General features: G+C 44.4%; 11 protein-coding genes across 18 annotated transcripts in view; 7 read left to right on the plus strand and 4 right to left on the minus strand.

The window, feature by feature from the left end:
* The first annotated feature begins 367 nt into the window (after positions 1 to 367).
* ddit4 (DNA-damage-inducible transcript 4) lies at positions 368 to 2,299 on the plus strand. The gene is made up of 2 exons (XM_060854295.1): positions 368 to 732; positions 1,385 to 2,299. Exons 1-2 carry the CDS (start codon positions 552 to 554, stop codon positions 1,864 to 1,866), a joined length of 663 nt encoding a protein of 220 aa, XP_060710278.1. The 5' UTR covers positions 368 to 551; the 3' UTR covers positions 1,867 to 2,299.
* Positions 2,300 to 11,817: 9,518 nt separating this feature from the next.
* Positions 11,818 to 30,693, minus strand: tysnd1 (trypsin like peroxisomal matrix peptidase 1). Its single transcript, XM_060854105.1, has 4 exons — positions 29,539 to 30,693; positions 23,877 to 24,007; positions 15,207 to 15,392; positions 11,818 to 13,364 (listed from the first exon to the last, which is right to left on the minus strand). Exons 1-4 carry the CDS (start codon positions 30,657 to 30,659, stop codon positions 13,147 to 13,149), a joined length of 1,656 nt encoding a protein of 551 aa, XP_060710088.1. The 5' UTR covers positions 30,660 to 30,693; the 3' UTR covers positions 11,818 to 13,146.
* A 12,837-nt stretch (positions 30,694 to 43,530) lies between these two features.
* Positions 43,531 to 62,016, minus strand: LOC132835007 (GTP-binding protein SAR1a). 2 transcript variants are annotated; one of them, XM_060854235.1, is made up of 7 exons: positions 61,975 to 62,016; positions 59,828 to 59,896; positions 58,326 to 58,445; positions 53,858 to 53,923; positions 52,579 to 52,682; positions 50,319 to 50,450; positions 43,531 to 45,824 (listed from the first exon to the last, which is right to left on the minus strand). In XM_060854235.1, exons 2-7 carry the CDS (start codon positions 59,883 to 59,885, stop codon positions 45,708 to 45,710), a joined length of 597 nt encoding a protein of 198 aa, XP_060710218.1. In that variant the 5' UTR covers positions 59,886 to 59,896; positions 61,975 to 62,016; the 3' UTR covers positions 43,531 to 45,707. The 2 variants fall into 2 exon arrangements, with proteins under 2 accessions (XP_060710218.1, XP_060710219.1); XM_060854236.1 differs by lacking the exon at positions 61,975 to 62,016 and adding an exon at positions 60,732 to 60,751.
* Positions 62,017 to 69,397: 7,381 nt separating this feature from the next.
* Positions 69,398 to 153,840, plus strand: LOC132834891 (protein transport protein Sec24A-like). The gene is made up of 21 exons (XM_060853973.1): positions 69,398 to 69,415; positions 82,691 to 82,812; positions 104,197 to 104,291; positions 106,123 to 106,295; positions 108,203 to 108,305; positions 109,853 to 109,979; positions 113,186 to 113,295; positions 114,666 to 114,778; positions 116,760 to 116,878; positions 118,318 to 118,373; positions 118,817 to 119,017; positions 124,294 to 124,417; positions 129,600 to 129,758; positions 131,737 to 131,910; positions 135,126 to 135,236; positions 138,729 to 138,904; positions 141,256 to 141,408; positions 141,546 to 141,650; positions 143,350 to 143,442; positions 146,132 to 146,235; positions 153,471 to 153,840. Exons 2-21 carry the CDS (start codon positions 82,752 to 82,754, stop codon positions 153,583 to 153,585), a joined length of 2,472 nt encoding a protein of 823 aa, XP_060709956.1. The 5' UTR covers positions 69,398 to 69,415; positions 82,691 to 82,751; the 3' UTR covers positions 153,586 to 153,840.
* Positions 153,841 to 164,885: 11,045 nt separating this feature from the next.
* LOC132835114 (heterogeneous nuclear ribonucleoprotein D-like) lies at positions 164,886 to 198,706 on the plus strand. 5 transcript variants are annotated; one of them, XR_009647283.1, is made up of 9 exons: positions 164,886 to 165,236; positions 177,420 to 177,588; positions 190,516 to 190,674; positions 191,295 to 191,426; positions 191,626 to 191,719; positions 193,519 to 193,686; positions 195,981 to 196,092; positions 197,619 to 197,704; positions 198,331 to 198,706. XR_009647283.1 is itself a non-coding variant. In XM_060854439.1 (8 exons), the coding sequence occupies exons 1-7, from the start codon at positions 164,920 to 164,922 to the stop codon at positions 196,055 to 196,057; spliced, it is 1,116 nt and encodes a 371-aa protein (XP_060710422.1). In that variant the 5' UTR covers positions 164,886 to 164,919; the 3' UTR covers positions 196,058 to 196,092; positions 198,331 to 198,706. The 5 variants fall into 5 exon arrangements, 4 of the variants coding, with proteins under 4 accessions (XP_060710422.1, XP_060710423.1, XP_060710424.1 ...); XM_060854439.1 differs by lacking the exon at positions 197,619 to 197,704; XM_060854440.1 differs by lacking the exon at positions 197,619 to 197,704 and having other exon boundaries at positions 191,626 to 191,710.
* Positions 198,707 to 201,559: 2,853 nt separating this feature from the next.
* Positions 201,560 to 217,571, plus strand: bloc1s2 (biogenesis of lysosomal organelles complex-1, subunit 2). Its single transcript, XM_060854085.1, has 5 exons — positions 201,560 to 201,737; positions 208,900 to 209,016; positions 209,508 to 209,627; positions 212,354 to 212,458; positions 215,391 to 217,571. The coding sequence occupies exons 1-5, from the start codon at positions 201,578 to 201,580 to the stop codon at positions 215,420 to 215,422; spliced, it is 534 nt and encodes a 177-aa protein (XP_060710068.1). The 5' UTR covers positions 201,560 to 201,577; the 3' UTR covers positions 215,423 to 217,571.
* On the plus strand, positions 215,516 to 247,790 carry LOC132834969 (mitochondrial adenyl nucleotide antiporter SLC25A24-A-like). Its single transcript, XM_060854137.1, has 11 exons — positions 215,516 to 215,528; positions 224,368 to 224,537; positions 225,802 to 225,904; positions 230,648 to 230,735; positions 232,425 to 232,536; positions 233,786 to 233,941; positions 235,429 to 235,581; positions 238,966 to 239,073; positions 242,399 to 242,566; positions 244,356 to 244,506; positions 247,483 to 247,790. Exons 1-11 carry the CDS (start codon positions 215,516 to 215,518, stop codon positions 247,665 to 247,667), a joined length of 1,407 nt encoding a protein of 468 aa, XP_060710120.1. The 3' UTR covers positions 247,668 to 247,790.
* Positions 247,791 to 254,158: 6,368 nt separating this feature from the next.
* On the minus strand, positions 254,159 to 928,254 carry cdh23 (cadherin-related 23). The gene is made up of 67 exons (XM_060854138.1): positions 928,245 to 928,254; positions 927,326 to 927,468; positions 921,340 to 921,387; positions 911,407 to 911,499; positions 879,326 to 879,520; positions 874,933 to 875,061; positions 861,340 to 861,418; positions 803,868 to 803,980; positions 784,267 to 784,455; positions 775,116 to 775,265; positions 765,126 to 765,284; positions 681,591 to 681,655; positions 666,764 to 667,001; positions 653,285 to 653,390; positions 650,394 to 650,521; positions 627,958 to 628,030; positions 627,173 to 627,289; positions 624,632 to 624,744; positions 614,372 to 614,479; positions 607,488 to 607,677; positions 604,342 to 604,487; positions 601,224 to 601,443; positions 599,186 to 599,338; positions 589,130 to 589,243; positions 578,324 to 578,472; positions 502,987 to 503,047; positions 497,485 to 497,633; positions 494,934 to 495,069; positions 494,269 to 494,657; positions 491,994 to 492,095; positions 490,953 to 490,955; positions 474,274 to 474,423; positions 472,732 to 472,860; positions 468,511 to 468,639; positions 463,148 to 463,375; positions 349,078 to 349,299; positions 341,473 to 341,592; positions 339,029 to 339,209; positions 334,172 to 334,305; positions 331,770 to 331,979; positions 330,809 to 330,916; positions 326,004 to 326,106; positions 324,446 to 324,571; positions 322,025 to 322,228; positions 317,726 to 318,187; positions 316,793 to 316,909; positions 314,182 to 314,406; positions 313,538 to 313,707; positions 312,356 to 312,493; positions 309,217 to 309,336; positions 295,952 to 296,129; positions 292,271 to 292,482; positions 288,517 to 288,708; positions 286,166 to 286,279; positions 283,748 to 283,874; positions 281,415 to 281,666; positions 277,788 to 277,949; positions 275,489 to 275,745; positions 272,827 to 272,924; positions 270,785 to 270,905; positions 267,624 to 267,703; positions 264,001 to 264,041; positions 262,208 to 262,268; positions 261,411 to 261,540; positions 259,266 to 259,388; positions 258,105 to 258,215; positions 254,159 to 254,902 (listed from the first exon to the last, which is right to left on the minus strand). The coding sequence occupies exons 1-67, from the start codon at positions 928,252 to 928,254 to the stop codon at positions 254,579 to 254,581; spliced, it is 9,927 nt and encodes a 3,308-aa protein (XP_060710121.1). The 3' UTR covers positions 254,159 to 254,578.
* Positions 366,383 to 426,096, plus strand: vsir (V-set immunoregulatory receptor). The gene is made up of 7 exons (XM_060854312.1): positions 366,383 to 366,615; positions 405,283 to 405,690; positions 408,068 to 408,136; positions 414,511 to 414,621; positions 417,292 to 417,319; positions 419,285 to 419,460; positions 423,089 to 426,096. Exons 1-7 carry the CDS (start codon positions 366,513 to 366,515, stop codon positions 423,112 to 423,114), a joined length of 921 nt encoding a protein of 306 aa, XP_060710295.1. The 5' UTR covers positions 366,383 to 366,512; the 3' UTR covers positions 423,115 to 426,096.
* On the plus strand, positions 530,494 to 561,446 carry LOC132834935 (uncharacterized protein C10orf105-like). 2 transcript variants are annotated; one of them, XR_009647261.1, is made up of 3 exons: positions 530,494 to 530,588; positions 556,125 to 557,238; positions 559,499 to 561,446. XR_009647261.1 is itself a non-coding variant. In XM_060854098.1 (2 exons), exon 2 carries the CDS (start codon positions 556,130 to 556,132, stop codon positions 556,544 to 556,546), a length of 417 nt encoding a protein of 138 aa, XP_060710081.1. In that variant the 5' UTR covers positions 530,494 to 530,588; positions 556,125 to 556,129; the 3' UTR covers positions 556,547 to 558,326. The 2 variants fall into 2 exon arrangements, 1 of the variants encoding a protein (XP_060710081.1); XM_060854098.1 differs by lacking the exon at positions 559,499 to 561,446 and having other exon boundaries at positions 556,125 to 558,326.
* Positions 928,255 to 1,147,403: 219,149 nt separating the features above from the next.
* The window catches only part of slc29a3 (solute carrier family 29 member 3), a 19,708-nt gene continuing 13,678 nt past the window's right edge, over positions 1,147,404 to 1,153,433 (minus strand). The window contains exons 6-7 of one of the 2 annotated variants that reach the window (XR_009647267.1): positions 1,149,230 to 1,150,265; positions 1,147,404 to 1,147,979 (exon numbers count right to left, since the gene is read on the minus strand). Coding sequence is in view for 1 of the 2 variants with exons in the window: in XM_060854297.1 (XP_060710280.1) it covers positions 1,149,602 to 1,150,265 (664 nt within the window). In the remaining variant the exon portion in view is untranslated. Of the gene's footprint in view, positions 1,150,266 to 1,153,433 lie in introns of both variants that reach the window. The other variant, XM_060854297.1, reaches the window with a different exon arrangement.

Consider the following 1,153,433-nt stretch of genomic DNA (forward strand, 5'->3'; position numbering starts at 1 on the left):
TCGGTGAGCATCTGTAGCAGCAGGGCAAAGCAATAATTGAAAAGTTAACCCAAAAAAAACACTTTGTGCTGCTGTGCTATAGTTGTTGTTGTTTTGCAGATGCTTTCTGAGAGCTCCCCCTCAGCCCCATGTGCTGTACTGTTGTGTTCCAGAACAAACTGTCCCAGGGACAGAGGGAGGCTGCAATGCGCAGGCGCGGATTGGGGGGAGAAATAGTTACATGGTAATGGAACGTGAGGAACGTGCGGCGTGCTCTGATTGGCGGAATCACCGACTCCTTGTATCAATTCCACACCCTATATGGGGAGGGGGCGGGGCCACGGCTTAGGGGGCGGGGCTAGGCTCCGTCCCTATATAAGGCCGAGCCTGCGGTTTTTAGATGCACTCCGCAGCTCGGAGCCGGCTGTAGGTGTTTGAGTATTAAAGGTCACCTGCAGTCTGGGTCTTTGAGAGGTTTCTTCCCCTCCACGGTACCGGGCAGCGTACGCCTCCTTCTTTTACCTTTCCCCCCTCCGTCTCGGCTTCTCCTCCTACCGTGTGTGAGAGAGACAATGTGTCACGGCCGTGCAATAGCCCCTCCGGCCCCACTGCCGTTTCCCACTCCGTCCTCCTCGTCTTGGAGCAAGCTTCTGCAGAGGATCGCCGACCTGACCTCCGGCTCCCCACCTCCGACAGCGGCCCCACTCCCTCCTAAAGCGGCTGAGGGCCAGCCCGCACTGGACACGGACAGTGGTGAGTGCACATCACTTTTTATTTTCTCCCTTTTTTTTAAATGTCTTCGGGTTTTCCTAAATCTTCACACCCACCCTCTCTCTTGAACAGTCGTGTTATTCTGACATTGTCTTTTTTTCTTAATATTGGCTTTTCTTTTAAGTCTTAATTTCATTCTCCTAATCTCCTATCTTAAAACAAAAAGTTAAATGTCCTTCCCTACTGCTTGAGTTTGACTTATTTAGCATTAACTTTATATTTATCCCCCCATTGTTGTAATCTTTGGCTTGATTGTATTAAATGCATGAATTCTTACTCTTTAATGCCCCCTTATTCCATGCTAGGAGAGCTGTCTGCTGCTAACTTCAGATCTGTAAATGTACAGGGCTACATGTCCTAACATGCCTTTAAATTAGTGTCCTATACAGAGGGAATAAAAATCAAATTAACACCAGACTAAAGATATTCGGGGAATAAGGGTGCATTATGAAACTTCTATAGCAAATGTGCACGGTGATTGCTCACTTTACCTGAAGTTTAATCGCTTTCACTACTCTTAAACTACAAACAAAATCAAGTTGAAAGTTAATATCCCACTTGTTCCCTATTATTTGAATGTAAGCTTTGCCCTGGTTGTGATAGTTTTTCACCCCCTCCCCATCTCTCCCTGCAGATTACGGTAGTTTGGATTCAGACAGTGACTCCCTCACTGATGATCCCTATGAGGAGTTGCTGTGCGCCGATGTGATGCAGCTGATCGAGCAGAGCCTGAGCGATGCCAAGCGCGGCGCCCTCCGCTGCTTCAAGCTGCTCATCCCCGACCGGCTGACGGCGCAAGTCGCCGAGGAGCTGCTGCGGCTGGCGGCGGGCGAGCCGTGCGGACTGCGGGGCGCGGTGCTGCACCTCCGCGTCGAGGAGCCGGGCGGCTGCAAGGACGTGGACCGCATCGTGGTGGACGCCAGCCTGCCGCCGACCTTCGAGCTGACCCTGGTGCTGAGGCTGGAGGCCGGCCTGTGGTCTCGGATCCAGGACCTGCTGAGTGCGGGCCCCTCGTTCACCCCGGGCTACAGCCAGGCTCTCCGGCTCAGCCCCCACTTCACCATCATCAAGAGGAAGCTGTACAGTTCCACTGGCCTCTTCATCGAGGAATGCTGAGACAGATGGGGAACAGCAGGAGGACACCCAACTCAAAACAGACCAGCCGGCCCAGAGTCTCTCCTGGACCGCGAATATCTGATTCCAGTCACTCATTCATTCACCAGGCCTCACCTGCACAGTCAAACTGGGACAAAAGTTACTGGATACGAACTTTGTACACAAGTTGCTTCTCCCTGAGGGAGAGTGCAGTGTTAACCTGGAATGGGACTCGTTCTGTACTGTCCAGAGATTATCTTTATCAGTCAGATGGCTTCAGATACAAACATGGTGCTAGTGTGTGTGGTCACAAGTTAATGCCCCTTCCTGGGCTACAGCAGGTCTGCCGGGCAGCCTATCATAAGGACTTCAATTGCATTCAATAACTTTTTTTGATACTGGTGTAATTCATTTATGGTTTGTACACATTTTTAAAATAAAGAACCTCTCTTGACTTGCTGTCTGTAAAATTTGTTTAAGATGAGTCTTTCTCAGAAATGGTCTGTTGACAGTTAGTGCACCTTCAACCATCACTTTTTCAACTTTTAGCAGTAAATATTTCATAATCTGGCAGTGGACATTTGGTTCAAATTAAGAATTGCATCAGCTAGGACTGGCAGCTGGTGTTACATGTTGGTGTTCTGCTGGGTCCTAGTGCTCAAGGATCTGAGGGTTTTATTTTGCTGGTGATCCTTAACTTGCTCTACTGTCCCCTGCACTAGCCAGGTGTCCTGCAATAATCAAATTTAACTTCTCTGCTGAGCCTGTTACTACAGTATACTGACTGGCTTCTTGCCTTGTCTAGACTTTTTCTTTTCTCCCCATACCAAAAGCTCTTCCCCCATACCATTGCAGCTTGTGAAATAAAGCTGTCAATTAGACTGATGAGAAAGTAGATTCTCTTGATAGTTACGAACAGTTGGTTATGTATTTTGAGTGGAGACAGCAAATCAAAGAAGATATGCTAAACAAATAAGACCTAGAAACTAATTTCTGACTATCAACACTGCCTCCACACTGTAGCTGATGGGATGTGAAGGCAATCTGTCACAGCCCCCTTTTTCCCTCACCAGTGATTGGTCTCAGCAGCGTATACATAGTGTGTACTGGATGTATCCCTACCGTTGACCCAAGTTCACGTCTCACCTGTTTCACAAGTAGGTATGTTCGGAAATATGATTTTAAAATTTCTACAGCAGCCAGCTCCACTACATGGTCACCAGGAAGCAAATGCAGTCACTGAGCAGCTCTCCACCTGCTAGCTGAACTTCACTCACCCCTAATGAGGGGGGGGGGGGGGGGGGTGGAGAGCAATAAAGTCAGGGCAAAAGGAGTGTGTTGTCACACTGATACCCCACCTACCTCTAGTATAACAGCCTGTGGAAGCTGTATCAGTCTGTACAGCCACCTACGGTCTCCCCCTGAGAGTGGAACAGAGTCATCCTTGTCTTGTGAGGGGCTGTCAATGACTCATGCAGTTCCATAAGTTCTGCATTATCAGCACTTTCTTGACATTGTTCTTACAGTGTTCTTCAGGCTTAATGGCCATGTGAGTGAGATTAAAAGCAAGAGAAACTATTGTAGGGAGAAAGTAAATAGTTGGGTCTGACTGGAAGCAATAAGTATAACAAAAGTAGTTAAAAATTACCTATGGGCCTTATTCTTTTGATAAATATTTCCCACAATTGTGCAATTTTATAAGCAGCTAGAACTACGCTAGTTCCTTTCTGATCAGCAGCTTAATGATGCTGTGTCTATGTAAGTAGATCATGTGAGCCTTTACCAAAGAAGGAAAGTGAATAATTTGTCCAAATGTTGCAATCTTCCAACTAGTTGCATTCTGTCTCCTGACCATGCTTTGAAGAGAAAATTGGATGTGTGCCAGACTTCGTTTGAAAAGGAACCTGCTGTTCTGAAAGGGCTCTGCTTTAACCAAATAAGAAACAAATCCAAGCCTCCCTGAGTGGTGGCTGAGGGCTATGTCTGGAAACTAACCAAGTGATAGTACAGAAGACACAGCAGTGCATTTGTAACTTAAGGTGTTGAGGCCATATTGTTGGCAGTCTACTGATTCACCCATTGACCAGGTATTGGTTCCAGTGTCTTGTAGGTAGGTATTCATGAAGTCAAGAGTCACCATGGCATGAAAAGAGGCCATTCTGCCCATCAAATCCATACCAACTCCTGATTCTCCCGACTCTATCCCCATAATTCTTGGTTTATTTCCATTGAGGGCCCATCCAATTTAGATGTTTTTGATGAGCTGTTTTGATGTTTAACACAATCTCTACTTCCACAAGATGGAATGTTCAAGATTATATGCACGGTGGCACAGTGGTTAGCACTGCTGCCTCACAGCATCAGAGACCCGGGTTCAATTCCTGCCTCAGACAACTGTCTGTGTGGAGGTTGCACATCCTCCCCGTGTCTGCGTGGGTTTCCTCCCACAGTCCAAAGATGTGCAGGTTAGGTGAATTGGCCACGCTTAATTGCCCGTAGTATTAGGTGAAGAGGTAAATGTAGGGGAATGGGTCTGGGTGGGTTGCTCTTCGGAGGGTCAGTGTGGACTTGTTGGCCCGAAGGGCCTGTAAGTAATCTAATGTAAATCGAGAAAGCTCTTGCTCAAATGCCAGCAGCTGCCCATATGTCTTGTCCAAAATCTCTGCCTCTTTATCTTTGTATCATCACCAAATGGGAACAGCTCTTTGTTTTTATCTACCTTAGCCAAACCCATAAGTTTGTATGCTGATCAAATCTCTCCTTGATTTCTTTTGCTTCAAAAAGAACTATCCCAGCTTTTCCATTCTAACTTTGTAGCTAAACACTCCGCTCCCCTCCCCCCACAAATAAATCCTGGAACTATTTGAGTGAATCCCCTCTCAAGGAACTCCACGTTTTGAAATGTGGTGACTGGATTCAATACTTGCAAGAGTAGCTTAGCCAATGCTATATAAATCCTAAACACAAAAATACCAAAGAACTGTAGATGCTGGCATAAAGCAACAACAGAAATTGATGGAGAAACTCAGCAGGCCTGTTTATCATCTGTGGAGAGAAAGCAAGAGTTAACGTTTCTGTTCCTATGACCTTCTTCAGAAATGAAGAGCTTAGTTCTGAAGAAGGGTCCCTAAACATGTTTTTCCCATCGGGAGATGCTGCCAGGCCTGAGTTTTTCCAGCAATTTCTTGTTGCTTTATAACTCCCTTTTTCCTGAATACACCGAAACACAAAGGGTGGCATATTCACCCCTCACCTTCATGGGAATTCTGGGACACCATGTTTGAAATATATTGAAGTGTACCTCAAGCCTCTCGCAGAGCCAGGTACATGGGATGAATAACGTCTGTTCCTGATTGCTCCAGCATGTTTTCCTCATGCTATGTAATTTTATATCAGCAAAATTAATAACACAAAGTGGGAATTTGTTGGTAGAATTGTTTTGGCAGGTTGACTCGCTTTTCTTTATTCTTTCATTGAGATGTAGATGTCTCTGACAAGGCCTGCACCTGTTGTTGATCCCTAATTGCCCTTGAACTGCATGGCCTGCTCAACCATTATGGAAGGCAATCAAACACATGACTGTGGGTGTGGAGTCACATGTAGGCCAGACAAGGGTAAGGATGGCAGATTTCCCTCCCTAAAAGGCATCAGTGAACAAGTTTTTTTACAATTAATAATGAGTTCTATGGCAGCATTTACTGAGATAAACTTTACAATCCAAATTTATTAATTTTTAAGTTTCATTAGCTGCTGTGGTGGGATTTGAATCCATGTTATAGACTCATAGAGATGTACAGCATGGAAACAGACCCTTTGGTCCAACCTGTCCATGCCGACCAGCTATCCCAACCCAATCTAGTCCCACCTGCCGAAACCCGGCCCATATCCCTCCAAACCCTTCCTATTCATATACCCATCCAAATGCCTCTTAAATGTTGCAATTGTACCAGCCCCCACCACTTCCTCTGGCAGCTCATTCCATACACGTACCACCCTCTGCGTGAAAGAGTCGCCCCTTAGGTCTTTTCTATATCTTTCCCCTCTCACCCTAAACCTATGCGCTCTAGTTTTGGACTCCCCGACTCCAGGGAAAAGACTTTGGGAAAACGGAGGACTGGGAAGCTTTTAATGAACAAGTTGAATCTTTTGGAAACAGTAGAGACAGATGACGCTGCCAGTCCGCGAGGCGGCCAGGTCTGTCAATCAAAAGTTGGCGTGGAGGCAGAGCGGAAGAGTCGGACATCGCACAGAGCCACGGTAATAGGGGACTCCATAGTGAGAGAAACTGACTGGGGTTTTGTGGCAGCAGGCGGGACTTAAGGATGGTGTGTTGCCTTCCTGGTTCCAGGGTTAAAGACATCACAGAGTGCGGGAAATCCTCAACGACGAAGGTGAAGAGCCAGAGGTGGGGGTACATGTCGGCACAAATGATGTTGGGAAGAAGAGGAGGAACAGTGGGACTTCGGAGAACTAGGAAGAAGGCTGAAAAGCAGGACGTCCAGGGTGGTTATCTCCGGTTTGCTTCTAGTTCCTTGGGCTGGTGAGGCCAGGAACAGGGAGATAATGGACTTGAACGTGTGGCTGGGGAACTGGTGCAGGAAGCAAGGATTTAAATTCTTGGATCACTGGGGTATGTTTTGTGGTAAGCATAAATTCTACGAGAGAGACGGTTTGCACCTTAATAGGTTAGGGACCAGCATTCTGGCAGGCAGGTTTGCTACTGCAACACAGCTATGTTTAAACTAAGTAGCGGGGGAGAGTGGACAAACTGGATGTTTAAGAAGGAAATTGAAGGGAAAGTTAGAACAAGGGAAGTCAAGAAAGACAACTGTATCAATGAGGCAGAAAACTCAAAAAGGGATCATGCTGTAAGGTTGAGTGAAATAGGGGTTGATGGGAAGGGTGAGGGCAGTAACAAATTAAAAATACTATACATGAATGCATGAAGCATTAGTAATAAGATGGATGAGCTAGAGGCTCTTTTGGAAATTGGCAATTATGATATTGTGGGGATAACTGAGACGTGGCTTCAAGTGGACAGGACCTGGGAAATAAATATTCAAGGCTACACGTGCTATCATAAGGACAGACTGACGGGCAGAGGGGGTGGGGTGGCCATGTTGGTAAGGGATGATATTCAGTCCCTTGCGCGGGGGGACCTAGAATCAGGGGATGTAGAGTCAGTGTGGATAGAGCTGAGAAATACTAAGGGTAAAAAGACCCTCTTGGGAGTTATCTACAGGCCCCCAAACAGTAGTCTGGATGTCGGATGTAAGTTGAATCAGGAGCTGAAATTGGCCTATCGCAAAGATGTTACTACAGTTGTTATGGGAGATTTCAACATGCAGGTAGACTGGGAGAATCAGGATGGTATTGGACCTCAAGAAAGACAATAGACAATAGGTGCAGGAGTAGGCCATTCAGCCCTTCGAGCCTGCACCGCCATTCAATATGATCATGGCTGATCATTCCTAATCAGTATCCGCTCCCTGCCTTATCTCCATAACCCTGTATTCCACTATCTTTGAGAGCTCTATCCAATTCTCAAAGAAAGAGACTTTGTGGAGTGCCTCTGAGATGGATTCTTAGAACAGCTGGTGCTGGAGCCTACCAGGGGGAAGGCAATTCTGGATCTGGTATTGTGCAACGAACCAAAATTGATCAGGGACCTCGAAGTGAAGGAGCCATTGGGAAGTAGTGACCATAATACAATAAGCTTCAATCTACAATTTGAGAGGGAGAGGGTACAATCGGAAGTGGCAATATTTCTGTTGAATAAAGGGAACTATGGAGCTATGAGGGAGGAGCTGGCCAAAGTTCAATGGTGCAATACCTTAGCAGGGATGACAGCGGAGGAACAATGGCAGATATTTCTGTGTATAATGCAAAAGTTGCAGGATCAGTTCATTCCAAAAAGGAACAAAGATCCCAGGAGGAGACATGGGTGGCCGTGGCTGACGAGGGAAGTTAAGAAACATATAAAGTTAAAAGAGAAAAAGTATAACATAGCAAAGGTAAGTGGGAAAACAGAGGACTGGAAAGCTTTTAAAGAACAACAGAGGATTGCTAAGAAGAAAATACGCAGAGAAAAAATGAGGTACGAAGGTAAACTGGCCAAAAATATAAAGGAGGATAGTAAAAGCTTTTTTAGGTATGTGAAAGGCAAAAAAACGGTTAAGACTAAAATTGGGCCCTTGAAGACAGAAACAGGGGAATATATTACGGGGAACAAAGAAATGAATTGGTACTTCAGATTTGTGTTCACTGGGGGAGACACAAGCAGTCTCCCTGAGGTAACAGTGGCTGAAGGACCTGAACTTAAGGGAATTTATATTTGCCAGGAATTGGTGTCGGAGAGGCTGTTAGGTCTGAAGGTTGATAAATCCCTGGGGCCTGATGGTCTACATCCCAGGGTACTGAGGGAAGTGGCTCGAGAAATCGTGGATGCGTTGGTGATTATTTTCCAGAGTTCGATAGATTCGGGATCAGTTCCTGCAGATTGGAGGGTGGCTAATGTTGTACTACTTTTTAAGAAAGGTGCGAGAGAGAAAGCAGGAAATTATAGACCAGTTAGTCTGACCTCAGTGGTGGGAAAGATGCTGGAGTCTATTATAAAGGATGAAATTACGACACATCTGGATAGTAGTAACAGGATAGGTCAGAGTCAGCATGGAGTTATGAAGGGGAAATCATGCTTGACTAATCTTCTGGAAATTTTTGAGGATGTAACTCTGAAGATGGATGAGGGAGATCCAGTAGATGTAGTGTACCTGGACTTTCAGAAAGCTTTTGATAAAGTCCCACATATGAGGTTAGTCAGCAAAATTAAGGCACATGGTATTGGAGGAAAAGTACTGACTTGGACTGAAAGTTGGTTGGCTGATAGGAAACAAAGAGTAGGGATAAACGGCTCCATTTCGGAATGGCAGGCAGTGACCAGTGGGGTACCGCAGGATCAGTACTGGGACCGCAGCTTTTTATAATATATGTTAATGATATAGAAGATGGTATCAGCAATAACATTAGCAAATTTGCTGATGATACTAAGCTGGATGGCAGGGTGAAATATGATAGGGATGTTAGGAGATTACAGGGTGACCTGTACAGGTTAGGTAAGTGGTCAGATGCATGGCAGATGCAGTTTAATGTGGATAAATGTATGGTTATCCACTTTAGTGGCAAGAACAGGAAGGCAGATTACTACCTAAATGGAATCAATTTAGGTAAAGGGGCAGTACAGAGAGATCTGGGTGTTCTTGTACACCAGTCAATGAAGGTAAGCATGCAGGTACAGCAGGTAGTGAAGAAGGCTAATAGCATGCTGGCCTTCATAACAAGAGGGATTGAGTATAGAAGCAAAGAGGTTCTTCTGCAGCTGTACAGGGCCCTAGTGAGACCACACCTGGAATATTGTGTGCAGTTCTGGTCTCCAAATTTGAGGAAAGACATTCTGGCTATTGAGGGAGTGCAGCGTAGGTTCATGAGGTCAATTCCTGGAATGGCAGGACTACCTTACACTGAAAGACTGGAGCGACTGGGCTTGTATACCCTTGCGTTTAGAAGACTGAGAGGGGATCTGATTGAGACATATAGGATTATTAAAGGATTGGACACTCTGGAGGCAGGAAACATGTTTCTGCTGATGGGTGAGTCCCGATCCAGAGGACGCAGCTTAAAAATATGGGGTAGACCATTTAGGACAGAGATGAAGAGAAACTTCTTCACTCAGAGAGTGGTGGCTGTGTGGAATGCTCTGCCCCAGAGGGCAGTGGAGGCCCAGTCTCTGGATTCATTTAAGAAAGAGTTGGATAGAGCTCTCGAGGATAGTGAAATCAAGAGTTATGGAGATAAGGCAGGAACAGGATACTGATTAAGGATGATCAGCCATGATCATATTGAATGGTGGTGCAGGTTCGAAAGGCAGAATGGCCTACTCCTGCACCTATTGTCTATTATCCTATTCATGCCCTTCATAATTTTATAAACCTCTATAAGGTCACCCCTCAGCCTCCGACGCACCAGTGAAAATAGCCCCAGCCTGTTCAGTCTCTCCCTATAGCTCAAATCCTTCAACCTGACAATATCCTTGTATATCTTTTCTGAACCCTTTCAAGGTTCACAACATCTTTCCGATAGGAAGGAGACAAGAATTGCACGCAATATTCCAAAAGTGGCCTGACCACTGTCCCATACAGTCTCAACATGACCTCCCAACTCCTGTACTCAATACTCTGACCAATAAATGAAAGCATACCAAACGCCTTCTTCTCTATCCTATCTACCTGCGACTCCACTTTCAAGGAGCTATGAACCTGCACTCCAAGGTCTCAGGTCTCTTTGTTCAGCAACACTCCCTAGGACCTTGCCATTAAGTGTTTAAGTCCTGCTAGGATTTGCTTTCCCAAAATGCAGCACCTCCCATTTATCTAAATTAAACTCCATCTGCCACTTCTCAGCCCATTGGCCCATCTAGTCCAGATCCTGTTGTAATCTGAGGTAACCCTCTTCGCTGTCCACTACACCTCCAATTTTAGTGTCATCTGCAAACTTACTAACTGTACCTCTTGTGCTCGCATCCAAATCATTTCTGTAAATGACAAAAAGTAGAGAACCCAGCACCGATCCTTGTGGCACTCCACTGGTCAGTCACAAGCCTCCACTCTGAAAAACAGCCTTTCACCACCACCCTCTGTCTTCCACCTTTGAGCCAGTTCTGTATCCAAATGGCTAGTTCTCCTTGTATTCCATGAGATCTAACCTTGCTAATCAGGCTCCCATGGGGAACCTTGTCGAACGCCTTACTGAAGTCCATATAGATCACATCTACTGCTCTGCCCTCATCAATCTTCTTTGTTACTTCAAAAAACTCAAATCAAGTTTGTGAGACATGATTTCTCACGCACAAAGCCATGTTGACTATCCCTAATCAGTCCTTGCCTTTCCAAATACATGTACATCCTGTCCCTCAGGATTCCCTCCAACAACTTGCCCACCATTGAGGTCAGGCTCACTGGTCTATAGTTCCCTGGCTTGTCTTTACCGCCCTTCTTAAACAGTGGCACCACGTTTGCCAACCTCCAGTCTTTTGGCACCTCACCTGTGACTATCGATGATACAAATTGCCAGAGCATTAGTCTGGGCCTCGAGATTACTGGGCCAAAGACATTACCACTCTGCTTCCATTTGCTAATGAAGTAACTTTGAACAGGGTGTAAACTATTCTTCCTTTCCTAATCCCACGCTGACAGGTAACTTACACTGAGTACTCATGCTTCAAAATACTTAAACAGGAGCTACCATCCAGTCATTTGAGCTGCTGTCATTCGATAAGGTCATGGTCGATCTTTCAACTCTTTCCATATTCCCACATTGTCACCAGATCCCTAAATTCCTATCATATTCCATTCCATTCTATTGATCTTTGACTTGAACATCCTGAACAGCTGAGCTTCCAATGAATTGCAAAAGAAGCAAAATCTGTCGAGTGAAGAACGTTCTGCTTGGATCAATCCTTCTGGACTGACCCTTCATTTTGAGACTTAGTTACAGAATCCTTGATCGGGGAAACAGCCTTTAAACTTTATTCATGGGATATGGGTATCACTTAAGTCATTACTTATTACACGTCAATAGTTGCCCTGGAGAATGGGGTGGTGGTGAGCTTCCTTTTTGAACAGCTGCAGTACACTTGATGTAGGTAGACCCACAATGTTGATAATGAAGGAATTCCAGGATTCTGACCCAGCACCACTGAAGGAACAGTGATATATTTCTCAGATGAGATGTTGAGTGGCCTCAAGCGGAACTTGCAGGGGTGGTGGTGTTCCCATATATCCACTGTCCTTGTCCTTTTAGATTTAGGTTTTATTGTCACGTGTACTCAAATACGGGGGTACGGTGAAAAGTGTACATTGTTGCCACACACAGGGCCATCTTAGGTACAAGCAGCTAGGTACAAAATGCTAGATACAGCAAAAGAAAAATAAAGAAAGAGGTTATAAAGTTCAGCACTACGGTCTTTTTAGCGTAACAGTAGAAACATAAAGCTAAAATGTCAGACACGGGCCTGCAGATGCTCCAGGCTGGGGTTGCCCCAAGAGGGCTTCGCTGTGCCCCGCGCTGGGCTCAGAGCTGCCCTGGAATGCCAGGCTTGTGAAACTTCAGCCCTGGCCTTCGGCTGCATCACCACTGAGCTGGTGCTAGACCCAGCCGCTGCCACACTCCGTCACTGCCTCTACACCCTCCAAACGGTGAGGAAGAAACAATAAAGGCTTTAAAAAAAGACAAAAAGGAAAGAAAAGAGGAAAGCAGGTGGAATGGATGAGATTCGGGCTCAAGAGCTGCCTACCCCACCCGCCACCACCTACAATCAGCTGCTTCTCTGATGGAAGTGGTTATGAGTTTGGAAGGTGTTGCCTACAGAGCTTTGGACTCTCATAACCTTTAAGTCTTTAAAAATTTTATACATTTCAATAAGATTACTTCTCATTCTCTGAAATTCCAGTGAATACAGAGGTCGTTTACTTTGTCACTTCTAGTACAACAAACCTTTTCTATGTGGAAGCAATTGGCATTTTACTCCTTTATAGATTTTCCTATCCGTACCTCTGAATTGTCTTTGTGATACAGAGTCAAAGGCTTCTCTGACGTTCCATGTAACACAGCTGTATCTCACACCCCCTCAGAAAAAGCACTAGAAAGCCAGAACGCCCAGACCCAAACGTTTTTGGAAAGATTTATTCAGTTCCACTTGCCTTAATTAGATTGTTGGAGGTTCACACTCTTCAGTATTCCCTGTTAAAATCAGGTCCGTGCTCATCAATTCCTTTCTTTCCTCAATCTCACAAGGTCAGAATGCTTATGACAGCAAAGCATTGGGACAATGGAGCTGCCTCACGAAAAAGCAGCCTTTAACCTTGCTGTGCTTTACACAACATATTCAGAACTCAAGTGACAGCCCCCCAGGGCTGAATGGCCTACTCCCATTCCTGTGACAATCTCTTGCAAAATTCAAGTCACTTTAAACATTGAGAAAACAAGGTTCAAACAGTCCTCCTCATCATCTGAATGTCAGAGATGAGCTCACAGTTTTAACATTTTACTCCATCTTTCTCAGATTTAATCTGGATTAAGTCATCTATGATTGATGGATTATAGTGCATGCCGCACCATTGTCTCCACAGCCAGGGAAGACAAACTCCTCGTTATTTTCAACTTTGTGGGACTAATCCCCCCAGTGGCATCTTGGACCTTCAACTACGAGGGGTCAACATTATCAAACTCCTGGGTGACCCGTCACAATTAGAGTTTGCTCCTCTGAGTATTTGAGAAGCCATCCTGGAGTCTCCAAAGAGCACGAAGCCGATCGTTCACTTGGTTCAGTTGCTCAAAGACCGCAGCGTTTCTTGTTTGGTTGTAACGAGCAAGTAGAGGCTGTAGGACGGTGATGGGAAGGCTGAAGTTCAGGTGGGGATAGGAGGCCCCTGCTCTGTTATTCTGTGCGTTGCTAGATACAATGCCTGTATGGAAAGATCACATCAATTTCATACAAACGCAAAATAGTGTGACAGCGTCGTAGGCTGTCGGGTGACCTTATAGAGGTTTATAAAATCACAAGATGCTGCTGGGTTTGGAAGGTTTGAGTTATAATGAAAGACTGCATAGGCTGCGACCTTTTCCACTGGAGAATAGGAGGTTGAGAGGTGACCTTACAGAAGTTTAGAAAATCATGAGGTGCATAGATACAGCTAATGGTAGTTGTCTTTTCCCAAGGATGGAGGATTTCAAGCACCAGGGGGCACATTTTTAAGGTGGGAGGAGAGAGATGGTTAAAAAAAGACATGAGGGACAAATGTTTTACACAGAGGGTGGTTCGTGTGTGGAATGAACTTCCTGAGGTAGAGGTGGATGTGGGTACAATTACAAAGTTAAAAGACATTTTGCTAAGTACACGTCTAGGAAAGGTTTGGAGGGATATGGACCAGGAACAGACAGGGTAGATTAGTTTAGTTTGGGATTATGTTTGGACAGGAGAAAGTGAGGACTGCAGATGCTGGAGATCAGAACTGGAAATGTGTTGCTGGAAAAGCGCAGCAGGTCAGGCAGCATCCAAGGAGCAGGAGAATCGACGTTTCGGGCATGAGCCTGAAGAAGGGCTCATGCCCGAAACGTTGACTCTCCTGCTCCTTGGATGCTGCCTGACCTGCTGCGCTTTTCCAGCAACACATTGTGATTATGTTTGGACAGGACTAGTTGGACTAACGGGTCTGTTTCTGTACTGTATGACTCTATGAGGGGCATGGATAAGGTGACTAGACAACGTCTTTCCCACAGGATAGTGGAGTCCACAACTAGAGAGTTTAAGGTGAGAGGGGAAAGATTTAAAATGGACCTAAGGGGCAACGTTTTCACAAAGAGGGATTGAGCTGCCAGGGGAGGTGGTGGAGGCTGGTGCAATTACAACATTTAATGGGCATCTGGAAGGGCATATGAATAAGAGGGGTTTAGAGGGACATGGGCCAAGTGCTAGCAAGTGAGATTGATTAAAGTAGGAAATCTGGTTGGCATGGACGAGTTGGATCGAAGGGTCTGTATCCGTGCTGTGGATCACTATGACAATGTAAAATGCTGAAGAAACTCAGCAGATCTGGTAGTTCTGTGGAGGATAAATCGAGTTAATATATTGAGTCTTATATATCTCTTCTTCAGAACTGACATATTTTCACCCTGGAGGACGTTTCAACGTGACGAAACTTCAAAGGTGCCTGCATGAACAACCTCGGGTACCCATAGTTAGATGGTCTTGCCAATGGCTAGAGGTATAGAGTCATAGAGATGTACAGCTCAGAAACAGACCCTTTGGTCCAACTCATCCATGCCGACCAGATATCCTAATCTAATCTAGTCCCATTTGCCAGCATCTGGCCCATATCCCACCAAACCCTTCCTATTGATATACTTTTTATACTTTCCGCTCTCACCTTAAACCTATGCCCTTCAGTTCTGGACTCCTGCTCCCCAGGGAAAATACCTTGTTATATTGCACTTTCTCAACAAGTGTCTTGACCCAGCTCCCTTCTCTCCTCATCACAGCCCAGTCACTGAGGTTTGTCGTCAGGCAGAGTCAGAGGAGGTCACATGACTGCTACAGTCCTCTGATCTACCATCAGTTAAAACAGACAGCCCCGAAATAATAACTACCTCACAGACTTCATCTTTCTAACCACAGATGTTTTTTTCAGTGATGTTCACTGTGAAATAAACACTGGGGAGGATAGCAGGGAAAACACCCTGCTTTGAATAGTTGACAAAACATTGTCCTCTACAGTCCCTCATTCATGAGGCGATGACACATTACGTACCCAGTAACTCTCCGCTGCTTGTTCTGAAGACAGGTCCCCCACTGGCCCCAGCATGGACTGCACAGGTTGTCTGAAGCATCGCTGGCTGCTGGTCCACTGTGACCACAGCAGAAAGCACACCAGCTGTCACTGAAGGCCCGCAGCTCTGGCCAAACACCCCATAGGCAATGACACAGACATCTTCTCCTGTTGGCGAAGAGACAGTTTCACTGAAAGCATTGCGTCAAATAAACAGATTAAGGTGATTCAGACTTTACTGATGTCTTTGCATCCCCAGAATCTCCTCCCAGCCCTCCTAGCGGGTGGCACGGTCGCTCAGTGGTTAGCATTGCTACCTCACAGTGCCAGGGACCCAGGTTCAATTCTACCCTCGGGCGACTGTGTGGAGTTTGCACATTCTCCCTGTGTCTGCTTGGGCTTCCTCCGGGTGCTCCAGTTTCCTCCCATAGTCCAAAGGTGTGCAGTTTAGGTAGATTGGCCATGCTAAACTGCCCATTGTTTCCAGGGATGTGCAGGTTCAGTGAGTTAGCCTTGGGAAATGCAGGGTTGCACAGGGTGGGTCTGGGTGGGATACTCTTCGGAGTGGACTTGCTAGGCTGAATGGCCTGTTTCCAAACTGGAGGGATTCCATAATACATCAAATTCAATCATCCTATTGCTTCAGCTGTTTATCTAGTTTCCCCTTTTGAAGTATTCACCTCCTGCACTCACTGTGGTAGCCAGTTCCACATTCTCACATTCTCTAGGTAAAGGATTTTCCCCTAAAATCCTTAGAGAACCTATTAGTGTCTGCCTATCAACTCATTCAATTACTGTGAACACACGATAAGTCGGTACTGCAGTTTCCTCACAAGTGGAAACATCTTCTCTACATCTTTCCTATCAACTCTCATTTATAGTTTTAAAGACCTTTGTTAGTTCACCCATTAGTCTTTATGTTGTTAGAAGTTAGAAATTTGACTTGGGGAACAGAAACGGACACTATCATTTTGGCTGCTTGTTCAGTCAGTGACAATCCAATATTGTCCGAGACAAATTTCTAGCCCTCTTGTCTGTTTAACCTTCCTGATATTGTTAAACTCTCAGTTCTGGGGGTGTCCTCACATCCTTTTACTTTCTCCAGTCTTTTCCTGTTGATCTGGATCCGTTATGTCTTATGGAGATCAGAACTGATTGTTCATAGAATCCCTACAGTGTGAAAGCAGGCCATTGTCCCCATCAAGTCCACACCAACCCTTGTAAAGCATCCCACCCAGATCCACCCACCTGTACCCTATCCCCATAACTTTGTATTTCTCATGGCCAATCCACCCTAACCTGTATACCTTTGGACTGTGAGAGGAAACCTGAGGAAATCCACACAGACACGGGGAGAACATGCAAACTCGAACCCGGGTCTGTGGGGTTATGAAGCAGCAGTGCTAACCATTGAGCCACCGTGCCGCCCATAATTGTTTAACCCAGTTTTGATACACATACAACACAATTTCTCCAGTCTTCAATGATGTTCCGCTGGAGAGGAAACCCAGAGCACAGTTTCTTGTTTATAGGTTTGTTCCCCTGCATTGTTACAAGTTTCTGAATCTGCTCCCTGGGGATCCTTTTGCTACTCTACCCCATTCAGATTTTTGTCTCTGCAAGGAGTAAGTCATCCCTTATTCCTATCAAAACACACAATGCCACATTGATCAACACTGAATTTAATTCCCATTCACATATCCATTTGTGGAGATAAAGGATACATAAACAAGAAAACTCAAGCTTCTAACATGGAAATCAAAACTAGGATGCTTCTACATCAATTTTCTGTTTGTCTCAGAAATGGGCATAATCATAACTCAGATTTCTCCAGTTTCCTCATTTCCCCTCCCCCCACCTTGTCTCAGTCGATTCCCTCAACTCAGCACCGCCCTCCTAACCTGCAATCTTCTTCCTAACCTCTCCGCCCCCACCCCACTCCGGCCTATCACCCTCACCTTGACCTCCTTCCACCTATCACATCTCCATCGCCCCTCCCCCAAGTCCCTCCTCCCTACCTTTTATCTTAGCCTGCCTGGCACACTCTCCTCATTCCTGATGAAGGGCTTATGCCCGAAACGTCGAATTTCCTGTTCCTTGGATGCTGCCTGACCTGCTGTGCTTTAACCAGCAACACATTTTCAACTGTGATCTCCAGCATCTGCAGACCTCATTTTTTAACCCCATAATCATAGATTTAACGGTACAGAAGGAGGCCATTTGACTCATCGTGTCTATAGCAGCAGATGTAATAAATAAAGGTTTGTCAAAGAAATTCAACGCTTTTAAGATATGGTTAAGGCATCATCATCAATGACCATTAAACGTATGAAGATGTGCTTAAAATCACAAGAACAAGAAATAACATCCAGCAAAGAAAATGTTAGTAGTTTGGCTGTTTGATCAAGGCTGAAAAGCTACAGAGATCTCTCCAAGAGAGCAAAGTGCAGGGGAGAGAAAAGAAAGAGTTTGTTCTAGGCATCACTGAATGACAGGCAGTGGGAATGGAAAACTGCAGCACTCTCAAAGCCAATTCACTTAGATCTTTGTATTTTGCCACAGCCTTCTGTGATTTGAGTCAGACCGTTCCCCTCCCGGTTTAGTTCAGCAAGTTTGGCAAATGGTTCAGGTGAACTGTGGCCAGGATATGGATCCCTGTGAGACGCCAATTCCCACTTGCCATCTGTCTCACCAACCACCCTCAAACTGAGTATGGTCAAATTGTCTCCAGCCTATCCTTAGAATAATGAGGTGGCATGTACCTGTAGAAGTGACGTCTGAGATTAACCAGTGTTTTAGCATATAAAATGTAACATTTAAATTCAATTTTAGTTTGAAGTTTGAATGTGCGTCACTGTATACAGCAAGATCCCACACATGAACACAATAGATAAGCAATTTACTCCATGTTTTTGTGGAGCAGGAAAATCGATGTTTCAGGCAAAAGCCCTTCATCAGGAATACAGGCAGAATGCCTGAAGAGTGGAGAGATAAATGAGAGGAGGGTGGGGGCACTCTTCAGGCACTCTGCCAGTATTCCTGATGAAGGGCTTTTGCCTGAAATGTCGATTTTCCTGCTCCTTGGATGCTGCCTGAACTGCTGTGCTTTTCCAGCACCACTCTAATCTAGACTCTGGTTTCCAGCATCTGCAGTCCTTGTTTTTACCTCAATGTTTTTGTGTCAATTATGGAGGGATGGTTGCTCCCGATGTGGTCTCCTCTACACTGGAGAGACAGGGCGCCTACTTGCGGAATGCTTCAGAGAACCCCACTGCCCTGTGGCTGAACACTTCAACTCCCCCTCCCACTCTGTCAAGGACATGCAGGTCCTGGGCCTTCTTTATCGCCAAACCCTGACCGCCCGAAGGAAGAACCCCTCATCTTCCACCATGGGACCCTCCAACCACACGGGATCAATGCGGTTTCCTCATTTCCCCTCCCCCCCATCTTATCCTACATCCACCTTCCAACTTGGCACCGCCCTCTTGACCAGTCCTACCTGTCCATCTTCCTTCCCACCTATCCGCCCCACTCTTCTCTCCAACCTATCACCTTCACCCCCATCTTCATCTACCTATCGCATATCCAGCTACCTTCTCCTCCAGCCCCACCCCTCCTCCCATTTATCTCTCAGCCCCCTTGGCCCACAAGCCTCATTCCTGATGAATAACTTATGCTCAAAACGTCAATTCTCAGATGCTGCCTGACCTGCTGTGCTTTTCCTGCACCACATTCTCAACTCTGACCTCCAGCATCTGCAGTCCTCACTTTCTTTCCTATGGAGGAATAGTTGTCAGGGAAATTAGTTTCATTCCTTGTTCAAAAACTAGTGCCTGTGACAGTGCAGAACTCCCCCACCCCCACCACCTCAGCAATGCCCTGGATTTAATTTGTAATTGAGTCCTGGGTTTGCACCCAGATGCTGGTGATGACAGTCGTACAACCAGCTACAGGAAGTGAACAATGATCTGGAGTTATCAGGAGGAAACAGCTGTAAGGGAACTGGAGCAGCCTGATCTCAACCCGTTTAGCTTTGAGTTAAGGATGGGTGTTTAAGTTCATGCTTCACAGACAGTAACTCAATTGCTGCCCTCTCACTGAGACTGGTCTCACAGTTACCTATTGGCCTCCCCGCATTGTCACAGAAGAGACTCTGTGAGAAATCAGCTGAGCTAGCATTGCCATGTTTTCTCTGAGCAACAGCCTTAACCTTGCAGTGAAGCCAATATTAGGTGTTAGCCGCTGCCTAATGGGTAGGATTCTCATTTGTGACGTAGAAAATTGGGGACGCAGCATAAAAGTCAAGGCCAACACGTCTTCAACAACATCGGTGGTCAGTCGCAGATGAGGGATGACTCTCTCCCACTCTCAGGGTGAGTCTGTACAGACTGTTGGGGCTACTGCAGGTTCAGTTACACTGGGGGCAGGTGGTGTTCGCGGGAAGGGGGTGGGTGGGGCATTGGTGTGGCAGCGCGATCCTTTCCCTGTCTCCACCCAGCTTCTGCTTTTTCCCAACGGCAAGTCTCCAGGGGCTCTCTGCCTTCCTGGATGGTCCACCTCCACTTTGGCCGGTCCCTGGTCAGTGATTCCCAAGTTTCTGTGGGAATGCTGCACTTCCCCAGTGAGGCCTTGGGGGTATCCCTGAAGCGTTTCCTCTGTCCACCTTGGGCTCGCCTGGGGAGTAGAGCTGGGGACGACGTGTCCAGCACATCACAGCTGATTGGGAGGGGGGGGTGGGGTCAGTGCCTCAATGCTGGGGATGTTGGCCTGGACTAAGACCCTAGTGCTGGTGCGTCTGTCTTCCCTGAGGATTCGCAGGATCTTGCGCAGGCAGCATTGGTGGGACTGCTCTAATGCCTTGCAGTACTCCAATGCAGTACTGAGAGAAGAAATTGAGGTCTGCAGATGCTGGAGATCAGAGCTGAAAATGTGTTGCTGGAAAAGCGCAGCCCATTACAGCCTGAAGAAGGGCTTATGCCCGAAATGTCAAATCTCCTGTTCCTTAGATGCTGCCTGACCTGTTGCGCTTTTCCAGCAACACATTTTCAGCGCAGTACTGAGAAACCCCTACATTGCTTTAGATATTACCTTAAACTGAAGCCTGTCAGGTGAGAGAACCCATGGGACCATTATAGTATGGTTAGGGGAGTTCTCCTGATTGTCCTGCTCAATATGTGTCACTCAACCAGATGTTCTGGTCATGGTCACATGACTGTTTGCTGTATGAACACTGGCTGCTGCATTTCCTACATCACAACAGTGGCTATGCTTCAAACAAAATTTCTCAAGTGCTTTAGGACATTGTGAAGTTGTAAGAAGTATTACGTATAAATTCAAATCTTTCCTCTTTATACTTTTATACGGCTATGCCAGTAGCTCCCACTCAACTGCAGTGTATTCAGAGGGAGACAAGCTCAGCTGCCAGGCTGGTTTTCAGGAAGACTACGTAAATGTGACACCAGTATTGTTCTCAGCCTCATTACAGCTATTGCCAGATAATATTCAAGGCCATTTTACACAGCTGTATTTGGATTCTGGGAGAGCTGTGCTGTGACCTAACTCCTGACATTTAAATCCAGCTCTTATCCTGAAGCTTACACACAGACAAAGTTTATGCTCAGTCAGCAGTTTGCACTTGCTAGTCTAAACCGCACTTTCAAACTAAACAGAACCATATCTGATGCCTGGCCAGTGTTGCGCCTGGTGATGATTGTAAAATATTAAAAGAATTTAATTCGCCAACACCACCCTCTCTTACCCTGAAAAAATACACGTTGTAAGCTCAAATACTGCTTTAACCTCCCTGAGGCCTCCTCTCAAATGTAACTCAAGCCTGCTTACAAAAGACGTACAATCTGCCCTGTTAATGAATTAACAGACAGCAAACACTCCCCTGTTTAAATGGGTTCTCACACAGTGACAGGGAGATAAGGTTTTACCGAACCCTACAGTGTGCCTCTGTCCCTCATTCATTACAATGCAACGTCGTGCACTGTCTCTCTGCCTCATTTGTGCCCTTACTCAGGGAGCTCTCTGCCTCACAAGCAGGAGGTGAGCGTGTCATAAGTGTGGAACATGATATTGTACATATCTGGGAGAAAGTACTTCAGTCAACAGGTAGCAATCTCCACATATCAGTCTGATTTGTAACTGAAAACGTGTGAGTAACTCACCCGGGCTCCTCCAAAACTATGGTCACTATCACCTAAAAGGACAAGGGTAAAGGCAGGAGGGAACACCACCACCAGCGAGTTCCCCTCCAAGCCACTCACCATCTTGATTTGGAAATATATCGTCGTTCCTTCACTGTCACTGGGTCAATCTACTGGGCCTCCCTCCCTGACGGACTGCAGCAGTTCAAGAAGGCAGCTCACCACCAGATTCTCCAGAGAAATTAGGGATGGGCAATAAAATGGCCTACTCCTGGTTATGGTCTTAAAATGATGGCCCAGTCAGCCCTTCAACAAATAAAAACAAAACTGGTTCCTGAATTCAACAGGTATGTGAGAGAGAGTGTGTGTGTGTGTGTGTGTGTGTGTGTGTGTGTGTGTGTGTGTGTGTGTGTGTGTGTGTGTGTGTGTGTGTCACATGCCCGTAAATGTGCGATACTTGAGTAAGAATGTGTAAAAGTAAAGACTGACGCCATAACTGTAAACAAAAAGAAAAAAAATCAACCATAAAATCACAGCACGTTTGTGGCATAGAAAGAGGCCATTTGGCCCACTGAGTCATTGCCTCCTAACCCAATATCATTTTAAAGCATTTAGTCCATTGCCCTGCAGCCTGTGGTGCTTGAGGCTGGTGAATATCCGGGCAGCATTTTCATGAACTGCAGGTTTCTGGGTGAAACCATTTTCCTCATCTCACTTCTGACATTAACTTTAAAGAAATATTTCTCAGAAAAAGAATCACTGATTTCAATTCCTCGATTAAGCAAGGCTGCACCACTTCAATTAACACAAATTGTTGATTATTTAAAAGTGACTTTACTGTATGTTCCATAGAATCATGAAGGTAAGCTAAAGTCGCCATAGTGCCAGAGAACCGTGGGGCTGCTCTCATTCGAGAGAGATGACTGGTGGTGTCTTAAGCTGAGGGTCACCCTGCCTCAGATGAGGGAAGAGGTTGAGAAGGAGAGTTCTTCAGTGGTAACCTCAGTCATTGTGGTAATTAAACCCCCGCTGTGGGTGTCATTCTGAATCACAAACCAGCCATCCATAGAATCATACTGCACAGTACAGGCCATTCGTCCCATCAAATTGGTACTATCAAAGCTACACTAAATGTACACTAGTCCCACTTTTCCACTTAGCCTAGGCCTAGTGGTATTATCACTAGAATATTAACCCAGAAACTCAGCTAATGTTTGGGGTACCTGAGTTTGAACTCTACCCTGGCAGATAGTGGAATTTGAATTCAATGTGTAAAAAAACTTGGGGAGTTAATGAAATGATTGCTGGGAAAATCCCATCATGTTCACTAAAGTCCCTCAGGGGAAAGGAACCTAGTCTGGCCTGTGTGTGACTCCGGCCCCACAGCAACATGGCCGACTCTCAAATGCCCTCTGAAATGGCCTAGCAAGACACTCTGTTGTGTCAATTGCCATGAAGTCTCAATGAGGAAATGAAGCCAATGAAATGTCAAATCCTGGGGGGCACATGTTTAAGGTGAGAGGGGGAAAGGTTTAAGAGAGAAGTGTGAGGAAGGTTTTCTTTCACACGGAAGGTGGTGTGTGTCTGGAACGTGCTGCTGGGAAGGGTGATAGAAGCAGGTACATTAGCAATGTTTAAGAGGAATTTAAACAGACTCATGAACATGCACGGAATAGAGGGAGACTGACCATGGCAGGCAGATGACATTAATCTAGAATGTCATCACAGTTGGCACAGACATGTTTCTGTGTTATACTATTCTATGTTCTATGTTTTAAGCTCAGCAGGTCTGGCAGAATCTGTGGAGAGAGAAAGAGTTAACATTTCAAGTGCAGTGCAGCTGTTCTTAAGAACTCAAGTCATATTGGATGCTGCTGTGACTGAAGGGTTTGCGTTATAGGGAGGGGCTGAATAGGCTGGAGCTTTTTCCCTGGTGCATTGGAGGCTGAGGGGGTGACCTTTATAGAGGTTTATAAAATTATGAGGGGCATAGGTAGGGTGAATAGACAAGGTCTTTTTCCTAAGGTAACTTTTTCACGCAGAGGGTGGTGCGTGTATGGAACGAACTGCCAGAGGAAGTGGTGGAGGCTGGCACAATTACAACATTTTAAAAGGCATCTGGATGGATATATAAATAGGAAGGGTTTAGAGAGAGATAGACCAAATGCTTTACAATGTTTACAAATTTGGATAAGAACATGAATAGGAAAAGTTTGGAGGGATATTGGAGAGGAGCAGGCAGGTGGGACCAGTTTAGTTTGGGATTATGGTCGGCAGGGACTGGTTGGACTGAAGGGGCTGTTTCCGTGCCGCATGAGTCTATCTCAGACTCAAACGTTAACTCTGTTTCTGTCTCCATAGATCCTGCCAAACTTGTGGAATTTGTCTGTTAGTTTCAGCTTTCCAGCATCCGCAGTATTTTGCTTTTGTTTGTCTGCTATTATTAATTCTGGTTAAAAAAATATTTTTTTCTTGTATGATATTTCGTGCCTTTCCTTACCTTTGTTAAACCCAGAAGCAGCAACAGGTATCTCAACATACAGCAGGTCTTCTTCCAGTTCCACCACTGCCACATCATAGGCTGAGTTCTCTTTCGTAGCAAATAACACTCTTCCCTTCAACGTGAGGCGACTGTAGGTAAACAGAGGGAAGAGTTGAAAGAAATTTAGTGGGGTCTAATCACAAGTGAGGGCCTAAAGGAGAGCAATTATTCTGAGATCAGATGGTATCGGATTTGTTCTAGCACACCAATAATGTTGGAGCACACACATTAATGACTTGGTCACATGCCAAACAAAAATACTAAATGCCTCAAGGAGGGGCACAGTTAGATCCTTTTTTTTAAAATATTTTCTTGGGTGTTTTCTTTTTTAAACTTTTAACCTTTCTGAGACGGGAATGGAGAAGGAAAGGTCCCAACTGGGGGCCATCATGGGGCGGAGAGATGTGGATCAGAAGCTGGCATGAGGAGGCAATTCCTAGAGATGAGTCCCAGAGTGGAGGCTGGGGTGGGGAGGGGAATCCCAGACTGGAGGCTGGGGTGGGGAGGGGAATCCCATACTGGAGCCAGCGCGGGGAGGCAAGGCCCTTGTGGACTGGAAGTGAGGTCTTGAGCTTTGAAGCCCAGTGCAGTCTGGAGGCTCGGCCTGGTACAGTCTGGAGGTGAGGGCCTGGTGCGGCCTAGAGGAGAGGGCCCAGTGTGGCCTGGAGGAGAGGGCCCAGTGCGGCCTGGAGGAGAGGGCCCGGTGTGGCCTAGAGAAGAGGGCCCGGTGCAGCCTGGACGAGAGGGCCCGGTGCGGTCTGGAGGAGAGGGCCCGGTGTGGCCTAGAGAAGAGGGCCCGGTGCAGCCTGGACGAGAGGCCCCGGTGTGGCCTGGAGGAGAGGGCCCGGTGCGGTCTGGAGGAGATGGCCCGGTGCAGCCTAGACGAGAGGGCCCGGTGCGGTCTGGAGGAGAGGGCCCGGTGCAGCCTGAAGGAGAGGGCCCGGTGTGGCCTGGAGGAGAGGGCCCGGTGCGGCCTGGACGAGAGGGCCCGGTGCGGCCTAGAGGAGAGGGCCCAGTGTGGCCTGGAGGAGAGGGCCCAGTGCGGCCTGGAGGAGAGGGCCCGGTGTGGCCTAGAGGAGAGGGCCCAGTGTGGCTTGGAGGAGAGGGCCCAGTGCGGCCTGGAGGAGATGGCCCGGTGCAGCCTGGACGAGAGGGCCCGGTGTGGTCTGGAGGAGAGGGCCCGGTGTGGCCTGGACGAGAGGGCCCGGTGTGGTCTGGAGGAGAGGGCCCGGTGTGGCCTAGAGGAGAGGGCCCAGTGTGGCTTGGAGGAGAGGGCCCAGTGCGGCCTGGAGGAGATGGCCCGGTGCAGCCTGGACGAGAGGGCCCGGTGTGGTCTGGAGGAGAGGGCCCGGTGCGGCCTGGACGAGAGGGCCCGGTGCAGCCTGGACGAGAGGGCCCGGTGCGGCCTGGACGAGAGGGCCCGGTGCGGTCTGGACGAGAGGGCCCGGTGCGGCCTGGACGAGAGGGCCCGGTGCGGCCTGGAGGCTCAGTGCGAGTACAGACTTGGTTGAAAGGACTGTAATTGAGCACTTTTATTTCATTTTTGTTCTTTCGCTGGACTTTTATTTACTATTCTTTCAAATTTATACCAAATATTTAAGCAGATGTACCTAGATACCTTGTACCATGAACGAACACCATTGCAAACTTTCACTGTATACATTCAAATACACATAACAATAAAGTTAATTCAATTTGATTCAAAGATCTTATAGACTTTGATTGAAACTTTATAAATTTTTTAATAACTTTTGACAGAAATATTTTGAACAAGTCCCTGACGCGATTGAGCCATCTCCATTCTAATTAGCTGCTTTATTTATAGCCACATAGTCCAGGTAACAGAGAGAGCCTAAATGTGCGTCAAACTGTATCTCGTGTGGGCTAACACTGATATCAGCTGGTTTCTGTTTTACAAACTCTGCGAAAGATTTGTTTTACACAGGGTAACCACAATACAGAAAAAGTGACATGTTGGCTGAAGCTGGTTGAGAAATAGCCTTTGGTCTTCACTAAATTGAGATCAACCAAACATTTACACTCTTTGTTCCTGACTTGCACTAAGCCCCTTTCACCCATCACCTCTGAGCTCACTGACCCATACTGGTTCCTGGTTGAGCAAGATCTTAAACAACATCATGTCAAAATTTTCATCATTGTTTTCAAATCCCTCCATGGTCTCATACCTCCCTATCTCTAGAGCTGCCTGGGATTTCTGCACACTCAACTTCTGGTCTCTTATGCATTCCCAATTATAATTACATTCCCACTTGCATCTGGAATTTCAGTTCCCTTGATCCTAGGTTCTGGAATTCCCTCTCTAACCATCTGTCCTCCATCTTTGAAACTCACAGGGAGCTCCTGAAGCAATTTTTGGCTACCTTACTATCTTCTCATTTGGCTCAGCGCTAATATATTTTGCTACATTTTACTACATTAAAGGCGTTAAATAAATGCAAGTCACTGTGAATATAGTAAATATTCATTCAGCAAAGGAGGAAGCAGACCTCATTCTGTCATTTGCTTTAGTCACATTTCTTGAGGGGCAGGTGGTGGTGTAGTAATAATGCTGGGTTTGTAATTGAGAACTCCAGGCTGATATCCTGGGGACATGAGTTCAAACCTCTCCATGGCAGACAGTGAAAGGTAAATTCAATAAAATCTGGAATTAAAACTGGCTTAATGCTGACCACTGGTATGTGTTAGGACGGGCTACTGTCCCCGTGTTCGTTTGAAGGAGAGAAACACTGGATCTGATTCAAAATATAAGCTGTTTTAATGAGAGAGAGCCGTACACAAATACAGTGAGGTTTTCAGCTCACTGGAGAAAGCGCCTTCTGCCTATTGTTCTCTTTGTCTAGCTTTTTAGCCCCTCGCATCCCAGTGCTACATCCTTATTTGGTAAGATACGGTATACTCGTATGGCATTGGTCCCGAGCTGATAACATTCTGTTACCTCAGTTTGAGCTACGTGCAATTTAACACGGTTCCAATGTCCTGTTATCTTTTCACCCTCCCTGGGGCCTCTTTATGCCATCAGCTTTTCAGTCTGCTCCTAGTGTAACATAATGGTCTACTGCTGCCTAGTTTAGCTAACAATTTCCAGACTTGCTAATACTACCTTACGTGAGCACTACCTAACAATAAAGTTTCTTAACACAACCTAACCTTAATAATGCTTCCTAACATATGCAAACCCATATGGTTCACTAATGTCCAACAGGGAAGTGTTCAGCTTGGGTGGTTGGTTTGCAAAGTTGAAAAATGTGGTGCTGGAAAAACGCAGCATCCGAGGAGCAGGAGAATCGACGTTTTGGGCAGAAGCCCTTCTTATGTCCGAAATGTCGATTCTCCTGCTCCTCGGATGCTGCCTGGCCTGCTGTGTTTTTCCAGCACCACATTTTTCAACTCTGGTACTCCAGCATCTGCAGCCCTCACTTTCTCCTGGTTGGTTTGCAAAGCAGTGTAACACCAACAGCATGGGTTCGATTCCCAGTAACTGGCTGAGGTTACCATGAAGGATTCTCCTTTCCCCTTGCCTGAGGTATGGTGGCCCACTGGTTAAATTGCCATCAGTTGCTTCTCTCTCTAATGTGAGAACAGCCCGATGGTCTGGTAAGACTGTGGTGATACAACTACAATAGGGAAGTAAATCTGGAAATTTGCCTCTATGTGACTCACGTTTGGTTCAAACCCATGTTTCCTGGTATCACATCTCTATCGCCCCTCCCCCAAGTCCCTCCTCCCTACCTTTTATCTTAGCCTGCTTGGCACACTCTCCTCATTCCTGATGAAGGGCTTATGCCTGAAACGTTGAATTTCCTGTTCCTTGGATGCTGCCTGACCTGCTGTGCTTTAACCAGCAACACATTTTCAGCTGTGATCTCCAGCATCTGCAGACCTCATTTTTTACTCAGAGATGGGAAATGCCACCAAGAACTCTTGAAATCAGTTTTTTTTAAACGATTAGCTTTTTTTAAATTAACCTAGATTTCTAATCAATCTGTCCAGAAATGTTATGACATACCTCTGGAACAGGTGGGACTTGAACTCGGATCGAGGTATGGACACTACCACTGCAGTGCAAGAACCCTTGAAACCAGTTCTTAAAAATAGGCCCCAATGAACATCAGTTACTCTTAATCATACCTAGTTAAAAGTCACACAACACCAGGTTAAAGTCCAACAGACGTATTTGAAAGCACTAGCTTTCGGAGCGCTGCTCCTTCATCAGATGCAGTGGTCTGAAAGCTAGTGCTTTCAAATAAGTCTGTTGGACTTTAACCTGGTGTTGTGTGACTTTTAACTTTGAGATAGTGAGGACTGCAGATGCTGGAGATCAGAGCTGAAAAATGTGTTGCTGGAAAAGTGCAGCAGGTCAGGCAGCATCCAAGGAGCAGGAGAATCGACGTTTCGGGCATAAGCCCTTCTTCAGGATTTTTAACTTTGTCCACCCCAGTCCAACACTGGCATCTCCACATCCTGGTTAATCATGCCTGGCACACATATGTCTGCACTCAATTAGCTCAGAATGAGTAGCTGTGAAAAAGACCCATTACGTACCAGAGAACTATCCCAAAGTGTTTTGTGTTCAGTGAATAAAAGTGTAATGACTGTTATGTAAGAAAATCTGTCCTCTTGTGGCACAGTGGTAGTGTGCTTATCCCTAGACCAGGAGGCTCATGTTCAAGTCCCATCTGCTCCAGTGGTGGGTAATAATAGCCCTGAACAGGTTGACTGGAAAAATAAGTTAAATTTAAAACAAAAACTGTCCATAATCAGAATTTTAGGCACACGCTGTCATTGATTTTCTGACCACTGATGGAAATTTAAGGAGGTAGAGTTAATGGTAGCTGTCTTTTCCCTAGGTTGGGGGATTTCAAGACCAGGGGCACATTTTTAAGGTGAGAGGAGAGAGATTTAAAAAAGACATGAGGGGTAAAGTTTTTTACAGAGGGTGCTTTGCGTGTGGAATGAACTTCCAGAGGAAGTGGTGACTGTGGGTACAATTGCAATGTATGAACCAGGTTTAGATAAGGACATGAATAGGAAAGGTTGGCAGGAATCTGGGTTAGGAGTGGGCAGGTGGGACTAGTTTAGTTTGAGATTATGTTTGGCATGGACTGGCTGGACAGAAGGGTCTGTTTCCGTGATGTCTGACGAGATTTGGCTTTTGAAGCACGTTTGTTCCTCGGGGTCCTTTCAAAAAATGCAGACTCTTAGAGTTAACCCTTACACACTCAACTCCTGGAGAGAGATTTAAACCTGCAATCTGCAGCTCAAAGAATGGATGTCATGTACAATTGCAACATTTAAGAGGCATCTGGGTGGGTATATGAATAGGAAGGGTTTGGAGGGATATGGGCCGGGTGCTGGCAGGTGGGACTAGATTGGGTTGGGATATCTGGTTGGCATGGACGGGTTGGACTGAAGGGTCTGTTTCCGTGCTGTACATCTCTATGACTCTGTGCTGAGGTAACATGCTGTGCACATTGCTTGGTCAAGGAAGACTTCAAGGCTACTTTTTTTTTACAAGTTCAGATGTTACGCAGCTCCAACCACACTTATAGCAATACAACTGCTTGATTTAACCCTCCAGCCAGGTGTACAGAATTCCTACCTGCCTAAGCCAGGCCGTATGGTCACTTGGACAGCTGATGCCCAGCCCAGCACATGGCGACACGTGAGTATCAGTCGGGGACTGACCACCACGCCCGAGCCCCACACGCCATCGCACTCCAGAAGGGCAACTGACCCAAGCAGCCGGGTTAGGTCACCCTGCCACCTTGGGCTGGGCACGGGCAGGTGACCAGACAGTGGGCAAAACGACACGATCTTGCCATTCTTGCCAAGTGCACCCCAAATCCTTCTGGCGGCTTTGAGAATGCAGGTGATAGAACACACCAGGGTCAGTCCAACCCACTCCTGGGCCTTCCAACAGAGTGGGGCCACGATTACGCCCGCTAAATAGTACAGACCGTGCAGCTCAAGATAAACGCCACCTCCTTCGGTCCCGGGCAGACAACGGGCATCAGTCAGGATCACCGCGTTGCGCTCTCCGGCCAGATTACTCACGATCCCTTTACTGAACGTGTTCATGAAGACCTCTGACCAGAGGCTGGCGAACGGGGAAGCGCAGCTGAGCAGGGTCTGCCCTTTCCTCAGGTGTTCGCTCCTCACACACGGGAGGGTCTCCCCAGCCTGGGCACCCCCTGCCCAGCTCGGGCAATGCAGCAAACCGAACCAGAACAGGCCGTCGAGGTCGGCCTCCTGGTCATCCAGGTGGAAGTGCCAGCGGTCAGCCTCCTGGTACACACTCTGGAAGGCTTCCCAGAACGCCGGGCAAGGGAACGCCACCAGCAAAGTGGCCGGGCTAGTGCCCTGGGATCTCGCCGCGCCTGAGGGTGGCACCTCTGGGTGCAGGTCAGGGCTGGGGGCATCCGGGACAGGCTCAGAGGGGGTTGGGGAGCCTGGGCTGGGGTTGCTTGCAGGAAACTGCACCCGGATCTGCAGCTCCCTGTGGTAAGCCCCGGGCAGCAGGAAGGGCTGGCGGCTGAGCAGCTGGCCCTGCCCGAGGAAAGGGGAGAGGATCTGGGCATGGCAGAGCAACAGCCCCCGCTGGGGGTCCAGCAGGAGCCCGCTACAGCTCCGCGCTCCATCCCAGTCCCAGGCTCCGGGAGTACCGGCTCCGCTCCGCAAACCCGCAGAGACAACGCAACTGCAGCTCTCCGGGGAAAACATCTCAGGATAAGCCACGATCCCAATGCAAACTTTAATCTCCGAACCCGGAAGCCGATGCATTTACCATCCCCTCCCTCCCTCCCTGGTGTCTGCAGCTTTCTCAGTCAATCAGCATTCAGCTTCCTCCCTTCTATCGTCCCTCCGGCTGGCCCAACCATCGCTTGGTTTATTTCACAGAGTGGTTACAGACCAGGGAATCACAGAATCCCCTCCATTGTGGAAACTGGTCTACTGCTGGCTGCAGGGGATAAATACACATTGCAAGGATGTTGGAGTCGAAACTTGTGGTGCTGGAAAAGCACAACAGATCAGACACTACACTCCAGACTCTGAGCTCCAGCACAGATTAGAGTGGTGCTGGAAAAGCACAGCAGATCAAACACTACACTCCAGACTCTGAGCTCCAGCACAGATTAGAGTGGTGCTGGAAAAGCACAGCAGATCAAACACTACACTCCAGACTCTGAGCTCCAGCACAGATTAGAGTGGTGCTGGAAAAGCACAGCAGATCAAACACTACACTCTAGACTCTGAGCTCCAGCACAGATTAGAGTGGTGCTGGAAAAGCACAGCAGATCAAACACTACACTCTAGACTCTGAGCTCCAGCACAGATTAGAGTGGTGCTGGAAAAGCACAGCAGATCAAACACTACACTCCAGACTCTGAGCTCCAGCACAGATTAGAGTGGTGCTGGAAAAGCACAGCAGATCAAACACTACACTCTAGACTCTGAGCTCCAGCACAGATTAGAGTGGTGCTGGAAAAGCACAGCAGATCAAACACTACACTCTAGACTCTGAGCTCCAGCACAGATTAGAGTGGAGCTGGAAAAGCACAGCAGATCAAACACTACACTCTAGACTCTGAGCTCCAGCACAGATTAGAGTGGTGCTGGAAAAACACAGCAGATCATGTAGCATCTGAGGAGCAGGAGAATTGACGTTTCGGGCAAAAGCCCTTCATTAGGAATTCCTGATGAAGGACTTTTGTCTGAAACGTTGATTTTCCTGCACCTCGGATGCTGCCTGACCTGCTGTGCTTTTCCAGCACCACACTCTTGACTCTGATCTCCAGCATCTGCAGTCCTCACTTTCTCCCACTTACAAGGATGTCACCAGGGTTGGAGGATTTGAGCTATAGGGAGAGGCTGAACAGGCTGGAGCTGTTTTCCCTGGAGTGTCGGAGGCTGAAAGATTACCTTATAGTGGTTTATAAAATCATGAGGAGCATGGATAGGATAAATAGACAAAGTCTTTTCCCATGGGTGGGGGAGTCCAGAACTAGAGGGCATAGATTTAGGGTGAGAGGGGAAAGATATAAAAGAGACCTAAGGGGCAACCTTTTCACGCAGAGCGTGGTAAATGTATGGAATGAGCTGCCAGAGGAAGTGGAGGAGGCTGGTACAATTACAACATTTAAAAGGCATCTGGATGGATACAAGAATAGGAAGGGTTTAGAGGGATATAGGCCAAGTGCTGGCAAATGGGACTAGATTAATTTACGATATCTGGTCAGCATGGATGAGTTGGACCAAAGGGACAGAGACACAGGGAGAAATATGCAAACTCTGTACAGATAGTTGTCCGAGGTTGGAATTGAACTCATGTCCCTGCTGTTGTGAGGTAGCAGTGCTAACCACTGAGCCACCCCAAGGGAAAGATGGCAGACTTCATTCATGGGATGTGAGCATCGCTGGCTGGACCAGCATTTATTGCTGATCCCTAAATGCCTTGAGTGTGGATGAGAGTCAACCGCTGCTTGCAGTGCCCTCCCACCCAGATCGAACTCCTGTTCTTTTTTTCTTATAACACATGGACTGCATTTTTTAAAAAATTACTTAGTGTGGAAACAGGCCTTTCGGCCCGACAATTCCACACCGACCCTCTGAAGAGCAACCCACCCATTCCCCTACATTTACCCCTTCACCTCACACGACGGGCAATTTAGCATGGTCAATTCACCTGACCTGCACATTTTTTGGACTGTGGGAGGAAACCGGAGCACCCGGAGGAAACCCGCGCAGACACGGGGAGAATGTGCAAACTCCACACAGGCACCTGAGGCAGGAATTGAACCCCAGTCTCCGTGCCACCCACAATCTCCTGTTTATTTTTTTTCCCTGTTCATTTTTTTTTTGTTTTCTTTTTCTTTTAACCCCCACACTAATGCCTAACCGCGGCCGTGCTTATGTTTTTCCACCACACCCATGTTGTGTGTGTGCAGGTGTGAGACAGTGAGAGACACAAGGTGTATGAATCTTTATTCAATTTCCACCACCAGGAAGAAAACAAACACGCGAGTGGTCAGGGACAAGCAGTGCCCTTCACATCAAAATCTCCTGTTTATTTTATTAAACAAATCACAAAACAGTTTACAAAAAACATTTACAGCTGTACAATAGACAGTAATTTACAAGGGAGAGGAGCAGCAAAGCTAGTCCCCAAACCCTATCGTTCAACCATTTTACAGGGAGACAAACCTCAAATCCCAGTTCCACATATGACAAGACAGTGACAATGACATTTGTACATTCGACAATACAGTTACATACAGAAGTGCAGACAATACAGACCCAGCAAGCCCCCACCCCTCCCACTTTCCGACCACTATAAGGCAGCCCACCCCTACCCACCTTCTGGCTCTCGGTCCACCCCATGCCCCTTCCAGTTCTTGGTCCGTCCTGACACACCTTTCGACCACCTCTGGGGCAGCCCGCCCCGGTGCCTGCCCGGGGTGACAGCGGTTTGGACGGCCTACCCACCTTCCGGCTTCACTAACCACCCTCAGCACCTTTCGACCACCTCTGGGGCAGTCCGCCCCGGTACCTGCCCGGGGTGACAGCGCTGAGGACGGCTACCCGCCTCCTGGCTCTCAGTATGCCCCTGCGTAACATTGGGCTGTCACCCATCCAGATGCACCTCCAGCCAGTGGGCTATCCTGGCACACCTTCCGGCCACCTCTAGGACAGCTCATCCTCTTCCCTGGGACGACAGCGTGTAGGGTAGCCCACAAGCCTTCCGGATCTCAGCCGCCCCTACGCGCCTTCTGGCTCTCGGCAGTCCTGACACCTTTCAACCACCTCCATGGCAGCCCGTCCCGATTACCCCTTCTCGGGATGACAGTGCTCAGAACGGCCTACCCACCATCTGGCTCTCGGAGCGACTGGCATCAGGCTGGCCTACCCACCCTCTGGCTTTCAGGATGGCCTACCAACCTTCAGGTTCACAGGATGGCCTACCCACCTTCCAGGTCTCGGGGTGACAGCTTTCAGGGCGACGCATGAGCCTCCCAACTCACGACAAGGCCTGCTAGACCCAGGGACACAAGACAGGTGCAGGTGATAGATCCAGGAAACACCACAATACAGTTAGTTACCAAAAAACAGAGTCCTTTCTGGTACACAGTCCAAATCTATACAGTCTTCAACATACAGAATCCATTTCCAGGAAGAGTCCATTCCAGTATACAATGTGCATTGTCAGAAATAGAGTCCGCTCCAAACTGCAGAGTCCATTGTTAAAAACAGAGTCCGCAACCAAGGGCGAAGTCCACTCCTGAAGGCAGCAAATGCACACCCCACAGATGTTCAGTCTCCATAGTGTCCTGGCCCAGTCTTGGAAAACCAGGCCCACTCACAGGAACAATACATTGTATAGGTGCAGTTAACCCACAGGGGTTTTGGTCCACTCCTGAAGGGAAGGTCTTCACCCAGACTCCAGGATACACCAAGTGCTCACCTCCCAGTGCACACACACAGGTGTTCAATCTTCAGAGGCCCAGTACCCACAGGAACAGCTCCTCTGGTAAAATGTATATCTTCCACAAGGGCTCAGTCCAAACACCAAAAATAGTGAGGGTACATACAAAAAAAAACAAAGAAAACTAGAGTCCAAGGGCTAAGCCCTACCATAAAATCCATATTGTCCTTTTCTCAAAAGTAAAAAGGAGAGAAAAGACTAACACACAGGCTGTAACCAGCCAGTGAAACAACAATCCCTGAATGAGAACTGAGTTTCACCTGAAACACATTATGTGCATCAGGAGTTTAACAATCAGTCCTCACAAAGAGGAATGCCAGTTAACAAACTGGCTAAGTAATTCAGCCAGTTCAGTCATCAGGTTTTTCCCTCCAAAAAAAGAGAAGCAGTAACATTCTGACCGTAGTACCAGCCAGCACAGAATCAGTCCCCTAAATTGAGGGGATTCTGAATCTCCTGTTATTTTTTTGCACACACACTGATCCAGCTCCCTCAGAGCCCGCTCTCAGAGGGAACACAACCTCTGACACTCCTGGTTATTTATTTAGTTTTTCTTTTTTTTTACTGCTAACCCCTACACTACCTCCTAACTGCAGTAGTGCTTAATTTTTCACCAGCACCCATGTTGTATGTGCAGGTGTGAGACACAGTGAGAGACACAAAGTGCACAAATCTTTATTTAATTTCCACCACCAGGAAAAAAGGAAACACCCGAGTGGCCAGTGACACATCAAAGGGCAATGCTGTGTGATCAAACAGGGAAGGGGAGGGCAGGGATTAAATCAAAATAGAGTTGACGGGGGGAAATAAATCTCGTGTTTAATTTTTTTCTTTTTTTTCCCCCACACTACTGCCTAACTGCGAGAGACACAAAGTGCACGAATCTTTATTCAGTTTCCACCACCAGGAAGATAGGAAAACACCCGAGTGGCCAGTGACACATCAAAGGGCAATGCTGTGTGATCAAACAGGGAAGGGGAGGGCAGGAAGTCTTTCATTTTTTTTTCTTTTATTCTTTTCCTTTTTTTTGTATTATTTTCTCTTTTCTTACACTACTGCCTAACTGCGGTAGTGCTTATTTATTCCCCAGCACCCATGGTGGGTGTGTGTGCAGATGTGAGACACAGTGAGAGACACAAAGTGCATGAATCTTTATTCAATTTCCACCACCAGGAAGATAGGAAAACACCCGAGTGGCCTGTGACAAGCAGTGCCCCTCACATCAAAGGGCAATGCTGTGTGATCAAACAGTGAAGGGGAGGGCAGGGACTAAATCAAAATAGAGTTGGAGGGGGAAATAAATCTCCTGTTTTTTTTTCTTTTTTTTTCTTCTGTCTTTTTCTTTTACCTCCCTCCTCCTCCTTCTTTCTTCTTTCTTCCCCTTCCTTCCTCTCTCTCGAAATGTGGGGCAGCTGGTTCAAGGATAGTCCCCTTCCCCTCTGACACCTTCAAGGAGGAGAGTCCGTGCACACACTCACACTCATCCAGCTCAAGTCAGGAAAAACACCCAAGTGGTCCAGTGACAAGCAGTGCCCTTACACTCCTTTTTTAAAATTTTTTTTAACCCCCCCACACTACCGCCTAACTGCGGTAGTGCCTATTGTTTTCCCCAGCACCCATGGTGTGTGTGTGTGCAGGTGTGAGACACAGTGAGAGACACAAAGTGCACAAATCTTTATTCAATTCCCACCACCAGGAAGATAGGAAAACACCCGGGTGGCCAGTGACAAGCAGTGCCCTTCACATCAAAGGGCAATACTGTGTGACCAAACAGGGAAGGGGAGGGCAGGGATTAAATCAAAATAGAGTTGGAGGGGGAAATAAATCTGTTTTTTTTTAATGCTCATCTCCTGTTAATTTTTTTCTTTTTTTTCCTTTTTTTGGAGTTCCCTTTTTTTATTTTTTTTGTGTGTGCAGGAATTTCCTGTTAATTCTTTTTCTTTTACCCCCGCACTACTGCCTAACTGCGGTAGTGCCTATTTTCCCCAGCACCCATAGTGTGTGTGCGTGTGTGTGTGTGCAGGTGTGAGACACAGTGAGAGACACACAGTGCACGGATCTTTACTCAATTCCCACCATCAGGAAGAAAAGAAACACCCTAGTGGCCAGTGACAAGCAGTGCCCTTCACATCAAAGGGCAATGCTGTGTGATCAAACAGTGAAGGGGAGGGCAGGGGTTAAATCAAAATAGAGTTGGAGGGGGAAATAAATCTCCTGTTTATTTTCTTTTTTTATTTATTTTTTTCATTTTTTTTTTCTTTAGGAAAAGTAGGAAAACACCCAAGTGGCCTGTGACAAGCAGTGCCCTTCACGTCAAAGGGCAATGCTGTGTGATCAAACAGTGAAGGGGAGGGCAGGGATTAAATCGAAATAGAGTTGGAGGGGGAAATAAATCTCCTGTTTTTATCTGTTAGCCAGCGCTCCCTGGTTGGTCCAAGTTAACAACCCCAAGCAAGGATCTCATAGTCATGGTTCCAATCACTACACTCTTCAAACCTGTCATCTCTGGAATCAATCTTGTGAACTTCCTCTGAACTGTCTCCAATACAACTTCATCTGTCCTCAAGTAAGGGGAACTAAAATTGTACACAGTATTCCAGGGGTGGTCTCACAAATGCCTTGTAAGGTCGTAGTAACACTCCCCTACTTTTATATTTTGTTCCTTTAGCAATAAATGCCAAAATTCCATTTACCTTCCTTCTTACCCACTGTACCTGTGTAATAAATTTGTGATTAATGAACGAGAAATTTAGATCATGCTTTTCACAGCCTGTGTGTGCCTGATTAAAGCATGATTTGGAGGTGCCAGTGTTGGATCTGGTGCACAAAGTTAAAAATCACACAACGCCAGGTTATAGTCCAACAGACGTATTTGGAAGCATTAGCTTTCTAATGACCACCTGATAAAGAAGCAGCGCTCCGAAGGGTAGTGCTTACAAATAAACCTGTTGGACTATAACTTTTTAAAGCATACTTGTTATATTGGGTGTGGGCATTTGCACCCCCTTTTTGATTTTCTTAAAAACCTCTTTCTCTGTTTTTGGTGGCATTTCAGTCCCACGCTCCTGATCTTCGGGCACCCGCTAAGGAAGGGGGAGGGAAGGTCTGAAGACCTCCTTGTGGGTCTGCTCCTGCGCCTGGCCAAACTGGCCATAAACAGGTCCAGGCAGCGGCCGTGGAGGGGGTCATTAGGGCCGACTGCCTGCCCCTCTTCCGCGGTTATGTCAGAGCCCGGGTGTCTCTGGAAAAGGAGCACGCGGTGTCCACCAACACCCTGGAGTTGTTCAGGGAGAGGTGGGTGCCGCAGGGAGTGGAGTGCATTATTTCCCCCTCCAACTCTATTTTGATTTAACCCCTGCCCTCCCCTTCACTGTTTGATCACACAGCATTGCCCTTTGATGAGAAGGGCACTGCTTGTCACTGGCCCCACTCGGGTGTTTCCTTTCTTCCTGATGGTGGAAACTGAATAAAGATTCGTACACCTTGTGTCTTTCACGATGTCTCACACCTGCGCACACACACACCATGGGTGCTGGGGAACAAAGTAAGCACCACCGCAGTTAGGCGGTAGTGTGGGGGCAAGAAAAAAAAATAAACAGGAGTAAAAAAAAATAAAGAAGACAGGAGTCTCAGAAATCCTGTTCACTCTAAAGCATAGTTGTTGTTGTAATGTAAGTAGCACAATCACTAATTTGTACACAACAAACCCCTACTAACAGCAATAAAATCAATCACCGGATAATCTTATTTTGGTGGCTTTAAGTGACAGATAAATGTTGATCAGGATAAAATCCTTTGTTCTTCAACTACATCTTTTACATCTTCAGCCATATGATCATCCATAGTACACCCTCTAAAAATCGAGCAGTCCTTCTGAAATGCATGCAGCTATCTATCAGACTACGTTATGTGCTCAAGACCTGTAATTGCAGCATGAAACCACTGCTCGATGCCTCACTGTGATGTTGATAGCAGTGAGTAAGAAGGATGTTATAAATATAACTACTCACTTGTGGTTGCAAGTACAGTGGGAAATCTTCAACCCACTCGTTTTCAGTGTGTGTGGGTCCAGCTGCCTGTTATGTTCTGATGTGCGAATTTGCAACTATATGTAGGAAGATCAGGAAGTGGCCACAAAACCCCTTTAGCCTCCTCCACCATTTAATAAGGTCACAGCTAATCTCCCACCAAAACACCATTCGCCTGCCCTATTACCAATCCTGTGATTTCCCCAAATATTCAGTGAGTTTGGAACATCGGAGCTGGAGTAGGCTATTCAGCACATTAAGCAATCCCCGCCATTCAATCAGATCACGGCTGACTGAACACTTGCCAACATTACTCCAATAGACCTTCTCACTACTTGCTATCTCGAAATCTGTCCACCTCTGCATTAAACATAATGAATACGGAGCTTGCACAGCCCTCCTATCTATCTATCTCAGATTTAAACTTTAACAACTCATCCAGCATCGGCTGCTATTAGTGGAAGAGAGTTCCAAACCCCTCTCACCCTTTGTGTGTTGAACATCTCTCCTGAACGGTCTGGCCCTAATTCTCAGAGTATGCCCCTAGTTCAAGAATCTCTAATTAACGGAAATAGTTTATCTACCCTGTCTTTTCCTGTTAAAATCGTGAAGACTTTGATTGGATCACCCTTAACCTATATTTGAGAGAAAATAGGCCTAATTTGTACAATCTCTCCTCATAACTTAATTCCCAAAGTCCAGTTATCATTGTGTAAACCCATTCATACATTTTGGCTAGCTTGCCTCTGTCAGACCCTGCATCCAAAAGTTTCTCAAAACCTATTACACTATCTTTCCCAGCTTTCTTGGAAGGTCACAGTGGCTAGCACTGCTGCCTCACAGCAACAGAGACCTGGGTTCAATTCCCAACTCAGGCGACTGACTGTGTGGAGTTTGCATGTTCTCCCCGTGTCTGTGTGGGTTTCCTCCCACAGTCCAAAGATGTGTGGGCCAGGTGAATTGGCCATGCTAAATTGCCTGTAGTGTTAGGTAAGGGGTAAATGTATGGGTGGGTTGCGGGTCGGTGTGGACTTGTTGGGCCGAAGGGCCTGTTTCCACACTGTAAGTAATCTAATCTTGTCACAGACCTGTAATATTAACACAATTTCTAAAGAATTAAAAGATTCGCCAGCCTTTAATTAAAGAGATCTCTTCATCTCGGTCCTCAATGGTTTTCCCCTTATTTTGAAACAGTGTCCAATAATTCTAGATTCCCCAAGTCAGAGAAACATCTTACCAGCACTCACCCTGTCTACTACTTTAAGTATTTTGTGGATTTTAATCAGATCAGGCATGGTTTGCTCAAACTCTCTTTGTAGGACAGTTTCGCCATCCAAGGAACAAGTTTGGTATAGCTTCATTGTATTCTCTCAATGGCAATAATATCCTTCTTAAAGTTCGGGAAGCAAAACTACACACATTGCTCCAGGAGCAGTCTAACCAAGCGTCCATACAATTGAAGCAAGACTTTGCTACCTCTGAGGTTATGATCAAAGTTTATCTTCAATATGATCGGTGTTGGGAGTGCTTCAGCTATAAAAAAAAATGATTAGATTGGCCGAGGCCATATTCCTTAGGGCAGAAGATACTGATGGAGGTATAAAACGTTATGAGGGGCAGAGACAGAGTACATAGGGAGAAACCTCTCACCTAAGCAGAAGGGTCATTAACCAGCGTCCACAACTTTAAAATGAGGTTTAGAGAGAAAATGAGGAATTTCTTTACCCATAGGGTGGTAATTCACTGCCTTAAAATGGAGGTAGACATTTGAGTACTATTTAAATGAACACTTGAAAAGCCAAGTGCTGATAACTGGGGTGAGGAAATCTGTGGAGAGAGAAATTGTGTTAATGTTACAGGTCTGTGACCTTCCAAGAGAGCTGGGAAAGATAGTATAATAGGCTTTGAGCAACAGATGGGCGGCACGGTGGCACAGTGGTTAGCACTGCTGCCTCACAGCGCCTGAGACCCGGGTTCATTTCCTGCCTCAGGCGACTGACTGTGCGGAGTTTGCACGTTCTCCCCGTGTCTGCGTGGGTTTCCTTTGGGTGCTCCGGTTTCCTCCCACAGTCCAAAGATGTGCGGGTCAGGTGAATTTTTTTAGATTAGATTACTTACAGTGTGGAAACAGGCCCTTCGGCCCAACAAGTCCACACTGACCCGCCGAAGCGCAACCCACCCATACCCCTACATTTACCCCTTACCTAACACTACGGGCAATTTAGCGTGGCCAATTCACCTGACCCGCACATCTTTGGACTGTGGGAGGAAACCGGAGCACCCGGAGGAAACCCACGCAGACACGGGGAGAACGTGCAAACTCCACACAGTCAGTCGCCTGAGTCAGGAATTGAACCCGGGTCTCAGGCGCTGTGAGGCAGCAGTACTAACCACTGTGCCACCGTGCTGCCCACTAAATTGGCCATGCTAAATTGCCTGTAGTGTTAGGTAAGTGGTAAATGTAGGGGTATGGGTGGGTTGCGCTTCGGCGGGTCGGTGAGGACTTGTTGGGCCAAAGGGCCTGATTCCACACTGTAAGTAATCTAATCTAATCTAAACCCTGTGAAGGGGGCTGACAGAGGAAAGCAGGAGTTAGCTAGCCAAAACATATAAATGGGTTTACACAATGATAACTGGACTTCGGGGATTAAGATATGAGGAGAGATTGTACAAATTAGGCCTATTTTCCCTCGAATTTAGATTAAGGGGTGATCCAATCAAAGTCCTCAAGAGATTAACAAAAAAAGATGGGGTAGATAAAAAACTATTTCCATTGGTTAGGAATTCTTGAACTCGGGGCATAGTCTGAGGATTAGGGTCAGACCATTCAGGAGAGATGTTAGGAAGCACTTCTACACACAAAGGGTGGGAGATATGGAATTCTCTTCTACAAACTGCAGCTGATGCTGGATGGGTTGTTAAAGTTTAAATCGGAGATAGACACATTTTTATTAAGCAAAGGTATTAAGGGATGTGGGCCAAAGGCAGGTCTACAGAATTGAGCCATAGATCAACCATGATCTCATTAAGTCATAGTGATTTGGTGCTGGAAAAACCATTCAGTTTTGTGTGATGGCACTTGAAAATCATGAGCTCATTGATTGGCAAACCAGGCTGAAGGGACCGGATTCCTGATGAAGGGCTCATGCCCGAAACGTCAATTCTCCTGCTCCTCGGATGCTGCCTGACCTGCTGCAGTTTTGCAGCACCACACTCTCAACTCAAGGGATTGAATGGATTAGTGGTGCTGGAAGAGCACAGCAGTTTAGGCATCATCCAAGGGACTGAATGGGCCTACTCCTGTTCCTGAGATGAGACAAGAAACAAAAGATGCGCTGAGAGCAGACATGTTGCTGACCAGAAGCAAGCATGAGAGAAACAAATAAAAGCTGCAAAGAGGAACCTAAATGTGTCAGAGATCATGGACAGAAATTGTTGAACTTAATGTCGAGAATAGAGTCTGTAAATCATGTAACACAAGGGTGGGGTGCTGTTCCTTAAGCATATGTTAAGTTTTGTCAGAGCAGTGCGAGTTGGCAGAGTACAGAGGTGTTGGTGTGAGGACAAAGCAGAGAATTAGTAAAGATTAGAGTAAAAAGATTCCCTACAGTGTGGAAACAGGCCCTTCGGTCCAACCAGTCCAAAGAGTAACCCACCCAAACCCATTTCCTTCTGAATAATGCACCTAACACTATGGGACAATTTAGCATGGCCAATTCACCTGACCTGCACATCTTTGGACAGTGGGAGGAAACCAGAGCACCCGGAGGAAACCCACGCAGACACGGGTAGAATGTGCAAACTCCACACAAGACAGTTACCGGAGGCTAGAATCGAACCTGGGACCCTGGTGCTGTGAGGCAACAGTGCTAACCACTGAGCCACCCAGGTGACAGATCATCAGAAACGCAGGGCTATGCTTGCAAGCAGGGCAAAGGTGCTCCGCAAAGTAGCCATCCAGTCTGAGCTTAACTCCGACGTCACCAACTGAGTCGAATTGACATCGTCACTGAGCAGCATTTATAAAACACAATGACCATTAACGAAAACAACAACGGTTGGTAAGATGGTTGAGAAAGTAGTTCTCCAGTCAGCAGTCTGGGAGTTACTGCAAAATCCTGTATTTGCAGAGCTGACAGTTATGGAAGAGGAAATTAATTCTATTGCAATACCATTTGTAACATTCACGTGGAACTACGGAGTTCACTTCAGGCAGTAGCACAGAACCGCATCAGAAGACTGGAAAATGTTGAGCAAGTGCCATGTGGCATGGTAAAAGCTGCTCCTCTTTGCAGATGGCTTAACTTCAGGTTCCATCAGGTTTTGGTGGACATTAAAGGTCCCATTTCACAAAGAAAAAGTTGCCTCAGTGATCTGACTAACCTCTACCAACATACACCCTCCCCCTCATCAAAATAAGTCTTAGCAGAGAATCCATCTCACTGTTACCTGAGAGAATGCTGCGCAAAAAAATCATCATTGTGCATAGAGGTGTATAGCATGGAAAGCCGCTTCAGTCCAACTCGTCCATGCTGACCAGATATTTTAAATTAATCTAGTCATATTTGCCAGCATTTGGCCCATATCCCTCTAAACATTTCATAATCATGTACCCATCCAGGCACTTTTTAAATGCTGCCATTGTACCAGCCTCCACAACTTCCTCTGACAGCTCGTTCCTCACTCACATCACCCACTGCTTGAAAGGATTGCCTATTAGGTCCCTTTTAAATCTTTCCCCTCTCACCTTAAACCTATGCCCTCTAGTTTTGGACTCCCCTACACTGGGGAAAGTGCCTTGACTATTCACCCTATCCACCCCCCTCATGATTTTATAAACCTCTCTATGGTTACCGCTCAGCCTCCAATGCTTCAGGGAAAACAGCGCCAGCCTTTCCCTATAGCTCAAGCTCTCCAACCCTGGCAACACGCTAGTAAATCTTTTCTGAACCCTTTCAGATTAATTATCTCGAGGTGAACTGAAAGATTCAGAAATGGCATGAGATGTTGGACATCTTTTAGAAAAGTTACAAGATATTCTACTTATATAGAAAGTCACTCATGATAATGGAAAGTCAATGCATGAAGATATATAATTGTTTAATTCAAATAAAGCAATGATTTATAATACATTTATACATTGCAGGTCATCTTTCTACCAAATAGCAAATGAATTGAGTGAGGGAAAGAATTTTATTTCTAAGACTGAGTTGAAGACATCAGATTGGTAAGGGGCTAAAGTGGTCACTTATACCCTCTCAAACAGTGAGCAGCACTGATGATAACTGCAAGAACTGAGTAATATTGCGGGTACAGTGCTTACATGTTGTGTTAGGGAGAAGGTGAAAGAAAATGTTAGGTTTTGCCAGTAATGCTTAGACAGCCAAGTCCCCATGACTGCGCCAATGACAATCATCCCAACGATGGGTTACTGCAGACGCCTCTTCAGAAAAAAAAACACAAAACCTTCCTCTCGGGCAAAGACATTTTCTTTTCAATCACTAATCTGAGCACATAATTGGTTAAAAAAAAACTAAATGTGAGTAAACAAACATAACATTCCTGTTAAATAGTTCCTACTACATTCTAATTTCAGGAAGCATTGAGCCTTCATTTGGTTTTTGCCACATGGGGACCTAAGAGAGATGAGCTCTTTTGTCTAAGAAAGTCATTTACTCCTGCGCGGGGAGACAGTGCAATTTCTGATTCCAGCATCAAATAAAACTGGTTCACAGAATGCCTCCATTCTTCCAAAACTCTTGGAAAGAACATCACCATTCTGACAGACAAAAGCCTATAAAAGCAGAAAAAAAACCAATATAGTGTTGATTTACCACTACTCATTCCTTTTAAGGCTGTTCATTTGCTGTCCACATAAAATTATAATGTTGCCTCAATTTCACATCATAAGCATATCCCATGACAATGGAACAATGTAAGGTTCCATCCAGTCAGATCCTAACACGTGCAAACTGTTGAAGTGTAAGTGCGAGACATTTCCACAATATGCAGCTTACATGTCACGTCTCTATAATCACTCTAAAAGCATCAACTGTACAAATTAGATCGTATTTTAGAAAATCTTTACAATTTAAAAAGTGTGCATGAAATTGTGCAATTTTCCCAAATGTCAGTGAGTTCCCCCAAGTTCCATCGTGATGTTAACAGCTCGTGTTAATTTCAATTCGCTCACTAATCAAGTTTAAAAGCGACTTGGCATTATACTTAATCCACTTGAGTTGTTTATGCATTTTCCAATTCCCAAAGTTTTTCCATACCAAATGGAAAAATTAAACTTTGTTGACCGAGCCATCATTCTGTTATAAGTTTCATAAATCTCTGAAGTCCCAAAACAATTATACTTTATGATTATGAATGTGCAGATTACAGGAGGAGATAAGATATCTCTTATTAAAAGCTCAGCTCCTTCTCAATCACAAAATCCAACTTGCACGATATACTGATACAACAATCACTGGAGTAATGATTCTCAAAATAATTAGCCAAATTATTTGTAAATTTAGAAATTGACAGGAAATATGCCACTTAAATATCTCAAAATGTCATCACAATGTACGTAAATTGCATATCCCACCAGGAGTAAACTGAAAGCTGAAAGAACTTTCACAGGACTGTTCTCTCAGCCTCATCTTGTGGGAATAACATGAAAGAAGACATTTTGCTGGGTATATTTGAAAACCTACAAGACTGTATGCTCTAAGTCAGCCTTGAACTGTTTGTAATTTATAAACAATTCCAAATATAAACCACGTCAATGCAGATAAAGACAGACAAGAAACGTGTTCTCACTTGTGATTAGACAACCACCTGACTTGGCTACAACATGGAGGGTTGATCAGACAGCTGCTATTCCATTTACAATGTCTTGTGAGACAGGACCAAGGACATACCTGCACAGCTTCAGGGACTACTGAGCATTTCAAAAAGGGGGACCCAAAAATAAAGGCATATATTTCTGGGAATATACACCTCATTCTAATGTGAATTCTCAGCCAACACACATACAGGAACCGTAAAAAGATTACACTCTGAAAAGTACTTCCGATTTTAATCTAGATACAAACACCCAACTCGAAATTATTTTTTAAAAATGCAGCTATTCTGAATTTCCTCCTGGTTGGCATTGTGATCTCATCAACTGATGCACATCGTTTTTTTAATATAAGGAAAAGAAAACCAACAAAAACGTAGACAGCTGCAAACTAGTTCAGTCCCGAGTGGCAGAGATTTGTTTCGAGTTCAGTCAATATATTGCGAAAGCCAGCGAAATCCTTCTCCATAGCCCTGCCGCTTCAGCACACTGCACATGAACACCTCCAATGGCCGAGTGTTTAAATCTTTCAGTGGCACAATCCCCTGGAAGAGAACAAGGAAATGTAATATCCCCCAGAGTATACAAGTATTTCAGTTCCATTTACACACATTTTTCATAAATGAGGTGATCACCAACGCTTCTGTGCCCCAACTGCTTTCAGCCACAAATCCGTCGGCCACAGTCTCTAAGAAGTGGTTGGTTTGATTTTAATGCGTACAGTTTTGTATACAGTAAAATTGCGACAAGTCAAATAATGGAAGCCAGCTGTCAAATTCAAATGGAACACTAAGGTTTCACAAAAAGGAATTTAGTGAAGGCCAGACACTGAAAGTTTGATGTGAGGGATAAACATTACCACCAGATCACCATGAGATTTCCCACACTCTTTGTCATATAGTGCAATGGGATCTTTTAGATCCCACTGAGGGAGCTGATAGGACCTCAGTTTAACAGCTTTATCTGAAATTTAAACAGAACTGCAGAATTCTGAGACGCACAGGAATTGAGGTGTCCTAATTCATTTGTTTCAAAATGTTAGCACACAGATACCGCACAGGTGATTAAGGCAGCAAATGGAACGCTACCCTTTGTTACAAGAAGAACTGATCATAAATGTAAGGTGGCAATGCTTTATTAATACAGGGCACTGGTGAGACCACATCTTGAATACTGTGTCGTCTTGGTCTCCTTATTTAAGGAAGGATGTAAAAACATTGGAGGTGGGTCAGAAGGTGGTTTACTAGATTGAAACCTGGAATGAGTGGGTTGTCTTATGAGGAAAAGTTGTCTCCACTGCAGTTTAGAAGAGTGGGGAGTGATGTGACTGAAGTGTGTGAAATCCTGAACGGTTATGATAAGATGGAGAAGATGCACTTTCCTCTTGTGGGAGGGCCCAGAACTGGGGGCTATTGTTTTAAAATTAGGTGTCGTCCTTTTAGAACAGAGAGGAGGTGAAATTATATTCTTCAGAGGAACTGCCTCAGAAAGCGGAGAAGATTGGATCATTGAATATTTTTAAGGCAGAGGTGGACCCTTGCGGGGCAAGAAACATTATCAGCAATAGAAGGGAGTGTGGAATTTGAAACATAAACACACCAGCCAAAACTTTAGTGAATAACAAAGCAGTCTGGAAGGGCCAAATGCCCTACTGTGCTCTGAATTCCTGTTTGTAAAGCACCATCTCCCTCCACAGTGCACAGCTTGATTAGATTTTGCTGAGAGGTTTAATTCCCAAGTATCGAGAGTGGATCTTGAACCCCAGCTTTCTGACTCGGAGGTAAGTAAGTGCGACCCATAGTGTTAGGTAAAGGGGTAAATGTAGGGGAATGGGTGGGTTGCGCTTCGGCGGGTCGGTGCGGACTTGGTGGGCCGAAGGGCCTGTTTCCACACTGTCAGTAATCTAATCTAATCTACCCCATGGAACAGATATCTAAAAATATACCCTGCAAACAAAATGCACTCAGTTAGCATTATGATAGAGCCTCCTGCTTTGCAAGGCTTTAGAAGCCAATCATGATTCTCGAAAGGTCAAACAGACACAAAGCTAGAACAGCCTTTGATCTGCCTACAGCCTTATCGGCAGAAGGACCAAACCTTCAACTTGTTAAAACAGCTTGAGCTGATTGCATCTTCCGATTTAAAAAGCATTCTTTAGCAACCAATAAACTGTTCCCTTTTCTCAGTGGTGAGTTTGACCTAGTTTTGTTTTTACTACATGTCTGTCTCCATTTATTTTCCTGACTGATCTGCAGAGTCAACAGTAATAAGATCCTGTGTACTTTCTGCTGGCAATGACGCACTCAGTACAGTAAATTTAGCCTCCTCAGTTGGGTCACTGATGTATACAGAAAGTTACAATTACCAGGTTCAATTGCCGGTCTGTACTGAGTTGGATGGTCTCCGTCATAACTGCTTTCAGTGCCCATGGGCCACGGAAGCAAACAAGAAAATACGAGTGTTTTCTCAATCAGAGTTCAGTTCCCCAGGAAAGTGAAGATGTGTGGGTGTGAAGCAAAGGCAGGGTCAGGATTGGCTGTGATCAACGACTCCCCCTCTAGTGCTGGAACATCCTGTGAACACAGAGTCCTGTCTCTCTCTCTCACGGAGACTGGTCACTTGATCAGGATATCAAGCACCTGGGACCATCCCTCACAAGAATCAGCACTTTTACTTATTTCCTTTTAACCGAAGGGCCTGTTTCCACACTAAGTAATCTAATCTAAATTTAAAAAGGGCCATTACACTAATGAAGGGCCTAACACTTCCATAATACAGTTCATTAAAAAACAACAAAAAACATTTCTGTCAGAATAGTCAGCAACACTATTGTAGCACTGAGGGAGTCCTGTGTTTCTGAAAGGTGAGATGTTAAATCTGGGCTGAATAGGTCACAGAAGTCATGCTCATCCATGCTGATCAGACACCCTAACCTAATTGCCAGCACCTGGCCCATATCCCCCTCAAACCCTTCCTATTCATATACCCATCCAGATGCCTTTTCAATGTTGTAGTTGTATCAGCCTCCACCATTTCCTCTGGCAGCTCATTCCATACACACACCGCTGTGCACCCAGACAATCTCGGTCAGTCTCGAGATGCCCTGCATGGATGTGAAAGGGGACAGGTGCGCCTAGAGTTAATGATCTCCTCCATTCTGCCGATACCTTACCCTCACGCTCTCTGCCACTGCACCTTCTTCCCACTCAGGCTCATGCTCTCACTAACGCCTGCAACATCAGCCACCCCCACCCCTCGATCTCGCCTACCCACCACTAATTCTGAGTGAGTGAGTGAGCCGCACACTCAGGACACCCCTCCACATACCCCAAACAGCAACAGGCAGTAATTCCCCTTGACAGGCAACACGCCTTATGAGAATTGTGCCTCAATGTTGGGAAAAATTAAAAGATGCAGTGGGATGCTCTGACATCGAGAAAGCCTACTCAGGACTGCAATTCTGATACATTTCTCAACTCAGCCCATTTCAGTCAGGCCACTATAAGGTTCTGGCCAGGGTTTCTATTATAAGAGCACTCTCTGTAGAAACTGATTTTATCACCACATTATAGCTTGCAAAACAAAACTGATAAGATCATTAATTTGATGACCAACATAGACTGCAAAATTGCACACTTCAAATCATACTTATCTGACATTCTAGTTTACACCCTCAATTAAGAAATTTTCACAAAAAGGCTTTTTTATTCATTCGTGGGATGTGGGTGTCGCTGGCTGGGCCAGCATTTGTCACCCATCTTTAACTGTCCTGGAGGTGGTGGTGGCGAGATGCCTTCTTGTACATCTTGGCGCAGTCTATTTGGTGTACCCACAATGCTGGACAAGGGGGAATTCCACGGTTTTGACACGGATGGAGCGGCAATATTTGTGGGTGGCACAGTGGTTAGCACTGCTGCCTCACAGCGCCAGACACCTGGGTTCAATTCCCGCCTCAGGTGACTGACTGTGTGGAGTTTGCACGTTCTCCCAGTGTCTGCGTGGGTTTCATCCGGGTGCTCCGGTTTCCTCCCACAATCCAAAGATGTGCGGGTCAGGTGAATTGGCCACGCTAAATTGCCCGTAGTGTTAGGGAAGGGGTATATGCAGGGGAATTCAGCGCTTTGGCGGGTCGGTGTGGACTTGTTGGGCCGAAGGGCCTGTTTCCACACTGTAAGTAATCTAATCTAATCTAATATTTCCTACATCAGGATGGTGAGTGGTTTGAAGGGAGTTTGCCACATATCTGCTGCCCTGGTCCTTCTAAATGCAAGTGGTTGTGAGTTTAGAAAGTGTTGTCCAAGGAGCCTTGATGAAGTTCTGCAGTGTAGATGATACACAGAGCTGGTACTGAGCATCAGTGGTGGAGGGAATGGACGTTTGTGGATGTGGTGCCAATCAAGCAGGCTTTGTCCTGGATGGTGTCAAGCTTTTTGAGTGTTGTTGGAGCTGCCCCCATCCAGGCCGGTGGGGAGTATTCCATCACACTCCTGCCTTGTGCCTTGCAGACGGTGGACAGGTTTTGGGGAGTCAGGAGGCGAGTTACTACTCCTAGCCTCTGACTGGTTCTTGTAGCCACTGTGTTAATATGGCTAGTCCAGTCCAGTTTCTGTGAGGAATCGCACAACATAAATTCTATAGATAGCCCAGATACATGGAAGATACTGTTCAAGAATGTTGGAGGAGTGGCAATCTTCATTCCATCCTCAACCAACACCAACCAGCAGATTAACAGGTGATTCTTTATAAGAGGAGAAAGTGAGGACTGCAGATACTGGAGATCAGAGCTGAAAATGTGTTGCTGGAAAAGCGCAGCAGGTCAGGCAGCATCCAAGGAGCAGGAGAATCGACGTTTCAGGCATGAGCCCTTCTTCATTCATCGACACTCCTTTTCCTTGGATGCTGCCTGGCCTGCTGCGCTTTTCCAGGAACACATTTTCATTCTTCACAAGAACCCACTTGCTTCCAAAAGTAATTTGCCTTGTACGAAGCCCGGCAATTGGACACTTTACAAATCATGCTGTTCCTGCTCACAGCTTTACCTTCCCTGTCGTTTGTCCAAACAGGCCAAAGATCTCCCGAAGCTTTTCCTCACTGATGGCCTCTGATCGATCGATTTTATTGCCCAGGATGAGAACGGGAACATTGGATATTGTTTCATCTGTCATTAATGCCTGGAAGGAAGGGAAGGAAGGGGAGGGTGGACAGAGAAAGAGAAAGAGAAACGATGGGAGTTTTTACTTCAAAAACACAATCTACATTTGATCAATGGAAACAAAATTATTATTCAACACTGGAACATAATGACAGCAACAGTCGACTGCAAAATGGACCATCCAACAATACCAGGCATCAATAACTTATAAAAGACTACCTCATGGGAACACTTCACTTTCAAAAAACTACCTCTCATAGGTCGACACACTATTTTGTGTTCCAGTATAAAATGCATTTCGTAGCTCAGGGACGGTAATTACTACTTTATTTCTTCCAATTTCCCTCCTCCTCTGTGATGTTGTCACTGAAGCAAAGAACAATATCTTAGCAGATGTTAAAGCTATGGGATAGCTACAGTTGAGCAGTGTCTCTTTGCATTTATAGCAAATATGAATGGCCATTCAGCCCCCTCAAGTCTGTTCTGCCACATCCAATAGTTGAGCTGTATCTTGTCAGGGGAGGCGATGATCTAGTGTTATTATAGGTGGACTGTTAACTCAGCCATCCAGATAATGTTCTGGGGACACAGGTTCCAATCCCACCAATCCTGGTGGAGGAATTTGAATTAAGTAAAAAAAAATTGGAATTAAGTCTAATGACGACCATGAATCCACTGTCAATTGTCAGAAAAAGTCACCCAAATTCACTGATGTCCTGAGAGAAGGAAACTGCCATCCTTACCTGGCCTGGCCTATATGTGGCTTCAGACCCACAGGAACGCAGCTCACCAGGAGAGTGCCACAAGGATCGGTGCTGGGTCCACTGCTTTTTGTAATTTATATAAATGATTTGGACGTGAACATACGAGGTTAAGCTAGTAAGTTTGCAGATGTCACGAAAATTGGAGGTGCAGTGGACAATAAAGAAGCTTACCTCAGAGTACAACGGGATCTTGATCAGATGGACCAATGGGCTGAGGAGTGGCAGATGGAGTTTAATTCCGATGAATGTATGGTGTTGCATTTTGGAAAAACAAATCAGAACAAGACCTATACACTTAATGGTGAGGTCCTGGGTAGTGTTGTTGAACAAACAGACCTTGGAGTTCATAACTCCTTGAAAGTGGAGTTGCAAGTAGAGAGGATAGTGAAGGTGGCATTTGGTATGCTTTCCTTTATTAGTCAGAGTATTGAGTATAGGGGTTGGGAGGTCATGTTGCGGCTGTACAGGACATTGGTTAGGCCACTATTGAAATATTGCATTCAATTCTCATCACCTTCCTAATGGAAAGACGTTGAGAAACTTTAAAAGGTTCAGAAAAGATTTACAAGGATGTTGCCAGGGTTGGAGGATTTGAGCTATAGGGAGAGGTTGAACAGGCTGGGGCTGTTTTCCCTGGAGCATCTTGAGGCTTGACCTTATAGAGTTTTATAAAATCATGAGGGGCTTGGATAGAATAAATTGACCATGTCTTTTCCCTGGGTTGGGGGAGTCCAGAACTAGAGGGCATAGGTTTAGGGTGAAAGGGGACAAATTTAAGAGAGACTTAAGGGGCAACATTTTCACACAGAGGGTGGTGCGTGTATGGAATGAGCTGCCAGAGGAAGTGGTGGAGAATAGTACAATTTACAACATTTAAAAGTCATCTGGATGGGTTTATGAATAGGAAGAGTTCAGAGGGATATGGGCCGGGTGCTGGCCAGTGGGACTAGATTAGGTTGGGATATCTGGTTGGCATGGACAGGTTGGATCGAAGGGTCTGTTTCCGTGCTGTACATTTCTATGACTTTTAACTACCCCCGGACAATTAGGGATGGGCAATAAATTGTGACCTATCCAACAATGCCCTCATCCCCATGAATGAATTAAAAAACACATCCATTGTCATTGAGTTGTTGGTAATGATAAGTTGCCCTAATTCCTGTGCATCGCTAATTCAAGGAACTGAGGCCACGCCCTATCACTGCATCGAGCTAATTGAGGAGAAACTAAAAGACCCTTATTTTCCTGCGTTCAAACAGTCGCCAAAACATTGACTGGAGGGGCTCCACATCCATGATGTAGCTAGCATCCAAAGCCAGCAAGTAATCACCTTTCAATTTTATGTACACGGCCCCATAAATCCCTCAACATTGTTCCACTTACATCAAGCTCGACTTTAGATTCAGCAAGCCGCGAGTAGTCTGCACAGTCGACCAGAAAGACAATTCCATTTATGGCGGGGAGGTAGTTCTTCCAGACTCGCCTGGCTGTAAATAAGCAGACATTCATGAAAGCGATATTAAAAAGCTAGCCAGTAAAATTAAAAATCCTAGGAGGAATTCCGGCGAGTGTTCCCCAGCTACGAAGGTGGAACTTGCTAACCACATGGAGTCATTGCAAAGACATGGACTTTCCACACCGTAGGGACTCTACGATTCTAAGGGGAAGCTCGAAGAACCTGAGGGAGGAAAAGAATCCGTGGATAAGGCAAGATAAAACGTGGGCGATGGAGGCGGCCTGGGTGCGCCATAACCACCAGAATGGGCTGAGTGGCCTGTCACTGTGATTCCTACATTCAGCCAAACGGAGATTAATTGATCACTTTCATTCGCAAGGAGGTGTGGAAGCTAGCTCACATTGTACAGGAACACCCCAATAGATTGCTCATATTTGTGGCTTCATTTCATCTTCCAAAATGTGATGCTTGAATTTACATAAATAGGAGGAAATGCCACAAGCAGCTCTTTCAGGTTTGCTCTGGAACATGAAGGAGAAGTAAATGCCAGTTATAGCAGCATCTAGCAGACAGCACCGAGCCAAATTTTACAGGCCAGCCAATCTTACCACGGAAAGTTTAGTTGATAATGGAGCACTGAGACAGTAACTGGCCGAATGCAAAGTGTTATAAAATGCTTCAGAGAGACGTGGTAAGTGCTTTTTAAAAAAATTATTGAACATGAATAAATAAAAATCTGAATGAAATATGATTTTTCCCCTTTTCCTCCCAATCACCCCTTAAACAACGTCTGTAGGGATACAGTCCTACTGACATTTTCCAAAAATCCACTTAAGTAAGGCAAACCAAGACGTGACTTTCAGTCAATACCACACCTTTTAAGATAGTGAAATTTTTCAAAGTGCTTATCATAAACAGCATCAAGCAAAGATTTGACATTAAGCTAATGAAGGCAATGCATGAGACAGGTATGGATGTGAGGACTTCCAGAAAACGATGCTGGATTGTGATCAGGAGCAGCAATTTTGGCCCATCATCCTAAATCTAGGCCTAGACATAGGAATTATAGGTTGGTTGACACAGAGATAATTTCCAATTCAGCATGCTGGCACACTGCATTGTATATGCTAATCCTGATCAAGAGACAGAAAAGTAAAACATTTTGATGCACATGCAGCAGCTTTGTGTTTCCACACAGTATCCTACCTTGTGTATGACCTCCAAGGTCAAACGTAGTGAATGTCATTCCGGCAATCGTCAGCTCCTCTGATGCTACAATGAAGACAGTTGCAATCAGAATACACTCTGGTGACCGACATTTAATTGTGATGAGCAATCAAATCCAGAACTGTTGCTAGGCGATGTAGAATTTGAATATTGCTCAAAAGAGAAAACATGGCCAAAGGTTTTCACTTTGCAAGCACCAGAACAGACACAATAGTGACAAATTTCAAATGACTACAACAATTTTTACTACTGGTGGAAAGGAGACCTTGGGCTGGCAAATTGAATCTGACCTGCAGAGGCATTGTCATGAAGAAAGGAACTGTGGAGCTATAGAATTCCTAACTCCCAGGTAATTAAAAAAGGTCAAGGCTTCAACATATTCTTCTTGTTTGCAGTAAGCAGGCCATAAGACATAGGAGCAGAAGTAGAGCATTCAGCATCAAGGCTGTCTGCCATTCATTGAAGTCATGGCTGACAGGATAATCCTCAACTCCACTTCCCTGTCTACTCCTTATAACCTGTCATTCCTTTACTGATAAAATATTATGGCTGAAAATGTGTTGCTGGTTTAAAGCGCAGGTCAGGCAGCATCCAGGGAACAGGAAATTCGACGTTTCGGGCACAAGCCCTTCATCAGGAATGAGGAAAGTGTGTCCAGCAGGCTAAGATAAAAGGTAGGGAGGAGGGACTTTAGGGAGGGGCGATGGAGATGTGATAGGTGGAAGGAGGTCAAGGTGAGGGTGATAGGCCGGAGTGGGGTGGGGGTGGAGAGGTCAGGAAGAAAATTGCAGGTTAGGAGGGCGGTGCTGAGTTCGAGGGAATCGACTGAGACACGGTGGGAGGAGGGGAAATGAGTAGTTTGGCGCACCGACCTTTATACCGCTGAGGCCAAACGCCAGCTCGCGGACACCTCCTCCTATTGCCCCCTTGACCATGACCCCACCTCCCACCACCAAACCATCATATCTCAGACCATCCATCACATCATCACCTCAGGGGATCTCCCATCCACCGCCTCCAACCTCATAGTCCCACAACCCCGCACCGCCCGTTTCTACCTCCTGCCCAAAATCCACAAACCTGACTGCCCCAGCCGACCCATTGTCTCAGCCTGCTCCTGCCCCACCGAACTCATCTCCGCGTACCTCGACACGGTTCTGTCCCCCTTAGTCCAAGAACTCCCCACCTACATTTGGGACACCACCCACGCCCTGCACCTCCTCCATGATTTCCGCTTCCCCGGTCCCCAACGTCTTATCTTCACGATGGACATCCAGTCCCTGTACACCTCCTTCCCCATCACGAAGGACTCAAAGCCCTCCGCTTCTTCCTTTCCCGCCGCACCAACCAGTACCCTTCCACCGACACCCTCCTTCGACTGACTGAACTGGTCCTCACCCTGAATAACTTCTCTTTTCAATCCTCCCACTTCCTCAAACTAAAGGAGTTGCCATGGGCACCCGCATGGGCCCCAGCAATGCCTGTCTCTTCGTAGGATATGTGGAACAGTCCATCTTCTGCAACTACACTGGCACCACCCCCCACCTTTTCCTTCGCTACATCGATGACTGTATCGGCACTGCCTCGTGCTCCCACGAAGAGGTTGAACAGTTCATCAACTTTACTAACACCTTCCATCCCGACCTGAAATTCACCTGGACTGTCTCAGACTCCTCCCTCCCCTTCCGAGGCCTTTCCATTTCTATCTCGGGCGACCGAATCAACACAGACATCTACTATAAACCAACTGACTCCCACAGTTACCTGGACTACACCTCCTCCCACCCTGCCCCCTGTAAAAACGCCATCCCATATTCCAAATTCCTTCGTCTCCGCCGCATCTGCTCCCAGGAGGACCAGTTCCAATACCGTACAGTCCAGATGGCCTCCTTCTTCAAGGACCGCAGATTCCCCCCAGACATGATCGACGATGCCCTCCAACGCATCTCCTCCACTTCCCGCTCCTCCGCCCTTGAGCCCCGCTCCTCCGCCCGCCACCAAGACAGAACCCCACTGGTTCTCACCTACCACCCCACCAACCTCCATATACAACGGAGGTTTCCTGATGAAGGGCTCTGGCCCGAAACGTCGAATTTCCTGTTCCTTGGATGCTGCCTGACCTGCTGTGCTTTAACCAGCAACACATTTTCAGCTCTGATCTCCAGCATCTGCAGACCTCACTTTTTATCCGTATACAGCGTATCATCCGCCGTCATTTCCGCCACTTCCAAACGGACCCCACCACCAGGGATATATTTCCTTTCCCTCCCCTCCCCTGTCAGCATTCCATAAAGACCACTCCCTTCGTGACTCCCTCGTCAGGTCCACACCCCCCACCAACCCAACCTCCACTCCCGGCACCTTCCCCTGCAACTGCAGGAAATGCAAAACTTGCGCCCACACCTCCTCCCTTACCTCTCTCCAAGGCCCCAAGGGATCCTTCCATAGCCGCCACAAATTCACCTGTACCTCCACACACATCATCTATTGCATCCGCTGCACCCGATGTGGCCTCCTCTATATTGGGGAGACGGGCTGCCTACTTGCGAAACGCTTCAGAGAACACCTCTGGGACGCCCGGACCAACCAACCCAACCACCACGTGGCTCAACACCCTCCCACTGCACCAAGGACATGCAGGTCCTTGGACTACTCCATCGTCAGAACATAACAACACGACAGTTGGAAGAAGAGCGCCTCAACTTCTGCCTAGGAACCCTCCAGCCACAAGGGATGAACTCAGATTTCTCCAGTTTCCTCATTTCCCCTCCCCCCACCTTGTCTCAGTCAATTCCCTCGAACTCAGCACCGCCCTCCTAACCTGCAATCTTCTTCCTGACCTCTCCGCCCCCACCCCACTCCGGCCTATCACCCTCACCTTGACCTCCTTCCACCTATCACATCTCCGTCGCCCATCCCCAAGTCCCTCCTCCCTACCTTTTATCTTAGCCTGCTGGACACACTTTCCTCATTCCTGACGAAGGGCTTGTGTCCGAAACGTCGAATTTCCTGTTCCTTGGATGCTGCCTGACCTGCTGTGCTTTAACCAGCAACACATTTTCAGCTCTGATCTCCAGCATCTGCAGACCTCACTTTTTACTCGAAAATATTATGGCTGCCTCAGCCTTGAATATCATTAGTGACTCAGTCTTGACAGTCCTCTGTAGTAAAGATTTCCAGATAAACTATTTCTGAGAGACTAAATTCCTCTTCTGTGTCAACAACCTTCCTGCATCCTGAACAGGTCCAGTGTGTGAACTTATGCTTCTAGTAAGCACAGATGAGCCACAATACAGGCTCCGCTGATACATTAAATTGGTGTCACAGTTAGCCAAGTTGGGATTGCTCAATAAATACTGTCCAGAATCACATCCAATATTAGATCCTTTGTGTTTTGTAAGGGCAGGCTGTGTCCTCTCTACATCGTGTATTGTGAACAACGGAAGAAACATGCTGTTTAATCAATTAGCCAATTCCTGGGTCAAATGGCTTTTGTACACTGACTAAAAGGTGGTCTGCCGACATCACTATTGAGTATGTGATGTATGAGTTTCAATGCTACGTATGATACCAGTACATTCCAATGATTGGAGAGTATTTGCAAAACTAATGCTGAGCATGATCAAAAGCTTTGACAATGTCTTGCTTTTCAGGATGAAAGCCAGAGCTGTACACTCATAGATACTCAGACTGTACCCCTCCCCCCAACATTCTCTCTCACAGACACACAGCGCTCTGTATAACTGAGGATCTGGGACTGTTTGTTCATGGCTGCAGAATTACAACAGATCAGCTAGTGCTCATTCACTTAGTGACGAGGCAGGGATTTATAAGGCATAGGATCAAGTCATGATGGGTGTCATAATTCGTATGAACAGGTTGGTTAAAAAGTATCTATTCAATAACTAAACATAAACATTCACAGGATTCCTGTTGGGAAAAATAGGTTCAGGGACTTTGAAAGAGAGCAGATGCAAATCTTCAACCTGCCATTTGTAAACTTGCCTCCAAGTATAGTTCACAGCTGCTACATTATGTAACTACAAAAGGGCACAAACACAATGTTCCTACTCAGCTGCACCAACTTTCAAGTTGCTCAAACTAACCAGTTGTACTGCTCTGATTTGGGATTTACCCAGCAAAGGATTGGCAGCATAAAGGGGAGACCTTTTTAAATTGCCCAGCATAAAAATTCACCAGGGCTGGACACCAAATCTGAAGTACAAATTAAGACTTGGCTCCGTGAGCAGGATTCAAGGGGCGAGAGTCGAATACCGCCCCAGTCCCTTCTTGTATTGGCTTTATTCAATAATGCAGATTGGGAGAAGGAGAGAAATGTACATTAATCAATTCACGTTGTGCACCTAAGTGAATACTCAGCATTTGTAAGTAAAGAACTTCGACACAGACCAAAGCAAGCTTCCGTGATTCCACTGTCAGTACTCACTGGGATGTAATGTGGGAACATGCTGCCCCAGTCTGTTATCTTTCAGCATGTGCAGTAAAGTGGTTTTGCCAGCATTATCCAAGCCAAGGAAGACCAGTTTTCCCGATTTCTTGTATAGCCCTGACAAAGAGAAACAAAAAAATAAACTAGGTAATATAGTTTGCATTTGCTCAATGTGTTTTGCAGTTTAACTAGCTGTTGATCCAACAGCATTATTTCAAAAAAAAAGGGCCGAACGTTCTTCAAAGTGTCCTGGCTAATACCCACCTCTGGATCAATGTCACCAAAAACAGATTACCCGCTCATTACAACCTTGATTCTCCTGGGATCTTGCTGTGTGTAAACTGGTTGCACGTTTGTTGCATTACAGCAGTGCAAAAGTGCTTCACTGGCTGGAGAACACGGAGGCAAAAACAGGAAGTGTTGCAGAAATTCACCAGTTCTTGCAGCAACCATGTTGGGAAAAACAGACTGAAACCTCAAGCCCAGTGATGTACGTTCAATTCTGAACTCAAGTGTCAACTCTGTCGATGCTGCAAGAACTGAGTTCCAGCCCTCGGTTTCTATTTCCTATCTCGTAACAGCTGCAGTTGTACATTTTTTTTGAGTGCAAAGACACAACCTAGAAGTACTTTTAAACATGCCCTTATTTGTCACATTACAAATATCTCACTTAACAGAAATGTTTCAATTCTCAGAGTGCTGTTACGTGGCTCGTGGTCAAGTAGAGGAAGACCTGTTGCTTCCACTGGTGGAAACTCTCACAACGTATAATGTGTAATTCAGCTATATCCCTTTACTTCTGTAGACATGACAATAAAGAATATCCTGTTCCAAAAGCACAGCTTATATTTGGTGAATCTTCTTGCTGGGAACTACAAGTTAACTGTTCTTGCACAAATCCTCAGATCAGTTAACGATGTATATTTCTTAATATAAAGTGTGACAACAAAAATTTGCCTATGTGATGCCTGATGTCAAACAATTTTCATCTTGAACATGACTGGAAAAGAGTTATGTCACATGTACAGCCGCTAGCTTAGAGTTTGATCACTTGCTGTCAGACCGAAGATTGAAAGCAGCTCATGTTAACCTTACACTAAAGCCTGATGGCTGCAAGAGAGAGATTCAAATGCTTGCAGCTCTCAAGTTACACCTTTTAGTGTGAATCACGCCAAAGTGGGAGAGAGCTCATAACATACAGAGCTCAACCGCTCCATTCAATATGTACAGAGATGCTTTCACAAGCAACTTAATTTATCAAACGTGAAGTCTAACACAAGCATGTTTTACAGTCCTATTTCATGTGACACTGGTGTTACGCTGCCTCTAAATGTCACCCCTTTGTGACAGACTCTCACACTCCTGTATCCTGGAGTCAGATTGGGTTTGGATGGTGGAATTGGGTGTTTGCTTTGCCCTTGCTCCAAGTACAGCCTGCAGCCAGGATGAGGGGGTAATAAGGAAAAAGCCGATCCAGGACATGGCTCCGAGTCACTTACCCAGGAACTGTAGCATGCTGGTGAAGCCATTGTACAGCCAGTCGAGAAGACCCGACATTGCTGACACACCTACAGCAGGAAAAAGAACAAACTCAAATCACAGCAGATCCCCTGAAAATGAAATGCTCACCTCAGCTCATGGCCACACAGCTCATTAATTCACTGATTCATTCTAACTTTATCCACTCCCTTTGCCCTTTTATTCTTTGGTACCATTAGCTAAGAAAAATCCAACTAAAACTGAACTAGTTCTCTACTGCATCAGATACAAAGACTGCTTTATCACTGCCCAAGATACGGCAAATCAAATGCTGCTGACGAAAGATGGCAAGGTATTTCAGATTGTGGGTCTGGGACGCCCCCATACAAATTCTGGGGCCTGTGTCTCACAGGCAGCGATGACCTGCTCTGAAGCTCTGACTTGAGATCATAGCAATGGCCATCTTACAGCTCTCTCCACTCCTTGAAGTTGAGGGAATAGGTTTGGAGCACACGAGAGTAAGGTTACACCTCACCAGATCTCCTGGCATTACTCGCTGAAGGACGTTCCCTTGATGTCTAGCTCAGAGAAGGTGAGTTGGGAGTTGAGTCTTTGATGTTCTGTATTGAAATGCAGCACAGAACAAGCAGGAAGCTGATCAGAACATTCTGCTGGTGCCGGCTCATGAAGGGACCTCTCTCATTAATGCCCCCCAACTCCTGTATCAGCATTCCTGTCAAATTCAAAATATTAAACTCAGCTGCCCCGTGGGAAGTGAATCACTGACTGAGCCACAGGTTTACAGGCCCAGCCCAGTCTCTTATCCTTCAGGGTTAGACTGCCTTTACTGTTTATCCCAACCTGGATATACCGTTCCTTCCACCCGTAAATCACCAACACCCCCAAACCACCGCCCTCACTCACTGTCCAGTTCCGAGCACAGCTCCTTCTCCACAGCCTCTCCATGACCCTTCTTCACACATCTTCCCAGATCCCATCCCTGTTGCCCCTCACCCTCCCAATCACCCCATCCCCCAAAACCCCTGCATATCACCACAACACCCAAACACCCTCTCACCGACAACCACTCACATCCCCACAGCCCCCACTCAGGAACAATCCTTCACACCAAACAAGCCTCAGCCCCTCTCACCGACAACCCCTCACCCCAAACACACCCCCACCGCCCGCACCCACAACCCCTCACCCCAAACACCCCCCCACCGCCCTCACCCACAACCCCTCACCCCAAACACCCCCCCACCGCCCGCACCCACAACCCCTCACCCCAAACACCCCCCCAGCCCCCACTCACCGACAACCCCTCACCCCAAACACCCCCCCACCGCCCGCACCCACAACCCCTCACCCCAAACACCCCCCCAGCCCCCACTCACCGACAACCCCTCACCCCAAACACACCCCCACCGCCCGCACCCACAACCCCTCACCCCAAACACCCCCCCACCGCCCGCACCCACAACCCCTCACCCCAAACACACCACCAGCCCCCTCTCACCGACAACCCCTCACCCCAAACACCCCCCCACCGCCCTCACCCACAACCCCTCACCCCAAACACACCCCCACCGCCCGCACCCACAACCCCTCACCCCAAACACCCCCCCACCGCCCTCACCCACAACCCCTCACCCCAAACACCCCCCCACCGCCCTCACCCACAACCCCTCACCCCAAACACCCCCCCACCGCCCGCACCCACAACCCCTCACCCCAAACACCCCCCCAGCCCCCACTCACCGACAACCCCTCACCCCAAACACACCCCCCACCGCCCTCACCCACAACCCCTCACCCCAAACACCCCCCCACCGCCCTCACCCACAACCCCTCACCCCAAACACCCCCCCACCGCCCTCACCCACAACCCTCACCCCAAACACACCCCCACCGCCCGCACCCACAACCCCTCACCCCAAACACCCCCCCACCGCCCTCACCCACAACCCCTCACCCCAAACACACCCCCACCGCCCGCACCCACAACCCCTCACCCCAAACACCCCCCCACCGCCCTCACCGACAACCCCTCACCCCAAACACCCCCCCACCGCCCTCACCGACAACCCCTCACCCCAAACACCCCCCCAGCCCCATCTCACAGACAACCCCTCCCCCTCTACCCCCCCGTCCCCATGTCACCCACCGGCAGCGCCTGCCCGCCGCCACAACACCGGAAACTCACAGAGAGAAAGAGAAACTACTTCCGGGGTCACGGCCGGTCAGCTGACCCAGAGAGTGGGAGGGGCGGGGACAGAGAGAGAGGGGGGAATGGGGATAAAGGAGAGAGAGAGAGGGGGAATGGGGATAAAGGAGAGAGAGAGAGAGGGGGAATGTGGGAGAGAGAGAGAGAGAGAGAGGGGGGAATGGGGATAAAGGAGAGAGAGAGAGAGAGAGAGAGGGGGGAATGGGGATAAAGGAGAGAGAGAGAGGGGGAATGGGGATAAAGGAGAGAGAGAGAGGGGGAATGGGGATAAAGGAGAGAGAGAGAGAGAGAGGGGGGAATGGGGATAAAGGAGAGAGAGAGAGAGAGGGGGGAATGGGGATAAAGGAGAGAGAGAGAGAGAGGGGGGAATGGGGATAAAGGAGAGAGAGAGAGGGGGAATGGGGATAAAGGAGAGAGAGAGAGAGAGAATGGGGATAAAGGAGAGAGAGAGAGAGAGGGGGGAATGGGGATAAAGGAGAGAGAGAGAGAGAGGGGGGAATGGGGATAAAGGAGAGAGAGAGAGAGGGGGAATGGGGATAAAGGAGAGAGAGAGAGGGGGAATGGGGATAAAGGAGAGAGAGAGAGAGAGAGGGGGGAATGGGGATAAAGGAGAGAGAGAGAGAGAGAGGGGGGAATGGGGATAAAGGAGAGAGAGAGAGAGAGAGGGGGGAATGGGGATAAAGGAGAGAGAGAGGGGGAATGGGGATAAAGGAGAGAGAGAGAGGGGGAATGGGGATAAAGGAGAGAGAGAGAGAGAGAATGGGGATAAAGGAGAGAGAGAGAGAGAGGGGGGAATGGGGATAAAGGAGAGAGAGAGAGGGGGGAATGGGGATAAAGGAGAGAGAGAGAGGGGGAATGGGGATAAAGGAGAGAGAGAGAGGGGGAATGGGGATAAAGGAGAGAGAGAGAGAGAGAGGGGGGAATGGGGATAAAGGAGAGAGAGAGAGAGAGAGGGGGGAATGGGGATAAAGGAGAGAGAGAGAGAGGGGGGAATGGGGATAAAGGAGAGAGAGAGAGAGAGAGGGGGGAATGGGGATAAAGGAGAGAGAGAGAGAGAGAGAGGGGGGAATGGGGATAAAGGAGAGAGAGAGAGAGAGAGAGAGGGGGGAATGGGGATAAAGGAGAGAGAGAGAGAGAGAGAGGGAATGGGGAATGGGGAAAAAGGAGAGAGAGAGAGAGGGGGAATGGGGATAAAGGAGAGAGAGAGAGAGAGAGAGGGGAATGGGGATAAAGGAGAGAGAGAGAGAGAGGGGGAATGGGGATAAAGGAGAGAGAGAGAGAGAGGGGGGAATGGGGATAAAGGAGAGAGAGAGAGAGAGAGGGGGGAATGGGGATAAAGGAGAGAGAGAGAGAGAGGGGGGGAATGGGGATAAAGGAGAGAGAGAGAGAGAGGGGGAATGGGGATAAAGGAGAGAGAGAGAGAGAGAGGGGGGGGAATGGGGATAAAGGAGAGAGAGAGAGAGAGAGGGGGAATGGGGATAAAGGAGAGAGAGAGAGGGGGAATGGGGATAAAGGAGAGAGAGAGAGAGAGAGGGGGGAATGGGGAATGGGGAATGGGGAAAAAGGAGAGAGAGAGAGAGGGGGAATGGGGATAAAGGAGAGAGAGAGAGAGAGAGAGGGGGAATGGGGATAAAGGAGAGAGAGAGAGAGAGGGGGAATGGGGATAAAGGAGAGAGAGAGAGAGAGAGGGGGAATGGGGATAAAGGAGAGAGAGAGAGAGAGAGAGGGGGGAATGGGGAATGGGGAATGGGGAAAAAGGAGAGAGAGAGAGAGGGGGAATGGGGATAAAGGAGAGAGAGAGAGAGAGAGAGGGGAATGTGGGAGAGAGAGAGAGAGAGGGGGAATGGGGATAAAGGAGAGAGAGAGAGAGAGGGGGGGAATGGGGATAAAGGAGAGAGAGAGAGAGAGAGGGGGGAATGGGGATAAAGGAGAGAGAGAGAGGGGGGGGGGGAATGGGGATAAAGGAGAGAGAGAGAGAGAGGGGGAATGGGGATAAAGGAGAGAGAGAGAGAGAGAGGGGGGGGAATGGGGATAAAGGAGAGAGAGAGAGAGAGGGGGAATGGGGATAAAGGAGAGAGAGAGAGGGGGAATGGGGATAAAGGAGAGAGAGAGAGAGAGAGGGGGGAATGGGGATAAAGGAGAGAGAGAGAGAGAGAGGGGGGGGGAATGGGGATAAAGGAGAGAGAGAGAGAGAGAGGGGGGAATGGGGATAAAGGAGAGAGAGAGAGAGAGGGGGAATGGGGATAAAGGAGAGAGAGAGAGGGGGGGGGGGGATAAAGGAGAGAGAGAGAGGGGGAATGGGGATAAAGGAGAGAGAGAGAGGGGGAATGGGGATAAAGGAGAGAGAGAGAGGGGGAATGGGGATAAAGGAGAGAGAGAGAGAGAGAGGGGGGAATGGGGATAAAGGAGAGAGAGAGAGAGAGAGAGGGGGGAATGGGGATAAAGGAGAGAGAGAGAGAGAGAGGGGGGAATGGGGATAAAGGAGAGAGAGAGAGGGGGAATGGGGATAAAGGAGAGAGAGAGAGGGGGAATGGGGATAAAGGAGAGAGAGAGAGAGAGAATGGGGATAAGGAGAGAGAGAGAGAGAGAGAGGGGGAATGGGGATAAAGGAGAGAGAGAGAGAGAGAGAGGGGAATGGGGATAAAGGAGAGAGAGAGAGAGAGGGGGGAATGGGGATAAAGGAGAGAGAGAGAGAGGGGAATGGGGATAAAGGAGAGAGAGAGAGAGAGAGAGGGGGGAATGGGGATAAAGGAGAGAGAGAGAGGGGGAATGGGGATAAAGGAGAGAGAGAGAGAGAGGGGGGGAATGGGGATAAAGGAGAGAGAGAGAGAGAGAGGGGGGGAATGGGGATAAAGGAGAGAGAGAGGGGGGAATGGGGATAAAGGAGAGAGAGAGAGGGGAATGGGGATAAAGGAGAGAGAGAGAGAGAGAGAGGGGGGAATGGGGATAAAGGAGAGAGAGAGAGAGGGGGAATGGGGATAAAGGAGAGAGAGAGAGAGAGAGAGAGGGGGGAATGGGGATAAAGGAGAGAGAGAGAGAGAGAGAGGGGGAATGGGGATAAAGGAGAGAGAGAGAGGGGAATGGGGATAAAGGAGAGAGAGAGAGAGAGGGGGGAATGGGGATAAAGGAGAGAGAGAGAGGGGGAATGGGGATAAAGGAGAGAGAGAGAGAGAGAGGGGGGAATGGGGATAAAGGAGAGAGAGAGAGAGAGGAATGGGGATAAAGGAGAGAGAGAGAGAGAGAATGGGGATAAAGGAGAGAGAGAGAGGGGAATGGGGATAAAGGAGAGAGAGAGAGGGGAATGGGGATAAAGGAGAGAGAGAGAGAGTGGGGGAATGGGGATAATGGAGAGAGAGAGAGAGAGAATGGGGATAAAGGAGAGAGAGAGGGAATGGGGATAAAGGGGAGAGAGAGAGGGGGAGGAATGGGGATAAAGGAGAGAGAGAGAGGGGGAATGGGGATAAAGGAGAGAGAGAGGGGGAACGGGGATAAAGGAGAGAGAGAGAGGGGGGAATGGGGATAAAGGAGAGAGAGAGAGAGAGAATGTGGATAAAGGAGAGAATAGAGAGAGAGGGGGAGGAATGGGGATAATGGCGAGATAGTGGACTGGGGATAAAGGAGAGAGGGGATGGATATTAAAACGAGAGAGAGCAACATTGGCATTGGACCGAAAGGGGAAGAAAGAAAATAAAGTGAAAAACTACACAAGTAAAGAAGGTGAAAGAGGAATTTTGAAAAATGCAAGTCAGGGGAAAGAATCGGGAATCATAGACAGTTATGGTGCAGGACCAAGCAATTTTGCCCATTGTGACCTCTCCAGCTCTTGAGCTGATTTAGTGCCAATCTTCTGCTTTTTCCCTGTATTCTTGTCCATTAATTCTAAACCCATCCAACGCCCCTTGAATGTGTCGATTGAGACAGCCTCCACCACATTTCTGGGTAGCGCTTTCCACACCTTAACCATTGTCTGTGTGAAATGTTTTTTCTTACATTTTATTTGTTTGTTTTGCAAATGAGTTTAAATCTGTGCCCATTCATTCTTGTTTTTTTAACAAGTGTGAACAGTTTCTCTTATCAACTCCATCCATTCATCCCCTCATGATTTTGACAACCTGAATCAGATCTCCTCTCAGCCATCTCTCAAAGGAGAACAATTCCAACTGCTGAGGAACAGTGATATATTTCCAAGTCTCAGTGATGTGTGACTTGGAGAGGGGCTGCAGGAGTTTGTGTCCCTGTATATCTGCTGCCCTTGTTTCTCTAGGTGGTTGAAGTCACAGGGTTAGATAAATGTCCGTGGTGAATTGCTGTTGTGCATCTTGTAAATGGACACACTGCTGCTACTGTGTCTGTGGTAAGGGGAGCAATAAGTCTGGAAGACACAGGAACAGAAGTAGACCATTTGGCCCATCATGTCTGCTAATGAATGCCTTTACATTTTCCATTAGATAAGCTGACAAAACTGTTCAAAGTATTTTAGGTGTGGTTTAACTTGTGCCTTATAGAGTTTTAGTAACGCTTCTCAATTTTTAATACTTAATTCTCTTTAAAATGAAGGCTACCATTTAGTTTGCAGCTTGGTGCTGTCTTTCTCCATGTAAATAATCTTCGGCTCCTCGATTCCTTCCACCTCACATAACCTCACATTTTGCCGCATTACCTTCCATCGTCCAAGTATTCACCGAACCTATGTCCCTGTTGTAGACTTTTTATGTCATCTGTACTTACTTTCCTACTGATTTCATGTCATATGAAAACTTAGGTTTAGGTCAGTCATTTCCATCATTCAAATGATTAATATATTATGTCATTAATTGTGTTCCTAGCACTGATCTGCGGTATCTTATTGAATACGTTTTGAAAATATAAATATGTAGCATTGTTTGGTTTCTCTTTACCTATCCTATGTGTAACTCCTCAATAATTCTCACAAAGTTGTTAACCATGATTTCTCCTTCACAAAGCCACGCTGATTCTGTTTGTTTGTATTATGCGTTTTCAAATGCTCGGCTATTACAACCCCGATAATAGACTTAACATCTTTCATTTGAGGAAATGTTAAGCTTAAGCAGCTTATAGTTGTCCAATTCTTTCTGTTCTCCCTTTTTGAATAAGGCAAGTTTATAATCTTCTGTGACTTTTCCACAATGTAAAAATACTTGCAAGAGTATTATAGTGGATCCACTACTGCAGTAACTACTTCCTTTTATATCCTAGGATGCAACCCACCAGGATCGGGGGACTTATTGGCATTTAAATCCATTAGTTTCCTTCATACATTTTTCTCTAATGGTAGATATTGTATTTATTTCCTACCCCCCTTCCTTACCTTTGCTCTTTGATCATTTAGTACTTTTAACACCTTTGAATCCTCCCCGTTCCTCCAGACCAAAGGGATACCAAAGGCCTTGGCCCCAGCTATGCCTGCCCCTTTGTCAGATACATGCTACACTGGCACCATTCCCCACCTTTTCCTCCACTACATCAATGACTGTATGGGTGCCACCTTGTGCTCCCTTGAAGAGGTTGAACAGTTCATCGACTATCCGAACATCTTCCATCCTGACCTCAAGTTCACCTGGACCATCTCGGACACCTCCGTCCCCTACTTGGACCTTTCCATCTCCATGTCCACCAACCCACTCAACACAGACATCTACTTCATACCCACGGACTCCAACAGCTATAGGACTACACCTCCTCCCAACCTGCCTCCTGTAAAAACACTATCCCTTCCTCCCAATATCTCCGCCTCTGCCGTATCTGCTCCCAGGAGGACTAATTCCACTCTAGAATATCCCAGATGGCCTCTTTATTCAAGGACCACAATTTACCCTCTCACATGGTAACAATGCCCTCCAGCGCGTCTCCTCCACTTCCCACAACTCTGTCATTGAACCCCATCCCTCCAATTGCAACAAGGACAGAATCCCCTAGTCCTCACCTTCCACCCTACGAACCACCAGATTCAACGCATTCATCCTCCACCATTTCTGCCACCTACAAACAGACCCCACCACCACAGATATAATTCCACCCCCCCCACCTCTATCAGCATTCTGCACAGACCATTCCGTCCCTGACTCCCTTGTTAGGTCCTCGCCCCTCACCAACCCACCCTCCACTCCTGGCACCTTCTTGCCACCGCAAGAGGTGTAAAACCTGTGCCCACGCCTCTCCCCTCACCTCCATCCAAGGTCCCAAATGACCCTTCCACATCCAGCAGCGATTCTCCTGCACATCCAAACACCTCACCTACTGTGTCCGTTGCATTCAATGCGGTCTCCTCTACATCGGGGAGGCAGGATGTCCATTTGCGGAATGTTTCCGACATCTCTTGGACACACACTAAACAACCCACCACCTCCCTGTGGCTGAACATGCTAACTCCCCCTCCCATTCGGCAAGGGCATGGAAGTCTTCCACTACCAAATCCTAGTTACCTGACACCTGGAGGAAGAATGCCTCATCTTCCACCTTGGGACCCTCCAGCCACATGGGATCAATGTCGACTTCACCAGTTTCCTCATCTTCCTTCCCCACCATCTTATTCCCAGATCCAACCCTCCAATTCGGCGCTGCCCTCATGAACTGTGCTCCCTGTCCATCTTCCTTCCCACCTATCTGCTCCAACCTATCACCATCACCCCCTCCCCTACCTTTACCTACCTATCGCATTCTCAGCTACCTCCCCCCCGCCCCCTCTCCCACACACCCCTCCCTCCCTTACTCCCACTTATCTCTCAGTCCCCTTGGGCCACAAGCCTCATTGCTGATGAGGCGCTTATGCCTGAAACATAGACTCTCCTGCTCCTCAGATGCTGCCTGACTGGCTTTGCTTTTCTAGCACCACACTTTTTGACTAGTATATTTGGAATGCAAGTCTCCTCTACCATGAAGATTGGTGCAAAGTTTTTTGATTAACTCATCTGTGGTCCAATGGCTCAATGGTTAGCACTGCTACCTCACAGCACCAGGGACCCGGGTTCAATTCCCGCCTCTGGCGACTGTCTGTGTGGAATTTGCACATTCTCCCTGTGTCTGCGTGGGTTTCCTCCTACAATCCAAAGATGTGCAGGCTAGGTGAATTGGCCATGCTAAATTGCCCATAGTGTAGGTTATTAGTCAGGGGTAAATATAGGGGAATGGGTCTGGGTGGGTTACTCTTCAGAGGGTCGGTGTGGACTTGTTGGGCCAAACTATAGGGATTCTAATTCCAATTTCCTGTGGATATTGAAGGTTTAATTCTCTCATGGGATGTGGGTATCGTTTGGCAAGACCAGCAACCCCTTGAGCTGAATGGTTCGCAAGGCTATGTCAGAGGACAGTTAAGAGACAATGATGTTACTGAGAGTCTGGAGTCACACGTTGGCCAGATCGGGTAAGGCTAGAGGATTTCCTTCTCCAATAGGCTTTAGTGAGTTTTTCCCAACAATCAATGATAGTTCCATGGCTCCATTAACTTTATATTCCAGTTGTATGAATTGATTTGAAATTCCACCAGCTGCCACCATGGGATTTGAACCCATTTCTCCGGGGCGTTGGTCTGGATTCCCAGTCCAGTGACAATACCGTTTCACTAGCATTTGGCCCCGTGAATGTTGAGCCGCTGCTGCTTCACTCTGGATGGTGCTAGACTTCCTGAGCGTTGTTGGAGCTGCACGCGTCTGTCATACTCTTAATTCTGAGCCAGAAAAGTTTAGATTCAAGTTTCACTCTGGGGAGACCTGAGCATGTGAATCTGCGTGATACGCAGGGCAGCTCTGAGGGAGTACTGTACTGCTGTCACCTTTCAGGTACGATATTAAGCTGAGGCACTGCCTGCTCTCAAGTGATATTTTACATCCAAAAATGTAGCTTAGTATAAGATCTTGAGAAGTACTTTGTAAAACATATTGACATGAAAATTATGGCAAGTGCAATGAAAATTCAACTTGTCTTCATATAACATGCTCCACTCTAAGGTACCTCAGTTCAGTTATAATACCTTTTCATGCTTACAAGGTATATTGTCAGGCGTACTGCCAAGGGCAAAATGTTACAAATTGAAAATTGCAGCTAATGCGATAGAAATAAGATTTTCTCCATACTCTTAGGTGTCTTGACACAAAGTTGTAATTTTTCTAATGTGTGATTTGTGTAAGACATGCAGCTTGTAGGGTTCCCTGTTTCCTGGTGAGCAATGGTGAAAGGCCATAGAGAGCAACTTTAAAAATTGCACAACGCTGTTTGAAGGAGAGCTCTGACCTTTTATTTCTCTTTATCTAGCACAACAGAATCAATAGACGCAGTCTGCATTTCACTGTTAATTCAGTCACATCTACAGAAGCAATATTTCATTGGATGGATGTTCCATCGATGGAATGTACTGACTTGAGAGATGATGGAAGCTGAATTAAACTGAATGAAAGTTAGATTAGATTATCTACAGTGTAGAATCAGGCCCTTCAGCCCAACAAGTCCACACCGACCCTCCGAAGAGTAACCCACCCAGACCCATTTCCCTCTGACTAATGCAGCTCATACTATGGGCAGTTTAGCATGGCTAATTCACCTAACATGCACATCTTTGGACTGTGGGAGGAAACCAGAGCACCTATGCAGACAGGGAGGATGTGCAAACTCCACACAGACACTCACCGAAGTCTGAAATCGAACCTGGGTCTCTGGTGCTGTGAGGCAGCAGTGCTAACCACTGAGCCACAGTGCCAATTAAATTCAGGAAATAACATCGCAGGATACAATTCAAACGTAACTCGAGGCATAAAATGTGATAAGTGTAGGGAGATTGAAGGTAAAATCCAATCGGATTCACCCGCTTAGATTCAGATTTTATTGCCACATATACTGAAGTACAGGAGTACAGCACGCAGTGTCCACCAACACCCTTGAGCTGTTCAGGGACAGGTAGGTGCCACAGGGAGCGAAGTGTATTTTTTTCCCCCTCCAACTCCATTTTGATTTAATCCCTGCCCTCCCCTTTACTGTTTGATCACACAGTATTGCCCTTTGATGTGAAAGGCACTGCTTGTCACTGGCCACTCGGGTGTTTCTTTTCTTCCTGATGGTGGGAAAGAAAGGGAAAAAAAGGAAGAAAAGGAGTGTCAAAACAAAAGAAAAAAATGAAAATTTTTAAAAAGTGTATAATGTTGCCACACGCAGTGCCATCTAAGGTATAAAGGTACTGAGGTACAAAAAACTTAGGTACAAAGTAGAAAGAGAAACATTTAAAAAATTAAGTATTACCTTCATTGAATAAGTAGAAAAAAAATAAGGTGAGAGCTAACATTAAAGTTCTTCTTAATTTAAACTCGAAAAGCAGAGTACAGACTGGCACAGAGACCCGGTTTCGATTCCAACCTCGGGCGACTGTGTGGAGTTTGCACATTCTCCCTGTGTCTACATGCATTTCCTCAAGTTTTCTCCCACAGTCACAAAGATGTGCAGGTTAGGTGGATTGGCCATATACTTAGAGTCATAGAGATGTACAACAAGGAAACAGACCCTTCTGTCCAACTCGTCCATGCTGACCTGATATCGTAACCTAATCTAGTCCCATTTGCCATCATTTGGCCCATATCTCTCTAAACCCTTTCTATTCATATACCTATCCAGATCCTTTTAAATGTTGTAAATTGTATCAGCCTCCACCACTTCCTCTGGCAGATATTTCCATACACGCACCACCCTCTGCGTGAAAAGTTGCCCCTTAGGTCACTATTAAATTTTTCCCCTCTCATTGTAGACCTATGCCCTCTAGTTATAGACTCTCCACCGCAGGGAATAGACCTTGTCTATTTACCCTATCAATGCCCCTCATGATTATGTACACCTCTGTAAGGTCACCCTCAGCCTCCGACGCTCCAGAGAAACTAACCCCAGCCTGTTCAGCCTCTTCCTATAGCTCAAATCCTCCAACCCTGGCAACATCCTTCTAAATCTTTTCTGAACCCTTTCAAGTTTCACAACATCCTTCCGATCAAAGGGAGACCAGAATTGCACACAATATTCCAACAGTGGCCTAACCAATATCCTGTACAGCTGTAACATGACCTCCCAACTCCTCGACTCAATGGTCTGCTAAATAAAGGAAAACACACCAAACACCTTCTTCGCTATCCCAACCTACCTGCGACTCCATTTCCAAGGAACTGTGAACCTACACTTAAGGTCTGTTCAGCATCACTCCCTGGATCTTACCATGTAGTATATAAGTCCTTCTCTGATTTGCCTTTCCAAAGTGCAGCACCTCACATTTATCTAAACTCTATTTGCCATTCCTCAGCCCATTGGCCCATCTGATCAAGATTCTGTTGTACTCTGAGTTAACCTTCTTTGCTGTCTGCTACACCTCCAATGTTGATGTCATCTGCAAACTTACTAACTACACCCCCTATGTTCACATCCAAATCATTTATATAAATAATGAAAAGCAGTGGACCCAGCACTGATCCTTGTGGCACACCACTAGTCACAGGCCTCCAGTCTAAAAAACAACCCTCCACCACCACCCTCTGTCTTCTACCTTAGAGCCAGTTCTGTACCCAAATGGCCAGTTCTCCCATTATTCCATGAGTTCCAGCCTCCCATGGGGAACCTTGCTGAATGCCTTACTGAAGTCCATATAGATCATGTCCACTGCTCTGCCCTCACAAATCCTCTTTGTTACTTCTTCAAACAACGCAATCATTTTTGTGAGACATGATTTCCCACGCACAAAGCCATGTTGACCGTCCCCAATCAGTCCTTGTCTTTGAAGAGTTGACAAGTAGGTTAGACTAGGGAAACCCAGTGGATGTGGTCTATCTAGACTTCCAAAAGGCCTTTGATAAGATGTCACACGGGAAGCTGCTGAGCAAGGTGAGGGCCCATGATGTTCAAAGTGAGCTACTGGCATGGATTGAGGATTGGCTGTCTGACAGAAGGCAGAGAGTTGGGATAAGAAGTTCTTTTTCGGAATGGCAGCCGGTGATAAGTGGTGTCCCACAGGGTTCAGTGTTGGGGCCGCAGCTGTTCACGATATATATTAATGATCTGGATGAAGGGACTGGGGGCATTCTAGCAAAGTTTGCCAATGATACGAAGATAGGTGGACAGGCAGGTAGTACTGAGGAAGTGGGGAGGCTGCAGAAGGATCTAGACAGTTTGGGAGCGTGGTCCAGGAAATGGCTGATGAAGTTCAATGTGAGCAAATGAGAGGTCTTGCATTTTGGAAAAAAGAATACAAGCATGGACTACTTTCTAAACAGTGAGAAAATTCATAAAGCCAAAGTACAAAAGGATCTGGGAGTGCTAGTCGAGGATTCTCTAAAGGTAAACATGCAGGTTGAATCCGTGATTAAGAAAGCGAACGCAATGTTGTCATTTATCTCAAGAGGGTTGGAATATAAAAGCACCGTTGTGCTACTGAGACTTTATAAAGCTCTGGTTAGGCCACATTTGGAGTACTGTGTCCAGGTTTGGTCCCCACACCTCAGGAAGGACATGCTGGCAGTGGAGTGTGTCCAGTGGAGATTCACACGGATGATCCCTGGAATGGTAGGTCTAAGATACAAGAAACGGCTGAGGATCCTGGGATTGTACTCATTGGAGTTTAGAAGGTTAAGGGGAGAACTAATAGAAACTTACAAGATAATACATGGCTTGGAAAGGGTGGACGCTGAGAAATTGTTTCCATTAGGAGAGGAGACTAGGACCTGTGGGCACAGCCTTAAAATTAGAAGGGGTCAATTCAGAACAGAAATGCGGAGACATTTCTTCAGCCAGAGAGTGGTGGGCCTGTGGAATTCATTGCCACGGAGTGCAGTGGAGGCCAGGACGCTAAATGTCTTCAAGGCAGAGATTGATAAATTCTTGATGTCACAAGGAATTAAAGGCTAAGGGGAGAATGTGGGTAAGTGGAGTTGAAATGCCTGGCAGAGTGGATTCAATGGGCCGAATGGCCTTACTTCCACTCCTATGTCTTATGGTCTTTCCCTCAGGATTCCCTCCAACAACTTGCCCACCACCGACGTCATGCTCACTGGCCTATAGTTCACTGGCTTGTCCTTACCACTTTTATTAAATAGTGGCATCACGTTAGCCAACCTCCAATCTCTGGCACCTCACCTGTGACTATCAATGATACAAATATCTCAGCAAGAGGCCCAGCAATCACTTCCCTCGCTTCCCACAGAGTTCTCAAGTACACCTGATCAGGTCCTGGGGATTTATCCACTTTTATGCATTTTAAGACATCCAGCACCTCCTTCTCTGTAATATGGATGTTTTTAAATGTGTCTATTTTCCCACATTTTGTGTCTTTCATGTCCTTCACTGTAAACACTGATGCAAAATGGTTATTTAGTATCTCCCCCATTTCCTGTGGTTCCACACAAAGGCTGCCTTGCTGATCTTTGAGGGGCTCTATTCTCTCTCTCTAGTTATCCTTTTGTCTTTAATATATTTATAAAATCCCTTTGGATTCTCCTCAAACCCATTTGCCAAAGCAATCTCATGTCCCCTTTTTGCCCTCCTGATTTCCCTCTTGAGTATACTCCTACTGCTTTTATACTCTTATAAGGATTCACTTGAGTTCGGCTGCCTATACATGACGTATGCTTCCTTCTTTTTCTCAACCAAAACCTCAATTACTTTAGACAAGCAGCATTGCTTACACCTACCAGCCTTGCCTTTCACCTTAACAGGAAAATACTATCTCTTGTTATCTCATTTCTGAAGGCTTCCCACTTTCCAGCCGTCCCTTTAACCGCAAATGTTTGCCCCCAATCAGCTTTTGAAAGTTCTTGCCTAATACTGTCAAAACTGGCTTTTCTCCAAATTAGAACTTCAACTTTTAGATCTATCCTTTTCCATTATTGTTTTAAAATGAATAGAATTATGGTCGCTGGCCTCAAAGTGCTCCCCCACTGACACCTCAGTCACCTGCCCTGCCTTATTTCCCAAGAGTAGGTCAGGTTTTTGCACCTTCTCTAGTAGGTACATCCACATACTGAATCAGAAAATTGTCTTGTGCACACTTAACCCTCTCCATCTAAACCCTTAACACTATGGCAGTCCCAGTCTATGTTTGGGAGGTTAAATTCCTCCCCCATAACCACCCTATTGTTCTTGCAGATAATCGACTTACAAGTTTGTTTCTCAATTCCCTTTTAACTATTAAGGGGTCTATAATACAATACCAATAAAATCTGATTGAAGATTTGTAGCTCGGGTATCCGTTGTTGTGGTTCTGCTCGCCGAGCTGGAAGTTTTTGCTGCAAACGTTTCGTTCCCTGGCTAGGGAACATCATCAGTGCGGTGGGAGCCTCGTGTGAAGCGCTGCTTTGATGTTTCTTCCGGTATTTATAGTGGTTTGTTCTTGCCGCTTCCGGGTGTCAGTTTCAGCTGCAGTGATTTGTATCTGGGGTCCAGGTCGATGTGTCTGTTGATGGATGTTCTTGCCGTTTCCGGGTGTCAGTTTCAGTTGTAGTGGTTTGTATATGGTGTCCAGGTCAATGTGTCTATTGATGGAGTTTGGGGATGAATGCCATGCTTCTAGGAATTCTCTGGCTGTTCTCTGTCTGGCTTGTCCTATGATAGTGGTGTTTTCCCAGTCAAATTCATGTTGCTGGTTGTCTGAGTGTATGGCTACTAGAGATAGCTGGTCGTGTCGTTTTGTGGCTAGCTGATGTTCGTGGATGCGGATTGTTAGCTGTCTTCCTGTTTGTCCTATATAGTGTTTTGTGCAGTCCTTGCATGGTATTTTGTAAACTACGTTAGTTTGGCTCATGCTGGGTATTGGGTCCTTTGTTCTAGTGAGTTGTTGTCTGAGCGTGGATGTTAGCTTGTGTGCTGTTATGATTCCTAAGGGTCGCAGTAGTCTGGCTGTCAGTTCTGAGACACTCCTGACGTATGGTAGAGTGGCTAGTCCTTTTGGTTGTGGCATGTCCTCGTTCCGTGGTCTATCTCTTAGGCATCTGGTGATAAAGTTGCGTGGGTATCCGTTTTTGGCGAATACCTTGTATAGATGTTCCTCTTCCTCTTTTCGCAGTTCTGGTGTACTGCAGTGTGTTGTGGCCCTTTTGAATAGTGTCCTGATGCAGCTTCGTTTGTGCCACACTCACAGGAATCCGATTCACACGAGAAGAGGAAAAGGATAGCCAACTCCCATTCCTAGACGTGTTAGTAGAGAGAACACCCAACTGAGAATTCACCACAAGGATACACAGGAAACCAACACACAGACCAAGTCTTAAACTATGAAAGTAACCACCCCAACACACACAAACGAAGCTGCATCAGGACACTATTCAAAAGGGCCACAACACACTGCAGTACACCAGAACTGCGAAAAGAGGAAGAGGAACATCTATACAAGGTATTCGCCAAAAACGGATACCCACGCAACTTTATCACCAGATGCCTAAGAGATAGACCACGGAACGAGGACATGCCACAACCAAAAGGACTAGCCACTCTACCATACGTCAGGAGTGTCTCAGAACTGACAGCCAGACTACTGCGACCCTTAGGAATCATAACAGCACACAAGCCAACATCCACGCTCAGACAACAACTCACTAGAACAAAGGACCCAATACCCAGCATGAGCCAAACTAACGTAGTTTACAAAATACCATGCAAGGACTGCACAAAACACTATATAGGACAAACAGGAAGACAGCTAACAATCCGCATCCACGAACATCAGCTAGCCACAAAACGACAAGACCAGCTATCTCTAGTAGCCATACACTCAGACAACCAGCAACATGAATTTGACTGGGAAAACACCACTATCATAGGACAAGCCAGACAGAGAACAGCCAGAGAATTCCTAGAAGCATGGCATTCATCCCCAAACTCCATCAATAGACACATTGACCTGGACACCATATACAAACCACTACAACTGAAACTGACACCCGGAAACGGCAAGAACATCCATCAACAGACACATCGACCTGGACCCCAGATACAAATCACTGCAGCTGAAACTGACACCCGGAAGCGGCAAGAACAAACCACTATAAATACCGGAAGAAACATCAAAGCAGCGCTTCACACGAGGCTCCCACCGCACTGATGATGTTCCCTAGCCAGGGAACGAAACGTTTGCAGCAAAAACTTCCAGCTCGGCGAGCAGAACCACAACAACAATCCCAATAAGATGATCATCCCTTTCCTATTCTCAGTTCCACCCAAATAACTTCCCTGGATGTATTCCAAGGAATATTCTCCCTCATTACAGCTATAATACTATTCCTTATCAAAAATGCCACCCCCCCCTCTTCTCTTGCTTTCTATTCCTTCCTTTGTGTACTGGAACATTAAGCTGCCAGTCCTGTCCATCCCTGAGCTGCGTTTCTGTAATTGCTATGATATTCCAGTCCCACGTTCCTAACCATGCCCTGAGTTCATCTGCTTTCCCTGTTAGGCCTCTTGCATTGAAGTGCAGTTTAATTTATCAGTCCTGTCTTGTTCCTGCCTGCCCTGACTGTTTGTCTTGCTCATTTTCCCAATTGTACTAGTCTCAGATTAATCTCTTTCCTCACTATCTCCCTGGGTCCACCAACACCAACACCCCCCAGCCTTACCAGTTTAAATCCTCCTGGGCAGCTCTAAGAAACCTCCCTGCCAGTATATTAGTCCCCTTCTCATTCCTTCTTGTACAGGTCACTTCTACCCCAAAAGAGATTCCAATGACCCAAAAATGTGAATCCTTCTCCCCATTCCTCAGCCATGTATTTATCTGTTCTATCCTCCTATTCCTACTCTCACTAGCATGTAGCATCAGGAGTAATCCAGGTATTACTACCCTCAAGGACCTCCTTTTTAAATTCCTGCCTAACTTTCTGTATTCTCCCTTCAGAATCTCATCCTTTTTCCTTCCGATGTCATTAGTTCCAATGTGTACAAAGATCTCCTGCTGGTCCCTCTCCCCTTTGATAACATTCTGCACCCTAGCTGGGATATACTTGATCCTGGTACCAGGGACGCAACACACCATTCTGATTTTTCGCTGCTGGCTGCAGAAATATTTGTCTGTGCCTCGGACTAGAGAGTTTCCTAACACGCTTGGAACCTGATGTGCCCCTCATTACATTAGACCCATTTTTGGTACCAGACATTTGTCCATCAAGTGCATACCAGGAGAAAGTGAGGCCTGCAGATGCTGGAGATCAGAGTCGAGAGTGTGGTGCTTGGAGAGCACAGCAGGTCTGGCAGCATCCGAGGAGCAGGAGAGTCGACGTTTCAGGCATAAGCCCTTCATCAGGAAGTGCATACACCCCTCTTTGATTACCATAGGTCAGCAGAACAGAGTGGTCCATCTGTAACTGGCTCTCTGGTACAGTTATACCATTTAAGCTTCAGCAAAATGACAAACAGAGGGACAGGTTTGTGGTCCACCCCAGTCCTTCATGATGTTTTCCAGACTCTTCTTCCTTCTTGAGACTTTTCACAATGGATACTGTGTTCAAGTAACATGTCCAAGCGACCGATTGTGTTAGGAAACTCTCTAGTCCAAGGCGCAGACAGATATTTATGCAGCCAGCAGCGAAAAATCAGAATGGTGTGTTGCGTCCCTGGTACCAGGATCAAGTATATCCCAGGGAGGGTGCAGAATGTTATCAATTAATTGGATACATGCCTATCACTTCAGTATTTCCTTTCTCATTAAAGGAAATACAAAAAAATTGATTTTTGATCAGTTCCAATGAAGTCATGTGGTTACACCTCATATTACAATTCTTTAGCTAACGAGTTGTGTCTTAATGAGTTCTGTCTGAAAGTGGTTTGAATCTTTTCCTTTAATGCTTTTCTGTAACTAATTTGGATCTATAATTATTGATTAAACAACTAATTAGTGTGAGATGTACCTTTCTATGTCTTATGTGTCAGCTGCACCCTTGAGATGCTATTGTTATCAAATGTGAATTATTATCTATGTCTTTACAGAGCTGCTATTGTTCTACTATATTAATCAAATGTTAGATGTTATTATCTATGTCTTACACACATTCAGCAATCTTGAAATGTTACTGTCAGCTTTGTTCTGCTGCATTAGCCATGGGCAGCTGTCGGCCATTTTGTCTGCTCAGTTATGGGCAGCTCTAACAGTCAAGCTGTGACCAGAGTAAATGCAAAAACATTTGTGACATGTGAGCAATCAATTTAGCTGAAAAAGGTTGGTGTGCCATGGAATTATTTGTCACACTGTCTTGAGGGTGGTGAGGGATGAATAATAAATGCTGAGCTTGCTGGCAATGCTACATCCTCTGAATGTTTACTAAAAGTTTATGAAGAGGTGACTTTGGATCCATGACTCTCAAAAGCCTTCATCACATAGCTTTCCTTCACTTGTGCATGCTGTAGATTAATGAGATGGAAGTTGATACCTCTGACTAGTCAACAGCTTCATTACAGTTGTATCGTGTGATTAAGGAATTGACGTATGTCATGAGTCAGTACTTTCTATGTCACAGGGTTTAGAGGGATATGGACCAAACACAGGCACATGGGACCAGTTTAGTTTGGGAAACTCGGTCAGCATGGATGAGTTAGACTGAAGGGTCCTTTTCTGTGGTGTATTACTCTATTTAAAATTCTATGCAACAACTTAGTTCTGCTAACACACCACTGACCTGAAAGTCAGTTGAAATTGCAAAGTCGAGTAACTTTGGCATTATGATGCATTGCCATTCTGTTGTCACATGGTCACAAGTGACCAATGAGCATTGGTCCAACGACTGATGAGAACTTTCACTCACATTGTTCCATGGAGCAAAGGTACAGCCAATGAGCAGCAGCTCACAACCAGTTGCCAGGCGCCAATGAGCCAATACAATATCAAATAAAGTCTGCTGAATGCCCGTTTCTCACCTATCCAAACTCTGTAAGCACTGGTACTGAACCCTAGCAAACAAGGAATATTCAGGTGCGTCCTGTACATAGCAGCAACCAATAAGATAGCTGAAAAGCAAAACAATTTGGAGAGTCATCACCAAGTCGCAAGATCTCTATCAGCCAACAAGATTGTTGGAATGCAAAACCAACATTTGAAAATTTGGCATTATTATTATTGGCCATTGAGAATAATGTCTAAGAGGTTTACATGACAATTTTTATATTTTTGTTTTAGATGTTTTATATAAAAGGTAAAGTCACCATAGTCCCACTCTCATGAGAGAGAGAGAATGAGTCATGGTTTAACCTGAGGGTCACGATGCCTTGGGTCAGCGGTGAGGATGAGAAAGAGAGTAACCCTCAGCTGGTGTGGGAATTGAACCCACGCTGTTGGTATCTAGCATTACTTGATAGTTTGTTGGTGGAACTCCCAGAAAGGGATCCTCTTTCAACATTTGGTCCTCAGAGGCTTGTAGGAATGCGGCAAGAGATTTTTACAGTCAGTTTGAAAATTCTTTTCATACATAGTTGGAGATTTCAGAGGTAGAAAGCATTATACCAGAGGCTTTTCACATTTCTACAACAAGCCAAACAATTCATGATGCACATTTTAAACTATATCCTTCAAATCCCAGGAGATAATATAAGTTATGTTCATCTGTAATCAGAGAGAACATGTTCTGCTTTGGATTAAAAAAAAACATATAAAAAACAGAAGTTCATTCATACTCAACTGAGAGAAACAAAAAGCTATTTTCTAATTACCACGGTTATTTTTGTCAGTTATAGAACCATAGGGTCAGAAGATTATAGAGTTTCACAGCATGGAAACAGGCCCTTCAATCCAACTTGTCCATACTGATCAGATATTCCAATCTGACCTAAACCCCTTTGTCAGCACTTGGCCCATATCCCTCTAAACCCTTCCTATTCATTTACCCATCTGGATGCCTTTTTAAAGTTATAATTGTACCAGCCTCCACCATTTCATCTGGCAGCTCATTCCATAAACGCACCACCCTCTGCATGAAATAACTATCCCTCAGGTCCTCTTTAAACCTTTTCCCTCTCATCTTAATACAATGCCCTCTAGTTTTGAACACTCCCATCCCTGGGGAAAAGACCTTGGCTATTCATCCTATCCGTGCCCCTCATGATTTTATAAACCTCTGTAAGGTCACCCCTCAGCCTCTGTCACTCCAGGGAAAATAACCCCAGTCTATTCAGCCTCTCCTTATAGCTCAAACCCTGCAATCCTAGCAATATCCTTGTAAATCTTTCCTGCACCCTCACAATTTTAGTAATGTCCTTCTTATAGCAGGAAGACCAGAACTGAATACAGAATTTCAAAAGTGGACTCACTAATGACCTGTAAAGCAGCAATATACAATCCCATCTCCTATACTTGTGTGTTTTGTTTCATTTGGTAATTTTTTTGGGTTATATTCACACCTTGTTATTTTTAAATGCACTAGTCTTTTGTTCCCAAATGTTAGTCATCTTTTAGTTTCAGTCTGGAGAAAATGCTGTCAAATAAGTCCCAGCAGGTGTTCCCCTCTCCTGTCACGGAGTACATATTGGGGCAGGATGTACAACTGACTGCTCATTTACTATCGCTAACTTGTGCTGCCTACCAGGATGAATATCTCCATTTTCAAGGTGGTAAGAACAATGACTGCAGATGCTGTGGGCAGCACGGTGGCACAGTGGTTAGCACTGCTGCCTCACAGCGCTAGAGACCCAGGTTCAATTCCCGACTCAGGTGACTGTCTGTGTGGAGTTTGCACATTCTCCCTGTGTCTGTGTGGGTTTCCTCCGGGTGCTCCGGTTTCCTCCACAGTCCAAAGATGTGCAGGTCAGGTGAATTGGCCATGCTAAACTGCCCGTAGTGTTAGGTGTAGAGATATGGGCGGGTTGGTGTGGACTTGTTGGGCCAAAGGGCCTGTTTCCACACTGTAAATAATCTAATCAAAAAACCAGATTCGCTGTTCGTTGGATGCTGCCTGAACTGCTGTACCTCCATTTTCAGTCACTCCTTTCAACTGCTGACCCTTTCCACAATTTGGAAGTTATCCAGTGTGTATTTTAATGTTGGCCTCTCCTCCTCATCTTAATTATTAGCTTTGTTATTTTTAAACTCTAACTTAAATTGCTTAAGCAAAATACAATAATCTATTTAATGCACTTTCCTCATTTTGGATGGTAACATTCTCAGAATAAGACTGAGAGTACACGATTTGTCAGATAAAAACGAATGTAGGTGTAAGGCCAGAACAAGCAAATAAATGAAAATATGAATTACGTTTTTTTAATATGCATGAGAAGTGGAGAATCAAAGACACTCAAATCACAATACACACTGTCTCTGAACAAAAGAGCAATCCTGTCATTTCAAGCTTCATCTGAATTTGTTTCAAATCAAAACCCAATGGAAGAGAGTGCATTGTTGGATTGTTACGCAGAGTCAATACATAATACACAGAATGCCCTTAGCTCTACTCCAGGTTAAAACTGACAATGAGATAATCAACATATCCTTTCCCTGAAACATTAAACCTCTGCAGCAACAATGGAGTTGGGAGGGTGTGGGGGGTGAGGGGGGGGGGAGGTGGTTAGCTGGCATAGCACAGTACGCAGCCACTGTAGGCACTAACTGAAGCTGTTCATCGCCAAGGGGCGTAGCTTGCATGATTTGAAAAGGGGACAGTGGGTGGAGTTAATCGCCCTGTATATCAAAACACTCAGGAGCATTTGACAACTTTTGCAGATCCGAGACCCTGGAACAAAGAGGATGGTTGGTGCAGAATGTTGAGATTCACCCAGTTACGATGCCAGGTTTTTTCAAACCCAATAAACAGTTAAAGAGGAAAGTCCACCCTGTGCCCTCAGGTAAGTGGCTATTGAGATGTTCTTAGCTCATTATAGTCTATAACAAAGTGTTGCTATAATTTATTGTACAGAACATAATGCCACTTTGGTGATATCAGTTGTAACTAATGTAGAAAGAGGGGCCAAGGCTCATATAAAGAGTCAACCATTTAGGACTCACATGTGGAGGAAGTTCCACACTCTAAGGGGTTGTGAGTTGTTGGAATTTAGAGCTGTACGCGGTCACTCACTGCCAATTTCAAGACAGCTTCTGTTGGATTTTGGGCATGAAAGAGATTAAGGGATGTTGGAATAGGACTGGAGGATATAGTTGTGGGAGATCAGTCATCATTATTGAAGGCTTGAGGGACTGAATTGCCAATTCCTGGTCTTATTTCCTGTCTAACACTCCAGCCTGTCATCTTTTTCCACTCGGGAAATTGTATCAGCAGATCTGAATTGGGAATCAGAAATAGAAATTACAGCAATTACATGTTTGCTATTACCAGTTCCTTTCTTAATCTAGAGAATTAATAAACATGGGGTGCTTTCTCTACTACCTTCATTTTATTGTTTACGATGTGTAAGATTTTCAAGTGCAAAAAATTTATTTTCTTTATTCATTCATGGGATGTGGCCATCACTGGCTGGGCTGGGCAGCATGGTGGCTCAGTGGTTAGCACTGCTGTCTCACAGCGCCAGGGAGCTGGGTTCAAATTCCATCTTGGGCGACTGTCTGTGTGGAGTTTGCACGTTCTGCCCGTGTCTGCGTGGGTTTCCTCCCACAATCCAAAAGATGTGCAGGCCAGGTGAATCGGCCATGCTAAATTGCCCAAAGTGTTAGGTGCATTAGTCAGGGTTAAATATAGGAGATGGGAATGGGTCTGAGTGGGTTACTCTTTGGGGGGCATCAGTATGGACTTGTTGGGCTGAAGGGCCTGTTTCCATACTGTAAGGAATCTAATCTAGTTTATTGCCTATCCCTGGTTGCCTTGAGAAAGTAGGGGTGAGCTGCCTTCTCGAACCACTGCAGTCCATGTGCTGTAGATAGACCCCAATGGTATTAGGGAGGGATTGCCAGAATTCTGATCCAGCGTTACTGAAGAAATGGCAATATCTTTCTGTTGCAGTCTAGCCATGTGAGAAACAAAACTCATACTGGACATGTTAGCAGATTTTCCCACAGGTATTACTTGTGGGATTTGCTGGTCTATGTGATTTACTTCATGAAGTACTCCCCACTCCACCGTTACTGAGAGTTAAATCTGTCATCATGGTTAATCTCCAGGATTCTTGTTCACGGTTTGTTGGAGAGAGAGTGGTGTCTTTTCCAGGTGTGTTTGTTGTAAAAAGCCCATTGGAAGTTGCTTGCCAAAGAAAGTAAACAGAACAAGTCTTCTTGCTCGAGAAATTGCTCGAGAAGCTCAGCAGGTCTGGCAGCATCCATGCAGAGAAATCAGAGTGAACGTTTCAGGTTAAGTGACCCTTCTTGACCTGCTCTGTTTACCTTCTTTGGCAGCAAAGTTCTGAGCTTTTCCAGCAATTTCAGTTTTTGTTTCTGATTTACAGCATCTGCAGTTCTTTCAGCGTTTATTTAGTTAAAAATCACCCAACATCAGGTTATAGTCCAATAATTTATTCGTTTATTTGGAAGCACACTTTTTTTAAATTTCAAAATATACTTTATTCATAGAAATAAATCTTTGGTACCTGTACAATTTGTCATGTCATTCATAGATATATACATTGCATGTCTTAACATTACAAGGAACAGATTAGCACTGTTGCCTCACAGCGCCAGAGACCCGGGTTCAATTCCCATCTCAGACGACTGACTGTGTGGAGTTTGCATGTTCTCCCCGTGTCTGCGTGGGTTTCCTCCGGGTGCTCCGGTTTCCTCCCACAGTCCAAAGATGTGCGGGTCAGGTGAATTGGCCATGCTAAATTGCCCGTAGTGTTAGGTAAGGGGTAAATGTAGGGGTATGGGTGGGTTGCGCTTCGGTGGGTCGGTGTGGACCTGTTGGGCCGAAGGGCCTGTTTCTACACTGTAAGTAATCTAATCTAATCTTATCAAATTTACAGTTATTGTATTTACAGTTCCCTTTATTAACCATCCAGTCTCTTATTATTTAGCTGGGGCTTCAGCGGAACCCACCTAGTGAGTGGGTGGCCTGTTATACGATAGCAAAGGAACCTTCTTTAACCCCCAGTTTATGGGGTTACCATTGTCCATTTGACTGTCCTGTCTCTGGGGTAGCTGGCTGCATCCACATGGTGAGCACGAACTGCTGGACCTTCGCTGGGCTGAGGTAGCTATCCAGCTCCTCACTGGGGTCATTTATCCACTCTGGTGTCATTGAGCCAAGGCAAGGGTCCGCACCGTCCAGTTCTGTGTCTGACAATGGGACTGTCAGAGGATCACAGCTTTCAGTTCCCTGTAGTTGTGGGGCAGTGAGTACCCCCTGGTTCTCACTGGGTGGAGGGTGGACTTCGGGGGGTCCATTGTTTCCTGATTGGGAGGAAATGCCCTCCTCTTTATCTACGGCGCTTTGTCTCTTCTTCTGGTGGTGATGACCTTCTATGCGCCCGTCTTCCCCTTCCGAAGCGCTGGCCATCTCTCCCTCGTGCAGCTGTCTTTTCCCCCTTTGCTGGGAGGCTTTGGGGGCCTGGCAGGATTTTCTCTTCCTGTTTTTAACAGGTATCCACTCCTCTGCCTTCTCGATTACCTCCTCCTCCATTGCTTCCATCTGCCCAGCTAGAGCTAGGATCAGCTGCTGTGTCTCTCCGCTGGCTGCTGCCTCCTCCACTCCAGCCTGTTCTTCTTTCTGGGTGCCACCAGACTCCGTTTCCCTGCTGTCTGGGTGGACCTTGCTGGTCTTTGGGAATCCACGACTCACATTGCCACCTCCAGCCATCTGTGCGTAAGTGGGGTCCCCCGTCTTGGGCAGGTCTTTGGAAGCACACTAGCTTTCGGAGTGACGCTCCTTCATCAGGTGATAGTGGAGGGCTCGATCGTAACACAGAATTTATAGCAAAAATTTACAATGTGATGTAACTGAAATTATACATTGAAAAACTGATTGTCTGTTAAGCCTTTCATCTGTTAGAATACAGTGATAGTCTCACTTCTTTCATGTGTAAATCACAAAACCCTTTGTTTTAAAGTTGCATTCTCGGGTTAGCTGTTAACAATGGGTGATAGCTAGACAATATGTTGAAGGTGTTAGCCCCCTGTGTTCTCTGTCTATGCCATGATGTTTAGATTGATTCTAATATAAAAAGTGAGATAACAGAGTTTTACATAAATTCATGCAGTTTTTGAGCTCAGAGTTCTACATGAATGTATGCAGTTTTTCAGCAAAGTACAATGTAACTCTGCAAGTACAAATTCACCCCACAAAATATGTGTGTGTGTGTGTGTGTGTGTGTGTGTGTGTGTGTAGTGCAGTGGGGTCACCTGTTAAGTGACATGAATCCAAGGTCCCGATTGTGGCCATCCCATGGGGACCGAACTTGGCTATCAGCCTCTGCTCAGCCAGTTTGTGCTGTTGCCTGTCCCGAAGTCCCGGGACATTCGACCTCGGACCTTCAGGTGACCATCCTCCAAGGTGGACATCAGGACAGGCAGCAACACAAAGTGTCCGAGCAGAAGCTGATAGCCAAAGTCGGTACCCATGGGGATGGTCACAACCGGGACCTTGGATTCATGTCACACTACAGGTGACCCCACTGCACTACACACAGACATACACAGACACACACACATACTCACAGATAGACACACACACATACACACACTCACACACACACACACACACACACGCACACAGATAGACACACACACACATACTCACAGATAGACACACAGACAGACAGACATACACACTCATGCAGACTCTCTCTCATACACTCACATATACTCTCCCACACTCGCACACACACATGCACTCCCTCACAGGTTTATACCCCTTTACACTCACACACATACACATACACACAATCTCTCACACTCATACCCCTCTACACACATACACGCACACACACACACACAAGTTTGTGGGGTGAATTTTACTTGTAGAATTACATTTTATGTTGCTCAAGAACTGCATGAATCCATGTAAGATTCTGTAAATCCCTTTTTTAGATTAGAATCAGTCTGAACATTGGGGCACAGACAGCCTCACACAGGGCACCTCACACCTTCAATGCATTATCTGGGCCGACATAGCACCCATTGTTATAGTTCACTTGAGAATGTAACTTTAAGCAAGTTCTGGGATTTACATAGCTGAAAATGTGTTGCTGGAAAAGCGCAGCAGGTCAGGCAGCATCTAAGGAACAGGAAATTCAACGTTTCGGGCATAAGCCCTTCATCAATCTCCTGTTCCTTGGATGCTGCCTGACCTGCTGCGCTTTTCCAGCAACACATTTTCAGCTCTGATCTCCAACATCTGCAGACCTCACTTTCTCCTCTGGGATTTACATATAAAAGAACTGAAACCAACATGGTCATTCTAAAAGATGAGAGACTTAACAAACAATCCAGGTCTTTTTCAATATATAATTTCAGTTACATCACACTGTAAACCTTTGCTATAAATTCTGTGTCGTATAAGCTAGTGCTTCCAAATAAACCTGTTGGACTATAACCTGGTGTTGTGTGATTTTTAACTTTGTCCACCCCAGACCAATACCAGCACCTCCACATCATGGCTTTTATTTTGGTCTTCAGGCTATATTGGTATCTACAGCACCACCCTATGGAGGATGCAAGAATAGCGGGTGTGACAAAATCACCAAAACATAAAGGTTCATTAGATTAGATTACCTACAGTGTGGAAACAGGCCCTTCGGCCCAAAAAGTCCACACCGACCCGCCGAAGAGAAACCCACCCCCCTATATTTAACCCTGACTAATACACCTAAAGCTATGGGCAATTTAGCGTGGCCAATTCACCTGACCTGCACATTAGTGGGCGGCACAGTGGCACAGTGGTTAGCACTGCTGCCTCACAGCGCCTGAGACCCGGGTTCAACTCCCGACTCAGGCGACAGACTGTGTGGAGTTTGCACGTTCTCCCCGTGTCTGTGTGGGTTTCCTCTGGGTGCTCCGGTTTCCTCCCACAGTCTAAAGATGTGCGGGTCAGGTGAATTGGCCATGCTAAATTGCCCGTAGTGTTAGGTAAGGGGTAAATGTAGGGGTATGGGCGGGTTGCGCTTCGGCGGGTCGGTGTGGACTTGTTGGGCCAAAGGGCCTGTTTCCACACTGTAAGTAATCTAATCTAATTTAATCTTTGGACTGTGGGAGGAAACCGGAGCACCCAGAGGAAATCCACGCAGACACGGGGAGAATGTGCAAACTCCACACAGACAGTTGCCCAATGTGGGAATTGAACCTGGGTCCCTTCTGCTGTGAGGGAGTGGATCTGCGTGGGTTGCTCTTTGGAGGGTCGGTGTGGACTTGTTGGGCCGAAGGGCCTGTTTCCACACTGTATGGAATCTAATTAAAAAGCCATTTTACCCACACTGATGTACTTCACTGTCTCTATCTCTGTTTATTTCAAATGCCTACCACATTCCCTGACACTCAGCATGCTCTGTTGTGGAACTGTGTCCACCAGCATTCTTTAAAGCTGCTGTGATCAGGAGCAATGCCATAGGAGGTCGACTAATACTCACCGTGAGCACAGCGCTGCAGCCAGTCAGCTGGAATGCTATCTGATGTCACTGAATAATGCCACTGGAAGTCTGACAATAGTTAGAGTGAATTACTCCCACCCTTGAGCAATGCCAAGAGAGGTCGGGTAGTATTCAGAGTTTAACTCACAGTGAGCAATGCCATGGGACTTTTGCTAATACTACAATAAAATGTTTCTTGGAAACTGTTGCTTGGTAGTGGCTTCTACAAGAGCAAGCTAGAGAAGTGATTGCTGGGCCTCTTGCTGAGATATTTGTATCATCGATAGTCACAAGTGAGGTGCCGGAAGACTGGAGGTTGGCAAACGTGGTACCACTGTTTAAGAAGGTTGGTAAAGACAAGCCAGGGAACTATAGACCGGTGAGCCTGACCTCGGTGGTGGGCAAGTTGTTGGAGGGAATCCTGATGGACAGGATGTACATGTATTTGGAAAGGCAAGGACTGATTAGGGATAGTCAACATGGCTTTGTGCGTGGGAAATCGTGTCTCACAAACTTGATTGAGTTTTTTGAAGAAATAACAAAGAAGATTGATGAGGGCAGAGTAGTAGATGTGATCTACATGGACTTCAGTAAGGCATTTTACAAGGTTCCCCATGGGAGACAGATTAGCAAGGTTAGATCTCATGGAATAATAGGAGAACTAGCCATTTGGATACCGAACTGGCTCAAACGTGAAAGACAGAGGGTGTTAGTGGAGGGTTGTTTTTCAGACTGGAGGCCTGTGACCAGTGGGGTGCCACAAGGATTGGTGCTGGGTCCTCTACTTTTTGTCATTTACATAAATGATTTGGATGTGAGCATAAGAGGTACAGTTAGTAAGTTTGCAGATGACACCAAAATTGGAGGTGTAGTGGACAGCGAAGAGGGTTACCTCAGATTACAACAGGATCTGGACCACATATGCTAACGGGCTGAAAAGTGGCAGATGGAGTTTAATTCAGATAAATGCGAGGTGCTGCATTTTGGGAAAGCAAATCATAGCAGGACTTATACACTTAATGGTAAGGTCGAAGGAGTGTTGCTGAACGAAGTGACCTTGGAGTGCAGGTTCATAGCTCCTTGAAAGTGGAGTTGCAGGTAGATAGGATAGTGAAGAAGGCGTTTGGTATGCTTTCCTTTATTGATCAGAGTATTGACTGCAGGAATTGGGAGATCATATTGTGGCTGTACAGGACATTGGTTAGGCCACTGTTGGAATATTGTGTACAATTCTGGTCTCCTTTCTATTGGAAAGATATTGTGAAACTTGAAAGGCTTCAGAAAAGATTTACAAGGATGTTGCCAGGGTTGGAGGATTTGAGCTATAGAGAGAGGCTGAAAAGGCTGGGGCTGTTTTCCCTGGAGCGTCAGAGGCTGAGGGGTGACTTTATAGAGGTTTACAAAATTATGAGGGGTATGGATAGGATGAATAGACAAAGTCTTTTCCCTGGGATCGGGGAGTCCAGAACTAGAGGGCATAGGTTTAGGGTGAGAGGGAAAAGATATAAAAGAGACCTAAGGGGCAACTTTTTCACGCAGAGGGTGGTATGTACATGGAATGAGCTGCCAGAGAAAGTGGTGGAAGCTGGTACAATTGCAACATTTAAGAGTCATTTGGATGGGTAGATGAATAGGAAGGGTTTGGAGAGATATGGGCCGGGTGCTGGCAGGTGGGACTAGATTGGGTTGGGATATCTGGTTGGCTTGGATGGGTTGGACTGAAGAGTCTGTTTCCGTGCTGTACATCTCTATGAGTCTATGACTCTAAGAGCAATCCCTTCCCAAAGTAGAATGGAAACTGTATGAGAGACAAAGTTCTGAATAATGCTGAATAATGAATAATACCCAGTGGCATTATCACTCGGTTGTTAATCCAGAAACACATTTAATGTTCTGGAGACCTGGGTTTGAATCCTGCCACAGCAGATGGTGGAATTTGAATTAACTAAAAATCTGAGATTAAAAGTCTAATGCTTACCATGAATCCGTTGTTGATTGTTGGGAAAAACTGGAGATAGCGAGGACTGCAGATGCTGTAAAGTTGGAGTCAAGAAAATGTGGGACTGGAAAAAGCACAGAAGGCCAAGGAGCAGGAGAGTTGATGTTTCAGACATGACCTCTGATACTGTCTGACCATCGGTGCTTTTTCCAGCTCCACCTTTTATCGACTCTGTTGGAAACCCCCATCTGGTTCACTGATATCCTTTAGGGAAGAAAACCACCATCCTTACCTGGTCTGACCTACATGTGACTCCAGACCCACAGCAATGTGGTTGACTCTGAAATGTCCTCTCAGTAATTATGGATGGGTAATAAATGCTGGTCTAACCAGCGCCACCCACATCCCATGAGTGACTAAAAAAACCTACATTATACTGGTGCCAACAGAGACTATTACAAGATTAATGAACAGGATGATTGGGCTGGAAATTTAATCAATGAAGAGATGTATTTGCTCGCATGTTAATATCCTGGTTTAAGACTTAACAAAGATCGATGTGGGTTTAATGCACTTTTGTGAAACTGCTCAGGGAATGTGATTATAAATGGAGGAAGTTACAAGTCAAATTCAGTTAGGGGAGTGATTTCACATTTAATGTTGTGCCGCTGTGAGCCAATGGAAATCCGGAGATTTGAGCATTTAATCCAGGCTCATACTGCAGTGTAGTGTTGAGGGAATATCTGTCGTGTATGGTGTAGTCTTGCTGACTGAGACCGTAAGTGCAAAAAAAACCCCACGGCTGCAATTCAAAGTGGGAGTCTTGCCTCGAGTCTGGCCAACAGTTAATCCTCAATCAAAGTCAGGTACAGATTATCACTTTGTGACTTGTGGGAGCTTGCTGTCTACAAATGCGCTGCTGTAATTCTGCAAGGCAAGTAGCTCATTGGCTGTGCCATGCTTTAAGATGCTTTAAAGCTGTGAAAGGCAAGATAGAAATGCCTTCTCCCTGAACCTTCTTTTTCCCCTGAACAGTTTCCCAATCTAGTCCCACAGTGAGTAGCATCTGTAGTCTCTGAAGCCCAGAAATTTATTTAATTCATGTGTGCATCACTGGCTGGGTCAGCATTTATTGCCCACTCCCAGTTGAAAAGGTGGGGGTGAGCTGCCTGCTGCAGTCCATGTGCTGTAGATAGACCCACAATGGTGACACTGAGGAACAGAGATAGAATTCCAAATCAGGATGGTGAGTGGCCTGTAACTGTGCGTTCAAGTTGTGCTATTGGAACAAGGGTGCGTGGTCTAGACTCCGAAATGTTGGATTCTGAATGAAACTCAGGCTGCCATGGCAGTATTTAAAGAGATGACGGGAGAGATCTCACTTGAGTCCATATAGTGTTTCTCTCCATTGTTTTACCTTGTACAGAAATTGTTGCCTCCCTTTGCTGTTGAATTTTCATGATAAAAAGTGACATATTGCTATCAAATTCCTCAGGCCTTTGTGAAAGCTTGTTCCAACTGTGAAGTGTCTTGGAATGATAAAACGATGCAGCACAGAAAGAGGCCATTTGGGCAATTGTGTCGTGCTGGCAACTGGCAATAATTTCTGCACTCTGCTCTTCTCCTGTGGAATGCTGGACAGTCAGAGGTGCTATTTTTCACACGAGCCACTGAACTCCATCTGCCCTCTCAGATGGATATAAACATGGCACTATTTCACAGAAGAACAAGCGAGGTCTTCCCACTGCCCTGGCCCACATTTATCCCTTAACCAACGTTGCATAAAAAAAACAGGCTATCTAGTTTGCACATTGCTGTTTGCGGGAGTGTGCTGCATGCAGATTGATGGCTGTGTTCTGTACATTACAGCCTCAGAAGGACATCACCAGCTGCACTGATGAAAACAGAATGTCTGGGGAGAGAGACACTGGCAGACCTGCTGAGTTCCTCCAGCACTTTCCATTTTTATTTCAGATCTCCAGCATCCAAAATACTTTGCTTTTATTTTCAGCACTTTGAGATTTCTGATGGCTGTGAAAGAATGGATCCCTCCACATTTCCTTTTTTGTTTCCTTACTTACATTCATTTATATTGGTTTCCTTCCATTCAAATATTTATCAATTTCCCCTTTGAAAGCTCCCATTAGACCACTCTTTCATACAGCTCATTCCAGATCTCAACAATTCCTAAAAAAAAGGATTTCCTCAGGATACCTTCTGTTCTTTTAATAATCACTTTAAATCTGTGTTTTCTACTTATTAGTCCCTCTGCCTTGGAGATAATTTGGTTCTGTTTACTCAATCAAAATCCTCCAAAGTTTTCAACACTCTGGATTATTCTCTTTCTTTTTTACCTTCTCTGCTGTGAAGGAGAACAATCCCAGTTTCTCTAATAATAAAAACAGAAAAAGCTGGAAATCCTCAGCTGATCTTGCAACATTTCAAATAGAGTCACATTTGATGCAAAATGTGAAATCTTTTTTTCTGTCTCCACAGAGACTGCCGAACCTGCTGAGTTTCTGCAGCACTTCCTACTTGTACGTCAGAGTTCCAGCATCTGTATTATTTTTGTTTTAACCCCTGTGGTCCCTCCGCATAACTCAAACCATTTGGAAACATTCTATTAGGGAGTTTTGAGAAGATTTATAGCTCAGGTTGAGGTAGCCACCAGGATACATGAACACCAACTAGCCACAAAAAGACATGACCCACTAGTATCTTTACATACAGGTAAGAAAGGACTGGGATAACACATCCATCCTAGGACAAGCCAATCAGAGACATGCATGAGAATTCAAAGAAGCATGGCATTGGCTTGGAAAGGGTGGATGCTAGGAAGTTGTTTCCGTTAGGCGAGGAGACTAGGATCCGGGGACACAGCCTTAAAATTAGAGGGGGTAAATTCAGAAGAGAAATGCGGAGACATTTCTTCAGCCAGAGAGTGGTGGGCCAGTGGAATTCATTGCCGCAGAGTGCAGTGGAGGCTGGGACACTAAATGTCTTCAAGGCAGAGATTGATAGATTCTTGTTGTCTCGAGGAATTAAGGGCTACGGGGAGAATGCGGGTAAGTGGAGTTGAAATGCCCATCAGCCATGATTGAATGGCGGAGTGGACTCAATGGGCCGAATGGCCTTACTTCCACTCCTATGTCTCATGGTCTTATGGTCTTATTCCAACCGGAACTCTATCAACAAACACATCGAGTTAGACCCCATCTACCACCCCCTGAGAAAAGGAACAGGAAGCGACTTCACCACAGGAAATAACATCACCACAGAAAATGACATCACCAACCCAAAGAAACCCAAACATATAAATAGCAAGCAGGAATTTTCAGCATTGCTTCGCCAGAGGTCCACTGAATATGTTACCTATAAGAGTAACGAAATGTCTGGAAATTAACCTTCCAGCTCAGCGAGCAAACCTACATCCAAAACATTCGATTAAATTTCCTCTGCCCTTTCACCAAGGTCTTGACATCCTCCCCAGATTATGGTGGCTTGGAAGGGAGGTGGAGGTGATGATTTGGTGGCATTATTGCCAGACTAATAGTTCAGAGACCCAGGTAATGTTCTGGGGACTTGGATTTAATTACAGCTATAGTAGATGGAAGAGTTTGAATTCAATAAGGAAAAAAGTCCAGAATTGCAGGTCTAACGCTGATTGTTAGGAAAGACCTGCATTTCCTTCACTAATGTTCTTTAGGGAAAGAAATTGTCAATCTGACCTATATATAAACTCCAGACCCACAGCAATGTGGTTGACCGTTACAAGCCCTCTGGGCAATTGGGTACGGGCAGTAAATACCGACAGAACCAGTGTGAATGAATAAAGAAGAAAATGAAAATAATTGCAGCTTAACCAGTGTTTTTTTTCTGTGTGTAGAGGATTTCCTACTTTAAAAGATACTGTTAATACATACACCAAAGAAGTAACAACTGACGTTAAAGAATTAAAAATATAAAAGTAAAGTTGCTCTAGTAGGGCTCCAGTCGCATGGTGGTAGTGTTGCTACCTTTGGACTAGGAGGCTTGTGGGTCAAGTCCCACCTGCTCCAGCAATGCTCCATAACATCTCTGAATAGGTTGATTATGGGAAAATAAGTTTAATAAAGTTGCCATAGTCCCATAGGGCAGTTACATATCCTTTAAAGTATCAGCTGGTGTCTATCTGGAGAGTGATGGGGAGTGATAGCGCAAAATGAGTCACCATTCAGTTCACACCTTCATTTAATTTTCTAGAAAATTGCTTAATTCCACATAAATTAATTCCAAAGTATCCCCTTCAGGGGTGTCTCTGATTCAGGTTAGGATATGATCACATGGCCTGCCTTTAGGTCCTCCCCTTCTCCTGCTGAGTACTGCATCCAGGTGGTATAGCGTGCACCAATCCAAGATTATATTACATCATCAGTGAGGCTGGGAAGGTGGAAGTGATGGTGAGCAGGCAGCTAAGTGGTTGGCTGTAAGGAATGTTGCCATGGTGACAGAGCTCAGTTGGCCTGTGCAGATGCTCAATCCATTGATAAGATTTATGGAGAAGCGTGATTAGAGTGATGAGCATAGCTAAATCAGATTAACATGCAGAGCTAAATATAAGACCAGGGCTAGTCAGACAGAAAATAGTTCTTCACGGGGGAAGGAGAGAAGCTCAGACACGGTGCTGGAGCACGGAGGCTGAAATTATGAAGTGGGTATCATTCATCACAAATACACCCGACTAAGTTTTGTGATGCCAGATGACTAATGACTATCGTCCTCTTAGACTAGATATTGAATCGTGTGCCTGATAACTGTCACCTCCAACTACCAAAGTCTTTTCTTTCCTCCAATTCTGCCCTCCTGCGCATCCTCAACATTAATCACTCCACCGTTAGTGGCAATGCCTTCAGCTGCCTGGGTACTGCACTCTTGAATTCCCTCTTTGAATCTCTTCTTCTTCTTCTGCCTCAAAGCCTTCTTCTGTGACCAAGCTATTGGTCACCTTTCTTAGTAACCTTTCCATGGCTTGGTGTCAAATTACATTTGTACAGCACTTTGGGGTGTTTTGTACATTAAATGTGCTCTGTGAATTCACGTCACTTTTGATGTAGTCAGCAAATCCCAGCCGTGCCAATCGCCAATTCTTGTGCTTGTGTTGCCTCTTACATTTTGTCTCTTCACTGCAGCCAAGTCTTCCCTTTTACAGGTTAAATATTAACAATTTTTGGTGTATGAAACTAAACATTATCAAAAAGAGTCATGAAATCAAACCATTTTACGTAGACTAATACAGCGCAGTACAGGCCCTTTGGCCCTTGATGTTGTGCCAACCTATGGAACCAATCTGAGGCCCATCTAACCTACACTATTCTATTCTCGTCCATATGTCTATCCAATGACCATTTAAATGCCCTTAAAGTTGGCGAGTTTACTACTGTTGCAGGCAGCGTGTTCCGCATCCCTACTACTCTCTGAGTAAAGAAACTACCTCTGTCTTAAATCTATCATCCCTCAATTTAAAGCTGTGTCCCCTCATGCTAGCCATCACCATCTGAGGAAAAAGGCTCTCACTGTCCAACCTATCTAACCCTCTGATTACCTTTTATGTCTCAATCACGCCTTCTTCTGTCCAACAAAAACAGCCTCAAGTCCCTCAGCCTGCACTCATCAGGAAGGAAATGCCAGAAAATTAACTTTTGAAAGGAAACACCATTTTGTACAGCATGAAATGCAATTGCCTATTGGCTGACATTCCGTTGTAGCAGAAACCATTAACTATCAATCCCAATTAACTGATTAAGTTCAAAACAGGTAAGCTGATTGTGATCAGTCAAGATGCTGTCACGAGGATATATCAGAAGTTGGCTGTTCTTCATTGAAAAAGACATAGATTCTTATTGCCTGATGGGAACAAAGGCCCTGTGTGTGAACACATGTAGTTCAGGCATGTGGAAGTGAATCACATCAAACTGAACACCAAATATCCTGTAACAGACAAAAACAGAAATTGCTGGAGAAACTCAGCAAGTCTGGCAGCATATATGGAGAAAGAGAGAGAGCAGAATACAGAAGTTCAGAAATTGTTTGGTTTGGATCTCCAGTACCTACAGTTCTTTGTTTATCTAAATAGTCTGTAAATTAGTTCCCCTTTCCACCCAATTAATGAATCTCTGGAATTGACAGTGATGGAATGGCAAATAGTTTGATGTGTTTTTCTCACCTGCACTCACTGAATGATTATGTGCTGGAACTACTTTGTGGCTGCTGATACTTGACAAAGTAGTCCCAGTTTAACACCCTTTACTACTTGATTGCATTTTGTGTCATTGCATCATCAGTGAATCAAGGTGCTGTCTATGTTGTTCTCAGTAGGTTTATGCTTTGCAGTCAAAGGTATTTTTTTTTCTAAACTGTTCAGATATTCAACCTAGTTTATAATTTTAATGTTTTTAAATTTCTCTGCTGGAGAAGAACTACGGTGGATTTAATTCTTTAAAGTAAGTTTTTGCTGCATTGCAGTTCCTGGTATGCAGCAACTGTGGTATGCAGGAATAGTCAAGGAACTTTCTGACAATTGTCACACAGTTAGATTACTCACAGTGTGGAAACAGGCCCTTCGGCCCAACAAGTCCACACCGACCTGCCCATACCCCTACATTTACCCCTTACCTAACTCTACAGGCAATTTAGCATGGCCAATTCACCTGACCCGCACATCTTTGGACTGTGGGAGGAAACCGGAGCACCCGGAGGAAACCCACGCAGACACGGGGAGAACGTGCAAACTCCACACAGACAGTCACCTGAGGCAGGAATTGAACTCAGGTCTCTGGCGCTGTAAGGCAGTAGTGCTAACCACTGTGCCACCGTGCCGCCCACAAATCAGGCAAACATTTGCCTGTTCTGAAGAGGCAAACATTTAATTCTCCTTTCTCTCCACAAATATTGCCAGGCTTGCTGAGTTTTTCCAGCATCAACAGTTCTGTGGTTTTTTTCAGTAGATTCTGAATTCCAGATTTTTTAAAAATTGATTTCAAATTCCATCATCTGTGATGGTGGGATTCAAATTCAGGTCTTCAGAACATTAGCTGATTTTCTGAATTAATAGCCTAACGGTAATACCTCTAGGCTATCACCTCATGCTACACTGAAACTTTCCTTGTTTTGGTTTGCAAGTTATGTCAGTGAGGCTTGTACAGTGCCACCCCTGAATGGCACAGCCTTTCCAGTTTTGCATTGGCTGTCTGGGCAAAAGTTGTCCACAGGAACTTAAGAGCTGAAAATGTGTTGCTGGAAAAGCGCAGCAGGTCAGGCAGCATCCAAGGGACAGGAGATTCGACGTTTCGGGCATAAATCCTTCTTCCCGAAACGTCGAATCTCCTGTTCCTTGGATGCTGCCTGACCTGCTGCGCTTTTCCAGCAACACATTTTCAGCTCTGATCTCCAGCATCTGCAGACCTCACTTTCTCCACAGGAACTTAACTCTGGCTTAACCATTAAGTCCTATGGGAAACCACACTTCACATAAAGATGTTTCATTGAAAGCTATAGTTTTCAGGAATGTGATCCTGACAAATGAGGGTACCCTGCAGAATTGTTTTTTTGAGAACTTGAATGTGATTGAAGTTAGTGGACACTTGCGAGTGAATTGGATTGTCATGTAATCCAATGAATTCTGAATTATCTGAACATATCTTGACAGTATGATCTGTTAATTGTATTGATGTGGTGGGCTGAATGTACTGTAACAGTTAGAATCATACAACCTCTACAGCGCTTAAAGAGGCCATTTGGTCCATCAACTCTGTGTGGGGTTTTTATGATGGCTAACTCACCTAAACTGCGTACTCTTGGACACTGTGGGCAAATTAGCATGGCCAATGCAGCTAACCTGCACATTGTTAGACTGTGGGAGGAAACCAGAGCATCTGGAGAAAACCCATGGTGACTCAGGGAGAATGTGCAAACTCCACACATTCACCCGAGGGTGGAATCGAACCCAGGTCTGTGGCGATGTGAAGCATCTGTGTTAACCACTGAGCCACTATGTGTGCCCTATGTTCTATGAATAGGGAAAGTTAATTTTGCTTGGTGTGCAATTGAGAGGATAGGAACTAGAGTGTAAAGACTTGCCGTGTGAGGAGGGATGTTGCCTCATTTACATATCGCAAAAGTTAAAACTATTCCCTCTGTGTGAAAAACACTTCAGGACAGTCCCAGTGAGAAACAATGTTATCTGGTCATTATCACATTGCTGTTTGTTGCTGCAAGGGTCCTGGAGAAGGGTTACACCTGAAATGTTGACTTCTGCACCTCCTGATGCTGCCTGGCTTGCTGTGTCCTTCCAGCCTCCTGTTTGTCTGGTTTGGAGGCTGAAGCATCACCCCTATGCTTTGCAAAGCTGTCTTAATTGGGTCTGGAATGCTCTCTCTTTCTATAGTCTTGCAATATTTCTGCCTGGTTCCCTTATCGAAACTGTACTGAATTGTGCTGCTCCTGATCACAGTCTGAGTGACAGACCAGAAACGTCATACTGACTGATTTTAGTCAGTCTGTGCAGACTCCCCCCAGGGGCTCATCTGTGTGTTTGTTGCTGTGTTTGTAACTATTTCTGTAGCTATGCCAACGGGAGGCAAATGAGGTGAGGGAACTGACACAATCTGCTGCTAGTATAAATGATTAATGCTGTATTGTTCTAATTAAAATTTGGCCATCTGTGTGGTCTGTTTTGTGGATGGTGTATCTGTTTCATGTACCATTAATCTCTGAAATCAGTACCACTCTCAAATAGCTTTAATCTAATGGGAGAGTGGACTGGTTTATTGGAACATTGTGATCTAACAGTGTAAATCATACCGTTAGCTGATTGTAATGTACACTGCTCAGCGTCTCTCTCTCTCTCTCTCATGTTTAGTCTCCTCTTAGTAATCTTTTAAAGAGAGTTAAATAATTTCTCGTGATTCAGGTCCAAACACATTGTCGAAATTCAAGTTTATCGCTCTGAAATCACTAACAGTTGTACACTAGATCCACACAACCTTATTTTCCTGCAGACCCAAATTTAGCCTCTATGGAGTATAACAAAGAACGACGGAGTCTGGAGATTTGAATTGCAAACATAAATTGCTGGAGAAACTCAGCAGATCTGGCAGCATCTGTGGAGAGAGAAACAGGGTTAATGTTTCGAGTCCAGTGAGTTCTTCAGCGGTAGCTAAGGAAAAGTGGTACTCCTAGCAGCTTTCAGTTCTGCAGAAGCTTGGAGTAAATTACTACAGATGCCGGACTCAGTGCTGAAAACAAGAAAATCTGGAGTGGGTCATCTAGACTCTAAACGTTAGCTTGCTGTCCCTCCCTGGATGTTGCTTGACCCATTGATCTCCAGCATTTATTGTTTCACATCTGAAAAAGGGTCATTGGACTCAATGCTAACTGTTTTGCTCTCTCCACAGGTGCTGCCAGATCTGCTGAGTTTCTCCAGCACTTTGTTTTTGTTGGCATCTGTGGATACTGGGCTCTGTCCTGAGTTCTGAGCACAGAGGGGCTGTTCCCTGATATCTATCTTTGAGTATATCACAATATCCAGAAAGTTTATTGAAGTGAGTGTGTTCTCAGCAATGTCCTGACCTAACATATTGGTGTCTGGATGGTTTTAACTGTTAAAGAGGCATGACCTAGATATTCTCAATTGGTTAAGAGATACTTCGGGGTATTTGCACTGATCATGTGACTGGGAGTTGGTATTGCCTCAAGACCGGGAGATCATGCTGAGGCCATGTTGGGCTGAGAGACCATCATACTGGGCTGAGAGGCCGCCACACCAAGCTAAGAGGAAACCATGCCGGGGGAGTTGGCACAACCTGCCAAGAGACCAGGCTAGGAGGAGCCTTGTTGTGTCTGCATTAGGGTTGGGAGTCATTGGAGGCTGGGAATGAACCAGAGATGATAAATCCATGACAAAGTGCACTCTCTCCTAGCCTAACTAAGGTAACTAAGACATTGTACTAGGTACCTTAGTGTGGCAGCATTGTACACTTTTCACCATGTCTTGTACCCCGTGCTTGTGAACACATGACAATAAAACCTAAATCTAAATCTATCCAACTGTCTGTCTCGCTATATATCTCCCTTTCTCCTTTCCATCTTTACCAGCCTGACTCTCTTCAGTAATAACGCTTATGCCCGAAACGTCGAATTTCCTGTTCCTTGGATGCTGCCTGACCTGCTGCGCTTTTCCAGCAACATATTTTCAGCTCTGATCTCCAGCATCTGCAGACCTCACTTTCTCCTCCCTTCAGTAATACACAACTTTCTGAGATAACACGTGATTAATTCTAAGCTCCACAGCAGGGTCTTGAGCCAATATACTCCACTATTTCAGTGCCTTGCTGAGGTAAGGCTGCAGATTTTGCATTTGTTCTGCAGAGAGGCAGCCTCTTTGTTCAGATTGACAGAATAAACTCCAATGGTATTGTGCAGAACTGAGCAGGAGAGAACTTCCACTGCATTGTCCAAGTGCGTCAATCCAAGCAGCACGATAAAGTAGCTGTTTGGTTTGCTGTTTGTGGGATCTTGCTGTGCAAACAATAATCGATGTCCTTATCTACAAAGTGACAGTGATTCTTGCGAAATTCAATCCGTCTTTCTGGCTCTGCCATGTCCCCTGGGCAAGGGGACTATGAGCCTCACTCTTGGTATTTGATCTGTTGAAACTGTGGTCGCTGGAAAAGCACAGCAGATCAGGTAGCATCCGAGGAGAAGGAGAATCGATGTTTCGGATAAAAGTCTTTCATCAGGACAAAGGGCTTTTGCCCGAAACGTCATTTCTCCTGCTCCTCGGATGCTGATTGACCTGCTGTGCTTTTCCAGCACCACTCTACACTTGACTCTACTCTCCAGCATCTGCAGTCCTCACTTTTGCTATATTTGATCTGTTGTCTACTCTATTTGCTCCTATCTGTATATTCTCTGCTGTCTACCAGTTTGTCTGCTTGTCACACATTTCCAATTTGTTATTGCTCTTTCCTATGTCCCTGCTCTCTCCTGGTCTGTGTGCTGTCTGCTCTGTCCCCCTGTTCTCTCTCAGTCTGTGTGCTGTCTGCTCTGTCCTGGTCTGTGTGCTGTCTGCTCTGTCCCCCTGTTCTCTCCCAGTCTGTGTTTTGTCTGTTCTATCCCTGCTCTCTCACAGTCTGTGTGCTGTCTGTTCCGTCCCCCTGTTCTCTCCTGGTCTGTGTGCTGTCTGCTCTGTCCATGCTCTCTTGCAGTCTGTGTGCTGTTTGCTCTGTCCCCCTGTTCTCTCCTAGTCTGTGTTTTGTCTGTTCTATCCCTGCTCTCTCGCAGTCTGTGTGCTGTCTGCTCTCTCTCCCTGTTCTCTCCCGGTCTGTGTGCTGTCTGCTCTGTCCCTCTGTTCTCTCCTGGTCTGTGTGCTGTCTGCTCTGTCCCCCTGTTCTCTCCCAGTCTGTGTGCTGTCTGCTCTGTCCCTGCTCTCTCCCAGTCTGTGTGCTGTCTGCTCTGTCCCCCTGTTCTCTCCTGGTCTGTGTGCTGTCTGCTCTGTCCCTGCTCTTTTGCAGTCTGTGTGCTCTGTCCCTGCTCTCTCCCGGTCTGTGTGCTGTCTGCTCTGTCCCCCTGTTCTCTCCCAGTCTGTGTGCTGTCTGCTCTGTCCCTGCTCTCTCCCAGTCTGTGTGCTGTCTGCTCTGTCCCTGCTCTCTCCCAGTCTGTGTGCTGTCTGCTCTGTCCCTGTTCTCTCCCGGTCTGTGTGCTGTCTGCTCTGTCCCTCTGTTCTCTCCTGGTCTGTGTGCTGTCTGCTCAGTCCCCCTGTTCTCTCCCAGTCTGTGTGCTGTCTGCTCTGTCCCCTGTTCTCCCCTGGTCTGTGTACTGTCTGCTCTGTCCTGCTCTCTCCTGGTCTGTGTGCTGTCTGCTCTCTCTCTCTGTTCTCTCCCGGTCTGTGTACTGTCTGCTCTGTCCCCTGTTCTCTCCCAGTCTGTGTGCTGTCTGCTCTGTCCCTGCTCTCTGCCAGTCTGTGTGCTGTCTGCTCTGTCTCCCTGTTCTCTCCCAGTCTGTGTGCTGTCTGCTCTGTCCCCTGTTCTCCCCTGGTCTGTGTACTGTCTGCTCTGTCCTGCTCTCTCCTGGTCTGTGTGCTGTCTGCTCTGTCCCTGCTCTTTTGCAGTCTGTGTGCTCTGTCCCTGCTCTCTCCCGGTCTGTGTGCTGTCTGCTCTCTCTCTCTGTTCTCTCCCGGTCTGTGTACTGTCTGCTCTGTCCCCCTGTTCTCTCCCAGTCTGTGTGCTGTCTGCTCTGTCCCTGCTCTCTGCCAGTCTGTGTGCTGTCTGCTCTGTCTCCCTGTTCTCTCCCAGTCTGTGTGCTGTCTGCTCTGTCCCCTGTTCTCCCCTGGTCTGTGTACTGTCTGCTCTGTCCTGCTCTCTCCTGGTCTGTGTGCTGTCTGCTCTGTCCCTGCTCTTTTGCAGTCTGTGTGCTCTGTCCCTGCTCTCTCCCGGTCTGTGTGCTGTCTGCTCTGTCCCCCTGTTCTCTCCCAGTCTGTGTGCTGTCTGCTCTGTCCCTGCTCTCTCCCAGTCTGTGTGCTGTCTGCTCTGTCCCTGCTCTCTCCCAGTCTGTGTGCTGTCTGCTCTGTCCCCCTGTTCTCTCCTGGTCTGTGTGCTGTCTGCTCTGTCCCTGCTCTTTTGCAGTCTGTGTGCTCTGTCCCTGCTCTCTCCCGGTCTGTGTGCTGTCTGCTCTGTCCCCCTGTTCTCTCCCAGTCTGTGTGCTGTCTGCTCTGTCCCTGCTCTCTCCCAGTCTGTGTGCTGTCTGCTCTGTCCCTGCTCTCTCCCAGTCTGTGTGCTGTCTGCTCTGTCCCTGCTCTCTCCCAGTCTGTGTGCTGTCTGCTCTGTCCCCCTGTTCTCTCCTGGTCTGTGTGCTGTCTGCTCTGTCCCTGCTCTTTTGCAGTCTGTGTGCTCTGTCCCTGCTCTCTCCCGGTCTGTGTGCTGTCTGCTCTGTCCCCCTGTTCTCTCCCAGTCTGTGTGCTGTCTGCTCTGTCCCTGCTCTCTGCCAGTCTGTGTGCTGTCTGCTCTGTCCCTGCTCTCTCCCAGTCTGTGTGCTGCCTGCTCTGTCCCTGCTCTCTCCTGGTCTGTGTGCTGCCTGCTCTGTCCCTGCTCTCTGCCAGTCTGTGTGCTCTGTCCCTGCTCTCTCCCAGTCTGTGTGCTGCCTGCTCTGTCCCTGCTCTCTCCTGGTCTGTGTGCTGCCTGCTCTGTCCCTGCTCTCTGCCAGTCTGTGTGCTCTGTCCCTGCTCTCTCCCAGTCTGTGTGCTGTCTGCTCTGTCCCTGCTCTCTGCCAGTCTGTGTGCTGCCTGCTCTGTCCCTGCTCTCTCCCAGTCTGTGTGCTGCCTGCTCTGTCCCTGCTCTCTCCTGGTCTGTGTGCTGCCTGCTCTGTCCCTGCTCTCTGCCAGTCTGTGTGCTCTGTCCCTGCTCTCTCCCAGTCTGTGTGGTGCCTGCTCTGTCCCTGCTCTCTCCTAGTCTGTGTGCTGTCTGCTCTGTCCCTGCTCTCTGCCAGTCTGTGTGCTGCCTGCTCTGTCCCTGCTCTCTTTCAGTCAGTTTGCTCTCCACTCTGTCCTTACTTTGTCTCAATCTCTGTGGTGTCCTCTCTCTTTTCTCCCAGTCTTTCTGCTCTTTCCTTTGACGTTTTGGAATTTGCTCAACTTTTTTACCTTGTGTTTGAAGTTTAGAAAATGTGTGCTTGAATCTGATCTGATGATTTGCAGGTGTTACAATTCTACGGTTGCATAGGACAACAGCTGAATATGTCCATCTTGTCCCTTTCAGTTAATCAATCAGACTCTAATGGGGCCAGTTGCAAAGGACAAAATCTGCAAAACAGGTCATCCTGGATGGATTTTCAGAGCAGCCCCACAGTGCAGGTTGGTAAATGAAATCATGGACTGATCACAGAAGGAGACCATTTGGAATCTTGAAACATACAAGATTCTGAGGGGGCTTTACCAGGTTGATATTGAGAGACATGGATACGATAAATAGACAAGGTCTTTTCCCTGGGATGGGGGAGTCCAGAACTAGAGGGCATAGGTTTAGGGTGAGAGGAGAAAGATTTAAAAGGGACCAAGGGGCAACCTTTCCACGCAGAAGATGGTGTGTGTATGGAATGAGCTGCCAGAGGAAATGGTGCTACAATTACAACATTTAAAAGGCATCTGGATGGGTATACGAATAGGAAGGGTTTAGGGGGATATGGGCCAAGTGCTGGCAAATGGGACTAGATGAGTTTAGGATATTTGGTCGGCATGGACAAGTTGAACCGAAGGATCTGTTTGTGTATTGTACATCTCTATGACTCTAAGCTGTTTCCATTCGTGGGAGTATCTCAGACATAGGAACAGAATAAGGGGACAATCCTTTAAGATGGAGGTGTGAAAGATTATCTTCTGCCAGAGGTTGGGGAATACCTGGAATTCTCGACCTCAGAGGGATGTGGAGGCTAGATCACTGAAAATATTTAAAGAGGATTTTTGGAACATTGGGAAATTGAGAGATTTGAGCTGATGCAAAAGAGGGAGTTGAGGCCTGGGGCAGACCAACCATGATCTTATAGAATGGCAGGGCAAGCTTGGTGGACAGAATGGCCCATTCCTGCTCCTATTTACATGATCTTCACATGTAGCTTCTGACAAGCACAAGTATTCCACATTGTGAGCCTGAACGTCTCTCACTGCTTCAATCTCTGGCTGAGCAGGAAACATAGAAAATAGAAGCAGGATTTGGCCATTCGGCCCTTTCAGTCATTCAATATATCCGTGGCTGATCACCCAAACTCGTGCCCTCAGTTCTTACTTTCTCCCCATGCCCTTGGGTTCACTTCTTCTTGAAATTTTGCCCTCACCCACTTCCTGAGGCAGAGAGTTCCACAGGCCTTATCACTCTCTCAATGAAGATACATCTCAGTCCTAAATGGCGTACTTTGCATCTTAGACTGTGACCCCCTGGTTCTGGACTTTCCGCATGTTCTTACTGCGTTTACCCTGGTGTAAGGAAGGGGCTTCGCTTGGGGAGTCAATGGCCTAGTGGTATTATTGCTGGATTGTTAATCTAGAGCCCCACTTAATGTTCTGAGGGCCTGGGTTCAAATCCTGCCTTGGTGGAATTTGAATTCAATAAATGTAGAAGATTACAGAGCTGTACAGGCCCTTTGGTCCTCGGTGTCGCGCTGACCTGTGAACCCAATCTGAAGCCCATCTAACCTACACCATTCCATATGTCTATCCAATGACCATTTAATGTCCTTAAAGTTGGCAAGTCTGCTAATGTTGCAGGCAGGCCATTCTACACCCATACTACTCTCTGAGTAAAGCAACTACCTCTGACCTGGGTAATATCTAGAATTAAGAATCAAATGACTACTATAAATCCATTGCCAATTGTTGGAAATAAATGTCTGGTTCACTAATGCCCTTTAGAGAAGGAAATCTGTGATCCCTACCTGGTCTGGCCTACATGTGATTGAGAGTCAATGTGGTTGACTCTCACCTGCCCGATGGGTACGAAATGCTGACTGACCTGCAACATCCTCATCCTGTGTGTAAAAAAAAGGAAAAAATAACTAGGAAGTTCCTGTGGGGTATACATGAATATGTATTTTTTTCACTGAACAAACAAAAAAGAAACCTTAGGCCGTTTCTTCCTTTTTTCTAAGTGTCATGTCGAGTTGGTGATTTTGCTCTGTTGTTGTCCTGGCAGGATACGTTCTGCATGGAGCAGTTATGCGAGTCAGCGTCTGATCTGAACTGTCAGCCGGGCCACATGTGGCCAATCAACCTCCTCCAGCAGAGGGATGTCCCACGGGCCGAACCATCCACGGCACCTGAGCCAAGCCTCAGCACCCACCTCCGGAAACTGAACTGCTGCTCAGAGTAAGGATGGTGGATACCTGTACACCTAACACCGACAGAGAGGACGGTGGGATACCTGTACACCTAACACCGACAGAGAGGACGGTGGGATACCTGTACACCTAACACTGACAGAGAGGACGGTGGGATACCTGTACACCTAACACTGACAGAAAGGACGGTGGGATACCTGTACACCTAACACCGACAGAAAGGACGGTGGGATACCTGTGCACCTAACACCGACAGAGAGGATGGTGGGATACCTGTACACCTAACACCGACAAAGGACGGTGGGATACCTGTACAGCGAACACCGACAGAGAGGACGGTGGGATACCTGTACAGCTAACACCGACAGAGAGGACGGTGGATACCTGTACAGCTAACACTGACAGAGAGGACGGTGGGATACCTGTACACCTAACACCGACAGAGAGGACGGTGGGATACCTGTACAGCTAACACCGACAGAGAGGACGGTGGGATACCTGTACAGCGAACACCGACAAAGGACGGTGGATACCTGTACAGCGAACACCGACAGAAAGGACGGTGGGATACCTGTATTGTGAACACCGACAGAGAGGACGGTGGGAGACCTGTACAGCTAACACCGACAGAAAGGACGGTGGATGCCTGTACACCTAACACCGACTGAAAGGACGGTGGATGCCTGTACACCTAACACCGACTGAAAGGATGGTGGATGCCTGTACACCTAACACCGACTGAAAGGACGGTGGATGCCTGTACACCTAACACCGACAGAAAACTTGCTGTTCACAAGCTCAGAACAATATTGGCTAGGGGCAAGAAAGCAACTTATTACCACCTTCTCCAGGGCAATCAGAGATGGACATCACGCTGGCTCAGTGGTTAGCACTGCTGCCTCACGGCGCCAGGGACCTGGGTTTGATTCCAGCTTCAGGCGACTGTGGGGAGTTTGTGCATTCTCCCTGTGTCTGTGTGGGTTTCCTTTGGGTGTTCTGGTTTCAGGGTGAATTGGCCATGCTAAATTCCCATAGTGTTCAGGGATGTGTAGGTTAGGTGAATTAGTCAGCGTTAAATAAAGGGTAAGGGTCTGGTTGGGTTACTCTTCAGAGGGTTGTTGTGGACCTGTTGGGCTGAAGGGCCTGTTTCCACACTGTAGGGAAGCTATGATTCAATGGGCATTCAATGTTAGCCAAGACAATTACTCCCACCCATTCCATGAACAAATGAAAACAATTCAGCCGATTTTGGGAATGCCGGGGTTTTCTTAAGAGGAAAGTTTGAACAGGTTGGATCTGTACTTATCCATTGTAATAAAAGTTGTAAAGAACTTTTGTTCTCTTTCAACAGCATTGACCACACTATGTTTCTCCCTCAGTTCTGACAAAGAGTGACTCCACTCAAAGCGTTAGCTCTGTTTCAAAATCAGAAATTGCTGGAGATACTTGCGTCCTCTGTGGTTGTGACCAACAGTGCTGGTGAAACTCAGCAGGTCTGGCAGCATCTGTGTAGAGAGAAACAGAGTTATGCTTTGAGTCTAGCATGACATGATTGGAACTGAAGAGAGGTGAAAATATAAAAATAAAGTACTGCAGATCCTGGAAATCTGATACGAAAACAGAAAGTGCTAGAGAAAAACTCACTGGGGCTGGCAGCATCTGTGGAGAGAGAAAAACAGTGTTCATGTTTCAAGTCTGGGATAACTCTTCTGTATAGATGGTGCTACACTTGCTGACTTTATGTGTTTGTTTCAGATTTCCAGCATCCGCGGTATTTTGCTTTTAGTTTCTGTTTCTGATTCGCAGTCAGTCGTGAGATTCAAACAAGTCTGGGCACATCCCACGGGTGTGGGAAGGAGGGGTCGATAGCAATTTGCTTTCTGCCTGTAGATTCACAGTGCAACAATGCTGCAGTCTAACTGTCTGCTGCTCTAGTGTGTTTCAGTGTACACTGGTGAATATTCCACAGAATCTGGCACTGCTGAAACAGGTGAAACTTCCTCTCGGTCTGATCTTCCAACCGTTCAAGGATTCCAGGGTGAGTCGAATGGAATGAACATTCCCTCGGGATGTGAAAATCCTCAAATGTGCCTTAGTTTCAGAACCAGTTTTTCAATATTGAGAACCTTTGATTTTCTTTTCTCTCTCGTTTGGTAACTGGATCAAAGGATATAGAAAAGAAATAGACCAGATTGAAGTGTACATTAGCCAAGTGACAGAGGAGGCTTGAGTGGCTGCTTAGTCCATTCCTGTTGCTGTATTGCTTGATCCTTGATAAATGGGATCATCAGTGTTGCCCCTTATCAAAAGCAAAATGGTCCTCCTTATGCTCGGTGCCCAGAATTGGCCACTCTGCTGGACGAATCTGCTGACCATAGCCTTGGACAGCAATTTTGTGACTTTCTGAGATTTCCACACAATCTCGGTCTACTTCTACTCTACTTTTAAGGCCAGAGTCCTCTGTTTCTCTCTGCTTAGAGCGAACTGATGGCAATAGATTGAGGGACATCTACTCTGTGCTCAGCACGGCTTTACAGAAATCTGTGAATCTGTAAACAAAGATATGTAATCTTTGTGCCTGCCATGGACATATTGGAAGGAGCAGCAGGGTGGTTCTCACCTGTTTGGTGTGGGATGATCACCTCTTCTGTGGTGAACAGGCCCTGGACGGGGACTTCAACACGAACTGTTGATCTCAGAGGTAGAGATATGACTGACTGAAGCATCAGACCAATGTACTGCTCCATGGTAAATCTTACATAATAGCATTAGTACATCATTCCTAATGGAATGTGGTGCATCTTAATAAATTCACCTTCCAAACAACTCTGCTGCTGCATTGGAGCTGCCAAGCCTGGGTTTGGACCAGGTAGAACTATCACATGACTTTCTACTCCACACATTGGCCACTTAACTCCTGTATCATCATGGCATGGTGGCTCAGCGGTTAGCACTGCTGCCTCACAGCACTAGGGATTTGGGTTTAATTCCAGCCTCGGATGACTGTCTGTGTGGAGTTTGCACATTCTCCCCATGTCTGCATGGGTTTCCTCCGGGTGGTCCAGTTACCTCCCACAGTCCAAAGATGTGCAGGTCAGGTGGATTGGCCATGTGAAGTTGCCCATAAATGTCTAAGGATATGCAGACGAGGTGGGTTAGCTATCAGGATTACAAGGGTGGGATACTCTTCAGGGGGTCAGCGTGGACTCAATGGGCTGAATGGCCTGCTTCCACACCGTAGGGATTCGATGGTGTGTCCCTCAGCCAATCAGAAAGCAGGCAGACTCTTCACTGCCTGATTGGATAATCTCCACCCCTCAGCAAAGTTGTCTTTTTATATTGCTCCCTGTTTGTCCAATCCTTTTGTAACTGCCAAATTTATTCAAAGAATTATTTTCTCCAAAGATTTTTAAAAAAATGTCCCCGTGGATTTTTGCTTCAGGCCATATTGTTGGAGGTTAGTCTTTCAATCCTGGAGTGTTAATGATGCTCAGCTAAGTTGGGAGCAGTGATAAAGCCATGTTGTTCCTTGTGAATGCAGTATGGTACAAGAGGGTAACTTGACTGTTTTCCCCTGGTTGTCAGGAGCCTCCACTGCTGATCACTGATGTCCCCCCTCGCTGCTCGTCATGTCAGACCTACATCAACCCCTTCATCGCCTTCATTGATCAGCAACACTGGAAATGCAACGTTTGTTTCTCACTCAATGATGGTAGGAGCACATGCTGGCAATTGACTTGCATAGAAACATAGAAAATAAGAGCACGGGTAGGCCATTCAACCCTTCAACCTTGCTCCATCATCCAACATGGCTGACCATCCTACTCCGCAGCTGAGATTATGGTGCTGGAAAAGCACAGCAGGTCAGGAGGGCTTCCTCATTCCTGATGAAGGGCTTATGCCTGAAACATTGACTGTCCTGTTCTTTGGATGCTTCCTGACCGGCTGTGCTTTTCCAGCACCACACTCGACTCTGATCTCCCAGCATCTGCAGTCCTCACTTTCTCCTAATTGATTTCATCCTACTCCATACCCTGTTCCTGCTTTGTCCTCATATCCTTTGATCCCTATATTCCTAATTGGATCCATATTGTTCTTGAAAGTCTTCAATGTTTTGGCCGCAACCAGTTTCCATGGCAGAGAATTCCACTCTCTGGGTGTAAATACTCCTTCTTATATTTGTTTTAATTGACAGGAACCCCGGTTCTAATCTCCCTGGTCATCGGGAACATCCGTCTTGCATCTGTCCTGTCTAATCCTGTTAGAAGTTTATTGGTTTCTATCAGAACACCCATTACTTTTCTAAACGCCAGTGAATATAGTCCTAACTGATCCTGTCACTCCCCACATAGAGTCAGAGAATTGCATAGCATGAAAACAGACCCTTCGGTTCAACCAGTCCATGCTGACCATGTTCCCAAACTGAACGAGTCCTACCTGCCTCCAATTGGCCTGTAACTCTCCAAAACTTTTCTACCCATGTACTTATCCAAATATCTTTTAAATGTTATGATTGTACCCACATCCACCATTTCCTCTGGTTCATTCCACACATGAACCACTCTCTGTGTAATAAAAGAGTTAACCCTCAAGTCATTTGCGAATCTTTCTCCTCTCTCCCGCTAATTTTGAGCTTCCCTACCCTAAAGAAAAGACCCTCATCTTTCGCCTTATCTATGCCCTTTATGACTTCTTAAATCTCAATAAGGTCACCCCCAATCTCCTACGCTCCAGTGAAAGATGTCCCAGCCTATCCAGGCTATCTTTGTATCTCAAAGCCTTCATTCCCAGCAACATTGGAAGCAGGCAAACCTGCTATATATCCGACCTGGTTTGCTTTCAGAACAGTCAGTGGCCAAACTGAAGTTTAAGTTCATGTTTAAAATCCAGTGGAGAATATTGGATAACTTGGGAGTGTGTAGTTGGAGCAAAGTTTTCGGATGTCATCACAAGGCACCAGAGAAAACCGAAATAGTTTGAACATGCACAGTGCTCAGTGGCTCAGTGGTTAGCACTGCTGCCTCACAGTGCCAGGGACCTGCCTCAGGCGACTGTCTGTGTGGTGTTTGCACATTCTCTCCCCGTGTCTGCGTGGGTTTCTTTCCACAATCTACAGTTAGGTGAACTGGCCATGCTAAATTGCCCATAGTGTTTAAGAATGTGTAGGTTATGTACACTAGTCAGGGGTAAATATAAAATAGTAGGGGAATGGGTCAGGGTGGGTTACTCTTCGGAGGGTTGGTGTGGGCTTGGTTCCACACTGTAGGGATGCTATTCTATTCTATGCACAATTCAGTTGCGACATCTAATGGTTAGGTCGCTACTTAAGGGGGAGGTGAAGGCCGAGTGGTATTATCACTGGCCTGTTTAGCCATTCTGGGGACCCCAGTTCGAATTCTGCCACGGTGGCATTTGAATTCAATAACAAAGAAGTCTGGAATCAAGAAACTAATGATGACCATTGTTGGGAAGCCCATCTGGTTCAATACTATCCTTTTTAAGGAATGCAACTGCCATCCTTACCTAGTCTGGACTACATGAGAGTCCAGACTGTCAGCAATGGGCAATAAATGCTGGCCTGGCAATGTCATCATCCTGTAGTTGAATTTTACAAGAATGCAGAGTCCAGCAGAATGAATGACCTCATTACCATGTCAGGGAAGGTTGCACATCTGCTAATTGAAAAGGCACCCATGAACAACGTGCAAGTAGTAACTGATATAATCAGAAATGTTTATCAACCAATGGGAATTGTAACTTGTTCTGGCTTAAACTTGTTTAAATGGCAGGCTTGGCTTAGTGAGTAACACTTTGCAGATTTTTCCACAGTCTCAGGGGAAGGTAACAAGTGTTGTGGCCCGAGGCAGGTAGGTGTCTGCCCCTTCCTCCTGTGTGTGCTGAGGAAAGTTGGCCAACTTTCTCTCTGCCCTTGACATAAGACTAACTGCAATGACCATTAAGAGGCGAGGGACAGAGGTAACCCAGGTTTGATGTGATGAATGTCCTCCACTTACCTGGAAGTGCTACAGCTCCAACAACAATCATGAAGCTCAAAACCAACAAAGACAGAGTTGTCTTTTTCATTCGCAACTTGGCGATGTCCAAAGGTGGTTCAAGGTTGTTCAGCCAAGCCAAGCAGCAGAACACCAGCGAAGGGTTTGGGCCTATACTCATTAGAATTCATCAGAATGGGAAATTATTTCATTAAAATGTGTAAGATTCTGAGGGGACTTTCCAAGATGAATGCTGAAAGGATGTTTCCTGTCATGAGGAATCTAGACCAGGGGCAGGGTTCCAAAATGTGGGGCTCCCCCCATTTAAGATGGAGAAGTGGAGGAATTTCGACTCTTGGTGAGTCATTAGTATTCGGAGTTCTCTCTCCCAGAGTGTAGCCACTGAATGTATTCAAAGCTGGATCAGACATTACTGAATGACAAGGGAATCAAGAATCACGGCAGAAACATGAAGTTAAGGCTACAATTGGATCTTATTGCATGGTAGAATGGGCTCAGGGGGCCAAGTGGCCTATTCCTGTGCCTAATGTTATTATGAAACTAAAACAGGGGGAAGGGGGCCATCTGAAGGATGGGGAATGGCCTTTGAATGACAGGCAAGGACTGGGGACTGTGATAGAGAATTCCAGGGACCTGGCGGGAGGTGGGGGGTGGGATGGGTGCAGAGATTCCAATGGCAGGAACTCAGGTTGACCATAACAGGAGAGGTGGACAAGGAAATGGACGAGAAGGTAAACGTAGCAAAGAACGCCAGAGCCTAAAACGCAGCTGTTGAAATCAGTTCACTGGGTGGGAAGTCAATAAGGATTCGAGTGGTAAGTGAACAGGATTTGTTGAAGGAGAGAGTGTGGCAGAGGAATCTGGATCAGTTGGTGCTCACTATTCAATTTGTTTCCTCCTCCAGTTCCTGGGAATTTCCTCTTTGATCCCATGACTGGCAGCTACTGTAATCCACGCAGTCGTCCTGAACTGCAGCACGCAGCTGTGGAATTCATGGTACCTCTAGAATATCAGGTACAAGGTATTTTACCGCACAATGCCTGTGCCGGCAATACCGGGTGCGTGGAATCGTGGAGCGAGCACAGCACAGGAGGAGGCCGCTCAGTCTGTTGTACCTGTCCTAGCTCTCTGTAACTGCTACATCAGCTAGTCCCACTCCCTGGCCTTTTACAAGTCACCTTTCCTCTTCAGTTGCTTATCTAATTCTCTTTTGAAAGCTACAATGGAATCTACCTTCACCAGAGTGTCAGGCAGTGAATCCAGATCCTAGTCACCCTCTGCATCAACCTTTTCCTCATGTTGTCTTTGGTTTGTATCCATTACCTGTGCTCGCTTGGTGGAGGCTGTGGTAATATTACTAACCTAGTAATCTAGAACCCTAGGCTAATGCTTCGGTGAGTTGGTTTTAAATCCCAGCGTGGCAGAGGTTAAAAACCTGGTCCCTAATGATGACTACTATCAGTCATTGTAAAAATCCAGCTGGTTCATTAATGCCTTTAAGTGGGGGGTGGAAAAAATCTGCCATCTGTACCTGTTCGAGCCTACACTTGATTTCCACAGAGATACACCTGATAATTAACTCTCCTCTGGATGGGCAATAAGTGCTGCCCTGAGTAGGGCCAGTCACATCCCTTACAAAATATTGACTTCATTCCATACCAGCCACACCCTGTCCCACTGCACATGGCACCTGTCCCAGCAACACCCTATCACATTGTGCAAAGTGTATGTACCCTTGCCCACTGCACACCATGAAGTACACCTTCCCTCAGGGTACAGAGCCCCTTGGGAGATCAGGTATCCTGTGTCATTGTGCTGAACACCTGTGAGAGGTAAGTGATGTGTTCCCAGCCTTTGACCAGTCCCTCTCTCTAACTAGACCTGACTTAAAAATATGGGGTAGACCATTTAGGACAGAGATGAGGAGAAACTTCTTCACCCAGAGTGGTGGCTGTGTGGAATGCTCTGCCCCAGAGGGCAGTGGAGGCCCAGTCTCTGGATTCATTTAAGAAAGAGTTGGATAGAGCTCTCAAAGATAGTGGAATCAAGGGTTATGGAGATAAGGCAGGGAGCGGATACTGATTAGGAATGATCAGCCATGATCATATTGAATGGCGGTGCAGGCTTGAAGGGCTGAATGGCCTCCTCCTGCACCTATTGTCTATGAGAGTAGGGGAGGGATATTGGCTGCTATCTGCTTAGCTTGAATTCATAGGGAGCAGTGAATTACCCTCTGGGTGGTCAGTTGAGGTGAAGACCTTTCACCCCTAATTAGTGGCCAACGCCTCCGCACTGACTATCGACTGACCACCAATTACTCAAACTATTGCTGTGATTGTTAGGAGATCGACTTCACTGATCGGACTCTCTCCATCCTTGCTCAGGCTAAACGCCCTCGACCTGTAACATACCTGTTTCTGTTTGATGTCAGCTACAATGCAGTGGAAACTGGTTACCTGGCAATTGTCTGCAAAACGCTGCTGGAGAACCTGGACAGGTGAGGCATTCTGTTTCTGAAGATATTTTCCAAATGAAGGAAACAAGTTGGTGTAAATCTGGGTCATAGAACATAGAAAAATACAGCGCAGTACAGGCCCTTCGGCCCTCGATGTTGCACCGATCCAAGCCCACCTAACCTACACTAGCCCAATAACCTCCATATGCCTATCCAATGCCCGCTTAAATGACCATAAAGAGGGAGAGTCCACCACTGCTACTGGCAGGGCATTCCATGAACTCACAACCTGCTGAGTAAAGAATCTACCCCTAACATCTGTCCTATACCAACCCCCCTTATTTTAAAGCTGTGTCCCCTAGTAACAGCTGACTCCATTAGCGGAAAAAGGTTCTCACTGTCAACCCTATCTAAACCCCTAATCATCTTGTACACCTCTATCAAATCTCCCCTAAACCTTCTTTTCTCCAATGAGAACAGCCCCAAGTGCCTCAACCTTTCCTCATACGATTTTCCTACCATACCAGGCAACATCCTGGTAAACCTCCTCTGCACTTGTTCCAATGCCTCCACATCCTTCCTATAGTATGGCGACCAAAACTGCACACAATACTCCAGATGAGGATGCACCAGAGTCTTATTCAACTGCAACATGGTCCATGGTCAAAATATTTTCTTCCTGTAAAATGTAAAATTAATCATAATGTTTGTTTGGAGGGTGGGAAGGAGAGTGATGTTCTTGGGCAACAAATCCCACAGAGCCAGCAAAGAACTCAAAACCTCAGGTTTTGCCTTCGATTTGGGATCTTACTGTGTAAAGAATACCTGTCATACTTATCAGCATAGCAGCAGGCACTGCACTTGCAGAGGAAGCGCGTTGATGCGAACACTGGTGGAGTCCCTTGGATATGCCCCCGGGATCTCTATTCTCACACAATCCACTCAGTCAGGTCAGCAGGACCTCCACTGTCTGCCTGAACTGATCGACAGTGCCTTAGACAAGGCAGCAGCCACGGGACTGGATCCTGAGGCTGTGACACACACTCAGCAACGAACAATGATAGGCACAATTTGACCGTCGTCGTCCATTCGGCCTGATCCATACAACTGTAAACTGTCATGTCCATCATAGAGCTACCACTCTACATTCCGATGCTCAGTGGCGTTATCGCTAGACTCTTAATCCAGAGACCAGGAATCCAGGGTTCAAGCTTATTGTTGGGATAATGAGATTTGAATTGAATGGGGACAAATGTTTAGAATGAGTTATGTTTAATATTGACTGTTATCAAATGTCATAAAACCCCATCTGGTTCACTAATACCCTTTAGGTAAAGAAACTGCTGGCCTGACCTGCTCTGGCCTACATGTGACGCCAGACCCATGGCAATGTGATTGACTCTTAACCTTCTGGGCAATTAGGAATGGATAATAAGTGCCTCTCATAGTTTTATAAACTTCTATAAAGTCACTCCTCAGCCTCTGACACTCCAGAGAGACAGCCCCAGCCTATTCAGCGTCTATATAGCTCAAACCCTCCAACCCTAGAAACATCCTTCCAAATCTTTCCTGAACCCTTTCAACTTTCACAATATCTCTTCTGTAGCAGGGTGACCATAATTGAATGTAGTGTTCCAAAAGTGGCCTAACCAATCTGAACCCATGGCATCTCTCTGGGAAAGCCAGAACAAAAAAGAGTAAAAATCCCATCGTGGAGAAAGTATCTGCAAAATTAGTCATTTGCAATCAGTCCATGAAACGAAAACTAATCCTCACCCTGTGGCTCTGATTAATGGATCTCCATTTGTATCCTGGGATGGAGAAAGGTTGTGGAAGATGATTAAGTGGATGGTCAGTTAAAGGAGAGGTTTGATGGATTAACTGGGGCTTTCCTTGTTCTGTGCACGTCCTCGCACATCATGAGACTGGATCTCCCTGCAGCCCACTGGCAGTCATATTACACTTAAAACAGGTTATCACAGGGACCAACTGTCCAAACCTTTATCCTGTCTCTGTTACCTAGGTTACCAGGTGATTCACGCACCCGGATTGGGTTCATTACGTTTGACAACAAAGTGAACTTCTACCAGTTGCACAGCAACCTGTCTCGACCCCGCATGATGGTTTTGACTGAGATTAATGGTAAGTTGTTAGTGCAATTGGAGAATTGGGGGGATGGGGGAATGGGTTGGTGTATATGGTGCCATAGTGGTAAAGTCTTGAGACTATTGATTCAGTGACCAATGTAGGTGGAGAGACATTGGCCAAGTGGTACTATTGCCTAGACTATTAACCCATTGTCCCTAGTAGTGTTCTGGGGACCTGGGTTTGAATCCTACCATGGCAGATTGTGAAGATTGAATTCAGTTTTTAAAAAGATGGAATTAAAAGCTGAACAATGACCACTGCTGATTGTCAGGAAAACCCCATCTGGTTCACTGATGTCCTTAGGGAGGGGAATCTGCCATCCTTACCTGGTCTGGCCTACACGTGACTCCAGACCCACAGCAATGTGGTTGATTCATAACCGCCCTCAAGGCAATGGTGGTGGGCAATAAATGCTGGCTAGCCAGTGATGCCCTCAGCTACGAAAATATATTTTAAATAAAAGACATTCCAGAGTCATATGTTTAAATCCCGCCACAGTAGATGGTGAAATTTAAATTCGCTAAATAAAATCTTGAGCTGGTGCCATTTGAGGAAAATCATTTTCACTCAGAGGCTGATGGGTGTCTGGAACTCACTGTCTGTATGGGTGGGAGAGGCAGAAACCCTCAACATTGAAGAAGCATTTAGATATGTACTTGCGATACCAAGGCTCGCAAGACTTAATGGCCAAGTGTTGGAAAATGGGATTAGAATAGTTAGAGGTTTTGATTGGTGTGGACCCAATGGGCTGAAGGGTCTTTGTCTGTTTTAGATTTCTGAATCAATGACAACGATCATCAATTGTTGTAAAAGTCCGTCTGGTTTGCCAATGGCCTTTAGGGAAAAATATCTGTCCTCCTTACTTGGTCTGGCCTACGTGTGACTCTAGACTCTCAGCAATGGGATTGAATCTTATCCACCCACACTGTTCTTACGAAGAGCTCTTGTGGTATAATGGTAGTGTCCTTACCTAGAAGGCCTGGGTTCAAATCCCACCTGCTCCAGAGGCGTGTCAAGTTAATTGAAAATACCTTCACGGGCAACTAGGGTTGGACTGCAAGCACTGGCCTTGTCCACATCCTGTGAAAGAATACAAAAGAAGATTGACAAGCCGTTTGCTTTATTGCATTTAGCCTTATTTCTTAATAATGGACCAGCCTGGCTAAATAGAACCTATTCCCTTGTTGGTGTTTGAATATTGCTCTCTATAGACTGGATAACACTGAAAACCAATGCTCTAATAGGCAGGGGTCTGCTGTCTTTGTCCTCCTCCAGATTGGAAGGTGCTGTTGAAAGAGCCTGTTCTGTGTGTATGAGTAGCACAAACTGCTGCTGCACTTGGATTAAGAGGAAGCCATTGTTTTTCTGATGCTGGATAGAGTTTGCAATGACTGAGCCTTTATAATGATTGCATGATGTTGGGCTCCTTTCAGATATCTTCACTCCAAATGAAGAAACATTGTTGGTGAATCTTCAACAAAGCCGACAGGTAATGTGAATCCCCTTCCAATAAAACTGCTGCAGTTCAGTAAAGTCAGAACCATGCCCCTTCCTCCCCCTCAGTCAAGCCAAGGGCAACCTCGTCTGGTTACAAACCCCAGATGTGTTTCCCTGTTTGTGAACAACACTGGGACTGGTCACACACTGGCTACAGGTAATGTACTTTTCAATAAAGATTAATGATGAGCTGTTTCTTTGCATCTTTATTGTGAATGCCCTAAACAATAAGGAAGAGATAGCGAAAAACCTGAGACCCGTCAATACATTCTCAATGGTCTTACTCTTATACGTCCTTTGATAATTCATGGAAAGCCTGAATCACATTGTAGAGATGCTCAAAGATTGATATGACTCTGTTCCTTCACGGCTGTATACGTGAGTGTGACTCTCCCTGTTATATTTGCTCACTAATTCTCCACATTTCTACCACAGCTTGTTGTCGCTCTACTTGAGGAATTCCCGGTTGCGTTCAGAGACACTCAGAAGACATTGTGTGCATTTGGACCTGCACTACAGGCTGCTCAGAAACTCCTGAAGTTCAGTGGTGGGCGCATGACTGTATTTCTCACCCAGTTACCCAATGAAGGCTGTGGGTCCTTGCAACCCCGGGAGGATCCTGGTGATAGTACACTGGTAGGTCAAGGTTCATCTCTGTGATCTGTTACACTAGGGGAGGAACCTTGCTGTTCAGAAAGTGATGGGCTCAAAAACTATACAGAATTAGTGGGCAATAGAATGCTCCCCACTTGCCTGGACAAGTGCAGCTCTGACAACACTCAAGAAGCTTGACACCATCCAAGACAAAGCAACCCATGGAAAATATTGAATCCTGATGAAGGGTTTATGCCCAAAACATCAATTCTCCTGCTCCTCAGATGCTGCCTGACCTGCTGTGCTTTTCCAGCACCATGCTCTCGACTCTGATCTGCATGGAGAATAGCCAGTGTTGTCCCATTGTTTAAGAAAGATAGCAGGGATAATCCAGGAAACTACAGGCCTGCGAGCCTCGCATCAGTGGTCAGGAAGTTGTTCAACAAGATTCTTCAGGACAAGATCTATACGCATTTAGAAGCAAATGGACTTATTAGCGATAGACAGCATGGTTTTGTGCAGGGGAGATAAGGCCTTGCGAACTTAATGGAGTTTTTTGAGGAGATGACAAAGATAATTGAGGGACAAGTGGTTGATGTTGTCTACATGGACTTCAGTAAAGCCTTTGACAAGGTCTCTCATGGTACAAAAGATGAAGTCACGTGGTATCAGGGTGAGCTGGCAAGATGGATACAGAACTGGCTTGGTCATAGGAGACAGAGGGTAGTGATGGAAGGATGCTTTTCAGAATGGAGGGTTATGACCACAGGGATCAGTGCTGGGATCTCTGCTGTTTGTGATCTACATAAATGATTTGGAGGAAAATGTAGCTAGTCTAATTAGTAAGTTTGCAGATGATACAAAGATTGGTAGTGTTGCGGGTAGTGAGGAGGATTGTCACAGGATTCAGCAGGATATCAATCAGTTGGAGACATTGGCAGAAAGATGACAGATGGAGTTTAATCCACACAATTATGTGGTGATGTATTTTGGAAGGTCAAGTACAGGTGGGAATTAAATGGTGAATGGCAGAACCCTTCAGAGTATCTTATAGAGAGATCTTGGTGTGCAAGTCCACAGATCACTGAAGGTGGCAGTGCAGGTAGATAAGGGAGTAAACAGACCTATGGTGTGCATGGAGAAAGTGAGGACTGCAGATGCTGGAGGTCAGAGTCAAGAGTGTGGTGCTGGAAAAGCACAGCAGGTCAGGCAGCATCCGAGGAGCAGGAGAATTGACGTTTCGGGCATAAGCCCTTCCTCATCCTGATGTCCAAAACATTGATTCTCCTGCTCCATGGATGCTGCCTGACCTGCTGTGCTTTTCCAGCAACACACTCTCGACTATGGCATGCTTGCCTTTAGTGGAAGGGGCATTGAGTAACAGGACAGAAATGTTACACTGCAGCTTTGCAGAACTTCAGTTAGGCCACACTTAGAATATTGTTTTGGTCACCACACTACCAGAGAGATGTGGATGCTTTGAAGACAGTAAAAGAAAGGTTTGCCAGGAATTTGCCTGGTATGGGGGATTTTAGCTACGAGGGAAAGTTGGATAGATTGGGTCTGTTTTCACTGGAACGCTGGAGGTTGAGGGGTGACCTGATAGACGTTTATAAGATTGTAAATGGCATGGGTAGAATGGAAAATATGTGGCTTTTTCCCAGGGTGGAGGGGTCAATTACTAGGGGTCACAGGTTCAAGGTGTAGGGAGATGAAGTTTAAGAGATGTGCAAGGCAAGTTTTTCACACAGAGGGTGGTGAGGGCCTGGAACACACTGCCAGAGGAGCTGGTGGAAGCAGACACAATAGCAGCAGTCAGGAAGCACCTGGACAAATACACAAATAGGAATGGAATAGAGGGATATAGATCCTGCAGGTGAAGACTGTTTTAGTATGGAAGGGGAAAATATGTCTGCACGGGCTTGGAGGGCTGAGGTGCCTTTTCTTGTGCTGTACTGTTCTTTGTTCAGCCCACTTGATTGGCACCACATCCACAAATATCTATCCTCTCCCCCACTGACGCTCAGTAGCAGCAGTGTGTACTGTGTCCAAGATGTGCTGCAGAAAATCACCAAAGTTACTTAGCACCTTCCAAATCCATGACCGCTTCCACCTAGAAGGACAAGAGCAGCAGGTACATGGAACACCACCTTCAAGTTCCCCTCCAAGCCACTCACCATCCTGACTTGGAAATATTTCAATGTTCCTTCAGTGTCAGTGGGTTAAAATGCTGGAACTCCCTCCCTGAGGGCATTGTGAGTCACACTACAGCACGTGGGCTGCAGCGGTTCAAGAAGGCAGCTCATCACCACCTCCTCATGGGCAACTAGGAACAGGTAATAAATACTGGTCAGCCAGTGATGTCCATATCCCTCGGGTGAACAACATATGCCCCTGGACCAGGTCAGTTGGTCTCATGGCTTATGAACCATTTCCCAACCTCCTCCTTTAACCCTATCAGTGTACTGGGGGATGGATTGTGGGTTCAAGTGACACTATGATAACTGGTGGGATTTAACTTGCATTGATAAAATCTGAAATTGAAAGTATGATAACGAAACTATCCTTGATGCTGTAAAAACACATCTAGTCATTAATATCCTACAGGGAAAGAAATCTCCCTTGTGACTGTCAGCCCACAGCGACTTGGTTGACTCTTAGCTGGCTGAGGAAGCCATTTAGTTGAAGGGCAATAGGGAGGGACAATAAATGCCCATCAGTGCTCACACGCCATGAATGAATAAAATAAATCCTTTTATTCCTTTGTTGTAACATCCCCTTACACAAATCAATACTTTACCTCAACAACTATTTATGACAGTTAATGCCACATTATACTGTAGGTAGAGAGGCTCTTCCTGAATTCCTTCTGTACGTTATCGTTATGTTAAATTTATGATTCTTCGTTTTGCTCTCTGCCACAAATGAAAGCATGTTCTCCACACGAATACTGTCAAGCTCCCTAATAATCTTAAACATCTTGATTAAGTCAACCCTCAGCCTTTTCTTCCTGAGAGAGCAGAGCTTCAGCTAATCCAATCTTTGTTGGTATCTATTCTGTATCAGCTGTGGCTCAATCCTTTCAAAGCCTTTTGCCTCCTCTCTGGGTGCCTCTGTGATGAAATCTTCATCTTAAAATTCCTTTATAAGAATTTCAGATTTGAAGGCTTGTGGAAGGATTTATTTCTAGTTCTTTGGAGATACCTGGATTACTTTTTTGAAAGTTAATGAATAGAACCATTGGAACTTCTTTTAACCAAGGATTTCTTGGAAAACACATGGTGCCTGATGATTACTGTTTGTGTTGGTTTGAACATTTTTTCAGGGAAAAGAGCTGACTGTTTTTACAAGTGGGACAGTGTTGAAGGTGCAGTCTGATACCTGGAGCCCTGCTCATGATTATTTTCTATGAAAAGCCTTTGATTATTTCCTGACTCATGGCAAAGGCAGGAATGTGTTCATCCAGCAGCAATGTGTTCAGTGACATCTGTCTAGATTACATTACTTACAATATGGAAACAGGCCCTTCGGCCCAACAAGTCCACACCGACCTTCCAAAGCGCATACCCCTACATTTACCCCTTACCTAACACTACGGGCAATTTAGCGTGGCCAATTCACCTAACCTGAACATCTTTGTGACTGTGGGAGGAAACCAGAGCACCTGGAGGAAACCCACGCAAACACGGGGAGAATGTGCAAACTCCACACAGTCAGTCACCTGAGGCAGGAATTGAACCCGGGTCTCTGGCGCTGTGAGGCAGCAGTGCTAACCACTGTGCCACTGTGCTGCCCGTCTGAGTGGCAGATTATCAGACACACAACTACTGAACACCTTATTGCTTTCAAGAGCTAGGACTTATTGGCTAAAAGTGTTTTTCTTTTACAAGTATGTCAGTGCAGAGAAAAATTCCTTTTTCTTTTGCTTTCCTTCTCCTGGCAGATGTGTGTATGCTTGTGAGTAAGTTGGGATACCAGGAGGGATAAATATTCATGTCCTCAAGTTACAAACTGTTGTTAATCATCTTTAAATAAATTTTGTTTTATACTGAGCCAATCACTTTGTGTTTATTAAGAAGTCTGGTTAATTTTTAAAAGTTAAATTGTGGGATGTGGGTGTCACTGGCTGAGCCCAGCATTTATTGCCTGTCCCTAGTTGCCCTTGAGAAGGTGGGGGTGAGCTGCCTTCTTGAACCGCTGCAGATTATCTGCTGTGGGTTGACACACAATGCCATTAAGGGGGGAATTCCAGAATTTTGACCCAGTGATAGTGAAGGAATGCTGATATATTTCTAAGTCAGGATGCTTGGAGTGGCTTGGAGGGGATCTTGTAGGTAGTGGTGTTCCTGTATATCTGCCGGCTTGTCCTTCTAGATGGAAGTGCTGGTGGGTTTGGAAAGTGCTGTTTGAGGGTCTTTTTGAGGATAAATTTCTGCAGTACATCTTGTAGCCAATACACACTGCTGCTATTGAGTGTCAGTGGTGGAGGGAGTGGGATGTTTGTGGATGCGGTGCCAATCAAGCGGGCTGCTTTGTCCCGAATGGTATCAAGCTTCTTGAGTGTGGTGACTTGTATTCTAAGTCTGATGGAAATAAAACATATGATAAGGGTGGCAGAGTGGCTCAGTGGTTAACACTGCTGCCTCGCAGCGCCAGGGACCCGGGTTCGATTCAAGCCTAGGGTGAATATCTGTGTAGAGTTTGCACATTCTCCCCGTGTCTGCGTGGGTTTTCTCTGGGTGCTCCGGTTTCCTCCCACAGTCCAAAGATATGCATTTCAGGTGAATTGGCCATGCTAAATTGCCCATAGTGATAGGTGCATTAGTAGGGGAATGGGTCTGGGTGGGCTATTCTTTGGAGGGTCGGTATGGACTTGTTGGACTGAAGGGCCTGTTTCCGCACTGTAGGGAATCTAATATCGTGAACCAGATAAAACAATTAAATTAATGTAGTGACCTTGGTGTAGAGAGACTGGAGAAGGACAGTGCACTCATTCTATCTTCATCAGAACATTTACAGGGTATATATCCATCCCATGATACAAAGATCATTGTCAATGCAACAGCCCTCCAGTGCTTGTTTTGCCCTATAAACCTGTTTGATGGTTTTAGTTGTGAGATGTTAATGTTGTTCCCTTTCTCACAGTGAACCTTCCAACTCTTGTTATTCCTAACCTGGAAATGCCTCCTCTCACAACCTTTCAAAGTCTGAATGTTCAGTATTAATTGAAAAACACAGAAAAAAAAAATCATTGGGGTCTGATTACAAAAGCGCTCAAACTTAGTTGGCTTAATTCTCTTCATTTCTTTCTCCACAAGGGAGCTAAGCATCTTGGTCCAGCTACTGATTTCTATAAGGTGCTGTCAATGGAGTTCTGTGGCCAGCAGATAGGAGTGGACTTATTCTTGTTGAATCAGCAACACATTGACCTTGCTTCCTTAGGTGAGTGTTTGAGGTAATCGCAGCTTGAAGAACAAGCACAACAGCAACTTTTTGTGTCCATTTCACATCAACCATAATGGAATAGTCCAAGGCGCTTTACAAGTCACTCATTGGGTTACTTTTTTAAAGCACTTTACAGCAAAAAAAAGGCCATTTGGCTCTTTGTTGTCCAATCAGTTTTGTATTTAAAAATCATTCATTGGATGTGAGCATCACTGGCTGGTCCAGCATTTATTCTTAATTGCTCTTGAGAAGACAGAGGTCATCTACCTTCTTGAACCACTGCAGTCCATTTTACGTAGGTAGACCCATAGTGCTGGTTTGGAGGGATTTCCAGGATTTTGACCCAGCAACAGTGAAGGAACTATCCCTGTTCTGACTTAAAGCCCTGCACATTCTTCCACTTCAAGTACCAACCATTTGTTATTGAATCTGCTTTCACCAGCCTCTTAGACATAGTCAGAAGATATTGTGGTAATTTATTCAGCATTTGGCTCAATTGACAAAAATCCATTTATTCTGAATAGCTTGAGCATATTAAAAGCAATGCAAGTGGTTGTTTAGAATATGGCAGTGATTTAGTTACATTGCAAAACACCGATGTGCAAAGTTTCAGAGACTTGTCTCCCTATCTGCTAAGAAAGAAGGAATAATTTGTGTTTACACATAGATTTTCGTGTCTTCAGGACGTTTCCAAGTGCTAATTAGGTATTCTTGAAGTACATGTCACTGTTGTAATGTTGGAAACATGGCAGTTAATAAGAACATCACAATCTCCTAGCAACAGCAATGGGAAAATGTCAAGTATTATCACTGAGTCTGGAAGTGTGCACTCCCTCCCTCCTTTGAGTCCCACAACTATACTAGAGTCATAAAGGACTGTAGCACAGAGTCTGTGCTGGCCAAACCCAACCCTCTTATTATTCTCATCCCATTTTCTAGTACTTAGCATTGCATGTGCACATCGAAATAGTTATAGGGTCATACAGCATGGAAACAGACCCATCAGCCCAACTCACCTGCATGAGAATTTCTGCTTAAACTTGTCGCAACATAAATTTAAATGCTTTAACTAGTTACTATTATGACCAATTTTCTACTTGATTCATGTTGGATTTTGAATAAATAGATCCCCCAGCCAGATTTCTTTCATAAATAACAAATTATGGAAACAGAAGTTATTTGGCTCAGATGTAATGCTGATTAACACAGTTTGAAATATGATCATATAAATATTTACCCTTCTGAAGAATCCAAGGCAAACACACACGTCAATTAAAGAAAAGAACTTTCTCAGAGATTAATACTGATTTAACAAAAAAATTTGGTCAATGATTGTTAGTTCTTGACAGAAAATGCCATAATGGTGTGAAAAGGTTAAGATGACTTTCCTGGCACATATAACCTTGTGTCATTAAACATAGGCAGTTGTCATAGGGACCTTTCAATATAGTTTATTCAGGAACTAGAGTCATGAAGATGTGCAGCGTGGAAACAGACCCTTTGGTCCAACCTGTCCACGCTGACCAGATATCCCAACCCAATCTAGTCCCACCTGCCAGCACCCGGCCCATATCCCTCCAAACCCTTCCTATTCATCCAAATGCCTCTTAAATGTTGCAATTGTACCAGCCTCCACCACTTCCTCTGGCAGCTCATTCCATTCCTCTGCATGAAAAAGTTGCCCCTTAGATCTGTTTTATGTCTTTCCACTCTCACTCTAAGCCTATGCCCTCTAGTTCTGGACTCCCCGACCCCAGGGAAAAGATTTTGTCTATTTATCCTATCCATATCCCTCATGATTTTGTAAACCTCTATAAGGTCATCCCTCAGCCTCCAGGGAAAACAGACCCAGCCTGTTCAGCCCCTCCCTATAGCTCAAATCCTCCAAACCTGGCAACATCCTTGTAAATCTTTTCTGAACCCTTTCAGGTTTCACAACATCTTTCCGATAGGAAGGAGACCACCATTGCACGCAATATTCCAACAGTGGCCTCACCAATGTCCTGTACAGCCGCAACATGACCTCCCAACTCCTGTATTCAATACTCTGACCAATAAAGGAAAGCATACCAAATGCCTTCTTCACTATCCTATCTACCTGCGACTCCACTTTCAAGGAGCTGTGAATTATCAGGAACAAGACTTTTCTAGAGAACAACTGCATCATTTTTTCAAATCTCACACAATATGGTTTTATTGTAAAAGACAGGGGATTTGCTGTGTGTCATAGCAGATTCTGCACCAAATGTACTCCCAACAATATCCAAAACAATACCATAAACCCAGACATGGGATTTCCAGCAAATAAGTCCAAGCAATTGCAGGGAAGTGATGGGATAGTGGTAATGTTACTGGAGTAGTAACCCAGAGCCCCAGGCTATTGTTAGGAGAAAGTGAGGACTGCAGATGCTGGAGGTCAGAGTTGAGAGTCTGGTGCTGGAAAAGCACAGCAGGTCAGGCTGCATCTGAGGAGCAGGAGAGTTGATACCCACAAATGAAACTGCACTTGAACATTATTTCAATGAGCCACCACACAGCACAGCACAGAGGAACTCAGCAGAGCAGAGGATGCAGTACTCAAAAAGAACGGCTACCCAATGAATACAGTCCATCGATTTCTCAGCAACAAACCCCAACAAGCAGACAAAACACGCCCAGGAACCCTGCCCACTCTCCCCTACATCAAAGACATCTCAGAAATGACTGCCAGACTACTCAGACCTCTTGGCATCATGGTAGCCCATAAACCCACCAACACACTAAAACATCAGCTAATGGACTTGAAAGACCCTATACAGACAATAAGCAAAATTAATGTCATTTACAAAATACCGTGCAAGAACTGTAACAAACACTACATTGGACAAAACAGGCAGAAAACTGGGATACATGAATATCAACTAGCCACAGAATGACATGAGGTGAAAACAATGACTGCAGATGCTGGAGACCAGATTCTGGATTAGTGGTGCTGGAAAAGCACAGCAGTTCAGGCAGCATCCAAAGTGCAGTGAAATCGACATTTCGGGCAAAAGCCCTTTATCAGGAATAAAGGCAGAGAGCCTGAAGGGTGGAGAGATAAGCTAGAGGAGGGTGGGGGTGGGGAGAAAGTAGCATAGAGTACAGTGGGTGAGTGGGGGAGGGGATGAAGGTGATAGGTCAGGAAGGAGAGGGTGGAGTGGATAGGTGGAAAAGGAGCTAGGCAGGTAGGACAAGTCCGGACAAGTCATGGGGACAGTGCTGAGCTGGAAGTTTGGAACTAGGGTGAGGTGGGGGAAGGGGAAATGAGGAAACTGTTGAAGTCCACATTTGATGCCCTGGGGTTGAAGTGTTCCGAGGCGGAAGATGAGGCGTTCTTCCTCCAGGCGTCTGGTGGAGGGAGCGGCGGTGAAGGAGGCCCAGGACCTCCATGTCCTCGGCAGAGTGGGAGGGGGAGACTGGGCGCTTCCTAGCAGAGCACTTTAGGGAACATCTCTGGGACACCGCACCAATCAACCACACCATCCCGTGGCCCAACATTTCAACTACCCCTCCCTCATCTCACTCACAGTGAAATCTCTCAAATATGTTGAAGTAAAGAGTGATGGATACCTAACAACAAATACTTAAAAATAAAACCGAGTCTATATCAATTAAGAGAAAAAATGTTAAACAACTTCAAGAAAATTTAAAATTGGGCTTTATATTGCAGAGTCTGAAAAAAGTCAGTGGTGAGCTGAAGGAGTCAATGATAATTGGTGTTAGAAACATATCTTTTTTTTAAATCAAAAACAGTCCAGGTATCTCTTCATGATTCAAATGAACCATTGTCCACAATCCTTTAAGCATGAAGCCTAAGAAGTATCCATCTATTTTGGTGATTGGCCGAAAGATAAATATTGCTTTGGACACTGGGTCTAAGACCTCCTGGTCTTCACAAATGACGCCACAGGCTCTTTGCTGTTCAGCTGAGACTGTGGGAGTGTCATGGAGTCATAGAGTTATATAGCACAGAAACAGACCCCTCGGTCCAACCCATTTGTGCTGACCAGACATCCCAAACTGACCTCATCCCATTTATAGAGTCATAGAGATGTACAGCATGGAAACAGACCCTTCGGTCCAACCTGTCCATGCCGACCAGATATCCCAACCCAGTCTGCCAGCACCTGGCCCATATCACACTAAATCGTGTTCACTTCTGAGGAAGCATCACTGGATCCGAAAGGTTAACTCTGATTTCTCTTGATAGATGCTGCCAGACTTGCTGAGCTTTTCCAGTAATTTCTGTTTTTGTTTGTTCTAAACACTTTACGTACCTATCCAGATGCCCCTTAAATGTCGTAATTGTAGCCACCTCCACCACTTGCTGTAGCAACTCATTCCGTACACGCACCACCCTCTGCAGGAAAAGGTTACCTCTCAGGTCCCTTTTAAATCTATTACCCTCTGCCCTCTAATTGTGGACTCCCCCACCCTAGGATAAAGTCCTTGGCTATTTACCCTATTCATGCCTCTCATGATTTTATAAATCGCTTTCAGTTTTTTGGGATTATTTGGGAAAACTTGGTGGATCTGCTGGTCTTTTGTTGCTTGTTAGTTCTGTACATTCCACTGAGATGAGTGAGGTGGTGAAAAACCCATTCAGAATTTGGAGACAGGGCAAGAGAGTTGATTAAATAAACAAAGTTAGTCAAGAGGTTGCTAACTTTCTGGCTTTTTTATTTTATTCATTCATGAGATGCAGTATTGTTGGCATTTATTGCCCAATACTAATTGCACAGAGGGCAGTTAAAAGCCAGCTACATTGTTGTCGTCTGGAGTCACATGTAGGCCAGACCAAGATGGCAGGTTTCTCTCCCTGAAAGACATTAGTGAACCAGATGGATTTTTTCAACAGTCAACAGTGGTTTTATGCTTACCATTAGACTTTTTTTTTCCAGACTTTTTATTGAATTCCTATTTTGCTATCTGCCCTGGTGAAATTTGAACCATTTCAGGTCCCCAGACATTAGCTTGGTGTATGAATTAACGGTGACAGAAACAGTGGGTGTAAGATAGAGAGAATGAGTGACAGAAAGAGTGGGTGTAAGATAGAGAGAATATTATATATATATATATATATATATACACATGTATATATATGTTTAGAAAAGTATTTATTCATCCATTTAAATTTCAAACTGTGTACTTTCTGCAGTTTGCCTTCCCAGGTACACTTGTGGATATGTGTATTGTTACCCAGCATTCCACCATATCCATAGCTCGGCTCTGGTTGAGAAGCTCCAGGAAGAATTCCGAAACCACCTGACCCGCTCCATCGGATACGAGGGGCTGCTGAGGATTCGATACACACAGGGTAAGAGTGAGGGACAGACACGCATGGGGAGAGAGTGAGGATCCGATACACACAGGGTGAGAGTGAGGGACAGACATATGGGGAGAGAGTGAGGGACAGGCACATGGGGAGAGAGTGAGGGTCCGATACACACAGGGAGCAGAGAGTGAGGGACAGACATTCACGGGGAGAGAGTGAGGGTCCGATACACACAGGAGCAGAGAGTGAGGGTCCGATACACACAGGGAGCAGAGAGTGAGGGTCCGATACACACAGGGAGCAGAGAGTGAGGGACAGACATTCACGGGGAGAGAGTGAGGGTCCGATACACACAGGGAGCAGAGAGTGAGGGTCCGATACACACAGGGAGCAGAGAGTGAGTGTCCGATACACACAGGGAGCAGAGAGTGAGGGTCTGATACACACAGGGAGCAGAGAGTGAGGGTCCTATACACACAGGGAGCAGAGAGTGAGGGTCCTATACACACAGGGAGCAGAGAGTGAGGGTCCTATACAAACAGGGGGTGGAGAGTGAGGGTCCGATACACACAGGGGGCAGAGAGTGAGGGTCCTATACACACAGGGGGCAGAGAGTGAGGGTCCTATACACACAGGGAGCAGAGAGTGAGGGTCCTATACACACAGGGGGCAGAGAGTGAGGGTCCTATACACACAGGGGGCAGAGAGTGAGGATCCGATACACACAGGGAGCAGAGAGTGAGGGTCCGATACACACAGGGAGCAGAGAGTGAGGGTCCGATACACACAGGGAGCAGAGAGTGGGGGTCCGATACACACAGGGAGCAGAGAGTGAGGGTTCAATACATACAGACAGACAGGCAGACAGTGGTGGTCAGATACACACAGGGAACAGAAGAGTGATCCTGATCTGACTTAGACCCGAAGGGAATAGACATTGAGTCACTGCATTACAGACATTCAGCCCATTACATTCATACTGTCTCTCTCTGTTGAGCAATCCAGTCAATTTCCATCACTAAATGTTCATTCTCAAAGGCCCAGGCACATACACTTGACGGAACTGTCCATCCTGGTTGCCTGCCCTCTCTTCCTTGTCTAAAGGACCATAAGATATAGGGAGCAGAATTAGGCCATTCAGCCCATCAGGTCTGTTCCACCAATCAATTGTGGCTGTTTCTCAGCCGCATCCTCCTGCCTTCTCCCTGTAACCTTTGACCCCCTTACTAATCAAGAGCCTATCTACCTCTGTTTTAAATGCACTCAATGACTTGACCTACACAGCCCTCTGTGGTAATGAGTTCCACTGATCACCCTCTGGCTGAAGACATTCCTCCTCATCTCAGTTCTAAAAGATTATCCCTTTACTGTGAGATTGAGCCGTTGGGTCCGAGTCTCTCCTACGAGAAACATTTTTTCCACGTCCATGCTATCCAGGCCTCTGAGTGTTCTAAATTTCAGTCAGATCCTCTCCATCCTTCTAAACTCCATTGAGTACAGACCCAATGTCCTCAACTGCTCTCCATATAGCAAAAACATATGTATAGAGAAAGCAGAGTTTACATTTCAAGTCCAATGACCCTTCTTCAGAAATGTCATATGACAAGCCCTTCATCCCTTGGATTGTTCTTGTAAACCTCCTCTGGGCCCACTCCAATGCCAGAATGTCCTTCATTCAGGACAGGGCCCAAACTGTTCACAGTATTTTAAATACAAATTCCAAATCTGTGTCTGAGTCTGGGTGTCCCTAGAGAGGAGGCCATACCGTAACACAAGAGGCTGCACAATACTAATGAGTGTTGGTCATTGATCCCGTCAACATGTTTGACGTGGTTTTGTTTCCTGTGATACATTTAAAAATCCAAATTGACCTTCCTCACATGGTTCTCCCCTAAAAAAGATGGGCAGGTTCTGTTCTCCTGATTGCGATTGGTGCCACAGTCACTTATATAGAGCAATCAAAGAATATCATTGATCACGGCAACCATCATTTCAAATTTCTGACTTTGTTTTTGATTAGGCCTCATGCTGGACACTTTCTATGGCAACTCATTCCTACAGACAACACAGATGTTATCCTTGCCCTATGTTCGTCCCCAGGCGGAGTTTGCCTTTCAGATGATGATCGATGGAGCTGTGACTGAGAGCTCACTAGTGGTCTTCCAGTCCTCTCTACTCTACACTTCATGCCAAGGTAGGATGGACCTCTCTCAGCTCTTCCACAAGTTCAACGCCAACGTTTGCAGGGCAGACTTCGATGGGTCAAGGCAGGTGACCAAGGGAGGGAGTGACCCAATGTGAGCCACCCGCTCAACCTCTTTCCCCATAGAGGACCCAAGCAATCGCAGGGAGGTGATGGTGACTTGGCCGAAGTTGGGGCCCTCCCTAAGCTGCCCTAGTAGGAGGCAATGGCCTAGTGACTTGACTACCCAGTCATGTGATTATTAATCTATAGACACTGGTAATGTTCTGGAGATCCAGTTTCGAACTCTGCCATGGCAGATGGTGAAATTTGAATCTAATTTTTAAAATCTGAAATTGGGTGACCATGGTGTTGATTGGCAGGAAAAACCTATCTGGTTCCCTAATGTTTTTAGGGAAGGAAACTACTATCCTTACCTGCTCTGGCCTCCGTGTGACCCCAGACCCACAGTGATATGGTTGACTCTTAATCGCCCTCTGGGTAATTAGGGATGGATAATAAATGCCAACCTGGCCAGCGATACCTTCATCCTGTGAATGAATAACAAAGCAGCCGGTGCCTGTACTCCCATGTCTTGCTGGGCTGTCAGGCCTGGCCTTGTTTTAAATCGGAGAAGATGATTTTTTTTGGTTGCTCAAGTGAAACTGTGGAAGGCCAGCAGAATGCAATATTCTTCTCCTTTTCGTTACCTTAAGTATCTTTTTCTTTAACGGGGCAAGGCCTACAATTGTGGTAGATCCCTAATTGTCCCTGATCTGAGAAGTTTGCTGAAATCACTCCACAGAGGCCAGTATCCTGTCATCATGGAGAGTCCTTGATACTGGTCCGACTCCCTCACTGTGACAGGATGTCAGACACTCCTGTTCTCATCTGTCAACCAGGACTCACTGACTGTACCAGATTAACAGCCCGGCAAAAGTGAGGACTGCAGATACTGGAGATGAGAGTCTGGATTAGAGTGGTGCTGGAAAAGGCAGCATCCGAGAAGCAGGAAAATCGACGATTTGGACAAAAGTCCTTCATCAGGAATGAAGCCCCCCAAATAGGGAACCCACATTCTTTGAGGTCCTCACTACACTTGCTTGTCCATTTCAGAAGGTAGAAAAGAGTCAACTCTGTTGTTGTACGTCTGGAGTCACATGCAGGCCAGACTGGGTAAGGGGAGCAGATTATCTTGAAGACAACCAAGATAATGTTCCATGGTCATCATCACTGAGATTTTCATTTTCAATTCTGGATTTGTGGTGGGATTTGAACCTATCATTTGTGTTGGGCCTCCAGGCAAAAAGTGTGGTACTGGGCAAGCCCTGAAGGAACGTTGACTCTCCTGCTCCTCAGATGCTACCTGACTGGCTGTGCTTTTTGACGCTGATCTCCAGCATCTGCAGTCTTCTCTTTCTCCTCTGGGTTAATAGTGCTGTGACATTACCATTAGACACCCTCTTCCCATGCTCCCAGATCTCTCAGAGCAGTCAGATGAACAGGCCAGAAAAACTGCAGATCTCCAACCCAAGATCGAAGGGACGTGCAGCTGGATACTATGGTGTGGACTTTGCGTCTATTATAGAATCATAGAATGATAACTCACAAAGGGAGGCCATTCAGCCCCTCCTGACTGTGCTGACTTTTGGTATCCAATTAGTCCCAGTTTCCTGGCCTTTCCTCAGAGACTTGCAAGTATATCACTACAGGTATACATCCAGTTAACACCTGAAAGTTACTACTGAATCCAGCAGCCTTTCAAGCAGCACATTCCAAATTGTGAAAGTGCTTCCTCCAACCCCCCTCTTTTAAAAACCGTAAAGATTAGGAACGAGGGGAGGCCATTCAACCCCTTTGAACCTGCTCTCCCATTCAGTACGATCATGGCTGATCTGGCCTTCCTCATACACACTTTCCTGCCCTTTCCCCATAACAATTGATTCCCCGACTCATCAAAACCTATCTAGCTCAACCTTAAATATCCACAAGGACTCTGTGGCAAGGAGTTCCAAAGCCTCTCAACTCTCTGTGAGAAGAAATGTCTCCTCATCTGAGTCTTAAATTGGTGCCCCTTTAGATTAGATTACTTACAGTGTGGAAACAGGCCCTTCGGCCCAACAAGTCCATACCGACCCGCTGAAGTGCAACCCACCCATACCCCTACGTTTACCCCTTACCTAACACTACAGGCAATTTAGCATGGCCAATTCACCTGACCCGCACATCTTTGGACTGTGGGAGGAAACCGGAGCACCCGGAGGAAACCCACGCAGACACGGGGAGAACGTGCAAACTCCACACAATCAGTCGCCTGAGGCGGGAATTGAACCCGGGTCTCTGGCGCTGTGAGGCAGCAGTGCTAACCACCGTGCCGTTTTATTGTAGTCTTAGACGCTCCAATGATGTTTTAGGAAATCCATGTCCTCCAGTGGCTGAAGGGTCAGTGGCTATTTTGAGCACCTCAAGCAAATCTCCCTTTAACCCTCTTGGTTTTAAGGAGAACAACTCCAGTTGAAATGCGTCTTCTGATATTTCTCTATCATGGGCCTACCTCCTCACCCCAACGCCTTTTCCTTCCCTTACCTCCCCGATAAGGTATTGGGGAATGAACCATTGAAAGACTCCATCCTAAATCTCCATCTTGCAATAATAATTTGTCTGTTAAGTTTAAAATGAATGTCACAGTGACCATGAGAGAGAAATCAGTAATGTGAGACTCTTGGCACAACTTTGTGTAGTTCTGCTTTCCCAGGCACAGCAAATGAATAGAATACTGAGAAATGTTTAGCTTTATCTGCTTTGATACAAGACGAGGAAGAAAATCAACAGCTTTGTTTTAGATGTGTGAGAACCAGATTAAAATGTACTAATCATCTAATATTAATTAGGGTAACATTAATTAGAGCTGGAAACATTATGTTATGGGAAACGAAAAAGTATGAAATTGTTGCGCATGTAAGGACTATAAAATATGCTACCTTTTTGCTAAAAATCAGAGATCTCTCAGTAGGCCACCCAGGGATATCTTGATTGATATTCTGGACTAAGGACTATTGATCTCTTGCTGGCTGAATTGAAATAAAGTAAGTTTTAATATTGAAACTTTTGTTTGGTCCAAGGCTTACCTTTTCAGTTAACACCCCAACCCAACTCCGTTGTTTTGATGAGGTCTTTGAGAAGCTTGGTCGATTGTGGATGACGTTGCGAGTGTGGTTGTCTTTCAGGTGAACGACGGGTTCGAATCTACACTTACTGCCTTCCGGTTGTCAGCTCCCTCAGTGAGGTTTATGCGGGGGCCAATATGGCTGCCATCACAGGAATTCTTTCAAAAATGGGTAAGATATCATGTCAACTGTGACAATGTAAGAAGTAACCCAAAGAGGATAAGAAAATATAATTGAATGGACACATCACACACATGGCTTTTCAGCTTGTGGCCCCCTCTTGGTATTTGGAATGATTTCTCCCAGGGTCATGGTCAAGGATATTGGGTAGACCATTTAGGGCTGAGGTGAGGAGAAATGTCTCCACCCAGAGAGTGGTGAGCCTAAGAAATTCTCTGACAAAGAAAGCTGTTCAAGCCAAAGCATTGAATGTTTTTGAGGAGTTAGGGAAAGTTCTCAGACCAAAGGAATCAAAGGTTATGGGGAGAAAGTGGGACCAGTAGATGATCTGATGAGATTGTACTGAAATGGAGGAGCAGATTTGAAGGGCTGAATAGTCTACCCCTACTCCCAATTTCTGTTTCCTTGCTTCCCATCTTCATTTCCAATGGTTGAGCCATTGGTATGGTCCATGTGAAGCACTGCAGTGGTTTACCATTGCTGCCTGTAGAATGGCTGACCAGGAGATTCTCTTGCTCTCAGATGTATGGGAAGGACAACAATTGATCTGTCTGGGCACATTCCACTTTCCTTGACTAGCAAGCCCTGGAGAGGGATTGAAACCAGAATGATTTTTGTTAGTCATGGGACATAGGCATTGCTGGGTGGGTCAGCATTTATAGCGCAACCCAAATTGCCCAGAGGGCAGTTAGGAGGCAATCACATTGTGGTGGATTTGGAGTCACATGTAGGCCAGAACAGGTAAGGATGGCAGATTTCCTTCCCCAAAGGACATTAGTGAAGCAGATGGGTTTTTTCCTTATAACTGACAACTGTTTAATGGTCATCATTTAGACTCTTAATTCCAATTTTTAAAAAAAAAATAATAAATTCAAATTCCACCATCTTCAATTGTAGAACTCAGATCTCAGAACATTCTCTGGGTCTCTGTACTAGTCTAGCAACAATACCATTGGACCATCACCTCCCCCAATGAGCTGTCCCTGTCCTCCTAGATGGTAATGATCATGCATTTGAGAGGTAATACTTGAGTTAAAAGGGTTAAATTTATGAGGTCAAGTCACAGATTATATTCTCTTGAGTAACTGAGGTGTTTTTGGTTATTGTTATGAGGTGTTTAGTAAATACAAACTATTTCCTCTGATGTCAGAAAACACTTCTTCACATGAAGGATGGTGGAAATCTGGAACCCTCTTCCCTAAATACATGTTGAAGTTGAGAAGTTGGGGAAGGGGAGGTCAATTGAACATGATTTACTAGGTGAGGGTGTCAATGGTGATGCAACTGAAGTAAAGATACAGATCAGCTATCACCTCACTGAATTGTAAATAGGTTCAAGGAGCTGAATAGGCTCCTCCTTTTCTCTTGTAATTGAACCTCCGGCAGCAGGTGGCGATAGTGAGAGGGCACCAAGCAGAGGAGCTCGAGTGGGTGTGCAGGTATGTCCACCAGCAGGGGTAGGAGGCCAGCTGGAATGGTCCAACTGGAAAAATTAGTGTCTTTGAGGGAAGACAGTTCATGGGAAGAAGGAGGAGAGAGACAAACAAAACCTCGGACTAATATAAATCGCAGTTCATGTAAATACTTATTTAACCTTAATTCCCCCTTATCCTTATAATACATTGATGCCGTGAAATGAAGAATTGTTGCTTCATGAACTTTGGGCCATTAGTGTGCTCAGCGCTCATGTTAAAGTCTGATCCTAAGTGAAATGGAGTTGGCGGACAGAATAACCCTAAACCCAACTCAAACCCTAACCCTAATACAGTTCTATTCATGCTTATGATTTGCTGTTTGAATGTTTCAGTTCTGTTGGCTTGGAAAGGACTGTTTTCACAACCATTGTCTCATTGGCGAATATATGCAAATTGGGAACCTCAACATCAATTGGCAGTAGACAGCTTGAGATATTTGGGAATGCAGAGTAAAATGCATTTACTCTGTGGTGAATGAAGCTTGTTCCTGTTAATGGCTCATGACAGTGCAATCTTGGGCACCCCTGGAATAGTTGATGAGTGGTGATGGCAGGGATTGGTGTTGATAGGATATCCTGGGATTGAGGTGGGTTGTTAATAACAGAGCAAGGAAAAGGTGGGACCTACAACAGTGTTCAACAACAACCTGTCTTTACACATACGAGGGACCCTGAGTTACAAATACCTGACTTAGCTGAAAATGTGTTGCTGGAAAAGCGCAGCAGGTCAGGCAGCATCCAAGGAACAGATGAAGGGCTTATGCCCAAAACGTCGAATTTCCTGTTCCTTGGATGCTGCCTGACCTGCTGCGCTTTTCCAGAAACATATTTTCAGCTCTGATCTCCAGCATCTGCAGACCTCACTTTCTCCTCAAATACCTGACTTACAAAGGCTCATATCCATGAACACCATCCCAATGTGGGGGTGTAATTTTAACAATCCAATGAATGGATGTTGTCTGTACTTACGAACAGTAATCTTGTATTGTCATGCCAATAGATGTGGAGCTGGAAAAACACAGCAGGCCAGATGGAGGATTTTGGCTGGAAACATCGGAAGTCCTGCTCCTCTGATGCTGTGCTTTTCCAGCCCCATATCTATTGATTCTGGCTTCCAGCATCTGCAGTCCTTACTGTCTCCATTGTTTTGTTGTGCGTTGTTGTGTTTTGACTGGTGTACAAATTGAATTGAATGAGAACGAAACCCATTTGTGACCCGAGGACTACGTGTGTGCCCTTAATGTAGTAACATGCTGGAAATGCTTACAGGAGTGTTATCAAACAAAACATAGACCGACCCACGTAAAGAGATATTAAAACTGACAACCTTGAGGCTTGGCAAAAGTTGATGGATTTTAAGGAGTTGAGAGGGATTAGGGCAGGTATTCCAAGGCTCAGGCATAGCTGCCATCAATAGAACAATTCAATGGGCCGGAATTATAGAGCAGTAAATATTTCCAGTTTGAGGAAATGATAGAGAAAGGGAGTAGTGAGTCAAGCTTAGAGTGTTGCTGGAAAAGCACAGCAGGTCAGGCAGCATCCGAGGAGCAGGAAAAATCAACATTTCGGGCAAAAGCCCTTAGTGAGGCTACAGAAAAATTTGGGAAAGAAAGGATGAAAAGTTTAAATTTTAGCTATTGCTGGACCATGGAGGCTGGTGAACACAGAAATGCTACTGAATAGCAGGAAATAAAAGGAACAATAGATTAGAACGGTATTGTTGGGAAGAGCAAGGATGGAGTCCTTGTTTTTCAAGGAAATTAGATGGATTTGTATTGCTGGGTGGTAAAGTTGAAAGGTTTATGCCGTGGCTGCTATTACTCAAAGCTATTTCTGAAAGGTAATGAGATTCACTCCTTCAGGCTCATTATAGGGTGAGCTGAAAATGTCTTCAAAAGCGGCCAACTCCACATGCCTGGGGTGTCCTCCAGCTGCCTGCAGACAAATGATTATAGAAAGCGTTTGTATGTCCTTGTCTGCACATGATCTCTTTCCGTGTTTCCCTGCAGCCGTGGATCGTTCAGTGAGTCTCTGCCTTGCTTCCACCCGCGATGAGCTGATTAAAGTCCTCATTGATGCTCTTGTAGCTTACCGCTCCTCGGCCTGCAGCCCAAAGCAGTCTGCGTTCACCATCCCCCGTAGCCTACAACAACTGCCACTGTACATCCTCGCACTTTTAAAGCAGGTGAGAGGTCACAGTAACTGTGGGAGGCCTTTCGGCCCTTTCTTATTGTGGTGGTACAGGCTTTTCACGAAGACTTAATGACATGACCTCTTCTGTTTAGAAGGACAAGGGCAGCAGATACACGGGAACGCCACCAACTTCAAGTTCCCTTCCAAGTCACTCGCCATCCTGAATCAGAAATTTATCGTCATTCGTTCAATGTCATTGGGTCAAAATCTTGGAAGTCCCTCCCTAAGGGTGTTGTGAGTCAATCCACAGCACATGGACTGCAGCAGTTCAAGAAGGCAGCTCACTCCCACCTTCTCAAAGGCAATTAGGGATGGACAATAAATGCTGACCAGCCAGCAATGCCCACGTATAACAAAATGAATTTTAAAAAAATATAGGGTGCAGCAACAGGACTCTCTCAAGCCTCTTCCACCATTGAATCACATCTAAGCTTGCTGCTGGGATTTATTGATACTTTCTAATCAACCTATTCAGAGATATTATTACATACCTCAGAGCAGGTGGGACTTGAACCAAGGCCTCCTGGGTCAGAGATAGAGACAGCACAATAAATGCCTTGGGGTTATACAAGCACATGAGTTTGAACTTTAGTGGTAAATGATCAAAACAAACACTTCCACACTCCATGAAAGCGAGGGATTCACTCTGAACGGTGAATGTGAGGTTACTGGTTTATGATGAGGAAAAAAAAATAAAAATCAATTTCTGGTCTACGATTTCAAGCTGGAATACTTATCCATAATCCATAATTTATAACTGTCTGAGGTTTGACCTCAGAAACGGGGAAAGAAGAGTAGGAAGGGCTAGATTTCTCTAATTTAATGAGTTTATTAAACACATGTGCAGGAATATGACCAAGACAGGTAATGCTAAATCAGAAATAAAAGTCAAACATCCTGGAGAAACTCAGCAGGTCTGGCAGCACCTGTGGAGACAGAAATAGAGATGACACTTCTGAAGAAGAGTCATTTTGAATTTGAAACATTATCTCTCCACAGATGCTGTCAGACCTGCTGAGTTTTTCCACTTTCTATTTTGAATTCAGATTTCCAGCATCTGCAATATTTTGGGATTATTTGAGCGACAACTAGGAGCAGATAAGTTTTTTTTGGAGTGAGCCAAGCAAATGAAGATAATGTAATGGATAAAGCACAGTGAGGAACGTGAATGAAGGTTGATACAGGCTAACTGGCTGCAAGGGTCTTGTGTACGTTCCCATCATGATTTTTCCATTATTCAACTTGCCACCATCTACTTTCTCTCTATCGAGTGAATATTAGAACCATCTCTTCAGAACTGCCTATAAATCGCTGAGCTTGTGTCCATCCTGCCAGATTTCAGTCTACACAATCCCTTTTCCAAGGAATTTATTGGCCTAGGATACGAGGTCACTGAGAAATTATACCCAGGAATTATAGCATTTCATTTAGCTGTGGAAATCAGTTTTGTTTTACTTTATAGAATCTCTAGAGTGCAAGAGGCCATCAGGTCCATATCAACCCTCCAAAGAGCATCCCACCCAGACCTACCCTGTACCTTTAACCCTGCACTTTCCATGGCTAGCCCACTTAGCCTGCATATCCCTGGACACTATGTGGCAATTTAGCCTGGTTTAGATCAGAGTGGTGCTGGAAAAGCACAGCAGATCAGGCACTACACTCTAGACTCTGATCTCCAGCACAGATTAGAGTGGTGCTGGAAAAGCACAGCAGATCAGACAGCATCCGAGGAGCAAGAAAATCGAGGTTTCGGGCAAAAGCCCTTCATCAGCTAATTTTTGCCTAGTCAATTTAGCATGGCCAATCCACCTAACCTGCGCATCGTTGGACTGTAGGAGGAGACGCAGACACAAGAGTGCACACTCCACACAGACAGTTGCCTAAGGGTGGGATCGAACCTGGATCCCTGGCAATGTGAGACAGCAGTGCTGACTTTGAGAATCTTTTTTAGACCAGGAAGTCTTGATGTTATTTTTTGATGAAGACATTTAATCCTATTTATGCTTTCCTTTGTTCTTTTACATCATGACACCCAATATCAGGTTGGGGGGGGCATTTGGGAGATTGGGGATGGGGCATAATGGTGAAGGGGAAGTGATGTCTCTCATAACAAAACCAGTAAAAATAATAAAAATTGGAAATAAAGCAGAGTGATCATACTTGTGTTCCAACGTGAGACAGACAAGACAAGTTGGACCATTTGTCAGTTTTGTTGGTGTCTTCTCCTTCTGGGTTGGGAGTTGGGAATTTTTTTTCAGACATCTGGGGCTCAGTGTCAGGGAAATGTAGTGTGGCCTGTGTCCTCTGATAAGGATCCCTGACCTGTTACATTCTGTCCTGCAGCCTGCCTTTCAGACCGATGCTGCCCTGAGCTTGGATGAGCGGGTTTTCACCATGTTCCAGCTGATGATACAGCCACTGACCGTTGTGTTGAGGATGGTCTACCCTGATCTGTACAGGATTGATGATTACCTTAACTCCGAGCCTGCAGATAATGTGAGAGCCTCGGTCGCTGTGCAGGGCGATCGGTTCCTTTTCCTCTGTTTCAAACAATCAATGCTAAGAGAGAGATGGAGGCAGTGAGATTAGGTGGATTCTACTTTCTTTTTGATCCCTTTTTGTGTCGCTGACAGGCCTCCATGGAGATGGGTAAGGGGACGATGAAGAAACCAGCCTTGATTCAGCTCATGGCTGAGAATCTCACGCTGCAAGGAGCCTTCTTAATCGATTGCGGTAATGTAAGTCTTAAAACAAAGTGAAAACCCATTAGAAGCCAGAGTAGGCGGATGTGCATTGATCTAGCCTCCAGTCACATCCCAGAAACCACTCAGAACACCCCGATGATAATGTGCAGTGTCGGTTGCTGCGTAAGAAAGTGTGGTAACAACACTAAACCACGAATCAAAAAGCTGGACAGGGGAATTGTTCCCTCAGGAGTTTGAGTTGCCAGTTCCATTATCTCACATCTGGGGGAGAAGCTGCCATTCTGACAGGACTCCCTGGTGGGGGTTGGCATTGGAAGCTACAGGGTGTTCTCTTGCTCTACCGTGAGCCAATGACACACACATCCATGTGTGAGAGTATAAGGGTGCTGTTAGAGCTTCATTTGGCAAGGGTAGGCACCCACACTTACCTGTCGAGACTCACTTCTACCGGAAACCCATGTATCTGAGGGGGTTGCTGAAGGGTGACCTGGAGATTCTGGTGATGGCCGAGAATACCTCAGACAGTGCATGGGGAGCCGAATGCAAATATTGATGCATTGCTGGTAACTCCATCCTTTTATCCTACATACCCAGAGGAATACAGGGACTCAAAATATCAATGGACAGCAACAGCAGGAAAATAAGGAAAGGCTTCCATTTAATTAGCACCTTTCACCATCTCAGGACATTCGGAACACTTTACAGCCAATGCAATACTTTGCGAAACATAGAATCCCTACATTGCAGCTAGAGGCCATTTAGCCCAATGTGTCTGCACTGACCCTCCAAACAGCATCCCACCCATACTCATCCCCACCCCTGCATGTACCATTGCTAATACACCAAGCCTGCACACCCCTGGACACTTTGGAACAATTGAACATGGTCAGTCCACCCTAACCTGCACATCTTTGGTCTGTGGGAGGAAACTGGGGCACCTGGAGGAAACCCACATAGACACGGGGACAATGTGCAAACTCCACACAGGGGTGGAATCGAACCTTGGTCCCTGGCACTGTGAGGCAGTCGTGCTAACCACTGAGCCACCCTGAAGAGTGATCTCTAGTACAAACAGCCATAAGGTAATGACCAGATGGTTTGATTTCTCAGTGTTGGTTTTGGAATTATTTTTGGTAAGTGCACTGGGGGATCACTCTTCTGCCCCTATTTTACTTTTACTTATTCGTGGGATGTAGGTCTGGAATAAAATGATGCGCACGTGAAGCAACAGTGATGTGAGGAATAGTTAGAGTCCTTCTGCATTGTAATAATTCAATGATTATATTGAATAGCAGAGCTTGATGGACCACATGGTCTAGTCCTGCTCCCATCTCTTCTGCTCTTTTTTTTAGATTAGATTAGTGTAGAAACAGGCCCTTCGGCCCAACAAATCCACAACCACCCGCCGAAGCGAAACCCACCCATACCCCTACATTAGCCCCTTACCTAACACTGCGGGCAATTTAGCATGGCCAATTCACCTGACCCGCACATCTTTGGACTGTGGGAGAAAACCGGAGCATCCGGAGGAAATCCACGCAGACACGGGGAGAATGTGCAAACTCCACACAGTCAGTCACCTGAGTCGGGAATTGAACCCGGGTCTCTGGCGCTGTGAGGCAGCAGTGCTAACCACTGTGCCACCGTGCCGTCCTTATTTACAAGTGTTGCTGATTTAGCCGGATGCTGTAGTATTGGCTCACCACAACGTTCTGTGTCCTTCTCTCTCCAGGTTCTATACATCTGGGTTGGCAGACACTGCAACACCAGCTTCTTAGATGGGGTGTTGGGTGTCCACAACTACACCTCACTCCCAGGGACACTGGTAAGTCCGTCGCTCCTCAGTGTGTCCAAGCTGCAGTCTCAGCAAGGCTTTACTGCATTTTAACCTTTATGCACAGTGCTTGTCCCATACAGCAGGATGGGAGAAAGTACGATGGAGGTTTCCCAGAATAACGAGGGAACTGAGAAATTACTCAGGAGAACAGAACAGAGTTTTCTCCAGGAAATGGAAGACTGAGGGGGTGACCCAACTGATGTTACACAGAAGCATACATAAGAACGTTTGAATTAAGAGCAGGAGGAGGCTGTTTGGACCCCTGAGTCTACTATGTCATTCAATAAGTTCATGGCTGAGCTGATTACTCCACGCTCCTGTTTCTACCCCTCCTCCCCCCGCCCATGAAAACCTGTCAACCCTTTTACTTATCAAAAATCAATCTACTTCCACCTGAAAAATGTGCAAAGACTTTGCTTTCACCGCCTTTTGAGGAAGACAGTTCCAAAGACACTCAACTCTCAGAGATAAAACTTTTCTCATTATCTCTGTCTAAAGCGGGCAACCCCTTAAATTGTTTAGCAGTGACCCCTAGTTCCAGATTCTCCCACGAGTGGAAACATCCTCTCCACAGTAACCATGTCAAGACTCTTCAGGATCTTTGCGTGTTTCAAATCAAGACACCTTTTATTTTTCTAAACTCAAGGCCTAGTCTGTCCAATCTGTCCTCCATAAGACAACCTGCCATTCCTGGTATTAGTCTGGTAAACCTTTGCTGATCTACTTCTGATGCACTTACATCTGTCCTTTGAAGATAGAAGCCAACAGTGTGTTGTACTCCAGACACAGTCTCACACCAGTGTTCTGTATAACTGAAGCAAAAACCTCCATACATTTGCATTCAGTTCTCCTGCTATGAGCAGTAACATCCTGTTAACTTCCCTAATTACTTTCTGTGCCTGTACACTAACCTTTTGCGGCTCATGTATTTAATATTGTGATGGGGGTTCAATAGAATCCCTACAGTATGGAAGCAGACCATTCAGCCCATCAAGTCCACACCAACCCTTTAGAGAACATCCCACCCAGACCCACTCCACTATCCTAACTCTGCATTTCCCAGACTAACCTATCTAGCCTGAACACCCCTGGACACTATGACTAATTTAGTGTGGCCAATCCACCTAACCCACACACCTTTGGGCTTTGGGAGGAAACTGAAGCACCCAGAGGGAACCCCCCGCAGACGCGGGGAGAATGTGTAAACTCCAGATAGACAGTTGCCTGAGGCTGGAATTGAACCTGGGTCCTTGGTGCTGTGAGCCACTGTAATCACTGAGCCACTGATAGAGTATATATGGAAAATACATTTTCACTTGCAGAAGAATCCAAAAGTGGGTACTGTTAAATATAAAATAGTCACTCATAGATCCAACAGGATTTCAGCCGAGACTTTCCTATGTGGAGTGTGGTTACAGTATAGAACTCATTCGGAGTAGTTGAGGTGAATATGACAAAGGCATTTAATAGTAAGCTAGTTAAGTGCTCTTTCTATCCTTTAATATTTTCCATTAAGAGATCTAATTGCCTCTTACATATTGTGACTTTCTTGGCTGAGCAGCTGCGTGTGGTAATTTATTCCACATCTTAATATGAAATGAAGATACAAGTCTCCTCCTATCATGCTTCACTTGGTATCCTAGACGTCTCCAGCTCCAAAAAGAGGCCCTTCAGCCCATTGCATCTACACTGTCAAAAAAAACCTAACTATTCTAATCCCCTTCCAGATTTACATCCCCAAATTCAAATCTGTTCAAATAACAGTGTGAACTACTTGAGGTGCAGTGACAGCATTGGAAATAATCATGCAAGCAATTAGATTTGATTTTGCCATCTGCCATAGGCAAGTACAAGGTGATGGATTTCTATGTATGAAAGTGTGTATCATTTATTTTAAAAAGCTTGCTGCAATCTTATGCTATTATTGTTCTCCTTGAGTGCATGGTTTTAGGTTTAACGGGGGGTTGGGTTTAGAGGGATATTCACTTTTCGACATGATTTAGAGGGATATGGGTAAATGTGGACAAACGGGAAGAGTTAAGTTTTGGAAACTTGGTTGGCATGGACGATTTGTACCGAAGGGTCTGTTTCTGTACATTATGACTCTACAAATAATCATTCTCTATTTACTGTTTCCAAACATTTCAAAACTTGAGCAGTTTTGCGAGATTGCCTTTGCTGCAGTGAGTACAGTTTCTATTTCTTATACCTCATGCTCGATCCCTCCCCTCAGCCCAGGGGTTTCCTCCACTTTCCAACAGACTGCATGGCCTCTGCGGCTTTACTATAACCAGCAGCCATTATTCCAGCTGGAGCCCAAATCTATTTATATATTCAGTCAGAGGAAATGGACATCACAAGCTAAACTAGCATTTATTTCCCATCCCTAATTACCCTGAGCGCAGTTGAGTCGACAATATTGCTGTAGGTCTTCTCTCTCTCGCTCTTACTTTCTTCCTCCCCAGTCTCTATTATATTTCACTCTGTACTGTGTAACATTACGGTGCGTTTGTTTTTGGGGTACCGATGGTCTTTGCTCCATTGCCATGTCTTTGCCAGATGGGAGTCTGGAACACTTTAGAGAAGCATATCAAAGGGAATCTTAGCGTGTTCGTGTGTATGATGAATGCTGCAGAATCCTAAGCAAGTGTTAGTATTAATATTTGTTGTGTTACAGACCTCACTTCCCATTCTGCAGAATCCTGCTTCAAAACTCATCCAGGCATTCCTGGGATCCTTAAGGAAGGAGAGACTTGATCATGCACCTTGCTTCATCATCAAGTGAGTGCAAGATTTCACAGGACCTCATTTAATTGCATTTGAAAAAGGGTTGGCTACACTTCTTTCACATTTATTTGATCTTCTGTTTGTATGAGACTGGCTCAGGGAAACCTCTGTTCAAGTGTCAATTGCCTTCCAGTTCCTCTTACTGCTGCTCCCCACACCCCCTCCACATTCGGTTTGATTTGATCGTGTTTTTCAGCATTGGCTTAGGAATAACCCCCTGCCCTTATTTTCCCTTTACTCATTTATGGGATTTGGGTGTTGCTGGTGAGGCCAGCATTCATTATCCCTCCCTAATTACCCTCAAACTGGTGGTTTAGCCTTAGATAATTCAGGTTTACGGGGATAGACTAGGTGGATGGGTTCTGTAGTTACCCACAAGATACAATTGTTCTCACAGCTCAATTTGACCTGTATTTGAACATAGAATATTTCAGTGCAGTACAGGCCCTTTGGCGTTGTGCTGACCTGTGAAACCAAGCTGAAGCCCATCTAACCTATACTATCCCATTTTCATCCATATGTTTATCCAATGACCATTTAAATGCCCATAATATTGGCAAGTCTACTACTGTTAGAGGCAGGGTGTTCCATGTCCTTCTTACTCTCTGAGTAAAGGACTTAAGTCTGACATCTGTCCTATATCTACCACCCCTCAATTTGAAGCTATGCCCCCTCATGCTAGCCATCACCATCCGAGGAAAATGGCTCTCACTGTCCACCCTATCTAACCCTCTGATCATCTTGTATGCCTCTATTAAGTCACCTCTTAACCTTTCTCTCTCTAAGGAAAATTGCCTCAAGCCCCTCAGCCTTTCCTCATAAGACCTTCCCTCCATACCAGGTAAGACCCTGGTAAATCTCCTCCGAACCCTTTCCAAAGCTTCCACATCCTTTCTATAATGTGGCAACCAGAACTGTATGCAATACTCTAGGTGCCGCCACACCAGAGTTTTGTACAGCTGCAGCGTGACCTCATGGCTCTGCAACTCAATTCCTCTACTATGAAAAGCTAACACACTGTATGCCTTCTTAACAACTCTAACAACTTGGTGGCAACTTCCAGGGATCTATGTACATGGACATCGAGATCTCTCTGCTCATCTAAACTGCCAATAATCTTACCATTAGCCCAGTACTCTGCATACTTGTTACCCCTTCCAGAGTGAATCACTTTACACTTCCCTGCATTAAGCTTCATTTGCCACCTCTCAGCCCAGCACTGCAGCTTATCTATGTCCCTCTGTAATCTGCAACATCCTTCTGCACTGTGCACAACTCACTGACTTTAGCAACATCCGCAAATTTACTAACCCATCCTTCTACGCCTTCATCCAGGGCATTTAAAAAAAATGACAAACAGCAGTGGATCCAAAACAGATCCTTACGGTACACCACTAGTAACTAAACTCCAGGATGAACATTTCCCATCAACCACCACCCTCTGCCTTCTTACAGATAGCCAATTTCTGATCCAAACTGCAAAATCGCCCTCAATCCAATGCCTCCATACTTTCTGCAACGTTGTGGGTCTGGAGTCACATATAGTCAAGATTAGAGTGGTGCTCGAAAAGCACAGCAGGACAGGCAGCATCCCAGGAGCAGAAAAATCTAATCCTGACTCTGATCTCCACAATCTGCAGTCCTCACTTTCGCCTGGAGTCACATATAGGCCAGACCAGGTAAACAGGGCAGATTTCCTTCCCCAAAGGCTGGTTAGTAAACCTGTTGGGTGCTTACATCATTATTGGTTACATCATTGCCATGAGGCTAATTAGTTTTAATTCCATACTTTACTATCTGCCATGGTGGGATTTGTATCCACATAACCAGAACATTCACCTGTGTCTATGGGTTAACTAGTCCATGACATTACCAAGATACCACCACCTCCTTGCACCTTGTGGGCTTCTGTGCTGTGAATTCTATTTATGTATGTGCAAATGCTGGGATTATACTCCCTAGGAGAGGCCATATCAAGATATCATTGAGCGTGGTGGCTCAGTGGTTAGCACTGCTGCCTCACAGTGCCAGGGACCCGGGTTTGATTCCACCCTCAGGTGACCGTCTGTGTGGAGTTTGCACATTTTCTCCATGTCTGCGTGGGTTTCCTCCGGGTGCTCTGGTTTTCTCCCACAGTACAGATGTGCAGGATTGGTGGATTGGCCATGCTAAATTACCCGTTGTGTCTAGGGATATGTAGGCTAGGTGGTTAGCCATAGGAAATTCAGGTTTACAGGGATAGGGTAGGTGGATGGGTGTAGGTAGGATGTTCTTCAGAGGGTCGATGTGGATTGGTCCGAATGGCCTGTTTCCACACTGTAGGGATTCTATGGAGGTTTTCAAAATATTGTCTGCCATTCATAGTGTAATGAACTGAATGGTTGAGTAACCAGGGGATGCAGGTTTAAGATAATTAGCAGAAGACATTTTTTTAATACAAGACTCTTGATTAAACTTAAAATATAAGCCATAGCTCTTAATTTAACCTGGGGCAGTGTGTTGTAGAGGAATAAGATGGTGTTATTTTCTGGGTCTGTAGATTGTGAAGAAGCAAAAATGGCCTTTGCAGTGATATGTCAGATGTGGGAGTATAAAGAGAGTTCAAGGGTTACTGCGGATTAGAAGTGATGAGGAATTTGAAACAGCAACAGTATGTGATAGAGGGCAGTTATAGGAAGGGGGAAAAGTCTCAGATAAAGTCACATAGATGGGTTAACTCCAGGAAGGGTAAGAGAGGTCGGCACCTAGGGCAGGAGGCTTTTGTGGATATGCCCATTTCAAACAAGAAATGTATGGGGTGATGGATTCTCAGGGGAACATAGCATGAACAGTCAAGTTTCTGGTATTGAGACTGGCTCTAATGCAACAAGGGGTACATCAGCTTCCAAGAGATCAATTGTGTTAGGGGATTCTGTAATCAGAGGTACAGACAGACGTTTCTGTGGCCAGCAGAGAAAAAGCAGAATGGTGTGTTGTTTCCCTGGTGCCAGGATCAATGATGTCTCAGAGAGGGTGCAGAATGTTCTCACAGTGGAGAGGGGCCAGCAAGAGGTCATTGTACAGATTGGAACCAACGATATAGGAAGGGAAAAGATTGAGATTCTGAAGGGAGATTACAGAGAGTTAGGCAGAAATTTAAAAAGGAGGTCCTCAAGGGTAGTAATATCTGGATTACTCCCAGTGCTACGGGCTAGTGAGGGCAGGAATAGGAGGATAGAGGAGATGATTGCATGGCTGAGGAGCTGGTGTATGGGAGAAGGATTCATAATTGTGGATCATTGGAATCTCTTTTGGGGTAGAAGTGACCTGTACAAGGACGGATTGCACCTAAATTGGGAGGGGACTAATATACTGGCATGGAAATTTGCTAGGACTGCTTGGGAGGCTTGTAAGGCTAGGACTCCTTAAACTAGTAAGGTGGGGGTGGGGGAGGGTGGTGGGTTGGGACCCAGGGAGATAGTGAGGAAAGGGATCAATCTGAGACTGGTACAGTTGAGAATGGAAGCAAGTCAAACAGGGCAGGCAGGGACAAGTTAGGACTAATAAATTAAATTGCATTTATTTCAATGCAAGGGGCCTAACAGGGAAGGCAGATGAACTCAGGGCATGGTTAGGAACATGGGACTGGGATATCATAGCAATTACAGAAACATGGCTCAGGGATGGGCAGGACTGGCAGCTTAATGGTCCAGGATACAAATGCTACAGGAGGGATAGAAAGGGAGGCAAGAGAGGGGGGTGGGGGGAATGGCATTTTTGATAAGGGATAGCATTACAGCTGTGCTGAGGGAAGATATTCCCTGAATTACATCCAGTGAAGTTATTTGGGTGGAACTGAGAAATAAGAAAGGGATGATCACCTTATTGGGATTGTATTACAGACCCCCTAATAGTCAGAGAGAAACTGAGAAACAAACTTGTAAGGAGATCTCAGCTATCTGTAAGAATAATAGGTAATTATGGCAGGGGATTTTAACTTTCCAAACATCGACTGGGACTGCCATAGTGTTAAAGATTTAGATGGAGAGGGATTTGTTAAGTGTGTACAAGACAATTTTCTGATTCAGCATGTGGACGTACCTACTAGAGAAGGTGCAAAACTTGATCTACTCTTGGGAAATAAGGCAGGGTAGGTGACTGAGGTGTCAGTGGGGAAGCACTTTGGGGCCAGCGACCATAATTCTATTAGTTTTAAAATAGTGATGGAAAAGGATAGACCAGATCTAAAAGTTGGAGTTCTAAATTGGAGAAAGGCCAATTTTGACGGTATTAGGCAAGAACTTTCGAAAGCTGATTGGAGGCAGATGTTTGCAGGTAAAGGGATGGCTGGAAAATGGGAAGCCTTCAGAAATGAGATAACAAGAATCCAGAGAATGTATATTCCTGTTAGGGTGAAAGGGAAGGCCGGTAGGTATAGGGAATGCTGAATGACTAAAGAAATTGAGGGTTTGGTTAAGAAAAGGAAGGAAGCATATATCAGGTATAGACAGGATAGATCGAGTGAATCCTGCGCAGAGTATAAAGAAAGTAGGAGTATACTTAAGAGGGAAATCAGGAGGGCAAAATGGGGACATGAGATAGCGTTGGCAAATAGATTAAGGAGAATCCAAAGGGTTTTTACAAATATATTAAGGACAAAAGGGTAACTAGGGAGAGAATAGGGCCCCTCAAAGATCAGCAAGGTGGCTTTTATGTGGAGCCACAGAAAATGTGGCAGATACTAAATGAATATTTTGCATCAGCATTTACTGTGGAAAAGGATATGGAAGATATAGACTGTCGGGAAAGAGATGGTGACATCTTGCAAAATGTCCAGATTACAGAGGAGGAAGTGCTGGAGTTCTTGAAACGGTTAAAGGTGGATAAATCCCCAGGACCTGATCAGGTGTACCCGAGAACTGTGTGGGAAGCTAGAGAAGTGATTGCTGAACCTCTTGCTGAGATATATGTATCATCGATAGTCACAAGTGAGGTGCCGGAAGACTGGAGATGGGCAAATGTGGTATCACTGTTTAAGAAGGGTGGTAAAAACAAGCCAGGGAACTATAGACTGGTGAGCCTGACCCCGGTGGTGGGCAAGTTGTTGGAGGGAATCCTGAGGGACAGGATGTACATGTATTTGGAAAGGCAAGGACTGATTAGGGATAGTCAACATGGCTTTGTGCGTGGGAAATCATGTCTCACAAAATTGATTGAGTTTTTTGAAGTAACAAAGAGGATTGATGAGGGCAGAGCAGTAGATGTGATCTATATGGACTTCAGTAAGGCATTTGACAAGGTTCCCCATGAGAGACTGATTAGCAAGGTTAGATCTCATGGAATACAGGGAGAACTAGCCATTTGGATACAGAACTGGCTCAAAAGTAGAAGACAGAGGGTGTTAGTGGAGGGTTGATTTTCAGACTGGAGGCCTGTGGCCAGTGAAATGCTACAAGGATCGGTGCTGGGTCCTCTACTTTTTGTCATTTACATAAATGATTTGGATGCGAGCATAAGAGGTACAGTTAGGAAGTTTGCAGATGACACTAAAATTGGAGGTGTAGTGGACAGCAAAGAGGTCCAGATTACAACAGGGTCTTGACAGATGGGCCAATGGGCTGAGAAGTGGCAGATGGAGTTTAATTTAGATAAATGCGAAGTGCTGCATTTTGGGAAAGCAAATCTTAGCAGGACTTATACACTTAATGGTAAGGTCCTAGGGAGTGTTGCTGGACAAAGAGACCTTGGAGTGCAGGTTCATAGCTCCATGAAAGTGGAGTCGCAGGTAGATAGGATAGTGATGAAGGCATTTGGTATGCTTTCCTTTATTGGTCAGAGTATTGAGTACAGGTGTTGGGAGGTCATGTTGCGGCTGTACAGGACATTGGTGAGGCTACTGTTAGAATATTGTGTGCAATTCTGGTCTCCTTCTTATCGGAAAGATGTTGTGAAACTTGAAAGGGTTCAGAAAAAATTTACAATGATGTTGCTAGGTTTGGAGGATTTGAGCTACAGAGAGAGGCTGAACAGGCTGGGGCTGTTTTCCCTGGAGCGTCAGAGGCTGAGGGGTGACCTTATAGAGGTTTACAAAATTATGAGGGGCATGGATAGGATGAATAGACAAAGTCTTTTCCCTGGGATTGGGGAGTCCATAACTAGAAGGCATAGGTTTAGGGTGAGAGGGGAAAGATATAAAAGAGACCTAAGGGGCAACTTTTTCAAGCAGAGGGTGGTACGTGTATGGAATGAGCTGCCAGAGGATATGGTGGAGGCTGGTACAATTGCAACATTTAAGAGGCATCTGGATGGGTATATGAATGGAAGGGTTTGGAGGGACATGGGCCAGGTGCTGGCAGGTGGGACTAGATTGGGTTGGGATATCTGGTCAGCATGGATGGGTTGGACCAAAGGGTCTGTTTCCATGTTGTACATCTCTATGACTCTATGACTTATGTGATACACAAAGGGCAATGATAGTGGATCCAGCAGTAACTTTCAAAAGGGACTTGATGAACATTTGAAAAGAAAAGAAATCTGGGGCAATGGGAAAAAGTGGAGCAATGGAGCTAAATGGATAATTGTGCTACAGAGCAGGTGCAGGCATAATAGAGGAGAGTGTGCCAAGAGGACATGCAGGTCCTTGGACTCCTCCATTGCCAGAACATAACAGCACGACGGCTGGAGGAGGAGCGCCTCATCTTCCGCCTGGGAACCCTCCAAACACAAGGAATGAACTCAGATTTCTCCAGTTTCCTCATTTCCCCTCCCCCCACCTTGTCTCAGTCGGTTCCCTCAACTCAGCACCGCCCTCCTAACCTGCAATCTTCTTCCTGACCTCTCCGCCCCCACCGCACTCCGGCCCATCACCCTCACCTTGACCTCCTTCCACCTATCACATCTCCATCGCCCCTCCCCCAAGTCCCTCCTCCCTACCTTTTATCTTAGCCTGCCTGGCACACTCTCCTCATTCCTGATGAAGGGCTTATGCCCGAAACGTCGAATTTCCTGTTCCTTGGATGCTGCCTGACCTGCTGTGCTTTAACCAGCAACACATTTTCAGCAGGCATAATAGACTCAAGGTAATTTATGCAGTGCCTTTAATGTAGGAAACTGTCACAAGATGGTTTCAGGAGTATTCCTAAATGATGATTGTCAAATTCTGGGGCTGTGAGAAATTCCCAAGTATCTTCTGGGGAACAACAATATATAATTTCTGCCTTGGTTGATTCTGTTGATCTCTCCTTTTCTAGGGATGACAGTACCTCACGGTCTGTGTTCATTAAGCGCCTGGTTGATGATCGCACTGAGACAGCAATGTCATACTATGAGTTTCTGCTCCATCTGAAGGAACGGGTGTGTAAGTGATGTGCTTTTCCCTAACCCCCACCACAGGAAACAAGTCAAAGAGGACTGTTGGAAAGTGCTCCCTGAAGTAGTATTGGTCCTTTAAAAAAAACTTGTACTTCTTCATTTATTCTGTTGGAATTGCAATATTACTCTATCCAGGGAAGTTCAGAAATAAAATGCTGGGAATGTACGCACAAGAAGTCCCTTAGTTTCTGTTAATTGGAAAGACAAGTTAGCACCTCGTCCAAACTGCAACCCTCGTGCGGAGAACAATACCAGGTCAAGTATGAAATCTTCAAACCCATCACCTCCTCAGCAACAGAATGTGTCTTATGTTCATCATGTCCAAAGCAATTGCTGGAAAGTTGGAATGAATTGAACTATGTGTTTATGGCTGCTTTGATGATTAGGTCATCGTCTCTGGAGACTGCACTGATGTGCTTATTTGGGATTGAATGTATACATTTTCTATGTTTATATTGCTCTCGCCCACTCACTGCACTTTCCTCAAGAAATCCTCATTCTTTAAGCAGCATGCTCTGCTGTAGTTTCAGTCATGGTTTCTGATGAAGTAGATTGTTTGGCTAAAATATGTGGAAAATCAGTTTGATTCGATGTTCTTTAGTCTTTCCTGTCAAATTGACTCTGCTGTTTGATGTAGAGCAGATTCAGCCTCTATCTCATAGTAGTCGGCACACACTCTGTCTAGTTCAGTGCTTTCCAAACTTTTCCCATGATGACCCTTTTTTTTGGTTAAGAGCTCTTGGTGAAATCTATGAGTTGGGAGAATACAGGGGTGTTGGTGTAATGGTGGATGTTGGTGATGAGGTGAGAGGTGCTATGAAAGTTTTGGTTGGGGGTAGGGGAGGAGGTGTCCACAAGCATGTGTGAGCAGGGGCCTGTTGTTAGAATAGAACCTCAGCTGGTCAGAACTCAGTGGGGGCTCCTCAGGACTCGCCATCCCAAACTCTCAGCTGGATGCCTCCATCCTTACTTTGGGTAACCCTGGACCAATGCTCCAGGGAAAACAGCCCCAGCCTGTTCAGCCTCTCCCTGTAGCTCAAATCCTCCAACCCTAGCAACATCCTTCTAAATCTTTTCTGAAGCCTTTCAAGTTTCACAACATCCTTCTGATAGGGAGGAGACCAGAATTGCACACAATATTACAAAAGTGGCCTAACCAATGTCCTGTACAGCTGCAACATGACCTCCCAACTCCTATACTTAGTGCTCTGACCAATAAGGGAAAGCATAGCAAATGCCTTCTTCACTATCCCATCTACCTGCGACTCACTTTCAAGGAGCTATGAACGTGCACTCCAAGGTCTGTTTGTTTAGCATTGATGAAGCAGCTCAAGACACTTCCCTGAGTAAGTCCTTCAGAGATGCCCTGGAGCCGAGATGACCGACCTCCAACAACCTCAACCACCTTCCTATGTGTCAGGTATGACTCCAACCAGGGGAGAGTTTGCCCCCCGATACGCATTAATTCCAGTTTTGCCAGGGTGCCTTGGTGTCACACTCAGTCGAATTCAGCCTTGATGTCAAGAGCTGTTGCTGTCATCTCAATCCTGGAATTCAGCTCTTTTGTCCAAGTTTCAACCAAGTAACGAGGTCAGGAGCTGCCCCTGGCATAACCCAAACTGAGTAGATGCTGCTTGATAATTTTTTCCATCACTTTAGTGATGGCGCGGTAATTGACTGGGTTGGGTTTATCCTGCTTTTTGTTTAGACGACAAGGCTGGCAATTTCCCTCATTGTCGGGTAGATGCTAGTGTTGTAATTGTACTTGCTAAGGGAGTGGCAAGTTGTGGAGCACAAGTCTTCAGTGTTAATGGCAGAGTGTTGTCAGGGCCCATCCACTGCCTCCAACTGTTTCTTGATATCACGTGGACTGAATCAAATTGGCTGCAGGCTAGAATCTGTGATGCTGAAAGAGACTGTGATGGATCATCTACTCAGCACTTCTGGCTGAAGATTGCCATGAATGCTGCAGCCCTATCTTTTGCACTAATGTGTTGGGCTCTTCCATTATTGAGGGTGGGGTTATCTGAAACTGGGCATATTTACCATGGCTAGTCCACCAAACCTGCACGTCTTTTTGGACTGTAGGAGGAAACAGAGCATCCATCAGAAAGTGGGGAGAGTGTACAAACTCCACTCTGATAGTCGCCCGAGGCCGGACTGGAACCCGGGTCCTTGACATTGTGTGCAGTGAGCAATGCTACCCACACTGACTGGGATTTAATTGTTGGCTAACAAAAACATGGGAAACACTTGCAGTATTTCTGTTTATGGGACCTGGTTGGCTGCGACATCTGATAAACGATTGACTGCATAGCCCATGTGGGACAGACCCTTAAATCAAGGAAAGTATGGTATAACCTGGATATCCGAAAATTAACTCGATAGAACTGCTGAGATTTTGTGTTTGTGTTTTTGTTAGTTTTAGCTGAAGAAAACCGGATATATTGAAATATCAATTTCTTTTTATGATCATCTCCATAACAATCGTTTGGGTCAGGAGCAGTAGCATACCACTCAGTCTCCCCACTTTCTTATGTCTCACAGTTAGTATGCAGTATATCTTTAATAAGGAAGGTGATGACATGATAATGTCATTGGACTTGTGATTCAGAATCTTGACGAATGTTCTGGGAATGTGGCTTCAAATTCCAATGCAGATGGTGAAACTTGAAATAAAACCTAGTCAAATTGCAGCCATATAGCTTTTTCTTGTGTTTTACAACTTATTTGGTTCACCAATGCTCCTCAGAAAAGGGAATCTGCCATGCGTATTGAAAATGACCTGCATGTGACTCCAGACCACAACAATGTGGTTGATTCTTCAGGACAGGCAATACATGCTGGCCCAGTCAGTGACACTGAAATCCCATCGATGAATCAACAGAAATAAATGCTCTTGACATTGTCACTGTAACTCAGTGTGTGAGGTCTTGGTCCCCATCTTAACTGAGGCCTCTAGAAGCAAGACACGCTGATGGAAGCATGCTGCTCTTGGTAACTGAATAGGTTAGATCAAGTGCTGCATGTGATAGTAGCATATGTACAGACAGAGTTGTGATAAATGTCTATTGAAACAGGAACTAAAATAATTATTGCTTCGTCAAATCTGGATACCCTGCTCACATCATGGTGGCAGATCACGCTCAGAACTGCTCCACTATCAGTAAGCTCTTGCCTGATCTGATTGCAACCTGAAGTTCATGTCCCTGATAACCTTGACTCCCATGCCTTTTATTACCAACAATCTATCCACCCCACCTGAAAATGTTCATAGACTCTGTTCCATTGCCATTTTAGGAAGTGAGCTCTCAAGAAGGTATTTTTTTCAATGACCAAGAGCAGCTGATTTCAGGAATTGTGGGTAGTCCTGTAGCACATCGAGGAACCTTTGGATTAACCAATAGTGGCAACATTGAAGAGAGGTCAGGTGTGCTCATTAAGTATTGGATGATGAAGCATTAAATTGATCAGAATGTTCAGTCATTTCTGATGTTTGTCAATGCTACACAGTTCCTAAGTGAGAGAGCTGGCCCACTCCATTCACCTCATTTTAAGAATCATCAATCTGTGCAATTTATAATTTATATAGAATTTATAATTTAATCTTTTGAGTACCTTCCAAGATCAGTATATCTTTGCTGAATCCAGAACAGAATGCAGTTCTCTAAATGAGTTCTGACCAAATCAAACCTCTCTGATGGGTTCAATCTGCAATTAGAAACCAGACAGAGTAACTTGTTACTCCTAGGAGAAAGTGAGGATTGCAGATGCTGGAGATCAGAGTCAAAACGTGTGGTGCTGGAAAAGCACAGCGGGTCAGACATCATCCGAGGAGTAACAGAGTCGAAGTTTTGAGCATTAAGCTCTTCATCAGGAAGATGCTGTCGGACTGGCTGTGCTTTTCCAGCACCACACATTTTAACTTGTTACTCCTGTTGTATAACACATTGATGCTACTGGTGACTTGAGGTTGGGGAGTTTGGGTAGAATGCTGCAGGTATTAGGCAGTAGGGTCTCGCAAGGATGCCTGAGGCTAAATGGAACTAGGAAACAGATGATGGCCTGTATGTTAATGAGGGAATAATTTGGTGAGAACTTGAATTGGCATATACATTTTGCAATAATATATAATGAATGTGCGTCTCTGTATTGGGAACATGCAGTCAGTGGGGTTGGAATTGATACGTCAGTTGGAATAAAACTGGAAAAGTATATGCATGGGTTCTGTCTAATATTTAGCCTTTAGGGAGCTCAGTGATAGAAAGGTAGTGACACTGACTAGTAATTGAGGCCAGGCAGCATCCTAGGAGCAGGAGAATCGATGATTCTGGCATGATCCCTTCATCAGGAATCCAGAGTGATGGGTTCAATTGCCACAGCAGCAGATGGTGAAATTTGAATTCAGTACAAAAAAAATTTGGAATTAATAGTCTGGCGTAAATACTTTCAATTATCATAAAGGTCCTAACCCATCAACACTGTTCTTTAGGAAAGGAAATCTGTCATCCTCACCTGGTCTGGAACATGGTTGACCCTTATCGAGAGCCACTCTGTTCAAAGGCCACAAATGTAGCGATGATCACATTGCAAGCAAGAACAAAGAAAAACAAAGCGGCCACAAATTCTCCTTCCTGTGGTCGTCTAAAGAGCTGTTCAGTAATTTGTCAGCTGAAGAGTCTCAGCCGAAGAGGCACATGTCTTTCATAACAAAATTTGGTTAATCTTAATCATATATACACTTATAGCAACGGATTGGCTCATTAACTATTACTAACAAGAGGTATAGTCATAGTCATAGAGATGTACAGTATGGAAACAGATCCTTCGATCCAACCTGTCCATGCTGACCAGATATCCCAACCCAATCTAGTCCCACCTGCCAGCACCCTGCTCATATCCCTCCAAACCCTTCCTATTCATAACCCAACTAAATGCCTCTTAAATGTTGCAATTGTACCTGCCGCCACCACTTCCTCTGGCAGCTCATTCCATACACGCATCATCCTCTAGTAAATGCAGACAGTTGTGTTTCCATGAAGGGACTGTGCCATAGTACCCAGAGGCTTTGTGTTGTTATTAAACTGGGCAGAGCTTAGTATTGTTCAAATATTAACTCATTCAGAACCATTACCTTATAGAATTCCAAGCTTTACAAAAACACATGGTGATATAATTTATTTCACATTCACACACATAACAGAATAAATGTGACGGGTGGGACATCCAGGACAAAATCACAAGATTGTTTCAGTGCAAAAGGTTGCTGTTCAGTCCATTGTGCCTGCACTGGCTCTGCAAACAAGCATCATTGCCTTGTGTCCTGCCTTTTCCTCATATCTCTGCAGACTACTTCTATCCAAGTAATCATCTAATTCCTTCTTGAATGCATCGATTGAATCTACATCCACAACTTTCAGGCAAACCTTTGACATTTCTATGTGTGATTGGAATATTGGACTGTTAAGGGATAGTCAGTAAATGTTCAGTTTTTACAAAACTCTCATTCACTGTAATCAAAGCTCAATAACATTGTTTGTTAACTGTAATTTTTATTTCCCTGATCGTTATAACTGTCTAGAATAGAATTTCCCAGAGTAGGAGTCGGGATCCCACACAGACGGAAATTCTAAGTTCTGAGGCAGCAGTGGAACTCTGACCAAGTTGTAACAGGTCCCTGGCGAACAGATAACCTTTCCTCCCACAGGCCCCCTCATCTCTCAATTCTCACTGAGGAATTTTCAAGCTTCAAGTTGGGTCATAATGGGAAAATGTGAAGTTCTGGCTTGGGGATAAGTTGCAGTTACACCATCTGCTCTGTTGCAACACAGTGCCATTGAGTGGCTGGAATCGAATATCTCATTATCTGATGAATTGGATTGGTGAAGTATCTCATTTTTTAAAAGGATTTTCTGCCGTCAATCGAACATCCACAGAGAGCAATGCAACATTTATAAAGTGAAATAAAAGTAGATCAGGAAGTAGAAATATGACGTTGTCAGCTTTTATTCTGAATGTGCAACAGAAATCTGTACTTCTCCAATTTGCGTCTTCTAGTTCCATAAACTTGAAGCATCCTTTCCTAAATCTCTATATCTCAAAGGTTTGGAGGGATATGGGCCGGGTGCTGGCAGGTGGGACTAGATTGGGTTGGGATATCTGGTCGGCATGGACAGGTTGAACTGAAGGGTCTGTTTCTATACTGTACATCTCTATGACTGTATGACTCTTCTCCTTTAGGATGCTGCTTAAAAAAAAACCTCCTTTGACCATAATGTACCTGTGAAAAGTCTTGAGATGTTTATTATGTAAGGTTATGTTGTTGAATGTTATACATTGCACCATCCAATTCAACTTTCCAAGTCAAAATTGTCAGCATTTAATGTGTAGCTGAAAATGTGTTGCTGGAAAAGCGCAACAGGTCAAGCAGCATCCAAGGAACAGGAAATTCGACATTTTGGGCATAAGCCCTTCATCAGGAATGAGGAAAGTGTGTCTAGCAGGCTAAGATAAAAGGTAGGCATTTAATGTGTACTCAGGAGTGCAATGGGGGTAGTGCCTCTCCCTCTAAGTGAGAAGGCTCATGTTCAAATTTACACAATGCTAATAACGCAGCCTCTGGATGAAGAAACAGTTGTTCCATGGCACAGTCCCTTCATGGAAACACAATTGTCTTCTCTACCTCTTGATAGTAGTAGTTTATGAGCCAATGAGTTACTGGAGTTATATGTTATCTGATATGCCTAGATGAGTTATAACAGATAGAAAATTACGGTGCAGAAGTAAGTCATTCAACCACTGTGCCTCTGACAATTCTTTGGACTCATTGAGAATCTCTTTCAATGTGAAATCTGTGTCCTTTGGTTACTGAACTTTCAGGTGGAATCTGAAAACAGCAAACATTAGACATCTGAAGCAAAATGTGGAGAACATTTGTACTGACATTGCACAGTAGGAAATACACCATTGAAACAAAATCAAATGATTTTAAAATGGAATTGAGTATTTATACAAGGAACGGGAGGCGTGAAATAAGGAAGGTATCTCCTTGTGAAGCAATCTGCAATCGACTTTATAGAAAGAGAACAAATAAATAGGATTGTGCTGATGGCTGAGGTGACCTTTGAAAACAAGTGGAAGCTCTAGGTGGAGATGGCAATGGCATGAAGACATTTAACAGATCTGATTTCAGATTTATCCAGCAACAATCCCACAGGAACTTATACTCCACCCACAGTTTTATAGAAAGCCTAATAAGGTTGCCTTGCTAATGGTTGTGGTGGTTTCTTTCCTGTTCTGAATCATTCATTGATCCTAATGGGGACGTGGCAACATCAATGGAATGTAGCAAACAATACTGCTGTCGATGCCCCACCCCTTCCCGGGGATTGGACCGACGTCTCCAGATACGCGAACTGATTGGCTTCTACGCTCCCATTGTTTCATCTATGCGACATTGATTGGCTCAGAGTGATGTCAATCATAGGCTGCCCCCGCCCTTCTCCCATCGACGATTGGTCTTCCCTCTCGGTCCGCCCCCCCCTCCAATGTGGACGGGATTGGTGGAGAAGGTGCAGGCTGATTGGCTGGCACTGGCTGTCAATCGGACGGGTCAAGCCGGCAGTACCAGGACCCCGCCCACTTCCCCTATGCCACGCCCCTTGCAAGGTGGCCCCACCCCTTTTGCCGTTGGAGACAAAGAGAGTGCAGATGCTGGAGTCCAAAGTCGGCAGGCAGGAGGCTGGGAGAGCATAGCAAGCCAGGCAGCATCAAAAGTGTAACCCTTCTTCCAGCTTCCTGCCTGTCTACTCCCTTTCCCGTAGTACCTCATGGGTCCATCCCTCTTTGACACTTCCACCATGGCACCACCCCTCCCTAGACCCCACCCATTTCACCTCTGGCTGCCCTCTTGCCATCTGACCCCACTCTTCCATAGATCCCACCCCCCCCCCCGGCCCCACTCTTCCATAGACCCCACTGGCCTCACCCCTCCATAGACCCCATCCATACCCCTGGCCCCACCCATCCAAATACTCCACCCACCTCCCTGGCCCCACCCTTCCATAGACCCCACCCACACCCCTGGCCCCACCCTTCGATAGACCCCACCCCCTGGCCCCAACCTTCCATAGACCCCACCCACCCCTGGCCCCACTCTTCCATAGACCCCACCCACCCCTGGCCCCACTCTTCCATAGACCCCACCCACCCCTGGCCCCACTCTTCCATAGACCCCGGCCCCACCCTTCCATAGACCCCACCCACCCCACTGGCCTCACCCCTCCATAGACCCCATCCATACCCTGGCCCCACCCATCCAAATATCCCACCCACCTCCCTGGCCCCACCCTTCCATAGACCCCACCCACACCCCTGGCCCCACCCTTCCATAGACCCCACACTTCCCCAGCTCCTCCCTTCCACAGACTCCACTCACACCCCTGGCCCCACCCTTCCATAGACCCCATCCACACCCCTGGACCCACTCCTCTCAAGACCCTTCCAGTTTACCTGTGGACTCTTCTCTCCCTAGACCCCAACTCCTTACCCCTGGCTCCTGCCCTCCACTTGTTCTTACCCCTCCCTCAACCCCATTTTCTTAATCCCGGCCCCCTCCCCATTCTGTGCTCACACCCACTTATACTCTTGCACCATCCTTCCCCTGTGCCATCCCACTTACCTGCTCCCCCCACCCCGACCCAACCCACTTACTCCTTGGCCCTATCCCTAAAGCTCCCTTTCCCCGCCGCATTCTTATTGCCCAGTGCCCTTCATAAATACCCTGCCTCTCAGCCCTTCTTGCCCGCCCTCTCACTGTGTCCCTGCCCCTCCCCTGCCATGACCTTTCCTTGGCCACACACATTATTCCATGGCACTGCCATCACCCCTGATCCCAGCCTATACTTCATCATCACCATTACCCCACCCCCGACACCAGCCTTTCCACTACATTACCTTCCCTGGCTCCACCGAAATAAACCAAAAAAACTACAGATGCTGGAAATCAGTAATAAATAAAGAAGTTGCTGGAGGAACTCAGCAAGTCATGTGGCGCAGAAACAGAGCCATCATCCAAACTTGCTCATACTTGAACTGGTCCTATTTGTCTGCCATCTTTTACCTCGTTTAATGTCTACAGTTTGAGTTTGAGACAGCAGCCTTCCATCCATTGGCTCCATCTGGACGTCTCATTGCTGCGGTAAGGCTGCCAACGTCATCAAAGACCCCCCTCCCACCACGTAATGCTCTCTTATAACCTCTCCCGTTAGGCAGAAGATGCAGAAACTTGAACACAAGTACCAACAGTTTCAAGAACAGCTTTTTCTCTGGTGTTATTAGACTGCTGAATTAACTGAGTCGAGAATGGACTCTAATTTCAAATAATATTAATCTTGTTTTGCACACCTCCTGTACAGTTGTAACCTATATGGTTTGCTTTATCTAAGTACCTGTATGTCCTGGCTTGCTATGATCTACCTATACTGCTCGCAAAACAAAGCTTTTCACTGGACTTAGATACACCTGACTACAATAAATCAAATCAAAAGCAAGAACTCCAAAATCTGATTTGAGTAGAGGTAGCTGATCATTTATGTGGCCAAACCAGAAGTTTATGGAAAGCCTCTACAGTTGTAGTAGCTTCTGTGAAAAAAAAAATCAGTTAGTGTTTTAGGTCCAGTGATACTTTCTCAGAACTGATGGTAGCTAGGAAAATGTTGCTTTAAAAACTGAAAGAATCATGGATGCTGTAAATTAAAAACAAAAACAGAAGTTGCTGGTTTATATGCAGAAGATAGGATGGGGTGAGGGGGTAAGGAGTAAATGATAGGTTACATTAGATTCCCTACAGCGTGGAAACAGGCCGAGCTGCTCAACGAGTCCACAATAGGTGGGGATACATCCCAAAGAGAGAGAAAGGATAGATAAAGGAGTAGATAACAATCTGGCTAGGAGGATGAATAACTGTTAATGGAGACTGTTAGTGGCTAAAAATAGTGTGTAATGGCAAACTATGTGATAGCGGTAGATAATGAGGATTGCAGATGCTGAAATGCACAGGAGGCGGGAAGAACACAGCAAGCCAGGCAGCATCAGGAAGTGAAAGTGATGCTGGAGATTAAATGCTGATGATTCCTGCTGAAGAGCTCCTGCCCTAAATGTCGATTTTCCTACTCCTCAGATGCTGCCTGACATGCTGTGCATTTCCAGTACCACTCTAAGCTTGACTCAGAATCGGGAGGTGGACAGATCAATGTTTTGGGAAGATGCTGCCTGGCTAGCTGTGTTCTCCCAGCCTCCTGTGGATTCCAGCATCTGCAGGTTTTTTTTGTCTCTGATGATGTGGATGTGGCGGTGTTGGACTGGGGTGGACAAAGTTAAAAATCACACAACACCAGGTTATAATCCGACAGGTTTATGTGGAAGTACAAACTTTCCTAGCGCTGCTCCTTCGACAGGTAGCAGGTCACAAGCTAGGAGAAAGTGAGGAATGCAGATGCTGGAGATCAGAATGGAGAGTGCGGTGCTGGGAAAGCACAACAGATCAGGTAGCATCTGAGGAGCAGGAGAATCAACTTTTCGGACTAGCTACCTGACGAAGGAGCAACGCTCCGAAAGCTTGTGCTTCCAAATAAACCTGGTGTTAAGTGACTTTTAACTTCATTTTAAGTGTGAACCATAGTTGCGTGAAAGAAGGGCTTTTGCCCGAAACGTCGGATGGTGCCTGAACTGCTGTGCTCTTCCAGCACCACTGATCCAGAATCTGGTTTCCAGCATCTGCAGTCATTGTTTTTACCTGAAACACAACCTGGTTCAATCCTAAAGTTAAAAATCACACAACACCAGATTATAGTCCAACAGGTTTAACCTCAGTCCAACACCGGTATCTCCAGATCCTGTGGGTAAAAAATGAGGTCTGCAGATGCTGGAGATCACAGCTGCAAATGTGTTGCTGGTCAAAGCACAGCAGGCCAGGCAGCATCTCAGGAATAGAGAATTCGACGTTTCGAGCATAAGCCCCAGATCCTGGTTCAATCCTGGCCTCCCCAGATGCTGCTGGACCTGCAGAGCATCTGCAGCAACTTCTGATTTTGCTTCCTATTTCCCAGCATTGCTCCGCCCCCTCTCATCACCACGCCCACTCCGCGGGCCCGCCCACAGACACGCCCACTAGCTCACCACCCACCCAGAGCCAGGCCCCCCAGCGACCGTCAACCCCACGCCCCATGGCCTTGGCCCCGCCCCCCGCGGCCTTGGCCCCGCCCCCTCCCGCCCCCGCGGCCTTGGCCCCGCCCCCTCCCCGCGGTTTGTTCTCCGAGGTTTCTCAAGATGGCGGACGCGGGTCAATTCGCGGAAAACGGCGGCTCCGGGGCGGCCGCCGATGGTTTCGACGGCGCCTTCTACAGCTTCAGCGGCCAGGGGGCGGGCGAGGCCTCGTTCGGTGGCGGAGGCGCCGAGGTGAAAAGTGCGGCGGCCGGAGGAGGAGGCGGCGGCGGCGAGGCCGGCGGCCAGGCCTCGGGTCGCCTGGGGGACGGGAGCCGGGATCAGCAGCAGGCGGCGAGCACGGCTCCTCCACCACCGCCTCCCCCGGTGAAGGAAGTGGAAGGCTCAAAGATTAACGCCAGCAAGAATGAGGAGGACGAAGGGTGAGTGGCCCGGGGTGGGGGATGGAGCAGAGAGAGGGGGGAGGGCGGTGGGGTCTTTTTTTAACTGAGCGCCGAGGCCTGAGGCCTGCACTGCTGCTGACCCCGTGTTGACCCTCGCTGGAGACCCCCAGGTTCTGACCTCTGCAGCTTACCCCAGTGCTGGGCTCAGCATAAAGAGTCTTTAATTCAATCCCCGCCACCCTCTATTAATCATCTCCCCTCTCCAGGTATTTGGTCTCTTTTTGTTTTGTTAGGCAAAGCTGCAGCCCAGTACATGCTGCACAGTGACAGGAGCCTGCATTGACAAAGCGCCACCCCAAAGCTCTGTGATGCCTACAAAGTTCTTTCTCTTTCCTGAGGTGTTGCAATTTTCGACACGCTGCAGCCGGTTTTGCACCCAGACCCCCCAAAAAATACCTGCTAACAAATGTGGGCAATGAGTGACCAAATCAAAGCAGAAAGTGCTGGGGAAACTCAGCAGGTCTGGCAGAGACGTTAGCCCAGTTTCTTTCTCTAGATGCTCTCAGGTGTTCTGAGTTTCCATCAAATCGTTTTTTTCTCCCAGCATCTGCAGTATTTTGCTTTCAATGGACAATTCTTGATTTTGGACTAGAGCGGTACTGGCAAAACACAGCAGGTCAGGCAGCATCTGGATCAGTGGTGCTGGAAGAGCACAGCAGTTCAGGCAGCATCCAACGAGCAGCGAAATCGACGTTTCGAGCAAAAGCCCTTCACATCAGGCTTTTGCCCGAAACATCGATTTCGCTGCTCGTTGGATGCTGCCTGAACTGCTGTGCTCTTCCAGCACCACTGATCCAGAATCTGGTTTCCAGCATCTGCAGTCATTGTTTTTACCTAGGTCAGGCAGCATCCGAGGAGCAGGAAAATCGACATTTCAGGCAAAAGTCCTTCATCAGGAGTTCCTGATTTTGTTTATAGGATAACGGAGCCCTGAAATGCCCCATGACTACCTGACAGATGGCTTCTCTTCTCAGTTGAAAAGAAGACCCTCTGACAGTACTGAAGTTGGTACAATACTGAAGTTTCAGTCTCGAGTTTGGACTCTAGGTCTTGAATTCAGAATCTTTTGGCTCAGGGGTGAAGCTGATGAGCTGAGACAAACAAAGATCCAAAAAAAGTGTTATGGTTTTCTGCCCTTTCTTCAGCGCCATAGATGACAGGTTGTTACCTAGTCATGTAATCTTGTGACAATATGAGACACGTTGGTGGAAATGTGTGGTAAAAACAAAAGGCTAATGTTAGATCTGAAATTATTCATTTCTTAAATACTAGTGGCTACACTGTACATCTGCAACAACTTTCTATTTTTGATTAATGTGGGGTTATTTTGTAAGACCTTGCAGCACAAAACTGGCTGCTGTGCCTGTGCTGGTTCTTGAAAGAGTTATCCAATTTTCCTGTTCCCCAACTTGCCCCTGTAGTTCTGCAAATTTTCTATTTCAAATGTTTATCCAGTTGCATTGTGAAAAATTGTTCTGAATCTGTTTCAGACCTTGTGGCAGTGTGTTCCAGCGTGGTCAGCAAAAATTCTCATTTCCCCTCTGGTTCTTTTGCTGATTATCTTAAATCCGTGTGCTCTGATTACTTGCTTTTCTATCTGTGAAAACTGTTCTTCCTCCCACTCATCAAAACACCCTTGTAGAGTTTCTTTATACTCCCCATTTGAAGGAATGCCATCCCAACTTCTCTAGTTGAAGTCTTTCCATTATTTTACCATATTGCTCAATCATCTCTTCTATGTGGAGATGGTGTTTTCTTGAACCAGTTTTTTTTAGTTTACACTATAAATTTGGACTGATCTGTGCTGAAGTGCAGACTGAGCTGGTCCATGAGGCAAGCAATGTGATTAATCTACAGCTGGGCCCTGAGTAAAACAGTATAAAGCTTCTTAAGAGCTCTGTTAAATAATCATGCATTGAAATAGTTTCCACTTCAAAATAAATAGGATTTTGTGGGTTTTAGCTACCGAAATGCTGGACGATATAAACATAATCGCTGTAAGTTTGAGTGGTTACAGTTTGTCGCACTTCATCCCATTTTGTGAAGACCTAAACTTCTGTATGTGTTCCTCGTCCTGTAGTGCTTGTTGCAGTACACAGTTTGTCTACTTTTATTGATTTACTATGAACAGCTTAGTTTTGACAGGCTTCATGTTCACTTCACTGTAATATCTGCTGAAGTTCATAATTCCAGTTATTTCAGTTTGCTGAGGTGTTGTTGTGCTCACTTGCGTTGCAGAGCTGGTGTAGCAAAATGCTGACTAATCTATTCTTCAGATGTTAGGTCTAGGTGTGGTGTCTAGGGCACAGTAACTTGCAGAGCAAATTGCAAATACTGTGCAGGGTCATTACTTGGTACGTTTACAAAAACCTCCAGTTGGGTAATGTTAAACTGCTCAGGTGGTTTAACTGATTTATTCATATCTTTACCTCATCGATTAGATTAGATCCTTATTCCCAAATAGTTGTTAATGTGTATATATGTTGTATATAATGCCATTTCAAAAAGAAGTATATGTTGTTGAAAGTTTACAAGTAGTGCTAATATTGCAAGGCCAGTTTGGATGCCAGAATGTGAAAATAATTTTCATGTTTTGAACTTTAGAGTTATTCAAACTCATTGTGTATAGTTGGTAAATTCAAGGAATGTTTTCATAATTTTGATTTATTCAGATCATGATCCATAAAAGTACTAATTACAGTGATGCCATTTGGACATCAGAATTAGACTTTGTTATTGCAACAACCCTGAACTAGGAAATATCTCAGAACAATTTTGCACAAATATGAAAAAAGTTTAAATCATCGTCCTGTGTTAATTTCTGTTTTACAGCTTTATTTCTACCAGTCGTATTTACAAACTGACCTTTTCTGACTATTTTTTACAGATTTCACTAATCTGAGTTTTTATCCTATACCATATTAGAAGAATCTGTAAAAGCATAGCTATTCATCTTGCTGAATCTTCTGATCACCACCTGAAATTTTTAACATACTAAATGACCAAAATAGAATCAGGGAAGTGTATTGTACAAATCTCCTTGATTCTTTGGAAATTGGCCAAATTCCAGACAGTTAATTCCAGTACAATCATTATTCAGCCTTGCGTAGAAATGCTTCCTGACCCTCCCAGCCTGCAGGAAAACATTGTATTCTGTTGAGTATTTGATTCTTCCACTCTATCTGCATGTCTGTATCAACTTCCATCCACTTTTTATCTGAAAGTAAAGATGCAGTGTCAGCTATTTTAATGTATTGCAGTGGTGGATTTACATTTTATTTGGCATAGTTTAGTTTAATTCTCTTAAGATTTTAAAAACCCTGTCCATCTATAGTTTGATGAAATTGATTTGGTTATTCTAATCTCTCCATTTAGGGAGAATTGAACAAATTGATGTCTTGCAGACCCACATAAATAGGGCACAGTCCCTTGCTTAACTCTTCAGTACACAGTACCTTTTTTGTATGGGAGGTTGTATCGACTGAATCCTCGACGCAACACACCTACCCAGCAGCTTTCTGACGCTTGTTTTATGGGTGACCAGTTAGCATATGCTTATATGCAGCTCACAATGAACAGCTTGGAAACCTTTAACTGAGAAGCTGGACTTCTGATGTAATCTTTGCTGTTTCTGCCTCATCTATTGCTCTAGTGGATGCCATTTTAGATGTCTCATCTTCAACACTGCAGTTATTCTAATAATGTCAATATCGTGCACAAGACTTGTTTCACATTGTACTTCAATCCGCTAAAGTATGCCTTGTTATTTCATAAGCTTTACTGATTTCCTCCTGAATTTCCATTCAACATGCACCAATCACACTGAATTGTTATTCCTTTTTTGCCTTCACCATGAATCATCATTGTATCAGATACATATGTTTAATGCTTCCTAGTCCATTGTGGATTATTTAACTTCTGATGTAAAACTCTTAAGAATTAACACATCTGTTTAATTACCAATTACTTAATTACTCTAAATGATATTGGTATTATTTTCTTCTTTATTCACCTTTGTGAATACAATTTCAACAGGAAGTGAACACCTTTTCTGACTTACTCTTGATAATGGTGGCGTTGACATATCCAGTGCATTAATTCAGGATTCATGGCTGCCGTTTTCGAATTATTGCTTGGCATTGGGAACTAGATTGCATCAGTTGATTTTGTTTTCCTTCTCCTCTGTAGATTTTGTAGGGAAGAGCTGCTGCTACTTGCTATTTCAAGAAATGTCTTGATTTTGAAGACATTGACAACATGGAAGCCCATTTATTTTATGCTAAAGGTAGTAGTTTAAGATAAGATGGAAAAGTTCAAGTCCAGATTAGAGAACAATGATGTGTGTTTCAATCAGAGACTGATTGAAGCTGCTTTTCACCTTCTGGTTTATGTTTTTTTAATGTGATCAGAAGCCCAATAATCTTTCATTTTAAAAAACAAAGTCACTTTACTTTTAATAAGCAGGGAGATGATGGAGTGTTATTTTTGTCAGAGGCCCAGGTAAAATTCTGGGAACCTGAGTTCAAGTCCACTGTAGAAGATGGGGGCATTTGAATTTTAAAAGTCGAATGGTAACCTTGAAACCATTGATTATTGTAAAACAAAAACCTTATTTGGCTCACTTATCTTTTAAGAAAGGGAAGCTACTGACCTTGCCTGCTGTCGCCCTACATATGGGACCCAATGGTTGAACCTTAACTGCCCTCGAAAATGATCTGACAAATTGGCCAGCTGTATCAGAGCACTAAACAGTGTCAAGTAAGGGACTGAAATGGGACAGACCAGTTGGTGCAAACTGGTGCAACACCAGGCTTGTTTAAGCATGAGATGTCAGTCAGATGAAGCTATGGCATAATGGTTCTGTTCGCCGAGCTGGAAGTTTTTGTTGCAAACATCTCGCCCCCTGGCTAGGAGACATCATCAGTGCTGTGGAGCCTCCTGCGAAGCGCTTCTTTGATGTTTCTTCCGGCATTTATAGTGGTATAATTTACCACTATAAATGCCGGAAGAAACATCAAAGAAGCGCTTCGCAGGAGGCTCCAGAGCACTGATGATGTCTCCTAGCCAGGGGACGAAACGTTTGCAACAAAAACTTCCAGCTCGGCGAACAGAACCACTACAACAAGCACCCGAGCTACAAATCTTCGCACAAACTTTGAGCTATGGCATAAGGCTACTTACCTGCCAAACAGCTGAAGCAGAATGTGATAGATGGACTTAATAATTCCCTAACCAATAGATCTGCCATATCCTGTCATAAATGGTGGTGGACCTTCAACCATTGCAGGAATAGGAAGCTCTAGAATATCCCCAAAGTGATGGGGAACCCAGCCTATCAGCACAAAAGATAAGGCGGCAACATTTCAACAATTTTCTGCTAGAATTGCCGAGTGGGTGATCAGTCCCCAGTATCACAGATGCTCGTCTTCAGACAATTCAGTTCATTTAACATGAAATTAAATGGCTGAAGATACTGGATAGGGCTATGGACTCTTAACAATGTTCTGACAATAGCACTGAAAACTTGTGCTCCAGAATTTCCACAGTACAGCTGAATTATTCCACGGCAGATACAACACTGATGTAAAAAGTTACCCAGGGCTGTCCCATACACAAAAAGCAGGACAGATCCAGCAGTGCCAATTACTGCCCACTAATCTACTCTAAATTATCATTAAAGTGATGGAAGGTGTCCTCAAACAGCACTTGCTTCATGATAAATTGCTCACTGATGCTCAGTTTGTGTTCTGCCAGGGATGCTCAGCTCCTGACTTCGTTACAGTCTTGTGAACATTCAGTGAACAAAAGAACTGAATTCCAGAGGAAAAGGAAGGATGACTGCACTTGGTGTCAAGGCTGCACTTGACAGAATGTGGCATACAGGATGCTTAGCAAAACTGGAGTCAGTGGGAATCAGGAGAAAGACACTCGGTTGGTTGGAGTCATACCATGATGTCTTTGGGAGTTATTGTCATTTTAAAACCTAATATCTCTGCAGGAGTTGCCCGGCAACTTTGTCTGCTTCACCCATGGCATTCCCTACACCGCAAGGGCAGGTGATATTGTCACTGCACGATGTTCAGTTTCATTCATGACTCCTCTGATTAAAGCAGTCCATGTCCAAGTGCAGCAAGATCTGGCTTGCTTATGCTGTAGGCCAAGACCCGAGAGATCCAGCACTTTATTCCCTCCATGGAAAATAACAAAATTAAATTCAATCAGCACTGGTGGTTATACATACACCATTTTCTCCAGGACATTTAGAGATAGGCAATAAATGCTGGCTTAGCCAGTCACACCCAGATTCCTGGAATGAATGAAAAATTAGGAATTTGTTAGTTGGGAAATAATTTAATGTTGCTTACAAATAACTATGGGAAGAAAATCTGCCACTCTTTCTGGGCTGGTTGGCAATACACTTTTGTGTGTGTTCCTTATATTCTGAAATAGCCCAGTAAACCATTGAGTTATACGTGAGGATTGATGGTAATTGTTGTCTTGCCAGCATCCCCTTCAGTCTACACTGCATTCTATAAGGCCACTTTGCAACCATTGTAAAATATAAAATGTGTGTGCTGCATTTGGTTTGGTTATGCTCTTATGAATGTTTACTCCCTATAGATTATTTGTAATCAATACACTCTCTATAGAGTGTTTGCTGTGTAAAGATACTTTTGTTTTCTGAGTTTAATGCTTACTGCTGAATCTTATGCTGATTTTGACTCTTAGTTGAAGGTGTGGATGCACTGCTAACAGGATGTTTAATGTCTTGCATCTGGTGCCTGGTAAATTTCACATGTTTTTTATTTGAGATCGTCATTAGACCTTGTTGCCCTGATTTTAACTTGAGCACATGGAAGGTGCCCCCATCAGGCACTGAAGTGACTTTCTGCCAGAAAAGTAGCAAATGCAGGAAGTAATGGAGGACTCTGGTGAACACCAACCAGTCATTACAGCCCTTCAAGGTGGGAAATCTACCTTGGTGTGAATAGATCTGAGAAAGAAACTCATTTGAGGACTGAGTTTATACTTACATCTGTGTCTGATGTGAGACAACAGAGCTTACAACAATTCAACTTGATTTCTACGATAGGGAGTGATACAGTAGTCATTGCAGGCTATTCTGCAAAGGCTGTTATGGTGTTCAAAACTGACATTAGTGTTATGTCAGAGCTTGGTATGGCATTGCTGCAAGAGATCATTGTTTATGTTAATCATATAACCATAACGTATAGAAGAGGCCCTTGGGCCCATTGAATCTGTACCGCCACAAAAATATACTGTAAACATACTAGTCTTACAACTAGTTTCCTGCAGTAAGCCCGTTTCCTTGGATGAATATATGAAGTACAGTATCATACATTGAAGTACTTTTTGAAGATTGTACAGTTTACCTGCCTTCGGGTACCCACCAAACAGGGCAGTCCAAACTCCCATCGCTTGCTGGGTGAAAAAGGTTTCCTCAAAGACCTTCTACATCTCCTACTTTTCAATTTGTAAGTGTACTACTTGTTTTTGATCCTTCGACTAAGGGGAATAGCTGCTTTCTATTCTTCATGTCCAAGCCCTTCACAGTGTTTCGCTCTTCAATCTGGTTTGCCCTCAGCCTTTACTGTTCCACATGAAACAACCTGAGCTCATCCAGTCTCCCTCCAGAGCTGAAATGCTCCATCCTAGGCAACATCTTGATAAATCACCTTTGCATCCAGATTAGCTCGAGTGGCCAGAAGTTTATGTTGCTGCGATACTGAATTTTTAACTTTTCCACATCCATCAGGTGAATTAGCTGGACCACATCATGTGCTATCTGGTTGTACAACCTTCCTGCATTAAGTATCTCGATTGACTCCTAACAAAACCCATCATACCCTCACTTTTATCAAATTCAATGACCCTTCATTTGTTTAGCTTCGTCTGCTGGTGGTTTTGCTCTCTGACCACCAGTGCTAGGTGCCGTGTAGCCTACCTCATCTCTGATCATTACCATTTCTCTTCTGATGCACTTCGTTGAGATCACCTTGTTCACTAGAACCATTTACCCCTAAAAATACAGATCATCCACTTTCTCCTATGCTGTCTTAACCATTCCACTATTTTCTTTCGGACTATTCTCTTCAGTATTTGCCACTGCACCAGTTTCCATATCATTTGCAAACCTTGTGATTGTACTCCTATGTTTAAGTAAAATCATTAATGTACCCAACAAACAGTAAACGCCCAGCTTGGGGCCCTGTCAAACCCAATGGAATCAAACTTACAAGTCACCCACTGCTCCCTATTGTAACTGTGGGTTGAATCATGCCCTTTAGTATGACTTCTCTATTTTTAGACTTTATTTTGTCTGAAATAAAGGGCAATGCTCCATTTACCTTCCCAGTAACCTGTTAAACTTGAACATTAGCTTTTAGTGATTCTTTAATGAGGACCCCCAAATCCCCCTCTGCTGCAGCCTTCTATATTCTGCTTATAGTCTCATGTTTTCTTGCATTATATTCCATCTGACAAGTTTTTTGCCCATTCACTTATCCATTCTGCTGGTTGGGTTCAGTGAGTGAATAGAATTTGGTGATGATTAGAAACCTTTCCTGTCAGGTTGAAAATTCTTTATGAAATCTGTTTGGGCAGCTTTGCTCCAGTTCTTGGTAGGCAAGAACAGTACGCAACTGCGGCTAATCGATAATCTAATCCAGAGAAACTCTGGGTTGATTTGCTTTGGGAAATTGGAAATGAACCAAATTGAAGGTGTAAAAGTACCGATTCAAGACGGCTTAGGGAATCCCTGATGGACTCGACCTGTAAGTCTCTCTTGGTTCGTCCGGAGTTGGTACTCTGTGGTAGTCTACAATATAAAACTCTTACAGTATAGTTTAAGTTATTATCTTTATTTACCAATGGCATTAATGTTACATTATAACACTGATACTTAGAAGTCAGACTTGAGCTAAGGTTCGAAAGCCATTAGCAAAGTAGTGGCGCCAGCCACTTAAGAGCCCTCTTAGGCTACTCTGCATATTGCTGCATACAAGCTGTCTTCATACAGAATTTCTTTTTAAAATTACAAAAACACCACGTGTCCTTAATTAGATAAGAAATAATAAAATGGCAAAAGTTTGCAGAGGAAAAACTCATTGACAGTTCTGAGTACGCTTGACTAATTAAGCTACATGCACATCAAAGTGGGAAATCTTGATCCAGCCAGGTCCCAAATGGCCAATTGCTTTGACTAGATAACCTTCCCTTTTAACAGTACATCATAAGAGGGACTAGTCTAACCTATGTGAGGTGACCTTGCTCAACTAATATGTCCAATGTTGTCCTACAAAATGGCCTTTTCTTTTAAAAATCATCATAGATTTCCAGAAGGCAAATTAAATTCATAACATTCTGGATCTTGAGCTCCAGGGGACAATCCACAAACATTCAACCCCTGACAAGCCAGTGTGCACTCAAATCAGACCACAAAGAGTTCATCTTTCCACCAGCTTCCATCCTCTGTCTCTGTCTGTCTATATCTTGCTCTCTCGCTCGCTTGTTCTGTGTCCCTTGAACCCTTCTGACAGTGAATGTAATTTACAGAAGAATGTTTTTTTCTCTCTCTCACTCACATAAACATCTCCCAACTTACTTACTATGTCAGATTCAGCCTTCATGTTTTCCTAGTGAGAGTAATGAGACATTCATATTCCAGAACAGTCAAGATGAGGGAGCTGAGCTTCACCAATTCAAATCTGCTCAGTGGGGTATACTTGTAATAGGACAATCCTGATATTTTCATGTGTATTTCACTCAGCTTATGGAATTACAAGTTCTTTTCCTATTGAGTATGAGGTTTGTTAAGAGTCTTCAGTATAACCATAATTTTAGTTATCTGACATTCTACTGTGAAATATGTGCAATCTTCCAGCTCCCGGCGTGAGAAGGAAGTACTGCCACACCTCCTACAAGTGAACAAATGTTATCATCTTATTTATACCAATCCATTGGCACTAGAGACAGATGTCCCCAATTCTTCTGAACAAATGGTCCCCCCTTTCCTGGCCATGGTCAAGCGTTTTCTGTATCTCCTATTGCAAATGTGTCATATGTAAGACTCCAGTTTCTCAAAAGGCAATACTGTTAAAACTGATTTTTGGGAGAATAGGGAGGAGTGCATAGTGTTTTTTATGCAAATTTTACTCTGGGGTTTATGGTGTAAATACTGTAGGAATTGTATGTTTTCTGAATGTTTTAACTTCTGTGAAGTATCCAAATAATTTGAAAAGATATAAAACCAGCCTAGTTACTAGTTTAAATGTTACTAAATACAGATAATACGATCATATTATTATCCTTACGACTGAAGGGATTGAAATGCTGAAAAAAATGTAGAAAAAAGACCCAGTTTTACTCAGACGTGAAATTGGAGAGGGGTATAACGAGTAGCGATGGATAGAATGGAGTTTGTATGTTGGAGAAAAAATTACTGCAATTCTGTCACCAGTGGTGGACAGGGTGGGAGGAGAGAGCAGACGGTTGATTGGGATGAGAAGAGAGGATGCATCCTTGAAAGGGGTGTAGGCCAAAGAGGGAGATGAATGTGGATTTTGAGCTTGCTATGCACAGAGCTATGGAGCCACTAGCCAGTATGATGGGATAGAGTTCTCTTGACAAAGTAAGTTTTATATTAGATGGAATTTAGCACCATTGCAGCGAGTATTCTACTCTGTACCCTTTTTAAAAATAACGTCTACTTTTATATTTTCTGAGTCAGAAAATTATATTTTTAATTTCATTCACTCTTGTTCCAGTACTCATATGTGCTTTATGTTATAATTTCCAAATCCGTGCCATGATGCTCATAGCTTGAATTTTGAGTATTGGCGCAGTTTTATAATGTGGTATATGCAAACTATTTTAAAAGCCATTCAAATGTTGCAGAGCTATGTATATACATGAATCATGCAGACAAAATAGAAGCAGAAGTAGACCATTTGACCCTTTAAGCATACGCTGCCATTCAATGAGATCATAGCTGATCTGTTTGTGTTAAAAATTCCACATTGCCATCTATCCTCAATAACCTTTAATTGCTTTGGCAAACAAGAATCTATCCACAATGCACACATCCCACAGGCAAATTAAACAATTCAGATTAATTTTAGTTTTGGAATGAAATTAAAATCAATGTTACCATTAATTAAAATTACTTTAATTCTTTCACTTTTTTCTGCTTCAGTTTTATTACATAAATATGTTTAGTGCAAATTTCTGATGGAGCCGAGTCTGTTTGGAATGTACTCACTGGTGTTTAGTAGTTTAAAAAAAACAATGTGAGGTTAAAGTCCAATAGGTTTATTTGGAATCACTAGATTTCAAAGTGCTGCTCCTTCATCAGCTGGTTGCAGAGTTGTGACAACATAGGCCTTTTAGTCTTTGGCTGAGCAGCAAGCACAATGTGAAAGGCCAGTTGGACATTAGAAATAACCTCAAGGATAATTTTGGGGAAGATATTGCAAAATGCTGTTCACTGCATTAAACTGGAATGTGTGTACAGTATTGTGCCACACATGATTGAGGATTGGCAGAAAAGTTTAAGGTTCCATGCCCAGTTCCCCGTTAGTTTGTGAATCCATGTTCTGAGTATATCATTGCCAGACTTGTACATCATTTTGGACTATTGTAATGTATCATTAAGTCAATAAGAGATAATATTAATTGCTTTCTGCAAGTAATGTCTGCATTCTGTGAATATAACTGAACAAACTTCCGTCAATTCTCTCTCTTTTTTCAGGCTTACTTGGAGTGGTTTTCACTTGTGTGCAGGATATGATCAGTAATGTATCTGAAGATACAACTCCCAAGTTCTTAAACTATGGGGAAAGTGGCTGATGCAAGGCTCTTGAAGGGTCAGTGACCCATTTTTACTCCTTGCTGAATGATTAGTCCTGCAGAGATCATGCTTGTGTATAATATAACATTGGTAATATTAGCTTGAGATCCAGAACAGATGGAAGTACAAAGTGGGCATCCACCTTATGTAGCCAAGAGTTGAGGTTATGCTGAAATGGCAGTGGAGGAGACTATCAATATTGGCCAAGTTGTCCCAGACCTAAGTTACTATGTTTGTACTAGCACTGTTTTTAAAACTGATTTGCCCTTCCTTTTTATATTGTCACTGTGCAGGAAGATGTTTGTTGGTGGACTCAGCTGGGAAACAAGCAAGAAAGATTTAAGGGACTACTTTTCTAAATATGGAGAGATTGTAGACTGCGTAATCAAAATGGATCCTGTGACTGGGCGCTCGCGAGGATTTGGGTTTATCCTCTTCAAGGATCCTGAAAGTGTAGACAAGGTAGGATTCTGTGTTCACTGCCAGTTTTTAACCTGATTGTGTCCAGGTTAAATGAGGAATCCGAACTACCACTTGAAATTACTCAATTGTGATGCTGCATAAGGTTAAAAGTAGGGTTTTTGGTTTCCATTCTATTTTCTCTCCCCTCTTTTCAGGTCTACTGATGCCAATGCCATTCTTTACCTAGTGGGCAGACAAACTGCTCTGGGCTGCTTCCAAAGCTACCTGGGCCATGTGATTGGAACATACTTATTTATCGGATTGGCCATCTTCATGTGATGTGGTGTGGTGGTTCAATGAAAAGCATTCAAGGAATAAAATTGCTTTGATATAATGCATTATATGCCAGAGCATCCAGAATGCTTCAAGTTCACTATGAACTGTAGTGATTGTTTTTTGTAGGCAAATGTGGTTGCCATTTTGTTTCAGAATCCACTCAGAAGAGAAGTAATGAGATAGGTGACTGGTATTCTGGTTTTTGTGCTGGTTGCAAGAGAAATTATAAATACAATACCGTAGAGCTTATTTTTCTTAGGCTAATACTCGATCTTCAGTCCTTCTTTTAACAGGTAGTTTGAGACTGTCTCATTTGACGAATTAACACCTCTCTTAAAATACAACCCTCAGTGCTTCATTGTATTATTGTTCCAGGTTACATGTTCAAGTTAGTGTGCAGTGTGAATTCACAACCATTTGACTCCAAAGATGAAACTTTTACAATAGTTGGAATACCAATCAGCAGAGAGGGATCTGAAGAAAACTTCCATTTATTGGATTTGTCAATCATCTTGGGATTCCTCAGATCAAAACTACCAAGCTGCCCCTCATTGGGAGGGCTGACATGTGCTAATCCTCATGGTCAACATTGAGTTTCCTAGGCTGAAGATTGAATGGTTGTGGCTATGAGCAAACTTTTGTTAAAAAAAAGTTGGTATTCTTTCAGCTGAAATTCAGAGTTAATTCAGTTTTCCATTTAAAAACATTGTACTCATTATTGAGATTTGCACTGTATATGTAGATGTTGAGAATGCCCTGAATCCCCTGTCCCTTTTGAATTAGTGGTAATCTTGAAGAATGAATGTATCCCAAGGCAGTAAAACATATGTGCATTGTTGAGCTTGTAAATGCATTTTATAAAAAGATTGCTGATTGGGAGTGTCAGCCCTGGGGGCATGTGATGGTCAAAACAAAGTAAACTTGTTTTACTCTTCACTGAACACTTTATTTTGGGGATCAAACCTCAAACAGGTTAGTTGCTTTTAAAAAAAAATCAAGTTCCTTTCATGAAGCATGAGACTTGGGTTCAAGTTTTGTGCAGTTATGTGTAGAAATTTCTCTTGCTTCAGTGTGCAGTAGAATATACTGATGTTCTAATTGGCATCATCAAAATTTTAATTTTACAGTAAGTGATAAATTAGAATTCAGCATGAATTCATAACATCTCTTGTATTCCCGGGATGTGTGGAAGCAGGGTATTCAGGTTCAAACTTGTTCTACTAGATCAAGGTTAATTAGTGTCTCATCTTCAGTGACTAATTGTTTTCGTTGCATATTGCTGGATCCTTCTGTCTAACAAAAACCTTTTTAGCTTGTTAGTGAAGATGGTTTGAATTTCTGCTTTGCTTTGTGTGGGGGGGGGGGGGGGGGGGCGGAGGCGGGGGGGGGGAAGTCCTCCTTAATTTCATTGTTAACTAGCTCAGTTGTGGTTTTCAGTTTACTTGCCTACTTGTTCTGGAATCCTCTACAAAGTTTTTCTGTATGTGTCACATTGAATCCCTTTATCATTTTGAATACCTTCACTAAATTACACCTTAACTAATTCAAAATTACGAATTAAAATGCATAATCTGTTTTCAAACTGTAACCCTTTGAGGTCTGGTATCATTCCAGATACTCTAATCTGCATTGCATCCTCTTCAAGGCTGGTGTTTTTTTCCTGCAGTGTTTATCAGTCAGGCGTTATTTTTGAAATGCAGTTGCTGTCAATGTTGCCAAGCCCTGTAGCTAGAATAGCGAGGGGGACGACAGCCAGTTGATCTGTTGTCATTGTGAGAAATGTTAAATTAGTGCAGCAGATTTTCACTTCCAGCTGGATGGTGTGGATGGGGCATTGGTTTAAAATAAGGCACCTTCAACAGTACTACACTGATGTATTGACCTAGGTTGTTTTTGGGTCCAAATTGGAACTTGCTTATCACCTTTTGACTTGCATATTGAATGTGATCAGTATACAGAGTTGACACTAAGATAAAGTGTTGGCAATCTTCATATTTTGGATTGTGTGTGGATTCATGCTCTTAGCTCATGGTCTCAATGTTTTTCTCATGTTTTCTCATATGATGTGAGCATTGTGGCTGGTCAGCATTTATTACCTCTCCAAATTGTCCTTGAGCAGGTAATGGTGAGCTGCCTTCTTGAACTGTTGTAGACCTGTTGTGAGTCATATCACAGTGCTGAAAGGGAGGGAATTCCAGGATTTTAACCCAGTGACACTGAAAGAACTGCGATATATTTCCAAGTCAGAATGGTGAGTGAATTGGAGGGCAACTTGCAGGTGGTGGTGTTCCCATGTATCTGCCTTTGACCTTCTAGATGAAACTGGACATTGATTTGAGAGCTGTTGCCTAAGAATCTTTGGTGAATTTCTGCAGTGCACCTTGTAATACACATTATTGAGCATTGGTAGTGAAGGGATTGGATGCTTATGATGTGATGCCAATCAAGTGGACTACTTTGTCCTGGATGGTGTTAAGCTTCTTAAGTGTTGTTGGAGTGCCCCCATCCAAACAAGTAGGGTGTGTTCCATCCCACATCTGAATTGTACCTTTTGCCTTGTAGACAGTGAACAGGTTTTATTGGAGTCAGGAGATGAGTTACTCTCCCTAGTATTCCCACCCTCTGACCCATTCTTGTGGTGTTGTTTATGTGGCAAGACCAGTTGGATTTCTGGTCAATGTTGAGAATGGGGGAATTCAGTAATGTAACACCATTGAATGTCAGACCAAGCCTGAATGTTATCCACATCTTGTCACATTTGAACATGAACTGGTTCTGTATCTGAGGATTTGCAAATAGTGCTAAACATTGTGCCACCATCGGCAGATATCCCCACTTCTGATCTTAAGATGGAGGAAAGGTCATTGATGAAGTAGGTGAAGATGGTTGGGCCTGGGAAAATACCCTGACAAACCTCAGCTGAGATGCCCTGGATCTGAGATGACTGACTTCCAAGAAATACAACCATCTTATTTGTCAGGTATGAATGCAACCAGTGGAGCGTTTGTCTCCTGATTCCTATTGAGTCTGGTTTTGCTCGTGCTCCTTGATGCTATTCGAATGCAGCCTTGATGTCAAGGTTGTCACTTTTGCCTCCCCTCTGGCATTCAGCCCTTTTGTCCATATTTGAACCACAACTCTACTGAGGGCAGCAGGTGAGTGGCCCTGCAGAGATGGAAGGTTGTGTGTGTGGGAGGGAGGGTGCTGGGGGTGGGGTTGCTGGGTGGTGGGTCTGTTTGGGATGCTCTTCGAAAGGTTGGTGTAGATTCAATGGGCCAAATGTCCTGCTTCCACATTGTAGGGATTCTATAAGGAGGTGCTGCTTGATAGCACTGTTGATGACACTTTGCATCACTTCACTGATGATCAAGAGGAGACTGATGGGGCAGTAATTGGCCAGGTGCAATTTTTCCTTTTTTGTACAAGTCAGAGCTAGAGACAAAAAAAACTGCAGATGTTGGAATCCAAAGTAGACAGGCAGGAGGCTGGAAGAACACAGCAAGCCAGACAGCAGCAGGAGGTGGAGAAGTCAATGTTTTGGATGTAACCCTTCTCCAGGACAGTCTTCCTTGTTTACGGGACATAGCTGGGCAATTTTCCACCTTGTCAGGGTTGTTACTCTACTTGAGAGATTCTCTAGGCAAGATCTGGAACACAGGTCTTCAGTACTATTGTTGGACTGCTGTCAGGGCCTATAGCCTTTGCAGTATCCAGTTCCCCTAATTATTTCTTGATATCACATGGATGAATCGAATTGACTGAAGACTGAGGACCAATAGAGGAGGCTGTGATAGGTTCCACCCTGCACAGCTGGCGGAATCTTAATCCCAGAATGTTGAGAATAGGGGATTCAGCAATTTAGTGTTGTGTGGTGCTGGAAAAACACCAAGCATCCAAGGAGCAGGCGAATTGATGTTTCGGGCATAAACCCTTCATCAGCAATTTAGTGTTGTTGAATGTGAAGGCAGTGGTTGAATCTATTTTTTGTTTTGGGAGATGATGTCTGTCTGGCACTTGTGTAGTATGTAAATTCCTTGGCACTTATCAGCTCAAGCCTGAGAGTTGTTCAGACTGCCTTGGTATCTGAAATCATAAATGGTACTGAATATTATGCAATCCTTGAACTTCCCTAGCTCTGACCTCATGATAGATACCAAATTGGCTGAGTGGTTGGATAAAGGGTAAATGGTGGATGGATATATGTTGGGGAGTTCGCCAGGTGTCTGTATTGGGAGCCTTTTCCTGATTTACATTAATGGTAGAGACCATGGTGTACAAGGAGCAGTTTCAAAGTTTATGGATAATACAGAACTTGGAAGCATCGTAAACTGAGAGGAACTGTGTTCCTTCACTGCTGGGTCAAGATTCTGAAATGCCCTTCCTAAGGGTATTGTGGATGTACCTAGAGCAAAAGTCTGCAAAAATTCAAAAAGGCAGTGCACCACCATCTTCTCAAGGGCAGCCGGGGACGTGTAATAAATGCCAGCCCAGACAGTGACGCGCATTTTCTCACAAGTGACTTTTTTTAAAAATGGCACTGTAGAACTCCAAAAGAACATCATCAAATTGGTTGATGGATAGGTGACAGATGTAGGGAAGTGTGAGGTGATAAATTTTGTTAGGAAGAACATTGTCAGATAATACAACAAAAGGGGATACAATTCTGAAGGGCGTGTTGGAGCAGAGGGATCTGGATGTATAGTGCACAAATCATTTGAATGTGGCAGGTCAGAAGGTGACAACAGTTAATGAAGAGTACTGTATACTGGGCTTTATTAATAGTAGCAAAAAGTACATGAGCAAACAGAATTTGTATATAAGATACTTGTTATACCTTAGCTAGACTGTTGTACACAGTCTTGGGTGCCACACTGCAGGGTGGATGCAAATTCATGTGTGAAAGTATAGAACGGTTTACAAGTATGGTTCCAGGGATGAGAAACTTTGGGTTATGAAGGTAGATTTAAGATGTTGGAAATGCCCTTGGAGAGAAAGTGGCCAAGTAGAGATATGATGGAGGTTTCAAAATGATCAGAGTTTGAACAGCATGGATAGACAGAAACTACTCCCATTCATAAGTTCAAGAGCACATCGATCTAAAGTGGTGTGCAAGAGAAGCGAATGTTGAGTGAGAAAAACTTGTGCACAGTGAGTAGTTTGGGTCTGGAATCTATCTATGACCTGGAAAAGTAGTGGCAACATTCAGGAGGGCATTACATTGTTTCTGTTTAAAATCATGTGTAAAGATATGGGGGTTAGGCAGGAGCTTGGCACTAAGTGACGATGCTGTTTAGGATAACTGCAGATATGAGGCCAAATCACCACCTGTGGCACTTCCATCATTGGAAGGAAGGTAATTATTCAAACAGTCAAAGATGATTAGGACAGGGGGCCATGTTCCTACCTGTTGGCCAGGAGGCCTGAATTTAAAAAAGTATCTACTCCAGATATGTGTCATAATGTGTCTAACCAGGTTAATGGAAATATCAACGCTGAGGAACTAAGGGGTTCTAAGTCCACTTGCTCCAGATGCTTGTGGCTTAACAGGTTGTATTAGAACCATCCACCCTGAGAAACTAAAGGGTTCTTGTGGTGAACTGGTAATGTGCCTCCCTCTGAACAAAAGGCCCAGGTACAAGTTCAACCTGGGTCATAATATGTCTGAACAAATAGATTGAAATATCTACGTCGTGGAACTAAGGGGTTCTTGTGGCACAGTGGGGTTGTCCCTACCTTTCAACCAGAAGCTAGAAGTTCAACTTCCACTTCCATGGAAATGTGTCATAGTGTGGCAGATTAGGTTGATTTTAAATACAAAAGAGCTGGGTTTTCCCCAAGTGGGTGGATGGCTCCTGGACTTGAAAAGGATCTCTGGGAAATGGTAGAAATGGGTGCCCTATGGGTTTGTCACGAAAATACTTGAACTAAAAAGGTTCTTGTGGCTCAGTGGTTGTATCTCTACCTCTGAGCCAGAAGTCCAGGCTTCAGGTCCCACAGCTCCAGAGCTGAGTCATCACATGCCTTAACTGATTCAACAAAATATCTACACGGAAAAACTACTTAATCAAAGTGTTTTGGTGAAAAGATGGACCTCCAGTAGCCACAATCATCTGTGATTTCTACCTGCAAAGAATTTCTCTCTGAATTTGTTCGGTTCCTTGTTGCTACCTGTCAAGTGCGGCCTTGCTGTGCACCCCAGTTGCCTTCCCTTGTCCCTTTGAATTCAGCTCTATTGTCTATGTTTGAATCAAATCTAATGAGCTTTCTAAATGACTCTGACCCTGCAGTTGTCACTTTTGGTGCTGTCATGGACAGATTCACCTGTGGCAGGTCGAGTGCAGGGGAGACAGGACTGCGTGCCGTTGCTCTTTCTGGTTCCTTGGTCAAAGCTGAGTGCTATATCTTGTTTCATCCCTGTTAATCAAACTTTGTAGCTGTTACTTGTGTTTGAGTGGTTTGCTCGGCCATTGAAGAGCCTACCTTACTGTTTCAGATCAGAAGGTAGCAGATGTCTTTCCTTCAATGACATTGGTAAGCAAGATGGGTTTTTACAACAATGGGCAATGATTTTATGGTCACCACTAGACTAGCTTTTATTTCAAGATTTATTAATTAAATTCAAATTTAAACATCTGCTGTGGTGAGATTCAAATGAATGTCTCAAGGGCATTAGTTTGTGTCTATGGATAAGTTGTCCAATGACAACCCTACAATGGCACTCCTCCCCAGGTGTGAGCTAATGTAAGTAAATTCTTACATATGAGAACAAAGAACACCACAGGTCAGGAGCAGGCCCTTCGGCCCACCAACACTCTGCCGACACGATGCCTTGCTAAACTGAAAACCTTTTGCCTGTACGCGGGCAACATGCCTCTACCTCCTGCCTATTTGTACATCTGTCAAGATGCCTCTTAAATGTTACTATTGTGTCTGACAGTGTCTTCCAAGCACTTACCACCCTCTGTATTTTAAAAAAAAAACTTGCCTCTGACATCTCAAATCTTCCCCCTTTTATCTTAAATGTACCTCCCCAAGTAACTGACGTATCTATCCTGGGAACAAAAAAAGTCTGCCTCTCCATGCCCCTCAATTTTGTAAACTTCCATCAGGTCATTCTCAACCTTCATTGAAAGCAAAGTTAAGTTTTTCCAATCTCTCCTCATAGCTTATACCCTCCAAATCGGGCAACATCATGATAAACTGTTTCCAAAGCCTGAACATCCTCCTTGTAGTTTGATAACAGGAACTGTGCATAATATTCCAAATATGGCCTAACTAAGGTTCGTCAGAGCTGCAGCATAACTTGCCAATTTTTATACAATGTGCCCTGATTAATGGAGGCAAGCTTGCTCTTTGCCTTTTTGGCCACTTAATCCACTTATGTTGCCACTTTCTGGGAACTGTGGACCTGCACGCCCACAAGTATGTTGATGCTAATAAATGTTCTGCCATTTACTCTATACTTCACTCTTGCATTAGATCTTTCAAATACATCGCCTTGCATTTGGCTAGATTAAACTCCACCTGCCATTTCTCCACCAGGGTCTCCAATTTATCTGTATCTCGCTGTATCCTCTTGTAATTCTCTTTGCTTTCCATGGTTCACCAGTCTGAGTTATTCGCAAATGTACCAATCAGGCCACCTGCAATCTTTTCCAAATCATGTATATATGTTACAAACAACAGGGTTACCAGCATTGATCCCTGTGGAATACCACTGGTCACAGATCTCCAATCAGATAAGTTCCCTTTCACTGTTCCCGAGAACATTACAGAGCAGTAGAGGCCCTTTGGCCCGCGATGTTGCGCCGACCTGTAGAACCAATCTGAAGCCCATCTAACCTACACTGTTCCATTCTCGTTCTATGACTAAACCAGTTCTGTATCCATCTTACCAACTCACCCCGAATCGCAGGTGACTTCACCAAATGGCCGCCTCATGGCCTTGCTATAGTCCATATGGACCATATCTACTGCCATAACCTCCAATCATATTTGTCATTTCCTTAAAAAGCCAATAAAATTTGGGAGACACTGCCTTCCCTGCACAAAGACCTGCTACAATCGCTAATACTGTGAGTGATGCTGTAGCATGGTAGTTCCATTCTCGTGCAATTCTTTGTTTATAAGGAAATCGTGTAATAGCACCATTTAAACTAATGGGGATGGAATTGTGTTATAATCAATGCACTGCGCTTTAGAAACAGTGTCCCCAGTTGTTTAATCGCATTATAGCAAATTCGTGTTAATGAAATTCACCCTTATAGCAGAACAAACTTTAAGTCAATTTTTTTCCAAAAATGCATAAATCTGATAGGATGCCTTAAAATTTGTCTTCAGTAATTCCCTATCACTGACATTTGGGTCCCTGTTTGTAATTTCCTGGATTATCCCAGTTGCAAAGGAACCATGTTGACTATTCTCCATTTCTCTGGGACCTCACCTGTGACAAAAAAGGAAACAAAGACTTCGTACAAGGCCCCAGCAATTTCCTCCTTCAGCATTCTGGGATAGATTCCATCAGGTATTGGGGATTTGTCTACCGTCATGCTTTTCAGAACATGCAGCACCACCACCTTTTTTTTTTGTATCTTGACCTGCCCCAGAATGTCAACGTCCCCCAATCTGAGACTCACCATCCACCATATTCCCCTCCTTCATGAATATCAATGCAAAGAAGTTTGTTGAAGACCACACCTATGGAGTCCGGCTCCATACACAAGTTCCCTACTTCGTCCTTCAGTGGACCTAATCTTTGCCTAGCTACCCTCTTGCTCCTTGTACATGCTTAAATGACCTTGCGAATTTACTTAATCCTGTTTGCCAAAGATGTTTCATGGCACCTTTTAGCCTTTCTATTTGCTCTTTGAGGGCTCTTTCTGTCTTTAGTTTCCTTACACCCCTTTTTCTTTTTGACGGAGATCTCGATTTCCAAGTTCCTGAATCTTGCCAACCGTATCCTTCGTTTTCACAGGAAGACGCTCATCCTGAACTCTATGCCAGATATGCATTTACCCTCTCCCAGCTGCCCCAGTCTACATTCCTCAATTCCTGTCTAATATTGTGGTTGATGCCTTCCCTGAGTTTAGTACTTTGACCTGAGGACTGCTCTTATCCCTATCCATACATAGCGTAAAAATTACAAAATTATGGTTACTGTTCCCGAAGTGCTCCCCCATAAAACTTCCTTCACTTGGATGTGGCTCATTCCTCAATATCAGGCCTGTTATGGTGCCTTCCCTAGTTGGAATTCTTGCATACTATTTCAAAAAACCATCCTGACTGTCTGTTCTTCTAGTCTTACTGGCCTTTGTCTCAGACTGCTCTTCAGTTATTTTACTTTCTGACCTACTGCTCTGGTTCCCATGCCCTTGCCTCACTTCCATATTGTTGTCTTTTACGTCATTGTTTAGTCAGGAAGGAATGGACTTTTTAGACTTGGCATATTAAGATTCTTCCTTATCTCCATTTTCATTCTTCTGACTCTGAATATGTGCAATAGTCTTGGGCTTGGTCTTTTTTTGCTTGAGGGTTCTGATGGTCACAAATTCTTTCAAAGCATCTTCTGATGGTGGCAATTTCATGCTGGTTAAATAGTTTCCAGGGCACAGCAAAAGTGATCCTGCTCTTGCGTTTACATGAGTCAGTTACATGACTGTTGGTTTGGAGTAACATGTAGGCTAGACCAGGTAAAGGCAGTAGTCCCCTTCCCTAAAGGTCATTAATGATAATGCTGTCCTCGGTTGAGACTAAAAAATACAATTTCAGTAGTGTTGGAGAGTAATTTTATGCAACTGATTTTGCTGTGATGCTGCCTTTGTCCAATACAAAAATGAGTGACATTTTTTCACTTGATAGTTCATTGTTCATGGATTGTGGGGGGGAATGGGGGAATGGCAAAAACAGATACAACTTATCCTGATCTTCGAATATTCAGCTGTGAGTGCATGAGATGAATTTGGATGCCTGGAAATTCTTAACTGAGTGAAATATTCCTTGTGATGAATGAATTTATTCAGAAAGTAGCTCTGAAAGCAGTGTTTTGGCAATGATAATGATTGGACTTGAACCCTTTGCAAGAGCTTGTTTAATTGGCAGCAAAATTGGAGTTGGGAGGTGGGTTGGCATATATGCCTTGTCAGGTTCCTTAGGGAAGTGACACAAAACTTGAACTTAATTGAATTTTGACTGAAGCCAGGGAAATCCTTGTATTCCGTGAAATATTGCACTTGAGATTAGTATGAAATGGGTGCTGCCATATTAGATGTGTTGGTAATCTGAATATGTGCAACTGTTTGTTACAGTTCACTTCAGTTGTAATATGCAAGCTTTTAAATTTATGTATACATGCCCTTATACATAAAATGTCTGAGATGACACATGAATACCCTCTCTTTCTTAGGTTTATAAAGTACCTTTCACAATCATTGACCATCCTAAAGTGCTTTTGAATCAGTTACCCCTGTAATCGTGGAGCGAAGGCGATCAATATGTGAACAGCAAGGAACTGTAAAACATTGCCAGGTACCCAGTTTTAGTGATGCTAGTTGAATATTGGAGGGGAGCTTTTATGTTCACCTGAGAAGCAAATGGGGCCTAGTTTTAAGCTTACGTTGGACAGATAGCATCCCTGGCATTTCCCTTAGTCATGAATTTTAGTGTGAAATTAGACTGTTTAAATTTGCTACTAGCTATTGAGATGCCTACTCCTATTAATTTTAAATAGAATTACACAAAGTTTAATCTACACTAACGCTGTGTAATTGACATCACGCTGAAAAATCCCAGTTTTACAGGCCGAACAAGATTTTGTACATTTGGCTTGTCCTGCTGCAGTTTCTGTAATGCTGCTGTTCCTACAATTTCATCAGGGTAAATTCCAATGACTTTACCATCCTATCAATCATATTTCAATCTTTTCCTGTCAAGTTATGTTGTGAATTGGTGGTAACAATGCTCTCCTTGGTTGTGAGGCTGAGAGATGCAATATAAGTAGTGTTGGAGAGTGTTTTCATGCATTCTGCAGCTGATATACACTGCAGATGCCGTGCACTGGTAAGGGAATTCAATAGTAGGGAAGGCAAATAACTGAAAATGTGTTGCTGGTTAAAGCGCAGCAGGTCAGGCAGCATCCAAGGAGCAAGAGATTCGACGTTTCGGGCTAAAGCCCTTCATCACGATGAAGGGCTTTAGCCTGAAACGTCGAATCTCTTGCTCCTTGGATGCTGCCTGACCTGCGCTTTAACCAGCAACACATTTTCAGCTCTGACCTTCAGCATCTGCAGACCTCACTTTTTACTCGAAGGCAAATAAGAAATATAGTTTCCTAGATTATGTCAATCTTCTGAGTGCAGTTGCTGTTGTTTCCATCCAGGTGACGGGTGAATAATCCAAAAACCTCTCTCCAGCCTTATTATTGATGGAAGGAGGTTAAGTGATGACTCACTGGTTGTCGCGATGTCAACCTCTGCTTAGCCCTTTTAGCCAAGGTTTTGATGTGTCAACTTACTCATTTTATTTGTGACTACAAGGTGTTGATAGTCCACTAGATCAGACTAAAAATGGTCAATGCATGGTGTGAATGTTTTCTGTGTTTGAAACCTAATACTGTACTGCAGCAGCTGGGAGAGACTGTTTCATTGGAGGATCTACAACTGGATTGAAGAATTGGAATCCTTGACAAATAGTCCCATTCTTACTACCTGAAGATGATTGAAGAACAAATAAATAATATGGAACAACTGCAAGACTGAACAGTTTATTTAGTTAACTGTCAGTCATCATTAACTGCTCCAGTCTTATATGGTCTAAACATTTTTCTCCTTTATTGGCAATCTTGTGAAATGTCCTGTCAAATGCAAGCTGAAACACTTTGCCAAGTTTTTTTAAATAACAATTTCTGATAGACTGAGCCAACCATTAATTTCTGGGCATCAGTATTAGTAATTATATTATGTAAAATGTAAATTTATTCTTGTAGATTAGGTGTTTTTTATTGAATGTGGAGATGGATCTGGTCAGCTGTGTTTTACCATCCTTGCACTGACACAATATGCTTGCCTTTAGAGGAAGTAAGCATTACTCTGTTTACCTAATCAATTTTTAAAAGAAGATGATAATCTACATTACTTTGTAACAGCATGTCCTCTACTTTTAAAGGTGTGGATTGTCTAAATATTTGGGCCATGAGAGGACAAAACTGGCTATGAAAACCAAGTTTGGTTAATCTTAAATTGAAGCTGAATCACAATTTTACTTTATTGCAGCTTTACTTTTAACATTAATTTCAGTGAGTGTGTATCTCTTTCACACATACATTGATAAATGGTAACCTGTTATAACTTTATTTGAGATGGTTCAATACCAAGGATGATAGGTTTTGAATGCTGTTTAAATGGTACAAGTAGATATTGAACCATGTTTAGCTAATGGCCTTCAAGCTTGAATTAATATGACAGGTTTACAATTTGAAGGTAAAGTTTTAAAGAGAACTAAGATTACAAATGGTCAAAAAAACCAGTTGAAATGATCAAACATATTTCACTTGTAAATTTGAATATGACCTTTCACTATTTCAATTATCAGTAATCTGCAGGTTGAAGTATGATACATTCGATCAATACAGTATAAATTCTTTGTTTTAACACTCAGGTGCTGAATAAGGAACACAAACTTGATGGGAGAGTTATTGATCCCAAGAAAGCCCAGGCTATGAAGGGTAAGGAACAAATTAAGAAGATCTTTGTTGGTGGTTTGGACCCTGATTGCCCGGAAGAAAAAGTGAGAGAATATTTTGGAACCTTTGGAGAGGTAAGACCTTGATTAAATTGAAGACTTGTATACTCTTTATGTACGCCAATTTATTTATGTTGTAAATAGGCTTATTTTTGAATGCTAATTAGTCTGAGTCACATTAGCATGATATTGCTTCCTTCTGTTGCATCAAGATTTAAAATGCTTTTCTTATTGCACAGTTTTAGTCTAGTTCCATATTCATAATTGCCATAAATGATTTGTTTTGAAGTGCTGTTACTATTTACCTGGGAACTGAGTGGGTAAATCTACTTTTAAAATGTCCATATTTCTCCATTTTGAATCTCCTGTTTGCATGTTAAGTTTGGTTGAAGTTTCTTCTCCCAGTGCTTTCAATGCTGTATCAAGCACAATCATTTTTTTCTGTGGAAAATTAATTTGGAAGGTGTTATATTTGGAATTATATTCTTCTGATTTCACTGAGGATCTTGATCCTTTTCTGAAAGGAGGGAAAAAGATATATTCAAGAGGTTTTGGAGCTTTTTAGATATGCTGATTAATTTCTGCTATTGACAATTTGTTTATGTGCAAAGGCAAGAAAGTTGTCTGTCTTGGAATTTAGGAACATTAGTACACATCCATACCTGAGCAAGGTAATAAGGTTTGTTTATTTGCAGATTGAATCTATTGAACTCCCTATGGACACAAAGACCAACAAGAGAAGAGGATTCTGTTTTATCACATTCAAAGAGGATAATCCAGTGAAGACAATAATGGAAAAGAAATTCCATGATGTTGGAACAAGCAAGGTGGGATATGTTTTACTATTGTTGTGATTGTGTAGCAGATACTTGTACCATCCTGTTAGTCATTTCATGTAAAGAGCAAGCGAAGATTGTATGATTATCTGCACAACTCCATTCACATTCTAACACGTTTTCGTACAAAACCTGCAGTATCTATAAAGCATTGCCAAACTTAAATGTTGTTCTTTGTTTCTTCCTGAAGGTTGAAATCAAATTGGCCCAACCTAAAGAAGTGTACCAACAGCAGCAATGGGGAGGCCGAGGTGGTTTCACTGGAAGAGGAAGAGGTAGAGGAGGTATAATGTATTGTGATCTTCACCATGGGAAGCTACCCCAGTACAACTCTGAGGTCATAACTCAGCGTTTCTCTTATAGAGGCCCGATCCTTGAATTGTAGTGGATGTGACACTGGGCTTGTAGAAATAACCACTCCCATGCATGTGTTCATTAAGTGGGTATGAAGACAATGATAAATTTCTGGAGGTGACTTGAAGTGAAAAATCCAAAGAGTTAACAGAAGTCATTAGATAAAGTTAAGTTTTACGCTTGAGTTCGCAAGTCTAGAATTCTGAAATTATTCCTACAAGTTCATTTTATAACACCATATATGTGTTGAAATTGAACATTGTGCTCACCAAGGAGATATTATTAACCAGTCTGAAATGGACCATAGTCCATTTAAGGTATCCACCATATTCATTATTGAGCATTCCTAACTGGTGTGCCACAAGTTCCTGAGAGTAAGATGTTTATTCTTGGTTCCAAACTTGTTGCTTGAATCCAATCTTCTGACCTTACTTGCATGAGTTTAATATTTTCCATTTCATTGTGGAATCTGAGATTATTAATCTCTAGCTTGACAGATGAATGCACCAGATGGTAAAATAGAACTGAACCATGTTTCCTCAAGTTGTGTGCATGTGCCGATGTTCTACGCACGGTGATTGGCATTGGCAAGCCCATCACGGCATTAACAGCTCTTTCCAGAAATTGTTACTATGCACAGTCCTTGGAGACTCATGCAGCTAGAAAGAAAATTGGAGGAAATGTTGCCGTGGAGTGCATGTTCTCAATTTGTTCTTGTATTCTGTCTGGGGCAGTGGACATGGTTGCTATCCCCTGCTAAGTCAGACTACTGGTCCGTGTTCACCCTTGTTAACTGTAGTCTGTTGGGAAGAAAGACGCTGATGATGTGGGAGAAAAGCTTGTGTTTAAAAGCACTTCGCTGTGTCTTTAGACAGCCCCATATTATGAGTTTCAATTAGTCATAATCTGGATGAATGGAATTTTGTTAGTGATTCAGAGGAATGTGAGGAAAAGTGTTGGCTAATCAATTATGTCTCAGGGTCTCTTATGTGACCCTGACATGTGGATAGATCCTCTGGCTGTCTATTAAGGCGATGAGATTTCTGACAGACAACATGGACCTACCTCAGTTTCTATTTATACTATTTGCCAAAGTTCTGAGAAGGGCCTAAATCTGCAGTCGCCTTCATGAGGTAGAATATGACTGTTTCAACCAAACTAATGCTTTCTTTTCTTCCCTTCCCTGGGATTATTCATTTATCTAACTCAGTTATGGCTGAGATTGAGATAAGTGGATCCCTCAAAAATTTGTCTTGCTCACCCTGCAATTCTGAAGAGAACTACTTCATCTGATTTCTTCCAGTTTATTTTTGCATATTAAAGAATATGTGCTAGGTTAAGCCATTTGGCTCCACCATTCAATAAGTTATGGCTGAACTACCACAATTCTACCTTCTTGTGTTATCACATATTCCTTCCTTCAGTTTGTTTTCAAAAATCTATTGATTGTTATCTTGAAAATATTCAACAGAGTATTCCCCTCGGATAGGGAATTCCAAAAAGACACCACCCTTTCTGAGTGAAAAAAATTCTTTTTGTCCTTGTCCTAAATGGTCCTTTATCCTAAGACTGTGACACCACATTCTGAACTCCCCAGCAAGGGGAAAGCATCCTATCAACATTGATCCTATCTGGGCCTTCAGGAAGTTTAAATGAAGCAAAGTTAATGTCAGAGGTTATAACTATGAACAGTTTTGAATTGCTGACTGTTTGTGTTTGCCATTTCTAGGACAAAGCCAGACGTGGAGTCAAAGCTACAACAGTAACTATTGGAACCCAAGTTATGGAAATTATAACTATGGCTATAACCAGAATTATGGTGGATATAGTGGCTATGACTACCCAGCATACAACTATGGCTATTATGGTTATGGACAGGGATATGGTGATTATAACAGTAAGTTTCATAGATCAGGAGTTGCTTGACAAAAATCCAGTAAGTAGTCCCTTGGTCTGTCAATTTGTTGAGTTGTTGATGTCAGCTAATCCATAGTGGCAATTTATTTGCCAAGAAAGGAGAGACAAAGTGGAGAGCGGCTGGTGTGTGATATCAGCAGATTTCATTCTGGTAGTGGGTCACAGATCAAACTATAGTATGTATGTGGTTCCAAGGATCTTTGAAAAGGAAATGTTTGCCTTTTTTTTGAAAAATGAAAGTAAGTCTGTAGTTTTGCCCAAATCTGTGCTTGAATCTTCGTGACCTGATTGTCAGTTGCTGAACCAAATAAACCAAGGATGGCTATTATATACCATTTAATTCATTTCCACTTGGACAGTGTTTTTTTTTAAAAGAAGACTTCCATTTCAGTATCACCGTTCACATTCTTGGCACATCTCGAAGAGCTTTACAGTTATTTTTGCAGTGCACCCACTAACATCAACAAACTTGCTCATAATTAAGTCCCTCTGACAGCAGTAGTGATCAGAGTATTGATTTTCAGTGTTGGTTGAGGCACACATATTGGTCAAGATACCAGGGAATACCCGCTCTTTCAGTAGTATCTTAGGATCTTGATCACCCACAGCAAATGGAACCTGTGTCAAAGGTGCCCTCTTTCAGATGAGACTGAGGTATTCCCTGAGTACTGCCTTAAATTTCTTGCTTAAGTCCCTTGGAGTGGAACTTGGACTTACAACCTGATTCAAAGATGAGGGATACCAGTGATATAGTTTATGTTGGATTTGGCCTAAAACACTGCAGGAGAATCCAATAAAACATATTGCAAGGGCTTCCACTCCTAGTATACTTCAAGAGATATTGGATGAGAACACAATCAGGATTGACTGCAAAGCTGCAGGCCATCAATTGTTTGCCAAGGTTTCGCTCACGTGGCTGAGGTGGGGTGTCTGTAGAATCAAAACAACAAGGTGTTACTGTCTCTGGGAGGAGGGGTAATAAATTGTCCTTGCTTTTGGACATTGTCCTGGAAAGTTTATACTATTCCAGGAATCTCCTCCCTAGTTAGCTTGTTAATACATGTAACATGATGCAATCCCTCATTTCTGAGTGATCTCCATTGAGAAACTTTGGAATCTTCTTTAAAGCTTCCTCAAATCCCCAAACAACTGATTCAATGATTTTTAAAGTTTGTGTGTCAGAAAAGAATTGCACCAAATGTGGACATCAGTGGATGCCAGTAATAATGATCACCCTTTCACTGTCGCTCAAAATTGTCAGTTACATCTTGGGCACAAGTTTAATGAGTATCTAGTTAAATTGGATCTTTAGCCTGAGAAGATATCTTGTATATAGCCGTGGCAGTTGTGCACTACAACACAAACTCTCGACTACAGTTCTGCTCAAACTGCTAATCTGCCATACACAATAACAGACCAGAGTGAATGTTGTTTGGAAAAATATCTAAAAACTGAGTTGAAAGAAATGGGAATGTCTGCTGCCAGCTTTGCATTGCTGTTCAAATAGGAATAGGTTATTTCAGTTTGAATTGAACTGGTAAGCATTCTGAACTTTAGAACACAGGAACATCTCTGCCTTCTTTGCATAAACTCATCACATTTAAAAGAGAGGCTTACTGGTTTGATATAAATAAGTTAGCAAGCTGCAATACAGCCACGTCACTGTGATCACAAGAATTTCTCTTGAGATTATTGACATTGTGAATTGGATGTGGGCCTAATTTATAAATGTCGAGATAAAGCTGTGACTTATTGCATGTATCTTAACATTAAGGATTAGTGAATGGACTTGCATGCCATTCCCACCATACCCAATGCCAACTAAGTACCTCTACGGTCTGGTTTCTGTTATTTAAGCAGACATAGCAATGTCCTATAAACTGATGGGGTAGATGGCTGTATATGCTCATTGGTGTTGGCTGAGTGGTTAAGGAAAAAATGTTGCCCAGAGCGCTTAGCTCTTCAGAATAACACCATGCAAATTTCTAGATACATCACAGTAGGCAGATAAGACCTCTGCATTGCACCTCATTTGGAAGATGGCACCTGGACACTGCAGACTACTTCTGCATTGTAAGCATCAAACTAGATTTGTGTTCACGTCCGAGAAGGTGCTTGGGACCCACGGCCCCCCCCGACAGAAGAGGTACGAGTGAACACGGTTGAGCCAAACTGATACCTGATAAGGTGTTGGATGAACAGAAGTTTACTTCAAAAGGTAGTCAACAATTTGAGAGTTGACAAATCCTTTTCTTCAACTAATTTTGCTTTCAGGTCAACCAGGCACCTATGGTAAAGCTCCTAGGAGAGGAGGAGGAGGAAGTGGCCAAACTCAGTATAGGCCTTACTAGATGACTTGGCCTTTCCGAAGCTCTCCATGAACAAGGTAAAGCCTATGTTTCGCAGATACTTGAGGAAAACGTACATTTGTAATTGAAAAGCTAGTTCAACGCTGCTTGGTTTTAAAATTGTTCGTAAAATTGCCCTTGCTCTTTTGAAGGCAGCAACATTTTTCGTATGTACAGTATAGGCAAAAAGAAACACCCTGACCACAAATTTACCTGAAACCTTTTGTCAAGTTCTGATCTGTTGTGAAAACTTTTTTTTAGCGATCAATTGGAGGTCAGCTGCTTTAGTAAAATTGTTACACTCCCATTCACTTTTCATGAGAATTTATAGTCCTTGAAAGTATGTGTTGCTGTTCTACCGTGAAAATGCCACTCATTATCCTGACCTGGAAATTATATCACTATTCCCCTTCAGTGGGACTGGGTGAAAATCCTGAAACTTCTTCCCTCATGGCATTTTGGGTGGCCCTACAGCAAATGGACTGCAATGGTTCAAGAAGGCAGCTCACCACCTCCACTCAAGGGGCAATTACAGATGGGTCACAAATGCTGGGCAGCCAGCAAATCCCACTTCCCTTGTGTGTAAAAAAAGACTTTTTAAAAATGGCCTTCATTGCTTGGCTGGAGTGATGAGGATGATCTTTATGGTAGGCTTTAGAGTTGTTTTTGTTAAGGTGCAGTAAAGTTGACCCCTAGGTTGCGAAAAGGTTGAATCCCCCACCTTTTACGTTTTTGAATTGACAAATCATGGGATTCTGGCTGCTTTGTACTTGAGAGTTTTTTTTAAAAAGAAAGAAACACTTTAACCTTCTTAATTTTTCTAATTTGACTTAATCTTTGTGATGATTATCAGATAAATTTCTAAATGCACTTGGGGCGGTGGAGAGTTTTGCAGGGATTACAGCCAATATATGAGTTGGGAGGGCATGACAAAAAGTGAGAGGCATGAGGGACTGGAAACTTAGTCTCTTTCATTGAACAGCAGACTTATTGGCACCCCAGATGACATTTAAAAATTGATAGCATGCTTCATTTTGAATTGTTCATTGTCTGTGGAACATAAGTTTTCCTTGATAGCAATCATATTATGGGTATGTAAAGAAGTCCTGCATGAAAATCAAAGCTGTATTGTGAACTTCTGAAATAGGTAATGATTATCAGATTCTAATAGTAATAATAAAGCCATTCAGAACTTTGGCAGAATTTAACTGGTATGTGTCACCTTAACTGTTTGCTTCCAGATTGAACTAGCTCTTTAAACTGTGTTTTGTAATCTAGATTTTTAAATCAGTTATAATTTTATGGTGCAATTATATTGCATTATTCTAAGTATTAAATATGGGTTTAACGTTTTTATTCTCCCATTTAACTCTTTCTTTTGAGCTTTACATAAATATGTACAGCAGTAAATAGTGTAAGGATAACCTAGACCTATTTGAACACTTAATGAGTAAAAGATCTCAGGTAATGTACCATAATGGGTTTTAAGAATATCAGAGCAACAGCCTGATATGAATTCTACCAGTCTAATTCTGACTTGTACCGTTATGTTTGTACCTGCCAGTGGGAGCTTCATTGCAGGCCATGTCACCATGACCACACGATTCGCACAAGCCTGCACATTGTGGACAGAATTCGAGATGCCCTGTGGTATGGTCTCTTCCAACCTTCTGTCTCACCATAAAGATTAAAGACAGTTTAAAAAAAAACTCTAATTATACACTTTCATTCACGCAGACATTGTTTTTCCTTTTTTAAAAATAAAATTATGTAGCAATATTTTCTTTACAGGCTCAAGTTAAGTGGTAATATAGCCATGACCTCCTGTTTCTTCAATGGATAAAGCCGTTCTTACACATTGTGCTTTCTATTAATAGTGTGTAATTTGATAATGTACTACCAATTGCTAAATAATGCTTGCTTTTTTCTTTCTATAGCACAGTAGTGATGAGTGACTCATGTCTGTAATGTTAATGGACTTGTATATTACAGCATCTGCCGTGTGTGATATATAGTTTATGTATTGTAAATGCAGTTGGCTTAACAACTGAAGGCTGGGCCCAAGAGCATGGAGGACTTGGATAATTCCTTGAAGATACTACTAATCAAAAAAAAAACATAGTTTTGCTCATCAAATCTGCTAAATACATATTGATAAATAGAGAAAACATGTCTCGGCCAGCCCAGTACTTCACACAGTTAGTGTGTGCTCTTTTATTTAAATAGAAACTGAGATAGAAGTTTAACCTTGCTATGTTGTTCCTTCTGTTTTCCAGGTGGCAGCAACTATTATAACAAGAGGGAATGGACATCTTTTGAAATCCTTTAAGAAGTGAAGAAACCTGTCACAAATTTTGTTTTGCATTATGGGCAGTGTTGGATCTGGTGGACTTTTTTGCGTTTCCTCTGTAATTTTTAAATGCAAGTAATATTTGATGACTGTGACATTTTTTTGTAAAGGAGAAAAAGTTGTTGTGTGAAGTTTTTAAACTAATATAATGTACCACCATTTAGTTTTACTGCTGGTGAGCACATCGTGGATCAGTGTGGCAGATGTAAGGGGAAAATGTTTTTTTTTGGTGTATGAGCTCTGTGAAATATTTCCATTTGTAACTCCTCCTGCGTGATTAAATAAAAACCTTTGTACGTGTTCATGGCATCTCTATTATTTTAATATTCCTCCCCTCTCCATCATTAAAATTTATATTACAACAGTACCTGTGAATGAGCTACAGTTTAAATGTATGGAATGTGTGATCAATGAATGAGATAGGATACTCTTTAAATGTGGTCACCGTGATCCATTTGTAGTTGCATCCAACAAATCACTCTATAAGCGTAAAGTACTTGTTTTGTATGCGAAAGAAGTAATGTGTAGTAATGGCAGGGTCTTTGGAATCCAATATGCAGTGATTTTCTAGTATCCAATGTAACTAAATGCTTTATGTGTTCACTGAAATTAAGATAAATTGTGACCGAGTTTGCATTATAATATTCCAAATTTGAAAAATGTTCTGTACAGTTGGGCTGTATTACCTGATGGGAGAATTTTGACGTAAATTTCTTTGGCAGCAGAATGGGTCAAAGCTCGTTACATTGGATTTTATCCCAAGGACAATTTGTCCCAAATGCACCAATGAACGTTATTGACATTCATTTGCAGTACAAGGTGCTTTGCGGATGTGAGTTCAAGAATAATGATCTGTGTGCATGAGTGTGGTGGTTCACCTCTGTGGCATTGGTTACAGATAAAACCTTAATTATGTTTAGTAGCATTGAGGATATTTTCACAGCCAGCTGGCACATTTGGAGTTCAACAAGTTCTCTCCTGTCTTGAGCTGAATTCTCTCACTTACGTTAAAAGTTTCACTGTGGTGGTTTTACTATGTGATTACTATGGTGGCATCAATTTGCACTTCATACGGTAGTGAGGTTTAATTCTAGAATTTTACAGTGGCTATGAGGCTCATCACGAGGGGAGAAAAGATGAACTGCTTTTGAAAGTTTGCACCTGCATAGATTTAAAGTATGTTACTTTAGAATCAGGCTTACTTGTGAAGCATAAACATTTATTTGTCTGTGGTGACTGCTCATCAAGAAAAATTCCAGTCTTGTTGTAGTTTGCTGTTCTTAACCACTGCTGCAGGTTGCAGCAATTCAAGTCAAGATTAGAGTGGTGCTGGAAAAGCACAGCAGGTCAGGCAGCATCCCAGGAGCAGGAAAATTGACATTTTGGGCAAAAGCTCTTCAGCAGGAATTGCAATGACCCTGCCATTACTACACATTACTACTTTTGATTTCATATACAAAGTGAGTGTGATTTGTTGGATGCAACTGCAAATGGATCATGGTGACCATATTTAAAGAGTTAACCTATCTCATTCACTCATCACACATGTTAGACCATAAGACATAGGAGTGGAAGTAAGGGCCATTCGGCCCATCGAGTCCACTCCGCCATTCAATCATGGCTGATGGGCATTTCAACTCCACTTACCCGCATTCTCCCCGTAGCCCTTAATTCCTTGTGACATCAAGAATTTATCAATCTCTGCCTTGAAGACATTCAGCGCCCCGGCCTCCACTGCGGCAATGAATTCCACAGGCCCGCCACTCTCTGGCTGAAGAAATGTCTCCGCATTTCTGTTCTGAATTTACCCCCTCTAATTCTAAGGCTGTGTCCATGGGTCCTAGTCTCCTCGCCTAATGTCTACCCTTTCCAAGCCATGTATTATCTTGTAAGTTTCTATTAGATCTCCCCTTCATCTTCTAAACTCCAATGAATACAATCCCAGGATCCTACCATTCCAGGATCATCCGTGTGAATCTCCGCTGGACAAGCTCCAGTGCCAGTATGTCCTTCCTAAGGTGTGGGGACCAAAACTGGACACAGTACTCCAAATGGGGCCTAACCAGAGCTTTATAAAGTCTCAGTAGCACAACGGTGCTTTTATATTCCAACCCTCTTGAGATAAATGACAACATTGCATTCGCTTTCTTAATCACGGACTCGACCTGCATGTTTACCTTTAGAGAATCCTCGACTAGCACTCCCAGATCCCTTTGTACTTTGGCTTTACGAAATTTCTCACCGTTTAGAAAGTAGTCTATGCTTGTATTCTTTTTTCCAAAGTGCAAAACCTCGCATTTGCTCACTTTGAATTCCATCAACCATTTCCTGGACCACTCTCCCAAACTGTCTAGATCCTTCTGCAGCCTCCCCACTTCCTCAGTACTACCTGCCTGTCCACCTATCTTCGTATCATCGGCAAACTTCACAGGAATGTCCCCAGTCCCTTCATCCAGATCATTAATATATAACGTGAACAGCTGCGGCCCCAACACTGAACCCTGCGGGACAACGCTTGTCACCGACTGCCATTCCGAAAAAGAACCTTTTATCCCAAATCTCTGCCTTCTCTCAGACAGCCAATCCTCAATCCATACCAGTAACTCACCTTGAACGCCATGACATTCACCTTGCTCAGCAGCCTCCCGTGTGGCACCTTATCAAAGGCCTTTTGGAAATCTAGATGTTGAAGGGCTTTTGCTCGATACGCTGATTCTCCTGCTCCTCGGATGCTGCTTGACCTGTGATTTTTTTTTTTCCCCAGCGCTACTTTAACCTCCAGCATCAGTTGTACCCACTTTTGCCTACAGCAATCTAAGTGTTATTCTGAGCTTTTGTTTTAATGCATTGATGGTTTCTGCATCTGAAAATATTTCAGCCAGTGAGCATCAGAAACCCTGCTGTACAAACATTTCACAACCACCCTCTGTTTGATCATTTCGACCCCAATGTGTGGGACAAGGTGCACAGCACTGTTTGTCTGATGGGCTGAATGGACTCAGGACCCTCACCATCTACAACAGTCCACTGGGGGGCGGGGCAATGGGGTATCACGTGTTTGACATGGCATGTTGGCGCATGCGCGAAGCCGGTTTGTTCCGATTGGTGGAGGGGCAAAGACGAGGCTCACGTGACAGTCTGGGGGGGGGAGGGGGTGTGGTGGACGGAGGAAGATGGCGGCGGCGATGGTGGTGGAGGATGAGAGGAGACATCAGGAGAGCACCGAGGACGGGGAGCCGCCGGCACCAGCGCCGTGTGCCCCGGTAACGCCTTTGGCGGCGGGTGCCGGCGACCAGGAGCCGGTGGAGGCCGTTGGAGGAGGGAGGCGGACAGGTAGGTGGGGAGCTAGCTTCGTCACCGACACCGACCCCCCTCCCCCCCGCGACACTGACCCCCCTCCCCCCCGCGACACTGACCCCCCTCCCCCCCCGCGACACTGACCCCCCTCCCCCCCGCGACACTGACCCCCCTCCCCCCCGCGACACTGACCCCCCTCCCCCCCCCCCCCCCAGGACACTAACCCCCCGCGACACTGACCCTCTCCCCCCCCCCCCCCCCGCGACACTGACCCCCCTCCCCCCCCGCGACACTGACCCCTCTCTCCCCCCCCCCCCCGGGACACTGACCCCCCGGGACACTGACCCCCCCTCCCCCCCCCCCCCGGGACACTGACCCCCCCCCCCCGGGACACTGACCCCCCCTCCCCCCCCCCGGGACACTGACCCCCCCCCCCCCGCGACACAGACCCCCCCTCCCCCCCCCCGGGACACTGACCCCCCCTCCCCCTCTCGACACTGACCCCCCCCCCCCCCCGGGACACTGACCCCCCCCCGGGACACTGATTTCCCCCCGCGACACTGACCCCACTCCCCCCCCCGGCGGGACACTGACCCCCCCCTCCCCCCGCGACACTGACCCCCCCCCGTGACACTGACCCCACTCCCCCGCGACACTGATTCCCCCCGTGACACTGACCCCCTCCCCCCCACGACACTGACCCCCCCGTGACACTGACCCCCTCCCCCACCGCGACACTGACCCCCCCGTGACACTGACCCCTCCCGTGACACTGACCCCCCCCCTCCTCGACACTGACCCCCCCTCCCCCCCCCCCCCGGGACACTGACCCCCCCCCCCGGGACACTGACCCCCCCTCCCCCCCCCGGGACACTGACCCCCCCCCCCCCCCCCCGCGACACAGACCCCCCCTCCCCCCCCCCCGGGACACTGACCCCCCCGGGACACTGACCCCCCCTCCCCCCCCCCCCCGGGACACTGACCCCCCCCTCCCCCTCCTCGACACTGACCCCCCCCCCCCCCCGGGACACTGACCCCCCCCCCGGGACACTGATTTCCCCCCGCGACACTGACCCCACTCCCCCCCCCCGGCGGGACACTGACCCCCCCTCCCCCCCGCGACACTGACCCCCCCGTGACACTGACCCCACTCCCCCGCGACACTGATTCCCCCCGTGACACTGACCCCCTCCCCCCCACGACACTGACCCCCCCGTGACACTGACCCCCTCCCCCACCGCGACACTGACCCCCCCGTGACACTGACCCCTCCCGTGACACTGACCCCCCCCCTCCTCGACACTGACCCCCCCTCCCCCCCGGGACACTGACCCCCCCTCCCCCCCGGGACACTGACCCCCCCTCCCCCCCGGGACACTGACCCCCCCTCCCCCCCGGGACACTGACCCCACTCCCCCGCGACACTGACCCCACTCCCCCGCGACACTGACCCCACTCCCCCGCGACACTGACCCCACTCCCCCGCGACACTGACCCCACTCCCCCGCGACACTGACCCCACTCCCCCGCGACACTGATTCCCCCCGTGACACTGACCCCCTCCCCCCGCGACACTGACCCCCTCCCCCCCGCGACACTGACCCCCTCCCCCCCGCGACACTGACCCCCTCCCCCCCGCGACACTGACCCCCTCCCCCGCGACACTGACCCCCTCCCCCCCGCGACACTGACCCCCTCCCCCCCGCGACACTGACCCCCTCTCCCCCCGCGACACTGACCCCCTCCCCCCCGCGACACTGACCCCCTCCCCCCCGCGACACTGACCCCCTCCCCCCCGCGACACTGACCCCCTCCCCCCCGCGACACTGACCCCCTCCCCCCCGCGACACTGACCCCCTCCCCCCCGCGACACTGACCCCCCTCCCCCCCGCGACACTGACCCCCCTCCCCCCCCGCGACACTGACCCCCCCCCCATCCACCCCCCCGCGACACTGACCCCTCTCTCCCCCCCCCCCCCCCCCGGCGCCACTGACCCCCCCCCGGCGCCACTGACCCCCCCCCGTGACACTGACCCCCCCCCCCCCCCTCGACACTGAATCCCCCTCCCCCCCCCGGGACACTGACCCCCCCCTCCCCCCCGGGACACTGACCCCCCCTCCCCCCCGGGACACTGACCCCCCCTCCCCCGCGACACTGACCCCACTCCCCCGCGACACTGACCCCACTCCCCCGCGACACTGACCCCACTCCCCCGCGACACTGACCCCACTCCCCCGCGACACTGACCCCACTCCCCCGCGACACTGACCCCACTCCCCCGCGACACTGACCCCACTCCCCCGCGACACTGACCCCACTCCCCCGCGACACTGACCCCACTCCCCCGCGACACTGACCCCACTCCCCCGCGACACTGACCCCACTCCCCCGCGACACTGACCCCACTCCCCCGCGACACTGACCCCACTCCCCCGCGACACTGACCCCACTCCCCCGCGACACTGACCCCACTCCCCCGCGACACTGATTCCCCCCGCGACACTGACCCCCTCCCCCCCGCGACACTGACCCCCTCCCCCCCGCGACACTGACCCCACTCCCCCGCGACACTGACCCCACTCCCCCGCGACACTGATTCCCCCCGCGACACTGACCCCCTCCCCCCCCGCGACACTGACCCCCTCCCCCCCCCCCCCCGCGACACTGACCCCCCTCCCCCCCCGGTTACACTGACCCCCTCCCCCCCGCGACACTGACCCCCCCCCCCCGGGACACTGACCCCCTCCCCCCTGCGACACTGACCCCCCTCCCCCCCGGGACACTGACCCCGCCTCCCCCCCCCCCCCCCCCACCCGGACACTGACCCCTCCCCCCCCCCCGGGACACTGACCCCTCCCCCCCCCCCCCGGGACACTGACCCCCTCCCCCCTGCGACACTGACCCCCCTCCCCCCCGGGACACTGACCCCGCCTCCCCCCCCCCCCCCCGGGACACTGACCCCCCCCCCGGACACTGACCCCCTCCCCCCTGCGACACTGACCCCCCTCCCCCCCGCGACACTGACCCCCCTCCCCCCCGCGACACTGACCCCCCTCCCCCCCCCGCGACACTGACCCCCCTCCCCCCCCCGCGACACTGACCCCCCCCCCCCCGGGACACTGACCCCCCCCCCCCCCCCCCCCGGGACACTGACCCCCCCTCCCCCTCTCCCCCTCCCCCCCCGGGACACTGACCCCGCCTCCCCCCCCCCCCGGGACACTGACCCCTCCCCCCCCGGGACACTGACCCCTCCCCCCCCCCCGGGACACTGACCCCCTCCCCCCTGCGACACTGACCCCCCTCCCCCCCGGGACACTGACCCCGCCTCCCCCCCCCCCCCCCCCCCCGGGACACTGACCCCGCCTCCCCCCCCCCCCCCCCCCCCGGACACTGACCCCCTCCCCCCGCGACACTGACCCCCCTCCCCCCCCCGCGACACTGACCCCCCTCACCCCCCCCCCCCCCCCCCCCCCGGGACACTGACCCCCCCTCCCCCCCCCCGGGACACTGACCCCCCCCCCCCCCCCCCCCGGGACACTGACCCCCCTCCCCCCCCGGGACACTGACCCCCCCCCCCTCCCCCCCCGGGACACTGACCCCCCTCCCCCCCCCCCCGCGACACTGACCCCCCTCACCCCCCCCCCCCCCCCCCCCCCGGGACACTGACCCCCCCTCCCCCCCCCCGGGACACTGACCCCCCCTCCCCCCCCCCCGGGACACTGACCCCCCCCCCTCCCCCCCCGGGACACTGACCCCCCTCCCCCCCCCCCGGGACACTGACCCCCCTCCCCCCCCCCCCGGGACACTGACCCCCCCCCCCCCCCCCCCCCCCCCCGGGACACTGACCCCCCTCCCCCCCCGGGACACTGACCCCCCTCCCCCCCGCGGCACTGACCCCCTCCCCCCCCGCGGCACTGACCCCCTCCCCCCCGCGGCACTGACCCCCTCCCCCCCGCGGCACTGACCCCCTCCCCCCCGCGGCACTGACCCCCTCCCCCCCGCGGCACTGACCCCCTCCCCCCCGCGGCACTGACCCCCTCCCCCCCGCGGCACTGACCCCCTCCCCCCCGTGACACTGACCCCCCCCCCCCGTGACACTGACCCCCCTCCCCCCCCCCGTGACACTGACCCCCCTCCCCCCCCCCGTGACACTGACCCCCCCTCCCCCCCCCCGTGACACTGACCCCCCTCCCCCCCGCGACGCTGACCCCCCTCCCCCCCGCGACGCTGACCCCCCTCCCCCGCGACGCTGACCCCCCTCCCCCGCGACGCTGACCCCCCTCCCCCGCGACGCTGACCCCCCTCCCCCGCGACGCTGACCCCCCTCCCCCGCGACACTGACCCCCCTCCCCCGCGACACTGACCCCCCTCCCCCGCGACACTGACCCCCCTCCCCCGCGACACTGACCCCCCTCCCCCGCCCCGTGACACTGACCCCCCCTCCCCCCCCGTGACGCTGACCCCCCCTCCCCCCGCGACGCTGACCCCCCCCCGCGACCTGACCCCCCCCCCCCCCCCGCGACGCTGACCCCCCTCCCCCCCCGACGCTGACCCCCCCTCCCCCCCGCGACCCACCCCCCCCTCCCCACCCCCCCGACACTGACCCCACCCCCCCGACACTGACCCCACCCCCCCGACACTGCCCCCCCCGACACTGACCCCACCCCCCCGACACTGACCCCACCCCCCCGACACTGTAGAATTGCTAGCCTATCATGTAACCTTAGGTTGTACCACAGTATTTAAATGATGAGACCAGTTCACTTTGTAGTCAGTGTTAACTCCAGAATGTTCACTCTACTTTCAGCGATGGTAATGCCATTGAAAGTCAAGTAGTGATGGTTAGATTCTGCCTTGATTGAGATGGTCATTGCTTGTCAGAAATGTTACTAGCAGCTTTTTAGCCGAAGCTTAGATATTTTCCATGTCTTAATACTCGGTATCTGAGGATCTGTGTGTGGTCCTGAACGTTGTGTAGTTATCTGTGAATATTTAACATAGGAGCAGGGAAGATAAGAGCATGAATAGGCATTTGACACCTCTCACCTGCTCTGCCAGTCAATAAGATCATGACTGGTTATTGAGCTCAATACCCTGCACCTTGTACTCCCAGTGCCCCCAAAATTCCCCCGACTCCTTTAGTCACAGGAGCTATATCTACCTCCTCCTTGAAAGCACAATGTTTTGGGTTCAACTACCGGCTTGCCACTCTCTGGATCATCGCCTTGGATCGCGGATCTCTCATCCTTAAACTATGACCCCTGATCTGGTCTCCCTTACCACAGGGGACATTCTTCCTGCATCTAACCTGCCTAGATCTGTTATGATTTTATAGATTTCTATGAGATGCCACCTCACTCTTTTAGCTCCAGTGAATATAATCCTAACTGACTGCGTCTCTCTTCATATCTCAGTCTTGCCATCCCAGGAATAAATTTGCTGCATTCCCTCGATAGCAAGAATATCCTTCTCCAGTAAAGGAGACCAAAACTGTGCACGATATTCCAGATGTGGCCTCACCAATGTCCTGTATAATTGAAGTAAAATATTCTCATTCCTGTTTTCAAATCCTCTTTGCTATGAATGGCAACATACAGTTTATTTCTTTTACTGCCAGCTGCATCTGCATGCTTTCTTTCGGTGAGTAGTGCACAAGGGTAACCAGGTCTCACTCACCGTTCCTCTGTCTCACTTTACAGCCATTCAAATAATAACATCGACCCAAAATCTTAACTCTGTTTCTCTCTCCCTGCAAATGCTGCTAGACTTGCTGAGCTTTTCCAGCACTTTCGGTTTTTGTTTCTATTTGATAGCATCCACACTTCTTTCAATTTTTGAGATAGAAGGGATATTTCTCTGCGATTTCGCCTGTGATAAACATAGTATTGAAAACATTCTTTCTTTATTATGTAATAAAGCTCTGTATTAAACTTGCATTCTATTGTTTAAAATGATCTACAGTCTCCTGAATGTTTTTGCTACTAGCTACCATGTTAACCAACTACAAAAGTTATGTATACGATCTATCACGCCAGGTTTATTTTGACATCAGATTTGTCCTGGTCATACAGCATGGAAGTAGACTGTGTGGTTCAACTTGTAAACGCCGACCTTGTTCCCAAACTAAACTGGTTCCACTTGCCTGTGATTGGGAAATGTTTGGAGGGATATGGGCCATTCAGGTATCTATCTAAATTGAAGACCATAAGACATAGGAGTGGAAGTAAGGCCATTTGTCCCTTTGAGTCCACTCCGCCATTTAATCATGGCTGATGGGCATTTCAACTCCACTTACCTGCACACTCCCATCTTTTAAATGTTTTTAGATGTTGTAACTGTACCTACACCCACCATTCCTCTGGCAGTTCATTCCAAACATTAACCACTCTGTGTTTAAAATAAAAGTTGTCTATTGTGTCCTCTTTAAAACTTTCTCCTCTTGCCTTAAAAATATGCCCCCTGCTTTTGAACTTTCCCACCGGACAGAAAAAAATTCTTGATTTGCACCTTATCTATACCTCCTCATGATTTTATAAACTTCAATAAGGTCACCCCTCAACCCCTCTACTCCAGTGAAAAAAGTCCCAGTCTAATTTTATAACTCATACCCTCCATTCCCAGTAACAACCAGGCAAATCTTTTCTGAACCCTCTCCAGTTTAATGACATCCTTCGTATAGCAGGTAACCAGAACTGCACACAGTATTCCAGAAGAGGCCTCACCCAACATCCTATCCAACCTCAATATGACATCACAGCTATTATGCTCAAAGGTCTGAGCAATGAAAGCAAGCAAGCTAACCACCTTCGAAACCAGCCTGACTACTTGTGATGCAAATTTCAAAAAATTATGTACCTGAACCCCTAGGTCTCTGTTCATCCACACTATCCAGGGCCCTACTTATAATTGTATAAGTCCTGCCCTTTGTTTTATCAAAATGCAATACCCTGCATTTAACCATCATAATGTGATGTGTTGGGCATTTTTACTTAAATAAACATAGCCATTGCTCCACTTTGAATTTGTTAAATATATGGAAACAAAAGTTATGTAGCAATATGCTGAAAAGGCTTTAATTGGACTTGATTAGATTACTGGCTATGAATCTTTAGCCCTTCTTTGTGGCTGATTTCCCCACTTAATTGAAGAACTCCTCGATTAACCGTCAATGTTGTCACAATTCTGTTCTGTTAATAGATGATTTTGGAATAGAGACAGCAGAGGAAGCCACAGAACCTTCAGAACCAGACATCAATGAACTCTGCAAGGACATGTTTACCAAGATGTCTCTCTACTTACAAGGAGAACTCACAGGTGAGTTTGATATTGTTGCTTGTGGAGCAATTAAACTGTCGAGCCAATCAATTCAGTAATGGGAGCAATAATGCATCTTTTCTAATCCTCTCTCAGGCTATTAGAAGATATTAGGCAAAGATTCTGTCTTGGTTCATTGTGACTCCAGACTTTTAATTGCCCTCTGAAATGGCCAATCAAGCCACTCAGTTGAAATGCAGTTGGGAATGGTCTTGACAGAGCACCCACATTTCCTGAAAGAACGTAGTAAAGCAGTGCTATAGTTGGTAATATGGACAGTGAGCTCAAATAGGACCAAATAGGAACACATTTTATGCCTTCCTGATTTATGTGGTACAGTTTGAAGTCAGCCAGTGCTCATATCCCTTTTTATTTAAGCAGCTGTAACCTTGCAACTCTTGCTGTTTTAAATAGACTGACAGCTGAGGTATACATTACAAACAGAATTCATCACTGATTTATAGATGCCTCCTAACCTCTTTCTGTCATAGCTACCTGTGAAGATTACAAACTCTTGGAGAACATGAACAAACTGACTGGCCTTAAATACCTAGAGATGAAGGAAATTGCTCTTAATATTAACCGCAACCTCAAAGATCTCAATCAGAAATGTGAGTATTTTGGCATTTCACTTTTCAACAGAGTAGTTGCTCATGGGTAAATTGGTATTTGATGATACTGTTTAATTGCTAACCCCATTTGTTTCCAAGCTCTGGTTTCTTTTTTCTCAGTCAGCCTGGAACATCTCCCCTAACAGCATTATGGGTATCCCTGTGTCCCAAAGTGGAGTGGTTCAAAAAGACAACTCACCATCGAACCTTCAAGGGCAGTTAGAAAAGGGCTTATGCCCGAAACGTCAAATTTCCTGTTCCTTGGATGCTGCCTGACCTGCTGCGCTTTTCCAGCAACACATTTACAGTACAGGAGTTGGGAGGTCATGTTGCAGCTGTACAGGACATTGGCTAGGCCACTGTTGGAATATTGGGTAAAAACAATAACTGCAGATGCTGGAAACCAGATTCTGGATCAGTGGTGCTGGAAGAGCACAGCAGTTCAGGCAGCATCCGAGGAGCAATAAATTCGACATTTCGGGCAAAAGCCCTTCATCAGGATTAAAGGCAGAGAGCGTGAAGCATGGAGCGATAACCTAGAGGAGGCTGGGGGTGGGGAGAAAGTAGCATAGAGTACAATGGGTGGATGGGGGTGGGATGAAGGTGGGGGCGATAGGAGGGAGGAGGGTGGAGGCGATAGGTGGAAAAGAAGATAGGCAGGTAGGACAGGTCATGGGGACAGTGCTGAGCTGGAAATTTGGAACTAGGGTGAGGTGGGGGAAGGTGAAATGAGGAAACTGTTGAAGTCCACATTGATGCCCTTGGGTTGAAGTGTTCCGAGGCGGCCCAGGACCTCCATGTCCTCGGCAGAGTGGGAGGGGGAGTTGAAATGTTGGGCCACAGGGCGGCGTGGTTGATTGGTGCGGGTGTCCCGGAGATGTTCCCTAAAGCGCTCTGCTAGGAGGCGTCCAGTCTCCCCAGTGTAGAGGAGACCGCATCGGGAGCAACGGATACAAAAATGATATTAGTGGATGTGCAGGTAAAATTTTGGAAGTGGAAGGCTCCTTTAGGGCCTTGGATGGAGGTGAAGGAGGAGGTATGGCCACAAGTTTTGCAGTTCCTGCGGCGGCAGAGGAAGGTGCCAGGATGGGAGGGTGGGTTGTAGGGGGGCGTGGACCTGACCAGGTAGTCACGGAGTGAATGGTCTTTGTGGAAGGCGGAAGGGGGTGGGAAGGGAAATATTTTCCTGCTGGTGCGGTCTTTTTGGAGGTGGTGGAAATGTCGGCAGATGATTTGGTTTATGCGAAGGTTGGTAGGGTGGAAGGTGAGCACCAGGGGTGTTCTGTCCTTGTTACGGTTGGAGGGGTAGGGTCTGAGGGCCGAGGTGCGGGATGTGGACGAAATGCGTTGGAGGGCATCTTTAACCACGTGGGAAGGGAAATTGCGGTCTCTAAAGAAGGAGGCCATCTGGTGTGTTCTGTGGTGGAACTGGTCCTCCTGGGAGCAGATATGGCAGAGTTGGAGGAATTGGGAATATGGTATGGCATTTTTGCAAGAGGTAGGGTGGGAAGAGGTGTAATCCAGGTAGCTGTGGGAGTCGGTGGGTTTGTAAAAAATGTCAGTGTCAAGTTGGTCGTTATTAATGGAGATGGAGAGGTCCAGAAAGGGAGGGAGGTGTTAGAGATGGTCCAGGTAAATTTAAGGTCAGGATGGAATGTGTTGAAGTTGATGAATTGCTCAACCTCCTCGCGGGAGCACGAGGTGGCGCCAATGCAGTCATCAATGTAGCAGAGGAATATTGCATGCAATTCTGGTCTCATTCTAGGTTGCCCTGCATGAGAAAACATTATTTCTATATCTGCTTTCAGTCCCTTTAGCATCTTGTATGCCTCAATTGTACCTCCTCTCGTTTTTGCAAATTCCAGAGAGTATAGGTTTAAATTCCACAATCTCATTCTGTAAAGTAAGCATTCTTAGTAAAAATGGCTGACAGATTAATACTTCCTCGGTGGTTTCTGTCTTGCAATATATTAGATTAGATTAGAACAGCGTGAAAACAGGCCCTTCAGCCCAACAAGTCCACACGACCCTCTGAAGGGACCCTTCACCCAGACCCATTTCCCTTTGACTAATGCAGCTAACACTATGGACAATTTAGCATGGCCGATTCACCTGACCTGCACATGTTTGGATTGTGGGAGGAAATCGGAGCACATGGAGGAAACCCACGCAGACACGGGGAGGATGTGCCAACTCCACACAGTCACCCAAGGCTGGAATCGAACCTGGGACCCTGATGTTGTGTGGCAGCAGTGCTAACCACTGTGCCGCCCAACGATGGTGTCAAAGGAGTGTTGAGAGTCTCTCTGCTGGTGTTGCCAGTTTTCAGTAAGGATGCTGAACACTAATGGGCGATTCTAATACTGGGGTAGAGGGGTCGTTGGGGAAGGTTCAGAGTTCACAAGTCTGCCTCATGCAGTGGATTTTTTTTCCATCACAGGATTCTGTGCGACTATGCAAAAGCAGCAGGACAAAAAAATACATTTGAGTGGCTCTTAAATTAAAGCTATTCATACTGCAATGATTGGGCACATTCTCTTGCTTGAAGCAGTTGTATTTTGAACTTTTGCTGGTACCTTATCTGTCTCGTAACAAATTTGATTTATGTTCTACACCCATCCTATACAGATGTAGAACAGTTTTGTGCAGATTTAGATTTTAACTTTTTTAAAAAAGTTGTTGTGTAGTCCTGACTGATTCAAACCTATACAGTGTTTATCTTTCAGATGCCAGTCTGCAGCCATATCTTGATCAGATTAATCAGATAGAGGAACAAGTCGCAGCACTCGAGCAAGCAGCCTACAGATTGGACGCATACTCCAAAAAGCTAGGTGTGGATTTGTACTCTTGTTTTCCAATGTTTACTACTGCATGTTCCCTTGCATTGCTCTAGAGAAAGAGTATTAAAATTAAAATGGTATATTTACTGGCATCATTGTTCTGAAAATCTATTTTGAGAGACCCATGCATCGCTTCATATAAAAATTAAAAATTCTTGCAGCTCGGATAGTCCCTAAATTTGAAGCAATGTCTTGGAGCTCAATGCTGTTCAGTTTATGAGCTGAGTTCACACTGAAGAACGATAGATGAATGTGAAAGAAATAGCCAGGCTGCTTTTTTAGGGGGATATTGAAGCAGTGGTATAGAGTTCTGCTATGTCCCACTTACTGTTTATCTTTGTCAACACTCGTCCACAACGCTTAACTGATGTTAACGACCCATGGAATCATAGACCGATACAACAGGGAAACAGACTCTTTGGTCCAACTCACCCATGCTGACCAGATATCCTAAATAAATCTAGTCCCATTTATCTCTGAACCTTTTCTAATCATGTACCCATCCAGATGTTTTTTGAATGTTGTAATTGTACCAGTCTCCATCACTTCCTCTGGCAGCTCATTCCGTAAACACACCACCCTCTGTGAGAGAAAATTGCCCTTGGGTCCCTTTTTAAATCTTTCCCCTCTTGCCTTAAACCCTCTACTTTTGGACTCCCCCACTTTGAGGGAAAGATTTTGTCTATTTGCTCTATTCATAGTCAACAGAGATGTACAGCACAGAAACAGAATTTTCGATCCAAATCGTCCATGCCGACCTGATGTTCTAACCTAATCTCGTCCCATTTGCCAGCACTTGGTACGTATCCCTCTATACCCTTCCTATTCATATACCCACTCTGATGCCTTTTAAATGCTGTAATTATACCTCTACCACTTCTTCTAGTGGCTCGTACCATACACGCACCACCCTGAGTGAAAAAGTTACCCCTTAGACCCCTTATATTTTTACCCTAAACCTATGCCCTCTAGTTCTGGACTGTTCCCACCCCAGGGAAAAGACTTTGTCTATTTGTCCTAGCCATGCTCCTCATGACTTTATAAACCTAAGTAAGATCACCCCTCAACCTTCCCTCCAGGGACAACAGCCCCAGCTTCTCCTATAGCTCAAATCCTCCAACCCTGGCAACATCCTTGCAAATCTTTCAAGTTTCACAACATTTCTCCTATGGCAGGGAGACCAGAATTGCTCGCAGTATTCCAAATGTGGCCTAACCAATGTCCTGTACAGCCACAACATGACCTCCCAACTCCTATCCTCAGTGCACTAACCAATAAAAGCAAGCATACCAAACACTACCTTCACTACCCTATCTACCTGCAACTTCACTTTCAAGGAGCTATGAACCTGCACTCCAAGGTCTCTTTGTTCAGAAACACTCCTCAGGACCTTACTATCATGTGTATAAGTCCTGCCCTGATTAGCCTTTCCAAAATGAAACACTTCACATTTATTTAAATTAAACTCCATCTGCCATTCCTCGCCCCATTGGCCCATCTGATCAAGATCCTGTTATATTCTGAAGTGACATCCTTTGCTGTCCACTACACTCCAGTTTTGGTGTCATCTGTAAACTTGCTCTCCATACCTCCGATATTCACATCCAAATCATTTATATAGATGACAAAAAGTAGTGGACCCAGCATCAATCCTTGTGGCCTCCATTCTAAAATGCAACCTTTCAACACCACCCTCTATCTTTTGCCTTTGAACCAGTTCTGTTTCCAAATAGCTAGTTCTCCCTCTATTCACTAATCGAACCTTGCTAACCAGTCTGCCATGAGGAACTTTGTTAAATGCCTTACTGAAGTCCATATAGATCATGTCTCCTGCTGCTCCCTCATTAATCCTCTTTGTTACTTAAGAAAACTCAGCTTCGTGAGACATGATTTCCCACGCACAAAGCACGGTTGACTATCCCTAACCAGTCTTTGCCTTTTCAAACACACATAAATCCTGTATCTCAGGATTGCCTGTAACAACTTGCCCACCACTGATGTCAGTGCTCACTGGTCTGTAGTTCCCTGGCTTTTCCTTACCACCTTTCTTAACAGTGCCACATTAGCCAACCTCCAGTCACCTGTGACTATCGATGATGCAAATATCTCAGCAAGGGGCCCAACAATCACTTCCCTAACTTCCCACAGAGTTCTAGGGTACACCTGATCAGGTCCTGGAGATTTATTCACCTTTATGCATTTTAAGCTGCACACAACCACCACCACCTGTAATTTGGACATTTTTTAACATGCCACTATTTATTCCCCCACTTTCTCTATCTTATATATCCTTGTCCACAGTAAACACTGAGGCAAAATACTCATTTTGTATCTCCCCCATCTCCTGCAGCTCCACACATAGGCAGCCTTGCTGGTCGTAGAGGGGCCCTATTCTCTTCTTAGTTACCCTTTTGACCTTAATATATTCATAAAATCTTGTTGGATTCTCCTTAATTCTATTTGCCAAAGCTGTCTCATGTCTCCTCTTTGCCCTTCTGATTTCTCTCTCAAGTATACTCCTTACTGCCTTTATACTTTTCTAAGGATTCGTTTGATCTCTGCTGACTATACCTGACATCAAACATTAATTGTAGAATATGCCATGAGATGATCCAGCAGCAACATGCAAGTTCCTTTGTTTGATAAAGTGAAATACAGGACATGTCCAGAGTCTTGTATTGAAAATTTTTATGTATGTTACCTTGGATATTAATGCTTCTTTTAGTAACTGAGTGTGGCTTTTGTATTCTCTGAACCTGACATGCCATGTTATGTGAGACTTAGTCAAGCTCCGGTCTGAAAACTAGCAATGATATTTGTGTAAATGCACATGAGTGAAAAGCCATATCATTATTGGAGGTATGTTCTGTGTAGTGATCCTCCTCTTGACGATTCTAATTGCATTGTTCCATTCTTATTACAGAAGCCAAGTTTAAGAAATTGGAGAAACGATGACTTTGGCAGGTGTCACAAATCTATGTTTATCCTTGAATGGATATAGCACAAGACATTGGAAAAATTACTGGAGAACTGATAAAACTTGTGGTCATGGAGATTATTGGTGAGTTCTTTAGTGACCAATCTGCGAAGATTGAACAGATGCTGTTTTGTGACAGCCCTCCCCCTGACTTGACTGTATAGGGAAATGGATGAACAAAGTAGAGATTTTGGATCCTAGGCCACTGTTACTGCCTCTTCAGGAGAATAGAAAACCTCTACTGTGAAAACTATTTAAGAATTCAGCTTGCTGAACTGACTTTTCACGATTTAAATAAATAGTTCCTCCACTGTGACTACTAGGGGCGAAGCCACCGGGTCTGTTCCCAACATGAGCATAAGAATGAATAATAGCCTACAAGTTATTATTCCACCCTTTCTGTGGGCAGAACTTCCAAACCTTATTCGGCAAAGGTAGTAGTTAACAATGACCTTATTGGTAAATTAAGGTAAATACTTATTTAATAACATATTCATTAAGTGTATTTACTTGTGATGGTTCATTAACTCTGACTTGAAAGACATTGGTGAGTGATGCAGTTTTAAAAAGAGAAAGTGAACTTGGTGCGTATAAAAATAGAAACTATGCAGTCTAATGAGTGAAAACATTCAAAGATCATCTGCAAAAGTCCAAAATGCATTTGTGTGTGTAGAGTAAAATTGGTCTTGATCTTGTAAATATTTGCACATCCTGTTCACAACTGCCATTGGGTTAAATCTTCAGTAAGTAAAGTTGGGGTCTGTACTACTGGGATTCTGACAGATGCCTTATTATCTGCATTAATAGAACCTACCATGATATTGTGAAAATAATCAGTTTCAAATGTGAGATACAAATCAGTGATGTTAAGAGTTCATGACACATATAAAACAAACTCTTTTCTCTTTGTAAACCTGCTTTTATAAATATTCAGTTGCCCTGAGAAATGTTAGCACTTCCTTCTATTGATTATCACTTCCTCTTCCTCCCTGTTTGCTTTTCTAATTTCTGGTGTCAGTGTTCTCTTTCCCTGTCCTGGTACATCAGCTTCTGGTATTGTTTATTAACTTGTTCACTGATTGACACTTGTAAGTCATTGTCATTGCTGAACCCTGAACCTTTTCAGATTCATGATGGCCATACCTATCTGCTGTCTGATTAGTGTCTGTGGTTTTATCAGTGGGCCTTTGCAGCCTTCTGGTCCTGCCTGAAATGTTAACTGCTGTATGCTTTTGTCCTTCCAGACAATAAGCTGGTTGGCTGTTTCCATTTGTCTCAGTTCACTTCTGTACAGAAGTTTCACATGTTTGGAGAATTTATTTAATCTGTCTTCTGCATTGGTGGGCAGTCAGTGACAATGCTGCACCAAAAGTGAAGAGTGATGTTGGGCTAAGAGTCTAGTTTGTAATCAGTTGTATAGTAAAACAGGCCATTTTATCTAAAATGAAATTTGTACTCCATACTAACCTTTTGTCCCCGTCTTTAATTCTCCAACATATCCTTCTGTTATTTTCTCCTTACATTTAATTAGAGATTTTTAAAAAAGAAATCCCCATTTAATTTATTATTCGGTCTTTCTGGCTCCCGCTTAAGTTCATTGGTGCACTAAAGTATCTTCTGTCAGCCTCCCCTGCCTTGATAATGTTAAAAGCATCTCCTTGCATGATTCTTCTTCAGTAGCAGCCCCAGCCTGTGCAATCTTTCCTACCAGATATAAACTTGCTCAAGTAATATCCTCGTCAATCTTACTGCCCTTTCTCCACTGGTCTAACCCTTATCTCTGGCCATGCTCTCGGTAAGGCTCCACAGCCTCACTCTTTGTTGCACAGTGCTGTGCTATCATAAGATAGTATAGTAGGCTGGGTGTGTGCAACAGGACTTCTGTTTAACTTTGGGTGGTTACTGTATGTGCGGTATGTGCGGTGTGTGCGGTGTGTGCTGTATGTACTGTACATCTTTGGCAATGGTGGTTCAGAAGAATGGTCATGAATTTTACTGCCTTTTGATCAGTCTCATACAGTAGAATCTTGTGTGCTAATCTGAGAACAAAGTCCTGTGTGTAACTGAAACTGAGAATAATAGTTGCAATTGTACAAAAATAAACAATAAAGTTCTGAATTTGAAAAATCAGACTTTGGCCTTTAAATGCAGTGTGATTTAATGGAGATCTGTGATGTATAGAAGTTGTAATGATGCTTGGGACATCATTCATTGAAACACGGAATCTGAATTTGACTTCGTCTGCTCACTACTGTCTGTCCTGTGAAACGATGCTCCATGTTTCTTTTTGTGAAATTCCTTCATTATCAATCTTGCCATGCTCTGCCTTAGCTGTAGATAAGAGAGCTGTTCTTGGCTGACTCAGTGCAGGTCTGTGCTTGCTGCCTAGTCTCCACCTTCCTGTGTAATGGCGGAGGTCAACAGTAACACAGTGATGTCTGATTAAATGTGTCTAGTTTTTCTACATTTCACCTGAATCTGTTACTGAGTGACCAGTTAAAAATCCCACATGGGTATATAAGGAACTGGGCAGGTTAATGGAGATATGTTCTTAGGTAGCAAAAGAAATAATGATATGTAATTTGAATGTGGATTTGCACATACACTGCTGATTGTTGATCAGTCTGTGGTTTGGTTTGGCTCATACTATGTCTTATGAAATGTTGGCCCATATAACGCCAACTGGGCATTTTTACAGTGCCACCCATATGTTGCAATTGATGGAACCGCATGGAACTTGCATTGGACTGTCATCTTATGGATTTACGAAGGTGGACGTGTTCACAGTGACCACGTCAGCAAGAGTTCCTGATCAGACAGTACAACTCAACTATGTATGTTGCTTACATGTCTACAGCATGGCTGTACTCACATTGACACTAACTTAGGATGATCCGCAAGAATAACCAGTATTTCCGGGAAAGTAGTGAAGGCTTTTGTGTAGATTTCAAATCCTTTATCTGAGGAATCTATTTTCTTTTTCAAACCACATGGCTGATGATCGTATTGAAATTCATGTCTCAGATCTGGTCAGTGAAGAGAGAGGCATGTCGAAAACTAATTATTTGTACTAAAAGGGTAACACTGATTGGAGGCTATAGTTGATTTTCTTCCTGTTGATACTCTGACAGAATTGTTTATTTGCAGAAACCGGATGTGTGCAGTGTGGTTATGTTTGCTTTCTGTCTCAGTGGGCTCACACCCCGAAACATCGATAGTGGCTGATTACTAGCCTGAGGGAATTCACAAGATAAATCCAGATGGAACTTGTAGAAAGAAACTACGGACCAACTTGCTTGTTTATTGTTGCCTGACTTCAGGATAATTGCCTCAGATATAGCAGAAATCCTTTTACAAGTTGATCTGTGAAGGGAAAACAATGTGATCATTACGCATTTGCCACTTATTTTTGTTCAATATCGTTGAGTTAGTAACCATCTTCAATTTGATGTGCTGTAAAGTTTGCTTCTCTATCTAGTTTATCACCTTGAATGTCTCTGCAATCATTTCCAATGAAACTTAAGCAACCCAGACTACTCCAGCTGTTCAGTGATCATTTGATGGTAGGTCTCAATGTTGTGCTGCTGGTAAGTAGATTGGTTTCGCTATGTTTAGTTGTGTATTGCTGATCGAGTTTCTGAGAGACTGGGCCAGGTTTGGTTTTGACTAATACAGTATTGCAAGGTCGACTTGTGATGGTCTTGTCCATAATCTTTCCTTGACGTTTGCATTAGCTGATGTGCAATAAATAGACAAATCCTACTATTAAGATGGGGTTGATCCAACTAATCCAATCAACTCATAGTGGAAGTATTACTGTAGGTAGTGTTTCACTAATTGGACTAACAGCCTGTTTTGTTGAGGAGGAATTAAAAGTTATGCCACACCAACATGACTAAAGCTCTGGCTGTTTCGCAAAACAATGAAATGTGAGAATACTTAGCTACTTACTTTGTGCTTTGCAAACTCTTGGAGATCCACTAGATGGTGTTCCTGTCAAACACTTCAATACATTGAGTGGTTTTCGAATTGGATCAATGCATTAAATTGCCGGTGGAGTATGCTATAAGAGAGCTTGAATTAGAAGATACTACAAAGGATAATTCATTGCTATGTCTTGGATAAGGATGAGAGACAGTGGTACGTTGTGTCCTTGCCATCCCCTGTTGCTTTCAGCATGCCTGTAACTAACAATATTTTCATCTGTTCCATGTTATAGTATTGGGAAGTTCTTTGTTTATCATTTGTACTACACTCATTTCCAGTGTACCTTAGAATCATAGGAATCCCTACAGTGTGGAAACAGGCCCTTTGGCCCAACAAGTCCACACCGACCCTCTGAAAAGTAATCCACCCAGATCCATTCCCCTAACCTTTTATCCTATATTTACCCCTGACTCATGTACCTAACCTACATGTCCCTGAACACCATGGGCAATTTAGCATGGCCAATTCACCCTCACCTGCACATCTTTGTGACCGGAAGGAAACTGGAACATCCAGCGGAAACCGTGCGGACACGGGGAGAATGTGCAAACTCCACACAGACAGTCACCTGGGTCCCTGGTGCTGAGGTAGCAGTGCTAACCACTGTGCCACCACCTTCTGAAGGATCTATTTAAAATATAATCTTCTATCGTATTCCTGCTCCTCCTCCTCCTCCTCCTCTATCTTCTGCTGCACCCTCCCCTACCCCAACTTAACTATCTCATTTCATTTCTTGTAATTTAGCTCAGGATCCTTTCCTGACAAGTTTGCCTTGCTTCGGGAATGTCAAGGTAATGATAAAGATGTGGGAAGAGCAAGGGGTGAGAAATGTTACTGTCGGATAATGGAAAGCCTTTCGCTCCAGCCCACCCAGTTATCTGTATCACACACTCCCAACTCACGTGCATCTTGGTTAGATGGAGAGCAAATCTCTCTCCTATTTTGTCTGGAAAATTTCCGTGTTGATGTGGGCATTTCCAACTTTTTTTTGTAGTGGCATCCTTTTTTCAGGAAGGATGTAAATATGTTGTGTGCAGGAAAGGTTTATGAAACTAATACCTGGGATCGTATGAAGTCTTCTGAGGAAAGGTTGCACAGGCTAGGCTTGTATCTGCTGGAGTTCAAAAAATTGAGAGATTATAGTAATATATAAGATCCTGAATCCTCTGGGAAAGGTGAATATATCCATTTCTGGAACAATCTGGGTCATTGTTTAAAAATAAGAGCTTACACATTTAAGACAATTGGGACTCTTTTTCTCAGAGAGGTATCTTTTTACTTCTGCCTTAATATGAATGGAAGTAGTGACTTGTCTTTGAATATTTCTCAGGCTGAGAGAGATTCTTGATGAACAATACGAATGTAAGGTTGCAGGTGGATTGGCAGCAATGTGCATCAGCCATGATCATCTTGAATGGCAGAGCAGACTTTAGACACTCAAGTGTACTACTGTAGCCCCTAACCCAATGTTCCCTATCATGAATGTTGTAAAATACATTTAAGACTTGGTTCAATCATTCCAAATGACATCTGTGCCTCAACCCTCCACAAAATTCAATTTGAAGACACTACAACTCGTGTCTCTTGTCAAATTTTGAACGGAGAGTTGAGTTTTAAAGAGGGAAAAGGATATTGGAACAGAATTCCAGAGCTTCCAGCCATTCAGCTGAATATGCAATATGTTGCACTGTCTCCAGCCTGACTTTTGTGCATTTTGCTTCTTTGAAAACTCCTGCCTTTGTTCTCCAACCTGCCTTATGCGAAGGTATTGGTGTGGTGGTATTGTCATTGGATTAGTAATCCAGAACCCCAGGCTAACATTCTGGAGATGGAAGTTCAAATCCCAACTTGATAGATGGTGAAATTAGAGTTCAACAAAAATTGGGCGATAAACTGCCAACTATGTAACCACTGGCAATTATCATTAAAATTCATCTGGTTTACTACTGTCCTTTAGGGAAGGAAATCTGCCATCCTTACCTGGTCTGACCTACATGTGATCCCAGACCCACAGCAATGTGCCTGATTCTAAACTGTCCTTGGGGCAATTAGGGATGGACAATAATGGGATAGTATTCCGCGAGAGAATGGATTTTTAAAAACTTCCATATGGTTTCCAGCCACTGTATTGATTCTCTGAGCCATAACACCCATCCTCTGGAATTGTCTATTTGACTTACCTCTGTCTTGCCACCCCAGTTACTATTTCAAAATCCTCCTGATTGCAGTCTGTGCTTATTGATGAGCTGTATATCATCTCTGGGAGAGTATCCATCACAAACATTCAGAGGTGCCCCTGAAATTGAGTGCTGTGTGTGAATTAACACTGATATTTGCATATAGGAGCAAGTAGTGCACATTGTCAAAAATATAGAACTATCCACAGGTACTAATTTATCGGTTTGAGCTTTATCTAGGAACTGAGCAAAGGCTCAAGAAAATTTCTTCCCGATTTTCTAGCTTCTTTGGATTGCACCGCCATTTTGGGGGGTGAGGATGTACTAAAGTAATGGAATTGATAGGGCATTAATGTAAGTATTATTACACAATAATTGCGGATCAACTACTGTGGCTCGAATAAAGAAAAATCTTGCCTAATTAGATTACTTACAGTGTGGAAACAGGCCCTTCGGCCCAACAATTCCACACCGACCCGCCGAAGCGCACCCACCCAGAACCATTCCCCTACATTTACCCCTGCACCTAACACTACGGGCATTTTAGCGTGGTCAATGCACCTAACCTGCACATTTTTGGACTGTGGGAGGAAACCGGAGCACCCGGAGGAAACCCACGCAGACACGGGGAGAACGTGCACACTCCACACAGACAGTTGCCTGAGGCGGGAATTGAACGCGGGTCTCTGGTGCTGTGAGGCAACAGTGCTAACCACTGTGCCACCGTGCCGCCCACTAAATAGAGTCTCAAAGTGAATCAAGACTCATATGAGATGAAGTTCTTTGATTTTCTAACAACCCTTCTGTAGAATTTATCAAGAAATATTTTGTTTCTTGGTGAGCAGAAAGGTCAGTCTGGATGAGGTGAGTATTTTGAGTCCATATGATCAAAGATGAGAACCGATGACTGTAAGAGACACCAGGAAGGACAGAATGTTGGCTAGTATACAGGTTTCAGTCTCCACCTTAGGAATCTGGAGATCGAGAAACTTTAACCCCTGCCTAGTGTTTTAGGTGGGCCCATAACTTAATAGAACAAACCTTACAACAGTGTAGCACCTCCTTGCTACTACAGTGCCAGAAGAGATCTGCTGAAGCTTTGGAAAGGGACAGAAATCTGCAACCTTCTGTCATGGAATGGGGACTTCTACCAAGTACTACCCCTGGAATTAAGTTACCTATCATTTGCAGGTGACAAAATGATTTTAACTATGCACCATACACATTATTACTGAGGTCAGTACAGTTGTTTCTCCCCCTTCAGGCACTCTATGTGGTTGATTCCACTGCGATGTCACTGCACTATTGTGACATCTATATAAGAAACCAAAATTCTTTTCCAGTCAATGAAATGGAAGCTGCCTTCTCAGCAGTGAGATTTTCATATTTATAGTGATGTGAAGGAATGTAATGGCATCACGACCGTAGCATGTTATTGAGCGCTTATTTTGCCAAGAAAGGATCCCAGATTCTGTGGTATGGCAATTTGGCATGGAATATTCTATGGCTTTTTGTTGAGATTATATTGAGGTTATCACTGCTTGAAGGTGTTAATGTTGCCCCTAAATCTAGAACTGCATTCATTTAATAAAAGACTCATGTTTAATGTAAATTTGCTGGCTATTTTTCCCAGTTGGTCACATCTCATTGTGTCCCCACATGCCCTACCTCTTGGTATACCAACATAGAGGGGCACTTCACCAATAAGCTGAATTTTGACTCTCAGCTTATTTTTTAAACTTACTGTCATTATTATTATACTCAAAATGTGTTTAAAAAAACATTTAATCTGCCTATTTTGTTCAATCTCTTGCCACTTCAGGCAGTGCAAAACTTGGACATTCAGCTCCTGATGAATGAATTCGTTCCCAGAAGGTTAACCTTGAATTGATACCATTTCTCCAAGTCTTAATACTATCATAAGGTGACAGAGCTTTTTGTTACCATGGATTGCTGATGTATTTTCTGCAATTTGTGGGATGTGGGTGTCACTGCCCCGAGAAGATCCTGGTCAGCTCCCACCTTGAACCACTGCAGTCCATATATATTTGGGTAGCCAGACGCCAGCAGAGCAAGTGCAAATCAATTTGCAAACACTTTTCACGATATGTTTGCTGGGTATTGGAGTTTGTGTGATGGAATTCATGGATTTCTGATCTGCTGGTCGGTTGCATAGTGTAGCTACTTCAGCATTTTCAGTTAATGAATTTGTTTTACTTTGGGCTGTGTAATTTTGGTGCAATAGGATTAAAACAATTTGCACCAGGTCTCTCTATCCCACTTGATAGCAACCTATGCCCACTTGTATTGGCTGAGGTGGTCACAGTTTAAACAGCCCTTGTGAAGGTCCTGGTCCAGAGCATCAGTTCACATGGTGTTCGTGTGGCACTTCAACCTGCCTCCTGAACTGAAGATGAAGATTGTTGCTGTCAGAGGGGCTGACTTGTACACAAAGGAGGTCAAACGATCTTACCATTTGTCAGAAGCAGATCTGTAAAACCCTTGCCCCTCTCTTGAAAGACAAATCGCTGTTATTTGCTGCCCCATTCAGGTGTCCGGGAAGCTGCCCAAGAGTTCACTGAGAATTTGATACAAACTGCTTCTGTGCATTCAGTATGCTGTTCGTTTAATGTTTAATATCAAATTTAACTCCAGACGATTTGTTAGTCAATGGGAGTGGAGATAAAATGAAGTAGACCGATCCTTATTGCTTTATTTACAATCTGTGCAATTTTGGAAGTTTGTCTCCTGTGTTTTAGGAGCCCTTGCAATGTTCCTGTTTATGAAAGAGGTTTTCCAAAGAGGCGCTCCTGATGAGGCATTAGCAACAGATGCATTTTGGTATAATCTTTATTGGCGACTAAATACCCACGGGGATGGCCGCGTAGATACCCAGGAACTAGTACATGCTTTGGAAGCTATTCCACAGGTAAAGTGCTATTTAGCGTGAAGGCGACATCTCATTTACAATGTCCGTATATTATATAACAAATCATGAGTTACTCAAGTAAAGATACAGTCCCATATTTTGCAGTTAGAATTTTAATTGCACGCTGTCACACCTGGAAGTTATAGACAGGTGGTGGTCATTCCAATCCTTGAGCCTGACCTCCTGTTTAATGTACACTGATCTTTATGTTGTGACGAGCAAAACATATGCAGAATTTATAGAACTTGTATCAAACACTTTTGAGAGCATTCCTCATTGCTACCACCTTTTGTGTGCAGTGTTCCCTGTCTTCCTGAATGGCTTAAAGGCAGGAAAGTGGGTGTGAATAGCAGAGCAGGATTGAGAGGCCAGACAGCCTAGTCCTATTCCTATTTATTATGGTCTTAAGCTCTGGAGGTTTACAAAATTACGAAGGGCATGGATAGGGTAGATAGGCAAAGTCTTTTTCCTGGGGTCAGGGAGTCCAGAACTAGAGGGCATAGGGTTAGAGTGAGAGGGGAAAGATGTAAAAGAGACCGAAGGGGCAACTTTTTCACACAGAGGGGCGGTACGTATATGGAATGAGCTGCCAGAGGAAGTGGTGGAGGCTGAGTATATGAATAGGAAGGGTTTGGAGGGATATGGGCGAGGTGCTGGCAGGTGGGACTAAATTGGGTTGGGATATCTGGTTGGCATGGGCGGGTTGGACCGAAGGGTCTGTTTCCGTGCTGTACATCTCTGACTCTAAGTACTAGTACATAAGCAACATAATTTGGAGATGCCGATGTTGGACTGGGGTGTACAAAGTTAAAAATCACACAACACCAGATTATAGTCCAACAGGTTTAATTGGAAGCACACTAGCTTTCGGAGCGATGCTCCTTCATCAGAACATCACGTTGCTCTGAAAGCTAGTGTGGTTTCAATTAAACCTGTTGGACTATAAGCAACATAAGGCTTCCTGAGCATAAAGTAGAACAGTTGTGAATACTTCAAATGATAAATTCTCTTCCTTAACTGAGGAAAGGAATATTTAATTTCCAAAACAAATTACTATAAGAAAAGTTTGCAATTTTACAAATACAGAGTCTCTATCATAGGTTATATCAAGACTAAAATGGAGGTCTCTGTTGCTAGCACATTTTGTCCCACTTCCTGTGTACAAGTCTATCATTGACTAGAATAAATATTCTGTCTCTTCTCATATTCTTCTAGAAGTTAATGAATTATTTTTCCCTTCATTCAAATAAAATAACTGTTAAAGGAAGAATCAAAAACTAAAAACTTTGAAGCGTTCCGGAAATACCTTGAGAGGAACAACAAGAAACTATTGCTGGGTTTTGGAAAAGTCACAAAGACCAGAGGTGGTAAGTCTAAGCTGATCTCAAGTATATATTTCTTTTGAGCTATGAGACTGATTGCTGACAGTTCTACTGATTCCCAGCAAGCATGTGCTCACCTTCAGAAATGTTTACCAGTGAATGGATATTAAGAATGTGTGTATGTATCAGAGTTGAACTAAAGACCCACTGTTATTTGTGGGGCTAGGTTAGAGTGCAAGATCTTAGACTTGTTGCTACTTACTGAAGCTCTCCTGAGAGATGTTTTGGAGGACGTTGCATTCTGTTTTAACAGCTCAATCCATCCACCAAACGGTGATGACAGAACAAACCATAGGAGCTGCCAGATTGATGCACAATCCCAACTGGTTCAGCAGTGTCCTGCCTTATATTGGGCTGTAGTTCCACATTCTGTTGTTGATTCTCAATGCTCCATCAGAATCAGGGATGCATGTATTTATTAAATCTAATATTATTACTGGGCAAGTTGGATCCGCACTGAAATATAGCTTGATGGATCATAATTTATTTTTGGTTTTAATTAGGTGGTCTTTCACTGAAACACAAGCAGACAATATGGCAGATTTGGCCTCCACAACAAAACCAAAATTTAGTATGTAAAAAAAATGAAATGGAATAGTCCAAACTATTTATATTCAATACAAATTTAAAGGTTTCAAAAAACATAGTAAAAATATAATCCGATTAATCCAAGAGCACACCTTCATTGTACTAGGAGAGAAATCCCTTCTGTATCTCACATCAGATTTGACTTAGCTGTGAATTCAATTCCCAGTGAGAATCTGATAGCCTATTCCTTGATTTGTCATACAACTGAACATAAACTTTCTCAGCTTCAAATGTCCTCTTCAGGGTTTTAACCAAAGAACTCTGGTCTGAACTCATTATGCTAAGGGAGCTTATTTTCAATTCTAAACTATCTCCCCCCTCTCTTTCTCAGGAACAGTTGCATACAGTTCTGGTCACCACACTACCAGAAGGATGTAGATGCTTTCGAGGGGTTACAGAAAAGGTTTATCAAGGTGTTGCTGGTTAAAGCACAGCAGGTTAGGCAGCATCCAAGGAACAGGAAATTCGACGTTTCGGGCCAGAGCCCTTCATCAGGAAGGGCTCTGGCCCGAAACGTCGAATTTCCTGTTCCTTGGATGCTGCCTAACCTGCTGTGCTTTAACCAGCAACACATTTTCAGCTCTGATCTCCAGCATCTGCAGACCTCACTTTTTACCAAGGTGTTGCCTGGAATGGGGGATGATTTTAGCTATGAAGAAAGTTGGATTTCACTGGGTCACAGGAGGTTGAGAGGCTGCCAGAGGAGGTGGTGGAAGCAGACACAATAGCAGCAATCAAAAAGCACCTGGACAAATACCATGAATAAGAAAGGGAGTAGCGGAGTATGGATCCTGTAAGCAGCGACAGTTTTAGTATGGAAGGGCAAAATGTTTTGGTGCAAGCTTTTTGTGATTTGTATCAATGTGAGATATGAGATATGATTCGTAAGTTTGCAGATGACACCAAAATTGAAGGTGTAGTGGATAGTGAAGAAGGCTATCTCTGAGTACAATGAGACCTTGATCAGATGAACCAAGCAATGGCAGATGGAGTTTAATTTAGATAAATCTGAGGTGCTGCATTTTGGCAAGGCCAATCAAGGCAGTGCATTTGCACTTAATGGTAAGGTCCTGTTGAGTGTTGCTAAGTAAAGAGACCTTGGAGTGTAGGTTCATAGTTCCTTGAAAGTGGAGCCACACATCGACAGGATAATAAAGTTTGGTATGCTAGCCTATATTGGTCAGTGCATTGAGAATAGGAGTTGGGAGGTCCATGGTGTGGTTGTAAAAGTTGGTTGGGTCACATTTGGAATACTGCGTGCAAATCTGGTCTCCCTGCTGTAGGAAAAATGTTGTGAAACTTGAAAGGGTTCTGAAAAGATTCACAGGATGTTGCCAGGGTTGAAGGATTTGAGCTATAGGGAGATGCCGAATACGTTGGGGCAATTTTTCCTGCAGCGTTGGAGACTGAAGGGTGACCTTGTAGAGGTTTATAAAATCATGAGGGGCATTGATAGCCAAGATCTTCTCCCCAGGGCAGGGGAGTCCAGAACTAGAGAACATAGGTTTAAGGTGAGAGGAGTAAGATTTAAGAGGGACCTAAGGGCAATTTTTTCACGCAGAGGGTGGTGTGTGTATTGAAGAAGTGGTGGAGGCAAGTACAGTTATAACATTTAAAAGGCATCTGGAATGGTATATGAATAGGAAGAGTTTAAGAGGGCTATAGGCCAAATGCTGGCAAATGGGACTAGATTAATTTATGACTGTGGTTGGCATGGATGAGTTGGACTAAAGGGTCTTGTTTCCATGCTGTATGACTCTGATTCTATGACTCTGTGACAATGAAATGCAAAGGGACTTAGGTTTCCTGGTGTCACAAAAAGTTAGTAAGCAGGTAAGTAGGAAGACAACTAGAATGTTATTGTTTATTGTGAAGGGAACAGACTATAAAAATAATGTTTTGCTACAGTTGTATCGGGCACATGGAGTTTTGGGCTCCTCATTTTAAAAAAAGATGGAAATGTGTGAGACGCAATTCAGCCAAGGTTCACTTGGATGACACCTGGAATGAAGAAGTTATCTTATGAAGTCTCTTTATTCTATAACTGTGCTGCCTAGTTCAAGGTGTCCCTGACTAATAGACAATGTTCTTCTTAACATCTACCCTGCCAGTAGCCCTCAGAATCTTGTGTGTTTCATTAAGATTTCCCTTATTCTTCTATACCCTTAATGAATAAGGGCCTAGAGCTGAAATTGTGTTCCTGGAAAAGTGCAGCAGGTCAGGCAGCATCCAAGGAGCAGGACAGTCGACGTTTCGGGCATGAGCCCTTCTTCATGAAAGCTTATGCCCGAAACGTTGACTCTCCTGCTCCTTGGATGCTGCCTGACCTGCTGCGATTTTCCAGCAACACATTTTCAGCTCTGATCTCCAGCATCTGCAGTCCTCATTTTCTCCCTGAATAAGGGCCTAACCTGTTTATTGCTCTTGATAAGTCAGCAATGTATCATCCTAGGAGTCAGTGTAGTGAATCTGCTTTGGACTGCCTCCAATGCCAGTCCATCCTTTGTTAAATACAGAGATCGAAACTTAACGCTGTGCTGTTGGTGCGGCCTCAACAGCACCCTGTACAGTCTGAACCAAACTTAACTGTTTTTAAAGCTTCAGTCCTTTAGTAGTAAAAAGCTAGAATTCCATTTGCCACCTGAGTGAGTCGTTGCATCTGTATGCTAACTTGTGTCTCTCTCACAAGAGTGCCCAGGTCTCTCTATTTATATTTTTGGAGACTATCTCCATTTAATTAATTGCTTTTTGATTATTTGTACCAAAGTGTGTGCCCTGACCCTTGCTCATTTACGCTCCATCTGCCAAGTTTTTGCCCACTCACTGAACTGACCTGTAACCCCTTGCAAAATTCCTTATGTCCTCACCACAACATGCCCAAGTGCACTGTTGTATTATCTGCAAATTCAGGCACATTCCACTCTACCCCTCATTCTAGTCATTCATAGAGAGAGTAAATAATTGATACCTGAGGGGTAATCATTGTGGCACTCCACTAGTTGTATCTTTCTAACCAAAATTGTACCTGTTGATCCCACCTCTGCCGATCATGTGTTAACCAATCCTCAAATCAAGCTTACCCCCAACAAGGTGAGCTCTTGTACGATTATCCATTGGAGTTTAGAAGAATGAGGTGATCCTATTGAAAGGTTGGATTGTGAAAATCTGCTTCTCCTTGTGGGAGTGACTGAAACGAGGTGACCCATTTAAGAGTAAGGACTCTCCTATTTCAGACAGGGGAGTATGAACTTTTTCTCCTCTGTGACTTTGGAGCTACCCTAGTTTGTTCAATATAGGGTCATTAAGTAATTTAATGGCAGAGTATATTCTTGACTAACAAGGGAACATGGATTTGATTGTGGCCTCAAATCTGAGAGGTGCTGGAGTAGGCTAGATGGGCCAAATGGTCTGCTTCTAATTCATTTGTTCATATTACTTGCATGTAATTTGGCTTGTAGCATCTTCCCTCTTTCCACAGCCCCTCAAACAAGCTTTAAGATCTGCTGTGAGATTATGAACCTGAAATGGTAAATGTTCTCTTATTGTAGGTGCTGCCTGATCTGAATATTTTTACAATTTTCTGGGTTTTGTTTTGGTTTCCAGCCTTTTGCTTTGATTCTTCTTTCAATACGGTAGAATTGAGGTAGGCGATTGCAGCCTCAGGCGACTGTCTGTGTGGTGTTTGCGCATTCTCCCCCTGTCTGTGTGGGTTTCTTCCCAAAATCCAAAGGTGGATTGCCCATGCTAAATTGCCCCATAGTGTCCTGGTGTTAACCAATCCTCGATTCAAGCTTACTCCCCAACAAGTTGAACTCCTGGAAGGAGTTTTTAAGAATGAGGTGATCTTATTACCCATGGGAAATGAGAGGTTACAGGGATAGCGTAGGGGGTGGTCTGTTCTGTGGAGGGTCGGTGCGGATTCGATCGGCCGGACAGCCTGCTTCCACACCGTAGGGATTCTATGATTCTATTCTGTGAATAATTACTGTGAATTAGGAGCCTAAAATGCTGTAAATTCACAGCAGGTCAGGCAGTAGTTGGTGAGAGACACGAGTATTTACAGCATTTTCTGTTATTAGTTCTGATGTCTGACATCTGATGTCTGGTATTTTAATTTTCCATTCATATTTGTATGTTTAGGCAACATAAGCAAATGGAGGATCATGCATCTCATGGGAAGACTTCATGTTAGTCTTAATCTTTTCCACGCAAACAGAATTCTTAATCAGTAAGTCAACTCAAGCAACATTTGTCAAAATAAATCATATTTGCACAAAGATGTGGTGTAAGCTTAAAACTAATTTTTGTTTAAATTCACTTATGGGGCATAGGTGTTGCTACCTGACCATCATTTATTACCCGTCCCTAGTTGTCCTTGAGAAGGTGGGGTGAGCCATCATCTTGATCCACTGCAGTCCATGTGCTGCAGGGTGACCCACATGCCCTTAGGTGAGTGGCTTGGAGGGGAACTTGCAGGTGGTGGTGTTCCATGTATCTTCTGCCCTTGTCCTTCTAGGTGGAAGTGGTCATGGTTGTGGAAGGTGCTGTCTGAGGATCTTTGGTGAATTTCTGCAGTCCGTCTTATAGTACACACTGCTGTTAGTGAGTGTCGGTGGTGGAGGTAGTGGATGTTTGTGGGTGTGGTGTTGGTTTACTGGACTGTTTTGTCCTGGCTGGTGTCAAGCTTCTTGAGTGGTGTTGGAGCTGCATCCATAGATGTAAGTGGGGGAGTATTCCATCACACTACAGCCTTGTGTCTATAAATGGTGGGCAGGCTTCGGGGAGTCAAGAGGAGAGTTACTTGCCACAATATTCCTAATCTCGGACCTGCTTTTTGTAGCCACTGTGTTTACGTGGTGAGTCCAGTTGACTTGCTAGTAAAGCTGAAAATGTGTTGCTGGTTAAAGCACAGCAGGTTAGGCAGCATCCAAGGAACAGGAAATTCGACGTTTCGGGCCAGAGCCCTTCATCAGTAGCCAATAATAACTCCAACGATGTTGAGGGGGTGGGATTCGGTGATGGTAACATTGATTGTCTAGGGTGCTGGTTAGATAATTTCTTATTGGTGATGGCAGAGCCTGGCATTTGTATGGTGCATATGTCATTTGCCACTTGTCAGCCCAAGCTTGGATATTGCCCAGGATCTTGTTCCACTTGAACATGGGTTGCTTCAGTGTGAGGAGTTGAGTGGTGCTGAACATCATACAATCTTTGGAGAACACCTCTTGCATCTGACCTTGTGATGGAGGGAAGGTCATTTCTGGAATTCTATCCCTAAGGCCTTTGACCTGTCTCTCCTTTCAAAGCATTTTATTCATTTTTTTTTTCATCAGGTTTTTGGTTCGGTGCCTTGATATCTCCTTTTATGGTTTGATATCAGATTTTTGAGTAATGCTGTTAAGTGCCCTGTAATGTTCTGTTACTTAAGGCATGCGTAAATGATAGTTGCTGGTCAATAGCCATTTGAGCACAATTTTTGAGATTGTTATAGATGATTAGTGTCTTTCAAATCTCCAGGTTGTTCCGAGCTGCTTCACAGCCAGTAAATTGTAGCAGTGATTGCATTTATAAAGATTTTCTACTCAACCTAGTCAGTGATGTTATTACCACTGAAGCAGGTAGGACCACTGCACTTCCAAATTAATGCACATGCTATTTATGTGCAGCACCAAGATAATGACCAATTCAGTCTGTTTTTCTTATACCTGTTGGGTGGTGCATGTTGGCCAGGATGTTTGGAAAATTGCCCAGTATAATTTGGATAGTGACCTCGGATCTTTACATTGCAAAAGCACAAATTGTGAATTCTTAACTGTTGCATTATGTTCAGTAAATATTTATTGCTAATTAATGTATTTACCAAAGGAACTCAGATGTCAAGAGATCAAATACTGCTTTTTCTGTTACAATTTATCAGCTTGGACCAAGATGATTATATGGATATGGATTGGAATGAATGGCGAAAGATCTACATAACGACTGTGGAGGACAACATGCGAACTATGATTGACATCTGGCGATACAATAGCGTAAGTAGGGTATCCAGAATTGATTTTCTGGCTGTGCACTGATTACAGATCTGGATGAGTGCACACTCTGCATTGGAAAGCAATTTGTCTCTTAGTTTCATCTCAAAGTTACTTTTTAGGGCACAAACTCTGTTGATGCCCAGGGATGCTTTATGTAAGGTTAGTCAGCAATGGCATATTAAATTCAAGTGTGCAAGAAAAACGTAACTAAAACCACCAAAATACTTGCACTCTGAAAATGGAACCCAATGGGCACAAGTGGGTCAGGGTTGATTTTTCTTGTAGCTTTGTGCTTAGTTAGAAAAAGGATTCAAAAACTGCTTATCGTCCTACGAAATATATTGCAAGGAAGAGAGTGATTAATCTGTGGAACTCTTTGCCAGAGAATTTTGTGGAGGCTCAGTGAGTGCATGTAAGACAGACAGAGAGAGAGGTTCTTGATTAGTAAGGGGACTGAGGATTATGGGGAGAAGGCAGGAGAATGGGGTTGAGAAACATACCAACCATAATTGGATGGCAGACTCAATGGGCCAAATAATCTAATTCTGCTCCTATTTCTTATGGTCTAGGTACTTCGGGAGGGTGTAACAGTTGGATAAGGTTTGTGTATGAATGTTGCTGTCACTTATGTCCTTGTTGATGCAGATGTTGCTTTTGGCTTTCTCTCTATCTTAAAATATTCCGTGAATTCGATGCCACAGTCACGAGAGCACAAATTGTGTCACTCTGGAAGCTCTGTACTGCGCCCTGGTGAACATTTTGCACTTAACACTTGGCAATCTTTACTTTTTTTTAATTTGGAAGGGTCGTGGAAGTACATCTGCATCAACAAGGACATAAGTGACAGCAACATTCATACACAAACTTTATCCACTGTTACACCCTCCCGAAGTACCTAGACCATAAGAAATAGGAGCAGAATTAGATTATTTGGCCCATTGAGTCTGCCATCCGATTATGGCTGGTATATTTCTCAACCCCATTCTCCTGCCTTCTCCCCATAATCCTCAGTCCCCTTACTAATCAAGAACCTCTCTCTCTGTCTGTCTTACATGCACTCACTGAGCCTCCACAAAATTCTCTGGCAAAGAGTTCCACAGATTAATCACTCTCTTCCTTGCAATATATTTTGTACTTTTTTTTAATTTGGAAGGGTTGTGGAAGTACCAATAAGGTATACCCAGGGAATTTGCATTACCGCCTTAATGCCTTGATTCCCCCTCTTGTGTTCCTCCCACAATCTCTGCAGATCTTTTCCATTAATGATGACATAACGAATTGCGAGGAATTCTTGGAGAATGTGGAACCAGAGAAGTGGTGGGGCCACCTTATTGCAGGAGGCACGGCTGGTGGAGTTTCACGGACAGTGACTGCCCCCTTTGACCGGCTCAGGGTGCTGATGCAGGTAGGATTGCTCATCACCAGCAGGGCTGCGATTTTAAAATCTGCTGGTTCAGCTCTCCCAAGTGTTTAATCAGCTTTATTAGCCTCCAATTCTGCATTATTTTCTTTCAGAGTATCCAAACCTCACTGTTAATTGTGATGTGCAGTTAATAACAGGAATTCAGATACAGGTAGAGGCTCTCTCTAAATGCTTGCTGCCTCAATATGAGGAAGGGGTATTGAAGGTCCATTTAAAAAGTAGCAATATTGAGCTTAAGGAGTTTAATATCATTCTCACAATTAAGGCTTTGTGCGTCGGCTAGCTTTGCCAAAGACTAGCATAGACATGATGGGTCAAATGGCCTCATTCTGTGGTTCTACCATTCCACAAAGAAGGAAAAGGCTACTCTGTAACTTGACCCCAGCGTCCCATTTAAGTTTGGGAGTAATGATTGACTAGGTAACAACTCTCAGCAAAATCCACTAACTCTAAGATGCTGAAGCATTTGGTTAAAGGTTCCTCGGCACTCTGTCCAGTATGTGTATATTGAATAATAGCAATATTTGACATCTGGCGATACAATAGCGTAAGTAGGGTATCCAGAATTGATTTTCTGGCTGTGCACTGATTACAGATCTGGATGAGTGCACACTCTGCATTGGAAAGCAATTTGTCTCTTAGTTTCATCTCAAAGTAACTTATTAGGGCACAAACTCTGTTGATGCCCAGGGATGCTTTATGTAAGGTTAGTCAGCAATGGCATATTAAATTCAAGTGTGCTAGAAAAACATAACTAAAACGTAACTTTACTGTTTTTAACAGTAAAGGTATGGAACAAACACTCTGGTAAGTTTGTTTGGATCACCTATTTTAATTCCATTTTTCTTTACTATTCCTTCAATAATTAAAGAAAATAAGGCAAGCATTTTATTCTAGCTTCCTATGATCTGGAGCCTGAAACTAACAAGTAATTTATTGATTATTGGTTTACGCAGTTACAGTTCACATCAACACAAGCATGCTGACAATTTGGATAGATTTAAAAAAGGGCAGAATGGCCCTTTCTATAGAGTATATAAGTGCTGCCTCCGTGACCAACTGTAACAAGCCTCCAGCATTTTCAAGCATCCCTCAGCCTTCCCTTTTCTGATGAAAGCAGCCCTGACCTGTTCATAACCTCTCAAGATATCGTCCCCTTGCTGGTGTTTATTTGAAATGAATAGGTAGGTGTTTGATATTCTGCAATGAGCTGGTATTAGACGCACAGATATCAAGTTGTACTGTATCAAATGGCCCAAGATTGAGAGACCTGAAACCTTTTGCCAGACAAATACAAAAATGAAATATCAAAAGTTTGTGTATTTCAGTTTGTGCCTCCAATGTTGCCTCGATACATTTTCCTACATTGATGCTTCTGTAGCCAGTAGTTGCCAGCGGAAATTGTTTTCAGTTGCTGGTCAGCACCAGCTGCGGTTAGAATGGAGTTGTTTATCTGTTTTTTTTTTCAGGTTTATTCTACACGCCAAAATAAGATGAAGATTTCTAGTGGCCTAAGAGCAATGGTCAGGGAAGGAGGTGTAAGTTCAATGTGGAGAGGGAATCTAACTAACATTATCAAAATTGGTCCTGAGCTAGCCTTCAAATTCATGGCCTATGAAGAGGTATGTATCGTGAAAGTGAATTCCTGCTTTTTGTTGTTTCTAGGGGTTGCAGTTTGTTGTGGATTTTAAATAATCAGGTATTCGATGCAAATGCTTCAGTGTGAAACTGTCATAAACTGCTGCACTGTCCCTGCAAGGCTCAGCGTAAGGGTAATCTTACACTTGGGAGCCCTGCAGCCTCTCAGTCTCAGCATCGAGTTCAATAACTTTAGATCTGATCACTGGAAATCGGAATTGAAAACAGAAACTGCAGGAGAAATGTGAGACCTCCGAAGAAGGGTCACCGAACCTGAAGCCATAACTGATGGCTGCAGACCTGCTGAGTTTTATCCAGCAGTTTCTGTTTTAATAACCTTAATGCCTGATTATGTTCTTTCTTGTTTTTTACCCACTCCACACTCTGGTCTTGTCAAGACATAGTCCGCTTCCAGCTGTTAGACCTCATTATCACTTATTCAGTTTCTCCTCTGTCCTGGCTATCTGTCAACAATCCTCCTGTTGGCCAACTGCTTTCAAATGTCTCTGGACTCCTCCTCCACTTATCCACTCACTTTTTTTTCCCCCTCCTCTGCTTATGTCCTCACACCCTCCAACCCCATCTCAAATACCGAGATGCTAACATTTCTGACAGAGTCACCAGACTTGACATGTTAACTCGGTTTCTCTCTCCATGGACACTGCCAGACCTCTGAGCTTCTTCAGTATTTTCTTCTGTTCTTTGTTTCATTTTAGTGTCTGGAACTGTTAAGCTCATTTTTAGCCTTCAGGTTCCCTGACCACATTGCAATTATACCCTGACCTGAGGGAGCGGTCTTGTGGAACAGTTACAGTCCCACCTACCTGAAGGCTGGAGGTCCAGGTTGAAGTCTCACAGAGACATCTTATATAGGTTTTGTTCAGCCCAGACCTGGCACCCTCCAAGTCAGAATTCAGAAGTCATCCCTATTTTAAATGGTTGTCCAACTTCTTGATATTAGAGGCATCTCAACTTTATGAATGCTTGTACTTATGAACATGGTGCTGAGAGTGAACCATCGGTACAGTATGTTTTTACACCAGGGGCTGCAGCTCTTAGACCTTGGGGTCATTTTAAAAATGTCTTGTCCAAAACCTGTTGCACATTCATCTGATTGGCTCAAACATCAATTGTAAAAGTGGTAATATTTTCGGCATACACAAAAGATGAGAGCTGGTTATTTCCTGGGATCTTTCCTTGATGGCTTCTTCTCTACCCAAAGGCCAGAAACCTTTAAAAAGAGCTAAAAAGTGTGGCGCTGGCACAGGAAAGGAGGTCAGGCAGCATCCAAGGAGCAGGAGAGTCGATATTTTGGGCATAAGCCCTTCAGGAATGTCGACTCTCCCGCTCCTCGGATGTCGCCTGACCTGCTGCGCTTTTCCAGTGCCGCACTTTTTGACTCTGATCTCAAGCATCTGCAGTCCTCACTTTCTCTAAAAAGAGTTGTCAATTCTCTTAATTGGTGCACTCGGAGTAGGCTGAAACCTTTTTTTTGCGGGTGGGTGAAATGGGTGCAGAATACAGATTTGTCAAACTTTGCAAGACCGCATCCAGGAAGTCTACTCTTGAAATAACAATATTGCTACTTGGATTTGTTTTGTTACATTATTGGAAAGTAAACAAGTCGTATTGAATAAAGATTCCAAGGCACCAAGTCCACCAGCCAGTTTTGTCTCCGATAAGTAAAAGGAGGTAATGAACTGGAAAGAAAATCCTTGTTGTGGTTCTGTTCGCTGAGCTGGGAGTTTTTCTTGCAAACGTTTCGTCCCCTTTCTAGGTGACATCTTCAGTGCTTGGGAGCCTCCTGTGAAGCGCTTCTGTGCTGATTCCTCCGGCATTTATACTGGTTTGAATCTACCGCTTCCGGTTGTCAGTAGCTGTCCGCTGCAGTAGCCGGTATATGGAGTCTAGGTCGACGTATCTGTTAATCGAATTCGTGGATGAGTGCCATGCTTCTAGGAATTCCCTGGCTGTTCTCTGTTTGGCCTGTCGTATAATAGTGGTGTTGTCCCGATCGAATTCATGTTGTTTGTCATCTGAGTGTACGGCTACTAGGGAAAGCTGGTCATGTCGTTTCCTGGCCAGTTGGTGTTCATGGATGCGGGTTGTTAGCTGTCTTCCTGTTTGTCCTATGTAGTGTTTTGTGCGGTCCTTGCATGGGATTTTGTAAACTACGTTGGTTTTGCTCATGCTAGGTATTGGGTCCTTTGTCCTGATGAGGTGCTGTCTGAGGGTGGCTGTTGATTTGTGTGCTGTTATGAGTCCTAGTGGTCGCAGTAGTCTGGCTGTCAGTTCAGAAATGCTCCTGATGTATGGGAGTGTGGCCAGTCCTTTGGGTTGTGGCATGTCCTCATTTCGTTGTCCTTCCCTGAGGCATCTGTTGATGAAATTGCGCAGGTATCCATTTTTGTTGAATACCTTGTATACACCTGAACTACAAAAAGAGGAAGAAGAACACCTATACAAGGTATTCAACAAAAACGGATACCCGCGCAATTTCATCAACAGATGCCTCAGGGAAGAACAACGAAATGAGGACATGCCACAACCCAATGGACTAGCCACACTACCATACATCAGGAGCATTTCTAAACTGACAGCCAGACTCCTGCGACCACTAAGACTCAACAGCACACAAACCAACAGCCACCCTCAGACAGCACCTCACCAGGACAAAGGACCCGATACCCAGCATGAGCAAAACCAACGTAGTTTACAAAATCCCATGCAAGGACTGCACAAAACACTACATAGGACAAACAGGAAGACAGCTAACAACCCGCATCCATGAACACCAACTGGCCACGAAACGACACGACCAGCTATCCCTAGTAGCCGTACACTCAGATGACAAACAACATGAATTCGATTGGGACAACACCACTATTATAGGACAGGCCAAACAGAGAACAGCCAGGGAATTCCTAGAAGCATGGCATTCATCCACGAATTCGATTATCAGACACGTCGACCTAGACCCTATATACCGGCTACTGCAACGGATAGCTACTGACAACCGGAAGCGGCAGATTCAAACCAGTATAAATGCCGGAGGAATCAGCACAGAAGCGCTTCACAGGAGGCTCCCAAGCACTGAAGATGTCACCTAGAAAGGGGACGAAACGTTTGCAAGAAAATCTCCCAGCTCAGCGAACAGAACCACAACAACGAGCACCCGAGCTACAAATCTTCTCACAAACAAAGAAAATCCTGTATGTAGTAAGTCAATTGGCAGAGGCCTGATAGGTGGCATGATTTTCATTTGACTTTGCACCTGATATTTTGAGAAGTAGCAAATGGTAAATTTAAGGTTCTGAGCAAACAGTTCCTTGAGATTTCTAACTTTTATTTCTGAAATGTATTCGCAGCTCAAGACTCTAATAACCAATGAACCAGAAAATTTGGGAATGAAGGAAAGGTTTCTTGCAGGTTCAATGGCTGGTGCGTTCTCTCAAACAGCCACTTATCCAGTTGAGGTATGAATAAGTGCTCTCTCATTGCCAGCCTTTGTGGTTGGGGGACAATTCTTTGCATTAATTATAAAAAGGTAGATGGAATATCATACATTTTTAACAAACCTGACCAGAACTCCTCCCTGTTACCTTGATAAGTTTTCACCCTGTTTAATAGCTGCCATCAAATAAAAGTATTCAACCGGACTCACTTTGCTATTGCAGGAATACTTTGGACAATTATTGTTAAGTAACTCTGTGTGTGTGTGTCCCCACAAAAATGTAATTTTTTTCTTGAAAGGATTCATGGTTTGACCATGCTCCACTGCTATATTTAAATGCAAATTCATTTTAAATCCCTAATGTGAGAAATTTTTTTTAATACGTAAACTCTGGGCTTGAGCTCGATTTCCCAATTATTTCAAGGAAACGAAAGACCATTTCAATTCAACTTGAATGCAAATGTACAGAACAACTCACTGGTGTTGGCTACTTAATGTAATCATTATTGTTTGGGTTAAGATAAGAATCTGGAGAGGAAAGGGAACAATTACTGTGTTTGTGAGTTCTTGCTTTGAGATGACTAGGAGGAATCTGCTAAGATGCATCATATCTTGTCTGTGATGTTAATGGATGAATTCTGAACAGACCACTCTAAGCCACACACCGTGCTGACTTGGAACAAGATAATTGTTCCCTCCCTGAGTTAAAACCCCAGCCCTCCCTGCACCAGGTGGACCACAGCAGCTCAGGAAAGTGGCTCATTATCACCTTTAGTGACATTTTGGGATGGGCAACAATTGCTGGCCTTGTCATTGACACTTTTCCTCTTAAAGTATTGGCAAAAATCTCAAGGTCCTTTCTTGCCTTGGGTAAAAATGTTAAGAATTGTCCTTTGTTTTAAATGTGTTAATGCCTCTGAGAGGAGCCTCATGAACAAATACTCGTGCGTAAGAATGGAATTAAATAGTGATGGAAAAGGGTAGACCAGATCTAAAAGTTGAAGATCTAAATTGGAGAAAGGCCAATTTTGACAGTATTAGATAAGAACTTTCAAAAGCTGATTGGGGGCAGATGTTCGCAGGTAAAGGAACAGCTAGAAACTGGGAAGCCTTCAGAAATGAGATAACGAGAATCCAGAGAAAGTATATTCTTGTTAGGGTGAAAGGAAAGGCTGGTAGGTATAGGGAATGCTGGATGACTAGAGAAATTGAGGGTTTGGTTAAGAAAAAGAAGGAAGCATATGTCAGGTAGAGACAGGATAGATCGAGTGAATCTTTAGAAGAGTATAAAGGCAGTAGGAGTATACTTCAGAGGGAAATCAGGAGGGCAAAAAGGGGACATGAGATAGCGTTGGCAAATATAGTTAAGGAGAATCCAAAGGGATTTTACAAACATATTAAGGACAAAAGGGTAACTAGGGAGAGAATAGGGCTCCTCAAAGATCAGCAAGGCGGCCTTTGTGTGGAGCTGAAGGAGATGGGGCAGATCCTAAATGAGTATTTTGCATCATTATTTATTGTGGAAAAGGATATGGAAGATATAAAAAGTAGCGAAATAGATGGTGACACCTTGCAAAATGTCCAGATTACAGAGGAGGAAGTGCTGGATGTCTTGAAACTGGTAAAAGTGGATAAATCCCCAGGATCTGATCAGGTGTACCCTGTGGGAAGCCAGAGAAGTGATTGCTGTGCCTCTTTGCTGAGATATTGTATCATCGATAGTCACAGGTGAGGTGCCACAAGACTGGAGGTTGGCTAACGTGGTGCCACTGTTTAAGAAGGGTGGTAAGGACAAACCAGGGAATTATAGACCAGTGAGCCTGACGTTGGTGGTGGGCAAGTTGTTGGAGAGAATCCTGAGGGACAGGATGTACATGTATTTAGAAAGACAAGGACTGATTCGGGATAGTCAACATGGCTTTATGCGTGGGAAATCATATCTCTTAAACTTGATTGAGTTTTTTGAAGAAGTAACAAAGAGGATTGATGAGGGCAGAGTGGTAGATATGATCTATATGGACTTCCGTAAGGCATTTGACGAGGTTCCCCATGGGAGACTGGTTAGCAAGGTTAGATCTCATGGAATAATGGGAGAACTAGCCATTTGGATACAGAACTGGCTCAAAGGTAGAAGACCTTTGGTGATGGAGGGTTGTTTTCAGACTGGAGGCTTGTGATCAGTGGAGTGCCACAAGGATTGGTGCTGGGTCCTTTACTCTTTGTCATTTACATAAATGATTTGGATGTGAGCATGAGAGGTACAGTTGGTAAATTTGCAGATGACACCAAAATTGGAGGTGTAGTGGACAGTGAAGAGGGTTACCTCAGATTACAACAGGATCTGGACCAGATGGGCCAATGGGCTGAGAAGTGGCAGGTGGAGTTTAATTCAGATAAATGCGAGGTGCTGCATTTTGGGAAAGCAAATCTTAGGACTTATACACTTAATGGTAAGGCCCTGGAGAGTGTTGCTGAATAAAGAGTCCTTGGAGTTCAGGTTCATAGCTCCTTGAAAGTGGAGTCACAGGTAGATAGGATAGTGACGACGGCATTTGGTATGCTTTCTTTTACTGGTCAGAGTATTGAGTACAGGAGTTGGGAGGTCATGTTGCGGCTGGTTAGGCCACTGTTGGAATATTATGTGCAGTTCTGGTCTCCTTCCTGTTGGAAAGATGTTGTGAAACTTGAAAAGGTTCAGAAAAGATTTACAAGGATGTTGCCAGGGTTGGAGGATTTGAGCTATGGGGAGAGGCTGAACCGGCTGTGGGGCTGTTTTCCCTGGAGTGTCGGAGGCTGAAGGGTGACCTTAGAGGTTTAAAAAATTATGAGGGGCATGGATAGGATAAATAGACAAAGTCTTTTCCCTGCGGTGGGGGAGTCCAGAACTAGAAGGCATAGGTTTAGGTGAGAGGGGAAAGATATAAAAGAGACCTAAGGGGCAACCTTTCCACACAGAGGGTGGTACGTGTATGGAATGAGCTGCCAGAGGAAGTGGTGGACGCTGGTACAATTGCAACGTTTGAGAGGCATTTGGATGGGTATATGAATAGGAAGGGTTTGGAGGGATATGAACCGGGTGCTGACAGGTGGGACTAGATTGGGTTGGGATATCTGGTCGGCATGGGCGGGTTGGACCAAAGGGTCTATTTCCATGCTGTACATCTCTATGACTCTAAGTAGGCCATTGAGCCCCTTGAACCAGTTCTGCCGTTAGATCATCATCATAGATGCACATCCTTATTCAACTCTCCCTTACTTGTTCTATGATCCTAAATGCTGTTACTTAAAATTAAGTTCCACTGATTCACATCACTTAATGATTCTGCAATTGGTTTTGCTTCTAATAGATGCTGAAAACGCGAATGATGTTACGGAAAACAGGGGAACCACGGGAACTCTACGCCCAAATCAGTAACATATTCAAATATGAAGGAATTTCCACCTTCTACAGGGGCTATGTGCCAAATATCCTAGGGATCATCCCTTATGCTGGTATCGACTTGGCAGTGTATGAGGTTGGTTTTTATTTGGGAAGAAAAAATAATAATGAGTACTTGTATTTTTATTTAGACTGTCTTTTAATGGCAAATGGGCTGCACGAGTGGCAAGGATGGGTGTTGGGGTTATGGAGAAATAATTTGGATTTAAGTGGTGGCGTGACGGCTCAGTGGTTAGCACTGCTGCCTCTCAGCGCTAGGGACCCGGGTTCAATTCTAGCCTCAGGCGACTGTCTGTGTTGAGTTTGCACATTCTCCCTGTGTCTGCGTGGATTTCCTCCCACAGTCCAAACATGTGCAGGTTAGGTGAATTGGCCATGCTAAAATTGCCCATGGTGTTCAGGAATGTGTAGGTTAGCTGCATTAGTCAGGGGTAAATGTAGAGTAATAGAGTAGGGGAATGGGTCTGGGTGGGTTACTCTTCGGAGCATCGGTGTGGATTTGTTGAGCTGAATGGCCTGTTTCCACACTGTAGGGATTCTGTGATTCCAAAACACCTCCAAGCTCTCCACAGATAATTGCAAACTTGTTTTAGTATGGTGACTGCAGTAAGGTAGGGGAAAGCAGCAATGTCTTAATTCAAATTACACAAAACAACAGAGTAGTGACCAATTAATCTGTTTGTACTGTTAGTTGGTGAAGCAACAAGACTTGGTCTGCTGTTCCATGCTACTAGTACAAGTTATATTGTTGACCAAGTTTTGGCACTAGTTGTCTTTTATCATCTTGCGAAGTTACAATTTGGCAGCATGGTGGCCCAGTGGTTAGCACTGCTGCCTCAGAGTGTTCCCGCCTCGGCTGACTGTTGGTGTGGAGTTTGTACATTCTCCCCGTGTCTGCGTGGGTTTCCTCCGGGTGCTCTGGTTTCCTCCCACAATCCTAAAGATATGCAGGTCAGGTGAATTGGCCATGCTAAATTGCCCGTAGTGATAGATGCATTAGTCAGGGGTAAATGTAGGGTAGGGGAATGGGTCGAGATGGGTTACTCTTCAGAGGGTCGGTGTGGGCTTGTTTCCATACTGTAGGGAAATCTAATTTTTGGTCTTGTGAAATGCTTTAGGAATATTTCCTTGTTTGAAAGCTGCTGTAAAAACACTGCTGTACGATTAGCAGATGATTTGCAATTAGACTAAATCCCTTTTAAGCCTTCTCGTTTCCATGTTTATTTGCACACAACTTCCATAGTGTGCGTTTTTACCCTTGTACAGTGTAACTTCTGGTACAGTACTGGTGTTTGTTCATAATTCAGAGTTGCACAGCACAGAAACAGACCCTTCAATCCAACTTGTCCATGCTGACCAGATATCCTAAATTAATCTAGTCCCATTTGCCAGTATTTAGCCCCTATCCCTCTAAACCTTTCCCATTCATATACCCATTCCGATGCCTTTAAAATGGTGACATTGTACTAGCTTCCACCACTTCCTCTGGCAGCTTATTCCATACACCTTACACCCTCTGCATGAAAACATTGCGCTAAGGTCCCTTTCAATTCTTTCCTCTCTCACCTTAAACCTATGTCCTCTAGTTTTGACTTCCCCCTACTTGAAATAATACCTTATTCACCCTATCCATGTCCCTTTTGGTTTTATAAACCTCTAGAAGATTACCGCTTAGTCTTCGGTGTTTCAGGGAAAACAGCCCCAGACTATTCAGCCTCTCCTTGTAACTCAGACCTTCCAATCCTGGCAGCATCCTTATGAGTCTTTTCTGTTACCATTCAAGTTTCACAATGTCTTTCCTATAGCAGGGAGAGCAGAGTTGAATGTAGTATTCCAAAAGTGGCGTCTTTATTTTATTTTGGCAGACGCTAAAGAACTTGTGGATACGGAGATACACGAAAGGGAATGAGCGACCCAATATGTTGCTGGTTGTGGGTAGTGCCACGACTTCGAATATAGTTGGCCAGCTGGCCAGTTACCCACTGATGGTGCTACACACTCACATGCAGGCAGACGGTGAGTGTGGCCCAGTTCTCTGATAATGAAGCTTGGCCATTGAAAGACTTAGCTTTCAATAGCACGTTAGATAATTTCAGGATGTTGCAGAATGTTGCTAATGCAGTGAGACAGAGTGGTGAAGTAGAAAACTTGGCATACAGTAAGCTTTCTGTCGTACAGCATAATCTGATAATGATAGTGGATGTATTTTAAAGGTTTATTAGAGGGTCAAATATTGGCTGGACTCCAGGGAGAATGCCCCTGCTGATGTTTGAAATAGTGCCTTACATCTTTCTTGCCTGTCTGGCTGGCTAGTTGAAGTCTCTGTTTAACACCTCCTGGCAGTGCAGCATTCACTCAGTACTGCAATGGACTGCCAGCCTGGACTTTGGAATCTTCTGACTAGGATCTTTGCAAAGGAAGAGATTAGTGCGAGCAGGTGCAGGAAAGACTTCAGTGGTCAATAAGGAATGACAAGGACATCAAACAAATTGTTTGGAGATTTTAATTCACTCCAAATCCAACCACCTACTGAAATCGGGTTGTTTGAATCTGTCTTGATTCAGGATCCTCTCAGTAGAATATCAAGAGAATGAGGAGCTTGCAATAATTAGTGTTAAGTGATAGAGCTGGAGATACTAAAATTTGACAAATCCTCCTGGACTTGACTGTCCTATAGTTGCGTCCCTACCACTGGCCTAGAAGGTTCAGATTCAGGTCTCACCTCAGGATGGGATGGTCACCAGAATTGTGTCATTACATGCCCAAATAGGTAAATTGAAAAATAAGTTATTTGTGGACTAGTTGGCTTGTATTAGAGGGTTTGACGAACTCACCTTAAAGAGGTGCTAGAAAAGCACAGCAGGTCAGGCAGCATCCGAGGAGCAGGAGAATTGACGTTTCAGGCAAAAGCCTGGTGAAGGGCTTTTGCCCGAAATGTCGATGTTTTATTTTGCCTGACCTGCTGTGCTATTCCAGCGCCACTCTCAACTTGACTCTCATCTCCAGCATCTGCAGTACCACTTCTGCTGAGCTCACCTTAGAGGCAATGGATATAATGCTTATGATCCTCTGCACTTGACCAGATTATGAAATGGTTTTATTAGGTTGTAATGCAGCGAGCATAACTACACTGTAAAGAAATCAGGGCGGGAGAATGGGAATGGGAATGATCAGCTAAACTTGTCATCAATGACCATAGGAATTTTGGGAATCTATTGTTGGGGATGTGATAATGACATTCAGTTCATTAGTTGGAGACAACAAAGATTTAACAAAAGGCAAATTATGTTTGATATTTTTGAGGTTGTAACTAGCAGCATAGTTAAGGGGACATAAATCGTTTATATTTTCCGAAAGTCCTTAATATGATGCATTGAGTTGTTACACGAAATTAGAGCTTTTAATATTTGAGTAAGATTAATGTTGATTGATTTGTTGATCGACAGAAAACAGAAGGAATAATTGGGTCATATTCAGATCAGCAATTTGCAATCTACATTGGCTCCTGAGGGGGATGTGTAAAACTGACCGACTGCAGTGAGCTAGGTGTAAAGTAAGTGGTGAAAAGACAACACAGACTGCCAAATGGTATGAGCAGACTAAAGGATGGGCATGAGGGTAGCAAATGGTATACAACGTGAGCAAAATGTGCAGTCACTATTTTGGCAGGACATGGAGACCATCAGAGTGTTTTTAAATAGTGAGATTGGGAAATTAAACATGGCCAACAGAAAGCAAGCCAAAGCTTTGCATCTTTCATTCATCAGAACTAGCACTAGGACCTAGAAACAGATGGGGGCTGGTGGGGGGGGGGGGGGGGGGGGGGGGGGGGGGGGGGGGGGAGAGAGAGGAGGGGGAGGGTGGGGGGGTGAAAGAAGATGAGTTAAAAGTCTGCTGCTTGCAGAGTATTTCTGATGAGTGCTAAACTTCATGGCTTATCTCTCTAAGCAATGTTAAAGTTCTTTACTCCCAAACATTTATTTATACTGGGAGATGTTGACATTTGGAGAGATTGAGATTCCTTGTATGTGATTTGAAAAGCAAACGTGCTATTTCAGTGAAGAATTAACCTCTAGTCTGGCAGCCTCTTCAGAGAGAGAAACAGATAACATTTTGCATCCAGTTAACTCTGTTTCCCTCTTCATTGATGCTTCCAGACCTGCTGGAACGGCCTGTTGGACTTTATCACCAAAGAGTTTGAAGTATCAGAGTAAAGACAGCTTGACTGCAGTTGTGTAGGGTTTTAGTGAAATCACACCTAGAGTACTGTGAATGGTTTAGGTCTCCTTATTTCAGACAGTATATGCTTTTCAGAGAGGACTGACTCCTGCAATAAGGCAATTGTCATATGTATAGGATAAGACCATAATTGAAATACAGGGTAAGTGCCAAGGAGTTTAGAAACAGGAGAGTGGTGATTAATCTTTCCAATGAAAGGTTGATCATTTCAGGACTGGAGAAATTTCTCCATGTCACCACCACCCCCACCCTCCGCCATTCGGTCAGAGTGCAGAGATGGATAGAACTCAGATACTGAGGAATGCATGGGAATATGGAGTTGATGGAAGATCATCCTTGACTTTTTATTGAATACGTTAGTAGGGCTGAATGGCCTAACTCTCCTCCTCCCATATCATTTGGTGCTGCTTCCAATGAGCCATAGCTGAAAGCCTGACCCCATTTTTATGAGCATTTTATGCACAAATATCAATGAGTAACTGAAGTATACACACCTGAACGCAGGCTGTTGTGGCTCAGCAGTAGTGTCCTTATCTTTGGGCCAGTTGGACTTCCTTCAAGTTCCACCTTTTGTGGTGGTATGTCATCAACTTAAAAAGCAACTACATTCCTGAACAGGGAATGTGACTGAATGAGACAAAATAAATTCCAGGTGACAATCAAATGAAAAGGATGTTCAGCTTGTGTTCTTTTATTTGGAAATGATCCCCAGGTTATGTGTATTGACCTATTGCTGTTTGTATTTTCATCCAGTCATTGAAAAGGGAATGAGAAAGCCAAGGATGAGAGAATATTTCCGGAAAATTTTGGCCACGGATGGCTTGCCTGGGTTCTACCGTGGATTTACTGCGAACTTAATCAAGGCCATTCCATCAGTCTGCATCAGTTACATACTGTATGAATACCTGAAGACTCACATGGGTCTGACCTCCCACTAAGGACTGACACCTCGAAATGAACATGGTGGAATCTCTCAGTTGCCTAATCCAGCACCTGTTGCTCAGTGCACTTTGTTTATTTATTTTAAATATTTTTAATAAACTGATACTTGGTGTTCAAAATGCAGATTAGTTGACAATGAAATCTGTGGTTTATAATTGGGCACGTGTGTGCTTAACTCATTGTTCTGAGGGCGCAGCCTAAAACATACTGCAGAGATGTTTGCAGATACAGTAAAAGCACAGATTATTCCTTTATATAGGCAAAAGTGAGGACTGCAGATGCTGGAAACCAGAGTGGTGCTGGAAAAGCTCAGTAGTTCAGGCAGCATCTGAGGAGCAGGAAAATCAACGTTTTGGGCAAAATGCATCAGGAATTCCTTTAGAATCTGTTTTCCAATTCTCTCGCTCCAAATCTGGCCTCTTGATTGTCCTAAATCATAAACTCTGCCACGGGTGACTGTGTCTTCAGCTGCCCCTCTCCTTTATAAGAAGTTCCTTGAAACCCCTGAATAAGGTTTTGGCTGACGAGGCTCAGTTTCTCGGCTGTTCAGTGTTTTGTCTTGTTTGAGCTTTGCATTACAGAAGCAATGATGCCACATAAATTCAGGTTAATGTCTGTAACCTTTTTTGATCAGTTCCTTTTTCAGAAATACTCAGCTAATGCAATCCAAGCTGCACTGGTGTGATTTTTTTTGCCATTTAAGAGTATCGTTTATGGAAGGAAAAGCTCTTTTTTGAAGCAAAGATGAGTAAGTCTTGTATTTATTTTGATGCGGATGTGTGAAGTAATGTTCTGAGTCAGCAAGAACTGACCAATGTGTGGTGGGCAGCGACGTTAGAAACTCTGCACTTCCTAAGGAGGAGTGAAGTTAAAAGACTTTCATTTCTCTTTTAAGTTTGGATTGGAGAGTGAGTAGCAACTACTTGTTTACTGTAGATAATAAGACCTTGTCACACCGAGGAATCAAGGATAAACTTTATAACATACCAAGAGTGTTTGGTGCCATGAAATAGCACAACAGCAGCAGTGTGTATTATCTGTAAGATGCACCACAGCAATTCATCCTTTGGCAGCTTTTTCCAAACCCGCATCTAAATAGAAGGACAAGGGCAGCATGTTTGTAGGGCATCCAGCATCTGACTGCAAGCTCTCCTCCAAACCAGTCAGCATTCTGACTTGGAAATATGCTTGCAGTGTCAAAATCCTGGCAATACCTTTCTGATTGGTTTTACAGTAGAATATAGCTTGCTCAGTACTCTTACCTTGTGTGATTGTAGCCATATCTAGCAATACACAGTGGCTTACGCATAGTTGGTTCTAGAGTTCATTTAGAGTCTGTTCTTAGTGCCATGCTGTTATCTGACTGCACTTCTGACCTCCATTCCGAAAGTTGCTGTAGTTTCCTCCAGCTGAACGTCATCTTCAATTCTTGCTGCAAATCTGATACTTAGCACCGATTCTATCCTTCCCATAGAATCATATAATTCCTTCAGTGTGGAAGCAGGCTGTTTGACATTCAAGTTCACACCAACTCCCCAAAGAGCATTCAACTCAGACCTATATCCCCATAACCCTGCATTCCCCATGCTTAACCCACCTAGGTTGCACATTCCTGGGCACTGTGGGCAATTTAGCAGAGCCAATCCACCTAACCTGCACATCATTGGACTGAGGTAAGAACCTGGAGGAAACCCGCGCAGGGAGAATGTGCAAACTCCACACAGACAGTTGTCTGAGGATGGAATCGAACCCAGCCACTGTGCCACCCCAAATAGCTAACGCATCAGATCAAATTAGACTCTGTGTGTAACGGATCCTGTACACCTACCTCAAAGGTTCCGTTCTAATTTAAAAAGGTAATTTTGGAAAGTGGGATGATGCAGGAGTTTATACCACTTAATGCTAATCCTTTGGTCCAAGTATTTGTGCTAGTTGTAAAGAATTAAAGAGCTATTAGAAGTTGCCCCAAGGGAGTGAACTGTAGCCATTTCCACTCAGGATGTTGGACAGAAAGGATCTGCTGAATCCTTTCAGCTGTGCATCTGTCTAATTTGTCTATTTGTTGAATTGTGAAGGTTATGGTTTTAGATGCAAAGTTTTGCATGACTCACTTACAGCAGGGCAGTGGTTTGGGTGGACAGATGCAGCAGGTCAGGTAGCATCCAAGGAGCAGGAGAATCGACGTTTTGGGCATAAGCACTCTATTCTCCCGCTCCTCGGATGTTGCCTGACCTGCTGCACTTTTCCAGCACCATGCTCTTGACTCTGATCTCCAGCATCTGCAATCCTCACTTTCTCCTGGACAGATGCAGCAGTCATTTACGTGCTGCAATGAATGACTGAGTGGCAGGTTTGGTCATGTTGACTGATGTCCAAAAGCTGCCTGGGGACAACAATCTTGCTCCATGCAATCTGCTATGCAAAGACAGTTTTCACTTGAACTGAGAGTTGGTATGTCTTAGCGTCTCTCGCCCATAGGTGTTCAAAGTTTGGGAGAAGATTTGTAGCTCGGGTGCTCGTTGTTGTGGTTCTGTTCGCTGAGCTGGGAGTTTTTGTTGCAAACGTTTCGTCCCCTTTCTAGGTGACATCCTCAGTGCTTGGGAGCCTCCTGTGAAGCGCTTCTGTGATGTTTCCTCCGGCATTTATAGTGGCTTGTCTCTGCCGCTTCTGGTTGTCAGTTGCTGTCCGCTGCAGTGGCCGGTATATTGGGTCCAGGTCAATGTGTTTGTTGATGGAATCAGTGGATGAGTGCCATGCCTCTAGGAATTCCCTGGCTGTTCTCTGTTTGGCTTGCACTATAATAGTAGTGTTGTCCCAGTCGAATTCATGTCGTTTGTCGTCTGTGTGTGTGGCTACTAAGGATAGCTGGTCATGTCGTTTCGTGGCCAGTTGGTGTTCATGGATGCGGGTTGTTAGCTGTCTTCTTGTTTGTCCTATGTAGTGTTTTGTGCAGTCCATGCAAGCCACTATAAATGCCGAAGGAAACATGACAGAAGCGCTTCACAGGAGGCTCCCAAGCACTGAGGATGTCACCTAGAAAGGGGACGAAACGTTTGCAACAAAAACTCCCAGCTCGGCGAACAGAACCACAACAGTTGGTATGGGCTCTGAAAGCAGACTGACTTCAGTGATGTGTATCATCTCATTCCCAGGTTATCAATCTCCTGTGGTACAGCAGCTTCTAAGGAAGCACATGGTAGACACTTGCTCTGAATTCATCTTTACATTCTCTGTCACCCAGGAATGGTTATATAAAGACAGATTGAGATGAAATTAATCGGAATCACAAGGCACAATTCAAACCAGTATTTTTGGGTTAGACAAACAAAAACAAAATTAATATTCAAGGTTCCAATGAATCTCTCACCTCAGCACCTAATCATATGATGCACATGAACAGTTAATAGCAAATATATTTACAAGTCTGTAAAAATTTACACATTTATTTTTTAAAAAAACACAGCAATTAGATACCCAACCATAGCCTTGAAATTATGCAGGGAATTAATGTTCACTGCTTCCGTATTAAGAGGAATTTCCACCTTCAACGTTTTTAAATAATGTTGACATAAAGTTGTTTTTTTTTAGCATTGTGGAGACTGGTAACCCATAATAGCTTGTGAAGCCTAAAATATGTAAAATTTGACTTGGTTTCTTAGGTGTAAGTGTTGGAGTTGCCTTCCCAAAAAACCCCACTTATGATGCTACTTGAATCCTATCTGTAAGCTATTAGTGATCTGCCCTGATGTATCCTCCTTTGGTTTGGTGTCAACATTGGTGTGTTCTCTGAGTGCCTTACAGACAAGTTGTTTGTGATGTTTAAGTCACTCTGCCCTCCAATGGTCACAACTGCAGCAATTTGTAAGTTGTTATAATTTCATAGCTCTGCCATTTACATAGCAGTATGATACTCTGTCACCAGAGGCAGTGCCATAGAGATGTCAGGATTTTGAAGAAGTGACCAGGACGAGGTGAGTCCTGTTGAATTGTACCTGGATCTCTGGAAAGCTGGTAAGGGATTTTGCACTTTATTTAGTGGATTCGGTTTTTGGTCAGCAGGATTTAACCAAGCTGGATTAGCAACTAGCTCCAGTTCTACCGGGAGCTAGAGTCGACGGTTCTCGATAGGCAAATTGCCGAAGGTGACCCCACCAATTGTCAACGTGTGCTGTTAGCAGGGTAAGCTAAGAGGGCAAATCTAGAGGGCAAAAGTCAGTAGATTTATCAATATTTAACACTGGGGTCTTGAGAGCGGGGGCACACGATCTTCAAAGGTCTTGATTTGGAGATGCCGGTGTTAGACTGGGGTGTACAAAGTTAAAAATCACAACACCAGGTTATAGTCCAGCAGGTTTAATTGGAAGCACACTAGCTTTCGGAGCGTTGCTCCTTCATCAGGTGGTAGTGGAGGGCTCAATCCTAACACACGGAATTTATAGCAAAAATTTACAGTGTGGTGTAACTGAAATTATGCATTGAAAAATTGATAGTATTCAAACAGATGAAAGACAATGATAGTTTCATTTCTTTCATGTGTAAATCTCAAAACCTTTTTTTAAAAGTTGCATTCTCAGGTTAGCTGTTAACAATGGATGATAGCTAGACAGTATGTTGAAGGTGTTGGCCTCCTGTGTTCTCTGTCTATGCCATGATGTTTAGATTGATTCTAATCTAAAAAGTGAGATAACAGAGTTTTACATGAATTCATGCAGTTTTTGAGCAACGTACAATGTAACTCTGCAAGCACAAATTCGCCCCACAAAATATGTGTGCCTGTAGGTCTTTGTCTGTGTGTGTGTGTGTGTGTGTGTGTGTGTGTCTGTCTGTCTGTCTGTCTGTCTGGGTTGTGTGTGAGAGAAAGTGTATGTGTGTAGTGAATGTAGAGTGTCTTAAGTCTGTGAGGGTGTCTGTGTGCGCGAGTGTGTATATATGTATAGGAGTGCCTCTGTGTGTGTGTGTGTAAGTGTCTGTGTGTGTGTATAGTGCAATGGTGGTCACCTGTAATGTGACATGAACCCAATGTCCCAGTTGAGGCCCTCCCATATACACACACACAGGCACTCCTATATACACACACACACACACACATACACAGATGCACACACAGATACCCCCACACACTCGCACATGCACCCCCTCACAGACTTAAGACACTCTACACTCACCCCCCACACACACTTTCTCACACACTCAACCCCCAACCCAGAGACACGCGCACACACACACAGACAAAAACCCACATGCACACATGTATTTTGTGGGGTGAATTTGTACTTGCAGGGTTACATTGTATTTTGCTCAAAAACTGCATGAATTTATGTAAAACTGTTATCTCACTTTTTAGATTAGAATCAATCTAAACATCATGGCATAGACAGAGAACACAGGGGGCTAACACCTTCAACATATTGTCAAGCTATCACACATTGTTAACAGCTAACTCGAGAATGCAACTTTTTAATTAAAAAGATTTTGTGATTTACACATGAAAGAAATGAAGCTATCATAGTATCCAAACAGATGAAAGACTCAACTTTTCAATGTATCATTTCAGTTACATCACACTGTAAATTTTTGCTATAAATTCTGTTAGGATTGAGCACTCTACTATCACCTGATGAAGGAGCAAGTGTGCTTCCAATTAAACCTGTTGGACTATAACCTGGTGTTGTGCGATTTTTAACTTCAAAGATCTTGATGTGCCACAGAATGAGCCAAAAATTAGGAAGCATGTAGGTAGAGCTATTAAGGAGTGCATTGATTATTTGCAGGGAATGATAACACTTAGAGATTATAGCATCTAGGTGTTCAAATTTTCTTTAGCCAAAACAGTGTGTTGTCTTGTTTAAAGAAACAGATGCTGTCTTGATATATTCCATTTGGTTGTAGCACTATACAGATTGCTAGTTTAATCACTTCACTTGGAGTACTATGCCTCGTTTTGTTGTCAGGTTTATTAGAGTTGATAGATTGGCCTAGGGGAAAGTTTTGGAAGAGTGAGGAGGGAATTTCAAGCTTAAAGAACCAATATGTTGATCTCAAAGCAATGCAGAGGCAAAGGAAACTTGATCAGGATGACTGTGGAGGTGGGCGGGCATATACGTAAGGGAATGTTTGTATGCTTTCAGTGAGCATTCTAGCTTGTCTGCCTGGGAAGCACCCAGGTTTTAAATCAAGGTAGGTTGTCTGTAGTAGTGAGTGTCTGAAATATCTTGTTTGCTGCTGACACTGCTTGCTTTCAATGTTGGTCTGTAATAAAGACAGATAATTTTCCAGTTGGTTTATTGCACTTACAGCTTTTAAGGCAAGACTGTACGGCTATGAAGGAAACATATGAGTGCGTATGTGCAGCAAATTTGATCCCTAGCTGGTACAGTTTCCCAGTTTGATATTTTTATATTATCCAGATCAGTGTTAGTTATTTTAGATACTTAGTGTTGCTCAGGTTTCATATTATTCAAATGGAAAGAGAAAAGAAATCCTTGATTTTTGTGGTTAATGATTTGAGTATTTTCAGTATGACTTTAATTCATGTAAATTGGTTATACACTGCAATATAATTTAACATGATTTGGAACCCCAGTACATTCCAGGATCCTGTATCGAATAGTGGCTGGACTTGTATTGTTGCAAAGTTCAGATGTTTCAGTTAATAGTGGGGGCGAATGAGTTTGGGATGTGGTGTTGACAGTGGTGGTGGATCTGGTCAGAGGAGTTTGTTGGTATCTTGGTTCTTAGGGGCGGTGCGTGTGGAGGGATTACGGTCAACAGAGTTGTGTGGAGTTAGGGGGGGCAGAATGGTCCCTCTTCCCCGAAAAAAAAGTGACTATAGGCAGCTTTTATGTTTATTTTCTGCAGCTACCTCCCCCAACAATCCATTTGTGTTCCTGGCTCCTGGATATCGCTGTCAAAGCTCTGTGATCTCCAGTGGAATCTCCATCACCCGTTCTCTCGCCTTGTGCAGCGGCGTAGACTTGGCAGACTCCGTCCTGGCATTCCTGTCCACGTAGCTCCCGCTTTCTGTGTTCAGCGTTTCCAGGGATCTGACCAAGACCCTCTGGTCATCCTCAGGCAGACTGTTCAGATCAGAGGCCAGCAAGGTGCCAGTGCTGCCGTGAACCACGTGAATACCATCGGGACCTTTCAGCTCCACTGGGTGCCGGTGCTTGAACTTCAGAGTTCCACGGCTAGGGGGTTTCTCCTCCTCATCTTCCATGTCACTGGGAACCAGCTGCTGACAGAGATGGGGAAGAGTTGGAGAAAAAAAAACCCAGACCATTAGGCTATATCATATCCTTGCACTCACTCAGTACTCCTCATCACTGGCAATTCATGTTGCATTTTGTTCAGAAGGAGGCGACCACATGTGGTCTGGATTGGAACAAGCCAAATATGATAGAGCTGCATCAGACAGAGCAAACAAGGTGAATTCCTAAAGAATTCAGAAGCTGGGAAATTGTTTCTATTGCATCTGCTCAGTTCGGTTGTGTTACAAAAATATTATCGAGGTATCGAACATCGAAACACCATTGTTGATTACACATGCCAGATGGGTTACATGGAACTAAAGCGAAATTTTCTTCCAGAGGAAAAGTGCTCAGGGAATTACTGAACTGAAGCTCCTACAGGTGTGAAGATTGATGAAGAGTTGGGTGGCCACTGTCTAACAATCAGGTGTGGAACAGAGTAAGAGTGACTGCTCTTCAGAACTGTAGAACTTGAGGTCTGAAGAAGTCATGTCAAACTGGAAACAGTCTCTTTGTCTGTCTCCACATATGCTGCCAGATCTGAATTGGGGCTTAAAAATATGTTGCTGGAAAAACGCAGCAGGTCAGGCAGCATTCTTCAGGATTCCTGAAGAAGGGCTTATGCCTGAAACGTCGATTCTCCTGCTCCTTTGCTGCCTGACCTGCTGCGCTTTTCCAGCAACATATTTTTAAGCTCTGATCTTCAGCATCTGTAGTCCTCACTTTCTCCTAGATCTGAATTGGTTCCCAGTTATTTTTTTCTATTTCAGATTCTCTAGCATCTGTTGGATTTAGTTTTTATGTCATAAAGTAATGACAGTTTTTAAAAAAAAAACTTGCTTTGCCTCTGAAGCAATTTGGGTGTTTTATATCACATTAATTAAAATGAAAGGTTGGCCATTTTTCCTTTAGGAGTGTCAGCCCAGATGGCGTCCCATGCTTTTCCCTTCACAATGGACTTGTTGTTTTAACCATTTTCGCAGCATACTGACGATCTACTGAAGTTGTATGTTATAGTGTTAACATTTGGGAGAGGATGGGACGTGTGGGGTCTATTCTGTTTATGTTTATACAAGAATGGCCACACTTATTCCAAGTGATAAGAAATTTTCTAATGCTGTTGAATAAATGGAATGTAATTTCTATTCCCAACTCACCTCTTCATCTGTTCAAGAAGTGACAATTTGTTTTGTTTCCATGTGGTAACGGATTAATAAGTTCTTTTTATTCACTTGTGGGCCGTGGGTGTCGTTAGCTGGTCAGCATTTATTGTCTGCTCTTAAACTGAGTGGTTAGCTAGGCCATTTCAGAGGGCAATTCAAAGTTGGTGATTGGGTCTAGAGACACATGTAGGTCAGACTCGCTGAGGATGGCAGATTTCCTTGCCTGAAGGGCTGGATGGGTTTTCCTGACAATCGGCAATGGCTTCATGATCATCATTAGATACCTATTGAATTCTAGTCCTTCAGCAACTAAGGCCAGAGCAGCATAACCAATCTTCAGTAGGTGACTTGTGAAGAGGATGTCTTTTTTTTAGCAATCTGAGTCAATTGTCACCTGCCCAGTAACCAAGAATTTCAGACTAATGTTCTGGGACCTGGGTTGGAATTCCAATTACTGTACAGTGAAATTTTGAATTCAATAAAATTTGGAATAGAGAGTGAGCCTTGTGGCAGCCAGGGCAGGGATAGAAACTATGGGCCCTACTGATGTTCCTTGTTTGGGACCTTAGCCCTGGCCCTGATGGTCGGTTATTTAAAATAAAATCAATTTGTTCACTAATGTCCCTTTAGGGAAGAAAGTCTACCATCCTTACGGGGTCTGACCTACGAGTGACTCTAGTTGCCAAACAATGTGGTTGATTCATAACTGCCTTCTAAACAAAAGACTCTGGTTTAGCCAACAACATCACATGAACAAATAAAAATGGCTGACGTTAAAACTAATCAGCTAAGTAATATTTCGAAAGATTCACGTATTGAGATTCAGGTGGGCTGCTCATTAGAGTAGAGAGTGTGGTGCTAGAAAAGCACAGCAGGTAAGGTAGCATCCGAGGAGCAGGACAGTCGATGTTTTGGACATAAGCCCTTCATTAGGATACTGCTGCTCTTCAGATTCTCCTGCTCCTCGGATGCTGCCTGACCTGCTATGCTTTTCCACCACCACACACTCGACTCAGATGTCCAGCATCTGCAGTCCTCACTTTCTCCTTTCTCATTAAAGAGTGCAGTATTGAATGTTGATGCATGATGCAGAGGCACCAATTTCAACCCAACCTCTAAATTATCCAGTTGTTCAGTTTGCAACCCTTCCAATGGTCTCTTTGGATCGCCATTGTGTTATTGACAGATGGGGCTGAAACCTGGACTGGGAACCTCACTGCTTGTTGCAGGTTGGATTCATTTTACATCTGGCAGCCCCAGATGACCTGGACTTTGAAGTGGTCTGTGACTGACTGGAAAAGGAATAGTTCTTCCACTTCAAATTTCCCTTTGAATAGTTCTCCAAGTTCACAGCACAAGCATGCAACAAGTCAATGGTTTGGTTAGCAGAGATGCTCTGGCAGTTCACCTTACATAACCCTCCGCACTGAATCCAAGAATAAACTAGAGAAAGCCACAGTGAGCTACGAGATAGTGATGTGATGTTGAGCAAGAGAATAGATTCACACCCAGGTTCCAAGCTTGGGGAACCTGTTGAGTGGTGGTAGATATAAAGGAGCAGGAGAATCTGAAGAGCAGCAGTATCCTAATGAAGGGCTTATGTCTGAAACATCGACTCTCCTGCTCCTCGGATGCTGCCTTACCTGCTGTGCTTTTCTAGCACCACACACTCTACTCTAATGAGCAGCCCACCTGAATCTCAATACGTGAATCTTTCGAAATATTACTTAGCTGATTAGTTTTAACGTCAGCCATTTTTATTTGTTCATGTGATGTTGTTGGCTAAACCAGAGTCTTTTGTTTAGAAGGCAGTTATGAATCAACCACATTGCTTGGCAACTTTTGAGCTTTTCAATGAGAGTGATGCCTTGCATTTCCTTCCAGCTCCCCCTTCACACATCTAGACCCATGAACTCTCAGCACCCCAGGCAGCACAGCAGAACACCCGGTTTCCATGCTCCGCCAATTAAAGTGACAAGCCGCACTTCACACTGCAAACCCACTGGTTTCACACCAGCTATACCTCCAGCACAGATGAGCGATCCCCACTGCCAGTGGATTTGTGAGCTAGGCGAGCTGCAAACAGTTTCTTCAGCCGCAGATAGTCATCCAGAACCACTTTCAAGAGGGAGCCCTTGAGATAATGCACAGCAAGTAAAACATACACCTCTTCATGACTGCTTGGGAGGCCAGCTGAACTTTTCATTGCTATGTGTTCTCTATCTCGCTGTTGTGTGTTTGCAGAGGACATAGTCACTCCCTAATAGTAATACAGAGACAAAGGGACTTTCTTTCCTTTGGTTAAGATTTTGGAATTTGGGGCAGCATGGTGGCACAATGGTTACCAGTGCTGCCTCTCAGCGCCAGGGACCCAGGTTTAATTCCAGCCTCAGGTGACTGTGTGGAGTTTACACTTTCTCCCCAGGTCTGCGTGGATTTTCACTGGATGCTCTGATTTCCTCCCACAGTGCAGGTTGGGTGGATTGACCATGGGAAATGCAGGGTTACAAGGATAGGGTGATGGGGTCAGATCTGGTTGGGATACTTTTCAGAGGGTTGGAACAGACCCAGTGGGCTGAATGGCCTCTTCCCACACTGTGTGGATTCTATCTGCGAGTTCTCTGCCTTGGGGGTTGAAGTGGGATCCTTGAATATGTTGATAAAACAGAGGTGGGCACATTCTTCGTGAACAGGAGGACAACGTTTTCGGGAGTAGAATGTAGAATTCAGAATGCAAACAGATCGGACATGATCTCATTAACTGGCAGAGCAGTTTTGAAGGGCTGAATGGCTTTCTCCAAATCTCGTCTTTGCGGAATATTAGTCGAATAAGGAGGGTTGTTGAAATGACAAATCTCTCAACCTTTATAAAGAGCTTGGATGAGTACTTGAAAGATCAGTAATATCCAAGGCTAACTGCTGGAAAGTGGGATCAGTTCTTTGGTGCAGACTTGGTAGGTCAAAGCTGTATGGTTCTACGATAACAATGATCAAGCCCAGGAGGACACCCTTTGGCCCCTCATGCCTGTGTTAACCACCAGATGAGTCCCACTTTTAAGACATAAAATCCCCCTGCCAATAGGATGTTTGTTGCGCCCCAACCCGTTGGATCCATCATCTAATTGTATTATCCTCCTTGACACATTGTAAAATGGATGGACTTGGTAATCTCATTCTAACGTACCTTGATTGGACCTTCTCGCATGATCTGTCCAAGTTTTGCAATGCTGTCGTACTCCTGTATGGCTGCACGCAAATATCGATCATCCTCCAGCTTCGATGTGGGTGGGGCACGGCCAAATGTACCCTTTAAAGGAAAGGCAATAGTCGTTGAGGTTGTAGGTGTGTGATGAAGGTTATATAATTTCTATGTACTCTAGTTTGAATTTCAAAGTCAAGGCAGATGGCTGCTGATTGCTTCTCAGAAAGGTTTTCTTTTAAAACAATTTTGAAGGTCAGATAGACCTTCTGGAACAGTGACTAAACCCGATATTTGTCATAACGCAGGTAACTGAAGCAAGCTTTGTATTCAGTTCAGAAGATACTAGGCTTGAATTTGGAAGATTCTCTCCTAGAAGGTGTTTAGAGTAGTTCAGGGGCCAGCTATCTCAACATTTAGTTTATGAAACTTTCCTACGAGGAGAATTTTGTTGAGAAAGCTGCAGGTTATGACATCTGAGAGAATTTAAGACTCTCAGATTTGTGAAGCAGTTCATTTTGGTAGATTTGGCAAGGCTTCACTGAATTCTCTCTACAGTCCATACCACAAACCGTTAGCAGTTAATTAAGTATAACCCTAAAGAACTGAGCTAGGGCTGTAATTTCTCTGCATTTGGGTCTATCTTAAAATTAATTCCTGAGATGTGGGCTTTATTGCTTGGATCAATACTTATTGACCAGCCCTTGTTGCCCCTTGAGAAGGTGGGGATGAGCTGTTGTCTTCAACCACTACATTCCATGTGATGTAGGTATACCCCCAATGCTGTTGAGGGGTTATAGAATATTGTCCTAGCACCACTCAAGAAATGGCAACGTTTTGATGGCGATAAAGGAAATCTCATGGACAGTGTTGAAACTTTGTGTGTTTTTGATTTTGCTAACTTTTGAAATAATATTTCGACAGCTAATATTTCAAAAGCATTTGTATTTTTTAAACAATGGAACAGAAGTTTATTCCACAAGAAAAAATGTGCAGTCTCATCTGGATATGTCTCTGCGACCATGTTAATTATCTAAACAAGAAAGAAAATGATCTATAAAGCCAGGTTTTGTTCTGGGATCTGACAGGCCAGTCCTACTATCTGCTGGCATTATTACAATTGTCACACCAGTCTGAAGAAGTCTGTTGTTATAAACTCTACATTGACTTGGGATGACCGGACATGCAGTACCTTCTGCTATTAACTTCTCCAAAGATGGTCACTGTGGTTCACAAGATTCCCCTAATTATAACATAGACCCACAGAATGATTTCACTGTTCATTGCAATCTGAAACTTCACAATGGCACATACGTGGGGCTTGTTAGTACAACTAAAGAGATGCTAAAAGTTAGAATAGTGGTCTCTGGGGATGAGGCAACGATGCTGGTTTTAAACATCAACTCCAGGATCTTAGATTGTAAGCAACTAGCTAGAATAGAGCTGACACTAATTATTTTGTCAAAAATTCTTATTAAGGAAGTACATCTTCAATAGTGTTGAGATAAAACTCTCATTATTTGCTCTCCTTGGTTCCTGTTAAAATGACACTTCAGGGCTTGTTTACACTTGTGTTTAGAGATGAGGGGGAACTGATTGAGATCTATAAGATTATTAAAGGATTGGACACTCTGGAGGCAGGAAGCATGTTTCCGCTGATGGATGAGTCCAGAACCAGCGGTGAAAATGTGTTGCTGGAAAAGCGCAGCAGGTCAGGCAGCATCCAAGGAGCAGGAAAGTCAACGTTTCGGGCATAAGCCCTTCTTCAGGACCAGAACCAGCGGACACAGTTTAAAAAAAAGGGGTAGGGCCAGTTAGAACAGAGTAGAGGAGAAACTTCTTCACCCAGAGAGTGGTGGGTGTGTGGAATGATCTGCCCCAGGAGCCAGTGGAGGCCCAGTCTCTGGATACTTCCAAGAAAGAGATGGATAGAGCTCTTAAAGATAGCGGTATCCAGGATTATGGGGACAAGGCAGGAACAGGATACTGATTGTGGCTGATCAGCCATGATCATAATGAATGGTGGTGCTGGTTCAAAGGGCCAAATGGCCTACTCCTATGGTCTGTTGAGAAGGTTCCTGTTTTGCAGTCAGCACCAAGGGTCAACAAAACGGTGGCAGGTAAACTTACGTGGGTCCTGGCTGGACTGTTCCAGAGGTCAGTGATGTCACTGAGGTTCTCTGGTAGGTCATCTTCCTGCTCAGCCTGAGCAGCAAGTTCCAAGTTCCTGCAGAAGGGATCAAGCCAGACTGGATTTGCCCTGAAAACAAGACATTAGCACCATGAAGGGAATACTCCTTCAGACAGTATAAAGCATCTGCACACTTCTCAGTGTTGAGTAATTGATCATACTTTGGGATACTTGTTCAGAAATTGCATGTTTTAATCACAGTCATATGAAGTGCACTGTCTTTTACTATAGATCAATGTTTTTTCTGACACTTTCCAGCTCATATCCAAATTTGCAAAAACTCAAATGAATGTCTGTAACAAGTCACCTCTATTAATGTGAGGGCTAAGTTGTTGACGTATTACTCCCCAGTCCCAGGATTGTGGTGATCAAGCTTTTCACCTAACCACCTCTGAATGGGTTTTGAGAGGGAAGACGCAGATAATTCAGACACAAAATGATTATCTGGCATATCTCACTTTTCTCCTGGTGTTCTGGCGCCGATGCATTACGATTACCACACTCCCTAGGCTCTGTGAGCTTTTGGGAGTGGTGAGATATTGGATCAAAAATGGCAAGGAATATTCTACTGCCAATGGCACCCAAAACCTGTTGCCGATTAGCAGATTGTGACTGGAGCCTTCCAGCTATCGTCATAAAATCTGCCCCAGTTCAGTAGTTGCCTCTGCACCCGTAAAGTACAATGGGTTAAATCAATCAATCCTCTGAATCTCAGCCAAATCTTCAGGTCACTTACCCTTCAAACGAATACTTGTTAGTGTTCGGCATGTCCAAGATGTCCATAAACCCTTGGTTACCTAAACAGAATGACACAGATCTTCAACACTTGCTCTGTTTCGAAGATGTTCAACATGTTTTCGAGGTTATCAGCTTGTCATGCTTTTTGTTCCTATACCTTCTCAGGTTACTGAGTACAGAAACCAGCAGGCTGGCATGCACATTGATACAAAGGAGGAGAAAACAGCGTGACTACAAATAGGTTCAATAGACGATGGCAAGGGATTTGACAAAAAAAAACTGATTGCATAGTGCTTTTAACAATGTCACAATTCATTTCTGAGATCAGAGCATCACTGGCCATTTATTGCCCTGTCCTTAATTGCTTGGACCAGGTAAGAACGGCACATTCCCTCCCCAAGGGGATTATTGAACCAGATGCGGTCTTTAAACAATGCACTATAGTATTATGTTAATGCCAGATTTGCAGTAAATTCATATTCTACCATCTGCCATGGTGGGATTTGAATGCAGGTCTCCAGAAAATGCAAAACTTGCGCCCACACCACCTCCCTTACCTCTCTCCAAGCCCCCAAGGGATCCTTCCATATCCGCCACAAATTCACCTGCACCTCCACACACATCATCTATTGCATCCGTTGCACCCGATGTGGCCGCCTCTATATTGGGGAGACGCGCCGCCTACTTGCGGAACATTTCAGAGAACACCTTTGGGACGCCCGGGCCAACCAACCCAACCACCCCGTGGCTCAACACTTTAACTCTCCCTCCCACTCCACCAAGGACATGCAGATCCTTGGACTCCTCCATCGCCAGAACGTAACAACACGACGGTTGGAGGAAGAGTGCCTCATCTTCCACCTGGGAACCCTCCAACCACAAGGGATGAACTCAGATTTCTCCAGTTTCCTCATTTCCCCTCCCCCCACCTTGTCTCAGTCGATTCCCTCGAACTCAGCACCGCCCTCCTAACCTGCAATTTTCTTCCTGACCTCTCTGCCCCCACCCCACTTCGGCCTATCACCCTCACCTTGACCTCCTTCCACCTATCACATCTCCATCGCCCCTCCCCCAAGTCCCTCCTCCTTACCTTTTATCTTAGCTTGCTGGACACACTTTCCTCATTCCTGATGAAGGGCTTGTGCCCGAAACGTCGAATTTCCTGTTCCTTGGATGCTGCCTGACCTGCTGCGCTTTAACCAGTAACACATTTTCAGCTCCAGAAAATGACCTGGGTCTCTGGGTCTATCAAGAATACCACTAGGCGATCACCTCTTCCCCCCCCCCCCCCCCCACCCCATTAGCTCCAATGATTATTACACCAACCAGGTCTATAAACCCAGGACCAGAAACAATCTGTCATCCTATGGTCACGCTCACAACAATTTAAAGAATTCTCTGTTTAATTAAGGACGTCATTTGCCAACTGTGCAACACATGCATGTGTTTTGGTCAGATCAAGCAATATCTCTCTCAGGCCTCAAAGTCTAAATGTTGCGATGTAAGCACAGGATAAGGTCTAATCTAAATCATTTATCTAAATCACTACTGCAACTATTGGGATGCTTTGCAAACGTCTTCAGACAGTTGTTGTGGCACAATGGTAGTTTCCCTGTCTCTAGCCAGGAAATTTAGGTGTAAGTCCCAGTTACTCCAGAGGTATGTAATTGTGTCTTCGAACAGGGGTTGTCAGCCCTTAAGCATCTACCCTCAGGTATTGGGGTGAATTAATTTACATATAAAATATTTTTCATTATTGTAAATATTGCCAACTCTGATTGCAGTTCTTACCAGTGGAACCTGCTACAATAGCCTTCAACTTTCTTTTGTGCCTGTTGGCAATAAACAAAGAGACAGTCAACATTTAGAAAAGTGAGAGAGGTTCTGGTCTTCACGCTTCAAGAGATAGTTATCTAGAGCCGGAGGTTGCTGCAGATATGATCAGTAAGTATAGTGAGCCCATTGTAAAGCAGAGTGTGACATATTATAGCCTTATTTCAAAGGGGATCACATGACAGGCAATGCAAGTACGAAGAAGTGAGAAGAAGCTATATGGTCAATTTTTGTGGCAAGGAGCATCTTGTATAGCGGGGGCGGTTGTAAAATCATTTTGAAACAGATTCAGTAGCTCCCCTCCACTATGGTAGGATTGGAAAAGCTCAGACTGAGGCTAGAGAAGAGAAGGTAGAGAGGAGATTTAACAGAGGTGTTTAAAATCACAAGGGCTTGACACACAGCAGATCGGTGGAGGGGCTGAGATCCAGACGAAACTGCTTTAAGCTGATCAGTGAAAGGAGCAGTGGCAATGTGTGACTAAACATTTTAATGCAGTAAGTGGTTACGATCTAGAATGCACTGCTTGAGGGAGTAGTGGAGAATTTGAGGTCAGATTTTGGAGAATGTCAGAGTCATTTAAATATTCCACAGGTCAGTTACACTTATTTCTTAGATTCCCTACAGTGGGTTCCCTTCAGCCCAACAAGTCCACACCGACCCGTCGAAGAGCAACCCACCCAGACCCACTCCCTTACATTTACCCCTGCACCTAACACAACGGGCAATTTAGCATGGCCAATTCACCTAACCTGCACATCTTTGGATTGTGGGAGGAAACCGGAGCACCCGGAGGAAACTCACGCAGACACGGGGTGAATGCGCAGACACTGGGAGAATGTGCAAACTCTACACAGACAGCTGCCGGAGCTGGGAATTCAACCCGGGTCCCTGGTGCTGTGAGGCAGCAGTGCTAGCCACTGACCAACCACGCCGCCCACTTGATAGGAATAATCTGATAGAACTGAGAGCACAGGAAATGTCTTTGTGTGTGGGAGAAAGAGAGAGAGAGAACCAGTGTGAGAGTGGGGTGGGTTTGTGAAGTTAAGGCTCATTGTCAGAGAGTCTTCTATACTCAGGTGGAATTTGGGGGAACAGCAGAAATTTCAACTGAAGTGAGGCTTAAAATGAGCGAGGACAGATTGGCTGTCTGGTTGTTGGCTACACCCAGTCTTACTTGCTCTGGAAGTTTGTGGGCAGGATTATAATGGGCAAATGATTGTCTGTTCTGTTCCCTATGACCAAGTATAAGTACTGCCCAGGACTTTTTATGTTTGGACCACACATACATGAGTGTATATGGCACATGCAGAGCTGGACTGAGGTTCCGCCTCGGTCACGTGACTAGAGCCCAGCATTTTCACATGGACTTGAACAGAAAGTTAATGCCTCTTGAATGCAGCAGTAATGGTGAAGGTAGGGAATTAATGAGCCAATACGCCTCCTGTTGTGCTGTAACCTTGCAAGAAGCGCAGTCCAGTTAAATGAGACAAATGTTTATGACAATTTGCAAACAAAGAATAGGAGTGGTTGACTTCAAATTGTAGATGCAGTGGATGCTGAGCTTATACAAACTCAATGGCCTTTTTGTGTCTTTGAAATAGTCCCAACTTAAATGCTGAACAGCACCATGCCCCAGATGAAGCTTATTACTCTACAGCGTGCGGTTACAGATGTTTGCTGTCATTTAATGCTTTCAATGGACCAGTTAGCTGTAACTTGTCAGACATACTGAAGCTGCCCTCTGTCCTGGGGCTGGTTCTGCCCAGGGGACATGGGGAATGTGACAAGTTGACTTTGCTTCTGGGAGACTGGATTACCAAGCAGTTATCGACCCGAAGCAATGGCTGTTGACGAAACGAGGCCGATCCACTGGAACGTCCTTATCAGAAGCATGATCCAAAGATCAGCCAAGTTGCAGGTTATGAGGGAAAATGTGTGCTTTAAACTGAAATATTCTGCTATGACATGGGGATGAATTTTAAGTGACGTGGATAAAACAGTTTAACCTTCATCTGCATGACCTTGACTGAAAAATATTGAGAGTAATTATATCAGTGATACTGATCCTGTTGGAAAGAACTGGGTCTGCCCATGTGGCAGAGGCTGAATCTCAGTCCATCTCTGCACAGGCCATATACACTCATGTATGTGTGACCCAGAAATAAGAAGCCTCAGGCAGTACTTTTAACTATTTTGGCAAGGAAATAGATCAGACCCTCAGGGAACCATTTACCCACAGCAATGTGGTTGACTCTTAACTGCCCTCTGGGCAATTAGGGATGGGCAATAAATGCTGGTCCAGCCAGTGACGCCCTCATCCCGCGAATGAATAATAAAAAAAATTATAATCCTCCTTGGGCAAATAAGACTGGGTGGAGCCAATCTGCTACCCTTACTTCAGTTGAAATTTCAGTTCCCAAAATACTGCCCCAAAGTATAGAAGACTGTTTGACAATAACATCACATCCCTGCCCAAGTCTCTCACTTTCTGTGTCTCTCTCTCTCATCCACACACTTTCGCTGTTCTCGCCATTTTGTGTCTGACTGTTCCTATCAGCTGCAATTCCCTGAGCTGTGGGATATTTAAATAGTGACTCAGATGTGCTCTCACTGTCAGCTCAGGTTTCTGATGCTGATTTGCAATCTCCTCATTCCCTGAACCCAGTCTGTTTCTGAGTGAAGGAGGAAGATTCAACATTTATATAACGTGGAGCTGCTGAGCACAATCTGGGTGTGACACAGCACAGTCTTCTCAACAGCTCCTTCTGTTCAACGAATGAAGCTAAGTCTCTATAGTCACATAAGGCTGCCCTCTCATTAGAGCGACACACTGGTGGTGATTTAACCTGGGGGTCATTATCCCTCCGGTGAGGGGAGAGGGTGAGAAGGTGGGAACAGTCGTGGTAACCACAGCCAGTGCAGGAATTGAACCTGTGCTGTTGGTGTCATGTTGTAATGCAAACCAGCCATCCAGCTGACAGGTCTGCTCTGGTTTTAACTCTGACCTGTTGTAAAGTCACAGGGTCGCCCTGGAGAATCAGAAACAGCTCAAAAACAATAACATCATCAAACAGAGAAAGAACGACGCCTGCTGGTGATCTGAAATAAACATGAGCAAAATTCCTAGGACAAACTCAGCAGGTCCTGGCAGCACCAAAGAGAGAGTTAATGTATCTAGTCCACTTCTGAAGAAAGGTCGCAAAAACAAATTGCTGGAAAAGCTCCGTGACGGTCAGAACTGGGCCCAAAATGTTAACTCTGATTTTTCTTCACAACTCCTGCCAGACCTGCTGAACCTTTCCAGCAATTTCTGTTTTTGCAACCATTGTTTCTGATTTACAGCTTCTTTTGTTTTTCTTCTGAAGAAAAGTCACTGGACTCAAAACGTTACCTCTGTGTCTTCACAGCTGCTACCAGACCTGCTGAGTTTCTCCAGCACTTTCTATTTTTGTTTATTACAGCTCAGAGGACAAACCCCTGACACTCTCTCTCTCTCACACACACACACAAGGTACCCAGAAGTTAATTTCATTGTGAATTACATGTTGTGCAACATAAGGGTGAACCAAGACACTTACACTGTCCTGTAATACCAATTCATAAAGATAAACAGCATAGTAGCCAGGAACAGCAAAACTGCCAGAATAATTATTGCCATCTATAAAAAAAGAAGAAAGACTGACTTTGGGATTTATACAGCGCCTTTCATCATTCCAAAACATCTCCAATATCACTGACAATAACATTCCTTACTGAAATGTAATCAGTCTGCAGTGCTGTAAGCAAAGTGAAGGTCAGTGTAGTGGATAACTATTGTAAATGTTTACAGGTTAATTGATTGCTTGTATCCACTCCTAATTCCAGTACTATTGCATCGTGTCACGCCAGGACAGAAACTGGCAAACGTATTTAACCCTCCGCTGTGTAAGATTTACAGAAAAGAGCACTTTATGTCGAAAGTCCAAATGACAATTTGCCAAACCTTTCTAGTTTTTCGGGCTGGATCGAACATTTCTGGGGCTCTGGCCACCAGCAATATTCATAGCATCTTCTCAGGCAACCACCCCCACCCCTCCCCCCCCTCCACCTGCCCTGATACAGTAAACTGAAACAAGGAGTAGGATGTGTGCAGAGTCATGTCTGTGTATTGATTGCACGCTGCCCTAACACAGTTTTATACAGCACCTTAAACCTGATGAAAGGGTCTCGGGAGCATTTTAAGACAAGGTACAACATTGAGTCACACAAGGAGATGACCAAAAACTGGGATAGATTTTTAAACAAACTAGTCATATCACGTAACAGTGTACAACTCAAAGGTCACCAGGGGCAGATGGGAATGTGGGACCGAAGTAGATGAATCATCATCTCACTGAATGATGCAGCAACCTTGAGGGGCCAAAGTGCCTACATCTGCTCAGGAATGTTAACACGTAAACGGGCCATAAATACAACTTGTCCATGGCTGTGTTTACCCTGGACATGCCTAACCCTAACCCTAACCCTGGATGTGACTGTGATTATGCTGGACGTGGCTGTGTTTACCCTGGATGCGCCTGCATTTACCCTGGACGTGGCTGCGTTTACGCTGGATGTGGCTGTGTTTATGCTGGACGTGGCTGCGTTTACCCTGGATGTGCCTGCATTTACCCTGGACGTGGCTGTGTTTATGCTGGACGTGGCTATGTTTATGCTGGACATGGCTGTGTTTACCCTGGATGCGCCTGCATTTACCCTGGTTGTGGCTGCGTTTACCCTGGACTTGGCTGTGTTGGTTCCATATCTGCATTAACTCTTGCCTTCCAAGGTCTTTCGATCTCGGTTCAGGAAATTCAGTTGACTTTTAGCTTCAACCTACTTCAGGAAGATAGTTCCAATTTTTGTCTGCTCCCATCAGACTGGCGAACTTCTCTCTGAAATCACCAGTCAGCAGCATGGCTGGAAGTTTAAGGTTTTGCAGCAGCAACCACCCTTCATCCCATCAACCATTACCACCCGTCCCTCCATCCTCCCCAGTGTCAATGTCTTTCACCTGTGGCCATCATTTCTCTCTGTCTACCCTCTCAAATCCTTGTTACCACCTTAAATGTGGCTTTTGTCAGTGCCTTTACTGACAGTCACTATTATCAAGAAGTGATGGTATGGATAAGGAGGGATTTGGTTATTACAATAAACTAAACAACAGTGCAATAACTAGGGTCTGGGTTCCCATCTCCTATGTGGGGTTTAGAGGCTGTGAGAATCGACTTGATAAGGAAAGCAAAAACAAAACAAGAACTAGGTTATGCACAATGTCAAAAGAAACAATTTTTGTATTGGCTCGTGTTTAAGGTGTACATCATTTTGAGAGTGCAGAGAGTAAGCGATGGTTTAGAAGTTTTGGGTGATCTTGTGTTTGGTGCCACACAGGGTCTGTTGCTTAGAACGTGATGATGTGCAGCTGATGCTGGGCCCTGAGAATTCAGCACACGGACAATCTATTTGAGTTTATACACGTCAGGGTAAGGTCCTGGGGAGTGTTGCTGAACAAAGAGACCTTGGAGTGCACATTCATAGCTCCTTGAAATTGGAGGCCGAGGTAGTCGGGACAGTGAAGAAGGTGTTTTTATACTTGCCTTTATTGGTCAGTGCAGGAGTTGTGAGGTCACGTTGTGGCTGTACAGGACTTTGGTTAGGCAACGTTTGGAATATTGTGTGCAATTCTGATCTCCCTCCCAATAGGAAGGATGTTGTGAAACTTGAAAGGGTTCAGCAAAGATTTACAAGGATATTGCCAGGATTAGAGGGTTTGAGCTACAGTGAGAGGCTGAATAGGCTGGGGCTGTTTTCCCTGGAGCATCGGGGGCTGAAGGGCATAGATAGGGTGAATAGCCAAGATCTTTTTCCTGGGGTGCGGGAGTCTAAAACTGGATGGCAGAGATTTAAGTGAGAGGAGAAAGATTTAAAAAGGACCGAAGGGGCAACTTTTTCATGCAAAGGGTGGTGCGTGTATGGAATGAGCTGCCAGAAGAAATGGTAGAGACTGATACAATTACAGCATCTGTATGGTACATGAATAGGAAGTGTTTAGAAGGATATGGGATAAATGCTTGCAAATGGGACTAGATTAATCTAGGATGTCTGGTCAGCGTGGACGAGATGGACTGAAGGGTCTGTTTCCGTGCTGTACATCTGTATGACTATAATTGACACGTCCAGTGTAGAGCTGAGTCCCTTAGGTAACTACAAACCTGGGGCTGGAGCTGGGGCAAGGTTAGAGAGATTGAGATCAGTTTGGGACACAGTTTTATGCCATTCACTGATGTGGCACTGGACTTGTTTTGTTGAGTGTGTGTCTTGCCCTCTGTGTGGGAGGCTCACTGGAAAACATTTGCCAGGCTGGAGGGTGAATTGCAGCTGGAATGAATGCTGCACAGTTGGAGGCCACTCAGCCTATCTATTCTAGCTCTCCCAGTAAGAGCTATTGAGCTAGCCTCACTCCTTTCTTGCCCTGTTAGCCCTGAAAAATGTTTTCTCTTCAGATGAATCATCCAATTCTCTTTTGGAAGGCCAGACATGCTCATTACAAGGAATGTTTTCCGCAGTCAGAGACGATGTTTGCATTGCAGCCTACAAGTGGGTGGCCTATGATTGTGCCAGCAGAGAATTTGTTTATTTTGGAAGCCTAAACCTCGGCAACACTCGAATGACAGAGACCCAGTGACTTGTGTTAACGGAGAGTTCCAGAATTTAATGTTACCTGTAAAGACGTCATGTCATTAGCTACCCTGACAGTGACAGCTGGCTGGACATCAAGGATGTTGTAATTCCGGAAGAGATTTCTAAGCTGTTCCTTATTTTCATCAATCATTTGGATTACCCTGGAACAGAATCACACAGTGATATGTCGGGTCAATCATGGGCACGCTTTCATCCCAAACTCAACCATCACAGGCCGGCTTGCTCTTTGTGTTATTGGTAGTGATGCTTCTAGTGAAAATGTTTTGAAGTCATTCTGCTTCACATAGCAACGCTTCTCTGTTAAGATTTGTGGACCGTAATCTGCACTAATCAAATACTGTGGCTCCAAGAGCAGGTCAAAGGCTGAAAATGTTGCAGCAAGTAACTCACCATCTACAAGGCACAACGCAGCAGCATGAGGGAATATCCCCATTTCTCTGGGAAGTTTTGTGCAATCAGGGACAAGATAACCCACATGAATGGCACTCCATCCACGTTAAACAGTCATTGCCTCCTCCTGATGCACACTGGCAACATTTGTATTGACATTTGTTGGGTTAAACGAGATTTGGACATGACCAATATATCACCGAACCTTTGAGTAACAGTTGAGTGTGAACCTGTGCTTGGTGCACACCTAAGCACAGATACATGTGAGTGAGAACAACGGATAGCGATTGGGAGCAGGGACCGTAGCTGATCCTGGATATCTGATAAGGTCTGTGCCTCCCCATGTGCTATCTAATATAACATGTCATAAAGACATGGGTGTTGTTGAGACAGATATCTTGAAGCTTATTAACCACTACAATTGTCATTAAGTCTCAGACTTCTACAGGGTCTGGGTTGTGTCTTATTGGCAATTACTGTTACATGACACACTTAACAACTGATTGTTTAATGGAGTCAGCATATTGTGTACAATCAGCGAGTAAATGACTGAAACCAAGATCAATTATACCACTGCTTCACACGTCACGTAGTGAGGATGCAGTCCCTGTCTGGTCAGGCCATAATACCACATGTCCAATGCACACAATGCACTGCAGCAATTCTGACAGCACTTTTCAAACCCGTAGGTCTGGATGGGCTGCTCTTCAGAGGGCTGGTGTGGACTCAATGGACCGAATGGCCTGCTTCCACACTGTAGGGATTCGATGAAAACAGCTCTCTGATATTTTATTATTGTGTTTACATTTTTAAAAGGTGAGTCACTGACAGCTCCTCAGACATTGGTGACCTTTCTATTGAAACCAGGAGAACAGACAATGGTCTCTTTATCCTGAGGAGCTAAAACCACAACCATCCTCTTCCCTCTCCAGTTGAGTAACTTCTAAAACCTCTTCAGGTTGTTGCTGTTGATGGTGATTGCAATCAGATAGGATGTTCTCTCTATCAGAGACGATACCCTCTCTGTCCTGGTCACACTTCTGTTGACACTGAATCCCCAGTGTTTCTGACTCTATCACTCACTGTAGCTGAGTAACAGGGCTGGCAGAATTTTTTCACTGACCCACTGCTACTGATTATTTTCAAGGCGGGGGGGGGGGTAGATTCAGCAACAGAATCAAATGCTACAGGTGGGGATAGGAAATCTGAAATTCAAACAGAGCCAACCATCATCTTATTGAATAGAACAGCAGGCTTGAGGGGCCGAATGGCCTACTCCTGGTCAGACCACATATGTATGTAAAGGGCTTCATTGGGTTTAAAACACTGTGAGATGTTCTGAGGTGGCAAAAGGTCCTCAGGTGGAGGCAGCTCCACTACAGCAGCCATCACACAATTCCAGGGTGACAGATGTCCCTTGGATTTCCCCACACTGTTTCTCCTTCGCCTTTCTCAAACATTACAGGTGCTGGTATAAATGCAACTTGTTGGTTTCAGTCCACCTTTTACTTTCCCTTCTTTCCCTTTACTCTCCAGATTCCCTCAAAATCCACCTCCATGCAATTCTCCATACAAGCCATTGGGTGACCTCATGAAATCCTGGTGCTCTGATGGGATCAGTGAACAGTCCTAACCACAGCCATTAGAACAGCCCCACCCTGGCCAACTCACCTCTCCACATCCAAGATTCGGTTCGTTTCCCTGTTGACCACGTGAATCAGAACGTCAGTCTGAGCAAAATTCACCCGGCCCTTCTGATCAACGTGGAACTGTGAGCAAAGACATAAAACTCTGGTCAGGACAGAAAGCGTTCTGCTGTGCTGGGATTCATCCATCAGTGAGTCGGCCCCCTTGCCAATTGTGCCAAGGGCCCTCATGTAACGCCAGCTGCTGCCATTCCCTGCACTCATTCTCGTCATGTGCTGATTTAACTCTGCTCCGGTACCCACTCTGCCAACTGCTCTAGATGACAGTTGCCAACTCTCTGGTCGGATGTGTTCCTGGAGACGAACAATTTGATTTCTTACCTCTGACTGTCCCAATTACACAGAATCACATGATTGTTACAGTGCTGAAAGAAGCTATTCAACCCTTGTGGCTGCATCCAGAAACAACCTTCTGCTTTATTCCTGTATCTTGTGTATTGTTTCTACTTAAATAATCATCCAATGCCCTCTCAAATCCTAAACTGAACATGCTCCCAACACACTTCCAGGCCATGCATTCCAGACCCTAACTACTCAGAGAATCACTGAGTTTATACAGAAAGGGAACAGACCCTTCAGTCGAACTGATCTGCGCCAAACAGACAACCCAATCTGAATTACTCCCATTTGCCAGCATTTAGCCCATATCCTTGTAAACCGTTCCTATTCGTGTACCCTGCAGATGCCTTTTAAATGATGTCACAGTACCAGCCTCCTCCTGTAGCTCATTTCATACATGCACCACCCTCTACATGTAAAAGTTACCCCCTCAGACCTTCTTCAAATCTTTCCCGTCTCACCTTAAACCCATTCCCTTTAGTCTTGGTCTCCTCCACCCTGGGGAACGGACCTCAATCTCTGAATGAAAACATTTCTTCTCACCTTGCATTTGCTTTTTTTTTGCAAAACACTTCTAAACCGTGTCCCCCACTTCTCAAGCCATTTAGGCGGGTGTTCAGTTTCTCACTATCCACTTTGTCCAGATCCTCAATCTCTGTCAAATCTCCTCTTAGCCTCCTCTTCTCTGAGGCGAACAGTCCCAACATCTTCAATCCTTCCTCATAACAGGACTATCTCACCCCGAAACTATTCTCGCGAACTTCTAATGCACTCTCTCCAACACAGTCACATCCTCCCCTGGTGTGGTGCCCACAGTACTTCAGCTGAAGTCAAGCCAGTGTCTTTCATACAGTTGTCCTAATCTCCCTGCTCTTGTACTCTATACCCTCGGGTTTGGTTTAGCTCAGTTGGATGGACGGTTGGTTTAATACTCACAACATGGATTCAATTCTCATAACTGGCTACGGTCAGCTTGATGGACCCTCCTTCTCGTCTTGCTTGAGGTATGGTGGCCTCAAGTTAAATCACCAGCAGTTGTATCTCTCTCTCTCTCTCTCTAATGAGAGAGCATCCCCATGGCCTGGTGACTTACACACTCACTCAATGCCCCTGAATACTATATGTTTGTTAACAGCTCTCTGTACCAGAGAGAGTATTCTGTTGTTGTCTGGTGAACTGCTCTCTACATTGCAGAGACATTGCATCTGTCCCGTGATCCAGCAAGTGGTTGCCTGATGCCCTTCCTTTTCATTCAGCTGAGTGAAAAACCAAAGATCTTTGCTTTGTCCAATTGGACAACTGGTGATCTTGACAGTTTATTAGGGTTCTTGTGGCGCAGCGGCAGTATCACTCCCTCTGAGGCAGAAGGTGTGAGTTCAAGACCCACCTGCTCCAGAGGGCGGGTAGTAAAATCTCCAGTTTCATTCAAAAATGTCATGCCATCCAGGATGTAATATTTTTCTGGTAAAAAGTAAGGTCTGCAGATGCTGGAGATCAGAGCTGAAAATGTGTTGCTGGTTAAAGCACAGCAGGTTAGGCAGCATCCAAGGAACAGGAGATTCGACGTTTCGGGCCAGAGCCCTTCATCAGGAATATTTTTCTAGCTGGTGAGCAAGAGTTACTTTTCTAAATGCATCATTTTCTTTTTATAGGCCTTTGACTTGTCTTCTCAGGTGCTGGCAGTGATATTGCTGGAGATTCTAGTTTTAACTGGTGGCTAAATGGTTATCACTGCTGCCTCACAGCGTCAGGGACGCGGGTTCTATTCCAACCTCGGGTGAACTGTCTGTGTGGAAACCCCAGTCTCTGCGTGGGTTTCCTCCCACAGTCCAAAGACGTGCAGGCCAGGTGAATTGGCCATGCTAAATTGCCAGTAATGTTAGGTGCAATGTCTGGATGGGTCACTGTTCAGAGGGTCGGTGTGGATTTGTTGGGCCAAAGGGTCTGTTTCCATACTGTAGAAAATCTAATCTCATCTTGGACAATTCTGGGACACTCCAGAAGGTTGATCTTGAGGCCTGTGTATGATGAATTGCTCTCCAATTTCAGCTCTGGTTTCCCTTCTGTCTCCTCATATGCAGTCGCTGAACCCTCAATCTCTCACTGCTTGTTCTGGTCCTCTGGGATTACTTGCCCAATGAAATCATAGCTACACTACCCTCTATAAAACTGGTGCTATATTAAAAAAAACTATCACTTTGCAAGGTGTGAAACTGAGCGGATGGTCCACCCTTCATTCTTGGTCCAGTGAGCTCCCGAGACCTGAATGAGCTGGTGAGGGACATTACCTGCACATCATCTGTGTTGACAATGGCACCAGTGATGTTGGAGAGCAGCTTAATGAACTCCTCTTCAAACTCCCGCACCCTCTCAGGGATCTCATTGATGACGATCTTAACACGCTGGTCATCTCTCAGAATGTAGATTCCTATCACTGATGTGTCATTATGTCCGGCTAGGTCTGAAACCATGATGTCCACCAGGAAATAGCCGGGGTTGTAGGCGGTGAAGAGGTCAAAGGTCCTCACAATGCCATCCTGCTCCCCTGCGAAAGAGGAAATCAAAGATTTTTAACAGTGCAAACCTCCTTGCGGCTGGCTGGGAAGGTCTCTCGCTCCCCGAGTAGGAGGGGGTGCTGGTGGCAGCAAACTCTCCCGCTACCTCCCTGTCACCTCACCATTTTAGGAGTTTGACTGAACAGTGAGGTCCCTACATTGGAGAAACAAAATGCAGACTGGGAGACTGCCTTGCAGAACACCTCCGGTCCCTGTAGCTTCCTGTAGCCGCTCATTTTAACACAGCGTCCTGCTCGCATGCCCATTTGTCGCCTTTGGCACGCTGCAGTGCTCCAGCAAATCACAGTATAAACTGGAGGAACTTCATACTAGATACCTTACAGCCTTCTGGACTTAATGTTGCATTCAAAACCTTCAGATTGTAAGCTCACTCCCATTTGCACGATGGCTCAGTGGTTAGCACTGCTGCCTCACAGCACTAGGGACCCTGGTTCAATCCCTGCCTCAGGCGACCGTCTGTGTGGAGTTTACACATTCTCCCCCTGTCTGTGTGGGTTTCCTCCGGGTGCTCTGGTTTCCTCCCACAGTCCAAAGATGTGCAGGGCGGGTGAATTGGCCATGCTAAATTGTCCATAGTGTTAGGTACATTAGTCAGCGGTAAATATAGAGGGTAGGGGAATGGGTCTGGGTGGGTTATTCTTTGGAGGGTTGGTGTGGACTTGTTGGGTCGAAGGGCCTGTTTCCACACTGTAGGGAATCCAATCTAATCTTTATTTGTTACATTCTCTGTCACCATGTTCTCCCCCCTCTCCCCTCCTTCCAGTGGGGCTGTCTTTTCCCAGTCTGGGAGTTAGACACATGATTGTTCTGCAGTTCCCACATTCCGGTCACTTAATCTACAACCTTTCTCCCCCAGTACACACCCCCGACTATTGCAGGAACGCTGCCCCCTCCACACTTCACATCAGCTCTGATAACAGTCATCCAGACTCAAAATGGGCGGCACGGTGGCACAGTGGTTAGCACTGCTGCCTCACAGCGCCAGAGACCCGTGTTCAATTCCCGCCTCAGGTGACTGTCTGTGTGGAGTGTGCACGTTCTCCCCGTGTCTGTGTGGGTTTCCTCCGGGTGCTCCGGTTTCCTCCCACAGTCCAAAAATGTGCGGGTCAGGTGAATTGGGCATGCTAAAATGCCCGTAGTGTTAGGTGAAGGGGTAAATGTAGGGGAATGGGTCTGGGTGGGTTGTGCTTCGGCGGGTCAGTGTGGACTTGTTGGGCCAAAGGGCCTGTTTCCACACTGTAAGTAATCTAATCTAATCTAAAGAAATGTTAGCTTGCTCTCTCTCCATGGATGCTGCTTGACCCGCTGTGATCGCCAGCACTTTTTGCTTCCAGGAGTGAAATGGGGACTGGGGAAAGGCCTGGTTTGTCAGTCTCCTCACCCAGATTGTTGGTAAGAATTTCTGCAGATTTCTCTTTATAGCCTCAAGTAGCATCACTAAACCAAGCACTGAGGCTTTGTGAAGCATGCCTGGCCTGAGCAACCCAGACATATCCGTTTCTGTGAATACGTGACAACTTATAGTTACATTGCAGCTTTGACAGAAGATATAACTGATTCACAAGGATCAGATTCAGACAACATTTGACACTAAGCTAGTAAATAGACATTATTACAGACTAAATACCTGTGCAGATGTAGGATTTAAGCAGCATCTTAAAGGGTAAAAGTGAGAGTTGGAGACGGAGATTTAAGGAGGGAATTCCAGAACTGGGACCCAGGTGGCCAATGATATTTATTCCTTTAAACCCAGTTTTGACCCAATCATTTTGATCACCCCTTTCAATATTTCCTTCCCAGCACTTGTTCTCACATAATTGTACCTCTCTAAGCAGCCTAGAATGTTGTTTGCACAAGGCTTGATTTTTTTTTGTGTGAAGATCTGGGAACAAAGTTATGCATGTCAACTTGTCAGGTCCTAATATTAACTCCGAGTATTACAAACGATCTTGGTCAAGGTTCCATAGTTGGCATGAGACAGCATAGTGTACAGAAATGCTTGAGATCCTACCAATTATGAAGACATTCCCCACATCTTCAGATTCATTGAACTGGAGCTGGTAGTAGCGGATGTTAACAATTTGATAGAAGACGAGGCTGTTGTTTCCAATATCGGCATCGTAAGCCTCCACTCTGATCAGCTCAGAGCCTACTTTGGCATCAGTAGCAACACCTACAGGTGGCAAAGTGGTCCATCAGTATTAGAGGAATCCACACTGATAAGCACGCACCCATGTATATACACACGTACACACACAGACACATACACACACATGCACACTCTTTCACACACACACTCTCTCTCTCTCTTTCACACACACAGACACAGACACATACACACACATGCTCACTCTCTCAGGCACACACACATTCTCTCTCTCTCTCTCTCGTTCACACACACACACACACACAAACACACACACACATACACACACTCACTCTCTCATAATGCAGAGAATGCAGCATCATCTGGATATTGACAGCCAACACGATAAGGCCGTTTGACCCAAATAAGCTCATCTTTCCTGCCCGCAACAAAAATGTAGGTTAGCTATTCTTTTTTAAAAGGGGTGGAAAGGTGACTCAGTGGTTAGCATTGCCATCTCACAACACCAGGCGACCCGGGTTTGTTCCACCCTCAGGTCTGTGTGGAGTTTGCACTTTCTCCCTATGTCTGCATAGGTTTCCTCTGGGTGCTCTGGTTTCCTCCAAAGATGTGCAGGTTAGGGTGGGTTGGCCATGGGAAATTGCCCGGGGTGTTCAGGGGTGTGATTGCTAGGTGGGTTAGCCATGGGCAATGCAGGGTTACAGGGATAGGGTGGGATGGTCTTCAGAGATTTGGTGCAGATTGATGGGCTGAATGTCCTGCTTCCACACTGTGAGGATTCTTTGAAAATAACAACATGAGTTGCAAATAAAGGAATCAACATAAGGGTTGCCTCATTTAGCTTAGCTTTATCTTATACGTCTGGCACTCACCTACTGTAACAACTTTGGAATGCAAAAACAGTTAATTGCAATATTGATTTGTAAATGAGTACTAGACACTGATCGTGTGGCTTTAATACTTGTATTCTCATGTGAACTGAAACCTTTTTGTGCAGTTGTGGGTAAAAATGATGACTCGTGGAGCACAGTGGGGGAGTGTTTCACTTCCAGATCAGAGGCAGCTGTTTGTTAACCAGATACATGCAAAGTGCATTTACCTGTGCTGCGGGTACAGTGTACAGAAAGTGGTTTTATTATAAACTGAAATTAATGCAGGTAAATGATTTAAAGCCACACACACACCCACACACACAAACACACACACACAGCAAGTCAGCAGTTTCTATCAGCCAACAATGCTTTTGATTTAAAACAGAAATTGCGAGAGGAACTCAGCACATCTGTCAGCATCTGTGGAGAGAAAGCGGAGTTAATATTTTGAGCACAGTGACCCTTCCTCAGAACTGTTCAGAAGAATCATTGGACTAAAAACATGAACTCTGCCTTCTCTCCACAGTTGCTGCCGGACCTGCTGAGTTCCTTTAGCAATTTCCATTCTTGTTTCAGATCTTTGTTTTATTTTAATGCCTTAGATTTAGTTTGGGCCAAAATATTAAGTCACAAATTCGATTTTTTGGGCAGTCAGGAGACTATCAAAGGTAATTGATTGCAGTGTTTTATCAAGCAGTGTATCTCTTGTCATGGAGACAACTCAATGGCTGTGACATTAGGGGTCATCCATTTAATAGGAGACTTTGCAAGCTGCAGTGAATGCTGGGAAAGTATATACACCATTGCCATTGTTCACTTTCTCTGAATACATACTGCTTTCCTATCAAAGTCTGTCAAGAGGCTGGATTTATTCTGTCAGCCGGGGGATAGTCATTTGTGTGAAGTATTGCCAAATCTGTGAGGACAGATACGTTTCTTTCAACAGATGACCTCAAAACCACCAGCACGTTTTGAATTTCAGCTCCTTTATCATGCACAGAAGCTACTGACTTTCTCTCATGAATCTGTGTTTGGTTTGACTGTTGCAACGCCTTCAGTGTAAATATCTAATAAAGGGATTCATTAAAACAGACTCTTGGGAAACAGAGTGACTCGTGCGGGATGTCATGTTGCGACTTTAGTTCGGCCACTTTTGCATTCAATGCTGGTCTCCCTCCTAATAGGAAGGATGTTGTGAAACTTGAAAGGGTTCAGAAAAGATTTACAAGGATGTTGCCAGGGTTGGAGGGTTTGAGCTATAGGGAGAGGCTGGATAGGCTGGGGCTGTTTTCCCTGGAGCGTTGGAGGCTGAGGGGTGATCTTATAGAGGTTTATAAAATCATGAGGGGCTTGGATGGTGTGAATAGCCAAGGAGTCTAAAACTAGATGGCATAGGTTTAAGGTGAGAGGAGAAAGATTTAAAAGGGGCAACATTTTCACACAGAGGATGGTGCGTTTATGGTCCAAGCTACCAGAGGAAGTGGTGGAGGCTGGTCCAAATATAACATTAAAAAGGCATCTGGAAAGAGTACATGAATAGGACGAGTTTAGAGGGATATAGGCCAACAAGTCATACTAGATTAATTTAGGATATCTGATTGGCATGGATGAGTTGGACTGGAGGTCTGTTTTTGTGCTGTATGACTGTCTGACTCTAAAAGATGACATTTACAGAAACAGTAATGGGGATAACCTGCTCAGTGATGGTGGTGATGTCAGCCTCTCCCTGTCAGCAGATTTTTCCATTCTTTTATGTACATGTGTTTATCTAGCTTCCTCATGAATGCTGTTCATCTCTTAATAAATTTTACATTTTCAACCTTCCTCTGGGTAAGGAATCTTCTCTGAGTATTCCCAACAGGAATTATTAGTGATGACTTTATATCAATTGCCTCCAGGTTGAGGACTATCAGCAAACGCAATCACCTTCTCCACACACACACACGTTAAGATGATGGAAGTGTTTGCTGTTGGGTCTCACCCTACTTTCGCTTTACGCAGGAAAAGAACAAGTCCCGACTTGTTCAGCCTCTCCTCCTAGTCTGCTCCCATCCTTTTCATTTAGTGTTGCACCTTCAGTGCTGTTTCTGTACAGCTTTTACAATACGGAGATCACAACTGCTCAAGCAAGGTCTAACCAAGATCTTATATAAGTTTAGTGTGACTTTTCTACTTTAGACATAATAAATCCAGCCTCTTGACAGACTTTGATAAGTAATCAGTATTTATTCACAGAAAATGAACAATGGCAATGGTGGATATACTTTCCCAGTATTCATTGCAGTATGGAAAGTCTTCTATTTAATGGATAACCCCTAATGCCACAGCCACTGAATTCTGTCCATGCAAGAGATATATGCTGCTTTATAAAACACTGCAATTAAACAATGACCAGTTTGGTAAATCCTTTAATCGTCTTTGGCCTATCAAAAATAATTCTCTACTTTTCAATTACATCTCTGTCTCATTGGTTGCCTGCTTGCTTATTTTCCTAAATGATCTTATTAATTTGAGTTGCTGCTTTCTGTGGGTTCTGTCTTTCTATTTGTAGATTCCTCTGCTTCTCTCCCCCATTCAAACATTTGTCGTGCAAACAGTTCACAAATCCTTGTCCTTTCTGCCACCAGAGCCACATCTAGATGGAAATTTGGGAACTCACCCGCTGTGTACTCGGACTTCATGAACCTTGGCGGCTGGTCATCAATATCCTCCAGGAAGATGCGGACTTCCTGGAGGGTGAGGTCAGCGCTGGGGTCAAACAGCTGGGTTTGCCCCCTGGGAGGTGCCCAGTTTGGGTTACTGGAGGCCTTGACAATGATAGCGTAGAACGGGTTGGTTTCTCGGTCCAGATCTTTCAACACCTTCAGCAGCCCATCCCGATTCAGTTGGAAGTTGTGATCGGGATCTCCAGCTGTGTTGACAAACAAAATTAACGAGTTATTTCTGCAGTCGTTGCGTTATTATGGATTGGAAAGGGCCACTGCCATAGGCTCTCAGTACTTCTGCCTTTAGGGTGTGTGCTTGTGATTTTCGGGTTTCCAGTTCTTCCTGTAGGTTTTATCCCTGGTGTCCTACCTCCAAACCTCCTGCCTCTAGCCATTGGCTGCCCACATCCTTGTGATGCCCAGTGACCCAACTGGCTGACCGACTGAGCTGCCCTAACGACCTTTTGTTCACACGTCATTTCTGTTTTATATACAATTAATAAACTGAAGGGTTCAATTTTGTTTTATTTCAGTTGCCATCTGTGATGTTACTCCTGTAGAGGTTATCAGTCTTTAGAATTCCTGTCAACGTCAAGTCTAGCTCTGAAGGTTGGCTCTTCTATTCTGTGACCAAGTCTTAAATCTAACTGGGAAATGTGTTGTGCATGGGATGTGAGTATCACTGGCTGGGCCAGCATTTATTGGCCGTTCCTAGATGTCTTGCAGAAGGTGGGGGTGAGTTGCCTTCATGAACCGTTGGCCCACAATGCCATTCAGGAGGGAATTCCAGGATCTTGACCCAGTGAAAGTGAAGGAACGGGGATATGGGCGGCACGGTGGCACAGTGGTTAGCACTGCTGCCTCACAGCGCCTGTAGACCCGGGTTCAATTCCCGACTCAGGCGACTGACTGTGTGGAGTTTGCACGTTCTGCCCTGTGTCTGCGTGGGTTTCCTCCGGGTGCTCCGGTTTCCTCCCACAGTCACAAAGACGTGCGGGTCAGGTGAATTGGCCATGCTAAATTGCCCGTAGTGTTAGGTAAGGGGTAAATGTAGGGGTATGGGTGGGTTGCGCTTCGGCGGGTCGGTGTGGACTTGTTGGGCCGAAGGGCCTGTTTCCACACTGTAAGTCTAATCTAAAAAAAATATATTTTCAAATCAGGATGGTAAGTAGCTTGGACCTGGGAACTTGCAGGTGGTGGTGTTTTCATGTATCTGCTGCCTTTGTCAGTCTAGGTGACAGAAGTCACTTTGGAAGGTCCTGTTAATGGAAGTGAGTGGTAAAGTGCATCTTACAGATGGTACATACTGCTGCCAGTCTGCACTGGAGGTCAAGACTGTGAATGGTTGCAATGACATTAAACAGATTGAATTTATGCTCATTGATTGTAAGAATCATTGATTAAATTAATCTCAGTGTGGTTCCTAGATACCTTGAATCTACTGTAGGGCCCCGTCGCTAAGCAAGTACCAATGCTGGCAAGGAATTGCAATGTTGCAGTAAGTGGAGAGTAAAAAATGAGGTCTGCAGATGCTGGAGATCACAGCTGCAAATGTGTTGCTGGTCAAAGCACAGCAGGCCAGGCAGCATCTCAGGAATAGGGAATTCGATGTTTCGAGCATAAACCCTTCATCAGGGCTGATGAAGGGCTTATGCTCGAAACGTCGAATTCTCTATTCCTGAGATGCTGCCTGGCCTGCTGTGCTTTGACCAGCAACACATTTGCAGCAGTAAGTGGAGAGTGTAGAGTTACGAATGTAATTGAGAGTTAATAGTAAAAGTGGGGGCAGACCATTGTATCTTTCAGCAACTTTAATTTGTATAGCGCCTTTAAGGTGAGAAACCTGTTGGCGCTTCAAGGATGAACAATACAAACAGTGCGTGTCATAAAGTAGAAAAGAGGAGGGGCATTGAGGAGTTGGATGAAGAGATAGGCTTTTGAGGCTCCAGATGGTTTGTGGTGGGTGAAGCATTTACAAGGGCAGAAGGAACTTTAGAAATTGGCAAACAGAGTTGTGAAATGTGATGGTTGAAATGAGGAGGGTATAGAATTTAAATGCAATCTCTTCAGGAAGAACAGGTGATGGTGATGGAAGAACAGGACAGAGTGCAGGACAGTGGCAGAGTTTTGCAAAGGTTGTATTTTATGGCAATGGGAGATGAGAGGTTGGCAAGGTGACGTTTAGATGGAATCGGTCTGAAATGGTCAGAATGGGCAGCTGAGGGACTGGGAAGGAGTGAGGGTTTTAACAAGCAGTGACGGCTCAGCCAACTGTCCTGGAACCTACCTGCTATGAAATAATAGACAACAGCATTGGATCCTTCATCAGCATCGGTCGCTCCGGTTACATTTCCCACAACGGTGGCAGGGTCTGAATGTTCAGACACAAACAGCAGCTGGTACTGCAAACTTCTCTAATAAAACACATTGGCAGCACGGGGTTAGCAACACACAGTACGGGCTGAGAAACTGAACAAGAACACTTAAAGCTGAACAAACACTTCCAGCCAATGCTCCAACCAGCCTTGGAGCCTTTCTCTACACTTTCCAATTCAGTATATATTTGATATACACATTTCCCTATGAATACAGTAGGAGTAGGCCATTCAGCCCCTCTAGCCTGCACTGCAATTCAATAACATTGTGTCCTCAGCTCAGTTTTTCGGTTTACCCCATATCCTTGTCAATTCTGAATCTATCTAACTCAGCCCCCTGTAACCAATGTGCATGCAGTAAGCTCCCACAGACCGCAATGTGATCATTACCAGGTAATTTGTTCTGATGTTTTATTTATTATTTATTCATGGGATGTGCGCCTCGCCAGCCAAGCATCTCAAAATGCTTCTGATTAGAGATGGGGTTTTACTGCATTAAAGAATGGTTACATGGTCACCATCAGTTAGCTTTTAAATCCTGGATTTTGTTTTACTGAATTTAAATTTCAGGTGGGATTCAAACCCATGTCCTTGGAACACGCGTCTGAGATTCCAGATAACTTGGTCAATGCCATGGCCACGATGCTACAAGGACGCCATGGCTAATGTCTCCTTTGAGATAATGCTATGGCTTTATTTACATCCAGCTGAGCAGGTAGAGAGGACTTTGGGTTAGCATCTCATCTGAAAGGCTGCTCTTCTGACAGTGCAGTACTGCACTGGAATGTCAAGATCACCAAGAGAAACACCAGTTTCTCTTCAGTTAGTGATGTGGAAAAATTAACCTCCTGGTTGGGGTTGGTGGAGTTGGGGGTGGGGGGTGGGGGGATGTTTCTCTGTTTAATATTTCATCTGAAAGACAGTGCCTAAGACAATACAGGACTCTACCATGAATTACAAGTCTAGAATGTACGCTGGGCCTGATGCCCCTTCATTTGGCGTTAAATGACAGTCTGACTGTACAGCAGCTGACAATAGTCATAAACATGTTGTTTCCATCACCAAGGTTTGTGCTGACGACGAGTGGCAAAAACCATTGTGTGTGGTTTTCAAACAGAAATAAAAGTCACTGACTCAGCAGAGCAACGACGTGACTCGTGGATCATAGAGGTGCAGCTTTGTCTGTTATTGACCACAGTTCGTGAATGAAGAATTTCCCTTAAAGGGAGACGGGATAAAATCTGTCCACAGCAATAGTGACATACTAAATAAAAGCGAAATACTGTGGATGCGGAGGATCTGTGTCAGTGGTGGACGGAGTTACGTTTGTGGATGTGATGCCAATCAAGTGGGCTGCTTTGCTTTGGGTAGTGTCAGGAAAAGAGCACAGAAGGTGGTGGTTCAGGCCAGTCGTACCTGCAGTGGTTTTCTAAATGTGTTTCTTCTTAATCCTTGTGTCCACCCCTATAACTTGACATGTATTTCCATTTTATATAGTGGTATTAGCATCACTGAATGCCCCACCTTCAACATCCTTAAGGTCACCATTGACCAGAAATTGAATTGGACTCACTACATAAACATAAGGACTGCAACACCACATTAGGTTTGAGGTCACTCATGTCCTTTACCTGGTCTGGCCTACATGTGACTCCAGACCCACAGCAATGTGGTTGATTAGATTAGATTACTTACAGTATGGAAACAGGCCCTTCCGTCCAACAAGTCCACAACGACCCACCGAAGCGCAACCCACCCATACCCCCACATTTACCCCCTACCTAACACAGACAATTTAGCATGGCCAATTCACCTGACTCCGCACATCTTTGGAATGTGGGAGGAAACCGGAGCACCCGGAGGAAACCAACACGGGGAGAACGTGCAAACTCCACACAGTCAGTCGCCTGAGGCAGGAATTGAACCCGGGTCTCTGTCGCTGTGAGGCAGCAGTGCTAACCACTGTGCCACTGTGCCGCCCACAAACTCTTTGACTCTTAACTGCCCTCTGGGATGGGCAATAAATACTGGCCTGGCCATCAATGCTGAATGAATTAAAGAATAAAAGCTTCTTGAGTGTTGTTGGAGCTGCCACCATCCAGGTGACTTGGGAGTATTCCAACACACTCCTGACTTGTGCCTTGTAGATGGTGGACAGGTTTTGGGGAGTCAGGGGGTGAGTTACTTGCTACAGTATTCCTAGCCCCTAACCTTCCATGGTGAGCACCTTCTGTGCTCTATAGTTCTTTTATACAATTCCCCATCCTTCCTGGAGTCCAACTGGTACTCAGCATATGACCATATGACCACATTCATTGAAATGTTCTTACCGGTGGTTTGAGGAAAAGGGGCTCATTGTCATCAATATCATCCAGAGCAACTTGCAGAAGCTGGGTGGTCTCATAGGGTACGGGCTGCCCAAGGTCATAGGCCAAGAGAATCAGCTGGAAACAAAACCGAATCCATGAGTAGGATACTCACTGATCTCATCCTGTTCCTTCACTACAACACCGCTATAGAACAACTACAACATTCAGGCCAGAAAATGGGGACAGTTGGTTCACTTCTCTCCTCAACCTTGCCCAGAGGGAGGGAGATTGTGCAATGAAACTATTCCCCACTCACAGCATTTTGCTGGGGGAATAACTTTGCTTTAGTTGTGAGGTTTTACTATCGCCTCAGTTGAGAGTTCTGTTTGCCGTCAATTGTAAAGATTTTATTTTAAAATAGACTGTTTACTGTGAGTCCTGCCACATTCCCCACTTGCCCTCCAACTCTCTTGTCAATACGCACTAGGAGAACCAAAGTGGGGATACCTGCATTTCCTCCTCTTCAGAATGACTGATTTTACTGCTGGAGAAGTTCATAACCAGCCATGATTTATGATCCAAATGATCCCACACGCATAGTAAAAGGCTGCGCTATAAGTTCGTCAATGGTAGCAATGAAGCCAAGTACAAAACAAGACCCCAAAAGAGAAAATGCTGGAAAATCTCAGCAGGTCTGGCAGGATTAGATTAGATTAGACTTACAGTGTGGAAACAGGCCCTTCGGCCCAACAAGTCCACACCGACCCGCCGAAGCGCAACCCACCCATACCCCTTACCTAACACTATGGGCAATTTAGCTTGGCCAATTCACCTGACCCGCACATCTTTAGGATCTGTAAGGAGAGAAAAGAGCTGATGTTTCGAGTCTAACTGACCCTTTATCAAAACAAGATCCACTCGCTCTTAGTATCTGCAGGTGAACAGTGGTCAAAGGCCCAGCCAGTCAGTTCATTCAGTGTACTCTCTGACTTCTAAGAATGCAGTTAAATTGATTTTCAGCAGGAGGCACTGGGTACAAGACTGAGGGAATGGAGCTGGTTGATCTTGGTATTGTCACACAGGAGAGAGCTCTGCACAGGTGTTCCACTCTCCTGCTGAGTTCCTGTAGCATCTGGGGGGTGGGGAGGTTGTTTAGCTTTGCCATTAAGTGAAGTGGCTCAGTGGTCAGCACTCAGGGGACCCAGGTTCGATTCCAGCCTCGGGCGACTGTCTGTGTGGAGTTTGCACATGCTCCCTGCGTCTACGTGGATTTCCTCTGGGTGCTCCGGTTTCCTCCCACAGTCCAAAGGTTAGGATGGATTGGCTGTGGGGAATGCAGGGTTAAAGGGATAGGGCAGGGGGGTAGATCTGAATGGGATGCTCTTTGGAGGGTCAGTGCAGACTCAATGGGCCAAATGCCCCCCCTGTTCCACACAAAATGGATTCTAAGTTCGTGCGGGTGTCCCAGGTAGATGGAATGGCCCTGTACACCAGGTGTCACACTGACTCCCAGTAATAGTGTATGCAGCGATAGGTTGAAGCACTGTGAGATGGAGCTCCAAGAAGGAGGTTTATCAAGCCTGTGTTAACTCTGATGGAAGCTTATGAACCTGAAAGGATCTCTCACAGAATCATCACAGATTCCCTACAGTGTGGAAGCAGGCCCTTTGGCCCATCAAGTCCACACTGACCCTCCAAAGAGAATCCTGCACTGACCCATCCCCTCACCCTGCATTCTTCATGGCTAACCCACCTAGCCTACACATCCTTGAACACCACGGGGCAACTTACCAGGGCCAATCTACCCTAACCTGCACATCTTTGGATTGTGGGAGGAAACCCACGCAGACACAGGGAGAATGTGCAAACTCCACACAGACAGTTGCCTGGGGGTGGAATCGAACCCGGGTTCCTGGCGCGGTGAGGCAGCAGTGTGAACCACTGTGCCCCCCCAGTTGCTCTCTCTCCATATCTGACCTGCTGAGTATTTCCAGCATTTTCTGGTTTTGCGCCTGTCATATTATTATGTTTTAATTTTATGTCAACACAGATCTGACTGCTGGATGTCACAACCAATTTAGCTCCAGCTAATCACCTGAAAGCAAGGAACTGGATGCTGCAAAGTATTTTAAACGTTGAGATACCGTTAGCTATTTTTCTTATGTCTTATGGAGAACATACAGGCTGTTAGTCTAAAATGGTTGAAGATACCTTGCTGGTGTGGACAGACCTCAGATATCCTCAGGTGAATCTGGAGTGTAACCTCATCAGTGCACCTCTATCATTCATGCAAAATCCACATGTGCCTTTCTACAGAGTGGTTTGTGTTCAAGGATGGGGATCACACAGGACCTTCCTAATCGATCACTCACATTATAGACAGCCTGTCTCTCCCTGTCCAGCCTCACTGTTGTATTGATGATTCCACTCAGAGGGTCGATGCTGAAATACTCCCAGTCTCTGTTGACCCCTGTCTTCAGAAAGCCATACCTGACCGCTCCATTCAAACCTTCGTCATTGTCAGTGGCCAGCACCTCATACACGTTGAAGCCTGCGTCTCTCTCCTGGGGGGGAAAAAAAAACAACAAAGATTAACGGCACCAATCACTGAAGGTTTCACGGTCTCGGTTCAGTCTGCAGCAACGTCCGCTGGGTTGCCAGAATCTGAACCAGAAAAACCAGATGAATACAGTAAGAGCAGGCCAGAGGCTGGGAATCCTGCAGCAAGTAACTCACCTCCTGACTCCCCAAATCCATTTCACCAACTGCAAGTCATACATCAGGGGTATGACGGAATACTCCCCACGTGCCCCAGATGGGTGTAGCAACATCAACCCTAAAGAAGCTTGGCACCATCCAGGACAAAGCAGCCCACTTGCATGGCAACAAACGGGGCGGCACGGTGGCTCAGTGGTTAGCACTGCTGCCTCACAGCGCCAGGATCCCAGGTTCGATTCCAGCCTCAGGCGACTGTGTGGAGTTTGCACATTGTCTGCGTGGGTTTCCTCTGGGTGCTCCGGTTTCCTCCCACAGTCCAAACCTGTACAGGTCAGGTGAACTGGCCATGCTAAATTGCCCGTAGTGTCAGGTACCTTAGTAGGGGAATGGGTTTGGCTGGGTTACTCTTTGGAGGGTCGGTGTGGACTTGTTGGGCCAAAGGGCCTGTTTCCGCACTGTAGGGAATTTAATCTAAAATCCACTGCCTTCGACACTGATGTATAATGGCAGCATTGTGCACCGTCTACAGGATCACTGCAGAACTCACTGAAGTTCATCCAACAGCACCTTCCAAACCCAGGACTACTTCCACCTAGAAGGACAAGGACAGCAGATACATGGGAACACCACCCACTGCAAATTTCCCTCTAAGCCACTCACCATCTTGACTTGGATATTGCCATTCCTTCAGTGTCACTGGGTCAAAGCTCGGGAACTCCCTCTTGCCCACAGCCGTTACACCTGAAGGACTGTAGCAGTGCAAGAAATCACTCACTTAGGAATGGGAAATAAATGCTGGGTTAGCCAATGGCGCCCACAAATTAACAACAAAAAAATGCAGGCCTTTACGGAGGTGTCGTCAGTGTTAGAAAAAATAAAAGGAAACAAAACACAGTCAGTTCTGCTGTAACGTGGTAGTTCCATTCTCATGCAATCCTGTGTTATAAGAAAATTGTTTAATAGCAGTACCATTTAAACTAATGGGGCCGGAAATGTGTTATAAACAATACATGCCTTAAAACTTTTCACTTTAGAAACAACGTCCAGCTATCCCTAGTAGCCACACACTCAGACAACAAGCAACATGAATTCGACTGGGAAAACACTACTATCATAGGGCAAGCCAGACAGAGAACAGCCAAGGAATTCCTAGAGGCATGGCATTCATTCACAAACTCCATCAACAAACACATCGACCTGGACCCAATATACCAACCACTACAGCGGACAGCTGAAACTGACACCCGGAAGCGGCAAGGACAGACCACTATAAATACCGGAAGAAACATTAAAGAAGCGCTTCGCAGGAGGCTCCAGAGCACTGATGATGTCTCCTAGCCAGGGGACGAAACGTTTGCAACAAAACTTCCAGCTTGGCGAACAGAACCACTACAGAATTTCAAGTGTTACATTTTACATTTTATGGTGAGTCTAGTGAGCAGCAAGCACTTCTTCCAGATTTGTTTATGTCTCTATAGGTACAGACTGGGTGTATGCAACTGTATTGGTCACAGGTTTAAAGATCAGGGGTCACCTGTTTAAAATAGAGATGGGACAAAGTCATTTTCTCAGATGGGCGAGAGACTTTAGAACTCTCCTCTGGAAAAGGTGGTGGGAGCACAGTCCTTGAATGTTTTTAGGACAGAGGTAGGTAGATTCTTGTCAATGGTGGGCGGCACGGTGGCACAGTGGTTAGCACTGCTGCCTCACAGCGCCTGAAGACCCGGGTTCAATTCCCGACTCAGGCGACTGACTGTGTGGAGTTTGCACATTCTCCCCGTGTCTGCGTGGGTTTCCTCCGGGTGCTCCGGTTTCCTCCCACAGTCCAAAGATGTGCGGGTCAGGTGAATTGGCCATGCTAAATTGCCCGTAGTGTTAGGTAAGGGGTAATGTAGGGGTATGGGTGGGTTTCGCTTCGGCGGGTCGGTGTGGACTTGTTGGGCCGAAGGGCCTGTTTCCACACTGTAAGTCTAATCTAATCATGGAGGTGAAAGGCTATCGGGGGAGGGAGACATTCTTTTAAATTAGATTCCCTACGGTGTAGAAACAGGCCCTTCAGCCCAACCAGTCCACACCGACCCTCCGAAGAGCAACCCACCCAGACCCACCTCCCTTTGACTAATTGACCTAACACTATGGGGCAATTTAGCCTGGCCAATTCACCTGACCTGCATGTCTTTGGACTGTGGGAGGAAACCAGAGCAAACCCAAGCAGACATGGGAAGAATGTGCAAACTCCACACAGACAGTCAGCCGAGGCTGGAATTGAACCTGGGACCCTGGTGCTGCGAGGCAGCAGTGCTAACCACTGAGCCACCCCAGATTTTTAAGACAACAAAAAGATCAGCCACAACCCTATTGAATGGTGGAGCGGGTGTGAAGGGCTGAATGGCCTTCTGCTTCTTGTTTGTGAGTGGGTACAGGGTACATGCAACAATACAGGAATTCCACGATCAATGAAACATATTTCTGGCTAGAATGAAATGGGTGGAATGAATGGCCTTTATTGACTCCAGATTGCTATCTTTTTCTAATTATTTCTGTCAAGAAAAAACTGACCTCAGCTTAAAACATAGACAGATTCGAAGTGACCCCCAAAGTGCCTTGTCTAATCTGAGATGTATACATTGATAAAATCTGTAATTATCTCGAGATGAAGACTTGAAAGGAATCTTGATTTTGCATTTTAATCAGCGTCTACCTCCTAACTGATTAAAGCATTTGAATAAGGGCAGCGTTTGAAATTGTTAACTTTTTGCTTGTAGATACTGTGTCTGACACTTCCCTATCATACCATGCCTGATAAAGGAGCAGCGCTCTGAAAGCTTGCAATTTCAAATAAACCTGATGGACTGTAACCTGGTGTTGTTAGATTTTTGACCTTGTCTACCCCAGTCCAACTCTGGTGACCCCACATCATAATTATTTCTAAACTTCCTGCAGCCATACATGCGCAAGACTGAAAACAAAAACTATTGTCCTCTTCCTAAAATAAGAACAGGAAGTGTTGTAGGGACTCAGAAACTCAGTGGAGAGAAACAGAGTTCACTTTTCAAGTCTGATATAACATGTTGGATAACATGGCAGATAAGACAGCTCCAACATTTAGTGTGAATGCTACATGTCTCTATTCTCTTTCCTTTCAGAAACTTTCAACATCGATGAGCGTGCAACTGTCATATTCAACTTGAAATGTCAACTCTATTTCTCTCTCTAAAGATGCTGCTAGACCTGCAGAGATTCTCCAGCTTTTCATTTCACATCTCCAGCATCTGTAATATTTTGCTTTTAATTTTATGGCCAATTCCCAATGCTGACTTTACTTCATAAAAAGGTGTTTTTGAGTTCTTTCTTTATTCAGAAGCTGTTTAAAATGTTCCCCAGTGACTGGGCAAGTGGGTTCTCTACCTCCATGATGTGTAGTATTGTCCCATTGGGAGGCCGAATGAAAATGGGTCGATTGTCGTTCACATCAATCACTTCGATCTTCAATAATGTTGTCCCCCAAAGCGGTGGGCGACCACGGTCCGTGGCAACCACCGTCAAGTTAAACCTCTCGTAGGATTCCAGGAGCCTCATGGTGGTGATTACTGCAGTGTCCTCGTCAATCCGAAAAGCCTCTGAAAGATAAAGAAGGTAAGTAGAATAGAGGGTAACGTTCCTAGTAATTGCTGCAGCTTCCTAACTGATATCATTCAGGGAAGGAAATAGCATAGAATCCCTATAGTGTGGAAGCAGGCTATTCAGCCTATCATATCCACACCGATCTGCCATCCTTATGGCCTACAGCAATGAGGTTGACACTATGGGTGACATGGTGGCTCAGTGGTTAGCACTGCTGCCTCACAGCGCCAGGGTTCAAATCCAGCCTCGGGCGACTGTCTGTGTGGAGTTTGCACATTCTCCCTGTGTCTGCTTGGGTTCCCTGCAATGCTCCAGTTTCCTCCCACAGTCCAAAGATGTACAGATCAGGAGAATTGGCCATGTTAAATTGCTCATTGTGATAAGTGCATTAATTAGTCAGGGGTAAATATAGGGTAGGGGAATGGGTCTGGGTGGGTTACTCTTCAGAGGGTTGGTGTGGCTGAAAGGCCTGTTTCTACACTGTAGGTGATCTAATCATTAACTGCAACAATGGCTATCAGGCTAAACAGTCTATAATTCTATGTTTTCTCTCTATCGCCTTATAAGACCATAAGACATAGGAGCAGAATTAGGCCATTCAGCCCATTGAGTCTGCTCCACCATTCAATCATGGATGATACGTTTCTCAACCCCATTCTCCCATTTTCTCCCCATGACCTTGATACTCAAAAACCTATTTATCTCTGTCTTAAATATACTCAATGATCTATCTCAGTCTGAAATATACTCACTTCATTTAAATTCTGAGTTTATATTAACTAACCCTTAACCACAGGAACTGTTCCAGAGTCTATATGATCTTAAAAGATGACCACCAATGCATTCACTTTTCCTAGGTCCACTTATAGAATCATAGAGATGTACAGCATGGAAATGGACCCATCATTCCAACCCGTCCACGCCGACCAGATATCCCAACCCAATCTAGTCCCATTGACCAGCACTTGGCCCATATCCCTCCAAACCCTTCCTATTCATACACCCATCCAAATGCCTCTTAAATGTTGCAATTATACCAGCCTCCACCACTTCTTCTGATAGCTCAATCCAAACCTGTACCACCCTCTGCTTGAAAAAGTTGCCCCTTAAGTCTCTTTTATATCTTTCCCCTCTCACCCTAAACCTATGCCCTCTAACTCTGGACTCCCCGACCCCAGGGAAAAGACTTTGTCTATTTATCCTATCCATGGCTCTCATAATTTTGTAAACCTCTATAAGATCAACCCTTAGCCTCCGACGCTCCAGAGAAAACAGCCCCAGCCTGTTCAGCCTCTCCCTGTAGTTCAAATACTCCAACCCTGGCAACATTCTCCTTAAATATTCTGGGATGTAATAATAGATGCTGACTTAGTCAACGATGCCCATATCCCATGAGTAAATTAAAAAGAACTGCTGTGAAATCAGGTCCCAGTTAATCTCTAGGATTCCAGGTTTGAGTTAAGAGGTGGAGAGGGTGAGAGGGTGTGCCTGAGATTGGGATAGTGGTCATTGTTCCTGGAACAGTCAACCAGATCCCCTGTCTCACAATCCAGAAATAAGAGTTCAAATCCTGTCTGGGCCGTTTGTGACCCAAGATTGGTGACTGATTTTAATCTGAAATAAAATCCAACCATGAGGCTAACAGATGGTTGCCAAAATCGAAGGGGGAGGAAACTTCCTGTCCTTGCTCAGTCTGGCCTATGACCCACTCCAGGCCCAGTGCAATGTGGTTGGAACCTAACTGTCCTGTGCCAGCCACGCAGTTATATTCCAGAAGGGAGCATCTCCACATCTCCATTGCCTCAAGGGGGTGTGTGTCGTGTGTGTGTGTGTGTGTGTGTGTGTGTGTGTTGTGGGGGGTTTACCTTCCCAATGACATCCACATCCCATAAATGAATAAATAATGAAAACAGGATAGAGAGATGGATTGAGATAAAGAGGCAACAATGGGGTGGGGAAAAGGGACCTACATCCAAATAGCGTAAGGTAATGTGAGTTACAGTGAGAAACAAAAACACAGGGAGAGGCTGAACAGGCTGGGGCTGTTTTCCCTGGAGCACCGGAGGCTGAGGGGTGACCTTATAGAGGTTTACAAAATTATGAGGGGCATGGATAGGATAAATAGACAAAGTCTTTTCTCTGGGGTCGGGGAGTCCAGAACTAGAGGGGATAGGTTTAGGGTGAGAGGGGAAAGATATAAAAGAGACCTAAGGGGCAACCTTTTCACACAGAGGGTGGTACGTGTATGGAATGAGATGCCAGAGGAAGTGGTGGAGGCTGGTACAATTACAGCATTTAAGAGGCATTTGGATGGGTATATGAATAGGAAGGGTTTGGAGGGATATGGGCTGGTTGCTGGCAGATAGGACTAGATTGGGTTGGGATATCTGGTCGTCATAGATGGGTTGGACCAAAGGGTCTGTCTTCATGCTTTACATTCTATGAGTAAAAAGTGAGGTCTGCAGATGCTGGAGATCAGAGCTGAAAATGTGTTGCTGGTTAAAGCGCAGCAGGTCAGGCAGCATCCAAGGAACAGGAAATTCGACGTTTTGGGCAAAAGCCCTTACATCTGTATGACTCTATCAAGTTCCGCTATCTACTAAAACCACACCAACTGACAATGATATCTTCTGGCCTTTAGGATCAATCAATGGCAAATTATTATGACGGTTCCACCTTATATTTACCATTCATTGCGAAGAGTTTTAAAATACAGATTTTGTATTTTGCTTTACTCTAACCCAGCTACTGGTACAGGAAGCTAATTTACTGACCCTTCAGGGCTACCTGAAATCCTGGTGTGATTCATTTATTGCAGAATTAAGATTCTTGCGCCAGGTCTAATGGAGAGGTGCAGCTTTTGTTGGTCAGGAGATGGGTGAGAGGAGTGGTGTACCCATTCCATTCCCTTCCTCACCCCAACCACCAACACAACCGCCATCGCTATCACCATCACTATCACAATCACCATCACTGTCACCATCACTATCACCATCACTACCGTCATTACTATAACATCATTATCACCATTACCATCAGTACCACCAGCTGAGTCCAAATGATGAGTCTCCTGTTCCTAGTCACAGATGTCTTCCCAGCCCGTACTAAGGGTTCCCTAACCAGATACAGTACAGAGGCTAATCCCGCAGTGGAGGTACTAGGTGAAAATGAGCCAATCTCCCTGAAGGAAAGGTAGCAAAAGTGAACAGGAGGATTAACTCTGAGCTGCCGTGGGGAAGGTTTGGGAAGAGATTTGCACTTTGGCTGTGCTTTAGAAAGGCATATGCCATCATCCTATTGAACAGCAGAGTAGGGTCAAGGGGCTGAATGGCCTGTTCCTTTTTTATGGTCTTATGTCACAGGACATCTAGACTCAAGAACTTCAAAGCCAGAAGAGGAAGTGCAACTTTCAAATGCAAAAGGAACATTGCTCCTTAAAGCAGATTAGATAATTGTTTATCTTACCTACACCAGGCCCCTGAATACTATACTGCAAGACCGCATTCTCCCCTTCATCCAGATCTGTTGCTGTCATGGTAGCTACGGAGGCTCCTCCTGGTTCATTCTCATAAACGCTGGTGCTGAAGACATTCTTGGAGAACTGGGGACGATAGTCATTCACATCCAGAACAGTGACCAGGACCTGGAGCAATGAATTGTAAACGCATGAGCAAATGAGACTCAAGCTACAGTTATAGCATCAGCTTGAGAAGGGGATCAGGCTGCAACGTGATGTACGTTCTGAGCTGTGTCTCAGTCTGACCTCTCGCTGAACTCGCTGAACAGACATTCAAAAAAGGAGCAGTATCAGATCATTCACCCCCCTCGAACCTATTCTAACATTAAATAAGTCGCATGACACCAGATTATAGTCCAACAGGTTTATTTGAAATCACGAGCTTTCGAAGTGCTGCCCCTTTGACAGGTGAAGAGACAGGAAGCTCACAGAATCAGAATTTATAATGAGAGAGATTAAAAAAGTCATAAAAAACTGTGAGTGTCAACAGGTTGAACAATAGGTCTCTGCAGGTGATCAAGAATGTCAGATGGTGTCAGTAAAGCATCAACAGCTGAATAGCAAGTGAAGGGATGACCTAGAATCAGATTAATCACAAAATAAGTAAAGATAAGGTGGCGCTGGAGTCAAACCAATTGCCTGGAATAACATTTTGATTACTTGTTACTTTAGTTAGCCTCTCTGCATGTGATCGTTACACCTGTCATATAATTCTAGTCATTCCGTTTGTCTCCTGCACCACCTAATTTTTAATTTTTTGTAATTATCTCTCTGCCTCGATTAATCAGATCAGTTGTTTCCTCCGGGTGCTCCAGTTTCCTCCCACAATCCAAAGATGTGCAGGTTAGGTAAATTGGCTATGCTAAGTTGCCCATAATGTTCAGGGATGTGTAGGTTAGGTCCATTAGTCAGGAGCAAATGTAGAGTAAGAGGGTAGAAAAATGGGTCTGGGTGGGTTACTCTTTGGAGGGTCAGTGTGGACCTGTTGGGCTGAAGGGCCTTGTTTTCGCACTGCAGGGATTCTATGTAATAGGTCACCCATTCACTTATTATTCAGCTGTTGACGATTTATTCACATTGTCTGACACTCTCGATCACCTGCAGAGACTTATTATTCATCCTATTTGTATGAATCATTCACTCTTTGTATGATCTTTTGATCTCTCTCATTATAAATTCTGTGGCTGTGTGCTCCCTTTCTCTCCAACCGACGAAGGAGCAGAGCTCCGAAAGCTCACGATTGCAAATGAACCTGTTGGTGTGTCATGTGACTTCTGACCTTGACCACCCCAGTCCAACACTGGCACCTCCATAACATGAACATTCAATAAGACCATGGCTGGTAAGTTTGTGTATCCCAATCCCCATTTCCTTCTATCTTCGAGAACCCAGGATTTTCCTGCCCACCAAGATTCTGGCTTCTCAATATACAAAGACCCAACCTCTATCTCTGTCTGATCCAAAGAGTTACAAAATCACACAAAATTAAAACTTCCCTCACCTGTGTCCTGAAAGGGAAATGCCTAATGTTAAAACAATGTCCCCTTGTCCAGAACAAAGAGTCATCCTTTCCATATCCACCTAATCAAAACCATTCAGGATCTTAAACATTTCAATCCAGTTACCCTTCATAGCGTCATAGATATACAGCATGGAACAGACCCTTCGGTCCAACCTGTCCATGCCGACCAGATATCCCAACCCAATCTAGTCCCACCTGCCAGCACCCAGACCGTAACCCTCCAAATGAGTCTAATGGAATCACATCCAATATGTCCAACCTTTCCTCATAAGACAACCCACTCATTCCAGCTCTCAATTGAGCAAAATACTGCAGATGCTGGAAATCTGCAACAAACAGGAAATGCTGGTGAAACTCAGCAGCATCTGTGGAGAGAGAAACAGAGATAATGAGTTGAGTCTGGCTCTTCTTCATTTTCCTTAGGTAAGCAGGCCAAACTGTGCTGGTGAATCCCCTGCAACCTCCAGCAGTTTCAGGAGTTTGCACTTTAAATGTCCTAATGTTCAAAGCTATGGGTCAAGTGCTGGGACATGAAACTATTTTAGACCTTAGAATTGCTTTGACAGTAGAGACCTGATGGGTTAAAGATTCTGTATGATTCTATGAGGGGGAGCTGGGAGATGGACTTAGATGGGAGTCCAAGGATCAAAAAGTAAAGGTCAAGTCTACATAGCCCCACTGTCTCATCAGAGAGAGAGAGAGAGAGAGAGGGAGAGGGAGAGACAACTGCTGGTGGTTTAACCTGAGGGTCACCGTGCCTCAGGTGAGAGGAGACGTTGTAAAGGAGAGTCCTTCCTGGTAACCTCAGATCAAAAACAAAGTATTGTGAAATTCAGTTAAAACCTGCAGATGCTGGAATCCAGGGTAGACAAGCAGGTGGCTGGAAGAACACGGCAAGCCAGGCAGCGTCAGGAAGTGGAGAAGTCAACGTTTCAGGTGTGACCCTTCTTCATGTTGTAGAAACTCAACAGTCAATGGCAGCATCAATGAACAGTAACACAGAGTATCTCTCTGCACAAATGCTGCCAGACCTGCTGAGTTTCTTCAGCACTCTGTGTTTCAATTTCCAGCACCCACAGTTCGTTGTTTTATATTAACCCAGCTGATTGGAATTGAACCCACACTGTGAGTATCACTCTATGTTGCAAACCAGTGTCCAGCCAACCAACCAGGAAGGCTCATCAAATGACAAGTCTTTTTTAAGGAAGCTGTAACCATAGCTAGTGCAGAAATTGAGCCCACACTGATGGCGTGACTCTGTATAGCAAACCAGGCATGCAGCCACGTGAGCTAACCCCAGGACCGTGCAAAAGATGGGGCTCAAACACATGGGGTTACTAGTCACCAGCGACATCTCAGGTCAAACGCGCACACTGGGTAACTGGAGCAAGAAGCCAGCTTTAGCTGCACGGCTGAGTTTCAAAACATGTTTATTTCCATTTTGCTGTAAATGTCAGTCAGTCTATGGTGGAACAAAATGACTTTTGCCAACAAGTGCAGATCCTGCTGGTCCTCACAGGCTGGGAGGGAGTGAGCCATCTTTGGCTTTGTAATGGTTAATCCAACACCATTTATGCTGGCAATGCTTGGGGGAGGGGGGAATGGAGCCTTCCAATCAATGTGTTATAAATCGAAAGATGCAAGTTAGTTATTACTCCAGGGGCAAAGTCTCCAGATCGGCTTTGATAAGCTGGGTTAACAAAATACAAAGAACTGTGGGTACTGGAAATTGAAAAACCAAGTGTTGTGAAACTCAGCAGGTCTGGCAGCATCTGTGGAGAGAGATATTCTGCTGTGCTTTTCCAGCTCCACATCTATTGACTCTGACTTCCAGCACCTGCAACCCTTACTGCCCTCGGGTTTGGTGTTTGACATCTAACCATTGAAATGTGTAAAGAACCCAGCATCCATCTGTACGCATTAAGGTTAAAGTTAGTCAATAAAAGCAAGACTACATCCTGCGCTCTCAGGGTGAAAGATCCTGTGACGCTATTCTGAAAGATAGGGACATTCTTTCTGCTGGTCTGGCCTATATTGATCCCTCAACCAACATCCCAAGAAACAGAACACCCGCCCGTTCATTGCTGTGCTGCATGTCAACTGAATGTCACTAATGGTACCTTACAACAGTGACTGTACTTCGAAAGTGACTGGAGCATCCTGAGGAAGTGATAGGTGCTATAGAGATGCACGTCCCTCTTTTGCCTCTCCAGAGAGATTATTGGGTCAGACATGGACTGGGAAAGGTAGATCAACAACTCCCCAGAGGAACTTGACAGAAATTAAAATGCAGAGTTGCGAGTGACGGCCAAAGGTGACTCGACCTCTCCAGTTTTGGTTCTGCCAATCATTTGGAAGAGCACAAAGAAGGCCTTTGTTATTCATCTGCAAAAGATTGACACATTACAGAAATAACCACTTCCTCTTTCACTTCTCAGAAGTGGGTGATGCAATCCTAGAAAAGTTGGTCAATCATTTTATGAGAAAATAGGGGAGGCAAGTCAACTTTTGGCTCCTTCTTTTCCCTTTCATAGCTTGGCTGGTAGTCCATTGAAACACCAAGGATAAAGAGAATGGATTAGAGATTCCTCCCCATTCACTATGCTTCACACAAACAGGTTCTCCATGAGACATTCACAGGCCGCTATCTGCAAAAGACTCAAAGGCCACAATTTCAACAAGAACAGGGAAGCTTTCTCCAATTTCTTGCAGCCACTATTTAACCCATTGTTACTACAGCAAATGAGCTGATCATTAGCTCATCGCTGACTGTGGGAGCTTACTCCATGCAAACTGATGACAAGACTTTACAAAGTGCATCATTGGTTTTAGAGGACTTGAGCATATCCCGAGATTGTGAAGAGTGCTATATCAATGCAAGATTTTCTTTAGTTGTGTGGAGCAGTTAACCGTAGGGACCTGATTGTAGGGTGCAAAGGGTCAATGTTGGGGAGGCAGACTCCATTGGTCGGAGATTGTAGATGAGCATCTGAGCCTCAGAGTAAGGGGTCAGCCACCGAGGACAGTGTGGATCAGAAATGTCTTTACTGGAAGGATTCCATTCATCAGCAGACTGGCTCCAAGTGGTCAGTTGCTGAGTAATTGCAAGGCTGGGATGAATAGAATCCTGGAGTCTAAACTTATCAAGGGATTTGAGGACAGAATGATGGCATGAGTTTGATAGGCCGAAGGGCCTGTCCATTTCTCATGTGCATTTGGTACCATACGCTTGGCTGTTCATGATAGGTGAAAGCGAGGACTGCAGATGCTGGAGATCAGAGTTGAGAGTGTTGCTGGCAAAGCCCAGCAGATCAGGTAACATCTGAGGAGCAGGAGAATCAACATTTTGAGCATAAGCCCTTCATCAGAAATGAGGCGTGTGGGCCAGGGCTGTTTATGGTAGGTACCAATGGCAAACTGGAAGACTTTAGCTGCTGGTCTTTTTCATTGTATGTGCACAAATTAGTAATTTTAGAAACAGGAAGAAGCTATTTAGACTCTCAAGCCTGTTCCACCATCCAATTAATTCAGGTCCATATGAGTATGACAACTCCAAACACCCTGCCTTTTTCTACTGATCTATCTACTTTACAGCTCTATCTCAGTTTCAGAGGCCCCACATTCCACGGTGACCACTGTCATTTGAATCTTCTGTTTGGCCATGAAAGAGACCGCAGGGAAAGATTTTTCAGGATTATGGAGAATTGGGTGTACAGTCCCAATTTCCCCATTTGAAAATGAAAATGAATCTTAGGAGAAGTCAGCAGTGCTGACCCAGAACTGGAGATTCTGACCAACATTAACCATTGAGAGTCCTCAACCATCTTGGATCACCCAATGGAGACCTCTTTCGATACTTCCAAATTCGAGATTATATACAGAAGAAGACTATGCATTTTCAACTGTGATCTCCAGCATCTGCAGACCTCATTTTTTACCCTACGTTAATAGATAGTCTTTATAAATCAGATAGAGAATGTAATGTCCTACGACCAGTGGGGGTATCCTCTGTCAGTACTATTTATCATTTACTACATGATGAAGTATCGGGAGATATGGACAATCTACTTAAAACATGGGATCAAGATTTGGGACTAGAAATCTCTATAGAAATGTGGAATGATATTTGGGAAAATGCTAGAAGAATTACTATTTGTAACAGAACCCAGGCTATCTAGCTGAAGATACTTCATAGGGCCCATATAGCACCGGCTCGACTGGCAAAATTTAAGGCAGGAGCATCTCCAAAGTGTCCCAAATGCAAAATAGAGGTGGGCACTCTTGTACATTGCCTATGGACTTGTCATAAGATCCGTAGATATTGGATTAAAGTAGCAAGTACCCTGACAGAAATTTTAGGAACGGAAATTAGAGTGGACCCTGTATCTCTCCTTTTGGGCTTTTCAAACTTATCCTCCCTGGATATGCATGGGAAGAGACTATTTTCTATTCTCTCTTTCTGTGCAAGGAAAAATATTTTGGTGAACTGGGTGGCTGAGGGCCCCTCCTGGACTTTCAAATTGGCACAGATTAATTATGGAATGTATTCCCCTTGACTTCCTGACAAATATGGTGCACCGAAAGACTGAGTTATTTTATAAAATATGGCAGCCCTTTTTGAATTACATAAATGCAGATATTTCGGCTATCCTAACAAGGGCTTTGATTTAATGAAGATCACAAACCTGGCTGCTCTGGGGCCCCTTGGGAGAGGAATCCCGCACGAATACGGGTTTTATTACATTTGATGTTATTACATTCCAAGCATGTAAGAGACTTATGTATACACTCTGGTTAGTTATAGGTTAGATTAGTAGAAAGTTGAGTTTTTTTTTTATTTTGGTAATTTTTTTTTCCTTTGTTAAATTTTGACTATTGCATATTTGATTTAATTGTACATCAATGTTTGTATTTGAGAGTTTTGTTTATTTTTGTAAACTTGTAAAAATGTTAAATTTCTAATAAAAATATCTTAAAAAAAACCCATCTTGGATCATTCTCAACCTGTTGGTGGAGGCAGGTGGGGGGGAAGGGGAGGCGGGGGAGAGGCAGTCAATGAAGTGAATTGCATGATCAGCAAGATTTCAAAACAAAATTCAATGCATCCTTTCCGGATATTTATGTCTTCCATTGACATCATTGGGACATTATGTTCTTTGCTGTCTGAGGTTTCAGTCCAAAGACAGCTGGCTGGCATGGGAGAATGTTCTAGAACAGGAAAAGAAGTTTTAGAAAAAAAAAGGATAATGATGAAAGAGCTTTCTGTTGCTTCCTGTTCCTCTTACATTTATTTTGAAAGGTTTTAAAATATTAATTGAATTGATGGACCGTGCGTCCTTGCCCGAGTGTCAATGGCAGGGAGTGGGATTGAGGCCAGATTTTCGCTGAAGGCAAAGATGTAGATCATGTTTCGAAGAGGAAAAGCCAAAAGCTAGACTTGTCCTTGCTCCTCGTGTAACCTTTTGCTATGTGTCCTGATTTATCTCTGACACTGTCATTTTGTGCTCGACACTGACGTCAGTCTCAGGATGCTGACAGACTAATTTTAAAATCCTTACTCTTGTCTTTAAATCTCTCATTCTCTCCCTACCACTATGTCATTTTTAGATGTTTGTTGATGGGTTGTGGGCATCGTTCATTGCCCATCCCTAATTACCCTGTGGGCATTCAAGAGTCAGTTGTGTTGCTGTGGGTATGAAGTAACATGAAGGGTGCAGACTTCCTTTCCCAAAGGACATTAGTGAATCAGATAAGTTTTTAATGACAGTAGTGACATAGTCACCATTAAGCTAGTTTTTGTTAATTTTATTGAATTCAAATTTCACCACCTGTCGTGGTGGGATTTGAACTAAAAGACGCTGGGGTTTCAGATTACTGGCCCAGTAACATTACCAGTTCAGTATCATTACCTGTTCACCACTTTCTCCTCAGATGTAAACACACTGCCTAAGAGTATGATGGAGGCAGAGTCAATTGTGGATTTCATTCAGGAATAATAATCTGTTACCATCAGCTGCTGGGTGAGAATCCCCAATTTGTTTTGATTCTGGATGAGATTACCCTCTGTCCCCAAATGACTATGTTTTCAAAGAGGAATGACGAACTACTCCCTTTTGAAAGGAACATGGGCTAATTGTAAGATTCTTGGCAGTATGGATGAGCAGCGAGATCTTGGTGTCCATGTACATAGATCCCTGAAAGTTGCCACCCAGGTTTATAGCGTTGTTAAGAAGGCATACAGTGTGTCAGCTTTTATTGGTAGAGGGATTGAGTTTCGGAGCCATGAGGTCATGTTGCAGCTGTATAAAACTCTGGTGCGGCCGCACTTGGAGTATTGCATGCAGTTCTGGTCATTGCATTATGGAAAGGATATGGAAGCTTTGGAAAGCGTTCAGAGGCGATTTACTCAGATGTTGCCTAGTATGGAAGGAAGGTCTTATGAGGAAAGGCTAAGGGACTTGAGGCCATTTCTGTTGGAGAGAAGAAGGTTGAGAGGTGACTTAATTGAGACATATAAGATAATCAGAGGGTTAGATAGGGTGGACAGGGAGAGCCTTTTTCCTCGGGGATGGTGAAGGCTAACACGGGGGGACATAGCTTTAAATTGAAGGGTGATAGATTTAGAACAGATATCAGGGGTAGTTTCTTCATTCAGCGTGCAGTAGGGGCATGGAATGCCCTGCTTGCAACAGTAGGAGACTCGCTAACTTTAAGGGCATTTAAATGGTCATTGAATAAACATATGGTTGAAAATGGAATAGTGTAGGATAGATAGGCTTCAGATTTGTTCTACAGGGTCGGTGCAACATCGAGGGCTGAAGGGCATCTTATGTGTTGTAATGTTCGATGTTCCATGTTCATCCTTCCCTCCGTTGGTCCCTCAGGTTAACTTGTAAAGAGCCCATTCCCTTTTCCCAATCCAACCGTGTACAGATTTTAAACTGAGCTTTGCCTTCTTGAGTTAATGAAAGGGTGGGTTTACAGGGAAAGGTAACAAAATATGACACACATATACCCAGATTAGAAATGAGAATTTTATGTAAAAAAGAAAGGCAGTTCAAGAGACGTTAGTCTCTGGGTTCCATGACCAGTAGGTGCTGGAGTGTTGTGGCTGTTACATTAGGTTATACCGGACAATACTGACACTGGTAGTGAAGCAATTGGTTTTGAGATTCTTGGATCTGCAACTTTGCCAATAACATTTTATCCTTTTTCCTTTCCAACAGTGATTTCAATGGCTTGCCTGACCTCTGTACTCAAAGTGAACGAAATGCTGTCTTTATCTGCAGAGCAAGAGTGTCTATTGCCTCTCCTTAAGGGGTGGCCTTCACTCTGTCCACACTAGCACATCAGTTCACTAACACAGATAGACCAGGAAGTAGCTGGTTTTTAACCCCTTTTTTTGTATATTCCTCTAAGAGTAAAACACATACATGTCTGCATAATCTGCAGGAGATGCCTTTCTACTGAGAAAGGAGTAGTCGTGCCCTTGTTATCTCTGCAGTGACAGGAGATCACAGTTCAGTTTATTTCGAATTGCTACCCTCCCTTTGAGATGTTGCTTTTGAAGTTTCCTTGGCATATTTTTCAGGTGTGCCATTGAATGCCTCTTCTCAAAGCTTTGCCAGACCATCAGTAAATTTGTATCCACAGGCATCTATTGACTATATGTCTTTTTTTTAAAAAGTTGCAATTAGAAGTTCAGTTAAGTTGTTAGTAAACCGAGGTTATCCTCCATTGTCATAACATATCTGAGGAGCCAACATTTGCAGAGTAGGTGGGCAAAGATAGAGAGGTCAGAAGGGACCAATTCTTTCACAAAGAGCTGGACACAATGTCCTGAATAGCCTCCTTCTTCACGGTAACAATTCAATGATCCAATGTTCCCAGGTCTGTGTTATCCCTCCACTCTTTCAAATCTGGCCTTTTGGGTAACTCAACTTGAACTGTTCCACCATTGGCAGCCGTGTCTTCAGCTTCCCAGGTCCTGATGATCCCTTTGTAAAACTTGCTTCCTCTCTCTCCTTCTGTAAGGCTTGCCTTAAAACCTGTCTTTTCAACTCAAGTTTTGGTCATCTGACCAAATGTCCTCCCTAAGTGGCACAGCACCAAATTTTGTGAGATAATTTTCTTGCAAAACATCTTGAAACATTTTCGTGTCTCAAGAGTGCCATATAAAATTTAAGTAGTTGTTACAATTTAGAAGCGGATATCTAGCATGTTCCCAAAATCATTTACCATCCTGCTGCCTCTTTCATCTTGCTCATGGCCAGTACTATTGACATTTTCATCCAATCAGTGTCAGCTAGATCTGATCAGACATTCAAGGTCAAATTTCAGAAGCAGTGGGTTGGTCGCAAAGTGCCTCATGGTGTTAACACATCCCCTTTTGTCTTGCTCTGTCCCTTCTCTGTTGAGAGAATTAGTGATGAGGTGAAGTCATCACAACTCGCCTAGCTGTGGTTTGGAGTACAATGTTGTATACAAATGTGCTGCATCTGATTAACTCAGATGTGGTGTTGCTCCAGATGAGTCATTACAATGTAGACTTCAACCCCATCTCAAGTTGGGAGATCACTATCTCAGCAATAGTAGTGTAGCACTGCAAGTAAACTACTGATGGAGAAACCATCTCATAAGTTCTTGAGTCATAGAGTCCGATAACACGAAGACAGTCCCTTTGACCCTGGTCCATGCCAACCAAAATATCCATCCACGCTAACCTCATCTCCCTGCACTTGGCCCATACCCTTCTAACCCTTTCCTATCCATGTATTTGTCCAAAAGCCTTTTAAATGTTGTGAATGTACCCACCTCAACCACTTCCACTGGCAGCTCATTCCATATGTGTACCACCCTCTGTGTAAAAATGTTGCCCCTCAGGTTCCCTTTTATTCTTTCCCCTCTAACCTTAAACTGGGAAGAACTCTGGGAAAAAGACTGAGTGCATTTAATCAATCCATGCCTCTCATGATCTTGTACACTTCTTTAATATTGCCCCCTCAGTCTCCTCCACTCTAAAGAAAAAAGTCCTAGCTGTCCAACCTTTCCTTATAATTCAGACTCTTGTAAATGTCTTCTGCACCTTTCCAGTTTAATAACATTCCTCCTATAGCAAGGTGACCAAAACTGAACACAATACTCCAAGTGCAGTCTCACCAATGTCCTGTACTAATGAAGCACAACTTCCCAACTTCTATTCTCAATGCCCTGACTGATGAAGGCCAGTGTGCCAAAAGCCTCCTTCACTGCCCTGTCTACCTGGGACTCCACTTTCAGAGAACCGTGCACCTGAACCCCAAGGTCCTTCTGTTCCACTACACTCCCTAAGGCCCTATCATTCAACATGAAACTCTAACCTTGTATGGACTTTCCAAAATGCAAAACCTTACACTTATCTGTATTAAATTCCATTTTCCATTTCTCGGCCCACTTCCCCAGCTGATCAAGGTCCTGCTACGATTTCTGATAACCTTCCTCATTGTCCACAATACGTCCTATTTTAGTGTCATCTGCAAACTTACTAATTACGCCTTATTCATCCAAATCATTGACATAGATAACAAACAGTAATGGGCCCAGCACTGATCCCTGAGGCACTCCACTAGTCACAGGCCTATACCCTCTGCTCCTTCCATCAAGCTAATTGCGTTTCCAAGTTGTCATCTCTCCCTGGATTCCATGCAATCTAACGTTCCAGAGTACACTACCAGTATGGAACCTTATCAAAGGCCTTACTGAAATCCATATCGACCACACCTTGTCAACCTTCCTGGTTCCTCATCAAAGGACTCTGACAAATTTGCGAGGTATGGTCTCCCACTCACAAAGCCATGCTGACTATTCCTAATCAAACCCTGTCTTTCCAAATGCACGCATATCTTCTCTGACAGAATCTTATCAAGTAACTGACCCACCACAGATGTTAAGCTGACTGGTCAATAGTTCCCAGATTTTTCTTTGCAGCCATTCTTGAATAAGGGCACAACATTCGCTACCCTCCAGTCTTTCAGGATCTCACCTGTGGCTAACAGTGATGCAAAACTATCAGCCAGGGCTCCCACAATTTCTTCTCTCGTCTCTCTCAGTGCTCTTGGATATATCTGGTCAGGATCATCAAATTTATTCACCTTCATACATTCTGATACATCCAACACCTCCTTTATTGTGATATGGATTGTCCCCATGACATGACCACTAACATCCCCAAGTTCCCAAGTTGTTGAACTGAGCTCTTAATATCCCTGTCCCAACGGTTCAAATAGACTGTGATTATTCTGACATCAAGGACACAATTTGCATTTTTATATAAACTCGAAGAACTGCAACTTTAAATTCACCCAGAAGTATTGAGTATTATACTGAAAGCCAACTCAACGACAGGTAAATTTAATACGTCTCACTGTGAAGTGACCTTTTCTGGTATTTAAATTCCACAGTGACATTTGAACATTTTGTCCCTCCTCATTGTAAATGCCAATCGCCTTTGTCCACAGAAAAAAAGATAGAAAGTTCTGGAACCTTAGCGAGGGACTGGAAAGATAACGAAAGTTCACCAAAAATGTGTGGAGTTTCTTCCAAGGTACGGACTGTACTTTGAAATACTTGGCAAGCTTTTTCACTTGGATGTCTCTGACAACATGTTCAATGAATCAAGTGTTTAAATGGTTTGAGAAATAGTCATATTTTTAAATACACATCATGTTAAAGTATTTTAAAACTACCTGATACTTTTCAAGTAGTGTGCCTGTGAGTTATTGCTGCAGATCATGGAGCTGCTGTGCATTGTTGAGAGTGCATGAATTTTCACCTTCTATAAAGCCTGTAACAACAGGAACATAGAAGTGACCTATCAAGGGAGGAATTGGATTGGGTCAGCAGGGTGAATCTTGAGATGGATGCGCAGAGGTAAGTGGCGATAGGAGGGAGTGCCAGATACTGCACTGAAGTGTCAGGATGGAGGGAGCAGAAGCAAGCAGGATGCAAGGGGAGATTGGACGATAGGGGTGACCGTGACGAGAGGGCAGGATGAACATTTGGACTGAGGCCTGAGGATGTTGAGGATGAAAACAGCCATAGCAGGAGGCCGTTCAGCTCCTGCAGCCTGTTCCACCACACACACACACCGTGGCTGTCCTGTCTCTTAGTTCTAATATCCTCGCTCTGTAACCTGCGGCAGACTCAACAAATGAAGCTTTTCGAGGTCTACGATTTTGAATTGAACCTGACCTTAGCAGGTATGGGGAGTGGGGATGCAGGGTGGGGGTGGGGGGGGCGGGGTTGTGCGAAGTACGTTCCATGTTTCCGTTGGTGCACAGACGCGTTTCCTGACACTACCCTGGAGCACGCTGGCTCTCATGTTAAGGTTCTGGTCTCCAGCAGAAATAATTTCTCACTGTCTGCCCTGCCAAATCCTTTAATTGTTTTAAACACCTTAATTAGACCATACCCTAATCCCCTATGCTAGTGGGAATACAAGCTTAATCGTTGTAATTAATCCTCTAGTCTTGGCATCACTTTGTGATTCTGTGCTACACTCCTTCAAAGATGTTATATCCCTCCTGGGTATAGTGTCCAAGGTCCAGTGTACAGAGGATTCAAAGCTAGAGGATTAACATTTTGCTGATGGTGTAACATGCTCTCTCTTGCTGATAACAAATGGAACCACCTGGCAGGAGGTCTGGGAGTTACCTGGACTGCATTCTCTCTGCGATTGCTTGGATTAGCACCTGGGTTGTCCTTGGCAACGGCCGTTAGAGTGTAGTGATCTTTCTTTTCCCGATCAAGTGCAGCCAAAATGTAAATATCCCCCTTTAGGTGAAAAAGGAGCACAAATAATTATTGCAACTGCTACACACGCTCAATAATCTTCACATTCAATCGTCTGCAGGTACAGTGGGTAAGAACGAAGGCAAATGGAACTATGACATTTATTGCCAAAGGAATACAGCGTAAAAGTAGAGAGGTGTTGCTGCAATTGTACAAGGCATGAGTGAAACTGCGTCGGAAGTATTACACACAATTTAGGTTCCCCTTGAGGGGGGATGTATTTGCATTGGAGGCAACTCAGAGGAGGTTCTCTAGACTGATTCCTGAAATACGTGTCTGGCTTAGGAAGAGAGGTTGAGTAGTTTAAGCTGATACTCTCTGGAGATTAGAGGCATGAAAGGAGATCTGACTGAGGTTTATAAGATACTAAAGGAGATTGACAAAGCACAGAGGATCTTTCTGTATGTGGGGTAATCCAGAATGGGAGGTCATAGCTTCAGAAGAAGGGGAGGCAGATTTAAAACTGAGAATGAGGAGAAATTCTGGGTATAGGTTTGCTCGCTGAGCTGGAAGGTTTGTTTTCAGATGTTTCGTCGCCATACTAGGTGACATCATCAGTGAGCCTCCAGATGAAGCCAAGAGGAGAAATTATTTCTCGGAAGGGGTCCTGAATCTGTGGAATTCAGTCCCCCAGAGTGTGATGGATGCTGGGACATTGAGCAAATTTAAGGAGCAGCAAGACAGATTTTTAATGAGAAATGAGTGGAAGGTTTATGGGGAGCGGGCAGGAAAGTGGAGTTGAGGCCAAGATGAGATCAGGCATGAATGGAGGAGCAGAATCAATGGGCCAAATGATCTGCCACTGCTCCGAGCTCTTATGTTCTAATCCATAAATCACTCAGTGCCATCAACACAATGAAATGTAACTCCTTCATACAATATCATCACGAAACGCTCAGGAATATGTAGCTATAGGATTGAAAAGTTCAATATTAAATTAATAACATCTTCCAAATTATTCAAGTCATAAAGTAATTGGTAAAAGTTGCAAAAGGGGTTAGTGAGTAGAACACATTGTCTGAGTGTGTGTGGTGGAGGCATGTTCAATTAAATCTAATTCTCAAAGGAATTAGACTGTTATCTGAAAAGGAAGAATGTTGTTGTGTTCTGTTTGCCGAGTTGGAAGTTTTTGCTGCAAACGTTTCGTTCCCTGGCTAGGGAACATCATCAGTGCTATTGGAGCCTCCTGTGAAGTGCTGCTTTGATGTTTCTTCCGGTATTTATAGTGGTTTGTTCTTGCCGCTTCCGGGTGTCAGTTTCAGCTGTAGTAGTTTGTATGTGGGGTCCAGGTCGATGTGTCTGTTGATGGATGTTCTTGCCGCTTCCGGGTGTCAGTTTCAGCTGTAGTAGTTTGTATGTGGGGTCCAGGTCGATGTGTCTGTTGATGGATGTTCTTGCCGCTTCCGGGTGTCAGTTTCAGCTGTAGTGGTTTGTATATGGGGTCCAGGTCCATGTGTCTGTTAATGGAGTTTGTGGATGAAACTACTACAGCTGAAAATGACACCTGGAAGCGGCAAGAACAAACCACTATAAATACTGGAAGAAACATCAAAGCAGCGCTTCACAGGAGGCTCCAATAGCACTGATGATGTTCCCTAGCCAGGGAACGAAACGTTTGCAGCAAAAACTTCCAGCTCGGCGAACAGAACCACAACAACGGACACCCGAGCTACAAATCTTCAACCAGACTTTAAGGAAGAATGTGCAGGGTTAAAGGGAGAATGACACTAGGTGAACTGCTCCCTCAGATTGCTGGTACAGGCACAGTGGGCCAAATGGCCTCCATTGCCACTGCAACAATTCTGTCATTCTTCTGTAATTTAAATACAAGTGTGGCTCTGTCCACCTCTGAAGAGGTGGGCTCAAAACTGCTTCAGATTTATCGAGAGCGTGGGTTTGTTCTCAATACAAAGGAGGAGGGGAGTGGTCAAAATCATGCAATGTTTTTATTGAGGGAACAATGAGAAACTGTTTCTGACAGGAAGTCAGAACCCAGAGAGAGAGAGAGAGAGAGACAGCACCAGGGAGAGTGGTAAAAGGCCCAGAGGTGAGATGGTATAAAAGATTTTTAAGGTGCAGCTTGATATGATCTGTTGCCTGAAAAATTTGTGGAACTGAAGTAATAGTAATTCTCCAAAGCTTGAAGCAAAGAAACTTTACAGAGTCATGGCACAAGACCTGGGAAATGGGACAAACTGGATGGGTTTGCAGGGTTAGCATAGATACGCCGCGCTGTAATCCTGTACAGATTTAGTGGGAATGAATTGTTGAGACAGAAATGTGAAAAAATGCTTACACAGCAATTCTTGGAAATATGTTTTTTTGGCTATGTATGACACGGCAAATCCATATTCATCATTTAATCTTACCTGCTATGAGAAGATGGCCTTGGTTTTCTGCTTTACAACTGCTTGACAATCCAAAGGTGTGCAGGTTATGGTGGATTGGCCATGTTAAAAATTTTCCGGGAGTGTCCACAGATGTGCAGGTTAGGTGGCTTAGCCAAGGCAAAAACCCCACGTGGGGTTATGGGGATGGGGGTGGGAGGATGCTCTTGATGGGCCGAATGGCCTCTTTCTGCACTGAAGGGATTGTATGATTCAATAATAACAGAATGGACGGCCTGAGAGGGAACAGAGTCAACTCTAGAGAGGAATGTGAATGGCGGGTGGCACCCATAGTTGGCAAGTTCTGTTTCCTGGAGGGCATTAACTAAACAGCTGGGGTATTATGACAATCTGGCAGTTTTCACCAATCATATATTCGGCTTTAGCCCCAAGTGGAATGGAGCATAAATGGAATGGACAGTTTCTGGGGTCTATTATACATTGATTTCTAGAACAGTACTGTGGTCATGTTTGTTCACCACCATCTTCTCAAGGACAATGAAAGGATGTTGGGCAACAAAGACTGAACTCAGCAGTGATGCCCAGGTCCACTGGGTGAATACTTCTCCTTTCAAAGAGATCTTTCAGAGTGCAGCAGAAAGATGCTTGCTTACCGTGGTTGGATTGATTCCAAACCTGCCCTCTCCATCCACAAGGCTGTACTCAATCTGTGAGAAGCTGTCATCATCTGCATCCTCTGCACTAACTTGGAGAATCACTGTGCCCAGGGAGACATCTTCAAACACTGGCTTCTGTATCATCACACAAAGTGGAGAAATCATGATTAGTGGCAATGTCAGCAGCTCCCATTTGCATTAGTTCACCAAGCCTCCTCAGACAGCGCCTTCCAAACCCATAACCGCTTCCATCTAGAAGGACATGGACAATAGATACATGGGAACACCAACCTGCGCAGTTTCCCCTCCAAGCCACTCACAAACCTGACTTGGAAATGTATCACCGTTCCTTCAGTGTCGCTGGGTCAAAATTCTTGACATATCTAAGGGCATTGTGGGTCTATGACAGCTTAAGAAGGCAGCTCACCACCATCACCTGCTCAAGGGCAACTAGGGATGGGTAATAGCTCAGCCAGTGGTACTCACATTCCATGAATGAATAAGAGAAAAACTACATGGAGCATCAAATGCCCACATCGATGTGCCATCACAATTACCGGCTCAGCTTGTGGTAATGTCTAATCCTGAAACTTCATGTGAGGATTCTCAGAATGGCCGACTCACCATGACTACCACAGAATTAAAGATGGCTGCCACTCCACCATTACTGTGCAAAGGCGAACTCTACCCCAGGTGGGTACACTGCGGATGGGAGCCAAGGTGGCCCTGATTGAGATTGGCATCTCATGATGTTGATACTTCACTTACCCTTCCTACATCCTACATCCTACCACTCTGTGCATTTCCACAGTATCCCAGTACAACGTCAACCTTTGCAGGGTCGATGCCGATAGGGCTCTCCTCCAGAACGTCAGGGGTCGCAACCTCAGGAGAATGGGCCGTCTATTTAGGGCAGAGCTGAGCATTTTATTTTCCCTACCCCAGAGAGAGTGTAGATATGAGTTTACTGAAGGTCGACATGGAAAGATCACTGCATGCTGTGGAATAGAGGGTAAAGGGCAGATTGACTGCTCTGAAATGAGGAGAATATTTGAAAGGCCATGAAGCCCATTCCTGCCCCTGTTTCTCATGCTCTGACATATGATGGTTCGTCACGAGTTACAAGCTTAATGCTCACACTAGTGGCATGTACAGTGCATGAGGAGATGTCTCAGTTACCTGGTAGGATGACTGCACAAAGACAGGGTTGTTGTCATTGACGTCCTTAATCTGTAAATACACCGGAACTGCCACAGATCGAGGTGGTGTTCCGTGATCCACTGCCCGCACTGTGAAATTCAGCCACTGAACCTCTTCGTAATCCACTGTCCTGCTTGCAACTATTTTCCCTGGGTTTGGGGGTGGGGGGAATGGGGAGGGGTGGAGGATTAGAGGGTTAGGGTTAGAGTCTGTATTAAAGCTCTGATAACATCACCCCCATAAAGGATCAATCTATCAATCCCCATCAGGGGCTTAAATCAGGATTTTTCAAACACATTGTATGTTATAGATACTGACATTGCCACCCCAACTATTGATGTCCTTCATATCTCTAATTTACAGGGGAGACCAAGCATAATATTGCTGAAACAATCAGACATACTGTTCTTGCACACATCAGGACAGAATGCAAGAATGTCAAATTCCAAAGACCACAGATTAGTCGGCACTGAATAGTGCTGAGAGACCAATAAGTGTAACGGACCATCGATAGATTGCAGTGAGTCAGGTGAACAGTGATAGATAGTGTCCAATGAAGTGAAGGTGATTGTGATATACTCTAGACTAAAGATTGGTGGATGAGAGCCTTTTCAAAACTTCACCTGCTGCAGGATCCTCCAGTCTGATGTAATCTCCAGGAGGGAGATTCAGGAGCTCGTAGTTAATCAGTCCATTGGGTCCTTTATCGGGATCCACGGCCGAGACAGAGAGCAGTGTTGTACCAGCTGTTGCTCCTTCCAGAATCCTCTCAGTGAAAATACTAACCCCAAATGGTCGGAATCGAGGAGGATTGTCATTCACATCTAGGACATTCACTGTCAGCTTTGCTGAAATAAAACAGATGGATAAATAAATGGATTTAAATGAAATTAATAGTTCTCTATTAAGGAGAATCAAGGGATTCAGGGATAGGATGAGAGTGCTGCTGAGAAAGACTAGGGTTTTACTGAAGGATTGGAGCAGTTTCTGAGGAGCAAATCACTTGGCCCTGCTTCTGGTTCTGATGTTCTCCTGTTCCTTTGACTTGATGCTACCACCCTCACCCCCTCCAGTCAAGCTTTATGTGACAAACTTTGCAGACCCTACCTTTTACTTCACACAGTGAATGCACTGGTGTGAATTAAACATGGGGTTTTTCTCTCTGCAATCCTCCTTAAAAGTTCATTTTGGAAGCAAGAATTTTATAGTACAGAAGGAGGCCGTTCGACCCATCCTGTCTATACTGGTTCCTGAAAGGACTCCCCAGTTTATCCCATTCTCCAGCTCTGTAAGTTCATCATTCCCAAATATATATCCAGCTCTCTTTTAAAACCTCTGATGGAATTCACCTCCTAGGCATCACGTTCCAAATCCCAACACCAGTCTGAGGGAAGAAGGTTCTCATCTCACTCCTAGCTCTCTTGCTGACAATCTTGAAATTGTGATACAGATTTCTCTACAGGGGATTAACCCCCTCCCCCCACCCACTTCAGTCAAAAAAGTGTCCTGGAGTTCATTCCCCAAGATGTTAATTCTCCAATTTATCTTATCGAAAGCCTCCACTACGTGAAATACCTCAATAGGGACATTGCCTCTCAAAAGCAAATGTTCCAGTATCTAAGTATTCCTCATAATTCAGAAACTCAACTGCTTGCGATCAACTCTGAGGATGGTCCAGGATCTGAATCCTTTCCGTACGATCTTAAACTTATTAGATAGGGTTTTATGATATTCGAGAGACAGCGTTGTTCCATCATATCTCTGTTAGCTGTGAGCATCATGAAACCATGAGCTAGCACAAAGATGTGGAATTGGAATGGTTATATGGGAATACGACTGGTGGCATACAACCTTACAAACACCCCAGGGTGATCAATCTAGCAGGATGTTATCACCAGCTTTGCTCAAAAATACTCATTGTATCTTGGCGAGCAGGTGCCTGTTCTATTCTGATCTGCAGGATAACACAACACGACCAAGCCTCAATACAATCATCTGCTAAAATAAAACGTAGCAAGATTCCTCCTCAGTTCCTTAAAAATATAGTTGTCAGGCAAGATCCTCTACATAAAATATACATAAAAGAACATCAGAACAGGAGCTGGAGTAGACAATTCAACCCCTTGAGCCTGTTCCACCATTTGATATGATGGTGGCTGATCTTATCTCAACCTCAACTCCACTTTCCTGCCTGCCCCCTAAAACCCTTCAACTCATTACTTGGTAAAAACGTCTCCTACTTAAATTTACTCAATGTCCCAGCATCCAACACATCCTGGGGGAGTGAATTCCATAGATTCACAACCCTTTGAGAGATTATTCCTGTTCTAAATCTGCTACCTCTTATCCTATATCTATAACCTCTCATTCTAGACTTTCCCCAAGTGGAAACACCCTCTATTTTGTCAATCATTTTGTTATGTATGTACAGTATATAGAACATGAAGGGGATAAGTAGGAGTTGTGAGTCCCTTGACCCTCCAAGCTGTGTCTGTCATTCAGTACTATCACAGCTGAATCACCTCCACCTTCACTGCCCCTTCACCAATGCCTCAACTTGCTGAGGGATTAAAAGTCTGTCTGTCTATCTCATCCTTAATTCAATAACTATGCAGCCAAAACCCTCCAGGGTCAGGAATTCTAAACATTCACACCCCTCTGAATGAAGATGTTTCTCAGTCCTCAATGACCTGGAGACCATGTCTCTGTATTTGGGATTTCTCAGCCAGAAGGGAAAGGAACACCTCAGTATCCATCTTGTGAAGTTCCCTCAGAATCTGAAATACTTGTTTGAATGAGATCACCTCTCATTCTTCTGAACACTAGCGATTAGCGACCCAATTTATTTAGTCTCTCATCACAGGTCAACCCTTTCTTTCCCAGGCCCAACCTGTGCTCCAATATTCTCCTTGTTACAAACAGGGAAGCTTCATTTTTAAATTCAAAGCTTTATTCTAAAATAGTAGCTTTTTTCACACACAGAAGTAGCAAGACTGGACACGGTATTGAGCAGAAATCGAGAGGAATCTCATCTGACATTAATTGTGCTGTTCTACAGTGAGTACGCATGGGGTTATCATGATGGACACTCCTTCTCAACCTCTCCTCTCATGTGAGGTGTGGTGACCCTCAGCTTAAACCACCACCAGTCATTTCTCTCAAATGAGAGAGCAGCCTTATGATCCTCTGGGACTGTGGCAACTTTACCTTTACTTGTGTGTGAGAAAATCTTACCATTGGGAACACTGACGGAATGACTGATCACGTCACTGGCATTGTCGTGTACTGAGATGGTAAGTGTGTAGGTAGCTACCAACTCTCTATTCAAAGGCGTTCTTACAAACACAGCACCTGGTCAGAAAGGAGAACAAGCACGTTAGTGGGGTGAATGTTCCCTGAGTTTTGTGTGCAGTTTATAATCCCTGAAAGAAAGTCACTTTCCTTTCTTGTGAGACAGGGTCCTCATTATAACAGGGGATGCTAAATGTCAGAGTAAAATCCTCTTTGTGAATAACTTCAGACTTGGGTTCAAGGAGGGACTAGTGGGACCTGAAGTCATTCTCCCTCTGTCTGGGCAGTTTTGAACTGGCTTCTCTTTCAAGGGATGATATGGAGGTGCCGGTGTTAGACTGGGGTGTACAAAGTTACAAATCACACAACACCAGGCTATCATCCAACAGGGGGTTTAATTGGAAGTACTAGCTTTTGGAGTGTTACTCCTTCCACAACCATCTGATGAAGGAGCAGTGCACTGAAAGCTAGTGCTTCCAAATAAACCTGTTGGACTATAGCCTGGTGTTGTGTGATTTTTAACTTTCAAGGGATGATATATTTAAAATTATAAGGTCCTTGTAAAGGACAGTACAACAAATGGTGAAAATCTAAAATAAAACCAGGGAATACTCAGTTTCTGAGAGAGAAAACAATTACAATGTTTAAACGACATTTGGATGAATAGGAAATGTTTGGAGGAATATGGGCCAGGAGCAGGCAGATGGGATTAATTTAATTTGGGATTATGTTCGGCATGGACTGGTTGGACCGAAGGGTCTGTTTCCACGCTGTATGACTCTATGACAACGAGAAACAGGTCACATTTCTCTTTAGGTTTGCCAGATCTGCCAACTGTTTCCAACCTTCGATGTTTATACTCCTTGCAGTATTTACCTGTTTTAAAATTGATGTCAAAGGCTCTCTGATGCTCCCGTACCTCTTCATCAGTGTCGTCCTTAGCCACAAGCTCGATAATATAATACTCCAGCTGAGGATGGAGGTCCCGATCTGTGGCTGTTATGTTTGCGATAACTGAACCGACATTCACTGACTCGCTGATACTTACAGTCTGGATAGGGTTAATGAATTCAGGGCGGCAATCATTAACATCATCAATCACAATGTTCACCGTGGCACTCGCTGACAACGATGGGGTACCTCGGTCCCTCACAACCACCGTGAGTGTGTAGGATGCCTTTTCCTCTCGGTCCACAGTCACTCCGTTGGCTACTTTGATCACTCCCGAGTCAGGGTCGATGATAAACTTGTCCAGGGCCCCTCCCTCGATCCGGTATCTCAGCTGCTGGTTCACTCCAGTATCCGCATCTGTGGCTGTCACCTGGCTGATACTGAAACCTACAGCACACAGAAACATGGCAATGCATCAGGGGGTCTCCATGCGTCGAGAAAATATCAAAATTTTCTCATCATGAGGTGATTGCCCGTGCTCGGATTTTCACTGGAAAATGCAATTCCTTGATTTCCTCCATCAATTACAGAAGTGCCTTCACCACTTCACATCAGAATGGTGGGGGAGGGGGTGGAATCAGGTGCAGAGACCTCATGGACATGGTGAGAGTGGGTTATTAATCCCATGGTAGTCGATTATTTGCCAGAGTTGTGCTGTGGTGAGGATGGCCTGAGTGACAATTCCCTGGGAAAATGTTGTGGAGAGACTCTGACAATGAGTGGCTGAGTAAATGGGTTGGAGTGGCAGATGGAGTTTAATTTAGATAAATGCGAGGTGTTGCATTTTGGGAAGGCAAATCTTAGCAGGACTTATATACTTAATGGTAAGGTCCTAGGGAGTGTTGCTGAACAAAGAGACCTTGGAGTGCAGGTTCATAAGTGGAGTCGCAGGTGGATAGGATAGTGAAGAAGGCATTTGGTATGCTTTCCTTTATTGGTCAGAGTATTGAGTACAGGAGTTGGGAGGTCATGTTGCAGCTGCACAGGATGTTGTTTAGGCCACTTTTGGAATATTGCGTGCAATTCTGGTCTCCTTCCTATCGGAAGGATGTTGTGAATCTTTAAGGGGTTCAGAAAAAAATTTACATGGACATTGCCAGGGTTGGAGGAGTTGAGCTATAGGGAGAGTTTGAATACGCTGGGACTGTTTTCCCTGGAGCGTCGGAGACTGAGGGGTGACCTCATAGAGGTTTATAAAATCATGAGGGGCATGGATACAATAAACAGAAAAGGTCTTTCCCTGGGGTGGAGAAGTCCAGAACGAGAGGGCATAGGTTTAGGGTGAGAGGGCAAAGTTATAAAAGAGACCTAAGGGGCAACGTTTTCACGCAGAGGGTGGTACGTGAATGGAATGAGCTTACAGGGGACATGATGGAGGCTAGTATAATTGCAACATTTAAAAGGCATTTGGATGGGTATATGAATAGGAAGGGTTTAGAGGGATATGGGCCGGGTGTTGGCAGGTGGGACTAGATTGGGTTGGGATATCTGGTCGGCATGGATGGGTTGGACCAAAGAGTCTGTTTCTGTGCTGTACATCTCTATGTCTCTGTGATATTATCCATAGATGCGTGGAATCCCGACAATGTGGAAACAGGCCCTTCAGCCCAACAAGTCCACACTGACCCTCCGAAGAATGACCTATCCAGACCTATTCCCCTACCCTACATTTACCCCTGACTAATGCACCTAACCTACATATCCGTGAACACAATAGGCAATTTAGCTCAGCCAATCCACTTGACCTGTACATCTTTGAATCATGGGAGGAAACCAGAGCAAACCCATGCAGACATGGGGAGAATGTGTAAACTCTACACAGAGGCTGGAATCGAACCCAGGTCCCTGAAGCGGTGAGGCAGCAGTGCTAACCACTGAGGTACCTTGCCACCCCTCCTGCGCATGTTGTGTCCTTTCCTAATTTTGCTTTCCCCAACAAATGCCCCTGCGACTCCCTGTCTAATTGTCACCTAGCTTTATTCTCTGAGTTTACAATACTGGGGGGTGAGCTCATGGGAATGTGCAGGACTCTGAAAGGGCTTAACAGGGTAGATACTGAGAGGTCATGTCCTTTGACAGAACATGGAGGCATCGTCTTGGGTCAGTCACAGAGCACAGGCTGATCCCTTAGCACTGAGGCAGGGGTGGGCTTCTTTCAACTCAAAGGGCTGTAAATCACTGTAATTCTCTTTTCTTGAGGCCGGTGGATCGAACACATTTTGTTGTCGGCTGTCCCTCGTCATGAGGATGGGGTCTCATCAGGTCGAAGGTCGCTGCAACAGGTGACTGAGCAGACCGATTCAGGATCTACCCCGATGAACATTCCTCAAGGTCGGGATGGACTATTCCTGAGGGAGAGCATACAAGCAGGATGGGAAATGAATGTTGATGTAGTTGTCAATCAGGATTGGGAATTGTGGCCCCCTCTTCCCATCAGTACAGGAATGCTGAAACTCAGCAGGACCTTCCCAATCTGTCTCACTGACAACTCAAACATCAGAAGTGCTGAAAATAATACTCAAGGCTATTTTTTTTTTGTCCGTGTGCGGTTTGTCTGAGTAAGATTATCTTGCAACACCAGGGTAAGAAACTGGATTGCACTTCCACTTTGAAATGTTGAACAACTGCAGATGCAAAGTTTTTTTTAGGATTCAGAGGAAACAACGCTGAACTTAAACCAAGACAAAAAAGAAAATGAGGATTTTACCACGTCAACCCTTTATCTGATGACTCTGAATGAGGATTCTGTTGTAATAAAATTGGAAAATACTGGAGAAACTCAGTAGTCTATGGAGAGAGAAACAGAGTTAACGTTTTGAGTCTGGTATGACTCTTCTCTGGAATTGAATGGGGCTGGAAGAGAAGTGGGTTTTAACACTGTTGGAAAGGGCAAGGGCAGAAGGAGCAAATGGAACAGACAGAAAGTGTGCTCACAGCAGAAGGTGAACGAGTGTTAATAGCAGTAGAGAAGGGATACAGAATCATAGAATCCCAACGGTGTGGAAGGTGGCCACTCAGCCCATCGAAAAGCATCCCACTCAGACCCACCCTATCCCCGCAACCCTGCTCATCCCATGGCCAAAACACCTGACCTGCATGTCTTTGGACTGCGGGAGGAAACCGGAGCACCCGGAGGAAACCCACGCAGACACGAGGAGAACGTGCAAACTCCACACAGACAGTCACCGGAGGGTGGAATTGAACCTGGTCCCTGGTGCTGTGAGGCAGCAGTGCTAACCACTGAGCCACCGTGCCGCCACTCAATGGAGTGCAGGTGTTAATGAAACATGTTGTTAGCAGAAAATGGATCAACTCTGCTGGGAGCAAACCCTTGAAAGCAGGATGCCTGGCAATCGGAGTGGGAGCCATTGTTCTTGGTTGAGTCCCAAGGTCTGTAAAGTACTCAATGAGGTGCTGTTCCTCCAGGCTCTATTGGGCTTTGCTATAACAATGCAGCAGGCCAAGAACTGAAATGGACTCTGTTGCTTTGCTATCCTTCATCCGCTTCCTGGTCACGTTTAGCATCATCAGACATGAACCAATCAGCTCTCAGCTCTGAGTGACACATATCTGACTGTGATTCAGGTGTGGCCCTCAAATTAAAGGCTGCAACACAAAGATTGTCACAGGAAACTGGATTGAGAATTGACAGATTCATTTCCCACTTGGGATCCTTACAGCCAGTAGAGATCCCCTCAGTCTGGCCAGAGATGGATCCAACTCGTAGGCAGCATGAGCCCATTACAACCCAGCAAGGAGACTTTAAGAGAATAATGCTGTCTTATGTTCCAAGGATGGACCATTTCGAAACTGATGGAAAGGGCTAGGACAGAAGGAGCAAATGGAACAGACATGGAATTGCAATTGGTCAGATACAAGTTGTTTTGTAGCTTAAATCCAAGAATACAGGTGGAACTGTGCAAACCAGGGAGCACTGTTAAACACATCAAACTGGAGAACCAAAACAGAGAGCAGCATAGATAAATAGATGCACAGGAGGACAAGGATGTTGGGGAGATTCTCTGACAATCTTCCAATTTTCTCCAAGCACTAATGGAAGAGAGTCCAAATATAATGATGCGGCTTTCTCATTTGTCCAACTGATTATCTGACTTGGTGCACACAACTTCCCTAGTATTACTTCCCAGTGATCTGATGTTTACCAACTAGTCAGCTGGGAATAGTAGTTAACCGGTCATAAACATTCGTGATCCTATTCATCACCTGAGGGGCTGTTTTCCAGAATGTGGACAGTCATTGAAGATGGGGTAAAGACTGGTGTGTTGTCATTTTGATCCAAGACTGTTACTGTGAGTCCAGCCACACTCTTCAGCTGACCAATATCTTCCGCTATTACAGTCAATTCCAGTCTTGCATTAGGCAAGGACTCCCTGTCGATGCTTTTTCCTGGGGCAACAGAGACAATACCTGGAAAATGAATAAGGCATCGAATGCATTAGTTAAAATGATTACACCTGTTGGCATAGTCAGAGGATAACATCTGAACAAATATGAACCAGTCTGACCTCCACATGCAATGACTGTCCTGCTCTAAATTAACTCTAAACTGTTTTATCATATCATACTCTCACTAACACATATGCACAAACAGAATCGATTAAGAGCAGGAATAGGCCACTTGACCCCTCAAGCCTTCTCTGCCCTTTGATAAGATCAAAGCTGATCTGATTGTGGCTTCAATCTACTCTCTTGTGCCCTGATACCCCTTGACTTCATCATTAGTCAAGAATCTCTCTCTCTGCCTTTGAAGTATTCAATAGCCCTGCCTGCACCAATCTCTGGGGAAGAGAGTTCCACAGATTCAGAACCCTCCAGGAGAAAAAATATTTCTGATTCCTTAAAATTACAGATCTCCCACTTAACCCAAGTCTCCTATTTCTACTCTCTCCCTATGGTGTGAAAAAACCCTTTCAGGATCCATTTTGCCAAGTCCCCTCAGGATTTTATGTTTCAATGAGATTACCTCACATTCTTCTAAACTTCAGTGATCACAGGGCCAGCCTGTGTTACCTTTTCTCTTGGGTTAAGCACTCTCATCACCTCTTGAAGAGAGATTTGGCTTCCTTCCCATTCGAGGTATTTCTCAGTATGTGTGAAGATATGATTCCTGGCACCAACCTTCAACTTGTTCTTTAGCAGGTTGTAGCTATCCCTCTTTAACCAGCTGTTAGCAGCTCTTGATTTGCTTGGTATCTTTCAATCAATACTTGTTAGCCTCTGTTCAAGGCTGAGTTTTTTTTTAAACCCTCCCTGACTCTCATCCCTGGCAATTTCCTTCCACTGGAAAAGTCTTGGGATCTTTCCTACTGGAAAGCTAGTCGAATGTACCCATTTCCCTTTCAGATTAGATTAGACTTACAGTGTGGAAACAGGCCCTTCGGCCCAACAAGTCCACACCGACCCGCCGAAGCGCAACCCACCCATACCCCTACATTTACCCCTTACCTAACACTACGGGCAATTTAGCATGGCCAATTCACCTGACCCACACATCTTTGGACTGTGGGAGGAAACCGGAGCACCCGGAGGAAACCCACGCAGACACGGGGAGAACGTGCAAACTCCACACAGTCAGTCGCCTGAGTCGGGAATTGAACCCGGGTCTCAGGCGCTGTGAGGCAGCAGTGCTAACCACTGTGCCACCGTGCCGCCCAATGCAATATGTTTGCTGAATTTCACACATGGGATAGCAGAGTTGGAAGGACCAAACAGTATGTGTCCTGAACTTAATGTCAAGATGGACGTGTACTGAGGTTCAAACCTCTGAAGGTATGAGCTGTGCATTTGAATGATGATTATGTTAGAATCTGCAATACAATTGTGTCCAAGTCTGTGGCACAGAAAACATTTATGAGGTTTCACAACATAGAATTTCTGAATTTAGGTTAATATTGTCCAGCTAAATAACCTCTTGCACGTCTGTGTATCCATTTGATTACAACTCAGATTGAATGTCTCAGTTGAATCAGTTTTCATTCTAAAATGAGAGTGAAACATCTCACAGAATCAGGCCATTCAGCCCTTCCCAGCCCTCCAAAAAGCAACCCACCCAAGCCCTGTAACTCTGCATTCCCCATGGCTAATCTATCTAGCCTGCACAGCCCTGGACAATTTAGCATGGCCAATCCACCTAGCCCACACATCTCTGCACTGTGGGAGGAAACCCACGCAGACATGGGGAGAATGTGCAAACTCCATGCAGGCAGGCGCCCGAGGGATGGAGTAAAACCTGAGTCTGTGATGCTGTGAGACAGTAGTGCTAACCACTGAGCCACCGGGCTGCCTCATCTTGGCTTAAGTGAAAGTAAAGGCATCGATAGTGTGTTCCAACTCTCACTGCTTACTCTCATTTCCATTGGATGCATCACCCTAAACATGAGAAATTACTCCATGGAGCAAATCATCTGGCTGCTCCTATAGCTACCAGAAGAGATGACCTGGCCATTTCTCTCACTGCTGTTTGCAAGCAGATTGACAGCAATGTTAATCTACTTAACAGTCAGTGGGGCTTTCAAATATTTCACTGCCTGTGAAATACCAGAGCATAGCTCTGCAGGATGTGTTAAGCATTATTTTAAAAAGCCTTCCTTTTGTGCTGTATTTAACAGAGGGGCAACAGCTTACCAGTGTTCCGGTCTACTGTGAAGAATTCGGTTATGTTAGTCTGTAACTGGTAACTGATCACAGCATTGGGTCCTTCATCACTGTCAAATGCTAAAATGGGTCCATTTAGCATGGTGATTTGTGTACCTAGAAGTTAAACAATGAAGGAAAGTGTGTGAACTGTGGTCAATGACACATTAACTTTTGACGGTTACTGTAACACCTTTAAAACCAGTTTTTAAGATCATAGTACAGTAGAAATTTGTGACTTAGGCTTGCCTCTGATTATATCCAATCCTATTGAGTTCCTTTCACAAAATAGCTAACTACGCTGATTCCATGTTTAGCTGTGCCTCAGTGGCTGGAACTCCTGCCTGAGTCAGAAGGATATGGGGTCAAGTCCCATGGATACTGTATCTATGCTCATAGCCAGTGCAGTGCTAAAGGACAGCCTATCCCTTTAAATGATGGTTCAGGAGTTGCTATTGGTCAGTACTCTCCTGGGTCTTCCGAAGAACTTTGAGATTGCTGGAATCCTCCCATCTGTCATCGAGTCACACAGCATACCTGTCGACATTCCTGTTGGGAGTTCTGACTTTCAGGTGTGATATTAATTTAAGGTCCTGTGTAGCCAGTCTCAAGATCCCATGGTACAATATGCTTCACAGTGTGCTAGCTAATACCTCCTCATCAACATTACCAAAATCACCTGACCATTACTGTGGGGGCTTGCTGTGTACAAATGTAACTACACTTGAACAAGAACTTTCTTGCCTGGGAGCTTCCTGAGAATGTGAAAAGTGAAATGTGAAAATAATTCAAGTTCTTCAAATAATTCATTGGTAAATATGGCACTGTGGCTGGCAGTTGGGATTATTGCAACAGAAGGAGGCCATTCAACCCCGTAAGTAATTCCTGCCATTCAGAGAGTTTATGGCTGATCTGTATCTGTCTTCACTAATTCCAGCCTTTCCTCCCATTGTCTCCATATTCCTAGCCAGGCCATAACCTACTGGTCTCAGATTTCTGGAATTGATGAAGAACCGTGTGGGAGACTGTTCCAAAATCTTGGCACTTTTTTTTCATGAATAAGCCTTTCAGGTTTCTCCCCTGAATAACCCAGCTCTGACATTAACTCAGTGTCTCCCAGAAAGTGGAGCAAGGTTCTTGCGTATCCAGCCATTCAACTCCTTTTTCAATCCAAAAAGCCTTAATCTCACATTATAACAGTAACAACATTTCAAGAAATGCATCGTTGGCTGCAAAAACACTTTGGAAGACCTACAGAAATGCAAGCTTTCGTGCATGAATTGCAAAAGGTTAGGGTGTAGGTACAGCAAGTAATTAGGAAAGCTAATAGAATGCTACCATGTAATATGAGGGGAATTGAATATAACAGCCAGGAGGTTATCCTTTAATTTTACAGGTCATCACTGTGAAGCCATTGCTGGAGCACTGTGCACTGCGTTAGTCATCTTATTTAAGGGAGGGTGTAAATTCTTTGGAAGCAGTTCAGGGAAGGGTTTTTGCTTTGAGGATTCTGTCCCACAAAATACATGGCCTGTAATAACACACCTACCTGCTTCCAGATTCTCGAGAATTTCAGCTCGATACGACTTCTGAGTAAAGGTGGGTCTGTTATCGTTCTCATCTGAGATGGAGATGGTCAGTAAGTCAGAATCCTGGTAAGACAGAGACAATATTGTGAATTGATCAACATGAAAATGAAAGGAACGATGTCTTCAGATTTTATTGAAAGGAAATACTATTCTATTTGCTCAATCATTGTGGAGATTCTGGTGCACACTAGGTCCCCGCTTCAAGACCAGAAGCTCTGGGTTCGATCCTCACTTGAGCTGATGAGTACAGAAAGAGCACTCGTGATGAGCTCTTTGTATTCGGTTACAGCACCACCCCAATATCTCCAAAGAGCAGGAAGTGTGTAGGATGATACAAAACAAACTTGTTTGTGAGTTGTCAATATGCATCAATGTTTCCTTTGGGTCAGGCGGTCTTGAGCTCATTGATGACTCCTATCTCCATCACCCCCTTTCCCCCACATTCTAACAGTTACACAAAAGGGACAGCTGAGTATAGGAACTGGCTGGAAATAGATTTGAAGCTTGGAGGATACAGGGGAGCAGTTGAAATTGTCAACAATTCACTGAAAAAATACTCATTAATGATCTGCTCATACCCTTTCAGCATGTGTTTCACTGACTCGCTGATGGTCCATTCTGCAGTGGGTTCTAATTCAAACTTAGAAGTGAATTCAAAGCAGCCACTTAAAATAATCCCCAAAACACCAACTGCTCTGGAATGAGGTCAAGACAGTGATGCAACCTTTGGATTCAGGCACCTGATTAAAACAAATTACATTTTGAATGTTGCAGAAACGTTTCATCTTGCATTCATCAGGACAAATGCAAGAATGGCAAATCACAACAATTTATACTCCCAGAGAAAAGGATGTTGATTGGTTGGTAAGTCAATTCTGATTAGACCAAGCTGTTACCACAGACAAAGCAACAGTGCCTGATAGGTTACCCAAGCTCCCGGATAATTCAAAAAAAGTTGCAAGAATGTTTGATGGAAAAGAGTGGGTCTGTCCGTATGACATAGGTCACTTCTCTGTGTACATAAGCAATATCGTTCAAAGACATAATATTCACAGAGCTCTTGCATAGAGAAATTCAACTTTTATCTTGTGATTTGTATTTTTATCAGAATGCCTTGACTGCTGAAACATGGAAGTTTCAGTCCAGGATGAGCGTCTTCATTACACCAGCTTTCAGAGCGCCGCTCCTTCATCAGGTGAAGGAGAACTGCAGTGCCTGTGTATAATATGGACAACAGCTGCCCCTGCATATCGTATAGAGAACAGCTGTCCCTGTGCGTAATACAGAGAACAGCAGTCGCTCTGTATAATATGTATCACAGCAGTCACTGTGTCTATTCTCAGGAACAGCAGTGTATAGTATATAGAACAGCAGTCTCTGTGTACAATACACAGAACAGTTGTCCCTGTGTTTAATACAGAGAACACTATCACCTGATGAAGGAGCGTTGCTCCGAAAGCTAATGCGCTTCCAATTAAACCTGTTGGACTATAACCTGGTGTTGTGTGATTTTTAACTTTGTACACCCCAGTCCAACACCGGCACCTCCAGATCATGTCTTCATCACACCTGGGCTGGTTCCACATCGGATTTATCTGCCTCAGGATCATTTACTTATGTTTGTTCTTCCAGTGAAGTTTTTTCAACATAAGAGTTTATAAGAGTGAGACGGGGAATCCCATTGAATGCGGACTGGTTCTGGACAGACTGGATGCAGGGATGATCTTTCCCCTGGGTGAGGGAGTCATCAGCTCAGAATACATGCTAGCCCATTTCAGACTGAGCTGAGGAGAAGTTTCTTCACTTGGGCCCAGGTGAACCTGCAGGGAATGCTCCGCCAGCAGAAATCATTGCATACATTTATTATAGATCATAGAAATTCAAAAATCATTTAAGAAAGAAAAAGATAGATATCTATCAGCTGAAGGTGTCAAAGGCATGGGGAGAATGCAGGAATATAGCACTAAGATACGGGATCAGCTGAGGGGCATTTCAAGACAGGGGGGCACATTTGGAGAGGAGAGAGATTTTAAAAAAGACATGGGGGCAATTCTTTTACATAGAGGATGGTTCATATGTGGAATGAACTTCCTGAGGAGGTGGTGGATGTGGGCACAGTTGCAATGTTAAAAAGACACTCAGCTATGTACATGAAGAGGAAAGGTTTGGAGGGACATGGGCCAGGAGCAGGCAGATGTGACTAGTTTGTTTTGGGATTATGTTGGGCATCGAATAGTTAGACCAAAGGGTCTGTTTCCATGCTGTATGATTATGACTTTATGATCATATTGAATGGAGGAGGTGGTTTGACGGGCTGAAGGGTCAAGTCCTATTCCTATTTCCTATATTTCTGTGTGATTAGCTTGCCTTTATATTGCAGCAGCATGTGTAGAGGTACAGCCCATTCAGCCCCTAAGGCATGTTAGGAGGAAGTGAGGACTGCAGATGCTGGGGATCAGAGTTGATGAGTGTGGTGCTGGAAAAGCACAGCAGGTCAGACAGCATCTGAGCAGCAGGAGAACTGACGTTCCCCAGCTAACTTTCCCACCCCTCCTCCCACTTATCTCTCAGCTCCCTTGGGCCACAAGTCTCATTCCCGATGAAGGCTTATGCCTGAAACATCGATTCACCTGCTCCTTGGATGCTACCTGACCTGCTGTGCTTTTCCAGCACCACACTCATCAACCCTAAGGCATCTTCTATCACCCAATTAGATTAACACAGTACACTGCTTCACTGAATCATCTTTGGGTTCTGTATCCTTAATAGCCTTACCAAGTTAAAACAATCAATTCTCATAAGGTTCTGAGTCAAACGTTTTATTCTATCTCACCCTGTCTTTTGGTGTACACGAGTTCAAACTGAGGCATTCAAGAGGGGATTGGATGATTATTTGGATAGAACCAGTGGGGAGAAAGCAGGGCATTGGTACTGGGCAATAATACTCATGCAACATACGTGATGGACCCAATGGTGGCATGTTTCTGCACTGTAACAGTTTTGTGATTCTGTAAAAGACTGGTTTATGCACCTTTGTTAACTGATTCACTGCAAAGTGAAATAACCTTTCCCTCTTTAACCTTTAAAGCTTCTGAAATTGGATCAATTAGATTCTACCTTCATATTCTCTGTTCCAGCAAATACAGCCCACACTTGTGCAGCGCTCTCCTTGTAATTGCATTTTCTAATCCCTGGTGCTAATCCTGTGAGCCCACGCTGTCTGAAATGTTAAGGTAATAGCCAAACAGGCACTTTTTTATTGAAAGGAATGAGCTGGAATCTACTGCCTCAAAGGATAATTGAACAGATGAAGAAATAGCTTCCAAACCAGAAGCTGGTAGATGTTTAGCCTTTGCAGAGTTTTGAGAAGATTTGTAGCTCAGGTTGAGGTTCTGGATGTAGGTTTGCTCACTGAACTGGAAGGTTCATTTTTTTTCAGATGTTTCATCACCATACTCGGTAACATCTTCAGTGAGCCTCCGGACGAAGCACTGCTGGTGTTTCCTGCTTTCTATTTATATGTTTGGGTTTCCTTGGGTTGGTGATGTCATTTCCTGTGGTGATGTCATTTTCTGTTCTTTTTCACAGGGGTTGGTAAATGGGGTCCAAGTCAACGTGTTTGTTGATGGAGTTCCGGTTGGAATGCCATGCTTCTAGGAATTCTCGTGCATGTCTCTGTTTGGCTTGTCCTAGGATGGATGTGTTATCCCAGTCAAAGGATACTAGTGAGAGAAGGTCATGTTGTTTTGTGGCTAGTTGACGTTCATGTATCCTGGTGGCTAGTTTTCTGCCTGTGTGTCTAATGTAAAGTCATTGGAATGAGCAGAGATGTGAGATAATTTTCAAATGATTTTTCTAAAATGTGGCAGACGTAGTAACATTTATTAATTAGAATGTACAGGGGAAACTAGGTTAGGGAGACAGCCATCCAAGACCTATAGGACTTAGAGAAATTTCTTCACTCAGAACATTGCAATCCTTTGATTTCTGTCCCCCAGAGAGATGCTAAGTTGCAGAATAACTGACATATATTTTGGAGTCTTCAGTGATTCGAGGAATGGGAGGTATGATGGGACAAGGAAGTAGAGTTGAGGTTTAGGGTCAGACCTGAATTTATTAAATGGTGGAGTTTGCTTGAGAGCTCATGTGGTTGACACCTATTTATCAGTTACATCTAAACTCATGCACCTATCATTTTTTTTATATAACTTAATCAACTGTTTGGACATATAATTTTAAAAGATATTTACTTTTGGGATGAGCGTATCGCTGGCTAGATCAGAATTTATTGCCCACCCCTAATCACCCAGAGGACAGTTATGAGTCATCCACATTGCTGTGGGTCTGGAGTCACATGTAGGCCAGATCAGGAAAGGATGGCAGTTTCCTTCCCTCAAGATGGCCTTTTCTGACAACTGAGTGCATGATCATTATTAGACTCTTAATCCCAGATGTTTATTGAATTCAAATTCCACTATCTGCCACAGTAGGATTCAAGCTCCATCCATCTTTATGACCTCCCTCCATGGTGATCACTACTTTGAGGTGGGACTTGAGCTCAGATTTGCTGAACTAGAGGTAGGGACACTACCACTGTAGCAAAAGACCCTCAACACACAATCTTATGATTTCATTTGCATATGATTAATAAATATGCGCATCACAATGAAACTTTAATCACACATGCAATGTATCTCTAAATGCTAAAGCCGATGATGTAGTTAGGTTTGGCAACACTGTATTTGATAGGGCTGAAAATAATTACTCTTCGAGCGTGTCTCGGGTTTTCTGGGTTGTCCTTGACCGTGATGGTAAGTTGGTATTCGGCAGTCTGCTCTCTATCCAATGGTCTGTTGACATAGATGACTCCAATCTGTAAAGAAAAAGGTGACATTAACATGAGAAAGGGGTCACAATCACTTTGGATCCCCATGCAGGAAGATGTGAAGAAGGAGCAGGGGTAGGTCACTCAGATTCTCAAACCTGTTCGGTCTTTCAATCATGACTGATACAGTTGTGACTCTGGATCATGTGGTGCTGGAAGAGCACAGCAGTTCAGGCAGCATCCAACGAGCAGATATATCGACATTTCAGGCAAAAGCCCTTCATCAGGAACCTCAACTCCACAGACCTGCCAACTTTCAGTGCCCTTAATTAACACGAATCTCCTAAACACCATCAAAAATATTCCAACTGTTTGCTTTCACAGACTCATCCTGAGAGTGGCAGAGTGTCATTCTCATCTGGGAGGGTCTGCCATGATAATGGGGAGGATGTTGATGACAACCACTCTCTGTTTCTTGTTCATCAAAACATTATTTCCCTTTCCCAAAACCATTTACACTCATCCTGATTGTATCATATTATACTACTTTTAAAATATCTATTGAAGATTGGATTTTTAATTCATTTCTTCTAGGACAGAGGCAGAGAAAGAGTGGAGAGATGATTTTAGGGAATGAATTTTCATAGATTTGTAACTTAGGTAATTGCATTCTAAAATAACAATTAGGTTTTGGAGCTTGTAGGGGTGATGCTGGTTACAGATATAGGGAGGAGTTTTGAATTTGAACATGAAGCTAAGATTTAATCTGGTATACCAGGAAACAATGTAGGTTAGTGAACACAAGAGCTACTGTGTAAACGAGACTTGGTTGCTCATGTTTGTTTCAAGCCTTATATTAACCATGTCACATCCATGTACTTAAGCTAATCAATTACTTAACTGTTTCATTGATGAAGAAGGCATTTTCAAAGTTTCCTGCAGTGATACTAAAGGTCAGGAGTGCATTGTGCCCACTGTCAATGTCCGTGGCCAAAATCCTAGTAATGCTTGTGGACACGGCCGTGTTTTCACTGATGGTGCAGTTCCGCGGAATGTTCTGGAGCACAGGATCATTGTCGTTTACATCCAGGACACGAACGCCCACCAGTACCTGCACACAATAGAATCAGAGGATTTTACAGCACGGAGCAGTCCATTCAGCCTGTCACATCCCTGTCAGTTCTGCGATCAGGCTCACTCACCCTGCTCTTTCCCCAATAGCCCAGCAAATGTCTCCACTTCTAGTGACTACCTTTGGAAAGTTTCGCTTCCAGCACATTTTCAGACAGTGTGATCCAGATTGTAACAACTCAATGTGGAAAAACTGTTAAGGTAGTGACCTGAAAAACTGGTGTCCTCTGTTCAATATGTATGAGGAAATCTTCTTTACTTGAACATTCTTGCTTATGAACACCTGCATTATATCGACTCTGAAGATTCCCTGCTCAAAGGAGAACATTCCCAGATCCCTCACATAAACTGACTGGTCTCTGGTACCATTCTAATAAATTCCCAGTTCTGGAATAGGATGTTGTAATCCAAATGAGTCACACCAGAGAGATGGGGCAGGAGCGGTCCTTACGACCAGATTTGATCAATCTTTTCCCAAGAAGTAAACCTCTGCAAAGTCAGATATCTGCTGACCCTTCATCTCAAGCTTTTCCACAACAAAACAGGGCTCAAGGTAGAACACGACGTGTAGGTTCAGGAATTTGTGAATGAAAATCAAGCCTGACCATAAAGCCTGATGTCTAATTGGGTGCACATTGGGTGGACTGGGGAGTTATAGGAGTCGATGATGATGAATTGGAATTCAATTTGCTGCAATTGGTGACTGAGAGTCTTCAGCTGAACTTCTCAAGAAAATCAGCAGATAGGGAAACTTAATGTTCTAAATCTGAATGTGTTTTCTCAAACTCTTGGCCGGTGACTTTACTGGTGGCGGTCAAAGGCAAGGCCTGCGGTAGCAATTGCATAATGCTTCAGCCAAGCTTTTGTCTTTATTAGATTACCTGCAGTGTGGAAACAGGCTCTTCGGCCCAACAAGTCCACACTGACCCGCCGAAGCGCAACCCACCCATACCCCTACATTTACCTCTTACCTAACACTACAGGCAATTTAGCATGGCCAATTCAACTGACCCGCACATCTTTGGACTGTGGGAGGAAACCGGAGCACCCGGAGGAAACCCACGCAGACACGGGGAGAACGTGCAAACTCCACACAGTCAGTCGCCTGAGGCGAGAATTGAACCCGGGTCTCTGGCGCTGTGAGGCAGCAGTGCTAACCACTGTGCCACCGTGCCACCCACATAAGAGTCACATGTTGGCCAGACCTGGTAAGGAAGGCAGTTTCCTTCCCTAAAGGACGTTAGTGAACCAGATACATGGTCATCATTAGACACACAATTCCAGATTTTTTTAAAGTTGAATTTAAATTCCACCATCTGTCCTGGCAGGATTTGAACCAGGGTCCCCAGAACACTACCTGGGTGTCTTGACTAATGGTCCGGTGATAATGCCACTAGGCCATCACCAACCTCTCTCTCTGAAAAGATGTTGAACTGAGCTTCTGCTCCTCTCATATAAAGTCAGGGGCACCACGGCACCAGGTTATAGCCCAAAAGGTTTATTTAAAACCACAAGCTTTCAGAAGTGAGCTGATGAAGGAGCAGCTTGTGATTTTAAATCAACCTGTTCAGACTACAGTCTAGTGCTGTGTGACTTCTGACTTTGTCCACTTCACACATCATGAATGGATGTCAGACTCTTCATTTTACAGAAGGACAGAAGAGATCTCCTCAGTGCCTGGGAAACATGTATCCCTCAACCAACACTGCTCTTTGCAGGAACTTACTCAGCACAACTGGACTTGCAAGGTCCCAATTGAGAATATTGACTGCACTGCAAAAGTACCACCACTGTCAGCAGTGGGTCCCATCTGACACAAATCATAATCCTCAAGACTGAAACTATAGTCTGCGCCAACCTTGTGTGAGAATAACTGAAGGAAAGGAAGGAGAGAGGGAGGGAAGGAAAGAGTAAAGAAATAAGAAGAGAAAAGAAGGAACAAAGGAATGAGAGAGAGTTACAAGTTGAGAAAGAAATACAGGTGGTTGTTTCATGGATGGAGATAATGGGAGAAATGAAGCAAGTGCATCAATGTGCCTATCCTTGCAGACAGGGTAAATTGCCTGCTAAAGATTACTGTCCAAAAGTAACTGGGCAATATGTGAAGCTTGATGCTAGGAATACATGCTGTGCTAATATAAAACAGGGGGTATGAATAAGTTAAGGACTGACCATACTGCTCAGTGCTGGTGTGCCTCTGTCTTTTCCCATAATGGTTAGGTTATAAAATGCAATGCTTTCTCGATCCAACTCGGCGCCTCTTCGTACACGGAGCTCACCTTCCACTGGAGAAATAATGAACTCATCTGAGAATCAAAAGAAAGGGAATGTTGATTGGAAGTTCAGCCCCATTCTGAAGGCACTATAGATTAGATTAGATTAGATTACTTACAGTGTGGAAACAGGCCCTTTGGCCCAACAAGTACACACTGACCCGCCGAAGCGCAACCCACCCATACCCCTACATTTACCCCTTTACCTAACACTACGGGCAATTTAGCACGGCCAATTCACCTGACCCGCACATCTTTGGACTCTGGGAGGAAACCGGAGCACCCGGAGGAAACTCACACAGACACGGGGAGAACGTGCAAACTCCACACAGTCAGTTGCCTGAGGCGGGAATTAAACCTGGGTCTCTGGCGCTGTGAGGCAGCAGTGCTATCTGCAGAATCTGTAAAACCCCTTGGCTAGAACATGCCACTGGGAATGATTACCCAATAGTTACACACACCAGAACATATTCTTCTCCTTTGCTAATGTTTTCATACCTTTATCCTCTGTTTTCTACCATGTTGTAAATGATATAATCTTTGCATACCATGTTTACCAACCCTCCCTTCCTTGAGTTTGTTTTATTCATTCACAGAATGTGGGTGTCACTGACTGGGCCAGCATTTTATTGCCCATTCCCAGTTGCCCTTAAGAAGGTGGTGGTGAGCTGCCTTCTTGAATGTACAGAGTCCATATGCACAATGCTGCAAATGTGTTGCTGGTCAAAGCACAGCAGGTTAGGCAGCATCTCAGGAATAGAGAATTCGACGTTTCGGTGATGAAGGGCTTATGCTCGAAACGTCGAATTCTCTATTCCTGAGATGCTGCCTAACCTGCTGTGCTTTGACCAGCAACACATTTGCAGCTGTGATCTCCAGCATCTGCAGACCTCATTTTTTACCCATATGCACAATGCCATTAAAGGAGGGATCTTCAGAAGTTTGACCCTATTGCAGTTGTGCTGTGTACGAAATCTAAATGATAGAAATTAGGATATGAATATCCTTTGTAGGACTGTGAATATTTTTCCTATTAGCAACACATGCTGAGATATTTATAGTCCAAGAGTGTCGTGCTGGAAAAGCACAGTCAGTCAGGCAGCATCCGAGGAGCTGGAGAATCGGTGTTTCATACATAAGCCCATGTCAGGAGCGAGCTCCCCAGATGCTGCCTGACCGGCTGTGCATTTCAAGAAGCACACTCCTCAACTTTGATCTTCAGCATCTGCAGTCCTCATTTTCTCCCTGAGATATTTGTATCATTGATAGTCACAGGTGAGGTGCCAGGAGACTGGAGGTTGGCTAACATAGTGCCACTGTTTAAGAAGGGTGGTAAGAAAAAGCCAAAGAATTATAGGCCAGTGAGCCTTATGTTGGTGGTGGGCAAGTTGTTGGAGGGAATCCTGAGGGACAGGATGTACATGTATTTGGAAAGGCAAGGACTGATCGGGGTAGTCAACATGGCTTTGTGTGTGGGAAATCATATCTCACAAACTTGATTGAGTTTTTTGAACAAGTAACAAAGAGGATTGATGAGGGCAGAGCGGTAGATGTGATCTATATGAACTTCAGTAAGGCATTCAACAAGGTTCCCCTCTGGAGACTAGTTATCAATGTCAGATCTCATGGAATACAGGGAGAACTAGCCATTTGGATTCAGAACTGGCTTGTAGGTAGAAGACAGAGAGTGGTGGTGAAGGGTTGTTTTTCAGACTGGAGGCCTGTGACCAGTGACCTGTGCCACAAGGATCAGTGCTGGGACCACTAACTTTTGTCATTTACATAAATGATTTAGATGTGAGCATAAGAGGTATAGTTAGTAAGTTTGAAGATGACACCAAAACTGGAGGTTTAATGGACAGTGAAGAAGTGAATGGACCTCAGATTACAACAGGATCTTGATCAGATAGGCCAATGGGCTAAGGAGTGGTAGATGGAGTTTAGTTTAGATAAATGCGAGGTGCTGAATTTTGGGAAAGTAAATCTTAGCAGGACTTATACACTTGGTGGTAAGGTCCTGGGGAGTGTTGCTGAACAAAGAGACCTTGGAGTGCAGGTTCATAGCTCCTTGAAAGTGGAGTCGCAGGTAGATAGGATAGTGAAGAAGGCATTTGCTATGCTTTCCCTTATTGGTCAGAGTACTAAGTAGAGGAGTTGGGAGGTCATGTTGCAGCTACAGGACATTGGTTCGGCCACTTTTGTAATATTGCGTGCAATTCTGGTCTCCTTCCTATCAGAAGGATGTTGTGAAACTTGAAAGGGTTCAGAAAACATTTAGAAGGATGTTGCTACGGTTGAAGGATTTGAGCTACAAGGAGAGGCTGAACAGGCTGGGGCTGTTTTCCCTGGAGCGTCGGAGGCTGAGGGGTGACCTTATAGAGGTTTATAAAATCATGAGAGGCATGGAGAGGATAAATAGACAAAGTATTTTCCCTGGGGTGGGCGAGTCTAGAACTAGAGGGCATAGATTTATGGTGAGAGGGGAAAGATATAAAAGGGACCTAAGGGGCTACTTTTTCACACGGAGGGTGGTACATGTATGGAATGAGCTGCCAGAGGAGGTGGTGGAGGCTGGTACAACTATAGCATTTAAAAGGCATCTGGATGAGTATATGAATAGGAAGGGTTTGGAGGGATATGGGCCGGGTGCTGGCAGGTGGGACTAGATTGGGTTGGGATATCTGGTCAGCGTGGATGGGTTGGACTGAAGGGTCTGTTTCCATGCTGTATATCTCTATGACTCTATGATTTTAGTCTGATTTTTTTTTAAAGCATATACTTTTCTAAATTGCCATGTGTGGATTTTTTGACTATTGCTTTAAGGATCACTTTGTTCATTAGGAACAGCATTTCCTATCTTTAATAGGCCTGAGTTTTTCTGTTATGACCAACTGTGCTCGGTTAACTTGAGTAGCTGCAGAGGACTAAGACATTTGCAAACCTTATGATGCACTCTGTCAGCCAAAGGTTCAGGGAGCAGCACCCACACCTCAGAGTCAGAAAGTTACTGGTTCAAGTCTCCACCAGAGCACTGAATCTCGTCTGGTCCTTCCAGCTCAGTGCTGTGCAGTTGGAGGTTCTGTCTCTCTCTGACAAGATGTTGAACTGAGTTCCCAACTGCCTTCTCACGTGGATGGATGTAAGATGTTCCATTTTAAAGAAGGATATCACCTTTTATGCTCTGGCTAATATTTATCCTTCAATCAACATCTCTCTTTGCAGGAACTTGCTGAGCACAAGTTGACTTCTTCTAATTGAGAATACTGACCACAATTCAAAAGTACATCATTGGCTGCTAATTATTCTGAGATTTCCTTTGGCTGTGAAAGATGCTTTACAAATAATACTATCATCGAATGATTATAGCATGGAACAAGGCCATTCACTCCATTGAGTCTATGCTGGTCCACTGAAGGAGCAAGTCTTTTTCTTATACATTGCTCCAAACTAGCAGCAGTCACTGACTCATAATCTATTTAAACTGAACACAATGAAGTGTTTGCACAATTTCAAAATCCTGGAATCATAGCTGCTTATGCGATCTTATGGAATTCTAATCCCCCTCCCTGTTTTAATGGTCAGTTACTTCATCTGATTCTCTCAGTATTTTTTCATCCATGTGCTAGCTTCCCCTTATCGAAGCTCCAGCTGTTAATGTCAGCTCTTTAGCAAACCAACTCACAAACTAATTGTTTTAAACTGCACCCACATAATTGGGCATCATGTCAAGTGCATCGATCACTGACCGCCTGATGCTTTTGTTGTGCTGCAGGGTGTGTTGGGTCCACTGCTTTACATCAATGACTTGGATGTGAATATCGGAAGAATGGTTAGTAAGTTTGCAGATGACACCAAAATTGGTAGGATAGTGGACAATGAAGAAGATTACCTCAGAGTACAAAGGGACCTTGATCGGATGGGCCAATGGGCCGAGGAGTGGCAGGTGAACTTTAATCTAGATAAATGTGAAGTGTTGCATTTTGATCAGACAAATTAGGGCAGGACATGCACACTTGATGGTAGGGTCCTGGAGAGTGTTGCCAAATAAAAAAGACCATGGGGTGCAGGTTCATAGTTCCTTGAAAGTGGAATCTCAGGTAGATAGGAAAGTCAAGGAGGCGTTTGGTATACTTGCCCTTATTGCTCAGTGCATTGCGTACAGGGATTGGGATGTCATGTTGTGGTTGTATAGGACATTTGTTAGGCCACCTTAGGAAAGATATCATTATACCTGAAGGGTTTCAGAAAAGATTTACAAGGATGTTGCCAGGGTTGGAGGATTTGAGCTCTGGGAGAGGCTGAATAGGCTGGGGCTGTTTTCCCTGGAGCGTCAGAGGCTGAGGGGTGACCTTATCGAGGTTTATAAAATCATGAGGGACATGGATAGGATAAATAGACAAGGTCTTTATCCCAGAGCAGGGGAGCCCAAAACTAGAGGGCATATGTTTAAAGTGAGAGGGGAAAGATCTAAAAGGGAGCTAAAGGGCAACTTTTTCACACAGAGAGTTGGGTGTGTATGGAATGAACTGCCAGACGAAGTGGTGGAGGCTGGTACAATTACAACATTTAAAAGGCATCTGGATGGGTATATGAATAGGAAGGGTTTGGAGGGATATGGGCCAAGTGCTGGTAAATGGGACTAGATTAAATTAGGATATCTGCTCAAAATGGACAAATTAGACTGAAGGCTCTGTTTCCATGCTGTACAGCTCTAAGACTCTTTACAGATTATCTTACTGACATTGCACAGACTTACTAAGGGGATCTCCTGCTATGATGCTATACTCTACTTGCCCATTTGGGCCTGAATCTTCATCATCCGCAAGGAACGTCCATACTCTGGGGCCTGGTTGACCCTCAGTGATGTCAAATGGACCTTCGTAAGGGTGAGGAAACCTTGGCACCACATCATTGATATCGTTCACGTTGACTAGCACCTACAACAGGAGAATGAATAAGCCAGATTTATCATTTAAATTCTAGCCATTTAAACAATTATGCTGTAAACACAAACCCAGTTTCAAGTTTGTCTTGGACACTTAGCGCTGATTAGGTGGAGAGGTGGAAGCAAACATTTTGTTTCCTCTGATTGTGGTTCACGATCAAGTGTGCCTCTGTCTCTCTCGGGTTTTAGTAACCAATTCCAAATACAGACTTGAAAGATTGAATGAACTCTGAATCACTGAATAATCCCGATGTTCAACAAAAAGCCGAAAAACATTGCCCCGTGACCCTGCAGTTTGGCCCATCAAATCTGCACAAACCCTCTGAAGAGCATCCCACCCAGACCCACCCCCTGTCACTACATTTCCCATGGCTAACCCACCTAGTCTGCAGATCCCTGGGCACTGTGGGGCAATTTATCCTGGCCAATCCACCCTAACCGGCACATATTTGGACCGTGGGAGGAAACCCATGCAGACATGGGGAGAGCATGCAAGCTCCAAACAGACAGTCACTCAAGGCTGCAATTGAACCCAGCACCTGCGAGGCAGCAGTGTGAACCACATGGACATTACTATTCCACTGTGCACTTAATAAGCAAGGCTGAACATCAGTTCAAGAAGCTAATTCCTGAAACACAACATTCAGTCATGGGACAGAGATATTCCCCAGAGACCTTGTCTCCCTAACAGTGATGGTTGTGCCTGACTGTCAGCCTTCATTCATTTATCTTCTCCTTTCTGGTTATGCAGCTCCAACTCCCTTCCAGCTTTTCAGTAAATCCATTGACAGATGTTAGCAGAGAAGGAGGGGTGTAACCAATAATCCTGGGGGTTGTCACAGATAGTTTCTGGGATGGATAACAAGTTTCAAAACCTGGGTGCAGGGAGAGTGACTTTTAGATTTTAAGGTTGGAGCATATCTGGGGGAGACCACAGCAAGTTGATACCTCACCGCGATGGGGCAGGATATCCTGAGGGTCTTCGATTCCAGCTCACCTTGGGGATTATTAGCTTCTGGAAATGATGGTCAAAAATGTACAGGCTTGTGAAAGTGAGGACTGCCGATTCTGGAGATCAAAGTCGAGACTGTGGTGCTGGAAAAACATAACAGGTAAGGCTTGTTCATTAACTGGTCAGCAGAGTAATAGTGTCCCTTTCAGTTGCTGGAAAAGCACAGCAGGTTAGGCAGCATCCGAGGAGTGGGAGAATCGATGTTTCAGGCATAAGCTTCGTCAGGAATTCCTGATGAGGGGCTTATGCCCGAAATGTTGGTTTTCTTGCATTATTACTCTGCTGACCAGTTAATGAACAAGCCTTACCTGTTGTGTTTTCCCAGCACCACAGTCTCGACTTTGATTTCCAGAATCCGCAGTCCTCACTTTCTCCACATACAGTGCCTCTCTCATATGTCAGCTCCACATAAACTCAAGTCTGCCGATTTAAATTCATCCTTCATTTATCATGTCTCAATCTGGGGGTCTGATTGTTTAGTGTCACAACACTACCCACACCTGATAAACAGCCAATAGGCTGCCTGCATTCCCCTCCAGCCAATGTCATGTCAGATGATTGGCACAGTGATCTGGATGCTCTGGTTTCTTCCTACAGTCCATAGATGTGTGGGTTAGGTGGGTTAGCCATGCTAAATTGCCCCGTAGCATACAGGGATGTGCAGGTTAGGTGGTTAGCCATGCTAAATTGCCCTGTAGCATACAGGGATGTGCAGGTTCGGTGGGTTAGCCATGCTAAATTGCCCCGTAGCATACAGGGATGTGCAGGTTAGGTGGGTTAGCCATGCTAAATTGCCCTGTAGCATACAGGGATGTGCAGGTTAGGTGGGTTAGCCATGCTAAATTGCCCCGTATCATACAGGGATGTGCGTGTTAGGTGGGTTAGCCATGCTAAATTACCCCGTAGCATACAGGGATGTGCAGGTTAGGTGGGTTAGCCATGCTAAATTACCCCGTAGCATACAGGGATGTGCAGGTTAGGTGGAAATGGGGGGTTACAGGGATAGGATGGGGGAGGTGGGATACTCTTCAGAGGGTTGGTGAGGACTCAATGGGCCGAATGACCTGCTTTTACATTGCAGGGATTCTGTGATATGCAGTACCCCTCTAATATGTCAGCTCTATATAAATTCAAGTCTTTCAATTTCTCTTCAAACTAACATGCGTGGATGGTTTGAACAGCCTTGCTTTGTTGATGTTTGACACTCAGCCTCAATGGATAGTTGGCTCTTTGATGTACTTACTGTGGCTGTGGCTGTCAGGCGGCAGAGTGGCTTCGGACACTGGTCAGTGGCTGTAATGGTGAGAGGGTAGCGGCCATGGCTTCGTTCATAGTCCAGTTCCTTCACTGCTTCGATCTGACCCTAGAACAAGGAACTAATATTTACTCAATGTCTATACTGGCCCTTGGACATCTACAGAATTAAAAACAAAAATGAGTCTTCTCAATGTGAAAGGAGAATTGGCACTGACAGGCGCTCATTAACCACTCACAGGACAGAGATCGGTAAGTGCTCCACATAACCCCCGCACCCAGAGACGTCATGTTTATATGATTCACAACCTGAAATGTTATATGCATCACAATATCAAAGGGGTTCATTTGAAAGGAAAAGATAAATAGGGTAAATTTCAGTTTGGAAAATCTTTGGCAATGCCACATTACAATGTGGGTATGGAACGGCGATGTCCTGAGGGGACTGACCACAACAGCCTCACCACCTTCGCCCGTGCCAGGTCTGTCTCCAGAAAGGGGAGAGCTTTCACCCAAATTCCCATTGATTCCAGCATCACCACGACTCCTTGAAACCACAGTTTGCCTAAATGCAGCCTTGATACCGGGGCAAATGGTTCATATGTGACATGAGCTGCCAGAGGAAGTGGTAAATGAAGGTACAGTTACAACATTTAAAAGGCACCTGGATGGTTTTTGAATAGGAAGGGTTTAGAGGGATATGGGCTGGGTGCTGGCAAATAGGACTCCATTCGGTTAGAGTATCTGGTCAGCATGGACTAGTTGGACCGCAGAGTCCGTTTCTTCGCTGTACATCTCAATGACTCCATGAGGCCTCTGCACTGGACTAGACCTTCACGGTGGGATGAGACTCTCACACCAGAAGACCGTCACCCCGGGAGACTGTCACACCGGGAGACTGTCACACCGGGAGATAGTCACACCGGGAGACTGTCACCCTGGGAGACTGTCACCCCAGGAGACCGTCACACTGGAAGATAGTCACACCGGGAGACTGTCACCCCAGGAGACAGTCACACCGGGAGACCGTCACCCCGGGAGACCGTAACCCCAGGAGACTGTCACACCGGGAGACTGTCACACCGGGAGACTGTCACACCGGGAGAGTGTCACACCGGGAGACAGTCACACCGGGAGACTGTCACACCAGAAGACCGTCACCCCGGGAGACAGTCACACCGGGAGACCGTAACCCCGGGAGACCGTCACACCGGGAGACTGTCACCCCGGGAGACTGTCACACCGGGAGACCGTCACACCGGGAGACCGTCACCCCAGGAGACTGTCACACCGGGAGATTGTCACACCAGGAGACAGTCACCCCAGGAGACAGTCACCCCAGGAGACTGTCACACCGGGAGACCATCACACCGGGAGACCGTCACCCCAGGAGACTGTCACACCGGGAGATTGTCACACCAGGAGACAGTCACCCCAGGAGACAGTCACCCCAGGAGACAGTCACACCGGGAGACAGTCACACCGGGAGATTGTCACACCGGGAGACTGTCACACCGGGAGACTGTCACACCGGGAGACTGGCACACTGGGAGACAGTCACACCGGGAGACTGGCACACCGGGAGACTGGCACACTGGGAGACCGTCAAACCGTCACCCCAGGAGACCGTCACACCGGGAGACCGTCACACCGGAGACCGTCACACCGGGAGACCGTCACACCGGGAGACCGTCACACCGGGAGACTGTCACAGTGGGAGACCGTCACACCGGGAGACCATCACACTGGAAGACCATGACACCGGCAGACCGTCACACCGGGAGACCGTCACACCGGAGACCGTCACACCGGGAGACTGTCACAGTGGGAGACAGTCACACCAGGAGACTGTCACACCGGGAGACTTGGCATGGGAGACCGACACACCGGGAGACTGTCACACCAGGTCTTTGTCCCCACTCCTTGCTGCTGGAACCCAACTCATCGATGGGGCCTGTGCCGAATTCATTAAATGAAGGTAAAGTAGAATAATAAATGGAGCATTAAAAAATAGCATAGAGGCAGAGAAAAGAAAATTAAAGTGAACAGAGTAGACCAGCTCTGGGTTCCTGGACTGAGGAACCCTTACGTGAAGAACTGGAATCTAATGACCAGCTCTCAGCTACAAAAGACGTCAATGTTGGACACTGGACACCACCAGCTCAGGACACAATTCATGAGCAGCGGTCCCATGCTCCCCGTGTTCATGGACATTGGCACCTGATCTGTGCCAGCCTCTATAAAACCTGGATCCATTTATAGGACACACTGTCCATCAGACCGACCTGGCAACAAGGATACTGTGTGGTCGGGGACTGCACCAGGCTGCATCTGCAGGTTCTCAGGGACTACACCAGGCTGTATCTGCGGGGGTCTCAGGGACTACACCAGTCTGTATCTGCGGGCTCTCAGGGACTACACCAGGCTGTATCTGCGGGCTCTCAGGGACTGCACCAGGCTGTATCTGCAGGTTCTCAGGGACTACACCAGGCTGTATCTGCGAGCTCTCAGGGACTTCACCAGGCTGTATCTGTGGGCTCTCAGGGACTACACCAGGCTGTATCTGCGGCTGTGAGGGACTACAGCAGGCTGAATCTCGGGCCCTCAGGGACTACACCAGGCTGTATCTGCGGGCTCTCAGGGACTACACCAGTCTGTATCTGCGGGCTCTCAGGGACTACAACAGGCTGTATCTGCGCTTCCTTGGGGGCTACACCAGGCTGTATCTGCGGGCTCTCAGGGAATACACCAGGCTGTATCTGCGGGCTCTCAGGGACTACACCAAGCTGAATCTGCGGGCTCTCAGGGACTACACCAGTCTGAATCTGCGGGCTCTCAGGGTCTACTCCAGGCTGTATCTGCGGGCTCTCAGGGACTACAACAGGCTGTATCTGCGGACTCTCAGGGACTACTCCAGGCTGTATCTGCGGGCTCTCAGGGACTATACCAGGCTGTATCTGCGGTCTCTCAGGGACTGCACCAGGCTGTATCTGCAGGATCTCAGGGTCTACACCGGGCTGTATCTGCGGGCTCTCAGGGACTACACCAGGCTGTATCTGTGGGCTCTCAGGGACTACACCAGGCCGTATCTGTGGGTACTCAGGGACTACACCAGTCTGTATCTGCGGGCTCTCAGGAACTATAACAGGCTGTATCTGCGGGCTCTGAGGGACTTCACCAGGCTGCATCTGCGGGCTCTGAGGGACTACACCAGGTTGAATCTGCGGGCTCTCAGGGACTACACCAGTCTGAATCTGCGGGCTCTCAGGGTCTACTCCAGGCTGTATCTGCGGGCTCTCAGGGACTACACCAGGCTGTATCTGCGGGCTCTCAGGGTCTACTCCAGGCTGTATTTGCGGGCTCTCAGGGACTACACCAGGCCGTATCTGCGGGCTCTCATGGACTATACCAGGCTGTATCTGCGGTCTCTCAGGGACTACACCAGGCTGTATCTGCGGGCTCTCATGGACTATACCAGGCTGTATCTGCGGTCTCTCAGGGACTGCACCAGATTGTATCTGCAGGATCTCAGGGTCTACACCGGGCTGTATCTGCGGGCTCTCAGGGACTACACCAGGCTGTATCTGCGGGCTCTCAGGGTCTACACCCAGGCTGTATCTGCATGTTCTCGGGGACTACACCAGGCTGTATCTGCAGGCTCTCAGGCACTACACCAAGCTGTATCTGCGGGCTCTCAGGGACTATATCTGGCTGTATCTGCAGGTTCTCGGGGACTACACCAGGCTGTTTCTGCGTGCTCTCAGGTTCTACACCAGTCTGTATCTGCGGGCTCTCAAGGACTACACCAGTCTGTATCTGCGGGTTCTCAGGGACTACACCAGGCTGTATCTGCGGGCTCTCAGTGACTACACCAGGCTGTATCTGCGGGCTCTCAAGGACTACACCAGTCTGTATCTGCGGGCTCTCAGGGACTGCTCCAGTCTGTATCTGCGGGCTCTCAGGGACTACACCAGGCTGTATCTGCGGGCTCTCAGGGACTACTCCAGGCTGTATCTGCGGTCTCTCAGGGACTATACCATGCTGTATCTGCGGTCTCTCAGGGACTGCACCAGGCTGTATCTGCAGGATCTCAGGGTCTACACCGGGCAGTATCTTTGGGCTCTCAGGGACTACACCAGGCTGTATCTGCTGGCTCTCAGGGACTACACCAGGCTGTATCTGCGGGCTCTCAGGGACTACTCCAGGCTGTATCTGCGGTCTCTCAGGGACTGCACCAGGCTGAAATGCAGGATCTCAGGGACTACACCAGGCTGTATCTGCAGGTTCTCAGGGACTACACCAGGCTGTATCTGCGGTCTCTCAGGGACTACATCAGGCTACATTTCCTGAAGAAGGGCTCATGCCCGAAACGTCATTTCTCCTGTTCTTTGGATGCTGCCTGACCTGCTGCGCTTTTCCAGCAACACATTTTCAGCTCTGTATCTGCGGTCTCTCAGGGACTACACCAGGCTGTATCTGCGGGCTCTCAGGGACTACACCAGGCTGTATCTGCGGCTCTCAAGGACTACACCAAGCTGTATCTACGGGCTCTATGGGACAACACCAGCCTATATCTGAGGGCTGTCAGTTACTACACCAGGCTGTATCTGCCCGCCCTCAGGGTGTGCACACCAAGCCTATAGGGATAATCACAGCACACCCCTACTTTGCAAGGCCTTGTTTTGTCCCCCTCAGCCAGAAATTCCAGGTCTTTATTTCTTCTGTATCGCCTTGTCATTGTGCACAGCCCTAACATGGGGGATAGCCGTCACTCAGGGAGTCCTGGTACTGTAAGTCAAGGGCAGATTCTCATTTCAATCCAGGGCTTGGGCGCAGTCAGCCAGCCATTTCGGGGCAGTCCGAACCAGGGTCTTCTCCAGGTGGAGGGTAAGGAGCTGAATCTAATGCAGCCAACCATCCCGCTTGGCTCTGTCTGCTTTAGTGTGGGCTGTTTACCTCCTGGAATGAGACAAAGGCTGGTATCGCAGGAGTTGGAAGTACATGGCACAGCTGCTAGTGTTGGTGTGTGTGGAGAGGTGTCTGGGTGAGTGAGTGGGCAGCACAGAGGGCATGCAGAGTGAGTGGTGTTATAACTGGATTGGGTGAGAGTGGGTGGGGAAGATCTTACAGGCGATAGTCAGAGTGGTAGATCACAGCCCTGGTGGGAGTTGTGTACAGAGGTGGACTGAATGTGAGGTATCGGAAAGAATTAGAAATAAATTAGCTTTATCATCACATGAAATCAAATGAATACAGTGAAACGTTTATATGTTGCCACTTACAGCACCATTTCAGGTACAAACATACCTCGGTAGAGCTTTTTCAGATACAAAATCTTACAGAACAGAGAAACAAAAAGTTCAGTGTTGCAGAAACAAAAGTTCATAACAATGGTCTTCCAACCCAGATTACACCGGCACCTAGCCTCCGTCTGTACCAGGCCTTGTCTCCAGTCTGCATTGGGCCTTGGCTCCAGTCCACACTGGGCATTGGCTCCAATCCACACTGGTCCTTGGCTCCAGTCTGCACAGGTCCTTGGCTTCAGCCCGCACTGGCTCCAGTCTGCACTGGTCCTTGGCTTCAGTCCGCACTGGTCCTTGGCTTTTGTCCGCATTGGGCCTTGGCTCCAGTCCACACTGGGCCTTGGCTCCAATCCGCGCTGGGCCTTGACTCCAGTCCGCACTGGGCATTGGCTCCAGTCTGCACTGGGCCTTGGCTTCAGTCCGTACTGGGCCTTGGCTCCAATCTGCACTGGGCCTTGGCTCCAATCCGCACTGGGCCTTGACTCCAGTCCGCACTGGGCATTGGCTCCAATCCACACTGGTCCTTGGCTTCAGTCCGCACTGGGCCTTGGCTCCAGTCCGCACAGGTCCTTGGCTTCAGCCCGCACTGGGCCTTGGCCAGTGTGTCTCCTATACCCTATGAGAATGCTCCCGGTGATGCTGCCAAGGATGGCCCTACGTAAATTATATGGCTGGTTGGGTTCCTTTATCTGGAATCATAGACGGCCCCTCATTAAGCTGAAGAAGCTACACAGGCAAGGGGAGGATTGGAACTTAACTGATATTCCCTAAAATGCCCACTTATTAACCTTTTATTTTCAGACAAGAGAAAAATCATTACGGATCACTGTAAAAACCCTATAATACTAAACACAATTAAAGCTTGGAATATAATGCAGCAAAATGAGGGCAACTCACATAAAACATCCCCCTATGCGCCGATAGTGGGAGCATGGGGATTTCAACCGGGGTTTACAGATGCCACTTTTAAACTCTGGAGATCCAGGGGTATCTCATTTCTAGGGGACCTATTTGAAGATGGGGTCCTGATGTCTTTTGAACAGCTGCGTCAGAAATTCGGATTACCTAATGGAGACCTCTTCCGATACTGCCAAATTTGAGATTATATACAGAAGAAGACTACGTTATTAGATAGTCTTTATAAATCAGATAGAGAATGTAGAGTACTACGACCAATGGGGGTATCTTCCGTCAGTACTATTTAGCATTTACTACATGATGAAGTATCGGGAGATATAGACAATCTACTTAAAACATGGGATCAGGAATTGGGACTAGAAATCTCTACAGAAATGTGGAATGACATTTGGGAAAACGCCAGAAGAATCACCATCTGTAACAGAACCCAGGCTATCCAGCTGAAGATACTTCATAGGGCCCATATAGCACCGGATCGATTGACAAAATTTAAGGCAGGAGCATCTCCAATGTGTCCCAAATGTAAAACAGAGGTGGGCACTCTTGTACATTACCTATGGACCTGTCATAAGATCCGTAGATACTGGACTAAAGTAGCAAGTACCCTGACAGAAATTTTAGGATCGGAAATTAAAGTGGACCCTGTATCTCTCCTTTTGGGCTTTTCGAACTTATCCTCCCTGGATATGCACGGGAAGAGACTATTTTCTACTCTCTCTTTCTGTGCAAGGAAAAATATTTTGGTGAACTGGGTGGCTGAGGGCCCCCCTGGACTTTCAAATTGGCACAGATTAATTATGGAATGTATTCCCCCTGACTTCCTGACAAATATGGTGCACCGAAAGACCAAATTATTCCATAAAATATGGCAGCCCTTCTTGAATTACACAAATACAGATATTTCAGCTATCCTAACAAGGGCTCTTATTTAATTGAGATTACAAACCTGGCTGGTCCGGGGCCCCTTGGGAGAGGAATCCCGCACGAATACGGGTTTTGTTACATTTGATGTTAACACATTCCGAGCATGTATCTCACTACCCAATTTCTGTGTTATCCGTTCTCTTTCTCTTATTTGAATAATGTAAGAGACTTAAATATACACTTTGGTTAGTTGTAGGTTAGATTGGTAGTTAGTTAAGTTTTGTTTTTTTTCTTTCTTGGTATTTTTCTTTTGTTAAATTTTGGTTATTATATATTTAAGATTTAATTGCATATCAATGTTTGTACTTGAGAGTTTTGTTTATTTTTGTAAACTTGTAAAAATGCTAAATTTCTAATAAAAATATCTATAAAAAAAGGTGACCAATGACTCCCCCACCCCAATACAATAACTACTCCTGATGGCCAACAGAGTAACATTGAACACTCACTGTGATACTGTGGATGGTGAATGTGTCATGGAGATTCCCATCGACAATGGCATAGGTGACCGTTCCGTTGGGACCTTCATCTCGGTCTGTTGCACTCACTGTCAGGTTGAAAGAATGCACGGTGTCTGGCCCTTCATCTAAGGTGATTTCATATTGCTGTTGTTGAAACGCAGGGTGATTGTCGTTCTCGTCCAAAATATTTACAAGCACCGTTGTCATCTCCTGCAAGAAATAAATCTTGAGATTAGTCATAAAACTGTACAACACAGCACGCCAACCAGCACAGAGTGCCCAAGTTAGTTGCGTATACAGCTGCTGTGTGTTGGGGCAGCATGGTGGATAACGGTTAGCACTGCTGTCCCACACCTGGGTTCAATACCATCCTTGGGTGACTGGCTGCATAGAGTTTGCATGTTCTCTCTGTGTCTGCAAGGGCTTCCTCCCACAGTCCTTTGCCATGTGAGCGCCTCACTCCTATGGTCCCTCTCAGGACAAAAAGCTATGCCATGCAGATTTGCAACATTACAAGGTGGCTGAATGTTAAATGAAAAGCCACACTCAGGAAATTTCTTTCAAGGAACTGAAATTAGAGGTCACCTTTTGTTCTCAAACAACTTGATGTTCATCCCATTGGCAAATAATACAACTGTCACTCACGCACTTCCCCTCTCTGGTGTCCAGTCTGGATGAGGAGCACTTATAGATAATAACAGTCTCCCCTCGGCCCCCTTCCAAACACGGATACACTTCAAAGTGGAAGAAGAGTTGCAAAACTCTAAGCCATTCGCCTGAATAATTCCAAGAGGACCTCTAGCAAATCCCAGCCAGAAGTTCCCAGGAAACACTCCAGGATACCATGAAACCACCAGGATAAATCATCGGTGACTGACACCTCCCCTCCTCAAAACCCCAGCATCTGCTCTTCACCCAGTCTGACCCACCCCCCTAGACTCAGGACATTCCTTCTTTGAGCTCTCACCAGACTCTTCCCATCACACTTGATGAAAAACAAAATACTGCAGATACCGGAAATCTGAAACAAATACAGTGAGTGCTGGAGAAACGCAGCAGCTCTGTCAGCATCTGTGGAGAGAGAGAGAGAGAGAAAATTAACATTTCAAGTATGGTTTGACTTTTCCTCAGTTCTGGAAAGAGCAGTCGACCAGATTTGAAACACGAACTCTGTTTCTCTCTCCACAGATGCTGCCAGACCTGCTGAGTTTCTCTGTGTTTGTTTCAGATATCCATTGTCACAGTAGTGAGGGAGGGGGGGGGGTGCTACTGAGGGTACAGTCTTTCTAAGCTGAAAATGTGTTGCTGGAAAAGCGCAGCAGGTCAGGCAGCATCCCAGGAGCAGGAGAATCGACGTTTCGGGCATCAACCCTTCTTCAGGAATGTTCCTTGGATGCTGCCTGACCTGCTGCGCTTTTCCAGCAACACATTTTCAGCTCTGATCTCCAGCATCTGCAGTCCTCACTTTCTCCTAGAGTCTTTCTAAACCAAAGTGTTCTCAGTAAAAGATCCCCCCTACACTATTTTGCGGAAAAACCAGGGAGCTATCCCCAGTGTCCAGGATATTATTTATCCTTGAAGCAATATCTTTTTTTAACATTCATTAACAGGATGAGGGCGTCGCTAGTGAGGCCTATCCCTAAGTGCCTACAGGGCAGTTAAGCATCAACAGTATCATTGTGAGTCTGGAGTTACGTGTAGGCCAGCTCAGGTCATAGAGATGTACAGCATGGAAACAGACCCTTCGGTCCAACCCGTCCATGCTGACCAGATATCCCAGCCCAGTCTAGTCCCATTTACCAGTACTTGGCCCATATCCCTCCAAACCCTTCCTATTCATATATCCATCCAGATGCCTTTTAAATGTTGCAATTGTACCAGCCTCCACTACTTCATCTTGCAGCTCATTCCATACACGTATCACCCTGTGTGAAAATATTGCCCCTTAGGTGTCTTTTATATCAGTTTTCTTCTAGTTCACGTTGTATAGTCATAGAGTCATACTGCATGGAAACAGACCCTTCAGTTCAACCAGTCCACATTAAACTAGTCCCACTTGCCTGTGCTTGACCCATATCCCTCCAAACCTTTTGTATTCATGAACTTATCCAAATGTTTTTAAACTGTTGTAACTTCACCTGCATCCACACTTCCTCTGGCAGTTCATTCCACACATGGACTACCCCCTGTGTCATGCCTTTTCTAAATCTTTCTCCTCTCACCTGTGAAATCTGTCCCCTAATGTTGAACTGCCAATCGCAAGGGGAAAGACCCTTGTCATTCACCTTATCTATGGCACTCATGGTTTTATAAACCTTATAAGGGCACCCCTCAACCTCCTATGCTCCAGCAGGAAATAGCCCAGTGTATCCACACTCTTTCGATATCTCAAATGCCCCAATCCCAGCAACATCCTAGTAAAGCTTTGTTGAACCCTCTCCAATTTAATAACATCCTGCACAGGGTGACCAGAACTGCACGCAGTTCACCAGAAGAGGCCTCACCAATGTCCTGAACAATCTCAACACGATGGCCCATCTCCTACAATGAACCAGATGGGGTTTCCCCAACAACCAATTTGTGGTCATCATCATTATGGGCGGCACGGTGGCACAGTGGTTAGCACTGCTGCCTCACAGCGCCTGTAGACCCGGGTTCAATTCCCGACTCAGGCGACTGACTGTGTGGAGTTTGCACGTTCTCCCCGTGTCTGCGTGGGTTTCCTCCGGGTGCTCTGGTTTCCTCCCACAGTCACAAAGATGTGCGGGTCAGGTGAATTGGCCAAGCTAAATTGCCCGTAGTGTTAGGTAAGGGGTAAATGTAGGGGTATGGGTGGGTTGCGCTTCGGCGGGTCGGTGTGGACTTGTTGGGCCGAAGGGCCTGTTTCCACACTGTAAATCTAATCTAATCTAATCAGACTCTTAGTTCCAGATTTTTTTTTCCCCAGTGAATTCAAATTCCATCATCTTTGTGTGGCAGGATTTGATCCTATAATGCTCCCTAGGTCAACAGCCTAGTGATAATATGACTAGGCCATTGTTCCTCCAGTTTCACACAAACAGATGGTCTGGTCATTATCACACTGCTCTTGGTAGAAACTTGCATTGTGTAAATTGGCTCTCACGTGTCCTTCATTACCAGCTCTGCATTGCCTGTAAAGCATTTCATGATGCACTGATTGTGAAAGGCGCTGTATAAATACAGATCGCTATTTTTCCACAGCAGTGGAATTTCACATCACAAACAGAATGTCACCATGGGTGGAATCTTATCAGGGTCTGAGTGATGTGGTTATGGTGGGATTGGTGGTAGAATCAGATGAAAGGTCCAGGGAGGTCTGTCTCAGCTTTGGGAGCAGTTCACAGTATATTTTATATTTTTGTCGTGTGCTAAGACAAGTCTCTTGCCAGACTGCAGCGAGTTGCCAATCGGTCTGGCCTATGTTGTGACTTGATACCTACAGCAATGTACTGAAAAATGTGTTGCTAGAAAAGCGCAGCAGGTCAGGCCGCATCCAAGGAGCAGGAGAATCGACGTTATGGGCATAAGCCCTTCTTTAGGAATCTACAGCAATGTGTTGGCTTTTAACTGCCCTCTGAAATGGCCTAGGAAACCACTCATTTCCAGGATAAATAGAGATGGGGAACAAGTGATGATTTTGCCAGTGATGTGAAATGATCAAAATGTTCACAACAGATCCCACGTCAATAATCTCCCAAACACACAGCATTCCCTCTTTGTCTGTCATCATAACGGATGAGGTCAGAAGTCACATGACACCAGGTTATAGACCAACAGCTTTATTTGAAATCACAAGCTTCATCAGGTGACACTTCACGCTCCGAAAGCCTGTGATTTCAAATAAACCTGTTGCACTATATCTTAGTGTTGCGTGATTTCTGACCTTGTTCACCCCAGTGCCATTACCATGAAAGTTGTAGTGGTTCTGTTCGCCGAGCTGGAAGTTTTAGTTGCAAACGTTTCGTCCCCTGGCTAGGAGACATCATCAGTGCTGTGGAGCCTCCTTTGATGTTTCTTCCGGTATTTATAAATTTCGCAGGAGGCTCCACAGCACTGATGATGTCTCCTAGCCAGGGGACGAAACGTTTGCAACTAAAACTTCCAGCTCGGCGAACAGAACCACTACAACGAGCACCCGAGCTACAAATCTTCGCACAAACTTTGATTACCATAAAAGGTTGGGCAAGAAATGCTGACCCCCCCCACACCACTTGAATCAATGTTAAAAATATGTTAAATCATGAATGAGCTTTATCGTAACTATATCTATTTCCCTTGGGCTCTGCATTTCTCAATGCTAAACGAAAATTAACGCCAGCATGAGATTTCCTTGTTTGTGTACTTTGTGTTTCTGAAGAAAAAGCTGCAAATGTGTTGCTGGTCAAAGCACAGCAGGTTAGGCAGCATCTCAGGAATAGAGAATTCAACGTTTCGAGCATAAGCCCTTCATCAGGAATAAGAGAGAGAGAGCCAAGCAGGCTGAGATAAAAGGTAGGGAGGAGGGACTAGGGGGAGGGGCGATGGAGGTGGGATAGGTGGAAGGAGGTCAAGGTGAGGGTGATAGGCCGGAGTGGGGTGGGGGCGGAGAGGTCAGGAAGAGGATTGCAGGTTAGGAGGGCGGTACACCGCCCTCCTAACCTGCAATCCTCTTCCTGACCTCTCCGCCCCCACCCCACTCCGGCCTATCACCCTCACCTTGACCTCCTTCCACCTATCCCACCTCCATCGCCCCTCCCCCTAGTCCCTCCTCCCTACCTTTTATCTCAGCCTGCTTGGCTCTCTCTCTCTTATTCCTGATGAAGGGCTTATGCTCGAAACGTTGAATTCTCTATTCCTGAGATGCTGCCTAACCTGCTGTGCTTTGACCAGCAACACATTTGCAGCTGTGATCTCCAGCATCTGCAGACCTCATTTTTTACTTTCTGAAGAAAAAGCCAAGGATTCATCTGCTTTCTTTTGTAAAGAAATAACCTTTGCAACTTGCGCTGCATGGTCCTGAAGATTTTTGTGGGTGAATCTCTGAGTCTCCCTTTTCTTGCTTTCCGGTTTGAAATTGTATGTTTTAAAGTTTATGTTTTCTTTCCTTTTTGACGTGTAACTGGAGATAATATTATATTACAGTCACCGCCAGAGGTGCTGCAGGGGAACTGTGCAATTACTGTATGCCTGGCAATGATAACGTGCAATACTCTCATCTAGACTGCAAAGGAGTGGCCATTAACGGTCAAGATATTGGCAAGGTTCCAGTCTTTTGCCAAGTCTGTGGATTAAGGGTGAGGAAAAGGGCAGTGGGGGGTCTGTGATGCACACCTGAACCCCTGAAGATCACAAAGCAACTCACTGGTTAACACTGTTGCCTCACAGCCCCAGGGGGCTGGGTTCGATTCCACCCTTAGGTGACTGTCTGTGTGGAGTTGGTACGTTCTGTTTGTGCGGGTCCCCTCAGGGTACTGCCACAGTCCGGACATATGTAGGCTAGCTGCAGTAGGCCACATTTAGACTACTCTGGTCACCACAGTACAGGAAGGATGTGGAAGCTTTGGAGACGGTGCAGAAGAGGTTTACCAGGATGCTGCCTTGATTAGAGGGCATGAGCTATAAGGAGAGGCTGGAAAAACTTGGATTGTTTATTTTCTGGAGCGGCGGAGGCTGAGGGGAGACTTGATAGAAGTTTATAAAATTATCAGATACATAGATAGGATTGATGGTCAGAATCTTTTTCCCCAGAGTGAAATGTTTATTACTAGGGGGCGTGCATTTACGGTGAGAGGGGGGAAAGTTCAAGGGAGGTGTGAGGGGCCAAGTATTTTACGCAGAGAGTGGTAGGAGTCTGAAATGCATTACCATGGGTGGTGTAGAGGCAGATACAATAGGCGCATTTAAGGGACCTTTGGATAAGCACATGAATATACAAGGAGTGAAGGCATATGGACAAGGGCAAGCAGAAGGGTTTAGTTTAATTTCACGTCATGTTCGGCACAGCATTGTGGGCTGAAGGGCCCATTCCTGTGGTGTACAGTCCTATGTTCGATTAGCCGTGGGGAATGTGGAGTGACAGGGATTAGGATGGGGGGGGTGCGTCTGGGTGGGATACTCTTCGGAGGGTTGGTGTGGACTCGATGGGCTGAATGGCCTGTTTCCACGCTGAAGGGATTGTACGATTGCCTTACAGGGATAGGCTAGGCCTCAGAAGTGTTGTAGATGACTTAAATGTACCATCTAAGATCCAGTGGGGACTTGACTGGGTGGATTGTTGAAAATGGGTCTCCTCTTGTTCGAGAGTCGAGGACTAGGGATTATATTTCAAAAATAAGGGGGCACCCATTCAAAACAGTGATGAAGAAATATGTTTTTCCCTACAGGTTGTGAGTTTTGCGAATTTCCTTCCACAAAAGGCAGTGGATGTAAAATCTTTAGATATTTTTAAGGCAGAGGGAGCTAGGTTCTTGACAACCGAGGGGACGAAAGATTATCAGGAAGATGCAGGAATGTAGCGTCGAGGTTAAACTCAGATCAATCATGATCATATTGAATGATGGAGCCAGCTGAAAGGGCTGAATGGCCTTGATCCCCATTCACATGTAACCCAAATAGCTCTCCATAGTCCAGAGCTAATTACTGATTGTGTGTGTGCTCCCTGGACGTCTTGCTGCTGGGGATCGTGAAGTGTGGGGATCAGAACACTTGGCTCACTACTTTTCTCTTTATTTTTGTAAAGGATGTGGACGTTGCTACCAAGGCCAGTATTTATTTCCTCTCCCTAACTGCCCTGGAACTGGGTGGCTCTCTGGACCATTTCACAGGGCAGTCAGGAGTCAAGGGCTTGGAGTTTCATGCAGGCCAGTCCAGCTAAGGATGGCAAATTTCCCTCTCTGAAGGATGTCAGTGAACCAGATGGGGTTTTATGACAATTTGGCAACAGTTATGTTGGGTGAGCTTAGTAATTCAAGATTTCACTGAACTTTCGCCGTCTGCCTGAGCGAATTTTGAAACCATGTGACCAAAAAATTCACCTGGTCCTCTGGGTTAGCCAGTTCAGGAGTAAAATCTGAAGTAATGTTGGTGCTTGAAGATAAGGAGTACATATATGGACGCCGATAAAGTAAGTAACCGTGACAGTCAATAAATACCAGTGGCTGACAGATAAACATGCTGACAGGAAGCAGAGTGTGTGTGGTGTGTGCCACAAGAGTGTTAAATAACTAGGGTATAAAGTCAGTTACTGCAGAGGGCATGGAGGTCTGCATTCATGAACTTCACGGTACTCCAACAATCAATACCTGCATTTAAATAGTGCCCTGTGGATTTGGTGTCATCACATTTGAGACTGAGCTACATTGGGACAGCAACAAGATGACTATTCAAGAGCCTCCCCGAATTAATGTGGGTCAAGATTTCAGAGGCTTGTGGGCTAACTCCATAAATGATAGACTAATAAGCACACTGTACTGCTATCCTCTGGGATGTTATTCTCGAGAACTTCCCAGGCCTCCAACTCCAGAGGCCCTTGTCTATCCACCTCACTCTCCTTTGAAGCCAGTACATGGTTCATCAAACCTTTGGTGACCTCTTCAGTACTGTTCGGTGTTAAACTTTATGAATCATGTGAAGCAACCAGGGGGCATTTTATCCGATTACAAATAAACACAAGTCAGTGTTGTTGAGGAGACTTTTAAAATGATAAAGGGTTTTATCGATAAAACCAGGCAGTTTCCAGGGGTTGAACTAAGGATGGGTGGGGCACGTTGTGCATGGTATCAGTATCAAGGCAGCTTGACAGAGCTGGAGGATTATCTTACACACAGTGTGTAACGGGTTGTGAGATACACAACAAGAATTCATGATTGAAGCAGAGATAATGGATACACGTTAAAAGAATGCAAATGAAATCCTGAACACCAACGGTGAAAAAGGGTTGATGGTGTTAGTAAGGAAATGGGAAGAAAAGCCTGGGATGAAGGGGGGTAGGATGTATAGAATTAGGGGAGAAAGTGAGGATTGCAGCTGCTGGAGATCAGAGCTGATAATGTGTTGCTGGAAAAGCGCAGCAGGTCAGGCAGCATCGAAGGAACATTCCTGAAGAAGGGCTGATGCCCGAAACGTCGATTCTCCTGTTCCTTGGATGCTGCCTGACCTGCTGCGCTTTTCCAGCAACACATTTTCAGCTCTTTATAGAATTAGGACTGTGTTTCCTGTTGTTGAAGTGATAACCCATCTGTTTTGTGAATCTACTGCCCAGATTTTGTCGGTTTTTATAACGTTTATTCAGACGCTTGACAGGTCTGAACTATTTCACATGTTGTGTAATCACTAAGGAGATGGTGGTGTAAAGTTTATGTCGCTGGACTAGGAAACCCTGAGGCCACGGTTTCAAATCCCATCAGGGCAGTTGGTGTGATTGAGTTGAATTCAATTAATTAATTTTAAAAGATCTGGAATTGGAAACTAGTCTTGAAAACCCATGAAACTGACATTGATTGCTGCAATTTGCTACTTGTAAGAAGAGAAAGTAGGGAAAGACAGCCGATATCCTTCCTTAAGGAAGGAACCAGATGGGTATTTATGACAGTAACAAACACAAAATACTGCAGATGTTGGAAATCTGAAACAAAAACACAAATTGCTGGAGAAACTCAGCAGGTCTGGCAGCATTTGTAAACAGAGAAACAGAGTCGATGTTTTATCTAAAGAAGAGTCTCTTGAAATTTAGTTGATTTTCTCCTCAAAAGATGTTGCCAGACCAGCTGAATTTCTCCAGCACTTCGTTTTTTGTTGGGTATTTATGACAGTGGTTACTATTAAGCTTTTAATGATGGACTTTTTCATCCAATCAAACCTTAACCATCTGTCACAGTAGGATTTGAACACGGAGTACTGGATACTGTGGATTACTAGCGCAGTGATATTACCACTGGGCCTCCCCTCACCTGACCTTTCTCATCTGGTACCTGTAATAGCTTTACACTCGAAAGAACTGAAATTGAACACAATGCATCTCTGTGAAATACAGGACCAATGACTAATGCTGAAAACCATCAGACTTGTAGAGTCACTGAATCAGACAGCACGTAAACAGAACTCTCAGCCCAACTGGTCCAGGCTGACCATGTTCCCAAACTAAACTAGTCCCACCTGCCTGCGTTTGGTCCATATCTATCCAAACATTTCCTATTTTATGTACTTATGCAAATGACTTGTAAACATTGTACCCACCACTTCCTCTGGCAGTTCATTCGACAAAAGTCCAACTCTCTGCATGAAGAAGTTGCCCTTCATGTCCTTTTTAAAACTGTCTCCTTTCATGTTAGAAATTCACCCCCTAGATTTCAACTCCCCCACCCTAGAGAAAAGACCCTTGCTATTCACCTTATCTATACCCCTTGTGATTTTATAAACCCCAATAAGGTCATCCTTTAACACTCCAGTGAAAAGATTCCCAGCCTAGCCAGCCTTTTTTTCATAACTCAACATCTGAATTCCCAGCAACATCCTAGTAAATTTTTTTCTGAACTCTCTTCATCTTAATAATAGCCTTCCGATAGCAATGCAACTTTGTCTACTCCCAAATAAGTTGTAAGTCTGAATCTGTTTGTCAGTGAATTCATGTAATTTTCTTTGTAAGCTGCTGTTCTCAACTTGTTGGGTTGGATATGAAAGCTGCAATTTGGACAGATCATCACCACAATCATCACTTTCAAATGTGCAAAGTACAGCACAATAATGTCGGGTTAATAATCTAACATCGTCACACCTGTCTACAACGCATTGGAAGCCAGATCACCATCTTCCAGCAACCCAATTAACAAGCAAATGAAACCCAAAACAGAAATTGCTGGAGAAACTCAGCAGGTCTGGCAGCATCTGTGGAAAGAAAGCAGAGTTAACATCTGAGTCCAGTCACCCTTCTGGACTTAAAACATTAACCGTGTTTCGTTCTCCAGACCTACTGAGTTTCTCCAGAACTTTCCATTTTTGCTTACAGCCACAGTTCTTGGTTTTATAACAAGCTACTGAGCTTGTTAAGGAGCCAATTCTATGAAAATTTCCATCAACCATTGCATTTTCTGGGTGATGGATGGGATATGCTTGGGGGGGTATTTGACGCCGGGTGCAAGGGGGTGGCAAAATGTAAGGGGACAAAGGCTGCATCAATTGCAGTCTCACAGCACTAGAGACCCGGGTTTGATTCCAGCCTAGGGCGACTGTCTGTGTGGAGTCCAGTCACTAAGGTAGTTGGCAGTGTCTATGTTTCGTGACCTCCTTTATTCACTTACTTTTGAGAAATAGTCAAAGATTGAAGACAGGCAGCTACTTTGAGTTGGTAGCCATGTCTGACTTTCTAGATATTGTCCTAACCAACCTGATGGGAGATGTTATTACCCATCCTCTAGAGCTGGTGGGACTTAAACAAGGACCTCCTGGCTGCACCACAAAAGCCCCCAAAAGCCAGCCTTTAGCTTCCTTTGACTGTAGTTATAGGAAACTTAGTTACACGCTTCGATGATTGTCCAGATATGTAAGTCAGAAATTCATAGATATCTTCTTATATCAGCAGATGTGCGGCACGGTGGCACAGTGGTTAGCATTGCTGCCTCACAGCGCCTGTAGACCCGGGTTCAATTCCCGACTCAGGCTACTGACTGTGTGGAGTTTGCACGTTCTCCCCGTGTCTGCGTGGGTTTCCTCCGGGTGCTCCGGTTTCCTCCCACAGTCCAAAGATGTGCGGGTCAGGTGAATTGGCCAAGCTAAAAAATTGCCCGTAGTGTTAGGTAAGGGGTAAATGTAGGGGTATGGGTGGGTTGCGCTTCGGCGGGTCGGTGTGGACTTGTTGGGCCGAAGGGCCTGTTTCCACACTGTAAGTCTAATCTAAAACAAATGTCATTACACACCCCCTGGAGCGGATGGGGCTTGACTCCAGGCTAGCTGGCTCAGAAATAGGGGCACTACCACTGCCTGACTTAATATTCACTGTGTAACAACATGTTCCACTTAACACCCCAGACTAGACCCTGAATGGATGTGAAGCCTTCACTTCCACCCCCAACCCATCTCCACCATTCATATTGTTGATTGGCTGAGACCCACTGAGAAGCAGCACATTCACCGTCTGCCTTGAGTTGGTTTCTTCAAACTGAGCAAGGGGGTGGTGGGCCGAGAGCAAACAGACCACTCACTCTCCGTTGCGCCTGCCTCACTGCATGGAAAACTTTCTCCAGGTAAGGGGAACAGATCAACTCCAACAAACAGATGAGACCCAGCCATCGTCCTGTCTAGGTCGATGTTTCTAATCCTGTTGTGTTCTGAGCTCTGCGATAACGTCAATGGCACGCAAATACCTTGCCACAAACTGCAAAAGGAACAGATTTGAAGAATCTCATTGTGAAACTATTTCACTTCCGCTTCCTGCTGCTGCTGCAATGTGTTGCCGTTAGAGTGGGGCTCAGAGTCGGTTGCAGCCCAGTGTCACCTTCAACACGTTCAGTACCGCCGAGTACTGTACAAAGTTCAGCAAAGTCTCAGAACGCCCTGACATTTTCAGCACCACCCATTGATTCATCCCTACAACGGTGGGAGTTTTCACGGTTACCTTTCCATATTATAACTGAAGACCAGTGTTAGGTTGCTGGGACTGTTGCAATCTGTTTTTACAGGGTTTCAATCCCCTCGTGTGCATTACAGAACAAAACATCCTGTGTGTATAAAATATTCTGTCCAGAAAAATTTGCCATGATACACTTTAGGTTTTCTGCTTCTATTATTCATTCAGTAACGTGTGTGTTGCTGGCTGGGCCTGCATTTATTACCCATCCCCAGTTGCCCTTGAGAAGGTGTACTCAGCTGCCTTCTTGAATTGCTGCAGTGCAAGGACACCCACAATGTTGTTGGGGAGGGAAGGTAACACTCCTGGATTTTACATCTGCCACGTCTTCCACATTAAACCTGCTTGCTGGATTACATTTATATCAACCAATGCCAAGTCACTAACTACAAATAAGAAACAACTGTGGCATGGTGACTCAGTGGTTAGCACCGGTGCCTCATGGTGCCATGGATCCGGGTTTGAATCCACCCTCAGGAGACTGTCTGTGTGGAGTCTGCATGTTCTCTCTGTGTCTGTGTGGGTTTCCTCAGGGTGCTCCGGTTTCCTCCCACAATCCAAATATATGCAGATTGGGTGGATTGGCTATGCTAAATTGTCTCGGAATGTACAGGTTAGATGGATTGACCATGCTAAATTGTCTAGGGATGTGCAGGTTAGGTGGATTGACCATGCTAAATTGTCTATGGACGTGCAGGTTAGGTGGATTGACCATACTAAATTGTCTAGGGATGTGCAGGTTAGGTGGATGAGCCATGCTAAATTGTCCAGGTTAGATGGATTAGCCATGCGAAATTGTCTCGGGATGTGCAGGTTAGGTGGATTACTTGTGCTAAATTATCTAGGAATGTACAGGTTAGATGGATTAGCTATGCAAACTGTCCAGTGATGTACAGGTTAGATAGGTTGACCATTCTAAATTGTCTAGGGGTGTGCAGGTTAGGTGGATTAGCCATGCTAATTTTTCAACATTTAATTCCAGTTACATCACACTGTAAATTTTTGCTATAAATTCTGTGTTACGATCGAGCCCTCCATTATCACCTGATGAAGGAGCGTTGCTCCAAAAGCTAGTGTGCTTCCAATTAAACCTGTTGGACTATAACCTGGTGTTGTGTGATTTTTAACTTTGTACACTCCAGTCCAACACTGGCATCTCCAAATCTTGCCTAGGGATGTGCAGGTTAGGTGGATTAGCCATGCTAAATTGCCTAGGGATGTGCAGGTTAGGTGGATTAGCCATGCTAAATTGTGCAGGTTAGGTGGATTAGCCGTACTAAATTGTCTCGGGATGTGCAGGTTAGGTGGATTAGCCATGGGAAATGCAGGTGTATAGGGATAGGGTCGCTGTGGGTTCAGTGGGCCAAACTGTAGGGATTCTATGAACCACAGAGAAAGCTGGAGAAACTCAGCAGATCTGAAGAAGACCACAAGGCATAGGAGCAGAAATTAGGCCATTCAGCCCATTGATTCTGCTCTGCCATTCAATCATGGCTGATAGGTTTTTCAACCCCATTTTCCTGCTTTCTCCCTGTAACCTTTGCTCCCCTTGGCAATCAAGAACTTATCTATCTCTGTCTTAAACATACTCAATGACCTGACCTCCACAGCCTTCTGTGGCAATGAATTCCATGGATTCACTGCTCTCTGGTTGAAGAAGTTTCTCCTTATCTCTGTTCTAAAAGGTCTTCCCTTTACTCTAAGGCTGTGCCCTGGGATCCTTGTCTCTCCTACCAATGTAAACATCTTCCTAACGTCCACTCTGTCCAGGCCATTCAGTATTCTGAAAATTTCAATTAGTTCCCCCTCATCCTTCTAAACTCCATCGTGTATACTGCCAGAGTCCTCAAATGTTCCTCATGTGTTAAGCCTTTCATTTGGAACTGCACCTTCTTTATTTCTACATTCAGGCAAGAGAATATACAGAAGGGCTCATGCCCGAAACGTTGACTCTCCTGCTCCTTGGATGCTGCCTGACCTGCTGCGCTTTTCCAGCAACACAGTTTTCAGCTCTGATCTCCAGCATCTGCAGTCCTCACTTTCTCCTAGAGTATACAGAGTGCCAATTTTCTTTTACCCACTCACGGGAAGTGGGTATTGCTGGCTAGGTCAGCATTTATTGCCCATTCCTAACAGCTGAGAGGGAAGAGCCAACCACATTGGTGTTGCACTGGAGTCAGATGTGGGCCAGGCCGGGTAAACATGGCAGATTTCCTTCTCTAAAGGACATGAGTGATACTGGACTCAAAAAGTTTACTCTGTTTCTCTCTCCAGTCCTGCTAGGTTTCTTCAGCATTCTATGTGTTTGTTCCAAATCTCCAGCAGTTGTAGTATTTTGTTTTTATTTAGGGGACTTCTGACCACATGTTGCTAAAAAAAATGCAGATAACTTCAGAAGCTATGAAAACCGCATTGAGGGGGTGATCAACTTATCTAAAGTGACCGAGCAAATTAATCTTAAAAACAAAAACAGGGCTACTATCAGTTCTGAGGAAGGGTCACTTGACCCAAAACATTAACCCTGATTTCTCTTCACAGATGCTGCCAGAACTGCTGATATTTTCCAACAATTTCTGTTTTTGTTTCTGATTTCCAACATCTGCAGTTTTTTTCAATTAATCTAAGAACTCAGGTAATGTTCTGGGGAATCATTTGGACTCGAAACATTAGTTTGCTCTTTCTCTCTCCATGGATGTTGCCTGAGCCGCTGTAATCCCCAGCATTTCGTTGTTTTCAGTCATGTTCTGGGGACATTCGTTCAAATCCTACCACAGCCAATAGTGGAATTTGCATTTGATAATAATCTGGGTATTAAGAATCTACTGATGACCATAAAAATGTCGTCAATTGTCAGGAAGATTCTCTGGTTCACTCATGCTCTTAAGGAGAGGGAACTGCCATCCTTACCTGATCTTGCCGATCTGTTAGCCACAGCAATGTGGTTAACTCTTAACTTCCCACTGGGCTGTTGGAGACAGGCAATAAATGTTGACCTGGCAATGCCCACATTCTGTGAGTGAATAAAAGAACATTGGCACTCCGTCTACACTCTTGGGTGAATGTAGAAGAAAAAAAAGTGCAGTTCCGAAGAGGAGCTGGTGAGTTCGCTCCAGGGGCCCCACCATCACTTATCCCTTGATTACCATCACAAGAAAAGAGAAATCAATTTGACAATCTGGACATTGCCACTTTGCGGTATGTAGGATTTGCATTGTACAAAGTGTATTTCAACAGTCACCAAACTTCGATCAAAAAGGCCCTCTGGCAATGAGATGTTCCAAGCCACATTGCATTTTCAAAAGGTCACAAGACCATCGTTGTGTCAGAAACACTCAGGGCTGGTTTTTGGCCCCTGCACACTGAGCTGGGCAGAAGCATGGACTTAATCACCTGTCACTCAGGCTCCTGGAGGATGTGAGACCCTAGTGCTTGAGTACATGACATTTTTAAACTTGAAAGAGTTCAGAAAAGATTTACAAGGATGTTGCCAGGGTTGGAGGATTTGAGCTACAGAAAGAGGCTGAACAAGCTGGGGCTGTTTTTCCTGGATTGTCGGAGGCTGACGGGTGTCCTTATAGAGGTTTACAAAGTCATGAGGGGCATGGATAGGGTAAATAGGCAAAGTCTTTTCCCTGGGGTTGGGAGTCCAGGGGATAGGTTTAGGGTGAGAGGGGAAGATTAAAACAGACCTAAGGGGCAACTGTTTCACACAGAGGGTGGTACGTGTATAGAATGAGCTGCCAGAGGAAGTGGTGGAAGCTGGTACAATTGCAACATTTAAAAGGCATTTGGATGGGTATATGAATAGGAAGGGTTTGGTGGTATATGGGCCAGGTGCTGGCAGGTAGCACTAGATTGGGTTGGGATACCTGCTTGGCATGGATGGGTTGGACCGAAGGGTCTGTTTCTCTATGACTCTATGACTCTATCTGGGTCACTGAAAGGGTAGCATGGTGGCTCAGTGGTTAGCACTGCTGCCCCATGGCACCACGGACCTGGGTGTGATTCCAGCCTCAGGTGACAGTCTGTGTGGAGTTTGTACATTCTCCCCAAGTCTGCGTGGGTTTCCTCTGGCTGCTCTGGTTTCCTCTCACAGTCCAATGGTGTGCAGGTCAGGTGGACTGGCCATGGGAAAGTATCCTTAGTGACCATGGCTATATAGATTAGGTGGATTAGCAATGGGAAATGTGGGGTTACAGGGATAGGTTAGTGGGTGGGTCTTGGTGGGATGCTCTTTGGAAAGTTGGAGTGGACTTGATGGGTCAAAGTTGGGAGAGTGAGTCTGTCTGTATCTGATGGACCTGTGAGGTGGTACCTGTGTGATAGGTAATTGCTAACGTTTGAGTTATCCATCATTTGATGCCGTGATGCTTCGGGTTAGATTCCCTAACAAAAGGTGCTCAACACCCAGGACTGAATTCACACTCCAGCGCTGGTCTTCGCAATGATTCCTCCAGACAGAAAAGATTCCAGAGGCAGAAACGCTTTGAAATGTCACTTGAAGAAAACAAGAAAGTCCAGGCAGAGGTGACTGGGGGAGCAGAATCTGACACTCAAGAGATTCACAGCAAAGGAGTTTTTGCAAATTAATCATGTGTCTCAAACATACACTTCCCCTCTTTGGTAAAAGGTACAATCTTTGACTTTCTCTCCACGGTGATAGTAATGCCACGCTCAGCGATCTGAAGCTACCACTGCACTCTGGCTTGGCCAGGTGCTGCCAAATATTTCAGGTTTGACCCAGGAGTCCTCAGTAAGGCCACTTCATCTCTGACCAGCCTCACAGGCAGCACACGTGAGGAGAACCTTCATTGGACCGTGAGTAATGAATTATTCTTCTTTCTCTTTCGATAAAATAAATCCGTGACATTTTGCATTTCCTTGACATTGGGAGTTTGGGGTGGGGGGGCAACAACGTTGTTTGACTGGGAGAGGCACTTGAAACCAGGAGGCCCCCCTTGTGTAAAACTCCAGAGCTATGTTTAATGGAAACAGACAACTGAGGGCTCACTGTAGCAGAGAATACTGGAGAAATTCAGTAGCTTTGGCAGCATCAGTGGAGAGAGAGAAATTGAGAATGTTTCGAGTCCCATATGACTCTTTTTCAGTTCTGAAGTTGCTGTTAGCTCTGTTTCTCTCTCCATTGATGTTGTTGGGACCATCTGAGTTTCTCCAACATTCTCAGAGTTTATTTCAACTTTCCAGTATTCTCAGTATTTTGCCTTTATTTGAGTCTTCTCCTCACTGTCAGTGCCACCCGCTCTCCTTTTGTGAGATAAAGCAGCCTTCAGGCAAAGATTATATGGTGTATAAAATGGTCACAATTCGTTTTTTAAAAAAGTTGATCAATAAAAACAGTGTTTGAGAATGCAAAAAGAACCTGCCTTTTTGGGGAGGGGGGTTGGAGGGTGGGGGAGGTGTTTCTGTCCTGTTTAGGCCTGTCTTTCTTTCCCAGACGGGCATATACAAATACAACAGGGACCCTCTAGTAGGGGCAGAGAATCACTCAGCTGAGAGAGGGGATCAAACCGAACCTCACTCGACTCTGTGACTGTCTCTGAGCAGCCACTGCCACTCACTGAAGTGAGGGCCAATTACAACGGGGATTTTAATTCCGCCTTCCTGGACAAGAATTGCACTCCAGCCCTGAGCACAGTTTCTGCTCAGAGTCACTGGTTAGCAGAGGCAGGCAGGGCTAAACCCGTGCCAAAGAAATAAGCTTCCACACAAACATCACTAAGGATTTTTCTCTGTGATTCTTAACACACACACACACAGGAGGAAGCGAGCAGATGAAAAAACAATGATGCAGTGGCAGCAGAAGCTAAGAATGGACCTTCAGGGCGAGATAAGCTCCCGGCTGCTGGTCTGGACTGTCATCCTCTTTGTCAACACTGTCACACAAGGTAAGACAAAACTAACAACAATTTACTGTAACAATCCCGAGAGACTGTCACAGACGTGCTGTGCCGGAACGGTGCACATTCAGAGAAAGTGACAATTCACATTGGAGGCTTGAAATAGCCGTTTCTGCTGCAGTTTGTGTGTGTGTGTGTGTGCTTCAGAAGTTGTGCTGTTTTTGTTTTGTTTGTCCCACACTGGCGCCCCTGTTAAAACAACGGGTTTATCGCCGTGATTGGCCGGAGAAATGTCCATATCACCGGTTCTCAGAGAGAGAGAGGCACACCCAACTATACAGTCGGAGCTGAAGTTAGGGGAGCACTTTGATAAGATGAAGGGACCGTGAAGTTTCTTTGAAGCGATTGGATCTCAGTGAAATTCACCAGTTCCCGAAATATTTGTTCCTCCGTTTGCCCGACAACTGTAAACGTTTCACAATACATTATCCAACAGTACCGCTAACCTGATTTCTCCTTGTTTAAACAAATATCGGCAAATGTGCAGGCATGTACACAACACTCACACATTTGGATCTCCATTACGAACTCACCTGCTGGATGTATTTGAAAACAACATTTCAGTGGCTTTGTTAATTTGGTTAGTTGTACTCACATGTACCTAAGTACAATGAAAAGTTTGGTTTTGAGAGCAGTACATAGCAAACAGGGACATTGGCTGCTTAGACAGAGTGAGGCATACAGGGTTACACTGCACACAGGAGGTGCACAAAAGCTTCCTCATCACCTTATTGTTTTGAATATGAAACTGACCACAGCAACTAAAAAAAAGTACCACCTTTCCACCTCACAAACAAACAATGTACACACCCATGTTGCCTGTTCTGAAACTAGTGACTAACGGCCACAACTACACTAACTAAAAACTTGACTCAGTTGAACAGGATCAACACCTAACCGGGGATAATGCTAGTAAGTGGAGTTGAAATGCCCATCAGCCATGATTGAATGGCGGAGTGGACTCTATGGGCCAAATGGCCTTACTTCCACTCCTATGTCTTATGGTCTTAGGATAACGTGAATCCTTTCAAACAGACAGAAGAGCAGAGGGCATGGCAGTGAGTCCATGTTTACTTCATTGATGGGTGAATCACTTCTGCCAACTGTGGCTCAGTGAGCAACACTCTTGCCTCTGAAATATGAGGGTGTGGGTTCGGGGACGTGAGGACCAAGATCCAGTGCAGTGTGGAGGGGGTGACCCACTGTCAGAGGGGCTAACTGTTAGATGGCATGTTAACCTGTGGTCCCCTTTAGGTGGGCATGAAGAATCCCACACACTATACTGAGGGGCAACATAAAAAACAGGAGCTGGAGCTGACGGACTGGCCCCTCAAGTTGTTCTGTAAGATCATGGTTGATCGGGCCCAGGTCTCAACTCCTCTTTCACGTCAGCTCCTAATTGAGATCCCAGGGCTGACCCTTGTAGCATTCCTCTAGTTTTGTCTTTCCAACCTGAGAAAGATTTATTAATCCTGTCTTCTGTGTGGTAGCCAATTCTCAATTCATGCTAATACAATACTGTCCGACATCATAAGTACCTATCTAGCGCAAAAACTTTTTTAGGTAGTATCTTATCAAATACCTCCTGGAAATCTAAATTTACTGGGTTCCCTTTAGCAACTCTGCATGTTTTTTTCCTCAAAGAATTCTAGCAACTTTATCAAATTTGATCTCCCTTTCCTGAAACCATGTTGACTCTCTTTAATTGCCTTAAGGTTTTCTAAATGTCCTGCTATTTCTTCCTCCCTAATAGACCTTGGCGCATTCCCCAGTGGGTAAGAGGAGGGGTGTTGTCCCTAATGTTTTGGCCATATCTTATCCTTCAACCAGCTTTGTCTAGAGCAGATTGGCTGGTAATTATCATACTGCTGTTTGTGGAATCTTGCTGTGCACCCTACATTTTAATGACAGCTGGCTGCAATATTGGGATGTGCTGAGGCAATGAAGGTGGGCTTTACTTGGAATTACTGGTCCATTTCAGGGCTCAAACAGAACAGCTCCAGATTTAATTGAGAGCTAACAATGCTGACTGGATTTTGTCATTAAGAAGTAGGTTTTGGGCATTGCCAGTACTATATTGACGTGGAGGTGCTGGTGTTGGACTGGGGTGGACAAGGTCAAAAGTCACATGACACCAGGTTATCGTCCAACAGGTTTATTTGAGATCACAAGCTTTCAGAGTAGCGGATTTCAAATAAACCTGTTGGTATATAACCTGGTGTCATGTGACTTCTAACCAACACAATTTTGATTTAACCCTTCCTTCTCTTCCTAGCCTTGCTGTAATTTTGTTGCGCTGTCCCTGGCAGGCAGACCTTAATTGTGACCGTTTTGATTTGATGTTGGGTTTGCTAAAAAGAAAAGCTGAGATTTTCCCTCAAAGTTTTTACAGACCAGTGGGCACTGGAGTGCATTATTCCCCCCCTCACTCCAACACCATTTGGTTTTAGTTCCCTCCCTCTTGTCTTTTCACCGTTGCTATTGCAATACTGTCTCCTGTGGGCAGGGCTTGTCAATTGCTGATCAGGTTGGGGTTGGGTTTTAAATACAAAAATGGATTGTTTGAATTGGGGATGAGTCTTTTTCACAAAGGAACTGGGTTTCCAGACAAGGAACATAGGGCAAAGGGAAAGGTGGAAACTATTGTTTGCGCTAAACTATAGATTTACAAGAAAATAATCTTAAATCTCTGACAGTTTTTTGCTGACTAGCATGTGGATATTGTTGTATGAAAAAGTAAAAGATACAGGCATCTAAATTACGTCTACTCTCTTGTGTTGCTTGGTACATGTGGAACATTTGTGATATTATTATTGCTATTCAATTTTCCTATTCCCCTTTAAGGCCATTGTTCAACAAGAAAAGCTGCAGTGAGTAATTGCAGAACAGCTTCATTTGCTTGTAAAGTTTGAACTCTGGATCATTAATTGTTTCTCTTTACATTTGCATCCATAATAATGTGACAGAGTGACTTTTGGCTAAATACACCACCCACATGTACCCACCCACACAGGACAGCAAGCATCCTGCTCACAATACACTGAACTGTGTATTCAGTAAAGTTGTTTTCTCTTCTAGTTAACTACAAATCTTATTATCTGGGGGGAAAGAAACACCCCTCTATTTGTACAGCAGAGTTAAAATGGCAGCTGGCCACAGTGACTCTTTAACAGTGATATGCAACAGAAAGGCACAACACAAAAGATTAATTCACCCTCCCAAGAATAATGCTCTTTCAGAAGCTGTCTGTTGAAACCTGCAGAAACACTCCTCCAACGTGTGCCTCTCTTTCTCTAGTTAGATCATGTTTCCGATTTCTTAGCAGGCATTTTTAAGTGTAAGTTTTTGAAATGATTGCAGAGTGATAAATTCAGGGTTTTACATTTATGCACATCTTTTTCTGTGTTGTCTGTGTTCCTGACAAAGTGGGGGGGCGTCAATGCTGCTGTTTGTGAGGTGTACCCTATAAAAGGGACAACATAAGCTCTGCAGCCTTTGAAGATACATTATGCAATCCTGCAGTAACAGTGTGTAATGCTGGTCTTTGTGTGTGACTTCAGACCATCAGCAGGGGCCATACCTGCAACAGCACAGCTCTAGTCTCTGCAATTTCCTCCCTTAAACCTCTCCCACTCTTTAAAAACGACTTTATTGGGCAGGTGTCGTGTCACCTGTCTCAGCATTGGACTGGTGTTAAATTTTCTCTCACAATGCTGTGAAGAGTTTTTTGAGATGTTTTACAGTGGGAAAGGTGCTATATCAATGCACATTGTTTTTGTAGGAGATTCCCTAATTGTGTTTATTTTCGTTAGAAGCATCCTTTTGACAAATGCAGCAGGTTTTGGATGTGGCTTGGTTTAAGCGCACGGAAATATGATGTTTTCTTCCTAGCTTTTGGCATGCCATAGCAACAGTTTAAATAATGACGTGGACACAGTGGTTTTGAAGACTGCTAAACCCATTTCAGTGAAGAGAGAGTCCAAATGTTTGAGTACAGACAAGAGGGGCTAGAACGAAACAGAAAGGCCACCCCTTTCTTCAATCCTATTTCAAAGTGACATTTTCTTTTCAGTGATAAATGAAACATGAGCCACATGACAGTAATATCTTTCCATTTGAGCTCTATACACACGCGGGTGAAAGAGCTGCCCCCATGCACAGCCCCCACCTACAAAGGCTACGACATCGGAACTTTTTAAGTAAAAAACTTAAACCTGAAACTTACAATGCAATATCATCCTTGCCCCCAACTCCTCATGCAAATACTGATTTATCTTTTTCTCCCCTCAAACTTTCCCCGCCCTCCTTTTCTTGTGCACTAGGAAACACTGCGTGGAAAATTACGCTTCGAGGTTAACATGTTAGACTTCTGGCAATCAATCTCATCGGGTACATCTCTTTGCTCATACATTACGTCCAGGTTTTGGAAACACACCAGTGTAACATTTTCCGTTGCTGTCAGGTCTGTTGTCGAGTGTTTCTCAAAACGTTACTGGCAGAAAGACAAATGATGTGTCGAGTGTTACTTCCCTCACCGGGCCGAGTGCTGTTCCTGTCATCTGTCCTTAGCTGACTGGGTGTCACCGTTTGTGGATTGGAACTGGGAAAAGGTCTTGGCTCATTCCATCACAGATCTTGTAGATCATAGAATGCCTGTGGTGTGGAAGCAGACGATTTGGCCCATCGAGTCCACACCAATTATACAAAGAGCATGCCAACCAGACCTTCCCTTCCACCTACCTATAACCCTGTCTTTTCCATGGTTAATCCACTTACCTGCACATCTTTGGACACAATGGGCAAAAGAGCATGATCAATCCACCCAACCTCTGTGGGAGGAGACTGGAGCACCTGGAGGAAACCCACACAGACAAAGGGAGAATGTATAAATTCCACAAAGTCACCTGAGGCTGGAATCAAACCCAGGTCTCTGGCACTGTGAGGCAGCAGTGCTAACCACTGTGCCACCCACGTAGATCATGTAGACAGCTACAAGGGATCTGAGAGTGAGTTGATCCAAGGAGAAAGTGAGGACTGCAGATGCTGGAGATCAGAGCTGAAAAATGTGTTGCTGAAAAGCACAGCAGGTCAGGCAGCATCCAAGGAGCAAGAGAATCAACGTTTCAGACATAGGCCCTTCTTCAGGAATGAGGAAGGTGTGCCAAGCAGGCTAAGATAAAAGTTAGGGAGGAGGGACTTGGGGGAGGGGCGTTGGGAATGCAATAGGTGGAAGGAGGTTAAGGTGAGGGTGATAGGCCAGAGAGGGGTTCGGGCGGAGAGGTCGGGAAGAAGATTGCAGGTCAAGAAGGCGGTGCTGAGTCCGAGGATTGGGACAGAGATAAGGTGAGGGGAGGGGAAATGAGGAAGCTGGAGAAATCTGCATTCACCCCTTGTGGTTGGAGGGTTCCTAGGCGGAAGATGAGGCGCTCTTCCTCCAGGCGTCGTGTTGCCATGGTCTGGCGATGGAGGAGGCCAAGGACCTGCATGTCCTTGGCGGATTGGGAGGGGGATTAAAATGTTCAGCACAGGGTGGTTAGGTTGATTGGTCCGGGTATCCCAGAGGTGTTCTCTGAAACATTCCGCGAGTAGGTGGCCTGTCTCCCCAATATAGAGGAGGCCACATCAGGTGCAGCAGATGCAGTAAATGATGTGTATGGAGGTGCAGGTGAATTTGTGATGGATATGGAAAGATCCCTTGGGGCCTTGGAGGGAAGAGAGGGGGGAGGTGTGGGCGCAAGTTTTGCATTTCTTGCGGTTGCAGGGGAAGGTGCCGGGAGTGGAGGTTGGGTTGGTGGGGGGTGTGGACCTGAAGAGGGAGTCGCGGTGGGAGTGGTCTTTCGGAATGCTGATAGGGGAGGGGAGAGAAATATATCCCTGGTGGTGGGGTCTGTTTGGAGGTGGCAGAAATGACGAAGGATGATACGATGTATCTGAAGGTTGATGGGGTGGTAGGTGAGGACCAGTGGGGTTCTGTCCTGGTGGCGATTGGAGGGGAGGGGCTCAAGGGCGGAGGAGCGAGAAGTGGAGGAGATGCGGTGGAGGGCATCGTCGACCACGTCTGGGGGGGATATTGCAGTCTTTGAAGGAGGAGGCCATCTGTGTTGTTTGATATTGGAATTGATCCTCCTGGGAGCAGATGCGGCGGAGGCGAAGGAATTGGGAATATGGGCTGGCATTTTTACAGGGGGCAGGGTGGGAGGAGGTGTAATCTAGGTGGCTGTGGGAGTTGGTTGGTTTAAAGTAAATGTCTGTATTGAGTCAGTCGTCTGAGATAGAAATGGAGAGGTCTAAGAAGGGGAGGGAGGAGTCTGAGACAGTCCGGGTGAATTTGAGGTCAGGATGGAAGGTTGTTAGTAAAGTGGATGAACTGTTCCACCTCCTCGTGGGAGCACGAGGCAGCGCCGATACAGTCATCGATGTAGCGGAGGAAAAGGTGGGGGGTGGTGCCAGTGTAGCTGCAGAAGATGGACTGTTCCACATATCTGACGAAGAGACAGGCATAGCTGGGGCCCATGCGGGTGCCCATGGCAACTCGTTTGGTTTGGAAGAAGTGGGAGGATTGGAAAGAGAAGTTGTTCAGAAAAAGGACCAGTTCAGTCAGTCGAAGGAGGGTGTCAGTGGAAGGGCACTGGTTGGTGCGGCGGGAAAGGAAGAAGTGGAGGGCTTTGAGTCCTTCGTGATGGGGGATGGAGGTGTACAGGGACTGGATGTCCATCGTGAAGATAAGGCGTTGGGGACCGGGGAAGCGAAAATCATGGAGGAGGTGGAGGGCGTGGGTGGTGTCCCGAATGTAGGTGGGGAGTTCTTGAAATAAGGGGGACAGGACCGTGTCGAGGTACGCGGAGATGAGTTGGGTGGGGCAGGAGCAGGCTGAGACAATGGGTCGGCCGGGGCAGTCAGGTTTGTGGATTTTGGGCAGGAGGTAGTAACGGGCGGTGCGGGGTTGTGGGACTATGGGGTTGCAGCAATGAAGCAATCTACAGATTCTCAAAGCTACTACATATCTCAGGGATTTAAATCTCTCTCCACCCATTCAGAAGTTTTGATAGTTCACACACACTTTGTGAAGGCCTCATCAGGGTAGAGTAGTCTTACTAGAATGGTGGGCATGGATGAGTTGGACCACAGGGCTTGTTTCCATGCTCTATGTCTCGAGAAAGGAAGGCAGTTATTGGGCAGATTGGAGAAGCTGGAGGTTGGTTTATTTGGAGGAAATCTGAAGCAGGTGCTTATTTACTCTCTCTAAACCATTCATGCTTTTAAGGAGAAATTATTTTCAATGTTTGAACAGTCAACAAACAGAGGACACAAAATTACAATGATTGACGAATCAACCATGATCTTATAGAATGGTGGAGCAGGGTTGAGAGACCCAATGGCTGATACACACTTCTACTCCCTAAGGCAAACGAAAAAGCTTGAAGATGAAGCTTTTTGTGCGATAAGCATCGACAATCTGGAACGTTTGGTTGCATGGTTCAATTGTCACCTTCGAAAGTGAATTAGATCACTGCTTCAGGAGCACCAGCCTTTGGGCCACGTTTGGATGCCATGTCAGGATTTGACGGCTGAGGGAGGTGTGCTGATAATGTGGGCAAACCTGGTTAATTTATCCAACACATGACAATGGCAGGTGGTGAGAGCAGGAGACATTCATGGTCAGCAAGAACTGGGTGGCAGCTGCAGTGCACCAACCTCCTGATGATAAAAGACTCGCCCACACACACTCACACACACACTCTCTCATAAACACACACACACACACACACACACACACAGTCTCTCACAAACACACACATACACATTCTCTCTCTCTCTCAAAAACATACTCACTCACAAACACACACATTCACACACTGTCTCTTACACATGCACTCACACACTCTCATAAACACACACCGTCTCTCACAATCACACATATACACTCTCTCCCTCTCAAACACACACTCACTCACAAACACACACACTCCCTCACAAACACACATGCACACACTCTCACACTTACTCACTCACTCTCTGTCTCTCACAAACACACACACAAACACTCAAAAACTCACCCTTTCTCACAAACACACACACACACACATTCTCATTCACACAAACAGACACACTTTCATTCTTGTGACGGACTGCACATCAATGCAAGCATCGCCTCGAGAGACAGACAGAGAGAGAGAGAGAGAGAGAGAGAGGGCCAATAGTTGAAGGAGAAAAAGGGAAGAATTTGAGGAAAGAATGGATCTAACTCAGTTGCTGGTTATAGGCAAAGGGAGATAGGTTCTTGTTTGCAAGGGAATCAGGGGTTTTTGGGGTGTGTAGGTGGGAATGTGGAATTCAAAACATGAACAAATCAGCCATGAACTTATTGAATGATGGAGCAGGCTCAAGGGGTTGAATAATCTACTTAGAGTCACAGAGATTTACAGCACGGAAACAGACCCTTTAGTCCAACTTGTCCATGCTGACCAAGTATCCCAACCCAATCTAGTCCCACTTGCCAGCACTTGGCCCATATCTCTCTAAACACTTCCTATTATATACCCATCCAGGTGCCTTTTAAATGCTTGTAATTGTACCAGCCTCCACCATTTCCTTTGGCAGCTCATTCCATACACGTACCACGCTGTGTGTGAAAACATTGTCCCTTAGGTCTCTTTTATATCTTTCCCCTCTCACCTAAACCTATGCCCTCTAGTTCTGGTCTCCCCCACCCCAGGGAAAAGACTTTGCCTATTTATCCTATCCATGCCCCTCATGATTTTTTAAAACTTCTATAAGGTCACCCCTCAGCCTCCAACACTCCAGGGAAAACAGCTCCAGCCTGTTCAGCCTCTCCCTGTAGCTCAAATCCTCCAACCCTGGCAACACCCTTGTAAATCTTTTCTGAGCCCTTTAAAGTTTCACAACATCCTTCCAATAGGAACGAGACCAGAATTGCATGCAATGTTCTAAAAGTGGCCTGACCAATATCCTGTACAGCCGCAACATGACCTCCCAACTCCTGTACTCAATACTCTGACCAATAAAGGAAAGCATACCAAACCCCTTCTTCACTATCCTATCTACCTGTGACTCCACTTTCAAGGAGCTATGAACCTGCACTCCAAGGTCTCTTTGTTCAGCAACACTCTCTAGGACCTTACCATTAAGTGTATAAGTCCTGCTAAGATTTGCTTTCCCAAAATGCTGCACCTCAAATTTATCTAAATTAAACTCCAACTGTGACTCCTCAGCCTATTGGCCCATCTGGTCAAGATCCTGTTGTAATCTGAGGTAACCTCCACTACACCTCCAATTTTGGTGTCATCTGCAAACTTACTAACTATACCTTATGTTCTCATCCAAATCATTTATATAAATGACAAAAAGCAGTGGACCCAGCACCGATCATTGTGGCACTCCACTGGTCACAGGCCTCCAGTCTGAAAAACAACCCTCCACTACCACCCTTTGAGCCAGTTCTTTATCCAAATGGCTAGTTCACCCTGTATTCCATGATATCTAACCTTGCTAATCAGGCTCTCATGGGGAAACTTGTCAAACCCCTTACTGAAGTCCATATAGATCATAGCTCTGCCTTCATCAATCCTCTTTGTTACTTCTTCAAAAAATTCAATAGAGTTTGTGATTTCCCATGCATAAAGCCATCCTGACTATCCCTAATCGATCCTTGCCTTTCCAAATTATTGTAAATCCTGTCCCTCAGGATTCCCTCCAACAACTTGCCCATCACCAATGTCAGGCTCACCGGTCTATAGTTCCCTGGCCTTTCCTTCCCACCTTTCTTAAACAGTGGCACCACTTCTGTTCCTATTTCTTTAATTTTTACAGTGTGCACATACTTAATGGGTTGAATGGCCCCTTCAGCTATTCTATGATTTCTATGACATGGTAATAACTTGGGCTTCAGGACACATCTCAATTCACAGAGTACTCCAATGTATAGGTTGATACTCATTGTGCAATACTCTGTTCTCAATGTCTCCAATAATCACCTGGTCCCATCTCCATTCTAGAGGAGAGCAAAGGGACCAAAACCTCGTTGTGCCCAATGACAACAATTCTGCATGTCACAGAAACAACGGAAACATTGAGTGAATGTACCAGGACCATGTTGCTGAGGATGTTATACTGAGGCAATCATCTCAGAATAAGACCTTCACATGTACGAGCAGAAGTATGCCATTTGGCCCATCAAATCTGCTCCATCATTGAGTGAGATCATGGCTGCTCTGATAATCCTCAGCTCCAATTTCGTGCTTTCTCTCTGTAATTCTTGACTCCCTTTTTCAGTCTTGAATTTACTTAATGCTCCAGCCTCAACAGCCCTCTGCGTTAAAGAATTCCACAGATTCATTACCCTCTGAGAGAAGGAATTTCTCATCTGTCTAAATTGGGTGACCCCTTCATTCTGAAATTATGCCCCCTGGTTCTAGACTCCCCCTAGGCCCTAGTTTGTTTCAGTAGGGAGACCTCTAAAACTTCTAAATTGATGTAGGCCCGAACTACACAACCTCTCCCCTCAGGAAATGCCCAGGATCAATGTAATGACCATTCTCTGGATAATCTCCAATGCCAATATTTCCTTCCTTAAGTGCCTCTGTGTCAATGGAGAAGGGTTAAATATTACAACAGACCAAACATGGCGGCCAAGGCAAACTCAACGTAACTAATTTCCCACAAAGACATTAGATTTCAATTGGAAACTTTGAGAATATTCTAACTATGGCAGTTATGAGTCAATAATTATTGTGTTCAATTCAATAAAAATTATACATCAATCTTAATCAATAATTCCTCAAAATGCCAGATATTCTTGTCTTATAGTGTTGGTGGAAACCATAGAAGTGTCCCGGCACAATGGGTTAAATATCAAATGGAAATGTAAACACTTCTTAAAATCAACCATTCACACACCCCATTCTGCGGCATGTGGGTCTCGAATGCAAACATTTCACTCTAGAGGTAGGGACATTACCTCAGCACCACCTTTCCCTGGTGATTCACCGCACTCTCTGTCCTAATTAGATGGAAATTTATCAGTTTGCTTTATTTTTGTGCCATGTGAATGCCGCCTGTGAGTTAAAATTATTATTCAGCAATAACTTGATAAGAGAATAGATGTGAGTGAGAAAGGTCATTCCAATCCAGGTATCAATCCACATGGGTCCCCAAAACATTTGAGAACAGCCATTGAAATGTAAGCTTGGAAACACAGTAGTCAATTTGTACACAGCAAGTTCCCACAATTCAGATAAACGTGTTTTTCTGTGTTGTGCAACCGAGGATAAATATTTCACAAGACAATGGGGGAAATCTCCCTTGTTCTTCTTTGGGCTGTGCAGTGTTTAGATCCACTGGAGAGGGCAGACAGAGTTTACACCAAGGTCATGTTCCTTTGACGTTGCCCTGGAAGTTTTAGAAACCACAACATTGTGATTGAAGAGGTGAGAGCACTCCTGCTGAGTCATGGTCAGTAAATAAGTTCATTAATCACACACATCATAGCTCATCAATTTCACTCTCTTCATTGGGTTGATGGGCCTGTTTCGCTTGAGGTTGAAATCAAACCCAGGTGCTGGTGCTGTGAGGCAGCAGTGCTAACCACTGAGCCACCGTGCCATGTTTTGGCGATGGACCTTGTGGAAGTATAGAGAAGGGTGGGAATTGGAAGGTAAAGCGATGAGAGTTTTGAGTTCTGGGCTACAGCAGGTAGCAGAGCAGACATGATCATCAATGTTCTGGAGAAAGAGTTGGAGGAGGGACCCTTCACCCCCTGAGTTGGACTGGAACGAAGAATGTTCTAAACACCACACAGAGAGACTGGTGTGATGGGGACCTAGAGCCACACCTTTTATTTGGTGGAAGTGAAACAAGTTTAAGGAGAAATTATTCAATGAGAATGCAAAATGCGTGCAAACTTCCTTTGTAACTCTACCCTTGGAATGGGTGTGTCATTCTAGTAAATCCTCACTAGTTTCCCTCCAACATTAATACGTCCATCCCAAACTCTGAGGCTCAGAACCATTCGCAGTATTCCAAGTGTGGTCTAAAAAAAGGAAATGATAATTATGAAAAGAACAATGTTTTAAGTCTGACGGGTTTGGATAAAACAAGGAACCGGGGATGTATACCCTCTAGCAAATGGGCTAGAGATCCAAAATTTGAAACTAAAAATTGGCAAAGGAAGCAGTGAGGAAATTAGGTGTTTTTTTTATGTACAGAGGGATAGTAAAGCCTGGAGCACCTGAAACAGTCATGAAACCCAATTCCAAAAGCCCTTTTAAATTGGTGGCTGGCCATGAACCTGAAGAGATATAATTTGGAGATTTGTGGGGAAACCACAAGGAGTGTTGAGAATGGGACTGTTCAACCTCTTTGACAGAACTCGACATAACTGCAGCAGGCTGAACGGCCTCCCTGCTGTACTATTAGATTCTACCCTCAATGTGCCTTCAGTCCATGGGTAAGATTCCTCAGCAAACGCAGAGGGACCAAACAATTTGTTCCGCCATACCCAAGTGTTCCTAATATAAATCTTAAAGCTAACTGGTTAAGAAAGATTAAGGTACACAGAATCACTGCACAAGCAATAGCTAGGCAGGAACGTTAAGCCACTTGAAGCACCAAAAATGATTTCACAGTGCACCACAGCAGGAAATGAGTTAAAAAAAACAATAGAGCTCTAAAGTTTCTGTGTAACCCTGCCCCCTAAACTATTCATCAAAACAGCTACACCCAATGGTCAAATTCTTCAACTAATGCACGTCTGAAATGCTCCAGAAAGCTTTGCATTTCTTTAGCACCTTGTGCAGTTTCTCAGGATGTTCCAAAGCTCAAGGAACGTACTGCTCTTCAACTGAAGCCAGGCGAGTGCGGCAGCCATGCTGCACAGCAAGATCCCATAAGCAGCCATGAGGTTCAATGGGATGCTGGGAGTGTGTTTTGCTCGAATCTGGGCCACATCTTATGAAACACCAACCCAAGGTTTTGCTCTATGAAGCTTTCTCTTTGGAATGTGATTTGGAGACGCCCAGCGTGGGACTGGGGTGTACAAAGTTAAAAATCACACAACGGTAGTTTATAGTCCCACAGGTTTATTCAGAAGCACTAGCTTTCAGAGCGCTGCCCTTCATCAGGTGGTTGGCAATCACCTGATGAAGGAGCAGCACTCTCCGAAAGCTAGTGCTTCCAAATAAACCTGTTGGACCATAACCTGGTGTTGTGTGATTTTTATCTTTGGAGATGAACCACCTACTACTGATGATGACTTTTGATCATTTGCTGTCACAGAGGGGATTCTTGTACAGGAAAAACATTTCTCAGCCATTAGGAAATTGTGTTTTAATGATGCTGTCACTGCTAATTTGTCTGTTGTCCATTTTCCTAGCACTACCCTCTCTGTCTCAGGGCAGAGATTTTACTGCAGATTGTGAACCACACTCCACTGTCCATGGGAATTAACAGGAAACAGGCATTTATTTCCAGATAGGAGGCTCCACCATTCTGAAATCCCGTTGCTCATTACAGTTGCCAACTGAGGCAGGGTCAACACAATCTCAAATTGGACCAATCACTGCGGGACTTTGACGGTTCTGGAAGGGATTAATGAGAGAGATGAAACTGAGGCTGAATTAGCTGAGAATGTGGGAAGGCAGGATGTTGCAAGATGGATATTGTAGGAGGCGCAAAGGGTTCATCGACTGTACCTGCTGGGTAATGTGGGATCTTGCTGTACACAAATTCCCTGCTGTGACTGCATTCCAGAAAATACTCCATTGGCCGCAGAGGTGTTTGGAGGTTGTGGAAATCTCTGTATATTTTTGCAGTTGATGTTTTCTTTGCTGTTGGTCATTATACACAGGAATGTCGGTCTATGAGAATATGAGTTCCCTGATTGGATCAGATTAACAGCCGCAATCAGGGAGCCCTGGCTGACATAGAAAGGTTGAGGCTCACATATACTGACACTCTGGTGCCTGACTCCATTTAAGGCAGTATTATAGTCAAGATGGTTCACATGGAAATAAAGGGTGACTTGGTGACGGGATACCAGCCTCTGTCGACTTATTTCAATAGGGTTTCCATGCATTGGGCAGTTTTGATGTTGGTCTCATCTGCAAGTCCAGGTGGCTCGTAACACAGAAAGGAAAGACCGCACTCAAAACCATTTTTACTGAATCACTTTGAAACTACACGCAATGACATAGCTACTTTCCCAGGTTACCCTGAGGAAAGATGCGACAATTTGTCAACACAGAAACCTCCACTGATGCTGCTCTCGGAGTGATTTCCATTGAGTGTGCAACTGACTCTGGACTGACTCACCCTCATTCTCATTTTCCTGGGGGAGACACTGAAACTGAAACACCAGGGGGTATCACCACTAGGGAAAGCACCTGCCCTCCGATTTGGCATCACTCCATATTGGCGTGGATCACGAGGCCAGTGGCATAGATGAATTGCAGTCATAAGCCCATATCTCACTGCGCTGTCACTGCCCATTGCTATGCTGTACCACACTGATGATAAGTCATGCCAGTTTTCAGCAGACCCCAATTTCTGTTTATTCTGGGTAGCCACACCGCTTGGCATTTTAGGGACTTGATACCTCAGGGACAAAGGACCACCTCCACTGCATTCTTGACATGACCATGCAAGCAAGAAAAAGCAAACACAACCCTTGCACCCTTCTTAATGCAGACAGAATTTAAGGTCCAACAGTGTGGCGCTGGAAAAGCACAGCAGTCAGGCAGCATCCGAGGAGCAGGAGAGTCAATGTTTCGAGCATAAGCTCTTCATTAGGGCTGTACATTCCTGATGAGGAGCTTATGCTCAAAATGTTGATTCTCCTGCCCTCTGTACGCTGCCTGAGCAGCTGTGCTTTTCCAGCGCCACACTTTTTGACTCTGATCCCCAGCATCTGCAGTCCTCACTTTCTTCCAGGAAATAAGGTCCACCAAACAACCATCTTCAACAATGCTTCCCCACCTTCTTCCCACTGTGATCCCATTTTTGTGGCTTGAAAATGTGCAGGATCCCTCCCAGGACAAATGATGAGTGAGGGTCTGTCAGGGTGAGACCTCATCACAGTTCCATGACTATTACAGCCCAGGATCTCGTGACCCCCAGAGTTTTAGCTTGAGATTTCACTTGGGGTCGTGACCTCCACTTTGGGAAGCTCTTTCTGAAAGTTATTGACTCCAATAACAAGTCCAACCAGAGAATTACTTTCAAAGTCCAGCTTCTGTTGTAACATAACAATGGGCGGCACGGTGGCACAGTGGTTAGCACTGCTGCCTAACAGCGCCTGTAGACCCGGGTTCAATTCCCGACTCAGGTGACTGACTGTGTGGAGTTTGCACGTTCTCCCCGTGTCTGCGTGGGTTTCCTCCGGGTGCTCCGGTTTCCTCCCACAGTCACAAAGATGTGCGGGTCAGGTGAATTGGCCTTGCTAAATTGCCCGTAGTGTTAGGTAAGGGACAAATGTAGGGGTATGGGTGGGTGGCGGGTCGGTGTGGACTTGTTGGGCCGAAGGGCCTGTTTCCACACTGTAAGTCTAATCTAATCATAGGCAATCTGAGGAACAATTTGCGCTCTGCATTCTCCAGCCAATGGTAAAGTGCCAGGTCATCTGCGTTTGGGATTTTGGGGGTTGAGATAGCACCCCCCGCTTGATCACTGGAACCACCGTCAGGTTTTTTTTTTAAGATTAGATTCCCTACAGTGTGGAAACAGGCCCTTCGGCCCAACAAGTCCACACCGACCCTCCGAGGAGTAACTCACCCAGACCCATTTCCCTCTGAATGATGCACTACAGGCAACTTAGCATGGCCAATTCACCTGGTCTGCACATCTTTTGGACTGTGGGAGGAAACCTGAGCACCCAGAGGAAACCCGTGCAGACATGGGGAGAATGTGCAAACTCCACACAGATAGCCACCCGAGGCTGGAATCGAAGCTGACACCCTGATGCTGTGAGGCAGCAGTGCTAACCACTGAGCCACCGTGCTGGCTATACTTTTTCCCTGCCAGAAGCAATCTTTTGAAGACGGCTCAGAGATTAGCTGGTCTTTATGATGTCTGGCATTGTACCCGGCTATTCATTTTGGCTCTGCTGACAAGACAGACATTGAAAGAACTGGCTGGTCACACATCAGAAAAATTTCCATCTAACCTCCGATCGGGAACAGACAGGTATTTACGAAGCACCTGATCACGTGGTCCTGGACTGTCTCAAAGTGTTTCATATACAATGGATCTAGTCACTGGTGTGCTGTTTGTAGGTACCTCCAACACACAGTCTGGTCTCAATGAAGATCTCGCAAACAGCAGTGAGATGAAAAGCCCTATTGTTAGTACAGTGCCATCACCTCCCCCCCCCCCCCCCCCCCCCCCAACCCCACCATCCCAAACAGGATAACAGTTTTAACAGGTGAAAGGTGACAAACAGACATTGTTGCTTCAGACCAGAAAGGGTCATGCTTTTTGACAAGTGTCTTATCGATTGACTCCCCCCAGGAAAACAGCTTTCACAAGGCCACTGACGGGTATTTAAAAAATTTTGGAACAGCTTCCCCTCTCTGTCCCTCCGACGTCGCCTTGCATTTTCACAATAATCTCTTCTGAAATGATCTCTCCGATTCTCTTCGACAGCCTTGAACAGCTGCTTCGTGGTGTCTATGTGCAGCCAGCGTTCTGTTTGGAAAACAGTCTCTGAATCTGTTGTAAGAGGGGCCAAGAAGGGGGATTCCCTATTAAAATTCCCAGACTGTTGCCCTTCTTTCTCGCTGGCTGTACCTCTGACCCAGATGAAAGCTCTCAGATTTTTCTTTTCCCCACACTATTTGTCAATTGTGTCATTTATGCCATTCTGGAATGTGAGACAACTTGTGGATTTTAAGTTTGCCAGTACCTTGCCCAGAGCATTCTTTGACAGCAACAACATTCTCAATAATTTATCTGTAAGCAGTATTTATGTTTCATATATTCAAGCTATAATTATGTCTGCGGATGAAATTATCTGTCACATTTTGCAATTGATACAAACCCCTTGGCACCCAGTACAGGACAACCTCACATTGAGCAGTTTGCTGCTTTTCACCACTCACTTTCATTCCTGAAAGGCAACAACAACTTGCATTTATATTGCACCTCCAAGCTCGGATAGCTTCGCAAAATGCTTCACATGAGCATTATCAGACCAAATTTAGCACCAATCCATACTATGGCAAGAGACCACGAACTTGAACAAAAAAGGTTCAGGTTTTAAGGAGCATCCTGAAGAAAGAGTGAGAGGGGAGATGAAGAGGATTCCAGGGTATGGGCATTCCAGGCAGCTGAAGACCAAGCCACCAAGGAAGGAAAGGCTTATGAGGGTGTCCAGGAGGCTGGCATTGAAGGGGTGCAGACAACTTTGAAGGCTGTAGGACTGGAAGAAATATCAGGGGAGTACTGAGGAGATGTAGGGCGGCATGGTGGCTCAGTGGTTAGCACTGCTCTCCTACAGCGCCAGTGCCCTGGGTTCAATTCCCACCTCGGGCAACTGACTGTGTGGAGTTTGCACGTTCTCCCTGTGTCTGTGTGGGTTTCCTCCGAGTGCTCCGGTTTTCTCCCACAGTCCAAAGATGTGGAGATCAGGTGAATTGGCCATAGCGTTAGGTACATCAGTCAGGGGCGAATGTAGGGGAATGGGTCTGGGTGGGTCATCCTTCAGACGGTCGGTGTGGACTTGATGGGTCGAAGGGCCTGTTTCCACACTGTAGGGAATCTAATCTAATGAGGAGGGAAGTGCAAAGAAGGATGGGAATTTTAAAATCAAGGGACCGATGCCAATCAGTGAGAACAAGTGAAGATGGGGGCCTATGGGGGTCTGTGACTTGAGAAGAGTGAGGTTGTGGGCAGAAGAGCTTTGGATGATCTCACTCTCTGCAGAGCATCCGTCTGGGGGTTGGCTGGGGGGGAGTGGGTGTGATTAAAGAGACAGGTCCAGCAGTATTCGAGGCATGAATGAAGATTTCTACAGCCAATGAGTTGAGTACAGACTGAAATTCTGTGTTGAAATTTACACTCATCTCATAATTGAACAGAGCAGAAACAGAACATCGTGGTGTTCCAGCCCTCATTGAGGCCTCAGCCTTGAGTTGATTAAGAATGGCCAAAATAACAAGTAGGAAATATTCAAAGGAAGCAGATTAAGGTTACCCTTTGTCCATGTGCTGGGCTTAGTCTCTGACACAAAGACATATTGAGCTGAGACAAATCCCTGCTTTTAGATGGACGTTTCTGAAATGTTCCTTTGTACAACTGACTCACATGAATTCTTTCAACACTTGCACAAAGACCATACATAACTGACAGCATTGTGAGCACGAAGAGAGACTTTTAAAAATCTGTTTGGGCTTGTTGAGTGAAATGCTTGTACCAATTTAACAACCCAAAGCCTTTTCCTTTAGAATCAGAAATATGAATTCCCCATGAGTGAGTCCTGTGAGAAAACACTACTGCCAATTGGAAGGAGTCTCTGAAATTGTTCGGAGCAGTTTCAACAACTTGCATCCATATAGCGCCTCTAATGTAAAACATCCCAAAAGCACTTTGTTAAACTAGTGTTATAAAACAATATGGTGGGAGAATAACCATCTAAGCACTTTAGGAAAATGAACTATGAGCCAAACCTTGTACTGCATTCAGGCTCATGTCAAGCTTTCTGCTGGGGAACAGATGATACTCGCGATGCAGAGTGATGCGGGTTCAATTCCCGCACCAGCTGAGGTTACCATGACGGACTCTCCTTCTCAACCTCTTCCTCACATGAGGCATGGTGACCCTCAGGTTAAACCACCACCAGTCATCTCTCTCCAATGACAGAGTAGCTCTATGGTCCTCTGGGAGTATAGTGACTTGACCTTTACTTGACCTTGTGCATAGTATGACTGGTCTTGTTGACTGCGTTTCCCACTCTATAGTCTCACCAGAATAAACTTATCAGTATTTTTGTCTGGTCAATGTTTTTGCATCTACCCAGACTCCATATCTTTCTTTTTCTCTGGGTCTTTCTGGGGGTTGGAGCTTCTCAGGAATTGTATAGTCCTGAACTATTTTCGACAAAATGCTGCCCATGAGGTTAATGTTAATACTGAATGGGACTATGAGCTGGTGCTGTGATCTTTCTTATGTGTGTGGATGGGGCTGGAGATCTTATCTCGTAACCAGCGATGATTCAGGCCTGTTGACACCAATACACATAGTCCCCTGCATCTACCTGGGGGATTCATTAGTCACTGAGAAGACTGTGGGTATATGTCTGCTGGAGTACAGCGCTATACTCATGATTTTAGATCAGAGTGGTGCTGGAAAAGCACAGCAGGTCAGGCAGCATCTGAGGAGCAGGAAAATTGACGTTTCAGGCAAAAACACTTCATCAGGAATAGAGGCAGGAAAGATAAAATACTCATGATGCAGAGCGAAGTCGACAGTGTGGGTTCAATTCCCGCACCGGGAGAGGTTACCATGAAGGAGTCTCCTTCTCAGCCTCTCCCCTCACCTGAAGCACAATGATACTCAGTAGTGAGGGACAGCAAGTTAAATCCTTCCATGCCTGTCTGTTCTGGTGGATTTAGATGTTGCGCACTCCTCGGATCAAGCAAAATCAGAAAAGTGCAGGAGAAACTCGGCAAGTCTGGCAGCATCTGTGCAGCGAAAGCAGAGTTAATGTTTCGGGTCCAGTGAACTCCTTCGTCAGAACTTCAGAAACTTTAACTCTGCTTTCCCTCCACAGTGACTGTTAGACCTGCTGAGTCTCTCCAGCACTTTCTGTATTTGTTTCAGATTTCCAGCATCCACAGCGTTTTGCTTGATCCGAGATGAAGAAGAGAACAATATGTGCGTGCCCACATCCTTCCTGAAAATAGGTGAACTGGTCATCCACCACACTGTTGCAAGTCAAGGGCAATTAGGGGTGGGCTGACTGAGCCGGTGATGCCTACGCCCCATCAATTATTGAAAGAAACAAATCACCGCTGGTTAAATAGCCAACAGTTTGTGTTTTTGTTCTTTGCTGTTTCTCTGGCTGCTATCTATCTCCTCAAAGGCTGGTCGTGCCTTGGTGTTTAGCTCAGTCAGCCCATCCTCACTTGCCCCTGAGAAGTTCTGATGAAGGGTTCACTGGACCCGAAACATTAACTCTGCTTTTGCTTCTCAGACACCGCCAGACCTGCCGAGTTTCTCCCTGCTGTGATATATATACCAAACTGTCTGAGCATCAGGGTCTCCCTGCTCACACTTCCCCTGTTGGTTCCAAAGCAATGCAGAGCCCCACGACGGGTATCGGTTTAGGCGCAACTGGTGAGGAACGGGCATTGGTGTAGCTTTGGACTCTACTCCAGTTTGTTGTCACTGTTGACCCCTCTCAGGTGTCCATAGGACATTTTTATTAGCAATAGTGCTAATTTTACTAAAATGTACAGCTTAATCAACACTGAAGACATGTAAATAATCAGGTTAAATTATCTGCCAGGCTATTTAAAATGTTCGGAGGATGTGATGGCATACTGGTGTTCCTCTGGCAGGGTAAACTAAGAACAAGAAGATTTGATCTTTAAATCCCAAGCTGGGTTTCTCCCGAGTGAAGTTCTAGGATTGGGGAAATCTGGAACCCTCTCCTTTAAGAAGTTTTAAGTTAAATGGAGCTCAGCGATTGGTGGAGTTTTACGGGATAAGGGAATCAAGGGGTCATGAACAATGGAGTTGGGGGCCAGTGCAGACATGATTTGAGAGGATGGCAGTACAGGTTTTGAGAGATCACTCAACTCTTGGAGATTTCAAAACAAATTAAGCTGCCAACACTCCTCTTTCCACCAAAGCTGCCAACAAAAACAAGGGAGGAGCTGGGCCTTGCATTACATTCCTGCTTAATAGAGCTCTCCCTGAGCAAAAGAGCTGCATTGTCTGACTGCGCAACCACCACTGCTACTTGTTGCAGTCCAGACACAATGCTTTCTCATCAACCTGTTCACAGCTGTTACGACATACATCTGGAGCAGGTGGGACTTGACCCCGGAACTCCTGGCTCAGAAATAGAGAACACTCCCACTGCTCCACAAGCGCCTGTAGGCTGATGATGACTTTTGGCAGTTTAATTGGATGCAGGTTGTTCTAAGAGGCTCAATCATTTGCCAATTACTTACATGCAGGCATTCTTCATTTCACATTACAAAGGAATGATCTACGTTGAGTATTTTAGCCAATAGAACCAAAGGAAGTTTTGAGAATGTTATGTACAGTTATTTGGAAATCTGAAAAGGTGATGGATCGATCTTAAGTCTCTATGATATCACGTTGGCCCCTTGATGTCTCAGATTTACTGTAAGGGATATACTCAGCCCATTAGTCACCTCTCTAACCATACTGACACAATCCTGTATTCCTTGCTAATGTGACAGTCACAGGCATGTCAGGTAAACCACAAGCAATTATGAGAAAAGTAGACAGCAATAAGACATGGTGTCCATTGCTCCTGGGTTAGAAATATACTTGAAACCTTACGACAAAAGGAGAAGAATTAGAGGAAGTGACCAGAATTTTGGAGAGCTCGTTTGTAGTTTAGAAAGGGATTGGTTACCATCCAAAGCTAATTTGGATACGTAGGCTAGGGCAGAGAGAGAATTCAACTGAGTGATGAATTTGTTGTATATTGTAATTCAATGAATAGTTGCAAACAGGTGTGATATGATCATTATGGAAACATTGCTATGGGATGACTAAGGCTGGAAACTGATAATCAAAGTGCGTTCAATCCGTACGAAGGACATGCAAATGAGAAAAGAGGTGGGTAGTGCTGTTTGTGAAAGATGATACCAGGGCAATAGCAAGAAATGACATTGGCGCAGGAAGTCCAGATGTGGAATCAGCTGGTGGAGCTAAGAAGCAACAAGAGGTAGTGGACATTCGTGGGAGTTGTCCACTGAACTTCAAACAGTAGTGTTGAGGTAGGGGGTGGCATTTAACAGGACATTGGAGATTCATGCTACAAGGGTGCCACAGTAACCATGGGTAACCTTATTGCAAGGTTTGTGAAGGTTTGTAGCTCAGGTTGAGGTTTAGGGTGTAGGTTTGCTCGCTGAGCTGTAGGTTTGATATCCAGATGCTTCATTACCTGGCTAGGTAACATCATCAGTGGCAACCTCCAAGTGAAGCGAAGCTGTTGACTGCCGCTTTCTATTTATATCTTTCTCCTGGATGGGGTTCCTGGGGTTTGTGGTGATGTCATTTCCTGTTCGTTTTCTGAGGGGTTGATAGATGGCATCTAGATCTATGTGCTTGTTTATGGCGTTGTGGTTGGAGTGCCAGGCCTTTAGGAATTCTCTGGCATGTCTTTGCTTAGCCTGTGCTGAAAATGTGTTGCTGGAAAAGCGCAGCAGGTCAGGTAGCATCCAAGGAGCAGGAGAGTCGATGTTTCGGGCATGAGCCCTTCTTTCATACCCAAAATGTCGACTTTCCTGCTCCTTGAATGCTGCTTGACCTGCTGCGCTTTTCCAGCAACACATTTTCAGCTCTGATCTCCACCATCTGCACTCCTCACTTTCTCCTTTGCTTAGCCTGTCCCAGGATAGATGTGTTGTCCCAGTCGAAATGGTGTTTTTTTTCATCTATGTGTAGGGCTATGAGATCCCTCACTCTCCCTCATAGCCCTACACACGGATGAAAAAAAAACACCATTTGGACTGGGACAACACATCTATCCTGGGACAGGCTAAGCAAAGACATGCCAGAGAATTCCTAGAGGCCTGGCAATGCTATAAACAAACACATAGATCTAGATGCCATCTATCAACCCCTCAGAAAACGAACAGGAAATGACATCACCACAAACCCCAGGAACCCCATCCAGGAGAAAGATATAAATAGAAAGCAGGAGACAACAGCTTCCCTTCACTTGGAGGTCGTCACTGATGATGTTACCTAGCCAGGGAATGAAACGTCTGGATATCAAACCTACAGCTCAGCAAGCAAGCCTACACCCTAAAAGGGCAATCTTATTTGACATATAGACTGGGCCAAGCACATTAGCAGTAATAATTTATAGAACAGAATCCCAACAGTGTGGGAACAGGCCCTCTGACCTGTCCACACCGACCCTCCAAAGTGTAACCCACTCAGACCCATTCCCCGAACCTATTGCTCTACATATACCCCTAACAATGCACCTAACCAATACATTCCTGAACACCATGGGCAATTTGCCCTAACCTGCACAGCTCTGGATTGTAGGAGGAAACTGGGACACCCGGAGGAAACCCACGCAGACCTAGGCAGAATGTGCAAACTCCACACAGACAGTCACCCAAGGCGTGGAATCAAACCCAGGTCCCTGGTTCTGTGAGGCAACAGTGCTAACCGCTGAGTCACCGTGCCACTCCACAGTGGGTGAATTCCTGGAGTGTGCATACCATGTTCTTTTTGACCAGTACATTGGGGAACCAGCTTGGACCAGGCTCTCCTCACTTTGGTTTTGTGCAATGGGAAGGGTCAATCCATAATTTAGTTGTGAAAGGACCTTCGGGCAAAAGTCATCACAACATGATCAAATTTTCATGGGGGACTTTGAAGAAATCCAATCAGAAATTAGGATCCCAACTCCAAATAAATGAAACTACATTGCTATGAATTGGTTGCAATAGACTGTGTAATTTCATTAAAAGGTGGATAAGCAATGGGGAATAATTAAAGAACAAATGGAACATAGAAACTAGCTACATGAGTAGGCAATTCAACTCCTTGAACCTGATCCACCATTTGGTACAATCATGGATGGTCGCAGCAATCATTTGGGTATAAAAACAGCACAAGAGAAGTGGCCCACCCATGGCTTGCAAAAGAAATTAAGGATGGTATTAAATCCAAAGGGGAGTCATGAAAAGTAGAAAAAGCAGCAAGTCTGAAGATTGGGAGAAGGTTAGGGTTCAGCGAAGGAGGACCATGAGGTTGATTATGAGGGGGAAAATAGAGTATGAGTGTGAGTACGTTGAACATAACAAATGGACTGTAAAAGCCTTTATTAGTATGTAAAGCAAAAGAAAATTAGAACAGACTGAACTGGGAGAATTGACAATAGAGAACAAACAAATAGTTCAACAACTACTTTAGTCCTGTCTGCATAGAAGAAGGCATGAAAAATCTCCCCCGAAATGCTGGGGAAGCAAAGGTCTATTGTGAACCGGGAATTAAGGGAGATTAACATTAGTAACAAGAAAAAGTGCTCCAGAAATTAATAGGACTGACCTGAGGCCTAGCAATCTACATGGAGGAAGTGAGGACTGGAGGTCCGAGTCGAGAAAGTGGTGCTCGCAAAGCACAGCAGGTCAGGCAGCATCTTAGGAGTTGGAGAATCAGGAATGAAGAGTTTATGCCTGAAACATCGATTTTCCTGCTCCCGGATGCTGCCTGACCTGCTGTGCTTTTCCAGCACCACTCTCTTGACTCTGATAATCTACATCCCAGGGTTTTAAAGGTGGTGATGATAGAAATGGTGGATATATTAGTTATCATCTTCCAAAATTCTGGATCAGTCCTTGTTATTTAGAGTGTGGTGAATGTTGAAGAGAGAAAACCAGAAATTACCGACCAGGTAGCTGAACATCAGTAGCAGAAAAAATGCTGGAGTAAATTTATAGGTAAGGTAAAGTCACATAGTCCCAGAGGACCATAGGGCTGCTCTCTCATTGGTGGTGAGGGGAGAGATTAAGAAGGAGAATTCTTTATGGTGACCTTAATTATAAAGGATGTGATAACAGGACATGTGTAAAATATCAAAAGGATTACACAAAGTGTAGATTTATTGAAGGAAAATCATGTTTGAAAAACCTACTGGAGTATTTTGAGGATGTAACTAGTAGAATAGATAAGGGAGAACCAGTGGATGTGGTGTATTTGGATTTTCAGAAACATTTGCATCAAGTTTCACGTAAGAGATTGGTATGCAAAATCGAAGCATGACACGGAGAATTCTTTTAGATAGGAAACCGAAAGTAGAAAGAAATGGGTCATTTTCCGAATGCGTGAGGGTGTTTCAGCAATGGCTAATATTCCCGGAACAAATGCAACAAATAGAACATAAGAACTAGGAGCGGGGGTAGGCAATTTGGCCTCTCAATCCTTCGGTCCCAACTATGCACAACTTTCATCAACTATTTCGTTGAAAAAATCAAATGCAATATTTACAAGTTTGTTCATGACAAAACACGATGATAGGATTGTGAGGGATGACGTGGATGTGAATAGGCTTCAGAAAAATTTAATTAGGTTGAGTGAGTGGTCAAGTCCTTGGCAGATGCAGTGTAATGTGGATAGGTGTGAAGTTGTCCATTTTGGTAGGATAAATAGAATGGCTGAGTATTGTTTAAATGGTGATAGACTGGGAAACATTGATGTACAAAGAGGTATGGGTATCTTTGTACTGAAAGCAAGCATGCAGGTGAAGTAAACTGTTGGGAAGACAAAAGGCATTTTAGGCTCCGTTGCAAGAGGGACTGAGTACAGGAGCAAGATACTTTATTATAATTGTATAGGGACTTGCTGAAACCACTCTGGAGTACTGTGTGTGATTTTGGTCTCTGTACCTAAGACAGGATATACTCATTGTTGAGGATGTGTAAGTGATCCCTGGCATGGTACATTTGGCTTATGGGGAGAGATCAGGTCATCTGAGTGTGTATTCACTTCAGTTTAGAAGAACAAGAGGGGAATCTCATTGAAACGGTCTGACAGGGCTGGACACACTGGAGGGAGGGATGATCTTTTCCCAGGCCGGGGGTGGGGAGCAACAGAACAAATGATCACAGTCTCCAGGTACAAGGCCGGCCTTTTCAGACTGGGATGAGGAGAAAATCCTTCACTCAGAGTGAACCTGTGACATTCTCTACCACAGAAGTTTACGGAGGAGAAGTGACTGAACATATTTGAGAAAGAAGTAGATCGAGTTCTAGAAGCTGAAGGTGTCAAGAGGCAGGGGATGGGGTGGGGGAGCAGATTGGCACTGACAGAGAGCATCATCCACTGACAGAGAGCATCATCCACTGACAGAGAGGATCATCCATGATCATGTTGAATGGTGGAATGGGCTCAATGGACCAAATGGCTGAAACCTGCTCTTATTTCCCATGATTTAGGGAAATGGGATGAGGCACACAGATCAATTGATGTGGATCAATGGTCTCTTCACTCCTCTCTCTGCTGTTTTCAGGGATTTGTTCATACTATGTTAGAGGGTGGGGAAAAAAAAATCAAAGGGACCAATTCATAAGAGATGCCAGCAATGCCACTCGGGAGGACTGAATTGGAGGCGCAGCTTTGTGAAGGTGATGTGGAACTTTACTCAAGTTTAAGTATGGTGAATTGAGATGACTGTTTCTCAGGGATCACAGAGCGAATGAAAAGATCTTCAGGTTAGATTACATTTCTCTGTGTCCTCAGGAATTTTCCACACACTTCACATTCCAGGAAAGCCCCCAAGTCCAGTGGCTGCAATTTTGTTTGGACAAACGAGGCACGATCACACCGATGGACACCTTTTCAGTGGCGATGGTTAAAGAAGGAATGCCACACTTGGGAGAATACCGCCGTGGGGACTTCACTGTGACCACTCTCATGGGGAGAATAATTTTTCAAACATTCATCTGTGGGAGGTGGGCATTGCTGGAAAGGCCAGCATTTGATGCCTGCCCCTAATCGCCCTTGAACTGAGTGGCTCGAGAGACCATTTGGCAGGGCAGTTAAGATTCACATGTCGGCCAGGTAGGGCAGATTTCCTTCAAGGAGATTAGCAAACCAGCTGGGCTTTCTACCGTCAGTGACAGTCTCCATGACTGAAACCAGCTTTAAATTCCAGATTTCTGTTCATCGATGGAAGCTCACAAGCTGCTACAGTGGGATCTGAACCCATGACTGAGAGCACAGGCCTCTGGATTATTCCCCCAGTGGCATTGTCAGCTGTGCAGAATCACGGAACTGTTATGGAGCAAAAAGTGGCCATTCAGCCCATCATTCCTGCAACACTCCCATTACCTAATGCCAGTCTCCTGTCTTTTCCCCATATTCCTGCTCCCCATTTCTATCCAAATAACCATCCAATTCCCCTCTTGAATTCCTCAATTAACCGAGGCTTTGCATTCCAGACTTGAATGGTGTAGATGCCAGCATCTGCTCCAAAATGCCCTAATAATTGTGCCGGCATGGTGACTCAGTGGTTAGCGCTGCTGTCTCACAGCGCCAGGGGCCCGGGTTCGATTCCTGCCTCAGGTCACTGTCTGTGTAGAGTTTGCATATTGTCCCCATGTCTGCGTGGGTTTGTTCGGGTGCTCCAGTTTCCTCCCATAGCCAAATGATGTGCAGGTTTGGGTGGGTTGGCTGGACTGAATTGCCCATAGTGTAGGTTATTAGTTAGGGGTAAATGTAGGAGAATGGGTCTGGGTGGGTTACTCTTCAGAGGGTCGGTGTGGACTTGTTGGGCCGAATGGCCTGTTTCCACACTGTAGGGAATCTAATCTAATCAATTGCACTGTTGTGCAATACTGCATTACACTCTCTCTCTCTCCCCCAACCCTGGTGTCTTGCAGCAAGGTCTGAAAATGTGAATTTAATAAAATATTGGCAGCAGAAATGTATTGGATGTAGCAATTCAGACCGGCCCTTTACTTCACAAGCTGAGATAAACAGCTTGCAGAAACTGTGACTCTGGGATTAAGTTACATACGACACCATTCTTTGTTTATTTTACTTCTCCCGTTAGCTCCCAAGTGTGAGACGGGCAGGACACATTGAGCATTTACTGAGTGGGAGGACAAACAGGTTCCTTTCACTGTTCTGTTTAGTTGTGGATCTAATGCAGTGTCCATGGGAATCTTAAAAATTAATTGTCATTTGTGAACTAGCTGCTGAAGATTAATGAGCGAGCTCACGAATACAGACAGCCTGGCGATAAAGGAAGGGAAACCTCATAATTGGTCCATTCAGGTTACCATATACCTCTGGCATAGGTGCATATTTAACTCAAACCCCATGGCCCAAAGGCAGGGACAATACAACAAGAACCCTGCCTGGGCCTGAGGTGTTGGTAACCCAGTTGGGAAACAGATGCTTAAGTGGCTGCAAATTGATATTTTTTGGGTCTTAACTGACACTAGGGTAGAATCACAGAATCCTGACAGTGTGAAAGCAGGCCATTCAGTCCATCCAGTCCACAGCAACCCTACAAACAGCATCCCAACCAGACTCACTCTTTCCCTGGAGCCCTTCATTTCCCATGGCCAAGCCATGCCTTGACCTGTCTGACCTGCTGCGCTTTTCCAGCAACACATTTTCAGCCATGGCCAATCCACCTGACCTGCACATCTTCGGACTGTGGGAGGAAACCGGAGCACCCGGAGGAAACCCACGCAGACACCGGGAGAACGTGCAAACTCCACACTGACAGTCGCCCAAAGGTGGAATTGAACATGGGTCCCTGGGGCCACCGTCCTGTCCAGAACACAATTCAGACGGAGTTGGAAGTCAGAGGGCTTCTGGTCCACCACCATTCCAGCTCCAAAGCTCCTTCCTGCCTCAGAGTTGAGCTCACCTCTAAACTGGTCTCGTGTGCCGATGCACTGAGTTTCATAGGTGGAACTTACTGCTGCACACAAAGCTGGGAGTTCCACACAGCTGGAAAGAAAATCAGGAAGCACGTTGCTCAGGGTCCATCCTCTCAGGTGCAAAGATTCCATCCTGGACCAAGGAAGGTGCATTGGGTGTGGCCGATCTACAAATCCTACAGCAGGTGGTAAGAGCAGGACAGCTCAGCCAGCACTGTGCGCTAGGGGCAAGGCAGCAGACCCCTCGCTATTAAAAGACTCCACACACAAGAGAAGAGCTGGAAGCGTCACTATTGGTGTAAGAAAACATCTCGTTCCCTAATGTCCTTTAGAGAAAGAAGTCTACCACCCGTATGCAGTCTCCACATGTGACCCCAGACCCACAGCAATGTGGTTGACTCTTAACTGACCTCTTAGATGGTCCTGAGGAAGGGCTCATGCCCGAAACGTCGATTCTCCTGCTCTTTGGATGCTGCCTGACCTGCTGCGCTTTTCCAGCAACACATTTTCAGCTCTCAGATGGTCCCAGCAAGCTACTCAGGTCTAGGGCCAATTAGGGATGTGAAAGAAATGCTGGTGCAGCCAGCAACACCCACAACCCAGGAATGAGTAAGTTCCCACTTCTAGGGCCTATGAAAGGAAGGTGGGGATATATTTTGAAACCGGTTATGGGAGCAAGCTGTTAGCCAATGATGAATCAGATAGATGGGGGAGTGGTACAGACAGCACACCCCTCCATCAACACTATGTAGTTGATGAGGGAATGAAATGTGGAAATACTGTACCATCATCAGGACAACTGTATTTACTTGACACGAGCCAACTCCAAACAGTGGTAATTATTGCTGGGGTTAGCAAGGTCATTCACCAGAGCTCACAAAGGAATGAGGGCCGATCTCCCAGTGGGCTGGGAGAAGGGTTTCACAGCAGAAATGGTTGAGGAACAACATGGGGGCAGCACAGTGGCCCAGCGGTTAGCATTGCTGCCTCACAGTTCCAGAGACCCGGGTTCGATTCCCAACTTGGGCAACTGTCCGGGTGGAGTTTGCACGTTCTCCCCGCGTCTGCGTGGGTTTCTTCTGGGTGCTCCGGTTTCCTCCCACAGTCCAAAGATGTGCAGATTAGGTGAATTGGCCATGCTAAATTCCCCGTAGTGTTAGGTGAGGGGGTAAATATAGGGGAATGGGTCTGGGAGGGTTGCTCTTCGGAGGGTCGGTGTGGACTTGTTGGGCCAAAGGGCCTGTTTCTACACAGTAAGTAAGTCATCTAATCTAATCTAATGTGCAGGTCAGGTGAATTGTCCATAGTGTTAGGTGAATCAGGCATGGGTAAATGTAAGGGAATGGGTGGGTTGCTGTTCAGAGGGTTGGTGTGGACTTGTTGGGCTGAAGGGCCTGTTTCCACACCGTATGGAATCTAATCTAATCAGATAGAGTCACACAGCACAGGAACAGAGCCTTTGGTCCAATCAGTCCATGCTGACCATAATCCCAAACTAAACCAGCCCCACTTGCCTGCGCTTGCCCCATATCCATCCAAACCTTTCTGTAATAAAGTTACCCTGACGTCTTTTTAAAATCTGTCTCTACTCATGTTAAAAGTATGTCCCCAGTCTTGAAGTCCCCCACCCCAGGAAAAAGACAGCTGTCATTCACCCTATCCATGCCCCTCACGATCTTATAAACATCAACCTACTGTGCTTCAAGGAAAAGAGTCCCAGTCTATCCAGCCTCTCCTTATAACTCAAACCCCCCCCCCCCCAATCCCTGCTACATCCTGATAAATCTTTTCAGAACCCTCACCAGCTTAATAATATCCTCCCTGCCACAGGGTGACCATGTTTAAGAAATTGGTTAAAGTCTCATATCTAAGATATATCGCAGAGAGGAAGAAGGATGCTAGGAAGTGCATAAGCCAATCATGGTTAACCAGGGAAGTTAAAGATAGTATCAAATTGAAAGAAAACAAAAATGTGGCAAAGGTTAGTGGTAAACCGGAGGATTGGGTAAATTTTAAAATGCAACAAAAGAGGGAAAAAAAATAAATGTTGAGGGTAAATTTGCAAGTAATATCGAGACTGAGCTTCTTTAATGGGCGGTACGGTGGCACAGTGGTTAGCACTGCTGCCTCACAGCGCCAGAGACCCGGGTTCAATTCCCGACTCAGGCGACTGACTGTGTGGAGTTTGCACGTTCTCCCCGTGTCTGCGTGGGTTTCCTCCGGGTGCTCCGGTTTCCTCCCACATTCCAAAGATGTGCGGGTCAGGTGAATTGGCCATGCTAAATTGTCCGTAATGTTAGGTAGGGGGTAAATGTAGGGGTATGGGTGGGTTACGCTTCGGCGGGTCGGTGTGGACTTGCGGACTCGCTGTATGTAATCTAGTCTAATCTTAAATACATAATAGGGCACTAATCAGAATAGTAATTGGAACAATGTGAACCCACCGAGAATAATGTCAATCAAATATTCGAAACAGTACAGGTGCGGTCCTTTCGGCCCATCAAGTCTGTGATACCAAAAACACACTGCTACCTAAAACAATCCCACTTTCCCACTGCCACACCCATAACCTGGAATGACATTTTGAGTGTTCATCCAAGTACTTGTTAAATGTGAACAGTCTTGAGCCCCTTATCTAAAGGGAAGATATATACATGTACCGGCACAGGAGATAGCCCAGAGGAGGTACAGTAGGTTGATTTTGGACATGGAGGGATTTTCTGATAAGAGAGGTTGTGTATTGGAAGAATATGAGGTGACCTTATTGAAACATATAGGATTCTTAGGGACAAAAACGGAAATTGCTGGAAAAACTGAGCAGGTTTGGCAGCATCTGTGGAGGGAAATCAGAGTTAACGTTTCGGGTGAAGTGACCCTTCGTCAGAATGATTCAACAACCTAATAATGCTGAGCAATTTCTGTTTTTGTTTCTGATTTATAGCATCCACAGTTCTTTTGATTTTTATTTAATATTCTTGGGGGACTTGACAAGGTAGATAGGGAAAGGTGATTTTCTCCTTGTGGAAGAGTCTAGGAGAAGGAGAGGGGTTAATCTCTGAGTAAGGAGTAACCCATTTCCAGCAGAGATGAAGAGCAATTTTTTTCTCTCAGGGTAATGACGTGGAAATGTTTCTACCATAGAAGGCTATGGAGGTTGTGTTTTTAATTATGTTCAAGGCTGAGGTACATGTTTAATCAGTAGCGGGATCAGGGTTGTGGTGAAAAGACAGGGAAGTGGAGTTGAGGCTTAACAGATCGGCCATGATCTCAATGAATGGCAAAGCAGATGGGCTGAATGGCCTGATTCTGCTCCCGCATTTTTAGATCTTATCACAGATCCAAGATAACTGACTGACAAAAGAGCCAGAGACAGCACTGACCAATTGGGCCGAATGGCCTTTTCCTATGCTATGCATTTTATCATGTCTGTTTTTTTTTAATCTTACACACTGAGCTGTGATCTACAATGTGCTGACTGAAAAGGTGGAGGTACCAGGCTCAATACTAAATTGCAAAAGAGAAGTGGACAGCATGGTGGCTCAGTGGTTAGCATTGCTGCCTCACGGTGTCAGGGACCCAGATTCAATCCCACCCTCGGGCAACTGTCAATGAGGAGTTTGCACATTCTCTCTGTGTATGTTTCCTCCAGGTGCCCCGGCTTCCTCCCACAGTCCAAAATGTGTAGGTTAGGTGGATTGGTCATGCTAAACTGCCCAGAGTATGTGCAGGCTAGGCCGGTTGGCCATGGGAAATGCAGGGTTCCAGGGATAGGGTGGGATACCCATTGGAGGGTCGGTGTGGACTTGATGGGCTGAATAGCCTGCTTCCACCTTATAGGGATACTATGAAAACATTTGAAGAAAATAATGCTTGCACAGGGCTACAAAGAAAGTGCAGGATAGTGGGGTTAACTGGACCATGGAAGGGAATGGCCTATTCCAGTGCTCTATCGTTACTACATGCACTCCAACTTTATATTCGCTTGCTGATCTGTGGTCCCAATAATTAACTGCACCAGAAAGCTTCTTTCCAACCCTGATTTTATCCTGAGATAACAAAGGGCCACATGAAATGATTACCACCATGAGCCAGTCCTCAGGAACTCCCTGTGCAAATAACAATAAAGCTTGGAGTCCATCAGATTTGCGAGGGATGGGGATACAATGTTCAGCGGACCAGTGCCAAGCCAATGTGTGAAATGTATTAACAAGCAAAAGAAGAAAGCAGCCATTTCCTTCTCCTGATCACAAGCCAAGAATTTACGAGCATCTGCCAACCTACAGATGACTCTCCCACCCCCCCACCCCCTCCAACAGCTAATAAATGCAGGTCATGGTCTTTTGAAATCAATTGAAATTTATACCAAACAGTTTCTTGGCTGAACATCACATACACTTCATGCAGCACAATGCCCTGGTTATAAATAGACCATCATCTGTTTGATCATTTAACTTAGCCTCTCGCGGCTCATACTTCCTAAGCAGAACCTCTTTCTTCATCCTCCCTATATCTTTGCATCCCATCCAGACCCACCCCCTATCCTATCCCTGTAACTCTGCATTTCCCACAGCTAATTCACCTAAACTGCATGTTCCTGGACACTATGGGCAGTTTAGCATGACCAATCTACCTAACCCGCGCATCTTTGGACTGTGGGAGGAAACCAACGCAGACACAGGGAGAATGTGCAAACTCCACACAGACAGTTGCCTGAAGGTGGGATTGAATCCGGGTTCCTGATGCTGAGGCGCAGAGCTAACCACTGTGTCGTTTTTAATACTTTAAAAAAATTCCCACTGGTCTTTAGTATTTTTAATCACCTATTTATCTTTAATCTGAAACAATTTAAAATAGGGTTTCAAATCATCAGTTTCTTAGCAGACAGTTGAACTTATGGGTTTTCCTGTGATGTCACACTGTTTCTTCATTCTATTTACGACACGCTCTTTCCCCTCAGCTCCTTCCCCCTGGCTCCCACTGCTAACTGCACTCGATGCTGAAAGTATCGGACCCTTATTAAATACTCTCTGCTTCTGCCTCAGCTGTTTCAGACCTGTTTTGCATGGCAAGTCAGACGCTTAAGATGACGGTCTGACAGCCTGTCTGCTGCGATATAGCCTGAATTGCAATAATAGTGTATTTCACATGAACTTGAACAGGTTGCATAGAGTTCTAGAATATGAAAACAAATCATTCAGTTCAACCAATCCATATTGAACATAATCCCAAACTAAACTAGTCCCACCTGCCTGCTCCTGGCCCATATCCCTCCAAACCCTTGCTATTCATGAACTTATCTAAATGTCTTTTAAATGTCGCAATTGCGCCCACGTCCACCACATCCTCAGGAAATTTATTCCACATGCAAACCATCCTCTGTGTAAATAAAAATTGCCCCTCGGGTCCTTTTTCAATCTCTCTTCTCTCATCTTCAAAATGTGCACCCCAGTCCTGAAATCCTAGGGGAAATACAACTACGATTAACCCTATCAATACCTCCCATGATTTTATAAATGTCTATAAGGTCGCCTCTCAACCTCCTATGCTCCAGTGAAAGAAGTCCCAGCCTAACCAGCCTTTCTTTATAACTCAAACCTTTCACACCCGGCAACATCCTGATAAATCTCTTCTGAACCCTCTCCAATTTAATAACATCCGTCCTATAACAGGGCAACTAGAACTGGACACAGTACTCTAGAAGAGGCCTCACCAATGTCCTGTACAACCTCAGCATGACTTCACAACTCCTATAAGGATTCAGCAATGAAGGCAAGCTTGCTAAACTTGTTAACCACCCTGTCTATAAATGACATGAACTTCAAAGAATTATATACCCGAACCTTTAAATCCCTCTGTCCTACAGCACTACCCAATATTGGGATGTCATGTTGTAGCAGTACAGGGCTGTGGTTAAGATCACTATTAAACACTGTGTACAATTCCAATTGCCCTTCTATAGGAAAGATGTGGTCAAACTTGAAAGAGTGCAGAAAAGATTTACAAGCATACTGGTGGGACTGAAGGGTTTGAGCTATAGGGAGAGGCTGGGGCTGTTTTCCCTGGAGCATCGGAAGCTGAGGGGTGACCTTATAGAGGTTTATAAAATTATGAAGGGCATGGATAGGATAAATAGACAAGATCTTTTCCCTAGTGTGGGAGAATTTCACTGGAACATAGGAGGTCGAGAGGCGACCTTATAGATGTTTATAAAATCACGGGAGGTATCGATAGAGTTAATCGTAGTTGTCTTTTCCCTAGTGTGGGAAAACTAGCGGGCATAGATTCAAAGTGCGAGGGGAAAGATATAAAAGGCACCTAAGGGACAACTCTTTTTCACGCAGAGGGTGGTGCATGTATGGGACAATCTGCCAGAGGAAGTTGTGGAAGATAGTACAATTACAACATTACATCTGGATGGGCACATGAATAACAAGAGTTTAGAGGGATATGGACCAATTCCTAGCAAATGGGATTAGGTCAGATTGGGATGTCGGGTTTGCACGGACAAGCTGGACTGAAGGGTCTGTTTCCATGCTGTATGACTCTATGAGGTAATCGGTAGTTCACAGAGAAACTGGAATGTTTGAATTTCTCCTCTTCTATTGTGTCCCAATGAAATAACAAGGTGAATTCAGCAAAACCAAATGACTCGTTAAATGGGCAAAAGAACTAAGCACTTTGACTGGAATAATATAGAATTTACTATATGGGGAAAATCTTTGGAAATATGAAGCACAAAGGGTCTTGGGACTTCTAGTTCTGGATTTGGGTCTGGAGACAGGTTCAGTTGGCAGTTAGGAAGGCAAATACAATGTTAGCATTCATTTTGAGAAGGCTAGACTACAAGAGCAGAGATGTACTGCTGAGATTGTATCAGGCTCTGGTCAGACTGCATTTGGCATATTGAGCAGTTTTGGGCTCTGCGTCTATGGCATGATGTGCTGGCTTCGAAGGAGGTCCAGAGGAGGTTTATAAGAATGATCCTGGGATTGAAGTGCTTGTCATATGAGGAACAGTTGAGGATTCTGGGTCTGTAATCGATGAAGTTGAGAAGGGTGCCGAGGGGATTTCATTGAAACAGAGAGACCTGAATTGAGTGAATGTGGAGAAGATGTTTCCAACAGTAGGAGAGAGTAGGACTGAAGCACAGCCTCAGAGCGAAGGGACGACCATTTAGAACTGAGATGAGGAGGGTTTTTTTTCGCCAGAGGGTGGTGACTCTGTGGAAGTCATTATCACAGAGGGCTGTGGAAGCCAAATCACTGAATGTATTTAAGACAGAGGTAGATATATTCTTGATTAGCAAGGGGCAGGTGAATGGGCTTGAGAAACATATCAGCTGTGATCGAGTGATGGGCTGAATGGCCTGATCTGCTTCTATATCTTATGGTTTAAGCAAAGACAAGTGAATGCCAACTTGGAGGATTTTCTACAGAAGGACTTCATTTTTCTATTCTCATCAGGACTCAAGAAACTCAATGTGTCACTCTTCCCAGGAAGAGGCTGATTAAAGCAGGTCAGGTGTTTTGAAGATGAAAACATGGACAAGTGAGCTCAGTTTCATTGCTAGGCCTCTCCTGTCAGATGTACTCTGAGAAAGAGCAGGTGAGTTATCTCCAAGATCACGTGCAGTACCTGCCTCTCAGCCTATGTCATGGGATCTTGCTGTGCAGCTGTCAGGTTACCCTCCTCCCAGCAATGGCGAAGAATGGAATTTGCTGTAACGCTTTTGGCACATGCTGAAATTTGGAAAGGGTGGTGTACTGATCACCATTCTATATTTCAAACAAAACCAGGCAAAGCCCCATTTGTGAGGTATTGCAGATGGGAGGACATTTGGAGATGGGGCTAGAGGTTAAAGTCTGATTCTCTCTTCACATGGGAGCCTCACTTCACTGAGAATTCTGTAAGACCTACCTGCCTATAGCATCATAACTCTACAGATAGAAGCTGTTCAATCCATTGAATCTGCATCAACCCTCCAAAGACCATTCCACCCTATCCTATATCTGTAACCCTGCATTTCCCATGGCTAACCCACCCAGCCTACACATCACTGGCAAGTTAGCATGGCCAATCCACCCAACCTGCCTTTCTTTGGCCTGTGAGAAACCCACGCAGACACAGAGAGAATGTGCAAATTCCACACAGACAGTCACCTGAGGCTGGAATCGAACCTAGATCCCTGCTGCCATGAGGCAGCAGTGCTAACCACTGAGCCACCGTGCCACCCAACCTTGGAGGGTGCCGTGAGGACGTGGTGATCAAAGATTGGTTGGAGGCTGCGGTCATAGGCATCACTCTAAGATGGCAAATGAACAGTTGGAGTGACGCAGCGTGCACTGGTCTCTCATCACCTTTGCCTCTGACCTCTGACTCAGTGTGTCTTGGGTTCAATAGCCAGTCCCTGGAGACCTGGGGACAATAACCTCAGTTGACACTTCCCACTCAGCACTGAGGGCTGTACCACCCTGTCAGAGGTGCTATCTTTTAGTTAAGTCAAATCAAACCAGGGCCTGGTCTTCTGCTTTTAAAGGATATACAGCTCCCCCAGCCTGCTTCAAGCACAGGAGTGGAGCTATCGACAATCTCCTGACCAATAATTATCTCTCAATAAATGTCATTACAGCCGTGCAGTTTATGGGAGCTTGCTATGTACAAATTGATACCTGAGTTCCCTTCACTAGATTGGTGACCATGTTTATAAAGTACTTAATTGGCTAACAAGTGCTTTGGGCTGTCCAGAGGTTGTGAAAGGTGCTGTATCAATGCAAGACTTTCCATACCTACTCCTGGTAAGCACATCTGGTATTAACATTTTGACACAAATTGAATCAAGATGGAAATTGCCGGAAAAAAAATATGCCGGAGCCCAAACACACCACAACAACTCCCAATGAAACAGGCTGCACCTCTAATTCTTTCAGGGAATTTGGGCATTGCTGGCTGGGTCAGCATTTATTGCTGGTCTCTACACGCCCTCCAGAAGGTGATAGTAAACTATCTCCTTGTACTGCTGCATTCCGTGTGCTGTAGGTTGACTCACAATGCTTTTAGGGAGGGAATTCCAGATTCTGACCCAGCGACAGTGAGGGAATGGTAATATATTTGAATGGAATTGAATTTATGGTAAGTGGCTTGGAGGGGAACTTGCAGGTGGTGGGTGGGTCTGCTGCACTTGTCCTTCTAGATGGAAGCGGTTATGGGTTTGAAAAGTGCTGTGTACGGAGGTTTGGTGAATAAAGTCTGGTTGAAGATTTGTAGCTCGGGTGTCCGTTGTTGTGGTTCTGTTCGCCGAGCTGGAAGTTTTTGCTGCAAACGTTTCGTTCCCTGGCTAGGGAACATCATCAGTGCTATTGGAGCCTCCTGTGAAGCGCTGCTTTGATGTTTCTTCCGGTATTTATAGTGGTTTGTTCTTGCCGCTTCCGGGTGTCAGTTTCAGCTGTAGTAGTTTGTATGTGGGGTCCAGGTCGATGTGTCTGTTGATGGATGTTCTTGCCGCTTCCGGGTGTCAGTTTCAGCTGTAGTGGTTTGTATATGGGGTCCAGGTCCATGTGTGGTCCTAGCCAGGGAACGAAACGTTTGCAGCAAAAACTTCCAGCTCGGCGAACAGAACCACAACAGGTTTGGTGAACTTCTGCAGTGTGTCTTGTAGATTGTACGCACTGCTGCTACTGAGTGTCCGTGGTGGAGGGAGTGGATGTGGTGCCAATTGAGTGGGGGCTGCTTTATCCTGGATAGTGTCAAGCTTGTTGGGTGTTGTTGGAGCTGCCCCCACCCAGGCAAGTGGGGAGTGTTCCAACACACCCCTGACTTGTGCCTTGCAGATGGTGGACAGGCTTTGGAGAGTCAGGAGGTGAGTTACTCGCTACAAGATTGCTAACCTCTGACCTGCTGTTGTAGCCCCAGTATATAAATGGTGAGTCCAGTTCATCTGGTTGTAACCCCCAGGATGTTGACTTGGGGGTGGGATTCAGGATTACCATTAAATTGGCAGAATTTGATGCATGCCTTTTTCTCTCTGCAGCTCAGGCCACAGTGCTGAAGGTTTCAAGCAATCACATGGTTTACACATGCCCCGAGGGGATGAATGTCACCTTTAAGTGCAGCCTTTCTGGCCATCTAAAGGACCGGCATGATTTCTTGGCCAAACTTTGGTACTACAGCCGCAGCAAGAACGCCCTGTGCAAGGAGAAGATGCACATCCGTAACACCACGGTCACGTGGGAGAACCACAATCCGAGCAAGGGTCACGGGGTCTACATGAGCTCCAATCACCAGGGCGTGTTCTGGGTCAACCTCAGTAACCTGGTTCCAGATGACGAGGGCGTTTACTGCTGTGTGGTGCATGAACTGCACAGATCACAGCCAAACACACACCACCCGAAAATCGAGCTGACTGTGTATGGCACCATGGAGCTCCAGGTCACCCCAGGTAGGTTTCGGAAGAAAACGATTCTGTCCGGGAATGTGCACAGCCGGCTCGATCCCTGTAACCTGACCTTTGACCCAAGTGCGGGAATTTTCTCTAGGCCAATACTTTTACCTCCAGGGTCTCACACCTTTCTTTGAAAGAAGATGGCCTAGTTATTTGTCCCAAGGCTGACAAGTGGGATCATCCTGTGCACAGGTTGCCTGCTTCGCCTTCTGTTTCATAAGTGTGCAAACTGTCTGCGAAATGTATCATTGCATCTTTCAGTGATTTGAACTGAAAGAGAGTCGGGCAACAACAACAAGTTGCATTTACATAGCCTCTTCTTCACTGAATGAAATGTCCTAAATGATTTCGCAGGATGACTGACAATCAAGATGTAACACTGAGCCACTGGATGGGGTTTTAGTGCAAGTACCAACATTGAGGTCAAGGATTTGGGTGTGTGCCATGCTGACAAGTGCAGAGAGTTGAGACAGAGGCTGACTGACATTTCTCTTAATTTCACAAAATGGCACCTTTCTCAAGGTGAGGTGGTCCCCTGAATTGATCAAAATTCTATCCGTGATTAAGGTTTTACTAATTAAACACCACGATAGTACCCATGAACCAGCTAGTTGGAAATGTTTCACTTGGATTGGTGGCACCATGACTCGGTGGTTAGCACTGCTGCCAGGGACCCGGGTTTGATTATACTCTCAGATGTCTGTCTATGTGGAGTTTGCACGTTCTCCCTGTGACTGTGTGCATTCCCTCTAGATGCTCCACTTTCTTCCCACACTCCAAATGTGTGCAGGTTAGGGCGGATTGGCCAAGCTAAATTGCCCGTTGTGTCCAGGGATGTGTGGGTTAGCCATGGGAGATGCAGCGTTTTAGGGATGGGAAGCTCTTAAAAGGGTTGGCGTGGATGTGCCGAATGGCCAGCCTCCACCCTGGACATAAGTGAGGGCAGATGTGACTGCATGGTTAACTGGAGGGAACCGTAGCCTTAATTTTTGTTAATGATCTCAGCACCAGAAAGGATTTCTGTGTCAGCATGATTCAGGGTCTTGCAGTGATTCAGGGTCTTGCAGTGATTCAGGGTCTGGCAGTGATTCAGGGTCTTGCAGTGATTCAGGAAGGCAGCTAACCACCACCTTTTCCATGCCAACTTGAGATGGCACAATGGTACCCACTTGGTGCCTTCCTGTGACTGAACACAAAAGAACGAGATGTAACGGTATCCTCCACAGCAGCCATCAAAGCTGCGCTCCCTCCACTCAAAGCTGCGCTCCCTCCACTCCCACTGTGCCATCGCAGCTCCTGTAGTGTCTTCCCTGATGTAATGCAGGTCGACTCGCAGACAATGCGATGCTGGAATGGCTACAAGGCTGATCCTTGCTTCAACACAAAGTTTCAGCAAAACTTGAGACCCTTTAGCTCTAGTAGATGATGGAGAGAGGACACGGGGAACATAGGGCACAGCAAAATGTCATTTTTAACCACATGATTGCAGGACAGAGCACACAGACCTAACAGTTGCACCCCCACCCCTAATCTCAGCCAATGTCTGTCTCTCAACAAGCTTCACTAGATCTGATTACAGAGTCATACAGCATGGAAACAGACCTGTCCATGCTGAACCTAATCCCAGCTGCCTGCTCCTGGCCCATATCCATTCAAACTGTTCCTATTCATGTATCCATCCAAATGTATTTTAAATGTTGTAATTGTACTCACATCCACCACATCCTCAGGAAGTTCATTCCACACACAAACCACCTGTAAAATGCTTGCCTCTTACTTTTTAAAAAAAATCTCTCCTATCACCTTAAAAATGTGACCCCTCGTCTTTAATCCCCCATCCTAGGGAAAAGACAATGACCGTTAACTCACGAGGAGTATAGATAGAGTTTATAAACCTCGATAATGTCATCTGTCAACCCCAGCGAGAAAAGTCCCAGCCTTTCTTTGTAACTCAAACCTTCCAGACCTGGTCATTTCTCAGATTATTGTTTGTGGGGTTTCACTGTGCAATAATTGGCTGTATTGCATCACTGGGATTACTGCAGAAAATGCTGAAGGTTAGCTGCAAATTGCTTTGGGGCATTGGGACTATCTGAGACACTTTATAAATGCATGTGCTTATTTCCTTTAAACCGGAAAATGGATAAAACCCACGCCTGATATCAAGGGGTGCACCTCATCCACAGTGTCACCAGGAGCTGGATATTCTGCCAGGTAAGGGAAAGGAGACAAAATATTTGAGAAGGAACACTGAGCTCCATCAGTCAGATGGTCTTCCTCCGTGTATGTGTCTGCTGGTACCAACACCAACTTCACACACTGAATTGTGAAGAAATTGCTGAACTGCTCTTTTTTATATCTTACCCATCCACAGGAAATGGAACTCACGTTGCTAATCAGAAATGTACTTTTCGTGACCGTACCGAAGTATCAGATACAGAAGGTAAGATATTTACTCTCTCATCTTATTTCGGGATTAACTATCCCTTCCCCTACGCTTAGGAATGGGGGCAACCATTTTACTCTTTTTGGCAACAACTCATTTCCACTGTCCAGTTTGGTGGGATTGTCTTTGTGTAGCTCTTTCCTACTTCAGCGAAGCCTTACAATGTGCAAGCAGGCCATTCAGCCCATCGAGTTCACCCATATCTCTGTAACCCTGCATTTCCCATGGCCAATCCACCCTAACCTGCACATCTTTGGACTGTGGGAGGAAACCGGAGCACCCAGAAGAAACCCACGCAGACACTGGGAAGAATGTGCCAACTCCACACAGATAGAAGGTGCCCCGAGGCTGGAATTGAACCTGGGTCCCTGGCGCTGTGAAGCAGCAGTGCTAACCACTGAGCCACCGTGCTGCCCGATTCAGTTGGCTTGCGCAACGTTTTCTCCTCCTGCACGTTCAGTGTGGTCCTCCAAAACCCTTCAGTGATTGTCTTCTCTTTGTCACCTCTGTGCTGGGACTATCTGCAGACATAGGAAAGATAGTGGGCCCCACCAAGACTTACCCTTCCATCAGCTCCCGTAAGCCCTCTCCTAAAACTGTGTTGCCAGGTTACAATCACTGAATCAGAACAGAGGACAGCAGAGAAGGAGTCCTTCCAGCCCCTTGCCAAACTGTTAGATTAGATTACTTACAAGATTAGATTATTTACAGTGTGGAAACAGGCCCTTCGGCCCAACTAGTCCACACCGGCCCACCAAAGCGCAACCCACCCAGACCCATTCCCCTACATTTACCCCTTCACCTAACACTGCGGGCAATTTAACATGGCCAATTCACCTAACCTGCACATTTTGGACTGTGGGAGGAAACCGGAGCACCCAGAGGAAACCCACGCAGACACGAGGCGAATGTGCAAACTCCACACAGTCGCCTGTGTTGAAGAGCAATTCATTGAGTTGCACCCTCCTCCTCTTTCTATCCCATGAATTTTAAATTTCTGTTTCATGTACAGAAGAACCTCGATATCCAGCAGTGAAATAATTGAACTTTGGATCTTCTGGACAAGATCACAAGGTCCCGATGCGTGGCTAACTCTGTTATATGGCATTCGGTTAACTGAACAAAATATTCCCCGCCCGTGTCCTTTAGATAATTGAGTTTCCTCTATATTTATCCCTTCTTTTATTTTAATTTAACCTACTTTTCCTAACCAGCTGCTGCAGAGATGTCATTCCACAGAAGTCAGTCCTCCTGGCCATTGTGCCACATCTGTATCCACCACCTGATCGGCTAATTCATTCCCATTCCTAAACATTTGCTGCAAGAGGAAGTGTTCCTTCCTGTCACCTTTGGTTCTTCAACCTGTTTCCTTCACCCATTGAAAACTGTTTCTCGCTATTTACTGAATCAAAAAATGATTTTAAACAGCTCTGTCAAATCTCCCTATAGCCTTCACTGTTAAAAACAACAGTGTAGTCACAATTGCCTCCAGCTGTTGGTATATTTTAAAATTCATTCTCTTATGTGCGACAGTATGAATGTTAATTTTGTATCTATTATTTACTGTGTGTGTGTGCGTGTTCTGAGCTGACAGCTGTAAGAAGTTAACTGGAGAACTGTAACACTCAGAGAACACATGGACAGTCAATCCTGTCTCGGCACAAGGGTGGGAGTTGTTGGCAAGTTTTTACAGCATAACAATATATAAAAATAGGAGCAAGAATAGGACATGCAGCCTTTTGTGACAGCTCCAGCATTCAAACATAGAACAGTACCACACAGGAACTGGCCCTTCGGCCCACCGTGTCTGTGCTGACCATGATGCTATTCTAGGAGAAAGTGAGGTCTGCAGAAGCTGGAGATCAGAGCTGAAAATGTGTTGCTGGAAAAGCGCAGCAGGTCAGGCAGCATCCAAGGAACAGGAAATTCGACGTTTCGGGCATAAGCCTGAATTCCTGAAGAAGGGCCGATGCCTGAAACGTCGAATTTCCTGTTCCTTGGATGCTGCCTGACATGATGCTATTCTAAGCCAGTATGATCATGGCTGACCATCCAGCTCCGTACCCTGCTCCCATTTACTCCCTTTAGCCTCAAGAACGATATCCAACTCCTTGAATGCATCCAACATTTTGTCCTCAACTGCCTTCTGTGGCATAGAATTCCACAGTCCCTTTGAGTGAAGAAATTCCTCCTCATCTCAGTTGTAAATGGCTTATCCTGTATCCTTCACTGTGACCCCCAATTCTGGAATCCCCAGTAGTCAGGAACATTCTCCCTATGTCACTTGGAATAGTTGAAGTGTTACTGAACAGTCAGTTTTAGGAAGTGAGTCAGAGGAAGGCGGGGGAGGATGGGTGGGGGTGGGGGTGGGGGGAAGGTGTGATTGCTATATTTGGGCTGCTAGTCAGTCAATATTTAGGATGGAGACTTTCTCTGGAAAAGGATGTTGCCGTGGCTAAAGGGTTAGGATGCTGAGTAGTGCAGGAAACCAGTAGGTTCTGCTGAGTGTTGGGGTTAAAGATCAGGAAAGGTCCTGCAATTTTGGAATCTCAGAAGAAGGCTCCAAACCATGACTGGTTCAGTGCAATTGAGAGTGGGGCTGAAGGAAGTCCACAAGTAGTATATGCTTGATGCACGGAGCAAGATTGGAGCTTGGTGAAACCCAGAGGCCATGTTAGTTTGGTGAAATTATCTGTTTGCAATGAAGCTGAAATGGAGTACTGTTCCCAGAATTTAGGGGGAAGCACAGTGAGTAACCAGAACATTGAAGCAGTCTGTGGCTGTGTGGCTTTTGAGGGAGTTCATGAGCTAGCTCTTTGAAAGTGAAGAATCTGGAATCCTTAGAGAGGAGACAGGGTTCTTTGTTATGAGAGTCGGGGATCCACGGTGAGGGAAAAATGCAAGTGATAAGCATACAGTAAATGGCATAATTCTTCAGAGCATTGAGGTACACCAGGATCTTGGGGTACAAGTGAATAGCTTCCAGAAAATGGCAGTACAAGTGGATAGGTTGATGAAGAAGGTGTATGGCATGCTTGACTTCATCAGTCGGGGCAAGGACAGAAGTTGGTAAGTCATGTTGCAGCTGTATAACACATTAGTTAGACCACATTTGGAGTATTTCTGTTGCGTAGTTCTGGCTGACACATGATAGGAAGGATGTGGAGGCTTTGGAGATGGTGCAAAGGAGATTTACTAGGATGGTGCCTGGATTGGAGCATATTAGCTCTAAGGAGAGGTTGGACAAAGTTGGATTGTTTTCATCAGAGCCTGAGTGGTGACCTGATAGAAATATGTGAAATTATGAGAGGCTTGGATAGGGTGGATGATTGGAGTCTTTTTCCGAAGTTGGAAGTGTCAAATACTGGGGGCATAGGTTTAAGGTGAGAGGGGGCAAGATGAAAAGATATTTTTGCACAGAGGGTGGTAGGTGCCTGGAATGTACCGCTGGAGTAGGTGCTAGAAACAGATACAATAGCAATGTTTAAGAGGCACTCTGAGAGACACACGGACAGGCAGGGAATAGAGGGGTATGGGCCATGTGCAGGCAGATGGGATTAGAATGGCATCACGCTCAACACTGACACAGTGGGTTGAGGATCCTGTTTTCTGTTTGATGTTAGTGGTTAATACACTGAAATTGAAAAGGTAGTCTCAGTAATAAGAGGGTGGCATGATGACTCAGGTTAGCACTGCTGCCTCACAGCGCCAGGGACCTGGGTTCGGGTAACTGTCTGTGTGGAGTTTGCACATTCTCCCCATGTCTGTGTGGGTTTCCTCCAGGTACTCCCATTTCCTCCCACAGTCCAAAGATGTGTGGGTTAGGTGAATTGGCCAGGCTAAATTGCCTGTAGTGTTAGGTGCATTCATCAAAGGTAAATGGGTCTGGGTGGATTACTCTTTGGAGGGTCGGCGTGGACTTGTTGAGCTGAAGGGCCTGTTTCCACACTGTAGGGAATCTAATCTAATGAAGATCATGACAAAATCCCTGATTATTGTAAAAAAAATCCATCTGGTTTACTAATGTCCGAGAGGGAAGGAAATCTGCTATCCTTCTCTAGTCTGGCCTACATGTGACTCCAGACCCACAGCAATGTGGCTGATAATTTCACTTCCCAGTTAAATGGTTGGGGATGGGTAAAAAATGCTGGTCTTACCAGTGACACCAATATCCCTTGAACGAATATGTTTAAAAAAACTAGCTGATTTCCTTTCTCAACAAGGCCTCATCTTTTAAAGGAAGATTTCATTCATATTAATTTTCAGACTTTGTGACAGAAACATATTTCCTCTTCTGAAGTGCACAGCCAGTTGGCAGGCTGGCTTTGCTTATGGGCAGTCAGGACTACACCCCACCCCCACCCCCCAGCCATGCAATGATCAGAAAATAAACTTCAGAATAACTCAATGAAACTGAAAACCAATCGTTGGAAACAGAAGCAGATGACAGGTTGTCCTTGACTGTTAACATTTACTCAATGGACAGCACATGTACACGTTAGCTCAGCTGGATGGACAGCTGCGCTGTAATACAGAGTGTCGCCAACAGCGTGGGGTCAATTCCTGCACTGGCTGAGGTTACCCTGAAGCACTCTCCTACATAACCTCTCCCCTTGCCTGAGGTGTGGTGACCCTGAGGTTACACCACCACTCATCTTTCTCTAATGGGAGAGCGGCCGTACGGTTGGGTAAGACTCTGGTGACTTTACCTTACACCAACAAAATCTCTTCTCTTTCAAAGTTAAAAATCACACAACAACAGGTTTAATTGAAAGCACACTAGCTTTCGGAGCGATGCTCCATCAGGTGACAGTGGAGGGCTCAATCCTAACACACAGAATTTATAGCAAAAATTTACAGTGTGATGTAACCGAAATTATACATTGAAAAATTGATTGTCTGTTAAGCCTTTCATCTGCTTGAATACCATGATGGTTTCACTTCTTTCATATGTAAATCACAAAACCTTTTTTTAAGAAGTTGCATTCTCGGGTTAGCTGTTAACAATGGTGATAGTTAGACAATATGTTGAAGGTGTTTGCCCCCTGTGTTCTCTCTCTATGCCATGAGGTTTAGATTGATTCTAAACTAAAAAGTGAGATAATGGAGTTTTACAATAATTCATGCAGTTTTTGAGCTCAGAGTTCTACATGAATGCATGCAGTTTTTGAGCAAATTACAATGTAACCCTGCAAGTACAAATTCACACCACAAAATGTATGTGTGCACGTGGATCTTTGTCTGTATGTGTGTGTCTGTCTGGGGTGGGGGTTGTGAGTGTGAGAAAGTGTATGTGTGCGTGTTTCTAGAGTGCAGAGTGTCTTAAGTCTATGAGGGGGTGCGTGTGGGAGTGTATGAGTCTGTAAGGGTGTGTGTGGGTGTCTGTGTGCGCATCTGTATATGTGTGTGTCCGTGTGTATGTGTGTATAGAAGTGCCTGTGTGTGTGTGTGTGAGAGTGTGTGTGTGTGTAGTGCAATGGTGGTCACCTGGAGTGTGACGTGAACCCAAGGTCCCGGTTGAGGCCCTCCCTATGGGTACCGAATTTAGCTATCAGCCTCTGCTCGGCCACTTTTCGGGACAGGCAGCAGCTATCACCATTGTTAACAGCTAACCTGAGAATGCAACTTTTTAAAAAAAGGTTTTGTGATTTACACATGAAAGAAGTGAAATTATCACTGTATTCTAACAGATGAAAGGCTTAACAGACAATTAATTTTTCAATGTATAATTTCAGTTACGTCACACTGCAAATTTTTGCTATAAATTCTGTGTTACGATTGAGCCCTCCACAATCACCTGATGAAGGAGCGTCACTCCGAAAGTTAGTGTGCTTCCAATTAAACATGCTGGACTATAACTTGGTGTTGTGTGATTTTTAACTTTGTACACCCCAGTCCAACACCGGCATCTCCAAATCTTCTCTTTCAGAAATACTGCATTAAGTCCAAAATCTGCTGAATGTGGATTTGATTATCCTTAAATGACCTGTCCTCTGTGGGAGGGAATAATGACACGGTCTCAGAGAAAAAACAAATTCTTCACTGCATCTTAAATGGAATCCTCCTTATTTCTAAATATCCAATTCAGTCTTCCCAAAAATGGAACAAATCCTCATGGGATCCACCCTGCCAAGCTTCCAGATGAGGTCACCATTTGAATGGAAACATTTATACAGGATAGGGTACTGTGGAAGGAGGGGAGTTGGATCAGGTAGCATTGGATAGCTCTACCACAGTCAAGATGGGCCAAATGGTCTCCTTCTGTGCTTTGCCATCCTTCAATGACGGGGTGTGGGTGTGTCTTCCTTTCTGAATGGCTGCACATGCCATGCATATCGATTAATGCTTTGTTTTATATTTGAATCCCCCAGCCACCACAGCTGCTGCTCTTGCCACCATGGGATGTGTCATTGGCATCTTGTCTTTGCCCCTGATTCTGCTCCTTATCTACAAACAGAGGCAGGGTGCAGCCACCAGGAGACGTAAGTGAGAAACCAGCTCGGGGGGGGGGGGGGTGGGGGAGGGGGGGGTTGCTTACAGCAGCTCTGCATGACACTAATGCAAGATGTCTGGATGGATGTTGGCAGTCACACCAAATATTTCACAGCTGCTGGTTACCTGTATTCAGGAACTTCTGCAAACATTTATACACTCACAGCAGATCCCCATAGGTATTACTATACTCTTGGCAAAACCTTGCAATTATTGACACGGTCTCGGTGATCCCCTATAAATACTGACACACCTCCTCTCCAGGGACCCCCAGTAAATACTGACACACTCCCCCCCAGGGACCCCCCTGGAAATACTGACACAATTCCCCGCACCCCTCTGGGGCCCCCCTGTAAACACTGACACACTCGCCCCCCCCCCCCCCAGGGACCCCCCTGGAAATACTGACTCACTCCCCCCTGGGGACCCCCTGTAAATACTGACACACTCCCCCCCCCAGGGACCCCACCTGTAAATACTGACACACTCCCCCCCACCCGGGACCCCCCCTGTAAATGCTGACACATACCCCCAAGGACCCCCCTGTAAATACTGACACACTCCCCTCAGGGATCCCCTGTAAATACTGACACATTCCCCCCAGGGACCTCCCTGTAAATACTGACACGCTCCCCTCCAGGGACTCCCCTGTAAATACTGACACACTCCCCTCCAGGGACCCCCCTGTAAATACTGATACACTCCCCCTGGGACCCCCTGCAATTTCTGTCAAAATTCCCCCTGGACCCCATACTTTTTCAAGACCCATTCCCCCAGGGACCCCCTGTAAATAGTAACACACTTCCTGAGGACCCCCACCTTATACTGACATTCCTGCTGTTGCAATCACTCTCTCAAGCTCCCCCACACCCCTGTATCACTGTCACTCTTTCAGACACACACTGCTATCAATGCCACTCTCTCAGATCTACAGTCAATGTCACATTATCTCTGTTTTTTCCCCTAAAGTTGAGCAGATATTACAGTTCCTGATTATCTGCAGACCAGTCAGTTTTGTCTTGCTCTGCTTTTCCCTGACCAGTTTGTTTTGGTATTTGAACGCCAAAGAAGTGTTCACTTCATAAACAGATACTTCTGAAAATGAGATAGAATGGCATTCTGTATCCAAACAGGCACTCCTATTCACAGCAATGAAGGCCTCCAATTTTCATCAGTGTGAGAGATCTGTTTATAAAATATCCTTATCGTGTGTCTCAGACCTTCTCCTGGAAATGCGTTTCTGTTATGTCGGGAGACAGAGCACCCATTTTAACCGCAATACCATTTCACAGCAGGCAAGCAGTCAGAGCTAATCTGCTGATGCTGGCAGAAGGAAAATAAAACTTTTTTTTCCACTCAATGAGTGTTTTGGGTCTGGAATGTACTGCCTGGAAATGTGGTGGAGGCAGGTTCAACTGAGGCATTCAAGAGGGGCACTGGATGGCTTATTAAAACAGGAACAATGTTGGGGAACAGGAGAAAAGACGGGGGGATTGGTATTGAGTGAAAGTGCACCGACAGCCGGTGCAGAAATCGGTGGCTCAGTGGTTAGCACTGCTGCCTCACAGCACCAGGATCCCAGGTTCAATTCCAGCCTCGGGTGACTGTCTGTGTGGAGTTTGCACATTCTCCTCGTGTCTGCGCGGGTTTCTTCCGGGTGCTCCGGTTTCCTCCCACAGTCCAAAGATGTGCAAGTCAGGTGGATTGTCCAAAGTGTTTGGTGCATTAGTCAGAGGGATATGAGTCTGGATGGGTTACTCTTCGGTGGGTCGGTGTGGACTGGTTGGGCCGAAGGGCCTGTTTCCACACTGTAGGGAATCTAATCTAAAATGACAGGCTAAATAGAGTCATACAGCATGGCAATACACTCTTTGGTCCAACTCATCTGCACCGACCAGGCATCTCAATCTCACCTAGTCCCATTTGCCAGCATTTAGCCCACATCCCTCAACTCTTCCAGTTCATATGACCTCCTTCCGCACCATTAAAAATTCTATGATACTATGAATGGCTTTGTTCACAGGGTTTGATGCCCACCTGGATAACTATAAGAACAAGGCAATGGCCATGGGTTTGAAAATGTATTTGTGGCACAGCAGTCCTTCAGAGCTGCGCTGGAGACTGTGTCAGCCTGATTGAAGCATGGTTGCATTTGTGGTTTGAGTGTCAGAGAATGTCTAACCCAGTCAGCGAAATTTAGCAGGTAATGTCCCCATCAGCGTTTGATAATAGCACTGTAGAAATAGCAGAAGTATTAGCAGCTGATGATTGTAATCAGGCATCCCACAGAACTTTCCTGTTCCACCTCCACACTGTCTCATGACACAACTAAGGTAACGCAAAGCCAACCTGCTGTCAGCAATATTGTGAGGAGTCAGTGTGAAAAGAAACCTTTAACCTGTCATGCAACAGTGCAGATACATTCAAGGAGAAGTCAGGTAAGTATAATCGAGAAATGAACGGACCGTTTTACTGATGGGGTAAGATGACAATTCAAGCAGAATGTCACGGTCTGTATAGGTCGTTTGAGCCAAGGTACACACAATGTAATTGATGCATTAAGTTTTAAACTTTTGAATCATTTGTGGTTTTTCTTCTGCAACTTGTACATGCAATATTTCAATTTTTCACAGTCTCACCTCACTTCTTTCTGATTGCAGGAGCCCATGAGCTTGTCCGAATGGATAGGTACGGTTATTTTTATTGGTCCTCCAATCTTTCTGTTAAACTGAAGGGGATGTCCTCCTTGACTTTGCCCTTTCATACAGGCAATACAGTCAAGGTTTCAGAACGTGAGTCAGCGCCAACCTGCTGGGGCATCGTCATGGGGGAGCAGTGTGAAGGGCAAAGAAATGACTCACTAACAAATCCTTGCTTAAAGTTTATTTCCCTTCAGTTACCATGGGGTGTTCAGCAGAGTGGGCCTGTACCTCACCTTGATGTTATAATGTTGTCTGACAACTGAAATTAACTCTATCCATCCATTCTACGCAGAGTTAATCAAAGTGGGCTCATGCTCCCTCCAAGATGAAGTGGTAGGGGAGGGGAGGTCACCTTGGATTGCTCATGTGACTTTTAAGATCAGAAGAGATGTAGGCCTTTCTGTAGAACAGCTCTTCACTCTCTCACCAATGCATTGTGGATCAAGGTGCAGACCACAGCCTGTGGCTGGGATTAATGTCACAAAGTTTGGCTTGTTCACATAATCTTCATCTATCAGTTGTTTTACTGGGTGTACCTGGTAACACAGAGGTTAGACCATCACCTTGCCTGACTGGTGAGAGTTTCAAAGGGTAAATAACTGTACGTTAGCATGCTCATGGGGTTTGACAGATTGTCTATGGTCCAGAGTGCCCTAGATGTCCAGCAGTCAGGCACAAATCCCCTTAACATAAACGATCATGGTGTCGAAAACTGGAAAATAATCCCGAAACGATCGGAAAATGAAAACAGAAAATGCTGGAGAACCTTAGCAGACCTGGTAGCATCTATGGAGAGAGAAACAGAGTTAGTGTTTAAAGTCTGGCATGATTCTTCTGCTTCATCAGAGGAAGAAGTCATCGGTGAAGAAGGCTACCTCAGAATATAACTGGGCCGGTAGGCTGAGGGATCACAGATGGAGTTTAATTTAGATAAGTGTAAGGTGTTCTGTTTTAGTAAGACAAACTAGAGCAGCACTCACACAATTAATGGTAGGGCCCTGTGAGGGTGTTGTTGAACAGAGAGACCTAGGCACATAGTTCCTTGAATGTGGCATCACAGGGAGATAGGCTGTTGAAGAAGGCATTTGACATGCTTGCCTGACATTCTGACATTGGTCAGAACATGGAGTAGAGGAGTTGGCACACCATTTTACAAGACATTGACAAGGCCACATTTGGGATTCTGCATACAATTCTGGTTGCCCTGCTTTAGGAAGGATGTTATTAAGCTGGAAAGGGTGCAGAAAAGGTTTACAAGAATGTTACTCAGACTGGAAGGTTTGATTTATAAGGAGAGGATTGGCACTTCTTTCCCTGGAGCGTCGGAGGCTGAGGGGTGACCTTATGGTGGTTTACAAAATCATGAGGGGCATGGAGAGAGTGAATTGACAAGGTCTTTTCTTCAGGGTAGTGTAGTCCAAACCTGGAGGGCGTAGGTTTGAGGTGAGAGGGGAAAGGTTTAAAAAGGACCTGAGGGGCAACTTTTTCACACACAGTTTAGTGCATGTATGAAACGAGCTGCCAGAGGAAGTGGTAGAGACTAGCACTATTACTATATTTAAAAGATATTTGGACAGACACGTGAATAGGAAAGGCTTAGAGGAATATAGGACAAATGCAGGTAAATAGAACTAGTTCAGTCTAGGAAACCTGGTCAGCATGGATGAGTTGGGCTGAAGGGCCTGTTTCTGTGCTGTCAGTCTCTATGACTCTGAGTCACTTCTAAAGAAGTATCATACAGGTCTTGAAATGTTAACTCTGTTTCTCTCTCCGCAGATACTGCCAGAACTGCCGAGTTTCTTCAGCACTTTCTACTTTTATTTCAGATTTTCAGCATCTGCAGTATTTTAGTTATAGCTGAAATGATAAAATTTGTTTCTGACTAACCGGTAGAAATGAACAACCTCGGGCCAAAAGTAATGAGTGTGGAATTTGTTTTCCTGATCTACAGTGAGGCGATAGGCGTGGAGAATCCAGTATTTGAGGAGATTCCAGCCCAAAGTTCTGAAGTGAAACCAAGGACACTGGATATTCGTCGCCTCCCATCAGACTCGGACCGCCATCTCCTCTCCGAACCCAACACTCCGCTTTCTCCTGAGGCACTGCCACGGTTCTTCCCAACACTCGGTAAGTTTGCTTTCTTCCATTCATCATTCAGGTCAGCACAAGGAGGGGAGAAACCAATGCAATTCCCCGGAAAAGGCTCACTTGGATAAGCTCTGGATTCTCAGATGTCTGCCGAGGTACACTGGGTAATGCTCTGACCCCCAAGTCTGAAGCCTTTGGGGTTGAGTTGGTTCAAGTCCCGCTCGGGAAGCCTCAGCACAAACATCTACACTGACCTTCCCAGTGCCACTATGGAGCCAGTGCTGTACTGAGTCACACAACATGGAAACAGACCCCCTCAGTCCAATTCGGCCATGTCGATCAAACTAAACTAGTCCCGTTTGCCTGCATTTGGCCAATATCTTTCTAAACCTTTCCTATTCATGTTTCTGTCCGGATGCCTTCTAAGTGTTGTCACTGTACCAGCCTCCACTACTTCCTCTGGCAGCTCATCCCATACACATAGCATTCTCTGTGTGAAAAAGCTACCCCTTTTAAATCTCACTTTAAACCTATGCCCTCTAGTTTTGAACTCCCCTATCCTAGGGAAAATATTCACTTATTGACCTTATCGATGCCCCTCAATGTTTTGTAGACCTCTATAAGGTCACCCATCAGCCTTCTATACTCCAAGGAAAAAAGTTCCAGCCTCTCCTTATAACTCTCACCCTCCAATTCCAACAACATCCTTGTAAATCTTTCCATTCTAATTGAATAATACCCTTCCTATAAACGGGAGACCAGAACTGTACAAAGTAATCCTAAAGTGGTCTCACCAATGTCCTGTACACCTGCGAAATGATGTCCCAATTCCCACAGTCAATGCTCTGACCAATGAAGACAAGTGTGCCACACACCTTCTTTACTATCTGGTCTGCCTGTGATGCTACTTTCAAGGAACAGTGTACTTGAACCCTTAGGTCTATTTCAAGAATGTGGTGCTGGAAAAATCACAGCAGGTCAGGCAGCATCTGAGGATCAGGTTCCTGGTGAAGGGCTTATGCCTGAAATGTTGATTCTCCTGCACCTCAGATGCTGCCTGATCTGCTGTGCTTTACCAGCATTATACTCTCAACTCTGATCTCCAGCATCTGCAGCCCTCACTTTCCCCAAGGCCTCACCATTATCTGTCTAAGTCCTGCCCTGATTTGACTTACTAAAATGCAGCACCTCACATTTATCTATATTAAGTTCCATCTGCCACTGCTGAAAGATTTGTCTTTCAGATAAGACGGTAAACCAAGTCTAATCGCATCCCTTCAGATGGACATCGGCAGGGGAGACTGAGGAAGGGATGAGGGAACAAGACTCGGAGAGAGTGAGGCAGGGAGAAGGAGGAGGAAAGAGGGGTTGGGTTTGAAGAAAGAGGGAGCTGAAGGTGTCTGAGCGTAGCAAGTGGTTGCAAGGAGTGGGAGGGGTGGAAGAGGTTCCAGTAATAGACCAGATCTTCAACAGACGTCTAAGAACAGGAGAAGCCCATTTTGTTTTTAAAAAAAGGTATAATTTGACCCTGAGAAGACTGAGACATGCCAACAGATGAAAGTGGAATTCAGCGGAGAGGGCAAAACAGTGCCCCCAATGAGCGGTACACATTGTGCATACCTGTAATGGTGGAGGTGTTGTGGTTAACACTTAGCTTCTCTTGCAGAGACGGCAAGGCTGTGCACCAGAACTGGTGCATCACCACAAGACAAGATCTACCAAGAATGACTTTTCTTTTACATTCATTTCTAGATTTACTGAGGTGAAGGGACAACAGCGACTTGTACAAAGTGGTAAAAAAGTACCGTAGTGCTTTCACAGGAGTGTCACCAAAAAAAAACTCTCATGTTGAGCCTCACAAGGAGATATCAGGCCAGGTGACCATAAGGGACATGGGTTTTAAACAGTGATTGAAAAGGAGGACAGGGAGGTGAAGGGGTTTAGGGAGATAATTCCAGAGCTACAGGACTGTCAGCGTGACCCCACAGACAAAAGGGGTGTGAAGTCCATAACAGTACAGAATGTGCAGAAGACAAGATTGTAGGTGCATGGGGATTTTGAAGGGCTGTGGAACCGGAAGCATTTAGAGGGAATGCAAGCAGGAGTATTCCAATCCTTCACAGTTTGGAGACCTCACTGGGTACTTTTGACCATATGTGACAGTGTAGAACAGACAGTGGTGAATTGGTCAATGTTTTCACATCCTACTCAGTTCTTTTACTACTTTGAGCAGTGTTCCTCGGTGACTCCAGGAATGCAAAGATCAAAGCCAACCACATTCCTCACTTTGATGGGCTCATGATAACTCAAAACATTCCTTGACATAGAAAATAATCAACACACTTGCAATGTCAATTGTGAACAGAGGCTGTTGCAATAAAGAGGCTGAAAATTCTGCACTGATACAAAGAAAAATATTCACAAACAAATCAGCAGAAAACACAGATATTCCATGCTATGACTAAAACTGCTCCATGTGTAGAAGCTATCTCTCAGATTCATGATGCCACAGTAAACCACTTCCTGTTCTGAAAGTTTCAAGTACAAATTGTCTTCAGCACTGAAATTCTTTACACTGTTTAACGTTTCTGCTCCAACTCCCACAGTAAAAATAAACCTTTTACTGCACTAACCATATTATTACATAATCATAAGCCCTGACCTTTGACAAAGTTCAGTGAAGCGCTTGACTATTTTTCATAAATTGAAAGGATAAATAAATGTGCGGCCACTATGATTCTGCTGCTTTCAGTTTTGAATCTTGCTGAAAAGAGAGATGTATTGTTGAAGATTCCCAAGTTGCAATCGTCAGGACAAATGCAAGAACGCCACATTTCAGACGATTACAATTTACACTGCAGGAGAGAAGGAACAGGATGGGTTAGCAAATCAAACTTTGATTGGGTGGCACATTTCCGTGGCAAAAGCAATGAGAAACAATAGTCTCCCAAAGCTCTGGGCTATTTCATAAAATATGCAAATCCTGCACAGATTCCCTTTATTTACAGAGAATGGATCTCTGTTTAAGAATGTATGAAGTTTCTAGGAAACGTAAATGATCTATGCTATGGACTCAACTGATGGTCTTCATTGGTTGTTAGTGTGGCTATTAAGCAAAAGCGAGGACTGCAAATGCTGGAAATCAGAGTTTGGATTACAGTGGTGCTGGGAAAGCACAAGCGGTCAGGCAACATCCGAGGAGCAGGAAAATTGACACTTCGGGCAAAAGCCTTTCATCAGGACTGACCTCCTGATTGACATTCAGCCCTCAATGAAGAATCTTCCTCTTTCCCCGAAGAGTTAACCAAAATATCTGTGAGGGGTGTGATGAACCCAAATCCAACTGTGCTTTGAACACTTCATAACAACTTCAGGAAATTCTTTTTTCCTTTCTACTGTTGCGGGTACTAAACAAAATGAAAGGTTCATCGAGGGTTCTGAAGAAAGCTTAACTGGACCTGAAAAGTTAGCTGTTTCTCTTTCCACAGGTGCTGCCAGACCTGCTGAGTTTCTCTAGTGCTTTCTGTTATTGTTTGAAATCTTTACATGATCTGAAGAGAGAGAGAGCACTTCTGAAAGGCTTTTGTTTAATGCTGCTCTATATACATTTAATTAGATGTTGAATGGGAGATATTGACTTAAAGCATATTCTGTTGCATTTTGCCAGAACTTGTGCCTGACTCCCCAAAGTGATGCAGCCGTGGAGTGGAACATGCCTTGGTTTAGATAATAACCATAACACCAGATGAACAGAAGATGGTATGGATCATGGAGAACAATGACAAATGGACATACAATGAAATACATTCTAGCAGCTTTATGTGGTCATTATGCCATGCATATTGAGACAAATGTAGGGACAAGTTCAGCACAATCTCTGCTTTAATGGACATTTGGTATCTTTTAAGTATGGCGGATGAGTGAACACAATTGTCAACTGGTCATGCAATAACACGCTTGAGTTTATTGGCGTAAATTAGTTAAACTGTTCACAAAGCTAAGTGATTAGCTAGTATGCTGTCTGTCTACTGATACCCGTACAGGTCTGTCCTCTCTTCTATCCTCCTGACCCACAATAACCAAACATGCGTACAGTCACTCGATCAATCAGACCCTCAAAACCCAGATTCCAAGTTAGACCTGGCCTTTGGCTTTGAGGCATTACTTACAGAAGAACATAAGCAGGATATGACCACACCAAGTCTTTGGCTCGGCCTTGTCATGCTGGACAATGATGACTGATCACTGACCTCAAGCCCAAGGTAAAGAGTTCAGATGGAGATGCCCCAATGGGAGCTGACAAATGTGTGTTCATGTGCAAAGGGCACAGCCCATGCTTTCAAGGAGATGATTTGATTATGTCAAAAATTATTCTTCACAGTCAGTACAAACCTATGCCCTGACAGTATTTTCTTCAATCTACCTCTCCAGGAAATTTTAACCCTTCACTTGGTCTTTGTGTTGTCATGTCAACATGCACGTGGTTTGCACTCAGATGGGGTGGGATGAGAGAAGAGGGAAACGGAAAGAGGTGAATCACTTGATCCAAAACCCAGTGTCCCGTGAATTTCTCTACTTAACACGTCGAATGTTTCAATCCCAAATCTGGCACGAGTGCACAGCATTGCTGAAAATACCAGCTTTAAAATAACTATTTGCCTGACTAATCAAATGAAGTTTAGCAGCACCATGCAGCATCTCTGTTGTGACAAAGTGCGGTTCGGGCAGTCAATATTCTCTGATTAGCAACTGATCACTTTCTAGAACACTGGGTTCTGTGTCATCTAATTATAAACGATTGTCAGTATTATGGTTGACATTAATTGTAACATTAATTTTTATTTTGTATTTAATCAACCAGCAAATTGCAGTCTAAAATTGTGCTCAGAGTGAAACAGTATTACTAAATGATTGAGACAATCAATGCTCAGTTTTAAAACTCAGCACAGTCACTAAAATGGATCACCCTGGGGTTTGAGGCAACATGTCACCAGGCATGTTAATGATTCTGATCCAGTGCTAATACTATCAATACAAACCTCAAACTATAAAGTCTATTCTTTTCAAATGCGCTCTACTTCAAACATGAAAAAAAAGTTTGTATGTGCCTTCAGCTTTGTAAAATTTCCCAAGGTGCTCTGCAACACTGTTTAAAATATGTCATACCACTGCACTGGAGGAGCATCTTAAAGAGAGTGAAGAGGTTAGCAGAGGGATTTCCAGAGGGTAGCACCTGGGCAACTGGAGGTGTGGCTGCCAGAGATGCACACGAAGCAGAGTTAGGGTGCCAGGCCAGAGGTGATCACAGAGATATTGATGGGGTGGGAGAGGGGGTTGACACAAAATATCAGAGGGAGAAGAAAATTGAAAACCTAGTGAAATTTAGGTGTCTGACAGTATGCATTGTAATACACCTTGGTGTATAGAACAATTGTGGATTGTTATTGGAGTGATGTGGCTACACCTTTACCACATAAGGTGTACAAACAAAGACTGTCTCTTCTTGGAGCCACATCTTGTTCAGTTTTAAGGCAGAAGACAGCAATGTGAAATGGGCAAAGTAACAGGTCATTTGGATCTCCGGTGCAGGGATGGGAAGAGGGTTTTCATTGTGTTATTGCACTGGGAGCAACATCTCGATGATGCGCTCCTGGTCAGGAGTCATACCCACTGAAACATGCAGGGAACCATCTGGGGACCAAATGTAATGCATTTAGCTGAAGCTCTTAGTCCAGATTAGTGCAGCTATTTTTCCCTGGACTGCACTGTTCAGCGGAGGCAGTTACCATAGCAACTTTGAAAAGAAAACTTAATAAATGCTTGGAGTGGAAAATCTGCAGGGCCATGGGTTTACGATGTTGAATAGTGTGACTAGCTGTGTAGCACTTTCAAATAGCTCAGACATGACCAATCAGAGAGGCTACTTTGGCATTAATTTTTGATTTCATAATAAAAAGCAAAAGACTGTAGATGCCGGAAATCTGAAACAAACACAAGAGTGCTGGAGAAACTCAGCAGGTCTGGCAGCATCTGTAGAGAGATGAACAGAGTTAACATTTTTGACTCCGGTATGACCCTCCTTTGGAATGCATTTCTGAAAAAACAGTCATACCATTTGAAAGAGTTGCTGCCCGACCTGCTGAATTTCTCCAGCGTTCTCTTTGATGCTGTACATGTTGTAAAGTGTTATATTCATCCTGTTACTATCCCAGCCAATTCTCCTTAAATTACATTCGTTTTCCAATGAATTAATTCAAGGTTTGTCACCATTTTGTTTAGAGGTGGTAGTGATGGTGGCATGGGGCTTGCAGCTGTGGCTCCTCAGTTAGATCCACATAGATCCACAAATAAACAGTTTTATTTGTGGATCTATTTTAGCCTTAAGTCAAGGTAATCAGACTGGATGCAGAAGGTAAATTGGCAAGGTTGGAGCTGAAATGTGATCTTGACACTACTTTCAGTGCTGGGCTCTATTTTAGAAGGATTGCATTTGATAAGGACGTTACATTCTCTAAAGGACCTGGTGGCATAATGGTAATGTCACTGAACTAGTAATCCAGAGACTCCAGGCTAGTGGATTGGGAAAAAGTGAGGACTGCAGATGCTGGAGATCAGAGCTAAAAATGTGTTGCTGGAAAAGTGCAGCAGGTCAGGCAGTATCGGAAGAGCAGGAGAATCGACGTTTCAGGCATGAGCCCTTCTTCATTTCTGAAGAAGGGCTCATGCCCGAAACGTCGATTCTCCTGCTCTTTGGATGCTGCCTGACCTGCTGCGCTTTTCCAGCAACACATTTTCAGTCGTGGATTGGGATGTTGGTTTGATTCCCAGACTGGCTGATGGTTAAGTTTTAATTAACTTGAATTTAGTTTACAGGGAAAATAACCTGAATTAAAAGAGAGTGTAGTGATGGCTATTAAATCATTGTTGATTGTTTGGGGGGGAAGAAAATCTATCCGGTTTATTTATACCCTGTCGAGTAGGCATTCTGCCATCCTTTACCAGTCTGCCTACATGTGATTCTGAAATGACCTGACAATGCCACTAAGCGACAAAAAAAGGACTGGCCAACTCAGCAAATGCCAGCCACATTCCACATCAGAAGTTTAAAAAAAAGTTGTTCCAGCTTTATTTGATGGAAGTTAAACCTAGTTGTTCATACTGGTGGGGGACTTTAAGGGTGTTCAAGTGGGATTCGGAAATAAACGTGTTCTGGTCTTTGTTACGTCTTTAGAAAATTAAGGATCATTGAAACACTCTGAACCTAAAGTCTATATGTGGAAACAGATTGGGGACACCACACAATCAGTTGGTGCTTTTCTTTGGGCATGAGATCGGCTGATGAAATATTGATTAGATATAAGGCAGAAACTTTATCAACTGCAAAGGCTGTCCTTTACCTGTTGTTCTTGCTGTTGAGGTTAAAATTGATTTTGAAACACAATTAAGCTCTCTGCAAGATTACCATCAGGTGACCCATCAATGCTCAACAGTAAACAACCAGAACAGAGAAGCAAATTACTGCAGATGCTCAATCTGTACTGAAAACAACCGATGCTGGAGATCACAGCGGGTCAGGTAGCTCTGATGAAGAGTTATCTAGACTCTAAACGTTAGCTTGCTTTCTCTCCATGGATGTAGCCTGACCTGCTGTGACAAAGAACAAAAGAGAAGCACAGCACACGACCAGACCCTTCGGCCCCTCCAAACCTTTGCTGATCATTATGCCCTAAGTAAACACAAACAGCTTCTGCCCCTATTCGGTCTATATTCCCTCCCTCTTCATGTGACCATCCAAATGCCTCTTAAACATTGCCAATGTGCCTGCTTCCACCACCTCTTCTGACAGTATGTTCCAGACTCCTACCACTCTCTGCGTGAAAAACTTCCCTCACACATCTCCCTTAAACTTTTTCCCCTCACTCCCTCACACCTTAAACCTCTGTCTTCTTGTAATTGAAACTTCAAACCTGGGAAAAACTTTCTGACTATTCACCCGATCCAGAATGGTGTAGGCCTCTATCAGCTTTCCAGTGAAAACAATCCCAGTCTTCTTAACCTTTCCTCACAGCCAATGATCTTCAGCATTTTTTGTTTTCAGTAAATGTTGTTTCACAGGGAGGAACTGTGAGGCCGATGAGGGCTGGTAATTCCACATTGGAGCTGTCATTGAGATCAGTCACCTGTAGTGTGTACCATTTCAGTCGCTTGCCCTCAGACCTTGCCTAACCCTTCACGCCGACCTTGAACAGCAGAGATCAAACAATGCACTTTCAACATGAAGGGAGTGTCTCTAGGCTTCAAAGGGCCGTGTTATCAGACAATATCAGAGGTGTTTGTGTTATCAGTGTGGACTATCTGACAGCAGACTTGGGTGCTATTGGTTGAGTTTTCAGCCCTGCCAGAAACCAGTAACGTGTTGCAGAGAGGGGGGGTGAAGGGCGAGAAGCAAAGGTGTGAGTGAAGAGGTGCACAGGAAGTTGCACAAAGCAAACAGATTGTGCACCGCACTCCCCAAAACCTTCACTCTGCATCTGTCCTCAATGGGTTACAGTCAGAAGAGGAGCTGGAGTGAACACAGCTGTTAGGGTTAAAAAGGCAAAACCTGCAAATGCTGAACCCCCCAAATTAAAAATCACCAACAGACAGTGCACCCACTGGTATGGGCAATGGAACCACTCACTAGGCCTTATTCTTCAGTTTCTGCTGCACCCTGTGTACATCTCCTTTGGCTTTTCAGAACAGACACATCTTGGCGATCCAGGTTGTGCCTCAGACAACTGACTGTGTGGAGTTTGCACGTTCTCCCCGTGCCTGTGTGGGTTTCCTCCGGGTGCTCCGGTTTCCTCCCACAGTCCAAAGATGTGCAGGTTAGGTGAATTGGTCGTGCTAAATTGCCCATAGTGTTAGGTGAGGGGGTAAATGTAGGGGAATGGGTCTGAGTGGGTGCTCTTTGGAGGGTCGGTGTGGACTTGTTGGGCCGAAGGGCCTGTTTCCACACTGTAAGTAATCTAATCTAATCTAAAAGAATTTTCAAGATGGTTAAATTGATATCGTCTTTAGCTCAAAGCTGATCACTTCACTCTTGGTCTCTGCTTAAAATACCATGTTGGCACTGCATTACAAGATTATCCTTGTCACCTGCATTTTACTTCTTTAGAATATGTCTTTGTGATAAAAGGCTCCTCCGAACATCTGCTTCAGAGTGACTGAGCAAGTTGGATCCCACAAAATCCAATGATCTTGACCTTGCTGTGATTGCCCATTTCTCAAATGGTCTTCATATGCATTCAGGCGATGCCCCCTTGATCTTCCCCCTCCCCGTGTTATGTCGAACTACAAATACAATCGGCAACAGGTTTACAGTTTTGCAGGAAAAATCTGTCCTCTCACCATGATTTGCATTAAATCAATGGAGCAAAAGTGTATAAAGCACTTACAATCTTCACTGCTCCGTGTTCAATCTCTTGCCAAAGTTTAAAGATCTTGGCTTTTTGTCACCCCCTTTCAGTTTCCTCTAGTCTTGCCTATCTAAGGAAGCAAACTAATCCATGTTACACAAGATCAATCTGCAATATCATGCTGCTATCCTTTCAAAGAGGTAGCACATGTTGCCTGTGATTTAGTCAGTTGGTGTCTGTGTTGAGGCTTAGCATTGGAAGGCTGTTAGTTTGCATAAGTAAAGTTACCATAGTCTTACCAAACCATAGGGCCACTCTCTCATTAGAGAGAGATAGAGACAACTAGTGGCGGTGTAACCTGAGGGTCACCATGCATCAGGCAAGGGGAGAGTCCTCCATGGTAACCTCAGTCAGTTTAGGAATGGAACCTACGTTGTTGGCATTACTCTGTATCACAAACTAGCCATCCAGCCAACTGAGCTAATACAGCACTCATCTTCAGTCGTGAACCAGATAGATTTTTCCAACAATCAGCAAAAGTTTCATTACCACCATTAGACACTTTATTCCAGATTTGTTATTGAATTCAAATTGCACCATCTGCCAAGGTGGGATTCAAACCCTAGTCCTGGCTTCCTGATAAATAGGCTAGCAAGAACACCATTCTGCCATCAATTGAGTAGATATTTGAATTCAATTGCATTATTAGATGTTCCAGATGATCCTCTTTCTGCAATGGAGGGGGTTAGTGAGGTCACAGGCACTGTAACTGCATGCTGTTGAGTTTACCTTTTGTAGTGGTAATAAATGCTAACAATGGATCAAAAACAAGCCCAATATTCCGCGCTCTCCTGGTACCAAATATTGTTCTGCCTGGTCAAATCAACAAAGAAAACTATTTTGTTTTAAAAAGTCCATCATTCAGATCAATTGTAAATCCGCATTTCTCCATGCAGAGTGCATCACTGACTGTTTTGGATTATAGTGAATGACATATGTTCGTGGTTTTAAGAACAAAACACAACTCCGTATGGCTGAGAATTGTGGGCTTATAATTGGATTTAAATTGTCGGATTTTTATTTTAAGTGAATTTTCTTAATATCACTGGTCTCCCTCTTAAAATGTTTTATTGTAACCCTTCACCCCATGTTGCTATTGTATAATATTCCCATTTTTAAAGTGCTGTTAGAAACATTTCAGACTCTTGGGTATCATGTACGTGTTAGAGGTTACACGGAACAAAAAAAATGTACAATTTGTATTTGTTAAACTTGTCTGTTAATTATTCAAAATATATGTAAATTACTTTGACGTAAAGTCATTTTATACTAAGTTTTTAATTAAATTTAAAGCTGTAAAATTTTTATATCAAAATTAATTTCATAGAGGCTAAAAGAATTTCAGAAATAAAACTTGTTCTACTTTTACAAACACCTACACCTATGTAGACTCTTTTTTTATACTCTACACTAATGAATGAAGATGGGTTCTAAAGTTGGGTTCTATTAATGCTGTTATAAGGGATTGTTAAAGCCTCATATCAAATTAACTCTTGCACAAAATATTAGAATGGTTTTTGCAAACTAGTGATCTCAAACCGTTAGAATGAATGGATCAAACCTATTTTTACCTTGTTTTTAGTTTCAGTCTGAACATTTTTTCTATTTAATTTAAAAATAAATATTCCAATATCCTTCCAAGCATTGACATTAACCCATCTGGCCTTAAGTACATGACAATCGCTGATGAATCTAATATAGAAACCTCTTCACTCAAAGTGGTGAGAAGGTCAAACTCGCTGCTAATATTGTGGTGCATTTAAGAGAAAGCGTATGAGGTGAGTACATGAGAGAGGTAGATATGGAAGGTCATGTCCCACAGGCTTTATGTAAATCAAGATGGGTGGAAGCTTGTGTGGAGTATAAATAGTTGCAGGGATCAAAGTGGGCCAGGTGCCCTACCTCTGTATGCTATGTACAGGTTGAGTTGTGCTCTATGCCTTAATTCTGTTTTTGAGCATTATTTTAGGAGTGTTAACATGTGATGCAAATTTATCTATCATCCACAAAAAATATCCAGAGGAAATCTTGGAAAGAACATTCTAACATTTTCAGAGATTTGACCCTCCCTGCTCACTTTATGTTTAAGGCAACAGTCATCTTTGTCCTAGCTTCGATCTCCTTAACCTCCCACAGCCCCGACAACCTCTCCCGATTTCTGTAACTTCCTACAGCCCCTACTCCCTTTCCTATCTCTGTAGCGTCCTCCAGCCCCTATACCGCCTCCCAATATCTGGAACTCTCTACAGCCCCTCCCTATCTCCGTAACCTCCCACAGCCCCTATATCCCTCCCTAATTCTGTAACCTCCTTCAGCCCCTACATCCCCTTCCTGTCTCTGTAACCTCCTCCAGACGCTACACCCTCTCGCTATCCCTGTAACCCCCTACATCCCCTCTCTATCCCTGTTACCTCCTACATCCCCTCCCTATCCCTGTAACCCCCTACACTGCCTCCCTATCCCTGTAACCCACGACACCCCCTCCTTATCTCTGTAACCTCTTCCAGCCCCTAAACCCATCCCTATCTGTGTAAACTACTCCAGCACCTACACCCCTCCCTATCTCTGTAATTCCTCCAGTCCCTACACCCCCTCCTTATCTCTGTAACCTCCTCCAGCCCCTACACCCCCTCCTTATCTCTGTAACCCCCACAGCCCCAACACCCCCTCCCTATCTCTGTAACCTCCTCCAGGCCCTACACCCTTCCCTATCTCTGTAACCCCCTCCAGACCCTACATCCCTCCCTATCTCTGTAACCCCCTCCAACCCCAAACCCCTCCCTATCTCTGTAACCCCCTCCAGCCCCTACATCCCTCCCTATCTCTGTAACCCCCTCCAGCCCCTACACCCCCTCCCATCTCTGTAACCCCCCACAGCCCCTACACCCCTCCCTATCTGTGTAACCTACTCCAGTCCCTACACCCCTCCCTATCTCTGTAACCCCCCTCCAACCCCAAACCCCTCGCTATCTCTGTAACCCCCTCCAGCCCCTACATCCCTCCCTATCTCTGTAACCCCCTCCAGCCCCTACACCCCCTCCCACCTCTGTAACCCCCCACAGCCCCTACACCCCTCCCTATCTGTGTAACCTACTCCAGTCCCTACACCCCTCCCTATCTCTGTAGCCCCCACAGCCCTTACACCCCCTCCCTATCTCAGTAACCCCTCCAGCCCCGACACCCCCTCCCTATCTCTGTTACTCCTCCAACGCCTACACCCCCTCGCCATCTGTGTAACCTCCTCCAACTCCTACACCCCCTCCCTATCTCTGTAACCCCCTCCAAACCCTACACCTCCGCCCTATCTCTGTAACCCCCACAGCCTCTACCCCCCCTCCCTATCTCTGTAACCCCCTCCAGCCCCTACACAACCTCCCTATCTCTGTAACCCCTCCGGCCCCTACACACCCTCCCTATCTCAGTAACCCCCACAGTCCCTACACCCCCTCCCTATCTCTATTACTTCTCCAACCCTTACACCCCTTCCCCATCTGTGTAACCTCCTCCAGCCCCTACACCCCCTCCCTATATCTGTAACCCCCACAGCCCCTACACCCCCTCCCTATCTCTGTAACCCCCACAGCCCCTACACCCCCTCCCTATCTCTGTAACCCCCTCCAGCCCCTACACCCCCTCCCTATATCTGTAACCCCCACAGCCCCTACACCCCCTCCCTATCTCTGTAACCCCCACAGCCCCTACACCCCCTCCCTATCTCTGTTACTCCTCCAACCCCTACCCGCCTCCCCATCTGTGTAACCTCCTACAACCCCTACACCCCTCCCTATCTCTGTAATCCCCTCCAGCTCATACACCCCCTCCCTCTGTTACTCCTCCAACCCCTACACCCCCTCCCTATCTCTGTAACCCCTCCAGCCCCTACACCCCCTCCCTATCTCTGTAACCCCCACAGCCCCTACACCCCCTCCCTATATCTGTAACTCCTCCAGCCCCTATAACACCTCCCTATATGTGTAACCCCTCCGGCACCTACACTCTTCCCTATCTCTGTAACCCCCACAGCCCCTGCCCCCCCATCTCTGTAATCCCCTCCAGCCCCTACACCCCCTCCCTATCTCTGTAACCCCTCCAGCCCCTACACCCCCTCCCTATCTCTGTAACCCCCACAGCCCCTACACCCCCTCCCTATATCTGTAACTCCTCCAGCCCCTATAACACCTCCCTATATGTGTAACCCCTCCGGCACCTACACTCTTCCCTATCTCTGTAACCCCCACAGCCCCTGCCCCCCCATCTCTGTAATCCCCTCCAGCCCCTACAACCCCTCCCTATCTCTGTAACCCCTCCAGTCCCTACACCCCCTCCCTATCTCTGTAACCCCCTCCAGCCCCTACACCCCCTTTCTATCTCTGTAACCCCTCCAGCCCCTACACCCCCTCCCTATCTCTGTAACCCCCTCCAGCCCCTACACCCCTTCCCTATCTCTGTAACCCCCTCCAGCCCCTACACCCCCTAACTATCTCTGTAACACCCTCCAGCCCCTACACCCCCTCCCTATATCTGTAATCCCCATAGCCCCTATACCCCTCCCTATCTCTGTTACTCCTCCAACCCCTACACCCCCTCCCATCTGTGTAACCTCCTCCAACCCCTACACCCCTCCCTATCTCTGTAACCCCCACAGCCCGTACACCCCTCCCTATCTCTGTAACCCCCACAGCCCTTACACCCCCTCCCTATCTCTGTAACCCCCACAGTCCCTACACCCACTCCCTATCTCTGTAACCCCCACAGCCCTTACACCCCCTCCCTATCTCTGTAACCCCACAGCTCTTACACCCCCTCCCTCTCTCTTAGCTCCTCTGCCTTGGAACACTCCAAGCTGCTTGCAGCCCTCCCACCCTGACATCTGGAGCACGCCCGCTGCTCCATCACCAGCTGCCCATGCTTTGGTTGCTGAGTTCCTCAGCTCTGAATTCCTGCCTCAAACCTTGTCTTTCTGTTTGACTCTCCTTCCTTCACATGCTCCCAAAAACCGAGCTTATTAACCAAGCTTTTGGTCAGTTGCCCTTTTGTGGCTTAGTATCAAATTTTGACTGAGAACAATTGCATTAAATGCCATGAGAACTGACCATGTTAAAGCAGCTATTTAATAACCAGGGATGTGATAGCACTGGTGAGGGTGCAGAGGAGACTGATCAGGACGTTGCCTGGACTGGTGAGTTTCCATTGCAAAGAGGGGATTAGGCAGGCTTGGGTTGTTTTCCTTAGAGATTGAGCGGGTCATGATCGGGATGTATGAAATTACGATGGGCATTGATAGGCTAGACAGGAAGAAACTTTGACCCTTTCTGGAGGGATCATTGACTCGGGGGAGGACATAGACTTCAGATAATGGGCTCGAGGTTTAGAGAAGATGTGAGGAAAAACATTTTCACCCAGAGGGTTTTGGGAAAGAGGAACTCACTGTCTGTAAATGTAATAAAGGCAGAAACACTCATAACATTTAAAGAACTATTTCGATATACACTTTCGATGGCAAAGTATACAAGGTAATGGGCCAGTGCTGGGAAATGGGATTAGAAGAGTTGGTTGTTTTGACTGATGCTGACTTGACAGGTGGACAGGCCCTTTTCTGTGTTGTAGGTCTGTATGTCATGGTGACTATGATCATGACAAGGTGTAGTTGTTGTGGATTGAACGTGTATGCTTGGTTTATGCCAAGTGTGGTGTCCCTTTAAGTGCTGCCACTGAGATTGGCCAGGCTACAATGCCTCTGTGTGTTCCTTTTCGAAACTGCTGAGCAGTCGCAAGTTGATCCGCTGTGTTGACCCCGGTGGAGCAGGGGTGAGGACAGGGAGGGAACTGTCAAAAGCAAGAGTTAGAAATTCACTGGCATTTTCGTAATTGTCAGAAAGCAGAAATGCACCATGAAGTTGTGAACTGGAACACAATGAAAGGAGAAACATTCAGTTTCATATTCATCCCAGTTTCAGCTTAGAGTCATAGAGTTATAGAGATGTACAGCTTCGGTCCAACCCGTCCATGCCGAACAGATATCCCAACCCAATCTAGTCCCACCTGTCAGCACCCGGCCCATATCCCTCCAAACCCTTCCTATTCATATACCCATCCAAATGTCCCTTAAATGTTGCAATTGTACCAGCCTCAACCACTTCCTCTGGCAGCTCATTCTATTCACGTACCACCCTCTGCGTGAAAATGTTACCCCTTATGTCCCTTTTATATCTTACCCATCTCACCCTAAACCTATGCCCTCTAGTTCTGGATTCCCCCACTGCAGGGAAAAGACTTTGTCTATTTATCCTATCTATGCTCCTCATAATTTTGTAAACCTCTATAAGGTCACCCCTCAGCCTCCGACGCTCCAGGGAAAACAGCCCCAGCCTGTTCAGCCTCTCCCTATAGCTCAAATCCTCCAACCCTGGCAACATCTTGTTAAGGGTAAAAAATGAGGTCTGCAGATGCTGGCGATCACAGCTGAAAATGTGTTGCTGGTTAAAGCACAGCAGGTTAGGCAGCATCCAAGGAACAGGAAATTCGACGCTTCTGGCATAAGCCCTTCACCAGGAATGGTGAAGGGCTTATGCCAGAAGCGTCGAATTTCCTATTCCTTGGATGCTGCCTAACCTGTTGTGCTTTAACCAGCAACACATTTTCAACATCTTGTTAAGAACTGTTTTGGAATTCATGCCTCAAAAGGCAAAGGAAGCATAGTTGAATAAAACCATCCAGGTGGATGGTCAGGTAAGAGTGTGTGGGTTCCCATAATTACCTAGTTAGACTCTAACCCTGTGTACCATTGTGACCTGCAGACAAGTATATCAATGTAGATCACCCTCAAACCTGTGACCTCCACCACAAAGAAGGACAAAGGGCAGCAAATGCATGAGAGTGCTGCTACTTCTCAGTTCTCTCCAGTTATACTTCAGCTGTGGCACGGTGTACAGTTCTGAGCACCACATTATAGAAAGAATAAGAACGCAGTGAGAGTACAGACAATGAATTTCTCTATCTCTGGATTTTAAAAGAATTATTCATGGGATGAGGACGTTGCTGACTGGGCCAGCATGTATTGCCCATCCCTAATTGCCCAGAGGGCAGGTAAGAGTCAATCACACTGCTGTGGGTCTGGTGTCACATGTAGGCCAGATCAGTTAAGGATGTGGATTTCCTTCCCGAAAGGACATTAGTGAACCGGGAGGCTTTTTCTGACAATGGATTTATGGTCATCAATAGCCTCTTAATTCCAGTTCTTTTTTCAATTTATTGAATTCAAATTCCACCATTTGCCCTGGGGGTGGCATTCAAACCCGGGTCCCTGGAACAATATCTGGGACTCTGGATTAATAATCCTGCAATAATATCACTGGGCCATTGCCTCCCCTCAAAATTAAAACCTTTGGAGGATATTTGGCAAAACAACATTTCTTCACAAAACACAGAGCTCTTTTCCTCAATAATGTAATTCTTTTTCTTTCAATTCTGGTAAATCCAAATACCAGTGCTCATCACTAATTATTTCCTCCTTCCCATTGTTCGTATGTTTCTGTTTCCAAACCCCGCTGCAGGAATGGGTGACTGGAGATAAGAAACCTCCGTTATGAGATAGATTGAAGAAGTTGGGACTGTTCTCCAGGGAGAGAAGGAAGCTGAGAGGAGATCAGATTAAAATTTCAAGATTATGAGGGGGCTGGATAGAGGCGCAGAGGAGAAACTGTTCCTGCTCACATAACAGTCCAGAACAAAAGAGCACAGATTTGTAGTTTTTTTGTCGAAAAAGTACATGTGATATGAGTAAAAATATTTTCACACTATGAGAGGTTTGGGTCTGGAATGCACTGGCTGGAAGAATTGCGGCATTCAAGATGGTATTGCATTGTTATTTACAGAGAAATGATGTGCAAGGATATGGAGGAGCAGGCAGGAAAAGGTCCACTCAGTCACAATGCTCATTGAAATAACAGTAGTCATGATGGGCTGAATGATCTCTGTCTGCACTGTAATACCCCACGACATGTGAAGCCACACATCATCCTGACTTCCACTGGGGCAGAGAGAAGTTACGGATTTAACCATTTCAAAGCTGTACAGGACATTGGTTAGGCCATTGTTGGAACATTGCGTGCAATTCTGGTCTCCTTCCTCTCGGAAAGATGTTGTGAAACTTGAAAGGGTTCAGAAAAGATTTACAAGGATGTTGCCAGGTTTGGAGGATTTGAGCTACAGGGAAAGGCTGAACAGGCTGGGGCTGTTTTCCCTGGAGCGTCGGAGGCTGAGGGGTGACCTTATAGAGGTTTACAAAATTATGAGGGCAGCATGCATAGGGTAAATAGGCAAAGTCTTTTCCCTGGGGTCGGGGAGTCCAGAACTAGAGGGCATAGGTTTAGGGTGAGAGGGCAAAGATATAAAAGAGGCCTAAGGGGCAACATTTTCACACAGAGGGTGATGTGTGTATGGAATGAACTGCCAGAGGAAGAGGTGGAGGCTGGTACAATTGCAACATTTAAGAGGCATTTGGATGGGTATATGAATAGGAAGGGTTTGGAGGGATATGGACCGGGTGCTGGCAGGTGGGACTAGATTGGGTTGGGATATCTGGTCTGCATGGTTGGGTTGGACCGAAGGGTCTGTTTCCATGTTGTACATCTCTATGACTCTATGACGCAAGGACAGAACCAGAGCGAAGGACAAAAGAAACTTTGATTGTGGTGGACAGGAGGACATTAAACAAGCTTTAGGGATGTTCCTAACACATTCCTGAAGAGGTCAGATGACTCAAGGAAGGCACTGGCTAGTGACTGGCCAAAATGTGGAAGACTGATTTGGGAAAGTACGGAACACATGCAGGAATATGTGGTGGTGAAATTGAAGCCTTGGAGGGAGCATTCAAACCTTCAGCTATCCCACTAACCGACCCTTCACAAGACTCCATAACAATAAGAGAGTAATCAATAAATCCAGTGTGTAAAGTAAGGAGGAACGTCTTCACGTGTGGCAGTGTCTACACACCGTGGTCATGGAGTTTAAAACCAGGGGTTACTGTCTCTGGATATGGAGTAGACCATTTAGGACCAACATGGGGAAAAATTTCTTCACTCAAAGGATAATGAACTTGTGGAATTCTTTGTCATAATACTGTGGAGGCCAAATAACTGAAAATATTCAAGAATGAAATGGATATATTTTTAGATCTTAAAGACATCAAGGGGTAAGGGAGAATTCAGGAATATGGTTTTGAGATTGAGGATCAGCCATGATCATAGTGAATGGCAAAGCAGGCATGAAGGGCCGAATGGCTGACTTCTCTCTTCATTTTTGCGTTTTCATGCCTGCCAGGAAAGTGGGTAATGGGGCCAGTAGTGAGTTCAGGCCCTTCAGTGTTGTTAATTAACCTCTCAATGACTTTAATTGCTGATGAGTTGATAGATCTCTCAATGGACCTTCTCACCAGGTTAATAAGCTGGGGTTTCCAAGATGGCAAGAAGGGGGCAAACACCTCTCCAGGGCCAATCTGCCCCATTATTTGCCCTTCTCACTACCTTCTTTGCATCCTCCAGGGAGGAGAACATTAAATTCATTGGTGAAGTCAGCAAAATCCCACCAGACCTTAAGGGCTGTTCTCTCTTGTTAAAGAGAGATGACTGGTAGTGGTTTAACCTGAGGGTCACCATGCCTCAATGTGAGGGGAGAGTTTGAGAAGGAGAGTCCTTCATGGTAAGCTTGGGCAGTGTGGGAATTGAACCCACGTTGCGTCATCACACTGCATCACAAACCAGCAGTCCAGCAGTCTACCGTCCATAAACAGGCCATTCCAGCCAACCAGGCTTTGTATTGGTTAGACTGTATATGACATGAATCTCCTTCCAGCCCTCTTCATTCAGCCTTATCTGCATATCCTTCTTCCTGTTTCTATCTCATGTGTTTATCCAGCTTCTCCTTAAATGTATCAATAGCATTTGCCCCAACCAGTATATGTGGTAGTGAGTTCCACATTCTCATCACTCTCTGGGGAATAAGGTTTTCTTCTGTTCCCTATTAGAAAAGCGAATGAGTATTTTACATACATGGCTCTAGTCAGGTCTCAACTGCACATGGAGACAGCTTCTCCATGTCTCCCGTTCAAACCTTCTCATAATCTTCAAGACCTTTATCAGGTCACACCCTCTCCTCTTAAAAACAAAGAATTCCAGCATGGTTGACCTTTCCTGGCAAATGTGTGCTCTCATTTCTGATATCACCTTTCTCGATCTTTGCTGTCCCTTCTCCATCTCTTCTATTTTATTCTTCATGATTTGGGGACCTGATGTTTGCTCAGTATGGTAATTGCGGTCTAGTCTAGGTTCAATAAAAGTTAAACGTGACTTCTCTAAATAGTTTCAATATTTGTGGTCACACAGAAAAATAACCTAAGAGCTATGATGTAGCAGTTGCAGGACGAAGGTAGGACGAGGTTCTGTGTGAATTGATGACAGTGATGGCCCCTCTGGTATAAGCTAATGGTTCTGAAGGAGTTAATGCACATGTCACATTGAGTTCCACCCATTCTTATGATGTCACACAATCTGAGGGTGGAGACATTGAGTTCTTTACAAACCCTTGAAAGGTGCAGATGTATTCTGTACAACTCCGGCACGGTGGCTCAGTGGTTAGCACTGCTGCCTCACAGCAGCTGGGACACGAGTTAGACTCCAGCCTCGGGTGACTGTCTGTGTGGAGTTTGCACGTTCTCCCTGTGTGTGCATGGGTTTCCTCCAGGTGCTCTGGTTTCCTCTCACAATCCAAAGATGTGCAGTTTAAATGGATTGACCATGGGAAATTGTCCCGTGGTGTGCAGGCTAGGTGGGAAAGCCATGGACAATATGGGGATTGGGGAGGGGGGAAATGGGTCCATTTGGGATGCTCTTCCGAGACTGGTGCAGAATCATTGGGCCGAACGGCCTTTTTCTGCACTGCAGGGATTCTATGATCCTGTTAGTCTTGGTAATTACATTTGGCTTGTAACATGGTTGTCCTTCGGATATCATGCAATGACCATCTTGTTAACTCAGAACAGAGCCTCCTCTTTGAAGTCTCTACAGTGGAGTACCATCTACCACTGATCATTAGACAGGCCCTGGGTGAGGCACACGCAAAGGGGGATGGGTGGTAATGAGCTACTCAAGCCTTACCCTGAAGTTTATTTTGGCAGAAATATCATAAGGTGCCTGTGCCAGCAATAAGGACCAATCTTGAGCACGTTGCTCTTGAGGACATCGGAATTTTCAAAAGCGTTTTGCCAAGTGAACTGCCTTCCAGGCAAATTCAAACATGTTAAAACTATTGTACCGAGGAGAAAGTGGGGACTACAGATGCTGGAGATCAGAGTTTAAAAATGTGTTGCTGGAAAAGCGCAGCAGGCCAGGCTGCGCTTTTCCAGCAAACTGTTTTTAAAAACTATTGTATCTGCCTATTTTACCTGACTATTGTACCTGACTATTGTACCTGTCTAGCGACCCTGAATAGATACTAATGCAAATCAAGATGGAAAATCCTGATACACGTCTCACATTTAATGCAATGTTGAGAGAGTGTGGTGCTCGAAAAGCACAGCAGATCAGGCAGCATTCGAGAAGCAGGAGAATCGACGTTTCGGGCATAAGCCCTTCATCAGGAATGTGGGACAGGGGGTGCAGGGAGATAAATGGGATGGGGGGGTGGGTCTTGGGGGGGGAGGTAGCTGGGAATGCGATAGGTAGATGAAGGTGGGGTGAGGGTGATGGGTCGGAGGAGAGGGTGGTGTGGATAGTTGGGAAAGATGATGGACAGGTCAAGAGGGCAGTGCTGAGTTGGATAAGGTGGGGGGAGGCCAAACTAGGAAACTGGTGAAATCCACATTAATCCTGTGTGGTTGCAGAGTCCCAAGGTAGAAGATGAGGTGTTCTTTCTCCAGGCATCGGGCGGTTAGGGTTTGGCGATGGAGGAGACCCAGGAACTGCATTTGGAGTGGGAGGGGGAGTTGAAGTGTTCAGCCATGGGACGGTGGGGTTGGTTGGTGAGTGTGTCCCTGAGAGGTTCTCTGAAATAATCTGCAAGTTTGTGTCTTGTCTCCCCTATATAGAGGAGACTACATCTGGTTCAACGGATACAGTAGATGACATTGGTGAAGGTACAGGTAAATCTCTGTCGGATGTGAGGGGAGTGATGTGGGCTCAGGTTTTGCACGTCATGCAGTGTCAGGGGAAGGTGCCAGGAGTGGGGTGAGGGCTAGTGGTGGGCGTGGATCTAACAAAGAAGCCCTGGAGGAAACGGTCTCTCTGGAAGGTGATAGGCGTGGGGAGGGAAATATATCCCTAGTGGTGCAGTCTGTTTGTAGGTGGCAGAAGTGGCGGAGGATGATGCGCTGTATATGGAAGTCGATGGGGTGGAAGGTGAGGACCAGGGGGGTTATGTCTGCCATGGCAAAAGCCTCCAAGCCCTCTGTTGCTTCCTCTCATGCCATCCCAACCAGTACCCTTCCATTGACACCCTCATCGCTTGCCTGAACTGGTCCTCACCCTCGACAACTTCTCCTTCCAATCCTTCCACTTGCTCCAAACCAAAGGGGTACCCACGGGCACCCACACAGGCCGCATGCCTGCCTCTTCGTCAGGTACATGGAACAATCCATCTTCCACAGCTACACCAGCACCATTCCCCTTTTCCTCCACTACATCGATGATTGTATCAGCGCTACCTCGTGCCCCCACAAGGAGGTCAAACAGTTCATCAACTTCACCAACACCTTTCACCCTGACCTCAAATTCACTTGGACCATCTCAGACACCTCCCTCCCCTTCCTGGACCTCTCCATCTCCATCTCCGTGACCAACTAACCATGGATGTCGAATACAAGCCTACTGACTCCCACACCAACCAGACTACACACCTCCTTCCACCCTGCCCAAGATGCCTTCTTCAAAGATTGCAATTTCCCCTCCCACATGGTCAATGATGGCCTCCACTTCCTGCACCTCCGTCCTTGAATCCCACTCCTCCCAACACAACAAAGACAGAATCCCCCTGGTCCTCACCTTCTACCCCACTAACCTCTGTATACATCTCATCATCCTCCACCACTTCTGCTACCTAAAAACAGACCGCACCACCAGAGATATATTTCCCTCCCCTCCCCTATCTGCATTCTGGAGACACCATTCCCTCTGCAGCTCCCTTGTCAGATCCATGTGCCCCCACCAGCCCTCAACCCACTCCTGGCACCTTCCCCTGCCACCGCAGGAATTGCAAAACCTGCATCCACATCTCCCCCCTCACCTCCGTCCAAGGCCCCAAAGGATCCTTCCACATCTGACAGAAATTTACCTGCACCTCCACTAATGTCACCTACTGAATCCGTTGCACCCGATGTGGTCTCCTCCCCTACTTCAGGCCGCCTAATTGCGGATTGTTTCAGAGACCCATCATACCTGTGCTGGCCCTTCGAGAGAGCATCTAACTTTGTCCTCATAAGAGAGATAGTCCTTTTCCAGTTAATGTTCAATTGGAATCGGATCCATTTAGCCTGTACCTTTGCAGATTGTCAGGACCTTTGGTGTGAATAAGTTTCTTCTTATTTCTCTTCTCACTCTATTGTCAATTATTTTGAAACTTCTGGTAAAATCTTTGATTTGCATAACCTATTTGCCAGAAACAGTATTTTTTGCTAACTGATCCATCAATACGTCTCATCCTTTTGATGTTCTGCCCATGGACTGTTGAATCAACATCCCAAAGGCATCCATTCCACCTTGAAGTTAGAGTCCAACAGGTTGAATTGGAAGCACACTAGCTTTCGGAGCGACGCTCCTTTATCAGGTGATTGTCTCCTGATGAAGGAGCGACACTCCGAAAGCTAGTGTGCTTCCAATTAAACCTGTTGGACTATAACCTGTTGTTGTGTGATTTTTAACTTTGTACACCTCAGTCCAACACCGGCACCTCCAAATCATGACCTTGAAGTTAGATTTGCAAAAGGTTCCGAGTGCTTATGGAGTGGAATGCTTTGATAGATTGCATCATCTCGTACTGTTACTGCTTTCTGTGGTCACGTGGATTTGACAAACTATCTGGAACATTCTCAGAGAGGAAATGGAAATGTTGATACACAGGAAATTTGTGCTGAATTTATTACTCAGAACTTGCAATGCAAAAGGTAACAGATTACACTTGTGCACAAACCAATCTACCTTTCTGCTTTGAGGTTTCCTGTTCTTAACTTGCAGTTTGCAAGGCAGGTAATATTATTTTGATTATCACCAATCTAGTCTAGGGCACATCAATCACCAGCGAGTGCAAAAACCGTAAACTCAGTCCCTATTGACTGCACCAAACCAGCACTTGCTAAAATCAATCAGAAGTTTATAAAACTAAAATAACCACGAGCAAAGGGATTGAGGGCAATGTTAACAGATCTGATTGACATACGTCCTTGTTTGTTTGATCTTCTCTGTGCAAAAGAAGGGTCTCTTATGCAGTCACTGCATTAATGTACAGATACAAACTAGTTTTGAGAGGTTTGAGGCAGTTATTGGGGAGGCTGTTAACATAAGTTTATAGACCTCCTTGGCTTTATTAATAGAGAAACAAAGCACATAGGCAAGTGAGTTATACCTTTATAAAACACTGGCTAGGTTTCAACTGGAGTAGTTTCCAATTCTGGGCACCGTACCTTAGGAAGGATGTCAAAGCCTTTAGAAGTCAAGATTAGAGTGGTGCTGGAAAAGCACAGCAGGTCAGGCAGCATCAGAGGAGCAGGAAAATCGATGTTTTGGGCAGGAGCTCTTCATCAGGATTCCTGCCTGAACTGCTGTGCTCTTCCAGCACCACTCTAATCTTGACTCTAATCTCCACCATCTGCAGTCCTCACTTTTGCCCAGCCTTGAGAAATTTCTCAAAAGGCTACCACGGGAAAGGGACTTCAGTTATTAGAAGAGACAAGGTTCCTCAGAGCTGACAAGGTATCAGGAAATTTGATAGAATTGTTCAAAATCAAGAATAGTTTCAACAGACTTCATGAGGAGAAACTGTTTCCAATGACAGAGGGTGAAAAACCAGAGGGCGTGGATTTATGGAGATGGGTAAAACAGCCAGGGTGACACCGGGAATCATTTCTCTACATAGCAAGTTGATGTGGAGTGTATTGCCTGAAAAATTGTTGGAAGTAGATCACACAGCACCTTTCCAAATAGAATTGGATCAACACTTAATGGCAAAGCTCTGAAACCTCTAAGGAGGCTCAGTTTTTAGCACTGCTGCCTCAGAGCGCCAGGGACCTGGATTTGATTCCACCCTCGGGCGACTATCTGTGTGTAGTTTGCACATTCTCCCCGTGTCTGCGTGGATTTCCTCCGTGTGCTCTGATTTCTGCCCATGGTTCAAAGATGTGCAGGTCAGGTGAATTGGCCATGTTAAGCTGCCCATAGTGTCCAGGGAGGTGCAGGGTAGGTGTGTTAGCTGTGTGGAATGCAAGATTATGTGGCTAGGGTTAGGTCTGAGTGGGATGCCTTTTGGAGGGTTGGTGTGGCCTGAATAGTGTGCTTCCATATTGTAGGTATCTATGATAAAGGGTTATGAGGAAAATTTTTTAATCAGTAGAATCATTAAATTATTGCCGTGCACTTTCACCTAGCTCTGTGAAACAAACAAAGGGGCAGAGGGGAAAGGAAATGTCAAAGCTTCAAGCCCAAGTAATGAAATACAAGGCATCTCTTGTTGGGAGGGGGTTGTGTATGAGGCTGCAATAAGAGGAATGCAGAGATATTGGAGGGTCAAAGAAGGTTACAGAGAAGCAGAAACCAAGGCTAAGAATTTCAAAATCTGGCAGAATTTATCCGTGACTTTCTAACAAATCTCAAAGCCTGAACTCAACTTGAAAGTAGGTAATGTGACTATAAACCATAAGAGGAGCTCTGATGAAGGCCGTGGCTGAAACCTTTGAGTGGTTGATTGTTTTAATTTAATTATCCGAGTGCACACAGATTTCCTGTACAACCTGGATGTGAAAATGCAGTAGGCAAATATTAGAGAGCACAAGGGCTTGTGTGTTGCAATGGTGGTATCCCTAGCTCTGGGGCAGGAGGTCTGCGTTCAAGTCCCACATGCTCCAGATGTGTGCAATCATATCTCTGAATGTGTGAATTTTAAAGAAGAGTAAGGTATTTATGTTTTTACAGTTCTTGGGCAATGATTTTGTCTGAAGTGCTCTTAATGTCATCGTGCAGATGAACTCGGGTGTTCTTAGAACCAAGGATGGATAAGCACGATTGATAACAGCTCATAGATCCTTCAAGGGAACATTTTTGAGAAAATACCTCTTTTCAGTGTTTGAAACCTGAACCACATTATGTCCCATCCTGCTGACTTTACGGTCACTATCTACCTGCGTTTTCACACAGGTCTGCGAGACAGGGGTAGAGAAGAGCTGAGTCCTTTGATTTCTGCAATACCGCCAATACTGGCGCAGCGTAAGGATAGGCATCAATTATCTACAATCATGGGGGCACTGGACTTTGGGAAGAAATTGGAGAGGTTTACCAGGGGTAAGGGAGTTCAGTTACTGGAGAAACTGGATTTATTCGCCCTGGAGCTAAGAAGCCGAAAGGGAAATTTAATAGAAATGTTCCAAGTTAGCAGAGGTTTTGATAGGGCAGGAAATTACTTTCTCTGGAAAATGAGTTGGCAATCAGAGATCAAATATTTAAAATAATTGCTTTCTAGAGATGAAATATGACATGGAGTAACTGCCTTAAAGATAGTCTGAATCACATTTCACAGGAACATGCAAGGCTAGGGGGAAGAAAGCGAGAATGCAAGACTAAATTATCTAATTTGTTTTCAAAGGACCACCCTGGGCATGTTGGAATGAATCACCTCTTTCTGTGCTGTGAGATTCTATTACAGTCTCATAAGGACTGCTGACTTGGTCTGGATTTTCAAGATTAACTCCCTCATGCTCTGTCAGATGTACTCTGTAACTGGGCAGTTTCATGAGCAGAGGAGGAGGAAGCATTTGAGGTTCTATCACTGTAGACCTAACAAAGGGGACTGAAATAAAAACGCAAAGTGTTGGAAGACTCGGCAGGTCTAGCAGCATCTGTGCATCTGGAATTGAAAGGGGTTAAAGACTGACCTAAGGCAGCACAGTGGCTCGGGCATTAGCACAACACCAGGAACCTGGGTTCAATTCCACCCTCGGATGACTGTGTGGAGTTTGCACATTCTCCCTGAGTCTGTGTGGGTTTCCTCCGGGTGCTCTGGTTTCCTCCCACAGTCCAGAGATGTGCAGGTTAGAGTGGATTGGCCATACTTAAATTGCCCATAATGTCCAGAGATGTGGGCGGCACGGTGGCACAGTGGTTAGCACTGTTGCCTCACAGCGCCAGAGACCCGGGGTTCAATTCCCACCTCAGGTGACTGACTGTGTGGAGTTTGCACGTTCTCCCCGTGTCTGCGTGGGTTTCCTCCAGGTGCTCCGGTTTCCTCCCACATCACAAAGATGTGTGGGTAAGGTGAATTGACCATGCTAAATTGCCCGTAGTGTTAGGTAAGGGGTCAATGTACGGGTATGGGTGGGTTATGCTTCGGCGGGTCGGTGTGGACTTGTTGGGCTGAAGGGCCTGTTTCCATACTGTAAGTAATCTAATCTAATGTGCAGGTTAGATTGGATTGGCAATGGGAAATGCAGAATTACCGGGATAGGGTAAAGGGGACAGGATGCTCTTTGGAGGGTTAGTGTGGACTTGATGGGCTAAATGACCTGCTTCTACACTGTAGGGATTCCATAATAAAATAATGAAAGGCTTTGACTACAGGGATGCAGAGATGTTTTCTCTTGTGTTGAACAGCATAACTGGAAGCCATTAATGAAAGACAGAAACCAACAAATTCAAAAGAAACGTCTTAACTCTGAAAGTGTTGCGAACATGGAGCTCACTATCACAGGAAGTGAGTGAACCAATTGCGTAGGTATATATGTTAGGAGAACCCAGACAAGCATTTGATGAAAGCTAAATTAAAATAGTTACATTAGTAGGTTTTGACAAAGGAGGTTGAAATGAGGCATACACTTTTAAAATTAAACAAGAATGAGAGGGCATGAATTTAAAGTGTGAATGAAGCAATGGTAATGTTACCTTTTTCACACAGTGAGTAGCTTGGGTATGGAATGTGGTGAAGGCATGATCAATTCAGGCATTCAAGAGGGCAGTGGATTTTTTAATGGTAATGGTGTGCAGGGATATGGGGAAAAGGCAGACAATTGGCACTAGTTAATGGACATCAAGAGTGTGGTGCTGGAAAAACACAGCGGGTCAGGCAGCATCCAAGATAAATCGACATTTCAGGCAAAAGCCCTTTATCAGAAATCTAGATAATGGACCCAGACTAAATAATAGACTTGGTGCAGGCGCAATGGGCTGAATGGTCTCCATCTGCATTGTAATAATTCTGTAAAAAACAACCAGAATGGACTAGTTCGGACAAGTGGCCTATTTGTAAGTTGTTTATCCAATGTAAACCATTCATCCCCTTGTGGTGCTCCTTTCTTCAATCAGATCCTGGGTGTACTGTGGCTGAACCTTACCTGCCATCTGAAATGGCCAAGGAAGCCACTCAGTTTGAGGTCAATTAGTGACGGGCAACAAATGAAAGAATAACGAAAAAAATCTCTGTGCACCCATGATCCTGCCTTTGCTCTGTCTGCCTTGAAACACTGACCTTGTAAAAATAGATTGAAAGTGATGGACCTCGTGTCCATGAGACTTTCAGAGATAATCCTGGATAAAGAAGCCCCTTTGTTATTGGTTCACTGACCAATGAACCTTGAGTGTTGATTGTTTCAGTTGGGTATATGGTTGTTTTGTGATACAGAGTGATCCCAACAGTGTGGATTCAATTTCTGGATAAGCAGCGGGCATCATGAAGATCTCAAACACACCTAACGCATATTGACCCTGAGGTGAAACCCAACTTGATCTGTGTCTCTCTCTAATAAGAACACAGCCTATGGGACAATGGCCAATTTCACTTATCAATGAATCTAATCATCCAATCTAATAATTTTCAGAACTTCTGTCATATATTCCTTAATCTTCTGTTCTCCAGCAAAGTATCAAATGTGAGTTTTGAGAAGATTTGTAGCTCAGGTTGAGGTTCTGGATGTAGGTTTGCTCGCTGAGCTGGGAGGTTCATTTCCAGACGTTTCGTTATCCTATTAGATAACATCTTCAGTGGGCCTCAGGTGAAGCAATGCTTTCTATTTATACACATGAGAATCCCTGGAAGCATAGCATTCCAACCGGAACTCTTTCAACAAACACATCGAGTTAGACCCCATCTACCACCCCATGAGAAAAAGGAGCAGGAAGTGATTTCACCACCGGAAGTAACATCACCACAGGAAATGACATCACCAACCCAAAGAAACCCAAGCATGTAAATAGAAAGCAGGAATTTTCAGCATTGCTTTGCTTGAGGCCCACTGAAGGTGTTACCTAGTAGGGTAACGAGACGTCTGGAAGAGAATCTTGCAGCTCAACGCGCAAACCTATATCCAAAGTATTAAATGTAAAATACTCCTGCCTGGGTGCTTGTGGTGCAATGGTTGTGACCCTACTCTCTGGACCAGGAGGCCCAGGTTCAAGATTGATTAGAAAATAGTAGAATGCTCCTGCAAAGCACCTTGGGTTTGTTACAGTAACAATAATGTCCATGCAGGTGTTTCCGTTTGTCAGTGTTCCAACAGTAGCTAGTTTATATACAAGAACAAAATATAGATTCACTTTTGCAAACTGGATTCAATGATGAGTGTTCTGCTCAATCAAACTTCAGTGCAGAAACATGCCCAATCTATGTTTCAGCTTCTGACTGGTTGTCCTAGTGAACCACTTGACTTTTCATTTCATAGCAACTTCCCATTTTGAGTAATTGTTGTCATATTAACCACTTGGTCCAGAGTGATTAACCACATGGTTATTCATGGCCTTAAGTAGGTGCAACATATACTCGAGGGGACAAATGAGTTGGCTTTTATCAAATAACCACAGTGCAGAGCATGTACAGTCGAAGTGCTGAGCTGTCAATTTGCGTTTCAACCCTCAGGTTTTGTTGAATAAGACCCATGGATCTCATCACTCTGAAAGTATAACTGAACCATCTTGGACGATCAGCCCTGACCAAGATGAGCTGATGTGAAAGATTGAATGTTCTCCTACTGTTCCAACATTCCCTTTCCATTGCTCTTTCTCGAATGAGTCAATGTCCCAACCGTGACCATTCTCTGAGCTGCTTACCACACTCTGGAACGTGTGCGGCTTTCAAACCGCGATGTAGAGAGGAGGTGACTGTAAAGAGCAAGACACTCCTCAGGACCCCTGCGAAACACTAGCAGGCCTCTGTAGATGGCCTGCTAGTGTTGATTACGGAAACAGTGCTGTGCGTGGTTCCATGCTTCTGCTCACAATTGTACAGTGCCCTCATGAGAGTTATCAGCCTCCAGGTTCCACTCTGAAGCCACTTTTTAATCTCTTCAAACTTCTGCAATCCCCAGAGGTAAGATCAGAAAGGTCCTTTTCTCGATGTGGTTGCTTGGTGCCAGCAGTGTGAGCGTATAATCCCCGCTGTCTGTCTATCCAAGGCTTTTGCAGAAGAGGTACACTGTTAGTTATTTTGGGTGTGTGTCAGCACTGTGGCTAGACAGTGACTTCACACTCACATTGAGTTTCCCATTACTGTGACTCATTTAACAAGAGACAACAGATCTGAATTGCTACAAGATATGATTATTCGTATTGTAAATGCTTTCCTTCAAGGAGAGCAAGGCTGTTGTGCGCACTCAAGAAAATTCTCTTCAACATGACCGCTAACACTTGCATGGATGTGTTTCTATTATCATTGATGAACAAAACAAAGGTGCTCTACATGAGCTGGACAAAGGACAAAGAGATAGGATCTTTTAGCATCTTAACGAAGGAGACAGAGGTGGAAAGGTTTAGGGAAAGCATTCCAAAGCTGAGGGATTCTGAAGGCATGTCTACCAGGGACAGGCTGAGGGAAACTGGGACTGTATTGCATGCCTGAATCTGAGGACTGAAGTGAATCTGGAGGAGGCTTCTGACTTAGATGAGATCACAGAGGGATTCAATAACAGGGATGAGAGATCATTCTCAGAGGGTTAAAGCTTACTCAAGAACCAGATATTACATCAGTTGGACCTGTGTGTTGATGATTTAATGCTCTGTGACTCCTCAACAATGAATGCCAGAAGAAGTGGTGGATGTGGGTACAGTTACAAGATTTAAAAGACATTTGGATAAGGAATGGTTTGGAGGGATATGGGCCAAATGCAGGTAGGTGGGACTAGTTTAGTTTGGGAACATAGTTGGACTGAAGGGTCTGTTTCTGTGCTGTATATTAAGATCACTTGCTATAGATCTCTGTGTGGCAATGCTGTTCCTTTAACAATGTTCATGTTGTCCTTGGCATTTTTTCCAGAGGGGTCATAAAGTCATGGGTTCCGAGATATCTAGGTTTATTTATTTGAAGAAGCTTTAAAGTTTTAAGGAAAACATTTGTACAATGGAAGGGGAGTGGCCAGTTCTGCCAGCTCAGCTTTTCTCTGGTTTGGTTTGGTCTTCGCAGTCTGCCTGTTCCAGAGATGCTGGGGAATCCAAACAAACAGCTACAGTGGAAGGAGGTTCGGTGCTAAATCTCTCGGCCATCTCTCTTTCCCGTAAGAACCTGTGTCTGATTTTATCTGTTTGCCAAGAGTGTGTTTGTAGGGACTGCTGCAGGTACTTGGAACAGTAACATTAAGTTGGGATAGTCTGTTGGGTTTTTATATAATTGTGTTGTTCTGCGTTCTGTTCATTTGTTTGTGATTAATTCGGTACTCTGTAAGTAAATTCTGTCTTGTTTGAAACCGAGGAGTTTTGACCGAATGTATCACTCCTTGAATATCCATTTTACACTTGCTCAAAACAACCAGCAAAGCTAGGGCCTGGGTTTCCTGCTTGAAATGTTTTGATGGGGTCTGGCTTGGTCCATATCACCTGCAATTGTCAAATCTACACTTACTTTCTTGTTGCTAATATATAATAGCAAAGAGCATCTGTGACATCTACTAACAACCGGGGTTAAGGAAAAATGATACACGTTGGGAGGGAGGGAGGGAGACAGTAGGTGTATGTGGGATGCGGGTGAATGGGAAGCCCATAGAAAAATAAACGAAATTTATACAGCATGGAAAGATGGAGAGGGAGAGATACGGAAAGAACAGAAGATGGAAGAGATAGAGCGAGTTAGCGGCTAAAAATAGAAATGACATTTGTATTCTCAACCAAGAGGGCTGTGGAAGCTCAGACTTTGAGTCTATTTAGATTAGATTACTTACAGTGTGGAAACAGGCCCTTTGGCCCAACAAGTCCACACCGACCCGCTGAAGCGAAACCCACCCATACCCCTACCCTTACATTTGCCCCTTACCTAACACTACGGGCAATTTAGCATGGCCAATTCACCTGGCCTGTGGTGAATTTAAAGTAGAGTGTTTTGCTTATAAATGGCATGCAGGGTTATGGGGTAAAAGGTATCAAAGGGTTTGATTAGGATCATGGTGGAGCAAGCTAGATGAGCTGAATGGCATATCTCTATGTTCCTATGTCCTAAACTATGACCATCATTCTGAAGAATGAAAGACATACAAAAAATAAATCAGACAGGAAGATGGAAAGATTAAAATGACAAAGAATGAAACAGTAGCAAGGAAATGGAGACATCGTGCTTCAAATTATTGGGACACTGCTTTGTTAGAAATGTGTGTTCATGGCACATGTTAATATTAATCCTTACAAGCACCTGAGCATTTGTGAAGAAGGGAGAATGTCCAGAGTTTAGATTATGCATCAATTACTCAATGGCTTGTGTTTCTGCTATTAGCCGTTATCCATGCAGTGAAATTCTCTAGTGGGTATTGGTTGTCTTGAAATGGCTGGATTTGTGCAAGTTAGGAACAAAACTAGGTCTCTCAGCCCCTTAATCCTGCTCCACCATTCGACAAGATCATGGCTTATCTGATTATTCCTTGATAACCGCCTTGCTTGTAATTTCTGCCTTAAACTACATTTAAGAACCTGGTTTCTCTTGACAAAGAGGAAGAGTGCCCTTTTGAGGGACAGTGTTTTAAAGGTAGGGGACCCTCTGAGAGAGAAAACAAATCCTTATCTCTGTCTTTTAGCTCTTATTCATAAACAATGAACCCGAATTTTAGATTTTCCCACACGAGGAAGCATCCTTTCCAGATTAACTCTGTTAAGACCCTTCCAGATCTCATGTTTCAGTTAAGTCTGTTTTTATTTTTTTGAACTCAAGCAGATGCAAATGTAGCCTTTCCTCATAGGACAATCCAGCCATTCCAGATATCAATCTGGGAAACCTTCCCTGAACTGTTTCCAGCACATTTATGTCCTTCCTTAAATCAATAAACTGATGGAATATTTTTAATATTAGTGTGACTTTCTCTTTCACCACAGTGATGTAGAGATGGGAACTAATATTGTTCATGGCTCTGACAGGGATTCAACGTTGGAGGACTGCAAACGCACCAGTAAAGGTGTGGACTCTCACTCTAACAGGTCATTAATTGTTCTGAGGAACTTTCTTTATTCTTTTCATCTGTCTTGGTAGTATCAGTCTGCTGTCTTGTTATCCACATTTCAATCTGTTGCATACCTCAGAAGGGTGTGAACTCCTTTAAAAAGATCTTGCAAAAATACCATCATTGTGGCAAACAGCAGATGAATCACTTGAGACTTAATGTTTGCTCACTAAGTGCAGCATGCCTGAGAGAAATGGACAACTTTGAACCAATGGATCCTCACTTCTCCAATAATGGTGATCTTCCTCCCATCTAGGGCTTGATGAAGAAGAGATGAGTTAACAAACCCAATTTCTACGTCCCACTGCTGGGGTAGTATGGGATGAACTAGATGCAAGTGAGGACTGCAGATGCTGTTTTCATTCCTAATGAAGGGATTTCGCCTGAAACGTCGATTTCCCTGATCCTCGGATGCTGCCTGACCTGCTGCGCTTTTCCAACACCACTTTAATCTAGACAATGAACTAGATGAATCTTGGTCATAGAGTCATAGAGACGTATAGCACAGAAACAGACCCTTGGGTCCAACTCGCCTATGCTGACCAGATATCCTGAATTAATCTAGTCCCACTTGCCAGCATTTGGCCAATATCCCTCTAAACCCTTCCTATTCATATACCCATGCCTTTTAAATGTTGTTCAAGGTTTGTGCGAAGATTTGTAGCTCGGGTGCTCGTTGTTGTGGTTCTGTTCGCCGAGCTGGAAGTTTTTGTTGCAAACGTTTCGTCCCCTGGCTAGGTGACATCATCAGTGCTTTGGAGCCTCCTGCGAAGCGCTTCTTTGATGTTTCTTCCAGTATTTATAGTGGTATTACAACATTTAAATGTTGTAATTGTACCAGCCTCCACTACTTCCTCTGGCAGTTCATATCAAACATTTACCAAACCCTGCATGAAAAAGTTACCCCTTTAGGTCCCTTTTAAATCCTTCCCATCTCACCTTAAACCTATACCCTCTAATTTTGGACTCCTCTACCCTGGGGAAAAGACCTTAGCTTACAAACTGTTGATTCTCCTTCACCCATCAATGATCAACCTCCCAGGCACCTCATGGAGCAAGAAATCAGTATTCTCTTGCTCCTGGTCACAACAATCAGGTTACTGGGTCGACATTGTTTATCAGGAATGTCTTGCACTCACTAACCTCCCAAGGACAAATACAGCGAGTCCTAAAAGGTAAGCGGGTTATTAGTACTCACTGGTATTAAAGCATTCTCACAGTTCCTTCCTGTCTCCTTTTTGCTGTATTATTGCACAGTTTTTAGCAAGGCAACTTCCAGCACAGCCGGATGTCACCATGCTCTGTGATGCCCTGAACAAAAGATCTTTATCTTATTTTCTGTGCAGTCTCTTATTAAGCAGCCAGCCAGTCTGAAAGTCAGTCAGCCAGGCGACGATGTATATAATGTAATTGTAATCGAAGCATATAACCCAGAATGGATGGAACAGTTTTGGATCTTATATTAGTTAATTGTTACTGATGACCCAGGTATCTGACTCAATACAAAACCAATTCTTTGTGGTATATGATACAAGGACTAACGTGGAGAAAACCAGAAGCATCTCACTTTTGTTTACTTGTAATCCACTTGTTTTTTTCTCTCTTTATTCACTCTAATTCATCCTTCTCCCTTTGCACCTGACTTTTTCCCCATCTTGTCCTCTTGCTCCGGCAGTGCCGAAGCCACTGAGCATGATGTTTCACAAAGTCCCGGATACAATGGTGGCATCATTGCACCCCAAATGTCAGTAATACTCTGCAGTGTCAAAGGTAAACATAAAGAATAGCCAAATAATGTAGTTAGCTGAGAAATCTATCCGCAGGAAATGTCTGGCTGATTTTTGTTTTGTTGATGAACAATGCGTTTCACATAATGATAAAGCTTCATCAGGATAAAGTGGGAATGACTGGATCGCCGAACAAAGAGCCGCCGGCGTCTCACTGGGATGAGTTTTTTCTTTAGTTTATGGGATGGTCAGCATTTATTACCCAGCCCTAATTGGCCAGTAGACAGTTAAAAGTCAACCACATTACCACCTGAAGTTACGTATAGAAACGATCAGGTAAGGACCGCAGATTTCCTTCCATAAATGACATTAATGAACCAGATGGGTTTATTGGACAATCAACAACCATTTCATTGTCATCATTAGACTCTTAATTCCAGGTTTTATTTATATTGAGCTCAATTTCCACCATCCACTGGGGTGGGGTTTGAACCTGGGTCCCCAGAACATTATCAGGATCTCTTGGTTAATAGTCTAGTGATGAAGTCACTTGTACGAGTGAACTCGATTACCTGCTACAACAACCATGGTGCCATTAGGCTTCCATTTCCATTCAATTTTAATTTTGCCGTCTGTTGTGGCGGGATTTGAACCCACGTCCCCAAAACATTACTCTGGAATTCTGGCTGACTAGCCCAATGACAATACCCTCATGGCTTCTTTCTGGGTTGTCAATGACTCCAGGATTCCATTATCTTCTAGCAATCCCCTGACCATAGCTCCTGTGAGTGACTGGCATTTAACGAGAGCTATGGGTTAGCAGATGTGTCGTTATGCAATTATGTTGAGCAATATGAAAAGCACTGAAAACAAAACGTGGAAGTATCTATCTTTTGCCTTCTCTAAAATTGCACCTGCTATTACACAGCTAATAGTATGTCTCAAAGGCACAAATATAGCATCGTGAGTTGTCAGAAATAATAAAGGTTCTAAGTATGTATCACTTCCAAGACATGCTGATGCAAATGTACACTGAGTCATGTCCAGACATAAGCACAATCTGATTGAAAAGTCAAACCCTGCACATGCTGAAAAGCTGAAATTAAAAACCAAAATTGCTGGAGACACTCAGTAGTTCTGGGAACATTGTGGAATGAGAAAGAGAGAGAGAGAGAGAGAGACAGGGGTAAAGGTCCAGTTATTTCGAGGAGTGGCAGTGACTGTCAGAATGCCACTCTGCTCTTATCCTTTATCTTCTGGATGGAATTCCGCATTTCTAGCCGGGAATTCCAATTCAGACTTCTTCAGAAATGTGGAGATGAATTGAAATCAAACAGCTCCCTTAGTGTGGTACAGTCAGAGCAGGCAAAGGTCCAGTGGTGGAGGGTCATAGAGGAAGTGGAGGGGATGGCGAAGGGTGGACGAGTGTGGAGGAAAATGGAGGGGGGAGGAAGGGGAGGAGGGAAAATCTGCAGGGAGGTGGAGGAGGATGGAGGGGGTTTGAGGGGGTGCAGAAAGGTGGGGTGGAAGGGATTGAGGGGGGTGCAGGAGGGTGGAGGGGGAGTAGGAGGGTGGAGGAGGGTGCAGGAGGGTGGAAGGGATGAGGGGAGTGCAGGAGGGTGGAGTGGGGTGCAGGAGAATGGAGGGGGTGCAGGAGGATGGAAGGGGGTGCATGAGGGTGGATGGGAGTGCAGGAGGGTGGAAGAGAATGAGGGGAGTGCAGGAGGGTGGAGGGGGTACAGGTGGGTGGAGGGGCTTACAGGAGGGTGGAGTGGGGTGCAGGAGGAGGAGTGGGGTGCAGGACGGTGGAAGGGATTGAGGGGAGTGCATGAGGGTGGAGGGGGTGCAGGAGTGTGGAGGTGAGTGCAGGAGGGTGGAGTGGGGTGCATGAGGGTGGAAGGGATTGAGGGGAGTGCATGAGGGTGGAGGGGAGTGCAGGAGGGTGGAGTGGGGTGCAGGAGTGTGGAAGGGAGTGCAGGAGGGTGGAGGGGAGTGCAAGAGGGTGGAGTGGGTGCAGGAGGGTGGAGGGGAGTGCAGGAGGGTGGAGGGGAGTGCAGGAGGGAGGAAGGGGAGTGCAGGAGGGTGGAGGGGAGTGCAGGAGGGAGGAAGGGGAATGCAGGAGGGTGGAAGAGGAGTGCAGGAGTGTGGAGTGGAGTGCAGGAGTGTGGAGTGGAGTGCAGGAGTGTGGAGGGGAGTGCAGGAGGGTGGAAGGGGAGTGCAGGAGGGTGGAGTGGAGTGCAGGAGGGTGGAGTGGAGTGCAGGAGGGTGGAGGGGAGTGCAGGAGGGTGAAGGGGAGTGCAGGAGGGTGGAAGGGGAGTGCAGGAGGGTGGAGGGGAGTGCAGGAGTGTAGAAGGGGGTGCAGGAGGGTGGAGTGGAGTGCAGGAGTGTGGAGGGGGGTGCAGGAGGGTGGAGGGGAGTGCAGGAGTGTGGAGGGGGGTGCAGGAGGGTGGAGGGGAGTGCAGGAGGGTGGAGGGGGGTGCAGGAGGGTGGAGGGGAGTGCAGGAGTGTGGAAGGGGATTGCAGGAGGGTGGAGGGGAGTGCAGGAGGGTGGAGGGGAGTGCAGGAGGGTGGAAGGGGAGTGCAGGAGGGTGGAGGGGGGTGCATGAGGGTGGAGGGGGGTGCAGGAGTGTGGAGGGGGGTGCAGGAGTGTGGAAGGGGGTGCAGGAGGGTGGAGGGGGTGCAGGAGGGTGGAAGGGGGTGCAGGAGGGTGGAAGGGGGTGCAGGAGGGTGGAGGGGGTGCAGGAGGGTGTAGTGGGTTGCAGGAGGGTGAAGTGGGGTGCATGAGGGTGGAGGGGGTGCAGGAGTGTGGGAGGGGGTGCAGGAGTGTGGAAGGGGGTGCAGGAGGGTGGAGGGGGGTGCAGGAGGGTGGAAGGGGGTGCAGGAGGGTGGAGGGTGTGCAGGAGGGTGTAGTGGGTTGCAGGAGGGTGAAGTGGGGTGCATGAGGGTGGAGGGGGTGCAGGAGTGTGGGAGGGGGTGCAGGAGTGTGGAAGGGGGTGCAGGAGTGTGGGAGGGGGTGCAGGAGTGTGGAAGGGGGTGCAGGAGGGTGGAGGGGTGTGCAGGAGGATGGAAGGGGGTGCATGAGGGTGGAGGGGGGTGCAGGAGTATGGAGTGGAGTGCAGGAGGGTGGAGGGGGGTGCAGGAGGGTGGAAGGGGGTGCAGGAGGGTGGAGGGGTTGCAGGAGGGTGTAGTGGGTTGCAGGAGGGTGAAGTGGGGTGCATGAGGGTGGAGGGGGTGCAGGAGTGTGGAAGGGGGTGCAGGAGGGTGGAGGGGGGTGCAGGAGGGTGGAAGGGGGTGCAGGAGGGTGTAGTGGGGTGCATGAGGGTGGAGGGGGTTGAGGGGAGTGCAGGAGGATGGAAGGGGGTGCATGAGGGTGGAGGGGGTGCAGGAGTATGGAGTGGAATGCAGGAGGGTGGAGGGGGGTGCAGGAGGGTGGTAGAAGGTGAGGAAGAGGAGGGTGACAGTTCCTGTTGTGTAAATGTGTGTGTGGGGTGGGGGGCGTTGGGGGGCGGTGGTTGGGGTCACTGCTGCAGCATTTTATAAAAAGGGAAATTAAAGCACAGAACCATCTTTACCACCTCAACAATGAGTGGTGACCCCTTCTGTTCTGGGTTTGGGTTTGCGACGTTCAGCGGACACCCACCTCACTCCTGGTCAAATACCTTCCCACCTCACCCCTCAAAAACCCTTGCGTGTGAAACTCACTGCCTGTGGACAAAGGGACTTCCTGTGACAAAATGTTTTATTGTTCACTTGGGAGTAACTCAAGGTGCTTTGTGTACAAAGATGAAAGGGAGGGAGTGGCCTAGTGGTATTAACATTTGACTAACGATTTAGCAGAATCCTGACCTGGGTTCGAATCCCACTAAAAACCAAAAGGACTGTGAACGCTATAAGTCAGGAATAAAAACTGAAATGTTTGACCCTCCCTCTGAGGAATGTTAATTCTGATTTCTCTTCACAGACCTGCTCAGCTTTTCAAGCAACTTCTATTTTTGTTCAAATGCTGCTATGTAAATGGTGGAATATGATTTCAATCTGGAAATAAGAGTTTAACCATGAATCCATTGCCGATTGTCAGAAGGGAGGGAAAACCGTCCTGCAAGAAAATCTGCCATTCTCATCTGGTCTGGCCTACATGTGGCTTGAGACCCAGAGCGATGTGGTTGACACTGGACTTCTCTGTGGGATGGGCAATACCTGCTGGCCTAGCCAGTGACACCCACGTCTCAGAAATGAATTTTATAAAGTCTAAACTTGCTGCTCCTGTAATGCAGTTCCCAAAGATGAGACAGCACAAGTAGATAACCTGGCTGTGGATATTAGTATGAATACAGCACAGGAATAGGCCCTTTGGCCATCAGGCCTGCACTGATACTTAATGCCTGACTAAACTGAAAACCTTTTGCCTCCGGACAGTCTGTATTCCTCAATTTCTTGCCTGTTCATGTATCTGTCAAGATGCATCTTAAACATTGCTGTAGTGTCCACATCCTCTGGCAGCACATGACAGGCACTTACCAACCTCTGTGTAAAAAAACCTGCCTCTCACATCTCCTTTTGTTTTACCTTAAGTCTATGTCCCTGAGTAATTGAATGTTTTACCCTGGGGAAAAGACTCTCAATATCTCTTCTTTCCTTGCCTCACATCATTCTGTAAACTTCTGTCAGGTTGCCCCTCGGCCTCTGACGTTCAAGTGAAAACAAACCACGTTTGTCCAATCTCTCCTCATAGCTAATACTCTCCAAACCCGGGGCAACATCCTGGCAAACTGGTTCTGTATCCTCTCCAAAGCCTCCACATCCTTCCGGTAGTCTGGCAACCAGAGCTGTACACAATATTTCAAATGTGGCCCAATGAATGCTCTGTACAGCTGTAACATGAACTGCCAATTTTTATACGCTGTGCCCCGAATGATGAACGCAAGCATGCCATACGCCTTCTCGATCACCTTATTCACTTGCATTGCCACTTTCAGTACAGTTTGGAGCGTGGAAAGCATACTGAAATAGAGGGGATTGTGTATTTCAATCTCCCTTCATTTCATTTCAAAATGATGCAGAGAACTGATTAAATCATGGACCGGGAGAATTCTCCCAATAGCTAAACAGTCACCAATGCACCTGCTTCCAAGGCTTCTGTGAAGGGATCAATAAAATACCAACACATTAAAAGTTCCTTTATTTTCTGCATATATGAGCGAAAATAGAAACTGTATTCTTTAGTTATTAATTAGCATTATTCATGTGAAAGGTATTCATGCATGAAGTATTCCCCCAGTCCTAAACTACTCATGACATGCATTGAAACCAAGGTGAGTTCCTTTTTACCAGAATGTAACTTTCATTTTGTTTAATACTTGCTTTTATCTGTTTTCACGAGCACACTGCCACTTGCTGTTGCAGTTACAACCGCCTGTTCACTTACCTCAGTTGAAACTCTGTCACTTTTCCAACTCTCATACAATCTTCATGTCCTGAGTCTATCTGTCAGAGTGCATCTGACTCTAGGATGAGGAGCAGGAGCTGTGTTCAAGGGAGGGAGAGGTGGTTTGGCCTTTGTGTGCTCTGGTATGCTGGGAGCTGAGCAACATCTGCTGCCAAATGAGTCTTTTTCATGAAGTTGTTCCAGTTGGAGCCATCATACAAGCCTCCCATTACCAGCTGCTGGCGCTGATGTTCAACCCCACCCTGCCCATGCAAACAGTCTCAGAACACATCGAGTCATAGAGATGTACAGCATGGAAACAGACTCGTCGTTCCAATTCGCCCATGCCGACCAGATATCCTAACCTAATCTAATCCCATTTGCCAGCACCCAGCCCATATCCCTCCAAACCCTTCCTATTCATATACCCATCCAAATGCCTTTTAAATGTTGTAATTGTACCAGCCTCCACCACTTCCTCTGGCAGCTCATTCCATACATGCACCACCCTCTGAGTGAAAAAGTTGCCCCTTAGATCTCTTTTATATTTTTCCCCTCTCACCTTACACCTGTGCTCTCTAGTTTTGGATTTTCCTTACTCTGGGATAAAGACTTTGGCCATCCGACCTATCCACGCCTCTCATGGTTTTACAATCAGGACTGGAAGAGAAGGGGTTTCTTCTCTTTCAGAGCACAGGGAAGTGAAGAGGAGACATTAGAAAACTATACAAAATCATAAAGAGTCTTTAATTAGAGGGGATTGGCGAAGGAACTAGAAGTACACAAGAAAACCTACTTGTCAGGCTTGCACTTACTGACTGTAGCTCCAACTTCAACATTATAATCCCAACCAAACTAATTTCCAAAATCCGAATACTAGGTCTCAGCTCCACCTCTGCAACTGGATCCTCAGCTTCCTGACCCACAGATCGCAATCAGTGAGGATAGACAACAGCACCTCCTCAAAGACAATCTTCAACATTACCACCTCACAAGGCTGTCTATTCAGCCCCTTACTATACTCCCTGGACACTGACGACTGTGTGGCCAAATTTCGTTCAAACTCCATTTACAAGTCCGCTGATGACACCATCGTCATAGTGTTATGAAACAGGGTAAACCCTCCTGCTTAATTTAAAACCACCAACACAGAAAAGATTTACCCCGTGCAGTAATCTGTAAAAATTCAAGTGGCCAAGAACTATGTAAAGTAAAAATTAACAACTTTATTTCTTAAAGTATAACAGAGAATAATTAACTAACCACTATTTACAAATTGTTTCTCTAACTTATCTTTTACCTTCCCTTCTGTAATACTAGTCTGATAAAACTTCCAATTAAGATTTACAAAACAACACTTCTTATCTCAAACCAGGCAGCTGTAGATTCCTGTCTTTGGATATTCCTGTGTCTTCTTTTCTCCTTGTTAGGAATTTCTGCATGATAGGTTACTGATCGAGAAGGTACTCTTCAGAGAGATATTTTTTTCAAGCAGCCTGTTACATGTTAGGACTTGGTAGTTCTCCTCCCAACTGTTCAATTATCCCCCAATCTTATACCCAGAGCATCAGATTATGTGACTGGTTTTTAACATTGTCAATATACGAAATTCAAACTAGATTGGAAATTGATATTTTTCGGGGTATAATTTAAACCGATTGGCTGCATTTGAATTTGTTTTTGTCTCCAGGCAATGAACTAATTGAGTTGTTTGCCCCAGTATTACATACATTGTTTCCTTATTGAGAACACTTTGGTGCTGTGTCTGCTGCTTTTAACTCTCTTAAAGGTACACCCACATCTTCGTAACAATAGGCCAGATTTCAAGCAATGGTGAGACAGAATGCAGGAAATTGATAGAGTGTTCGGTGGTGTGATATAAAGATAACAATCTCATCCTCAACATCAGCAAAACTAAAAAGCTGATCATTGACGTTTTCAGGAAGCAAGGAGGAGGACACCTCCTGTCTGTATCAACGAAGCTGAGGTGGAGGAGGTAGAGAACGTCAAGTGCCTAGGAGTGACGATCACCAACAATCTGTCCTGAACCATTCATGTTGATATGACGGTCAAGAAGACTTCTTTTTTTTCTCCGGAGGTTAAAGAAATTCAGGATCTCCACAAGGACCCTCAACAACGTTTATAGATGCACCAGTGAAAGCATTTTATCCAGATGCATCACAGCTTGGTAAGGCTCAGCCGAGGACCATAAGAAGCAACAGAGAGCTGTGAACACAGCCCAGCCCATCACACAAACCAACGTTCCATCCATCAAATCCATCTATACTTCTTGCTGGCTTGGAAAGGCTGCTAATATCACCAAAGACCCCTTCCATCCCGGTTATAATCTCTTCCAACTTCTTCCTTCAGGCAGAAGATACAAAAGCTTAAACATGCACCAACAGATACAAGAACAGCTTCTTCCCCGCTGTATTTACACGCCTGAATGGACCTCTCAAAGTTCTACTCTAATGCTGATCTTACTTTTTGAGCACCTTCTTTGCAGCCATGACCTTGTATTCCTTGCTCTGTTTAATTACCCTGTGAGCTCTGTATGGTATGACATGACTGTGCTGCATGCAAAACAAAACTTTTCACTGTACTTAGGTACATTTAACAATAATTAATCAAATCAAATTAAATCAAATTGTGTTTTCTTTTACACATAATAAAGTTTTGCGATCTGTGAGGGTTGCCTTGAAAGAGTTGGGAAATTATCATGGTATGATCTCTCCTCGAACAGGCTGTTTTACCTAATGTGGCAATGATTATCTTTTGTAAGATAAGAAACTGGTGTGGTTACAGCGATATTGAAGCATCCAGCAAATGTTGTTCCAAAGAAGGGTCACTGGACTTGAAATGTTAACTCAGTTTCTCTCTCCACGGATGCTGCCAGACCTGCTGAGTTTCTCCAGCAATTTCTGCTTTGATTTCCAATCTCTGTTATTGCGCATTTCCAACACTGTGATTTTATTTGAGAAGTTTGCTACAGTACTGTTTATTGATACGTACAAATGTCACATTCGCAGGCACTGAAGTATCTGAGTTAACACCAGGCCATTAGGTTATACAGACGAGCATGGTTTCAGTCAGGGGTCATGCTTCAAATGACCCTGGGATAAAATTTATACCTTCAGGTCTCATGCTGTGATGCAGTGATTTTATCACAAACATATGACTTAAAGGGAAATCTGTGAGACATAACTCAACCATTCAATTATAACGTTCAAAAGGAACTTGGATATCTAAAAGCAAATGTCAGAATATGCATCAAGAGCCCAGAAACAGTTGAACCAACTGTGAGACATATCAGTGCACTAAAGATATTACTGAAAGGTTGTTCCAGTCGTTCTGATTGGATAACCTGTGACCAAGTCGCTAGCACAAGCATGAAGGACTGAGTGGCCTCCTTCTGTGCTGCTGTCATTCTAGACACGCCCGGGGTACAAGAAGGAAGAACACTTACTGAGAGTGAAGGTGTCCCATCGTCTTCTACTGTTACCGTCAGCTTGTAGAAGGCCTGTCTCTCCCGATCTGGCGGAGACGGGCGTGTGACAATCTCTCCCGACAGCCTGTCAATCCGGAAGGTGAGGTCCTCATTACCGTGGGTGATGTAGTAATAGAGCACGGCATTAAGGCCAGTGTCCGCGTCCGTGGCTCTCACTCTGGTCACTGAGGTACCTCCTCCAACATTCTGGAAAGTGCACAGAAAGTGTTAACAAGAACCCAGAAAAGTGACAGACACATCCCAGCAGCTGCCACACTGTGGTTAGTTTGGGCACTTTCTTAAGAGGGTAGCATGCCTTGAATAATGAGGAGCTGAAAGGATTAAAGTTTGACGATAAATAGAAAAAGTTTGGGTTTTGATGCCCTTCTGTTTAGAAGGTAGAGGGGCAACTTTAATCATACTATTAGAATGATTTCTGGGTTTTCTGGGGTTGGCATGGAGAAGCTATCCTATAATACTGGAACTGACACTATCCTAAAATTTGAGCTCAGCTATCCAGGGGGAGAGGTAGTAGAATCATGTTGAAAAGGCTGTTTATTTGTTTGAGATCAATTGAAGGCCTTAATATGGAGACAGACAGGTTCCTGTTGGTTAAGGGTGTCATAGTATTTGGATGAAAGGTGGCGATATTGACTTGATGGGCTGAATTGCCTCTTATATTTTGTGATTCTCTCTATATTATGATCCTCAGAGGTGGAGTTGAGGTATCGGATAACTGAGGATCTGCCTCATTTTTTTCCTGTTCCTGTCCTTCCCTTCCAGTAAGACAGTGGGGTATTGGTAATGTCTCTGTTCCAGTAATCCAGAGGACTAGGCTAATGCCCTACAGAAATGGGCACAAATCCCACCATGCCTGCTGGTAGAGTTTAAACCCTATCAATAAAGTTTTGTCTTTTTACCAAAGGAGTAGATTTTGAAGGCCCATTGTGTAGGTGGGAGGGCGGGAAAATCTCTCCCAAGGAAGAGAGTGATGAATGAGGAATCATGGAGTCATAGAGATGTACAGCACAGAAACAGACCATTCGGTCAAACCCGTCCATGCCAATCAGATATCCCAGCCCAATCCAATCCCACCTGCCAGCATCTGGCCATATCCCTCCAAACCCTTCCTATGCATATACCCATTCAAATGCCTCTTAAATGTTGCAATTGTACCAGCCTCCACCACATCCTCTGGCAGCTCATTCCATACACGTACCACTCTCTGCGTGAAAAAGTTGCCCCTTAGGTCTCTTTTATATCTTTCCCTTCTCACCCTGAATCTATGTCCTCTAGTTCTGGACTCCTCTACCCCAGGGAATGTCTATTTATCCTATCCATGTCCCTCATGATTTTATAAATCTCTATAAAGTCACCCCTTAGCCTCCGACGCTCCAGGGAAAACAGCCCCAGTCTGTTCAGCCTCTCCTTATAGCTCAGATCCTCCAACCCTGGCAACATCCTTTGTAAATCTTTTCTGAACTCTTTCGAGTTTCATAACATCTTTCTAATAGGAAGGAGACCAGAATTCCATGCAATATTCCAAAAGTGGCCTAACTAATGTCCTATACAGCTGCAACATGACCTCTCAACTCCTGTACTCAATACTCTGAGCAATAAAGGAAAGCATACCAAATGCCTCCTTCACTATCCTATCTACCTGCGACTCCACTTTCAAAGAGCTATCAACCTGCAATCCAAAGTCTCTTTGTTCAACAAAGGTATCGACACTCCCTAGGACCTTACCATTAAGTATAAGTCCTGCTAAGATTTGCTTTCCCAAAATGCAGCACCTCGCATTTATCTGAATTAAACTCATTCTTCACATGGAATGAGAATGGAGCAGAATGGATAGGCTGAAGCTTTCTTTGTTGATGTGGAGGTGCCGGTGTTGAACTGGGGTGGACAAGGTCAGAAATCACATGACACCAGGTCAGATGATCAAAGGGGCAGTACTCTGAAAGCTTGTGATCTCAAATAAACCTGTTGGCCTGTAACCTGGTGTCGTTTGACTTCTGAACTTTTCTTTGTTGACTTCAGAGATCTCCTATGTAGTCAATGTTCAGAATCAGATATGTGTGTGCCCACTGTGTGGGTGTGTGACTGTGTGTATACCAGCGTGTGTGTGTGGGTGGGGAGAAGTGGGGAGAGTTGGATGATACTTCCTGACTTTTACACCATTGGAAAAACTTTGGCTACGTCAATCTGACGTCCCCTGAAATTTCTGCACGTTCTCAGTTTGCAAAATGCCCTGCCAGTAAAAACATAGTAGCACCCAACTGAACACATTAAATATGAACAGTTGGGATGGAATGACTGGCAGGGGGACTCTGTGTGCGTTTTTCACATGCCTACAGCCCCATGTGTTTGGGCATGTCAGGAATTATTCTCGAGGGATTTACAGATTGAAAATTGACCTGTTTTACTGTGTTATATTGGGATGGGACTTGAACCCTGAGTTTCTGGGTCCGTGGTAGAGATGCCATTTAATGCATCATAATGTCTCTATTTTTTAACTTGGAATATATGTATTCACAGAATGAAACATTACAGATATGTATCTCCTAACTCAACTCTGATGTCCACAATTCTGGATATTCCTGATGAAGGGCTTTTGCCCGAAACATCGATTTCGCTGCACTTTGGATGCTGCCTGAACTGCTGTGCTCTTCCAGCACCACTGATCCAGAATCTGGTTTCCAGCATCTGCAGTCATTGTTTTTACCTCTCTAATGTCACAAGGCCTTTTTAGCAATCAGATGTAATTTACACCATATGGATTTCATAAACTAAAGCCTGTTGGATTTGAAAAAATTGTCAATAGCCAAGATTTGAGCATGATTCTAAGATTTCAACCTTCAAGTTAAATGTTACCACCTTCCCTCACTACTTAAAGCATAAAAATCACACAACACCAGGTTATAGTCCAACAGGTTTAATTGGAAGCACTAGCTTTCGGAGTGTCGCTCCTTCATCAGGAGACAATCACCCGATGAAGGAGTGACGTTCCGAAAGCTAGTGTGCTTCCAATTAAACCTGTTTGACTATAACCTGGTGTTGTTTGATTTTTAACTTTGTACACCCCAGTCCAACACCAGCATCTCCAAATCATACTTAAAGCATGAAGTTGATGCAAAGACAGGAAAAACTTCCAATCCTTGGTACATCCCTTTCATCGCTTGATTTATACGAGAATGCAAATCACAATGTTTCTTTTCCGATTTGTATTCTAATTATCGTGGTTCGACAGTAGACTGCATCACAATTCAGTGTGGAAACTTAACAACCTTGAAATAAAGGACAAAGTTTAATGTTTGTTCATCAAAAAATAATCAATTGGAAAAAAATGGTCCTTTTTTGAGCATGCATAATGTTGAACTGCAAACAGGTTTATAATGCAGGCAAGAAGCAATCAGCTGTGACACTCTAATCTGGAGCAGAGGGGTGTGAAATTCTCTCCTCAGGTGTGAAATTAGAGAAAGCAGATGCTGTTTGTGTTCAAGGCATTTCATGTTAAAATGTAAAAAAAAAGCAGTCAATTTTCTGCATAGAAATAACCTGACAAGCAGCGAGCTGAAGTTTGAGGAGCAAAACCCTTCTCAACGTCTTGATGTTTGGCTGCTGTGTTTTGCAAATGTCACTGCTTCACTTGCTACTGCTGGAGAGAGATATCCTTTCCAACAACTTAGCTCTCAACTCTCCCCTGATACTTGTCTTCTCCAACAGCAAATACTGGCCAGACTTGAGCCAGGTATGTTCATGGCATATACACAGATTCACGGGCAAGGGACAGTTATCAGTTAATAACTGGATTGTATGTAAAGTGAAACAACTGGGACACTGACAGGAGGCCGAGGTAAGTTATATTGCATCCTGTAAATAAACCAACTATCAAGCCAGTGATCCAATTAAAAAAAGGAACTGGCAATAGTCCAACTTGTTTTTTTTGGTCCACTGAGATTATAAATCCTTGTGGTGGGGATTTGGGGGTGGGGTGGGGTGGGATGGTGGGATTCACAGTCTTTTGTCCCTCTTGCTGCATGTGTTGAAGAGAAGCAATATCCCTTCAGTCATTATCACTGAAAACAGATCACCCTGGCTACTCATGTCCTCTCTGCGAGACTGTCTTGTGTGTTATTGGGTTGCTGGATTTGCCCGTGAGCAACAGTGAGGTCTTGTGCCTCAAATGTATGTAAATACAGTCTTATATGTGTAAGAGTTGTCTTTGGTTTGTTTGGATCAAGTCAAACTCCAATGTTTGTTTGTTTCGTTGACACACCATTGAACAGAACCAAACTGCTTTCATGACTATGTACATATACAAAACTATTTTTATGAATAAAGTATATTTTTGAAAAGAAAAATAGTGAGCCCTTGTTATAAAAGGCTTCTTTTTATTCATGGATGAGGGCGTCTCTGGCTAGGTAACATTTATTGCCCATCCCATTGGGTAGTTCAGTGACAACCACATTGCTGTGGGTCTGCAGTTCCATGAAGGCCAGACCAGGTAAGGATGGCAGATTTCCTTCTCTAAAGGACACTAGTGAATCAGATGGATCTGTCCCCAATACTCAGCAACAGTTACGTGATCATCAATGGGTTCCTAATTTGAGATTTTTATTGAATTCAAGTCTCACCATCTGCCGTGGCAAGATTTGAACCTGGGTTTCCAGAATAGTATCTGGGTTTCTAGATAATATCACTGGGCTATTGCCTCCCCTTAGGGCTATTCTCAGGATACAATAAAGTGCTAATAAATTTGAGTTTTTAACTTTCTTTCGTTGATGTTTCGGATACAGGCAAATCTTCTCCCAGCTCTTACACTCTGATTGTTGCATTCCTAAGTCCTCCTTCACTGAGCACTGTCAACATCCTATTCCCTCAGATTTCACATGGAACCCCTTTGTCCCTTCCATCACTGACCCTGTCGCCAAATTTTAATTTGCTTTTCAGCTCTTCCCTTTCTCTCCTTCAGCCTTTCACTATCTTTTCCATTACAATGTGTTTTCTCCTCATTTCCTAAGTGATCACCTCAAGTTTACTTTTAAGACATGTGCCTTAATAACACAGTGTGAGATAGTATTACCAAATCAATGTGGGGGCTAACAGAAGCCGGGTATGTTCGGTACAATAATTTCCATTAACCTGTTTAAAATATCCCATAAGGTCTGGATCAACTCACCAGGCAGGATCTAAGTTTGATTAAGTTACGAAGATCATTGTTAGCAATGCAATTTAAACTTATCAATTCATGCATGTACAGAAATGTTTAGTAGATCTTTGCTTCAGTTTGTTCCATTAACACCTAATGTTTACACAGAATCCCGTACAGCAGACTTTACCTCATAAATGCTGATGTTGTAGCTTCCAGCGTTTGCGATAACTGGGGCATTGTCATTGACATCGATGGCTGTGATGGTTAAAACGTGATTTATCCTCCGAGGACGCAATCCATTGTCCAAGGCTTGAATCTGAAAGAAAAGGAAATGTCACATCCTCTAGCCCAGTAGGCATTGTTTGCTGCTGCTGGGACCCCTGATGGGCTGAATGTTCTGGGAGTCAAAACCCACTATTTTGCAAGCTAAGACAATAATGTTTAAATGACCAACTGAATCCGTGGCTAAATTGCCTGACTTTGACTGATATCTAGGGCAAAATAAACTCATACTAAGTTTAAATAATAAACAAAGAAAACTCCAAAACATATGATAAATCAGTGTACTCTTTAACAAGTGGAAAAATAAATTATCAGTTACTACAATGCAAACTTAAGCTATTCCCACTTTAAATCCTAATATGCACCTTCATTTATAAATAGGACAGACAAGACTGATGATCCTGCAGAAATACTATGTGTGGAAACAGACACTTGTGGATCAAGAGTTCAAACCATGAGGTGACTTTCTCATAGGTCCTTTAGATTAGATACCCTACAGTGTGGAAACAGGCCCTTCAACAAGTCCACATCAACCCTCCGAAGAGTAACCCACTCAGACTCATTGCCCTACTCCCTACTAAAGCACCTAACACTATGGGCAATTTAGCCTGGCCAATTCACCTAACCTGCACATCTTTGGACTGCGGTAGGAAACCAGAGTACTTGGTGGAAACCCACACGGACACAGGGAGAATGTGCAAACTCCACACAGACAGTCTGCCCAAGGCTGGATTCAAACCCAGGTTCCTGGCGCTGTGAGGCAGCAGTGCTAACCACTGTGTCACTGTGCTGCCCTGGATGCCCTGTGGTTTTCAACTGCAGAAGATCCTCAATTCTGAAGCTGGTTGGTTGGACCTAGGTCTTTGCTTAAGTTAGACATTCTTCTTTTCAGTGTTTTTGAGTACTGCTTTTCTTCTGCTCACCGAGGATGAGAGAGACAGAGACCTGGTTTTCCAGAGTTCTGAGTGAAACTGCCCACGCTCAGTTCAGTAACAAACCGCAACTTAATTCCAAAAGCTTTTGCCAGGCAGTTTTCCAGCTCAGCAAGGCTCCTGGTGTCTGCTTCTCCCACAAAACTATCAAATCTAGCAATTCCAAATAGTTCATTCTCTGTAACACAGCAATGTTCAAATGTCCATTTTCCCCAGTTTATATTTCCAAAGAAATACATATAGATTGGATTAGATTCCCTACAGTGTGGAAACGGGCCCTTCGGCCCAACAGGTCCATACCGACCTCCGAAGAGTAACCCACCCAGACCCATTTCCCTCTAACTAATGCATCTAACACTATGGGCAATTTAGTATGGCCAACTCACCTGATCTGCAACGGGGAGAATGTGCAAACTCCACACTATCACTCAAGGCTGAGAATCGAACCCAGCTCCCTGGCGCTGTGAGGCAACAGTGCTAACCACTGAGCCACCATGCCACGCCAAATATAACCCTGCAGTGATCTGGTGTTAATCTCTCTACTTGTGTTCATTCAAGAAAATACCATTCTTAAATAATTTCCTCAACAAAGATACTATTATCCTCAGGACTCTTCCCCCATTGGTCACAATAACCTCAGTGGAAGCTGGCAGGTTTATCTGGGTTCCTCTCAATTTCCACCCAAGTTATGCTGCCTGTTTAGAAGAAGGTTCAAGGGAATGAAGACCATAAGACATAGGAGCAGATCATTCAGCCCATCGAGTCTGCTCCGCCATTCAATCATGGCTGATAGGTTTCTCAGTTGTTGTTGAAAAGTGCGATGCTGGAGAAGCACAGCAGGTCAGGCAGCATCTGAACAGCAAGAGAGTCAACCTTCCGGGCATAAGCCCTTCATCAGGAATGAGAAGCTTCTCAACCTCATTCTCCCATTTTCTCCCTGTGGTAACACAGTTTCCATGCTTTGGGAATAGCCATACTGGAAACAAGACTCCAAGGATGGTATTTACATCTCTTTTGCCACGAGGTAATTGGAACAAGGGATTTCATGGGAATCACAGTTTGGAGAACTGTGGAAATGATTGGAGCAGTTAGTTTATAATTAACATCTAAATGCATGCAATGTCTAAATTAATCATCCCAACATGTGACATGAACAAATGTGGGGTGAGAAGGAATGAAAGGCAACAAGTATAACTCATTCACAACTTGATATTCAAGAACCTATCTATCTCAGTCTTAAATATACTCAATGACCTGACCTCCACAACCTTCTGTGGCAATGAATTCCATATATTCACCTCTCTCTGGCTGAAGAAGTTTCTCCTTATCTTGGTTCTAAATGGTTTTCCCCATTACTCCAAGGCTGTGTCTTCAGGTCCTAGTCTCTCCTACCAATGGAAATATCTTCCCAACATTCACTCTGTCCAGGCTATTCAATATTCTGTATGTTTCACTTAGATCCCCCTTCATTCTTCTAAATTCCATCAAGTGTCTAAATCCATGGCTCAAAATCTCAAAACAAAAACAAAATATGAGGATTTCTGAGGTAGTCACTGGACCCGAAACGTTAATTCTGATTTCTCTCCACAGATGCTGCTGGATCTGGTGAACCTTTTCAGCAATTTCTGTTTTTGTTTCTGATTTCCAGCATCTGCAGTTCTTTCGGTCTTTATTTTGCTTAAAAATATCGACTGTTTTTAACATCAGGGCACGTCAAAAGGTGTATCACAACACATGAATATTTTTCTCTGGGCTTCCTCATTGTCCTTTGCATCTCTCTGTCCCACACTCAGGATCAGGGACCATAACTGACTGCCCCTTCCCAACACCCCAATTATGGGTCTTTTACTCTTCCTCAGCCCAGCTGGGGTCATTCTGATACCCAAGGGTCAGCTAATTACTAAATCCATTCGGAGCAGCTTTTGATGAGAATGTTTCCTGCTGAGTTGTGTCTGGTACTATATGAGCCCAACATTAGTGATATTGTTGCTAACGGGTGTAAACTGAGGCAGCTTTCCAGAATCCAGAATGGAGATCATTAAAGGCTGGGGGGAGTGCCCATTAGGGCATGTTGCTAAAAGAGTACTGCTATCAATAGGAGTATTCAGTCCATCAAATCTGCTCCTCCACTCAATGAGATCATGGCTGCTCTGGTAATACTCAACTCCATTTTCCTCATAACCCTTGATTTTCTTACAGATTGAGAACATAATACTAGGAGCAGGAGCAATACAGCCCCTCAAGCCTGTTCCATCAATCCATCCAATCTCAGGGTGGTACAGTGGCTCAGTGGTTAGCACTGCTGCCTCACAGCATCAGGGTCCCAGGTTCGATTCCAGCCTCGGGTGAATGTCTGCGGGCAGCTTGCACATTCTCCCCGTATCTGTGTGGGTTTCCCCCAAGTGCTCCAGTTTCCACCCACAATTCAAAGATGTGCCGGTCTGGTGGATTGACCATGCTAAATTTTCCATAGTGTTAGGTACGTTAGTTAGGGGTAAATATATAGTAGGAGAATGGGTCTGGGTGGGTTGCTCTTCGAAGGGTCAGTATGGACTTGTTGGGCCGAAGGGCCTGTTTCCATACTGTAGAATATCTAACCTAATCATGCCTGATCTCAACTCCACTTCCTGCTGACTTTCCAAAACCCTTACTTCCCTCAATCATTAAACATCTTCTATCTCAGCCTTGAATGTACGTAATGACCCAGCCTCGACAGCTGTCTGCAGTAAACAATTCCACAGATTCACCACCCTCTGAGAGAAGCGATTCCACCTCATCCCTGTCTTCAATGGGTGACCCCTTACTTTGAGATTCCTCTCTGTGGTCCTAGGGTCTGCCACAAGGTGAAACAACCTCACCACAGTTGTCCCGCCAAGATACCCAAGTATATTCCAGTTCTGGACTCGAATCGTTAACTCTGTTTCTCTCTCTACAGATGCTGCCAGACCTGCTGAGTTCCTCCAGCACTTCCTGTGTTTGCCCCTCGTAATCTTGTCTGTCCTGATCCTTCTGAAGGATGTGCATAAGAAAAAGACAGCTCTTGTTGCTTTTGAGCTGTGATGTCACCAGTGAATTGCTGAACATCAGTGAGAAACCTCACTGAATAAACAAGGACCAAATACATGAACTGTCTTCATGAATCTCTGACCTTCACCTTTGATAACTGGCTGCACAGTGACAGCCACTGAACTTACAGTCAAAACATATCGATCATTTTGTTCTCGATCCAAACGTCGAGCGAGGTAGATCTCTCCGCGGCTACCATTAGCCGTGCTAATCCTGAATGTTTTGTTTGTATTTCCAGACAGAATGGTGAAGTTAACCTGCAGTATGTAAAAACACAACATTGTTTTTGCATGATAAAAATGGAAACAGATCATTGACATCTTAGGTTATAAAGTAAACTGAGAGAATGGTATTCAGAGCTCATAGCCTTTGCAGTATCCAGCCATTTCTGAATGGCACGCGGAGTGAATTAAAGTAATTAAAACCTCGGATCTGTGATACTGGGGACCACTGGAAGAGGCCGAGATGGATCCTCCCCTCGGCATTTCTGGCTGAAGGTTGTTGAGAATTTAGCCTGATGTTTCGCACTGATGTGCTGGTCTCCCCCATCATTGCAGATGGGGCTGAATGAGGAGCATTCTTTTACAATGAGTTCTGTAACTTTCTGCACTGTTCATGATGGGTTTCCTGATTGTCCTCTCACTCTCTCTCTATCATCCCCTCCCACCCACCATTGCTCCCAGGTTGATTCACAAGGTTGACACGGGCAATGCTGAAGTCAACTTATTCCTTTACCGTTCATGTCTATATTTCAAATCAACCCGTTATTACTCACATCGAGATGTTATTACACACCCTTGGAAGCATGTGTGTTATTAATCTTAAGCCTGAAGCATGGTTGGAATACTCTCCTGCTAACCTGATCTGGCCTATGGTCCAAAGACTTGCTTTCATGCAGTCATCGAGACGAACAGCATCAAAACAGATCCTTCGGTCCAACTTGTCCATGCCAACCAGATATTCTAAATTGATCTAATTCCATTTGCCAGCACTTGGCCCATATCCCTCTAAACCCTTCCTATTCATATACCCAACCAGATGCCTTTCAATGCTGTAATTGTACCAGCCTTTACCACTTCCTTTGGCAGCTCATTCAATACACTTGCTCCGCTTAAAAAAATTGCCCCTCGGGTCCCTTTTAAATCTTTCTCCTCTCACCCTAAACCTATGCCCTCTAGTTCTGGACTCCTCAACCCCAGGGAAGAGGCTTTGTCTATTTATCCTATGATCTTATAAACCTCTATAAGATCACTCCTTAGCCTCCGACACTCCAGGGAAAATAGCCCTGGCTTCTCCTTATAGCTCAAATCCTCCAGCCATGGCAATATCCCCGTCAATCCTTTCTGAACCCTTTCAAGTTTCACAACATCTTCCCATTAGCAGGATACACAAACTGAATGCATTATTTCAAAGGGGGACAAAACAATGTCCTGTACAGCCACAACATGACCTCCCAACTCCCTTACTCAATGCACTGACCAATAAAGGCAAGCGTACCAAACACAGAAACAATTTTGAGGGATGTAAAGGTCGAGGAGAGCCTATTTGTTATCAGACTTGGAAGATTCCTGAGGTTAACAGCTTTTTGGCCGATATAACAGGTTCCGGATGCAAGCCAGGTAGAAAAATCCTGTTCTGGAATAACATGCTGAGAATGAGGTGGTACTCACCATTGCGTTCCTCCCTGCATCCAGATCATGGGCAAAGACAACAGCCACCCGCTTCCCAACAGCAGCATCCTCTGGAATCTCCACGGAGGAATCGGAAGTGGCATCAAACACTGGGCTGTTGTCATTTTCATCTTCAATGGTAATAATCACCTGTTGGATTATAAATGAAGTAACAAATAAAGGCAGAGCCCATTAGGGGAAATATTCACTTAATTCATTAAACATGCTTTACTGAAAGTGCACGGATGTTTCCCTGTTCCTGTTTATTCCCTACTTGGATGGGAATATGAGAATTTCTTTCCCTCACGTGTGAAAAGCATTGCGAATATCTTCACAAATTTCGATGTGGAGGAGCCGGTGTTGGACCGGGGTGGACAAAATTAAAAAATCACCCAACACCAAGTTACAGTCCAACAGGTTTATTTGGAAGAACTAGCTTTCAGAGCGCTGCTCCTTCATCAAGTGGTTGCGTGAAGGAGCAGCGCTCCGAAAGCTAGTGCTTCCAAATAAACCTGTTGGACTATAACCTGGTGTTGCAGAATTTCAAACTTCACAAATCTCGGTTCACCTTTTTAACCAGACTTCCATACAGTACAGGATTAGTGGTGCTGGAAGAGCACAGCAGTTCAGGCAGCATCCAAAGTGCAGCGAAATCGATGTTTCGGGCAAAAGCCCAGTATAGTTTAAAGGATAATTGTAATCAATTATCTTCACTCCATCTTGTTTTAAGTTCATTCAGAGTTGCATGTATTGCATGCTGGGCCAGCATTTATTGCCCATCCCCACGTGACCTTGAGAAGGTAGTGCTGAACTGCCTTCCTGTACTGCTGCACTCCATGTAATGTTAGAAATGCTGGAAAAAAAGTGACAATAACAGAACGGCAATTTATTTCCAAGTCAGATGATATATGACTTGGAGATTGAGCTTGCAAGGGAGTGGTATTCCTACGTCTCAGCCGCCCTCTAGGTGGTAGAGGTGGTGGATTTGGAAGGTATTGTTCTGAGAAATCTTCGAGTAAAAAGTGAGGTCTGCAGATGCTGGAGATCAGAGCTGAAAATGTGTTGCTGGTTAAAGCACAGCAGGTCAGGCAGCATCCAAGGAACAGGAAATTCGATGTTTCGGGCCAGAGCCCTTCATCAGGAAGTGTCACAGCCCTTCATTTCCTGATGAAGGGCTCTGGCCCGAAACGTCGAATTTCCTGTTCCTTGGATGCTGCCTGACCTGCTGTGCTTTAACCAGCAACACATTTTCAGCATTGTTCTGAGAAACCTTGGTGAGTTGTTACAGTGCATCTTGTAGATGGTACACATTACCTGATGGGCTGGTAATTGTCTGGGTTGGATCTGCCCTGCTTTGTGTAAACAAATTACATCAATATTTGGTCTTGTTGTCACTGCATGACAGCAGCTTGGCTAGGAGAGCAGCAGGCTCTGGAGTTTAAGTTTTGCTGGAATATTGTAGGGGATCATATCAAATACCTACTGCCATTTTCGAATATCACATGAAGTGAATCAAAATAGTTTAATAATTGGCACCTGGGTATTGGAGATCTCAGGAGGAGGCTGAGATGCACCATCCACTCAGTGCTCCTGGTTTAAAACTGTTGCAAATGCTTTACCTTATCTTTTACAGAGTTGTCAGGCACTCCCATCTTTGAGGATTGGGAGATATGCAGATCTTTCTATCACAATGAATTGTTTAATTGTCCACAGCCATTTGTGACATGATGTGACAGGACTGTAGAGTTTAGCTCTGACTGTTGGTGTGGGATTACTAGGCTTAATGTTGCTTGGTCTTGCAGTGAGTTTTGTGTCTGGCAGTTTCACCAGGTTGACACCTTATTTTCAGGTATGCCGGATGGTGTTCCTGGCCTGTCCTCTCCATTGAACTAGAGTTGATTCACTAGCTTGATGGTAATATTCGAGGGGGGGATATGTAGGACCATGAGGTTATAGATTGTGTTGGAAGTATGATTCAGCTGCTGATGATGATCCACAGCACCTCATGGATGCCCAGTCTTGAGATGCCACATACACAGGGTAATGGTCGATGGTTGCTTTTGTGAATAGAACAAATTTTCCAATAGTATTCCCCAGGGTCAGTGTTATGTGCATTGCTGGCTGAAATACATATTTATGATTTAGAATGTGGGAGGCATGAATGAAAAATTTTCAGATGATAAAAAATGAATCATGCGGTTGATAGTTAAGAGGATGGCGGTCGATTGCAAGATGATATCAGTCATTTATTGATTGGGTGAAAGTGGCAAACGAAACTCAATGCAGGAAAATGTAACATTGTGCATTTGGGGAGGACACACATGGCAAGGGAATACACAATAAACAGGTGGGATGGAGGAAGTGAGAGAACTTGGAGTTCATATCCACAGGTTCCTAAACATAGCAGGATAGGCAGAGAAGGCATTAAAGAAGGCCTACAAGATGCTTTCCTGCATTACATATATTTAATACCTGACATAAAAGCAGGAATGTAACATAGAAACACTATATAACACAGACAGACAGACAGACACACACACACACACACACACACACACAGTCATAGACACAAACACACACATAGACACAATAAAACACACAGTCAAAAACACACACTTAATCAATGTAGAAAGGAGGTTTCCTCTCATGGAAGAATTTAGAATTGGGGTAACTATTTTTACAAAATCAAGAGTTACTTATTTCAAACGAAGATAAGGCTAAATCTTTTTTCTCAGATGGTTGAGAGTCTTTGGAACTCTCTTCCTGAAAAAGCAGAGGAAGCAGACTCCTTGAATATTTTAAAGGACGAGGTGGATAGATTCCTGTTCAGTAAGAGGTAGGTGGGAGATCGGCTATGATCTTATTGATTGGTAGAGCAGGCTGAGGGGCTGAATGGCCTATTCCTGCTCCTAGTTTGTATGTTTGCGTGGATAGGAAGGACATAATGGCTCGAGAGAAAGTACAGAGGAGATTTATAAGAAAATTGACAAGGCCTGAAAATTGCAGCTTTGACGGAAGATTAGATAGGCTCAGGTTGTTTTCCCTTGAACAGAGAAAATTGAGGGGTGACTTAATCAGGGCATACAGAACAATAAGGAGGTTGGATACAGTGCTCAGGGAATGATCTCCAAGAGGAGGGATAAATTATCAGGTGGAGCAGATTAGGTGATTACAAGAAGAAACAGTTTTTACCCAGAGGGTGGTGGGGGTTTGTAAGTTACTGTCCAGTTTAGTGGTTAAGACAGAAACCCCCAATTCCTCAAACAGAATCCTGGATCCGACCTTGAAGTCCTGGAACCTGCAAGGCTATGGGACTGGGCTGGAAGGTGGGATTAGAACCGGCTGGCTAGTTTATTTAGTTGGTGCATGCCGACTCAATGGACTTAATAGCCTCTTCCTGTGCTGTCACTTTTCTATAGCTCTGTGGTTTGAAATCAATACTGACCTGTACAGGATCCCTACAGTGTGGGAGCAGGCCATTCAGCCCATTAAGTCCACAGCAACCCTCTGAAGAGCATCCCACCCAGACCCACCCTATAATTCCCACTGCTAATGCAAATGTTTGGACCATGGGAGGAAACCGGAGCACCCAGAGGAAATCCACGCAGATACAGGGAGAATGTGCAAACTCCACACAGACAGTCGCCTGATGCTGGATTTGAACCAGCGTCCCTGGTGTTTCGAGGCAGCACTACTAACCATTGAGCCACTGTGCCACTCTGGGTGTAATGGAGGATGTCCTCAATGTGAAGGAAGTATTTGTTTCTATGAGAGCTGTGTGGCTGTCACTCTGACTTGGACTGTCATGAACATATTTGTCTGGCTGATAGACTGGTGAGTACACTTTCCTCCCCACCACCAGCTGCCACATGCCTGCCCATGTCCTTCAGTTGTAATGACTCACCAGCTGTGGTGCTGCCAAGCCACTCTTCCTTGATGAACATTGAACTTAACATGCGTCCTCTGCCCTGGCCATCCTCAGTACCTCCACCAACTGGTGCTCACCATGGAGGAGCACTGATTCATCAGCAGAGGGATGAGGGAGTGTGCTCGGTACATGGTATTCAGCAGGAGGTTTCCTTGTCCATGTTTGGCCATGAGACGTCACGGGGTTGGAGTCAATGATGAGGATCTGCAGAACAACTCCATTTCCAGCTGCAAACCACTGGGCCAGCATCTCGGGGACAATGAGAGTGATGTCTGTGACATTTTCTGCATCTCACCTCCAGGGAGGAAGTTGGCCAAGTGTGCAGGAGGTTGGGGACGGAGAATGTACTCAGTTTGTCTGTCATGTATGAATTTTCAAAAATGCATTTGTGGGATGTGGCCAGCATTTATTGCCTGTCCCTAGCTGCCCTTGAGAAGATGATGGTGAGCTGCCTTCTTCAACCGCTGCTGCCCACCTACTGTGGGTTGGCACACAATGCCATGAGGAAAGGAATTCCAGGATTTTGACCCAGCGACGGTGAAGGAATGCCGATATATTTCCAAGTCAGGATGGTGAGTAGCTTGGTGGGGAACTTTAAGGTGGGGGTGTTCCCATGTGTTTGCTGCTTGTCATTCTAGATGGAAGTGGTCGTGGGTTTGGAAGGTGCTGTCTGAGGATCTTTGGTGAATTTCTGCAGTGCGTCTTGTAGCTGGTACGCACTGCTCGTAATGAGTGTCGGTGTTGGAGAGAGTGGATGTTTGTGGATGTGGTGCCACTCAAGTGGGCTGCTTTGTCCTGGATGGTGTCAAGCTTCTTGAGTGTTGTTGGAGCTGCCCCCATCCAGGCAAGTGGGAAGTATTCCATCACACCCCTGATCTGTCCAGTCGGTCACAACCACACAGTCCTATTACACGGCCGTGTATCGCATTGTCATTTTCAGTGTCTTGGGTCAATGTCAGTAATCCATCTGAGGGGTTTCATTCCTTTGAAGCAGACTTGGTCATGGGACTGAGAACTTGCTTGGCCATTTAAGAGTAGGGACTGGAGTCACATGTAGGTTAGGCTAGGTGTGGACAGGAGATTTTCGTACCCTGAGGAGCATTAGGATTTTGATAGGAATTTCATGGTCATCACGAGACCAGCTTTTTTGTTCAATTTCCAGGCTGCTACAAACTGAATTCAAATTTCACCATCTGCTGCGGTGGGATGCAAACCCTCAGTCTCTGGATTAATAATCCAGTGACATTATCATAAAGTCACTGCGAATGTTCTCCATGCACAGCAATCAGCATCAACACCACCTGCTCCAGAGGTCACTGCCACTCACGGACTTCAGAGACCCACGTAATTGGAAGGAACATTAGACGGAACACTGGCCACCTCTTTCCCTTACTATCAATGTGAAGCACTGTCGAGTTCTCAGTTCTCAAATTATTGTTTTTAGATGTTCCTCTGTTGCGTTATACAATTTGGAGGCAAGGATAGAAACCTTGGCATGCATCATGCTGTGACAAATGAAGGCTCGTCACGATGCTGGCGTGCTGAGATCGTGCTGAACATGGTCCAGTAAGGCATCTATCACCTGATACCACACCATCTGAGGGCCGAGGGTGAAATTTGAATTCAGTTAATAAGGGAAAGAGGTAGCCAGTCTAATATTCCTTCCAACTACATGGGTCTCTGGAGTCCATGAGTGGCAGTGACCTCTGGAGCAGGTGGTGTTGATGCTGATTGCTGTGCATGGAGAACATTCACAGTGTATTCCAGATGCCACAGCCTGCTGAGTGAAAATACTTTTCCCCACATCCCCTCTGAACCTCCTGTCCCTTCGCCTAAAACTTTCCCCTCTCATGACTGACCTCTCAACCCAAAAAGAACAGATGCTCTCTATTCACCCTGTCCATAGCCCTTATAATCTTGGAGATAGGTTTGCGCGCTGAGCTGGAAGGTTCGTTTTCAGACGTTTCATCACCATACGAGGTAACATCTTCAGTGAATGAACCCCTTATAATCTTAGACACTTCAATCATGTCTCCCCTCAGCCTTCTCTGCTTTAAAGAAAACAATCCTAGACTATCTAATCTCTCAATAGAGCTCAATTTCTCCATCCCAGGCAACATCCCGGTGAAAAATGAGGTCTGCAGATGCTGGAGATCACAGCTGAAAATGTTTTGCTGGTTAAAGCACAGCAGGTTAGGCAGCATCCAAGGAATAGGAAATTCGATGTTTCGGGCATAAACCTCCCCGGGATCCCTTCCAGAGCCTTCCCAAGCCTCCAATCTGACCATATTCAGGACAAATAAGCAAGAACCCTGCGGTCAATGGAATGGAGTTACTTGGACTATGGGAGTGAGATTCAGAGCTCCGAATGCTATGAATGAAGGTAATAATGAAGGAGGTTCCTTCAGCCAGTTGTCGGTGACAGGAAACTTCTGGATGCCACAAGACAGAATGAAAACAGAAAATGCCCCTTTGTACCATGTTGCAGAAGACAGATAAATGGTAACACACACACACACACACACACACACACACACGGAGCAGCTTATTTTGTCACACAGAAACACCTGAAAGTTCACCAAATTCATCCACACATTAGAAATCAATTCTTAAGGTGCAAAATGTCTGTGATGGAATGAGACCACTCAACCCTCCATGTTCCTGCCAGCTCTCCAGAAGATGCTCAGCTGGTGCCACCCCACCCCACCCCACCCCACAGATACGCTCTCTACACAACTGCGACCGAATCTGCCTGCTTTACACTCGGTGCAATCCAAGATCAGTCTATGTTTTGTGATTCTGTAGATGAACTGGAATCCCTTAATAAATGCAGAATGTTTCGGCAATGACGTACAAACATTTTTAGTGCTGCTGTAACATTGCTTCATTCCCGGTTCATAGAATCCCTACAGTGTTGAAGCAGGCCATTCGGCCCTTCAAATCCTAACCACTGCTGCCATTATTTCAGCACCAGCTGTTGGTTTTGATTCTACCATTGCCTCTGACTGTAACTTCCTGACCCATCTTTTGCTTGTCACTCATTCCAGTGCCTCATACCATCGCCTCTGTTGTCTGTTATCATTTCTGCCTTCCTCCTTCTCTCTGACCTTTTCTGCCAGTGGCAATGACCTGAAGGTGGGGGAAATGGGAGATGATCATTGACTTCAAAGCAAAACTGGGGTCAAGGGTGTGGTGCTGGAAAAGCACAGCAGGTCAGGCAGCGTCTGAGGAGAAGGAGAGTCGATGTTTCGAGCATAAGCCCCTCATCAGGAATGAATCAAAGCGAAACTGGATGGCCACTTGAGGGAAAGGAACTTGCAGGGCTGATAGAGCGGGGGGAATGGGACTGACTGGATAGTGAAGCAGAGTGCCAGTATGGACAAATCACCAACCTCTGTGCTGTAATCATCCTATTACAACTTCAGCCCATGTTCCATGCCCCCCCCTCTCCCCCCCACTGCCGTTACACCTCAATAACGTTTTGACCCGAATGAAATGTCAACAGGCCTGAAATGTCAACTCCCATTTCTCTCTCGGCTGTGGCCCATACAGGGGGACACGGGCCAGGGTCAGAAGGCGATGGGTATTTTTTTGCTGTTTCTGGGTGCAAAGATACAGGCTGAACCTCTGGTGCAGGACTGAGGGAGTGCAACATGGCAGCAGGCACGTCTTTTGAGTGAGAAGTTCCCCGGAGGTCCTTTCTGCCCTCACACGTGAATAACAAAAGATACTACGGCGCTACGAAAGGGAAGAGCAGGCTAGGAATCAGCATTGTAAGAGCTAAATATTTCATATATTGGAGAGAGAAACAGACTTATCGTTTTGAGTTCAGTATGACTCGAAGACAGGAAACAAATGGCGGCTGTAAGAGCTGCTTCCTTTTTGAGGTATTTTATGCATTGGAGGTGATTTCCTCAAATTTCAGGAACAGCATTTACTGTCTGATATGCTGCTGCATTGTTTTGGAACTTTGGGGGAAAAAGATCAAAACAACAGCACTGTTAAAAGGAGGAAGACAGACAAAAGGCAGCGACCACATGGTCAGTGAGGGAGAGAAGGAAATAAACTGACACTGCTAACTGTGAATCTGCATAGTCACTGCCTTTGTTGTTTGAATTCATGTATCTCTGGACATTGAAGTGCATCTAGGAAAAACTAACGAACATTGAAATTCACAACTGACCTTGCAGGAACCTGTGTAGGAGAGCTCACAACACGGGAACAGAGAAGTGCACAGTTTTTAAGTGTAACCTTGCTGTAAGTCTCGAGTAGTGAGTAGAGTGGGATGTTTCTTGATTATATGTTTCATTGCAATCTGTCTCTTGATTAAATTTTAAAAATATAGACCCTAAGTACCAAGTTCATCTGGAGCACTGTTTTTTAGAGCAAAAAGGTGGTGCTATTTTCTGGCTCTGTAGATTACGAAACAGCAAAGATGGCCTTTAGCAGAGTGATGTGCTCTTCCTGGTTCAGAGTGGTGCTGGAAAAGCACAGCAGGTCAGGCAGCATCCGAGGAGCAGGAAAATCGACGTTTCGGGCAAAAGCCCTTCATCAGGAATAGAGGGGGTTGCAGTGAGAGACTCACTGAGATTCTTGTAGTGAGAGGAGGAAAACTTCTTCAAGGCAGGCATCCTTGCAAGAGGATTCGCAGTCGGGTTAAAATCCATGAGGTAAAAACAATGACTGCAGATGCTGGAAACCAGAGTCGAGATTAGAGTGGTGCTGGAAAAGCACAGCAGGTCAGGCAGCATCCGAGGAGCAGGAAAATCAACGTTTTGGGCAAAAGCCCTTCATCAGGAATAGAGTGATGTGCTCTTCCCATTGGATGCGGGAGTTTAGGGAGAGTTTCCATGTCACTGAGGATTGTGTCTGCAGGATGTGTGTTTGATTGTGAATTTGATCAGATCGCATGGATTGGTCGGAGCGGCAGTTAGAGGCAATAAGGAACTTACAAGAGCTAGGGGACGTGATGGATGGCAGTTATAGGGAGGGAGAAAAGCCGCAGATACACTCAGGTAGATGGGTTAACTCCAGGAAAGGTAGGAAGGGTAGGCAGATAATGCAGAAGTCTTCTGTGGCTATCCCCATCTCAAACAAGTATGGTGTTTTGGAAAATGGAGGGGTGATGGACTCTCGGGAATGTAGCAGGAGATCATTGTACACATTGGAACTAACGATATGGGGAGGGAAAAGAATGAGATTCTGAAGGGAGAATATAGAGAGTTAGGCAGGAATTTATAAAAGGAGGTCCTCAAGGGTAGTAATATCTGGATTACTCCCAGTGCTACAAGCTAGTGAGGTTAGGAATAGGAGAATAGAGCAGATGAATGTGTGGCTGAGGAGCTGGTGCAGGGGAGAAGGGTTGACATTTTTGGACCATTGGAATCTCTTCTGAGTTTGAAGTGACCTGCACAAGAAAGATGGATTGCACCTGAATTGGAAGGGGACCAATACACTGGCAGGGAGATTTGCTAGAGCCACTCGGGAGGATCTAAACTAGTAAGTGGAGGGGTGGGGTTAAGGGTGGGGGGGTGGGAAGAGCGCTAGTGGTGGGATCTAGGGAGATAGTGAGGAAAGGGATAAAATTGAGACTGCTTCAGTTGGGAAAAGGTCAAACAGTCAGGGACTAAGCAGAGAACAAGGTAGGACTGATAAAGTAAAAACTGTATTTATTTCAATGCAAGAGGCCTAACAGGGAAGGCAGATGAACTCAGGGCCTGGTTAGGAACATGGGACTGGGATATCATAGCAATTACAGAAACTCAGGGAGGGACAGGGCTGACAGCTTAATGTTCCAGGATACAAATGCAGGACAGAAAGGGAGACAAGACAGGAGGGGAAGTGGTGTTTTTGATAAGGGATAGCATTACAGCTGTACTGAGGGAGGATATTCCCAGAAATACATCCAGGGAAGTTATTTGGATGGAACTGAGAAATAAGAAAGGGATGATCACCTTCTTGGGATTGTATCATAGACCCCCTTATAGTCAGAGGGAAATTGAGAAACAAATTTGTAACGAGATGTCTGTTATCTGTAAGAATAATAGGGTGGTTATGGTGGGGGATTTTATCTTTCAAACATAGACTGGGACTGCTACAGTGTTAAGGGTTTAGATGGAAAGGAATTTGTTAAGTGTGTACAAGAAAATTTTCTGATTCAGTACACAAACTGGATTGAGTCTTTTGAAGAAGTAACAAAGGGAATTGATGAGGGCAGAGCGGTGGTCATGATCAAAATGGACTTCAGTAAGGTGTTCGCCAAAGTTCCCCATGGGAGACTGGTTAGCAAAGTTAGATCTCATGGAATACAGGGAGAACTAGCCATTTGGATACAGAACTGGCTCAAAGGTAGAAGACAGAGGGTGGCGGTGGAAGGTTGTTTTTCAGACTGGAGGCCTGTGACCAGTGGAGTGCCACAATGATCGGTGCTGGGTCCTCTACTTTCATTATTTATATAAATGATTTTGATGTGAGCATAAGAGGTACAGTTAGTAAGTTTGCAGATGACACCAAAATTGGAGGTGTAGTGGACAGCGAAGAAGGTCACCTCAGATTACAACAGGATCTTGATCAGATGGGCCAATGGGCTGAGGAGTAGCAGATGGAGTTTAATTTAGATAAATGCGAGGTGCTGCATTTTGGGAAAGCAAACCTTAGCAGGACTTATACACTTAATGGTAAGGTCCTAGGGAGTGTTGCTGAACAAAGAGACCTTGGAGTGCAGGTTCATAGCTCCTTGAAAGTAGAGTCACAGGTAGATAGGATAGTGAAGGCGGCGTTTGGTAGGCTTTCCTTTATTGGTCATAGCTGAAAAATGTGTTGCTGGAAAAGTGCAGCAGGTCAGGCAGCATCCAAGGAGCAGGAGAATCGACATCGACCTGCCTGACCTGCTGCGCTTTTCCAGCAACATGTTCTTCAGCTCTGATCTCCAGCATCTGCAGTCCTCAATTTTTCCCTTTAATGGTCAGAGTATTGAGTACAGGACTTGGGAGGTCATGTTGCGGCTGTACAGGACATTGGTTTTGCCACTGTTGGAATATTGCGTGCAATTCTGGTCTTCTTCCTATCGGAAAGATATTGCAAAACTTGAAAGGGTTCAGAAAAGATTTAGAAGGATGTTGCCAGGGTTGGAGATTTTGAGCTACAGGGAGAGGCTGAATAGGCTGGGGCTGTTTTCCCTGGAGTGTTGGAGGCTGGGGGTTGACCTTATAGAGGTTTATAAAATCATTAGGGGCATAGGTAGGATAAATAGACAAAGTCTTTTGCCTGGGGTGGAGGAGTCTAGAACTAGGTTTAGGGTGAGAGGGGAAAGATATAAGAGACCTAAGGGGCAACTTTTTCACACAGAGGGTGGTGTGTGTATGGAATGAGCTGCCAGAGGAAGTGGTATAATTACATCATTTAAAAGGCATGTAGATGGGTATATGAATAGGAAGGGTTTAGAGGTCTATGTGTCAAATGCTGGCTAATGGGACAAGATTCAGTGAGGATATCTGGTCAGTATGGACGAGTTGGACCGAAGGGTCTGTTTCTGTGCTGTACATTTCTGTGACTCTCTGACTCTTCTTTGGAATAATGGGAACAGAGTACTGAAGGATAGTCATATCACACTCGAAATGTTAACTCTGTTTCTCTCTCTACTGATATGGCTGAGCTTCTCAAATTCCCTGGAGTATTCTGACCAATATTGATCCCACAATCAATGCCACAAAGAAGATGATTCTTTGCTCATTATCAGATTGCTGCTTGTGGGAACTTGCTGTACACAGATTTGCTAATCCCATCTATACTGAAACAGTGACCACACTTCAAGAGCCCTTCATTGATTGTATTGATGGCCTGAAGTTGTGTAAGACAGAAAACACATTCACATTCACAAAAACAAAACAACAGGGTTGCACAGTGGCTCAGTGGTTAGCACTGCTGCCTCACAGTGCCAGGGAGCCAGGTTCGACTCCAGCCTTGGACAAGCGCGTGTGCGTGTGCGTGTGCGTCTGTCTTCTGGATGCTCTGGTTTCCTCCCACAGTCTGAAAAGTTGTGCAGGTTAGATGGATTGGCCATGCTAAATTGCCCATAATGTTCAGGGATGTGCAGCTGTGGGAAATGTTGGGTAGAGGGGTGGGTCTGGGTCAGATATGATTTGGAGGGTCTGTGTGGACTCAATGGGGTGAACATCCTGTTTCTACACTGTAAGGATTCTATGACTCTATGCTAACACAAAGTGTTTAAAGGAATACATTCATTTCTGTGGCCAATGGAATGATCCTGTGTCTCCATACGAAATCCCTCCTGTTTACTGGGGAGAAATTGCAACATCAGAATGCCGGGAATTCAACGCAAACAATTGAAACAAGAGTGAAATAATTTGAGAACATCTGCGAAAGATGCCACATTCCTCTGGCCTGCCAGAGTTTCTGATAATCATTCCTTCGAGTCCTTTATATTTCTAATCACTGTTTCAACTCCCTCAGTGACCATAATCACTAAATGGCATTTAAACTGCTGCCTTTTATTGTTTATCTTTTGACAAGTGGATCGTTTAAACACTGAAGATGGTAAGTGCTATAGTTCCATTCTTCATTTTCTGTTGATTGAAAACAGTTTGCTTCAGTAGTGAAAAGGGCTGAATTGAGTATAGTTTATGAAACGGTAGCTTTAAAACAGCAAAGTATTAATTTCTACAATGTCTATTTCCTTTGATGGTGTACTCACGCAATAAACTCAGAATTGAGTCCTTTTGGTTACTCGCCGAGAAAGATTTAGCATGTCCATCTGATGTTTGTTTGTGGACAGTTTTAATGCAGTTGTCAGCCCTTGAGCTCCCAGAGAAGTTCATGCGTCTTCTCCACAGCTGGAGGGTTGGGTCCAGAGCCCAGTCATAGCCTCAGAAGAAGGGGCTGGCCAATTCAGACAGGGGTGAAGAGACTTTACTTCAGTCCAACAGTTCACAATGTTTGGAATTCTCTGTCCTCAAAAAGTTGTGGATGCTCAATTGTTGAGTTTCAGTTTAATGATTGACAAGAGTTTTGGATACAAAGGTAATTAAGGGATAGTACAGAAGATGGAGCGGTGCTAGAATATCCATCATTCATTAGAACAGATGTCAACGGTCCATCCTATTGTTATTCCTTAGGCTACTTGCAAATTAAAATGGCAGACAGAATTCAACCACACTAATATTAATCTCATCCAGGTCATGATTCCTAAATTATAAGCAAAACATATTTTGGTTTAGGTTGATTCTCAATAACTTCAGTCGCCAGGACTTAGAATTCCTCAGAGTTTCAGAAGGTTAGTGTGAAAGGTGACCATTCAGCAGACTGCACCTGTGCTAGCCCAAGATTAGATTACTTACAGTGTGGAAACAGGCCCTTCAGCCCAACAAGTCCACACCGACCCTCTGAAGAGTAACCCACCCAGACCCATTCCCCTACATTTATCCCTTCACCTAACACTACAGGCAATTTAGCATGGGCAATTCACCTAATCTGCACATTTTTTTAGATTGTGGGAGGAAACCGGAGCATCCAGAGGAAACCCACAAAGTCACGGGGAGAATGTGCAAACTCCACACAGACAGTTGCCTGAGGCGGGAATTGAACCCGCTCTCTGGCGCTGTGAGGCAGCAGTGCTAAGATGGTGGATGGAGCAGCTTGCCCACTATGGCTTTGACCCTCGAATGCTTTAATTATGTTTATGTAAGATTTGTAAACAACAGGAACATGGAACAGAGATTCTTAAGTCTTGTCTTTGATGGACATCCAACTGAAATCGCTGTTGACATCGGCTGTTCTATCACATCCTGATTGGTTCTAATGTCTGAGAGCAGTATGTCTTTTTCCAGAGAAGTACAGTTTCATTTTCTTAAATGACATGTTACTGATACATCCTGACCAGAATTCAATGCTTTTTAAGAACATGATTCTCAATCCAAATCTGCTCATGCAGCGTCCAATCCTGATGGCACAGAGCATTTCACAACAAAAATATCGACAACTTTCTAACTGTCTCAAAATAAAGAAAGTTCTTGCATGTGCACAGTGCCTTTTATAACTTTGAGGTACTACAGAGTACCTTCTAGCCAATGTTTCCACACTGTAAGTAATCTAATCTAATCTAATCTAATCTAATCTAATCAATGTCATACTTCCTTATGTGTAATAACTGCTGCAAAGTTGGAAATGACACAGTCAGTGTGCACATACAAGTTCCAAAGACAACGTTCAGGATAATGACCAGGTCATTGTTCTATTGACTGGGAGTTAAGTACTGGCCAGCTGATGAAGAGCTCTGGCCCGAAACATCGTTTCTCCTGCTCCACGGATGCTATCTCACCTGCTGTGCTTTTCCAGCACCGCACTCTCAACTCTGAACAGAGCAGAGGCCCAGTTCTTCCACACCATGCCCTGAAACTTTGTTTTAAAGCCAGCAATAGTTGCTCTTCCCTGGTGACCCTCCAGAAGGGGTTGACGAGCCATCTTTTCAAACCATTGCAGTCCCCATGCTAAAGTTGCTGTCAGGGCGGGAGGGAGTTTCAGGGTTTTGACTCAGTAACAGTGAGGCAATGGTGATACATTTCAAAGCCGGGATGGTGAGTGACTTGGAGGGGAACTTGCAGGGGGTGGCGTTCCCATGTACCTGCTGCCCTTGCCCTTCTTGTTTGGGGGTTGCAGTCAGACGAACCCTGGCACCTTACACACCGAGCTGAGAGAGCAAATGTGACCCGATAACATGCAACACACAGGGTCCCACTAACACAGAACAGATTACTCCACACAAAACAGCAAATGATACACATAGTTTACCTTCTGCTCATCCATGATAAGAGAGAAATAAAATAAATGATTTATTAGTCAAACATGCCACATCAATCATTTTAAATCAGAAGCACTGAAGAATGTCAAAGATGTAAAATCTCAATCTCTGTGATAACACGACTCAGTTATTTTCCCAAAAGCTTTGCTGACTGCAATGCTGCTTCTGAAAGACTCTGAGGAAAGAGACAACCTTCTACATCAGCAGGTCAGGCAGCATCCGAGGAGCAAGAAAATCATCAGGAAGGCTTTTGCCCAAAACGTCGATTTTCCTGCTCCTTGGATGCTGCCTGACCTGCTGTGCTTTTCCAGCACCACTCTAATCTAGACTCTGGTTTCCAGCATCTGCAGTCCTTGTTTTTACCTAACCCTCTACATCAGCAAACATAGCCCCGCTGAGAAGTTTTAGCAAGAAGGGTCTTTGCCTTCTGCTGGAATAAGGGAGCCAACAACTCCTCCATCATTGAACTCCCACTTTGGATCACTGCAGCTGATGTCATTCTCAGTCAACCTGAAGACCAATGAGAGGATGGACCTCTTTCAATATCACAACAGCTCTCAGGCAAGAAAGGGCTGGGAGGCGTGTGGAGGAGTTGTGAGAGTCGATGAGGAGGATGAAGAGGGAGACTGTGAAAGAGGGCGGAGGGGCGGAGGGGACAGTTGGGAATGGGGTTGGGGGTGACCTGGGAGTGTTTGAAGAGGGAAGTAGGAGCAGGTTTCGGATGGGCCTTGGGAGATGGCGTGGGGCAAGTGGGAACATAGAACATTACAGAGCAGTACAGGGCCTTTGGCCCTCGATGTTGTGCCGACCTGTGAAACCAATTTGAAGCCTATCCAACCTACACTATTCCTTTTTCATCCATATGACTATCCAATGACCATTTAAATGCCCTTCAAATTGGCGAGTCTACTGCTGTTGCAGGCAGTGTGGCTCACGCCCCTACTACTCTCTCAGTAAAGGAACCACCTCTGACATCTGTCCTATATCTGTCACCCCTCGATTTAAAGCAATGCCCCCTTGTGCTAGCCATCACCATCCTAGGAAAAAGGCTCTCATGTCCACCCTATCTAACCCTCTTATTATCTTATATGTCTCAATTTAGTCGTCTCTCAACTTTCTTCTCCCTAACAAAAACAGCCTCAAGTCCCTCAGCCCTTCCTCGCATGACCTTCCCTTCACACCAGGCAACATCCTGGTAAATCTCCTCTGCACCCTTTCGAAAGCTTCCACATACTTTGTATAACGCGGTGAACAGAACTGTACGCAATACTCCAAGTGTGGCCGCACCAGAGTTTTTTACAGCTGCAGCATGGCCTCATGGTTCCAAAACTCAATCCCTCCACCAAATAAAAGCTAACACACTGTATGCCCTTCTTAACACCCTATTTATCTGGGTGGCAACTTCCAAGAATCTATGTACCTGGACACTGAGATCTCTCTGCTTATCTACACTACAAAGCATCTTACCATTAGCATTACCTCTGCATTCCTGTTACTCCTACCAAAGTGAATCACCTCACACTTTTGCAGCATTAAACTCCATTTGCTACCTCTTAGCCCAGCTCTGCAGCTTATCTCCGCCCCTATGTAACCTATAACATTCTTCTGCACTATCCACTACTCTGCTGACCTCAGTGTCATCTGCAAATTTACTAACCCATCCTTCTGCGCCCTCATCCAGATTGTCTATAAAAATGACAACAGTGCACCCAAAACAGATCCTTGCGGCATACCACTAATAACTGAACTCCAGAATGAATATTTCCCATCAACTACCACCCTCTGTCTTCTTTCAGCTCGCCAATTTGTGATCCAAACCACTAGATCATCCTCAATCCCATGCCTCCGTATTTTGTGCAATAGCTTATCAAACACCTTACTGAAATCTATATACACCACATCAACCATTTTACCTTCATCCACCTGTTTGGTCACCTTCTCAAAGAACTCAGTAGGTTTGTGATATTTCTGAGGCACAACCTACCCTTCATAAAACCGTGTTGATTATCCCTAATGAACTTATTCCTTTCCAGATTATAAATTCTATCTCCTATAACCTTTTCCAACACTTTACCCACAACCAAAGTAAGGCTCACAGGTCTATAATTACCAGGTTGTCCCTATTCCCCTTCTTGAACAAGGGAACAACATTTGCCATCCTCCAGTCTTCTGGCACTATTCCTGTAGACAATGACGACATAAAGATCAAAGCCAATCTCCTCCCTGGGTTCCCAGACAATCCTAGGATAAATCCCATGCGACCCAGGGGACTCAGCTATTTTTACACTTTCCAAAATTGCTAACACCTCCTCCTTGTGAACCCCAATCCCATCTAGTCTGGTAGCCTGTATCTCAATAGTCTCCTCGCCAACATTGTCTTTGTCTAGTGTGAATACTAACAAAAAGTATTCATGTAGCGCTTCCCCTATCTTCTCTGACTCCATGTGCAACTTCCCACTACTATCCTTGAATGGTTCTAATCTTACTGTAGTCATTCTTTTACTCCTGATATACCTATTGAGGTGGGGGTTGGGGTTGGTTTGAATGAGGAAGGACAGGAGGATGGAGGTGTTGGGAAGGGGGATGAAGAGGAGGTGGTTTAGGAGTGGAGGGGGGGAGGATGGAGAGTGTTGGAAAGGGAATGGGGTAGATAAGACTAAAGAGGATGTGTGAATATTTAACTTTGGAATCAGGAATAGCACTCTGATCATATGTGTCTACATTATACCTGTCATTTTACAGATTTAATTGATCGCTAAGCACTTACAAAACGATATGCAACACATCCTAATTTCCAGACCCATGAGTCTCTTTAAAATGCTGTTCATCTTCTGAACTCAAGTGTGTGTGGTTAGAACATTAAAGACAACTATTGCTGACATTGTGAGTTTATGAGTAAAATGTGAACTTACTCATACCTATATCATAAAATTACTTACAATGATATTCTCCGCTTAATAAATTTTATATCCTTACCACAGTGGAGTCTTTCTTGGGTCCCCCATCATCTGCAATGACTGTGATCAGGTAATAATCTCCCTTCTCCCGATCTATTTGTCCCCGGACAGTTATCACACCCTGTGAGAGACAATGAGCGGAGGGACAGTCATATACTCTGTTCACAAATCCAAACTCTTCTACAGCCTCATGCAGAACTGGGGAGGGTGGTGCTGCAGTGGCAGTGCCACTGGACTAATAATCCAGAACCCCAGGCTAATGTTCTGGGGGTCACAGGTTCTAATCCCAATAGGGCAGCTAGTGAAATCTGAATATAATAATAATCGGGAATTGTCTTTTTTTAAAAAAACAGCTGGTCTAATAGAGACAATGCAACATGTTGATGGGAACACTGCCTTCAACATTGTGATGAAAACCCATCGGCTTCCCTTTAATGTCCGATAAGGAAGAAAGTGGCAGGTAAGCACAATTATTTGGAGTTTGCAAAACAGAGTAACACCAACAGTGTGGGTTCAATACCCACACCAGCTGAGGTTGCCATGAAGGACTCTCTTTCTCAACCTCGCCCCTGATCAGAGGAGTGGTGACCCTCAGGTTAAACCACCACCAATTGTCTCTTTCAAATGATCTACATACAGGAATGTGAATCTGCAGATCTCCTCCTATACAGTGCAATGTCTCATCAGAGTGTTTTGCTCCTATCATGTGATGTAGGTGTCGCTGGCTGGTTCAGCATTTATTGTCCATCCCTAATTGCCCCTTGAGAAGGTGATGGTGAGCTTCCTTCTTGAACCGCTGCAGACCATGTGCTGTAAGTTGACCCACTTAGGGAGGAAGTTTCAGGAACTTGACCCAACGACACTGAAGCAACAGTGATATAGTTCGAAGGTTAAGAGAAAACAAAACCTCAAGCTCAGGTAGACTGTGTTTGTAGCAGAATCGGTCTGACTCTAACCATAGAAATTCAGTGCTGGAGTAGGCCATTCAGCCCTTTGAGCCCGCACCACCATTCAATATGATCATGCTGACCATGCAATCTCGGTATCCCAGACTGGATGAATATTTTGGAAGAAAAGTTTGCTACTCTTTACAATCTCTCGCCCTCTCTGTAATGGACACCAAGAATGTGGAGGTTTTTACAGCATTTCCAGAGATGTGGGTATCATTTGCTGCACAACATTGAACCATATGGCTCACTTGACCATTTCAGAGGGCAGTTAAGAGTCAGGCACATTGCTGTGGGTCTGGAATCACATATAGGCCAGACCAGATAAGGATGGCAGATTTCTCTCCCTACAGGACATTAAGGAACTAGATGCTTGTTTCATTTTTAGAATCATAGAATTCCTTCAGTGTGGAAGCAGCCCATTGAGTCCCACCGACTTTCCCACCCAGACCTACCCTATCCCTGGAACCCCTGAATTCCCATGGGTTGAAAAATGTGGTGCTGGAAAAGCACAGCAGGTCAGGCAGCATTTCAGGCATAAGCCCTTCATCAAGAATAGACACCATGAGCAACTTCCACGGCCAATCCATCTAACCTGCACATCTTCGGATTGTGGGAGGAAACTTACACGGACACGGGGGAGAATGTGCAAACTCCACACGGTCAGTTGCCTAAGGGTGGAATCGAACCCAAGTCCCTGGGACTGTGAGGTAACACTAACCATCATGCCACCCCTGAACGATAATGGCAATTGACTGTGGTTACATGGCTACTATTTTTTTAGATTACTTACAGTGTGGAAACAGGCCCTTCAGCCCAACAAGTCCACACCGACCCGCCGAAGCGCAACCCACCCATACCCCTACATATACCCCTTACCTAACACTACGGGCAATTTTAGCATGGCCAATTCACCTGACCCGCACATCTTTGGACTGTGGGAGGAAACCGGAGCACCCGGAGGAAACCCACGCAGACACGGGGAGAACGTGCAAACTCCACACAGTCAGTCGCCTGAGTCGGGAATTGAACCCGGGTCCCTGGCGCTGTGAGGCAGCAGTGCTAACCACTGTGCCACCGTGCCACCTATTAGGCTAGCTTAATTCTTATTGAATTCAAATTTCACCATTTGCCCTGCCCATGTTCCCAGAATACTAACCCGGGGTTCTGGGTTACTAGTCCAGTGACACCACCACCATCTCCTTTTAGTTATAAAATATTATTCATTGAAGATCAACTCCCATAACCATATACCCACAAGAAAGAAGCCCAAGACTGAGAGTGAAGCTCTGAATCTAAGGCATCACAAGACAGTACAGGATTACAACGCCATTGCTCCATACTCACAGTAACTCTGTTTATTTGGAACAAGGACAGAGTGTGGGCAGAGGTGTCCGGGTCAAACCGATAGGTGATCAGGTTCATGTTGTCAGCAGACTGAGCTTGGATCTGGACCACTTCAGTCCCAGTTGGGATATTTTCCATAATTGTAGCTTCATATGAGACATTTGTAAATTGTACAGGCTCATCCAGCTCATTGAGCAGGGTGATGTAGACAGTGCAATGACCCCTGTTGTAAGGTGGAGCTTGATCTGTGGCAGATATATTCATGAAATAGCTGGTCTTGGTTTCATAATCAAGGTAGTCCACTGTGGTGATGAGGCCTGTACTCTCATCAATGGCAAACTTCCTCTCTGAGCCAGACAGGATCATATAGGTGACAATGCCTCCATCTCCTGGGGTAGAAATATAAAAACAGTGGGACACTTGCACCAGGAAACATCTCCTCAATATTGTTATTTTTGCACCGCTCAGAAAGCATTGAAAAGCATTGGGACGTTGGATGTTCAAATTGTTGCTGTGGCTGTTAATCCCCCTCCCTCGACCCATCACATCCCGAATTTTGACCCAACTGGTTGAACACATTGGTAAGGATTCTACTCAGCCAGCTAACCCTGTTTCCCAGCTGACTACACCATTCAACGTTAGACTGAGAGAGTGAGTTGATTTACCTGTGTCCCTGTCAGTTGCTCGGACGACAATGACTGATGTGCCAATCCCTGCAGTTTCCCGCAGCCCTAGCCGGTTATACTGTTGCTGGGTAAAAACTGGCTTTTCATCATTCACATCCTCCACATAGATGATCACCTAGACAGAGGAAAGGTCAAATCAAAGAGGTGAGAATTCACAAAGGGACAATGACCAACTTATCAAGACTCTGTTTATTCCTAAAAGGCTGCTTTGTTTAAAATGGTTGAATCAAAACTGTCGGTGATCTACGTCTCTTATGATGAAAATACATTGACCTCAGTTTGGGATTTATATCACTGCCTTTTGGGTAAGTGAGACCGATTTAGCTCACTAAATCTAAGCTTAGGACAATGTATAAACAGCAACTGCATTAGTACAGTAACTCAGGAAGGCTGACAGCATGTTCAAAGATCCCTCCCACCCCAGTTATACTCTGTTCCAACCTCTTCCATCAGGCAGAAGATACAAAAGCAACTTGTAAATACATGTACCAACAGATTCAAGGACAGCTTCTTCCCTGCTGCTTTTAAACTTCTGAATGGACCTCTCAAATTTTAAATTTAATGTTGGTCTCACTCTCTGTGCAGATTCTCGGCAGCCGTAACATTGGATTCCTTGCTCTGTTCTATTACCCTGATGCATTTTGTATGGTATGATCTGCCCGTACTGCACACAGAACAAAACTTTTCACTGTACCTAGGTACATGTGACAATAATAAATCAAATCCAATCACACCAAAAAATGTTGCAGTGCTAGTGTCTGTGCCTATGAAGGTAAGGGCACAAGCCCAGCACACCTCCCGAAGGGTGACAAACATTGATTAAAGTAATGATAAACTGGTCCCATTATCATGGACAGAGATCTCAAGAGACTTAGGGATCTATTGTGAGAATGTCACAGGCAAATACAAACAATAATCAGAAAGAGAATCACCATGGTGAGAATACAAAGGCTTCTAGTCATTCTGTACGTGTGGTCGATTCTTGGCAATGCTGTTTCCAATTTCAAGAGTTAAATTAGATTAGATTCCCTACAGTGTGGAAACAGGCCCTTTGACCCATCAAGTCCACACTGACCCTCCGAAGAGTAACCCACCCCTCTCTGACTAATGCACCTAACACTATGGACAATTTAGCATGCCCAATTCACCTAACATCTTTGGAACAAAACAAAACTTTTCATTGTACCCAGGTACGATGTGACAATAATAAATCAAATCAAATCAAATTTTAAAAATTGTTGCAGTGATAATGTCTGTGTTTATGAAGGTAAGGGCACAAGTCCAACATACCTCCAGAAGGGTGACAAACACATCCAATTAGCTGATTAAATTAATGATAAATTACTCCCATCATCATGGACAGAGATCTCAAATTGTAAAAATGGGTTAGACAAACCAGAGATGCATTCCCTGGAATTGAGAAGGTTATGGGCTTTTTTAAATAATTCATTCATGGGACAGACTTCGTAGGCCAGGCCAGTATATTGTTGCCCATCCCTCATTTGTCCAGAGAGCTGTTGAGAGTCTACCATGTTGCTGTGGGTTTGGAGTCACTTGTAGGCCAGAATGGGTAATGTTGGCAGATTCCCTTCCCTACAAATTCCACTATCTTCTTACTGGGATTGGAACCCAGGTCCCTGGATTAATAGGCCGACGATTATACCACGAGGCCATCACCTCCCTGACACTACCATGAATTGAGATTTGGAACTCTCTTCAGTCAAACACAATTCTTAATTTTAAATCTGAGGTTGATAGATTTTTGTTAACCAAAGGTATTAAGAAATCAAAATAGGGCAAATGGGTATGGTATTATGGAGCCAGGCAATCTTTTTAAGGCAAAGATAGGTAGATTTTTGCACAGTACAGTAATTAAGGATTATGGGGAGCAGGTGGGTAAGTGGGGCTGAGTCCACAAAAAGATCAGCCACAATCTTACTGAATGGCAGAGCAAGCTTGAAGGGCCAAATGGCCTCCTCCTGCTCCTCATTCGTTTGTATTTATGATCTCACTGAATGGTGGAATATGATCCAATGGTTAGCTAAGTGGTCTGCTTCTGTTCCCATGTTTCCAAAAGGAGAGTTAAAATCGTCTTTACCCACTCCTAGGGCTGCATGGATGGAAATGCAGAGAGAAGCCCCACTGCATTGGGGCGGCACAGTGGTTAGCACTGCTGCCTCACAGTGCCAGAGACCCGGGTTCAATTCCTGCCTCAGGCAACTGTCTGTGTGGAGTTTGCACATTCTCTGTGTCTGCGTGGGTTTCCTCTGGGTGCTCCGGTTTCCTCCCACAGTCCAAAAATGTGCAGGTTAGGTAAATTGGCCATGCTAAATTGCCCGTCGTGTTAGGTGAGGGGGTAAATGTAGGGGATGGGTCTGGGTGGGTTGAGCTTCGGCGGGTCGGTGTGGATTTGCTGGGCCGAAGGGCCTGTTTCCACACTGTAAGTAATCTAAAAAAAATCTAAAAGCATTAGTCAAAGAGCATTTGATGACGGCTGATGCCTGTGTGTGAACCGAAGATGTGCCTGTACCCTGACAGTGCTCCTCATCCTGCCAAAGTCATTGTTGTAGGCCTCTACTTGCAACACATGGGTAGTGCTGCTCTCTCTGTCCAAGGGGTGGGAACCTCTGGAGATCAGCCCAGTGTCTTGGTCCATCTTGAAGTTATCATTGGGATTTCCTAGAAACACAAGGAAAATTGGACGGTTAAAAATATATCTCCTTGACCAAGCTTCCTGTGACGACCACAAACGATAACTTCTTTTCTTGCTTGGCTTCCTCCAAAGTGAGATGAAATATAACATTTTGCAGGATGCAGTCTGCATCACCCAACAGTTACTTGAAACCATGGGCAATTCTCGGAAGAGGAGTTTACACACAAGGAAGGCTTTTATATTTTGGCTGTCAGTCGAGCCACTTGAATCTTAACTCTTGCCTATTCCCACAAATTTTTCAAATACTTTACTTCACTCTTTCATTTCAATTGCTTGCAAATTACTCACAAATATGAGGCTCTCTGAGGTACTCTTTCTGAGTTCACAGAGGACGCCTCTTGTGTTATGACACGGAGACAGACAACTGAGTCAAATTAGGCCTACTACCTCTGGATTCAACACAGCAAAATTAGAATACTCAACAACTCTCAAAATTCATCCCAACAGTTAATAACAGACCTTTTAAAATAAAACAGTACCAGACTTTGTGAATAATTGAGTCTAAACATTGGGTTTATAGCTCCAACAGAAAATTTACGATTTTTTTCCCCATGCAGTGACTTTAGCAGAGCGAAGTAAAACAAAGTAATCTAATTAATGGCTAAAATTTAAACCCAATCCTTAATATTCTCACAAAGACAGACAGACAAAACAGACAGAATTAAGGGATAAATCAGAGGAGAAAAATAAATGAGCTGTAACCGGTCAGGTTACTTGAGGAGACTCTACAATCCACTACAAAAACAGAAGTTGCTGGAAACGCTCAGCAGGTCAGGCAGCATCAGTGAAGAGAAAGCAGAGTTAACGTTTTGGGTCCGGTGATCCTTCCTTGGGACTGGGTCACTGGATCTGAAACGTTAACTCTGATTTCTCTTCACAGATGTTGCCTGACTTGCTGAGCTTTTCCAGCAATTTCCGTTCTCGTTTCTGACTTAGAGCACCTGCAGTTCTTTCGATTTTAATACACAATCCATAACAGTGGCCTAGAGAGGGAAGACAGTAGAGCAACAATAGCAGGAGTTTCTGGGTGTAATTGAGGACACAGTACAGAAGTTCATCCCAAAGAAAAGAAAGGTTACCCGGGGAGCAGTTAGACAGTCATGGCTGACAAAGGAAGTCAGGAAATGTATCCAAGAAAAAGTGGCCAAGAGCACTGGGAAATCAGAACATTGGGAAGACTACAAAAACAAACAGAGGATAACAGAGAGAAATAAGGAAGGAACGGATCAAATATGAAAGTGGGCTAGCCTGTAAATTTAGAAATGATAGTAAAAGTTTCTTTCAATACATAAGAAACAAATGAGAGGCAAAGGTCGAAGTTGGGCCGCACCAAATTTATGCTGGAAGCCTAGTGCTGGGAGATAAGGAAATAGCTGAAGAACTTAGTAAGTACTTTGTGTCAGTCTTCACATAGGAAGACATGAAGAATATCCCAACAATTAAGGATAATCAGGGGTCAGATTTGAGTATGTTAGCCATTACAAAAGAGGAAGTGCTAAAAAAGCTAAAAGGTCTAAAAATCAATAAATCTCCTGGACCCAATAGGCTACATCCTAGAGTTCTGAGGGAGGTGGCTGAGGAAATAGCAGAGGCGCTGACTGTGATCTTTCAAAAATCACTGGAGTCAGGGAAAGTCCCAGATGATTGAAATATTGCTGTTGTAACCCCGTGGTTCAAGAAAGGATCAAGACAAAAGATGGAAAATTATAGGCCGATTAGCCTAACCTCAGTTGTAGGTAAAATCCTAGAATCCATCATTAAGGATGAAATTTCTAAATTCTTGGAAGTGCAGGGTCGGATTAGAACAAGTCAGCATGGATTTAGTAAGGGGAGGTCGTGCCTGACAAACCTATTAGAATTGTTTGAAGAGGTAACAAGTAGGTTAGACCAGGGAAACCAAGTGGATGCCATCTATCTAGACTTCCAAAAGACCTGTGATAAGGTGCCTCACGGGAGGCTGCTGAGTAAGGTGAGGGCCCATGGTGTTCGAGGTGAGCTACTGGCATAGATTAATGATTGGCTGTCTGACAGAAGGCAGAGAGTTGGGATAAAAGGTTCTTTTTCGGAATGGCAGCTGGTGACAAGTGGGGTCCCACAGGGTTCAGTGTTGGGGCCACAGCTGTTCACTATATATTAATGATCTGGATGAAGGGACTGGGGACATTCTGGTGAAGTTCACTGATGATATGAAGTTAGGCAGACAGGCAGGCAATACTGAGGAGGTGGGGAGGCTGCAGAAAGATTTAGACAGTTTAGGAGAGTGGTCCAGGAAATGGCTGATGAAATTCAACGTGAGCAAGTCTGAGTCCTTGCACTTTGGAAAAAATAAGACAGGCATGGACTATTTTCTAAACAGTGAGAAAATTTATAAAGCCAAAGTATAAAGGGATCTGGGAGTGCTAGTCCAGGATTCTCTAAAGGTTGATTTGCAGATTGAGTCCGTGATTAAGAAAGCAAATGTAATGCTGTCATTTACCTCAAGAGGAATATAAAAACAGTGACATGCTTCTGAGACTTTATAAAGCTCTAGTTGGGCCCCATTTAGAATACTGTGTCCAATTTTGGGCCCCACACCTCAGGAAGGACACACTGGCACTGAAGCGTGTCCAGCGGAGATTCACACGGATGATCCCTGGAATGGTAGGCCTAACATACGATGAACAGCTGAGGATCCTGGGATTGTATTCATTAGAGTTTAGAAGGTTGAGGGGAGATCTAATAGCAATTTACAAGATAATGCATGACTTAGAAAGGGTGGACGCTTGGAAGTTGTTTCCGTTAGGCGGAGAGACTAGGACCCGTGAGCAGAGCCTTAAAACTAGAGGGGGTCAATTTAGAACAGAAGTGAGGAGACATTTCTTTAGCCAGAGAGTGGTGGGCCTGTGGAATTCATCACCTTCAAGTTGGGTCTGAGACGTTGGGTGCCTTCAAGGCAGAGATTGATAAATTCTTGATCTCGCAAGGAATTAAGGGCTATGGGGAGAGTGCATGTAAGTGGAATTGAAATGCCCATCAGCCATGATTGAATGGCAGAGTGGACTCAATGGGCCGAATGGCCTTGCTTCCACTCATATATCTTATGATCTTATTGTCTAACATATGGGATTATATCTTGCTTGGTTTCTGATGATATTGATGCATGCACATAGCTTCCAGCAGGCAATGCTTATAACTGGGATTCCATTCTCTGAACTTTCATTAAGTTAATTAAGAGAACAAACAGGGTGCAATCAAACCTCTATCCTGTAGCTTTCTAACTTAAACACTGCCGAAAAACCAGCTGAAATCTGGCCACTCCCTGTCAGACTGACTGTCCTCCCATTAGGTCCCAGTTAATATTCAACATCTGCCATCTACTGGTGTATTAGGGCCTTGCAGAATTGAAGCATCTATAGAGCACTTTTAACATAGAGCGCTTTAGGGAACATCTCCGAGACACGCGCACCAATCAACCACACCGCCCTGTGGCCCAACATTTCAACTCCCCCTCCCACTCTGCCGAGGAATGGAGGTCCTGGGCCTCCTTCACCGCCGCTCCCTCACCACGAGATGCCTGGAGGAAGGACGCCTCATCTTCCGCCTCAGAACACTTCAACCCCAGGGCATCAATGTGGACTTCAACAGTTTCCTCATTTCTCCTTCCCCCACCTCATCCTAGTTTCAAACTTCCAGCTCAGCACTGTCACCATGACTTGTCCGGACTTGCCCTACCTGCCTAGCTCCTTTTCCACCTATCCACTCCACCCTTTCCTCCCTGACCTATCACCTTCATCCCCTCCCCCACACACCCATTGTACTCTATGCTACTCTCTCCACCCCCAACCTCATCTCTCCATGCTTCAGTCTGTCTGCCTTTATTCCTGATGAAGGGCTTTTGCCCGAAACGTCGATTTCGCTGCTTGTTGGATGCTGCCTGAACTGCTGTGCTCTTCCATCACCACTAATCCACTTTTAACATGGGTTAATCTGCTATCAACTAACTATCAGGCCTAGTCTCATAAACAAATATCAGTTTATTTGTTCTTTTTTCATTAACACAACCTGCCGCTCACAGTCCAAAGGTTATCTTTCAAGTTTTAGCTCCCTGTTCACAACTCCAAACCAAAAATGATAAAAAGAATAAAATAAAATAATGAAAATTCAGCAAGGGTCCCAACGCTTGTCTGTCTTTGTCAGAGAAACTCGATATTAATCTAAGTTAAAGCTTTCTTTTTATTTATTTATTCAGTCATTTCAACTGACAAAGGAACAGCACTCTGAAATAAACCTATTGGACTATCACCTGGTGTCATGTGACTTCTGACATTGCCATGGAGAAGATAATGGTTCCCTACAAGGGGCCCTGACCTTGTCTGGCTGAAATGTGACTTCAAACCCAGAAGGCATTGAGTCTGCTTTCCTTTACTGATCAGAACATTGAGAATAGGAGTTGGGAGGTTATGCTGCGGCTGAACAGGACATTGGTTAGGACACTTTTGGAATATTGCATGCAATTTGGTCTCTTTCCTATCAGAAGGATGTTGTAAAACTTGAAAGGGTTCAGAAAAAACTTTACAAGGATGTTGCTAGGGATGGAGGGTTTGAGCTATAGGGAGAGGCTGAACAGGCTGGGGCTGTTTTCCCTGGAATGTCGGAGGCTGAGGGGTGACCTTATAGAGGTTTATAAAATCATGAGGGGCATGGATAGGATAAATAGACAAGGTCTTTTCCCTGGGTTAAGGGAATCCAGAACTAGAGGGCATAGGTTTAGGGTGAGAGGGGTAAAGTTTACAAGGGAGCTAAGGGGCAACTTTTTCACATAGAGGGTGGTGTGTGTATGGAATGAGCTGCCAGAAGAAGTGGTGGAGGCTGGTACAATTACAGCATTTAAAAGGCATCTGGATGGGTATATAAATAAGAAGGGTTTAGAGGGATATGGGGTCAAGTGCTTGCAAATGGGACTAGATTGGGTTGGGATATCTGGTCGGCATGGATGAGTTGGACTGAAGGGTCTGCTTCGGTGCTGGACATCTCCTTGATTTATGACTCTTAACTGCCCTCTGGGCAATTAGGGATGGGAAATAAATGCTGACCCAGCCCGTGATGTCCATGTTCCATAAATAAATTTTGAAAAAGCACACAGAATTGGATTTGTATTACTGAGAGAAATCCTTCAGTTGAACACTATCTAAAGTAATTTTTTTGATGAGTTTGGAGTGAGTCTGGACAACCAAGCGCCAATAAAGAATACATCTGTTTCTTACTTAAGCAACTCCTTCAATTAAATTCTGATTCTTTTTGCTAAGTAAAATAAATGGTGCAGATACAAGTCAATGTTACCTGAGAGAATTCTGTACAAAACCTTCCCATTAACTCCTTCATCTGCATCAGTGGCTTGCACCTATTAAAACAGAGAAAAGGCAGATTCAGCAAAAACCAAACCACATGCTGCACCTTCCCACTACATGCTGTGATGCAATTTGAAGCTACATTCCAATACACTATAAGCTCCAGTGAAATCATTGAGTTCAACCCAATTCCTCTGATCAGAAAGCAAAGCGTCCTGCAGTGATTGACTTTCCATCAGAGAGCTTAGAAAGTTTTAATTGATCCAGTCATTCTTGGGATTCTGGCTGGGCCAGCACTTTTCACCCAACCCAAGTTAGTCTTGAGAAGGTGGGGGCGGGTTGCCTTCTTCAATGGCTGCAGCCCCATGTGATGGAGGGACACCCTTGGAGATGTTAGGGAGGGAATTCGAGGATTTTGACCCAGTGATGCGAAGGAACTGGGATGCATTTCCAAGTCGGGCTGGTGAGTGGCTCAGAGGGGATTTTCCAGGCAGTGCTGCTCCCATGTATCTGTTGCCCTTATTCTTCTCAGCAGGAATGTTTGTAGATTCGGCTGTGTTGTCAAGGAACCTTGGCAAATTGGAGCAATGCATCTTTTAGATGATACCCAGTGTAAGTTGTCTTTTCCCGCGGATGGGGGATTTCAAGACTGGGGGGGGGCACATTTTTAAGGTGAGAGGAGAGAGGTTTCAAAAAGACAGAGGCATTAGTTTTTGACACAGAGGGTGGGTGCACATGTGGAATGAAATTCCTGAGGAAGTGGTGGATGTGGGCATAACTTTTAAAAGATACTTAGGTAAATATTTGGATAATTAAATAGATTAGATCTACTCATCTCATCATGTATTTACCTAAGTGTCTTTTAAATGTTATGCCCAAATCAACCACTTTCTCAGGAATTTCATTTCACATGTGTACCCACCCTCTGTGTAAAAAAATTAGCCCCTCACGTCTTTTTAAAAGACGTTTTAAAAAGACTTTAAAAGACATTTGAAAGACACTTCGGTAAATACATGGATAGAAAAGGTTTAGAGGGTTATGGGCCAGGTTCAGGCAAGTGGGATTAGTTCAGTTTGGGATTATGTATGGCATGGACTGGATGCTGTATGATTCTATGTTACTGCATAGTACAGTGATGCTTACACAAGCAAGTGTGACACAGCAATAGTTCAAAGTTTGTGAGAAGATTTGTAGCTCGGATGCTCATTGTGAGGTCTGTTGTGAGGCTACATAGGACAAACTGGAAGACAGGTAACGATCCACATCCATGAACACCAACTAGTCATGAAACGACACAACCAGCTATCCTTACTAGCCACACACGCAGATGACAAGCAACATGAGTTCGACTGGGACAACACCACTATTATAGGACAAGCCAAACAGAGAACAGTCAGGGAATTCCTATAGGCATGGCACTCATCCACAGATTCAATCAATAAGCACAAAAACCCTGGACCCAATATACCGACCACTGCAGCGGACAGCTGGAACTGACAACCGGAAGCGGCAGAGACAAACCACTACAAATGCCGGAGGAAAGATCACAGAAGCGCTTCATAGGAGGCTCCCAAGCACTGAGGATGTCATCTAGACAGGGGACGAAATGTCTGCAACACAAATTCCCAGCTCGGCGAACAGAACCACAACACAGCAATAGTTCACAAGCACGAATGGAATGATTGGTCGGTGATGCTGTTTTGAGTACTGAGGAGAACCATTAATTGGATGACTGACAGAAGGCTTTGCTCTTTCATCTCAAATTGCAGAGTGACACATTATCATCAGCTTAGAGTGAAACGGTTTTCAGTTTTGAACCAGTGAGGAATAAAGACACGACAAATAAACAAAATTCATGACAGCAAAAGCCAAGGATAATAGATCACTCAGAGTTTAAATCAAACTAAACTAAAACAAAACAAAGGTCTATGATGCTGAAGATCTGAAACAAAACATAATTTGCTGGAGAGACTCAAGTTTGGCAGCATCTGCAGAGAGAGAAAAACAGAGTTAACGCTTTGTGTCCAGTGACCCTTCTTCAGTTCTGAAGTTAAAAGTTGATGTGTGTTGAGATGTGTGGCTTGCTACATTATTCAGAATCTTCATGTAAAGTATTTAGAAAAACTTTATAACAGGAACATCCCGTTTCTTGTTCATTACCTTGTGTAAAACCTGTGCAGGGATGCTCACAGCACAGCCAACCTGTTTTTATCCATTTACATTGATCATTCGCAACCTCCTAGCAACGATCTCCCTCTCAGCTTATCATCTGCAATCTGTTTGTTTACCTGTTCCTTTTCTCTCTCTCTCTTTCTCTCTGGGCACCATTGTCATTTACAGAGAATCCCAATGAACAAACATCCAATTTACAAGTGCTTGTGCTTACAAACACGATCCCATACAAGGTATAACTTTAAAGATCTGACATCCACACATTTCCTGTACCAATGAATGAATGCTTTACATTTACTGCATTGTGTTCCGACCTGTGAATGGACTCGGAAATGGAACACATTTGCAACCTAGGGATGACCTGTATTTTATTTAAAAATCACACAACACCAGGTTATAGTCCAACAGGTTTATTTGGAAGCACTAGCTTTCAGAGCACTGCTCCTTCATCAGGCACTCCCAAAACTCGTGCTTCCAAATAAACCTGTTGGACTATAACCTGGTGTTGTGTGATTTTAACTTTGTCCACCCCAGTCCAACACCGGCTCCTCCACATCCTGTATTTTATTCCAACCCTACCCATCAACGTCAACATCAATACCACCCTTCCACGGCTGTATTCAGTTCTGAAGAACGGTCACAGGACTCAAGTAATTAGATTAGATTAGACTTACAGTGTGGAAACAGGCCCTTCGGCCCAACAAGTCCACACCGACCCGCCGAAGCGAAACCCACCCATACCCCTACATTTACCCCTTACCTAACACTACGGGCAATTTAGCATGGCCAATTCACCTGACCCGCACATCTTTGGACTGTGGGAGGAAACCGGAGCACCCGGAGGAAACCCACGCAGACACGGGGAGAACGTGCAAACTCCACACAGTCAGTCGCCTGAGGTGGGAATTGAACCCGGGTCTCAGGCGCTGTGAGGCAGCAGTGCTAACCACTGTGCCACCATGCCGCCCACCGTGCCACCATGCCGGTGCTGCTTCTCTCTCCACAGATGCTGCCAGACTCGCTGCGTTTCTCCAGCAATTTCCATTTGTGATTCAAATTTACAACATCTGCGATTCTTTGGTTTTTTTTTAACAAATTGATAGTTATGTGCAAGGACTGATCAAGGCAGTGAGTGATGTACCTCAAAAACAATGTCCAGTGACCACTTAGTCTAGGAACCTCAGTGTTTCACGGTCCTGGCCAATGTTACAACAGCACCTTGTTGATTATATTGTGAACCTTTCTCAAGTTTCAGTGTCATTGCTGAGCGAGTGCCCTCAAAAAACCATGAAAGGTAAACAGGAACACCCTCTCCTGTTAACAGGCAGTTAAAGATCAGCCTGTAGTGTTTCCAGACTTTGGGATGAAACTAAGTTTAGATCAGGAAGATATCTAAGATCCCAACTATTTTGAATAGTCTTCTAATGTCTAATATTCCTCAGAAGCCCACTCCCCATTTATTGATCCAAAGACCCCCACCCCTTCCTGGGTACAGTTTTTCACTGTGTGAGACTGCAGGTATATCCATCCACTTGTGGGAATACAAACAGAGTTAACATTTTGAGTGAACCGCGCCCCCTACATTGTAAACAGAGTGAGAGACTCAAAGGTCAACCATTTCACTCTCCACAGATGCTGCACATTCTGTGGGGGAGGGGGGTGAGGGGGGGGCGCGGTCAGCATTTATTGCCCATCCCCAACTGCCCTTGAACTGAATGGGTTGCTAGGCCATTTCAGAGGGAAGTTGAGAGTCAGCCACTTTGCTGTGGGTCTCGAATCACGTGTAGGTCCAGACCAGGTAAGGATGGCTTGGAGGCTGTAAGGGCTGCAGATGCTGAAAGTCAGAGTCAATGGATGCAAAGCTAGCAAGACACAGCAAGTCAGACAGCACCTGAGAGGAAGGAAAGTCAAGGTTTCAGGCAAAAACAATGACACTGAAGCGTTTTGGCCCAAAACATTGACTTTCTGCTCCTCGGACACCGACTGACTTGCTGTGCCTTTCTAGCTTTGCATCTATTGAGCTATTGCGGAACGTTTCAGAGAACATCTCTGGGACACCCAGACCAACCAACCCAACCACCCCGTGGCTCAATACTTTAACTCTCCCTCCCACTCCACCAAGGACATGCAGGTCCTTGGACTCCTCCATCGCCAGAACATAACAACACGACGGTTGGAGGAAGAGCGCCTCATCTTCCGCCTAGGAACCCTCCAACCACAAGGAATGAACTCAGATTTCTCCAGTTTCCTCATTTCCCCTCCCCCCACCTTGTCTCAGTCGGTTCCCTCAACTCAGCACGGCCCTCCTAACCTGCAATCTTCTTCCTGACCTCTCTGCCCCCACCCCACTCTGGCCTATCACCCTCACCTTGACCTCCTTCCACCTATCACATCTCCATCGCCCCTCCTCCAAGTCCCTCTTCCCTACATTTTATCTTAGCCTGCTTGGCACACTCTCCTCATTCCTGAAGAAGGGCTTATGCCCGAAACGTCGAATCTCCTGTCCTTGGATGCTGCCTGACCTGCTGCGCTTTTCCAGCAACACATTTTCAGCTCTGATCTCCAGCATCTGCAGTCCTCACTTTCTCCTTGCATCTATTGACTCAAGTAGGGATGGCAGTTTCCTTCCCTAAAGGGTTTTTCCTGACATTCAACAAAGGCTTTATGATCATCATCATTAGGCTCTTAATTCCAGATGTTTTTACTGAATTCAAATTCCAACGGTGGCACAGTGGTTAGCACTGCTGCCTCACAGCGCCTGAGACCCAGGTTCATTTCCCGACTCAGGCGACTGACTGTGTGGAGTTTGCACGTTCTCCCCGTGTCTGCGTGGGTTTCCTCCGGGTGCTCTGGTTTCCTCCCACAGTCCAAAGATGTGCAGGTCAGGTGAATTGGCTATGCTAAATTGCCTGTAGTGTTAGGTAAGGGGTAAATGTAGGGGTATGGGTGGGTTATGCTTCGGCGGGTCGGTGTGGACTTGTTGGGCCGAAGGGCCTGTTTCCACACTGTAATCTAATCTGCTGTGGCAAGATTTGAACTGGGTCCCTGATTCACAGACCAATGATAAATCACCAGGCCATCACCTCACCATGCTTTTATATCCTTATACGTCACTCCATACATATATTTATATTGGCCTGTGTCTACCAAGGCACATGTGCACAGATGATTGCATCAATTTGTATATGTGCTGCCGTGGATATTTTTACCATGTCTCTGCCATGCTGTGCAGTCCATTTTAAATCATTTCCACTTACAGCTACATGACATTGCTTATTTTCAAATGACTTCTCACTGGGAGACAAAGATAGTTTTGGTGAATCATCAAGGATCTTTTTACATGATTTTGGAATGGTTTCTCTGTGACAGCAGTTGCCTGTTGTTTTCCTTCCTAATTACCTTGCTGGGTTAAATGTTGCCCTTGTGAGCAGTTCTCCAAATGGTTGCAGCAATAAAGCGTATCATCGATTTCCAGCACCAATTAAAGAAAGGTACCACTGGGATTAAAAACCACAGAGTCCTGTTTGTAAACCTGGTGCTTAAGTCAGCATGCCATAACTCCCCACACTCATTCGGCACCGTCCTCTCAGGACCCTTGCTCATTTTTCGGTTTCTAACTCTGATGCAACTACATCTGGTAGGAACCGGAGAAAATAAAGGAAGAAAACAAGTCATTTAAGAAGTCGAAAAAGACTGCCTTTTCGAACTGTGAGCCCCCACAGTTCAATCACAGTGCCAGGGACCCGGGTTCGATTCCTGCCTTGGGCAACTGTCTGTGTGGAGTTTGCATGTTCTCCTTGTGTCTGCATGGGTTTCCTCCAGGTGCTCGGGTTTCCTCCCACAATCCAAAGATGTGCAGGTCAGATGAATTGGCCAGGCTAAATTGCCCATAGAGTTATGCGCATGTGTCAGGGGTAAATATAGGGTAGGGGAATGGGTCTGGGAGGATCACTCTTTGGAGAGTTGGTGTGGACTTGTTGGGCTGAAGGGCCTGTCTCCATACTATTGGGAATCTAATCTAATGTAATCTAATCTCATTTACTACATTGGACCCTGCAACCTTCCAGACTCAATATCGAGTTCAATAACTTTAGGGCTTGAGCTGTCCCATGTCTTTATCCCAACCCCTAGAAACCTGGCTTCATTATCACCCCAAGACACCAGGCCTCGTTATCACCCCTAGAAACCTGGCCTCTTTATCACCCCTAGACACTAGGCCTCATTATCACCCCTAGAAACCAGGCCTTGTTATCGTCCCTAGAAACCAGGCCTCGTTATCACCCCTAGAAACCTGGCCTCGTTATCACCCCTAGAAACCAGGCCTTGTATCATGCGGCATTGCCCTCTGAGAAGGCCACTCAGGTGTTTCCTTTCTTCCTGGTGGTAGAATTATAAATAGATAATACAAATAAAGATTAAACTTGTCGTTTAAAAAAAAACAGGAGTGTCAGAGGTTTTGTTAAAAAAAACCTGGCTACGTTATCACACAGAGATGCTGGAAGTAAGAGTTGATCAAATGTAGAGCTGGAAAAGCACAACAGATCAGGCAGCAGAGGAGCAGAAAAGTCAAAGACCCTGTCCCAAAACGTTGACTCTCCTGCTCTTCTGATGCTGTCTGACCTGCTGTGCTTGTTATAATATAGTCTGCTATTACATGCAACCCATCGTTAGCCACTAACAGTCCCCAATTAACAGTTATTCACCCTCCTAGCCAGATTGTTTTCCAACCACTCCTTTGTCTGTCCAACTGCTCTTCTCTCTCTTTGGGCTCTATCCCCATCTATTGTTTGCTTCTTACTCCCTCCTCCCACCCTATCTTCGGCATATAAACCGACATTTTCCCAGCTACCATCGACTCTGAGGAAGGGTCACTTGACCCAAAACATTAACTCTGAGTTCTCGCCGTAGATGCTGCCAGATCTGCTGAGCTTTTCCAGCAATTTCTATTTTTGTTCCTTGTTCAGTACTGTACTGCGCTTTAAAGTTTGAGTTCAAACCTTTTCTGATTTTAAAGTGGGTAGTGTTGTGCTTCTGTATGAGCCTCTCTTGCAAATGACAACAGTCACTGTACCATCAGGATTCATGCATCTCTGGACAAGTAGCTGAAAACAAATCTCAGCCAGTTAGCTGGAGGGCTGGTTTGCAATGCCAATTCTTGCACTGGCTGAGTTACTATGAAGGGCTCTCCTTCTCAACTTCTTCCCTTGTTTGAGGTGCAGTGACCCACCCAGTTTCAACTACCATCAGTCATTTGTATCTCTTTAATGAGAGAGTGGGACTATGGGTACTTCACTCCTCTATCCTCATGTTCAAACTGGAGCACTAACTACCTGGAGGAGAATGCACTATCCATGCAGAAAGGTTTTTCTTCAAGTGAGTGTGTAATGACCAAACAAACCTATAAGAAGCAGATTCGGTCTTCGTTAAAGTCACTAAATGCAATGTTTTCCATCAACCCAATACCCTGAGTCACATTCAACATGAAACATTAACTCTGTAACCTCTCCACAGATGCTGCCAGATGTGCTGAGTTTCTCCAGCTATTTCTGGTTTTGAGATTCCCAATATAGGAATTAAATCTAATTCTGTAATGGAGTACTAAATGATGAGATGAAACTCAGTGGGATGCGGTGAGTTTGCTTAACGTCTCATTATTATGCAATCTCACCTCATTAATATGCAATTTCCATTCTCGTTCTCTTGGACAATGGCTGACCTGAAAGTCTGAGCAGAGAGCTGGTGACTCCAGCTCACTCCTCGGGGCTGCCATCTTGTACACTAATTAACACCCTCTCAGGGCACGCACCATGGACCACCCACACAGCCTTGGCCATGGAAGTTGGTGTTGGATATGTACTGGCCTCACTGCATCAACATGGCACATGCATCAACATGACCCAGTTGAAGCAGCTCTGCAGTTCAGTGCTGCATTTTGGAGCACCATCCACTCCAATGCTGCTGCCACACATCGTGTGACCAGCTCCAGGCATCCATCTCATGGACTGAACTCAGGCACATCTCAGGGTCTCTTTGCTTGCTCCCTTACCACTCACACACTTTGTACTTGCTTTGATATTTGCTGCATGGCCGCCTTGCCCCCTCAGACAGAGCTCAGACAGAGCCATGGTCCTTCTGTCTTACGTTCCCTTTGAGGGCAGGCACAGAGCTTATCTTGGCTTTGAGCGATTGGCAGTCACGAGGTGGAAAAAGTGAGGACTGCATTGTTCTGATGAAGGGATTATGCTCAAAATATAGACTCTCCTGCTCCTCGGATGCTGTCTGACTGACTGTGCTTGTCCATAGTCACCGGGGTGGGCATATTGCAGAACGCACCATGCTATGTCTATCCCACACCCGCACCATGTGTCAGCACCTTGTGTAGCAAACAATCAGAATTGTTTGTATTTATTCATGGATGATGGTATCATTGGCTGGGCCAGCGTTTATTGCCTGTCCTTGACCGCCCTCGAGAAGGAGGTGGTGAGCTGCCGTTTGGTGTAGGCTGGCTTGCTGTTTGGGAGGAAAGTCCAGGAATATGACCCAGCGATGCTGAAGGAATGCTGATAACATTTCCAAGTGGGACTTTTCTTCCTCAGTTGACTGCAGAGTCGTGGCAGTGACGTGCCCACCAGCAGGTGCACCCCAGCTTTAATCCGGCTAAAATACCCACCGAGGGGGCAGTATCTGAGAATGGAGGAGGCAGCCTTGCTGGTGTGTCCCTCTGAGGGAACCTGGGGCTCCTTCCTCACAGGTGGAGGAGGTGTTGGCTTGTGGAGCTGCCCTATTGATGGCAGAGACTGTGGAGATTAGGAGCTGCAGGAGACCATTGAGAGAACACGTTGCAATGTGAGTCTGGGGATGGCAGAAGTACATTCACCGTAGGACAGCAGCACAGCACGTGACAACAAATCTTACTCAGTTACTGGGGCATCACCGCAGGAATGGTCACCGTCTTCACCTGAAAGGGAAACGATCCTCACCTTGGGGTAGGGGGGAGGGGGGGGGGGTGAAGAAATAAATGTTGGGCACCTCACCAGCCACTGTGGCTCTTTGTGCTGGGCTTAGGATGGGCTGCTTTCTCCAAGAAGGAGACAAAGGGAGGTATGGAGTAAGATGGAAGAGTCTGACACGGTTGTTAGTGAAGTCTCCTGAGTGAGTGAACGGGCAGTGGAGAGGGTATGCAGTCTGTGTTGGGGGGATGCTTGGGATGAGTGAGTGCAAGTTAGGCAAGACGTTGCAGGTGGTGGCGAGAGTGATAGAGTGAGAGCCTCAGGGGAAGGTGGGTGCGGTGTACAGAGATAGACTGATTGTGAGGAGGCAGTGGAGAGAAGATGGTGGTACTAATCCTGGTGAGGCAGAGAAGGCCATTGATTGTCCTATGGCACATCTATGGCATTCCTTTGGACCATGGCCACTGCAATGACCCGGGTGCCATGGTCTTCTCTGCTGGTGCTGGGGTAAGAGTGTGGCCCTTACCTCTACTTCGCTGCCCATCACAGCCTTGAGCTCCCCGTTGCCAAAGTGGTGTGGCCAATTTGTCTACCATCCCGAGATATATTCCTGGCACACCAGAACAGTGCAGGGGAGATCCCGACAGACCGGGCTTGAGTTGGTGCACAACTGTTTCATAAAAAAGGCGTTGGCATCAGGACTCCTGGAAGATTCTAGAGGTACTGAGCAATTCTCAGTGGAAGACAACGCAAATGAGGTGCTATAGAGGCTTCATGCATACCAGACAATACCAAACCTCTTTAGAATTCCTACCCTGTGGAAACAGGCCACTCAGCCCATCAAGTCCATGCCAACCCTCCAAAGTGCATTCCACCCAGACTCAATCCCATCACTTCACATTTCCATGAAGGGCTCCTGCCTAAGATGTCAAACTTCCTGCTCCTTGAATGCTGCCTGACCTGCTGTGCTTTTCCAGCATCACTCTGATCTTCCGTTCTCACTTTTACCTCACACTTCCCATGACTAATCCACCTAACCTGCACATCTCTGGACACTTGGGGCAATTGAGCATTTGCCAATCCACCCTAACCTGCACATCTTTGGATTGTGGGAGAAAACCAAAGCAGCTGGACAAAACCCACACAGACACGGGGAGAATGTGCAAACTCCACACAGGCAGTCACCTGAGGCTGGAATTGAACCCAGGTCCCTGGTGCTGTGAGGCAGCAGTGCTAACCATTGAGCTACTGTATCACCATGACACAGAGAGATAGAAAAACCCTCCTTGAAAACTCCCTGAGATTGGTACTTGGCTGATTTTTGGTGAAAATTGTTCATTTTTCAAAAAGTATTATTCAGAAAGGACAATTTGATTGAAACATATTTTGTTTATTTGCGGTAGATTGAGAGGCATTACTGAACCTGTAGATGGAGCTGCAATATCACACGCTCACGTTAAAACACAAACCAGATCCACTTTCTGAAAATGAAACTGAATTTGCACTTGGGAGTGAAATGGATATTTGTGATGGTCAAATGCTGTATTATCATCTCTGTGCACTTAAGAAACTTCTAAGTTCTACTGAGTTTTCAGCACACAAAGGGAATGCTCCAATACCTTCACCTAAAAGCATTGCAACTGGATCTGAAGAATAGACTGAAGTTCACTGTTCCATTAAAAGCCAGGAAATTGAAGCTGGACTGTTGTTTTGTTCCTCTCCCCTTCTCACACACAAATGGCCAATTATGTCCGAGTGTCTGTTTTAATCTACTGTTCTTCCCCAAACCCAAGACAAATTACTGTTGCACATCTCAATCGTGCCCATTCTTCTCTTTCTCTCCTGTGCCTTATCCCCTCCCACCCATCTCCAAATTGCTTTCTGCTTTCAAAGTGGAAATTACAGGGAGCCCTCAAGCTCCTACGCACTCAATCATTTCATGAACAAGTTTTTATCCAATTCAATCCCCAACTTTCATCATTCCCCAAATTGACAATCACCTCCACTTGGAGGTTTGTAGCTGGCTTATTTGCATCTCTTGGCTGATGCTCCATCCCCAACTGAATTATTGGTTGGGGTTCCATAAAATCCCTTTTAATTTTACGAGCTATGATCTATTAGGATTCAGGCCAGATATTTGATTCAATGGTAGCAAACAGCTGGCATACACAAAAGGAAGATGGGAGTCTTGGAATGTTGTGATACAATGATCGAAGCATCATCTCTAGTCATTGTGGCTCTCTCTAAATCACCATGGTTTTTTCTTACTTGTGGATTTTCCAAATGTTAATGCTACAATGTGGAACTCAGGTTTTTCCTGAGGGTTGGCATCTCATCACCAGATTCAAATGGGGATCGGAAACACGCACTGAGCAAGCTCCTCTGAGAATTTTTCTCCCGATTCAGCCAAGAAGTGGGCCATCTAAATCAGGTGCTGGAAGATGGGGTCTCAAATCTGGGAGCCCAACATGAAGCTCCTCAGGCACTAAGGAAACAGAGGCAGTTAATTGAGGGAGAATGTGCTGCCATTTTGTGGTCTGTCCAAAGTCTTAAAGTTCACAACAAACAAAACAAATTGGAGCCAGGCCACCCACTGTGGATGGGGATCCCTCCTCAGGGAATGCTGTAGCTGAAGCCAAGTATCCAGGGAGGGTCTCTGAGTCTGCTTGGAGCACTGCAGGCCAACTCCCTGTCAAAATTAGGCCTTAATAGGCCATTGAGGGGGGAAGTTGGTGGCGTGGTGGTAATGGCACTAGAATTGACAGGCCCAGGTTAACACCCTGGGGGTGCCCAAGTTCAAACTAGGAGATAGTGAGGACCACAGATGCTGGGGAGTCAAGAGTTGGTAAAGTAGGGCTCCGGAAAAAGCACGAGTGGACTCTGCACATGTTCAAATCTCACCACAGCAGCTGCTGAAATGTAACGTCAATGAACGGATAAAAAATAATCTAGAAAATAAAATTGGCTTCCGTAATGGTGTCCATGAAGGTATCATCAATTGTCATTCAAAAAATAACCATTCTTTAGGGAAAGAAATCTGCTGGCCTTAACTACTGTGACCTACATACGATCACAGACCCACAATGGACTAGTTGACTATTGTCTTCTGAAATTGCTCTAGCAATCTACTCTGTTCCAGGGCAATTAGAGATGGGCTACAAATGTTGGCCTTGCCAAAAACACCTATAGCCAGGGAGGAAGGTTATGTTGCACCATAGATTCTGGATCAGACAATCCTGTGCTTTTAAGCAAATTAAATGTGATCATGACAAGCTAAAGGCACTTGCCTCACCTTCAGTCACTTTCGCCAAACAATGGAGTCAGTCTGTTGGGTGATTTGCAGCAACATCACTAAACCTAAAACACAGACTATGTCTCGCACTTTGTGATATAATAATGCTGTAAATAGTTAGTGTTGGAAAGAAACTTCAAGATATTTGTTGTGTAAGGACTTTGGGACCCTGGATCAACCTTGCGATGATGTCACGGAGCAGCTCCCCATTGCACATAAATAGTACAGAGTTAGTGTGAGGTCAGGAGAGAGAAACACCCACAGAGAAGTGAGGAAAGTTGCCCACCGAGAATGAAGTGATAGGCTTTGAGGTTTAGTCTTTCAATAAAGTAATGGGAAGATTAAAGCCTGGCGTGTCTCAGGTTACCACGTGTAGGAATATTCACTCGTAACTGTAAGAAGATATGCTTTAGAGAAGTCTAAGCCTGAAGACAGTTCTTGACCTTGCCTTCTCCTCAACCATTCTGTCTTTAATCCAAACCCATGGAATGTGAGCAGTGACAAATGACAATCTGTCTTCCAGGAACCTGAATCTTTGGGGCATATGTTATACAAGTGAAAAACCACAAATCCACGTCAGGTAAAAACATCAAATATTTACCCACCTTGCTTGTAGGTTGATAGCTCTGCTAACCCCTTGTCCCCCCATTTCACTGTTCTGGGAAAATGGCCCAGCGCTGGGATGGAGCTGGAAACGGGACAGGCCAGCTGGCTGTGCGAGAGATTCATGTCTGTCTGCCTCTGTGTCACCTCTACCAGTACGTTAAAAAAAGAAAATCCTCTTAAAGGTTTTCTCAAGGAACGAGAATTTTTGTTTTGTTACCAAGCTAATCTGAGTCTGCATCAGTGAAAATGTATTTATGATTGCTGTGTAGATTCAGACTATCTCACCTGATAACAAGGCAAGCAAGCAGCCTCAATAAGAGAGGAGAAGGAGCCAACATTATTGTTTCTGCTGAAGAAAAGCTTGTGTGTGCATCAGATAAAGACCAGAGGAGATTTGGGTACAATTTCCCCACAGTCTACCAAAACTGTGCCTGGTATCAAATACAAAAGACCAAAATTGCAGGTTAAGGAACAGTATGGTAACCTGTGCCCATAAACCCAAATCTCAACTGGACTCACTGGGAAGAGAAGAAGACCAAGCAGAGTGAAGAAGAACAAGAAACATGGAATATCTTTAAAGGAAAAGAGAGTAAAGGGAGGCAATGCATGAGTGAAGGATGTTGATAGTTTTTTTTATATATAAACTAGTTTTATGCTTTCACAATTCTGGAACAGAGTTAATGAGGGGTTAAGGTCCTTAACTTGTCTTTTGGGAACATATTGCCAAATGTTCCAGAACCCACGCATGGTTTGAAACAATAATTGGTGATTCTTTCCTCGCTTCAACACTTTTATTTAAAGCTCAATTATCCAAACCTTTTCCTCTCAATTGATTCCTTACTGCGGGAAATCTATTTCAAAAGTCCAACAGTTATTTGAGAAGTTGAACAAAAAAGAAAATCAATTAGTCACGTTTTGAAGCTATCCAAGAACATAGATGTAATTTAAACAATTTTTAATCTCACTTTACATCATCTAATTCAGATTAAATCAGCCATTGAAGTGATTAACTCCAAAAGGTTATGCATGATTCCTCTCTCAGGCAAAGGTTAACAGAAAACATTAAGGATGGAGGCACGGGATTTATGGAGTCAACATAGGCAGCCCTACTGGCTAGGTGTATCCTGTATTAACTGTGCACAAACAACATCCAGACTGGCTTGTGAAAAACTGAAAGAACTGCAGATGCTAGAAACCAGAAACAAAAACAAAAATTGCTGGAAAAGCTCAGCAGGTGTATCAGCATCTGTGGAGAGAAATCAGAGTTAACCTTTTGGGTCCAGTGACCCTTCCTGTTGGTAGTGAGGAAATGTTTGTTTTAATGCAGAAGATTGGTGGCAGAGTGGGGGAGGTAAGGGGTAAACAATAGGTGGAGATAGAGCCCAAAGAGAGAGAGAGAACAGTTGGACAGACAAAGGAGTGGATAACAATCTGCCTGGGAGAATGTACAGCTGTTAATGGGGACTGTTAGCGGCTAACAATGGATCATTTGTAATAGCAGACGGTGTGACAACAAGACCTGTGGTGTGGAGGCTGGTGTAAGCACATGGAAAAAACTCAAACTCTCTATATCCACCTACTGTTTACTCCTTACTCCCTCCCCCCACCCTATCTTCTGCAATGTTTCCTCACTACCATCAGTTCTGAGGAAGGGTGGTGGGGGGGGGGGTTAGCACTCTCACCATTCCTTGAGGACACTGTGTAGTTGACCTTTGCTTGCTCCCGGTTGGGAGCTCATCACAGTGGTTAGGCAAAAAGGACTTCTGACTGAGTCATCACATTGCTTAACTACCCTACAATGCCAGATCCCAATATTTACTCCTGTAACGGCCAGCCTCTAGGCTATCTTCGACAATTATTTATGATTCCAGACAGAGAATTCCAAATTGTTAATCTTCTGCATGAGGAAGGATCAACTGACTCCCTTTCCTTACTCATTTCCCCCATCAGTTGGTTCCAACAAGATTAACTTATGGAATGACTTATGAGATGCCAGTGTTGGACTGGGGTGTACAAAGTTAAAAATCACACAACACCAGGTTATAGTCCAACAGGTTTATTTGGAAGCACTAACTTTTGGAGCGCTGCTCCTTCATCAGACAACCACCTGATGAAGGAGTGTCGCTCTGAAAGCTAGTGCTTCCAACTAAACCTGTAGGACTATAACCAGGTGTTGTGTGATTTTTAATTTATAGAAGATCCCTTCCCTCGTGGACAACTTCCCTCCAGATCAAAGGTTTCAAAAGAAGCAAATTTAATCAGTCTTTCTTTCATTATTGAAAGCTAGAGTTTATTAGTTACTAAATGCAAGAAGAAAAATTAATTCAACACACATCCACACAGGTGGAAAAAGATAAACATTAAAATATATACAGATCAGTTTCTAGTTCAGTCGTGAAGAGTAAGAAACGTAAATATTGATAGCTGAGTAGTTGATTTGGCTGAATTAGTTTTAGAATTAGTTTGGTAATTGGCTTCCAGTACTCGGAATGATGGAGTTAAGTTTTGCAGCTAAGTCTAATGAAAGGATGTGTCTTAGTCTGTGACTTTCACAATATACTAGTGCTCAAATAAGTATATAAGAGTATCTCAGGTTACTAGCACAAATGAGCACTTAGCTGACTAGCAGACAGGAGCACTTTAGCTCACTAACACAACTGAACACCTTAGCTCAGAAGCACCCACAAACATTAACAGACAAGGGCTGAAACTAACTTTTGACCCGTCTCCATGTATTCTTGAAAGGGGAAATACAGTAATGCTTCTCATTCATACAGCTGATCTCTATTCCATCACTTTCACATCCTCAGATCCTCACAGGAGATTACCGTTCAGATTGTAATGTTTTTCACCTTTGAAATTTCTTTGGCACCTTCTGCTGTGACATTCCAGGAGTCCTCTTCAGACAGCTACTGAGTTTACACCAACAGTCATATTTTGGCTGTATTTCTACGTTTAAATAAAAAAGGCATTTTGGAGTTTAAAGCTCAGTATGTCTATTGGTGACCCAGGTTTATGATCTGTGGTCACAGCACACTATTGCTGAGTTATTTGTTCTTTTCAGGAGGTGGACTAGCTTCCCTGTCCAGATCAGTTCTACTTGATCACAGCTTTCTAGAAAATAAGCCAAAGTGGTTCCCAATAACTACCTGCTCTTCCTCCTGAAGATTCTCGGCTCTTTACGGGATACAGATGTCATCCACATTTGAAGCCTTTGAGCTGAGTGGCTTGCTGGTCATTTCAAAATTGTTGGAAATACATGCTTATTTTTTCTTAATATTCATTCACAGGATGAGGGCATTGCTGGCTAGGCCAGCACTCATTGCCCGTCTCTCATTGTCCAATGGGCAACTAAGAGTCAACAATATTGTGTGACTCCAGGTAAGGATGGCATTTTCCTTCCTTAAAGGACATTCATGACTCAGATGAGTTTTTCTGACAATCAACAGTCATTATTAGGTGCTTAATTCCAGATTTTTCATTGAATTCAAATTCTACCATCTACTATGGTGGGATTTGAACCCAGGTCCCTAAACATTACCTGGGTCTTTGGAGTAATAATGCAGCAACAATATCACTAGGCCATCACTTCCCTACCACAAGTTTATATGCCATGTGGAAAAATTAAAATATATTGAACAGTTTGGACATTTTTCAGAATAAACAGGTTTATATTGAGGAATGAGGTCAACAGTTTCAAATGAGCTAGAAGACAGCCACTGTTTTCAGAAAACTCAAGTAGGTTTAGGGGACAAATAAACAAGGTTTACAGCAAGGTAAGAGATGGGGTTTATGGCTTTTAATTACTGCAAAACGTGGTTTTGAAAAGACATTTTGGCCTCTATGCAAATGGTTTCATGGACATAGAATTCCATTTTACAGACCTGAGGGTTTTTCAAGGAGATACTCCAGGAGCTATAAATCTGAAATCTTTCCTGAGTGGAAGTTCCTGACCATATTGTAATGTGTGAAGAGATGGACTACGACCAATTCTCAATGACTTGAAGCCAGGCTGATTGCAACCTGAACTGAAAGTTTGCCATCAGTCAATGGGCATGAAAGATCTTAATTATCACCATTAAATGATGCAAGTTAAAATTCAATACTCCACATTTACCAGAGTTGGAACACAGGGGCAGCACAATCTAAGGGGAGGCCATGGCCTTGTGGTATTCTCGCTCTAGACTAGGAGGAAGTGAAGACTGCATTAAGGACTTGTGCCTGAAACATTGACTCTCCTGCTCTTTGGATGCTTGTTGTGCTGTTCCAGTGCCACACTTTTTGACTGTTAATCCAGAGACCCAGGTAAAGTTCTGGGGACCTGGGTTTGAATCCCACCATAGCAGTTGGTGGAATTTGAATTCAATAAATATCTGGAATTGAGAATTGAGTGATGACCTTGAATCCATTGTTGATTATTGGGGAAAACTCCATTTGGTTCACTTTGATCCTTTAGGATAGGAAGCTGCCATCTTTACCTGGTCTGGCCTTACATGTGACTCCAGACCCTCAGCAATGTGGTTGACTCTTAACTGCCCTCTGGGCAATTAGGGATGAGCAATAAATATTGGCCTAGCCAGTAATGCCCACATCAGTGAATGAATAATGAAAAGAAAGGATGAGTGTTTAATGCATCTTCACTCCCCTCCCCCACCAGCAAGTTGTGAAACTGAAGTTTATTGGTCAGCCAGGTAATAGCCTGCTTTCAGAATCACATTTATTGGTCATTGTCCTAAGCTCCATGCACGTCTCAGACTATGTTTTACCTCACTGGCAGGACACAGTTCTGCAAATATCTAATCACATGCAGTCAACTGGTAATGACCTTTAGAATTCTTTTGATTTCAGATCCCTCAAGGTCTGGAAACCTCTTGTATTCCAACTTGCAATGACGACTCATTATATCTCCCTCCATGTTGAATGACACTGAGTGAGTATTGCCTCTGTAGGAAACATGGCTGTCAATTTACGTACATCAATGTCCCATCAAAAATAGCAAAAGTGGTTTGTTTCAGCAAAAGTTGATGAAGGGATAAACATTAGTCTAGATCAACTCACCAGCCTTTCATTCAGGGCAGCAATCTAACATAGTATTTGAGTGATTAGATTACTTACTGTGTGGAAACAGTCCCTTCAGCCCAAGTCCACACTGACCCTCTGAAGAGCAACACACCCAGACACATCCCCCTACATCCAACATTATGCTGCAATTTAGCATGGCCAGTTCACCTAACCTGCACATTTTTGGTCTGTGGAGGAAACCGGAGACTGGGAGGAAACCCACGCAGACACGGGGAGAATGTGCTAACTCCACACAGATAGTCGCCTGAGGCGGGAATTGAACCTGGGTCTCTGGCGCTGTGAGGCAGCAGTGCTAACCACTGAGCCACCGTGCTGACCTTAGCTAGTGCACCAGCCCCACAGTATTTAATGGAAGTGCCTTTGCCAATATTTTTCTTCTCTAATTTCCAAAGAGTAATTTGAAACCACAAGTATTACTGACACAAAAAGGTTAGTAAGCTACAAATTGAAGCAGCACTAACATCTAAAACGTACGAAACGTTAAAACCAAAAGCTCACTGGACCTTTTTGGACAAACAAAAAGGATTTGCTGACACCTGTTTTAAGAAAACAAAACTGCCTTCTCCCTGACGTCTGGGTCAACATTCATCTCATAGCCAACATCGCTCAGGAAGAGACTCTCTGGTCACCAACACATTACTGTTTGTGGGAGCTTGCTGGGCTCAAATTGGCTTCCATGTTTCACACAAGTGATTACAGTTCAAAATTCGTTATGGCCTGCAAATTGCTTTGGGATGCAGTGAGGTTGATTGTGAAAGGTACTACATGAATGAAAGTCTACATTTCTCTTCAAGTTGGGCTGAGGGCTTATGCCCGAAACGTCGAATCTCCTGTTCCTTGGATGCTGCCTGACCTGCTGCGCTTTTCCAGCAACACATTTTCAGCCCATTTGACACCGACAGACAAAGCTGTTATCTCAAGTTTCCCATGCAGCTGGTCAACACACACTTTCTCTTTGTACACAAGGAATACGAGGTTACTCTAGCACACTGGTTTAGTCAAAACCTGATGCAGGATTATTAAAAACAACAGAAAACACAAAACGTATGATGGACTAATGAGATTCTGAGCGCATGAGTGAAACAGCCAGAATACATCTTAATGATGTGATGTTTCATTTACCATGTGGGTTTATATTCTCCTTCAGCAGTGTAGTACACATAACCGAGTGTCAGTTAAATAGCAATTTAACTTCCATGGAAGTTTATCACTTTTCTGGTTCTTAATGTTTTATTAATGGGTAATCAAAATAGCAATGCAGCCACAAGGAATCTCTGCAGAGAGCTGCAGGTCGATTTGGGGCAGGACTGTTGAATGTTTTTGACTTCCCAGGCTGCACAGGTAAGAGCCAGGCAAACCTGGGTGTGCTGGGGGGGGGGGGGGGGGGGGGGGGGGGGGGGGGGGGGTGCAGAAAGTTAAAATCTGCATTTCTACAAATTTGCATCCATCTTAAGCCGTGGGCGCTCAGCAATTTGGTTGCTCTGATGTTAGGTTTGATCTGCACAAATGAGCAGTTCCTTTTCGGAGCTCTGTTGAGAGTGGGCAAGCAGGACAATTCAGGCATAAATATAGTGAAAGCTGCCTTAACTTAAAGTCTGGTTGAAGATTTGTAGCTCGGGTGTCCGTTGTTGTGGTTCTGTTCGCCGAGCTGGAAGTTTTTGCTGCAAACGTTTCGTTCCCTGGCTAGGGAACATCATCAGTGCTATTGGAGCCTCCTGTGAAGCGCTGCTTTGATGTTTCTTCCGGTATTTATAGTGGTTTGTTCTTGCCGCTTCCGGGTGTCAGTTTCAGCTGTAGTAGTTTGTACGTGGGGTCCAGGTCGATGTGTCTGTTGATGGATCTGTCAGCTGAAACTGACACCCGGAAGCGGCAAGAACAAACCACTATAAATACCGGAAGAAACATCAAAGCAGCGCTTCACAGGAGTCTCCAATAGCACTGATGATGTTCCCTAGCCAGGGAACGAAACGTTTGCAGCAAAAACTTCCAGCTCGGTGAACAGAACCACAACAGCTGCCTTAACTCTTGGGAATAGAAAGGAAACGCAACGAAAAAGGCACGCAATAATTTCATGAAGGAAAATACAAATGAGTGGGCCTTCCTCCTGGATAGAAAGATGCCCATGGATGTGTATCATTTTAATCGAGGTCTGATATACACTGACAAAAGATCAATTAAGATGCAAATTTGCAGAAATGACAACTTCACTGCTTTAGAATAGTTATTTGGATCAATCTGTTTGGACAAGCTATGACACACATGTGGGGCAGGTGGGAATGGAACCAGGATCTCCTAACTTAGAGATAGTGTCACTACTATGCCCCACAAGACCCTCTTTCACAAAGTGCCCACCAGGGACAAAGTGAAGGAATCTGATCCTAATCTGTTTGGACAAACTGTGACACACCCCTGAGGAACGTGGATCTTGAACTGGGATCTTCTGGGATTCACAAGGTACTTGTCTGCAGCCAATCACCACTAGGAGGAGAATTCCCAGATACCTTTAACATGCCCAGGTCAGATTATCAACACCACAGCCTGTTACATTCCGCTTAGCTGTGATTAAGGACACAGCAGGCCAGGCAGCATCAGGAGGTGGAGAAGTCAACGTTTCAGGTGTAACCCCTCTCCAGCCTCCTGCCTGTCTCCTTTGGATTCCAGTATCTGCAATTTTTGTTTGTCTCTAATTGCAATTAAAACCTTTTCCCACAATGGATCAAATAGCCCCATCCGTACACTATAACTCTTTGGTGTTAGTGGTAGCACTAGAGTGCCTCCCTCCATACTACAGGGTTCAAGTCCCAGAGCTCTCTGAACAGGTTGATTTAAATATACTAATTTGTGGCTTTATCCCATTGTTCACTCTCATACACACTCTGCCTCAGTTCCAGTGAAATGCCCAGCAATACAGCGATTTTCAAAAAAGTTTAAGACTATTTTCCTAATCAAACTGTTCAGATACATCATTACACATCCCTGCAGCAGGTGGGACTTGAACCCAGGCCTCCTAGTCCAGGGGTAAGGACACTGCCATGCACCATAAGAGAGCCCCTGACAGGTCAGCTTCCAATTCCTACACAAGCAAGATTGCTCACAGACTCTCTGGCTATAACCTATAGCTGCCTGTAGTCACGCCACCAATGCTGCAAAGGTAGAGACACCAGCCGCACATCCTGGCAGAATGGAATGGACACCACCAGAGGGGAAAAGAAGATGGGGGCTGACCAAAGCTGACCAGGCGATGTACATTTGAGGAGGATGTTCAAGAGCAGGACACCACCTGGGCTGGAGCGAAAGTGACTGTGATCGACCAGGCCAGTGGTGGACTGTGCTGTCCATTGTCCTCTCCAGGTCTAGAGGAACTAGGGCCAAATCACCCATCAATCATTCTTGGAGACCACTGCACTGCTATTGATAGCTGGAATTAAATCAGTAACGTATACTGGATTTAACTATACTTCATTCATGGCATTTTTTACAAGCTGGTTTGAACCGGGAAACATTGTGAACGGTGTGGGTGGACCTTTTCCAGGCACTGAGCGATGTGGGCTGCAGTAGGAACATTGGGAATATTGGGAGGACAGCAGGAAGGAGATTCTCAATGTCAAAAACAAAATATTCTGTCTTCTAACTGGGTGTTTGAATGGCGAGGCGAGATTCTCATGAAGTTAGGTGGCGAGACACTTGTTTGCAGCATTATCATCTCGCCATTACTTAATCTCACCGCATCAATATACATCCCCCGCCCGCCAGATAGAAACGAGACAGTGGTTAGCGCTGCTGCCTCATGCAGCCGGGTGCAATTCCACCCTTGGGAGACCCTCTGTGTTGAGTTTTCACATTCTCCATGTCTGTGTGGGTTTCTTCCCACTGTCCAAAGATGTGCAGGTTTGGGTGGATTGGCTGTGCTAAATTGCCCATTGTATCCGGAGATGGGAAGGTGAGGTGGGTTAGCCATGGGAAATACAGGGTTATTGGGAAATTGGGGGGGGGGGGGTGGGGTGAGTGGATCTAGTTCTTTGGAGTACCAGGTCAGACTCTATGGGCCATATTGTATGGGTTGCTTCAAATTGTTTAATCTAAAATACCAGGGGCTAAAGTGAAGCTGATTAAAATAACTTCACATGCAAGAGGTAGGAGTTGAGGCTTCCTTTAGTAAGTCCTTCACTCTGTTAGACTGTACATGTTCATAAAGGTACAGAATCCATGTAGATTTGATAGTGCAGATTTGCTTTCTGGGTTTGAATAGGAATAGGAATTAGAATAGAGTAGGTCATTTGCCCCTCCAGCCTTCTCCACCACTCAATGAAATCATTGCTGATTGGATACTCCTCATGTTCACTTTCCTGCTCGTTCCTCATTACTCGAGTTCCTAATGATCAACAATCTATCTCAGGCTTAAATATACGTAAGGGTGCTGGGTTTGAAATGACTTGGAATGAATAGATCTGCATCTGACAAGATGCTGGGAACACACATTACTATGAGAAAGTGAGGACTGCAGATGCTGGAGTACCAGAGTTGAAATATGTGGCGCTGGAAAAACACAGCAGGCCAGGCAGCATCCGAGGAGCAGGAGAATCGACGTTTCGGGCATAAACCCTTTTTCAGGAATGAAGGGCCAATGCCCGAAACGTCGATTCTCCTGCTCCTCGGATGCTGTCTGTCCTGCTGTGTTTTTCCAGCACCACATTTTTCAACAAAACATTACTATGATCAATATTTATAATGTGAGATGCCAAACAGTTTAAGCAGACAGAGATATAGAGGTTTTGGAACGGTAGCTAATATAAATCAGTTTGGAACCCAAAATTAGCTTTGGATGCTCGAGACTGGCTGATATTTGACTGGTTTTTAGAATCTCAGGGAATGTTAATGTTTATAATGAGGTGCTTCAGCTTCTCGTAAAAAGTGGCTCCTTTTCAGTGTCAGCACCCAGGGGAACGTCACCTTTGAGAGGGGTGGGGGAGACACAGAGACTGCATGGGGGGGGGGTGTGTGAATAAAATCCAATTTGAGTGGAAATCCCGCACATCTTTATGATCAAAGCTGTCAATGGGAGTACTCAGCCGAGACCCGTATTCCAAACTCAGAGCAATGTTTCATTACAGCGTTCTGTCATCCTCTCAACTGGAGGTATATTATCTCTTTCTGAGTGATCTGAGCTGACAAGGTACGGGCAATGGAACTGAAGCCTTGCCAGCTCGCTTGCACCATGTCTGGCTCTGACACTCCTTAAAGGAACAGGTTTTCCTGTGCAAACGTTAAAGAGGTTTGGAGCAACCTGAGAACTGGAGAGCGGATTCTTGCTCAGTTGTATAAATCTTATGCTGTTGAAAGGAACAAATCCTGGGCGGGGGGTTGCCTGATTAAAAGTGTCAATGATGGCAAAAGGAAGGGTGGGATCTCGTGTCAGCTGTGGCTTGGGCCTGGCCTTAGAGGTCCTCAGGTTCATTTCCCAATCCAGCTGAAGAAATCCAGGTGGGCCAGTCCAGTACATCCCTGCACTGCCAGAGGTATCGTCCTGTAGGTGTGACATTAAAAAGCCAGACCACGTCTACCCTTGCAGTGCAATGTCAACAATTCAGTGGCACATATCAAAATGGGTGGGGAGGGATTCCTTCTTGGTGTATATACTTCCCTCTCAACATCAGGAAAAACAGATTTACCTGTTCGTTGCCACACTGATGTCTGTGGGAGCTGTGTGCTAACTGGATGTTGCATTTGGTCTTATACAGAAATGACCACCCACTTCATTGGCTGTAATGCACATTGGAACAGAATGGAACATTGTACAGTTGCAAAGCTTCCTGTTTTAGTACAGCAGCACACACATCATGATTCTCCAGAGGCAGTGAATGCTGAACTGTGCATTGTTATAATGCAGGAACCCTGGATCTCGAAATGTTCATTCACCATCCAATAACAATCTGAAATTCACTCTCCTAATCTCACAGCCTCAGATGCTGCTTAACACCTGAAACAAATTGCTAGAGAAACGCAGCAGGTCTGGCAATATCTGTGGATCAAAGAACAGTGACCCATTGTCCGAACTGCCTCTTTCCTATTAAAAACTGTAAGAACTACAGATGCTGAAAACTGAGTTCTCAGTAAGCCTCACCAGACCTGGAATGTTAGCTCTGATTTCTCTCCACAGACGCTGTCAGACCTGCTGAGCTTTTCCAGCCATTTAGGTTTTGGTTCCTTTCCTATTGTCTCCACACGTGGATCAGTGTCAAATGTCTGACACTGCTTCGTGAAATACCCTGAGACATGTTACTACCTGAAATGTGCTATATAAATGCAATTTGTTGTAGGCATCTTCACTTGATTGAACTTTCAGCCAATGCTGGATTTTCTGCCCAGTTCAAAAAATAAACAGGCCAACAAATAATCCAGACTTAAATCTTTATAGCCTTTCATCCCTTTAAGGGATGTTTCTTTTGGAAGATTTACTGCAGCTAAATACGTTAAATGATGTTTTCATTCCATGAAAACCTGGCATAATCAGCATTGTTGGGGAGCGGGTAAATTTAGTCCATGATCCACACTGTTTTGAAAGTCAGATGGGAATGGGGCAGTTTTATCTCCAGTGTAGAAAGAAGTTGACATTGCCTCAGAGTTAGGGTTAGGACCAGGGTCTGCTTTTGATTCTTGACCTGCACCTCATACTCTCCAACTCCGTTTCAATCTAGCCCCCACCCCTCTCTGCTTAAGGGCTACGGGGAGAGTGCGGATAAATGGAGTTGAAATACCCATCAGCCATGATTGAATGGTGGAGTGGACTCGATGGGCTAAATGGCCTTACTTCCACTCTTATGTCTTATGGTCCTAAATCAGAGCAAACAGCTTACTCTGATGGAGAACCTCAAAATTCTCTTTCTGCTCGAGTTTCACAGATCTCTTGGGGGTGCATCCCATTCTGATCAACCTGAATAGAATCATTGAGGTCACTTTGCACAACTTTCATTAGAATTGCAAACAATGATAGGGTGATGTTTAAGGTTAGGGTCAGGGTCAGGATTAGGGTGAGGTTTAGGTTCAGGGTTAAGGTCAGGGTGAGGGATAGGATCAGGGTTAGGGATAGATTTAAAGTTATGGATCGGGTTAGTGTCAGAGTTAGGGTTAGGGTGAGGGATAGGGATAGGATCAGGGTTAGGGATAGATTTAAAGTTAGGGATAGGGTTAGGGTCAGAGTTAGGGTTAAGGATAGGGTCAGGGTTAAGGTCAGAGTTAGGGATAGGTAGAGAGTTAGGGATAGGTAGAGAGTTAGGGCTAGAGTTAGGTGTCAGAGTTAGGGTTAGGGATAGGGTCAGAGTTAGGGATAGATTTAAAGTTAGGGATAGGGTTAGTGTCAGAGTTAGGGTTAAAGATAGGGTCAGGGTTAAGGTCAGAGTTAGGGATAGGTTTAGAGTTAGGGATAGAGTTAGGTGTCAGAGTTAGGGTTAGGGATAGGGTCAGAGTTAGGGATAGATTTAAAGTTAGGGATAGGGTTAGGGTCAGAGTTAGGGTTAAGGATAGGGTCAGGGTTAAGGTCAGGGTTAGTGATAGGTTCAGAGTTAGGGATAGGTTTAGAGATAGGGATAGGGTTAGGGTTAGGATCAGCGTCTGCCTTTGATTCTTGACCTGCGCCTCATCCTCTCCCACTCCATTTCAATCTAGCCCCCACCCCTCTCTGCTTACATTTCCTTGACTTTTGATGCCTTTGCACTGTCCTGATGGGCTGTGTTTGTAAATTGTTCTTTTAATTAAAAACATGACTGACTTCTGGAGGAAGTGCCACTTAAATATTTAGTAAATACAGTGAGGGGAAAGGGGAGTGGGGAATGTTTCTGATAGGGTGGCTCAGTGGTTAGCATTGCTGCCTCACAGCGCGAGGGACCTGGGTTCGATTCCAGCCTTCGGTGACTGTCTGTGTGGAGTTTATATATTCTCCTCGTGTCTGCTTGGGATTCCTCTGGGTGCTCCCGTTTCCTCCCACAGTGCAAAGATGTGCAGGTTAGGTAGATCGGCCATGTTAAATTGCCCATAGTGTCCAGGGATGTGCAGGCTTGGTGGTTAGCCAGGGGAAATACAGGGTTACAAGGATAGAGTAGGGAGGTAGGTTGCTGGGTGGGTTGCTGTTTGGTTGGTCAGTGTGGACTCAATGGGCCAAATGGCCTTCTTTCACACTGTCGAGATTCTATGAATGTATTCTATGTATATAATCTCATACGGATGGGAGGGAAGATCAACCTTAATGCCCATCCAGTGTTGCCAAAGAGAAAGTAGTTTCTACATCATATGTCAGTGAAACAGCCTTCTCCCCCAGTGACAGGACGGATGTGAGGGCATTGGAAGTGTACAGATGGGGTTCACCAGGATGTTGCCTGCTATAGTTGAAAAGGCTAAGGGGGGACCAGTGAGAGATTATGAAGGTTATGGACGAGTGAATAGAAACTGGCTTTTCCCCTTAGTTAGAGGGTTAATAACGTGGGTAGACACCTTCAAAGTGAAAGGCAGGAGGTTTAGAGAAGATTTGAGGAAAACACTTTTCACCCAGAGGGTGGTCAGGGTCTGGAATGGACTGCCTAGGAGGTAGTTGAGGTGGGAAACATCACAATCTTTAAAAAAATACTTGGGTGAAGGCATGAAGTGTTATGACATTCAAGGTTATAGGCTTAATGTGGGAAAGTGGGACTGGTGTAAATAGTAGCGCATTTTGGATGGTATGGATTCAATGGGCCAAAGAGCCTTTTCTGTACTATATGATTCTATGAATTTCTAATATTTTCATCATCAGTGTCTGTGAAATCTGGGTGGGGCAGGTGTCGGGAATGATCCATGATTTTAAAAGGAAATTGGATGGAGTGCGTGCATGGCATGACCTTGTGGGAGCATGGGATAGAATGGGGTAATGGGAGTGAATGGACTGTTCTATGAAAAGTGAGCATAGACATGAGGGCTGAAAGGACTGGTGATCTGATCAAGACGTACAAATGTTTTCAAAAGACAAATGGCGTTTTGACTTCCCTCTAGGTTGCTGCTTGGACACTAATCTCTGCTTCTGGAATGTTCCGTGGCCGTCCTGGAGGCTTGGCAATCCTGACACCCAGCTCACCAGCAGCAGCAGCAGCAGCCACCCGGACAGTGGCTGTACAGCTGAGCTACTCTGGAACATTCCATTCCACAAGGCACCAGGGAGGGAAATCGACTCATAATGCTGACACTGAGATTGAGAAAACATCACTCACTGTCAAAGTGTAAAATGTAGACAGCGGTGAAAGAGTTCACAGTCGGGCGAGGAGCTTTCGTTGCATGTGGGCTGGGTAGCAAGTTACAAAGGAGCTGGTGCAACTTTTATTCCAACTCCTCCCCACCAGTCTCCTGACCTACAAAGTGCATTCAAACAGAAGTTGCAGAACTCTGTCTGTTGCTGAGAGAGGTGTTGACAAGTGAGACTGAGAGAGAGAGAGAGAGAGAAGAGCGGCCAGCAACCCGAATGCAGTTCAGGTAAAAGCTACTATTCCGATCTTTTCTCCTTAACTTTTCCATTCTGTGTGGAACCTCACTGTTTGTGTGTACAGCAGAAAGGGACCTCTTTATTGAATTAGTTCCTTTTCATTACTGGCAGCGTAGCAAGTGACTGACTTTGTAAGACCTGTACTGCCCAATTTGTGACCTTGGCTTCTCGATACCTATCGCTCTGCTTCACCTTCTGTGGAGCTGAAAGTTGCACAGCGTCCTTCAGCAGTGCTAGGAAGTTAGCCAATGGGGCAGACTGCAGGTGAAGTTTTGAAGATGGGAGGGAAACAATGAAAAAGGAAGGGAGTGCATTGATTTAGTGACTTTGACAACCCTTATTACATCTATAAGGTACTTTTACAGCTGAGTAAGCACATCTGAAGTATGGGCACTGTTATAACGAGTGAAAGCAGGTCACCAACTTACACACTGTAAATATTCAACAAAGAGGAATCACTATGGTTCAGGGGGAGGCAATTCGGCTCATTGTGCCTGCACCAGCCCTCCAAATGAGCAATGTGACTTAGTACCATTCTCCTGCCTTTCCTCTGTAACCCTTACACATAACTGAAAGAGGAACAGTCATCCAGTGTCCAATAATGAGAATGACTGGACCATGCAGCAGCTGAGGAAGTGGGCCAAGAAACGGCAAATGGAGTTTAATACAGATAAGTTTGAGTTCTCGTGTTTTGGAAAGTCACATCAAGGTAGATGTTTCATGGTGAATCGTAGCACGTTGAGGAATGCAATGGAACAGAGGGACCTTGGAGCTCAGGGGTTCACGGTTCTCTGAAAGTGGAGTCCCAGGTAGACAGGGCAGTGAAGAAGGCTTTTGGCACACTGGCCTTCATCAGTCAGGGCACTGAGTATAGAGGTTGGGAAGTTATGTCACTGCTGCACAGAATGTTGGTGAGGTCATACTTGGAGCATTGTGTACAGTTTTGGTCACCTTGCTATAGGAAAAATGTTGTTAAACTGGAAAGAGTGCAGAAAACACTTACAAGGATGTTGCCAGAACTCAACAGAACCCAACAGGAAAGGCTGGACAAACTAGGATTTTTTTCTTTACAGCATAGAAGACTGAAGGAGGGATCTTATAGAAGTATATAAGATCATGAGAGGCGTGGATAGGGTAAATGCACTCAGTCTTTTTCCCAGGGTTAGGGAATTGAGGACCAGAGGGCATCAGTTTGGGGTGAGAGGGGAAAGAATAAAAGGGAACCTGAGGGGCAACTTTTTATACAGAGGGTGGTGCGCATATGGAATGAGCTGCCAGTGGAAGTGGTTGAGATGGGTACATTAACAACATTTAAAAGGCAGTTGGACAAATACATTGATAGGAAAGGGTTAGAAGGATATGGGCCAAGTGCAGGGAGATGGGGTTAGTGTTAATGGACATTATGGTTGGCATGGAGCAGTTTGGGCCAAACTGCCTCTGTGCTGTAGGGATCTATGATTCTGTGTTTTAGTGACACTCTCAGGGATAATTATCACAGATTTATTATAGTGCAGCAGGAGGCCATGCACCGGTTCTATTCTCTAGTGCTAATCTCCATATCCCTGTACATCTTTATTATCCAGAAAAAAATAAACATCCAATACCTGCAAGTTATTAGTCAGAACGCTGGGGAAAACTCACCCCCTTTTAATTCCACTCGAGGCAGCTGACATGCCCTCTGTTTAACATCAATGAATAGAATCCTTACAGTGTAGAAGCAGGCCATTTGGGCCATACTGACCCTCCAAAGAGCATCTCACTCAGATCCACCCTATCCTCACATTTCCCATGGCCAATCCATCTGACCTACACATCGTTGGATGGTGGCAGGGAGCTGGAACACCTGCAGGAAATCACAGAGAGAATGTGGAGAACGTGCAAACTCCATACAGACAGTCACCTGAGGGCAGAACTGAACCTGGGGCCCCGTTGCTGTGAGGCAGCAGTGCTAACCACTGAGCCACCGTGCTGATCCTGAAGAATGCCACCTTCAGCTGTCCCTCAGTACTGCATGGGTCTGGCAGTAGTCTGATTTTGTGCCCAGGCCTCTCAAGTAGACCTTTAACCTACTAGCATCTGACCTACAATATTACCGAGTCACAGATGACACTTAATGTAATCAGTCAAGCAGACTCAGACGGAGACTTCCCCATGGTAAGGCTGGGATGGTCTTCCGAATCTCCTGCGGGGATTATCATGGGAAGCTGAGAAACCTCCTGCAGAGGTTCCACCTCATTGCCTACAAGATCTTCAGGATAACAGGCCGATGAGGGCAAAGACTATAGTTGAACTAAGGTGAGAATTCAAAATAACACAAGCTTTTAAAAGATTCAAACTTGGATCATTTTGGATATGAAGGTGTGTGCTATCAGTTTAGATCAATGAATGATGACACACCACAGCCTGATAAAACTGCTCAGTGGATATGGACAATCCTTATCCATCAATTCCTCTCTGACAATTGTGCTCTCAACCCCTGACTGTGTCAGCAAATGGCGAATATGGACTCCCCTAAATCTTCTTCCAGCCAAGGAAGATGGTTAAAACAACTGTTTGTGTGAATTCCTATTGAACCTGTCTGTCCTGAAGAAGTTCTGAAATCGTCCCTGACTTGAAATGTTAACTCAGTTTCTCTCGCCACAGATGCGCGCAAGTAGATAGGATAGTGAAGAAAGAGTTTGGTATGCTTTCCGTTATTGGTCAGAGTATTGAGTACAGGAGTCGGGAGGTCATGTTGCGGCTGTACAGTTCACTGGTTAGGTCACTGTTGGAATATTGTGTGCAATTCTGGTCTCTTTCCTATCGGAAAGATGTTGTGAAACTTTAAAGGGTTCAGAAAAGATTTACAAGGATGTTGCCAGGGTTGGAGGGTTTGAACTATAGGGAGAAGCTAAATAGGCTGGGGATGTTTTCCCTGGAGCATCGGAGGCTGAGGGGTGGCCTTATAGATGTTTATAAAATCATGAGGGGCATGGTTAGGATAAATAGACAAAGTCTTTTCCCTGGGGTGGAGGAGTCCAGAACTAGAGGGCATAGGTTTAGAGTGAGAGGGGAAAAATATAAAAGAGACCTAAGGGGCAACGTTTTCACACAGAGGGTGGTACGTGGAGTTGAAATGCCCATCAGCAATGATTGAATAGCGGAGTGAACTCGATGGGCCAAATGGTCTTACTTCCACTCCTATGTCTTATGGTGTATGGAATGAGCTGCCAGAGGAGATGGTGAAGGCTGGTAAATTGCAACATTTGAAAGGCTTCTGGATGGGTGTATGAATAGGAAGGGTTTGGAGGGATATGGGCCGGGTGCTGGCGGGTGGGACTAGATTAAGTTAGGATATCTGATCGGCATGGACGAGTTGGACCGAAGGGTCTGTTTCCGTGCTGTACATCTCTATGACTCTATGCTGCCTGGCCTACTGAGTTTCTCCAGCACTTTCTGTCTTTATTTGCGATTTCCGGCATCTGCATTATTTTGCTTTTAATTGACCCTTATGGCTGTGGAATGGCAAATAGGTACATGAAAGCAGTTGTGGAACAGTTTACAAGACTAAACCATGTGGACAGACAGTGCAAGCAGCACTTAAGCATCTTGTATTCAGTAATTACTTGTCAGGATTTCAACATTAAACACTCTCAATTGAATAGTGTGTTGAAGCTCTATTCTTTTGGCTGTTATTTCCTTCAATGTTCTCTCGCAGTACAGGAAGGTAGGGCTTGAAATCATCATGTGGGATTATATCCAGTGATTAGTTGAATGCATCTGTCTGAAGTTACTTTGGCAGATGCGTTTAACTCGTTTAGAATAAACCAATTCTTCAAGCTGCTGGTGGGGTCTCTCACAATATAAACAAGGAATGGAGGAGGAAAGTGGATCTGAGCAAACTGGGAAAGGGGAAGGGGAACAGAGGTGATGGGGTGGCGATGGGGGGGGGGGGGGGGGGGGGTGATCTGGATGTGGTTGGTAAGAACCTAGTTGACCACAAGAAATATCCCCAGAGTAAAAAGCACACGATGAATTGTCAAAACTCTATAATCGCAGCAGGATACAAGTACCACAGGAGAACAAAACCCCAAACGTTTCCTAAACACTTGCATATTCTGTCCCAGTTTTTTGTGACAGTATTCCTTGTCCTTTCAACTGATATTTTGCCACTTCTGTCTCTGACTACTGACAGCCAGACTACTGCGACCCTTAGGACTCATAACAGCACACAAGCCAACTTCCACACTCAGACAACAACTCACTAGAACAAAGGACCCAATAGCCAGCACGAGCCAAACTAACGTAGTTTACAAAATACCATGCAAGGACTGCACAAAACACTATATAGGACAAACAGGAAGACAGCTAACAATCCGCATCCATGAACATCAGCTAGCCACAAAACGACACGACCAGCTATCCCTAGTAGCCATACACTCAGACAACCAGGAACATGAATTTGACTGGGAAAACACTACCATCATAGGACAAGCCAGACAGAGAACAGCCAGGGAATTCCTAGAGGCATGGCATTCATCCACAAACTCCATTAACAGACACATGGACCTGGACCCCATATACAAACCACTACAGCTGAAACTGACACCCGGAAGCGGCAAGAACATCCATCAACAGACACATCGACCTGGACCCCACATACAAACTACTACAGCTGAAACTGACACCCGGAAGCGGCAAGAACAAACCACTATAAATACCGGAAGAAACATCAAAGCAGCGCTTCACAGGAGGCTCCAATAGCACTGATGATGTTCCCTAGCCAGGGAACGAAACGTTTGCAGCAAAAACTTCCAGCTCGGCGAACAGAACCACAACAACGGACACCCGAGCTACAAATCTTCAACCAGACTTTAATTGTTATCCCTTTCTTTCTGTCTGTCAAATATTTCACCTTCTGGTGCTTTATCCCATTGTGTGACTTATTTCCAGCTCCAATTCTTCACTGCACATATCATGAGATGTTTCTCTTTTGCCTGCCTCACACACATTTTTTTTACTTTTTTCTGAGGTTTTATCAGCCTCAGATGTATTGCCTTTTATAGAAGCTAAGAGCAGGATTAGGCCATTCAGCTCTTTGAGCTTGCTTCCCCCTTCATTATGATCATGGCTGATCATTCAACTCAATAAACTGTTCCCTCTTTACCCTGTACCTTTTAATCTCTTTCGCTCCAAGTGCTAGATCCAACTCCTTCCTGAAGACATGAAGTCTTTGGCCTCAACTGCATCAGTATTCTTCAGGCTCACCACCCTCCGGATGAGGAGATTTCTCCTCATCTCGTTCCACATGGTCAATCCCATATCACCCTTAGAGCTGTGACCCCCTTTCCCTTATCATCACTGTGAGTCTTTCATCTGTCATTGACTCCTCATCTCGTGTCCCTTTCCATTTTGCTAATGTGGCCTTTGGAACATGTTGTGTATATTCTTCCACAGTCTTCCACTTGCTTCCTTCACCTTATTTTGAGATCTCAGTCTGCTCTGATCACTGAGGTAGTCACACACGCTCCTGCCCTTAAGAGTGAAAGCCTCTCTGATATTCTCATCCTTCAGTGAAATCTAAATGGATATATTTTGCTTTCGCTATTTCCAGTTTTGACTTAATTTTTGCCAGAAGGAGATAACAATCAGAAATTATTCCTGCTGTGGGATGCGCACCACGCTCTTGTTTCTAAACCATTGGTCTGCTATGACAATCTGTTTGATTTCTGTGAACATTTTACCGATAAGATGTTTCCTGCTGCAATGACAACCAGCCAAGGGTGAACATCTCCTCTCCGAGCTCAGCCAGCTGTAGAATTTCACCCCTAGCTGAGGCTGAACTTAACAACAAAACAAGGTCAAGAGTGATTTCTAGTGCTCTCCATCTATAAGTGGAAGTTAACAAGACCTTCATTAGATTCAGGGTAACTCCCACTCACAGAACGCAAGTCTAAATGGAGCCTTTCATAGAAATAAAGAAGCTGCAGAAAAAGGCTTTCAACATTGCATCATTTTGGGGGCGATCCCAACTGGACAGTGGAAAAACTCTCTGGGTGGAAAACGCAGCATTCTGTGTGAAACAGGAAAGCCAGTGTGTGCTAATAAAGAGCCTTTGTAGACCAGAAAGGTTGACACACACACTCCAGGCCGTAAACATTCATCTCCTGATCTTTGTTTTTATGGCATCCAAACTTGCCTGTTTCTCTCTCTCTCTCTCTCTCTTTCTCTCTCACACACACACACACACACAGACACACACACTCTCTAACACACACAGACACACAGATACTCTCTCTCATACACACAAACACTCTCTCTCTCACACATACAGACACACACACTCTCACCCACACTCTCTCTCACACACACAGACACACACACAAACACATTCTCTCACACACACACACAGACACACACAAACACACATGCTCTCTCTCTCTCACACACACAGACACACTCACTCTCTCACACATACACAAACACACTCACTCTCTCACACATACACAAACACACTATCTCTTACACACACAGACACACAGACACTCTCTCTCACACATACAGACACACACACTCTCACACACACAGACACACACACTCTCACACACACAGACACACATACAAACACACTCTCTAACACACACACAGACACACACAAACACACACTCTCTCACACACACACAGACACACACACTCTCTCTTTCACACACACACTTTCACACACACTCTCACACACACACACAGACACACACACTCTCTGTCTTCACACACACAGACACACACACTCTCTCTCACACACACACACATACAGACACACACTCTCTCTCTCACATATAGACACACACACAAACACACTCTCTCTCTCTCTCACATATAGACACACACACAAACACACTCTCTCTCTCACACACACACACACTCTCACACACACAGACACACACACACTCTCACACACACAGACACACACAAACACACTCTCTCTCTTTCACACATACAAACACACTCTCTCTCACACACACAAACACACACACTCTCTCAAACACACACAGACACACACACACACAGACACACACACACACACACTCTCTCTCACACACACACAGACACACACACTCTCTCTCTCTCACACACACAGGCACACAGACACTCTCTCTCACTCACATAAAACACAAAAAAAACACTCTCTCTCACACACACAGACACACACACTCTCTCTCTCACACAGGCACACACACAAACACACACTTTCTCACACACACAGGCACACACACAAACATACTCTCTCTCTCACACACACAGACACACACACACACAGACACACACACACACACACTCTCTCTCACACACACACAGACACACACACTCTCTCTCTCTCACACACACAGGCACACAGACACTCTCTCTCACTCACATAAAACACAAAAAAAACACTCTCTCTCACACACACAGACACACACACTCTCTCTCTCACACAGGCACACACACAAACACACACTTTCTCACACACACAGGCACACACACAAACATACTCTCTCTCTCACACACACAGACACACACACAAACACACTCTCTCTCTCTCACACACACAAACACACTCTCTCTCACACACACAGACATACACACAAACAAACTCTCTCTCACACACACAAACACACTCTCTCTCTCACACAGACACACACACACAAACACACTCTCTCTTTCTCACACACACACACAGGCACACACACAAACACACTCTCTCTCTCACACAGACACATACACACAAACACACATTCTCTCTCATACACACAGACACACACACACAAACACACACTCTCTCTCATACACACAAACACACACTCTCTCTCATACACACAGACACACACACAAACACACTCTTTCTCACACACACAGACACACACAGTCTCTCTCTCACACAGACACACACACAAACACTCTCTCTCACACACATACAGACACACACACACAAACACACTCTCTCACACACATACAGACACACACACACAAACACACTCTCTCACACACATACAGACACACACACAAACACTCTCTTTCTCTCACACATAAACTCTCTCTCACACACACAGACAAACATACACACACACACACACTCTCTCTCTCTCTCACACACACACACTCTCTCACTCACACACAGACACTCTCTCACTCACACACATACACACAACCAGACACACACACAATCTCTCTCACACACACATATACACACAGGTACTCACACGCACACACAAAACACACACACGCACGCACACAACCAGACCACACGCCCCCTCTCTCTCACACACACATACTCACATTCACACACACACACAACCAGACACACACCCCATCTCTCTCTCACACACACACACACACACGCACACGCATGCACACACACACGCACACAACCAAATACACACCCCATCTCTCACACACACACACTCACCCAGAGACACACTCACTCTCTCAGACACACACACACCTCGTCACATGCTGCTTCAATGCAAATTACTCCACATCAGTGTACACTGCAGCATTAAAAACCACAAGACTTCCTGCATTTGCACTGTCCCATTAATACAATTTCAAACCATTCCAGGACTGGTTCACAATGTATACGACCAAGCAAACATTGGACACTGATCCACGTTGCTAGAGCTTAGGCAGGTTTCCAAAAGGCTGGTTGAAAGGGATTGACTTAAAGGAAGAGGTGGAGGAAATGTCTCGGGAGGGAATTCCAGAGCTTTACGAAAGTGCAGGCAGCTGAATCTGTGGTGAAGCCAGTCTGACAAAGACTAGCAGTGTTCCTTCAGCACAACAATATTAAGACTTCCTGTGCCTCTCATGTTGAACGTGTCCTCTTGGCTGAGTAACCTCTTATTTCCAAAGTTGGCTGATCACTGGGTTCAGGCATCGCTTAATGCTTGCTGCACTAGATAACAGCCCTCAAGAGAAATGCTTATAACTCCAAAGGGTGCAAATCTCCTCTTGCCCATACATAGGAAACAATGTGCTTCACTGAAAGAGAGAGAGATAAGAGAAAGAGAGAATGTGAAGGAGATGAGAGGGTAAAAAGGGAAAAAAAGATAGATATGGCATCGGAGGTATGGCATTGAGGATACATTAGAGGTTTGGATTAGGAATTGGCTGGCTGGAAGGAGACAGAGGGTAGTAGTTGATGGATTATGTTCATCTTGGAGCGCAGTTACTAGCAGTGTACCACAAGGATCTGTTTTGGGACCATTGCTTTTTGTTATCTTTATAAATGATCTAGAGGAAGGACTTGAAAGCTGGGTAAGCAAGTTTGCGGATGACACAAAAGTCGGTGGAGTTGTGGATAGTGAGGAAGGAAGTGGTAGGTTACAGCGGGATATAGATAAGTTGCAGAGCTGGGCGGAAATGTGGCAAATGGAATTCAATGTAGCTAAGTGCGAAGTCGTTCACTTTGGTAGGAATAACAAGATGATGGATTACTGGGCTAATGGTAGGCTACTTGGTAGTGTGGATGAGCAGAGGGATCTTGGTGTCCATGTACACAGATCTCTGAAAGTTGCCACCCAGGTAAATAGTGCTGTGAGGAAGGCATATGGTGTACTGGGCTTTATTGGCAGAGGAATTGAGTTCCGGAGTCCTGAGGTCATGTTGCAGTTGTATAAGACTCTGGTGCGGCCTCATCTGGAGTATTGTGTGCAGTTTTGGTCGCCATACTATAGGAAGGATGTGGAAGCTTTAGAACGAGTGCAGAGGAGGTTTACCAGGATGTTGCCTGGAATGGTAGGAAAATCTTATGAGGAAAGGCTGAGGCACTTGGGGCTGTTCTCATTGGAGAAGAGAAGGTTTAGGGGAGATCTGATAGAAGTGTATAAGATGATTAGGGGTTTAGATAGGGTAGATACTAAGAACCTTTTACCGCTAATGGAGTCAGGTGTTACTAGGGGACATAGCTTTAAATTAAGGGGTGGTAGGTATAGGACAGATGTTAGGGGTAGATTCTTCACACAGCGGGTTGTGAGTTCATGGAATGCCCTGCCCGTATCAGTGGTGAACTCTCCTTCTTTATGGTCATTTAAGCGGGCATTGGATAGGCATTTGGAAGTTATTGGGCTAGTATAGGTTAGGTAGGATTCGGTCGGCGCAACATCGAGGGCCGAAGGGCCTGTACTGCGCTGTATCCTTCTATGTTCTATGTTCTATGTAAGGTAGACAAGTGAAGGTAAACATACAGGTTGACAAAGTAACAGCAAAAGAGACAGAAAAAGAACAGAATAAGAATAAGTTGGAAAAAAATCCATAACTAGATCCAGAGTGAAGAAGAGTCCTATTGGATTTGAAACATTAACTCTCTGCTGCTCTCTCCACAATGCTGCTGGACGTACTGAGTTTTTCCAGCACTTTCTGTTCTTTGCTTCAAGAAGATTTGTGAGTTGGAGCTGGTGGTTAGTTGGCAAAAGAATGTCAATATGGATAACAGTGGGGTGATGCACCTTGTTACAGAGAACATGGTCAGACAATACCATCTGAAGGGTACTACTCTGTAGGAACAAGAGCAGAGAGGGTGAAAGTGTGCTCAAGTCATTCTGGGTGGCAAGGCTGGTAGATTTTGTTAACAGTATTCTAGGCTTAATCAGGAAAGACAATACAAAAGCAAGGAAGTTATACAGAATCCATATGGAACTATACACACACACATATATATATATATATATATATATATGAAATATCTGGATTAGTGAGGTCAGTTTTTAGATTAGATTAGATTCCCAACAGTATGGAAATAGGCCTTTTGGCCCAACAAGTTCCCACCGACCCTCTGAAGAGTAACCCACCCAGACCCATTCCCCTACATTTACCCTGTCTAATGCACCTAACACTACGGGCAATTTATCCTGACCAATTCACCTGACCCGCACATCTTTGTGATTGTGGGAGGAAACTGGAGCAAATCCGCACAGACCCGGGGAGAACGTGCAAACTCCACACAGACAGTTACCCGAGGCTGGAATCGAACCCGGGTCCCTGGAACTGTGAGGCAGCAGTGCCAACCATTGAGTCACCGTGCTGCCCCAAATGGTGCCACTTTTCAGGAAGGATGAGAATTAATTGAAGAGATTGCAGAAAAGGTTTACTAGAATATTTCCAAGGGCGATCCATGTCAGTTCTGAGGATAGATTGGAGAAATGCAGGTGACAAATCTGATGGAGATGAGTTACCTCACATCCTTTACAAAGGATCTGGATGATGAGTATTTCACATGTCATAACATTCAGGGCTATGGCCAAGTGGGATTAGGTTGAAGGTCAGGTATTTCTCAAGAGACGGTGCAGACTTGACGGGCTAAAGGGCGTCATCTGCACTGTATGAGTCTATGATGTGAAAGACGTTTTCAAAATTATGAGGGATCTGGACACGATATATCTTCCCCTCCGTTATCAGACTTTTGAATGGACCTCTTTAATGTTAAGGTTGATCCCTCTCTGCACCTTCTTGGCAGCTGTAACCCTATGTCCTGCACTCTGGTCGGTTACCCTGATGCACTGGTATAGTACAGTCTGCCTGTAAAGCATGTAATGCAACCCTTTTCACGTCGGTACACGTGACAGTAATAAATCAAATCAAATCAAATCAGACACATTGAGAGAAACTCTTCCCCTTTGGAGAATGATGGAGAACCAGAGGACATTATTCTGAAGTGTTTTCCAAAAGAAGCAAATGAAAGGCAAGATAAAACTTTTTCCATCAAAATGTGTTCAGGCTCTGGAATGTACTGCCTGGAAATGTGAGGGAGGCAGCTTCAATTGAGGAATTCAAGAGGGGCATTGGATGGCCATTCGAATAGAAACAGCATGTAGGGCTACGGGGAAAAGGCAGGAGATTGGTGCAAAGCCAAAATACTCAGAGAGCCAGTCCATGCACGATGGGCTGAGTGGCCTTCCCCCGGACCATAATAATGCTGTTACTTTGTATCTTTCTTCAGAAGTATCATCATAAAAAGGAAAGATGAGCTTTTTTTTTTGAAAATCTGCAATGTTTACAGGACAAGGGTGAAGTGAACACAACTTAGGGGCATCCACAAAACCTACTGTGAAAGGGAGAGGTTTCAAACACTTGATCAATGTGCAGACTGGGCAGTTACAGCTCACAACACGGAGTAAACCCACAAGTAGAAGCAGACATTATGTAAACGACATTGATTGAAATTCTAACCAATGAATGAATGAAGTATGAAGTTACATGACACCAGGTTATTTAGTCCAATGGGTTCATTTGAAATCACAAGCTTTCTTCACTTGATGAAGGAGCTGCGTCCCAAAAGCTTGTGACTTCAAATAAACCTATTGGATTAATAACCTGGTGCCATGTGACTTCTGACTTTGCGCACTCCAGTCCAACACCAGCACCTCCACATCATGAAGGAGTGAGTCTCTATGTGACACACTAAAGTTCTTCATTAAGTAGAGAGGATGAGGATTCTGTCCCATAAAACAAAGAACCATCAATTTGGGACAAATCAAAGAATTGCACTGGGATCTAGTCCCTCTCTACAGTCAGGAGAGTGAAGTTGAACCAACAACCGAATCAGTCTCTCACACAGAGATACATGGGATGCTGATCCTCCCATGTTCTCTCATAACCAGGGGGAGGGGAGCTTTGAATTCAGTGTAATGCAGTTCCCTGTGCTCTCAGCTCTCAGTTGGTAGGTTTGTGGATTCCAGCCTTACTCCAGAGACCTAACCATAAAATATAGGTGGACGCAACTAGATGGTGGCATGGTGATGCAGTGGTTAGCACAGCTGCTTCACAGTGCCTGGGACCCAGGTTTGATTCCAGTCTCGGGTGACTGTCTGTGTGGAGTTTGCACATTCTCCCCGTGTCTGCGCGGGTTTCTTCGGGTGCTCCGGTTTCCTCCCACTGTCCAAAGATGTGCAGGTTAGGGTGAATTGGCCAGGCTAAATTGCCCTGTAATGTCCAGGAATATGCAGGTTAGGTGCATTAGTCAGGAGCAAATGTAGGGGAATAGGTCTGGGTGGGTTACTCTTCAGAGGGTCAGTGTGGATTTGTTGGGCCGAAGGGCCTGTTTCCGCACTGTAGCGATCCTATAATAAAAAGCTAAGTGGTATTGTCAGAGGTGTCACACTGAAGCAAAGCCCTGTGTGCTGTCTGGACTGGGTATAAACAATCCCATTGCACTGAACTGTAGCAGTGCTTTGGCCAATATTTATACCTCAACAAACGTTAAAACAAATTATCTGGCTGTTACCCCGTTGCTGTTTGTGGAGTCTTGCTACATGGAATTTCCTGCATTACAATGATGACTACAGCTCACCGGTTTGTATGTACTTTGGTACCTACTGAGGTCATGAAAGGTACTATATAAATGCAGGTCTTTCTTTTATTGCTCTAATGTCTATTTCTAGCCTCCACCACTTCTGATTATTTTCAAATCAGCATCGTCAACTATGCATCATGTCCAGTACACACTGTTCCAAGCATAGAGAGAGGTCCCTGAGATTAAAGTTAATCTCCTATTACTGTGATACTTGAGCTGAAAATGACAGCCAGGGTTTTCGTTGCTTTTGATTAATTCCCTGAACACTGTGATGAATGGAAATTGATGTCAAGTGGAGCTGCACATCCCCGTAATCATCTTAATCTTTATTAACTGTACTGAGCTCCCTCAACAACATGAATCTGCAGAACTGATGCCTTGGGAGAGGGTACTGCAGCCTTTCCAGTGCAGGTTGTTGTTAAGTCCACTGGGGAAGCCTGTGTCAAGGGTCAAAATGCCTCTGGGGAATGTTCCTTTATCAATGAAGGAGAGTGAGAGATGGAGGTGCAGTGGGCAGTCTCGCTGTCTCTGCGCTAGAACATCTGGGTTCAAGCCCGACCCCAAGAATTAATGGCTCAGGAAGGTGCCGTTCATAATCTGGTCAACTGAGTTGAGTATCAATCTACAAATCCTTGCAGTGCACAACAATGGTAGGTGGTTAAAGTGGGATAGATTCCCGAAACAAGAGCAGAAATTGACAGGAAACTCAGCAAGTCTGGCAGCATCTGTGGGGAGAAAACAAGAGTTAACCTTTCGGATCTGTCATCAGAACTCAACAGGGAGGTACCTAATCCATGAGGTGATGACTGACATGCTAGCTCATGTCATGTGATGGAATGAAAATTGGAGACTCTACCATTGCTGTCCAGAGCCTCAGACTACAACACAGAGTCATAGAGCTGTACAGTACAGAGACAAAGATCCAATTCATCCATGCCCACCAAATATACTAACCTAATCTAATCCCATATCCCTCTAAACCCTTCCTATTCATACACCCATCCAGATGCCTGTTAATTGTTGTAATTCTACCAGCCTCCACCACTTCCTCTGGCAGTTCACTCTATACACATGTAGGTACATTATATGTAATGCATGTCTGTAACATTGTATGTTACCACAGCAACTTTCACTCTCTGGTGCCGGAGTTGCAGGAGAAACTCAGCAGGTCTGGCATCATTTGTGGGGATGTGACAAGTCACCCGAGGCTGGAATCAAACCTGGGTCCCTGGTGCTGTGAGACAGCAATGCTAGCCATTGAGTCATCATGTTGCCCAATAAATGAAATCCACCAAATGAAGCCTTCCATTCCTGATACCATTCCAGTGAATCTCCTTTTAAGTCTCTCCAGAGCTTTAACATCCTTCCTTACGTAAGCTGCCCAAAACAGAACATATTACTCCAAATGCGGTCTGACCAATGATTTATTAAGGTGTAGCATCACTTCCTTGCTCCTATACTTTACATCTCTACTTATAAACCCAATGCTCATTTAAGCCTTCTTAACAACTCTTTCAACTTGCCTGGCCACATTCAGAGAGTTACGTTTGTTCTGTTCGCCGAGCTGGAAGTTTTTGCTGCAAACGTTTCGTTCCCTGGCTAGGGAACATCATCAGTGCTATTGGAGCCTCCTGTGAAGCGCTGCTTTGATGTTTCTTCCGGTATTTATAGTGGTTTGTTCTTGCCGCTTCCGGGTGTCAGTTTCAGCTGTAGTAGTTTGTACGTGGGGTCCAGGTCGATGTGTCTGTTGATGGATGTTCTTGCCGCTTCCGGGTGTCAGTTTCAGCTGTAGTGGTTTGTATATGGGGTCCAGGTCCAGCAGCGCTTCACAGGAGGCTCCAATAGCACTGATGATGTTCCCTAGCCAGGGAACGAAACGTTTGCAGCAAAAACTTCCAGCTCGGCGAACAGAACCACAACAACGGACACCCGAGCTACAAATCTTCAACCAGACTTTAAAGTTACGTTTGTGAATCCTGAGGTCTCTCTGCTCCTGTTTTCGCCTGAAGATTGTACCGTTGAGCCTGTATTGTCTCTTCATGAATGTCTGCTCATTGGGCCAAGTTGTCAATGGTCCTCTGAAGTCTGTCAGCATCAGCATCATCATCCTCACCGATCACTGTTTCCCTAACTTGCATCTGCAAATTCAGATATTTTGCCTTCAACACCCACCTCCAAATCAATTATACAAACCAGAAAAAGCAAGGGTCTCAACACTGATTCCTGGGGAACACCCTTTTCAATTTGTCTCCAAACTGAGCAACGGCCATCTATACCTATCCTCTATTTCCTATCTTTTAGCCAAATTCTAATCCATGTGGCCAAGGACCCATCAATCCCAAACATTTCTGATTTGTTAACCAACCTGTCATGTGGCACCATATTAGATGTTTTCAATTTGCTCAATCCTAAATGTTAATGGTTCCTTTAAAATTTCAAGGCTCCAAGTTGGCATATTTGTCAAAAGCCAACTAGTTCTCAGACACACACCTGATGCACCAAGTTCCATTGGAATCCCATCCACTAGGTTTTGAAATAAAGTGTTTCCAGCCAAACTGAGTAATAGATTATCCTACACAGATGAAACAATTACCTCCTACAACTTTCAGTGACAGAGATAGTTAAAGCCAAGAACTCCAGAACCAGTTGACCATATGCAACAATGCTTTGGAAAGTTAGGAGGAACTACTCGATTATGCACATTAGACACTAAGCACCAATGACCCCAAAGCTTTTACTAAGGTATGAATTTTGGCTTTGAGTAGAAGCGTCCTTTTTTCAACAATGGAACATTTGAGATTGGTAGGAATGACCAATAAGATATTGCAAAATAATGTAAGAATTTCAGATGATGCAATTTATTGTCGAAGCATACCTCCATTAAGGTGTGCCTGATACATTTCCACCTTATCCATTTGCATGGTAACAGTTGTTTAGTTCAGTGCTGGACTAACTTGCTGTACCTTGGGGAGTGCAGTTGTTGCACTGTTCTAATTTTAGGTGAATTTGAAACGTTACTTATACACTTAATGGTAAGGTCTGAGGAAGTGTTGCTGAACAAAGAGACCTTGGAGTGCAGTTCCATTGCTCCTTGAAAGTGGAGTCACGGGTAGCTAGGATAGTGAAGACGGCATTTGGTATGCTTTCCTTTATTGGTCAGAGTATTGAGCACAGGAGTTGGGAGGTTATGTTGCGGCTGTACAGGACATTGGTTTTGCCACGTTGGAATATTGCGTACAATTCTGGTCTCCTTCCTATCGGAAGGATTTTGTGAAACTTGAAAGGGTTCAGAAAAGATTTACAAGGATGTTGCCAGGGTTGGAGGATTTGAACTATCGGGAGAAGTTGAATCAGCTAGGGCTGTTTTCTCTGGAGCGTTGGGGGCTGAGGGGAGACCTTATAGAGGTTTATAAATTCATGAGGGGCATGGATAGGATAACTAGACAAAGCCTTTTCCCCGGGTGGAGGAGTCCAGAACTAGAGGCATAGGTTTAGGGTGAGAGGGGAAAGATATGAGAGAGACCTAAAGGGTAACGTTTTCACGCAGAGGGTGGTGCGTGTATGGAATGAGCTGCCAGAGGATGTGGTGGAGACTGGTACAATTGCAACATTTAAGAGGCATTTGGATGGGTATATGAATAGGAAGGGTTTGGAAAGATATGGGCCGGGTGCTGGCAGGAAGGACTAGCTTGGGTTGGGATATCTGGTCGGCATGGACGAGTTGGACCGAAAGGTCTGTTTCCATGGCTGTACATCTCTATGACTCTATAACTCTATAACGGAAGACTCTCTTACCTGCAGGGTTTTGTTAGGTATTCCAGAGTGACAACTCTCAGTACTGGAAAAACACAACTCTTTCTGTTGTATTTGGCACTTTCTTCCAGGGAGGAAAGCATTTGACCTGGATATTCTGACATTTAGTCACTGACATTAAAAGATTGAACACTAAAGTTAACAGAGTGACAGTGAGATGGGTTCATCCTGACCTTGAGGCCTGAGTCTACATTTCATCACACTTAACTAGATCTGAAGGATCAGCTCATGAACAACTGATTGACTGACTTCACAAAGTTGTGGCATTGGTTAAATGAATGAAAATATATGATGAAAAGCTGCGGGACTTGATTAAAATCTTACTGGGAAACTGAACTGATCATTCACATGAGTTCTGATCAATTCCAGGGGACTGGTTATAAATCATCTCCCATTTTATTATATACTGTACATAAGGCACTCTTTCTTGAGCTTATTCAATTTCTATATGAACTCCCTAGTGCCCAAAGTCTCAGAATGACTGGAGTTTAAAGGACGGAGAGTAGACTTGCTCCCTGTCCTAAGTCACTCAGAGGCTGATTTCACTCCGATTTTCTGTCTAGAGTCCTTGAGTAGCGTCTCGCTCAAAGGCAGTGATTTATATCCCTTCAAACTACACATTCCTGGCTTTTTCATTCATAGCTCACAAAGCAAAAACCTGCAAAGTTAGTGATCATGGAACTTGGTGATTAAGTATGGGCTGGAATGTTTCACAGGCAGATGTCTAGATGTTGAATTAGCAGCAAAAGATTTTCAGAGATTAACAAAGATTTTATTCTGAATCTATAGTTTAGCACAAACACCAGCTTCCACCTTTCCCAGACGGCAACCTCTGATTGGACAGAACTCAGCTTTTTCATCAACTTTCCAATCTAATCTAATTTGCTTTTACACAGCTTTATATATTCAGAAATACTTTTAAGGAACGCTGAAAGTTTATTCCACCACCAAATCACCCACGTTATTTTCTTCCTTGAAGAACTCAGCTCTCTTTATGTTTTGAATTCAGCCTTTTATGTTCCACATATTTACAAATGTCTACATTTTCTTTCCCCTTCTCTCAGCATGTTCAATGGCTATTTTACCATAAAGATTAAGTCATCACAGTCCCAAGAGGACCATAGCGCTGCTCTCTAATGACAGAATACGCGCACACACACACACACACACACTCTCTCCCCCTCTTGCCTCCCCACCCACATACACACCCTCTCCCTCCCTCTCTCACACACACATCAGTGATGGAGTGAGTTTGCATTTGCAGATTTGTATTTGTAGATACATTCTATTTTGTTCATAAAGCACATTATCTGTAGGCAGTCAGTCCATGTGACATTTTATAAAATCCTACTTTGGAAATAGAACCAGTCTGACTCAAGGTTGGGACACAGACAGACTCTGAACTCACACCTTTAATGCATTGTCTAAGCTTTATTTTAAAAAACCTTAAGTTACCTCGGGACTGTGACTTGAAAGAAATTCTGAGATTTACATATTCATCAATTGAAACCTGCATACCTATTCTAAGTGATTGAAGACTTTACAGAAATCTAGCTTTGTTCAACACAGCGCATCAGTTGTTCGACAATTTTACTATAAATTCTGTGTCCTATGATCCTGTTCCACTAACTACCTGAGGAAGAAGCCGCGCTCCAAAAGCTTGTATTTCCAAACAAACCTGTTGAACTATAACTTGGTGTTGTGTAAATTTTAGCCTTGTCCACCCCAGTCCAATACCGGCACCTCCACATCATGGAACAGAGAGAGAGAGCGATGACTGGTGGTGAGTTTAACCTGTGGATCACCATGTCTCAGATGAAGGAAGAAGTTGAGAAGGAGAGTCCTTTATGGTAACCTCAGTCAGTGCAGGAATTGAACCCACTATGTTGGCTTCATTCTACATCACAAACCAACTAACTGAGCTAACCGACCTCTTGCGCTTTGACCCCACCCTTAAATAGAACTTCCTCCTTCTTTTGCTTGTTTCTCCAACTCTTCCACAGAGTAGTGTGCAACATCCTGCAGGTTATGTTGTTCCAATGAGATGTGAAAGAGTCAGACAGAGTTGAGACAGATTTCATGCAAGTCTAAACAATAAACATTGAATGGAACAATGCTGACACTGAGCCACAGTCGGCATTGAGACATGTTGATATGTTGAGGAGGGTTGATGAGAATGGACTGTGCTTATTAAAAGCACAGAATTATATCAATAACTGCTGGTCAGCCTCACTTGCGCTAAGTTCATCTCCTGGCCTCAAGCAGCTACAGAGCAGGACTACAGCTCTCCAGTATAATTTCAGAGACAACCTCTTTCATAAGAGGTGCCCGACTGAGTGAATTCTGGAGGTGAATGATGCTGAGCTCCAAGTATAATGCACATGTTGAGCCATATATTAATAAAACATTACACTCATTGTTCAAGCACTGACAACTGCATTGTCAGAAACAGAAATCTTATATGGCCTAAAAACAAATCCTTGATGACAATTTTGAACCGATTCTGTTCTGAAAATGTGTTTCTAGCTTCATGTAGTGACTTGCGTTCTGAGTTTCTCATAAACAATATCAAAATTGACATTCAAACACCTGATGCCAATCTATATTCATATGGTTAGAGACAAAAAAAACTGCAGTTGCTGGAATCCAAGATAGACAGGCAGGAGGCTGGAAAAACACAGCAAGCCAGGCAGCATCAGGAGGGGGAGATCTAAAAGAGTTCTCCACCTCCTGACGCTGCTTGGCTCGCTGTGTTCTTCCAGCCTCCTGCCTGTCTACCTAATCTATATTCACAGCCTGGAATACCAGTAACAAATGCTGAAAGTCAGAAATATTGCAACATTCTTGGGCAGAATGTAACCAAAACCTCAACTTATCGTAAATGACAAGTTGGAATTCTGAGAAAGCTAGGTTCTCCTTGCTGCAGCGCCAGTTAAGGAATACTGTAACAGAAAATATTGAAACCATCAAGAATAAGTGACAAGGCACTGTCCTGATGGCAGCAGAGTCAGTAACCAGAGGATTGTCTCAGACAATTGGTAAGAAGTCTGCAATGCATCTCAGGACATTATTGGAATAATGTGTTCAGTTCTGGTCTCCCTGCTATAGGAAGGATGTTGTGAAACTTGAAAGGCTTCAAAAAAGATTTACAGGGATAATGCCAGGATTGGAAGGTTTTAGCTACAGGGTGAGGCTGATTAGTCTGGGGCTGTTTTCCCTGGAGTGTCGAAGGCTGAGGAGTGACCTTATAGAGGCTTATAAAATCATGAGGGGCATGGATAGGATAAATAGGCAAGGTCTTTTCCTTGGGGTGGGGTCCACCACTTGAGGGCATAGGTTTAGGGTGAGAGGGGAAAGATATACAAGTTACCTGAAGGGCAACTTTTTATGCTGTATATGGAATGAGCTGCCAGAGGAAGTGTTGGTGGGTGGTACAATTGCAACATTTAAAAGATGAGTATATGAATAGGAAGGGTTTGGAGGGATATGGACCAAATGCTGGCAAATGGGACTAGAGTGATTTAGGATAAATGGTCAGCATGGATGAATTGCCTCTGTGCTGTACAGCTCTATGACTCTTTGACTCAGAGAGTCGTTCAGACAGGAACCTCACAATCTGTAAACAGTGCTTGGATGAGCACTTGAAATGTTGTATCAATCAAGGCTGTGGGACGAGTGCTGGAAAGTGGGACTCGTAGATTTAGAATTGTTTTGTTGGTAAGGACTCAATGAGCCCAAGTGCCTTTTCTGTACTGTGTAATTCCACGGAAAGGACCAGTGGTGGGTTTAGAAGACGTTTTGCACAGCCAGTGACTTGTGCACCCAGTCATTCGAGAGCAACAAGTGGTGGTGATTTAACCTGAAGGTCCCCATGCCTCAGGTGAGGGGAGAGGTTGAGAAAGAAAATCCTTCATGGTAACAGTCACGGAAAACAAGTGGTGGAATCAGGTTTGATGTTAAATTTCACAAAGGAACTGGATATAAAAAAGGGAAGGGTTTCAGAGTATGTTTTGTATAATGAAATGAATTAATCAAAGTTCAATCTCAGCCAACTTTGAGAATGATGAGAGGTAACTGTCTGGAAGGACGGGAATTTTGCAGGAGTCATTGAGTCCTACAGCACAGAAACAGACTCTTCGGTCTAACTCGTCCATGCCGACTAAGTATCTTGAACTGAACTAGTCCCATTTGGCCCAGACCCTTTTAAACCTTTCCTATTCATGTACCTGTCCAATTATCTTTTAAATGTTGCAATTGTACCAGCCTCCACCACTTCTGGTAATTCTTTTTATACATGCACCACCCTCTGTGTGAAGAAGTTGCCCCGCATGTTCCTTTTAAATCTTTTCCTTCTCACCTTAAACCATGCCCTCTCGTTTTGGACTCCCTTATTGTTTAGCCCCTTGAGCCTACTCTGTCTCTCAACAGGATCATGGATTCCCATTCTCCAGACCCCTCCCTCACTAAGGACGAACAGTCAATCCTCACCTTCATTTCATTACGGCCACATGTCAACTAATTTTCCACACACCAAAAGACCTCTGTTGTTGCTAATCTGACACACCTCATGTCCATTTTCTTCCCCTTCCCCCATAAACCTTCAGCCGCCTTACACTACTCCCACTGCCCCACCTATGGCTCTCGTCTGCCTCTCCTCCAGTGGGACTCATGTGTGTCCCAATGCATGCAACCATTTCTGATCCCTTTCCAATCAAGGTCAATTCAATCAAGAAGACATGAAACATGACTTGCATGGCAACTATTAATGATATCCTGGTCTGACCATGCATGATCTCTGGAGATGAGAAGCTCAAGTGCGATGTCGGTTGTGTGCATAGCTGCTTACTCCACAGCTGACCTGAGATCCATCTGGTTCACTCATGTCCATCAGGGAGAGAAATCTGCCATCCTCACTCGGTCTGGCCTACGAGTGACTCCAGATACCAATGTTAAAACAAAATAAATTTTAGCTTGGATACTTAAAAGAAGGATTTCCTGTATAGACGTGGTATCACAAAATTGGATGAGATGAGAAAGCTTGTTCTGCCCACATGATGTTAACCCTGCTAAATTCCCATTGTAGACTTCTTAAAAATTACATATTCACTGGACACAATCTCAGTTGAACATCTCCTGTGTAGGACCTCTGCCAGGAATACTTATCAGTGCTGATCTAGTGCTTGAATCTAGGGATGAGGTTCAAACCTGTGGTGAATCTGAACTGCTCTCTGAATTGGAGCTGAATCAGTTCAAGAGCGACAAGAGATGGCTAACATACAGCAGCCTTGCCAGCAACATCCACATCCCATACAGAAGCAAAAGGATGCTGTCAAAGGTGCTAGGACGAGGGAAGAATATGCTCAAATTTTCAATCCAAAGTAAAATCAACTACTTGCTCAAGATGGAGGTCACAAAGATTTATATGGATGAATAAATGCAAATTGGCTTTTATTTTTTTCCCCTTCCATTACTTAAGCTGCAAGTGCCAAATGGGTCTGAAGCAATTTACCTTCAGGAAGATCTAAAGTGATTGACCATACGTATTAATTGTAAAACATGGACCAATGTCAAGTGGTTTGCAATGTGATAGTCTTTGTGCTTTAATCTGTGAAAAAGGATAACAGGGATTCCTTCAGTTTCATAATTCATGTGCTTACGTTACAAGCTCAAGGTATTAGCTCAAGCCATTAGGTATTAGAGTAAAAGAGTCAACACATTGTGGTAAGGTGAAGATAATCATATTTTCTCTTCCTGCTTTGAGGAGAAAGTGAGGTCTGCAGATGCTGGAGATCAGAGCTGAAAATGTGTTGCTGGAAAAGCGCAGCAGGTCAGGCAGCATCCAAGGAACAGGATTCTGCTTTGAGCTATTTTGTTCAAGTCAGAACACAAGGTATAAATGTCTTGTGCAAAAGAACATTCTTAGGAAGAAGTTCAACTCAAATGTGATGGGAGGAGATGGTGGCAGAGTGGTAAAGTCACCAAGTGCTCTAATCTGGAAGCCCAGTTTTAGGATGTAAGTTCAAATCACATCATTGCGGTTGGTGAAATCTAATTTTAATAAATTAGTCAAAATAATTGAAAGATAAGGCTATATACGAGTCAGCAAACTGAGCCGCGGTTCACGTAATTCGAAACCCAATATCTTGTGCAGGTCATTTTTCCAACAAGATGCACTGATTAAAACAGATCTCACACCATGCATTCCAACCGGGTCATTCTGCCTCAGCTGGTTGGAAATTCACAGGTTTGAACCTCATCCCTAGATTCAAGGGACAGGTCAGCACTGATAAGTATTCCTGGCAGAGGTCCTACACAGGAGATGTTCAACTGAGATTGTGTCCAGTGAATATGTAATTTTTAAGAAGTCTGCAATGGGAATTTAGCAGGGTTAACATCATGTGGGCAGAACAAGCTTTCTCATCTCATCTAATTTTGTGATACCATGTCTATACAGGAAATCCTTCTTTTAAGTATCCAAGCTAAAATTTATTTTGTTTTAACATTGGTCATGATTAAAGTCTGTTGCCTTGGCATTTTCAGTTTAATGCTAACAAAAACAGAGGTTGCTGGAAAAGTTCAGCACATCTGGCAGCATCTGTGAAGAGAAATCAAGGTTAATATTTCACCACTGGACCCAAAACATTAACTCTAAGTTTTCTTCACAGATGTTGCCAGACCTGCTGAGCTTTTCCAGTAAATCGTGTTTTTGTTTCTGATTTACAGCATCAATTTTCATTCAGGTTAATGCTGTTGCTTTTTCTCATGCTCCCCAAGCATTATTGCCTGGAACCCTCCCACCTCCCCCCCCCCCCGCCTTTTCACCTCCCCCTTCCCCTGGGGCTTTGCGTCCCTCTGGCATTGCCCCACTCCATTCTTGGCCTTGGACCACTCCCCCACCACCTGCACCCACCTTACCTGTCTCCTCACCCCCAAACTTGCCAAGTTTTGAATGTCAGCACGTAGGGAAATTCAAATTCACTAACAAATTAGCCAAAGGGAGACTGTGTAACTATTGTCATAACAACCTGCCTGCTTCATTGATTCCATTTAGAGAAGGAAATCTACTCCATTCTCCTGGCCTGGCCTGCATGTGACTCCAGACTCATTACAAACATTAGAACCACACAGTCACATAGATCTACAGCTCAGTACCAGGCAAAAACAACCAACTAATTATTCTAATAACATTTCCCAGACTATTAGATGACGTCTGGGATGGGCACTAACAGGTGAAGCAAGCAACAATGCCCACATCCCATTAGTGAATCTTTAACAGTGACTTTTCCTGGGAATGCACAGGTACAATACCTTATTTCAACTTCTAACGTTTTCTCCACGTTAGAAATCTCCAATGGAACCCAACTCTGACCGTAACATTGATTTCTATGGGAACCTACGATTCACTTAAAGTTAGTTGTCAGGAATGCTACTGCAACCGTAAGTGAGGGCCTACTATATGATCATCTTCTGTTGCTAGGCAAGGATCAACAAGCTGTTCCACCAATTGTCCCACACTCACCACAGCTGAAGCATTATGGGATGCCTGGTTGGCAGAGACGAGTTGGGCCTAAGGGTCTACGTCTGTGCTGGTTGACCCTATGACCCCACACCTTATCGTTGGGTAATGTGAAACAAAAACAGTAACTGCTGGAGAAGCTCAGCAGGTCTGGCAGCATCAATGGAGAAAGAAACAGAGAGTTTGTGTTCTTCATCAGAACCAGGCTGGAAACATTAACTCTGCTTTTTTTCCTCACAGACACTGCCAGACCTGCTGAATTTCTCCAGCAATTTCTGTTTTTATTTAAGATCTCCACCATCTGCAGTTCCTTGTTTATTTTAGTTGGGTGATGTACTCCACTTGGTGAAAAATGAAATTTGATCTTAAATTGGTTGAATCTCAATGAACAAGACAAAAAAAAAGCAAAGTTAACAGATTTTTCTAAGACTTTATAAATGAAAAAGCTGTACCTGGGTACCTTTCGACCTTTGAGGCTTGTGGGTGGCACAGTGGTTAGCACTGCTGCCTCACAGCGCCAGAGACCCAGGTTCAATTCCAGCCTCAGGTGACTGACTGTGCGGAGTTTGCACATTCTCCCCGTGTCTGCATGGGTTTCCTCTGAGTGCTCCAAAATGTGCGGGTCAGGTGAATTGGCCATGCTAAATTGCCCATAGTGTTAGGTAAGGGGTAAATGTAGGGGAATGGGTCAGGGTGGGTTGTGCTTTGGAGGGTCAGGGTGGACTTGTTGGGCCGAAGGGCCTGTTTCCACACTGTAATTAATCTAATCTAATCTAAAGAAGATAATGCTGTGAGTGGCAACTTGTAAACTTCTCACTGTGCGCATTTGAGTACGTGTGACAATAAAGCCAATTCTAATTCTAATTCTTCTTCCTTAAACTCAAATACACACAGGAACAATGAATTCAGAGACGGAGAATAGGACAACTGTAACTCAAAATATTCTTGAATTTCTGCTGACAACCCAAGAGACTTTCCAGAGGACTGATCCCTCAGTTGAAAAGGCAGACCCTCTGCCAATCATCATCGCCTTGATATGCATATTCCTTCTCTTGGCAACATGTGTGAGTTTTGTTGCCTTGTGTCATCCTGCGGGTCTGGACGCTTCCCGCTACGGCCCCTATGAGTGCATGCCCTATCATGTGGAGGACTCCAGTGAGCCCCGATTAAAACTGTGGAAACGTCTGGGCTCCCTGAGGTGCTCCATAAACAGCTTCCGGTGGAATCGACCCTTCCCTCAACCTCCGCAAACCTTCGCAAGTCGTTGTCAGATGGACCACAACGACTCGGACCTCACAGAGTCAACAAAAATGTAATGATTCAGCGAGCATCAAGTTTGCAAATAGACGCATTGAGGCCAGCGAGGACAAGTAATGAAAGGTTAACTACTGCTGCAAACAATGCTCCGGGCACCAGCAAAAAGCAAGATCTCAGTTGTAATGAGGATTCGAGAAACGTACTTCATAATACCGAACAGATTGCAATTTGTATAGTGGCTAGCATCCACAGGGAAAACACATTGTGCTCCAACGACTTAATCCATAGTAACCTTCAGACTGGAAGACAACCATGAGCTAAAGGATACAACAATGTTGTTTGGAAGATTTCAGTTCAAAAAAGATGTTCACTGTTTCACTTTAATATTGAACTATAACATCATTATAGATCTACAACCTCATTACACTTTTATCATCAGTCTGCAAGGCCCCAATTCTCCTTCATCTTTTATGAGACATTCAGACTGACAGCAGCTCCTGTCATCCTCAGTACCAGTTTCATATTTAACCCTGAGCACTGAGATTTGGGATTGAAGGAAACGCAACCACTTTTGAGGGCAAGTGGATGGGAAGCTAATGATACAGTTTGCAATATTGTCCTGGTTGATGCAATCCGAAATTCTCATTTCAGTCTAATAATGTTTCTCAGAGGGAAAATGATATTATTTCAAATGCTCAATAGAAATTACAAATCTCCTGCATCCAACAGGAAGCATGGCAGGGACCTAAAGGTATGAAGGCTAATACGGGGGATGCTGGAAATCTGAAACCAAGCAGAGAAAGTGCCTGGGGAAACTCAGCAGGTCTGACAGTGTTGGTGGAGAAACAGTTAATGTTTCAAGTCTGGTATAACTCTTCCTCAGAACTGACAAAAATGGACATTAAGTAAATGACCTGCCAATGTTACCGGTACAACTGACCTTGTTGAATTTATAACATATGAATTACATAAATAGAGTCCTCAATGACTCTGATTTGTAGCACTGTATATGGTAGTGATAGCTGAAAATGTGTTGCTGGTCAAAGCACAGCAGGCCAGGCAGCATCTCAGGAATAGAGAATTCGACGTTTCGAGCATAAGCCCTTCATCAGGAATGATGGTAGTGATAACCAGTATCAAGAATTCTCAAAGTATCAGTAAAAAGAATAGAATTGATAAACATTTGAAGATACATATTAATTACTGAAGGCAGCTCTCATCAGTGGATGCATGGGGGAGGATGTGGAATGTGATAATATCACAGGACTAGAAATCCAGAGATAACAAGGACCACAGATGCTGGAAAGTCAGAGTCGTTAAAGTGTGGCACTGGAAAGTAGGTCAGGCAGTGTCAGAGGAGCAGGAAAGTCGATGTTTCAAGGTTGGGACCTTTCATCAGTTCTGTTTGATGCTGCTTGACCTGCTGTGCTTTTTCCAGCTCCACACTTTATCAAGTCTAGAAATCCCAGAGACCCAGGAGAATGTTGCAATCTAGGTTCAAATCCCACCATAGCAGATGGTGAAAAATCTGGATTCAATTAATAAAAGCTAGAAATAAAAAAAGGTAGATCAATGGTAACCATGTGACTACCAATAGTTAATAAAACACAGTTAAAAATCACACAACACCAGGTTATGATCCAACAGATTCTACACTAGAGTGGTGCTGGAAAAGCACAGCAGTTCAGGCAGCATCCGAGGAGCAGGAAAATCAACGCTTCATCAACAGGTCTATCAACAGCATTAGCTTTCAGATCGCTGCTGCTCGTTCATCAGCTGGTTGTGAAGCAGGATCATAAGACACAGAATTTATAGCAAATGATTACAGAGTCATGCAGCTGAAATTATATATTGAACAAACTTAGATTAAGTCTATCATCTTTTAGAATGAGTTTGCTTGTTTTGGATCTTTAATATGTAAATCCCAGAACTTCTTTTAAGTCACATTTTCAAGATAACTCCAGGTATTCTAACAAAAGGTGCCATCTCAGTTTAGACAATGTATTAAAGGTGTGAGGTTAAAGTCTGTCTCTGTCCCAATCTTGAGTTAGACTGGTTCTATTTCTGAAGTGGGATTTATAGAATATTACATGGGTTGACTGTAGGTTATGCATTTTTGAGCAAAATGGAATGTATCTGCAAGTACAAATTCATCCGATAAACTTATATGTGTGCACATGCAGGAGAGTCAGAGTGTGTGTGTGCCTGTGAGTGTGTGAGTATGGGTGTGAGTGCATTTGAGAGAGTGTATGTTTGCATGTGTGTAAGCTTGGTAAACTATGTGTGTGAGTGCGATGGGTTAAAGGCACCTGTTGTTAGAAAACCGGGAGTTATCTTGAAAATGTGACTTAGAAGAAGTTCTGGGATTTGAGATTAGATTCCCTACAATGTGGAAACAGGCCCTTCGGCCCAACCAGTCCACACCGACCCTCTGACGAGTAACTCACCCAGACCCTTTTCCCTCTGACTAATGCACCTCTAACTAACACTATGGGCAATTTAGCATGGCCAATTCACTTAACCTGCACAGCTTTGGACTGTGGGAGGAAACCGGTGCACCCGGAGGAAACTCGTGCAGACACATGGGGAGAACGTGCAAACCTTATATTAAAGATCCAAAATGAGCAAACCCATTCTAAAAGATAAATGACTTAATCTAAGTTTGCTCAATATATCATTTCAGCTGCATGACTCTGTAATCTTTTGCTATAAATTCTGTGTCTTATGATCCTGTTTCACAACCAGCTGATGAAGGAGCAGCACTTTGAAAGCTGGTGCCTCCAAATAAACCCGTTGGACTATAACCTCGTGTTGTGTGATTTTTAACCCCAGTCCACCCCAGTCCAACACCAGCTCCTCCAGATCATTAATAAAACATATCTAGTTTACTTATGGATGGATGTTGAAAGGATGTTTCCTCTTGTAGGAAAATCTAGAACTAGGGGTCAGAGTTTAAATATAAGTGTCTGCCCATTTAAAACAGAGATGACAAAATGTTTTTTTTCTTTCAGCGGGTTGGGATTCACAGTGGAAGAGTTTGGGAAGCCCCGGTTTACTCTGCCGAACCACTCAAACTCTCTGATCAAAGAAAGGATCAAAATAAAAACACCACAAGATCATCAAACAGTGATGGAAGGTAGTCAGGGAAAGTCGCTGGACGTTAATACATGGCCCACACTTCCACATGCCTCAAACCACTCAACCATCATCCCAGGAGTAGACAGTGCCAAACAGACCACCTGGTTGTTAATCCATTGGATGTCCGCCTATCACTAAAACAAAACTGGGATTTTGTTACAACTAAACTAAATCATTAGTGGTGAAAGGAGAGGAAACCATTCAGTTAGTCCTTTGAGATGCAGAAGATGGGATGCGGTCATGTTACAATTGGACAAATCCAGCAACAATTTGCATGCCTCCAATGCCCTTAAGGTGTTTCAAGGCACTTCTAAAGCAGAGAATTGAGCTCAGAAGTGTCCAGACTTGAGAGGATGTCCCTGCACTAAATGGACTGCAGAGGTTTAGGAAGGTACCTCACCACTGCCTTCTCCAGAGGCAACTAGGGATGGGCAATAACTGCCAGCCCAGCTAGCAAAGCTCCTGAACAACTGAAGAACAAGGAGGTAGCTGATACCACAGTCAAAGAGATAGGCTTTGCAGAGGATTTGCAGATATATGTACAGGGGAGTGCATTAGTGAGAAAGTTGAAGTGTTTAGATCAGGAATAGCATTCCTGATGAAGGGCTTTTGCCCAAAACGTTGATTTTCCTGCTCCTTGGATGCTGCCTGACCTGCTGTGCCTTTCCAGCACCACTCTGATCTAAACTCTGGTTTCTAGCATCTGCAGTCCTCACTTTTGCCTAGAAAGTTGAAGTGTGCTGGGGTGGGTGTCTGGGATGACAATTAAAGGGTAAGATTTCAGAGATGAATGACAATGAAGAAAAGTATTTAGTGGCTATCTTTCAGGTATGTTCTGCCTTGCAGCTTAAATTGAAATAATTCAGCATCACCGAAAGCCGAACCTGCGGAGGAAATAAAAATGAAAACATATAATCTCAGCCGACAAGACTACAAAAAGGCACCTTGAGCAATTTTAAATGACGGTGCAAATTGTTTTCTCTCACAAAGTTGAAGCAGCAAAGTGAATTTGATCATTGATAAGAGTTACGTGAAACGCAGCCATTAATCCTGTGACCTTCCAAGAGAAGCTGAGTATCAGGAGAATAACAGGGCAGAAGGTTCTAATCATCGACATTTGGAAATGTTACTGACACTTTAAAGCACATTTCTCAGAGCTGCCAGGCTCGGATCATCGGAGAGTTTATATGCATGAGGAGAGAAAAGCAGCAGAGCACTGCTGTCATCATTATGTTGCTTTGAGTCAGAGATCCATAAATCCCATAAAATAGTCTTCTTTCTCAACTCTTTGTTGTTAAATCCCTGCTTCTCCCTCACAAGTCAGCACAGAAATCCTCAGTGTTAGTGCTGGGGTGAAGGAGAGTCAATGTGAATGCACGCACATTCCCAGTAAAGGCCAAAAGGCCGAGCGAGTGAGGTCTGCCAATTAGATTTGAGCTCTGGCTCCCAGTTGAGACTCTCTGCTGGGAATGAGAGATGCCTGATTTTGTCCTTTGGATTAGACCTTTGACACAGTCTGCTTTACATATATTTTTTTTCCCAATTTTATTTCACTGGGTGTCTATGGGAAGAGATGCACAATGAATTGTTTTGCTATCCCCCATTACATAATCACCCAGGGTCAATATCTATCAATATGTTTCTAAACTAATATACCATTGAACAATAAAGCCCTGCAATGGGTGTTCCTTGCCATTGTTGTTATATCTTCCACCATTTGATCAACATCATCTGTGTCATATTTGATGAATTAGTTTATGAAGGGCACAATTGAAACAAAACTGATTTTACTCGGAGGAGAAAGTGAGGACTACAGATGCTGGAGATCAGAGCTGAAAATGTGTTGCTGGAAAAGTGCAGCAGGTCAGGCAGCATCCAAGGAGCAGGAGAATCACGTTTCGGGCATGAACCCTTCTTCAGGAAAGGGCTCATGCCCGAAACGTCGATTCTCCTGCTCCTTGGATGCTGCCTGACCTGCTGCGCTTTTCCAGCAACACATTTTCAGCTCTGATTTTACTCACTTCCCGTCCAGGTAAGCCTGGGCTACAGATATGGCAGACCAGAATGTGAATTAAGTGCTGAATGCTGATCGTTCTCCAGATATTCAAATAATACCTGTCCCTGACACCTGATGCTTGCTTGTTGTCAGATAAACATATTCCAGGTGAAACTCTGCGGGGGAGCAGTCATCTCTCTATTCCATAAACACTCAGCTTCCTCTCTTGAGAACCACTAAGTGAAGCTGTGTTTTGTGCTGTAACATTACGAGGCATGAATGAAACACTTTGATTAATTACAGAAACACTTTCCAATCCACTGAGCAATGTTAAGGTTATGGTACTCACAAACAGAGAAAATCCCAATGAAGCTTGGGACAATTTTGGTCTCATGTAGCTTCTCATAAATAATAATATTTTTCTTCTATGTTAATGTAAGAATAGAAGAATAACATTTTCATGCTAATTGTTTGTTTCATGGTCATTTTGTTTGCCTCCATTTCAAGCCACAATTCACAATAAGCAGGACGCTAATTTCAGTGATTGACAATGGAAGAGAACATTACTTACTCAAATATACCCTTGTTTTGGAGTTAAATCATGAAGACTTTGAGATATTTACAGCACAGAAACAGGCCATTCAGAACCGCCTGCTTTACCCCTAATGTCAGGCTTGTCCTGTAAGCCTCCACCCAACCTTCTCACTCTATCAGCATATCCCTCCATTACTTTCTCCCTCATCTATTTATCCAGTTTCCTCATGAACACATCGCTTCAGTCCAGCTCAGTTATTTCCCATGGCAGTGAAATTCACATGCTCACCACTGAGGGACTTCTGAATTCACATCGGCACAATCATTGTAGTGCTAGTCTCTACACAAGCTGAACATTTTCCCAAGGCCTACCCTGTCAAACCCCTTCATAAATTTAAACTCCAAATTTATCATTTCACAATTTCCTTCCTCTGGAGAGAAGGATTGCAGTCTGTCTGACAGAACCTAAGTGAATTAATTCATGAAGCACACTATACACAACGTAGAGTCCAATAGTATTTGATTGGACAAGTTCATTTCAGGTTTGCAATGACTGACGGGCTGTCCCCTCTTTGCTCTTTACAGACAATGTATCTTTTAAGCACATGAGGCTTTTGTTTAAGATTTCCAGTGATCAGCACAAATAAAAGCACAAAGCTGCCAGGGGAAGTCCATTCTGCTAATGAGTGAGTCCAGCAAGGGTCCATCAGACTGATTCCCAGGATGGCAGGACAGACATATTATAAAAGACTGGATTGACTGGGCTTGTCATAGAGATGTACAGCATGGAAACAGACCCTTCAGTCCAACCTGTCCTTGCTGACCAGATATCCCAACCCAATCTAGTCCCACCTGCCAGCACCTGGCCCATATCCCTCCAAACCCTTCCTATTCATATACCCATCCAAATGCTTCTTAAATGTTGTAATCGTACCAGCCTCCACCACTTCCTTTGGCAGCTCATTCCATACAGGTACCACCCTTTGTGTGAAAAAGTTGCCCCTTAGGTCTCTTTTATATCTTTCCCTTCTCACCCTAAACCTATGACCTCTAGTTCTGGACTCCAGGAACACATATAAAACCCAGATATAAAATGGAAGATTGGACAGGTTAGATGTGGGAAGAATACTCCCGATGTCAGGGAAGTTCAGAGTCTAAGAAGAAGGGGTAGGCTATTCAGGACTGAGATGAGGAAGAATTTCTTCACTCAGAGAACCTGTGAACCTGTGGAATTCTCTCCCACAGTTCATTAGATATATTCACGAGAGAGCTGGATGTGGCTCTTTTGGATAAAGGGAGCAAGGCGGATGAGGAGAGGGCGGGAGTGGGACCCTGAGGTTGCAAGTTCAATTATGATCATATTGACTGATGGTACAGGACCATAGGCAGAATGACCTATTCCTATTTACAATGTTTCTACATTCCTGTATTTATACATTAGTGAAAACAATGATACAGATACACTGGCAACAAAATACTTTCATCAGAAAAATGAGCACAGAAGACAGATTAATGTGTATGCTCTCATAGCATGGATAGGGTATTGGAAAACTAAGGAAAAAGTGAGGACTGCAGATGCTGGAGATCAGAGCTGAAAATGTGTTGCTGGAAAAGCGCAGCAGGTCAGGCAGCATCCAAGGAGCAGGAGAGTCGAAGTTTCAGGCACGAGCCCTTCTTCAGGAATGAGGAAAGTGTGTCCAGCAGGCTAAGATAAAAGGTAGGGAGGAGGGACTTGGGGGAGATAGAGAGTTGAGAATAAAGGGGGCATTTTCAGGATGACAACCTGCAATCAGTAGAGTGCCACACAGATCAGTGCTGGCGTGACAATTATTTACATTATATGTTTATAAATGTGGATCATTAGATGACATATGTGAATGTACTACGGCCATGTTTGTGAATGGCAGAAAAATTGGTGGGAAGTCAAATTGTGAGGACGGCATCAGAAAGTCTACAAAGGAGTATAGACATGATCAATGACTGGGAAAAGAACCTAGCAATGGAATCCAATATGAGGTTATATACCTTGACAGAAAGAATAGAGGAGCTGAATATTATTTATATGGAGAAAGATTGCAGAAAGCTGAAACACAGAGGGATTTGGGATTCTTGTATATAAATCACAAAAAGCTAGCCTACAGGTAATAGGGAAGTCAAATGGAATGTTAGCCTTTTTTCAAAGGAAATGAAGTATAAAAATATTGAAGTCTTGTTAAAACTATAAAAGACACTAGTTAGACCACACCTAGAATACTGTAAATAGGAAGTCACTTTATAAGCAACAAAGAGATCTGTGAGATCAGATGAGTAGGATGTCGTGAACTGGTTTCGTCCCTTATCTAAGGGAAGCCACACCAGCACTGGACAAGGTTCACTTGATTAATTCTGTGCATGGAGGAATTTTCTATGAGAATAGGCTAAGAAGGTTGGACCGGCAATCATTGGAGTTTAAAATAATGAGAGGGTACCTTACTGAAACATGCAAGGTTCTTACGGACTTGACCAAGCAGATATAGAAAAAGTATTTCCCCCTTGTGGGTCAATCCAGGACCAAAGGGTGTAATTTCAGATTAAGGCATCGCCCATTTAACACAGAGATGAGCAGGAATTTCTTCTCTCTGAGAACCTATGGGATTCTTTACCACAGAAGGCTGTTGAGGCTGGGTCATGAAGCATATTCAAGGCTAACTTTAATCAGTGAGGGAAATAAGCATTACAGGGAAAAGGCCACACAATAGAATTGAGGATTATCAGATTAGCTATGATCTCACTGAACTGTGGAAGAGACTTGATGGGCTGAATGGCCTACTTCTGCTCCTATGTATTATTGTTAACAAAGCTAGTGATGGATCAAACTAAACTTTAGATGAACATTTTCAATTTGAGCAGAGTTTTGAATAATCTGATCAAAGTTGCTAGATAATATTTTGAAACATTTTAAAAGCAAAATCCCAACATTGATTATAAATCTTACAAAAAAGCAGTGCAGTAGCATCAGCCAAAAAATTATATAAAATCGATGGTAAAGTTGAAAGCTAACTGCAGTGAAATGAGAGGATTGCAGACAAAAGAATTATTTAGCTGTGTTCAGTTGAACATGAATTTATCCTCGCACAAGTAACATCAAGGATGCATGAATTAATGACACTTGCATAACAAAGGAAGAAGTGAATGAAAGACTTCAATTGTAAATATGTGCAGACAAGATTTAATTAGCTGGAAGAGTCTGCCTTCATATCTTAAAGGATAATTTAACACATGACAAATTGTTGTTAGAAAGTTGGACAGGTTTTGCTGTAACCACGTTGACTGCTTGGTGTTTTAATTACACATCAACTACAAAAACAAACTGACATTTATATCACATCCACAAGCACAGGCCATTCCAGAATTCTGTGCAATCAATCCACCACTTTTAAATTGTAGCCAGTATTGCAACGTGGGAAACACTGTTCCCAATAATAGCACAGATATTATACCATGAGATCTTCCGAAACTTTTTTTTTAAGGTGGGATGTTTTATGTTTTCTTGAGGGAGTTGTTTATTTGAAGAACACCTCCAGTAGTGTAGCACTCTCTCAGTACGACATTGAAGTACTCACTCCCTACACGTCTCTGCCCAATATCTAGATGAGAGGAAAATAAGCAGAGTTTTCTGAGGGGTCAATCCCATGGCACCCCATCTGGTAACATCTCCGAACTAATCTAAGCAAAAGTGAGGACTGCAGATGCTGGAAATCAGAGTCTAGATTAGAGTGGTGCTGGAAAAGCACAGCCGGTCAGGCAGCATCTGAGGAGCAGGAAAATCGACGTTTCAGGCAAAAGTCCTTCATCATGACACTATTAATCTAGTTCCATTTGCCAGCATTTGGCCCCATATCCCTCTAAAACCTTCCTATTCATGTACCCATCCAGATGCCTTTTAAATATTGTAATTGTACCAGCCTCCACAACTTCCTCTGGCAGCTCGTCCCATACATGCACCATCTTCAGTGTATAAAAGTTGTCCATTAGATCCCTTTTAAATATTTCCCCTCTCACCCAAAACCTATGGTCTCCCCCACCCCAGTGAAAAGACCTTGTCTATTTATCCTATCATGCCCCTCATGATTTTATAACCTCTATACGGTCACCCCTCAGCCTCCTTCAAATCACAAGCTCCTCCCAATACTTGTACTTTGCCGAAACTAAGATAGAAAATGCTGGGAATAATGAGAAAATAGTGACCAGGAAAGAGTGTTTCAAACCAGGAAGAAAAACAGAGCAATGATGGATCAAGTCAGAGGGCCTGGCAACATCAGGGCAGAGAACGAAGAAGTTCATGGGATGGTGGGGATGGGAAGGAACATTTCTCAGGAACAGAAGAGTAGACTGGTTGGTGGAGCAGGAGGGCTTGAGAGCAGTTCTAAACCATCTGGTAAATACCAAACAGCCCATCAATCCTCCATTCTGGAAAAGCACAGCAGGTCTGGCAGCATCTGTGGAGAGGAATCAGAGTGAACGCCGAGTGACGCTTCCTCAGACGGACCTGAAATGTTAACTCTGATTTTTCTCACAGATGCTGCCGTGCCTGCTGAGTTTTTCCAGCAATTTCTGGTTTGGTTTCTGATTTACAGCGGCTGCAGTCCTTTTGGCAATTCATCCTCCATCCGATACTTCTGTCAAAGTTGAGTTTTACATCTGATGTTGGAGCAGTTTCGAGAGAAGCTCGATAGCGTTGGTGAGCCAGGCTCAAGACTCCTGACAGCTACAACATTAGTGAGGGTGAAGTGGACATTTTCATTTCCTTTTGTTTCTGATCTTTTAATTTCATTTTTTGTTTTTAATTCAAACTACTGCATTCTAAGATAGTGCTGGAGGGTGGCGACTCGGGGCACTTTTCACTGGACTCGGGTACACACAAAAATGAAATCTCATCCTCCACTAACATATGAAACCACCATTCACAATGAAGGTGGAGGTGAAGGGGATTTATTTCTGTCAGAGGGTCACCAGTTATTGGTAGGGGGGGTGGGAAATTGTGGGGGTGGTGGTGTCACTGAATAGTTTCAAGGCAGACGTAGATGGATTCTTGACTGACAGGGAGTCTATGATTTTTGGGGATGGTCAAGAATGTGGTGCTGAGGTCATATACAAATCGGCCACGATCATATTGAGCTGAAGAGCCTCTTCCTGCTCCTAACTAGTACGTGGTCTGACAGTGTGAACGTGTTCTGTTTCAGCCAAACCAGCACTGACCACTTTCAACTCACTATTTACTCTCCGTTTACCAGGACTGAGAAAAGCAGCTTGGTCATGCTGCATCACTTGCGCATACACATCCGTGAGAGATTATTTAGGGCTGTGCATTTACTCAATAGACTAATCCCAACGGAACAATAAACTGTCTTATAGCAAAGGGTGTTCCATCTCCTCTGCAAACTGTAAAAACAGTTCTATAATTTGATCGTCGCCTTTGTTCCCTTGGTTTCATTCCACAGTACCTTTCTTGACACGTTCCTCATCAAGTTACAAATAATGCTACATTGTCAGAGTCTTCGAGCTCTACAGCATGGAAGCAGACTCTTTGGTCCAACTCGTCCATACTGACCCGATACCCTAACCTAATCTAGTCCCATTTGCCAGCACTTGGCCCATATCCCTGCCCCACCTTCCTATTCATATTCCCATCCAGATGCCTATTAAATGTAATTGTAACTGCCTCCACCACTTAGAGAGTCATAGAGTATGAATGTTTTTGAAGGAACTATACATTTATACACAATCCTAACAGATCAAGTAGTAATGAAATTAATACTTTGCTATTCTCACATTTCCTCTGTGAAAAGGCACAACACACTTCATCTGATGTTACAGTTCATCTATTCTTAGTCATAGAGTCATAGAGATGTACAGCATGGAAACAGACCCTTCAGTCCAACCCGTCCATGCCGACCAGATATCCCAACCCAATCTAGTCCCACCTGCCAGCACCCGGCCCATATCCCTCCAAACCCATCTTATTCATATACCCATCCAAATGCCTCTTAAATGTTGCAATTGTACCAGCCTCCACCACATCCTCTGGCAGCTCATTCCATACACGTACCACCCTCTGTGTGAAAAATTGCCCCTTATGTCTCTTTTATATCTTTCCTCTCTCATCATAAACGTATACCCTCTAGTTCTGGACTCCCCGACCCCAGGGAAAAGATTTTGTCTATTTATCCTATCTATGCCCCTCATAATTTTGTAAACCTCTATAAGGTCAGGCCCTCAGCCTCCAATGCTCCAGGGAAAACAGCCCCATCCTGTTCAACCTCTCCCTGTAGCTCAGATTCTCCAACCCTGGCAACATCCTTGTAAATCTTTTCTGAACCCTTTCAAGTTTCACAACATCTTTCCGATAGGAAGGAGACCAGAATTGTACGCAATATTCCAACAGTGGCCAAACCAATGTCCTGTGCAGCCGCAACATGACCCCCCAACTCCTGTACTCAATACTCTGACCAATAAAGGAAATCATACCAAACGCCTTCTTCACCAGCCTATCTACATGGGACTCCACTTTCAAGGAGCTATGAACCTGCACTCCAAGGTCTCCTTGTTCAGCAACACTCCCTAGGACCTTACCATTAAGTTACAAGTCCTGCTAAGATTTGTTTTCCCAAAATGCAGCACCTCGCATTTATCTGAATTAAACTCCATCTGCCACTTCTCAGCCCATTGGCCTATCTGGTCAAGATCATGTTATAATCTGAGGTAACCCACTTCGCTGTCCACTACACCTCCAATTTTGGTGTCATCTGCAAACTTACTAACTGTACCTCTTGTGCTCGCATCCAAATCATTTATATAAATGACAAAAAGTAGGGGACCCAGCACCGATCCTTGTGGCACTCCACTGGTCACAGGCCTCCAGTCTGAAAAACAACCCTCCACCACCACCCTCTGTCTTCTAATTCTGAGCCTGATCTGTATCCAAATGGCTAGTTCTCCCTGTATTCCATGAGATCTAACCTTGCTAATCAGTCTCCCATGGGGAACCTTGTCGAACGCTTTACTGAAGTCCATATAGATCACATCTACTGCTCTGCCCTCATCAATCCTCTTTGTTACTTCTTCAAAAAACTCAATCAAGTTTATGAGACATGATTTCCCACTCACAAAGCCATGTTGACTATCCCTAATCAGTCCTTGCCTTTCCAAATACATGTACATCCTGTCCCTCAGGATTCCCTCCAACAACTTGCCCACCACTGAGGTCAGGCTCACCGGTCTGTAGTTCCCTGGCTTGTCTTTACTGCCCTTCTTAAACAGTGGTACCATGTTTGCCAACCTCCAGTCTTCCGGCACCTCACCTGTCACTATTGATGATACAAATATCTCAGCAAGAGGCCCAGCAATCATTTATCTAGCTTCCCACAGAGTTCTCGGGTACACCTGATCAAGTCCTGGGGATTTATCCACCTTCAGCCGTTTCAAGACATCCAGCACTTCCTCCTCTGTAATCTGGACATATTGCAAGATGTCACCATCTATTTCGCTACAGTCTGTATCTTCCATATCCTGTTCCACAGTAAATACTAATACAAAATATTCATTTAGTATCTCCCCCTATTTCTGTGGCTCCACACAAAGGCTGCCTTGCTGATCTTTGAGGGGCCCTATTCTCTCCATAGTTACCCTTTTGTCCTTAATATATTTGTCAAAACCCTTTGGATTCGCCTTAATTCTATTTGCCAAAGCTATCTCATGTCCCCTTTTTTGCTCTCCCGATTTCCCTCTTAAGTATACTCCTACTTTTTTTATACTCTTCTAAGGATTCACTCGATCTATCCTGTCTATACCTGACATATTCTTCCTTCTTTTTCTTAACCAACCCCTCAATTTCTTTAGTCATCCAGCATTCCCTATACCTACCAGCCTTTCCTTTCACCCTGACAGGAATATACTTTCTCTGGATTCTTCCTATCTCATTTCTGAAGGCTTCCCATTTTCCAGCCGTCCCTTTACCTGTGACCATCTGCCTCCAATCAGCTTTCGAAAGTTCTTGCCTAATACCTTTCTCAAATTTAGAACTTCAACTTTTAGATCTGGTCTATCCTTTTCCATCACTATTTTAAAACGAATAGAATTATGGTCGCTGGCCCCAAAGTGCTCCCCCACTGACACCTCAGTCACCTGCCCTGCCTTACTTCCGAAGGGTAGGTCAAGTTTTGCACCTTCTCTAGTAGGTTCATCCACATACTGAATCAGAAAATTGTCTTGTACAAACTTAAGAAATTCCTCTCCACCGAAACCTTTAACATTATGGCAGTCCCAGTCGATGTTTGGAAAGTTAAAATCCCCTACCATAACTACCCTATTATTCTTACAGATAGCTGAGATCTCCTTACAAGTTTGTTTCTCAATTTCCCTCTGACTATTGGGGGGTCTATGATACAATGATTCTCATGTGTTGTCAAAGAGCTTCACAAAAGAAAATTACCTGCAGCTAACATTGTTAAGTAAACCAAAGTTATTAAATTAGAATTCCTGCTGTGTGGGAACAGGCCCTTCAGCACAACCAGTCCACACCAACCCTTCGAAGAGTAACCCACGCAGACCCATTTCCCCTAACAATGCACCTAACCTACACATCCCTGAACACTATGGGCAATTTAGCATGGCCAATTCACTTAACCTGCATATCTCCGGTAGCTGCATTCCTGATGAAGGGCTTTTGCCCGAAACGTCGATTTTCCTGCTCCTCGGATGCTGCCTGAACTGCTGTGCTTTTCCAGCACCACTCTAATCTGGACTCTGGTTTCCAGCATCTGCAGTCATTGTTTTTACCTGCATATCTCTGGACTGTGGGAGGAAACTGGAGCAATCCCATGGGGAAAATGCACAATCTCCACACAGAGTCACCCGAGGCTGGAATTGAACCTGGGTCCCTAGTGCTTTGAGGTAGCAGTGTTAACCAGTGAGCCAGCGTGCCACCCATTGGGCAGCTACGTTCCAACTAACAAAGATGAATGGCCAATTAATATGTTTTGGTCGTGTTTGTTCAGTGAAGAAGATTGGGCAGACGGCCAGGAGCTGTCCACTCTTCACATGGTCTTTTATACCTCTCCGGTAGTGACAATCACTCTGGCAGTGCAGCACTCATTCAGTAAAACACTGGAACATCAGCCTCTCTTAAATCCATTGCAGCAGCTTCAACCAACAATGCACTGATCAATAAGAGCGAGAGAGATACAATCACTGAGGTGTAGGGGTAGAGTCAGATTGAGAGACAGACACACTGAAAGACAGTGAAACCTATATGCCCGAGATCTTAGAGTAATGCATCTTTTGTTTGTCTGCAAGTGACTTTCATCCTTGAATCCAAGGGAGTAGGTGCAGGCTACCTTACTTGCATAGTGCTGAGACACACAGGAATTATGGTTAAAAAAATCTCACAACACCAGGTTATAGTCCAACAGGTTTATTTAGAATCATTAGCTTTCAAAGCGCTGCTTCTTCATCAACCACCTAATGAGGGAGCAGCACTCCGAAAGCTAGTGATTTCAAATAAACCTGTTGGACTATAACGTGGTGTTGTGTGATTTTTAACTTTGACCACCCCAGTCCGACACCGGCTCCTCCAAATCGGAATTACGGTGGTGCATTTCCTCGGAGTACAGTGTCTGGGTGGGTGGTGAGGCTCCTGAAGTGCAGTACACTTACGGCCTGACACACTCCGCTCAGGGCCCGTGTGTTTCTTTCCCAGATCCAGCCTCAGCTGCTTCTCTGCACGAGATGAAAGGAATGAAAATCTGAGAGGCATAGCTATTCTCTTCTTCTGCGCCCTTGGCCAAGCACGTACATTTCATTCTGTTTATTTAAACATCTGAACAGCCAGCCACTGAGTCATGGCCACGTTGAGTGTGCGGTGAAGAAATAGCTTCTGAGTTTGGGCTAATTAATGGCAACATACTGACTGAGCTGGCTTTGCTGAAGCATCGATGAGCAATTTGTTCCAAGCTCACTCTCCAGACTATGTGTCTCATGGAAAAGGATCTGCAGTTCAGAAATATAAAAAAGCTGCCTGCTCCAACAGAGATGAAAATGTGTTGCTGGAAAAGTGCAGCAGGTCAGGCAGCATCCAAGGAACAGGAAATTCGACGTTTCGGGCATAAGCCCTCCAACAGAGAGTCATGCAGCAGGGAGATAGACACTTCAGCCCAACTCGTTCATGCAGAACAGGTTTTCCAAAATAAACTAGTCCCATTTGCCTGATTTTGGCCCCTATCTCTCTAAATCTTTCCTATTCATATAGCAGCCCAACTGTCTTTTAAATGCTGTAATTGTCCCCACCTCTACCACTTCCTTTGCTGGTTCATTCCATAGATGCACCACCCTCTGTGTTTTCACATTTAAGCAAACTCTGTGGCACTGAACACAGAACATAGAACGTTACAGTGCAGTACAGGCCCTTCAGCCCTCGATGTTGCTCTGACCTGCCATACTAATCTGATGCCCATCTACCTGCACCGTTCCATTATTATCCATGTGTATGTCCAATGCGCATTTAAATGCCCTTAAGGGTTGCCAAGTCTACTGTTGTTGCAGACAGGCTGCTCCACGCCCTTACTCCTCTCTGAATAAAGAAACTACCCCTGATATCTGTCCTAAATCTATCACCCCTCAATTTAAAGCTATGTCCCCTCGTGTTAGCCTTCAGCATCCGAGGAAAAAGGCTCTCACTGTCCACTCTATCTAACTTCTGATTATCTTATATGTCTCAATCAATTCACCTGTCAATTTTCTTCTCTCCAACAACAACAGCCTCATGTCCCTTAGCCTTTCCTCTTAATACCGTCCCTCTATACCAGGCAAAATCCTGGCAAAACTCCTCTGAACCCTTTCCAAAGCTTCCACGTCCTCACTATAATGCGGTGACCAGAACAGTACGCAATACTCCAGGTGTGGCCTTACCAGTGTCTTGTGGAGCTGAAACATGACCTCATGGCTCCAAAACTCAATCCCCCTACCAATAAACGCCAACACACCATATGCCTTCTTAACAACCCTATCAACCTGGGTGGCAACTTTCAGGGATTTATGCACCTGGACACCAAGATCTCTCCGTTCACCTACACTGCCAAGAATTTTACCATTAGCCCGGTACACTGCATTCCTATTACTTCTTCCAAAGTGAACTACCTCACATTTTTCCGCATTAAATTCCATTTGCCACTTCGCAGCCCAGCTCTGCATCCTATCTATGTCCCTCTGTAACCCACAATATCATTCGGCACAATCCACAACTCTGCCTACCTTAATGTCATCTGTAAATTTGCTAACCCATCCTTCCATGCCCACCTCCAGATCATTTATAAAAATGACAAACAGCAGTGGCCTCAAAACAGATCCTTGCGGCACACCACTGGTAACTGAGCTCCAGGATGAACATTTCCCATCAACCACCACCCTCTGTCTTCTTTCAGTGAGCCAATTTCTGATCCAAACCGTTAAATCACTTTCAAGCCTGAAAGCCCTAAATCTATCACCCTTCAATTTAAAGCTATGTCCCCTGTGTTAGCCTTCACCATGCGAGGAAAAAGGCTCTCACTGTCCACCCTATCTAACCCACTGATTATCTTATATGTGTCAATTAAGTCACCTCTCAACCTTCTTCTCTCCAACGAAAACAGCCTCAGTTCCCTCAGCCTTTCCTTGTTTTGTGCAATAGCCTACCATATGGAACCTTATCAAATGCCTTACTGAAGTCTAAATACACCACATCAACTGCCTTACCTTCATTCACCTGTTTTGTTGCCTTCTTGATGAACTCAGTAAGGTTAGTGAGACATGACCTACCCTTCAAAAAACTGTGTTGACTATCTCGAATCAAAGTATTCCTTTCCAAATGATTATAAAGCCTATCTATCTCTTACAACCTTTTCCAACACCTTACCCACAACTGAAGTAAGGTTCACTGGTCTATAATCACCAGGGTTGTCCTGACTCCTCTTCTTAAACAAGGGAACAACATTTGCTATCCTCCAGTCTTCTGGCACTACTCCTGCCGATAATGATGACATAAAGATCAAAGCCAAAGGCTCTGCAATCTCCTTCCTGGTTTCCCAAGACAATCCGAGGATAAATCCCATCTGGCCCCAGGATCTTATCTATTTTCAGATCTTCCAAAATTGCTAAAACCTCCGCTTTATCAACCTCAATCCCATCTAATCTAGCTGCTTGTATTTCTGTATTCTCACTAACGTTGCCCTTTTCCAATGTGAATACTGATGAAAAATATTCATTAAGCACTTCCTCATGTTCTCAGATTCCACACAGGACTTTCTACTACGGACTTTGATTGGTCCTAATCTTACTCTCATCATTCTTTTATTCCTGATATACCTTAGGGTTTTCCTTGATCCTATCCGTCAACAGCTTCTCATGTCCCCTCCTGGCTCTTCTTATCCCTCTCTTCAGATCTTTTCTTGCTAACTTATAACTCGCAAGTCCCCTCTCTGAGCCTTCATACCGCATCCTCACATAAGCCTTCCTCTTGACAAGAGCTTCAATATCTTTAGAAAACCATGGCTCCCTCTCTCGTCAACCACCTCCCTGCCTGACAGGTATATACTTATCAAGGACCCTCAGTATCTGTTCCTTGAACCAACTCCACATTTCAAGTGTGTACATCCCCCGCAGTTTCCTTGCTCATCTATTCATCCTAACTCTTACCTAATCACATCATAATTGCCTTTCCCCCAGTTATACCTCTTTCCCTGCAGTATATACCTCTCCCTGCCCATTGCTATTGTAAACAAAATCGAATTATGGTCACTATCACCAAAGTGGGTAAAAACAAGGACTGCAGATGCTGGAAACCAGAGTCTAGATTAGAATGGTGCTGGAAAAGCACAGCAGGTCAGGCAGCCGGATGCTGCCTGACCTGCTGTGCTTTTCCAGCACCACTCTAATCTAGACTATCGCCAAAGTGCCCACCTCCCTCCAAATCTAATACCTGTTTGAATTCATTCCCCGGTACCAAATCCAATATGGCATCACCCCTTGTTGGCTTGTCTACATACTGTGTTAGAAAACCCTCCTGCACATAGAACATAGAACAGTACAGCACAGAACAGGCCCTTCAGCCCACGATGCTGTGCCGAGAACCTTTGGCTGTTCTCCCTCCCCCTTAAGAATCCTGTAGACTTGATATGAGACATCCCCGACACTGGCACCTGGGAGGCAACATACCATCCGTAAGTCTTGTTCGCAACAACAGAACCTCCTGTCTGTTCCTGTAATCATTGAATCTCCTGTTGTCCCCCCACTTTCCCGCTGAACCATAGAGATTGACCAAAACTGACCATCTAAACTACTTGAACTATAGCATTCCCTGTCAATGTTGGGGAAGTTAAGGTGCCCCATAACAACTTCCTGTTACTCTTGTTCCAACGGAGAATCATTGTTGCTATCCTTTCCTCTACATCCCTGGAACAATTCAGAGGCCTATAGAAAACTCCCAACAGGGTGGCCTCTCCTTTCCTGTTTCTAACCTCAGCTGAAACTACCTCAGTGGATGAGTCCTCTGCTGTAGCAGCTGCTGTAATACTACCCCTGATTAACAATGCCACACCCCCGCCTCTTTTACCATCTTCCCTGTTCTTGCTGAAACATCTAAATCCCGGAATCTGCAACAACCATATATGTCCCTGCTCTATCAATGTCTCTGAAATGGCCACAACATTGAGATCCCAGGTACCAACCCATGCTGCAGGTTCACCCACCTTATTCCAATGCTCCTGGCATTGAAGCAAACACATTTCAAACCAATATCGTGATTGCTGGTGCCCCCTCGTGACCTTGTAACTCTATCCCTGACCTCACTACCCTCAACCTCCTGTACACTAAAACTACAATTCAGGTTGCCATTCCCCTGCTTAGTTTAAATCCCCCTGAAGTGCAGTAGCAAATTTCCCCACCTGGATATTGGTACCCCTCTGGTTTGGGTGAAGACCATCCTGTTTGTAGAGGTCCCACCTTCCCCAGAAAGAGCTCTAATTATCCAAGAATCCAAACCCCTCCCTCCTGCACCATCCCTGCAGCCACATGTCCAGTTCCACTCTCTCCCTGTTCCTCACTTCACTAGCACGTGGCGCGGGAAACAAACCAGAGATAACAACTCTGATTGTTCTAGCTCTAAGCTTCCACCTTAGCTTCCTGAATTTCTGCCTTCCCAGTTTCCTTCCTACCGATATTGTTGGTGCCTATGTGAACCATGACTTTAGCCTGCTCCCCGTCCCTCTCAAGGATCCCCAAAACGATCCAAGACATCACGAACCCTGGCACCTGGGAGGAACACACCAACCGTGAATGTCTCTTGTTCCCACAGAACCTCCTGTCTGTCCCCCTAATGATGGAGTCCACAATGACTAACGCTCTGCTCCTCTTCCCCCTGCCCCTCTGATCAGCAGGGACAGACTCTGTGCCAGAGACCTGTGCCCTGTGGCTTACTCCTGGTAAGTCGCTCCCCCCCAACAGTATCCAAAACAGTATACTTGTTGTTGAGGGGAACCACCACGAGAGATCCCTGCACTGCCTGCCGGTTCCCTTTCTTACCCCTGACAGTAACCCATCTACCTTCTTCACATGGCTGTGGAGTAACTACCTCCCTGTAACTCCTCTCAATAATCCCCTCTGCCTCCTGAATGATCTGAAGTTCATCCAGCTCCAGCTCCAGTTCCCTAACGCGGTTCTCAAGGAGTTAGAGTTGGGCGCACTTCCCACAAATAGAGTCAGCAGGGACACGAGAGGTGACCCTCAGCTCCCACATACTGAAGGAGGAACATTCAACTGCCCTAGCCTCCATTCCTGCTTTTCTAAATTCCTAAACAGACTGCCGAAAAAAACCATGAAACATGAAAAAAAAGACACTTGCCACCTTACCAATTTATACACAGTATGTTTTTTTTTGGTTAGAGGAGGAGGATGGGTGGGAGTCACTACTCGAGCAATGTTTCGGGTAAAGCAACTGACCAAATGTGACCTCGTGACCCCTCTGAGTGTGTCCAGGAACTGGAGAAAAACTGGAACCAGAAGAAATTTAAACCGTATATTCACGTATCCTGACAGGCTCTGTTGCTCCCTGGAGACCTTGTGGCCTCTCCAAATGCATCCAGGAACTGATCTTGTCATGGAATGAAATCTAATACCTTTTTTTTGGCTTGGGGTTGTCACAAAAGCTTACTAAGATTTTGGTAGCTGTCAGCCATTATTGCGGGACCACGTATGTGGACCCTCGTGGAGGAAGATCTACTCCACTCTCCTTTTCATTGTGACTTATTAGAGGAGAACATAGGTGGGGGGAGGGGGGGGGAGGAACTTTAGGGAGAGAATTATAGAGTTTGGGACCAAGAGTTGGCTGTCCACCAAAGGTTGGCCGTAGGTAAGACCATTAAAGTGCAGTGGGTGGTGGAGTGTACAAGAGATGGGAATTGGAACAGCAGAGACTCCAGAGCACTATGGACAGCAAGGTGTAACTGAGATCCCAGAGTCATAGAGATCTACAGCACAGACCAAAGACAACCACATAACTATTCTAATGTTGAAAAGGAGAAGTTAGCCCGAAGTTATGCTGACTCTCCTGCTCCACAGAGGCTGCCTGACCTGCTGTGCTTTTCCAGCACCTCACTTTTTGACTCTGATCTCCAACATCTGCAGTCCTCACTTTCTCATAATTGTTCTAATCCCATTTTCCAGCACTTAGCCCATAAGTGGTATCACATTGTATACTCTTAAATGTTAGGAGAGGCTTGTGCTTTTCCACTCCTCCAGACACTGAGATCCTCATTCTCACCACCCTCTGGATAAAACCATTTTTCCTCACATCCCTTGAGACCTCCTCACCCTTACCTGAAATCTATGCCCCCGATCTCTCCAACAAGGGGAGCGTTCCTTGCCATTTATCCTATCTATGCCCCTCATAATTTTATACTTCTCAATCATTTTCCACCCCCCCAACCCCCCCAAGTCTCCTCTGCTCCAAAGAAACCAACCTCGGTTTATCTACTCTCTCCTCAGAACTGAAACTGTCCAGCCCAGGCAACTTTCTGGGAAATCTCATCAACCGGGAATCAAGCAGCACCCAACTCAGCTCCAGTGACTTGGGACATTGTCGACAGCGTCCAATGCAACGTACCTTCACCACACTGCCCGATGCTGTGATGTTCTCCAGGACACTTGCCTCAAAGGTGTTCTGCAGGAAGATGGGTCGATTGTCATTCACATCTAACACCGTGATGTACACAGTCGCTGTCCCAGTCTTCCTACTTCCTGCAGGCCCATTATCTGCACAAAGACCACAGCAGATCATTAACTCTCCCAAATGCACTAAAAGGCAGTTCTTTCAGCTTCAGCAAGTATAACTACCGTAAAATTGCAAACCCACTCTTTATAAACGTGTCTACTATTTTTATTCAGGTGGAAGATCCCTCCCTGCTCCTCTCCAGGGATGAGAAACCTCGGGTATAAAGATGGGTCAGAGACATTGGGGCTGTTTAATGGAGAAGAGAAGGCGCAGGGGAGATTTAATAGCTTTCAAAGTCACGAGTGGTTTGGACAGGGCAGACGGGGAGAAATTGTGCCCACTTGTAGGAGGATTGAGAATGAGAGAACACAGGTCTAAGGTAACTTTCAAAAGAAATGCAACATGAGACAAAAACATTTCCACACAACGAGTGGTTAGGGTCTGGAATGCACTGATTGCTTTTTTATTCATTCATGGGACGAGGATGTCACTGGCTAAGCCAACATTGCTTGCCCAGTTAAGGGTCAACCACATTGCTGTAGGTCTGGAGTCACATGTAGGCCAGCAGACTTCCTTCTCTGAAGGACATTAATGAATCAGATGGGTTTTTTCCAACAATGGATTCACTATCATCATTAGACTCTTTATTCCAGATTTTGCTGAGTTCAAACTACACCATCTGCTGTGGTGGGATTTGAAACTGGGATCCCCAGACTATTACATGGGTCTCTGATTAACAGCCGAGCGATAACACCACTTGGCCACTGCCGCCCCCGCCGTGTAGCAGGTGCTATTGAAGCATTCAAGAGGATGATCATTTACAGAAATAATTTGCAGGGTTACGAGAAAAAGGCAAGGGAATGGCACTGAGTCATTCACATAGCTGGGCCAGGAGCATCGCCTGCTGCACTGTAACAAATCTGTAACTCACCAAGACCAACGCACTAAAAATTCATCCATTGCTCCTGATAAGGTCTCAACTTTATTGGGAAGACAAAGTGCAGACTGTGGTGGGATGGGGGGGAGAGAGAGGAGGGGTGGAGTGGTGATAATTTCTCTTGATACTTGTGTTCAGTTTGCAAATGTGACTCTTGTAGCATGAAGTGTGAACAGCTGGTACACAAATGCCAAGAGTGAATCAACGGTGATGTCAGTTCAAATGGGAATGGAATCTGTGGGAAGCACGTTCTCAGGATGGACTCTCCTCTACACTGGGGAGACCAGACGCCTCTTCGCAGAGCGCTTTAGGGAACATCTCCGGGACACCTACACCAATCAACCTCACCGCCCCGTGGCCAACATTTCAACTCCCCCTCCCACTCTGCCGAGGGCATGCAGGTCCTAGGCCTCCTCCACCGCCGCTTCCTCACCACCCAATGAATGGAGGAGAACGCCTCATCTTCTGCCTCGGAACACTTCACTCTAAGGGCCTTAATGTGGACTTCACCAGTTCCCTTATTTCCCCTTCCCCCACCTCACCCCAGCTCAGCACCGCCCTCATGACCTATCCTACCTGCCAATCTCCCTTCCCACCTATCCACTCCACCCTCCTCTCTGACCTATCACCTTCATCCCCATCTCCATCCACCCACTGGGTACTCTTTGCTACCTTACCCTATCCTCCTCTCTGACCTATCACCTTCATCCCAACCCGCATCCACCCATTGTACTCTTTGCTACCTTCCCCCACCCTCCTCTCTGACCTATCACCTCCATCCCCACCCCATTCACCTACTGTACTCTTTGCTACCTTCTACCCGCGCCCCCTCCCCCCACCACCATTGATCTCTCCACTCTGGAGGCTCCCTGCCTTCATTCCTGATGAAGGGCTTTTGCCCAAAAAGTCAATTTTCCTGCTCCTCGGATGCTGCCTGACCTGCTGTGCTTTTCCAGCACCACTCTAATCTAGACTCTGTTACAGTCCAACTCTATAAGCAGTACGGACAATATATCCACATCAGTTGTCACTAACAGAGCTCTCGTTCTTTAAGAATGGCACAGAGTCCAGTTGAGGTATTAGTACAGTGCTTAGCTTTCAGACACAAGCCAGTTTTATTCTCTAAAATACAACAGAAAGTGCTGGAGAAACTCAACAGGTCCTGCCAGTCTTTGTGGAGAAAGAGACAGAGTTAGCGTTTTGAGATCAATACAGCTCTTCGTCGTTCCTGATGGGGAGCGGAAAAGTGAGGGTTTTATCCTGTAGAGGATGGGGAGAAGGAGCAAATAAATTGAACAGATGTCAGAGGCACCCCAGAGTGATAGGCAAGGGGGTGAGAGCTGGGACGAAGGGTTGTTCACGGCAGTAGAGAAGCGATGTAAATGCTAATGGTAGGTGTTAGGAGCAGAAAATAGGTCAACTCCTAATGAGAGAAATAAAGGCAAAGTACTGCAGGTACTGGAAATCTGAAACAAAATGCAAAATAGAGACTCGGCAGCTCTGGCAATGTACCTGCTCACAGGCGCTGCCTGGCTTCGTGACTCTCTCCAGCAGTTTCTTTTAGAGTTATAGAGTCATAGAACTCTACAACACGGAAACAGACCCTTCAGTCCAACTCATCCATGCCAACCAGAAGTCCTCACCTAATCTAGTCCCATTAGCAGGCACTTGGACCATATCCCTCTAACCCTTCCTATACATATACCCATCCAGATGCCTTTTAATTGCTGCAATTGTACCAGCCTCCACCACTTCCACTTCCTCTGGCAGCTCATTCCATACATGTACCACCCTCTGTGTGAAAAAGTTGCCTCTTAGGTCACTTCTACATTTCTACCCTCTCATCCTAAACCTATGCCCACTAGTTCTGGACCTTGCTTATTTATCCTATCCATGCCCCTCATGATTTTATAAACTTCTAAAAGGTCACCCCTCAGCATTCGACACTCCAGGGAAAATAGCCCTATCCAATTCAGCCTCTCCCTATATCTCAAATCCTCCAATCCAGGCAACATCCTTGTAAGTTTTTTCTGAACCCTTTCAGGTTTCACAACATCCTTCCGAAAAGAAGGAGACCAGACTTCCACACAATATTCCAAAAGTGGCCTAACTAATGCCCTGAACAGCTGCAACGTGACCTCCCAACTCCTGTACTCAATACTTGAACCAACAAAGGAAAACATAGCAAATGCCTTCTTCACTATCCTATCATCCTGTGACTCTACTTTCGAGGAACTATAAGTCTGCACACCAAGTCTCTTTGATCAGCAACAATCCCCAGGACCTTACCGTTCAGTGTATATGTCCTGCTCTGATTTGCTTTTCCAAAACATAGCACCTCGCATTTATCTAAATTAAACTCCATCTGCCACTCCTCAGCCCTTTGACCCATCTGATCAAGATCCCGTTGTAACCTTGCTTGCTGTCTACTACACCTCCAATTTTGGTGTCATCTGCAAGCTTACTAACTATACCTCTTATGCTCACACCCAAATCATTTATATAATCAATGAAAAGTATTGGACCCAACACCAACCCTTGTGGCAACTCCACTGGTCAGAGGCCTCCAATCTGAAAATCAACCCTCCACTACAACCCTCTGTCTTCTACCTTCGAGCCAGTTCTATATCCAAATAGCTAGTTCTCCCTGTATTCCATGAGATCTAACTTTGCTTACCAGTCTCCCATGTGGATCTTTGACGAACACCTTACTGAAGTCCATATAGATCACGTCTACCACTCTGCCCTCATCAATCCTCTTTGTTACTTCTTCAAAAGAGTCAATCAGGTTCATAAGACGTGATTTTTTTCTGCTGTGAAAAAACTATGCTGGGGTGGTGAATGTTTGAAACAAATGGATGCTGGACCATTGTTAATTTTAAATCTGAGATAAATAATCCTTGAAAGTCGCCACCCAGGTTTATAGGGTTGTTAAGAAGGCATACAGTGTTCTAGCTTTTACTGGTAGACAGATTGAGTTTTGGAACCATGAGGTCATGCTGCAGCTGTACAAAACTCTGGTGCGGCCGCACTCGGAGTACTGCGTACAGTTCTGCTTACCATGTCATAGGGAGGATGAGGAAACTTTGGAAAGGGTTCAGAGGGATTTACTAGGATATTGCCTGGTCTTCTGTGTGAGAGAAGGTCTTCTGAGGAAAGGCTGAGGGACCTGAGGCTGTTTTCGTTAGAGAGAAGGAGGTTGAGAGGTGACTTAATTGAGACATATAAGTTAATCAGAGGGTTAAAGTGGGTGGACAGTGAGATCCTTTTTCCTTGAATGGCGATGGTTAGCACGAGGGGGCATAGCTTTAAATTGAGGGGTAATAGATATAGGACAGATGTCAGAGGCAATTCCTTTACTCAGAGAGTAGTGAGGGCATGGAACGCACTGCCTACAATAGTAGTAGACTCGTCAACTTGAAGGACATTTAAATGGTCATTGGATAAACATATGGATGATAATGGAATAGTGTAGGTTAGATGGGCTTCAGATTGGTTCCAAAGGTTGGCACAACATTGAGGGCCGAAGGGCCTATACTGCATTGTAATGTTCTATGTTTTTTCTATGTTCTATAAATTCTTACTAAGAAAAGGTATTAAGGGATATGGGCTGAGGGCAGTTATAAGAAGTGAGGCTACAGATCAACCATGATTTCATTGAATGGCAGAACAGACTCGAGGGGCTGAATGGCCTCCTCCTGCTCCAATATTCCTACTTTGACTCTCGATCCTACTCATTTACTGATCCCTCTGTTCTCTTGCAATCTTCTCTCAAAGCTCAATGGAAGCCTTTGGAATCATTGTCCATTTTTTGATGAGGGAACTTTCCAACGTTCTGAACTTGATGATGATTTGAATAATCTTGCATCAGAACGACTGTTCCCATTTGTTCAGACAACTGCAGCTGTGATTCTGCCATTGCCAATCACCCTCCTCCAGAAAATTCTCTTTCTTTTTTATCAAACATTCCCCATCATACTGTCTTGCATCATTGTCTCGTGACATTCACATCTCTCCTTCCCTGCCACTGTATTTGCTTAAAACCTGTCACCTCTCAAACTCCTTCACAGTTCTGATGAGATGTCATTAACCTGAAAGATTAACTCTGTTTTGCTCTCCATAGGTTCTGCCAAGCCAGTACATCAGAGTTCCTGCATCTGCAGTACATGAATCTGGATAAAAGTACAGCACATCATTGAGAGTAAATGTGACCTCTCTACTCTTGAGCTTTGATCATTACATAATCACCTCTTCCATTCTCACTGTCTCACTTTGGCTGCACTCTTGAACAATAACTCCCCACGTGGAATGAAATCCAAGAGATTTAGATGCAGCCCTCATGACGATTCTTACTTTCCAATGAGATTTCGTTAACACCGACCAGGCATTCGGCCAGAAATGGCTGAACTGACATCGCTTCAATGATGTGAATCAGTTAGGCTAAACAGGCCCACAATATATTTCCTTTATTCTCCTGTCGGGTGTGGACATCAATGGCAAGGCCAGTATCAGGCCCATCCCCTGCTGTCCTTGAAAGGGAATGGCTTACCAGCCCATTTCAGAGAGCAGTTTAGGCTCCCAACACACACACACACACACACACACACACACACACACACACACACACATACACATAGACACAGACACAAACACACACCCACAAACAGACACACCTACCCACATACAGACACACACTCACACCCTCACAGACACACACCCACACACAGACACAGACACACGCACACACACTCACAACCACACCCACACACACACACACACACACACACACATACACATAGACACAGACACAAACACACACCCACAAACAGACACACCTACCCACATACAGACACACACTCACACCCTCACAGACACACACCCACACACAGACACAGACACACGCACACACACTCACAACCACACCCACACACACACACACACGGACACACACACACCCACACGGACACACACACACACGGACACACACACACACACACACACACACACACACACACAAAATGGACCTGGAATCATATGTCAGTCAGACCTGGCAAGAATGGCAGATTTCCTTCCCCAATGATTCTGTCACACAAATTCAGGGTGGTCTAATTTGCCTGAGGTTCACTGGCCTTTGTGACAATACTATGGCTTTAAGTGATAAATTTTGTCCTGGTTCTTTTATGGGGAGAGGTTCAGACAGAGTTGCTGAATGACCTGTGTCCAGACCAACAAAGTAAACAGCTTGCAAAGCCTTTGGGTTTTTTTAAAGTTATAACAATAGAGGATACCTGAAAGGGTGGGTCAAACTCCCATGGAACTAGGATTTTAGTTTAACCTTCAGTAGGTGTTGGGGTTTGGAAGCTGCTACACATCTCTCCCTGCTGCAGCAAAATGCTTGAGTTCTTTCTCTGAGTTTTCCCTTGATGCACTTTCCTCTTGGATTGGAGAATTGCATGTGAGACAATCTATTTTATTGAATTTGCCAAGGGTGAATTGCATCTATTGTTCAATAATTCATTATTCTGTAAGGTTTTCCAATAGAGTTACGTTACTCCAATTCTTGCTTTTGTTTCTACCTGAACTATAGTGTGTTTTGCTTCAAGCCTAGTAGTTTACCCAGTTGAATTGCACCCAGAGACAATGCCTTACATCTGCTTTTATAAAGATAAGAAAAGTTGAGGTCTAGGCTATCTTCTTAATATATTTTGAGGGGGTTTAGTCTGGTCCATAAGACCTTTAAATGGGGCCAGCAAGGAGATGGCAGTGACCATGAAATACCTACTGTTCAATCCCAGCTCAAACACAGTGAGTTCTCTGGGTGAAAAGTCTCAGTACTCCATAGCCAGCAGTAGGAATGGTTGCAGAAAGTTCTTGCGAAGGGGTTAGAATCAGTGTTCCGGACACTCATACTCAGAATGAAATTATGAGGGAGGAAAGCAATGGAGTAAATGATTTATTGTGCACAGTTAAAATGTGGAATTATCAATCATAAGCCATGTTGAAACAGAAGAGTGAGGCAGGAATTTTGAAGAGCATGGGGATTGAGCAGGAGATAATGATTAAATCAGGTCGAGATAAACAATGCCACTAATGTACTTCACTAAAATTACTGTTACTGCATTAGAATGACAGAGATGAAGAGGAGCTTTTTCTCTTTGAGAGTGGTGTATCTGTAGTATTTAGGGGTAGGTCAGGGCTGGGTCATTAAGTATATTCAAGGCTGAGTCTGAAACTAAGACATTTCTTTAAAATCAGGAACAGAATCACGGGTCCCTTGTGAAAGGGCAGGAAATTGGAGTCGAGGATTATCAGATCAGCAGGATCTCATTGAATGGCAAAGCAGACTAAAAGGGCTGAATGGTCTATTTCTGCCCCTTTCGGGCTCCAAAACATTTGAAGTACTGGTGGTACTCTCGAGGTAGGTGAAGTAAGGACAGTTCATCAGAAAAATTCAAAAGAAAACCCCAGCCTCCAGCACAAATTGATGAACACTTAACTTTTATTACATCATGCCAAATCACTGTGGGTTGATTCTGGAAGTTGCTCTTCAAAGAATCATCTGAAGAAGTCTTTGTTTTATATTTGTCACAATGCCAAGTACAGGCTGTGAGTTGCTTTCTTCTGTTTCTAGCCCTGCAATCTACTGCCTGACACTGCCCTCAGACCATATCAACCTCAAATAGGATTCGGTCATAGCCTTGTGGTATTGTCACTGTCTAGTCATCTCGAAACCCAGTAATGTTCTGGGGACCCAGGTTCAAAACTCACCAAGACAGAGAGTGGAATGTGAATTCAACGAACATCTGGAATTAAAAGTTGAATGATGAACGTGTCACCATTGTCACTGGTTGTAAACATCTCTGTGGTTCACCCATTCCAGTTAGGAAAGAAATGCACATGAAACTGAACAGCAATGTAGTCAACTGACCTTTCTGAAGAAAGTCCACTGGACCTGAAATGTTAACTCTACTTTTTCTCCACAGATACTGCCAGCCCCGCTTAGTCTCTCCAGCAGTTTCTGTTTGTGCTTCTGATTTCCAGCATCCACAGTTCTTTGATTTTTGCTTGCCATATGAAATGGCCTAGCAGGACACTCAGTTGTATCAACCACGAGAAAGTCTTAAAGTGGGACAGGAACTGGATGGGCCACTTGGCATTGACTAAGTCAAAATGACATCGGCAAACTCAGTCCTGTCAACCCTGCAACCCTATCAACTCCTCCTGACCAATGCCTGGGGAACAGTGCCAAAATTAGGAGAGCTGTTTCACAGTCCTGTCAAGGGGCAGCCTGATACAATCATACTCACAGAATCATACCTTACAGACAATGTCCCCGACAACACTATCACCATCCCTAGATATGACCTGTTCCACTGGCAGGACCGACTCAGCAGAGGTGGCAGAACAGTGGTACACAGTCAGGAGGGAGTTGCCTTGGGAGTCCTTGACATTGGCTGCAGACCAGTAAGGTGGCACGGTGGCTCAGTGGTTAGCACTGCTGCCTCACAGTGCCAGGGACCTGGGTTTGATTCCCGCCTCAGGCAACTACCTTTGTGGAGTTTGTACATTCTCCCAGTGTCTGCGTGGGTTTCCTCTGGGTGCGCTGGTTTCCTCCCATAATTGAAAGATGTTAAGGCTAGGTGAATTGGCTGTGCTAAATTGCCCACAGTGTTAGGTGCATTAGTCAGAGGGAAATGGGTTGGTGTGAACGTGCAGGACCGAATGGCCTATTTCCACGCTGTAGGGGATGTAATCTAATCTAAGTCTAAATCTCACCAAACCCATCAAGTGAATTATCTCCAAATCCCTGGAGGAAATGTATTCTTACATCTAATCCAGTCAGGACTTCTGGGAACTGAACATAAAAGCTATCTAAGCTTTCGGTTTCTCCCTCAAACAAAAGAAATATTAATTCTTGATTCTTCCAACCAAAAGCAAGCTAATGCTCCTCAATGTTTACTCTGTCTGCCTCCTCCATTGCAAACAAATTCTCATTTTCACCCTGGGAACTCTCTCACACATATTAGTTTAAAATAAAAATGGCTCCAGAAATACTGACAAGTTAATCATTTAACCCTCTCATACACAATAGCCATATGCCACTAGTTCAACATCTAAACCCTAAAATAAATGATAATAAATCACACGTTGCAGAACAGTGAACAGGGAAAAAAAAACTTTCTTGCTATAGGAAGGATGTTGTGAAACTGAAAAGGGTTCAGAAAAGATTTACAAGGATATTGTCAGGATTGGAGGGTTTAAGCTACAGGGAGAAGCTGAATAGGCTTGGAGTTATTTTCCCTGGAGTTTTGGAGGCTGAGGGGTGACCTTATAGAAGATCTTTATAAGATAATAAGGGCATGGATAGGGTGAATAGCGAAGCTTTTATCCCCAGGGTACAGGAGGCCAAAACTAGAGGGCACAGGCTCAAGGTGACAGGCAAAGATTTACAAAGGATCTAGGGGGCAATTTTTTCACGCAGAGGGTGGTGTGTGTATGGAATGAGCTGCCAGAGGAAGTGGTGGAGGCTGGTACAATTACAACGTTTAAAAGGCATCTGGATGGGTATATGAATAGGAAGGGTTTGGAGGGATATGAGCCAAATGCTGGCAAATGGGACTAGATCAATTTAGCAAATCTGGTCGGCACAGACAAGTTGGACTGAAGGGTCTGTTTCCATGCTGTACATCTTTATGACATCTATAATACCTCTATAATAGCCAGGAGCTTCATTTAGGAATTCTCAATGACTACCAAGGCTATGTTACTGAATACTGAATACTGACTTAGAAACCTACTTCGAAATCTAATTTGAGGTTATAAGAGGTGCAACCAATTCCTTTCAAAATAATTTGTATTCTGAAAAGATAGTACGACAACAATGATTCTTATTAATAATCAATTTCAAAAATGATAACAGAGAAAAGTTATCTCACAGAATTTGAAAGGATCAAGCCACTTGGCTGAAGCTAATTTACGTCAGATGCTATCAGATATTTATCAGACAACGAGGGCTCTCATCAACTCAAATAACCTTTCTCACTTTGAATTTTTTCTGCATTCAGCAAGTTCCCCAAAGATTTTATTGCACTTTTACACCCAAAAGAAGTTTTCTTTAATTTCTCTCTTTTCAAACTCTTTGGTGCACATATTGATCCCTGGCCAACAGACCAATTCACTATCAATTTCTAACAGAACACGCAGTGGTTAGCATTCTCAACTCCAAGATCGAAGCCAGTGAGTTCGGCTCGCAGCCCAGGAACCCAAACTTAAAAAGGTTGAGGTTCTCACTTCAGTGCAGTAGAGCCATTCAGACAGCACACCTTTAACAATGGAAACAAAAGCTTCCATCTATCTCGCAGTTTTAATGTGGGGAAGCATCCAAAGCTGTTTTACTGGAGTGTAATCAGACAAAAATGGACACCAAACTAACGAAGGAGACATTAGGACCAGTGTTCAAAATGCAAGGGAGAGGCTTAGAGAGAGAATTTCATAGGGATTTATTCAAACATGAAGGCATGGCTGGTGGAATGATCACATTCAGAGATTTGTGAGGAGCACAGATTAAAGAGATTATTTACTTTAGTCTTTTACACAACAGCATTACATCCTATGCACAACAGCATTACATCCTATATACACCAGTATTACATCCTATGCACAACAATATTACATCCTATATACACCAGTATTACATCCTATGCACAACAATATTACATCCTATGATACTTGCGTTCAAAAACCACGTTCCAGCCACTCACCTATTGCTTCCAAAATGAGTGTGTAAGAAACTTGGATTTCTCTGTCCAGGTTCACCACAGTCCTGACTATTCCATCCCTAAAGCCGACGCTGAATTTTCCATCATCGTTGCCGCCTGAAAGATCAAGTTGCTTTACTATGTTAAAGGCTGAGGTACCAACTTCAGGCGAAACAAAGAGCTGAGACATTCAATAAGACAGGTCAGAGATCCCGAAAGGTATCAGAAATCAGATGGACAGTCCATATCATGTGTTTCAGATGCACTGTAACATGTCTTGCTAGCATAGATATGGACAGTTTCACCTTTCTACTGGTAGAGAGTCTAACCTGATGGAGGATATCCTAAGGATTCACCCCTCAGTTATATACTCCTTGCAGCTCAAGCTAAATCCCATGCTATTCTTAAAACACAAAAACAAGGGAAGTTTCTGTACCTGATATCTCTTTTTAATCAGTGATAGTTACGCCCATTTACTCCTGTTGCCATTTGTTGATGTTTGGACATCAAAACCATTCGTAGAGGAATGTCTCAGATTATGTATACATTTACATTGATTCACAGGAAAAGATTATCCACTGCATTTTCAATGACCTCATTCTCTCTTTTAGAAAATGTAATGTTCATAGATCATTCCAACAATTGATCACCCATGGTCGTCCTTTCAAACTGTTTCCCTTTAAATTGCAGGGAAATCTGGGGAATTAGATTTTTGTTTAATCTCTGTTCACAGCAATCCAAGATGGATGCTGAGTCGAACCTACTCTTTGCTAAACTATGAATTTTCAGAACAAAGTTTGAAAGTTTCTCAGGGCTGGTTTGCACCAGCTCCGATGCCGTTGGCCAGAATCGATTCAGCGATCTGGAGTTCACTACCCTGTCATACTGCAATTTTCACAGAAATTGCCAGAAAGCAGCTGTGCTCAAGTCCTGCATGACTAACAAAATCCCAATTGAGAAAACATCAATCATATCTTGCTAATAGCAAATTCACTGCAACATCTGCTGACACATTGTAGTTAACTTGTAAGAATGGAAGAAAAAAGCCTTGTATTTCCTCAGTGTCTTTTACAATGCTCAAAAGTACTTCCTAACTGACAAAGTATTCACTTTTGTAACATAGGAAAACAACAGCCAATCTGCACACAGCAAGCTACCCAAAATAGCAATGTGATGATGACTGAATGATCTATGTTATTGATGATGTGGAAGTGCCAGTGTTGGATGAGGGTGGACAAAGTTAAAAATCACACAACACCAGGTTATAGTCCAACAGGTTTATCTGGAAGCACTAGCTTTCGGAGCGCTGCTCCTTCATCAGGCAGCTGTGGAGCAGAATCATAAGGCACAGAATCTAGAGCAAAAGATCACAGTGTCAGGCAACTGAAATGACATATTGACCAAACCTACATTGTTGTTAAGCTTTTCATCTTTTAGAATGGGTTGCAGGTTTTGGTTCATTAATATTAATGGACTGTAACCTGGTGTGGTGCGATTTTTAATTATGTTATTGATGTTGACTGAAGACATTTGGGAGATCTCTTGCTTGCTCTTGAATACTCCATCACAAACTATTGTTGAGGGACAGTGGGAAATCTAGATACAAAAAGCATTCAAACGTTTCCTGGCAGCACTATGGTTAGCACTGCTGCCTCATAATGCCGGGGGCGTGGGTTCAGTTCCAGCTTTGGGTGACTGCCTGTGTGGAGTTTGCATCTTCTCCCTGTGTCTGCGTGGGTCTCCTCTCGGTGCTCTGCTTTCCTCCCACAGTCCAAAGATGTGCAGGTCAGGTAGGTCAGCCATGGTAGATGCAGGCATATGGGGATAGGGTGGGTCTGGGTGGGATGGTGTTTGGAGGGTCAGTGTAGACTCGATGGGGTGAACGGCCTCCTTCCCCACTCTAGGAATTCTACGAAGAGATGGAAGGATGTGAGAATCGAGCAAGAATGTGAGATGGGATTTGACAGATCATGTGGGTAAGACTTGATGAACCAAATGGCCTTTTTGTTTCCATAACATTCCTGTTTAAAAGCTATCCAAAGTCATGCCAATAATAGTGAGCTGTAACCGAGAATGATACACTGAGTCTGAGATTGGGGCACTCTGGTTTTAGGTTGTTATACTGAGGCTATGATTTGTTGCTGGAAGGTTAGGAGGCTGATTGGAGCACATAAATAAGTTTTGGTAATTTCAATGTCGCAAATTCTGGTGCGCTGACTTCCTGAAACCCCACTCACCCTCAAATACAAATCGGGCTTTAACTTTCAGTACAAGATTCCCAATTCAATTTTCAAATTGCAGAAAGAAACCTGGAGTATGGCTGCAGTAGGAATCAGCTTAATAACTGAAGAATGAAATCAAAGGTCCTCAAGTCAAGCCAGTCCTTAATTTCCTATCATTTTAGCACTTTATCATTGATTCTGCTGAGTAGCATTTCAAAGTGCTGTTCCTGTCCAGTGTGTCCATATAAAATCCCTCTCTGTTCAATGTAGTCACTCAAAATTAGCAAAGAGGAATGCGACATGACAACATCTTACATCAGGACAGTGACAGAATACTTTCCACTGAATAACTGTCACACCTTGGGTCTTTTACAGCTTTTTAAAGATCACTGATCAAAGTGAAATAATTAATTAAAAACAAGATGATGAATAAATAATCACTGTCAATTGCTGGAAAACTTACCTGGTTCGCTGAAGGAATGGAATCTGCCATCCTTACCTGGTCTGGCCTACATGTGACTCCAGACCCACAGCAATGTGGGTGAATCTTACCTGCCCTCTGGGCAATTAGGGATAGGCAATAATGTGGAAAAATGTGAGCTTATCCACTTTGATAGGAGGAAAAGATATGCAGAGTATTTCTTAAATGGTGAGTGGTTGGAAAGTGTAGATGTACAAAGGGACCGAAGTGTCCTGAAAGCTAACATTGTGGGTGCAGCGAGTTGCTAGGAAGCCTCATGAAATAATAACCTTTATTGCAAGAGGATTTGAGTAGAGAAATAGTAAAATCTTGCTTCAGTTGTGTAGGAGCTTGGTTAGACTGCACCTGGAGTACTACACAGCTTTGGTATCCCTACCTCAGGAAAGATATTATTGCTATAGAGAAAGTACAACAAAGGTTCACCAGGTTTCTCTCTGGGATATTGGGAATGTCCTATGAAGGGGAATAGGGCAAACTGGGCTTGTACTATTGACAGTTTCAAGGAATAAGAGATAGTCTCTTTGGGAAACTTACAAAATACAGAAAGGGATAGACAGGGTAGATGCAGGTAAGATATTTCCCCATGAATTGGGAGTCTAGAATCTGGGAGCATAACTTAGGTCTGAGATGAGGAGAAATTTCTTTTACTCAGGATTGTGAACCTTTGTAATTCCCTGCCACAGAGGGCTGTGGAAGCTCAGTCTTTGAGTCTGTTGAAGATAGAGACTAAGATTATCAATGACATACAGGGTTATGGGGATGGGGTGGATAAAAGACACTGGAGTGTTCGATCAGCAGTAATTGTATTGAAGGGTGAGGCAGGTTCCTAAAGCTGAACAGCTGTCTCATTAACCTATATTCCCAGTAAGGGCTGGCTTAGCCAACGATACCCACAAGCTGTGAATGAGAAAGAAAAGGGGGATATCAGCCTGACGAATGTATCAGTCACTGTTCACTTCCCAATGGTTCGAAAAAATAAACTCTGATTGAATGCAAAACACAACATTGTCCTCCTTTTCTCCACAAATACTTGCAAGTTTAGAATCACACAACTTCAGTCCAGTTGGGTGTCAATGGCCAATCAAGACTGCAAAAAAGCAATTCAACTGGCCACCACAGCCTTGCAATAGTTTTCCTTATCAGGTATTTTGCTAATTCCCTTCTGAAAGTTATTATTGACTCTGTTCCCAATGCCTTTTCAGATAGTGAATTGCGGATCATAACAACTCACTTACTGCTCTCTCATGCAGGAAAATATCCACCTTGATTCATTAGTATCTGTAGAATCTCACTTTCAGAAATCTGAAAGCCAATTACTCTCAGTCACCAACACCAATTTCTGATCTCAAGTTTCCTTATAAACTGAATTTGAATTTAAAAAGGATCACTGCAGTACACATGGTCTTAAGCAAAGGTGATACAATCGATGAAAATCCTTCCTTCATGTTGCACGGAAAGATTAAGTCCCTCAGGTCATTAGAGCTAAGCCTCATCATCTGAAGATCCATTAAACATCAACTAAATGGAATCATGTGCCAATGACAAATATGGTACAGATGCTTTTACAGCTCCCTCAAAACAACAAGTTAAGCATACTTTACATTCATGACTGCTAGGTTTTAGTTAGGGATGAATAAATTAAATATATGGCATTGAGAAACATTATTGCCTATAATTCCTGTGTGATACAAGATTTCAAGGGGGAATAAAGGTGACCATGTCGCAGTGATGTAAAAATACAATGGCCATTCTATGCACAGCAAGATAGCACAAAAATGGTACTCTTCTTTCACTTCGTCGCAGGGTATGGGCATTCCTGTCTAGACCAGTTTGCCCATCCCTAGATGCCCAGAAAGCAATTAAGAGTCAAACACATTGCTGTGGGCCTGGAATCAGACGTAGGCTAGACTGGATAAGGGTGGCCCATCGCCTTCCTGAAAGGACGTTCGTAAACTGGACCACTGACGCTGGTTTCATGGTCATAATTAGCTTTTTACTGATGTCAAATGTTACGACTGCACTATGATGGGTTTTGAACCTGTATGCCCAGAACATTAACCCGTAGTTTGACATTTGTAGCTCAGAGTCAATACCACAATGCCTTGCATCCCCTGGGGAAAAGAAAACCTCTCAGGAATACTGGAGAAGCAAGGGTCTAGTAAAGATGAGAAGCTATTCATAAAAAAGCGCAACTGGATAATCAATGGAACTGAAATTTGGTAAAGCCCATTGTGACAATACTACGGCTTTAAGAGGTGTATTTGCTCCGGAGTTTTTTTTATGAAGAAAGGTTGTGACAGAGGTGACTGGTGATCTGCTCCAAAGTCAATAAAATAAATCACTTCTGAGGCCTTGAGACTTTTTAAAAATTAGAACAATAGAAGCAGCCTTAATGGGTGGAGTCAGGCTGCCATAGTACCAAGATTTTTAGTTTTCATTTTTCAGTAGCAGTTGCTGGATCTTGAAGCTGAGTTTGGAAACTGCAGTGCTACTCTCTTCCTCTCTCTCTCTTCCTCTCTCTCTCTCCCTCACACACACACACACACACACACACACACACACACACACACACACACACACACACAGTTTTCTCTTTATGTTTTTCCTCCTGGACCAGAGAATTACACGTGAGACAATCTATTTTACTGAATTTATCTTTGCCAAGTGTGTGTTTATGGAATGTTATTATATTGGAAGTTACTGTTTAGTAGTTAAACAATCCATTGTTCTGTTAAGTTTTCCAGTAGACTTAAGTTTTTCCAATTTCTTCTTTCTTTTGTTGTATTTTAATCATGGTGTCTGAATAAAATTTGTTTTACTTCAAACCTGGTAGTTGGGCCCATCGAATCGCACCTGGAACACAATGCCTGGCACTTGTCTTCAAAGCAAGAAAACATTAGGGTCTAGGCTATCTCCTTAATATATTCTGAGAGTTTGGCTTGGTCCATAACACGGTGGAGTTGAAAATCTGCAGTCTAGAGAGAAATATGTGGCTGTAGATTATAGCTGATACCTTGATGGTCATTCTGCAAAACTAGTATGGTCCTTACAGACTGAGGGGCAGCAGATGTAACATCACTAATTAAGAAATAGGACAGAGTGAGAAAGGGAACTACAGACTGAATAGTCTAATGCCAGAAGCAGGGGAAATGTTAAAATCTATTCTAAAGGTTGTGATAACTGGACATTATAAAAATAAAGATCTGATTTTGTGGAGACAACCCGGCTTTATGAAAGATATGTTTCATACACCTAAAGATTTTGAGTATGTTACAAGCAGAATAGATAAGAAACCAATAGCTGTGGTATATTTGGATTTTCAGAAGCTCTTGATAAAGTCTGACACCAAAGAAATTATGAAACAAAATTGGAGCAGATGGGATTTAGGGTAGTACACTGACATGGATTGAGAACTGGCTAACAGACAGAAAGTAAAAAGTAAGAACAAATGATGCATTATCAGACGAGAGGGCATTGGCCAATGGGATCTAGATGGCCACAATCTACATCACTGTCTTGGATGTGGGCACTAAATGTGTGATTTCTATGTTTGTTGATGACACAAAACTAGATGGAAATGTGTTTTGAGGAGAAGGATGCAAAGAGGTTCCGCTAGGATTTTTGTGTGTGTGTGTGTGTGTGTGTGTGTGTGTGTGTATGTGTTTTAGTGGAGCCCACTGGACCTTTCTGATGTGGAGCTTGATATCAAAATGGTCATCATGACTCCCCAAAATTCAGCTACCATAAACTTCAAATAAAAGGACATGAACAAATATTTGAGTTTCGGAGTACAAGGGCTTGATGGGAGCTTTTCAAAGGGGAGTATGATGTCTCTGAGTTGATTAGATCAACGAAAATTTCCCTCAGTAACCCCCGATGAAAAATAATGCTTTCTGAGCCGATTTCTCCACACTGCATGAGTGATTACAGCGCTGTGTTTGGAACAATGCTGAGTGCAGGGATGGTTTAGGGGAGCAAAAATCAAACAATTTCAAAATTACTGAAGTTCAGAAACCGGGGAAAGGGATGTATCAATTGCTTTTCCTGATTGAGGGCCCTTTTCAATCAACATTTGAAGGAAGTGGAGTGTACATGAAGTCTGCTTCCAGATGGCCAAGGAGTAAGACTAAGAAATTGGAGGAACATCTGTAATAACATCCTGGGACTGTACAGCAGCTCTGCTGGATTAACTTGATCTTCCTGGATAACTGGCCTATACTTCACTGTGGCCAACATGAGACAGCAGTGCTCAGTGGAGCATCACTAGATCCCGATCCTGGTAAATGACTAAGTGATCCCTGACACCTGTTTGGTCAACGGTGCAAAGAGTTGTCATTCAATGTAAAAATAAGCACAACTTGGGTCCAATGGATCAACCAGGCCAACTAGTTTCCTAAACAGTGAGAGATTGGGAAGCATTGATGATCAAAGGGGCCTGAGTATCAGAGAGTCATAGAGATGTGCAACATGGAAACAGAACCTTTGGTCCAACCAGTCCCAAACTAAACTAGTCCCACCTGCCTGTTTTTTGGTCCATATCCCTCCAAACATTTATTATTAATTTACCTAAATGTCTTCCATATGTTGTAATTGTAACTGTTTCCACCACCTTGTCTGGCAGTTCTATCCTGACACGAACTATCCTCTGTGTAAAAAAATTACACTGTATATCTTTTTTAAAATCTTTCTCCTCTCACCTTAAAAATATGTCCTATCGTCTTAAGATTCCCCACCCTAGGGAAAAGGCACCTGCCATTCACCTTACCGAGACCCTCATGATTTCATAAACCTCTTCCAGGTCACCCGTCAACCACCCACTTTCCAGTGAAAACAATCCCAGCCTATCCAGCCTCTCCTTATAACTTTTGTCTTTGTGCACGAGTCACCAAAAATTAACATAAGCAGGCGCCGCGAGCAGTTCAGAAAGTAAATTGACCACTTTTGTGAGAGATTTCAGTACAGAAGTCAAGATGTCTTGCTGTAATTATGTACAGCCTTGGTGAGACTGCACTTGGGTATTGGGCCCAGTTTTGGTCTCTTTAATGATGAAAAGATACACTTGTCATCAACAAGTGCAATGATGGTTCAACAATCTGATCCCTGGGATGGTTCAGCTGTTCTACGAGGAGGGATCATTCTAGGATCTTAAAAGAAGTGACCAGTGAGATAGTGGATGCATTGTTTTGTTGTTCCAAACAATCTTGATTTAGGGAAGATCCCATCTGATTGGACAATAGCAAATGTAACTCCTTTATTCAAAAGAGAAAGGAAACAGAAAGGAGGAGACTTCAGATCAGTTGGCTTATCATCTACCAGAGGGAAAAACCTTCTGAAATTCACTGATGACTCAAAGACGGGTGGCAACATCGCATGTGAGGAGGATGCAAAAGTACAGAATCAGATTAAATGAGTGGACAAAGATCTGGCAAGAGTAGTATTTGTGGAAAAATGAGACATTGCCCATTTGGAAGTCTATGGCTTATGAGAGAATGCTCTAGTGCATGAATTATAAAATGTTAGTATGCAGCTGCAGCAAGTAATTAAGAAATGCAATTGAGTAATATCACTTCTTGCAAGGCAAATTGAATGCAAAAACAGGGAAGTTATGCTTCAGTTAAACAGAATAATGAAGAGACTGTGCACAGATTTGGTTTCCAAGTTGAAGAGGGAGTAGTTGAGAGATGGCTTACCAAACTATTATTTGAGGACTTATGAGGAAAGATTGGACAGACTAAGCTTTTATCATGTGGAGTTTAGAAAACTACATTCTCCAAATAGCAGCTTATGATCGTTGACAGCTGAAAAATGTGTTGCTGGAAAAGTGCAGCAGGTCAGGCAGATTCCAAGGAGCAGGAGAATCAACGTTTCGAGCATAAGCCCTTCTTCAGGGATCACTGACAGGCAGCTTGCTCACCTGTTTCATCACAGAGGCTCCAGAGGCAATCCTTACTCAATGCTGCTCTGTAGTGTTAGCCTGGAGTCTGTGCTCTTGATGGATTTGAATTTCCAAGCCTCTGGTGCAGAGGTAAATGTAACTACAGTTGAGCAAAACCTACCCCCGCAGAACTTAGCTTCTGACAACATGGTGAAACTGTTGCTAAACAGGGTGTAAAGGATAAAGAGCAGTCTAACCAGTCTATACTGGTATTACGTACAGCCTTGGTGAGACTGCACTTGGGTATTGTGCCTACTTTTGGTCTCTTTAATGAAGGAAAGATATACTTGCCATCAACAAGTGCAATGATGGTTCAGCAAACTGATACTTAGGATGGTTCAGTCCAAGGTATAGCAAGAGAGAGAGAGAGAGAGAGAGAGGCAGATAGAGAGGGGGCTGAGAGAGAGAGAGAGAGAGAGAGAGAGAGAATGTTTATGCATGACTCAAGACTCATCCCATCCTTTCTCACTTAAACCTCTGATCATTACTCTTTATTCATGTCCCTGCAGTGTGGATAAAGGCCATTTGGCCCATCAAGTCTGCACCAATCACCAATCCTTAAAGATCATCCCACCTACAGCCAACACTTACCCCCCCATCCCCACCCCACCCCCCCACGCCCTACCCCAGTAACCCTGCACTTACCATCTCTTAATCCACCTGCACATCTTTGGACTGTGGGAGGTAACCGGAGCACCCTGAGGAAACCCACGCTGACATGGGGAAGAATGTGCAAACTCCACACAGACAGTGGCCCGAGGATGGGATCGAACCCCTACTGCTGGAATTGTGAGGTAGCAATACTGAGCACAGAGCTACCTATTCCCCATCTTTCACGTGTGCTTGTCCAGTTTCACCTTAAATGCATGTAGACTATTAATTTCATCAACTTCCCACAATCTCACCATTTTTATGGCTGTCACTGCTCTAGATTAAACTGATGGTGTTGGGATACATGATCCCAAAGGATAATGGAGAAGGTTCAAGGGCCAGCTTCTGTTCCTACTGGAGTGAGCAACATTTTTTAATAAAATGGAGCAGCATTCCAGAAATATAAAAGAAGTACTTTGAATATTCTTCAGGCTCGGTGAATGAGCTGGGTGAAAGCTAAATGGCTGTGCCTGGCTCTTGAGTAGGTGAATGTCAAGCCTTAACACATTACATAAGCTCAGCTCTCTGCTCACCAGCATTTTAATTCAGATTGCTAATTACAAACACCGCAGGTGTGCAGCATACACACAATGCTGACTGCATAAACAGCTGGTAACTATTCATCTCTGCCAGACAGAGCTTGGGCAGCAGAATCTGAATAACAAAAATATACAACAGCTAAGGGTGAAACATGACAAAGATTGGGGTGCAGAGAGGGATGAGAATTTGGTAAACCGTCCTCATCCTGCTGCTCCAAGGGAGGGACCCACCTGTGATGAAGTAGCTGAGCTCGGCGTTCAGGCCATCGTCACTGTCGCTACAGTTGAGATGGACCACCTTGTGATCCCTGGGCACGTCCTCGGAGAGAGAGATATCATATACAGCTGGGTGAAATGTAGGAACCTCGTCATTTATGTCCAGCACTGAAACAAACAACAATTGAAAGGAGGAAGTTGGTGTTAAGAACTAAACAGGAAAGGCAATGGAATAGTTTACTCTCACTAGACTATTAATCTAGAGACCTAGGTATGGCTCTAGCGACCGGGATTCAAATCCCATCAAGGCATGAAATCGGCAGGTTTGGTGCTGGTTAGAATCACAGAAACCTGCAGTGTGAAAACAGGCCCTTTGGCCCATCAAGTTAACACTGACCCTCTGAAGAGCATCCCACCCAGACACACCTCCCACAACACTGCATTTCCCAAGGCTAATTCACACAGCCTGCACATCCCCGGACACTGTGGGCAATTTCTCATGGCCAATCCATCTTTGGATTGTGAGAGGAAACCTGAGCACGCAGAGGAAACCTACTCAGACACAGGGAGAATGTGCAAACTCCAAGGGTGGAATCAAACCCAGGTCCCTGGTACAGGGAGGCAGCAGTGCTAACCACTGAGCCACTGTTAGGTGGACTGGCCAGGCTACATTGTTCTGCACTGTCAGGGATGTGCAGGCTAGGTGGATTAGCTATGGGATTTATGGGGATAGGAGGGGCGGAACTCTTCGGAGAGTTGGTGTAGACTCAATGGGCAAAATTGCACTGTAGGGCATTCTATGATTCTAACAAAACTCTGGAATTAAGAATCCAATGTTGACCATGAAACTGTTGGGAGGAGAAACCCACTTGGGAAGGAAGCTGCCATCTTTTCCAGGCACAGCCTGCGTGTGTCACAGCAATGTGGCTGAATCTGAACTGTCCCTTTGAACAATCCAAGCCAGCAGGGCCCACATCCTGGGAATGAATTTTTAAGGAAATGGGCTTCAATGAAGCCAGTAGAATGGGTCCCTCTAACCTTGCTCGGAGGCAAGCTGCACTCATCAGGACAAAGGCAAGAATACAAATCCTCAGCCAAGGAGCTGTTGTGGTGTCGTGGTAACGTCTCTACCTCTGAGCCAGGAAGCCCGGGTTCAAGTCCGACCAACTCCAGCGGTGTGTCATAACATGTCTGAACAATTTGATTAAAATGACAATAAATGCTCATGCTGAGGGGCTGTTGTGGTGTAATGGTAGTGCCCCTACTCCTGAACCAGGAGGTCTGGGTTCAAGCCCCACCTGTTCCAGAGATGTATCTGAATGGATCAATTAAAATTATCTACACAGCCTGAGCTGATCAGAATCAACTAATCAACACCCAGCCTCCTAAGGTAGAAATTATTATGAGGGCTTGAAGTTTGGCATTCTTGCATTTGTCCTGATGAGAGCAGAACAAATGACCTTCGATTCAGATGAGCCCCCATCATTGAGCTCCAACCTCCTTCTCCTCCAATACAATAAGAGTAGAGGGCAGCTTGGTGGCTCAGTGTTTAGCACTGTGGTCTCGCAGTGCTAGAGACCTAGGTTCAATTCCAGCCTCGGGTGACTGTCTGTCTGGAGTTTGCATGTTCTCCCAGTGTCAGTGTGGGTGTCCTCTGGCTACAATAGCGGTGGTGGACCAGGTAATGGTTCACTTCTTCAAATACCTTCCTCCACTTTCTGCCCTACACTCTCGGGGGATGACACCTCTGTGAGTGAGTGAGTGGGAAGGGGTGCAGCCATAGCAAAAACATAAAGTGCTGGAGAAACTCAAGCTTGGCTCCAAAGCAGATTCATACTGGACTCAGAATGTTAACTCTGTTTCTCTCCCTCTACAGATGGGTCAGGCCTGCTGAGTTTCTCCAGCAATTTCTGTGCTAGGTGCGGATAAACCGATTTAATTCATGAATGCACACAGTCCTTCCTGAAATTTGGAGATCTAATAAAGGCTTGTAAAATATTGTTCTCCTGTCAGTACTATTGATCCAGGACATTTCAAAATTGTTACTGCTTACCCCTGATGGTCAGGGTGCTGGTGGTGCTCCTCGGTACCATCCCTGCATCTCTGGCTATCAACCTCAGGTAATACTCCGCGATCTGCTCTCGGTCCAGCGTCGTGGTCGACATGATTAATCCTGTGCTAGAGTTGAGCACAAAGTCCAACCTGGGCATGCCCACTTGCATAGAGTATGTGACCATCCCATTGGAGCTCTCGTCCGGATCCAGCACTGATACCTGGTGTTGGAGAGAGGGAAGCAGAACTGTACCTGGGAACAGTCTGAAAGGGAGCAAGACAAACCAGGAGGGGGCAGGAGGGGACAGAGAGGGGAAAGGAGGGGAGAGGAGAGGGAGGGGACCAGAGGGGACAAGAGGAGGAAGGGAGGGGACAGGAGAGGAAAAGGAGAGGAGGGAGGGAAAGGAAGGTGTTGAGAGGCGACGGGAAGGCTCTGGAAGGGAATGGGGGGGAGAGGAGGGTGAAAAGAGGGGGGAAGGAGGCAAAACGTGGGGAAAAGAAGGGGAAGAGAGGGGACAGGAGGGGAGAAGATGGGACAGGTGGGGGAGGAGAAGGGAGTGGGAGGAGGGAAAGAGGGGGAAGGGAGTTGAAGGGAGGTGGAGGGATGAGGGAAGGAGGGAATGGGAATGTGAGAGAAATGGGGAAGGGGCAATACTCTTTGCGAGCACAGGAAGGAGGAGGCCAGTCAAGGTGGTCCCCACAGGAGGGGAGGGGCAAAACACCACAGGCCAGAGAGTGAGAGACGGGAGAGAAAGCTGGAGGAGGTCTCAGGAACAGGAGATGGTGATTCAATGAAGGGAGTTGAAGACAAACACAAGGAATAATAGGCCATTGATTACATCATGGCTGGTCTCTATAGTTTATCTCTATCTTGTATTGGTTCTGGAACTATCAAGTTCTTTGGCCAGCAATAATCTATCAAGTGCAGTTTCAAAAACGTTCAATTGAACCCCAGAACCTACAGCCTTTTGTGGAAGAACATTCTGGATTTCAGAAAGAACAGGTGCTGATTTGAGGAGTGCTCAAAGTTCAGGACATTAAATTGCTGCCACAGACAAGAGGGTTTCCCAGCACAAATCCTGCAGTTCTCTCCTGGGTTGACATTGCTAGAACCTTCCATGGTCTGTACTGGATGAGCTGTCCTCGTCATGAGATCAGGGAATTGTCGCTCGTCTGTGACTGTAAGTTGCAGAAACACTTAACGCCTTTGAAGCACTTTGCTGCTGATGTGGAGTGGTCAATCATGATAAGTATTAAATAGGTAAAATAATCTCAAAGGGAACAACAATTTATGCCAAATGAGAGGAAAAAGTGCTGATTAGTCACAGTCACAGAGTCATACAGACCTTTCGGCCCAACCAGTCTGTGCCGACCATAATCCCAAACTAAACTAGTCCCACCTGCCTGCTCCTGGCCCATATCCCTCCAAACATTTCATATTCACGTATTTATGTAAATGCTTTTTAAATGTTGTAACTCTATCCACATCCACCACTTCCCCGGAAGTTCATTCCACACACGAACCACCCTCTGTGTAAAAATGTTGCCCCTCATGTTTTTTTTTTAAATCTTTCTCCTCTCACCTTAAAAATATACAGCCTGGTTTTGAAATCCATCACCTTAGGGAAAGGACACCTGCCATTAATCCTACCTATACCCCTTGTGATTTTAAAAACCTGTATAAGGTCATCCCTCAACCTCCTAATCTCCTGTGAATAAAGTCCCAGCCTAATCAGCCTCTCCCTATATCTCAAACCTCCCACTCTTAGCAACATCCTGGCAAACCTCTTCTGAACCATCTCCAGCTTTATAGTATCCTTTCTATAACAGGATGACCAGAACTGGACACAGTACTCCAGAAGAGGCCTCACCAACATCCTGTACAACCCCAACATGACATCCCAACTCTGTACTCAAAGAACTGAGTAAGGAAGGTAAGCAAGCTAAACACCCTCTTAACTACAGTGTCTACATGGGATGCAGACTTCAAAAGAATTGTCTACCTGAATCCCTCGGTCTTTCTGTTCTAAACAAAGTTGGCAAGTCAACCATGAATCAGCGCTGCTTTCTCATGCAGTATAAATTGTTGTTCCCTTTGAAATTTGGAATTCTTGCATTTGTCCTGATGGATGCAAGATTAAACATTTTGACAGCAATTTTCCCCTTTCAGAAATACCAGTATATTTTCTGGTACTGTTCCACTCCTTACCTTCACTAATTTAAAGTTTCCACATACTTGGGGCTGAGGTAAGTGCATCTGGACCTGGGGCAGAGCTGACAACAGACGGAAGAGTTTCCAGTGGCCAGTGGTCCAATCCTCCTCACTTAGAAGATGGAAGATAGGAGCAGGAGGAGGCCTTTCAGCCATTGGAGCCTGCTCCATGATCCATCACGGTCACGGCCTAGTGTCCAACTCAATAACCTAATCCTGCTTTCTCCCTATAACCTTTGATCTCATTCTCCCCCAGCCACCTCTTGAATACATTGAATGTTTTAGTATCAACTCCTTCCTGTGGTAATGAATTCCACAGGCTCATCACTCTTTGGACGAAGAAATGAGTCCTCATCTCCGTTCTACCCCAAATCCTCAGACTGTTCTGGACACACCCATCATCGGGAAGGCCCTCCCTGCATCTACCCTGTCTAGTCCTGTTAGAATTTTATAAGCCTGTATGAGATCTGCCCTCAGTTGTCTGAACTCCAGAGCAAACAATTTTAACTGAACATCACACATTTGTCCTAGGGGTGCTCTGTGAAGTTATACTATGGTCTTATTTTGAACAAGGAAGAAGTTTGCAATGCCGGAAAAGCGCTAGGAGAAGGTGAGGCCTGCAGATGCTGGAGATCAGAGTCGAGTGTGTGGTGCTAGAAGAGCACAGCAGGTCAGGCAGCATCTGAGGAGCAGGAGAGTCAATGTTTCGGGCATAAGCCCTTCATTGGGAATGAGCGATGTTTCGGGCATACGTGATGAAGGGCTTAAGGCCGAACGTCGATTCTCCTGCTCCTCGGATGCTGCCTGACCTGCTGTGCTTTTCCAGCGCCACACTCTCGACTCTGATCTCCAGCATCTGCAGTCCTCACTTTCTCCTAGACGTTTGCAATGACCTGGAAGCAGTTACCTGAAAAATGGAAGAAGAAACAGGCAGACCCTCTGGGACCTCAGCAGTGAACGGCAGGTTTTGGAAAACTGGGTCATTGTCATTGAGATCCAGCAGGTTTACGGTAACAATGGTGCTACTGGAGGCTTGTAGTGGAGGTTTTCCCCCTGCAACAGAATAATGGGATAAGGCAACAGAGAATACAAGGACATAGAAACATCATAACGCAGAAAACTAGGAACAAGACTCGGCCATTCGGCCCTTCCTGCCTGATCCAACAGGTTAACCAACTGAGTACCCCGTTCCCCCTTTCTCCCCATGCCCTTTGATCCCTTTAGCCTTAAAAGCTATACAGGGTTCCTTCCTGAAAACATTAAATAATTGGAATTCAACCAATTTCTGTGGCAAACAACTCCACAGGCCATACCATTCTCCAGGTGAAGAAATTTCTCCTTATGTCAGTCCGAAATGGCCTACTCTGTATTATTAAACTGTGACCCCTAGTTCTGGATTTCCCTAGCCATTGGGAAAATCCTTCCTGTGTTTACTCTGTCTTCGTCTAGACATCAAGAAATAGGAGACGATGCAGACCACTGGGCTCATCTAGCCGGTCCCACCACTAAACGAGCCTAGGGCTGACCTCCTCCCTCAATTTCACAATCCTGATTCCTCTGCACATTCCTCAATGTCTAAAACCCTCCTGACCTTAGTCTTGAATACATCCAAGGAAAGAGCATCCACACCCATCTGGGATACAGATAATGACTGAATACCTACAGTGGGCAAGCAGACTATTCAGCCCATCAGGTGCACATCGATCCGCCGAAGTCCAACCCACCCAGACCCACCCTATCCCTGGAACCCTACATTTTCACCTGACCTGCACATCTTTGGACTGTGGGAGGAAACCGGAGCGCCCAGAATAAACCCACACAGACACGGGGAGGATGTGCAAACTCCACACAGACAGTCAGCGATGGGTGGGATGTGAACCCAGGTCCCTGGTGCTGAGAGGTAGCAGTGCTAACCACTGTGCAACCCCATATCAGTTGCATTGCTGGGTCTGGAGTCACATGTTGGCCTGACAGGGTAACAGCAGCAGATTTCCTTCCCTGAAGGAATTAGTGAACAAGGTGAGTTTTTACAATATTTAACAATGCTTGGCACAGTCACAGTTAATGAGACTAGCTTTCAATTCTGTACATGAGGAATTATGAAATTTGTTTCCTGAACATGCCAAAGTATCGTCTGCAGAATTGTGACTGCGATGAGTGTAGCTAGGGCACAGCAAGAGCAAAGGCACATGTCGCGTGCTTTCCCAATTATGAATCCAACTGCTGTGAAGACTTGCAGCAAAGAAGGAAAGACCTTCCAAATTACAACACATCACGTTAGCAAGATAAGAAGCTGCTCCATTAGCAGGGTGCCAATCACTCAGTGTACCCAAGAGATAAGCTCCGGAGCACTGCCAATAGAATGACTGACAAGCACAAAGACCAGCGTGAAAATAGAAGAGAAGGAACACGATTTCCCTGATGCAGCAAGGTGTCCCTTATAAAGTGCACTGTCGGCACCGTTCGGGCACTCACATACAGTAAGGGAAGAGAGGCAAAACCACCTTGATCAGCTGTTGGTGTGTAGTAGCAGCAGCACAGCATCATATTATTTATGAATGGGTCCCATACAGAGTGGGGAGAATTTCTCTTGGACATCTCCTCAGTGTCAGTGAGTGTGTTGGATGAAAATGGACTGTCCTGTGGGGACTTAGAAGAATAGAGTGCTGCTAACAATCAAACAAGGATGACTTGATATCTTTTTTAAACTACATCAAAGATGAAGGAATGAATTTATATTTATATTTTGTCTTTTGTGTTGTGAGCATCTCCCAAATGGCTTAACCACCAATGAACTACTTTGGTGAAGAACTCACTGTTAAATTAGCAGCTGTGTTTCCTTATACAGTCTATTCTGACATAACGCAATAGTTCCATTCCCATGTGATCACTCATTATAAGAAAATTGAGTAATAACTGTGCCATTTAAACCAATGAAACTGGAATCGCATTATAGCCAATATAGCTAAAGAAAATCTGCATCCTACAAATAACAATCTAAATTCTTCAATCGCATTATAGCCAATTCGTATTGAAGAAATATATGTTACAGCAGAACCGGCTATAGATGAGTCCAACCATTTTCAATGTTTTAATTTATCTCACATTGATATGTCTTTTTTTCAATGCTCTGCCATCTCAAAGCATTTCTCTGCACCATCTCCTGTATCCACATTTTTGCATTTGCGAATGGTCTCTCCCTACCTTCAAGCTCATCGCTGTCACAATAGTTATGGTCACCAGCACCTGATCCCCTGCCCTGGTGTCTTGAGATTCGTGCTATGTTCTACAAAGAGCACAAGATCAAAGTCTGCGTGGGTTTCCTCCGGGTGCTCCGGTTTCCTCCCACAGTCCAAAGATGTGCGGGTCAGGTGAATTGGCCAAGCTAAATTGCCCGTAGTGTTAGGTAAGGGGTAAATGTAGGGGTATGGGTGGGTTGCGCTTCGGCGGGTCGGTGTGGACTTGTTGGGCCGAAGGGCCTGTTTCCACACTGTAAGTCTAATCTAATCTAAAAAAAAAGTATATGATTGAGGACTGAAGGTTGGACTCTCGTTGGAGGGTTCAATTAACCTTCCAAACCTCCTCACCCTCTTGTTTCCGGGTTGCTCCGAACCCCTTCAGAAAGCCCACAGGTTTGTTCCTGGTTAATGTACCACTCTCAATTTATTAAACAAAATGGGAATGCAATTCCAGGAAAACGTGATATTAGCTTGTGGCATGGTGGCTCAGTGGTTAGATCAGCTGCCCCACAGTGCCAGGGACCCAGGCTCGATTCTGCCCTCGGCTGACTGTCCGTACGGTGTTTGCACATTCCCCCTGTGTCAGTGTGGGTTTCCCCCTACAGTCTGAAGATGTACAGGTTAGGTGGATTGGCCATGCTAAATTGCCTGTAATGTGTAGGCTAGATGGATTAACCATGGGAAATGCAGAGTTATAGGGTAGGGGGATGTTCTTTGATGGGTCAGCGTGGACTTGGTAGGCCGAATGGCCTGCTTCCATACTGCATAGGTTCTATGATCTCTCGATTACTTCACAAGATCACCAATAACTCACGATCTGTGACTGACACAACGATTTTCCTCATCATCTCAGCATCCTTGGCATCTGTATTCTCGCGGTCTAACACCACTCCAGATGTGCGGATTTTCCCTGTGGTCCTGTTGATTCGGTAGAATCGATTGGGAGGGTTGATGGTGTACACTACAGAACCATTCTCACCCCGGTCTGGGTCAAAGGCTGACACCTGTGGAAGACAGGCACGTGACACTGTTGTCCAGCTTTAGTCAATCAGTAAAGGTGTTTAGACACAGTGGGGGAGAATGGATGGAGGGAGAGGAGGAGAGGGGAGGAGGGAGAGAGGGAGGAGGGACACAGGGAAAGACGTAGGGGAGAGAAGGGTGGAGGGGTTGAGGGAGGAGGGGGAAAGGGTGGAGGCAGTGGGGAGAGAATGGGGAAGGAGAGAGGGAGGAGGGATAGACTGAGGAGGTGGAGAGTGGAGGAGGCAGATGGGGAGAGAAGGGGAGGGAGAGAAAGGGGGAGGGGTAGAGCAAGGAAGGGGAAAGGGTGGAGGAAGAGAAGGGAGGAGGTGGAGTGAGGAGGCAGGAGATGGGGAGAGAATGGGGAAGGAGAGAGGGACAAGGCGTAGAGTGAGGAGGTGGAGTGGATGGAAGGAGATGGAGAGAGAAGGGGAGGGAGAGAAGGGAGGAGGGATAGAGCAAGGAGGAGGAGAGGGTGGAGGAAGACAAGGGAGGAGGTGGAGCGGGGAGGTGGGAGATGGGGAGAGAAGTTGATGGAAAAAAGGGGGCGGGAGAGAAGGGAGGAGGGGTAAAGTGAGGAGGGGTAGGGGAGGAGGGTGAGAGGGAGAAGGGGGACGGAGCAAAGAAGGAGAGGAAGAGAAGGGAGAGATATTGGGCAGGGTGGGAAGGAGGAGCTGAAGGAGAGAGGAGAGATGGGGAGGGGGATGAGTAGAGTTTGAAAGAGGGAGGAAGTGAGAAAGTGGGATTTGGGAGAGGGGCGTTTTGCGAGAGAGGATGGGGGTAGGAGGGGAACATGGGACCAGGAAACAAAGATGCAAATGTTAAATATAGATCATAACAATCAAGAAACTAGGAGAACTATACAAAATAGAACCTAGAGCCAAATATAAGGTGATTGAAAAATAAAAGATTAAGAAAAATTCCATACATAGGTAAATGACTGGCTTTTGTAAGCAGACATAAGGAACAAAAACAGAATTACTTTAAGACTCCTGCACATCTCTATGACTCCTTCACCTTGATGACTGATATTAAACGGGTGTTCCATCCATTATGTATAAAGATGGTGAGTGTACTTAAAAAAACAGTAAATGAGACTAAGATAATTGGGATCCAAAGATTCCAAGAGAGGTTTGATGAGGAAACAATGGAACATTTTGAGCATTGGAACAGTAGAAGGTCTCTTAGCCCTGAGTGTTAGCTCTGCAGTTCAGTGGGATCCTTGTTGATCTATGACTGAACTCCATATACTTCTCCTTGGTACATATCCCTTGATGTTATGGGCTGACAGAAACCTATCAATCTCAGAATTAAAATCAACTGATCTAATATAAATTGCAGAAGAAAGTTCCAAATTTTCACCATTCTTCACCTGTATGAGTATTTCTTCACTCCTGTCACAGAGGGTGGCTGAGGGTTTGAATCCTGTTTGTCCAGTGTTAAAATCTGAATTCAGCAAATATCTGGAATACAAAGCTAATCTAATAGTGCCAATATGAATAGTATCGTAAAAACCCATCTGTATTGTATTGTAAAAACTAATCTGGTCTGGCCTACATGTGCCTCCAGACCCACAGTAATGGGGATGGCTCTCACCTGCCCTGTGGGCAATAGATATTGGTCTAGGCAGTGATGTCCATATCCCAGGAATGAATAAAAAAAGTCCCAAAAGCCTTAGTTTTAGCCTACACACCTTGCCTGAAGCTCTTTGCCAAGTGGGAATGATTTTTCCCAATCTCACATCTCTGTTCATTCCCTAGCTAACAATGTTGATTAAACCACCTGTTCATCCTTCTAACTTCCAAGGGACACAATCCACGTTTGCTGATTCCTTCCTTGTAATTAGCAGCAGGCACACATACATTACGCTCTCTCCAAAGTCAATGTGAACATCTTATTCATTCATTGGCCAGACCAGCATTTATTGCCCGTCTCTAATTGCCCAGAGGGCAGTTAAGAGTCAACCCCATTGCTGTGGGTTTGGAGTCACGTGTAGGCACGACCAGATAAGGATGGCACTTTCTTTCATTTAAGGACATCAGTGAACCAGATGGATTTTTCCAACAATCGACAATGGTCATTGTTAGACTCTTAGTTCCAGATCGTGAGCTGCCAGAGGAAGTGATGGAGACTCATATGAATGCAACATTTAAAAGGCATCTGGATGGGTAAATAAATAGGAAGGGTTTGTAGAGATATGGACCGGGTGCTGGCAGGTGTGACTAGATTGGGGTGGAATATCTGGTCGGCATGGATGAGTTGGACTGAAGGGTCTGTTTCCGTGCTGTATATCTCTATGATTCTATTTCTACAGAATTCAAATTCCACCATCGGATGTGGCAGGATTAGAACCTGGGTCCCCAGAAAGTTATCTGGGTCTCTGGATTAACAAGCTAGAAATAATATCATTAGGCCATTACCTCCCCCTTAGGTCTGTTACCCGGAATGGCTTCCTGTAGCCTGAGCCTGGTCATTAGGGTGGGCATTGCGGTGTGGCACCAGGAGAGCTCTGAACTGGCAACTGTGTCAACTTTGAGGTGAAACCTCGAGTTCCTGCTGTTTCACTTGGGACACTCAGAGGGAGACCCCTTGTCGTATCCAACACCTCCCAGCAAAAAGAACGACAAACGATCCTTTTAGCTCAGGTTTAGTGGAATCTTGCTGTGCACTGAATCGTGCATGCACTTATTCATCCAACAATGACAGCATCTCAAAGTAATTAATCATTGAAGATGCTTATGACAGAGAGAGAACAAGGAAACAGGACTCACTGGGACATTGATAACTGCACTACTGACAGCTTGTTTATAAACAGTATGAATAATGCAATATTGATAACACAAGGATCGTTTTTAAGAGATTGAGACCCTGTCAAATTCTGCAGCTACAAGGTTCTCTTTCCTGAGGGGCATCACTGAGGAAATTAGCCGTCATAACTAATTTTCACTTTGTCATAATAACAAACTCACTTTGTGACCATTTGTTTCACAAGTCTAGTCCAACCTTCAATTTAATTGGTCTGCCCTGAGCCTGTGCAGATTCATAGATCAGTCTGCACTAACAATGATGTGAGCACAATCAGAGATACTTTATGATATTTAATTGTTCAATTATCTTTTGTCTAGACAACACAGACTTTGTGGCTGTGTATATATTCACACACCACACTGACACGTAATCAATAATTCAGATACTGAGATTTCTCACCGTAAGCCGAGCAGTGTATTTAAATCACATCTACCTAACGTTCATACAAACACACTGATAGCATTTACAAAGCACTCATCTTGTAACATCCTCTGAATCCTAATAAAAAAATCTGCTGTGCAATAAATCTCGTCAATGTTTCTGCACTAGAGGAAAATTAACAATCCATCAGGAAGTATGTTTACACACAACGAGGTAACACTTTCACTTGTGAAGCACCTTGTCACATTTCTCTGCCATATAACACATGAATAAAGTTGGGTAACTCCAGCTTTATTGAGACATAAAGCACATAGTGGGGACTTGTACCAGCAGCAGGAAGGTGAATGCCTGACCTCTTACTCTATTTCAGATGATTTTGACTGGGGAAGTAAAATTGGACAGGATACTGAGAGCTCTCCCTGCACCTCTTGCTATGTAGAGCTGCAGGACCTTCAATATTAAACCAGCCGGAACAACTGATCTGAAAGGATTACAGCTCGGTCAATGCAGCGCCAACTCAGCGTGGATTGAGAGCTGATGTCTTGAGGATGGGGTTTAAACCAAATCCTTCTGATTGAATGGTGTGGAGGTGCTGGTGTTGGACTGGGATGAACAAGGTCAGAAATCACACAACACCAGGTTATTGTCCAACAGGTTTATTTGAAATCACAAGCTTTCAGGACATTTCACCTGAGGAAGACACAATGCTCTGAAAACTTGTGATTTCAAATAAACCTGTTGGACAATAATCTGGTGTCATGTGATTTCTGACCTTCTGATTAAAGCCTGAGAGATTTTAACATGATCATGGGTGTCAGATGAAGGCAATCAATCTCAGGTTTGATTATAGATGTCCACTCAAACTTACATTCAGTGACATGAAGATGTTACAGTTAGGGGAATTACTTCCTTTTGTTCAAACACTTCTATGGTCTGACTCCTGTCCAGGTCCACAAACTCCTCCAGCCACACAACCCTCTGACACCTCTGTGCTCTTCCAACTCTGGTCTCTTGTACATCTCTAACTGCTTCACAATTGGTGGTCATCCCTTCTGCTAACTGAGCACTAAACTTTGGATTTCCCTTCCTCCTCATTTCTCTCTCTCTGTCTCTTCCTTTAAACGCTCCTTAAAACTGACCTCTTCCACAAAGATTTTTCTCATCTCTTCTAAAGTCTCCTCACGTGACGTGCTGTGAAATGTTGTTTGGTAATACCGCCATGAACAAAAAACAGGAGGAGGCCACTCGGCCCTTCAGGCCTGATGCACTGTACAATAAGATCATGCTGATCTCGGTTTAACCCCGATGTGACATTCCTGCATATCCCCAGTAACAGAATCCCTACAGTGTGGAAAAAGGTCCTTCAAATCCACACTGACCCTCTGAAGAGTAACCCACCCAAACTCATTCCGTATTACTCTACATTTACCCATAACCTACACATCCCTGAACACTATAGGCAATTTAGCACGGTCAGTTTGCCTAACCTGTACATCTTTGGACTGTGAAAGCAAACCAGAGCATCCAGAGGAAATCCACACAGGTATAGGGAGAATGTGCAAACTCCACACAGACAGGCTGGAAATGAACCCAAGTCCCTGACACTGTGAGGCCACAGTGCTAGCCACTGAGCCAGCATGCTACCCTATCTGTAATCTCTCATCCCCTTGCTTGTCAACAATCTATCTCCCTCTGCCTTAAAAATATTTAAAAGTTCTGCAACCACTGCCTTTTCAGGAAGGGAATTCCAAAGACTCTCAACCCACTGAGAGAGACATTTGACACATGTCCCTAGGTGCCTGAAGAAAGGCACATTTTATCAAAGCTTTTATGTTTTGTACTCGTCAGGACAATTCTCAAGAACACCATTGTAAAGGAAAGACATTTTGTATTGTACAAGAAAAACATTCTGATATTAAGCAGGTGGACTCTGATTGGCAGATTTGTTGCCTCAATGGCAACATTCCTCATAGCAATGCCTCTACCAATCATAACCCACTTGCCAAACAATCAGCACTCTCCTCTATACAGCATAAATGTAATTTTTCCTTTAGATTGGCATTCTTGAAAGCCGTCCTGATGAGTGCATGACAAAACACTGACAGAATACGTCAAGTTTCAACAATACCCAAGCTCCCCTAGAAAAAGCAATATTTTGCATAACTGGCTAAATAAATGCAATATTTTGTGATGAGTGACCATGAATGCAGATTATTAATGAAAACGAACTGTGCGTAGCACAGAACAACACAGCTACAAGAACATCTATTTCACATGGCAGGGCCTTAACTCCCATGTATTTAGTACAAATGGTGGCTGTATCAGTGCGCGTAACAGTGCTGGTGGAGGGTGTGAGTGCCCATTTTTGTGTCCATGTATTTTAAGGAGTACAGTTACTACCAACCACAAGGGAACAAGCTGCATTTGGCAATAAGCAAAAGGCAATGTCTTTGTAGTGATTGGAACAAGGTTCCCAGATGGATCTCATTGACTAGGAGATCCCTGACTGGGGCTGTTAACCTGGACCAATCAGGGAGCCCTGGCTGACAGATATAAACATGAATCTTTGCTCTCTTGTGGCACAGAGGTACTGTCTCTACCCCTTGAGCAAGAGACCTGGGTTCAAATCCCAACTGCTCCAGGGATGAGTAATATGATTCCTGAACAGGTCGGTTAGGAAAACAGGTTGTACAAACAGGAGTCTCAGAGAGGCTCCTTATTCTAGGGACTGATCCTGCACAAACTGGTCACTGATGTACGGCACTGATGGTATACTGGACTCTGTGCATTTATTTCAGTACTGTAGGCTGAGGGGATGTGAAACTCAATCCCCCTTGGGACACTCACGCAATGACATTCTTGATCTTCCCTTTGTTGATGTGTATTTATAGCATTCTAAGATGAACAAGGTGACTTCCTGGGATTGACTTCCTGATGAAGGGCTCTGGCCCGAAACGTCGAATTTCCTGTCCCTTGGATGCTGCCTGACCTGCAGTGCTTTAACCAGCAACACATTTTCAGCTCCTGGGATTGACTTCCATCAACACTTTGAAATATTTGGAAGAAACCACTTACAATGTTGTTGGCACAAAGCAGCCAGGAAGCATCTTTACCCCAGAACTTTGGTTACTGCCGTTTAGTTAAATTGCAAGCCATGGGCAGACAGAGGATGGCATGAGATCAGGCAATGGAACAGGCGCACATTAAAGTCATTTATAGCATTGAAAGGTGCTGTGAGTCTCATTCAGTCAACATGCTGAATCTTATGCTGTCATGAATTATAATTTCTGGGTCACTTCAGCCAACCAGCCCAACCTCAGAAATATTTACATTGGGCAAATAGAAAATGAAGACCCTCGGCCATACAGCTGTGCTGGGGTTTCAGGGGTCATGGATGCATTCAGGCTGAAACATAGCAGTGATTTCACTGCACACTTCCCAGAGTGAATTCAAACCCTCACGCACACATTGTGGGAATGGTAAAATACTTACTGTGATAACATCTGTGTCAACGGGTGACATTTCAACCACATTGGCTAAGTATGGTTCATCCTTCCAAATGGGACGATTATCATTTATGTCATGTAGAGTTATATTCACCTGAAACAATTCGCAAAATGTCTTAAATCAGCAAAGTATGTGAAAGAGACAATCCCTCAATTATTCAAGGCCTTGTAAAATCGTTCTCTTCTGAGCTCTTGGTGAGGTGGGATTGGGTTAGGGTTAAGATCAGACATTTTGGAACTTCTCAAATGTTACAGCTAACTTGCAACTGCTGTAAAATCAAGCAGGAACGATTCTTCACTCTCTCCTCCCTGTTTTGTGTTTTGTCACTGCCTGATCGTGTTTCCTTTCCCAAGGTGGTGTTGCCGAACTGCAAGGATGAAGGAGTGTTCTGTCTTTGGAGTTAGCAGATTTTACCCTTTAATACAGCACTAAGCAAGTCCCGAGAGTGTGAAAATGTGGTCTGTGGCTTTCCTTGTCCCAGTCGAGTACCTCATCAAACAGAGCTCCAACCAACCAACAATTCACCAGTAGGGTTGTTTCAGGTTTCACTATGAGTCTGTAACCTGGTGACCCTGACCACTAACGAACATGCCCCCAATTTGTGTTCCATTGGAACGGAAGCTGGGACAGGGCGAAATGCACTCTGCCAGGTTACGCCCCAAGTTGCAAAATTGAAAATGTTCAAGTTGCGGCTCCAGACTGATTTGTGGGACAGGTTTCACATCTCTCTCCCTCTGCAGTGCAGCAGCATCCCTTTATAGGCTTGGGGAGCTGATCTTTGGGTGTACAAACTCAACTAATTAACCGACACTGAATTAGTGATGCCCTAGGGCTATCTTTTGTCTTGCTCAATGTAATGATTGCAGCTGATGGAGATATTGCACTAGTCAAATCCCAGAGTGAAATCTGGCTGATATGTTTCATTTTTGCAGTTGGTTAATATAGTGGTTAGTCACTGAAACACACTCACACAAGGCTGCAGCTGATCAATAACAACAGAAGTTTAGGACATAAAAGAAATAAACAAACAGAATGATATACATAGGACGCTCAGAAAGATCTTGGCACAAACATCAAAACAAGTTTATTTAACCGACCATTACAGAGACATAATCCCAGAGGAATATCGCCCCTATCTTGGCTTAATGTTACTCTACACAACTGATGCTTTCTGGTTTGTTTCTCGTGAACCGTGCAGACAATTTTATGAGCTCAATTTTCTGTTTTTTTTTTGGCTAGGTCTGAATTCCATCACTTTTTTGGAGGGTGTCTGTTCACACTGCTGAGTGTTGTCCTATCAAATTAGCCTCATTAATTACTGACCTCATTCTCATGGTGTCTCTCATGGTGGATTTTTACCCCATCTTACCTTGTGCTGTTCCGCAAACACCTCACCACACTGGGCCCAAAACGCTAACTCTGCTTTCTCTCTCCATGGATGCTGCCAGACCTGCTGAGTTTTCCCAGCAATCTGTTTTTGTTTCTGATTTCCAGTATCCACAATTCTTTATTTTGTTCTGAACAAAATTAGGCCTGTTTACTGTAGAATTTACGAGGCTAAGGAGAGATCTGATGAAAGTCTTCACGACATTAACAGGAAAAGACAAGATAGACAATGATAAACTATTTCCATTGGTTAGGTAAAGACAAGGACTGCAGATGCTGGAAACCAGAGTCTAGATCAGAGTGGTGCTGGAAAAACACAGCAGGTCAGGCAGCATCTGAGGAGCAGGAAAATCGACGTGTTGGGCAATAGACCTGTCTATTCCTGATGAAGGGCTTTTGCCCAAAATGTCAATTTTCCTGCTCCTCAGATGCTTCCTGACCTGTTGTGCTTTTCCAGCACCACTTTGATCTAGCCCCTATTTCCACTGGTTGAAGATTCTTGAACCTGGGGCATAGTCTGGGAATTAGGGCCAGAGCATTCAGGAGAGAATCCACACACAAAGGGAAGGTAAATAGAAACAGAGAGAACAGGTGCAGGAATCGGCCATTCGGCCCTTTGAACCTGCGCCACCATTCAGTATGATCATGGCGGATCGTGCAATTTCAGTATCCCACTCCCATTTTGCAAAACCCCAAATCTCTTTAGTCACAAGGACCACATCCAGCTCTCCCTTGAATCTATCTAATGAACTAACCCCAACAGCTTCCTGTGGGAGAGAATTCCACAGGTTCACAACTGAGTAATAATTTCTTCCTCATCTCAGTCCTGAATGGCTTACCGCTTATTTTTAGACTGTAACCCCTAGTTCTGGACTTACCTAACATGGGGAACATTCTTCCCACATCTAGCCTGTCCAACCTCATCAGGATTTTATATGCTTTTATGAGATACCCCTCCTCATTCTTCTAAGTTCCAGTGAGTACAAGCCCAGTCGATCTAGTCTTTCTTCATTGTTAGTCCTGCCATCCCAGGAATCTGTCTGGTGAACCTTTGCTGGGTTCCCTCAATAGCAAGAATGTCCTTTCACAGACTGGGAGACAAAAACTTCACTCAAAACTGCTCACAATACTCAAGGTGCAGCCTCATCAAGGCCCTGTATAACTGCAGCAAGACATCATTAGTCCTCCACTCCAATCTTCTCACTATGAAGGCTAGTATGCCGTTAGCTTTGCTCACTACCTGCTGCTCCTGCATGCCACCCTTCAGTGACTGTTCCACCATGACACTCGTTGCACCTCACCTTTTCTTAAACTGCCTCTACTCAGATATGATGCGGAGGTGTCGGTGTTGGACTGGGGTGGACAAGGTCAGAAGTCACACGACACCAGGTTATAGTCCCAACAGGTTTATTTGAGATCACGAGCTTTCGAAGCGCTGCCCCTTGGTCAGGCGGAGTGGAAGGAAGCGTACAGGCACAGAATTCTGGTGTTGGGTGACTTCCGACTGTGACCATTCAGATAATAATATTTACAATATGAAGTTTGGAACTCTTGTCCAAAAACGGTAGTGAATGCTGCATCAGTTGTTAATTTTAAATCTGAGAGAGATAAATCTTTGTTAAGCAAAGGTATTAAGGCTCATGGGCCGAAGGTGGGGATATAAAGTTAGGGCACAGACCAGCCATGATCACATTGAATGGTGAACAGATTCGAGGGGATGAATGGTTTACTCCTGTTCCTATGTTCCTATGAAATGCTTCAAGGTGTACCTAGGTGACGTAATAAGATGCACACTTTTCTTCTCTTTAATTATATTAGAAGTAGCAACATGTCTGGTTTCCTTCTCGTTAACTTCTAGTTTCTCAGGAGCATTTGTGTATCAGTCTACATCTGTCCAACTAGACAAAACACCCTTGAAAGGACCTTGTGATTGCTATCTCTTTGAAAGCCAAAAGCCTCCTATAGCCCTTGCAGCAAAGTAATGCCCAGGCTCTGACTGATTGTATCAACCCTGAAGATCTCTCAAGCGGAGCAATCCATGACAGGAGAGAGAAACTGCAGGAGAGTTTCTACAATACAATGACAGAAGCCGATTGGATTCAAATGGTTTATCGCTATCCTCAACAATGGTTCCCGTGACAACAAAGTTTAGTCAATTTCAGTTCAGGTCTTTCTGCTACAGTTGTTGTGAACACGAACAGAATACCCTCGCACATCAGGAAAAAGAAAACTGCTTGCAAACATTTGAGGGCCTTTGATGGAAGGCAGTGGTGTAGCAGCAATGTCACTGATCCAGTAATCTAGCTCAAAGCTTCAAATCCCACAATCACACTGGTAGACTTTGTCCTGTTTTAAGGGCTGGCAGATTTAAAACAAATGAGAGGAATTACTTTGAAAAGGTTATGTACCCCAAGTGTGTAGTGGAGCCTGGATTCTGAATAAATTAAGGAGATAGACAGACAGACTTCTATTGAGTTATGGGTTAAGGGAAGTGGATGGGTAAGTGGAGTTGAGGCCAAGTTGAAATCAGCCATGATAGTACTGAATAGCAAAGCCAGCTTTTCGAGCTGTATGGCCTACTCCTGCCCCCGATTCTCAATCATACAATCCCTACAGTGTGGAAGCAGGCCATTCAGCCCATCGAGTTCACACAGACCCTCTAAAGAGCATCCCACCCAGACCCACTCCTTCCCCGCCTAGTCTACATAACTATGGGTAATTTAGTGTGACCAATCCCCCTGACCAGCACATCTTTGGACTGTGGGAGCAAACCGAAGCACCCGGAGGAAACCCATGCAGATACGGGGAGAATGTGCAAACTCCACACAGACAGATACCCGAGGCTGGAATCAAACCTAGGTCCCTGCCGCAGTGAGGCACCTTATGTTTGGATAAACTTTGAAAATACATATATCGATCCTAGTGGAATGTTTTTCAGTTCCCTTATTATTTCATAGCAGAGGATGCACAATTACAATCCCCTTATCAACAAAAAAAAGTTGGGAAAAGTTTCTTTGTAAAGCAGAGATGAACTCTGAGAAAGGAAGTGATGGAAAGAACTGTTTGACAGCATTTTAGAAGACTCTGAGATGAATAGGTAACGTTGCTCCAAGCTAAGCACTTAATAGGGCCTGAAAGGTTGGGATTATGGACACTTGGATCAAATAAATAAGCTTCCAGCAAGATTTGAGGTTGAAAGCAGAATTTCTCTACCAAGACATGCATGAGTAGTGATGGGTCCAGTTAGAGCAGTCAGCTCTGTTCTGATTTAAATTAAATGGTCAGCTAAGAACTGCTGTAAAATAAGCAATATTAAACAGAGGGAGCAATTCTAAATAGGGTGCAGGAGCTGGGTGACCTGACAGTTTGATGTGTTCAAATTGTTTCGGGCAGCTTAGACTGAGAAAGCAGTTAATAAGGTTAATGGGATCCTGGGCCTTATAAAGAGGGCCACATAGTAGTACAAGAAGGAAGTTATGGTGAACCTTCATAAAGCAGCAGATTGGCCTCAGCTGGAGTATTCTGTGCAATTCTGGCCAAGTGAAGCCTTCAGAAGTGACACAGAGAAAGAGTGGTTCCAGGGATGAGGGACCTCAGTAACATGGATAGTTCAGAGCAGCTGGGGTCACTTACTTGAGAGGGGATTATATTGAGTCAGCGAATCATTACAGTGTGGAAGCAGGTCATTCGGCCCATTGCATGCACACCGGTCCTCCAAAGTGCTGCCACCCAGACCAACCCCCTTTCCCTAACCTGCACATCCCTGGACACTATGAGGAATTTCCCACGGCCAATCCACCCTAACCTGCGCATCCCTGGACACTATGAGGAATTTCCCACGGCCAATTCACCCTAACCTGCACATCCCTGGACACTATGAGGAATTTCCCACGGCCAATCCACCCTAACCTGCACATCCCTGGACACTAAGACCAATTTCCCACGGCCAATCCACCCTAACCTGCACATCCCTGGACACTATGACCAATTCCCCATGGCCAATTCACCCTAACCTGCACATCCCTGGACACTATGAGGGATTTCCCATGGCCAATTCACCCTAACCTGCACATCCCTGGACACTATGACCAATTTCCCACGGCCAATCCACCCTAACCTGCACATCCCTGGACACTATGACCAATTTCCCACGGCCAATCCACCCTAACCTGCACATCCCTGGACACTATGAGGAATTTCCCATGGCCAATTCACCCTAACCTGCACATCCCTGGACACTATGACCAATTTCCCACGGCCAATCCACCCTAACCTGCACATCCCTGGACACTATGAGGAATTTCCCATGGCCAATCCACCCTAACCTGCACATCCCTGGACACTATGACCAATTCCCCATGGCCAATCCACCCTAACCTGCACGTCCCTGGACACTATGACCAATTTCCCACGGCCAATTCACCCTAACCTGCACATCCCTGGACGCTATGACCAATTTCCCACGGCCAATCCACCCTAACCTGCACATCCCTTGGACACTATGACCAATTTCCCACGGCCAATCCACCCTAACCTGCACATCTGTGGACTGTGGGAAGAAACTGGAGTACCTGGAGGAAATCCATGCGGACACAGGGAGAATGTGCAAACTTGAAGTTGAGAGGCGACCTTATAGATGTTTGTAAAATAATGAAGGGTATAGATAGAGTCAATGGTAGGTGTCTTTCCCTAGGATGGAGGATTTCAAGACTAGGGAGGACATTTTTAAGGTGAGAGGAGAGGGATTTATAAAAGACATGAGGGGCAAATAATTTACACAGAGAGTGGTTTGTGTGTGGAATGACCTTCCTGAGGAAGTGGTGGATGTGGGTGCAGTTACAATGTTTAAAAGATATTTGAATAAATACATGAAGAGGAAAGGTTTGGAGGGCTGTGAGCCAAAGGCAAGCAGCCAGGACTAGGTTAGGATTATATTTGGCATGGACTGGTTAGACTGAAGGATCTATTTCCATGCTGCATAACTCCATAACTCCACACAATTACCCACAGGTGGAATCAAACGCAGGTACCTAGCACTGTGAAGCAGCAGTGCTAACTACTGAGCCACAACAATCCTCAAGAGCACTTGCCACAGCAGAGTGGAAGGGATTGTTTTAATGCAGTGAGTGGTTAGAATCTGGAATGTAATATGCTGCCTGAGAGTGTGGTGGATGAACTGTGGTGTGGCCTTTTGCATTCAGCAGGGGATTTGCATAAGAACTTGACATGGTTAATGTGGTTTTTGAAAGATTGAACAGATGTCTATGAAACAGTTCCTCGTGTGTACATAGGTTACAATCACCAGCACATCAGTGTCTGAGCTAACATAACAGTAGCATGCTTTCATTGGCATGTCATGCTTCAAGTGGCTCCAGTTAAGATGGACTCTGAGACTTTTAATAACTTTTAACAAGTCACATGCTATGGTACAGTGATGATATGATGAGCACATCTCTTTAAGGTATATTCCTAGCTGTGAGATAATGGAGGCTGATTTGATCTTGACTTTCAAAAGGGAATTGGATAACAACCTGATGAGTAATTACTTGCAGGGTTACAGTGACAGGATTGTGGGAGTGCAAGGATGTGGTGGTGCAAGTGAAACCATTTTTACAGAGCACTACTGCAGGGGGAACCATTTCATTCTGTGCTGTTAACATTCAGGGTTGACAGGGACTTTGGAGCGAAGTACAGACATATCAAACTAGATTCCTTGTAGAACTGGCCAAGAAATGTTCTTTGAGATAGCTGACAAGACAGTGACAAATCTCGTGCACCTGAAAAACAAATCTTTCTTCACATGTTGACTGTGCTATGGCATTCCAGTATTTTCTACTTCAGATGTACAAAATTTCTGCACTTCCTTTGATATGTAGTTACATTGCCACTTGCTCATTCCAGTGAAGCTGCGGCTAGGGAGCTGTACAAGAGCCAGGCACCTTAAAAGGATTCTGCCAACTGGAAATAGCATATTAGATAAACGATACTGAGGCACTGGTGAAACGTAACAAGGATGGTACCGGGGATATGTCCATCAGGTATGGTTGAACCGGCTGTGCCTCTTGACTTGAGAGAGACTGTAAAATTATGAAGGGTTTTATAAAATCATGAGAGGGTTTTGCAGGATGAATGAAATTAGAAGCGGGTGAAAGTGAGGATTGCAGATGCTAGAGATTAGAGTCGAGAATGTGATGCTGGAAAAGCACAGCAGGTCAGGCAGCAGCCGAGGAGCAGGAAAATCGATGTCTCGGGCAAAAGCTCTTCATCAGGAATCCTGACGAAAGGTTTTTGCCTGAAACATCGATTTTCCTGCTCCTTGGATGCTGCCTGACCTGTTGTGCTTTTCCAGCACCACACTGTTGAATGAAATTAGAAGCTGCCAGTATAAAACAGTCATCACAATGTCCAACATGGAATTCAAGAGAAACCTCTTCACACAGAGAGCAGTGAGAGTGCAAAGTGGGTGAAGACAGTAGTACAGATGTATTGTAGGGCAGGTTAGATAAGGCCTCGAGAGGTAAGGAAATAGAAGATTATGTTGATGGGGGTGTGAGACCGTAAGTAGACCATAAGAAATAGGAACAGGAGTAGAACATTCCACCTCTTGAGCCTGCTCCACAATTCCATAGGATCATGGCTGATCCGACATTCCTCACATCTACTTTCCATTCCTTTCCCTATAACCCTCGATTCCCCAACTGATCAAAAATCCACCTCAACTGTATGTAAGTTCGCTCGCTGAGCTGGAAGGCTCAGTTTTGTCACCATATTAGGTAACATCATCAGTGAGCCTCCAGTGAAGTGCTGGTGGTATGGTCCATTTTCTATTTACGTGTATAAAAAAGCAGGCTATTCCTCCTCACCTCAGTCTGAAATCAGCGCCCCCTTTATAATGAGATTATGTCCTCTGGTCCCGGACACTCCCCTCTGTTTTTAGACAGGAAACATCCTCTCAGCATTTGGGGTGGCATAGTGGCTCAGTGATTAGCACTGCTACCTCATAGCACCAGGGACCTGGATACAACTCCCCACGGGCAATTGTCTGTGTGGAGTTTGCACAATCTCCCCATATCTCCTCTGGGTACTCCAGTTTCATCCCACAGTCCAAAGATATACAGGCTAGGTCAACTGGCCATCCTAAATTACCCATAATGTACAGGCTAGGTGGGTTAATCATGGCAAATTCAGGGTTACAGTGATGGGATAGGTCTGGATGGAATTCTCTTTGGACTTGATGGGCCAAAAGGTCTACTTCCACACTGTAGGGATTCTATGATTTACCCTGTCAAGCCACTTTAGAATCCTGTATATTTCAATGAAATCATCCCTCATTCTTCTAAACTCCTCTGAGCACAGTCCCAGCCTTTTTAGCTCATAAGATAATCCCTCCAAACCAGGGATCATCCCAGTGAATGTTACCTGAACTGCCTCCTAATGAAATGATATCTTTCCTGAAACAAGAGGACTAAAACTGCTCCCAGTGCTCCAGATATGGTCTCTCCAGCACCTTGTACAGCTACAGCAAGACTTCCCTACTCTTTTACTCCAACCGCCTTGAAAAAATAGCCAAAGAAGGTTGTGATGAGGACAAATGGAAGAAAGTTGCGCATAGCATAAACCAAGAGACGGAATCACTTGGTCAAAAGACCTGTGTGCCATATATCTTCTGCACTCTTATGACCACATCTACCAGTGTCTGACAGCAAATAACATGAAATGGTTGAAGAATTGTTTAGTTTAGGGGAGGCAATGGCCTAGTGGCATTATCACTGGACTGTTAACACAGAGACCCTGGGGACCTGGGGACCTGGGTTTGAATCCCGCCAAGGCAGATGGTGGAATTCAATAAAATGTCTGTAATTAAGAGTTTAGTGATGACAATGAGTCCACTGTGGATTGTCAGGGGAAAACACCATCTGGTTTGCTAATGCCCTTTAGGAAGGAAACTGCCATCCTTATCTGGTCCAGACTACATGTGACTCCAGACCCAAGGCAATGTGGTTGACTTTAACTGCCCTCAGAGTAATTAGAGATGGGCAAGAAATTCTGGCCTAGCCAGTGACACACTCACCCTGTGAATGAATAAAAAAAATTGCTAAATCCCCTCCTGAACAGTAAACCCAGCAATAATAACAAAGTGCTGGAATAACTCAGCAGGTCTGGCAGCAGCTGTGGAGAGAGATACAGAGTTAATGGCTCTGAAGGAGAATCATATCAGACAAGATTAAATTAGATTCCTTACATTGTGGAAGTAGGCCCTTCAGCCCAACCAGTCCACACCGACCCTCCGAAGAGTAGCCCACCCGGACCCATTTCCCTCTGACTAATGCACCTAGCACTATGGGCAATTTAGCACGGCCAATTCACCTGACCTGCACGTCTTTGGACTGCAGGAGGAAGCCGCAGCACCTGGAGAAAACCCACGTAGACGCAGGGAGAATGTGCAAACTCCACACAGACAGTTGCCCGAGGCTGGAATCGAACCTGGGACCCTGGTGCTGTGAGGCAGCAGTGCTAACCACTGAGCCACAGTGCTGCCCCTAAGAAACACTAGCTCTGTTTTGCTTTCCACAGATGCTGCCAGACCTACCGAGTTTCTCCAGCACTGTCTGTTTTGATTGTCAGATTAATTGTTCTGCCTTATATCTGACTCCAGACGCGGAGCTATGTGGTTGACCCTTAGCTGTCCTCTGAAATGGCCTAGTGAGCTACCTCAGTTCAAGGACAATTAGGAGGAGCCACACATGCAGCGATACCTACATCTCATGACAGAACAAAGATAAAAAGAATATACTGGCGGAGGATTTGCCTTCTGGAACCTGTTTGCTGCAAGCAAGTAGATATTGCTTTATTACTCACAGTGGCTATTCCAGTTTTCTGATTGTTTGCGACTCCACCATCTACAGCTCGGACAATCAGGATATATTCAAATTTGGTTTCTCTGTCCAGCAGCGAAGTAGTTGTGATTTCTCCTACAGGAAAGTGTACAGAATGTGACAACACTGGAACCAGAAGTAAAACTATCACTACATTAACTCCAAAAGGTATTGAAACTGTTTCCTAGGAAAGGAGTTAAAGAAATAAGGTGGACCGAGAAAACGTCTCAACTTTAACTGATCAAATGTCACAAGACGCTAGAGGGGCTGAGCAAGAAGGAAAACAATAACAATTAAACCTAGAAACGACAATTGTGCTCCAAAGATGTTGAAGTACAGGTCGTTCTGGTGTAATGTGCATTTCGTCAACATGAGTTGGCTGTAATGTGACTGGCGTATTATGGAAGCTGTTTGGATAACGCGAAATTTCGACTGAATGGGTATAGCAATTTTCCACACTGGTTTCCTACAGCACGATTTTCTACAGCGCGAGAACACAGACGAACACAACTATCACATTATAGCGGATCAACCTGTACACAAGACGAGCTCAGACCAGTCCCACCATTCCCAGGTTATGCTGTATTTATCATGGAGCTGTTCCTGGCACCTGGTGATGCAGTACAGAGCGAAGGCATGGCTCTGTCTAACACAACCATTACCTTGATGTTTAATCACTGGAAACAGGCACATGTTGAGGCTGATGCAGCTCCAGCTGTTGATGTTGAAGGTAGCTGGAAAATCCCTAAACTCAGGCCAATTCTTAGACCCTATATCAGAATGAGATGGCCAACCTCCTTTCTTGATCTTTACTTTTAAGCATGTGAGTGTTACTAAGAAAAGCAGCATTTTGTCTGAGCTTTTTTGGTTTGCATTCATCAGGACAATTTGCAAGAAATACCTAATTAAAGGGGAACAATATTGGTACTGTGCAAGAGGACAGAGTTTAGGGAACTCCAGGCAGTCCTTCCTGGTGAGTCACTGCCCAGTGTGTTCTGCCATTCACCAATTCATGGATGAAACGTGTTTTAGCCCCATCTTGGTTCCATTTACTTTGGCTTTTTGAAAATTGTCCTGATGAGTGCAAGCTTTGGCAAAATCTGTCTCAGAAATTTCTTTTTGACAAGGTTGACACCTCATCCCCCCACTACTCAGCCTTCAACACTGCTGGTGTTTCCAAAATGTAGTGAAGCCATTTACACTACAGCCAGAAGTTCATTGGTTAAGCACCAGAGGGTCTCCACTCGTTAATAGGACTACACACTGCATGCTCAGGGGCGAAAGGATCGAAGCATGTCATCACACTTTCAATCAGTTGTTTGTGGAATTGCAGCATTAACACCAGACTGACCAAAATTGTTTTGAGTTGGATAGGAAGTAGACTTTGTGAATTAGAGTTGTAGACCTGTACAGCATAGAAACAGACCCTTCGGTCCAATTCGTTTATGTCAATCAGATATCCTAAATTCATCTAATCCCATTTGTCAGTATTTGGCCTAAACCCTTTTTATTCAAATACCTATCCAGATGCCTTTCAAATGCTGTAATTGTACCAGCCTCTACCGCTTCCTCTGGCAGCTCATTCCACACGCACACCACCCTCTGTGTGAAAAAGTTGCCCCTTACATCCCTTTTAAATCTTTCCTCTCTCACCTTAAACCTCTGCTCTCTCGTTTTGGATTACCCCACCCCGCGGAAAATATATTGTCTCTTTACCCTATCCATGGTCCTCCTGGTTTGAGAAACCTCTATGAGGTCACCCCTCAGCATCCAACACTGCAGAGAAAATTGCCCCAAGCTTATTCCACCTCTGCCCATAGCTCAAACCCTCCAACTCATCCTTGTAAATCTTTTCTGAACCCATGTAAGTTTCACAACATCCTTCCAATAAGAAGGAGACCAGAATTGCACGTGGTATTCCAAAAGTGGCCTAACCAATGTCCTGTACAGCCGTAACATGACCTCCCTAATCCTATATACAATGCTCTTACCAATTTAGAACACCAAATGCCTTCTTCACTATCCTTTCTACCTGTGACTCCACTTTCAATGAACTATGAACCTGCACTCCAAGGTCTCTTTGTTCAGCAACACTCCCTAGGACCTTACGTGTATAAGTCCTGCTAAGATTTGCTTTCCCAAAATGCAGCACCTCGCAGTTATCTGAATTAAACTCCATCTGCCACTCCTCAGCCCATTGGCCCATCTGATCAAGATCCCGTTGTACTCTAAGGTCACCTTCCTCACTGTCCACTACACTTATAATTTTCATGTTCTCTGCAGGCTTACTCACTATACCTCTTAAGTTCACATCTAAATCATTCATAGAAATGACAAATATTAGAGAAGGAATGAGGTATTTACAATGAGAGATTTTCAGATTGCCACTTCTGGTGACCACATTAGTACTTCCACGGTTCAGTTTTCTTGGTCAAGTCAGTATTTTACTGAACGTGACTTTGATTTACTGTTTGGCTAAGGGAGAACAAGTTGGTTATTTCAATGCTGGAAGGTGATCGACTACCTGAACGGGTGTTGATCCGGAACTGGGACGATCCCTCGAGAGAGTAGATGATTGATTCCTGGCCATATTCCCGGGATTGGTCCAAGTCGGATGCAGATACAAACAACACTGTGGCTCCTGAGAAGGACAGAGGGAGAGAGATAGAGGGAGAAGCAGAATGGAATTATACAAACACACGGAAATGACACAAGGAACCAGATGGTCCATCAAGCCTGGCCCACAACATGATGCCTGATCATCACGGTGAGACACTTCGTTTCTGCCCCTCTTCTTAAAATTGGCTCCTTGGCTGTTTATGTGGCAGGGTCACATTTAGATGTCACCAGTCTTCACCCAGCTCTGACCCAGCCCCAATCATGCTGACCAGAAAAACATTCATTTTAAAAAAAATAGATATTCCCCAGGCCTGGCTCTGGGACGAAAAGGCAGAGAATTTAAAGTACAGTGGAACCCGAGTATCTGCGGATTTGGCCTCCGCGATTTCAGTTATCCGCCGTTTACCGTGGCCTGAAAATATTACATGGAACATTCCAGAAATAATTCCAGTGGGGGCTCCTGGGGAGGTAAGTTTCCCATTTAAATGATAGGATTCGCTACTATCTGCGGTAGGTCTTGGGACGTATCACCCACAGATCGGGGTGGGGGGGGAAACACTTATATATCCACTCTGTCATGCTCTGTTATAATTTTATAAGTTTCGATGAGAACATCCCTCCTTCTTCAAAGCGTGAGGGGAGACAGACCCAGTTTCTTCAATTTCTCCCCCAACACCACCCCAGCCTCACCTGCAATTATATTTTCGGGGATTGCGATGATGTAGGAAGACTGGCTAAAAGTGGGTGAGTTATCATTTTCATCCTGAAAGACAGACAGATATAAAAGGAATTACACAAGCTTCACTTGCCATCATATACATAACAAACCCAAGTGGCACGGTGGCTCAGTGGTTAGGACTGCTGCCTTACAGTGCCAGGGTCCCAGGTTCAATTCCAAACTTGGGCGACTGTCTGGAGTTTGCGCATTGTCCCTGCGTCTGTGTGGGTTTCCTCCGGGTGCTCTTGGTTCTTCCACAGTCACAAAAATATGCAGGTTTGGTGATGTGGCCATGCTAAATTGCCCATAGTGTTCAGGGATGTATAGGTCAGGGGGAAATATGGGGTGGATGGGTCTGAGTGGGTTGCTCTCGGGAGGGTTGGTGTGGACTTGCTGGGCCGAAGGGCCTGTTTCCACACTGTAGGGACATGAGCATGTTTAAAGCAAAACAGGAAGAGTAGGTTATTTGGCCTCTCAGGCCTGAATGAGTTGATTTTCTGCATAAACTCCATCTTCCACCATCCTGCCAGTCTCTTCAGTAATTAAGAGGCCATTTCACGGAGCAGTGAAGAATCTGCATTTATTGTCCACTCCTAATTGCCTAGGGGGCAGTTAAGAGTCAACCACATTACTGTGGGATTGGGGTCACAAGTCAGCAGATTCCTTGCCCTGAAGGACATTAGTGAACCAGATGGGTTTCTACAACAATTGATGATAGTTTCATGGACACCATTACTGAGATTAACTTTCAATTCTGGATTTATTACTTGAACATGATATCTACCAGCTGATTTGAACCAATGGCATAGAGTTATATGAAACAGGTCTATGGTCCAACTTGTCCATGCCGACCAGATATCCTAAACTAATCTAGTCCCATTTGCCAGCACTTGGCCCATATCCCCTATCAGCGTTCCGCAAGGACCACTCCCTTCGTGACTCTCTCGTCAGATCCACACCCCCCACCAACCCAACCTCCACCCCCGGCACCTTCCCCTGCAACCGCAGGAAATGTAAAACTTGCGCCCACACCTCCACACTCACTTCCCTCCAAGGCCCCAAGGGATCCTTCCATATCCGCCACAAGTTCACCTGTACCTCCACACACATCATCTATTGCATCCGCTGCACCCGATGTGGCCTCCTCTATATTGGTGAGACAGGCCGCTTACTTGCGGAACGCTTCAGAGGACACCTCCGGGCCGCCCGAACCAACCAACCCAATCACCCCGTGGCTCAACACTTTAACTCTCCCTCCCACTCCACCGAGGACATGCAGGTCCTTGGACTCCTCCACCGGCAGAACACAACTACACGACGGCTGGAGGAGGAGCGCCTCATCTTCCGCCTGGGAACCCTCCAACCACAAGGTATGAATTCAGATTTCTCCAGTTTCCTCATTTCCCCTCCCCCCACCTTGTCTCAGTCGGTTCCCTCAACTCAGCACCGCCCTCCTAACCTGCAATCCTCTTCCTGACCTCTCCGCCCCCACCCCACTCCGGCCTATCACCCTCACCTTGACCTCCTTCCACCTATCCCACCTCCATCGCCCCTCCCCCAGTCCCTCCTCCCTACCTTTTATCTTAGCCTGCTTGGCTCTCTCTCTCTTATTCCTGATGAAGGGCTTATGCTCGAAACGTCGAATTCTCTATTCCTGAGATGCTGCCTGGCCTGCTGTGCTTTGACCAGCAACACATTTGCAGCCATATCCCTCTTACCCTTCTTATTCATATACCCATCCAAATGCCTTTTAAATGTTTTCATTGTACCAGCTTCCACCACTTCCTCTATCACCAAAGTATTAGCCTACTCCCCCAACATATGAAGCTGCAGTAATAATTCACCAGTTTGAGAATCCTGGAAACTTTCTTCAGAAAGAAGGGATTTTTAAAAAAAGAGTAAGTAAATCCCATGTGAAATTGTTCAGCGAGCTATATTTAAGAGTGTGTGGGGGAGGTGGCGGGTGACCGGGGTAAAGTTACAGGGGTAAAGATGAGAGGCAGGCATCTCTGCTGAAAGACTATGCAAATTAAATTTGGGAAAGAGCCTATCACAGCATCACAAATAACACGTTCTGGATTGGGACCTGGGCTATAAACCGCTTCCTTTCCCTTGCATGTAGATGATTTTGTTTATTTCCCTCCCAAACCAAAGTGAAATGAATAAATAATGAAGTAAATAAGTACATGAACAGATAAATAAATAAAATAAAGACTCATGTGTCTCAGATGGCAGGAAGTTTTCATCTTTATAGCCCATCTGTTTAACATGTGGATTTTTATAGTATAGAGCCCTGGAATAAATTAAACTGAAGTAAATACTAAAATAAGTTACATCTGATGAATATATAACAGAAATGGCGCTCCCGAAACAATTAGCATGAAACTCATGATGCTCATTCGGTCCTGTTCGCTAAACGTGAATAATGGTGCACAGAGCCCTCAAGGTGGACCACGCTCTAATAATTGGGTGGCATCTTTAGGGTATCATCTGATTATCCATGATCAGGTAAATGTTAGACATTCAGGCCTGAGAGGCTAGATGGCCTACTCCTCCTCAGGGCTAACCTTTCCCCCCCAACCAACAACCACAGACCAACTGACTGTGCATGCCACTGCCATCTGTGAGATGTTGGAGAAATCGCCGTGAAGATTTGGTGGTGTAACAATGTCGCTGCTCCTTAGTATCACCTTGTTGGTGAAACAGTCTGCTATCTGTGTGCAGCTGCCAAGGGTAAATTCTTTATTTTGACCTTTCAGACTATCCTGAGATCCCGAACTACCTTCAGTATAAAGTTAGAAGTCGAGCAAAATGACGCACAGAATCTGAGACTTGCTCTGAAGTATGGATACAGCAGCAATCTTTCAGGAGATACAATAAAACTAGAAATGGATTTCCAACAGTTCTAAAGAAAGGTCACAAGACTCAAAGTACAAAACTCTGTCTCTCTCGCACTCTACAGGTGCTGCCAGACCTGCCGAGATTCCCCAGCAATTTCTGTTTTTCCTTGGCATGGGTCAGAGAATCCCTACAGTCTGGAAGCAGGCCATTCTGCCCATTGAGTCCATACCAGTCCTCTCCGAAGAGCATCCCACCCAGACACATCCCCTACCCCTAATCCATGTAACCCTGCATTTCCCATGCGCAATCTACCCTAACCTGCACATCTTTGGACTGTGGGAGGAAACCCACACAGACACGGGGAGAATGTGCAAACCTCACACAGACAGATAGTCACCAGAGGTTTGAATTGAACCTAGGTTCCTGGCACTGAGGCAGCAGTACTATGGCACCATACCACCCTGAGCATTTATCCTTTTAGCAACATCTCTCTCTCTCTCTCTCTCTCTGCCATGCTCCATTTGGGAATTGTGCTGCTACATAAGCCCCTGTACTTCTCAAAGGCAACTAGGGAAGGTCAATAAATATTGGCCAAGCTAATGATGCCCACATCCCTGGAACAAATAATAAAATAAAACTCCTGGGTCCTCATAAAAGTTAAAGATTCAATCAAATTACTCAAAGTCCCCAGTTTTCTTGCCTGATGGACTCGGGTTGTCAGAAAACACTGGCTATGTTTCCGTACTTAACATTAAGTACAATTTATTACTGTTACTTCAATTCTAATCACAGACAAACAAAAAAAAGATTTTTTAAAACAATCCAGCTAGATGAAACTCTAACCCTCTTCTTAACCCCCACATACACATGTCCAGACAGAGACAGACAAACAAACAAACTCACATGTTAAGGGTGAAGAAAAACACACTGGGGAACCATAGTTCAATAGGACCAGTCCAAATAATTCAATGCAGTGTTCATTTTGCTTGTTCCGAGACCTTCTGTGCTCTCCCATTCATCTGACCTCCAGATTTTTTAAGTTCTTTGCCAGAGGTTGAAAGGATGGTTGAAACAATATTTTTTCAGTCTATTAGGTACCTGTGAGAGGCAACGGCTTATAGCAAATGGTGGGACAGAAGTACAAGCCTCTTTTGGTTTTTGGCTACTTCACTGTCAATCAGAGAAATAGAGAGGTCTTTTCTCCTTTGCGGTCCAGAGGTTTTTTTGTCCATACACTTCCTGTTTACCTGCCCAGGAGCCAATGAGAGAGCTTTTGTCATGCTGTCAGCTCCTGGCTTCCTCAACTGACCCCAACTGCACAAACCAATCAGCAATCTGTCTCTGGGCAGAGTTCAGTCTGCACACTCCTGGGGCTGAAGTGAGTTAGACAACTTCACCTACTGCTTGAACAAAGCAACAGTATAAACACAACATGCAATGGATTCGAGTGACTTAGAGTCATAGAGATGTACAGTACAGAAACAAACTCTTCGGTCCAACCCGTCCATGCCAACCAGATATCCTAAATTAATCTAGTCTCATTTGCCAGCATTTGGCCCATATCTCTCTAAACCCTTTCTATTCATGTACCCATCATTGTACGAACCTCTGGCAGCTCATTCTATATATGCACCACCCTCTGCGTGACCTTGCTTTTAAAAATGCAGCAACTCCTTGCAGTCCTTGTATTAAAGCAGTAAATATATTAATATATTTAAAGCAGTCCACAGTCCAAAAAATAAAGAATGATAAAAACATGTGGCTTTTATACTTCAATCCTGACATGGGATTTGAACCTGGAGTGCTTCAAATAGGAAAAGCTAGACTGGTTGGTCATCACCTCACTGCTATATGGGGGTGTTTTCTGCTCGTAGATTGACTGCTATGACGTCCACATCACAACAGTGGCTCCACTTCAAAGCTATCTAACTGGCTGTAATGTGCTTTGGTGCATCCCCAAGGTTATGAAAGGCGCTATACAGATGTAGGTCTCCCTCTGGGTTGCACAAACCGGTGCAGCAAGAGCAGTAAAACGAATGGAAATTTATCTGGAGCTTGGCTGGCAGAATTCCTGAAAGACATGGCTTTCAGGCAAGGAACTGCATTGAACATCTCACTTATAAAATCAATCCACAGTCTGCAGCTTCAGACACTAATAGTCCCCTTGCAGAAAAGAAATGTTCCTCTCTTAAATACTCCAGCTGAGGACAAAAAGATTAGTTTAATAGACTGTTAACCTGCATTTATTATAATGCTTCTTTATCAGTGTGAGACACCACAGTCATAAATACACTTTTTGCAAACAAACAGCTCAAGATTTTGATCATCTGGACTGAAACCTGGTGACAATTACAGCTGCACAGTCACAGCACAATCCTTCATTTCATGGACCTCTTTTGAAAGTGAAACTGATGTCTGGAGAAAGATCCATTTTGCCAAATAACGACTATCTGCAGGCAGGAACTGCATTTGTCAGACACCATCTGGGCACTAGGCTAACAATGAAATGCATTCCCAGTTTTCATCTGGTACGGAATAGAATGGCTTTCCTAGAATATGCCCAGGAAACCTCTGGATATTGTGTTGAAGGGATAGACATTGTTAGATGCACTGAATGGCCTTTCTCTTTTCGCATCTTGGATTTAAATGTAAGGGGCGCAAGGAAGAGGTCACAGATGACACATAAAATGGTTGGGACGTAAATAGTGAGGAGGGGTCTACAGGAAGGTATCTGCAGACTGCTCAGGTGAACAGAGCAGTGCCAAATGGAATTCAACCCAGAGAAAATGCACTTGGGAAGGGCATCCAGGGGTAAGGATAATGATTGGGAGGAACCTGGAAAGTACTATTGATCTGAGGTTGCTGTTCATATCCTCAGATCCCTGCACATAGCAGGACAGGTAGATGAAGGCATTTAGCAGGCTTTCCTTCATCGCTCAGTCTTTTCAGTATTTGATGTGGAGGTGCTAGTTTGAATTGGATGGACAAAGTCAAAAATCACACAACAGCAGGTTATAGTCCAACAGGTTTATTTGAAATCACGAGCTTTCAGAGCACTGCTTCTTCGTCAGGTGCAGTGCTTGTGATTTCAGGTCAACCTGTTGGACTATAACCTGGTGTCGTGTGATTTTTGAATCTTCTCAGTATAGGAGTTGGGACGTCATGTTGAAAGTTGTAAAGGACGTTGGTGAGGTCTGTTATGGAATACTCTGCCCAGTTCAGTTCAGCCAGTTGTAGGAAGAATATTATTCAGCTGCAGAGGGTTCTGAAGAGATTTATCAGAATGATACCGGTTATGGAAGGTTTGAGTTATGAAGAAAGGACGGAATCTTTTTCACTGGAGCGTAGGAGGTTGGGGTGGGGGTGGAGGGGGGGTGGTGGGGGGGTGGTGGTGACCTTATAGAGATTTATAGGGGTTAATGGTTGGTGCCTTCTTCCTAGGATGGGAGATTTCAAGACTAGGAAGCACATTTTTAAGTGAGAGGAGAGAGATTTAAAAAGACACGAGGGGCAGCTTTTATTCTTACACAGAGGGTAGTTTGTTTATGGAATGAGCTGCCAGAGGAAGTGGTGGACTGTGAGCACAATTACAACATTTGAAAGACACTTAGTTAGATCAGTACAGAATAGGAAAGGTTTGGAGGAATATGGGCTTGGAGCAAGCAGCTGGGACTAGTTTAATTTGGGATTATGTACGCATGGACTGATTGAACCAAAGGGTCTGTTTCTGTGCTGGATGACTTCAGGTGGTGGTTCAAGAAGATGGAATACTTGCCTTTATTAGCAAAGGCTACAGGAGCAGGGAGATTATGCTTAAACTGTATACAATGTCGGTTAGGCCATAGCTGAAGGAGTGCAGCTCTGGTCACCATCCCTTATTCCTCTGCTGCATCTTTTCCCAGGATGACGAATTCCACCTTAGAAAATCCCACATGGCCTCCTTCTTCCAGGATCACAATTCCTCTTCCCACGTGGTCAATGATGCCCTCCAATGTATCTCCTCCACTTCCCACACCACCACCCTTGAACCCGCCCCCACCCCCACTCCTCACCTTTCACCTCAGCAACCACCACATACAATGCATCATCCTCCGCCACCTACAAATGGAATGCACCACCAGAGATATATTTCCCTCCCGACCCCTACCAGTGTTCCGGAGAGACCATTCCCTTCGTGCCTCCCTTGTCAGGTCCACACCCCGCTCCTGGCACCTTTCCCTGCCACCGCAGGAAGAGCAAAACCTGGGCCACACCACTTCCCTCACCTCCGTCCAAGGCCCCAAGGGATCCTTCCACATCCAACAGAAATTTACCTGCACTTTCACCAATACCATCGACTGTATCTGTTGCACCCTCTATATTGGAGAGACAGGATACCAACTTGCGGATTATTTCAGAGAATATCTCTGGGACACCCGTACCTGCCAACTCCACCGTTCCGTGACTGAACACTTTAACTCCCCCTCCCACTCCATATGGAGATCCTGGGCCTCCTCCATCGCCAAACCATTACCACCTGACGCCTGGAGGAAGAACACCTCATCTTCTGCCTTGGGACCCTCCAACCATATGGGATTAATGTGGATTTCCACAGTTTCCTCATTTCACCTACCCCTGCATTATCCCTGTCCCAAACATCCAACTTGGCACCGCCCTCCTGACCTGTCCATCATTTTCCCATTTATCCGTTCCACCCTCCTCTCCAACCTATCACTTTCTCCACATCTTCAGCCACCCTATCGCATTCCCAGATACCTTCCCCCCCAAGCCTCATACCCTTCCCATTTATCTCTCAGCCCCCTCCCCAGCCCACGTGCCTCATTCCTGATGAAGGGGTTATGCCCGAAACATTGATTCTCCTGCTCCTCCCGACCTGCTGTGCTTTTCCAGCACCACACTCTTGACTATGAAGAACTTTGGGATATTCAGAGGTTGCGAAAAGAGCTAGGTAAATATAAATCATTCAATGGGCAACACTAAGTGACATCTAAACAAACTGCAAGCAACATCTCGCAGCCTCCTCATTAACCAAACAAGTCACTTGTCCAAATGAGAAAGTGAGGACTGCAGATGCTGGAGATCAGAGCTGAAAAATGTGTTGTTGGAAAAGCGCAGCAGGTCAGGCAGCATCCTGCTCCTTAGATGCTGCCTGACCTGCTGCGCTTTTCCAGCAACACACTTGTCCAAATGAATCAGTTTAATCAGGAACAGTTTTCCCAGTTTTGTACGCTTGCTTCTCCAGTACACTGCTCACCACTTCAACCTGCAGCTTTCCAAACAACATTCGAAAGCAAATATTATTTCTGAAGCAGCTTGGTCAATTCCTTTCAGTTTAAATGCCTCAAAGCAAATTAAACTAAACAACAGCTGCCCAGCTTTCTAATCATGGAGACAGATCAGTTGATGGACTGTCTGACCTTGCTACAAGTCAATGCACCATGGCGGAAAAGCATGGGTTTGACAGCTCAGTACGAGTTGGTTGTTTGAGAGGGTAAAGAAGGTTCAGCAGTAGGCTGAAACAGAAGATAGACAGTGATAGAAGAAGGCCATTTAGCCCATTTAAGATGATCCATTCCTTCACCACAACATCCCGTGGTTTCCCAGGTTTGAAGAGAACATTTCCATGTTTTTGTTCCACATGAAGACCACAAGTTTGTAGATCACAGGAACAAGAAGAAGCAGTTCAGTCTTTTGAAGCCCCTAATTCCACATACTCATCCCAGCTGGGAAATAAATCACTCTTTCTTCAGTGTGGCTGGATTAAAAACCTGCAAATCCTTCCTGAACACCATGGTGGGTCACCCTACAGCCCATGAATTGCAGCCATTGGGGTTCAGGAGTAACTAGTTGACCTTGACTGAGTGTCACAGACTGGCACATTGCAAGGTCCAGGATTACATGCTGAGGGACGCAATAAAGCTTGGGGCAGCTGCTGCCAAGGCGCAGTGGGAAGAGACCACGGTCTGAGGTCTTCCTGTTGAAGGTAAATGGGGATCTGTTCAGTTATTGGACCTTCATAGCACCTCCAATGCAAGGAAATATAGTCTGGTTCAAGTATGAGATGCTTTGGGGGGTTTGTTGGATAGAGTCAATTTTTTTTATATATGCTACTGTATAGACCTGAACTGCCTTTATGATTGTGTGTGTATATAAAATACGTACGTAACAAAGATTTTTTTATGTGTAAAGAATATTTTTGAAGTAATTTAATCTCCTGATTAAATTAAAAAAAAACTTTGCCCCATATCCTTTGATATATTTGGTTAACAAAACAAAGTACATCAACCTTTGATCTAAAGTTCACAATTAGTCAAACACCAGTTGCTGTTCTCTGAAGAGAGTTCCAAACCCCTCTCAGGTTGTGTGTCCGGTGATTCATCCCCAACACTACTGACAGCAGAACTACTGGTTAATATTCCAAACAACAGCGTTTCTCCATTATTATTTTCTGTAGGGTTCTTGTCATCAGACAGAAAACAGCAGCAAACAGAAATTGCTGGAAAAGCTCAGCAGGTCTGGTAGCATCTGAGGAGAGAAATCAATAGTTAACGTTTCAGGTCATGTGATCCTTCCTCAGACTCTTGCTTCACAACAGTTTTGGGGAGGAGTCACTTTGCCTGAAACATTAACTCTGATTTCTCTCCAGGGATATTGCTCGACCTGCTGAGCTTTTATAGCAATATCTGCTTCTGTTTCTGATCTACATCATCTGCTGTTCTTTCAGTTTTTATTCAGCAAACAGAACTTTCCGGGCTTACCCATGGGTTTGTTCTAGCTGAAAGCTGGCAGGGAAAGCCATGAACTGATTAACGATCTGTGGAAGGTGCAGCAACAAAGCATTATTTTTGACAAGGTTTGGCTTGAGTCTTCGGACACAGAGTTTTAAGGATTTGATTCTTATTTTGTGCACTGTTGCATAACGAGTTGGGAACTGGAGACAGTGAAGACCTGAGCAGATGAGACCCACTCCAGGTGCTGAACATATAGAACTATTGAGGTCTACAGAATAGAAGGAGGTTCTTTGGTGCATCAAGTATGTGCTGGTCAAAACTCCCCACCTATTTATTCATATCCCATTTTCCAAAACTTTCCATAGCTTTATGTATCTTGGCATCGCAACTGCACATCTAATACTTGTTAAATGTTATGAGAGCTATTGCTTCTACCACCCTCACAAGCAGTGAGTTCCAAATTCCCATCACCCTCTGCTCGACAAATCTTTTTCCTCACAACCCCTCAAATATTTCTGCCCCTTACTGCAAATTGAACCACCTCCCCCTCACCCCCCCAACCCCCCCCCCCAGTCATTCATCTCTCCTTCAAGGGGCAATGTTTCTTCTTATCTCCCCTATCTGCACCCCTCATGAGCTTACACGTCCCAATCATATCCCCCCCCCCCTGGTTGCCTCTGCTCCAAGGAAAACAACCCCAGTCTGACCAATCTCTCCTCAAATCTGAAGCTCTCCAGACCAGGCAACATCCTGGTAAATCACCTCTGTACCCTCTCCAGTGCAACCGCAGTATGCCTATAACTTTATCTGATTAATGGGAAATAAGTTGTGCATAAATCAACAAATGTGTAACTTATATTTAAATATGTGCCTGTAACAAAGAAACATCCAAAGGCACTCAACAGATGTATAATATGAGAACCAATTGGTGATGAGTTAAAAAGAGGTCCACCTTGGAATTGGGGCAGGAGCTGGGGAACTACAGGTTTGGTGACAAGACTTGATTTTGAAGCACCATCTTGAACAGGAAGTGGGAGTTTGAAAGAACAGGATCAGGCAAGGAATCCCAATCCCAATTGGATTTGGATTTAGGTTTTATTGTCCCTTGTACTCAGGCATGAAGTACAAGAGTACAGTGAGAAGTGTACAATGATGCCACACACGTCGCCATCTTAGGTCCAAAGAACCCAGGTACAAAATCTTAGTTACAGAAATAGAGAAATAATGAAATCATTTAAGTAGTTCAGCACTACAATATTCTTAGCATAAAAGCAGAAAAACAATGAAATAAAGTTAATGTTGGAATGTTGTAAATGATGGTCCCTTTAAGAAAGAACGAGGACATGGTCCAGAGGTTATTGAGAGTGACTAATGCTTGCTGGTGCATACCTTTAAGGGCTGTCTTTCTGGGGTCTTATGGTGCAGCGGTAGTGCCCTACCTCTGAATCAGGACACTGGTGTTCAAATCCTACCTGCTCCTGAGGTGTCTCGCAACATTTCCAAACACATTGATTAGAAAATATAAAGGGCTGGCTTTCTGTTTGTGAATTTAATTAGAATCATGGTGATTTGGTTGTGTTAAAAACATTCAGAGCTTTTGGAGGTAGGTTTGCTCGCTGAGCTGGAAAGTTCGTTTTCAGACGTTTCATCACCATACTAGGTAACATCATCAGTGAGCCTCCAGTGAAGCACTGGCGGTATGGCCCGCTTTTTATTTATATGTTCAGGTTTCCTTGGGTTAGTAATGTCATTTTCTTTTCTTTTTCTCAGGTGGTGGTAAATCAATGTGTTTGTTGTTAGAGTTCCAGTTGGAGTGCCATGCTTCTAGGAATTCTCGCCTGTGTCTCAGTTTGGCTTGTCCAACCTGAAATCTATCAACAAATACATTGACTTGGATCCTATTTACCACCCACTGAGAAAAAGAACAGGAAATGACATAACCACAGGAAATGACATCACCAACCCAAGGAAACCTAAACACATCAATAAAAAGTGGGCCATACCGCCAGTGCTTCACTGGAGGCTCACTGGTGATGTTACCTAGTATGGTGACAAAACGTCTGAAAATGAACCTTCCAGCTTAGTGAGCAAACCTCCATTGAGAACCTCAACCTGAGCTACAAATCTTCTCAAAACTCACTAACACCTATGGATGCAATATGCTAAAACTTGCCCAAAAATGTGAAACCAATGCCATCTGTCAGAGCGCTACATATTTCCTGCATGAATGCCTAAGGAAACAGGTCCTACCTAAATGTCTTAAATACAAACCTTCCCTTAACACCCCACTTGCCAAAAGAATAGCAGAGCAAAATGGCCTCAACATACTCCATAAATACAACCATAAAATTTCACGCCAAAAAACTTTACCCACTAATATAACACACCATTAATGGACAGATAAAGTCCAACAAGCCATAGACAATAGACAGCAACAAACACAGAAAATGAAAAAACTAGACCTGCAGAAAAAAACTAGACAAATTTATACAAAATAACAACACCGACAAGCATGTATAAAAAAGTATCTGACTGACCCTTAACAGACACCGAAAAAGTCGTCTTAGTAAGAGGATTAAATTGCAACTGCCAGGCTGCGGACAAGAAAGATTTCGTAGCAGCATTAGAAGCAACACTGAAGGCCATGAGTTCACAGAAGAAACCCAGCAAACCATCGCCAATGTAAAGCAGGAAAATGGAAAGAGACACACTCAAAACACAAGAAAGGAAATCATGAAAAAGACTAAAAAAAGGATAAAAACATTGTTATCCTACCTGCTGATAAAGGATGCTTGACAGTCATTTAAATCAAGGAGAGTACACTGAGAAAGTGAATGCACTACTTGCTGAGACCAACATTTACCAATAAATGACGATAGACCCGATCCCACAACTGGAGAACCTAATCACAGCCCTACTCAAAAAACTTCAGAAATCTGCAGAAATAAATAAGACAACTGCGAAAAAATTAAATCAGATGGATCCAACACACCATGCTTCTATGGATTACCCAAAATTCACCCTAAGACCCATAGTCTCGCTACCTGGAACATCAACTTACAGAGTGGCCAGGGAACTATACCAAAGACTAAAACACTTAATAGAAGACTCACACCACTCCATCCACTCCACCCGAGAATCTCTGAAGACCATCAAAGACACCAAGGTGGAAGAGGATGGAATAATGGTCTCCTTTGATGTAACAGCCCTATTCATATCCACTAACATCAACCTGGCCAAGGAAACACTGACGACACTATTAGATAAACCAAAGACACATACATCAAACATATCAACTTCATCAGCAAGGGCAATATCATCAAACTAGTGGACCTATGCCTTACCACACATTTCACCTTCAACAACAAAACCTACAGACAAACCAACAGAACATCCACTGGATCTCCGATATCAGGGCTCTCATCAGAGGCAGTAATGCAGAGACTCGAAGAAACAGCTCTGCCAACCATCCAACCCAAACTTTGGGTCTGTTATGTGGATGACACCTCTGCCATCATTAAACAAAACAAATTAGAGAAAACCTTCAGGGCCATCAATAATACCCTTATTGGCATAAAATTCATGAAAGAGGAGGAAAGCAACAACAAACTGCCATTCCTAGATGTCACAGTAGTGCAAACAGCCAATGGGGAACTTCAAACCAGTGTCTACAGGAAAACAACAAATACTGACCAAATACTGAACTACAGAAACAAATCATCCCAACATCCACAAACAAAGCTGTATCAGAACATTATTTCAATGAGCCAACTCACACTGCAGCACAGAGGAACTACGAAGAGTGGAGGAAAATCACCTGAAGTGAGTTCAATAAAGAACGCATACCCAATGAACACAGTCCACCGATATCTCAGCAACAAACCCAAACAAGCAGACAAACACACCCAGAAACCCTGCCCACTCTCCCCTACATCAAAGACATCGTGGAAATGACTGCCAGACTTCTCAGACCTCTTGCCATCATGGTAGCTCACAAACCCACCAACACACTAAAACAGCAGCTAATGAACTTGAAAGACCCTACACAGACAACAAGCCAAACTAATGTCATTTACAAAATACTTTGCAAGAAATGTAACAAACATGACTTTGGACAAACAGGCGGAAAACTAACCACTAGGATACATGTACATCAACTAGCCACAAAAAGACATGACCCACTCTCATTAGTATCCTTACATACAGATGAGGAAGGACACCACTTCGACTGGGATCACATCCATCCTGGGACAAGCCAAACAGAGACATGCACAAGAATTCCAAAAGTATGGTATTCCAACCAGAAATCTATCAATAAACACATTGTCTTGGATCCCATTTACCACCCCCTGAGAAAAAGAACAGGAAATTACTTCACCACAGGAAATGACATCACCAATCCAAGAAAACCTAAACACATAAATAAAAAGCAGGCCATGCCACCAGTGCTTCACCGGAGACTCACTGATGATGTTACCTAGAATGGTGACGAAACGTCTGAAAATGAACCCTCCAGCTCAGCAAGCAAGCCTACATCCAGAACCTCAATCTGAGCAACAAGTCTTCTGAAAACTCACTAATTCAGAGGTGTCTAACAGTATCTCTGGACTGCGTTTATTTCATCTGGGTGATTCAGGCTCCACTGTATCTCTGAGCCAGGAAACCGGGATTCAATCCCCAACAGCTCCAGAGGTGTGCAATAACATCTCTGAAGAAATGAAAATGGCCTGTCTTTCCAATTCAAAGCTGGTGGTATGGTGATGGCATCCGTTAGTGTTGTGAGACCATGAATCTGTGCGTGGGAAGTCCTGTTTCATTCTTTGTTGGTAGAGCAGCATTTGTTGTGGCTATCGAGGCCCACATGGCAGTGGCAGTCTCTGCTGCAGCGACTGCACGTGAAGGTGCTGTCCTCTGGTGTTGTCTTGGTGTTGTTTAATCAGCGGGAGGGCTTTTCTTCAGCAGCAAACCTCAGCTTCTCTTCTCCTCTTGTTAGGCCTCTGTCTAATTCCTGCCTCCAGCCAGAGCGATCGCTTATAATGTCCTCCCACCTCTCGACGTTCATGTTCAGTGACTTCATGTCCCTCAAAATGAAGATAGGGCCGTCTTATGCTCTCTTGCTGAAGGCCAGTTCCCCCACAGCAGGTCTTTCGGGATCCTCCTGTCTGACATGCAGTGTTCATGGCCCAGCCAGTGGAGATAGCGTTGTTGGAGCAGGGTGAAGAGACTGGGTATCTGGGCGTAGGCCAGGGCCTCATTGTTGGTGACTCAGTCAGTCCACTTGATGTCCAGGATGTGACTTAAGGCTGTGCAAGTGGAAGGGATTGAGATGCTGCTCTTGTGAGTAGAGGCTCCAGGACTCGCTGCCGTAATGCAGTGTGCTGAGGGCGCAGGTCCTGTAGATGGCAACCTTGGCTTGCGTCATCAGCTTTCTGCTCTTCCAGGCTTTCTGTCAGCCTGACACATGTTGATGCTGAGCATGCGGTGTGTCTGTCAATCTCAGAGTCTCGGGAGAGACTGTCTGTGACGGTGGAGCCGACGTTTGTAAACTCGTGGTCTACCCCCACATTGTAGTTGTTGATAGTAATGTCAGGAGTGGGGTGGGGAAGGTGTGCTCAACACCTTGACCCAACACATTGGTCTTCTTCAGGCTGCGTGTCAAGCTGGGGTCCAGGAAGGCTCTTGAGCAACTGTCCATGAGGCGTTGTAGTTGATCTTCCGAGTGTGTTGCTAGTGCCGCGTCATCTGCAAACAACATGTCCCTGATGAGTACTTCGCGAACCTTGGTTTTTGCCCTCAGCCAGGACAGACTGAACAGCCTCCCGTCCGGTCTGGTGGGGTCGTAGACACCATCAGTTGATGTTCCAAAAGGGCGCTTCAGCGGGACTACAAAGATACCGAACAGGGTGGGGGGCAAGCACACAGCCCTGCTTCACACTGCTGCAAATGTTGAAGGCCTCCTTGGAAGAGTGGTCAAACTGAACATCGCCCTTCATGTCTGCGTGGAATGACTGAACTATCCTGAGGAGCCTCCAGGGACAAGCGATCCCGGTGAGGATTTTGAACATGCTGTTTCTGATCACAAGGTGGAAAGCCTTTGTGAGATCAATGACGGTGACGTGGAGTGGCTGTCTTCACTCTCTGCAGTTCTCTTGTAGCTGTCGAAGGGAGAAGGTCATGTTGACTGTGGAGTATTCTGACCTGAAGCCACACTGAGACTTGGGATATACTCTTTCGGCAGTTTTCTGCAGTCTCTTCAGGACCACGTGGGTGAAGACCTTCCCATTAATGGTCAGTAAAGAGATTCCTTTGTAGTTGTTACAGTCACTTCTGTCCCCTTTATTCTTGTAAAGGGTGACAGTGTTGCAGTCTCTCATGTCTCCCTCTTTCCAGTACTGGCACAGTAGCTGTGCAGGTGGTTTAGCCCTTTGTGTACTTGATGGCCTCTGGTGGAATGCCATCCAATCCTGATGCCTTCCCAATCGATTGCTTTACTTGGCTCTTTGACAGTTGGAAACAGATCCAGTTCCTCCATGACAGGCAGGCATTCCACGGCATCTAGCGCGCTGTCCATGATACTGTTTTCTCTGGAGTAAAGTTCAGAGTAATGCCCCACCCATCTCTCCATCTGCTTTCCTTTGATCTTTGATGGTCTCACCTGTTCGTGACAGTGGGGTTGTCTTGCTGTAAGTTAGACCAATGATTTTCTTGGTCCTCTCATACACTCCACAGATGTTGCCTGTGTCAAATGATGACTGAACGCTTTCACATAGTTGTCTCCAGTAATCCTTTGCGCAGCGTCTGGCTGTTTTCTGGGCCTTGCCTCTTACTGTCCTTAGTGCTCGCAGTGTGGTAGCCTTTGTGCTCTAGCAATGCAACACGCTCTGCCTCGATGACAGCGGTGAGCTAACTTGAGCTCGCTTCAAACCAGTCCTGTGTCTTGCCCTGTTTCTTCCTGAGGGCGTTGCGTGTAATGCTGTGGATAGTGTCACTGAGGGAGTCCCGTCTCTGCAGAACATCTCCTTCCGATGAGTCTGCAACGATCACATCTTCCAGTGACTTTACAAACTCCACCACTTCATCAGGGTGTTGAGTCTTATTGTCATCGATGCATCGCTTGCCTGGAGGCTTGGTGTAGTGCATTTCCTTTGGCCAGCGTCTGATCTTGCAGCAAACCAGAGAGTGATCTGAAAGGAGCGAGCCATGAGCACACTTCTCGGATGGCAGTGTCTGGTGATAATCAGGTCTATCTGGTGCCAGGATTTGGAGCAGGGTTGTCACCGAGACGCTTTGTGCTGAGATTTGGTCTGGAAGTAGGTGTTGTTGACACACAATCCACAGAGCGTGCAAAACTCAAGAAGTCGTGGTCCATTGTCATTCATTCTGCCAATCCCAGGGCAGCTTGGCCAGGAATCGTGGTCAGCGCCCACTCGAGCGTTGAAGTCACCAAGTAGCAGCAACTGTTCCTGACCTGGGATCCTCTGTATTATCATGGAAAGCTGATCCTACAACTCGTCCTTTGCATCTTGTGTAGAGTAGAGGGTTGGGGCATAGATGCTGACAAGTCTACTTTGAATGTCTACTTTCTCTCGGCGGATGCTGAATTTCACCAGCTGCTTCTGATCCTGATTTCCAGCATCCACAGTTCTTTGTTTTTTTTAAACAATACGTTTGCGGGTAACAGGCTGCTTCCTGCTTCAATAAAAGGATGACCAGTAGGACAACACCCGGGGCTTCAGTGGCTCAAGTGTGGCTAATTGTGGGCCTTTTTTTAAATAAAAAATCAGTGACTGGTTCTGCTTTTACTGTGCAAATAGGATTTGGAGATGCCGGTGTTGGACTGGGGTGTACAAAACTTAAAAATCACACAACACCAGGTTATAGTTCAATAGGTTTAATTGGAAGCACTAGCTTTCAGAGCGCTGCTCCTTCATCAGGTGACAACCACCTAATGAAGGAGCGTCGCTCCAAAAGCTAGTGCTTCCAGTTAAACCTGTTGGACTATAACCTGGTGTTTTGTGATTTTTAATTTTGCAAATAAACTGTTTCAGTCCACCTTTCATCAATCTTTTAGCTCAATGTATAACTTGCTAGTTGTGTTGCATGATTTAGATCTGTTTACATATGTCCTAAAGTTCCTGAGATGTGACCAAGGAGAAGGCTGGTTGCAGTTCAATCTCAACTCTGTGCTAAGCTGCACTGACGGGTAACAATGTAAAGTAGGTACAGGCCATTCTGCTATAATGAGACAGTTATGTTCCTCTGTGACCATGCACTACAGAAAATCACGCTGTAGAAGATCACTAATAGAAAATCGTTATGCCCATTCAACAGAAAGTTCATGTTGTTCAAACAATGTCCACATTCGTCAATCGTGTTATAGCCAATTCAAGCTGATGAAATGTGCGTTCCAGCAAAACTACCTGTATGGCAATTCAGCCATATCTTCCACAGCTGAAACCCAATCATTTAGCATCAGTTCCCCAATACTAGGACATAGTAAAGAACGTGCCCTATCTCAATGCAAATGGGTGCCATGTGATCAGTGAGATCATCCATTGATGCCTGTACAGAAATGTTGGGAACATACGCCGAGTTTTTGGAAAATCCTGGTTCATCTCAGGAACTTCATAACATATAGAAACACGCCTAAATCTGATACAAGGCAAATTTTCCCTGGGGTGAGGGAGTCCAGACCGACAGGGCATAGGTTTGGGGCGAGAGCGGAAAGCTTTAAAAGGGACCTACGGGGCAACCTTTTCACACAGAGGGTGGTGCGTGTATGGAATGAGCTGCCAGAGGAAGTGGTGGAAGCTGGTACAATTGCAACATTTAAAAGGCACCTGGATGGGTGCATGAGTAGGAAACGCTTAGAGGGATATGGGACATTTGCTGGCAAATGTGACTAAATTAATTCAGGATGTCTGGTTGGCTTGAACGAGTTGGACTGAAGGGTCTGTTCTGTGCTGTACATCTCTAAGACTCCATTTCGCAAACTGTGCAAGTTGTACACCGAGCTAAAAGATTGATCAAAGGCAGATTGAAACAGTTTACTTGCACAGTAGAAGCAGAACCACTTATTGTTTAAAAACAGGGCCATAATTAACAAGAAATTCATTCAGAACACACTGTCTAAAACTGAGAGCAGACCATTCGTTGGAGTAGTCCCCATTATCTGGCTTGATCGCAGGCACTCAGCACGGTACAGACACAGCCTTTTTCTTCCAATACAGACTTTCAAATTAAGAATCAATAAGGCGTTAAGTCACAATGACAGTAATTATGCAAAGCAGGTCTGGTAACCCATCTGGGAGAAAGTGAGGACTGCAGATGCTGGAGATCAGAGCTGAAAAATGTGTTGCTGGAAAAGCGCAGCATCCAAGGAACAGGAGAATCGACGTTTCAGGCATAAGCCCTTCTTCAGGAATGAGGAGGGTGTGCCAAGCAGGCTAAGATAAAAGGTAGGGAGGGGGGACTTGGGGGAGGGGCATTGGGAATGCGATAGGTGGAAGGAGGTTAAGGTGAGGGTGATAGGCCAGAGAGGGGGTGAGGGTGGAGAGGTTGGGAAGAAGATTACAGGTCAAGAAGGCGATGCTGAGTCCGAGGGTTGGGACTGAGATAAGGTGGGGGGAGGGGAAATGAGGAAGCTGGAGAAATCTGCATTCATCCCTTGTGGTTGGAGGGTTCCTAGGCGGGAGATGAGGCGCTCTTCCTCCAGGCGTCGTGTTGCCATGGTCTGGTGATGGAGGAGGCCAAGGACCTGCATGTCCTTGGCCAAGTGGAAGGGAAGTTAAAGTGTTCAACCGCCCTGTGGCAGATTTCTCCAGCTTCCTCATTTCCCCTCCCCCCACCTTATCTCAGTCCCAACCCTCAGACTCAGCACCGCCTTCTTGACCTGCAATCTTCTTCCCGACCTCTCCGCCCCCACCCCCTCTCCGGCCTAACACCCTCACCTTAACCTTAACCTCCTTCCACCTATCGCATTCCCAACGCCCCTCTCCCAAGTCCCTCCTCCCTATCTTAGCCTGCTTGGCACACCTTCCTCATTCCTGAAGAAGGGCTTATGCCCGAAATGTCGATTCTCCTGCTCCTTGGATGCTGCCTGACCTGCTGTGCTTTTCCAGCAACACAATTTTCAGTTCTGGTAACCCATCTGTGTCATCCTCAACGAAACCAGATACCTCAGCATCAGCTCCCCAGAACTGGAGCACAACAAAGATGATTGTGGAATAAAGATACAGAGACAGGAATGAAAAATAATTTATAAATTGCAGCTATGATTGCAGTTATCATTTCACTTTGGCAAGCTGCCATGCTCCTAATCAAAAGGCAGACATGTTGAAGTTACCCCATTGCATCTCAGTTATTGGATGAACAGTATCTTCCACTCTGGATTCCAAATTGAGGTGAGCCCATTGAGAGTTGAGTTTCCAGGTTTAATTCATAACAAAATCCACCATCTCGACCCTCTAAAGAGTGACAACGCTTCACGAAACCTTCATGAGAAGCTGACAAACGTACTCCAAAAGATTACTACTCATCACCACTTAACAGGATGTGAGCATCACTGGCTAGGGTCAACATTTATTGCCCAAGTAAGAGTCAACCACATTGCTGTGGGTCTGGAGTCACATGTGGGCCAGACCAGGTAAGGATGGCAGATTTCCTTCCCTCAAGGACATTAGTGAACCAGTTGGGATGTTTCCTGACAATAGGCAGTGATTTCATGGTCATCATTAGAACCTTATTTCCAGATTATTTCTGAATTCCAACATCTTCCCATGGCAGGATTCAAATCCCCATCCCCCGAAGGTTCCTGGGTCTCTGGATTAACAGTCCAGCGATAATACCATGAGGCCATCACCTCCCGTGCACCCTTAAGTAACACTAGGCCAGCAGATGTCAACTCAGTGAGAATTCCATTCAATTCCTGACTTGCTCAGGGTTCCTGAATGAGCAGCTTAGCATGAGATCACTTGAAACTTTGCTCATTTGCTGACAGTCTCACCTTGACTTTAAGAGAATTCAAATCCGAAACTAATATTTGAGAGTTGTAAGCCTAGAACTGTCATTCCTGAGAGGTATGCCAATGCCCAAACTCCTGGTGGTGGGGGGGGGGGGCGGGTTTGCTGTCAGTGGGAGGTGGAGTTGCTGACTGAAGAGCTACAGTCAGTGCTCTTCCAGTTTGTCGACGATGATAAAGATTAAAACAAAAAGAGCCTCCCTACCACCACCGTCACCACCACCATCACCATCACCATCACCACACTCATAACTGGCTCTTTTAAAAATTCATTTGTGGGATGTGGGTGTCTCTGGCTGGGTCCAGCATTTATTTCTCGTCCCTAGTTGCCCTTGAGAAGGTGGTGATGAGCTGCCTTCTTGAACCACTGCAGTTCACTTGCTGTGGGTTCACTCATAATGCCATGTGGGAGGGAGTTTCAGGACTTTGACCCAATGACAATGAAGGAACGGTGATACATTTCCAAGTCAGGATGGTGAGTGGCTCAGAGGGGTGCTTACAGGGGTTGGTGTTCCCATGTATCTGCTGCCCTCGTCCTTCTAGATGGAAATGGTCGTGGGTTGGAAAGGTGCTGTCAGAGGATCTTTGGTGAACTTCTGCAGTGCATCTTGTAGATAGTACACACTGCCGCTACTGAGTGTTGGTGGTGGAAGGAGTGGATGTGTTGCCAATCAGGCAAGTCCCTTTGTCCTGGATGGTGGCAAGTTTCTTAAGTTTTTGGAGCTGCACCCATCAGGCAAATTGGGAACATTCCATCACACTGCTAACTTGTGCCTTGTAGATAGTGGACAGGCTTTGGGGTGCCAGGAGGTGAGTGACTCACTGAAGTGTTGCTAGTCTCTGACCTGCTCTTGTAGTCACTGTGTTTATGTGGTGAGTCTAGTTGGAATTCAATGCTAACCCCCAGGATGTTGACAGTAGGGGATTCAGTGACTGTAACACCAATGAATGTCAAGAGGCAATGGTTAGATTGTCTCTTATTGATAGAAGACATATTCTGGCATTTGTGTGGCGTAAGTGTTACTTGTCAGCTCTCTCGTGCAATAGCAAGAGAGTTACTGGTGGTTTAACCTGTAAGTCACCACACCTCAGGTGAGGGGATAGGTTGAGAAGGAGAGTCCTTCCTGGTAACCTCAGCTGGAATTGAACCGAGACTGTTGGTAACACACTGCATTACAAACCAGCTGTCCAGTCCACTGAGCTAAACAACCCCCAGTTACCTAGGAGATAACACTTCAAAATCAAATAATTACCTTGCAAGGCCGCATGGTTGTGACAGATCCTATATGATTACAAGCGTTTCTTTTCTTTCTGTTTGTGTGGCACATGGACATTGCTGGAAAGGTCAATATTTGTTGTGAAACCTGAATTGCCATTGGCCTGATTAGTTTTCAGAGGGCAGTTAAGGCATTGCTCCAGGTCTGGAGTCACGTGTAGGCTACACCAAGTAAGGACAGCAGATGGTAGGCATCGATAGAGCAGGTGGTCTTTCCCAACAATCGACATTGGCAATGTGATCACCATTAATCCAGTTTTTATTTCATTCAGATCTAGCAGTCTACCACGGTGGGATTTGAACTCATGCCACCAAGATTCTTAACCTGGAGTTCTAGGTTTGTAGCCCACTATATCACAACCTCCCCACTTTTGTTTACCAGTAGCATAACATTTATCCCTGTAGAAGTATTGATTACGATCCAACAGCTGCCTTGCGGGAGATAAGAGGGCCTTGACTAATCTCAAACAGTGGCCCTGAATGAACCAGGCTTGCTACAGTTAATGGAAAAGCTGACAACATAGATTAATAAGTACTTACAAAAACTTCCACAGTCACAGGGACTGTACTGTATAGAGGAGGGGTCCCAGCATCTTTTGCCATGATGGTCAAATAGATAAACCCTCCTGGAACCTGCTCGAAGTCAATAGGCCTTGTGACGGTAATAACTGGAACAGACACAGACATTGGGGAAGATTATTGCTGATCAATACTTCATAAAAGTCACCAGCCATGGAAGTTAACACAACAGTATATTACCTTTTCACATTTTACTTTTGCATCCCCAGTAACTGTGAGCAGTTTAATTTCTTCACGCGATGTAAAAATCAATAGTCTTTTTAATTAATAAACTTGCAGAGACATGAACTTATACCAGGGAATACTTTTAATTAATTTAAAACATGAGTTCAGAATTTACAGAGGTTCAACATATGAGTATTTAAAATATTCGCATCAATGATAATTTCAAGGCTATCGGTAAAAGTGTCAATTTGTAGATTAAGGGCTTTAAAAAAAGACAATCAGCTGTGATTTGTTGTGGATCTGTGAATACAAAGCTTTCAATCTCTGAAGTAGTTGATGTGATGCAGGAGCCTTGACAGACATGAAAAGTACATCAGTTATATATATATATATATATATATATATATATATAGAGAGGAAGATAGACTTTTCCCTGCTTATCCAGATCTTCCTGTACTTTCTGTTAGTTACTGTCAAGAGGATAGATGCAGCAGCTAGTTGAGGGCTAAATTCGACCGTAACAGCTCAAAGTTTGAAGAATAGGGATATACAAGACTTAAGACGACTTTTTATAAACCACCTGATTCCAATAAAAACATTGATGTGCATGCGATTTAGAAAAATGCCTTGAGTATTTCTAAAGATGATGGATTGATTTATTTCACTGATGAGACCGTCTTGGACCTACTAGCCTAGCTTATTTTAATTTTGGATCTTTTTAAGAAGAAAACACTTCTTTCAGAGATGCTACCTTCTACACACAAAACTTCCAAGCTATAAAACACACGAAATTGAAGGCAGGGACAGACCCTTTGGCCCCAGAAACCTGATCTGCTGTTTAATGAATAAGATCATTGCCAACTCACTATCTCAACTACTTTTTCCTGCCTGCCCCCATAATCCTGCATTTCCTTAAATCGATTGGTCTCTGTCTCAAATGTCCGCAATGATTGAGACTGCAGTGTCTTTACAGTAGAGAACTCCCAAAGACACAAGTCCCAAACGATCAAACTCCCTCGTTCTTGGAACGTGAACCCCCACCCTATCTTGAGATTCCTGAGCCAGGGGAAATGACAGTGCAGCACCTCACCCTGTCAGGCTCCTTTAACACGTGAAGCTGGCTCCCTGTTATGAAGGGCCTGACCGGGTCCTCAGTACTCAACATCTGGCACAGTGGCTCAATAGTTAGCACTGCTGCCTCACAGCGCCAGGGACCCAGGTTCAATTCCAGCCTTGGGCAATTGTCTATGTGGAGTTTGCACATTCACCCCATGTCTGCATGGGTTTCCTCTGGGTGCTCCGGTTTCCTCCCACAGTCCAAAGATGTACAGGTCAGGTGAATTGGCCATGCTAAATTGCCCATAGTGTTAGGTGCATCAGACAGAGGGAAATAAGTCTGGGTGGGTTACTCTTCAGAGGGTTGGTGTGGACTTGTTGGGCCGAAGGGCCTGTTTCCACGCTGTAGGGAACCTAATCTGGTCTCCTGCTCGGTTTCAGAGTAGATTAGATTGGTGGAGAATTGGGAGCAGTAGACAAAGCTTTATTTGTTGGTTCTCAATCACTGATCTTACTTGAAATCAGGAGATTGAACAAGCTGGGAAGCACAGAAAAGGACTGCAGAGACATTTCCACAATTGGGTGTCCACACACATGAGCAATAAGAGAGTATTCACAGAAGGTGCAGGATTAGACTCGATCCTGTCCATTGAGTTTCACTCTAAAAGTGAGGTGAATACTTCAACAGCACTCAGTCCAAACCAGGCTTACACTATTAGCACACACTCTCTGGCTTGAACAACACAACAGGGATCTATTTTTAATCACAGTGTGTAATTACACTGCACTGAAAACCTGAGCATAATGATCCTTCAGTTGCAATGTGACTGTATTTATGATAATACTTGAGCAAACCTTTCAAAGAGAATATTCTCCTTTTCTTTGGGCCATTTTACGTGATAGACGCACAGCTGGAAACAGACATCTGCTCCCTCCTTCACCAGCTGAAGTCAGCAGTGAGAAAGAGTGCAGCTTTTGGGAACTGACACCAGTTAGGGGCTCAGAAAGAGCATATTTACCAAAGCTCTGGATGATTAACATTCGAGGTGTTGGCAGGATTCCCTTTGCATTTCACTCTAGAAAGCTCAGCACAAAAAAACTGATGTCCACACTTACAGTGCAGTGGGTGCCACATAGTTTGAGATGCTTCCTATGAGATGATGGACTGTGGCCCTGTTTGCTCTCTGTGTTAAATACTATTATGAGAAAGAAAAAGACAATTCTTCCCCATGTCCCATTCAACATTTATCTCCTGACTAACATCATCTAAAGCTGGTTGCCTGGACATAAAACATGGTTCTGGGAGCTGGCTGTGTGTAAGTTGGCTGCTGGGTTTTTATATGACAACACTTTTTCTTGTACTGCAATAGTTGTGAAGCACTACAGTTGCAAAAAGTGGTTACCTACACAAATGAAGGCTGTTCATCTGACGATGCTGGTTTCTTAGAAGTGATGCCACATTTATACTCCTGAATACTTGCATTAGACAACAGAGCCACGGGCTCTGGTTTCTGACAGGCAGTCTTAAATTTGGAGAGTGATCACAAACATCAATTGCCAACTACATGCGTAAACACCCATTGCCCAAATGCACATAGGTATTGGTCCAAAGGCAGAAGCAAAGGTCTTACCCCCATAACCCTCTGATACCCTGATATCAAAGTAGTTGCTCAGAAGTGAAGTGTTGAAAATGCTGTAGGTGATCTGGTTGTTTGGTGGTGAGTCATCATCGATGGCCTGCATTAAAAGGAACACAAAGATGGTGTTTCAGAGGCTGCCAAACACACTAGGAACAAAACCATTGCTGCAGGAGTCGAAAAGCATTCAAATTTCTAAGCACTCAAATTTCAAATAGGTACAGGAACTGGAGTAGGCCATTCAGCCTGTCTCACTATATCATACGATCACAACTGATTGAACACTTCAATCCCTCTCATTGCACTATCCCTATTACCCTTTACAAAGTAACATTTCAAGACTATAGTGAAGAGTCACACCAAACTTGAAATATTAACTTTGCTTTCTCTCTCCACAGACACTACCAGACCTGCTGAGTTTCTCCGGCAATTTCAGATTTTCCGTGTCTGCAGCATTTTGGCTTTTATTTGACCCTTTACAAATTGTTCATCAGAAATCCATCAGTCTTGACATGAGATATCCCGAGAGAGTGAGTTTCCACAGCTCTCTGAAGTAGGGAATTCTAAAGGTTTGGAATTCTCTGAATCAAAATAAAATCACCTCATCTCAATCCTAAATGGCATGCTCCTTAATTGTAAACAGCATCCCTGGTTTAAGACTCCCCGTTCAGGGAATGAGTTTTATCTGTGTCTACCCTGTCTATCCTTTTAAGCATGTTGCAAGTTTCAATGAGGTTCTTTCTCATTCTTTCTAGCTATGTCATAACTGCTGTCTGTATAATTTCTTCGGCCAGAGAGTGGTGGGCCTGTGGAATTCATTGCCATGGAGTGCAGTGGAGGCTGGGTTGTTAAACGTTTTCAAGGCAGAGATTGATAAATTCTTAATCTCGCAAGGAATTAAGGGATATGGGGAGGGTGCAGGTAAGTGGCGTTGAAATGCCCACCAGCTATGATTGAATGGCAGAGTGGACTCGATGGGCCAAATGGCCTTATTTCCACTCCCATTTGTTATGGTCTTGTGGTATCCCTGAGCCATGTGCAGGTACCAGCTTTGGCAGCAGTTCTCACCCTGGAAAATCCCACAGCAGCTCGTGTTTGTAAAGGTAGCACTCACTGAACCTGAGGTCAAGGGCAATGATTGTCTCATTCTGTTGCTGAACAGTAGGCCCAGTGGGGCAGAAAGTTGCCGGCCTATCTCAGAGCTGGAAACGCAGGGCTCGAGTCACAGCCCATGACTTGTTGTCCAGGGAAGGTGCCCACAATGTAACAGGAGCAAAAACCCAAAAAGAGCAGGAAGCAAGAGAGGGTCAAAATGCAAATTAGTATTGGTGGGGGAAAGATCTTTTGTTTTTGATATGCAGGAAGAGGTTGAGTGAAGTGGGACTCCTCAAGCCACGGCTTCTGGGTGCTGACCTATTCCAAGGAATACTAGCTACCGAAACAAATATAAACATCTGCTTTGTCTGGCTCATTATGCTATAGAAATCCTTTCCAGATCCAAGGGTGTTGCTAAAGGCAAATAAAAAGAGTTTGGTTTATCTTTCAGCTAAGTCTTTCCATGATAAAACATTAATGAGTCATACTGCCTATGCATTTAGTTCTTGGAACACCCATCGCATTTCAAAGTGCCAAAATTATAGAAGACAGAATAGAGTGATTTCAAACTGCGGTCAATTATAAGTTAATTGATTTTACTGGAATGCTCTAACCTTGAGTCTGAAATTTATAAGTAGCTGACTTCTTGCAACTTTTTTACATCTACAAAAGTTAATCTGTAATCGACCCCAGGGTACTTACAGCAATTAGACTCTGTGACCTTTGAGGACCAGATCCTCTTAAACACAGTTCCAACTCACAGAATTATACAGTGAACAGAGTAGACTTTCACACACATCCTAGAAACAATACCTTGGGAATTCTGAGGGATACCAAATTACAGCATAACCCTGAGATGGGGAAACTAGGAGGCAAACTCTTGCTTTTCCAAGTTAGCTGGGCTATGTTTTGTCACTCTTTCCAACACATAAATCAATCTCTTGTGGCATTCCTCATGGTGAGTTATGGGAAATTATGTTTAATTGCTTTGCCAAAGCTTTGCATCTTGCAATCATCAGGACAAACACAAGAATGCCAAAAATCAAAATGAATCCAAAGCCTTAGCAGCCTGGGAGCCAATAGTTCCCTGTTGCTTTCCTCATGGTAACATCTCAGCCAATCAGGGTTGACATGCCAAACAATCAACAGCCTTTTTTTCAACGGTGGTCACCTTTTTGAAATTTGGCATTTTTGTAACTTCCTGAGGATTGAAAGGTGAGATTTCAGAACCATGTTTCACTCCTCAGCAAGATTCAAGTTGAGTATGTCTAAGTGAATATTGTATTTTACAACAATGAGACAATGCCAACAAAGAATGTTGGGAAATATACTACAGGAAACACTTGTAATTCAAAAAAACTACTTCAGTTACCTGCTGCACATATACAATCAGCACTTGCTCAGGAACCTGGGGAAGTGAAATTCTGCTTTTATACAGAGGATACATGTGGATTTCACTGACACTTTAGGCATTGATTAGATTACTTACAGTGTGGAAACAGGCCCTTTGGTCCAACAAGTCTACACCGACCCGCCGAAGCGCAACCCACCCCTACCCCTACATTTACCCCTTACCTAACACTACGGGCAATTTAGCATGGCCAATTCACCTGACCCGCACATCTTTGGACTGTGGGAGGAAACCGGAGCACCCGGAGGAAACCCACGCAGACACGGGGAGAACGTGCAAACTCCACACAGTCAGGAATTGAACCCGGGTCTCTGGCGCTGTGAGGCAGCAGTGCTAACCACTGTGCCACCGTGCCGCCCGAATTCTACCTGTTTTGTGTCCACAACACAGAATAATACATACTTCACCATCATTTAAAAATAATTATGTCTTTGGTTGACATGTGGCAATGATCAAATACCTTGTTTCTGTGGGCTCGATTGAGGGATAGATGTAATGCAGGACATGAGAGAATAACATCTCAACGCTTCTTTGACATAGTGACCAGAGGGTCCTTTATGATTCTTGGAGAACAGTTCAACATCACATCTGAAAGACAGCTCCTCTGGCAGTACAGTACTCCCTTGGTGCTGCACCAGAGTTCCAGCCTTGACTTTTTTATAACATTGTGGACCCTAGGGTGGGAGTTGAACCCAGAACCTAGCCATTACAGAGGTGAGAGTGCCACTCACTGAGCCACAGCTGACACTGGACTGGTCGATTCCATTCACCTTTCCATGTGTGACTTTGATGATCGCAAGCCTCACATTCGCTATAAGGAAGGAGAATTCAATTTCTTATAGACCAAAAATGTCACGGAATGATTAAAGGGCTAAAGTGCTTGTGTCAGCTCTTTTCATGAAGTGGAACACAAGCCTTTGGAACAGGAGGTCAGTACTTGGTACTATTTCTACTATTTGATAAGATCATGGCTGATCTGCAAGTGGTCTCTTTTTTTTTGTTTACATCTCCCTTTCCTTAACAGACATGTTTATGAAGAAATCCATTGAACTCAGCCTTGTACAGATTCAGTGCATGACAGCATGGTGGCTCAGTGGTTAGCATTGCTGCCTCACAGCAACTTGGGTTCGATTCCACCCTCGGGTGACTGTCTGCGTGGAGCTTACACATCCCCCCTGTGTGTGTGTGGGTTTCTTCTGGGTGCTCTGGCTTCCTCCAATAGTCCAAAGGTGTGCGGCTGAGGTGGATTGGCCATGGTAAATTGCTCTGTAGTGTCCAGAGGTGTGCAGGCTAGGTGGATTAGCAGGTGGGAAATGCAGGGTGACAGGGAGAGGGTGGGGCATGGTAGATATAAAGGATCCATTGGTCACTATTTCAAGGGAGAGTTTAGATATTATCTCTCGTGTCCTGGCTTATATCGATCCCTCAATCAAGAAACAGGTTATTTGTACTTTGTGACATGCCAGCCAATTTTAAAAAAATGATGGCGAATGTTTTATATTTTTCCATGATGTGTACACAAAACAAGCAGAATTCAATTTCTGCCAGATCAAATTAGTCATCACCTGCATTCCTCACAGGTTAAGGAAGGAGACAAAGGGCAAAAACACATTGTGCTTGTTTATATCTGCTCGAGGGTCAGTGTGGGCTTAATGAGCTGAATGGCCTCTTTCCGCACTGCAGCGATTTAATAACCCAGCTCCCACTGTTGTCTGTGTCAGAGAATTTCACAGATTAACAATCCTCTGATGGAAATAAATTCTCCTTGTTTCTATCTTGCAGGAAAACCACTTATTTTTAAACCATGGCTCTTGTTAGATTTTCTCTTCGACAACGAGAAACATGTGCCTGAGATCCACCTTATAAAATCCCCTTGAGATCCCAGGATGTAGGATACCTGGACCTGAGGATCTGTCAGGCTTTCGGGCTAACAACTTCTCCAGCAGCTTTTCCCTTGGTGATGTGGAATGTTTTAAGTCCCCTGCTCCCTATTCACCTCTTGATTTTCAATAACCTTTAGGAAGTTTTCCAAGTTTCCCTCCAGGAAGACAGACAAACAAATGCCAGTTCAAAGTCTCTGCCATGTCCTTGATGGACAGTCATCCAGGTCTACAGCACAGAAAAAGCCTTTTGGCCCATCCAGTCTGTGCTGGGCACAAAGCAAGCACTTAACTATTTGTGATTACGAATAAACCCGTTGGACTATAACCTGGTGTTGTGTGATTTTTGACCTCGTCTAACCCAGTCCAACTCCGGCACCTCTACATCATAACTATTTGTTATCCATTACCAATTCTCCAGACTCAATCTGTAGAAGACAAAAACTAATTTAGCTCCTTTTCTTCTATTTAAACTCTGGTAGAAATTCTTGCTATCTCTTTTCCTGTTTTTGAGCTTTCTCTTGTATTCTACTTTCTCTCAATTATTTTTCAAGTTTTTTTGCTGTTTCTTAAAATCTCTCATCTCGACTGCAGTTTGGTGTCCCTAGTGCCCAGGAATTGTAATGATTTAAGAATGCTATTCACTGCCACTCGCTCAAGCACAATTAGGAATGGGCAATTTAAAACAAAAAAAAAAGGAACCTATGTTTCTAATTAATCTATCAGAGATGTTATCACATGCTTCTGGAGCAGCTAGGTCTTGAACCTGGTGAAGTCTGGTAGGGACAGTACCACTGCACTACAAGAGCCCTAGGGATGGGCAATAAATACTGTTTTAGACAGCATCACTCACATCCCATAACTGAATGGAAAGACAGAAACAGTACGCTTGACGGGCTGAATTACCTCCTCCTGTTCCTATGATGGTGAGCATGATTAATTTCTCTTGCTGCAAGAACACTTGGCTCTTCTCTGTTTGGGATTAACATTTGGCAACCAGAAATCAGACTTTTGCCAAGTAATGTTCCTGAAAAGACAATGCTCCTTTTCAGATGAAATTTCCTCTCTTAAACCTCCCATCAGTTTCACTGGTTACATCGTAGATTTAAAAAGTGATTTTGAACCAACACATAATGGTTCCACCTGCTCCCCCTTTACCTTTAATAAATTAAACTGCCATGCAATGGAACACATTGTCAATTACATTAACATCACAATCACGTTTTAATCAGATACAATAGCCAAAATGACAGTGGATTTGGAGAACTTGACAGCACAGTAAATAGCTTTCTTTAAAAAAAAACAAGTAATTAAGTATCAGTCAGTCTCGTTTTATCTGGGAGAAATCGCAGATAACGGTGGGGGTTTGTAATTAAAGAACTCTCTGGCTCTGTCTCGATGCCCATGGATGTACAGCCACATAATACCGTTCACTCTTTCACTCAGCAACGTGGCCGGGATAATTTAAAATGCAGTGACGGGAAGATAAACAGAATTTGGGCAGCAAACTAGGCACAGCAGCTGTGGAGAGTGCTAGCATGCTAACATTTCCAACACCACCCGCCAACTCAAGACAAAAGGGAGTGCAATCTTCAAAAGAGAAGTCACCTAGAAAGGTGATTCTAGCCAAGCACATTCCCACACAGAGGGTAAAGGAAACAGGAAATTCCCAGCCTGTAATTCACTCCCCTACTTTCCCTATTTTGAGGCTTTAACCAATCATGACCCTCTCAGTGACCACACAACACCAGGTTATAGTCCAGGAGGTTTATTTGAAATCACAAGCTTTCAGAACACTGCTCCTTTGTCAGGTGAAGTGATACTTAATTTCGAATAAACCTGTCCGACTGTAACCTGGTGTTGTGTGGTTTCTGACTTTGTCCACGCCAGTCCAACACTGGCACCCCCACCTCACAGAGACAACCATGAGAGGAGCAGTGAGACCTGTGTGACTGAGCTGGGGAGATGGTAGGGACAGGGGAGCCTGGGAAGGGGGTGGCCTGCCTGTTGAAGCCGGAATACACCTTTTACAATTCAGTCAGAGATCTCTGGAGGTTACTGCAGCCTCAAAGCTGGTGACCCCCACTTTGGGAAGTCCCACAAGCTGTAGACGCTGGGGATGAAATGAAATTGTCAGTTTTTTAAGGATATGGACACAGATGGGTAAATGGATTGGGGCTGCAGACCTGCTGTTATCTGATGGATTGGTGGAACAGACTTGTGGGTCCATTTTCCAGCAATTTCATCTATTGCTACCAGGATTGAGTTGATTTCTCCAGATTTAAATGAAAACTCTGGACTAATAACAGAGGACTGGCTTCACGAATGTATACAAAAGCAGCCAAACAGAACCCGCAAAACAAATTTTACCCCCAACTTGTTTAGTCTGCTCCCCCTCCCAACCAAGTATTTAGCTGCCTGTTACTCCAAATATCTCCCTCAGCCAACTCTACTCGGAAATACAAAAGCTGCAAAATCCTGCTGAGAGTTTCAAGAATGTCTGTTTTTGTTCCAAATTAAAGCTCATCAGTGAATCCACAAAAGCTTATGTTAACATTCACCTGGTTGAACAGAATTCAAGTGCTGCTGGAAAGAGAGGGGTGTTGCTGAAGCTTTTCATCTGGCACTCATCAGGACTAATGCAAGAATGTCAAATGTATACTCGAGTGTTCCTGTGCTTTGTGCTGAATTGTTGAAGTATCTTTTGTGGTGATACATTAAACATCTCTTGGCACTGACTCAAAGAGGTTGAAGGAACTCCTCCCCCATATCCTGGTCAATATTTATCCCTCAATTAACATTGTCCCGTGTTTTCAATAAGTGACTCCATAAAGTAATTCATTTGTTTTACAGGGAGCTTTGTCATGGATGTCATGGAAGTTACTGCATAAAATTTCAGTTTTTTTAAAGTTAAGTGCTACTAAAGCTTTGCTTGTTGTTGACAGAGATAATACACTGCACACAGAGTATAATGTCATCTTTGGTCATTGCAGAGTTTAACTTTACGTGAGAACAGAGTCAGGAATGAGGCTCAACCCAAGCGAACAGAAGGCCAATAGAGGAAAAGGGATGAATAGAATCGCTCACAGTAAATGTGATGGCTTTGAAAATTACTAACGTGCTTCTTCAGGGACAAGGCTGATACAATGAGACCCCCGTAAGGCACAGCAGTTATAATTATACTGCACTTCAGTGATGAAACTGTTTCATTTGTTCAAAGATGTATCTTCACAAAACATGACTGGCCCTAGGATAACCTAACATCTCCAAAATACACCTGATTTTTCAAATAAATGTTAATTTTACAAGAGATTTGCTGTGAAGTTTACAACCTATCGAACACTCCTTTGAAAAAGAATCTGAGAAATATTGTCCACTGACAGTGGCAGACACATTCTCAGGGATTTGAAGATTTTTTTATTTTAAGAGAGGTATCAAGCAGTTCAGTACAACACAGATTAAGACAATAAATGCCAACATGTGACATTTTTGACCACTAATTACTGGGAACAGTCACCAATAAGCTGCAAGGCTTTTTTATTCATCCACAGGATGAGGTCATCACTGGCTGGGCAGCATTAATTGCCCATCCCTAATTGCCCAGAGGGCAGTGAAGACTCAGTCACGTTGTTGTGGGTCTGGAGTCACATGTAATCTAGACCAGGTAAGGATGGCAGTTTCCTTCCCTTAAGGAGATCACTGACAAACAATTTGTGGTCATCATTAGATTCTTAATTCCAGATATTTTATTGAATTCAAATTCCACGATCTGCTGTAGTGAGATTCAAACCTGGGTCCCCAGAACATTATCTGGGTCTCTGGATTAACAGTCCTGCGATAATACCACAAGACCATCACTCTTGTGTTGCTCTTCTGATTTCAATAGGTAGATGCTGTGTTGAAAGTTAGATGGGTTTTTACTGAACTGATTGATTATAGGACTTTCTCCTGCAAAAGCAAGTTGTCCATTACATTAAGCATTGTGTAAGTGTTGAAATACATTAGAACACTTCCCTCATTTACAAAAACACCATTATGCATTTAAAACTAAAGATAAAACTGTTGGGATCTCGGTTATAATGATCGGAAAACATTCAAATGTCCAGAATCCTTTTAAAATGGAAAAAAAATCTTTTAGCAGCTTTCACTTAGAGAGTGCAATGTCATCTTTGTTCATTACACAGTTTAACTTCTGTACAATAATAGAACCAGGAATCAATCTGAGTGAACGCACCCAATCAAACTGAAAGACTATCTGAAAAAGGTGATAAATAAGATGAGGATTATAGAAACCCCAGCTCTTGCAATTAGAATCATACAATCGCTGAAAGCAGGCCAGTAAGCCCATTGAGTCCACACCGACCCTCCGAAGAGCATCCCATCCAGACCTACCCCCGACCCTATACCTATAATCCTGTATTTCCCATAGCCAACACACCTAGCCTGTACAACTCTAGACACTACGGGCAATTTAGCATTGCCAAACCACCTAACTTGCACATAGCGTCATACGGCACGGAAACAGATCCTTCAGTCCAACCAGTCCATGCTGAACATAATCCCAAACTAAACGAGTCCCAACTGCCTGCTCCTGGCCCATATCCCTCCAAACCTTTCCTATTCATGTTCAAATGTCTTTTAAACATTGCGATTGCTCCCATATCCACACTTGTTCAGGAGTGAAGTTTATTCCACAACAAACCATCCTCTGTGTAAAACAATTGGCCCTCATGTCTTTCTAAAATCTCTCTCCTCTCATCTTAAAGTTGTGCCTCTTACTGTTGAAATCCCCCATCCTAGGGAAAAGGCAACTAACCTTAACTCTATCTATACCCCTCATGATTATATAAACTTCTAAGAGGTCGCCTCTCAACCTCCTATGACCCAGTGAAAAAGGTCTGAGCCTCTCCAGCCTTTCTTTTTAAGTCAAACCTTCCCTACCTGGTAAATCCCTTCTGAACCCTCTCCAACTTGATATCCTTCCCATAACTGGGCAACCAGAACTGGACAGAGTATTCCAGAAAAGGCCTCACCAATGTAATGTAGCCCTCAACATAACATCTTTGGACTGTGGGAGGAAACCAGAGCACCCGGAGGGAACCCATGCAGACACAGGCAGAACATGCATGCTCCACACAGACAGGCACCCGAAGGTGGAATCGATGTCTGCGCTGCTAGACACAGTGCTGTCCCAATTGCCTGACAGGATTGAGATTCTTACAGCCAGTATGCAGGAGAGCAGAGGCTGCAGGGTGGATAAGCAGACTGACTGTGGCACTGCGATAAAGGAAGCCATTGAAGCGGATGGGCTTGGTAAGAATATATTTGGAGCAGATGATCGCACAGTTGATGATAGACACAGATCTCTGCAGCTGAGAGGAAGAGTCCAGGGAGCTGTGATGCCTGCCAGGTGCTACGGACTGGGACATCTGCTCAGGGCCAGAGAGGTACTTGCAATGGGAGGGGTAAGATCTGATTGTGGACCATGAAGTACCAATAACACGGAGTACCAGGAAAGAGGCTCTTCCTCGGGAATCTGAGAAGCTCAATGTCAAATTAGATTCATTTTCCTATTTATTCATTCACAGGACACAGGTGGCTGATCATCATTTATTGCCTCATCTCTAATTGCCCTTTGAAAGGTGGCCTTCTGGAGGTCTTTGGAATGTAGGAACGCTCACAGTGCTCTTAGGAAGAACATTCCAGGAATTTGACCCCATGACATTGAAGAAATGACAATATAATCCAAGGCAGGACGGTGAGTGGCTTTTTAAGGGAATTTGCATGGTGGTGGTCCTATATATCTGCTGCTTTTGTCCTTCTATATGTCAGTGGCTACAGACTTGGAAGATGCTGTCAATGGGGTCTCTGTCAGTTCACACTTTGTAGATGGTACACATTCCTGTCACTGTGCTGACGGAAGTGCATGTTTGAGGAATTGGGGCAAATAAATAGGTGGCTTTGTCCTGGATGGTTTAGATTAGACTTACAGTGTGGAAACAGGCCCTTCGGCCCAACAAGTCCACACCGACCCGCCGAAGCGCAACCCACCCATACCCCTACATTTACCCCTTACCTAACACTACGGGCAATTTAGCACAGCCAATTCACCTGACCCGCACATCTTTGGACTGTGGGAGGAAACCGGAGCACCCGGAGGAAACCCACGCAGACACGGGGAGAACGTGCAAACTCCACACAGTCAGTCGCCTGAGTCGGGAATTGAACCCGGGTCTCAGGCGCTGTGAGGCAGCAGTGCTAACCACTGTGCCACTGTGCCGCCGTGCCATGAGTTTCTTGAATGTTGTTGAAGTTCCACTCATCCAGACAAGTGGGAATATTCCATTACACTCTTGACTCATGACTGTAGATGGCAAACAGGCTTTGAGAGTCAGGAAGTGAGTTACTAACCATAAAGTTTCTAGCCTCTGACTTGTTCACACAGCCATAGTAACTTTGTATGGTGAGTCCAGTGCAGGTTCGGTTCAATAGTAATGCCCAAGATGTTGTTACCGTAGCATTCAGCAATGGTAATGCCACTGAAAGACATGGTGTAAAGTGGCCAAGACTGACACCTGATCAGGTTATTGACATTTTGGATCCAGGTAAAAGTAATCGGGCAGCTTTGTTCATTATAGATGACATATTGTGAATACTGTGAAGTAACTTCAGTGTAAAACAGTAAGATATAGAATCAGTTTGGGGAAAGTTAAAATATTCCAGAGGGAAGAGATCACTTGTGGCAGTAGTTATACGACTGCTAACAATAGTCACCTTGAAGAACAGATTATACAGGAATAGATAACTGCTTCATGTAAGAATGGTGCTGCCATAATCATAGGTGACTTCCTCATGTCGATTGGGTGAATCAGATAAGACCAGAAGAGACCATAAGACCATAGTAGCAGAAATTAGGCCATTCAGCCCATCAAGTCTGGTCCGCCATTCAATCATGACAGAGTTTCACAATGCCATTCTCCCGCTTTCTCCCCATAACCCTATATCAAGAACCTCTCTATCTCCATCTTAAATGTACTCAAAGACCTCCACAGGATTGTGTGGCAATGGATCCTATCGATTCACCACCCTCTGGCTGAAGCTTGGCAAAGGCAACCTGGAAAAGAGATTCACAGGATACATTCAGGATAATTCTTCAGAGCAGTATGTTTGACAGCCAACTAGGGAGCAGGCTATTCCACAGTTGGTCATGTACAAGAGATTCAAGATGGTGCCAAAACCAGGAGCTCTTTGCAAGCTCTGTACAGCAGACCTTATTCTCACATTTCTTATAACCATCTTGCACTTTTAAATCTAAATTCTAAATATGCCACTCTGTCTAAGCACCTTGTGATCTGCATGTCCTTTTTGCTATGATCTGCCCATACTGCTCGCAAAACAAAGCTTTTCACTGTATTTAGGTTCATGGGCTTACAATAAATCAAATCAAAGAGAAATTGATAATGCTGATGTTATCTCTCAAGACATAGGATCCACAGGTGGGTGAACTGATACTGAAAGATCCAGAGTTTTTTACATTCACAAGTACATCTGTGCCTGGGCTAAAATTCCAGCTATTTGTTCATAAACAGTAGCACACCCCTATTGGCATGGCATGCTTCCAGTGGCCCAAGTTAAGATGGAGTCTAAGACCGTTACAGCCTCAGGTCACATGAGATGATACAGTGACGTAATCATGAGCATGTTTTTGAAAGGTTTGTTGATATACTGACTGTCAGGCAAAACACAATGGCAAGCTAAGGGGTTTTAGTATAAATAAAGACTAAAGGTCATGGAGGATCATAATGTGTTAGGTTTTAGCTGAGCGCCAGTGGGTGAGGCAACTCAAGGCTTGGTCATGTGGTCACTAAGCTTAGCAACTGTAACACTTGACTTCTTGCAATCTAAGTGAAAGAGATGGACACTGGGCTACAGATTCACCATCTTACCCCATGGCACACCCTCCTGTCTGTGTTTGGCTGGAGAGAATATTTCACTGTCCACTGCACCTCAGCACAAACCCAGTGTGTCAGTGCCCAGCAAATGGCACCCAAATTGAGACAAGATGGAACAGCAGAAGTGGGCCATTCAGCCCATTGAGTCAGGAGAGAGTGAGGACTGCAGATGCTGGAGATCAGAGCCAAAAAGTGTGGTGCTGGGAAAGTACAGCAAGTCAGGGAGCATCCGAGGAGCAGGAGAATCGGCATCTCGAGCATAAGCTTTTCATCAGGAAGATGAAGATCCCTGGTGAAGAGCATATGCTTGAAATGTTGACTGTCCTGCTCCTTGGATACTGCCTGACCAGCTGTGCTTTTCCAACACTATAAGTTTTGAGCTCATTGAGTCAGCTCTACCATTCAATGATCACGATCTGATAATCCTCATATTTACTCTTCTGACTTTTCCCAACAACCCTTAATTCCCCTGATTAAAAATCTAAGTCAGCTTCGACAGCCCTCTGCAGTCAAGACTTCGACAGATTCCCTCCTCTCTGAGAGAAGAAATTCCTCCTTGTCTCTGTCTTAAATACATGACCTCTTACTCTGAGACCATGCTTTTTGCTCTTAGACTCTCTCACAAGCAGAAATAAACTTTCCATATTTATCCTGCAAGTCTCCAATGTTTCAATAAGGCCACCTTTCATTGTTGTAAACTCCAGTGAGTACAGGCCCAACCTACACAACCTCTCCTTATAAGACAGTCCCTCCAAACCTGGGATCAGCCGCAGGAACCTTCTCTGAACTGCCTGCAAGTGAAATGCTTTTGCAAACAGTGACACAAGGTGGTGACCTATTGAATCAAAATGCTTTATCTTTGCACCTTGACCTTCCCTTTCTCTTGTTGCTTTTGGTGAGGAGAAGGGGAGGGTGAATAGATTCCCAAAACCTCACCAATGAAATCTCTTGCCAATACAACAGCCTTGGAAAGGCAGATTCAGACTTCTCCCGCTTGTTGTATGTGGCAGCTTAGGTTTGGAGGTGGTGGGGTACGTGTGTTTGACTGTGTGCGTGCAGATATGGAGCAGTGTGGTCAGCACGGTGTGGCTGATGCCCAATCTCTAATTGTTCAGCACAAAACCGTTTCACTTACTCGAACTCTGACCACCTGCACTGGAGAGGCCTCATTCTCACGAATTGTACCCAGGTAGGTCTCCTTCTGAAAGGTGGGCACGTTGTCATTAATGTCCAAAATATTGATTCGCAAACGTCCTGTGGTCTCTTCACCACCTCCATCCTTTGCTATAACGGTTAAAGTGTATCGCCGTGTTGCCTCGAAGTCTAACCTCTGGATGAGAGTCACTATGCCGGTATCCTTGTCAATTGTAAACCTGCCAGACAACAAAGAGAAGGGTTAATGGAACAAAGTGCATACTATATAACAAAATAACAGGGGAGGTCGTGCCCTAGTGGTAATCTCACTGCAGTAGTAATCCAGAGCCCAAGGTTCACATCCTGGGGTCATGGGTTCAAATCCACTCAACCAAATAATGAAATTGGAATTCAATAGAAAATCTGGCGTTAGATCCATCTGCCTCACTGAAATCCGTTATGGAAATGAATCTACCTTCCTTACCTAGTCTGGCCTCCACATGACTCCTGAACCCCAGCAAGTGGTTGACCCCTGACTGCCTTCTAATGGCTCCAGTAAGCCACTCAGTGTAAGGACAATAAATGCTGGACCACAGTGATACCCAGATCTCATGAGTGAAGCTTAAAAAGTTCCCACATGAGAGACTTCGCCTATAACCATTTCAGAGTTAAGATCCATTTGTTTCACTCCCATATGTTCATCAATTGAAATGTGTCAATAGAATCATAGAGATGTGAAGTACAGAATGGAAAAAACCCTTCGGTCCAACTTGTCCATGCCGACCAGATATCCTAACCGAATCTAGTCCTATTTTCCAGCACTTGGCCCATTTCCCTCTGAATCCTTCCTATTCATATACCCATCCAGGTGCCTTTTAAATGTTGTAATTGTACCAGTCTCTACCACATCCTCTGGCAGACCATTCCATACACGTACCACCCTCTGTGTGAAAAAGCTGCCCCTTAGGTCCCTTTTATATCTTTCCCCTCTCACCCTAAATCTATGCCCTCTAGTTCTGGTCTCCCCCACCCCAGGGAAAAGACTTTGCCTATTTATCCTATCCATGCCCCCCGTGGATTTTATAAACCTCTATAAGGTCACCCCTCAGCCTCCGACACTCCAAGGAAAACAGCCCCAGCCTGTTCAGCCTCTCCCTATAGCTCAAATCCTCCAACCTTGACAACATCCTTGTAAATCTTTTCTGAACCCTTTCAAGTTTCACAACATCTTTCTGATGAGAAAGAGACAAGAATTCACGCAATATTCCAAAAATGGCCTAACCAACATTCAGTACAGCCGCAACATGACCTCCCAACTCCTGTACTCAATACTCTAACCAATAAAGGAAAGCATACCAAACGCCTTCTTCATTATCCTATCTACCTGCGACTCTACTTTCAAGGGGCTATGAATCTGCACTCCAAGGTCTCTTTGTTCAGCAACACTCCCCGGGACCTTACCATTAAGTGTATAAGTCCTGCTCTGATTAGCTTTTCCAAAAGGCAGCACCTCACATTTATTTAAATTAAACTCCATCTGTCACTTCTCAGCCCATTGGTCCATCTGGTCAAGATCCTGTTGTAATCTGAGGTAACCCTCTTCACTGTCCACTACACCTCCAATTTTAGTGTCATCTGCAAACTTACTAACTATACCTCCTATGTTCACATCCAAATCATTTATGTAAATGACAAAAAGTAGTGGACCCAGCACTAATCCTTGTGGCACTCCACTGGTCACAGGCCTCCAGTCTGAAAAACAACCCTCCACCACCACTCTCTGTCTTCTACCTTTGAGCCAGTTCTGTATCCAAATGGCCAGTTCTCCCTGTATTCCATGAGATCTAACCTTGCTAATCAGTCTCCCATGATACAAAGTCCTCTTTGTCACTTCTTAAAAAAACTCAATAAAGTTTGTGAAACATGATTTCTCATGCACAAAGCCATGCTGACTATCCCTAATCTGTCCTTGCCTTTTCAAATATATGTACATCCTGTCCCTCAGGATTCCCTCCAACAACTTGCCTACCGCCAATGTCAGGCTCACCGGTCTATAGTTCCCTGGCTTGTCCTTGCCACCTTTATTAAATGGTGGCACCATGTTAGCCAACCTTCAGTCTTCTGGCACCTCGCCTGTGGCTATCGATGATACAAATATCTCTGGAAGGGGCCCAGCAGTCACTTCCCCAGCTTCCCACAGAGTCCTAGGGTACACCTGATCGGGTCCTGGGGAGTTCTCCACTTTTACATGTTTCAAGACCGTTCAGCTCTTGCACCCTCAAGTTGCAAGTTCCACATTCTCACTACTGTTTAGGTAGAGAGGTTTCTCATTAATTTCTTATTTGATTTATGAGTGACCATCTTAAATTTATGGTTGGTTAGTTCAGTTGATTGGATGGCTGGTTTGTGGTGCAGAGTGATGCCAACAGCGTGGATTCAATTCCCACATTGGCTGAAGTTACCATGAAGGACTCTCCATGTCAAACTCTCCCCTCACCTAAGGTGTGGTGACTCTCTGATTAAACTACCACCAGTCGATGACAGAGCAGCTCTATTGTCTGGTCAGACAATGGCAACGTTAGCTTTTATCTCTGGCTATTGATTTCAGTCCACTGCACGTGTGGAAATATTTGCCAAAGTTTATCCTATAGAGCACCTGCAGAATTTTGAAGTCCTCTTTTCTAATGGAAGACAGTGCCCCAGCCTCTTGAGTCTTTCTCGATAAACTAGAACCTCTGCATTTTGGTGGCATCCTCACAAATCCTAAATCTCCAGTTTGTCTTTGAAAAGATGGAAGTTTGGTCTAACCAAGGCTTGATTTAGGTTTGCAATATAACTTCTGCTGTTTTTCTACTCTAGGCCCTCTGGAAAGACAACACATGCGCACACCTTTATGTGCTTTTGTTACAGTCCATTAACCTCACTGTGCCTTGCCAAACAGCTGAAACAGTTTCTGAAGGGGATTCACAGAGCAGGCATTAGCTACATTTTGGTGTGAATCACAGAGAAACTGTTGGATCTTACCACATTCTTAACCTTAGAAACTAAACCTTAGCAGATTAAAGGTAAATGTGCTTGTTAGGCAGTGAAATCCACACCAGGGTGGCAAACCACATATTATTGCTACAATTTTCTACGGCTGAATATCAAAAGAACATTTAGTCAGGATTGCATCAAATGCCAAGGGTTTAACTGATTTTTCCATCTAACCAATTCCCTTTGGACCTGGGGACATGCTTTGTAAACCTCTGGACTATGAAATCAAGGTGAAAAAGCAATTATTTTCTTGTGATTCCCATCCCTTAAGAAAAATTAATATTCTGGACCTTGTAACAAGGATGTGGTGGTAGTTAGTTTATCAAAGTGGATTTATGGACTACATTTCTATGCTTGAAAAAAGGCAGCCAATCACTAACAGCTGATTAATGTTTCATGGTATTAAAATTCAATTTACATATTTACACTATGCAAATTGAAAGAGGGGAAAATTCGACGACAAAGGCAACATGTGGGATATTCTTGAGACTGTCCAGTGGGAAATGGGCAGGTTATTTTCTTTAAATATTAATGGGTCCACAGCCAACACCAACTGAATCTAAAGCAGAAATTATAAAACTTGAAATGATGATCGTATTAACTAAACCATGTAAAACAGTGAGTTTCCCTCTCTCTGAACTGTTTTTTAAAAAAAAACAGTTAATCTTTTAGGCTCTTCCATTGAGAGGTCTGAAATGTGGTTATTGTAGGATATTCTTAACTGTGGAACAACAAGAGAAAAATAGGGAGCTGGTGACAGTTACAAGGCAATAACTCTATCGAGCTGTTTGCAAGCAGTCATAAAAACACAGCTTGGATAGTTTACGACCAACAGAGACCCCAACGATGAATTATTTCCGAAAATTGACTGCTTGGTTTCCATTGTCATTGGTTTAAAACACTTCTCCGAATCTCAATTGTTAGCCAGAAGCGTACTGCTTGTGATGGCATACATGTAGCTGACACGACAGTAAAAGGGGAGTGATGGAGGGAATTCAGGCATTTAAAAACTTCGGAAAAGATTCAGATAATTTTTGACTTATTAAAGCAAAACCAATAGCACTAGCACATACAGTCAACATTTCGCCATCACATTTTTAATCACCAAACACTATGCGCCAAAATCTACAGAGAACCGCAATTATTTTCAACCTAAAGATAGGTTGAAAAGGAGAGGTTGAGTTATTTCACAGAATCATAGAGTCCCTTTAGTGTGGAAACAGGCCATTCGCCCCATCGTGTCCAAACCGACCCTCTGATTTGCATCCTACCCAGACCCACCACCCCCAATTTACCCCTGTAACCCTGCATTCCCCATGGAACCTAGCCTACATATCCCTGCACAGTATGAGCAATTTAGCATTGCTATTCCAACCAATCTGTACATCAATGGACTGTGGGAGGAAACCAGAGCACCCAGAGGAAACCCACAATTTTTACTCATTGGAGTTTAGAGGCATTAGAGGCAACCTTATTGAAACATCTGAGATTCTTATGGAACTTAACAGGGTTGATATTTCCCTTGTGGGAGAGTCGAGGATTGTTATGTAGTTGGGGATGCTGCCCCTTTGAGAGAGCTGGTCAGGTGACATGAAAACGGGCAGGGCTTATGTCCAGTCTAGAACCAGCAGTGGAGGTGTGAGCATTCCTGTTCAGATTTACCATTTGTCTACCTGGTACATAACTCCAAAGCAAGCACCAACATAATGAGGAGCAGAGGACACATCTCAGAGTAAGGAGTCACAAGAGGAAGAGGTTCTTCTGTCAAAGGGCAGTGAGTCTGTGGTGGCTGGGTCATTAAGTATAGTCAGTGATGAGATACATTTTGAATCAGTAAGGAGAATCAAAGGTAATGGGGAAAACTTAGAAAAGCGGGGTTGAAGATTATCCGATTAGTGGAGCATACCTGATGGTTTGAATACCCTACTTACAAAGAACAAAGAACATTACAGCTCAGGAACAGGCCCTTATGGCCCTCCAAGCCTGTTCCCAATCCATAACCTCTACCTAAATCAATTTTTGAAGAGTCATAGAGATGTACAGCATGGAAACAGACCCGTCGGTCCAACCCGTCCATGCCGACCAAATATCCCAACCCAATCTAGTCCCACCTGCCAGCACCTCTAAACCTTTTCTATTCATATACCCATCCAGATGCCTTTTAAATGCTGCAATTGTATCAGCCTCCACCACTTCCTCTGGCAGCTCGTTCCATACATGCACCACCCTTTACGTGAAAATGTTGCCCCTTAGGTCTCTTTTATATCTTTCCCCTCTCACCCTAAATCTATGTCCTCTAGTCCTGGACTCCCCGACTTTGCCTATTTATCCTATCCATGCCCCTCATGGATTTTATAAACCTCTATAAGGTCACCCCTCAGCCTCCGATGCTCCAGGGAAAACAGACCCAGCCTGTTCAGCCTCTCCCTGTAGCTCAAATCCTCCGACCCTGGCAACATCCTTGTAAATCTTTTCTGAACTCTTTCAAGTTTCACAACATCTTTCTGATAGGAAGGAGACCAGAATTGCACACTATATTCCAACAGTGGCCTAACCAACGTCCTGTACAGCTGCAACATGGCCTCCCAACTCCTATACTTAATAATAGGATCTGAAATAACAAAGGACTTCTGCTCCGATGTCTTATACTTTTTGACTTGTTAATTGCTTTAGAAACAATATGTCACATCTGTGGCCACAGTGAAATCTTGTGAAAAACAGACACAAACTGGCGATGAGAATCCTGCATTTGTATTGTACCTCTGACAACCTCAGCATATCCCAAAGAATTAGGCAACAATTTGAAGCATTTTTTGTTCAGGGTTGGCATCGTTGCAGTGTAGGAAATAAGGCAATTAACATGCACAGCAAGATCACACAATAAAGTTGCTTTCGGGTAGTTTTTGTCGGGATGACTATTGGCCAGGACAAGGGGGAGTACTCCCCTTTGAATTGAGCCACGCAATCTTTTACCTGAGAAGTCAAGTCGCCTCATCCAACGAGTGGCACTTCAGGCAATGCAGCACTCACTCGGTACTGCACCGTAACACCGGCCTTCAGAGTGGGACTGAAACTCACCAACACTCAGGCTCACTACCCACTGAGCAACAAGACACACCGACAATGTAAGCACAGTCCATCAAAACTTTGTTGCCAGAACTGTTTGTGCTGGAAGACACACGTCCAAGTGATAACAAATCACTTGCCCCATTGATAAATAACAGTAATCAATAGGTTCATCATGGGCTGCTTTGAAAAATTTGTACAAAAGGCAAGGGCAAAACTGTGGGGGAAAAAAACCCAATGACATTATTTTACTGTGAGCTATATTTAAATATTTTGGCAGTAGAGTAATGAAAAGTTATGCCTTTGCAATATCCTTGCAGCAAAATAAATTAACTTTACATTTTGCAATGTAGTCTGGCAAATGTGGATTTGAATAGAATTGTTTTTTTCATTATTTGCACATTATACAGTAATTGACGTGTTTTATCACATTACTGGCACCTATTTAATATGAAGTGCTGAGGAAATTTGGAACTACTGCTACACAATGCTAGAAATGTATAAATGATTACATATTATAGAATTTGCCGTACAGGAGTTCATCCAGACCTTATGGAACAGTCAATTTGGATTCTACTTTCCATAAAGTTTGTTGCATTTATTTTTCACGTACTTATGTAATCCCAAGTGAACATATCTTTTCTTGAAATGGAAATGAAAAGCTGGACATCCCTAGGATTTGGGAGTGGCTCCTGTTTCTATTCTTCACTCAGTTTCACTCTAAAGTTACAGGCAGCCGGTAGGATTCAGACTCAATGAATTGTAACTGCCTCCCAGGCCTACCTGAGTGCAGGTGATTTACACACAGGGTTCAAGAGTGATAAGAGAGTCCTGGAGTATGGAGAGGCCTGCTCCCAGTCACACCATTGTTTGCTACGCAGAATGATGCCAAGATTGTGGGTTCAATTCTGAAAGCAGCTGAGGTTACCAGAAAGGACTCTTCTTCTCAATATCTCCCCATGCCTGAGGCATGGTGACCCTCAGGTTAAACCACCACCAGTCATTTCTCTCTAGTGAGAGAACAGCCTCTATGATCCTCTGGGACCAGGGTGACTTTATCTTACCATATTATCCATGTAATAGGACAGACAACAGCCCACTGTTTACTGACTAAGAAATGATCAGTGCAAACAGTGGGGAGTGCTGGGTGAAGTTAGGGGGACAGAATGTGTAAGTGTGCAAGGAATCCCTTTTCAAAATATCTGGAGTGGGATTTATATTCCTCACACCCTGCTGCATGTACAGTGATTTTTTTTTGAGGGGCACTGGGGGAATCTGTGAAGCCGAGAAACATGAAGTAACCTTGGGACCCCTTCAGCCCCAGGGCGCATACCCAAAGCAATTGCAATTTGTACAAAGCTATTGTGGTTACATTTCCATAATCAAGATTGCTAGTACAAGGATATACTTGTGAGCTATAAGTGGAGAAACTCAGCAGGTCTGAACGCATCTACGGACAGAAAGCAGAAATAATGTTTCAGATCCAATCTGACTCTTTCTCAGAACTTGTGGCGAGACTTTTGAATATTGGAAACAAAAACAGAAATTGCTGGAAAATCTCAGCAGGTCTGGCAGAATCTGTGGAGAGAAATCAGAGTTAATGTTTCGGATCCAGTGACCCTTCCTCAGACCTGGATCCCAGTGGAGTTTCGGATTTCCAACATCCTCAGTTCTTTCATTCTTTTGAATGTTGGGTTTGGCTCAGCTGACTCATATCTGCTTCTGAATCACACTTTTCCAGTTTTAAGTCCCAATCCAGAACTTGACAAGAAAAATCCAGTCTGATATTTTAGTGCAGTACTGAGGGAATGCTACACTGTCAGAGGGTGAATACTGAGGGAGTGTTGCACTGTCAATAGGTCGTAGTAACTTCACTGTACTGCCCTATTAATTGATTAGTAAAGTTACTGGATAAAAACATAATTGTCAATGTACAGGGTGTGAGCTCTGGCTCTCTGGGTGGCACTCTCGTCTCTAAGTCAAAGAAAGTGGTGCTGGAAAAGCACAGCAGTCAGGCAGCATCTGAGGAGCAAGAGAGTCAACATTTTGGGCATAAGCCCTTCTTCAGGAATGTTGGGGGGGGGGAGGTTGGTGCTGAGAGATACATAGGAGGGTTGTTGTTAGGGGGAAGGTACATGGGGAACATGATGGGTAGATGCAGGTGAGGGCTGATGGTGATAGGTTGGTGGGGAAGGTGGAGTGGACAGGTGGGAAGGAAAATGAACAGGTCAAGAGGGAGGTACAGAGTTGGAGGCTTGGATCTGGGATGAGTTGGTGGGAGGGGAGATGAGGAAATTGGTAAAGTTGACATTGATGCCATGTGGTTGGAGGGTCCCAAGGTAGAAGACGAAGCGTTCTTTCTCCAGGCATTGGGTGGCTAGGATTTAGTGTTGGAGCAGGCCCAGGTCTTGCATGTGCTTGGTGGAGTGGGGGTGGGGGTGGGGGGGGGGAGGGGAGAGAGTTGGAGTTGAAGTGGTCGATCACGGGGCAGTGGGGTTGTTTGGTGTGTGTATCCCAGAGATGTTCCCTGAAAAATTCCCAAGATGGCATCCTGTCTCCCCAATGTACAGGAGACCACACTGAGAGCAATGGACACAGTAGATGAGGTGTTTGGATATGCAGGAACATTTCTGTTGGATGTGGAAGGATCCTTTCGGGCTTTGGATAGAGATGGGGGGGGGGGGGGGTGGTTTGGGTGCAGGCTTTACACTCTTGCGGTGGCAGGAGAAGGTGTGGGAGTGGAGGATAGGGTAGTGTGGACCTAAAGAGGGAGTCATGGAAGGAATGGTCTCTGGAATGCCGATGGGGTGGGGAGAGAAATATATCTCTGGTGGGGTCTGCTTGTAACAATGGAAAGGCAGAGATGGTGGAGAATGATGCGTTGTATCTGGAGGTTGGTGGGGTAGAAGGTGAGGACTGAGAGTTTTATCCTTGTTGTGGTTGGAGGGGTGAGGTTCAAGAGCGGAGGTGCGGATGTGGAGGAGATGTGCTTGAGGGCATTGTTGATCACGTGGGAGGGGAAATTGTGGTCCTTAAAATAGGATGTCCTGGAGTGGAATTGCTCCCTCCTGGGAGCGGGTATGGCAACGGTGAAGGAATTGGGAGTAAAGGATTGCATTTTTACAGGAGGCAGGGTGGGAGGAGGTGTAGTCCAGATAGTCCACATTCCTGATGAAAGTCTTATCCCCAAAATGTCAACTTTCCTGCTCCTCAGATACTGCCTGACCTGCTGTCTTTTCCTACGCCATACTTTTCGACTCTGATCACTTTCTCCACCCTCGCCTCTAAGTCATAGGAGTCTTCAGTGCAAACTCTGGGCTGACTCCCAAGCATGATACTGAGGAAAGGCTTCATCATTACAAAGGCCATCCTCTGATGACAGTTCTCAGCTTGACAGAAAAGATCCCAATGCACAACTTCACAGAACATCTGGGGATATCTCCCTGGTTTCTTGACCAACGTCCATTCTCTAGCAATATTAACATCATGACCAATGTATTCCAACTCAAGAAACAGCATCTCATCTTCACATTGGGCACTTGATAGCCTTCTGGGCTCAACACTTGAGTTCAACAATTCAAGATCATGACTTACAGTCATAGAGACCTTGAGTACAGAAGAAGGTCATTTAGCCCATTGAGTATGCACCTGTCAAAAACAACACCCTAACCATTCTAATCTCATTTTCCATCACTTGGCCCATAACCTTGAGTGCCTTGGCATTGCAAGGGCAAACCTCAATACTTCTTCAATGTGCTGAGGGTTTCTGCCTCTCCCACCCTTACATGCAGTGAGTTCCAGAATCCCACCACCCACTGGGTGAAAACCTTCCCATCTCCTCAAAGCCTTCTGCTCTTCCCTTAAGTTAATGCACCCTGGTGACAGATCACTCTAGCAAGGGGAAAAGTTTCTTTCAGTCTACCCTGTCTATGCCCGTCATAATGTCTATTAAGTCCTCCCCTCAGCATCCTCTGCTCAAAGGAAACCAATCTCTCTTCATAACATCATGGTTCTGCCCATATGTTGATTTTGATTGTTTTGTGCCATGTACCAATTCACAACGTTTTCATGTTTTCACTTTCTGACAGAGCTCTGTTATTCACACTCTCACAGTAAATCTGCCTCTGTCTCTTTACTGCAGCTACTGTTGTTCTCTTTGCTTTATCTTCTGTGACATCTTTGTCATCTAATCTCTCCCACCCTCTACCCTATCTCAGACCTCTCCATTTATTGCTCTCCTCCTGCCCTCTTTTTGACAGAATAAAACTGTTCAAATTTCCACTTCTTTCCATCCTGAATGGCCACATTCAATTCAGAACAATAGCACCGTTTCTCTCTTCACAGATACTGTCAGACTTGCTGAGCATTTCCAGGATGTTTTGTTTTCAGATCAGTGAACCATTCGGTTCTTGTGGTGCTGTGGCAGTGTCCCTACCTCTGAACCATGAGGACCCACAACCAAGTCCCACCTGCTCCCAAGGTGTACCGTAATATCTCTGGACTTGTTGATTAGAAAAATATATCCGTAAACCCAATTATTTGATCACTGTCATCTTTCTATTTGTGAAATACTGGAAATCTATTTTCTATATTTATTCACAAGTGGGTGTCACTGGCTGGGCCCAGCATTTATTGCCCATCCATAGTTGCCCCTTGAGAAGGTGGGAGTGAGCTGCCTTCTTGAATCGCTGCAGTCCATCTGCTGTGGGTAGACGCACAATGCCCTTAGGGTGGGAATTCCAGGATTGTGAGCCAGCGACGCTGAAGGAATGACGGTATATTTTCAAATCAGAATAGTGAGGGGCTCGGAGGGGAACTTGCAGGTGATGGTGTTCCCATGTATCTGCTGCCTTTATCCTTCTAGATGGAAGTGATCATGGGTTTGGAAGGTGCTGTCTAAGTACCTTTGGTGAATTTCTGCAGTGCATCTTGTAGACGATACGGACTGCTGCCACTGAGCATCAGCTGTGGAGGGAGGAGATGTTTGTGGATGTGGTGCTGATCAAGTGAGCTGCTTTGTCTTGGATGGCAACAAGCTTCTTGAATGTTGTTGGAGCTGCACTCATCCACAAGTGGGCAGTATTCCATCACACTCCTGTCTTGTGCCTTGTAGACAATGGGTAGGCTTTGGGGAGTCAGGAAGTGAGTTATTCGCCTCTGACCTGCTCTTGTAGCCATTGTGTTTTGTGGCGAGTGCAGTTTGAGTTGTACCTCTCCTAGGATGCTGGAGATAGTGAGGACTGGCAAGTCAGAGTAGATAAAATGTGGAGCTGGAAAAAGCACAACAAGTCAGGTCGCATCCAGGGAGGAGGATCGTCGATGTTTTGGACAGGACCTTTCTCAGTCCTGATGAAGCCAGTGATGGTAGCACCACTGAGTGTCAAAAGGCAGGGGTCAAATTGACTCTTACTGGAGAAGGTCGTTGCCTGGCATTTGTGTGTCGAGAATGTGACTTGCCACTTGTCACTCTAAGTTTAGATATTGTCCAACTCTTGGTGCATTTGAACATAAATGGATTCAGTATACAAGGAGTTACAAATCATCAGCAAATATTCACACTTCTGTCCTAGTAATGAAGGGAAGGTTACTGATGAAGCAGCTGTAGATGATTGGGCCAAGGACATAGTGGATATGTAGAGGACATTTCAGTACAAGGAGAGAGTAGGACCTGAGGGCACATACTCAGAGTGAAGGGACGGCACTTCTGAACTGAAATGAGGAGGAACTTCTTCAGCCAGAGGGTGGTAAATCTATGGAACTCAATGCTGAAGAAGGTTATAGAGATCAAGGCATTGAATGTCTTTGAGACAGAGCTAGATAGGTTCTTGATTAGTAAAGGGATGAAGGGTTATGGAGAGCAGGCAGAAGATTGGGGTTGAGAAACATTTTAGCCATGATTGAATGGCAGAGCAGACTCGATGGGCCAAATGGCCTAATTCTGCTCCTTTAGCGTATGGAATTTAGCTCTGTAGGAAAATGCCTGTTGCAGTTCTTACCCTTCATCGCATGCCAGAAATGGCTCATAAATTCTTTGACATATCCCACAATCACACATGTGGGTGTACAATTCCTGATTTTCCCTTCTATTTTTCTGCACATTTGGCATAAGTAATGTAAAGTGGCTACTGTCTTACCAGACCATAGGGCTTCTCTTTCATTGGAAAGAGATGACTAGTGGGGGTTTAACTTGAGGGCCACCATGCCTCAGGCATGGGGAGAGGTTGAGAAGGACAGTCCTTCATGGTAACTTCAGCCAAGAATTGAACCCCCGCTGCTGGCAACCCTGCACTGTATAAACTGGCCGTTTGACCAACTGAACTAACTGACCTCGGATATTATATATGTCTCCTGTTGCAAAAATTAAACTAATTGTTCAAGCTAAAGTTTCAGAGGCACGTGCGGTGTGTTGGCAATGATACAGCTGGCATTGCTGAGGGTTAGTCTTATAGCTGGCTTACTCTTCAGAATTTTTGTTGCAAGTGCGCCAGCTGTCATGTGAACAGTGAGATCATTGAATTAACAGAAATATATTGCAGCTAAGGTCAGGGATTTGCGGTGAGTGAATGAATCCAGTTTGAGTTGTACATCATTCTGTACAGTTTCTGAAAACGTCAATGGTATGGGCCGATTTGCATCAAACTGATGCACGGGGACATTAAAAAGGAACGCATGCTTTTCCGAAACAGCGTCACAGGAATTTGAACGCCTTTTGAACTCTTCAGGGGTTGTTTGGGCTTCAGGTGACAATTTCAAACAAAGCAATATAGATTCTGCCACCAGCTTTAAACAAAACTCTCTGCAGTTGGTGTTGATTTCACTGGCATTCAAAACAGGAGGAGTGTGTAATGGACAGCAGAATCAATATGACCCATTTTTACGTGTCACCAAAGGCTGAATTACATCTCTACTCACCTGTCGTATCTCGAAGGACAACAAAGAAATAAATGTTCACGTGCTGTTCCCTTTCTCAAGTAAAATCGGCCACTTACCTCAAAGTGGAATCAATGGGGACCTCTTGCATTTTAGCTAGTGGTACATGCTGATATTTCCTGCCTGTTGTAAAGTCTTCCAGGTTCATTTTAGAGTCACACACACACACACACACACACACACACACACACACACACAACAAAACATCGAGACAAAGTGGAAATGGGACACAAAACTGATGCAGAGAAAAGCACCCTCGAGATTAAATTATCAGTAGCTCTCCATTCATTAGAAACAAGACATGCATTTATACTGTGCCTTTCAAAAGCCTTAAGACATTTTAAAACACTTCACACAGGCAATGAATTACTTTTGAAGTGTAATCACTGTTGTTTTTGCAGGCAAACCTGACAGCCAATTTGCGCAGAGCAAGAGCTCAGCGATGGCTAATCTATTCTGACAGTGCTGTTTGAGAGATCACTGTTGGTGAGGACAATGAGAGAATTCCCTGATCACCTTCACACAAAGCACAGCAGGATCTATCATATTCACCTGGAAAGGCGGCACATTTGTGCAAAGCAACATTCAAAGAGCCCCCCAAAGGACACGCAGAAACTGAGAAAATAATAATCAGGGAAAGGCCATTCAGCCCTTCAAGCCTGCTCTCCCATTCCCATAGAATCATGACTGATCATCAACTCAGTGCCCTGTTCCCACTTTCTCTCCTCCCCCATCCCAATATCTGATTCTTTTACTCCTAAGAACTATATGTAACTCCCTCTAAAGAACATGTTTTGTCCTCAAATAACGTCTGTAGCAGAGAATCCACAGATGCATCACTCTCTCGATGAAGAAATTTCTCCTCATCTCAATGGCCTACTCTGTATTAATAGAACACGACCCCTGGTTCTGGACTCCTTCATCATTGAGAACATTCTTCTTGCATTTACTCCATCTCACTCTGTCAGAATTTGCTAGGTTTTTCTATGGGATCTCCCTCTTCATTCTTTCGAACTGCAGTCAATATGATCCTAACCAATCCATTCTCTCTTCACCTGTCCATCCTGCCAACCCCAACCCTGCATGGACAGAAACAGCAGCTGAGATGAGAAGGTGCTGAGTGAGGGTTGGAGTCACATCTTGTTTCTTCGAGGTAAGAGTGGGAATGCTGAAGCCTCACTGGTAGCAAGACCAGGAGATTTTACCAGCGGAGGGAGAAAAGCTATGTGTGCAGGAAGATCAGGGACAGTTTTTGTTATTGTTTATAATGGCTATGGATACTGGAAACTGGAGTGGAGGCCATAACACACATCAGCCATTATCCTACAGTACAGTGCAGCAGGCTTGAGGGGCTGAATGGCCTGCTCCTATTTTATACTTTCTTACTAATGCAGGAGACGTTGCAAATCAGGTTGTTTGATGACTGGGGAAGGCCAGCCTGAGAGATAGGAAAGCCACCAGCTGCTAGCAGTGAGTTAAGTACGGAATAAAACAACAACTGTGGATGCTGGAAGTCAGAATCAGAAATGGGAAGTGTTAGAGAAACTCAGCAGGTCTGGCAGCTCCACAGGTGCTGAGTTTCTCCAGCATTTTCTGTCTTTGTTTTAAATCCATACACTTCCTCTCTTTAGCAGTGTGTTGATGGAAGAGAACTGGTGGGGCAACATGTCACATCACTTGGCAGTTTGTCGATCATTGATTGTATGACATTATTAATTGTATAGTTTGTAAAACTGACACGCACAGACCACACTGTTACAGATGCTGAAACTCTATTGTTCAGAGCAAGTTCCTACCTGTCAGATTCGTCACTGAAAAAATAATTGACATTTCCGTAGCTTCCAGTGTCATTATCTGTAGCCTGGAGGAAACAACAATGGAATAGCACATTAGTGAGAGGAGAACAAGCGAGTACAATTACACCATCCCTGTACTTTTAGCTCACATCTCCAACTCACTGAAACAGCTTGTGAGTCACACACAGAGAAGATAAAGGTAAATATGGAACTTACAATGAACAGTACTAGCAAGTTCAAATTAAGCAAACATTGCGAAAGATCTGAGACATCAGGACAAGTTTCATGAGCATCAAGCAAAGTTAGATAAAAAAATCTCTGCGCTTCCTCTCCCCAAACGACCTCATGGACTGACAGTACAGACTCATGGGTGGTTCATGGAACAGCTAAAGTGCAATATGAGGCTACTCCGCCCATTCAGCTGGCTCCCCACGGAACAATTCACTCCTGGTCACTCCCCTCTTTTCCAGAGCCTTCACACTGACTGAACACAAACTCCAGACACAGCAAGTTTTTCCCCTTTTCCAGTCTTTAATCGTGAACTCAATTACTTGTCCTCAGTTTCCTTCCCAATACCCATCGTGCAGCCCTTCAAAAGGCTGTGATGGTCTAGATGGAGTGAATGGCCCCCTTCTCTGCCTTAATGCCTCTGAAGTCTTTGCTTGGCCACTCAGTCTACTTAGTGAGGTGTTGTACTCTTGGAACAGTGACAGTAGTGAAATGGAACTGACCACTGTCACCTGGAAGCTGAATTTTCATGTTCATTTAAAGGGTCATTGTAGGACCAGTTTTTAAATTACATAATTCCTCTTTGCGCTCCCAGTTACAAGTGAAATATCCTAAAGTCTGGTAAAACTTCATGAATTGGATGCAAAACTCAAAGACTTTGGAAATTCTTTCACACTAAGACGGTATCCTAACCCCAAAATTCAGTCGAGCTTTTCATATTAAAGCAATGTGACACCTCCATTTCCTTATGGCAGATTTGTCTGATTGAAACTATTGAATTAATTCCAATTATTGCAGAATTTTGGACAGGCTTGAGCTGTTGACATTATTTCTCCAGAGTGGAGGAGACTGATCAAATGCATTTCACTTAAGACTTTCAAAGTCGATGGAGAGATAAACCTCTTATCTTGTCAGTTTAATAGAAGTTCAGTTTAATTTGCAAAGGTGTAGATTTGACAGCATGTCTGTAAAATTTCAAATCAAAGAAAGCAACCAGGGTTAATAGCAACGGCTGCTGCCAACAAGGTAAGACCATCCATCTCTCTATGCACAGTCCATTACTGCATTCACACTGACCACTGCCCCCAATGTCTGTCCTTTGCTCTCTATGACAGCTAGAATTTCCGAGACAGAAAGTTATTTCTAATTTACAGGTACACACAGCTGTGGTGAGAAATTCACCGAATATCATAAGTATTTTGTCAGCTGCTAGATTTGAGGGAGTTGGAATATTTAACAAATGACCAGCCCGAGGAATCACCATGTAAAAGGAAGGATTCTCAATTATTTATTGATGCACTTTAATTTTACTGTAAAATGTAGGAAAGTTTACTGCATTGGATTCAAAGTTCCCTCACTCTTTTCGGCACAAACAAATGGTAGCTCTCTCCATTCTGGTTTCTGTCTCTGAAATACATTGATACTTCAGTGCAGTCCTGAGGGAGTGCTGCACTGCCAGAGGTACTGTCTTTCCAATGAAACAGTGTTCCCATCTGCTTTCTCAGATGGATGTGTAAAAAACCCATGGTGTATTGTGAAGGAGAGTAGTATTGGCCAATCTTTATGCCTCACTGGAGCAGATTACCTCATCACTTGCTGCATATTTGCCACGTTTTCTGACACAAAGGGTCTTGATTGGCTGGCAGATGCTGTGACTGCTGACATCATCAAAAGTGTTATAAAAGGGCAAGTTCTCCTTTTCTGTTCACACCCATCATGCATCACAAGCTCCTGCAGCGGCAAGAGCTGATTGAGAACAATGATCCACTCGGGTATGCACTCTGATGCCAACTGGGGTCTGGGGGTTGAGAGAGATGACATGGACCTGCTCATCACACAGGAAGGGCTTCAGTAATTACAGATGGATATCCACCAAGCCCCAGCACACAGATAAGAAAAACAGTCTGCTCTTTTTTAATGGTTTCTAACTAGAAAGATTTCATTTCAAATTCTTTTAAAAACACAGCATTGGTTTATCACAATGGTTGTCAGATGTTCCTGTACGGGAGACTTTCGCTGAGATTTCTACGTTCTGTCAAATTCTGGCAAATCTCATTCCATTCCTGGGGTTCCCTGCAAATCCCGATATATTCCTGGGGTTCCTTGTAAATTGTGCTGCATTCCTGGGAGGTTCCCACAAGCTGTGCTTCACTCCCCTTACACATACCCTATCTTAGCTTTCAGAAATCTACGCTAACTGCCCAATCAACTGTAAAACATGCTCATTAGAATTCAACAAATAATTTCTGCTACATCTACAAATATTGTGGCAGGGTGGGGACAGGTGTAGTATCGAATACAGAGGTTCCTGGCTGTTACCAGACTTTGGGCGTCACAGCGGCTCAGCAGTTCACACTGCTGCCTCACAGTGCTAGCGACCTGGGTTTGATTCCAGCCTTGGGCGACTGTTGGGTGTGGAGTTTGCACTTTCTCCCTGTGTCTGCGTGGGTTTCCTCCAGGTGCTCCAGTTTCCTCCCACAATCCGAACATGAGCAGGCTTGATGGATTGGCCATGCTAAATTGCCCATAGGGATGTGCAGGTTAGGTGAGTGAGCCATGGGAAACACAGGATTACAGGGATGGGGTAAGGGATGCTCTTCAGAGGGTTGGTGTGGAATCAATGGTACGAATCGCCTGCTTCCACACTGTACAATTCTAAATCTGGTGGTCTGTATGGGGTAATCTAGTCCAATTAGAAACTCTGCCTTATGTGACAAAAGCATAAGTCTCTTCCTGTAAATGATTTCCATTAACATTTGAGTGGTTTACTGTTACAAAAGACGCTTTCTTCATGTGCGACATCTGTGATAGGGTTAGGGTTACACCTGATTTGGAGGCCATGTTCAGTGTACAGAAGCTTTATTCTTCATGGAGAAAGTGAACCATTCCTAATGTGTGATAGTACACATGTAAATTATGCCTCAACACTCTAACCATGAACACAGGCCAAACTCAAGGGATCATTTACTCTTGAAGATAAGAACTCAACAGCATTGAAACATCTTCACTCAGAGAATGGGGAGCCTGAGGAATTCTCTGCCATAGAAAGTTGTTGAAGCCAAAGCATTGAAACATTTCAAGAAGGAGATAGATATAGTACGTAAGACTTCAGAGATCAAAGAGTATAGGGAGACAGGGTATAGGGAGTTGGATGATCAGCCACCACTGAATGCTGGAGCAGGCTCTAAGGGCAGAATGGCCGACTGAATAGCTTCTGTTTTTCAAGTTTCTACGTCTCACGTTTTGCAGCAGCCAATTCAAAACAGTCTCTGTAATGGTCTCATTCGTCTAGACACTCCTTGGTCCAGGTAAAAACAATGACTGCAGATGCTGGAAACCAGATTCTGGATCAGTGGTGCTGGAAGAGCACAGCAGTTCAGGCAGCATCCAAATCCTTGGTCCACATTCGACATGGTATTGTCAGGCAACTGTTAACACTGTACTGGAGAAGCAACTTCATTGAAGCTGCTGAAACGGGATATCAGGAGGCTGAGACTGTTTAAGATTAATGATGAAGGACTTTTGCCCGAAATGTCAATTTTCCTGCTCCTCGGATGCTGCCTGATCTGCTGTGCTTTTTCAGCACCACTCTAATCTTGTTCAAGATTAATGTCTATCCCATTGCATCATTGTGTTTAATGGTGACAACATATAAGGGGTACTTTACTTGAATGTAGATCAGCCCTGAAGCAAACTAAAGCTAAATCTGAAACGAGCTCTGACCCAGAACTGAGGCTCGTTCGTCTCTCGCCACTCCATCCTCTTTGTTCCACTAGCTGGAATATTCCCCAGCATCGAAAGTGCCAGCTCATGTGTAATTACCTCCAGCCACCCTCAGCAATTGAAGACTTGGCTGTGAACCTGTCACTTTGGACAAGTCTCTGATAAAATTACGCCTTGTTCGAAGAGCCGCTAGCAGCTCATGCATGCGTCTTCTTCCCCTCTCACACAAACAGCATCTAACATGACTTCTGGATCACTGAAAACACAGAAACCTATTCATTATCACACATTCTTGTAAGGCTACAGCGGTATAACAAATATAATAAAAGCTGACAGAATGCTTTTAGATAAAGAGGTTCTGCTTTTATTTAAACTATGAATAAAATTGATGGAAAGCAAATTGCTTTTGCCAGAAGCTCTTCTTTAAAAGAGTCATAAAAGGATCCAATTATTAAATGTCAGAAAGTTGTCAGAAGCGGTGATGACCTGCAGCCATCATACACAACTGAATTCTGTTACTGCCTGTACCATTTCAAACTGAAGATGTGCAGAATGCAGTTGAAGGGTAGACATCTGTGGTCAGCTTGTCCAAGAGAATCAGACGAAAGGCCGGCTACACCTCTAGGTTGTCAGATACATTACACTTCACGGCTCCTTGCCTGGTGTATCTTCAATGCACAATGTGCAATTAATTTGTCTCAAAAAAAAATTCAAGTACTTCATATGTAATTAATTATTCTAAAGTGCGATGATTGCTTTAGATCAAACACAATTGCTGCTGGACCAGAGTAAAGAACTTCAAGCGTTGACGAGATGGGTGGTCCAGTTCAGCAGCTTTTAGCCACGTTGGGTCAAAATGTAGGAAGAGGTACTTGTGAGAAATGAAACTTCTTCCTAACACCTCTCTTCCCACAGAATCCAGTAAGCCTACACTCTCTATCTCTGCTTTCTTTAAAATAAAATTTCATTCATGGGATGGCTATGCCGGAATTTACCAGCTCGAGTCAGCCACATTGTTGTGGTTTCAGAGGCACATGTCTATTTCCTTCCCTAAGGATCTAAAGAAACATGAGTGACCCAGATGGGTTTTCACCACAATTGGGAGCGGTTAGGCTATCAGACCTTGCACCCACTCTGTGAGCACATGAACCTTTTTGCATTACTTACTATCAAGAGGACGTGTGGACTGCAGATGCTGGAGGTCAGAGTAAAAACGTGTGGCGCTGGAAAAGCAGAGCCGCTCAGGCAGCATCCGAGGAGCAGAAGAATCAATGTTTCGGGCATAAGCCCTTCATCAGGATTATGGGGCGGTGTGCTGAGAGATAAATAAGAGGGGGGTGACTGGGGGGGAAGGTGGTTGGGAAGGCGATAGGTTGACGAAGGTGGGTGTGATGTTGATATGTCGGGGGGGGGGAGGGTGGAGAGGATAGGTGGGAAAGAAGATGGACAGGTAGGACAGTTCAAGAGGGTGGTGATCAGTTGGAGGGTTGGATCTGGGATAAGGTGGGGGGAGGGGAGATGAGGAAACTAGTGAAATTGACATTGATCCCGTGTGGTTGGAGCATCCCAAGGCAGAAGGTGAGGCGTTCTTCCTTCAGGTGTCAGGTGACTAGAGTTCGGCGGTGGAGGAGGCCCAGGACTTGCATGTCCTTGGCGAAGTGGGAGGGAGAGTTAAAGTGGTTGGCCACAGGGTGGTGGGTTGCTCAGTGTTGTTCCAGAGATGTTCTCTGAAATGGTCCATAACTTGGCATCCTGTCTGCCCAATGTAGAGGAGACCACATTAAGAGCAACGGATACAGTCAATGAGGTGTTTGGATGCGCAGGAAAATCTCTGCTGGATGTGGAAGGATCCTTTGAAGGGGGAGGTGTGGGTGCAGGCTTTAAACCTCTTGCAGTGGCAGAGGAAGGTGCCACGAGTGGAGGGTTTCTTGGTGGGGGGCATGGACCTTACAAGGGAGTCATGGAGGGAACGTTGATAAGGGTGGGCATTGCGAGGGTGAGAGGTTGGAGTGGGTGAGGAGGTTGGACTTGTTGAGGCTGTCAATGTCACAGTGGCAGTTGGCAATAAAGAGATTGAGGGCGGGTAACAGACCAGCATGGGGTGTTCAGATGGATGGAGGGTGTTGGAGGCGGGAAAAGGGATCCTCAGAGGGTGGGTGGCAGTCCCAATGGAAAAAGCAAGCATGATGACAGAGGAAGAAAAATTCATTGTGTGGAATTCGTTGACTCATCCCTAAATGTCCTGGAGAAGATGAGCTGCCTTGTTGAATAGCTGCAGGCATACTCATGATGCTGTTAGGAAGGGAATTCCAGGATATTGACCTAGCGACAGTGAAGAAATAACAACTTATTTCAAAGTCAGGATGGTGAGTGGATTGGAGGGGAATCTGTGGCTGGTCATTTTCCCATGTGTTTGCTGCCCTTGTCCTTTTAGATGGCGGAGGTCAGGTTTGGAAGCTGAGGGAAGGTCGGTGAATTGCCGTGGTGCATCTCCCACACTGTGTGATTGGTGGTGAGAGGAATTGATACTGAAGATGGCAGATGTGGTGCCAATCAATGTGCTGCTTTTACCTGGCTGGTGTCAAGCTTTTTGAGTGTCGTTGAAATATTGAATAACAATTGGGCAAATTAGCAAAGCTTCGTTGGTGTTTTGGATGCTGCATGTTGTGACTTATTGCCACAGAAGAAAACATCATTTTTGCTTGACTGAGGGTGGTAATTTTACTCAGAAAATGGAAGATGACAGGACTTTGTATCTGCCATTGCTCATATGAATATTCAGGGAAGTGTGGAGTGTTCCATCATGCTCCTGACGTGTACCTTAGAGATGATGGACAGGCTTTGTGTAGTCGAAAGGTGCTTTATTTGCTGTAGGATTTCTATCTGAATTTCTGATTCAGAGGTTGTTAGTTCTGCCTGATTCAACCAATAATGACAGCAATGTACATTCACATAGCACCTTTATGCATAAAACTGCTCTATAGTGCATCAGAGACTTGATGGTCATTAATAATTGTGAACTTTTAACTCCACACAATGCATGAATGTCAAGAACTACACAAACCTCTGTATCACCAAACTCATGGGAACTATGAGGATATTCTTATAAGACCATAAGAAATAGGAAATAGTAGGCCATTCAGCCCCTCAAACCTGTTCTGCCATTCAAAGGAATCACAGCTGATCTGACACTCCTCATGTCCACTTTCCTGCCCTGTCCACATACCCTTGATTCCCTGACTGATCAATAATCTATTTATTCCAGCCTTCAATAGACACAAGGACTTTGTCCCCAGAGCTGTCTGTGGCAAGGAGTTCCAAAGACTCACAACCCTCCGAGAGAAGAAATTCCTCTTCGGCTCCATCTTAAATTTATTCTAAGACTACACCCTCTGGTCATTATGAGAGATGGTAGCTACGAACTGCTGCAGACTACATTTCCTCGAAAATAAAATCCTCTGGCATGCAAAAATGTTCTCTTCTGTAAAAATAAATCACAACATGCAACATCTAAGAAGAAAAACATTGCAAGCACAAGCTAATGTGCCTGATTATTATTCAATATTTCTACTTTGAACAGACCATCAGTAAACAAAGGTACTAATCTTACGGACACATTATCTGTTCCTTTGATTTACCAAAACAGCAATTTCCTCCTCAGTATCCTGCAACTCTCAACATTCCCAGTAAATTCAGTCAATTCAACGTCTAAGCTGATCTTTACTTGCCTCCACCCTCTCCACAGATTGAACACAAATTCTTGATCAAAATCTCAGTCTATTGCGGTGAAATAAAAACAAAGTTCTGCAGGTGCTAGAGAATCTGGAGTAAAAACAGAAAGTGCTGGAGAAACTCAGCATGGTCTGTGGAGGCAGAAAGCCACAGGTGGTGGAGGTCAGTTAGCTCGGTTGGCTGGATGGCTGCTTTATGATGCAGAGTGACACCCACAGTGTGGGTTCAATTCGTGCACCGACTGAGTTTACCCTGAAGATACTATCTTCTCAACCTCTCCCCTCACCTGACCCTCAGGTTAAACTCACTGCTGGTTGTGTCTCTCTTGAATGAGAGAGCAGCCCTATTGTTCTCTGGGACTAGGGTGGCTTTACTCAGCAGAAAAGACCCAGAACAGGTATTGTCTCGAACACAGGCAAATTACATAGCATCTCCCCGAAGCTAAATTATTAGAAATTAAGAGCTACTGATTCTTTAACAAGAACATTTGTAATGACACCAAACAAGCCAGATCTGAATTGCCACACCCTGATGGGCTCTAGGACTGAGTGAAGGCAAGAAGGGAGAAAAATAAGAATCGACTCAAGAAGGTGAAGGGTGTATACATTTTCAAATTCATTCATAAGATGACTTTTAGCTGGTATTACCCATCCCTTGCTGTCCCTTGAGCAAGTGGTGGTGAGCTGCCCTCTTGAACTGCAGCAGTCCATGTAGAACCACAATAAGCAGGCAGTTCCAGGAACTGACCCAGGAGCTTGGAGCTGGATGACACCTTTCTCTTTTCGCTTTCTAAATGCTTTTTTAAATGCTTCCATCTATTCTGGTACCTCACTTCCTCTTAATGACATCAGCGGAAGGCGCCTTCTCTCAGCCCAGGTCCAGTGACGAGGTGGTTTCCAGATGCCCGGTACAGGCCCTGGGATCGGCCTGGTATCAGCCCGGTGGGGCATTATCTTGGTATGGTGGCCTTATCGAAGAAGGGTGTTCTTATCCTGGTATGGAGGTCTTCTTTGGTGGCTTTAGATATTCCAGCAACCTGGTGTGAAGGTCTAATCCCGGTGCGGAAGTCTTGTCTCAGCCTGGCTGAGTTTCTGAGCATACCCTGAACCCAAAAGTCATTAATTGAACTGTGATGAATTTTTGCTTTTTTCCTTCTTATTTATGACCTCTGTCATTAATTTTAGTGTGGTGGTATAGCGACTTATAAAACCTTTCACTGTATTTTCTTTTGTAAAAATATACGTGACAATAAATTGCTAATCTTTCCTGTATATTTCCAATTCAGGATTGTATGTGGCTTGACGGGGAACCTGCTGGGGGTGATGGTCCTATTTATTTGCTGCCTTTGTCCTCCTTCATTGTACAGGTTGTGGACTTGGAAGGTACTGTTAAGGGAGCACTGGTGAGTTGCTGTTGTGCATCTTGTGGACAGTACACAATGCTGCTGCTGTGCATCGCTAGTGGCATCCCTACAGTGTGGAAGCAGGCCATTTGCCCCATCGAGTCCATGCCGACCCTCCAAAGAGTGTCCCAACCACACCCACTCCTCCACCCTATTCCTGTATTTCCCAAAGCTCGCCCACTCTTCCCTGGACACTCTGGGCAATTCCCCACGGCCATTCCATCTTAACCTGCACATCTTTGGACTGTGGGAGGAAACTGGATCACCCGGAGGAAACTTGTGTTGACACGGGGAGATTGTGCAAACTCCACACAGATGGTTGTGCGAGGGTGGAACCAAACCCGGGTCCCTGACACTGTGAGGCAGCAGTGCTAACCACTGAGCCACCACGTCACCCCTGCAGGGAGTGAACAGGTGAGACTGTATCATTGTTTGATGAGGGTCCGTGCAATGGATTGATCTTTTGAAAAGGGTCAACGTGAGTTTGTTAATCTTTGTAAGGAGATTGCGTGAGAGGGTCAATATTTGTAGGAGATACACCTACCCCCACATATCAACACTTGAAAGAGACAGACTTACAAGGCAGAAGTCAAAATATCGAGGCTGGCTCTCAGAATGCAGAATTCTTATCACACAACACACATGCACAGAACAGGGTGATAATCTGATTGGAGTTGTAGACTTTAGCCTCCTAGATAAATAAGGATCTTAAATAACTAAGTCAAAGTGATATTGAAAATCCCACAAACATTGTGCTCTACACTAGATTATGAAAGCTAAGAATGAATAAACCCTAGAATTATGAGTACTGATCACTTGCTCACAAAGAATAGAATGTCCTCCATACCTTATAGGAGTAGCAATGCATCTTAAATTACTGTCACATTGGGAGGGGAACGGTCACAAAATTATCACTTTTCTTCACACACAGATGAGTAAAATGAGCTAATTGAGTCAATATTCCTTAATGAAAAGAAAATTAGTGCAAAATGAAAATGAAATTACTACAAAATGAAAGGGAGCTCCAACAATTAAACGTAATCAGTCTTTGCAGAAAGTACAAAAGGTTTCACCAACATTGAAGAAACGAGGTAATGTAGAGCATGAAGCTCATCGAAGGCAACAAGAGAAAATAAAACAGCCAACACTGTAAATTGCTGATGTTGATATCAGTGAGCAGTTTCATTCCTCTGTCCATTTTCATGAGTTAACCCTCAGTAAGTATGTTAAAATCTACTAAACAGGAGCTGGGTAATGTCACTTGCATTTGTTCAGCGGACAGTATAAAATAATCTAAAATGATAACTCTGGAAAACAAAAACAAGGAGACACGTCAATTTGCGCAATAACCTCTGCTCCCCCATCTGTTTCGATCGGCTTCAGTCTAGACAAAATATAAAAGCAGAATATTTTTTAAAAACATAGAAATGCTGCTGAATGCTGACATACAGAAGATGTCATCAAGGCTCCTCAGACAGCACCTTCCAAAACTCATGACCTTTACCATCTAGAAGGACAAAGGCAGCAGATACATGGGAACACCACCAATTACCCCTCCAAGCCACTCACCATCCTCTCTTGGAAATATCGCGCTGTTCGTTCATTGTCACTGGGTTAAAATCCTGAACACCTTCGCTAACAGCATGATAGGACTACCTGCAGCACATGGTCATCAGCAGTTCAAAAAGGCACCTCGCCATCTCAGGAGCAACTAGGGATGGGCAATAAATGCTGGCCCAGCCAGCGGCACCAGCATCCTGAGGGTGGGTGTTTAAAAAATTCTGCAAATGGCACAAACTTTGACAATCTTTGAGATTATAGGACTTTTCTCCCAAGTTTCAATTTCAGGTCGAAGTCAACCAAGTTACGCTTACCTATGAAATGCCCAGTGAATGTGACAGATCAGCCTCTACCCAAAGTGTGAATGTTACAACAGAACAGGAAAAGAGAATTACAAAAATTTCTACATCATGACAAAAACAAACCTTGTTACTGAAATTAAGCCAGAGAGTGCTTTTCAAACAAAGGTAGGGCAAGGTCCAAAAAGAGGAAGGGTAGTAATAGAATCATCGAATTGGACAGAATGGAAACAGACCCTTCAGTCCAACTCGTTCATGCTGACTAGATATCCTAAGTTAATCACATTTGCCAGCATTTGGCCCATATCCCTCTAAATCCTTCCTATTCATTATCCATTCAGATGCCTTTTAGAACATAGAACATCGCAGCGCAGTACAGGCCCTTTGACCTTTGATGTTGCGTCAACCTGTGGAACTAATGTGAAGCCCATCTAACCTACAGTATTCCATTTTCATCTATATGTCTATCCAATGACCATTTAAATGCCTTTAAAGTTGGCGAGTCTAGTACTGTTGCAGGCAGTGTGGTTCACACCCCTACTACTCTCTGTCCTACATCTATCACCCCTAAATTTATAGGTACGTCCCCTCACGCTAGCCATCACCATCCTAGGAAAAAGGCTCTCACTGTCCACTCAATCTAACCCTTTGATTATCTTATATGCCTCAATTAAGTCACTTCTCAAATTTCTTCTCTCTAACGAAAACAGCCTCAAGTATTGCACCAGCCTCCCCCACTTCCTCTGGCAGCTCATTCCGTACGTGCATCACCCTCTGCCTGGAAAGGTTTCTCCTTAGGTCCCTTTTAAATCTTTCCCCTCTCACCTTAAACCTTTGCCCTGTAGTTCTGGATTCCCCCACCCAGGGAAAAGACCTTGACTATTCACCCTATCCACACCACTCAAGATTTTATAAATCTCTGAAAAGTCTACGCTCAGCCTCCAACACTCCAGGGAATATAGCTCCAGCTTTATTTTTCATAACTGGAGACCGCAAATTAAGCAAGTGCCTTAATGGGGAATAAGGAAATAAAGCGATTGTAGTAGAGGTGGGGGAGTTGGGGAGCACAAACTAGTGCAGTGTCCTGAAAGTCCATGTGTGCTGAATGCCATTGGAGAGAGTTAAAGCAGTTATGGATTATTTCAGTTCACTGGAGTGAATTAGAATCCATTTGGCACATGTACAAAACATCACATATGCACGGCTTTGTTGTACACGTGAGTCACACATGTGGATTCTACACAAAATTACCGCACGACGTATCAACTAACACATGACCAAGAAAGCCCATTCTAACATGTGTTATGTCTGGGACCACAATAAAGGAAGATTCCCTCCGTGCTGTGCGAAGTGAAATTATAAACCATTGTTATAATAGCAATTCACAGCATAAAGTGCATCAAGGCAATCTGTGCCTGATACTAATACTCAACTCTCCAATGATTATTTCCAATTAGTTTAAAGACAGGGGTTAAATGAAGAAAGCTGAAATTGTAATCAGCACTCTTCTCTTCTCTCCTGAGAGTACGTGTTAAAACAACATTAATTGGAATGTTTGAATTAAAGAATTTTGATGTCATGCACCACCATAGAGTTCACATAACACACGATTAAACATATATTAAAAGATATTGCCCAAAAACACTTTGGGGAGCAGGAAAGACTTCAGAGTATGGTGAACGAGGAGCAGTATATCAGAAAACAAAGAATCCACCACTCTGCTTTATTAATGACTTCTTAGCTAGCTGCTAAATGAGCTTTTATACCACAGTCAACTGAAAACCTGTCAAAAATGTACAATAGCTTGTGTGACTACTGCACTTGCTAATATAACTGTGCAATCAAAAAGCAATCCAGAGTGTAAAGCATGCTGACAATGCTATACAGTATTATGATTAATGCATGTTGTTTCTTTACTTTTTAGAAAGCATTGACAATAAGGGATTAATGAGGAAGAATAACAAAATCGTCTGAAACACAGAATATTTACATTTTATACAGAGCTCAGCACTGCGGACTTTATTTTGTCTCTTCAATGTCTCGAAGACAGACAATCAATTGTTTTGAAGCACAGTGATTGAGCAAAATGCTGCTACCATTATGTGCACAGAAAGGTCCCACAAATAGTAATGATGTTACAATGTTTAGTGGAAGGTAGTGGATTCAGCTTCCATGTGCATTGTTCACTATGATCTGCTGACGTTTAATGCTCATCGATCAACGTGATCCAGAACATTCAATGCAGTATTGAATGTAACATACAAAATATTATTCTGCTGCTGAAGGGGTATAATTCAACAGCTTTTTTTGAAATCATAAGCTTTCAGAGCATTTCACCTGATGAAGGGGCAGCGTTCCGAAAGCTTGCGATTTCAAATAAACCTGTTGGGCTATAACCTGGTCAAAGATTGCAGTGCTGGAAAAGCACAGCAGGTCAGGCAGTGTCTGAGGAACAGAAGAATCAATGTTTTGAGGATAAGCCCTACATCAGGAATGAAGATTGTGGCCCAAGTTATTTACTCTGTCTATTGCTCCCGATGTGGTCTCCTCTATATTAGGTCAACAGGACGCCAACTTGCAGAACGTTTCAGAGAACATCTTTAGGACTCATACACCAAACAACCCACTGGCCTGTGGCCAAACATTTTAACACCCCCTCCCACTCTGCCAAGGACAGGCAAGTCCCAGACTTCCTCCACCACCAAATCCTAACCACCCGATGCCTGGGGGATGAACGTCTCAAATTCCACCTTGGGACCCTCCAACCACATGGAATCAATGTGGATTTCACCAGTTTCTTCATTTCCCCTCCCTCCACCTTATCCCAGTTCCAACCTCCCAACTCGGCACCACCCTCTTGACCTGCCCTATCTGTCCATCTTCCTTCCTATTTATCCACTCCACCCTCCTCTCTGACCTATCATCTTCTCCCCCACCTCAATCCACCTATCGCACTCCCAGCTACTTTCACCCCAGTCCTCACCCCTCCCATTTATCTCTCAGCCCCCTTGGGCCACAAGCCTCATTCCTGATGAAGGGCTTTTGCTTGAACCGCCAACTCTCCTGCTCCTAGGATGCTGCCTGACCTGCTGTACTTCTCCAACACCAAATTCTCGACTCTGATCTCCTGCATTTGCAGTCCTCACTTTCTACGAGTTACAATAACCTGGTGTCTTGTGACTTCTGACTTAGTCCATACCAGTCCAACACCGGCACCTGCCCATCAAGAGGTGTAATATATAACCAGTTTGTTTCTTTCTGAAAGACTGTTGGTCTGATTTCCTGTATGCAGACCCCATTCTTGTGGGGACAATAGGCTTCTCTGCCTAGCTGGAGATTTTCCTCCCCAGATTGGAAGCCACTATTTAGTGACCTCCTCCCCAAGGGTGAAAGAAACGAGCAGGATTTATTTTTGCATTAAGTAATTCACAGGAAGCAGCCATCACTGGTGAGGCGACGGGTTTACGGCCCATTCCGAAAGAGCCTTACAAAGGTGGTGGTGAGTCGCCTCCTTCAGCCATTTCAGAGAGCAGTTAAACATTAACTAGATTTCTGTGGGATCAATAACCAGGTAAGGTCAGGCCAGGTGATGACAGCGGATTTCTTTTATTGCAGAGTACTAATGAATCAGACTGTTTTTTATGTAAAAGTCAATAGTAATTTCCCAGTCACGATTACTGAAGTTAGCTTTTGATTCCGGATTTTATTAAATGAGTTTGAATTTCACCATCTCATACGGCAGGGATTCAAACCCATGCTTGGAATCTGTGTCCCCAGAACATCAAATGTGTTACAATAGCCTCCTAGCCTACTGGTTAAGAATTGGAGAACATGGCTAGTGTTGACAGATCTTTGGCTCTGGCACAGATCTGATGGGCCGAACAGCCTCCTATATTGCTGCAAATACCTTTGAGTCTATGAGCATTTGTCTGCGCCTTTGAGTTGCCACAATCTCTCCCTGTGCTTCACATTTGTTAACCCATATCCTGTGGGATTACAAACTGAACCAGAGCTTTCAGTCAGTAACCCATTCACCGCTCAGGTTTTTGTGTCTTATCTTTCTTTTATGCACTTTTCCCCTTCATTCAATCTCCTTCTTTTTCAGTCTTTTCCTTCTTTATTTTTATTTATGTTTTGGCACTGTAAGGAGTCACCAATGAGCTGACAGCATTTGGTTGGGAATAATGAAGGAAATTCAGCCCTCAGCGGTTCTCAACCAATTCCCCCTCCTCCAGCATACTGCCTACTCTCCTCCTTTTTCAACAATTTCAGCCTTTACCCCATCATCTCTGAACTCGATTGCAGGTAACCACCCCTTGCTGTGTTCCCTTGAGGGAGGATAGGTGCCAGGCTTCATCGACAACACACTCCTTAGAGTCATATAGATGTACAGTACAGAAACAGACCCTTCGGTCCAACTCATCCCTGCCAACCAGATATCCAAAATTAATCCCATTTGCCAGCATTTGGCCCTTATCCCTCTTTAACCCCTTCCTATTCATACACCCATCCAGATGCCTAATAAATGTTGTAATTGTACCAGCCTCCACCACTTCCTCTGGCAGCTCATTCCATACACGTATCACCCTCTGTGTGAAAAAGTTGCCCCTTTGGTCCTTTTTAAATCTTTCCTTTCTCCTCATCACCTTCAAAAAATGTTTTCAAAATTTGCATTCAAAATTTAACTTTGCTTCGCTACGAAGAATGAGCACGGAAACGATCTTTCTCTTAGTCTGTCCTGCTCGCTCCTCATCCCCCGCCGTCTCTCTCTCTCTCTCTCTCTCTCTCTGTCTCAATCTTAGAACCATTACTTCACATGTGAAAGCAATTAGCATTGACCTTAAACTGTCAACACAACACCGGGAAGATAATGAGTTGGCTGAAAGTCAGCTGGTGTTTTCTTTAAACTATCCTCATATAAAATGAAGAGCTGGTGTGGCACAGTGGTAGAGTCCATACCTCTAGAATAGGAGATCTGGGTTCAAGTCCCACCTGATCCAGAGTTGTAAAGCAATATCTGTGAACGGGTTGTTCAGAACAAAAATAAAGGACAAAAGAGTACAATGAAGGGCTGCTGTGGTAGTGTCCCTACCTGTGAGTAAGGAGGCCCAGGTTTTAAGTCCCACCCTCCAGATGTGTGTAATAACATTGCTGAACAGTTGGATTAAAAAAAAAATCTAAAATACATTCTTTCACTCTCAAATCATCTTTATGACTTAACATGCTTTCCAAAACATACTGTGCATGGAAGATGAACTACTGTGTAATCACAATATAAAGACTCAATAGACTCTCACAGCCAAAATCTCTCTCAATCTGTGTTAACTAGTGTCTTCTCCTGGTTTTCCGATTTGAAGGAAACCCGCAAAGTGTTTCAAGTGAAGCATTTTATCAATACAGCTGACTCCTGCATCTTGCCAGGCACTCTGGTTATGACCAGACTCTTGGATGGGTTCCCCAATTCGTTACTGTACCAGACAGGCTACGCCTAACTGCTAAGGGGTGGCAGAGTGGCTCAGTGGTTAGCCCTGCTGTCTCACAGTGCCAGGGACCCAGGTTCAACATGATCTGCTCTTGACAAAGCTATGTTGACTGCCTAGTATTAACATAATTTTCTCTCAGTGTGTATTTATCTTGTCCTATATGATGGTCTCCATCAGTTCTCCCATTGTTGATGTCAAGCTGATAGGTCTGGAGTTTTCTGGTTTATCCTTTTCCCCTTTCTTAAACAATAATCCCACATTTGCAATCCTCCTTTTGTCGAGGACTAATCCTGTATCTAGAGAGGTCTGCAAAGTTTCTATCAACGGCTCCGGGACTTGCTCCCTGACCTCTCTCACCAATCTAGAATGCTTTCTGTTCAGTCCTGGTGACTTCTCTTGCTGGGGTGCAGCCAGTTTTCTGAAAGTGGAACGTTTTTTAAATTCATTCACAGGGTGAGGGTGTGGGTGGCTAGGTCATCATTTATTGCTCATCCCTAATCACCCAGAGGGCATTTAGGAGTCAACTATTTTGCCATGTTTCTGGAGTCACATGTAGGCCAGACCAGGTAAGGAGGCAGATTTCTATCCCTGAAGGGCATTTAATAATCATCATTAAACTCGTGATTCCAGACCTTTTAAAAAAATTAAATTCAAATTCCACCATCAGCCGTGGCAGGATTCAAGCCTGGGTCCTCAGAGTGTTACCTGAGTCCCTGGATTAACAATCCAGTGATAATACCACTACACCATCACCTTCCCTCTACTGTGCTGTGGATAAAGGGGAGTCTGCAGATAATCTGTACTTTGATTTCCAGTAGACATTCATAAGACGAATGATGAAAAGGTGACAATGGAAAATAAAAGCTCATGGTTCAAGGGGAAGCATTCTGGCAGGGATAGAGGATTGGATAAACAGAGTATGCATAAATGGATCTTTGTATGATTGACAGAATGTGACACAGAGTCACTTCAATGACTAAGATGAGAGCAGTGAAGGCATGGATGCTAAATTCACAGACAATATGAAGATAATTAGGTTAATATAGTGTGAAGATGATGTAAGGAAGTTGCTGGAGATATAGATTGGTTCAGTAAATGGGTAAAAGACTCTGGAAAATGGGGTGAAACATAGGAAATAGTGGAGTTGTCCATCTTACCAGGAAAAATACAAAGTTAGCATTTTACTTATATGGAGAACAACGGCAGAATTCAGAGGTATGGAGGGATTTAGTCACCAGTAGTTAGCATACAGGTAATACAAAGAATTAAGATAACTAATGGTAAGCTATCCTTTATTAAGAGAGAAATGTAACATTAAAAGTAAGGATATTATGTTTTGATTACAAATGGGACTGGTGAGAATACAACTTAGATACTGTGTGCTGTTTGGTTTCTGTAATAACTCAGGAAGCCTGACTGGAAAGGAACATTGTTTATCCTTGATTATCAAAATAGAGCCACTACTCATGGTGTGCATAGGCAAGTCCCAGCCTGGAACAAACATTTCTGAAGAGTCATCCCTGCCAGAATGTTTCCCCTTGAACCATGAGCTTTTATTTTCCAGTTTCACCTTTTCATCATTCATCTTATGAATGTCTACTGGAAATCAAAGCACAGATTATCTGCAGACTCCCCTTTATCCACAGCGCAGTAGAGGGAAGGTGATTGCATAGTGGTATTATCACTGGATTATTAATCCAGGGACTCAGGTAACACTCTGAGGACCCAGGCTTGAATGCTGCCACGGCTGATGGTGGAATTTGAATTTAACTTTTTTAAAATGTCTGGAATCACGTGTTTAATGATGATTATTAAATGCCCTTCAGGGATAGAAATCTGCCTCCTTACCTGGTCTGGCCTACATGTGACTCCAGAAACATGGCAAAATAGTTGACGCCTAAATGCCCTCTGGGTGATTAGGGATGGGCAATAAATGCTGACCTAGCCACCCATATCCTCATCCAGTGAATGTATTTTATTTTGGCTCAGGCGGTGAGCTCCTATTGGACAGGCCACTACCTGTCACCTCATCTCACACACAACCAATTCCACAAGAAAATTAATTAGTATTGACAGCCACCTGATGAAGGAGCGGCACTCTGAAAGCTAGTGCTTCCAAATAAAACTGTTGGACTAAAGCTGGTGTTGTGTGATTTTTAACTTTGTCCATCACTGGCACCACAATGCCATAGTATTTCCCTGTGAGCCTTGTGTAGGAGTTACCACAGTCTGCTTATTTAGGGAAGAATGCAAAGTTATTGGAGGCAGATTAGTGGAAGCTTACTGGGTAGAAACTTGGAATTACTGGGTTGTTTTGATAAGGATATTTTAGAATATACTGGGTCGTTGTCATGGGGTTTAGAAGTGTGAGGGAGAGGTGTATCTTGATTGAAGTGTATAATTGCTGAATGGTCTGGACAAGGTCCATGTGGAAAGGATGTTTCCTCTTGTGACTCAGTCCAGAATTAAAATCAATCAAGCACTGTTTTAAAATTTAGCGTCACTCTTTTAGGAGAGAGACAGAAATATTCTCCTTATCTCGCAGACAGTTGAGGGACTCTGTCCCAGAAAGCTGTGGCTCATTAAATACTGTGGCTCATTAAATTAGGGCGGCACGGTGGCACAGTGGTTAGCACTGCTGCCTCACAGCGCCGGAGACCTGGTTTCAATTCCCGACTCAGGCGACTGACTGTGTGGAGTTTGCACATTCTCCCTGTGTCTGCGTGGGTTTCCTCCCACAGTCCAAAGATGTGCAGGTCAGGTGAATTGGCCATTCCAAATTGCCCATAGTGTTAGGTAAAGGGGCAATGTAGGGGTATGGGTGGGTTGCGCTTCGGCGGGTTGGTGTGGACTTGTTGGGCCGAAGGGCCTGTTTCCACACTGTAAGTAATCTAACTGGTAAGGCTGAGAGAGATAGATTCCTATATAAAATAAGAACTTTGAATGCAGGGGATAGGTTCTTATTAGGCAGGTGAATAGAGGGTATCAGTGGGGGTGGGGACAGGAAAAAGGAATATTAAATTCAAAACATACACGGATCAGCATGATCTTACTGCATGGCACAGCAGGCTTTCTGGGCTAAATGGCCTCCTTCTGCTCCCAATTCACATGTTTCATGATCATAGGTAAACAACGTCTCTTCTGACGTACGCATTTTTCTTCTCTGACTTAAACTCTTGGTTTGTTCATTGAAATTTTCAGTGAATGAGATGAAATGGAGATGAAACTATTTAGAAATAGCTTTAAGTTCAGTTCTGGTCTCCGTGCTATAGGGAAGATGTTGCAAAACTTGAAAGGGTTCAGAAAAGATTTACAAGGGTGTTGCTAGCAATGGGGGGTTTGAGCTAGAGGGAGAGGCTAAATAGGCTGGGGCTGTTTTCTGTAAAACATCGGCAACTGAAGGGGGACTTGATAGAGGTTTGTAAATTCATGAGGTGCATTGATAGGATGAATAGCCAAGGTGTTCTCCCCAGGTTAGGAGAGTCCATAACTAGAGGGCATAGGTTTAAGGGTGATGGCGAAAGATTTAAAAGGGATTTAAGGAACAATGCAGAGGGAGGTGTGTGTATGGAATGAGCTGCCAGAGGAAGTGGTGAAGACTGGTACAATTACAACATTTAAAAGGCATCTGGATGCGTTAATGAATAGGAAGGGTTTGGAGGGATATTGCCAATGGGACTAGATTAATTTAGGATACTGGGTTGGCATGGCTGACTTGGACCGAAGGGTCTGTTTCTGTGCTGTACATCTTTATGACTCTATGACTATAAATGATGGTGCATACCAGATGCAATTACAAAGCAAAACTCACCACGGCTGAGAATGTAGTTGGATGCAATTGATGTAAAACATGTGATGGTAACAAGGTAAAAGGTTCTTTCAAGAGGAAACTTGCACATTAGCAAAATCTTCTAATTTTCTAATCCATGTTGTTCTTTGGATATTTTTTCAGCTTTTAATTCATAAAATGATCTTCTGAAAGTCATTCTTCCTTTGTCGTTTCAATCCCTGGATATCTGTGCAGCTAATGTTGTGTTGAATTATGCAGATTCAGGTTTCTCCTGCACCTGAACTGCTCAAGAGAGTGATAACATTCAGATAACTTTCTCACAAGGATTTGAAAAGAGTTCGCAAGGGCTCTGCAGAACACTCTTTCTGAGAGGCTTATGCAGCGAAAATGTGCGCTCCGTCATGAGAATTTCCGATTCAATTTGGTAGATCTGTCCTGTCCTCTGGGCAAGTCATCTCTCTGTATATTTTTTAAGCATTCATTACTTAGTTACTCAGACAAAATTCACATCAGAACTGAAAAATCAATCCACAACTGATTTCCACTGAGTTCCGGCTGCTAAACTACATAGAGGTAATAATGTAGCTGTCCCTCACAGGGACTGGGACATCAAACATCAATAAATAGCCATTTAAAATGCAAAATGGCAAGCATTTCCAGCTGTCAATCTTCTGAAAGCACTCAGCAAACACTCAACCAATTTTTTGTGATTCATTAATTAGAGCATCAGCACATTGCTAGCTTACTAGAAAACCATAATAAATTGTTCCAATCTCATTCCATTATTTTATATTTTACAAATATGTCAGTGTTTTATTTGTCCCCTAGTCTCTTTAACTCACTTTCTTCAAGAATCTAATTCCATTATTTACTGTTTGGAACAGGTCACGATCCTCAGTCACAGCTATACAACCGGAGACAGCCTTTGTTTCAGGCTGGCCGCTTGGAAAAATGTCTTGCTTTATTACACAGTGGCTGCCAATATTCAAATTGCTAATCCATTTCCCTCCCCAGATTGGATTCCCATTTAGACGAGATGAGATAAATACACTGGTGGCTGTACTTAGCAAGTCTGATTGTAACTAAATAGGTAAACTGCCAACGAGCAGGGGAAAGGTAATCATTTTTGTGAAGACCCAAAGTACTCAAGTAAACAGCATTTCTGCATGCGGGCTGTGCTGAAGGTCAGATTGATGAAGGGCTTGGAAGGGGTTTCCACTGATCCTTCCATCTAACTCTCCCAGACAGCAAAGCTGCTGACCAATGCCACTCTGACCCTATAAGTGACTCCTGACCAATGCCACTCTGACCCTATATGTGACTCCTGACCAATGCAATTGGCTCTGACCTGCTCATGGAAGAATCCCTGAATTGAGGTACCTGAGAATGGGGAGCAATGCCCACCACTGCTACATCCCTGCAAGGAATTCAGGTAGAATTCCATTTTGCATGGACTTGAAATTCTCCAACAACGTGAGGAACAGAATAAGGTGTTAAAATCCTTACCCCTGCCCTGCACACACATGTCCTAATGAAGGGCTTTTGCCCAAAACGTCAATGTTGCTGCTCCTCAGATGCTGCCTGACCTGCTGTGCTTTCCCAGCACCACTCTAATCTAAAATCTGGTTTCCAACATCTGCAGTCCTCACTTTTGCCTCGTTATTGATCTGTTATGGTCTGTTATTGCACACCACCTACTGTTATCTACTAACAATCCACATTAGTAGCTAATCATTCTCCCAGGCTGATTATTACCCACTCCTTTGTCTGTCCAACTGCTCTTCTCTCTCTTTGGGCTCTACCTCCACCTATTGTTTACTCCTTACCCCCTCCCCCACCTCATCTTGTATATCAAGGTAAACAACTTTTTCCTAGCTACATCAGTTCTGAGGGAGGGTCACTGAATGTTAACACTGGTTTCTCTTCACAGATCTGCTGAGCTTTTCCATCAACGTCTGGTTTTGTTATCGAAGGTGTATTGAAGTCAGTGCTTCAAATCAAGTTGCTGCTCATGTTATTGGAAATTGAGATTCCTCATCACATCCAGATACCTGGAATTATTGGGAAGTGTCATGGTTGCGATTATGCAGCTGCTGTTTCCAGACATGACCATTGAACGTATGATGAGATTAATCACCAGGTCAGGTGTTGTGATGGGACAGACATTACAACAATTCCACACTGTGCTTTTTTCAAGATTGCACAGTGTCCTGTTGAATCATGAGGTTATTCACACAAGACTTCATCTGGGGAAAGGCAGAGACCTGAAGCATTACATGAGGTCATTCTTCTTTCTTCATTCTCAGAATGTGTGCATCAATGGCAAGGCTGACATTGATTGCATTATCCCCAGTGGTCCCCAATGTCTAGAGATCACCTGCTCCCACAGAGCTATGGACTAGGGGGTTCTGAGATCTTGACGTAGTGATAGTGAAGGAAGGAATAGGAAGGTGATACGTGGATCTGGAGGGAGACTTGGAGCTGGTAGCATTCTGCTGGCCTCATTGATGGACATGGGGTGGTTGGTTGCTGATTAAAGGGACCATTATCACCCTCAAGGAGTTGCCACAATGCATCCCTTACCAATACACACTGCAGCAAATGAGTGCCAGTGTTGGAACGAATGAACATTCATGACGTGGTGGATGAGGTGCTACTCAAATGGGGGCTGCTATGTACAGGATAATATGCTCCATTCCTGGAGCGGACCTTGAGACCTCTCTGTAACATAGACCGGAAATACTGCTAACTGAGCTCAGATAACAACTCACAAAGTATGGCGGAACACATAGACATAATGAGTCTGACCAAAACAAAACCTGCACCAGAAAAACAAAAAGTCACTTCAGCCTTAACAAGAGGAAACTTGAAACTGCCTGAGATAGCCTTGAAAGAAAAAAAATGATTCTTCCTAAAGACTGTTGCCAATTTTCATGTCTGATGAAACTTGCTGGATAGTTATTGGACTATTGTAGATTAACTGATTTAGTGAATAGCTTTTTTTAAAGGACCCAACAGAGCCCAATGGGCTGAATGGTCTCCTTATATGCAGAACACGCTCTCCTACCCATTTATATACTCAGTACAAGTGGTAAATAACTGCTGCTGTTCACCAGCATGGGGACTCACCCGTCAGACTATGATGGGTAGGATTTGTACTTGGATCTTCTGGCCCAGAGGTAGGGACTCACTCGGCAGATGGGATATCTGATAGTTCTCACTCTGTTTTGCACTCAGAGCCTCTCTGGAATGGGACCTTAGACCACAACCTTCTGACTCAGAGGCAAATACATCAGCCACTGAAACTTTTTTAAATGTCGGGATAAAATCCAAACTATTTTGGAGTTGAAAACAAAGACCAAACTGCCAATTTACCCGCAATATGTAATCTGTAACTTCGTATGGGTCATGCTTTAGAATCTATAGGATTAAGAACAGAATCGTATAATGTATCACACAATTTAACACTTCTAGTCTTGGAAAACACTGCACTGCACCGTCTAACAAGACATGCATTTCATGGAAATAACTGAGTTAACGTCGAAAGTCCCATGTCTCTAATGGGAATAAGCAACAAAGACAGGGCACTGCAGTCTGACATTAACCTTGCTTCTTTTGTCTCCAGCAGAAATGCCAGAATGATTGGAGTTTTGAAGGTGAATCTGTCATTGGCAGTCACTTCTGTAGATTGCAAAGTAAAATTCATACAAAAACGCAGCCATATTATCTGAAGCAAACCAACTTGTACTAGGGGCTCAGTTAACATCCTCTCATTCTGCTGCAAGGTCACACATCTGAAATGTTAACTCTATTTTCCTCTCTCCATATATGCTTCCAGACTTGCTACGTTTCTCTACCACTTGTGGTATTTAACTCAAGCATCACCCTTTGTTGACCACATTCTGTGTATTGCCAATTGGGACAAAATTGAATTTTGTCTGTAATTCTAGCGTCAGCTGCAAGGAACATCAGTAACAGGATCGAATCCCGATAAAAGTGGAATTGGGGCAGCACGGTGGCTCAGTGGTTAGCGTTGTAGCCTCAAAGCACCAGGGTACCAGGTTCGATTCCAGCCTCGGGCGACTGTCTGTGTGGAGTTTGCACATTCTCCCCGTGTCTGCGTGGGTTTCCTCTGGGTGCTCCACTTTCCTCCCACAGTCCAAACATGTGCAGGTTGGGTGAATTGGCCATGCTAAATTGCCCCGTAGTGTCCAGGGATGAGCAGGATAGTGTCAGGTGACAGGTCTGGGTGGGATGTGCTTTGGAGGGTTGGAGCAGGCTGAATGGCCTGCTTCCACTCTGTTGTGATTCTATGATTCTGTTTAGTTGCTAAATAACGTGAACTAATAGAAAATAGTTCTCTTCAACTTGCTTCGACATGTCACTGAGGGAAGGAATGTTCGCGAGGAGCTGGAGGAGGTGCCACTCAAGTGAGTGCTGCTGTGTCCGAAATAGCATGCTCCATTCCTGGAGCGGACCTTGAGACCTCTCTGTAACATAGACAGGAAATGCTGCTAACTGAGCTCAGATAACAACTCACAAAGTATGGTGGAACATATAGACATAATGAGTCTGACCAAAACAAAACCTGCATCTGAAAAACAAAAAGCCACTTCTACCTCGACAGAGAAAGAAGAAACTTGAAATTGCCTGAGATAGCCTTGAAAGAAAGGCTAAAGACTGTTGTCAATATTCATGTCAATCGAAACTTGCTGGATAGTTATTGGACTATTGTAGAGTAACTGATTTAGTGAATTGCTTTCTATTTAAGGATGTAACATTCCAACAGAGCCCAATAGGCTGAATGGTCTTCCTATGTGCAGAATACGCTCTCCTACCCATTCATATCTCGGTGCAAATGGTAAATAACTGCTGCTGTTCACCAGCATGAGGACTCATCCGGCAGACTATGATGGGTAGGATTTGTACCTGGACCTTCTGGCCCAGAGATAGGGACACTACATCTCTGACTGTGCCACACACAGGGCCAAATAATTGATCTTGCAGGGCACTCCGTGGCCAAGTGCAGATTTCCCTCTTGATCTAGGATCTGACTGTTTTTATGCATTCAGGGAATGTAGATGTCCAGAATTTTCTGCCATTTTCAGTTGACTGTTAGAAGTTAGTGGTGAGCTACCTTCTCAAACTGCTGTAGTCCACATGTCCTTAGAGAGGGATCTCCAGGATTTTGTCCCGACGACATGAAGAAATAGAGATTTCCAACTCAGGATGGTAAGTGACTTGGAGGGAAACTTGGAGATGGTAGTATTCCCATGTATCTGCTGCCCTTGTCCTTTGAAATGATACTGGCTGTTGCTTTGGAAAGTGCTGTCTAATAGGCCTTAGTGAATTTCTGTAGTACACCTTGTCAATGGTGCACACTGCTGCTACTAAGCATCAGTGGTGGACAGAGAGAATGTTGGTGGATGAGATGCTGGATGGTGTTAAGCTTCTTGAGTTTTACTGGAGCTGCACCAATCCAAGCAAGTGTGCAGTATTCTCTCACACTCCTGACTTGAAGATGCTTCGGGGGAGTCAGGAGGTGAGTTACTCACTGCACGATTCCCAGCCTCTGACCTGTTGCTGTAGCCACTGTGTTTATGTGATGAGTCGAGTTCAGTTTTTGAGAAGCGCTAACATTAACAGGCTTGAACATGCTGCTGAAACTGTGTCACCTCATCTAATGGTATAGAGCAAAATAATTAAATATTTAAAACACTCAGCAGCTCAGAAATTTGCCCCCATTGGAAATATAAAGTAGTTTTTGCAAATAAACTCACAGGCTTTCACTGCAACTAATACATTACCTTCGCAGTAACAAAATACAGCTGAGTGAATAATAAGACTTTAATTTACTCCACTGACTCGCAGAAGGATATAAGCCATAAGAACAAATCCCAAGTGATTTATGAATTTCATCTTAACTGGCAGATTAAATTACCATCTTATTTCCCTGATTTTTTTTTAAACATTTCTCTTAACAATATCTTTTACAGTCTTCATAACATGGAAATTTTAATCACAGTTAAACACGGTTCTGAAATTATATCAATTGAAGACTGAAGATATCATTGTGAAGCCATCACTGAGGAATAATACTTCCACCTGATTCACAAGAGGCTATAATGAGGCAATTATCTGACAAAGTTGGTTCAGAATTAGAGGAATTGAGATTCTAATGTAGATTATATCTGCATATTTTGCAAGCTATCACATAAACCTGCTGACTCGCGATTCCTCTCTATCATTTGCAATTGATCAAGGTATTAAAAATCATGGAACCAAAGTGGGTCAATGGATCCAAGGTCATCTTATTGAATGATAGAACTGGCCACGATGAGCTGACAGCCCTACACCATCTCAAACACAACTACAAAAATAAATTGCTGGAAAAGTTCAGCAGGTCTGGCAACATCTGTGGAGAGAATCAGAGTTAACATTTCAGGTTGAGTGATCCTTCCTCAGGCTCCAGTTCTGAGCTGCGGAGTTTTTCCAGCAGTTTGTATTTGTGTCTCTGACTTACAACATCCGTAGTTCTTTCATTTTTCAATGAATGTGGCCATGAATTCAAATTTACAAAGGATTGGGGTTGTAGTACACAACATAGATGGGAACAAAAAGAAATATTGAGACAGATGATCTGCAAAAATGGGACAGATAGGTCAGTTTATCCATTTTCAATCAAAGGAAAGGATATCATAGAATTCCTACAGTGTGGAAATAGGTCATTTGGCCCAACAAGTCCACACTGACCCTCTGATGAGTAACCCACCCCTCTTCTACTCTATATTAACCCCTGTCCAATGCACCTAACCCACACATCCCTGAACACTATGAGCAATTTAGCATGGCCAATCCACTCTAATCCTTGGATTGTGGGATGAAACCCACACAGACACAGGGAGAATGTACAAACTCCACTCAGACAGTCATCTGAGGCTAGAATTGAACCCAGGTCTCTGGCACTGAGCCACCATGCTGCCTCTAATTTTGGACACCCCTATTCTAGGGAAAAGACCTTGACTATTCACTGTATCCACACCTCTCATGATTTTATAAACCTCTATCGTCGCTCCTCATCCTCAAATGCTCCAGGGAAAGTAGTCCCAGCCTATTCGGCCTCTCCCTATAGCTCAAACCCTCCAACCCTGGCAACACCCTTGTAAATCCTTTCTGAACCCTTTCAAGTTTCACAACATTTTTCCAATAGGAGGGAGATGAGAATTCAATGCGATTTTTCAAAACAGCATTCACATTTCACAGATGCCCAGGAAATAAACCAAGTTGATCCAATGGAAAAGCACAAACTATCCAGTGAAATACTGGTGTCATTTCAATGAGAATAGAAATTTCACTAAATCTGCATTACAGGCCAAAACACTATGGGTACCTTCAATGTTCTTCGAAGTCAAACATGTATTAGAGCAAAAGAAAGCCCAAGTAGTGAGAATCCAATTTGGTAACAGTAATATACAAAAGCTCCATAATTCACAAAATGAAAGATGCAACTGCCATGCTGACCTGGTATCTGTTATCGCTTAAGAACTGGAGGACAGATTTGATATGACTTGGTAGTCTAGAAATACTTATGAATCAAAGTATATAATTTTAAGAGGCTTACTTTATTTACTGAAGGGAATAATAAGCACAGATTGGGGACAGCTATTTAACAGCACCTCAGAAGGGTACAAGTAGAGGACATAATATATCCAAGCATTATTCAAATGATGAATTGCTCAGAAGATGGGAGCTCCAAAGAGATGATGTGCACTTTTATAAACGGATTATAAAAGTCCAGTAGTTTGTTGCAAACAATTCATCAAAAAGGCTCATGAATACTAGCTTTTTATAAGTACGGGACTAAGATTAGATTCCCTACATTGTGGAAATAGGTCCTTCGGTCCAACCAGTCCATACCAGCCCTCCGAAGAGTAACCCACCCAGACCCATTTCCCTCTGACTAATGCACTTAACACTATGGGCAATTTAGCACGGTCAATTCACCTGACTTGCACATCTTTGGACTGTGGGAGGAAACCGGAGCAAACCCAAGGAGAATGTACAAACTTCACACAGATAGTCCCCCAGGGCTAGGATCGAACCCAGGGACCCTGATGCTGTGAGGCAGCAGTGCTAACCACTGAGCCACCATGCCGCCCCAAGTCATTAGGAGAAAGAGATTAGGAGAAAGTTTTGCTGTAGCTGGGCAAAGTCCTGTTTAGATTACATCTTCAACGCTGAGGACAGTTCTGAGCACTGAAGCTTAGAAATGGCCTTAGAGGGAGAGCAGAGCCAAAGTGTTAGCTTATGAAGAGATGTTACATCAACAAAGGAAGTATTATCTAGCAGAAGGAATATTTTGATTAAGGTTTTCATGATTTTTGAAAAGTGCTAATAGAATGGATACAGAGATATGGTGCAAAAAACAGCAGCTGGAAAAGCTCAGCAGGTCTGGCAACACTTGTGGAGAGAAATCAGAGTTAATGTCTCACATAAGGAAGAACATATCAAACACATTTTCACTCAAAGGATGTCAGATACATTAGGGACATTTAAGCAACTCTTTGATAGGCACATGAATGATAGTACAATGAAGGGTGTGTGGGTTAGTCTGATCTTAGAGTCAGAAAGAAGGCTGACACAACATCGAGGCCAAAGGGCCTGTACTGTTCTATGTTCTATGATGGTAGAATTATGAGAAAGGCTGTTGCAAAAAGCACTTATATAGTCATAGAGATGTACAGCATGGAAACAGACCCTTTGGTCCAACCCGTCCATGCCGACCAGATATCCCAACCCAATCTAGCCCCACCTGCCAGCAACCAGCCCATATCCTTCCAAACCCTTCCTATTCATATACCCATCCAAATGCCTCTTAAATGCTGTAATTGTACCAGCCCCCACCACTTCCTCTGGCAGCTCATTCCACACATGTACCACACTCTGTGTGAAAAAGTTGCCCCGTAGGTCTCTTTTATATCGTTTCATTGTTGTAGCTCAATCAGTTTACGTCTGATATCAATAGATTTTTGCCGGTGAGTGGACTTCAGAGATAAAGCAGATGGATCGACTTAATATGTAAATCAGCTACAATCTCATCGACTGGTAAAATAGGCTTCAGCAGCTCAATAGAGTCTTCCTTGTTCCTAAGTGGGCCTCTCCTCATTCCTGAGTGGGCTGTCCCATCCCTCTCTATTCCTGAATGGTCTATCCCAACACCCCATGTTCCTGAATAGGCATAATCCAACATCCCCAATCTGCCATTTCTGAATGGCCTACCCCAGGCTCCCCTGCCCATTCATGAATGGGAACTTGGGAAAGGTGTATAAGATTATGAGGGGCATGGGTAGAGTTGGGGAGAAAGGCATAATTTACCATTACTGGGATGGTCAATAACTAGGGGACATAGTGTCCTACCTTTTACCGCAAAGCTAAGAGGAGAGTTGAGGGGCAACATTTTTACTCAGAATGTGATTGGAGTCTGGAGCTCACTGTCTGAAAGGGTGACTGAGTCAGAAACTCTAGTAACATTTAGCAGTATTTAGATATTCACTCACATTGCCATAGCTTCCTGGGCTACCAAGAGCTAGAAAATGGGATTATTGTCCTCAGATCTTTGTTGACTGGCACAGATATAATGGGCCAAATGGTGTCCTTCGCTGTTGTAAATGTCTATGGGTCTATGAGTGATCTCGGAACGTTAACACTGTTTCTCTCTCTGCTCAGAATACAGAGCATGCTTCTCAAACATGATCGAGATGTTCGCTACACTGAACCCCTCTATTTGCATAATTAATTGCTTTCATTAAAAACATTGCATAATTAGTCACTTGGCATTGGTAACAAGACCACATCAAAAGCAAGTTTATTGAGGCATTTCCTTTTGAGGGCACAGCTGCTGAGATTATGCCGTGTTCTCATATGGAATGTTTCTTTTCAATTAGTTTTCTCAGCTTCGGTGTTGATGGTAACATCAACACTGATTGACCATGTCCAGTTGTAAAGGTGGTGGTGAGGTGTCTTCATGAGGGATGGCGGTTTGCTCGGTGAATGTGAGATAAAGTGGAGTGGACATTGGTTGGACACTTCAGCGGGATGTTGAAGATCCAACCACATTGGGAAGGGACTGGAGTCACACAGCCCCAAAGTGATCAGAACGTCAGCATTCTTTTTCTAAAAGAGACTTCCTAAAATTGGTGCAAGTTCATAGCGATGCCGTTTTATCCTTGTCCAGGAGGTGAAGTACTTTTCTTTTGTCACAACAGACTCAGAGAGTTGTAAAGCATGGAAACAGACCCTTCAGCCCAATTTGTCCATGCTGACCAGATATCCTAAATTAATCTAGTCCCATTTACCTGCATTAGGCCTATAATCCCGCTAAACCCTGAATAAAAACTGAAAGAAATGTGGACACTAAATCAGAGACAGAAATTGAAATTGCTGGAAAAACTCAAGAGTTAACATTTCGGATCACGTGATCATTCCTCAGAACTATTCTTTGATAAGGTGTCACTCGACCTGAAACGTTAACTTTGATTTCTCTCCACCAATGCTGCCAGACCTGTTGAGCTTTTCTAGCAATTTCTATTTTTGTCCCTCTAAACCCTTCCCATTCAGTTGCCCTTTAAATGTTACAATTGTACCAGCCTCTATCACTTCCTCTGGCAGCTCATTCCATACACGTACCACCCTCTGTTTGAAAAAGTTGCCCTTTAGGTACCTTTTCAATCTTGCCCCTCTCACTTTAAACCTCTGCCAAATAGTTTTGGACTCCCCTACCCTGGAAGATTACAAACATTTTTACAGACTTAACATCTGTTAGAGACTATTATAAAGCATGTAACAGCAGTGGACCAATAATAGCACAGTCAGCATGGCTTCAGGAAGGGGAAGTGATGCTTATAAATATTATTTTTGTGCAGGTAAGAAGCAGGGTGGATAAAGGAAGAGCTATAGATGTGACATATTTGGATTTTCAGAAGATGTTTGATAAGGTACCAAATATTCGTCTACATAATAAGATTACAGCACAAAGCATTAGGTATATATTAGCAGGGATGGAAGTGTAGCTAACAAATCAAGAACATAGCTGGGGAAAAAGACAATCTGTAACTTGTGGAGCATTTTCAGGATGACAAAGGATGGAGTGGTGCCAGTTTTGGAACTAGGGCCTCAGTTATTTACAATATATATGAATGACATGGATGAGAAAGTGAATGTACTATAATAGGTGAGAATGCAAGTGGCTAAAAAGACACAGAATCTGCAGAGGGTCACGGACAGGTCAGGTGCGTGGGCAAAACGCTTGGCAGCTGAAGTATAAGACGGGAATATGCGAGGTTATACGCTTTGGCAGAGAAAATAGAGGAGCTGAATGTTATTTAAATGGGGAAAACTGCAGCACAGAGGGATTTGAGAGTCACAAACTCAGTGGGTAATAGGGAAGGAGGTGGCCTTTATCTCAAAGGAAAGAGAGTACAATAAATAGGGATATAATTAAAATTATATAAGTCAGTAATCAGACCACAGCTGGAATACTGTAAAGAGTTTTGGGCCCCTTATCTGAGGAAAGACATACTATCATTGGAAGCAAACCAGAGAAAACTTCATCCAACTGATCCTGGGTATGGAGGTATTGTCTTTTATAGAGAGGTTAAGTAAGTTTGTCCTGTATTCATTGGAGCTTAGAAGAATGATAGTCAACCTGATTAAAATAAACAAAATTCCTAGGGGACTCATTAGGGTAGTTGGTGAAAGGTTATTTCCCCTTTTGGGAGAGTCTAGGACTAGAGGGCACCATCTCAGAGTAAGGGGTCATCTATTTAAGCCAGAGATGAGGAGGAATTTCTTCTCTCAGAGGGAATCTGTAGAATTCTTTACCTCAGAGGGCTGTCGAGGCTGGGTCATTAAGTATAGTCAAGGCTGAGATAGATGGATTTTTTAATCAGTAAGGGAAGCAAGGGTTAGGGGGAAAAGACAGGAAAATGGAGTTGAGAATTATCAGATTAGCCATGATCTCAGTGAATGGTGGAGCAGGTTTGATGGGCTTATCAGTGGAAAGCAGGAGATGAGGGAGAAAGGTGATGGTCATATATAATAGACAGGGCAGAAGTAGGTGCTGCAGATGCTGGAGATTAGAGTCTAGATTAGAGTGGTGCTGGAAAAGCACAGCAGGTCAGGCAGCATCTGAAGAGCAGGAAAATCAACATTTCAGGCAAAAGTCAATTTTCCTGCTCCTTGGATGCTGCCTGACCTGCTGTGCTTTTCCAACACCACTCTAATCTTGTATGTATTGGACAGTTGGAGGAAACATTGATGGCACCTTGGAGGAGACCAGTGACCTTTTCACCCACAGTGATCACGGAGCAAGGTGCCCAGATCAAAAAAAAGACTCCCAAGGTCTTTACATCAGAAGTTGACGTGAAGCCACACTTTCATCTTTTATTCAGCAACATCCCGCTGTCACCATACAGCAGGGAGTGATACAATGTAGAGAACGGTCCACTTTAACGTGCCAAAGACCCACCATCTGCTGTGCTAGTGTGGAAATGAAAGATAATACAATGCCAATTGTCAACATGGCATCTGTGCGGGTGAACAAGGGCTCACTCATTCACTCAGTGAGGTTCAACATCTCATCCAGTGAATCGGGTGATCCTTTAAAATCACAGCATCCAACAGAGCTTGGGGCATTGAGCAGGCTGGGACTCTAATCTTCCAATCACTGGCTTCCAGGACTGCCCAGCCCATTCATGCTGAATGACTGGGCAGTTGAGAAAGATACACTGTGGCACCTGGCCCCGCCAGACCGCTAGGTTTCTGGCGCACTTGGACTGGGCTATGATTATTTACATCAGACAATCCTCAAGAATTGCAGTGATGGGTGTCTGGGAGCATCGTGATGCTGCAGTTAAATCAGGATTTTCCTTGCATCAATTTTTGCACAAAAATGATGCAGTTTATTACTGGATTAACAAGCTTTTGAACATTTATGCTCATTAAGGGGCTCGTTAGCTGCTTGAGAAGTGCTGAAGATTCATTATCACGGAAGGACCATGACTGGCTGAATATTTCTCTGTCCCTCCAGGGACATAATGTACTCACGAATCATTCACTTCAAAACAGCAATTTCATTAGCAGGTTGAAACAATAAAGAAAAGCAGACTTTTCTCCCATCTTTTAAACCAAATGGGAGAATTATAGCCCAGATCTGGTTTCATATTCTTTCCTCTGCGTTGCTATTTATGAATCATTGCATATTAACTTCCCCTGCTCCACAGCAGAGAAGGTTTGTGATAATAGATAAGCAGAGCGTGTCCAGTCAAACCAACACAGCCCTGTTTCTAAGCAGGGTGACTTTATCCAGGAAATGTGGGAATTTGCTATAAAATTAAATCACAGCAAAAACTTATCTCTCCTCCAGGGGAAATGATGCAGCTTCTCAAAGCATTCCATTTGTGCAAAGTTACAGAACTCAAAAATAATATATTTTAAAAGAGATATTCATTGCGGGAAAAGCAATTTACCTTCCCTGAATAATTCTGAATACACTGATTTACATTGTTGGTGGACGTAATGGAGAGTCATTGCGATATTCATGGGGACCAGCCAATGGGAGTAAGTATACCACAGTGTTTATAGACATCCAACCTCTTTATATTCCTTCGCTGACTGGGCCAGCACTTACTGCCCATCCCTAATTGCCCTCAATACAGTGGTGTGCTAGCCTGTTTCAGAGGGCACTCACATGGTGGAGTGTCTGGAGTCACCTGGAGGTCAGGCAACATTGGCAAAAATCTTTTGAGACATACAAGAGAATCAGAGGGTTAGATTGGGTGGACAGTGAGAATCTTTTTCCTCAGATGGGGAAGGCAAGCACAAGGGGACATAGCTTGAAATTGAGGGGTGATATATATAGTACAGAGGTGTTTCCTTTACTCAGAGTAGTAGGGGTGTGGAAGGCCCTGCCTGCAATATAGAGTCATAGAGATGTACAGCATGGAAACAGACCCCTCGGTCCAACCCGTACATGCCGACCAGATATCCCAACCCAATCTAGTCCCACCTGCCAGCACCTGGCCCATATCCCTCCAAACCCTTCCTGTTCATATACCCATCCAAATGCCTCTTAAATGTTGCAATTGTACCAGCCTCCAGCACATCCTCTGGCAGCTCATTCCATACATGTACCACCCTCTGTGTGAAAAAATTGTCCCTTAGGTCTCTTTTACATCTTTCCCCTCTCACCTTAAACCTATGCCCTCTAGTTCTGGACTCCCCCACCCCAGGGAAAAGACTTTGCCTATTTATCCTATCCATGCCCGTCATGGATTTTATAAACCTCTATAAGGTCACCCCTCAACCTCCGATGCTTCAGGGAAAACAGCCCCAGCCTGTTCAGCCTCTCCCTATAGCTCAGATCCTCCAACCCTGGCAACATCCTTGTAAACCTTTTCTGAACCTTTTCAAGTTTCACAACATCTTTCCGATAGGAAGGAGACCACAATTGCATGCAATATTCCAACAGTGGTCTAACCAATGTCCTGTACAGCCACAACATGATCTCCCAACTCAATACTCTGACCAATAAAGGAAAGCATACCAAATGCCTTCTTCACTATCCTATCTACCTGCGACTCCACTTTCAAGGAGCTATGAACCTGTACTTCAAGGTCTCTTTGTTCAGCAACACTCCCTAGGGCCTTACCATTAAGGTGTATAGATTAGAGTGGTGCTGGAAAAGCACAGGAGTTCAGGCAGCATCCGAGGAGTGTATAAGTCCTGCTAAGATTTGCTTTCCCAAAATGTAGCACCTTGCATTTATCTGAATTAAACTCCATCTGCCACTTCTCAGCCCATTGGCATAACATGTCCAGATCCTGTAGTAATCTGAGGTAACCCTCTTCGCTGTCCACTACACCTCCAATTTTGGTGTCATCTGCAAACTTACTAACTGTACCTCTCATGCTCGCTTCCAAATTATTTATGTAAATGACAAAAAGTAGAGGACCCAGCACCGATCCTTGTGGCAGTCCACTGGTCACAGGCCTCCAGTCTGAAAAACAATCCTCCACCACCACCCTCTATCTTCTACCTTTGAGCCAGTTCTGTATCCAAATGGCTAGTTCTCCCTGTATTTCATGAGATCTATCCTTGCTAATCAGTGTCCCATGGGGAACCTTGTCGAATGCCTTACTGATCACTTCTACTGCTCTGCCCTCAGACATATGGGTGAAAATGGAATAACTAGGATAGGTGGGCTTCAGATTGGTTCCATAAGTCAGTGCAACATTGAAGGTCGAAGGGCCTGTACCGCGCTGTAATGTTCTATGGTCTATGTTCCCGAAGGATGTTAGCAAACTGGACAGATTTTTTTGACTGTCACTATTTTTAATTCTAGATTTTTATTGAAGTCAAATTTCACTATTGTCCATGGTGGGAGGGGAATCCATGTCCTCAGAATATTTACCTGAGACTCTGGCTTCCTAGGCCACTGATACTACCGTGATGCCCCCACTTCCTTGCCACTAAATGGCCCTAAAGGAGTATATTCTTGCTCCCATTTCTCCTGTGATATGACAGGTTGGTCAGGGTTACAGATTTTTAATGATGATTCAGTCGAAAGCACAATACTGAGATCATTATCATAAAGTGTGCCATTTGGCCCATTGTGTCCACACTGACCCTCTGAAGAGCATTCACCCAAACACACCCAATCTCTGTAACCCTGCATTTACCCACCTAGCCCACACATCCCTAGACACTATAGGCAACTTTCCATGGCTAACCCACCTAACCTGCACATCCTTGGACTGTGGGTGGAAACCAGAACACCCAGAGGGGAACATGCAAACGCCACACAGACAGTCACCTGAGGCTGGAATCGAACCCAGGTCCCTGGCGCTGTGAGGCAGCAGTGCTGCCAATGAGTCACCATGATGATGTGTTCATTGACTGAAGGGAGTTCAAAGCCCCCTGCTAACCCACCGCGACTATATAGGAAAATTATTTCCACCCTCTTATCATTTTTAGTTAAGAATATCACAGAAATGTGGACAAGGCAAGTTAGAAGCCAATATTTTGCAGGAAGTAAATCCAGAAGCAACAGCTTGCTGCTCTGTTGAGCAGCCAATCACAGTGGGTTATTCTATGTTAGCCACTGGTCCTTGATGTCCGATCTGTTTGTACAGACACTTGGAGATTAAGAATGTTTCTAGGCAGTCTGCCGAATTTTATTTCTTTATATTACTTGGTATTTTGCCAATGTTGGACAGATTTGCTGAAACACCAAACAAGATAGGGAGAGTGAGGGAGTAAACACAGAAAATAGCTTAAACCATGAAGTAAAAGATAATTAAGTGACACTTTATAATAAACGGAAGCAGGCAGCTTACAGAAAATGAATCTTTCATTTGCCAATTTCTTGTCTCCACTGGGCGCACAGGACAGAATCTGTCCATTCAGCCCAACCTTTTCCTACTGGTATTAATGTTCCACATGAATTTCCATTGCACTTCCTTCTGCTAGCAAATGTTTCAGTTCCCTTCTTTCTCATGGCTCTACCCAGCTTCCCATTAGATGCACAAATGCCATTTGCCTCAACTACTGCGCGTGTTCGCACAGTGTCACCATGCTCTGGGAAAACAAGTTTTTGTCGAATGTCTGATTGGATTTAATTGATAGCATCTATTTTATTTCCATGGCTTCTACTTGTGGATTACCCCTCCAAAGTGGGAACGTTTCCCATTTGTTGACACTACCAGACCCTCTCAGAAGTTGGATGACTTTGATTAGCTCACTCCCCTCTCCCCCAACCTGGCTTTCCACCTTACACTTCTCAGTGAGAAGAATCGAGTCTTGATGACAAGCGAATGGTTCTGAAGGAGTTAATGTTCATGTTACATTGAGCTCCATCCAATCTGTCACTGCCTCCCTCAGTCTGTGGTTGGAGACAATAAGTTCTGCATTTTCCTTCAGAGGGAGCAGCTGTATTCTGTACAGAGCCCAAAAATCCTCAAAGTTATGCTACCACTAGGAATGGAATTATCCTTATTACTGTGATGCAATCATCAACAATGCCTCTTCTGTAAACTGTGTGTATCCTCAACCATTGCTTATCAGTCACAGGAGAGATAATGGAGGACTGTGGCAGAACCACCTCAAGCAACGTGAGCCACAGACCGGCAGAAGTGGCAGATACCATATGGTGTCCATGATGGCAATCAGAATCATAGCACAAGACTTTCCTGGGAGGTATACCTCTCCTTAATATATCACACTGCTCACATCCACAGAGCACTTCACATGAGCTCAGAACTACAGAGTGTTCCACTGGTTAATGACAATGTTTGACAGTACAGTCAATGTTGTAATAAACACAACAGCTCACCTGTGAACAGTGAAGATCCCACAGCCATCGAGTACATTGACCTGCTCAGAGAGTTTATGAGCGTGATTGCCTACAGAAGCTGACTATACTTTCGAAAATTATTAACTGCACAGAATATTTCTGTTAGATAAGCAGCATTGCAGAAGAGTAGTATAGTGAGGATTTGGAGCTGCTAAGGAGGCCTGTGTCATAAATATTGATTAAGCAAATCTAATTACACCAATCTCACTCACCTAGTAGCTGAGATCAATTTGGGATTGCTACGCTGCTGGTAAATTTCAGATTCTAGCTCAAGAGAACCAAGGATTAAACATTTGGCTTTCTTTGTTTTGTTGGACTGTAATGAAGCTGCAAATTAATTACTACAGGTAGGCATACACATCACTAGAGCTGTATCTCACTGGAAGGCCCGGTCACCAATGCTGCAGATGATTTTGAGGTTTTTGTGAAGTTCTCTCATTTTAAAACAGCACATGACTTTAAGAGTTCTTCAGAATTTCCGACTCAGGGCAGCATCTTGCCCCACATGGGTTCCACTTCATTACGCCTGCTGCTTCTCACTCAATGTATTGGCCTCCAGAGCCAGCACCAAGTGCCATTGAGGTTGGGAAGGTGTGGAGCTGGTCATCTGGCCCCCTCAAGCTTTCTCTGCCAATCAACCAGATCATTTTGATCTTTTTCTGGCCTTAGCTCTCACAGTAACTCTTAATCCATCTACTATTCAAAAAAAAATCTACCTTAGCTTTAAAAACGTTTACTGAAGTTGCATCAACTGCTTCACTGGGCAGGAAATTCCACAGATTCACAACCCTCTGGATGAAGATGCTCCTCCTCAACTCAGTCCTACAACAGTCCTTCAACATAGGGAATCCTCCACTGCCATCACCCTTTGCCTCACCCACACGTAACAGGTCCCCTCACTGAGGCTCCGCCCACCACCACTTCCCAAAAAGAAAAGCAATGGAAATGAAACCATCAATCCATGGGCTGCATAGGTTGAACCTTGACAGAGTTTGTGACCTTCTACTGGAATGAATAAGAACTTGGAAGCCAGTATGTTTCCTAGTTTTGAAGGGTTTGATTCCTATGGATGTGTTATAAACTGGGATCTTCCACAAGGCAGAGAAAGCCAACAAATTCAAGAGTGGGCAGTAGGGATCATCGACTAACAAATTAATGGATAAGTGGTTAAAATTCTTTGTCCAAAGATGACTGTGGAACCTTATGCAACAAGTGATGGTTGAGGTGAGTAAGATTGATCCCGTTACGAGTGAGATAGATACATTGGTGTGGGAGGAAGGAATAGTGATTTTGGTAAGATGGAGGAAGGTGAGAGGTAGCTCCTAAGGAGCAGTAATTTTGGCACACACCAGTTCAACAAATGGTCTATTTTGCTGCTGCAGACTCAATATAACGTAAACCTTTCTTCTTTACTCTTTCACTGGACGTGAATGTCATTGTCAAAGCCAGCATTTATTGCTGATCAGTGGTATGTCAGGCCTTACCACAGGGCAAAGAAGAGTCAACAACATTGCTGTGCATCCTGGAATCGCATGTAGGCCAGACCAGGTGGGGACAGTAGATTTCCTTTCCCAAAGGACATTAATGAACCAGATGGGTTTTTTACAACAATTTCCATGATCACCATCAGTAGTTTTATAATTGATTAACAGCCAACCACATTGCCGCGGTGTGGAGTCACTTGTAGGCCAGACCAGATTTTCCTCCTATTATGGATCAGATCAAACCCACTCAATATGTTCAGAAGAAAGCCGAAACCTTAATCTTGTTTTATTTTAAAGGTAAATGTAAGGTATTGCTTTCCAGATGCAATTTGAATTGTCAAACTACCGGATTTAAAGCAAATCATACTTTATTCATTCACCATAGTTACAGGAAAGAATTTGAATATTTTAACTCAATTGGAAAACTTAACAGAACAATACACACAGTGGCTATTATTAATTAACTGTTCCAACAGAGTAACATCCCATTAACACACTCTTTGCAAAAGGCAACTTCAGAAAATAGACTGCCGCCCAGGAGGAAGAAACAGCAAAACAAAATTCTGAGAGAGTGTAGCAATCGGGAGAGATTTACTGAAGCTTCCAACCCTGCTGAGACCTGAGAAACAACCGCTGAAAGCCAAAACTAAAAGCCCTGATTAATCGAGTGTTTGGCCACACCCATTCAGGCTACTTCTATAGTTCCAACTTTAAAAAAAAACTCAAGGCCTCACAAGCAGTTTACTCTAGTAACTCAGGCAGACTGCTTGAGTTAAAACCTTGCTTTGAAAGAAAACAGGATAAAATGTATTTGTTAAAGCTGCAGTATTAACACACTCCCTAAAGTTCATTAGTGAACCAGCTGGGTCTTCACAATCGTTACACAGTTATCATTAGACCAGGATTTTGATTCCAATTTTTAGTGAATTCAAATTTCCACAGTCTGCCCAGCTGGGATTCAAACTCATGTCTCCAAAACATTGGCCTGGGTATTCTAGACTAGCAGTCACTAACTTTACCACTTTGCTAGTTCTGTCTGCTCTATAAAGTGACCATCGCAGATCTGTACAGTAGGCTTGACATCTGTAACTTGTGTCAACATAGGTCCAAAAACAACATGTTTATTGTGGTTTTTTCCAAGTACAGTCCATCCTTTCCTGTCTTGTATTACAATCCATATCATATTGTCCTCCAATACAATATCCTTAAAAGGGATGTCATGTCTGGATCACAAAACAAAGGCTTTGTGAAACAGTCATGATTCACAAATAAATATCTGCAGAAACTAAAATATACAAGTTAACAGTTTACTTTAATTTATATACTGGTACTAAATTAAATTAAACTGGAGTCCTGCCAAATATATCATGAACTAAATGAATCCTTCGTCTGTAATGACTTGTTTAATAATTGACAATACAAATGACTGTGGAATAAATGGTCCTTGGTGTAATCAGATCCATTTCATTTGTTAGCTCATTGGTTAAAGGCCAGCTGTTGTTTTGGAGCAATGTGCACCAAGATGTTAAAAAAAATCTGGGCTCCAGTTTTCAGAGGATGTCAAAGGGGGAAAGGTTGTGTAAGTTAGACCCATGAGCGTTGGAGATGAGAAGAATGAGCTGCGATCTTAATGAAACATAAAAGATTTGGGATGGGGGTGCAGAGAAGGGGTTATATTCTTCTTGTAGAGAAACGAGAATGAGGGGGCAGAGTTTCAAATTAAGACAGAGATGAGTGATAATTTCTCCTTTACGAGGATCATTAATCTTTGGAATGCACTGCATCAGACAACAGCGGAGACCGGGTCACTAAATACTTTCAAGGCTGAGATTGACAAGACTTTGGAGTTCAACGGGATGGGGAACAGGCAGAAAACTGGAGTAAAGTCAAAATCAGATCAGACATTACTGAACAGTAAAGCAAACTTGATAGACTGAGTGGCCTATTCCTGCCTTTGCTTCTTATGATCTTATGTTTATCAGGCACAGACGTTCCAGCAAAACAACATCTTTCAGAATCATCAAGTTTCATCAGATTAGTGCACCGAAGGTTTTGCCATGTTCTTTCCAGTTAGTAAAGGTTTCAGTCTCATGGATTCACGCCTCTTTTGAAGTACAGCACTAATACAATACCAGACTGTAGTATCAGTCTAGAATAGTCACTCAGAGTGTAACCTGAGCCAAACTTTTCTGAATTACCAGCAAGTTTGTTACAATCCGAGCTGAGCTGATATCTTCACTCTGTGGGGCAAGGCCAATGTATTAAAATGCACAAAGTCACTTCAGTCGTTAGAGCAAGATTTACCTTCAATTGCATCCCGTTCACTTAATGAACATTTTAAAAGAATTTGACAGGCACAGAAATCCTCTCTGGATCATTAATGGCGTCCACTGAACAAACAGCTCATAAATCATAATATAACCGTAATGTGGCCACAAATAGGGGAGCATTGAACAATTATTGTACACAAAAGGGAGCAAATCCACGAAGGAACTACTTAGATTGCTCAGTTTAAAGGACAACTTAATCTTCCTGGCCCAAGGTACAATAAATCTGCTTTGAATACTTCTAGCCCTTTGAAAAGCAGAGTTAAATGGACAATTTAATCAAAACAAATTGCTTCTGTATAGACTGCAGATAATAATTACACAGAGTGCATTATAATCATCTAAACTGGTATTTTATACACCACTTGAATGCTGATCATAATCTGGTGAGATATATCAATCATATTATTCATAATCAACTGATTTTGATTAACCCCAAGCATCCATTAAATACTTGCTGCTAAAATGAATGACAGTAGATTGCCAAGTTAGCTTGCCAAACTCGAGCCCAATTACACATTAAAATGATATTAAATATTTCCCATGAACTGCTCAGTGTCTCTGATTATTCAGTTGGGGAGCAAATCCAATATTCAGAAATGAAGCAAACGACAAAAAGGAATGCTCGGTTCCTGAAATAATATCACTATTTCTCAAGACTGGGAATCTTAGACATACCGCTGCTAAGATAAAGCTGATCATGGAAGGAGCTACCTGTTTCAGGATTAACCTGGGGACCAGTAGTTTCTTTCTTGGGGCCTGTGGCCCCAGCTATGTGTTGATGAAGCCTCCTCATCTACACTGCTGTGATTATCCTCCTTTTTCTTTTATTCATCCACAGGATGAGGATGTTACTGACTAGGCCAGCATTTATTGTCCATCCCTAATTGCCCAGAGAGCAGTTAAGAGTCAACCATATTCCTGTGGGACTGGAGTCACATGTAGGCCAGACCATAATGGAAGACATTAGTGAACCAGATGTGGTTTTCTAGCCATCGATAATGGATCCCTGGTCACCATTAGACTCTTACCTCCAGATTTTACTGAGTTCAAATTCCACCACCTGCCACAGCAGGACTTGAACCCAGGTTCCCAGAGCATGACCTGGGTCACTGGATTGACAGGCTACCGAGAATACCACTTGGCCATTGCCTCCCCTTCCTACAGTCAAACACCCCCACCGATTGAGAAGTTAAGATGACTGGTTTGGTTCAGTTGGCTAGAGTGATGCCAACAGTGTGGGTTCCATTCCTGCACTGGCTGAGGATCCCATGAAAGACTCTCTTTCTCAACCTCTCCCCTTGCCTGATGCACGGCGACCTTAAGGTTAAATCACTACTGGTCGCTTCTCAAATGGGAAATCAGCCTTATGATATGGTAAGACTAAGTAGTGAATTTATATTTGTTTAATATAACCTGGAACGAGTGGATTGCCTTATAAGGAATGGCTAGACCGGCTCAGCCTGTATCCTCCAGAATCAGAGACAACTTCACTGAAACAGATACATTCCTGAGGAGGCTTGACTGAGTGGATGGGGAAAGGATGTTTCTTCATCATCTTCATCATTTAAAAATGATGGTTGTCTACCTAAGACAGAGAGAGGAAAACAAATGCTCAGAGGTTGAGTGTCTTTGGAATTTCCTTCCTCAAAAGTGAGTGGTACACCATCATTAAAATATGTTTAAGGCAAAGGGAGCTAAACGCTTGATGACCAAGGGGGTGAAAGATTATTGGGGCATGCAGGAATGGGATTTAAATCAGATCTGCCATGATCTTACTGAACAGTGGGACAGGCTCAAAGGGGCCGAGTGGCCTACTCCTGTTCCTATTGATCCGTATGCATCCCCCAAACTGCAGTGCCATACTGCAAATGCACAAGTAATACTCCTGATGCACACGCTCGATTCATAAAGCCTCCTCTCCCAATGTGGTAAGAACAGGATACACTCTGTTTCACCACCAGTCCTGGGTAAGAGCTCCACCCTTACAACAGCGTGACAGCATTGTAGGAGGAGGTGGGGGGCGTGGGGGGAGGAAACTGGCCATCATTTCTATAAGCTAATTAACATGATATGAAGGTGGAGCAGACTGGAGGGGTAAACCGTCTCCCTTTCTAACCCCCTTCCCCCCTCCAGCCCAAGTTAGTTGCAACAAGGTTAACTTAATAAAAACATCCATTTCCTTGTGGATGTCTTTCTCTGGAACCAAATACAGTTGCATTTTTAAAAAGGAGCCAATTTTACCAGGCTTTCTTGAGTTAATGACAGAATGAGTTCATTAAGATATATTGTCACTTGCACATCCACTCAAAGCACTGAAGCACAATATATTGGAACATTATCAGAGGTAATCTGCCACTTTACTGAGGAGGTGACATTAGAGCAGGTGCTTTGTTAAAATGGTTGGTTTTAAGGACCATCTTAGAAGACAAGTGAGGTGGAGAGCCAGTGGGTTCAGCAAGGAACATGCAGAGCTGAGGGGCTGGGCAGCTGAATGCAAGGGAGGGCAGTTGTAATGCCACCGAGTCATGTCAATGATAATATCAATGAACTAACAATCTAGAACTCAAGCTGATGTTCTGACATGATGGGTTTAAATCCCAAGACGGCAGATGGTGAAATTTAACATCGACCACTATCAACTGTTGTGAACACCCATCTGGTTCACTCATGCCTTTCAAAGAAGGAAATCTGCCATCCTTACCTGGTCTGGCCAACATGTGACTCCATGTTGGGGCCATAAAAATCATGGTCATACGAGCTGTCAGCAGTGCAGGATCACCAAGGGTTGTAGGGAGACAAGGAGGAAGCATGTCAGGGAGGAAACTTATTACAGGACAAGAATGAGTTAGTTTCAGGAACCAGGGAGGGCTGCAGAATTGGAGAGGCTGTTAATGATTATCCAGCCACACAGATTCAACAGAGTGAGAGCAGTGTCTGAAATTTCTTCCCATTTGACTTCAGGTAACCTTGCAAGCTAAATTCAATCCGCATTACTGCATGCAAACCAACATTGTGCTGCCCTAGCTTTGCTACTCAATTTAGTTAGTGAAATTCCACCAACCGTTCAGCACACACTGAGTGTTACTCCAACCTTAACTCTTACCAACGTGTGCTCTCAGGACATAGATAGAATGGACACATCACTGAATGTGCACTAAATGAAGCAATACCTTGCAATGTGAAGTAAATGCAAATTCAATCATTCCATCAGAAAGAAAACACAACAGTGGAATTATCAGAGGTTCTGTTGTCCAGACATCAATCACAATAATGATTTGGCAACATCTGAGATTTTCCCTGTCCAACAGATCAATTTTCCATAATTAGTTAAATTGTTTGATTAAACCTTCGCTCATTTATAACAACAGTTTATGAACAATAATTTTCCTTTAGATTACAGGGAAAAAATGCAGCCCTTTGACAGTTTGATCTCAGTAATGAAACAAAACATCAGTATCACTCTCTTCAAATTGTTTAAAAACATCGATTGGGTTTTACAGACAAAGGCTTATCAAAGGCACTGTTGAGAACAATAGTGAAGCAGTTCTGTCTTTGGACTGTTAATCCATAATCTAGGACAAATGATCCTGTGACAGGAATTCAAACTTCACCACAGCAGATGGGAATTCAAATTTAAACAATTAAAGAAACTTGGCACAAAATAAACTCTAATAGTCACCGTGAAATTATTAGATTGTCAGGAAAAGCCTGACTGGAACATGAATGTCCGTCAGGGAAGGAACTCTGTCATCTGCACCTGGTCTGGCCTTCATGTGACTCCAGACGCACAGCCTATAACTTTCCTCTGAAATGGTCTGACAAGCTACTGCGTTGTCTGCCCAAACATTTCAAAAGCAATTTTTATTTGTTTCCTTTCATTCATTCATGGGAAGTCACTGGCACTTTTTATCGTCAAACTGAGTAGCTTGCTCGGCTCTCATTGAGGATAGTTAAGAGGTAATCCCAATGCTGTGAATCTGGAGTCACATGCAGACCACACCCAGAAAGGTCAGCAAACATCCTTCCCTAAAAGTGAACCAGATGGGGTTTTTACAACAATTAACAGTGGCTACATAGTCACCACTAGGTTAGACTTTAATTCCAGATTTCACCATCTGTCATGAGGGATTCAAACTCAGGTGCTCAGAAAATAAGAACTTCAGGCAATTGATTAGTAGATCATAGAATCCATACCGTTCAAGTTGTAAGTTTGCTCACTGAGCTGGTGGGTTTGTTCTCAGACATTTCGTCACCATACCAGGTAGCATCATCAGTGAGCCCCCGGTGAAGCCCTGGTGTACTGTACCACTTTCTGTTTATGTGTCTTGGTCTGTTAAGGTGGGTGATATCATTTCTGGTTCTTTATCTCACAGGTTGGTAAATGGGGTCCAAGTCGATGTGCTTATTGATGGAGTGCCGTTTTGAATGCCAGGCTTTTAGGAATTCCTGTTCTTCTTCATCTGCATGGACTCCACTTCAACTGGGACAACACATCCACCCCAGGATGGACTAAACAGAGACATGCACGGGAGTTCTTAAAGGCCTGGCTTTCAAACCGGAACTCCATCAATAAACACATAAATTTGGGCCCCATTTACCAACCTCTGAGAAAAAGATTTGGAAATTATATTACCCACCTTAACAGACCAAGACACATAAACAGAAAGCGGGACATAACACAACTCTTCATGGAGGCTCACTGACTATGCTACCTAGCATGGTGATGAAACATCTGAGGACAAACCTTCCAGCTCAGCGAGCAAACCCACAACCTGAACCTCAACCTGAGTTATAAATCTTATCAAAAATCGCAAATCCCTGCAATGTGAAAAGAAGCCATTCAACCACTGAGTTTTCACCAATCCTCTAAAGAGCATCCCACCCAGACATCTACCGTACCTTCATATTTCCTATGGTTAGCCCAATCAACCTATACATTCCTGAACACTATAAGCAATTTAACACAGCCAATTCACCCTAACCTGCACATCTTTGGACTGTGGGAGGAAACTGTAACACACAGACGAAATCCCCGCAGGAAAATAAATCACGTAGCCCAGTGACAATAACTACTATGGCAACCTCATCTCAATGCTTATTTAGAGGCAATTAATACGGGCTCTCCCAACCCTTCCTGAAGAAGGGCTCATGCCCGAAACGTCGACTCTCCTGCTCCTTGGATGCTGCCTGACCTGCTGCACTTTTCCAGCAACACACTTTAAGCTCTGATCTCCAGCATCTGCAGTCCTCACTTTCGCCCAGCAACACCCATGTCATATGAATGAATAAGATTTTATAAATTCTGACTTTAATAAGAAGGTCATAAGATTTGCTTTGCTTTGCTTCCATCTGCTTTCGTTACTTACACATCTGGGAACACATCTGGTTCACTAATGTCCTTCAGGGAAGGAAACTGTCATCCTTATCTGGTCTGGCCTATACGTGACTCCTGACCCACAGCAATGTTGGTGACTCTTAGCTGCCCTCTGGGTAATTAGGGATAGGCAATAAATGCTGGCCCACTCAGCAACGCCCTCATGCATGAATAAATAAACAACAATCCACCCTTGTCAGGTGGAGTGAGGACATTTCGAGGAAGGTCTTTCAAACTGGTCCACTTGCTTGTTTTATTAACACATCACAGCTGAACATGAGCAAAAGGAAAGAGTAATTTGACAATAAAAGGAGGATTCACTGCATTTTTCAGCGTTAGCTCATTCAGCAGTGATAGGACCAGCAGGAATACAGTGCTTTGCAGCGTTAGTGTCCCCAGCAGCAAGTTTGGAAACACAAACAGAATTAAAACTCCGCTGCGAGAACAGAAGAACCATTCACTCTGCACCAGCTGAACTCGGATGCACTTCGAATACATTTTTAATGGCTGTAGCAATTTTATCAGCCGACTCCATCATTTCATTTAACTTTACAAATATTGGTCCCTCAGTGCTGATATCCTTTTGCCTTGCTATTTGCTTGCACCAAAATTGAAATGACTCTCAGGAAACCTCTGGATCTCACAGCCACGAGTGGAAGGGAACGAGCAAGGAAATGGGAAGCTGGTGCGCGGCTGTCTGCAGAGCTCTCCTTCCTGCGGCTCATCTCCCTCTGACTCCATGTTAATTAAGGCCAATTGTCAGTCTCCTGTTCGGTGACTGCTTGTGGGTCAGAGCTATTTCCAACAGGAATGCAGAACTTGAGGGGCAACTTTTTTCACACAGAGGGTGGTACACATATGGAATGACCTGCCAATGGAAGTGGTTGAGGCGGGTACGTTAACAACATTTAAAAGGCATTTGGACAAATACGTGGACAGGAAAGGTTCAGAAGGGTATAGGCCAAGTGCAGGGAAATGGGGTTAGCGTTGATGGACATTATGGTCTGCATGGACCAGTTTGGGCCAAAGGGCCTGTCTCTATGACAACCCTATCCTAGGCATTCCATATCAGCCATTTTGTTTCAAAACTTGGTAGCGACATAAGGATGTAATTTAAGGTGAAGCTTTGTGACAGACTGCAGCCAAGAGAAAGACAATCAACAATGGATTCACAGTTATCAGTAAACTCTTAATTCCAGATTTGTTTTCGTTTTGAATTCACAATCAACCATCTGCCACAGATGGCAGAATTCAAACCTGGGTCGCTCGATTGTTACCTGGGTCTCAGGATTAACAGTCCAATGATAATACCACTCAGCTGTTGCCTCCACTGGTTTTGTACACAGTAAGGTCTCATGGACAGCAATGGGATAAGGAACCTCTTACTCTGATATGTTCTAGTGGCATGGTACATAATTCTTTGTGGTTTGTGTCACATACAGACAGGGTGGTTAAAACGACATTTAGCACACTTGCCTTCATTGCTCAGTCCTGTGCATTTAAGGAATTGAGAAGTCATGCTGATGTTGTACAGGACATTGGTGAGGCCTCTTCTGGAATGCTGTGTCCAGTTCTGGTCACCCAGTTATAGCAAGGTTATTATTAAGCTGGAGAGGGTTCAGGAGAGATGTGCCAGGATGTTGCTGGGTGTGGAAGATTTGAGTTATAAAGAAAGGCTGAATAGGCTGGGACTTCTTTCACTGGAACGTAGGAGGATGAGAGACGACCTGATGGAAGTTTATAAAATAATGAGGGGTACAGACAGAGTTAACGGTAGTTGTTTTTCCTGAGGATGGGGGATTTCAAGACTAGGGGGCATGGTTTTAAGGTGGGAGGAGAGAGATTTTAAAAAGGACATTGAGGGTGGTTCATGTGTGGAATGAACTTCCTGAGCAAGTGGTGGACGTGGGCACAATTACGACATTTAAAAGATATTTAGATAAGTTCATGAATAGCAAGGGTTTGGAGGGATATGGGCCAGGAGCAGGCAGGTGGGACTAGTTTAGTTTGGGATTATGTTCAACATGGACCAAAGGGTCTGTTTCTGTGCTGTATGACTATGACTGAAGGACAAATGATGCTGTGGAATACTTAATACATACTGCACAAAAGGCAGATGACAGCTTGGCTTAAACCTTCTTCTGACATCTTGCAAACATGTTGAGGCAAATAATTCAGCAACCTGTCTGAAGTAACTGCCAGCTGAGGAAATAGATATTGGTCAGGACACCAGTGAGCACTCGACTGTTTATCTTTAGGGCAGAGCTGTGGAATCCATTATATCCACCCTAACGCGAGGCAGGGTCTCGCTTAGCCTATCTAAAGCTGAAACCAACACAAGTAATGCTTCAAAGTCCATATGACTCTTCTTCAGAAATTCTGTTTATCTCTCTCTCTCTCACAAATGCAGCCAGACCTGCTGAGTTTATCCAGCATTCTCCGTGCTCATTTCAAGTTTCCAGCATCTGCAAGATTTTGCCTTTAACTAGAAACAGTTAACACCCTGCCCAAAATGGTACAAACGCAGAGTGTTGGAGAAACTCAACAGGTCTGGCTGCATCTCTGGACAGAGGGGGAGAGAAAGAGAGAGAGAGAGAGAGGGAGTCAGAGAGGGAGAGAGAGAGGGAGACAGAGACGGAGAGAGAGAGAGATAAACAGAATTTCTGAAGAAGAGTTATACAGGACTGGAAATATTAGCTCTGTTTCTCACTGCACAGATGGTTACATACACAGAATGTCACATATTTCTGAATCCCACGATTAAATCTCACATCTTCCTGCGTTAAGGAGAATCAGCCCAGCTTCATTGTTCTGCAATTAGCTCAGAGTCTGAGTCTGCTCCAACCATACCATGAGCTATTGAGCAGATCGTGAACCCATGACCTTGCTGAACAGTCTCTAACATCCACATCCTTAACCTCGAATGACACTCTGGATAAACAAGTGTGGCTCACCAACATCTTGAACAAGCAACATTAAAGATGTTCGGGGGCCCTAATTAAACACAAGGTCTGGTGTTTCACTTGTGCGTGCTCCAGTAAGGGGGTTTATTACAGAATCAGTCCACTCATGCAATGACAAAACACTGCACTGGGGTGGCAAGATTGTTTGGTGGTTTCATTTGACCGAAGGTCAGAACTGAGATCAGGCGAGGCTGCAGGTGGTGGCCGGATCACCCACATCATCTCTCTGTCGGAAAGGAACACTGACGACCTCAGTTCAACAGAACAGCTGCCTGTCACCTGAAGCTACACACTCAGGGGATGTCAATTTTCATCCCTTTATTGGAGCAAATGGCAGGAGTTCAAAACGACAAACCCCTGGAGGGCTCTTCAAGCTAGACAGAGTGATTAGGACTAATAATGAAAATATAAGCAGCTGGCTATTGATCCATTGACTGGCTCATTAGCGTCTGCTTATACCACGTGCCAATCTCCTGACTTGCACCATGCGGGGCAACAGGCAAAGTCGGGTTAGATCTGAGGGCTATGAGGACTGAGGCATCAAAGTGTACCTGCTATCATGCACTAAGGGTATGACTAACTTTGACTGCTGTTATGAAACAAGTTACAATCAATCAACTGCCCATTATACATCTCTCCCTAATTTTAGAGTCATTCAGCTTGGAAATTGACTCTTTGGTCCAACCAGTCCACACATAATAGGTGGCGGCACGGTGGCACAGTGGTTAGCACTGCTGCCTCACAGCACCTGAGACCCGGGTTCAATTCCCGACTTAGGCGACTGACTGTGTGGAGTTTGCACGTTGTCTGCGTGGGTTTCCTCCGGGTGCTCCGGTTTCCTCCCACAGTCCAAAGATGTGCGGGTCAGGTGAATTGGCCATGCTAAATTGCCCGTAGTGTTAGGTAAGGAGTAAATGTAGGGGTATGGGTGGGTTGCGCTTCGGCGGGTCGGTGTGGACTTGTTGGGCCGAAGGGCCTGTTTCCACACTGTAAGTAATCTAAACATAATTCCAAACCAAACTAGTCCCACCTGCTGGTGCTTGGCCCACATCCCACCAAACATTTCTTATTCATGTATTTCTGAGAGTACCTTTTACATGTTGTAAGTATACACCCATCCACACTTCCTCTGATAGTTCATTCCACACATGAGCCACTTATGTTAAAAAAAATTGCCCTTTTTTTATATAATCTATCTCCTCTCACTTTAAAAATATGCCTCCTAGTCTTCAAATACCCCACTCCAGGTAAATTTCCTCTGAACCTTCTCCAGCTTAATAATATCCTTCCTATACTATATAGGACAAACAGGAAGACAGCTAACAATCCGCATCCACGAACATCAGCTAGCCACAAAACGACACGACCAGCTATCTCTAGTAGCCATACACTCAGACAACCAGGAACATGAATTTGACTGGGAAAACACCACTACCATAGGACAAGCCAGACAGAGAACAGCCAGAGAATTCCTAGAAGCACGGCATTCATCCCCAAACTCCATCAATAGACACATTGACCTGGACACCATATACAAACCACTACAGCTGAAACTGACACCCGGAAACGGCAAGAACATCCATCAACAGACACATCGACCTGGACCCCAGATACAAATCACTGCAGCTGAAACTGACACCCGGAAGCGGCAAGAACAAACCAATATAAATACCGGAAGAAACATCAAAGCAGCGCTTCACACGAGGCTCCCACCGCACTGATGATGTTCCCTAGCCAGGGAACGAAACGTTTGCAGCAAAAACTTCCAGCTCGGCGAGCAGAACCACAACAACGGATACCCGAGCTACAAATCTTCAATCAGATTTTAAACACTTACGGGCGAGAAACGCTGAAACAAGCCAGGAGATGGGAATCCTGCGCTAACCGCCTCAGCGCAACATATGAACAACTCCGGTTCCTCCACGAATGCCGAAAAAATCAAATCCTTCCACAATGTGTCAAGTACAGACCTCCAGTAAATAACCCACAAGCCAGGGAAACAGCCAAGAAGAACGGATTCAGGATGGTCCAGGTAATGATCACAGACGCTCACAACCGACTGCACAGATACAAGCAAGAAATTGCGCGCCAAAAGTTGTTAATTTCAAAAACCACTAATCAGGAATGGACCCGGACCATAGAACAGGCTATCACTATAGGACAGAACAGGACAACACTCCGCAAAAAAAAGCACTAAGAGAAAAAATGGACAAACTAACACACAAAAAGGAGGACACTACAACACACACCTGGGTTAAAAACCTCTCCCACAGACCGCTCACAGACATGGAAAGAACTATACTGGCCAAGGGACTCAAATACAACCACAGGGAGGCCAAGACAGCAGACTTCCTAGCAGCACTAGAAAGCACACTCAGGAACAATGGACTGACAGAAGAGACACAACAAACAGTGAGACAAACGGTAGTACCCATGATGATAAGAAAACGACAAACACATAACCTCAACACCAAGGAGAGGGAAGCACTGAAAGCACTGAAAAATGACAAAAACATAATCATACTACCGGCAGATAAAGGCAGAATGACGGTCATCCTAGATAAATCAGACTACATCAGTAAAGCACAACAACTACTCGCAGACACCAACACCTACCAAATGAAGGATTCCGACCCCACACCACAACTCACCAATAGAATAATCAACACACTAAGGAATCTACAAAAAAACGGACAGATAACCAAAGCGGACCAGCAAAGAATGAAACCTGAAAGCAACAACACCCCCAGATTCTATGGACTACCCAAAGTACACAAACCAGACATCCCACTCAGACCCATAGTATCACTACCAGGGACACCAGCATACAAACTGGCCAAAGAACTACAACAAAAACTGAAACACCTAGTCAGCGGATCCAAACACTCCATTCAATCAACACAGGAATTCTTGGACGTCATCAGGAAGACACACATAGACAAAGAAGAAACCATGGTATCATTCGACGTGACGGCACTGTTCACTTCAATTGACAAAACCCTAGCCAGAGAAACAATAGCCAACCTACTGGACATACATAACAGAACACAGGAGGCCGAACCTATCAACAAGGACGGCATACTTAAACTACTGGACCTGTGCCTCACCACACACTTTACATTCAACAATCAGATATACGAACAAATCAACGGAACACCCATGGGATCACCAATCTCGGGACTCATAGCAGAGGCAGTTATGCAAAGATTAGAACATACAGCCATACCACAAATCCAACCCAAACTCTGGATCAGATATGTTGATGACACCTTTATAATCATCAAAAACACAGATATAGAAAAAACACACCGAATCATCAACGCCACACTCACAGGAATCCGATTCACACGAGAAGAAGAAAAGGATAGCCAACTCCCATTCCTAGACGTGTTAGTAGAGAGAACACCCAACGGAGAATTCACCACAAGGATACACAGGAAACCAACACACACAGACCAAGTCTTAAACTATGAAAGTAACCACCCCAACACACACAAACGAAGCTGCATCAGGACACTATTCAAAAGGGCCACAACACACTGCAGTACACCAGAACTGCGAAAAGAGGAAGAGGAACATCTATACAAGGTATTCGCCAAAAACGGATACCCACGCAACTTTATCACCAGATGCCTAAGAGATAGACCACGGAACGAGGACATGCCACAACCAAAAGGACTAGCCACTCTACCATACGTCAGGAGTGTCTCAGAACTGACAGCCAGACTACTGCGACCCTTAGGACTCATAACAGCACACAAGCCAACATCCACGCTCAGACAACAACTCACTAGAACAAAGGACCCAATACCCAGCATGAGCTAAACTAACGTAGTTTACAAAATACCATGCAAGGACTGCACAAAACACTATATAGGACAAACAGGAAGACAGCTAACAATCCGCATCCACGAACATCAGCTAGCCACAAAATGACACGACCAGCTATCTCTAGTAGCCATACACTCCGACAACCAGGAACATGAATTTGACTGGGAAAACACCACTATCATAGGACAAGCCAGACAGAGAACAGCCAGAGAATTCCTAGAAGCATGGCATTCATCCCCAAACTCCATCAATAGACACATTGACCTGGACACCATATACAAACCACTACAGCTGAAACTGACACCCGGAAACGGCAAGAACATCCATCAACAGACACATCGACCTGGACCCCAGATACAAATCACTGCAGCTGAAACTGACACCCGGAAGCAGCAAGAACAAACCAATATAAATACCGGAAGAAACATCAAAGCAGCGCTTCACACGAGGCTCCCACCGCACTGATGATGTTCCTTAGCCAGGGAACGAAACGTTTGCAGCAAAAACTTCCAGCTCGGCGAGCAGAACCACAGCAATATCCTTCCTCAACAGAAATGGACACCATACTCCAGAAGAGGCCTCAATAATGTCCTGCACAATCTCAGCATAATGTCCCAACTCCTATACTCAAAGGCACACTTATTTAAATTTATATTTATTAAAATCACTTAAATAATGCTTACAGTAGTCTAGAAATTAAAGTTTTTTTTTGTCTCGGGCTCAGCAGAACTAGGATATGAGAAATAGACTATGCAAGACCGAAAAGTGTGGCACAGAAGAGTATAGCAGGTCAGGCAGCATCCGAGGAAGGGTTGACTCTCTGCTGTGCTTTTCTGGTGCCACACTTTTTGGTCTTGCATAGTCTAGGAGAAAGTGAGGACTGCATTTGCTGGAGATCAGAGTCAAACAGTGTGGCACCAGAAAAGCACAGCAGGTCAGGCCGCATCCAAGGAGCACGAGAGTCAACATTTCCTTGGATGCTGCCTGACCTGCTGTGCTTTTCTGGCACCCTACTTTTTGATTCTGATCTCCAGCAAATGCAGTCCTCACTTTCTCCTAGACTATGCAAGGCACAAACTGTGCTACCAACTTACGCTGGAAAGCAGGTTAAGATCATCAACTGGGCTTACAGTATGGGGCATTTGCCAATGCTACATCCATAATTACTCAAAATCTGTTTTACAGGAACAATACAAATTTGTGTATGTGTATTACACCATTTTTTCAAGAAAAGCTTAATGGAGACAGCCAACACATCTCATGGCAATCCCCTGACCAATCAGAACCTACCTAAGATTTAAGATCGACAGTTAACTATACTTGCTGCACCACCAATCAGCACCCTCTTCTCATTCTGTATAAAATGGTGTTTCTTTTCTCACACTTGCCCCTTGTGTCCTAGTTCTGATGAATGCAAGATTAAAAGCTTCAATCCGTAGTTTCCTTTCGACAATTCTTAAGTTCTATGCTGCTAAGCATTCACCCGATACTGCGACAATCCAACTGGTGTTATTACTGGACACATCAGACCCCAGAATGAAACCTGGTTTGATAGATCATGTTTTATTTCTTAACTTAAAGTGGCAGTCTCTCACTGAAACACAAGCACACACAGCTGCAAATTTGCTTTTAACAACAAAAACAAAGTTTATTCCTCAAATTCCGAAAGGAACCATTTGGAAAACTCTTCATTTTAGTTTGCATAAGCCCTGATTGTAGTTTGATGTAAAGGCATAGCTTCTCCTGAAATAAGGAGAAAATTCAAAACTAGTGGAAAACAGGTTACCTCAGGGCAAGGATTTTGTTTTGAAGATCCAGATCAGAAGTGTTTGGTTAGAATTCTGCAGGAATTATTTGAGGCAGAGAAAATCTCAGTCTAAGTTCAGTTGTGTGACTAACCAAGGAAAAGGCTACAAAACTCTCAATAATGCAAATTAAAAGAAGCAGTAAAATCAGACTCAAAAATGGGAAAGAGAAGGGCAGCTTTTGGTGTTTCAGCATAATGAAATGAGGGTGTTGGCAAAGATGAAATTGTACTTTACGGTCATTTCAAAATATTTTAAATTGTGTTGCACTGAGGTAGCATGGTTCATTCTGGTTTTTTCTACTCCTTCTGCATCATAAATTTTTGTTCTTTTGTTAAAACAAAATCTGTAGCCTTGATGTTTGTGTTTCAGTGAAAAACCACATTGTGAGATATAAACAAAACAAACTGTAATCCATGATGCCAGCTTTCAGTCTGGGATCTGACTTGTGAACATCAGCTGGGAGTGCAACAATGGAAACATCAATTCCAAAACACAGCGTGTATTAATGTAGGCAACTTATGACATTCAAACCTTCCTGACCTGATAGTACTACCTGTGAGCTAAAGCTTTAAGGAGTCTGAACTTTATAATCATGCATTTCAACTAGTTTTTGCATAATTTGCTGACTATTCTGGATACAGAATTAATCATAGAGTCATCGAGGTCTACACCACAGAAGGAGGCCCTTTGGCCCATTGTGTCTCTGCTAGCCGAAAACAACCACTTAATGATGTAAATTCCATTTTCTAGCACTTGGCATATAGCCTTGAGTGCTTTGGCATTGCAAGGGCACACCTCAATGCTTCTTCAATGTGCTGAGGGTTTCTGCCTCTCCCACCCTTACATGCAGTGAGTTCCAGGCTCCCACCCTCTGGGGGAAAATGTTTTCCTCACATCTCTACTAAACCTATGGTAGAAAGTCCATTTACTCCTTCTTCATACAAAGGAACTATTTTGGTTTAAAAAAAATAATTCAGGAAAAAAAAAGTCCCCCCATTTATCTCTCCACCCTGGAGGCTCCCTGCCTCTATTCCTGATGAAGGGCTTTTGCCCAAAACGTCGATTTTCCTGCTCCTCGGATGCTGCCTGACCTGCTGTGCTTTTCCAGCACCACTTTGATCTAAACTCTGGTTTCCAGCATCTGCAGTCCTCACTTTTGCTTTTTACTTTTATTGTACCATGAGAGAGCAGAACGGAGAGAGAATACCCACACAAACCTAGCAATGGATCCATTTTGATGGCAACAATTAACTGCAGATTGCATTATTGTCACATTGTGCTGTAATTCACATCAGTGCTTCATGACAATGATAAGTTTTTGATCTTGCTGCTCGTGGTTTTCTTTAAGTGGGTATTAGGTTTTAGAGTCATCATGCTGTACAACATGGAAACAGACCCTTCCATCCAACTCGTCCATGCTGACCGGATATCCTAAATTAATCTAGTCCCATTTGCCAGCATTTGGCCCATATCCCTCTAAATCCTTCCTATTCATTCAGATGCATTTAAAATGATGTAACTGTACCAGCCTCCACCATTTCCTCTGGCAGCTCATTCCATACACACACCACCCTCTGTGTGAAAACATTGCCCCTTAGGTCCCTTTTATATCTTTCCCCCTCACTCTAAACCTATGCCCTCTAGTTCTGGACTCCCCACCACAGGAAAAAAGATCTTGACTATTTACCCTACTCATGCATGATTTTATAAACCTCTGGAAAGTCACCCCTCAGCCAAAAAACATTGGCAGATACACACAACCCAACCTGAACAAATCCACTGGAAATATTAAAGGATAATCTCGACTGCCCCATGTATGCTCATGCCTGCTATCCAGCAAAACAAGAGAGTTCTGAAGAAATAACATCACCCAGAGAGTGCTTAGAGTGTGGGATTTGATGCCTCAAAGAGTTGTTGTTGTAATTGGCATTGATGAGTTGAATGGGAAACTCGAGAGATACATGACAAAGAAATACAAGGATATGTTGATAAGGTGAGCTGAAGAGGGTGGGCATGAGGAACATGAGCTCTGTTGTAGAACTGGAATCAGTAATAATTAACCTGAAGCCATGGGATGCCTGTAAAAAGCCATGAAAAGCATCTGGATGCCCTTCAGGGAAGGAAATCCACCACCTTTACTTGGTCTGGCCAATGTGCGAGACCAGGCTAACAGCACTATGGCTGACTCTTCACCACCATCTGAAATGGTGCCTCAACCCGATTATCATTGTGACCTTCTCAGGGGTCGTTTGGATGGTCAATAGACAACATGATGAAAACATAAAGTTGGGCCAAATGGCTTGTTTCTCAGCTTTGACCACCTTTGGGTTGACTTCAATGCTCTTTAATCTTGTCACTCCTCTCACCAGCCATCTCCCCCTGACTGGCCAATGCCCATTTTTCACACACAGAAATAACGAGCTAGAACAAAAATGTCTGGCATTTATTGCGCAGAACAGACAGATGGTCAGAGAGCAACTGCCGAGTGTGGTGACTCAGCTATGTACTGGCCCCACACCAAACTGGGACTGCAAACTGGTGTATGACTTCACCTCCACCATCTGCTCTTCCACAAAAAGCAACTGGAAACAGAAACCAAAACAAACTGAATAGTGCATTTGATACAATTCAAAAACCCACAGCCTAATGCTAGACAGTGGATTCACCACTACACCATCATGTGCCCCATCCCACCCCCGATGGGCTAGTTATATGGAGTAGGTAGAGGTTGAATTGTCAGAAGCAAGTGTTCATGAAAGGGAAAAAGGCTGATTGGCTCACTAAATTGCTTCCTTCTAGTAACTTAGTTGATCCAGCCTATCATTAAAACAGATGATTCGACAATGTATCGCACTGCTATGTGTGGGAGGTCGGTGTGTACAAATTAGCTGCTGCATTTCCTATACGACTCCTCTCTACAAAGTATTCAATTGGCCACAAAGTGCTTTGGGACTTTCAGAGGTCATGAAAAGTTCAAAATGAATGCCCATGTTTTGGATCACTCACTTGTAACCTGAACAGTCAAAACCTTAGTCTCCATTCTTCACAGGCATGGGGCAGTGTTGTTATGGACCAGGCCAGACTCCCTCAAAATATTTCAAATAAAAGGTAGCCCAACCATAACTTTACTGGTTTTCCAAGCAGGTGTGAAGTGGATATTCCAGGAGTGATGCAGCACTTAGTTTTAAACAAAACAATTTATTTGCAAGATTACCGAATGAAACACAAACAAAAGCGAACAGTATATGGAATAACTTAACATCTCTAAAGACCCAACAGATTATTCCAACTTAATGGTGCTGTTCCAAATTCCTGCAACAATCCCCACAAACACCCCATGGCAAAAAAGGTAAAATCAAACCTAGGTTCTTACATGAGAGAGAGAGAGAGAGAGAGAGCGATGACACAGAGATTCAGCATAGAGCTCCCTCCTCCATGGAGCTGTTTCATGAACCAGCAGCCTCCAAACTGACTGACTGCTTACGCTGGACAGGCAGACTGCTAAAACCCAAACCAAACCAGAGAAAAGCTGAGCTGAGAGAACTGGCCACTCCCCTTTCATTGCACAAGCGTTGTTTTTAAACTTAAAGCTTCTTCAAGTAGATCAAGCTTGACAATCAGGAACCTGTGTCTTGTAAGACATTTTTGAAAGAAACCAAAGACAAGACAACCTTGTTAAAGAAGCATCATCATCACACTGTTGTTTTATGAATCATGCTGCAAGATATGCCCCTCTGCTGATAGCTGCCCATGGTCTGCATTTCAACAGGATGCTCATACATTTGAAACGGTGGATGAGGTTAGCATTGCTAACATCCTTAAAACATTTGCCCATGGGATGTAGACATCACTGGCAGGGCCAGCATTTATTACCCATTCTTCATTTTCATGGTTTAAGAGTCAACCACATTGCTGTGGCTCTGTAGTCATATCTGAAAATGTGTTGCTGGAAAAGCGCAGCAGGTCAGGCAGTATCCAAGGAACAGGAGATTCGACATTTTGGGCATAAGCCTGCTGCGCTTTTCCAGCAACACATTTTCAGCTCTGATCTCCAGCATCTGCAGACCTCACTTTCTCCTCTGTAGTCATATGTCAGCCAGACTAGGTAAGGTGTGGCAGATTTCCTTCCTGAAAGCACATCAGAGAACCAAATGTGTTTTATAATAAACAACACAATACCACTGTTAGACAAACTTCTTCAATTCAGATTTCTTCTGAATTCAAATTTGAACCATCTGCCATAGTGGGATTCCAATCCACACCCCCACTGGGGTTTCCGATTATGAGCTGAGTGACATTACCACAATGCCACTTCCTCCACACTCGAGGTGGGCGTATGGCTGGGAGTGCTTTATTGCAAACGCTCCTCCCCCAACCTCCCAGCTCCATCAGCCTCAGGTCTCTATCTCCAAATCTTATTATAACTCACTTACATTTTTGGAGGAGAGAAGAGAGAGAGAGAGAGTTGATGGTAATTCATGGCGATTTTTAAAAGCATTCAATCAGGGTAAACTAATAGATAAACATAATGCAAATTTAAGAAACTGCTGAATCAAGGGGAAAAAAAATGACAACAGTGTGTTCACTTGCTTCGAGACTATATTGTGGAAATGTAGGGCAACTATTCCAAGTCAGTATTTAACAGGCATGCAACAAATTCTAGGAGATTAGATTAGATTAGATTCCCTACAGTATGGAACAGGCCCTTCGGCCCAACAAATCCACACCAACCCTCCAAAGAGTAACCCACCCCCCTCTGACTAATGCACCTAACACAATGGACAATTTAGCATGGTCAATTCACCTGACCTGCACATTTTTGGACTGTGGGAGGAAACCAGAGCACATGGAGGAAACCCAAGCAGACACGGGGAGAATGTGTAAACTCCACACAGTCAGTCACCCGAGGCTGGAATCGAACCTGGGACCCTGGCGCTGTGAGATGATGAAAACACAGATTCTGCAAATAGTTGGCAAATACAGATCTTATGAAGAAGCTGTCAACTAAGATAGTCATCAAGAAATCCAATATAACATTCAAAAAAATCTTCTTGACTCAGAGAGAGGTGAGAATGTGGAAGTTGCTATCACAAGTAATGGCTGAAGCGAAAAAGTGGGAGAATGCCTGAGTGGACCAGACACACTGACATGAAGCGGTGGGATTGGCTGGTCTGTTTCTGCACCATTTATCTGATGTAATACTAAACAATGAAGAAAACTACATGGAATTATAGAACATTGGAGCAGAGGTAGGCCATTCAGCCCTTCGAGTCTGCTTTGCCATTCCATATGATCACCCAACTCAATAGTCTATTCCTGCTTCATCCCCATATCCTTTGATCCTTTTAGCCCGAAGTGCTATAACCAAACTCTTTCATGAAATCGGGCAATGTTTTGTGGTAGTGAATTCCACAGGCTCATCATTCTCTAGGTGAAGATATTTCTCCTCATTTCAGTCCTAAATAGTTTATTCAGTGTCCTTAGATTGTGATCTCTGGTTCTGGACTCTCTCATCGCTGGGAACATAAAAGAAATTATTTTCTAATTTATCTTCAGTGCCTTGTTAATTTTTCTGCATTGTTGTTTGGGGTTTCTCGTGCCGAGCTGACTAGTGTCCAATTGATTGGCGGGTCCAGAACACCTTCAGCTTAGTTGCTTGTCAGAAGCAGGTGAGACTATCATTGTAGCACTGAAATTGGGATCTCGTCCAGTCATCAGGACCCAAAGATTATTTTGGTCAAAATGGTCAAAGTTAGCAGTAGCATTTGGCAGGATTTGGGCTAATTATACATCTGACAGACAGAAAAAAGAACAGTATTGGTGCCGTTAAGTGTTTATACAGGCAGTCGCCAGGTTGCAAACTGTTTCTGTTCGAAGCTGTCACAAGTCAATTTGTATTCAAGTCAAAACGCAATTTAAGAGAATACAAAGCAGCCATGTGTAAATATAAGGAAACGAACTACTGCGGATCTTTAAGTTACACCCCTTTATGGGATTGTGTTCATAAGTGTGACATTTGTAAACTGGGGACCCTTTGTAACAAAACATGCAAAAGGAACTTTTAATTGTCGCAGTCTTCCCCCCCTGCTGCCAATTCAATGCAAGTTATTCCCCTTATCAAAATGATCGAGCTGTAAAAATCAATTTCACAATCATAGAAAACAGTAGCAGAGTGAGGTCAATGTGATCATGTTACAATGCAATTACTAACCATTTATCAGGGAGTGCGTTATAGATGCATGGCTGTGAGCTTTCGATTTGATCTTTTACAGTGCATATAAAACTTCTAATCATGGGAGTATAGCAGTGAAGTGATGTCAGAAAGATTTTAACTCCATTGAGGAAACAGTGCTATCCTTGGAGAGGTGGTGGCCGAGTGATACTCTGATGGGACCAGAAATCCAGAACATCCAGGCTAATACTTTGGAAATATAGGTTCGAATTTCACCACAGCAGATGATGGAATTTGTATTCAATAAAAATCTGGAGTTAGTTACTACCCTAACAGCGATCATGTAATCATTGGGTTGATTGCTGTAAAAACCCATTTAGTCCTTTGGAGCAGGAAACTGGCCATCCTTACCAATTGGCCTGGCTTAACTTTGACTCCAGACCCACAGTAATGTCGACCCAGTATACTGGCCACTGCAATGAACAACAAGCAACTGGAAGCAGTGGGAATGAAATCAAATAAATTCCAAAAGACACCGTACAGCAGTGAGTCACAGGAGGCTCCACAGCACTGAGGATGCCAGCAAGAAAGGTTGCCTGCAAACAAACGTCCCACCTTGTCAAACATACCCACAACCGGCATCTGATCTACAAACCTTTATGTAAACCTTCAACAGCAATGTGACGAGGTCAAATGTCCTCTGAAATGTCTCTTAGCCAACACACAAAATTCCAACTTTCTCATTGAAGTTGGATGTTTTCATTGCTGCGGTTAGCTTAGTCTATAACCTAAATCTAAACTGATTGTTTATAACAGAAGAAACCTCTCTCTTTATTTATGTGGAGCATTACTTAAAATCTATTGATTTCCCTCGTTGGCAACTAGGTCAGTCACTGGAAACCAGGAGCTTTATGATAAATCCCTTTTTAAAGAAACATAGTTCCTCGCAAAATCAAGATAAAAGATAATGGTTTTCTCTCCACATGTACAGGGGCCATCGTGTTGATAATTCCAGATCTTGGTCCACAGTGGGCCAAGGGTGACCCTATATTAACCAGAGCGTGATTGCTCTCTGGCTGGACTGGTGTTGAGTACAATCCCATTGTTGTGTGAAGAAACTTGAAATTTTCCCATGAGAGACAGAAGTTCCCTTAAAGGTTCCATGAGCAGCTCTCAGTAAATTATGCACTTAGCACCTCGGACTAATGTAGAGCTCTAATGTCTCTGCAAGAGCAATATTTAGCAAAAGCAGCTGGAAGTCAGTCTTATTCCAACCTTGCATTTCTGGACAATATTTGGTTGCAGTCAGAACTACAACCCTACTTTCACCCCCTCTGCGCACCATCCACCCCCAGGGATCCACTCAGCCTTGTATCTCCTGACTAGATTTTGTTTTGTCATTGAGTAACTTGAGAAGGGAGCGTGGAACTGCAGTGACATTTTGAAAACATAATGTGCCACAGAACAGAATGCCTGAAGGCTGACTGAACATAATTAAGTAATGCTTCATTACCCATGCTAGGCTGCAAACCTAACCCATTGCACATTCACAGACATGGGTCCAACAAGTGGGAGTCGAAGAGAACTAAACAAAATGTTTATCAACAACAACTTGAACCTGCATAGCACCTTTAAGATCATATAGTGTCATGAGTGGTTTCACAGGAATGGCACTGTCAAACATTGATATTTAACATTCAAAGCAGGTGATACAAGAACAGGTAATCTTGGAATCCGAGCACTGCTGCCTCACAGCGCCAGGGATGCAGGTTCAATTCCAGCCTCAGGCAGGAGTTTGCACGTTCTCCCTGTGTCTGTGTGGATTTCCTCCGGGTGCTCCAGTTTCCTCCCACTGTGATTGCGTTAACTTGCTCCATAGTGTCCAAGGATGTGTGGGCTAGCCTTGGGAAACGCAGGGTTATGGGGATAGGACATGGGGTGGGTGTGGGTGGTTTGTTCTTCAGAGGGTTGGTGTGGACTCTATGGGCTGAATGGCTTGCTTCCCCACTGTAGGGATTCTATGAATAGAATAACAATTTACTGTCTCTTGTATTTGTGAAAAATTTAGCGAGGTGTTATGAGTCACCACAATTAGGTATCATTTTAATTACATAAATTATAAAAAGAAATAATTGAGACAAAGTTAGAACAAAGTTCACCTTTTGATTCCACCAAGGTTTCTGGGTTTATGGAGGGACTATGGAACACTGCCACTGAAGCTGCTCCTGAGGGGGCCTAAGCATCGTTCACAATGCCACTGCCGAAGCTGACATAGCAGGGAGGGACACACTGGACCCACCAAGTCTCCGATACTGAAGCTGTTGCCCAAGCCATTGCTGGTGCATTCAGTGGTTTAGGAAGGCAGCTCACCACCACCTTCTCCAGGGTAACTAAGGACGGGTAATAAATGTTGGCCCAATCAGAAATTCCCACACCCCACTATTGCATTAAAAAAAAGGTTGATCCCAAAGCCAGGTTTTACACCGGGTCTCAGAGAAGGGAGAAGGAACAACTGCAAAACGTAGGCCCTGATTGGCTGAAGGCACGGCCATCAATGAAGACTGGGGATAAGGGCCAGAACTGTGGAGGGCCAAAGTTCAGACAGGGTTCGAAGGTTTGAAGAACTTATGGTCAGAGACAGTTGAGGTGATGGAGGGACTTCGACACTAGGATTAGAAATTTTCAACTTGGGAGCTTGCCGGATCAGGAATTAACATGGGTCAGCAAGCACATGGGTGACAAGTAAATGGGATTTAGTGCAAATTGGGGTTTGCAAGGCAAAGATTTGGAAGCGCTGAAGTTAATGGAGATAAGCCTGAACTTTTTAAGCTCGTGCTCTTTTCTCTTCCTTGTTGCACCTTAAACCTGTGATGAAGAGGATGCTGGTCCTGACGAAGAGAATGCAATGGGTGCAATGGAAGCAGAATGATACTTTCCTTAAAACTTCAGCAACCTGAAAGGTTAACCGAATTCCTCTGTTCACAAACGCTGAAAGGCTTGCTGAATATTGCCTGCATTTCCTCAATCATTCTTTCACATTTTCCCAACTACAAAGCCCACCTTAAAAAAAACATAATACTTTATTGAGGAGGAAGAGGCAGATGAATGCGCAATTTAAAATATGATGCAGGAAGGAGCATTTTAGATTCCTGGGACAATGGAATTGGCTCTCAGGAAGATAATAAACAGACAATCTGATGGGACTGAGTGGCAAGTGTTTTGCTAGTGCTTGTGGGAGGGTTTTTAACTAATTTGGCAGGAAGTATGGGAAGCAAGAGAGAATGTTAGAGGGCAATATCAGAATGCACAAAATATTTGGAGACAAAAAGCACTAGCATAGAGGATAGGTAAAGTTGCAATGAGAGAGAAAGTAATGAAGTCTAAATCAAGGTTTATTCCGCATGTATGTGAACACACAGAGTATAATAAATAAGCCTGGGGAGTTATAGGCATCAATTGCCACGTGGAAATACGATGCTGAGAGGTTTTAACAGAGGCCTGACTCAAGGAAGGGCAGGACTGGATGTTAAATATTCCCAGGATCAAAGTTTTCAGAAAAGATAGGAATAGAAGGAAAGGAAGAAGGTGGCAGGTTAAGGACAGCAGTACAGAGTGGGAGAAAGATGAGTTTTCAATGGGTTGAACGACTGACTGAAGTTACAGTACAAAAAGGATGAATTTTCCTCCTTCATGGAGTCTATGTGACACCAGTTGGAAGGATGCAGGGGTACAAATCTGCAGGGAAACTACAGAGCCAACATTACAAAGAGGCTATAATTGAGGACTTTAACTACTTGAATATAGATGATGAGAATGGCAACATAATGTGTGGAGAGAGGCAAATGCTCCCAGATGAGTTCAGCTTTTTAATCCATTTCATTACAAATTTGGATTTTCACTTCACTGTGAAACAGAGACCTGACAATTTAGAAAGTCATTGCTTTAACTCCCAATAAAACTCAATGGAACAGGTTATGAGGAAGGAAGCACCATCAGCAACCATTTCATTAGAAATTAGAATTAACAGTACTACTGGTACAACAGGAGCCATTACAGGCAGCTTGTGTGAAAAGAAAACTGTTTAAATGACTTTAATGTGTCCATGGAGAAGCATAAATATTTCATTACATGTTATTTCACAGTTGTAATAAATTTGCTTATCTTTTGTGGCCATAAGCACAAGTGATAGAATACCCTTATCTTAAAAGGCATGTAATTTAAAGAAAACATTGCTATTAGCTGAAAGAGGATTGCTTGCCAGCGAGAGGACTTTGCTCATACACAGTGGAATCAGCTCCTCAACATTGACATGCACCCAAATGCAGTTCAACCCTTCAACTAAGGACCGTGTTCGAAAACTCAACAGTCCCTCATTCCTGCACTAGACATTCAGCCTGGGTTACATAGTCAAGTACTACATAGGGACTTAAACTCATTTACTACAGCATTTCAGTTTCAGTTCAATAGAAATTACAGCTTTCTTGGGCCAGTTCAGCCTCACGCCTGGTTTCCTTCTAAAGTTTAGCAATGCTCCCAATGTTGGTGAGTGGGTAAATTTTATCATTAAAGTCACTATTTGGTTTCTTGTAGTAAAGCTGGTTTGTATGCTTTGATCAACTACACCTACTTAGATGCAGAGAAAATGTTTCTTCAAGTGGGGCAATCTGGATGAAGGGGGGTCATAGTTTTAGGGTAAGGGTCAGCAAATTTAAAACAGGGATGAGGTGAAAAATAATTTTCTCTGCAAGGGTTGTGATTCTGTGGAATTCACTCTCCCAAAGTGTGATTGGTGCTGGGATATTAAGTAAATTTAAGGAGGAGATAGACAGATTTTTATTGAGTAATGGGCTGAGGGGATTTGGTCAGATGGCGGGAATTTGGAGTTGAGGCTGAGATGAGATCAGCCATAATTGTACTGAGTAGCACAGCAGGCTCAAGGGGCTGAATGGCCTGCTCCTGTTCCTAATTCTTATGTTCTTCTCAAATGTTAGCTGTGAACTTTGCTCAGTGTAAGACATCACAGCATTCTTAATAACAAGGAGCACAGATTTTATAAACAGCGGAGTAAGGTATTTGAGTGCACATTCCTGATGAAGGGTTTATGCCAGAAACATCAGCTCTCCTGTTCCTCAGATGCTGCCTGACCGGCTGTGCTTTTCCACTCTTGCACTTCTTGACTCTGACACTCCTTCTCCTATTTGAGTGAAGATCCAGATAGGAGCACGATTTCATACAATTAGTTCCAAATTACAAACATCATTTCCCTGTATTTTATGAGCTCTGTGTATGCTTTAAAACCAATGAAACTTTTGCGCCCTGAGCTACAGTTCTCTGTCCTGGTCAGAAATGAAGCAGTCATCGCTTAAAATATATCAACTTTGGTGCAGTCAGTAACTTTAAAAGGGGAATTGGACACTTGAATGTTGGTGATGCTGAAATCTACATTTTAAAATTAAACAGCAATATTGAACCATGTAAAACACAATGTACCCAAAACGCTGTTGACCCTATCCCCGACTTGCATGGGTTGTGCATACTAACCTACTCACTCTCCTGCGCTCACTGAAATACATGGCACCTGGTGCAGCACTGCCTCGATTTTAAACTAAAAGCTTTCAAAACCTCTCAGGCCTTGCCCCTCCCTATCTCTGAAACCTCTGGAATCTCGGCCAAACCTGGGCAATATACAATTCATATGTTTCACTGTTAGTGGCCATGCCTTCAGCTAAGTCCGAAACCTCTGGAATTCCTTCCCTTTACCTCCCACTCCTCTTCCCTGCTATCTCTCCCCCTCTTTTCAGATGTTCCTTGAAATGTAGCCGTGGTTCCCATGAAGGACTCTCTTTTCCAAGCTCTCCCCTCACCTGATCCTCAGGTTACACCACTACCAGTTGTCTATCTCTCTTTCTCTCTGATTCATGAGAATGTACCCCGAAGGTCCAGTGGGACTACGACAGCTTTACCTGTTACAACATGTTTTCTATTTTTTCAGGGGGCACCTTATATAGTTTTTGTATTTTTGTGACGGTCCCTGAGACGCTTTGCTACATGAAAAGATGCTATTAGGATGCAAGTTGCTCTTGCTATTGAAGAATTTCTTTAAGACTTCAGTGTTAAACTCTGTGAGAATCAGACTCTGGGTCGTTGGGTTAAAATCTAGAAATTCCTTCCCAAAAGACATTGTGGGTAAACCTACAGTACACGGACCACAGCGGTTCAAGAAGGAAGCTCATCACCACCTTTCTCTGGGGCAACTAGGGACAGGCAATAAATACTGTCCAGCCAGTGACACCCTCATCCCAAGAGCGATTAAAAAAGAAGACTGCCATGTGAAATAACTCCACAGAGACTGGTATCCCGTCACCAAACCACCCTTTATTTACATGTGCATAACACAACACACTGACCTAGCTCCCTCAGCACCAACTCCCAGAGAGAGCAGAACCCCTAACACTCCTGTTTATATCTGTCAGCCAGGGCTCCCTGATTGGACCAGGTTAACAGACCCAGTCAGGGAACTCCTATTCTATGAGTTCCATCTGCCTGATATTGTTCCGACCGCTGCACCTGCCAAACCAAGCATCTGGGAGACAGGCTGCTACTTTTAAATCTTGAAGATAATAAGAGGTTGGACAAACTTATTCTTTTTAACTTATTAAACTACAATAAGTTCTGCAGTGAGACAAATGTTTCACAAAAATAAAGACAAGCAAATGACACAATAGCCAGTTGATGATGACATCTTAGTCTTACCCTCTGACTGTCAAACCAAGCCTCAGTTTGTCAGTACACCTCAAGAGCGACAGCCAATTGGCATTGAACTTTTCTGATAATGATCTTCATTTTGCAGATGCGCAAACAGGATACAGAATGCAGCATACAATCTGTCACCCCAGCTGAAGCAGATAGATGCCTGCCTTGGATTACACTGACCATATTCTGTCCATATAAACACCTGCTCCCTGTATCAATTTCCTTCATGCTTTGTTGTAATGAGCAACAGATGGCTATTGCACAAAGTGCCATCAAAAGCCCTTTGAAAAGATCTGTTCTATAAATTATTCCAATCTAATCTTTTGTATCTGTAATTCCTTCAGTGAGTGTACCGCAATGATGGAGGAGTGTGGGACTAGTGTGTCTTTTTTGCGACTTATACCTTCCAGGTTCAGCAGCCTCCCCCCGAGGAGATATATGATACAATCTCTGTCTGCTATGCTGCAATATCTATGAATTGTATAGAGCCCAGGTTTGGCCGAGATTCCAGAGGTTTCAGAGATAGGGAGGGGCAAGGCCTGGAAGGTTTTGAAAGCTTCAGATCTATTCCTGGTTTGACTGGGGGCATTACCATTCCCCGTGCTCCCTGATCCCCAGCGGGCAAGGCGGTACTTTCAGAAAACCATTGACAAACAATCCAAGGGTGCTTTTTTTTTCTCTGAGCAGCCGAAAAGAACAGGCAACCAGGTAAACTGAATGACTGGCCTTATGTGTAACATGTGGCCTTTTTAATATTGACCAACAAGTCAGAGTCTGGCACTTGCTACATAGAAGGAGGCCTTTTTCCCAGGAGCAGAACCAGCCCATTCAGACCTCAAAATTTTAATGAAATCATGGCCGACCTGATAACCCTCAACCCCACTTTCCTGCCTTTCCCCATAATCCTTGATTCCATCTTTGATTAAATATCTCGCTGTCTCAGCCTTGTACAAATATAACACTGCAGCTTCAACAACCCTCAGCAGTAAGAAATTCCATTAGCTTCAGAGAATAGGACAGAACAGTGGCTCAGCGGTTAGCACTGCTGCCTCACAGCACCGGGGACTCCGGTTTGATTCCAGCCTCTGGCGCTTGACTGCGTGGAGTCTGCATGTTCTCCTCGTATCTGCGTGGGTTTCCTCTGAGTGCTCCTGTTTCCTCCCATAGTCCAATGATATGCAGGTTAGATGGATTGGCCATGCTCTCCAGGAATGTGCAGGCTAGGTGGATGAGCCATGGTATTACAGGGTGGGGGTGGGTCTGGGTGGGATGCTCTTTGGGGGGTTGGTATGACTCAATGGACCAAATGGCCTGTTTCCATATTGAAGGGATTCTACAATGTATTCACAGAAGGAAATCTGCCATCCTTACTGGTCTGGCCTACATGCACGAGAATTTAGTGCATGTTTCAATGCAGACAGGGGAGGGAGGGTTAAAGGGACATCTGATGGAAATATAGAAAGCTTGAGGGGTTTGAACAAAGGAGATGAAAACAAAATGATTGAGAACCAGAGAATGGAAGGAAATAGCTTTGAGATACATGTTAGAACAGAAGTTTGTAATCCAGAGGTTTGGGAAGTGTTGGAATGCATGACTTGAATTAGCGACCAGACACTATGCCCCATATCTCTCAATACCTTCACTGACCAAAAACTATCCATCTCAGATTTAAAATGTTTTTTTTAAGCTTCATGAGCCATTTACTGAAGACAATTCCAAGCCTCTCCTAGCGTACGTGTGAAGAAATGTTTCCTAATTCCATGCCTAAATGGTTTAAGACAATGATCCCTCATCTTTGACTCCACCTGCCCCAATCAGCAGAAACAGCTTTCCAAATTTATTTCACTTTAAATGTTACCACTTCACAATTACTGACATGGAATCTTATCTCCCATAATACTCCCTGTAATCTCCTGGTTTTTGGGAGTACTTTTTTGCTGCACTATATTTGTATTGTTTGTCAATTCTGTGATCATCCTCAGCTGAAGAATGAGTGAGGGCGAAGTGAATAAAGGAAAGGGGTAATAAAACTTGTCAGGAATGCACCAATACTGTTTGCGTGGTGGATAAGCATCAACATTGATTCACTGGACCCAACCTGCCCCTTGACCTTTCTGTGGCAATTTGTCATTTCTGAGGTAATTCTAGACAGACACTGACTGCAAAGGATGGAAATTCTATCTCAGTAGTTTTAGTCAATGCCTCAAGAATTAAGTAATTGTTTGTTGGTAGCGTACTGTTTTTTTTCTTCTTCTGTTGGCCTGTTGGTTTTAAAATCTGAAGAAACAACATTATTGCTGTTAACGGCTGAGCAATTAGATTTTCGAGCATCTGTTTCAAGTAATTATACCTGCCAAATGTAGCCATCTTGTGTGCAATTTCTAATTTAAAACCATCTGTTCATAAAATAATCACAACTGAAAATAATTCTATGTATTGCTCCTATCCACAAAAGAAAACAAACAAAACTGCGCAGTTATGAGGACTTTGTGAGAGCTCTTTTAAAATGCAAAATTTACAGAACACTTTTGCACCAATAAATAGACAGTAATGGATACCTGGGAGTGAAATTAGATAATTGCATGCTCTAACAAGATCTCAACTCAAGAATAAAACTGGAATGGTCTGGAGTTATCATTTAAAAGGCACATGAAGGATTACAGTTTAAAAAAAGAGTCTCTGGTATATATTCTAAATAACAAGAAGCATTATTTCCAATTAATGAGTTGTGTTTCATTGATAGAAGCGAATAGGCCAACTGTTAGTGCACGTAATATCATCGAAACATGCTGTTACCAATAAACCAGTTGCACCTGGAGAACATGAATTAAAGAAATGAAACAAGTCTATGTTCACATTCTCTAAAAGGAAAAAAGAGATACATTGATATCACACATTTTCTAGCCTCAGAATACCCCAAATAGCCAATGAGTTGCATTCAAAGTGTAGTCATTGTTGGAATGTCACTAAGATTGCAATGGAAACCAAATGTAACACCAGGTTTTCCTGCAGTGTTTGGGCCATCAGCCAATCAAGGCCAAGAATGTTCTACCAACAGAGATTCAGATGGACTACTCTTGAATCAGTGACAACACTGAAAGGCACTGATAGGGAGACCATAAAGTAAATTTCCTGTTGCATTTGACCTAACTTTTGCAATTTTTGCTACTTATGTGTCCACACCCGCTGTGTTATCCAGAGAGAGTTGGTGGTGGGGTGGGGGGGATGAAGTCAGCCATAGTCGTGCTTACTGGGAGATAGTGAGGACTGCAGGTGCTGGAAAGTTGGTGGTGATAAAGTGTGGCACTGATGAAAGGACCCAACCTGAAACATCAACTCTCTTGCTCCTCTGATGCAGCTTGATCTGCTGTGCTTTTTCCAGCTCCGCACTTTATCGACTTTAGTTGTGTTTACACACTGCAGTCAACACTGAAGTGGCAAATCACTATGGACTATTGCCTGAGCTGGATTGCAGCCATTTATTCTGGGGTTTACAGCATTGCCAGGATGCACATGCCAACCAGCACTACAGAAATGGAGGGTTTGAGCTATAGGCTGGAAAGGCTGGGACTTCTTTCATTGGAGCAGAGGAGGTTGAAGTGTGATGTTATAAAGCTTTCTAAAATCATGAGGGGCACTGATAAGATCAATGACAAAGGTATTTTCCCTAAGTAGGGAAGTTCAAAACTAGGGGGCATATTTTTAAAGTGAGGGGAGAAAGACTTAGACAGGATCTGAGGGACAATCCTTTTTTACACAGAGGGTGGTTAGTGTGTGGAATGAACTGCCAGAGGAAGTGGTGGATGCAAGTAAAGTTACAATGTTTAAAAGACATTTGGATAAGGACATGAGTACAAAAGACTTGGAGGGATGTGGGCCAAACGCAGGCATGTGGGACTAGTTTAGTTTGGGAAAATGGTCAACATGGACGGGTTGGACCGAAGGGTCTGTTTCCGTGCTGTATGACTCTTTGACTCTCTGCCATTCTGAGGCTTTAGTCTTGTTGAATTGGTCACGTGAGCTGTACGCTGCCAAGCAACCACCTCAATTGGCTGATTTGGTACGGACTAAGAGCAAATCACAGGACAAGGTGCGGCAACAGTAACCCAAATGATCTTTTGTGGGCTTTCCTTAAACATCGATGCTAGTCCTGGTCCCATTGAAACAGTTCAAGACTCGGTTTTAGAGAGTTTTTTTTTCCTTCCCATCACTGGTGGGGCTGGTCAAAGCCAGTACTGCACAGATTCTGATCAGTTCTGACCTATTAGGGTCACCACTCTCACGATCTGCTGCAAATGAGCCCAAGGTTTTTATATTATTCGATCTGGAAAAGGACTCAACACTTTAATAAGGAAGGTGCTGTGAACACCTTCTGTTAAGCTCATTTCAAAGCATAACCTGTTGCAAAATCTCTGTAAGAGAATAATAACGGTAGAATTTGATTTCTCCGTTCAACTGTACATGCAGAGTTGCCAAAAGTTGTTATCCACGTTATCCCTTTATAACAGTGAGCATAGAGCTAGAACTAAATCTGGGCCAATATATCCTCATTAATATGGCACACTGCAGGCAAGGGACTTGCAATGATAAAACAACATATCAGATCTCTCTGAAGTGATTGAAACATCTTCAAATTCAATGTGTCACCACCTAATACAATAATTTACAACCATATCATTTTTGTTTTATTGAATCAGGAGGTGGGTATCACCAAATGGGCTAACATTTATTGCCTGTCCCTAGTTGCCCCCCCCCCCTTGAGAAGGTGGGAGTGAGCTGCCTTCTTGAACCGCTGCAGTCCGTGTGCTATGGTTTGACCCATAATGTCCTGAGAAGGGCGTTCCAGGATTTTGAGCCAGTGACACTGAAGGAACAGTGAGATATTTCCAAGTCAGGATGGTGAGTGGCTTGGAGGGGAACTTGCAATCATTACTGGCTGGACAAATGGTTTAGCATGCACAATGATGCAAACAGCGTGGGTTCAATTCCCACACTGGCTGGGGTTACCATGAAGGACTCAGTCTTAATGCTGCTCCTCACTTGAGGCTTGGTGACCGTCAGGTTAAACCACCACCAGTTATCTCTCTTTCTAATGAGAGAGCAGCCCTATGGTACACTACGAGTGTGGCAACTTCACTTTTACTCAGGCAAAAAGCAGCAGGTAGCAGTAAATCACAGTGGGAGGGATGATCAACTTGCGTTCCTTTGCTGTCTTGCAGTACTGGGGAAATCCTATGGCTGTCTCAATACAGTGGCATGGAATCTGCGATCACCAACAGAGGCACTGAAACAGTACAGTGGGACAAGCATTAAATTTCCCATGTGAGAAAGTGCAGCACACTCTGCCCAATGACGTGGTCCAATCCTGGAGTGGTCTCAAACCCTCACTAATTATCAAAAACCTTCAATTACTTTTAGTCAATCTGCTAGGACATTTATGACACACCTTGGGGCATGTGGGACATGGACCCAGACCAGAGGAATAGATACTATCACATGTTTAACACAGATAACTTCTAATACAAACACAGGCATCTCCAAATATTTTGTATTTGTTACATTTGTCTCATCCCTTCAAGATGAGAGTTAAAAATCACACAACACCAGGTTATAGTCCAACAGTTTTATTTGGAAGCACTAGATTAGATTACTTACAGTGCGGAAACAGGCCCTTTGGCTCAACAAGTCCACACCAACCCACTGAAGCACAACCCACCCAGACCCATTCCCCTACATTTACCCCTTCACCTAATACTACAGGTAATTTAGCGTGGCCAATTCACCTAACCTGCACATCTTTGGATTGTGGGAGGAAACCCATGCAGAGTGTCACACTGATTGGAATTGAACCTGGGTCTCTGGCGCTGTGAGGCAGCAGTGCTAACCACTGTGCCACCGTGTCGCCCACTACCTTTCAGTGGTTGAACAACCATTTGATAAAGGAGCAGCACTCCAAAAGCTAGTGCTTCCAAATAAACCTGTTGGACTATAACCTGGTGTTGTGTGATTTTTAACTCTGTACACCCTAGTGCAACACCAGCATCTCCAGTTCAAGATGAGAGACCTCCAGAGATGGATCACAATTAGCACAACAATGTGGCATAAACTAGGTTAAGTTGCAAAAATAAAAAACCTCACAGGATAGGTACAATCACTGCAAATTGCTCTAAAAAGCCATCTGTAGCGCCAATCAGAACATATTGTTGGAAGACTTCCTCACCTTAATGCATCAGGTTCTTAGGAAGTATAAGAATTACATTTGCCCCCCATTTCCATGTTGAAACATGACATATTAATGAAGGTTCATATAACACTGTTATCATTATCTTAAACTGGGGTTCCAACGTGGAACGGAGTCATGTCTAGCTATTGGTTCACGTTGACAGTGTTAAGGTGAGGCAGGAAAATTGTTCTTCCGGGTGAGATTGACGGTGCCATCCCCCACAGCTCACAGTTCGCTCTTTATCTCATATTCCTACCTCGTGGAATCACACAGCACAGTTTTTAAAATTTATTCTCAAGACGAGGGTATCACCCGCCAGGCCAGCATTTATTCCCCATCCCTAATTGTTCAGAGGGCAGTTCAGAGTCAACCACGTTGCTGTGGCTCTGGTGTCACCAGGTAAAGATGGTGGCACGGTGGCTCAGTGGTTAGCACTGCTGCCTCACAGCACCAGGATCCCAGGTTCAATTCCAGCCTCGGGTGACTGCCTGTGTGGAGTTCTCCCTGTGTCTGTGTGGGTCACCTCTGGGTGCTCCAGTTTCCTCCCAGAGTCTAAAGATGTGCAGGTCAGGTGAATTGGCCATGCTAAATTGCCCATAGTGCATTAATCGGAGGGAAATGGGTCTGGGTGGGTTACTCTTCGGATGGTTGGTGTGGAGTGGTTGTGCTGAAGGGCCTGTTTCCACACTGTAGGGAATCTAATCTAAAGGACATTAATGATCTAGATGGGGTTTTCCAGCAATCGACAATGGGTCATTATTAGACTCCTAATTCCAGATTTTTATTACAATTCTACCACTTACTATGGCAGGATTTGAACCCAAGTCCCCAGAATATTACTGGGTCTCTGGATTAACAGCCCAGTGATGATACCACTAGGCTACCACCTCCCCTAGGGTGAGGTGAAGTGTTCCCCATTGCCGGCATCTTCAATTGTTCTCATGGTGGATGCCATGTCTGTAGCCCAGTTGCACATCACTTCAGATATTGCTGGCCAGGAATTACCTCTCACCCTGTGGGCCCAGGAAAGGAGGCTAGCTCCTCAGTTCAGTGCCTGGGACCTGGAGATACAGATGGAAAGGACACCATGTGCCACGTGACTGCATCATTTTGGACTGACCCAGTAGCCTAGGTTAGTGCACGGTCCTCCACAATGCAGTGTGGTGTGGAGAGAAGGTGGGTGGCACGGTGGCACAGTGGTTAGCACTGCTGCCTCACAGCGCCGGAGACCCGGGTTCAATTCCCGACTCAGGCGACTGACTGTGTGGAGTTTGCACATTCTTCCCGTGTCTGCGTGGGTTTTCTCAGGGTGCTCTGGTTTCCTCCCACAGTCCAAAGATGTGCAGGTCAGATGAATTGGCCAGGATAAATTGCCCATAGTGTTAAGTGAAGAGGTAAATGTAGGGGTATGGGTGGGTTGTGCTTCGGCGGGTTGGTGTGGACTTGTTGGGCCGAAGGGCCCGTTTCCACAATGTAAGCAATCTAAAAAGGTCAGTAAGCTGCTGCTGTCCCCACACACTCCCCCAATGCTGCCCACACACACACACACACGCGCGCGCGGGGGAAGTGTTAGCATCTTCTCGTTCTAACTGGGCCAATGTAAACACGTGTCATCGTGGCTCATATAACTCTCACCATCGCATTCGTCACATCCACTCAAGGGCTCTCCCACACCTTATCTTCCAAACTATGTACCCTACCCTCCAAGCTTCCAACTCACTCACTGGGGACCCCACACCATCTCACTGAACGCTGCAACACCGCTAACTCCTCTTGCGTCCCCTCTGTCAGTCTTAAACCTTACGCTTCTCTCAATACAGGAAGGATTGTCTCTCAGCCAGGTCAAGGAGGGTTATGACTGCCCAGTGGAAAAGGTGGCGGGTGTGGGGCAGATTGTCGTGCCATGAGGGAACAATCTTTGACTTGACTGGAGAACGGTGTAACCAGAGGGAGCTCTGAAGTGCTTCGTTCAGTGTTGGCTCCAGAAAGTGCTTCAGAAATGCTGAGGCCAAGTGATGCTGTTACGTTAGCGCGTCTGAATACACTTGTTTCGCTCACATGATAAGGAGGCAATTAGTGTCAACAATGTAACGGTCATGACCACTGGAAGCCAGAATCATTCTTGGACAATGGGTGCTGATGCTGTAGACCCAATGGGCTGAATGGTCTCCTTCTGCATCGTAACCATTCTGTGATTCTGTGACAAAATGCAATTTGCTCTTGGTGCGGTGTCATTGCTGGAGCAGTGGATACGAGATGAATACAATTACCCTTAGTGGTTCAAACAAGTTTTATTGGCTGCTGAAGAAATAGACAATAACTAAGCCTGCCCACTCTGCATACAATGGCAGTCACTTTGCCTTGTCATTGCGCAGCAGACACTGCGTGGAAGTTGGTGAGCTAATGAGGTCCCGTGAGTGACCTCCAGGTTGGTTCTGAGTCACACAATCACACACTATTCCCTTGGTGCTGCTGCTGTCCCTGTGTTTCTCATTTAACCGATTTATAAAACCATCAACTTTCTCAACTTATCACCTCCCCCGCCCCTTCACCTGGAGCCCATGGCTTTGCAAAGTATCATGGACTTGATCATACAGAGGCTAGAGTGATAATGACTGGTAAAACTCCTTCCTTCTACTCCCAGTCACCTCCTTCGATCCAAGAGACCTTATTTTCTATCCTGAATAGCCTCCATTCACTGTAATCATTTCCTCAATGACTCATTTCAATTAATCAGTTCTTCTTCCTCAGGAAGCTTAGGCAGTTCAGCATGTCTATAAGGATCCACACCAACTGTTACAGATGCACCACTGGAAGCATTCTATCGGGTGCATAACGGTCTGGTATGGCAACTGCTCTGCCCAGGACTGAACGAAGCTAGAGAACATGGTCTGAGCTGTGCACACAATCACGGAAGCCAACCTCCCAGCCATGGACTCCATCTAGTTTTCTCCTTGCTATGGAAAGAAGACCCCTCTCCCAGATAATGCTCTCTTCCAATCTCTTCCATCAGACAGAAGGTATAGAAGCTTGAACACATGCATCAACAGGTTCAGGGATAGCTTCTTCCCTGCTGTTATTACACTACTGAATGGACCTCTCTAACTTTAAATAATGTTGACCTTGATCTGTGGATCTCCTGTGCAGCTGTATCCTAGTATGCCTCATTCTGTCTAAACGCCCCAACGCCCCTTGGTGGGCGGCACGGTGGCACAGTGGTTAGCACTGCTGCCTCACAGCGCCTGAGATCCGGGTTCAGTTCCCGACTCAGACGACTGACTGTGTGGAGTTTGCACGTTTTTCCCGTGTCAGCGTGGGTTTCCTCCGGGTGCTCCGGTTTCCTCCCACAGTCCAAAGATGTGCGGGTCAGGTGAATTGGCCATGCTAAATTGCCCGTAGTGTTAGGTAAGGGGTAAATGTAGGGGTATGGGTGGGTTTCGCTTCGGCGGGTCGGTGTGGACTTGTTGGGCCGAAGGGCCTGTTTCCACACTGTAAGTCTAATCTAATCTAATCTATATGTCCACGTATGTTATGATCTGCCAGTACTGCTCACAAAACAAAACTTTTCACTGTACTTAGATACATGTGACAACAATAAATCAAATCAAATCAAAGCCCAGCTCCAGACCTGGGATTTACACTTTTCCCCGAATTGACGGCAATCCTGGGAATGGGCCAATGAGAACAGCTCCAGCTACTCACCGAGTTACCTGTAACCCCTGCCCTTGTAAAAGTGTAAAATAGATTTATTTTCTTTTAATGTTAATAAACTTTGACATTATTTTGTTAAAAATAATTGTCAGCCTCTTGTGAATGTGTTCAGTGACTGGCCGCCACAGAAGTCAAATTGCAAAGGGAAAACTTATGATCTATCAAGTCAGGTTTCTCTCTGGGATTGGACTTGTCAATTATTACCATCCACTGGGATCACAACAATTGATTCTGTTATAATGTGCAGCATAGGAGATAATCATTAACATCTCTCATGGGAAAAACAATGACTGCAGATGCTGGAAACCAGATTCTGGATTAGAGGTGCTGGAAGAGCACAGCAGTTCAGGCAGCATCTAAGGAGCAGTAAAATTGACGTTTCAGGCAAAAGCTTTTACTGCTCCTCGGATGCTGCCTGAACTGCTGTACTCTTCCAGCACTACTAATCCAGAATCTCTCAGGGGAATTCAGTCACGAAACTTTCAGCACACAGATGTACCCTGACATTTTTGTTTAGTTAAAAATCACTCAACACCTGGTTACAGTCCAACAGGTTTATTTGGAAGTACTAGGTTTCGAAGCGCTGCTCCTTCATCGAGTGGCTGTCCAACAGATTTATTTGGAAGTGCAAAAGCCAGTGCTTCCAAATAAACCTATTGGACTATAACCTAGTATTGAGTGATTTTTAACTTTGTCCACCCCAGTCCAACACCGGCTCCTCCACATCATGGTTTTTTATTTGTTCATTTGTGGGACCTGAACATCGCTGGCTTGGCCAGCATTGATAGCCCATCCCTATTTGCCCTTGAGAAGGTGGTGGTGAGCTGCCCTCTTGAATCGCTGCAGTCCACAATGCCGGTAGGGAGGGAATTTCAGGATTATGACCCAATGACTGCAAAGGAACGGCAGTATATTTCCAAGTCAGGATGGTGAGTGGCTTGGAGGGGAACTTGCAGGGGGTGATGTTCCCAAGTACCTGTTGCCCTTGTCCTTCTAGGTGAAAGTGATTGTGGGTTTGGAAGGTGCTGTGGTGAATTTCTGCAGTGCATCTTGTAGATAATACACACTGTGTTTCTGAGCATTGGTGGTGCAGGGATTGAATGTTTGTAGATATGGTGCCAATCAAGTGGGTGGCTTTGTCCTGGATGGTGTCAAGCTTCTTGAATGTTCTTGGAGCTGGACCCATCCAGACAAGTGGGGAGTATTCCATCACACTCCTGACTTGTGCCTTGAAGATAGTGGATAGATTTTGGGGTGTCAGGAAGTGAGTTACTCGCTGCAGTATCCCTTGTCTCTGACCTGCTCTTGTAGCCATTGTGTTTATGTGGTGAGTCCAGTTGAGTTTCTGGTCAATGGTAACCCCTAGGTTGTTGACAGTAAGGATTCAGTGACAGTAATGTCAAGGGGCGGGAGTTAGAGTGTCTCTTATTGGTGATGGTCATTGTCTGACATTTGTGGGGCGCGAATGTTACTTGTCACTTGTCGGCCCAAGCCTGGATATTTTCCAGATCTTGTCGCATTTGAGCACGGACTGCTTCAGTATCTGAGGAGTCGCGAATGGTGCTGAACACTGTGCAATTATCCGTAAACATTCCCACTTCTGACCTTATGAGGGAAGGTCATTGATGAAGCAGCTGAAGATTGTTGGCATAGGACACTACCTGATGAACTCCTTTAGAGATGTCCTGCAGCTGAGATGACTGACCTTCCACAACCACAACCATCTTCCTTTGTGCCAGGTATGACTCTAACCAGCAACTTGTTTGCCCCCTGATACCCATTGATTCCAGTTTTGCCAGGGTTCCTTGATACCACACTCGGTCAAATGCAGCCCTGATCCTAGTAAGTGACTGGGTGTCACTGAGCAGATTGGTGCCGAACAGGTGCTGCCTGTTCCATCACTTTAGATTAGATTAGATTCCCTACAGTGTGGAAACAGGCCCTTTGGCCCAACCAGTCCACACCGAACCTCTGAAGATTAACCCACTCAGACCCATTTCTCCTCTGACCAATGTGCCTAGCATGGTCAATTCACCTGGCCTGTGGGAGGAAACTGGAGCACCTGGAGAAAACCCATGCAGACACGGGGAGAATGTGCAAACTCCACACAGTCGCCCAAGGCTGGAATTGAACCTGGGACGCAGTGCTGTGAGGCAGCAGTGCTAACCACTGAGCCACCGTGCCGCCATGATGATGGAGAGTAGACCGATGGGACAGTAATTGGCCGAGTTGGATTTGTCCTGCTTTTTGTGTCCAGGACATAGCTGGGCAATGTCCCACATTGTTGGGTAGATGCCAGCATTATAACTGTACTGGAACAGCTTGGCTAGGGGAGCGGCAATTTCTGGAGCACAGGTCTTCAGTGCTATTGCTGGAATGTTCTCAGGGCCCATTGCCTTTGCAGTATCCAGTGCCTCCAGCCATTTATTCATGTCACGGGGAGTGAATCGATTTGGCTAGAGACTGGTATCTGTGATGCTGGGGACCATTGGAGGAGCCCGAGATGGATCATCCACTCGGCACTTCTGACTGAAGATTGTTGCAAATGCATCAGCTTTATCCTTTGCTCTGAAATGCTGGGCTCCTCCATCATTAGGGATGGGGATATTTGCGGAGTCTCTTCCTCTAGTGAGTTGTTTACTTGTCCACCGCCATTCATGACTGGGTGTGGAAGGACTGCAGAGCTTAGATCTGATCCGTTAGTTGTGAGATTGCTTAGCTCTGTCTATCACACGCAAGTAGTCCTGTTTGGTAGCTTCACCAGATTGACACCTCATTTTTAGGTATGCCTGATCCTGCTCCTGGCATGTCCTCCTGCACTCTCCATTGAACCAGGGTTGATCCCCTGGCTTGATGGCAATGGCTGAGTGGGGGATATGCCAGGCCATGAGGTTGCAGATTGTGCTGGAGTACAGTTCTGCTGCTGTTGATGACCCACATGCTTCACGGATGACCAGTCTTGAGTTGCTAGATCGGTTCAAAGTCTGTCCCATTTAGCACGGTGATATTGCCACACAACACAATGAAGGTTATTCTCAAATGTGAAGGTGGGACTTTGTCTCCACAAGGACAGTGCGGTGGTCACTTTTACCGACACTGTCATGGTCTGAAGCTTCTGCAGCCGGCTGATTAGTAAGGATGAGGTCAAGGATGTTTTTCTCCTCTTGTTGGTTCCTTCACCACCTGCTGCAGACAAAGTCTAATAGTTATATCTTTTAGGATCCAACCAGTTCAATCACTAATGCTGTTGTTGAGCCACTCCTGGTGGTGGTGGTGGTACCCACCCAGAGTATGTTTTGTACCCTTGCCACCCTCAGCGCTTCCTCCAAGTATTGTTCAACATGGAGGAGTACTGATTCATCAGCCAAAGGAGGATGGTACATGTTAGCCATGAAGAGATTTCCTGGCTCGTATGTAACTGAAGCCATGAGATTTCACTGGGTCCAGAGTTGATGCCAAAGACTCCCAGGGCAACTCCCTCCCAACTGTACCCTACTGTACCACCACCTCTGCTGGGTCTGTCCTGCTGAAGGGACTGGATGTATCCGGGGATGATAATGGTGGTGTCTGGGGCATTATCTGTAAGGTATGATTCCGTAAGGGTGACTATGTCAGACTGCTGCTTGACTAGTCCATGAGACACCTCTCCCAATTTCAGCACTAGACCCCAGATGCTGGTATGGAGGACTATGCATGGTCGACAGGGTTGTTTGTGTTTTTGCCGTTGTCTTTTCCGGGTCCAAGGTCGATGCCAGGTGGCCCGTCCAGTTTCATTTCTTTGCTGTGACTTTCTAGTGATTGATACAACTGAGAGGTTTGCCAGGCCATTTCAGAGTGAGAGTCAACCACATTACTGTGGCTCTGGAGCCACATGTAGGCCAGACCAGGTACGGATGGCAGATTTCCTTCCCTAAAGGATGTTAGTGAACCAGATGGATTTCTCCAACAATTGACAATAGTGGGATTTGAACTCAGGTCCCCAGAACATTATTCTGGGTCTCTAGATTAATAGTTGAGCGACAACACCACGAGGCCATCGCCTCCCCTCCACATGAAAATAATTGTCCAGACACATATTAAAGGTCAATCCCAAACCATCAACTAAAGTGGAACAATTCAGACACGGATCTTTCCCTTTCAGCTTACTCACAGCACCCATCATTAGGAACATAAGGGCTAGGAGCAGGAGTAGGCCATTCAGCCCCTCAAGCCTGCGCTGCCATTTAATACAATCATGGCTGACCTCATCTCAGCCTCAACTCCACTTTCCAGCCCGCGTTCTATAACACTTTAACCCATTACTCGTTAAAAATCGGTCTATCTCCTCCTTAAACTTACTCAGCATCCATTGCACTCTGGGATAGTGAATTGCATAGATTCAAGACTTGAGAGAAGTAATTTCTCCCTATCTGTTTTAAATCTGCTACCCCTTATGCTAAAACTACAACCTCTCATTCTAGATTTCCTCATGAGAAAACATCCTCCCTACGTCTCCTTTGTCAATCCCTTTTCGTAACTTATCGACCTTAATTAGGTCACCTCCCATTCTTCTAAACCCCAGGAGTATCCATCGAAACTGCTCAATTGCTCTTCCCATAATAAACCCCTTATCTCTGGATCAATCTGTGAACCTCCACTGAACAACCTCCAATGCAACTACATCCCTCCTGAAGTAAGGGGGATCAAAACTCTATGCAATACTCCAGGTGCAGTTTTGCTAATGCCTTGTACAATAAAAGCAACACTTCCCTATCTTGATACTCTATCCTATTAACAATAAATGCCACAGTTCCACTTACCTTCCTTATTACCCACTGTACCTGCGTATTGGTTTCTGCCGTTCATGCACAAGAACACCACGATGTCTCTGCACCAAAACACTCTGAAGTTTCTCTTCATTTAGACAATAATTTGTCTTTGCATTCCTCTGACTAAAATGGTTAACTTCACATTTACTTAGTAAATGATTATCAAAAGTACCATTCCTTATTCATTTTCAGACTAACAAACATGATTACATGGATCAAACCAAGATATATTACCAGTAAATTTATATTCATGGGATGCTGCATTCAACATTCCTTAATCTTTCTGACATGTGTCACAAGAACGATCATTGATCACTTGGAGGAAGATGACACACAAGCAACACGAATGTCACATTTTGTTGACTGATCTAATATTATTTCTCAGCTGCCGACGGGAAAGGTTTAGACCAGTAGGTCAGGAAGAAATGCACAATTTTCAAAAGGTACTTACAACAATACCAACGACGGCGAGTCCAACAGATGCATCCTCAAACAAGCTCACATTGTATAACGATCGGCTGAATACCGGCCTGTTGTCGTTTTCGTTGATTAGGTTAATCTTGACCCGAGCAAAACCAACGTGATCAGAGGCCGTCTCGTTTGCAAAAAGCTGTTTCCAAAACGAGAGTTAAAAAAAAGAGTTTGGGTGGGCTTGGAGAGAACATAGTTACATCGTACAATGTACAAACGTCAAAATAAATAGCATTTCGTATTCAAAACCAGAGATTGCTCCACCTTCAAGAAGTTTACAGTCATTCAACATACATGGGCTAATTTTCCATAATCTACTTCACAGGTAAGAACAAAATAAAATTCTCTCTCATCCTGTCACCATCTTATTCATTTCTTTTCTCTATTAGTTCTTTCTATCTGTTTATGCTACAATATATCTTTGTGCTTAACCGACTCTCCCCATTCTTTCTGTAAAGGCATCCTGCCATCTCCCTTTTCTGCACATTGCCCATTTTGGTTGTTATCATGTTATGGTTTATCAATTACTAACTATGGTATTATTGAAGATTTTGGAGACAGTAAGGAACAACATGGGGGCGTACATGAAACCCAACCCTCCACCTCAATGGGCAGGAGAGAAATGGCTGGGGTTGGACAGGGAGACAAAGAATATACCATCAGGTTGCACCTACTGCTTTACGACCATAAGAAATAGGAACAGGAGAAGGCCATACGGCCCCTCGAACCTGCTTCACCATTCAGTAGGATCATGGCTGGCCCAACATTCCTCATGCCCACTTTCCCAACCTTTCCCTGTAACTATTGATTGTCTGTCCAATGTGATGGTAAATCTGGTATCGAATGAGCTTCCTGCTAGAGAGAGGTAGGATATTTCATGAAAATATTTAAAACTGGTTCTAATTAAAAGCCTGATATAAAATTCACTAGCTCCCCCATAGGACATAATAAAAATCTCACAGCAGCTGGAACCACATTTTATAACAAAAAAATTCAAAGTTTATTCAACTGGTTTCTTCTCATTAAAAGTACAGTATATAATTCGAGCGCTCACAAAGATAATGGAGGCTCTTTTTATCTTTTATATTTAAAAAAAGCAGCATTCCACCCTATCCAAAATCCCAACTCTTGTTGAATGGCAGAATGGACTCAAGGAGTTGAATCTTTTTCTGACCTTGATTTCACTTGAACCCAGGGATTACCACACCTCAGATGTTGTACCTGGGTCACTGTGGTTTGTGTAATACACTGAATGATGCATACGTGCAATATGCAATGAAGAAAACCTAGCATTTATCGAAATTTCAGGTCAAGTTAAGTTCCAGGTGAAGCCTAGATAATGGTTAACCTGCTCCATCTGATACAGGAGGATTTGTTTTATATTCATTCACAGGATGAGGGCATCAGTGAGGGGTTATTTCCCGAATAAGAGTCAACCACATTGCCATAAATCTGGAGTCATATATAAGCCAGACCAGGTAAAGATGGCCACTTCCTCCAGATGAATTTTTCCCAGAATCCCTACAGTATAGAAACAGCACATCAAATCCACAGCGACCCTCTGAAGATTAGCTCACCTAAACCCACTCTCCCTATCCTATCCCTGTAACCCTGCATTTCTAATGGCTAACCCACCCAGCTTACACATCCCTGGGCACTGTGGTCAATGTAGCATGGCAATCCACCTAACCTGCACATCTTTGAACTGTGGGAAGAAACAGTAGCACCTGGAGGACACGGAGAGAATGTGCAAACTCCACACAGACAGACGCCTGAGGCTAGAATTAAACCTGGTCCCAGGTGCTGTGAGGCACCAGAGCTAATCACTGAGCTGCTCCCTTTCCTGACAATGGTTTTTGTTGTCATCATTAGACAACTTTATAGCAGATTTTTATTGAATTCAAATTCCGCCATGTGCTGTGGTGGGATTTGAACCATGGTCCTCCAGACATTACCTGGGTCTCTGGATTAACAGTCCAGCAATAATACCACTAGCCTGTTGCTTCCCTAAAAAGCAACTAGAAACAGTGCTGAACTGCAGCCCCATAAATTGCTCAAAGGAACCAGGGCAGAAAATGTGGTCTTCCCTTTAATCTTCAGAAGGACACAAGTGGAGTATTTATTCAAATGCTGAAAATGTGTTGCTGGAAAAGCGCAACAGGTCAGGCAGCATCCAAGGAACAGGAGAATCGATGTTTCGGGCATAAGCCCTTCATCAGGAACCTGAAGAAGGGCTTATGCCCAAAACGTCGATTCTCCTGTTCCTTGGATACTGCCTGACCTGCTGCTCTTTTCCAGCAACACATTTTCAGCTCTGATCGCCAGCATCTGCAGTCCTCACTTTCTCCCCTAATTATTCAAATGTACATTTGCGAGTTCCACATGTACTGTCAGCATTACCACACCCAGAAACATTGGGAACTGGAAGGAAACATTTGTTTACAGAATATATCATTGGATGCATTTTAACTTCCAATTACTTTCCTTGATCTACGAGTCGAAGTGATTTGAATGTTCTGCAAGTTTCCATTAACTTGGTAACTAGATTTGACGACATACATTATTTTTTTCTTAATTAAGACCCAAAGGCATGAATGTTTATGCTTGAGTGTGTGAAAAAGAAACATTAACAATCTCTGTACAAATTATTAAAATGCACATAAAGCTAATTTAGCTCAAGGCCATAAAACTTCGGAAAATAGCCCAAAATATAGGAACTCTGAAAACACACTAGTGATGGAAATAAAAACGGAAAGTGCTGGAGCAACTCAGCAGGTCAGGCAGCATCAGTGGAGAGAGAAACAGACGTTTCAGGTCAAAGACCTTTCATCAGAACAAAGGAAAGATAAAAAGAAATAGTGGTTTTATGCAGGTTATGGGGAACAGGATTATATAACTGAAAGGGAAGGCCTGTGATAGGAAGAGACAAGGAGGTGTGAAATAATGAAAGAGTTGGAATGGATGTTGAAAAGAAATCAAAGTGTTCAGAGCAGCGTTTAATCATCTGAAAGAAACAACAGAACAACAAGGTTCAAACTTTCTACTTGTTCATTCATAGGATGTGGTTGATGCTGGCTGGGCAAATTTTCTTGACAAATCCCATGTTACCCTTGAGAAGGTGGTGGTGAGCTGCCTTCTTTAACCACTGCAGACCCTGAGGTCTACAGGTAAGGCAGGGAGTTCCAGGATTTTGACCCAGTGACACTGAAGGAAAGGTGGTATATTTCCAAGTCAGGATGGTGAGTGATTTGGAGGGGAACTTGCAGGAGGTGAGGTTCCCATGTATCTGCTGCCCGTGTCCTTCTAGATGGTAGAGGCCGTGGGATTGGAAAGGGCTGTCTGAGGAACCTTGCTGAACTTCTCTAGAGCACCTTGTGGATGGTACACACTGCTGCTAAGAAATTGAAATAAAATAGATGCAGGGAGTCAGGTATGAAACTATTGAACTCAAAGTTGGGTCTCGAATAATTCCTAACTTTGTACAAATTCTCTGTACTTAAATTCCAAATAAAAACAGTCCTTTTTTATAGAATGAATAATGAACTACGCCTTTCTCAGAGCCTAACTGGAACAGAGGTTCAAATTGAACGGTGGGGACAGATTCACAAACTATTGATAAACAGCTGAATAAAGCTGTCAGAGGTACAAAACATAGGACTTAATTTCTAGAGGTACAGAATTAAAAAGCAAGCAGGTTATAAGTTGAACTTATATAATGCTGAATGCTCTTTCTCTGCACATTCTCTGCCGCTGTAACACTGCTTTCTATGCTCTATTTTCCGGATGTATTTTTATGGTATGATTTGCCGGTATAGCACGCAAAACAAAACTTTTCACTGTATCTCAATTCATGTGACAATAGTAAGACTAATAATTAATAATAAAGCGTTGAGTAGTGAGAACCTTACAAGTACTGTGTATAGCTCTGGTCTCTATATTACAAAGCAAACAGGAAAGCACAATTGATGAGGAGAAATGGTTTGCATTGGTGACACCTGAACCAAGGAGTTCTAGTGTCATTAAAGACTTAACAGACTTGAATTCAGGTTTTTTTTTCACTGGCAATGAGGAAGACTGAGTGATTATCTGAAAAAGGTTTTAAACTACAAGGCATTCAATACAGATGATGTAACAAAAAAAAGTTACCACTTATGAGTGTGACCAGAATCAAAGGGGCCATCAATATCAGGTAGTCAGCCGTGTGTACTATCTACAAGATGTACTGCAAAAATTCACCAAAGATCCTGAGACAGCACCTTCCAAACCTTCACCCACTTCCATCTAGAAGGACAAGGACAGCAGGTACTTGGGAACACCATCACCTTCAGGTTCCCCTCCAAGCCACTCACCATCCTGACTTGGAAATACACCACCGTTCCTTCGCAGTCGTTGGATCAAAATCCTGGAATTGCCTCCCTATCAGCATTGTGGGTCAACCCACAGCAGGTGGACTGTAGCCATTCAATAAGGCAGCTCACCCCCACCTTCTCAAGGGCAAATAGGGAAGGGCTATCAATACTGGCCCAGCCAGTGACACCCAAGTCCTACAAATTCCAGCAGAGAATTCGGGAGAAACATCTTTACTTAGGGTGGTGAGAATTTCAAACTCACTACCAGGAAGTTACTTGAGATCATTTAATATATTTTTTGGGTAAGCTAAATAAATACATCAAGGAGAAGCAAAATCTCCATTGTTACAGTGCAGGAGGAGGAGTCCATACAGCTCATTGTATCTGTACTAGCTCTGATAACTGAGAATTCATCTATTGCCATTTCCCCTGCCTTCTCTCCATGACCCCGCACATTCTTAATGGAATAAAATTGGAATAAAATACTGCTGGAGAAACTCAGCAGGTCTGGCAGCATCTGTGGAGAGAGAATGCACAGTTAATGTTTCAAGTTCAATCCTCCTCTCCTCCAGAAGAGATATGCAGATGGAGAAGGGCGGATGGAGGATGGTGTAGATGACAAGCTCCAGTGTTGAACAGACGGGCTGCATAGCCTGTTTCTGTGCTGAAGGTTCCCAGTTGATCAGACTCCTTGCTATTCAGTCCCCAGAATGCACAGCGCACAACCCTAATAACTGCACCACAATTACAATCCGATCAAAGGATTGTTCAGTTATCAATACTCCGAGTTAACTCCTTCTCACAGCTCCATCGGAAAAATCTACCTCTATCCACATCATTACACTAGTTGACGAGGTAATTATAAACACATGCAAACAAGCATACTGTGCACATATGGGCTCATAATATCGGTTAATGAAGGATCCCTGCTCTATTAGCAATAAGAATCTGCCTTAGATTTGTTTGCTTTATAAATAAGAATAATTAAGCTGTTCTATGTCTTAAACAGCGATGTGCCATAAAGACACTAAGCTGTTAAAGAATGAAGGAACATTTGAGAAACTCAAAGCAAAACAAGCCACCGCTGAAGGAAGTATCAATGCAAGAGTAAATGTGCACACAGCAGCGAGTATTCCTGAAGCAAGTGCAGTAGACACAGCAAGATCCAAAAGCAATGGAATAAATGAGGAGAAAGTGAGGTCTGCAGATGCTGGAGTAGCTGAAAATGTGTTGCTGGAAAAGCGCAGCAGGTCGGGCAGCATCCAAGGACCAGGAAATTCGACATTTCGGGCATAAGCCCTTCATCAGGAATGAGGAAAGTGTGTCCAGCAAGCTAAGATAAAAGGTCAATGGAATAAATGGTCAAGTGATGTGTTTCTGGTGGTGTTGGATATGAGGTGACACAGGGCACCTGGAAAACACCCTCCTCCCCTTTGATTATTGCAAAGGAATCATAAACTTCTTTTTACTGTTGGCATTGGAAGGGAACAGTGCAATTTTTAACATTCCAGCTGCCACACATTCATCATCAGGTGATTCCGTGTCACAATACATTACAGTCACAAATAATGCATCAAGTGTCCTGACTGAATGACATCCAAGTGTGGGGTTGGTGTTGAAAACTCTCTGCCCCAGATTCCAAGCTATGTCCTCACTTTCCATCAGGTGCTGTGGTGCCACAAGAAGTTGACAAGCTGGAGCAGCAGATCAGAGCTGGTACCCACTCCAGCAGAACGTAAATTGCTTTCTAATGAGATTTTGCACTGTGCACACACTTCATACCGCTGGCATTTTGTTTAGTAGCTGTGCTGGTGGAAAAGGGACATCCTGTACAATTACTTTGTACCAAGGTGACATGATAGCTCACAGCAATTCACAGTACAAACAAAATCACTGCGATTGGCGTCAGAAACAGGCATTGTATTATCTCCAGGGGCCTGAATTAAGATTCAACTCTGATTGTTAAATTTCTCCCGGTTTGTTTTCCCTGTTATTTTACACCTTGCAGTTATGTTTGCCTGATGTAATTGTCTTAGTAAACAGGTAAGCTTTCTTTTTATTAACAGAAACACGCTCTGCACAGTCTGAATTTCCTCACCTTCTTGGCTCCCATTTGGGTTGTGAGGATTGAGGAATCTCATTTACTGTGCTCAGTTAAGCTGCTGCTTTCTGGAGGCAGCAAAATTCCTCACATAAGCACCTCCAGCTCCCACGGATTCAGAGGCCAATGGAGTGGTATCACAGGGGACTGATTGTACATTCAATCACTGCCTGGCACGTGTTGATCTTGGCGTGATGTCGCTGATGATCCAAGGTTCGAGTCTGAGTAAAAGGAAGGTGATACATGGAGAGAGCTAATTCTCATTGTTTGTGCTCTCAGTAGGGTGACCTTTTGACTAGAGGTCACCTCAGTAAACGGTCTGTTTGCTGGGCAGGAAGCCAGAGCACTGCTTGAATGCCTGCAGAAATACACTTCAGTACGAAGCGAAGGGCTTCACGAGACGACAGACATGCAAAAAATATGCCCATTCAAAATGCAAAGGTGCCATGAACGAGACTCCAAACAATTCCAGCGTACATGCCGACTCCATTTTCTCTTTGCTTGTGTACACACAGTCCTGCCACTCGACTCATTTCTGGTCTGAGGATGTTTAATCCAAGTACACCTGCAAATTTCCACTGGGACAGCTGGCTTCCTCTCACCTCCATTCTTCAGCAACCTCCACTCACCCTCCTCAGTCCAGCCATATTCACCTAACCCTGCTCATTCGTCCTAAGTGGAGATGTAAACTCCGTGGGAGGAAGCCAAAGCACTCCAGAACTCGAGGGCATAGGGGTTTAGGGTGAGAGGGGAAAGATGTAAAAGAGACCTAACGGGCAACTTTTTTACACAGAGGGTGGTGCGTGTATGGGACAAGCTGCCAAAGGAAGTGGTGGGGGCCGGTACAATTACAGCATTTAAAAGGCATCTGGATGGGTATATAAACAACCAGCTGTCCCCACCAAAGTATTCGTACTGAATCATAGAGTCACACAGAACGGAAACAGACCCTTTGGTCCAACCAGTCCTCGGGGTCAATTCCACCCTTGGGTGACCGTCCGGATAGAGTTTGCATGTTCCCCCTGTGTCTGTGTAGCCTTCCTCCAGGTTATAGAGTCATAGAGATGTACAGCATGGAAACAGACCCTTCGGACCAACCCGTCCATGCCGACCAGATATCCCAACCCAATCTACTCCCACCTGCCAGCACCTGGCCCATATCCTTCCAAACCCTTCCTATTCATATACCCATCCAAATGCCTCTTAAATGTTGCAAATGTACCAGCCTCCATCACTTCCTCTGGCAGCTCATTCCATACACGTATCACCCTCTGTGTGAAAAAGCTGTCCCTTAGGTCTCTTTTATATCTTTCCCCTCTCACCCTAAATCTATGCCCTCTAGTTCTCCGGTATTTTGTGGTTTCTTCCCACAGTCCAAAGATGTGCAGCTTAGGGTGGATTGGCCATGAGAAATTGTCCCTCGTGTCCAGAGACGTGCAGGCTATGGGGTCAAGGCATGGGAAATGTAGGGTTATGGGGATAGGGTAGAGGGGATGAGGCTGCGTCTGGTTGGGATTCTGTTCAGAAGGTTGGTGCAGACATGATGGGCTGAATGGCCTCTTTTCACATTGTAGGGATTCAATGATTGAGGTGTATAAGATTATCCTGGACATGGTGACTAGAATGTCACTGCTCCCCTTAATTGAAAGTTCAAAATAACAAGAGGGCATCATTTTCAAGTGAAAAGCAGGAGGTTTTGAAGGGATTTGAAGAAAAACCTTTTCACCCAGAAGGTGCTGGGGGTCTGGAATGCATTGCCTGAGAGGGTATTTGAGAAAATAAATCTTACAACCTTTAAAAAAATACTTGGATGAGCACTTGAAGTGTCATGATATTCAAGGCTTTGGGCCAAGTGTGGGAAAGTGGGACTGCTGTAGGTAATGGTCTATTTTTCATGGTATAACGTGATAGGCCAAAAGGTTTCTTCTGTACTGTAAGCCTCTGTGAATCACAAATAGGTTGGAGGTGCTTTATTTAGTTTCAGATTTCCAGCAGCCTTCTATATTGCATTAACCTTGAGAACACCGTGTGGGCGGCACGGTGGCACAATGGTTAGCACTGCTGCCTCACAGTGCCTGAGACCCGGGTTCAATTCCCGACTCAGGCGACTGACTGCGTGGAGTTTGCACGTTCTCCCCGTGTCTGCGTGGGTTTCCTCCGGGTGCTCCGGTTTCCTCCCGCAGTCCAAAGATGTGCGGGTCAGGTGAATTGGCCATGCTAAATTGCCCGTAGTGTTAGGTAAGGGGTAAATGTAGGGGTATGGGTGGGTTGCGCTTCGGTGGGTCGGTGTGGACTTGTTGGGCCGAAGGGCCTGTTTCCACACTGTAAGTAATCTAATCTAATCTAACATTCACCAAACCACCTTTCAATCCCCACCCCCTCTCCAATATCTTTACTGACCAATAAATAAAACGCATTTAAAGAAAATGAAGCAAAGAAGGTCCAGTTTTCTTCAGCACCCAGTGGATTTCTTTCCTCCCTGGCGGAAAAACAAATGCGATGCTCTGGAGATAAATGCACGATTCCTGGAGAGTGGATAACTCTCGAGGAGAAAGTGAGGTCTGCAGATGCTGGAGATCAGGGCTGAAAATGTGTTGCTGGAAAAGCGCAGCAGGTCAGGCAGCATCCAAGGAACAGGAAATTCGACGTTTCGGGCATTCCTGATGAAGGGCTTATGCCCAAAACGTCGAATTTCCTGTTCCCAGAGTGGATAATTCTACCAACTAATAAAACAATCTCCTACCAGGAGATTAAAAGCAAAATACTGCTGATGCTGGAGATCTGAAACAAAATCCTTCAATCCTGTTCTGCAAAAAAGTCATACCACAGTTAAAACATTAACAAAAACAAAAATTGCTGGAGAAACTCAGCAGGTCTGGCAGCATCTGTGAACAGAGAAAGTAGGGCTAATGTTCAACTCCTGTCAGGGAACATTGATTTTCGAGGAGAGGCAATGGCTTAGTGGTATTATTGCTGGTTATTAATACAGAAACTTGGCTAATGTTCAAGGATCCTGGGCTCAAATCCCACCACAGCAGATGGGACAATTTGAATTCAATAAAGAATTCGGAATTAAGGGTCTAATAATGACCACAAACTCATTGTCGACTGTTGAAAAAAATCCATCTAATTCACTGACGCCCTTTAGAGAAGGGAAATGCCATCCTTACCTGACCTGGCCTACATGTGACTCCAGACCCACAGCAATGCGGTTGACTCTCAACTGCCCTCTGGGCAATTAGGGATGGGCAATAAATGCTGGACAAGCCACATTCTATGAGTGAATTAAATAATAATGTGTTGGGTCCAGTGACACTTGAGAATTGGACATGTTTCTTCCTGAACGGATACAGCTGAACCTGTTGAGATTCTCCAGTGTCCTTGGAGCTTCATGGGGTTTTAATGGAGTTCATCAAATTGCAGAGCAAGGCTGTAAGGGTTACACCAACCTTCCCCTTATGTTGCAATAAGAGAGAACAAAATATCACACCTTGAGTAGGGTCTTATCAAAGCAACTTACAGAGAACTCATAGTGAGAAATGCGTTCAAAATCCAAAGGCAGTGCCACTCGTACTCGGATGTCGACCTTCCCCTGGCCTGACGTTGGGGAAATGGTAAAATGTTCAGAGTTGTTCCCCATGAGTTGGATGTCAAACATGCTGTTGGGTGCCTGGAAAGGGAAAGGGAAAAGAAATGAAAATTATATATTTCTCTTTGAACAACTTGAAATTGCAGAAAGTTAGCATCGAGTCAGAGAGGCATACAGCACGGAAACAGACCCTTCGGTCCAACTCATCCATGCCGACCAGATATCCCAATTTGACCTATAGTCCCATTAGCTAGCACTTGGCCCATATAATCTATTCATATACCCATCCAGATATCTTTTAAATTTTGTAATTGTACCAGCTTCCACCACTTCCTCATTCCACACACGCACCTCTGTGTGAAAAAGTTACCCCTACACCAATGTAGGTGGGGTAGTGGACAATGCAGAGGATTATCTCAGAGTACAATGAGATCTTGAACAGATGGGCCAATGGACCGAGGAATGGCAGACACAGTTTTACTTAGATAAATATGATCTTTTGCATTTTGCTAAGGCAAACCAGGGCAGGACTTATATAGTTAATGGCAGGACCTTGGGGAACGTTGCTGAACAAAAAGACCTTGGACTGCAGGTGCACAGCTCCATGAAAGTGGAGTTGTAGGTAGCTAGGATAGAGAAGAAGGCATTTGACACACATGCCTTCATTGGTCAATTAAATCTTTCTTCTTTCACCTTAAATCTATGCCCTCTAGTTTTAGACTCCCCCAACCCTGGGGAAAAAGAGCTTGTCTATTTACCGTATCCATACCCCTCATGATTTTGTAAACCTCTATAAGGTCACCCTTCAGCCTCTGACGCTCCAGCCTATTCAGCCTCTCCCAATAGCTCAAACCCTCCAACCATGGCAACATCCTTGTAAATCTTTTCTGAACCCTTTCAAGTTTAACAGCATCCTTCTGATAGAAGGGTGACCAGAAATGAATGCAGTATTCCAAACGTAACCTCACTAATCTCCTGTACAGCTGCAACATGATCTCCCAACTCCTATACTCAATGAATTGACCAATGAAGGCATGTGTGTCAAATGCCTTCTTCTCTATCCTAGCTACCTACAACTCCACTTTCATGGAGTCCACTGCACCTGCAGTCCAAGGTCTCTTTGTTCAACAACGTTCCCCAAGGTCCTCCCATTAACTATATAAGTCCTGCCCTGGTTTGCCTTAGCAAAATGCAAAAGCTCACATTTATCTAAGTAAAACTGCGTCTGCCACTCCTCGGTCCATTGGCCCATCTGTTCAAGATCCCATTGTACTCTGTGATAATCGCTGAAAATGTGTTGCTGGTCAAAGCACAGCAGGCCAGGCAGCATCTCAGGAATAGGGAATTCGACGTTGATAATCCTCTGCATTGTCCACTACCCCACCTATATTGGTGTCATCTGTAAACTTAATAACCGTTCCTCCCATATTCACACCTAAATCATTTACATAAACAACAAAAAGCAATGTCTCAACATGGACCTAGCTTGAACACAAATCAAAAGTCTGTCTGACAGCCAGAGAGATATGGTGGTGGTGGTGGGGGGAGGTGACAGAGGAGGAGTGAACCAAAATGATTTCAGAGATACGCAACATAATGGCACAGCTTAACAGCATATAATCAGAATTCTTCAGAATCTAGTAAAAAAAAGCCATCATGAAAAGGTGTACAATTTCATGCATGGAGTGCTGCTAATGGCTAAACACTCTGACTATGTTTGCAATGCAGTGACTGGGCCCTTTGCCCTGGGTAGCTCAGGCTATCAGACTCTAACTCCAGCATCAATAGGAACTTCCACTTCATCAACAGCAGTGAGCAAGTGAGCTAGCTGTCAGGATAGAAACAGTAAATCACCGACACACACACACACACACACACACACACACACACACACTCACTCACACATACACTCTCACTCACACACACACCCTCATTCACACACACACTCTCACTCACACACTCTCACTCTCTCACTCTCACACATACCCTTCTGCATTCACATCTGGTCACACTCTCACTCACACACACACACACTCACTCACACACACACACACACACACTCACACACACTCTCACTCACACACACACAGACTAACTCACATATGCCCACCCTCTGATATACACAAACACACACTGCTACATACACATGCACACCCTCTGATATATACACACACACCAACCCTCTCACACACACACCCACACACACACATACATACACACACCCACACACATACACACACATCCCCTATTATCTCTCTCTTACACACACACTCACACACACACCATTTCTCTCTTTCTCTCTCACACATGCATGCACTCACATCCCATCTCTCTCTCTCTCATACGCACACCCTCTCTCTCCCTCACTCTCTCTCTCACACACATACAAATACACACCATCTCTCTCTCTCACACATACACACACACAATCTCTCTCTCTCTCTCTCTCACACACACACACACACACACACACACAAAAACACACACACACAATCTCTCTCTCTCACACACACCAAATCTCACACACACAAACACACACCATCTCTCTCTCTCACTCTCTCTCTCTCTCTCACACACACACACACGCACACACACACATACACACACACACCCTGCCCCACTCCCATCACACATGTAGAGAATGTCAGCCACAGTTATCTTCACTGGCCCCACCCATACTCACTAAACCCAAGCACCCACCAGCTCCATTACCCCATACTCATCTCCACCTCCATCCAGTCCCTGTTCCTCCACACAACCCACTGCTCATACACTCCCCAAACCTCACCTTACAGAAAACCGAGAGAACTGAGGAGGCTGGAAAACAGAAACAAAAACATAAGTTGCTGGAAGAGCTCAGCAGGTCTTCATTTGTGTCACTGGAAAACAAAACGTTAACTCTAGTTTCTCTCCACAGATACTGTGAGACCTGCTGAACTTTTCTATCCATTTCTGTTTGGACCTTACAGAGGCCTTGCTGTATCTAAATCTGTTCTCACCTTCACTCAAATGCAGCAGCGCCTACATGCTAAAAAAATTACACTAACTATAAAGCAATTCGGTGGTGGGGGTGTCCTGCGACTGTGAAAATCCTATGTCAATTTAAATTTTGTTACTCAATTTCTGGTGACATTATACTTTTCTCAACTCACTGGGTTGGGGACCACTATAACATTTTATAAAGATCCATCGAGAGTAGATATACCCCTGAGGAAATATGATAAAGGCAAAGTTACCGTAGTCCCACTCTCCCATTAGGGGGATATGACTAACCTGAGGGCCACAACATCTCAGGTGAGGGAGAAGGTCAAGAAGTAGAGGCCTTCACGGTAAGCTCAGCCAGCGCAGGAATTGAACCCACACTGTTGGTGTCACATCCAGCCAACTGAGCTAACTGGAGGAAGGCACAGGCTGATGCGTGAAACTCCCCACATGATGAGTTCATAAACCCAGGATTCCCATTGGGGGGAGGTGCTTCCAAGAATCAGAAGTGAAAGACACTGGAGACTGTGCAGCGACAGGCTGGCAGTATGTCGCCTCGGCTCTCCATTTCAATCAAAACAAAGTATGCCACAGTGGGCAGGAGAAATCCATGAAATAATTTGGGAGAACTGGAGGAATATACTTTGAACAGGAAAATAAATTTAAACATAAACATGCTTTTTTTGTGAGTGTAAAAATTTAACATGTCCCCCCCACTTCTGGTCTGGGTTGCATATTTTTTTGCCAAGCTAAATACATGACAGATGATGATCCCAGCAAGTTCTCTGTCCCTCCTGTTACCTGCTCCAAGTAAAGTGACTGAATTGTTGGAAGTTTTGCTATTTCTGTTGCTGGTGCCTGGCATTGAATTATTGCTTATATTTCAAACACTGGAATGATCAATTGGATTTAACAAGCTTATGGCTTATCACTGTTTGATGGGAGAAGCTATTGATTTTGTTTTCTTTCCTCCTTTCAATCTACTTCTCAGTGCAACGTCATCCATTCTGCAGCAAATTAATTTTTACTTGAAGCAATCCACAACTGCATACCTGCACAGCTGCCTGGAAAAGTTGAAATCAAATTTCCAAATGGTCACTGCAAACACAGAGACTTCTCTCTGGGGCAGAAGTGAGCACAACTCTCTGTTTCAAAATTAACATCTGAATGATTTGAACCTTCATAGGCTGTGCCTGACCTAATTACATCCCATCATCGCAGACAATGATGACTCCCTCCCACTCTCAGGGTGGGTCTGCAGGTGGTTGTACAGACTGATGGGGCTACCACAGGCTCTGTTACACTGGGGGGCAGGTGGTGGTCGTGGGAAGGGGGTGGGTAGGGCGTTGGTATGGCAGTGCACTCCTTTCCCTGTTTCTCCCAGCTTCTGCTTTTTCCCAACGGCAAGTCTCCAGGGGCTTGCTGCCTTCCCACATGCTCCTCCTCCAGTTTGGCCGGTCCCGGAACAGTGATTCCCTGGTGTCTGTGGGAATGCTGCACTTCCCCAGTGAGGCCTTGGGGGTAAACCAGAAGCACTTCCACTGTCCTCCTGGGGTTGGAATTTCGGAGCTGGTTGGGGAGTTCACCTGCTTGGGGAATCTCGTGCCAGTCATAGGGACGACGCCCAACTAATCGCATCTAATTCAGACTCAGAGCAGCAACACGTGAAAATGTAATTTAGTTGGCATCTAAATCGCTTAAAAAAAACATTCTGAGGAAGACTAACTGGACCAGAAATGTTAACCCTGCTTTCTCTCTCCACAGATACTACCTGGCCTGCTAAGTTTCTCTGGCATTCTCTGTGCTTGTTGCATTTATATAGCCCCTTTCATGACTACCACAGGCAAGTTACTTTGTTTTCAAATGCAGTCATTGATGTAATCGAGGTGGTATGGTGGCTCAGTGGTTAGCACTGCTGCCTCACAGCACCAGGGACCTGGGTTTGATTCCAGCCTCAGGCGACTGCCTGTGGAGAGTTTGCACATTCTTCCTGTGTCTGCGTGGGTTTCCTCCCACAGTCCAAAGGTGAATTGGCCATGCTAAATTGCCCATTGTGCTCATGGATGTGTAGGTTAGGTGCATTAGTCAGGGGTAAAAATAGAGTAATAGGGTAGGGGAATGGGTCTGGGTGAGAATCTCTTTGGAAGGTTGGTGTGCACTTGTTGGGACAAATGGCCTGTTTCCACACTGGAGGGATTCTATGATTCTAATATATAATAAAACTCAAAAGATCTGCAGATGCTGTAAATCAAAGACAGAAATTGCTGGAAACGCTCAGCAGGTCTGGCAGCATCTGTAGAGAGAAATCAGAGTTATTGTTCTGAGGGAAGGGTCACTTGACCTGAAATGTTAACTCTGATTTCTCTCTCCACAAATGCTGCCAGACCCGCTGTGTTTCTCCAGCAATTTCTGATTTTGTTTCTAAATAGTTTCAAATAAGAGTGATTCCTTTCCTTGAACCACTTTTTCATGAGGGTCCACCATTATTATTGATGATGATGATGTTAATGATGATGATGGGATGTAATTAGCTGAAAAATGTGTTGCTGGAAAATCACAGCAGGTCAGGCAGCATCCAAGGAGCAGGAGAATCGACGTTTCGGGCATAAGCCCTTCTTCAGGAATGAGGAGGGTGTGCCAAGCAGGCTAAGATAAAAGGTAGGGAAGAGGGACTTGGGGGAGGGGTGTTGGGAATGTGATAGGTGGCTGGAGGTTAAGGTGAGGGTGATAGGCAGAGAGGGGGTGGGGGGGGGAGAGGTCGGGAAGAAGATTGCAGGTCAAGAATGCGGTGCTGAGTCTGAGGGTTGGGACTGAGACCTCTCCTCCCCCACCCCCTCTCTGGCCTATCACTCTCTCCTTAACCTCCTTCCACTATCACATTCCCAATGCCCTCCCCCAAGTCCCTCCTCTCTACCTTTTATCTTAGCCTGCTTGGCGCACCCTCCTCATTCCTGAAGAAGGGCTTATGCCCGAAACGTCGATTCTCCTGCTCCTTGGATGCTGCCTGACCTGCTGCGCTTTTCCAGCAACACATTGTCAGCTCTGATCTCCAGCATCTGCAGTCCTCATTTTCTCCTCGATTCCTAATGAAGGGCTCATGCCCGAAACGTCGATTCTCCTGCTCCTTGACGGAGCCTGACCTGCTGCGCTTTTCCAGCAACACATTGTCAGCTAGTATGAAGCTGGAGAGGGTTCAGAAAGGATTTTCGAGTAAAAAATGAGGTCTGCAGATGCTGGAGATCACAGCTGAAAATGTGTTGCTGGTCAAAGCACAGCAGGCTAGGCAGCATCTCAGGAATAGAGAATTCGACGTTTCGAGGTGTTGCTGGGAATGGAACGTTTGAGATATTAAGAAAAGCTGGATAGGCTGGGACTTTTTTCACTGGGGCACAGAAGTTATAAAATAATGTGAGAGACAGATAGAGTTACTGATAGTTGTCTTTTCCCTTGCGGGAGAATGTCAAGACTAGGGGGCACATTAAGAGGAAAGAATTTGAAAAAAGACACAAGAGGCAAAGGTTTTACACAGAGGCTGGTTCGCTTGTTAAACAATTGTCCTGAGGAAGTGGTGAATGCCTGTATAGTTACAACATTTTAAAGATGTTTGGATAAGGACATGAATAGGAAAGGTTGGAAGGGGCATGGGTCAGGAGCAGGCAGGTGGGACTAGTTTAGTTTGAGATCATGTTCAGCATGGGCTGGTTGGACCGAAGGGTCTGTTTCTGTGCAGTATGACTCTATGTGAACTCTCTCTCTGAAAGTGCTGTACACTCATTTTCTCTACATGGTTTCACATGGAATACAGTTTAAATTATGCGTTCGACCAAATTATAGCTTTTCTGACTGAGTGCTCATTTCTCCTTATATTTCAGTGAGAAGTCTCATTTCCCAGAGGGGCTGGATAAATTGTGGTGCTGTAGTATATTGGGTACCACACTGGCCTACGGTCCAGAGTGAAATCCCACCTCAGCATTTGGGGAATTTTAATTCAATTAGTTAATAAATCTGAAATAAAAGCTACCATCTGTAATGATGACCAAGAAAATACCATACAAAACAGGAACAGCAGTAGCCTATTCAGCCCCTCGGGCCTGTTCTGCCATTCAATAGGATCATGGCTGATTGGACATTTCTCATGTCCACCTTCCTGTCCCTTTCCCCATAACTTTTTCCCTCTTCAAATGATCGAGAATCTAGTCCATCTGATTTACCTGATTATTGTGAAAACCCATTTGATTCACCGATTTCCTTCGGGGAAGGAAATCAATCATCCTTACCGGGTCTGATCTATGTGCAACCTCCACTATGCTCTGCAGCTTGCTTCCTGCACCTGATCAACTTTACCCTTCTACACACGCGCATAAACACACACACACACACACACGCGCACACACACACACAGTTCTCATCCACTTTACTCTGTAACCTGCTCAACTAGATGTCAAAAGGTGTGTGCATCCGAGGAGCAAGAGAGTTGATGTTTCGAGCATAAGCTCTTTATCAGGATGCTGCCTGACCTTCTGTGCTTTTCCAGCACCACACGTTTTGACTCTGATCTCCAGCGATCCTCACTTTCGCCCCACCAGGTGCGTCACTTTCACAATTTGGAATTTTATTCACAAACTGCTTCGGTCTTATATAATCTCTCATCAGCCACCTCCCAAGTATATTGGTGATCACCCTCACGCACTACCTTCTAATGGTTTGTTAACATTTATCGATTCACCCTTCACTCTATCCAGCACTGCTCAGGTCCATCTCCTCAATGTCAGGCTTCAATAAACTCCTTCCCTGGATCAGCAAACACGCGTGAGGACAGGTTATCAGCAGCTTTGAACAGACATGAGCCATCACTTCGACAAGACTCTCCAAACACTTTGACCCTTACAAATTCAAAGATAAAAAAACATGCAGAATCACACACAAATAAAATTGGCTACGATTTGTGAGCTTCACGTCAACTTGGTCAATTTGGGGTCAATAGTGAAGCTTTAATCTTTAAACTGAAAAATGGTTCCACCATTCAATTGTGACGATTTGCAGAAGCATAGAGACAATTTTACGACTTAAATTTAGAAAAGGTATGGTGAAGGGTGAATGATATTTTTGCAGAAAGTGATGCATGGATGGAATGGACTCTGCCTGGGAAGGGAAGCAACAGAGACTGACTGCATTCACACAGTTGTAATGCTACCTGGTAAGTGGGATAGTATGACAGAGTATGTTCCAAGGAACTCAGTGAAGGTAATCAGACAAAATAAACTTAGCACCATTCTACCCAAGTTAATATTACACAGATGGCCTATCACTTGGCCAAAGAGGTATGTCTAAGGAGAATCTTAAAGGAAGGGAAAGAGATGGAGAGGTTTAACAGAGCAGAAGGGTTGGCTGCTAACAATGGAACGATAAAATCAAGGACGTGTAAGAAGCCAGAACTCGAGGAGTAGAGAAATCCTGGGATGGTGTAGGGCTCAATGCAGTTACAAAGCTGGGAAAGAGCACAGCAGGTTGGATTTGAAAGAAAGATTTGACACAAAAATACTGCAGATGCTGGAATCCAAAGTAGACAGGCAGGAGGCTGGAAGAACACAGCAAGCCAGGCAGCATCAGGAGGGGTAAATCAATGTTTCAGGTATAACTGTTCTTTAGGGCTGGGGGGGTAGGGGTAACGGGAGGTCTCCCTAACCCCACATCTAGTCCTGAAGAAAGGTTATACCTGAAATATTGACCTCTCCACCTTCTGATGCTGCCTGGCTTGCTGTGCTTTCTCTCAGCCTCAGATTTGAAAATAAAGCGAGAATTTTGAGACACATCTGTTGGTGTACCCAGCAACAAGAAGTCAGCCAACAGACAGTACACAAAACAGCCCGATGTATAACATCCACAACACATCTATGTAAACTGTCCATCCATTCTCCCAATTAGTGATCCAGCTTGTCCATGGATATTGATTTCTCCGTTATGATGGATGCAGTACTGCCATGGGTTTACTAGACACAGGGCCAGAAGTTGACTGAGGACCACAAAACAGCTCCGTGACTGGGAGTAGCTGTCAGCTTTTAATCAGGTTGTGTTTGCAAAGCTCTATTTTGATACTTACATCATCTTTATCCTGTACTTGGATGAAGAGAGGGAGTGCAAAGCCCACTTGTGCCAATTCGGTGATGCTGACAAAGTATTCAGACCGGTTAAATTCTGGCGGATTGTCATTCACATCAATGACCAAGATATTAAATGTTGTGGAAACTGTGGCATTTGATGGCGTCCGGTCCTCGTTTAGTTCAGTACCCTAACCAGAAAGGCAAAAAATAGACAGCATTACAAAAAAAAGCATTTATACACCATTCTGTAAAACATATGAAAGTGTTTACATTAAGTGCAACAACTGTTGTGGTGCTGGTAAATGTGGCAGAAAACAATATCCCACAAATAGCAGAGAATTGAATTTCTGTTCCCTTTAATATTATTGACTACTCAGAGCAGACAGAGAGAAACTGTTGCTGTTAGTCTGAGAGCCAAGGACTAAAGGGCATCCGAAAAGATTACAGTCAAACTTTTCAGGAGTGAAATTAGGAAACACTCCTTCATGCAAAAGGTGACAGAAATTTAGAACTTTCTGTCCATTTGCTGCTGGATAAATGGTTAATCTTAAATTGGAGATTGACAACATTTTGTCACTTGATGAATATTAAGCCAGGAACAAAATGCTCAGCAGTAACTGCACGTTTAGAGTGATACGATGTTTTCACGTGGAATATGACAGACAGCTATAAGTAATTAGAGCATGGATCAGTCATGATGGCATGGAATGTTGGGGCAGAATCGAGGGGCCTCCACCTATATGTCCACTGTTTTCTGGAGGGATGCTTGCAAGGACAATGCCAGGGTCTTTCTTGGAATAATGCTTGGAGATCCTCAACACCAACTTGAACAGACAGATGAGGGAGCTGTGTTAATAAGGATGTTTGGAAGGATGAGGGGGGACCTGATTGAAAGTTACAGGATGCTGAGAAGTCTGGATAGAGTGAACGTAGAGATGTTTCCAGTCTTAGGAGACACAAGGACCTGAGGACACAGCCTCAGGGTGAAGGGACGATCCTTTAGAATGGAATTGAGGATGAATGTCTTTAGCCAGAGGGTGGTGAATCTGAGGAACGCATTGCTGCAGAGGGCTATGGAGGCCAAGTCATTGAGTATCTTTAAGACAGAGATATATGGGTTCTTGATTAGTGAGGGGATTAAGGGTTACTGGGAGAAGGCAAGAAAATGGGGTTGAGGAACATATCAGCCATGATGGAATAGAGGAGCAGACTCCATTGGCCGAATAGCTTAATTCTTCTCCCATAACTTATAGTCTTCTGCTCTGATGTCCTATGCAATGGGCAGCGACTCCACAATTTTAATAACTAAGGAGCTAGCTCTACAAGTATTCTGGCAAAACCCTTGCAAAATCAACTACGATGGACAAGGGCTGAAAAGTGTCTCCCCTCATCAGATCCTAGTTTGTCAATTCTCAAAACAGCCAGCATTCTGGGAGGAACACTGAAAATGCTGCAAAGACTGGGGATCTCTCCTTGAAACAGGGAGACACTTGCAATCAATTGGTGACAATGCCAATGAGCTGCCTTCCGGATTACACCACATCTTGAAACTGAGCACCTGATGGATGAGGCAGAGATAGAAAGAACAGAAAGCCAATTCTGCTCTCACTCCTGCCCCGACATTCCCAAAGATTGGCAAGTCAACAATTGGCCCGTTCAGTCACATGAGGACCCAGGGCAGACACCCTGGGAGCCTGAATAGACATCACCCTTGAGTTGGGGGAAGGAGAATACTGAGGCAAAAGGGAGGATTACAGATTTTGTAAATCAGAGTCTAAATTAGAGTGGTGCTGGAAAAGCACAGCGGGTCAGGCAGCATCTGAGGAGCAGGAAAATCGACGTTTCGGGCAAAAGCCCGTCATCAGGGAATGATGAGCCCACCAGGAATACATGACATTGACAACCTGCATTACAATACATCACACGGTGACAAAAATTAACATCAGAATCAAGCCATGACATTAATCAGTAGAATCTGGGGATCCAAGATGGTGGCGACCCAGCAACTCTGAGTCTATAGTGCTCCTCCCAAGACCTAGGCAAAGTGGGCCACCCTCCTCCACCACGCTCACCAAATCAGTTAAAAATAGTTTTTACTTAATGTAATTAGTGGTTTAGTACTAAATTTATACAGTTCAGTCTCCTGTAAAAATGACTAGGGAGAAAGGAACCCACAGTCCTCAGCAGGCAGGAACCTGTCCCCCACCCTCCCCAGCTGCTGTATAGGCGTCCGCAGCCACCCCAGGGGGGACTTACCTACAGTGGCGAGCCTCGTGGAAATAATCTCCAAACTCGACGCGAAGATTGATGCTTTCCTGGAAGAGTCCTGAAGCCGGTGGAATTCACTCTCGGCCGCGCTACAAAAGCACGGCTGAGACATCGAAGAAATTGAATGCCGAGTCGGAGGGGTGGAGCTAAAGGCCGCGACCTCTGAGGCCATTGCAGAATCGGCCGTGGATCAGGTCCAAACTCTCGAGCAGCAAGTCCAGACCTTAGAGAACCACAATGACAACCTCGACAATTGAGGTCGTCGAAAAATATTCGTTTGCTGGGCCTTCCCGAATGGGAAGAGGAAGGCCAGCTTACAAGGTTCCTTGAACAGTGGCTTCCACAGCTGTTAAATCTGGAGGCTGGATCAGGCCAGGTAAGGGTAGAATGGGCCTACCGGGTCACAATATGCAGGCCCGGCTGGAACCAGCGCTCCCACCTGGTCCTGTTCCGGCTGCAGAGCTGTAAGGTGAGGCAGATGCTTTTGGAAGCCTCCAGAAATCTTGGGAAAGATCCACAAGCCATGACTCATAAAGGATCCAAGATTATGTTATTTCATGACTCTTCCCCAGCTTTGGTCCGAAAGAGGAAGGCGTTTGATGAAGCAAAGATGTGTTTAAGGGATTTAAACATTCAGTACTCCTTGTGCTACCCAGCTATACTGTGCTTTAGCCATGAAGGGTCCGTGTATAACTTCGGATCACCAGAGAAGGCCAAGGAACTTTTGGACTCTCTTAGACAAACTATAAGAGTTAATTGATGTTGTTTTGCCCTCCCCCCCCACCTTTTTTTCCTTTCATTATCTGTTTAATATTATCTCCGGGGAATGGGAAGAAGGGTTTATTTATTTATCCTTTACTTAGTGATTTCCTTTCCCCTTATAGGCCAGGGGGTCTAGTTAATGTAGATAGGGCTACCTTATCTTATTTTATCTTTGTCCTTGGGAGCGGGGTTGTTTTCCTCTGTTATTTTGTATTAATATATTTAATTATTATTTGCTGAGACTGTAATTTTATAGTCATATATGTTCATATATGGTATTAACATTACCAAATATATCCAGGTGTTGGTGTGGGTGGTGGGTGGGGGATAGGGTACTCACTGTTAGTTCTAGTTCAGTAGTATACTTGAATTTTCTTTATCCTATCGTGGGGCACTGGTTGGGAGAGGTTATGATGGGTTTTTTGGAAAGGAAGTGATGCTCCCTGGGAATAAGGAGGAAGATCTCCATTTAAATATGTTTTATACATTTTTTTAACTATTTAAAAATAGTTTTTTTTATGATTTTGATCTGAATGTACTAAAGAGCTTTTATTTTTGTGAATTTTATATGCTCTTTGCTCGGGATGTTTTGGATAAATACGGGTTTTGTTGTGATCTGATGTTAACACATTCTGAGCATGTATATCACTGCTTAATTAATGTGTTATCCGTTGGATTTTTTTTCTCTCTTGAATCATGTAAGAATTTTAATGATACACTCTGGTTAGTTGTAAGTTAGACGAGTAGTTAGTTGAGTTTTGTGTTTTTTTCCTTGGTATTTCTGTTTTCTTGTTTGATAGATTTTGGTGATCATTTATTTAAGATTTAACTGTATATCAATGTTTATACTTGGGTCTTTTTTTTAAGTTTTCTTTTGCAAACTTCAATAAAATTTTCAATAAAAATATCTAAAAACAAAAAAGAATCAGTCGAATCTGAAAAGCCGGCTTGTAGCAATTATACTCCCGGTCTGAGCAAGTAACATTCGTTGAAGTGCAAAGTATATATTTTCTTAAAGACTTATCCAACTGTTATGCTGCTACAATCAATGAGAACTGAAGTCCAAGCCGTAAATCCATATTTAACAAATATGTATTCAGCAGACCACCAGTTCTCTTATTGATTTTAATTAAAAAAAAGAATTCCTGGGAGTTGAACATAAATCCAAAAAGGTAAGTCAGCACTTCTCAAGGTGTGAATATGCTTCAATGCACATTTTATTATAACTTTCAGGTTTAATTTAGTGATTCAATGCAGTGACAAAAATAGAGACAAACAACCCTAGGTGTGTAGGAGGAGAGACAACAATTATTGGCATTGTGGCACTTTGGGGTAGCGTGCTCCACCATTTTGTGTAAACATGCAAGGTTAATTACGCATCCACTTTATGACGAGTCACTAACTGAACTTCTCAAGGAGGGTAAAAAATGAGGTCTGCAGATGCTGGAGATCACAGCTGCAAATGTGTTGCTGGTCAAAGCACAGCAGGTTAGGCAGCATCTCAGGAATAGAGAATTCGACGTTTCGAGCATAAGCCCTTTCCTGATGAAGGGCTTATGCTCGAAACGTCGAATTCTCTATTCCTGAGATGCTGCCTAACCTGCTGTGCTTTGACCAGCAACACATTCTCAAGGAGGGTCACAGGATTTGAAGCTTTAACTCTGTTTCTCTCTCCGACTGAGTTTTTCCGGGAATCTCGGTTTTTTTTTCAGATTTCCGGCATCCGGAGTTCTTTGTTCACTCTCTCCCCGGTGTTTTGGGGAACTCACTTCTGCACCTCCACCCTTTGGTTTTCCAGCAACACTGAACTTCACTGGCCTTTGACATTCACAGTGTTTTGGGATTTCTCCGTTCTTAAAGGCAGCAACACTCAGTGGGGAGCACGCTCGCATCAGAGTCAGCTTTTGCAGCACCACTCTAATTTAGACTCTGATCTCCAGCATCTGCAATCCTCACTTTTGCCTCATTATTCTCCGTCCCCCAAGTTCTGGGTTTAAGGATCCAATCCTGAGATTACAGTCGGAGTATCAGAGGAGGGCCACACCCAGAGAAGGGCTGAAGCAGTGCTGTACTGTGAGGTGTGGTGACCTTCAGGTAAAACCATTACCAATCATCTCTCTGCAATGATACAGCAGCCCAATGGCACACTCTCAACTATGACAATGTTAACTTTACCTTTAACACAATGAAGCAGAGAAGTGCCTAAGCAATTACAGGAACAATATCCTGAAGGTGAACGTTTCTCTCAATTTGAGTCAGTGGCGAGGCAAACAAAGGTAAACTCTGACTCAGGAAGGTCTGCCTCAAAATTACCATTTCCTTGAGGCTCCTTAGACAGCCCCTTCCAAAACCACAAAACCACAACCAGCTAGACAGGCAAGAGCATCAGATACATGGCAACACCACCTCGTGAGTTCCCCTCCAAGTCAGGAACAATCCTGACTTGGAACTACGTTGCTGCTCCTTCAGTGTCACTGCGATTCTCTCCTCAGTAGCTCAGGCAGATGTAATTAACCTTGCATGTGCCCTTTGTACCCCAGGACTGCAGCAGTTCAGGAAGACTGCTCAGCCGCCCCCTTCCCCCTGGGATGGGTAAGGTATTCTGGCCACCCTGTCACACCCACAGCCCATAATGAATAATACCAGCTTCCTCATTAATGAATGCACAAACAGTTAAGAAACCTGCAAAACATCCCTACACAATATGCTTAACCAATTTTAAAAATGAGTAAATTTAAATAAAGGGTTTATTCCTCAGGTAAAGAACAAACGAATCTCAGACTAACAGGCTAAGAGTTGAAAAGTCTAATAGGCCTAAAATAAATTCCAATGTCTAAAACTGCCACTTCTGATTGAGGTTTTTAAAGACCCTGGATCAATTGTTTGATATTCAGCTATATCATCAAGACAACTGATTTAAAAATATAACTGTTTTGGTAGGAACTGCAAACAAATATATTGTTGTTAGCCAAGAAAGATAATAATTCCAGTTGACAGCAGTATGAAAGCAGGATGATAGTTTTGGTCACCTTGTTATAGGAAGGATATTATTAAACTGGAAAGAGTGCAGAAAAAATTTACAAGGATGTTGCCTGGACTCAAGGGTGTGAGTTATAGGGAGAGGTCGGACAAGCTAGGACTTTTATCTTGAGAGTGTAGGAGGCTGAAGAGGGACCTTACAGAAGTGTATAAGATCATGAGAGGCATGGATAGGGTTAATGCACTCAGTCTTGTTCCCGGAGTTGGAGGATTGAGGACTAGAGGGCATCAGTTTAAGGTTAGAGGGGAAAGAATAGAAGGGAACCTGAGGGGCAACATTTTTACACAGAGGGTGGTGCGCATATGGAATGAGCTGCCAGCAGAAATGGTTGCAGCAGGTACATTACCAACATTTAAAAGGCATTTGGACAATTACATGGATAGGAAAGGTTTAGAAGGATATGGGCCAAGTGCAGGGAAATGGGGTTAGTGTGGATGGACATTTTGGTCGGCATGGACCAGTTTGGGTCAAAGGGCCTGTCTCCGTGCTGTAGGACTTGATGACTCTATGGCATGGTTGTGATGTATGAAGTGATGATGGACATACACTGGGTAGACAGGAAGAAACATTGCCCCAAGATGAAGTGATCAATGACCAGGGTTGGGGAGGGGTGGGGAACAGATTTTAGTGGAAGGGGCAGAGGATGTTGCAGTGGTACTGTCCCTAGCACTGAGGCAGGAGGTCTGTGTTCATGCCCCACTTGCTCCAGAGGGTTTGTAATAGCTTCTCTGCTATGGGATGGAGCAGACAGACAGCTCTAGTAGCACAGTGGTAGTATCCCTATCTCTGAGCCAGGAGGCCCAGGTTCAGGTCCAATCTGCTTCAGAGGGTGTGTAATAACATTTCTGAACAGATGGAATAAATTAAACATAAAGCAGAGCCAGGGTTAGACCTGTAGAATGGTCTGCCGCGGGCTGGGTGTGGCCTGTGGACCCCATGAATAGTTGCTCTAATTTGGTGTTCAACAATAAACATTATTCTTTTCCAGTCTGGTTTCTGGAGTTTTCACTCCCCCCACCAACAAAGAAATCCACAGCGATGTGTATTATAAAATGGCCAGACTGAACAATCAAATCCCCTTTAAGCAGGAGAAAGACTCTCCCAATATCATTACCTACAGGGGACGCCTCTCACCTCATCTCACCTTCATAAACACAGAGTGAAAAACAACTGCAGCTGCAACCATTCATGACAGAGATGGCTGTGGAGTAAATTAGCTTGTGCATGCACTCAGTCTGGTGTTCTCTCAAGTTTTATTACTCTGGACTGCACAGTGTCATGTTGGATAACAGGAATAGGAAGAGCGCAATACGCGTTTACCAGCCTGCTGATTCATTGGGAGAAGTCGTTAGTATCCCCAACTCCCTTAACCCACCTCTGTCTGCACTCCCACTGAATAAAAACCTGTCAATCATTAGCATTGAAAGCCCTAATCTCCCAGCCTCATGAGGGAAGAGATCTGGATTTTCGTTACCCCCATGTCCAGTGTACTCCCAGATAGCAGCGGTGTAATTTGAAGATGAAGCTATCTTGTTCTAGATTCCTCACAACTGGAAATGAACAGAGTGCCTATTGAATTCTTTGTGATATGTGACGGCACATTGATCCTTTCAAACAGAATACTGAAGCAATTCTCACTCACCAATACATATTACAGCTCTAGCCTGCTAAGACCCAGTTCTCCGGAATGTTCCAAATGATTGACCGAAGGGTTACATAACCAGCTCAAATTCTATCAGGTTTGACAGCTTGGAATTCTGTTATGCCATTACATATTGACTGCAGTTTACTTAGGCATATATTTGAAAATAATTTTTTGCAGGGGGTAGGGGAGGGGAACGAAAATAATTCTGTAACTTATACATACAACAGCTACAAGGTTATCAATGTGTGTGAATATGAGAGAATGTGTTATCAACATATGAGAAATGAAAAGAACTGCTGGAAGTCAGAAAAAGTATCTAAAACTGCTGGAAAATCTCAGCAGGTCTGGCAGCATCTGTGGAGAGAAATCAGAGCAAACATTCTGGTCTACTGACCCTTCTTCAGAACTGTGTTCTGATGGACCTGAAATGTTAACTCCGATTTCTCACCACATACACGCTGCCAAACCTGCTGAGAGTTTCCAGCAAGTTCTGCTTTTGTTACCAATGTGTGAAGTTTGGGAAGGTGATGGCCTAGTGTTATAACCTCTGGACTGTTAATCCAGAGGTGCAGATAATGCCCAGGGGACCAGAGTTCAAATCCAACTCTGGCAGATGGTGGAATTTGAATTTGTTTTGGGTGACACGGTGGCTCAATCGCTATTCTCAGTGCCAAGGACCTGGGTTCAGTCCCAGCCTCGGGCAAATTGTCTGGGTGGAGTTTTCATATTCTCCCGTTTCTGTGTGGTTTCCTCTGGGTGCTCCGGTTTCCTCCCACAGTCCACTCTCAAGCTGGGGATGAACTGACCACTTCCTTCTCTCTGCAACTTAAGAGTCATAGAGCTGTACAGCACAGAAACAGACCCTTTGGTCCAACTCGTCTCTGCCGACCAGATATCCTAACCTAATCTAGTCCCATTAGCCAGCACTTGGCTCGTATCCCTCTAAATCCTTCCTATTCATATACCCATCCAGGTGCCTGTTAAATACTGTAATTGTACCAGCCTCCTCCAGTGCCTCTGTGGACAACCAGGAGGCTGGAAGAACACAGCAAGCCGGGCAGCATCAGGAGGTGGAGAAGTCATTGTCCTGTAGAAAGGTTATCCCCGAAACGTTGACTTCTCCACTTCCTGATGCTGCCTAGCGTGCTGTGCTCTTCCAGCCTCCTGCTTTTCTACCTTGGATTCTGGCATCTGCAGGTGTTTTGTCTCTACCACTTCCTCTGGCAGCCCATATCATGAGTGCTGTGCTGCCACCCCTTCTCCACCAGCTCACTGCCGCCAGCTCTGGACACATCAATGTAGGAGGCACCATCTCCTTGCCACAGAGTGGATATCACCGCTGCCAATGCCAGTGTCAAACCCACACTCGCCCCACGACCAGGAGTCCCTTGCTCTGCTGTCCCCTTGATGACGCTAGTGTGGTCTTTCTACACTCATCTTCTCTGATAGCAGTGACTACCACAAGAGGTTGACCATGAATAACAAGAGTCTGGCCAAAAATGCTGTGGCTCAGTGAGCTCCCTCAATACTGCCTCCTCCCCTGCCCGCTTCCTCTCTCTCTCTCTCCAGGTCATGGGTCAAGGAGGACTAAAGGCTGACGGCCTCAGCTGTACCATTCCCCACCTCATCAAGGTGTAGGTACAACATACTCAAAGAATATCAACGATAATGCCAATACACAGGATAAAGTCACGCTCATGAAGGTGAGCATGGCTGAGATAGCAGTTTGAGAGCGGCAATGACCAAAAGGACTCTCACACCATTGTCCCCCGAGGCTGGGTGTGAGATCGTGACCTTGGCGGGGTAGGTTGCCTCTGATGAGGGTGATGTGACGGAACTGTCCAATGAAGACCTAACGCAGCTCGAGGGTCACCCTGCCTTCTCGAGTTTTTTCAACAGGACAGCTGTCACGAGCTTTCCAACTGGCGGAAGATATGGTGGATATTCTCATGGAGAATGATGCAAACAAAGAGCACAATATCGCGGTAAACAGGAGTAATGATGACGCTATGTCCTGTCTGACTGCTATGTGCCAACCAAAGCAAAACAGAACTATCCAACAGCCCTCGGGTAATTTTCATGGGCATTAGTCCACGAATTCCACGAGTGCATACCATTGTCAACTGAAAACCACAGATACTTTTCTGCGGTTTGCTTTTTAATACAATGCGTACTTTGTTTCAATTTGGAGGAGCTGGTGTGGGCCAGAGGTTGACAAAGTTAAAAATCACACTGTCCAACAGGTTTATTTGGAGGCATTTGGACTATAACCTTGTGTTGTCTGATTGTTTACTTTGTTTTGTTTTCACTGAGGTGAGAACTGAGAGGTGGTCATTCTGTTCAATTCTGGCTTCTAATTTTAATATCAAGCCCACACATTTCATATGTAACGTGGTCATAAAATTCAAGTTCCACTTCCCGGCACTGCAATTTGTTTTAATGTTAGCCTCTGAAGGCACAGCTATGCAATCTGGGTGAGTTGCTGCTCAAAATTGCCTCCTTCACCGATGAAAGCTATACTTATGTCTAAACAAACTGCTACCTGCTCAACATTTGCAGGATGGTTCTCCGCACCTCCGTCATTGGCATTACAAAGACCAGAATGGAGGCCAGCCAGTGCATCCAGAGCCGTTTCACTGATATACATCTATCACTTTGATCACTGCTCTCTAAACATTGGCACATTGGCACAGTGGACTTCTGAATTGGGGGCAGGAATGGATACATTGGCCATGACTGCTCTCTGGATGTCTACACCAGTAGACGGGGACTGGGGATATCGACAGCCAATTTCACCCAAAGCACGAGATCAGTCATTTTGAGATAAGAGAGTAGCATCGGGAAGATTGTTGGGGAAGAAAGACCGTGGATCAGAAAGTGGGCATTCAGAAACCTCCACTCATCACAAAGCTACCGAGTAACAATGCCGTGGGTGTACCAAGGTAAAGAGCAGGATGCCAACATTTGAAGTTGCTAAACCTGACGGCTCTACTCAAGGAGGTAATGGAAGCAAGGCCCTTTGTGATAATGGAGATCTTCAGTGCTTTGAAGAAGAGCACATGGGCCCTGTGATTGGAGGTGCCATAGAAGGCCAATGCCACTTCCCATGAGTTAGATTTAGAATTCTTGTCACATGTACACAAATGAGTACAGTGAAACGCGTGTAAGTCACTACTTGCACCATCTTAGGTATAAAGGTACCCAGGTACAATCTTTAATTACAGAATAGAGAAACGAAGAAAGGAAGTTATATTCAGCTCTACACAGTATAACCATAGGTCAGAAATGCAAGAAGAAGCAAAGTTAAAAAGACAGACATCGCAGTCTCTCTCTCTCTGAGGGCTCTCCGCAGCAGACCAGTCACATGGTCTGACTGCTGGCTGCCTCCAAGCTCCAGACCAGGCCGCTGGCTTCCCCACTCTGATCGCGCTTCAGGGGCCAGGACTGAGAGTCCGAGAAGACAGTTGTGAAGTTAAACAAGTGATCTGCTCTCACTGGGATCGGTATTTCAGACAGATCCAGGTAACCGTCACAACAAGGTCACCTCCGAAAGTTGTGATTTCAAGTAAACCTGTTGGACTCTAACCTGGTGTCGTGTGACTTCTGACTGACGAAAATGATCATTTATTTCTGAACAAGATTTATTGGATTTTTGTACATAGGTTTAGGGCAATACAATGCCACTGATTCTGCGAGATGTTGCAGCTTTAAGCAACCTGAGCTTTCAGATTAATTGCTTGCTGCTCGATCATCGTTCTGATGCTCCCATCCGTTCTGGCATTCCTAACTCAGAAAGCAGTCAGGGATCATGCAGCATCTTACAATCTCACTCCAGCAGTGAAGGGAGTGATAGCCAAAGGTTCAAAAGCGATGCACTGGGTTTTCAACTGGGTTTTTCAGAGAACAATCCCGGCTCTGGCTAATTGGTCTCATGCTGATGGGAACGCAATGAGAGTTCCACTGAGCCTCAGGAGTTTCACATTCCTCCCAGAACAAAGTAAAAGCTGCCTGTCAGCACCTGTATAGATATTGCTTATGTGCAATGAATATATACAAGTTGCATATGTACATATACCACATGTACATTCAAATACAGCTACGGACATAGAATGGCTTAGATAACCCCAAACAGCTCAACATAAATAACATACAGATAAATGACACCTACAGACACTAAGATACACACTATGGAAAACACTGTTTTGTGTCTGCAAAATCTTCCTTACTGTCCCATTACTTTGATAAATTTTGTTATGATCTCTCCACCTTAATTCGTTTGTACAGTTTTGGATTATCTATTACTTTGAGTAGAACCTCAGCATGTGACTCTTATACCAGCCACATTATTCCGGTCATTTAGTTTGTCTCCGGCACCACCTCATTTATAATTTTTTGTAATTATCTCTCTGCCTCACTTAATCAGATTACAGGTCATCCCTTTGCTGGTTATTCAGCTATTGACACTTCACTCACCATCTTGTCACCCTTGATCACCTGCAGAGACTTAATACCTGACACTCCACTCATAGCAGTTGGATGATATTTTGATATCTCAGCCCCGTAATCTCTCTCCCTGCAAACTCTGTGTCTGTGTGCCCTTCTCCCACACTGCACCTGCCAAAGGGGTGGCGCTCCAAAAGCCTGTGATTTCAAATAAACCTGTTGGACTATAACCTCGTGTCATGTGACTTCTGACTTTGGAAACATCGAAACAGAGATACAGACAGATTAAAGCACAGATACTCTCCTGGATAACTCGATACATACTAACATAAACGAGTTTTGAGAAGATTTGTAGTTCAGGTTGAGGTTCTGGATGTAGGTTTGCTCACTGAGCCGGAAGGTTTGTTTTCAGACGTTTCGTCACCGTACTAGGTAACATTATCAGTGAGCCTCCAGATGAAGCACTGTTGGTATGGCTTCAAGCAGGCCATGCCACCAGTGCTTTATCTGGAGCCTCACTGATGATATTACCTGGTATGGCGACGAAACGTCTGAAAACAAACCTTCCAGCTCAGCGAGCAAACCTACATTCACTAACATAAACATGAGATATATGCAGCAAACCCAGCTAAATACTACACATACATATAAACAGCAATGCAGGTAGATAGTATAGTTATATTGAGGTACAGAAACGTGCACACATGAATCTCTGTAAGAGAAATGCTGGCAGCCATAAACAAGCAAATAAGAGTCAGAAAAATGTAGATAGATGCAGTGTCAATAAAAAAAACAAAAGATGTGAATGTTTTTGTGGTTATAAAAACCATCAAACTGCATAAATCTTTTTGAAGCCACTGCCAGATTAAACACCCTTGAGGGAACAGGGGTGTTAACAATTAAAATCCTTTTTTACCAGATTAATGTGCTGACAGCTTTAACCGTGACATCAAAAACAGCAATTTGGGAAAGGGAAACAAATACACAAACGTGGCTTGTGGCAATTGTAATAAGATACTTTACATTTAATCTTACTTGGAGGATTTAACTTTTGAAAGATTGTAGAAAAAAAGATTTATTACAGGGTTTCGTGGAAAGGTCTGAAGGTTTCTTTGGGAGCAGTAACCGTGGACATTGGAGATTCTTTGAAAACAATGACTGGGATTTTCCTGGGGTCAAACAGCTGTTATTCCAGTGAAGATTGGAGGTGCACATGGAGACCCTGCGGGTTCCGCAACACTCAAAACTCGGAAGGAATGCTGTGGGAAATTGAATTTTCCACTGTGCAATTTTACTCTGTCTCGAGGTCTCTGAAAGTTGCCTGGGGCTTGGGGTGGGGATGGGTGTGGAGATGGTAGGGCTGGGCCTGGGGGTGGGTGTGGGAATGGTAGGTGTGGGAGTGGGATGGTGGGAATGGGGTGGGGACAGGGGTCGGGATGGTAAGGCTGGGGGTGGGAACAGTGGGTGTGGAGGTGGGGTTGGGGGTGGGACAGTGGGGATGAAGACAGTTGGGGTGGGGGTGGGGTTGGGGGTGGGGCTGTGGGTGAGGATGGTGTGTGTGGGAATGAAGACAGTTGGGGTGGGGACGGGGTAGGGTGGTAGAGCTGGGGTAGGGATGGTAGGGGGGTACATTTCGCTGGTTCTGATGATGACATTAAGGAAAAGTTAGACTGTTAAACACATAGTCTAACCACTGACTAATTATTCAACACAGCCCATACTTAACTTACTCACCCCCAACTACATCCCGTCCCCCTCCGAGGCCATTTACACTCTCAGACCCTGACCTGAGATTCGCAACCCACCTTCAACCTCCCTTACCTCCTGACTGGAGTTGACCCAACCCTCCCTCCCCTGTTAGCCAGGCACCCAACCAGTCCCATGCTCCACTCCCTTGCCCCCACACTCCCCCCCAGCATCCCTGTGCCAAACCCTATCCAACACTCCCCCTAAACCCTGACCCAACACAATACCCCCTTCCTCTGATCTGATCCCCCCTCCCTCCTGATTGACTTAATGCAATTACCCCTCGTCCCCATGCCACTTCTCCATCTCCTGCCAGGTTTGATTTCTACCACCCATCTTGACCTAACCTAAACACTACATCACGTATCTTGCCACCTTGTAATCTACCCACTTGGCATCTTTCTTTCTTGGTAATTTACCCAGCTGGTAACCTACCCAGATGCCCCACATAAACGATGCCATGTTAACCTAGCTCTCTACTCATGTGTCATGCCAGCCCTGGCACCATGCAGCGTCACCATTGGCACACTTCCTAACTGGCATCCCACTCACCTGGCACACTGTTACCCAACCTAACTTGTACCTTATTTACCCAGCTCCCTAAAGTCCCATTTATCTCATGTGTTTAGTTTGACAGCAGCTGTCAAAGTGGCTGCTGTGAAAGAAAGAACTGTCAAAATGCAGGTATGGCTCACCATTTCTGAGGGAGCCATGGGCTGCATCTTCTCTCAAAAATAAAGAGCTCCCATCTCTCCTGAAATAATGGAAAGCTGAAGTGGAAATCTGGGTGAGATTGCCACTCCTTCGAAAGACTGGCCCCACATGACTGGTGATAACTTCTTGTCTAGTTGTGGACCACTTCATGGGGCTGTTTTGAACAGTGACTGGCTTGGAGAGAGTTGGATAGAAGCACGTGAAGAAAAAGCTGAGTTGGAGGAAAACCTGCCAAGAACAAGCTGCCTAGCCCGTCTCCCGTTTCTGAAAGGAAAACCCTCCTGTTGAGTTCAGGGTGAAACCTATCTGTTTGAAATCTCAACCTATCTCAAGATTGTATTTCCTAAGCAAGTAATATCTGCAAGACATTGAGGCAACAGTGTATGTGTGTGTAGTGACTTGACCACACCAGTTAGAACATAAAAGCAACACATTGAGGAACAGCCAACTCTTTGACCTTCTGCCTTCAAGATTAACCCATTGGCTGACATCCTTTAATTCTTCCAGAAAATCAAGCTTTTGCAGAAATCTGCTTTCTTTTTCTCTCTCTTCCTGAAGTATGTGTTTGCCTCCACTTTAAGGATAGGATATCACTTTAGGGATATTCAGAAAGATGAGCTTTACTTTAATTTACAGGCTATGTTAATTAATTATTGCATAGTTATTGATTAATCTGTTTAATATTAGAAATCCATAACTGAGTCTGTTAAAATAACATCTAGTTGATAGATTTTCTTATTTACAACACAGTATAGACAAGATTATCTTAATTGGTCATCTCGATAACTGGAAAGTATTTTTGTTTTACATTATGACAGCCGGAGCGTTGGATTAGAAAGATGGCATGCTTCTTCAGCTGAAACCATTACAGCATCAAGAAACAGAAGCCATTGTTACCCTCCCAACATTGTTGGCATTACATTTTGATGCTTTGGATTTTTGTTCTTTTCCATTTTAAAGAGATGCATCACTGTTTCCACACTGACATGTGTTAATGTGCTTTGCAATCCCTTCTGAAAATATAAGCACATTAACGCTTGGACTTCAGTAATTACAGCTCCCAATAAACTGCTTATAGAGTTGCACATCCCTCAGCAGTACATTAAAGACTTCCATCAATAAAGAAGAATGCACTTAATGCCAGAACAAAACAATCTAACGTGAGGAAACATTTGGCGCAATTCCCAGTCATGAAACGTTGCTCCCTGACTCAGAAGCTGCATTGACACTGCTGGATTGACTTATCATTAATATCAGCATTGTTTAGTGACACTTAATAAAGAGGGGATTTTCATCAGGACAGAGAGCACATTTATTGCTGAAATGCCACAGAAAGCAGCTGAAACCAAAACATTGAGTTTTTTCAAGAAGGAAACAGACATTGTCCTTCAGGCTGAAGGGATCTAAGAATACGGGGAGGAAGTAGGAACAGGGTTCTGAGCTGGATGACCTGCCATGATCATTTTTACTGGTGCAACAGGCTCGAGGAACCGAGTGGCCTACTTCTGCTCCTATTCTCTGTTTTTATGCTAATAGACCTGCTCACAATCACAGAGAAAGGTGCAAAATGAACTGACTTCTACCTTTTTATGAAAATGTATTCATTGAAGGGATGTGGACGTCGCTTGGTAGGTCTGCATTTGAGCCCCTTGAGGAAGTGGCAGGGAGCTGTGTTCTTGAATTGCTGCAGTTCATTTGATGTAGGTATCCTCACAATGCCAATCGGCAGGGAGCTAGAATATTGACCTAGCAACATGGAAGGAAAAGGGATATATTTCTGAGCCACAAGGTGGGCCTGGACAGGTGGTGGTGATGTTCCCATGTATCTGCTGTCTTTGTTCTTCTAAGAGGCAGAGGCCCCTGGTTTGGAAGGTGCTGTCTGAGGAGTCTTGCTGCAGTGCACCTTGTAGATAGTACACAGTCATGCATCAGTGGTGAAGGGATTGAACTTTGAAGATGGTGGACGCGGTGCGTATGTATGTGGCTGTTTTGTCCTGGATGGTGTCAAACTTCTTGAGTGTTGTTGGAGCTTCACCCATCCAGGCAAGTGGGGAGTATTCCATCACACGCCTGACTTGTACTGCGTAGATGAGTCAAGGAGTGAGCTACTCACTTGCAGGATTCCTAATCTCTGTCCTGCTAAATGAGCAGTGGCGCACAACATTAAAGCAGTGAAAAAGATCAGAATGTGACATAATCCGCAGGGTAAACCTCAAGCACAGCAGGAACTAAACCTTGGGTCAGTTGTCACAACCACAAAACAACATTGTTTATTCCAGTTACAACGCCAGATTTGAATCTCACCCCTCCCCACACCCCGCGCATGCATGCACGCACACACACACTTACACACACACCTATTTTTGTCACCCAAACAGAATCATGACCTTTGGAAACAGGATGAGGACTAAGTCATTTGGCTCAATGTACCTGCTCCACCATGCTTTAGCGACCTATGGGGTAAATGGTCTATTGACTCTGTTGCTAGTCAGTATATTTTGACCATGCAATGTTTGTATGGCCTTATCAAGATATATAAGATAAGGGGACTTGGCAGGGAACATGCTGAAATAACACAGAGAAAAGAATGAGGGAGCACAATTTAAAAATAAGTGATCTCCCATTTAAGGCAAAGCTAAGCAAGTGCATCTTCTCTCAGAGGGACATGAGTGTGTAGATCACCCTTCCAAAAAAACAGTGGAGAAATGGTCCATAAGACCATAAGACATAGGAGTGGAAGTAAGGCCATTCGGCCCATTCAATCATGGCTGATGGGCATTTCAACTCTACTTACTCCCCGTAGCCCTTAATTTCTTGTGACATCAAGAATTTATCAATCTCTGCCTTGAAGACATTTAGCATCCCGGCCTCCACTGCACTCTGCGGCAATGAATTCCACAGGCCCACTACTCTCTGGCTGAAGAAATGTCTCCGCATCTCTGTTCTGAATTTACCCCCTCTAATTCTAAGGCTGTGTCCACGGGTCCTAATCTCCTCGCCTAACGGAGACAATTTCCTAGTGTCCACCCTTTCCAAGCCATGTACTATCTTGTAAGTTTCTATTAAGTCTCCCCTTAATCTTCTAAACTCCAATGAGTACAATCCCAGGATCCTCAGTCGTTCCTCATATGTTAGACCTACCAGTCCAGGGATCATCCATGTGAATCTCCACTGGACACGTTCCAGTGCCAGTATGACCTTCCTGAGGTGTAGAGACCAAAACTGGACAGAGTACTCCAAATGGGGCCTAACCAGAGCTTTATAAAGTCTCAGTAGCACAACGGTGCTTTTATATTCCAACCCTCTTGAGATAAATGACTACATTGCATTCGCTTTCTTAATCACGGACTCAACCTGCATGTTTACCTTTAGAGAATCCTCGACTAGCACTCCCAGATCCCCTTGTACTTTGGCTTTATGAATTTTCCTCACCGTTTAGAAAGTAGTCCATGCTTGTATTCTTTTTTCCAATATTGAATGTTGTTACGGCAGAGGGAGATAGTGTCTTACCTAAAAGGGGAGTGAAAGTTTTATCAGGGGTTGGCGGGAATGTGGGGGTGATGCCACAATCAGATCTTCCATGGTCCTGTTGAACAGTTGAGGTTCCATAAGGGGGGGGGGGGGGGGGGGGGGTGGGCCGGGTGGGGTGAGGGGCAGTGGGGATGGGCTGAGGGTCTATGCACACAACATCCCCCAATCAAATTGTTTGAATGTTAAAAAGGTTCTTTGTTAAGGCCTTTGAAACATTGTTTTGAGATAGTTTAACTGATGTACGGTGTCACTTTCCTAGTTACTTTAACCAGGGTTGCTGAATAAAGCAGTCATCACACTTGTTAAAATATTAGCTTTAACTAAAATAAAATTAAGCATTTGTACAACTTTTGAAAACCCTGGCTTTGAATCCGTTCATGTATCAGTGAGCCCAGAACCACAACATTGGGGTTGGAGGGTCTGAGCTACAGAGAGAGGCTAAATAGGCTGGGACTGTTTTCTCTGGAGTGCCGGAGGCTGAGGGGTGACCTTATAGAGGTTTGTAAAATCATGAGGGATATAGATAGGGCAAATAGTCAAAGGAATTTATCCCAGTGTAGGGGAGTCCAGAATTAGAGAATACAGGTTTAAGGTGAGAGGAGAAAGATTTAAATGGTATCTGAGGGGCAACTTTAATATACAGAGGGTGGTGCGTGTATGGGATGAGCTGCCAGAGGAAGTGGTAGAGTCAGATACAATTACAATATTTAAAAGGCATTTATATGGTTATATGAATAGGAAGTGTTTAGAGGGATATGGGCCAAATCCTGTCAAATGGGAATAGATTAGATTAGGATGTCTGGTCGGCGTTAATGAGTTGGACTGAAGGATCTGATTCCGTGTTGTACATCTCTGTGACTCTGTGACTCTAAAGATAAGGCCTGGGAGAAAAGCTAGGTTTGAGGGCAAGGGGTGAGTTTGAGAGGAACAGGATAATATCATTTACTTCGTAAACCAGAGACATCTAGCAACATTCCCTCTTATCACTTTCCAAAGTGCAGAACAAGCAAGGGTAAGGTGGGAAAAAAAAACATTTCCACTCACTGGGCAGCTGGGGTCTGGAAAGCACTGCCTGGAAATGTGGTGGGAGGTAGGTTCAGCTGAGGTACTCAGGAGGGGCAGTGGATAGAAATAGTGTTGGGAATATGGGGAAAGGCAGGAAATTGGCACCAGGGAGGATAGCTGATAAAGGCACGATGGGCCAAACAGCCTCTTGCTGCACCATAATTATTCTGTGATGACATTTCTTTACGTGGGTGTCCCCTTTAAATGTTTCTGCTCGGTCAAGTCTAAAAGGTTCAAGCCTTTGCATCCCCCAGTTGATCTTGTCAAAATATTGCACAATCTCCCTGAAGGTCCAGCAGGACTTAAGCAATTTTCCAAATTCATTTGCACCAAATCTCATTTGCTTTTTTTGCTGATGAAAGGGTCTCTATGTTAGAATCACTCACCCTTACAGTCAATATAAACCCTGAGCTGTACAGGGGATTTTCTCGATCCAGAGGCCCGTTCAGAGTTAGAGCTCCACTGATGTAATCTAAGGCAAAGATGCTGTTGGTGTTACCTGTGGAAACAAAATCAGTCTGGTCTGTTATTCACCCAGAGCAGAATGACAGCAAATAAACAACAACAAAAAAATCTCTAAACAGCCTTTTGTCATCCATTGGAGATAGGCTGGATTGACTGTAACAGCCTTTACTGTATGACAGATAAAGTGGGCGGCACGGTGGCACAGTGGTTAGCACTGCTGCCTCACAGCGCCAGAGATCCAGATTCAATTCCCACCTCAGGCGACTGACTGTGTGGAGTTTGCACGTTCTCCCTGTGTCTGTGTGGGTTTCCTCCGGGTGCTCTGGTTTCCTCCCACAGTCCAAAGATGTGCAGGTCAGGTGAATTGGCTATGCTAAATTGCCCATAGTGTTAGAGGCAACAGCAATTTTCTGAGATCTGGGGCCAGATCATTCAGGAGAGATTTTAGGAAGCATTTCTACACACAAAGGGGAGTAAATGTTTGGAACTTTCTTCCACAAACAGCAATGGATGGAGAATCAGTTGTTACTTTTAAATTTGAGATCGATAATCTTTTGGCTGCACAGGTGTTCAGGAATATGGACCAACAGCAGGTATATGAGGTAACAGCATAAGACCATAAGATACAGGAACAGAATTAATCCAATCAGGCTATCAGGTCTGTACTGCCACTTGACCTGATATGTTTGTACATTTTAGACCTTTAGTGAAGCCACATTTGGAATATTGTGCACAGTTCTGGTCAGCACGCGATCAGAAGGATGTGAAGGCTTTGGAGACAGTCCAGCAAAGGTTTACCAGGATGTTGCCTGGTTTGGAGACTCTTAGATACTGGACAGACTAGAGACTGGACAAAGTTAGTATTCACTTGAATGTCGAAGGATGAGGGGCAACCTGACTGAAGATAAAATAAAATTATGAAAGGCACGGACAGAATGGATAGTTGGAGTCCTTGTCCCAGGAGAGAAATGTCAATTGCGAGGAGATCCAGCTCTAACCCCTCTTAAAGAGCTCTGTCAGAAGGATGCTTCCTCTTGCGAAGAGTCTTTTACGAGGGGTCACAGTCGAAAAACAAGGGGTTGCCCAGTTAAAACTGGGATGAAGAAATATTTTTCCCTCTCTGAGGGTTGAGTGTTTTTGAAATTTTCTCCCTCAAGATAGAGAGATAGAAATTTATTGTTACTTGTATTTGAGATAACACAGTAAAATGTGTATAAGTCACCACAAAATAGCACCATTTAATTCCATAAATTATAAACAAAAAGATACAAAGTTAAGATAAATATTATTTTTTGATAATTCCATGGCTTCATGCTTTCACAAACCAGCTACTGCTGAGGACTAGGGGTTTCTTGAAACTGCTGAGGACTGGGGGTCTCTTGAAACTGCTGAGGACTGGGGGCCTCTCGAAACTTCCAACAACTGAGGCCTGTTGAAACTGACGAGGACCAGTGATGCAAAATCTTTGAATATTTTGAAGGCAGAGGTCGACGGTTTCTTGATGACCGTAGGGATGAAAGAGTAAAGAGGAAATGCTGGAACGTAGAGTTGAGATTAAAATCAGATCAATCAAGATCTCGCTTAATAGTGGAGCAGGCTCAAAGGGTCAATCTTTTTGCCCTTGCCCCAAGGTTCTGCAATTCTTTCCTTTTATTTTTGTAAATCCAATTCTCTCTGAAAAACCGTCCTTTCAGGCAACATAGTCTCCAACTAAGTGCTGATCCAGCTGTAACCTGAATCAGAGCTTGCAGAAGTACTGTCGTGTAGACGCTTGCTTTATTTTTTTCCCTCCCCCACACATCATTTTGAATTTTCTCAATATTTTGATTAATTTTTCTGGGACCTCACACCTCTAGAGAAGATAAACAATTTAACCCACAGGACCTGAACCGATGAACAAAAGAGACTCTGCATTTCAACCCTGCTCCGGCATTCAATGAGATCATGGCTGAGCAGATTTTCACCTCAGTTCGACATTCCTGCATATTCCCAATAATTCTTCATCCCCTTGGCCATCAAATATCTCTGCTTCCTTATAAAAGGTTCAATCTCTAGCTACAGAAGCATGGAAACCATGAGCAGGAATAAGCCACTTGGACCATCAAGCCCAATCTGCCATTCAAAAGGATCATGGCTGACCTTCTACCTCAACACCATTCTGCCACACTCTCCCTATATCCCTTTGACACCTTTTACTTCTAGATATCTATCCATCTCTTTCTTGAATATATTCATTGACTGTCTCCGTAGACTTCTGTGGTCAAGATTCCCACAAATTCACCATGCTTTGAGTGAAGAAATTTCTCCCAATCTCAGTTCAAAATGGTCACATATTCTGAGCTGGTGACCCCTTGTCAAGGGGAACATCATCCCTGCGTCCAGTCTGTCCAGTCCTGTCAGAATTTTACACATTTCATTGAGATCCCTTTTCATTTTCTAAATTCTAGTGAACACCTTTAGTTTCCTTTAAAGTGATTGAGTTGCACAGCACGGAAACAGGTTCTTAGTCCAACTCGGCTCTGCCGATCAGATATCCAAACTTAATCTTGTCCTTTTTGCCAGCATTTTGCCCAAATCCCTCTAAACCCTTCCTATTCATCTACTCATCCAGATCCCTTTTAAATGCTTTAACTGTACCAGCCTCCACCACTTCCTCTGGCAGCTCATTTCATACACGTACCACCCTCTGTGTTAAAAAGCTGCCCCTGAGGTCCCTTTTATATCTTTCCCCTCTCACCCTAAACCTATGCCCTCTAGTTCTGGACTCCCCTATTCTGGGGAAAAAGATCTTGGCTATTCACCCTATCAATGCCTGGAATTGGTGTTGGAGAGACTGTTAGGTCTGAAGGTTGATAAGTCCCCGGGGCCTGATGGTCTACATCCCAGGGTACTGAAGGAGGTGGATCGAGAAATCGTGGATGCGTTGGTGATTATTTTCCAGAGTTCGATAGATTCGAGATCAGTTCCTGCAGATTGGAGGGTGGCTAATGTTGTACCACTTTTTAAGAAAGGTGGGAGAGAGAAAGCAGGAAATTATTGACCAGTTAGTCTGACCTCAGTGGTGGGAAAGATGCTGGAGTCGATTATAAAGGATGTAATTATGACACATCTGGATAGTAGTAACAGGATAGGTCAGAGTCAGCATGGATTTATGAAGGGGAAATCATGTTTGACTAATCTTCTGGAATGTTTTGAGGATGTAACTCTGAAGATGGACGAGGGAGATCCAGTAAATGTAGTGTACCTGGACTTTCGGAAAGCTTTTGATAAAGTCCCACATAGGAGGTTAATTAGCAAAATTAAGGTGCATGGTATTGGGGGCAAAGTACTAATTTTCATTGAAAGTTGGTTCGCTGACAGGAAACAAAGAGTAGTGATAAATGGCTTCATTTCGGAATGGCAGGCAGTGACCAGTGGGGTACCGCAGGGGTCAGTGCTGGGACCGCAGCTTTTTAGAATATACGTTAATGATATAGAAGATGGTATTAGTAATAACATTAGCAAATTTGCTTATGATACAAAGCTGGGTGGCAGGGTAAAATTGGGGAGGATGTTAGGAGATTACAGGGTGATCTGGACAGGTTAGGTGAGTGGTCAGATGCATGGCAGATGCAGTTTAAGGTGCATAAATGTATGGTTATCCACTTTGGTGGCAAGAACAGGAAGGCAGATTACTGCCTAAATGGAATCAATTTAGGTAAAGGGGCAGTACAAATAGATCTGGGTGTTCTTGTACACCAGTCAATGAAGGTAAGCATGCAAGTACAGCAGGTAGTGAAGAAGGCTAATAGCATGCTGGCCTTCATAACAAGAGGGATTGAGTATAGAAGCAAACAGGTTCTTCTGCAGCTGTACAGGGCCCTGGTGAGACCACATCTGGAGTACTGTGTGCAGTTCTGGTCTCCAAATTTGAGGAAAGACATTCTGGCTATTGGGGGAGTGCAGCGTAAGTTCACAAGGTCAATTCCTGGAATGGCGGGATTACCTTACGCTGAAAGACTGGAGTGACTGGGCTTGTATACCCTTGAATTTAGAAGACTGAGAGGGGATCTGATTGAGACATATAAGATTATTAAAGGATTGGACATTCTGGAGGCAGGAAACATGTTTCCGCTGATGGGTGAGTCCTGAACCAGAGGACACAGCTTAAAAATAAGGGGTAGTCCATTTAGGACAGAGATGAGGGGAAACTTCTTCACCCAGAGAGTGGTGGCTGTGTGAAATGCTCTGCCCCAGAGGCCAAGTCTCTGGATTCATTTAAGAAAGAGTTGGATAGAGCTCTCAAGGATAGTGGAATCAAGGGTTATGGAGGAACAGGATACTGATTAAGGATGATCAGCCATGATAATATTGAATGGTGGTGCAGGCTCAAAGAGCAGAATGGCCTACTCCTGCACCTATTGTCTATTGCCCCTCATGATTTTATAAGTCTTTGTAAGATCACCCCTCAACTTCCGATGCTTCAGGGCAAACAGCCGCAGCCTATTCAACCTCTTCCTATAGCTCAAACCCTTCAATCGCAGCAACATCCTTGTCAATGGTTTCTGCACCCTTTCAGGTTTCACAGCATGTCTTGTTCTGATGAAACCTCATTAGCTCAAAATGCTATCTCTGTTCTCTCTCCACAGACATACACCTGACTCAGTAAGCAGCACTGGAATTTTCTGTTTTTGTTCGAAACTGAATGCAAGACATTAAACTCATAAAGCAATCAAATCAGGAACTCCCTTGGTGCTATGCTATTTGCAAACTTTTCAAGTGCCTTGGAAGATTCTTAATGAAACACAATGCTCCTTTCAAAACTGTTGCCCTTTTATTATTTATACGTTGCTGCAGAGTGCAATTGCAGCGAGGAGATAGAAAGCAAATTCTCCAACAATATGAACAAAGATATGAAAGTTTTATTACTGCAAATGTTCACATTTTGGAAGCAGTCTTATTCTATTTGACCAGAGCTTGATAAAGTCCCTCGCTGCCAACATCAAAACCTAGACAAATTGAACACTGGCTGAATGCTAAAGTGTCAGTGAAGAAGATATGCTTATCGCTTCAAAACACAGTCTGATTCTGAGCCGACACAAATCTGCTTTCCACTGAAATTTTGCCCCAAGTGCTGTAGCTGCTGCTCCAACAAAGCAGCAAGCTGGGGCTCCTGCTATTAAACGGGTCTGAATGGTAACATATCCATCAACATCCTGTGGGTGGGGATTGCACAGCATTGGCCAGTACCTTAACCTGAGGAACTTGCACGTTCTCCCCATGTCTGTGTGGGTTTCCTCCGGGTGCTCTGGTTTCCTCCCACAGTCCGATGTACAGGTAAGGTGGATTGGCCATGCTAAATTGCCCATAGGACCCAAGCAAGCTCAGGTTTGGTGGATTAGCCATGGGAAGTGCAGGATTACACGGATAGGATAGATAGTGGAGGTGGGTCTGGGTGTGATGCTCTTGGGAGGGTCAGTGTGAAATCAATGGGCCAAATGGCCTGCTTCCACACTCCAGGAATTGTATGGTTCTAGACAAGCTAGGGCAAGTATCTCATCTCTTGACTGTCCCAAAGTTTGTCCACAATCTACAAGGCACAAGTAAGAAGTGTGATGGAATACTCCCCACTTCCCTTCATCAGTGCACCACTGTGTGCCTTTGCTTTCAAGTTGAAACTATTATTAACTTCCCTTTTTAGCTATGAACTCTGCAAGTCTCACTTTCTTTCACAATAGAATATCTCTTGGCTGGTTTGAAGGAGTGTTTTGAAGGTGGTGAGGACGGAGGGAGGGAGATAAAGGTGCTCAGTCTGCCATTTCAGACTGTGAAAGCAGCACTGACGATGGTGAGGAAAGCTAGGGGAAATGCAGAAGATGCTGTTGTCAGGAATGCCGCAGCCAATGTGGGGAGGATGGAAATTCCTCCGAGAGATCAGCCGGAGACAGAGGAAGGAGACAGAGCGGCTTTGAGGTGCCGATGACAGCAGATGGTAACTACACCTCAGCTATGCTAGTTCCCAGCAACATTGTTTTGAGCATGTCAGAGAAAGCCTGTTTTTAACCTCTCCTGCTCACAATAGGGTTGTCAAATAGTGGTACCATCTCTCACGAGGGTGCCAATACGCACAATATATTGTCACTCCCCTTCCTGTGGGCTTGCATTAAACTTTTATACCACCAGATGTTACCAAACCAGCAAGGTGATGGACAATATCAGTGCCTGATGCAGTAAGAAAATGGCAACTATGTCTGAAATTTTCATGTGCTTCAAGCATTATTTGATGGTACTCCTGTGTAAATCCCGGGATCATTTCATTATGCTAACGAATCAGTATAAATGTGAGTTATTATTTAAGCTGGCTGTGGTGTAGAACAGTGGTGTTAAATTAAGGAGTATGCATTTTTTCAAAGACAAAAGATTACTGCTAAAAATCAGACAAATACATTAATAGTCAAGGGACTGTTCTCTGCAGACTTAAAACACATAAATATGCAACATGTTTGCTCAACTTCAGAAAGAAATTGGCCGCTATTTCTGGTAAATTTCACAAGGCAATGCCTTGACCAATCAGAGTCAACCTCCTTGGTTTAAGATTTAAACAAAGCTTGGCAGTTAACTATCAATTGTCATTAATAGGTGCATGCACCATGGCAATACCTCTCCTAATCAGAGTCCACTTGCCAACCATTCAGTATGCTCCTCTCATGTAACATAAATGTTGGCAGTCCTGTTAAATTGGTATTTCTTGCAAATTGTCCTGAGGGGGTGCAAGGCAGAAAGCCTCGACAAAATGTGCATATTCTCAGCAATATTCAAGTCCTGTGCTAGCAAATGACTATTTAAACACAAACAAAATCAGATGTTGCTCAAAAAGCTCAGCAAGTCTGGCAGCATCGGTGGACAGAAATCGGAGCCAACATTTCAGGTCCGGTGACCCTTCCTCAGTCATTTGACCCGAAACGTCAACTCTGGTTTCTCTCCACAGATGCTCTCAACAATAGTAGGGGCATGGAACACACTGCCTGTAACAGTAGTAGACTTGCCAACGTTAAGGGCATTCAAATGGTCATTGGATAAAAATATGGCTGATAATGGAATAATGTAAGATAGAGAGGCTTCAAATTGGTTCCACAGGTTGGCGCAACATTGAAGGCTGAAGGGCCTGTACTATGCTGTAATGTTCTATGTTCTATGCTGTCAGATCTGCTGAGCTTTTCCAGCAATTTCTGTCTTCACTTCTGATTTACAGCATCTGCAGTTCTTTCAGTTTTTACGACTTAAACATAAATCGCTTGAGGGAGGAACCAAGGAAGGAAGCGATAAAAATTGGAAACAGCTGGGGTGAAAAGAGAATAGATCAAATATTAGGGAGCAAGAGAGAAAAGGATTAAAAAATAACAACATATTCTGATAAAATCATCAGAATTTCACAAAGAGGAATAGACCTGATGGGAATGGTGGCTCAGTGGTTAGCACTGCTGCCTCACAGTACCAGGGACCGGGGTTCAATCCCACCCTCGGGTGACTGTGAGGGTTTCCTCCGGGTGCTCTGGTTTCCTCCCACAATCCAAAGATGTGCAAGTTAGGGTGGATTGGCCATGTGTAATTGCCCCACAGTGTTCAGGACTGTGTAGGTTAGGCACATTAGTCAGAGGGGAATGGGTCTGGATGGGCTACTCTTCAGAGGGTCAGTGTGGACTTGCTGGGCTGAAGGGCCTGTTTCCACACTGCAGGGATTCTAATTCTAAAAGGGACTGAGGGTATCTGGCCCATCCACCCTGTTCTACCGTTCATTATTAATGGCTTGAATATTGCTGAGAATATGCACATTTTGTCAAGGCTTTCTGCCTTGCATCCCTCAGGACAATTTGCAAGAAATACCAATTTAACAGGACTGCCAACGTTTATGTTACATGAGAGGAGCATACTGAATGGTTGGCAAGCGGATTCTGACAAGTAGGATCAGAGCAGAACTTTGTTCTCAGTACTATTTTTCTTCATCTTCCAACATTCCTAGATTTAGTTAGATTCCAACTGATCTCGATCTTAAAAGTGTGTGACAGTTATAAACATACACATCAGCAGTAGGCAATTTGGCCCATCCATCCTGTTCTACCATTCATTATTAATCTCTAAAAATACTCTTTGTGGGTGAATTCTGGGTTCTGTAGATTGGTCACTAGACCCAAAGCGTTAACTCTGATTTCTCTGCACAGATGCTGATGAGTTTTTCCAGCAATTTTTATTTTTGTATCTGATTTCCAGCATCCACAGTTAGTTTTTTCATATATTGGGATCAGTGAATAGTTCTGAGGTAGATGTGGGTAGATTCTTGTGAGGCAGTGGATCGAGTGCCCTTGGTGTAATTAGGAATACAGAATTTCAAACACAAACAGTTCAGCCATAATCTTCTTGAATGGCAGGGCAGGTTTAAGGGGCCGAATGGCCTACACCTGCTCCTATTTTGTAGATTTGGATTCAGAAAGAAAGAGACACACAAAGAGAGACTGAAAGACAGAGACACATATACACAGGCAGAGGGACACACACACGTAGATGGGAAGTGGGAAGCAGCAGACAGAGAGAGAGAGAGACAGAGAGAGAAAGAGAGAGAGAGGGAGACAGAGCGAGACACTTGCAAACAAAGATTGAAAAATAAACACACACAAAAAGTGATAGATATAGAGGGGTGGGAAACAGAAGAGAGACACACACACAAGAAAGCAAGGCACTTGTGTGCGAGGGGTAAGATATTGACAAAGAGACAAGACACATTATGTCAAATTCAAGTTCTGTATTAATTGCGTAAAGTGTATCCACAAATCATCAAAACAGTTTCAGAGTGAAACCTTAACAATGTAACACTGTCTGAGTATTTGCTCTGCACTCAACTTTCAACAAGAGAGCTTGAACTCAGCAGCCTTGTACTCACACAAGAAATAAATAAGACACCATCAGATTTCATAACCCAACCTGGAGATGTACAGAACTGGCTGAGAAAAATCACTCAAGGAACCATTTGTACTGTATTGCACTTGGAGCTCCATTATTGCTTCAACCACTTTCTTTCGGAGAGCATTACTTTTACCACTTACGTTGGCAATCTCATTCAGAGTTTCAGACAGATGCCAGTCAGGCACAGAACACACAATTACATGTTGCAAAACTGTCACTCAAGTCATTGTCATCATTTTTAAATTTTGTCCAGTGTTTTAACGGAAGTATTAATGTAGGGTGAACGAGACCAGGGAGAGAGAAATTTTAAAAGAAAACATTAAAACTTCCAATGTGGCACTGCGCTGTAAAATTTACACACTTAAAATGTTGGAAGTCCACAAGGAAAGTTGACATGGCCAATTTGAAAGTTCTCTGCTGTTTTTGGAAGTAATCAATGTTTGCAATTTAACTTTTCACTTGTGTTAGAAAACAGAAACTCAAATGCTGAAATATATTTACAACTTCACGATTATAATATGTAGGAATCTGGCATTAAATATTGCCATCACCGCTGATTGCCATAGAACAATTAAGTTATTGGACACGTAGACAACATGACCAGAACAAATTTCCCCGCCACCTCCCTCTAAAGTACCTTAGCATTATATCAGGCCAATATTTCAGTGCAGCTGAAAATGTGTTGCTGATTAAAGCACAGCAGGTCAGGCAGCATCCAAGGAATAGGAAATTCGACGTTTCAGGCATAAGCCCTTCATCAGGAAGGGCTTATGCCCGAAACGTCGAATTTCCTATTCCTTGGATGCTGCCTGACCTGCTGTGCTTTAACCAGCAACACATTTTCAGCTATGATCTCCAGCATCTGCAGACCTCACTTTTTACCCCAATATTTCAGTGCAGTACTGATGGAGTGCTGCACTGCCTCAACACTATCTTTCAATGAGGCATCAAATCAAGTTTACCCCCTCATGTGGGAGCCAAAAAAAATCTAATGCTGTTGTTTCAAAGAACAGCAATGAGGAGTAAGATTTGCACCTAACATACTAGAGAAATTTTAAGGTCTCACATTTCGTGGATGTGAGAAAGGATGTTTTCTGTTGTGGCTCAGTCCATGTTTGTTTCAAGGTCTCATTTTTTTGATTCTCCCACCAGCTCTGCAAATTGTTTCCTAAGACCTTGAAATCTGATCCAACTGACTGGGCAAACTTCAGGTGCAGTCCCGGAAGTTCTGCCTAGATTACAAGCCTACCTTGATTGCATGGGGCTCAAATCCATAATTCTTAACCCCTGTTGAACTCATTCTATATGTAAACGCAGGGATGCAATTCTTCCAACTTCACTGGAGATGGTGCAGGGAATAATTCACACCTCAATGAATACCAATCATTTCAGCAATAGCCCCATGTCGCAATGTGTCCATCAACTGACAATAACAATACCAGACAATTCAAATGCACTTCTCACAATTAAGACAGCTTTCAGTATGAGTAGAAAAAGTGAATAGGATTTGTTGGGAATTCATTCTGCTAGAATAATGAGGAGCATGTTTGTATTTTCCACCACACTAGCATAAACTGACAACTTTGAATATACTGTTATGCAGGTGATAGTGTACAATCGAACAGAAAATGATGGCTCCAAATTGGTTTGCCTGCTTCATTGCTCTCCCTGGAATTACACTTTAGAAATGTTCACGTCAGTAACAATATTCACTCACCTGTACAAAAATCACAGTAAATCTAATGCAGCTTATTACCCCTAATCTTTATTTTTAATAGTTTTGCCAAGCGCATAAATGCCTGAAGTACAGAAATACTTCAAGTTAGTCAGACCTTAGCCAAATGAACAATAAAACCAAATTGAAATTGGAAGAAGCTCATGGTTATGAGAGACAGAAGAGAAAATCTAAACGAGAGGAAGGTAGACACAGGAGAACAAGAGCAAAGGGGAGAAACAGCGATCATGTGGTTCACCTGCTTCGGTTTCAGTGGTCAACCATTTGGCATTTTGTTTTCCGACAGGCAGAATGAGCTTCCTCCTCCAGTCTTGGAGTCTATTGTTATACTCCAGTCAGTTGATGAAAGCACTAGCCTTTACCTGGATTAAATCTCGAGTGCAACATTAAAGGTGTATCCCTCTCGAGTCTGCACTGCTGAGACAGAAAAGTCTCTTTACACATGCAAGTGAATAACCCTGGACCTCAACTGATGTAACTGACACCTCCGTATTTTCCAAGCCTCTTACTCGTTCTTCCTTAAGTTGGATAAACCATTTCAACTTTAGTTTTGTCCTCATCAGTCACAACATGCACTTTCATCATACCCAGAGAGACGTGGTGGCTCAGTGGTTAGCACAGCTGCCTCCCAGCACCAGGGACCTGGGTTCAACTCAACTCTCGGGCAACTGTCCTTGTGGAGTTTGCACATTCTCCCCGCACCTGCGTGAGTTTCCACTGGGTGCTCCAGTTTCTTCCCACAGTCCACAGTCCCACAGGCTAGCTGCTGGGGCATCACCATGCTTTGGGGCGTCACGGTGGCTCAGTGGTTAGCACTGCTGCCTCACAGTGCCAGGGTCCCAGGTTCAATTCCAGCCTCGGGTGACTGCCTGTGTAGAGTTTGCACATTCTCCCCGTGTCTGCCTGGGTTTCCTCTGGGTGCTCCAGTTTCCTCCCACAGTCCAAAAATGTGCAGGCTAGGTGAATTGGCCATTCTAAATTGCCCACAGTGTTTGGGACATTAGTCAGGATCTGGGTGGGCGACTCTTCGAAGGGTCAGTATGGACTTGTTGAGCCGAAGGGCCTGTTTCCACGCTGTAGGGAATCTAAATTGCCCACAGTATCCAGGGGATGTACAGGATGGGTGGATTAGCCATGGGAAATACAGAGATGTGGGTGGGATGCTCTTTGGAGGGTTGGTTTGGACACAATAGGCCTGCTTCCACACTGTAGGGATCCTATGATTCTCTGACAGCTACAGTGATTATACAACAGAGAAACAGTAAGCCTTTCGGCCTATCCAATCTGTGCTGGCGTTTACACACCATGAGATCTCTTCTCATTCCCGCAGCTCACCACAATGTTTCAGCAGATCTTCCCTTTTATTGAGGTGATTTTCTTTCCGGAAACATCTGAGCTTCCTGCCTCAGGCAATTTGTGTGCTTGAGAACCAGTGCCACATTCTCATCTTGCAGAATGAAGACATTTCTCCTTAGTTTCCTGTGGGATTTATTACCTTCTCCTGGTTTTGAGGTCCCCCATGAGAGGAAACATTCGCTCTTTACATATATCCCGCCGTGCCCACTCAGGATTTTCAGTACAATCAGGCTGCACTAAATCCTTCCGAAAGAAAAAGACCAGAGAGCTATAAGGCTCTGAATTCTGGTGCTGTCCTTGCCAACCTATTTTGAGCATTTTCCAGAGCTTCTCTGCTCTTTCACCTGTATGGAGACCACAACGGTGCACAGTACTTTTAAGTTCCTTTATCATGCAGTTTGATGTCTCAAGATGAGTTTAGTTCAAGGAAGGTGGCAAAACCAAGGACCATCTTCAGACGTAGACTTCAAAGTAACATTATTTTAATACTGAACACTGCTGTACATGGTAATAGATTTCCCAGCCTCTGATTTTGTATAATCATAGAATCCCTACAGTGCAGGAAGAGGCCATTCAGCCTATTGAGTCCGTACCAACCTTCTGAAGTGCATCCCACCCATGAGTGTCTGCGTTCCATGAATGAATAAAAAGAGCCAATCACAACTGCCAGCTTTGGCCTTGTTCCACTGTAATGCAGAGGAAAGGCAACTTTTCATGGCCACCTGAGCAAAATAATGCTGACCAAAACCAAGGCCCAGAACTGAACTCTCACTGAAGAAAGGGCTTTCTTCATACTTCAATGCATATAACTTCACTTGCACAATGCTTTCCATTCAGGAGAATTCCTAAACGTGAGCCTCAAAGGACCACAGAAGTGTTGTCCCATAGAGATAGAGAACGAGAGAGACAGAGTGTGTGTGTGTGTGTGTGTGTGTGTGTGTGTGTGTGTGTGTGTGTTTGTGTGTGTGTGTGAGAGAGAGAGAAAGAGCAAGCAAGAGAGAAAGAGGGAATGAGAGAAAGGGAGCAAGAGAGACGTAGTGAGAGAGAGAGAGAGTGAGAGAGATTAAACGAGAGAGAGCGCGAGAGAGGGAGAGCGAAAGAGTAATGATAGTGATAGTTTAAGCTATGAGTCACTGTGTCTCAGGTGAGGGAAGCGATCGAGAAGGTGGGATCTCAGTTGGTGTGGGAATTGAATGTTAGCGCCATTCTTCATTACCAACCAGCCATCCAGCCAACTGAGCAAACCAACCCCCAAAGGAGAACTACCACACTGTAATAAAGTGCAATCCTTTTTACTTATTGAAGCTGCTAATGATGACACTTCTGTCAATGCCACAAGTCTCGAGAGTTTGCATTTAGAAACACATTTGATGCTCTTCCCTCCTCGGTTTCCTGAGCCTAACTAGTCGTGACATTCAAGGAACATGAAGGAAAAGTCCATCGGCCCTGTTAGTGTCAGCGAATTTATTATTCAAAATTTGCTCTGTCAGACTCTTCACCTGAAATAAATGTTTTTTGATGTGGTTCAGAGAACTTTCAACAGCCACAGTTATCATTATATAAATTACCTTTCCATGCTGTCGTATCAGTCATCTCATACACCCGCTGATAACCTTGAACTGCCTTACACAATCACTACAACTTTGGCTTGATTTTAGCAGAAACACCAACAGCATAAAATATATTATTTCAGTTTTCTTGGTCATCTGTCCATCCAGACACATAATTCATCTCTGCCGCTGCCTGTACATTATTATGCATTTTCCAGATATATCTGTAGCAAATGCTGCAAATGAGCTTAATGGTCAACTAGTTTTCAGGTAATACTGGCTAATCCTGGCTAACCAGCCACACAACAATACTTGGCTGCTGACTTGGCATTAGAATTTCCATCCTTACCTTACCCAATTAGTCACCACCTATCTCTAACCCTCACTTCACAGAGTCCATCTGAAGTCAGTTCACAAGAACATTCTAAGCCATCCAACTTCCAAATCCGATATAGATGAGTTCCCCACTGACCTCGCATTTGTCTTCATTGTTACCTCCAAGTTAGAAAGAGGAGAAGAATTTGCTTTTAGGAAATGTTCCATGACTCACGATGTCCCAGTATGTGTTACAAACAATGTAGAGTTTTCAAGGGATGTCAGATCAGAAACACACACAAAGTGCTAATAGGCAGCTCGTCTGCTTTATCGATGCTGTTTGAGGTTTGAGTACAGGACATCGGGGAATGATCCCTTCCTCTTTCTGAAATAGTATCACAACCTGAAAGGACAGCCTGGGGCCATGGTTTCATATCTCATCCGACAGATCGCACCTCCAACAGTACAGCTCTCCCTCAGTGTCCCACCAGAAATGTTAGCTGGGAATGAGATTTGGATGTTCTGACTCAGACTAAGAGCTCAAAGGACCACTCTGGCCTCTTCCCTTTCACAGGGTTTGGGATGAAGACTTTCCTGCTCAGGCCCTCCCGGGTAAACCCCAACACCTCCAAATTCCTGAGCTTCTGCCCCCTTTCCAACAGCTCCTGGGCACATCCCCTTTCTCCATCTGTGTACAGCCCAGACCATCATGGGAGAAGGGAGGACTGCAGATGCTGGAGATCAGAGTCAAGACTGTGGCGCTGGAAAAGCACAGCAGGTCAGGCAGCATCCGAGGAGCAGGACGATTGATGTTTCGGGCATAAGCCCTTCATCAGGAATCCTGAGGAAGGGCTTATGCCTGAAACTTCGATTCTCCAGACCATCATGGAAGCCAACCTTCTATCCACGGACTCCACTTACATAGCTCGCTGCTGCAAAAAGACTGCCAACATCATCAAAGACCATCACACCCCGGTAATGCTCTCCCACAGTTTCTTCCTTCAGGCAGAAAATACAAAAGCCTGAACACACTCACCAGCAGGTTCAGGAGCAGCTCCTTCCCAGCTGTTATTAGACAGACAAATGGACTCTCCAGCCTCAAATAATGCTTACCTTGCTACGGTTGATCTCTCTTGTATACCCTGTGAAATGTAACCTGCAGCCCTCCATCTAAATCTTGTGCTCTGTACACTTTTGCTTACTATGATCTACCTGTACTGCTCGCAGACAAAGCCCTTCACTGTACCTTGGTACAAGTGACTCTAAATAAATTAATCTATCCTTCATCTCCAACCAGCTTCTCCCTTCACACGCTTTAACAGGTCCCACTGAGACCCATTCCTCCCATGCCAAGTTTTATGAGGGTCAGAAGGTCAGCCTGCGCAGCTCTGGTCACATCATGGTTTTATTACTGGATTGAACCGGGGCGATGCTAGTTCAAATCCCAGCACGGCTGTTCATGAATTTTAATTCCGTTATAATAACAATAAAATGGAAAAATAACTGCGACTTTTTCGAAATAGTCTTGCAAACCAAACCAATTCGTCCCACCACAGCGCACGAGGGAAGGAAATCTACTGTTATTACCCAGTACGATGTAGTTGTGACTACAGCCCCACACCAACATGGGAAGATTCCGAGCTACTCTGTGAAGTGGACAAGCAAGCCACTCAGATCAGGGCAGCTAAAGGGAGGCAATACACGCTGACCTTTCCATCTCTATCCACACATCCCAGACATGAACTAAAACAAAAGCAAAACACAGAAGTGTTCTGTGCATGTGCATCTTTCTAAGCTGAATGCGATCAGGAGAGAATGCAGCGAGATCATTAATATCCTTAATGTCTGTTGCAGCACACCGAGATACAAAGGAGAAGTTGTCAGCACAACCAGAGGGCAGGATGTTCAAGTACTGAAATCTCGCCATGAATTATTCCTTCTTTCTTTTCGTGATCAGAGCAGCGTTTGAGAGAAACTCTTGTTTGGTTTACAGCTGACCTTAATTCATTCGCTGGCTAAATATTTGGAGGCTGTATTCTGTGGAATTATGAAGTAAAAGCTAATTGATTATGAAGCAGAGAAGGTACACACACACACACAAACCCACAAAAACACACACACACACACACACACAAACATATATACACACACACAAACACAAACATATACACACACACACACACACACAAACCCACATAAACACACACAAACACACAACACACGCAAACATACACACACACAAACACAAACACAAACATACACACACACAAACCCACAAAAACACACACACACAAACCCACAAAAACACACACACACACAAACACACAACACACGCAAACATACACACACGAGACTCTGTGCAGCTTTCAGATGCGAGTAGAGCAGGAAAGAAGCTCCTGCCACCTAAATCATGAAGGGGGGGACAGGCTGGAGCCCTGTGGAAATTTCAGGAACAATGGTCGTATGACTTCAGATACTAGGCTATGCACTTACATCAAGAGCAAAATTGATAAGCTTTGGGGCATCCCGTGTTGCCTACTGCGTGTTGGCTGTTGCCGACAACATTTGATGAAACGTTGCATTGTAGTTATCACCAGGCAACCACCAATCACCATGGAGCCAACATTAAAAAAAAACTTGCTTCAATGTCACTAGCTAATATAATAAGGTAATACTCTGAATGTCAGAAACTGTGTAGTCCTCTCCCTTCCATTAAGGATGACCCTTAACAGTGCTACCTCATTAAACACTGAATTGGTTGGATCCTATCTCATTACAGGTCTAATCTGTGTGGTCCTACCTCATTAAACAAGGTATTTGTGCGGTCCTACATCACACACAGCCGTACCTTTGTTTTTTTAACAAAGATATGGCAGGCAGGTTTATATGACCAATGGTGGATTTTTAACAGGTGTGCAATATCACAGAGCCATAGAATGGTTGTGTCACAGAAGGAGGCCATTCAGCCCATTGTGCTTGCATCCATTCTATAACCAAATGCCAATCTCCTGCTTTTACCCCATATCGCTGCACACAATTTCCATCGAAATAACTATCTAATATCTCCATGGAAACTACTTCCACAATATTATTAGGCAGTGCATGGTATAAACCAACCAACGGTTGTGAGAAAAGGGTTATTTCTCACATCACCCTGGCTTTGTTCTCATATCACTTTCAATCTATTCCGTCTTGTTCTGTTTTTCTTTTGAAACACCTTTTCCTTCTCTACTCAATTTGGTGGAAACCTCACTCAAATCTGCTCCTGGCCTTCCTCACTCCAAGGGAGCAGATCAAAATCCTTGGACCTATTTTTATAGAATATGTGAAGGTTCTCATTCCTGGAACCATTTTTGTGACTAATTTCTGCTCCCTTTCCAATGCTTTCACAGATCTACAAGTCGAATTAGTGTGAGGTTTATTGTCTCACCTACTTACACAAGTGCACTGACCCTTCCCCCTTCACACCGCACTGACTCCCTCCAGACTGCACTGACTCCCTCCAGACCACACTGACCCTTACCCCTCCAGACCGCACTGACCCTTCCCTCTCCAGACCGCACTGACTCCCTCGAGACCGCACTGACCCTTCCCCCTCCCAGACCGCACTGACCCTTCCCCCTTCAGACTGCACTGACTCCCTCCAGACCGCAATGACCCTTCCATCTCCAGACCGCACTGACCCTTCCCCCTCCAGACCGCACTGACCCTTCCCCCTCCAGACTGCACTGACCCTTACCCCTCCCAGACCACACTGACCCTTCCCCCTTCAGACTGCACTGACTCCCTCCAGACCGCACTGACCCTTCCATCTCCAGACCGCACTGACCCTTCCCTCTCCAGCCCGCACTGACCCTTCCCTCTCTAGACCACACTGACCCTTCTCCCTCCAGACCGCACTGACCCTTCCCCCTCCAGACCACACTGACCCTTCCCTCTCCAGACCGCACTGACCCTTCCCCCTCCAGACTGCACTGACCCTTTCCCCTCTAGACCGCACTGACTCTTCCCTCCAGACCACACTGGGTCCATCCCTCCAGCCTGCTCTAGGCCTCACCTTGAGGATCTCGAGACTGGTAGTCCACACCGGCATCACCTCACTTCAAATTGTAGGTAATATTCGCGGGGACTGACTGACTAGTGAGGAATAGACGTTGTGCTTTCAAATTTATTTTCAAGATGTTGAAGACTTTGTTAAGACTTATTACTTGCTATTCCCTTGTGATTGTAGTGAATCTTCTGGAATCTGTTGCAAGCTCTTTGCAGACGAGGGTGTGAATAAGGAATTGCAAACATTTTATAGCTAGCGGGAATGGAGACGGATTTACTCTGGGAAGGAAATCAAGTGTTGACCCTGCTCCCAATGTCAGACTGGTCTTATCCTTGTCACTGATGATGGCAGCTGTGCAAATGTGATCAAAGAAAACTCCATCCATTCCGTGTAATTGGGATGAAAGTTTCCTCCTATCAGTGAGATGGTGCAAAGTCAAATGAACTTGAGTTGGAGGAAATTAAGAAAGCCCTTGACCAGTATGGCAAGAGTGTCAGAACTCTGCAATAAACTGACCATCTCTCTGTGTGGGTTGGGGAAGAATGGAAAACATTTCAACTGACAAAGCACAAAGCTAGATGAATCAATGGCTTCATGCTAATCTTTATGAAAGGATCCACACCCGACTCCCTCATCCTGATGCAGTTCAGATGTCCACACGTGGCTTATCAGCAGGGCTCCGTGGGCAGTAACTGTCCCACCAGGGTAAGAGCTTATGTCCAACTTGGATTTACTTGTGCAAAAAAACTGGGGATAGTATCTCGGGTCAGCTGCCAGCATAGGGTGCCATCCTCCAGATGAGGCGTATGTCTGTGCCACAACCTGCCTATTCAGGATGGAATTGAATGGAGGTTTGGGTTACAAAGAGATGCTGGGACCTGTTTCACCGGAACGCAGGAAGTTGAGGGGTGACCTTACAAAGGTTTGTAAAATCATGAGGGGTACAGATAGGATGAAAAGCAAAAGTCTTTTCCCTCGGGTGAAGGATTTCAAGACTAGGGGGCATATAGTTAAGGCAAAATGAGGAGTTTAAAAACACACGAGGGACACAGAGTGGCTTGTGCGTGGAATGAACTGTCAGAGGAAGTGGTGGATATGGGTACAGTTACAATGTTTAAAATACATTTGAATAAGTTCATGAATAAGAGACATTTTCAGGGATATGAGCCAGGAGCAGGCAGGTGGGACTAGTTTAGGTTGGGAACATGGTTAGCCTGGACTGGTTAGACATTTCTATGCTGTATGTTCTATGCTATAACTACTTGGAGAAAGGACTCTCCTGGTATTGTGACTAACATTTCATCATTAAATCAACACCAGCCACACAGCAACTGATGATTCAGCGCATGGACGAGTTCCTCAGCTCCCGTCCTGCAGTCCCTCCCAGTTAGATTGCCAGGTTCTCGCAGAGTTGAGAGATTTCTTCAATCTACTCACGGTGGATGTGACTGAGAGTCGTCAAACTCATTTTATTCTGCATCATATAAATCACTGCATGGAAGAGAATCTCCACCTGTCAGCATCCTGCTGCCTTCACACCGACTGCTACATCCATCCACACAGAGTCTGTGGTGTTCAAGGTGCTATCGAGATATTTCTGCAGAGTTTGCAAACACGAGTCTGCCTTTTCATACCACATCTCCAACCTCAAGAGATGTTCCAATTATTGTACCACAACTAAACAACAAAAATGGCATTGAACAAACAGACGTAGCATAGATTCAGATTAATTGCTTCTTTCTGGAATCGCTGGCTTAATTACTTTACACAAAGTTCCCTGTGACACCATCCCTGGGATATATCCAGTGATTTCCAATTTAAAAGTCTACAAAGAGATTCAAGTCACTACTTCAATGATCGCCCTTTTTGAAAACATTGCCAATTTAAAATACACATGATGTCCATGCTGAGAATTTCAATCACATTGCCTTCCACTCATTCAATCATTGTGCAGGAGTTCGAACCTATTGCTGTTGCAATTGTTAGTTCTGTGAAACCACAATCAGTTCACCAAAATCGTTCCTCAAATTAATGCACCCCACAGACAACTTACTTCATTCGCATGCCCCCATTTGAGATAAGGCGCACAGGACATATTTAAAATACTTTTATAAAAGTACTTTACGCGGGCAATGCCCACATCCAGTGAAAGAATAGGTTTGAAAAGATATCAAAGTAAAATAGAGCACTTTGAGAGACCCCAAAGTGCAAAAAATAACGACTCAATTTCTTTCCTCTTGTGCTGGTGTTTTGTTGCGACCACACTTGGAATATTGTGTACAGTTCTGGTCCCCATATTTTGGGAAGGATATGGAAGCATTGGAAAAGGTGCAGAGGAGATTTACCAGGATGGTGCCTGGTCTGGAGGGAAGATCTTATGAGGAAAGGCTGAGAGACTTGGGTCTGTTCTCATTGGAAAGAAGGCGGCTAAGAGGGGATCTGATAGAGACACACAAGATGATCAAAGAATTAGATAGACTAGACAGTGAAAGCCTTTTTCCTAAGATGATGACGTCAGCTAAACTGAGGGGTGATAGATTTAAGACAGATGTCAGAGGCAGGTTCTATATGCAGAGAGTGGTACGGGCGTGGAATGCCCTACCTGCCAATATAGTTAACGCAGCCATATTAGGGAGATTTAAACAATCCTTGGATAAGCACATGGATGATTTTGGGATAGAGTAGGGGGAGCGAGCTGAGAATAGTGCCTCAGGTGACTGACTGTGTGGAGTTTGCACGTTCTCCCCGTGTCTGCGTGGGTTTCCTCCGGGTGCTCCGGTTTCCTCCCACAGTCCAAAGATGTGCGGGTCAGGTGAATTGGCCATGCTAAATTGCCCGTAGTGTTAGGTAAGGGGTAAATGTATGGGTGGGTTGCGCTTCGGCGGGTCGGTGTGGACTTGTTGGGCCGAAGGGCCTGTTTCCACACTGTAAGTCTAATCTAATCTAATCTAAACAAGTTGGCGCAACATCGAGGGCCAAAGGGCCTGTTCTGTGCTGTATTGTTCCATGTTCTATGTTCTATGTGTAGGGCTGAATCCAATCTTGAGGCTAGGTGTTGCTGAACAAGAACTTAAAGGTTAATCCATTTTCTTTTTGTTTGAAAATATATTTTAGTGTTTTTAAATCCTAAAAAAAACATGTCATTTCCAGCCGTCACAACATCACTTTGAAATGAAAGTGGGGAATGGAGCTTAAATGACTGGAATTAAACTGTCCACAACTGTCCTTGATTTTTATCCTTAAGGTGTGCTGCAGTAAATGGAAACAGTTTTGACACTTGAATATTATCCAAAACAGGACCTCAGCTTACAGCTGCAGATCCACTGTAAACACAACCACAACAGCAATCTGCATTTAGATAGCAGCCTCCCATACACAGAGATCCCTGAGGAGTCTTTATGAGAGGAGCACTTGAGCCCTGGAAAGGAAAGGTTAAAGCAGAGGTTGTGAAGTACTGTCAATGGGATAGGTTTTCCAAGGAATAGGGGGAAAAGATAAACAAGCTGTGGGAATTCTCTAACCAGCAGAGGTGTTCACACATCAATCAATCAATCGTTGCCGATGGAGCAGCAATGGAATAGGGGTTGTGGGGTTGTGGGGGGGGGGGGTGTGTGGTTAATTCAGAGCAGGAGGGCAGTGTGTGTTGGTTTGGGTACCTGCTTGGAGGTCAGTGCTCAGAGAGGAGGGGAACAGTCTGAATGAGATGGACATTGTAAGCATATTGAACCAGAAAATTCCCAAGACCTTCACTTACTAGATTACCTACAGTGCGGAAACAGGCCTTTCAGCCCAACAAGTCCACACCAACCCTCCGAAGAGTAACCCACCCATTCCCATCTGATCTAACACTAGGGACAATTTAGCATGGCCATTTCACCTGACCTGCACATCACTGGACTGTGGGAGGAAACCAGAGCAAACCCACGCATACATGGGGGGAGTATGTAAACTCCACACAGTCAGTCACCCGAAGCTGGAATCGAACCTGGGACCCTGGTGCTGTGAGGCAGCAGTGCAAACCACTGAGCCACCATGCTACCCCACATTCCACATCATCCACATCCCCTTCCCTTGTCCTGCTGGAATAAACTTCCAGGTCAGGAGCAAAAATCTTAAACCCCTGACCCTCTTTCATTCACAAAGCTCTTTCTACTGTTATTGAAATGTTCATTCCCTACTGCACCTCGGTCTTCCACATCCTTGGTCCTCAACTCTCCTCCTTCTCGTCTTGGTTGTTTCTCCTGGTAAGTCACTCAGTCACATCTAATCAGCAGACATGGTTGGATCACAATGTATACGGTCAAATCTGCCCACAACTCCAAGATTGTCACACTGGGCTAAAATAATCTCCTGCGTCCTTTCTCAAGTGACCAAGTCTCTCATTGAAAATCTCTTCCATCCAAACATCTACAGCAAGTTCAATGAGAGGGTAGACTTTGCGATTTGAACAAGACTACCCTTTCAGCTAACCTTGCTCGCTCCCCCACTCCCTCTTGCCCATCAGGTAAAGCCTTCTCACAGACCACACCCCTGCCCAAGACCCTAATCCCAATCTGAACTTTCTATCTCAACTCTCCTTTGTGTCCTTTCCAAGTTCGTCTCACCCACATGTTCAACCACCTACTTCTGACCCCTGCTAAGTTGCTGGCAGCTTCTTCTTTTTGTTTTGAATATTCATTCATGGGATATAGGCATCACTGGCTGGACCAGCACTCATTGTACATCCTTAGTTGTCCAGAGGGAAGTTAAGGATCAACCACATCATGATCTGAACACATTCCCCCCAATGTCCTTACCCCAACCAGCACACATCAGGCCTTGTCATTACATGGGTTGCTAACACACACATTGTCAGCTGCTAATGGCACACATTAGCAGCTCTTCATTTTCCCAGGCTGGCCTTTATCTGCCCAAGTGTTAGTCTCTCTCTCTCTCTGCTCCATCTCCTGCTATCACAGAGCGATAGAGTCCTACAGCACGGAGACAGGCCCTTTGGCTCAAACTGGTCCTTATCAACCAAAATGTTCATCAACATTAACCCCATTTCCCTGCACTTGGCACATATTCTTCTAATCCTTTCCGATCCACGTATTTGTCCAAGTGCCTTTTAAATGTTGTTAATGTACCCACAACAACCACTTCCACTGGCAGCTCATTCCATATGTGTACCATCCTCTGTGTAAAAACGTTGCCCCTCAGGTTCCCTTCTATTCTTTCCCCTCTGACCCCAAACTGATGCCCTCTAGTCCTTGATTCCCCAACCCTGGGAAAAAGACTGAGTGCATTCACCCTATCCATGCCTCTCATGATCTTATACGCTTCCATAAGATCCCACCTCAGTCTCCTACGCTCGAAATAAAAAAGTCCTAGCTTGTCCAACCTCTTCCTATAACTCAGACCCTTGAATCCAGGCAACATCCTGGTAAATTTCTGGTTTAATAACATCCTTCCTATAACAAGGTGACCAAAACTGAACACAATACTCCAACTGTGGCCTCTCCAACGTCCTGTACAACTGCAACCTACCTTCCCAACTTCTATACTCAATGCCCTGACTGATGAAGGCCAGTGTGCCAAAAACCTTCCTCACTGCCCTGTCTACCTGAGACCCCACATTCAGAGAACTGTCCACCCGAACTCCAAGGTCCCTTTGTTCCACTACACTCCTTTAGGTCTTATCATTCACCCTGAAACTCCTACCTTGATTTGACTTTCCAAAATGCAAGACCTCACACTTATCTGTATTAAACTCCATTTGCCATTTCTTGGCCCACTTCCCCAGCTGATCAAGGTCCTGCTGCAATTTCTGAGAACCTTCCTCACTGTCCATGATACCGCCTATTTTAGTGACATCAGCAAACTTACTAATCATGCCTTGTACCTTCTCATCCAAATCGTTGATATGGATAACAAATTGTAACGGGCCTGAGGCACTCCACTAGTCACAGGCCTCCAGTCTGACAAGCATCCTTCCACGATTACACTCTGCTTCCTACCATCAAGCTAATTGTGTATCCAGTTTGTCAGCTCCCCCTGGATTCTAAGCGGTCTAACCTTCCAGAGCTGCCTACCATGTGGAACCTTATCAAAGGCCTTCCTGAAATACTTATATAATATGTCTATGGCCTTAACCTTGTCAACCTTCCTGGTCACTTCATCAAAGAACGCTAACAAATTTGTGAGTTCACATTTAGACCAGACAAGGTAAGAGCAGCAGTTTCTTTCCATAAACGACATTAGTGAAACAGAGAGATTTTTATAACAATGGTTCCATGGCCACTATCAGGGCCAGGGTTTTAGTGAATTCAAATTCACTGCCTGCCTTCATGGGATTCAAATCCCCAGCCTGGGGACATTCACCTGGTGCTATGGTTACTCGTCCAATGAGTGTCCCATTGTATCACCACCTTCCCCAAATAACAAGTTACTGGAAAGTGCTCCTACTTTGCAATCAATATGTACCCCACTGTCTGAGCTTGCTGTTAGCTAGCCTTTAAAATAGTGATGGAAAAGGATAGACCAGCTCTAAAAGTTGAAGTTCTAAATTGGAGAAAGGCCAATTTTGATGGTACTGGCAAGAACTTTTGAAAACTGATTGGAGGCAGATGATCGCGGATAAAGGGATGGCTGGAAAATGGGAAGCTTTCAGAAATGAGATAACAAGAATCCAGAGAAAGTATGTTCCTGTCAGGGTGAAAGGGAAGGCTTGTAGGGAGAGGGAATGCTGGATGACAAAAGGAATTGAGGGTTTGGTTAAGAAAAAGAAAGCATATGTCAGGTATAGACAGGATAGATCGAGTGAATCCTTAGAAGAGTATAAAGAAAGTAGAAGTATACTTAAGAGGGAAATCAGGAGGGAAAAAAGGGGACATAAGACAGCATTGGCAAATACAATTAAGGAGAATCCAAAGGGTTTTTACAAATATATTAAGGACAAAAGGGTAACTAGGGAGAGAATAGGGCCCCTCAAAGATCAGTAAAGCAGCCTTTGTGTGGAGCCACAGAAAATGGGGGAGATACTAAATGAATATTTTGCATCAGTATTTACTGTGGAAAAGGATATGGAAGATATAAACAGTAGGGAAATAGATGGAGACATCTTGCAAAATGTCCAGATTACAGAGGAGGAAGTGTTGGATATTTTGAAAAGGTTAAAGGTGGATAAATCCCCAGGACCTGATCAGGTGTACCTGAGAACTCTGTGGGAAGCTAAAGAAGTGATTGCTGGGCCTCTTGCTGAGATATTTGTATCATTGATAGTCACAGGTGAGGTGCCGGAAGACTGGAGGTTGGCAAATGTGGTGCCACTGTTTAAGAAGGGTGGTAAGGACAAGCCAGGGAACTATAGACCAGTGAGCCTGACATTGGTGGTGGACAAGTTGTTGGAGGGAATCCTGAGGGACAGGATGTACACGTATTTGGAAAGGCGAGGACTTATTAGGGATAGTCAACATTGCTTTGTGTGTGGGAAATCATGTCTCTCAAAATTGATTGAGTTTTTTGAAGAAGTAACAAAGAAGATCGATGAGGGCAGAGGAGTAGATGTGATCTATATGGACTTCGGTAAGGCGTTCGACAAGGTTCCCCATGGGAGACTGGTTAGTAAGGTTAGATCTCATGGAATACAGGGAGAACTAGCCATTTGGATACAGAACTTACTCAAAGGTAGAAGACAGAGGGTGGTGTTGGAGGGTTGTTTTTCAGACTGGAGGCTGATGACCAGTGGAGCGCCACAAGGATCGGTGCTGGGCCCTTTACTTTTTATCATTTACATAAATGATTTGGATGCGAGCTTAAGAGGTACAGTTAGTAAGTTTGCAGATGACACCAAAATTGGAGGTGTAGTGGACAGCGAAGAGGGTTACCTCAGATTACAACAGGATCTTGACCTGATGGGCCAATGGGCTGAGAAGTGGCAGATGGAGTTTAATTGCATTTTGGGAAAGCAAATCTTAGCAGGACTTGTACACTTAATGATAAGGTCCTAGAGAGTATTGCTGAACAAAGAGACCTTGGAGTACAGGTTCATAGCTCCTTGAAAGTGCAGTCGCAGGTAGATAGGATAGTGAAGAAGATGTTTGGTTTACTTTCCTTTATTGGTCAGAGTATTGAGTACAGGAGTTGGGAGGTCATGTTGCAGCTGTACAGGACATTGGTTAGGCTACTGTTGGAATATTGCATGCAATTCTGGTCTCCTTCCTATCGGAAAGATGTTGTGAAACTTGAAAGGGTTCAGGAAAGATTTACAAAGATGTTGCCAGGGTTGGAGGATTTGAGCGATGGGGAGAGGCAGAACAGGCTGGGGCTGTTTTCCCTGGAGTGTCGGAGGCTGAGGGGTAACCTTATAGAGGTTTACAAAATTATGAGGGGCGTGGATAGGATAAATAGACAAAGTCTTTTCCCTGGGGTCGGGGAGTCCAGAACTAGAGGGCATAGGTTTAGGGTGAGAGGGGAAAGATATAAAAGAGGCCTAAGGGGCTACTTTTTCAAACAGAGGGTGGTACATGTGTGGAATGAGCTGCCAAAGGAAGTGGTGGAGGCTGGTACAATTGCAACATTTAAGAGGCATTTGGATAGGTATATGAATAAGAAGGGTTTGGAGGGATATAGGCCGGGTGCTGGCAGGTGGAACTAGATTGGGTTGGGATATCTGGTCGGTATGGACAGGTTAGTCTGAAGGGTCTGTTTCCATGCTGTACATCTCTATGACTAGCCTCAGCTTAGCAGTAGAAATATACTAAATAATGACAGATAACATCAATTGGTGCATAAGACAGTTGGCCCGAAAGGGTTAACTCAAAAACTTTGGAACATAATTGATATATAACTGACTGCCTCGGGGAGGAGTGAGCCAATAATTCAATTTACTGTTAGTTTTTTGCTGTTTCTACAGTCTACAGTCAATTAGATTAGACCTAGCGACTATCTCTCAGGAGGTAACAATGTCTCTTAGCAAGTGCTAATGCTGTTAACCAGACTTGCGACAATGTTACCTTACTGTTATGTACAGGGAGTCCCCAGGTTATGAATGAGTTCTGCTTTTCTGCTGTTTGTATGAACAGATACGGGTTAATTAGCTCGCCAGTTTGTTCGGACGAAACTTGTAGGTAACTCGGATACTTTAAAATAATTTTTAAAAATGAGAAGGCAGAGGTCAGTTTGTAACGACAAGACGTTTGTAAGTCGGGCGTTCGTAACTCGGGGGCTTCCTGTAATAAGCTACTTCTTCTAATTCACATACTGAAGCCTTATTAGTGGTTAATCCTTTACCACTTAATACGAGTAAGTCCCATAGTCTAGTATCAGAAGGTTTTGATTTTAAAAACTCATGCAAGGAATGTGGGCATCACTCATGTCTATTGCCTGTCCATTACTGCCCTTTTTCAAAAGACTGAAGTCACAGCTGAGATGTACAGTCCTCGGGATAATGTGTGTCTTTGAAAATCTCATGCCACATTCACCAAAGTAGGGAGGGAGAATACTGGCAGATGTATTCAAAATGAGTAGAGGTTTAGGAGGGGAGCTAGTAACAAATTTATTCCCACTGGCAAATTGGTAACAAAGCAGAAGTTGAGAGTTAGTACAGAGACCATTAGAGAAATGGTGAAGGATGTTTATAGTCAGGGAAAGATTATCTTGAACATGAAACATGCCAACACAGATAGCATCTAAAATGTTTCAGATTATGCTTATGAGGGAGCTAAGTATCTGAAGAAGAGTAAAAAAAAACTGAAGTGTGCAGGGTAAGTGCAGGGAAATGAGATTAGAATAAATAATTCCAATTTAGAGTCAGGAGTGGCACAAACTGATGGGCCAAAAGCATCCCTCCTCGTTTCCTTCCATGACTACAATAGTACAAAATCGGAGTACCTAGGTGTTTGACTAAACAGATCAGTAGCAGTAGCCAATAAAAATAGTCATTTAAAGATATTGAATAAAATCCCCTCTGCATAAAGGCAATAAATAATGCAAATATGGAGAAAATCACATTCATCTGCCAGAGTGGGGTGGGGGTTGGGGAGGGGTGGGGAGCCAGAATAAAAGAATTGAGACACATTTGCTGCACAAAGGGGATTTCTCCTGTTGAAAATGCCTGACCTTTTTGCCTTTCATCAGGACAAATGCAAGAATACCAAATTTCAAACAGTCAGAACAACTTATACCACTGGAGAAAAAGGTTGGTAATTGAACATCTAATATGAAGAGTAAACTGTTCAGTACCTCAAGACTGCTTTGTCGTTCGATAAAATCTTCATACGAACATAAGAGATAGGAACAGGAATAGGCCATTCAGCCCTTCAACCCTGCTCTGTCATTCAATAGGATTATGGCAAATCCAACATTCCTCACCAATTACATTCCTGCCTTTCCCTGTAACTCTTGATTCCCCAACTGCTCAAGAATATATCAATCTCAGCCTTAGATATACACAAGGGCTGTTCCCCCATTGCTGTCTGTGGCAAGGAGTTCTAAATACTCTATAAACCCACCGAGCAATGAAATTCCTCCTCATCTCAGTCTTAAACTAGCACCCCTTCATTTGGAGTCTATACCCTCTCAACTGATATGACTTCAGCCTCAGCACCAGTTCCCTGTTGTCTCACGTAAATAATTAAAAAGCTGAAAATCAAAAGCTCATGCAGTTAGCCTTGAACACTCCCGATAGTCCAGCCTCGACTGGTCTCTGGCGAAGAGAATTCCACAGAATAACAACCCCAAGAGAAAAATTCTCCTTATTTCAGTCTTAAATGAAAGACACCCTATTTTTAAATTTGTGTTCCCTCTCACCTTAAACTTATGCCCTCTGGCTTTGGACTCTCTTCCCTTAGAGAAAAGACCTTGACTATCCACCTTATCCATGCCCCTCATGATTTTGCAAACCTCTATATTGTTAGCAATTTTTGAGAAGACTTGTAGCTCAGGTTGATGATGAATATGTAAGTTAGCTCGCTGAGCTGGAAGGTTTGTTTTCAGACGTTTCGTCACCATGACTAGGGAACATCATCAGTGAGAAGTGCTTCACCAGAGACTCTCACTGATGATGTTACCAAGTCATGGTGACTGACACCTTCCAGCTCAGAGAGCTAACTTACATAATTACCTCTACATTGTCACCCCCTCAGCCCACTACGCTTCAGAGAAAAAAAATGTCCCAGCCTATCCAGACTCTCCTCGGAACTCAACTCCTACCTGTATTTGTTGCTGCTCATGGGATTTTCCTGACACAAATTGGCTGTGGTAGTTCCTACACTGAGGCAGTGACCACATTTCAAAAGACTGCAAAGGACTCAGGTCCCAAAAAGGTACTATATAAATGCAAATCTTTCATCCTGGTTTGGCACTGCAGGTGATGTAAATGGAATGTGCAAACATCGATCTTGTTTTTATGTTCAGTCAGTCTTCAGCTTCACTGAATCAGACATCGAGTGATGCTCACTTTCATTAACAAAGGTTCAATAGAGCTTTTTTTAAAAAGATGTTGGATTTCTTTAAAACATATATTTTTGTTTCATTCCAACACAGTTGGACTGAGTGCACCTGGCCAGGAGCCAAGTTGCATTGTGTCTCTCAGCAACAGCTCCATCATTAGTTTTGGCACTCTGTCGAATTGTCGCCAACTTTCCAAACAATTATAGCCCTAAATTCAAAGCAAGCTGCAGCGTCTAATTGTGTACCATCAGCTCAGTCCAGCTGGCATGATGGAGATCCTCATTATTTATTCAACGCAAGCCACTGTGTGTTAATGAGGATATAATGTACTGTTACCTTGAGCCCTTCAGTAAACAGCATGGACTGATGAGTACCTGCTCCCATTCCTGTGAGGAATCGAGTACTATGTTCTTCTCAAATGTTACTGGTTGATTCTTGTCATACTTCTGGCTAAGGGTCACTTCTATCGTTTCACAGAGGGTCTCGCTCTCTCTGTGAGGCCGAGAGAATCTAATGGTTTAAATGGCTCAAACCTGCCTCATTAACTACCCATCTTGCCACCTCTTCTGACCGATTTTAGCCCGATTCTCCCACGTGCCATGGGCGCAAGACATTGCCAACTGCCAGGATAGCCTAGTGTTGGTGCCATCTTTGAACTCCTACTGTTTCCATCCACCCCCCCCCCCACCCAGTTGGCAGGTCGGAGTTGCCCTTCACCGTCACCATGGTAGCATAGCAGCCTCAAACCAACACTTTCTCACAGCCTGGAGCTGGCACGTTTGGTATTTGCTTGCACATACATCGGCCCATTCCTGCACCCATCACAATCTGAGCACCAGACCACACAGCTTACTCTGCCTTACTCACACTAGCTCTTACAAACCTCTAAGTCACATTTTTCAGCCCTGTATCCAAATCAGGATGTGCTGGTCTTGGAAGGGGTCCAGAGGAAGTTTATGAGAACTATCCCCGGCATGAAGGGCTTATCTTATCAGGGGTGGTTGATGACTCTGGATCTGTACCTGTTGGAGTTTAGAAATGGGGGTGGGGTGGGGTGGGGGGAATAGAGTCTTGAGTCACACAGCATGTAAACTGACCCTTTCAGACCAACACATCCAGTGTTTCTCAAATTAAACTAGATCCACTTCCCTGTGTTTGGTCCATATCCCTCTAAACCATTCTTATTCATGGACCTGTCTGGATGCCTTTTAAATGTTGTAACTATTGATATGGATGAGGCCAGAGCACACCTCCCACCCCCCCACGACTTTAAAACTTTTTTTAAAAAGGACCCTAGACCCATACTTTTTTTTTGAAAAGGGATATTCCAGGAGTGATGCAGCTGGACAAACCACTCGGCTTTAAAGAAAACAGAATTTATTTGAACATTGCGAATGAAGTGTGAGCAAAAGACAACAGAATTTAGAATACCTTCGCTAATGTAAAAACCCAACTGACACGATATCACAACTTAACAAAGCTGCTCCAATCCCTGCAACATCCCATTAACACATCCCTTGGCCAAAGGTAAATTCAAACACCGGTTCTGTCAAGCCAGGGAGATTTCAGAGAGAGAGTTCAGGCAAGAAACATCTGTTGAAGCATGGAACCTTTTTTCACTGTAGCTGCTTCTCTAGGTCCCCGCAGTTTCTGACCACTTGCTAAGAAACTAGAACAAACCCTGAACTGGAAGAACTGGCCACTCCATTGTCATTGTTCAAAGTAACCATTTCCAGACAAATTGGTTCCTCTGCCTTTATGCCCTCTCTTAATAAAAGCATAACCTTGTTAAAGGGACCATGTCATCATCACACTGTATCTGCATCTACCATTTCCTCTGGTAGATAAGAGTCAGTGGTGGGTCTGGAGTCACATGGATGTCAGACCAGGTAAGGAGGCAGATTTCCCTCCCCAAAGATCCCCCACATTACTGAATGAGATGGGTTTTTACAACTCGAAATGAGGTAAGTGTTTTTTTTTAATTCCAAATTTGCTTTATGGAGTTCAAATTTCACCAGCTACCATGGTGGGGTTTGAAGTTAACAATAAAAAAATCTGGAATTTAAAATAAAAATCTCTTGGTGGAATTCGAGCCCTTGTCCCTGGAGATTTATCATGGGGTTCTGAATTGCTAGCTCCATGAATTAACATTACACCATCACATTGCTTGCTTAAGAGGAGCAGGTACGGCCAAAATACCTAGCGACTCCGGCTCTTCACTGAGTAGTGATGTGGGATCTTTTCTCATTTACCCGAGGGAGCAGACAGGACCTCAGTTCTTCTGAGAAACATCCCCTCAGCACTTGGAGATGTCAGGTTGTGCTACATATTCCGGTTCAGTGTAATTACAAAGTTCCTGTGTTTGCAAAGAGAAAAAGGCAGAATATCCTCACCCGAAGTAACTTACCGACTCTATGCTAGTTCTGGTAGCCACAGCTATGAATCAGAAATAAAGCATGGATCAAGCAGAAAGGAAAATGTAAAATCTATTGTTAACAAACGGTGTCAGAGCTGATAATTACTGACTGCAACTGAAGCCAGGTACAAAGAGTATAAAGAGCATTGTGCATTACCCCTTGAGATCATTCACTGCTGGGCAGACTGAATACACAGTTGAATAATGTTTTGTTGCAAAATGTAAAAGGAAGTAGCTTAAGATCATGTTTGGGAGAGTTTTCATAATGAAGCCTGGTCAGGCCAACTCCTAAAGCAAGAGGATAACTGGTCTGCACCTAAACAGACACTGCGTGATCAATGCAACAGGCAAAATAAAACTGGAAAACTCCACAGATCACACAGGGGTGAGGGAAAAGAGAGTTAGTGCTTCCAGTCTGTGACCTTTTAGCAGAGGCAGAGATGTGCGGGGTGGGAGTGTGGTGGGCAGGGTGGGGGGGAGGTGGAGGTGGGGAGGTGGCAAGTGTCAAAAATCCCAAAGACAGGTCGTAAGACAATTGGAAAAGCTGTACCATTCATCCCCCTAGAGCCCTATTCCGCCACTCAGGGAGATCATGGCCAATCTGTTGTCTAACTCCATTTGCCTACCTTCATTCCATATCCCTCAATACTTTTAACAAACAAAAATTTACTTATCTCAGATTCAAAATCCACAAGTGATCTAGCAATCTCTCCCACTTGTTGAACACAGGTTGCATCAAGCTGGAAGGTTTAAGAGGTTACATAAATAAAGGCTCATCATCGAGCAAATTCTACACCCCCCCCCCACCCTTTAAGGGATTTGTCCAATCACCTTTAGAAGGTTCCTGATGCATTGGTGCCCATTAGCCTTTTCAGGAAGTGCATGCCTCATGAAATCCGGAGTTCTTTTGAGATTAGCTTCCTTTGTTTCTGATCGGAGGTGCCAGAGAGGTGTTCCTGTGAGTTCCAGCATCATTACAGCCAAGACTGCAGATTCTAACTCACTGTTTCCCCTAGTGTCATCTGTAAAGCCAGGTCAGCAGACAGCACTGCACTAAATGTTCAGACTAACTCGATGGTCACTGCCAACGTTGCTGCTATCTACTGATATATCACTGGAAATGGAATCTCTTTCCAGTTTTCATTTCCCTTCTTCAAAGAAGCCCATCAAGTCTATAGTTTCAAAAACACGCTATTAGCTACACTAGTCCCATGTTCCCACACTAGGTCCATAGTCTTGGATGTTAATGATGCTTTAAGTGCTCTTCCAAGAACTTGTTAAAAGATTGTGAGGTTTCCTTTCTCAAAGAACCTCCCAGGAGCAGTGCATTCCTGACCCTCATTACCCTCTGTGTGAGAACATTTTTTCTCAAATCCACTCTAAATTTCCTGACTTCCATTTTAAAATTATGCTCTCTTCTGATCAACCATTCAGCTAAGGGGGAATATCTGCTTTCTGTTCACCCTGTCCCTGCCCCCCATTATCTGACACACCTCCATCATGTCCTGCCTCAACCTTCCTTGCTCTGAAGAAAACAACCTGAGCTTATTCAATCTCTCTTCATTGCTGAAATACTCCATCCCAGGCAATGTCCTGGTGAATCTCCTCTGTACCCCCTCCAATGCAACCATATTCTTCCTATTGTGCGGAGACCAGAACTGCACACAGTACTCCAGCTGTGGCCTCACCACAGTTCTGTACAGTTTCAACATGAACTTGCTGCTTTTATAAACAATGCCATTATTAACTAAGGTAAGCATTCTGTATGTCTTTGTAACTAGATTATTAATCTGTCCAGCTGCCTTCTGGAATCTGTGGACAAGCACTTCCAAGATCCCTCTGTTCCTCTGAACTTCCTAATGTCCTGCATTTCACTGAGAACTCCCTCACCTTGATCCTCCTTCCAAAGTGCATCACTTCACATTTATCAGGGTTAAGTTCCATCTGCCACTCATCTGCTCATCTGACCAATCCGTTTACATGCTCCTGGAATCTAACACCTTCCTCCTCACTGTCAACCACCCCGTCAAACGTTGTGTCATCTGCAAACTTACTTATCACCTTCTGAGCCCCCCCCCCCCCTTCTCATCTACATCATTTATGAACACCACAAATAACAAGGAGTCCAGTGCTGATCACTGTGGAATAGCTGCACACATTCAGACTATCATTAGCTCTGATTCCTGTCACTCAACCAATTGTGGATCCAACTTGCTCAGTTACATTGGATCCCCTCATCTTTCGCTTTCTTTGCCAGTTTGCCATGTGGGACCATGTCAAAGGTATTGCTGAAATCAATATAAACTGTATCAAGTACCCCATCCTCATCCAAACACTTGGTCACCACCTCAAAAACTTTAACCAGATTATTAGACATAACTCCCTCTGATAAAGCCATGTCAATTATCCTGATCAAACTTTGCTTCTCTAAATGGAGATTAATTCTCTCCTTCACTATTTTCTCCAATAGTTTCCCTACCACTGATGTTAGACTCACAAGTTTATAGCCCCATGGTCTACCTTTACTATCTTTCTTGTAAAGTGGAACCACACTAGCTGTCCTCTGGCACCTCCCCTGTGACCAGACACCAGTTTAAAACTTTGGGCTTCTGTAATGTCCTCCCTCATGCCCCACTATAGCCAAAGATGCAAGTCAATTGGGACCTGGGGATTTATCCACTTTTAAATCTTCCAAAACCTCCTTGCTTCCTCTATCAAACACTTCACAGTGTTCAAACACTTCACAGCCCATCTTCTTGAATTCTTCACTTGTACCCTCCTCCTTGTGAGCAAAGGCCAATGAGAAATATTCATTTAACACTTTACCAGTGTCCCCTGGCTTCGCAGACAGATGGTCCACTTGGTCCTGAATCATCACTCTTCCTAGCCACTCTCTTCCCCTTGTCATACTTGCAAAGATTTTCCCTAATAGTGCCTGCCTGTGTTTACTCATATCGGGAAGGTAAGTGATTGTTATTTAAGAACTTAATTCGACGCCAACGGTCTTATTGCAGCAGAGAGTGGCGGGAGCTGGGCGAAAGTGAAGTTGGAACACAAAGCCGTTTGGGAAGGTAAGTGATTGTTATTTGAGTGGGTGTGTTCTAGACTTAATGTCCTACAAAGTAGGGTCTCCCTCCCTCCCTCCTCCTCTAACCTAAATTAAAAGTCCACAGACTTGACCCAAAAAGAGGGTCCAAGGAAGTTCCTGTGGATTGAAGAGTGAGGCTTTAGTTCAGGAGTCTTTGACAAGGAAGTTGAGTGAAGTGATTACACCACAGTTGAAGAAGGTGAAGACATGACTGCCAAGCTGGTTCAGTGTGCTACGTGCTTGATGTGGGAGGTTAACGACTCTGGTGTATCTGGCTCGTATAAGTGTGGAAAGTGTGTGCACATTCAGCTACTGACAGAGCATATTGCAGCACTGATGAAAGAACTCGAGGACCTTAGGCTCATCCGAGAGAACGAGATCTTTCTGGACAAGACCTTCAGCGAGGTTATTACACCGACCATACCAGAAGAGAACAGACAATGAGGAAGGCAGAGAGGAGACAGGTGCAAGAGACCCCCGGGGGAAGTACCTGTCAGGAACAAGTTGAATCTTTTGAAAACAGTAGAGACAGATGACCCTGCCAGTCCGCAAGGCGGCCAGGTCTGTCAATCAAAAGTTGGCGTAGAGGCAGAGCGGAAGAGTTGGACATCGCACAAAGCCGTGGTAATAGGGGACTCCATAGTGAGAGAAACTGACAGGGGTTTTGTGGCAGCAGGTGGGACTTAAGGATGGTGTGTTGCCTTCCTGGTGCCAGGGTTAAAGACATCACAGACAGAGTGCAGGCAATCCTCAAGGACGAAGGTGAAGAGCCAGAGGTGGTGGTACATGTCGGCACAAATGATGTCGGGAAGAAGAGGAGGAACGTACTGCAGTGGGACTTCAGAGAACTAAAAAGAAGGCTGAAAAGCAGGACGTCCAGGGTGGTTATCTCCGGTTTGCTTCCAGTTCCTTGGGCTGGAGAGGCCAGAAACAGGGAGATAATGGACTTGAATATGTGGCTGGGGAACTGGTGCAGGAAGCAAGGATTTAAATTCTTAGATCACTGGGGTATGTTTTGTGGTAAGTATAAATTCTACAAGAGAGACGGTTTGCACCTTAATAGGTTAGGGACCAGCATTCTGGCAGGTTTGCTACTGCAACACAGCTATGTTTAAACTAAGTAGCAGGAGGGAGGGGACAAACTGGATGTTTAAGAAGGAAATTGAAGGGAAAGTTAGAACAAGGGAAGTCAAGAAAGACAACAGTATCAATGAGGCAGAAACCTCAAAAAGGGATCATGCTGTAAGGTTGAGTGAAATAGGAGTTGAAGGGAAGGGAGAGAGCAGTAACAAATTAAAAATAATATACATGAATGCACGAAGCATTAGAAATAAGATGGATGAGCTTGAGGCTCTTTTGGAAATTGGCAGATACGAAATTGTGGGGATAACTGAGACGTGGCTTCAAGTGGACAGGGCCTGGGAAATGAATATTCAAGGCTACACGTGCTATCGTAAGGACAGACTGACAGGCAGAGGAGGTGGGGTGGCCATGTTGGTAAGGGATGATATTCAGTCCCTTGCGCAGGGGGACCTAGAATCAGGGGATGTAGAGTCAGTATGGATAGAGCTGAGAAATACTAAGGGTAAAAAGACCCTCTTGGGAGTTATCTACAGGCCCCCAAACAGTAGTCTGGATGTCGGATGTAAGTTGAATCAGGAGCTGAAATTGGCTTGTCGCAAAGATGTTACTACAGTTGTTATGGAGGATTTCAACATGCAGGTAGCCTGGGAGAATCAGGATGGTGTTGGACCTCAAAAAAGAGTCTTTGTGGAGTGCCTCCGAGGTGGATTCTTCGATCAGCTGGTGCTGGAGCCTACCAGGGAGAAGGCAATTCTGGATCTGGTATTGTGCAACGAACCAGAATTGATCAGGGACCTCGAAGTGAAGGAGCCATTGGGAAGTAGTGACCATAATACAATAAGCTTCAATCTACAATTTGAGAGGGAGAGGGTACAATCGGAAGTGGCAATATTTCTGTTGAATAAAGGGAACTATGGAGCTATGAGGGAGGAGCTGGCCAAAGTTCAATGGTGCAATACCTTAGCAGGGATGGCAGTGGAGGAACAATGGCGGACATTTCTGTGTATAATGCAGAAGATGCAGGATCAGTTCATTCCAAAAAGGAAGAAAGATCCTAGGAGGAGGCATGGGCGGCCGTGGCTGACGAGGGAAGATAAGAAACATAAAAAAGTTAAAAGAGAAAAAGTATAACATAGCAAAGATAAGTGGGAAAACGGAGGACTGGGAAGCTTTTAAAGAACAACAGAGGATTACTAAGAAGGAAATACGCAGAGAAAAAATGAGGTACAAAGGTAAACTGGCCAAAAATATAAAGGAGGATAGTAAAAGCTTTTTTAGGTATGTGAAAGGCAAAAAAAATGGTTAAGACTAAAATTTGACCTTGAAGACATAAACAGGGGAATATATTATGGGGAACAAAGAAATGGCAGAATAATTGAAGTGGTACTTCAGATCTGTGTTCACTGGGGAAGACACAAGCAATCTCCCTGAGGTAACAGTGGCTGAAGGACCTGAACTTAAGGGAATTTATATTTGCCAGGAATTGGTGTTGGAGAGACTGTTAGGTCTGAAGGTTGATAAGTCCCTGGGGCCTGATGGTCTATATCCCAGGGTACTGAAGGAGGTGGCTCGGGAAATCGTGGATGCGTTGGTGATTATTTTCCAGAGTTCGATAGATTCGGGATCAGTTCCGAGGATTGGAGGGTGGCTAATGTTGTACCACTTTTTAAGAAAGGTGGGAGAGAGAAAGCAGGAAATTATAGACCAGTTAGTCTGACCTCAGTGGTGGGAAAGACGCTGGAGTCTATTATAAAGGATGAAATTACGACACATCTGGATAGTAGTAACAGGATAGGTCAGAGTCAGCATGGATTTATGAAGAGAAATCATGCTTGACTAATCTTCTGGAATTTTTTGAAGATGTAACTCTGAAGATGGACAAGGGAGTTCCAGTAGATGTAGTGTACCTGGACTTTCAGAAAGCTTTTGATAAAGTCCCACACAGGAGGTTAGTCAGCAAAATTAGGGTGCATGGTATTGGGGGCAAAGTACTAACTTGGATTGGAAGTTGGTTGGCTGATAGGAAACAACGAGTAGTGATAAACGGCTTCATTTCGGAATGGCAGGTAGTGACCAATGGGGTACCGCAGGGATCAGTGCTGGGACCGCAGCTTTTTACAATATATGTCAATGATATAGAATATGGCATTAGTAATAACATTAGCAAATTTGCTGATGATACAAAGCTGGGTGGCAGGGTGAATGTGAGGAGGATGTTAGGAAATTACAGGGTGACCTGGACAGGTTAGGTGAGTGGTCAGATGCATGGCAGATGCAGTTAATGTGCATAAATGTATGGTTATCCACTTTGGTGGCAAGAACAGGAAGACAGATTACTACCTAAATGGAATCCATTTTGATAAAGGGGCAGTACAGAGAGATCTGGGTGTTCTTGTACACCAGTCAATGAAGGTAAGCATGCAGGTACAGCAGGTAGTGAAGAAGGCTAATAGCATGCTGGCCTTCAAAACAAGAGGGATTGAGTATAGAAGCAAAGAGGTTCTTCTGTAGCTGTACAGGGCCCTGGTGAGACCACACCTGGAGTACTGTGTGCAGTTCTGGTCTTCAAATTTGAGGAAAGACATTCTGGCTATTGAGGGAGTGCAGCGTAGGTTCACGAGGTCAATTCCTGGAATTGCGGGACTATCTTACGCTGAAAGATTGGAGCGACTGGGCTTGTATACCCTTGAATTTAGAAGACTGAGAGGGGATCTGATTGAGACATATAAGATTACTAAAGGATTGGACACTCTGGCAGCAGGAAACATGTTTCCGCTGATGGGTGAGTGCCAAACTAGAGGACACAGCTTAAAAATATGGGGTAGACCATTTAGGACAGAGATGAGGAGAAACATCTTCACCCAGAGAGTGGTGGGTGTGTGGAATGCTCTGCCCCAGAGGGCAGTGGAGGCCCAGTCTCTGGATTCATTTAAGAAAGAGTTGGATAGAGCTCTCAAGGATAGTGGAATCAAGGGTTATGGCGATAAGGCAGGAACAGGATACTGATTAAGGATGATCAGCCATGATCATATTGAATAGTGGTGCAGGCTCGAAGGGCAGAATGGCCTACTCCTGCACCTATTGTCTATTATCCATCCTTCTTTGCTCTCCTAATTGCTTTCCTGAGCTCTCCCTGTGCACTTCTGATACTCCTTCAGGTCCTCTGTTGATTTGCTCGCTTTGTACCTGATACACATTTCTCTTTTCCTTCTTATCCTGACCTGAATATTTCTGTATATCGGGGCTTCTCTAGGCTTGCTTTTCCTATATTTCACCCTAAAGAGAACATATTGGTCTTACACCTCACACTCAAGTATCTGTGTTCAGTCTTACTTCAGCCAGATCCTGCCTTATTTTCACAAAATCTGCCTCACCCCAATTCAAAAATTCATTTTGCTCAACAATCTTTCTCCTTTCCCATAGCAAATGTAAAATGTATCATATTGTCATCGCTATCATTCAGGAGAAAGTGAGGACTGCAGATGCTGGAGATCAGAGCTGAAAATGTGTTGCTGGAAAAGCGCAGCAGGTCAGGCAGCATCCAAGGAGCAGGAGAGTCGATGTTTCGGGCTTCTTCATTCCACACTCTCCTCATTCCTGAAAAAAGGCTCATGCCCGAAACTTCGATTCTCCTGCTTGTTGGATGCTGCCTAACCTGCTGTGCTTTTCCAGCAACACATTTTCATCGCTATCATTAACACCTGAATTAGGTCCAGCACTGTACTATCCCTAGTTGGACTATCTACATGTGGACATAATAAAGCTCTCTTGTTTGCATTTCAAGAAATCTGTCCCCTTTAAATTATACTACAATTATCCCAATTAATGTTGGAGTTGTGGAAATCTCCAAAAATGATTACTCTGTCATTATTTTTACAAGCCTGACTGAATTAACCACATACCTGCTCCTCAATTGTATCTGAGGCCTATATTAACTCCTAAAAGTGTGACTGTCCCCTTTTTATTCCTAAGTTGCATCTACAAAGTCTCATTTGACCACCCTTTCAATACATCATCCCTCCTTACTGCAGTAACTGATACCCTATCTAATAGGGTGATTCCTGATGAAGGGCTTTTGCCCGAAATGTCAATTTTTCTGCTCCTTGGGTGCTGCCTGACCTGCTGTACTTTTCCAGCACCACTCTAATCTTGGCTCTAATCTCCAGCATCTGCAGTACCCACTTCTGCCACCCTATCTACTAGTGTGAACCCGTCTCCACATTCACACCATCCCCTGTCCAAAGATCCCATTCCCCAAAATGATAAGTTGCCGTCTTGTCCCTCTCTCAACCACGTCTCTGTGATGGTAACAATATCAGAGTTCCATGCGTCCATCCATGCCCTTAACTCATCTGTCTTCTAATGCTTCCTGCATTAAAGTAGAGACCATCGTGTCTTGCCTTATTCTCTTGAGACACCATGTGACTGAACTTGCTCTCCCTTGGTTGCTTTTTGAAGTTATGCTGTGTTGCCCTCTGTTGAACTGTGTCTCTTGCTTCTGTGGATCTAGTTTGAACTCCTCCCAACAGCGCTAGCAAGGCTTTGGTTAAATACCTCTATATTTGTCAGAGAGCCGGAGGTTAGGAATTCTTAACTGAGAGAATTGGATGCTACGTTCCCTCCCATCATCCAATAACAAGATAGAACTGCAGTAACACAATGGGTTATTGGAGTCCCTTGGGCATATGTTGCATCCAAGATTTTCTATTGATTAATATCTACAAGTAGCTCTGTTAAATCACACAAACTGCACTTAAAGGTGATAATTCTAAATGTCACATTCAAATTTCACTGTCAATGCAAGTCCTGGAAACGTTACCTTGCACCAGGTCTTGGAATCCTATTTAAGAATCATCAATCAACAAAACAATGTCATGGGGGTTTAAGTTACAAAGTGACAGCAGCAAGGGAACAAGACAACTTAATAAAATCGACTGTTGGACTAATGTTGAAAAGGGTGGTACTGGAAAAGCACAGCCGGTCAGGCAGCATCCGAGGAGCAAGAGAGTTGATGTTTTGGGCATAAGCCCTTCATCAGAAATGGTCAACCAATACACGCCAATGCTGTTTCCTTTTTCACAAAACTGATCTTTCTGTTCATTTTCCTCACAGTAAGAGAAGGGTCTGCATCCAGACAGCCATGCTTAATGCTGCGTTGTTCCTCACAGAGTACTGGAGATCACAACCTGACTTACAAATCATCACCAGCTGGCACGTCAGGGCACAGCAGTTCACTGGAACAGTCCGTGTGCCCACTGACCCCAACTACGACAAGACAACGCACATTACTCTTCCCTGAAGCAAACCAATCTTATTATATTGAGAATGAAGAGAAGGGTTAGGGCTGCATATAGTTCCCTAGCTTTTCAATTTAATGGTTAACGATTGTAAGTCAAAGATTTCGAAAGCATCCAAGTCAGTCAAGAAAATGAACTAATAAATTCTGCCCTGTCAATTTTGTGTCACCGTTCGCGTAGTGTATATTGTTTGTTGTTTGGTAAAACAGTGTGCAGTAATGGAAGTCGGCCCAAGACCCAGTTCTGTGGTATTCAATTCAGGCAGGAGGAGGTGCTGCAGCTTCCTATTTGAGCTTCAGGCTCAGTTTGATGTCTTTTTTCCTGATGATGTTTCTTGTACATTCCCAAATTACTTGTTGTACAGTTAATTGCTTTGAATGTAACAAAGTTATCAGCAATTATGTCGCCTCTAATTTCGAGAAAAAGCAGCAAAACATATCATCAATTTACCCACCTCCAGTGCTGTTAGTCAAGGGAAGAATATTATCTATGACACTGTGAAATAGATATTTGTTTGATAACTGTGCCATGATATTTCTAGCATCCAGCAGCATTACTGGAATAGTGTGACAGCTAACTTGTAGACAGCAAGCTCCCAGAGACAGTAAAGAACTAATGGCTAGATAATTGAATTTAGTGACAATGACTAGGGGTATAAATATTGGGTAGAACAACAGGGAGACCAGCAATGTTCACCTTAAAATAAAACCACTAAATAAATTATATCTGCCCATGACTTTGGCTCACTGTTTCACTGAAAACAGAACATCTTCCACAAAGCAGGATGGTACGGTGGCTCAGTGGTTAGCACTACTGCCTCACAGTGCCAGAGACCTGGGTTCGATTCCAGCTGTTGCAGACTCTCTGTGTACCAGTATCTGTGTGGGTTTCCTCCAAAGATGTGTAGGTTAGGTGAATTAGCCATGCCAAATTACCCGTAGTGTTCAGGGAAGTGTAGGTTAGGTGCATTAGTCAAGTGTAAATATGGGGGTGGGTTACTCTATGGAGGGTCAATGGCTACTTGTTGGGCTGAAGGGCCTGTTTCCACACCGTAGGTGTTCTAATTAAAAAAAAACAATACCCCTCAGTGCAGTGTTAGAGTTTCAGACTTTTAAACAGTGGCCCATAGATCTGGATTCTCCCATGACAGAAAACTTCCCCTCTACATCTAGTCTGCTGAGACCCCTCACAGAATCTTTTATGCTTAATCAAGTCAGACTAGTCTCAAATGTACCTCTTGGACATTGCAAGCTACAGTTCAATCAGCTGCAATGAGAGTTCTAAACACTTTCTGCATCTAAAGAACAGCTAATACCTTCATCTTACTCAGTCATGGGATGTGACTGTCACTACTTGGGTTAGCATTTACTGCCCCTCCTTAGTTGCTCTTGAGAAGGTGGGTCTGGAAGGTTCTGTCTGATGATCCCTGGGTGAAATTCTACATTTCATTTTATAAAATAGCACACACTGCTGCTATGGAGCATCGCTGGAGGAGGGAGCAAATGTTCACAGTTGGGGTGCCAATCAAGTGTACTGTTTTGTCCTGGATGGTGTCAAGTTTCTGGAGTGTTGTTGGAGCTGCACCCATTCAGGCAAGTGGGGAGTATCCCGCCACACTCCTAAACTGGTGCCTTGTAGATGGTGGACAGGCTTTGAGGAGTCAGGAAGTGTGGTGCTGGAAAAGCATGGAAGGTCGGGCAGCATCCGAGGAACAGGTGAGTTGATGTTTTAGGTATAAGCTCTTCATCAGGAATGTGGGGGGTGGAGGGGAAAGGGGCTGAGAGATGAACAGGAGAGTGGGCGTGGAGGGGGAAGGTAGTTGGGAAGGCAATTAGGTAGATGCAGGTGGAGGGTAATAGCGATAGGTCAGAGGGAGGGTGGAGCAGATCGGTGGGAAGGAAGACGGATGCTTGGAGTCAGGAGTTGAGTTACTCGCTGCAAGATTCATAGCCACTGACCTGCTCCTGCAGTTACAGTCTGCCACTTTCATCTGGTCAATGGTAATCCCCCAGGATGTGGGAGATTCCATGATAGCAATACCACTGAATGTCAATGATTTGATTCTCTTTTCTTGTAAATGGTCATTGGCTGACATTTGTGTGGGGTGAATGTTACTATGTGTCAGCCCAAGCCTGGATATTGTTCAAATCCTGTTGCATATGTGAATTGTTGGGCATACAATAAACTGAATAAAGAACAGAACTCAAGTTGGACAGTGATTGTGTTTTATGGACAACTTAACAAAACTTGCAATATTTGTATTAAATTTAAACTTTGGACCAAAATCTGATTAGTGACTCCATGAAAATAACCTGTGTAAAACTAAAATCATATCACACGCAGTCAAAGTAGTTAATCCAATGGGTCTGAGTGTCACAGCAGCTTCAGATTGGGAAGAGTGTGCAGTATCCAGGGACACCACATTATGTTTTGAATTTCAGGTCTTCTGGGAGGTTGCAGCGAGAAGTGGAAATGTGAGCAAAGTGCTCAAAGGGGCAGGTGAATGAGCAGAAATAGAAAGACACACCCCGGTGAGATTCCTTCTTTAGTTGTTATGCTACTATACTGCTGCCTTTTATCAGGGCACATTCTGCGCTGCTTAAACCCATATTCTGACAGGGTAATGGAAACATTTTTGTTTTAAAATCAGTCTTGTGTCTTGACTCAATATGTTGGCTGCCTCTCAACTGTATCACTCATTCAGATTATTGTGGCTTGTGTGACCGGGTTGTGAACTAGCAATGTCTAGACACCACACAGTTACACTATAGATCACAGATGAGGTGCATCATCCAACCGTAGCAGACCGGTCACACAAAAACAAATTTTTAAATTAGCTTATACTATTCCAACTTTTACAAGGGACATTCTAGCCATTCATCATGTCATTCTGGAATTAATTTCTACATTTATGCTGAGAAGGAATAATAATTTTTTCTTGAAGACAGTTTACTTAATGCCAAGCATTTTAAAGAATAGTTTCCACTTGTTACTTCTGTCAAAGGTTTAATTCAATATTCCCATTGAGGGCTAGAGGTGATTTTCCTTCCTTCTCCCGATAAAAATAAAATATTTCCCACTAATGGTGCCCATTAAGTCATTCACAGGTGTCTATGTCAGGTACAGTGAATGATGCAGCACTGAGTTGGTCACAATGACTATGACTAAACCAATGAAAACACTCTTCTGCCTTTAAATGCACATTAGACAGAAAATGATGATAACTGAAAAAATATGTGCTTTTTAGAATGTTCTTATTAAGCCCATTTTCATCATACTGATTGAGGATGATCAGCCATGATCATAATGAATGGTGGTGCAGGCTCGAAGGGCAGAATGGCCTACTCCTGCACCTATTGTCTATTGTCATAGCCCCCAAAATTATAGAATACCACAGGATAACATATGATCAATCAAGACTGTGTCACCTACCCCTCTTGTTTCTATAACAGTGCAGATTTTTCATTTCCAAATTCAGACCCAATACCCTTTAAAAACAATGAAGTAACCTATAGGTGTGATGCAGATTGTGATTTCCATAAATTTTAATACTGCTTATTGTAAGCCTGAGATTTTTGTTTTTGAGTAGGTAATGTAGATTTTCTGTGTAGCCAAAGTTAAAAATTGGCTTTTAAATATTTCTGTAGCCATGGTGATTTCTTCTGAACCTATTTTTGAGATCTAACTTTAGAATTAATCAGTTTTTGGTTCAGGTTTTACATCTAAACAAACTGAGCAAACTCAATTTTAGCAGTTTGGTAAAGTTTTCTTTTAAGCTTGAGAAAATCACCAATAGCTTAGTAAAGCTAAAAAAAAAAGCTCTCATTTCGAGTTTTGAACAATCTTATGAAGTTCTTGGATGAAGATGGTTGCGTAGACCATGCTGTGAAGAAAGAATATAGTGAAACTAAATTGTCTCATGTTTGTGATGGTTCCCAATCAAAATGTTGGAATAAAACCTTGAAGAGGTTATTTCAAGCTAAATATATTTAAGCACGGGTGTCTGAATAGCTCCAAGAAGCAGCTATCTGAAATTTTAGTCAAAAAGTTAAAGTCACAAATCAACATATGTTCCATTAAGCCACATTTCAGTCTGGGATCTGACTAGCCCAGTAATAATCACTGGGGTCAAAACAGTTGATCATTTCAGGTTATGGTAAAGAAGGAAAATAATTGATCTGTATTTGGATGGTGACTTTCATGTATCAAGTATCCCAAAATGATTTACAGTCAATGAAGTACATAGTAAAAACAGGTGAAGATTGAGGAGAGAAGGTGGAGACAGAGTGCTATTGCACTGGACCATTAATTCGGTAATTCCAGGCTAATGTTCTGGCAGCATGGTAACTGGTGAAATTTGAATTCAACCAAAATTGAATTGAAAGGTGGCTTGATGGTGACCGTATGCCCACTATTGATTGTTGTGAAAACATATTGGGTGCACTAATACCCTTTAGGCGAGTGAAATCTGAGTTATCTGGTACGGCCTACGCTTGAGTCCAGACCTACAGTAATATGGTTGACTTTCAAAACCCTCTGGGTAATTAGGGTTGGGCAATAAATGCTGGCAACATCCATGTCTCACGAGAGAGTCAAAATAACACATTTTATGACACACCTTCAGTACTGGTGGGAGGTGAAATGAGATCTTTCAGCCTGTGGGTAGGGACACTGCCACAGTGCCAGCAGCTCTTCAAAAGCCAAGTCCTTGCAAACTTCCCTCATAATTAGAACACACATTACACCAGCGATTCTACAGATACCTTATGTAACATTCAACATTTTCCCCTTCCCCCTGTATGGTGACATCTTTCTTTGATGATCGTAAAATTTAGGCGGCGTGCGGTCACAGTTGGAGAAATTAAATCAAAAGTGGAAGCGATTTTCAACCCAGTGTTGATATTGATCAATTCTGAATTAAATGCCTTTTAGTCAGATGCAGAATAAAACAGTTTCTACGGCAGGCTGAGGTGTCCTCTTTCTCATGATAAGCTGTACTCAAACACTGTGCAGCCTGAGCAAACATTTAGTGCAAGTTAATGGTGAACAGTGGATGACTCTTCGCCTTTGACCCATTTTTACTTGGGATTGGATTTAAAGTGTGTGACAATGCTGTCGCTTTAAGAGGTTATTTTGTCCTGGTTTCTTTTAAAAGATTGAACAAGAGGTACCGAGCCAACTCCTGAAGACCACTTAAGTAAGCAGCTTGGGAGGCCTTGGATTTTTGTCTAATGCAGCCTGACTAGGTGTGGCCAGCTTTCACACAGGTCAGGATTTCTAACTAGCTTCAGAAGCTATTGGTCTCAACAGAGTTGGAAGCTTCAGTGAATTTTGCCTGGCTGTTATTCTCTCAGAATTTTATTGTTTTTATTATTATTCTAAGTTCTTCTTTCTTTTGTTTGAATTTTCACTATAATGTTTAAATAAATTGCATTTTTGCTTAACGTTGAGTTGTTTGACCAGTCACATCGCATCTGGAACACAATACTTCACAATTACCTTTAAAATAAGAAACATTAGGGTCTAGGCTACCTCCTTCATATATTTTGAGGGGGATCTGGTCTTGTTCATAACAAGTGTTGAAGCCCACTTCAACTAACAACTGGGCTATTTGGGAAGGAGACTTATCAATCCTGAAGTGGATTTCCCTCCAAGGGTTTAGTGTGAAGAAGCAGTCAGAACCACAAAGGCCCATCTGAAGTGGTCAATCACACAAGCAGGGTAATTACCTGCATCGAAGCTTGCGTAGATTAATCACTCACCACTTTAGAAGAAGGTGCCAACTAAGCACAGGCCATTTTGCTAATCAGTTCCAATCCTGGCAGAGACAATTTGACCTATCAGGGTCTTTGCCCAACCTCTTTAATCAACCGAGAAAGGTCATTAACCACAGAAATAAACTGCCAGCATTCATCCTTATCCCTCAAAGGTCATTTCACTAACCTGCATTATTCATCTGTCATTGGTCCAGTAATAACAAGGAACCATCCTGTTGGTCTGGCTGCTCATTCATCGAAAACTACTGCTCCTAACTGGTGTTCAATCGCAATTCTTTATCAGATATTTACTCCTGGTGTTTGTCCATCATTTCATTCACGAGTGTTCAGCCAAGAGACAGGTCCTTAGCTCATTGTCTGCTGTTGCTTCAATCTGACCTGCTCGTTTAGCATAGGTTATTTTTATCATTTCCTTCTATCCTCAGGTCCCAAGTTTGCCTCTGCCACACTGTTTGCGTTATCCTTAACTATGGACTTGTCCGACCGAGCTAACTGATCCCTTTTTGGCTGTCCTCAGCTTTGTTTCATTATGTTGTAGTATGAAGGAAGATGATAATCTCCTTCATTACCTAATCTGCCTCTGATAACATTTGTGTTCTTGCCCTCTAACTCTGCCTTCTCGGGCAAAGAGTCTTCACAGTACTCAATTTTCAATCATATTTAAAGCACCTGAGTCTCCTTCTCTCTTCCTGCAATAAAACCAGAATCAGCCAGCCCAACTGCTTGTTCTGTGGTGCTGTGGAGTCCGTGGACCACATCACATTGCATCTGGAACACAACACTTCACAATAACCTTTAAAATAAGAAACACTAGGGTCTAGGTGTGGGCGTTTGCAGTTCCATTTTGATTTTCTTAAAAACCTCCTCCTCTGCTTTTGGTTGCACTTCAGCCCCACGCTCCTGATCTTCGGCCACCCGGTACGGAGGAGGGACGGCAGGTCTGAAAGACCTCCTCGTGTGTCTGCTCCTGGGCCTGGCCAAACTGACCATAAACAGGTCCAGGCAGCGGGCCGTGGAAGGGGTTGTTAGGGCCGACTGCCTGCCTCTCTTCCGCGGTTACGTTAGAGCCCGGGTGTCCTTGGAGAAGGAGCACGCGGTCTCCACTGACAACCTGGAATTTTTCAGGGAGAGGTGGACACCACAGGGAGTGCAGTGCATTATTTCCCTTGCCAACTCTATTTTGATTTAGTCCCTGCCCTCCCCTTCACTGTTTGATCACACAGCATTGCCTTTTGTGAAGGGCACTGCTTGTTACTGGCCACTCGGGTGTTTCCTTTCTTCCTGGTGGTGGAAATTGAATAAAGATTCATACACCTTGTGTCTCTCACTGTCTCACACCTGCACACACACAACATGGGTGCTGAGGCAAAATAAGCACTACCGCAGTTAGGCAGTAGTGTGGGGGCTAGCAGTAAAAAAAAAACAGGTGCGCAAAAAAAAAATTGGAGTGTCAAAACAAAAGAAAAAAAAAATTAAGAACAGGATCGGTTCTCCAAGTCACACTTTATAATTTCTAAGCCAGGGTTGCTCTTGTTTCAATATTCACCGATACATTCACATGCCTCAGTTAGCATAAAGACAGAATTGCAAACAGTATTTTACTTGTGACCTTGCTAATAAGATACACTGGGTTAAAATAACTGGTTTCAATTTATAATCAGGAGATACTCAACACATATTCAAGTACTTGATTAGTGATGCTGAGAGCAGCTTTCCATTGGCTGAACATTTTCTGTGAGTGGTTTATGATCAAACCCAAGTCCTTTGCCACGTTTGTGAAGAGATACCAATCACTGGCTTTGAGTGTTGGAAATATTAACCTGATTTGCTAACACAGTGGTCAATGGTTATTCTTTGATTAACACTCAGTTCACGGAGTGAGGTGTACTATTAGGGGAATGCATTATGTACATTGGATCTTAATTTAGATTAGATTAGACTTACAGTGTGGAAACAGGCCCTTCGGCCCAACAAGTCCACACCGACCCGCCGAAGCGCAACCCACCCATACCCCTACATTTACCCCTTACCTAACACTACGGGTAATTTAGCATGGCCAATTCACCTCACCTGCACATCTTTGGACTGTGGGAGGAAACCGGAGCACCCGGAGGAAACCCACGCAGACACGGGGAGAACGTGCAAACTCCACACAGTCAGTCGCCTGAGTCGGGAATTGAACCCGGGTCTCAGGCTCTGTGAGGCAGCAGTGCTAACCACTGTGCCACCGTGCCGCCCACGGTGTCCATCACCAGCTTCTGTTTGCTTTTGAATAGCAGGGAGAGCTATTTTAAACATGCCTGTACTTTGTATTTATCCCTCAACCAGCATTGAGGGAGCAGGATTATTGATGTGGGGGAAATGTGTGAATAGCTGTCACATTTCCCCCACATCAATGTTACTTCATTGATTGTAAAACATCCTGTGTTCATCCATGGTGCTATATCAATATAAACCTCTTTTCTTTTCAGCTGGTAATCCTAAACATGCAGGAGAAAGTGAGGACTGCAGATGCTGGAGATCAGAGCTGAAAATGTATTGCTGGAAAAGCGCAGCAGGTCAGGCAGCATCCAAGGAGCAGGAGAATTGATGTTTCGGGCATGAGCCCTTCTTCAGGAATGAGGAAAGTGTGCCAAGCAGGCTAAGATAAAAGGTAGGGAGGAGGGACTTGGGGCAGGGGTGTTGGGAATGTGATAGGTGGAAGGAGGTTAAGGTGAGGGTGATAGGCCGGAGTGGGGGTGGGGCGGAGAGGTCAGGAAGAAGATTGCAGGTTAGGAAGGTGGTGCTGAGTTCGAGGGTTGGGACTGAGACAAGGTGGGGGGAGGGGAAATGAGGAAACTGGAGAAATCTGAGTTCATCCCTTGTGGTTGGATGGTTTCTAGGCGGAAGATGAGGCGCTCTTCCTCCAGCTGTCGTGTTGCTATGGTCTGGCGATGGAGGAATCCAAGGACCTGCATGTCCTTGGTGGAGTGGGAGGGGGAGTTGAAGTGTTGAGCCATGGGATGGTTGGGTTGGTTGGTCCGGGTGTCCCAGAGGTGTTCCCTGAAACGTTCTGTAAGTAGGCGGCCTGTTTCCCCAATATAGAGGAGGCCACATCGAGTGCAGCGGATGCAGTAAATGATGTGTGTGGAGGTGCAGGTGAATTTGTGGCAGATATGGAAGGATCCCTTGGGATCTTGGAGGGAAGTAAGGGAGGAGGTGTGGGCGCAAGTTTTGTATTTCTTGTGGTTGCAGGGGAAGGTGCCGGGAGTGAAGGTTGGGTTGGTGGGGGGTGTGGACCTGGCGAGGCAGTCACGGAGGGAGTGGTCTTTTCGGAATGCTGATAGGGGAGGGGAGGGAAATATATCCTTGGTGGTGGGATCTGTTTGGAGGTGGCGGAAATGGCGACGGATGATGTGATGTATATGGAGGTTGGTGGAGTACATCAATGGCTGTATCGGCGCTGCCTCTTGCTCCCACGAGGAAGTTGAACAGTTCATCCTCTTTACCAACAGCTTCCACCCCGACCTCAAATTTACCTGGACCGTCTCAGACTCCTCCCTCCCCTTCCTAGACCTCTCCATTTCTATCTCAGGCGACCAAATCAACGCAGACATTTACTATAAACCGACCGACTCACACAGCTACCTAGATTACACCTCCTCCCACCCTGCCCCCTGTAAAAACTCCATCCCATATTCCCAATTCCTTAGTCTCCGCTGCATCTGCTCCCAGGAGGACCAGTTCCAATACCGTACAACCCAGATGGCCTCCTTCTTCAAAGACCGCAATTCCCCCCCAGACGTGATCGACGATGCTCTCCACTGTATCTCCTCCACTTCCTGCTCCTCTGCCCTTGAGCCCCGTCCCTCCAATCGCCACCAGGACAGAACCCCACTGATCCTCACCTACCACCCCACCAACCTCCACATACATCATATCATCCGTCGTCATTTCCGCCACCTCCAAACAGACCCCACCATCAGGGATATATTTCCCTCCCCTCCCCTATCAGCATTCCGAAAAGACTATTCCCTCCGTGACTCCCTCGTCAGGTCCACACCCCCCACCAACCCAACCTCCACTCCTGACACCTTCCCCTGCAACCGCAAGAAATGCAAAACTTGCGCCCACACCTCCCCCCTCACTTCCCTCCAAGGCCCCAAAGGATCCTTCCATATCTGCCACAAATTCACCTTCACCTCCACACACATCATTTCCTGCATCCACTGCGCCCGATGTGACCTCCTCTATATTGGGGAGACAGGCCGCCTACTTGCGGAACGTTTCAGAGAACACCTCTGGGACACCTGGACCAACCAACCCAACCACTCCATGGCTCAACACTTCAACTCCCTTCCCACTCCACCAAGGACATGCAGGTCCTTGGATTCCTCCATCGCCAGACCATAGCAACACGACGGCTGGAGGAAGAGCGCCTCATCTTCCGCCTAGAAACCACCAACCACAAGGGATGAATTCAGATTTCTCCAGTTTCCTCATTTCCTCACCCCCCACATTGTCTCAGTCCCAACCCTTGAACGCAGCACCACCTTCCTAACCTGCAATCTTCTTCCTGACCTCTCCGTCCCCACCCCCACTCCGGCCTATCACCCTCACCTTAACCTCCTTCCACCTAGCGCATTCCCAACGTCCCTCCCCCAAGTCCCTCCTCCCTACCTTTTATCTTAGCCTGCTTGGCACACTCTCCTCATTCCTGAAGAAGGGCTCATGCCTGAAACGTCGATTCTCCTGCTCCTTGGATTTTGCCTGACCTGCTGTGTTTTCCCAGCAATGTATTTTCAATCCTAAACATGCAGTCTACTCCCCACCATAGTCTACAGTTTTAAGTTTATAGATCTGCAACAATTTTGTCACTACAGCATATTGTTCATTTCCCAGACAACACATTCAAAAGCAATATATTCAAAACAGTTTTAATGAAGATAAAGAGAGCGAGTCATTCAACATGATATTCAGTGAACTGAACATTACATAACAGACCACAACAACGAAACAGCGCAGCACATAAATTGCTACATTACTAGGATGACAGGAATAAGTAGTGAACATTTGACGGTCTTACTCAGAGGTAGTGTGGAGAATGGCAATGACGCTTAGATGCTGTCTACAGACACTGTTCACCAAGACCCAAGGAAGAACTGGTCTAAATATAAAGGTTCAGAAAACAAAGCTGCTCTTAAGTTTCACATTCCAGTGAGAAGAACTGTTAATTGAATGAGTAAGTCTTTCCCCATTTTAAAACTCAAAGAACTGTGGATGCTGGAGACCAGAAACAAAATCAAAGAGTGTTGGAGAACCTCAGCAGGACTGGTAGCATCTATGCAGAGAAAACAGAGTTAATGTTTCGGGTCCAGTGACCCTCCCTCAGAACGAGGATGGAGAATCAGGTGGGCACGACTTTTCTGAAGAAATGAAGCGCAAGTCAGAAGTGAAAATATTTATTCAAGCCTCAGAAAACACCATTCTAACCTTTCCAGAAAGTACTTCCAAGTACTAATGGCCAATTTGTTTCTGCACTTTGCATTATGTGAACTCATGCAGACATCAAAAGCATCCTTGATAATCTGGGTGTTTCTCATGGTCAGTTTTCTGTTCATTATTGAAAAGTTCTACCATCAGGACCCGACATCATAAAACTGAGGACATTCGTGTTCTCAGCTTCAGATCACCTGAGACTTTTTTTTTATATAAGTTCACTCAAATGGCTGCAAGCTAAGATTCTCAAGTGCTCTTTTTATAACATGAGGTTGAGCAAACAATGGCAAAATGAAGGAAAAAACTAATTTTAAAAATTCAGAAATGAACGCATTTGTTTGTCTGTCTCAGGCCTAAACCCCATGAAAGTAATAATCCAACACATTGCTTCTGCGACCATATGGAAACTATACTGTAACAGAAGTGTGATCATTTGTGCCTGGCATAAAATTTGACTCCTGCACGTAAGCCCACATTTCTTACAAACTGAAGTGATTAAAGTAATCTTCAGTGTGCCCTGGGGAAGCAGTACACTTTGTTTGTTCTGTTCAATACTACATGTAGGATTCCACTATATACCCCAGTCTACTCAGATGATGATCAATACCAATCATTTTCCAAAAGGTCAAACCACTAAGTAGGACTCAAAACAAGTTGTTGTCCACAGGAACAAATCAGTCCTCCTCAACCAAATAAAATTCAGGCAGCCTTTGAATTCGCCATCTCCAGGTTAAACAGAGAAACTGTTCAGTTGTGCTCCCTAGACTGGCTTCCTCAAGTCATTCCTGTTCCCAGTTACAGTCTTCCATCTAATTATGGGGGAGATTGGGTAATTTCAATCCTCCCCCACCCCATTAATTATGCCTGAACACTGCATAACTTTCGAAGTAGGCAGGAATAGTTTCATTCACAATCTATACAATACAATGATCTTTCCTCTAATTCACTCCCAGGACATGGGTTGTCCTTCAGTAGGACCAGTGTTCGTTGGCCATTCCTAATTGTCTCTGAATGGAGTGGCTTGTTAGGGCCACTCCAAATGCCAATTAAGAGTGAACCATCTTGCTGTAGGTCCAGAGTGACATATGGACCAGATCAGATAAGGATGGCAGATTTCTTTCCCTTTCCACTATCAGTGAATCAGATGGAATTTTAATGACCACTTAGGAGGAGTGCGGACACCATTGCTGACACTAGTTTTGTGCATCATCGTTATTTATTCCATTTAAATTCTCTAGATGCAGGGTAGATTGTGACTCCATACCCTTTGCATCATTAGTGCAAACCACTAGATTATCAGTCAATAATATAAGAACTATGCCACCGAATCTTACAATATACTATATAACCTCCTGATGAAGGGTCCTTCCCAAAACAGTGTCTCTCCTGCTCTTCTGATGCTGTTTGACCTGCTGTGCTTTTTCACATTTTATTCACAGTGATGCAAAAGATGGAAAATGACAGACCAATTAGTCTAACCTCAGTCATGGGTAAGATCCTGGAATCCATTTTGAAGGATGAGATTTCTGAATGCTTGGGTAAATAGGGTAAAGTCACCATGGTTTCGTCAAGGGGAGGTCATGCCTGGCAAATCTGCTAGAATTCTCTGAAGAAGTAATGAACAGGTTAGCTCAAGGAGAGCCAATGGATGTTATCTCCCTGGACTTCAAGAAGGCCTTTGACAAACTGCTGCACAGGAAGCTAGTGAGTAAGATCAGGGTCCATGGTGTCAGAGGCAAGGTGCTAGCATGGATAGAAGCTTGGCTGTCTGGCAAGAAACAGAGAGTGGGGATAAAAGGGTCCTTCTCAGGATGGCAGCTGGTGACTAGTGGTGTTCCACAAGACAGTGTTGGGACCACAACTTTTCACTTTATATATTAATGATCGAGATGAAGGAACTTGAGGGCATTCTGGCTAAGTTTACGGATGCTGCAGAAATAGGTAGAGGGACAGGTGGCATTGAGAAGGAGTTGGACAGGTTAGGAGAGTGGGCAAAGAAATGGAGTACAATGTGGGAAAGTGTGAGGTCATGCACTTTGGTTGGAAGAATAGAGGGATGGATTGTTTTCTAAATGGTGAGAAAATTCAGAAATCTGAAGTGCAAAGAGACTTGGGAGTTCTAGTCCAGGATTCTCTCAAGGCAAGTTGAGTCAGTAATTAGGAAGGCATGTGTAATTTTGAGAGGGACGTTAATATAAAAACAGGGATGTATTTCTGAGGCGCTGTAAGGCTCTGGTCAGACCACATTTGGAGTATTGTGCGCAGTTTTGGGCCCCATATCTCAGGAAGGATGTACTGGCCCTGATGTGTGTTCAGAGGAGGTTCATGAGAAATGTCCCAGGAATGAAAAGCTTAACATATGAGGGACACTTGAGGACTCTGGATTTATATACTTGATGGAGTTTAAAAAGATTGGGGGAGGTGAATCTAATTGAAATACTGAATTGCCTGGACAGAGTAGATGTTGGGAATATGTTTTCATTGGGAAGAGACTAGGAGCTGAGGGCATAGCCTTAGAGTAAAGGGAAGACCTTTTAGAATGGAGATAAGGAGAAACTGCTTCAGCCAGAGAGTGGTGAATCTATGGAATGTATTGCCAAAGAAGGCTGTGGAGGCCAGGTCGTTGAGTATATTTAAGACTGAGATAGATAGGTTCTTGGGCATCAAGGGGATCAAAGATTATGGGCAGAAAAATGGAGAATGGGGTTGAGAAACTTATCAGCCATGATTGAATGGTGGAGCAGACTGAATGGGCTGAATGGCCTAATTTCTGCTCCTATATCTTATGGATCTTTCAGCATCTCAGTCCTCACTATCACCAAGTTAGTATATATCCTCCCCTCACTGGAGTGATCACCTAATATTTCTTCTATGGGATGTGCTGCCCTTGGCTGGGCCACCATTTATTGCCCATCCCGAAATACCCTTGAATGGAGTGGGTTACTGGGCAATTTCAGAGGGCAGTCAAAAGGCAACCACATTGCAGTTGGTCTGGAGTCACGTACACCTATACCAAATAACAATGGCAGATTCCCTTCCCTCAAGGACATTAATGAATCAGGTGGGTTTGTTTTACAACAACTTTAGTATCAACCTCAGAATTATTAACTGAAGTTAAATTCCATAAGTTGCATGTATGGGGTTTGACACATGTTCCCATGTTTGTGCCTCTAGATTCCTGGCCCAGTGACATTAATAATCCTGCCTATACCAATGGATTTGCTTATAGCTGAGGTTTTGAATTCTGTTTACTCTAGGCTATATAAACTGTGATTCTAGGTTAGAGTGGTGCTGGAAAAGTACAGCAGTTCAGGCAGCATCCAAGGAGCAGGAAAATCAATGTTTCGGGTAGGAGCCCTTCTGAGTAAGCAGACTGCTTGCTGCATGCAAGTCCTAACCCACCTCCAACTTTCAGTATTTTTATTCATTCGTGAGACGTGGGTGTCATTGGCTGGGCCATCATTTATTGCCCATCCCTAGATACCTTTGAGAAGGTGGTGGTGAGCTGCCTCCTTGAATCGCTGCAGCCCACGTGCTGTCGGTTGACCTACAAACTCACTGAGGGGATTCCAGGATTGTGACCCAGCGACAGTGACAAATGACAATACATTCTCAAGTCAGGATGGTGTGTGGCTCGGAGGGGAACTTGAAGGGGCTGCTGTTCCCATATACAGTTTTGTTTTTACGAGAGATGTACAACACACAAACAGACCCTTCAGTCCAACCCATCCATGCAGACCAGATACCCCAAACCAATCTGCCAGCACCCGGCCCATATCCCTCCAAACCCTTCCTATTCATATATCCATCCATGCCTTTTAAATGTTGCGATTGTACCAGCCTCCACCACTTCCTTTGGCAGCTTATTCCACACATCCACCACCCTCTGAAAAAGTTGTCCCTTAGGTCTCTTTTATATCTTTCTCTTCCACTCTAAACCGATGTTCTCTAGTTCCGGACTCCCCCATCCCAGAAAAAAGACCTTATCTATTTACCCTATTCATGCCCCTCATGATTTTATAAACCTCTATAAGGTCACCCCTCAGCCTCCGATGCTCCAGGGAAAACAGCCCCAGCCCGTTCAACCTCTCACTGTAGCTCAAATCCTCCAACCCTGGCAATATCCTTGTAAATCTTTTCTGAACCCTTTCAAGTTTCACAACATCCTTCCGATAAGGAGACCAGAACTGCATGCAATATTCCAAAAGTGGCCTAACTAATGTCCTTATGTGATGGTAAGTCCTTCTCATTTTAACCCGTAATTTGCAGACTGCAAAGATTAGTTTGTTTAAATGACAGACTCATTAAGATTATAGATTTAAACAAATTCTCCAGTAGAGCACAGCATTAGATCGGTATGGCCTCCCTTGTTTAAGATGAAGTTGATTATCCAAACGAAATAGTGCCCGCCCATCTCATTCGGATAATCGAGATTCCTCTGTAGAGTGATATCATTGTGCAAATATTGTACATTCATTGCATGAAATCTATTCAATCTGCACTTTCCAGAGACTTGATATTCCTGATAAAATAAGCAAAAGCACCTTTCCACCCGCTAAAATCAAGCTGCAAAACTTACAATGCCACAGAAAGGTAAGCAATTTTTAAAAAAATCCGCTGGGTACTTGTCACAACCATCAGGTTTAATTAATGTTTTTGGAGGCATTTTCACTTAGAAATGGCAACATGTATCATTTACAAGCTGTTCCCATCTATGCTGTTAATAATACCCAGCAGGCTATATTGCTCAGCCCTCTCTTTTCATGTTTGTTATACATGATTTCAAATTGGTTTCATTATATATTCAAAATTGAGTTTCCTTGTCCTTTTTAATAATGAACATAACTTGAGAAGAGAAACCACAAGGTTAGCTCTCTTACCTGAGACTATAGTGTACCCAATGCCTCGTGGCCTCCCTCGATCTTGATCGATGGCTGTAATAACCCGCACCGTCTTACCCTGAAAAATAACGGCAAATGCACAACCTTCAAGAGAGGGCAGAAATAAAGACCACACACTTCATTTCTTGTGATGACAGGACGTCCCAAAGAGTTTTACAGCCTTATCACTTTTTAAAAAGGTATTGTCACTTTGGTAGTGTGGCCCCAATTTAGGCAAACTCATATAAATAGTAGTGTGCGATAACAATTCTTTCCGAGCTCGATAATGTCTGGGACACCAGGTAGGATGTCCCTGTTTTCCTTCAAAATAGTACCATGGGACCTTTGGCACATGGCCAAGAGGAGAACTCAATCTAATGGATGACCAGCATCTTGGACAGTGCAGCACTCCGTCAGCGACAGAAGCAGTCCCCCAACGTGGGAGTGCTGCACTACAAGAGTCAGCTGACATCTTGTGCTCACATTCCCTTGGACCCATAACCTTCTCGCCCAGATATTGGTAGGTGATGTCAAAGTGGGCAACAGGGTTTCAATAAAAGCAAATGGAAGACCCTGCACTTTGGAACCATTGGACAGGACACTGCCTGAATGTTAAAGACTTGGGAACTGTCGGGGTTCCAAAGTGACTCGGGTGGTGTGCCGGAGGCTGGAGTGCAGGTTGGATTGTAAACATTTTTCATCGTGTCGGGCCACACCTCTCTGGTGAGTGGACCTAAACACAGACCTTCACAATTCACAAAATACCAATGTGAAGGTCAACAACATCTTACCCTCTAAGCAGAGTGCACTGATTGGTTGCCAAGTGGACCCTGATTGGTAGTGTCATTGCGATGGAGAAGGCACCAATTAGGTGATGACTGCCAATTAACTGCCAAGCATTTTTAAAAAACTGATTACTCAGGGCAATGTCTTGACCAATGAACCAGTGAATGGCTGTCACATATTTTGTTCAGCTGAAACAAGAGCAGTGTGATCATGTTCTCGCTACCTGTGTATTAATGTGTGTGATTTCTAGTGCACAGTAAAAATGGCAATTCATCTTTACATTGGTATTTCTTGCAAGTGTCCTGTTGAGGACAAGGTGAGAAGGTTTGATGATGTGCATAGTTTTTTTTTTAAGGAATCCTCAAGTTCTGTATGACCAAAAGACTGAAATTATAACCCCATTTGTGGCATTTGGAAACCTGTCCAATTATTTTGGTTATTTTAGAGCACATTTCATTTTACCAAGTGCTGCAATGTCCTGGTTATATAAAGGTGAAACAAAGCAATCTCACAGAATGCTCAGAGCTTGATGCCCCCTGGGATTGAAACAAGACTGGTATTTGCAGCTCAGCTTAGTGTGCTCAATTTGAGTACACCATAAATGGCCAACATGAACTATGACTGACGCCAAACACAGTGAATTTGTACAGCTGCCTGACCACTTCCCTGACACCTGACGGATTTCAGCAGAAACACGTGAGAGAAAACCCATCTACTAAAATTTAGTCATGGAATGTGAGCCAGCATTTATTGCCCGTCCCTAGTTGCTTTTGAGAAGGTGGTGGAGGTGTTGTTAGGGAGGCTGTTCAAAGATTTTGATCTACAGACACAGAAGGAACAGCTGATAGATTTCCAAATCAGGATGGTGAGTGACTTGTTAGAGAACCTGCAAGTGTTGGTGTTCCCACGTATCTGTGCCCTTGCCCTTCGAGATGGAGTGGCCATTAGACTGGAAGGTGCTGACTAAGGAGCCTTGGCAAATTGATGGTACACATTGTTGTGATTGAAGTAGAGGTAGTGAATGTTTTTTGATGGAGTGCAAATCAAAAGGATGTTTCCTTGTGGATAGAAATTGAATGGATTGTCATGATGTTCCTTGTAACTGACAATGGCTAGAAATGCTTTGCAACACACAGAAATGTGAATTAAGTTTGAAATGATCACAGAAGACCTTTTCTTTACAGGGAGTCACATTACTGATTAATTCCTTCCCACCCTACACTCCCAAACAAAATTTTTATTGGATGGAAATATCCATAAAACACAACCTGAATTGACTTATATCAAAAATGTCAAATTGTACAATCATATTTTAATTACTGAAATACAAAATACTTCACCATAAGTAATTCAAACAGGCAGCAATGTGTTTCGAAGTGTCAAAGAGCACACGTTGTTTACTGTTTTCTTTTTCGAATTGTAATTGAAGCTAAAATGTTGCTACACTGTGAAAACTACATATATAGGGGAATGAGGGTGCGGGAGGGGCATGACATGTCAGCATATAGGCTAGAATAAACTTGTACTGTTCTTTTTGGAAGAGTTTCTCTTCATCAAGACAACAAATACAGTGAACCCTTCAACACCTTTCAACTAATCAACTGGATTTCAGTTACCCAGTGACGACGACGTACTCTGACTAACAAGGTTGGAACCCGGGCACTCGCTCAGTTCCATCAATCTGTCACACAAACACACACAATACAGTCACCAATTGTTGATCAGAATGGACCAGCTCAGGTGCTGTGGGAAATCCGCACCTTCGCTGTTCAAGAAAACGCAAATATTCAGCAAACTGTTTTAGTCAGAAATATTCCCTACTCCTTGCCTCAGGTATCTCCTTGGCTCAAACACCCTTTTTGCTCATTACTCCAGCGTGCGATGAGGGGGAGGCCAGGAGGATTCTGGAAACCCCAGAATGAAGAGCCATGGTGATGTCGAAACTGGAGTCAGAGGGGTTTGGTCACAAGCCCTTTGCGACGAGGAGTGGGAGTATTTTCCATGGATCTAAATGGCCTGGCCCAAAGCACTTCCAATACTGGTCAGGGGAGATGGTGACAGAGTGGTATTATCACTGGACAATAATCCAGAACCACAAGTTAATACTCTAGGACATAGTTTCAAATCCTACCCTTGCATGATGGAAGTCGAATCAGTGAGTGCCTGCAATTACAAAGCTACCCCCAGTTGAGACCATATCACCATTGTCAATTGTCATTAAAAACCCACCAGTTTAACTAAACTCCTTCAGGGAAGGAAATCTGCCATCATTACCTTGTCTGGTCTACATGTGACTCCAGACCCAAAGCAATGTGTAGTTGACTTTGAAATGGCCTCAGAAGGCCACTCAGTGAAGATAGCAATCAGGGATTGGCAATAAATGCTGGCCCAGCCAGCAACACCAACATCCTATGAGTAATTTAAAACAAAAATTTGTTCCTCTGCTGTCAAAGAGAATTCCTTGTCTCCACTCCAATCTTTCCCCTTCAAACAAAACCAAATCCATATTAAACAGGATCATTGCTCTGGGAATGTATTTCTGGCATGTTGATGATGGAGCCCATCTCTGTCCAACATCCAATGTTTGAACTGCAGCTTTCTCAAGTTGAATTTTTAGCTCCCTCGCCACCTCAGCATCTTCCCACTTGACCACGATCCAGAACTGCTCATTACTGAAGCATCCTGTTGGATCCCAATTCAACTTCCAGCCATCTAGTCCCTCCACAAATCCAACCCCAATCTGCTTGCTCTCGAAATTTCGACCAACATATTCACTGTCACCAGACTCTCTTACTCTAATACTGAGCTGAACTGGTTAGCTGCCCATACCCACCTCTACAACTTTCAGGTAACCCCAATTATTCTCGCCCTTTTCATACCTGATCGCTAATAACATTCATCAATCATTTTTGTCTTCAATGACCTACAATGTTGCTATGTTCCTTTGAATACATGGATGGCCCAAGGCGCTGATTCCTTATTCCAATGGCATCAGGTCATTATAAATATGAAGGGAAATCAAGGTTAAACATGAAAGAGTTGAGAGTGTGGTGCTGGAAAAGCACAGCAGGTCAGGTAGCATCCAAGGAGTGGGAGAATCATCATTTTGGGTGTGAGCCCTTCATCAGGAATCATTCCTGAGGAAGGGCTTATGCCCGAAATGTCGATTCTCCTGCTCCTCAGATGCTGCCTGAGCTGCTGTGCTTTTCCAGCACCACACTCTCGACTCTGATCTCCAGCACCTGCAGTCCTCACTTTCTCCTTAAACATGAAAGACGCAGAGTTTACATGGAACTAAGCCTGTGGTTTTCCTCTGGTTGAGGAAACTTTTGTCAGGCTGATCTTTCTGCCCATGAAGACTCCTTCTTCCCAAAGACACATCTTCTTTTAGGCAGGGTCTCTTTGGCTGCTTCAGCTGCCCTGCTCACCATTGCCATCTGTTGCTGGAGGCCTCATTACACATCCAACATGTCAATTTTAGAACACTCAAACCTGATTACGTTTCTCCATAGTTTCATCCCCTCCCTGCTTCTGACTTTCTTCCAGCTTTATGACTTTTTGTCCCCAAAGAACCTGTCCTTTTTGCTGCACTTCACTTTGTATCTCTCACTGTCTTTGCGTCACCACAGGCAACTAACCTTTCAGCATTAGCCACTCACTTTCAAACCAGCCTTCCATCCACTGACTCCATCTACATTTTCCAATGCCTTCTGGAAGCAACCAACAGCATCACAGACCGCTCCCAGCCCAGTTATCCTCTCTTCCACCCTCTTACCGTTGGGCAGAAGATGTCAAAATTTGAATACGTGTACAAATGATTCAAGAACAGCTGCTTCCTTGTTACCAGACCTCTCAAACATTAATTATGAGCTCTCTCTCCCTCTCTGCGCATTCTCTGCTATTCTGTACTGTACTCTGCGCTCTGTTCTGTGACCCTGGTGCACTTTGTATAGTGTGGTCTGCCTGTAGAACACGGAAAACAACACTTTTCACTGGATCTCAGTACACGTGACAACAATAAATCAATCAATCAATCAAAAGCACTCCTACCACTCTCCTCCAACAAGATCAACCTTGAAATTCAACTCTGGCCACCTCACCTGCTCTGACACGGCATCATCTCCCCCCCCCTCCTCCCCCATTTGTCTCTCAAATGTCCAGAAATGATTTGTTTTTCTCTGTTTAAGGCATTATATCTTGCCATTTTTGTTCTTCTCTCCTGCTCTTGGGCAGAATACTAAGAACTGTTTGCTATCTGATAAGTAAACTTGCTTTTTCTCTAATCTCTCTTTCTTCACTGCAAACTTTCTTATCTATGTTATCCATAAGACAGCCACTGATCCTCACAAGTGTGTTCCTTTGTTATTGCCTAAGCTCCAACATATTAACCTGCAGCATCTTGTATATAAAATGCAGACTTGTCACAGCCAAACCTGAACACTCATTCTTTCACAGAGTCTTAAGCCTGTGAAACCATTAACCACTTCAAGTCTCCTTTTCTCTCACAATCCATAACTCGAACTTGACTGAAGTATCATGATCTTCTTAGTTTGTTAAATAACTTTTGCCAAGTTTGGTATTAATTTATATTATTTAGTTTGGTCTTTTACTTTGATTAACTAACAATCAAAAATTGAAGGAGATGAAAATTGAAAAACCACCACTACAATAAAAAAAAGTGGGAAAATGCCCAACAAGCAGTACAGAGATACAGTACTGGAGAGGAAAGTTTGAGGAACAGCAGGGTCCAAAGAGTCTAATGACTTATCTCAGTGAAGCCTGTGTATTGGGACCAATGAACTGCTTTCCTAGCCTTTCTCTCCACCCATTGCACACATGCCCTTCGTGTGTGTGTGTGTGCACGCGAATGTGCGCGTGTGTGTGTACAAGTGTGCCTGTTTGTGTGTGTGTGCATTTGCAAGTATGCATGTCTGTGTATAAGGGCAATTTTATTAAATAGGCCAGAGTTTTAACGAATATATATGTCAACTGTTCATAATCATATACCTGTAACTGGACTCTACTGATCTGTAATAAATAGGGATTCTTGCTAAGTACCGAAATGTGCTCAATGTTTTCTGGCAACCACAGTGACTCAGTGGTTAGCACTGCTGCCTCACAACACCAGGGTCCCAGGTTCGATTCCAGCCTCAGGTGACTGTCTGTGTGGAGTTTGCACATTCTCCCCGTCTCTGTGTGGGTTTCCTCCCACAATGCAAAGATGTGCAGCTTAGGTGGATTGGCCGTGCTAAATTGCCCATAGTGTAGGTTAGGTGCATTAGTCAGGGGAAATGTAGAGTAGGGGAATGGGTCTGGGTGGAGATACTCTTTGGAGGATGGGTATGGACTTGTTGGGCCAAATGGCCTGTTTCCACACTATAAGGATTCTATGAAAGACAGGTAAATTGGTGAAGTTTACCAATAGCTTCATTTTTTAACCTCCTCTGGGGATGTATACAGAATACTGAATACTGAAACCATTTAAAGAAGAAAGCTAAATGATTATGTCACTACATCCACAGGACGACTCTGCATCCCTTCAGTGAATCAAGATCAGAAGCAAATCAGGGATATGATGAAAATGGGTGTCATTTCCCTCGTGACCAACCAACCCAAGGTGTTCGGGCATGGTTATTACATTCAAAAACAATGGGTGCGTCAGAATACGTTAAACAAAAAAAAAAGAACTGCAGATGCTGGAAATCAGAAGCAAAAACAGATAGTGCTGAAAAAACTCAGCACGTCTGGCAGCACCTGTGGAGAGAATGCAGGGTTAACATTTTGGGTCCTGTTCTGAAGAGGGGTCACTGGACCCGAAATGTCACCTCTGCTTTCTCTCCGCAGATGCTGCCAGACCTGCTGAGTTTTTCTGAGCTGGTTTCTGATTTCCAGCATCCACAGTCCTTGCACGTTTTCATTTAGCTTGAAACCATGATGCCTGGGTTCAAGTCCCAGAGATGTGTAAAAGCATCTCTGAATGGGCTGATTAGAAAATATCCAGAAAGAAGGATTGGTGGCGCCACTTTATCCCAACCTTTATCTGGTATTACAATGTACAAAAATCTAGGTAACGGTGTACCATAGAAACACAAATCTTATTTACTTGTCCACTTTTGGCAAATGGAACTTCGGTTAAACTCATAATTGCGATTTACCCAGGGCTGCACAGTTTGGAGTAACCAGTTGGAATCTGGCGTAGAACATTTTGGAAAAAATATTTTATTTCTAAAGCAAAGTACAAGCTGCCTTAGCTTCAAAACAGCATAATTTGTTTCTTTACAACTGAAAGCAACCTTTACATGGTCTGCCATCTCAGATGCTGCAATTGAAATTCTGGAGCAGTTTACTGCACATTGAGCCCAGCTATCAAAATCAGAAATGCATTTAGGCTTAAACAGTGACATCCATAAATCCAAGGCCACTGACCTTTGTTGGAGGGCGGTGGGTCAGGCGAAGCAAAGAAATAGTCTCCAGGGGCAATCAGTCACTTTGGTAATTGTGTTTTCCAAATCAGCAACTATGTTAAAGAGTGTATTACAGGAAATCGCGGTAATGTCTAATATTCGCCATTCTGATTCCAGAATTTATAGCACATAATTGGCTGCCCCAGGAGATTTGCCTCAAAATCACTCGGTCACAGAAGAATTGATATTCTATTTTCTTAAAGTGGGTAAACTATGGCAACTGTGTCACAGTCTGGCTAACTGGCGTAACCTACTGGAAGGCAATCTCAGATATTTGATGCATATTTCAGAGGCCATTTCAATGGAGCCTAAATATCTACTGCTATGAATACACATAGAATTGCCGTGCTATGGTTTTATAGCTGCACATTCAATCTCAGAAGTGACAAATAAGCAATGTGTATTTTATACGGTTGAGCAGCTTACAGTCTGTTAGTCTTGCATTGTATTTAACTTGTTGAAGTTATCCATTCCCATTTCAAGACAATACTACATTAACTGTGTCTCTTTATGACATAAATCCTCATCTTATAAACTTCTGGAATCTTCTACCCAGTGTGTTTCCAATCCTTTGGGAATTTGCACCCAATTCACAAAGGTTCATCACAGGCAGCTTTCACTAATCATTTGATATGTCAAAGGTATTAGTGAGCAGTCATCCACTTGGCTAATACTGATGCACTCTGGGATTGAAATGCAATACTACATTAATGTGTTTCCTAGTTTGCTGCAGTAATGTGACATCTATATTGAGATAGTTACTACAGACATCCACCTTGCAGTCATTTCAATAAAGACACAGTACAAGCCTGCTGGTCCGAACATGGTGTCAGATATGAGAACAGCCACTGTGTAGAAGCATAGCTACTAAAAAAGGAACACAAATATCTTTTGAGTTGTTACTGCAGTTACAATTATATAATCTGGATGAGACTCATTAGCAAGGGAAACTGAAGTCCATTGCTGACCAGCTGTTCAGAGCAGCTCTCCCTATGATGAAAGTGGAAGATGCTGTTACAGATTGTGAAATTTTCTACTTCCAGTTTGAAGTAGGCGTTGACATGGTCTGCAACCCAGCTCTCACCAGTGGAACAAAGGTTACCATGGCAATGGTACAATACTTCCAGGGGAAGGAGCAGCACCCAGCTGAATAGCCAATGACAACAAACAAACATACCATTAAGAGACGGGCATCATTTGAAGATCGTGCATGCAATGAATGTGCAGAGACTGATGTGCATAACTATCAGACAATACATGAGAACAAATGTCTGCATCATGGGTAACTAGAGTAACTCACAACCTAAAAAATGCATGAAAAGGCGATTCTGTAGTAATGTGCCTCCTGGCTTGCTGTAGTCATGTGAAGCACTCACTGCGGGTGCCCATTTTACAGCGTGTTGAGTGAGGCCAGACTGTGGTCCTCAGAGCTTATAGTACAGTCTCCAGAAAGCACTGCCAGTGCTGACACAATTCCATAGACCATACCGATAAACACTGCCACCCTCTCTGGGACACCCTCCCCATCCCCACTGCACCCTCCACCTTCCCCTTTCCTTACCACACACCCCCAACTAGCCCCTCTGCAGCTGTCTGTTCCTAACCTGTATAAATATCCACACATCTCAGGGACCCCTTTCAAATAGTGTCAGAGTCCCAGACAGATCCAATGTACCAGGATACCCTTCGAATTTGTCTAAGGCTGCAAGTATCCGAAGGTGTATGATTTTAAAAAAAGCTCGTTATTAGAACGTACAGCACAAGAAGTAATTTGCTAATAATTCCAAAAATTTGATCCGAGACAGAGAAACATGATGACTTCACTGACCATGGTTTAAAAATCGCTTTATAATGCAAACTGTAATAGGATTGCAGCTCAGCAATAATGTTGGAATTGCTTTGTAATAAAATCATAATCCATCAGCAAGTTCTAAATACTCACTTTACGTTGCAAATTTAAAAATGCAAATTAAAAAATAAATGCCCTCTCCTAAAGCTGCCAGTGGTGTTAAAAAGCTGTTCTGAATCTGATTGATAGCACTATCCCACAAGGGACATGTGTTTTCATTCTGCAGGCTATATATTAATGATTGACTCATTGTGAGGTTTTGTTCATACAATGGTTTGTCGTTATGTACTCTAACATTCTGAGAGGAATTAAATTGTTTCTGAGCAATTATAGGACAGTATAAAGATGTAAAAGCACTTCAATTACCCATCGATAGAAAACTATAACCATGAACAAAGATTCCAAGTGGGAATTTTTAAAAATATTTAATATATGATCTATTCTCAATGTCAGGGTGTTGCAGAACGCATTACAGCCAAATTAAGAACTTGTGAAATGTCAGCACTGCACTGTAGGAAACAAGGTGGTCCACTTGCATACAGTCAGCTGCCACAAATTAAAACAAAGACAAGATTGATGCCTCAGTGATGTTGGCTTAGGGATAAATACAGGGCAGGAAATGGGGAAGGGAACCAGGTTCGATTCCAGACTTGGGTGACTGTCTGTGTGGAGTTTGCACATTCTCCCTGTGTCTGCATGGGTTTCCTATGGGTGTTCCAGTTTCCTCCCACAGTCCAAAGATGTGCAGGTCAGGTGGATTGGCCATGCTAAATTACTCAAAGTGTCCAGGGTTGTGCAAGCTAGATGGGAAATACCAGTTTACACTAATTGGGTGAGGGGTGTGTATGGGTGGGATGCTCTTCCGAGGATCAGTGTGCACTCGATGGGCTGAATGGCCTCTTTCCTCACTGTTGGGATTCTACGATTCCAAAAGATGCTTCACTAAACTGTGATGTGCGCAAGGCATTCTGACATCATGCAATCTGCTGGATAAAAGCTTTCCTTTGCGAGGTTCACTGATTGTGAGCAGCTATTTTCACATTGACACTATCAGGAAATTTAAAGTAAGAGTCAAGGTATCCCAAAAACTGCCCGTCATGACTAAATGTCCAATTTGCTGTTGACTTGAAAGAGTGAATACATATTCTTAGTTGAGCTTTGCATAGCTTAAGTCTTTGCTGAGACAGCACATCTTTCCACATTGAACTCTTGTCTTAAAGAAAATACAAATGTCAAATAATCTTAGAGCAAACTAACTTACAATGAAACAAAGTCATCCTGGATATTGTGATGGCAAATAGCAATGTTAGTTAAGTGGATGGATCTGACTAAGGTCTGACCTGAATTCCCCTTCTCCACCTCCTTACTATCTGATCATTTAACAATGGTCCCTCTTCCACCCTCTGAACTCACGTGTCTTTGGAATCTAACCGTGCTGTTCTATTCCAAACTTCAGCCCCAAGATGTTCTCATTTCTCTCTATCTCCTGTTCGATTCGGTATGTGACAGTGTCGGCCCTTTTGGGCTGTTTGAGCTGAACCGTAGCAGCAGCAGCTTCAGTAAGGTAACCATCCCCTTTTCATCTTGCCTCCACATCTCTCCGGACCCACATAAACCCGACAGGGAATGGGTCTGGAATAAGGATGAGAGATCAATAGTTTAAAAGGCTTTGAGATAAATTACCCGGGTGCAGAGGTTTTCCAAACTGGGGGAAAAGAGCATTCAAACAAAGGATTGGGTCACCATATGAAAAGAATAGCCAAAGAATGGCATAATCAGCCACTGCTAGTGCAGCGGGACATGAGCAATAATTCACAGTGCAGAAAATATATCACTACATCAAATTAGACAAACACAGCCACAGGCTTTGCATAGAGATCAGATCGAACTACATGATATACAAGAAGCAGCACACAAACAGCTGGTGCATGCATTGTGACAGAATCCCTATAGTGTCGGAGCAGGCCATTCAGCCCATCACACCCACTGAAGAGCATCCCACTCAGATCCACCTCCCTATCCTTGTAACCCCGAATTTCTCATGGCTCATCCACACACCTTTGCACATTGTGGGCAATTTAGCATGGCCAGTCCACCTGACCTGCACATCTTTGAACTGTGGGAGGAAACCGGAGCACCTAGAAGAAACCCACGCAGACACGAGGAGTATGCCTGCGTGGATTTTGCACACAGTCTCCCAAGGGTGGAATCCAACCCAGGTCCCTGGCACTGTGAGGCCATGTAACAGAATATACTCAGACATACTGTATTTAAAACAGAGAGCCATCAAACTTTCTTGACCGGAAGCACCTGGGATAAACTTTAATCTTGCAAAAGACTTGTACAACAGACCTTCTGTTAATGTAACATTTGAAGGACATAGCTGATTGGGCTTCATTGATACTTTAACACTTTATCTTTACTATTTATTCTAATTATCTTTAAATATTTAATGATAAGGATTAATGGTATGCTGAGGAAGGCTGTACACAAAAATCAGGACAGTAATGAGGTGATTAACTGAAACACCTCAGGAAGATTTCCTTTGAACTAGGTGGTCTGTGAAGCATGGGAGCAGTGTATTTCAATCCTGCGAATAAGAAGTATATCTCTGTTGATCACCAGTTTAAAGCGTACGCTACAGTCTACCCTTGGAATTACACAGTTGTGTAGATTCCATACCACATGCATAGACTGAAACATCGATCTTTAACAGTGAAATCAACACAATCACCCAATGCTGAGCGTAACTTCATGTGAGAGCAAAAGGGTCATAGAAGGTGTGAGTTATAAGGAAAGTTTGGATAGGCGGGTTTTTTTTAAACTGGAGTGTGGAATTTGAGAAGCGACCTTATAAAATAATGAAGAGTAGAGGTAGTTTGCTTTTCCCCAAGATAAGGAGCTTCAGGACTAGGGGCACATTTTTAAGGTGAGAGGAGAGAGATTTAAAAACGACACAAGAGGCAAATGTTTTACACTGCATGTGGAATGAACTTCCTGAGGAAGTGATGGATGCAGGTTCAGTTACAACATTTAAAAGACATTTGGATGGATACATGAATAGGAAAGATTTGGAGGGATATAGACCAGGAGCAGGCAGCTGGGACTAGTTTAGTTTGGGATTATGGTTGGCATGGACTGGTTGGGCCGAAGGGTCTATTTCTGTGCTGTATGACTTCATGACTATGAAATGCCCTCCCTAGCGTACCCATTACAAGCACCATTACTAATACCCAAACACCTTAATCTTCCCCTATTTTAGGAAAGATCTTCACTTGATAAACAAGATGAGGTTTAACCTATCCTGTCTCTCAGAAATGACTAATTATTTCACATGCAATAAATCACATGCATCTGTGAAGACAGTTACTGTGTTTTGCTACATTCCACACACCAGTGATATCACAGCAGTAATAAGGTACATGGCCAGCTCATCTGCTCTGTCTGACATTGTTTTAGAAGAATCGTTTGTCTTAACTGTGAGAAACTCCTGTTCTTTCTGAAACACCCATTGAGTTAACATCTAAAAGGTAAAGTTGCTACAGTCCTACCACACAAGAAAAAGAGAGAGAGAGAGCCCACAAGAGAAAGAGAAAGAGAGAGAGAGAGAGAGAAGAACTACTGGTGGTATAACCTGAGAATCATCATGTCATCATGCCTCAGGTGAGGGGAGAGACAGAGATGGTGACCTTCATGGAGAGGTGAGAGTGTAGCTGGAGGGTAAGGAGGTGAAGGGAGGGGTGGGGCTGGGGTGATTGTTGGAGAATGTGGAGGGTGTGGTAGAGGGGTGGAAGGTAGTTGGAGGGTGAGAAGGAATGGTGGAGGGTTTGGGAACGAGAGTGAAGGGTTAGGGCTTGGTGAGGTGGCACAGTGGGTACAGTTGTCAAGGGGTTGGGGAGTGGAAGTGGAGGGGTGAGGGTACTGCCAGACTAAGCATACTGATTGGTCCTGGATGGTGTCAATTATCTCACATAACACATGCTATCTCTATGCTACCCTAACGATTTAATAGTTTCAGATCAATAATTCAATATTGACCTAGATTAGATCTTCAGCTGCCACAGGAGGAGTTAATATCATTCCTTTGGATTGAGGTAAGCCTATACAAGCACATGAGTCTTGAAGCACCATGGTAATGTCCCTACCTCTGGGCCAGAAGTGGGTTGAGTCCCAGAGGTGTGTCATTACATACCAGTTATTATCAAAACTATTGGAATAAAATAAACCTCCAATTATCCTCATGTCCAGTTCAAGATTTTACAAAAATAGGGCTCAATCTTTACCACTGAGGTCACTGTTGCATTCTGGGTTACACAAGGTATAGTGGTGCTCCCACCACTGGCAGGATGCCGTAATTACAGTGTGTCAAATTTACAATAAGAGTTTACATGGCAAGGAGAACATGCCAGGATACTAATCGAAGTAATCCTCATCTAACATTCATTTCCAAATATCACCCACAATGGAGGAGACATACAGAAAACTGCTACTCACAGGAGGGGAGTTCTCGTAAATGTTTGTGCTGTAAGGAAGATTTACAAATATAGGATCCATATCCTGGATATCAGTAATGGTGATTGCGAGGTTAGCCAGTGTAGAGAGAGGATGGTCTTTGTCCTGGTCCTGAAATAAAGAGAATAAATCTTCATGTAAATGAAATTATTTCCATGTGTTCGTTTGTTTCTGAATTTTGTAATCATGCAATTTATTTTGTAAACATTGATGGAAAAAAATATTGATTTGTCTAACATAATAATTTTATATCCAAACTGACCCTATTGAATTGCCCTTTGGGTGCAGTGAACTATCAGGTTTGGATCACAACAGTACATTACAAAACAGCAATGGGATGGACTGCCAATAATCATTATAGTGATGTTATTTAGGGGAGAGGATTTGCCCAGGACACATGCAGAACATCCTGACCCCTCTCTGTACAGCTTTGGTCCCCAGCTTTAAGTAAGGATGTACTGGCATTGGAAGCAGTTCACAACAGATTCATTATGCTCCTGTGGGGATAAGGGTTGACTTATTAAGAAGAGCTAAATGGGTTAGGCACTGAATGATTTAAGAAAGAAACATAGATTTTGAGAAGTTAATGATATGGTATGGAGAGAGACTGGAAGTGTGGAGACAGAAGATTAGTCATGATCAGATTGAATGGTGGGGTAGAGTTGATGGGCAGAATGGCTGGCTCCTGCACTTAATTTATACATCAATATTCTTCTGTGTATTTAGATGCATGGCTAATACAATACATCAATGACATAAACTAGACTGAAGATGCTGGAGATTAGAGTCAAGATTAGAGTGATGCTGGAAAAACACAGCACGAGGAATAGGAGAATCTTCCTGATTTTCGGATGCTGCCTGACCTGCTGGGCATTTCCAGTACCACTCTAATCTTGACTCTAATCCTAATCATCAATGACATCAATCCATTCTCATTTGGTTTTTACGTTACACTAACCTAGTTACAAGTGACACATTCTTGGACGATCATAAAACAGTTATTAAGGTCCTTTTCAAGCAAACTTTGCACGTTGTTCAAGAAAAAGGCTCCAGTGCGAGATGTAAACAAGTTGGCAGTATGCACAAACAGACGTTAAAGGGTGAGCTGTGTTTCTTTGAGAGATAACACTGGTCTAGTGTGTGACGGACGGCAGAAAAATAATTCATAAGAAACCTGTAAACCTCATTTCACATCTAAGGTTAATCCTTATTGGTTGACCTGTCTTTAAATTAAAAGGTACTCATGAGGGCTTATGATAAGCAACCGATCTCAGTGAAAGCTATTGGCCATTGAACCAACACATAGCAACTGACTAAATAGTATTGAGTTTGGTCTGTTTAATTTTCGCAATTTTCATTTCACGGAATTCAGTCACTGGGAATCAGTCGTACCTTAGACTTGTGACTCAGGGCTTAAGACTTGAAGCTCCCTCTATTACCAGCCTATATTTCACCGAGCTCTGGGAGTAAGCTGATGTTGTGTCAGATTTTGTACGTAGCTGGGATGCTTCACCCACGTGTTCAATCGCAGTCACGACATTGCAAACCACAAAAACCCTGACCTAACCCAATGTATCTGGATTAGTGGTGCTGGAAGAGCACAGCAGTTCAGACAGCATCCAAAGTGCAGCGAAATCGACGTTTCGGGCAAAAGCCCTTCATCAGGAATAAAGGCAGTGAGCCTGAAGCGTGGAGAGATAAGCTTGAGGTTTTTACCTAACCCAATGTACAACATTCATATTTTCGTGGGCAGAACCTTTACTTGGAACAGGATTCATTGCTCCCTCCCCTATCACTGCATACAGGAAAATGGTCAAGGTTAGCCACCCATGGCTCTATCACTCTCAGTCTCAGCCTTGAGCCCACAGATTGAGGCCTGAAGACCCAGCCCAGAAACTCAAAAACACAAAGAATAAATCTTGACTGACATTCCGACTGCAGCGCTGAGGGTAAGTCATACTGTCACTTGTACTTCCTCTCAAATGAGATGTTAAAACTCTCCATGGGTTATTCTGAACAACTAGTCACACTCTAAGGTATCTCTCGGGCAGTCTTTTATTTTTCATTCATCCACGGGATGAAGGCATCTCCGGACCAGACCAGATAAAGATGGCAGGAAGGACATCAGTGAGACAGATGGGCTTCTCTTGACAATCCACAATGGATTCATGGTTATCAGAGACTCTTATTGCTAGATTTTTATTGAATTCAAATTCCACAATCTGCCATGGGAGATTTCGAACCCCGGTCCCTGGAATATTTCCTCAGTCTCTGAGTTAATAGACTAATGATAAGACAATTGCTACCCTTGATCTTTCTAGTGAAGTGTGGAAATAGATTACTGAGTGAGTATCAGATTGAATCATAGAATCTCTGCAGTTGAAAGCAGGCCATTTGGCCAATCGAGTCTACACCAACCCATCAAAGTGCACCCCACCTACACCCACCCCTGTAACCTTACATTTCCCATGGCCCATCTACCCAGTCTTTCCATCCTTGGACACTACAGGGCAATTTCGCATGGCCAATCCATCTGACCTGCACATCTCTGGACAGTACAGGGGTTTAACATGGCCAATCCACCTAACCTGCACATCTCTGTACTGCAGGAGGAAACTGGAGCACCCAGAGGAAATTCCATGCAGGCATGGGGAGAATGTGCCAACTCCACACAGATAGTCACCCAAGGGGAGAGTCATTCCCAGGTGCTTAAGGCAACAGTGCTGACCACTGAGCCAACATGCCACCTGTGGAGGGAATGAATTTAGGTGGACAGGTGAGGCCATATTATTTTTTGAACAGGGTTGTGCAAATGGCCTGATCTTTGACAGTTGGCTGAGGCTGGAATTGAACACGGGTACCTAGCACTGTGAGGCAGCAGTGCTAACCACTGAGCCACTGTGCCACGATAAGAGTTTCCTGTGCAGAAATTGGCTGCCCCATTTCCTACCTTGATATCGTACTTCAAAATATTTTATTAGTTCTAAAGAGGTTTCAGACACCCGGAGGTCATGAAAGGTGCTGAGTATATGCAAATTTATTTTACTCTCTGGAAGTCAGAGGACAAATTTAGCCATTGTAAATGAACGTCTCAAATGCATCGAGTCAAACTGAATATTTTGTCTCTGGTGACAGAAGTCATTAGTGACTGCTAATTAAATTTTAAGTAAATGAATAATAGATGTCACCAACTGTGGGGTTATTTGTCACTTCCTCTGATTAATACGTTCACATTGGCAAAGAACAAAAACAAATCACCTGCCAACTCGGCCTGTTGCAAAAGCAGCAAATGCACACCCATTAAACTTAAAAAATTCTGATTAGTTTATGTAAAACTTTTCCTATTGATTTTCTTCAGATGTTGTTAGTGATTTACCATATTTGATTTCCTCACACCAGATGCTCCCTGCCTATCTCTTTTTGCACTGAATCAATAAAATACCCATCAACTATCAGGCTCGTTCTATAGATGGCTCACTCTAAATCTCTGCAATTTATTAAATTGCTCACCTCTTCAGAGCCCCTTCTAAATCTTGCAACATATTTTGTGTTTTCTAAATCTGCTGCTCCACGTCCATTTGATCTCTAAGCCAACTACGGCTCAGTGGTGGTTTTGGGGGGGGGGGGGGCACTCTGGTTTGAAGTCAGATGGTTGTAGACCCAAGGCCTGTTCCAGGGACTGGTATATATAAGGACCTGCTACCATAGCCCACATCTACCTCCTTCCACCTATCACATCTCCATTGCCCCTCCCCCAGGCCATATAACCCAGGCCAAAACTGCCTGACTTTTATAGAACCATAGAATCCCCACAGTGTCGAAAGAGGCCATTCACCACTGACACGATAATCAGCATTCCACCCAGACCCAGCCCTTACCCTATCTATGCTACCCTGCATTTCCCATGGATAATCCACCTAGCCTCCATATCCCTGAACACTATGGACAATTCCCATGGCCAATCCACTTAACCTGAGCATTTTTGGACTGTGGGAGGAAACCGGTGCACCCAGAGGAAACCCATGCAGACACAAGGAGAATGTGCAAACATCTGCTGGAACCCAATCAGGGATTCAGCAAAGTGCAAGCTCATCTGCTTCACTCATGTAGGGAAGGACATCTGCTGTCCTTACCTGGTCTGGTCTACAAGGGTCTCCCAGACCCAGAGCAACATGGTTCACTGTTCACTGTTCCCTGGGCAATTAGAAATGGACAGTAAATACAGGCTTAGACAGCAACACCCAAATTTCACGAGTGAGTAATATTAGAAAAAGCAGGAGATTAAAGTCAACCTTCCCCTGCTCCAGGGTAATGCATGTTAACAATTAAACACCCTCCTATCATGCAGGACACTGAAGAACAAGCAAGTTCATACCGTTCCATTGACTTGTAGCTGGTAGGCTCGGGTGGTCTCGTAATCCAGTGGTCTTTGCACAGTTACAACTCCCCGGGCACCATCAATGGAAAAGAAGCGTGATGGAGGTTGGAAGGAATAGAGCACACTGCCACCCGTGCCCTGGTCCCGGTCTGTCGCGTTCACTATGAAAATCGGGGTCCCTGTAGGGGTGTTCTGGTGGTGGGGTGGGGGGGCGAGGTAAGGAAAGGTACCAAAATTAGAAGGGTGAAATGACAAAAACACATTCAAAGAAGAATTCCATATATTCTGTCCTTTGAATTCTGATGACACTCAATTCAAAGACAAAGCATCTCAACATCACATAGTGTTCCTTCCACATTCTTCTCTAGGAGTATAAGAAAATGGATATTTGAGGTTTTTGAGGTCTGTTTTCTATTCAATAAGATCACAGTCAATCTTTGACCTCAAACCCAGCTTCCTACAGTATCCCTGTATGTCTCAATTACCACAGCAATTGACCTTAGTCTTATAAAAAGTCAACCACTGTGTATCTCCAGCTGTCTAGAACGGAGAATTTTCAAGATTCACAAACTTTTGAGTGAACATATTTCTCTTCATGTCAGTCTCAATGGTTTCACTCAGACTTGGGGAAACACCCTCCCGGCATTTACCATGTGTGGGCCCTTGGAAAATGTCACACTTCTCAATTAGATCGCCTCTCACTCTTCCAAACTCCAGGCTAAAAAAGTCTAACTTACATGGTTTTCCTCACAGGAGAATATCCCTCACCTCAGCAATCAGTCTGGTGAACCTTCCCCCAACCTCGGGTGGGAATGTAAATGTTGTAAGAGTGTGAACACGTTGGAGATGGCGCTGAAATGTTTCACAATAATTGTTCTGGGGATGAGAAGCTTCAATTGCATGGAGGAGTTGGTAAAGGGATGTAAGCTTGCTCGCTGAGCTGGAAGGTTCATTTTCAGATGTTTCGTCACCATACTAGGTGACATAATCAGTGAGGCTCTGGTGAAGCACCGGTGTTATGATTAGATTACTTACAGTGTGGAATCAGGCCCTTCGGCCCAACAAATCCACACCGACCCGCCAAAGCCCAACCCACCCATTCCCCTACATTTACCTAACACTACGGGCAATTTAGCATGGCCAATTCACCTGACCTGCACATCTTTGGACAGTGGGAGGAAACCGGAGCACCCGAAGGAAACCCACACAGACACGGGGAGAATGTGCAAACTCCACACAGTCAGTCGCCTGAGTCGGGAATTGAACCCAGGTCTCTGGCGCTGTGAGGCAGCATTGCTAACCACTGTGCCACCGTGCCGCCCTATGGTTTCTATTTGTGTGTTTAGGTTTCCTTATGCTGGTGATGCCATTTCCTGTGTTGGTGACATCATTTCCTGTTCCTTTTCTCGGGGGGTGATAGGTGGGATCCAAATCAATGTGCTTGTTGATAGAATTCAAGATGGAATGGAGTTGGTAAAGCTTTCCTTGGAGCACAGAATTCTGAGTGAAAGTCTGATAGAGGTGTTCAAAATCAAATTGTCTGGGGAGAGCAGATAGGGAGAAACTGCTCTCATTTACAGAAGGACCGAAAACTTAGGGTGATTGACTCAAGAAACAGCTGTATGAATTTCTTCAAAGCAGTAAGCTGTGATTTGGAACACACCGCCTGTAAAGAATGGCGAAAGTCAAGCCAGAAACTCTCAGACGCCCAGTAGATAAATATTTGGAGGGCAAAGGCTTGGAGAACTAGGGGAAAGAATGAGCAAGTGGGATTAATTTGATAGCTCCTTCAGAGTAAAGTGGATCTATCAAACTGTGCACACCCCAGAGATCTGGTCAAGTGATTAGATTAGATTACTTACAGTGTGTAAACAGGCCCTTCGGCCCAACATGTCCACACCGACCCGCCGAAGCGCAACTCACCCATACCCCTACATATACCCCTTACCTAACACTAGGGGCAATTTAGCATGGCCAATTCACCTGACCCGCACATCTTTTGACTGTGGGAGGAAACCGGAGCACCCGAAGGAAACCCACGCAGACACGGGGAGAACGTGCAAACTCCACAGTCAGTCGCCTGAGTCGGGAATTGAACCCAGGTCCCTGGCACTGTGAGGCAGCAGTGCTAACCACTGTGCCACCGTGCCGCCTAAAGTGGCACAATCTCAAAAGGTATTAGGTTGAATCTGCAATGGAAACATCAGCATCTTTGGGACTGGAAACTAAAATGCAAGAAATCTTATGTAAAAATCCAATCAGTTTACACTGAAAAATGGTAAGGTCTAAAATAGCAGTTACTGAGTGCCAAAGGCAATGAGTGATGTTAAAGTTCAGAGAGAGAATCCTTTAGATCTTTCAAGCAGAGGTGTTGCATATTGATTTTCTGAAACCCTTAAAGATTTCATTTTAATTACAGGAGCGTTCAGTAAATCAATTGCACATAAATCATCCAGGACTCCATCACTATTTTTTTTTGCTTCATTATTTAATGGATCCTTACTATGTAACATCAGTTTTGCCACTTTGAGTGGAAGAGTTTTTCAGAACCTAATAAAAATTCAGCAATAAAAGCAGTACGTTGTGTCGGGAAGACAGAATGCAATGTAATGTGTCTGTTAGCAAAGCAAAGTACAATTGGATCACAAGAACATCAGGAACACGTACATCATAGTAATGTCCATAAAATATACATTCCATACTTGGGAGATGAGCACTGCCCATATTTTGGAATATTGAATAGCTAAGACACAGAAATTACATAGTTTTATAGAATCCCTATGAAATGGAAGCAGACCATTTGGCCCAGAGAGTCTACACCAACCCTATGAGAGAGTATCCCTACCCTATCCTTGTAACCCTGAATTTCCCATGGCTCGCCCACCTGACCCGCACATCCCTAAACACTTGGGCAATTCCCCATGGCGAGTCCACCATCCCTGGACTGTGGAAGGAAACCGGAACGCTTGGATGAAAACTACGCAACCACAGAGAGAAATGTGCGAACTCCACACAGGCAGTCACCCGAAAGTGGAATCCAACCCGGGTCCCTGGCGCTGTGAGGCAGCAGTGCTAACCACTGAGGCATCATTCCACCCCATAATTGTCCTCCAGACAATTTTATAGTTCCATGCTGCATTGATCTTTCTTCATCCTAACTATCTAGAATAGTGAGGATAAAATATTTATCCCGTCTCTGTTTTAATCTCTGGGTTTCCATGCTCTGGGCTCAGATTTCTATTTTCAGTCGTGGATTTTTAACAAAGCCAGTTTGGCTTCTCTTATTGTGATGCTGTCTCTGTTCCATGAGTGACTGAACACTGATGAATAGTAAAACCCCATCAGTTGCCAGTGTCTATGCAAAAAAATGAGGACTCTACCCTGCAGTTGCATGCAGACAGTGCTGCAAGATAAAACTGAACGTGTGGCGATGAGCTGAAGATTAGGAGATGAAGTTTAAGAGTTTAATAGAACAGAAGGTTATTAAAAGAAATTTCTCAGATCAAGCAATCAATTTAAAAGGTCAATTGTAAGGAGAAGGGAAAGAGAGAGTGTAGAATGCAGAGTACAGAACAGAGATAAATCTCAAAATAAGAGGATCGAGGGAGTCAAGACAATATAAACAGCAGTGACAAGTGATTTATGGCAAGATTGAATTCTGCATAAAAGCAAACATGAAAGAAAAGCATAAGGAAAGACAGGGAAAAGATGGAATAGGGAAGCAAATATATTTTGGCTGTTTCTGATTAACTTACAAAAACACTAACTTACAGCATGTATTTTTTGTACTTGCTAGTGAGCGTGACATTCAACAACCAGAAATTCATTGCTTAAATTTTGAATAAAGAATCCTTTTCTGACCCATTTCTTCACATTTAAACACCATTTAAATGTTTTACTCAATTATAAATGGGGGAAAAAAAACACTTTTTCTTCACTGGTAACCCACTCAAATTAAACCATGGGCTGAGGATTCCCACTATTTTCATTGCAAATTCAAGGGAAGGGTAAAAATATTTTTCTCAAATAATTATCCATCACTCAACATTCAACAGAAACAGAGATTTTGTTGGGGGCACTTGCTATGTAAGCATCAGCTCGATAAAGGTGTAGCGCTGGAAAAGCACAGCAGGTCGTCAGGCAACATCCTGAAGGTTCCTGCTTGAAATGTCAACTCTCCTGCTTCTCGGATGCTGCTTGACCTGCAGTGCTTTTCCAGCGCCACACCTTTATCAACTCTTACTCTCCAGCATCTGCAGTCCTCAGTAGCTCCTGATTGATGGAAACATCAGCTACCATATCTCCTACATAATGGTAGCAACTGAAGATAAGAGTTATTTTGATTTATTTATTGTCACATGTATTTAGTAACAAAACATAGTGAAATATGTTGCGTAGTGTTGCCACTCCCCGGCACCATGTTAAAACACAAAATTAAATGACAACGTAGAACATAAAAGGCAGGAAAATTAAGAAAACGTTTCTACAGTGTGGAAACAGACCCCTCAGCCCAACAAGCCCACACCGACCCTCCAAAGAGGAACCCACCAGACCCATTTCCCTCTGGCTAATGCACCTAACACTGTGGGAAATTTAGCATGGCCAATTCACCTGACCTGCACATCTTCAGACTGTGGGAGGAAACCGGAGCACCCGGAGGAAACCCATGCAGACACGGGGAGAATGTGCAAACTCCACACAGTCGCCCGAGGCAGGAATCGAACCTGGGTCCCTGGTGCTGTGAGGCAGCAGTGCTAACCACTGAGCCACTGTGCCACCCCCATGGCCCTTGTTATGAAATGCTCTGTACTGGGCCTGATGGCCAGACGTCAGTCCCCTTCACCATGCTGTTGCTGAAACAAACGTCTTCACTCTTCAGTGTTATTTTGCCCACATTGACACCCTTGCCACTATGAGGCCTCACTGGACCTCAGCAATGCAGACGGCACAGATGCCACCAGGTACTGCACCAGCCCAAACTGTACTCCGCCACCGCCAAGAGTCTGCTTCGGCCCACCTCGCCAAGCAGCAGGAGAGCTGCTGGCTCTCATATTGGGCCCAAACCCATCTCCATCCCCATGGATCAGCGCTGGATACAGATGCTGCCGGGAACACAAACTCACATCTGAGTCAGTCACCGAGTTCATGCTGCTGGGCCCATTCGCTGCTATTCCGAATAGATGCCGTTGCCATGACTGGGTTCTTCCAAGGAGGTAAATAGAATAAAAGAGGAAAAAAAACCAAGAAGCTATAAGAAAAGTGGGGAGAGCAGGCGAGCCCCATGCTCAGAAACCCCACTGCGCTGCCATTTTACTGGATGATGTACATCACTGACAGAGGGATCTAACTTGTTCTATTGTATGAGCCACAAAATGTTAGTATGCAGGTACAGCAAGTAAAAAGGTCAGTGAAATGCTTTCATTTATTAAGAGAGGAATTGAGCAAAAAGAGAAGGGTGTTATGCTTCAGTGACTTACGGCATTATTAAAACTACATCTCGAATTCCGTGTTATTCTCTTTGGTTTCCTTACTTCATAAAGAACCTAAATACTCTGGAAGCAGTCTAGGTTGATAGGCCGCATTGCCTTATAAGGTTTGGCTGGACAGTTTGGACTTATTTTCTCTGGAGATTAGAAGCCCAAGGGGCATATTGGTTGAAATGTTGAAATGAGAGATGGACAAGGAAATGGTGTTTCTTCTTGTGGGTGAGTCCAGAAGTAGGGAGCTCTGTTTTAGCATCAGGACTCACCTTTTCAGACAGTAATTGTCGTTCCCTGGGTTGTTTGACTTTGGAGGAATCTGCCTTAGAAGATGTTGGAGGTGGGGCGGTCATTGAATATTTTTAAAGGTGGATTCTTGTTAGTCAGGGGGATCAAAGGTTATCAAGGGTCAATGGGAATATGAGAACACAAACAGCTCAGCTATGATCTTATTGGATGGCAGAGCAGGCTCAAGGGGCTGAATGGCCTACATTTTCTGCACGAAAACTGTTTTGGATAACAGAAGTCACGAACGTTGCTAGAGAAGGGTAACTTCTTTTTCTTTCTGAAGAAATATCTGCCTTTTGTACCTGAAGCAAATGGAGAACAATTGGGGAAAAAAAAATGGCATTTAATTAAAATCCTTTCCTCAGACTTTTTTTTTGGATCATTTTGGAAAAGATAGTATTTTTGCTGCAATCGGAAGATTGTCTGTAAGTGTGGTAATAGAGAGTGGACCGCGCAGTCTAACTTCTCAACAATAGATTTTTTAAAAAATCTATGAGGCTACAAACACCGTACAATCAATACAGCGGTGAACAAGGATATTAAATAGGAGAGGAGACTGTGAATTTGTTCATTCAAAAGGTAATTGCCTCAATTCCCCCAATTTTCAGAAACACCATCTACTTAATTACACTGCCTCTCCCTCAGTGTAGCTCTGAAAGAGTCTCAGGAGAGGTGTAAGATTTCACGAGATGTGGTGCTGAAGATGAGGAAACAACATAGCCAGCAAGAATTTACTGTCTCTCCCGGGAAGCAGAGTATGAAACACGTATGTCATGCCACATAAAAGAGATAGTGACAGGGCACACATCACTTAATCCACGAGATATAAAACAAATGCAACAAATAAAACGAAAGGATTAAAAAAAAAGATTGACAGATTTTGATGCTGCAAGGTAACCTACACCATCCAGGAACGCCTTTTCAAATGTTTTGTTTAAATTAAGTAAAAGGTTACCGATATCCCGAGATGACACAGATGTGATTTAGAGAGCTATATGTAATATTTTGTCCTTAAATCTATTTAGCTGAAAAAAATAAATTTCATCTTGTATTTAACAACCACCTTGGAAATGAAAACCACTTTCCAAAATGCACCCAATCCTCAGACACTGATTTCTATTTTTGAATTGTTTAGAAATTAAGTACAAAAAACTAACTGAAATGGAAAGAATTAGCCTGGTGAAAATACAGGAATGTGTAACATGCTGGTGATCAAATTACTCTTATTTTACCAGAGGTGTTAACGCACTTTTGATCAACTGGTTGACACAATTTGACATCGCGGCACAGCGTTCAGATATTAATATCACACCAAGCAATTTTCAAGCTTTTAAAAGATACAGTAAAACAGACATTGTAGTTAACCTTTCCCCACTGTGGAATGGCTCAGTTACAATACCCAGCTGTAAGACATACAAAGTCAGAATTAATAAAGAGAGACAGAGTGCGGCAAGGGACTGAACTGCCTTCAGCAGCATTAGCCTCAATCCTTCATTTTGCATTATCCAGGCACTGCACTTGGGACAAAAATATCATCCACAACCAAAAGTTGCATTTAGTGTCCACAGAATCAGTGGACACGGTTATTTGTCAGAAACCACATGACACCAGGGTTACAGTCCAACAGATTTATTTAAAATCACAAGCTTTTCAGGGCGCTGGCCCCTTCATCAGGTGACAAAGGAGCAATGCGCTGAAAACTTTTGATTTCAAATAAACCTGTTGGACTGTAACCTGGCATCATGTGCTTTCTGACTTTGCCTACTCTAGTCCAACATTGGCACCTTCACATTCTGAGTACTTAGAGTCATGGAGATGTACAGCATGGAAGCAGACCCTTCGGTCCAACCCGTCCATGCTGACCAGATATCCCAACCCAATCTAGTCCCACCTGCCAGCACCCCGCCCATATCCCTCCAAACCCTTCCTATTCATATACCCATCCAGGTGCCTTTTAAAGGTTGCAATTGTACCAGCCTCCACCACTTCCTCTGGCAGCTCATTCCATACCCGTACCACCCTCTGCGTGAAAAGTAGCCCCTTAGATTGCTTTTATATCTTTCCCGTCACACCCTAAATCTATGCCCTCTAGTTCTGGACTCTCCCACCCCAGGGTAAAAAGTGAGGTCTGCAGATGCTGGAGATCACAGCTGAAAATGTGTTGCTGGTTAAAGCAGCTGGTCAAGCAGCATCCAAGGAACAGGAAATTCAACGTTTCAGGCCAGAGCCCTTCATCAGGAAGGGCTTCATCTCCCACCCCAGGGAAAAGACTTTGTCTATTTACCCTATCCATGCCCCTCATGATTTTATAAACCTCTATGAGGTCATCCCTCAGCCTCTGACGCTCCAGGGAAAACAGCCCCAGCCTGTTCAGCCTCTCCCTGTAGCTCAAATCCTCCAACTCTAGCAACATCCTTGTAAATCTTTTCTGAACCCTTTCAAGTTACTCAACATCTTTCTGATAGGAAGGAGACCAGAATTGTACGCAATATTGATGTGACTGAGATCAGTCACAGTATTTCTGATCCTCTGGCGTACTTCGTGGTTCTAGCCACTGCGTTGCTAGGCAGTGTGCTCAGATACTAGCAGGTAGGGGTAAACTTGAGGCTGACATATCATTGCCGAATGAAGACAATTGCCGCTGCCTCTCAGACAGACCTCCTACCTGTGGAGTTAAATTAGTAAAGAGTTTATTCATGGGAGCTGGGCAACACTGGCTGGGCCAGCTTTTATTGCCATCCCTAATTACCCCTTGAGAAGACAGTGCTGAGCAACTTTCTTGAACCACGGCAGCCCTGAGGGTGCTGGGAAAGCCAACAACACTGTGTGGAGTTTGCACATTCTCCCTGTGTCTGCATGAGTTTCCTCCCACAGTCCAAAGATGTGCAGGTTAAGTGAATTGGCCATGCTAATTTGCCCACAGTGTTAGGTACATTTGTCAGAGGGAAATGGGGAAGAGGTCGGCGCAGCAATATTGAAGAAAGGGCAATGTAATTCCAAGTCAGGATAGTAAGTGGCAGTGGGGAAGCAGGCTGTTCAGCCCATCAAATCGACACTAGCTCACCAGACAGCATCCCACCCAGACCTCCCTCCCCTGCCACTTCCCACGGCCAATCCGTCTAAGCTGCACATCTCTGGGCCCTGGGAGGAAGCGGGAGCAGTGGCCCAAATGCACTTTTCTGGTGTACCAGCCAACGTTCATCCCACTAAATTTCCAGAAACAGATTAACTTGATCTTCATTTCATTTGCTGTTTTGCCGATTTACAAACTGGAGGCCACAATAGTGTTTCCAATTTGATGCTGATTGAAATGGGTGTGCAGGGGGATGGGGATAAAGGCAGGGATAGCACCTATGGGCCAAACAGCCTCCTCCTGCACCATAACAATTCTGTGAATCTGTCGTCTACCATTAGGGGTGGCACATGGCTCAGTGGTTAGCACTCACAGCACCAGGGACCCAGGTTCGATTCCAGCCTCGGGCGACTGTCTGTGTGGAGTTTGCACATTCTCCCCGTGTCTGCATGAGTTTCCTCCCACAGTCCAAAGATGTGCAGGTTAAGTGAATTGGCCACGCTAATTTGCCCATAGTGTTAGGTACATTTGTCAGAGGGAAATGGGTCTGGGTAGGTTACTCTTCGGAGGGTCGGTGTGGACTGGTTGAGCCGAAGGGCCTGTTTCCACGCTGTAGGGAATCTAATCTAAAGGACATGAGAAACAAGTTTGCTGTTTTTGTCTTTGATGTACAGTCTGGGAATAATCCAGGAGATGCAAAATAATGAAGCAAATAAATTCAATTTAGCAAACCACACACAATTTGAGTATTTTCAGTTGTTCAGTTGCTTTAGCCACTCTTTTCTCTTTCAGTATGTAATTTTTAAATATTTCCCCAACAATTGGTATCTGACAGTTCATTACTTAGGCAATTGCTTAGCTCCAGAACGCACCAGACAAGAACTGACAAGATGCAGTTTGTAATCAGAGGGGGAGCTGATGTCGTTTTCAAGCGCAACTCCCTTTTCATTAAATCTTTCAAATGTTACAGCCCTAACATTAGGGAGCATGGTGGCTCAGTGGTTAGCACTGCTGCCTCACAGTGCTAGGGCCCTGTGTTCGATTCCACCCTCAGATCAATGCCTGTGTGGAGTTTGCACGGTCCCCCCTGTGTCTGTGAGAGTTTCCTCCTACAGTCCAGAGATATGCAGGTCAGGTGGATTGGTCATGGGAACTGTACGGTTATAGGGTAGGGGTGGGCGGGATGATCGTCGGAGGGTCAGTGTAGACTCAGTGGGGCGAATGACCTGCTCCCACACGGTAGGGACTCCATGAAGACAAGGTCAAACAAGGTCCTCCTACAAAGATATACTAGTGTAATGCCTTCAACCGAGAAAGATCAAACTGAACACAGCCCCATGGGCCCAAAGCCTTTGTCAGAGACAGGTTTGAAGGAGTGTCATTTAAAGAAAAGGAACAGGGTTGTGAAGCAGAGAGTTGGAGGGAGCTTAGGGCAATGCAGCTGAAGACACGGACATCAAGGGTGGAACAACAATGGAAATCAGGAAACGTTACAGAGACCCAGATCAATAAAGTGCAAAGACCTTGGGGAATTATAAGGACTGGAACAGGTTACAGAGATAGGGAGGGGTGTATGGATGGGATGGGTTTACAGTGATTGTGTAGGGGACGAGGGGTTACAGATATAGGGAGGGGTCTAGGTGCTAGAAAAGGGGTGTGGGGGCAGGAGGTAGTTACACAGATGGGAGGGTTGTAGAATGTTACACAGATGGGGAGGGGGTGTAGGGGCAGGAGGGGGTTACACAGATGGGGAGGGGGTGTAGGGGCTGGAGGAGGTAAAAAGAAAAGGAAAGCTGAGGTCACAGAGGTGTTCATAAACAGATGTTCAGGCATTATTCCAGAATACTGCAGGAAACTCACAAGCATTAACATGACGATCATCACTGCTGAGTACCTCCTGGTCATTATCCATGTTTTATTCCATTACAGTCCTGGTAAAGGCACAGTTCTCAGTTCACTGATGTACAGAGCAGGAACAAAGAGCTAACAGCTTGAGGGGATATCATTCAAAATGGTTGGCAGGGTTGGGGGGCCGCGGGGCAGTGGGGCGAAGGGTACGGCTTTGAATAATTTCCTCAGACCTTGTGGGTGATCTTTCCATTACTCTTGTTGTCCAGAATGCGGTCTGTATGATTCAGATACCATCCCTTTCAGCCCCTCACTTCCTGATGTGACCTCTTCCCCTGTGACTGACTAACATTATCCTGGAATCCAGTCCTACCCCATCACCATCAACCAACCTACCACAGTCATCCTCTACCCTCACCATAACTACCAACTGGAGGCTGACTGGCAGCAGGCCAGAGGCTCTCTTACCTCTATTAACCCTCCCTTACTTCAGGATCTAATCTAAAACACCTCTTTCGAGAATGAACTCATGGTGAGGAAAGATATTCCGGCACATTCTCTCTCCCTCTGCCCTTCACAGGTGTCTGTCATTAGAATGTTCTACCCATCAGCTACTCGAGTCACAGATGCCACTAAAACAAATGATTTGATTAAGAGAGAAGCTAAAACCATTATCATCAGAACCTTAAAAAGTAAATTAAGAGAGTTATCATTATATTTTATAGAAACTGAAAGAACTGTGGATGCTGTAATTCAGAAACAAAACAGTAGTTGCTGGAAAAGCTCAGCAGGTCTGGCAGCATCTGTGAAGAAAAATCAAGAGTTAACATTTCAGAATGCTAAGGGTCACTGGAGACAAAATTAATCAGACTTCTCTTCACCGAGGCTGCCAGATCTGCTAAGCTTTTCCAGCAACTTCTGTTGTGTCTGTGTTATATTTTCTAACCTGCTCCCTCTACCTCTCAGTCACAGGTTTCAGAATTCAGGATATGTCTGTGTAACATGAGATGCACGCACAGCCCAAAGATCACGGATTCTTTACTCCATTTGCATCAGGTCATCCCAAACATAAAGGAAAATTAAGGCTAAACAAGAAGGGAACTGCACTTACACAGAACTAAGTCTGTAGTTTATATCTTTCTGAAGAAATCCTTTGGCTGTCAGAAGCTTCTCCCCCATCAAGGCTCCTAATCTCAAAGCCACCCTTTCCTTCAGCGATGGTCTGTTTGACTGTTAGAGCTGCCCTACTCGCTGTCCTTGCTCATCATCACTGCCTCCTGTTGGAGGTTCTGTTGCATGAACTCAAATTGCCTGGAGAAAAGTCATTGCTTTTCTCGCATTGTAAACGGTCTAGATTTTAATGCAGACGTTGAAGCAATGATGGAAAAAACCCTGACCTTAAAGAAAGCTGCCCGCAGAGGTCCCTATCTCGTAATTTCCCTTTTCTCACTGACAATTTAAATCTGGTGTACAGTCAAAGGGGACCTCCAGACATACAGCAGAGATGGTATCAACAGACATGGTAAATGATCAAATCACACCTTAGCATTTGCACAGAAAGTTAAACTCAACTAAAGTAAATGTTTAGACAGTGAAACAAGTGATTTTGGAGCAACAAAGGAACTAGAATAAAAAGTTAGAATTATTTTACAGAAAGTGTAAGAGTTTTTAAAAATCAGAATGGACGAAATTAACAGCTACAAATGTAACAGTTTTAAAAATTAAATCAAATCAACAAAATGAAAAAGTTGTCACATCATTCTACAAATGCAAGGGCTCCCAAACTTCCTGCCAGTTTTGGTGGAGTAACGATATATGGTAAGTTTCAGCCTGACAAAATCTGCAGTCTTCACTTTCTCTAAATACTGTAAAATCCAGGCAACATGTGATCTCATGTCTACAGGGCACCATAACAACATCTAGGAGAAAGTGAGAACCGCAGATGCTGGAGATCAAAGCTTAAAAATGTGTTGCTGGAAAAGCGCAGCAGGTCAGGCAGCATCAAAGGAGCAGGAGAATCGATGTTTCGGGGCATAAGCCCTTCTTCCTGAATCTCCTGTTCCTTTGATGCTGCCTGACCTGCTGCGCTTTTCCAGCAGCACATTTTTAAACCATAACAACATCTACCGAGTGTGTTACCCAGATTAGTCCATTGCCATTTCTCCCTAACTCCCTGCTTTGAAAACAGCGCAATGAAGTTAATCTGAATAGAATGTTTGAAATTTGTCCTCCAGCACCCCCTGGAAGAAACTTTTAAAAGCCACTAGATCAGAATTTTTCCAAAGAAACAGTAAACTGCATGGTATTGATGTATGTTGGTAAATTGGCTACACCAGAACTTGAAAGTGAGGAGTTTAAAAACACTAGAGAACACAAAGGGAAAAAATAATCAATGGATTCACTTAATAATGTTACTTTTCTCGAAGATTCATTCCCCACAAATGGATTGCACTGGCACATTCAATGCCACCTTGCTGTATGGAATGTGCAACTTCTTAAAAATTGTCCATAAAATCAATTTCAATCGCTAAGAAAAAAGAATATGTTTTTAAAGTGGCACTTTAGTTATTTACAGAGCACAAGCTGATGTCAGAAAGAGTCAACACCAGATAGTGCACAGATTAATAATAAAAAAAGAATCCTCTGTCCAGATTACTAACAGATTTAATGGATTGTCGTACGTCTGAGTACATTGGAATTCACATACAGGAATATTCCATGACTGTTCTCAAAAGCAGTCATGCAAAAAATTTCCTGAACACAGACGATAAATGTGCCAACGAGTTTGCACTGAGTCAGGTGTGTGGTACCTTGTTTGAGTAAGATGATCAATGGCTTTGCCACATTTGGATTTGGTTACTTTGCTGGGGCCTGGAGGTACACATACAAAACTCTTGCTGCCCGTGGTCCAATTCACAGCAAATACTGTTCACCCATTGCTGACCTACACTGGCTCCCAGTTCAACAGTGCCTCAACTTTACATGTCTCAGCCGGGTCTTCAAATTCCTCAGTGGCAGTGCTCCATGATCTCCTCCAGCCAACTACAAACCTCTGACATGTCTCTGTCGTCTTTAGAACCTGATCTCTTGAACATTCCCAATTTAGACTGAGCCACCACTGGTGGCTGGACTTTCAGTTGCTTAGGCCCTAAGTTCTGGAAAGGCTTCTTTTGACCACTCAAGCTCTCTCTCCTGGAGAAACAGTGATCCATTTTACATTCAAGTCTTCATTCCAGAATGCAGGGTTGGCAATGATTAGATTAGATTACTTACAGTATGGAAACAGGCCCTTTGGCCCAACAAGTCCACATTGGCCTTTCGAAGAGCAAGCCAATTTAGCATGGCCTGCACATTTTTGGACTGTGGGAGGAAACCCACACAGATATGTGGGGAGAATGTGCAAACTCCACACAGACATTTGCCTGAGGTGGGAATTGAACCCAGGTCTCTGGTGCTATGAGACAGCAGTACTAACCGCTGTGTCACCGTGCTGCCCCAATGACAGTGGTGTTGATGAAAAGCAAATGTTATGCATGTTTCTTTGTAGAAATTTTAATAAGAATGTCAACATCACAGTTGGGAAACAACACAACTATCCACAACAGTGCGAGTTAATATAAATGGGCTGTTTGCCCAAAAATATATTAAAGAGGTGGTGAGGAGTGAATTAAATGCCTCACTGTGATTTAACACTGCCTCGTGTAAAGGCAAAATTCCAATTAAGCATTCCACCTCGTAACTGCTTCCACGGCTGTGTTGTAACTTGTTAATTGAAAGGTTTTAATTTATGGATCATTTTCCTACATTGCCTCTGACAACTTGAGTACCCTGTGTTGAATGCATATCTTACCTGCTAGCCTGAAAAATTTACAGTGGTAACGTGCCTCTGATTCTGTTATTTGATGTGCTGCAACTCTGAGGTGCGAATCTTAGAAACGCAATTCACAAAAACTTGCCTTCCTATCACTAAATGGTATTAATATAAGTTGGTAATTACTGTATTGAATATAGGCGTTTGAATAATGGCTAAGTGATTCTAGGCTGGTGCTAGATTAAAAGACATTCCCCATATGGTTTTAATGTAACTATCTGGTTGTAACGGAGATACAGAGGTGTTTATTGTGGGAGATTTCATTGCTAATGTTCAGAGCCAGCAGCAAGTTTGATAGACGGTATCAAATAGTTCCTTAATGAGGCATGTTCATGGGATAAGCCGATACAGTATATCACATTAACATGGATCACCCACTATACAAAGCCAAACAATTCCTGAGTAACCTTGAGCCACAGATCTCACTGGATAATTACATTTGCTTTCCCCAACTACACAGGATAGTAGAGTATTATCAGCACAGGAATAGGCCAATCAGTCTAAAAACCAAATCATCCGCCGACATTTCTGCCAAACCAAATCATCTGCCAACATTTCCACCACCTCCAAAAAGACCCCACCACCAGGGATATATTTCCCTCCCCTCTCTTTCCGCCTTCCGCAAAGACCGTTCCCTCCGTGACTACCTGGTCAGGTCCACGCCCTCCGACAACCCACCCTCCCATCCTGGCACTTTCCTCTGCCACCGCAGGAACTGTAAAACCTGCGCCCACAGCTCCTCCCTCACCTCCATCCAAGGCCCCCAAAGGAGCCTTCCACATCCATCAAAGTTTCACCTGCACATCCACCAATATCATTTATTGTATCCGTTGCTCCCGATGCGGTCTCCTCTACATTGGGGAGACTGGACGCTTTAGGGAACATCTCCGGGACACCCGCACCAATCAACCACACTGCCCCGTGGCCCAACATTTCAACTCCCCCTCCCACTCTGCCGAGGACATGGAAGTCCTGGGCCTCCTTCACCGCCGCTCCCTCATCACCCGACGCCTGGAGAAAGAACACCTCATCTTCCACTTCGGAACACTTCAACCCCAGGGTATCAATGTGGTCTTCACCAGTTTCCTCATTTCCCCTCCCCCCAACTTACCGCACTTCCAACCTTTGAGCTCAGCACTGTCCCCATGACCTGTCCTACCTGCCTAGCTCCCTTCCCACCTATTTCGCTCCGCCCTCTCCTCTGACCTATCACCTCCATCCCCACCCCCATTCACCTATTGTACTTTTTGCTACCTTCTTCCCAACCCCACCACCCTCTAATTTATCTCTCCACTCTGCAGGCACCCTGCTTCTATTCCTGATGAAGAGCTTTTGCCCGAAATGTTGATTTTCCTGCTCCTCGGATGCTGCCTGACCTGATGTGCTCTTCCAGCACACCACTCTGATCTAAACTCCTGGTTCAGCAGCACTGACTGGAAGGACGCATCAGAGGACTAAAAGGTTAATACTGGCAATATTCAATACTACTGTAGGTGCAAGAAACTGACTAATTGAATGCGATCCTAATTTCAAACCTATACCTCAGGACACCCAATTTGTAGATCATCTGGACACTATCTGCTTTTAACCCTATGTATGAGAGTTAGATCAAATTCTTGGCACAAAGCTGTAGGCTCGATGTCACACATTAATTATTTTCTCAAGGGTTCAATTAATAAAATCACTCTTCTTTAATCAAGAAGGCTGTGCAATTCGATCTTAAAGCTTGCAGCTAAAAGATTAAACAGCAGATATAGCGTCATGCGAAAAAAACAAACGCTTGTTGCAGTAGCTGAGGAAGCTGAGAACGAGAAAGCCAATTCATGCTTCTCATCTGGTCAGAAAAGAAGTACATTTCGTATGGCCTTTTTGGAGGGGCTCTTGTGGCTCATTGGTAGTGTCCCTCACTCTAGACCTGGAGGCCTGGTTCAAATCCCAGTGCTCCAGAGCTGTGGGATAATACCTCTGAACAGGCTGTTGTGAAATAAGATCTTTTTGGGAGATTAGATTAGATTTCCTACAGGCCCTTCAGCCCAACTAGTCCACACTGACCCTCCAAAGAGTAACCCACCCAGACCCATTACCCACTGACTCATGCACCGAGCACTATGGGCAATTTAGCACAGCCAATTCACCTAACCTGCACATCTTTGGATTGTGGGAGGAAACTGCAGCACCCGGAGAAAACCCACGCAGACATAGGGAGAATGTGCAAACTCCACACAGACAGTCACCCAAGCCTGGAATCAAACCTGGGTTCCTGGTGCTGAGAGGCAACAGTGCTAACCACTGAGCCACCGTGCCGTGAGATTCTTAATGATGGAATTTGAATAGCAACAAAACAGTGCTGAATAATCAGATTGATGGTAACACGAGCACAAAATAATCAAACTCAAAGGCAAAATGAGAGCCGAGGGAAAGAGAATGGTCACATTCGATATAGTAGATCTTAGCTATGAAAATTCTTTTCGCTACAATGGAATGGAATCAAATTGTCATGACGGTCTATACCTCATAATGAGATTTCTGAAGTAAAGCTTCAAACACCAGGCCTCATCAAGAATTTAGAACCATCAACATGAATAGGGATTTGAAGGAGAGTTAAACCTGCACTCAGAGATAACTCGGTGTCACGTGGGACTTGTGCTCAGCAGGAGTGATCTTCTGTGGAGATCCAACATGTAGTATGAAACATTTATCAAAGACAGCAAAACCAAATTAGAAGATACATGAAGATGTATGTTATTGTGATGCAAATATTTCAAGCTGTGACAATGTTCACTTCAGAAGTTAATCAACCATGACTGAACCCCAGTGATCGCAGGTTCTCGTCAAAGGTCGGTCTTGATTATAAGTTGAGAAAGAGCTGAAAATGTGTTGCTGGTGAAAGCGCAGCAGGTCAGGCAGCATCCAAGGAACAGGAAATTCGACGTTTCGGGCATAAGCCCTTCATCAAGAATGAGGAAATTCCTGATGAAGGGCTTATGCCCAAAACATCGAATTTCCTGTTCCTTGGATGCTGCCTGACCTGCTGCGCTTTTCCAGCAACACATTTTCAGCTCTGATCTCCAGCATCTGCAGACCTCACTATTTACTATAAGTTGAGAAAGACAGATCGAGGAAAGTCCCATTCTAGTTTCCAGCAATGTTTATGTTAGTTAACCTTCAAAATGCTGAGTTTTGTAACTTAAGAATGGAATCATTCTTCTCATGAAAATCAACAGCGTTGCTGTTCTTAAATTCAATAATGGGGTGTTTCCAAAATACTCAAGTTCGGCATTTCACCCACTTCCTAATGATTTTTAAAATCTCAAGGTATGACTAACTTTTGTCAACTTTCTCAGTGATAAATTCTCTATCCACATGTAACAGTATGGTCTGGCAGTGTCACCTGTCCTGCTGATCTTTCTCTCCCTCATACTGGGAGCACTACAGCCCCAGCACTGGAAGAATAATGCATCAACACTGTGACAGGTTTACATATGACCTTACTGTTGTAAATGTGAGGCATAGTTATAAATGAGAAATCTAAGGACACATCCATTACACCTCTATATCCTGCTCCAATTATTTCTTAGTCTCTGACTTTACATCACTCGAAGTCTTCACACAATGGGAAACCGAGTGACGACAAAACAATAGTTGAGCTGAGAAAAAATGGCATATCACAACATCAACTTCTCCATCTTGCCCATCATTTGTTACAAACTCTGTATAACCATCACATCCTTCCCAGTTGACCCAAAACTCTGCTTCATCCTCACTGGCAGCCACTTCCAAACCAACTCCACTTAACACAAGGTGCTTATTGCCTTCAGTTTTGGCCAACTCTTTCTAAAACCCTATCTAGTTACTTCTACCAGATGTCATGCCTTCGGATAAATATTCAGGAAATTCTCCAGCACTCTCCCATGTATGGTGCTGATCCCTAATTTTCTGTCTGGGCATTTTCTCCACTTTTAGATATTGGGATCCAACTAATTCTCTTCCGGTACAGTGCTCACTTAAATAACATCAAAATTATTAACCTCATCTTGTCTTGAGTCTTACTTATAGATTTGTTGAGATTGGTAAAAGCCTAAAGTATAAATCCCAGAGTCTAGGGGAAAAATGGACAGTCAATGGTGGCAGGGTGTGGGGACACAAAGTTATAAAGAGATTGATCTGCAAAATGTCCTGAAGCAAACAAAATGGTGTGGTCAGCTTAGTCAGTCTAATGGACAATCCCTCTTCAATAGCTCCTTGTAGGAGGTCATTGCGCACTTTAAGAGATTATAAGCGAGGGATTAAAACACAGAAGGTGTCCGTGAGTGAAAAAGCTTCCTTTGAACGGCAGTCAAAATACCTCAGCTGTTGCCCTTTGGAAAACCGTTTCTGTGGAATTATGAGAGCGAAAAGCAATTGAACCTCCAGTGTGGAATTATGTTACTGATCCAGAGTGAATACTAATGTTAAGACACACTCTTCAAAATTGAAGTTGAAATAAAGACAGTTAAACATGCTCCATGTTAAGTTATTAAAATACAGACAAGCAAAATTGGCTGTTCCAAATTCAAATTTGCTCAGCAAGTGTGAGTTTAATTAAAACACTTTTGCTGCATGCATTCCCTGACATGTGGTAATGAATTAGCTTCATCAGCAAACCTAACCTCTGCTCCTTCATATAATACAAAGAAAACTTTGATGTTTCAGTGATGGATTTGTTACAAATTAGCCACAACACTTCCGCTCACAAATGAGCAGTATAGATACAAAATTTCAAACCCGGACAGCCAAAACCAGACATTTTTACAAGGACCACACATAAATTTTAGTTCTAGCGCAGAATCAGACCTTTTAGTCCGACTTGTCTGTGCTGACCAGACATCCCAATCGGACCGAGTTCCAAATTCTTATTAAAAGGAACAAAATTCCTCACCAGCTTCCAGCTGGTCTTCCAGAAAACCAGGATACGATTGGGTGCAGTCCACTATTGTATCTCAGACTGCTTGGACTCGCCAGAAAAAACAAAAATTCCAATCTCAAACTGACCAATATCTTAAACTCCTCGGTGAGATTAATCCTTTTCCTGAAACCTCAACATGTTCCACCACCCCAATTTAAGACTGTCTCAGAGGTCCTGGGATACTAAGACAGCTTCTAGGATTATCATCTTTTAATTTGTGCCAAACTGGGCCTGAAACCAACGGCCCTTTGTAAAGCCAGTCCCAATTAAAATAAATATCTTGTATTACAAACAGATAGTTAATAATACATTTTGCACTGCTACAGTTTAAAGGAAAAGGTGCTGAGCTGCTTTTACTGAAATTGCACATGGGAGAAAGCACTGCCGTTCTGCCAACATAATGTTTGAGTAAAATTAGCAACAAGACCCTCACTGGAAACTCAGGCAATGTTATTGACTTAAAATCAAAGGTACCAGCACATCAGAGCTGAAAATGTGTTGCTGGAAAAGCGCAGCAGGTCAGGCAGCATCCAAGGAACAGGAGAATCGACGTTTCGGGCTTAAGCCCTTCTTCAGGAATTCTGCCTCCTACCAGCACATCACACCTGATCTGAAAACCAGCAAAGTCTTCATCTCAGAGTTGCCAGATTGGAGAGTGTGTTACTATTTTATTTGAATTAGTAGAACAGTTAAATCCATAAAATACTCTTCACAGTATTAAATGCAAGCAACAGCAAACACGTGCAATCATCCAGTTCCATTAATGAAGTAAACCTTTGCAGTAATTTAACAAGAGCATTACTGAACACAACTTTACACAGTCCAAGCATTGCTTGTAACATATAGGATCCATAAGGGGATTGACAGGGTCAATGCTGAGAAGAGGCTGCCCCCATGGGGGAGGCTAGGACCAGAGGGCACAGTCTCAGAATTAAAGGGACACCAATTTCAGATTGAGGTGAGGAGGAATTTCTTCTCTCAGAAGGTAGAGTGTTTTTGGAACTCCTTGCCACTGAGAATGGTGGGGGCAGAGTTCTTGTGTTTATTTAAGTAGTAAGAGAATCAAGGTTTACAGAGGAAGGGCAGGACGGTGGGCATGAGGAATGTCAGGTCCGCTCTCATCCCACCGAATGGTAGGGCAGACTTGAGGGGCCAAATGACCTATTCTTGTTCCCATTTCTTATGGAGATATTTTGGCATACAACCAACAGCTTGGAGAGAGAGGAATATCCAAGATAAAGGGAAAAGGGGAGGTGGGAGTCAGCGAGGTTTACAGAGGGAATTCTAGAGTTTATAAGCCCATGCAGCTGAGAGAACATTGATGTTCCTTCTGTGCTGCGCACAGTCGCTTTGAGGGTTAACACTTGGCAAGGTGCATCAATGTCAGTCCCAGTGTTGCAGAAACAGCAGCAAAATTAGATATAATGTTGCACACCATCAATGGTGAGACAAAAAACAACTTGTAAATCTGGGGAACTCTCCACATTCCCACATTGGAATGTTTGATCTGGAATTCTCTCATGTGGCCTCAGGGCACGTTGGCACAGGTCGTGGCCAGCAGAACTGTCACATTCTCAACATGACTCTCAATGACATTCCGAGATGCAGGACTACATCCCAAGGGATTTAGGAAAGCCAGAGACAGCCACCAGAGACACTATGGAGAAGGGTCACAGTCTAAGACCTTTCAGCCAACACACACTGAGGGGTTGCAAACGATAGAATGTCCTCGAGCTGCATCCCTTCTGAAACTTGGACAATAAAGAGGAACATGAGCATTGAAAATACACTGAAGCACCGCAGAGGGAAACATGGGATACAGAGAAACATTTATCTTGCACGTTCAGTCACCTCCAATTTGAAATGTTCTGTCCTTGGGCTGTATATCCAACCTGGAATGTATGTTGCAAATAGTAAGACCATTGCGATCACCACTGTGTGCAACATGTGACATACAGACAAGTTGAAATCCTATTGAAAATAGGGGCTGCTAGAAACTTCATGGCTTTACCATTTGAGGTATCCATGAGACTCTTGATATCAAAATTCATTGATACACACGTTCCAAATGAAGCAACATTTGACAAGATTCCAACAGTCCCAGCCTAGCAAACACTGCAGTGATCAAAGCCTTTTCCTCGACTTGAAAAGTTATCTTGCAGGATTGTGGATATCGCTAGCCCATCTCTAGCTGCTCTTCCAGGTTGTGTAGGTAGATTATTCCCTTGAAATATTGTGGTTTGTAGGACAAAAATAATCTTTGTCAAGGCTGGTAGGGAGATAAGCAGGAGGCTGGTAGAACACAGCAAGCCAGGCAGTATCAGGAGGTGGATACCTGGAGAAGGGTTACACCTGAAACGTTGACTTCTCCACCTCTGATGCTGCCTGGCCTGCTGTGTTCTTCCAGCCTCTTGCTTGTCTACCTTGGTCTCCAGCATCTGCAAGTTTTTTCCTCTATAACTAAGGCTTTTAGGGAGAGCATCCTTTCTGACCCAGTGACAAAGGTTTATAGAAAGCTTCTTAATCTTTCCCAATGCATTCAGCTCACTTTAGTCATCAAGTTGAGCTTCATTGTATAAACCCACCGGGTGTGGGAATTCGACACATTCTATTCCTTCACTGTCAAAATCTTCTCATTTGATGACATTGCTGCTTTATTGCACAGAGTGGAAACTGAAGGTCAGCTGAATATATATTTATACCTCTATATCAGTCCTTAACTAATGTGTAACACAGACTGCAGGGCACCCTGACAGACAGAATACATTCTGAAAATTGGAAAGTCATAAAACTCTATTACCAGACTCAAATATCAGTCAGAGGACAGTGATTAGCATAAAATGAATACATGCAAATTTAATGAGGTTTGTCACATCTAACTTCATGAATTAGCTTCAGCTGTGTCAATACTCAATGGTCCTTTAAAAACGACAAAAGAATCATTATGTTTTCTCAGGAAAATTTTACGGAATTGGTAAAGTCATTTTCATGATAAATTTATGAACATGTGCCTTTATTTCATTTGACAAACCAAGCTATAAAATAATTTGGGGATCATAAATAATTTACATTCATACACACCATCCGAGCTGATGATCTAAGTATTTGGACTTAATTGCTTTGATCCCCAATTTATAACTGCCAGCTTGTCACACTGGGAAAAACAGAGGCTCTCTCTGCAGTTTCCTGTCCCTTCACGTCAGCTCTTACATGGTTTTGAGTCTCCAGCAGCCGTGGAATGAGTCTGAGGTGAAGATACTGATGCATTTTGCAAGTAGGAAGGTTCCCAACCAGATATGGCACTGATAACCTGCTGATCAATGTGGAGAGAGACGCTGGATGAGCAGGGATGCTGTCTGTTACACAATGGTTGCTTGTGCGTTCAGAGGCTGAAACTAACTTTCCCATCAGGTTGGTAAAACTGCGATAATAAAGCATTGAGATTGGAAAAGTGTGGAGCATGACCTTAGGAAGAGGGATTGGTCACAGCGAATGATTTTACAAATCATGGGTTTTAATCTGAAATCCATGCAAGAGAAACAGACTTTCCAAAATTAATCTGCAATAAATAGACATTTGTGTGGATTATATTTAACAGCAGCTCACCATAAAATGCCAGATTTCAGTCTGGCTTGTTTCCTCGTCATTTCCAGCTGTTAGGAAAGCAATGCTCTGGCCATTTAGACCTCCCACACTCCCTCTTCCCCCAGTCTCAGCATCATCTCACATCCAGGATTGGGAAACAGACCATCTTCCTTTGCCAGTGCCAAGGCTGTGAGCACAGCCACTACCAATACAAGGGGGCAATAACTGCCCCAATACACACGTTTACACACTCAACCCCACAGCACCACACCCACACACACACACCCACACACACACATACACACTCAACCCCACTGCACCACACACACACACACACACACACACGTGTACACACTCAGCCCCACTGCACCACACACACACACACACACACACACACACACACACACGCGTGTACACACTCAGCCCCACTGCACCACACACACACGTATACACAATCAGCCCCAGGGCACCGCCCCACACACACACTTGGACACACTTAACCCCACTGCCCAACACACACGTGTATACACTGAACTCCACTGCCCCAACACACACATGTATACACTGAACTCCACTGCCCCCCCCCACACACGTGTACACACTCAACCCCACTGCCCCCTACACACACGTGTACACACTCAACCCCACTGCCCCCATAAACACTTGTACACACTCAATCCCACTGCCCCAACACACACACGTACACACTCAATCCCACTGCCCCCCATAAACACTTGTACACACTCAATCCCACTGCCCCCCATAAACACGTGTATACACTCAACCCCACTCCCCCAACACACACGTGTACACACTCAATCCCACTGCCCCCCATAAACACTTGTACACACTCAATTCCACTGCCCCCCATAAACACGTGTATTCACTCAACCCCACTCCCCCAACACACACGTGTACACACTCAACCCTACTGCCCCCCACACACGTACACACTCACCCCCACTGCTCTCCACATACGTGTACACACTCAACCCCACTGCTCCAACACACACGTGTACACACTCAACCCCATTGGCCCACACACACGTGTGCTCACTCAACCCCACTGTCTCAATACACACACGTAACACACTCAACCCCACTGTCCCAATACATACATGCACACACTCAACTCCACTGCCCCAATACACACATGCACACACTCAACCCCACTGCCCCATTACACACATGCACACACTCAACTCCACTGCCTCAATACACACTTGTACACATTCAGCCCCACTGCGCCACACACACAAGTACACACTCAACCCCACTGCCAACACATGTGTACACACTCAACCCCACTGCCCCACACAGTGTACACACTCAACCCCACTGCCCCACAGACACTTGTGTTCGTATTCAGCCCCACTGCCACACACACGTGTACACACTCAACCCCACTGCCGCACACACACACGTGTACACACTCAGCCCCACTGCCGCGCACACACACGTGTACACACTCAGCCCCACTGCCCAACACACACACTCAACTCCAATGCACAACACATACAGGCACACACAGATTCTTGAGGCAAATGACATTGCCACTAACTCTGAGCCAGGAAGCCTGTGTTCATGTCCCATCTGTTCCAGAGGTGTGTAATGACATCTCTGAACAGCTTTAATAGAAAACACTTCTGCACATATATACACAGCCAATCCTAAATCCCAACAGGGAAGCAAAGGCCTAGTGGTCTTATTGCAAGACTGGCAATCCAAAGACCAAGTAATGTTCTGTTGACATGAGGTCAGTCTGGTGAAGACCATGACATGAAACCATTGTCTGCTGTCGGAAAAATCATCTGGTTTGCTCATGTCCTTCAGGGAAGGAAACTGTCTGCCTTACCCAGTCTGGTTTATATGTGACTCCAAACCCACAGCAAAATGGTTGACTCAACTCCCTGAAATAACTCCACAGTGGCTGGTATCCTGTCACCAAGTCACCCTTTATTCCCCCCATGAAGTTGTCCTTGATCTGGTAAAGTCTCATCAGAGTTAATTCCCAGAGTGCCTGGTGTCTGACACTCCTGTTCTTATCTGTCAGCCAGGGCTCCCTGATTGGACCAGGTTAACTGCCCCAGTCAGGGAACTCCTATTCTATGAGGTCCACCTGGCTGACCTCATTACAATCACTGCATTGCCCTCTGGGCAATAAATGCTAACCCAGTCAGTGACACCACATCCTGTGAATGAATGCATAAAAAAAAACACTTGCACACACTCAATCCAAAAGTCCAAACATAAGAACTCGCGCACACCTAACATTAATACCCCGATCGAGTCAGATGACACCTGGTCATCTTCCCTGATCTGACAAACTCTAATCAGTGAAGAGCCTTCTCCTCAAATGTGGATCTTGGTCGTTGGTGATTGGTGAGTTGCACAATGAATTGGAACATTATTCAAAGCCAGTTTAAATAGTGTGTGGGAGTAAGAAATCACATCCTTTATTGAACCAAAAATAATCCATTGAGCAAAAGTAGCCTATTGGTTCCTTCAGCCAGTTCCGCCATTCAATAAGATCACAGTTAATCTGTTTTGTGTTTCAACTTGCCCACTCCCACCTCCTCCTGATAGCCTTGCATTCTCCTGCCTTACCATCTCTGCCTTCAAAGTAGTCAACGACTCCCACTGCTTCTGAGGCAGAGGTTCCAAAGTCTCAGCAAAAAAACAAAATTCACTCATCCCTGTCCGAAAAGAGTGAGGTCCAATTGTAAACAGAGAGCCCCTAGTTTAATCTGGTGTAATGTATTTATGTCATGTGTATGTCGCAACAAAATCCAGTGAACTGTGCTGCTGAAACCCAGCGCCATCTTAAAACACAGAAAAATAAACCAAAACATGGAATATAAAGGCAGAATAATAAAGTAGTAAAGACCTAGTGTCCAACGTGACAGTCCTTCGTGTTAAGAGCTCAGTCACAGCCACTGGAACAATAGTTGCTCACTCTTCAGCACAACGTACCTCCATAGACATTCTCACCACTCTGAGTCCTCACTGGACCTCACCAATTTGGATGCCATCAATGCTGCCAGCTACCACACAGGCCCACACTCTACACCGCCATGAGTCCTCTTTGGGCCCACTTTGCCAGTGCAGCCGCTGCCAATGCCGCCAGCTCTCCTGCTGCACCCAAACTTACCAACACCTTGAGCCATACACCTTGAGCTGGACACAGACGCTGCCAGGAACCCAGCATCCAGCTCCGTCACAGCCGTCACCAGGCTGTGCTGGGCTGGACTCACTCGAGTCCACAACAGGCTAGCCTCACTGTCTCCGGTACCATCTTCACAACAGGGCTCTTCAACAAGAGGTAAGTAAAATAAAAGAGAAGAAAGAATTAACAAGAAATGGGGGGAGACAGAAAAGGAAACGAAAAGAGAAGTGGATCAGCCCCAGGGCTCTGAAGGCCTACTGTACCGCTATCTTACTGGAAGCTCTGTTCTGGACTGACCCCCCCAAGAGGAACCATCCTTTCCACATCCATCTTGTCAAAACCTTTCAGGGTCTCAAAAACTTCAATCAGATCACTCCTCACGCTTCTAAACTCCAATATAATAAAGCCCAGACTATCCAACCTTTCCTCAGAAGACAAACCCCTCATTCCAGGTGTCGATCTAGTACACTTCCTCATGACCCACCTCCAGTGCTTTAACATCCTTCATTAGATGAGAGAACTGCACACAGCATTCATGAGGTGGTTTTACAATGTACTCTATAATTGAGGTATAACATTCATTATTTTTACATTCAATTCCTCTTGCAATAATCCCAATCACCTTCTTGAAGTGTTGTGTATAAATATCAACCTCTGTGTTTTTAAATTAGATTACTTACAGTGTGGAAACAGGCCCTTCGGCCCAACAAGTCCACACCGACCTGCCGAAGCGCGACCCGCCCAGACCTCTAACCTAACACTACAGGCAATTTAGCATGGCCAATTCACCTGACCTGCACATCTTTGTGACTGCGGGAGGAAACCAGAGCAAACCCACACAGACCCGGGGAGAACATGGAAACTCCACACAGTCAGTCGTCTGAGGCGGCAATCGAACCCGGGTCTCTGGCGCTGTGAGGCAGCAGTGCTAACCACTGTGCCACCCACGCTGACTCACGGTCTATGTGACTCATGTCCCTCTGCATCTCAGAATCCCACAGTCATTCTCCATTTCTGTGACACTCTGATTTTTTTTATTGTTCCACATAAGAGATGGAGAAATGTAGAGGCAGAAATCCAGAACCTAGGGCTCAGCAAGTGCTAATGGAGACATGAAAAAACTCAGAAGTATCTGAGTGCAGAGATCTCAGAGGGTTGTGGGGCATGAAGGCATGGCAGATAGGGATCACGCAGGACAACAATTTACAAACATGATCCTAACATTTGCTTCATATGCCCATTGAAAAATAACGGCTGTGAAAAACTTGCAAGATATGTCGATGAGAAGTTAATGTCACTGCACTCTGAACATTTCCAGCTGGAGAATGTAACAACCATTGTAAATGAAATAAATCAGAGACCAATTCAAGTGCTTCTCACACATTCACCTTCTTGGAAACGAATGGCGCAGTGGTTAACACTGCCTCCTCATAGCACTAGGACCCGGGTTCGATTCCAGCCTCGGGTGACTGACTGTGCGGAGTTTGCACATTCTCCCTGTGTCTGCGTAGGTTTCCTCCAGGTATTCTGGCTTCCTCCCGCAGTCCAAAGATGTGCAGGTCAAGTGGATTGGCCAGGGTAAATTGCCCATAGTGTCCAGGGGTGTGTAGATTAGATGAAATTGTCATGGGAATTGCAGGATTATAGGGAATAAGGTTAAGGGGGCAGAGGTCTGATGAGACGCTCTTTGGAAGGTCTGTGTGGACTTGATGGGCCGAATGATCTGCTTCCACACTGTAGAAATTCAATGATAATCACAGCCACCATTTGGAGCACAGTAAGTTACGACAAAAGGTGGACAGATTTTTTTTTTTTAGTTCATACACTCTTGACAGATGGAAGAATGCGGAGTCAGGACACTAGAGAACTCCTTGAATATTTGAACACGGTATGGCAGGGTTGTTAAAACCCATGTGAGCCACCAACACTTCCCCAACAATGCAGGACTCCCTCCGAACTGTACTGTTGGTCAAAACTGTTCATAAATTCAAGAAGGGCTTGATTCCACATTGTTTCAAATCCCAAAGTAACAGCTGTATCAATTAATCACACTGCAAAATATAGTTATTTTGGATTTTATTATGAATGAAGTGTTTAAAATGTTAAGAATTGAAACTGTTCTCCAGATTAAATTTATTACAAATTGCTTCATTTTGTTCTGTAAACCTCAGCTTCTGGTAATGATTTTGATGAAATTCTAATGGATTGGAAAATCTATTGCAGCAGTCTCCCCAGGAAGGAAAACGTAGACATGTAATGTGATTTTTTTTTCCGCATTGATTGCTGAGCCATTTTGGTAACATATGTAAAGTCACCGACTATGAAAATGGATCAATTCCAAACACTAAAGATATTACCATAAATCTTTGACGGGGTGGGTCAGGAAGCACAGGACTTCAGAAGATGATCTGAAATAAATTAAGAAAGTATGGGAGCATTCCTCCAGAAATTCCTGTTTTCACTTCATGCATAAGGACATTTTGTGGATCTCTAGAAACAGAAGCTGCTGTCACATTAACGGTGATCAGTGTGTCCTGACCAGAATTGCAGCCAGGTGTTTGTACCAAAGAGCGTGGTGACCAGATACTGCTTTAACCAGCTCCTGAGAGCAAGCACGAGAGCGAGCAAGAGAGTACAGGGACGAGAGAGAGAGAGAGAGAGAGAGAACATTCTCCAAGGCACTGGGTACTCACACCCACTTATCTGCTCACAAGGATCACGCGTCAGTTAAACTCCTTGAGTTTTTGTTTGCATCATTTAGGATATCACTCCATATCACCAATTAGATTTCCACTTTCAGGGCATCTGTCATTCTTTGTCAGTTTATAGGAGGGTCCTCTTTGGCTCACACTCAATTTTTTATTCATGAGACACATTCTGACTGAATCAATGGCCAACTATTAATACAAATTAACATTTTGTACACCCGCTAAATTTGAGCTGACTTTCAGTGAACGATTTTATTGTTGCATGTTTGCTTTTAGCGATTTGTTACTTTGCTCCTGAATAATTTACAATCCCATGAGATTTTACAAACATTGCTACTTTCATTTCTGAACTGAAATCTAACATCGCCCATACAACCTTGTTGACAATGTGTGCCTCTGGACACAATCCAGGAAATTGATTTCTGAACACTTAATAAGAGCAGTCAACACCAAATCGCTCCATAAACACTCATTCCCAATCACCTGAATGAGTGCAGCTCCCACAACTGTCAAGGATATTCACTCTTTCCAGTGTAAAGTAGCCCACTTTGCTATCCACCACCTTGGAAAATTCCCCATTCACCACCTTAAACATTCACTCCCGTCACCAGTGGTAGCTGTGCTTATACCGTCCCTCACATACACAGCTCTAACATGCTAATGCTCTCTCAGCAGAAACCCCTGACCTTAACTACATGGAAGGATATTGGTGGCCAGGTACAGGGGAAGATCACCACTTGCAAGTTCCCCTCCAAGTCAATCACTGTCCTGACTTGGAAATATATCCAAGTTCTTGCAGTGCCACTGGGTCAAAGTCCTGCAAGTCCTGCCCTAATGGCCTTGTGAGTCACCCTACACCAGATGGATTGCATGGGTTCAAGACATGGACTCACAATCAATTTTGACGTCCATTGAGGTCCATTTTGCCCAACCAGTCTGCACATGCTTTGCAAGGATTGGACAGTAAATAATTGCAGATTCAAAAGAAAACCTTACAACGTTCCTCACCTTGGCAACACCAAAGAATCTTTTCTTTTCGTATGTAAAATGGATGTTAGAAATTGCCTCCATTGGAGAGGTTTTTATTCATTATTTGGAAGTGGAGCATCGTGTGGGCAGAGGAACATGCAAGAGAGACAGTTCTGTCTGCTCATTACCAAATATAGCAGTGCCCGTAAAGTGCGCCAATATTTTGAAAACTTTAAATAATAAACTGTTCATGCTTCAACACCTTAAATTCTGAAGTAAACATTAATACCAGTTTGGTTTCTGACATAATCTGAGTGTTCACTTACAACAATCAACATTAACATAGAAACATAGAAAATCAGAGCAGGAGTAGGCCATTCGGCCCTTTGAGCCTGCACCACCATTCAGTATGATCATGGCTGACCATACAATCTCAGGGTCCCATTCCCACCCTCCCCCCGCGCCCCTCGGCCCCTCCATCCCCAAGGGCAATGTCCAGCTTCCTCTTGAATATGTTGAATGAACTGGCTCCAACAGATTCCTGTGGGAGAGAATTCCACAGGTTCACAACTCTCTGTGAGGAAGAAATTCTTCCTCATCTCAGTCCCGAATGGCTTACCCCTTATTCTTAGACTTTGACCCCTAGTTCTGGACTTCCACAACATAAAGAACATTCTTCTCCTATCCAGCCTGTCCAGTCCCATCAGGGTTTTACATTTTTATGAGATCTTCCCCTCCTTTTTTCTTTCAAATTCTAGTGAGTACAAGCCCGCTCGATCCAGTCTTTCCTCATGTGTGGGCCCTGCCATCCCGGGAATTAGGGTGGCGAACCTTTCCTGGGCTCCCCTCAACACTGAGAATGTCCTTCCTCAGGCTAGGAGACCAGAACTGTACGTGGTACTCAAGGTGTGGCCTCAACGAGGCCTTGCAAGCAAGGAACTTTGAATAAAAGAAACCACTTACAGCAGAGTTCCCAGAATAAATGGGCCAGAGGGAAGGCCAAAAGGCTTGGTGAAAAAAAAAACTGAGCTTCATAAAGAGATTGGAGAAAGGCAGGCAGGAGAGAGACGGCGGTCCCAATGGGAGGGGAGACGGAGGGTGAATTCCGGAATTTACAGTCTAGGAAGCTGAAGGCACAAAGAGTGAAGTGATTAAAATCAGGGTATGCATGAGGCCCAAGCTACAAAATGCAGAGATTGTTTTTGGAGGGTTGAAAGGGCGGAGGTGGTTGTAGGACTGGGAGGTGCAAAGCCAGGGAAAGATTTGAACACAAAAGATCAATATTTTAGAATCAGAATCCAGGACAAATAGAGGCAAACTTGCATCTGTAAAATTAACCAAAGCTCCCTCACTGTGGAGGGACCCTTACTCAGGATGCTGTCCAGTGCCCACCAACATTGCAGTAACCTCCAATGGGCAATGCACATAGCAATAACAATGACCTTGTAAGAAAGTATATATTATTCACATCCCTCAAATGTCTCCAATGAGTAGTCACAGAATTTATCTCATGACAGATGCTATTTGGGTAAACATCATTCCCATTTCTTCCACTGCAAGCTCCAGGGAACAGCAGTGGCATAAAATCATCTGATCCATTGTCACTGATGTTCACCGAAGAAAAGTCTTCTGCAAATAACGTCACACAATCATTAATTTCCATTTGGCCCAGTGGAAATTTGATCAAATGGACAGCATTATCCAGCAGGTGTAACACTCTGTCACAGAGCCGGATTTGATACGTGTTCACGTTTGACTGATGTGGAGGTGCTGGTGTTGGACTGGGGTAGACAAGGTCAGAAGTCATACAGTGCCAGGTTATAGTCCAACAGGTTTATTTGAAATCACAAGCTTTCGGAGCGCTGCTCCTTTGACAGGTGAAGTGCTGTAACCTAGCATTGTGTAACTTCTAAGCAGGTTTGACTGGGCCAAGGGGAGGCTTAAATCAGACTAATGCTCCCTAACTAGCGAGTAAGATTGTGTCACGTGACCAGTTGTTGGGTTAATGCAGAATTCAAATGAATCAAGGCAGCACAATCTATGACCTACAGAAATTCACCAATCGCAAAGATGCTTGGCAAAATACAAAGGACGGAGCTCTGATTGGCTTTAATGCAATACTCCTCCTCGGGGTTTATCACTTACCTCTGGGATACGGACACTGTACGGTTGATTGTGGAAGACGGGTGGGTTGTCATTCACATCGCCAACCTGAATATTGACAATGCCTTTAATCACCTGTAAACGATGAGTCAAAACAATGTTGAGATATTGGACAACATTTCACTTAATTATAAATGAATCAAATGAACATTGGACATTGATGGATTCCTCCACCTGACAAAAACATAGCATCACTTTTTGGCACGCACCTAATAGCTTTTGCATCCATTAAGTTGTCATTTGAGACTCATACTCTCTCCCATTTCCACCAAAAATAGAAAAGCATTGTGCAATGAACTTATCAATATACATTATGCTAAGTGTGAAACAGCTTGATTAATTCATGCAGATCACTCACTGTGAAGCCAGTTATGATCTTGTATACCTAATCAGTACAAGGAACCACAATCAGCGACATCATATTTCGGGAACACTGATGAATACAACTTCATTTCATTATTTCATTATAATATTTAAACCTGCACTGAGCAGATCCTGGCTTCAGCTGGTTTTTATTCAAAATATTCCAGCATAGCAAACAATCCCCTTCAATATTTAAACCCCATCAATATTTAAACAGCCCCATATCACCTGTACTCATTATAAACGCGGGTTTGTTGTTTTAAAGCCAAGATTCCATACACTGTTACCAAGTTAAAAGAAACAAAAAAACAAGTGTGAGCATATTTATTGACTGTTATTTGGCACAAAAATTGCTATCATGTTTGCGAAAGCAAGCACATCTTTTCTGGAAGCAGTCCTGTTTGAACGTTCAGTTAGGAGGATTATGTTTAAGCTTATAAGAAGTCTATCCTCCAAATCTTACATCAATTGCACATTAGCGGCACTGACATTAATTGTCTCCTCCTGTGTTGTCTCATCGTATAATTCATAGTGACAACCAGGAGAAGGAATAAACGTGAAGGGAAATTCTCTGGGATAAGTTTACATAATGATATCAAGACCAGATGAAAATTCAAATTGAAGAGAAGCAGCTCCATGAATCTCACTCCCATCTCATGTCACTGGCCTATACTTGCAAGGATACTGCCAGGGTTGGAGGGTTTGAGCTGTAAGTAGGGGCTGAATAGGCTGGGTCTGTTATCCCTGGAGCATTGGAGGCTGAGGGGTGACCTTACAGAGGCTAATAAAATCATAAGGGGCATGGAAAGGGTAAACAGACAAGGTATTTTCCCAAGGATGGGGAGAGTTTAAAACTAGAGGGCATAGTTTAAAGTGAGAGGGGAAAGATTTAAAAGCGACTGTAGGGGTAACTTTTTCATGCAGAGAGTGGTGCGTGTATGGAATAAGGTGCCAGAGGAAATGGTGGAGGCTGGTACAATTACATCATTTAAAAGGCATCTGGATGGGTATATGAATAGGAAGGGATATGGGCCAAATGCTGGCAAATAAGACGAGATTAATTTAGGATATCTGGTTGACATGGACGAATTGGACTTTAGGAAGTGTTTCCATGCTCTACAGTGATATCACTTGTCTAGAATTGGAGGACTCTTAAATGGCAACAATTAAGCCAAAACAACGCTAAGTCCTAAGCAAAGGACAATTGATGTCAGAGACTTAGAATTCTAAGATGAGTAACTCACCTCTTGACTTCCTAGAGCTTGCCCACCACCTACAAGACACGGCTCAGGATTGTGAGATGGAATACTCCCCATTCACCTGGATAGGGTCTGGGTGGGTTACTCTTCAGAGGGTCGCAGTGTGGACTTGTTGGGCCAAATGGCCTGTTTCTGCACTCTAGGGATTCTATGATTCAGTAAGTGCTGCTCGAAGGACACTCAAGAAGCTCCAGGATAAAGCAGACTGCATGATTGCTTGTGGTTGTGGTGCCATTCACTTCCTCCACCACCGATGCACAGAGGCAGCAGTGTGTACCATCTGCAAGATGCACTGCAACAACTTACAAAAGGTCCTTTGACAGCACCTTCCAAACGAATGACCTCTGACATGTGGAACCATAAGAGATGCAGGCACGAGTGAACACTGTCACCAGCAACTTCCCTTTCAAACCTCACACTATCCTGACTGGCAAGTGTAACTGCTCCTTCAGTGTCTCTGGGTCAAAGTCCCAGGGCTCGCTCACAGTGCAGAGGTTCAAGAAGGCCGTTCACTACCTGTCTTTTCAAAAGGCAGTTAGGGATGGGCAATAAATGCTAACCCAGTCAAAATACCCACATCCCATGGAAAGGTTTGAAGAAAGGTCACACACATCACAAACCGACATGTGGTGACGAGGTGCGATGGTCGGTTGAAAAGTAGCAACTTCAAGTTTAAAAACTGAAGGAGTGTGGATGTTGTAAACAGAAACATGAACACAAATTGCTCTTACACATCTCTGGGACTTGAACTTAGGCCTCACGGTTTCAAGCTAAACGTAAAAAGCCAAAGAACTGTGGATGCTGGAAATCAGAAACCAGCTCAGAAAAACTCAGCAGGTCTGGCAGCATCCCAGGAGAGAAATCAAAGTTAACATTTCAGGTAAATTGACCCTTTCTCAGAACCTGAAGAAGGGTCACACAACCCGAAACATTAATTTTGATTTCTCTCCACAGGTGCTGCCAGACCTGCTTAGCTTTTCCAGCAACTTCTGTTTTTGTAACTTCAAGGTTTTGATGGTTTTGATATTCAAGATCACGAGAACGGTGGACTTCACTAGTTTTACGAGCCATGGCATTCGTTGTCACACTGAGAGAAAGTGAGGACTGCAGATGCTGGAGATCAGAGTCGAGAGTGTGGTGCTGGAAAAGCACAGCAGGTCAGACAGCAGCTGAGGGGCAGAAGAATCGACATTTCAGGCATAAGCCCTTTTCTAGCACCACACTCTCAGTTCATTGTCACACTGCACAATTCACTGTAACAGCAGCAAAACAGCTGAGTAGACAGCAATAGCTTACAGTGGCTCAGTGGTTAGCACTGCTGCTTCACAGCACCAGGGACCTGGGTTCAATTCCACCCTCGGGTGGCTGAATGGAGTTTGCATGATGTCTGTGTGGGTTTCTGCTGGGTGCTCTGGCTTCCTCCCATAGTTCAAAGAAATGCAAGTTAGGTGGGTTGGCTGTGCTAAATTGTCCAGGAATGTGTAGGTTAGCCAGGGGAACTGAAGGGTTATAGCGATAGGGTAGGGAGTTGGGCCTGGGTGGGACAATCTTCAGAGAGTTGGTATAGACTTGAGGGTTAAACGGCCTGTTTTCAGACTGTAGGGATTCTGCTCATTCATAAAGCACCCTTAGCGTTGCAAAACAATCCAAGATGTGTTGAAGGAACACAAACGTGATAGTGAGCCATTCAAGGGGATAAATGGATTGATTTGATCAAAGACAGTGGTTTTAAGCAGCATGTTAAAGGATATTCAGAACCATCCCTACAGTAGGGCAAATTGGGGTAATAGCCCTGTGCTCGTTGTGTGAGCCCCTATTAGCACCACAGGCACCTAGGATGGCCTAGAAGCCATACAAGAGGTGTAAGTGATGGTAATTGTAGCAAGGTTAAAGCTGCAGACTCCGAGACTTGGAATGGAAGGAAAAAGTGGAGAGCTGTTGGTGGGGAGAGTGTTGGATTGTTGGATGCAGAAAGGTTGAGGGAGGGAACTCCACTGTTTGGGGCTTGTGTGCCTGAAGACACAGCCACCAAGATTGGACCATGGACAACAGCAATGCACAAAGGCCAGATCCGGAGGTGTGCGGAGATCTCGGAAGGCTGCAGGAGATTACTGAGCTCGGGAGAGGCAAGCAGTTGGTTTAATGAGTATTGGCACTGCACAGACTGTGCGAAATAAATGAAAGTGTTCAAATCGCGAACGCATCGAAAATTAAACAAAGGAGAGTAAAGAATGGCTTTATCACAATTTCATGGATTGGACAGAGTTCTATGGTAAAGGAACATGGTCTAATTTCACAGTACTGCAGGAACAAAAAGCACACAACAGGAAACCTATCAATAAATGAACTCTGTCTAAATGACCTTTTGGATTCGGTCAGAAGATACAAGGTCTAAAGAAAAAAAGTGTTAAAAGCAGAAAGGGGTTTTACAAAGGCCTGAGTGTTAATGGAATTCATATCTGTCTACATCAGGGAGCTGCCAGTGTGATAATGTACACTGTGAACAAGCGTGATGGTGAATTAATCAATAAAACTTATGTTGTACTGTAAAATGTGGAGAATGTTGAAACAGGTGACAGTTTGAAAACAAAATGTTTTGACATTATCTCTACTTGAAAGCTACAGCAATTTCTTGATGGCAGGATCCATATCTCAAACTATGTCCACGCATGAGAGTTGCAGAACGAAGATGGAACAGACAGGGATCCTTTACTCTGAGAAAGAGGAGCCCGACAGAAGTTTTCAAAACTGTGCAGGGTTTTGATGAGGGGGAAATGGAGATCATGCTTCCATTGGCGAAGGAATCTAGAATGAGGGGACCTCTTGGGAGTCCAAGTTCCCTCAAACACGTTCCGCTTTGGAGTTTGCAGGTGATTAGCTCAACCGCGTGGTCCTGTTAAAAGGTTTGGCGTGGTAATTGGAAAAGGACCATGGGGGAGGAGCTTTCAGCTTGTTTCTCATAGAGAGCATTACTCATAAGCATGAAATATTCACGACAACAAAAAAAATTAATCAAGACATTTGCCCAGTGAGCATTGGAGAATGTGGAACTTGCACCATGGAAAAGTGGAGTTGCCTTAAAGCAAAGCAAGTGACATCATGTGCTGGCAGATGCTGTAAAATTCATATGATCCTTAAAGTGGAAAATGCCACAAAATAATATGTTTGCAATCACCTGGCAGCCTGGTGTGTGACACAGTTATAGTTTAAAGTTGATACCAACATCACATTCCACTCGAAATGCTAACTAAATTTTTCAGAGACAAAAAAAAAGCTGCAGATGCTGGAATCCAGAGTAGACAGGCAGGAGGCTGGAAGAACACAGCAAGCCAGGCAGCAGCAGGAGGGGGAGAAGTCAATATTTCAGGTATTCCCTGTGTTCTTCCAGCCTCCTGCTTGTCTATAACTCAATTGTTCTGTCTGTGGAATATTCGCATTCTTATTTGAAGTCTCCAGCATCTGCAATATTTTGCTTTGATTGTCCCGCAATAGGATAGTGTTTACAAGGGAAATGGACACTGTCCGAAGTCTGTGCCAAGTCATGGGTTTGAGGCCAAGCCTAGTACATAGCACACAAAGAGACTAGGCTTTACGAAGGTCAAGTGGCTGTCTTAAAATAAAAGTTGGTTTCTCAAAGAGGGTGCCACTCAAATTCTTGCACAAGAAACTAAGTTATTGGTGACACTTTACCAGAAGTCTCCATATTAAGGAATCCTATACTTTGGAGTTAGTAAGCAAAGCTTCATTAAGTTAGTCCCTGCAGTAATTTAGCTGTCCAATGATGAAGTCAGAAGTCACACAACGCCAGGTTATAGTGCATTACGAAAGCAACAAGCTTTCGGAGCGCTGGTTGTTCATCAGGTGACAAAGGAGCAATGCTCTGAAAGCTTGTTATTTCAAATAAACCTGTTGGACTATAACCTGGTGTCATGTGACTTTTGGCTTTGTCTATCCCAGTCCATCACTGGCACCCCCACATCATGGTCCTATGATGAGTGGCTGAATGAACTGGATCAATATTCTCTGGTATTTGAAAGAATGAGAGGTCATTTCATTGATACTTATAAGATTGTGATGGGCTTGACATTTTCCAGCATTTTTCACTTGTATCATATGATTCTCCTTCCAAGAGAAAAACATTTTGAACTAAAAATAAAACAAACCTTGGCTTTCAAAAGAAATATCGGCAGCTGTACCACCTTTTGTCCTCTTATCAGAATAAGCAAATAAAACACGCTGTACTGGAAATGAGAAATAAGAATAGAAAGTGCTGAAGAAACTCAGCAGGTCTGGCAGCATTTGTGGAGAGAAACAGAGGCAATGTTTCAATTTGACATGACCCTTTAGAGTAACATTATGGACACCAACAGAGTAAATGATAAGCAAATCCAGGTGGAACGTCCACATTTGTGGACACCTCTATCGGACTTTCACTCAGAATTCTGTGCTCCAAGGAAAGCTTTACCAAACTCCATTCCATCTTGAATTCTATCAACAAGCACATTGATTTGGATCCCACCTATCACTCCCTGAGAAAAGGAATAGGAAATGATGTCACCAACACAGGAAATGGCATCACCAGCATAAGGAAACCTAAACACACAAATAGAAACCATAGGGCGGCACGGTGGTTAGCACTGCTGCCTCACAGCGCCAGAGACCCGGGTTCAATTCCCGACTCAGGCGACTGACTGTGTGGAGTTTGCACATTCTCCCCGTGTCTGGGTGCTCCGGTTTCCTCCCACAGTCCAAAGATATGCGGGTCAGGTGAATTGGTCATACTAAATTGCCCGTAGTGTTAGGTAAGGGGTAAATGTAGGGTATGGGTGGGTTGCGCTTCAGCGGGTCAGTGTGGACTTGTTGGGCCGAAGGGCCTGTTTCCACACTGTCAGTAATCTAATCTAATTTCTTGCAGGAGCTCCTCAAAATCAGGAAATGTCTTCAGCTGGGAAATGGAAGTTACAAACACAGCTGGAGAGCCCCCACCTTGTCAAAAATCCCACCCCATTGTAGAAAGGCAGTGTACTTCCAGAACAAGGTGAATAGCTGTGAACCTACATACAGTCTGTTCTGATATAACGCAGGATTCCATTCCTGTGCAATCCCGTGTAATAAGAACATTGTGTAATAGCTGCACCATTTAAACAATTGGGACTGGAATCACGTTGTAGCCAACACAGCTAAGGAATGTTTATGTTCTACAAATAATGGTCGAAATCCTTCGATTATGTTCCAGCCAATTTGCATTGAAGAAACGCGTGTTGCAGCAGAACCGATGTACTGCTGTTCTGGGGAGTTGATGGGACATCAGATTCTGATCTTGGTGCTGAAACACAATTTCTGATTGTCCCTTTGTACAATTTTGTCCATTTTTATTTCGGAGATTGTTAGATAGTAAGAAACCCAAACAGTGCAGTTAAAATGCAGGAGTAAAAAATGAGGTCTGCAGATGCTGGAGATCACAGCTGCAAATGTGTTGCTGGTCAAAGCACAGCAGGTTAGGCAGCATCTCAGGAATAGAAGGGCCTGTTGCTGCTTTCAAGTCAGGACTGACAGCCTTCCTAAACTTCATCACAGGATCACTTCATTACTGTTCTAATCTCAGAGTTCTCATAACTTTCCATAAACACTAAACGACCATCATAATACTAGACAGGAAAAAACTGGAAGAACTGTGGATGCTGGAAATGTGAAACAAAAACAGAAATTGCTGGAAAATCTCAGCAGGTCCCGCAGCATCTGTGGGGAAAAATCAGAGTTAATGTTTCCAAGTCCAATGACCCTTCTTCAGAACTCTGCTGTAATACACTGGTGCACTCATGCACTGTTGGAAAACACAGATGGAAAGGAGGACGATGCAAGACAATTGGGCATTTAGGTAGTTCTTTTATAATGTGATGGTTGTGTTAGAACACAGAACATAGAAAAATACAGCGCAGTACAGGCCCTTTGGCCCTCGATGTTGCGCCGATCCAAGCCCACCTAACCTACACTAGCCCACTTTACTCCATATGCCTATCCAATGCCCGTTTAAATGCCCATAAAGAGGGAGAGTCCACCACTGTTACTGGCAGGGCATTCCATGAACTCACGAGTGGGCGGCACGGTGGCACAGTGGTTAGCACTGCTGCCTCACAGCGCCTGTAGACCCGGGTTCAATTCCCGACTCAGGCGACTGACTGTGTGGAGTTTGCACGTTCTCCCCGTGTCTGCGTGGGTTTCCTCCGGGTGCTCCGGTTTCCTCCCACAGTCCAAAGATGTGCGGGTCAGGTGAATTGGCCAAGCTAAATTGCCCGTAGTGTTAGGTAAGGGGTAAATGTAGGGGTATGGGTGGGTTGCGCTTCGGCGGGTCGGTGTGGACTTGTTGGGCCGAAGGGCCTGTTTCCACGCTGTAAGTCTAATCTAATCTAATCACGACTCGCTGAGTAAAGAATCTACCCCTAACATCAGTCCTATACCTACCACCCCTTAATTTAAAGCTATGCCCCCTCGTAATAGCTGACTCCATACGTGGAAAAAGGTTCTCATGGTCAACCCTATATAAACCCTAATCATCTTGTACACCTCTATCAAGTCACCCCTAAACCTTCTTTTCTCCAATGAATACAGCCCCAAGTGCCTCAGCCTTTCCTCATATGATCTTCCTACCATACCAGGCAACATCCTGGTAAACCTCCTCTGCACCCGTTCCAGTGCCTCCACATCCTTCCTATAGTATGGCAACCAAAACTGCACACAATACTCCAGATGCGGCCGCACCAGAGTCTTATACAACTGCAACATGACCTCAGGACTCCGGAATTCAATTCCTCTACCAATAAAAGCCAGTACACCATATGCCTTCTTCACAGCACTATTTACCTGGGTGGCAACTTTCAGAGATCCGTGTGCATGGACACCAAGATCCCTCTGCTCATCCACACTACCAAGTATCCGACCATTAGCCCAGTACTCCATCTTCTTGTTACTCTTACCAAAGTGAATCACTTCACACTTAGCTACATTGAACTCCATTTACCATCTTTCTGCCCAGCTCTGCAGCTTATCTATAAGGTCTTGTGTAACTCCACTTTTTAGAAAAGTGATGCTTTAGAAACAGGTCTTAAAATGTTGGCGATGTAATTGCGTTACAGCCAACACACATTTTATAAGTTTGTGCTTTAATGTCCCCAACTCCTCAGTCGCGTTATAGTGAATTCACGTTAACAAAATGCACTTTCTCACAGAATGACCTGGATCTAAACATCTGATCCAGATTTCAGGAGAACTTTATCTAACAATCTCCCCTGTTCAAAGTTTGTGCGAAGATTTGTAGCTCGGGTGCTTGTTGTTGTGGTTCTGTTCACCGAGCTGGAAGTTTTTGTTGCAAACATTTCGTCCCCTGGCTAGGAGACATCATCAGTGCTCTGGAGCCTCCTGCGAAGCGCTTCTTTGATGTTTCTTCCGGTATTTATAGTGGTCTGTCCTTGCCGCGTCCGGGTGTCAGTTTCAGCTGTCCGCTGTAGTGATTGGTATATTGGGTCCAGGTCGATGTGTCTGTTGATGGAATTTGAGGATGAATGCCATGCCTCTAGGAATTCCCTGGCTGTTCTCTGTCTGGCTTGCCCTATGATAGTAGTGTTTTCCCAGTCGAATTCATGTTGCTTGTTGTCTGAGTGTGTGGCTACTAGGGATAGCTGGTCGTGTCGTTTCGTGGCTAGTTGGTGTTCATGGATGCGGATTGTTAGCTGTCTTCCTGTTTGTCCTTTATAGTGTTTTGTGCAGTCCTTGCATGGTATTTTATAAACTACACTAGTTTTGCTCATGTTTTGCTCAACAATCTCCCCAACACCAACAGCTAGGGAAAGCCATAAAAAAGTCGAAAAAGCAATTTAGAGGAAACCAGCAAAAAAAAACTCAACCCACAGCCTCCTCGAATTAAGCAAGTTTCTAAAAACCATATCAATCCTCTTGTGTGCCAGGAGGCAAAGTAACAACCTTCCAGCTCTCCATCTCACAGCTCGTCACAACCCTTTGTGAAAGGGCTACACCATAAATATACTCAGCAAATTGGATCTAAAATAAAAATGGACATCTTTGTTCACATTCACATCATGTCAAGGAGACCTAAGGAACAGTCATATCAAACTTTAAATGTTATCTCTGATTCTCTCTAAACCAATGTTTCCAGACCTACTGAGCATTTCCAGCATTTTCTGTTCGAGACTGTTTCACATCCATAGTATTATGCTTATATTGAGGGAAATTAAGTTGCTCAAGTCTCTCGTTTAGAAAGAGCCAAATTGTTACTTACACTTTGCTTGTCACTGACGGAGAACTCTACTTGCAATTCTGAAATCTCCTGAAAAAAAAAGAGGATTCAAAAATGAGGATGCAATAAAAATGAAATCACAGAAACGTACTCGACCATGGCTTTGAGGTTTTCACAGAAAACAAATGGAAACAGAACGATACAATCCTAAATACCAGCAGTGTTTTGAGGTGGTGGCCAGATTGTTGGGTCAAATTGTGAGACGTTATCCCAAAAAGCACCGAGAGAGCACACAGACTGCACAAACGTGGCTCATCATCACCGTCTCAAGATGAGGGGGCACATTTTTAACGTGAGAGGACAGGGCTTTAAAAAAGAAATGAGGGGCAGTTTTTTTAATACAGAATGTGGTTCTTTTGCAGAATGAACTTCCTGAGGAATTGTTGGATGTGGGCAAAATTACAATGTTTAAAAGACATTTGGATAAGTATGTGAATGGGAAAGGTTTGGAGGGATATGGGGAGAAAGTGAGGACTGCAGATGCTGGAGATCAGAGCTGAAAATGTGTTGCTGGAAAAATGCAGCAGGTCAGGCAGCATCGAAGGAACAGGAAATTCGACGTTTCGGGCATAAGCCCGAAGAAGGGCTTATGCCCGAAACGTCGAATTTCCTGTTCCTTGGAGGGATATGGGCCAGGAGCAGGCAGCTGGGACTAGTTTAGTTTGGGATTATGTTTGACATGGACTGGTTGGACCGAAGGGTCTGTTTCTGTGCTGTATGACTCTATAATAACTTGTGGATTTCTAAACAAGCTCTTCTGGTTTGAAAGTTTTACAAAATAAACCCTTTTGACTTATTCTCAGAACTCTGCCACAGCCTTTTTCTGAGAGAGAGAAACAAAATGAGCTTTTAAACGCAACTTTGGTATCTTCTGAATCTAAACCAAAATTCATTCTAGGTTCTTCGAAACGGAAAACAGAACGAAAGGCCTTACAATTTTACCCCACTAGTTGAAAACCTAACAGTGTAAACATATTTCCATTTATACCACAGCTGTTCACAACCACTGCCCTGTGACAATACATTGCATTCAAATCATAAAGTCTATCTGACCTTGTTTTACTAAAATAAAAACCTTTCCAGAATTAACCAACAGTCACTTACATTTGTTTTGAAATGCAAATTTCAAAAATTATTTTTAAGCATTAATTATGCAGGTTTCATTACACTTCACTACCAAAAGAAAAATAAAAATTGATCTTTAAAATATATTTTAAATTTATTAAAAAAGTTATTTTTAACACTATGGTTTGATTAGAAATAATAATATGTTTATATTTAACAGAATCAGAGTCAAGAGAACTATATTTTACCTAAGTTGATTATGATTACAGCATTCAGCTTTCTTCATACACAAACTGTTTGCTATGAAATCTTTTTAGCCACATGAAAAATTGCATGGTTCAAGCATCAAACTCCATTGAAATAACTATTGTTTTTATCCCAAAATTGTATTGAAAGGACTACAAAGGATGTGGTCTACATAAATAACAGTTTATTACTTAACAGTTCTAAATAAAGTTCAAACTAATTTTGAACCAACTCAAGGTTCAATGTCTCTTTCTCTTCTCTCCAATAGATTATTGACAGGTATTCAATTTGTTCAACAAAATACCTGATATTCTGTTTGATCGCTATTCGATCGCATCATAGCAACATGCACCCATACTGATGTTTATGGGTTTTACCAGCCAGTTTTTATGGTTTTCCGTAATTCAATGCTACTAAAACTGGTACAGTTGTCAGCACAGCTTACAAGCCATCCTTTGACATCTTTGTGCCCATTCAAATTTTCAACTTTTTATAAAATAAGTTTGTTAAAGGAGACACGATGGTGTTAATGTTCAGCATAAACTTCTGATAAAATCCACATATACCAGCGCATATGTGGATTTTATCAGAAGTTTTGGTGGGTGGCCCGGTGGCACAGTGGTTAGCACTGCTGCACTCACAGTGCTAGAGACCTGGGTTCAATTCCCGCCTCAGGCGACTGACTGTGTGGAGTTTGCGCATTCTGCGTGGGTTTGCTCCGGTTTGCTCCGGTTTCCTCTCACAGTCCAAAAATGTGCGGGTTAGGTGAATTGGCCATGCTAAATTGCCCGTAGTGTTGGGTGCAGGGGAATGGGTCTGGGTGGGTGTGCATCGGTGTGGACTTGTTAGGCCAAAGGGCCTGTTTCCACACTGTAAGTAATCTAATCACATGTCTTAGGCATGGGGCAATCCAAGATAACCTTTATTTTTGCTGCTAGCGGTCTCACAATGAGAGCCAAATAAGTCTTTTTGTGTTTTGGTAATTTCACTTTCATCCATATTTATAAACAAATTGACTCTTTATAACTAATCAAGCAGTTTAGTCAAGTGGTGCAAATATCCTTACTGGGTTTGGCTGAACATAATTAAGTTGCTGATATTGACAGGGTAATTACATAGTCCTTCACTGACCTTTTTAGTTTAATTCACTACAGTTGCAAGTATATTTTTCATTCTAAATAGCATAGTTGACATTTATAAAGTCCTTCATGTTACAAAACCTGGTATTTCCTTGGCTCCATCAGTCAATGGAATTTACTTATTTCCTTTTAGCAAGTCAATTTTGGTGACAATCGTTCATGTCCAATTCTTTCAATGTAGTCTTCCAATCATGGTAAAGGATACAGGTTTACTTTTGTTATCATGCTATCATGCAATAATCAATATTAAATGTAACGCATTAGGTTTCAGCACATCATGATACATGATCTCTAGCTGTGACTCAGTTCAATAATGTCATTGACCATCATAAACTTCATCACTTCCTTCACTTGAGCTAATGTCTCTGGATTAAGTCTGTAAGGATATTGTTTTATAGGTAACACATCCTCTGGCCAGCCAATGTGATACCATTGTTCAGAGAGGGAGGAAATGATAACCTAAAAAAATGACAGGTCAGTCAGTGTAAACTCAGCGATGGGGAAATTATGGAAGCCATTCTGAGGGACAGGATTAAATGGCACTTGGAGAGGCACGGTTGAGTCAAGAACAGGCAGCATGGTTTTCTAAAGGGGAAATTATGTCTGACCCAACTTGATCAATTTTTTTGAATGTGTGACCTGCTCTGTAGATGCAGGCAATACATTTGACATAGTCAACTTGGAGTTCAGCAAGGCTTTCGGTAAGATCCCACTCAAATAGCAAAGGAAGAGCCCATAGGATTCAGGGAAACTTGGCTGAATAGATCCAGAATTGGCCAAGTGGCAGGAAGAAAAGGGTAATGATTGAGGTATGTTTTCGAGACTGAAAGCCTGTGTCCAGTGGGGCAGTATCCTGTGACCACAGGGATTGATGTCAGGGCCCTTGCTATTTGTGGTATATGACATTTAGGCTTGAATGTAGGAGAGTTGATTAGTAAGATCACAGATAAAACAAAGAAAGTCCTGGGCAGGCAAATATGGAAAAGGATAGCTATAGATTTTAGGGGGATAGGGGCAGCATGGTCAGATGGGCTGACAGTGGCAAATGAAATCCAGTCCAGAGAATTGTAGACTACACTTGGTCAGGACAAATCCAACAAGGGATTACATGATAAATAAGATCACAGGCACCTTGGTGGGGATACCTACCAGTGTAAGGGCAGGTAGGGAGATGGAGAGTTATGAAGAAAGATTTGATCGGATTGGGTTGCTTTCCATGAAAAAGAAATCGAGAGGTGAGGTGATTGAGATGGATTATGAGGGGGATGGATAGGATGGAGAGGAAGGAACTTTTCCCATTGGAGGAAGTACCAATGAACAGGGGTCATTTATTTAAGTTAAGAGGCAGGAGGTTTTGAGGGGATGTTTGGAAACAATTTTTCACCCAGATGGTGGTGGGAATTTGGAACCTGCTGCCTGTAGAGGCAGAAATCCTCGTTAAAATAGTTACATGGTTGCTTTTGACTTGCACTAACTTGGTAGGGCAAAGGGCCCTTTTCTGCAATTTAGACCTCATTTGGCTCTAATGAAAGCAAAATACTGCAGGTGTTGGACTATTTAACATGTCTTATTCACACAACTCAGTTTACGTCTGAAACAGCTTTTGTAAGTCACTTTGACAGTTTTCTGGAGGTTATAACATAACAACTAACCTCATACGTGCCCCCATATGGCCAAATCTCTCAACTTCTTTTATTCATTCATTCATGGGATGAAGTCAGTCCTGGCCAGACCAGCATTTATTGCCTAATTGCCCAGAGAGCAGTGAAGAGTCAACCACGTTGCTGTGAGTCTGGAGTCATATGTTGGCCAGACCAGGTATGTATGGCAGATTCCTTCGAAATGATGGTAGTGAACCCGGACAATCGATAATAGCTTCACAGTTGTCACTAGACTCCTAATTCCAGATTTTTATTGAATTCAAATTCCACCATGGTGGGATTTGAAGCCAGTTTGGCAGAACATGACTTGGGTCTCTAGACTAACAATCCAGTGATAATAGCACTAGGCCACCACCTCTTCGCTGGAGGGTCAACTTTTTAAAATGCTCAATGTCTGATTCATTTTCCAATTGTTCTAATATTTTATTTCATTCTATATTTCTATCACTCCCACAAACACCTCTTTATTACACTCACTGATTCTTTCTCCTATCAGCAGGGAGTACAAGACAGTGTTACCGAGGACAATACCTGGACTCCAGGGCTTAAGTTATGAGGAGGAATTATACAAATTAGGCCCGTTTTGTCTAGAGTTTAAAAGATTAAGGGGGGGTCTGTTTGAAGTCCTCAAGAAAAGGGTAGGGGAGAGAAGGATAAACTATTCCCATTGGATGGGGCTTCTAGAACGAGGGGACATAGTCTGAGAATTAGGACCAGATTGTTCAGGAGACACTTCTACTGCTGCTACTGAGCATTGATGGTGGAGGAAGTGGTTGTGGTGCCAATCAAGTGGGCTGTTTTCCCCCTGGAAGGTATTGATTAGATTAGATTAGATTATTTATAGTGTGGAAACAGGCCCTTCGGCCCAACAAGTCCACACTGACCCGCTGAAGTGCAACCCACCCATACCCCTATATACCCCTTACCTAACACTACGGGCAATTTAGCATGGCCAATTCACCTGACCCACACATCTTTGGACTGTGGGAGGAAACCCACGCAGACACGGGGAGAATGGACAAACTCCACACAGTCAGTCGCCTGAGGTGGGAATTGAACCCAGGTCCCTGGCGCTGTGAGGCAGCAGTGCTAACCACTGTGCCACCGTGCCACCCGTATTGAGTTTCTGAATGTTGCTGGGAGCTGCATGTTATGCAGCAAAATATTATTGCTTCCAGATAAATCCTAGATTCAGACTTTTGTTTTCAATTCTCCATTCTGTTGCATCTTTTATCATGCAGTTTCCCCATGAGGAGAACCAGAATGGGTGGGGTTGGGGAGGGGGAGCAGTCTTGGAGCATTTCACCATCTGCAAAGGGGCACGTCGGGACATCAGGGATCGACATGGAGCTCGGGGGGATCGGAAAACAAATTAGAGTTGGGCATCCTTTCTGCGGTGTAGGGAGCGTACTATTGCACATTTAAATAAATTTCACTACAACAGTATCACCACAACACAGAAGCAGAAAACTGCACCAGAAAATCAATGAGTTTGAAAAACATTTTTACAAGATTGAAGCTTATTAGGCAGTGCATGATTCAAGGCAAAAAGTAACAATGTGAACCAAATACTATGTTAGTCCACTGTAAAATAAGACTGAATTACCACAAGGCACGTGTGGGAGTCTATTACTGCCAATTAGTGGACATTTGTTTTCCTACTGATCTGATGACTATTACTCACCACAAATCATCAAGATCAAATTGGCAGTAATTTATTCCCAAAGGCTGAATATTACTTAATTAATAGATCTTTTAAGCCAAGATAAATCACTCCACCCTACAATGGCACATGCATTTAGATGCGTGGGCTGGTGTTACACTGCACTCCAGACTTGCCAAAAGCAATTACATTACCTCTCTATCCAAAGTCTGTCGAAGCCACACAACTCCCGTCTCACTTTCCACTGCAAAATACTTGCTGGCTTCCTCCCCGACAACTCCAAACACAAGAGTATCGTTGTCCGGATCGCGTGCCCACAATTTAGTAATGGAGGAACCTACGACACATCAGAGGAAAATAACTGGTCATCGAGAGAGAAAAGAGGTGGTTACGACTGATGACAATTGAACGAACACCAGAATTATTTGTGGTAGATGTGTGCGTGTTCAAGCAGAGTCTCTCGGAATTTTCTCAGACTTCATTCCAAAAAACCATTCAAAATAGGAACAGGAGTAGGGCATTCAGCCCCTCAAGCCTGCTCTGACATTCAATAGGATCATGGCTGATCCAACATTCCTCACGTCCATTTTCTCGTCCTTTCCTGTAACCCTCAATTCCTCAAGAATCTATCTCAACCTTAAATATACATAAGGGCTCTGCCCCCACAGCTCCCTGAGGCAAGGAGTTCCAAACTCTCTCTGAGAGAAGATATTGGTGCCCCTTTATTCTGGTCCTAGATTCTTCCATGAGGGGAAACATCCTCTCAGCATTGACCCTGTCAAGCCTCTTTAAGAATCCCATACACTTCAATGAGATCACCTCTGATTCTGCTAAACTTCAGCGAGCAGAGTCCTAACCTGTTTAGTTTTTGCTCATAAGACAATCCCTCGGTCCAGAGCTCATCCTAGATGCTGTGACACAATATGTCAGCAAAGTAGAAATGGGTGCGAAGCAAGTCATTTCAAGCTATTTGAAAACAAAGGCCAGGAAGGTGTATCTCATTGGCTGTGATTTTCTCAAGTACAGGGCTGGGCATGGCAGTGTTGACAAAATTGTCACCAAAACCACCAAGAAAACCCAACTGATCTTGTGCCAATCAGTTTAAATGCTGACCGCAGAGCATGAGAAATATCTCAGTCCATTACAAGCTGTGTTTGTGATGTCCCTGCTCCCCAGATGCTGCCAGGCAATCAGCCTCTTGGCAATCCATCTGGGACAATTGGAAGACACCTCCCAAAAACCAGCAAGTAGGTCACCTATAGGTTATAGGTTTCTAGGAGAGTCTCCCCTCATACTTCCAAATTCTTGTAAATAGACCTAATAGATCCAGTCTCCCCTAGTGTGTCAAACCTGTCATCACAGGAATCAGTGAATTAAAATTAGAATCCCTACTGTGTGGAAACAGGCCCAACAAATCCACACTGACCCTTCGAAGAGTATCCCACCCAGACCCATTCCCCTACATTTACCCCTAACTCAAGTACCTAACCTACACATCCCTGAACACTATGAGCAATTTAGAATGGCCAATTCACCTAACCTGCACATCTTTGGATTGTGGGAGGAAACTGGAGCACCCGGAGGAAACCCACACAGACACGGGGAGAATGTGTAAACTCCACACAGACAGTCGCCTGAGGCTGGAATCGAGCCTGGGCCCCGGTGCTGTGAGGCAGCAGCGCTAACCACTGAGCTACCGTGTTGCCCCTTTTTCTTTGAAATAAAATTGCACAGCCCCATAATAGTGCAAGCACCACGGGGTGGTAACCACATCTCCAATTAACTCACAGGGAGCTTCTGCACTTTATTGTTTCAGCTTGGAGTGTGTCATTAATTCCCAACGTAACGCTGCAGCAAGGACACTTTGTATTTAGGAACAGCCGTTCAGCTCATGGACTGGACCAGGCTGCATGTCAGTGCTGAAATGTCGATTCTCTTGTTCCTCAGATGCTGCCTGACCTGCTGTGCTTTTCCAGCGCCACACTTTATCAATTCTGACTCTTCAGCATCTACAGTCCTCACTACCTCCTACACTCTCCATGGATGCTGCCTGACACACTGTGATCTCCAACATTTTTGGCTTTCAGTACAGATTCCAGCATTTGCAGTCACTTGCTCCCAAGACAAAAAAAAACCCTCTTATTTGGGTGGGGATGGGGGAAGTGTTGACATGTTGAAAGAGTGATCAAATGTTAACTCAGAGAGTTAGCAACCCATGGATATGTCAGACCTTTCACTTGAGAAAACCTTACTTTGTAATAAATCTGCAACAGCACAATATTAAAAGAGCAGGGCACCACACAGACTGGATTGTGATCAACACAGAGTGAGGACAAAGGCCAGAAGTGCTCACAAGATTCTTAATGGATTATGCAGTTAATTGCAAGGCTTTAGTTAAATGAGAGACAAATGTATCTTGATAGACTTTTAAATCTCATATTCAAATTAGCTTTACTCCAACATGTTTTTATTTCACTCAGTGCTCAGATTAATAGGCACCAGAACTTTAGGATAGCTTTAAATAAGAATTAAAAGTAATTTTCAATTCTGACAAATCCTTTGATTCTTCTCTTGTTGGGATGTTAGCAGAAATCCTGAGTTTTAAAATGCCAGTTTTGACAATTCAATAACTGTGCCCTCTGCCCAGTGAAATATCATAGACTCCCTACAGTGTGGAAACAGGCCCTTCAGCCCAACAAGTCCACACCAACCCTCTGAACAGTATTCTATGCAGACCCATTCCCTTATATTTACCCCTAACCTACACATCCTAGAACACTATGGGCAATTTAGCATGGCTAATTCACCCAACCTGCTCATCTTTGGACTGTGGGAGGAAACCAGGTGACCTGGAGGAAACCCATACAGACATGAGGAAACCCACACAGACAGTGGCCTGAGGCTGGAATTGAACCTGGGACCCTGGCACTGTGTGGCAGCAGCGCTAACCACTGAGCCACCATGCAACCCCACTGCTTCCAGTTCATTTAAACATTGCTGCTGGGAAAGGTTGAAGCTTTTTATATTGCACTCATCAGGACTAGGAGACAAAACACAGAGGAACTAGAACCTTATACAACATGAGAAAGTGGTGCTGATTAGTTAACTGACCATAGGCATGGACACTTGACAAGAACAGTTAACTGTCAATCTTCATCATCACAGCAGGAAGAGTGGGGTGTCCGACTGGTCACGGTGTTGCCACGGAAACGTAGTAATGATTGCTGTTTTCTGTAATCCTTCCTTCCCCCTAATGAAAACTGTGCAATGCACAAGTGAATGCCTTTTGCTGACATAAAAACAGGGCGCCATGTGTAAATACATGTAACTTCTGTCACACACATCATACTGACAGTCTTGAGCTGGATTCCAGTGGACTTCTGAACTCAGGATTATTTAATAAATGATTATCAATGGCACATGCGTATCAAGATGGAGGCAGGAGTAGACAGCATCCAGGCTTAAGCCTGGATTTAATCCATTCCGTCTTCTTTCTCTCCTCTTTTCCTTCCTCTCTGTTTTTTTTTGTTTCGATGTTTCTTATTCGCCATCTGGAGGTGGTGGTGTGACAGAGTGTGGCAGCAGTGTGCCTAGCCCGAACCCAGATGCTGGTAAAGGATGGGAGCAGATGGTGGTCAGCCAGGGTGTGGGGGTCAGGGACAAAGCCTCGCGAGTAACGGCAAAGCCGGATGTGCCCGGGTGGGAGGGTCTTAGCCCAGAGCAGGTGAAAGTATGCCCAGCGTGGGGGAGAGCAAACCCTCTTGGGTAAAGTCGAGATTGGAGGATCTGCAGGTCCATGCCTTAAGAAAGGGCTGTCATGTCTGACTTTTTAAAAACTTCTTTCTTTATTTTACTATTTTTATATAGTATAGTTTACTATAGTGCTGAACTTTTTAAACTTATTTCTTAATTTTTCTATTTCTGTACCTAGGTACTTTGTATCTAAGATGGCCCTATGTGTGGTGACATTGTACAGTTTTCACTGTACTCTTGTATCCAGTACTTGAGTACATGTGACAATAAAATCCAAACCCAAATCTAACATTACAGCTAATAGTGGGCATGCCTTTGAAGCCTACAAGCACAGGCTGGTTGGCAATGACTAACGTGCTGCCCACTGCGAGTGATCAATGGAACATGTCGTATTACCAATTATTGTGATATACAGCCCACAGTCCTGGCATCACACAGGCACTGAAACTCACACAACAGTTAAGCAGTAGGCAAAACATCATTTTGTTTGATGGCAGTGTCCTGTTAATGACAAAAACTTGTGGAATTTAGGACCCCAGAGACTAGTGAATGCTGGGACACTGTGGAGTGGAGGCAGAAGTGAGATACAAAATGGGGTAGTAGGCCCGAGGGGCTGAATTGTCCTTTCCTGATCTTAGCTGTTAAGTACAATAAGAGGGGCAAAGATAGCATGAAGACGCAGGGCAAGTTCAAGGATGGTGTTCCTTTAATAACCTGATATTACTTACATCTTCAAGGAAGAACATTCACAGGGTATTTGGGAAGAGGCAGGGATCAGTTAGATAGCTCTACCAAAGACGCAGAAGGTGTCCAAATGCAGCAAGACCTGGTCAATATCCAGACTTTATGCTGACAACTGGCAAGAAGCATTCATGACCAAGTGCTGGGTCATGACCATCTCCGACAAGAGACAATCTAACATGCTCCTTGACATTCAATGACATCACCATGTTGAAACCCCGCTATCCACATCCTGTGGTTACCACTGACCAGACACTCAATTGAACTGGTGGTATATTTCCAAGTAAGGATGGTGGGTGGTTTGGAGGGGAATTGCAGGTGGTGGTGTTCCCAGTCTTATCCTTCGAGATGGCAGTGATTGAGAGGTTGGAAGGTGTTGCCTAAGGAGCTGCACTGAATTACTGCATTGCATCTTGTTGATGGTTCACATTGCTGCTGCTGGGGGTGGAGGTGGGGAATTTTTGTGGATGTGGTGTCGAGGAATGGTGTCAAGCTTCTTGAGTGTTGCTGGAGCTGCACCCATTCAAGCAAGTAGGGAGTACTCCATTACACTCCTGACTTGTACCTTGTTGATGGTGGACAGGTTTTGGGGAGTCAGGAGGTGAGTTATGCATTGCAGGACTCCCAGCCTCTGACCTGCTCTTGTAGCCACTGTGTTTATGTGGTGAGTCTAGTTCAGTTTCTGGTCACTGTTAACCACTGCTAAGCAATCTAAATCTGTTTGTATCTCTCCATCTTTACCACATTCATTACATCTTACTCAGGATTTCACATCTTTTGTCCACAAGTGATTCCATAAACTAGTTAGGAAGGCAAATGCAATGATAGCATTTATTCTGAGAGAACATGAATATAAAAGTGGTGATGTATTTCTGAGGCTCTGTAAGGCTCTGGTCAGAACATATTCGGAGTATTGTGCGCAGTTTTGGGTCCCATATCTCAGGAAGGATGTACAGACCCTGGAGCATGTTCAGAGGAGGTTCATGAGAATGGTCCCAGGAATGAAAAGCTTAACATATGAGGAACATTTGAGGACTTTGGGTTTATAATTGATGGAGGATTAGAAGGATGATGGGAGATCTAATTGAAACATACAGAATATTGAATGGCCTGGACAGAGTGGATGTTGGGAAGATGTTTCCATTGGTAGGAGAGACTAGGGCCTGAGGGCACAGCCTTAGGGAAGACCTTTCAGAACATAGATAAGGAGAAACCACTTTAGCCCAAGAGTGGGGAATCGATGGAATTCACATCCACAGAAGGCTGTGGAGGCCAGGTCATTGAGTATATTCAAAATGGAGATAGATAGGTTCTTGATTGTAAGGGGAATTAAGGGATACAGGGAGGAAGTGGGAGAATGGGGTTGAGAAACTTATCAGTCATGATTGAATAGCAGAGCAGACTTGATGGGCTGAATGACATAATTTCTACTCCTATGTCTTATGCTCTTAGTGGACATCATTCATTGCCGTTATCAGATGTGGACATCATGCATTTCTGTTATCAGGTGTTCAGTGGCAAGTGGATCAAGAACATTGACAGAGAAGGAAAAAGAAGCAATGATGAGGTAGAAGGCGCACTGAGTGAAAGCTCATTTTCAGTGTTACAATTTAATGTATTTAAACCAGTTAATCAAATCAGTTATGGACAACCTCAAGTCTCCTCAATGTCTCACACAGCAAAGCCACATGGCAGATTTGTGGAGCGTCAGTGTCTCAGCTCGTTAATTCAAAATGAAGATAAATACAAATTAAAGTAATTACATTGGAGATTGATCATTTATAAACTCCAACAGAGATTTCCATTGGCACAGTGTTCAGACACTGAATAGTGGAGATGAAGCAGGAAGGGCTATTGAAGAAGGATTGCACTTGAGTAGTTCATTAGATTAGATTAGACTAGATTAGATTCCCTACAGTGTGGAAACAGGCCCAACAACTCCACACTGACCCTCCGAAGAGTAGCCCACCCGGACCCATTTCCCACTGACTAATGCACCTAACATTACGGGCAATTTAGCATGGCCAATTCACCTGACCTGCACATCTTTGGACTGTGGGAGGAAACCGGAGGACCCAGAGGAAACCCACACAGACACAGGGAGAATGTGCAAACTCCACACAGACAGTCACCCGAGGCTGGAATCGAACTTAGGACCCTGGTGCTGTGAGGCTGCAGTGCTAACCACTGAGCCACCGTCAGGCTGAAATTTGAAATCTCTGATTGTCCTGATTTCACACACAAAAGTCATCCATCATGACAGGTCATTTCTTTACACTTTGTTTTGACTCAGTTCACATAACCTTGCTGCTTGGCTATTCATGATATGAATTTTGATTTGATTTGTTATTGTCACGTACCGAGATACAGTGAAAAGTAATGTTTTGCATGCTATCCAGACAAATCAAACCTTACATAAATACAGAATAACAGAACAAGATGCAAAATATAATGTTAAAGCTACAAAAAGTGCAGAGAAAGGTCAACCCTAATACATGAAAAATCTGAGTCTGATAGCAGTGGGGAAGAAGCTGTTCTTAAATCTGTTGAATGTGTTTTCAAATTTTTGTATATTCTGCTGATGGAAGAGGGTGGAAGAGAGTGTAACCAGGGTTGGGAGGGGTCTTTAATTATGTTGCTGTGTCCCTGAGGCAGCGGGAAGTATAGACGGAGGCTGTGGAAGGAAGGCTGGTTTTCGGGATGGAGTGAGCTGTAAATTTGTGGAGTTACATAAATTGGGATCGTACAGCACAGCAGGAGGCCATTTGGCCCATTGTGCTGGTGTTAGGCTCTGCAGTGAGCCATCTGAATGACCTCACACCCTTGTGAGTGTCTTCCCTTGAAGTATTTATTCCAATGCTCTTCTGAAAGCTACAACTATATCTGCTTCCACCAACGACTTTCAATGCATTGCTCTCATAAAGACCATAAGACATAGGAGTGGAAGTAAGACCATTCGGCCCATTGAGTCCACTCTGCCATTCAATCATGGCTGATGGGCATTTCAACTCCACTTACCCGCATTCTCCCCGTAGCCCTTAATTCCTTATTAAACAGGTTGCTATTATGAGATAAAAGCAAATTACTGCAGATGCTGGAATCTGAAACCGAAAAAGAGAAAATGCTGGAAAATCTCAGCAAGTCTGGCATCATCTGTAAGGAGAGAAAAGAGCTGACGTTTCGAGTCTAATTGACCCTCTGTCAAAGCTGACAAAGGGTCAGTTAGACTCAAAATGTCAGCTCTTTTCTCTCCTTACAGATGCTGCCAGACTTGCTGAGATTTTCCAGCATTTTCTCTTTTTTAGTATTATGAATTTTACTCCCATTTCAGTAATGGTACGAGAGGTACAACATTTTGGCACACCCTTCATAGCTTTTAATTCCAACTAATTTGGCAATATAACCAACTCAACATTTTTTTTTGCCATTATTAATTGCCCTGTCATACTATTTGGATTCTGAGAGCCAAGATTCTGCGACCAACCACCTCCTGACTGATCCTTGGCTTGGTGATTACAGGCTTGTATGATGGACAATACAGCAGAAATATCCATCCTCTGTGGAGAAAGCAGAAGGGAAAGAGAATCACTCATTGTCCTTCTGTGAACTGCTCCCCTTTCTTTAGAGGCACTAAAAGAGTGATTTTTAAAATTCATTCATGGAATGTGGACATCAATAGCCAAATCAACTATATTGCCTATCCCTAATTGCCCAGAGGGCAGTTGAGAGTCAACCACATTGCTGTGGGTTTGGAGTCACATGTAGGCCAGACCAAGGAAGGCTGGAACATTTCCTTCCCTGAAAGGACATTAGTGAACCAGATGGGTTTTTCCCCAACACTCTGCAATAGTTTCATGGTCATCATTTGACTCCTAATCAGTAATCAATGAAAGATTGAGAAACAGTCTCTCCACAACCTCATGGTATCAGCAAAAGGCAGAAGAAATCAAAAGGAATGGAAAGAAAACACCTCCAACATCCAAACTGATGCCAGAGCCGTGCTTATAACACTGCCTTTCCCTTCCCCACACACAATGTTTGTGTCTTGTTGTTTTGTGTGTCCATTTGTTTGGAGGTGTATCGGATTTTTTAAAAAGGGGATACAGTTTAAGTTAGAGTTATAAGTTAGCAATTCATGTTTCTTTATTGCTCTTGGTTAAAAACAACCGATTTGCAATAAATTACATCTGGTGGACATATTATTATATCCCATATTGGACAGGTAGAATTGTGAGATTTGGTCATTTAAAAAATGTGATGGAACAGCAAGGTATGACTATGACCAGTTAGCCATGACATTCCTACTTTTAATTCTATGTCACTGCCTTAAAATTAACATGCTATTGATACCCTATGGAGAAACATTCTTTAAGGGTATGATTCCAGGAACACTCAGTAGATTAAAAGTGAGTAGTGACAAGTAATTCTATCACACCTCCATATTTTTGGTGGGAGGAAGCAGTTCAGAGATGCTGTCCACTTCCTGCACACCACCAACTATCAAAAAGGAATCAGTATCTTCTCGGACTCTCTGCCCCCGACTCCCAGTTTGCGAAGCGGGGAAGCCAGTGACCTGGTCCAGAGATTGGGAGCAGCCAGCAGTCAGACCATGTGGAGACTCCATTCACTGGCCTGCTATGGAGAGCACTTGGAGAGACACTGCCATGGTTGTCTTTTTAACTTTGATTCTTCTTGTGTTTCTGACCCGTGGTTATACCGTGTATAGCTGTAATATAACTGACCCAGGGTTATCCCGTGTATAGCTGTAATATAACTGACCCGTGGTTATACCATGTATAGCTGTAATATAACTGACCCAGGGTTATACCATGTATAGCTGTAATATAACTAACCCGTGGTTATACCGTGTATAGCTGTAATATAACTGACCCAGGGTTATACCATGTATAGCTGTAATATAACTAACCCGTGGTTATACCGTGTATAGCTGTAATATAACTGACCCAGGGTTATACCGTGTAGAGCTGTAAAGTAACTGACCCAGGGTTATACCGTGTATAGCTGTAATATAACTGACCCGTGGTTATACCGTGTATAGCTGTAATGTAACTGACCCAGGGTTATACCGTGTATAGATGTAATATAACTGACCCAGGGTTATACCGTGTATAGCTGAAAATGTGTTGCTGGTTAAAGCACAGCAGGTCAGGCAGCATCCAAGGAACAGGAAATTCGACGTTTCGGGCCAGAGCCCTTCATCAGGAATATCATGATCTATACCGTGTATAGCTGTAATGTAACTGACCCTGGTTTATACCGTGTATAGCTATAATGTCACGGACCTAGGGTTATACCATGTATAGCTGTAATGTAACTTCTTTTCTTCACTCCTCTAGTCCGTAACTAAGGGTGTCTTTGTAGCTAAGGTGACACTATAAGTGGCGACTTATAAAGTTTTCACTGTACTCATTTGAGTTCATAACAATAAATCTAATTCAATGCATTCATTCAATATCACCGGGCTAAGTCACAGTATAGAGTATCACAGAATTTATGGAAAGAATGTGACATGACAACCATCACATTGAATTTAGGATCTGAGCTGAAAGGGTTCAGAAAAAATTCACAAAGATGTTGCCAGGGTTGGAGGATTTGAGCTACAGGGAGAGGCTGAACAGGCTGGGGCTGTTTTCCCTGGAGCATCGGAGGCTGAGGGGTGACCTTATAGAGGTTTATAAAATCATGAGGTTGCATGGATAGGATAAATGGACCATGTCTTTTCCATGGAATGGGGGAGTCCAGAACTTGAGGGCATAGGTTTCGGGTGAGAAGAGAAAGATTTAAAAAGGACCTAAGGGGTAACACACAGGCTAGTGCATGCATGGAAATGAGCTGCCAGAGGAAGTGGTGGAGGCTGGTATAATTGCAACATTTAAAAGGCATTTGGATGGGTATATGAATTGGAAGGATTTAGAGGGATATGAGCCAAAAGCTGGCAAATGGGACTAGATTAGGTTGGGATATCTGATTGGCATGGACACGTTGGACCAAGGGTCTGTTTCTGTGCTGTACATTTCTTTGACTCTCTCTCGAGTAACCATAATCATTCAGGTTATGGGCCAAGTGCAGGGAAATGGGTTTAGTGTGGATGGATATTTTGGTCAGCAGGAACCAGTTTGGGCCAAAGGGCTTGTCTCTGTGCTGTAGGACTCTATGACTCTACTTACAGTCCGAGAATGCTGGGACTCCCCACAGTTGGGAAGGGAGCTCCAGGATTCTGACCGGACAATAGACAACAGCAGCAGCGATAGATTTCCAAACCAGGATGGTGTGCAACGTTGGGGAGGACGGAATGGATCTTGCAACGATGATGTTCTTGGTGGTAGTGTAGGCAGGTTTGGAGGTTGCTGCTGGAGGAGCCATTTCTACAGTGTAGCTTGTAGATGGTGCATACACATGCTACTACTCTGCATTGATGGTGAAAGGAGTAAATTTTGTGAATGGAGTGCCAATCAAGTGGGCTGCTTGTCCTGGACAGTATCAAGTGTTGTTGGAGCTGCACCCATCCAGGTGAATGGGGAGTATTCCATCACACTCCTGCCTTGTGCCCTGTAGATAGTGGACAGGCTTTGGGGAGTCAGGAGGTGAATTACCTGCTGCAGGATGCCTCGCCTCTGGTCTACTCTTAAATACCGTGGTTAGTCATGGACTGGCTCCATGAGGTTTCCAGTCTGTTGCTCCACAAGGAGTATGATGATATATGGTTTTGACTGGTGGATTTTGTTCTGATTGTATTTGAAGAGAGGTTTTGACCTAGAGGAATTGAGTGGTCTATTCCAAACTATAAACAGCTTGTGAGGTCCTGGGATTTTTTTTTAGAAAAGTTTAGAACAAAAGAAACTGCACAAAGAGGTGGAATTATGCTCCCACAGAAGCAGGGTTTCAGTTTAGCTTTCAGTGGTTGTTGGGGTTTTGACGTTGGCCATGGAAGCTGCTATACACCTCTCGCTGGTTCAGCAAAAATACGGAATTCTCCCCCCCTCTCTCTCTCTCTCTCTCTCTCTCTGACAGAATTTCTCTTTGTGTTCTTTTCTCCCGGATTGGATAAACATCACACTTCTGACAATCTATTTTACTGAATTTGCCTTTGCCAAGGGTGTGTTTATGGGATCTTACTATATCAGAACAGTTACTGTTTATTAGTTAAATAAGCTATTCTATAAGGTGTTCCAAAAGAGTTAAAAGTTATACCAATTCTTCTTAATTTTGTTTGTACTTTAATTGAGTGCAAGAATTAAGTGTGTTTAGCTTAAAGCTGAATAGCGTGACCAATTGAATTACATCTGGAACACAGCACCTTATACTTGCCTTCAAGAAAGATAAACGTGAGTGTCGAGGCCATCCTCTTTCTACATTTGAAGGGGTTTTGGTCTGGTCCATAACAGAAGATGGTTAGATTCTTTCTTGCTGACTATGATCATTGCTTGGTACATGCGTGACGTAAACATCAATTGTTTTGAAAATGGATTTTGATTTTATTGTTGTGTGTATTACAGTACAGTAACACAGGGAAAAGTGTACGATATTGCCACACAGGATGCCATTTTAGGTACAAGTACCGAAGTACAGAATCTGAAGAATAAGGTAGAAAGAAAGAACAAAGCTAAAAGTCAAACATTGTAATATTTATAGTGGTGACTCCTTCTTAGTGTTAAATAACAGATAAAGAAATAAAGCTGAAAGTTCAAACATTACTGTCTTTAAGTGTTTAGCCACAGTGGGACCACACTGTCTACATTGAGACCACATCTGGCCGAGCCACCACCATGTGGAGTTAGCGATTGCCTCGTCAGGCTGGGCTGAGAGACCACCATGTCGGGTTAGTGATCGCCTCGTCAGGCTAGGCCAAGAGACCAGCACGTGAGGTTAGAGATTGCCACACCAGGCCGGGCCGAGAGACCACCATGTCGGGTTAGAGACCCCCTCGTCAGGCCGGGCCGAGAGTCCAGCATGTGAGGTTAGAGATCACCTCGCCAGGTCAGGAGGCAACCACAGTGGGCGGTGTCACTTATCAACCCAACTTTGTGAGTTCAGTGACCTTGACAACTCAGTTACAACAGGCTGAAGGTTATTCACACTCCAAACATTATTATGCCACTCAAAGCTTGGCTGCTGATAGGCTACAAGCTCATCACATGGTCAAAACTCCCCAACCGAACCTCTGCGATTTCCCCCTGCACGAGATCAGAAGAGAAACTTCATTAACCTGCAGCAGGTACAACACTTTGATGGCGAGGCCACTGGGTCTGTCAGTGTTCTCTCTGGACTCAAGACGACACAAGGCTGAAGATGAAAAGGCACAGCCATCTGTTGTCAGCGAGATGTTGTCAGCTGAACAGCCCAGCCCAGCAACAACACTGAAGGATGTAGGCTAGCACCTGTGCCTGGCTCAGCACCCCCCCACACCCCCATAAACACAGTGACCTCAATACAGCAAACACTTTAGGCCTGAAAATTCCAACAGTTGGACCCGATCCATGTAACTCGTCATGCTCCAGTGAACATTCCAGCCCCACTGGAGGATCACTCAGGCTCAGAGGAAGCTCTATGTTGACAGGTAACTCCAACTCTCATTGATTCAGACATCGAAGGAGGTTTCTGAATTTCAGCACTCTGAGCAGGATATACACAAGTGTATAAATCCATAGAATGAATAAGCTCATAAGACTCTCATATACAGGAATATAAAACCACCAGCACAAACACTCACTGTATTTTCCCCCCGGAATGTTATGCCCAGTGATAGGAATATAAAACATTTGCTGCAGCCATTTCCCAGTCTGAAACAGTTTTACCTGTTTGGCCTGAATTGGTGAATGATTGGCCCTTTTCCCATGTTCATTAGTTTATATTGGTGTTGGGAACAAATTTATGTATTTGGCTTTTTTTTTAATCCTTGGAAATTTATTTCAGAATTTAAATAATGAAAAAGCAGTCCATGTTCTACTGGGGCAGTGCCAGAAAGATGCTTTTGAACTTGAAGTCTGGCAGATCACCAACATATTATTTACTGAGTAATGCAACAGTTTCAGCCTCTGACTGTTACAGCATTACAAAGAGCACCTAGCCTTTCATGGTTTTAAAGATACACCCCCTCGATACAGAAAGGAGACCGATCACAATGTCTCCTGCAGGACAAGGTGCCTTTTTCTCTACAATTACATTGACGTCCATTGAATTTACAGCAAAGAAGCTACTGGTGAGCAAAGTTTACGGCAGATAAAGGGGTATCTGGAAATGAAGATACTTGTGCAGAGGAACAGCACTACTCTTCCTCCAAGCAGTGTGGGATACTGTACAACTACTCCAAAGAATAGACAGGGTCTCAAGGCCCTGCCTTTTCAACCACACTCAGTGTGAGATAACCTACAGTGACTTTCAATGCCATCTGGGAAATGGCACCACCAGCGCAGTAATGTTCCTCACTGCAAGGGGGTGATGTGCTCACATCCCTGACAATTAGAACATCAAGGCCCGATTGGTCCACCATGGTGATTTTTATCCACATGACCCTCCTGGTCAGTACATTCTCTCTCCCTAACCTTCAACCTCCCTCGTGCATTTATCTAGCGCCCTGTCAATGCCTTGCAGCTAATGGTTTCCAACCTAGCTTGTCTAGATTCTAAATGATGAGAACTTTGTAATAACTCAGAAACCAGACTGGAAAGGAACATTGTCTATTGTTGAACACCAAAGCAGAGCCACTATTTGTGGCAAATAAAGGGTGAGTTCCAGGCCAGGACAGACCCACCCCTGGCTCTGCTTCATGAAGAACCACTATCACACAATTCAATTTTTTTTCAGATCAGCAAATCACCAGGGAATTTTCTTTCCATCTACTAACCAGCACCTGGTAAATCACACATACTTCCAACTGAATAATTTACACAAAATGCCGGTTACAGGGAAATGTGGATCATTAAAAGGTGAGGGAGGGTGAGTCAGTGCTAAATCAAAAGAGAGTTGAAAGGGACTGGGTCTCCGTTTTTTTTGTATTTCTTAATCAACGTGTTCGGTGAAGTTATTTCATGCCTCTGGAATAAGTGGGACTTGAACCTAAGAACCCAGTGATTTTTGTTTTTAACCACTAACCTTGGTCTGCTTTAGATATTTTCTAATCAATCAATCTGCTCAGAGGTGCTACGACACACTTCTGGAGCAGGTGAGACTTGAACCTGGTTCTCCACACCCAGAGGTGGGGACATTACCACTATACCCCAGTGGTCCTTCCTGGGTCTGCCCTATAGTCTTGCTCCCATTACAGAGGGATGACTGGTGTTGGTTTAACCTGAGGGTCACCATTTCTCAGGCGAGGGGAGAGGTTGAGAGGGAGAGTCCTTCACGGTAACTTCTACGGGGAAAAGACTCCCCACTGTTGGTGTCACTCTGCATAACAAAGCAGCTGTCCAACCAACTGAGCTAACCAGCTCCCCCCTCCCCCACCGAGTATGGCTCTTTTTTAAATCCAGAAGTGTTGTCACAGACAACTGAACGAATCCTACAAGAAAATCATGAAGATTTTTTTTTGTTTCGGACTATTAACCACCATCAGCAAAACACCCATGCAGCTGAGCAGATAGCTACAATCCTGTTCGGATCAAAGCTAACCATCTAAAGTGAAGGGAGGGGGTTGGGAGATTGGGAATGGACTACATCAGAATGGAGTTGGAGAGGGGGAAATAAAGGACTGTGTCGCCCACGGGGGCCACCTCTCTCTAAAGGCATCAAGAACATCGATGGACACCATATATGAACGCAACCATGGAACGGGGCAAACAGTCAGCAGATATGACCCCCTTCACAGCCTGCTGCCTGGAACTGTTTATAGAGACCAGGCCCAGGAGCAGACCCAGCCCTGAGTTTGCTTTCTACTATTTATCCATCATTCTCCTCAGTGATTTTATTGCACATGTTTAGACCAGGTGAGACTTGAATAAAGGGCTCAGGTGATGAGTTCCTGGTCACAGGCTATTTCCTGTTACCAAGGGAACTGATACTTGACAAGAACATTAATTAGTAATTTCCTGTGGGTGTTGTAAGGGTCATCACCAGCCAATTCATGGTTTGGACAACCACATTAACACCACAGTGCTGGGGCTTGTCAGCATATACGACAACAACTTGCCTTTAAATAGTGTTTTAATGTAGCTTAAATAAAAAATATCCAAGACATGCTACAGGAGTATCTGATTCAGAGTGGTGGGGAGCTTCAAATGAAATGCAGCCACACCCGGTAATCCAAAGAGGAATTAATTTGGAATGAGCAGCAGCAGCAGCAGACAGAAGTTGGAAAAGTAAAACAAAATTTAAAAAAACAGGAGAACTGTGGATGCTGGAAATTTGAAACAAAAACCAGTAATTGCTGCAGGAACTCAGCAGGTCTGGCATGAACATTTCCAGTACAGTGACCCCTTCTTCAGAAATGACCCTCCCCTTGAGGGAGAAGTTAGAACTCCCTGCTCAACAGCATTGTGGGTTTCCATAACAAATAAACTGCAACGGTTCAAGAGGGCAATCAGGGACAGACAATAAATGCTGGCCCAGCCATTGATTCTACATTTATATATGTACAAAAAAATGAAATGTCAATTAGCATAATCAATGTCGATTAGCATAATCAGTGATGTGGTATTCTATATCAGTTGCTGCAAATTTGGGATCACAGACATGTGCATCTAAGTTTCAGTATGCTCAATTCAAAAGGTGACTGACAATCAGACTGCATTGTGATCCGTTTGCTGAAGGTCCTACGTGTTTTTATTAAGGTCCATCATCATCACCAGTGAAATGTGGGATTCCAAGAAATTTAAATTTCCATAATATTCACGGATTAATGAATATTTTGCCACAGGCAACTGTGCTGGGCATAACTTCTGTAACCCTTTAAAAGGGAAAATGAACAGCACCACACTCTACCGCAAACCCACAGACAACCTCATAATGTTACACTTCTCCAGCTTCCACCCAAAACATTCCCGATAGACAAGCCCTACACATACACCGGATCTGCTCAGATGAGGAAGAACGTGACGGGCACCTGGAAGTACTCAGGGATGCCCTCACAAGAACGGGGTACGATGCTCAACTCATCAACCGCCAGTTCTGACATGCCACAGCAAGGAACCGTAATGACCTCCCCAGGAGACAGACACGTGCTGCAACTGACAGGGTACCCTTCGTTGTCCAGTTCTTCCCAGGAGCTGAAAAACTACGCCATGTTCTTCGTGACCTGCAACACATTATCAATGAGGGCGAGCACCTCGCCAAGTCCTTCCCCGCACCTCCACTGCTCACCTGTAAACAACCGTCAAACCTCAAACAGATCATTGATCATTGTTCGTAGCAAACTGCCTGGCTTTCAGGACAACTCAAAACAACCCTGTCACAGTAGATGCTGCAAGACATGGATACCACCATTTTGCGTGGGGACACCTCCCACCATGTACGTGGCAAGTAATCATGTGACTCAGCCAACATTGTCTATCTCATATGCTGCAGGCAAGGATATCCTGAGGCATGGTACATTGGTGAGATCGTATGTGGTGCTTAGGCGGTTAGCGCAGGATTCCCATTTCCTGGCTTGTCTCAGCGTCTCACGCCTGTAAGTGTTCAAGGTTTGTGCGAAGATTTGTAGCTCAGGTGCTCGTTGTTGTGGTTCTGATCGCCGAGCTGGAAGTTTTTGTTGCAAACGTTTCGTCCCCTGGCTAGGCGACATCATCAGTGCTTTGGAGCCTCCTGCGAAGGGCTTCGCAGGAGGCTCCAAAGCACTGATGATGTCGCCTAGCCAGGGGACGAAACGTTTGCAACAAAAACGTCCAGCTCGGCGAACAGAACCACAACATTGGTGAGACTGAGCAAAGACTACGGCAATGGATGAATGGGCACTGCACAACAATCAACAGACAGGAGTGTTTCCTCCCAATTGGGTAACACTTCAACGGTTCAGGACATTCAACCTCGGACCTTTGGGTGATCATCCTCCAAGGTGGACTTTGGGACAGACAGCAACGAAAAGTGGCCGAGCAGAGGCTGATAGCCAAGTTTGGTACCCATAGGGAGGGCCTCAACTGGGACCTTGGGTTCATGTCACACTACAGGTGACCACCATTGCACTGTACACACGCAACGCATACACACACAGGCACTCTCACACACTCCTACAGACACACACACAGTCCCACACTCATACATGCACCCTCTCACAGACATAGACACTACACTCCCATACACATATACACTCTCTCTTACAGACACTCACAAACCCCACTGCAGACAGACACAGACACAGACACAGACACACACACACACACACATACGTTTGTGTGGTGAATTTGTACTTGTGGAGTTACATTGTACTTTGCTCAAAAACTGCATGAATCCATGTAAGACTCTGTTAACTCACTTTTTAGATTAGAATCAGTCTAAACATTATGGCACAGACAGGGAACACGGGGGCTAACACCTTCAACATCTGACTGACACCAGTTGTTAAAGTTAAACAGAGAATGTAAAAAGTTTTGTGATTTTCACATGAAAGAAGAGAAACTAACATGGTCACTCTAACAGAGAAAGACTTAACAACCAATCAAAGTATTTTTCAATGTATAATTTCAGTTACATCACACTGAATTCTGTGCCTTACAATCGTGTATTCCACAACTACCTGATGAAGGAGGGGCGCTCCGAAAACTAATGCTCCCAATTAAACCTGTTGGACTATAACCTGGTGTTGTATGATTTTTAACTTTGTACACCCCAGTCCAACACCGGCACCTCCACATCAAGAGAGGGAGAGCGAGAGAGAGAGAGAGAGAAAGAGAGAGAGAGAGAGAGAAAGAGAAAAACAGAAAAGTGAAAGAGAAAGAGAGAAATGGGGCAGAAGGAAAAAAAAGTGAGACAAGAGAAGAAAAAAAAGACAAAAAGGTGAAAGAAAGAGAAATGAGAAAGAGAGCGACAAAAAGATAGAGACAAAAAGAAAAAAAAAGAGAAGAGAAAAAGAGAGAGAGAAAGAAAGAGGAGGGGGAAATCAAGGGAGATAAATAAAACAGCACTTCTTGTGAAAGGCTCATTGGGCATGAGGCCAGGAGGCATTTCCAAGTGGGAGACACAGCAACCAGCAGCAGAAAAAAATTCAAGATCAAACCAAGGCAGAGTCTGACATCAAATGTGAATAGAAAAGGCCAGGGGTTTACCAAGGCGTTTACCAAGGGGTTTAACAAAGGGTTTACCAAGGGGTTTAACAATTGGTTTAACAAAGAGTTTACCAAGGGGTTTAACAAGGGGTTTAACAGTGGGTTTAACAAGGCGTTTAACAAAAAGTTTAATAAGGGGTTTAACAAGGGGTTTACCAAGGCGTTTAACAAAAGGTTTAATAAGGGGTTTAACAAGGGGTTTACCAAGGGGTTTAACAAGGAGTTTAACAAGGAGTTTAACAAGGGGTTTAACAAGGAGTTTAACAAGGAGTTTAACAAGGCGTTTAACAAAAGGTTTAATAAGGGGTTTAACAAGGGGTTTACCAAGGGGTTTAACAAGGAGTTTAACAAGGAGTTTACCAAGGGGTTTACCAAGGGGTTTACCAAGGAGTTTAACAAGGAGTTTAACAAGGCGTTTAACAAAGGGTTTAACAAGGGGTTTACCAAGGGGTTTACCAAGGGGTTTACCAAGGAGTTTAACAAAGGGTTTAACAAGGGGTTTAACAAAGGGTTTAACAAGGGGTTTAACAAGGCGTCTAACAAAGGGTTTAACAAGGGGTTTACCAAGGGGTTTAACAAGGGGTTTAACAAAGGGTTTAACAAAGGGTTTACCAAGGGGTTTAACAAAGGGTTTAACAAAGGGTTTAACAAAGGGTTTAACAAGGGGTTTAACAAGGGGTTTACCAAGGCTGGATGGTTCTGGCAGGGAATGTCAAGGTGTGCAGCAGAAAGGCTGACGGATCCATGTCTAATGATTAAGTGTAGTGAGCAGGAGGTAAAACAGAGTGACTGGATTGGAGCAAATCAGCTGGACACACTGCAGAAGAAGAAAGCTCAGCAAGATAAGCAAGGTCAGGGAGCCTCTGAACGCAATGGCAGGCTTTTGAAGCTTTCGAGAACGAGGAGCTTTTCCATGGAAGTCAGAAATACGGATTTGTGCGAGAGAGCTCTCGCATGAGCTCTCAAACTGCCTCCTACAAAGCAGAGGAATTCAACAGATTTGACGACATATCTGCAGAACAGTATAATTTAAAATTAATCTAAATGAAGATGTCTGGAGGAGTGAAGCATATGGGAACTCTAACACTCCCCATAATTCATTATCAACGTCTATTAATTGAAGGTCTATGCTGCCATTGATTTGCAATATATTAATATTTTCAGTAGCATTACCTTGAGGGGTTTATCCCTCAATGTTTGTTTTTCTCCCACCCCCTAGCGTTGAGGCAGACCTGCTTTCTTTCTATTTAAATAATAATCTTGGAAGCATAAACCTGTTTACTGTGATGCCACTCTGGGAAACACATTATTTTTTTTAAAAAGGCATTTTTGCTAAGCTATGTCAAAAATTAATTTGGTATTTGACAGCGCCACTCGATCAACTAACTACCTGATGCTACTTTCCAACACACTGCCAGATGCTGGCAGCTCTGACCCACAGCTCAATGCCCATCTGGGGCCCAATGGAGGAAGTTACCAGCTGGTGAGATAACCAGCGTACGGCCATGAAGCAGTCACTCTCAATTTAAATGCACTCTAAGTTGGACTGTCTCTCCAGCTCTCGGTCCGTGCCATTAATCCACCGTCATTTAAATGGCATTGGGCCCTCCAGCCAAGCCAACCAAACATCGAGGATCAATACCTTGCCTCAGCACGGTTCAAAAGCAGAGGAACGGCATCTAGGTTAACAACTGGGAAACAAATTTTCATACGTAGTAACACGGCTAGAACCTGAACTCCTGGTCTCAAGTCATTTTAACAGAGAGCAGTTTCGGGCCCAGTATCTAAGGAAGGAAGTGTTGACGCTGGAAGAGGTCGAGAGGAAGTTTGCAAGAATGATCCTGGAAATGAAAGTCTTGTCACATGAGGAGTGGTTGAGGACTCAGAGTTCCGAACTCAATGGTGTTTAGAAGGATGAGGGGAGGGGGGATCTGATTGAAACTTCTAGAATACTGAGGGGCCTGGATAGGGTGGATGTGGAGAAGATGTTTCCATGAGTCAGAGAGACTAGGACCCAAGGTCACAGCCTCAGGGTAAGGGACAACAGTTTAGAATTGAGATTCAGCCAGAGGGTGATGAATCTGTGGAATGCACTGCCAAGTCACTGTATTTAAGACAGAGATAGATAGGTCCTTGATTGCTAAGGAGATCAAGAGTTACTGGGAGAAGGCAGGAGAATGAGGTTGAGAAATGTATCAACCACAGTTAACTGACAGAGAAGATCAGATGGGCCGAATGGCCTAATTCTGCTTGTATATCTTATGGTATGACTTGAACTATGCCAATGGGCAATAGCGAACAAAATCTAGTCAGAGATCAAAGACAGTATTTACAGTTTCCCACCACTGCCACCTACTTATAAGTTGATTATGATTCCATATGCACTTCCTGTTGTTTTGGGAAAGCAACCAACATAACCAAAGACCGCTTGCACCCTATTAATACTCTCTTCCAATCAGGTAGAAGTTGTGAAAGTTTGAAAACACGTACCAGCAGCTTCTTCCCTGCTGTTTTCAGACTTATGAACGGACCTTCGTATATTTGAGTTGATTTTTCTCTGCACCTTCTCTCTGGCTGTAACACAGTATTCTGCATTCTGTTCTATTACTGGGATGTAATTATGTAAGGTATAACACACAAGACAATACTTTTCAATGTATCTCAGGACATGTCACAATAATCAAATCAAAATCAAAGCTCCACAGTATATTGATTGGAAGTACATCACCATTCCTTTGCATGGCTGGGTCCTAATGCTGGGGCTTCCTTCACAGCAGCACTGTGGGTATATGCGTATAACCATGGAATCTGAACATATGGATGGCCCAAAAGATCATGAAGAGGGATTCTTTACTCCACGAGCATCAGGTAGTTACAATTAGGAAGTATAATTCAGTACACACTAGGAACTGTTAACACGTGTGAATGACCATTGGAAATGTAGAATTAAAGGAGAGATGGGGGGATGGGGTGCTCTTCAGAGCATCAGTATGGACTCTATGGGCTGAATGGCCTGCTTCCACATGGTAGGGATTCTATAAGGGTTACAATGGACTGGAGGATTTATTTTTCCAACTCCAATCCCACCCCATCTGCCTTCTCTCCACCAAAGACCCTCTTCCTTTGTCTAGTGAGATTCCATCCCTCATTGCTGCCACCTGCTGGAGGGCCCTGAGGACTCACTGCTCTCTCCAGCACATTCAACACGTGCCTTTGGAGGTTCCTGTACACCTACACCTACACTGTACACCTACATAACAGCAGCTTACCATCACTTCCAAAGCAAGTTAGGGACAGGCAACAAATTAGCTTACACCCCAACAGTAAATCTAGAAGGAACAGAAATTAGCGGATATATTGCCACAGAGAGATAACCTATAGTCAGTGAAGAGCTGGTCATCTCTTGCAGATGCTGTCACAAGCAACATTCCTGTCTTGGTCAAGTTCCTCTCAAGTGATATCCCTGAAATCCCATGTGATTCAGACCCTGTGAACCAGTGACCATCAGCTGAGCAACTGCAGGCTCCTGTCTTAACCTGGGAATGTCCATTCCACATTGTTCTGAAGATGTAGAGGTGCTTGTACCTTTAAGAGAGTTGAAAAGCTAGCAAGGACTGACAAAGCACAGAGAGTCCTGAACAAGGTAATAATGGTGAAAACAAATAGCAGCAGTTGGGTTGCCATGAAACAAAAACAAATTCAAATTCAGCCAGATTAAATTATGCCCCAAGATCCTAAAATTCAACTTTGAATTTAGTATTTTGATAATATTAAAACCAATGAAATGATCCGATGTTTTGGGGTATAAAACCAGACATTTTGAACAGTTGTGGGAGAACTGCTAAAGACTAACAAATGTAGATTGTGAGGTGAAGAACTCTCTGAAAGGTACCTGTCTGAGGGGAGTTGGTGCAGCAAAACATCTAGGCCAATCTGGAGAGAATCCACAGAGGAAAATCTACAAAGGAGGATTGGCAAAGCTGACTCGTTTTTATACATGATTTTTGTTTTGTAAGTATTAAATTGGGATCTTTTAAACCAGACTAATATTGCTCATTGGGAGGTAAAAGATAGGTTTAAGAGAAAGGAGTTGTTGGTTTTTAATATTCTCTGTTGGACTTTATTCTTTAAGTTTGAATTTTTAGTTTAAATAGTGACCTCTGGGATAGTTCTTTGCCTCTCGAGTTTGAACAGATTACAGCAGGGGATGAATCTTTTCTGTGTGGCTGGTTTAAGTTAGCAGAGGAGTTTATCCTGTCTGGTAACAACATGCCTTCTTGAAATGGAGACCTGATCATCAACAAACTGAGCAATGTTTTATGATGAAAATTCTGCTGATTTCAGGTTAGCAAAAAAAGTTGGAGATGTGCATTTGTATAGGAACTTTCAAAATCACAGGCCATTCAAGACCTGCACCACCAATGAGCTGTTTTTGAAGCTTTCATTGCAGTAAGGCAGGATCTATAGCAGTCAATTTCTGCACAGCAAGCTCCCACAAACACTAACATGATGATAATCGGATACAGGTCGTTCTGTGGTAATGCGTGTTTCGTTCACACTAATTTACTATAACACGATTGATGAATTTGGGGACACTGTTTCTAAAGCACGAACTTTTAAAGCGTGCATTAGCGATAACACAATTCAGGCCCTATTAGTTTACGTGGCGCTGCTATTATGCGATTTTCTTACCACACGGGATTGCACGAGAACGGAATTACTGTGTTATTGCAGAACTGACTGTACTCCGATTGGACACGGTGTTGAGGGACAAATATTGGTCAAATTGCTGCTCTTCCTTGAGATAATGCTGTGTGAACATTTGAATCCACCCAAGAATAGACAATAGGTGCAGGAGTAGGCCATTCTGCCCTTTGAGCCTGTACCACCTTTCATTATGATCATGGCTGATCATCCTCAATCAGTATCCTGTTCCTGCCTTATCTCCATAACCCTTGATTCCACTATCCTTGAGAGCTTTATCCAACTCTTTCTTAAAAGTATCCAGAGATTTGGCCTCCACTGCCCTCTGGGGCAGAGCATTCCACACACCCACCACTCTCTGGGTGAAGAAGTTTCTCCTCATCTCTGTCCTAAATGGACTATCCCATATTTTTAAGCTATATCCTCTGGTTTGGGACTCACCCATCAACGGAAACATGCTTCCTGCCTCCACAGTGTCGAATCCTTTAATAATCTTATATGTCACAATCAGATCCCCTCTCAGCCTTCTAAACTCAAGCGTATACAAGCTCAGTCGCTCGAATCTTTCAACATATGATAGTCCCGTCATTCCAGGAATTGACCTCATGAACCTACGCTGCACTCCCTCAATAGCCAGAATGTCCTTCCTCAAATTTGGAGACCAAAACTTCACACAATATTCCTGGTGCGGTCTCAGCAGGGCCCTGTACAGCTGCAGAAGGACCTCTTTGCTCCTGCACTCAATCCCTCTTGTTATGAAAGCCAGCATGCTATTAGCTTTTTTCACTACCTGCTGTACCTGCATGCTTACCTTCATTGACTGGTGTACAAAAACACCTAGATCTAGTTGTACTTCCCCTTTACCTAACTTGACTCCATTCAGGTAGTAATCTGCCTTCCTGTTCTTGCCACCAAATTGGATAACCACACATTTATCCACATCAAACTGCATCTGCCATGCAGCCGTCCACTCACCTAACCTGTCCAAGTCATCCAAGAAGGCAGACATTAACTCTGTATAGTGGCTCATCTAAAAGACAAACCGGAAGACACCCGTTCAATGTGTTTGCTTTGACACAATGTGATTTGCAAAGTGCACTCAGGGAGTCTGCTGAACCCTCATATTACAAATCAGAAGGTGGTGGATAATTCACCTGCTCAAGTCAGAATGCATTCCTTGAAAAAAATCAAAAACTTTCACACACGAAGGTTCAGAAAGTATTACGATGCAAACAAGCACCAACTACAATTCCACTGACCACTTTAACAACATTCATTCAATTACATAGCATCTTTAACATCATAAAATGCCTCCAGAGCATTACCAAACAGCTTACAAGAATATATTAATAACCATGAGGCTCCACGAAGGAGGTTTTTTTTTATAAAGAAACCTTTTAAAAGAGAAAATGGAATGAGACTGTTGAAGAAGTTTCTTCGTAATTCATTCATGGCATGAGGGTGTCACTGGTTAGAACAGAATGTATTGCCCATCCCTAATTGCCCAGAGGGCAGTTAAGAGTCAACCACATCGCTGTGGGTCTGGAGTCACATGTAGGCCAGACCAGTAAGGATGGCATTTTCCTTCCCTCAAGGACATCAGTGAACCTCAACATCTTTCCTCAAGGATTAATTCATGGTCATCAAACGATTCCTAATTCCAGATATGTACTGAATTCAAATTGCACCAACAGCCATATAGCTGGACTCGAACCCCAGGTCCCCAGGACATTACCTGGGTCTCTGTGTTCATAGTCTAGTAATAATGCGACTGGGCCGTCATTTTCCAGTTGGGGTGAGTCTGAAAGTTACTATACAAATGCACATCTCCAATTTCTTTTCCAGGCATAAAATCAGTACAATTTTAATCATAAAACATTGCAGAGTTTGTTGATCAGGTGGTATCAGTTTCAGAAGCCCTGAACACACATGTCAAGTGGACATGTTGTTATGGAGGGAAATAAAAAGACTTAATGTCTTTGCAGGAAAGAAGGACCCACAGCTAATGGAGAAGTGATCCATATTGGGTTAGCATCACTGTTTATAACACCTTCCCAAAGTTCTGGAAATTACATATTCAGAACGCTAACGCTCTAACCACAACATTTGGGGGCCATGTCAAGGTCACTGGGCAGATACTAAGTATAGAGAGTGAAGCATCTGTCTTTCTTCATACAGGGAACAGCTGAGACAGAAAGGTTGTTTGTTTAAACTACAAGAGGGTCTCAGAGACATGCTTCTGGAGCAAGTGGGACTTGAACCCAGGCCCCCTGTCTCAGAGGAAGGGACATTGCCTGTGGAAGAAAGTGTGGACTGCAGATGCTGGAGACCAGTCAAACAGTGTGGTGCTAGAAAAGCACAGCCGGTCAGGCAGCATCCAGGAGCAGGAGAATCAATGTTCCTGGCATAAGCTCTTCATCAGGAATTCCTAAATTAAGGGCTTATGCCTGAAATGTCAACTGCCCTGCTCCCTGCATGCTGCCTGACCTGCTGTGCTTTTCCAGTGCCACACTTTGACACTGTCTCTAGAGCCTTCTGAAACCAAGGAGTCAAAAGCAGAGTTTAGCAGGTTCTGAAATTTCTAATTTGTCAGGACAATTATTTTAGATATTTTCTAACTAAACTGATCACAGGTGTCATTACACACCGATGGAGCAGGTGAGACTGGAATGCAGGCCTCCTGGTCCAGAAATCAGGACATTGCCACTGCTCCTCAAAAATCTCTAAAACCGGGGAATTCCATGGTTCCTCTGTTCAGTTCACCTGTTTCTCATGACTCTATATTGGGGAGACGGGCCGCCTACTTGCAGAACGCTTCAGGTAACACCTCTGGGACGCCCGGACCAACCAACCCAACCACCCCGTGGCTCAACACTTTAACTCTCCCTCCCACTCCACCAAGGACATGCAGGTCCTTGGACTCCTCCATCGCCAGAACACAACAACACGACGGCTGGAGGAGGAGCGCCTCATCTTCCACCTGGGAACCCTCCAACCACAAGGGATGAACTCAGATTTCTCCGGTTTCCTCATTTCCCCTCCCCCCACCTTGTCTCAGTCGATTCCCTCGAACTCAGCACCGCCCTCCTAACCTGCAATTTTCTTCCTGACCTCTCCGCCCCCACCCCACTCCAGCCTATCACCCTCACGTTGACCTCCTTCCACCTATCACATCTCCATCGCCCCTCCCCCAAGTCCCTCCTCCCTACCTTTTATCTTAGCCTGCTGGACACACTTTCCTCATTCCTGATGAAGGGCTTATGCCCGAAACGTCGAATTTCCTGTTCCTTGGATGCTGCCTGACCTGCTGCACTTTAACCAGCAACACATTTTCAGCTCTCATGACTCTGGCCAAGCACCAGGGAGATTCTTAATGTTGAGGGTCTGACCAACCTCAAAAGCAACATCTCAAAAATAGCTTGTTGTGAAACCACAATATAAATCTGATTCTTCAAAGGGAGAAATAGTCTCAAAATGTATCAAAATCAATCTGAGATTCATTGATGCAACCTGGCATCACCATCCTTTCAGCTACTCACCTTGATCTCAAGTGGATCAGGTGTCCACTGAGGTAAATGTAGGCAACAGTGATCATAACCTAAACCATATGAGACACTATTTTTTGGAAAAGGACAAGTAACAATCTGGAGTAAGGAATGCTGTCCAATTACGGGGCGGCACGGTGGCTCAGTGAGTTAGCACTGCTGCCTCACAGCACCAGGGTCCCAGGTTTGATTCCAGCCTCGGGCGTCTGTCTGTGTGGAGTGTGCACATTCTCCCCGTGTCTGCGCGGGTTTCCTCCGGGTGCTCCGGTTTCCTCCCACAGTCCAAAGATGTGCAGATCAGGTGAATTGGCCATGCTAAATTGCCCCATTGTGTTAGGCGCATTAGTCAGAGGCAAATGGGAGTGGGTGGGTTACTCTTCGGATGGTAGGTGTGGACTGATTGGGCCGAAGGGCCTGTTTCCACACTGTAGGGAATCTAATCTAATCAAATTATGGGTGCCACATTTGAAGAATGCAAAACTTTGAAAAGATGGAATAGAGATTTGAGAGAATGGTTCTTGGAATGTGGGGTTAGTATTTCAGTTATGAGGTGAATTTAAGAATAAATTTAGGGGGTTGGTTAGCTCAGTTTCGGAATGGCTGGTTTGTCATATGAAGAGCATGGGTTCATTTCCCACACTGGCTGAGATTACCATGAAGAGCTCTCCTTCTCATCTGAGATATGGTGACTCTCTACATGAACATTTAAAAGGCATTTGGACAAATACATGGATAGGAAAAGTTTAGAAGGATATAGGTCAAGTGCAGGGAAATGGGGTTGGTATGGATGGATATGTTGGTCGGCATGGACCAGTGAAGGGCCTGTCTCTGCTGTAGGACTCTACGATTCTACACTGGGATTATTTTCCTCAGAGAAGGCAAGAGGTGGATTTGAAAGGAATACTCAAGACCATGGGGGATCTGAAATAGGGAGAAACTGGTGAAAAAGTGTAGAGAACCAGAGGGCCGCTGAATTAAGTTGCATGGCGAAAGCAATGATGACATTCAGCCTTCAGTGGTTAGTATCTGGAATCCTGGGCCTGAGAGTGTCAAAGAGGCAGGTTCCAATGCAGCTTTCGAAAAGGCAACTGGACAAGCACCTAATAAAGAAACGAATTCTCGTTCCACAGAGAAAGGGCCAGGTCATTGGGCATAGCAAGCCAAATTATAAGCGCACACTCACGTGCGCTTTTTTCTGTGCTGTAATTAATTCATCATTCTGTATTAAACTCTTGGTCACATAATCACTTTGAGCCTCAAGTATTTTACAGTGCTGCCTACAACACGGAAATAATGTGCTTGAGGTCACCTGAATTTAAGCTGCACTGTGTAACAGAATACAAGAAAACAAACAATATATCTTTGTTTGGTGCCATATCACATCTCAACAACAGTGACATACACTAAACTGCTTTGAGTTTTAATGACTCATTTCAGCCATGATCCATAAAACATCTAGGCTTTAATTCCTAAAAATTACTGCACTATACACAGGGTTTTGATTCACAAGGTGGGACTCAGTTAGCTGGTCTCTGATGTAGAGTGATGCCAATAAAGTGGGTTCAATTCCTTTCCCCTTGCCTGAGGAGCAGTGACCCTCAGGTTCAACAAAAGTTCATAACCAGAGACAGATTTAAGATGATTAATAAACAGCCAGGAAAAAGGTCACAAAACATTTTAATGTATTGATTTTTATTATTTTTAGTTCGGGATTCCTTAGCCCAAAAAGGGTGGTGGGAGCAGCTTCAATAGGATTGAATGCAAGTAAACCTTACAGGGCTGTGGAGAGAGAGAGAGAGAGAGAGAGCAGAAATCTCAGACTAATTCCAAACAAAGAGACCTTGAGGTGTAGGTTCATAGTGTTATGGATCAGGCCAGACCTCCCTCCCCCACCCCCACCCCCCCCAAATATTTCAAGAAAGTAGCCCAGACCGTAACTTTGCTGGTTATTTTAAACAGAATATTCCAGGAGTGGTGCAGCTGGTCAAACAACTGAGTTTTAAACAAAACAGAATTTAGTTTCAAGATTACTGAATGAAACACAAACAAAAGGACACAGAATATAGAAGAACTAGACCGATCTGAAAACCCAACAAATGTCCCAACTTAATGATGCTGATTAGATTCCCTATCGTGTGGAAACAGGCCCTTCGGCCCAGCAAGTCCACACCGACCCTCAGAAGAATAAACCATCCAGACCCATTTTCCTCTGACTAATGCACCCACACTATGGGCAATTTGGCATGGCCAGTTCACCTGACTTGCACATCTTTGGACCGTGTGAGGAAACCGGAGCACCCAGAGGAAACCCACACAGATACGGGGAAAACGTGCAAACTCCACACAGACAGTCGTCTGAGGCTGGAATCGAACCTGGGTTCCTGGCATTCTGAGGCAGCAGAGCGAACCACTGAGCCACTGTGCCACCTGTTCCAAATTCCTGCAACAATCCCCATAAACACCCCCTTGGCAAAAAAAATGTAAAGTCAAACACAGGGTCTTACAGGACAGAGAGAGAGAGAGAGAGAGAGAGAGAGGGGGGACCAGCATGGACCTGCTTCCTAGGGTCCAGCAGCTTCACAACTGACTGCTTTCAGTGAACAGCCGGACTGCTACAAACCAGACCAAACCAGAGAAAAGCTGAGCTGAGAGAACTGGCCACTCCCCTTTCATTGTACAAGTTGTTTTTTCAATTGAAAGTCTTTTGTCTGAGGCAGTGTCTGTTAGCTATAATCAAATTGGTCCTAAACCCCTTCAAATTAGACTTTCCTGAATTTACAACCTCTTTGAAAAAAAAAGCCAAGTACAGCAGAACCTTGTTAAAATAGCAATACTGTCACAATAGTTCCTTGGAAGTGGAGTCACAGGTAGACAAGGTTGTGAACTGGTGTTTGATGTACGTGCCTGTGTCGTCAGTGCATTGAGTATAGGTGTTAGGAGGTCATGTTGCGGCTGTACAGGATATTGGATGGGCCATGTTTAGAATATCATGTGCAATTCTGGTCTCCTTCCTATCGGAAGGATGTTGTGTAACTTGAAAAAGGTTCAGAAAAAGATTTACAAGGATGTTACTGGGGTTGGAGGGTTTGAGCAACAGGGAGAGGCTGAACAGGCTGGGGCTGTTTTCCCTGGAGCGTTGGAGGCTGAGGGGTGACCTGATAGAGGTTTATAAAATCATGAGGGGCATGAATAGGGTGAAAAGACAAGGTATTTTCTCTGGGGTGGGGGAGTCCAGAACTAGAGGGCATAGGTTTAAGGTGAGAGGGGAAAGATTTAAAAGGGATGTAAGGAGCAACGTTTTGACTCAGAGGGTGGTATGTGTATGGAATGAGCTGCCAGAGGAAGTGATGGAGGCTGGTACAATTACAACATTTAAAAGGCATCTGGATGGGTCTATGAATAGGAAGGGTTTGGAGGGATATGGGCCTGGTGCTGGCAAATGGGACTAGATTAATTTAGGGTATCTGATCAGTATGGACAAGTTGGACTGAAGGATCTATTTCTGAGCTGTACATCTCTATGACTTTAATTGGACAGATATTTCAAAGGGCCAGCACAGACAATGGGCTGAGTGGTTTCCTTACGTGTTGTACAATTCTGTTTGGATAGGCTGAGTCAATGGAAAACAAGATAGAAAGTAATAATATCTCAAAAAGAAATGCTAATCACATAGCAGTCATTTGATCTCAACAGCAGGAGATCTTGCTTGTCAAAGTATAAACTGCTTATCATAAAACTTCAAAGACCCCAAGCATATCCTGGAATTGCACAGGTGGGCAAAATGCCAGGTGCGAACAGCAGTGTCAGCCATCACGATGCTTTCAGAAACATCATCTGTAACAGAATAGAGAGGAAAAGAGAAAAAAATACAGCCTTCTAAAACAGAAACTCAGACAGCATTGTCAAGGCTATTGAGCCCACAACACCTGCCCTTTGAAAGAGCTATTCCCAAAGTCCCCAAGGCACTCCAGAAAAGGTTTCCTGCACTGATCCCAGGTACAGAGGGACTGCCGTATGAGGGGAGGTTCAGTAGGTTAGGCCTGTATTCATTGGAATTTAGAAGAATGAGAGGTATTATCATTGTTAAAACAACCAAGATTCTTAGGGGCTTGACAAGGTCAACTTGGCGAGGCTGTTTCCACCTTGTGGGAGAGTCAAGGAGAGAAAGCATCATCTCAAAGTAAAAAGGATCCTGTTTAAGAAGGGCATAAGACAAAAGAAAGGAAATTATAGGCCAATTAGCCTGATCTTAGTCGCTGGTAAAATTGGAGTCCATTGTGAAAGAGGAGATTTCTGAATACTTGGAAGGGCATGGTAAAACAAGGCAAAGGCAGCATGGTTTTATCAAGGGAAGTCATGCCTGACAAATTGAATAGAATTCTTTGAGGTGGTAATGAGCAGGTGAGACTAAGGAGAGCCAGTGGTTGTTATCCACTTGGACTTCCAGAAGGCTTTTGACAGTGGGCTCCACATCAGGCCACTGCGTTGGATAAGGGTCCATGGTGTCAGAGGCAAGGTGCTAGCATGGATAGAAGCTTGGCTGTCTGGCAGAAAGCAGGGAGTGGGGATAAAAGGTTCCTTCTCAGGATGGTAGCTGGTGACAAATGGTGTTCTGCAAGGGTTAGTGTGGGGACCACAACTTTTCACTTTATACATTAATGATCTAGATGAAGGGACTGACGGCATTCTGGCTGCGTTTGCAGATGATACAAAGATAGGTAGAGGGGCAGATAGCATTGAGAAGGCAGGGAGATGCAGGAGGGTGGGCAAAGAACTGACAGATGAAATACAACATGGGAAAATGTGAGGTTATGCAGTTTAGTACGAGGAACAGAGGCATGGACTATTTTCTAACTGGGAGAAATTTCAGAAATCGAAAGTGCAAAGGGATTTGGCAGTCCCAGCCCAGGATTCTGTTAAGGTTAACTTGCAGGTTGAGTTAGGAAAGCAAATAGAATGTTGGTATTTATTTCAAGAGGACTAGATTATAAAAGCAGCAATATACTTCTGAGGCTCTAAGGCCCTGGTCAGACCACATTTAGAATATGGAGAGTAATTTTGGGCCCTGTATCTCAGGGAGGGTGTACTGGACCTGCTCCAAGGCCAGAGGAGGTTCATGAGAATGATCCCAGGAATGAAACATATGAGGAAGGTTTGAGGATTCTTGGTCTATACTCGATAGAGTTTAGAAGGATGAGGGGCGAATCTAATTGAAACTTACAGATTTTTGAGAAGCCTGGACAGAGCAGATGTTGGGAAGAGGTTTCCATTGGCAGGAGAGAAGAGGGCATAGCCTTAGAGTGAAGGGAAGACCTTTTAGAACAGAGATGAGGAGGAAATTCTTCAGCCGGGGGTGGGGAATCTATTGAATTCACTGCCAGAGACGGCTGTGACAGCCATATCATTGAGGATATTTAAAATGGAGATAGGAAGGTTCTGGACTGTTAAGGGGATCAAAGGTTACAGGGAGAAGGCAGGAGAATGGGGTTGAGAAACATACCAGTTATGACCAAATGGCAGAGCAAACCTGATGGGCTGAATGGCCTAATTTATGCTCCTATGTCTTATGGTTTTATGGACCACACAGAGAAGATGGAGATGGGGAGGAATTTCTTCTCAGGTGTTGGTGGATCCACAGAATTCTTTACCACAGAGGGCTGCTGAGGCTGGGTCATTAAGTACATTCAAGGCTGAGACAGACAGAAGGGAATCAAGGAGGATAGGAAAAAGATTGGGAAGTGGAATTGAGGATTATCAGATCAGCCATGTCCTCTTTGACTTGATGGGCTGAATGGCCTACTTCCACTCCTATATCTTTTGGTTTTATGGTACCCAGGCCTTTCCCTATTGCCCTACAAATATGTACTTTTCCAGTGAGTGCGCATCCCATCCTTTCAGTCAAATCAGTGCAATCCAAACCAGCAGCTGATAACTGGAAACCACACCAGAAATTATACCTCAAGCCATTTGGTGAAATTCTTAAAAGCACAAGACGTCACTTGCTGAAGGTCTCTAGAAAATCTAGGTGATCATGTCAAGGCTTACAATAACAAATGGTAAGACAATGTCAAGACGTACATCACACAACATAGAATATTACAGCGCAGTATAGGCCCTTCGGCCCTCAATGTTGTGCTGACCTGTGAAACCAATCAGAAGCTCATCTAACCTACACTATTCCATTATCATCTCTAAGTCTACCCAATGACCATTTAAATGTCCTTAAAGTTGGTGAGTCTATTACTGCTGCAGGCAGGGCATTCCACACCCCTACTCCTCTGAGTAAAGAACCTAACTCTGACATATGTCCAAGATCTATCATTCCTCAATTTGAAGCAATGTCCCCTCGTGCTAGCCATCACCATCCGAGGAAAAAGCTCTCACTGTCCACCCTATCTAATTCTCTGATTATCTTGTAAGTCTCTATTAAGTCACCTCTCAACCTTCTTCTCTCTAATGAAAATAGCCTCAGGTTCCTCTGCCTTTCCTCAGAAGACCTTCCCTCCATACCAGGCAACATCCTGGTAAATCTCCTCTGAACCCCTCCACATCCTTCCTATAATGCTATGACCAGAACTATATGCAACCCTCCAAGTGCAGCTGCACTACTGTTTTGTACAACTTCAACATGATCAAATGGCTCCAAAAGTCAGTCCCTCTATCAATAAAAGCTAACATATTGTATCCCTTCTTAACAACCCTATCAACCTGGGTGGCAACTTTCAGGGATCTAAGTACATGGATACCAAGATCTCTCTGCTCATCTACACAACCAAGAATCTTACCATTAGCCCAGTACTCTGCATTCCTGTTACTCCTTCCAAAATGAATCACCTCACACTTTTCTGCACAAAACTCCATTTGCCACCTCTCAGCCCAGCTCTGCAACTTTACAAATGTCCCTCTGTAACTTGCAACATCCTTCCACACTGTCCACAACTCCACTGACCTTAGTGTCATCCGCAAATTTACTAACCCATCCTTCTATCTCCTTATCCAGGTCATTTATAAAAATGACAAACATCAGCGGACCCAAAACAGATCCTTGCAGTTCAATGGGGTGGCACAGTGGCTCACACTGTTGCCTTACAGCACTAGGTACAGGGGTTCGATTCCCAGCTCAGGTGGCTGTCTATGTGGAGATGGCACATTCTCCCCGTGTCTGCGTGGGTTTCCTCCCACAATCCAAAGATAAGCAGGCCAGGTGAACTGGCCATGGGAAATTGCCTATAGTGTTAGGTGCATTAGTCTGCGGTAAATATAGGGTACGGGAATAGTTCTGGCTGGTTTGCTCCTTGTAGGGTCAGTATGGACTGGTCAGGCTGAAGGGCCTGTTTTTATACTGTAAGGAATCTAATCTACACCACTAGTAACTGAACTCCAGGATGAACATTTCCCAACAACCATCGCTCACGGTCTTCTTTCAGCTAGCCAATTTCTGATCCAAACCGCGAAATCACAATCAATGATGACAAATCCTCTCTCTTATAATCCTTTCCAACACTTTATCCACAACTGAAGTAAGGCTCACTGGTCTATAATTACCAGGGCTATCTCTACTCTCCTGCTTGAACAAGGGGACGACATTTATTACCCTCCAGTCTTCTGGCACTATTCCTGTAGACAATGATGACATAAAGATCAAAGCCAAAGGCTTGGCAATCTCCTCCCTAGCTTCCTAGAGAATCTTAGGATAAATCCCATCAGCCCAGGGGACTTATCTATTTTCACACTTTCCATAACTGCTAACACTTACTCCTTATGAACCCCAATCCCGTCTAGACTAGTAGCTTGTATCTCAGTATCCTCCTCGACAACATTGTCTTTTTCCTGTATGACTATTGAAAAAAAACGTTCAATTAGCATCTCTCCTAAACCTTCGGACTCCACATGGAACTTCCCAGGAATGTCCTTGTGATGAAGGACTTATGCCCGAAGTATCGATTCTCCTGCTTCTCAAAGGCTGCCTGACCTGCTGTGCTTTTCCAGCACCACACTCTCGACTCTGATCTCCAGCATCTGCAGTCCTCACTTACCACTACTGTCAAATCAGTAACAAATGGAATGCGTAAACACGAGGTGAGGTTCCCTTCCAGTGTTCCTTGCAAAAAAATGTCCTTCTTTCTGAATGTAGGAATGACTAGGCAGCTGTGTGCATTACAGGAATATGCTTGCATATTTATAGAAGCCTAGAAGCTAAGCTACAACCAGCCCTTGTGGAACGGGAGTGAGTAATTAACCAGACTAATGCACAGAGACTGCTGCAGAACTAACCTCGTGGCTTTAACAAACATATCAGATAGGTGCCAGGCTACAGTGCAAAGATTTACATTATTTCATTTACTCTCTGCCTCTGCCATTTCAATCTTGGGCTGGCACCTTGCCATTCCCCCACATAGTTGAACAAACACCTTGATTACATTTTATGCTGTTGATGCTTGGATCCCAATCAACAAACCCCAGAATGGGGTGGGGGGCATTCTTGTGATACTGTAGTCGTGTCCCCACCTCTGAGTTGCCTAGGTTCCAGTCCCATCTGCTCCAGAGGAGACTTCTCACAATGTCCCTGAACAGGTCAATTCGGGATAATATCCGAATACCAGAATGTCATTCCCGATGTTCCAGCCATTGACCTGAACATAATTCAACGCCTTCATGATCAAGCACCAGTTGATCCAAGTTCAAAGCCCAAATGTCAATATGTCCATGTTTTGGGGAGAAAAAAAATGTCTTATGTCGTCAACTGAGCTGCTTCTTCACTGCTAACTAAGAACAGGTCTGGAAGGGGTCAGTAAACTGGAGATAATTCAGTGCAGAGGTCCTACCATGATGGAAGGAATGTGTAAAAATGATGGTGAACCAATTCGATATATATCGCTTCTTTGTGCATTTACCGGAGTGGACTGGAGTTTATAGTTCGTATTCAGACCAAGATAATAAATCACTACAGCACTCTCACACTGGGATAGGTGATACAGTGAAGTAAACAATTTATAGGAAAGGATTTTTCTCTTTTAAACCAATTCAAAAAACTTAAATTTTTAAATAGTCCCAAATTATAAACCAATTCCTGTTAAGCAGCAGTGGGAAGTAAGGTTTACAGAAACTGATGACAAACAGTTCTGGAACAGATAACAGTTACACACTAAGATGCAAAGATATTTTAGAGCACTTTGGAAGCAGCATCAGTATTTAGTTTAGACGCTGTCACTTGCGATTAAAGATGATTCAATGATAGAGGATTACAGTATTGCTTCATAAATGTGACACTCCAAGAAATCCTGATTTGTTGAAAGGAACAGAAAAGGGGCTAGATTTCAATGGTTAACAGTGAAAAACATTGCTTGCTGAAATATACTCTTCTTACTGAATTACTACGAAGACATTCAGATTTTCACTATTTGGCCATTCAGCCTAATCAGTCCATTTTTTTTTGAAAATAAGTGTTCCACAGGAAACCTCCTCCCACTCCTCTTCACTCTAACCGCAGGCCACTCTAGCCCTTTCTCACTAAGCATAGCTAGTTTCTCTTTACACTATTCAACGGAGAGTTGCACTCACTCAACAATTGCCAAATCCTCAGCAGGTTGCTCCCAAAGACACCTCTACAGAGGATCTTAGGTTTACGTTTGAATCTTTCTCACAAGTACGTGAGTTCTCCAAGTCTCCCCTAACAAACCCTTTCATAAATCTTCAAAACCACTATCGTAACCCTTCGATCTTCTCCGCATGAGAAGAGAGCGCCGCGGCCTTGTCACAAGTTTACTGATGGGCTTCACTCCTTATGTCGTCAGTATCACCCCCGTATCTCCAGTGCCTCGATATTAAGGAAGCTCTTTGAGTGAAAAACACACAATGTTAACAGTGACCTGCCTCCATATTCAGCTCCCAGGTTAAGAGCAGGACTGCAAAATAAAACTCTGGCTTCGCAACACCTTTTTGGAATCTCTCCAAGTGTTTCATCTGCTGCACATCCCACTCCCTGATCCTCCCCTCAGCACCTCCTTCACTGTCAGTGTAAGCCTGAGCGTCCCATTAAAGACCGTGCCATCTGTCCTAGGCTCCATCTGCCCTAAAGCGACAGAACCACCAGGTGCAGGGCACAGAAACATCACTGCTTTTCCTTTGATCTGCTTCTTAAAAATGCAGGAGATCATGTTTGTAGAGCTGAGTGATCAATCGCTTGGAAAGTTTTAACTGCAGCCTCCTTGAGATTCTAGCTATTCCCCGCATAACCCTGTCTCACCGTTAAAAACTTTCAGATAGAGGATAGAGAATCACCCAATTGAGAAAAGGCGCTTCTGCCCATTGAGTCAGGGTACCACCAAATATAAACCAAGTCCACAATCGGCCAGCTCTGCTCCACTCGAAACCTTGAATGCGATGACATTTCAATTTGGCCACCCAAGCACTTTTCCCCAAGCTTAAACAAAGACAAAACTATGGATGCTGGAAACCAGACATCTCTGACATTCCTGATGAAGGGCTCTGGCCCGAAACGTCGAATTTCCTGGTCCTTGGATGCTGCCTAACCTGCTGTGCTTTAACCAGCAACACATTTTCATCTCTGATTTGATAAGCTTGAAACCTTTGATTCAAAAGGACTGGGTCCAAGACCCACCTGCTCTGAAGGCAGGTTATTGCATCTCTAAAAAGGTCAATGAGGGAAAATATCCTGTCCTGATCAACACAATTCATAACACTAACTAAACTGCATAAGGCTTGCGACGATATACCAACTGATCTCTCCTTTATTACAGGATATTTACCAAACTTCACTAATTCATGAGAAGGAACCAAAAGCAACTATACTTTCATGATCCAATTTTACGACTGGATTAAGTAATGCAAAGGCTGAATGATCTCAAGTATTTATGAATACACCAGTGAGAAAAAATGAATTAAAGAGTTAAACCTGTACTTAGCAAGTTATTTGCGATCCTTTGCAAGCTACGAGTATTGATACAAAGTTATAGCTTCACACTGCAAATCAAAGCAAAGACCGGGAGTTGGTCCTTTCCAGAAACGGTGGTACATCATCCATTTCAATGACATGGGGATCATAATCCTCCTGGCGAAACCAGATAAGGAACAGAGTTTCAATTCACTCTGTCAAAACCGGCACTTGCTAATGGCAAAGCAATGGAGCACTCCAATTTTCAAATTCTACTGTGCGGCAACCGTAACAACTACCTCATACAAACATACAAACTGTGCAACTTCAATTTGATGCTTAGTGAAGTACAGGAACAAGAGGTTATGGTGTGAGAGCAAAAGGAGTTAGTAAAGCCACAGACAATAGGGAGTCATGTCAGAGGCTGCAATTCCAATTTGCATGCAGCAAAATGGTTGTGACTCCAATAGTCTAGATTAGAGTGGTGCTGGAAAAGCACAGCAGTTCAGGCAGCATCCGAGGATCAGGAAAATCGACATTTCGGGCAAAAGCCTTTCATCAGGAACACAGGCAGAGAGCCTGAAGGGTGGAGAGATAAATGAGAGGAGGGTGAGGGTGGGGAGAAAGTAGCATAGAGTACAATAGGTGAGTGGGGGAGGGGATGAAGGTGATAGGTCGGGGTGTGGGGGTGTGGGGGGGTTGAGGGTGGGGTGGAAAAGAAGATAGGTAGGTGGGACAAGTCACGGGGACAGTGTGACTCCAATGGTCAAACTATTCCAATACTCGGACATTGCACAGACATTCAAAGCTCTATTTTTATGATTCTAGCTGATAGTAGGAATCGACAAGTCACATTCCAGAATGGAATCTGGCTCGAACAGTTTTTTGTTCTGTTGGTTAACATGATGGTTCATCATCAAAATATATTTACTCTGATGCTGCTGTGGTTTTCAGAGATGTGTTTTGTCCTTTTTCTTAAAAAAGAGAGCGCGATTGGGGGATAAGTGTGAGCAGTCTACCAGAAGATAAACAACTTTTGAAGCCTTGGGTGTTTTTTTGTAATAAAAGACTAGAATAATAGAAGCAGCCTGAATGGGTGTGGTCATGCTCCCATCCACAGAATCAGGCAGTTGCTATTGGGGTCTTGAAGTGAGAGCTATTTTTCTCTCGTTTGATTACAGCTAAAAGCTGAGAGTTCTCTTCCTGGGCTGCTGGATTGCACGAGAGACAAATCTGTTTTCTGAATTTGTCTTTTGCCAAGGGTTTTTATGGAATGTGAATATATTTGAATGGTTAATTAGTAATAGCTACTCTGACTATTTGAATAAATTGTGTTTTGCTGAATGTTAAATAGTTTGACCAATCCAATTGCATTTGGAACACCCCATCTTACATTTACCTTCTCAATAGATTTTGAAGGGGGGGGAGGGGTGGTGGATGTCTGGTCTTGTCCACAAGATCACACGAGGCTACAGAATTTCTTTATCAATTGATCTGTTATTTATTACTTAAAAGAAGAATAGACAAGCAGAGTTACCTAAATATAGACAATTGGAATGATATTAAAATACGTGACAAAACAAAAAGTTTCAATATTTTTCCTGACACGTCTTGCTACAGAGTCTCAAACTCAGAGGAATTACACCCTTATCTTAACTCCTTAAGTTTTGACTTGACTGACTCCTACTTTTTTTTCTTTCTGAACTGTGGAGACAACTTGATGAATCCTCTCCAAGCCTGCCAAAGTAAGTTATTCACAAATCTGAGAACATAAACTTTCTCACTTATAAATCTCTCAGCAGATTTTTAACTAAACTCTCCCAGTTTGGAAGTTTCAGATGATAAACCATTATCCTGAGATGGCTTGTACCCTGAACTAACTTGAACTCCTCCTCAGAGGCTGGTTTCTGAACTCAATGTTGTCATCAATTTGATTTATTTATTCAGAAATTGTTCTGAGCTGAAAACAAAAGCTAAATGATCGAGTATTTAATCTATCTTTCATACTCCCAACAGGATAAACATATTTCCATTAACAATATGAGGGTTACCTGCTTTCTGACAAATGCAGGATTTAGTCACTTTTTTGTATATAAAGTCACATAAGCAACTAAGGTTCATTTGCCTCTATTTTGAAATCCAAACTCCATAAATGGTAGTAATACGATTATGTTATATACCTTGCATTATTATGTCACCTAAAGATAATCGAGGCAAGGATACTATGATTTACATCCCATTATAAAATAAAAGTGGACAGTTTTCTAACATGACGTCAATTAACTCAATGCTCCTGTCATAACAAAGCAGCATGCGTTGGCTTACAGTCAGGTATTCAATTTTGCCTTGGCAAGTGGCAAATAATGAACATATAAATGCCAGATACTGAAGTAAAAGCCTCAACAACAACCTCTCCCTGCCTCACAAAAGTGCCTTTTGATGCCCTTGAGTTGTGTGGTTTCCTTGGCCATTTGAGAGGGCAGTTTAGGGTTAACCCCATGGTAGTTCTGGAGTCACAGGTAGGTCAAAGATGGTACGGATGGCAGATTTTGTGCCCTGAATGATATTGGTGAAACATACATAAAGCGATTCACAAAGAAACAGAAATGAAACCTTTGCTAACTTGTACTCTGGTGCTGACCCCACCACACTGTTCCATCACCCCTACATCTACAAACAACCTCAACAAAGTTGCAATACCGCGATGATTTTTGACCTGATTCTAAAACCCTCTCTATTTCTCCCTTCATTCCAACATTGTGGTTGTCACAGCAAAAGAAGCACAGTCGTATTTTTGAAGTTTTTTCCTGCCTGGGAGAAGTACGAACTGAGGAGCACAACAATAAAAGACAGAATAGGTGGGAGAGAAATCTTTAAACATCTCTGTTGATAGCCTTGAACCTGCTAGAGGCCGATTGAAGATAATGGAATTGACATTCTTGTATTCCACTTATCTCACAACATGAATTACATAGATACAAGCTGACAATGAGTTTTCAGGTGGGAGTCTGGTGTAGCTCCTTCCACTACTCAGTGTTCTGAAATAATTGTCCTTAAAAGTAAAGGCTGGTCAATGATGCTGCAATATCAAAACTCTCTCAATGATGGAAATTAAATTTATGTCTTAGCATATGAAAACTCAAGCAGTTTTGATTTAGATAAGGCACACATTGTGTAACAGTCAAGTAGATCCACACCATCAGATCAGCTCAACTGAAAACGTAAAGAAACAGATCATTATGAAACCCTGCAGACACCGATTAGTCATTTTTAAAAATGGACATTGACTCCATGAGATGGAGGGAGGAGAGGCAGCTAGGAAATTGTAGTGGAGTCTCTGGATTTGTAATCCAGAGGTACACAGGACTTCACATCTCAATATGGCAGCTGGTGGAACTTAATCTCAAATTAACAAATTTGGAAATAAAAGTTAATCTCTGTGAAAGTGACCATGTCAACAACTGTCTGTTGTTAAAAACAACCCCTACCTGGCTCATGAATGCCCTGTAGAAAGTCTGACATCCTTATCTTAGAATTCCTACAGTAAGGAAGCAGGCCATTTGGCCCATTGGAGATTATCTTCCCTGCCCACTCCCCTACCCTATAACCCTGCATCTCCCATGGCTAAACCACCTATCCTGCACACGATGGGCAACTTAGCATGGCCAATCTATCCAAACTGCACACATTTGGATTGTGGGAGGTAGTCTACGCAGACATGGAGAGAATATGCAAACTCCACATCGACAGTCACCCGAGGTTGGACTAGAATCTGGGACACTGGCGCTGTGAGATTGGGGTGCTGACTACTGTAGTGCCCTTTATTTTTTCTAGCCTACATGTGACTCCAGATGCAGAATGGAGGTGGACTCTAAACAACGCTCTGAAATGGCCCAACAAGCCACTTGGCTCAGGGCATGGTCAGCAAGTTCTGGTCTTCCCAGTGATGCCTGTATTCCAAAGAATGGTGGTCTTTTAAACAAAAAAAATCACGTGGTACTGAGCTGAATATGGAAAGGAAATGTTATCCTTGCTTATTAAAGTGTCTAGATTATGAACGCAGTGGGACCTTTCTCCCGTTGATACATCATAGACTAGATAGGTTGAATGATCTCTTTCTGCGCTGTACCATTCTATGGCATGATTCAACAGTGAGCTGAGCTATTAAGACACAGGGTTCAAAAATAAACACTTTCATTAAAAACAAAATTGTACAATTTTTTAAAAATTCATTCATATGACGGGGGCATCAGCAGCTGGGTCAGCATTTACTGCCCCATGTCAAGATTGGAGTGTTGCTGGAAAAGCACAGCAGATCAGGCAACATCTCAGGAGTAGGAAAATCGATGTTTCGGGCAAAAACCCTTCATCAGGAATTTACTGCCCCATCCCTAAAGGCCCAGGGGGCTGTTAGATGTTAACCACTTTGGTGTGGGCTTGGAGTTACATGTAGACCAGACAGAAGTTTCCTTCCCTAAAGGGCATTAGGGGAACCAGATTTGTTTTTTCTGACTGACAATAGATACTGAATTCATGGGTGATCATTACTTTCTTACAAAAGCAGAGGATTCCCTCAATTGTGGCAGCAGAGTAAGACATTCCTGTTGGAGCTCCCCTGCTCTTTCTCTTTCCCCTTCTTTATTTTTCTTTCCTTTCTCTCCCTTTAGCTGTAGAGGCACGTCCCGGAGCGGCGGGTCTCGGGCAGAGACTGGCACAGGGAGGAGGCAGCCCTGGAACTTACCTTGGAGCAGCTGGGAGCCAATACAGAGTGGGCTGGAGGCTTGGAGCTGGACGGGGGTCTGTTGGACTGTGGTCTGGGGCAGGGGCGGGTATGGAAGCAGGAGCGGGGTAGGGAGCAACTGTGGGATTGGCGTCGGGGTGGCGGGGAAGGGAGGATCTGTTGGACTGGGGTCTGGCGCGGGGGAGGGGGTGGCGGAGGTCTGCTGGACTCGGGTATGGGACGGGCAATCAGACCACTTGCGGTGTCCCTGCACTGAACCGCTGCACTGTAATGTGCGTTTGAAACTTTTTACCTGACCGCAATGTCAATCCTTTAACAATGTCTTATTGCTAACTTATTTTTTAAACTCTATGAAGTAATACAACAACTTTTTATTCCTCTTTTCTTTTCACGATTTGTACCAAGGTACGTATACCCAAGGTGTTGCCCTCAGAGGTGGACATTGTAAAAGCTTTTCACTGTACTTCTACAGTGCCTGAAGGTCAAAGAATATCTCCGGGACAGCAGCAGCAAATCAACCCCACTGCCCCGTGGCCAAACACTTCAGCTCCCCCTCCCACTCTGCGGGGACATGCAGGCCCTGGGCCACCTCCACCACCACTCCCTCACCACCTGACACCTGGAGGAAGAACGCCTCACCTTCCGCCTCGGGACTCATCAACCCCAGGACATCAATATGGACTTCACCAGTTTCCTCATTTCCCCTCCCCCCACCTCACCCCAGTTCCAACCTTCTACCTCAGCACCGTCTTCATGACCTGTCCTACCTGCCAATCTTCCTTGCCACCTATCCGCTCCACCCTCCTCTCCAACCTATCAGCTTCACCCTCACCGTCATCCACCTATCACACTCTCAGCTATCTTTCCCCCAGCCTCACTCCCCTCTCATTTATCTCTCCACCCCCGAAGCTCCCAGCTTCAATCCTGATGAAAAGCACCGGCCCGAAACGTCGATTCTCCTGCTCCTCGGTTGCTGCCTGACCTGCTGCGCTTTTCCAGAACAGATTCGCTGATGCAATTGGTTTTGAACCAGTTACTTTGGTGAGGAGAAAAAAAAGAAGAGGCATATTTTAACCCAAAGTGAAATGAATGCGGTTGATCGACGAACTTCAACCCTGGCATTTGCCATTATTTTGGAAGCCACATTGCAATGCACACTCAACAATCCTCAAAAAACATTTTCTGCAATATTTCAGAGCATTGTCTCATCACGTGGCCAGTTCCTCTGGTGCACTACATTACCACATCACGTGGCCCGTTCCTCTGGTGCACCACATTACCACATCACGTGGCCCGTTCCTCTGGTGCACCACATTACCACATCACGTGGCCCGTTCCTCTGGTGCACTACATTACCACAGGTCTGGTCTCCATTTACCAACCCAGCAGAAATGATCAAACTAACTGCTGTATAGGCAGCTGGGTGATTAAACTCCACAATTGATGTTGTGAATTCTACTTCGATAATGAGCAAGATGTTCATGCAACAAAATAAGCACTTCTCGGGGAGAGCAGACACTCTCAAATTTAGAGCTTAGATTTAATAAGATTCAACAAGTTTATTGACTCTATTTGTCGAAGGAAACCTGTTGAGCTTACCCGATGTGGCCTACGTGAGATTCCAGAATCTGTGGGCCGCCCTTAGCCGCTCTCCTCCCTGATGAAGGGCTTTTGCCCGAAACATCAATTCCCCTGCTCCTTGGATGCCTGCCAGACCTGCTGTGCTTTTCCAGCACTACTCTAACCTTGACTCTAATCGCCTGTATCTGTAGTACCCACTTCTGCCTGCTCTCCGAAATAGTCCAAGTAAGGCATTCAGTTCAAGGAGGAACTCAGAATGGACAGCAAACATTGGTCGCTCCAACAATACCCCCATCCCATGGAAGAATAAAACACATTTTTTTTTAAATTGACAGGATGGCTTGAAGAATTATGTTCTTGCATTGTCAGGAAGACTTAACCCAAACAAATATTGTCGTTTTCTGGAGTGATTGAATGAGTTACAATAGCAGTTCCCTGAATGGTACAATCAGGGAACCCAGGCTGACATAAAAGGATCATAGAATATACAGTGTGGAAACAGGCCATTCAGCCCACACTGACCCTCCGAAGAGCTTCTCACCCAGACCCATCCCCTACCATGCATATCCAATGGTTAATCCACTTAGCTTGCACAACCCTAGACACGGGGCAATTTAGCATGGCCAATACACCCTCGCCAGCACATCTTTGGAAGAAAACTCACGCAGACACGGGGAGAATGTGCAATCTCCACACAGACAGACAGTCGCCTGAGGCTGGAATCAAACCCGGCTCTCTGGCTATGAGGCAGCAGTGCTAACCAGATGAACATCAGGGATATTGAGCCTTCAAATGCCTGATTGGGAGGCAGTACTATTGTCAAAGGCTATGCATTTGTAAATAAAGGGTGATTGGTGTTGGGATGCTGGCCTCTGGCGAGTTACTTCACATTCTCCATTACCATAGTTGGAAGAACAGACAAGACCAAACTTCTCACACGAATGGTGCTTCCATGTGCACAGTTCTGTTCAAAACAATTCCAGTCAACATTCTCCACCACCCCCACCTCCCCTTCCACCAATACCACCATGAATACATCTCCCCTAAAAACTGTCAGCAGACCTCAATGAATCTCCGGGACCAGGATTTGTTCACCCTTTTAGTTCCGTCTCTCAGCAATTCGCCTGCTGATGGATGTAACTTTCTGAAACAAGTGATACTGCTCTCAGGGTTATGAATGATGTGCCAGGTCCAGTACATTCATAAAAGTAGCCAATACTCCAATGTTTCCACACATGATTAACGTGCCACACAGTCACTCCACTTTTCAGGAATATAAACTTTGGAAGGAAGGTAATGAACCGCGAGTCAGTTTAACCCAAAAAAGTGAAAAACAGAGATTAAAATCATGTTCACAAATGCAAAGCAAAGCTGTAGAAGTTTGAAAGTATTAACACTATTTATTAACCATTACTTGGGAATTGTAAAATCAGTCTTTGATCAAGGAAATGCATACACTTAGAGTCAAAAAGATTAGTCCTGAAACATCATGTGGAGCCCATTCTAATGGCAATGGCAAATATAAAAAGGTCAGTCAGTGAGAGAGAGGGCGAGCGTGAGGGAGATGGAGTTGTTTTGAACCCAGATTTGAACGAGACCAAACAGGATTTTATTTCGAAGGTAAGGACTGAGTGGATACAAACCTTTTTGAAAAGCAATAAAAGATGGCATGTGCACTTCTCCAGTGACACATTTGGTTTATTTTTATGGCGGAGGAACAGCCCTTTGTTATGTTGCTTTGGTGAGATCAGTGTAAAAGGATTGTTCTGTGATTTACTGTAACACACTGCCCGAGGGGTTCTGTAATGAATAACACAGTAATCACCCACGACTATCAGCATCCAACTGATGTTGGGAGTTCTGACTGCATCAAGAACAGGCAAACAAATCTCAACGTCTCCATTGCCTGGAGACTCCTCTCATCTTACCCTTAAATGCGGGGTGCTCTTGATTTCAAGCACAGCTCAAGAGTTAGTGCTGGTACTTATCGTCTAGTACTGAAAGTAACTTTCACCCCCAACAGTACAGCAAGATAAATTCCTGCAAAGATACTCCACAGTTAAGTGACAGGAGGAGATGAGGGAGGGACAGGATCTCCTGGAGAGCTGTAGACACCGACATCCCTAATCGGCCCAGCCACTGGTCCTCAGGGTTGAGGGCATAGCGACAGAGTGTGTACACCAGGTGCCCTTCCCTCACCAGGGGGCTGGGTGTTTCAGGAGCCACTCAGCTGGAGGAGAAACGACCTACTGCACCATAACCGTCAGACTGGCCCTAGCTGTGCTGTTTGCGTTTCCAATTCCACATTTCCATCTAACTCTCTGACCACCTTTCCGTCCCCTCCCTAACAAGGATTCACCTTAAAAAATACTAAATGACCCCAACTCAACCACCTTCCCAAAGGCAGAGAACTCCAAGGTCACACAACCCACAGAAAGAATCTCACCCACTTTACCCTTTAATGAGTTACTTTTACTAAAAGACACAAAAAAGGTCCCAAGATGAAACATCCTTTCCACATTCACCTTGTCGAGAGCATTCAGGATTTTAGAATTCAATTCACCTGAAGTTACAACAATCAGAAGATATTTGGATAGGTACATCAGTAAGGAATGCTGGGAGGGATGTGGGCCAAATGCAGGCAGATGGGGCTAGTTTAGTTTGGAAACATGGCTAGCACGGACTGGTTGGACCAAAGGGTCTGTTCCTGTGCTGGATGACTCTAAGAGAAGGGAGTTAGTTCGCCCAGTTGGCTGGATGGCTGGTTTGTGTTGCAGAGTGACACTAACAGTGCGGATTCAAGACTGGCTGAGATTAGATTAGATTCCTTACAGTGTGAAACAGGCCCTTTGGCCCAACCAGTCCACACCAACCCTCCAAAGAGTAACCTACCCAGACCCATTTCCCTTTGACTAATGCCCCTAACACTATTGACAATTTAGCATGGCCAATTCACCTGACCCGCACAACTTTGGACTGTGGGAGGAAACCGGAGCACCCAGAGGATACCCACGCAGACACGGGGAGAATGTGCAAACTCCACACAGACAGTCGCCTGAGGCTGGAATCAAACCTGGGACCCTGGTGCTGTGAGTGCTAATGACTGACCCACTGTGCCGCCCCAATTACCACGATGACTGTCTCTCCCAACCTCTCCTCTTACCCAAGGCATGGTGACGCTAAGGTTAAACCAACACCAGTCACCTCTCTCCAATGAGAGAGAGCAGGTACATGGTCCAGTCGGACAATGACAAGTTTACTCTAAAGGAAAGGAGTCAGTTAGCTGGATAGCTGGTTTGTGTTACAGAATGACACCAACAAATTTGGGTCAGTTCCTGTACTAACTGAGGCTACAGGAAGGCCTTGTCTTCTCAACCTTGCCAAAGGCATGCCGACTGTCAGGCTAAACTCAGTACCAGTAGCTTCTCTCTAATGAGAGACAGCAGCCCAAAAGGTCCCTAAGAGACCACGGTGACTTTATATTTACTCTCTAAACTCTAGTGAAACTAACACAGTCTGTCCCAACCTATCCTCATAGTGCAATCCACTCATCCCCGGCATCAATCTAGTCAAATCCAAGAGATTTCCATATACCAAGCACCTACCATGGAATCAAATTTAGTCATAGAATCTCACAGCAAAATGCAGCAAGAATTATTTTGAATAGGACAGCACTCATTTTCAAATCCCCACATTGCGAGAGTATGGAGTCATGGGCTGTCACATCATTACAGAAAGAGACAAAAATTGGAAGACCGATTTATCCTTCTCAGTCAAGGTGCCTGGGAGATAATTCTCCATATTTGCTTTCCTTGAGGTCTAGCAAAGACAAAGTCAGTCCGCACTGCGATTTCTTCCCCACTGTGAGAGTCTAAAGAAACACACGGACTGGAACGAGCAGAGAAACAGGCAATCACATTGTACTGCAACTGTACAGCCTCTGAATATTGATAGAATCTTGCTAACTTGATCTGAACTGCTCTTAATTACCAGGGAGGAGCTATTCCACTTTATGCCCTGGGGCTTTTCTACCTCCCTTAATGAAGGACTGGATAGGTGAAAATAACACCCCAACCATGGATTGGGGTGGATGTGAGAATGTGTGAGAATAGGTGTAAGCAGTCAGGGAAAGAGTTAAGTTCTGAGTTTTGTGAAACAAGAAGTTCAGCTGAGCATGACTCAGATCAGAAAAGCAATGGGGCGTTGGAGACAAGGGTAATGGGATAACAAGGCAAAAAAGCATTCATTATGTAGAACCATTTAACCAGATGAGGTAGCATTCAGTATGTGAGGTCAGTTTAACTGCAGATGGCTTAACCTTTACTATTGACACTCGCTGATTGTAATGGTCACCCAATCAATATGTATGTTGCCTTATCTGGATGCTCCTCCCTGTAAAATGATTATATAATTCATTGAGAAACTACTGTTCCAGAGAAGACTGTGGACTCATGTCTATGTGCACACGGATGATTGTTCTGTCTCCCTCCAGGGCCCGGAATAAAGATGAAGGAAGTAAAACTATACTGTGTATCTGAGCGTTTTGCTTTGACCGAGTGGAGGAATGAGATGACAGATGGACCAGCTAGTTTCTCATTTCTGGTCAATTTTGGACAGTTGCAGTGATCTGTGGGTGGATCAAAGACATAATAATCACCGTCTAGGTGTTCTCCTGTCTCCAGCTTTAATGTCCGCTCACAGACTCACCTGGAACTTTGGGCAAACGGAGGAAGGTGGAGTGGGAACCCAGTCTCTCAGAGTCGAAACTGTTGAGAGATATAGCACCAGGTGCGAAATAGCCTTAAAAATCCATATGTCAAAGAGCCAATAGCTGCTCAATAATTTTAAAACACTTGCATGGGTCTTAATGAGAAGAATTGCATTTATAAAGCACTTTTCATGTTCTCAAACAAGGGAATGACTTGGGAGAAGTAGGTCATTCTGCCCCTGCTCCCCCTTTGAACAGGATCAGGGCTGATCTCACCTTAGGACTTTCCACTAATAAAGTACATTTAAAAGGGAAGTCCCTGAGGTAAGGTTGGGAACACACTAACCAACACACAGCACGCTCTCAATAACAGCAACCTAAATCTGTTTTATGTGTTACCTAATTGATGAATACTGGCCTGAATGTTTTGTGGTTGTTTTACAGTGAATGTGTGTGTGGCTGGCTCAGACACCACATCATCATTCCTAATAGTCCTGAAGGCAGTCAATGGTCAAGCCACAATGCTGTGGGTCTGGAATCACGTCAGCCAGACCAAGTAATGATTTCTTTCCTTCAAGAGCATTAGGGAACCAGATGAGTTTTTAATGACAATCAACACAGTCTTAGATAGGCCAGTTTATTTATTGAACTCAAATTTCACTACCTGCAATGGTGGGGTTTGAACCCATGACCCCAGACCCAGAACATTAGTCTACAACTCTAGGTTACTAGTCCAGTAACATTATCACTATGATACCACCTCCTCGTGAAACAGAGTAAAATACCATAACAGATTAAAAGATAATTTAACAAATGGGCTCAGACGTGGCAGATGGAGTTTAATTTGGATAAATGTGAGGCGCTGCATTTTGGAAAAGCAAATCTTAGCATGACTTAATGGTGTATAGAGTAAATAGACAAGGTCTTTTCCCTGGGGTGGAAAAGTGCAGAACTAGAGGGCATAGGTTTAGGGTGATGGGGGAAAGATTTAAAAGGGACCTGAGGGGCAACATTTTCATGCCGAGGGTGGTACATGTATGGAATGAGCTGCCAGAGGAAGTGGTGGAGTATATTCAAGGTGGATAATCCTTACGTTGAGTAGCCTACTTCCTCTGTTCCTACATCTTATGGTTTTGGTGAGATGTTGAATTTCTGAGACAGTGTTCACTGTGAAGAAGGATTGATAACAGCTGGATCTCTGAAATGTTACGATTGCAACATTTAAGAGGCTTTTGGATGGGTATATGAATAGGAAGGGTTTGGAGGGATATGGGCCGGGTGCTGGCAGGTTGGGTCTAGATTGGGTTGGGATATCTGTTTGGCATGGATGGGTTGGACCAAAGGATCTGTTTTCGTGCTGTACATCTCTATGACTCTTTTTTTTTATCTATTTGAAAAGATGGAGAGTAAAATGGCAAAGAATTGGTTTGATCCATGATATTATTGTACTATTCATCTTATCTAAGATCCTCATGACATTATAAACCTCTATAAAAGGTCACCCCTCACCTCTTACATTCCAGTCAAAAGTGTCCCAGCCTCTCCTAATAACTCAAACCTTCCATTCCCCGCAACATCCTGGTAAATCTTTTCTGAACCCTCTCCAGCTTAATAATATCATTCCTATAACTGGACAACCAGAACTGGACACAGTACTGCAGAAGAGGCCTCACCAACGTCTTATAGAACCTCAACATAACGTCCAATGCCAATTCTCAAAGGTCTGAGCAATGAAGGCAAGTGTATTAAATGCCTTACTTGGATTACTGTTTAGGAGTTAACAGTTGCAACTTATTTCACCATAGTTATACCAAAAATAACCAAGTCAGTCAAGTGACAGTAAAATTAATTGATGTGTTAATGTAGACCAGTGGGGTACTGAGCAACCAGGTTGTTTATAACTTTGAATGACGGCTAGCAAGCCATTAGACCAGCAAGATTGAACACAATTCAAAGAATGCAGTTGAGAATGTTTCAGGCGAAAAAGCTGGAGTTTATAATATTTTCTAAAGAAAGAAACCTTCAAGGATGCTGCAAGTCTCCTCATTAGCATGAGATCCCTGGCATTCTGAAATGTTTTGTTTTGGTTTGTATTAGATGTATCATGAATAGCATTCTTCTCAAAAGCCTACATTAATACTTGACATCAATTGTCGTCAAGCATTATCCACTAAAGCAGGCAATGTAAACTGGCCAGCCCCAGATACATTATCTCGACAAAGATCAGGTTCTCCTCTTGTCATCACATCTGCTTCAAGCAATTTCTCCCCAACATCCTTGGTCACGACAACTTCATACCACCTCCTCATGGATGCAAAACAGGAGCAAGATTAGGCCATTCAGTTTGGTCCTCCATTCAACATCATCCTCTGCAAACTTTGTCCTTTCCCCATACACTCCGACACCTTTAGCCCCATCAGAATCTATTGTTTTCTTAAATATATTCAGTTACTAGGGCCTCCACAATCTGATGAGGTAAAGAATACCCAATGCTCACCACTCTGGGTAATTTCTCCTCCTCTTAATCTAAAGGTTCACTTGTTTGAGTTGAGGTCAAGGCAGAATTTTTTTAATGAGGAGACGTCAAGTAGGTTGGACTATTGAAAGTTCCCTCAATGAAGTTTAGAAGAATGAGAGGCGATCTTAGAGTCATAGAGATTTACAGCACGGAAACAGACCCTTCGGTCCAACCCGTCCATGCCGACCAGATATCCCAACCCAATCTAGTCCCACCTGCCAGCACTCGGCGTATATCCCTCCAATCCCTTCCTATTCATATACCCATCCAAATGCCTCTTAAATGTTGCAATCGTAAAAGCCTCCACCACTTCCTCTGGCAGCTCATTCCATACATGCACCACCCTCTATGTGAAAAGGTTACCCCTTAGGTCTCTTTTATATCTTTCCCCTCTCACCCTAAACCTATGCCCTCTAGTTCTGGACTCCCCAACCCCAGAGAAACGACTTTGCCTATTTACCCTATCCATGCCCCTCATGATTTTGTAAACCTCTATAAGGTCACCCCTCAGCCTCCGATGATCCAGGGAAAACAGCCCCAGCCTGTTCAGCCTCTCCCTGTAGCTCAAATCCTCCAACCCTGGCAACATTCTCGTAAATCTTTTCTGAACCTTTTCAAGTTTCACAACATCCTTCCGCTAGGAAGGAGACCAGAATTGCACGTAATATTCCAATAATGGCCTAACCAATGTCCTGTTCAGCCGCAACATGACCTCCCAGCTCCTGTACTCTACACTCTGATCAATAAAGAAAGCATACCAAACGCCTTCTTCACTATCCTATCTACCTGCGACTTCACTTTCAAGGAGCTATGAACCTGCACTCCAAGGTCTCTTTGTTCAGCAATACTCCCTAAGACCTTACCATTAAATGTATAGGTCCTGCTAAATTGGCTTTCCCAAAATGCAGCACCTCACATTTATCTGAATTAAACTCCATCTGCCACTTCTCAGCCCATTGGCCCATCTGGTCCAGATCCTGTTGTAATCTGAGGTAACCCTCTTCACTGTCCACTACACCTCCAATTTTGGTGTCATCTGCAAACTTACTAACTGTACCTCTTATGCTCACATCCAAATCATTTTTATAAATGACAAAAAGTAGAGGGCCCAGCACCGATCCTCATGGCACTCCACTGATCACAGGCCTCCAGTCTGTAAAACAATCCACAACCATCACCCTGTCTTCTTCCTTTGAGCCAGTTCTGTATCCCAATGGCTAGTTTTCCCTGTATTTCATGAGATCTAACCTTGCTAATCAGTCTCCCATGGGGAACCTTGTCGAATGCCTTACTGAAGTCCATATAGATCACATCTACTGCTCTGTCCTCATCAATCTTCTTTGTTACTACTTCAAAAAACTCAATCAAGTTTGTGAGACATGATTTCCCACACACAAAGCCATGTTGACTATCCCTAATCAGTCTTTGCCTTTCCAAATACATGTACATCCGGTTCCTCAGGATTCCCTCCAACAACTTGCCCACCACCGACGTCAGGTTCACTGGTCTATGGTTCCCTGGTTTGTCCTTACCACCCTTCCTAAACAGTGGCACCACATTTGCCAACCTCCAGTCTTCCTGCACCTCACCTGTGACTATCGATGATACAAATATCTCAGCAAGAGGCCCAGCAATCACTTCTCTAGCTTCCCACAGAGTTCTAGGGTACACCTGATCAGGTCCTGGGGATTTATCCACCTTTACCCATTTCAAGACATCCAGCACTTCCTCCTCTGTAATCTGGACATTTTGCAAGATGTCACCATCCATTTCCCTACAGTCTATATCTTCCATATCCTTTTCCACAGTAAATACTGCTGCAAAATAATCATTTAGTATCTCCCCCATTTTCTATGGCTCCACATAAATGCCACTTTGCTGATTTTTGAGGGGCCCTATTCTCTCCCTAGTTACCCTTTTGTCCTTAATATATTTGTAAAAACCCTTTGGATTCTCCTTAATTCTATTTGCCAAAGCTATCTCATGTCCCCTTTTTGCCCTCCTGATTTTCCTCTTAAGTATACTCCTACTTTCTTTGTAATCTTCTAAGGATTTAATTTATCCTGTCTATACCTGACATATGCTTCCTTCTTTTTCTTAACCAAAACCTCAGTTTCTTTAGCCATCTAGCTTTCCCTATACCTACCCGTCTTTCCTTTCACCCTGACAGGAATATACTTTCTCTGGAATCTCGTTATCTCATTTCTGAAGGCCTCCATTTTCTAGCCATCCCTTTACCTGCGATCATCTGCCTCCAATCAGCTTTTGAAAGTTCTTGCCTAATACCGTCAAAATGATTCTTAGGGGATTTGAAAGGGTGGATGGTGAAAGGTTGTTTCTCCTTGTGGGAGAGTCCAGGACCGGAGGGCACCATCTCTGAATAAGGGGTCATCCGTTTAAGATAGAAATATATGTTTTGGTGTTATGTCAGGCAGTGTGCAGTTAAGAGACATATGAATAATATTACTATATTACAGCATGGGACCTCAGATCTCAGATTCCATCTGAACTCAGGCCACTTGAGGCATGACATGCTGATGGAAATGATGGACATGCTCATTCCTGAGGAAGGGTTTATGCCCGAAACGTCGATTCTCCTGCTCCTCGGATGCTGCCAGACCTGCTGTGCTTTTCCAGCACCACACTCTTTCACTCTGATGGAAGTGTACGACTGCCTGTAACCAAACAGCTTCATGTTAGTCCAGACACAGGTGTGCTGGGACTGTAATGTGTGAACAGGAATGTAGGAAAAACAGTAGGCCATTCAACCAATTGAGCCTGGTCTTCTAGTCAATAGAACTGGTCAGGTTCTGACAGGATTTGACAGGTGACATGCAGAAAGGACAGTTCCCCTTATGGGAGATCTTCGGCCAAGAGGGCGTAAACTCAGAAATAAGGGGTTGCATATTTAAGACAGAGATGGGAAAGGATTTCTTCTCTCAGGGAGGAGTGAATCTGTGGAACTGTTTTCTGGAAAGGGCTGTAGAGGTTGTATCATTCAGTATATTCAAGGAGAAGACAGATTTTTAATCAATAAGAGGTACCCAGGCCTATAACAGAAAAAAACACAAAACCAGGCAGGAAAGTGGATCTGTGAATTTTCCAATTAGCCATGATCTCATTGAATTCACAGTACATACTCAATGGGCTGAATGGCGTCCCTCTGCTGTTAAGGTCACAAGAATTAGGTGCAGCGAGAGTCCAGCACACCTTCTCATGGAAATATCAGGGGGGTGGGGAAGGAAGCCGGAAGTGGATACACATTTGATTTGGAGTTATGGGGAGGAAAGCAGAACAGTGGCTTTTCATTTCCCCAGCCAAGTGCCAGCACAGACACAAATGGGCTGAAAGGCCTCATCCTGAAGGAACAAACCAAACATGTTGTCAACTGGAATTGATCATAACCAGTCTGTTAAATTGCAGAGAGCCTGGATGGACAGTACTGCTGAAAACTCAGTAAATGCAGCAACCAGTGTGTCAGGTTCTGTTTGCTGAAGGATTCTGACTAATGGCGCAGTAACCACTGTGCAATATTTTTGTTTACGGATCAAGGGTAATGATTTTCAAACCAACATTTGGGTTTCAATTTAAACTGAAATCTTCAAGCTCTGTTTCACACTAAGTATAGCCTTTTCCATTCCATTCTAGACAGCTCAATTTCTTCTGTATCTGTCCTGCAGATACATGCTTCATTTTGCAGTAAGAAACATTAACCCCATTGTTTTTGGAACACCCGGTTTTTAAAAAAAAAGCCAGAGTAACACACTCTGCAGATGCGTTTTGATGGATGCAATGTTTGAATAAAAAGAGAAACTATGCTGGGAATTGGGCTTTCCAGAAATCTTCCATCGTCTTGCATCAGAAATTATAGGAAAAATCCTAACTGGGGCCACTTGAAGCATGACATGCTGGACTGGGTTTACTTATGTTTGTCAGGAAATGGCTTCACATTAGCCCAAACACTGAAGTGCTGACTGTAATGCATACACATGCCAGAAGCTGTGATAAGCATGCATTGCATTTTCAATAACGTTTCATGCACATTTAATTCATGTGTGTTCCAGTAGACAACATAAGTCAATGCCTCATCTGGTATAAATACCAAGCTGAAGACATCTGACATAACAATGGAGGTCTCCCTTCAAGACAGACAATATCACTACTGAGCAAAATCCCTCACTCTCAGTGCTTTGGCTGTAACTACACTTCACAGACTACAGTGGGTTAAGATTCACCACCTCCCTAATAATTCATAGAATCCCTCCAGTGTGGAAACAGCCTCTTCAGCCCAATAAGTCCACACCGACCCTCTGAAGAGCAACCCACCCAGATCGATTCCCCTACTCCTTTACATTTACTCCTGACTAATGCACCTAACCTACACATCCCTGAACACTGTGGGCTATTTCCCGTTGGATTGTAGGAGGAAACCGGAGCACTGGAGGAAACCCACACAAACACAGGGTGAATGCGCAAACTCCACACAGACAGTTGCCTGAGGCTGGAAATGAACCTTTGTCCCTTATGCTGCAAGGCAGCAGTGCTAACCACTGAGCCATCATGGGCAATCAGGAACATTAATGACATCTTCCCTTCATTTATTTGTAGTTGTACCTTGTTAAACAAAGTATGATTTCTCAGTATTTTTAATAATTGCAAATAATAAGTCATACAGCACAGAAACAGACCCTTCCATCCAACCAGTCCATGCCAACCATCATGTCAATTTAAACTAGTCCCACCTGCCTGCTCCTGGCCCATATCCCTCCAAATATTTCCTATTCATGAACTTTTCCAAATGTCCATCACATTGTAACTGTACCCACATCCACCACTTCCTCTGGAAGTTCACTCCAACTGTTTGAAAAAGTTGCCCCTCATGTCTTTAAACTTTCTCCAAGCACCTTAAAAATGTGTCCCCTCATCTTGAAATCCCCCACCCCAGGGGGAAGACACCTGCCATTCATCTAATCTATGCCCTGCATGATTTCACAAAACTCTATCAGGTCACCTCAATCTCCCAAGCTCCAGTGAAAAAGGTCCAAGTCAATCCAGCCTCACCTTATAACTCAAACCCTCATTTCCAGCAACATCCTGCTAGATCTTTTCTGAACCCTCTCCAGTTTAATAATATCCTTCTTATAACTGGGCAACCAGAACTGGACACAGTACTGCAGAAGAGGCCTCACCAACATCCTGTACAACCTCAACACAAAGTCACAACTCCTATACTCAAAGGACTGGACAATGAAGGTTCTAAATGCCTTCTTAACCACCCTGTCTATATGTGATACAAACTTCTAAGAATTATGGACCTGCACTCTCTGTTCTACAACACTACCCAAAACCTTACTTATTCAGTTAAAAGTCTTGCCCAAATTTGTTTTACCAAAAATGCAATGCCACACATTTATCCAAACTGAACTCCCTCTGCCACTCCTCAGCCCATTGACACAATTGATCAAGTTCTCTTTACGATCTTAGATAACCTTCATCACTGTCCACTGTACCACCGAATTTGGTGTCATCCGCAAACCTACTAACTATGCCTATGTTCTCATCCAAATCATTTATATAAATGACAAATAAAAGAGGACTCAGAACTGATCCCTGTGGAACTCCACTGGTCACAGGCCTCCAGTCCAAAAAGGAACCTTCACTCTCTCCTGCTGTTAAACCAGTTTTGTATCCTATTGACAAGCTCATTCTGAATTCAGTGTGATCTAACTTTACTAATTAGTCTATCACATGGAAACTTATCAAAGGTTTTACTAAAATCCAAATTATCAACGTTTATTGCTCTTCCCTCAATCTTTTTGGTTCCTTCCTCAAAAAAACTCAAATCAACTTGAGAGATAGGAATTCCCTTGCACAAAACCATACTGACTATCCCTAATCATTCCCTGCCTGTCCAAATACTCAAACCCATCTTTCATAATCACCCGCAAAACTCAACGCATCACTGGAGCCAGACTCCCAGGTCTATAGTTCCCAGGCTTTTCCTTACATCTGTTCTTAAAGCCACATCATTAACCACTCTCCAGTCATCCAGCACCTCACCTGCAGTTATAGATAATACAAATATTTCTGCAAGAGACCCACAATTTTCTCCCTAACTTCCATAATGTCCTAGAATACACTCGCTCAGTCAGGTCCCAGAGATTTAAACTACCGCTATATTTCCTAAGACCTCCAGCACTACTACTTTTGCAATGTGAACTGTTTTCAAAACATCAATATTTCTTTCTCCAAGTTCTCTAGCCTCAATTTCTTCCTGGCCAGTAAAAATTACTGCAAAATGTTCATTTAATATCTCTCCCATCGCCTAAGGTTCAACACAAAGACAACCTCTTTGATCTTTAAGGGGCCCTACTCTCTCTCCAGTCATCTTCCTGCCATTAAAATGTATTTGTAAAATCGCTTTGGATTATCCTTAACCTTGTTTGCCAAGGTTTCCTCATATCCTCTCCTTGCCTGCCTAACCTCCCTCATAAGAAGGTTCTACACTCTTGACACTGTTCAAGAGATTCATTTGAACTTAGTTGTCTATACCTAATATAGGCCTCTTTCTTTATTCTAGAATGGAACCTCAATGTCTTTATTCATTCATTGTTCTCTAATCCTACCATTTCACTCAAACAGGAACATAGTGACTGAATTCTCATTGTCACACTTTTGAAAGCCTCTCACTTATCTGATGTCCTTTAACTTTTAAACAGTATAATCAAGTTTTGAAAAATTCTTGTCTCATACGATTAAAATTTGCCTTCCTCCAAAAAATTTTAAATTTTAATGGGAGACTTATCCTTTTCCATAACTATTTTAAAACAAGTATAATTCTGATCACTAGACCCAAAGTGTTCCCCTACTATCACTTCAGTCACTTGCCCTGTCTTATTTCCCAAGAGAAGGTCAAGTTTTGCTCTCTCTAGTGGTGCTGGTGTTGGTCTGGGATGGACTAAGTTAAACATCACACAACACCAGGTTAAAGTCCAACAGGTTTATTCAGAAGCACTAGCTTTTGGAGCACTGATCCTTCACCAGGTAGTGCTCTGGAAGCTTGTCCTTCCAAATAAACCTGTTGGACTATAACCTGGCATGAGATTTTGAACAAATTCTTCACCATCCAAACCTTTAATACAGTGGCAGCCCAACTCAATGTTTGGAAAATTAATATCTCCTCCTGTTACAACCTATTATTCTTATTTGTTCCACAATTTCCCTCTATTTGTTTTTTGGGGTGGGGTGTACACAGGGGGAATCTGAGCACAATCCCATCAAGGTCATCATTCCTTTCAACCCATATACTTTCAGTGGACGATCTTTCAGAAATATCTTCTCCAGTTGCAGTGGTAGTGTTTTCCTTCAACAGAAATGCCACTCACCCTCCTCTTTTGTCTCCCTTCCTATAGGATCAGAAACCCGGAACATGGAGCTGCCAGTCCTGACCATCCCTCAACAAAGTTTCTGTAATAGCCATGACGCCCCAAACCCATGTTCCTAAACACGCCCCAAGTTCACCAGTAAGGCCGCCTGCATTGAAATAAATGCAGTTTAATTCTTCAGGGTCACTTCGTTCTCTGAAATGCTTTTGGCTGTCTTTACTTATTAATGTGTTCTTTTCAGATTCAGAACCATCCTCATCTATTTACTCTGCTACTTAGGATTCCTCCCAACCCCTTCTCTAACAGTTGAGAGATTCCCTTAACAGAATTAGCAAATCTCCATGCTAGGATATTGGTCCCTTTCCAGTACAGGTGAAACCCATCTTTTTTTGAACACGTCTTTTCTTCCCCAGAAGAGATCCCAATGCTCCAACAACTTGAATATTGCATCACCCCTTCAACCACTGACTTCAGATATCTCCTTTATCCTTTTAATCTTTCCCTCATTTGAGTTTGGCCCCTGTGAGTAAACCTGAGATTTTGAGGTTTTGCTTTTTAACCTTCTATCGAATCTCTCCTCCTGCTAACATTGCTTTAGCAATGCTTTTGTTTCTAACAATCGTTCCTTCTACGTGGACGATTTTAAAACTAAACCCAGCCTTCCATGTGTAGGTCTTTCAAAAAGATCCATTAACACAACCGTTTGAAAAATATTAAGTGCCATTGCTTGGTTTTTTAATGTATTTTTTGACTATAAAAGAATCAGAAATTAATCAAAATAAAAATTTTACATGACTGAAATGAAATAACTAAAAGAGAATCTCAAAATAAGTTTGCAAACTCAGGAGTAGTTGCAAGATCTGAGCTAGTCTTAGTCCACCATTTTGAAAATAAAATGAACAAGAGGCGATTGAGAGTGTCTCTCTCAATTTTAAGTGAACGTTAATGGACAGCAGGTGCAATCAACATGGGATAATGATTGTGCCTGGCAGAAATATATACGTTTGAACCATGTCTGGATTGTGCAGCTCAGACTGCTCCTCAACAGCTGAACCACCCAATATACACTATACAACACAAAAGCAACACAGCCGACAACGGTGATTTAAGAGATACAAATATGGAATTTTAGACTCCGCCAATGCCGATCAGAATTAAGAGAACATCACCGGGATGTTGAGTGCAGAGATCAGATTGCAAAGATAATCATCAGATGTACAAACTGACTTCACTGATGTCTTGAATTTCTGATACTTGCCTCATTTCATGAAGCGAGTGCTGGGAGCAGTAAACCAGAAAAATTGATGCAGTAATATCAGAATTCAGAGGACAATAAAAACTAATTTTGCTCTCAGTTTGGTACCTCTACCAATGTCTTCAAATAATTCCCACGTAATATCAATCTTCATAACGCATTGTGCATGTAGATGTGGTAAACTCCCTGATCTGAGAATGCCATCATTGTTTGTACTGAAGGATACCAAACAACATGAAAATAGAAAAATCAAATATTTCCCAACCAGTGCATTAAGATGACAATCAAACTTTCTGGGGTTTGCACCCTAAAATCTAAACTACATTATTGAAAAGACAAATTACAAACCCAATCTTTAGGCATGTAATATTCTAACTGTGGTGGTGGAGGGGGCAGGGGTGATGGCGGGGGGTGGAGGGGTGGGGGACGTTGGAATTCATCACAGAAATTTTCCAAGGCTCCTCAGAAACCAAATTTCCAAACACACAACCACTACTAGAAGGACAGGGGCAGTAGATATATGGGAACACCACCATCTGCAAGTTCCCCTCCAAACCACTCACCAGCCTGACTTGGAATTATATCACCGTTCCTTCATTGTCGCTGTGTCAAAAGCTTGGAATTCCCTCCCTAACAGCACTGTGGGTCAGCCTATATTAAATGGACTGTAGCAGTTCAAGGAGGCTGGCCCAGAATGAAGTCAATTTGGAAACAAAAGTTTTTTCCTGCCCTAATGTAAGTGAAGCAACATTCAAGTACACCCATTGATATGCCAATTCCTGCTTTCCTGAAATAAAGCAGATGCTGAGACAAAAACATAAATTGCAGGTGGCATGATGGCACAGTGGTTGGCACTGCTGCCTCATAGCACTCGGGTCCCAGGTTTGATTCCAACCTCAGACAACTGTCTGGCGTAGAGTTTGCACACTCTCCCTGTGTCTGTGTGGATTTCATCTGGGTGCTCCAGTTTCCTCCCACAGTCCAAAGATGTGGATTGGCCATGGGAAATTGCCCACGGTGTTCAGGGATATGTAGGTTAGCTGCATTAGTCAGGGGAAATGTGGGTTGGTGGGGTGGGGGGAATGGGTCTGGGTGGGTTGCTCTTCAGAGTGTCAGTGTGGACCTGTTGGGCTGAATGGCCAGCTTCCACACTGTAGGGATTCTGATTTTAATTCTAAAAACTCAACCAGGTCTGGCAGCACATATGGGGAAGAAAGCGGAGTTAATGCTTTCTTCAGAACTGCAAATTCTGGCATTTAGTCAAGAGATGGGATTGCTCCTTCAGGAGCCATCTATCAAAACTAAAGTGTCGGTTTGTAAACCCTCTCTCAAATCATGCTGAAACTTGTTAACTTTCCACAGGTAACAAGTTCTCTTCAAACAGGAATCCTCTGGTGAGGAACTCACCTCCCAACTCCCCAAACCAATTCCTCCATCTCCAAGTCACGACTAGGGACTGGGCTGGAATACACCCCACTTGCCTGGATGGGCGCAGCTCCAACAACCAGGAAATTCACACCTACCAGCCTGCTTATTATCGCCATATCCCTGAACACACTCTCACTCCACCACCACAACCACAACAGGTGTGTACCAACAATAAGATTCATCGCAAAACAAAAAAACCAAAAAACAATCAGTATCTTCCAAACTCATGACCACCAGCATCTAGAAGGACAAGGGCAGCAGATACATGTAACACCACCTGCTGCCAATTCCCCTCCTAGCCACTTACCCCTCCATCTGGGCTGGCCTATTCGATGACGAGTGAAGTACCTTTCCATGCCGAATCCGGCCTTGACAACCAGGAGGATTTCTTTGGCAAGGACAGGATTTCTTACCAATTGTGCGCCCCCGCCCCCCAAATAGGGCAGGGTGCCTGGCCATTTTTGTGGGCAGTAGTGGCTCAATCATATTGTGTGTCTGGAGTCACATGGAGACTGGACGCAGGTTAGGACAACATGCTCCATTCCACTTGGAGGACAGAAGTGCAGGTTTATGTGCAGAAAATCAAATGGAAGTCACTCAGTGCTGGCATTAGGTTTTAATTCCAGATTTATTAATTGAATTTAAATGCTGTGGTCAGATCTGAATCCATGTCCCCAGTTAATGAGCCAGGGCCTCTGGATGCCTGGTTCAGTGACTTCACCACCACCTCTATAAGGCCACAAGATATTTGGGGCAGAATTGGGCCATTCAGCCCATCCAGTCTGCTCCTCAACCACATTCTCCTGCTCGTCCCCCCCATAACCTTTGACGCCCCTCACTAATCAAGAATCTCTATCTGTCTTAAGTACACTGTTTGACTTGGCCTCCACAGCCCTCTGCAGCAGTGAACTCTACAAAGCGACAACTTTAAGCGCATTTAAATGGTCATTGGATAAACACATGGACAAAAATGGAATAGTGTAGGATAGATGGGCTTCAGATTGGTTCCAAAGGTCGGTGCAACAGAGGGCAGAGAGGCCTGTACTCTGCTGTAGTGTTCTACGTTCTAGATTCACCACCCTCTGGCTGAAGAAATTCCTCACCTCAGTTCTAAAAGGTCACCTTTTCACTCGGACACTGTTCCCTTGGGTCTCAGTGCCTCCTACTAGTGAAAACATCTTCTCGGTCTGTACTCAATCCAGGCCTCTCAGTATTCTGCAAGTTTCAATCAGATCCACCCCCATCCCCTCATCCTTTTAATCTCCATGGAGTACAGAACAAGGGTGCTCAACTGTTCCTCATGATGAGTCCTTCATCCCTGGGACCATGCTTGTAAAACTTGAGAACCCTCTCCAAGGCCAGCACATCCTTCGTATGGAGGGGGTCCAAAACTCTCAATATTTCAAATGCTGTCTGACCACAGCCTTATCCTCAGCGGTACATCCAGTGCATTAGCAGGAACTTCATGGCATTGATTAAAGCATAATTTTGGACACCACCACCTTGTGAGCCACTTACTATTTTACTAGAGAGAGAGAGACAGAGAGAGACAGAGAGAGACAGAGACAGAGACAGAGACAGAGACAGAGACAGAGACAGAGACAGAGAGAACAGGAGATGCCATTTGTTCTGAGCTACAAAAAAAAGAGGGTAAAATGAACTGAAGAAAAATGTACCAACCTTCAGTTCTAGGATTATTTCCTTATGAAGATGACAGATTACTTGATAAATATTGTCCAAGCAAGCCTTACATTTTTACCTCCCTTATATGCAAACAGGACAATGAACCTGGAGGTCGAGTCCATTAATTTTGTAGATTTATAACCAATTCAGTCATGGCTGGGGAGCTCATTGTTTCCTCTAAAAAAATGCATACTTGAAGGTCACATCCTGGGCAAGTTATGATGAACAGTAACTAAAGCTTCACTTTATCACTCTTTAACAAATCCACATCACAATTGGATAGCGCCACAGGAACTGCATTAACAGTCAGACATCATGCCTATATTTTTATCCTCAGTACGAGCAACATCCTGAGCACACATTCTTCATAAAGCCCCAGACGGTGTATTAGAAATGTCAAAGGCAGCTCTCCACTTTAAACTCAATGGTCTTGGAGCTGTAAAGTTGTCAATATGCCTCCCGTAAACAGTTTACTAGATAGAAACTTGCTTTATGCCAGACTCTTCAGTTTTACAAAATAAAATTTGCCTTTGAAAAATGATGGAAGAAATTAGTATCTTTCTTCCTTCCATTAAAACACTGAACAATAAACAAAACAGATTTAAGTTGTCTCATTCACATCTGTTGCAGTAGAGAGTGAAAATCAAGGACTGTACAGGAAATCAGGCTTGGGAATATCTGGATGCAGATAAAATTCAAACCCCACCCTGCAGCGAGAAAGTCTGTTAATCCTCATGTGCACATTTACAATGGAAACTGCTTCTATCCATGACCGCAGTCAGCAACACTGGGGCGAAAAGAAGCAAATTACTGCACTCAGGGAAGATAGCATTTGAAGATCAGAAATCTCAGAGCTGGAGAAAAGGGAAGTGCTCACAGAGATGGGCAGGCAGGTGACTCAAAAAAGGAAGTACGCGAAATGAAAGGTTGGCAGATCTAGAGTTATGGTTAGAGTGGTGCTGGAAAAGCACAGCAGTTCAGGCAGCATCCGAGGAGCAGGAAAATAGACGTTTCGGGTAAAAGCCCTTCATGATTCCTGATGAAGGGCTTTTACCCAAAACATCGATTTTACTGCTCCTCAGATGCTGCCTGAACTGCTGTGCTTTTCCAGCACCACTCTAATCTAGACTCTGGTTTTCAGCATCTGCAGTCATTGTTTTTACCTAGATCTAGAGTTATGGTGAAGCAGAGAACTGTGGATGTTGGAGAAACACAGAAATTGCTACAGAAATTTAGCAGGGTCTGGCAGCATCAGTGGAGAGAAGACAGAGTTAATGTTTCAAGTCCAGTGACTCTTCTTCAGAACAAAGGTAGGTTGGTAAGGTTAGGGATGAGTGTATAACCATTACTGGTGGGGGTTGTGTCACTGATGCTGCTAAACACGCAAGGAAAGATATGAAAACAGGTCAAATGCAAAAGAATAAAGGATACCATCTGAAATGGGAAGATGCCAAGTGAGATTAGTAAACCTACCTCCCTGTCGAAGGACCCAAACTCTTAATTGTTGTGTCTGCAATTAACAAGGCAGCTGCTTAGAACCACTTGAAATGTAAAAGGTATATAAACTGCTGCATGTGTTATGGACTTGGCCAGACCATTCAAAACATTCTTAAGCAGGCAGCCTAGACCATAACTTTGCAATTTGTTTCAGTAGGTGTACAGTGAAAACTACCCGGATTAAAGTTAGCGAGGTTGACTACTAGGTTTTAAAACAGACAAAAATTTATTCACAGAATTGCACAATGAAACAAAAAAAACAGAATAAAGGACTCCTACAGAACTCAGTCTATCCAAACTAGACTTAATTAGGCTGTTTCGAATATATACAACGGTCCCAATAAGCAAACCCCCTGAGAAAAAAAGTGAAAATGGAATAAATGCTTATAGGTTGAAGTTAGAAGGGCAGAAGGAGAGAGAGAGTTTCGCAGCCTGTTTCCATACTGCTCACAGCTGAACTCCAAACTAGTTCTGAACTGAAGTGCTCTTCTAGAGAGCTGACCACACCCTTTCATTATACAGGTCACTTCCAAAACATGACCATTTTGGCCTGAAGTCTCATCTATTTACATATAAACAAAAAGGCCTCTCAAAATCCTTTTCCATCTCTGTACCAAACTACAGAAGAAGGGCTTATGCCTGAAACGTCGATTTCCCTGCTCCTTGGATGCTGCCTGACCTGCTGCGATTTTCCAACAACACATTTTTTAGCTAGTCACCTCAGAGCCAGGAGGCTCTGAAAAAATGTAAGGGCACAGTATCCTTGAGAAAAAGAACAGCTTTTAGCAAAAAAGCTAAAATATTCAAAGACTGAAGTTTAAGAAATGATCAGATCCAGAGAAGGGTGTACCTAACTGTGCAACGTCAGGATGCAGACTGCATGCTCCATGAAGTTTATTACCATCTTAATGCAATAGGCACATTTTGGAATGACCATTTTATCCAATGAATAACAGATGTTAAAATTTGGGAATATTGTTGAAGACATGTGCTTCATCATTAGATTTTATGTGGGATGTTAGCAAATATTACTCGTTCACTCTTTCATTAATAGATAAGCACACAGTCACCACAATTGATAGCCCTTTAAAAGCACAGGGCAAAAATGTGGACTGCAGATGCTGGAGATTAGTGTCAAGATTAGAGTGGTGCTGGAAAAGTTCCCCAATTGATCCTCGGACATAGTTGGTTGCAGAAAAGAGTTTCACATAATTGCAGTCTTCATGGCTACCTCAATCTCACAGGGTCCTGCTCCAGCAGCAGGTACTCTTCTGTGACAGCGTCCCATGGCATCCTCAGTCTGCAAGGGCATTGCAGCTTGTTCGTCTGGAGGAAACTGCATCGAAGATGACAATTCTTCCTGCATATCCAAAAGGAGGTCTTCAGGTGCACCCTCTTCACATCGGGGCTGCAGACCCAGCGGTTCCTTGTTAAATTCTCTACACCTTCGTCCAGGCTGGAGGAGCGAACAGTGAGCTGGGGCCACCCACTGAGTTTCTCATGGAGAAACATCACACAGTCTAGGTTCTGGGAAACTGCATATGTAAAGCAACAAGGTTACATAACAATGTCACGCTAATGCATGCAAATAGGCCTCTCATCATTCAAAACGTGCATGCAGAATCAGACATCTTCCCGCTCGATGTCAATAATCTCAGAGTCATAAAGATGTACAGCATGGAAACCGACCCTTCGATTCAACTCGTCCATGCTGACCAGACATCCCAACCCCATCTAGTCCCACCTGCCAGCCCATATCCTTCCGAACTCTTCTTATTCACGTACCCATCCAGATGCCTTTTAAATATTGCAATTATATGACAAATTGTACATTTATCGAGAGGTGAGAGGGAGGAGGAGAGGACTGCTGGGAAGGGGAGTAAAACGGTTTAAAAAGCTTACCATAGGCATGGGGCTTCCACTTGTCGAGAGGCAAAAGGGAAGAGCACTCTTTGTAAAGGAGCAGCAGAAGGAGAGGCATCTTTCTGATGTCACCGTATTTTCACAACTTACTCACCACGGCCCACATAATTTATTGGTGAGAAGATCCTGCCCCATTTAATCTATCAGCAACAGTTGCAAAAGCCCATCTGGTTCACTAATACTCCTTGGAGAAAGAAATCTAGCATCTTAGCTGGTCTAGCCTGTGTGACTCCAGACTCCCCAAGTGCGGTCAATCTTAACTATACTCAGAATTAGTCTAGCAAGCCACTTCAAGGCCAAGTCAGGTTGGGTAAAAAATGCTGGCTTTACTCTTTCATAAGATGAGTGTAAATGGTAAGAGTAAACAATCAAGGGGAGAAAAGGACTTAATGAAAAGGATAATTTACCCATTGTGTAGCTGAACCTCACTTCTGACTTCTGAAGAAAAGTCACATCACATGCTAAATTTTAACGGTTTCTCTCTCCACAGATGCTGCCAGACCTGTTGAGTTCTTCCTTCTTGTTACTGAACATCAGAAGGCTGTTCTTCTTAAACTGACTGATATTAAGCAAAGTTTATGCCAAATTTAAGTGTTATGTCTGTTCCATTTTGCCCAGTTTGAAGAAAAGAAATGCATGTTGAAATCACGTTCATCAATTATAGGCGAGAGAAAGACCACTGACATACTTTGAAGAGAGTTAGCATTTATTAACTCGACTTAGAAGATACAAGGTTATGCTCAGGCCAGTTACAACTGATTTCTTGTTAGGAACAACAGGCTATTCAGCCCCTTGAGCCCATTGCATCAATGAGAAGACAGCCAACCACAACTCCATTTCCCAGCATAACTCCATATCTCTTCACTAACAAAAGGAACTAAATTTACAGCAGTGCCCATTGAACTGAGAGTTTAACTATACATCAATGGCTGGCTGAGTCATGAAAGGCTTAAATAAAGGTGATGGCCAAGTGGTATTATCCCAATATGTTAATCCAGGGGCCCAGATAATGCTCTGGGGCCTTGGGTTTGAATCCTGTCATGGCAGATTGCTGGAATTGAATTTAAATTCCAATCTGCAATTAAGAGTCTAACAATGGTTGTGAAAGCATTGTCAAATGTCAGGTAAAAATCATCCGATTCACGAAAGCTTTTTCGGGAAAGAAACTGCCAGCCTTACCTGGTCTGGCCTACAAATGATTCCAGACCCACAGCAACGTGGTATGACTCTTAACTGCCCTCTGGGCAATTAGAGATGGGCAATAAATGCTGGATTAACCAGAGATGCTTACCTTCTGTGATTGGACATGTAAAAACAGGGAGTGGTACAAGTTTCAGTCAAAATCAGTTTTACCTATGAAAAGAAGGCTTGAAAAGAACAAAGAACAATACCACAGGAGTAGGCCCTTCGCCCTCCAAGCCCATGCCAACATATTTTATCCTTCCATGCTAAAACGGTCTTCCCTTACAGGATCCGTATCCCTCTATTCCCTTCCTATTTGTGTATTTGTCCAGGTGCTTCTTGAATGCTGCTATTGTATCTGCTTTACCACCTCCTCTGACAGCACCTTCCAGGCCCTCAACAATACATATGAGAAAGCGTGCCTCACACATCTCTTTTAAAACCTCCACTCCCTACACCTTGAACCTACGTTCCCCTAGTAATTGACTCCTGTACGCTGGGGAAAAGCCTCATACTTTCCACTCTATCCATACCATTCACAATCTTATAAACTTCTATCAACCTCCTGCATTCCAGTGAAAACAAACACAAACTATCCAACCTTTCTTCATAGCTAAAATTCCCCATACCAGGCAACATCCTGGTAAACCTTTTCTGTACCCTCTCCAAAGCATCCATATCATTCTAACACTGTGATGATCAGAAGATGACAAAACTACACTACAGGATTATAAAATGTACAAAACAGAGTTTCTAGACATTTTTGGAATTCAATAAGGGCTTGTTCAGCCTCCACGTCAACTTAGAATGAATGCTTCTGTATCAACTGGTCTCAGGCATGATTAGAATCCCTACAGTTTGGAAACAAGCCCTTCAGCCCAGCAAGTCCACACCAATCCACTGAAGAGTAACCCACCCAGACCCATTCCCCTACATTTCCCCCCCGACGGGTAGATTCATTTAAGATGCATCTGGACAGATGCATGATTAGGTGGGGAGCAGAGGGATACAAATCCTTTAGAATTGGGTGATAGGTTTATTCAGTGGATTTGGATTGGCTCAGGCTTGGAGGGCCAAAGGGCCTGCTCCTGGGCTGTAAGTTTTTGATGTTCTATGTTTGTCTATGTTCTTCTATGTAATGCCCTTGAACACTATAGGCAGTTTAGCACAGCCAATTCACCTAACCAGCATATCTGTGGACCGTGGCAGGAAACCAGAGCACTTGGAAGAAAACCACGCTGACACGGGGAGAATGTGCAAACTCCGCACAGTCACCTGAGTTTGGAATTGAACCCAGGTCCCTGGAGCTGTAAGACAACAATGCTAACCACTGAGTCACCGTGCCACCCCATTTGTGGTTCAGTAGTATTATCTGTTCAGAATAGGATGAGTACTATTCTAATAAAGGAGGCTGAAGCCTCAACATCCACAAAAGTGATGAAGAGGGGGACAGCACTCTGAAATCACAAATAAAACCCCACTCTCCAACCAGTGCATCTTTCACACTCTCAGGAGCGGGCAATGTGCGTCACAGTCAATGAAGTGCATTTGCAGTGTTGTTGTGTAGATCACCAGGGCGGTCGAGAGTGAGGGACGGGAGAAGCTTTCGCGGAGAAGTCAGTCTCCTGGCATCGCATGCATCTTCCATGACCAGTTCCCCATTCCTGCATCACTCCCACCACGATTCTTTGATAAAGTGTTGAATGTTATCAAATTTCCTTCAGGATGGTAAGGGAATGAAATCAGAAGAGCTGACCTGATCAAGTGGAATGAAGTAAATGATGAGTTTATACTTTGACATTACAGCTTTTCAAAAAAAGAGGAGCATCTTCTATCAACATGCAGCTGTTACTATGACCATATCTTGTGTTTTATTAGTCTGCTTCATCAGGCAGTGCGAATCACAGACTGCCAGCTGTTCCTATAATCTGGCCATATGTGCCTGTTGATTCTTCCCACAGCCTCTCACTGATATAGCTAATTATATTCACATTGAAACAAATTGACATCAGGAGGCTTTACAGTCAAGGCAAAGAGACTTCCCTTTTCATATGGAGAGATAAAGGCATGTTAACATGTTAAAAAAAAGCAGCAACAATTGTGGATACAACAAAAACAGCTGAATTTTATAACCAGTCACATTTATTTTCTGGTTTATAAATAACCCCATTAGATCCAGGACTCATTAAGCTGGAGGGTGTAATTAGAGCAAAAATAATAATATCAAACTTCCACAGACACAGTAAAGCCAATATTGACACCCACGTTTGTAGAATAACTGCTTTGTATGCAAATGAACCAGCATCCGCACAAGATGTATATTCCTACCAAGTGAGTCCCTTCACTGAACAGAGCATTAAAAAAGTACAATTCAGCTGGGTCATGGTGTGTGCATTAATGTTGGAGACAAGGTAAACAATGGCTATGTCGCTAAGTTTGCAGATGAGTCTCTCATTCTTTGTCTTCACAGCTACACTTTGTAGAATCTCACATCGAGCTATTCACAAACAATCAGAAATAAAGTGTGGGACCATGGGTTTTGAGCTCTGCTCTATTGTAATATCGAGTAAAAAATGAGGTCTGCAGATGCTGGAGATCACAGCTGAAAATGTGTTGCTGGTTAAAGCACAGCAGGTTAGGCAGCATCTCAGGAATAGGGAATTCGACGTTTCGAGCATAAGCCCTTCTATTGTAATATCACAAGCTTCCCTGTCACTGGAATCGTATCCTGGCTGGTGGAGAATGGGGAGAGAAGTTCAGTGAAGCATGTGGCCATTCTGATGACCAGCTTTGCACTCGGGCTAATTACTGCCTTTGACCAGTTCAGTAAGTCCTGATACACAGTCACTGCAGCAGTATAGAAAATACAACAGATGATCTACAACATGATAAATTGTGAGAACTTGTTGGACAACTTTTTTTTTGACTGATGGTGAGTTTCAGAGACACCATCCTGTGAATTAAAGGTGATTTGGGGAAAAGTTAACTATTGCCTGGGTATTGTTTCCAACTGGGAGGAGAACGTGAGGTCTGCAGATGCTGGAGATCAGAGCTGGCAATGTGTTGCTGGAAAAGCGCAGCAGGTCAAGCAGCATCCAAGGAACAGGAAATTCGATGTTCGGGCATAAGCCCTTCATCAGCCTGATGAAGGGCTTGTGCTCGAAATGTCGAATCTCCTGTTCCTTGGATGCTGCCTGACCTGCTGCGCTTTTCCAGCAACACATTTTCAGCTATTGTTTCCAACTCCCTTTCTTTGGAGATTAGTATCCAGGCATCTTTGCCTGTGTATGGAAAGACAGGGCCTAAGTTTATTACCTCATCCTGAAAGACATGCGCCTCCAACAGTGCAATACACTCAGTACTTCCCTCAGACATCAGCTGAGCTTTTGCATTTGGTTTTATGCTCGTCTTCTTGGAGTTGGACTTTGTGAACAAATCACCTGCAGATTCTGAGGCATGAATGCTAGTCACTGAGCCAAAATAGAAATTGCCGTGGCTCTGTGTTGACTAAGAAAAAAAGGGAACAGATTTTAAAACATGCCAGGTATGAAGCTGTACCATCTGCTGCTAAATATTGAGCACTGAGGATATATTCTAACAGCAACCATGAGCTGAAAGAACAGCAGGCCATTTAGCCCGTCAAGCCATTCCAACAGATCACAGCTTATCAAACACTTCAATAGCTTTTACTCATCCCGTCCCCATAATCCTATATGACATCGGTAAATCAGAAATCTCTCACTCTCTTCTCTTAAACACACTCAAAAAACAGCTTCCACAACCCTCTGACCTAAATAATTCCCAAAGGTTCAATCCCCTCTTTCCAAAATAAAAATACTTTCTCTTCATTATGAACCTGTCTGACTTCCACCTTATTTTTAAATTGTTCTGGATTACCCAATCGGGGAAAAACATCTTACCTTCACCTACAATGTCAATCCCTTTAAGTGTATTTGTAAATTTCAATGAGATTAGCTCACATTCTTCAAGATTCTACAGAATACAGCCCCAATTTTCCCAAGCTCTCTTCATAAAACAGTCCTATTCTCCCAGAAAGAAATCTGGTGGACCTTCACTACATTCCTTCTCCAGCAATACCTTTCCTGATCTAAGGAGACCAAAACTGCCCACTCCAGGTACAGTCTAACCAAGCTCCTGTACAATGGAAGCGAGATGTCATTTCTCTTGTACCCAAATCTTCTTGTAGGAAAGTCTAATATTCCATTTGCTGTTCTAATTGCTTGCTGAATCTGCAGGTTAGCCTTCAAGTCCTGTTATACATTTTCTAACCTTTTAAAAATACTCTGCATATCTGTTCCTCCTACCAAAGTGAATAACCTCACATTTTTCCATGTTATATCCCATCTGCCATGCTCTGGCCCATTCACCAAGCCTGTCCAAATTCTCCTGAAGCCTCATTATTTCTTCCTCAAAACACACTTTCCCAGTTAGCTTTGTATCATCCACAATTTTGGAAATATTCCATTTGGTCCCCTCTTTAAATCATTGATATATAAACAGCTAGGGCCACTAAGTACTGACCCTGTTCATTCTCCACTAGTATTGGCTGCCAACATGAGAAGAACCTATTTATTCCTACTCTGGCTCACAGATAGGAACCAATCATTAATCCATAACAATACATTCCCTACTATCCTATGTGCTTTAATTTTTCTAACTTGCCTATATTGAGTAACTCCATCAAAAAGCCTTCTCAAATTATAAAGCATCTCCTGTCCATTGTGTGTCCTTTAGAAATTCTAGTGGGAACATTTTCAAAACTTCCAATAAGTTCCCTAATTGCAGTCTGAGACAATGAGGAATTTCTTCATCCATGAGATGGTGAGTCGGTGGAACTCATTGCTATGGAATGCTGTGGAAGCCAAGTCATTGAGTGTATTAAGACAGAGAAAGGTGGGTCTTTGGTTAATAAGGGGATCAACGGTTATGGAGAGAGCATTCATGTCCTATGTTCGAGAAGGCAGGAGAAGGGGTTTGAGAAAGTTGTCAGCCTTGATGGGCCACATGACTGAACTCTGCTCCTCTGCCTTTTGGCCTAAAAGGTGAACTGACTGTCAGAGAAAAAGTGAGGTCTGCAGATGCTGGAGATCAGAGCTGAGAGTGTGTTGCTGGAAAAGCACAGCAGGTCAGGCAGCATCCGAGGAGCAGGGGAATCGACGTTTCAGGACAGACCCCTTCATCAGGAATGCTGACTGTAGGTGCAATCATTATTTTCCAAGTGTCCACTTAGCCCATCCTTTATAGCAGATTTTAACATTTTCCCTACCACTGATGTAAGGTTAACTGATCTAAAGTTCCTTAGGTAGTTGGGTGACATTTTCTCCTTCCAATCATCCCATAATCTGTAGAATTTTGGTGCTGATTACCACTGCATCAACTATTTCCACCTTCAACTCTTTTGAATACAGAATATCATGCTACGAGAATTTATCAACTTTCAGCCCCATTACTTTCTCCAGTGTTATTTGATTCTTAAACTGGCCATAGTTACCTGGATCTCTATACCTTCCTCAGCAAAAAAGGTGCAAAGCAATCAATTAGAATCACTGTTATTTCTTGTTTACCCACCCCTCCCCATTATAAATTCTACTGGTTCTGCCGGTAATTAACCCTGATTTGTTTAAGCCAAATGTTTTCTTTTAATGTGACTACAGAAGCTTTTACAGTCCATTTTTATGTTCTCTGCTTGAACAAAGAAGCGGCACGGTGGCACAGTGGGCGGCACGGTGGCACAGTGGTTAGCACTGCTGCCTCACAGCGCCTGTAGACCCGGTTCAATTCCCGACTCAGGCGACTGACTGTGTGGAGTTTGCACGTTCTCCCCGTGTCTGCGTGGGTTTCCTCCGGGTGCTCCGGTTTCCTCCCACAGTCCAAAGATGTGCGGGTCAGGTGAATTGGCCAAGCTAAATTGCCCGTAGTGTTAGGTAAGGGTAAATGTAGGGGTATGGGTGGGTTGCGCTTCGGCGGGTCGGTGTGGACTTGTTGGGCCGAAGGGCCTGTTTCCACACTGTAAGTCTAATCTAATCTAAAAAAAAAAGAACAGAACAGCACAGGAACGGGCCTTTCTGCCCACCAAGACTGCACCGACACATGATGCCTTTCTAAACTAAAACCTTTTTATCTCGATGCAGTCCATTTCCCTCTAGATTGCCTTTATATTCTATTCGCCCTTTCCTCATCATGGGGCCATTTGAGCAATAATTTTAAAACTTTCTATTGCTCAGATTTACTAATATTTCTGCCAACTTTAAAGGCCTTTCCTTTTCACCTTACACATCCTGAACTTAATTTGTTAGCGACAATTGACTGATCTGGAGTGTGAACACCTTGATGAAATGTATACTGTCTAAAAGCCATGCAAAACGCAACACAGTCTGTAAATGAACAATCTACAGTTATGCCTTTGAATGATTTTTCTCAATCCACCTCAGCCAATTTCTGCTTTATGACTTCATAATTTCCCTTATTTTTATTTAACACCCTTGCTTCAGATTGAAATGTGTCACTTTCAAACGCATGATAAAATTCATGTTAAGATTACTCATCCCTAAAAGTTTCTACTATAGGATGAATTCGCTTTTTTTTAAATGACATAAATACAAGATCCAAAATAGCATGTCCCATAATCATTTCTTCAACTTAACTGCTCTAGAAAACCGTCCATTTCCCAGCTTTAATTGGTTTACCCAGTCTATATGTGGATTGAAATCACCCATAATAACAGTGATACCCATGCTACAAGCTTGCTCCATCTTCTGATTAATAATACCACGTCCCACACAACCAATACTATTTGGTAGCCTTTACGTCACCTTGTAGCCATGTTTCTGCAATGATAATTGGATCATACCCACGTATTTCTGTTTGCTTTTTGAGATAGACTACTGTGTTGTCAATGTTGTGTGCATTAAGGGTGCTCTACCTGAAGTCTCTCATTTGGACACTATTCTTCTTCTGAAACATATTCAATCCTTGTCTTTGTTTCTTCTGTCTTCCAGCCTCCCTAGCATTTTCTGATATACAGTTTCCAACTTTGGGTTACTTATAATTTGGGTTACTTTTCAGATTCCCAGTTGAAAACCAGTCCCAGTTCCTATTAAGGCATAATCCATTCTTGTACTACAGGTCCCACCTGTACAGAAGTTGCCCCAATCCCTCAGATTTCCAGGAGTATGTTGTTGTCCATTTGAAAGGCCCAGCTTCAGATCCTCCATCAGAAACATAGCTGCTGCAACACTGAGGTTCCATGCAACTGACTCAGTGGGAATTGTCCGGCAAGTTGAAACTTCTGATTTGTAATTGCCATCATCTGGAATCCTCCAAAAAATGTCCCCAACTCAGTTCCAATGTGTGGGATTCAACAGCGGCCATGGAAATATCAGAGGAATGGTAATCTATTCTAACTCCTGGGTAATTACCAACCTAATCCCCATAGCCTCCCACATACTCACCATCAACACTCCCCCCAGTCTGACACTCCTGACTTGACACTCTTCCCTGACCCAGCACGGATCTGTTCCAAGAGAGGTTCTGGGCCAATATTTCTAACAGGTCTTCTACACAGCACTGAAGTTTTAGGCTAGACCTCAAGACAAGAGCTCGAGAGTCACACAGCACAGAATAGGCCCTGACTGAAATCCCTCCATCTGCCTGTGTTTGACCCACATCCCTCTAAACCCTTCCTATCATGTACCTGTCCAGATGTGTTTTATATGTTGCATTGTACCTGTATCCACCAGCTCCTCTGAGAATTGAGCACCGTCTTCAGACTCTAGAGGTCTGAGTGCTACTACAGCAGATTGATTGAATTAATTACTCTCCAATAGTTTTTAAATCTCTGAAGATTTATCCTGAACTTGCCTTGGGGCTCAAGCATCAAGGGGAGAGCATCAAGGATTATTAAAATTAACTTCACCAGTGGCCAATCAAGGCTTCTGAAAGGAATGTGATTGTTTGATTTCTTTCCTGGAAGAGTCTGCAATAAAACCAAGAACTGTGAGCACTGACAGGATCCCTCCGCCTGAGTCAGAACGTGCACTTTCGAAATGAGCACCTTACATTAGAAGGACTCACATGATTGCATCAGTAACAATTTCGGCAGGCAAATACAAAAGACTTTCTTTTCATTTCGACCTGATGCCAAGTGCATCAGCTGCAGGATCAAATGGGAAAAAAGGAAACACATTTCATGCTGAAAGTGAGAGGGGGTTAGCATTTCTGGTGAAATAAATTTCAGATTTTCTTCCTTGCACCAACTATCAAACAAGGAAATCCAATGGTTTTGACATTAGTGATACAGGGGAGAAAGTGAGGTCTGCAGATGCTGGAGATCAGAGCTGAAAATGTGTTGCTGGAAAAGCGCAGCAGGTCAGGCAGCATCCAAGGAACAGGAAATTCGACGTTTCGGGCATTCCTGAAGAAGGGCTTATGCCCGAAACGTCAAATCTCTTGTTCCTTGGATGCTGCATGACCTGCTGCGCTTTTCCAGCAACACATTTTCAGCATTAGTGATACAGAACAAAGCTTCCTGCACTTGCATCCAATTGAGGTAAACTGTGCGTTAATAAAGTGTATGGGATCCTGGGATTTACAAATAGAAGATTTCACATATAACACTGGATTGGTCTCTATTCTGGACACTGTGCTAGAGAAAGTTTAGAGAGCATTGAAAAGGTTTTTCAGAAGCATTTCAGGGTTGAGTGACTTCAGTCATGAGGATAGATGTTGGCAGCACAGTGGTTCTGTGGCTAGCACCGCTGCTTCACAGCACTAGGGATCTGGTTCAATTCCAGCCTCAGGTGACTATGTAGAGTTCCCTGTGGGTTTGCAAGTTAGATGGATTAGCTATAGGAAGTCCAGGGTTACAGGGATTGGGGGGGGGGATTCAATGTGGGATGCTCTTCAGAGAGGTGGGGTGGACTTGATGGGCTGAATGGCCTGCTTCCACACAGTAGAGAATCTATGATTGACTGGGACAGTTCTGCATGTTCACCTCACAGCAGAGGTTTAATAAAAACGTGCTTGAAAATTTTGAGGTGTTGCGACTGAGTAGATAGAGAAAGACTTTAATTTTTTCCCCAAATCATATTTGGGATGTGGGCATTTCAAAGTCAAACTACATTGCTGTGGGTCTGGAGTCACACAAAAGCCAGAACAGGGAAAGATGATAGATTTCCTTCCTTAAAAAAAGACAGAAGTGAACCATATGTATGTTTACATTGCCATTAGACTAGTATTTGAATTGCACCACATGCTGTGGGAGTATTTTAAACTATGTCCCCAAAACATTAGCCTAGAGTCTCTGAATTACTAGCCCAGTGACATTACCAGTATGTTCTGTTGATGCAAGGGGTAAACTGATATATTTCTGGTTAAGAGTTGGAATCATCAAAGACATATTTTTTTACACAGCATGCAGTTAGGATTTGGAAAGCCTAGCCTATGAGTGAGGTGAAGGCACATTTCAAATGGAAATTGGATAAGCATCTGAAGGGAAAACTTTTTAGCGCTACATGGAAGTGGTAAGGGTGTAGGAGGAGCAAGACTGCACTTAAAATGGGACAAACTGCCTCCTTCTGTGCTGAAACAGCTCAGACTAAATTGAGCAAACCCAGGTCAGGTATAATGGGCTAAAGGCCTGGCTATGAACTCTTAACACAGAAGCACTGCCCATCATTTTCTGGTATCTGCAATGATTCATAAAATGTGAAGTGCTGCATTTTGGGAAGGCAAATCAGGGCAGGACTTCTACGCTTAATGGTAAGGTCCTGGGGAATGTTGGAGTCGAAGAGTGTGGCGCTGGAAAAGCACAGCAGGTCAGGCAGCTTCCGAGGAGCAGGAGAATCGCCATTTCGGGCATAAGTACTTTGAAACATCGCCTCTCCTACTCCGCAGATGCTGCCTGACCTGCTGTGCTTTTCCAGCGCCACACTCTTTAACTCCAGCATTTGCAGTCCTTACTTTCTCCGAGGGAGTGTTGCTGAACAAAGAGACCTTGGAGTGCAGGCTCATAGCTCCTTGAAAGTGGAGTCGCAGGTAGATAGGATGATGAAGATGGTGTTTGGTACGTTTGCCTTTATTGATTAGTGCATTGAATGTAGGAGTTGATAAATCATGTTGTGGCTGTACAGGATATTGGTCAGGCCACTTTTGGAATACCACATTCAATTCTGATCTCCCTCCTGTTGGAAAGATGTTGTAAAACGTAAAAGGGGTCAGTTAAAGATTTACAAAGGATGTTGCCAGGTTTGGAGGGTTTGAGCTATAGGGAGAGGCTGAATAGGTTGGGACTATTTTCCCTGGAGTGTTGGAGGCAGAGGGATGACCTTATAGTGGTTTATAAAATCATGAGGGGTGTGGATAGGGTGAATAACCAAAGACCCTGCCATTTTGGGGAAGGAGGGGGAAAAGAGTCCAAAACTAGAGAGTATAGATTTAAGGTGAGAGGGAGAAAGGTTTAAAACAAAGGACCTCAGGAGCACACAGTGGATGGTGAGTGTATGGAGCAAGAGGCTGGTACAATTCTAACATTCAAAAGGCATCTGGATGGGTATAAGAATAGGAAGAGTTCAGAGAGGCAAATGTTGGTAAAATGGGACTAGATTAGTTTAGGATATCTGGTCAGCATGGACAAGTTGGATCGAAGGGTCTATTTCTATGATGTACAACTCTGTGACTCTAGGAGTGGGTTTTATTATGAAGAAAAGTTGGATAATTTTTTTTGACTAGAATTTAGAAGTGCAGGGATGGATGGAGGCTGAGGGTTTTGATTTGATGGAAGTGTACAAGATCCAAAATGGTCTCGGCAAGGTGGATGTGGAAAAGATGCTTCCACTTTGGAGTCAGTCCAGAACTCGGGGACATTGATTTAAAATCAGGGATCACCCTTTCAAGAGAAAGGAGAGAATTATTCTTTGCCTCTGGCAGTTAAGCAAACTTGGAACATTAGGACAAAAGGTGGGGGAGAGGGAACCATTGATAGTTTCCTGTTTGGGAACAGCATCAAAAGATTAAGTCAGAAGTTGATGGGAGAACGGAACTTGAAACAAAGAAAGGTCAGTCATGATTGTATTCAACGGTAGAGTCAGCCTGGGAAGGAGGCATGGTTGCTGAATCCCTCACTTTCCAATGAGGCCTTGGGAGAAAGTAACATTCCCACAAACACCAGACCCATCCAAAGTGGAGGAGAAGTCTCCTTTATTCGAGATTTGTTGTCGGGTGAAAACAAATGGAAGCCAGGCAACAACAGAGAAAGGAACTCACTGCCACCCCTTCCCATGACCACCTTCTGCCCCCAGTGTAACAAAGCCTGGGGTAAACCCATCAGTCTACACAGTCACCTACAGCCTCATCCTGAGTGGGAGACAGCCATCCTCATCTGTGAGGGAGCGCCAATGATAGTGAATTCTGTTCCTATGTGTCCATGCTCTCAGATGAGACAAGTACGTCACTTTGAATGTCAGTTAAGTTCAGAATGAATAATTATACCATGGGTAGTTATATTGGCTCACGGCCAAACATTATTGGAGACTGATAAGTAAATTTAATTTTTAAAAAATAACCGTGACATCCTGCATCTCTTCATTGAGAAGATCCTATATCTGTAACATCCCTGGGCCTGATGTTTACTGTTTAAGCAAATTGACCTCGAGTGTGTTTAAAAAATAATTGAACCTTTCATCACCTCAAATGTTGATAGCATCGCTGTGTGTCACCATCGTTTTATTCCCTTAATCCACAGCTCCTTTAGATTGGTTCTGTTCCAGTTTGCTGCTAACAAGGCTTCACTCTCCACAGTTCAAGGAAGCTAACATCAGTTTATCAATGTTTACTGGAGCATCTTTGTGAAGGAATGAAGTGAACAGTGTTTGCAGATCATGATGAGACACCCCCTGCAGATTAAATACATGCCCACAGGAACATAAGTATACCCAAGACAGCAAATATATCATTTCTGATACTAATGGCACCAGGTGGAACATGGTCTGCAATAGGTTTCATGCATCGAAAAGTGGCAGTTTAGTGCTGACTGACTATATACACATTTCAGTTTTATATTTTGTTTTTAAAACTCATATTATAACATCTCATCAGGGTTTTATCTACTCCATTCGTGGATTTGAATAAGAACTTTTACTTCCCAGCAAGTAGAGAATTTTCCATTGAAGCTGAAGCAATCACCATTAAAACAGTCCATTCCCTCTGCTCTTTCCTCTAAGCTCAAGGATGCATTGGAAGAGAATTAATACCCAGACAGCAAGAGTTTAATCTGCTTCTTGGAGATGGTGGCTTGTGGGGGGGGGGCGCGGGGAGCAGGGAGGGGGTGGGGGGGGTGGGGAGGGGGAGTTGCTGTGGTCAGTTCTCAATCTCTCCCCTGTTTAAGAGTACAGTGACCCTCGGCTTGGGGGGGCCAGGGAGGGAAGGGTTCGGGGAGGGGTTGCTGTGGTCAGTTCTCAATCTCTCCCCTGTTTAAGAGTACAGTGACCCTCGGCTTGGGGGGGCTGGGGAGGGAAGGGCTCGGGGAGGGGTTGCTGTGGTCAGTTCTCAATCTCTCCCCTCTTTAAGAGTACAGTGACCCTCAGTCACCATCACCAGTCGTCTATCTCTTCCGAGAGCACAGCCCCCGTGATCCTCTGGGACTGTGGCCACTTTGCTCTACTCCCCCATCTACAGCAATCAGAGGCTTATTTTAAACACCTATTCTTATATGTTTTGTAATTTAAAAATCAACTCAGGAAATCTAAAAATAGTGCCTCCCTGCCAAATGCCCCCTTATCCTAACCCCACTCTGAGAAATTAATGTTTCTGATGTGCAAATAGAACCAAACTATCGGAGTGCTATTCAACTACAGAATCCCTACAGTGTGGAAGCAGGCCATTCAGCCCATCTAGTCTGTGCAGATCCTTCAAAGAGCATCCCACCCAGACCCACTGGCCTACCCAATGCCTGCAACCCCACATTTCGCACAGCTAATCCACACAGCCTGAAAATCCTGGACACTATGGGGCAACTGAGCATGGCCAATACACCTAACCTGCACATCCTTGGACTGTGGGTGCAGACTCAAGCACCCAGAGGAAACCCACATGGAGACGAGAAGATTACACAAACTCCACACAGCCAGACAATCAAACCCAGGTCCCTGGCACTGTGAGGCAGCAGTGCTAACCACTGAGCCACCGGACCATCATTTCAGATAACACCTCAATCGTCCCCTCTACGTCACTGCGTCTAAAACATCTCCCCCCCATCATGATCCTATATCGAACTTTGAAAATTGCCACAATCTCTCCACATGATTTGAGAGAATGGGAACTGGGAGTGGGCTAGAGAATGAAGCAGCGGAGAGAGAACGCCAAGAGTAGGTGTTGGGGGGAGAACAATAGGTGCAGGCTGGAGAGTGTTGGGGAGGGTGAGGAAGGAAGTTGCTGAGAGCATGGGGGCTTTTCAGAGTAGGAGAATAGCTGTTGTAACTGCATCAGAGCTCCATAACAGCTAATGGTGGCCTTGGGAAAGGTCAGGATGCTAACATTTCAAATGGGGTCACAAGTTGGAGTCTCAACGTTGAATTTGGGATGCTCTGCTCTATGTAAATTGTTTCCTTTCCAAATTAATTCAATCCCGTTCTCCAAACATTTAACACCTCTGTATGTGAATCACAACAGCCCTATTGTTAAATTTCATAGAAAATTGCACATGTCCAGTGTGGTGGTATGAATATTAATTTATATTGTATTCAATTCTCAAAGATGTCTGCAAGGAATCACTACAGAAACTTAAAAATTTTGGGAATCTGTAAGGAATAGGAAAGGAGCAGTCACCTTGTTGGGTGTTTACTATAGGCCCCCCAATAGCAGCAGAGATGTGGAGAAACAGATTTTGGAAAGGTGCAGAAGCCACAGGGTAGTAGTCATGGGCAATTTCAATTTCCCAAATATTGATTGGAAGCTCTTTAGATCAAGTAGATTGGATGGGGCGGTGTTTGTGCAGTGTGTCCAGGAAGCTTTTCTAACTCAGTATGTAGATTGTCCGACCAGAGGGGAGGCCATATTGGATTTGGTACTTGGTAACGAACCGGGACAAGTGATGGGCTTGTTAGTGGGTGAGCATTTTGGTGATGGTGACCACAATTCTGTGACTTTCACCTTAGTTATGGAGAGAGATAGGTGCGTGCAACAGAGTAGGTTTTACAATTGGGGGAAGGGTAAATACGATGCTGCAAGACAGGATCTGAGGAGCATAAGTTGAGAGAATAGGCTGTCAGGGAAGGATGTCATTGAAATGTGGAACTTTTTCAAGGAACAGGTACGACGTGTCCTTGATATGTACGTACCTGTCAGGCAGGAAAGAGATGGTCGTGTGAGGGAACCTTGGTTGACGAGGGAAGTTAAATGTCTAGTAAAGAGGAAGAAGGAGGCTTACATAAGGTTGAGGAAACAAGGTTCAGACAGAGTGTTGGAGGGATACAGAATAGCCAGGAGGGAGCTGAAGAAAGGGATGAGGAGAGCTAAGAGAGGGAATGAAAAATCTTTGGCGGGTAGGATCAAGGATAACCCCAAGGCCTTTTATGCGCATGTGAGAAACATGAGAATGACGAGAATGAGGGTAGGTCCGATCAAGGACAGTAGTGGGAGACTGTGTATTGAGTCGGAAGAGATAGGAGAGGTCTTGAATGAGTACTTTTCTTCAGTATTTACAAATGAGAGGGACCATATTGTTGAAGAGGAGAGTGTGAAACAGACTGGTAAGCTAGAGGAGATACTTGTTAGGAAGGAAGATGTGTTGGGCATTTTGAAAAAACTTGAGGATAGACAAGTCTCCTGGGCCTGACGGGATATATCCTAGGATTATGTGGGAAGCAAGAGAGGAAATTGCAGAACCATTGGCAATGATCTTTTCGTTTACTCTGTCAACGGGGGTGGTACCCGGGGACTGGAGAGTGGTGAATGTTGTGCCCCTGTTCAAAAAAGGGAATAGGGATAACCCCGGGAATTACAGGCCGGTTAGTCTTACTTCAGTGGTAGGCAAAGTAATGGAAAGGGTATTGAGGGGTAGGATTTATGAGTATCTGGAAAGACACTGCTTGATTAGGGACAGCCAGCATGAATTAGTGAGGGGTAGGTCTTGTCTTACAAGTCTTATTGAATTCTTTGAGGAGGTGACCAAGCATGTGGTTGAGGGTAGAGCAGTGGATGTAGTGTACATGGATTTTATAAAGGCATTTGATAAGGTTCCCCATGGTAGGCTCATGAGGAAAGTCAGGAGGCATGCGATAGTGGGAAATTTGGCCAGTTGGATAGAGAACTGGCTAACCGGTTGAAGTCAGAGAGTGGTGGTAGATAGTAAATATTCAGCCTGGAGCCCAGTTACAAGTGGAGTTCTGCAGGGATCAGTTCTGGGTCCTCTCTGTTTGTAATTTTTATTAATGACTTGGAAGAGGGAGTCGAAGTGTGGGTCAGTAAATTTGCAGATGATACGAAGATTGGTGGAATTGTGGATAGCGAGGAGGGCTGTTGTCGGCTGCAAAGGGACTTAGATATGATTCAGAGCTGGGCTGAGGAGTGGCAAATGGAGTTCAACCCTGCCAAGTGTGAGGTTGTCCATTTTGGAAGGACAAATAATAATGCGGAATACAGGGTTAACGGTAAGGTTCTTAGTAAGGTGGAGGAGCAGAGGGATCTTGGGGTCGATGTTCATAGATCTTTGAAAGTTGCCACTCAGGTGGATAGAACTTGTAAGAAGGCCTATGGTGTATTAACGTTCATTAGCAGAGGGATTGAATTCAAGAGTTGCGAGGTGATGTTGCAGCTGTACAGGACCTTGGTAAGGCCACATTTGGAGTACTGTGTGCAGTTCTGGTCACCTCACTTTAGGAAAGATGTGGAAGCTTTGGAGAGGGTGCAGAGGAGATTTACCAGGATGTTGCCTAGAATGGAGAATAGGTCATATGAGGATAGGTTGAGAGTGCTAGGCCTTTTCTCATTCGAACGGCAAAGGATGAGGGGTGACTTGATAGAGGTTTATAAGATGATCAGGGGAATAGATAGAGTCAACAGTCAGAGACTTTTTCCCCGGGTACAACAGAGTGTTACAAGGGGACAATAATTTAAGGTGAAGGGTGGAAGGTATGGGGGGATGTCAGGGGTAGGTTCTTTACCCACAGAGTGGTGGGGGCATAGAATGCGATGCCTGTAGGAGTGGCAGAATCAGAATCAGAATCATTGGTGACCTTTAAGCGGCAATTGGAGAGGTACATGGATAGGTGCTTAAGCTAGGACAAATGTTCGGCACAACATCACGGGCCGAAGGGCCTGTTCTGTACTGGATTGTTCTATGTTCCATGTTCTGTGTAACCCCACTGCAGGCTATTCACATCCAAGATGGTGGCTACCACTCAGTGACTTATCTGTGCAAAGTCAATTGTCTATTCAAATTCCAGTCCTCCATCATAAGATAAAAGCCTACATTCCTTTGTGGAAGACTGAAGCAAACTCCAACACTTTCTTAATTAGCAGGTTTTATATAAAAAAAGACAAATATCTGAAATAATTCTAGTCACTGAGTAGGGAGGTCATTTTGCAGCTACCCAGGACATTGGTTAGGTCACTGTTGGAATAATGCGTTCAATTCTGGTCTCCCTGCTATAGGAAAGATGTTTTGAAACTTGAAAAGGGTTCAGAAAAGATTTACAAGGATGTTGCCAGGATTGGATAGTTTAAGCAGTAGGGAAGAGGCTGAATAGCTGAAAATGTGTTGCTGGTTAAAGCAGAGCAGGTTAGGCAGATCCAAGGAACAATTTCCTGTTCCTTGGATGCTGCTTAGCCTGCTGTGCTTTAACCAGCAACACATTTTCAGCTCTGATCTCCAGCAGCTGCGGACCTCACCTTTTACTCGAAGAGGCTGAATAGGCTGGTGCTGTTTTCCCTGGAGCTTTGGAGGCTGAGGGCCAACCCTATAGAAGTTTATAGAATCATAAGGGGCATGGATAGAGTCCATGGCCTAAGGTCTTTTCCCTGGGGTGCTGGAGTCCAGAACTAGATGGTATTGGTTTTCGGTGAGAAGTGAATGATTTAAAAAGGGACAACTTTTTCATGCAGAAGCTGTGCTAGTATGGAATGAACTACCAGAGGAAGTGGTGGAGGCTGGTACAATTACAGCATTTAAAAGGCATCTGGATGGGCATATGAATACAAAGGGTTTAGAGGGATATGGGCCAAATGCTGGTAAATGGGACTGGAGTAATTTAGAATATCTAGTTAGCATGGAGGAGTTGGACCGAAGGGTCTGTTTCCGTGCTGTATGGCTCTATGACACCATGCCTACATCAAACAATGCTGAATCGATCCAATGACTGTTGTAGTATGACTGGTATCTATTCAGATGTTCTGATCTGGTTCTGTTATAGAGTGAAAAAATACAAGTCAATCACTTACAGAAAAAACAAGTGCATTTGTTGATGGATAGCCTTGACCATGGTTAACTCGTGTGATACCAGATGAAAAAAAATGCACCTTTCAAGGTGGTAACACTTGTGTTCGGCAGTCAATGAACACAGTATAATGGAGAGAAATGCAAATGTTTAGCCACAACCAAAGGAGTTAGCCAACATTTATCTAATGCAAAACCAAAAGCAACACTTACCATTTGACCGTAAAAGCCTGATGAAAGAAAGTATTATGTGCTACACGTTTGAGGAAATTTCAGGTACTGCCACTTACTACATTATTTGGGGTGAACCTAATACTTGTAAACAGCTTTACAGGGCAGCACGGTGGCACAGTGGTTAGCACTGTTGCCTCACAGCACCAGAGACCCGGGTTCAATTCCCGACTCAGGCGACTGACTGTGTGGAGTTTGCACATTCTCCCCGTGTCTGCGTGGGTTTCCTCCGGGTGCTCCGGTTTCCTCCCACAGTCCAAAGATGTGCGGGTCAGGTGAATTGGCCATGCTAAATTGCCCGTAGTGTTAGGTAAGTGGTAAATGTAGGGGTATGGGTGAGTTGCGCTTCGGTGGGTCGGTGTGCACTTGTTGGGCCGAAGGGCCTGTTTCCACACTGTAAGTAATCTAAAAAAGCTTTCTACAAGCAATTACAGTCCGGTGGACCAACAATATAAGCAATCCAGTGTCAGTCGCAACTAACCACAGTAATTTCAAATTCATTTCACCTCAAATCTATGTGAGTACTTCCGCTTCCTCAGCTCGAATCCACCAATGCAAAGGTAACTTCTCATTGGGAAGTCTTATTGCTAATACCAGTAGCCTATCTCTGATCCTTGAAGGTCCAGGTTCGAATCCATGTCCCAGTCTGTACTGGGTAAGTGTCCAGGCAGGGTGAAAACAAACCTCAAAAGGTTTTTACTAATTGTTATTAAAATCAATACATCACTTACCTGAAAATGAAAACAAAGTGGTTAATTGTATAATTTACCCATCAACCTGTGCAAGCAACAGGTATCTCTCTATAGAAAAGAGCCCCTTGCTGTTTTTTCTTAAGTGTTTAGGCAGTGCTAAAACACCTGAAATATCAAGTTTAAATGTCTATCTATTGGTAGTTCAAACAACTGTTGCATAATGCTATTTATCACTTGAAATAAATCTACCATTTCATTTGATTTAAAAGCATTCAGAAAAATTGTGACAGTACAGTTCTTCAAAGACAAAAGCTGTAAAAAGAAATTATTTCACAGCACTGATTGAAAATGTTCATTAAAGCATGTCATTAAGAAATTCCTTTTAGGAAATCATGCCCATTATTCTGACTGTGAATGTTTCCAGCAATCTGACTTTAGAACATTTATTCATTTCAGTTCTAGAAGGCACTGGGGAAAGTCAGAACAATTTGAATATATTGATGGTAGACCACTGCAGGGTTCTGAGTGCTCAGTTATGCAAAGGCATGGAGATAATGCAGGGAAGTAAACCAAGGCAGAAGATCTATCGTTCCCTTATGAAATGGGGGCCCAGGATTGAAGGGCTGAACGGCCTACTGCTGTTGTTATTTGTTCTCATCTTCTGATATGTTAAAATGTAGCTTTGTGGAAAATTAGAAACTGCATTATTTCCTTAGCAGGATTTTCTACCTGTGATGTTACTATCCACATGAGACGAATAATCAGAGCTATTACTGGAGGAGTCAGTAAAAGTGTCATCACTTGTGTATGGTTTTGGAGCACACTTGTTACCTCGGTAACCTTGCTGAATATTTTTATAACCAAAAAAGAGCAGGATTAGGCCATTCAGCCCTTCAATACTGCCCTACCACTCAATGACCTTGGCTGATCATCCAACGTGGAACTCTGCTCTTGCTTTTGACCTCATGCCCTTTGATCTTTCTCCCTCTAAGAACCATATCTAACTCTTTCTTAAAACATTCAATGCTTTGGCCTCAATTTTTTGTGACAGTGAATTCCACAAGCTCACCACTCTGTGTGAAGGAATTGCTCCTCATCCCAACATTAAATAGCCTACCTGTATCCTTAAACTGTGATTCCCTGGCTCTGGACTCCCTGTGCATTCCTGTCAATCCCTATTAGAAATGTACAGGTTTCTATGAAATCCTCCCTCTTCTAAACTCCAGTGAATATAGTTCTATCCAATCCAGTCTCTCTACTGACATCAGTCCTGCCATCCCAAGAATCACTCTGCGAGGCCTTCATTGTTAAAAATCACACAACACCGAGTGATAGTCCAACAGATTTATTTGAAAGCACTAGCCTTCAGACATCAGGTGGTTGTGGAGTATAAGATTGTAAGACACAGAATTTATAGCAAAGGTTTACAGTGTGATGTAACTGAAATTATATATTGAAAAAGACCTGAATTGTTTGTTAAGTCTCTCATCTTTTAGAATGACCATGTTGGTTTCAGTTCTTTCATATGTAAATCCCAGAACTTTCTTAAAGTTACATTCTCAAGTGAACTATAACAATGGGTGCAAATGTGTTGCTGGTCAAAGCACAGCAGGCCAGGCAGCATCTCAGGAATAGAGAATTCGACGTTTCGAGCATAAGCCCTTCATCTGCCATGTCAGCCCAGATAATGCATTGAAGGTGTGAGGTGCCCTGTGTGAGGCTGTCTGTGCCCCAATGTTCAGACTGATTCTAATCTAAAAAAGGGATTTACAGAATCTTACATGGATTCATGCAGTTTTTCAGCAAAATAAAATGTAATTCTGCAAGTACAAATTCACCCTACAAACTTGCGTGTGTGTGTGTGCATGCGCATGTGGGTGCGTGTGTCCGGGGGAAGGGGTATGAGTGTCTATGTGTGTGTGAGTGTAAAGGGGCATGTCTGTGAGAGGATGCACATGTGCGCTTATGTGTGCGGGAGGGGGGGGGATATGAGTGTCTGTGAGAGTGTGTGAGTGAGTGTAAAGGGGTATAAGTTTGTAAGAGGGTGCACATGTGTGTGTGTGCAAGGGGGAATGACTGTGAGAGAGTGTATCTATGTCTAGATTAGATTACTTACAATGTGAAAACAGGCCCTTCGGCCCAACAAGTCCACACCAACCTGCCGAAGCGCAACCCACCCATACCCCTGTATTTACCCCTTACCTAACACTACGGGCAATTTAGCATGGACAATTCACCTGACCCGCACATCTTTGGACTGTCGGAGGAAACCGGAGCACCCGGAGGAAACCCACGCAGACACGGGGAGAACGTGCAAACTCCACACAATCAGTTGCCTGAGTCGGGAATTGAACCCGGATCTCAGGCGCTGTGAGGCAGCAGTGCTAACCACTGTGCCACCATGCATGTGTGTGTGAGTGTAAAGGGGTATAAATTTGTGAGAGGGTGTGTGTGTGTGTGTGTGTGTGCGCGCGCACAGGAGGGTATGAGTGTCTGTTAGAGTGTGTGTATGTGAGTGTAAAGGGGTATAAGTCTGTGAGTGGGCACATGTGAGCCTTCATTGTACTCTCTTTGTAGCTTGACTATCCTTTCTCAGATAAGGAGGTCAAAACCACACACCATACTCCGCGTGTGTTCTCACCAAAGCTCTTTAGGTTTACAAATCCAAACCAAGAAAAAAAAACTGAAGCAGAAACCAAGAGCAGTAAAATCTTAGGTATTAGGTGAAAGGACACCAAATCCAATTCCTTCAAATATGCCCATGTACAATTCAATTCATGTGTAGTTATTGTTCAACTAATGGTCATAAATATTTCCCGATGGAAAGCTTTCCCATTTAACACTCCAACGTAACACTCAAATCTTTTCTGAAATTAAACTGGAAACTGTTCAAAACAATCTATCAATCATGAGGGGCATGGATAGGATAAATAGGCGAGATCTTTTGCCTGGGGTGGGAGAGTCCAGAACTAGTGAGCATAGGTTTAGGGTGAGAAGGGAAAGATATAAAAGTGACCCAAAGGAAAAGTTTTTCACACAGAGGGTGGTACATATTTGGAATGATATGTCAGAGGAAGTGGTGGAGGCTGATACAATTGCATTTAAAAGGCATCTGGATGGGTATACAAATAGAAAGGGCTTAGAGGGATATGGGCCAAGTGTTGGCAAAAGGACTAGATTAGGTTATCTGGTCAGCATGGATGAGTTGAACTGAAGAGTCTGTTTCCATGCTGTACATCTCTTAGAGTCACAGTCATATTGGAATTTAGAAATGGCCCATTCACATTTTGGTTAGCTCTAGAACCAGCTCCCCATTCCAAACGCATTCCTCTTTCTTCAAAAGTTGATTTGATTTTTAGTTTGAGATTTCTAAACATTTACAGATAAATTTTACATGTATTTACAGCACAGAAACATGGAGCCCAATTGGTCTGTGTTTCTTTTGCTCTACCTAAACCTCAGGTAGACAGGCAGGACGCTGGGAGAACACAGCAGGCCAGTCAGCATCGGGAGGTGGAGAAGTCAGTGTTTCAGGTGGAATCCTTCATCAGGACTTCCGAAACAGTTACACCCGAAACACGGACTTCTCCACCTCCTGATGCTGCTGGGCTTGCTGTGTTCTTTCAGCCTCCTGTCTGTCTACTTTGGATTCCAACATGTGCAGTTTGTTTTTGTCTCGACATGAACCTCTGCCACCAATCAATTACCTGATTGAGGTCTACAAAATCATGAAGGGTAGATAGAGATAACTTTTTCCCAGGGTAAAGGCTTCAATAACGAGAGGTCACGCTTTCAAGGTGAGAGGTGAAAAGTTTAAGGGGGATACACATGGCAAGTACTTCACACAGAGGGTGGTGGGTGCCTGGAACGCGTTGCCAGCAGGAGTGGTAGAGGCAGGCACGGTAGATTCATTTAAGATGTGTCTGGACAGATGCAGGAGTAGGTGGGGAGCAGAGGGATAGAGTTGCTTAGGAATTGGGTGATCAGTTTAGACAGTAGGTTTGGATCGGCTCAGGGCCGAAGGGCCTGTTCCTGGGCTGTAAACTTTCTTTGTTCTATCGGCTCGTCAACGTGCTTCAGTTCCTTTCTCCTTCACGGGCTTTCAGTTATTTTCAAGTCAATCTGCCCAGGCATGTTATTACACACCCTTTTGAGCAGTGGGATTTGAATCTGGGCCTCCTGTCTCAGAGATAGGGGCATTACCACAAGAGTACCTCAAGTCATGTATTTAAGTACCCCTACAGTGTTTGCCCATTCCACAGAAAAAGGCCCCACTTTCTAACTCATTCTCTTCGGGCAAAGAAGTTTCTTCTGAAGCATCCCGTCGGGATTTTGGGTCTTATGTAAAAGGTCCACAATCCTTTTATCCTCAACTGGAAGCATACCCTTTACACCTGCCCGAACAAACTTCTTCTTAAAAACGTTAACATATGCCAAGCAAGACATCCTTCAGTCTTTTCTTAATCTTTCCACATTGGCTGGACCATCTTAATTTATGGGCGGCACGGTGGCACAGTGGTTAGCACTGCTGCCTCACAGCGCCAGAGACCTGGGTTCAATTCCCGCCTCAGGCGACTGACTGTGTGGAGTTTGCATGTTCTCCCCATGTGGGTTTCCTCTAGGTGCTCCAGTTTCCTCCCACAATCCAAAGATGTGCAGGTCAGGTGAGTTGGCCATGCTAAATTGCCCGTAGTGTTAGGTAAAGGGGTAAATGTAGGGGAATGGGTCTGGGTTGGTTGCGCTTCGGTGGGTTGGTGTGGCCTTGTTGAGCTGAAGGGCCTGTTTCCACACTGTAAGTAATCTAATCTAATTCTTCCATCATTCTTATAAATCTAGGTACCTTTCCCAGTGCCTCCATGTCCTTATAGAGGACTTCAGCCATAAGCCATTCAGTCCCTCACACTTGCTGCACCATTTGGTACGATCATGGTGGATCTCACCTTGGCCTCGACCACACTTTCCTGTCTGCTCCCCCTAACAATTCAACCTGTTTTGAGGGGTGGAATAATATTGCTGAGTGAGTTGACTAGAAAAGAGGTTCAACCCGTCACAAGAATGAACGATGGTGAGTAGAAAGATGTACAGAGTACAAGTGTAGTCTAACCAGGATTCTGTGCTGGCTTTAACAAACGAGTTTTTGCATTTCAGTGTTTCTCTGAAGTATGCTTTGCTTATATTTCTCTCCTTGTTGGGGAAAGCATGGTGTTTTTTGTTCCCAGGTTTTGTAATAATTTGCAAACTTTTTAGTTCAGAACAGTCAGCATCCAACAAGTTACGTCCGAGAAAAGTGACCCATTCCTTAACAGGCCACACCACTCAGGATCAATACACATCCCGAGGTCAGGGTGGGACAGATGCTACTAATCTTAATAGCAGAGAAGAAATATCTTGAACTCATTAAACATGCTTGCCAGGTGCCTTTCATCCTTCACATCCCGAACCCAAAATCAGAGTGGGTTATCAGCAAAGGGGGAAAAAAAATACAAGCCTTGCATTTGTATAGCACCTTTGACAATGACAGGATACCACAGAAAATGAGCTGTGTTGTCAGTAATGCAGATAATGTGGCAGTCAATTAATGCACAGCAAGGTCCCATTAATAGCAATGTGATCAGCAACCTGACGACACGGTTTGAGGGATAAATATCAAGAAAGGCACAAGTGCCAAGAACTCTTTGAAACCCAATCAGGGGAACTCTACAGAGCCTCTGCTTAATGGCTCATCCAAAATATGGCACTTTTGGAAGTGTAGCACTCACCCAAGTGCTCCACTTGAATGTCCACCTTGACCTCTGTGTTTAAGTTTCAGGACTGGAAGTTGAGCTCAGAATCTTCTGACTAGGAGATGAGGTCATGACCGCAACCCTCCCCTCCCCATTCCCAATCAGGTGTCCAGCTGATGTCACACATGCAGTTCATTTGTAAGTGTAAAAACCATTGATTTTTGCCTTTTCTCTTTATGATTTGCTGTCGCTGCTGCAGGCAGACTGGTAGCCGAGCTGCTGCCAAGCTCATCAGCTTCTCATGTTGTATTAGTTGGCACAAACTTCAAGTGTTTATGGCACAGACCATTACCAAGAGCCTGTGGTATTCCTCAGAGTGCTACAGCATGGAGACAGGCCCTTTAGCACAAACTGGTCCATGCCGACCAAAATACCCACCAACACTAACCCCATTTCCCTGCACTTGGCTTATATCCTTCTAAACCTTTCCTATCCGCGTATTTATCCAAATGTCTTTTAAATGTTGTTAATCATGACCTGGGCAGGGGTGGAGTAATGCCAACAATGAGCAGGGTAGGGCAGTTCCAACTGGGATAAGCTGATGCCAACCTGGTGTGGGATGATGTTATGGGGTGGACTGGATTGATGTCAACTGGGGCAGGTGTGGGGGGAGATGCCAACCAGGGGGCAGGGATAGAGCAATGCCAGTTGGAGTAGGGTAATGTCAACAAGGGCAGAGCAACATCTGTGAGCAAGTGGCACCAGTGGTTCCCCTTTCAGGATCCTCCCAATCCAGCAGCAAAGAAGGTGGCTCTCTCCCATATCGAACCGCCCAGCCGCTGGGCACTCATTGTCAGGAACCCTTTGGGCACGCCCTGTCGGTCAGGAGTCTAGTGTCGGGCATATGGAGTAGCTAGTCTGTGAGAAACCTCCTTGGGGCAGGGCACTCCTGGGGCACAGCAGAGAAGCAGTGTCCCTTGGACAATCCTGGAGAGGTCAAACAGAGTCACCGACCCCTCAGGAGACCCTGGCTGGTGACCGATGCACAAACGAAGATTAATTTGAGCAAAGCACCAACTCATCGAGTGACCTTTGTTGGGCACATAGCGAGGTGAAATCAGAGGAAGTGTGAAAGTCCCGCAGCCCCTCACCCCTCCCAAACAGCCTATCTTCTCTCCCCCAACACTGCCAACCATATAAGCACCATCTGCCCATATGGGGCAGAGTCTGCAGATCATGCAATGGATTTCCAGCGGGCTCAGATCACCGTCGAGCAGAACTGGGAGTGAGTTATCCAGGATCCTGAGGGGCCAGCTATCTTTCAGACTGTGTTATTTTTATAGTGAGGGGATCGTGCAGGAACGTGGAGTTGAGGATTATCAGATCAGCCATTGAATGGTGGAATAGAAATGATGGGCTGAATGGCCTACTTCTGTTCATAAACCAATGACTAGGGTCATCTCTGGCTTCAGGTGCAATGTTCTCTCTAAGTTGTGTGGCCATGTAACCACAGTAAGGCTCGGTGTGTGTCAGTCGATGTGCCGATATTCCCAGCATTCCTGTCCTGTTTCCAGGCCAAACCTGGAGCGTCCATGAAGGGGGCAAGGGGGCGTTGGTGGGCGTCATGATTAACAACATTTAAAAGGCATTTGGATAAATACGCGGATAGGAAAGGTTTAGAAGGATATAAGCCAAGTGCAGGGAAATGGGGTTAGTGTTGATGGGTATTTTGGTCGGCATGGACCAGTTTATGCTAAAGGGCCTGACTCCATGCTGTAGCACTCTGAGGAATACCACTGGCTCTTGGTAATGGTCTGTGCCATAAACACTTGAAGTTTGTGCCAACTAATACAACATGAGGAGCTGATGAGCTTGGCAGCAGCTCGGCCACCAGTCTGCCTGCAGCAGCGACAGCAAATCATAAAGAGAAAAGGCAAAAATCAATGGTTTTTACACTTACAAATGAACTGCATCTGTGACATCAGCTGGACACCTGATTTCACAGCAGGGTTCCCTTTCAGAAACCATCGGTCGGGTCATTTTCAAAGTGTGTTTGAAGTGCTATTTCAAAGGGCTCGACAAAAATGGATCCAGGCAAATTAGTTTTCTGAGAATGTCAGTATTTCTAGTTGGGGGGAGGGGTGTGCCTGTGTGAGAGGGTGTGTCTGTGTGTGTCTGTGTGTGTGCGCGTGTCTGTGTGTGCGTGTCTGTGTGCGCGTGTCTGTGTGTGTGTGTGTGAGAGTGTGTGTCTGTGTGCGCATGTGTGCGTCTGTGTGTGCTTGCTTGACAGTGTGTGTCTGTGTGTGCGTCTGTGCGTGTGTCTGTGTCTGTGTGTGTGTGTCTGTGTGAGAGTGTGCATCTGTGTATGTGTGTCTGTGTGAGAGTGTGAGAGAGTGTGTGTGTCTGTGTGAGAGTGTGTGTCTGTGTATGTGTGTCTGTGTGAGAGTGTGCGTCTGTGTGTGTGTGTCTGTGTGGAGCAGGTTGGCAAAGAAAGCAATCAGACCTTTGTACATCCTGCAGGAGAATGACACACAGAAACTCAATTTAACAAGGGGCTCAGGGACAATACAATTCATCAGCCACTGTGCAGGGATGACTGGCTTAGCTAGACAGACAAAGTTAGCCCAGGTTAGCACATCACCCTCTCCCCTGGACCTCAGTAGGGTACAGAAAGATTCTGCCCCTAGGGTATAGAGAGTTGGAGCCAATAAAGTGGAAAAAGCACAGCAGGTCAGGCGGCATCTGAGCAGCAGGAGTGTCGACATTTCGGGTAAGGCAACTAATGCATTATGGGGCGAAAGTGGGTACTGCAGATGCTGGAGATCAGAGTCAAGATTAGAGTGGTGCTGGAAAAGCACAGCAGGTCAGGCAGCATCCGAGGAGCAGGAAAAATCAACGTTTCGGACAAAAGCCCTTCATCAGGAATCTGATTTATTTATTTTTTTATTCCCTACTGTGTGGAAACAGGCCCTTCGGCCCAACAGGTCCACACTGACCCTCCGAAGAGAAACCCACCCAGACTCATTTCCCTATGTTTACCCCTGACTAATGCAGCTAACACCATGAGCAATTTAGCGTGGCCAATTCACTTAACCTGCACATCTTTGGACTGTGGGAGGAAACCCACGCAGACATGGGGAGAATGGGCAAACTCCACACAGACAGGTGCCCGAGGCCAGAATCAAACCCGGGTCCCTGGCACTGTGAGGCAGCAGGTGCTAATCACTGAGCCACTCCCTGATGAAGGGCTTTTGCCCGAAGCGTCGATATTCCTGCTCTTCGGATGCTGCCTGACCTGCTGTGCTTCTCTCCAGCACCACTCTAATTTACTCTAATGCACGATGCCTTGCCCTAAAGATAAGCAATTATTTACGAAGGTCTATCACCAGAGTCATTAAGCCACCATAAACTCAGTGTATATTAAAGACGTTACATTGAATTCAGACAATCAGCCGCAGCAACACTCCTCCAGCTATCGGTGACAACAGACTCTTCAATATGGCAGCACCAGCGAGCTGGCATCTGCAGCCAATGTAGGATTCCTGCCCTGGCCTGGGACTCCAGCGATGTGGGCACATGGCAAAGAGATGACACCCAAAGTGGGGCATTGGTGGGTCTGGCACAGGGGGATCAGTGAGGTGGTGGACGTCTCCCTTGAGGCTAGATATCGCACGGACTGGGTCAGAGAGACTGATATTCTGAACTTTTTACTTCTTTATAAATCTATTCCTCTGACCTATAATGCTAGGAGAAAGTGAGGACTGCCGGTGCTGGTGATCAGAGCCGAGTGTGTTGCTGGAAAAGCACAGCAGGTCAGGCAGCATCTGAGGAGCAGGAGAATCAATATTTCGGGCATGAGTCCTTCATCAGAAATACTTCACCTATATGCTGGCCTATTTATTTCTTTACTTTTCTAACTTTTTGATCTTCAGAATAGAATCCCTACACTGTGGAAACAGACCATTCAGCACACTAACCCTCTTAAGACCATCCCACCCAGAACCATCCACCTACCCTATCCCTGCAACCCTGCATCTCCCATGGCTAATCTACACATTCCTGAACACTACGGCAACTTCCCACAGACAATCTACCTAACTTGCACATCTTTAGACTATGGATGGAAACTGGAGCACCCAGAGGAGACCCACTGGCAGAATGTGCAAACTCCACACAGACAGTCACCCGAGGCTGGAATCGAACCCAGGTCCCTGGAGCACTGAGCCACCATGCCATCTACCCTTCGGTATCTGTACCTCGGTACCTTTGTACCCAAGGTGGCGCTGTAATGTGGCAACTGTAAACTTCTCATTGCCCTCATTTGAATACATGATAATAAAGCTAATGCAATTCAATATAATTGTTCCAATTCAAACTAAATCTAAAATATATTAATCAGACTAGAAGAGGGTAACCTGTCCTTTTCTGGGGCCTGTTTCCTGAACAACTCATTACTCAAGGTATTTGGATGAACAAGTGAAGATAGTTTATGTGGATAACCCAATCCCTACTGAACCATAGAGGAACTGGATGCCAACTGTGTACTGAAGTCACTGGTTTGTGGGTTTGTGTGTCAGGGGTGGTGGTAACAGGAAGTGATACAAGCCACAAAGCCTCCCGTGCTAATGTCTTTCAATTTGAAAAAGTAGCAGCTTTCTTCTTAAGGCATTCCCGATAGCCCAAGCATCAACAACGATCAATTTGTCCAACTCACGCAATCTGTAAGCTCACAAAAGTTAACAATTGCTGAGAGGGAAAGCTGCAGCAGCAAGTTACTTTTGACTCAGTTAGTCTCTCACTGCACATAATAATATCAAAAGGAGGCTGCTAAATTAGACCTGACAAAACAGTGAACAGATATAATGACTAACATGGATTTGTCATTATCATAGAATCGAAGGAATGGATTTACATATCGAATCAGGCTGAACGAGCAGAGGAGATCAGCGTTTGATCCATTGTGCCTATACTAGTTCTTCGGATGGTGCGGTGGCTCAGTGGTTAGCACTGCTGCCTCACAGTACCAGGCTCCCAGGTTCAATTCCAGCCTCGGGTAACTGTCTGTGTGGAGTTTGCACATTCTCCCTGTGTCTGTGTGGGTTTCCTCCCACATTCACAAAGATATGCAGGTCAGGTGAATTGACCGTGCTAAATTGCCCATAGTATTTGGTGCATTAGTTAGAGGGAAATGGATCTGGGTGGGTTACTCTTCCCAGGGTTGGTGTGGACTGGTTGGACTGAAGGATCTGTTTCCACACTGTAGGGAATCTAATCTAAACCCACTCTCTGGTTCCTCCTCCAATAGCCCTGCAAAGATTTTCCCTCCAATCAGCTCACCAAGTCCATTTTAAAACTTAATATTGAATCTGCCTTCCACTCTTTCAAGCAGTGAATTTGAAATATTGCTAATTTCACACCTCCCCAACCAATTGTCTTATACACAATTCAAGCAAACTTAGTTTTATTTATTTACCTGGTCAGCTGAAGTTACATGATATTAAAAAAAATGCCCCAAAAAATCTCACCCTTGGGAACATTTAAAGCATGGTGACCTTTTCCAATTGTAGTGTCTGGTCTCGTTGCTCCTTCTTTTTATTTACTAAATTCTGGGCATTGCCAAAGTACTGTAGATGCTAAAGATCTGAAACAAGCACAAAGTGCTGGGGAAACTCAGCAGGTCTGGCAGGTCTCTCTGTGAACAGAGGAACAGTTAATCTTTTGAGTTCCGGTATAACTCTGTCAGAACTCGGTTCCTCCATCATTTTGTGCTTTCATGCCACATTTTAGCGTTGTCCAACTCTATGGCATCACACGATGCACTTTACCGAGAGAACATTTAAGAAAAGAAACAATATTTTCAAAAGGAAAAGTTGTAACAATCACAGGGTAGACACTGCTGCTACTGAGCGTGGGTGGTGAAGGAAGTGGATGCCTGTGGATGTGGTGCCAAACAATTGGGTGGCTTTGTCCTGGATGGTGTCAAGCTTCTTGAGTGTTGTTGGAGCTGCAGCCATCCAGGCAAGTGGGGAGTATTCCATCACACTCCTGACTTGTGCCTTGTAGATGATGGATGGGCTTTGGGGAATTACTTACAGACAATGTGGACTTGCAGGATGACAATGCACTACTTCTACTTCAGTAGAATCTGCAGTTGCAAGGGACAAGAAGAATAGGAAGGGTAAACAATGGACTGTGAAGTTTTGGAGCATGAACCAAAGCTAATGAAGACCACCGAGAGAGACATTTGTTTGAGGAAAGCCATGAGTGTGCACCTCGATTAATCCCAAAAGGAATACATTCTCATTACCGAGTAACTGACAAAGCCAAGGTTTCCTCGATGGGGAAACTGAAAAAGGTCTAAAGGAGCGTTAGGTAATTTGGGTTGTTTGCTTTTCCTCAGAGATTACATGGCATTGAGGAGTGAGCACCATGTGTGGGGCTGAGAGGGAAGGGGTAGAGAAGCTTTGTGCTGATGTTCCAGTGTGTGGGGCAGGTTTAACAGACAAGGATTACTTTTCTACGTTGGCTCTGCAAAACAACACTGGGTTAACTCACTGCTCAGAGAGTCAAAGATCTACAGCACAGAAAAAGGCCACTGAATCTGCACTGGTCAAAAACAACTGCCTAACTATTCTAATACCATCGTCCAGCACTTAGCACATAGCCTTGTGAAGGACTTATGCCTGAAACGTCAACTCTCCTGCTCCTCAGATGCTGCCTGACCTGCTGTGCTTTTCCAGCACATTTTTCAACTCTCCATAACTTTGTGTACCTTGGCATCGTAAGTGCACCTCTAAATACTTCTTCGATGTGAGGAAGGCTTCTGTCTCTCCCACCCTTTCGAGCAGTGAGTTCCACATCTCCCCACCGTCTGGGTGAAAAGATCTTTCAACTCATTCTCTTGAAACTTCCTGTCCCTTATCACCGATCCCCTTCAAAAGGGAAGTGTTTCTTCCTGTCTATTCCCCTCATAAATTTTATCCATCTCAATCCCCCACCCTGCTCAGTCCCCTCTGCTCCAAGGCAAACAATTCGAGTCTGTCCAATCTCTCTTCATGAACTTCGAAAAAAACTCTCCAGCCCAGGCAACATCCTGGTAAATCTCCTCCCCAATGCTACCACATCCCTCTTATAATGAGAAATCCCAGAACTGCATACAAAACACCAGTTATGACCCAACCAACACTTTACAGAATTTCAGCATCACCTCCCTGCTTTTAAATTGGCTTCTCCTATACTTCCAAATCTATGTTTCCAAAATTTTGATTTTCTAAGTGATACTAGCTTTTTGGATTTATTTATAAGTTTCACATGTTATAAATCAATGTGATTCAACAGTTATATTAGCAAATAATTTGTTATCACAATATGGAGACAATATCCAAGTGTACAGGGAGACACTGTTCAAACATATTAAAGCAATAAGAGCTATAAGCTTGTTACTTACTAAAACATTTTCATCTGGTTTACAATAAATCAGACCTGTGCAAAGAACCAGATTCAGTGAAATCATACCCGATTGGAGGTAGTTTTGTGCGAGGAATTGAAGTCCACTGAAAACCAGGCTGAACCTGCTCATACTCATTTCACTTAATGACCCTTAACTGATAAAGAGATACTATTTTAATCATCCCCATCTGTGCCACGTTTATACCAGGTCTCAGAAGGGAAACTGAAGTGACTCATTTCACTGTCATCGAAATCATCTGGTTACTACAGTCCTCGCCTTGTGGCCCTGTTGTTCTATTTCAGAGACAGCACACCTGGAGCATAAAAGATGCACATTCCAAATGACCAGCAGTAAAAGCATTCACCCGAATGCATTGCATTATGCAAGTATCATCATTTTTGGAGCAGATGGCCTGGTGTGTCTGTCTTTTTAAGAGAGAAAGACACACACAAAACATTGTTGCTATAGACTTGACTCTTGAGGAACAGGAAAGTAGAAATTCCTAATTGTGACTGTGACATTGAAGGCTCCTGTTTTAATATTGCCAGTTCTCCAAGATGATAAGATTATTCACCATCCATCTGAACTTCCCCACGGGGAAAATAAAGTGAGATAAACGTAACTGCATCCCAGAAATAGATTAGATTCCCTACAGTGTGGAAACAGGCCCTTCAGCCCAGCAAGTCCACACCAACCCTCCAAAGAGTAACCCACCCAGACCAATGCACCTAACACTACAGGCAATCTAACATAGCAAATTCACCTGACCTGCACATCTTTGGACTGTGGGAGGAAACCAGAGCACCCAGAGGAAACCCATGCAGACATGGGGAGAACGTGCAAACTCCACATAGACAGTCGCCTGAGGCTGGAATCGAAGCTGGGTCACTGGTGCTGTGAGGCAGCAGCGCTAACCGCTGAGCCACTGTGCTGCTTTCTCTTTCCCTCTGATTTCTTAAGAGTCAACTTTTCAGTTCAAACTGGAACCCAAATGTTTCAGCATCTTCTAAATGCGAAATGTCTCACTGGATTTGAGGACAGGATATTTGGGCATATTAGGATTCAATCCAGAGGCAAAACCAGAAGTTGCTGGAGAAACTCAGCAGCTCTGATGGTATCTGTGGAGAGGGAAACAGAGTTAACATTTTGAATCTGGTAACTCTTCAGCAGAAGATGTCGCTTCTGTTTGTTATTTCAGATCCGCAGTTTCTTGTTTTATTTTAGTAATCTCGAGGCCTGGCCTAATGCTCTGGGGGACATCGGGTGGTTCAAATCCCACTAACACCAGCTGGGGGGGTTTAAATTCAATGAACAAAACAGGAAAACAAAACATGGTCTCAATGTTGGTGACCATGACAAACGTTGTGCTCTGTTTTAAAGATATCCTTTTCAGTCACACCCCAAGAATAAACAAACATACCTTAACACTTCACAAGGAGTGTGCAAGCTTGAAGAGAATTGACTCAATGTGTCAGCAAACTTAGCATCCTCAAATGGTGACAGTACAGAAAGAGGCTGTTTGGCCCATTTAGTTCAGGCTGAACACTGGTAACATAGAAACAGAGAACAGGAGTAGGCCATTCGGCCCTTCAAGCTTGGTCCTGTATTCAATATGGCCATGGCTGGTCATCCAACTTAGTTCCCACTGTTCCCACTTTCTCCCCATACCCCTTGGTCCTAAGAACTATACCTGCATCTTTCTGGAAAGTGATAGAATCCCTACAGTGTGGAAGCAGGCCATTTAGCCCACTGAGTTCACAATATCCCTCTGAAGAGCATCACCCCAGACCCACCCTTTTACTTTATCCCTGTAACCCTGCATTTCCCATGGCCAATCTGCCTAACCTGCACATCTTTGGATTGTGGGAGGAAACCGGAGCACCCGGAGGAAGTCCGTATGGACGCGGGGAGAATGTGCAAACTCCACACAGACAGTCACCCGAGGCTGGAATCGAAACTGGGACCCTGGCGCTGTGAGCCATCGTGCCACCCATGTCTTCAATGTTTTGCCTCAGCAGTTTCCTGTGGCAGAGAAATGTACAGGCTCCCCACTCTCCGAGTGAAGAAGTTTCTCCTCACCTCAGTCCCAAATGGCCTACCCCATCTTCTTAGACTGTGTCTCCAGGTTCTGGACTCCCTGGTCATTTCTGCCTTTACCCTTTCTAATCCTGAATATTTTGGGTTTTTAATGCAATCCCCCTCATTCTTCTGAACTCCAATGAATATATCCCTAACTGATCTTTTACGTCAGAGCTGCCATCCCAGTATTTCAGTCTGGAAATCCTACCTTGCATTCCCCAAAATAGACAGAACAGGAAAAAGACTTGTAGGGCCATAGTCATAGGGGATTCTATTGTGAGGGGAGTAGATAGGTGGTTCTGTGGCCGAAAACGGGACTCCCGGGTGGTATGTTGCCTCCCAGGTGCTCGGGTCAGGGATGTCACCGATTAGTTGCAGAGCATTCTAAAAGGGGAGGGTGAACAGTCAGTTGCCTCGGTGCATATAGACACTAACAATAGAAGTAGAAAACAAGATGAGGTCCTGAAAGAAGAATTCAGGGAACTAGGAGAGAAGTTAAAGAGGAGGACCTCAAAGGTAATGATCTTGGGATTACTACCAGTGCCACGTGCTAGCCAGCGTAGAAATGGAAAAATAGGCAGGATGAACAAGTGGCTTGAGAGATGATGTAAGAGGGAGGGATTCAGATTTGTTGGACATTGGGACTGGTTCTGGGGAAGGTGGGACTATTACAAAATGCACAGTCTACATCTGAACGAGACCGGAACCAATGTCCTTGGGGGAGTTTTTGCTACTGCTGTTGGGGAGGTTTTAAACTAATGTGGCAGGGGGCTGGGAACCAGAAGAGAAAACAAGTAGGCAGTGAGGTGGAGACTGGAGACTGTAAGAATTATGAAGATAGCATTAATAAAGGGAAGAGTAGGCAGAGAGCAGATGAGCACAAAAAAAACTAGTGGCCTGAAATGCATCTACTTTAATGCAAGGAGTATAGTGTGTAAGGTAGATGAACTTAGGGCTTGGATTGGTGCCTGGGAGTACGACGCTATTGCAATCACAGAGACTTGGTTGAAGGAGGAGCATGATGATTGGCAACTAAATATTCCAGGATATATACGCTTCAGGGACAGGGAGGGAAGTGGGTGGTGGGGGGGGGTGGGGAGGCGGGGGGGCTGGTGAGTAGAGTTGCATTGCTGGTCAGAGATGATATCACGGCTGTGTTAAAGGAGGACACGATGGAGGTCTTGGGCAGTGAGGCATTATGGGTGGAGCTGAGAAATAAGAAGGGTGCAGTTACATTGTTGGGGCTGTATTACAGACCTCCCAACAGTGAGCATGAGGTAGCAGAACAAATAGGTAAACAGATTATAGAAAGATGTAGAGGCAATAGGATAGTGGTGATGGGAGATTTAATTTTCCCAACATTGACTGGGATACACTTAGCGTCAGAGGTCTGGATGGGGTAGAATTTGTACGAAGCGTCCAGAAGAGTTTTCTAGAGCAGTATGTCAATAGTCTGATGAGGGAAGGGGCCACATTGGACGTGGTACTGGGGAACGAGCCAGGACAGGTGGTAGAAGTTGTGGTGAGGGGTTTCTTTGAGAACAGTGACCACAATTCTGTAAGTTTTAAATTACTCATAGATAAAGAGGAGAGTGGTCCTAAGGGAACAGTTCTAAACTGGGTCAAAGGCCAATTATATCAAAATTAGGCAGGAGCTGGGAAATGTGGACTGGACACAGCTATTTGAAGGGAAGTCCACATTTGAGATGTGGGAGGCTTTCAAAAATAAGTTAAAGATAGTGCAGGATAGGCATGTCCCGCTGAAGATAAAGGATAGGAAGGGCAAGATTCGTGAAATGTGGATGACAGGAGAAATCGTACAACTAGCCAAGAGGAAAAGGGAAGCGTACATAAGGTCCAGGCAGCTAAGAACAGAACGGGCCCTGGAGGAATTAAGGAAGAGTAGGACAAGTCTTAACCGAGGAATCAAGCGGGCTAAAAGGGGTCATGAAATAGCCTGAGCAAGCAGAATTATGGAGAATCCCAAAGCATTTTATTCTTATATAAGAAACAAGTGGGTAACTAGAGAAAGAATTGGTCCACTAAAGGATAACGAAGGAAGGCTGTGTGTCAAACTTGAGAGAATGGGTGATATTCTGAATGATTACTTTGCATCGGTGTTCACTGAGGAGAGGAACATGATGAATCTTGAGATTAGAGATAGAAGTTTGATAAGTCTGGATCACGTTGGCATAAGTAGGGAAGATGTGTTGGGAATGCTAGAGGTTATTAAGGTGGACAAATCCCCAGTACAGGATGGGATCTGTCCCAGGTTGCTGAGGGAGGCGACAGAGGAAATAGCTGGGGCCCTGACAGATATCTTTGTGGCATCCTTAAATACAGGTGAGGTGCTGGAGGACTGGAAGTTTGCTCATGTTGTCCACCTGTACAAGAAGGGTAGTAGGGATATTCCAGGTAATTACAGACCAGTGAGCCTGACATTGGTGGGGAAGTTGCTGGAGAGAGTACTGAGGTGTAGGATCTATTTATATTTATAAAAGAATGGGCTTATCAGTGATAGGCAACATAGTTTTGTGTGGGCGAGATCGTGCCTTACCAACTTAATAGAGTTCTTCGAGAAAGTGACCAAGTTGTTATGTGAAGAAAGGGCTGTTGATGTCATAGACATGGGACTTTAGTAAGGTGTTTGATAAGGTTCCCCATGGTAAACTAATAGAGAAAGTGAAGTCACATGGTGTGCAGGGTGTACTAGCTAGGTGGATAAAGAACTGGTTGAGCAACAGGAGACAGAGAGTAATAGTTGAAGGGAGTTTCTCGAATGAAGAAGGGTGACCTGTGGTGTTCCACAGGGGTCAGTGCTGGGGCCACTGTTGTTTGTGATATACATAAATGATCTGGAAGAGGGCACTGTTGGTCTGATCAGCAAGTTTGCAGATGACACAAAGATTGGTGGAGTAGCAGAAAGCATAAGGGACTGTCAGAGAATACTGGAGGATATAGATAGACTGGAGAGTTGGGCAGAAAAGTGGCAGATGGTTTTCAATCCAGACAAATGTGAGGTGATGCATTTAGGCAAAACTAATTCTAGAGCAAATTATACAATGAATGGAAGAGCCTTGGGAAAAGTTGATGGGCAGAGAGATCTGGGAGTACAGGTCCATTGTACCCTGAAGGTTGCTGAAGAGGTGGATAGAGTGGTTAAGAAGGCTTGCCTTCATTGGACGGGGTATTGAACATAAGAGCTGGCAAGTCATGTTAAAATTGTACAGTTCAGCCGCATTTAGAATACTGAGTATAGTTCTGGTCACCACATTACCAAAAGGATGTGGAAGCTTTGGAGATGGTGCAGAGAAGGTTTACGAGGATGTTACCTGGTATGGAAGGAGCTAGCTATGAAGAGAGGTTGAGTAGGTTAGGTTTATTTTCATTAGAAAAAAGGAGATTGAGGGGAGACCTGATTGAGGTTTACAAAATCATGAAGGGTATAGACAGGGTGGATAGAGACAAGCTTTTTCCCAGGGTGAAGGATTCAATGACCAGAGGTCATGCTTTCAAGGTGAGAGATGGAAAATTTAAAGGGGGATACACATAGCAAGTACTTCACACAGAGGGTGGTGGGTGTCTGGAACACGTTGCCAGCAGAGATGGTAGCGACAGGCACGGTAGGTTCATTTAAGATGCATCTGGATAAATGCATGAGTAGGTGGGGAGCAGAGGGATACAGATGCTTAGGAATTGACCGACAGGTTCAGACAGTACATTTGGATTGGCTCAGGTTTGGAAGGCTGAACGGCCTATTCCTGGGCTATATATTTTCTTTGTTCTTTGTTATCCTTCCTCAAATAAAGCTGACCAACCAGCAAAAGGATCCAGGCACCAGAGGTAGGTTCTTTGAGTAGTAAGAGTGTGGAATGCCTTACCTACAACAGGAGTAGACTCACCAACTTTAAGACATTTAAATAGTCACTGCATAAATATATGGGTGATAATGGAATAGTGTAGGTTGGATGGGCTTCAGATTGGTTTCACAGGTTGGCACAACATCGGGGGCCGAAGGGCCTGTACTACGCTGTAATGTTCTATGTGTGGTTTCATCAATGCCTCCTGTACAACTGCAGTAAGACAGTACTTGGATTCTCTTACTATGAAGGCCAACAAACCCACTTACCTCCTTCTTGAGCAGACACTTTATGGATAGGAACGTACAAGGCGAACAGTGAGTTTAGCGTAACGTGAAAACAAGAAAGTGCTGGAAATCTGAGCTCTGATGAAGACTCATCTTGCTCTCTCTCCATGGATGCTGCCTGACCTGCTGTGATCTCCAGTACAGACTCCAGCATCTGAAGTAATTTCCTCCAACTTAATGTGGTGGTGTTGGCCAAGAGAGGTACACAGAGCAGGAGAACCTCAAACTCCAGTCCAAGTGGTACCATGAGATCTCATTCATGTTGAGGCATAGACTGAGGCAACATCAAATTGTTGCTGCATCCTCACTGTGGGCTCTCTGGCAACACAGACTGCTCTTGGAAGAGCACTGTCAACTATTATTAATGATTTGGAGATGCTGGGGTGTACAAAGTTAAAAATCACACAACACCAGGTTTTAGTCCAACAGGTTTAATTGGGAGCTAGTGTGCTTCCAATTAAACCTGTTGGACTATAACCTGGTGTTGTGTGATTTTTAACTCTTAAGTGTTAGATGGAGGTTCAACCTCAACAAAGCAGATGGCACAAGTCCTGAGTAACTGCAAACATCAGCAAGATAACAAGGCGTCTCCATGTGCAACCGCATCTACACAAGTTTTCTCACTGTACATGGGGCTGATGTATGGGGTTATTATTTCCACATTTACCAGAACATCACTCTTTACTGAAAGATCAATAAAATGTTCAGCACAGTACAGCAGCTTTTCCATGAAATAAACTAAATTCACAGAGAGTAGAATGTCTCTCAGTATTTATAGGTCTCCTGGGACTCGAGTTAAAACACAGAACAAAAATCTATTTGGCAGCATAGATGTTGGAAATCATATAAATAGAACAATAATTTCTGATGATTTGAAGTAGTGCACATATTTTAATCCCATAATTCACTTGCAGAGTATGGAGTCCGTAAAGATAAAAAAAACTGGACACTATCGGAGCATTAACTTTTGCTGCTAATATATTCTGTACAGTCAGACATGAAAAAGTTTGCTTTCTTTATCATCCACTATTTGATTGCCTGTCCTATTTCTTTAAATTGATACAAGTCAAGGGCTTAACAATTCTGGCGTCTCAGACTTCTTCAGGGAATGTTTCTGCAGCTGCAATACTCTTATCGGAGAGCAACATTAGATTCCATTTCATTCCCACTTTTTTTTAATTCAATCATGGGATGTGGGTGTCACTGGCAGGGTCTGCATTCATTGCCCATCTCTAGTTGTCCTCAAGAATCATCGAATCACAGTTATCCTACAATGTGGAAGCAGGCCATTCAGCCCACTGCATCCACACCGACCTTCAGAACTGCAGCCCACCCAGACCCAACCCCCCCACCCCCACTCTATCCCTTACCCCTGCATTTCCATTGGCTAACCCACCTAGCCTGCACACTGTGGGCAATTTAGCACGGCCAATCCACCTAACCTGCACATCTTTGGATTGTGGGAGGTAACTGGAGCACACAGAGGAATCCCACACAGACACGGAGAGAATGCGCAAACTCCACACAGACAGTCGTCCAAGGCTGGAATCGAACCCGGCTCCCTGGCACTGTGAGGCAGCAGTCCTAACCACTGAGCCACCGTGCTGCCCAAAAGAGAAGGTGGTGGTGAGCTGCCTTTTTTGAATCACTGCAGTCCATATCCTCACAATAGCCGGAGGGAGAAAGTTCCAGGCTTTTGATCTATCCATAGTGAAGGAATGGTGATATACTTCCAGCCAGGATGGTGTGGGGACTAGTTTTCATTGATTGATTTATTGTTGTCATGTACCGGGATACAGTGAAAAGTGCTGTTTTGCGTGCGCTTCAGGCAATTGGTACCAGTGCATCAGAGTAGCACTTGTCCTTGTGGATGGAAGTGGTTGTGGGTTTGGAAGGCAACGTGCTAGAGGAGTCCGTGGTATGGTTTTGCCATCACTTTCTGCCATCACTTTACCATTTCCTCCCAAGCTTCTACTGCTCTCCCTCCCCTCACAATATACACCAAACCTCTCCATGAGTTGTTAACTCTCGCTGATGAGAAAACAAGATGAACAGATCCAGAACGAATCCTCGCAGCACTTACATGGTGTGTTCACGCCGTCAGATTGGCCAAAAGGTTTCTCAACCAGCCAATCAAGTACATTAGCAATGGGAACGCTAATGAATGGAAACACAGCAACAACTCTACAAATTGGAACAGATGATTGTTTGGAGAATCGGTTTCAGTAAGGCCTCTGTATGTATGTATGTGTGCCAATAATCAGCACAGAGACCTCCACTGTCGCAAATCCAAAGGAAAATATCAGTTTACAGAAGATGCACCCAAACCTGCACTAGTAGTTGCAGGCATGGCTCCCATTGTGTAGCATTTGAAACACTGTAATTAGAATTGGGCTTTCTCCAAGAGGAATCTTTGCACAAAGGTCACCACAGCAGGTGTCCACCCAACACATAATCATTTAATGTTAAATTACGTTCCTTAATTACCTTTTCCAATGTGGACAGCTAAGACCTCTCCATCCTGGTTATACTCCCTTCCACCCTCTTCTGTTGGGCAGAAGATATATAAGTTTGAATATATGACCAGGTTCAAGAACACCTTCTTGCCCGCTGTTATCAGACTTTTGAATGGCCCTCTCAAATGTTCATTCTGATCTCTCTCTGTGCACCTTCTCTGTGGCTGTGAAGCTGTATTCTACACTCTGTTCTGCTACTCTGATGCACTGGTACCAACTGCTTGAAGCGCACGCAAAACAACACTTTTCACTGTATCTTGGTACATGACAACAATAAATCAATCAATGAAAACTAGTCCTTCCCTAAGTTGAGTGGAGACAAAAGGGCAAATGCTGAGCAGAACATTTGACTGAATCTCCCACTTGCTGCAAACCCAAGAAACTGTGGAAGCTCCAATCTGTTAGGGAGTTTATGCAGGATAATGATAAACCAAATTTCTGCTCAAATCCCTTTTTATTACATTTAAGCTGAGGGCCACTTTAAAAATATTGACCTCGAGGTACACAACGTTACCATTACCAGTTCACCTTCAGCTGTTCCCTTTGCAACAGGAGCAGTCCGGATAATTTTGGAAGAGTTTGCATTTAAGCCAGTTTACAACCAGTTGCATTGTGACCCCATTGCTCCTTGCAAACCGTCCCTTTAAAAACTTCAGTTGCCAATTAGACAGGTCAGTGACATTGAACCCATGCCTGGTGCTCTTCCAAGTGAATTAACACAGCTCACACCAGCGTACTAACAAGAAACAAACTTCCAAAAAGCACTATTTGCTTTAATGTTGAAACGTCTTTAAAGCTGCTCCCTGGACCGGGAGTCCAACACAAGGGGACACAAGTGGAAAATGATATTGATTCTAACTCAAAGTCCAACTCCAGAATGAACGGTGGCTCATCAAGAATAAACAGAATATCTCGGAAACAGGTCTGGTGGGGTTTGTGTAAAAAATGAGGTCTGCAGATGCTGGAGATCACAGCTGCAAATGTGTTGCTGGTCAAAGCACAGCAGGCCAGGCAGCATCTCAGGAATAGAGAATTCGACGTTTCGGTGATGAAGGGCTTATGCTCGAAACGTCGAATTCTCTATTCCTGAGATGCTGCCTGGCCTGCTGTGCTTTGACCAGCAACACATTTGCAGCTGGTGGGGTTTGTGCAGAGAGAGTCAGACAGACGACATTCAGACAGAGAAAGCTAGAGGGAGAGAGAGAGAGAGAATGAAGCACACTCAATGTCTCAGGTTAACAAACGTTGGCTAGAGCTGGAGAATGTTGCAGATGTAATTAGTTTCTTGCCATTGCATTGGTAAGATCCTGTTCCCAGGAGGCTGAATGCTCTGATTGACACCCATCTCCTGTGCAGCCCTTGACCCATTCTGCGCTGGTCAAATGCACCAAGCCCAGTGCATCCATCAGCCAATTTCTCCTCTATTTCCCTCTTCCTGTTGATCTGTTTTTTTCCCAATAATTATCTCTGTCTACCATCTGTTCGAAAGATATGGTCACAAGATGTGACTTTCTATTTGATGATGTTCTGCATTATTTTCCTTTTTTTTCCAAGTATTTCACCATTTGACTGTCTGTCCATATGGAATCCCCCGATATGCCAACATCTCAAAGGCATTTCGCTTATCAATAGTCTATTTGCTTTATGCTCATATGTCAGAGATCTTTACCTGTTTTAGGCAGATAATAACATTCACAACAGAGAAAATTGGTGCACCATCTTCAATATTCAACTGACATCAGGAGACACAATTATTTCACTTTGGTTTCAGTCTGTAGGTACAGAAATATCACAAACCCATTCAGACCGGAGATAATGCAAACTCTGCAACAGAAGTTTGGGGAAAATATCCAAGAAGATGAGAGAAAATAAATTTGGAGGCACTAATTTACTGTTGCATACTTATGGTTAACAGCAAGATAGAGGTGACTCAGGAGGAATAAAGACCTGTATTGTTTTAATGCAGTTCAGGATATTCAGAAGTTAAAAAAGGAGAAGGTGCTTCAATGCAGAAGTCCGTGGATTAAACCTGCCCAGATCTAAACTAATTCTTTGAAAATAGTGGTTCAAATTGCATTACAGCAGCTGTTCAAATTAAAATAATAAAGAACGGAAGACACATTTAGGAAAGATAGCATGAAATTATCAATGGATCATCGGTAAAACCCATCTTATTGACTAAGGGGAAAGAAATTACCACCATTACCAGCCCTGGCCATGTGATCCAGACCCACAGCGACGTGACTCCAGACCCACAGCGACGTCACTCCAGACCCACAGCGACCTCGCTCCAGACCCACAGCGACGTCGCTCCAGACCCACAGCAACGTTGCTCCAGACCCACAGCAACGTCGCTCCAGACCCACAGCAATGTCACTCCAGACCCACAGCAACGTCACTCCAGACCCACAGCAACGTTGCTCCAGACCCACAGCAACGTCACTCCAGACCCACAGCAACGTCACTCCAGACCCACAGCAACGTCACTCCAGACCCACAGCAATGTCACTCCAGACCCACAGCAACGTGACTCCAGACCCACAGCAACGTCACTCCAGACCCACAGCAATGTCACTCCAGACCCACAGCAATGTCACTCCAGACCCACAGCAACGTGACACCAGACCTACAGGAATGTGACACCAGACCCACAGCAACGTCACTCCAGACCCACAGCAACGTCACTCCAGACCCACAGCAACATCAATCCAGTCCCACAGCAATGTGACACCAGACCCACAGCAATGTGACACCAGACCCACAGCAACGTGACACCAGACCCACAGCAACGTGACACCAGACCTACAGCAATGTGACTCCAGACCTACAGCAATGTGACTCCAGACCCACAGCAACGTCACTCCAGACCCACAGCAACATCAATCCAGACCCACAGCAATGTGACTCCAGACCTACAGCAATGTGACTCCAGACCCACAGCAATGTGACTCCAGACCTACAGGAATGTGACTCCAGACCCACAGCAACGTCAGTCCAGACCCACAGCAACGTGACTCCAGACCCACAGCAACGTGACTCCAGACCCACAGCAATGTGACTCCAGACCCACAGCAATGTGACACCAGACATACAGGAATGTGACTGACTCCTAAATAAATTCTCCAAGGGCCTGGTAAAGCCATCCAATAAAGAACAGAACCTGAAGGAACTGTGGATGTTATAAATCAGAAACAAAAACATAAATTGCTGGAAATGCTCAGCAGGTCTGGCAGCAACATTGGAGTGAAGTTAGAGTTAACATCTCAGGTCCAGTGACCCTTCCTCAGTTCTGCCAGACCTACTGAGCTTTTCCAGCAATTTCTGTCAGACAGAGAAAATAGGGATGGAAGATAAATCCTGATTTCGCCGGAGACACCCACATCCCATGATAATCTTTCCAAGTGCAGCAATTTTTCTGATTTGTACCCCGTCAGCCCTCACAAATAGCAATAACCAAATGTGGCATTAGAGGAACTCAAGCAAAAGATTTGAATCAAGTCGATTTGGAGTTTTGAAACATGGATTGTGGGAGCAAACCCACACAGATAGAGGGAGAACATTCAAGCTCCACGCAGACAGTCACTGGGGCTGGAATTGAACCTAGGTCCTTAGGGCTGTGAGGTGACAGAGCTAACAACTGAGCCACCATGCAGCTTGCACCTTGCATTGATGCTACTGGAGTAAAAATTTGAGAGGGTTTGGAATCAGATCCAGTAACATACAAAATGAATTTCCTGAAATGAAGCAGTTTCTGACATGACCTGGGGAAAACAGAAGTCCCACCAAATCCGGCAGATCGCTGTCCAAATTCAAATGGCACACCAAGGTCGACCAAGGTAGACTCCATTCCCAAAACATTCAGGAACCCCTCCCACCCCAATCCCAACACATCCACCCTACTGTAGAAACAGCATTTCCCCAGACTCCATTGTTCATTGCAACAGCCTTACAGAGGAAGGATAATGTCAGAGTCATTAACTCAGAGCATAAGTGAGAGACAGCTCTAAGCACTGCACACCCAGAACCACTCCCTTGAGCAAAAAGAAAAGGCCAAAAGCAGCATAAAATTGAAATAGTGTGTGCTGTAAAACAGGAAGAGAGAAACAATTGCAAAATTATAATCTAATTTCTAGGTTGTCTTTTGATTTTATCAATTGCTCAAGTTGGATTATGAATTCTCTGACACTGGAATTCTCAATCAGGTGTCACAGTAGCTTTTTTTAAAGGTACATCGCTTCCCTGTCGATTTGAGAAAGACTACACTGGGGAATAATTTGGTTATGTGCATTGAACCATGTGGATGTTCAGCAATTCCTTCACAAAACAGGTCCGTGTTAGAGCTCATTTATTGCAGGTCATCAGCTGGCTGGGACCAGAGGTTTGTATTTGGAAAGAAACATGTCATTCTTCAGCAAAGCTGTGCCTGAATGTTTACTGACCCTCTCTCTCTTTGTGGGACCTCCAAAACTACTGACACCTGCCCCCAGGGGACCTTGGAGGTGACCAAGTTTCTCTGGACCAAAGTCTCACTCCTCCCAATGTGAAGTACCCATGGTTCTCCTGTAACGTGATGGTGGCATTCTTGTTCTTGTAGAAAAATCACACTTTATAAACAGCACTTAAAGTGTTGGCGACATAATCGCATAACAGCCAATGCATTGTTTAAAAGTTCACGCTTTAGAAACAGTGTGCCCAATTCGTTGAGTTACAGCGAATTTGTGTTAACGAAATTATAGCAGAATGACCTGTACCTGCAATGCTGAAATCGTTGTGTAGCAATTCTTCCTGGCTTTCATCACCACCCCATTGGTGGCCATGCCTTGAATTAGGCCCTAAGCTTTGAAATTACCTCCCTCCCTCCCTCCTCCTCCCAAAACTTCACTAATTACAGGTGAGCACATTTCCCCTGGACACAAGCAAGCGATGTTGGCTTTATGGGATCAAGTGAGTTCTGGGAGAATTATTGGCCAACATATCCATCCTGGGTACACACCTACATCAATAGGGAAGCAAAACGACCTGTTATCCAACCAGACATTACTTGGCTTTTGGCCAAACAGCCTATTCTCCCCATTTTCAATATTTTTAAAAAGGAATGTTGAAAGAAAATGACAGAGCTCTTTCTTGTTTGTGATTTTTCTCCAGTGTTGCAAACAGCAGAATGCTGGAGAATGATCTCCAGTTCATGTAAAGTTGCCAACCCTAGCAAGTTAAATTGCCATTTAAGACTCATGAACAAATGTCCACTAAGAAATTATAGTTGCGTTATTGGATTCACTCTTCATTCTTGAACAAGAAGATAATTTTTTAAAATTGCAATTTAATAAATAATTCCCGATGAAGGGCTTTTGCCCGAACCGTCGATTTTCCTGCTCCTCGGCTGCTGCCTGTTGTGCTTTTCCAACACCACTCTAATCTTGACTCTAATCTTCAGCATCTGCAGCACCCACTTCTGCCTAGAAATAAATAATTGCCAGCAAAGACCAGTTTCTGACCATCAGACTGATGACTAAGCCTGCTCTCTCTTTCTTTTCATGACTAAAAAGCTGCAGTTGCTGGATTCCAAGGTAGACAAGGTAGTGGGTGGCACAGTGGCACAGTGGGTGGTACGGTGGTACAGTGGTTAGCACTGCTGCCTCACAGCCCCAGAGACCCGGGTTCAATTCCCACGTCAGGCGACTGACTGTGTGGAGTTTGCACGTTCTCCCCGTGTCTGCGTGGGTTTCCTCCGGGTGCTCCAGTTTCCTCCCACAGTCCAAAGATGTGCGGGTCAGGTGAATTGGCCATGTTAAGTTGCCTGCAGTGTTAGGTAAGGGGTAAATGTATGGGTAGGTGGCGGGTCGGTGTGGACTTGTTGGGCCGAAGGGCCTATTTCTACACTGTAAGTAATCTAATCTAAGACAAGCAGGAAGAGGCTGGGTTCTTCCAGCCTCCTGTTTGTCTATCTCTCTTTCTCTTAGTCAATTTTCAGGTGGACATTGGTAAAGAATAGTCGCATTGTGTTTCAGGCTAAAATTGTCGCTGGTCAAAAACCACAACTTTCAATTGTTGCCGCACAGATGCTATACTTGAGAATTTCTTATGGAATGTGTACAATTTGCTCAGAAACTAAAGCTGAACAGAACAAAATTGCTCGATTAAAGCCAAAAGAACTGCAAATGTCGTAGATCATAAACAAAAACAGAACTTGCTGGAAAAGCTCTGGCAACATTTGCAGAGAGAAATCAAAGTTAACACTTTGAGTTCAGTGACTGTTCCTCAGATGCTGCCAGAACTTGCTGGAAAAGCTCAGCAGGTCTGGCAGCATCTGAGGAACAGTCACTGAACTCAAAGTGTTAACTTTGATTTCTCTCTGCAGACGTTGCCAGAGCTTTTCCAGCAAGTTCTGAAAATTCTCTGCTGAAACAATCCAGACAAAACCCTGAGCCTAAGGCATTAGTTCTTCCACATCTTCTTTTTGCCCTCGGTAAAGACACTTCCATTTTGCTTAATTCCTTAATCCTGAAAATTTTTACAATTCAAGCAACAAGGAATGGATGAGGATTTGCTCAAGCAACTGATTCTGGGCAAGATATAACTCAGCGACATCTGGTGGAGAGGGTCTGCAACTGCAGCAGAAGTAAAATCCTGCAGTTCACTGAAATCCAAAAGAAAAACACAAAATGTTACCCAAAAACTACCCAAGGATTCAGAAAGAAAGTTAATGAAAGGGGAGGTGACACCCTAGTGGTATTATTGCTGGACTATTAATCTAGAGACCCAGGTGATATTCTGGGGACCGGGTTTGAATCCCACCACAGCAAATGGCAGTATCAAGAGTCTAATGATTACCATGACTTAATTGTCCATTGTTGGGAAGTCCTGACTGGTTCACTAGTACACTTTAGGGAAGGAAACTGCCATCCTTACCTGGTCTCGCCTACATGTGACTCCAGACCCACAGCAATGTGGCTGACTCTTAACTGCCCCCTGGAGCAATTAGGGATGGGCAATAAATGCTGGTCTCGCCAGTGATGCCCATATTGTGTGAATAATTTTAGAAAGTAGATTGTTGAGTTGTAACACTAATCCTGTTTCACTCCACACGAGATCCCACTGCGTCACCCAGCTTTATGATTTCAGTCAACATGGGTGTTTGGAAGATTGACTTGAATTTTCAGTCTAAAATTGAAAATTCTATTAAACATCACTTAAAATTGTAACACAAGGCAACTTTAAAGCCTGATAATAGCAGTCAAAAAAAGTGCATCATGTACTTAAATAAAATAAATTTATTTGTATGAGGGGCCAGAGAGATTAGCAATCTCTCACTGAAAATCCAGGCGTATAATATTACTAGGCATCACCTTAACCATCCACCAACACATTGTGCAACTTTTAGCAGGAGAAAGAAGAAAGAATTACATTTATGTAGCACCTTTTGCAACATCAGAATGTGCCAAAGCCCTTTATAGCTTAAAAAGTACTTCAGGAGTGTTATTCACCATTTTAAAAGTAAGGAGCCTTAGAACATCTCATTCGAACACAGCAAGTTCCCACAAACAGCACTGTGATAAGGATCAGCCTCACCATATTCTGATGGCCTCTGGTGGATAAACTTCAGACAGCAGGGACAGACCCAGATCTACTGCAAACTAGTGCCAAAACATCTACCATTTAGGCGAACAGAAATGTCAAAATTTTAAGACCAATTTTTTAAGCTGAAAACCGTGGCGTCGAATTTTAAATGCATATTGTTTCAGAGGTTGACGTACACACAAGTGAAGGTCAAAAAAGACAGCCACAATGGAACAAGCTACAAACCAACAGCACTAAAGGATTTGCATTAGATTAGATTAGATTACTTACAGTGTGGAAACAGGCCCTTCGGCCCAACAAGTCCACACCGACCCGCCGAAGCGCAACCCACCCATACCCCTACATTTACCCCTTACCTAACACTACGGGCAATTTAGCATGGCCAATTCACCTGACCCGCACATCTTTGGACTGTGGGAGGAAACCGGAGCACCCGGAGGAAACCCACGCAGACACGGGGAGAACGTGCAAACTCCACACAGTCAGTCGCCTGAGTCGGGAACTGAACCCGGGTCTCAGGCGCTGTGAGGCAGCAGTGCTAACCACTGTACCACCGTGCCGCCCACTTATCATTCACAAATACTATACCTGAAATAGTGTGCGTTTTTATTCATATTTATACATTTTAAATGAAATCACATCTCCAGGACTGTATCTTAACTCCAAAACTTTGGAGATTCCATCCCTGAGAAATCATGTTTGATTCTTATGAGGCAGGCGAAAAGTTATAATTGGAGGTTTAAAAGCAAGCAGTCAACTTTTCAGAGATCAACTTTTACAGAGTTTCATGATTCGTTCATGGGTGGTGGGCCAATGCTCATCCCTAGCTGCCTTCTTGAACTGCTTCAGTTCATTTAGCTTAGGTACAATGTGCCATTAGGGAGGGAATTCTGGGGTTTTTGATCCAGTGACAATGAAGGAACAGTGATATATTTCCAAGTCAGAATGGTGAGTGGCTTGGAGGACAACTTGCAAGTGGTGGTGTTCCCGTTTATCTTCTAGATGATATTGGTCACAGGCTTAGATGTTGCCTGAGGAGCCTTGGTAAATTTCTGCAGTTTATCTGATGGATGCTGTAAAATATTACTACTGAGTGTCAGATGTGGAGAGAGCGGATGCTAGTGGATATGGTGCCAAGAAAGTGATCGCTTTGTCTTGGATGGTGTCAATTCTTTGCGTTTTGTTGGAGGTACACCCATCCAAGTCAGTGGGGCTGGTCCATTATCCCGACTTGTGCACTGCAGATGATGGACAGGTGTTGGAGGGTCAGGAGGTGAGTTACTCACTGCAGGATCTGAAACCTCTGACCTGACTATGATCTTAACTGGTCAGAATTTTATACTGAAGGGGAAGTGGGCTCCAAACTACTATGTCTAACCCAGAAAAGATTTCTTTCCACTCTGTCACATGGCTAAGAAAATATTTTCAAGCAATGAAGCTATTTACTGCGTTGAAAAATGCTGGTTAGGCATTCAAGTAGCTTTCTGTTGTCATTAGGGGATCTGAACCTTCTAAAACAATTTGAGCTGAAGTTGTATTTGGATCTGAAAAAGACTTTGCATTCCATCCTTTGGATGATCACCAGGAAAACATTTACCAGACTGACTATTTGGTGAAGGAAAACATTGATAGAGCTTGATTTGGAGGTGCCGGTGTTGGAGTGGGGTATGTAAAGATAAAAATCACACAACACCAGGTTATAATCCAACAGGTTTAATTGGAAGCACTAGCTTTCAGAGCGCCGCTCCTTCATCAGGTGGTTGTGGAGTACACAGTTGTAAGACACAGAATTTATAGCAAAAGTTTACAGTGTGTTATAACTGAAATTATTCATTGAAAAAAGACCTTAATTGTTTAAGTCTCTCAGCTGTTAGAATTACCATGTAGTTTCACTTCTTGCATATGTAAATCACAAAACTTTTCTAAAAAGTTACATTCTTAAGTGAACTTTAACAATTGGTTTCAGTCTAGATAGTGTATTGAAGGTGTTATCACCCCTATTGTAGGTGAAGTTATTGAAGGTGACATCAGCACACAGGGGTGCTAACACCTTCAATACATTATCTGAGCTGACACTGATTATTAAAGTTCACTTGAGAATGTAACTTTTAAAAACATTTTGTAATTTATATATGAAAGAAGTGAAACTAACATGGTCATTCTAACAGATGAGAGACTGAACAAACAATTAAGGAATTTTTCAATGTATAATTTCAGTTACATCACACTGTAAACTTTTGCTATAAATTCTGTGTCTTACAATCGTGTCCTCCACAACCACCTGATGAAGGAGCAGCGCTCTGAAAGCTAGTGCTTCCAATTAAACCTGTTGCACTTTAACCTAGCGTTGTGTGATTTTTAACTTTGATAGAGCATAGCACCAATTCGACTATTTGCAATGGATAAAGGAAAGTAATGTTAGCGAAGACATTCTCAAAAACATCATTAAGCCAAGCATTCTGAACACTCCCCACACGGGGAGGGTGACTGTCTGGAAAATACAGCTTCCTGCCTTTCACATTCCTTGCTATGTTTCTGCTCACTCCCCATCATTTCTCCAGCTGTTCGGAAAATGTCCCCAAGTCTTCCGGAAATTATGCAAACAGAACATCAGCAGCAGGGATGTTGCTGTTTAAAATTAATCATAGATTCGTACAGTGCAGAAACAGACCCTTTGGTCCAACTCACCCATGCCAATCAGATATCCGAAATTAATCTAGTCCCATTTGCCAGCATTTGGTCCATATCCTTCTAAACCTTTCCTATTCACATACCTATCTAGGTGCCTTTTAAATGATGTAACTGTACCAGCTTCATCTGGCAGCTCATTCCATACACGCACTACCCTCCGTGTGCAGAAGTTGCCCGTTCGATCCCTAGATCCCTTTTAAATCCCTAGATTCCTTTAAACATAAGCCATCTAGTTTTGGACTCCCATTCTCCTGCAAAAAAGATCTTGTCTATTTACCCTATCCATGCTCCTTATGATCTTATAAACCTGTAAAACTTCACCCCTCAGCCTCTAATGCTTTAGAGAAAATAGCCCCAGCCTATTTAGCTTCTCCCTATAGTTCAAACCTTCCAAGCCCAGAAATATCCTTGTCAATCTTTTCTGAACCCTTTCAAGTTTAACAACATCTTTCCGAGAGTAGGGAGACCTGAATTGAACGCAGTATTCCAAAAGTGGCCTAACCAATGTCTTACACAGCTGCAACATGATTTCCTAAATTCTATGCTCAATGTTCTGACCAATAAAGGAAAGCATACCAAAAACCTTCTTCACTGTCCTATCTACCTGTGATTCCACTTTCAAGGAGCTATGAACCTGCACTCCAAGGTCTCTTCGTTCAGCAACACTCCCTAGGATCTTACTATTAAGTGTATAAGTCCTGACCAGTTAATCCCATCAAAATGCAGCACCTCACATTTATCGCAATTAAACTCCGTCTGCCACTCCTCAGCCCATTGGCCCATCTGTTCAAGATCCTGTTGTAATCTGAGCTAACCTTCTTTGCTGTCCACTACACCTCCAATTTTGGCGTCATCTGCAAACTTACTAACCATTCCTCCTATTTTCACACCCAAATCATTTACATAAATGACCAAACATTGTTTTCCTTTGATTGCTGCTCCATCTCCCCCTCACACTGAAACACGGCCAGTAATCTTGCTTCACAATTCTCCAGATTTTATTATTTCAAATCAACCATCTCCAAACATTTCATAGAAATGTTCTGCCCTGCTTATTAAAAAAAAATCATATTGCAAATGAGAGTTCAATTTCAGGATCACCGAGATCCTTCACTATCCTATTTACCTGCGACGTCACTTTCAAGGAGCTATGAACCTGCACTCCAAGGTCTCCTTGTTCAGCAACACTCCCTAGGACCTTACCATTAAGTGTATAAGTCCTGCTCTGAGTTGCCTTCCCAAAATGCAGCACCTCACATTTATCGAAATTAAACTCCATCTGCCACTTCTCAGCCCATTGGCCTATCTGATCACCATAGAGCCATACAGCACAGAAACAGACCCTTTGGTCCAACCAGTCTGTGCCAACCATAACCCCAAACTAAACTAGTCCCAGCTGCCTGCTCCTGGCCCATATCCCTCCAAACCTTTCATATTCATGTACTTATCCAAAAGTCTTTTAAATGTTGTAATTGTTACTCACATCCACCCCATCCTCTGGCATTTTGTTACACATGAACATTCTCTGTGGAAAGAAGTTGCCCCTCATTTCTTTTTTAAATCATTCTCTTCTCACCTTAAAAATATGCCCCCAGTTTTAAAATCCACCCACCCTAGGGAAAAGACACCTGCCATTCACACAATCAATGTCCCTCACGATCTTGTAAATTTCAAAAAGGTCACCCCTCAACCTCCTACTCTCCAGTGAAAGAGCTCTCGGCCAATCCAGCCTCTCACCGGAACTCAAACCTTCCATTCCCGGCAACATCCTGAACCCTTAATAATATCCTTCCTATAACCGGGCATCCAGAACTGGACACAGTTTACTTGAATGTCCATAAAACAAACTGCAGTCTGCTAAACATCGGAAGCACTGAAAATTATGAATTATCTGTGTAAGCTAAATAACTAGTCACAGGTTACAGTGGTTTGGAAGAAATCTCAGGTTTGAACAATTTAATGTATGACATGGTAATGCATGTTGTGCTGCCAAACCATGCTCTCTATCGTTCTGACAAAAACAAGGATTCAATCAAGCTTGAAAGAATACATCCTGTTCCCAGCAGGTTGATGTCTTATTGCAGACTGGAAATCTGTTTGGTTTAATGGGACAAAAACATAAACCATCTCCGTGGCCTGATCCACTGTAAAGTGAACTTGTGACACAACTGTGAAGCTAAAAAAATAAACAAACTGCGCTCTCATTGCTTTTTACAAAGGGCTTGAGCTCAAATAGAAATTGCTGGAGAAACTCAGCAGGTCCGGCAACATCAATGCTGAGAAAGCAGAGTTAACCTTTCGGGTCCAGTGACCCTTCATTCAGAATGAAAGACATTGAGTTGTTAGTTGTTAAATATTTTCTCTGATTCCTTGACCTTTGTTATGCTTCAAAACAACATGTTGAATCAATTGATAGGGGGTGGTGCATCTATTGTGCATAAATTGATGTGTCTCTCTCTCTCTATTTGTTGTATATAACCAGACCAGGAAAAACAGTAAAATCTAAACACAGTAACTGCAAAGCTTTCCATGCTGTTACAGTGAAAGTTACAGTAGCTCCTGAAAGTCTATACTTTCAATGTTAAATAGAATGCTCAGTAACCAATAAGTCTTATAGTGTGTATGGCTCCCATTTTATTTATTCATTCATAGGATGTATGTATCACCGGCTGGGCCAGTGTTTTTTTTTGCCCATCCCAACTGCCCTGGAGGAGTTGGGGGTACGTTTACTCCTTTTTGCAGTCAGCTTACTGCAGTCCACTTGCTGTTGGCAGACCAATAATTCCGTTCAAGAGAGAGCTTCAGCATTTTGACCCAAAGACACTGAAGGAACAGAAATATATTTCCAAGTCAAGATGGCACGAGGCTTTCAGGGGAACTTGTATCTGCTGCCTTTCTCCTTCTAGACTGAAGTGGTTGTGGGTTTGGAAGGTGCCGTTTAAGGATCTTTGGTGATTTTCTGCAGTGAATCTTGTAGATGGTACACTCTGCTGCTACTGAGTGTTGTTGGTGGAGGGATTGGATGTTTGGGGTGACATTCAAGTGGACTGCTTTGTCCTGGATGATGTCAAGCTACATGACTGTTTTTGGGACTGCACCCTTCCAGGCAAGCGGGGAGTATTCCATCACGCTCCTGACTTGTGCCTTGTAGTTGGTGGACGGATTTTGGGGAGTCAGGAGATGAGCTGCATGTTTTATAGCCTCTGACCAGCTCTTGCAGCCACAGTATTTATACGGTGAGTGCAGTCCACGGTCTGATCTATGGTGATCCAGAGAATGTTGATAGCAATTCAGCAATGTAATACCCTTCCTATTCATATACCTATCCAGATGCCTTTTAAATTTTATAATTGTACCAGCCTCCACCACTTTTTGTGGCAGCTCATTCCATACACGTACCACCCTCTGCATGAAGAAGTTGCCCCGTGGGTCTCTTTTATATCTTTCACCTCTCACCCTAAACTTATGCCCTCTAGTTCTGGTCTCCTCCACCCCAGGGAGAAGACTTTGTCTATTTATCCTATTTATGCCTCTCATGATTTTAGAAACTTCTATAAAGGTCACCCCTCAGCCTCTGACGCTCCAGGGAATACTGCCCTAGTCTATTCAGCCTCTCCCTATAGCTCAAATCCTCCAACCCTGGCAACATCCCTGTAAATCTTTCCTGAACCCTTTCAAGTTTCACAACATCTTTCCGATAGGAGGATGCACAAATTAACCAAAAGTGGCCTAACCAATGTCTTGTACAGCCGCGACATGACCTCTCTCTTGTTGATGTCTACGCCATCTTAAAAGGATCTCTGGAAAGAATCAGAGTATCTTCAAACAGTTGAGCCCTGAATACCCTTGAGATCTCTGGATGTACCTCGTACAATTGTGCTGCAGTATTCTATATTCTTGTGTTCTCTGCCTTTCCAGAACTTGGGGTTTAGGTGTGAATGTGGGAAAGAATTGACTTTTTGAATTTATTTGGCTGTGTTTTCCACAAGCAGGAAAATGCATTCCAGCTAAAATTTCATTCATAACAGAAACAAAGTGCTGAAGAAACTCAGTGGGTCTGTCAGCATCTGGAGAGAGAGAAGCAGGGTTAATGTTTCAAGTTAGTTTTCAGAAATGTACCTATATTTCAAAATGACGCATCAATTCATTATTCAAGTAAGTGGACCCAGGAAATTTTACCTTTAATGTCCAGCCCAATGAGCCAAGGATGCTGAGCTACCAGCCAACTGCATTCTGATCATCGTTAAAGGAACTGAAAATATCGCCTTGCCTCTGCACATGTGCTCTGTCTTATATTAGCATCTTGCAGTGAGCGCATGCCCTACCATGACGGTGTCCTTTCTGACATGAATTGAGGACCTTTCAAGAAGGAGATAGATATAGCTGTCATGGTTAAAGGAATCAAGCAATATGGGGTGAGAGTGGGATTAGGGGATTGAGCTTGATGATCAGCCATGATCACAATAAGTGGTGGAACAGGTATGAGGAGCTGAATGGCCTTCTATATACAGCAACACGGTATTCACACAAAAAATCCATCCTTTTCAAATACAGCTGTCTTTTGGAAACAGAAGGCCAAAAGAATCTCATGAGAACTATGACATTGGATATTTTCTTTATACATGATTAAATTGGGTTTAGATATCACAGGAAGGACAGAGTGTTGCAGCACCCATGTATTGGGTCTCCAGGTCACTGGGATGTGTGTCTGTTTTCCACTTTGGGGTTTAGCTAGCACAGTTGGGTGGACAGCTGGGTTGCAATGCAGACTGACACCAACAGAGCAGGTTCAATTCCTGCATTGGCTGAGGTTGCCACGGTGACCCTCAGGTTAAACCACCGTCAGTCATCTCTATCTCTGATGAGAGTGGAGTAATGGTGGTTTTACCTTTTCCACTCCCAGTGGAGTTCCTTAACTTGCTGCCATTCTTTGTGGGGTGGTGCAGAGCGAAGAAATGAAAGTAAGTTTGCCCCTTTACATATCTTCATGGTCAGTGACATTGATGGGAGCTCTGGTGGATGATTTCCTATGCATGCCATCTGTTGTGGAGAGGTGCTATGTACATAATGGCCAGTTGGAGGACTGTTTAATATTGCTTCCATTCTTGGATATGTCTTCATTTATTTTGGTTGTGAGTATTTTTTTTCAAACACACTTACGGGAGGAGGGCATTGCTGGCTTGTCCAGCATTTATTGCCCAGCCCTAGTTGCCCAGAGGGCAGTCAACCACATTGCTGTGGGTCTGGAGTCACAGGTGGGCCAGACCAAGTAAGGATGGCAGATTGAGAGAAAGTGAGGACTGCAGATGCTAGAGATCAGAATCGAGAGTGTGGTGCTGGAAAAACACAGTAGGTCAGGCAGCATCTGAGGAGCAGGCAAATCGATGTTTCGGGCATAAGCCCAACATCCGGGATTCCTGATGGCAGATTCCTTCCTTAAAAGACATTATTGAACCAGATGGGATTTTCCCCCAACAATTGGCAATGGATTCATAGTCACCATTAGACTCTTACTTCCAAATTTTACTGAGATCAAATTACACCATCTGCCATGTAAGGTCTTGAACCTGGGTCCCCAGCAGAGTACCTGGGTCTCTGGAGTAACAACCTAGTGATAATACCACTAGGCCATCGCTTCCCCTTTTAAAGCTGTCACTTACCACTGTGATACATCCCTTCGTCAGTCAGTCCTCATGGATCTGTCTGCAGTGAGGTCTGAGGGTCTGGGTTCAGTGTTACACTGTAGAGGCTACTTCTTAGACTGGACTCTTCCATCTCTGGGTCTGCTGTGCCTCTATTCTACCTGGCACTCTGGAGTTCCAATAAATTCCTTTTAATTTCAGACAGAATTCTGATCCCTGCATTACAACCCTGCTCCCTTCTCAGAGTCCGGTAGCATGGGACCATTATTATCAGAATTATCACATCATATACATCCGATCATTAATACCTGCATTTTAATTATCCTGCTCTAAGTATTGGTTTTGCTTTGCAATTAGTTTTATTAATTCATCACAATTAGTGGATGAGCTTCAGTAATGTTTGTGAGATCAACCTGTATTGAGAATTGCCGTCAATTTTATCCTTCTTTCAACTAATGCTGACAGTTAAAATATTCATTCAAAAAAGTTGCTAACTGGTATAGAGATGGATTTTTACCTTTTCATCTGAGAGCTGGTATTAGTTGGCAATATAGATTGTTGTATTTTGTGTTGGGGAGCTGTGCAAAGTAAATCAGAAGGTTACTGATTCTGACCATGCATCCTGCCCCAGAGATTCTCTCTCGGTGATCCTGAAATCGAACTCTCATCTGCAATGTGATCTTTTTTTAATAAGCAGGGCAGAACATTTCTATGAAGTGCTTGGAGATGGTTGATTTGAAAAATTGTGAAGCAAGATCACTGGCCGTGTTTCAGAGTGTGGGGGAGATGGAGCAGCAATCAAAGGAAAACAATGTTTTATCATTTATGTAAATGATTTGGTGGGGGGGGGTGAAAACAGGAGGAATGGTCAGTAAGTTTGCAGAAAACACCAAAATTGGAGGTGTAGTGGACAACGAAGTAGGCTACCTCAGAATATAACAGGATCTTGATCATATGGACCAACGGGATGAGGAATGTCAGAGGGAGTTTAATTGCGATAAATGTGAGGTGCTGCATTTTGATAGGGTTAACTGGGCAGGACTTATACACTTAATGGTAAGGTCCTGGGCAGTGTTGCTGAACAGAGACCTTGGAGTGCAGATTCATTGTTCTTGAAAGTGGAGTCACTAAATAGGATAGTGAAGATGGCACTTGGTATGATTAGATTACATTAGATTCCCTACAGTATGGAAATAGGCCCCTTGGCCCAACAAGTCCACACCGACCTTCTGAAGATTAACCCACCCAGATCCATTCCGCTACCCTGACTGATGCACCTCTCATTATGGGCAATTTAACATGGCCAATTCACTGTGAGAGGAAACCAGAACACCCAGAGGAAACCCACGCAGACACATGGAGAACATGCAAACTCCACAAACACAGTCACCTAAGGCAAGAATTGAACCCAGATCCCTGGCACTGAGAGGCGGCAGTGCTAACCACTGAGTCACTGTGCTGCCCCCGTTGCTTTATTGGTCAGAGCGTTGAGTATAGGATTAGGAGATCATGTTGCAGCTGTATGGAACTTTGATTCAGCCACTTTTGGAATTCTGCATTCAATTCTGGTCTCTCTGCTCTGGGAAAGATACTGTTAAACTTGAAAGGGTTCAGAAAAGATTGACAAGGATATTGCTGGACTTGGAAGGTTTGGACTATAAGGAGAACCTAAATAGGCTGGGGCTATTTTCTCGAGAGCGTCAGAGTCTGAGGGTGAAGTTTTAGGGTTTATAAGATCAATTGCTGTCAACTGGTGTTGGCTTTGTCAAGAATGTAGACCTCTGAAGGTGATCACACTGTGACCAAAGCCAGCATTATTTTGCCCAGAAACTGGAAGGTGATGTAAAAGCCTGCTTATCCCATGTTGATGTTGGAGGTTGGGGGAAGAATGTTGACCAGGAAATGGCAAACCTTCACTTCTCTTCTTTGAATAATTGCACACAGCTTTTAACCTCTCAGAATCCACCTCAGTTTAATATCTCATCCAAAAACAAGGTTGCTCAACCAAGTTAGTATTTCAGGAGAAAGTGGAGACTGCAGATACTGAAGATCAGAGTCGAGTGTCTGGTGCTGGAAAAACACAGCAGGTCAGGCAGCATCCGAGGAGCTGGAGAATCGATGTTTCAGGCATAAGCCCTTCCTGATGATCGATTTTCCTGCTCCACGGATGCTGCCTGACCTGCTGTGTTTTTCCAGCATCACACTCTCTAAGGTAGCATTTCAGTTGTACTGTATTGCAGAGTCAACCTCGATTACAAACTTAAGGCCAATAGTGAGGCTTAAGCCAAAACCTATTGACTCAAGGTCCAAGTCAAAGTGTGAGTAATTGACCCAAGTCGACCCTTCAAAACATTCCACCTCAATTTTTTTCTGGAGAATATGAGGAGGATATTGACTTAATTCATGTTTGAATTTAGTCACTGCATGACCCTTCAGTTTTATATTAAACATCTATGAAGTATGACTTGCAGATTAAAAACTAAATGAAAACTTCCACATCTGCAAAGGACTCACATTGATCCTACAAGCGATACTTAAATTCTCATTAATACAGAGTCTGTGCAAAGTGCTGAGTTAAGAAAGGAACGTCTGACCACTAGATTTTAAATATCTGTCAGGCATTAATAACTGATAATGCATTTTTCACAGAAATTTGCTTTTAAAACGATACAGTTCACTTTGCAGATACCCTGGCATGCTTAACTTGAAAATGATTTTCAAAAAAATTCGATGCCGTGAATGAATACATTTCGCATGATGCAAAGGACATCTTCAACAATGAAGGATGTCAAGATAGCTATTTTTCCATAAAAAGGTAGTTTAGAATAAAATATGTCAAAACTATTGACTCAACACCGGTGAGAAATATTAAAATGGTACAAAACATGTTTTTGTTTGGAGGTAGGTGGTTTCAATTTTCTTTCGCACTGAGTAATGCTCATTATATCCCAATTACCGATTCCAGGTGCAAATAAATTCCATTTACACCCAGTGTGAATCAGACAAAATTGAAAAGACAGCCTTCAATCCAAGTAATTTCAGTGCTGCTTCTACGGATTTAACAGCACTTAATAAAAGATTTGCATTTATGTAGCACCTTTCATAACCTCACGATGTCCCACTTTCTTTACTGCTGATGTGAGGGGAGATAATGGTGTCACGGCGGTGAGGTCACCACGCTAGCAATTACGGAAGACCGAGATGATTCGTCTGGGAGCATGGGTTTCTATCACAGCTGGACTCTAAATCCAGTCACTAATGCTGGAATTGAAAGCTGGTCCTAATGATAATCAAGGTTCATGAGGAACCTCCTGATGTACAAGTGACTCCAGACCCACAGTAATGTAGCTGACTCTTCACTAAACGCAAAATTCCGCGGATGCTGCATTTCTGAAATAAAAAAGAAACTGCTGCAGGAAACTCAGCAACTTTGGCTGCATCTGTGGAGGATGAGACAGAGGCAACATTTTGAGTCCAAAACAGAGTCTTTCAATTTCAAAACATGAACTCCTTTTGTTGTGGTTCTGTTCGCCGAGCTGGGAATTTGTGTTGCAGTTGTTTCATCCCCTGTCTCGGTGACATCCTCAGTGCTTGGGAGCCTCCTGTGAAGCGCTTCTGTGATCCTTCCTCCGGCATTTGTAGTGGTTTGTCCTTGCCGCTTCCGGGTGTCAGTTCCAGCTGTCCGCTGCAGTGGTCGGTATATTGGGTCCAGGTCGATGTGCCAGAGTGAAGGACCCGATACCCAGCATGAGCAAAACCAATGTAGTGTACAAAATCCCATGCAAGGACTGCAAAAAGCACTACATAGGACAAACAGGAAAGCAGCTAACGATCCGCATCCATGAACATCAACTAGCCACAAAACGACACGACCAGCTATCCTTAGTAGCCACACACGCAGATGACAAGCAACATGAATTTGACTGGGACAACACCACTATTATAGGACAAGCCAAACAGAGAACAGCCAGGGAATTCCTAGAGGCATGGCACTCATCCACAGATTCAAATCAATAAGCACATCGACCTGGACCCAATATACCGGCAGACAGCTGGAACTGACAACCGGAAGCGGCAGATTCAAACCACTACAAATGCCGGAGGAAAGATCACAGAAGCGCTTCACAGGAGGCTCCCAAGCACTGAGGATGTCACCTCGACAGGGGACGAAACGGCAGCAACACAAATTCCCAGCTCGGCGAACAGAATCACAACAACGAGCACCCGAGCTACAAATCTTCTCACAAACTATGAACTCCTTTTCCCTCTCCATAGAAATGTCCTCTTTTTGTTTGTGGTTGTGCCTGAATTACCATCAGCTAGCAAGCCAATTGGAAATGGCAACTTTTTATTTCTGTACTTTTTGATTTACTCCTACCAGCTGTAATACTGGACTTTACACTTCTAATTTCTTTCCCCTAAGAACTTGTACTGAAGAACCCACACCTAGGTACCTTGCATCCAAGATGGCACTGTAAGCGGCAACTTGTAAACTTTTCACTGTATGCATTTATACTTACACAATGGTTGGCATGGTGGCTCAGTGGTTAGCATTGCTGCCTCACAGCGCCAGGGTCCCAGGTTTGATTCCAGCCTTGGGTGACTGTCTGTGTGGAGTTTGCACATTCTCCCCGTGTCTGTGTGGGGTTTCCACCAGGTGTTCCAGTTTCCTCCCACAATCCAAAGATGGGCAGGTCAGGTGAATTGGCCACGCTAAATTGTCCATACTGTTAGATGCATTACTCAGTGGGAAATGGGTCTGGGTGGGTTACTCTTCGGGGGGTCAGTGTGGACTTGTTTCCACACTGTAGGGAATCTTATCTAATCAATCATACTGTTGACAGCATGCAAACTGACCCTTCGGTCCAACTCGTCCATGCCGACCAGACATCTTAAATTAATCCAGTCCCATTTGCCAGCATTTGGCCCATATCCCTCTAAACCCTTCATATTCATATACCCATCCAGATGCATTTTAAAATGTTATAATTGTATCAGCCTCCACCACTTCCTCTGGCAGCTCATTCTACACACGCACCACCCTCTGTGTGAAAAAGTTGTCCCCTTTAAATTTTTGTCCTCTGACCTTAAATCTATGCCCTCTAGTTTTGGAGTCCCCACCCCAGAGAAAAAGACTTTCACTATTCACTCTATCCATGCACCTCATGATTTTACAAACTTCGATGGGGTCCCCCGCCTCAGCCTCCAATGCTCCAGGGAAAACAGCCCCAGCCGAATCAGCCTCTCCCTGTAGCTCAAAGCCACCAACCCTGGCAACATCTTTGTCAATCTTTCCTGAACCCTTTCAAGTTTCATAACATTCTTCCTATAGCAGGGAGACCAGAATTGCACGCAATATTCCAAAAGTGGCCTCACCAATGTTCTGTACAGCTGCAACATGACCTCCCAACTCCTGTACTCAATGCACTGGCCATTGCAGGTGGCAATAAAGCTAGTTGAATTCAAATGCTGCCCCCACCAGTAACTTCCATATCCCATTAAAAAATGATTCTTTTTTTCTCCCTGAATCAAACTCAGAGGATTGTAATGTCGTGGGAAATACAGACCATCATAGAATCATAGAGATGTACAGCATGGAAACAGACACTTCGGTCCAACCCGTCCATGCCGATCAGTTCCAGTCTGGGCAATCTCACAGTCTGCAATGTTATACTGGTCAGAGCAACAGTTTTAGTGAAGTTAGTTGGGAATTGAAGATTCCAGAAGTGCAACTCACTGAGCCAAAGCAGATTTTCATTTTCTTGGGATCAGAGTGCAAAAAGCACAAAAAGAAATTGCAATGGATTGTGTCTGATGAGATAAAAAAAATCTTCAATTTGAAGTCCTGAGTACAGAATACACCCTTAAGCCACTTAAGCCTCACACTTGCTGTTTGATATCCTCTCAATGCCTGAAATAAAATTATCTTAAAATTGACTTCCAGGTATCCACAATCTTGTCTCGAACCTGGAGTGGTTCATCTGTAACTGGCTGCAAAAGGTGACCTCAGAAGTACTTATTTTCCATTGTTAAAACAAATATACACCTCATCATACATTTAACACCCTTTCTTTTCGGCTCAATTGATTAAAGAAGCCAAATTCCACAAGTGAGTGATTGTAAACTGTAATTCCATACTGTATAGAGATTGAATCGAACGGATTCCAGTCTCACTGTATGGGATTCTGTGCTGAACTGTAACCAATTTTCAATCGGAGGGCCTATTAAAAACAAGACTCTGAGGAAGGGTCACCGGACACAAAACATTAACTCTGATTTCTCTCCACAGATGCTGTCAGACTGGCTGAGTTTTTCCAGCAATTTCTGTTTTTGTTTCTGATCTGCAGCATCTGCAGTTCTTTTGACTTTTATTTAATGTTCCTTTGCCAATTAATTTGATTTGATTTGATTGAGCTTCCTTATTTAATGTTTCCACCAGTTTCCTGAGAAGCGCCCAACGAAGGATGACCATGATCTGATTTTGTTCTAATATGTCATTGTGATAGCAATGTCATTGGATGAGCACACAATGACTCCTGAGGGACATGTGTTCAAATCCCATCACTGCCAGATGGTGAAATTTGACTTCAATAAAAATCTGCAATCAAAGCCAACCTAAGTCCATTCCTGATGAAGGGCCTATGCCCAAAATTTCAATTTTCCTGCTCCTCAGATGCTGCCTGACCTGCTGTGCTTTTCCAGCATCACCCTTATGACTGTGATCTCCAGCATCTGCAGTCCTCACTTTCTGCTAAGACCATGTAACCACTGCCAGTTGTTGTAACAATCCATCTGGTTCAATGGCATTCATTGGGGAAGGAAATCTGCCATCCTCACCTGGTCTGGCCTACATGTGACTCCAGACCCAAAGCAACGTGGTTAACTCTTAGCTACCCTCTGGGCAATTAGGGATGGTCAGTAAATGCTGGACAAGCCAGCAATGCCCACACCCCACAAACAAATGCACTAAAGGCAACAGAAAGTTTTAAAAAAAACATTCTAGACAAAAGCATTGAAAGCAAATACAGGATCAGCACATTTGAAAGGAAATGGAAATGGTGACTCGCTGGACCCAGCTGGATTGGGCAAAACACCAGGTTAATCCACATTAAACACAACCTAATTCTTATAATTAGCATCTCACAGTAATAAACGGGGAAATATAAAGTAAAGCAAAAAGAAATATGTACAATCTTATTTTCACATTAATTGAAATCTACCAGGTGAATGGGAGAGAGAGAGAAGAGAGACAGAAAAGGGGGAGAGAGAGAGAGTGGGGGAGAGAGAGAGTGGGGGGGGGAGAGAGAGAGTGTGGGGGGGGAGAGAGAGAGAGTGGGGGGGAGAGAGAGAGAGAGAGTGAGGGGGAGAGAGAGAGAGAGTGGGGGGGAGAGAGAGAGAGTGGGGGGGGAGAGAGAGAGAGAGAGAGTGAGGGGGAGAGAGAGAGAGAGAGAGAGTGGGGGGGAGAGAGAGAGAGAGGGGGGGGGGAGAGAGAGAGAGAGTGAGAGGGGGGGGGGGAGAGAGAGAGAGTGGGGGGGGGAGAGAGAGAGAGGGGGGGGGAGAGAGAGAGAGTGGGGGGAGAGAGAGAGAGTGGGGGGGAGAGAGAGAGAGAGTGGGGGGGGGAGAGAGAGAGAGAGTGGGGGGAGAGAGAGAGAGAGTGGGGGGAGAGAGAGAGTGGGGGGGAGAGAGAGAGAGTGGGGGGGGGAGAGAGAGAGAGAGTGGGGGGAAGAGAGAGAGAGAGTGGGGGGAGAGAGAGAGAGTGGGGGGAAGAGAGAGAGAGTGGGGGGGGGAGAGAGAGAGAGTGGGGGGGAGAGAGAGAGAGGGGGGGGAGAGAGAGAGAGTGGGGGGGGGAGAGAGAGAGAGTGGGGGGGAGAGAGAGAGAGTGGGGGGGAGAGAGAGAGAGTGGGGGGGAGAGAGAGAGTGTGGGGGGGAGAGAGAGAGAGTGGGGGGGAGAGAGAGAGAGTGGGGGGGGAGAGAGAGAGTGGGGGGGAGAGAGAGAGAGTGGGGGAGAGAGAGTGTGGGGGAGAGAGAGTGTGGGAGGGAGAGAGAGAGAATGAGAAGTGAGAGAGTGGGATGGAGAGAGAGTGAGAGTAAGATAAAGAGGGTGAGAGAAAGAGTGAGAGTGAGAGTGACAGATTGGGAGAGAGTGGGGGAGGAGAGAGAGAGAGAGAGAGAGAGAGCGAGAGAGCGTGAGTGAGAGCGAGAGACAGAGTGAGTTAGAGTGAGAGAATGAGAGTGAGAGAATGGGAGTGAGAGAGTGAGTTAGAAGGAGAGAGAGAGAGAGAGAGAGAGAGAGTGAGACAGAGAGGGAAAGTGGGAGAGAGAGTATATGGGAGTAAGCGAGTGTGGGAGAAAGAGACAGAGAGAGGGAGAGGGAGGGAGAGGGAGGGAGGGAGATGGAGTGAGAGGGAGACAGTGTTTGTGTGAGAGAGTGAAAGTGAGAATTAGAGAGAGTGAGAGAAAGCGGGGAGAGAGAGAGTGGGGGAGAGAGTGAGAGTGGGGGGGAGAGAGAGAGAGAGATTGCGAGAGAGGGGGAATGAGAGAGAGTGAAAGAGGGGGAGAGAGAGTGAGTGAGGGTGAGAGTGTGTTGTGAGTGAGAGTGTGTGAAAGAGAGTGTGTGAGTGAGTGTGCGTGAGTGAGAGTGTGTGAGTGAGAGTGTGAGTGAGAGTGTGTGGGAAAGAGTGAGAGTGAGAGTGCGAGACAGAGGGAGAGAGAATGAGACAGTGGGAGAGTGAGAAGTTGAGAATGAGAGTGAGAGTGGGAGGGAGAGAGATTGAGAAAGTGGGAGAGGGTGGGAGACAGAGAGAGAATGACAGTGAGAGACAGAGTGAGTGTCGGAGACAGAGTGAGAGAGGGAGAATGTATGAAAGAGAGAGGGAGAGTGAGAGAGAGTTGGAGAGAGGGTGTGAGAAAGAGTGGTGGGAGGGGGAGAGAGAGAGATAGAGAGGGAGATAAAGAGAGAGGGAGTGGGAGGGAGAGGGAGGGAGACAGTATTTGGTGTGTGTATGTGTGAGAGAGAGTGAGAGAGAGAGATGGAGAGGTCAGAGAAGGACGTGGGGAGAGAGAGGGAGAGAGAGATGGGGAGAGAGAGGGTGTGTGAGAGTGAGACGGAATGAGAGAGTGAGAGAATGGGGGGGAGAGAGAGAGTTAGAATGAGAGCTTGGGAGAGAGACAGAGAGAGAGAGAGAGAGAGAGAGTCGGGGGGAGAGAGAGAGTGGAAGAGAGAGAGCGAGTGGAAGAGAGTGAGAGTGGAAGAGAGTGAGAGTGGAAGAGAGTGAGAGTGGAAGAGAGTGAGAGTGGAAGAGAGTGAGAGTGGAAGAGAGTGAGAGTGGAAGAGAGAGAATGGGAGAGAGAGAATGGGAGAGTGAAGACGAGAGAGAGTTTGAGAGTGAGAGCTAGAGGGAATGAGTGAGTGAGAGATAGAGTGAGAGTGAGAGTGAGGGAGCATGAGAGTGAGATAAAAAGAGAGACACACAGAGTGTCTGTGTGCATGTTGGTGTGTGTGTGTGTGTGTGTGTGTGTGTGTGTGTGTGTGTGTGTGTGTGTGTGTGTATATGAAGGTTTGGGCATGTGTGAGCGTGTGTAAAATGAACTTCCAAAGGAGACAGTGGATGTAGGTACACGTGCGACATTTGAAAGACATGGAGATAAGTACATGAATACATAAGGTTTGCAGGGAAATGGGCCAAGCACAGACAGGTGGGACTACTTTAGTTTGGAATTATGGTTGACATGGATAAAGGGTCTGTTTCCATGCTATATGACACTATATCAATGACTACCTGACTTTACCTTGTGATGAAAACTCTATTTGCTTCTTTGGCAACTCCAGCTAGCAGAAGGCCACACTGAACTTCCCAGCTTCACTGGCTCCATGGTGGTATAATGGTTTGCAATATAGAAAACCCAGGCTGACGCTCTGAAAACATGAGTACAAGTCCCGTTCCAGTAGATAGTGTGATTTTAATTCAATTAATTCCACATTGGGAATCATAACACTAGGTATCAATAATGGTGACCATAAGACTGTCACTTCTCCATATAAACTCATCTGGGTCACTAGGGCCCTGTATGTTTATGGTCTGGAAAGAGTTAATGTTCAAATTGTATTGAGCTCCCCCCAGTCTGATGTCTCACAGTCTAACATAAGGGACAGGAGCAGGAATAAGCAGGAGCAGCCCTCAGGACTGCCCCACCATTTTCTAAGGTCATGCCTCAACTGACCCAGCCTTCACTTCCTCTTTCATATCAACTCCTCCCAGACCCCAATTGTGTTTTTTTTTATTCACTCATGGGCTGTAGGTGTCTCTGGCTAGTCCAGCAGTTATAATCCATCCCCAAATACCCAGAAGGGAGTTATGAGTCTGTGGGTCTGGAGTCACATGCAGGCCAGACTGTGTAAGGACAGCAGATTTCCTTCCCTAAAGGGCATTAGTGAATCTCATCGTGTTGTCCCAAAATTTGACAATGGTTTCATGGTCAGCACTAGACCTGAATTCCAGATATTGAATTCAAATTCCACCACCAGACTTGTACTATAACAAGAGTAAAGATTAGTCAGGCCAGGCCTACGTTCAGGCAATTTGATTGAAACATGGGTCCCAACGTGGAGAGGATGTTTCCTCTTTTGAAAGAAAATGAAACAAAATGTCACGACTTCAGAATCAAAAGCCACACATTTATAGGAGAGATTAAGTGATTTTGTGAAAAGGAGGAGATGGGGTCATTGAGTCATACAGCACGGAAACGGACCCTTCAGTCGATGCTGAACATAATCCTAAACTAAACTAATCTCGCCTGCCTGCTCCTGGCCCATATCCATCCAAATATTCCATATTCATGAATCCACCCAAATGTCTTTTGAATGTTGTAATTGTACCCAATTCAAATCAGAGGGTGTAAGGCCATCGGGGTAGGCAGTCATGTAGCTTTAAAGGCTACAAACACAGCACCACGATCTTATTGAATAGCAGCACAGTCGTGAGGAGCTGAATGAGTGGTGACCTTATCAATCGCTAACTTTATAAAAGTTTATAAAATCATGAGGGGCATGGATACGGTGAATAGCCAATGTCTTTTTCCTAGGGGTTCCTAAGCTAGAGGTTTAAGGTGGAAGGCAAAGGGTTTATAAAGGACCTGGGGGGTAACTTTCTCACACAGAGGGTGGTGTGTGTATGGAATGAGCTGTCAGTGGAAATGGTGGGGGCTGGTACAATTACAGCATTTAAAAGGCATCGGGGTAGGTTTATGAGTAGGAAGGGTTTAGAGGGATATGGCTCAAATGCTGACAAATAGGACTAGATTGATTTAGGATATCTGGTCAGCACAGGTGAGTTGGACTGAAGGGTCTGTATGACTCTATGAATAGCGGTATGTTTGTATAAACAGTGATGTACAGTGATCCTCAGATACAGAAGACTAGACCCCAGCTGCCCTGTTCCTACTGATCACAACCCCACCCCAAATTTCCCAAAACCTTTTTTCTGTCTGTCACCTCCATGATGAAGCTCAGTATAAGTGTTTGTATTCCATTCGCCTCATCTTAGCTTTCTTAAAAATTATTTCTTTGAACATGGGCATCGTTGGTTTGGCTGGTACTTCCAGCCCATAGCTAATTACCCAGCAGGCAGTCAACCACATTTAAAATCTGATTGAAGATTTGTAGCTCGGGTATCCGTTGTTGTGGTTCTGCTCGCCGAGCTGGAAGTTTTTGCTGCAAACGTTTCGTGCCCTGGCTAGGGAACATCATCAGTGCTGTTGGAGCCTCCTGTGAAGCGCTTCACACGAGGCTCCAACAGCACTGATGATGTTCCCTAGCCAGGGAACGAAACGTTTGCAGCAAAAACTTCCAGCTCGGCGAGCAGAACCACAACAGTCAACCACATTTCTGTGGGTTTGGAGTCACATGTAGGCCAGACCAAGTAAGGACAGCAGATTTCCTTCTCTGAAGGGCACTAATGAACTGGATTGGTTTTCAAATGACACAGTAACTATCCAGACTTTTATTCAATTCAAATTTCACCATTTGCGATTGTGGGATTTGAATGTACGTCATTAGCCTGAGGTCCTGGAATGTTAGCTGACTGACAATATCACTGCACCGCTAAATGAAGCCCAACAGTGGAGTGTACCTCCGGGTTACCCATTTCAGCTCAGGCAGTGGATTATTTACACCCAGTTTACACCAGCAGGAACCAGTTACCAGCCTGTTATCTGCTTACGCTTCCAGTGTTTGTAGTGACTTCTGAATGTTGTGTAAAATGAAGCATATTGTATGCAATGTCAAGGCCACTAATTAATGTTGGCAGAACAAGTCAAATTCCATTTTCATTACAGGTGATGCTACGCCTTCATTGTTATGTTGGGGACAGCATTTTACAATCCTGTCAGTTATAATTACAGCCACTTACTTATGGTGACTGAGCAAGTCAAAATCCATCACTGAGGGACCGTGTTTCCTGCGAAATGCTTAAGATTAAATTCCACAACTGCATTCAGTTTTATTGCAAACTGGTAGCTTTGATCACAAGAGTTCTCCTCAATGTCCAAGCTAGCATTTATCCTGCAAGTCATCACCAGTGAAGGAGACCATGGGGCCATTTATCAGAAACACACCCAGAAATTGCTGGAAAAAGCTCAGCAGGTCTGACAGCATCTGCAGCGAGAAATCAGAGTTAACATTTCAGGTCAGGTGATCTTTCCTGAGCCTTCAGATGTTGCCAGACCTGCTGAGCTTTTCCAGCAACTTCTGCTTTTGTCTTTGATTTACAGCATCCGAAAAAATCTTTTGTGGTTATTTGTCAGACCGCTGCTTGTGTAGTTGCCTGTCTATTCACCCACTGCCTCAAAAGCACTTCATTGCCTAAAGAACCATGTCTCAAGGTCTGGAAAGATGCTATGCAAATGCAAGTCTTGCTTTCTACATCAGAACGCAATTGCACAGGACGCCTCTGCATATGGTAAGCAATTTAAAATGAAAACAAGAGTAGAATACTGAAGAGACATGCAAGGCAGAGGTGATATTGACAGGATTGGCATTTTTTCTGATACTAATTGGAGCTATTCAGGAGGTTAATCACAGATTCTTTATCCCTGGTGAGATTTCAAAAGGAACATGCTACGTGCACCTTGATAGTTATTAGTGTGCACTATCACAAGTACAATGTTTGACGCTAGAAACAAAAAGATATAAAAAGAGTGCCACAGCCACAAGAAGCAATGCAAATTATTTACAAAATGAAGCAGAATTTCTTTTTCAGAAATTAAAACTGAACGACAAATGTGGATTTCTGCACTGTTTCACCTGAAACAAAACAGCTGAGAGACTATCAGAGCCTCTGAAAGAGCAACATTACCTCATCAATCCTCACCTCATATCAACAACTGTCGCACAGTACAACATCTCAACGTGCTTCACCAGAGCATTGGAAGAGTGTTACACAAGTTGCTGGACGAGATACAAAGGTAAATGTCCTACACCTAGGTTGAAGTCCTGGGTTTAAAGAGGGTCATATAGGAGGAAAGAGATAGAGGGGTCATGACAGGGCTTCAGGCTGAGGCAGGCAGGAATGGTGGGCGGCACGGTGGCACAGTGGTTAGCACTGCTGCCTCACAGCGCCTGAGACCCGGGTTCATTTCCCGACTCAGGCGACTGACTGTGTGGAGTTTGCACGTTCTCCCCGTGTCTGCGTGGGTTTCCTCCGGGTGCTCCGGTTTCCTCCCACAGTCCAAAGATGTGCGGGTCAGGTGAATTGGCCATGCTAAATTGCCCGTAGTGTTAGGTAAGGGGTAAATGTAGGGGTATGGGTGGATTGCGCTTCGGCGGGTCGGTGTAGACTTGTTGGGCCGCAGGGCCTGTTTCCACACTAAGTAATCTAATATAAACACCAATGGGATGGCATTGACAAATGTGCTAGAAACCAGCCTGGGAGAGGAGGTGATATCCCAGTGATATGATCTCAAGACTATTGATCCAGTGACCAAGGTAACGGTCTGCCAGATCTGGGTTCCAGTCCTGCCATGGCAGATGGTGGAATTTTAAACCCAATAAAAATCTGGAATTAAGAATCTACTGATGGCCATGAGTCCATTGGTGAACGTTTGGGGGAGAAATCCATCTGATTCACGAATGTCTTTCAGGGAAGGAAACAGCCATCCTTACCTGGTCCAGCTTGCATTAGACTCTAAACACACAGCAATGTGGCTGACTCTTCATTGCTCTCGGGGCAATTAGGGATGGGCAATAAATGCTGGGCACCCTCAACCAGTGAATGATTTTTTTCTAAATTTAAAAATCTGAGGGGTTGGGAAGAAAGGCAGGGGCAAAGTGATAACGCCAGGTGAAACCACTCGGAGTAAAAAATGAGGTCTGCAGATGCTGGAGATCACAGCTGAAAATGTGTTGCTGGTCAAAGCACAGCAGGCCAGGCAGCATCTCAGGAATAGGGAATTCAACGTTTCGAGCATAAGCCCTTCATCAGGATCCTGATGAAGGGCTTATGCTCGAAACGTTGAATTCCCTATTCCTGAGATGCTGCCTGGCCTGCTGTGCTTTGACCAGAAACCACTCGGAATTGTAAACACAGATGTGACAAATCCTTTATGTGTATCCAACTTCATCCTGAGCAACCAGCCATCATTGACGGGTGACATTTAAGGAATGGATAGCTCCATGAGGTGCTCGGTAGCCCCATTCGATAGCACCCAGCAATGGGGTGGTTTTATTGGAAGGTTTCTCAAAGTTCACTCTGGAGTGAGTCAATGACAAGTTCAAAGGTTACTATCCTCCTTCAACATATTATCTGGCTAACACCAATTGTCACAGTTAACCTGAGAATGTAACTTTTCAAAAAAATTCTGTGATTTACTTATGGAAAGAAGTGAAACTATCATGGTATTCAAACAGATGAAAGACTCAAGATGAAAGATTTGTATAGTCCGGTTAATTGCTGTTTGTTTAACACCGCAGTAATCTTGTAGCTTTATTCCCTTTGGAAGTCCTCATTGTATTTTTTGAAAAAGTGCACAAAGTGTGAGACAAAGTTAAAAATCACACAACACTAGGTTATAGTCCAACAGGTTTGATTGGAAGCACACTAGCTTTCGGAGCGATGCTCCTTCATCAGACTTTTGTTATAAATTCTGTGTCTTACAATTGTGTACTCCACAACCACCTGATGAAGGACCGTCGTTCCAAAAGCTAGTGTGCTTCCAAATAAACCTGTTGTACTATAGCCTGGTGTTGTGTGATTTTTAACTTTGTACACCCGAGTGCAACACCGGCATCTCCAAATCAAAAAATACAGTTATTGGTTCCTAATCAGATCATAACTTAAATCAGATCCAGGAATGTAACACACTGGAAAGAAACCAAGCACGAAAATGGACTTGTCAAATAAACAGATTGTCTAAAGCCAGTAAGTGAATGGCTAGGAAAACTGGGACAGTAATTCACTAAGGCTCCTTAACCAACACATGTAAAACCCACAACCACTTCCACCTAGAAGGACAAGGGCAGCAGATACATGGGAACACCACCACTTTGCAAGCTCCCCTCCAAGCCACTCAACAACCTGACTTGGAAATATATCGCTGTTCCTTCAGTGCTACTGGGTCAAAATCCCAGAATTCCCTCCCTAAAGCATTGTGGATCGACCTACAGCAAGTGATCTGTAGTGGTTCAAGAAAGCAGCTCTCCCACACCTTCTCCAGGGCAACTGGAGATGGGGAATAAATGCTGGACCAGCCAGAGACGCCCACATCCCAAAAACACGTGAAACAAAAAGGCAACAACAATGTCCTGAAAAGGAAATATAACAAAAGCAGTCAAAGAACAAAACAGCGCATTGGAAATTAGTTTTGGTCTAGGAGCCAAGTACAGCAGTAAGGGTTTCATTCAGAATTATAACAGCAAGCTGGTTATCAAGGAAGGGATGAGAGCTCTCATGGGTGCCAACAGGATTAAAGCTGGGGATGAATTAAGAGTAGTTCACAAAAAGAGAGATTAGTCCCTGCAAGCATTTAACAGATAAAACACAAAAGTAACATACCACCCACCAGAGGAGGCTCTACATCTAAACTCATGACCATCTCTTCTATCATCTTTACACCCAGATCAAAATACTCAGAGCAGAGGAAATCATCGCAGACCTGTTACTTCAAAGTGGTATACGAGATTCAGGACAAAATCCAAAAGGGTTGCTGACACATTCATTGTGGTGGAGTCAAATCAATTCTGAACTAGAAACAAGCCAACAAGCTACAAGAGCGGCAATGAAAACAAAGCTGGACAATTTAGTCTTACAAATCAGGAGCTGGTGGAATACTGGAGTCAATCATGAGGAACAAATCTGACGATTATCTAAATGAAGATAACTGCGTGCACAGCACTCAGCAGCACAACTGCAGATAAGGAAGATATTACCTGATCCAAACAGACAATCACAGCACAAAAATACCCCTCACCACCCCCCCCCCCCCAAGTTACAAAATTTAAAAAAACATAAGCAACCAGTCTTTAAGACCCCATGGGACTCCCAAATCATGGAGATTGCCAATCTGTCCTGCATTCTCATGACAACACTCTGATCAGTCAGAGTCTACCTGCTGGGTCTGAGAAATAAGAACAAATAAATGTTTCATTAATGTCATTTAGGGAAGGAAACTGCCATCCTTACCTGGTCTAGATTAATGCGACACCACACCCACAGCAATGTGGTTGACTCAACCACCCTCAGGGAAGTTAGGGATGGGCAATAAATACTGGGCCAGCCAGTGACACCCTGTGAAAAGGCTGGGGCTATTTTCCCTGGAGCAAGGAGGCCGAGGGATGACCTTATAGAGCTTTATAAAATCATATGGATAGGGTGAATAAACAATGTCTTTTCTCCAGGGTAAGGGAGTCCAAACCATGAGGGCATAAGTTTAAAACAAGAGGGGAAAGATATAAAAGAGACCCAAGGGGTAACATTTTCACTAGGTGTTGTATGGAATGAGCTGCCAGAGGATGTGGTGGAGGCTGGACAAATGCAATATTTAAAAGGCATCTGGATGGATATTTGGATAGGACGGGTTTAGAGAGATATGGGCTAAATGCTGACAAATAGGAATAGATTAATTTAGGATGTCTGGTTGTCATGGAGTTGGACTGAAGGGTCTGTTTCCATGTTGCATGGCTCTATGAATCTATGACTGTTCCAGCCATATCTCCAAGCCATTGCTGACCCAAACAAATCAGCAACCTCTTCGCCTGCTGTATAAACTGATGTTCCTTTCCTTGAGCCTGTTTCTTGTGTCCTGATCCTGATGAGTACAGGTTGAAACATTTCAATTTCTCATCTCTCATTTAGCAGTGTTTATCTTCTGCACTACAATGTCCATGTCTTTCACCTTAATCTCAGCAGTCTCTTCAGGATAATTCACAACAAGTACCGTTCGGAAAGTGCTGAAGTGTTTTGTGTTTGCACTAATCTGCAGCTTGCCGGAGCTGTTAAAAAAAACAAACCCTACACATTTGTAATGTCAACTTTTAAAACAAGGGAAACTTGCACAGAAATTACAGTGCCCATGTTTTCGAATGATTGAGATGGAACCATCCATTAATGGTGTTTGGGAACTGCTGCCAGTTTACATTTTCTTTTCTCTCACCTTCGTATATCAAGCACTGATCTGCTCAGCAACAAGTCCCATGATCTCAGTCAATCCCAAAGTTTTTCACAAGAGTCCGGGTACACAGTCTAAACAAAGCTCTAAATACCTGCAGGTCGCTTTACAAATGCAGAAGCATTGTGTATGTGACCACAAACACCAATGCGATGAGTTAGCGAGTGACTTATCTTTGGGGATGTCAGGGAAAGACAAAAGGCAGAGAGACAGAAAGAAAAGAAAGAAAGAGATACCACGGAATCGTAGAGAGGAGAGAGAGAGAGAGAGAGAGAGAGAGAGAGACAGAGACAGAGAGAGACAGAGAGAGAGAGACAGAGAGAGAAAGAGAGAGACAGAGAAAGAGAGAGACAGAGAGAGAGAGAGACAGAGAGAGAGAGAGACACAGAGAGAGAGAGAGAGAGAGAGAGAGACAGAGAGAGACAGAGAGAGAGACAGACAGACATATACAGAGAGAAAGAGACCTGAAAGAGAGAGAGAATCAGACAGACAGACAGAGAGACGGAGACACTGGTGGGGTGCCCAACAGGAACTTGAACAATCACCACCTCCTGCTGGAATGGGTTTGAAGGGCTGGAGGTCAGCCTCTCAAACTCTCATTCACTATCATGAGGTTTACATAAGCAACTGCATTCAGATAATGTCAAAACAATTCAACAGCAAGACAACTGATGAACCACCACAGGTTAAATAAAAGCGTACTCACCAACAGAGGCATTTTCGTATATTAAAATATATTGATCAAAGTAGTAATTTAAGAAGTAAGGTAGTCGATTATATGACAGACCTGTAAAGAAGGAAATAAAAATCAGATCAAAAAGGTGAATCACAACCACCAGGCTAGGTCGTAAAAGCAGAGCTATAGTTCGCATCAGCTCTTAGATAGCCAAACATTTCTAATACACCATTAGTTTTGCTTCTTAGATATTTTAAATCAACTTTTCTGAAACTCACATTCCGTTCAGAATTGTCAAAAAGCTTAACTGGGCATGAAAGGGGCAATATCAAACAGGAAGACAGACCTACATTTGTGCAGCACATTTCATGATCTTAGGATGTTGCTAAGTGCTTTACTGACAATGATGTTCTTTCTGAAAGGTAGTCTCATTTGAGACATAGGAAACAGAGCTGACAATTTGCACACAGCAAATTCCCATGTGACTATGACCAGATCATCAGTTTTAGTGATAAATATCGAGTATGTAAAAATTGCCATTGTCTTACCAGACCACAGGGCTGTTTTCTCATTAGAGAGACACGCAGCCAGTGGTGGTTTAACCTGAGGGTCACCACGCGTCAGGTGAGGGGAGAGGTTGAGAAGGTGAGTCTTTCATGGTGACTTCAGCCTGTGTGGGAATTGAACCCACACTATTAGGTATTACAACGCAGTTGCCCAGTCAGCTGAGCTTGAACCAAGGCACTAGGATATCTCACCAAACTTCTTCAATTTACTGCCATGCAATCTTTGTTATCCGCTCAAGAGGGAAGGCAGTACCTTAGGGTAGTGCCTCATGTAAAAGACAGCACCTCTGACAGTGAAACACTTATCCAATGCTGCAATATTTAACAAAGAGACCAGCCTGCCTTTTCAAAACAGGCTATAAGAACCCATGACAAAGACTGGTGAAGTTCCTAGCCTCCACATTACTGTTTCCTGGTTAATACTAGTAATCAGTTTGTCTGATTTGATTTAAGTTAGCTGTATGCTATCACACATCAGTATGCGTGAACATTAACAGCAGCATTTCCTACAATTCAAGAGTGGCTCTGTTACAAAGATACATAATTAGTTCCTTTTGGGACACCCTTAGGTCAATGTGAATTTGTATTTCTTTTGCTAACCAAAAGAAGACTTGTAAATCACATCTTCGAAAGATTCATGGTACAGGAAGCTCACAATCTTACAGACTAACAGAGACTCCCTTTAACATTTGACACAGTGCGTTTTTATTGACAAAAAAATGGGATTAAGCTGTGGCCAAGAACAGCTAAATCAAACAAAGATGACTGGATAAAACACATCCATGATTAACACTTGAAGCGAAATGAGAGATACTGCAGCAGTGATAAAGATAAGTTAACACCGCCGTCACTACAAAATTTATTGCCATTTTCTGATATTACAATATGTAGTCTACAGTTTCTCTGGCGAACTGCTCCTGACGCAGTAACCCAGAAAATAACTTCTGACCCCTGTCATTCAAGACAACTCAGCTCATTGAACTATCACTCTCCATAATTACACTTCTTTTTCAGTTGGTTGAATGTTGATGATACTACATGCAATCATACATCAACCCTTTAACTGTTTAATAGTAAATGGTTTGGAAGGCGTTGGAGAAAGTTGTCAGCCATATATTTTGTAAAGTTGGAATATGATGGTATGGAAAGAGGAGCATTGACTAAAACCAGGATGTCCAGTCCATTCCCAATGGAGTTTTCCCTGTGAGGCTGCTACAACAGAGCTCCTGTTAGTGCAACGCAGTGATTCTGATTTCACATTGCAGATTAATTTATGAGAAATGCAGAAAAACTTCAAACTCAACTGCCCAGTTCCCACTCTTTTTGAGAAATCTCCTGAGCCCGGAATCTTACATTGCAATCTTTATCCTCTGAGCTTTGCCCTAAGCAGGATTTTCAATGTATTCAGTTATGATCTGCCTGTACTGCCTGTAAACAAAGCTTTTCCCTGTATTTCGGTAGACGTGACAATAATCCAATCAATTAATTATCAGCTCCCCAGCACAATGTCCACCACCCTCCCTATTTAGAAGACCATAAGACTATAAGACCATAAGACATAGAAGTGGAAGTAAGGCCATTCGGCCCATCGAGTCCACTCCGCCATTCAATCATGGCTGATGGGCATTTCAACTCCACTTACCCGCATTCTCCCCGTAGCCCTTAATTCCCTGGGACATCAAGAATCTATCAATCTCTGCCTTGAAGACACTTAGCGTCCCGGCCTCCACTGCACTCTGCGGCAATGAATTCCACAGGCCCACCACTCTCTGGCTGAAGAAATGTCTCCGCATTTCTCTTCTGAATTGACCCCATCTAATTTTAAGGCTGTGTCCACGGGTCCTAGTCTCCTCGCCTAACGGAAAAAATTTCCTAGCGGCCACCCTTTCCAAGCCATGTATTATCTTGTAAGTTTCTATTAAGTCTCCCCTTAATCTTCTAAACTCCAATGAATACAATCCCAGGATCCTCAGCCATTCCTCATATGTTAGGCCAACCATTCCAAGGATCATCATCCGTGTGAATCTCCCAAGGAGAACAGGAAAGGAGGCTTGATAGGGGCAAACAAAACAACAGCTTTGCGAAACACCTTCGGTCTGTGCACAAATATAACCCCAACCTTCCCGTAGCAGGTCATTTTAATGCAGTGTCCTGCTCACATGTCTGTCCACGGCATTCTGCAGTGTTCCAATGAATCACAGCACAAGCTGCAGGAACAACATCTCATCTCTAGACTAGGCCCTTTACAGGACTCAATATTGAGTTCCACACCTTCTAGCTTGTCATCGGGTCCTCCCCTCCCCCTCATCCCAGGATCTCCTCCCTTCTGGCAGGAGACACACCATTCTTCTGCCATTCTCATATTCTGATCACTTCATCTGAATTATCGACATATTTTCTCCACCAGCACTCTACACCCACTACCTCCACCACGCCCCCTCTCGTGTAAATGCTGTGCCGTCCACACTTTACTTCAGCTCTGGTGAAGAGTCATTGAGACTCGAAATGGTAGCTTGCTCTCTCTCCATGGATGCTGTCTGGCCCACCATGACCTCCAGCATTTGCTTACTTCAAGCAAAACCATGTATGGTTCAGACAGGCAAGTAAGGACAAGGTCTCAAGCTGAAAAAGTGCCAAGGAGCACAAGGACATGGGTTAAACGGAGATGGCAAAACAACCAGAGGGTAGCATGGAACAGTTCAGTGAACTCCTCTGCACTTCTCTAGACAACATGCACTGGGATCTATACAGCCACAGATAGAGCCCAAAATCACAGACTGTTACACTGCAGAAGGAGGCCATTTAGCCCAATGTACCTGCACTGACTCCTTAAACCAGCAGCATTACTAATTTAGGGGTGGCACGGTGGCACAGTGGTTAGCACTGCTGCCTCACAGCGCCAGAAACCTGGGTTCAATTCCTGCCTCAGGCGACTGACTGTGTGGAGTTTGCACATTCTCCCCATGTCTGCGTGGGTTTCCTCCGGGTGCTCTGGCTTCCTCCCACAATCCAAAAATGTGCAGGTTAGGTGAATTGGCCATGCTAAATTGCCCGTAGTGTTAGGTGAAGGGGTAAATGTAGGGGAATGGGTCTGGGTGGGTTGCGCTTTGGCGGGTTGGCGTGGACTTGTTGGGCCGAAGGGCCTGTTTCCACACTGTTAATAATCTAATCTAATGATGGCCTGTCTGGAGCACTCCCTCAGGACTGCATTGGCATATGAGCCAATAATCTGGTGTATGACTCAAACTTACAACTTTTTGACTCACAGAGAGGTGAAAGAGCTCACCATTAAGTCACAACAGACAGTCTGCTGTCAATATGTAGCACACATCCATGGCTTTCCCGTTACTGCTATCTGGCAGTCCACAAACTCCCAAACCCTGCAAAAAAACTGTAACTCTATGAAATAACCTGATAGGAAAAAGCAACGAAGAAAAACCATTTTCATTAGAATGGACGCTTATTACTTTTACAGCTAACTATTTCTTAGCTATTTTTGTTTCAGATAACATTCTGTCTCCTGACAATACTTACACGGAGATAGAGAATACAGGAAAAGTAACCAGCCAAGGATACCATTGCAAGGATTGGCCTTCATTTCAGTGTGCAGATATCTGTGTCCTGTTGGGAGAGTGGAGGAGAGGAAAAGCAATTCATATTTGGTCTTGAAATTATAAAAACATTACCAAGCAAAATACATTCATCTTAAATTATAAAGAGCCAAAGCTTGAACATAAAACAAATTTGAACAGCATTCCTTTGTTACATGAAGAGAAAAGTATTAAAATAAACACATTCATATCTCTATTAGTATGCTACATAAACAAGCGACATCCTCCCACTAATTTCTAGGTATTTATTTCTCTTTAAAAGAAAATATTTAGACACACTCAAGTTGACAGTGAAATTAGACATCGACAATTACAAAGGAGGAAAGCTACTTCATATAAACATTCTTTAATGCCTGAACACTTCACTGCTAATTGGTTTGAAGTGTGAACGCTGTTGTTCTGCAGATAAACGTAGCAACCAATCTGCGTGGTGCAAAGATCTGTGACCGGCAATGAATCAAAAACTTCATCATCGTCGTCACTCCTTCGTAGACGAGGATGACTCTCTCCCACTCTCAGGGTGAGTCCGTAGAGGGATGTACAGAACGATGGGGCTATCACAGGCTTTGTTACACTTAGGGAAGGCGGTGGGCACAGGAAGGGGTGGGTGGGGCGTTGTTCTGGACACTGTTTGCCCCTGACTTCAGCGTTATTCCTGACAGCAAGTCTCGAGGGGCCTTCCCACATGCTCCTCCTCCACTTTGGACATCTCAGGCCAGGGATTCCCAGGTGTCTGTGGGAATGCTGCACCCCCCCAGTGAGGCCTTGAGGGATCCCTGAAGAGTTTCCCTGTCCACACAAAAAAAAACTAGAGAACTCTGGGTGCTGGAAATCCTAAACAAAACGAGGGATTGTTGGACAAACTCAGCAATGATGAAAAATGTGTTGCTGGAAAAGCGCAGCAGGTCAGGCAGCATCCAAGGAGCAGGAGTTTCGGGCATAAGCCCTTCTTCAAGAATGAGGAGGGTGTGCCAAGCAGGCTAAGATAAAAGGTAGGGAGGAGGGGCGTTGGGAATGCAATAGGTGGAAGGAGGTTAAGGTGAGGGTGATAGGCTGGAGAGGGGGTGGGGGCGGAGAGGTCGGGAAGAAGAACTCAGCAGTGTCTGGCAGCATCTGTGGAGAGAAAGCTTTCTCCTGCTGGGTTTCTCCAGCAGTCCCTGGTTTTGATCAGCATATCTAGTGTGCTTTGAAGAATAAATGTTCCTCTTCCTCCAATAACCCCATGGGATGACTTTACATTTTCCTGAATGAGAGATGGTACCTCTCAGCACTGCAACAAAGTACCAGCCAAGATGGGGTGGCCAAAACTTCTGCACTGAAATCTGAACATTAACTTTCAGGAATCAAATGTGTTATCTACTGAGCACAATTAATGTTCTAAGATTGCACGTCCCAAACATAAATATTCACCCTGAAGTTATGAGACAATGTATTTGAAATGTCTCTGGAACCCTAACTGTATACTGGTCCTTTTGGATTCCTCTACAATTCCCGACACTGTTCAGTCAAACAATCCCATGTAAGTGGGTAGCAAAGTAAACTTTTGGCGACAAACCACTGTATTATATTTCAAAAGCAAGTGCTTATTATTTATTTTAATCTGCATTTAATAGCTTGTCATTGTTGCTCAATCAACTGTGTGCATTTAACTAAATCAAATGTTTTTAAAAATTACTGTAATTTGCTTCACTATTAAAAAGCAAACTAGAAATGTCACATTTGACAAATAACATGGGCTGGATGCTGCAGTGAGCAGCAAATGAATGCCAATTGCTGTTTAGTGTTTCTGCGTTTTTTCTAAAAAAAAATTCATTCATGGGAGGCGAGCATCACTGGCAGGGCCAGCATTTATTGCCAATGTCTGATTGCCCTCGAGAGAATAGCAGTGAGCTGCCCTCTTGAACCACTGCAATACATTTGGGATTGGTACATCCACCATGGTATTAGGGAGAGAATTCTAGCATCTTGATTTAGTGACACTGAAGGGGCAGCAACATAGGGGCGCCATGGTGGCTCAGTGGTTCGTATTGCTGCTTCACAGCTCCAGGAATTCAGGTTCGATTCCAGCCTCGGACGATTTGTCTGGAGTTTGAATGTCCTCTCTATGTCTGCATGGGTTTCCTCCCACAGTCCAAAGATGCCCAGGTTGGGCAGACTGGCTGTGCTAAATTGTCCATAGTGTCCAGGGATGCGGAGGTGGATTAGGATGGGATAGGTTGGGTCTGGGTGATATGCTCTTTGGAGGGTTGGTGTGGACTCAATGGGCCCAAATGGCTGCTTCCAGACCATGAGGATTCTGTGCGTTTTTTCCATAGCAGGATGGTGAGATCCAGTGCAGCATCTTTCATGATCTGTGCTACGTGACATGGGCAGATAGGAGAAAAAGATGATTGGTTTGAGACAAAAATCTGCAACGCTAATTAAATTCTGATGGAACGAGAGTCCATGTTTATAGAAGTAAGTTTTTTTTTGGTGCTAGGGAATTTATTTGCCAACAATTGTGACCTAGCACTCTGAGAAATTCACTTATGCCTGAATACACTGAGCTCCAAATATTTCTGTTCAGTTAGTAACTAGTGAAGAAGTATTACAGCTTAGCAATACATGAGGCACTACAACAATAAAGCCTGTAGAGTCAGTGAACAAATCAGATAGCAATGTGCAGATTCCTACATATAACTGCAAATGAATGATGGCAGAGGGTGCTGTTGGTGTCAGCAATATAGTCACTGTACAAACTAGGCCGAGGGAATAACAGCCCCCATCATTGATAGAAGAGATCAACATCCATTGCTTTCCAGGGAATAAGAGTAAAAAGTGAGGTCTGCAGATGCTGGAGATCAGAGCTGAAAATGTGTTACTGGTCAAAGCACAACAGGTCAGGCAGCATCCAAGGAACAGGAAATTCGACGTTTCGGGCCAGAGCCCTTCATCAGGAATGAGGAGAGTGTGCCAGGCAGGCTAAGATAAAAGGTAGGGAGGAGAGACTTGGAGGAGGGGCGATGGAGATGTGATAGGTGGAAGGAGGTCAAGGTGAGGGTGATAGGCTGGAGTGGGGTGGGGGTGGAGAGGTCAGGAAGAAGATTGCAGGTTAGGAGGGCGGTGCTGAGTTCCAGGGAATAAGAATTAGCAAGAACAATCTAAAATCTATTCTTGAAAATCTGCTAACAGCAGCAGAGGAGACAGCCAGGCAGATTACAGATTTTACAACACTGCAACAGGCCATTCAGCCCAATTCATCCATTCAGTACTAATGCTCTGCACAAACCCCCTCCCGTTCGCTTTACCTACTAGCATAATGTCCTGCAGTATTCAGTTCTGTCTCCCATGCGTTTTAAAGAGAAGGTAGATAGACAGCTATGCTATTCATCTCGACCACTTCATGTGGTAATAGCTGCCACATTTTCACCATCCACTTGGTGTGAATCTGCTACTAGTGCAAAGCACAGAAGGAAAAAGCATTCTCACCTTTTAATCCTCTTCTCAAGACCCCTTGTTGATTGATTTTCTTTTGAACCTTTAAGTGAGTCATCGTCTCATGCAGAGATAGCAGTCTGGTACAATGTGGCTCGTGATGTCCCTAGCATTACTCAGTGTGAAACAAGCATTCTGACGAGGCAGACAGAAAGCTGTCCTGGCACACTTAACATACCTTTAGAGGGTTTACTTTGCTATTTCAAATCAGCCCACTTAATGTTTCATTCGTAGTACACTGCAAAATGGCCAACTAATGGTGAAATCAGTCAATGGCATCAACAGAGGTAGTGAATGAAGTGCTGTCCCGGGATGTCAATCGGATTGGGAGAGTCTCTTTTTCTGGTTTCCTCCCACAATCCAAAGATGTGCAGGTTAGGTGAATCGGCCATGCTAAATTGCCCGTAGTGTTCAGGGATGTGTAGGTTAGGTGCACTAGTAAGGGGTAAATGTAGGATGATAGGGTAGGGGACTGGGTCTGGGTGGATTACTCTTTGGAGGGTCAGTGTGGATTTGTTGGGCTGAAGGGCCTGTTTCCACACTGTAGGGATTCTATGATTTATGATTCTGTTTCTCAGTCAACAGCTTCCTGCTAGCTTACAATTCAGCAAATGTTGTTTTTATGCATTGGATCTTAACAGAATAGCGCACATCAATCCTGCGCATTGTGGGTTCGTTTCATCATTCAAGCCTAACTGAGCAAGTGAGCCACAGACAGGTTCCACAATAGAGACACAATGGGAAGGGCAGATATGCTCCCAGAAACTCCATTTACCCATCACAGAAACAGGTATCTAAGTGAACATGTATGCCCCCCACCTCCACACCAACCCCTCCAGATGCGCAGCTGTTGATACAAGGGAATCAGGCGTCCACCTGTTAGTGCCTCAAGGCATTTTCAATAATTGATCTGAAGACAACGGAGGCTGCTATCGTGTTGCCAAGTACGCAGCACTTAATCCCTCACCACAGGCATCTCTCACCTGAAGGAGAGACTTTTAAATGTGCATTACATTACCATGTACTTACAAGAAACCTACATAAGCAGGGCAACTTAAGTTATATTAGATTATCAGAGTGAACTGATTTACGGAACTTTCTACTTTTTATTTAGGCTGTACTCATGTGGATGTCCAATCCAACCAACAATCAGACTTCAGTTCTACGTTCAGCACAATGGTATCTCACTCAGTACGATGCACAATGTAAAGTAGAAAAGCCCTGACTGACTGAAGACATCAGGAAGGGCTTTTGCCTGAAACCTCGATTTTCCTGCTCCTCGAATGCTGCCTGACCTGAGGTGCTTTTCCAGCACCACTCTAACTTTGACTGAAGACAATTTCTTGTCCCAGAACCATTCATTCTTCCTCACAACAAGTGCTGCTCTCCACCAACTGAAACAACAATTGGAAATCTAAAAGCAACAGTTTCACACTGAACTGACTTAGATTCGATCTTTGTTGACTCTCTCATTTCTATACAATCTGACAAGCTGTTGTCCACTCAGCATCAGCATCTCCAGAAGGAAAGTATTTCACATCAGGTCAGAGCAAAGATTCTCAGAATTGATTTTTCCTGAAGATGTGAGACTGGTTTAATCAGCCTGACAAGGGATAATTTGGTGAAATGTGAACAAGTTCCCACTCAAAGGTAGAAGACAGAGGGTGGTGATGGAGGGCTGTTTTTCAGACTGGAAGCCTGTGACGAGTGGAGTGCCATAAGGATCAGCGCTGGATCCACTATCTTTCGTCATTTATATAAATGATTTGGATGTGAGCATAAGAGGTACAATTAGTAAGTTTGCAGATGACACCAAAATTGGAGGTGTAGTGGACAGCAAAGAAGGTTACCTGAGATTCCATCAGGAAATTGATCAGATAGGCTGAGAAGTGGCAGGTGGAGTTTAATTTAGATAAATACAAGGTGCTGCATTTTGGGAAAGCAAATCTTAGCAGGACTTATACACTTAATGGTAAGGTTCTTGGGTGCATTGCTGAACAAAGAGACCTTGGAGTGCAGGTTCATAGCTCCTTGGAAGTGGAGTCGCAGGTAGATAGGATAGTGAAGAAGGCATTTGGTATGCTTTCTTTTATTGGTCACAGTATTGAGTACAGCAGTTGAGAGGTCACATTGTGGCTGTATAGGTCATTGGTTAGGCCACTTTTGGAATATTGTGTGCAATTCTGGTGTCCTTCCTATCGGAAACTTAAAAGGGTTCAGAAAAGATTTACAAGGATGTTGCCAGGGTTGGAGGATCTGAGCTATAGGGAGAGGCTGAACAGGCTGTGGCTGTTTTCCCTGGAGCGTTGGAGGCTGAGGGGTGACCTTATAGAGGTTTATAAAATCATGAGGACCATGGATAGGATAAATAGACAAAGTCTTTTCCCTGGGGTGGGGGAGTCCAGAACTAGAGGGCATAGGTTTAGGGTGACAGGGGACAGATATAAAGGAGACCTAAGGGGCAACTTTTTCACACAGTGGGTGGTACGTGTATGGAATGAACTGCCAGAGGAAGTGGTGGAGGTTAGTACAATTGCAACATTAAAAAGGCATTTGGATGGGTATATGAATAGGAAGGGTTTGGAGGGATATGGGCCGGGTGTTGGCAGGTGGGACTAGATTGGATTGGGATATCTGTTCGGCATGGATGCGTTGGACCGAAGGGTCTGTTTCTGTGCTGTAGATCTCTATGATTCTATGACCATAGGGCTGCTCTGTCATTACAGCGAGACAACTGGCAGTTGTTTAACTTGAGGGTCGCCTCACCTTAGGTGAGCGGAGAGGTTGGGAAGGAAAGTCCTACATGGTGACCTCAGCTGGTGGCAGGAATTGAACCCATGCTGTTGGCATCACTCTTGCAAACAGCATGGATTCAATTGCAGACCAGCCAATCAACCACCTGAGCTGACTGACCTCACATTCATTCAAAACACCTTTAACATTGCTCCCTGTTGCTTGCTTTCTGCATGAAGCCATATATTGGGCATGCTGATGGGTTAAACACAAGGTCTCCAAATAAGTAGTGCATGGTTTCAATCTAGCTTCATGGAACCCAGAGGCAGACTGATGACAGGCATGTTGGGTCAGAGAGGAGTATGGGCTCAATAAGGAATCCAAGTTGCCTAAAATAAAACCAGGTAGTGCTGGAGAAGCTCAACAGGTCTGGCAGAACCTGCAAAGAGAGAAACAGAGTGAATCTTTAGAGTTTGGCGTGACTCTTCTTCAGAATGGAAGAGTATCTCAATTGTCTCTTAGCAACAAGTTCAAGTATGGCCATCTAGGCCAATAGCAGAGCACTCTATTCTTGACGGAGAATGTAACCATGTTGTTAACATGAGGGGCTTTCCTTCTCAACTTCATGGTTGAGAAGGTTAAACCACCACTAGTAGTCTCTCTCTCTCTCCACCCTCCCCCCACCCCCACCCCCACCCCCCAATAAGACTGCAGCCCTATAGGTAGGATTATGACTTTATCACTTTTGAAGATGTTTGAGAAAAGAATGATTTGTAATACATTCCATGTAACTTTTCTCACCTTCCAGACTGATCCCAAACACCCAAAAGCATACTGACCATCTGACAATATTATCCCTTCTTCGGATACCTGCAACTACTCAATAAGCTGCACTGTGTGTCTCGTTCCATCTTACATACTGCAAGCAAACTGTTAACCTTCAGACAATTTAAAATGCAGGAGGGTACAGGTCCACTTCCAACTGGTAGGGAGTTTAATCTTTTCAAAGTTCTTGAAGCATGCTAAGAGATATGACCTGGTCATCTGGAGGATTTTTCATTTGATTAAAGCTAGGTTTGGTTCAATAATTAAGCATCCCCACTCCCAGGTTGAAACAGCGATAATCTGTTACAGCTGTAATGCCTCCTCATATCAGGAAGGAAAAATATCCAATTTTTGACTAAGTCATTCCTCAGTATGAGAGCCCAAACAGACCCTAAGTGGCATTATTGCCTCACTACACAGGCAAAGCTTGCTATCATTTAAAATCAAACCAGAAAATGACAGGGACAACTGTTTAAAAAAAAGACAGGTGCAGTAAATGACAGCTGCAACTGAGACGAGAATTCTTGCAAACACACGCTGGTTCGAAGTGGGTAGGAAAAAATAAGTTGTATTTACACGAACACCTTTCATGACTTTCCAACATCCCAAAGTACTTCAGTCGATACAGAATTCCCGCAAAGTCACTGCTGTAACCTAAAGAGACACAGTAGCTAACAAACCTTCAGACACAGCAGCTCAATAAACAACAAGGAGGTGGCTAAAGTGATGATTGTACAGTGATACAGAATGCCAGGAGATCTCCCTGACAATGGAATCCTTTACAGCTACCTGAGAGGGCAGACAGGCCTCAGTTTAACATCCTCATAAAGAATTTATTATACGTATTACAGCATCCGATCAGAGTAGGGAATGTTATTTTGCTCATCAAGTCATTTTATTTCAATTAGCAAATGTGATAGAAGTTAATTGTGCAGCAAATCCAGTTTTCATTTCAGCACAAGCCTTTATAAACAAATAGATGAACCTGCATTCCACTTTAAGGGCAGACAGCCGGTAGAAAGGAATTCACCTGGAAGTTCACTGATCTGAGGGTTCTTCCTAGCACCTTTTGTCACTTAACCTCCAATAATCAATGAGATCCCAAATGGGACTACGTAATTCAGAGATTTGAAGGTTTTTCTGGTTATCATTTTGTCTGTCAATTGATTTTGTTATCTCTGGTGATTCAACGCCTGGCTTTTTGAGATGCTTTGCACAGACATGATGGCTGAATGGCCTCCTTTGACGCTAGATTATCATGTTAGTGCTTTGGCAGTAGACAAAACACTAAAAGTGAATCTCCATGAATGCCACAAGTAGTACTGCTGTCTCACAGTGGCACAGACCCGGGTTCAATTCCAGCCTTGGGCGACCATCTGCACGGAGTTTGCACACTCTCCCCGTGTCTGCGCGGAGTTTGCACACTCTCCCCGTGTCTGCGCGGAGTTTGCACACTCTCCCCGTGTCTTTGTGGGTCTCTGCCGGGTTCTCTGGTTTCCTCCCACAGCCCACGATGTGAAGGTTAGGTGAATTGGTCATGTTAAATTGCCCATACAGGTGGGTTAGTCATGGGAAATGCAGGGTTACAGGGATAGGATGGGGATCGTGGGTGGGAGTGGTGGTAGGTCTGGGTGGTCTGTTGTTGGGAGGGTTGGTGTAGGCTCAATGGGCTTAATAGCCTATTTCTGCACTTTAGGGATGCTATGAGAGTGGAAGTGACTAAAGCTGAAACTTGGACTGCACCCAGAGAAGAGTTCAATGCAAACAGTGCAAATCTCAAAGAAGTATGGTTGAAAGTTGGGTTTAACATTTGTTTGCCCTGAAATAAATACATCAGATAAAGACATCTTATACAGAGCTGGAAGTACCAAGAAACAGAGACACATTGATATCAAGTGGGACACACCACCAACACTTTATCAAAGATGGACCTAACGAGACGACGAAACATCTGCAGAATAACTCACTGGCTCAGCGCACGAATCTACAACCTCAAAGACATCATTGCAAATTCTTAAAATTTAATAGTTGCAAATATATACATCTTTGCTCCAACTAAATCCCCACCCCCAATGAAAACGGTGCTATAGTTACAACAAATTACACTCGTGAAATTACCGCAAAATCTCAAAGCATTTCCCACTTTGCAACATCACAAAAATTATAAAATAATAGCAGCAGCCTTGTGCTGACTATACTCTGGGAGGACTATGACATGACAAGATTACCATAATACTGCAGAATACATAACTCCAAATGGGACACTAAAGATTGCTGAAGAGACATAGGGCCAATGTGACTTTGTGAGGACCATATAAACTGAAGGTGATATTAGTTAAATGTTAGTACAGTATAGTCAGTTCTGCTAATGTTCTCTCCATGTGAGAAAACATTCTGATCAGGACTGGAACACAGTAATTAGAGAGATAATAAGGAACTACTATCAAATGAACACCAATTCATTCTACACATGACTTGGAAGTGCCGGTGTTGGACTGGGGTGAACAAAGTTAAAAATCACACAACACCAGGTTGTAGTCCAACAGGTTTATTTGGAAGCACTAGCTTTCGGAACGCCGCTCTTACAACCACCTGAAGAAGGAGCAGCGCTCCAAAAGCTAGTGCTTCCAGATAAACGTTAGACTATAACCTGGTGTTGTGTGATTTTTAACTTTTATTCTACACTGCAAGAGAGATCTTGCAATTCTCTATCGCTCTTTCCAATTTCAGCAGCTTTCGAGCTAACGGAGTACATATCAAGTGTGGTCACTGCTGTCACGTAGGAAATGCAGGAACCAACTTGGGCACAACCTGAGCCTTAGAAACAGTAACGTAGTAACGACAAGGTACACTGTTGGCTGAGGGATAAATACCGATAAGATCAAAGAGAATTAGAATTAGATTTATTGTCACACGTACTCACATGAGTACAGTGAAAAGTTTACAAGTCACCACTTTTAGAGTCATCTTAGGTACAAAGGTACCTAGGTACAGAATCTTAGGTTCAAAGAAGAAAAAACAAAGAAACACAGTTAAAAGGTCAACACCACTGACCAGAAGCAGCTGGCCTTGCTGGATTCACATTCTTCACAAGGGTTCGATCTCCCCAGCTGCTTTGCAGCCTGTTCCTGCTCCCTCACCCTTCTTCAAAACAGTGACCAATGGGGCTGGAACTAATGCCAATCTAAATGGTGGCACCCTTAGCACTACAATGGAGACTGACTCTGGGGCAAAGATGCCATCAGTGGGCATCACCAGCATGTGTAAAAAGTAATTGTGATCAGGAAGATCCAAGTCATAGGCAGGAGCAGTGATACGCTGGCCCTGTGGGCTATGGAATTAAGATTGTCATGTTTTACAGTGGCCTAAGTGGATTAGAAGCAAAAATGAATACCTTAATTAGTGTCAATAAGCAGCTGGTTGCAACCATCCCAGCATCCAGCCCCTGACTAATAACATAGAACATAGAACAGTACAGCCCAGAACAGGCCCTTCAGCCCATGATGTTGTGCCAACCACTGAGCCTCATGTATGCAGCCTCAAATTTCTGTGACCATATGCATGTCCAGGAGTCTCTTAAATGTCCCCAATGACCCTGCTTCCACAACTGCTGTTGGCAACGCATTCCATGCTCTCACAACTCTGTGTAAAGAATGCACCTCTGACATCCCCGCGATACTTTCCTCCAACCAGCTTAAAACTATGGCCCCTTGTGTTAGTCATTTCTGTCCAGAGAAATAGGGTCAATAGCCAGAGACTATCTATGCCAAATCTCAAGAATCATCTCCTCACTATCTCCCCGAGCTCCAGCCAGCAGCTGAGACTGTTTGCTGGAGCTAGCCTTTGAAGTTTTCAGTTCCCGGTTGTATGGATTGCTCTTACAGCCTATTAGCACAACAATGAGATAACAGAATACCTCCTCTCCAATACCGGCATCTCCAAATCATCCTCTCTCTCACACACATACACACACACATGTGCACGCACACACACACAGAGTCTCACACACACACACACGTGCGTGCGCACACAGACACACAGTCTCACACACAGACCCACACATACACACAAAGTCTCTCTCACACACGCACACACCCACACAGTCTCACTCACACACATACACACAGTCTCTTTCACACACACAGACCCACCCACACGCACACATACAGACACACAGACCCATTCACACACACAGTCTCTCTTTCACACACATAAACACAGACGCACAGACCCACACACCCTCACACAGAGACAATTTCTCTCACACAGTGTCTCATACATAAACACATACAGTGTCAACACACACAGACATACATAGTCACACGCTGTCTCTCACACACGGTCTCACATTCCCAGTCACACTCTCTCTCACACACACACACACACACTCCGGTTGAGAACGAGCGCATGTAGCTCTGTACGAATTCGCCAAGTTAAAGAAATATCCAGAGGATTTTGTTACTGACTATAAATTGGAAGCACAGCAATGTTTTCAAATCCAACACATTCATGAGTCTGCAACATTAGGCAGGCTAACCATTCACACACACACACACACACACAGTGTCTTAAACGGCAGCTTCCGTCTGCAACACACGCTAAACATGCTTCTGAATCTCTAAAACACGCCATTTCAGGAGAGAGACAGGGAGAGGGAGAGATGCCCGGCAGTGACCGCCGACGGCTGGGTAAGATGCTTTAAGTTTTCACTGACATGCCTGCTCTGCTTTGGAAATGTTAAGCCGACGCTCTGACGGTCAAGAAACCATCTAACATAACGCCAAAATATAGCTCGTTCCAGCCACCCATACTGTTCCCCTCACACCTCTACCCCTAAATCTCTCTCCCACAGCCAAATCACCAGCAATGTCTCCCCAAGACAAGAACTGGCCATTAGACAGACTAGGTCTATAATCCCTCTCTGTCAAATAGTACAGAAGCGGGTTGACATTTGCTGTTACTCGGGGGGGTAAACCCAGGTGCCTGGCAGGTACCAGGGTGTCCAGTGAAAACCCAAATTCTTGACCATGGGACACCAACGACGCTTGAATTCCTCCTTCAAGCGCAGAGCACATTCCTGCAGTTTGACAAGAAGCGGTGCAGCGTTAGCCCGGAGGGAGCTATCTCGGGTCAGGCTGCAGGGGTGGGGGTCTCTACCTGACTTACGCCAAGAATTTTATAAACGACTGACATAATAACACTGTTTACATACATCCCACCTAGCACACACAAAAAGAAATCAGAAAGGTACACGATTTAAAAAGGATACACCGTTTCGAAAAAGGTTCCCAATTTGAGAGGGGGAAGGGTTTCACAAGTTGCCGGGGAGGGTTTTTTACAATTTTGGGAGGAAAGGATTATAATTTGGGGAGGGGGGAAAGGGGTTACAATTCGGGGGAAAAGGATTCACAGTTTATGCAGAAAGAGGTTCATAATTGGGGGGGTCATAATTTGGGGGTAAAAGGTTCACAATTTGAGTGGAAAAGATTCACAATGGGGGGGGGGCGTGAGATTCACAACTTGAATCAAGTGCTCAATTTGGAAAAAAAGTACATTTGAATAAAGAAGGTCCACTTTTTTTTAAGAAAAGCACACAACTTTAAAAAAAGGTTTAACAATTTTTTTGGAAACAAAGTACACAACTTGAGAAATCGGGAATAGATACTGGGTAATTTTTTTTGTTTTAAATTGTGTAACGGGCAGTTCAGATTGCAACAAACTGTCAGAGAGAGAGAGAGAGAAATGGATCTATCCGTTTGCGATGGATACACAGGCGCTATCTTACCCCAGCTCCCTGGCTGTATTGGCGGACTCTCGCCCCAAGCCTCTCTCGCTCTGATGGACCTGTTGAGAGAGGGATGGGGACACAGTCTCTCCTGAAGTCCCGGGCTCAGTGAGGGCACGCTGTCGCCCCTCTCCTCACTCACTGCTCAGACAGGACCACACACTCTCTCCCACTGACACACACTCAGAGCAGCTCCTGCACCTGAGCTACAACACTACCCCCCCTGCCCTGCCTGTCAATCAATCCGTCCTGGGGGAGGTGAAGTGGGAGGGGGCCTTTGTGCTGATTGGACACGGGCGTGTCAATCAATCACTGCGGGTGGGACGATGGGTGGGTCCCCGCCTCTGTCAATCATTCCACCCCGAGCATCATCTGAATCCTGCAGAAGAGTTATTAAAGAAACCTTGGGAAATCAGCCGATGCAATATTGTAAAATCATTTTATTGTGTTAGGGAGGTGTGGGCGCAATAAAGTGATTGGAAAGGGCAGATCCAGGGTGGCAAATTCTTGTTTTAATTCTCCCCAACCCAAAATGATTAACTGCATATTATGACTTCGTAAAAATCAAATGTTCCGGCAAACTACACACGGTTCAAACCCTAACCTTTTAATTCGCTCTTTTCAATTCACAAACATCAAGAAGGGGTTTATTTTCCAGACGCGTCGAGCTGATGAGAGTCGAAACTGCTGGACCAGAGTAGACATAATTTGGGAATAAATGGCAAATTACAATTGGTTATGATTGGAGGGCAACCTGATGTGTGGACTGCACTTTAATCCATACAGTCTCACTCCAGCTGCCAAGGGCACCCCAAAAACACCAACTGATTTACACTAATGAATTATGCAAATCCTGAACAACAATTAGTCGTACATGTCTAAAACAAGAGAAAAAAAAGGTGAACTTGCTCTGTAACAGAGGGGACAGATAATTGTGAAACATCAAATGCTTTAATTAACGCCAAATTCTACTTATTAAAAAGATAGTCACGTTGGAAATTACAGGTTTTCTAATTTGAAGAAAAGCATAACAGGAGCAATATAAATACAAAAGAGGACAGAAATTATTCAGTGAGTTGCTTAACATCCAAGCCAGATGATTAATTACAATTTTGAACAGTTTTTTTCTCTCTCTTTTAGATATCAACTACTCACCCAGAAGTTAGTTTTAATTGGAAATTATTAGCCACTCTTTTCTTCTCTTTGAACATAACTTTTTACATACACCATTTAATGGGGTTTTTTTTGCCACATTACCAGACAAGGTAGGTTATCCAACTCCTCATTGACAGCAAGATGCTTCATTCTGTTCTGTGATGTTACATTCTTACCTGCTGCCAACCCTCAAGACAAATGGGATTTTATCAAAAATTTGGAAAATATACCCGAATGGCAAAGTTAGGAATTGCACTTTAGTGTTAACTGCAAGGAGACACTAAGATTCAGAATAAAATTAGAGGCCATTTACCAAGAGATATTGAGATTCAACCAAGGAAAGATGTTGTGAAACTTGAAAGGGTTCAGAAAAGATTTACAAGGATGTTGCCAGGTTTGGAGGGTTTGAGCTACAGGGAGAGGCTGAACAGGCTGGGGCTGTTTTCCCTGGAGCATCGGAGGCTGAGGGGTGACCTTATAGAGGTTTATAAAATTATGAGGGGCATGGATAGGATAAATAGGCAAAGTCTTTTCCCTGAGGTTGGGGAGTCCAGAACTAGAGGGCATAGGTTTGGGGTGAGAGGGGAAAGATATAAAAGAGATCTAAGGGACAACTTTTTCACACAGAATGGAATGAGATGCCAGAGGAAGTGGTGGAGGCTGGTACAATTGCAACATTTAAGAGACATTTGGATAGGTATATGGATAGGAAGGGTTTGGGGGCATATAGGCCAAGTGTTGGCAGCTGGGACTAGATTGGGTTGGGATATCTGGTCAGCATGGACGGGTTGGATCGAAGATTCTGTATCCATGATGTATATCTCTGTGACTCTTCTTATTTATTGATCTGGACTTCCACACAACTAGTTTGAACTCCTAAAGCAAACAGCAATAATAAAATGATGTAAATACTCAGGAGTCAGCCCAACTCTGTGGACAGAGAAACAGAGTTAGCCTTTCAGGTCAATAGAATCAAGAATGTGGTGCTGGAAAAGCACAGCAGGTCAGGCAGCATCTGAGGAGCAGGAGAATTGATGTTTCAGGCAAAAGCCTTTCACCAGGAATCTTGATGAAGGTCTTTTGCCCAAAATGTTGATTCTCCAGCTCCTCGGATGCTGCTTGACCTGCTGTGCTTTTCCAGCACCACACTCTCAACTCTAATCTCCAGCACCTGCAGTCCTCACTCGATTAAGGTTGGTCTTCTATCTTAAAGTTTAAAATCACAGGACACCAGGTTATTGTCCTCCAAGTTTATTTGAAACCACAAGCTTTTGGAGCACGTCTTCAGGCAGCTAACCCGTTGGACTGTAACCTGGTGCTGTGTGATTTTTGACTTTGTCCACCCCAGTCCAACACCGGTTTCTCCATATCATGGCCTCTTCCTCAAAGTCATATTCCTGCTTTTCCCCATATCCTCGATGCCTTTAAAATCTAAAAATTCCTCCATCTCTTTCTTGAATATATTCAGTGACTTGAAACCCATGGCTTTCTGTGGTAGAGAATTCCACAGGTTCATTACTCCTTAAATCATTCCTCATCTCAATCCTCAATGGTCTACCCTGTATTCTGAGACTGTGGTCCCTGGTTCTAAGATTCTTGAGTTGGTGAGTCTAAACTGAAGGGTGGGCTGATTCTACAGTCACTGCACTTTGTGGGAATTGTTGTCTCAGATGAGACATTAAACTGAGGCTCCAGGTACCTGGTGCCTGTTCAGTTGGACATATATGACCCCATGGCATTATGGACACTGAACAATTTAGAAACTGGAACTGGACTAGCCATATACATAACGGGGCTACTAGAGAAGACAGGCTAGGAAACTCACCTTGACTTCCTAAACACTGTCCACCACCTACAAGGCCTAGTCAGGAGTGTGATGGAATACTCCCCACTTGCCTGGATGAGGGCAGGTCCGACAACACTCAAGAAGCTTGACACCATCCAGGGTAATGCAGCTCATTTCACTGATACCACACCCTCTCCTTCTCCTCGAACCCTGCTTGACCGGCTGTGCTTTTCCAGCACCACACTTTTCGACACTGATCTCCAGCATCTGCAGTCCTCACTTTCTCCAGTTAGTGACATTAGCACAACATCTGTATCTCCCATGCAAGAGTTCAATAAGACATCTCACCACTACATTCTCCAGGATAATTAGGGATGGGCAATAATTGTTGACCTAGCCTGGAATACCCACAAAACATTATAAAAACAACAAAAATAAAACAGGTTATTGGAACTATACTACAAGTGAGACTGATACAGCAGATTTAACTGAACCTAAAAGGGCAATGGGTGTTGTATTGAAAGAGGCTTGGGTGTTATATTGGAAAGGAACCTTTAAGGATATTGAGGGGGACAGAGAAAGGGGATGGTTGGTTGACTTGGTTCCCATTCTGTCTGCATTACATTGTGTGGGATTTATTAGAATTCCATGCCAGTTAATTGTTATCATGAAAGTGCTTGATTATAATGTCCAGGAATCGCCTTTCCTTACACAGTTGCATACCACACAAAAATGTCACACAAAAAAGCTCTCTTGCCCAACAAACAGAATTGCACAGCTTCAGACCCGTCCCATACGTGGTACACATTGCTACAAACACCAAGACAAAGCCACAACTATAGGCCATTTAGCCCCTCGACCTATTTTGATCCAGCCTAACCCATTAGTAGAAAAACATGAAGTAAAATTCTCTGGAGAAGATAGTGTCCCTCCACTCCTTTTTTGGTGCCAGTTCATTCCAAAATTGTGCTCTAGTTTTACACCGATGTAAAGCAGGTTTAGCTTCAAAGCAAGGTGAAACTTCTGTTAAGTGACCAGACTGTAAGAAAACGTGTTGGGTCAAAGTTCAATAAGTTTTACACTGCATTTCTGCACCTTAATGAGGGCTGCTTGATGAGGAGACTGGGAACTTAAAACAGAAAATTTCCCATTCCTGATGATCAACAGCTTCAACAATGGTGAACAACAAGAAGCAATACTACAAACACAATAGCTAAATGCATGCAAAACGCTGTGAATCATGAATGTTGCCCTAGCCAATCATAGGTGTGTCACAAGGTACATTGTTTCACTCACAGTACAAGTAAAACACAAACATGAATATACTCACAGAACTTGCATTCTAAGAATATAATGCATATTGTTTGAAATATTAAATATGAATAAATGAAATAAATTTAGTATTCATAAAGCAAAAAAGATATATTGTTCATGTTGAAATGCATAACAAACTCTTAATGAGATGTTGATATACATGCTAAAGCCATCAATTGAAATGCATAATGCATTACAATCTAAAATAAGTTTAAATGAACTGTACTAAAATACTTTGACAGCAATGAAATTCTTTTGCTTTCCTTTCTCTTACAAGGAACCTGCATTGCTTTTGAACTGAATTAGTACCTTCTTCTGTAATTTTCCCTCAGTTACATTCTCAGAATGATATTTCTTTTCTTCCAATCTTTTCTTCTTTTGGGCAGATTCTCCACAAATCAAATTATTCTGAGCCTCACTGCCATCATGAATTAGATTAGATTAGATTAGACTCCCTACAGTGTGGAAACAGGCCCTTTGACCCAACAAGTCCACACTGACCCTCCGAAGAGTAACCCACCCAGACCCATTTCCCCTTGACTCATGCACCTAACACTATGGACAATTTAACATGGCCAATTCACCTGAACTGCACACCTTTCAACTGTGGGAGGAATCCAGAGCACCTAGAGGAAACCCACGCAGACATGGGGAGAATGTGCAAACTCCATACAGACAGTCACCCGAGGCTGGAATCAAACCTTACCACAGTTCCGTGTGTACCTCCTTGTTCTATACATAGTATCACCTCTTCAGCAAAGAAAGACTAATGTTTGTACCACTCATGATGACATTATATCAAGTGTTTGATGCACAGCAAATTACTTTTGATCGTGGTGGCCATCAGTTAGGCAATATTAGAAACCTGCTTATACGCAGCAAGATCTCACTCTTGAGACAAATGATCAATCAATCTGCTTTTGCCAGTGCTGGTTGAGTTAGAACCGCAGTAGAATTCTTTAAATCGTAAGGGAGAATCTTTAAATGTCATTCCAACCAGCAAAAAATTCCGACAGGGTCTTTGATTGACATCTCATCTGAAAGAACGCACCTCCAGCAACATAACAGTCCCTCAGTACTGTTCAGGGAAATCAGATTAAATCAAAATTAGGAATGGCTTTCAATGGAAACATTTCTTTTCCTCATATGAGTATGGCGAAACGGACTCCAATTCCCTCTGTGTAGATACACAAAGTCCCACATCAAGCAACCCTTAGCAACCACACTAACACTAAATGTACAAGAGGCTTAAACAAAGTAACTAAGGGGTCCCTCTAGAAAAAAAACATCGCAACAGATTTACTAGTGGTGGCTCTAAAACATGACAGCAAGCCACCCATATATGCCCCATTAAATTCAGCTGTGGTAAAGTACACTATGGTGGGAGTAGTCTAAGGAAGTGTTTCAGGTCAGGCAGCATCCAAGGAGCAGGAGATTCAACGTTTCGGGCATAAGCCCTTCTTCAGGAAGGCTTATGCCCGAAACGTCAAATCTCCTGCTCCTTGGATGCTGCCTGACCTGCTGCGCTTTTCCAGCAACACATTTTCAGCTCTGATCTCCAGCATCTGCAGACCTCACTTTCTCCTCCTAAGGAAGTGTTTCGTCAATACTCTCCAGCCGTAAGTGTGAGACAGGTTCAGATGGTCTTTCCTTACCTGTTGACTTTGCATGTTGGTTATTTCATCTTTTTGAATTGTTAATGACAGAATTCACACCCTAGAAGAGTAATTCAATTCATCAAGCCCAATCTGCCAGTCAGTATGATTATGGTTGAGCATCCACCACAACGTCTTTTTTCCCTCACTCAATCCTATATAACTTTGTGACATTGGTTTATAAAATCTGTCAACCTATACTTCAAGCATACTCAATGACTGAGCTTTCATGTCCCCTACTTTAATCTTCATGCACATTGGACAAATCGAATTGGCAGAGGTAGCCACAAGGAACAATTCATAGAGTGTATTTGGAACAGTTTCCACAAGCAATATATTGTGGATCAACTGGTGATCAGGCTATTCTAGCGATGTGTAGTGAAGCAGATTTAATAAATGATCAAAGTGAAAAATCCCTGAGGAAACAATGACTTCAGCACCACAGAATTTAACATTTAATTTGAAAGTTAGAAACTTGGAGGAGAAACAACTGTGGTAAACTTTTTAAAAAGTGCATTACAAAATAATAAGGCCAGTGTTGGCTGTAGTGTTCTGGGAAAAGAGCTTAGCAGGAAAGACAATAATGGCAGATATCTAATAATATCATGAATGATTCACAACAAAGATCTATCCCAGTGTGGAAGAAGGACTCTAGGAAGTGGATAAACAAACCATAGTTAACTAAGGAAGTTAAGGATACTATCAAATTGAAAGAAACAATATACAATGTGGCACAAAATAGTGGTAAGCTAAAATATTGGGAAATTTTCTGAAAACCAACATAAAATAACCAACATAAATAAAGAAGGACAAAATAAACTTTGAAGGTGAGTTACCAAGTAACATAAAGATGCACAATAAGAGCTTCATTAAATATACAAGTGGGAAGAGATCGGTCAATGTCAAAATATGCCCCTTAGAGACACCGAGGAAATTACAATGGGGAACGGGGAAGTGACAGAGCATTTGAATAAATATTTTGGAACAATCTTAATGGTAGAAGACACTTCTCTTATTCCAAAAAAAGGACAATAGTCAAAGGTGGAAGAGGAAATAAATACAATGTCTGTCAGAGAAACTTCTGGTGCTAAAGATCAATAAGCCCCCTTGAATGATTAGGTTGCTTCCTCAGTCAGTAACACAGATAACTACAAAAAAGTGAATGACAGATAGCAGTCTTTTCAGCTCCAGGACATCTCAGCAGGAGTTCCTCAGGGTAGTGTCCTCGGCTCAAACATCTTCAGCTGCTTCATTAATGACTTTCCTGCCATCATAAGGTCAGAAGTGGGGACATTCGCCAACAATTGCTCAATGTTCAGCACCAATCATGACTCCTCAGCTGTCTATGTCCAAAGAAAACAAGATCTTAACAATATCTGGGAATGGGCTGATAAGTGGCAAGTAATATTTGTGCCACACAACTGCTAGGAAATGCCCATCTCCTTTAAGAGACAATCTAACCACTGCCCCTTGATGTTCACTAGCTTTACCATCAATAAATCCTCCACTGTCAACATCCTGAATGTTACCATTGACCTGAAACTCAACTGGACTCATTGTATAAACACAGTAGCTACAAGAGCAGGTCAGAGGCTGGGAATACTGCAGTGAGTAATCCACCTTCTGACTTCTCAAAGCCTAAACACCATCTGCAAGGTACAAGTCAGGAGTGTGATGGAATATTCCCCACTTGCCTGGATGGGTGCAGCTCCAACAACACTGAAGAAGCTTGACACGATCCAGGACAAGGCAGCCTGCTTAATTGGCACCACATCCACAAACATTCATTCACTCTCTCCATCACTAACGCTCAGTAGCAGCAGTGTGTATTATTTACAAGACACACTACAGAAAATCACCAAAGATCCTCAGACAGCACCTCCAAACCTACAACCACTTCCGCCAAGGGCAGCAGATACTTGGGGCTGAAAATGTGTTGCTAGAAAAGCACAGCAGGTCAGGCAGCATCCAAAGAGCAGGAGAATTGACGTTTCAGGCATGAGCCCTTCTTCAGGAATGAAGCCCTGATTCCTGAAGAAGGGCTCATGCCTGAAACGTCAATTCTCCTGCTCTTTGGATGCTGCCTGACCTGCTGCACTTTTCCAGCAACACATTTTCAGCTCTGATCTCCAGCATCTGCAGTCCTCACTTTTTCCCAGCAGATACTTGGGAACACAACCAGCTACAGGTTCTTCTCCAAGCCACTCACCATCCTGAGTTGGAAATATATCGCCGTTCTTTCACTGTCGCTGGGTCAAAATCCTGAAACTCCCTCCCACATGGAATTGTGGGTCTACCTACAACACATGGACAACAGCAGTTCAAGAAGGCAGCTCTCTGTCACTGGCAATAAATATTGGCACAGGCAGTGACATCGATGTCCCATGAGAGAATTAAATAAAGCACTGGTTGTAATCTGTCAAGAATCCTTAGCATCCAAAAAATTCCTAGAGGATTGGAAAACTGCAAAAGTAACACCTTAATTGAAAAAAAAAGGAAGAAGGTAGAAAACCAGGTTAGGACAGTTAGCTTAACATCTGCTGTTGGTAAAATGTAGGTGCATGTTTTAAAGGATATAATAACAGAGCAATTAGAAATATAAAATTTGCATAAGGAGAAATCAGCATGGCTTCATGAATCATGGCTGAGAAATTAATAGGAATTCTTTGAGGAAGTAACAGGCAGGATAGATAAAAAATCAGGAAATGGAAAAATTTGGATTTTCCAAAAGGAATTTGATAAATTAGGATGCTTAATAAATTCAGAATCTATGTTGGTCAGGTATTATATTAACCTGATTAAAGATTGACTAACTAATAGAAAACAGAGTTGGGACAAAGGATCATGGTCAGGATGGCAAGCTATAACAACCTGAGTGCCACACAGATCAGTGTTGGGATCACAATTATTCAGAATGTGCATTAATGACTCAGATGAGGGAAATGAATATACTATACCTGATTTGTAGATAATACAAAAGTAGGTGGGAAAGTAATTTGTGAGGTTGACAAGAGTCTGAAGGGACAGATTAACTGAATGGACTAAAACATAGCAGATGGAATATAATGAGGGAATATATGAGATTATGCACTTTGGCAGGAGGAATAGAGGAGAAGATACATACTTAAAATGGAGAAAGACTGCAGGAAGCTGTGGAACAGAGGAATTTGGAAATCCTCATGCATAAATCATAAAAAGTTAGCATTCAAGTTCAGTGGGTAATAAAGAAAGTAAATGAATTGTTGGATGTTATTTCAAAGGCAATGGAACGTAAAAGCAGGGGAGTTTTGCTAAACTATACAAGTCGCTAGTTAGACTACACTTAGTGGTGAGCAGTTTTGATTCTCTTCATCTAAGGAAAGATATCCTGGCATTAGAAGCAGATCAAGATAAGGTTCACTAGGTTGATTCTGGATTTGGAAGGAATGTCTTATGAGGAGACATTGAGTTAGTTCTGTCTGTACTCATTGGAGCTAAGAAAAATGAGATGCAAGCTTATTAAAACATGCAAGATTCTTAGAGGACTCATTCAGGTTGATGCTGAAGGGTTGTTTCCCCTTGTGAGAGAGGCAAGGACCGGAGGACATAATCTTAGAGTAAGGGATTATTCATTTAAGACAGTCTGAGGAGAAATTTCTTCTCTTGATGTGTAGTGAATCGATAGAATTCCTTACTGCAGAGACTGGGTCATTAAATATACTCAAGGCTGAGGTAAACAGATGTTTAATCAGAAAGGGAATGATGGGTAATGGGGAATGATGGGTAATGGGGAATAAGGGCAATGGGGAATGATGGGTAATGATGGGTAATGGGGAACGAGGGGTAATGGGGAATGAGGAATAAGGGTAATGGGGAATGATGGGTAATGGAGAATGATGGGTAATGGGGAATGATGGGTAATGGGGAATGAGGGGTAATGGGGAATGAGGAATAAGGGTAATGGGGAATGATGGGTAATGGAGAATGATGGGGAATGATGGGTAATGGGGAATGAGGGGTACTGGGGAATGAAGGGTAATGGGGAAGGGCAGGAAAGTGGTGTTGATGACTTTGAGATCAGGCATAACCACACTGAATGGCAGAACAGACTCACTGGGTCGAATGGCCTACTTCTGTACTATGTATTGACGCACTGTTCTAGAAAACCATCCTGAACATACTCCAGAAATGTCTGCTCCACAGCATAAGTACTTAATGGATTTTTGTCTGAATGCAGATTGAGGTCATTCACTATATTCCCATCCTGATTTACTCTTGAGAAGATCCACCATCTTCAACTGTTGTTGTAGGTACACCTACTGTACTGTTGTTGTAGGTACACCTACTGTACTGTTCTTTGAGGAGTTCTAGGATTTTAACCCAATAGTAATGAAGGATTGATGATAAATGTTCAAGCTGGGTGGTGAATTGCTTGACTCGGAGAGCAACGTGGACCGCTGCCCTGTGCCTGATGTCCTTGCCCATCTGGATGGTTATGACAGTTTGTATAGACTTTTTTTTTAGATTAGATTACTTACAGTGTGGAAACAGGCCCTTCGGCCCAACAAGTCCACATCGACCCGCCGAAGCGCAACCCACCCATACCCCTACATGTACCCCTTACCTAACACTACGGGCAATTTAGCATGGCCAATTCACCTGACCCGCACATCTTTGGACTGTGGGAGGAAACCGGAGTACCCGGAGGAAACCCACACAGACACAGGGAGAACGTGCAAACTCCACACAGTCAGTCGCCTGAGGCGGGAATTGAACCCAGGTCCCTGGCGCTGTGAGGCAGCAGTGCTAACCACTGTGCCACCGTGCCACCCCTGTTTAGACTGTTTAAAATTTATGGGAGCCATCCTGCCACAAACTCCATGACTTCATATCTTTGTCATATTTAACAACCTGTCACCCAAATGCTGCAACTTTGCTGAGAATGTTCTGGAAGCAACTGAGACGTGATAGAGGCATTACATTTTATGAAATGGCTTGATAGGAAGATTGTAAAATAGACCTTTTCACATTCAGGGGAGACCACAACAAGAGTCCAAAATTATAAAACTATCACTAATAAATGCAATAAGGAATTCGGGAGAATTCTTTACTGAGGGAATGGTGAAAAACATTGAGCTTGCTACGAGAATGAGCAGTTGAGATAAATAGCTCTAACACATTGAAGATGAAATTGGACAGGAAGATATGGGAGAAAGGGATGAAGTATTGACAGGGTTAGATGAACAAGGGAGGAAGCTTACGTGGAACATGAATGTTAGTCTAGATCTGATGGACCAAATGGCCTGTGTCTGTTTTTATCACTGTCATACTTAATGACTATGTAATCACAACCATCCACCACAGCAGATCACTTACCGCGGCCCCGAATGGTTTTGCAATTCATAATTACAATTGTGCCCATGGTTAGACAAATACTGGGAGCACTTACTGCGTCTACATTATTCGGTATTTCCTTAAAGTTGCTTTCATAAGGTGGCCAAATAGATTAGTATTTTGTATACTTTTAAAGCAACTTGCAAATCTTTCCATCACGTATCAATGGCAGACAGTAAGAGTGGGAAATATTACTGGTCAGCCAAGTGATGGGAACAAAATTTTAGCCTCTCCCACCATTATTTAAAGCTTTGGATTTGTAAAGTTGCCATATTGTGGAGACTAAAGGGATGTTATCTCATCGGAGAGAGACAACTGGAGCCTGTTTAACCTGAAGGTCACCACACCTCAGGGTGAAGTTGAGAAGGAGAGTCCCTCATGGTAACCTCAGTCAGTACAGGAACTGACCCTGCACCTTTGGTTTTACTCTGTATTGACAAACCAGATGTCCAACCAACTGAGCTAACCACAAAGCTCCAGAGGAGATTGTGCAGGTGTGAAAACGCATTTCGCAGTCATCTTAAGGCTTTGAGAACGATGCCAAAGATTTATTCCTGGCCAATACCCCCATTCATGGGTGCTGGAATGCTGCATTGTCAGTGGTGCTGTTCCATCATGAAACATTAACCGGAGACATTTCTGCTCTGATGGTCCAAGTTAATGTTAAATGCTCCACTGCATTTTTTCAAATCGAGCATGGAGCTTACCTAATCAACCTCCTCCCCCAGTCACACCAATAACAAGGAGTAATTGGTTATTTGCCATTTGTCTGCTCTTGCAGCGTGTCATATTTAACTGCAAAAGAAGTCACAGATTTTCCAAGTAATTAATTACAAGTGAAGCACTTGAGGTTGATATGATTGCTATTTTTTTCTTTTCTCAATCAATGCTTTCAGAATGGTCTCATTAACAATGTATTTTGGGGATAGCATAAATCTCTTTCCCAATCAGTCATTAGCATTGTAAATATGTTTTTATTTAGCAGATTGGGAAAGAAATTGGAGAAGGAACTAATCCAAGGTGACAGCTAGACAGAACTAAATGCCAGAACTGATCATGTTTGTTCAGTTACATGCGATGGCTAGTCTAGAAGATTAACTAGGAGAAAGTGAGGACTGCAGGTGCTGGAGATCAGAGTCGAGAGTGTGGTGCTGAAAAAGCACAGCCAGTCAGGCAGCATCTGAGGAGCAGGAGAGTTAGCGTTTCAGTCATAAGCTCTTCATCAGGAAGTGCTCCTTGTAGAGAAAGGAGGAGAACTTCTTCAAGGTGGGAATCCTCAGAAGAAACTTCACAGTTACTAGGAGAAAGTGAGGACTGCAGGTGCTGGAGATCAGGGTTGAAACGTGTGGTGCTGGAAAACGTAGTCAGTCAGGCAGCATCCGAGGAGCAGGAGAGTCGACACTTTGAACATAAGTTCTTCATCAGGAATGTGCTGATGAAGAGTTTATGCTCAAAACATCGACTCTCCTGCTCCTTAGATGCTGCCTGATGAGCTGTACTTTTCTAGGACCACACTTTTCAGTCTAGAAGATTCAGTTGTACTGGATCCACAGTGAGTTGCTAAGTTGGGTACAAAATTGGCTTCCAGACAAAGGATGGTCATGGAGGAGTGGTTTTATGACTGGGGTTCTGTGACTAGTGGTACTCAGCAAGCATCTGTACTGGGACCTCTGTTGTTTGTAATATGTATACATGATTTGGACGAAAATATAGGTGGTCTGATTAGTAAGTTTGCAGATGGCATGGAAACTGGTGGAGTTGAGGGTAATGAGGAATGTTATCAATGGATACGGCAGCATAGATAGATCAATTGGAAAGTTTGGTAGAGAGGTGGCAGATGGAGTTTAATCTGGACATGCCCGAAGTGATGCATTCTGGGAGGTCAAATCCAAGAGGAAATTACACAGTTAATGGCAGGACCCTTAGGAGCATTGATATATACAGGGTACTTGGGATGATTTTTTTTTGGAGAGATAACAGGCCAATGCTGTTGACATGTTGTTAGCCCAGTTAGTTGGATAGCTGGTTAGTGAGACCAACAGTGTAGGTTCAATTCCTGCACTGACCTCGGTTATCACGAAGGACTCTCCATCTCAACCTTTCTCCTTGACTAAGGAATGGTAGCCTCTCAGATTAAACCATAATCAGTTATCTCTCTCTCTATCTCTCTCTTTAATGGGAGAACAGGACTATAGTGACTTCACCTTATTACTTGTGATTCTGTTTGATAAGGGGCTGAATGACAGATATGTGAGCAAAATTAAATCTCAAACAATAAAAGGGACAGTTGCAACATTGGTGATGAAATTGCAAGAGTGACAGGAAGCAGAAAGTAGTAATTAATAAATAAAATGAAGAACTGCGAATGCTGGAAGTCTGAACCGAAAGAGAAATCGCTGGAGATACTCAACAGGTTTGGCAGCATCTATCTAGAGAGAAACAAGTTCACCATTTGTGTCCAGTTTAGAGTGGTGCTGGAAAAGCACAGCAGGTGAGGCAGCATCTGAGGAGCAGGAAAATCGACGTTTCGGGCAAAAGCCATTCATCAGGAATAGAGGCAGGGTGCCTGCAGAGTGGGGAGATAAATGAGAGGGGGGTGGGGGTGGGGAGAAAATAGCATAGAGTACAATAGGTGAATGCGGCTGGAGATGGAGGTGATAGGTCAGAGAGGAGTGTGAGGGAAGGTAGCAAACAATACAATGGTGAATGGGAGTGGGGATGAAGGTGATAGGCCCGAAACGTCGAGTTTCCTGCTCCTCGGATGCTGCCTGACCTGCTGTGCTTTTCCAGCACCACTCTAAACTGGACCCAAATGGTGAACTTGTTTCTCTCTCGATAGATGCTGCCAAACCTGCTGAGCATCTCCAGCGATTTCTCTTTCGGTTCGGACTTCCAGCGTTCATAGTTCTTCATTTTATTTATGAAGGTGGAGTGGATAGGTGGAAAAGAAGTTAGGCCGATAGGACAGGTCACAGGGACGGTGCTGAGCCCCCCCACCGCCCTCTCATTTATCTCCCCACCCTGCAGGCATCCTGCCTCTATTCTTGATGAAGAGCTTTTGCCCAAAACGTCGATTTTCCTGCTCCTGCTGTGCTTTTCCAGCACCACTCTAATCTAGACTCTGGTTTCCAGCATCTGCAGTCCTCGTTTTTACCCACTTTGGGTTCAGTGACCCTTCTTAGGAACTGAAACATTAACTCTGCATTCTCTCCATAATAGCAGTTAATAAACGGTTTTTGTCAAGACAAAGGTTTGTAATGGTATTTCCCAGAGTCAGTTTTCAGACTTTTATATGCACTAATGACACAGACATTGACGTACAGGGCACCATTTTAAGATTTGTGGTCAATATTCTAGGAACCACACTTTTGGAATGTTGTGAAGGTATGAGAGGGTGCAGGAAATGAACTCCAGTGATGAAGAACTACAGTTGCAAGGATGGAGAAGCTTTGCGTAGAGAAAAGAAGGGTGGGGAGAGAGACATTTGATAGAGATGGTCAAAATCATGAGGGCTCTGGATGGAGTAAATAGGGACAAACTTGCCCCATTCATTAAGGGATTGAGAATGAGAAGGGCAAAGACTTCAAATAATTTGCAGAAATTATTTGAGAAACCTTTTCAGATAGCGTGTAATAAAGGTCCGGAAAGCACCGACTCACACTCTAGGCAGGCTCAATCAAAGCTTCCAAAATGGAATCATCTGAAAACGAAACAAATGCAGTTGGACAGCCCTGCAAACGCAATGGGCTGAAAGGCTTCCTACTGCACTGTACCGACTCTGTAATCTGCAAACTAAAACATGTTAAAGCACAGACTGAGCAAATGGGGGAGCTGTGAGGAGGAGGGGACACAAACTTGCTCACAGAAGTACGTTTTTTTAAGGCGACTTTTGAGATAGTGGAGAGATGGCATAGAGGTTAGCAATCAGGAGACTCAAGCTGACCTTTGAGGGGTTCAAATCCTGCCACAGCAGCTGGTGGATTTAAACTGAATGAATAAATCTACAATACAAAGCTCATCGCTGTAATGATGATATACACTGATTATTATTTGAAAACCCATCTGGCTCACTAATATACTTTATGGAATGAAAGACGCTGTCCTTACCAGGTCTGATCCACAGCAAAGTGGTTGATCATAAATTGCCTTGTGAAATATCCTGGGCAAACCCCTAGGAATCCTAGCCCTACCATTGATGCCCAAAATTCATGAAAGAACAATTAAAAGCCAGAAGACGGTGGTGAAGCAGAGGTGTTCATGTCGGTATTTCCAAAGATCAGGCCCAGATAGTCAAAAGGCACAACTACTAACAGTCCTCAACTGGGACTGGATATTCTGAGACCAATGTAGATCTTCCAGAAGATGATGGATGTCACTTACTGCAGGTTCCGAGGATACAGGCTGCAATATTGTGTATGAGCTGAGGTGTGTGGAGGCTGAGGAGTCAGCCAGGACAGTGCAGGGTGAGGTCAATTTGATTTTTCCAAGGATTTTCCACCCAGCTGAGTGACAGAGGGTCAAGTGTTCCCATTGATCCCAAGCACAATGCTGCTGGGGAGCTCTCTACTCTAGGCAGGGCCACCCATGATGGCAAGGTCTGAGGGGAGGAACCAGAAAGTGCAATCCAAAACATGCCCTCAACAACGACTCATGTAGAAGGCATCCATGTGGTATCAATGGTGGCTGAAAGCTGGAGCAGTCAAGGCACCCCAATCGTCAACGTTTCCTTGCCCACTCAAAGTAGATCTTTCTTCTGTGAAGGACCGTGCATCAGCTGATATACAACAATATTCCCATATACCCCTCACAAGGCACCTAGCTGATTGTCAATGAGGTAAATCAAAATGTGACAAGTACATGGATGAAAATATCAGCATCGAATGTTTGAAAGAAGACAGGAGGGTATGTAATGTTGGAGACGTAAGTAGTCAAAGTTTACTTTTGGGGGCAAACGTTCAACTCAGACTCAGATAGAACCCCAAGAAGCATGGCATTCCAACCGGAATTCTATCAACAAACACATCGAGTTAGACCCCATCTACCATCTCCTGAGAAAAAGAACAGGAAATGACATCACCACAGAAAATGATGTCACCACAGGAAATGACATCACCAACCCAAACAAACCCAAACATATAAATAGAAAGCAGAAACTATCAACAGTGCTTTGCCCGGAGGCCCACTGAAGATGTTACCTAGTAGGGCGACAAAACGCCTGGAAATGAACGTTCCAGCAGAGGGAGCAAACCTACACCCAGATCCTCAAACTGAACTACAAATCTTCTCAAGACTCGCTAAGAACTCCAAGATTTGCGCCAAGCATAGACAGTGGCCAGAGAAGGAGATGGAGGTATTGTGCAGTTTGTGCTCAGGTTTGAAGGTGAGAATCCTAGGCTGTTCGATATTGAACTGGAGGACATCGCAGCTTATTGATGACTTTAGGTTTGGTTGCTCATAATTTTACCACACCCACAGGGCTGCCCTCTTAATAGAAAAATAACTGGTAGTGGTTTAACTTGAGAGTCACCATGTCGCAGGGGAGGGGAGGAACTCAGAAGGAACATTCTTCATGGTAAGTGCCAGTCATTCTCACATTCAAAGCAGCTGCCTAGTCAACTGAGCTAACTGACCACACATCAGAGATTTTCTGTCACACTGAGGTGGTGCAGAGTTGATGGATGTAGGTGGAGAAATATAACAAGCAAGATGTGCTTTTTTAAAAATTCAACCATGGGATGTGAGTGTCTCTGGCTGGGTCAACATTTATTGCCCAACTCTAGTTGCCATTGAGAAGGTAGAGGGGGAGGTGCCTTCTTGAACTGCTGCAGTCTTTGGGGTGGTCATGGCATTAGGGAGGGAGTTCTAGGATTTTAACCCAGCTACACTGTTGAATGGATTTCCAGGATGGTGGGTGACGTGGAAGGGGACTTTCTGGATGGGGTGGCCAAGGGAGATCATGATAGTAATCATAGAAGCCCTGCAGCTTGGAAGCAGGCTATTCAGCCCATTGAATCCACATTGACTAACCAAACATCATCCCACCCAGACCCACCTCATCCCTGTAATCCTGCATTTCCCATGGCTAACCCACCCAGCCTGCACATCCGTGAACACTATGGGCCATGATAAATTGCCCATCGGTGGCTCAGTGGTTAGCACCAGGGTCCCAGGTTCAATTCCAGCCTTGGGCGACTGTCTGTGTGGAGTCTGCACATTCTCCTCGTGTCTGCGTGGGTTTCCTCCCACAGTCCAAAGATGTGCGGGTCAGGTGAATCAGCCATGTTAAATTGCCCATAGTGCTAAGTGCATTAGTCAGAGGGAAATGAGTTGGGGTGGGTTACTCTTCGGAGGGTCGGTGTTGACTGGTTGGGCCGAAGGGCCTGTTTCCACACTGTAGGGAATCTAATCTAATCTAATCTAACCTGCTCAGTTTTGGACTGTGGGAGGAAACCAGAGCACCAGGAGGAAACCCACTCAGACACAGGCAGAATGTGTAAACTCCATACAGACAGTCACCCAAGGGTAGAATCAAACCCAGGTCCCTGGCGCTGTGAGGCAGCAGTGCTAACCACTGAGCCACCGCACCACTCCCCAAATCCTTCAGTACAAACTAGTAATGAGGTTTATTTCAGGACAATCTACCTTGATCTTGTTCTGAAATTTGGAAAATGATTGGGCAATTTGAGGGAAGGCAAGTGTTTGTAAGCGTATGCTTGCAAAAATGGTTCCTGACAGATACTTGTCTAAGAGGCGCAGGTGAGAGTTTTTATTCCATGAGAAGTCTAGACTTAGTTTACATTTGGGAGCTGAGTTTGAAATTCAGCTCAGTTATAACAGAGATACCTGACAGAGGGAAATAGAGAGGAGAGGGGATTGAAAAAAGATTTGTCGTGCTTTCAGACTAGCAGCTAGAAAGCAAACTAATTTTAAATCAACTGGCAGCTTCTAGAATTTTATAAATATATATGTATTAAAAATCACATTGTAATGTTAAATTGAATCTGTAGCATTTGAGTGTGGTATGAGAGAAACTGACTGCTGAGCTTAATATTAGCAATAGTAATTTTTCATAGCATTCAGTGGGTGACAGTGAATTTATGACTTTTTTTTGTATGAATTTATTCATTTCTTTGATTTACATCACTGCATTGTACTTTTGAGAACCAGAATCATTTTCAGTCTAACAGGTATATTGTCTCAAGGGGTCCTATTAGGGATTTTGAATCTCATCTTTAGCTTCGGGATGTCACTCTCCCACCTCACAGTCAAAAGGTTGAGTTGAAGATACTCCAGAGACTGCTGAGCACTGAAAAGCAGATCAGACATTCCCTATTCCACACCAAGGGAGTGCCACACTGTTGAAGGCACTGCCTTGCAGGTGAGATGTGAAATGGAAGGTTGAGAAGATGGGGAAATTTACACGCAATAGTCTGAATTAAAAGAATGGGAAGAGGTTTCAGGAATAGGGTGGTATAATGGGATTCAAACCATGGGCAAAAGTTTCAGTAGAGGTTCAGGAGGCGCAGAGGTGTGTTCTTATAGAAACATGGAAAGTAGTAACAGGAGCAGCCATTCGGTCCTTCGAGTCTGTTCTGCCATTTAAGGTGGTCATGGCTGGTCACCCAACTCAGTCCCTTCTTCCTGCTTTCTCCCCATTCTCTTTGATCCCTCTAGCCCTATAAACTATATCTAATTCATGAAAACATGCTGTGATTTGCAGCACAGAATTTCACAGGTACATAGGTGACTTCACCTGAAGAAGGGGCAGTGCTCTGAAACCTTATGATTTCAAACAAACCTTTTGGACTAATAACCTGGTGTCATGTGAGAAGTTTGTAGGGTCCACAGGCCCAAAAATATCTTTTTTGCAACCTCTCCTAATGTTTTGGTGATGAGCCTGAATTTTATAATCTTCCTTGTGTGTGTAAGTATATAACATACATGTTTAAATGACAAATGCACTCTGACATCTGTAAGGGCTATCAAGTTTTCTGGAGCATGACATTCCAGTGTTTTGCTTCTTGTGAACAATTTGCCTGAGCCAAACTTTAATCGGTGCAAAATTTCCCAGGACACTTCAGGAAGCTGAATGGAAATAATTGCCTCAGCAAGAGTCAGAATGTTTGTTCATTTGAAGCTTGAAAAATCTCAAATATGAGATGACAAAAATCTTTTTCACACAGCGAGTAGTTAGGGTCTGGAATGCACTGCCTAGAAATATCGGTGGAGGTTGGTTCAATTGAGGCATTCGTGAGGGTACTGGATGGTTACCGACATAGAAACAAGGCGCAGGGTTACAGGGAAAAGGCAGCAGAATGGAGCTCAATGAATATGCTCAGAGAGCCAATGCAGACACAGAGGGGCCAAATGGCCTTCAGTACCGTGACAAATCTGTGAAGAGTTCAGCTCTGAGCAAACATTTAAGGATGTGGAGAAAATTTGGAAAGGGAGCAGGGGCTTGGAAAAATGATGCCAAAATTGCACAAACGACTAGAGTTCTGACAGTCAGTCAGAGCAGGAGTCGTGAAAGGAATCAGGAAGAAGGGCAGAGATTTTCAGGGTAATCGTATTGGTAATGGAAGTTGTCAATTTCAATAGATGAGTTTGCCTCAGTGTTGGTGTAGAAAGAATTGCATTGCGCTGTGGTTTAATTTTGATGATTGGTCAATGGGATGTGTAAGTCACTGGCTAGGCCTGCAATTATTTCCCTGTTCTGAAGAAAAGCCATGTTTATCTCAAAACATTAACCCTGTTTCTCTCTCTACAGATGCTGCCACACCTGCTGAGTTTCTCCAGCACTTTATATCATTATTATTTATTTATTTCTCATCCCCCAATTTGTTAATCCTTACCAGTATTAATATCAATCTCTGATTCTAGAGCTTCCAGCAATTAAAAATTAATTTTAAGGGCATTGTTGTGAGATAGCATAGGAGAGATCAACCCTTGGGGGGGCTGACATAAACATTTTCAATTCCTTTGAGCATTTTATGTTTATCAGTGATATAAAAACAAATTACAGCAAAAACAAACTTTATTTAACTGTCAGCCAAATCATACCTAAGGTTAACCATGCACTGTGCGATAATGAGACACCATGAGGATGGGCATGTTGTGTGACCAATAGCAGGATTGTGGGGAAGACCAATAACAGGAATGTGGCGATGACCAATAGGGGGATTGTGTGGGTGACCAAGAGGGGGATTGTGGTGACGATCAATAGGAGGAGTGTAGGGATGACCAATAGCAGGAATGTGGCGATGACCAAAAGTGGGAGTGTGGGGATGACCGACAACAGGAGTGTGGGGTTGACCAATAGGAGGATTGTGGAGATGACCGACAACAGGATTGTGGGGTTGACCAAGAGGAGGATTGTGGAGATGACCAAGAGGAGGATTGTGGGGATGACTAATAGGAGGAGTGTGGGGATACAGTTGTTGGTAAGAGGAGCAAGGTTACTTATCATTTCTAAAGTTACAGGATGGCAGGTCAGTTTGGTCAAGTAGTGTATACATCATGTGATATGTGTGAAGTCATCCAGAGATAGTTTTTTTTAATCGAAAATCCAACCTGTTTGGAGATGTGATGACACACCCCTGTGGCCAACATACCTTGACATGGGTTTTGAGCCCAGATGTTCTGGCACAGAGGCAGAGACAATACCTACAAACATAAAACAGAATCCTTTATCAATTTTTGCATCATCCTTGTGCAGGGTCCATGCTAACCGTCTGTCTCATTCATTTTTTTTAATGACTGAAGTGAGCAGAATTGGTGACTGGGAGTCTGTGCACAATTCATTGAATCCAAAGAGGTGAAGATTAATGGAATTGAGTTGGTGAGAGACAGAGACATTCTGAGTGAGTGTGAGGTGCGTAATTATGGTGCAGGGAAAGAGCAGCTTTCATAAGGTCGGTTTTTAAGGCCTGTATTTAATTGCCATGTCCTAACTTGTTGAACCCATGAACTCTGGCCAGGAAGCTTACAGAATTAATCACCATGCTAACTCTGCAGCATGGCACCCCCTGCTGGGCAATTGCATCATTATAAAATTGAAGCCAATAAATTGATGGTTGATGCATGAGAACATGGCACTTACACCTTTGCTCCTAAGAAAGTACAAGGCTAATGAGAAGGGACAATGAGAAAGAAATCAAGAATATGAAGTCAGTAAAATACACTGAAAAATTCCTTTCCAATCCCTTCAGGTTATTTGAATGAATTTCGAAGATCACATTAACTAAGTGTTCCCTAACAAGACACTTAGCGCCAATGGAATGCAATCTCTATCTCAGTCAGGGACCACTCCAGCCCCCTCATGAAGGCAATGCATACTCAACACTCACCATATTAACCACAGAACACCAGAAATAGGAGCTGAAGTAATCCTTTCAGTTCCTTAAGCTTGCTCCGCCACTTGTATTAGCTATCGCCAGTCTTGAATTTCAACTCCATTTTCTTGCCCACTCCCCATAACCCCTTATTCCATTAAAGCCTAAATATCTATTCACCAAGCCCTAAATGGACTCAACGTTGCAGCATCCACAATCCTCTGGGGAAGAGAATTCTAAAGATGCACAACATTCCTCCTCATCTCAGACCTAAATGCTCTTTTCCTCTGACTGTGCCCCATGTCAACGTCACAGTGACTATCGTGTTGAGCCCCTTCAGAATCTTGTATGTTTCAATGAGATCACCTCTTGTGTTTTTTCTAAATTCCAGTGGGGAGTGGCTGAGGTGATGGTCCTGACCCAGGCAGTAAGCATCACCTAGAGAAGAGTGGTTTGAGAGACTGAAAGCAGCATGAGAACGGTATCTGGCCTGGTAGCGGTCTCTATGGTTGGATCTTACTTTGCGATGGAGGGGGAACAATGCTGATTGTTGAGGACTGTTTCTACTATTCTAATAGCAGTTTTGGGAGGCATTGTCTTAGTGGTACTGTCACTGGACTGTCAATCCAGAGACCCAGGTAATGTTCTGGGGACCTGAGTTCAAATCCACCAGGGTAGATGGTCAAAAGTGGAAGTGTGGGGGTGACCAATAGGGGGATTGTGGGGATGACCAATAGGAGTGTGGGGGTGACCGACAGCAGGAGTGTGGGGGTGACCGACAGCGGGAGTGTGGGGGTGACCAATAGGAGGATTGTGGAGAATTCAATAAGATATATGGAAATAGGAGTTTAATGATGACCATGAATCCATTATCGATTGTTGGAAAAACCCATCTGGTTCACTAATACCCCTTAGAGAAGGAAACTGACATCTTACCTGGTCTGGCCTACATGTGACTCCAGCCCCACAGCTGACTCTTAACTGCCCTCTGGGACAATTAGGGATGGGCAATAAATGCTGCTTAGCCAGTGATGCACTCATCCCATGAATGAATAAGGGGGAAAAAAATCACAATAGATAGTTATTAAGGTTACAGGTCAGTGTGGCTAAGTGAGTGTATGAGTTGCGGTATGTCACAGGTAAACATATCCGCAGGAAGTCTCATTGGCTGTACAAGTTTGAACTCTGGGTTTTGGAAGTTCAGCAGCTGCAGTCCCGTTTGTGCGTCAGCAAGGCAGAGGGGTACGTGGATAGAATGTTCGGTGATCTCCTCAAACTGAATGAATAACAAATGGATGAATTCAGGCAACATCCTGGTGAATGCATCTCTAGAGCAATAATATCCATCCTGTAGTGCAGAGACCAGAACTGCAAACAGTACTCCAGACATGGTCTCTCCAAAATCCTGTGCAGCTCCAAATAACCTTACCATGCCCCTTTGAATGCCTCCATTAGACCCAACAGCAGTTATTTCTTAATAGAATCCCTCTGATGTGGAGGATGGCTATTTGGCCCATCAAGTCCTCACTGAAGAGCAGCCCACCCAGACACACCTCCCCTACTCTATTCCTGTAACCCCACATTTCCCATACCTAATCTAACTAGATGCTATGGGGCAATTTAGCACGACCAATCCACCCCAACCTGCACATCTTTGGACTGTGGGAGGAAACTGGAACACCCAGAGAAAACCCACCGAGACAGAGGGAGAATGATCCCTGCTCTTATAATCTACGCTATTTATAAAATATTATTGAAGCGTGGAATATAGGATTATTCTTTCATGCATAATTGGAAATGATGGGAAGCCCAGCTTATTCTTTTCTTAATATTTTAAGAAACATGAAAGCACGGAGAAGTGTTCAGGCTCCAGGTTCTATTAACTGAGATTAAATCTTCCTCCCCAAGAGGAAATCCCAATTTATGGAATGAATTGTAAAACAGTTTGCCTGTTGCAGCCTTCAAACTGTCCATTTTGATGAAGCGAGATGCACAGGGAGAGAAATGGTGCCTCCAATTTTACTGGTTGCTTTTTAAAGGTCTGTGCACGTGGGCAGAATCCTGCAGTTCTTGTCCTGACTGCCTTGTAACTTCTTGGACATAACCTGGGCGGTGGAGGGTACGTTGCTGGACAGTGTCACCACTACCACCTTGTGTAAAAGTATTGGTCTTCTCGGAAGGAACACCATCTAATGCTGAGAGGCATCTGAAAGTTATGTGATTAGGGTAATAAAGCAAAATACTAAACGTTATGTAATCCAATTCAGTGATCAACTGGATGATCAGATGGAGTCACAGCTTGGTATGACCATGAAACTACACCAGTTTCCAACCCTACTCAATTTAGCCCTCAGCCAGGTCAGAGAGAGAGACAGAGAGAGAGAGACAGAGAGAGAGAGAGACAGAGAGAGAGAGAGACAGAGAGAGAGAGAGACAGAGAGAGAGAGAGAGACAGAGAGAGAGAGAGACAGAGAGAGAGAGAGACAGAGAGAGAGAGAGACAGAGAGAGAGAGAGACAGAGAGAGAGAGAGACAGAGAGAGAGAGAGACAGAGAGAGAGAGAGACAGAGAGAGAGAGAGACAGAGAGAGAGAGAGACAGAGAGAGAGAGAGACAGAGAGAGAGAGACAGAACTTCATGCATAAACCTCTCCAGGGATACAAAGTTTAAAACCACACAACACCAGGTTATATCCAACCTGGAAGCACTAGCTTTCAGAGCGCTGCTCCTTCATCAGGTGGTTGTAGAGAAGAAGATTGCCAACCTGTGAATTTGTTTCTAGATATGGATAAATTGTTCTGCTTACAAAAGGATCACGAACAAAGGGACACAGATTTGAAGTGATTTGCAAACCTAGCAAACTTGTTGCAAGAAAAATCTTTTTCACACAACAGACAGCTCAATTGGGAATGCACTGGCTCAAACTGTGGGGGCGGCACGGTGGGTCAGTGGATAGCACTGCTGCCTCACAGCGCCAGGGACCCGGGTTCAATTCCAGTCTTGGGCAACTGACTGACTGGAGTTTGCACATTCTCCCTTTGTCTGCGTGGGTTTCCTCTGAGTCCTCTGGTTTCCTCCTACAGTCCAAAGATGTGCAGGTTAGGTGGATTGGCCATGCTAAATTGCCCATAGTGTCCAACTGGATTAGCCATGGGAAACGCAGTGTTAGAGAGGTGGGTCTGGATGGGCTACTGTTTGGAGGGTCAATGTGGACTCAATGGGCTGAATAGCCTGCTTCGACACTGTAGGGATTCAATTTTTAAAAAAATACTGTGGTTGGGTCCAATTGAGGCATTCAATAAGGCATGGGGTGATTATTTGGACTGAAGGAAAGGGATGTGGAAAAGGCAAAGAAATGCACAAAGTTATTGGAGAACTGTACAGAAACATTGGGCCAAATGGCCTCCTTCCTTGACATAACAATTCTGTGAAAGCCACAAGATATGAACCAATGGGAGTTAGCAACGCTCAATTGTTCTGTGATGAAGAGGATATGCCAAGTAAGAAGTTCGGGACCCTCCCCACTCCCATCGCTCTCTTCACCATCAAACTATCAAATCGCAGATGAACAAACAGGGATTTGAGAAAAATTCTCACCCTCACTTCACCAGCAGAATGGAATCAACCCCCAGATGACATTGAGGAGGGGTGTCATTGTGGGTTAAGGAAACATTAACAATATTTCTCATTCTAATAATCAAAAGTTAGTTTTCCAGCAGGAAAACATATCCAAGTAAGGAAGGATTCTGTGGTAGGAATGAGTGCCTGAAGGAGGAAGGTCATAAAACCGGTAGTAAGGTCATTACTGACTATAGGCAGGACCAGCTCAACAGGCTGACTGGCTTTTGCTTTCTCTGGTCTTATGTCAATGGGAACAAGGCACTGTGAAATTCATTGTAATATCAGAATAAATTAAAGTGACTTTATAGAAGAGATGATTCAGAGTGATGAAGGAGCAGCGCTCCAAAAGCTAGTGCTTCCAAATAAACCTGTTGGACTATAACCTGATGTAGTGTGATTTTTAACTTTATAGCAGACAGTAATATACTTGCTGTTATTAAAGCACAAATTCTGTGAGTAGCGGCTTGAAATCAAAACTTTTTACCAATTATTTAATGGATGTACATATATATATAAATTCTTAGTCTCTGTTTTTCTGGTTGCTTTCCTTATTATCAGTGGAAGTACTACTGCAAATCTCAGTATCTAGTAAACTGCTGAAGGTCACAACTGTTTAAATAGGGTGCCCAGGAGCTTGGTAATCTTTACACAGGGTCCTACTGGTATCCCACTGTTTAGAGTCTCAAGAATATCTGAGTATTTACAGCAGGATCCAGAAACATTCTAGTGTTTACAGAGGGTCTCAAGAATATCCCAGTGTTTACTGAAGGTTACAGGAGTGTTTCTGTGTATAAGGATGTATTTAATAGGAATTCACAATCATTTGGAAATGTAAGAGTATTTGCGGTGTGGTTTCATACAGGAAAACCTCAGGATATATTTCCTGTCCTATCCTGAAACAATAGCGAGAAATTGTTTCTTTAGATACCACCAGCAATGTTGCTATGTATAGTTTTGCTGATCAAATGATGTTTTCGGATTAAGATCGTCTTTGGATCAGAGTAAAATTATTAAAGCAGCATTGGCTCCCAGGTTGGTCTCCCTTTTAACAAGGCTTGCTTCATTGCAAGCTTCTAAGACCAGTAATCCTGCTATTCTCTAAGCAATTTCACACTGAGGCTTTCTCTGGTAATTGTAAGTCAAACCTTCTCTCTCCATCTCTTTCTCAGCCCCTTCATCATCATGCCAGTCTGACAAAAAAAAACACTTTTTGAAACTAAACAGAACACAGACTCTTGCCCTGAAACCTCACTTGTCCGATGTCTGAACAATGTCACTTTGTCTTGCAGTTCATTGTGTCTCAAACAATGACAAGAGGAGGCTACCCTTGAGCTTCATCTGCTTTGCAATTATATCACGGTTGGTATGTGTCATAAATTAATTTACCAGCCTTGGCACCTGAACCCTTACCTTACAAACACCTACCAGTATAGAAATAATACAAAATAAAGAACTGCAGATGCTGGAATTCTGAAACTGAAACAGAAATTGCTGGAGAAACTCAGCACATCTGGCAGCACCTGTGAAGAGAGAAACAGAGCTAACACTTCAAGTCTAGAGACTCTCCTGCAAAACTGCCAACTTCTGCATGGGTTTCCTCGGGGTGCTCGGGTTTCCTCCCACAGTCCAGAAACATTGGGCCAAATGGCCTCCTTCCTTGGAATAACAATTCTGTGAAACCCATAAGAATATGAACCAGTGGGAGATAGCAACCCTCGATTGTCCTGAGATGAAGGGGATGGGGAAAATCCTCAAGGATATGCCGAGTAAGAAATTCAAAACCCTCACCACTTCCATTTCTCTCTTCGCTATCAAACTATCAAATCGCAGATGAACAGGCAAACAGAGATTCGAGAAAAATTCTCACTCTCACTTCACCAGCAGAATGGACTCAACTCCAGATGACATTGAGGAGAGATGAAGGGCTCTGGCCCGAAACGTCGAATTTCCTGTTCCTTGGATGCTGCCTAATCTGCTGTGCTTTAACCAGCAACACATTTTCAGCATTGAGGAGAGATGTCATGGTTAGGTGAATTGGCCATGCTAAATCACCCGTAGTGTTAGGTGCATTAGTCTGAGGGAAATGGGTCTGAGTGGGTTACTCTTCGGAGGGTCGGTGTGGACTTGTTGGGCCAAAGGGCCTGTCTCCACACATTAGGGAATCGAATCTTCTAAAGGAGGGTGACTGAACTCAAAACTTGCTTCCTCTGTCCACAGATGCTGCCAGACCTGCTGAGTTTCTCCAGAACGTTCTGTTAGTTTCAAATATCTATCAACCTCAGTTTTGATATTCTTCAACTGACGTGGGGTCACAATAACTTTTAAGGGGGGAACGCTCGGATTCTCCCAGCCCTTTGTGCAAAGTGTTCCATTGAACTGCAACATTGAGAGTGATACAGCTACAAGAAGAGAAATCCCAGCTGTGATGGACGTGTGAGGTGGTGATCTGATTACTGATTTGCTGGTGTTTTTCTCTTTTACACTTTCTCTGTGGCTGTTTTTGTAGAAAGTTACCTGTGATAAAATGACAAGGGCTATCTCCAAAAGAAGGCTTGTAATCTTTCAAAAATCTTCCACCTGTCAGCATTTCCTATTACTTAACATCAGTTATTACCATCACATCTTTGTCACACTTTTGTGTCAACTTTTTCCATTAAAGTTTCCATTCAACATATTGAGAATGGAGGTCATCTCTGTCAGATGATGGTTCTGACTTCACGCTCACTAGAAATCATCCTTTGCTCAGTGTCTAACATTCTCTCCTCTGAGTCAAGATTAGAGTGTGTTGCGAGAAATGTACAGCAGGTCAGGCAGCATCCCAGGAGCAGGAAAATCGACGTTTTGGGCAGGAGCCTGATGAAGGGTTCCTGCCTGAAATGTTGATATTCCTGCCTCTCGGATCAGGCAGCATCCGAGGAGCAGAAGAGTCGATGTTTTGGGCAATAGGCCTTCATTTTTTTTGATGAAAGGCTAAGGCCCAAAACATTGACTCTCCTGCTCCTCAGATGCTGCCTGACCTGCTGTGCTTTTTCTAGTACCGTGCTTTTCAGCTCTGACTCTCCATCATCTGCAGTCCTCACTTTCTCCTAGGTGCACTTTTTTTTTGCACAGTAGTTGGTGTCACATTTCTTCCACGAGACCCTCCGTCTGCTCAAAACAATCCAGACTTGACAAGGTTCAACCAGACGACAGATTGCACCTTGCAACAATCCTGTAAAAATGTGTCAAAGATGTCGCTGTTTGTACAGCAACACTCAGAGTGGAGGACACGTTGATCATTATAGTTCACCCTACACTGCGCTGTCAGAAACCCAGAGGGATCTTCTCCATTCCTCAGCTATTTCACTGACACCGATAATGAGCTGCCATGTCATTTAAAACCAGGGAGTGACTTTTGCTACCACTGCACCAATTACTCCGTATGCACAACATCCTGTGCCAAGTAAAGTCAGACACACTCTACACTCCCGCTACAACTTCCCAATATCAGGCTGTGAAAAGACAGAGCAATGAGCCTAGTTAGTTTAAACTAATGGAGCAGCATATTATTTATCATCACAGTTAAACGAACGTGCAGCTACCAAAGACAAAGCTGTCTTTGCGATGAATCTCTTAGTCCCAATGTCTACGGGAGATGTTATTTTCAGGAGTGTCCTCCTCATTTTCTGATGTGCAGTACTTGTGTTTAATCCTGTACCCATACTTAACACTCTGCCTCCTCATCCAACGGGTTACAGGAGCTTTGCACTGGGTCATCAAAATTGACAAAACATCAGTAAATCAACACAAACATACCTGGCCCCTGGCTGGGGTTGCATCAGGACTGAAAAGCTTGTCAGTAAAATCCTACTTGTTCACTCATGTTCTTCAGCTGAGTGAACCCATCATTAATCTCTTGTTCAACTCGGCTATCACTCCAGCTAAAAGCACCTGCTTGGCTTTTAATGCCTGTTGATGAGATTTGTAACCTATTCAGTCATCAGAATAACTACCAGCTGCTACCACTACCTCAGTCAGTGGTGGACAGCAACAGTAGACTTGCCAGCATCAGATTCTCCTGGTTTTGGGGGGTGCCTTACTCAAGGTCAGTCCTGCATTTTCACCAGCTGCTAAAAGAGAGGTTTTCAGAACAGGAGGAAGTATTCCCCTATTAGACTGTGTAGCAGACCCTCAAGAGCAAATCTCATGAGCCCGTGAAGCAACGATCTTTCTAACCTGTAAGGCTGTTTGGAGGTCTCATGCAAGCCACTCTAAAGCCAACACATTGACTTTGACAGGCAGAAGTTGCTATTCGGCGCCAGTAGTCCATGCATTGGAAAAAAAATTCAGAAGAACGTAGTATGAAATGGCCCAAGGACAGTTGAAATTCTCTGACGTGGCAAAGATGCCAAAGACAAACTAAACATTCCAGAACTCAAACCTTTCAGGCAGGAGACTAGGTGTTAGCAAACACTTAAAGGCACGGGTCAGTGAGCTGTGCAGAGTAACTAAAACATTGGGGAAGTGCATTATTTGATTGAGATCCCAGATCTGGCAAAAGCAAACATTGCGCCATGTTCCCATGATAAGGCAATAAAATGGATCTGATTTCATTTGTTCTGCATGGGAAGGGTCATAACGAAGGGAATAAACTCCAACTTACCACGGACATTGTTAATTTTTAGTTCCAAAATGTGTTGTTTAAAATAACTCTGCTGCAAGCAAAACTGACATTGGTATAAACTCAGTAACTGTGTGGCAAAGTCCTGTGTGAGGTCATGGAATATTTCACTGTAGAGTGACAAGGAAACTTCAAACAGAGAGAGGGATGTAACAGGAAGACATAATGAGGGTCTGACTTTCTCCCCTTCTCAGCAGAAAGCCACTCTTGCAGAATGTTTCGGTTTCGATCTTCCAGGAATAGACAAAAATGGTTTAAAAACCGATCACAACACCAATCTGGGCATGTTAGTGGCTTGATGTTCTTGTGAGTGGACTACTGTACTGTGAGGGTCACAGCTCTGAGGACAGTCATTCAAGTGCCCCTGCACCGCACGTAAAACAAGCAAAAATACTCCTCACTCTGAGTGAAATGAGGACAAAAAATTTTAAATATATCCACAAAGCCAGGAATCTCAAAATCAACTCATGACATCAATGCTCCTGGTGACATCCACTGCAACAGGTGTCCTAGTCAATGCACAATCTTCACAAACAGATCACAGCCTGATCTATATTTTTTAACTTTTATCTTTGTGAACTCACCTTTTAGTTCTACTCTGTGTATATGTATGTTCTCTCACTATGTCTTTCTGCATTTACCAAGTAATAGACTCTTTTTTTTTGTTAATTAAAGAAAGCCTCCTTAAATTGGCTCTTTTTAAAACCCAAGTTCATTTGGGTCTGGGAAGAGGTATTCACAATGTGAACCTTGTTGTGACGAACTAAGCCGATGATTGAATGATCCAGGTGACTCCGTTCATTGCACCTCATCCAGTAGTTTAATGATTTGAGGTATTCCATCTGGAACCATGTTAACTCGGGCAAACTTGCTCGAGGCCAGCTCATGACAAACTGTGGACTCATTTGGGATTTAGCCATAACAACTGCATTTAGTGGGAAAGCGTGTTGGAACATTGTGAAAGGCAATGTATAAATGCAAGTTCTTTCTTTCATATTCCAATTCCAATGGATGTGCAGAGGGATCTTGGAGTCCATGTACATAGATCCCTGAAAATTGCCACCTAAGTGGATAGTGCTGTTAAGAAGGCATACAGTGTGTTAGGTTTCATTCGTAGAGGGATTGAGTTCCGGAGCCGTAAAACGCTGGTGCGGCCAAACTTGGAATATTGTATACAGTTCTGGTCCCCATATTTTGGGAAGGATGTGGATGCATTGGAAAAGGTGCAGAGGAGATTTACCAGGACGGTGCCTTTTAGCCTTCTTCTTTCCAATGAGATCAGACCCAAGTCTCTCAACCTTTCCTCATAAGATCTTCCCTCCAGACCAGGATGGTGCCTGGTCTGGAGGGAAGATCTTATGAGGAAAGGCTGAGAGACTTGGGTCTGTTCTCATTGGAAAGAAGGCGGCTAAGAGGGGATTTGATAGAGACACACAAGATGATCAGATGATTAGATAGGGTAGACAGTGACAGTCTTTTTCCAAGGATGATGATGTCAGCTTGTATGAGGGGGCATAATTTCAAACTGAGGGGTGATAGATTTAAGACAGATGTCAGAGGCAGGTTCTATACGCAGAGAGTGGTAAGGGCGTGGAATGCCCTACCTGCCAATGTAGTCAACTCCGCCACATTAGGGAGATTTAAACAATCCTTAGATAAGCACATGGATGATTTTGGGATAGTGTAGGGGGGTGAACTGAGAATAGTTCACAGGTCGGCGCAACATCGAGGGCCGAAGGGCCTGTTCTGCGCTGTATTGTTCAATGTTCTATGCTCTAAATCTGTTCTTTATTAAAGCTGAAAGGCCTTTGTCAGATTTGGAAAACTGGGCAAATCTCAATATTATTCTTTCACGTGCTGTGGTTGTCACTCAAAAATTCAGCATTTGCTGTCCATCCACTAATGTGTGATTTACTGGGTCATACTGGGCCTGGAGTCACGTGTAGGCCAGGCTGGTTAAGAATGACTGGTTTCCTTCCCTGAAGGAATAATGCATGTGTTTTCAATGACAAATTGTGATCATTTTATGGTTTCTGAACTAACATTCATACTTTAATTGAATCTAAATTCCACAAATATCATGGCGAGATTTGAACCCACTTTCCAAAAGGATTAACCTTCGTGCCTAAATGATAAGCCCATGATGCTACCAACTGCCTCCAGCAGCATCGTATGATTAGTATATTTTGGGACGTGGCATCATAGTGGTAAAGGCAGTAGTCCAGTAATGCAAAGGCTGAGTCTAATGCTTTGGGGACATAGGATCAAGTTCCATCACTATAGCTGGTGGGATTCAATTCAATTCGCCATTATGGAATTGAAACATAGTCTTATTGATAGTGACCATGATTGTCATCAAAAAATCATCTCATTCACAATTTTGGAGAAGGTTTTTAGCTCAGGTTGATGATAAGTTAGGTCATTGAGCTGGAAGGTTTGTTTTCAGAGGTTTTGTCACCCTGACTAGATAATATTATCAGTGAGAGTCTTCGGTGAATCGCTGGTGGTATGTCCCACCTCTATATCTATAGGTCTTTGTTTCTTAAGGTGAGTGATGTCATCCCAACGCCCACAAACGGAGCTGCAGCAACACATTATTTCAATGGGCTACATCACCCTGCAACACCCGACAACTACACACAGCAGAAGAAAAATACCTTTACATTGTTTTCAAGAAAAACGTGTACCCAATAAACATAATCCGCCTATTCCTCAGAATCAAACCCAAACAATCAGACATGATGCAACCAAAAACTATAGCCACATTACCTTACATCAAAGATTTATCACAAATGACTTCCAGACTACTCAGTCCCCTTGGCATCATGGTAGCCCATAAACCTACCAACACACTTAAACAGCGACCAATGAAACTAAAGGATCCATTAGATACTACCAGCAAAACTAACATATTTACAAGATACCATGCAAGAACTGTAAAAACACTACATCGGAACAAGCAGGAAACTTGCTACCAGGATACATGGACACCAACTGGCCACCAAAAGACACGACCCACTATCATTTGTTTCCATACAGACAAGGAAGGACACCACTTCGACTGAGACAACACACACATCCAATGACATGTGTGAGACTTCTTAGAGGCATGGCATTCTAATCAGAACTCCATCAATAAACACACCATTTAGATTCCATCTACCTTCCCTTGAAGAAAAAGAACCGGAAATGACATCACTCGTCTTAAGAACCCAAGACCTATAAATAGAGAGGCAGGATATACCACCAGTACTTCACCAGAGACTCTCACTGATGATGTTACCAAGACATGGTGACGAAATGTCTGAAAAGAAACCTTCCAGCTCAGTGAGTTAACTTACATACTAATCATCTAGTTCATTCATACGCTTGAGGGAAATCTGCTGCCCCTACCTGGTCTGGATTACAAATGATGCCAGACCCACAGAATCGTAAAACTGCCCTCTGAAATGGCCAAGCAAATCATTTAGCTCGAGGGTGATTAAGGATGAATAATAAATGCTGACCTAGCCAGCTACACCCATGTGCCATGAAAGAAAACAATAAATAACAAAAGACTTTGAATGAGGGGAAGTTCAGGTGATGTGGAAGAACAATGGAATCTGCAGATTCAGGTGCACAAGAAAAGTAGAACCCCAAATGGATGTGGCCACAAAAACAGATACAACCTGTGCTTCATGCCAAGAGGCATAGATTATTAAAGCAAAGGTGGTGAATGTCTGTAAAAACACCGCACTTGGGCAACTGAGTGCTGTTATTTGGATCCAGATGACTGGAAAGATATTGTGGAAATAGAGAGAGTAGAGGGCAGCATAGCCCGGACTCAACATTCACAGAATAAAAAACAGAAGAACTGCTGATGCTGGAAATCAGAAACAAAAACAGAAATTGCTGGAAAAGTTCAGCAAGTCTAGCAGCAACCAGAGAAATCAGAGTTAATGAGGAAGGGCTACTTGACACGAAACATTAATACTGATTTCTCTCCACAGATGTTGCCAGATCTGCTGAGTTTTTCCAGCAATTTCTGTCTTTGCAACATATACAGTATGATTTGTTAAAGGGTGTTATAATTGCAAAGGGAGTGGACAATGTATAAAGAGGCTACAGACCATTTTCAGTGACTGAAATATGTGGAACAAGGGTAGTTAGATCTAAGATGCTATGCGAGTGTCAGAGAGGTATACTTGAGGGTTATGAGGCTGGGGGATTCATATCCAGATATTGTGATTGGACCAGGAATTATGTGAACTGTCAAGAAAAGGATAGATACATGATAGAAGGAAAAAGTGGGAAAATGGTATGGGATCTGAGTGGATACATGGGATTAGGATGGCGAATCATTTCTACAATAAATGCCAAACTAGGCTGTTACAGTCTATTTTCATGTGGTTATTTGTGTATAATTGATCCCAATTGAAGTGAATGGTGGAGTTCTGCCACATAGTGTCCCAGCCAAACATTGATAGCTAGGAAGAAAAGAAACAGCAAGCCTCTTTTGAGCGTCTCAAAATAAAAGTAAGAGGAAAGGACTCACAATTCCAGCTTTAACTTAACCAGTAAAAGATCAACAGTACCCATTGTCCACTGGTGCATGAGAGAGGACGGCCCAAACTCAAACATTCAGATCAAGGTACAGACCAAGAGACAACCAAGCTAACCCAGTCTTCAGACAATACAGATTGAAAGATTGTTTACAATTTACTCGCCTCAGATGAAAGGCTATCTGTCAAAGTCAGAGACCAGCTTTGTGGGTTGGTTAGAAGTTTAGAACAATACAATAGCCACAGGGGTTGGCTGTAAGGTTCCTTGGAGCTACTCTGCTATTCAATACCAATGTTGCTGATCTTCTATCTCACAAGCTTTTCGTATACATTCATGAAGCGTGCGTGTTGCTAGCTGGGTCAGCATTTATTACCCATCCCTAATTGCCCTCAAGAAGGTGGGGGTGAACTGCCTTCTTGAACTGCTGCAGTCCGTATGCTGTAGGTAGACCCACAAAACCCTTACAGAAGGAGTTCCAGGATTTTGACCCAGTGACACTTAAGAAACAGTGATACATTACAAAACCAGCATGGTGAGTTTGCAGGGGATGGTCTTCTTAGTCATTGTCTTTCTTGTTGGAAGTGGATGTGGGTTGAATGGTGCTGTCTAAGATGAGTTTCTGCAGTGGATAGTACGCTATTGAGCAATGTACCAAAGAGTTTTATTCTTGAAATAACTTGGCTGCTGTAATGAGTAAAAGTGGCAGCCAATTTGCTCACAATTAATAACAATATCGATAAATGGCCATGACCAGAAGATCTGTTCTGAGGGATAAATGTTTGGCTGAGACACTATGTGGCAGAACTCCACCATTCACTTCAAATGGTAAAAGGGGACCATTTACATCCATCTGGAGGATCAGAGTGACGCCTTGGTTTAACATGAGTCCAAGTGATGGCACCTCTGGCAATGCAACACTCCCTCTGTACTCTACTGTTCTATCATACTGAATGTTGTACCAATATCTCTGGAGTGGATCTTGAATCCTTAATTTTCTGAATCAGAACAGTCCGACTTGTGGAGTCATGATGACACAAATATAGTTGTCATGGGGTATTTAGTATAACATAGTTGACACAGTATGTGTGTGTGTGTGCGAGAGAGAGAAAGAGAGTGTATATGTGTGTGTGTCTGTTGTATGTAAGAATGTGTGTCTCAGAGTCTGTGTGTGAGTGAGAGGGTGAGTGGGTGTGTGAGAGAGATTAGATTCCCTACAGTGTGGAAACAGGCCCTTCGGCCCAACAAGTCCACACCAACCCCTCCGAAGAGTAATCCACCCAAACCCATTTCTCTCTGACTAATGCATCTAACACTATGGGCAATTTAGCATGGCCAATTCACCTGACCGGCACGTCTTTGGACTGTGGGAGGAAACCGGAGCACCCGGAGGAAACCCACGCAGACACATGGAGACTCCACACAGACAGTCACCCAAGGCTGGAATTGAACTGGGGTCCCTGGGGCTGTGAGGCAGCAGTGCTAACCGCTGAGCCACTTTGCCGCCCTAAGTGTGTGTTTGTGTGTGTGTGATTGAGAGTGCGTCCAAGTGTGAAAATGTAAATGTGTATGTGTGGACTACTTCTATCATTTAAATTATTTGGTGACAGAACTTTAAATATTATTAATATACAACATATTTGTGGTTTCCAGCGTCTGCAGTTCTTTGGTTTTTTTTGTTATAAATTTGCAGCTTTCCACATAATTTAGATTCATCAGTGTTGATTGGTTGTCTCTCTTTAAACTATCAGATATCCCAATCCTTAAGAAGACAGGAAGAATTTAAAAAACTTCTCCCTGAAATGTCCTCTGTAAATCATTGAAGGTTCTAGTCTGAGCAGAACTAGAATTGAAAATAAACTGCACTGAAGAGAAGCAGTCAGTTACTCTGCAATCATCAACAGGATGATCTTTTCAATTCTTCCACACTAAGCAGGACTTAAGCTCGCTCACTTGGATAAAACCCTCAGAATCTAATATATACTGGCTATGATTTAGGGTCAGGTTAAGGAAAGTTCCTAGGGGAGAGAATTACAGGTGGAATCACAGCCTCAAACACATAATAAATAGCTAACTGCTCCAAATAAGGAGTGATTTCAGGGGGCTGAAACAGATAGGAAAAATAAATCAGACATAAATATTAATCACACCCTCTGGAAAAAGGAATGAATTCTGGTAGAAATATAAATGTAGCAGGGAGGGAGCAGAGTGTTAACCCAACACAGTATAAGAGTTAGTCCTCGCGTTTACTGGAGCATTTCACAAAAAGAATTTGAAAGCAAATTAATAAAGATTGACACCTTCAGGTTAGAGGATTGTCACAGAGCCTTCTCAGAACAGTCCCTAGATAGCGATATGATGGTCATCCTCTTGAATACTCCCTCATTCCAGTAAAGAGTATTCAATCTCTTGTCACCCTAGAAACATCGATACCAAGGGGAGTTGCAGAGGGAGGTATTCCCTATGGCTTTTCGTAAGACCACATGAAATAAGGACAGGAGCACACCAGATAAACCAGTTAGGCCAGAACGTGCTGCCGAAATAACGATGGGTTTAACGGCACTCATTGTTATTAACATGCAAGATGATCAGCAGAACTGCAGTGAGGAAGAGACATGTGGTGAATTACGAATCGCTAAACTATTTGCTCCTTTCCGCTGCAGTTTGTCCTCAACCTCCTCACAAGGTTCAATAACATTAATTACCTGTTAAACCCACAGCACAAAGTTAGGACAAATATTCAGCAACATAAATGGTATTCTATCGAGAGCATTTGAGTTCCTGCCAAAAAAAGGAAGAATTGAAACCAAAGTTTAATTGAGCTTAGAGACACAATTAAACCTAAATCTTAAAAATGTGTTGCTGGAAAAGCGCAGCAGGTCAGGCAGCATCAAAGGAACAGGAGAATCGATGCTTCGGGCATAAGGCCTTCTTCAGGATTCTCCTGTTCCTTTGATGCTGCCTGACCTGCTGCGCTTTTCCAGCAACACATTTTTAAACTCTGATCACCAGCATCTGCAGTCCTCCTAATTAAATCTAAATGTCAATTTTTAAAATTCTATTGTTACTTTTCCTGTCTTGCCACATTAAATCATTTTTTGCCCTCTGATTTGTCATTCTGAAGCTGATTTGACTCTGATTCACCCTTTCTCTTAATCCTAGGGAACATATTGGTTAAAGGTTTGACTGATGAGCTCCTCATTAAATAACTCACTGTGCCATTAGAATGGATATTTCCAATACTTAACCGTGAAAAATGTTTTCGAGTTGAAAGGAGTAATGAGGCAAACCAACAGTGACAATCCATCGGAATGGTAGAATGGTCTCAGCTGTCCATTTCAATTATTTACAGTCGGAATACTCACAGGATTTTAGACTTACAAGATTTCGAGCATTACGTGGTGCATGAGGCAGACAAAGTGTAGCCTTGGGTCTGTGCCCATGACCAGTCTCTCCTGGATCAGGTGAGGAGTGCATTGCCAGAAGATTTCTCTCCTCATCAAGCATGGCTGACCAGGAAACTCTCCCACTTTTACAACTCCCACTGGAGTAACACAAGGATTTTCTCTTTCACCATGGTTTGAGCATGTTATGGAATGCACCTTCCCGAGAGTCCTGAAATGAGAGTCAACCCCAGAGAAGGCTCAGAGACAGGGACACCAAACACTGTGCCACAAAGCCTCCTTGACAACCAGGACCAGAAATGTTCAATTTTGGTTCATTTGCATTCCTCTTACATCATGGGACACAGAATGAGTCTATTTGGGCCATCTGATCTGCAAGAGTTGCAAATGTTCTGCCCTTCCCCATGACCCACTCCATTCTTGCATCCGCAGTTACAATGGAAACTAGCCAGAACATAGAACATAGAACATAGAACAATACAGCACAGAACAGGCCCTTCGGCCCACGATGTTGTGCCGAACATTTGTCCTAGCTTAAGCACCTATCCATGTACCTATCCAATTGCCGCTTAAAGGTCACCAATGATTCTGACTCTGCCACTCCCACAGGCAGCGCATTCCATGCCCCCACCACTCTCTGGGTAAAGAAGCTACCCCTGACATCCCCCCTATACCTTCCACCCTTCACCTTAAATTTAAGTCCCCTTGTAACACTCTGTTGTCCCGGGGAAAAAGTCTCTGACTGTCTACTCTATCTATTCCCCTGATCATCTTATAAACCTCTATCAAGTCACCCTCATCCTTCGCCGTTCCAATGAGAAAAGGCCTAGCACTCTCAACCTATCCTCATATGACCTATTCTCCATTCCAGGCAACATCCTGGTAAATCTCCTCTGCACCCTCTCCAAAGCTTCCACATCTTTCCTAAAGTGAGGCGACCAGAACTGCACACAGTACTCCAAATGTGGCCTTACCAAGGTCCTGTACAGCTGCAACATCACCTCACGACTCTTGAATTCAATCCCTCTGCTAATGCACCATAGGCCTTCTTACAAGCTCTATCCACCTGAGTGGCAACTTTCAAAGATCTATGAACATAGGCCCCAAGATCCCTCTGCTCCTCCACCTGACTAAGAACCCTACCGTTAATCCTGTATTCCGCATTCTTATTTGTCCTTCCAAAATGGACAACCTCACACTTGACAGGGTTGAACTCTATCTGCCACTCCTCAGCCCAGCTCTGCATCATATCTAAGTCCCTTTGCAGCTGACAACAGCCCTCCTCACTATCCACAACTTCACCAATCTTCGTATTGTCTGCAAATTTACTGACTCACCCTTCGACTCCCTCTTTCAAGTCATTAATAAAAATTACAAACAGCAGAGGACCCAGAACTGATCCCTGCGGAACTCCACTTGTAACTGGACTGAATATTTACCATCTCCCACCATTCTCTGACTTTGAGCGGTTAGCTAGTTCTCTATCCAACTGGCCAAATTTCCCACTATCCCATGCCTCCTGACTTTCCACATAAGCCTACCATGGGGAACCTTATCAAATGCCTTACTAAAATCCATGTACACTACATCCACTGCTCTACCCTCATCCACATGCTTGGTCACCTCCTCAAAGAATTCAATAAGACTTGTAAGACAAGACCTACCCCTCACAAATCCGTGCTGGCTGTCTCTAATCAAGCAGTGTCTTTCCAGATACTTATAAATCCTATCCCTCAGTACCCTTTCCATTACTTTGCCTACCACTGAAGTAAGACTAACTGGCCTGTAATTCCTGGGGTTATCCCTATTCCCTTTTTTGAACAGGGGCACAACATTCACCACTCTCCAGTCTCCTGGCACCACCCCCATCGACAGTGAAGACGAAAAGATCATTGCCAACAGTTCTGCAATTTCCTCTCTTACTTCCCACATAATCCTAGGATATATCCCGTCAGGCCCAGGGGACATGTCTATCCTCAACTTTTTCAAAATGCCCAACACATCTTCCTTCCTAACAAATATCTCCTCTAGCTTACCAGTCTGTTTCATAGTCTCCTCTTCAACAATACGGTCCCTCTTATTTGTAAATACTGAAGAAAAGTACTCATTCAAGACCTCTCCTATCTCTTCTGATTCAATACACAGTCTCCCACTACCGTCCTTGATCGGACCTACCCTCGTTCTCATCATTCTCATGTTTCTCACATATGCATAAAAAGTCTTGGGGTTATCCTTGATCCTACCCGCCAAAGATTTTTCATTCCCTCTCTGAGCTCTCCTCATCCCTTTCTTCAGCTCCCTCCTGACTATCCTGTATCCCTCCAACGCTCTGTCTGAACCTTGTTTCCTCAACCTTATGTAAGCCTCCTTCTTCCTCCTTACAAGACATTCAACCTCCCTCATCAACCAAGGTTCCCTCACACGACCATCTCTTTCCTGCCTGACAAGTACATACATATCAAGGACACGTCGTATCTGTTCCTTGAAAAAGTTCCACATTTCAATGACATCCATCCCTGACAGCCTACGCTCCCAACTTATGCTCCTCAGATCCTGTCTTGCAGCATCGTATTTACCCTTCCCCCAATTGTAAAATCTGCCCTGTTGCACGCACTTATCTCTCTCCATAACCAAGGTGAAAGTCACAGAATTGTGGTCACCATCACCAAAATGCTCACCCACTAACAAGCCCATCACTTGTCCCGGTTCGTTACCAAGTACCAAATCCAATATGGCCTCCCCTCTGGTCGGACAATCTACATTCTGAGTTAGAAAAGCTTCCTGGACATACTGCACAAACACTGCCCCATCCAATCTACTTGATCTAAAGAGCTTCCAATCAATATTTGGGAAATTGAAATCGCCCATGACTACTACCCTGTGGCTTCTGCATCTTTCCAAAATCTGTTTCCCAATCTGTTTCTCCACATCTCTGCTGCTATTGGGGGGGCCTATAGTAAACACCCAAGAAGATGACTGCTCCTTTCCAAATTCTGACTTCAGCCCATACTACCTCCAAAGGCAGATCCCCCTCGAACTGCCTTTCTGCAGCCATTATACCATTTCTAATTAACAATGCCACCCCCCCTCCTTTTTTACCACCCACCCTAATTTTACTGAAACATCTGTAACCAGGAACCTCCAACAACCATTCCTGTCCCTCTTCTATCCACATTTCCATGATGGCCACAACATCATAGTTGAAAATGTGTTGCTGGTCAAAGCACAGCAGGCCAGGCAGCATCTCAGGAATAGAGAATTCGACGTTTCGAGCATAAGCCCTTCATCAGGATGAAGGGCTTATGCTCGAAACGTCGAATTCTCTATTCCTGAGATGCTGCCTGGCCTGCTGTGCTTTGACCAGCAACACATTTTCAGCTGTGATCTCCAGCATCTGCAGACCTCATTTTTTACACAACATCGTAGTCCCAAATACCAATCCGCGCCTTAAGTTCACCCACCTTATTTCTGATACTCCTTGCGTGAAGTATATACACTTGAGCCCATCTCTGTGAGCGCAAGTATTCCCTATCAGTGCTACCTTCTCCACAGCCTCCCTACATTCTTGGACATCCTGAAAAACAGCTAACCTACTTGCTGGACTACAAGTCCAGATCCCATCCCCCTGCCAAATTAGTTTAAACCCCCTCAAAGAGTGATAGCAAACCTACCCCCCAGGATATTGGTGCCCTTCTGGTTCAGGTGCAACCTGTCCTGCTTGTACAGGTCCCACCTTACCCAGAATGCAGTCCAATTGTCCAAATACCTGAAGCCCTCCCTCCTACACCATCCTTGCAGCCATGTGTTCAACTGCACTCTCTCCCTATTCCTTGCCTCACTGTCACATGGCACCGGCAACAACCCAGAGATGACGACTCTGTCCATCCTAGCTTTTAGCTTCCAGCCTAACTCCCTGAGCTCTTGCATGACCTCCCCACCCCTCTCCCTACCTATGTCGTTGGTGCCAATGTGCACCACGACTTCTGGTTGCACACCCTTCCCCCTTAAGGATTCTGAAGACACGGTCCGAGACGTCTTGGACCCTGGCACCCAGGAGGCAACAAACCATCCAAGAGTCTCGCCCATGTCCACAGAACCGCCTGTCTGTCCCTCTAACTATAGAGTCTCCTATAACTAGCGCTCTCCTCCTCTCCCCCTTTCCCTTCTGGGCCTCAGAGCCGGACCTCGTGCCAGAGACCTGGTCACTGCCGCTTACCCCTGAAGTTATGGGGATGGAGAGTCAACCTGAAATGTTCCTTCTGTTTCTCTCTCCAAGGATTCGGCTAGTCCTTTTGAACTTACATCAGGAAAAGAAATTGGCTATCCTTACCTAGTCTGGCCTGTATTTATCTCCAGATTCACAGCATTATGGTTGACTCTTAACTGCCCTCTGAAATGGGGCAGTGAGCCACTCCATTTTCAAGGCAACTGGGAATAGGCAACAAATGGGCAAGCAAGTCACTCAGTTCAATGATGACAATACGTGTTGGCCTGCATCCCGTGAACGAATTAATAAAAACACATGCCACATTAAAATGGTGACAATATTTTCTCTGTGTGCTCTAGACCAATACCATCCCCTTCTGTCACCACTTCATCTGAACGCTAAACACGACTGTGACTTCCTGTCGGAATTCATCATGAGCGGCACAGAATTCCGACAAAATTCAATTTATTTTCCTTGCTATTGATCATTCCCATCCATTCCATTTTGTAACAAATTATAAATTTCTAAATTTTCTCCAGAAATCAATGTGCAATAGGAAGCACAATACCTCAGCCACTAACCCAGTAACATTCTCCAAGAGCTCATTAGATGCAAGATTCCTTTCACAAGGCCCAGTTAGCTTGGATTTATTGTCAACAGATGGACGAGAACGACATCTTTTACAATAGATTCGAACTGTTTGGTGTCAAGCTAACAGGGTCATCCTCCTTTTTCAAGGAAGTGAAACGCACTCGCTAGCTTTTCATATAATTGTGTTATTTCCAATAACATTGTAAATTTTCTGATTTATGTCCACCTTGAGTTTATTAAATACCCAGGGGTTTACTGCCTAGATCTGACTCACAAGACCAGCTTGAGGTCAGCTTGTCTTTCTTCACTTACAAATACTTTCACGGGTACATTGATAGAACGGGTTTAAGTGGAGAAAAGGCTCCTTTGTCACCCCAACATCACTGGCACCCCACCTTCCACAAATATTGACACCCTGAATTATCACTGAAAAAAATGAGGTTTAGACTGATGTGTAGACAGAACTCTAACAGTTCCACAGACAGTTCAGAATAGCAGTTATAAGTCACTCCCAATCAGCATAGATCAAGTTCATTGCTGACAATCATTACCTGTGTCTCGAATTCACATACAACGCTCACCCCCTGGTTTTCATCTCCAGATTTGAAAACTTTCTTGCAATGGATTGATGATTAGCAGTTTAAAGTTTCCATCAGGTCAATCACCTCTACCACAGTCTCAGTTTCCTCACCCTTATGAGTTTAGGTTCTGAAGTTCTCTCTCTCTCTTCAAGGGGCTGTTGGCAACTGAAGCCTTCCATTGGATCTGTCCAAGATTGTAGATCAGTGAAGCCAGAGAACAGACAGGAACATGCTTGTGACTTAGAATGGGAGAGCTGCATGATTACTGGGCAGGGTACAGCAACGGTTTTCCATTGCCCTCAGTATCACAACTGGCAGAGCAATCTCCTGCTCTCCCGTCAGGCAGGATTGGAAATTATTAGTCGCTAATCAACCTGTTTGGCTACATTACTGATGCACCTTCCACAGCTAACCGGTCCTGAAGTGGGACATTAGCCAGGAGCTTTTGGCCTGGAGATAGAGAGTCTACTGACTGTGCAAGAAGACCACCTTTTCTTAAATGGTTTAGCTGGACAGGACAATCTTAATTTTCAGAATCATCTTTAGATTAGACTTACAGTGTGGAAACAGGCCCTTCGGCCCAACAAGTCCACACCGACCCGCCGAAGCGCAACCCACCCATACCCCTACATTTACCCCTTACCTAACACTACGGGCAATTTAGCTTAGCCAATTCACCTGACCCGCACATCTTTGGACTGTGGGAGGAAACCGGAGCACCCGGAGGAAACCCACGCAGACACGGGGAGAACGTGCAAACTCCACACAGTCAGTCGCCTGAGTCGGGAATTGAACCCGGGTCTACAGGCGCTGTGAGGCAGCAGTGCTAACCACTGTGCCACCGTGCCGCCCACCCACTGTGCCACCGTGCCGCCCACACTGCTCCCTTATTATCCAAATCTTATCTAAAACTGAACATCTGGTGAAAAAATAAAGTGCTTGCATAAAAATATCAATTATAATCTATGGAAAATTTACATTTTCTCACAGAATCCCTACAGTGCAGAAGCAGGCCATTCAGCCCATCAAGTCCTCCAAAGAGCATCCCACCCAATATTCCCCACAGCTAATCCACCTAGTTTGCACATCTCTGCACACGATGGACAATTTAGCATGGGCTATGCCACCCTAACCTGCACATTTTTGGGAGCTCACGCAGACACGGGGAGATTGTGCAAATTCCATACAGACAGTCACCCGAGGGTGGACTCAAACCCAGGTCTTTGGCGCTGTGAGGCAGCCGGGCTAACCACTGAGCCACCGTGCCAACCTCCACTTTAAGTTTCAACGAAAACACTATTTTAAAAATCAGTCTCATCTTCAATTGACCTGAAGGCCTAACCAAGGACAATTAGGAAGCAAGGCACAGCAGTCCCATCTCATTGTGTTGGAAGGAGTTTCAGTAACAAAAGAAGTCTGCTTTAGCAGCAGAACAATACTTTGCTACACGATGTAATATTCCTATAATTAGAAACTGTTATTAATTAACCTGCCAGGACCATTGCTATAGGAGGTCTGCCACATAAAGAGTAAACAAAACCTTGTTTCTGGAATAATAAATACATTTAGCATATGTTCAGGCATGTATATATCTCAAGACTCCAAAACGATCTTCACTGAAGTTAATATTGCCTCTGTCATACCCAATCTAGCATTTTGCTGTGAGCGCTTTGTCGAATCCATTCCTAAACTTTTTTTGGAGTCTCTTCACCTAAGGCAGGATTAAAATTGGTCATTAGCGCTCTCTGACAGAAAATAATGATGAACCATTGGTTCACAAACTGAAGGAGTGAAAAGAGAGACTTGCATTTAGATAGTATTTTCCATGACCATGCAACATCTCAGACTGGGTTACAGCTAATGAAGTACTTCTGATGTAAAGTCACTGTCAGAAACACTGCAGCTAACTTGTGCACAGCTAGCTCCCACAAACAGCAATGTGATCATCATCAGATAATTTGTATTTTTTGCACTGATGATTGAGGGGTAAATGGTGGCCGCGATAATGGAGATTACTTGCCTGCTCTGCGCTGAACTTGGTATGGGATGAGATTGAGATTACAATTAGGGCCTCAGTTTAAGATCTCATCTGAAAGATAGCATCTCCAACAGGCAGCAGTTACTAAGCACTGCATCATTCAGGGCCTGGGAAGCTCCAAGGAGTTTATGATTTGGACTGCATGCTCAAGTCATTAACCTTTATTATGGATCAGACCAGACCCCCTCTAAGAAGGTAGCCTAGACCTTAATTGTTTCTTATTTTAAAGGCAATTGTGAAGTGCAATTTTCTAGATGCAATGTGACTGGTCAAACTACTCAATGGTAAACATAGCACAATTTATTTATAGACTATAGTTAAAATATAACCACAGAGAGAAGAATTTTGAATAACTTAACGATTGGAAAACTCAACAGAATAATAGATACAGTAATAATTATTAATTGACTGTTCCAATGTAGCAACATCCCATCAACACACCCCCCTTGTGGAAAGGAAAATTCAGAAAAATACATTTGTCTGACAAGTAACCTAGCAGCAGAGAGAAACCCCAGCTTCTAATTGTAACCAAGTGAGGGAAAAGAGAGTTTCCACAACATCAAACCCACAACAGCAACTGCTTAAAACTAAATCTAAAACTAAAGAAAAACTAAAAACCCTGGTCTGTGAGAGCTGGCCACACCCAGCCAGGCTACCTCTATTGTTCCAACTTAAAAACCCCAAAGCCTCACAAATTGTTAACTCTAGTGATTTTAGTAGACTGCTTGCTACCTCTACCTTACAACCTCTCTTCAGAAAGAACCAGGACAAAATAACCTTTTAAAGCCACAGCATTGTCATAACCTTCTTGCCGACAGTCAGGACATTACTTTGAATCATCCTACAGTGTGGAAACAGGCCCTTTGGCCCAACAAGTCCACACCGACCCTCCAAAGAGCAACCCACCCAGATCCATTGCTCTACATTTTACCCCAGACTTATGCACCTAACCTACACATTCCTGATTACGATGGGCAAATTAGCCAATTCATCTAATTGGATTTGGATTGTGGGAGGAAACCAGAGCATCCAGAGGAAACCCACGCAGACGCAGGGAGAATGCGCAAACTCCACACACACAGTCGCCCAAGGCAGGAATCAAACCTGGGTCCCTGGCACTGTGAGACAGCCGTGCTAACCACTGAGCCACCGTGCCTCCCCATATTATCTGACGACCTCTTCACAACAGCCTAATATCATATCCATCAGGGACATGGTGATACAGGCAGGATTCCTTCATCCTGCCCCTCGGTACCAATGATGAGTACTGGGCATTACTACCTGGAGACAGACAATGGGAGAAAATATTTTCCACAAGGAAAGTTCACCCACTGGAACAAAAACATGCAACATCTTGATGTGCAGGAGAATCTTGGGGTTCAAGTCCCTAGCTCCCTGAAAGTGCCCTTGCAAGTGGATTGGGTGGTATAGAAGGTGTATGGTCTTTGCTGGTTGGGGAATCGAGAACAAGAGTCAGGATGTCATGTTACAGCTTTATTATACTTCGGTTTGGCCATACTTAGAGTATTGCATTCAATTCTAGTCAGCACATTATAGGAAGGATATGGAGGCTTTAGAGAGGATTCAGAAGAGCCTTACCGTATGCTGCCAGGATTAGAGAGTATGAGGTATAAGGAGAGGCTAGAAAAACTTGTTTTCTCTGGAGCAGCAGAGGCTGAGGGGGGACAGTTAGAATTTCAGAATTAGAATCCCTACAGTGTGGAAACAGGAAGTTAATAAAATTATGAGATGAGTAGAAAGGAGTTGACGATTAGTATATTTTCCCCAGAGTTGAAATGTCTAAAGCTAGGGCGCAGGCACTTAAGGTGAGAGGAGTAAAGTTCAAAGGAGATCTGAAGGGGAAGTTTTTTACACAGAGAGTGGTAGGATTCTGGAACACACTGCCAGGGGTGGTGGAGGCTGATACGATAAGGGAATTTAAGAGACTTTCAGATAAACACATGAATATGCAAGAAATGGAGGGATATGGACCAAGGGCAGGCAGAAGGGATTAGTTTAATTTGGTGTCATGTTCAGCACAACACTGTGGGTCGAAGGGCTTGTTCCTGTGCTGTACGGTCTTATGTTCTATAACCTATCTTTTGTAGAAATTGTTCTGATGGTTTAGCCACATGAAACTGACCACTGTGTAACTGAATGTTGCAGTAAATTGTGAAGGAATCAAATAATATCATTCTGTACAATCTGTGAGGAACTGCGCCTTTTCTGCCATTCTTCACTTCTCTCATGATGAGGTTTATTCAGTCCATGGGTTGAGAACTGCCCCTGGACTCTGCTAATGCAACAGTGCAGATAACCACTTGGCTTTGAGAGTGGCGTATAGCCTGTGTCTGAGTTGTCCGCACGGTCTATGTATAAAGCACTGAGCTATTCCTCTTTCCAGGACAGTGAAAATAGACACCATTTGGAAGGAACAGATTCCTGTCAGCAGCAGGTTTAAACATCAATACTAGAACAGGAGTAGGCCATTCAGCCCTTCAAGCCTATTCCACCAGTTTATATGGTAATGGCTGATCATCCAAATCAGTAACCTATTCCCACTTTCTCCCCTGACCATTTGACTCCTTTAGCTCCAAGAAATATGTCTAAATCCTTGAAAACACCCAATGATTTAGGCTCAGTCACTTTCTGTGGCAGAGAACCTTCTGACTCAAAGATAAAAAGAGGGATCAGTCTGAAACTTCCTTCAACAGCTTTCCACAAACCCTCACGCTCAGCCTCGAAGCTGAAGATTCATCAAGTTCTTGTCACAAGTTTTAAAAGTGGAGTACTTTTGGAACTTAGGGTAAAAGATTAAAGGACTCCACACTGTATGAGCCACTTTTCCCTCTGTCATGAATTGCCTTGCCTTGCACTCAGGTAGCTATCCAGCAGCTCACCTGGGGAGTGAAGCTAATGAGGTAGAATTGATAATCATCCTCCAGACTTGTACTTGTGACCTTCGGCACCAGGTTGGACATGGAACATATCAACAACTTGAGCTGTCAGCTTACTGGTCAGACTCGCAGAGTATACTTTTTGCACTCATCATCCAATAAACAATTGAAAGGTGTGTACAATTCTTCCGCACAATCACTGTAAAGCATTTGGTGGGATCATCCAAAATTATAATCAGTGTGTACACAACCCTTAGCATGTGACCAAAACCAGGCAGTAAATTCATCCAATTTCCAAAATCCATTGTGCTCTTGCCAACATTATATCTCTTGATTGCAATTGATTTTGATGTATGGATTATTTAAATGCACCCAATACAGTCCTTAGCATTTCCACAGTCTTCTAACATAATTCATTACGTTATATGACATGAAGTATTTTGTTTGTAATATGAACCCATTTCATTTGCATAAATCCATTCACTTGTTTGAGATTTATTGCCTCAGAACAGTCTATTTTCAAAATGCATTGCCTTTCACATTTTCCCATTATTCTCATATATCTGCAGCCCCTAAGAGATCTGGAAATGTAATGGGGATTGCTCTGGTCACTCTGTGCTGTGTTGTCAGGGCTACGGTCAAAAATAGCAAGATACTCCAGCAGCAGGTGGCGATAGTGAGCGAGGGCACTGAGCAGGGGAGCTCAAGCAGTCGAACAGACCCTCTCTGGAGGACAGTGCTTTCAGGGAATCTACTTTGGTGTCATTGCACGTGGAGGAAACTGGTGAGAGTCTGCCCGTGTGTGTTCCCTCAATACTACAGAGGAAGGAAGCAACACTTTTGATTGGATATTCTTCCCATCGATGGGTAGGGACATGGATAGGTTTGTGGAAAGGTTGGTATGCCCAATGGTCTGAGGATTGAAGACTGGATTAAGGACAAACAGGTATCCAGGCCCTCAGAGTTAGCAGGCAACGTTTATGATTAAACAACTCTGCGGGGAAAACCAGTCAGGAAATACCAGGAAGAGGAGAATGTTCAAAGATACCAACAGTGGATCTTTGAGGTGCTTGACAATTTTTTGGGGACAGCACTAGCCAGTCACAGCTACAGCGGAGGTTTTAGGAGGACCTGGTATCCATATACCCAAACCCGATAAGGTTGTTCAAATGCATCATTCCTCATGGATCTAGCTTCAAAATGACACAGGGAAGTCAGCTGGAAGACCTAATCGTGGAAACAGTGATGGATGGAAACCAGTGAATGGAGTTGAAGATGCCTACGAGTGACAAAACCCAGTTGTCACAGGATCACATCAACCAGATCATGAGGAAGATTGGGCTCCTAATACCAGGGAAGTGGCTACCATCAGGGAGGTGACTGTTGGCATGGATGCAGACCTCAGTCTAAAGAGGCAATTGGAACAAATTGCTGTACAGCAAGTACAGACCCAGTCCTTGCTGTCCTGTCGCTATGGAGACCAATCCTGTCCAAAGATGCTCTAAAGAGATGTTGGAATTAGGATAGGACCAGACATTTCAATTGAGAAGTGCCCTCGGCAATCCCAGCCTCCACTGCTGTGAGGCTTTGAGATCCCATCCAGTGCACCAGCCTTTCCTTCTTACCATGCTTTACACTACTTCAGACTCCCACAGAGAGCCAGGAAGGAACTGAGATTCTCAGCCTTATGTAGAGTGAGAAGAATTTGGACTACAAGAAAGTGTGAAATTTGGCAAGGTAGAAGCATTGTGTCTCATTGACACAGGAATGGAAGTGTCGAGAATTACTTTCCAGCTTTTCCATGACCAGCTTGCTGAGGGTTATGACCTGATTGAGATATTTTCCTTCATCCCAGTCTCTGTTTCACAGGGGTCAGACATCCCTATTGTGGCTACATCGAGCTCTCCCTATCTGTCCTTTGCCATAGCCTGATCTTTCTGATGGTTCATGACCCAATCGATACACCAGTGAAAGTAAAGAAGTTGAGATGCTCATTTTGTTGAAGATCAAATGCATGAAGAGATATTCAGTTTCCTTAGAAAGTATGGGTGGTGACTGCTGTGTGCAACTCATTGCAGGATTGGCACACAGGGAGTCATTGACCTTGCTCCATGCATTCACAGTGTATCAGACCATATAAGACTCCAGCAAGTAATCACATTGTTCCTTAACCTGCCTACATCATCATTGTTCTTGAAGGCTCATGTCAGCCACTCTTAATTGGTCAACATCTGGCCCAGCTATAGAGACTCGCATTATGTGGAGCAGCTCTTACTTCTATCAATAAACTGGCAAAATTATTAACTTATCTCATTTCAGTTTCTCTGTTACAACTGGAGTGAATCCTACTTGGTGTAACTTTGGGAACTGCTCTCACTACCGTGGGAGAAAAGAGTGGGATTCTCACACAGATCAGCAGCAAGAATGATTCTCTCCAACCCAGAACGCTCACGGGTGTTCCTGAACCTGCCACCATCATGGACAATGGACCAGCTGGAGGAGAAACCTCTAACTTCATTTCAAAGATGGATATTGGTGAGTTGGAGGAGACTCAGAGGAAGCAGCTGGTCTTCACTGCCACTGAGTACAAGACAACTTCAGTAAAGGTGAAGGTGACATTGGGTATTATCACCTAGTAAGCCACAGGATTATGACTAAAGATGGCCACCCAGTAAAGGTTTCTTACTGCCAGATCCCACCTTATCACTGGAAAGAGGTCAAACACGATTTGTGGAAGCCATTAGAGTGAGGTGCCGTCAGAGAGTTGTCAAGTCCATATGCCTATCTAATAGTTCCCATGAGGAACAAAGAGTGAGGATCAGTGTTGATGATGGGACACATAGTACAAAGACTCAAAGATGCTTCCTCCCTACTTAAAATTGAGGAAGTATTATAAGTTCTGTCAGGTAAAAAATGTTTTGGTAGTCTCGATGTGGCCCATGGTTATAACCAGCAACTTGTAACTGTGAAGTGACATATAGCTTTTAACTGTTATTTAGGGATAATTTAGATTAGAACTTTGGTTTTATTTATTTACAGGTTGAGCATGTTTCTGCCTGGGCCAGTACTTATTATCCTTCTGTAATTACCCAGATGGATGTTTAAGAGTCAACCACATTGCTGTGGGTCTGGAGTCACGTGTAGGCCAGACCAGGTAACGATGGCAGTTTCCTTCCCTAATGAACATTGGTGAATCAAATGGGTTTTTACAACTATTGATAATGGATTCACGGTCATCAATAGACTCTGAATTCCAGACTTCTTTAAATATTGAATTCAAATTCGAACATCCACCATGGTGAGATTCCAACATGGATCCTCAGGATGTGACCTGGCTCTCTGGATTCTGATGAAGGGCTTTTGCCCGAAATGTTGACTCTCCTGCTTCTCGGATGCTGCCTGATCTGCTGTGCTTTTCCAGCACCACACTCTTGACTCTCTGGATTAATAGTCCAGCGATAATACCACTAGGCAATCACATCTCTGCCCTTATAACTTTCATACAATGAGTTCTAATTAGTCAATCCCACTAACTTTTTGCCTGCCGTTTATAGGATCGATAGGACCATCCACAGGAGAACAAACTGCCTGAGAAAGGTACCTTGCTCTAAATAATCTGTTTAATTTTAATCATCCTTAGTTATGCTTTAACCACCCCAGCCACCAAGCGCAGTGGAGGCAGAGTATTTAAGTTCAATCTTCATTAGTCAGACAATTAAGATTTTTGAGTAAAGGGCAGAATGGTGGGCATATGGACTGTTAGATTAGCCATGATCCTCTTGAATGGTGGAGGAATCGAGGGGCTGAATGGCCTACTGTTGTTAAATCTCATGGTCTTCTTAAGGTTCTGGGTTTTCTCTCTCCTCAACATATACGTCCCCGTTTAAAGAGTATAGGATTTATTCCAATTGTAACAGAAAAACTTAAATGAGTGGATTTACTAATTTTTCAATTTCATTTACTGAAATTAATGAGTAACACACTTTGAGTGGATCAGTACATGGCTATGCTTAAAAATGATCAAAAGGTGCAATATCAAACACAACAGAATCCAATTTGTTTTATTCATTCACAGGATGAGGGCATTGCTGGCTAGGACAGCATTTATTGTCCTTCCCTGAGTTAGGGGTTAATCACATTGCTGTGGTCTGGAGTCACATGCAGGCCAGCAGCTTCCTTCCCTAAAGAGCATTAGTGAACCAGATAGGGTCTTCTGACAATCGGTTCATGGTCATCATTAAACTCTTCATTTAAGATACTTATTGAAGTCAAACTTCACCACCTACTGTGACAGGATTCCAAACCCTGGACATTACCTTGGTCAACAGTCGAGCAATTATACCACTAGGTTATCCCCTCCCTTTATACAATGAAATAACTCTTCAAGAACATCTAAGAACATCCAGGATTATCTAAGAATAGCTGAAAATGTGTTGCTGGTTAAAGCACAGCAGGTTAGGCAGCATCCAAGGAATAGGAAATTCAACGTTTCGGGCATAAGCCTTTCATCAGGAATGAGGAGAGTGTGCTTTTATCTTAGCCTGCTTGGCACACTCTCCTCATTCCTGATGAAGGGCTTATGCCCGAAACGTCGAATTTCCTATTCCTTGGATGCTGCCTAACCTGCTGTGCTTTAACCAGCAACACATTTTCAGCTGTGATCTCCAGCATCTGCAGACCTCATTTTTTATCTAAGAATAGGCAAGAGTAGAATTTACATCAGCATTTAAAGTAAAGTTTTACTATAAAATCTCAAGTAAGAAAGATATTTTCTCCTGATCCTTTCTGCTTTGCAAGTATGGTTTTAATCCTAGATATTGGTTCCTCTCATTTCATCATTTAACATTATCCCTTAATTATTTGGTGAAGATTTCTTTGTGAAGATGTAAGCTTTCATCTAACTGATTTATTTGTGATGTTTTATAATCTTACATGGACATTCAATTAATCTGTCCCTTATTTCTTCAATCTGAAAAGAATTCTTCATTAAGTGTTTATCACTAAAGAGTTCTCTGTCTGAGTGTTGTTGCATGCTAATTGTATTATTCCAATAAGGATCACTTACAGGTTGGTTTGACCCAGTATTACTCCAGCAATTAACATGAAAAAATACATAGGTGTGATGTTGCTACGTTTTTTCCTGGTCTGTCTTTCAGAGACTAAACTATTGTCTCTAACCTTTGTTGTCTGTGCTTAATTAGTTGCATTTGTGTTTTATCACCATGTCCCCCTTTAAGGTATGTTTTAATTTCAAACAGGACTCTTCTAGCATTTCTTGCCAGCTGCAACTGTGTCTTCAATTGTTCATACAGGTCTCACTGAAAGATAGGGAAATAGGAGATGCCCACAGTTTGATTCAACGGTATACTGTGCTGCCAGTGATCATTTCAGTGTCAGCTAAATTGAAGTATAGCAATGTATTTGGAAGGAGTTTTCAGACAGGCTTGATCCCAGCTCCTGACAGGATTATTCTGCTGAAATAACTGTACAGATACTGGTATCCTGTCACCAAATCACCCTTTATGTACATGTGCACAGTGCATGGGCACTGACCAGTCAGCTCAGAGCCAGTCCCTGGAATGAGGAGACTCTCTGATTTTATTAAACAATACACAGTTTACAAAATAGTTAACATTAACAGCTGTATACAACGAAACAGCAATTTTACAAAGGAGAGGGGCAGCAAAGCCAAGCCCCAACCCTACCGTTCAAACAACGTCGAATTCTCTATTCCTGAGATGCTGCCTGGCCTGCTGTGCTTTGACCAGCAACACATTTTCAGCTGTGATCTCCAGCATCTGCAGACCTCATTTTTTACTTCAGGAAATGAGGACACACCTCAAATCCCACTTTCAGTCATCACAGAACAGTAACAAATACATATAAGACAGTCCAGTTACATAAAGAACAGTGCACACAATACTGACCCCCAGCAAGCCACCCATCCATCCCACCTTCCGGCCACTCTAAGGCAGCCCGCCCCAAGCCCCTTCCGAATCTCGGTCCGCCCCACACTCCTGGTTCTTGGTCCACCCTGACACACCTTCCAACCACCTCCAGGACAATCCCCTGTTTATATCAGTCAGCCAGAGCTCCCTGATTGGGGTGTTAACGACAGCCAATCAGGGATCTCATAGTCAATGAGCTCTGCCTGGCCTTGGTTCCAATCATTACATTTATACCCCCCCCCAGCCTTAACACCAACCACCACTATTGGTTGGGGGCTGGTACACCTCACACAGCACCATCACACAAGCTTACATTGATAAAACATGAGAAAAATCTCAGTGTGCAAGTGCAATCCCACTAACAGCTCACAAAAAGAAAGTCGGGCTGACAGTTTTCCAGAACAACTTGTTGCTTTATGGCAGCAGCTCCACAGTAAATGGAAGGATAAAGTGGGAATATTGTCAGCTCACATTAAGCTGTGGCATTGAACTGTAAATAACCTGAATGCATTGAGTGTTGAGAATACAGGCAAATAGAAGGGTCCTGCCTTTGCTCAGTCCATGGCTTAAGAGCATCTCCCAGAGGTAGAAGGTGAGAATAACAAGACATTTCTCTTTAAAAATGTCTGGGCAATTTTAGCTCCAACCTTGCTCATGTAACCTTGCTGTAAGTTATTCAATTTATTCATTAATTCATGTGAATGAGTCTTTGGAGTAATATGAATTAAGCACCAATACATTCATGATCAATATCAGTCTGGGAATACAAGAGAAAGCTTTCCCTACCTCTGGGTTAGAAGTTAAAAATCACACAACACCAGGTTATGGTCCAACAGGTTTAATTGGAAGCATACTAGCTTTCGGAGCGACGCTCCTTCATCAGGTGATAGTGGAGGGCTCGATCGTAACACAGAATTTATTGCAAAAATTTACAGTGTGATGTAACTGAAATTATACATTAAAAAATTGATTGTCTATTAAGCCTTTCATCTGTTAGAATACGGTGATAGTTTCACTTCTTTCATGTGTAAATCACAAAACCCTTTTTTTTAAAGTTGCATTCTCGGGTTAGCTGTTAACAATGGTGATAGCTAGACAATATGTTGAAGGTGTTAGCCCCCTGTGTTCTCTGTCTATGACCTGATGTTTAGATTGATTCTAATATAAAAAGTGAGATAACAGAATTTTACATACATTCATGCAGTTTTTGAGCTCAGAGTTGTACATGAATGTATGCAGTTTTTGAGCAAAGATAACTTTGTACACCCCAGTCCAACACCGGCATCTCCAAATCTGGGTTGGAAGGTATTGATTCAAAGCCCACCTGCCCCAGACCTGTGTCCTGACCTGTCTTGGCCCTAGTGATATTATTGTTAGACCAATAACCCAGGGAATCTGGGGATGCGGGTTCTGGGGATATGGATTTGAATACTGCCATTCGAATTTGAATCCAATTTTTTAAAAGCTGTAATGAAAACCCTAACGGTAACCAGGAAATCACGGTCAATTGTCGGAAAACCTATTCTGGTTCACTAAAGCCCTTTAGAGAAGGAAACAGCCACCCTTACTTGGTCTGGTCTAGGTTGACTCACAACTGCCCTCTGGACAATTAGAGATGGACAATAAATGCTGACCCAGCCAGTGACACCTACTTTCCATGAATGAAAAAGAAAACAGGTTGGTTAAAAATCTCTACAGCAGAAAGTAAAAACTTAGCAAACACTTGGCTTTTGTTTCCAAACCCAGCAGTTGTTCTCCACACAATTAATTCAGGATGAACAAGGAATGGAGGTGATTGGAGGCCAATTATCTTAAAGTCCCTCAGTTGTTTCAGCTCTGGCTCAGGAATAGCACGTTTGCCTCCCAGTCACAAAATTGTGGGTTCAGTTCCCACTCCACTGGCTTGGACGCAAAATCGAGGCTGACACCCCCTTGGAGTAGGTGCAGTACCAAGGCAGTGCCACACTGCCAGAGGTGCCATCTTCCATGAGGCTTGAAACTGACACCCCATCTGCCCCCTCAGATGCATTTAAAAAATCTTGCTGTGCTATTCAAAGAGACTTGTGGATTCCACCCATGCCGTGACCAAATATTATTCCTTAATCAAAGTCAGATTATCTGAACATTTATCACATTGTAGTTTGCAGCAACTGCCTGGCCATATTTCCTACATTACAATAGATGACACTTCAACAAGTACTACATCACAGAAACAGACCCTTCAGTCCAACCAGTCCATGTCGAATCTAATCCTAAACTAAACTAGGCCCGGCTGCCTGCTTCTGTCCCATATCCCTCCAAACCTTTTCTATTCATGTACTTATCCAAAAGTCTTTTAAACACTGTAATTATACCCACATCTACCACTTCCTCAGGAAGCTTATTCCACATGCCAACCACTGTGTAAAAAACTTGCACTTTGTGTCTTTTTTAAATCTCTCTCACCTTAAAAATGTATGCCCTGCTCTTGAAATCCTCATCCTAAGGAAAAGATACTCACCCTTAATGCTATCAATACACAGAAGAACTAGATGTGGTAATGTGGAACGGAGAGATTCAGTGGATCTTTATTACAGCTCCTGGTATGTTACACTCACATGGATTTCCATGTCTGGGCTAAGACTAACCTATTCAGTTTCAAACAATTACACACTTTCATCAGCAGGTCCTGCTTCAAGTGATCCTGGTTAAGATGGATTTTGGACCCTCAGATCTAACGTCACATACCCTGATGGTATTGAGCAGATCTCCTAAAGGTATATCAATGTTGTAGCTGTGAGACATGGCACAAGTTGATTACCACGTGTAGAGCTTTGATAGGACATCAATTATGAGAAAGTGAGGACTGCAAATGCTGGAGATCAGAGCTGAAAATGTATTGCTGGAAAAGCGCAGCACGTCAGGCAGCATCCAAGGAGCAGAAGAATCGATGTTTCGGGCAAGACCCCTTCTTCACGGATGAGGAAGGGCTCATGACTGAAACGTCGATTCTCCTGCTCCTTGGATGCTGCCTGATCTGCGCTTTTCCAGCAACACATTTTCAGCTAGGACATCAATTAACATGTTATTGAAATTTACCCAGTGATCTAACAAATATGCTTGATGCATTGTCAAAAAGCAAAGGGAATAGTAAGGTTACACAGGTGGATCGCTGCTGACCTTCAGGTGGAATAGACTGAAGTGCAGCAATTATAGCACAGTTCACTATCAGTATATAGATACACCAGATGAATGAATGAAAATTGGCACTAGGAACTCTGCTCCTGGTTGTAACTGGCTGACTCCTATTGGAAGGGTGTATGTAAATTGTGGCAGCAAGGAAATTTGTTGCATCACATCAAATCATGTCATAAAACAGTCCCAGTTAGAAAAGCAAGAACAGAAATTGCTGGAAAAACTCATGTCTGGCAGCAAATGAGGAGAGAAATCAGAGTTAGTGTTTCAGGTTCACTGACTCTTCCTATGAAGGGTCTGAGGAAGGGTCACTGGACCCGAAATGCGAACTGTGATTTCTCTCCTCAGCTGCTACCAGACCTGCTGAGCTTTCCTCGCAAATTGCTTTTCTTTCTGATTTCCAGTAGCTACATTTCTCTCGGATTTTATCCAATCAGACAAAGGCCTGCTTGTTTCCAGGGCAGGCTACAGAGTGAAATTCCAAACAGGTTTCGTTGAAGAAATGAATTCAGGGAAGATTCCAAAAGACAATTACCCATTTGTTCAGCATGCAGATTCTTTATGTTAAAATAACCATTCAGGGTACTTACAATTGAGCTCCAGCATGTGAAATATGGGATCATTGCGCTCCAGTAATTATAAATCCTACAGAGCTCCACGACAGACATTACAGTAGTAATCCAGAATCTCGCACTAATGCTCTGGGGACATGGAGTTCAAATCACGCCCAAGCAGATGGAAAAATTTGAACTCAATAAATATCAGGAATGAAATGTTAGCCTAATGCCAACATAACCACTGTTAAACATGCCAATTGTTGTAAAAACCCATCTGGTTCGCAAATGCCCTTTAGAGATGGAAATCGACCATCATGACCTGGCCTGGCCTACATGTGACTCCAGACCTACAGCAATATGATTGACCTTAAATGTCCTCTTGACAATTAGGGGTGGGCAATAAATGCCGGCCCAGCCAGCAATGAACACAGCCCACGAAGAGTTCTTTTCAAAATGTATCAATTTCCGCTAGATCAGTCGAGGAAAGCACCATTCCTGTCAGAACGAGTTCTTGAAAAGACTGGGAAAGAAAATGATTTCCTTCGAGAATAATTAGCAATTCCAAATAGTGCAATTGCAAAACAACTAACGTTGCACCTCTTTAAAACATCAAAGAAAATTTACCGAAGGAAGTGACATTTATTCAAGTAAGCTGAACTGCTGAAATAATCAAAGAGGAGAATTGCAAGTCCCACACTGAACATTTCAAATGGATATCTGTAAAGATAACAGATGTTTAAAGACTCTCCATGTTTTGTGTAACTTTACCTAATGGGATTGGTGACATCATGGCTGGGAAATGATCGCACCTCCGCTGAACTTAGAAATTACTAACTCTGCTTTTACTCAAACACAGGTCAACGATTCGCCAAATCATTTGGATGTAGGATCTAATTAACATTCAGATTCTGGATAGCTTGTCTCTGTAATTAATTAATCCAACTGCTTCCTGGGACATCAGATTGTGTCCCTCCATGGTCTAACTTGTACACTGATAGTAATTTTCATTGTTGGAGACACTGGGCTTGAGATTGCTGGGACTATTATCTCTGACGCAGCCTTTTGTTTTAAGGTTTCAAAAGAGAAAATGATCGCAAAGGAATAAATGAATAAGTCAAGGTGTAAACAGGAATGATTAACCTGTTAATAACAGGTTAAAATCAACTAGGTAAAAACAATGACTGCAGATACTGAAAACCAGATTCTGGATTAGTGGTGCTGGAAGAGCACAGCAGTTCAGGCAGCATCCAACGAGCAGCGAAATCGACGTTTCGGGCAAAAGCCCTTCATCAGGAATACAGGCAGAGAGCCTGAAGTGTAGAGAGATAAGTGAGAGGAGGGTGTGGGTGGGGAGAAAGTAGCATAGAGTACAATAGGTGAGTGGGGGAGGGGATGAAGGTGAAAGATCGTGGGGGGGGGGGGTGGGGGCAGAGGGTGGACTGGATAGGTGGAAAAGAAGATAGGCAGGCAAGACAAGTCATGGGGACAGTGCTGAGCTGGAAGTTTGGAACGAGGATGAGGTGGGGGAAGGGGAAATGAGGAAACTGTTGAAGTCCACATTGATGCCCTGGGGTTGAAGTGTTCTGAGGCAGAAGATGAGGCATTCTTCCTCCAGGCGTCTGGTGGTGAGGGATCGGACCTCCATGTCCTCAGCAGAGTGGGGAGGGGGGAGTTGAAATGTCTCCGCCTCCTAGCAGAGCGCCTTCCACCAAGAGAAATTTGGTGACCTGTCCATCCCTAAACGCAGCTACCAAAAATACAATTGGAGCAGACATAATTGTTAAAATGTTGGATTGATGCATCCACTCCGACCTCTGTCGCCAACCTGCTTCACCATATATGCCAACATATTCTGCATCTTTGATTACAAAATGGATATAAAGAAGTCATGATTTGGAGATGCCGGTGTTGGACTGGGGTGTACAAAGGTGAAAATCACTCAACACCAGGTTATAGTCCAACAGGTTTAATTGGAAGCACTAGTAGCATTCAGAGCCATGCTCCTTCATCATGTGGTTGTGGAGTACACTATTGTAAGACATAGAATGTTTCGTAAAAGTTTAGTGCGATGGAACTGAAATTATACACTGAAAAATACCTTGTTTGTTGAGTCTCTCATCTGTTAGAGTGACCATGTTATTTTCTCTTATTTGTTAAAAATGTTTTGCAATTTTCATGTGAAAGAAGAGAAACTAACATGGTCACTCTAACAGATGAGAGACTCAACAAACAATCAAGGTATTTTTCAGTGTATAATTTCAGTTCCTCTCACAACTGCACACACACACACACACACACACACCATGGGTGCAGGGGAAAAAATAAGCACTACTGCAGTTAGGTGGTAGTATGGGGGTTAAAAAAAAAGAACAGAAGTGTCTTCCTGGTGGTGGAAATTAAAAAAAAGAAAAAAAAAGGGGTATGGTCACAAAAGAAAAAAAGTATAATTTCAGTTCCATCACACTGTAAACTTTTACAAAACATTCTGTCTTACAATAGTGTACTCCACAACCACTTGATGAAGGAGCATGGCTCCGAATGCTACTAGTACTTCCAATTAAACCTGTTGGACTATAACCGGGTGTTGTGTGAGTTTTAATGATATAAAGAATGGTATTCATCCCCATCTAATCCCATTTCAACCACTAGTGGACATAGGTCTTTAAGTAAAAGGGGGTCAGTTTAAAGAAGATGAGAGAAGCAGGGTGTTTTTACAGAGTGTTAAGTGCCTGTAATGTGCTGCCAGAGGTAGTGGAGGAGGGGGATACAGTAACAGCTTGACAGACATACGAATAGGCAGGGAATAGAGGGATATAGACAGTATAGAGGTAAAAGGATTTTAGTCTGGATAAGCATTATGTATCAACAGTCTTCATGGGCTGAAGGGACTGTATTTTTCCTGTGCCCATACTGTTCTTTGTTCATCCATTGAGAAATGAATGTATCATACTCCCAACTATATACGATTAACTCTGAACTGATTTTCACCATCTCTCACTGAATGTGAGCCTTTTATGCTAACTGCTAATTCATCCCTTGCATATTGAAAACCTTTCTTTCATTGTAATTTTAAACCAATCTGTTTCCTTGCCATCATGGCTCAATTTAAAATACTCTACCGCATTCAAAATGTTAATTCTGTAAAAGGAAAGAAATTGTTCTCCAGTTTCAGTGAAATTGTTAAAACACAGATTATATTTTTATTTGGCATCATCTTCCATCTGATAGTGTCTTTGTCAAGGCTGCTCAGAGGTTATACATTTGGCAAATTGTATATCTGTATGTTTAATCAAAAGGTATGATCAGTTTCTTTAAAAAAAATAAACTCTCCATCCAATGAGTTTTGAGAAAATTTGTAGCTCAGGTTGAGGTTCTGGATGTAGGTTTGCTCGCTGAGCTGAAAGGTTCATTTTCAGACATTTCGTCACAATACTAGGTAACATCATTAGTGTACCTCCTCATGAAGCGGTGGTGGTGTAGCCTGCTTTCTATTTATATGTTTGAGTTTCCTAAGGTTGGGTGATGTCATTTCCTGCAGTGACATCATTTCCTATAGTGATGTCATTTCCTGTTCATTTTCTCAGGAGTGGTAAATGGGATCCAAGCCACTGTGTTTGTTGATAAGATTTCCGGCTAGAATGTCATTTTGTAGGAATTCTGGTGAGAGTCTCTGTTTGGCTCGTCAGAAGATGGGTGCGTTATCCCAGTTGCAATGAGACATCGCCATCCAATACATAACCTTCTGTGTGCAGAAATGTGAAATTAGATACAATGGACTTCTAACTAAAATGTCACTTTCTTACAATTCTCAAAAGTACTGAACATTGTTTGATTGCAAACAAACAAGAGAAATTGCTGGAGAAACTCAGCAGGTCTGTCAGCCTCTGGGGAGAGAAGAAGCAGAAATTGGAGTCCTGTGACCATCCTTCAGAATTATAACTCCTCCTAGTTCTGAAAAAGGGTCACTAAATTTGACGTTGACTCTCTTTACAGACGCTGTCAGGCCCACTGAGTTTCTCCAGCAATTTTGGTTTCTCTTTGTTTCATTGAACAATAAAACAAAAACAATTACAAATGTTTCAAACATGGAAGCCACTTGGTCAGGAAGATCATTTTTGGGAGCATCTCCTGGGTACTCCAGATTCTTTTTTTTATATATAAAATGGTACAAAATAAATGACTTAAAATCTAATCCAACATTTTTGTTTCTTTAAAATCAACCCAAGGAATACATTTGGGTTGCATGTGAGAGACACTTGGTGTGTTGGGGGGGGTGGTTAACATTCTACTTGATTTCCTCCAACAGGGAAGCAAATCCACTCCAAATGTTTTGCATTGGATGTCACTGCACTTCACCATCATGACACCATCCTTCACCTCCTGGTCCCTCTCAGCACCAAATCCACTCAGTGAAGGGATCATAAGGAATTGCAATGTTGTCCAAAACAGACCGATGTCCTCAAGATAGGGCTAAGGAGTGCACGCTCAAGCAACCTGCGTAATCTTTCATGCACCTGATGGATGCAATACCTCCTGCATGTAGCTAGGGCCAATCAGGAAACCTACATCAAAATGGAGTGGGGAGGTGGTGATGTAGTGGTAATGTCACCAGACTAGCAATCCAGAACAGGGGGAGAAAGGGAGCATTGCAGATGCTGGAGATCAGAGTCTAAGAATGTGGTGCTGGAAAAGCACAGCTGGTCAGGCAGCATCCGAGGAGCAGGAGAGTTTCGAGCATTAGCTCTGATGTAGGGCCTACACTCGAAATGTTGATTCTCCTCCTCCTCCTTGGATGCTGCCTGACCGGCTGCACTTTTCCAGCACCACACTCTTCAACCCATAATCTAGAACCTCAGGCCCTAAATGTTCCGGTGACAAGTTCAAATCCTACCACGGCAGATGGCCAAATGTGAATCCAATACAAATTTGGGAATGGAAATCTCCTTGATGATAATCAAGTAACGACGAGGGAGGGAAATCTGCCATCTTTACCTGGTCCGGCTGACGTACGACTCTAGACCCATAGCAACATAGTTGATTATTAGCTGCCTTCTGAAAAGTCTGAGCTAACCACAAGGGGCAGATGGGTAACGAATGCTAGTCTTTCCAGCAAATCCCATGAATGAATATAATTTTTTTTTAAAAAACAGTGATCCAATATTGTCCAAAATGGAAGACATTTAAACAAGAGCAACAACTGTGTCGCTGCACAACTCAAGTCAGCTCATTGCCCTGTTGAGATGGTGATTCTATTTTACGGTATGTAGTTCAAGTATTTTCCCATATGAAGGGTGAAAAGTCTAATTCTGGTCCACTGCAATTCTCAATTAGTTTAACATCCCACAAACGCTCAAACAGTTTTCGCTAAATCAGGTGGACGACAAGAACAGAAAAAGCAGAACCAGCTGCAAGGCCAAGAGTCAGGAAGAAAGACATCACCACGCCAGTGGGCTCAGCCAATTCTTTTGGCACAATCTTTGGACCATAAATCATCGGCAAAGTCCCCAAGTATCCGTTCGTCAGGCCCAGGGCAGAGGTGAAGATAGCAGGATAAAAGTCTCGGTCGAAGAATACAATGTGTAAGTGATCTCGTGGTTGATAATTACAAAATATGAACAAAGGCAAGAAGGCAGTCCGTAAAAGCACCAAGACGGGAAGAGCTTTGCTTTTTGGCCCAGGGACCTGGATCCAAGCGGTTATTTGACGACCGGCCCAGTCTGCAAGGTTGTACAAGAGGAAGCAGGTCAGAGGCACAAAGTACTTAGTTGTCCACACACTGCCTGAGTTTCTGGAAGTGGACTTGATGCTGGACGAGATGGAAGGGAAGATAATGATGGAAATGAAGAAGGTGTAAAATACACTGAAGCCCACGCCTGCAGTCTTTTTCAAGATGGGTTTCAATGGAGGAATTGTGCCAGCATTGCTTGAAGGGGAAGCACTTCTGACTGAGTCAGTGTCATTAGCGACTGAACCATTCGGTTCACCTCCAGTGTGTTGTGTTCTCTGATCCAGACTCTTCAGATAGTAACTAAGGATCAAACAACAGAAATGTTAGCTTTACATTAGAAAGTAGGACAGGACACAATTCCCAATACCTTAATTTTGTTATCGGGGCAGGAATTTATGGTTATGGACCTTGGGAACTCTCTCTTTGCAAAATACCCATCGATTTAATGTCACAATCTACAAGAAAGTACATTGGGGAAGTCATAGTGTAGTGTCACTAGATTAATGATGTAGACGAATGATCTGGAAACATGGGCTCAGATACCACCTAAGCAGATTCAGTTAGGATTTGGAAAGAGAGCTAGTCTCATGGCAATCAGTTAAAAATCTTTTGGTTCACTAATGTCCTTAATAGAGGGCGGTTAGGGTAGTAATGGTTAGGCAGTTAGCGTGGTAATAGTTGGCCTAGTTAGCAATGCCCACATCTCAAATGAATAAACAAAAACTGCAAATCGATCCTGGTGGCAAATGTGGGTTTGAAGTGAGTGCCACCAGTGAGAGTTCTGGGTTTAAACCTCACCCCACGCCTTCAGGATCCATTCCAAGCTGCTAGAGTCACAATGGTGCTACACTGTCAGAGATGCTGGGGTTGACAAGGCAGGGAAAGAGAATATTAAAAACACCACCAGACTATTCCAAGATAGTGCAGGCACGTCTGTCAGATCCCTCAACCAATCCATTCAAAGAAAGTTTAACTCACCACTGCTATTTATGAAATCTTCCTTAGCCAGCACAGTTACAGTGTCTCCACCCTAATTCAACATGAAGCACTGGGCAAAATACAAATACAAGTCTACTTCTTAAGTCAGTTGTTGTAGACATTAAACACTGAAAACACAAACCATTTCAACTTTATCCCAAATTAGATTAGATTGGAAACAGGCCCTTCGGCCCAACAAGTCCACACCAACCCGCCGAAGTGCAACCCACCCAGACCCATTCCCCTACCTTTACCCCTTCACTTAACACTACGGGCAATTTAGCATGGCCAATTCACCTAACCTGCACATCTTTGGACTGTGGGAGGAAACCGGAGCACCCGGAGGAAACCCACGCAGACACGGGGAGAACGCGCAAACTCCACACAGTGAGTCACCGGAGGCGGGAATTGAACCTGGGTCTCTGGCGCTGTGAGGCAGCAGTGCTAACCACTGTGCCACCCACAGTATTCTAAAAGTTATTCTAAGGTGACCAAACACGAAGATGTAGTCCCTGAGTTGTTTTACATAGATTCAAGACTAACTAGACACAACAACGTCACCAATTACCTCGGAGTGGGACACATGCTGCAGTGGGAGTGTCCTTATCTCTGAGCCAGGAGTCCTAGATTCAAGTCCTCCCTACTCCAGGATGTATAATGACATCTCTGAACAGGTTAATTAGAAACTATTAACAGGAGCAGCGGATGGTACAGTGGATCACAACCCACTCCAATGGACAGCACATCTCCAGAGGATCATTCCAGACAATAGTTTTCAAAAACCCCAATCTGTAGAGGTCCAGAGCACAAAACCACCTTGGATTTGTGGGAAGTGGGCATGTGCAGTCAGAGGCAACAATTTTGGGTTGTGGTGAAAGTGCAGGGTTGAATAAATGGAGATTCGCATGGTGTTTGGCAGAAGTAGAAATGCAATCCACTGACTATCCATCACCTGAGCCAGCACAAATTCATTTGGCCATGTGACATTTACAATTAACCCAGTCACACTTGTGGAAGGGAAGTGCCCATACTGATTAACAAGGAAGAATTGAATAGGTCGGGAGTGTTTTATTTTCCATTAGAGTCTTGTTGCACCTAACTCAACAGATGATAACTATTGATTCACCATTTACAAGGTGGCTCCCCACGGGAGACTGGTTAGCAAGGTTAGATCTCATGGAATACAGGGAGAACTAGCCATTTGGATGCAGAACTGGTTCAAAGGTAAAAGACAGAGGCTGGTGGTAGAGGGTTGTTTTTCAGACTGGGGGCCTGTGACCAGTGGAGTGCCACAAGGATCGGTGCTGGGTCCTCTACTTTTTGTCATTTACATAAATGATTTGGATGCGAGCATAAGAGGTACAGTAAGTTTGCAGATGACACCAAAATTGGAGGTGTAGTGGACAGCGAAGAGAGTTACCTCAGATTACAACAGGATCTGGACCAGATGGCCAATGGGCTAAGAAATGGCAGATGGAGTTTGATTCAGATAAATGCAAGGTGCTGCATTTTGGGAAAGCAAATCTTAGCAGGACTTATATACTTAGTGGTAAGATCCTAAGGAGTGTTGCTAAACAAAGAGACCTTGGAATGTAGGTTCATAGCTCCTTGAAAGTGAAGTCACAAGTAGATAGGATAGTGAAGGCGGCGTTTGGTATGCTTTCCTTTATTGGTCAGAGTATTGAGTACAAGATTTGGGAGGTCATGTTGCGGCTGTACAGGTCATTGGTTAGGCCACTACTGGAATATTGTGTGCAATTCTGGTCTCCTTCCTATCGGAAGGATGTTGTGAAACTTGAAAGGGTTCAGAAAAGATTTACAAGGATGTTGCCAGGGTTGGAGGATTTGAGCTATAGGGAGAGGCTGAACAGGCTGGGGCTGTTTTCCCTGGAGCATTGGAAGCTGAGGGCTGACCTTATAGAGGTTTATAAAATCATGAGGGGCATGGATGGAATAAATAGACAAAGTCTTTTCCCTGGGGTGGGGGAGTCCAGAACTAGAGGGCATAGGTTTAGGGTGAGAGGGGAAAGATATAAAAGAGACCTAAGGTGCAACGTTTTCACACAGAGGGTGGTACGTATATGGAATGAGCTGCCAAAGGAAGTTGTGGAAGCTGGTACAATTGCAACATTTAAGAGGCATTTGGATGGGTATATGAATAGGAAGGGTTTAAGAGGGATATGGGCCAGGTGCTGGCAGGTGGGACTAGATTGGGTTTGGATATCTGGTCGGCATGGACAGGTTGGACCGAAGGGTCTGTTTCCATGCTGTACATCTCTATGACTGCTGAAATTTTAATGACACTGGAGGAAAGAACAGAAATAACCAGGAGGTACGTAACTGTGAATTAATGCAATAACTTTGCACTTCACTTTCACCATGTCAGTAAATTTTCCAAACACTTTAAGGGAGCTGTGTTTGCCAATGTTTTCCTGACCACCTTTGTGTGTTGTGCATATTTGAAATTGGGTTACTGTAACCCCTTCTAAA

The sequence above is a fragment of the Hemiscyllium ocellatum genome, chromosome 43 (genome assembly GCF_020745735.1).
Source record: "Hemiscyllium ocellatum isolate sHemOce1 chromosome 43, sHemOce1.pat.X.cur, whole genome shotgun sequence".
In the NCBI taxonomy this organism is placed as follows: Eukaryota; Metazoa; Chordata; class Chondrichthyes; order Orectolobiformes; family Hemiscylliidae; genus Hemiscyllium; species Hemiscyllium ocellatum.

Bases quoted from the DNA above. Each gene is read 5' to 3' on its own strand.
- ddit4 (XM_060854295.1), top strand. From the start codon at position 552: ATGTGTCACGGCCGTGCAATAGCCCCTCCGGCCCCACTGCCGTTTCCC. The intron at 733-1,384 runs GTGAGTGCACAT...CTCTCCCTGCAG, and splicing joins CGCACTGGACACGGACAGTG to ATTACGGTAGTTTGGATTCA.
- tysnd1 (XM_060854105.1), bottom strand. From the start codon at position 30,659: ATGTTTTCCCCGGAGAGCTGCAGTTGCGTTGTCTCTGCGGGTTTGCGG. The intron at 15,393-23,876 runs GTAAGGAAAGGC...CTTCGCCAACAG, and splicing joins TGCTTCTGGGTTTAACAAAG to GAGAAGATGTCTGTGTCATT. The intron at 13,365-15,206 runs GTACGTAATGTG...CTTTCCATACAG, and splicing joins AAGCAGCGGAGAGTTACTGG to GCATTGTATCTAGCAACGCA.
- LOC132835007 (XM_060854235.1), bottom strand. From the start codon at position 59,885: ATGTCGGGTCTTCTCGACTGGCTGTACAATGGCTTCACCAGCATGCTA. The intron at 53,924-58,325 runs GTGAGTACTGAC...TCTTCATTGTAG, and splicing joins TGTTCCCACATTACATCCCA to CATCAGAGGAGCTGACGATT. The intron at 52,683-53,857 runs GTAGGATACTGT...GCTTATTTACAG, and splicing joins CCTTGGAGGTCATACACAAG to CCAGGCGAGTCTGGAAGAAC.
- LOC132834891 (XM_060853973.1), top strand. From the start codon at position 82,752: ATGCCAGGTTTTTTCAAACCCAATAAACAGTTAAAGAGGAAAGTCCAC. The intron at 119,018-124,293 runs GTAGGTCAAGGT...TTTCTCCACAAG, and splicing joins ATCCTGGTGATAGTACACTG to GGAGCTAAGCATCTTGGTCC. The intron at 135,237-138,728 runs GTAAGATATCAT...GTTTCCCTGCAG, and splicing joins AGGAATTCTTTCAAAAATGG to CCGTGGATCGTTCAGTGAGT.
- LOC132835114 (XM_060854439.1), top strand. From the start codon at position 164,920: ATGGCGGACGCGGGTCAATTCGCGGAAAACGGCGGCTCCGGGGCGGCC. The intron at 190,675-191,294 runs GTAAGACCTTGA...GTTTATTTGCAG, and splicing joins ATTTTGGAACCTTTGGAGAG to ATTGAATCTATTGAACTCCC. The intron at 191,720-193,518 runs GTATAATGTATT...TGCCATTTCTAG, and splicing joins AAGAGGAAGAGGTAGAGGAG to GACAAAGCCAGACGTGGAGT.
- bloc1s2 (XM_060854085.1), top strand. From the start codon at position 201,578: ATGGCGGCGGCGATGGTGGTGGAGGATGAGAGGAGACATCAGGAGAGC. The intron at 201,738-208,899 runs GTAGGTGGGGAG...TTCTGTTAATAG, and splicing joins TGGAGGAGGGAGGCGGACAG to ATGATTTTGGAATAGAGACA. The intron at 209,017-209,507 runs GTGAGTTTGATA...TTTCTGTCATAG, and splicing joins CTTACAAGGAGAACTCACAG to CTACCTGTGAAGATTACAAA.
- LOC132834969 (XM_060854137.1), top strand. The intron at 242,567-244,355 runs GTTGGTTTTTAT...TTATTTTGGCAG, and splicing joins TCGACTTGGCAGTGTATGAG to ACGCTAAAGAACTTGTGGAT. The intron at 244,507-247,482 runs GTGAGTGTGGCC...ATTTTCATCCAG, and splicing joins CACTCACATGCAGGCAGACG to TCATTGAAAAGGGAATGAGA.
- vsir (XM_060854312.1), top strand. From the start codon at position 366,513: ATGATGCAGTGGCAGCAGAAGCTAAGAATGGACCTTCAGGGCGAGATA. The intron at 414,622-417,291 runs GTAAGTGAGAAA...TTCTGATTGCAG, and splicing joins GGGTGCAGCCACCAGGAGAC to GAGCCCATGAGCTTGTCCGA. The intron at 417,320-419,284 runs GTACGGTTATTT...CCTGATCTACAG, and splicing joins GAGCTTGTCCGAATGGATAG to TGAGGCGATAGGCGTGGAGA.
- LOC132834935 (XM_060854098.1), top strand. From the start codon at position 556,130: ATGAATTCAGAGACGGAGAATAGGACAACTGTAACTCAAAATATTCTT.
- cdh23 (XM_060854138.1), bottom strand. The intron at 911,500-921,339 runs GTAAGTAACAAT...CATCGTTTACAG, and splicing joins CCGTCAGTGACAAGCAAAGT to GTGATTAAAGGCATTGTCAA. The intron at 331,980-334,171 runs GTCAGTCCTTAA...TATTGTGTGCAG, and splicing joins CACCAGCACTGAGCAGTATG to GTACTGGTGGGCGTTCGTGT.